The following is a 965,398-nucleotide window of genomic DNA, read 5'->3' on the forward strand; positions in this document are numbered from 1 at the left end:
AGTGCATGCTCTTAAATGACTCAGTAATATGGGATCAGTAGTAACTCTTAAAGAGAAATGATTTAAAGCTGTGTGAATGGTGTCACAACCCTAGCCCTAAAGCTCGGCTTGTGCCAGGAAAGTCATCTGCTAACCCCAAGATTACACTAAAGAGGGCTAACCAATGTGACAGGGCAAACTCTAGTTCACAGCTAGGAGCAGAGTTTCAATTGAGACACCAAGTTCCTGAGCCCTGGGGAGGGCAGGAAGAATGTGAGAATAGCCCAGAGCAGCAGGAGGGGTGTCGCCTAAAGGAACAGCCTAGGAAACAAACTCCTAGGGCAGGTAAAGCACAGCTGCAGGGACTAATTAAGGCCCCAAGGAAAGCCCAGTGTAAGCAGCAAGCTGCCCTACCTCCTTGCAGGTTAGGGCGTGGTCAGTTGCACGCTTTAGAGGCTGCACTGAGGAAGTCTAAAACAGTCTACCCTGGGGCAGCCCAGGAAGGAGGATCTCAGGACCGGTCTCCGGAAGCTGCCCAAAGCCAGGACATTGAAATGTCAGAGGCAGCTCCTGTCCCTGAAGCCAGCCAAACAGCCAGCCCTGAACCAATGGAGTTTATGGATACTGCCTTGGAACCTGAGGACACAGTTATGGATGAAAGTTAAGTGCAATAACTTTACTTTTTTCTGTGTTTGAAATTTTGGAGATTTTTGTTTTTGAATGCCTGCAAGCACCAGTTTAAAGCCAAGTGAACAGTGCTGAGCTCACGGCTACCAGGATGCTTGTTTTTGTGTTTGGACTTTAAAGCCAAGTATATTTTTTTTGGCAAGTTTGGTGTTCTGCCTTTTTGCAGAGTGTTTGGGACTTAGGGTGTGAAGGAACAGTAGCGGGGGAGAATCCACCAACCATCCTCGGGTTGGGTTTGTGGGGCCAATTTTTGGCAAGCTGTTTAAAAGCAGATTTAAGGTGGATTCAGCTACTCCCTTCCCCCACCAGTGTGCTTTGCTGGTTGGGTAGGCCGGTTACAAACCAGGCCTCTACAACATTTGCTCTCGAGCCTAGGAGCCACCTTTTGAAAGACTCTGACAAAAGCTGGACAATTATTATGACTGTATTTTGTTTTCTTTTACTTGCTCAGATATTGGGACTAATAGAACTGAGCTACTAGGTATTGTTTGGAGACACTTACCTGGTTGTACCTGCCTAAAAGGTGAGGGCTATATTTTGAAAGACCAGGTTTATTTTTCATGTTTCTTGGAAGTTAAAAGACTAATCAAGGGTAAAGTGTTTCGTTGCCAATGAAGTGAGACACTCTTTAAAAAAAGAACTTTATAAATCCTGACCAATTGTTGTTTTTTTAATATTCTTAAGCCAGCAGGACTTTCAACTTATTTTGAAGGCACTTATATGTCGGACATGGCTGAGCGGTGAACGGGGTTTAGGTCAAAACCCGGCACCGGCCTTGCCACAAGTGGTGTCAGAAGTAGGATATACTGCCTCCTGCTGGACATTTTGTGAACTTTAAAAAAAAAAAAAAGTTTTGGCTTTTGTTTTTTTTTAGTTTGTTGTGTTGATTCCTGTTCTGGATCGAGGAGTGTTCCAGGACTCTTCAGCGGGTGGCCGGTGAGAGAACCAAGTCAGCTGGAGAGGACATACGGAAGATTCGGGGAAGTCGGCTGGAGCTGGAACCGTTGGAACCGGGACGTACTTGCCGTGAGCTGTCCTACAAGGAGACCGACAAGTGCCAGACCGAATTCCAGAGAGGACAGAAACGCAGACCGAACGACTGGGGGCCAAGGAGGCCTATAATACAAGGCGCAGACTCACCAGTACCGTCGGTAAGAGTACCCAAGCTAAGGGGCTGGTGAGGGGAGATAGCTAAGCTGTCTGGAGGTACCGCATTTGGTTTTGTTTTGTTTTTGTTTCTGTTGCAGACCCGGAAGGAAGATGGACCAGCAGCAGCTGATGACGTTCCTTGCCGGGGAAAGACAGAAGCAAAGCGAGGACCTGCAGGCTGGCCTCAAAGCTAACCAGGACTTGTGGTACCGCTCTCAAGAACACTCAAGGCAGCAGCATGACGAAATGCTGATAGCTATGGGGGAGCAGACAGAGGTACTAACACAGCTTTTGCAAAAACCCACGCCAGCCACAGGCGGCGAACCGGGACTGCATTACACTCAGCAACCGGTAGGAGCAGCTAACCCACTCTCGATGCTGAACTTATGCAAAATAACACCGGCTGATGCTCCGGATGAATTTTTGTGGGCCTTCGAGAGAGTAGCTACTGCTGCTGGTTGGCTGCAGGGACAGTGGGCTGTCAGGCTTTTGCCTTGTCTAGCTGGGGAGACACTGGCAGCATTTCAGACACTGAACCCCGAGCTAGCCAACAACTACCAGGCAGTGAAAAGCCATATTTTGGAGTACTTAGGGTTCACTCCCGAGCATTATAGACAGAAATTCAGGACTACTATAATGCAGGACAAAGAGAGACCCAAGGCCTTAGTGCAAAAACTGTCTAAATTAGCTGAAAGATGGTTACACTCATGGCTAGGAGACCCCAGAGCTCTATGTTTAGAGATAGTAAGGGAACAGTTTCTGGAGTCAGTCCCGAAAAACTTACGGGGCTGGGTCCGGAGACAAGGCTGCAAAACCCTTGCTCAGACTCTGGAGGTCGCAGAGGCTTATTTGGATGCCCAGGGCGCTTGCGAAGAAGAGCGGGCAGCCTCTTCACAGAGCCTGGACAAGGGGAAGGCAGTCAAAGGCCAAGTCCAACCTCACAAGACCTCTGGATATGACAGGCCCAAGGAGCCCTTACAGAAAGAGACACTTCGATGTTACCGGTGTGGGAAGGCAGGGCATACCCAGAGATATTGTAGGGACCGTAAGGACTTAATGGGGACCCAGGGAACAATTGCCAAGATCCCTGAAGAGTATTGGGTATTAGTCTCGGTTGCTGGGAGTGAGGTCTCAGCCCTGGTGGACACAGGGACAGACCAGTCCATGATGTCCATACAGTGCTTTAGACACTTATTCCCTACTGAAGTTGTAAGGAAAAAGGGAGAATCAGTTTCCATCAAGTGTATACATGGAGACAGAATAAGGTACCCTCTTCGACCCACGACCATTCTGTACAAGGATAGGGTCTATTCAGTAAAGATAGCAGTAGTGCCCAGTGCTCCCTATGATCTCATATTAGGTCGGGACTGGAAAGGCCTAGAAGAGTGCCTCTATCCCAGACAGGCTCTGATTGGGACGCGCTCGCAGGGCCCAGCCGACCACATTAAAGAGGGAGAACTGGGTTTTCGGAGGATTATCCTACAGGTAGCCCATGACCATCCTCTCTCGGGGCATAAAGGGTCTGAAGCTACGGGCGTCCAAATATCCCGTAGATTCTTTTGGCCGGGAGTAACTCAAGACGTGACGGATTTTTGCAAGTCCTGCCCCACCTGTCAGAAGCTCTCCCTAAACAAGCCCGCGAGGGTCCCTCTCATTTCAGTTCCGAGGGTAGGGGAACCGTTATCCCGGTTGGCTATGGATATAGTGGGTTCTTTAGAGAAAACACCCCGAGGATATAGTTTCATATTAGTTATCATGGATGTAGCAACCCGATATCCGTGGGCCTTCCCGCTATGCAAAACCACCTCGGCGGCCTTGATGAAAGAAATGTTTAGTCGGTTTCTCTCGGGAGGTCTTGACCGACCAGGGTAGCAATTTCCTGTCCAGAGACATGTAAAATTTCTGGCAGGGATTTGGGATCTGCCACCTTAAAACGTCCGCATACCATCCCCAAGCTAATGGGATGGTAGAACGCTTTAATCAAACGATAAATCAAATGCTAAAGAAAGTGGGAATCAAGGAAAAAAGAGACTGGGACCTCTTCATTCCTTTTGTTCTATTTGCAGCCCATGAAAAAATCCAGGATTCCTTAGGGGTAAGCCCCTTCGAAATGTTGTTTGGAAGGACCCCCAGGGGAATACTAGACGTGGTCAAAGACCAATGGGGCTCGCAGGAGGGGGAGGAAACCAACGTAATCTCATATTTGTCCCAGTTGAGAAGGAGACTGAATCAGGTAGCGCAACTGGGCAAGCATAATTTAGAGTGGAGTCAAGAAAGACAGAAACGGTATTATGATAGAGGAACCCAGGTGCGCCAATTAAAAGTGGGAGATAGAGTTCTTATACTGGTACCCACTGACCCTCATAAATTCCTAGCGGAATGGAAGGGCCCGCTACGATTGTAGAAAAATTAAACCAAGTGGACTATAGGGTTAAGGACGAGAAAAATCGAGTCCAAACCTACCATGTCAACCTACTAAAGCCATGGCGTGATAGGGAAACTCTAGTCTTAATGGCGGAGCAAAACGCTGACGATGATTTAGGTGCGCAAATAGCGGAGATGGGTCAGGTTGAGGGAGTCAACATAGGGGGTAGAATTGACCAACGAACAGGCAAGCCAAGTGGAGACACTAGTACAGGCCTTTACGGACGTGTTTTCACCGATACCTGGTCAAACTGAGGTGGTTACCCATGAAATTGTGACCACTCCGGAAGGTAGTCCGGGTCAAACCCTACAGGCTTACTGAAGGCAAGAAAGAATTGGTACAAAACCTGGTTGACGAAATGCTAGCACTAGGGGTTATTGAACCCTCACAAAGCCCCTGGTGCAGCCCCATTTTCATAGTACCTAAGGCCGATGATACCCCGAGGTTCTGCATCGACTTTCGTCAGCTCAACGAAGTCTCTCAGTTCGACGCCTTCCCCATGCCACAGGTAGACGATCTCCTTGACCGACTGGGACAAGCCCAATTCCTTTCGACCCTAGATTTAACAAAAGGATATTGGCAAATTCCTCTCGCTCCAAGTGCCAGACCTAAAACTGCCTTTAGCACACCCCACGGGTTGTACCAGTTCAAGCGTATGCCCTTCGGACTTCATGGTGCTGCCTTTACTTGTCAAAGAGGAATCACTGAGGTGCTAAGGGGGCATCATAAGTACGCTGAGGCTTACTTGGATGACATTGTGATTTCTCTACTGATTGGGTGCAGCACCTGAAGCACATAAGGGCCGTATTGGAGTCCCTTAGGAAAACAGGGTTCACTATCAATCCCAAGAAGTGTTACCTAGGGCAGCGCGAAGTAAAGTACCTGGGATATGTAGTGGGGAAGGGGCAAATCAGGCCCCTAATAGATAAAGTGCGTTGTGTGAAAGAGTACCCCTTGCCCACCTCTAAAAATCAATTAAGAGGGTTCTTGGGACTTCTGGGCTATTATCGGCGGTTCATACCAGAGTTCTTTACAAGGGCCGCAATCCTGACCGATATGCTGAAAAAGAACTGGCCCGACAAACTTCGGTGGGAGGATAAAGGAAGACAGGCTATAGAGGACCTTAAAGAGGCATTGTGTACCAACCCCATCCTGACAGCAATCGATTTCAGGAAACCTTTGGTGCTACAAACAGACGCCTCGGGGACCGGGTTGGGAGCAATACTGAGCCAGGAGGTCCAGGGAGTGGAGCACCCTATTCTGTTCCTCAGTCGCAAACTGCATTCTAACGAAAGGAGTTATGCGACCGTGGAACTAGAGTGCTTAGCTGCCAAATGGGCGATGCAAATCCTAGAACATTATTTGCAGGAACGAGAATTCACCCTTGTTACCGACCATGCGGCACTCAAATGGCTTAACACAATGAGAAACAATAATGCCAGGCTGACGAGGTGGTACTTGGCCCTGCAGACATTCCGATTCCGGGTAGTGCATCGCCCAGGCAAGCTTAGTAGCAATGTAGATAGCCTATCTAGAATCCAAGAGGGTGAGATAACATCTCCGCAGACTAGGGACAGGCAGCCATTAAGGGTGGGGGTATGTCACAACCCTAGCCCTAAAGCTCGGCTTGTGCCAGGGAAGTCATCTGCTAACCCCAAGATTACACTAAAGAGGGCTAACCAATGTGACAGGGCAAACTCTAGTTCACAGCTAGGAGCAGAGTTTCAATTGAGACACCAAGTTCCTGAGCCCTGGGGAGGGCAGGAAGAATGTGAGAATAGCCCAGAGCAGCAGGAGGGGTGTCGCCTAAAGGAACAGCCTAGGAAACAAACTCCTAGGGCAGGTAAAGCACAGCTGCAGGGACTAATTAAGGCCCCAAGGAAAGCCCAGTGTAAGCAGCAAGCTGCTCTACCTCCTTGCAGGTTAGGGCATGGTCAGTTGCACGCTTTAGAGGCTGCACTGAGGAAGTCTAAAACAGTCTACCCTGGGGCAGCCCAGGAAGGAGGATCTCAGGACCGGTCTCCTGAAGCTGCCCAAAGCCAGGACATTGAAATGTCAGAGGCAGCTCCTGTCCCTGAAGCCAGCCAAACAGCCAGCCCTGAACCAATGGAGTTTATGGATACTGCCTTGGAACCTGAGGACACAGTTATGGATGAAAGTTAAGTGCAATAACTTTACTTTTTTCTGTGTTTGAAATTTTGGAGATTTTTGTTTTTGAATGCCTGCAAGCACCAGTTTAAAGCCAAGTGAGCAGTGCTGAGCTCACGGCTACCAAGGTGCTTGTTTTTGTGTTTGGACTTTAAAGCCAAGTATATTTTGTTTGGCAAGTTTGGTGTTCTGCCTTTTTGCAGAGTGTTTGGGACTTAGGGTGTGAAGGAACAGTAGCGGGGGAGAATCCACCAACCATCCTCGGGTTGGGTTTGTGGGGCCAATTTTTGGCAAGCTGTTTAAAAGCAGATTTAAGGTGGATTCAGCTACTCCCTTCCCCCACCAGTGTGCTTTGCTGGTTGGGTAGGCCGGTTACAAACCAGGCCTCTACAACATTTGCTCTCGAGCCTAGGAGCCACCTTTTGAAAGACTCTGACAAAAGCTGGACAATTATTATGACTGTATTTTGTTTTCTTTTACTTGCTCAGATATTGGGACTAATAGAACTGAGCTACTAGGTATTGTTTGGAGACACTTACCTGGTTGTACCTGCCTAAAAGGTGAGGGCTATATTTTGAAAGACCAGGTTTATTTTTCATGTTTCTTGGAAGTTAAAAGACTAATCAAGGGTAAAGTGTTTCGTTGCCAATGAAGTGAGACACTCTTTAAAAAAAGAACTTTATTAATCCTGACCAATTATTGTTTTTTTTAATATTCTTAAGCTAGCAGGACCTTCAACTTATTTTGAAGGCACGTATACGTCGGACGTGGCTGAGCAGTGAACGGGGTTTAGGTCAAAACCTGGCACCGGCCTTGCCACAATGGATAATTTTTCCTCTGTAAGTATATTGTAATATTTTTTCCTGGTTTCTTCTGTACTTTTCTTTATTAGATAAGCTAGTATTAAAATGTAACTTTTAAGAATCTGTGTGTGAGGGGGACGGACACTCCCCCAATATGCATACAAGCGCCTTATATGGTATCAAGAATTCATCACCAATTAGATGTAGGCAGTAAAATGTCATCATGTATTAGGTATATTTAAGTGAACCTAGCAGAACAGAATTTTGAGGACGTTATGTCAGGGAAGTTGCATTTACACTCTCTGACTTGTAATGTTCCTCCATTGTACAAATGAATGCCTTGAAACAGGACTGTCTGTTGAATTTTAATAAAACAAGATTTTATCTGGAACATTTGTACAATTATCATCATTTCAGTGCACCTATGGGCAGGGTAAAACCAAAACTCTGCTCATTTGGCACCCACACAGGGACTTGTCACTAAAAGGCAGTCTTTTATAGACCATGTTTATCCTCGTAGAAAGATAATTTTTGGAAAATGAATCTTAAAATGAATCAGTTAAATCTGATGATGTCTATCCCATGGAAGTGGCTGCATGACGGAAGTTGTAAATATGTTAGTTGCATACTGTTGTTAAAAGTTGAACGTAGCTAATATAATTTTATACTGCGAACTGTAAGTATAAATTTTTTAAATAAGCATGCTTTATTTTATTAAATGATATTCATTTGCTACCTGTAAAATTATATACAGAATAATATTATCTAATGATAGTATGATCTGTTTTAGTATGATGCCTGTATATATGAGTTATAACATTACAGCATTAGCGCACGTGCCATTGTGTATATGTATGTAAATGTAACAAGAAAAAATTGGATTTGGGCAAAGGGACAGATTATTTTTGTCCTGGGTCTAGATCATAGAATTAATGCAAGGAGAGTACAGGAGGTTCACTCTCAGTTTGGTGAACAGGGAGGGGCTGATGTGTGATTTTTTTCCAACTACATTAGCCAGTTGAGGAATTTTAAAATATAATCTATAACAACAGATAGAGAAATTATAATTAAATTAAGATACTGAAGAGTACAGAGAGTTAATTTATAGATCATTATCGGCTCTAGAGGGGTGTGGAGTACATAGCATTGCCCCTAATTATTAAACCATAAGGGCCGGTATTCTTTGAACAGCAGAGTGTAGGTTTATTCAGAATTAAGATAATATAATAGTCAAATAAATAATTTAGGATATCTTTTCTATGACCTGACAAATTGGCTTCCTGTACTAAAAAGTTCAAGTAGTTTGTACATAACCAGTAAAACCAAATTGTTTCATTTCAGGTATATTTTTTATTAAGCTGCCTGTCAAAGGGACATACTAATAGATTTACCCCCATCCTTTCAGGCATTTAATATGGTGTAGAGATCTTTGCAATTCAATGCTTTAATGAGTGACATTGAGCTCAAAGTAATCAGAAACAAGATTTAAATGGGGTTTTTGTGTATGTGTGACAGTCAGTGCAAGTTCTATTTACTTGCCTATCTCATAAATCCTTAGGAGTCTTATCTTGCTTCTCACTTAAACATATAGAATGTGAGAGAGAGAGAAATAAACAAAAAAAAGAAGGGTTCATTCATTCCTTAGTATTTAATTTATATGCTTCTAGGATAAGATTTTAGAATCAGCTTATTGGTTGTTTTTTCTGCATTTACTATAAATGCTGCAGACTGTTAATTATAATAGTTCATGTATATACTCTTGAAACAAACTGAATGACTTGGTTATGCGGATTCTTTTCTAGTTAACCTCTGTAATGTTAAACAGAAATGTTGTTTGTGGTATGCAAATAGTTACCCTACTTAGATAACATAGGTAGATTTTAAGAGTTTGTTTTTAACTAGTTCGTTGCAAGTGCTGGCATGGAGCAATATATATAATCCATGCTTTGTTGATTGCTTCTAGCAGTTTTTGCTTTCTTTAAACGTCTGTCGGTTTTTTAAGTGGAAACAGTATTTAAGAACTTTTAGAGTATTATTGACCAAATGCTGTCGATAGAGGCTATGTTAATGGCAGGGTGTACATTAATGATAGAGGATGTTACGCAGATGATGGATCTTTGCATGGGGGGTCAGGCCAGTGCAATTTTTAGGCACACTGCACACGAGGGTTCCACATTTCATTCAGTTGGACCTACAATTTGGCAAGCGATGCATATTTTATACCCTGATCACAAAGATATGAACAGGGTAATTGCACACAAATTTAAAGTAAGCATGGATATTTATGGATTTATAAAACAGTTTGAAGAAAATTGGGAGAAAGAGACAGGTGAGCCAGTGTTTGCACCAGGGATGATAGCAGTTGCTTTTCAGATGCTGAAAACTACTCTGCCTAAAAATGTACAAAATAGATTAGATGCAGTTGTTGGTTTAGAAAATCATGCATGGGCCGAGATTGTATCCCATATCATTCATTATTGCAGATTAGCCGAAGATGAGCACAATAAACAGGAGAAAGAGTTATTGCAGATGCAGAAGAAGGTTATGAAAATGCAAATTAAAGAGGAGCAGGCAAAAGAAAGGGAACGCAATCGGAAAGACACAGTGACGGAGTCAGCTCCAATAAATGGGGCTGGGAAAATAGATAGGTCGCAAGTCCAATGTTGGACTTGTGGACGGTTTGGGCATTTTCATCGTGAATGCAGAAAAGGCATAGTAAGTCGGGAAAGGGTTAGAGTAGCTGGTCAAATGACAAGGAAGAAGAAAGTTTGGGGGTGCGCGAGGTCGTGGTAAACAAGGAGGTGGATGGCAGCCTTGGACATCACAGCAGCTACAATTTTGGGAACCTGAGCCTGTGCCAGGAGGGGGATTTGAAAGTCAAGATTGACTATCCCAGTATATTTTCTTTCACATTTCCAAAGAGTAAAAGGGGGGATCCTTGCTTTCCAACTTATTTCAAGGTATGGAATTCCTTATGAGAGAATGCTGGCAAGTTGTAGAAAAGAATATAGCATGTAGTTTAAGGAGAGAGAAAGAGGTAATAGATTGAATACTGGGAAATTAAGGTCCTAATATGATAGGTGAAATAGGTCTAGGACTACCGAAAAAGCTTGTATTAAGATTTCTATTGGTTCAATATACTGCTGTTCGCTTACTTTTTAGTCTTAAAACCTATGATCATGTAAGTCCTTTTTATGCCAAATTATACTGGCTGCTTTTGGGGCCAGAGTATTTTTTTTAAATTCAGGTGTGTTTGATATAAAGCCCTTTTTGGACTACTACCCTCTTATTTGGTATCATATCTGAAATTGTTTAATTAAAAAAAACAAAAAAAAAAACCCATACCAGGAATTCGAACATACATCAGAAATACAGTGAGAGTAGTTTATTCATGTAAATGGAAAGTTTACTTTTCTCTTTTAGAAATTAATGAATTTGCAATTTAAAAGTTGTGATATTTCATGTCTTTAATTGTGAATGGAAAGTTTATTACAGAAACAAGTGGGTAAGTGATTATAATGTCACTGAACTGTCCCCAGATTTGGAATGTGTTCTGAGATAACTACAGATACGGTAAGCTATTTTTTAATCATGTTATTACAAAAATTAATATATTCCTCATCTAGTGAGCACAAATTAAAATTTGGATATTACTTATATTTTGGTAATTTGATGGAAGCACAAATTATTGATTCATAAAGAAAAATACTGGCTTCGTATTAACGTTATGCCATTGGAGTCTGAGTATCAGACAGCAATATGTGCCAGCTGTATTACCTAGAATTACTATGACTCCATTTTAAAAGTACCCCTGGAGAATGGATGCCCCTTGCCTTTTGGTCATTTGGAAATTGTATTTATGTGGGTTTTGTCTCTGATTATATTGTAGATGGTAGAAGCTGAGGACTGCAGCTTGCAATAGGCGGACAGAGGACCTATCTAGACTGCATACATGAAATCTGTGGACAGTCATATTTCTCTGACCTTTTATGACAATCTAAAGGACACATACCTACTTTTAAAGCTTCACAAGACAGCAAGATAATAACTGTGGCTAACTACTGATTTTGATCGTGTTCATTCCTATGGTTGAGAATTAGGAATCAGAGAGACTGTTACAAATCTACTGTCAGAAAAGTTTGCACAAGTTACCAGCCAGTCCACACCTTCCTTTACATTTTTATTATTTTTATATTGTCACTTGTTTTCATATGTTCTATGATGACTTATTGTCCAGAGGTTTCACTTTGTTTAGGTGTTAATGTTAGCTATGTAATTTATCTGGATTTCTACATTTTTCTCTTAGGTGTGCAACTGTTGTGTTTTTCCTTTTTTAATTTAGCAAACCTGTACTACGGTTTAGAAACACTTGGGTTATGATCACTTTTTTACTAAAAAATACACCTACACCATGCAAGATATTTATAGTAGCACTGCAAATCTTAAATGGATCCTCTCCATTTATTGCCATTATACCTTAATTTACCTTTTTTGAATTATACTTCTGAAATATAATTATGCTTTATTGCATAATCTAATAGGCCCATTATGATATCTTGTTAGTTTTTTCTCTGAAAAGAACTGTTTTTTTATCTCGTATTTTTCTGTACTGTGACACTTGTAGTAGGTTATAGGCCTGTCCATGGGGCAGTGCTTTACATTTTTATTATTTTGTTGACACATCATAAGTTCTTTTAACGATTCAATTTTAATTTGAGAACTTGGCTCTTGCACCACACTCAGAGAAGACCAAATCTGTCTTGTGTGTCTTTATTGTTTGTATCACCTTCACATGAGTTTACTGTACATATTATGCATATATTTGGGCGTTTTAGGGTTTAAACTGGGCATTTCTTCTTCATCTTAATGCATTTAATTATAAGTTACTATGCCCAGCACTTCTGGGCATAGGGAAAGTAATCTTGAGGTTCTCTTATTTTAGGGACATTTAGGGATTTTGTTGATATGCCTCACATATCTACTAGGGAATGCTAATTAATCCCAGACCACTCAGTATGGCTTAGGAAGATAGGGACTCACATTTTTTAATTATAATATATGTACCTTATTATTAATTATTGAATATGTGATAGATATGTGTGTGTGGCGTGTTTGGGGCCCCAGACTGTGTATGAGAATGTGTTTGATTATGTGTGTGAATTGTGGGTGTGTCTTTACATTTGAAATATGCATATAAAAAATAAAAAAACAAAACATTACTACCAACACTTTTGGTTTTGACAACTCTAGAGGCACTATATGGACATGGTTAAGTTAGCGCTAGGGACCTGTTACAATGGGTTTTTTCCCCCCTCTCAGAATCCTTTCTGAATTACCTCTTACCCAACCAAAGAGAAACACTCCTCTTATTTCTGAACAGTTCAGTATAAGACAATTATCCACACTTATTGAAATTATGGGTAATGAAATACCAACAGTTACTCAATCTCTTTCATTAAAGTTACAACACACACGTACTGTAGCCCTTCAAAATGGGATGGCACTTGACTATCTCCTTGCGACCCAAGGGGGGGGTACATGTGCCCTCATTGAACAGGAGTGTTGTCCTTATATTCCTGATTCTTTCTTTGACCAGCAAGCACATATAACATTTTTGGACAAGGCATTGCAGACCTGGGAACTATTTTGTGTTGATAATAAAGGCTGGGTTTAATTGGTTAACTGCATGGATGCCTAATATATCATGGGTTAAAGGCCTATTGGGTATTTTACTTGGCCTAGCATTTGTTTTTCTGGTTGTGTGTTGTAGTTTGTCCTGTTTAATTGGCAACAGAAGAACATGTTTGCAGAGACTGACTCCCAACCTTATGCCCACCACAACCCCAGAGTGGATCACAGTAAGACCACTGAAGCCCCAGGCAGTGTTCCCTCTAAGCGGGCGGGTGTTGTGAGCAAACTTTTTTCACTGTGAGCTAAAAATATCGGGCGCCAGCAAGTTATGAGCCAAATAAATATGTTGCTTTCTACCACAGAACTTCCTTACGTTTGTATGGAATCTATCCCCTTTCAACTTTAGAGAGTGCCCTCTCGTTCTCCCTGCCTTAGCTACTAAGTCTATTCCCTTCAGTACTTTGAATGTTTCTATCATGTCCCCTCTCAATCTCCTCTGCTCAAGGGAGAAGAGGCCCAGTTTCTCTAATCTTTCGCTGTACGGCAACTCCTCCAGCCCCTTAACCATTTTAGTTGCTCTTCTCTGGATCCTTTCGAGTAGTACCGTGTCCTTCTTAAAGTACTAGTCCTGGACGCAGTACTCCAGGTGAGGGCGTACCATGGCCCGGTACAGCAGCATGATAACCTTCTCTGTCTCTTCAGTCCAGCATCTGCCCCTTCCATTCACTGTCTGTCTTTCCCTGCCATCTCTCCTCCTGCCCCTCCCCCACCCCCCAATTTGGTCTAGCATCCATCATCTTCCTTCTGTTCCCCTCATGGTCTGGCATCTCTATCCTTCCCTCCCCCCTGTGGTTTTTAGCATATCTCTCTTCTCATTTCCTCCACTCAGATCTGATCATTCTCTGCTCTCTCTTCCCTTTTCTTCTCTGGTCTTCCTTCTCTATTTTCTGCCTCCATCTAAATTAAATTCTTTCTTACTATTTAGTCCCGTTTCCCTCTTTTCACTGTGTCTACACACAGCTTGTCACCCCTTTCCCTCACCCCTCCATTATCTTACTATTTTCTTCCCCCTTTATTTATCTCCTCCTTCCATCCAGTATGTGTTCTTTCCCCACTTCCATTCAGCATCTGCTCTCCCTTCTCAACTGACATCCATCTGCCTTCTGCTCTCTCTCCCTTCTTCTCACTTCCATCATCTGTCCCCTTCTCTCTCTCTCTCATCTCCTCCATTCCATCATCTGCCCCTTCTCTCTCTCTCTCTCTCTCCCCCCCCCCAACTTCCATCATCTGCCCCCCTTCCCCTCACCTTTGTGGGTCACTTTCTTTCCCCTGAGGGTGGCTCATGTCACAGGGGAAGCTTTGGCCGAGCAGAACCGCTTGATTGACAGTGGAACTTACTTGATTGATGTCGATGCTGGGGCCCGTTGCCGTTTGAAGGAAAAAAAAAAAGGTGGAAAAAAGGAACCTGTAAAGGCGAGAGGAAGGGAAACCTCCAGGACAGCTGCTTTTTGCCCTCCTTCAGCGGCCCAAGAGTTCAGACCAGCAGCGGCAGCTCTGTATGCTTTTAACTTCGGCACAGAGCTGCCCCTAATCAATAGTTTAGCGCGGTTTCATGAGGCAGCCTCGGGGCCTTTGATAGCCGGCCCGCTTCGATGATGCGATGTGGGCCGGCCTAGCAAAGGCCCCGAGGCTGCCTTATGAAACCGCGCTAAACTATTGATTAGGGGCAGCTCTGTGCCGAAGTTAAAAGCATACATAGCTGCCGCTGCTGGTCTGGAGGTGCGGAGACAAGGCAGGAGGCAAACGCGGTGGAAGGCAGGAGTCCCGGCGAAGGCAGGAGTCCCGGCACAGCGACTGCAACAGGAAGTTGCAAGTCAGCTGACGCCGGCCTTTCGTTGCGGCGGGGACCGAATCCTTCGCGGACCGGCAAGATTTTGTTTGCGGACCGGCGGTTGAAGAACTGTGCTCTACACTGTGTGCGCTGTGACGAGAAACTTGTGCGCTGCGAGATAATATTTTGAGCGCCAGCGCACCCCAGCGCAGCTTAGCGGGAACACAGGCCCCAGGTATGAATCCTGCTTTGAGAAGTCAAGCAAGGATCCAAAGGGGAGACTGATGAGGCTCTTTTGAACCTGGGCGTGGCAGCCTATTAAAAATGGACAGCTATGTGGTAGAATGGGCAAGCATGAAAAATAAAATAGCCATCATTTTCCTTCCATTGCTCTGGATTTACTAGTCAGGGTTTTGGTTATAAGATAAGGACCTATCCAAGGGCAAAGGAGGAGGGTTTAAATGGCTAGATAAAATTACAATTGGAGAAGCCAGAACACAAACCAGATAAAACAAACAGGGGATAATATATTGACCTAAATATGTGTTTTGTGCTGAGGTCACTGGAAACAGGAGTAGGCCTTCTCTCATGTAACAAGAATTAATATATAAGCTCTGTTGAAGACCAGAGAAGATACACACAGGCTGTAGCTTAGTTTTATGAAATCCCATTGTTTCAATGTGTGTCCAGTCTCCAGAGACCTGCAGGAGAGATAAGGGTTGGCTTTTGACCTGGTTGCTATAGAGATGAACTTTTCTTCTTACTACAGAGATTACATTCCAGGGGAGGGGGTTTCTCTCTCCTTTTTTGCAGGGTAAAGTTAGAAATGCTAATTGGATATACAAAATGATGAATTAAACTTTAGTAAACTAATAACATAGGGACTTTCATATTTAAGGGTTCAGATTGAAAACAATTACCTCTAACAATTGTACTGGAGGAGTCATATAGGAAAAAGTAGGGTCTGTGGGAGTGGATTGGCCACTCCCCTTTTCTTTCACTGAGACACGGGATTTTCAGTGCATGCTCTTAAATGACTCAGTAATATGGGATCAGTAGTAACTCTTAAAGAGAAATGATTTAAAGCTGTGTGAATGGATAATTTTTCCTCTGTAAGTATATTGTAATATTTTTTCCTGGTTTCTTCTGTACTTTTCTTTATTAGATAAGCTAGTATTAAAATGTAACTTTTAAGAATCTGTGTGTGAGGGGGATGGACACTCCTCCAATATGCACACAAGCGCCTTATATGGTATAAAGAATTCATGACCAATTAGATGTAGACAGTAAAATGTCATCATGTATTAGGTATATTTAAGTGAACATAGCAGAACAGAATTTTGAGGGCGTTATGTCAGGGAAGTTGCATTTACACTCTGACTTGTAATGTTCCTCCATTGTACAAATGAATGCCTTGAAACAGGACTGTCTGTTGAATTTTAATAAAACAAGATTTTATCTGGAACATTTGTACAATTATCATCATTTCAGTGCACCTATGGGCAGGGTAGAACCAAAACTCTGCTCAGATTTGCTTACTTTCTCACCTGAGAAATCAAGTATGCTTTGGGTAAGATCTTCTAGGCACCTTCCTTTAAAGGCCTAGTAGGTAGTATATTTTTCTGGCTTTTGTGCAGTCAATCCTGTTTAATTGGCATTAAGAGAATATACTTGCACAGACTCACACTGATCCATAAGATGGGCAGTACCCATAGTAGCTTCCCTGAGAGTCAGAGATAAGACCATGAGCGCCCTAGGTATGAATATCACGTGTGTAAACTTACGTGTTATTCAAGAGGGGATTGAGGTGGAGTGGCGCTCATGGGCTGTAAGGGGCGCTAATGGAATGGATAGTGTGCAGGACATGGTGCAGTATTTTACAGACTTTTTTGTACAAAAATGCCGGCTTTTCGTATGATTCTGGGTAACTCTAGTTAGATACAAGCATATGTGTTAGTTAAAGCCATGCCCAATAGAAGCGTACAAAAAGTTGGTGAATAAAAATCTGAATATGAATGTAGCCAAGGCCAGGAAAACACACTACAGATTAATATTAAGGAAAAGCATAATAATATTCTCTGTATGTATTTTGCTAATAAGCCAGACCATAGAGGAAATCAGGTAATGTGTAACATACTTCTGGAGGTATTAAGAACTCCATCTTGATTTAGTGATTCCATTTTGTTTTAATGACTCCATTTTGTGTTCTGTCTTTCTGTCTTCTATGTTCTCTCTGAGTCTTCCCGCCTTGAGCCTCGTGGTTCTAATTAATATCAGACCTCTCAGTCTGGCTTGTGGAAGATATAGGGTTTCATATTTTTGAATACAGATAGTTCTATGTATTAAATATGAATGAAATATATTGTGTGGATCTATGGATGGAAGGGGCCCCGAATATGTGTGATATGTGGTATGAATGATATGTGAGAGAATGATTTGTACTTAATTTCAAATATTTTATATATTTTAAACCTGAAGAAACTTTAAGGAGAAATCCTAAGAGGCAACATCTGTAAATAGAGCCAGAAACACTGTACCAGTCTTTGAGAGTCAGAGTAGGAAAGGTCAGCTAGTTTGACCTCCAGCATAGGAGGGAGGGGGAGTAGGCCTCCTCCTTCTGTGCTGACAGGGACACGAATTTATCAGCAGTTGTTTTGGATTTAAAGTGTTCTTTGAGTATGTTATAATGGTTTATGCATATTTAGAAAGTAATATAAACAAAAATATGATTTATGAAACTTTATTTCGATGTCAAAAAGAATGTTTTTGTTCAAACTTAAAGACAGCCTCTGTCGGCCGACTGGCTGACAAGTAATGATGTCATGCTGGTCTGAAAATATATATTGGTGAACAGCTATTATAGGATTGGGATTTTTTGCCAGAAATGCCAGCGTTTGGTGTCTGTAAAGACCTCTGATGACGCAAATAATCTTTTGATGGTTGTTATGGAAATAAATAAAATACATTTTTTAATACATTTTGCATCATGTGCCATCATTCATGTATACTTTACACACCTATGAGCAAACCTGGCTGCTCAATTGGCACTCCAGATGGGACTGTCGCTTTAAAGCGCGCTTGTGTCAGATTACCCTGCTTAGGAGCCCAGGAACAGGCAGGCTTGATGCCAGGACACAAGCTTGGCCAGCAGCCGCAGGACAGCCTCCGAGAAGCAGAGATTCCAACTTTTTTAAAATCTTTATTCATTTTTGAAACTTATAAGTGTTTCAGCAAATAAAAACATTTTTAACTTAGATACAACACTTAATATTCTGCAATAATCAAATTTAGAAGTTATCTCCCCCCCTCCCCCCTATTCCATAACAATGTTTGAACACAGGAAAACATATAATAATTCCCATCCCCATATTCCTTACAATTATCAAAGACCAAAATCTTCCCCTCCCCATCCCCAACCTTGGACATGCATAATTAAAGGGAAAAAAAGTATTTATTCATTACAATAATTTGTTAAAGGATCTCAAACATCCTGACATTTTCTTAAATACCCCTGCTGTGTAGCTATTACCCTTTCCATTTTATATCTAATATAATAAAATGCTAGGCCGCGCATGCGCACTCGAAAGCCGTGTTCCCTGATCCGTCGCGGCCATGAGAGTGCGCATGCGCGTTTACACGCATCAGGCTTACCACCGCTGCCGCCAGCCGAGGTCTGCGCATCGGGCTTATGCTCAAGCTGCCGCCACGACTCCTCTCTCCAATCACACCAGGCAGGGATCGTGAGAGGAACTGTGGCGGTGGCTTTGAACTTAAAAATGAAGTTACACAGCTGGGGAGAAGCCGCGAGGCTGCGGCGGCCTTCCTCACCCGCCTCTCACGGTGCGGCTGAGCGCTGGCGGTCGGCGAAACCCTAATGCTGACACTGAATCCAGCGGGCCCAGGATGGACTTGCTCCAGCTCGCACCACCTTCAAAATTACGGACCCACACGACTCCCTGCTCGCGCAGACCTTCATCAACGAAAACGGCACTACCATTTGAAGTTTATTTTTAAAGTTGCTGCGGCTCCTCTCATGAGCCACACTTGCGTTGGAGAAAGCTTCCGACGCAGGCAGCGATCATGAGAGGAGCCGCCGCAGCAACTTTAAACTTTAAAAATAAACTTCAAATGGTAGTGTCGTTTTCCCATTTCCAGCTGTGCCTTTGCTTTCTCCCTAGCCTCCAGTGCCCTACCGGTCTGTACCTTTGTATTTATCCTTTACAGTGCGCTTTTTAATACTTGAGGCAGCAAAACAGCCATGCAGGTGGTGCCTGAGCAACAAGCCTGAATAAATAGGGAGCCGATGCAGAAGCTATGTGGAGGGAGACAGTAGAAAGGGGAGAGGTAAGTGGTATATGCTGAGAGGGAGACCAAGGCAGGAACTGAGGAACATCCAAAAGCAATTGTCTGACTGGTATAAGGAAAAGAAAGAAGGGAAGAGATGGAAAAAGACCAAAAAATTAGCTATAGGGGCCTCTACAGACGGTGAAAAAAAGAGTAGGGATGTGAATTAATTAGATTCAGTTCATTTAGACAACTTAAAATGAAGTGGGGGGAGAGAAATGCTGCTGCATAGGGGGCAGGGAGAGAGACAGATAGACATATTCTAGCACCGTTAATGTAACGGGCTTGCTTTGGGGAGGGGTTAGGGAGACAGAAGGGGGCCACAGAGAGACAGTCAGGCAGATAAATACAGGTAGGCAGGGGGCCAGGGAGAAAGACAGAGAGACATACAGAAAGAAAGACAGAGGGCCAGGGAGAGAGACAGACATAAAGAAAGACAAACGGACAGGGGGCCAGAGAGACAGATAGAATAAACACAGATAGACAGTATGCAAGGAGAGAGACACAAAGAAAAAAAAAGACAGACAGCCAGCGGCCAACCCAGACAAACACTAGCCAAGGAGAGAGAGAGAGAGAAAGAATGACAGACGGGGCCAGAGAGACAGACAGAAAGAAAGACAAACAGACAGACATCTATTCTAGCACCCGTTAATTTAACGGGCTTAAAGACTAATATATGACATAAAGAATTCCACCAGAAACTATAATTCAATCTATTCCAATTCTTCCAATTATTTGTAATCTGTTGTAAGTAGAAGTTTATTATTTTTAGAAGATATTTGGCTCTTAGCTCTCATTGACATGCCAAATAGTACAGTATCATATGATAATGCCACCGGATTTTCTAATAAACAATTAATTTTACCCCATATTGATTTCCAAAAAGCCATAATCAATGGGCAATAGAATAACAATGATCTAAAGTCCCTGCTTCGAGATGACAATGCCAACATCTATTAGATTTAGAGCTATCCAACTTTTGTAAACGAACTGGGGTCCAGAATGCTCTATGTAATAGAAACAAACAAGTTTGTCTCATAGATGCAGACACTGTACATCTCATCCTCCAAGTCCAAATTTGTGGCCATTGAGATGCAGTAATTTGATGCTTAATCTCAATGCTCCAAATGTCCCTAAGACCAGTTTTTGGTTTCTTATTTATAAATCCAGATATCAATTTGTACCACAAAAAATAGATAGGACCTGCAAAGGGACCTGGACAAGCTGGAAGACTGGGCAAACAAATGGCAAATGAGCTTTAACGTGGAAAAATGCAAGGTCATGCATATAGGGAAAAAGAACCCGTTGTTCAACTACAAATTGGGGGGGGCAATGTTGGGAGACAGCAGTCTTGAGAGAGACTTGGGTGTGCTGGTGGATGCATCACTGAAGCCATCTGCACAGTGCGCAGCAGCCTCGAAAAAAGCCAACAGAATGCTGGGCATCATAAAGAGGGGCATAACAACCAGGACGCAGGAAGTCATCATGCCATTGTATCGAGCGATGGTGCGTCCACATCTGGAATACTGTGTTCAATATTGGTCGCCGTACCTCAAGAAGGACATGGCGGTACTTGAGAGAGTCCAAAGGAGAGCAACGAAGCTGGTAAGAGGGCTGGAACACTGCCCATACGCCGAGAGGTTGGATAGGCTGGGGCTCTTCTCTCTGGAAAAAAGGAGGCTCAGGGGAGATATGATAGAGACCTTCAAGATCATGAGGGACATAGAGAGGGTGGATAGGGACAGATTCTTCAGGCTGAAGGGGTCAACAGGCACGAGGGGGCATTCAGAGAAACTGAAGGGAGATAGGTTCAGAACAAATGCAAGGAAGTTTTTTTTCACCCAAAGGGTCGTGGACACTTGGAATGCGCTACCGGAGGAAGTGATCAGGCAGAGTACGGTACAAGGATTCAAACAGGGATTGGACGGATTCCTGAGGGATAGGGGGATCGTGGGATACTGAGAGAGGTGCTGAGATGTAACACAGGTATAGAAAGCTAACCAGGGGTCGCGGCCTGCTCTGGTCGTGCATGTGCAAGACCGGAGGGTTAGGACTTCGATGGGAAGATAGAACTCAATGGGAAACCAAGGTGGCAAGGGGGCCCCTTCTGGTGACTCAGACAGGCCGTGACCTGTTCGGGCCGCCGCGGGAGCGGACTGCCGGGCAGGATGGACCTATGGTCTGACCCGGCGGAGGCACTGCTTATGTTCTTATGTTCTTAGGTCAAATAGATGCTGGCATTGTCATGTTGAAATTGGGACATTAGATCATCTTTTATTCTATTGTCCATTCATCTTAACATTCTGGAAATCAATCTGGCCCCAAATAAATAGGATGTTAGAAAATCCGGTAGCCTTGACATATGATACCATATTATTTGGAACAACTATGAGAGCAAAAAGTCAAATATCATCAAGTAATAACAAACTTCTTTTTATTTTAACTGGAATAGCAATACAACAAATCACATTCAATTGGAAAAAACATGACAGATTAAATTATACATTCTGGTGGAATTCTGTATGTCATATATACAAAATGGAGCTCACTATAGCAACACAAAAAGGACATGTAGATAAATTTCAAAAAATATGGAGACCATTAACTGAATATTGTAAAGAATGATTAATTTTCCCATGTATAGAATTTGATTAGAAGAAAAAGAGATCATATCTCTAAATATTATATAATATATTAATACTAGATTTATAATATGAAATATGGATAAAATAACATTTAAAAATTTTATTCATGTATTACTGAATAGAAGGGAGGGGGGAGGGGATGGGATATTATTATATTAACTAAGAATTATATAAATTTATTTTTCTGAAATATTAGTATGAATTTATATTGTTGATGTAACATATGAAAATGAATAAAGATTTCTCATTCAATATTGATAGGGAGGGAGAGAGGGAGGGGAGATTATTATATTCAATAATAATTATATTAATTTAGATTTCTTACATAATATTATAACTTTATAAAATATTGATTTTCTAAAGAAATTTTAAATTTGATATTAATATGTAAGTTAATCAAGTGTGATTATTCAAGTTTATAATGAATTTATTTGAAACACTTGTTGTAACATAAGAAAATGAATAAAGATTTATGAAGTTTGTGATTTTGGAAATAGCATCTACTTTAAAACTCCAGCCTGTTTTTAAAAATAAAATATTTAATGTGGTACTACGGTAATGGGAAATGTGATTTCTGATGGCCCCAGATGTATATGAAAAACTGTCTAATTGAAAATATCTTTCCTGGTGATAACTAATATCATTCTTCCTTATGGCTGAAAATGCATCTGCTCAATAAAACATGTTAGCCGCTAAAAAAAAAAAAAATTTGTACCACTGAGCAGCCTGGTGTCCCGGGAAATCTACCTGAAAGCACAAGAATGGCAAACTATACTGATTACTAAGATTTTTCCATTCAGGGAGCCCTACCTGAATGGCCTGCTTCAACTGCAACCACCTATAATTTTGTGATTTGCTAAAACCAAATTTATGTTGCAACTGTGAAAAATCAAGCAGCTTACCATTAGAGATAACATCATCCAAAATACATATACCTGCCATTATCCAATACTTCCAGATGACCTTAAATCCGCCAATTTGAATCTTGGAGTTCAGCCATATAGTCTGAGTCATTGATTTATGTATTGGAATAGGTGTTAAATTATTCACATAATGTAAGGTTTTCCATGTATCTACTAATATTCTGTTTTCTTTATATAACCTAGGCATTTTGATACTGAGAACGTGGCTTAATCGTAGGGGAGACATGAGTTGCCATTCCAACCACAACCAATCTGGGAGCTTTTCTATGAGCTCTGGGAGGATCCAATACATACCCTGACACATAATATAGGATTGATGATACCTATAAAAATTAGGAAAATTTACCCCTCCCTCCGTAATTGGCTTTTGTAAAGATACTAAAGCAATTCTTGCAATTTTACCCAGCCAAATAAATTTTATAAGAATGCTATTTAATTTTTTATAAAAAGATCCCGGGAAAAAAACCTGGCAACATACCCATTTGATAACAAACCACAGGCAAAATCATCATTTTAATAGTTTGAACTCTCCCCCACCAAGACAGATGTAATGGGTTCCAATGCTCACACATTTCTGTTACCTTCTGCAATAAAAATTTTTCATTTACCTTCATTGTTTCTTCCAGCGTATTTTTTTATCCAAATATTTTATTCCCTCCTCCTTCCAGAGAAAGGGGAATAATTCAAATAAACCTTTTGTACAATCTACATTAAGTGGAAGAACTTCTGATTTACTCTAATTTATCTTGTATCCTGAAAATTTCCCAAATTTTTCTATCAAGTCAAGTAAACATGGAATGGTTGTTTCAGGATTTCTCAAATGAAGCAATATGTCATCTGCATAAGCAGAGACCTTGTATTCCCAATCTGAATAAGGAATACCCTGTATCTCTTCCACTTGCTGAATAGCTAATAACAAGAGTTTCAATACAATATCAAAGAGCAAATGAGACAAGGGACATCCTTGTCTAACAACCCTCTATAAACAGCAGCGTTCTGAAAAATTATTAATATACAATCTAGCAAGTTACGTCATCGCCGAAGATGACAGCCTGGATTTGAGGCTCCGTCTTCGGATACCAGCAGCCCCGATGTAACTCTCACCAGCAGCGGTTTTCAGCCTCCTCCCTCAATGCTTGCGGGGGAAGAATTCCCCAAGCCCCCTGCTATCTAAAAGAAGAGCGGACAGATGCAAATCGGAGCACCTTGAGACGCCAAAACATCGACCAGCAGCCCACATGGTATGTGTGCGGACCCCGGGCATCTACTTTCTCTGCAGGTCTGCCGGGACAAGTCGGTGAGCCCGCATTGTCAATCGACCAATGTGCGCAGGCTGCAGTACCCACCAGAGTGATTCTGCGGCTTAGGATCGCGGTGGTCACCAGCCTGATGTCTGAAGAGAGCACTTTTTGCGGGCAGCTTGCTTGATGGACTCCGTGCTCTTCCCTAGGCTGTTCGCTCAGTTTGAGTGCAGTATCAGTTGTTGATTTGCTGTGGTCCGGTGCCTGCTGTTCTCGGCGAGTTCTTTATCAGCGTTCACCTTTCCCTGTCTGGAAATACAGGGTACGAGTTCCCTGTACAGCTCTGCCTCCCTGACTCTGGAGGGAGCTCCCCTGACTCTTGCAGTAGCTCCACTTCGTGCAGGCCATCGAATCAACCTTCCTTCCTGCCACTGAGAGGCCCTCCTTGGCCTTCCTGGTTAGCAGAGTACATAGAAGGTGGTGATGGTGTGGAGAGTGCCCGGGAGACTGGATATAGCAGAGGAGATCCTGACGTGAGATCTGGAGGTACCGCTTCAACTTTTGCCTTCTCCGCCCCCCCTAGTAATACTGCAACTGACTGGCGGCCGCGTAGGATGTCCACGAGAAGAAAGTTGGACAGCTACGGGTTTGCAGGAAAGAAGCAAGGAACCCCGAAGGCAGCGGGACCAAGCCCGATACAGACGACCAAGATGGCAGTGTTGGAGGCTGCAATGGGGGCAGCGTGGAACACCAGGATAGGCCAGGTGGTGGTGTGCAGGGGGGCTCCGTGGAGGCGTCAGACTCACTGAGAGATTTGCTGTTGGACATTCGTAAAGAAATGCAGTCTCTGCGCCACGATGTAACCAAAGCAGTCACAGATTTAAAGCAGGACCTGGGAGAGTTGGTGAAGAGGTAGGATGTGGTGGAAGCACATGCCAGCACCATGACCGAGGACCTCATAGCAGTGCAGCAGGAAGTGGCAGGAGTGCGCGCGGAGGAGTTGGCGATGTGGGACAAGTTGGAAGATCTGGAGAACAGATCCCGGAGATGTAATCTCTGGATCCGGGGAATGCCGGAGGAAAGCACCTATTAGGATGCCCGCCAGACAGCATTGGACATCTGTATGGATATCCTCACTAGTGCTCTGGCAGGTGAGGGGTGGGTGCCGGAAATTGAAATAGAGCGCGCGCATCAGGCATTGGGGCGCCCTAAATCCAGCTTGCCCTGGGACATTGTTTTGTGCCTAGGCAGCTTTCGGGTGAAGGAGGAAATATTTCATGTTGTGCGGAAGCAGAGGGATTACAAATGGAATAATTTGCGGGTGGACATTTATCAGGATGTGGCGGCAGCAACCTTGTGAAAGCAGAAGAACATGCAAGCGGTGACCACCTATCTCCGTGGAGAGGGCCTCAGATATCGGTGGCTTTATCCATTTGCCTTGGCACTGATGGTGGGGAGCGCGACAAGACGGGTTCGTACAGTGGTGGAGGCCTGGTCGGTGCTACAAGAACTGGGTGCTGCTAACCTTCCTGAGAGGGGACCTGCTAGAGAGCAAAGGGAGGAGATAGCTGGACCTTTCGGATGGCGGCGACAGACCAGAGGAGCAATGGTACGGAGAGCTGGGAGCAGTGAGCCACCGGGGCGGCACACGTGAGAGGGTTGCTGACATCACTGGACTTACCTTTTGGCCTGGATGGCTTCTATTGTTGGAAGGCTGTGGGGTTTTTGCTTTGGAGGTGGGTGGTGGGTGTGGGCAGGGTGAGTGTGTTTCTATGAGGGTTAGCGGAGAGGTAGGGGAGTCTGTGTGCGGCGGGGATTAGGGAGGGGGCTGGGGGCAGCTGTAAGCGTGGGGTCTGCATGGTGGGCCAGAGCAGTCTGTTGTAGTCTGGCCGGGGGGGGTCTGTGATGGGGGCTGTGTTGTGGTTGTGTGCTCGATGAGTGCTGCAGAGAGGGACAAAGGCTCTATTGGAGTGGGTTGTATGCGGAGGGGACCCGGGTGGAGGGTACTGCATATATTGGTGTTCCTTTTATTGGGGTGGTTGGGGTGGTGGAGTTGCTTCTTCCTCAAGGGATCTTGAGATCTGTTTGGATGGTCTTGAGATGTAGTTTTGGGTTGGGAACTGGGGGAGGGGGATGTTGGAGGGGGGAGGAAGGGGAAAAAGGGTGGTAGGGGAGGGGTTGGGAGTTGGGAGTTGGGGCAGGGGAAAGGGGGAAGGGGAGATGGTACTCTCTGCCCCGCTTTAGTAATAGATGGTCAAGTGGTGCTCTGATGGGGCCTGGTCAGTGGCTGGGATGGCCGGGTTCCACGGGTACTGATGGTGGAGTATGTGGAGTGGTTAGTGATAGTGGATCCTGGTTAAATTTGTCACCTGGAATGTGGGGGGGATAAACTCCCCCATTAAACGCCATAAGGTGGATGTGGCCTTTCTTTAAGAGACCCATTTGAATGATATTGAACATACTAAACTGAAGCAATGGTGGGTGGGGGAGTGTGCTGCGGCTTCTACAAAAGGGAAACACAGGGGGATAGTGATTCTGTTCCGTAAGGGCCTCCTAGACAACTTGCAAATTCTGGCTAAAGATGGGAAGGGCAGATATGTGCTCTGTCAAGGGGTGATTGCATAGCAGGACATGGTATTTTGCTGTTTCTATGCTCCTAATGAAAGTGACCCGGCATTCTATGCTAACTTGAATTGCTTGTTGTTGCCCTTCACCCAGGTCTCCTTAATGATTTGGGTAGACTTTAACGCAGTTCGTGATTCTAGTTTGGATTGCACGGGGCCGGGGGGTGCTCTACGTCGAGCAGGAGAGAGGGAGCTCCAAAAATTTAGTGATAACCTGGAATTAATTGACACCTGGAGGGTACTGCATGGCACCAAGAGGGATTACACCCATATGTCCCGGGCGCACGGTACGCAGTCTCGTATAGATTATATTTGGGTGACGGAACAGGTGTTACGGAAGCTGGAGCGGGTGGAGATATGTCCTTATACAATCTCTGATTATGCCTGGGTTCAAGTGACATGGCAAGCAGGAGGGGGGACTCTGGGGAAGTGGCGCTGGGTATCTCCACTTGCATTGTATAGGGTTCCGAACTATAGGGAACGGTTGCTGTGTACATGGAATGAATACAAACGGCATAATGCTCACACGGAAGGGGACCCCATATTATTCTGGGAAGCGGCGAAGGCGGTGTTGAGGGGGAATACCCTTAGTTATAGTAGTCACGTTCAAAAAGCTCGTGATAGGGAAATTCTGTGATTAGAGAGAGATGTAGCTAGGGCCTGGAGGTATGGCCAGTCTGGCGACCCCATGCACAAACAGGAATTGATGGAATATCAAGTGGCCCTCAATTCCCTACTACATCACTGGGCGCGCAAATCCCTCACTTACTATAAGTACCAGCTTTATAGATATGGGAATAAGGGGGAGAAACTACTGGCCTGACTGGTTTATACTAGGATGGGCCCATGAAGGGCTCAGGCCCTGAGGAATGAGCAGGGGGAGAGATTTACAACCGGCCCGGAAATTGGAGACATATTTTTTCGCTATTTTAAGAACCTCTATGCCCCCCCCGTCAGAGGAGGGAGTGACAGTAGGCACCTATTTGGATGGGATAATGTTGCCCCGTATCTCTGAGACAGACAGGGAGTGTTTGAATACACCAATAATGCCGGAGGAAGTGTATTGGGCAATAGGGAACAGTCTCTGCTGAAGGCACCGGGTGAGGATGGCATGCGCATTGAATTTTATAAGCTCTTAGGTGAGAAGATTATCCAGCCGCTTGCTCGGATGTTTAATATCATGGTTGGCGTAGAGGCTTTACCGGAGGGTATGAACACGGCACGCATATTGCTGTTGCCTAAACCGCATAAAGACCCTGAAAAAGCAGGCTCCTATCATCCTATTTCCTTATTGAATACGGAGGTAAAACTGCTAGCGAAAATCATGGCAAAGTGGATGGCCGCTGTGCTTCCCTCCCTGATCCACGAAGTTCAAGTGGGATTTGTGAAAGGACGAACCATAGCTAAAAATGTAAGAACATTGTTGCTGTCTTTGGAACGGTGGGCGGAGTGCAATCTCCCATCTGTGCTGGTTAGTTTTGATGCCGAAAAGGCGTTCGATAGGGTGCGGTGTGATTTTCTTTATGATACTTTAGCGGCCTATGGTTTTGATGTTTTTTTTGTGTCAGCGGTGCGAGCATTGTATGATCTCCCACAGGCTAGACTAGTATTGAAGGATTTCAAAACGGACCGGTTCCCGATTGCTAGGGGGACGAGATAGGGTTGCCCCTTATCACCGTTGTTGTTTGTGCTAACATTGGACCCCCTAATTCGGGACATATATGCGATGCCATCTATACGGGGGATTGACATCAGAGCTACTTCTTTTAAGTTATCGGCCTTTGCGGATGATATCTTAGTACACCTTTCAGATCCTATGCCCTCTCTGACGGCCTTATTGGATTTGATAAACGAATATGGAGACTATGCCGGGTTCCGCAATTTAGATAAATTGGAGGCATTTCCATTGACATGGGCGCCGGGGCAGTTTGTGTACTTGGGGACTTTGATGACCATGCAGGTTCACCATTTGTATTGTCTTGATGTGGATAGGCTTCAGCAACAGACGGAGCTTTTGCTGGATACCTGGAGGGCATTGCCCCTTTCTCTGATGGGGTGCATTTGCTTGGTTAAGATGTTCATCTTTCCCAAATGGCTGTATATTTTGCAGACTCTGCCGTTATGCTTGCTGAAGAAAGATTTACGCATTTTTTATAAAGGGGTTGCACGTTTTTGTTGGGCAGCCAAGAAACCGAAATTTCAGGTGTCTCAGTTGCTGGGGAATTGGCATAAGGGGGGCTTAGGATTACCGGATGTGCAGGTCTATAATTATGCGTGTTTGCTCCGTCATTTGAGAGATTGGGTGAATATGACTAGCAAGTTAACCCCTCTTCTCATGGAACGTGAGTTTTTTGCTCCCTATGATGTGTTTGCATTACTACATAGTTCTCGGAGGGCACTGCCCCCTTCTGTCCGATCCAATATATTATTTAATGCATTGCAAGCGGCCTGGCATTGGCTTGTGCAAGCCCTAGGTGGGGATCTGACGGTTACTGATCTCTTGCCCTTGCGGGGTAACCCAGCCTTTCCTCCGGGACAGGAATCCAGGGAGTACCTGACCTGGGAAGTGAAAGGAGTTTCATGTTTAGAACATATTTTGGGGGAAGATGGGGAGCTGTTGACCCGTGCAATATTGCTAGCTAAGGTGGGGGAGACCTGGGGAGCGCAGTTCGCGTGTCATCAAGTGGAGCACTATGTGGGATCCCTCGACAGAGCACAATTGTGCTTGCATGTGGGGGCCAGATTGCGGGAGTTGTTTGCTCGGGAGGAGGGGGTGTCCCTCTCGGTGTCTAGCATTAATGCTAGTTTGCAAGAGTTACAACCAGTCAAGGATTACCAGAATATCCGGGGTAAATGGGAGGGGGAATTGTAGATTAATTTGGGACATTGGGATGTACCCTTGTCCAGGTGGCCTATGGCCCATCTTGACCAGAACTTGACTACTATCAAAGGAGCTAAGTATTTTACCAGCTTGGATTTAGCGTCTGCATTTTGGATAGTCCCCGTACATCCACCGGATCAATACAAACTAGCATTTACTTTTGGGAAGAAACAGTACACTTGGAATAGAACACCTTTTGGTTTTCTGAACTCTTCTGCAGTCCATAAAGCCCTTCCAGATGCCAAAGCTCAAGGAACTCTGGTCTATGTGGATGACATCCTGATCAAGAGTCCCACCTTTCAGAAACACCTGGAAGAGGTAGAACATGTGTTCCAACAATTGCAGAATGCAGGAGCTAAATTGACCCTTGCCAAAGGTCAATGGTGCCGAACATCTCTGAACTACTTAGGGTATGAAATTTCCTCTGAAGGTCTTCGACCACAGAAGAAAAGGATACAGGCCCTACAACAGTTGAGGAGACCTACCAATCTGACGGAACTTCATTCATTCTTGAAGATATGCAACTATTCTTGACAGTTCATAGTATGCGGAGATCTCTAGACCTTTGGTCACCTTACTGAAAAAGGATGTACCTTGGACTTGGGGTCCTGAACAAGAAGATGAAAGATCAGCTTAGTCGCTTTCCTTGTCTTGCCTACCCCGAGAGTGGTCATGAATACTTCATCGACCTGGGATTCTCCGAACACTCTATGAGTGCTGTCCTGTACCAGAAATACGACTCTGACAAGCGTGTGGTGGCCTATGCAAGCAAAGGCTTCACCAATGTAGAGAAGTATTCCGATTGTGAGAAAGCTTTACTGTCAACTGTTTGGGCTTTGCAACATTTTCAGTTACATCCAAGGAGAAAAACTCATTGTAGAGACTTGTCATCAATCCATTAGTTTCTTGGGTAGTGACAGGATCAAGATTGGTCGTGTCTCCAATAGCCAAATAGTCTCATAGACTTTGGCTCTCCAAGGGATGGCCTTTACAGGTAAAGTATGCTCTGAAACATCATAACACAGTAGCCCAAGGGATAGCAGAATTGCATGATTGTACAGAACAAGATTCTTTTACAGGTATACCGGAACCTGATGCTCCACCAGAAGAGGAGGAACCCCATCGTCATCATCTTTATGATGAACAGCTCTGTGCCAATATACCTCAGGTTTACGTGGATGGTTGTGCCTTCCACCAGGCCTCGGATCATGATTTGGTCGCAGGAGTAGGTGTGTTATGGAATGCAGACACACCTATTGAAACCTTGAAGTATCGATTTGGTGCCAGAACCAACCAATATGCGGAGATTGTAGCAGCCTTAGTTGCTGTACAGTCTGCGGTACAGAAGGGGATCCCAGAACTGATTATTAGAGAATGACACGGGGAAAAATTCTGTCCCCATCACTGCCCCATCCCCGGACCACCATCCTCTTCACCATCCTGTCCCCGCCGTCCCCTTCACTCCCCCATCCCCGTCTCTGCCGACCCCTTCACCGCCCCGTCACCGTCCCCGCTGTCCCTATCACCACCCCGTCCCCATCTTCAACGTCTTCTCCTCTCCATCCTCCCACCCCCAGCACCCTTCACGCGGTCCAGCAGCTCCCTCCTGCCTGCCAGCCGTGGATTTCCCTCTCTCCCTCCCTTTCCCTTACCTTCTCTTGTTGAAACTGGCGATTTCTATAAGGCTATGCGCTGTATTACAGCCGGAGGCTTGAAGTCGCGTTGGGTTGCCTGCTAGAAAAGTCTCCTCCGATGCAACTGGAAACAGGAAGTTGCGTCAGAGGAGACTTTTCCAGCAGGCAACGCGACGCAACTTCAAGGCTCCGGCTGTAATACAGCACATAGCCTTATAGAAATCGCCAGTTTCAACAAGAGAAGGTAAGGGAAAGGGAGGGAGGGAGGGAGATGCATGGCCGGTCGGCCGGTAGGGAGAGAGGGGGCTGCCGGTCGGAACTCTTCATTCGCGTGTTCATGCTCATTTCACCGCGCTTGCTAACCATTCACCGCTCTACGGGGCGGTGAATGGCTTTGTCCCTGATCTCGCAGTGACTGTGTCATTCTCTACTGATTATCTGTACAGATTCTGATTATGTGCGTCAGAACTTTGTGTCTCACTTACCCGTGTGGAAAAAGGACATGTTAAATTCCAAAGGGAAGCCTGTCCATCATGGAGACTTGATTCTAGCCTTAGATCAATTAATACAAGACAATGACATGATCATCTATTGGAAGAAAGTGAAAGGTCACGCCAAGGTTAATAGTCCTGACAAGATCAGAAATGACCTTGCAGATCAACTGGCCAAAGAAAGTGCTTTGTCAGGTGAACTATGGCAATGCCCTGAGGAGTTGTACTCGATGGTGCATGTAATTACTCAACGCCAAGCAAAACAGGTAGCTGAAACATTTGTATTGCAGTGGGGCAATAATGTCCCTTCCTTTGATCTTGTAACTGCTCAGAATGTAGATCCTATCCTGGGAAAGTTCTATAACTTCATACAGAATCCACAGGAACATCCATTGTCTGAAGACGACCAGAAGGATGAAGACCTGAGGATACTCTACACCTCCAGAGAGAAATTATCGATTCACCAGAACCTGCTCATTCGGACGAGTAAGCATGGTATCGTGCAGTGGGTTGTACCCCTTGCATATCGAGGAATCATGTTGCAACATGCCCATGATGAACCTTGTGCTGGACATTGTAGCGGAGCCGGTACCTGTGACTTCAGTGTTGCTGGACTCTGCTCACTTAAATGCAACCTCGACATGCTTCCTTAAGGTAGGAAGACCTGCTGGAACACTCTTCATAATGCAGAAAACAAAATTAGTACAAAAACAGTTCGTGTTGAAAGATCAAGTATCTTTATTATGCACTGGAATGCTGGAGTCTATTTTCCCACGCAGTCCTGACTCCACAATGATAAAGATATTCCACAAACAAAAATATAGCTGAGTCCACACAGTAAGGCTCAGCTACCACCTTAATGCAGGTAAGTAAAGGCATAACATAGTCCAAAAATCTGGTTCTCAGATAGTCCAAATAAACATTAAAAAAAATGCTGCTGCTTTAAACTTCAATAGTCTTTCAGCCTTATAGCTAGTACTCTTAGTAGTGCTGGAACCACGCCCTGAAGTTCAGCTGGCTTCTTCCCAATCAGCTTCCATGAACTGATGTGGGGGAGGGGAGTAAGTGAATCCACTATTAAACTTTTCTGTAAAACAGAATGCCACGAATGGCCCCACTAACCCTCCCTATATGGAAAGTGGATTCTCCCCAACTTACTCACTTCCCTCAGTCAATTATAACAGCCAGAAAGAAAATTAACTAAACTGCTGATCTTCTGGCATTTGAAGTTAGAACAGAACAAAAACGTTTTTTTTCCTTTCTGCTCTAAATCAGCATAGCAGTATCACTCTCATTCCACTCCCAGGGTAACTTTCTTTAAGCAACACACAGAGCAATTATTACTGCTACCTTGTAACTTAAGCAGACCTGCCACTTAACTTAGATCCATAGAAGAATCTTCAGGCAGTCCCTCAGTATGGGTCCAGTCCATGGATTCTGGAACTGTTTGCTGGCTGGTCACAGAGTCAGCGTCAGCTCCCCTCACCTCGATGTCCTGAATCTCGAGAGCAATATCAGGTGAGTACTCTCCTGAAGCAGGTCCAGGAGAAACTAACTTTTTCCTCCTGAGCACCTCCTCTAAATGGCACAAACGAGCACGCCCCGTCCTTAGAGAAGGAGGAGCTCTCTGCACTGCAGGCTTAGCTCTTACTGGTTTCTTGATTATTTCCTTCAGCTGGGGACTAGCAGAGAGAGCAGGCTGCCCTAGAGGCTGTTCTAGGCTATTCCCCATAGTACCCTCTACTCCCTGAAGGTTATTTGCTTCTACATTAAAGGGCCAGTCAGTACTTTCTTTTCTACTGCTACTCCCTCTATCTATTTGAAGAGCCTTTTGTAACCTAGGGTTAGCTTTAGCCCTAACAAGGCTAGGCACGAGTCTAGCTTTAGGGCTAGGATCGTAACAACATAGAGGTGAAGAAGTTACCTATGAGACACTGAAGCAAGTAGCCTACCGGCCTTATATGCGGCAAGATGTGCAGTTATACACGAGAGGTTGTTTGACTTGTTGTCAATTTCAACCCTCCTCGCCAATTCACCGAGCACCCTTGAGAAAGAAGGGTTTGGTCATGCCCTGGTCCGACATCCAGATTGATTGGATTGGCCCAGTAGTTTGTTCCTCCCGTGGCAATAAGTATATGCTGACTGTCACCTGTTTGTTTACCAAGTGGATTGAGTGCTTGCCTGCACCCAATTGTACTGCGGAGACTACAGCTACCTTGCTACTGAATCACGTGTTCAGTAGGTGGGGGTTGCCCATGCAAGTGGACTCAGACCAAGGATCACATTTCACTGCTGATGTGATGCGACACATGTGGAAGATGCTCGGAGTGAAAAGTAAATTGCACATAGCTTATCACCCTCAATCATCAGGCCAAGTGGAAAGAGCAAATCGTACCATCATCCCCATCCTGAAGAAGTACGTGTCTACCTCTGGTAAGAATTGGGACATGAAGTTACCTTTGGTACTGATGGCTATTCGTGCCACACCTCACCGTTCTATGGGGGTGACGCCTTTTGAAATGATGACAGGTAGAGAAATGACATTACCAATTCATTTGTTGTATAGAACTAATGATGTAAATCTTTCTAGTGCTGCAACTGCCCATGAATATGTCACCCATTTACGTCAACATCTACAGGGTGCATTTTCCTTTGCCCAGAAAAATCTGGAAACTGCTGCTAAAGATAGAAAAGCCTACTATGATCATAGGATTACCACAAAGGAATACCAAATTGGTAACAAGGTATTCTATTACAATTTTGGCAAAACCAAGACCAAAGAAAGTAAATTTTTGCCAAGCTGGCATGGTCCATTCCCTATAGTGGAAAAAGCTTCACCTGTGGCCTATCAAATTCGCACCAAGTCAAATTCTCAAGGTGAAGATGTCCTTAATAATAATAATAATAATATCTTTATTCTTCTATACCGCCACAATCTTGCGACTTCTAGGCGGTTTACAATCAAGAGAGCTGGACATTCAGCGAGTTACAATGTGCAGAAAGTCAGAGGAAATACAGAGTGCAGAAACATTAAGGAAGCAAATTATAGATATACAATTTGCTGAGCGAGAGTATAAGGTATACAGATTGGAAGAAATTTCCAAGTGGGCCTGTTAGGAGAAGACCGTGCAATTCAAAAAGTACAGCGAAAATTACGATATGATAATAATAACAGTTTATATATATCACAGAACCAAGAGTTCTATGCGGACTTAAGAGGGGAGAGAGGAAAAGGGTAAGAGGTCAGGAGGACCGTTATTGAGGAGAGAGAGAATAGCAGGTCAGTTGTTTAGGTATTTCAGGAATAGGTGTGTTTTTAGGCGCTTCCTAAATTCCTCGTAGGTAGTGGGCGAAAGCAGTTGATCTAGGTCTATACCCCATAAGGCTGCTTGGTGTGAGAGAAGGTGATCATGGTGTTTTTTCAGTTTGCAATCTCTAATTGGAGGGGAAACGAAGTTTGAATGTGTGCTTCTCTTATGTTTGTTGGTAGAAAAGGAGAAAAGGTCTGTTATGTATTTGGGGGCTAGTCCATATAGTACTTTGAAGCAGAGGCAGGCGAATTTAAACTTTACACGTGCTTCTGTCGGCAGCCAGTGCAACTGTTGGTAATAAGGTGTCACATGATCGAATTTCTTGAGCCCGAAGATAAGTCTGACTGCAGCATTTTGCATTATTTGAAGACGTCGTATATTCTTTTGGGAGATTGCTAAATAGGCTATGTTGCAGTAGTCAATGGGTCCACATTAATCAACTAAGACCATGTCATCCCAGTAAATTTGCCCAGGATGAAGCCATTGTTGTGATGCCTAATGCTAACCAAATAACAGCATAGTCTGTTTCTGTTCTGTTTTTTCAGATGGCGAAAAGAAGTCTGATGCTGCTGTTCCTGTTTCCCCTGCTGATTGGAGTTGGTCCCAAAACCTGGTCTCCAGTCCGGAGTTGTCCTTCAAGATTCTCCTGGTTTCCTGATTACCCAGTTGCACAGAAAGTCTTCATTTCCTTGTCTCCTCATGATGTTTTCCGGAAGCACTTCAACTTGACCGTTCCTCACTCTTCTCTGAGTACCCAACTATGGTATCTAGACCAACTGCATTATGCTACTACCAACGTGCAGAATATCCTGAGTCAACTCGAGAAAGTGATGGTACCACAGGTTCAACCTCAGCATAACAGACCCCAACGTTTTATTGGGTTTGTCTCTGGTGCACTTTTGATTACTGCTCTTGGTTCACTTTTTGGTTCATCTATGTCCATTGCCAATGCTGTATCCATTAATAAACTATGTACTACTGTCAATCAGTTCCAAACTAATTTGGATGAAATTCAGTCCCAAGTGAGTTTCCAGTAACAAAGACTCATTGCCCAAGGCAAGACTCTCCATGACACTGTGACTTTGGTTAATATGCATACTCATAAGATTGAATTTAATTCTGCTGAATTATTGTTATCAAAGGCATGATAAATTGATGAACGTACATTTATGCATCCCATGAGAGAAATTACTTATAACCTTTTCCGTGAACTTGACACCAGTATTAGTCATCTTCTGTTGGGTCACATTCCACTGTATTTGGTTTCCTTTTGATGTAATTAGAGAAGCTTTTTTAAGGTTACTCGTTATACCTCTTGAATCCCTTCCAAATCCAAATAGCTTTCTACTTAGGTTCTGCAGTTCCTTTATATGTAAATATAAAACGAATGGAACTGGCTTTTGTGTTACACATGCCTTTTATTCTCCCTGAGAATGTCTACCAGTTAAAACAAGTAATCAATGTGGGTACCTGGAAAGATAACCTACATTTGAAAGTGGACACTCCAGAACATAGAAACATAGAATATGACAGCAGAAAAGGCCGACGGCCCAACAAGTCTGCCCAATCATGATCCCTTCCACCCTAGAGAAAACTATCCTCTATCATACCTCTGTAGCGACCCCCACATGTTTGTCCATCGTCTCTTGAATGTCGAGTGTGCTACTAGCCTCGACTACCTGACGTGGAAGACCATTCCATCTATCAATCACCCTCTCGGTAAAGAAGTATTTCCTGGTGTCCCCATGAAATCTTCCTCCCCTAAGTTTTAGCAGATGTCCTCTTGTCACCGTGGGACCCGTAAGAGTAATGATTTCCTCCTCCTCCTCCTCGATGCGGCCCGTTATGTACTTGAAGTTTCTATCATGTCCCCCCCTTTCTCTGCACTCCTCAAGTGAGTATAAGCGCAGACTGTTCAGACGATCTTCATATGAAAGATCTTTAAGTCCTGTTACCATCCTTGTGGCCATTCTCTGAACTGACTCAATTCTCTTCACATCCTTTTGGTAATGTGACCTCCAAACCTGGAACGCAGTACTCCAGGTGCGGGTCTCACCATGGGATCTGTATAATGGCATTATAACTTCGGGCTTTTGGCTGATAAAGCTTCTTTTGATGCAGCCAAGCAATTTGTCTAGCCTTTGCTGAGGCTTTCTCCACCTAATTTGCAGCCTTCGTGTCTTCACGGATGATTATTCCCAAGTCCCTTTCTACTTCAGTTTTTGTTAAGTTTTCTCCATTTAGGGTGCATGTAGTGCAAGGATTCCCGCTGCCAAGATGCATCACCTTACATTTTTTGGCATTAAAGTTTAGTTGGCAAGTACTGGACCATTGTTCTAGCAAAAGTAGGTCTTGTTCCATAGTGTTTTGCGCGGTTGTGCTGTTAGGTTCTGTTGCCCTGCCCACAATGTTGCACTGTTTAGCATCATCGGCAAATAACGTAGTTTTGCCTCAAAGTCCTTGAGTCAGATCCCTTACAAAGATATTAAATAGCATTGGGCCCAAGACCAAGCCCTGCAGCACTCCACTGGTCACTTTTGACGTTGTTGAGAGAGTACCGTTTACCATCACCCTTTGAAGTCTGCCGCTAAGCCAGTATTCTACCCATGCAGTCAGCGTTCCTCCTAATCCCATCACATTCATCTTGTTCAATAACCTGCGGTGTGGAACACTATCAAAAGCTTTACTAAAGTCCAAGTACACGATGTCAAGGGCCTCCCCCCGTCCAGCTTTTTTGTTACCAGTCAAGAAGCTTATCAGGTTGGACTGAAAAGATCTTCCTTTCGTAAAACCATGTTGGTGGGAGGCCCTTAATTTTTCCTCTTCTAGAACATGTGGCTTACCATACTGATGATCCCACCCATTATTTGGTCCCTAATTTGGCCCTTTGTCAGAAAACTAAAGATATTCATTGGCTTTGCCCTGGTAAACCCTTCCTGAAAGATACCTCAGAAACCCTTTGTGGTTTGTCTGTTGTCATTCCTGAGAAATGCCATGTGACCATGACTAAGTATGATGATTTTTCAGACACCACTGTGGCCATTGTGAATAATGCTTGGTTAATCAGTACTCTTACTGTCACCTATACCAAACATGATGTGACCAATTGTTTTACCTTACCTTGCAATGTCTGTATGATTACTGTACCACCTTATGCTTTTGTTTCTGTTGGAGGTGTTTTTCTATTCTATTTGGACTCTACTCCTACTGAGACTGAATTGGAAATCCTGGATATTTTCCGTGGACATCCAATCAACTTTACCCTTGAAATGGAACAGTTTCTGTTGTCTAAACCTTCCCATAATATTGAACTGAAAGTTGATAATGATAACCTTCATATTGTGGACTATTATGTTGGTTCCTCCAATGTACATGAAGTTGTTGGTACCTACAGTGTTGACCTTCTTATCACGGTTGTTATTCCACTTTTTACCATCCTGTGGGTTATCCTGTTTTGGGCCTCTGTTTTTGCAATCTATGAGACCCTCCAGATACGATGTGTGATTCGTCGTAGACCATCACCTCTTGACTTAAGAATGCATGATTACATTGCGGCTATGAATGAGTAATTTTGCTAGCCGTATTTTTGATTTTGATTTTTTTGTCTTAACTTATGCTTTGGCATACATTTTGTGCCTTGCTTTTTAGTTATGAATATTGATTTTATCATATATTGCCATTTATCAGTGATTTTGTTATCATTTATTTGGCTTGGGTTTCTGATACTTTAGCCCTAGCCTTCATGATTATTCTACATTGATTATTGATATCTTTGATTTATTGCTGATTTTTATGGTATTGCTTATATGCATTTTTTTTAGTATCACCTTGGGTCTTGACGATCCTTTCCTATTAGTTAGGTTGAAGGTAAAATAGACTCCATTGAAGTTATTTCTCCTTCAAGGGGTTATTTCTCCTGTAGGGGTGTTTCCTTATTTGCACCTGAAGGTTAGGCCTCTCTGACATCATCAAGCCTGAACCATTGTTTGCAAGAAATCATTCCAGCCTAAACCTAGCAAGAAGAGAGAGAAGAATACATATTTGCTGTTTTCTGCCTGATGCATTCTAGATATTGTCACAAACCCGAGCCCAATGAAAGCCTTGTGCCAGGGAAGAATCGTAAAAATCTACCCCTGAAACTTTGTCCCTGTTAGGCAGGAACAGGACCAGGAAGCACAGGCTATGTTCAGATCTGACTTAGAACATAGCCTGGTGAAAACTGGCAGGGCTCCTTTAAATTCTCCATTTTGTAAAAGGCTGGCTAAACAGGGCAGAAGGCAGCCTCAGCTGAAAGAAGTCTGGCCCCTGAGTAGGACTGGGCGGGGCACAGCAGCCTTGGAGCATTTGGAGAGCTGGCTGTCCAAGAGAAGGGGAGAAACAGGAGAAGCTCTCAGGTAGAAGGAGCCTCTTATTCCTCCAGAGCCAAAGGATGTGGAAATGCTGGACACAGAGTCAGAAGGAACAACCCTGGTAAACCCAGAACATGAAGCAATGGATTGAAGTGCTTTACCAGAGGTGGGACTGTCTGAGGAAATGGATGTTAGTTAATCTTGAACGTGTGTTTGGCATAGCTGGCTTGGAGGTGATTTTTTCTTTCTGGGTTTATTTTTTAATATTTCCATTTTCTCTGGGACAATAAGGATTTGTCCTGAGCATGCTAGCCAAGGAAGGTGTGCTAACAAAGTGTTTTTGTTTGCTTGGAAGTTTTTTTTTTTTAAGATGGCTGCAGCAAGCATGACTAGGCTGCATTGAAACAACAGAAGCAATATCTCTCATAGAGTGGGAATATCCTGAAGGCTGGGGCAGGATCTGCCCACAATCTTAGTGGAGGATTGCGGGTTATTTTGCTCTTTTCAACAAGGAGCCGTTTTGGCAAATCCGCAAACCTTCTGCCACTGCACTTGGAAGGGAAGTGCTGCACATTGCAGTGTGTCATATTTTGTTTTGTTAATTTGCAATGAAGACTTTTGGGAGACCGTATTGAATGCAATGCCATTACTCCCATTATGAACTAAGACTTTCCTGGGATATAAGATATGAGTTTCAAGAAAATAACCAGACCAGGCTGGTATGAGCAGCATTATTTTGTTTCTATGATTATTATTACTGGGACTTTGATTATTATGCATTTTTGTTTTGACCTCACTGAAGAATCAATAATTTTGAGTTCTTTCTTTTGAACCTACCTGTGTGAAGCCATATTGTTTTGAATACAGGATAGTTTATCCACAACAGGGGTCTTCTTTCCCTCTTGGGGAAGCACGCTGAGGGAATATTATAAACGTGGGCTGGTTACCGCTAGTCTTGAGGGCCGGCCCACGCTACACGTGGTATCAGGAGTGAGATACAGTGTCCCCTGTTGTTGGAAAAATTGGTTTTTTTGTTTTTTTTTTAATTTGGGTTTTTTTGGCTTACCTTTGGATTTTGTTGGAGCTGTTTGTTGTGAACTGAGGACTTATACTGGTGGACTAGTGACTTACAGACACCGGAAGTCAAGCCACAGGAGGACCGGAAGTCAGCTGTGCTGGGACCTTGAAAGCCAGTGTTCCAGTCTCTTGGAGAGCAGTTCCAGTTCGGAGAGGCTCAGAGTCGGACGCAGGACCCATCCTGAGAGAGCAGTGGTATCCAGACCAGAGTCGGAGTGTTCCAGAGTACCAGAGTGATACAAGGCGCAGACTCATCAGTACCGGGGGTAAGAGTATCTAATTCAACGGGCTGTTGAGGATAAAAGTATCACTCATGGAAGCTGGTCGGCTACGCTGTGGGAGGAGGGTCAGGCAAAAGTTAAAAGGAGCCACACTTGGTTGTTTTTTTTCTGTTTGATTCCATTCCAGGCAGCGGAGATGGAGCAGCAGCAGGTGTTGGCCCTGATCGCTGGAGAACGCCAGAAGCAGATCCAGGAGATGCAGGAGGTCTTCCAGACAAGCCAAGACTGCTGGAACCAGGTGCAGGACCGCGCACAGACACAGCACCAAGGACTCATGGCTGCTATGGGGGAGCAATCAAGACTGTTTGCGCAGTTTCTTCAAGCCCCACAACAACCGATCCTGGGTGCCCCACTAACAAACTCGGTACCCCAACAGCTGGTAGGAGCCAATCCTTTGGCTTGGATGCACTTGCATAAGATTACACCGGATGATGCATCTGATGATTTTTTATCAGCCTTTGAAAGGACTGCCAATGCCGCTGGTTGGCCGCTGGAACAGTGGGCAGCACGATTGCTACCATGTTTAGCGGGCAAGACTTTGGCTGCCTTCCAAACCTTGAACCCTGATTTAGCCAGCAATTGGTACCTACCGACCCCCATGAATTCCTAGCGCAATGGAGGGGCCCGGCCGTGATAGTCAAAAAGTTAAATGATGTAGACTATCAGGTTAAGGATGAGAAGGGTCGGGAACAAACATACCACATCAACCTACTGAAGCCCTGGAAAGATAGGGAAACATTAGCCCTGATAGCCCAGTAGAACCAGGAGGAGGACTTTGGACCACAAGTTGCAGATCTCTCTCAGGAAGAGGGGGGTCAACATAGGTACGGAACTCTCTGATGCCCAGGTGCAACAGGTGGGCACATTGATTAAGACCTTAGTGCAGTCCTATAGTTATTGTACCCAAGGCAGATGGGTCCCCTAGATTCTGTATTGACTTCCGCCAACTTAATGAGGTCTCACAATTCGACGCATTCCTTATGCCACGGGTAGATGAATTATGTTTAAATGATTTTTATTATTCCAGCAGTAAGAAGCAAATACAAACAGTAGTACCATTCAGGAAATAACATTTTCAACAATATAATCAGTTCCCCTCCCATCCCCCCATCCCCTCCCCTCCCCAAGAATCCATGGCCAGTCCAACAGCTGAGAGTGGGAATAAAATTTTAAAGATTCAAAAGTCTACTGCGAGCACGTGGTGTGAGGTCCTGCCAGAAGTGCTCCCACACCTGACAAAATTTGCGACCTGGGCCAAGAGTCAAGTCTCCCACCATGCGTCTCTCCAGTGTTGCGTGCACTATCATTAGGGATCTCCATTGTGCATATGACGGGGGATCACGGGAGAGTCAGTTGGTGAGGATGGCTTTTTTTCCCATCAAAAGGGCTCTGGAGATAAATGCTGACATTCCCCTGGGTTTGGGCGAGGCTATATTATAAAATCCAAATAACGCCCTCGGTTGCGGAAGCCATCGCCTTCCCCAAAGCGATGTGGTATATAGGCCAAGATGTTTCCAAAACTGTTGGATTGCGGGGCAGGCCCAAAACATGTGACTCAAAGATGCGTGAGCCTGATTGCATTTCGGGCAAGAATGCGACGCAGTAATCCCATCCGGGCTGCACGTTCCAATGGAATGTAAAGTCTAAGAACAATTTTCAATTGCATTTCCCAGTGAGTGATATTGGGTGACACCTTATGAATGTTCTTCAGGACCCATTGTAACTGTTGAGCAGTCAACTGGCAATGCAAGTCCTCAGCCCACGCTGTCGCTAATATATCCAGATTTGTACTTGGTTGGCAATCCCGGATCCCCACAATATGAAATCGTAGAGGAATCCTCTGTTGGGCTGAAAGGCTGAAGAGTTCCGAAAGCGCCTCCCTGCAGACTTCAGTAAGGCAGCCACTGGGAGGGACTGAACATAGTGACGGATCTGGTAATAGGCGAAGAGATCATTAGCCTGTAGGTCAAAAGTCGGTTGCAGCTCGGCAAATGTTCCCCTCCTCCGAAAACAGGTGAAAAAGATATTGTAGACCTTGTGCTTGCCACCTAATAAAGGTGGCATTTTGCATGCCTGGCTGGAAAGCTCCATTGCCCTGTATAGGCAAATATAAAGACACCCTAGAAGACAATTTGGCTGTTTTACAGACACATCTCCATGTCCTTCTGGCCGGCGTAAAAATGGGGTAGTGAGACACCAAAGGACGCATCCTCGGATTCGCCACATGTAGAAAATAGCTCACATGGAACGGAGCCAGCAAAGATAACTCCAGTGGTGTAGCAGAAAAATCAGATGTTCCTCTAAACCAATCATTAATATGTCTCATCTGACAAGCTATAGCATACCAACGTACATTTAATAAACCATAGCCCCCCCTATCCCTGGGCAGACACATCTGTAGCAAGGGCATACGTGGTCGCTTACCACCCCATAGAAAACGCTGTAGCTCTTTCGTTAAACAAATGTTATGGGTATGGGACAGCAGCAGAGGTAAACCTGAAAGCGATATAACCATTTGGGAAAGAGCACCATATTAAAAGGGCTACCTGGCCCGCCACCGATAAGGGAAAAGTGAACCAATTCTGTAGATGTTGTGAGGTGTCTTGAAGCAATGGGGTGATATTGCTGGTGTACAGGGTCGTAAGGTCTTGGGGGATCTGTACCCCCAAATAGCGAATTGAAGTCTGAGCCCACGTAAATGGGAAGTGATCGCTCCATGTCTGTTGTAGTGTCATGGGGCTAGCTAGGGCCATAGATTTCTGGTAGTTCAACGTAAATCCCAAATAAAAGTTGAATTCGTCAAGTGCTTGCAATAAATATCAAACAGAGTGAGCGGGATCAGTTAGCAAAAATAATAGGTCATCTGCAAAGGCCAACACTTTGAGTAAATGAATTCCGAAGACCACACCCACTATGTCGGGGTCCTGAGACACTGTGCGAAGAAAGGGTTCGAGGTACAATAGAAATAAGAGGGGTGACAGGGGACAGCCCTGTTGAGTTCCCCTCTCAATAGGTATTGGGTCAGTAATAATGTCATTGACAAGTAGTCTTGCTGTTGGAGTGGAATATAAAGTGCGTAATGCCGAGGCGAACCAGCCAGATATCCCCATACAATTTAACACTTCAAAGAGATACGTCCAATTGACCTGGTCGAACGCCTGTGCCGCATCCAAACTGAGTAGAAGCATAGGAGTGTGATGGAGTTGCGTGTGCGCTAAGGCTATCAATGCTTTACGTACGTTGTGTATTGCTTGTCTACCCTGTACAAAGCCGACTTGTGTGGATGCAATCACATCGGGGAGAAGGGTCGCTAATCTATCAGCTAAGATTTTGGACAGAATTTTATTGTCTACATTCAGCAAAGAAATTGGGCGATAGGACTCGGGAGCAGAACTGTCTTTGCCAGGCTTCAATATCAACGTGATTAAAGCCTCATTCGCTTCTCCAGGGAAATGTTCATCCTGGATTACCTGGCATCCTGGATTACCTGGGAGTAATAGTCCCTCAAAAAAGGACTAAGCTGCCCTGAGAGCAGTTTATAAAATTCTGCCGTAAAGCCATCTGGCCCTGGAGCCGAAAAATTTTGTTGATTGTGGATAGCTTAATGTACTTTTTTAGGGGTGATAGGTGCATTAAGAAACCTAACATCCGAGTCAGAGAGCGGCTGTAAACCGGAATCCGTGTGAATAGTCCTTAATAAGGGGTTCAGCTCCCGAGTCCCGGCGCCCATATATCTTCCCGAACTGGGACTGAAAAAGTTGTGCAATGTGTTCAGTAGTGTGTTGAAATTGGCCCGTACTATCCCTCAATCCCAAAACATAACGATGACCCCGCACCTGGGAAGTTAAGCGGGCTAATAACTTCCCTGCCCGATTTCCATAGCGATGGTAGCGAAATTTTTGATACAAGAGCATTTTCACCGTGCGCTCATGTATATAGGAGTTAAGGGTCGTTTCCACGGAAGCTAAGTGTTCCCTAGTGTGGCGGGTCGGGAACAGGGTATACTAATGCTTAGCGCTTGCTAGTTCTTTTTCCAACCGCAGTATTCCCCGGGACAAACGACGATTACGCGCTATTACATAAGCTATACAATCTCCTCTGAGCACCACCTTAGCCGTGCTCCAAAACAGTGTCGGTTCATTAAAGTCTAGGAATTCACCCCATTTAGTCGTTAGGTATGTTTTGAAATGGTCATCAGAAAATAGATAACTAGGGAAGCGCCAACGTATAGGTCCGTGTAAACCGAAACCCACATTCACATCTAGCCAGATCATCGCGTGATCTGAAATCACCGCCGGGCCTATTACCACTGCATCCACATTTAGAAATGCTCTGCGCGTGGTAAGGATGTAATCTATCCTTGATTGTGTGTTAAGTGCTCTGGAGCGGTGTGTGTAATCCCGTTCAGTGGTATGGAGAATTCTCCACGGGTCCACCAGATCTAAAGTGGCGCAAAGAAAGGGCAGGTCTCTGGTATGAGATATACTCGCACTAGGTCCCGGCTGAGAACGATCACAAGTCGGGTCAAACACCTGATTGAAATCCCCTGCAATGTATACCGGATCAGTAACCCGCCCAAGAAGCATGGCAGTTAAACCCTCAAAGAAGGAATGGTCATAGGTATTAGGTGCATATACATTCATCAAGTAAAAGGAATATGTGCCTACTGACAACTGCAGCAAGAGGTAGCGGCCCTGTGGGTCTGAGGCTACTACTTTCGCAGTGTAAGGCAATGTCATAGAAACATAGAAACATAGAAAGATGACGGCAGAAAAGGGCTACAGCCCATCAAGTCTGCCCACTCTACTGTCCCACCCCATTAAGTCAGAGTGCTGCTCGACCCACATAGAGATCCCACGTGGATATCCCATTTATTCTTAAAGTCGAGCACGCTAGTGGCCTTGATCACCTGCACTGGTAGTTTGTTCCAGTGATCCACCACCCTTTCTGTAAAGAAATACTTCCTGGTGTCACCACCAAATCTCCCTCCTCTGAGTTTGAGCGGGTGCCCCCTTGTGACTGAAGGTCCTTTAGGAAAGAATATGTCGTTTTCCACCTCGACACGACCTATGACGTACTTAAATGTCTCAATCATGTCACCCCTCTCCCTGTGCTCCTCTAGAGAGTAGAGCTGCAATTTGCCCAGTCTTTCCTCGTATGAGAGACCCTTTAGTCCGGAGACCATCCTAGTGGCCATTCGCTGGACTGACTCAGCTCGAAGTACATCTTTACGGTAATGTGGCCTCCAGAATTACACACAGTACTCCAGATGAGGTCTCACCATGGCTCTGTACAGTGGCATTATGACTTCAGGTTTACGGCTGACGAAGCTTCTATTGATACATCCCATCATTCGCCTTGCCTTGGAATGATGGGATGTATCAATAGAAGCTTCGTCAGCCGTAAACCTGAAGTCATAATGCCACTGTACAGAGCCATGGTGAGACCTCATCTGGAGTACTGTGTGCAATTCTGGAGGCCACATTACCGTAAAATGTACTTCGAGCTGAGTCAGTCCAGCGAATGTAAGTCAGTAATGTCTTACTAATCAGTATCGCCACCCCTGCCCGCTTATGAGTTGAAGATGCTGCATGCACTGCGGCTACCCAGGACCTCCTCAATTTCTGATGTTCCAAGTCTGTAAGTCGGGTTTCTTGCAGACAGACTATGTCGACCTTATGTTGTTTGAGCTGTGTTAAAATTTTTGTTCGTTTTATGGGAGAGGTAATGCCCGAAACATTCCAGGATACTATTCTCAAAGTGTTAGTCAGCAGGTACAAAAGGGGCTAGTACAAATATACATATAAAATGCTAAGTTCGGAAAAAATCCACCCCGGATTCCCAGCCATACCCAGGGCAGCCACATGACGCTCAGGACCTGCCCAAGCAGCACCAGTACCATGGTAAATGTCAGGTGCAGGAGTCTCGCAGCAGGGTCTGATCCCACCCTTCCCAATAATCGAAAGAATACCAGCAGCAACCACGTAGGCCAAGGACTCCCCCCCCCCCTGGAACCCCAACCCCCCCTCCCTTCCCAACCTTCTCCCCAATTGCATGGTTGTGGTCACAGCCTCAGGTTCGCCCTAGGCGGTCTCAAAGGTGTGAAAGATCACAAAACAATGCCACTCCAGGCCCCGAGTTCCCATACAGTAAATACAATAGTCATAAGAGCAGTCTGCAGAGCAAATGAACGTTAGGATGAGCTCAAATATACAGTATATCAATTTCTGAACTAGAACAGGAAAAAACACAAAATTGTAAACAAACTTAAACCAGAATAGCAAGTAACAGCCATATTATCTGAGATCCAGGCTTCCCCCAAACCAGGAGATCCCGGTGCATCCATAATGCCACAGGCACATAGGAGCATATGACAAACAAGGAAGCACACCATGTGCTCTTTCATTTAAGGTCCGACTGGGGCAACACCTGAGTGTTCACATAAAGGGCTGCCTCAGCCACGGCCTCAAATACCTGCCAGCGTCCCTGATGGTAAATTTTCAAAGTGGCTGGATATAAAAAGAGAAAGCGTATTTTTTTGTCAGCCAAAGATGAGCAAAGTGGGTAGAATTGCTTCCTGCGCTCCGTTAGGGCCACAGAGTAGTCCTGGAAAATGCACCTCAGACTCCTCAAATGCTAAAGTCTCCCGAAGTTGTTTATATTTGCGCAAGATTTCCACTTTATGGTTATAGTTTAAAAGTTTGGCTATTACCATGCGAGGCCTCGCCTCTCATGCTTGTTCTCGGCCTAGCCAGTGTGCTCTCTCCAGTCGAATAGGCCCAGGCCCTCCTTCAAGGGAAAGGAACTGGTCAGCCAGGCCTCCAGCACCTGCAGGAGCTTAGGACCGGGTACTGTTTCCGGAATCCCCAAAAAACGTAAGTTAGATCTTCTGGATCTATTTTCAAGATCATCCAGTCTTTCTGCTTGTTTTTGAGTCAGAGCCTGCAGTTACTGTAACATGGTGTCATGTGCCTGCTGTGTATCCTCGACACTGGAAACCCGAGTCTCCAGCGCTGTGGTGCGGCTAGTAGTCTCCATAAGTAGATTTTCAAGCTTTTGGAGCTGTTCAGAAAGTTTTTCTATGTTGGGCTGCATTGCCACTGTTACTGCTTGAGTAAGGGCCGTCAGCGCCTCCGGCGCTATTTGCTGAATCGCGGCTTTGGAGGTGACTGGCGCCATTTTGTCAGCGTCGTGCTGCGGGCAGTCCCGATCCTTTTTTTGAGTGCGGGTGGACATCGGCGACGCAGGAGAGGACAGAAATCTGTCCATATATTGTGCACAGCAAGCGCTGCAAAGCGCTGTCTCCCGGCTCACCTCCAAAGGCTAGTAACAAGGCGCTTCAGGACTCGGGGCCCGGGAACTCAGGCAGCCTGCTTCTGCCTTGGCTCAGTGCATCACGTGATTTCGGGTAGATGAATTATTAGACTGTCTGGGACAGGCCCAGTATTTATCCACACTTGATTTAACGAAAGGATACTGGCAGATACCCTTAATGCCAGCCGCTAAACCCAAGACAGCCTTTAGTACCTCTGCTGGCCTGTTCCAATTTAGGCACATGCCTTTTGGACTTCATGGTGCTGCTGCAACATGACAAAGGCTAGTCAACGAGGTACTGCGGGACCACCATTCTTATGCGGAGGCATACCTTAATGATATTGTCATCCACTCGAGCAGTTGGACTCAGCACTTGGAACATGTTGCGCCAGTCCTGAGGTCATTAAGGGAGGCTGGCTTAACTGTAAATCCCAAGAGATGTTTCCTGGGATAGAGGGAGGTGAAGTACTTGGACTATGTAGTAGGCCGAGGCCAGGTAAAACCATTGGTGGACAAAGTCCAGTTCATTAAGTCCTACCCCTTACCTGGCACGAAGAAGCTGCTAAGGGGGTTCTTAGGGCTTATATGATATTATAGAAGGTTTATTCCCCAGTTTGCTACTAGAGCAGCTCCGCTCACTAATATGTTGAAGAAAGATAAACCGGACACATTTCACTGGGAAACATTAGGTCAGGAAGCCTTAGAGGATCTGAAAGACTGTCTTTGTTCAGAACCGGTCTTAAGGGCTGTAGATTTCTCTAAACCAATGATCCTGCAGACGGACGCTTCCACTAGTGGGTTAGGGGCTATCCTTAGTCAGGAGGTGCAAGGAGTAGAACACCATGTACTGTACCTCAGTCGCAAACTCCATGACAATGAGAGAAGGTATGCCACGGTGGAACTAGAGTGCCTAGCTGCCAAGTGGGCAATGCAGACTTTGGTTCACTATTTGGAGGGCCGAGAATTCACATTGGTGACTGATCATGTGGCCCTCAAATGGTTGAACACCATGAGAAATAACAACGTGAGGCTTACCCTTGCTCTCCAAACATTTAGATTCAATGTAGTGCACAGGCCAAGACTTCTAAGCACTAATGTGGACAGACTTTCCTGTTTACAGGAGAACCAGGAAGAAGGTAGACCATGCCCGGGTGGTCATGGTTTAAGGGGGAGGGTATGTCACAAACCCGAGCCCAATGCCGGCCTTGTGCCAGGGAAGAATCGTAAAAATCTACCCCTGAAACTGGTCCGGGCTAATCACTTTGTCCCAGTTAGGCAGGACCAGGACCAGGAAGCACAGGCTGTGTTCAGACCTGACTTAGAACATAGCCTGGTGAAAACTGGCAAGGCTCCTTTAAATTTCCAATTTTGTAAGAGGCTGGCTAAACAGGGCAGAAGGCAGCCTCAGCTGAAAGAAGTCCGGCCCCTGAGTAGGACTGGGCGGAGCACAGCAGCCTTGGAGCATTTGGAGAGCTGGCTGTCCAAGAGAAGGGGAGAAACAGGAGAAGCTCTCAGGTGGAAGGAGCCTCTAATTCCTCCAGAGCCAAAGGATGTGGAAATGCTGGACACAGAGTCAGAAGGAACAACCCTGGGAAACCCAGAACATGAAGCAATGGATTGAAGTGCTTTACCAGAGGTGGGACTGTCTGAGGAAATGGATGTTAGTTAATCTTGAACGTGTGTTTGGCATAGCTGGCTTGGAGGTGATTTTTTCTTTCTGGGTTTATTTTTGAATATTTCCATTTTCTCTGGGACAATAAGAATTTGTCCTGAGCATGCTAGCCAAGTGTGCTAACAAAGTGTTTTGTTTGCTTGGAAGTTTGTTTTTTTTTAAGATGGCTGCAGCAAGCCATGACTAGGCTGCATTGAAACAACAGAAGCAATATCTCTCATAGAGTGGGAATATCCTGAAGGCTGGGGCAGGATCTGCCCAACATCTTAGTGGAGGGATTGCGGGTTATTTTGCTCTTTTCAACAAGGAGCCGTTTTGGCAAATCCGCCAATCTTCTGCCACTGCACTTGGAAGGGAAGTGCTGCACATTGCAGTGTGTCATATTTTGTTTTGTTAATTTGCAATGAAGACTTTTGGGAGACCGTATTGAATGCAATGCCATTACTCCCATTATGAACTAAGACTTTCCTGGGACATAAGATATGAGTTTCAAGAATATAACCAGACCAGGCTGGTATGAGCAGCATTATTTTGTTTCTATGATTATTATTACTGGGACTTTGATTATTATGCATTTTTGTTTTGACCTCACTGAAGAATCAATAAATTTGAGTTCTTTCTTTTGAAACCTACCTGTGTGAAGCCATATTGTTTTGAATGCAGGATAGTTTATCCACAACAGGGTCTTCCTCCCTCTTGGGGAAGCACGCTGAGGGAATATTATAAACGTGGGCCGGTTACCGCTAGTCTTGAGGGCCGGCCACGCTATAGTATGTACCAGAACTGTATTATAGTCAAGGACATCCAGCTATACCTACATGCTCAGCCTGTGGGAATCTTGGAGGAGTTATGGCTCATGTGCTGGTCTTATCTAACGAAGGCGCCTCTGTTTCACAGCCTGAGCGAGACTCTATACAGAAAGGCTATTCATCTAAGTTATGTTTCTGGATTGGTCCGTAGAGGTCATCTGATGAGATCCAAGTGATACATGCTAATGATTAATTTAGTCTATGCTGGGATGTGAGTGAACTTGCATCTTATCATAGGTTTCTCTGTGTATCTTCTATAATAATTAAGAGCTGGAAAGTTACCTCTTGTGACTCTCTGCCTGAGAGAGAGAGTGAACCGGACTTTAAACAGATCTGGATTCCATCACATAAAGCAGGGGTGTCCAATGTCGGTCCTCGAGGGCCGCAGTCCAGTCAGGTTTTCAGGATTTCCCCAATGAATATGCATGAGATCTATTTGCATGCATTGCTTTCAATGCATATTCATTGGGGAAATCCTGAAAACCCGACTGGATTGCAGCCCTCGAGGACCGACATTGGACACCCTGACATAAAGGAAACCTTTGCTGCCAACCTAATTTACAGCTGGACTAGTGGCTGACGGTCCCTGGCTGGCGTTTTGGCATTGGTGGAACCAGTTGCATCAGTTGGTCATATGGGAAGCGCGAGATGCCGGAGGGGCTAGGAAGTGAAAGATGTTGTTCTTGAATATCTGAGAGCCATATCTGCAAGCTTTGCATCCAAAGGCCGCAGTGCGGTCTTAAGATGGGTGCCCTAATTGGGGCACTCAGTCGGGCTGGGAGAGTAATGAAGAGTACTGGTGGGGCTGGGTGGAGAGTACCATTGGGGAGGAGAGGAGGGGTGGGGGTTTGGAGGGGAGGTGGGGGTATTGGAAGGTTCTGGCACTTAGTCATGGATAGGGTAAGTGGGCTTGGGTGGGGGGATGGGGTGGTGTGGCATCTTCGGGGCTCATATAGTGCCTTTCCGCCCTCATTGATCTTGCACGCCCTGAGTGGAGTAGGATGGGGGGAGTTTGGTTGATGTTATACTTCTTTACCCATGCTTTTGTGTTATTGTATATAAGAACATAAGAACATAAGAAGTTGCCTCCACTGGGTCAGACCAGAGGTCCATCGCGCCCAGTGGCCCGCTCCCGCGGCAGCCCATCAGGTCCGTGACCTGTGAAGTGGTTTCTGTCTAATCCTATAACCTACCTCTACTTCTTTCTGTACCCCTCAATTCCCTTATCTTTTAAGAACCTATCTAGACCTTCCTTGAATCCCTGTAGCATGCTCTGGCCTATTACAGCCTCCGGGAGCGCTTTCCATGTGTCCACCACCCTCTGAGTGAAAAAGAACCTCCTAGCATTTGTTCTAAACCTGTCCTTTTTCAATTTCTCCGAGTGCCCCCTTGTGCTTGTGGCTCCCCACAGCCTGAAGAATTTGTCCCTGTCTACCTTCTCAATACCCTTCATGATTTTGAAGGTTTCTATCATGTCTCCCCTAAGTCTCCGCTTTTCCAGAGAGAATAGCCCCAGCATTTTCAATCTGTCAGCATATGAGAAGTTTTCCATACCCTTTATCAACTTTGTTGCTCTTCTCTGGACTCCCTCAAGTACCGCCATGTCCTTTTTGAGGTATGGCGACCAGTACTGGACACAGTACTCCAGATGTGGGCGCACCATCGCCCGATATAGCGGCAAAATGACTTCCTTCGTCCTGGTCGTGATATCCTTTTTGATGATACCCAACATTCTGTTCGCTTTCTTTGAGGCTGTCGCACACTGTGCTGATGATTTCAATGTTGTGTCCACCATCACCCCCAGGTCTCTTTCAAGTTTGCTCACCCCCAGCAACGATCCCCCCATTTTATAGTTGAACATCGGGTTCTTTTTCCCTACATGCATGACTTTGCATTTCTCAGTGTTAAAACTCATTTGCCATTTTCTTGCCCAGTCTTCCAATCTCGTTAAGTCCCTTTGCAGGTTTTCACAGTCTTCCTTGGTTCTAACCCTGCTGTAGAGTTTGGTGTCATCCGCAAATTTAATGACCTCACAGTTCGTCCCTGTCTCCAAGTCGTTAATAAATATATTGAACAGGAGCGGTCCCAGCACCGACCCCTGTGGGACTCCACTCGTGACCCATTGCCGTTCTGAGTAATGGCCCTTTACTCCAACCCTTTGTTTCCTGCCTGCCAACCAGTGTTTGATCCATCGGTGGATATCCCCTTGCACCCCGTGGTTCCACAGCTTCTTAAGCAGCTGTTCGTGGGGTACTTTGTCGAAGGCTTTTTGGAAGTCAAGGTAAATGATGTCAATGGATTCCCCTTTAACCATCTGTCTGTTTATTCCCTCAAAGAAGTACAGCAAGTTTGTGAGGCATGACCTTCCCTTGCAGAAGCTGTGCTGGCTTGCCTTCAGCTGCCCATTGTTTTCTATGTGGCCGCAGATGGTGTCCTTAATCAGTGCTTCCATCATCTTTCCCGGAACCGAGGTCAAACTCACTGGCCTGTAGTTTCCCGGGTCACCCCTTGATCCTTTCTTGAAGATGGGCGTGACATTTGCTATTTTCCAGTCCTCTGGGATCTCCCCTGTTTCTAAGGAAAGGTTACATATTTTGCGAAAAGTTTCTGCTATTTCATTTCTCAGCTCTTTTAGTATCCTTGGGTGGATGCCGTCCGGACCTGGTGATTTGTCGCTTTTTAGTCTGTCTATCTGACGGAGGACTTCCTCCCAACTTACTTCTAGTTTGACCAGTTTCCCATCCTGGTCTCCATGTTTGTATTGTGCACCTTAGGGGTGCCCTAGCGTTGTATTTGCTGTTGTTTGCATCAATAAAAATTGTTTGAACCTAATATACAATCTAGCAGCAGGGGAAGTATGCAAAGTTTGGATCATGAAAGCCCATTCCATCCGATCAAAGGCCTTCTCTGCATCCAAGGATACAGAGAAGGCCGGATTTTCCATGGCTTTTGTTAAATTTAACATATGAAAAGCCAACCTGGTGTTATTAGAATGTCTCTGAGCAACAAACCCTGTTTGGTGCATACCAATAATATAAGGGAGAGCCTTAGCCAAATACCACTGGATACTTCATTGGAGCATATACCAAATCTGCAGCATTTTAACTTGGGGGGGTTTAAGAATTATATATTAGATACCATGAGAAGAGGCTACTGCCTTAGAGGGGCAATTGGCCTGACCAAGTAAGGCAGTTGTAATATTTACAAGGCTCACTTCTCATAGACGTTAGTCAGAGCGAGAGGCCTGGAGGAAAAGTCCATCTACAGAGCTGTTGGGTGACATTGTTATTGCTCTCGGTTCCTGGAGGAAAAGTCCATCTACAGGGCCATTGGGAACATACTTGTTGCTCTCAGTTCCTGGAGGAAAAGTCCCTAGTCAGTGATCCTGATATGAGGAGGCAGCCATATGGGTAGCATGTAGCATAGCACTCTTTGGGTTTTGCCAAGATACTAGGGAGCTGCCTTGGTCACCGTGAGATGGTCCATGAGTTACATATGACCATCATATCACCACTATATGACAGGGATGGGCCCCAGGTTAGAGGTTTTTGTTTCAGTTGGTGGCCTCATCCACCCACCTCACCATGTGTACAGTTGAACTGCACTGTTCCACATACAGCCTTATATTGACAGGGGCGTGTGTGTTTTTACACAGTATTGTTTACTAATGGTGAGATCAGACCTGCATTAACTCACCCCCCTCTTTTACCTATGCATGGTAAGGGTTCTTATGAGCAAATGGCCTGCTCCCACACACTCATGGAGTGTCAGGTGCAGCACCGGACACAAAGCACCCTGCTAGCACTAAACACCGCTAGCACAGGTTGGCTAAAGGGATGGTGGTAACATTAATGTGTAGGAGAGTGAAGCTATAGTAGGACAGCATTAAGGTTAGTGACATGCTATTGTCTGCGTGAGTAAACACCGTACACACCTTTTACAGAAGCACACTAGTGCTTTTTGTAGTCTGACCCCACAGAATGCTGGCCACTTCTCTCAACACTCATGGGAAGTATAGGGAGAAGCACAGGACATTGAGCACAGCTCCCACATGCTAAACAATGTTACCACAGTTTTGTTTGGGGGGGGGGGGTCTATTGGATTCACTAAACTACTGTACTAAGGACATGGAGAAAAGTTGGGTCCATAAGATAAATAGGCAGAACGCTGTTGTATTAGCGTTCGCTAATATCTACATTTGTCACGCGCTGTTTACTTACGTGGAGGGCAACGTGTAACATTTACATTATCATGGCGATCAGCGTGAGGCTACCCTACCAGCCCGCGCTAAATAGACTAGTGCCACATGCTATTCCAGCGTAGGCGCCTATGTGCGCTAATTTCTTTAGCGCACCTTAGTAAAAGGAGCCCTTAGTTCTTGAATAAATATTCACATATATATTTAATTATTGTTACAGAGCTAAGTTTTAATCAAGCGAGCTAACTTCCTCAAATTAATAGTTCTTTATAATATATATTTCTTTAAGCCAGAGAGAGGATATATATTATTGGTGGAGTTCCATCCATTTAATAATAATTTTATAACACTAGAAGGATGCTAGGTTGCATAGGGAGAGGTATGGCCAGTAGGAAATGCATGTTATACAATTCTGGAGGCCACACCTTCAAAAACATATAAAAAGGATGGAGTTGGTCTACATGAAGGCTACTAAAATGGTGTGTGGTCTTCGTGATAAGGCATATGGGGACAGACTTAAAGATCTCACTTTGGAGGAAATGCGGGAGAGGGGAGATGATAGAGTCGTTTAAATTCCTACATAATATAAATGTGCATGAGTTGAGTTTCTTTCATTTGAAAGGAAACTCTGCAATGAGAGGGCATAGGATATAAGAGGTGATAGGCTCCGGAGTAATATGAGGAAATACTTTTTTACGGAAAGGGTGGTAGATGCATGGAACAGTCTCCCGGAAGAGGTGGTGGAAACAGAGACTGTCAAGAAGGCCTGGGATAGGCACGTGGGATCTCTCAGAGAGAGAAAAAGATAAAGGTTACTGTTGATGGGCAGACTAGATGGGCCATTTGGCCTCTATCTTCCATATTTCTTCAGTGGGAAGCCATGCCCCCTTCTTCGAGCCAGCCATCTTCTTTCAGCCCTTGTTTCAGCTGCTGCCTGCATTTTCAAGCACAGTGAAGGGAAGGGAGACTAACCATCCTCTCACTGCACCTAGAACAGCTTTTTGAATTTCTTCGGTGGGAAGTACCGCTCCCTTCTTCTTCGAGACAGCCATCTTCTCTTCAGCCCTTCAAAGGGCCTTGTTTCAGAGTGCCACATTGCTCAGCACGCTGCTTGTGCTCCAAGCACAATGCAATGAGAGAAAGGGAGACCGGTCACCCCCCTTACTGTACCTAGAAAAAGAGCAGCTCCAAAATTGAATTTTCTTTGGTGGGAAGCCCAGCCCCTTTCTGCTTCAGAGCCACCTCTTCAGCCCTTTAAAGGGCTTCAGCTCCAACGTGCAGCCATCTTTTCGGGCTAACATGGCCGATCTTATAGGAATGTTTTTAGCCTTTTTCGTTCTCTACTTGCTAGGTACGAGAAGTTGGGGTTCGAAAGCTTTAGCATTTGAATCAATTCCAACCCACTTTACATGGGACAGAATCACCAGGTCTGAAAAATCTTTTTGCCCCTCTTGCTTCCTTCATGATTGCTTGGAAACAGGTCCTTTTCCAACCCCTGTGGTTAACTCCTTAAGACCAACCCACAAAAGACAATGATTCCTAAAGAACTTACAATGCTCAGAGCCTTTGACTCCTTTAGAACAGTGTTCTTCAACCTTTTTACACCCGTGAACCGGCAGAAAAAAAAGAATTATTTTGTGGACCGGCAAACTACTAGGACTAAAATTTAAAAACCCCGTTTCTGCCCCATCTCCGCGAGCTCGGTCCCCACAAATCATCTGATCCCAACCACACAAGCCTCAGTTATGATTTTATATTGAATGTATTTTATTAAAGTACTAGTCTTTAAGCCCGTTACATTAACGGGTGCTAGAATAGATGTGTCTGTCTGTCTGTGTTTCTTTATCTCTCTCTCCTTGGCCGCTGTCTGTATCCTTCTGTCGCCCCCCCCCCCCCCGAGCAAAGCTGTCTGCCCCCAGCACCCACCTCCCCCCCAAATGTCTCTCCATGGCCCTCTTCTGTCTTCCCCCCTGAGCAAAGCTGTCTGTCCCCAGCACACCTCCCCCCAAAGCAGCCCCCTTTCCCTATCTCTCCATGGCCCCTTCTGTTTCCCCCAGCACACCCCTCCCCCCAAAGCAGCCCCTATCCCTCTCCCTGTCTCTCCATGGCCCCTTCTGTCTTCCCCCAGAGCAAAGCTGTTTGCCCCAAGCACACCCCTCCCCCCAAAGCAGCCCCCTTTCCTTCTCCCGCTGACTCTCTCTCTGGCCCCCTTTCTCTGTCTGTCTTTCTGTCCCTCTCCCTGCCCCTGTGTCTTTCTTTCTTTCTGTCTCCCTCCCTCCTGCTGTCTGTCTGTCATTTTTCCACATTTCCCTGTGCAGCAGCATTTCCATCCCACTTCCCTATGCAGCAGCAACAGCATTTCCCTCCTATCCCCCCTCTTTCCTGTGTAGAAGCAGTAGCAGCATTTTCCCCCACTCCCCCTTTCCCTTATCTTACCTTCTCTTCACTGCTCCATTCGGCCCATCCCCCTTCTTTTACTGCCGTTGTCGATCCGGCCTGCTCCTGACCCTCCCACCGCTGACAAACCTCGGGGATCCAGCCGCGTAGGCAGCACTTTAAACACGCTGCTTCGCGGCCTTCTACTGCCGATTTCCTCTGCCGCGTCTCTGATGACATCATCGGAGACAGACGCGGCAGAGGAAATCGGCAGAGAAGGGCGCGAAGCAGCGTGTTTATAGTGTTGCCTACGCCGCTGGAGCCGGGAAGCAACGGAGAGGGGCAGGTGGGTGCTAGCGGCCAGCAGCTGCCGCTCCGCAGGTGGAGAGCAGGGAAGGGCGCGTATGTGAACTTGTTTGCCTTGTGAGGCCAGACCGTAAGCCGCGCATGCGCACTTCCTATGGGTCGCTACAGCTCATGGAAAATGGACGCACGCATAGGAAATGTGCTTGCGCGGCTTACTGTTTTATTATATTAGATAAAAAGAAACAATATTCTGTACAATTGTCATTTTATAAATACAAATAATTCAGAGCAAGGATCAACAAAACCCCTGTCTCCCCTCCCCTTCACATATATCCCCTCTACTATCAAGAAAACTGAACAAGCCAAATTATTACAGAATGCTACACAGAAATATCATGCTAACAGAATACTGCAGTCACACATGACAGGAATAGTTTTAGGGGAGTGCAACTAGGGCAACTGCCCCCTGGTCAGAAAGCACCCTAAGCCAGCTGGAAGCTAAAGAAGCACTGCCTGGGTTTTGCAGTCCCCAGTTATGTCTAATACCAGCTCTAGCAGGATATATATTTCAAATCTGATATATTCTAATCACAAAATAGAAATAAAATTTTTTTTCTACCTTTTGTCGTCTCTGGTTTCTGCTTTCAATCTTCTTTTCACTCTCTTCTTTCTAGCGTCTGCCCTCTCTGTCTCTTCTTTTTTTTATTTATTTATTTATAAATTTTTCAAATATAACAGTCAAGTATATACTTGTACAGAAAGCAAAATTCAAGAATAAAGAAAGAAAATAATTCAAGCATAATATATAATATATGAAAGGAAAAAAGATTAGCTTAAATCTCACTCAAGTCCTCATCATTTGAAATCCAAGACTAAATAAAAACGGAATTTAAGCAATCATCAAAGAAAAGAAAAAACAGTTATAGGTAAATCTGTGCTAAGGAAGTCATTTATCATTTTATCCATCTTGAGCTTTCTCCAGCCTTGACAGTGATAGGAATGTTGTCAGTTGTGAGGGTTCAAAGAAAACAAATTTATGCGACTTATAATGTACTATACATTTACAAGGATACCGAAGAAAAAAGGTAGCACCCAGAGCAGTAATTGCTGGTCTCAATATCAAAAATTCTTTTCTCCGCCTCTGTGTGTCTCTGGCCAAATCAGGAAACATTTGAATTCTCAGTCCTAGAAACTCTTTATGTTTATTTTTGAAATATAGCTTCAATAACCATGTTTTGTCCATTGTAAGAGCCACTGAAATAAGCAAAGTTGCCGGAGTGGCTACTTCTCTATCAGAGGATTCTAATAAAGCCATCACATCCAAAGGCTCTTGATTTACTTCTTGTAAATTTTTCTTATCTTTAGTGTCTTTAACAGGAAGATAATAAACCTGAGTGAAAGGTGGTATAGAAGATTCAGAAACTTCCAAAATTTCCGTTAGATAGCGAATAATCATTTCCCTAGGAGTTACCGTTGTAATCTTTGGAAAATTGATTAATCTAAGATTATTAGTTCTTGAGGAATTTTCAATTGATTCAAGTTTTCTTCTTAAGTTTGTGTTATCTTTGATTAGTGCCTCCTGTACTGCTTTATAAGAGTTTATATTCTGTTATTGATTTTCTAATTGCAATTTATTATCAGTGGTAATTTTCTGTAATTCTGAAATATTCTTATCATACATATTAAACCGTTCTTCTACTTGATTTAATTGAGACTTGTTTTATGTATAGTGGCAACCAAGTCCCACAGGGCATCCAATGTTACTTCCTGGGGTTTGTTTAACTGAGGAAATTGGAAATGTAAATGTGAGTATGAAATCTTGTGTTCACCCACTGGCAAGTCTTCCACAAACTGTTCAGTCTGGATCATTCCCTCTCCCACAGTTGTCAAGGCCTCCAACTCCATACTCAGGTTCCCAGAAGAAAACTGGGAACCCGAATATCCGTCCCCCGGACTGATCTCCACTGCCTCTGAAGGAAGAAGCTCTCCGAATCCCGGAAGCTCCCCCTCCCTCGGGGAACTGGCTGTTCGGGGATGCGGGGGTGGAGTTCGCATTTCAGGGCTGAAGGTGGTTTCAAGCCCCAGGGAGAGCTGCTGCATGCCGTTCTCCTGCGGCGTCTCCAGCGGGGGAAGCATGCGCCGGATAAGCTCCTCAATGTTGCCCGCCGCAGAAGTCTCGGAGCGCCGCGAGGCCGCAGCGGCGCTTCTCCCTCTTCGCTTGGGCATCTCAAAGATAGGTAATTGTATTCACCTGCAGAAATATAGACCGCTTCAGGGAGGCTATCGGGAGCAAACGCACAGGCTACCTATCCCGTCGCCATCTTGGATCTTAAAATTCCTGTCTCTTCAATCCAGCATCTGCCCCTTCCATCCACTGTCTGTCCTCTCCCCCTTCCTTATGGTATCTGTCTTCTTTCTATGCCCCTCTCACCTTTCCATCCAGCTTGTGCCCCCTCTCTCCTTTTTACATGATTCATTCCAACTTCACTGCTCTCTTCATTTTTATCTCTCCTACACCAGATCTACCATCATTGTCCCTCTCTGCTTATCTTTCTGCTGATCCCTTCTCTCTACTTTCTCATGCCTGTGTCTCCCCTTCCCCTCCTCTAATCTCTCTGCCAGCTGTTTCCTTCCTTTTTCATTCTCCTTTCCCGCCTCCTCCTGTCCAGCAGTAACTCTCTTCCCTTCCTCCCCTCCCAGCAGCATCTCTCCTTCTCCCTCTCCAGTAGCAGCTGTACCTTTTTTTCCCTTGCCCAGCAGCTTCCCAGACTCCTTTCCCTCCTCCCCTCCAAGCAGCATCTCTCCTTCTCCCTCTCCAGTAGCAGCTGTCCCTTTTTTTCCCTTGCCCAGCAGCTTCCCAGATTCCTTCCCCTCCTCCCATCCCAGCAGCATCTCTCTTTCTCCCTCTCCAGTAACAGCTGTCCCTGTTTCCCCTTGCCAAGCAGCTTCCCAGACTCCTCTCCTTCCTCCCCTCCCAGCAGCATCTCTCCTTCTCCCTCTCCAGTAGCAGCTGTCCCTTTTCTTCCCTTGCTCAGCAGCTTCCCAGACTCCTTTCCCTCCTCCCCTCCCAGCAGCATCTCTCCTTCTCCTTCCCTCCAGGTCCAGTAGCAGCTGTCCCTTTTTTCCCTTACCCAGCAGCTTCCCAGATTCCTTTCCCTCCTCCCCTCCTAGCAGCATCTTTCCTTCTACCTCTCCAGTAGCAGCTGTCCCTGTTTCCCCTTGCCCAGCAGCTTCCCAGACTCCAATAATGGCTTTCTCCCCTCCAAGCAGCTCTCCTTACTTTTCAGCGCAGCAATTCAGGAAGGCAGCCTCGGGTCCTTTGTTGGGTCACGCCGCCTCTGAGGAAAGAGAAAGTTGCATCATCAGAGGCAGCCGTGACTCAGCAAAAGCCCCGAGGCTGCCTTCGTGAATCGCTGCGCTGGGAAGTAAAGGAGAGCTGCAGAGAGGGGAGAAAGCCACTGTCGGAGGCTCCCCAAGATCTCTCCGGCCCAGCGCAGACTTCAGATGTTGATCTTGCCAGCCCTGCACGGACCGGCAGGAAGTTGAAGTGAGTCAATCTTGCCGGCCCTGCGAGGACCGGCAAAAATTTCCTGCGGACCGGAAGTTGAAGAACTGTGCTTTAGAACATCACAATCTTTCTGGAGCATATCTGAACATTTGTTTGGTCAGGAATAAATTGGTCAAAGAATGGCTGGAAGAAACTCACCTGGACATATTACTTTTAACTGAAACTTGGCTAATCTCTGATCAGGTTATTATCATAGGTGATTTATTACCTCCAGATTGTAAAATTATCCCTTTATCAAGAAACTCAAAAAGAGCAGGTGGCTTAGCAATAATTCTGCAAGATCATTTTGAGTTTCAAGTGTTAGATTTCAAATTAACCAATGATCTGGAAATTCTCACTTGTAAAATAACTAAAGAGGATTATAAAGATAATTTGATTGTCACAATATTTTATATTCCCCTAACAAATGTCAGCTAGCAAAAGAGGAATTCTATGAATTCCTCCTTGCAAACTCTGTAGCTGGTGCCTACAATTTTTTAGTTGGTGATGTTAGTTTACACCTCGAACAGTAAGATAACTCCAACATAACTGATCTACTTTCCTTCCTTATATCATTGCATTTTTCCAAACCACCTCCGACTAAAACCCATCAAAAAGGTCACCACTTAGATCTGATTACATTTCTTTCTAATCTTTCAATTACTCCCAGTGTAAGTTTTAAAGGTGAAACTTGGACCAATACTCCTTGGTCGGACTATTTTTTATGTAATTATGAACTATGCTGGATTAAGGGCTCCTTTTACTAAGCTGCACTAGCAGTTTTAGCATATGCTGCATTGCTAGAAGCAAATGCCACCATTGAGCTGGTGTTATTTTTTATGTGTAGCGCTGAGGAATAGTGGCTCGTGGCCAGTAGAGGGCGATGTCTATGGGACGGTAATGGAATGGACGTCAAGACATGATAGTGCAGTATTTTGTGGAGTTTTTCTACAAAATGCCTGCTTTTCGTATGATTCTGGGAAACTAGTTAGATACAAGCATATGTGTTAATTAAGGCCACGCCCAATAGAAGCGTATGAAAAGTTGGTGAATAAAAATCTGAATATGGATCTAGCCAAGGCCAGAAAAACATAATACAGATTAATATTAAGGAAAAGCTTAATAATATTCTTTTTATGTACTTTGCTATTAAGCTAGATCATAGAGGAAATCAGGATATACATGAACTCCATCTCTGTTTTTCTGTGTCTTCTGCTTGGCTTTACTCCATTTTGTGTTCAGCCTATATCCCTAGTCTTTGTTCAGGTTTTTCCCGCTTTTAGTCTCGTGGTTCTAATTGATACCAGATGTGTCTTAGGCTGGTTAGGAAGAGCATATTACGTATCCCAAACTGAGATATAACATGCATTAAATATGAATGACATATAATGTGTGAAACTATGAATGTTTGGGGCCTCCGAATGTGTGATATGTGGTGATATGAATGATCTGTAAAAGAAGGGGTACTTAAAGTGAAATGTTTTATATAAGGAACACTAAGGAAAAATCCTAAGGTAACATCTGGAAATAATTAGAGCCAGAAACTGCTGTACCAGTTTCCAGCATAGGAAGGGGGGCATTGGAAGCCCACACTTAGGACTGTGTAGGTGTAACATGAAGCTGTCAGGTTTCAGGGAGAGGGGAAAACAGCCCCTCCTTCTCCTTGACTGTGCTGAGAGGGAGAGCCGAGAATTTCTCAGCACTTTTTAACAAATGAAGGTTCTCTTAATATACCTTTTTTTTATTATTTATAAATTTTATTGTTACATCATAGCAAACTCAAGCAAATATACAAAAATATAAAGGAAATAATTCAAATTAAAATATAAACATTAACAAGTCCACATTATTGAGGGTTGACTAATCTTGTCACCGATTTTATATTCCAAAAAAGTAAAGAACTAAACATCAATATTCTAATAAACTCTAACATCAGGCAATGATAATCTTCATATTTCATTCCTTCTCAGCTTCTGCACTAGTAACAGGTAATATATCCAATTTAGGTTTGTCTAAAAGAAAATTTTCTAAATTAACTGGGTCTAAAAATATATATTTAGTATTCTGAAAAGTCACCAAGCATTTACAGGGGAACTTAAGAAAGAATGATGCACCCACACCCTAGGTTCTAGCCTTGAGTTGCAGGAATTGCTTCCTCCTGTATTGTGTTTGTCTGGAGACATCTGGGAAGATGTTTATCTGTTGACCACAAAACAGGGCATTTTTGTTCAAGAAATACAATTTAAGTATATCTTGTTTCTCTATTTCAGTCATAAAAGTGACTAATAATGTTGCTCTTTTGGCTATATAATATTTTGATGACTCAAGAAATTGGGAAATGTTTAAACTATCAGGTGAAACTAGTTGGTCTTCCCCCCCCCCCTTCTTCTGATATCTTTTTAATGCCACTAGGCAAGTAATAAAGATTATCTGGAATAAACCTTTCTGAACCAGTATAAGAAAGTACATCTTTTAAATACATTTTTAGTAGTTCCAGAGGAGAGAGAAAATGGGATATAGGAAAATTCAAAAACCTGAGGTTCCTAGATCTCATAACATTTTCCATTTTTTCCAACTGAAGGTGTAATATAGTATTATCCTTAACATGAGATACAACACATGATTGCATTGCAACAACAGATGTTTCTACTTTATCCAATTTCTTTCCCATAATTGCCAATTGAGAATCATGCTCAGCCACTTTATTTGTTATTTCTGAGAAAAATTGACAAAGTTGAACTACTGTGCCCTGTAATGAGTTCTCAATTCTATTTACTACAGTCCAGACATCTTGCAAAAAAAAAAAAAAAAAAATGGTTACCAACATTTTTGAAATGAATTCCCTCTCACAATTAGCTCAAGTAAGTCCCCTAAATTCTACAGAGCTAGCAAGTTATTTTAGTAAAAAAATTGATAATCTACGATCATCTTGATCTTTGGTTGTAAGTAAGAAACAGGACCTTCTACCTTCGCTGACTCTTGTTATGTCATCCTAAGAGTGTAGTACTTTTTCTAATCCTGAATGGGATGATTTTAGGAATTTTTATAGCAAATAAGCGAAATCATATTATTCATTAGATCTGTGCCCCCCGGCAGTGATGAAACTAGCGCCTTTACAGTTTCAATTAGACCTGTTTATCTGGATAACTTTTCTGCTCGATAGTAGCACTTTTCCTCCATCTGGAGGTCATATCATCGTAACTCCAATTCCCAAGGATCCTAAGGGATCTGTATCCTTGGTGACTAATTATAGGCCCATTTCGTCAATCCCATTCTTTATAAAAATTATGGAAGGTTTAGTAAATAACCAATTGTTGAATTATTAGGAACATTTTTTCATTTTGCATGGATCATAGTCAGGATGTAGACCAGGGGTGTCCAACCTTTTGGCTTCCCTGGGTCGCATTGGCCGAAAAAAATGTTTCTGGGACCTCACAAATGCGCAAACGCTGCAGCAAGACAGAGGAGGGAGCTGGCAAGACGGTAAACACCCAGGGACAGCAGAGGAAAACACTGCATTGCCCTCGACTGGGGCCGCACAAAATACTTCACGGAGCCACATGCGGCCCTCAGGCCGCAGGTTGGACACCCCTGATGTAGACCATCATATAGTATAGAGACAGTTCTGGCATCACTAGTGGATAATTTATGTAATCTTTTCAGTAAGGGTGTTAATGCTCTGATCTTGCAGCTGGACTTAAGCAGTGCGTTCAACCTTGTGGATCATGATAATGTCTGGATGCTATAGGCATACCTGGCCAGGTTTTGAAATAGTTTGAAGGCTATCTTAAATCTACCAAGTAAAGCTCAATAATGAGTTATCAAAAAACTGGAGTAACCCTTGTGGAGTATGAAGGGACACACATATATCATAAGTTTTCTGGCTCTATTTGTGCTGGGAAACACAGACACAGTTTGTGTTGATTCTGCTGATATGTTCTGAGACACTGTCATTTAATTTTGTTAATGAAGTTAGCTGCTTGGGACAATGGAGGTTCGAACCCCCACAGCTATGCTCTGGTTGAGAGAGATAAAGGAAGTTTAATATAAGGCACTGTTGCTAAGACAGCACCTTTAGATGTTAGACAATGAAGCACATATGCTGTTTACCCACCCTACCCCCCTTTCATGTGTTGATTACTTCTTTGAAGTGTATGTATCCTGTCACCAGATATGATTTGTACTCACATCATCTGCTAATACCACTGGCCCATGTAAAAAAGGTATAAAACTGGATGTAAGACTAATAATAAACAGGCAATTCCTTTAGGACACTGTCTGAGTATCCTTCCTTCCTAAGGGGACTGCCTCCAGATATCTGAAAAGGCGACAGGGTGTGTACAGGGCGGTTTCGGGACCAAGAAATGGACCCCATTCGTTTCAATTTGGGCGCGTCATCCGGGATGGACTGGACATCTCCAGCACCTTGTGAGTATTTCTGAATTTTGAATTCTGTTCTTTAATGCTCACTGGGTGTTGGCGTCCTGTTCCAAACATTTATTTATTAAGTAAAGACTTTTAGGAAGTCTCTATTTCTATTGCGGAGTTTTTGGGAAACTCCCGTCATGAAAATAAGCGGCTGCCGTTCTTTCAGGAAGAACGAGATTATTTATAGAAACGTCTGCCCACTCTGTTGTCTGTACCACTCTTTGCATGTGCTTTTCCTCTTCTATCGCTTAGAGATAAGATTTTATAGAGTATAAGATTATATTGTATATTACTATACTGTATCTCACTTATAGGTAAGGTAAGTGAGCATTGCACATTGCTATATTTGTTTTGTAATGGGTCAGAAAGGTAGTAAGGTTCCCCCCACCTAAGAAAAATGAGACTTGTAAGGCTTATGTTGCCCGTGTGTGTGACACTGGATATTATCTTATTAACCCCTGGGTAGATAATATTGCTGGTTGGACTGAAGGACTTCGTAGTTTGAGTCCGTTTCTCCGAGATGGGGCAAATGATAAGTTCCATATGGATATGATAAAGGGTTTGTGTTTGGGGGATCATGAAGCATGGCCATACTATTTAAGGGACCCGTACTGGGACAAAGAATACATGAGAAGGGGAGGCATTAACTGGCTTACATATGCTCCTTATTGGTCAGCCACTGCCAAAGACAAAACTTCCAAGCTGTCCATTCTCTCCCCTGCCAAATTACATGCAGCGGAAAAATTTATCTGTACAGCTAGTCCTCCTCCTTATCATTTACAAATTCCATCACCCAGTGCTCCTCTTAAACTTTATCCCTCCTTATCTAAACATAAGTACATAAGTACATAAGTAGTCGCCTCCGCCGGGGCAGACCAGAGGTCCATCTAGCCCGGCGGTCCGCTCACGCGGCGGCCCATCAGGCATATTGCCTGATCTGCGGTCCTTGACTAATTTTATGCCTACCTCAACACTTATCTCTAAACTTTCCACTGCTCTTATCTGTACCCCTCAATCCCTTTGTCCTCCAGGAACCTATCCAGGTCATCCTTGAAACCCTGTACTGTGCTATTTCTTATTACGGCCTCCGGAAGGGTGTTCCATGTGTCCACCACCCTCTGTGTGAAGAAGAATTTCCTTGCGTTTGTTTTAAACCTGTCCCCCTTCAATTTCATCGAGTGACCCCTTGTTCTTGTGGTTTCTTTCAAATTGAAAAATCTATCCTTGTCAACCTTTTCGATGCCCCTCAGGATCTTGAAGGTCTCTATCATATCTCCTCTGAGTCTCCGCTTTTCCAGGGAGAACAACCCCAGCTTCTTCAGTCTGTCAGTGTATGTAAGGTTTTCCATACCCTTAATCAGTTTAGTTGCTCTTCTCTGGACTCCCTCAAGCATTGCCATGTCCTTTTTGAGGTACGGTGACCAGTACTGTACACAGTATTCCAGGTGCGGGCGCACCATAGCCCGGTACAGTGGCAGGATGACTTCCTTCGCTCTGGTCGAGATACCCTTCTTAATGATACCTAACATTTGATTTGCTTTCCTCGAGGCTGTGGCGCATTGTGCCGACGCCTTCAGTGTTGTGTCTACCATCACTCCCAGGTCTCTTTCAAGGTTACTGACCCCTAGCATTGATCCCCCCATTTTGTAAGTGAACATCGGGTTCCTTCTCCCTATATGCATGACCTTGCATTTCCCTACATTGAAGCTCATTTGCCACTTTTTCGCCCATTCTTCCAATGTCGTAAGATCCCTTTGGAGATTCTCGCAGTCTACCGTGGTTTCAACCTTGCTGAATAGTTTGGTGTCATCTGCGAATTTGATGACCTCGCATTTTGTTCCCGCCTCCAGGTCGTCAATGAATATGTTAAACAGGAGCGGTCCCAGCACTGACCCTTGAGGAACCCCACTCGTGACCAGTGTTCCCTCTAAGCGGGCGGGTGTTGTGAGCAAACTTTTTTCACCGTGAGCCAAAAATATCGGGCGCCAGCAAGTTATGAGCCAACTCGCCCGATTCTCCTCTCGCCGCCCTGCCATCTGCCGTACGCCTCTTCCGATTGTGCGCTGTGACGAGAAACGTGTGCGCTGCGATGTAATATTTTGTGCGCCAGCGCAGCTTAGCGGGAACACTGGTTCAAATGGTTTTATTTATTTCCCCAAATTTATTTTTGTTATACGCATTGAAAATATTTGATATTGTGTTTAAATCAAAATCTCAATAAACTTGAAACGAGTGCCCGTGAGATTGTGGGAGGGTTAAATACTCAAAACTTAGAAGTTTTTGCTACGCCAGCTTTCTGGTATCTTTACATACAGTGGCGTACCTAGCATATGTAACATCCGGGGCCCATCATTTTTTGGCACCCCCCCCCATCTGTAAGAAAAACATGATTTTTAGTAACAAACCACACGTCACACATGAGTACCTAGGAAAAGGCAGCATCTTACATATTGCAGTGAGCAGTACATCAATACACCCATTGTAAAACTAAACAAGCCAGACCAGCACAGATCAATCCTACACCGTCAATCCTAACAGAAAACACACAGAACACAGAAAACACCTTCGCCTAGTAAGGAATATGTAATCACAAACTAACCCCTCCCTCTTTTACAAAACTGTAGTGTGGATTTTAGCTACGGAGGTAACAGCTCTGATGCTCATAAAATTCTGAGCATCAGAGCTGCTACCACCAAGGCTGGTGCTAAAAACGCTTCACAGTTTTGTAAAAGGGGGGATAAAATAAAAATACATAGACAAAGGTTAAATTGAACCAGCAAGAAGCTGGACTCTGCATACAATGCTTCACAGAAACAGTGACACATGTCTCCTAAAGCAATAAATAAATAGAAATTTTTTTCTACCTTTGTCTTCTGTGGTTTCTCCTTTCCTCATCTTCTTGTAACTCTCTTCCTTCCATCCACTGTCTGCCGTCTCTCTTCCCCTATATGGCATCTTCTCTCCTTCTATGCCCCTTCCAGAAACTGTATGCCTCCCCCTTCCATCTCTCCTTTCACCCCATTGGTCTGGCATCTCTCTCCTCGCCTTCCCTCTCCCACACCTCTCCTCATAGTCTGGTATCTCCCCTTCCCTGATTCTCTGGCATCTCTCTCCTTTCCTTTTCTTCCATCTTTCGCTCCCCCTCCATGCTCTCACATCTCCCCCTTCCTTTTCCCTTAGACTGGCATACCTTCCTCCTACGCTCCAAGCCCTGGCATCTCCTTTAATTCCCTCCCTCATCTTCCTTCTCCCTCCAGCTGGGTACCGCAACACTCTTCCCTGCAGCTCTGCACTTCCCCACAATTGCCATGCTTCGGTTCCTCTTCTTCCTTCCTTCCTCCCCCCCCCCCGCGGGACCCTGCGGCACCATCAACTCTTACTCCCTCTAATGTCGGCCCTGCAGCTCCAGACTTCCTCGCACCTTCTCCCCTCCCCCTTTGGATCGCTATTATTTTAAATGTTATAGCCGCGGAGCTGTATCCATCAGTGGAGATGTCTAACCTCGGCCTGCCCCGGAACTCTTACTGCAACAGTGACTTCCTGTTCCTGCCTAGACGGGCGGCTGCTGCAGTAAGAGTTCCGGGGCAGGCCGAGGTTAGACATCTCCACTGATGGATACAGCTCCGCGGCTATAACATTTAAAATAATAGCGATCCAAAGGGGGAGGGGAGAAGGTGCGAGGAAGTCTGGAGCTGCAGGGCCGACATTAGAGGGAATAAGAGTTGATGGTGCCGCAGGGTCCCGCGGGGGGGGGGGGGAGGAAGGAAGGAAGAAGAGGAACCAAAGCATGGCAATTGTGGGGAAGTGCAGAGCTGCAGGAGCTGTTATAGCCGCGGAGCTGTATCCATCAGTGGAGATGTCTAACCTCGGCCTGCCCCGGAACTCTTACTGCAGCAGCCGCCCGTCTAGGCAGGAACAGGAAGTCACTGTTGCAGTAAGAGTTCCGGGGCAGGCCGAGGTTAGACATCTCCACTGATGGATACAGCTCCGCGGCTATAACATTTAAAATAATAGCGATCCAAAGGGGGAGGGGAGAAGGTGCGAGGAAGTCTGGAGCTGCAGGGCCGACATTAGAGGGAGTAAGAGTTGATGGTGCCGCAGGGTCCCGCGGGGGGGGAGGAAGGAAGGAAGAAGAGGAACCGAAGCATGGCAATTGTGGGGAAGTGCAATCCCCCCAATGTGTCCCCTTACCTTACCTCCCCTTACCTTTGCGACGCGTGTGTGCGCTGTGAAGAGAAACTTGTGCGCTGCGATGTAATATTTTGTGCGCGAGCGCAGGCCAGCGCAGCTTAGCGGGAACACTGCAAGTCGTGACCCCTTGCCAGTCCGAGTAGTGGCCCTTTACACCAACCCTCTGCTTCCTGTCTGCCAGCCAGTTTTTGATCCATCGGTGGACCTCCCCTCGCACCCCGTGATTCCATAGCTTCTTGAGCAACTGCTCATGTGGTACCTTATCGAAGGCTTTTTGGAAGTCTAGGTAGATTATGTCTATGGGTTCACCTTTGTCCACCTGGTTATTTACCCCCTCAAAGAAGTACAATAAGTTTGTGAGGCACGACCTACCCTTGCAGAACCCATGCTGGCTCGACCTTAGCTGTCCATTTTTTTCGATATGGTCACAGATGCTGTCCTTGATCAGTGCCTCCATCATCTTTCCCGGGACCGATGTGAGGCTTACCGGCCTATAGTTTCCCGGGTCGCCCCTTGAACCCTTCTTGAAGATGGGCGTGACATTTGCTATTTTCCAGTCCTCCGGGATCTCTCCAGTTTTTAGGGATAGGTTGCATATTTGCTGAAGTGTCTCTGCTATTTCATTCCTTAATTCCTTGAGCACCCTTGGGTGAATGCCGTCCGGGCCTGGCGACTTGTCGCTCTTTAGCTTGTCTATCTGCCTGAGGACCTCCTCCTGGCTCACCTCTAATTGGACCAGCTTGCTATCTTGATCTCCATTTTCTATTTCCTCTGGTTCCGGAATGTTGGATGTGTCCTCCCTCGTGAAGACCGACGTAAAGAAGTCGTTTAACTTTCCGCTATTTCTTTTTCCTCTCTCAATACTCCCTTTCTATCCCCATCATCCAAGGGCCCCACTTCCTCCCTCGCTGGTTGCTTTCCCTTTACGTACCTGAAGAATGATTTGAAATTTTTTGCCTCTCCCGCTAGTCTCTCTTCATATTCCCTCTTTGCTCTCCTAACCACTCGGTGGCACTCCTTTTGGCTTTCCTTGTGTTCCTTTTGGTTGGCCTGCGTTTGGTCCTGTTTCCATTTTTTGTACGATGCTTTCTTGTCACTGATCGCTTTTTTTACCGCAGCCGTTATCCATGCTGGGTTCTTAATTCGATTTTTCTTGCACTCTTTTCTGAACCTGGGGACGTACAGGTTCTGTGCTTCGTGCACCGTACATTTGAGCAGGGACCAGGCTCTTTCTACGGACTCTATCTCCCTTGTGCTGCCGTTGAGTTTCTTCCCCACCATTTTCCTCATTGCATCATAATTCCCTTTTCTGAAGTTGAGCGCTGTCGTTGTGGTTCTTTTCACCCTGGTTGATCCCAGTTCTAGTCTGCACTGGATCATATTGTGATCGCTGTTCCCCAGTGGGTCTAATACTGCTACTTCCTTTGCAGGTCCCCCCAGTCCACCGAAGATTAGATCAAGAGTGGCTACTCCTCGTGTAGGTTCTGTGACCAGCTGTTCTAGGAAGCAGTCCCTCGTGGCTTCCAGGAATTTGGTCTCTCTCTCGCAACTTGAGTGCCCGATACTCCAGTCTATCCCAGGGTAGTTGAAGTCCCCCATCACCACCACACTTCCAGTTTTGCATACCTGCTGCAGTTCCGTCTCCAGGTCCCGGTCGATTTCTTCCGATTGGCCAGGCGGACGATAGTATAGGCCCAATTTGATGTCTGCTCCAGATCCTCCTGGTAGTTTAACCCATATTGATTCCAAGCCTTCCGACCTTACTGTTGTTTCCATTTTGGTTGAGGGTATGGAGTCCTTTATGATATCCATGATATCCATATCCATGATATCCATCTCCTTGTCGGTAGTACTCTTGTTGTACCCCCTCCTCCTCCTCTTCCACCTCCCATCCTGTCCGGCGCAGCTGCATCGGGACAGGTTAATGATACTTTGCCCCAAGCCCTACCTTCGTTCGTTGTATCCACCACCAGCCCCGCCGTCAGGGGACCGATAATCTCCTTTTCGCCTCTCCACACTCACAGCGGCACTCAAAGGGTTGCAGAAGTACAAGAGCTGATGCAAGAACAGATGCCCTTTCTCACAGTGGGGGATATCCTCTTAAAGAAACCCATTGAATTAGAAGACATTAACAAGATTATTAAACACTGCCCCAAGCCTCTTGTCTCTGCTAGTACCACTTTTCACTATCTAAAGCGGGCATGCAAGGGTCGAAATTATACGCAGGACGATATGCGCCTTATTATAGATGGCATTGTTGGACACAGTTCCCCCTGGGACTGGTCTAACGTCCCTAGTGTCAGCGTTTTAGAGCCTGCTACTGTCACTGCTACAGCTTATAAGCTTAATACTGAAGCAGGAAATGCAGTTATGTGGAATGAATTGCAGACACAGCTTGATAGGTGTTTTAAATCTAGATCTTCCCTTCCCACTGCAGTAGCTTGCAAACAGAAATCCGGTGAAACTGTTGTGGATTTCTGGAAGAGGTTTAATGAAACCTGGACCCAAGAGGCAGGTCTCAGTGCCCATGCAAATATGGATTCCCTACTTATTCAGACTTTCATTTCTAACCTCCGTTCTCCCTTGCAAATTCTGGTCAAACAAATGATTTCAGAATGGCCCACTAGTTCTCGTGCTGAATTTCAGAATAAATTAATGGAAAAAGAAGCCGCAGGTTGCTTTGAGATCTCTAAACCTCGGGAAATCCTGCATTATCAGGGCCAGCCACCCACCTGGGGACCGCGTCTGTCCGCTCCTCGCGGAAGAGGGATTCGCGGGTTTCGCAGGGGGCGGGCCCCTGCCTCCAGTGAGGTGGTAATAATCCATCCAGAAGTACTGGATGTTTTAATTGTGGGGACCCTGGTCACTGGCTTAATCAATGCCCACACCCCAGACTCCCCGCATTGCCAGTTCAGTCCACCCCATCCATGGTGCCTACCCCTCCCTCCACTATGAGACCATCTGCCACTCCTCCTTGTTTTCCCATCTCTTGGCACAACCCCCCCACTTCCCGGAGGTTTATACCCCAGCATTCACTTTGGTCTCTGCCTCTGCCAAGGATTCCCCCTTGATATCTCTTATTGTCCAGGGGAGTCCAGTGCCTTTCCTTGTAGATTCCAGTGCCACTTGTAGCACCATCAGTGAGGATTACTATCAGGGTCCGCGCATGAATGCTGAACCTTCCATGGGAATTAATGGGGTTTTGACTAAATCCTATCGTACTACACCCCTGTCTGTAGCCCATTCACTCTATTCCAGCACTTCTTTCTTATTATTCCCCATTGCCCTGTCAGCCTTCTTGGTCGTGATCTTTTCTTCCCTCTTTTCATCCAGCTCACTACAGATGATACAGGAGGTTTGCATGTCCTTTCCTCCGTCATTCCCATTCGCCCTCCATCCACCCTTTACCTTTCCACTTGCCCTGACATGCTTTTGCCCCTTCCCCCAGACTCCCCGGTTTGGGCTTCCGCTGACAATGATGTAGGCTCTATTTCATGCACCCCCTATCGTGCTTCTCTGAAATCACTCACTCCTGTTTTTATTAAGCAGTACCCAATCTCCCGGGAAAAGGAGAGAATCATAATTCCACTGATTGCTTCTTCTTTCGTCCGGTATTATTAAAACTACCATCTCTTCCTACAATACGCCCATCAATCCTGTTGTCAAAGCTGATGGCACCACCCGTTTCGTCCAAGACCTTAGGGCTGTTAATGCTTTGGTGATTCCCATTGCACCCATTATCCCTGATGTTCCTTCCCTCCTCTCTTCCATTCCACCTAAAGCCACTGTTTCTTCTGTCATTGACCTGAAGAATGCTTTTTTTTCTGTCTCTGTTGATGAGGCTACTCAGCCCCTTTTTGCCTTCACATTTAAGCAACAGCAGTATACTTGGTGTAGAATGCCCCAGGGCTATGTTGACTCCCCTGTGGTGTTCTCTATTGTCCTTCGGGCTACTCTGCAGCCATGGACCGCCCCTCATGGTTCTGTTCTCATCCAGTATGTGGATGACCTCCTTCTATGTTCCATAACTCAGGAGACCTGTCAGGCTGATAGTTTAGACCTTTTACAATGGTTGCTGTGTGTGGTCACAAGGTGTCACAAAAGAAACTGCAATGGTGTAAATCTGAGGTGGAATACCTGGGTTTTGTCCTGTCTCATGGTCAGAGGAAAATTAGCACTTCCCGCATTGCTGCTGTTCTGGGTCTGCCCCGCCCAGTTATCAAGAAGGACATGCATACTTTTCTTGGTATGATTGGTTACTGCCGCCAATGGATCCCTGATTGTTCCTTCTATGACCAGATTCTGAGACAGACCCTGGGTTCTGAAATGACTGATCTTATCAGATGGACTAAAGAAATGTTGGATGCTTTTGGACATTTGAAATGTACTTTGGTTTCTAGCCCAGGCCTGGGTCTTCCTGATAATGACCAAATGTTTCATCTCTTTGCTCGAGATAATTGTAAAACCATGGCGGGTATCCTGGCACAAGATCATGGCAGTAAATTACGCCCTGTTGCCTTTTTTTCTAAAGTTACCCTTTTCAAGTTCAAGGCATGCCTGCCTGCTTGAGAGCCCTGGCTGCATGTGCTATAGTGGTAGAGATGGCTACTCCTCTGACCCTTGGTTACCCCAGTACCCTTCACACTTCTCACGATGTCCAAGCCCTCCTTCGCAACATTCATACCCAGCATATGTCTGCTCAGCGCCTTAGTGGTTATGAGGTTATCCTTCTTTCTAATCCTAATCTCACCATCAGATATTCTGCCCCGACTTATGGCCCCGCCCTCCTTTTAAATGGGCTTCTGGGTCTCAAGGGTGAACAGGATTCCCTTCCTCCTGATCATTCCTGTGTCTCTCTGATATATCAAAATACTTCCCCCCGCCCTGACTTGTCCTCCACCCCTCTCCCTGATGCTTCCTCTATTTTTGTTGATGGTTCCTGCTCACGCCCTAATGACAACACCTTCCACACAGGATATGTTGTGGTTGAACTCCCTGACATTATCCATGAGGCCTTCCCTATCCCTCGGCCCTTACTCGCGCCTGTCACCTTTTCTCTGGTGAACGCATTAACATTTACACTGACTCCAAATATGCCTTTGGTGTTGTACACGACCACGATTTTATCTGGCAACGTCGTGGTTTTGTGGCAGCCGATGGAAAGCCCATTTCCCATTCTTCCCTTGTTTCGGACCTTCTCTCTGCCTTGCTCCTGCCTGCTGCAGTTGCTATCCTTCATTGTCGTGCACACATTGGCCTCCAGACTGAAGCTGCCAGAGGTAATGCTCTGGCCGACCGCACTGCTAAACAAGCTGCTATGAACCCCCCTCCCTCCTTTGTTCTTCTTCCTCTTCTTTCCCCCCTTCCTCTCTTTTTTTCGCAGCTTCAGTCCTTTGTTACCCCCTCTGAACTTGATGCCTGGCGTCTGGCAGGTGCTCAAAGCCGCCCTTCGGACGGACTTTGGTGCAAAGAGGGGAAACCCTGTAAACCAGCCGCTAGCTCCCCCTTATTCATTGCCCAATATCATGGCATTGGTCACCGCAGTGCTCGCTCGACATTTCAACTTCTTGCCAGTGACTTTTTCATTCTTGACCTTCGCTCTCTGATATAGACATATATAGCTCGATGTCTAACCTGTCTCCGTGCTAATCCTAACATACCCCATAAAGCACCACACCAGCACCTTACTTACCCCACTTCTCCTTTTACACACTTACAGATTGACTTTACTCATATTCCTCATGCCACCGGGACCCGCCAGGATTATGCCCTTGTTATTGTTGATATGTTCTCCCGATGGCCTGAAGTTTTTCCCACTACAAATGAAACTGCTCAGACTGTGGTGAACATTTTACTTCGCGAAATCATTCCTAGGTGGGGATGTCCCACACACATCAACTCAGATAATGGTCCTGCTTTCACTGCCAGAGTATGCAAAAATTTAGCTACCGCACTCCGCATTGAGTGAAAATTTCATCTCCCATATCACCCACAGAGTTCCGGTATTGTCAAACGCATGAACAGGACTATTAAAGACAAAATCAGTAAAGCCGCAGCTGGCACGTTTGTGAATTGAAAAAAATTCCTTCCTATTGTTTTAGCTGAAATTAGGATGCAGCCTTACTGCACTACTGGCTACTCTCCCTTTCAAATTCTCATGGGACGACCTTTCCCCGCCCCGTGGGTAGACAAATCCTCAATAGTTGAGAGTAGTGATCTCCCCTTGATACAGGAAGAATACGTCCGAAAGCTCATTGAAACATTAGGGCATGTTGAAAGAAACGTGTCTTGCACCTCTCCTTTCTCTCCACAGATTCCTACCCATTCCTTTCAGCCTGGTGATGAAGTCATCGTCCAGAAGCTTTACAAGGATAGGAAGCAGACGGATTTCCCCTTTGGCCCTCCCACCACTGTGATCACTGCGACCAGGACCGCTGTACTCACTGAAGAGTCTCCTGTTTGGATCCATGCAAGTTGCTTGAAGAGGGTTAACCTAAAACCCCAGAAGCAAGTCGTCCCTGCGCAGATTTCACATCCTCTAGTGGAACAGCATGATGATCTCATCACAGCATTCCACCAACTTTATCTTTCTCCTACTGGCAGCGTTGCTGCTAGTTTTTCTTCCTGTATGGATCCTTTCCAACTGTGCCTACAGGGATGATGTGTCCTGGGTCCACGACACTTTCTGCCCATACCCATCTGTAAATGACACCCCTGCTGTAAACCACACCCCAGGCATCTCTTTCTGAACACAACTTCAAGTTGGACTTCCTCCCAAGGGCTGCCCTTCAATTGGAATCCAGAAAGATAGACAGTATACTACCCTTTGGTATAATTCCAGCAGTGTGCACGTGGCCACCTTCAATTTTGAGTATTGTGACATTGCTGTGCCATTGGTCCTCTGAGATTCCTAAAACTAAAGACATATACATATGTGTTACTGACTCACGTTGGGGGGATAAGTGTGTATCCTGGGGAGCGTTAGGGTGGAACACTGGCACTGACTGGGCTTATAAACCAGAAAGTGCTCAGAAAAGAGTGGACCAAAATGGTAAATCTCTGCTTAGCCATATGACCCTTCGTGAGGTCGGAAACTGTTATAGGAAAGGTGTTCCTGAACAAATTATTAAGCTTTCTCTTACCATTGAAAACCCTAGATCTACTGATGAAGGTATGTACGCTATGGGCATGTGGTTTAAGGGTGGGTCTAGCTATCTACCCCGCCAGTTTTTCTTACGGGATCTATCTACCTCCACTCATCCTCTCCCGCCATTTTGTGAGGCCCCCAAAAATACTAATCCACTAGCCCCCAAATTAAATAAACTTACTGACATAATGGCTATTGCCAACCCCACCTTTGAAGATACTATGGCTGTTGAGATAGGTTTTTCAGAACAAAACCTTTGGTTAGAATGGATGAAATTCACTGCTGATCAACATAATAAGAGTAATTATTACATATGTGCTCAAGCTAGACCCCATTTAGGAACTATACCTCTGGACCTCCCTCCTGGTATCCAACCATGCTTTTTTGGGTTATTTACCAATACCTCCTCTAATTTTACCGATCCCCTTTGTGTGCTGTGGCGTTCCAAATACCCTTTGCTGCCTTGACAGAAAAAGCTTGACATAGCCGTTACCATCTATAAGGGTAATTACACATGTCATGTTTCTAATCTGACACAGGGTAGTTTTTAAGGCAATTTTCCCCCTGGTTATTGTTCTGTCTTGGATTATAGGTATGCCTCACTGTTGCAGCATCAGATTTTCACCCTAGGTGATATTTACTGGCTCTGTGGAGACCTTTGGCTCCGTGTTAGACTGCCTAGCCCGTGGATAGGCCAGTGCGCTTTAGCTAAGGTTATCATGCCCCTGCATATCCTCTCTGAAGGACACCCTTCCTATTCGCATGGCACCTCTTCCCCTTTGCCTCAACATAAACATGATCTCCTTGGTAGTTTTGATCCGCATGTATACATAGATGCTATAGGGGTCCCAAGAGGGGTCCCAGATGAATTCAAGGCCCAAGACCAGGTTAAGGCTGGATTTGAGTCCCTTATTAATTACATTTATTATAATCAGCAATGCTTTGTGAATTACTCTAGGGACACCTTGCAAGGTATTGCTGATCAGTTAGGCCCCACTTCTCAGATGGCTTTCCAAAACCGCATGGCCCTGGATATGATCCTTGCTGAGAAGGGGGGTGTCTGTAAAATTCTCCCCAATACTTTATCCTGTTGCACCTTTATTCCTGACAATAAAGGTCCCACGGGTAAAGTTACTATGGCCATTAAAAAATTAGAAGACCTCTCTGCTGAACTTAAACGTAATCCTGATTTATCTAATCCTTGGGATCAGTATTTTAGTTGGATGCAGGGATGTATAAAAGACCTTCTTCTTGTTATAATCTTTATTATTATCTGCATTCTTGTCGCTTATGTAATTTTTAGACTTTTTCTGTGTTGCTTTGCTCATATTACAGCTCCGAAACCCCCTCAAGAGACATAACTAGAATATCTCTCCCTCCACGCTCATGATGTGCCTTTATGACGTCATTTTTATGACGTAAGAGGGGATTGAAGGGACACACATATCTATATATATAAAATCGGAGGTATGTATGTGTGCATGTATGTATGTGTGTGTGTGTGTGTATGTGCCGCGATCACGCAAAAACGGCTTGCCCGATTTGAATGAAACTTGGTATGCAGATCCCTCACTACCTGGGGTGATATGTTCTGGGGGTCTCGCTGCCCACCTGCACACGTGGCCGGAGCTACAAACTGAAAATCATATTTCACCCATTCATGTCAATGGCAAAAATGTAAAAAGCTGCCAATGAAAAAACGGCTTGCCCGATTTGAACGAAACTTGGTATGCAGATCCCTCACTACCTGGGGTGATATGTTCTGGGGGTCTCGCTGCCCACCTGCACACGTGGGCGGAGCTACAAACTGAAAATCACATTTCACCCATTCATGTCAATGGCAAAAATGTAAAAAGCTGCCAACACAAAAACGTCTTGCCCGATTTGAACGAAACTTGGTATGCAGATCCCTCACTACCTGGGGTGATATGTTCTGGGGGTCTCGCTGCCCACCTGCACACGTGGGCGGAGCTACAAACTGAAAATCACATTTCACCCATTCATGTCAATGGCAAAAATGTAAAAAGCTGCCAACACAAAAACGTCTTGCCCGATTTGAACGAAACTTGGTATGCAGATCCCTCACTACCTGGGTGTTCTGGGGGTCTCGCGGCCCTCCTGCACACATGGGCGGAGCTACAAATAGAAAATCTGATTTCACCCATTCATGTCAATGGCAAAAATGTAAAAATCTTCCAACGCAAAAACGGCTTGCCCGATTTGAACTAAACTTGGTATGCAGATCCCTCACTACCTGGGGTGATATGTTCTGGGGGTCTCGCGGCCCACCTGCACACGTGGGCAGAGCTACAAACAGAAAATCTGATTTCACCCATTCATGTCAATGGAAAAATTGTTAAAAGCTGCCAACGCAAAAACGGCTTGCCCGATTTGAACTAAACTTGCAACACATCTTCCTTTTCAGTTTAAGAGCTTGCAAATTCCATTGAGACTTGCATTCTCTATCACAATCAACAAATCACAGGGACAGACTATTACATACTGTGGAGTGGATTTAAGATCCCCCTGTTTTTCCCATGGTCAACTCTATGTTGCTTGCTCAAGGGTGGGTTCATCCAAGAATTTATATGTTCTTTCTCCTGGAGTTGAAACTAAAAATGTTGTTTATAATCAAGTTTTGTGTTAGTTGTATTGTATTCATTTTGTCAAATATTTCACATTATAATTTGAATATTGTACTTTTTATAAAGCTGTAAAATAATCATTTCATTCACCACTATAAAGTATCTTTATTTGAATCCATTTACAGTGTTATTGCTATAATTAAATACCCGTGCAACGCCGGGGCATCAGCTAGTATCTTATAAGTTTTCTGGCTCTATTTGTGCTGTTTGTGTTGATTCTGCTGATATGTTTTGAGACAAGGTTATTTAATTTTGTTAATGAAGTTAGCTGCTTGGGACAATGGAGGTTCGACCCCCCACAGCTATGCTCTGGTTGAGAGAGATAAAGGAAGCTTTAGATAAGGCACTGTTGCTAAGACAGCACCTTTAGAGGTTAGACAATGAAGCACATATGCTGTTTACCCACCCTACTCCCCCTTTCTTGTGTTGATTACTTCTTTGAAGTTTATGTGTCCTGTCACCAGATATGATTTGTACTCATGTTATCTGCTAATACCACTGACCCATGTAAAAAAGGTATAAAACTGGATGTAAGACTAATAATAAACAGGCAATTCCTTTAGGACACTGAGTATCCTTCCTTCCTAAGGGGACTGCCTCCAGATATCTGAAAAGGCGACAGGGTGTGTGCAGGGCGGTTTCGGGACTAAGAAACGGACCCCGTTTGTTTCAGAGTACCCCAGGGGTCTCCTTTGTCTCTATTGCTTTTTAACATTTATTTGGCTTCTTTAGGCAATAGATTATCCCAGTTCAAAATTAAATTATTTAGCTAAGCAGACGACATCACTGTCTTAATTCCTGTACATACTTTTTTCTCTCAATAAAACTGTTATTGAGATTCTACAGATAATTGAATTTGATGTCAGAATTTAAATTGAAAATGAATACAGTAAAAACAACAAATTTTTCTTTGCATCATCAAATTTAAATGAAGATGTTACATCTATTGTTTTAGGTTCAAACAATTTTTATTGATGCAAGCAACAGTAAATATAATACCAAAGCACCCCAAGGGTGCACAATACAAACAATGATGCATCATATACAACAATATAACATACCATTACAAACGATGAGAAATAGCAACCAACCCCCCCTTCCCAATCTACATGGGGCAAGCAAGACCAGTGGGGGATGGAAAGGCACTCCGAGGCCCTGGACTCTGATGAGCCTCGAAGATGCCACATCATCTCCTCCCACCACTGAACCCCACTGATCAATCTGTGATTAAGTGCCAGAACCTTTCAATATCCTCCTACCTCACCACCCCAATCCCCCCTCCCTCTCCCCCCCAGTGGTACTTTCCACCCGCCCCACCAGAACTCACCAATGTTCTCCCAGCCCTACAAACTGAGCACCCAGACTAGGATACCCATCTTAAAACCGCACTGCGGCCCTTGGGATGCAAGGATTGCCGATATGGCTCCCAGATATTCAAGAACATCATCATTTGCTTCCTAGCCCCTCCGGCATCTCGTGCCTCCCAGATGGCCAACTGATGCAATTGGTTCCGCCAATGCCAAAATGCCAGAGGGTCAGGGACCGTCCAGCACTGAAGTATACATTTCCTAGCCAGTAAGCTCATCTTCCTACACAGAGCCCGATGCCCCCTAGGCAAATGGCCAAAAGTCTCTGGCAAATCCAAGACAAAATGGGCCGGAGTACTGCACTCTCCCAATTAACCCTGATATGTAAGAGATTATACGCCTCCAGAAGCGTTGGATAATGGGGCAGGACCAAAAGGCATGTCCCAAAGTGTGTCCCCCGTCCCACATTTATGACACAGTGGGGTAGGGAGACCTCCACTATAATACAACTGTGTACAAGTGTAATAAGCGCGTATGGTCACCCTATAATGCGTTTCTCGCAACCAAGCACACGGGGTCACCCCAGGCGACATTTATTGTTTTAAATCAGGGCTGCCCAATTCCGGTCCTCGAGATCTACTGGCAGGCCAGGTTTTCAAGATATCCACAATGAATATACATAGGAAAGATTTGCCTGCACTGCCTTCTTAGTATGCAAATCTCTCTCATGCATATTCATTGTGGATATCCTGAAAACCTGACCTGCCAGTAGATCTCGAGGACCGGACTTGGGCAGCCCTGTTTTAAATGATAAAATCTGCTTTTCTAGTGGGAATGTGGGGTGGTAACCCCCGGGTGACTGGTTATCTACCTATCCAAGGTAATGTAGAGTTCTCTCCGGGATTGAACAGTGCCAGTTTTCGGAAACTCTGCACTCAGGGCCTCATTCTTTTACACCATGTGTTAAGTGCAGATGGAACTTTACAGTCTTGAGTGGATCTACAGGCTCGGTACCAATTATCCCTGGGAGACTTTTTGGCTTTCAAACAGCTGCAACACTACATTGGTTCTCTGGACCGGGTTAGTTTGTAATTTCCCATTGTTGCCCGTTTTCAGGAGCTATTGCAACCTTACTTGGAGGATAGCTTCACTGTCTCTGGGTTATATAGAACCCTTCAGAGTCTTACTCCACCTCCTAGCAGGGGTGTTTTACAGGAGAGGTGGTGCACTGATTTGGGTATTCACCTGGCTTTGTTGGATTTGGAAGCTTTGATTCAACGGATTCCGAGCATTTCGGTTAATGCAGACTTGCGAGAGTGTCAATTTCATGTACTCCATCAGGCTTACTACACACAGAGCCAGCTTTCTCATTCAGGATATGTACCATCGCCCAATTGTCAGAAATGTACCCACCATGTTCATTCATTTATTAATGCCTTTTGGTTGTGTCCAAAAGTTAAGCGATTTTGGAGACTCGAGGTTCGCTATGTGGAGTCCCTTTTTGATTGTCCTATCCTGCTGTCTGCCGCTGGCCTCTTGCTTGATAAGTATGAGGCCTTTTGGCTTCCCTTGTGGGGGGCCAATGATAGTTTATGAGGTGGGTTGGAGTTTTGGGGAAAAAAATATTCTGTCGGTCTGGACCACTGCTGCGGCTCACTCCTATTGGGCTTGGAGAAATAGACTTCATACTCTTGCTTTTTGAGAAGAGAGTAGCCTTTGCCAGCAGTAAGCGCAAACGTTAGATCCTTCAAATCTGGGATCCCTACCTTCAATCCTTGACCCTGAGGCCACGCAGTGAGGTCCTAAATTCTCGTTCTGAACTTTAGGGATGTGCAGGGGAAGCATGAGGGGAGGGTGTTTTTTTTTGTTTTTCTCTCCATTGGTTGGGGTTTACTAGTCCTCCCGATTCCTGAATATGGGAGCTGAATCTTGGAAGACTCACAGTGTTTGTAGCTTTCCAAGTTTTGCTACTGTGGCAGTTAGCATTGGGATTGGGTGGGTGAGGGGGGGTGGGGTTCTTACAACTTGGTTCACTGAGGTGTTGGTTTTCTTTCTTGTGTTGGAATTGTTGTTGCAATGCACAATCATATCTCTTATTGGTCTGTCATTTGGGGTTTTATCCGGGGAGATGGGGTCCCCTTTCTTACTGTTGTTTTTACACTTCTCCCTCCGAACCCGCGGTTTCAGCATCCAAGGATTTGGTTAGTCACGATTTTTTTTTTTTAATATTTTAATTTTTTGGCCTATTTTTAAGCCCTCTTAGACCCCCGCCCCCCCTGGAACCTTATCTGATGATTTAGCGGGATTTCGGGGCAGGAGCGATCTTCCTATGCTCATGCCCCATGCAGATCGCTCGTAGGAAATGGCTGCCGTGAGCTCCTGTTGTAGTCTCGAAAACCCGCTAGACCACCAGGTAAGGCTTAAGGGATGCTGGAGGGAAGCGGGGGGGGGGGGAGGGGTCAAAACTAGCCCAAATGTTATTCGCGTTTTTTTCATATTCGCGCCGGCTCTGCCCCTAACCCCCGTGGATATGTTGGGAGAAGTGTATATTTATGTACTGCCTCCTGGAGAAAGCTCCCTGTTTTGGGTGGAGGTGGGGGGTATAAGCTGTTTGCTCTTGCTTGTTGTGCCAATTTTGTGTTAGACTTGTTTGGTCTGGGGTTATACCCTGAGTTTTTGTACTTTCATTTGAAAACCAATTAAAAAAAAATTGTTGTAAATGATAAAGTCTATAGCATCCAGCCAACCATAAAGATACTTGGTGTAATTCTAATATTACCCTTACCATGAAAAATCAGGTTGACTCGTTGGCTCGAAAGGGTTTCTATGCTCTATGGAAACTAAGAACTATTAGAGCATATTTTGATATTAACTCCTTTTGATTGTTAGTTCAATCATTGTTCCTTAGTCAGTTAGATTATTATAACACTAGTGTTTCAGCCCGTTACATTAACGGGTGCTAGAATAGATTAGTCAGATCCAGTATGGCTATTCTTCTTATGCCTTACCCCCATATTCAGGTTCCAATTTCTCCTTTTACCTTCCCTATTTCCACCTTTTTTCACCAACTTAAAAATCTGTCCCTTTTCTCTGTCCTTCATCTCCATAGAACTCCCTCTCCATTCCCCCTTCACTTATTCTTCCAGCTCCCATCTTCAGCCCCTTTCTCTCACATGCCCCCTTTTTAGCCCCCCAGCTTCAGTCCCAGTCCTTTTCTCTCACATACCCCCTTTTGTAGCCCCTTTCTCCCATCTCCCCCTTTTTTCATCCCTAGAACCCTTCTCTCACACATTCCTTTATAGCCCCCAAACCTAACCCCCTTCTCATACCTGTCTTCCAGCCCTCAGTTCTAGGCCCAGTCTCATCATACCTGTCTTCCTTTTCAGCACCTTCTCTCACAACTCACCTTTTGCAGTCCCAAGCTCCAGTCCTCTTCTCCGAACTGTCTTCTTTTAACAGCCTCCTATACCAGGTCTCTTTTCCCAAGAACCCCCCCCTTTAAAGCCTCCTTCCCTCACATGTCCCTTTTTTTCAGCCCCAGCTCCAAACCCCTTTTTAGCCCCTCCAGCCCCCTTCTCCCATCTTTTCCCTTTCAGCTTCCAGCCCCCTTTTTCTCACATGTCCCTTTTGCAGCCTCCTTCTCACACATGTCCCCTTTTCTGCCCCCAGTCCCATCCCCATTGTCAGCTCCCAGCAGGTCCGGCAAGTGGCACTGCTACCCCCTCTGCTGCCTCCTCCTCCTCCCACCACCTGCCGCTATCAGTTTCTCCCGCCCCTGCAGCGAAGGGAAATGGGACAAAACTCCCAAAAGCAGTAGCACGTGCAGTTGCTTCCCTCATAAACTGGGAAGAAAAAAAGAAGAAAATTTTTTGCTGCGGGCTCCCTGCAGTCTCGCACACAGGCTTGTGCTTCTGCCCCGGCGTGCAGACCTTGCTCTCCCTCCTCACGCAGCAATTCTAACAGCTTAGGCAGCTCTGCGAACCTCGGTCTGGCAGGTGGCACTTGGAGTGAGGAAGGAGCACGCCCACCCAATCCCTTTCTTCAATATCTGTTTGCTCTGCTCTGATTGGCTGGGTGGTGAGACTTGCCCTGGTTGTCCAGAGAAACAGAGTCACTCATTTTTGATTGTCTCCTCTTCCCTTCTCTTCTTCTATCCCTTTCTGATCTTTTTTTTTTTTTTTTTTACTCTTAAGTTTGAAGTTGCCGCAGTGACTCGTCTCACGATGCCCGCCTGCATCAGAAGCCTTCTCTGATGCAGGTGCGGCTCTTGAGAGGAGCCGCGGCGGCGGCTTTGAACTTAAAAATAAATTTTGGGTGTGAAGTGTAAGGGAGCCGGCAAGATCGCACATCACCTTGGGGTCTGCGAGAGAGGGACCGTTGTATGTGCGCATGCACACTCCTGCCGGCCACGGACCTACAGATCACGGATCACGCAGGTAAGAGTGCGCATGCATGCTTAGCGTTTTATTATAGTAGATTGTTCATCTTGCTGGTACTCAAAAAAAATCTTTAAAGACTGCGCATAATTCAGAATGCAGCAGTCAGACTAATTTTTAATTTAAAGAAGTATTACATTACATTACATTAGTGATTTCTATTTCGACAATACCTTGCAGTTCAAGGTGGATTACAAAAGAAGTTATCTGGCCATTTCCAGAGGAATTGAATAGTAGAGTGATTTGCTACAGAGAATTGGGATTAAGGGATTAGTCTTGCGATATTAGTTGGTCTTCAAGGATGTCTTGAATAGGATGGTTTTTATTTCTTTTCTAAACGATTTGTAGTCTGTAGTCGTTATTAGTAAATTGGAGAGTTGGTAGTCTAGTTTTGCTGCTTGAGTGGCTAGAAGGCCGTCGTAAAGTTTTTTTCGTTTGATTGGGGGATGAGTGAATGGTTTGTGTGTTCTCCTGTGTCTGGTTGAGGTAGTTTGGATTAGGCGGTTGTTTAGGTAGGCTGGGCTGTCTCAGTTTATGGTTTTAAATAGTAGGCAGTAGAATTTGAATTGTACTCTAGCTTGTATTGGTAGCCAGTGTGAATCTAGGTACGCAGCCGTGATGTGGTTGTGTTTTCTCAGTGCATAGATAAGTCTTAGCGCCGTGTTTTGAACAGTTTGTAGTTGTTTTATCAAGCTTGTGGAGCAGGGGATAGAGTATGTTGCAGTAGTCTAGAAGACCTAGGACTAGGGACTGGACCAGGAGCTGGAATTGTGTTCTGTCGAAGAATTTTCAAACCTGTCTTAAGTTTCTAATGACCCCAAATGATTTTTGTATATTCCTAGAAGTTTTAAAGTGGGTTGTATAGGGTATGTGATTGAGTTTATAACTAGATTTGTTATAGCTGGGGTTTTATTATTTTCGAGGAGAATGAATTTTGTCTTGTCTGGGTTCAGTTTCAGTTTGTGATTATTCATCCATGTTGCAACTGCTTCAAGTGTCCTGTGTAGGATGTCAGTCTTGGAGGACACTGGTTGGTCAAAAGGAAGGAGAATGGCGATGTCATCTGCATAGCTATAGGAGGTTAATCCTAGTTTGTCCAGGCAGGTGCCAAGGGATGCAGTGTAAAGATTGAAGAGAGTTGGGGATAGTGGAGAACCTTGGGGTACGCAGCAGGGATTGGACCATGGTTCTGATTTTTCTTTGTTCAACTTGACTCTGTAGGTTCTTGATTGTAGTAAGCCTTGAAACCAAGTGAGAACTTTATCTGTGATTCCTATTGTTTCTAGTATTTGTAATAAGATGTTGTGGTCCACCAGGTCAAATGCTGCGGTGAGATCCAGCTGTATAATCAGCATTTTTTTACCTGTGCTGAGGTGTTGTCTAGTTGTGTCCAGGAAGGAATCCAGTAGAGTTTCTGTGCTGTAGTTGTTCTGAAACCCGACTGTGTAGGATGTAGTATGTTGTGGTCTTCTAGGTAGTTGGTGAGGAGTTTGGCTACCAAGCCTTCCATTAGTTTGACATAGAGTGGTATTGAGGCTATGGGTCTGTAGTTGGATAGTTGGTCTGTTGCTCCTTTGCGGTCTTTTAGGATTAGGGTCGCTGAGGTCTTGCGGGAAAAGGCCATCTGTGAGCATAGTTTGTATCCATTGTAGGAGGAGAGCGCGGAATTTGGTACTGGAGGTTTTTAATAGGTATGGTGGGCAGTGGTTGAGATCACAGGTTGCGTGGCTGTATTTTTTGTAGTTTGTTTAGGTCAGACCATTGTATTGTGGGGAAGTGGGACTAGGTTCTATCTGCCGCTGCTGAATCTTTTTCTGTGGGGGGAATTATGATCTCTTCTAGATGGGTTGGACCTGGCAGTTGTGATTTTGTTTTTAAAGTATTCTGCTAAAAGTGTAGCTGGGGGGGGGGAGGGATTCCGTTGTTGACCATATAGGGTTTGGTATCAGTGAGTTTTTTTAATATTAGGAATAATTTTTTTGTGTCTTGGGTTTCTTTACCTATTAGGCTGGAGTAGTGTGTTTTTCTTTTAGTTTCAGTTTATATTGTTGGTTTAGTTTTTTCCATTCTGTTTTTGTGGGTTCTTGGTTATTCTTTCTCCAATTTCTTTCTAGTCTTCTACGTTGTCTTTTGAGTAGGAGTAATTCGTTATCGAACCATAAGTCTGATCATCTGCTAATTCTGTTTTTTGTTTGTATTGGGGCTAGCTCGTCTAGGGTAGCTGTGCTTAGCTTGCACCATTGTGCAACGAAGTCCTTGGGGTTCAGTTCTTGGATTGCTGTGTCTGTTATAGTCCAGAATTTGGAGGGGTCGATGTATTTACGAGTGTTGTAGGTTGATCTTTGGGGTTTTGGTTTGGTTTTGTCTTTGGCCCAGTTGAGGTAGAAGGAGTATGTGTAGTGGTCTGACCAGAGGGATCTAGACCATTTTCCATTTGATGTTTGAATCTCTGGCAGTAAGGGCTGTTGGGTCATGAAGGTTGCTATGTCTAGTTGGTGGCCTTTTTCATGTGTGATTTGTGGGTCTAAAATCTTGTATGTTAGGACTTCGAGGAATGACAGTAGGTTATCTACTTGTGTGGAGGATTGGTCTTCGAGATGGAGGTTTAGGTCTCCTAGGATTAGGTTGTAAGGTGCTGTTAGTGAATTTTGGTATATAAAATCTTCAAATCCGGGTCTTGCTGTGTTCCAGTTCCCTGGTGTTATGTAACAGAGCATGCAAGTTATGGATTATTTTAGTGCGGTGCATAAGAGTTGGCAGGCTAGTAGATCCATGTAAGAAGTGGACGTTTTGGCTAGTATATTCAGATTTAGGGAGTTTTTGACTATGATGGCTAGACCTCCTCCTCTTTTCTTTTCTCTGCAGACCACTGTTATTTTGTATATCTTGGGGCAGACTTCAGTTATCCTGGGATCTGAGTCTGATGTAATCCAGATTTCTGTGAGGAAGAGGCAGTCCAGATTCTTGTTTTCTATCCAGTCTTTTATGTGTTCTGTCTTAGGGCCTAGAGCTCTGATGTTTATGTAGGCACATGCAAGTGTTGTGTATTCTGTTTGTGCACTGCTTGTTATTTTTGGATAGATGAGTGGTCTTGGGTGAGGATGTGGTTTGGTCATGGAGGGATTTGTCGGTCTTCTTCCCCATGTTGGTGTGATGGTGTAGTGTGCATAGGTCTGGTAATTTATCTGCCTGTCCACTGTGGTTCTCCTGGTTGTGTGGTGAATTCTGTTAGTCGTTGTAATAATTGGAATTGGGGAGATGTTGTTTGCTGTTGCTTTCCAGTTGGTTAGGAGTAGGATAATCACTAGGATAGTTTGTGTTTGTTTTTGTATTGTAGGCTTCATTGTGTACGATAGAAGGTAGGAGTTGTAGAGAGTATGGTTGTAGGGGGTTCTTTGGGTTGGAGAGGGTTTTTTTTAAATGAGAAGAAAAGGAACGTCGCAAGGGCCATTGGGGGTGGAGCTGGGCTCCCACACCCGACCAACTCCTTCCCTTGTGGCTGCTGAAGTCCGGTCGGTTTGGGGCAGCTCCCAAGTCAAGCGGAGCTGCCCTGAACATAAGAGTTGCCACCGCCGGGTCAGACCAGAGGTCCATCGCGTCCAGCAGCCCGCACCCGCGGCGGCCCATCAGGTCCATGACCTGTTAAGTGTCCCTGTCTTTCCTGTACCTATCTCTATGTCTATCTGTCCCTGCCTTTCCTATACCTATCTCTATGTCTATCTGTACTCCTCAATCCCCTTATCCTGTAGGTATTTATCCAAACCTTCTTTGAACCCCTGTAGCGTGCCCTGCCCTACCACAGCCTCCGGGAGTGCATTCCATGTGTCCACCACCCTCTGAATAAAGAAGAACGTCCTAGCATTTGTTCTAAACCTGTCCCCTTTCAATTTCTCCGAGTGCCCCCTTGTATTTGTGGCTCCCCTCAGTCTGAAGAATCTGTCCCTGTCTACCTGAAGAGGAAACTTTTTAAATAGAAGAAGCGCCGCAAGGGCCGTTGGGGGTGGAGTTGGGCTCCCCCACCCAACCAACTCCTTCCCTTGCGGCTGGTTTTGGTCCAGTTGGGTTGGGGCAGTTCCCGATTTGAACGGAGCTGCCCTGAAGTATGACCATGTTACTGATTTCTGTCGCCAGCACTGGTTTCCAGTTGAGGTCCGGGTTAAATTTAAGTTAGGCTGTATTTGTTTTAAGGCACTAACAGGTTTAATTCCAGAATATCTTATGGAATCTTTCATTATTACAAATTCTAAACATTCTAGAAAATCTCATTCATTTTCATTTCCTTCTGTAAAGGGATGTAAATATAAGAAATTTCAGGAATGATTGCTGTCTTTTTAGGCAGCCTTATAGACTAGGGATCTGACTCACATATTCACATTTTCAAATTCGTATCATCAATTTCAACGTGCTTTAAAGACGCATCTTTTTAGGGAATCTTTCGGAAGTTAGGTATTGGATGTTTATTCAGTTGTATTCTAGTCTTTGTGAACCGCATAGAACTTAATGGTGTTTGCGGTATACAAGTGAATTTTTATGTTTATGTTATGTTTACAGCGTATGCTGATGAAATGGCCCTTTGGATCCACCTTGAAATCATGGCTTTAGAGGCTGGCACTCCTTGCTTAGCTGGATTAGTCAGCACAAAAAGCTGGTCAAAAAGCCTGTTTCTTGGAGCCTGTGGGCTAGAATGCTGGCAATTGAATTTCCCAATTGACATGAAACACCAAAACCACTTTCATCAGAAATGAAGGAACGGTGCATAGAGACTCCAGTGTCAGAAATTTCAAGGAAAGGCTCCATACAGGAAAGAGTTTGGGGTTCTGAGACTCATCTTGCCAAGGTCACAGCTACCAAACTGTTCTGAGTGTCAAATCCATCAGCGACGCCTCCTTCAGTGGCTCAAATGGAGCCAGGCTGAGACCCCCGCAGAACCATGTTAAGATCCCATGAAGGGCACAGGGCTTTGACCCTTCAAAAATCTGGCTATGTCCAGATGAGACGCAAGCATAGATCTGCAGTCTAAAGCCCTGAAACAAGAGAGCCCGGCAACTTTGACCTGAAGGGAAGCCACCAAGGTCGGCGTGGAGGAAAGCCAATGCCACAGAAATCAGAGCCAGAAAGGGCTCCACCTTTTCTAGGGCAAACCACAATTGGAAAGTCTGCCATGCTTTAGCATAGGCCGAGACTACTGTTGGTTTATTAGATTTTAGAAGAGTGGCAACAACCACTTCTGAGTACCCATTATACATTAACACTTTGCATTCATCGGGTGAATCGATACGATTTAAACCCACCCCCCCAAAAAAAAATTGGCCTCCCTATTCTGTGTTGACCCTCCCCCCTTGCCCCCTAAAGCAGGATCGGCAGCGCTGCCTCTTGCTGGTTGGTGCCGCTGCTCCTGCTTTAGAAGTCGAGAAGTCAGCTTGTTCAGTCCCCACCGCGCCCCACTGCTCTCCGGGCCCCTCAGGCTGTTGCTGCTGGTGGAGGAGGAAGAGGAGTCCTCGGCACAAAGCAGGCGGCCGGAGAGGGTGGCACTAAGAAGTCCTCGGCTCTTACCTCAACAGGCTTCTTTCTCCTGTAGTGCGCTAAGCTTCATCCCCCACCTTCACCCCGCCCTGCCAGCACACTCATTGGCCGGCGTTCTTCAAGAGGCGGGCCAGTCAGGAGGAGAAAAAAAATTGAAGGGAAGGGAACCCAGCTCTGTGATCGACTGGGGTTGCCTGAGCAATCGACCGGTCGATCGTGATTGGGCACCCCTGGCCTAGACTACCTGGAGCCATAGAAATTAGAGCGTCCTAATCCTCTAGAGACTCTGAACCTGCTGACAGGCAAGGTTTTGGGGCGATCTGTGAGATGTAGGTCCATGGCATTGCAGGAGTGCGCATGCGCGCCTACGGTTCTTTCTTCGTCGTCGAATTCGCCCCTCCCCCCCAATCCCCGTTCAGCCTCCCACCCGATCGCCTACAGAAGTCCACTCCGCTCCTCCAACAGCGGAAGGCCCCGAGCCCAAGTCGGCGAACGAGCTGGTCCTTTGCCGGCTGCTGCCGCTCATGCTGAGGAGCGCGGTGTACAGCCGCTGCATGGCGGCGGCTCCGGGGCTTCTCCTCCCGCACAGGCCTCTCCCCTCTCCGCCAAAGACGCTCCAAGCACAGCGCGGCACTGTGTGGGAAACCGAGTCCCACGCTCGACACCGAACAAACTCCCACCTGACCAGTGGTGCGAGGCTGCGGCCGCCTTCCTCCCACGAGGCTGCAGGCCGCGGCGGCTGTCGGCCACGGAAGCTGCAAGATAAACCCTCCACCACTCCTCATAATACTGCACACTTAGGGGAGAAGTTGGAAGACGAAGATGTGTCAGGTAGTAAGTGGAGGAAACGGTCGAAGAGTAACTGCCTAGCATCAGGTGACTCTGTAGGGGGCTGACAAAAGAAACGCAGGAGGTGGAGGAAAGAACTTAGAACCCAGGCTTCTCCCATAGAAACAGCCAGGCACAACCTGGCAATAGTGCTTCAGGACCTTGCAGGCCAAGAACCTGAAGAGGAAAAAGTGGAGATAGCAGTGGGAAATGCTGGTTGGATTACATTATTTACTGTATCTCAGGGGGTGTGTGCTGAATAGGGGGACAGGAAAGAGGTGCTGATGGACAGGGGAAGAGATTGGGGGGAAGAAAAAGGAAGGGAGGCCTACTGCTGGACAGGGGGATAGGAAAGAGGTGCTGCTGGACAGGGGGGAGATAAGAAAAAGGGAGAAGGGCTGCTGCTGGATAAGGGGAGCAATGAAGGGGTGTTGGTGGACACAGGGAAGGTAAAAGGAAGGGAGAATGGGTGGACAGCTGAGGAAAAAGAAAGACACAAATACAGAAAGTGGCTAAGGACAGAAAGAAATAAACACAGACATACACACATATTCTAGCACCCGTTAATGTAACGGGCTATAAGACTAGTATAACATAAGATCATCCAGACTAGAGAATGACACAGGAACAAATTTTTCCCCATCCCCACAGGAACTCAATTTCCCAGTCCCAACCCCGCAAGTTTTGTCGCTGTCCCTGTCCCATTTCTGAAGATCAGCCTTAACCCCACAAATCTTGAACACTTATGATTTTAAAGTGTTTGAGGCTTGAGCAGATGAGGACAGAGCTTGCAGGAATGAGGCAGGCACAGAAAAAGTACTCGCTGGAATGAGACGGAAAAATGAGTTCCTGCGAGGATGGGGAAAAATTTATCTCCATGTCATTCTCTAATCCAGACCCTTTCTGAATAATAACTGTCCTTTAAAAGGGAGTCTGATAAGGGTAGCTTTAGAGGTGGAATTAACAGCCCATCGTCTGATCCAGAGAATTCTGCATGCTGAGATTGAATAAGCCGACGCTTTACTCATGACACAAATAATGTCATATAGAGCATCCACCACATAATCCAGACAAAAGGAGCTGAGGCACAAGCTCTTCACCCTCACACTCCAAAGTATATAGCCTGGACAAGCACATGTCCAGACTAAGTTGAGGCTGTTTTGACACCCAAAACCAACACCTTCAAAAGTCTCTTGAGGGGACATGATCGAAACATTTAAGGTACTGAAGGGAATAGACTTAGTAGATAAGGACAGGTTGTTCACCCTTTCCATGGTAGGGAGAACGAGAGGTCACTCTCTAAAATTGAAAGGGGATAGATTCCGTAAAAACGTAAGGAAGTTCTTCTTCACCCAGAGAGTGATAGAAAACTGGAACGCTCTTCTGGAGTCTGTCATAGGGGAAAACACCCTCCAGGGATTCAAGACAAAGTTAGACAAGTTCATAATGAACAAGGACTTACGCTGGTAGGACTATTCTCAGTTAGAGTGCTGGTCTTTGACCTGAGGGCCGCTTTGTGAGCGGACTGCTGGGCATGATGGACCACTGGTCTGACCCAGCAGCCGCAATTCTTATGTTCTTAATCATTTTAGCGACCGCGTTAAAGTTTTGAGAATCTGGGCCTAAGTTATTTAAAACAAAACTTAAACAATATGCAAGAATAGAAAATATTTAGAAATTAATACAAGACAACTGTTTTCATAACACCTTTTTATGGAGCTATAATATAATGCAGATAGCTTAAGACCTAGTGCAGCTGGTTAGTTTCTTCATTGAGTTAAGGAAGAGAGGATAATTTTAGACCAACAAAAATCTATCAAATACGTGTTTGTTGCGCCCAATTCCACATGATAAAATCATGAAGTACAAACTATGCCTGTTTAATAGTATGAGGCTTAATTCTTGATGTGCCATGGAACACATTTAACTTAAAACCTGTGCTTACTATGCATATTTGTTAGTGATTATTTTGTTGGCAAATTATAAGACATTAGTTTACATTAACTTCCAGGGCTTGTTAGTCAGAGTTAAGGCGTTAAAATGAAAAATAAAAAAGTAAATCCAGTGAATACACCGGCTTTCTTTGTTAACCCTCAACATGAGAAAATATAAAAACAGAAATTACAATCCAGTACTTAATCCCGTCCTAAAATTTGAAAGACACCTATATTTCGCAGCTAGTACGGACATCCAGCAACTGTGACAGAAAAGGAAAAAAAATCTGATATACAAAGTGCCCTAAGTTTTCTAGTTGAATTGTAAAACATTGACACTATATGAAACATTGACTACAGTACTATGCAAGGAGGGAGGGTGCCATTAAGCCCGCCCCCCTTCGTTGTTTGTTGGGCTGTCCAAAGCAGCTACCTATCAGCCATTGGCTGCTTCAGCAGTCGGAAGTACTTTGTTTTTTATGCTAATGAAGAAACCCGGGCTTGTAGATATTTACGTTCGGGGGGAGCCGCCCTTCATTCACCCACATGGCCATATTTGAGATGGCCCTTCGCGCCACTTTCACATTTTTTTTTTTTAATTTTAGGCTCCGGCACATATCAGGGAGACACAGATTCCTCCCCTGAGCTAATGGTAAGTACGTGTAGTGATAGGGAGACAGGGAGTGAACGACCGAGGGAAGATGGTGGTAGTAAATATCGTTACGACGCGCGTTTATTTACAACCTGATGAAGTTGGAGCTGTTGGTTACTTTCTAACCTTCCCGTATACTGTGGATGAGGGTTGTTAGCGCGAGTGATTACAGCCGTTAGGTTCGGAAATAGTGGAGCGTATGGCAGCAATTTTCGTTCTCTGTAGCTGCAGTCGCTGACGATTCATCAATGAGTGAGGTTTAAAAGAGCTTATTCGTACTTAAATACCTTTCAGTTTAAGTTATGATATTTTCAACTATTTTTAGCTTTGTGGCTTTTTCTTTCTCGCGCGTTTTAAAAAGTTTTGTACCTCGTGGCTTTCCCCGCGTGGTAGTTAACAACAATCTCGTAGAACAAAGCAGCACATGGGCGGGTGAAGACTGCGGCAGGAAGGCCGCGTGCGCGCTGAAACACATCCACCTCTTTATTATGCATGCGTCTGTATGAGGTGTGTGTGGGGTGGGGTATGGTGCATACGTATGTATGTATGTGTGTGTGTGTGTATATATATATATATATATATATATATACACACACACACACGTGTGTGTATAAAAAATGAAATTTTATATTAAAGCCTCTCACGCGTGCCTGTGGTGTGGGCCGAAAGGCCCTCTCTTTGTTTGGGATGACGCCGCCTTTCCCTTTGCTTATGGTGACATTTTCCCCTCCTCCCAAAAAAAGAAAACAATCGTGTGGAAACGATAGGAAAGTTTTCAACTTTGTTTAGTCTGTAACGTATATTAGCTGCTGTGAGCCCAGACCGGGAAGGCGGTGGGAACAGCGCATGGCTCCCACAGCGTGGTAGCGGACAGCATAGGCCACGGAGCTTAGTTTTGTGTATGCGTTAGCTTTATCTTGCTTTCTTAGCCTGGTGGTGCCGTTAGTTTCCTTGACTTTAGTACATGGTAAATGAGGAGGCCAAGAAAATGTGCTTCAAGTCTCGTCCTCCTTTCTTGTCTCTGCTATTTGGAAGACTTAAATAACAACACAGGTAGTTCTCGAAACGTAGTGGGCCTAGGCCCCGTAGCAGCAGTCCCGATTTTATTGTTAATTACGAAACCAGTAACCGAAGGATTCAACGGCGCCATGTTAGCAACCAGGGCGAGTAGAAGCCGGGAGGGATCAGTTCTCGAGCGCTCTTGGTGGTGCGCTGTCTAGAGCCACGAACCATTACCATTGAACCTTATTCGGTTGTCTTTGAGTATCTAACGGCAAGAATTTACTTTTTAGTGTCTTAAGAGCTACGTGCAGCAGTCGACACTTGGTCTTGGACGCCAGTATCGCCAGGTTCACTGGGCGTGAGCGTCATTCTATAGTTTGGCCATGACCTTGGGCCGATTGTTGTGCCACCTAGTGGTAGCTTTTGTTTATCCGACGACTGAGCTGCAGGAAGCTAAGTACTGCTGCTTAGCTTGTTCCTTGGCAGTGGAAAGGCACTGCTGCTTAATTGTGGCAGGTAGCCGGCTTTGTAAGAGTGGCAGTGGTTTTTTTTCTATTCTACCCGATCAGTTCGGCCTTCTGACGTGTATTTGCTTTGATTCTTTCCTCTAGAGAAGAGAGGAATTAAAATGTGATGTTTTGTTACATGTCAGGAGGAAGTTTACTGGATGTGTTGGGCAAGGATTTTGTTTTATTTAAATGACATGGAGAAATAGCCTAATGATTATGAGAACAGAAGATGGAGATCAGGAGCCAGGGTTCAAATCATAGTATACCACTTTGTGATCTTTGGGCTATACCTACTGTATTTGAGTGTTAAAAATCCAAAATCCCCAATTGCCTGTATACCTTGCTTAGAACAAACATCAAATAGTACTCTTACTAGACTTAGTAATAAAGCTTTCCGTTAAATATTGAGGTCTTTGTGCTCTAATAAGGTAACACTTTTTGTTTTTGGCAAGTTTCAAGTTGTGACTTTCTATTTAAAGATTTCAACAGGCTAGAATTTTACATTGCAAGAAGCCCCAAGTGTTGAAAAATAAGGGCCATATGGCAGGAGTGGACAGTCACAGAGGGTCACAACATAATTGAGTTTTTGAAATTTCTACAATGAACATGCATGAGATCTCTTTAGAGCAGTATATGCAAATCATTGTGTACGATCTTATGCATATTCATTGTGGAAAAATTGAAAACAAGACTTAAGGGCTGGATTCACTAAACTTGCTGATCCTGTAATGATGATCGTTTTGCGATCATTCCCTGACTGATTCACTGAAATGCTGTCCAATCAATATCTGATCTGATCCAACACATGCAAATTAGTCAAACCCCATGCAAAATAGCCAAGCAATTGATTCACTAACAATTGCTTGGCTATTTTGAATTGGGTTTTACCATCCTGAAACACGACTGCTGCAGACCTGTAGGTAACTTCTTTTTTTAATCATTTTTTTTTCCATGGCACAGATATTTTGTGTGTTATACAAGCAAAATATCTGCCACATAAAAAAAGGAATAAAAGACAGATCTGTTAAAAAATGCCAACCCGCCCCAAAAGAGCGGACCCCTGCTCTCTGTACCTCTAAAGTTGGGAGCAGGAGGGGTGCTCAGTCCCTCCTGCACCTTAAGCCTCCAGCACAGTCTTCGGGAGCAGGAGGAAATGCAAAGTCTTCCTGCCGGCCTTAGGCTTCTCCCTTTGGCTCAGACCCCGCCCATCAAGGACTTCCTTCGGCTCAGCCCTAAGGAAGTCCCTGGTTGGCTGGGCCTGAGCCAGTCACAGCTTTAGGCCCCTCCCAGTGCATCACATGATGCACCGGGGCAGGGCCTAAGGCCAGCATTGCGTCGGGAGAAGGAGCAGGAGGACTTTGCGCTGGAGGCCTAAGGAGTAGGAGGGACTGAACACCCCATCCTGCTCCCAACTTTAGAGGTATGGGGAGCGGGGGTCTGCGCTTTTTTTAGGGGGGGAGAGCCTTAGGGAGTTGGCATCCCTCCTGCCATTTTTTTGATCGGGGGAGGGCCAATGGCAGGAGGTAGTTGGCATCCCTTTCCATTTTGGGGGGCAGGGAGGGAGCGCTTTGTCGGGGGGGGGAGGAGGCTTTTTTCCCCCTTTTTTTTACTGGCCAGATATTTTGTGTGTGTTATACAAAATATCTGTACCATTAGAAAAAAACCCAAAACTCGACAGAAGCTCTGACATCAGTGACATGAGGCTGCTTCTGTCACTAATGCCAGGGCTCTCCCCGACTCAAAAAATCAGCCAACAGCGAATCAGTTGCTGTTTCTAAAATCCCCCCCCCCATCAAGAGTGTCCATGTATTGAATTGTTCAGATCCTTGTGTGTGTGAGAATATGCAGAGTGCCAGGTGCATTGATTAAACATCTCACAAATATAGTAGTGTTCACTTCGAAGGTATAAAGTGGATCAAACTTGTAACCTTTCTAAATGTTAGACAAAGCTGTGGTACAAATAATGCTGGTAGTAAAAATGGATTTGGATTTCTGCTTTTTTATTAAATTTTTAAACACAATTTCACAAGAGATTTCTTGTTCAGGTAATACAGAAAGAAAATTTAAAAACAAAAGAAACTGCTACTTTTAACCATTCAAGCAAATAACCTAATTCTTTCTTAGACCACACCATAATCAAAGGAAGGAGTATGAATAAGTGAGGAGCAACAAAGTATAGTTAGAAAAGAAAAGACTTAACAGCAATTTATGGGCCTTTCTTTACTTTTGATGACTTTCTTAAGATCTTATTAAACTTTTCCAGTTGCCATTTTCTTCATATCCAGGAACGCTCGGAGTTGTTCCGGCACAAAAAAGACATATTTTACACCAAGAAACTTGCATGGATATGCCAAAAGAAATGAGATGGAGTCAGCATGAGTTCAGCTGAGAGAGATCTTGCCTCACAATTTTGCTTGACTTCTTTGAAGGTGTGAATAATCGTGTGGATAAAGGTGAGCCGGTTGATATAGTGTATCTACATTTTCAGAAAGCTTTTGATAAAATTCCTCAAGAGAGGCTCCTGAGAAAATTAAAGTGTCATGGGATAGGTGGCAAAGAGTCAGTTGTGGATTAGGAATTGGTTAAAATGGTCATATGGTAGGTTTAAATGGTCATATTTCTCAATAAGGACATAAGCAGTGCCTCTGCTGGGTCAGACCAGAAGTCCATCCTGCCCAGCACTCCGCTTGCGCGGCGGCCCATCAGGTCAAGGACCTGTATAGTAATTCTCTTATCAGTACCCCTCAATTCCCTTTTCCTTCAGGAAATCATCCAATCCTCTATACCCTGCAATCCCCTTATCCTTCAGGAATTCATCCAAACTCTTCTTGAAACCCAGTAGCATACTTTGTCGTATCACACCCTCTGGAAGCGCATTCCAGGTGTCCACCACCCTCTGGGTGAAGAACTTCCTAGCATTGGTTCTGAATCTGTCCCATCTTAACTTTTCCGAATGTCCCCTCGTTCTTGTATTTTTCGAGATTTTGAAAAATCTGTCCCTCTCCACTTTTTTCTCTCTCAGTGGAGGAGAGTAAACTGGAGTGTCGCAGGGGTCTGTACTTGGAGCAGTGCTTTGGAAATTAGAACAACGAGTGAGGTGATTCAATTTGCAGATGACACTAAATTGTTCAAACTTAAAACGCATGCAGTTTGTGAAAAATTGCAGGCGGGCCTTAGTAATTGGAAGACTGGGCGTCCAAATGGCAGATGAAATTTAATGTGGACAAATGCAAAGTGATGTATATTGGGAAGAATAACCTGAATCACAGATCCGGATGCTATGGTCCACCTTGGGGGGTTAGCGCCCCCAAAAAGGTTCTGGGTATCATCGTAGTCAATACGATGAAACCTTCCACTCAATGTGCGGTGGTGGCCTAAAAAGCAAAAGAATGCTAGGAATTATTAAAAAAAGGGATGGTTAACAAGACTAAGAATGTTATAATGCACCTGTATCGCTCCTTGGTGTGACCTCATCTGGAGTATTGCATTTATTTCTGGTCTCCTTATCTCAAGAAGAATATAGTGGTGCTAGAAAAGGTTCAAAGAAAAGTGACCAAGATGATAAAGTGGATGGAACTTCTCTCTATGAGGAAAGACTAAAATGGTTAGGGCTCTTCTACTTGGAAAAGAGACGGCTGAGGGGAGATATGATTAGAGAATGACACGGGGGGGGGGAATCTGTCACCGGACCACCGTCCCTGTCCCTGCCATCCCCTTCACCGCCCTGAACCCGCCGTCCCATTCATCACCCCGTCCCTGCAGCATCCACCCTTCCCTCTTGCCACCTCACTGCCCTTCAGCAGCCCGAGAATCTCCCTCCCTCCCCCTTACCTTCACGGCGTAAAGAAACTTAAGGGAGGGAAGGCGCACGGTCTTTTCCCTCCGGCCAAATCTATCTCCCTCCCCATTACCTTAATGGCACTTTAGAAAAGAAACTGATGCCAGCGAAGCCTGCCTGTGCCTCCCTGCAGTCGGGTGTGGGCGGAAGCTTCTCCTTTCACAATTTTCATTTTATAACAAAACCCATCTCCCCTCCTTTTCACAAATATCGCCTTCACTATTGTGAAAACTGAACAAACCAAATTACTACAGAATGCTACATAGAAAAATCAAGCTAATGGAATACGTTAGTCACACATGGCAAGAATAATGTTAGGGGAGTGCAACTAGGGCAACTGTCCCCCTGGTCAGAGAGATAGTCCTAAGCCAGCTGGAAGCTAAAGAAGGACTTTGCGGTCCCCAGTTATGTCTAATACCAGCTCTAGCAGGATACCTATTTCAAATCTGAAATATTCTAATCACAAAATATAAAATTTTTTTTTTTTTTTTCTTTTTGTTTGATAATTTTATTCTTTCAAATTACATTGGTCTCAGGCTTTGGTTTTAGGTTCCTTGTGTCTTTATCGTGGCATGGCTGGCTCCTAAAGGTAAAATAGGTGCAAGAACAGCTGTGGAGAAGATGCAGAGTCTGACAAGGGCGCAAATTTTTTTAACACAGGAGTAAGACGTTTGATTGAATGCTAAAGGAAAGGGTGGGTGGGAAGGGAATAAATTTATTTATTTGATGTTATACTAGAAAGAAATTCAAGTGATATATTTAATTTTAAATGTTTTATTATTTGTACATTTGTTGTAAGATTAAAAAATGAATAAAGATTTTTTTTTTTTTAAAAAGACTTCACCTCTCCCGCGGGGCGGTGAAAGGTCTTGTTCCCATACCTGCGGATTTACTGCGGTTTACCGTGGTAAACGGTCCCCGTGTCATTCTCTAATTGAAGTCTACAAAATCCTGAGTGGAGTAGAACAGGTACAAATGGAATCACAAGTTGCCTCGCTTCTGCTCCAGGATTTACTCCCCAGATCGTCACGAGGCAGATGCTTTTCTTCTAAATTGGACGGGCTGGTTCCTTTATGCGTTTTCTCCCTTTCCTCTGATTTTGAAAACTCTTATGCATCTCAAGTCGGTACGCGCCACCATGATTTTGATAGCTGCTCGGTGGCCCCGGCAGCCGTGGTTCTCCCTGCTCCTCCAACTCAGTGTCAGGGAACCTCTACTTCTGCCTGTTTTTCCTTCTTTGCTGTCTCGGAGTCAGGGTTCACTACTGCATCCCAACCTGCAGTCTCTGCACTTGATGGCTTGGTTCCTTTCCACCTAACTCCTTCCTTTGAGCTTTCTCAGTCGGTGCGGGATGTCCTAGAAGCTTCTCGGAAGGTTTCTACTAGGCTGTGTTATTCCCAGAAGTGGACTAGATTTACCACGTGGTGTGCTTCCCACCGCGTAGAGCCTCTTTCTGCCTCCTTATCCTTGGTACTAGATTATTTGCTTCATTTGTCTCGGTCAAGCCTCAAGACGAATTCTATTCGAGTCCATCTCAGTGCAATTGCTGCCTTTCACCGGCAGCTTAATGGGAAATCGCTCTCAGTCCACCCGCTGGTTTCTCGCTTCATGAGGGGCCTCTTGAATGTCCATCCTCCTCTCAGGTCTTCCCCTGTGGTTTGGGATATGAATGTGGTTCTCGCTCAACTGATGAAGTCTCCTTTTGAACCCATTGATAAGGCTCCTCTGAAGTTCCTTACTTGGAAAGTGGTGTTCCTGATTGCTCTCACGTCTGCTCGCAGTCAGTGAGCTGCAGGCTCTGATTGTGGACCCACCTTTTACTGTCTCATCACGACAAGGTGGTCCTGCATACTCATCTTAGGTTCTTGCCTAAGGTAGTTTCAGATTTCCACCTTAATCAGTCTATTGTCCTTCCAGTGTTTTTTCCTAAGCCCCATTCTCATCCAGGAGAGGTGGCGCTTCATACCCTTGACTATAAGAGGACGTTGGCTTTTTATATCCAACGGACCCAGTCTTACCGGAAGGATGCTCAACTTGTTTCTTGTCCTTTGATCCTAATTGGTTGGGGCGTCCTGTCTCCAAGTGCACCTTGTCAAACTGGTTGGCTGCTTGTATTTCCTTCTGCTACGCTCAGTCTGGTCTCTTGCTGCACAGTCGAGTCACGGGGCATAAAGTCCGAGCGATGGTGGCGTCTGTCGCTTTCCTCAGGTCCACGCCTATTGAGGAGATCTGCAAGGCCGCCACTTGGTCTTCAGTTCAAACCTTCACCTCTCACTACTGTATGGATGCTTTTTCCAAGCGCGACGGCCAGTTTGGCCAGTCGGTTTTGCGTAATCTGTTCTCCTAAATTGCCAACTCTCCCTCCGTCCCCTTTGGTTAGCTTGGAGGTCACCCACATGTAGAGAATATGCTGCCTGCTTGTCCTGGGATAAAGCACAGTTACTTACCGTAACAGGTGTTATCCAGGGACAGCAGGCAGATATTCTCACAACCCTCCCACCTCCCTGGGTTGGCTTCTTTTGCTAGCTATCTGAACTGAAGACCACGAGGAGGAGACGCGCCCTCAAGTGGAGCGGGAAGGCACACGCATGCGTGGTGCAGCATTAGCAAACTTTGAGATCTTCAATCAAGTTTGCTTGAAAAGCTGTCCGCGACGGGGCTCTGTGGATGACGTCACCCACATGTAGAGAATATCTGCCTGCTGTCCCTGGATAACACCTGTTACGGTAAGTAACTGTACTATCACAAAATAGAAAATAAAATTATTTTTTTTTTCTACCTTTTGTTGTCTCATCATTTTATTCTTCAAATTATGTTGGTCTCAGGCACTGGTCTCTCTATTGTCTTACCTCACTTGCCAGGGTCTCCTGACCATTTGATACTTCTTCTTTCCATGCTCACTATCCATCTTCTATCTCTGTGTATGTATTGTTTCCCATTTTAAGCATCTCGCTTCTCTGTCTCTTATAGGTCCCTTTCTAGTATTTCCCCTGTTCTCATCTCCTTGCCTTCATCTTACCATTCTATTATCCCTTCCTTCTGTGTACAGTATCACTCCTCTATATCCCCATGCCCCCCTAAGTCCAGAATCTTCTGCATTCTTATTCTCCCCCATGTCTAGTCATCTTCTGTGTCCATATTAGAGAATGACACGGTGGCAAAATTCATCACCGTTCCTGTCCCCGCAGATAACCACGGGAAATAATCCCATGCCATTTTCTAGTGTGTATCTCAACCTCAGTCCTTCTACACCAGCATTCTTCACAGCATTCTTCTTGAGGGTCAGTGGTTGTGGCCATTCGTACTCTTGATTCTTCCCTCTCTCCTTAAAGAATGACATGAAGATGGTTTCCCGTGGTTATCCACGGGGACGGTGATGAATTTTGTCACCGTGTCATTCTCTAGTCCATATACCACCCCCATGCAGCATTTGCCTTTATCCCAGGACAAGCAGGCAGGTATTCTCACTAATGGGTGACGTGATCCAACGGAGCCCCAATGCAGACGCCTCACAAGCAGTCTTGCTTGAAGAAACTCGAAGTTTCGAGTTGCCCGCATCGTGCATGCACGAGTGCCTTCCCGCCCAGCATAGGGCGCGTCTCCTCAGTTCTTTTCCGCGGAGCCGAGAAGTCCGTTTTCGACTCTCTGCGTGAAGTTAGTTCACTTGCGCCTTCTTAAAGTCCGCAGTTTTGGGTTATTTTACTCGGAATCGTTGCTTTTCATCGTGCTTTCTTGTTTTTTTTGGGGAAAAAAAAAAAATTTATTCCATCCGTTCGACCGGGCAGGCCCCGTGGCATCGATCTTGCGGCGGAGCTTTTCCGGCCTATGTCCAGGCCTATTACTGGCTTCAAAAAGTGTCAAGTGCCAGCACGCGATTTCGCTAACGGACCCTCATCGACGCTGTCTTTGGTGTCTCGGGCCTCAACACCTTCCGAAATCTTGCGGGCCTTGCTCCACACTTACCGCACGTGCTTTCAAGCGTCGTTGCTTCTTGTGGGAGTCGCTGTTCAGCATGGAGTCTTCAACGGAGCTGTCTTCATCGAAGGGTGCTTCGCCTTAGACATCAGCCGCTGCTCTCCAGCCTTCCACCTCTGCGACCCCGAGCATCCTGCTTCGTTTGTGCCGGCTCAGCCTTCGGTGCCAGCTGCGATGCATTCCTCCGTCTCCTCAGATCAGGTAGCACAGCAGCCCATACCCCCGTTAGTGCTAAAAGTGCCCTTGGCTGCTAAACCCAAGCACTCTCACACTGCCTCTAAGGAGCGCGAGGCCCGTCAGGTGGTCCCATTGCTGATGCGGATCCATCCTTGCCGGCCTCGTTCCAGATCTTGCTTGAGAAGCAATTCATTGAGCTCTTTACCACCATGGGGCCCAAGCTTCTCTCTCAAATCCAGTCTGTGCAAGCGGAGGTCTCCCGCGGGGTCGAGCCGCCTCCGGTGCATCAGCAGTACACACACTCTCAACAGGGAGCAGAGTCTCTGTGAGTGTCTGGTCTGGCATCGATGCATGCATCGCAAGGAGCAGAGTCTTTGCCCATGCCTCCATTGGAACCGATTCACTCGATGCAAGGGCTCGAGCCTTTGCGAGTGCCTCGAGGTGATTCCAGCCATCCACCTCTTCTTCAATCCACCGCTTCCAGCCCCATCCACTCGCTGGGGGCTTCAGCGAAGACCCACTCGTGTGTCGAGGCCTGCTTCCAGACACAGCTCCCATCATCGCTCGATGCAATCGTCCAGGCATGCCTCGCCTCATCGGAAGCAGCCTTTTATCCCAGGACAAGCAGGCAGCATATTCTTAACAAATGGGTGACGTCACCGACGGAGCCCTCGGTACGGACCTTTTTAACTAGAAGTTTCTAGTTGGCCGCACCGCGCGTGCGCGAGTGCCTTCCCGCCCGACGGAGGAGTGCGTGGTCCCCAGTTTCTTCGTTTCCGCGGAGCGAAGAAGACGCGTGTGTTTTTTCAACGGCCGTTGAAACCACTTTTTTGCCTTCCCGCTCGCGCTTTTTTCCTTAATTTTTCTCTCTTTACCTTCGGGTTTATTTTTCTTTGATTTGCAAAAAAAAAAAAAAAAACTTTGCTTTTTCGCCTTTTTTCTTTCGTTTTTGCCCCGGCGGGGCCTGTTGCCAATATACAGGCCTCGGGCTTCGATTTTGCGGAGGCTATCTTCCCCTTCATGCCCCCGCAGGTCAGTTTTAAGAAGTGCCAGCGGTGTGCACGCCCGATCTCCATAACTGACCCACACAATTGGTGTTTGCAGTGTCTGGGTCCGGAGCATCGGGCGGACTCCTGCACCCGCTGTGCCACTCTTCAAAAGAGAACCCTTAAAAACCGAAGAATTCAACAAACTCTTCTCTTCGGCACCGAGTCGGCGATGGACTCCTCACCTTCAACGGCGGTACCTCAAAAATCGGCACCGTCGACCTCGACACCGACCGACCCCACATCGGCGTCGCTGGCGCCAGGTAAGCCGGCTAAGAAGCCTTCCTCTTCCCTCGAGCGCCCTCCAGCTACGGTGGCGACACCGTCCCTACCGGCATCGCACCGGTCCCGCAAACGCTCCGCCCCGATCTCGGTGAGTGCCTCGTCATCGGCCTCCTCATCGCCGGGGCGTGGAGCGGCATCCAAGGAACCGAAGAAAAAGAAAGCGGTTCCGATGCCACCCCTAGATGACCGTATCTCGGCCATCTTAAAGGCTCAACTCCAGGAGCAGTTGAAGAAACAACTTGAACAACTGTTGCCCACTATCCTGGCGCCGCTCCTTCCGGTACCAGACCGGCCCGAGCCCCGTACCGAGCCCCCGGTGTCCACCCCTTCGGTACCGGTGAACACCTCCATGCCGATCCTTTCGGCCCAACAACTTCATGGCGATCCGGTGGTTCATTCTCAGGCCACACTGGATCCTCCTCGGCACCAGGCGGTACGGCATTCTTCTCGGGACCGAGATCGACGCCGGTCGTCCTCCCCTGGTACCGTTTCGGTGCGCTCTGGAAAGTCTTTGTCCAAGACTCGCCATACCGCGCCCTCAACCCCGGTGTCTCGACATGCACCAGAGGTCAGGGACCCTGACTTATGGGAGGAAACTCCTCTCGGTACTGAGGAGGATCCCTCCTCATCTGATGAGGAACCATCGGCACCCGATGCCACCTCTAAACCAGAGCAGTCCTCATTTTCTAAATTTCTAAGAGAAATGTCTGCTGCCCTGTCCCTTCCACTAGAATCTGACTCAAAGAAGTCTCAAGCCTTTCTAGAGGCTTTAGACTTTGAGCAGCCTCCTAAGGAGTTCCTCAAGCTTCCCGTGCATGACATCCTGCGGGAAACATTTTACAAAAACTTGGAAAGTCCCCTCACGGTACCGGGAGCCCCCCGTAAGCTGGACAACCTTTACCGTGTCATCCCTATTCCTGGATTCGACAAATCTCAATTGCCCCATGAGTCCCTTCTGGTTGAATCCACCTTAAAAAAGACTCAGGGCTCCAGTGTCTATGCCTCTACCCCTCCTGGCAGAGAAGGTAAGACCATGGACAAGTTTGGCAAGAGGCTTTACCAGAATGCCATGCTTGCAAACAGGGCAAACAACTATTCCTTCCATTTTTCCTTCTATCTGAAACATTTGGTCCAACAACTGTCTGCCCTCCAGAAGTACCTTCCTGAGCGCAAGGTACCGCTATTCCAACAACACATCTCTGGCCTTCTCCAAATGCGCAAGTATATGGTCCGCTCGATATACGACTCCTTCGAGCTCACCTCTCGGGCCTCTGCCATGGCCGTAGCCATGCGTCGCTTGGCCTGGCTCAGAGTCTCCGACCTGGACATCAACCACCAGGATCGTCTGGCCAACGCCCCCTGTCTCGGGGATGAACTTTTTGGAGAGTCGCTGGATTCCACCACCCAGAAACTCTCTGCCCATGAGACCAGGTGGGACACCCTGATCAAGCCGAAAAAGAAGGCTCCGCCTGCCCGACCCTATCGGCCTCAAACATCTTATCAACGGAGGTTCTCAGCCAGACCACTCAACCCGCCTCCCCAGCAATCTCGGCGACCCCGTCAACAGCAACATCATGCCCAGGCTCGATCTCAGGCCACTCAACCCTCTAAGCCTCCTCAGCCTGCTAAACAATCTCAGCCCTTTTGACTCTTCTCTCCAGGGCATAGCCAGTCATCCACCCTTGCTGCCTCTTCCACAGCCCATCGGGGGTCGTCTCACCATTTTCTCCAGCCGTTGGGAAGTCATCACGTCGGACCAGTGGGTCCTCAACATCATCCGCCACGGCTACTCTCTCAACTTCCAGACTCTGCCTCCGGACAACCTTCCCGTAGAGTCTGCTTCACACTCATCTCAAACCCCCCTCCTCCTGAGGGAGGTTCAATCCCTCCTCCTTCTCAATGCCATCGAAGAAGTACCTCCAGATCAAAGGGGTCAGGGATTCTACTCCCGCTACTTCCTGGTTCCCAAAAAGACGGGAGACCTCCGTCCCATTCTCGATCTAAGGGACCTCAACAAGTGTCTGGTCAAGGAGAAGTTCAGAATGCTCTCCCTTGCCACGCTTTACCCTCTTCTTTCTCAACACGACTGGCTATGTTCCCTGGACCTCAAAGAGGCCTACACTCACATCTCCATCAATCAGAATTCTCGCCGCTACCTGCGGTTCCAGGTACTGCACCACCACTATCAGTACAAGGTGCTACCGTTCGGCCTCGCTTCCTCACCCAGGGTCTTCACCAAGTGCCTTATAGTGGTAGCGGCCTTCCTCAGGTCTCACAACCTCCAGGTGTTCCCCTACTTGGACGATTGGTTGGTGAAAGCACCTTCATCTCAACTCGTGCTACAAGCCACTCATCACACCATCTCTCTCCTCCACCTCCTGGGGTTCGAGATCAACTACCCCAAGTCGCACCTGCTTCCCACCCAGCGACTTCAATTCATTGGAGCAGTTCTGGACACCACGCTAATGAGGGCCTTTCTCCCCTCCGATCGCCAGCGGACCCTGCTCCATCTCTGCCGTCAGGTACTCATGCACCCCTCCATTCCTGCCCGACAGATGATGGTCCTACTGGGTCACATGGCCTCGACGGTGCATGTCCTTCCTCTGGCACGTCTCCACCTTCGTACGCCTCAGTGGACTCTCGCCAACCAATGGTCACAGACTACGGATCTTCTTTCTCATCCCATCTCTGTGACATCATCTCTTCAGCAATCTCTCCAATGGTGGTTGAACTCCTCAAATCTTTCCAGGGGTCTACTTTTTCATCTGCCCCCCCACTCTATGATCATCACCACAGATGCGTCCCCCTACGCGTGGGGAGCTCACCTAGGAGATCTACGCACCCAGGGACTTTGGACCCCACAGGAGCGTCGTCATCACATCAATTTCCTGGAACTCAGAGCCATGTTCTACGCCCTCAAGGCTTTCCAACATCTTCTCTGCCCTCAAGTCCTCCTCCTGTGCACAGACAATCAAGTCGCCATGTACTACATAAACAAGCAAGGCGGCACCGGATCTCGCCCCCTTTGTTTGGAGGCTCTGCGCATCTGGACCTGGGCCACGGACCGCAATCTCTTTCTCAGGGCGGTCTATATCCAGGGCGAACAGAACTCTCTGGCCGACAATCTCAGCCGCATCCTTCAACCTCACGAGTGGACGTTGGACCCTCCGACTCTGCTCTCCATCTTTGCTCGATGGGGCACTCCGCAGGTGGACCTCTTTGCAGCACCTCACAATCATCAGCTGCCCCAATTCTGCTCCAGACTCTTCTCTCCTCACCGTCTGGCCCCGGATGCATTCCTGCTCGATTGGAGGGATCGGTTCCTGTATGCCTTCCCTCCACTTCCTCTGATGTTGCGGACCTTGTCCAAACTCCGCAAAGACCACGCCACCATGATTCTTATCGCACCTCGGTGGCCTCGCCAACACTGGTTCTCACTCCTGCTCCAACTCAGCTCCAGGGAACCCATTCTACTTCCTGTGTTTCCTACTCTACTTACGCAACAGCATCAGTCTCTACTACATCCCAATCTGTCTTCGCTCCACCTGACAGCTTGGTTTCTCTCGGGCTGACCTCTCCGGAGAATCTATCTCAACCGGTCCGCCTCATTTTGGACGCCTCCAGGAAACCGGCCACTCTCCAATGTTACCATCAGAAGTGGACCAGATTTTCCTCCTGGTGTCTCCGGCATCATCAGGAACCCACCTCCTTAGCGGTGGAAACTGTCTTGGAATATTTGCTCTCACTGTCCAATGCTGGCCTCAAAACTACCTCCATCAGAGTCCACCTCAGTGCCATCACTGCGTTTCATGAGCCTATTCTCGGAAAACCCCTCACGGCTCATCCTCTGGTTTCCAGATTTATGAGAGGACTCTTCAATATCAAACCGCCTCTCAAGCCTCCTCCTGTCGTCTGGGACCTGAATGTGGTTCTCTCAGCCCTCATGAAACCTCCGTTTGAGCCTCTTGCCACAACTTCGCTCAGGCTTCTTACCTGGAAGGTGCTTTTCCTAATTGCCATCACCTCTGCCAGGAGGGTTAGCGAACTGCATGCACTGGTTGCCGACCCACCTTTCACTGTTTTTCACCATGACAAGGTTGTTCTGCGTACCCACCCTAAATTCCTTCCCAAGGTGGTCTCAGCTTTTCACCTCAACCAGTCCATTGTGCTGCCCGTCTTCTTCCCTAAGCCTCACTCGCATCCTGGGGAACAGGCGTTGCACACGCTGGATTGTAAGCGTGCCCTTGCTTACTATCTTGATCGTACCAGAGCTCACCGAACATCCCCTCAGCTCTTTTTGTCTTTCGACCCCAACCGTTTGGGTCGTCCTGTCTCCAAACGGACACTTTCAAATTGGCTTGCTGCCTGTATTGCTTTCTGCTACGCTCGGGCCGGTCTCTCACTGGAAGGAACTGTCACGGCCCACAGAGTCCGAGCTATGGCTGCTTCCGTAGCTTTCCTCCGCTCCACGCCCATCGAGGAAATCTGCAAGGCGGCCACTTGGTCCTCAGTTCACACATTCACTACCCACTACTGTCTGGATGCGTTCTCCAGACGGGATGGACACTTCGGCCAATCTGTGTTACAAAATTTATTTTCCTAATGGCCAACCATCCCACCTCCCTCTTTGTTAGCTTGGAGGTCACCCATGTGTTAAGAATATGCTGCCTGCTTGTCCTGGGATAAAGCACAGTTACTTACCGTAACAGGTGTTATCCAGGGACAGCAGGCAGATATTCTTACGTCCCACCCACCTCCCCGGGTTGGCTTCTTAGCTGGCTTATACTAACTGGGGACCACGCACTCCTCCGTCGGGCGGGAAGGCACTCGCGCACGCGCGGTGCGGCCAACTAGAAACTTCTAGTTAAAAAGGTCCGTACCGAGGGCTCCGTCGGTGACGTCACCCATGTGTTAAGAATATCTGCCTGCTGTCCCTGGATAACACCTGTTACGGTAAGTAACTGTGCTTTCTGGAATATTCTCCACCGGCTACTTCCCCTCCTCCGATGCCGGAGCTCGAGGACATGCTGGGATCCTTCTCTCCATCTCGATCCCCGTCCTCATTGTAGTATTTGCCTTTATCCCAGGACAAGCAGGCAGGTATTCTCACTAATGGGTGACGTGATCCAGTGGAGCCCCGATGCGGACGCCTCACAAGCAGTCTTGCTTGAAGAAACTCGAAGTTTCGAGTCGCCCGCATCGTGCATGCGCTCGAGAGCCTTCCCGCCCAGCATAGGGCGCGTCTCCTCAGTTCTTACTTTTCCGCGGAGCCGAGAAGTCCGTCTTCGACTCTGAAGTTAGTTCACTTGCGCCTTCTTAAAGTCCGCGGTTTTGGGTTATTTTACTCAGAATTGTTGCTTTTCGTCGTGCTTTCTTGTTTTTTGGAAAAACAAGAAAGCACGACGAAAAGCAACCGAGGCCTCGACTTCATCGAGTCCTTCTCGAGGCCTGGCTTTGCCTGACCAGCTGTCTTTCTCTTCCTTTCTTCGGCAGATGGCAGCTGATTTGGACATTCAACTGGACACCGTTTCCAAGTTTTCAAAGGAATATCTGGAGACTATGCATCTTCCTCAACCACCTGCTGAATCCCTCAAGCTTCCTCTTCATAAGCTGCTGGATCAGACCTTTGTTCGGTGCCTTAAAATACCCTACTCCATCCCCGCTGTGCCAGGCAAGTTGGATGCCAGGTACCGCAAGGTCCACCATAAGGGGTTTGATGGTGCCCAACTCTCCCATCAATCCCTCTTAGTGGAGTCTTCATTGAAGAGGTCTCACCCCTCCCAGGTGTATGCCACCGTTCCACCTGGCAGGCAATTTATAAGAACTCTATGATAACATCCAGAGTTCTTAATTATAACTTCCACTTCATCACCTATTTTGAGTTTTTCCTGTCTGTCCTGCAAAAGTTCATGCCCTATCTGGACTCTAGAGTACAGTTTGAGTACCAGGAGGTTCTCGCTTCCTTATCCCAGCTCCGGTTGCAGATGATGCAGTCCTCCTATGATGCCTTTGAGCTCTCTGCTCGAGCCACTGCTTGCTCGGTGGCCATGCGCTGGCTGGCGTGGCTCAGGACCATCGACATGGACCCCAATCTTACATTACATTAATGACTTCTATTCCGCCTGTACCTTGCAGTTCTAAGCGGATTACATCAAAAAGATAACTGGACATATCCAGGAAGAGGGATACAATTAAGGCATTGGGGCCTAATACAATTTTGAAGATAGGATACTAAGTGGGAGAAAGAGGGGAAAAGAAAAGGGGGGTTAGGACATCTGGACAAATTTTTTTGAATAGTAAGGTTTTGATTTCTTTTCGGAAAGCTTTGAGGTCTGTTGTTGCTGTCAGCAGGTTCGTGATGGAGGAGTCCAAACTTGCTGCATGTGTTGCTAGTAGGTTGTCATACATCTTTTTGCGCTTAGTTCCTTTGAAAGGGGGGTAGGAGAAAATGGACTGGGTTCTCCTCTGTCTGGAAGAGAGGTTCCTGTTTAAGCGGTTGTTTAGGTGATTGGGTGCCGTTCCATTTAATGTTTTGAATAATAGGCAGTATAGTTTGAATTGGATGCGGGCTTTTATCCCAGGACAAGCAGGCATGATATTCTCACATGTGGGTGACGTCATCTACGGAGCCCCGATGCGGACAGCTTTTTCAAGCAAACTTGATTGAAGATTTAAAGTTTGCACTGCTGCTCCACGCATGCGTGCCTTCCTGCTCCACTAGAGGGTGCATCTTCCCCTCGTGGTCTCCAGTTCAAATTTTTCCGCCGAGCCTAGAAGACGTGTATTTTAGGCTCTGCCCCAACTGCCTTCTAGCACCGCGATTTTTTCTTTTTTAGTGATTTGGTCGCTGTGCGCGTTTCTTATTTAATTTTCTTATCTGTTCCTGCTTCTTTTTGACCGACCCGGAGGATTCTGGGTCGCCGCGGCCGCGTGGCTACTTGGGCCTCGGCCAGTTTCGTTTTCCTATGTCCCGGCCTTTGACCGGCTTTAAAAAGTGCACCCGGTGCGAGCGGCTTCTTTCAATCACAGACCCGCATCGCCGGTGCATCCTCTGCCTGGGGGCCGCCTATCCAACCGACTCCTGCCCCAGTGCTCTATTTTTCAGAACCGGGCCCTTCGTCGAAGAAAAGCCCGCATGGCGGACCTTTTCACCGCCGACCAACCCTCTACCTCGGCCTTGAGGTCGGCCCCGGTCTCGACCCCGGCCCCTAATACCTCGGCACCACCTCGAGACCCGACCCCGAAGACCTCGGGACAGCAAAAGCCTCGGCCCCGTGTAAGTCTCCTCTTCCTTCTTCAGGTTCCGCACAAGCGAAGAAGCCATCCTCGGGGACACCGGCGACACATGGTGGAAGCCCCATGCTTTCAGCCCCGGCGAAGCCTTCTAAGCCTTCGGGCCGTGCCTCCACCACACGGGAATACTCTGATACGAGGTCGCCCCCGGTGGAGTGCACCGAGGCATCGGACATGCCCTCGATGCTGTCCGTGCCCGTTTTCCAGGACCTGCTCCAGGCGATGATCTCGTCGGAGCTGTCCGCTGCACTTGCCCATCTACAACCGACCTCGACCTCGCGTGCGCCAGACCAGCCTGAGCCTCGCGTTGAGCCCCCTCGGGGCAAAGTGCGCCAGCTTCGCCGCATTCCATCCTCCTCGGATTCCTCCCCGAGGCGCCCGAGACGCTCACCCTCCTCAGACTGCCGCGGGGCAAAGCGTCGCGCTAAAACGACCGAAACCTCAAACCGCCGTACCTCTAAGAAGGCCCGGGGTTCTCCCACACTACGAGGCCGTTCACCGACGCTCCGTACAGGAACGCTGAAGGTGACTGAGTTATCACTCTCCAACCCTCACATCCTCCTAACTCCCTCTCGGACCGGGGCTCCGAGCCGAGGTTCCAGGCTTTCGCCGAGGGAGTCCGGGTCGAGGTCACCGATTCGACATCGATCGGTACCCCGGCATCGTCTCAGAGGGGCTCCTCGAGACGACGTAGGTCCTCAACCCCGGAACACTGCCACAGTGTTTCCCCGGTCTCAGAGCACGAACCTCGATACTCGAGGGAAGCCTCCCCGTCCTTCTCCGCCCGACGGAGGTCTCGTTCATCGTCCCCGCACGGGGCCCCGGGAACGGCTCGCCCCTCCTTCACTCGCTTTGTCCAGGACATGGGCCACGCTCTGGACTTAGACCTCCAGTCCGACTCAAGATACTCTAAAGAGTACCTGGCGGAACTAGATCTACCATTGCCGCCCAGAGAGTCCCTTCGCTTACCGCCCAATCAGGTACTCCAACAGGCTTTCTTCAGGAATCTGGAGACCCCCTATATGGTAACAGCTGTCCCCTCCAAAATGGAGTCCAAGTACCGTACAGTACCATACCCAGGTTTTGAGCAACCACAGCTCTCCCACCAGTCGCTGTTGGTAGAATCTTCCATGAAAAAGGCTCACCCCTCCCGGGTCTCAGCGGCGGTCCCCCCAGGTCGAGAGGGCCGGACCCTGGACAAGTTCGGCAGAAGACTGTACCAGAACTCCATGATGGCCTCTAGGGTACAAAGTTACACTTTCACCTTCACGTCCTACTTGAAACATCTCATTGGACTGTTGGGAGCCTTTGCGACCGACCTGCCGGCCTCACGCCAAGGAGCCTTTAACCTGCTCCTGGAGGTCTTCTCCAACCTACGCCTCCATTTGTTTCACGTGGCCTATGATGGCTTCGAACTTTCCTCCAGAGTGGCAGCCTTCGCTATCGCCATGCGCCGCCTAGCCTGGCTACGCCTCGTCGACATGGACCCCAACTTACAGGACAGGTTGGCTAACCTCCCCTGCGTGGGCAAAGCACTTTTTGATGACACTATCGAGGCAGCTACGAAACGCCTTTCAGAGCACGAACGCTGGTTTGCCTCCCTCGTTCGGCAAAAACCAAAACCGCCAACGTCCAGGCTGTTCAGGGCCCCTCCTCGCCGCTACCCTCAAAAGTCCACCCCTGCCTTCTCACGGCCTCCACCCAGACGCCCGCAAGCTCACCATCGGGCTCCGCCCAAGTCCCGACCGCCAAACCATCCCTGTCCTTTTGATGGGATAAGCGGATGGGGGCTGGCCCCCTCCGCCACAGCCCCAGGCCTCCTTCCCATCGGGAGACGCCTCAGAGCCTTCTACCCGCGCTGGGAACAAGTCACGTCGGACGCATGGGTCCTTGGCGTGAACTCATCAGGATACTCTCTCAACTTTCGGGAAAACCCTCCAGACAATCCTCCAAGGGTGTGCCCTCCCAACCGAACTCAGTTACCCCTCCTTCTCTCAGAAGCTCGAGAACTGCTTCACCTACGGGCAGTGGAGGTGGTCCCCCCCGACCAACGGGGGAAAGGGTTCTACTCCCGTTACTTCCTGGTACCAAAGAAGACGGGAGACCTGCGCCCAATTCTAGACTTGAGGCGACTCAACAAATTTCTGGTGCGGGAAAAGTTCTGGATGCTTTCCCTACCGATTCTCTACCCTCTCATCGACGAGGGCGATTGGCTCTGCTCCCTCGATCTGAAGGAGGCCTACACACATGTTCCAGTGCACCCCGCTCACCGCAAGTACCTGCGCTTCCAGGTGGGGGACCTGCACCTACAATACCGATTCCTCCCCTTTGGCCTGGCGTCGTCACCCCGAGTCTTCACGAAGTGCCTCGTGGTGGTCGCAGCTGCCTTACGCGCGCAGGGCCTCCAGGTATTCCCTACCTGGACGACTGGCTGATCAAAGCCCCGTCCAGAGAGGGGGTTATCTCAGCGACCCGACAGACTATTATTTACCTTCAAGGTCTGGGGTTCGAGGTAAACTTCCCAAAATCCCAACTGCGCCCCTCTCAGTCCTTACAGTTCATCGGGGCCGTACTGGATACGGTTCGACTCCGCTCCTTCCTTCCCCCTCCACGTCAAGAGGCGTTAGTAAGTCTGAGCCGAAGGATTTCGCTGCTGACCTCGGTATCAGCTCAGCAGATGATGACTCTTCTGGGCCACATGGCCTCTACCGTCCACGTCATACCCTTCACCCGCCTCCACCTGAGGATTCCTCAATGGACCCTGGCCTCCCAATGGCGTCAGGACCGGGACCCAATCGACCGTCCCGTGACAGTGACTCCTTCCTTGCAACGATTGCTCCTCTGGTGGGCCGACTCTTCAAATCTATCCAAAGGTTTACTTTTTCTCGCCCCTCCACACAGCAAGGTACTCACCACGGATTTGTCGGAGTATGCTTGGGGAGCTCACCTGGATGGCCTACGCACTCAGGGGATGTGGTCAACAGAGGACCGCCGCTGCCACATCAACGTGCTGGAGCTTCGGGCCATCTATCTCGCCGCTGTGGCTTTTCAACATCTGCTCCACAACCGGGTGGTTCTCGTCCGAACCGAAAACCAGGTAGCAATGTACTACGTAAACAAGCAAGGGGGGACGGGGTCTCGGGCCCTCTGTCAGGAAGCCCTGCGTTTCTGGAAGTGGGCGATCTCCAACAACATCTTCTTTCGAGCGGTGTACATACAAGGAGAGCGAAACTGCCTGGCAGACAGACTCAGCCGCCTTCTCCAGCCACACGAGTGGTCGCTGCACGCTCAAACCTTACAACAGGTGTTCGAGAAGTGGGGGACTACTCAGATAGATCTGTTCGCCTCCCCCCCTCAACCACAAACTCCCTGAATTCTGCTCCCGGATGTACTCCCCGGACCGCCTCGAGGCCGACGCCCTCCTTCCTCCTAGATTGGGAGGGAAGGTTTCTATACGCGTTTCCTCCTTTTCCTCTGATTCTGCGGACGTTGGTCCATCTCAAACCAGTGCGAGCCACCATGATCTTGATTGCTCCTCGGTGGCCACGCCAGCCTTGGTTTTCCCTTCTACTTCGACTCAGTACCAGAGATCCACTGCCTCTGCCTCTGTTTCCCTCTCTGCTATCACAGAGCCAGGGTTCGCTGTTACATCCAAATCTTCAGTCTCTTCATCTGAATGCTTGGTTTCTCTCCCCCTGACTTCTCTCCCTGTGTCGTAATCAGTCAAGGAAATACTGGAAGCCTCGAGGAAGGCCTCGAGGAAGGCCGAGATAATCTTGACACCAACACCAAACCCACTCCTATTCAGCCCCAACCGATTCCAAATACCCCACCCTCCGCCACTCTCTCCCAATTTCATATGGCCACTCATGTCGAGGTTCTCGAAACCCTGAGAGAACTCAAACCCTCCAACACCATCCTCGATCCCTGCCCATCCAACCTCCTGCTGTCCACAGAAGACGCCATGGCAGAATCCATCTTCCCCATCATTAACACCTCCCTAACCACTGGGACTGTGCCCCTCAGCTGGAAGTCAGCTATTATCAAGTCCACTCTCAAAAAACCCACCCTTGATCCTAACAAACCCGGCAACTATCGCCCAGTCTCCAACCTCCCATTTGTCTCCAAACTCCTTGAACGAATTGTGCTCCACTGACTTCACCCCTTCATTGAAGAACAAGCTGCTCTATCCCCTGCCCAGTCCGGCTTCCGAAAAGGCCACAGCACAGAGTCAGTACTCCTTGACATCATTGATGACAGCTGGGCAATACTCGACAAAGGCAGTGATGCCCTACTAGTCCTACTTGACCTCAGCGCTGCCTTTGACACAGTCGACCACCACCTCCTCACATCCAGACTCTATGACCTCGGAATCAAGGACACAGCCCTCCAATGGATCACCTCCTTCCTCCATCAAAGGACCCAGACTGTCCTACTAGGAACACACAAATCTCGCCCCAAGCCTATCAAATATGGTGTTCCTCAAGGCGCCCTTCTATCCCCCCTCCTATTCAACCTCTACATCAGGCCTGTCATTGATATAGCGCAGAAATATAGCATTAAAATCCACTCTTATGCAGATGACATCCAGCTGCTCCTCCCACTAGGTGAGAACCGATCGTCCCAAATTACTAACCTCCAACATTGCCTCTCTGATATGAAAACTTGGATGTCAAACAACAAACTTCAACTAAACGCCACTAAAACAGAACTCTTATGGATCAGGAAAAAAAGCACCAAATTCACACGTCCTACCCTAGCATGGGACTCCACTCTACTAACGGTAACAGATCAGGTACGCAGCCTAGGAGTAACCTTAGATGGACACCTATCCCTATCTGCCCACATATCCCAAGTAATCTCCACCTCCTTCTACTACCTCCGCCAACTGAAAAGGATCAAACCCTACATCTCCACACCTGACCTCGCCCAACTCCTCTACGCATATGTCCTCTCCAGAATGGATTACTGTAACTCCCTATTTAATGGACTAACCAAAAATAATCTCAAACGCCTCCAACGTGTCCAAAATGCAGCTATCCGCCTCCTACACAACCTCAACTACCATGATCCCGTCTCCCCAGCACTCCGCGCTGAACACTGGCTCCCAATTAGCCAGCGCCGTGCTTTCAAGGCCCTAGCAGTAGCCCACAAGAGAATTTATGCCACCACCCCCTCCTACATAAAATCTAAGCTTCCCATCTACACCCCCACTCGCACCCTCCGCTCAAAATCGGAAATACGCCTATGCATTCCCCCTGGAAGGTCCCTCCTCTCAGAAACTGCCCGCAAACGATCCTACAGCCACTTCATCCCACATCTCTGGAATAAACTCCCCCCCCCAACTCAGGCAACAGAACTCTTTATTGACATTCCGTAAAATGATAAAGACCCTCCTCTTCAACTAAAGGTCTCCCTCAATCTACACCCCCCCTTAAACCCCACCTCTCTCTTCTCTCCCCTATTTAACTTCTCCTAAATTTCAGTATAGTCCTCTCTTAGTCTGTACTCTGATAAATTGTCTGTACTCTGAAAAATTGTTTGTACCCTGATAAATACTGCACAATCTTGTATGTCCAAGCATCTAAACCTATTGTACATCTTATTTGCCTAATTACTTCTACTGTGTATGTTTACTTGTAGACCGTTCTGAGCTACTGGGAGAACGGAATATAAATCTAAATAAATAAATAAATAAATAAAATAAACCTGCTATTCCCAAAAATGGACCAGATTCTCGTCCTGGTGCTCCTCGCACGACCAGGACCCGATGTCGGTCCCGGTCCCCTTGGTCCTGGAGTATTTGCTCCATCTTTCTCACTCCGGCCTGAAGACCAACTCCATTCGGGTACATCTTAGTGCAATTGCTGCCTTCCATCAACCCCTGGAAGGAAAAGCCCTGTCCATCCCTTAGTTTCTCGTTTCATGAAAGGTCTTTTGAATGTCCACCCCCCTCTCAAACCTCCCCCGGTGGTTTGGGATCTTAATGTGGTCCTGGCTCAACTCAAGAAACCCCCTTTTGAGCCATTAGACAAATGCCATCTGAAATTCCTCACTTGGAAGGTGATCTTCCTGCTCGCACTCACTTCCGCTCGACGAGTCAGCGAGCTACAGGCGCTGGTGGCGGACCCACCTTTCACGGTATTCCATCATGACAAGGTGGTCCTCCGCACTAACCCTAAGTTCTTTCCTAAAGTGGTGTCTGATTTTCATCTCAACCAGTCCATCGTCTTGCCAGTATTTTTCCCCAAGCCCCACTCTCACCCCGGAGAGACGGCGCTACACACGCTTGACTGTAAGAGAGCGTTGGCCTTTTACCTCCAACGCACTCAGTCTCATCGGACAGCCCCACAATTGTTTTTGTCCTTCGACCCTAATCGGCTGGGTCGCCCAGTCTCCAAGCGCACCTTGTCCAACTGGTTGGCTGCTTGTATTTCTTTTTGCTACGCTCAGGCTGGTCTTGCGCTGCATGGTCGAGTAACGGGACATAAAGTCCGAGCGATGGCAGCCTCCGTAGCCTTCCTCTGGTCCACACCAATTGAGGAAATCTGCAAGGCTGCCACGTGGTCTTCGGTTCATACTTTCACCTCCTACTACTTCCTGGATACATTGTCCAGGAGCGATGGCTGTTTTGGCCAATCGGTATTATTTAATCTATTTGCTTAAATTGCCAACTTCCCTCCATCCCTTTTCAGTTAGCTTGGAGGTCACCCGCATGTGAGAATATCATGCCTGCTTGTCCTGGAATAAAGCACAGTTACTTACCGTAACAGGTGTTATCCAGGGACAGCAAGCATATATTCTCACAACCTGCCCGCCTCCCCGAGGTTGGCTTCTTTGCTGGTTAAGTGAACTGGAGACCACGAGGGGGAGATGCGCCCTCTAGTGGAGCAGGAAGGCACGCATGCATGGAGCAGCAGAGCAAACTTTAAATCTTCAATCAAGTTTGCTTGAAAAAGCTGTCCGCATCGGGACTCCGTAGATGACATCACCCACATGTGAGAATATATGCCTGCTGTCCCTGGATAACACCTGTTACGGTAAGTAACTGTGCTGTATAGGAAGCCAGTGTGAATCTAGGTAGGCGTTGGTGATGTCAAATTTTCCAAGAGAATAGATTGTGAGGGCTGTGTTCTGCATGGTCTGTAGTTGTTTTATTAAGTAGGTGGGGCAAGGAAAGTATAGGATATTGCAATAGTCCATTAGACTTAGGACTAGGGAATGGACTATGAGTCTGTATTGTTCTTTGTCAAAGAATTTTATAATTTTGCGAAGGTTGCGCATGATAAAAAATGCTTTTTGTGTGATTTTGTTGATTTGGACCTGAAGAGTGCAGCATCTGTCTACTGTTACTCCTAGGAGTTTGAGAGCGGGCTGTATGGGGTATTTGGTGGTTTTTATTCCAGTTCAGTTATAGAAGGAGTTTTGTCCTTTTCAAGCAGTAGAAATTTTGTTTTGTCTGGGTTGAGCTTCAGTTTGTGTTCTGTCATCCATTTTTCCACTGCTTCTAGTATTTTTTCCAGGTTATCTGTTGTGGTGGGGTCTTGTGAGTCAAAGGAGAGGAGTATTGTTATATCGTCTGCATAGCTGAATGAGGTTACTTCGAGTTTGTCTAATAGGGTACCGAGGGAGGAAATGAAGAGATTGAAGAACATGGATGACAGTGGTGAACCTTGAGGTACTCCGCATGGATTGGTCCAGGGTTCCGATATGAGATCTTTTGTTATTACTTTGTATGTTCTTGTTTTGAGGAATCCTTGGAACCAGTTGTATACTCTCCGCCCGAGATCTCTATTGCTTCTAATATTTGAAGAAGTTTAGTGTGGTCAATCAGGTCAAATGCGGAGAGGTCGAGTTGAATTATCAGCATCCTTCCTCCTTTGCTAAGGTGCTGTCGGGCTATATCTAGAAGGGAGACTAGCAGTGTCTCAGTACTATGGTTGGATCTGAACCCTGATTGAGTTGGGTGGAGTAGGTTGTGCTCTTCAAGGTAGTTGGAGAGGTATTGTGCAACCAGACCTTCTATTAGTTTAACATATAATGGAATTGAGGCGATGGGCCGGTAGTTGGAGGGGTGTCTATTGGGGTGATTATGATTTCTCCTTGGTCTTGTGGGAATTGGCCTTCCGTGAGCGTTGTTTGGATCCATTGCAAGAGGCAAGCTCTAAATTTTTTTTTTTTTGGGGGGGGGGGCATTTGTTAGTAGTAGTTCAGGTCGCATGACGCTCGACTGTATTTTCTGTAGAATCGGTTCATGTCCGACCATTGTACCTTTGTAAAGTTGGACCCAGTGCCTGTCAGCTGCAGTGGCTTCATCTGTTGTAGGGTTTATTATGATCTCGTCTAGGAGGGTCGGTGAGTTGTTGAAGGAGGCTCTGATAGTGGCGATTTTGCTCTTGAAGTGGTCCGCTATTTGGGAGGCCGTTGGAGGGTAGATTCCTTGAGTGGCTAGAAATGACTGAGTGTCGGTGAGGTTCTTCACAAGTTGGAAGAGTTTCTTTGTGGTTTCTGTGCCGATTAGTTTGGAGTAATAAGCTTTTCTTTTTCCTTAAGTTTGACCAATCTTCAGGACAGGCTTGCCAGTGTTCCATGGGTGGGAAACGACCTCTTCGATGAGTCCATTGAGGCGGCAACCAAGAAGCTTTCAGACCACGAGAAGTCCTTCTAGTCTATTCTTCGTCCGAAGCCCAAGCCTGCTCGTCCATCATGGCCATCGTTGATCTACCAGCGGCGTTTCCCGCCTGAACAGGCTCCTGCCATCCGCCAGCCTGTTAAGAGGCAGCACCCTCAAAAGCAGCAGCAGAAACCTCAGCCATCTGCTGTCCCTAAGGCTCCTCAGCCTTTTTGACTGTCTCATGGAGAGCATAACGTCCGTCATTCTGCCCTTCCCTGTTTTTCCCCCGATAGGAGGTCGTCTCCATTTTTATCATTGATGGATGACTATTACCACCGACCTCTGGGTCCTTACCATCGTAAAGGAGGGATACTCTCTTCAGTTCCATCAAGTTCCTCCGAAACATCCTCCAAGAGAGTATCCTTCCAACTTGACCCAGACCGCCCTTCTTCTTCAGGAAGCTCAAGCTTTGTTGCAGCTCCGGGCTGTCGAGCTGGTTCCTCTGGCTCAACAGAACAAGGGTTTTTACTCCTGGTACTTCCTTGTTCCAAAGAAGACGGGCGATCTACGTCCTATTTTGGATCTCAGGGTGCTCAACAAATATCTGGTCAGGGAAAAATTTTGCATGTTGACCCTGGCATCCCTGTATCCCCCCTCCTTGAGCAAGACGACTGGTTATGCTCTCTGGATCTGAAGGAGGCCTACACTCACATTCCCATTCATCCGGCCTCCCGTCAATACCTCAGATTTCAGGTGGGACATCTTCATCTACAATATCGAGTGCTCCCTTTCGGCCTGGCATCGTCACCCAGAGTCTTCACCAAGTGCCTGGTTGTGGTAGCCGCAGCACTCAGGAACCATGGCCTTCAGGTGTTTCCCTACCTGGACGACTGGCTCTTCAAGGATTCCACGTCTCAGGGAGTCGTCCTGGCGACCCAGAGGACTATTTGGTTCCTGCAGAGTCTGGGTTTCGAGATCAACTTTCCAAAATCCCATCTGCTACCTTCCCAGACTCTTCCTTTCATTGGAGCTGTTCTGGATACTATTCGACTCAGAGCGTTCCTTCCTCCTCAGCATCTGGAAGCTCTCCTTCAGCTTTGTCACTCAGTGTCCTCTCGCCCGTCCATCTCGGCGAGACACATGATGGTTATTCTGGGTCACATGGCCTCTGCAGTTCATGTGACTCCTTTTGCCAGACTTCACCTCCAGATTCCTCAGTAGACCCTGGCTTCTCAATGGACGCAGGTCTCTGACCCTTTGTCACATCACATCCAGATCACTCCTGCTCTGCAGCAGTCTTTTCGCTGGTGGATGCTCTCTTCCAATCTATCCAAAGGTTTGCTGTTTCACACACACACTCATCAGAAAGTTCTCACGACCGACTCTTCGACTTATGCTTGGGGGGCTCATCTGGACAGTCTCCGCACGCAGGGTTATTGGACCAGCACGGACCGCCAGTGCCACATCAATCTTCTGGAACTCAGGGCGATTTTCAATGCTCTCAATGCTTTCTAACATCTACTTTGCAACCGTGTGGTCCTCATTCGCACGGACAACCAAGTCGCCATGTACTATATCAACAAACAGGGAGGGAAGGGATCGGCCTCTCTCTGCCAGGAAGCTCTGAAAGTGTGGGATTGGGCGATTCGCCACAACACCTTCCAGCTGTTTACATTCAAGGGGCGGACAATGCCTTGGCGAACAACTTGAGTTGTCTTCTGCAACCGCACGAATGGACTCTTCACTCCACACCCCTTCATCACATCTTCTCCCGGTGGGGCACACCTCAGATAGACCTCTTTGCTGCCCCCCACAACTTCAAACTGCCTCAGTTCTGCTCCAGGATCTACACTCCTCATCGCCTCGAGGCAGATGCCTTTTTTCTGGACTGGACGAATCTCTTTCTATATGCGTTTCCTCCATTTCCTCTCATTCAAAAGACTCTGGTCAAGCTGAGGTCAGACCATGCCACCATGATTCTGATTGCTCCTCGGCAGGGCTGTGGAGTCGGAGTCGGAGGAAATTTCGAGTACCTGGAGTCAGTCGGAGTCAGAAGTACAAAAAACTGAGGAGTCGGAGTCAGAACATTTATCTACCGACTCTATTTTTGAACTTGTCATACCAATCACGATTTTTTTTTTTTTTCAGCTATAGCACCCACTATATATGTAATGTAATGTAATTTATTTCTTATATACCGCTACATCCGTTAGGTTCTAAGCACAAATGTTGCGAGCAGCTTCTGCGGCCTTAGAACCTTGATTAAAAGCAAAAAGAATGTGGTGTCGAAAATGCTCATTTCTCTCAACTTGACATTCCATTTTAACGATCTGAAAATTAACCAGTGCTTTGGAGTCGGAGGAAATTTCGGGTACTGGAGTCGGAGTATGAAGTACAAAAAACTGAGGAGTCGGAGTCGGAACATTTATCTACCGACTCCACAGCCCTGCTCCTTGGTGGCCCAGACAACCTTGGTAATCCCTTCTACTTCAACTCAGCACCAGGGAGCCTTACCTTCTACCAGTTTTTCCCTCGCTACTTACACAGCATCAGGGATCTCTGCTTCATACCAACCTGCATTCTCTACACCTGACAGCTTGGTTCCTCTCAATATAACTCCTCTCCAGTTTTCTCAACCTGTGAGGGATGTTTTGGAAGCTTCACGGAAGCCTGCCACTAGACAATGCTATCACCAAAAGTGAACTAGATTTTCTACTTGGTGTTTTTCTCATCATCAAGAACCTCAACATTCCTCCTTATCTTCAGTTTTGGACTATCTTTTGCACCTTTCTCATTCTGGCCTCAAGTCTATTTCGATACGAGTCCACCTTGGTGCAATTGCTGCTTTCCATCAGCCTTTTCAAGGGTAACCTCTCTTTGCTCATTCTGTGGTTTCCAGATTCACGAAAGGACTTTTCCATGTCAATCCTCCTCTCAAACCGCCTCCAGTGGTTTGGGACCTCAATATTGTTCTTTCTCAGCTCATGAAACCTCCATTTCAACCTATTTTGACAAGGCTCATCTGAAGTATTTCACTTGGAAAGTTGTGTTTCTCATTGGCCTCACTTCTGCTCGTCGAGTTAGTGAACTTCAAGCATTGGTTGCGGATCCACCTTTTACAGTGTTCCATCATGACAAGGTGGTTCTTCGCACTCATCCAAAATTCCTTCCTAAAGTTTGTCTTGGAATTTCATCTCAATCAATCCATTGTTCTTCCAGTGTTTTTTCCAAAGCCTCATTCTCATCCTGGAGAATCAGCTCTTCATACTCTGGACTGTAAGCGTGCTTTGGCTTTCTATTTGGAATGCACCGAACCACACAGAACTGCTCCTCAACTTTTTGTCTCCTTTGATCCGAACAAGTTGGGATGTCCTATCTCTAAGCGTACCATCTCCAATTGGATGGCGGCTTGTATCTCTTTCTGCTATGCCCAGGCTGGATTACCCCTTCCAAGTAAAATCACAGCCCATAAGGTCAGAGCTATGGCAGCTTCTGTAGCTTTCATAAGAACATAAGAAGTTGCCTCCGCCGAGTCAAGACCATAGGTCCATCCCGCCCAGCGGTCCGCTCCTGCGGCGGCCCATCGGGCCCATTGCCTGAGTAGTGATCTATACCTATCTATACCCCTCAATCCCTTTTTCTTCTAGGAATCTATCCAAACCTTCTTTGAAACCATTTAATGTTTTCTTGTCTACCACAGCCTCTAGAAGCACGTTCCATGTATCCAACACCCTCTGAGTGAAAAAGAACTTCCTAGCGTTTGTTCTAAACCTGTCCCCTTTCAATTTCTCAGAGTGCCCCCTTGTACTTGTGGTGCCCCATAATTTGAAAAATCTGTCCCTGTCTACTTTTTCTATGCCCTTCAGGATCTTGAAGGTTTCTATCATGTTTCCTCTAAGTCTCCGCTTTTCCAGGGAGAAAAGTCCTATCTGCTTCAATCTGTCGGCATATGGGAGATTTTCCATTCCCTTTATCAGTTTAGTTGCTCTTCTCTGTACTCCCTCAAGTACTGCCATGTCTTTCTTGAGGTACGGCGACCAGTACTGGACACAGTACTCCAGATGCGGCCGCACCATTGCACGGTACAGCGGCATGATGACTTCCTTCGTCCTGGTCGTAATACCCTTTTTAATGATACCCAACATTATCCCAGGACAAGCAGGCAACATATTCTTGACTGATGGGTGACGGCACCGACGGAGCCCCGGTACGGACAATTTTAGAGCGATTGCACTCTAAGAACTTGGAAAGTTCTAGCAGGCCGCACCGCGCACGCTCGAGTGCCTTCCCGCCCGACGGAGGCGTGCGGTCCCCAGTTTCTTAGTTTCCGCGTAGCTAAGAAGACGCGTTCTTTTCAACGGCTGTTGAAAAGCTCTTTTTACGCCTTCCCGCTCGCGAAATTTTGGTATCGGAAGAGTATCTTCCTTCTTTCTTTTTATTTTCTTTTATTTATTTAAAAAAGAAAACTTCTTTTTTTCGTTCGGGTTCGCCCCGGCGGGGCCTGTTGCCACCATCGAAGCCTCGGCTTTCGATTTGGCAGAGGCCGTATTTACTTTCATGCCCCCTCAGCCAGGGTTCAAAAAGTGCCAACGGTGTGCAAGGCCCATTTCTTTGACCGACCCGCACAACTGGTGTTTACAATGCTTGGGTCCGGATCATAGGGCTTCCACCTGCACCCGTTGTGCCACATTGAAAAAGAGAACGTTGAAAAACCGTCAAATTCAACAGAAATTACTTTTCGGTGCCGACATGGCTGACTCTGCGGCATCGACACCGGCATCGGCTCCTTCACAATCGGCACCCACTTCTTTGACGTTGCGCGACACCGCGCCGGCGTCGCACCAGTCAGGTAAGCCGGCTAAGAAGCCTTCCCAGCTCGAGCGCCCTCCGGTCGCTGTGGCAGCGAGTCCAGTCCTGCTGACGAGGCGCCCGCGCAAACGCTCCGCCCCCATAGAGGTGAGTGCATCATCATCGGCCTCCTCATCCTCTGGGCGTCGAGCGGCACCACAGGTACCGCAGAAAAAGAAAGCGGTACCGGTGCCTTCACTGGATGAGCGAATTGCAGCCGTCCTTCAGGTGCAGCTTAAAGAGCAGTTGCAGCAGCTCCTCCCTGCTCTCTTGGCACCGAACCTTCCAGTCCCGGTCCCATCTGAGCCACCGGTACCGACAGTGGGGCAGTCCCTATTGTCTGCTTCTACTTTATCGGTACCGGTCCATTCGGCTTCCTCGGCTTCCATGCCAGTACTGGCACTGGAACCGAGAGCTCTTCATCAGGGTGTCCAAACTTCGGCACCGGTACAGCCTCTCACTTCTTTCGGTACCGCTTCTTTGAGGTCAGGCAAGTCGGTACGTAAATCCCGACACCTTGAACCCTTGACGCCGGATTCCCGGGATCGAAGTTTTCAAATCAGGGACCCTGATCTGTGGGGTGATTCCGAAGAGCCACTTCTCTCGGAGGGTGAATGTTCATCGGGTGAGGAGGATCCTTCTGTTCAAGATCCATCCTCTAAACCGGACAATGCCTCCTTCACGACTTTTCTGAAGGAGATGTGCGAGTCTCTTTCCATTCCCTTGGAAGCTGAGTCCAAAAAATCCAAGGCGTTCCTTGATGCATTGGACTTTGACCAGCCTCCAAGGGAATTTTTGAAGTTGCCCCTCCATGATATTTTAAGGGAGACTTTCTATAAAAATCTAGAAACTCCCTTGACTATTCCAGGGGCTCCTCGTAAATTAGACTCCTTATACAAAGTCATCCCCATACCTGGATTTGATAAACCCCAGCTCCCGCATGAGTCTTTATTAGTGGAATCTACTCTCAAAAAGTCTGCGGGAGCTAGTGTGTATGCCTCTGTCCCTCCTGGCAGAGAAGGGAAGACCATGGATAAATTTGATAAGAGATTATACCAAAATGCTATGTTGGCTAACCGATCTGGTAATTATGCCTTTCATTTCTCTTTTTATTTGAAGCACCTCATACAGAATCTGGCTTCTTTTGAGAAATACCTACCTGACCGCAAGAGATCTGCGTTTCGCCATTGTTCTTCCTCCCTTCTCCAGCTTCGGAAGTTTATGGTACGTTCTATATATCACACATTTGAACTTACCTCCAGAGCCACGGTCATGTTTGTTGCCATGCGTCGTCTGGCTTGGCTCAGAGTATCAGAGCTTGATGTCAACCATCAAGATCGCCTGGCTAATGCCCCGTGTCTCAGGGATGAGCTTTTTGGTGACTCTATGGACTCCACCACCCAGAAGTTGTCCGCACATGAGACTCGCTGGGACACTCTTCTTAAAACCAAGAAGAAGACTCCACCTGTCCGGCCCTTTTGGCAGCAATCAGCCTATCAACGCCGTTATGTGGCTAGACCCTTACCACAGGTTCCTCAGCAGCCTAGGCGTCAGCAACAACGGCAACCTCCTCGGACGCAACAGCAGCAACAGGTGAAACCTCCTCCACAGCAGAAGTCCACGCAACCCTTTTGACTTCATTCTCCAGGGCATAGCCAGTGTTCTACCATCCGCCCATCTACCTCAACCCATAGGAGGACGTCTTTCTCTGTACATCAGCCGTTGGGAGACCATCACCTCGGACCAGTGGGTCCTCAACATCATCCGCCACGGCTACTCTCTCAACTTTCAGACTCTTCCTACCCAAAGTCTGCCAAGAGAGTCTGCTTTGAATACTCCTCAGTCCTCCCTCCTTCTACAAGAAGTTCAATCCCTCCTTCTTCTGAACGCCATAGAGGAAGTTCCTCTAGATCAGAAGGGGCAGGGATTCTACTCCCGTTACTTTCTGGTCCCCAAAAAAACAGGAGATCTCAGACCCATTTTAGATCTTCGCGATCTCAACAAATGCTTGGTCAAAGAAAAATTCAGAATGCTTTCTCTGGCCACTCTTTACCCTCTTCTCAATCAGGGCGACTGGCTATGCTCCCTCGATCTCAAAGAGACATACACTCACATACCGGTCAATCTGGCCTCCAGACAGTATCTCCGCTTCATGATCAATCATTGTCATTACCAGTACAAGGTGTTACCCTTCGGTCTTGCCTCCTCTCCCAGAGTGTTCACCAAATGTCTCATTGTGGTGGCTGCTTTTCTACGCTCTCATCATCTTCAGGTCTTCCCTTACCTGGACGACTGGTTAATCAAAGCCACTTCCTCTCAGGCAGTGCTCCTTGCCACCAACCAGACCATCCTTTTTCTACAACTTCTGGGGTTCGAGATCAATCTACCCAAATCACATCTCATCCCTACTCAGAGACTTCAATTCATAGGAGCGGTCCTGGATACAGTCCTCATGAGAGCGTTCCTGCCGTCCAACCGTCTTCAGACTCTTCAATCTCTATGTCAGCAGGTGCTTCCACAACGCTCCATCTCTGCCAAGCAAATGATGATTCTCTTGGGTCACATGACCTCGACCGTTCATGTCACACCCTTCGCCCGTCTTCATCTGCGCACTCCTCAATGGACTCTAGCTACCCAGTGGTCCCAAGCGACGGATCCTTGCTCACGACACATATTTGTGACGACATCTCTTCGTCAGTCTCTACAATGGTGGTTGATATCTTCAAATCTCTCCAGAGGTCTGTTCCATCTACCTCCTCATCAACTAGTCATCACCACCGACGCCTCCCCTTATGCCTGGGCGGCTCACTTGAACGAGTTTCAAACTCAGGGCCTTTGGACGGCTCAGGAAAAGAAGCATCGCATCAATTTCCTGGAACTCAGGGCGATGTTTTATGCCCTCAAGGCTTTTCAACATCTTCTCTTTCCTCAGGTTCTGCTACTTTGCACAGATAATCAAGTTGCAATGTACTACATCAACAAACAGGATGGGACAGGCTCTTGCCTCTTGTGTCAGGAGGCCTAAAAGATTTGGTCTTGGGCGACAGATCACCAATTATTCCTAAAGGCTATCTACATTCAGGGAGAGCAGAATTCCTTAGCGGACAATCTCAGCAGAATTCTCCAGCCCCACGAATGGACTCTCGATCCTTTGACTCTCCAGTCCATTTTCGTTCAGTGGGGCACTCCTCAGATAGACCTCTTTGCAGCTCCTCACAATCATCAGCTGCCCCTCTTCTGCTCCAGACTCTCCTCACCGTCTGGCAGCGGATGCGTTTCTCCTGGATTGGTCCAATTTGTTCCTGTATGCTTTCCCTCCTCTGCCTCTCATGCTATGAACCTTGTTCAAGCTCAAGAGGGAACAAGCCACCATGATTCTCATCGCCCCACGGTGGCCCAGACAACATTGGTTCTCCCTTCTACTTCAACTCAGTTCCAGGGAGCCCATTCTTCTTCCACTATTTCCTTCTCTGCTTACCCAGCATCAGGAGACCCTTCTGCATCCCAACCTCCAGTCTCTGCACCTGACAGCTTGGTATCTCTCGGGCTGACCTCAGCTTATTCTCTTCTGTCTCAGCCCGTTCGTTCTATTCTGAATGCTTCCAGGAAACCGGCCACTCTTCAATGCTACCACCAGAAGTGGACACGGTTTTCTTCTTGGTGTCTTCTTCATCATTATGATCCCACTTCGCTTGCAGTGGAGACCTTGTTAGATTATCTTCTTTCTTTGTCTGACTCTGGTCTCAAGTCTACTTCCATCAGAGTCCACCTTAGTGCTATTGCTGCTTTTCATGAGCCAGTTCATGGGAAACTTCTCTCAGCTCATCCTTTGGTTTCCAGATTCATGCGGGGTCTTTTCAATGTGAAACCACCTCTTAAGCCCCCTCCTGTAGTCTGGGATCTCAATGTGGTTCTTTCCGCCTTAATGAAGCCTCCGTTTGAACCTTTGGCTACAGTTCCTCTCAAGTTTCTCACTTGGAAAGTGGTCTTCCTTATTGCTCTCACCTCTGCCAGGAGGGTCAGTGAGTTGCATGCACTAGTTGCTGATCCACCTTTTACAGTCTTTCATCTTGACAAGGTGGTTCTGTGTACACATCCAAAGTTTATCCCTAAGGTTGTCTCAGAATTTCATCTCAACCAATCGATTATCCTGCCTGTATTCTTCCCGAAACCTCATTCTCATCCTGGAGAACAGGCTTTACATACTTTGGACTGTAAGCGGGCTTTAACTTACTATTTAGAGCTTACTAAGCCCCACAGATCAACTCCCCAACTCTTTCTATCCTTTGATCCGAATAAATTGGGACACCCCGTTTCTAAACGTACGTTGTCAAATTGGCTTGCAGCCTGCATTTCATTCTGTTATGCTCAGTCCGGACTGACACTGGAAGGTTCTGTCATGGCCCATAGGGTTCGAGCTATGGCAGCATCTGTAGCTTTCCTCCGTTCCACTCCTATTGAGGAAATCTGCAAGGCTGCTACTTGGTCCTCAGTTCATACTTTCACATCTCATTATTGTCTGGATGCTTTCTCCAGACGGGATGGACACTTCGGCCAATCTGTTTTACAAAATTTATTTTCCTAATGGCCAACCATCCCTCCATCCCTCTTTTTGTTAGCTTGGAGGTCACCCATCAGTCAAGAATATGCTGCCTGCTTGTCCTGGGATAAAGCACAGTTACTTACCGTAACAGGTGTTATACAGGTGTTAACAGGTGCGTCCCACCCACCTCCCCGGGTTGGCTTCTTAACTGGCTTATCCTAACTGGGGACCACGCGCCTCCATCGGGCGGGAAGGCACTCGCGCGTGTGCGGTGCGGCCTGCTAGAACTTTCCAAGTTCTTAGAGTGCAATCACTCTAAAATTGTCCGTACCGGGGCTCCGTTGGTGCCGTCACCCATCAGTCAAGAATATCTGCCTGCTGTCCCTGGATAACACCTGTTACGGTAAGTAACTGTGCTTTCTGTTTGCTTTCCTTGAGGCCGTGGCGCACTGCGCCGATGCCTTTAGTGTTGCGTCTACCATCACTCCCAGGTCTCTCTTCAGGTTACTGACCCCTAGTGGTGTTCCCCCATTTTGTATCTGAACATCGGGTTCTTTTTCCCCACGTGCATGACCTTGCATTTCCCTATGTTGAAGCTCATTTGCCATTTTTCGGCCCACTTTTCCAGCTGCGTTAGATCCTTTTGGAGATCTTCGCAGTCTTCCCTGGTTTGAGCCCTGCTGTATAGTTTGGTGTCATCTGCAAATTTAATGACCTTACACTTGGTTCCCGCCTCTAGGTCGTTTATGTAGATATTGAACAGGAGCGGTCCCAGCACCGACCCTTGCGGAACTCCGCTCGTGACCCCTTTCCAGTCTGAGTAATGGCCCTTTACGCCAACCCTCTGCTTCCTATTTGCCAGCCAGTTTTTGATCCATCGGTGAACCTCCCCTTGCACCCTGTGGTTCCATATCTTCTTAAGCAGTCGCTCGTGTGGTACCTTGTCGAAGGCTTTTTGGAAGTCAAGGTAAATGATGTCTATAGATTCCCCTTTATCCACCTGGCTGTTCACCCCCTCAAAGAAGTACAATAAGTTTGTGAGGCATGACCTACCCTTGCAGAAGCCATGTTGACTCGGTTTTAGCTGCCCATTGTTTTCGATGTATTCACAGATGCTGTCTTTAATCAGTGCCTCCATCATCTTTCCCGGGACTGAGGTCAAGCTCACCGGCCTGTAGTTTCCTGGGTCGCCCCTTGAGCCCTTCTTGAAGATGGGCGTGACATTTGCTATTTTCCAATCCTCCGGGATCTCTCCGGTTCTTAAGGATAGGTTGCATATCTGTCGAAGTGGCTCCGCTATTTCATTTTTTAGTTCCTTGAGTACTCTTGGGTGAATGCCGTCCGGACCTGGCGATTTGTCCGGACCTGGCGATTTGTCGCTCTTTAGTCTGTCTATCTGCTTGAGTGCATCCTCTTGGCTTACCTCTAAATTGACCAGCTTATCATCTTGGTCTCCTATTACGATCTCCTCGGGTTCCGGAATGTTGGTTGTATTCTCCATCGTGAAGACTGACGTGAAGAACTCGTTTAACCTGTCAGCTATCTTTCTCTTCTTTTACCACTCCCTTTCTGTCTCCATCATCCAATGATCCCACTTCTTCTCTTGCCGGTTTCTTCCCCTTGACGTATCTGAAGAACTTGAAGTTTGTTGCTTCCTCTGCCAGTCTCTCTTCGTATTCTCTTTTTGCTTTTCTAACCACGCGGTGACACTCCTTCTGGTGTTCTTTGTGCACTTTTTGGTTCTCCTCTGTTTGGTCTTTTTTCCATTTTCTGAACGATGCTTTCTTGTCGCTTATCGCCTTCTTCACCGCATTTGTTATCCACGCTGGGTTTTTTGTTCTATTTTTTCTGCACCCTTTCCTGAACTTGGGGATGCACAGGTTTTGCGCTTCGTGCACAGTCCCCTTGAGTAAGGTCCAGGCTTTTTCTACGGATTCCATCTTCCCTATGTTGCCTTTGAGTTTCTTTCCCACCATTTCCCTCAAGGCATCATAATTTCCTTTTTTGAAGTTGAGTGCCGTCGTTGTGGTTCTTTTCCCCTTTGATGATCCAATTTCTAGCCTGCACTGGATTGTGTTGTGATCGCTGTTACCTAGCGGGGCTAATACCGCCACCTCCTTTGCTGGCCCCCCTTAGTCCATTGAAGATTAGGTCAAGAATGGCATCGCCCCGTGTTGGTTCCGTGACCAGTTGCTCCATAAAACAGTCCCTCGTGACCTCTAGGAATTTGGTCTCCCTTGCACAGTTTGATTGCCCAATACTCCAGTCTATCCCAGGATAGTTGAAGTCCCCCATCACCACCACATTTCCGCTTCTGCATACCTGCCTCAGTTCAGCCTCCAGGTCCTGGTCGATTTCTTCTGGTTGTCCAGTTGGGCGGTAGTACAGACCCAATTTAATGTCTGCCCCAGTTCCTCCCTGTAGCTTAACCCATAGTGATTCCAAGCCATCCGCCCGTACTGTTTCCATCCTGGCTGAGGGTATGGAGTCTTTTATGTACAGCGCTATTCCTCCACCCTTTTTATGTGTCCTGTCTCTCCTGTATAGTTTTACCCTGGTATGGCCACATCCCATTGATTGTCCTCAGTCCACCACGTTTCCGTGACTCCAATTATGTCTAGGTCCTTTTTGCTGGCAGTGATTTCCATCTCTCCCATTTTGGCCCTCAGGCTCCTAGCATTTGTGTATAGGCAGTTTAAGACCCAGTTTTTTGCCCTCTCTTTGTTTTCCTCGTGTTTTGGGACTCCTGCAGTCCTCCTCATAGTTTGCCAGCCCCCAAGCTTCATCCTCTTCCTGCTGTGTGTCTGTGACATCCTCAGCCTGTTTCCCCTGCACCTCTTGCTCTCGTAATTCCCACTCAGTCCTGGGCTCTTTTTCACAATGTCTTTGCCCCTCTGGCTCCTGTTGTTCTGTGCTGGTGCCGCTTACCAGTTCCATTTGTGCCCTCGGTCCCTGCAATGCGTCCTTAGGTCCTTTTTCAAAACATACACACTCAGTCCCGAGTCCTCCTTTACAATGTCCCACCGATTGAGGAGATTTGTAAAGCTGCCACTTGGTCCTCGGTTCATACCTTCACTTCTCATTATTGTCTGGATGCTTTCTGCAGACGGGATGGACAATTTGGCCAAACGGTATTACAGAATTTATTCTCCTAAGTTGCCAACTCTCCCACCATTCCATTAGTGAGTCACCCATTAGTGAGAATACCTGCCTGCTTGTCCTGGGATAAAGCAATGTTACTTACCGTAACAGTTGTTATCCAGGGACAGCAGGCAGCTATTCTCACGTCCCACCCACCTCCCCTGGGTTGGGTTCTCTGCTAGCTATCTGAACTGAGGAGACGCGCCCTATGCTGGGCGGGAAGGCACTCGCGCATGCGATGCGGGCGACTCGAAACTTCGAGTTTCTTCAAGCAAGACTGCTTGTGAGGCGTCCGCATCGGGGCTTCGTTGGATCACGTCACCCATAAGTGAGAATAGCTGCCTGCTGTCCCTGGATAACAACTGTTAACGGTAAGTAACATTGCTTTATTTGTCCATGTTTCTTTGCTCCCATCCATGCCCACCATGCCTGATAGTAAACCTAGAATCTCTAGAGGTTCATGGTGCTCTTTTTTTTCCATGGCTCACGCTCTCAACAATATTCCAGTTATATGTTAACAGAGATTTCTAGAACCAGGCATAACCAGGTCTCGGCTGCTCTCTCTTCCAAGAAACCACAATGATGCTAGGCTGAGGAAGTCCCTCTGTATTGGGGGCAGGCTTGGGTTCAGATTTTGCCGAAAGGTGAGTTCTGGACATCATTTAATAATAATAATAACAGTTTATATACCGCAGGACCGGGAAGTTCTATGTGGTTTACAATGATTAAAAGATGCTACAAATTGAGTAGAATTAACAGTTAAAAGCTAGTGATTAACACCTCTAGAGAGTTATTGTGGAATAAGATTGTACAGGTCAGTTACCTAAATACTTCAGGAACAAATGTTTTTAGGTGTTTTCTAAATTCCCCATAAGTAGTAGGCATAAACAATTGTTCCAGATCCCGTAATGTTCCAATTGTCCCATAATGCTGCCTGATGTGAGAAAAGATGTTGATATCTTTTAAATTTGCATCCTCTTACCAGTGGAGAAACAAAATTCAAGTGTGAGCTTCTCTTATGTCTGTTGGTTGAGAAAGAGAAAAGTCAGTTATATATTTAGGGGCAAAACCGAATAGTACCTTAAAGTAAAAACATCCAAACTTAAACTTCACACGTGCCTCCATCGGCAGCCAATGCAGAAGTTGGTAGGAAGGTGTTACATGAAATAGTCGCATATTTTTCTGGGAAATTGCCAAGTAGGCGATATTACAGTAATCAAGTTGACTTAGTATAAGAGATTGTTCCAGAATTCTAAATGATGAAACATCAAAATATGCTCTAATGGACCAAAGCTTCCAGAGAGTAAAAAAAACTCTAACCAAGGAGTCCACCTGGTTAGGCTCTGGTCCAGTGTTACACCCAATACCTTCAAAGTAGATTGAATTGGGTAACTAAGTTTATTGATGCACAATGATTTTTTAGTGTCAAGCGGGTGTGACGAAGCAACAAAAAATTTTGTTTGTTCTGAATTAAGCTTCAGTCTGAATTCAGTCATCCATTGCTCCATCAAATTTAGTACTTCTGTTGCCTTAGGAGTAACTTCCGAGAGAGAGGTAGCGAATGGGATAATGAGCGTTAAGTCATCTGCGTAACGAAATAATTTTATCCCCAGCTGGGTCAATTGCACACCTAATGAAGACATGTAAACATTGAAAAGCAATGGGGATAATGGTGACCCCTGCGGCACGCCAGATGGATTGCTCCAGGTATCGGAGAGGTCATAATTAAAACGTACTTGATAGGTGCGGGACATAAGGAAACCTCAAAACTAGTCTTAACATCTCTCCTCTGATACCAATTGCATCTAATCATTGTAAGGAAACCTCAAAACTAGTCTTAACATCTCTCCTCTGATACCAATTGCATCTAATCATTGTAACTGTTTCCCATGGTCCACTAAGTCAAAGGCAGAGCTCATATCAAATTGCATAATCAGGGCATTAAGGCCCTTACTAAACAAGAAACGTAAATCATCCAAGATAGCCGCAATGTTCTCCCCAGAATTTTTTTCCAGCCGGGTGGCATGAAAAAGTAGCCGGGTGGGGTGGGGAAATTTGGTAGTGGAGAAAATTAAGGGCTCCTTTTACAAAGGTGCGTTAAGGCCTTAACGCGCGGAATAGCGTGCGCTAAAATGCCCCATGTGCTAGCCGCTACTGCCTCCTCTTGAGCAGGTGGTAGTTTTTCAGGTAGCGCACGCTAATCCGATGCGTGCACTAAAAACGCTAGCGCATGCATCCTTTGTAAAATGAGCCCTAAATGTGTACTATTTTTATTAGTTAATTATTATTGTTTTCCAATGCTCAATATGACTTCCTTTTTTAAGGTTTGACACTTGTGCCAGAATATTTTTACTAAATTTAAGAAGTATCCAATTCTAGAAGTGAATAATTAGATATACGCCCTCTTTCAAATGGTATAGAGGTTTAAAAAAAGGGAAATGCGTTAATGAAGTCATTGGGTTCAATCTAGCCATTTATTTCTGCATGAATTTAAACAACTAAGAAAAAAAAGATAAATATAGCTCATCCAGTCATACAAGAAACAGCTCTACAGCACCTCTAATAATGTTTTGATCACTAGGTTCCTTTCTGAGGTCTCACTGAGGATATGAAATAGATGCAATCCCCACTTCCAGATCTCTTCCACATAATTTTTGGAGAGGCGTTACTGAGCCTTGAAGGAGACCTGTGTGATTGCACTACAGCAAAATAATAAAGTAGCAGATTAAGATCAAAGTGAGAGCTAGGGCAAAATAGTTTAGGTAAAGATGCAGGTAATAATTAGCAATGTATTAAATATTTTATTTTTATTTGCTTATAATGTCATTTGAAAGCTGCTTGTTAATACAACTTTAATGTGTGTGGTGGTAGTGGGGGGACAATGCCTACGTCAACAGTAAAGTAAGAATAGGGTCATTAAATCCTGTGGCGTACCTATATATGACATCCAGTGCTGATCATTTTTTTTAAACCCTTCTCTGTATAAAAAAGATATTTTTAGTAATAATCCATGAGTCACACAACAAGGGTGCACCTAGGAAAAGGCAGCATCTTAAACACTGCAGTGAGCACTAGAACACCAACATACACATTGTAAAACTAAAGACAGATCCTGTACAGTCATTGCTAACAGAAAGCCATGTCCTTTTTATACACACAGAACAGATACACCCTCGCCCAATATGGAATAATCACAAACTAAAAATAGAAATATGTAGACAAAATTTAAACTGAACTGCCAAGAAACCAGACTCTGCATACAATGCAACACCATAGAAACAGTGACACATGTCCCCTATTACTGTGCAAAATATAAAGACAGTAGATGTAAATTTGAAAAAACTGATATATAACAATCACCGCTTTACAAATTAACAAATAGAAGTAAAACAAATAATGAGAAATAAGAAAATACCATTTTATTGGACTAATCCATTTTTCAATTAGCTTTCAGAGACCAAATCTTTCTTCAAGATAGTACAGTATAAAGCTGTTATCCCAGGACAAGCAGGCATGATATTCTCACATGTGGGTGACGTCATCTACGGAGCCCCGGTGCGGAAGCATTTTCAAGCAAACTTGGTTGAAGATTTAAGTTTGCTCTGCTGCTCCACGCATGCGTGCCTTCCTGCTCCACTAGGGGGTGCATCCCCTCGTGGTCTCCAGTTCAAAATTTTCCGCTGAGCCTAGAAGTCGTGTTTTTCAGGCTCTGCCCCAACTGCCTTCTAGCACAGCGATTTTTTCTTGTTTTTTCACGATTAAGTCGCTGTGCGCGAATTCTTTAACTTGATTCCTGCTTCGTTTCTGACGACCCGGAGGCTTCCGGGTCCCCGTGGCCGCGTGGCTAATCGAGCCGCGGCTACTTTCGATTTAATGTCCCGGCCTTTGACCGGCTTTAAAAAGTGCACCCGGTGTGAGCGGCTCCTTTCCCTCACAGATCCGCATCGCCGGTGCATTCTCTGCCTGGGGGCGGCTCATCCAACCGACTCCTGCCCCCAGTGTGCTACTTTCCAGAACCGGGCCCTCCGTCGAAGAAAAGCCCGCATGGCGGATCTCTTCACCCCGGACCAACCCTCCACCTCGGCCTCGAGGTCGGCCCCGGCCTTGACCTCGGCCCCGGATACCTCAGCATCGCCTCGAGACTCGACTCCGAAGTCCTCGGGACAACAGAAAGCCTCGGCTCCGGGTAAGTCCCCTCTTCAGGTTCCGTAACATCGAAGAAGCCAACCTCGGGGATAACGTCGACGCATGGCGCAAGCCCCATGCTTACAGGCCCGGCTAAGCCCTCCAAGCCTTCGGGCCGTGCCTCCACCACACGGGAATACTCTGACACGAGGTCGCCCCCGGTGGAGTGCACCGAGGCAGAGGACATGCCTTCGATGCTGTCCGTGCCCGTCTTCCAGGACCTACTCCGAGCGATGATCACGTCGGAGCTGTCCGCTGCAATGGCCCAGTTTCAATCGGCCTCGACGTCGACCCCGATTATGCCAGACCAGCCTGAGCCTCGCATCGAGCAACCTCGAGGAAAAGTGCGCAATCCTCGCCGCATCCCATCCTCCTCGGACTCCTCGCCGAGGCTTCCGAGACGTTCTCCCTCCGCAGACCGCCGAGGGGCAAAACATCGGGCTAAAACGACAGAAACCTCGAACCGCCGTACCTCCAAGAAGGCCCGAGGTTCACCAACTCCACGAGGCCGTTCTCCCACACCTCGTATGGGACCACTAAGGGTGGCTGAATTATCACTCTCCAACCCGCGCATCCTCCGAACTCCCCCTCGGACTGGAACCCCGACCCAAGGTCGCAGGTATTCTCCGAGGGAGTCCGGATCGAGGTCACCGCATCGATCGGTACCCCGAACCCCGGCATCGTCTCCGAGGGGCTCCTCGAGACACCGAAGATCCACAACCCCGGAACACTCTCACAGTGCTTCCCTGGCCTCGGAACATGGATTGGAGCAGGAACCTCGATATTCGAGGGAAGCCTCCCCATCCTTCTCCACCCGACGAAGGTCTCGTTCACCAACCCCGCACGGGGCCCCGGGAACATCTCGCCCATCCTTCACTCGCTTTGTCTAGGACATGGGCCACGCCTTGGACTTAGACCTCCAGTCCGACTCCAGATACTCTAAGGAGTACCTGGCGGAGCTGGATATGCCATCACTGCCCAGAGAGTCCCTTCACTTACCACCTAACCCGGTACTCCAACAGGCCTTCTTCAGGAACCTGGAGACCCCCTACATGGTCACAGCCGTACCCTCCAAAATGGAGGCCAAGTACCGCACAGTACTTTTCCCGGGATTTGAACAACCACAGCTCTCCCACCAATCGCTGCTAGTAGAATCCTCCCTGAAAAAGGCTCACCCATCCCGGGTCTCAGCAGCGGTCCCCCCAGGCCGAGAAGGCCGAACCTTGGACAAATTCGGCAGGAGACTATATTAAAATGCAATGATGGCCTCTAGGGTGCAAAACTATACTTTCACCTTCACATCCTACCTCAAACACCTCATTGGACTATTGAGAGCCTTTGAGACTGACCTACCGGCCTCCTGGCAAGGAACGTTCGGCCTGCTTTTGGAGTCCCTCTCCAACCTGCGCCTTCATCTATTCCACGCGGCCTACGATGGCTTCGAACTCTCCTCCAGAGAGGCAGCCTTCGCTATCGCCATGCGCCGACTAGCTTGGCTGCGCCTGGTCGACATGGACCCCAACTTACAGGACCGGTTGGCAAACCTCCCCTGCGTGGGAAAAGAACTGTTCGATGACACTATCGAGGCGGCTACAAAACGCCTCTCCGAACACGAACGCTCGTTTGCCTCCCTTGTCCAACAAAAGCCCAAACCGCCCACGTCCAGGCCGTATAGGGCCCCTCCGCGCCGCTACCCACAAAAGTCCACCCCTGTCTTCTCGCGGCCCCCACCCAGGCGCCCGCAAACTCACCACCGGGCCATGCCCAAATCCCAACCGCCTGTGACCACCAAACCATCCCCGTCCTTTTGACGGGACACGCGGCAGGGGGCGGGCCCCCTCCGCCATAGCCACAGGCCTCCTTCCCATCGGGGGTCGACTCAAAGCCTTTTACCCTCGCTGGGAACAAGCCACGTCGGACGCATGGGTCCTTGGCGTGATCTCATCAGGGTACTCTCTCAACTTTCGGGCCATTCCTCCGGACAACCCCCCAAGGAATTGCCCTCCCAACCGGACTCAGCTACCCCTACTCCTCTCCGAAGCTCGAGACTTGCTTCGCCTGAGAGCAGTGGAGGAGGTTCCCCCCGACCAACGGGGGAAGGGCTTCTACTCCTGTTACTTCCTGGTACCGAAAAAAACGGGAGACCTACGCCCAATACTAGACTTGAGACGCCTCAACAAATTTCTGATACAGGAAAAGTTTCGGATGCTCTCCCTACCGACACTCTACCCCCTGATCGACGAGGGCGACTGGCTCTGCTCCCTCGATCTCAAGGAGGCGTACACACATGTCCCAGTGCACCCCGCTCACCGCAAGTTCTTGCGTTTTCAGGTAGGGGACTGGCACCTACAATACCGAGTCCTCCCCTTCGGCCTTGCATCATCACCTCGGGTCTTCACCAAGTGCCTCGTGGTGGTCGCAGCAACCTTACGCTCCCAGGGCCTCCAGGTATTCCCCTACCTGGACGACTGGCTAATCAAAGCCCCGTCCAGGGAAGGGGTTATCTCAGCGACCCAACAGACTATTACCTACCTACAAAGTCTGGGGTTCGAAATAAACTTCCCAAAATCCCAACTACGCCCCTCGCAGTCCCTACAGTTCATCGGGGCCACGCTGGACACGGTTCGCCTCCGTTCCTTCCTCCCCCCTCCGCGCCTAGAGGCGTTAGTAAGTCTGAGCCGAAGGATCTCCCTGCTGACCTCGGTATCAGCTCAACAGATGATGACTCTCCTGGGCCACATGGCCTCCACCGTCCATGTCACACCCTTCGCCCGCCTCCATCTGAGAATCCCTCAATGGACCCTGGCATCTCAATGGCGTCAGGACCGGGACCCGATCGACCGTCCCGTGACAGTGACTCCTTCATTGCAACGATCGCTCCGCTGGTGGGCCGACTCTTCAAATCTTTCCAAAGGTTTGCTCTTCCTCACCCCACCCCACAGCAAGGTACTCACCACGGACTCGTCGGAGTACGCTTGGGGAGCCCATCTGGACGGCCTACGCACCCAAGGGATGTGGTCAGCACAAGACCGTCGCTGCCACATCAACGTGCTAGAGCTTTGGGCCATCTATCTCGCAGCTGTAGCCTTCCAGCATCTGCTCCACGACCGAGTGGTCCTCATCCGAACCGACAACCAGGTAGCGATGTACTACATAAACAAACAGGGGGGGACAGGGTCTTGGTCCCTTTGTCGGGAAGCCCTGCGCCTCTGGAAATGGGCAATCTCCAACAACACCTTCCTTCGAGCGGTGTACATACAAGGAGAACAAAACTGTCTGGCGGACAGACTCAGCCGCCTCCTCCAGCCACACGAGTGGTCACTACACTCTCAAACCCTACGATGGGTGTTCGAAAGGTGGGGGGACGCCTCAAATAGATCTGTTCGCATCCCCTCACAACCACAAGCTGCCTCTCTTCTGCTCCCGGATACACACCCCGGACCGGCTCGAGGCCGACGCCTTCCTCCTCGACTGGGAAGGAAGGTTCCTGTACGCGTTCCCGCCGTTCCCTCTGATACTGCGGACGCTTGTCCACCTGAAAACAGTACAAGCCATCCTGATCCTGATTGCCCCTCGCTGGCCATGCCAGCCGTGGTTTTCCCTTCTACTTCAACTCAGTGTCAGAGATCCTCTGCCTCTGTTTCCCTCTCTACTATCACAGGGTCAGGGTTCACTGTTACATCCCAATCTTCAATCTCTTCATCTGAATGCTTGGTTTCTCTCCCCCTGACTGCTCTCCCCGTGTCTCAATCAGTCAAGGAGATATTGGAGGCCTCTAGAAAGACCTCGACGAGAACCTGCTACTCCCAAAAGTGGACCAGATTCTCAACCTGGTGCTCCTCCCACAGCCAGGACCCGGTGTCGGTCCCCGTCCCTCTGGTCCTTGACTATTTACTTCAACTATCTCATTCCGGCCTAAAGACCAACTCCATTCGAGTACACCTCAGTGCGATCGCAGCCTTTCATCAGCCCCTGGAAGGGAAAGCCCTCTCGCTCCATCCCTTAGTCTCTCGCTTCATGAAGGGTCTTCTGAACGTCCACCCTCCTCTCAAACCTCCTCCGGTGGTTTGGGACCTTAACGTGGTTCTGGCTCAACTAATGAAACCTCCATTTGAGCCCCTAGACAAATGCCATCCAAAATTCCTCACTTGGAAGGTAATTTTCCTACTCGCGCTCACGTCCGCCCGGCGGGTTAGTGAGCTACAAGCTCTGGTAGCGGACCCACCCTTCACGATATTCCACCACGACAAGGTGGTACTCCGCACCCATCCAAAGTTCTTACCTAAAGTAGTGTCTGATTTCCATCTCAATCAGTCCATTGTCCTACCTGTGTTTTTCCCCAAGCCCCACTCTCACCCCGGAGAAGTGGCGCTCCACACTCTTGACTGCAAGAGAGCGTTGGCCTTCTACCTCCAACGCACTCAGTCACACCGGAAAGTCCCACAACTGTTTTTGTCCTTCGACCCAAACCGGTTAGGTCACCCAGTTTCCAAACGCACTTTGTCCAACTGGTTGGCCGATTGCATCTCCTTTTGCTACGCTCAGGCTGGTCTCGCGCTACATGGGCGAGTAACGGGACACAAGGTCCGAGCGATGGCAGCCTCCGTAGCATTCCTCAGGTCCACACCTATTGAGGAAATCTGCAAGGCTGCCACGTGGTCTTCGGTCCATACCTTCACCTCCCACTACTGCCTGGACTCATTGTCCAGAAGCGATGGCCAGTTCAGCCAATCGGTATTGCGAAATCTATTTGCTTAAATTGCCAACTTCCCTCCATCTCTTTTCAGTTAGCTTGGAGGTCACCCACATGTGAGAATATCATGCCTGCTTGTCCTGGGATAAAGCACAGTTACTTACCGTAACAGGTGTTATCCAGGGACAGCAGGCATATATTCTCACAACCCGCCCACCTCCCCGAGGTTGGCTTCTTGGCTAGTTAAGTGAACTGGAGACCACGAGGGGATGCACCCCCTAGTGGAGCAGGAAGGCACGCATGCGTGGAGCAGCAGAGCAAACTTAAATCTTCAACCAAGTTTGCTTGAAAATGCTTCCGCACCGGGGCTCCGTAGATGACGTCACCCACATGTGAGAATATATGCCTGCTGTCCCTGGATAACACCTGTTACGGTAAGTAACTGTGCTTTATGGTATCCTGTCCTGACCTGAGGAAAGGGGTTTAGTCTCAAAAAACTGCCTTATTTCCATTTCCTATGTATAAACTTTAATCAATAGTTACAATACTACTTGATGCTACGTAGAGCAACAAATTTTTTTTTTCTACCTTTTGTAGTTTCTGATTTAATCATCTTCTCTTCACTCTCTTCTTTCTATTCAACGTTTGTCCTCACTCCCTTCCATGCAACATCTGTCATCTCTCTTTGCCCCTTCTACCCAGCGTCTGCCCTCTCGCTCTCTACCCCTTCCATCTACTGTCCACCCTCTCTCTGACCCTTGCATCCACTGTCCACCCTCTCTGCCCTTCCTTTCCTATGACAGTCGATCCCTGATGTTTCCATCTAGGGCAAGAACATGTACAGGAAAAAGATCCTTAAGGAACAACTTTGTTTGATACCAAAAAGAGACCCAAGAAAAGTATAATTAGTCACTCGTGTCCCCCAAAACACCACAAAAAATATGTATTTTGTGCATGACATGCATAGTGACAACACACAAACCTAGAGGACTGGATAAAACGAGGATCTTGCAGCCCCATGAACCTCGCGGATCTCTACCTCATCCTTAAAAATTTGCTTACTTCAAGGATGAGCGGGAACTGTGAGGTCTGCGGGTATTAAAATGCCCTGCAGACCCCATGCCACAGAGATGTGCGAGGTCTGTGGGATCTGGGCAATCCTTATTTTACCTAATCCCAGAGCAATTTTTTAAGCTGTTTACCCAGATGCTGTTTCCAGAAAAGGAAGGTTTAAATCTATGGGAATACTTATTTTCTTGGATGACTTTTTCAAAGAGAAAGTGCTCAGTGCTCTTAGTTTCATGATGGATGTGGTGACCAGTTATCAAAGAGAAAGCACCCACAAACTTTTCATTGGCCTGAAGTTTTGAAAAGAGCCCAGAGAAAACTCGATTTCTGTCATGGAACTACAACTCTACCTTCTTGCAGGACTTGGAAACAGCAGCTGTGCACATAGCCCAGTTTGTGCAATCATTGACTCATACCAACATCTGTGCACAATGCACAGCATGAAAATCCCTGCATTTCAAAATCATACCATTGTAGGAGCTTCAAGTAGCAGCTCTCATCTGATGATTTGCCAAGATTTTTTCCCTGTATTGTAAGGGATAGGATTTTTTTTTTTTTCTAAACCCACAAATAAAACACCTCTCTTCTGAGCTGCACACCTTAAGCACTGCAGTTCAAATAGCAAACAGCACTGGAACCCAGTGAGAAAACTCTTTGCTACCCATAGATGCATACAACTGATTAATAATGACTTGCTGTCCTGCCTCTTTTGGGGGTCAATGGGCATTTGCAGTGACTTAGGAAAGATCAGAGCATCTGACCCCCTTCCTTTGCCAGGAAATTCAAGTGGCAGAGGCGCAACTCGGATTCTGCTCCCTCTCAAGAAAAAAAATGACGTTACAAACCGAGTAACAATCCAAGAGACTAAAAACTAAACTTTCCCGAAGCAGAAACACCCCACGTGGTCTTGATCACCCTGCTTGCCGGAACTGAAGGGAACTTGACACCTTTTTTTCCTCCCAGAGTCATCCCAGACTCACTGCAGCCGCACGATCTGAGCAGAGGCATTATCAGCAGCTTTGTGGGAGGTGTTTACACTCAACGCAGCAGGATTATTCTGCTTTCTGGAGACAGGGAAACATACCCAATCAGAGGACAGAGCCTGGTTAAAAAAACAGCAAAATAGCTACGTAACCCTCCTGAGCAAAACTGGAGGCAACCTGAGGACTGCCCTTCGGATCGGCTTCTGATGTGCCGTGCCGTCCCGTGCTTATCGGCAGTGATTTGTATTTATTTCACAGGCAGCTGCCTTAGCCTGTAGCGAACTCATGCTTCGGGGCTCTAAGGTGTGAGTGCCGGTTTCCCTTCTCTTCCCCCTCCCCCGGACTTAATTTCCGGTTTCGGAGGGAAGAGAAGGGAAGCCGGCACGCACACCTTAGAGCTCCGAAAGCATGAGTTCGCTACGGGCCTGTGAAATAAATACAAATCACTGAGTTCGCGTCTTCAAGCCGGTGAGAGGTGGTTTTTTTTGTTTTGTTTGGTTTTTTATGGTGAGCAGCAGCAGGATTTGCATAGATGACAGCCGGGCGGTCATCTGAATTAGCCGGGCGCAACGCCTGGCTGAAAGGCCCTGGGGAGAACACTGAGCCCCAATTACTCTCTCTGCTAAACAAAGGCCTGAAACCAGATTAATCAAGATATTCCATCAATTGGGTATGTACCAATCTTTCCATGATTTTTACAATAAATGGATGCTACTGGTCTATAGTTGGTTACTAATGCTGATGATTCTTTACGATTTTTTGGAATTGGGGTTATTATAATATGACCATTATTAGTGAGGAATTTTCCATTTTTAAAGTTATCGGTTAAATAATTCAGCAAAGATAGTTTAAAGTGTAATGGAGCTGCTTTCATAATTTCTGGGGGACATGAGTCCAAAACACAGTATGATTTAGAGTACTTGTTACATAATATAATTATTCCATTCTAAATCTTGAAAGGAACTCCAAATCATGTCCACTGGTATTTCATTTCCTTGTATGTTAGCTATTCAATGTTCATATATGTCATTTGTCAAACAGTTATTTCTTAGGTTTTTAAATTTTGGAATCGAAGTGCTGTGCTAAATCATTTGCTGAAGATAGCTTAATATTATGCATGAGTTGAGTGTAGTGTGTGGTGTCAAATTCGTAACCAAGTTGAACAGTTCTTTCCTTAGCAACAGCAGCAGATGAATCCAGAGACCAGTGGGGATAGCGCACATCATCTACCAACAGGTAGAGAAACTGATTAACAGGTGGTCCTATTGTCTGGCACACCTCCTGCATCTTCAGTATGCTCTGTCTCCCAGCAGGTGATGGTCGCTATTCAACTAGCTCCTGGATTCTGGCTGTGACTGGATAGTTATTTTCTCCTGTTGCGGTTTCTCTTCAGTGAGATGGCAAATTTTTATTTTTTTTTTTAATTATTTATTTATGAGATTTTCCATTTTAATACAAGCAATACTTTTTACAATGCAAAAGATCCAATAACAATATTCAACAAAATTTATAAAGAAAATATAATATCTTATTTAGTCCACAATTTGAAACCACAATTAAAAGGTCAAGAAAGGAAATAAACATCTAAATATAATCAAAAATCAACTAATCAAGGTCACGGCATTAGCTTCCCCAATTACAGCCAGCTGGCAGGTCATACATTACTAGGCATGGTTACCATTTTCTCCTTTGATTCAATAAATTCCAAAAGTTGTTTGGGCTCAAAAAAAAAAAGAAAATTTTTATCTTGTAGAGATACATAACACTTTGCAGGAAATTTAACAAGAAAAGTAGCCCCCAGAGCCAGGGTCCTTGACCTCAAGGACAAAAACTCCTTCCTACGTCTCTGGGTCCTCTGAGCTAAATCTGGAAAAACTCGTACATTAGAACCCAAAAACTTATCATTTATATGTCGAAAATACATACGAAGAATAAATTCCCTGTCACTCTCCAAGGCTAAAGTCAACAACATGGTAGTTCTTTGAGTGACAACCTCAAGGAAATTTTCCAGAAATGAAGACAAATTTAAGTCCTCAGCTTTATCCACTGGGGTTTCTGTAGGTGTGGATTCCCCTTGTGTTGTCCTTAAATTCAAATAGTAAGCTCTAACAATTGGAGGTAAATTTTCTGATGGGATGGCTAAAGTCTCTCGGAAATATTTCCTAGCCATCTCAACTGGTGAAATAATAGGACATTTAGGAAAATTCAAAAATCTTAAATTATTTTTCCTCAGTTGGTTTTCGAAATTTTCCATCTTGCGGGAAACATAAGATCTTTCCTTAACCAATTCTACTTGAATCTTTTTTACTTCACTCAAATTATTTTCCTGTTTCTCCAACCTTTCAGTAACATTAGTTAGAAGCACCCTTTGTTGTTCCACCTTGGAGAAAACAGTTCCATAATCTGTCTTAATTGTAGATAAAGTCAATTTGAGATTGGAATCCATGACTGATATGGCCTGCCATAGCGCTTCCATGTCTATCTTATCTGGTTTCTTCATCTCCCCAAAACAGATAGTATTCCCTCCCGAGGCACCTCTCACCTCTTCTTCTAAAATGCAGGGGGATTCTTGGTGGTTTCCGTCTCATCCTTCCAATGAAAGGCTTGATAGGGATGTCCCTCCGATGCTGGAATCACTCTCTCCCTCTCGGGGCTGTCGGTTTCCAGGCAGTCCCTGCACTTGTGCACTTCCGGGTTGGGGAGGAACCAGCTTCTGGTCCGGACTTAGAGTAGTCCGACTATGCGCTGAGGTCCGCCGAAAAATCAGGGTTCCCTCCCGAAGTAGCTGGGGTCGCCTCACCCATGCGAGCAAAAGCGCTCGTTATCGAAGTCTGAATCAACCGTTGAAGGGGTTCAGCCGCCGGAGGGACAACGCGGGAAACTCCTTTTCTCTTCCCCATGTCACCGCCAGAGAAGAGACAACTCAGATTCAGATACGAACGAGCGGAGAGCTCGCTCAGGCGTCCGCTCCCGACGCCATCTTGATCTTCAATCGAGATGGCAATTTTATTTCTCCTGTTGAGGTTTCTCTTCAGTGAGATAGGGGTGTCCGGCTGAACGGTGCTGGCTTTAGGGGTTACACCTGGGCCCCCCCAGATCCCTGCCTCACCCTCCCTCCAATGATAGAGGGTCTGACTGGGTCTCAATTTTTCTTCTTTCCCTTCAGTAACTATTAAATAATTCTGCCCTCATAGTGCTGAGCAACCGACATCTCTCGGCACTATCAACAAAGTTGTGAGTATGTTTTATTTGCACTTCTTTTCTGGTTGTGGTGAAGCTGCGGGTTCGGTGTGAGTCTACAGAAGGAATATGTTTTTTTATCAAACGCTATATTTTGTAGAGTTGTGGAAATGATTTAGTGACTGACAAGTAAATTTACATTTGTATGAAGTTTTTATCCCAGGACAAGCAGGCATGATATTCTCACATGTGGGTGACGTCATCTACGGAGCCCCAGCGCGGACAGCTTTTCAAGCAAACTTGCTAGAAGTTTCAAGTTTGCACACTGCACCACGCATGTGCATGCCTTCTCGCCCACTAGAGGGCGCATCCCACCTCGTGGTCCTCAGTTCAATTTTTTCCGCGGAGACAGAAAGCCCTGTGGATTTGAGCTCCAGTTTTGTATTGCCTTTCTAGCTGCCGCGTTTCGTTGTTTCTTGTATTTTGATCGATTCGCGGTGCTCCTTTCTTTTTTTTTGTCTCTTTTCTTTCGTTAAAAAAAAAAAAAATATTTTACTTTTCGTTAGGCTTCGGGGGCTCCCGGCAGCCGTGGCCGCGGGACGTCGGTCGTTCCCGGCCTTCTTTTTCGTTGATGTCCCGTCCTGTTACGGGATTTAAAAAGTGCAGCCGGTGTGAGAGGTTACTTTCCATCACTGACCCTCACATTGTTTGTCTTGGGCCGGATCATCCGACAGCTTCGTGTGATCGCTGCGCTACTTTTCAAACCAGAGCCCTCCGTCGCCGTAAGGCCAGAATGGCGGAATTGTTCGCCGTGGACGCGCCGCCTAAGGCCTCGACGTCGGCCCCGGCCTTGACCTCGGCGTCCTCGGAGGCCTCGGCTTCGCCTCGGCCCTCGGCTTCGAAGGCGTCCTCAGGAAAACCGGCTTCGGGTAAGTCCTCTGTTCCATCCCCTTCAGCAAAGAAGCCATCCTCTACTCCGGCTAAGGCGGGTGGGTCGACCCCGGCCCCGCCTCGGACCTCGACTTCGCACACCCCGAGGGAATACTCGAGACCGAGGTCGCCCTCCAGGGAGTGTGCTCCGGACCCGGAACTCCCGACCTTCGTGGGGATCCCGGCCTTTCAGGACCTCCTTCGAGCCCTTATTTCATCGGAGCTGTCGGGGGCCCTGGAAGTGTTGCAGCGAGCTGCGGTTCCGGCGGCCTCGACCTCGCAGGCCTCGGCCGGGGCGCCCTCGCCCTCGGAGGCCCCGGCCTCGGAGGCCCCGGCCTCGGCTCCCTCGACCTCGGGAGCCCCGGCCTCGGTGGCCTCGGTCTCGGGTACTGTGGCCCCCTTAACCTCGGCCCCGGCCCTGCCCTCGACCTCGACCTCGGGGGGGGCCGCCTGAGTGGAGTGTGCGGCCCAAGGAAAAGTTGCGCAGAGTGCGCCGTATTTCCTCCTCTTCCTCGGGGTCTTCCCGGGATGCCTCGCCCTCGACGCGACCTCGGACGGGGCGCCGATCGAGGAAGCCGAAGCGCCCGCGGGGCTCGCCTCGGAGGCACGATCGTTCCTCGCCGCTCGGGGGCGAGGCGCTTCAGGTGTCGGAGTTGCGCCTCGACAATCCGAGGCTCCTCCGATCACCTCATGGGAAGTCTTCCCGTGCTGCCTCGCCGAGGAAGTGGGAGAGTGTCCCCCGGACCCCGGGGTCCTCACCCAAGGGTTCTGCGAGGCGGAGAACTTCTCCTTCCCCCTCGAGGGCCTTGGAGAGAGGATCCTGGGACTCGGGGTCGGTCAGGGATCCTCATTATTCCCATGAGGCCTCTCCCCTCTCCTCGGTGGGGAGGTCGAGAACCCCGTCTCCCCCGGCCAGGCCGTCCTCATTTTCAACTTTTGTTCAGGACATGGCCCGAGCCCTGGGGTTAGACCTTATGGTCGGTTCACAATATTCCAAAGAATTTTTGGAGGAGCAGGACCTTCCCACTCCTCCTAGAGAGGTGCCTAGGCTCCCCCTCAACAGAGTCCTTCTCCAGACCTGGTTGAAGAATTTGTCGAACCCTCTTACAGTCACGTCGGTGCCTTCTAAAATGGAAGCGAAGTATAGGACGGTGCCCCCTAAAGGGTTCGAAAAGGCGCAGCTCTCCCACCAGTCTCTTCTGGTGGAGTCTGCCCTAAAGAAATCACAGCCCTCACGGGTTTCTGCGGCGGTTCCACCTGGCAGGGAGGGGCGGACCCTGGATAAGTTTGGCCGTCGCCTCTATTCAAATTCCCTGATGGCCACCAGGGTTCTAAATTATGCCTTCACCTTTTCCTCCTATTTGCGTGGCATGGTGAAGGACCTTCCTCAATATCGAGACTCCTTACCGGACTCCCAAAGAGCAGGATTTGATAAGTTTATGTCCAACCTGTCTCAATTGCGGTTGTACCTATTTCATGTGGTGTACGACGCATTTGAGCTGGTTTCGAGGGTGTCGGCCTTCGCAGTGGCCATGCGCCGCCTGGCCTGGCTTCGCACCCTCGATATGGACCCAAACCTGCAGGAACGTCTTGCAGACTTGCCTTGTGTGGGGTCCGAGTTATTTGACGAGTCCTTAGATGCGGCGACCAAGCGGTTGTCGGAGCAGGAGCGCTCGTTAGCATCCCTGGTCCGCCCCAAACCTAGACCCCCGCCGCAGAAACCTTTCCGTCCTCCGCCGCGTCGATATCCTCAGAAGTCGACTCCGGCTTTTTCAAGGCCGCCTCCGAGGCGTCCGTCTCAGCGAGGCAGAGGGGGACAAACCCAAGCCCCGGCGCAGGGTCCTTCTAAACCCGCGCCTTCCTTTTGACGGGCTGAGCGGACGGGGCGGGTTCCCCTCCGCGAAATCTCAGGAACCCCTTCCTATCGGGGGGGCGTCTTCGGTTCTTCCGGATGGCATGGACCGAGATAACCTCAGACGCTTGGGTGCTCCGGACCGTCTCCGAGGGCTACTCGCTCAACTTTGTGTCCTCGCCACCGGACCATCCCCCAAATCTAGCCTCTTGCAACCGATCGCAGCTGCCGACCCTTCTGGCCGAGGCCAGGGCCCTATTGGTGCTTCGGGCAGTCGAACCGGTCCCCAAGGACCAGCGGGGTACGGGGTTTTACTCCCGTTACTTTTTGGTCCCAAAAAAGACCGGGGACCTGCGCCCCATACTGGACCTCAGGAAGCTCAACAAATTCCTGGTCCGGGAGAAGTTTCGAATGCTGTCTCTCCCGGTTTTATATCCTCTCTTGGAGGAAGGGGACTGGATGTGCTCCCTCGACTTGAAGGAAGCATACACCCATGTTCCGGTGCATCCCGCCTTCCGAAGATTTTTACGATTCCAGGTGGGGGACCTGCACCTCCAGTACAGGGTCCTACCCTTCGGCCTGGCCGCGTCCCCACGAGTCTTCACGAAGTGCATGGTGGTGGTTGCGGCAGCCCTGAGGTCTCGTGGGCTTCATGTGTTCCCTTACCTGGACGATTGGCTCATCAAAGCCCCGACCAGGGAGGGGGTTATCTCAGCGACCCGACAGTCTATTGCCTTCCTGCAGAGCCTCGGGTTCGAGATAAACTTTCCAAAATCACAGTTGTGCCCGGCTCAGTCTCTTCAATTTATAGGCGCGGTGCTGGACACGGTGCGCCTGCGCTCCTATCTCCCGCCCCAGCGGTTGGAAGCCTTGGTGCGGATGGGCCGTCAGGTCTCTCAACTGTCGGTGGTGTCGGCCCAGCGCATGATGATGCTGCTCGGTCATATGGCATCGACGGTCCACGTCACTCCGTTTGCAAGGCTGCACTTGAGGATTCCTCAGTGGACCCTCGCTTCCCAGTGGCGTCAAGAGTACGATCCGGTGTCTCGCCTCGTTGCGGTGACTCCGCTTTTGCGGAAATCGCTGCGTTGGTGGACAGACTCTTCAAATCTGTCCAAGGGTTTACTGTTTCTCACCCCTCCTTTTCGCAAGGTTCTGACCACAGACTCCTCGGAGTACGCGTGGGGAGCCCACCTCGATGGTCTTCGCACGCAGGGCCTGTGGTCTGCCGAGGACCGTCGGTGTCACATCAACGTGCTAGAACTTCGGGCCATCTTTCTAGCACTTCGAGCATTCGTTCACATATTGCAGAATCAGGTTGTCCTTGTCCGCATGGACAATCAAGTGGCGATGTACTATGTGAACAAGCAGGGTGGAACGGGTTCTTGGCCCCTCTGCTCGGAGGCTCTTCGCCTTTGGGAGTGGGCGGTCTCCCGGAACATCTTCCTTCGGGCGGTCTACATCCAGGGAGAACTGAACTGTCTGGCGGACAAACTCAGTCGACTTCTGCAACCGCACGAGTGGACTCTACACTCCGGAGTTCTGCGCGAGGTTTTCGCTCGCTGGGGAACGCCGCAGGTGGATCTGTTTGCCTCTCCGGAGACCCGCAAACTGCCCCTGTATTGTTCTCGGATGTACTCCCGGGACCGTCTGGAGGCCGATGCCTTTCTTCTCGATTGGGAAGGGAGGTTCCTGTATGCGTTCCCTCCCTTTCCCCTGATCATGCGAACGTTAGTACATCTCAAATCGTCCGCTGCCACGATGATTCTCATTGCACCTCGGTGGCCGCGTCAGCACTGGTTCTCCCTGCTGCTTCAGCTCAGTGCCAGGGAGCCTCTTCTTCTGCCTCTGTTTCCTTCTCTGCTGTCTCAGAGTCAAGGATCCATGTTACATCCCAATCTTCAGTCATTACACTTGACAGCTTGGTTTATCCCAGGACAAGCAGGCAGCATATTCTTAACACATGGGTGACGTCACCGACGGAGCCCTCGGTACGGACCTTTTTAACTAGAAGTTTCTAGTTGGCCGCACCGCGCGTGCGCGAGTGCCTTCCCGCCCGACGGAGGAGTGCGTGGTCCCCAGTTTCTTCGTTTCCGCGGAGCGAAGAAGACGCGTGTGTTTTTTCAACGGCCGTTGAAACCACTTTTTTGCCTTCCCGCTCGCGCTTTTTTTCCCTAATTTTTCTTCTTTTGCCTTCGGGTATCTTTTTCTTTTGCTTTGTAAAAAAAAAAAACAAAAAACTTGCTTTTTTTCGACTTTTTTCGTTTTTGCCCCGGCGGGGCCTGTTGCCATTATACAGGCCTCGGGGTTCGATTTTGCGGAGGCCGTTTTCCCCTTCATGCCCCCGCAGATCGGTTTTAAAAAGTGCCAGCGGTGTGCACGCCCGATCTCCATCACTGACCCACACAATTGGTGTTTACAGTGTTTGGGTCCGGAGCATCGGGCGGACTCCTGCACCCGCTGTGCCACTCTTCAAAAGAGAACCCTTAAAAACCGAAGAATTCAACAAACTCTTCTCTTTGGCTCCGGGTCGGCGATGGACTCCTCGACATCGACAGCGGTACCACAGAAATCGGCACCGTCTACTTCGACACCGCCCGACCCCACATCGGCGTCTCTGGCGCCAGGTAAGCCGGCTAAGAAGCCTTCCTCTTCCCTCGAGCGCCCTCCAACTACGGTGGCGACGCCGACCTTACCGGCATCGCAAGCGCTCCGCCCCGATCTCGGTGAGTGCCTCGTCATCGGCCTCCTCATCGCCGGGGCGTGGAGCGGCATCTAAGGAACCGAAGAAAAAGAAAGCGGTTCCGATGCCACCCCTAGATGACCGTATCTCGGCCATCTTAAAAGTTCAACTCCAGGAACAGTTACAGCAACAACTCGAGCACCTGTTGCCCACTATCCTGGCACCGCTCCTTCCGGTACCAGACCGGCCCGAGCCCCGTACCGAACCCCCGGTATCCACCCCTTCGGTACCTATCAACACCTCCATGCCGATTCTTTCGGCTGAGCAGCTTCATACCCATCCAGTGGTTCACTCCCATACCACATCGGATCCTCCTCGGCACCAAGCAGTGCGTCATTCTTCCCGGGACCGGGATCGACGCCGGTCTTCCTCTCCTGGTACCGTTTCGGTGCGCTCTGGGAAATCTTTATCCAAGACCCGCCATACCGCACCTTCCACCCCGGTGTCTCGACATGCACCAGAGGTCCGAGACCCTGACTTATGGGAGGAATCCCCTCTCGGTACCGAGGAGGATCCCTCCTCATCTGATGAGGACCCGTCGGCACCCGATGCCACCTCCAAACCGGAGCAGTCCTCCTTTTCGAAATTCCTCAGGGAGATGTCTGCAGCCTTGTCCCTTCCTCTGGAATCGGACTCTAAAAAATCTCAAGCCTTCCTGGAGGCTTTAGATTTTGAACAACCTCCTAAGGAGTTCCTCAAGCTCCCCGTACATGACATCCTACGGGAGACTTTTTACAAAAATTGGGAGAACCCCCTTACGGTACCGGGGGCCCCCCGTAAACTGGACAATCTCTATCGAGTAATACCTATTCCAGGATTCGACAAGTCTCAATTGCCCCATGAGTCCCTTCTTGTCGAATCCACCTTAAAAAAGACTCAGGGCTCCAGTGTCTATGCCTCTACCCCTCCTGGCAGAGAGGGTAAGACCATGGACAAGTTTGGCAAGAGGCTCTACCAGAATGCCATGCTGGCCAACAGGGCAAATAATTATTCGTTCCATTTTTCATTTTACATGAAACATTTGGTTCAGCAGCTGTCCGCCCTTCAGAAATACCTCCCGGAGCGCAAGGTTCCACTGTTCCAACAGCACATCTCTGGCCTTGCGCAAGTTTATGGTCCGCTCGATATACGACTCATTCGAGCTCACCTCCCGTGCCTCTGCCATGGCCGTAGCCATGCGCCGCCTGGCCTGGCTGAGAGTCTCCGACCTGGACATCAACCACCAGGATCGTCTAGCCAACGCCCCCTGTCTCGGGGATGAACTTTTCGGAGAGTCACTGGATTCCACCACCCAGAAACTCTCCGCCCATGAAACCAGGTGGGACACCCTGATAAAACCAAAGAAGAAGGCTCCGCCTGCCCGTCCTTATCGACCTCAGTCGTCTTATCAGCGCAGGTTCTCAGCCAGGCCACTCAATCCGCCTCCTCAACAACCTCGGCGGCCCCGTCAACAACAGCACCATACCCAGGCTCGTTCTCAGGCCACTCAACCCTCCAAGCCTCTCCAGCCTGCTAAGCAATCCCAGCCCTTTTGACTCTTCTCTCCAGGGCATAGCCAGTCATCCACCCTCGCTACCTCTTCCACAACCAATCGGAGGTCGTCTCACCATATTCTCCAGCCGTTGGGAGGTCATCACATCGGACCAGTGGGTCCTCAACATCATCCGCCACGGCTACTCTCTCAACTTCCAGACTCTTCCATCAGACAACCCTCCCGTAGAGTCTGCTTCACACTCATCTCAAACCCCCCTCCTCCTGAGGGAGGTTCAATCCCTCCTCCTTCTCAATGCCATCGAAGAAGTACCTCCAGATCAAAGGGGTCAGGGATTCTACTCCCGCTACTTCCTGGTACCCAAAAAGACGGGAGACCTCCGTCCCATTCTCGATCTCAGGGACCTCAACAAGTGTCTGGTCAAGGAGAAGTTCAGAATGCTCTCCCTTGCCACGCTCTACCCTCTTCTTTCTCAACACGACTGGCTATGTTCCCTGGACCTCAAAGAGGCCTACACTCACATCTCCATCAATCAGAATTCTCGCCGCTACCTGCGGTTCCAGGTGCTGCACCACCACTATCAGTACAAGGTGCTACCGTTCGGCCTCGCTTCCTCACCCAGGGTCTTCACCAAGTGCCTCATAGTGGTAGCGGCCTTCCTCAGGTCTCACAACCTCCAGGTGTTCCCCTACTTGGACGATTGGTTGGTGAAAGCACCTTCGTCTCAACTTGTGCTACAGGCTACTCATCACACCATCTCTCTCCTCCACCTCCTGGGGTTCGAGATCAACTACCCCAAGTCGCATCTGCTTCCCACCCAGCGACTTCAATTCATTGGAGCCGTTCTGGACACCACACTAATGAGGGCTTTTCTCCCCTCCGATCGTCAGCAGACCCTGCTCCACCTCTGCCGTCAGGTGCTCATGCATCCCTCCATTCCTGCCCGACAGATGATGGTCCTCCTGGGTCACATGGCCTCGACGGTGCATGTCCTTCCTCAGGCACGTCTCCACCTTCGCACGCCTCAGTGGACTCTCGCCAACCAATGGTCACAGACTACGGATCTTCTTTCTCATCCCATCTCTGTGACATCATCTCTTCAGCAATCTCTCCAATGGTGGTTGAACTCCTCAAATCTTTCCAGGGGTCTACTTTTTCATCTACCCCCTCACTCTATGATCATCACCACGGATGCGTCCCCCTATGCGTGGGGAGCTCACCTAGGAGATCTACGCACCCAGGGACTGTGGACCCCACAGGAGCGTCGTCATCACATCAATTTCCTGGAACTCAGAGCCATGTTCTACGCCCTCAAGGCTTTCCAACATCTCCTCTGCCCTCAAGTCCTCCTCCTGTGCACAGACAATCAAGTCGCCATGTATTACATAAACAAGCAAGGCGGCACCGGATCTCGCCCCCTTTGTTTGGAGGCTCTACGCATCTGGACCTGGGCCACGGACCGCAATCTCTTTCTCAGGGCGGTCTATATCCAGGGCGAACAGAACTCCCTGGCCGACAATCTCAGCCGCATTCTTCAACCTCACGAGTGGACGTTGGACCCTCCGACTCTGCTCTCCATCTTTGCTCGATGGGGCACTCCGCAGGTGGACCTCTTTGCAGCACCTCACAATCATCAACTGCCCCTCTTCTGTTCCAGACTCTTCTCCCCTCACCGTCTGGCCCCGGATGCATTCCTGCTCGATTGGAGGGATCGGTTCCTGTATGCATTCCCTCCACTTCCTCTGATGTTGCGGACCTTGTCCAAACTCCGCAAGGACAACGCCACCATGATTCTCATCGCTCCTCGGTGGCCTCGCCAACACTGGTTCTCCCTCCTGCTCCAACTCAGCTCCAGGGAGCCCATTCCTCTTCCTGTGTTTCCTACTCTACTTACGCAGCGGCATCAGTCTCTACTGCATCCCAATCTGTCTTCGCTCCACCTGACAGCTTGGTTTCTCTCGGGCTGACCTCTCCAGAGAATCTATCTCAACCGGTCCGCCTCATATTGGACGCCTCCAGGAAACCGGCCACCCTCCAATGTTACCATCAGAAGTGGACCAGATTCTCCTCGTGGTGTCTCCGGCATCATCAGGAACCCACCTCCTTAGCGGTGGAAACTGTATTGGAATATTTGCTCTCGCTGTCCAATGCTGGCCTCAAAACTACCTCCATCAGAGTCCACCTCAGTGCCATCACTGCGTTTCATGAGCCTATTCTCGGAAAACCCCTCACGGCTCATCCTCTGGTTTCCAGATTTATGAGAGGGCTCTTCAATATCAAACCGCCTCTCAAGCCTCCTCCTGTCGTCTGGGACCTGAATGTGGTTCTCTCAGCACTCATGAAACCTCCATTTGAGCCTCTTGCCACAACTTCGCTCAGGCTCCTTACCTGGAAGGTGCTTTTCCTAATTGCCATCACCTCTGCCAGGAGGGTTAGCGAACTGCATGCACTGGTTGCCGACCCACCGTTCACTGTTTTTCACCATGACAAGGTTGTTCTGCGTACCCACCCTAAATTCCTTCCCAAGGTGGTCTCGGCTTTTCACCTTAACCAGTCCATTGTGCTGCCCGTCTTCTTCCCTAAGCCTCACTCGCACCCTGGAGAACAGGCGTTGCACACGCTGGACTGTAAGCGTGCCCTTGCTTACTACCTTGATCGTACCAGAGCTCACCGTACATCCCCTCAGCTATTTTTGTCTTTCGATCCCAACCGTTTGGGTCGTCCTGTCTCCAAACGGACACTTTCAAATTGGCTTGCTGCCTGTATTGCATTCTGCTATGCTCGGGCCGGTCTCTCACTGGAAGGTGCTGTCACGGCCCACAGAGTCCGAGCTATGGCTGCTTCTGTAGCTTTCCTCCGCTCCACGCCCATCGAGGAAATCTGCAAGGCGGCCACTTGGTCCTCAGTTCACACATTCACTACCCACTACTGTCTGGATGCGTTCTCCAGACGGGATGGACACTTCGGCCAATCTGTGTTACAAAATTTATTTTCCTAATGGCCAACCATCCCACCTCCCTCTTTGTTAGCTTGGAGGTCACCCATGTGTTAAGAATATGCTGCCTGCTTGTCCTGGGATAAAGCACAGTTACTTACCGTAACAGGTGTTATCCAGGGACAGCAGGCAGATATTCTTACGTCCCACCCACCTCCCCGGGTTGGCTTCTTAGCTGGCTTATACTAACTGGGGACCACGCACTCCTCCGTCGGGCGGGAAGGCACTCGCGCACGTGCGGTGCGGCCAACTAGAAACTTCTAGTTAAAAAGGTCCGTACCGAGGGCTCCGTCGGTGACGTCACCCATGTGTTAAGAATATCTGCCTGCTGTCCCTGGATAACACCTGTTACGGTAAGTAACTGTGCTTTCTTGCTCCCTAACTTCGCCTGGTCTGTCTCAATCGGTGAGGGAGGTATTGGAAGCCTCACGTAAGATCTCGACGAGGCTTTGTTATTCGCAGAAATGGACCAGGTTTTCCACCTGGTGTTCGTCTTTTCACCTGGATCCGGTGTCGGTTCCGATGTCCTCGGTCTTGGACTATTTATTTCATCTGTCGCACTCTGGCCTGAAAACCACTTCGGTGCGTGTTCATCTAGTGCTATTTCTGCTTTCCATCAACATCTGGATGGGCGTCCCCTGTCGCTCCATCCTTTGGTGACACGCTTCATGAAAGGGTTACTCAGGGTTTGTCCCCCTCTTAAGCCTCCTTCAGTCGTGTGGGATTTGAATGTGGTTTTAGCTCAACTGATGAAACCCCCTTTTGAGCCACTCAACAAGTCTCTCTTGAAATTTCTGACTTGGAAGGTGATGTTTCTGATTGCCCTCACCTCCGCTAGGCGGATTGGGGAGTTGCAAGCCTTGGTTGCGGACCCTCCTTTCACTGTCTTTCATCATGACAAAGTGGTTCTCCGTACCCATCCTAAGTTTTTACCTAAAGTTGTTTCTGATTTCCACCTCAATCAGTCCATTGTCCTTCCTGTGTTCTTTCCGAAGCCCCACTCCCATCCTGGCGAGACGGCGCTTCACACGCTTGACTGTAAGAGGGCGTTGGCATATTACCTTCAACGCACCAGGTCTCATAGGAAGGTTCCTCAATTGTTTTTGTCCTTCGATCCTAATCGATTAGGGCATCCTGTTTCCAAGCGCACTCTGTCTAACTGGTTAGCTGCTTGCATTTCTTTTTGCTATGCTCAGGCCGGACTTCCGCCCCCGGGTCGAGTCACGGGGCATAAGGTCCGAGCGATGGCAGCTTCGGTGGCTTTCCTCCGATCCACTCCTATGGAGGAAATATGTAAAGCTGCCACTTGGTCTTCGGTTCATACGTTCACCTCTCATTACTGTCTGGACACTTTATCCAGGAGTGACGGCCGGTTTGGCCAGTCGGTGTTGCGTAATCTGTTTTCCTGAATTGCCATCCTCCCACCTGCCCTTTTTTGGTTGGCTTGGAGGTCACCCACATGTGAGAATATCATGCCTGCTTGTCCTGGGATAAAGCACAGTTACTTACCGTAACAGGTGTTATCCAGGGACAGCAGGCATATATTCTCACAACCCGCCCGCCTCCCCGGGGATGGCTTCTCTGCTAGTTATGGAACTGAGGACCACGAGGTGGGATGCGCCCTCTAGTGGGCGAGAAGGCATGCACATGCGTGGTGCAGTGTGCAAACTTGAAACTTCTAGCAAGTTTGCTTGAAAAGCTGTCCGCGCTGGGGCTCCGTAGATGACGTCACCCACATGTGAGAATATATGCCTGCTGTCCCTGGATAACACCTGTTACAGTAAGTAACTGTGCTATTCAGTAAAGGGCTTCGGGTGTATGGATAGAGCTCCATTGACGGAACTAGTGCCTTCCCGCATGTTGTAGGCACGTGCTTGTTTTCATATTTAAATGTTGGAACGCCGCAGCCATGTTTCCTGGATTAAATCTATAACGCGGGGAGCATGAGCTGTTTGATTTAAGGTAACTGCTAAACAAGCGCTAATGTTTTTTTGCTATTTCTATTATTTTTTCTAAAGCTAGATTTAATATTGGATATTATGTATTGGAGGGGGATTTTCTTGATACAGTCCTTAGGGGCGAAATGTAGGTCTACGTCGGAGTGCCTACCCCCACCTGCGTAGCATAAGATGAGTATATTTATTTATTTAAGCATTCAAAATATTTAAAAAGCTATTACTATAAGAGGCCAATGACGATGTAGGGGTACCAATGTTCTGTATGATCTAAAAGTTTAGTGGCATGCAGGCGGTACCACTGAGGTCTGTAAGCTAAAAAGTTAAACTTGATAAACTATCTAAGACTCCTCAGTTGATACTTATGTTTTCATACTCTGGCAGCAAGGCCACAGTGGTAGTGGGATTTCTCCCCGAGGGCAGTTCCCATGACCGGGTGGAGGTAAATATTTGGACAGCTCCGGGTGTGTTCTTCACATAGCCGGTTCCTGACTGAGCGCAAGAGGCGTGTGCTTATTTTCCTAAGTTGAGAACGAAGCAGCATTCATGTATTTCTCTCCAATGTTCATTTTAAGCATTTTATACCATGACAATGGGAAAAATATTTTAATGGTTGGCTTCGGATAGGTTTTTAATGCATTGTATATAGAGCCAGCTCATTTCAGCATGAAACAGGCATGCACTTAGGTCTCCGGCGCTAGCGGGAGAACTGCAGCGTTCATGGAGTTTATTTTGCAGCTGACTTAGGTCAATATTCCGCGGCTTCCATGTTTTTCGGGGTTCTACGTGTCAGGAGTGTTTCAACAGCTTTTGCCACTGTTGCAGTGATATACCTTGTGTGTGTGTTCCTCCCACTCTCTCTGCTTTAAAATACGTAACTACTTTAATTGTGACTGTACTGTTATGCCTCACAGTGCTTAAAGAGATTCTGTCCTGTGCTCAGCCGCCCAATCTCATTTTTTTGCTGTCAGCAGAAGGCATATTGCTGCACAGTGATGTCAGCGGCATGAGAGTACCCTGTATTTCATATGGGTATCTTCTTGTCTCTCTCGGTGTCTCTTAAGGGTGAGTCTATGTAGGTTTAGAGGTTTTCTTATTCTTTGTGCCTCTGCAGTGCTGTGTGTGTCTGGTAGCACTATAGAATTGATTCCCGAACTGTCTTTTCTATTTCTATTGTGCCAGGGACTGCAAGTTTCAAAGCTTCTTGCACAGATTTCTCAGGTTGCCATCTTCTCATGGCACCTGCTAGATAGTCCCTCAAACTGGCAGGAAGAGCTGTGTGGCTCCTTCTAACCAGGGACAAATTACCTATTCTCCCAAACCCATAGAGTAGCAAATGCTGTGTGGCTGCTGGAATCATCCCTGAAGCTCTCTTTAGGGATGTGAGATTTATCTGATAACAATTAGGATGCAGATTGTTTCCCATGGGGCGGTCAATGCAGCTTCTAGATTACATCTAGTACGTCTTCACTTTAAAGGCAGTAAGTTTCTGGATAACATTACATGGAGTTAGTACTGTTTTCAGAATTCCAACATACTCCATCTTACATCGCAAAGCTGGATTTTTTTGTGGGAAAGTTCCTTTCTTCCAGAATTTACAACTCTTGTCCAGCTGTTCCCCGACTGTCTGCTTTTCATTCTGAAGGGATCTTCACTTCCTCTGATAACTCTTTATGCTTTCTCATGAGGGGGGAGATACTATGATGTCAGGTCAGGGGGCTTTGGGCATTTTTCAGGATGCTTGCAACTTTGAATTCTCCTCCCATTTCAGATTCTTTCTTGGAGTGACCATGTATTGAGCTTCCAAAGGTTACGTTCGTGCAAGACCCCTTTTAAGTGTTACTGGTACTCGGGGCAGTAGTTTAAGTTATTCCATTTACTTCATAGTGCCTAAGATGTGGTGATTGGTCAGACAGGGGCTGGATCTCATTCTGGTAAATTAGTTTACAGTGTTCTCCTCAGAAATTTTTTCCAGCCGGGTGGCATGAAAAAGTAGCCAGATGGGGCGGAATGGGGAAATTTGGTGGTGGGGAAAATTAACCCCCTCTTTTACTAAGGTGCGCTAGCATTTTTAGCACGCGCAACCCCCTGCGCTATGTGGGAAAACTAGCGACAACTCAATGCTGGCGTTAGCATCTAGCGCGCATGGCAATTCCTCCGCGCGCTAAGCGCACACTAAAACCACTATCGTAACTTAGTAAAAGGAGCCCTAAATGTATACTATTTTTATTAGTTTATTATTATTATTATTTTACAATGCTCAATATGTCTTCCTTTTTTAAGGTTTGACACTTGTGCCAGAATATTTTTACTAAATTTAAGAAGTATTTGCCCTCTTTCAAATGGTATAGAGGTTAAAAAAAGGGAAAGGCGTTAATGAAGTCATTAGGTTCAATCTAGCCATTTATTTCTGCATGAATTTAAACAACTAAAAAAAAAAGATAAATATAGCTCATCCAATCATACAAGAAATGGCTCTACACTTTTTGGGCTTGCAAGCTACTTTTAAAATGACCTAGTCAAAATGATCTACCAACAATAACATTTTTTTAAAAACACAAAGCACAATGTATGCAGAGAAAATGTTAATTATCATTTATATTCCGCGGGTTTTCAAAGAGGTCAAGGCGACGATTCTATGCAATGTCACCTCAGGAACAACTATACAAAAATAGACAAATATACCCCCTCCCTTTTTACTAAATCGCAATACTGGTTTTTAGAGCACGGAGATGCACTGAATACCCTGCGCTGCTCTCAATGCTCATAGGCTCCCTGCGCTAAAAAACGCTATTACAGTTTAGTAAAAGCGGGCCATACTGCAAAATATAGAGAGCAGATATTAATTCTTAAAACAGACACATTTTGAAAACTAAACTGAAAATAAAATCATTTTTCCTACCTTTTTGTCTGTTTTTTTCATGAGTCTCTGTTTGCACTTCCTTCTTCTGATTATAAATCCAATATTTTTTTCTTTCTGCCCCTCCCCTTTTCTTTCTGTCTCTCTTTCTTTCTCTCTCCCCCTGCCCCTCCCAAGCCACTTCCCCGATTCTTTCACTACCCCCTAAGCCACCATGCCAATTTCTCCCTGCTTCCACGAGCCAGACCAGGAATGTACAAGCGCCGGACTCGCAAGACTTCACCTCTGATGTCAATTCTTACGTCGGAGAGGAAGTTCCAGGCCAGCCAGGCAGCGATTGGCTGGCCCAGAACTTCCTCTCTGACGTCAGAATTGACGTCTGAGGTGAAGTCTTGTGAGTCCGGCGCTTGTACGCGCCTGGCCTGGCTCAGGGAGGCAGGAAGAAAAGGATTGCCAAGGCAACGCGATTGACTCACATTGCCTTTGCGATCAACTGGTCGATCGCGCTCGACCATTTGGGCACCCCTGCTGTTATGGTATCCTGTCCTGACCTGAGGAAAGGGGTTTAGTCCCCAAAAAACTGCCTTATTTCCATTTCCTATTTATAAACTTTAATCAATAGATACAATACTACTTGATTCTACGTAAAGCAACAAAAAAATTTTTTTCTACCTTTTGTCGTTTCTGCTTTAATCATCTTGTCTTCACTTTTCTTTCTATCCAACATCTGTCCACTCTGTCTTCCATGCAGCATCAGCCCCTTCCATCCACTGTCCGCCCTCTCCCCGTTCCATATGGCATCTTCCCTCTTTTTATGCTCCTTCAATAAACTGTCTATCCTGTGCCCCTTCTCTTCTCCTTTGTACATGATTGATTTCAGCTCTGCCACCTCTCCATTTTTCTCTCTCTATCAACACCCCGTCCCCTATGCTCTGGCAACTCTCTCTTCTCCTTTCTTTCCTTCACACCCCACAGTCTGGTATCTTCCCTTCCCTGATTCTCTGGCATCTCACTTCTTTCCTTTTCTTCCATCTCTCCCTCCCCCTCCATGCTTTGACATCTTCTCCTTCCTTTCCCCCTTCCTTTTCCCTTGGTCTGGCATACTTTCTTCCTTCCCTCCAATCCCTGGCATCTCGTTTCATTCCCTCCCTCATCTTCTTTCTCCCTCCAGTTGGGTGCAGCAAGTATCTCCCCCTCTGCTCCCTTTCCTCCTTCTGTCACCCAAGTCCTGGCGTCATGAACTTCTTCAGGCAGCAGCATTCACAATTCGCTGCTGTTGCCAGCTTCAAGCCGCCTTCTCTGTCGGGTCCTGCCTTCATAGAAACAAGTAGGCAGGACCCGGCAGAGAGGATGGCCTGATGCTGGCAACAGCAGTGAATTGTAAATGCTGTTGCAAGCCGAAGAAATTCATGACGCCAGGCCGAGCACCCGGGACAGACTGTTACTCTCCCCCCCCCCCACAACCCTCCTATCTCTCCCTCCCTCCCATCATGAGACTCTAAACAGCACTGCTCTACTCTAAGCAGGCTGCTTCAGGGCTTTCTCCTGCCGTGATTCCCTCTGGCACGTCACTGATGAGGGAAGGAGGGAGAGATAGGAGGGTCGGATCGGGTTTGGGGGGGCGCCTGGGATGATGATGAGGCTGCTGCCAGCAAATCCAGCAAGGGTGAGGCCCCAAAGCACAGCACTGGCGGGCCCCCCCTGACCATTTCAGGCCCTAGGCCTGTGCCTACTGGGCCTATCCTTTAATCTGGCCCTGCTTCCCCCCCCCCCCATATGCCCTGACATCTCTCTCTTCCACTCCATGGTATGGTATCTCCTTTCCCTCCCTCCCATGGTCTTTGCATCTCTTTCCTCCTTTTCCTGATCTTCCTTCTCCCTCCTTCCCTCTCTCTCCCCAATTGGGTGCAGCAGCATTTATCTTCCCCTCCCCCCATCGGGTACAGCAGTATTATCAGCATTTCTCTTTTCCTTCCCCCAATTTGGTACAGCAGAAGCGGCATTTCTCTTCACCCTCCCCCCTATTGGGTACAGCAGCATCATCAGCATTTCTCTTACCCCCCCCCCCCCCCCCAATTGGGTACAGCAGAAGCACTAGCATTTCTCTTCCCACTCCCCCTCTAATTGGGTACAGCAGCATTTCTCCTCCCATTCACCCCCCCTCCCTCCCTCTCACACACCCGGCAGATTTGCTACAGACAAAGGCAAGTTGCAAGTTTCCCTTCGTCGCTGACCTATCTCCCAAAGGTCAGCGACAGAGGTAAGCTTACAACTTGCTGCTGTTCTTACTTCGGGCCTTTCTCGTTGCCGGGTCCTGCCTTCGCGGAAACAGAAAGTAGGCAGGACCCGACAGCGAGAAAGGCCCGAAGTAAGCAAGAGCAAGTAAGCTTCCCTCCGTGGCTGGCCTATCTCCCGCATGCTCCGGGGCTCTAATGGTCCGTGCTGGCTTCTCTTCCCTGCCCCCCTCCCCCCCCCCCGACTTAACTTCCGGTTTCGAGTCGCTTGCTGGGTTTTGTTTTGCTTAAAATCCGGCGGGAGTCTTTCGGTGGCTCTTCAGGCTGCGCGTTACGCAGTGGTGGCAACAGGATTCGGCAGCTGACAGCCGGGCGGTGATCAAAATTTGCTGGGCGGAGCGCCCGGCTGAAAAGCGCTGGGGAGAACACTGAGTTTCTCAGAGTTAGACATTTCTGGAGGAAAAACTCTGAGAATATTTACAATTTTCCTATGGTCACTGAATTTGCACTATCTTCGCTTAGCTCTCATTGAGCAGCGCTATTAGTTTTGGCAGATACCATTTGCAGTGTTCTCCCCAGGGCCTTTTAGCTGGGCGCACCGCCCAGCTAATTTAGATGACCGCATGGCGAATCCTTCTGCTGCCGCCGATGCTCCTTTCCGGGCTGACTCCGCTGAAAATTTTGTTTGACGCCTGCCTTTTTTTTTTTTTTTTTGCCAGCATGATTTTACTTGCTTCGGGCCTTCCTCGTTGCCGGGTCCTGCATACTTTCTGTTTCCGCGAAGGCAGGACCCGGCAGCGAGGAAAGCCCAAAGCAAGTAAAAGCAGCAAGTTGTAAGCTTCCCTCCGGGGCTCTATCGTGTGCGTGCTGGCTTCCCTTCTCTTTCCTCCCCCCCCCACGGGTCGCAACTTCCGGTTTCGAAGAGAAGAGATGCTGGCATGCACACAATAGAGCCCCTGAGGGAAGCTTACATCTAGCTGCTTTTACTTGCTTTGGGCCTTCCTCACAGACGGGTCCTGCCTTCACGGAAACAGAAAGTAGGCAGGACCCGGCAACGAGGAAGGCCCGAAGCAAGTAAAAGCAGCTAGTTGTAAGCTTCCCTCCGTCGCTGATCTATGAAAGATAGGTCAGCGATGGAGGGAAGCTTACAACTTCCCTAGTGACTCTACCGATGGGTTTGTGAGCTGGGAGGGATGGGAAGAGAAATGCTGCTGCTGCACCGAATAGGGGAGGGGGAAGAGAAATATTCTGCTGCTGCACCCATTATGGGGGAAGGGAAGAGAAATGTTATTGCTGCACCCAATTTTTTTGGGGGGGAAGAGAAATGCTGGTGCTGCACCCAATTGGGGATGGGGGAGTGGGAGAAAAGTGCTGCAACAGCACCCAATTGGGGAGGGGGAGGGGAAGAGGCCTGCTGCGGCAGCACCCAATTGGGGGGAGAAGGAAGACCAGGGAAGGGAGAGGAGAGGCAAGAGACACCAAGACTATGGAAGGGAGGGAAAGGAAAGGAGCTACCAGACCATGGAGGGGGGGGGAGATGTAAGCACATATGGGGGGAGGGGGAGGAGGGAGATGCCAGGACATGGTGAAAGAAGGGAAGGAGATAGATGCCAGACCATGGGGTGGAGTGGAAAGGAAGGAAGGAAAGGAGAAGAGAGAGATGCCAGAGCATAGGGGAGGGGGTGAAGCTGAAATGAATCATGTACAAAGGAGAGAAAGGGCACAGGATATACAGTTTAGTGAAGGGACATAGAAAGAGGGAAAATGCCATATGGAACAGAGAAAGGGCAGACACAGGGTGGACAGTGGATGCAAGGGGCAGACACAGGGTGGACAGTGGATGCAAGGGGTAGAGAGGGCAGAGGCTGGGTGGAAGGGACAAAGAGGACAGATGTTATATGGAAGGAAGCGAGGACAATATCCGAAACTTGGTTCACAGACTCTCATGGGTGGGATATGGCTATACCGGGATACAACTTATTTCGTCAGGACAGAGAGGGAAAGTCAGGGAGAGGGGTGGCACTATACATTAAAGAAGACATCAAAACTACCAGAATCACAGATGTCAAGTACACTGGGGAATCCCTCTGGGTGAACCTGGCCAGAGGCAGGGGAAAATGCCTGTATCTTGATGTAGTATATAGACCTCCAAGACAACTGGAAGATAAAGACTCCGAATTAATTGAAGACATAGAGAATATCACTCTACGGGGAGACGCTGTTCTGCTAGGGGACTTCAACATGCCTGACGCAGATTGGAACTCGTACTCAGCAACAACCAGCGGCAGCAGGAGACTGTTAACATCCATAAAGGGAGCACGACTCAAACAAATGGTATTGGAACCCACTAGGGCCCAGGCGATCCTGGACCTGGTACTCACCAACGGGGATAGCGTCTCGAAGGTCTCGGTAGGAGATACGCTAGCCTCCAGCGACCACAGCATGGTGTGGTTCTACCTCAGGAAAGGTTTCCCTAGATCAAACACGAAAACAAAGTACTCAACTTCCGAGGCACTGACTTCAAACGCATGGGAGATTTCGTCCACCGGACTCTGCAGAACCAAGCTACAACCGATGATGTGGAAGCTATGTGGTCATCCCTGAAATCTACCATACATGAAGCGACAAGCCTCTACATTAAATCAGTACACAAACGGCGGAGAAACAACAAACCCCAATGGTACTCTGCAGAAATCTTGCACCTCGTCAAGGAGAAGAAAAAAGCATTTATTTCCTACAAACGAACGGAGACTAGGGAAGCTAAACTAGAACATAGGGCGAGGTCTGCAGCAGTCAAAATGGCAATCAGGAAGGCCAAACTTCGAGTGGAAGAGACTCTGGCAAAGAACATGAAGAAAGGGGACAAATCCTTCTTAAGGTATATTAGTGATAGGAAAAAGAACACAGACGGGATAGTACGCCTTAGAAAACCAGATGGGAACTGCGCAGAATCAGATTCCGATAAAGCAGAACTACTGAATGAATACTTCTCCTCGGTCTTCACCTGTGAGGCACCGGGGCACGGTCCGCAGTTGCAGGCAAGGCCCAGCGTGGAAGACCTGTTTCAGAATTTCGAGTTCACACCTGGCGACGTCTACTACGAATTGGCAAGACTCAAGGTGAACAAAGCCATGGGACCGGACAATCTACACCCCAGGGTTCTCAGTGAGCTGCGTGATGTCCTGGCAAAACCGCTATCAGGACTCTTCAATCTCTCCCTAAGTTCGGGGAGAGTCCCCATAGACTGGAAAACAGCTAACGTCGTTCCACTGCACAAAAAGGGTTGCAGGGCAGAGGCTGCAAACTACAGACTGAGGAATCTCACATCAATAGTATGCAAACTCATGGAAACACTAATCAAACGTAAATTAGATGCAATCTTGGATAAGGAGAATCTACGGGATCCCAGTCAACACGGATTCACCAAGGGTAGGTCCTGCCAATCCAATCTCATCAGCTTCTTTGACTGGGTAACAAAACAGTTATTCTTGGGAGAATCCGTGGACGTCGTATACCTAGAATTCAGCAAAGCTTTCGATAGTGTCCAGGCTGTTGAGCAAGATGAAATCAATGGGGCTGGGAGAAACACTAACTACATGGGTCAATGACTGGCTGAGTGGCAGACTTCAGAGGGTGGTAGTTAACGGTACCCTCTCTAAAACATCGGAGGTGACCAGTGGAGTACCGCAGGGCTCAGTCTTGGGCCCGCTCCTTTTCAACATATTCATAGGTGACCTAACTCAGGGGCTTCAAGGTAAGGTAACGTTATTTGCTGACGACGCCAAACTATGCAATATAGTGAGAGAAGGCAATTCACCCGATAGTATGACACAGGACCTACATTTGTTGGAGCTTTGGTCCTCGACCTGGCAGCTGGGCGTCAACGCTAAGAAATGCAAGATCATGCACCTCGGCAGCAGAAATCCGTGCAGAACTTACATCTTGAATGGTGAGACCTTAGCTAGAACTTCAACAGAACGAGACTTGGGAGTGATCATCGGCGCAGACATGAAAACTGCTGGTCATGTGGAGAAGGCTTCATCTAAGGCAAGACAGTTGTTAGGTTGCATCCGCAGGAGTTTCGTCAGCCGGAAGCCATAATGCCATTATACAGAACCATGGTGAGGCCTCATTTTGAATACTGTGTGCAATTCTGGAGGCCACACTACCGAAAAGATGTGCTGAGAGTAGAGTCGGTGCAACGGATGGCCACTAGGATGGTCTCGGGGCTCAAGTATGAGGAAAGGCTGAAAAATTTGCGGCTGTATTCACTCGAACGTAGGGAGAGAGGAGACATGATCGAGACGTTTAAGTATATTATCGGCAGTATCGAGATGGAGGAAGAGATCTTTCTCAAAGGACCCTCAGCCACAAGAGGGCATCCGCTCAAACTTAAGGGCAGGAAATTTCATAGCGACACCAGGAAATATTTCTTCACCGAGAGAGTGGTTGATCCTTGGAACGAGCTCCCGGTGCAGGTGATCGAGGCAAACAGCGTGCAAGAATTTATGAGCAAATGGGATGCCCATGTGGGATCCCTTAGAGGGTTAAGCCAAAGGAAACTTTCACCAGGAGTGGGATCCCTAGGATAGTAGACTTGGGGGTGGGTCAGTAGAGTGGGCAGACCTGATGGGCTATGGCCCTTATCTGCCGTCATCTTCTATGTTTCTATGACAAACGCTGAATAGAAAGAAGAGAGTGAAGAGAAGATGATTAAAGCAGAAATGACAAAAGGTATAGAAAAATTTTTTTGATGCTTTACGTAGAATCAAGTAGTATTGTAACTGTATTAATTAAAGTTTATAAATAGGAAATTGAAATAAGGCAGTTTTGGGGGGACTAAACCCCTTTCCTCAGGTCAGGACAGGATACCATAATAGCAGGGTGCCCAAATGGTCAATCGCGATCGACCAGTAGATTGCAAAGGCAATTGCGTTGTCTTTGCAATCTTTTTCTTCCTGCCTCCCTGAGCCAGGCCAGGCGCGTACAAGTGCTGTGCGGGTGCTTATTATGAGGCGCTTAAGAAATTTTTGAAAAAGTAAGTAGTCTTTTTTAAAAAATAAGGTGGAATTTTAAGACTTTCTCCTTTATCAGTGAGCTGAATTTATGCTTATTTTATCGGTCTCCGTAGAACGCCGCCGCCATTTTAGGACCGATGTTGCTTTGTGGGTTTTAAATGGCTTTTGAATTAATACCTATTGCATAAATATAGTAGTCCCATTGTTAGCATGCAACTGCCCTAATACTAGCGAGTTCTGTCTTGCTACAGTCAGGGTTTTTGAAGTAGGTTTGGATACTTTGGCCTTTGGTTATTGCCTTTGGTGGGGAATCAGGGTTCACATTGTATTCAATATTATTGGTACGTTTAGAAGATAATTTAAAAGTTATAATTTGTCATGGGTATGATAAGTTCCTAAATTGCTTGAGTTTAGTCATTTTTACATTATATAACAATGGATGGCCATAGCTTGCCTTATATTATAAATTGTAGGAGAAATTTCCGTTTTTAGTCCATAAGTGCTATTTTATGTATATCAACTTTTGATAACTTTTAGTTTTTAACATTCACATTTATGCATTGTTTGGTAGGTTTTCACATTTTTCAAGTAATTATTTATTGATTTATTTATTATATTTAATAACGCTTAAGGTTCTAAATATTTATGATTATGTATCATTTTTAAGTATGTATTCATTATGTTTTTTTAGATATATGTGCAATAGCTTATGAAAGCACAGCCTCTGATGAAATTAGTGAAACGATTGGGCAGCCGTCAGGCGAGTATTAAAAGTGCGTTCTTGTTTGGGCACTTTATGCATTCTAAGCACTTTAAGGGTTAAAGAATACTTTTTGCACAAGCATTAGTCACCATATCTAATGACCACCAAAGATGTGTGTTTCCCAGAAGGAGCAATAAATATTTGAATAAAGTGATGCGTTGGGAAACATATGGTCTGGTATTCTATTTTTACTTGATACCATTTTGTTCTCTTTTACAATTTTGAACAATTTTGTTTTCTTCATCTTTTTTTTGATCAAGCGCGTACAAGTGCCAGACTCGCAAGACTTCACCTCCGACGTCAATTCTGCCGTCGGAGAGGTAGTTCTGGGTCAGCCAATCACTGCCTGGCTGGCCTGGAACTTCCTCTCCAACATCAGAGGTGAAGTCTTGTGAGTCCGGCGCTTGTACGTGCCTGACCTAGCTCAGGGAAGCAGCAGGGAGAAATTGGCGTGGTGGCTTAGGGGGTAGGGAAAGAATCGGGAAAGTAGAGAAATCAGCGCAATGGCTTGGGGGGACAGGGGGAGAGAGAGAGAAATAAAGAGGGGGCAGGGGGAGAGAAACAGGCAGTCAAGGGAGAAAGAAAGAAAGGGAAGTGGCAGAAAGAAAAAAATATTGGATTTACAGTCAGAAGAAGGAAGTGCAACCAGAGACTCATGAAATCGGCAGACAAAAAGGTAGGAAAAATGATTTTATTTTCAATTTAGTGATCAAAATGTGTCCGTTTTGAGAATTTATATCTGCTGTCTATATTTTGCACTATGGACCCCTTTTACTAAACCGCAATAGCGTTTTTTATCCCAGGTCAAGCAGGCAGGTATTCTCACATATGGGTGACGTCATCCGACGGAGCCCCGATGCGGACGCCTCACAAGCAGACTTGCTTGAAGAAATTAGAAGTTTCGAGTTGCCCGCACCGCACATGCGCAAATGCCTTCCCACCCAGCACAGAGCGCGTCACCTCAGTTCTTAGTTTTCGGCGGAGCCAAGAAGTCCATCTTTGACTCTCTGCATTCAACTTCGTTCACTTTTGCCTTCTCTACAACCGCGGTTGGTGTATTTTCTTCACGAATCGTTTTTATTTTCTTTTATTTTGTTTAGTTTAAAAAAAAAAAATTTTTGTTTTCTGTCCATTCTCCGGGACGGGCCGCTTGGCCGCAGCTTCGACTTTGCAACGGCTATTTTTTGGCCTATGTCCCGGCCTGCTACAGGCTTTAAGAAGTGTCAGCGTGCAATTTTTTATTTTTTTTTCTTCCTCTTCTAATTATGTAACTTTACCCCTCCCTTTCCCTCTTATCCTCACTCAAGTTTGTCATGTTCATGTCTTTAATGTACACGTTTATTAACTCCTCTTTTATAAATATAACCTTTTATCTCTATTTTTAACATTTTATTATAAACCGGCTAGATACCAGTTGATGGTCGGTATATTAAAAATTAATAAACTTGAAACTTGATCTCTATCAAGGACCCTCACAGACGCTGCCTCAAGTGCCTTGGGCCTAAACATCATCCCAGGTCATGCCTGCCTTGCCAAACACTTCAGCCTTGTGCTTTTAAGCATCGTTGCATTCTGTTGGACAAGCTTTTCGAGATTGAATCTTTGTCTGATCCTTCGAGATTGAGTCTTTGTCTGATCCTTCGACTTCGAAGGCGTCTCCGGCCTTGACTTCCATTGAGGCTCCTTCTGCACCTCCTGCTTCCACCTCGAGCCTCATCAAACCTTCATCGTTTGCAGCGGCTCTTGCTTCGACGTCATCTGCTGTATCCTCAGGTCAGATAGCTCAGCAGTCGGTTCCACCGGTGGTGATTAAAGTGTCTAAGACTACTAAGTCAAAACACACTCACACTGCCTCAAAGGAACCTCCAGCCAAGGCAGGTGGTCTGGTTTCAGACGCGGATCTCACCTTGCTGGCTACTTTCCAGACCATATTAGAGAAGCAGTTTCTTCAGTACCTTACCATTATGGGTCCTAAACTGCTTCCTATTATCCTGCCTGGGCATTCAGCAGACTCCCGCGAGGTTGAGCCGCTTCCTATATCCCAGTCAGAGTCACACTCTTTGCAGGGAGCAGAGTCTCTGCGAGTGTCTGGTCTGTCATCCAAGCATGAAAAGCAAGGAGTAGATTCTTTGCGAGTGCATCGAGGTTCCTCCTCCAAGCCTCTGGAGCTTCGCTCTACAGCCTCTAGCCCTATTCATACATTGGCATCGGCTGCTTCCGTCTCCGAGGCGAAATCTCCTCGATCCTCGAGATCTGGTTCTAGACACAGTTCTCACCACCGTTCGAGGCTTTCATCGAGGCATTCTTCCAGGCATCGTTCTTTGCAGGATAAACCATCTTCCTTGAAGTCTCGCTCTACTCCAACCTCGACCAGACCACCGACTCCTCATTCGAGGTCTCCGATGCCGGACCTCGAGGATATTCCAGTCTCGATTGCCTCGTCCAAGTCCCCGGGATCCTATGAGACTATTTCCATGCCGAAGCTTCTTCTTTGACATATGCTGCCTCGACGTCCTCGAGTCCTTCTCGAGACAAGGCATTGCCAGATCAGCTATCTTTCTCGTCTTTCCTATGACAGATGGCTGTAGACTTGGATGTTCAATTAGATACTGGCTCCAAATATTCTAAGGAATATCTCAGTCATGCGTCTTCCTCAGCCTCCGGCAGAGTGTCTCAAGCTTCTGCTTCATAAGCTTTTGAACCAGACTTTTGCTCGATGCATGGAGACTCCCTTTTCCATACCAGCAATTCCAGGAAAATTGGACTCGTGGTATAAGACGGTGTCAGGTCAAAAGCACGCTGGGACAAAGGCGCGGCCAGACAATTGAGCGCAGCGCAGAGGCGCGCGCCGCTCAAAATTACTGTTTTTAGGGCTCCGACGGGGGGGACATGGGGGGGAACCCCCCCACTTTACTTAATAGACATCGCGCCGCGTTGTGGGGGGTTGTAACCCCCCTCATTTTACTGAAAACTTAACTTTTTCCCTGTTTTTAGGGAAAAAGTTAAGTTTACAGTAAAATGTGGAGGGTGACAACCCCCCATAACGCCGGCACGATGTCTATTAAGTAAAGTGGGGGGGTTCCCCAACAAAACCCCCCGTCAGAGCCCCTAAAAACTGTAATTTTCTTCGGCGCGCGCCTCCATCTTGCGCTCAGTTGTCGGCGCGCGCCTTTGTCTTTTGCGCTGTTGTCTATGAACCGTATAAGACTGTGCATCGCAAGGGATTTGACAACTCAGTTATCTCATCAATCCCTGCTAGTTGAATCTTCCTTGAGATCCCATCCTTCCAAGGTCTATGCCACAGTCCCTCCTGGAAGGGAGGGGAAAACTATGGACAAATTTGGACCTCACATTTACCAGAATGCAATGATGTCCTCTAAAGTCCTCAGTTATAATTTTTATTTCATCACTTATTTTGAATTTCTTCTTTCTCTTCCACCAAAGTTTTTGGCTTATATGGTTAACCACATGCATTTTGAGTTTCAAGAAGTCATTGCTTCTTTCTCTCAATTACGTCTCCATCTCTTGCAATCATCTTACAATGCTTTTGAGTTATCTGCCCGAGCGGCTGCTTGCTCTGTGGCTGGGCATCGTACCATTGACATGGACCCTAACCTTCAAGACCGCCTGGCTAACATTCTTTGTCAAGTCAACGACCTCTTTGACAAGTCAATCGAGGCAGCCACTAAAAATTATCTGACCATGAAAAATCTTTTGCTTCAATCGTCAGACCTAAACCAAAGCCAACTCCTGCCAAGCCTGCACGCCCTGCTTTTATTTATCAAAGGCGTTTTGCTCCAAAGCCGGCTCCTTATACTCGCCCTCCTCTGAAAAAACAGCAACCCCCAAAAGCAACAGAAATCCCAACCTTCTGCTGCACCTAAGGCTTCTCTGCCTTTTTGACTGTTTACAACAGAGCATAACCTCCACCGTTCTGTCTCTGTCCCCTTTTCCCCCTATAGGAGGGTCGTATCCATCATTTTTACAACCGATGGAATATAATTACATCCGACCTCTGGGTGCTTACCATCATCAGGGAAGGATACTTTCTTCATTTCACAAAGGCTCCACCAGAGCTTCCTCCAAGAGAGTATCCTTCCAGTCCATCCCAGACCACCCTTCTTCTTCTTCAGGAAGCTCAAGCTCTGCTTTTTCTCCATGCCATCGATCCATTTCCCTTGGAACAGCAGAACAGGGAGTTTTACTCCCGTTACTTCCTTGTTCCGAAGAAGATGAGCGATCTGCAACCTATTCTAGATCTCCGAGCTCTCAACAAATTTCTAGTCAAAGAAAAGTTTCGAATGTTGTCCCTGGAATCCCTTTATCCCCTTCTCGAGCAGAATGACTGGTTATGCTCTCTGGATCTCAAGGAGGCCTACACTCACATTCCCATTCATCCGTCCTCCCGTCAATACCTCAGATTTCGGGTGGGGAATCTGCATTATCAATACAGAGTTCTGCCCTTTGGCATGGCCTCGTCTCCCAGAGTGTTCACCAAGTGCCTGGTAGTGGTAGCAGCAGCTCTAAGAAATCATGGTTTTAGGTATTTCCTTACCTCGATGACTGGCTCGTCAAAGATTCCACATCTCAAGGGATTATTGTAGCAACCCAACGGACTACGTGGTTCCTACAAAGTTTGGGATTCGAAATCAACTTTCTCAAATCCTACTTCAGCCCTCACTAACTCTACAATTCTTTGGAGCTGTTCTAGACACTATCCAACTCAGAGCATTTTTTCCGCAACAACGTCTGGAAGCTCTTCTTCAACTCTGTCAAACTGTGTCTTCCTGCTCGTCCATCTCAGCGAGACACATGATGGTACTTCTGGATCACAAGGCTTCCACAGTACACGTGACTCCTTTTGCCAGACTTCACCTCAGAATCCCTCAGTGGACCCTGGCATCTCAATGGACGCAGGGTTGCGATCCTCTTTCTCGACACATCACAGTCACTCCTTCTTTGAAGCAGTCTCTCCGTTGGTGGATGCTCTCTTCCAATCTTTCCAGAGGCTTGCTTTTTCAAACGCCTCCTCATCAGAAGGTCCTCACGACAGACTCTTTGACCTACACTTGGGGCGCTCATCTCGATGGTCTCCGTACTCAAAGCCTCTGGACCGGCACGGATTGTCTGTGTCATCAATCAGTTGGAAATCGGAGCGATCCTCTGAGCTCTCCATGCTTTTCAACATCTACTTCACGACACAGAGTCCTCGTCCGCACGGACAACCAGGTCACCATGTATTATGTCAACAAACAGGGAGGGACAGGGTCTGCCACCCTTTGTCAAGAAGCTCTGGAAGTTTGGGACTGGGCAATCCGCCACAACACCTTCCTCAAAGCTATCTACATCCAAGGGGCGAAGAATTGCTTGGCGAACAACTTTGAGTCGTGTCCTGCAACCTCACGAATGGACTCTCCATTCCTCGCCTTTTCACCACATTTTTTCACAGTGGGGCACTCCGCAGATAGACCTCTTTGCAGTTCCCCACAACCACAAACTGCCTCAGTTCTGCTCCAGGATATACTGTCCCCACCGCCTCGAGGCAGATGCTTTTCTTCTGGAATTGGCAAATCTTTTCCTCTTTGCATTTCCTCCATTCTCAAGACTGGTCAAATTGAAGAATGATCATGCCACCATGATTCTAATCGCTCCTCAGTGGCCAAGACAACCCTGGTACTCCCTTCTACTTCAACTCAGCAGCAGGGAGCCATACCTTCTACCAGTTTTTCCATCTCTGCTTACACAGAGTCAGGGATCTCTGCTTCATCCCAACCTGCAGTCTCTACACCTGACAGCCTGGTACCTCTCCATATAACCCCTCTTCAGTTTTATCAATCTGTAAGAGACATTTTAGAAGCTTCTAGAAAGCTTACAACTAGACAATGCTATCACCAAAAATGGATTAGATTTTCTACATGGTGTTTTTCTCATCATAAGGAGCCTCAGCATTCCTCCTTATCTTCTGTTTTGGACTATCTTTCGCACTTATCCAATTCTGGCCTCAAGTCTACATCTATCCGAGTCCATCTCGGTGCAATTGCGGCTTTCCATCAGCCTATTGAAGGGAAACCCCTCTCTGCTCATCCGGTGGTTTCCAGATTCATGAAAGGACTTTTCAATGTCAAACCTCCTCTCAAACCGCCTCCTGTGTTTTGGGATCTCAATGTTGTCCTTATTCAACTCATGAAGCCTCCATTTGATAAGGCTCATCTAATGTATCTCAGTTGGAAAGGGGTATTTCTCATTGCTCTCACTTCTGCTTGTCGAGTCAGTGAGCTGCAAGCTTTAGTCACTGACCCACCATTCACGGTGTTCCATCATGACAAAGTGGTTCTTCGTACTCATCCGAAATTTCTCCCTAAAGTGGTCTCGGAATTTCATCTCAACCAATCCATTGTTCTTCCAGTGTTTTTTCCAAAGCCTCATTCCTTAGCAACAGCAGCAGATGAAGCACACATCTACTGGCTGGCACTCCTCCTGTATCTCCAGTATGCTCTATCTCCCAGCAGGTGATGGTCGCTATTCGAATAGCTCCTGGATTCTGGCTGTGACTGGAACTTTATTTTCTCCTGTAGAGGTTTCTCTTCAGTTGGACTGCCATTCTATTTTTCCTTTTGAGGTTTCTCTTTAGTGAGCTGGAAATGCTATTTCTCCTGTTGAGATTTTCTCTTCAGTGAGACAGAGGTGTCCGGCTGAACGGTGCCGGCTTTAGGGGTTACACCTGGGCCCCCCCAGGTCCCTGTCTCACCCTCCCTCCATTGCTAGAGGTTCTGACTGGGTCTCAGTTTTTTTCTTCTTTCCCTTCTCTGTTTAAAAAAAAAGGAGACCACAGTTGCTACATTCTGCCTTGTTAGTGCTGTACAACCAGCTCTTACTGGCTTCAACCAGCCCTAACAACAAGCTAGTGAGTATGTATGTGTTTTTTACTGTTGTTTGAACTTCAGGTTCTATTTGGTAGTCTTAGTACTGTGAGTTTGGTCAACGTACGTTTAAGGAATGGATATTTTATTGAGGCTAAGTTTTATGACTAGAAATTCGTTGAGGGAGCCAGGACTTTCCCGCCCTTTGCATGCAATCGCTTGATTTCCTTGTTGGTTACAGTGCGGCAGTAGTAGTGCGATTTCATGCTCGAACTTGTTCTCCTCGTTGGGTTTCAGTCCAGCAGTAGTAGTCCTGTTTATTCTGAGGCTCTCTTTCGTCGATGTTTGTCGCGGCCATGTGCAGCTGATTGTGCAGGTGCCAGTTTATAGCAGCGCGCATGAGATGGGACATGTTTTTTTCCGGTGCTGTGGGAAGCACTGCACCGTTCTTCTGGTTATTCCCCGAATCTGATTTTCTTTCTATGCAGGCCGCTGCGGGGTAAATTTTGCGGAGCTTGAATCAGACTATGTTTCTAGGAGTGTTGATGCAGCGGCCACGTGTCAGCGAGAATCAGGCGTGCGCTTGGGTCTCCGGCGATGGCAGGAGAGCTGCAGCGTTCCGGTAGTTTATTTACAGCTGACTTTAGTCAGGGTATGCCGCAGCTTCTCTCCTTTCCGGTTCAGACAAGTTGTGTACGTGTTTCACCAGCTTTAGGACAAGATTGGGCTGATTTATATGTCTGTCTGTGTTCCTGCTGTATTCCCTTGAAGCAAGCTGCTAGTTTAATCGGACTCTGGGGTTAACACTCAAGGAGATTACCAGAGAGACTCTTGACTTGTGCTAGGTCACCCAGTCTCGGTTTGTCTCCGGACTGGGTCGACATATGACAACTCACAGCACAGTGAGATCAGCAGTAAGATAGTGCCCTGTATTTCACACATTGTCTCTCTTGGGGTCCCTGCAGATTGAGCCTTTGACTGTTGGTAACTGTCCTTCTTATTTGGGCCTCTGTGTTGCGCTGCACGTGTCTAGTAGTGGCATAGGATATATATGCCTAAAGGTAGTACTAACAGTTTCCAAGTTTGGGCTGTCTCTATGGGCATAATGTCACTTCACATCTTCCTGTGGCCAGGACTCTCTTTCTCTATTTCTGATGGGGCCTGGACTTCAGATTTCCATGCTTTTCACGCTGTTTTTTCCTGTCGCCATTTTCTCATGGCACATGCTAGACGGACCCCCCAACCAGACAGGAAGGGCTGTGCAGCTCCTTCTAACCAGGAGCCAGTTACCTATTCTTTCAAACCCGCAGAGGAGCGCGCGCTATGTGGCTGTTAGCCTCATCCCTGAAGCTCTCATTAGAGATGTGAGCTTTGTCTGATACCTGTTAGGATGCTGTTGTTTTTCATGGGGCGGTAGATGCAGCACGTATTCACTTTAAAGGACATATGTATTTCGCTCATGTTGCCATGGAATTAGTACTATTTTCATGGTTCCATTATACTCCTCTTTACATTGCAAAACTTGATTTTTCCTAGGAGAATTTCTTTCTTACAGTTCTCATCCTGCCGTTCCCTGACCTTTTGCACTTCATTCTGAGGGGATCTTGACTTCTTCCAATGACTCTTCAGGCTTTCTCATGAGGGAGAAGACGCTATAATATCAGGTCAGGGGGCTGTGAACAATTTTGCATCCTCCTCAGGTTTCCAGCTCGTTCTTGGAGTCTCTATTTTTTTTGTTTCCCTTTTAAGTGTTACTGGTCCTCAGGGCAGTTCTTGTAATTCTTCAGGAACTAAGGGATGTTGTTCCACTTACTGCATGGTGCCCAAGACGGGGGCATTGGGCAGGCTGGATCCCATTCTGCTGAATTAGTTTCTCAGGGTTACACATTTCTGCAGGAAAAACTGGGAGAATATTTACATTTTCACTATTGACTTCGAATCGGCACTAGGTTTACTTGCCTCTCTTGGAGTAGCGCTTTCGGTTTTGGCACAAGCCATTTCGCTTACCCAGGGCTTCACGAACATTTTAGAAAATGTGGGTAGTGGTACCATTTTGGCACTACCAGGAGATTCACCTAATTTCTTCTTGACTGACTGCTTGATTCGGACGTCTTTCAGTCGGGCCATTTGACTGACATGAAAAGGGTGGTTTCTTTTTCTCAGTTCTTTGGACGTGCATCTTCGAATTTGCACAGCGCCCTTTTCTCCTGTACTATTTATAGGTATATCAGGGAGATGTGTTTATTCATATAGGGGAGAAATGTGTCTCTTCCCAGAGACTAGGTCACGGTCTCAGGTTTGCATTCTTCTTCGGTCACCATGATCAAGAGTATGGGATTCTGTACAGGTTCTAGGATCCATGCTGCTGACTCCCTTGGGAACTTCGGCTTGCTTTCCCATTATAACGCTACAGCAGTTATTTTGTTCCGGTGGTTCCCGGTATCTCAGGGCTCCAATTATTTGGTATGCTCCTCAAGCATTGCTCTGTATGATTTGGTGGCTCAGCGAGATTTCTCTTTTCAAAGGCATGCCTTGGTTTTTGCTGGACTAGCTCATGGCCACCAAATATCCCGGGCTGTTGAGTTGGGGGGCTTGGTGCCTTCCATCCTCAGCTCCAGGAGTCTGGTCTTAAGAGGCGACTCAGTACTTGTTCATTCTTCTAATCTGGAGCATGGTCAGGCTACCATTTCTGGAGCTTCAGACCATTCTTCTGGAATGACGCTGAAGGTCTTTTCAGTCGGTATTATGATGGGGGTTTTCTCTACAGCCTGGGCAGTAGGTGATGTACTCAGTTGGCGGGTAAAGTTGTGGTTCTACTTCAATGAGTGAACCCTCATCTTCCTCTTCTGTTGGCAGATCATTTTATGGGTCAGGAAAAGAGTTTGGATAGACTTTCTCTCTGCAAAATCCGAGCATGGCCCATTTATTGTATGTTACAGTGTACAGCACTGTGTACGCTCTAGAAAGTGTAAATGTTAGTTTTTTTTGTGTTTTTTTTTTTTTTGAAACATCATTTTTATTAAAGAGACCACAAGAGAAACAAGCTTGTATCCAAGAATGCATAACAAAAATGCAAATACTGGCAAGTTGTACAGAGGCAGAACATACAGCATCTAAACAGCAAGATAAACCACTAAAGCATAGGATAATTCAATCAGAAAAATCAAGGAAGACAGCCCGCCTCTTCCGCGAGCCTCAGAAATATTTTTTTGGAGAGTAGTCCCTCCCACCCCAAGAACATCCCAGAGAGGAAAGACCACACATACCAACCAACACAAAGCAATCAACCAAGCAGTCAAAACCCTCTCATACTCCCCATTCATACCGACCCCCCCCTCCTTTCCCACCCCGCGCCGGAGAACCAGAGGTAGCTGCAGGAACACCCTCCAAAGAGCCAGATAAGCCAGCACCTCAGGGTTAGAGGAACGTTTATGATAGCAAAGTTCGAAACGTGCCAGCTCTATCATCTGAGTGAGCCAACTGTCCAATGGAATAGACCCCGCCTGCACCCAATAGCGTAAAATTGTACGTTTGACCGTCAACAAAATCAGGTAAATAAAGCGCCGCTGTGGAACCGTAAAGCCCTGGTCCCCAAGAAGCAACGTCTTGTAATCCCACTCAACAGAGCAAAGTGTAAAATACTACCACCGATTTTGTGGCTAGAACTTAAATAAGGATAATACAGTGCTGGACATGAGAATATCACAGCTACTCTGTGGTTATGATCTTACATTTACAATAAAAAATGGGTGGATTGACAACAATGTTGAAGTATTGATGGACGATGATGCTTTGATAGCGTTTATACACCCATATGGCCCTTCTAATTCATTTTACTGGTCTGAAAGAGAAGACATTAGGTGCCGGAACATCATCTCATGCTTGTAAAATTCAATAAAATGTAATAAAGGAATAACGACAGAATTTTAGACTTTGGGCGGCTTAATTTAGGTTCCCATCCTTTGGCTTGGGAATCAGACAGATACCCATTCAAGACTTTGGATCCTTGATGAAGAAACCAAGACTGCGGGCTTGGGAACCTGAACCAAGAGACCCACCCGTGGCTGGTATTGTATGGTTATCCCAGGACAAGCAGGCAGGTATTCTCACTAATGAATGACGTGATCCAACGGAGCCCCGATGCGGACGCCTCACAAGCAGTCTTGCTTGAAGAAACTCAAAGTTTCGAGTTGCCCGCACCGCGCATGCCTTCCCACCCAGACCAGGGCGCGTCTCCTCAGTTCTTACTTTTCCGCGGAGCCGAGAAGTCCGTCTTCGACTCTCTACGTGACGTTTCTCACTTGTGCCTTCTAAAGTCTGCGGTTTTGGTTGATTTTGATCTTAATCGCTGATTTTCGTCGTTCTTTATTGTTAAAAACAAAAAACATTTCTTCCATCCGTTCAACCGGGCAGGCCACGTGGCCGCAGCCCCGCGGCTTCGATCTTGCGGCGGAGCTTTTACAGCCTATGTCCCGGCCTATCACCAGTTTTAAAAAGTGTGCCAAGTACCAGTGTGCGATTTCGCTAACGGACCCTTATCGACGCTGTATTCGGTGTCTCAACACCTCCCGAAATCGTGTGGCCTTGCTCCACACTCACCGCACGTGCTTTCAAGCGGTGGTGCATCTTATGGGAGTCGCTGTTAAGCATGGAGTCCTTGACGGAGCAATCTTCATCGAAGGGCCCTTCACCTTCAACATCGTCCGCTGCTCCACAGCCTTCCGCCTCTGCGGCGCCAAGTCTCATCAAGCCTGCATCATTCGTGCCGGCTCTGACTCCAGCGCCCGCTGCGATGCCTTCCTCGGTCTCTTCAGGTCAGGTAGCACAGCAGCCTATCCCATCGGTAGTGCTAAAAGTGCCCAAGCACTCTAACACTGCCTCTAAGGAGCGCGAGGCCCGTGCAGGTGGTCCCATTGTAGATGCGGATCCATCCTTGCTGGCTTCGTTCCAGACCTTGCTAGAGAAGCAATTCATTGAGCTCTTAGGCCATAGGGCCTAAGCTTCTCGCTCAAATCCAGCCTGGGCACGCGGAGGCCTCCCGCGAGGTCGAGCCGCCTCCCGTGCCTCAGCGATACACACACTCTCTACAGGGAGCAGAGTCCCTGCGAATGTCTGGTCTGGCATCGGTGCATGCATCGCAAGGAGCAGAATCTTTGCCCATGCCTCCGTTGGAACCGATTCACTCAATACAAGGAGTAGAGTCTTTGCGAGTGTCTCCGTTGGAACCGATCCACTCGATGCAAGGAGTAGAGTCTTTGCGAGTGCCTCCGTTGGAGCCCATCCACCCAATGCAGGGGCTCGAGTCACTGCGGGTGCCTCGGGGTGATTCTACCATCCACCCCTGCTTCGATCAACGGCCTCCAGCCCCATCCACTATCTGGGGGCCTCAGCGAAGACACACTCACCTCATTCATTGAGACTGGCGTCCAGACACAGCTCGCAGCATCGATCGAGGCATTCATCGAGGCACTCGACCAGGCATGACTCGCCTCATTGAAAACAGCCGTTCCTGCAGTATACACCACCTGCTACTTCTCCACCTCCGCTACCGGAGCTCGAGGACTCAATGGGGTCTGTTTCACCACCACGATCCCCGTCCTCGAGCCCATCTCGAGGCCCTGCTCTGGCCGACCAGCTATCTTTTTCCTCGTTCCTTCGGCAGATGGCTGCTGACTTGGACATTCAACTGGACACAGGTTCCAAATTTTCAAAAGAGTATCTGGAGACGATGTATCTCCCTCAATCACCTGAATCTCTCAAGCTACCTCTATACAAGCTCCTGAATCAGACTTTTGTGTGGTGCCTCGAAACACCTTATTCCATCCCCGATGTTCCGGGCAAATTGGATGCCAGGTACCGCACAGTACACCATAAAGGGTTTGACAGTTCCCAACTCTCCCACCAATCCCTTCTTGTGGAGTCCTCGCTGAAGCGGTCTCACCCCTCCCAGGTCTACGCCACCATCCCACCTGGTAGGGAGGGCAAGACTATGGACCGGTTCGGCAGGAGAATTTACCAGAACTCCATGATGACCTCCAGAATTCTGAATTCCACTTCATCAAATATTTTGAATTTTTCCTGTCTGTCCTCCAGAAGCTCATGCCCTATCTGGACCCTGGAGCACAGTTAGAGTACCAGGAGGTTCTGGCTTCACTTTCCCAGCTTCGCTTGCAGATGGTGCAGTCCTCCTAAGATGCCTTTGAGCTCTTGGCTCGGGCTACGGCATGTTCGGTGGCAATGCGCTGACTGGCGTGGCTCAGAACCATCAACATGGACCCCAATCTTCAGGACAGGCTTGCCAATGTCCCATGCGCTGGTACCGACCACTTCGATGAATCCATTGAGGCGGTGACCAAGAAGCTCTCGGACCACGAGAAGTTTTTCCAGTCTATCCTCCGTCCGAAGCACAAGCCTGCTCCTCTTCATCCATCATGCCCACCGTTGATCTACCAGCAACGTTACCCACCTAAACAGGCTCCGCCCATCCGTCAGCATGTTAAGAGGCAGTACCCTCAAAAGCAACAACAGAAGCCACAATCGTCTGCTGTCCCTAAAGCCCCTCAGCCCTTTTGACTGTCTCAAAGAGAGCATAACTTTTGTCGTTCTGCCGTTTTCAAGTTTACCACCAATTGGAGGTCGTCTCCATCATTTTCACCATCGATGGACGACGATTACCTCCGACCTCTGGGTCCTCTCCATCGTCAAGGAGGGATACTCTCTTCAATTCCATCAAGTTCCTCCGGAACATCCTCCAAGAGAGTATCCTTCCAACTTGACCCAGACCGCCCTTCTTCTTCAGGAAGCTCAGGCCCTATTACAGCAGTTCCTTTGGCCCAACAGAACAAGGGTTTTTACTCCCGGTACTTCCTTGTTCCGAAGAAGACGGGTGACTGCACCCCATTTTAGATCTCAGGGCCCTCAACAAGTTTCTGGTCAAAGAAAAGTTTTGCATGTTGACCCTGGCATCCCTGTATCCCCTCCTCGAGCAGAACTACTGGTTATGCTCTCTGGATCTCAAGGAGGCCTACACTCACATTCCCATTCATCCGGCCTCGCGTCAATACCTCAGATTCAGGGTGGGACATCTTCATCTTCAACACCGAGTGCTTCCTTTCGGCCTGGCCTCGTCACCCAGAGTCTTCACCAGGTGCCTGGTAGTGGTGGCCGCAGCGCTCAGGAACCACGGCCTCCAGGTGTTCCCCTACCTGGACGACTGGCTCATCAAGGATTTCACGTCTCAGGGAGTCGTTCTCGTGACCCAGAAGACGATTTGGGTACTGCAACATCTGGGGTTTGAGATAAACTTCCCGAAATCCCATCTACAACCTTCCCAGACTCTTCTCTTCATCAGAGCTGTTCTGGATACCACCCAACTCAGAGCGTTCCTCCCTCCCCAACGTCTGGAAGCTCTCCTCCATCTTTGCCACTTGGTGTCCTCTCGCCCGTCCATCTCGGCGAGACACATGATGGTTCTGGGCCACATGGCCTCTACAAGTTCACGTGACTCCTTATGCCAGACTTCACCTCAGGATTCCCCAGTGGACCCTGGCATCTCAGTGGACGCAGATATCCGACCCTCTGTCCCGACACATCCAGGTCACTCCTGCTCTGCAATAGTCTCTTCGCTGGTGGATGCTATCCTCCAATCTATCCAAAAGTTTGCTGTTTCAAATGCCCCCCCCCCCCATCAGAAAGTCCTCATGACCGACTCGTCCACTTATGCTTAGGGGGCTTACCTGGACGGTCTCCGCACTCGGTTATTGGACCAGCACGGACTGCCAGTGCCACATCAATCTCCTGGAACTCAGGGTGATTTTCAATGCTCTCAATGCTTTCCAGCACCTGCTTCAAGACAAGGTGGTCCTCATTCGCACGGACAACCAAGTCGCCATGTATTTTGTGAACAAGCAGGGGGGGCACGGTATTGGCCTCCCTCTGTCAGGAAGCTCTGAAAGTCTGGGATTGGGCAATTCGCCACAACACCTTCCTCAAAGCTGTCTACATTCAGGGGGCGGACAATGCCTTGGCGGACAACTTGAGTCACCTGCTGCAACCTCACGAGTGGACCCTCCACTCAACGCCCCTCCATCACATCTTCTCTCAGTGGGGAACACCTCAGATCGACCTCTTTGCAGCCCCCCACAACTTCAGACTGCCTCAGTTCTGCTCCAGGATCTACACTTCTCACCGCCTCGAGGCAGATGCTTTCTTCTGGACTGGACGAATCTCTTTATGCGTTTCCTCCATTTCCTCTCATTCAGAGGACTAGTCAAACTCAAGTCAGACCATGCCATCATGATTCTGATTGCTCCACGGTGGCCCAGACAACCTTGGTACTCCCTTCTACTTCAACTCAGCAGCAGGGAGTCCTTCCTTCTACCAGTGTTTCCATCGCTGCTTACACAGCATCAGGGATCTCTACTTCATCCCAACCTGCAGTCTCTACACCTGACAGCTTGGTTCCTCTCAACGTAACCCCTCTCCAGTTTTCTCAACCTGTGAGAGATGTACTGGAAGCTTCAAGGAAGCCTGCTACTAGACAGTGCTACCACCAAAAGTGGACTAGATTTTCTGCTTGGTGTTTCTCTCATCATCATGAGCCACAACACTCCTCCTTGTCTTCAGTTTTGGATTATCTTTTGCACCTTTCTCATTCTGACCTCAAGTCTACATCGATACGAGTCCATCTTAGTGCAATTGCTGCTTTCCATCAGCCTCTTCAAGGAAAACCTCTCTGCTCATCCTGTGGTTTCCAGATTCATGAAAGGACTTTTCCATGTCAATCCTCCTCTCAAACCGCCTCCAGTGGTTTGGGACTTCAATGTTCTTTCTCAGCTTATGAAACCTCCATTTGAACCTCTTAACAAGGCTCATCTGAAGTATCTCACTTGGAAAGTGGTGTTTCTCATTGGCCTCACTTCTGCTCGTCGAGTTAGTGAGCTTCAAGCATTGGTTGTGGATCCACCTTTCACAGTGTTCCACCATGACAAGGTGGTCCTTTTCACTCATCCAAAATTCAAAATTCCTCCCCAAAATGGTCTCAGAATTTCACCTGAATCAATCCATTGTTCTTCCTGTGTTTTTTTCCAAAGCCTCACTCTCCTCCTGGAGAATCGGCTCTTCATATTCTGGACTGTAAACGTGCTTTGACTTTCTACCTGGAACGCACCAAGCCACACAGAACTACTCCTCAACTTTTCATCTCCTTTGATCCGAACAAGTTGGGACGTCCCATCTCTAAGCGTACCATCTCCAACTGGATGGCGGCTTGTATCTCCTTCTGCTATGCCCAGGCTGGATTACCCCTTCCAAGTAAAGTCACAGCCCATAAGGTCAGAGCTATGGCAGCTTCTGTAGCCTTCCTCAGATCAACACCGATTGAGGAGATTTGTAAGGCTGCCACTTGGTCCTCGGTTCACACCTTCACTTCTCATTATTGTCTCGATGCTTTCTCCAGACGGGATGGACAGTTTGGCCAAACAGTATTACAAAATTTATTCTCCTAAGTTGCCAACTCTCCCACCATCCCACCCATTAGTGAGAATACCTGCCTGCTTGTCCTGGGATAAAACAATGTTACTTACCGTAACAGTTGTTATCCAGGGACAGCAGGCAGCTATTCTCGCGTCCCACCCACCTCCATTTGGTTGGCTTCTCTGCTAGCTATCTGAACTGAGGAGACGCGCCCTGGTCTGGGCGGGAAGGTATTCGCGCATGCGCGGTGCAGGCGACTCGAAACTTCGAGTTTCTTCAAGCAAAAATGCTTGTGAGGCGTCCGCATCGGGGCTCCGTTGGATCACGTCACCCATTTGTGAGAATACCTGCCTGCTGTCCCTGGATAACAACTGTTACGGTAAGTAACATTGCTTTATCGGGCGTGAAATCTACAGCGATGAGGTTGCTGGTTCAAATGCCACCATGAACCAACGCAATCTGGATATTTTCCTTGTACTAAAGAAGAGTCATAAAGACAATGTGACGAGCTACCTTTTTTGGATGTTAATTTATGCCGTTACCATAGAAACTTTTATAACACAGGTACTGTTTGCTCACATTGAAAAACAAGACCAACTTTTTTAGGGGGTTTGAAACATACTATTTCTAATAGGGCTAGTTCAAAAATGTTTTTAGATGACTGCAAAAGCTAGTTGAAAGTACCCCATTTTTTATGTTTCTTAAAAAAAAGTCACAATTTTAGAAGTGAAATTGTAAATGATAAAAGTTGAAATCCATATATTTGAGAATAGACATGTCACAAAATAATAAACATTTTATGGGGATAGCTTCATTATTTCAGGAGCCACAGAAGGCTAAATATTTTACCTTTTTAGCGTGTAGTTTTTTCAGCCTTCTGAGTCTTTTCTAAAGAATGAATCTGATTTAGTTCCATTGAATAGATTGTAAAGTTTCATTTTGACTCGGTTGTGAATTTTGTGCAGGAATACTGTACATAGTTGTGATATGGTATCAAAGAAAGAGCTATATCTCCATAAGTGTTCCACTAGTGGATTTTAAACTTTTACCAGAGTATGGTTGGGTCATGTAAGATTTCAGCACACATTTTCATCAAAATCCACTTGACATGGAATGACCCTAATACTTTCTGTGTAAATTGAACTTGTTTTCATTTTGCTAAGCGCAAGCAGTGCAGCTTGGCAGTGATTGAAGACCCTGGTAATGTCAAAGTGCTTACAGTGCAGGTAGTGATGTACATAACCTACTGCAGTGAAGGCACTTGTAGCATTATATGGGTAGCTGCCTTCAGGTTTTACATAGGTTGTAGAAGGCAGTACAGAGTGCTTTTTGTTCTAAGGTGCATCTAGTGCAGATAGTGAAGTAGATTAGCATCTACTGCCCTAAGTGCTCCTTCTGGCATAAGAAGCTTTATCCATATGCTAAATAAGGTATATAGATAGTAACTTTATCCCAGGACAAGCAGGCAGCTATTCTCACATGTGGGTGATGTCATCCACGGAGCCCGGATGCGGAAAGCCTCGCAAGCCGATTTGCTTGAAGAAACTCAGAAGTTACGAGTCTGCCGCACCACGCATGCGCGAGTGCCTTCCCGCCCAGCACAGGGCACATCTCCTCAGTTCTCAATTTTCCGCGGAGCCGAGAAGTCCGTCTTTGATGCTCTGCGCTGAACTTTGTTTGCTTCATGCCTTGTCTCACCGCAGCTCATGTTTTATTTGTTTATTATCGTGCCACTGTCTTGTTTTTTTTGTGTTTTTTTTTAAAAAACCTTTCATTTTTTTTGTCGACTGGCGGGCTGTGGGCTTCTCATTTTGCTGCGGCTATCTTTCCTTCTATGTCCCGGCCAGTCATGGGCTTCAAGAAATGTAGCCAGTGCCAGCGTACAATCTCCCTCACTGACTCACACTGCTGGTGCTTTCATCTGGAGCCTGACTATTGCCCAGAGTCATGTGATCACTGTGCTACCCTTTAACCTCGAGCCCTCAAATGTCGAGTTCAAGTGGAGAAGATTTTCAATATGGAAACCTCGACTACACCCTCGACCTTGATCTCCGATTCGGTCAGGCCTGCTATGGGATGTCCTCCTGCCTCCACAACTTCGACCTCGACTCTTATCAGGCCTTCCTCGTTTGGATCTTCCTTGACCTCAAGTAAATCTGCCAATTCTTCTGAGCTTCCCTCAGGTCAGATACCTCAGCAGACAGTTCCAGTGGTGGTCCTTAAGCTACCTAAACATCATTCCTCCAAGTCGAAGCATTCTTCCTCTTTGACTTTTAGCCTCAGCAAGTGGTCCAGTTTTAGACTCGGATCCACAATTGCAGGCTACCATCCAGACCATTTTAGAGTGGGAATTTGTTCAATTACTGACCAAATACAATCCTGCCTCGACTCTGCTTCTTGTAGTCCAGCCTGGGCACTCAGCAGTCTCACAAGAGATCGAGTCCTTGCCTGTGTCTTGAGCTGAATCTACACACTCTATGCAAGGAATCCAATCTTTGCAAATGTCTGGTCTGGAATCTTCACACTCCATACAGGGAGCTGAGTCTTTGGTAGTGCTTTGACATACCTCGATCCAGACCACAGAGTCTATGGGACTTCAATCTACAGCTTCCAGCCTTATATCTACACATAAGGCCCGTTTCGAGGCATAGAGTGCAGTCTCGACCTCAAACAAGACCTGCTTAAAGGCAGCACTCATCGCCAGTCGAAGCCCTCATCAAGGCGCAGATCCTCCTCCAGGGAGAAGCCTTCCTCGTCCAGACCTTCCAGTTCTTCGAGGCCTCCAATCCCTCAATTGAGGACATCAATAGCATAACCTGAGGGCTCCACTGCTTCCAGTGCCTCGCCCCAGTCGGTCTGTTCGCTGGGATATCAATACTCCAGAGAGGCTTTGCCTTCGTTTTCCACTCGAGGTGCCTTGAGTATTGTGTTCAATTCTGGAGACCGCACTACCGGAAAGATGTGTTGAGAGTTGAGTCGGTTCAGCGTATGGCTACCAGGATGGTCTTGGGGCTCAGGGATCTCACGTATGAGGAAAGGTTAAAAAAATTGCGGATGTACTCACTGGAGGAGCGAAGAGAGAGGGGGGACATGATTGAGACCTTTAAGTATATCACAGGGCATATAGAGGTGAAAGATGATATCTTCAGTCTTACAGGGCCCTCGGTAACCAGAGGGCACTCGCTGAAAATCAGGGGAGGGAAGTTTCAAGGTGATGCTAGGAAGTATTTCTTTACCGAAAGGGTGGTCGATCATTGGAACGAGCTGCCTCAGCAGGTGATTGAGGCCAGCAGCGTGTTGGATTTCAAGAGGAAATGGGATATTCACGTGGGATCTATAGGGGAGTAGAAGTCAGGGAGTGGGTCATTGGTATGGGCAGACTCGATGGGCTGTGGCCCTTTTCTGCCGTCAATTTCTATGTTTCTATGTTTCTATGTTTCTATGAGGTCAAGACCCTCTCAAGGCCATCCTCTGGCGGATCAATTGTCCTTTTCCTCCTTCCTCCGTCAAATGGCTGAGGATCTGGATCTTAAGTTGGACGCTGGTTCTAAGTACTCTTAAGGAGTATTTAGTGGAAATGAGTTTGCCTCGGCCTCCCGCGGAGTCTCTCAAACTTCCTCTTAACAGGCTTCTTTCTTAAACTTTCAAACGAAACCTGGAGACTCCTTATGCCATTCCTGCTGTTCCAGGCAAGTTGGAATCAAGGTATAGAACTGTACATTGCAAGGGCTTTGAGAACTCCCAATTATCTCATCAGTCCCTTCTTGTGGAATCTTTCTTAAAGAGGAGTCATCCTTCCAGGAACTATGCTACTGTACGATCTGCATCTATGTATGGCCGTTTGGAGGAGGATGGGCAGGGGAGGGCTTCAATAGCTGGGAGGGTGTAGATGGGCTTGAGTAAGTCTTAACAGAGATTTCGGCAGTTGGAACCCAAGCACAGTACCGGGTAAAGCTTTGGATTCTCGCCCAGAAATAGCTAAGAAGAAAAAAAAAAAATTTAAATTGAATCAGGTTGGGCAGACTGGATGGACCATTCGGGTCTTTATCTGCCGTCATCTACTATGTTACTATGTTACTATATGTACCTCCTGGTAGATAGGGCAGAACCATGGACAAGTTTGGCTCTCGCCTTTATCAAAATTTGATGATGGCCTCCATGGTTTTAAATTATAATTTTATCTTTACTACTTATTTCAAGTATTTTATTGATATACTCCCTAGTTTTTCTAAAGACCTTGACCAACACAGGCTTTTAGAGTTCCAGCAAGTCATTGCTACTTTGGCTCAACTCAGGTTACATCTTCAGTCATCTTATGTTGCCTTTGAACTTCCTCGAGGGTCACTGCTTTCTCAGTAGCGATGCGCCGCCTGACCTGGCTTCGCACCATTGATATGGATCCCAACATTCAGGATCATCTGGCCAATATTCCTTGTGAAGGAAATTACCTCGTCAATGAATCTTTAGAGGCTGCCACCAAGAAGTTGTCTGAGTATGAGAAATCTTTTGCTTCCATCGTCTGACTAAAGCCTAAGCCAGCTCCTTCCAAGCCTTCTCGACCTCTTCCATCATATCAGAGGCGTTATCCTCAGAGGGCAGCTCCTTACACTCAAGCGCCTCCCAAGAAGCAGGAACAATAGCCTTCTGCTGCACCAAAGGCTTCTCAGCCTTTTTGACTGCCTCAGACAGAGCATAACCTCCATCATTCTGCCTCTGTCCTCTCCTCTTCCTATCGGAGGTCATCTCCACCATTGCATCTGACCTCTGGGTACTGTCAATAATCAGGGAACAATACTCTTCATTTCACTCAGATTCCACCAGAGCTTCCTCCAAAAGAGTATCCTTCCAATCCATCCCAGATCGCCCTTCTTCAGGAAGCTCAAGCTCTGCTTTGTCTCCATGCCATCGAGGAGGTTCTGCTGGAACAGCAGAGCAGGTGGTTTTACTCCCGCTACTTCTTAGTTGCAAAGAAGATGAGCAATCTGCGGCCCATACTGGATCTCGGGGCTCCCAACAAATTTTGGTCAAAGAAAAATTTTGCATGTTGTCCCTTGCATCCCTTTATCCCCTTCTAGATCAGAACGATTTGTTATGTTCTCTGGATCTCAAGGAGGCTTACACTCACATTCCCATTCATCCGGCCTCCCGTCAGTACCTCAGATTTCAGGTGGGAAATCTGCATTTTCAGTACAGAGTGCTACCCTTCTGCTTGGCATCATCTCCAAGAGTGTTCACCAAGTGCCTAGTAGTAGTGGCAGCAGCTCTGCGGAACCATGTTCTTCAGGTGTTCTCCTACCTGGACAACTGGCTCATCAAAGATTTAATATCTCAGGGTTATTGTAGCGACCCAACGGACTATGTGGTTCCTACAAAGCTTGGAATTTGAAATCAACTTTCCCAAATCCCACCTTTAGACCTCTCAGAACCTACAGTTCATCTGAGTTGTTCTGGACACTGTACAACTCGGAGTATTCCTTCCTCAGCAGTGTCTGGATGCTCTTCAGCTTTGCAGCAATGTATCTTCTCTTTCTTCACTCTCAGCGAGACAGATAACTATTTTTGCCAGACTTCACCTCAGAATTCCTCAGTGGACCCAGGCTTGCGACCCACTCTCTCAACACATTACAGTCACTCCTTTCTTGAGACAGTCTCTCCACTGGATGCTCTCTTCCAATCTCTCCAGAGGTTTACTGTTCCAGACACCCCCCTCATCAGAAGGTCCTCATGACAGATTCCTTGACCTATGCCTGGGGGGCTCATCTCGATGGTCTCAGTACTCAAGGCCACTGGTCCAACATGGACTGTCAGTGTCACATCAATCTGTTGGAACTCAGAGCGATCTTCAATGCTCAAAGCTTTTCAGCATCTTCACAATCAAGTAGTCCTTATTCAGACAATCAAGTCGCCATGTACTATGTCAACAAGCAGGGAGGAACGGGACCTCTCCCTCTTTGTCAGGAAGCTCAAAGGATGTGGAACTGGGCGATCCATCACAACACCTTCCTGAAAGCGGTCTACTTTCAAGGAGAGAAAAACTGGCGGACAAATTGAGTCATCTTCTGCAACCTCACGAATGGACACTAAATTCCTTGCCTCTACATCATATTTTTTCTCAGTGGGGAACTCCTCAAATAGATCTCTTTGCATCTCCCCACAACCACAAACTGTCTCAATTCTGCTCCAGGATATACTCTACTCATCGCCTTGAGGCAGATGCTTTCCTTCTGGAATGGACAAATCTCTTCCTGAATGCGTTCCCTCCAGTCCCCTCGTTCTCAAGACTTGTCAAGCTCAAACAAAACCATACCACCATAATTCTGATAGCTTCTCGATGGCCCTAGCAACCTTGGTTCTCCCTTCTACTTCAACTCAGCAGCAGGGAGCCCTTCTACCAATTTTTCTGTCTCTGCTTACACAGAGTCAGTGGTCTCTAGTTCATTCCAACCTGAAATCTCTACACCTGACAGCTTGGTACCTCTCAACATAACTCCTCTTCAGTTTTCTCAACCTGTTCGGGACATTGTAGAGGCTTCCAGAAAGCCTGCCACTAGGCAATGTAACTACCAAAAATGGACTAGATTTTCTACGTGGTGCATCTCTCACAACGAGAAGCCTCGAGATACCTCCTTGCCTTCGTCTATTAGAGTCCATCTTAGTGCAATTGCTGCTTTCCATCAGCCTATCGAAGGGAAACCTCTTTTTGCTCATCCTGTGGTTTCCAGATTTATGAAAGGAATTTTCAATGTCAAACCTCCTCTCAAACTGCCTCCAGTGGTTTGGGATCTCAATGTTCTTGTTCAGTTTAAGCTTCCTTTTGAACCAGTGGATACGGTTCATCTGAAATATCTCACATCTGCTCAAAGAGTCAGGGAGTTGCAAGCTTTAGTTGCTGATCTACCTTTCAGTTTTCCATAATGACAAGGTAGTCCTCCATACTCATCCTAAATTCTTGCCTAAAGTGGTTTCAGAATTTCATCTCAATCAATCCATTATACTTCCAATGTTTTTTTCCAAGGCCTCATTCTCATCCCGGAGAATCAGCTCTTCATACCCTGGACTGGAAACATGCTTTGGCCTTCTACTTAGAACGCACCAAACCACATAGATCTACTCCTCAACTTTTTGTCTCCAATCCAAACAAGTTGGGACATCTGATTTCTAAGTGAACCATCTCCAACTGGATGGCTGCTTGTATCTCTTTCTGCTATGCTCAGGCTGGACGGCGAGTCACAGCCCACAAAGTCAGAGCCATGGTGGCTTCAGCAGTTTTCCTCAGATCCACTCCTATTGAGGAAATTTGCAAAGCTACCACCTGGTCCTCAGTTCATACTTTCACCTCATTATTGTCTGGATGTTTTCTCCAGATGGGATGGCCATTTTGGCCAGAGAGTATTACAAAATTTGTTCTCCTAAGTTGCCAACACTCCCACCATCCCATTCTGGTTAGTTTGGAGGTCAGCACTGACAATATGGGGAGAAATGCTTACAAATCTGTGATGATTCTTAACTCAAATAATACTAATTATCACAGCTATTCAAATATTAAACAAATATTAAATTATTAGTGAAGCTTTCAGACCAAATACCCGTTGATTTAGTGATGTCACCAAACCGAGCTACTCTCAGGGACCATCATTATCTTCACTGTCCCTGGACCAACCAGATATGACAAATACTAATATTATAGTACATGATATAAAAAACCACTTATCTGAATGTTGTTGAGTGGACTGCATGGTGGCTGGATATAAAAAACCACTTATCTGAATGTTGTTGAGTGGACTGCATGGTGGCTGGATAAAAAAGTTGAAAGTATCCTCGGAGAATTAAAGTGCAGTGCATTGCAGAAACTAGTGCTTAAATACTATTAAAAATGTGCCTGACCCCACGACCCGAGTTTCGTTACTCTTCATCAGGAGGGGTATCTGTTAAAAGGTATTGTTAAATATTATATATTAAATATCAAACCACTAAATCGTTATCACCTCTTAATATGTTATTATAATTCTTTAAAGCTCTGCTAGAACTAAACTCAAACCTGTTATAGGCGTTCTATGTCGAGGCGATACCGGAGTGAAGACAAGCTAACTGAAAAGCTCAGAACATATCTTTTATGCCATTCTAGTCCGGAAGTGACGAGCACTAAGGATTCAACTTTATATATTTAACCATTCTATTTCAGAATTCAAACCGTGTGGGGACAAGGTGTTCCAATTATAAATAAAACGTTGTTCTTTTTGTAATAAACATTTAGTTAAGTCCCCCACCGGATGTTTAATATGAAGTAAAACAGTATATCGGAAAGCTTCCAAGGGGTGTGACTCTTGTAACCAATGAGCTACAAGGGGGGCAGAGACTCTACCTCTACGAATGTTGCTAAGATGTTCCGTTATCCGAATTTTGATCTGTCTACTAGTTTGCCCAACATAGATCAAGCCACAAGGGCATATTACACAATATACCACCCCGTAAGATTCACAATTCGTGCCAGTATATAGCTCATACTTTCTGTTAATAGAAATGATATCGACAAAAGACTTGTAAAGCATAACAACACAGACGGCAATGGCCACATGGCTGGTGAGGGGGCAACCTTCCAGTGCTATGGTGCCTCCTCCTATGTTTTAGTTTCTCACCCAAATTCGGAGCCCTGGAAAAAGCAAACTTAGGTATTTCTGTTAAGGCAGAATGGCCTTGAACTATATGCCAGTATTTTTTAATTATTTTTTTAATTGCATTACTATTGGTGGTATGGGGCATCACACACACTGTATGATTATCTGTATTTTTACTTCTAGGATACATGAGCCATGAACGATGACAGTTCTTGGCTCGTTTCCATGCTCGTTTTATGATCTTACTGGGATACCCTCGATCTAAAAATTTTTTATGCATTACACTAGCCTGCCTATCAAAATCTGCTTCCTCTGAACAAATTCGGCGTAATCTCATAAACTGGCCGATTGGGATGCTATTCCTAAGGGCCCGAGGGTGGAAACTTTGATACTGGAGTAGTGTGTTTTGGTCAGACGGTTTCCTGTGTAGGCTGGTAGTAATGACATTATTATTCTTATATCTAAAAAAGATATTTGTTGATGGTCTTTTTTATGAGTAAATTTAATGTGTGGATCTTTCATATTTAATTCATCTAAAAACTCACTTAACTTAGCCATACTACCAGCCCACACGAACTCGGGTCGGGGGTCAGGCACATTTTTAATAGTATTTAAGCACTAGTTTCTGCACTGCACTTTAATTCTCCGAGGATACTTTCAACTTTTTTATCCAGCCAACCATGCAGTACACTCAACAACATTCAGATAAGTGGTTTTTTAGTATCATGAACTATAATATTAGTATTTGTCATATCTGGTTGGTCCAGGGACAGTGAAGATAATGATGATCACTAAATCAACGGGTATTTGGTCTGAAAGCTTCACTAATAATTTAATATTTGTTTAATATTTGAATAGTTTGGAGGTCACCCACATGTGAGAATAGGCTGCCTGCTTGTCCTGGGATAAAGCACAGTTACTTACCATAACAAGTTTTATCCAGGAACAGCAGGCAGCTATTCTCACAACCCACCCACCTCCCCTGGTTGGCTTTTCTGCTAGCTATCTGAACTGAGGAGACGTGCCTTTTGCTTGGCGGGAAGGCACCCGCATATGTACAGTGTGGCAGACTCAAAACTTCTGAGTTTCTTCAAGCAAGTCTGCTTGCGAGGCTGTCCTCATCTGGGCTCTGTGGATGACGTCACCCATATGTGAGAATAGCTGCCTGCTGTCCCTGGATAACACCTGTTATGGTAAGTGACTGCTTTATGGTGTCAGTTTGAAATAATTGCTTATGGTCCTCTTTGGTTTTGCATAGTTGCACTACAAGAATATAGTTGTGCAAATCTATGCAAAACTGATGGTGGCCTGCTATGGTCTACAGTAAAAGCTTGAAAGTGCTACTTTATTTGAAATGAGGTCAACTTTTGACTCAAGTGTGGTTGCTACATTTGCTTCAGCAGTACTAAAGTGCTTATAGTGCAGGTAGTGTTTTATTGATCTACTGCATTATGAGCACTTAAAGTACTACTAGCTGTGGATCTTCAACTCCAACGGATCTAGTGTGTTCTAATCTTTTGTTGAACACTGTTCTCTGGTTAGTTTTGCAGGTTTGCATTAGCTGTGCAGTTATCTTGCTGTGCAAATCCATGCAAAACTGACTGTGGCAGTGGCAAAGACAGGTATGCAAGTAAGAGTGCCTCTTTCTATATAGGTTGGGATGAGTTGCAATGCTCTACTCTTATCTGGTATTGCACTTGTCCCGGCCTGTTGATGGTGGGGATTGAGACTGAACTATGCAGCAGTAGATAACTGTCATTTAAAAATAGTAGAAGACTGCACATTTTGATGTTTTCTAACAAATTGGGGATGTGCATGATCATCCTAAGGCAAGAGCTGTGAGGTATTGGGTTTGGGAGTCATGCTGCTATATCTCTAATTTCTAAAAAAAACGACAACCCCAAAAAACAGCTTTCATAACTTGGGGCTTATACCAGTTCAAGCTACTCCTGTGCTTTGTCCACATTGAGATGATGCTAGGATATATCTAGATGACATTTGTCATCTTTTCATACATCTGGAAGCACCATCTGGAACATTTAGTAGCTGTCTGTGCCAAGCCAAAGAAGTGTATATTGGGAGAAATAAGCCCATTACCTAATTTCCTAAAGGAGAAGTCCATAGACCATTATTGAGATGGCTTAGGGAAATCCACTGCTTATTCCTAGGATAAGCAGCATAAAATCTGTTATCCCAGGACAAGCAGGCAGCATATTCCCACACATGGGTGACGTCACCGACGGAGCCCCGCAGCGGACAGCCTCGAAAGCAAACTTGCTTGAAGATCTCCAGCTTTCGAGTGCTGCATCGCGCATGTGCGCGTGCCTTCCCGCCCGAACTAGAGGGCGCATCTCCTGTGAGGATCCTCAGTTCAACGTTTTCCGTGGAGCTGAGAAGACTTGTCGACTTGGTTCCCGTAGCGTTGTGCCTTCTCTTCACCGCGGCTGAGTACTTTTTGTTGTTTTCGGTCGCTGTGTTCTAATTCTGTTCTTTTCTAAAAAAAAAAACAAATAATAATAAAAATCCTTTTGTGTTTTATTTGACGTCGGGTTGGGAGATTGAGGCCTAGGCCTCTCTTCCTCGTTCTCGACACGGACTTTGTCCTATCTATGTCCCGGCCTGTTACCGGGTTTAAAAGGTGTTATCAGTGCGGCAGGGCTATCTCCATCACTGATCCCCATAGTCGGTGTATGATCTGTCTCGGGTCGACTCATCGCCCCGAAGATTGTCTTCGCTGCCTCACTCTTCAACCTCGTGCCTTCAAGCGCCGCTGCGACAGGTTCTTAGAACTTTTCCCTCGCATGGAGCCTGAAAAAGCTGTGGCCTCGGTCGAGGCATCTGTTAAACTCTCGACTTCGGGGCAACCCTCGAGTGCTAAAATCTCGACCTCACCTCCTCGACAGGCCTCGGCCTCGAAGACCTCCGGGTCCTCGGCCTCGAAGGCCTCGGCGGTGTCCTCGAAGCCTGGATTGGGGGGTAAGTCTCCTGCTTCCTTTTCAGGTACCATCCCTAAGAAGCCGACGGAGTCTGCGTCCACGCAACCTGGGGCTCCGGGTTCGACTCAGTCTTCTCGACCATCTTCAAAAAGTGCTTCCAAGTCCAGGGAATACTCTCATTCGAGGTCGCCCTCTTTGGAACGCACGAGACTACCTGTGACTCAGAGTCCCTTGGTCTCTGTCCCCATGTTTGAGGACATGCTTAAGTCAATTTTGACTACGCAGATTTCCTCGATAATGGCTCAGTTGGTCCCGGCCTCGACTCTGTCTTCGCAACTCCAGCCTGAGCAGCAGTCTGCACCTCGTCGACGATCTCCTCGTCGCAAGTCTCGAGCTAAGGTTTCCTCGTCGGATTCCTCTCCTGAACGGGTGGCTAAACAATCATTGCCTCGATCGAAGCATCGGTCTCGGTCTTCGAAGCTCACTTCCTCGAAGAGCTCGAGGCATTCGGATCTCGCTTCGAAGATTGTGCCTCGCTCTCACAGTACCGTTGCCTCTTCGGTTTCATCGAGGTCGAGGTCTCCACCTTCGAGGCGTTTGTCTCGGGATCAATCTCCTCTGGCTAAACCTCGTACTCCGCGCACCTCTCCAACGCGGAGCCTTAAGCGGAAGCATTCAGCCACTCCTCCTCTGACTGGCAGTGGAGCATCCTCCATCACTTTGCACCTCGAATCGGAGCCCGTCTCTCAGTATTCGCGCGAGGCTTCTCCATCGTTTTCAGTGGCGCCTCATACTCGTTCTGCCTCCCCTGAGGAAGCCTCGACCTCGAAGTCTTCATTTGCGAAATTCGTTTTCGACATGGGGCAGGCGCTTAATATAGACTTGCATTCCGATTCGAAGTACACGCCTGAATATCTGGCGGATATGGAGCTTTCCCATCCTCCTAAGGAGACTTTGCGTCTGCCCATGACACCGGTGCTGAAGCAGACTTTCCTGCGGAATATAGAGACTCCTTATTCTGTGACAGCGATCCCATCGAAGTTGGAGTCTCGGTATCGCACTGTTCCCTGCAAAGGTTTCGAGAAATCTCAACTTTCTCATCAGTCTCTAGTGGTGGAATCGTCCCTGAAGAAAGCTCATCCTTCTAAGGTGTCTGCAACAGTCCCACCGGGGCGCGAAGGACGAACTATGGACAAGTTTGGGCGCAGACTTTATCAAAATTCAATGATGACAAATCGAATTTTGAATTACAACTATGTTTTTACTTCATATTTTAATTATTTCTTGAAGCAGTTGTCATCCTTTTGCCCAGACTGGCCCAAAGAACGCCTTTCTGAATTTAAACACATTATTCAGTCTCTCTCTCAATTGCGTCTCTTCATGTTGCAGGCATCTTATGATGCTTTTGAGCTTTCTTCCAGGATCTCGGCATTTGCAGTGGCCATGCGACGTCTTGCATGGCTCAGGATAGTGGACATGGATCCCAATTTACAGGATCGTTTAGCGAACCTGCCGTGCCTAGGTTCTGAGCTTTTTGATGACTCTATTGAGGCGGCTACTAAAAGGCTCTCTGAGCATGAACGCTCCTTCGCCTCTCTTCTTCGTCCAAAACCAAAACCTTCTGCGACTAGAGCTTACAAACCTCCAGCTCGTCGCTACCCGATGAAGTCCATGCCGGCTTTCTCTAGGCCTCCACCTAGACGGCCCCAGCAACAACGTCCTCAAAAGTCCCAGACGCCTGCTCCAACCAAAACAGCTCCGTGGTGAGCATTCCAACCTCCTTGCATCCAAACTCCTCCCTACCCATCGGAGGTCGCCTTTCCCTTTTTTCATCTGTCTGGGAAACCATTACATCGGACCTTTGGGTCCTTACGGTCATCCGCGAGGGATACTCTCTGCGCCTACTTCAGGTGCCCCCAGATCACCCTCCAGGAGAGTGTCTTTCCAGTTCCTCGCAACTCCCCCTTCTTCTTCAGGAGGCTCAGGCGCTTCTTCGCCTTCGAGCGGTGGAGGAGATTCCTCCTTCCGAACACAACCTGGGGTTTTACTCCAGATACTTCCTAGTTCCAAAGAAGACGGGGGATTTGCGACCCATTCTGGATCTCCGAGCTCTCAACAAATTTCTAGTCAAAGAGAAATTTCGCATGCTCTCTCTTCCAGGTCTGTACTCCCTCATGGATCAGGGAGATTGGATGTGCTCGCTGGACCTCAAAGAGGCTTATACTCACATTCCTATCCATCCAAATTTTCGCAAATATCTCCGGTTCAAGGTGGGGAACCTTCACCTTCAATACAGGGTTCTTCCGTTTGGCTTGGCAACCTCTCCCCGGGTCTTCACCAAGTGTCTAGTCGTGGTAGCCGCGGCCCTTCGTGCTCAGGGACTTCAAGTTTTTCCTTACCTCGACGATTGGCTTATCAAAGCTCCTTCTCTTCCAGGGGTTACTCAAGCGACCCTTCAGACTATCTCTTTTCTTCAAAGTCTGGGGTTCCATATCAACTTTCCCAAATCTCAGTTGGTTCCAACTCAATCGATCCAATTTATTGGCGCCGTGTTGGATTCTGTTCGCATGAGAGCTTTCCTCTCCCTCAATCGTCAGGACACTCTCTTGCGCCTTTGTCATCACGTAACTTCCCTGTCGACTCTCACGGCTCGACAAATGATGGTCCTTCTGGGACATATGGCATCTACGGTGCATGTGACTCCCTTTGCAAGACTCCACCTTCGCATCCCTCAGTGGCAACAAGCTCTGGATCCACCCTCTCGTCATATAGCGGTGACGCCTTCATTAAAGAAGTCTCTCCGCTGGTGGAGGCTCTCTTTAAATCTTTCCAGAGGTTTGCAGTTTCACCTTCTTCCTCATCAGAAAGTTCTCACAACAGATTCGTCCGAGTACGCTTGGGGAGCCCACGTAGATAGTCTCCGTACGCAAGGTTTATGGACTGCCACAGATCGTTGATGTCACATCAATCTGTTGGAACTCAGAGCGATATTTCTTGCTCTCAAAGCTTTTCTTCACCTCTTTCACGACCAAGTAGTCCTTGTTCGGACGGACAATCAAGTAGCGATGTATTATGTCAACAAACAGGGCGGGACAGGTTCCCACTCCCTTTGTCAGGAAGCTCTGAGGTTGTGGAATTGGGCGATTTCTCACAACATCCTTCTTCGCGCTGTTTATATTCAGGGCCTTCAGAATTGCCTTGCAGACAAATTGAGTCGTCTGCTTCAGCCTCACGAATGGACGCTCAACTCCCCCACACTTCGTCAAGTATTCACTCGATGGGGGACTCCTCGGGTGGATCTCTTTGCGTCACCCGACAACTTCAAACTACCTCTGTTTTGTTCCCGCATTTTCTCGCCTCTCCGTCTCGAGGCGGATGCTTTTCTTCTGGATTGGAGGGGTCAGTTCCTCTACGCCTTTCCTCCTTTCCCTCTGATTCTCAAAACCCTTGTCAAGCTGAAGTCGGACCATGCCACGATGATTCTTATAGCGCCTCGGTGGCCCCGTCAACCTTGGTTCTCTCTTCTTCTTCAACTCAGCATCAAGGAACCTCTTCTTCTGCCAGTTTTTCCTTCTCTGCTCACTCAGAGTCAGGGGTCTTTACTTCATCCAAACCTGCAGTCTCTTCATTTGACAGCTTGGTTCCTTTCTACTTGACAGATTCTGCTAAATTTTCTCAGTCTGTTCAGGATGTATTTCTGGCCTCCAGAAAACCGTCCACTCGTCAATGTTATGGTCAAAAATGGACCAGATTCTCGACTTGGTGTTCCACTCATAGACTTCAGCCAAAATCTTCTCCTTTGGCTTCCGTTCTGGATTATTTGCTTCATTTATCTCAGTCAGGTCTTCAATCTACATCTATTAGAGTTCATCTTAGTGCAATTGCTGCTTTTCATCAGCCTTTGGAGGGGAAACCGCTCTCGGCACACCCTCTGGTTTCTCGTTTTATGAAGGGTCTTTTTAACCTCCATCCACCTGTCAAACCGCCTCCTGTTGTATGGGATCTTAATGTGGTTCTGGCTCAACTGATGAAACCTCCTTTTGAACCTATTGACTTGGCTCATTTTAAATTTCTTACTTGGAAAACTGTTTTCTTGATTGCCCTCACTTCAGCTCGTTGAGTTAGTGAGTTGCAAGCTTTGATCTCGGACCCGCCTTTCACAGTTTTTCACCATGATAAGGTGGTTCTCCGTACACATCCCAAATTCTTACCTAAAGTAGTGTCTGATTTTCATATCAATCAATCTATTGTGCTACCGGTATTTTTTCCTAAGCCGCATTCTCACCCTGGTGAGGCGTCACTGCATACTTTGGACTGTAAATGTGCGTTGGCATTTTATCTTCAACGTACTCAACCTCACAGAACTTCTCAACTTTTCATTTCTTTTGACCCAAATAGATTAGGTCATCCAGTCTCGAAGCGTACCATCTCCAATTGGATGGCTGCTTGCATTTCTTTCTGCTATGCTCAAGCTGGTGTTCCTTTACAGAGTTGAGTGACGGGCCACAAAGTCAGAGCTATGGCGTCTTCTGTTGCTTTCCTCAGATCAACTCCTATTGAGGAAATTTGCAAGGCTGCCACTTGGTCCTCGGTTCATACTTTCACCTCTCATTACTGTCTGGATACTTTATCCAGGAGGGATGGCCATTTTGGCCAATCTGTTTTGCAAAATCTTTTTTCGTAAATTGCCAACTTCCCTCCCCCCTTTCTTTTTACTTAGCTTGGAGGTCACCCATGTGTGGGAATATGCTGCCTGCTTGTCCTGGGATAAAGCACAGTTACTTACCGTAACAGGTGTTATCCAGGGACAGCAGGCAGATATTCCCACAACCCTCCCACCTCCCCTGGTTGGCTTCTTAGCTTGGTATCTGAACTGAGGATCCTCACAGGAGATGCGCCCCCTAGTTCGGGCGGGAAGGCACGCGCGCATGCGCGATGCAGCACTCGAAAGCTCGAGATCTTCAAGCAAGTTTGCTTTCGAGGCTGTCCGCTGCGGGGCTCCGTCGGTGACGTCACCCATGTGTGGGAATATCTGCCTGCTGTCCCTGGATAACACCTGTTACGGTAAGTAACTGTGCTTTTTGGGTCATTCCATGTCAAGTGGACCAGGAGCCCACGCTCATCCCCCTTGAAGTCCAACCAAATTTTACGGGGGTGTTGTCTGGAGTCTCAAATGAAACTGCAAAATGTTTTGGATCTATCTCAATTTGGTCAGGAGCTAGGGGTGGTTGAACAAAAGCAATCGATCCACTCCCATGCCTCGTGTGACCTAAAATGCCAACTTTGCTTAAGCACTGCGGCAGAAGGAAACTACCTAGAAGTCTGAAATTTTGCAGTTTGTTACAATACCTTGGGGCAAGTTTCTGTGCCAAGTTTTGAAATCTTTTATGAATGTGCTTCCATTCAGGTCAGCAAAGTAGGCAAAAAAAATTCACGAATTAAAATTTTTGGCACAGTCTGGCTCAATACTGCTGCTGATAGGTAAGTCAGCTGATGGTACAACTTTACTAGCAGACATGTACCATGAGGTATTTGCAAGATTTGCAATATGAGCTTTTACAGTCAAGTGAAGCTGAAGATATGACCATCCAAAAAAGGCTCCTGGTGGACCAGAACATATGCATGTGAGGCTAGACTCAAATAAGGCACTGGTCTTTGACCTAAGGGCCCTCCGTGAGCAGACTGAACTCGATGAACCACTGGTCTGACCCAGCAGTGGCAATTCTTATTTTCTTACAACATTTTTAGTCTTGTTAACCAACCCTTTTTTTTTTTTTTTTTTTTTTAACACGGTATACATTCTTGTGTAATAAGAAGGGCAACATACTTAATACATAGTTAATTTTGGGTTGAATCATCATTTTAATTGTGACCAAGCGCCCCCACCAGGTAAGTATTACGTTCTTTATTATGGATAGCATGTAATCCTCGTTTAGTTTTCCTATATCCTCCAGAGTTGGACCTATGAAAAATCCTGAATACTTCATTTTGTATGCATTCCAAACAAAACCAAAGGAGTTAATATTTTGTTTATCTTCATTGCAGTTCAGAGGCATTAGTTCAGACTTAGTCGTATTTAATTTATGGTGACGGGTCAAAAGCACGCGAGGACAAAGGCGCGCTGACAACCGAGCACGGACAACTGAGCGCAGGGCTTAATCGCGCCGAAGAAAACCCCTATTTTAAAGGGCTCTGATGGGGGGTGTGGGGGGGAACCCCCCACTCTACTTAATAGGGATCACGCTGCCATGTTGGGGGGGCGTGGGGGGTGTAACCCCCACATTATACTGAAAACTTAACTTGTTCCCTAAAAAACAGGGAAAAAGTTGTTTCCAGTATAATGAGGGGGGTTACAACGCCAGCACGATCTCTATTAAGTAAAGTGGGGGGGTTCCCCACGAACACCCCCCGTCGGAGCCCTTTAATATATGGTTTTTCTTTGGCGCAATGAAGTCCTGCGCTCAGTTGTCTGTGCTCGGTTGTCGGCGCGCCTTTGTCCTCACGTGCTTTAGACTATGAACCTTAATTTATAGCCAGAGACGTGCGCATAGGACTCAGTTACCTTGATGATGTCTGGGATAGAGTCTGGCGTTATGCACAACAACATCATCTGCCTTTTTTTTTTTTTTTTTTTTTTTGTAAAATCCTAGCATAATGCAGACGTCCTTTACAGAATTTGGCCCTGTGTGTTTACAAAGAATTAATCTTGGCATAAATTGCAGGATTTAATATTACAATTTGATTTGATAGATCCATGGAGAACTATTTATCCATTTAAAAAGGACTATATTTTCCATTATGTTCCACATAATACCTTTTCTAGAACTGATTTTATTTTTTTTAAATTAGTAAATCTTTAACTCAATTCATTGATATGGCTGAAATAAAAGAAATCACGCCCCCAATGCTTTTAAATTTAAAAAATCTAGGTAAGATTCACTAGAAAACCTTGGAGTTTTAATGCTCATTTGCTGCTTAAAGAAGATTTTATTGATCATATTAAAACTGGTACTCAGTTTTTGTTTTTTTAAATTAATAAGCCCTCTGGCATTACATAAGGGATGCTTTTAAAGCCTATATCAGAGGTAGAATCATATCGTATGCGGTTTATAGATCTAAGGAAAATGCTAAACACTGAGTATGGAAAAACTTGTGGATTTAAAAAAGTAGTTATCAAAATCCTAATATAGAAATACTGAAGAAGTTGCAAAAAGAAACGTATTCCTACAATCTTAAGCATAGTAGAGAAACTAGTAATGAGTTCCTGTGAACTTATCTTGCTTTAACGTCAGAATAATTATGGTTTCAAGCTTTTTCCATCTTTGATCTATATGGTTGCCTATATTGCTGCATTTCTGTTCATTGCTCACAGCTGAATTGCTATTTACTGCTATATGCGTTCAGATGTAGTTGAAGTGTTAAATATTGTGATAAACACACATTGGCACTTTAATACATTATTAGTGAGGAACAGATTGAAAGAAAACATAGTAAAATACTATATTAAAATAAATATTAGAAAAGAATGAAAGTATAAATAACACACAACTCACTATTAGATTATTTAAGGTTCACACATTAATTTATTAGGCTGGTGTTTCTATATATGAGAGGTTTTTTGAGGGTCCATGAATGAAAGTGGGAACTAAGTCTCAGACTTAAATCATTTTGATTTCTTTCAGTATCTGAGCAGGTTTCTGAGACCCTCTTTCATCTATTACCTGGTTGTTGTTTTTTTTTTTTTTTGATAAGCCACTATTCAGATTAAGTGCAGATTTTGGATTGGCTTTTGATTCCATCAGTTACATTGTTAGCGATTCTAAAATATATGCCAAAGTGTTGGCTAATAGATTGCAAAAGATTTTATATTTTTTGACTCACTTGGATTAAAATGGGTTTATGAATGGGCATTTCTTGCGTGATAATACAAGAATATTCACAAATGTTATATAACATGCAAATGATAATATTTTATTTATTCAATTTTGTATATCGTTCTCACAGGGAAACTCAGAACGGTTTACATTAATTTATTCAGGTACTCAAGCATTTTTCCCTTTCTGTCCCGGCATGCCACACTATCTAATGTACCTGGGGCAAGGGGGGATTAAGTGACTTGCTCAGGGTCACAAGGAGCAGTGTGGATTTGAACCCACTCAAGGTGCCGAGGGTGTAGCTTTATTCTGCATCCACTGTTATTCTGCATCCACAACCAGATTTTTCATTAATAAACTCAGACCTTTTTTATCCTACTAGAGACAGGGCTGTCCGCCTTCCCCATTGCTGTTTAATATTAGAACCACTTAATAGCAATACATAATAATCCCAACATTAAGGGAGTGACTTGTTTTTAAATAAGCTGTGAATGTGCATTATCTTAGAATTGTAAACCACCCAGAACTGCAAGAAAGCTGCGGTATACAAATGATTTGTTATGTACATAAGAATTGATGCTGCTGGTCAGATCAGTGGTCCATCATGCCCACCAGTCTGCTCATGTGGCGGTGCCCAGGTCAAAGACCAGTGGTCTAAATGAGTCCAGCCTCACCTGCGTACGTTCAGTTTAGCAGGAACTTGTCCAACTTTGTCTTGAAGCGTTTCAGTTTTCTACCACTCTAGGTGAAGAAGAACTTCTTTACGTTTGTATGGAATCTATCACCTTTCAACTTTAGAGTGCTCTTTCATTCTCCATCTCCCTCTCCCTACTGTGGAGAGGGTGAACAATCTGTCTTTTATCTGCTAAGTCTATTCCCTTCAGTATTTTGAATGTTTCAATCATGTCCCCTCTGTCTCCTCTTTTCAAGGGAGAAGAGGCCCAGTTTCCCCAATCTCTCACTGTACGGCAACTCCTCCAGCCCCTTAACCATTTTAGTCGCTCTTCTCTGGACCCTTTCGAGTAGAACCGTGTCTTTCGTCATGTATGGTGAGTGCTGGATGCAGTACTCCAGTTGAGGGCGCACCAATGCCAGGTACAGCGGCATGATAATCTCCGATCTGTTCATGATCCCCTTTTTTATCATTCCTAGCATTCTGTTTGCCACTGGTACGGCATATGCTGATGACATTTTATTGTATACTATACTTGATTCAATTCAACATATTCTTCACACCATTGAGGTGTATTCAACTGTATCTGGATACAAACTTAAGGCAATAAAAACAGATTATGCCATTAAATTATTCTGAGATTGGCACACCCATTAAAGAGATGGGATTTCAATGGATATCTAGTAAGATTAAATACTTTGGCATTTATTTTGGTCCGACAGTGTTTTTCATACGTATGGCACGGAAGGCCAGCAGGCTATCTGGAGGAGAATCTGCAATCACATGGATGCAGTTCACCATGGCCATGATATAGAGGCTCTGAAAAAACAGTGGCGTGCCCTGTGGAGAGAGGTCCAGCGGAAGCAAGAACTGATAAATGTGCAGGGTCCTTGCGGTGACCTCCAACTGACTGTCCTGCAGAGTGAGGTGATGGACATAGTGGGTCCTGGAACAGCACCTGTTGTGGGAGGTATTTATACTTCCCAGTGGCACCAAGGTACAAACACTTTACATAGAAGCCATTGCCTGTGTTTTTAAAAAATTCTTTATTAATTTTCAAAACTACAACAGTGCAATACAACCAGTGCAACTCATAGTAATACAATAAAAGCCATTGCCTGTTTTGATACTCTTGCCAGCCTAACATGTGGAATACGTTGCCTATGTTCCATACCTTAGCCTGCACGATACCTTGTAAATGACCAGATTCAAAAACGTACAGTATTGTGACCTGTGATGCAATTCAAATGATGTTCTCAGATGTAACCCTTTCAACTGATACCAATATGTATTTTCTTGTCTTTTTGCAGAGGCGTCCCATCCTCCTGCTGTTGCTAGGGATGAAGGGGAAGAGGAAGAGGCCAGACCATCCTGTGTTGCCCCTCCTCCTCAAACCACACAAGCAGCACTCCCCTTCATTCCCACGATGAGAACAGGGCAGCAGAGGAGGGGGAAGTGTTGGAGGGGGACGAAGAGGTGGTTGAGGTCAGAACCCTGGGGAGAAAGAGGAGGATTTCCTTCAGGGTGATGAGCAGGTGGCCCCCCTGATGAGCACGCCCGTCTAATGGTGGAGATTGGGAGCAATATCCACCATAGACAGGGCTTGCTCATGAAGAGGTGGCTGAGATTAAAGAATCCACACATGTCCTCGCCAGGGAGGTCCAAACCACAAACCAGCACTTGGCCTCCCTGGTACACACCGTGCTCTGGACGGCATGTGTGGCATTCATAGAGACCTTCTCCCCCAGCTCATCACCCAGACTCACTCCCCTGGGGATCCTGGAGTTCAAGCCTCCTCCCAGCCCTCCTCCAGCCAGGCCTCCACCAGGCAGGGTTCCCCCAGCCACATCTGCCACCCGGGGTCGGGGCTGTGGGCAAGGGAAAGAGACCCCATTAGGACCCACTATGTCCTTGTAACACACTCCCAGGGCAGTCATGCCACATGGACACTGTGGCTCCGCTGGACCTCCTCCAGAGAGGATCGAGTCCGGAGGGCGAACGACTGGCTGCAGGGATGGTGCAAGGAGATGAACTTTGGGTTCCTACACCACGGAGAGGCACTGCAAGGACTGCTGGGACCAGACGGGTTACACCTGACCAGGAGGGGGAAGAACGTCCTTGGACACCGTCTAGCCCGCCTACTACACAGGGCTTTAAACTAGGTAAGTTGGTGGAGGGTACAGGCAGAAACAATCCACCAGACGAGCTAAGCTACCAATACTCTTTTGAGACTGAGCTAAGTAAATACTATATTTCTGGGACTCATTACAATTTTGGGTCTAGGGGGAGGATACATAGCAATTCTGGGTCTAGAGGGGGTACACATTATAATTCTGGGACCAGAAAGAGTGCACACGTTGCAAATTGCACTAAAGGAGCTCGAGTAGCCCAAACGGGAATACCCCCACAGGGTACACACATTACCGAGCCTGAGATAGGAGCACACTATAGTCATGGGGAGTCCGAGACAGGTTCAAGCTTTAGCTCTGGGTCTATGGAGTGTAAGAGACAGGCGAATAATGTTAGGGAGTGTAAGAGACATGCGAATAATGCTAATGGGGTCCTAGTTGATAAAGAGGGATCGTCCCCACTGAGATACAACAAACACACAACGTGGAGGGCTATGTACGTCAACGCCCACAGTCTGGGAAATAAGATCCTAGACTTGGAAACAGAAATGAGGGATGCTGACCTGGATGTAGTGGCGATATCTGAGACCTGGCTCACAGACTCCCACGGGTGGGACATGGTCATACCAGGTTACAACTTGCTTCGCAGGGACAGGGAGGGTAAAATGGGAGGTGGTGTAGCATTATATACTAAAGATGACATTAAGGTCACCAGAATCACGGATGTACAGTACACTGGGGAATCCCTTTGGGTAAATTTGGCCAGAGGGAAGGACAAATGCCTGTATCTTGGCGTAGTATACAGACCCCCAAGACATCAAGATGACCTAGATAAGGAATTAATTGGAGATATAGAGAATATCACCTTGCGGGGTGACACAGTATTGGTAGGTGACTTCAACATGCCTGATGTGGATTGGGTCACACTTTCCTCTGCTTCCGGCAACAGCAGGAAGCTATTAAACTCTTTGAATGGAGCAAGACTCAGGCAACTGGTATCTGAACCAACAAGGGATCAGGCAATACTGGACCTAGTACTTACCAATGGGGAAAGTATCACAGAGGTCTCGGTGGGTGAAACTTTGGCCTCCAGTGACCACAATATGATATGGTTCAATCTCAGGAAAGGTTTCACGAAATCTACCTCAATGACCAAGGTTCTCAAATTCAAAGACACAAACTTCCAAGACATGGGAGACTTCGTTCACTAGGCGCTACAAAGCCAAGCAGACACTGACAGCGTGGAAGAAATGTGGTCAACTCTGAAAGCCACCATACAGGAAGCAACAACCCGCTATGTTAAATCAGTAAGCAAACGGAATAGGAACAACAAGCCACAGTGGTTCTCTACGGAGATCTCGGACAGCATCAAAGAGAAGAAAAAAGCATTCATCTCTTACAAACAATCAGGGACACAGGACTCGAGAGTAAAATATCTGGCCAAGTCAAGGGCCGTCAAAGCAGCAGTTAGGGAGGCCAAATTCCGCATGGAGGAGTCTCTAGCAAAGAACATCCAGAAAGGAGATAAATCTTTCTTTAGGTATATCAGTGACAGAAATAAGAACTCGGGAGGGATAGTACGTCTCAGAAAACCAGACGGAGACTATGTAGAAACGGACTCGGAAAAAGCCCAACTGTTAAATGAATACTTCTGCTCAGTCTTCACCCGCGAGGCGCCGGGAATCGGCCCTCAGCCACAGACAAGGGTTAAATCAGTTGACCCGTTTAGTAATTTCAAGTTTACACCCAGCAGCGTCTATTGCGAGCTGTCAAAAATCAAGGTCAACAAGGCAATGGGGCCTGACAACCTACACCCTAGGGTGCTCAGGGAGTTGGGTGATGTCCTAGCGGAACCGCTGTCCGCGCTCTTCAATCTCTCCCTTAGTACAGGTAACGTCCCGATGGACTGGAAGACAGCTAACGTCATCCCACTCCACAAGAAAGGCTCCAAGATGGAGATGGCAAATTACAGACCAGTGAGTCTCACATCGATAGTGAGCAAACTAATGGAAACCCTAATCAAACACCAATTGGATAGAATCATGGACGAGGAGAAACTACGGGATCCCCGCCAACATGGATTTACTAAGGGGAGATCCTGCCAATCCAACCTGATCAGCTTCTTTGACTGGGTGACGAGGAAGCTGGATGCTGGTGAGTCCCTGGACATTGTCTACCTAGATTTCAGCAAGGCATTTGATAGCGTACCACACCGCAGGTTGCTAAGCAAGATGAGTTCTTTAGGTTTGGGCGACACATTGACAAATTGGGTTGGGAACTGGCTTGGAGGTAGGCTTCAGAGGGTGGTGGTGAATGGCACCCCCTCTGAAATGTCGGAGGTGATAAGTGGAGTGCCACAGGGCTCCGTCCTGGGCCCAATCTTGTTCAACATCTACATAAGAGACTTGACAGAAGGGCTCCGAGGAAGAATAACATTATTCGCCGATGATGCCAAGCTAAGCAATGTAGTGAACAAGAGCACAACAGACAATAATTTGATGGCAGATGATATGATGCATGACCTACTTCTACTGGAGCGCTGGTCTAGGTCCTGGCAACTCAGTTTCAATGCCAAAAAATGCAAAGTCATGCACCTGGGAAGCCGAAATCCATGCAAGATTTACACCCTAAATGGCGAGATCTTGACAAAAACTGAAGCAGAAAGAGACTTGGGGGTGATTGTCAGGGATGACATGAAGTCTGCAAACCAAGTTGAGCAAGCTTCATCCAAAGCAAGGCAAATCATAGGTTGCATACGCAGGAGTTTCGTCAGCCGTAAACCTGAAGTCATTATGCCATGGTGAGACCGCACCTGGAGTACTGTGTGCAATTTTGGAAGCCACATTACCGCAAGGATGTACTGAGACTGGAATCGGTCCAGAGAATGGCCACCAGGATGGTCTCGGGACTCAAGGAGCTCTCATACGAGGAGCGGTTAGGGAAGTTGCAGCTCTACTCACTCGAGGAACGTAGAGAGAGGGGAGATATGATCGAGACATTCAAGTACCTCACGGGTCGCATCGAAGTGGAAGAGGATATCTTCTTTTTCAAGGGTCCCGCGGCAACAAGGGGACATCAGTGGAAAATCAAGGGTGGGAAACTGCACGGTGACACTAGGAAGTTCTTCTTCACCGAAAGGGTGGTTGATCGCTGGAATAGTCTTCCACTTCAGGTTATTGAGGCCAGAAGCGTGCCAGATTTTAAGGCCAAATGGGACAAACATGTGGGATCTATCCGCAAAGATAGATAGGGAGGGTCATTGGAGTGGGCAGACTTGATGGGCCGTGGCCCTTATCTGCCGTCTATTTCTATGTTTCCACATGTACACGCCACAGTCTCTATATCATGGTTCAGTCATTGCAGATCTTTCATCCAGATAGCCTCCTGGCCTGAGTGCCAATCCTCATCAGCTTCAACTCCCATAGAGGGCATCATAGTTGGATAATAGCTATTACAACCCACCAAGGATCCACAGCTCTCCAGGGGACATAACATCCTAGGAGCCATGTTGCCACCTTCATTCACCACTCCAATTGCAAGCCGCTGAAACTGCCATCTATTTGCACCCTGGACATTTGCCTTGAAGGTGGAAACTCTGCCATCTATTTGCACCAAGTATTATGCATTTTTCCATCTATTAGAAGGGAGAGAGGGATTTTGAGGATAGCCCTAATGGATATGCATGGGGTAGATTTGATGCCTGCTAGTCTCTCATGCATACTCTGGTCTATCCCTTACAATCTTCTTATCCTACCTTTCACAACCTAGCTCCCCATGCATCAACATCTGTCCCTCTTTTCTGTTCTTGATGCAGACCAATGAGGGGGGGTTTGGAACCTACATGGCATCTTTCCTTTCCACCTCAAAACCTAGCGTTTCTCCCTAACCTTTCATCCCGTGTCAGGTTTTCACCCTTTCTCTTCCCAAATGCCCTCCCATCCCAGATCTCTCCTTGCCTCCATGACATCCACCAACTCTCCCTTTTATCTTCTCTCATTCCAGACCACTGTCCCGCATCTTTCTCTCTCCTAACCTCTGTTTCCCGTCACTCCCCCCTACCCCAAGTCTGGCCATTTCTAGACACCTCTCCTGCATTCAACTTAAGAAAATCATTAATCTATCCCATTTGGTGCAGTAGCCGCCTTGGTCCATAACATTTTTCCCATGTCTAAACACAAATTCACATCCATTCCCCTTGGAGTTAATTGGCAGCTGTGGGCCCCCTCTGCTCTTTTTGGTGTAGTCTGCTGACATGGAAAATGGAGGTGGAGACATTGGGGGGCAGACCATGACATTATGAAAGCAGGGAGAGTGGTGGGCGTGGGCCTCTGTGCTGGCCCTTAACAATTGATTCCCCTCCATACTTAACACAAAAGCAAAGTTCTAAGCCATTCCTTACAGGAACACCAAGCAAAATCCATACACAAAACAAATACAGATAATGGGGGTGGGGGTAGTGGTGAAGGTAGTTCAAAGGACAACAGCAAAGTCTTAGCACAAAGTTTCAACATAACTGGAAATCGAACACCACAAGTACCAACACACATGGGAGTCTTAAAAGGCAAAAATTGGTGTAGCAAAGTCCTCTATATACTGTGCACGCCTAATTAGCGTCTGATGTCATAGGCACCATTAGGACTTCCCTCTAAAACATTCAAATCTGGATGTGCTTTGGATGTAGTTTTTGCCAAATACAGCTGTATTGACTTTTTAATCATTTCCTTCACATCTCTAAGCATTGACATGAAGCCATTTGTCATCTGCTTAGTCTGTAGACTCTGTTACCATGTTTTAAACAAAGTTTCCTCTATAGCTCTATGTCTTAAGGCACTGCTTTTTATCTTCTATACATCAGGGGTTCAAGTCTTGAGTGAGGTTAGCAAATAGTTTATATTTATTTTTCACCCAGGAAACCTGCAAACTGTTTAGCTATGCCTTTGCTTAAACATATTTTGGTTCAGCTTTTATTATCTGCAGCCATTGTCTTATTTTTAAGGCAGCCTGTTCTCTCCCATCCTGAACCCTCTCCCCCACCCCAACACCCCCCAACTCTCAAGCCAAACTGCATTTACCAATACTAATGTTTCTAGGATCCATCTCAACACATGTATCATCCTTCAACACCTGTCCAAGCCCTCTGAAGTTTTATTTAACTCTTATAGCTGTTGCCCTGTGCTTATATTGCATAAAAAGAAACACATTCCTACTAGAATGGCTTGTAGTTGAGAGCAAATGAAAGTATCTGATGCACCTGTGCCTGCAAACTGCAGAATGCTGATGAAAAACAGCAAAGTCCATCACTTATGAGAGCTGTTAGGATGCTGTGAATAAGAGGGAAGATGAGAGTGGGATTTGAACCAGTGAACAGGAGAGGATGGGCAAGGCACTTTAACTCAGTACGCCGCTAATGGCTTCTTTCAGACTGGGGAGAGGTTTCCTCCCATTACAGCTTAGGATATCTTAGCCTTGGCAAGATGTAAATAAAAGTGGCCGCAAACTGCAGAATGCTGTGAAAAAAGCAAGGTCCACCATATATACTTTGAGATCTAATAGGAAGCTGTGAAAAAGAGGGATGGTGAGGAGGGTGGGAGTTGAACTGGAAAGCTTGATAAGATAGACAAGGTGCAACAAAGCACATTAACCTGGTGAGCCACAAATAGCATCTTCCTATCAGAGCAGAAGTTTCCTCCCATGACAGCTTAGGATGTCCTAGCCATGGGAAGGAGAAAATATGTTTGCCTAGAAAAGGAAATGCACTGATAAAAATGGCAAGTCCACCATCTAGGCCAGGGGTAGGGAACTCCGGTCCTCGAGAGCCGTATTCCAGTCGGGTTTCAGGATTCCCCCAATGAATATGCATTGAAAGCAGTGCATGCAAATAGATCTCATGCATATTCATTGGGGAATCCTGAAAACCCGACTGGAATATGGCTCTCGAGGACCGGAGTTCCCTACCCCTGATCTAGACCCTCTTATAACAGCTAATAGGAAGCTGTTAAAAGGAGTGAAGCTGGGATTTGAACCTGGGTGCTTGAGAAAATGGACAAGGCGCATTAACCTGGTGAGCCACAAATGCTTTTTTTGTGGTGATTGTGATATCATTCCCAAGCATATGATACATAGGCAGGTCAGTCAAGTATGATATGAAAGGGCAGTGAGATCCATCTAAATAGAAGCTGATGTAGCTCTATGGGTTAAAATCCTGTGCTAATCATATAGAGATTGTGAGTTCAACACCCAGCGCATCTTTTAATTGTGGCATACTACCTAGAAGGTGCAGCTTGATGATCTCACAATGAGGTCAGCTGTTTGAAGCTGAAAAGCTCCATTTTGGAATGGGAAAATGCATGTTAAGGTCTGTATCTGGTTTTTCTCTTTTTAAGCGCTGAGAAATGAAGTAGTAGTGTGCAATAATGATATATTTTTCATGTTTTTTGCTCTCAAGAAAACTGATTGCAGCACTGTTGAGAAAAAAGATTTTAAGCAGGAAAGCCAAAGGTGCTGTAATGAGTAAATTATATTACTGTATGGGCAGAAAAGTACTAAGTTTTCCATGCAATATGTTTATATTGATATGGTGGCTTATTAAATGTATTAGGAGGGAGAAAGAAGAAAAAAACATTTGTATTCACTATAGGACTGCGGAAGCAGAGAGCATGCCTAACATGCGTCCATAGTAAGGCATAGGAATGAAAGCTGAAAGTACATTGAAAAACTACACTTAGACCAGCTTTTCCCTCGCCTACATTTGCTACGCTGTTTAGATGCAGTCTGTCATCTAAATAACGTCTATGTAATGCCCGCCCTTAACCAAGCCCATGTCACACTGCTGTTACACCCGGAAAGGTAGACACGGCTATTCCCTAAACTTGTACCTATCTTGCGTCTGTGTTCTATGAATGCCTAACCAACGCATAAACATGTCTATGTCCCAATTAACGCTTGTTAAGACCCTTAAATTGCTCATCCACTTAATTCGGACACCTAAACCGCGCCGAAAGTTAGGTGTACTTTACAGAATCTAGGCCTTACTGCAGTTGGAACAACAATGAATACATAGATTACAAAGCCTCCAACTGCGAGGCTTAAATTCAACCATTAATTGGCAAACATTGTTTTTAGATGACTCATGAAAATACCTTTGATAACTTTGAATACATTAACAAAAAGATTTTAAAAATGAGTGAAGTATTTGGTTTTAAAAGTACTGAGTTTCCATTCTTTAGACTGTTAGTTCAAATAAAGTTATTTGGGACTAGTCTTTAAGCCTGTTACATTAACAGGTGCTAGAATAGATGTGTGTCTGTCTTTTTTTCTGTGTCTCTCTTTCCTTGGCTGTCCACCACCACCCCTTGCCTGCTCTCCCTGTCCAGCAGTAGCCTTTCTCCCTTCCTTTTACCTCCCCCTTGTCCAGCAGCATCCCTTCCCTGCTCCCTCTGTCCAGCAGTAGCCCTTCTCCCTTCATTTTACCTTTTACCCTGTTTTCGGGGTCTGCAGTGGTTTCGGGGTCACAGCGTCATGGAAGAAAGGCAATGTTTAAACCACCGCAGGCTCCTACTGATGGGGAAACTGCCGCATGCTCTATTGTGCATGTGGAAACCATCGAATGAAACAGTCGCATTCCTGCCCCACGTGCCTCAAATCAAATTCGGCACGGCGGCAGGGATCATGGCCTCCTAAGTTCGCATGCGCGCTTAGGATTTTATTATAGAGGACAATCATGACATCAACATTTTACATTGGTAGCTTTCAGTTTAAAATGAATGCTGTGGCACCTATTTTTTTTCAAACATAATGCTAAGAAACATGAATGGAAAACTTCACCATTCTACTAACAGGTTGAATTAAATTAAAATATAGTTTTTAAAAATAATTTAGAGGCTTACGATCCTAACAGTACATTGCTGCCAAACTCTCACCATTCACCTTTATAATTCCAGTGTTATTTTTTAAAAAGCCTTAATGAATACATTGGGGTGGTCGGCTCCTGATGAAGCATTGATATGAAATGGAGAAGTTCCGTAAAGCGCAGAGCAGTTCACCCGGACTGCATTACAAAGACTGGATCACAGAGGAAGTTGTTGGATTAAGGCACATACAAGCATCTGGATTTAAACCAAGTGGACAATTTTTACAATAATATTTTCAATACATTTGTTAGACTGAATGGACAGAATGAACTATTTTGGAGGTTTTTCTGATGTAATAGCTCCTATTCAGAGATTTAAAGCATGAAAGCTTTAAGCTTTGTCTCAGGTTCACTTGAAGTTTTTTCTTTCATTTTTAAAATAATATACGTCAATATACATTTTGGTGTATTTGGTCCTTTTTGTTGAGTAGTTGAGTAGTGATTAACACCTCTATTAAGTGACAGCACCAGTTTTACCAAAGAATTGGATTTCTCACCTATGTGGGATGTTTACAAGGCAAGTATTTGTGGGGAAATCTGTAATGCTAAGATATCTAAGAAAGGGAAAAAAATAAATTTAGAAAAATATATGAAGTATTACAAATGCAGCACACTGAGGGGGCGTGGCTTGGCAGCCCAACATGTCAGATGTGTAATCACTGCTCTCCCTCTACCTTGGGTGTTTTTTTTTCAGAAGGGTGAAACGGTTCCTTGATTTTGGTTAAAATGAGATTGAATTGTAGATGAAGTAAAAGGGGAAAAAACGAAAGTGATTCCTTTTAGTGTTGGCTCATTTTGCTGGAGAAGAGAACGGGGAGAAAAAGAAGAATTTAAGAGTGGCCACGGAGAAGATATATTGACTGATTTATTCATGGTTCTCTGATTTTGGTCAGCAATTGCTCCCGGGTGTAAGAAGTGCTGCTAGCGATAGGAGCAAGTATTGGAAACGGAAATAAAGTGGCTCTGTAGCGAACATCGTGGAGCTGAAGAAAACAAAGTGTAGTCGGTACCTTTTTTCAGTTCCTGTTTACTGCTTCCTGCCAAAAATTGTTTTTGATTGGTTTTAAGGTTGAAAGGGGTGGTTTTTATTAAGGCAGGAAGAAAATGGATTGGGTAGAGTGGCTTGATATACAAAAAGGGCTGCAGTAATAATAAATACAAAGTGACGGTTAAGCCAGAAGCTTGAAGTTCCTGAATGGGATCCTGCACGTCTGAGTAATCGACAGAAGTTACTCATAGCCACTATATTTTTCTCCTGTTAACTGTGGGAATTTAACATTGCCTTTATATTAAACTAGCTGATGCCCCGGCGTTGCACGGGTATTAAATTATAGCAATAACACTGTAAATGGATTCAAATAAAGATACTTTATAGTGGTGAATGAAATTTTATCCCAGGACAAGCAGGCAGCATATTCTTAACGCATGGGTGACGTCACCGACGGAGCCCCGGTACGGACCTTTTTAACTAGAAAGTTCTAGTTGGCCGCACCGCGCATGCGCGAGTGCCTTCCCGCCCGACGGAGGAGAGCGTGGTCCCCAGTTTCTTCGTTTCCGCAGAGCGAAGAAGACGCATGTGTTTTCAACGGCCGTTGAAAAACTAATTTTTGCCTTCCCGCTCGCGTATTTTTTCACTTTTTTCCTTTTTTCTTATCAGATTCCCTTTATTTTTGTTTTCAAAAAAAAAAAAAAAACAAACTCGTCGAGTTTTCCTTATTTTTTCAGGCTGACCCCGGTGGGGCCTGTTGCCACCATACAGGCCTCCGGATTCGATTTTGCGGAGGCCGTGTTTCCATTCATGCCCCCTCAACCGGGTTTTAAGAAGTGCCAGCGGTGTGCACGCCCGATCTCCCTCACCGACCCACACAATTGGTGTCTCCAGTGCTTGGGTCCAGAGCATCGGGCTGACACCTGTACCCGCTGTGCTACGCTTAAAAAGCGTACTTTGAAAAATCGGCAGATCCAGCAAAATATTTTGTTTGGTACCGGATCTGCCATGGAACCGGCTGCGACGTCGACGGCACCACAAAATTCGGCACCGATGACATCAACACCACCGGACCCTTCCTCGGGGTCGTTGGGCCCAGGTAAGCCGGCTAAGAAGCCTCCCACTTCCCTTGAGCGCCCTCCTGCCACGGTTGCGACACCGGCCCTCCCGGCGTCGCACCGACCCCACAAACGCTCCGCTCCGATCTCGGTGAGTGCCTCATCATCGGCCTCCTCATCGCCGGAGCGTAGAGCGGCACCTATGGTACCGAAGAAGAAAAAAGCGGTACCGGTGCCTTCCCTGGACGACCGCATCGCGGCCATACTCCAAACACAGTTACAGGAGCAGCTGCAACAACAGCTCCAACAACTGTTGCCGGCGTTGCTGGCACCGCACCTTCCGGTACAGGACCGGTCCGAGCCTCACACTGTCCCATCGGTGTCGACCCCCTCGGTACCGATTAATACTTCCATGCCGGTGCTCTTGGCAGAAACACCTACAGTACGTACCCGTGATGCTGCCGACCCTGTCCGGTCCCAGGAACGACATCGGTCTTCCTCACCCGGTACCGCCTCGGTGCACTCAGGCAAATCTCTTTCAAAGACCCGCCATACCGAGCCCTCCACACCGATGACCAAACGTACGCACCCCGACGTTAGGGACCCAGATTTGTGGGAAGACTCCCCTCACGGTACCGAGGAGGACGTTTCATCAACCGATGAAGAACCCTCCATGACCGACACCGTCTCCAAACCAGAGTAATCCTCTTTCTCCAAATTCCTTAGGGAGATGTCAGCAGCTCTTTCCATTCCCTTGGAGTCCGACTCTAAAAAGTCTCAGGCTTTCCTCGATGCCCTAGACTTTGAGCAGCCTCCCAAAGAATTTCTGAAGTTGCCCGTCCACAACATCTTACGGGAAACTTTCTATAAAAACTGGGAAGCTCCCCTCACGGTTCCTGGAGCCCCTCGTAAATTGGATAGCTTGTACCGGGTTATTCCAATCCCAGGGTTTGATAAACCTCAATTGCCCCACGAGTCCCTCCTGGTGGAATCTATTTTGAAAAAATCTCAGGTTTCCAGTGTATATGCCTCCACCCCTCCTGGCAGAGAGGGAAAAACCATGGATAAATTTGGTAAGCGCCTTTTCCAAAATGCCATGTTAGCCAATAGAGCCAACAACTACACCTTCCACTTCTCCTTCTACATGAAGCATCTGGTGCAACAGCTCTCCTCCTTACAGAAATACCTTCCTGAACGTAAGGTCCCTCTTTTCCAGCAACATATTTCCAGCCTCTTCCAACTCAGGAAATTCATGGTTCGCTCCATCTACGACTCATTTGAGCTGACCTCTCGCGCATCTGCCATGGCGGTGGCCATGCGACGTTTGGCATGGCTGAGAGTCTCTGACCTGGACATTAACCACCAGGACCGCCTGGCTAACGCACCTTGTCTGGGTGATGAACTCTTCGGAGAGTCCCTGGACTCAACAACCCAGAAACTCTCAGCACATGAGACCAGGTGGGACACTCTGATTAAACCTAAAAAGAAGACTCCACCTGCTCGCACCTACAGACAGCAGTCTTCATACCAGCGCAGGTTCTCGGCCAGACCTCTCAACCCGCCTCAACAGCAGCCTCGCCAACCTCGTCAACAGCATCAATCTCAGGCTCGCTCACAGTCTCACCAACCTGCCAAGCCTCTCCCTCCGTCAAAACCATCTCAGCCCTTTTGACTTTTTCCTCCAGGGCATAACCAGTCTCCCATCATCATTGCCTCTTCCTCAGCCTATCGGAGGTCACCTCCAAATCTTCCTCAGCCGTTGGGAGGTCATCACATCAGACCAATGGGTCCTCAACATCATTCGCCACGGCTACTCTCTCAACTTCCAGACTCTTCCACCAGACAATCCTCCCGTAGAGTCTGCTTCTCACTCCTCCCAAACCCCCCTCCTCCTGAGGGAGGTCCAATCCCTCCTTCTTCTCAATGCCATCGAAGAGGTGCCTCCGGACCAAAGGGGTCAGGGATTCTACTCCCGCTACTTCCTGGCTCCCAAGAAGACAGGAGACCTTCGTCCCATCCTCGATCTCAGGGACCTCAACAAGTGTCTGGTCAAGGAGAAGTTCAGAATGCTCTCCCTTGCCACGCTTTACCCTCTTCTCTCTCAACACGACTGGCTATGTTCCCTGGACCTCAAAGAGGCCTACACTCACATCCCAATCAATCCGACTTCACGTCGCTACCTACGGTTTCAGATACAGCACCGTCACTATCAGTACAAAGTGCTACCTTTTGGCCTCGCTTCATCGCCCAGGGTGTTCACCAAGTGCCTTATTGTGGTGGCGGCCTTCCTCAGGTCTCACAACCTCCAGGTGTTCCCCTACTTGGACGATTGGTTGGTGAAAGCACCTACGTCTCCACTTGTGCTACAAGCCACTCATCACACCATCTCTTTCCTCCATCTCCTGGGGTTCGAGATCAACTACCCCAAGTCGCATCTGCTTCCCACACAGCGACTTCAGTTCATTGGAGCAGTTCTCGACACCACACTAATGAGGGCGTTTCTCCCCTCCGACCGTCAACGGACCCTGCTCCACCTCTGTCGTCAGGTGCTCCTTCATCACTCCATTCCTGCCCGACAGATGATGATCCTCCTGGGCCACATGGCCTCGACGGTCCATGTGCTTCCTCTGGCGCGACGACACCTCAGGACACCTCAATGGACTCTTGCCAACCAATGGTCACAGATCATGGATCTTCTTTCTCATCCCATCTCTGTGACATCGTCTCTTCAGCAATCTCTTCAATGGTGGTTGAACTCCTCAAATCTTTCCAGGGGTCTACCCTTTCATCTACCCCCTCACTCCATGATCATAACCACGGATGCCTCCCCCTATGCGTGGGGAGCTCACCTGGGAGATCTACGCACCCAGGGACTCTGGACCCCTCAGGAGCGTCAACATCACATCAATTTCCTGGAACTCAGAGCCATGTTCTATGCTCTCAAGGCCTTCCAGCACCTTCTCTGCCCTCAGGTCCTTCTCCTGTGCACAGACAATCAAGTCGCCATGTACTACATAAACAAGCAAGGCGGCACCAGATCTCGCCTCCTTTGTCAGGAGGCTCTCAGCATCTGGACCTGGGCCACGGCCCGCAATCTCTTCCTCAAGGCTGTCTATATCCAGGGCGAACAGAACTCCCTGGCCGACAATCTCAGCCGCATCCTTCAACCTCACGAGTGGACTCTGGACCCTTCAACACTCCACTCCATCTTTGCTCGCTGGGGCACTACGCAGGTGGACCTCTTTGCAGCGCCTCACAACCATCAGCTACCCCAGTTCTGTTCCAGACTCTTCTCCCCTCATCGTCTGACCCCAGATGCATTCCTGCTCGTCTGGACGGATCGGTTCCTCTATGCCTTTCCTCCACTACCTCTGATGTTGCGGACGTTATCTAAACTCCGCAGGGACAGGGCCACCATGATTCTCATGTCTCCTCGGTGGCCTCGCCAACACTGGTTCTCCCTCCTGCTTCAGCTCAGCTCCAGGGAGCCAATTCCTCTTCCTGTGTTTCCTACTCTACTTACGCAGCAACGTCAGTCTCTACTGCATCCCAATCTGTCTTCGCTCCACCTGACAGCTTGGTTTCTCTCGGGCTGACCTCTCCAGAGAATCTGTTTCAGCCTGTCCGTCGCATTTTGGATGCCTCCAGGAAACCGGCCACCCTCCAATGTTACCATCAGAAGTGGATCAGGTTCTCCTCTTGGTGTCTACTGCATCATCACGATCCCACCTCATTAGCGGTGGAAACTGTACTGGACTATTTGCTCTCTCTGTCCGACGCTGGCCTCAAGTCTACCTCAATCAGAGTCCACCTCAGTGCCATCACTGCGTTTCATGAGCCTATCCTCGGAAAACCTCTCACGGCTCATCCACTGGTTTCCCGGTTCATGAGAGGCCTCTTCAATGTCAAACCACCTCTGAAGCCTCCTCCTGTCGTCTGGGACCTGAATGTGGTTTTATCAGCCCTCATGAAACCCCCTTTTGAGCCTCTTGCCACAACTTCGCTCAAACTTCTAACATGGAAGGTGCTTTTCCTCATTGCCATCACCTCTGCCAGGAGGGTTAGTGAGATGCATGCACTGGTCGCCGATCCACCGTTCACTGTTTTTCACCATGACAAGGTGGTTCTGCGTACCCATCCTAAATTCCTTCCCAAGGTGGTCTCGGCTTTTCACCTCAACCAGTCCATTGTGTTGCCTGTCTTTTTCCCTAAACCCCATTCTCATCCTGGGGAACAGGCGTTGCACATGCTGGATTGTAAGCGTGCCCTTGCATACTACCTTGACCGTACCAGGGCTCACCGCTCGTCCCCTCAGCTCTTTCTGACCTTCGATCCTAACCATCTAGGTCGTCCTGTCTCTAAACGGACGCTTTCCAACTGGCTTGCTGCCTGTATTGCGTTCTGTTATGCTCGGGCCGGTCTCTCACTGGAAGGTGCTGTCACGGCCCACAGGGTCAGAGCTATGGCTGCTTCTGTGGCTTTCCTCCGTTCCACGCCCATCGAGGAAATCTGCAAGGCTGCCACTTGGTCCTCAGTTCACACGTTAACTACTCACTACTGTCTGGATGCCTTCTCCAGACGGGATGGACACTTCAGCCAATCTGTGTTACAAAATTTATTTTCCTAATGGCCAACCATCCCTCCTCCCTCTCTGTTAGCTTGGAGGTCACTCATGCGTTAAGAATATGCTGCCTGCTTGTCCTGGGATAAAGCACAGTTACTTACCGTAACAGGGACAGCAGGCAGATATTCTTACGTCCCACCCTCCTCCCCGGGTTGGCTTCTTAGCTGGCTTATCTTAACTGGGGACCACGCTCTCCTCCGTCGGGCGGGAAGGCACTCGCGCATGCGCGGTGCGGCCAACTAGAACTTTCTAGTTAAAAAGGTCCGTACCGGGGCTCCGTCGGTGACGTCACCCATGCGTTAAGAATATCTGCCTGCTGTTCCTGGATAACACCTGTTACGGTAAGTAACTGTGCTATTTGTTTACAGCTTTATAAAAAGTACAATATTCAAATTATTATGTGAAATATTTGACAAAATGAATATAATACAATTAACACAAAACTTGATTATAAACAACATTTTTAGTTTCACCTCCAGGAGCAAGAACATATAAATTCTTGGGTGAAGAGACCCCCAGAACATATCACCCCAGGTAGTGAGGGATCTGCATACCAAGTTTTGTTCAAATCGGTCAAGCCGTTTTTGATTTACTGTGAGAATGGCAGCTGTTTACAATTTTATGAACATATAAATTCTTGGGTGAAGAGACCCCCAGAACATATCACCCCAGGTAGGGAGGGATCTGCATACCAAGTTTTGTTCAAATCGGTCAAGCTGTTTTTGATTTACTGTGAGAATGGCAGCGCGTGAGACCCCCAGAACATATCACCCCAGGTAGTGAGGGATCTGCATACCAAGTTTCGTTCAAATCGGTCAAGCCGTTTTTGATTTACTGTGAGAATGGCAGCTGTTTACATTTTTTCCATTGACATGAATGGATGAAATCTGATGTTCTGTTTGTAGCTCCGCCCACGTGTGGAGGTGGGCCGCGAGACCCCCAGAACATATCACCCCAGGTAGTTGGAATTACTGTGAGAATGGCAGCTTTTTACATTTTTTCCATTGACATGAATGGGTGAAATCTGATTTTCTGTTTGTAGCTCCGCCCACGTGTGCGGGTGGGCCGCGAGACCTCCAGAACATATCAGCCCAGGTAGTGAGGGATCTGCATACCAAGTTTCGTTCAAATCGGTCAAGCCGTTTTTGATTTACTGTGAGAATGGCAGCTGTTTACATTTTTTCCATTGACATGAATGGGTGAAATCTGATTTTCTGTTTGTAGCTCGGCCCACGTGTGCAGGTGGGCCGCGAGACCCCCAGAACATATCACCCCAGGTAGTGAGGGATCTGCATACCAAGTTTCGTTCAAATCGGTCAAGCCGTTTTTGATTTACTGTGAGAATGGCAGCTGTTTACATTTTTTCCATTGACATGAATGGGTGAAATCTGATGTTCTGTTTGTAGCTCCGCCCACGTATGGAGTGGGCCGCGAGACCCCCAGAACATATCACCCCAGGTAGTTGGAATTACTGTGAGAATGGCAGCTTTTTACTTTTTTTCCATTGACATGAATGGGTGAAATCTGATGTTCTGTTTGTAGCTCCGCCCACGTGTGCAGGTGGGCCGCGAGACCCCCAGAACATATCACCCCAGGTAGTTGGAATTACTGTGAGAATGGCAGCTTTTTACTTTTTTTCCATTGACATGAATGGGTGAAATCTGATTTTCTGTTTGTAGCTCCGCCCATGTGTGCAGGTGGGCCGCGAGACCCCCAGAACATATCACCCCAGGTAGTGAGGGATCTGCATACCAAGGTTCGTTCAAATCGGTCAAGCCGTTTTTGAATTACTGTGAGACTGGCAGCTTTTTACATTTTTTCCATTGACATGAATGGGTGAAATCTGATGTTCTGTTTGTAGCACCGCCCATGTGTGCAGGTGGGCCGCTAGACCCCCAGAACATATCACCCCAGGTAGTGAGGGATCTGCATACCAAGTTTCGTTCAAATCGGTCAAGCCGTTTTTGATTTACTGTGAGAATGGCAGCTGTTTATATTTTTTCCATTGACATGAATGGGTGAAATCTGATGTTCTGTTTGTAGCTCCGCCCACGTGTGCAGATGGGCCGCGAGACCCCCAGAACATATCAGCCCAGGTAGTGAGGGATCTGCATACCAAGTTTCGTTCAAATCGGTCAAGCCGTTTTTGATTTACTGTGAGAATGGCAGCTGTTTACATTTTTTCCATTGACATGAATGGGTGAAATCTGATGTTCTGTTTGTAGCTACGCCCACGTGTGCAGGTGGGCTGCGAGACCCTCAGAACATATCACCCTAGGTAGTGAGGGATCTGCATACCAAGTTTCGTTCAAATCGGTCAAGCCGTTTTTGAATTACTGTGAGAATGGCATCTTTTTACATTTTTTCCATTGACATGAATGGGTGAAATCTGATTTTATGTTTGTTGCTCCGTCCACGTATGCAGGTGGGCCGCGAGACCCCCAGAACATATCAGCCCAGGTAGTGAGGGATTTGCATACCAAGTTTCGTTCAAATCGGTCAAGCCGTTTTTGATTTACTGTGAGAATGGCAGCTGTTTACATTTTTTCCATTGACATGAATGGGTGAAATCTGATTTTATGTTTGTTGCTCCGCCCACGTATGCAGGTGGGCCGCGAGACCCCCAGAACATATCATCCCAGGTAGTTAGGGATCTGCATACCAAGTTTCGTTCAAATCGGTCAAGCCGTTTTTGCGTGATCGCATACCTCCGATTTTATATATATAGATATAGATAGATAGATAAAATACTTTCTTCAATGACTGAGATGTTCTCCCATTAAAGTATATGAAGGGCTTGAGGTTACAGCTGTCTTTTGATATTCAAGGGAGCTTCACTTTGTAAGATAATATTTGTTCCTAAACTATCTGTCTTTCACTGCTGACAGGTTTACATAGAAACATAGAAAATGACGGCAGAAAAGGGCCATGGCCCATCTTAGCCTGCCCACTATTGACCCACCCCCTAACTTCCTCCATGAAGATCTTGATCCCACATGGTTATCCCATTTTTTCTTAAAATCTGGCACGCTGCTGGCCTCAATTACCTGTAGTGGAAGATTATTCCAGCGATCGACCACCCTTTCGGTGAAGAAATATTTTCTGGTGTCGCCATGAAATTTCCCATTCCTGATTTTCAACGGATACTCTCTTGTTGCCATGGGTCCTATAAGAACAAATATGTCTTCTTCCACCTCAATACGGCCCGTGACATATTTGAAAGTCTCAATCGTGTCTCCCCTCTCTCTACGTTCCTCGAGTGAGTATAGCTGCAACTTACCCAGCCGTTCCTCATATGGAAGATCCTTGAGTCCTGAGACCATCCTGGTGGCCATTTTCTGAACCGACTCAACTCTCAGCACATCTTTTTGGTAGTGTGGCCTCCAGAATTGTACACAGTATTCCAGATGAGGTCTCACCATGGATCTATACAACGGCATTATGAACTCTGGCTTACGGCTGACGAAACTTCTACGGATACAACCCATGATTTATCTAGCCTTGGATGAAGCTTTCTCCACTTGATTGGCAATCTTCATGTCTTCACTAATGATTACTCCCAAGTCTCGTTCTGCTGCAGTCCTTGCTAGGGTCTCACCATTTAGGGTGTAAGTTCTGCATGGATTTCTGCTGCCAAGGTGCATGACCTTACATTTTTTGGCATTGAAATTTAGTTGCCAAGTCTTTGACCAATGCTCCAGTAAAAGTAGGTCCTGCGTCATACTGTCGGGCACTGGACTTTTGCCTACTATGTTGCATAGTTTGGCATCATTGGCAAATAATTTTACCTCAAAGCCCCTCAGCCAAGTCTCTTACGAAGATGTTAAATAAGATCGGGCCCAAGACCGAGCCCTGCGGCACTCTGCTGATCACCTCCATCGTTTATGCTCTATTCTCTGCTATACAACTAAATATAGTAAGTGACTGACTAAGCTATCAGATAGAAGATTGATGGATGTGACTGTTGGAAAATTCTGTGTCAATCTTCTGTTATATTGAAGTTTTGAGGTTTTTTAAAAAAATGTGATGTGCTTATTAAATTGTGGGATCAATGAAAATAACCGATACAGTGAAGAGATGATGAAATATTAAAATCATTTAACCTTGATTTTATCTAATAAAGAATCAGCTGCCAGCTTTGTATCAAACCAAAACAGACTATATCTACAGCTACATCTATTAAAATTCAGTAAGAATAAAGGAAAAGGAAGGAGAGAAGAAAATGGAAGTTAACGGAAAAGTGGGGAAGCATCTACATATCAAGCCAAAATGGAGAAAGCAAGTACTAGTGGACATGCAAAGAGGATGAAAGCAGATCCTCCAACTCCTAGGGTTCCACTTCCAAGAGATGAATTAGTGCAAGATACAAACATAATTGTAGAACTTAGAGACATCATGCTAGAAGTGAGAGAGGAGATGGCTAACTTGGCCAAACAAATGGAGGCTGCAAGCACTAGAGCTGTACAACTGGAGACAAAAGTGGAAGGAATACTAAAACAATGTCAGCAAGATCATAATAAAATGCAAGGAATTGAAAGGCAGATGGAAGATCTGGAGAAAAGATCCAGATGGAATAACTTGAGAATTCTGAGACTACCAGAGGGAATGGAGGGAAAGAATGCGGTGGCTTTTCTTGAAAGTCTAGTGATGAAACTGGTACCTTTAAGCCCTAAATTCCCTATAGAAATAGAGCGGGCCCACAGAATTCCTGCAAAATCAAATCGAAAAGGATATCCATGTCCTTTAATATTTAGAGAGTTGCATTTTCAGCAGGCAATTGAAATATTGATCCTTACTAGTTTCCAAAGATATATCCTACAAAGACTCAAAATTACATATTGTTCTGGATTTTGAAAAAAAACAGCTAGTAAATGCAAACAAGCTTAGAGAATTGGGGGCTAAATATGGCATCTTCTGTCCAACTGTGATGCAGGTTACACTTGATAATAAAATGTAAGTTTGAAGACCCTGCAAAGTTGATGGAATTTTTGGAACAGAAAGAACCTATGTCTATATTCTTGTTTATTTTCCATTTCCAAGATCTATATAAAGAGAAATGTTTAATGTTTTATTAAACGAATAAAAAGTGAAGAATAAAGAAGAGGAAGGAAGAAAAGAATTGACAGGAAGAAGGGAAAAGGAAGAAACAAAGAAGATATACTCTGTACTATAGAAAGAAAGAAGATATACTCTGGTACTATAATAAGAATGAATTGAATTCAATTGCATACTCCTATTAGTAAAATATTTATGAAGAGGTTCAGAATCATAACAATAGTATGGTTTTATATAATTCCTCTTTTTTGTCTCTTTTCTTTGGTAAGGTGTAGTTCAATCCCAAAATGTTGACAAGTAATGGATAATATATGGAGGTTTTAGTCTTATATTGGGTATTACAATAAGTGGGTGCTAAGTTTTATATTAGAATAATAATTTTATGATTCTGATACCATATCACTTGTGGTTTTACAGTCATAGAAAGGATTAAATAAATATTTACTTATTTTTTAAAGTTCTATAAATGGGGTATGAGGATGGGAGGTTGGAAAGATGGATGGAGGGAGTGTTATATTAAAGTATAGATGAATTTTTAAGAAATGAGGTTCTTTATTATATTTATCATATGATTGATTTTATTATAATATACAATTTGTCCTTTTAAAGATAACACTTAATAGATTTTTATTAAAGGTTTAATTGAATATATACAGGTTTATTATAATTTTTGGGAAGAATAAAATATGTATGATCCTTATGATAAAATAAGATATAAAAAGGAACTTAATGCATAAGAACACCTGGGGGGTTGATATTGTAACTCCGCATGAGTGCTTCCAAGCAGGCATTTTGTGTAATGGGGGTGGGGGCAGGAATTTTCTTTGTATGGGATATTGGACGTGTATGGGCGATTTGGAGGGAGGAGGATCAAGATATATAATGAGGGGGGAATGGATGTGTAATAGCGTGGATAGATTAATTTGGATGAATTTTATTTTAAGATTATTAAGATGGTACCGCATAATTAAAATACAATGTCTTTGAAAATATATTCTTTAAATGTCAATGGTCTCAACCACCCTATTAAGAGGAAGAAAACATCTTTTTTGAAAAGACAGGGCGGATATATATTTTATTCAAGAAATTTATCTGCAATAGAATCAAGGAAATTAGAAGGGGATTGGGTCAAACGGTGTTTTTATGGCCCTGCTGTAGGGAAAAAAGCTGGAATTGCTATCTTGAAACAAATGTTTGGCCTCGTTCAATATGATCCTCTGGGAAGATGGATTCAAATGAAGATGAGCTCAGAGAAAGATACCTTGATGCTGTTTAATATATATGCACCTAATTCAAATCAGGCGGAATTTAAGAATCTACAGTTGATTTTACCATCATCTGCCTCCAATTTAATATTGGCAGGGGACTTTAATGCTGTAATAGATCCAAATACTGGATAAAAAACCTAGTAAAATATTAAAATCATTAGGATTAGGATTGGATAATTTGGTAAAATGGAGTTTAAAAAATATTTGGAGGATTCTCCATTTCAATGATCGGTAATTTTCATTTTGCTCCCATGTTCATAAATCATTTTCAATAATTGATTGTGTTTATATCAGAAAATTTAGTTCAACAGGTAAAAAAGGCAACCATAGATCCAATTATCTTATTGGATCATGGGGATGTTTGGATCGAATGTGCTATAGGTGGACAAGAAAATAATAGGCCTTTTTGGAGATTTGATAATGCAATGCTGGCAGACTCCAACTTTATAAAGGAATTTCAGTTGAAAATGAATGAATTTTTTCAGATCAATGCTTTGGAAGAAATCTCTATAGAAACTTTATGGGATACCTTTAAGGCTACCATGAGAGGACACATAATTTCGTATTCAGTATATAAACTTAAGGTTTAGATTAGATTAGATTAGATATTAGAAAACAACTAAAGATTTTCTTATCTTGGAACAAAATATTAAGGATCTGGAGTTAAAGTTGAAATTAGATTGGGAACAAAATACTTTTCAGAATCATCTAAAAGCAAAATATAGATATGAGATTTCTTCCAAGTTGGCCAAGAAAGTTGGTATCTCATAAAGCTTTGTATTATGGAAACTCAAATAAAGCGGGAAGATTACTGGCTAATTATCTAAAAAAAGGAAAGTAAAACAGTGGTGATTACAGATGAGAATAGTATAATTCATTCTCAAAATGGAAACATTTTAAAACAATTTTTGAAATTTTATAAAAGCTTGTATTCTGAGTATTATTTAACTAAAGAGAAAGAAGGTTTAGAATTTCTGCAGTTGATTGAGGGACCTAAAATTCCTGATATGAAAAGTAGTGTCGATTTACCAATTTCACAAAAAAATTCAGACAGCTTGAAGTCTCTTAAAGTTGGATCTGCTCCAGGTGGTGATGGATATACGGTAGAGTTTTATAATGCCTTTCAAATTACCTTGGTACCTCATCTATTCAATTTATATCAGACTCAACTGACTAAAGGTTGTATTACAGGTACTATGACAGAATCTTTAACAATAGTTCTGCCAAAGCCAAATAAAGATCCTACCTTGGTTTCAAATTACAGGCCTATTTGATTAATATGGATGGAAAATTGTTAGCGAAGTTATTGGCTTTACGTTTGGCCAAGGCTATCCCTTAAATTATTGGTATGTACCAAACGGTTCATTGCTCAAAGACATTCTTCAAATAATACCAGATTGGCCTTTCATATGTTAAACCTGACAAAGGATATGGATGATCCAGCTTTCTCAGTATCCTTAGATAAGGAAAAGGCCTTTGATCGAGTGGAGTGGACCTTTATGTATCAGGCAATGGATTGGTTTGGTATTGGTTCTGGATTCATACAAATGATTCAAACCTTGTATAGTTCCCCTTCTGCCAGATTGTATATAAATAATACTTTTTCAGAAAGGTTTTGTCTGGAAATGGGAGTTAGACAAGGATGTCCATTATCTCCTTTGCTTTTTGATATTGTTCTGGAACCTTTACTTTTAGCTATTCAACAAGCGAAAGAGAAACATGGTATTCCTTATGCAGGTCGGGAATATAAGGTCTCTGCATATGGAGATGATATTTTTGATTCATTTGAGGAATCCTGAGTCGACCATTCCACATTTACTAGATTTAATAGATAGATTTGGAAAATTATCTGGTTACAAAATAAATTGGAGTAAATCGGAGGTTTTTCCATTAAATGTACATTGTGCAAAAGGATTATTTGATGTGTTTCCTTTTATCTTGAAGATGGTATAAAATATTTAGGGATTTGGATAAAAAGTACATTGGAAGAAACGATGAAAGTAAATGAAAAATCCTTATTGCTGAAGGTCACGGAAATGTGTGAGCAATGGAACCCTCTACATTTGTCTTGGGGGAGTTCAAATGGTCAAAATGATGATTTTGCCTGTGGTTTGCTACCAAATGGGTATGTTGCCAGTTTATTTTCAAGGGTCCTTTTACAAAAAGTTAAATAGTATTCTGACAAAATTTATTTGGCTTGGGAAAAATGCAAGAATTGCTTTAGTATCTTTGCAAAAACCAATTGGAGAGGGTGGGGTAAATTTTCCCAACTTTTATAGGTATCATCAAGCCTATATAATGTGTCAAGGTATGTATTGGATCCTCCCTGAGCTGGAACATCAGCCAGATTGGTTATATCTTGAATGGAAAATTATGTCCCCGATGCGACTATCTCATGTACTAAGTATCAAGCTACCCAGATATGCTAAGGACAATATAATTTTATTGGATACATGGAAAACAATTAAATTTATTGACAAACTAACAGAAGTTCCTATAATGAAATCTACTTTACAGTCCTTATGGTTAAACTCCAAGATTCAAATAGGCGGTGTTGGGATTGCCTGGAAGAATTGGATGCAGGCAAGTATTCGGACATTGGACGATGTTATGTCTAATGGAAAGCTGCTTGATTTTTCATGGCTGCAACAATCATTTGGAATTTTAAAGTCTCAACAATATAGGTGGTTGCAGTTGAAGCAGACTATTCAGAGTGGGTTCCCTGAATGGAAAAGTTTAAAAACTTATAGCTTGCAGATCCTTTGCTACTAGACAGATCTAGTAGGACATCAGGCCGACCAGTGGTACAAATTTAATTTCTGGATTTTTAAATAAAAAGCCAAAAAATAGTCTTAGAGACATCTGGAGCATCGAGATAAAACAGTATATTTCTGTATATCGTTGGCCACAAATTTGGACTTGGAGGTTGAAATGTACAGCGTCAGCATCTATGAGACAAACATGGTTATTTTTATTGCATAGGAATTTTTGGACCCCAGTTTGTTTACAAAAAATTGATAATTCTAAATCTAATAGATGCTGGCATTGTCATATTAATATAGGAACTTTGGATCATCTGTTATATTTTTGTCCATTGATACTGGAAGTCAATTTGGGGACAAATTAATCTCATTCTTGAATCATCTATCCCCTTGTCATATGAGGCGATAATTTGTGGTACACTGCTTCATGTTAAAACTACCTTAGATATAAAAGTTATCTTCCTGATCTTAACAGGAATATGGGTTCAACTGATTACTCAAAATTGGAAAAATTATGATAGGATTAACTTTACTTTTTGGTGGGTAACTGTGTACCACGAATAAGTATGAAAAGATGGCAGAACATTTTGGGAATAAGTCTTTTAAAGATGTATGGAGTTCATTGACTAATTTTATTGTCATATTTCTTTCTTTTTTTCATTATATTGTATGCACATTCAGGGTGGGTGGGTAGGCGGTGGGAAATATATTTTGAAAAGTTAATTTCATTATAATATTTAAATTATTTTATGAGCTATTTAAATAAGTTAAGGAGGGGAGGAAATGATTGTTAATGTAATAATTATATAGTTAAGTGTTTTTGTACAGCTTTTCTGATAAGATCATTTGTATTACACTATCAAAGTTTGAAAATCAATAAAGATTTAATAACAGAATTGTACACAATAAAAAAAATGCAGCACACCAAAAGTAACAATTACTTTAATCAATTTCAGTCTCATACAAATGGATTAAATTGATAAGTCATCAAGCTGATAAATCTATTTCCAACTTGCTGGATATTTTTTATATAACAAGAACGGTGGTAGACTCCTTGCATAACATTTAAAATCATGGAGAAATAGCAAAATAAAAGATCAAAAACAATAAGCGAGATTTGAAGCTTCAGGATGCTAATGTCTATATACTGTATTCACTATATGCTTCTGATTGTGTTTTCAAAAATTCATGTTTAAAGTTTATTTTAAAAAATTTATACCGCTTCAAATTTCTAAGCGGTGTACAACAATAATAAAAAGAAATATCTTTAAAAAGGAATAAAACAATTGGAATTAAAAAATTATACAAACCATGTTGGGTTTGTAGACACAAAAACATATACTAACTGCAGACAATTGGGAAAGAAGGATGGCACTACAATATTTGAGAAAAGGCACACTTAGGGAAGAAACAATAGGTAAGGGTAGAGGCTGTAGTTGATTTAGTCCTGAAAAGGACAGTTTTATCCAAAAGCATCTTCAAATAGGAATGTTTTTAGTTTTGCTTTAAATTGCTTTGTTGTGGATTCGATTCGTAAATGATTAGGCAGCGAATTCCAAAGAGGGTGCAGTGACAGCGAAGTTATTGGATCTCAGTGTATTAATTAGTTTTAATGATGGTATGATGAGAAGATTGTGTGATATGGTATAGTCCTTTCTATCCGGTATGAAGCATCTTGTGCTATCATATGAAGATAGGGAACAGTGTGGGAAAGGACATTTACAGCTGGAATTACTAATGTAATACATTAAGCTTAATCATGCATTAACATTAATATGTGTTATTAATATGTTAGTCCAACTGCATATACTCAAATGGTCTTGAATGCTGGTAACTAGCCATAAACTGCTATTAATGTTCATAAGAGCACTGGGCCTAGAGACACTGCTTGTTAAATTCTTCAGAACTTTGAAATAATTATTTTTAATATGATTTTGATTGGATTTATCAGTGAAAGCTTTAGCAGAGAGAAGTAGTTCTGGGAGTCATCCATGTAGTCTGAGTTGCTACAAAAACTGCATAGCCTTGTCATTTTTTTAATGAAAAACAGTATAAGGAATTTTCACTGAAGCCTTAAATATTGTTCTAAAAAAACCTTGGATTTGTCTATAACATTTCACCAGTTGATTAATGATGATTGTAAATGTTTTGCTACCAGGATGGATATTGAGAAATAACAGCTTTGATTTCATTTGTATCCCCTCTGATAGATGTAAATGTGTACTTCTGAAAGATTGGGATTCTTTTTAGGTCATGATACCTTGATCAAAAATGATTACTTAAGTTGTTAAGACTACATGATATCTTTCTTCCTGTCTGTAGAGATTTAAATATATATTTTAGCACATTTCTTAATTTGTCTCAATTTGTACAAATACAAATAAAGAAAATTTATCAATACAGAAAGTATTGCTTATGTGTAAATTTGCTATTTTATAGAAGATTTTAATAACTATAATTTTTCTTCATCTTTTCTTCATGATCTTGACAAAATTCAGAGATAAAATACTGCCTCTAACCAGCAAATGTGTAGGGTGCTATTCCTTTTACATTTAGTCCCGATATCTGTAAAACAAAATGGTAAGTTAAAATCCATGCTGTTCAGAAGATTAGAGTATCCTTTGTCCACATCATAATTTAGCACGTACAATTCAGCAATACAATTCCATACAATTGGATACGAAAGAGTCCAACAAAGGAGAGACCCATGCAAAAGACAATAAAAAAGTGGGGTTAAATCAGTTTATTGTATAAGTCTGCAAAGATTCAAACTTGACATAGCACTGTGTTTCGGCATATAATGTGCCTGCCTCAGGGGTCATAAAACATTAACAACCTTGTGAATCTTTCAGACATCAGTATGGGTGTCTAATAGTGACCACAAACATCCTGAACTTTGGTCTTTATAGCTTTTCAACTGAAAAATCTAAGTGTGTGATATTGTAGTCATAGACACCCATACTGATATCTGACAGATTCACAAGATTGTTTAGTCTCCTGTTTCTAGTTTTATAAGGTCCACCGCAGAATATGTTTGACCCCTGAGGCAAATGCACTATATGCTGAAACACAGTGCCGTGTCGGGTCTGAATCTTTGTGGACATATATAATAAACTGTTTTGCTCATTCTCCTGGCTCTACTTCATAAGGTCACTGTAAAATCACTTTTTTTATTGACTGCAATACAAACTTGTCTTTCTCAGTAGTTTTGACTACAAGAAGCTGAAGTGTTCCCATGGAGAACCTGTAGTATTTATTATAATCATGTTCTCTTAGGCTTCTGTTGCTGGGTCCTCAAATCGGTTGGGCTGGGGCTTGAGGTGACTGAAGCAGGAAAGTGACCAATGAACATTCCTGTCTTAGTCACCTCAAGCTCCAGCTAATCAGGTTTGACGACTCACTATATATAAAACCAAACTGCAGACCTCGCAGTACATGCTGAAGAAAGTCACAGCATGAGGGCTAAGACGTCGGTTCTACCTACCCAAATGCAGTGAGAACCGGAAAACTGCAACAATTATAATTCCATATTTTTTTTTAAACCCAGTTATAAATCCTAAATCACCAATGAGAAAGACAATATAGTCTAGTCAAGATGAAAATTATGTGTGTAATCAGGTAATTATTTTTTATATACTACAGGCTTGAACAAGAAAGGTACAATAGCTGCAAATTATGGACAGACTAATCCATAGTTGCTTCTGCCCTTCTGATGTCACAAAATGGCACCCCTAGCAGTAATCTCTATATAAGGAAATGTGACAACCCCTTGTGGTAGTACTGCAAGAATACCATTAGGGCTTGATCAGGGTGGAGTGGTTGGGGGTGGGGACAGTACTGCATCTCTAGCGATGATGTGGCCCAAGAGAACAGTCACAGGCTGCTGCAATAACCTGCTTGTGTAGTGGGATCGCATGTAGTATTTACCATGGTAATTAGTGTGAGACAAACCACAGGTTGGTGACTCCTGTGATAAATGAGGGTGTGGTAAAAGTTTGCTACATCTTGATAACTTCCCCCTTATTCTGCAACCAGTGAGGAGAGCCAAGAAAAAAAAGCAAAATAAGACTCCTAATGAGGTTACATCATGTGCAGCTCATGTCCCATAATTGTAGTATCTCAAAGCTCCAACCTTTTTGCACCCAGGATCAGTAAAACTAAATTTGGCATATGACATTTACAAGGAAAATGCAAGAGATATTAGCCTCCCAGGGCCAGCAACAATGTCAGAATGTCTGCCTTCTGTCCTGTGAAAAAGCAGCGAAGTAGTCATGTACAAAAATTAAAAAACTGACTACACAAACCATAGCAGGACTTTCTTACCCACTTCTACTCAGATCATTTTCATGGACTTTCCTGCCTTCACATGCAATTTTATTTTAAGTTAGCCTTATTTTCTGTTACTCTATCCTAGTGTATCTCAACATGCAGTACACGTACCCTTGGGGGTACGCAGTATGACCACTGCGAAGAATATTTCCTGGCCACCTGTCCGTCGAAGCAATGCAACTGTTGACACCAGGGCTCTCTCGCTGCCCACCCCACATGCTAAAGCTGGCGATTCTTGCCCGCCCCCTCCTGAAGCTGACCCACAGGGCTTTCCTCTGGTGTCAGTGCTGATGTCAAAGAAAATCAATCCAGGGAGGTTCCCAGTTACTTCTTTGCTGCACTTGGTCCTTCTGCCTTCAGCGGCTTAGGGGGCATGCAGCCAGCAGCAGTTCACACACTGATGTCAGAGGAAAGGCTTGTGGGTCAGCCACATGCAGTGTATGTATTGCCTGTGGATCACCCCAAGCTGCTGAAGGCAGATGGAGCGAGTGCAGCTCGAACAAGGGGACACAATCTGGGACAAAGGTGGGAAGGAACGTGTTGGGGCTTTGGTGAAGCACAATTCTGGGACAATGGAAGGAAGGGAGGTGGCATGAATATGGGACATGGGAGGGAGGAAGGGACTAGAAAGAATTGGGCATGAGTGTGAGAGGGAAAGGAAAATTGGGCATAGAGAGGAGAGGTAGAGATGCATGGGGAAGAGATGAGGGAGAAATGTTGAATGTGATGGAGAGGGAACAGAGATTGGGGAGGAATATTGGACATAGTGATGGAAGGAGATATGTGGCAGATAGACAAGGCAACCCAGTCAACATTGTATATCTGGATTTTCAGAAGGCGTTCGTCAAGGTTCCACATGAACGACTACTTCAGAAAATTGTGATCCATGGAATCGAGGGTGAAATACGCAGATTAAAAACTGGCTGGAGCATAGGAAACAGAGATTGGGGGTAAATGGACAATACTTGGACTGGAAGTGTCACCAGTGGGGTGCCTCAGAGCTCGGTGCTTGGACATGTGCTCTTCATCTTTATAAACGATTTGGACATTGGTACGAGTGAGGTGATTAAATTTGCAGATGATACGAAGTAGAGAGCTGCACGGGGACGACGGGAATCCCGCGGGTTCCCCCTTTGGGTCACGGGGATTCTGTGGGGACGCCCCCTAGGGTCGTGGGGTTGGATGCGAGGCTCGTCTTCTCCCTACCTGCCCTTCCTCCGATGTCAGTGCTGACATCGGGAAGACTTCCGTTCCAATCGGCTGTGTGCTGCGATCGGCAGTGGTGTCCCAAGGGGGGGCGGGGAGGGAGGTCTGCCCCGGGTGCAGCCATAGGGGGATGCACAGCCGGCCAGGTCCCCTTACCTTTGTGGCGCTTCCTTCGACCGACAGGCCCGGTCCCATAAACCTCCCTGCCCTGTAGCCACGAATCTAAATTACTTTCTTACAGCAGCTTCAATACTCCAGCTGCTGTAAGAAGGTAATTTAGATTCGCGGCTACAGGGCAGGGAGGTTTGTCGGACCGGGCCTGTTCTGTTGTCAGTCGGGTAGGGAAGCGCCACAAAGGTAAGGGGCAGGGAGGGAGGAAAGGGAGTGGAGAGGAAAAGACAAGGTAAAATGGGGGAGGACGCTGAAAGCACTGGGGAAGACGGGGGAGAAGGACGCTGAAAGGACATGGGGAAGACAGAGGAGGGAGAAGGACTCTGAAAGCACATGGGGAAGACGGGGGAGAAGGACGCTGACAAGACATGAGGAAGAGAGTGGGGAGAAGACGCTGGTAGGAAGAAGACAGAGATGCCAGACTCGGGGGAACGGAGGGAAGAAGATGGGTGCTAAACCAATTTGGATGGGAGAAAGGGAAAGGCACAGTAACAGAGCAAATGGAAGACGCAGAGAGAAGAGAGACAGTGGATGGAAGGAATTGAATGAGAACATGAGGAAAGCAGAAACCAGACAACAAAGGTAGGAAAAAAAATTTTTTTTTTTTTTTTTTTTTGCTTTAGGATAAAGTAGTATATTAGTTGTGTTGATAAAAATTTATAAACATTAGAAGCTCTGGTACAAACCCGTTTACAAAGTATGTATTCTTCCCAATTAATATTTCTCAATTAGTCTTTTTGCTTATTTGTAAATGGGTTTCTACCAGAGCCTTTAATTCAGTAGCATAATTAAATGAAATAACTTTCTGTAGTTTATAGGTACGGGTGGGGAAGGAGGGGATTCCTCGCAGGGACGGATGGAGACGGAGGGATTCCTGTCCCCACGCAACTCTAATACGAAGTTATTGAGTAGTGAAGACACGGGGATTGCAAAGATCTGTATCATGACATAATCAAGCTTGAGAAATGGGCATCGACATGGCAAATGAGTTTCAACGTGGATAAGTTTAAAGTGATGCATGTCGGTAACAAAAATCTCATGCATGAATACAGGATGTCCAGGGCAGTACTTGGAGAGACCTCCCAGGAAAGAGACTTGGGAGTTCTGATCGACAAGTCAATGAAACCGTTCGCGCAATGTGCAGTGGCATAAAGGGTGAACAGAATGCTAGGAATAATAAAGAAGGGGATCATGATCAGAGAAGGTTATCATGCCGCTGTACCGGGCCATGGTGCGCCCTCATCTGGAGTACTGCATCCAGCACTGGTCGCCATACATGAAGAAGGACACGGGGGTACTACTCGAAAGGGTGCAGAGAAGAGTGACTAAAATGGTTAAGGGGCTGGAGAAGTTGCCGTACAGTGAGAGATTGGAGAAACCGGGCCTCTTCTTCCTTGAAAAGAGGAGACAGGGGACATGATTGAAACATTCAAAATAATGAAGGGAATAGACTTAGCAGATAAAGACAGAGGCCCAGATTCTGTATAGGACGCCCGATTCTGTAACCAGCGTCCATGTTACAGACGCCGGTTAGAGAATCTGGTTAGAATAGAGGCGGCCGCTACACTTATCGCGGCAAGGGATAAGTATAGCGATCGCCTCTGATTGCCGGCAGGAGGGTGCTGAACCCCTCCTGCCGGAAAGCTGCCCCTACCCACCGAAACTAGATCGCCGGCAGGAGGGTACTGAACCCCTCCTGCCGGAACCCCTCCAAACTCCCAGTCGCCGGCAGGAGGGTGCCCAACCCCTCCTGCTGGAAAGCTGGACCCCCCATGCTAACGACCTCCCCCCAATGACTCATCCTCCCCCCAACTAACCTTTAAATGTAGGCTAACTGGACGGGTCTTGCTGCCGTCCAGCTGACAGGCCCGCCTCGTCCCGGCCCATCCCCTCTAAGTCTAAGGCCTGATTGGCCCAGGTGCCTACGAGCCTGGGCCAATCACACCTTAGGGTTAGTGGGGATGGGTGGACCCGCTATGTCTAAGGCCTGATTGGTGCAGGCTTCTACAGCCTGGACCAATCAGGCCTTAGACTTGGGAAGGGGCAGGCCCGTCTCATTTCGACGAGGCGGGCCTGTCGGCTGGACAGCAGCAAGACCCGTCTAGCCAGCCAACATTTAAAGGTTAGTTGGGAGGTTAGGGGAGTCATCAGGGGGGAGGTCATTAGCATGGGGGGGTCTGGCTATCCAACACGGGTTGGGCACCCTTCAGCCGGCGATTGGGAGTTTGGGGGGGTTCCGGCAGGAGGGGTTCGGCACCCTCCTGCCTGTGATCTACAGTTTTGGGGGGCAGGGGTGGCTTTCCGGCAGGAGGGGTTTAGCACCCTCCTGCCGGTGATTGGGAGTTTGGGGGGGTTTCGGCACCCTCCTGCCGGTGATCGCACAGGCAGCCGCGGCTGCTATACTTATTGCGGCAGGGAGATCCCTTGCCGCGATAAGTATAGCGGCCGCGTCTACTTACAATGTAGGACAGCATTTTGCTGGCCTACATTTTAAGCGTCTCTTCCTCTACTAGGGAGACGCCTAGGTTCGCCTAAGGCCCTTAGGCGTCTTGCAGGCCTCCCTAGGCTCCCAGAGGTGCCTTCAATATAGGCGGCCTGCCTGGGAAGCATTTTTTTTTTTTTAAACGTGCATCCCGATTGGCTGATTAGACAGCTGTAGGACGCTTACAGCTGCCTAAAATTGGGACAGCACTTTGCAGAATCAGGGCCAAGATTGTTCACCCTTTCCAAGGTAGGGAGAACGAGAGGGCATGCTCTAAAGTTGAAAGGGGATAGATTCCATACAAATGTAAGGAAGTTCTTCACCCAGAGAGTGGTAGAAAACTGGAACGCTCTTCCGGAGTCTGTTATAGGGGAAAACACCCTCCAGGGCTTCAAGACAAAGTTGGACAAGTTCCTGCTAAACTGGAATGTATGCAGATGAGGCTGGACGCATTTAGAGCACTGGTCTTTGACCTGGGGGCTGCCGTGTGATCGGACTGCTGGGCACGATGGACCATTGGTCTGACCCAGCAGTGGCGATTCTTAGGTTCTTATGGTACTGGAGAGAGGTGATAGAAGAAATGCCGGCTAAGTCTAATAAATTTTTCTCATTTTCTTTTTTGTTTCATGCAGTTGTACTGTGGAATTTGTTGCCATAAGAATAACCAAGGCAGTAAGAAAGCAAATTGTGAATTGACAGTGCAGGGCATCCAGCAACCTAATTTTCTATTTTGGTGTGAGGGTATAGGAATCTAGACCAGACATGGGCCAAATCCGGCCCGTTTAGTTTTTTAACCCGGCCCGCGGCATTGTAGTTTGCCCTTTTCTGCAGCGTAAGGCAGGGTTTCTAAATGTGCAGTACAAGGACCACCCGTCCGCCCACTATATTTACTGCCCCACTGGTGCTGCAACGAAGGGAAGGACCAGGCGCGTACCCACAAGCCTCCTGACATCAATTCTGATGGAGAGAAGGTCCGGGATGGGCTGGTCTGGACCTTCCCTTCGTTGCGGCACCAGTGATTTATCCAACTCTTCTACTAACGAATTACTAATGCATATTAATACTCTTAATCTTCAGCCAATAATTCATAGTCCAACACATTCTGCAGATCATACACTTGACATGATTTTAACGTCTAAAGATCAACATTCAAATCATTCCAATCCTCACATCATGCCCATCCCCTGGTCAGATCACTACTTTATCTCTTTTAAGATTTACCTTAAACAACAAATTACTCATTCACAATCCCAAAAAATTTCATACCGAGATTACACTAAATTGGAACCATCAAACATTTCCCCTCATTTAGACCCTAAAATTCTAAACTCAAATACAACTACATTAGAAGAACAGCTTTAACTCCTGGAATTCGACAATGCAATTCCTACTAGATAAAAATGTACCTTTGATCACTAAAACTATCTCTTTTTGTAAAACATATAACCCTTGGTTTTCAAATGAACTTTTACTACTCAAAAAACAATTACGCTCTCTCGAAAGAAAATGGTGCAAAAACAAATCTCCTAATAACTTAAAAAACTATAAGGATCATGCAATTTATTATAAATCCAAAATCAATTCTGCAAAAAGTAATTACTACTCTTCAAAAATTTCAAAGGCAAAAAATCCATCAATTCTTTACGCTATTCTAAAATCTATTTCTCCTATCTCACAAAAGCAAGACAACAAGATTGAAAATAGTCTATCAGCTCAAGACCTTGCGGACTTTTTCTGCAACAAAATCAGTAATATTCGGAATAAACTTGGCTGTATATCATATAATGATATCTCTAATTCTCCTACAGAAGGATTGCTTCCTACTGCTAAATGTTCTACTTTCAAACTTCCTTCATTAGATGAAATTGAACATCTCTTTCAAAGAGTTAATTTAAAGGGGTCTCGTTCAGAACTCATTCCTCCACTTATTCTAAAAAAAAAAATTTTATGTTTTGGTTTCTTTATACATTCTTTCATCACAAATGGCCTTAAATTTAGTTCAGTGCCTTCTCCTTGGAAAACTACCATTATTTTGCCAATAATAAAAGATCACAAATCTAATTTGGATGACCCCTCAAACTACCGCCCTATAGCTAATCTACCTTTTCTAGCAAAATTGACGGAACGAATAGTATTTGAACAACTATCGGATTTTGTAGAATCAACCAATGTTCTCCATCCAAATCAAACAGGATTTAGGAAAAATCATTCTACAGAATACTCCATTGATTGGTTTAACTACAAATATATACTATTATTTAGATCATCATAAGTCTATTGGCAGCAGGTTCAGGACGAATGTCAGGAAGTTCTTTTTTACACAGCGCGTGCTGGGAATTTGGAATGCTCTCTCGGAGGATGTTGGGATGGAGATTACTGTTCTGGGATTCAAGCGCAAGTTGGATGCACACCTTCTTGCAAATCGTATTGAGGGCTATGGTATATCTGGGTCTCCAATCAGGAGTACCTAAAAGGGCCGCCGCTTGTGCAGGTCACCGGACTGGATGGACCTCGGTCTGATCCGGTGAGGGCTTTTCTTATGTTCTTATGTTCTATTATCCTTTTTTCATTAGACTTGTCTGCCGCTTTTGATACCATTGATCACAAATTACTTCTCAATAGATTAAAAGCCATTGGAATTTGTGATCAAATATTTGATTGGTTTAAATCGTTTTTGTCTAATCGTTCATCGACAGTTACTTTTAATAATTCTACTTCTAAGCCTTACACTCTTAATCATGGTATCCCACAAGGATCCATTTTATCACCTTTACTATTCAACATTTTTTTATCTCTACTGACTTTATGTCAATCTATAGGATTTACCATTTTTATTTATGCAGATGACATACAAATCATTCACCCAATAGATCCAGAAAATAAAGAAGAATTACAACAAATTAACTTAAAATTAGAAAAAGTTCAACAATGGCTTACCTCTCATATGTTAGCCTTAAACGTACAAAAGACTAAGGCTTTACTATTCACTTGGAAACAAGGAATTAATCTGTGTGCTCCTTTCATTCTCGGCAATACTTCTATTGAGATTGTATCATCTTTAAAAATCCTTGGTATCATTATTGACAACAACCTTTCCTACCATGATCATATAAATAATACTGTTAAATCATGCTTCTTTAGACTTCGTTTAATTCGTTCAATTTCAAAGTTTTTAGAACCAAAATCCCTAAATATCCTACTTCACTCATTAATCATTTCTAAACTTGATTATTGCAATTCTCTATTGTTAAATATTACACAAAAAGAAAAACGCTTACAAATTATACAAAATACTGCCATTAAACTTTATAAAGGTAAAAAATATGATCATGTCACTCCCTTTCTGATTAAATCTCATTGGCTCCCCATCAATCATCGTATTACTTATAAAATCTTATTACTAACATTCAAAACTCTTGATAGTAATGAGCCTCAATTCATAAATAAAGTACTTATTCCATATAGTACCTCACATTCTCTTCTATCAACCAACCATAAACCCTTAACGATTCCCTCCTTAAAAATTATTGGAACCCGCCGACAAGATATGTTCTCTGTATCAGCGCCATAACTCTGGAATTCATTACCTTTATAGTTAAGAGATGATAATAACTTAAGCGATTTTAAAAAGAATTTAAAATGCTTTTTATTTAAGGATGCTTTCAACTTATAAATTACTTTTGAGTTCTTCCTCTTTCCCTTTCTTCTTTTCCACGCTTTTTTCCTAATTCTTCCTTTTTTAATGTTTATCTTTTTCATCATTGTATAAATTTATTAGCCCATCATATATACTTATTATGTAAATCCTCCTTTTTTAAAAAAAATTGTATTCATTGTATAAATTGCTAGTTTTATAATATCTTATATGTTATTTCTTATTTTAATATTATGTTTAATTATATGTTACTTTTATATATTGTAATTCGCTTAGAAACAATTTTAATTAAGCGATTAATCAAATATAAATAAAACTTGAAACTAGTGGGGCTGTAAGTAAATATAGTGGGCGAGTGGCGACGGATGGGCGGGTGGTGGACCAGGAGAGGTAAGGAGGAATCAGCGGCGGGTGGGCTTGGGGGCAGGCAGGCTTCGGCGCGGCTTCAGTGGATGGTGGGAAGTAATTAAATGCAGCTGGTGCAGGTCGGCTTGGGGCACTAAGGACCATAGGAAGGGAGGCAATGGGGCACCAAGGACATAGGAGGGAGGCACAATGCGCAAAAAGAAAATTTGCGAGGATTTAGCAGCTGACAGCCGCGGGAGTGCTGTTTCCAACTGCATCAGACTCCCCCCCCCCCCAGCCCCTCTGTCAAATTTAAGAACCCATTGTAGCCCATGGGTCAAAAAGTTTGCCTACCCCTGATCTAGACTCTAGGTGACAAAATATAGCAGTATCTTACATCTAGAGCGGGACAGATGAGCCTGCCCATAAAACTGATGACCCAAACATGACGTCTTCATGTGCTACGCTGCTACGAGTGTAGAACTTTGCAAAATTATGGATAGTAGAGCATGTAGCCCTACATAATAATAGTAATAATAATATAAAAGTTTATATACTGCAGGACCGTGACGTTCTATGCGGTTTACAATAATTAAAAGATGTTACAGATTGAGTGAATTTAACAAAGTTAAAAGCTAGTGATTAACAGCTCTAGGGATCAGTTATTGTGGAATGAGATTGTGCAGGTTAGTTGCCTAAGTACTTTAGGAACAGATATGTTTTTAGGCGTTTCCTAAATTCCCCATAAATAGTAGATGTAAGCAATTGTTCTATATCTTTACCCCATAATGCTGCCTGATGTGAGAGATGTTAATGTCTTAAATTTACATCCTCTAACTGGAGGGGAAACAAAATTCAAGTGTGAGCTTCTCTTATGTCTGTTGGCTGAGAAAGAGAAAAGGTCAGTTATGTATTTAGAGGCTAAACTGAATAGTACCTTAAAACAGAAACAACCAAACTTGAACTTCACATGTGCCTCCATCGGCAGCCAATGCAGAAGTTGGTAGGAAGGTGTAACATGGTCAAACTTCTTCAACCCGAAGATCAGTCTGATCGCTGTATTTTGCACTAGTTGTAGTCGCCGCATATTCTTCAGGGAAATTGTCAAGTAGGCGATATTACAGTAATCAAGTTGACTCAGTATGAGGGATTGTATCAGAATTCTGAATGATGACACATCAAAATATGCTCTAATGGACTGAAGCTGGTCTTTCATGGTTAGGCTCTGGTCCAGTGTTACACCCAGTACCTTCATAGTAGATTGTATAGGATAACTGAGTTTATTGATGCATAGTGATGTTTTGGTATCAAGCAGGTGTGGCGAAGCAACCAAAAATTTTGTTTTTTCTGAGTTAAGTTTCAGTCTGAATTCTGTCATCCATTGCTGCATCAAATTTAGTACTTCTGTTGCTTTGGGAATGACTTCTGAGAGAGTTAGTGAATGGGATAATGATCGTGAAGTCATCTGCATAGCTAAATAATTTTATCCCCAGCTGGGACAATTGTGCACCTAATGAAGACGTAGACATTGAAAAGCAATAGGGATAGTGGTGACCCTTGCCAGATGGATTGTTCCAGTTATCATAGAGATCATAATTGAAACGTACTTGATAGGTGCGAGACATAAGGAAACCTCAAAACCAGTCTAGAACCTCTTCTTTGATACCAATTGCATCTAAGCATTGTAGCAGTTTCCCATTATCTACTAAGTCAAACGCAGAGCTCATTTCGAATTGCATGATCAGGGCGTTAAGTCCCTTACTGAACAGGAGGCATAAGTTATCCAAGATAATGGCAATTACTGTCTCAGTGCTGAACAAAGGTCTAAAACAGATTGAGTTTCATGTAAGAGAGAGAACTGATTAAGATATTCCATTAATTGGGTATGTACCAATCCTTCCATGAGTTTTACAATAAATGGAATTGATGCTACTGGTCTGTAGTTGATGACTAGAGCTGAAGATTCTTTACTATTTTTTGGAATTGGGGTTATTATGTGGCCATTGTTAGTGAGGAATTTTCCATTTTTTAGGTTATCGGTTAAATAATTCAGCATCGATAGTTTAAAGTCTAATGGAGCTGCTTTCATAATTTCCAGGGGACATGAGTCCAAAACACAGTATGATTTTGAGTACTTGTTATATAATTTGATATAGTTATTCCATTCTAAATCTTGAAAGGAACTCCAAATCATATCAGCTGGTATATCATTTCTTGTATGTTGGCTATTTGATGTTCATATGTGTCATCTGTCGAACACTTATCTCCTTGGGCAGAACTGCCCGAGACTGCCCAGGAAGAAGCCACACCACTGCTAAAGTGGGCTTTCAACGAGATTGGTGGCTGTTTGCCATAGCCAATCTATGCTGATAAAATCACCACATGAATCCATCTAGAGCAGTGGTCTCAAAGTCAAACTGTTTGCAGGGCTACATTTTGGATGTGTAGATACTTGGAGGGCCTCAGAAAAAATAGCTAAGGTCTTATGAAAGAAATGATAATTTTGCATGAGGTAAAACTTTATAGTTTATAAATCTTTCCTTTTGGCTCAGTCTTAAGAAGTCGGGCCGAGGAGAGAGGCGGAAGGGAGGAAAGAGGAGACAAGAGGAGGCAGAAGGGAAGGAGCAGGAGAGGAGGCAGAGGGTGAGGAGCTGCGGTGAGAGGTAGCTCCGCCCACCCCCTGACATCACCCGCAGCGGACCCGGAGCTCCCCCTTAAAAGGAGAGGGGCTAACGGATCACGGATCCAGCTTGTCTGAGATCGGGGCAGGCAGAAGTCGGGCCGAGGAGGAGAGAGGCGGAAGGGAGGAAAGAGGAGACACGAGGAGGCAGAAGGGAAGGAGCAGGAGAGGAGGCAGAGGGTGAGGGGCTGCAGTGAGAGGTAGCTCCGCCCACCCCCTGACATCATCCGCAGCGGACCCGGAGCTCCCCCTTAAAAGGAGAGGGGCTAACGGATCACGGATCCAGCTTGTCTGAGATCGGGGCAGGCAGAACTCGGGCTGAGAAGAGAGAGGCGGAAGGGAGGAAAGAGGAGACACAAGGAGGCAGAAGGGAAGGAGCAGGAGAGGAGGAAGAGGGTGAGGGGCTGCAGCGAGAAGTAGCACCGCCCATCCTCTGACATCAGCTGCAGCGGACATGGAGCTCCCCTTTAAAAGGGGTGGGGCTAACGGATCGCGGATCCAGCTTGTCTGAAATCAGGGCAGGCAGCAGTCGTGCCGAGGAGAGAGGCGGAAGGGAGGAAAGATGAGACGAGGCAGAGGGTGAGGGCCTGTGGCGAGAGGTAGCTCTGCCCACCTCCTGATGTCACCCGCAGCGGACCTGGAGCACCCCTAGAAAAGGAGAGGGGCTAACGGATAACGGATCCAGCTTGTCTGAGATCGGGGCAGGCCAGTCGGGCCGAGGTGAGAAGCGGAAGGGAGGAAACAGGAGACACGAGGAGGCAGAAGGGAAGGAGCAGGAGAGGAGGCAGAGGGTGAGAGGCTGCGGCAAAAGGTAGTGCCACCCACCCCCTGATGTCACCAGCATGGGACCCAAAGCTCCCTTAAAAGGACAGGGGCTAACAGATCGCGGATCTAGCTTGTCTCAGATCGGGGCAAGCAGAAGTCGGGCTGTGGAGAGGAGAGAGGCGCAAGGGAGGAAAGTGGAGGCAGAAGGAAAGGAGCAGGAGAGGAGGCAGAGGGTGAGGGGCTGCGGTGAGAGGTAGCTCCGTCCACCCCTTGACGTCACCCACAGCAGACCCAGAACTCCCCTTTAAAAGGAGAGAGGCTAACGGATAACGGATCCAGCTTCTCTGAGATCAGGGCAGGCAGAAGTCGGGCCGAGGAAAGAGGACGAAGGGAGGAAACAGGAGACACGAGGAGGCAGAAGGGAAGGAGCAGGAGAGAAGGCAGAAGGTGAGGGGCTGCAGTGACAGGTAGCTCCGCCCATCCCCTGACGATTTTTGTACACTCATTTCTCATCCTACACATCAAGCAGGGCATACTATTGATATGGCCATAACATCAGCTGCTTCTATAAAAAATTTTACAATAGATTCTTCTCTGCCAGTCCCATGGTCAGACCACCACTTAATTCCAATATCCTATCTATCTCCAACGATTAAAAACGTGACAGTTAGTAAAACAATTAAATTTAGAGACTTCAATAAGCTATCTACTGATCAAATTGCAGCCAATTTTCAATTTAATTTTTCAAACTCTAAATCTAATACGTTAAATGACCTTCTATCGTTATGGAATGACTCTATTCATTTTTTACTAGAGAAAGTAGCCCCATTTCAAACTAAATATATCTTGGCCCAAAAATGTGCTAATCCTTGGTTTTCTGCAGAACTTACATTAATTAAAAAACAACTGAGATCTCTCGAGCGCCATTGGAGGAAAAACAAAAATCAATCTAATTTAGAAAAATTTAAAGTACACTCTAATATGTACAAGGAAAAAATAAATCAAGCCAAAAGGAAATATTATTCGGATTAAATTTTAAAAGCTAGAAATGTTTCTTCTTTATACAAAATTCTAAAATCAGTTACTCCATCTTCCAAAAAACTAGAGCAATCTTCCAGCCATTTACCGACAGCACAAGAGCTTGCAACCTATTTTGTGGAAAAAGTAAAAAATATTAGGGAAAAGTTTAGTAAAAATGGAGAAATACTGATTAAACAAGATGCCTCAGAAGCTTCATCGTTGCTATCTGCAAAATGCGCACAATTTCATTTTCCTTCTATTGAAGAACTTAAATCTTTGATCAAAACAATTAATATAAAGGGTATGCAAACTGAGGCAATCCCCCCATTTATCCTTAAACAGCATATTGATATGTTCGGACCCTCAATACTTTTTCTGATCAATGAACGTTTACAGTACAGCATTATGCCTAGGGATTGGAAAACCTCCATTATTCACTCTATTGTTAAAGATCACAAAATAAGTATTGAAGAGAAATCAAATTATAGGCCAATTTCAAATATTCCATTTCTTGCAAAAATAACAGAAAAAATTGTTTTCAATCAAATATCAAACTTTATAGAACAAACAAATATTCTACACCCAAACCAAACAGGTTTCCGACAACATCATTCTACTGAACATTCTCTGATAGGTATGACTTCTTCAATACTCTACCATCTGGATCATCATTCCTCTGTTCTTTTGATCTCACTTGACCTTTCGGCAGCTTTTGATACGGTTGATCATGATCTCTTATTGAATAGATTACAATCCATAGGCATTACTGAGCAAGTCCTTCTCTGGTTTAGATCTTATTTAGACAATCGATCTTCTATAGTTTCCTTTAATGATTCTATTTCTGCTAGTTTTTAGTCTCTTATGGTATTCCACAAGGTTCTATCCTGTCCCCACTTCTGTTTATTATTTTTCTTGCTCCTCTTATGACTCTTTGCCAATCTATCGGCTTCTCCGTATTTGCTTATGCTGATGATATACAACTTTTACATCCTCTTGACCCTAACAATTCATCAGAAATTGCAGTTATCAATGAGAAACTAAACCAGATTCATCTATGGCTTGATAATAATAGACTGTCATTAAACATTAACAAAACTAACACCTTGCTCTTCCCCTGGAAAGACAATAAAAAAATTGCTGTTCCCATTACTATCCAAGGGGTTACTCTTAAACAAATAAACAAGATTCAGATTTTAGGTGTTATTCTAGATGAAAATCTAACCTACCACGACCACGTTAGTTATGTGGTTAAGGCTTCCTTTTATAGACTACGTCAAATAAGGTCTATTTCGAAATTCTTATGTCCCAAATCATAGAATATATTAATTCATTCAATGATTATTTCGAAAATTGATTACTGCAATTCTTTATTCAAGGGAATGGCACAAAAAGAAATCAGAAGATTGCAGATAATCCAGAATGCCTCTATTAAATTAATTATGGGGGCTAAGAAGTTTGACCACGTTACTCCATTACTTCAAAAGGCACATTAGCTCCCAGTATCATACCGAATTTTATATAAATTATCTTTACTCACATTTAAATCATTATTATATAAAACCCCTGCTTTTATTTACAAAGTTTTAATTCCATATAATTCTCCTAAATTTTTAAGATCTAATGACCAACTTTTGTTGGTCATTCCTTCTCTTAAAATTATTAACACTCGAAGGCAATTCATTTTTACTGTAACAGCGCCACAGACTTGTAATTCACTTCCACTTTATTTAAGAGAGGAGAAGAATTTGGAAAAATTTAAGAGTCAACTTAAGAGCTTTCTTTTTAAAGATGTGTTCAATACCTAATTGAAATGTTAATTGCTCTTTCATCATTTGCTCTTTTATGCATTTTTGATCTTCAATTATTTATTTGTCCTCCCATTCCTTTTGTGTTTAACCTTAATTGTTGATTCTTTCCTATCGAACATTGTATTTCTTCCCCTTTTGTCCTATTGTTTGCTTGTTTTTGTATTATTTACCTTGTTTTAATTTGTTTGTTTTTGATGATTTTATACCCTTGTTAATGTTACTCTCTATTTTATGTACACTTTAGAAATTTATTTTATTATGTGTACATCGCTTAGTAATTGTAATAGGCGATTAATCAAATAACAAATAAACTTGAAACTTGACGTCATCCGCAGTGGACAAGGAGTTCCCTTTTGAAAGGGGAGGGGCTAACGGATCAAGGATCCAGCTTGTCTGAGATCGGGGCAGGCAGAAGTTGGGCCAAGTGATGAGAGAGGCAAAAGGGAGGAAAGAGGAGACACAAGGAGGCAGAAAGGAAGGAGCAGGAGAGGAGGCAGAGGGTGAGGGGCTGCAGTGAAAGGTAGCTCCGCCCACCCCTGACGTCACCCGCAGCGGACCCGAAGCTCCCCTTTAAAAGGGGAGGGGCTAACGGATCGCAGATCCAGCTTGTCTGAGATTGGGGCAGGCAGAAGTCGGGCTGAGGAGAGGAGAGAGGTGGAAGGGAGGAAAGAGGAGGCAGAAGGGAAGGAGCAGAAGAGGAGGCAAAGGGTGAGGGGCTGCGGACACCGACTAGCCCACCTACTTCGAAGGGCTTTAAACTAGGTAAGTCGGGGGTGGGTACCCAATTTTACACCAGAGCAGTAAGTAACAATCTTGATGTGGCAAACCAAAACTCCGCTTCTAAGTCTAAGGTAAGTACTCTTACTGCAAAAGAATCGCTAGGGGACACTTTAACTCAAGTGGGATGCTCTCTACATGATCTTAGTAAACAAAAAGAGTGGAGAGCTATGTATGTTAACGCATGCAGCCTAGGGAATACATTTCTAGAACTGGAAAAGGAAATAGTTAATGCAGACCTAGACGTAGTAGCAATTTCCGAAACATGGTTCACAGACTCTCACGGGTAGGACATAACTATACCAGGATACAACCTGATTCGCCAAGACAGGGAGGGTAAGTTAGGAGGAGGGGTAGCACTTTACATCAAAGAAAACATCAAGACAACCAGGATCACGGATGTCAAGTATACTGGGGAATCCATCTGGGTAAACCTGGCCAGAGGCGGAGAAAAATGCCTGTACCTTGGTGTGGTGTACAGACCTCCAAGACAATCGGAGCACAAGGACGCTGAATTAATTGAAGATATTGAGAATATCACCTTAAGGGGGGACATTGTTCTGATGGGAGACTTCAACATGCCTGATGTAGACTGGAACACACTCTCAGCGACAACTGGTAATAGCAGGAGGAAATTAACGTCCATGAAGGGAGTACGGCTCAAACAATTGGTACTAGAGCCCAGGCCATCCTGGACCTGGTACTTACGAACGGGGAAAGCGTCTCAGAGATCTCGGTGGGAGAACCGCTAGCCACCAGTGACCATAACATGGTATGGTTTAACCTTAGGAAAGGCTTTCCTAGATCACAAACAAAAACAAGGGTACTCAACTTCCGGGGCACTGACTTTGCACGCATGGGAGACTTCGTCCATCAGACACTTCAGGTTCAAGAAGTAACAGACAATGTGGAGGTTATGTGGTCAACCTTGAAATCAACCCTTCATGAGGCAACTATCCGCTACATAAAATCGGTAACTAAACATCAAAAAAAAAAGAAACCCCAATGGTTCACTGATGAGGTTTCGTACCTTGTCAAGGAGAAGAAAAGAGCATTTCTCTCGTACAAACGCGCAGGAGAAAAAGAAGCAAACATTGAATACAGGACAAAGTCTGCAGCGGTCAAAACAGCAGTCAGGGAGGCCAAACTTCGAATGGAAGAAACTCTAGCGAAGAACATCAAGAAAGGGGACAAATCCTTCTTCAAGTACATTAGTGACAGGAAAAAGAATACAAACGGGATAGTACGCCTTAGAACGCCAGACGGGAATTATGTGGAAACAGATTCTGAAAAAGCCAAACTACTGAACGATTATTTCTGTTCAGTCTTTACCTGTGAGGCACCAAGGCACGGGCCATGGCTGGAAGCAAAGCAAAGCATGGAAGACCCATTTCAAAATTTTGAGTTCACACCATAGTAACATAGTAACATAGTAGATGACGGCAGATAAAGACCCGAATGGTCCATCCAGTCTGCCCAACCTGATTCAATTTAAAAAAAATTTTTATTTTATTTTAAATATTTTAAATTTTTCTTCTTAGCTATTTCTGGGCAAGAATCCAAAGCTTTACCCGGTACTGTGCTTGGGTTCCAACTGCCAAAATCTCTGTTAAGACTTACTCCAGCCCATCTACACCCTCCCAGCCATTGAAGCCCTCCCCTGCCCATCCTTCACCAAACGGCCATACACCGACACAGACCGTGCAAGTCTGCCCAGTAACTGGCCTAGTTCAATATTTAATATTAATTTCTGATTCTAAATCTTCTGTGTTCATCCCACGCTTCTTTGAACTCAGTCACAGTTTTACTCTCCACCACCTCTCTCGGGAGCGCATTCCAGGCATCCACTACCCTCTCCATAAAGTAGAATTTCCTAACATTGCCCCTGAATCTACCACCCCTCAACCTCAAATTATGTCCTCTGGTTTTACCATTTTCCTTTCTCTGGAAAAGATTTTGTTCTACATTAATACCCTTCAAGTATTTGAACGTCTGAATCATATCTCCCCTGTCTCTCCTTTCCTCTAGGGTATACATATTCAGGGCTTCCAGTCTCTCCTCATACGTCTTCTGGCGCAAGCCTCCTATCATTTTTGTCGCCCTCCTCTGGACCGCCTCAAGTCTTCTTACGTCTTTCGCCAGATACGGTCTCCAAAACTGAACACAATACTCCAAGTGGGGCCTCATCAATGACCATCAATGACCTGTACAGGGGCATCAACACCTTCTTCCTTCTACTGACTACGCCTCTCTTTATACAGCCCAGCATCCTTCTGGCAGCAGCCATTGCCTTGTCACACTGTTTTTTCGCCTTTAGATCTTCGGACACTATCACCCCAAGGTCCCTCTCCCCATCCGTGCATATCAGCTTCTCTCCTCCCAGCATATACGGTTCCTTCCTATTATTAATCCCCAAATGCATTTCTTTGCATTGAATTTTAGTTGCCAGGCATTAGACCATTCCTCTAACTTTTGCAGATCCTTTTTCATATTTTCCACTCCCTCTTCGGTGTCTGCTCTGTTACAAATCTTGGTATCATCTGCAAAAAGGCACACTTTTCCTTCTAACCCTTCAGCAATGTCACTCACATACATATTGAACAGGATTGGCCCCAGCAACCCTGAGGGACTCCACTAGTCACCTTTCCTTCCTTCGAGCGACTTCCATTAACCACCACACTCTGGTGTCTGTCCGACAGCCAGTTTCTGACCCAGTTCACCAATTTGGGTCCTAACTTCAGCCCTTCAAGTTTGTTCAACAGCCTCCTATGAGGAACTGTATCAAAGGCTTTGCTGAAATCCAAGTAAATTACATCTAGCATATGTCCTCGATCCAGCTCTCTGGTCACCCAATCAAAAAATTCAATCAGGTTCGTTTGGCACAATTTACCTTTTGTAAAGCCATGTTGCCTCGGATCCTGTAACCCATTATATTCAAGGAAGTACACTATCCTTTCTTTCAGCAACAATTCCATTATTTTTCCAATAACTGAAATGAGGCTCACCGGCCTGTAGTTTCCTGCTTCATCCCTGTGACCACTTTTATGAATAGGGACCACATCCGCTCTCCTCCAATCCCCAGGAATCACCAGCTGATGTTTACAGAGAACTGTCAAGACTCAAGGTGAACAAAGCCATGGGACCGGACAATTTGCACCCAAGAGTGCTCAGAGAGCTATGCGATGTTCTGGCAAAACTGTTAACCACGCTCTTCAATCTCTCCCTAAGTACAGGGAGAGTACCCCTGGACTGGAAAACAGCAAACGTCGTTCCTCTGCACAAAAAGGGTTGCAGAGCAGAGTCTGCGAACTACAGACCAGTGAGTCTCACATCAATAGTGTGTAAAATCATGGAAACTTTACTTAAAGGTAAATTAGACACGATATTGGATGAGGGGAATCTAAGGGATCCCTGTCAACATGGATTCACCAGAGGCAGGTCATGCCAATCCAATCTTATAAGCTTCTTTGATTGGGTGACAGGAAAGCTAGACTCAGGAGAGTCTCTGGACATAGTGTAGTTGGATTTCAGTAAAGCTTTCGACAGTGTCCCACACCGTAGACTATTAAACAAGATGAAATCGATGGGGTTGGGTGAGAAACTAACTGCATGGGTCAATGATTGGCTGAGTGGTAGACTTCAGAGGATGGTGGTCAACGGCACCCTCTCTGAGACATCGGAGGTGACTAGCGGAGTACCGCAGGGCTCAGTCCTGGGACCATCCCTTTTCAACATATTCATAACTGACTTGACCCGGGGGCTTCAGGGTAAAGTAGCAATGTTCGCCGATGACGCCAAACTGTGTAACATAGTAAGTGAAAGCAACCTCAAGGACAGTATGACGCAGGATCTGATCACGTTGGAAAACTGGTCCTCGACATGGCAGCTGGGTTTCAACGCTAAAAAATGTAAAGTCATGCATCTCGGCAGCAGAAATCCATACAGAACATACTCCTTGAATGGAAAAACACTAGCTAGGACTTCAGAGGAACGGGTCTTGGGGGTAATCATCAGTGCAGACATGAAGGCTGCCAAACAAGTAGAGAAGACCTCATCTAAGGCAAGGCAAATGATGGGATGTATCAATAGAAGCTTCGTCAGCCGCAAACCTGAAGTCATAATGCCACTCTACAGAACCATGGTGAGACCTCATCTGGAATACTGTGTGCAATTCTGGAGGCCACATTACCGGAAAGATTTGCTTCGAGCTGAGTCGGTCCAGCGGATGGCCACTAGGATGGTCGCCGGACTCAAGGGTCTCTCATACGAAGAAAGACTGGGCAAACTGCAGCTCTATACCCTAGAGGAGCGCAGGGAAAGGGGTGACATGATTGAGACGTTTAAGTACGTCACAGGTCGTGTTGAGGTGGAAAGCGATATATTCTTTCCCAAGGGACCCTCGGTCACAAGGGGGCACCCGCTCAAACTCAGAGGAGGGAAATTTAGTGGCGACACCAGGAAATATTTCTTCACAGAAAGGGTGGTAGATCACTGGAACAAACTACCAGTGCAGGTGACCAAGGCCACCAGCGTGCTCGACTTTAAGAAAAAATGGGACACCCACGTGGGATCCCTTCGAGGGTTGAGTTAAGGAACCAGGTCACTAGCACTCAGACTTAATGGGGTGGGTCAATAGAGTGGGCAGACTTGATGGGCTGTGGCCCTTTTCTGACGTCATCTTTCTATGTTTCTATGTCCACCCCTTGACGTCACCCACAGCAGACCTGGAACTCCCCCTTAAAAGGGGAGGGGCTAACATCACGGATCCAGCTTGTCTGAGATCTGGGCAGGCAGAAGTCGGGCCGAGAGATGAGAGGCGGAAGGGAGGAAAGAGGAGACACAAGGAGGCAGATAGGAAGAACCAAGAGAGGAGGCAGAGGGTGAGGGGCTGCGGTGAGAGGTAGCTCCGCCCACCCACTTACGTCACCCGCAGCAGACCCAGAGCTCCCCCTTAAAAGGGGAGGGGCTAACCGATCGCAGATCCAGCTTGTCTGAGATTAGGGCAGGCAGAAATCAGGCTGAGGAGAGGAGAGAGGCGCAAGGGAGGAAAGTGTAGGCAGAAGGGAAGGAGCAGGAGAGGAGGCAGAGGGTGAAGGGCTGCGGCAAGAGGTAGCTCCGTCCACCCCTTGATGTCACCAACAGCAGACCCGGAACTCCCCCTTAAAAGGGGAGGGGCTAGCATCACGGATCCAGCCTGTCTGAGATCAGAGCAGGCAGAAGTTGGAGAGAGGAGAGGGTGGGAGGAAAGAGTAGACACGAGGAGGCATAAGGGAAGGAGCAGGAGAGGAGGCAGAGGGTGAGGGGCTGTGGCGAGAGGTAGCTCCGCCCACACCTGATGTCACCTGCAGCGGACCCGGAGCTCCCCTTTAAAAGGGGAGGGGCTAACGGATCACGAATCCAGCTTGTCTGCGATCGGGACAGGCAGAAATCGGGAGGAGGAGAGAGGCAGAAGAGAGGAAAGAGGAGACGAGGAGGTAGAAGAGAAGGAGGAGACGAAGCAGAAGGGAAGGAGCAGGAGAGGAGGCAGATGGTAAGGGGCTGAGGTGAAAAGTAGCACCGCCCACCCCCTGACGTCACCTGCAGTGGACTCGGAGCTCCCCCTTAACAGGGGAGGGGCTAATGGATTGCAGCCCCAGCTTGTCTGAGATCAGGGCAGGCAGAAGTCGGGCTGAGGAGAGGAGAGAGGCGGAAGGGAGGAAAGAGGAGGCACGAGGAGGCAGAAGGAAAGGAGCAGGAGAGAAGGCAGAGGGTGAGGGGCTGTGGCAAGAGGTAGCTCCGCCCATCCCCTGACATCACCCGCAGTGACCCGGAGCTTCCCCTTGAAAGGGGAGGGGCTAACAGATCGCGGATCCAGCTTGTCTGAGATTGGGGCAGACAGAAGTTGGGCCAAGGAGAGAGGTGGAAGGGAGGAAAGAGGAGACACGAGGAGGCAGAAGGGGAGGAGCAGGAGAGAAGGCAGAAGGTGAGGGGCTGCGGCGAGAGGTAGATCCGCCCACCCCCTGATGACACCTGCAGCGGACCCGGAGCTCCCCTTTAAAAGGGGAGGGGCTAACGGCGCTCAGCTGTTCGGCACGCGATGAAGGTGAGCATCAAAGTCGCTCGCCTTAGCAAGAGCGCCTTTGTGAAGGGCCTTGAGAAGGGAATAGCGACCACTAAAGGGGAGCAGAGGGAGACCACAGGGGATGCAGAGGACATTCAACCAGGCAGACCCAGCAGGTACAGAGGCACACAACAAGGTAGACACAGGGGCCACAGAGGATACAGCAGGCACAGAGGACAAAGCAGACACAAAGGACACACAACCAGGAGGACTCTGAGTACATAACCAGGCGAACACAAGACACCGCACACACAGTAGACATCCACAGCAGAAACAGAAAACATCCAGAGACCTGCAAGCGGGCAATAACGGAGGCAGCAGACAGAAACAGGATGTTGATTTATCCAGTTTTCTGCACCTTCTGATGGCTACCTCCCTTTTGGGAGGCGATTTTACGTATGCGCTCAGTTTGGAGAACTAGAAAGCTTGAGGAAGCAAGTCACTCTTGGAGAGCAGAATACTGGAACTGGAGGCACTTCATGCAGTGGAGGAGGAAGACAGAGATATCAAGATGGAGCACACCATCAAGAAGAAGTCCGAGACCTGGAGAACTTCATAGAAGAGGCATACAGGGTGGCCATGGAAAAGCATCAACTACAGTGGGACTGCCAGGATACGCCTACAGAGATTGTGAACCAGCAGACGGACAGCCAGCAGGAGGAAATGGAGGACACAGCAGCAGGATCTGGAAACAGCAGAGGGAACCCACAAGAAGACTATCGCCAGGATGAGAGGAAATGGATAGGAACAAAGGACACGGACCTACGGCTGGAGAGATGGACATACACCAGGGACACAGACCTGCGAATCAAGAGAAGAAGATAGAGAGGACAGCAATCATCATGGGGGACTCTTATCATCAGTCAAGTTGACAGCCACATAGCAGGAGGAAGACTGGATCGACTGGTGACCTGTCTACCTGTCTAAGGTAGAAGACATAGTGAGCCGCATCGATAGGATTGTCGATAGTGTGGAAGAAGAGGACACGGAAGTGGTGATCCATGTGGGGACGAGCAACAGGAACTACAACAGAGAAGTACTGAAGGATCAGTTCCGGATGCTAGGAGAGAAGCTGAAGACCAGAACACAGAGAATAGCATTCTCGGAGATCCTGCCAGTACCCAGGGCAGATTAAAAGAGACAGATGGAGCTGCAACCAATCAACGCATGGATGCGGCGCAGGTGTGAGGAAGAAGGATTCCACTTCATGCGCAACTGGACAACGTTCTGGGGGAAGGGCAAGCTATTCAGGAAGGACGGACTCCACCTCAGCAGAGTCAGAACGAGGCTACTTGCAAGCAACATCAAGAGAGAAGTTGAGAAGTTTTTAAACTAGGAAGAAGAGGAAAGCCGACAGTCGACCGAGAGAGTCGATGATTCAGGAACTGGTATACCCGGAGGATACCGTGCAGGAAGATGGAGGAGAGGACTCGGACAGGACAGGACCGAAAGAGACACAAGAAGGACACGCAAGAAGGGAACAGGCTGCAAACTCAAGTGTATGTAAACGAATGCAAGGAGCCTTAGAAATAAGATGGGTGAACTAGAAGCTATGGCACAAAAGGATGACGTCAACATCATCGGCATCACGGAAACATGGTGGACCGATGAAAATGTCTAGGACACGGTGCTACCAGGATACAAACTATACCGCAGAGAAAGAGTGGCTCAAAAGGGAAGAGGCATTGGCATATACGTCAAAGAGGGAATTGAATCTACTGGAGAGAACATGCCACAATGGACAGATAAGTTAGTCTCTATGGATCAAAATTCCAGGAACAAATGGACCAGAAATGAGGATAGGCATCTACTACCGACCCCCAGTGCAGTCCGAAGAAATTGATGAAGAAATGACGGATGAGACTGAATGCAACTGCAAGGGAGGCAATGCAGTTGTCACGGGCGACTTCAACTATCCGGGGATAGAATAGAACCTAGGCACCTCCGGCTGTGCTAGAGAGACCAATTCCTAGAAACTGTAGGTGATTGCTTCCTGGAACAACTTGTCAAGGAAAACACAAGAGGAAACGCAATTCTGGACTTAGTTCTAAATGGGCTGCGAAGACCGGCACAGGATGTAGAAGTAGAAGGGACGCTGGGAAACAGTGATCACAATATGATACGCTTCAACCTGGAAATAGGGGCAAAACGTCGGCCCAGAACAATGGCCATGGCCCTAAACTTCTGAAAAGGAAACTACAAAGGGATGAGACACATGGTGGGGAAGAAAATTAAGGAGAGGATAAACACTATAAGAATGCTGGAGCAAGCTTGGTCTCTTTTTAAGGATACAGTCACCGAGGCGCAAAATCTATATATACCACGTATCAACAAGGGATCAAAGAGGAAAAAGAATAAAGAACTGGCGTGGCTCACTGTAGAGGTTAAGGAAGCGATGAAAGACAAAAAAACTTCGTTAAAGGAATGGAAAAGATCAAAAACGGATGAAAACTGGAATAAGCACAAACAACACCAACGCAGGTGCCATAAGGCGGTAAAAGTGGCATAAAAAGACTACGAGGAAAAAATAGCCAAGGGGGCAAAAACTTTCAAGCTGTTCTTTCAATATATTAAAGGAAAACGACCCGCAAAGGAAGTGGTGGGACCGTTGGATGACCAAGGAATAAAGGGAGTGCTAAAGGAGGACAAAGAAATCGCTGAAAGACTGAACACATTTTTTTGCATCTGTATTTACCAAAGAGGATATACACAGCATACCGGAACCCATCAGGCTATATGCTGGAAGTGAAAACAGGAAACTGACAGGGTTGACGGTCAGTCTAGAAGAAGTATGCAGATTGATAGGCTTAAGAGCGATAAATCCCCGGGACCGGATGGCATCCATCCGAGGGTCACCAAGGAACTGAAAGGGACCATAGCTGAACTACTTCAACTAATAGCCAATCTGTCGATCAAAACAGGAAAGATTCCAGAGGACTGGAAGTTGGCGAATGTTACGCCAATCTTCAAAAAAGGTTCGAGGGGAGATCCAGGAAACTACAGACTGGTGAGTCTGACCTCGGTACCGGGAAAGATGGTAGAGGCGCTGATAAAGGACTGCATCATTGATCACCTTGACGGACACGGTCTGATGAGGACCAGCCAGCACAGTTTCAGCAAAGGCAGATCTTGTTTGACAAACTTGCTGCACTTCTTCGAGGGAGTAAACAGGCAGATAGCTAAGGGTGACCTGGTCGACATTGTATATCTGGACTTTCAGAAGGCGTTCGACTAGGTTCCGCATAAACGACCTCTTCGGAAAATTGCGAGCCATGGAATCGAGGGAGAAATACGTGGATTAAAAACTGGCTGGAGCATAGGAAACAGAGTGGGGGTAAATGGGCAATACTCAGACTGGAAGAGCGTCACCAGTGGGGTGCCGCAGGGCTTGGTGCTTGGACCCGTACTCTTCAACATCTTTATAAATGATCTGGACATAGGTACAATGAGTGAGGTGATTAAATTTGCGGGCAACACGAAGTTATTCAGAGTAGTGAAGACGCAAGGAGACTGTGAAGATCTACAACGTGACATAACCAGGCTCGAGGAATGGGCATTGACATGGCAGATGAGATTCAACGTGGCTAAATGTAAAGTAATGCATGTCAGTAAGAAAAATCTCAGGCAAGAGTACCGGATGTCCGGGGCGGTATTTGGAGAGACCTCCCAGGAAAGGGACTTGGGAGTTCTGATCGACAAGTTGATGAAGCCGTCCATACAATGTGTGGCGGCAGCGAAAAGGGCGAACCGAATGCTAGGAATTATAAAGAAGGAACAGATTGGAAAAGGTTATCATGCCGCTGTACCGGGCCATGGTGCGCCCTCACCTGGAGTACTGCGTACAGCACTGGTCGCTATACATGAAGAAGGACACGGTACTACTCGAAAGGGTCCAGAGAAGAGCGACTAAGATGGTTAAAGGGTTGGAGGAGCTGCCGTACAGTGACAGATTAGAGAAACTGGGCTCTTCTCCCTCGAACAGAGGAGATTGAGAGGGGACATGATCGAAACATTCAAGATACTGAAGGGGATATACTTAGTAGATAAAGACAGGTTGTTCACCCTCCAAGGTAGGGAGAACGAGAGAGTGGTAGAAAACTGGAACGCTCTCCCGGAGGCTATCATAGGGGAAAACACCCTCTAAGGATTCAAAACAAAGTTAGACAAGTTCCTCCTGAACAAGGATGTACACTGGTAAGGCTAGTCTCAGTTAGGGCACTGGTTTTTGACCAAAAGGGCCGCCGCATGAGCGGACTGCTGGGCGCAATGGACCACTGGTCTGACCCAGCAGCGGCATCTCTTATGTTCTTATGTTATAACTAGTCTTTAAGCCCGTTACATTAACGGGTGCTAGAATAGATGTCTTTCTTTCTTTCTGTCTCTCTACCTCCTGCTGTATTTCTCTCTCCCTGGCCCCCTTTCTCTCTGTCTCTCTGTCCCTCTTCCTGCCCCTGTGCCTTTCTTCCTTTCTGTCGCCCTCCCTCCCGCTGTCTGTCTTTCTTTCCATCTATCTGTCTCTCTCCCTGCTCCCTATGTAACATTCCCTCCCCCTCCATTTCCCTGTTCAGCAGCATTTCCCCCACCCCACTTCCCTGTGCAGCAGCATTTCCCTTCCCCACCCCACTTCCCTGTGCAGCAGCTGCAGCATCATTCCCTCCCCCTCCATTTCCCTGTGCAGCAGCATTTCCCTCCCCCCACTTACCCTGTGCAGCAGCTGCTGCAGCATTCCCTCCCCCTCCATTTGCCTGTGCAGCAGCATTTCTCTTCCCCAACCTCACTTCCCTGTGCAGCAAAAGCAGCAGTATTTCCCTCCCCGTCTACTTCTCTGAGCATCAGCAGCAGCGGTATTTACCTTCCCCTCCAGGTCCCTGTGCAGCAGCAGCATTTCCCCCAACCCCCCCCCCTTCCCTTCTGGTCTGGCCTACCATCACAATCACTGTGGTCAAGGAGATCTCCCTCCTCCAGATTAGACACACTGATTGGCTGCTTCATTAGAACTGTTCGTTGCAGCAATGCTTCATTCACTGAGAGGGCACAGCAGGAAAAACGGCACTACCAGTAGAAGTTTATTTTTAAGTTTAAAGGTGCCGCCGCGGCTCCTCTCAGGATTGCTGCCTGCGTTGGAAGCCTTCTCCAGCGCAGGTGCGGCTCATGAGAGGAGCCGCCACAGCACCTTTAATCTTAAAAATAAACTTCTATCGGTAGTGCCGTTTTTCCTGGATGGAGATCTGGAGCGGCAATTCTGTGCACGTGACCGCCGCCAGCACTCCCAATGACCTCTTTGCGGTCCAATGTGGGCAGCCATAGTGATGTATCTCTGGTGGTGGGTGGGGGAGGGCGGGAGGGGGGAGTCGTGCGTGTTTGCTGCCTCTGTCAACCAGCCACAGCCAAGCGCGCATGCGCACTGCGAAAATATCACCGCTGCGGCTCCTCTCATGAGCTGCACTTGCGTCGGAAGATGAGAGAGGAGCTGCGGCGGCTTTGGAGGTCCGTAGTCCGAAGCTTTAGAGGGACTGAAGGGGACGGAGAAAAACAAATCGCGGATGCTGGGAAGTAAGGCTGGCGAGTCACGCATGCGCATTCCTGCGGCCACAGATCTACAGGCGCACGGAACACGGAAATAGGAGTGCGCATGCGCGGCTAGCTCTTTATTATATAGGATATTGTAATTTATAGCTAAAGAGACATATGATCAAAAAACTTATTTTACTTTTGTGATTATGATAAACATACCGAGGGCCTCAAAATAGTACCTGGCGGGCTGTGATTTTGAGACCAATGATCTAGAGATAGATGCCTTGGAATCCAGTCTGCCTCGTCTAACCTGATTAGTCAGAACAAAAAGATGATCTGAGAGATGAGGTGATTGGTCTTTTCCAGAAAGTGGAGCAAAACTCTCCTAACATCTAGTGCCTGCAATAGCTTATCGTGCCTTCGTTGAACCCATGAACTGGAACGTGGGTAAACAAACCTCCTGGTTGATGTGAAGGCTGAAACAGCTTTCAGCAGAAAAAAAGGGATCAAGTGCAAGGAAATCCCCACTTCTGTGATCTTTAGAAATGGTTCTCTGAATGAGAGTGCTTGTAACTCTGAGCCCCTTCAAAGTGGAGCAGAACTCCTGACTTCTAGCGTAGGGGTATGCTAATAGATCTCATGCATATTCATTGAGGAAATCCTGAAAACCCAACTGGATTGTGGCTCTCGAGGAGGGACTTTGACGCCCCTGATCTAGTGCCTGCAATAGCTTATCTTGCCTTTGTTGAACCTGTGTACTGGAATGCAGGTAAACGAACCTCCTGGTTGATGTGAAGGCTGAAACAGCTTTCAGCAGAAAAGAAGGGACCATGTGCAAGGAAATCCCCACTTCTGTGATACTGAGAAACGGTTCTCTGCATGAGAGCGCTTGTAACTCCGAGCCCCTTCTTCCCAAGACTATCACCACCAGAAACACTGTCTTTATATTGAGATCAATCAGTGATGCCTGTTGCAAGGGCTCATATGCAGCCTTACTAAAGCACTTCAAAATGATATTAAGATTCCACGATAAGAAAGGTTGACATACAGGTGGATGCAACCTGAGCACTCCCTTCAAAAATCTGGACACATTTGAGTGAGAAGCCAAATCTTTTTCCACTTGGGCTCAAAAGCACGAGAGACTAGCCACTTGCAACTTGAGTGATTCCACTGCTAGACCCTTTTCTACTGTAGTCCAGCAAGCATAAATGGCAGGACAACCAAAATTGGAGCTTTAAAAGGCTCCACATTATTTTTGGCACACCAGTGCTGAAATTCTTCCTGGCCTTCACATAGACCACAACTGTTGCAGATTTCTTAGTTCTAAGCAGAGTAGTGATAATTACTACTGCGTATTCTTTGTGCTTTAAGGCTGTGTGCTCAAGAGCTATGCTATAAGCCCAAAGCATTCTGGATCCTCTATGAGAGCTAGTCTCTGACTGAGAAGATCCACATGAACTGAGAGGTTGACGTTTTTGGCCCTTTGTAGACAGATGAGATCCACATACCATAGTTGACGTGGTCAAGCCAGAGCTACTAGGATCACCATCGTTGGAATGGTTCACTAACATAGTAACATAGTAGATGATGGCAGATAAAGACCCGAATGGTCCATTTTTTAATTTTTTTCTTCTTAGCTATTTCTGGGCAAGAATCCAAAGCTCTACCCGGTATTGTGCTTGGGTTCCAACTGCTGAAATTTCTGTCAAAACCTACTCCAGCCCATCTACATCCTCCCAGCCATTGAAGCCTTCCCAGCCCATCCTCCCCCAAACGGCCATATACAGACCGTGCAAGTCTGCCCAGTACTGGCCTTAGTTCAATATTTAATATCCCAGGACAAGCAGGCAGCATATTCTCACTGATGGGTGACGTCACCGACGGAGCCCTGGTACAGACACTTTAAGAACTTGGAAAGTTATCTATGGCCCCCACTGTGTATGCAGGAGTACCTTCCTGCCCAACGTAAGCACGCGGTCCCTCAGTTTCTTAGTTTCCGCGGAGCTAAGTCATGTTTTCAACGTTGTAGAAACTTTTTTCGCTGCCTTCCCGCTCACACAGCTCTTTTTTCTTCCTTTTTGTCATAGTTCGGTTCCTTTTTTCTTTTTACTACGGTTTAAAAAAAAAAATCTTTAATTTTTTCTGTTTTTGTGGCGCGTCCCGGTGGGTCCTGTTGCCACGATTCAAGTCTCGGTCTTCATTTTTGCCGAGGCCATTTTTCCCTTCATGTCCCATCCATAATCAGGGTTTAAAAATTGCACAGTGTGCTCCCCCTATTTTTCTCACGGGCCCACATCGCTGGTGCCTCCAGTATTTGGGACCGGACCACAGGGCTGAATCGTGCACCTATTGTTCCACGCTTCAGAAGAGGACTCTCAAAAATCATCAAATTCAGCAAAAGTTGCTTTTCGGGTCCGGCATGCAGGGGGATTCGACACCGGCTCCAACTTTGGCACCAAAGTCGGCATCGTTTTCTTCGACACCGCAGGAGTCTGTCTTGGTGCTGCAACCAGTAGGTAAGCCGGCTAAGAAGCATTCCCCCAGCCCTTCGGGCCCTCAGGACACTTCTGCAGTGAGCCAAATCCTGCCGACCTCAAGGTGCCCTAAGAAACGCTCAGCTCTGAGGTGAGTGCCTCGTCATTGGCCTCCTCATCTCCGGAGCGTAGAGCAGCACTGAAGGTACCAGCGAAAAAGCAAACAGTACCAGTGCAATCTCTTGAGGACAAAATAGTAGCCATCATGCAAGTCAAATTGAGGGAAGAGTTACAGCTCTTACTCCCGGTCATGATGACACTGGCTCCACCGGTGCCGGTCCGGTCTGAGCCATTGCTATCAGCATCAACCCTGGTAGCTCCCATGTATTCTTACCCTTGCTTGCTGACACCGGCTCTTGAAGCACCAGTGCAGTCTGAGCCTCTGTCGGCACCGACTTCTGTGGTACCAGTGCCTGCTGTTGGGGCGCCTCTGCAGCACTTTTTCGGTACCGCTAACTTCTACACATACCTCCCCTGCCGTGATGTCGGGCAGATCGGGGAAATCGGTACAGAAGTCTAAGCACACTGAGGCAGAGAAAAATGCCTGTATCTAGGTGTGGTATATAGACCCCCAAGACAACTGGAAGATATGGACGCAGAATTAATTGAAGACATAGAGAATATCACTCTACGAGGAGAAGCTGTACTGCTAGGGGACTTCAATATGCCTGATGCAGACTGGAACTCATTTTCAGCGACAACCAGCGGTAGCAGGAGGCTCTTAACCTCCATAAAGGGAGCACGTCTCAAACAAATGGTAACGGAGCCCACTAGGGCCCAGGTGATCCTCGACCTGGTACTCACCAACGGGGAAAGCGTCTCAGAGGTCTCAGTAGGAGATACGCTAGCCTCCAACGACCACAACATAGTATGATTCAACCTTAGGAAAGGCTTCCCTAGATCAAACACGAAAACAAAGGTACTCAATTTCCAGGGCACAGACTTCGCACGCATGGGAGATTTCGTCCATCGGACACTGCAGGACCAAGCGGAGACCAATGATGTAGAAGCTAAGTGGTTAACACTGAAATCAACCATACATGAAGCAACTAGCCGCTTCATAAAATCAGTAAATAAACGACAAAGAAACAATAAACCCCAATGGTTCACCGCAGAGATCACGCACCTCATTAAGGAGAAGAAAAAAGCGTTTATCTCCTACAAGCGCACGGAGAAAAGAGGCAAAGGTAGAATATAGGACCAGGTCTACAGCGGTCAAAATGGCAGTTAGGGAGGCAAAACTTCGAGTGGAAGAAATTCTGGCAAAAAACATTAAAAAGGGGTATAAATCCTTCTTCAGGTATATTAGTGACAGAAAAAGGAACACAGGCGGGATAGTACGCCTTAGAAGACCGGACGGAAGTTACATGGAAGCAGATTCCAATAAAGCCGAACTACTGAATGAATACTTCTGCTCAGTCTTCACCTGTGAGGCACCGGGACACGGTCCGCAGTTGAAGGCAACACAAAGCACAGAAGACCCGTTTCAGAATTTTGAGTTCACACCAGATGAAGTTTACAGTGAACTGGCAAGACTCAAGGTGAACAAAGCCATGGGACCAGACAATTTGCACCCAAGAGTGCTCAGAGAATTGAGCGATGTCCTGGCGAAACCGTTGGCTGAGCTATTCAATCTCTCCCTAAGTAAGGAGAAAGTTCCCCTGGACTGGAAATTAGCTAATGTCGTTCCTCTGCATAAAAAGGGTTGCAGGACAGAGGCTGCGAATTATAGACCAGCGAGTCTCACATCAATAGTGTGCAAACTCATGGAAACACTAATTAAAAGCAAATTGGACACGATCTTGAATGAAGGGAATCTTCGGGATCCCAGTCAGCATGGATTCACCAAGGGTAAGTCCTGCCAATCCAATCTCATCAGCTTTGACTGGGTAACAAGAAAGTTGGACTTGGGAGAGTCTTTGAACATCGTGTACCTGGACTTCAGTAAAGCTTTTGACAGTGTCCCACACCGCAGGCTGCTAAGCAAGATGGAATCCATGGGGTTAGGAGAGATACTAACTGCATGAGTCAATGATTGGCTGAGTGGCAGATTTCAGAGGGTGATGGTTAATGGTACCCTCTAAAACATCGGAGGTGACCAGTGGAGTGCCGCAGGGCTCGGTCCTGGGTCCACTCCTTTTCAACATATTCATAGGGGATCTGACTCAAGGGCTTCAAGGTAAAATAACACTATTCGCCGATGACGCCAAACTATGTAATATAGTAAGTGAATGCAGTTTACAGAATTATATGGCGCAGGACCTGCTTACATTGGAAAGTTGGTCCTCAACCTGGCAGCTAGGCTTCAATGCTAAGAAATGTAAGGTCATGCACCTTGGAAGCGGAAATCCATGCAGGACGTACTTCTTGAACGGAGAAACTTTAACTAGGACTTCAGCAGAACGAGATTTAGGAGTAATCATCAGTGCAGACATGAAAACTGCCAATCAAGTGGAGAAGGCTTCATCTAAGGCAAGGCAGATATTGGGTTGTATCAGTAGAAGTTTCATCAGCCGTTGTACAGGGCCATGGTGAGACCTCATCTGGAGTACTGTGTGCAATTCTGGAGGCCACATTACAGTAAAGATGTGCGCAGAATTGAATCGGTTCAGCGGAAGGCCACCAGGATGATCTTGGGGCTCAAGGGTCTCTCGTACGAAGAGAGACTGAACAAATTGCAGCTCTACATTCTCGAGGAACGTAGGGAGAGGGGAGACATGATCGAAACATTTAAATACCTCACGGGACGTGTCGAAGTGGAAGATGATATTTTCTTTCTCAAGGGACCCTCGGCCACAAGAGGGCACCCACTCAAACTCGGGGGCGGAAAATTTCATGGCGACACCAGAAAGTATTTCTTCACAATGGTTGATCATTGGAACAAGCTTCCAGTGCAGGTGATCGAGGCAGACAGCGTGCCAGACTTTAAGAATAAATGGGATACCCATGTGGGATCCCTACAAGGGTCAAGATAAGGAAATTGGGTCATTAGGGCATAGACAGGGGGTGGGTAAGTAGAGTGGGCAGACTTGATGGGTTGTAGCCCTTTTCTGCCGTCATCTTCTATGTTTCTTTGAGCCCTCGACACTAGGTTCCCAGGGCGGGTTACCACTAGTGTGAGACAGCGATTTCTGGGAAGACTCTGAAGACCCGGTCTTAACAGATGATGAGGCTTTTTCTGATGAAGTTTCTGCCTCTCAAGAGTCTGTTCCAAAACCAGAGCAGACCTCTTTCTCAAACTTTTTGAGGGATATGTCAGAGGCACTTTCTATCCCTCTGGAGGCTGATTCAAAAAAATCTAAGGCATTTTTGGATGCATTGGATTTTGATCACCTACCTAAGGATTTTCTCAAGCTCCCCCCTTCAAGATATTTTGAGGGAGACTTTTTATAAAAATCTTGAAACTCCTTTAACCATTTCTGGGGCTCCTCGTAAACTTGATGCCCTTTATAAGGTGATTTCTGTTCCTGGCTTTGACAAGCCTCAGCTTCCTCATGAGCCTCTCCTGGTGGAGTCCACTCTGAAGAAGGCTGTGGGTGCCAGTGTTTATGCTTCTGTCCCTCCTGGCAGAGAGGGATAGACTATGGACCATTTTGGTAAGCATCTGTTCCAGAATGCCGGTTGGCCGGTCTGGAAATTTTGCTTTCCATTTCACTTTTTATCTTAAACACTTAATTCACCAAGTGTCTGCCCTTCAGAAGTATTTGCCTGAATGCAAAGTACCTCTTTTGCAACAGTACACTTCTAGTTTGTTACAACTGCGGAAGTTTCTGGTCCGCTCAATTTATAATACTTTTGAGCTTACATCTCGAGCAACCGCCATGTCTGGCCATGAGGCGTTTAGTTTGGCTTCGGGTATCAGAGCTGGATATTAACCACAAGGATCGCCTAGCCAATGCTCCTTGTTTGGGTGATGAACTTTTTGGGGAGTCTTTGGATACCAGTACCCAAAAGTTATCTGCTCATGAAACCAGGTGAGATACCTTGATTAAAAAAAAGAAAAAACCTCCACCTGCTCATCCTTTCAGACAACAGTCTTCCCTGCTCGGCCTCTGCAGCCATCTCAGTCTCAACTTCGCAGACAAAGACAGCAGCAACAACCACGCCAACAGCAGCAGCAAAAGCAGAAGGCTACACAGCCCAAAGCTGCCCAGCCTTTTTGACATGTTTCTATGGAGCATAGCCAGTCTCAGCATTTCTCATCCCTTGCCTCAGCCCATCGGAGGTCGTCTTCAGTTGCACAGCGGAAGAACAAATGGCTAAAAATGTAAAAAAGAGAGACAAAATTTTTTTCAGATATAATAGTGAAAGGAGGAAAATGAAAAATGGAATTGCTAAGCTAAAAGATGCTGGGAACCGATATGTGGAGAGTGATGAGGAAAAAGCAAATGTGCTAAACAAATACTTCTGTTCTGTGTTCACAGAAGAAAATCCTGGAGAAGGACTGAGATTGTCTGGCAAAGTTACATGAGAAAATGGAGTAGATTCTGCACTGTTCACGGAGGAGAGTGTTTATGAGCAACTTGAAAAACTGAAGGTGGACAAAGCGATGGGACCAGACGGGATCCATCCCAGGATACTAAAGGAGCTCAGAGAGGTTCTGGCGAGTCCTATTCAAGACTTGTTCAACAAATCTCTGGAGGCAGGAGTGATTCCTGGGGATTGGAGGATAGCGGATGTGGTCCCTATTCATAAAAGTGGTCACAGGGATGAAGCAGGAAACTACAGGCCGGGAGCCTCACTTCAGTTGTTGGAAAAATAATGGAAGTGTTGCTGAAAGAAAGGATAGTGTACTTCCTTTAATCTAATGGATTACAGGATCTGAGGCAACATGGCTTTACAAAAGGTAATCATGCCAAACGAACCTGACTGAATTTTTTGATTGGATGACCGGAGAGCTGGATCGATGTAATTTACTTAGATTTCAGCAAAGCCTTTGATACAGTTCCTCATAGGAGGCTGTTGAACAAATTTGAAGGGCTGAAGTTAGGACCCAAAGTGATGAACTGGGTTAGAAACTGGCTGTCGGACAGACACCAGAGGGTGGTGGTTAATGGAAGTCACTTGGAGGAAGGAAAGGTGAGTAGTGGAGTCCCTCAGGGTTCGGTACTGGGGCCGATCCTGTTCAATATGTTTGTGAGTGACATTGCTGAAGGGTTAGAAGGAAAAGTGTGCCTTTTTGCAGATGATACCAAGATTTGTAACAGAGTAGACACTGAAGAGGGAGTGGAAAACATGAAAAAGGATCTGCAAAAGTTAGAGGGATGGTCTAATGCCTGGCAACTAAAATTGCATTTGGGGATTAATAATCGGAAGGAACCGTATATGCTGGGAGGAGAGAAGCTGATATGCACGAACGGGGAGAGGAACCTTGGGGTTATAGTGTCTGAAGATCTAAAGGCAAAAAAACAGTGTGACAAGGCAGTGGCTGCTGCCAGAAGGATGCTGGGCTGTATAAAGAAAGGCGTAGCCAGTAGAAGGAAGAAGGTGTTGATGCCCCTGTACAGGTCATTGGTAAGGCCCCACTTGGAGTATTGTGTTCAGTTTTGGAGACCGTATCTGGTGAAGGACGTAAAAAGACTTGAGGCGGTCCAGAGGAGGGTGATGAAAATGATAGGAGGCTTGCGCCAGAAGACGTATTGAGGAGAGACTGGAAACCCTGAACATGTATACCCTAGAGGAAAGGAGAGACAGGGGAGATATGATTCAAACGTTCAAATACTTGAAGGGTATTAACGTAGAACAAAATATTTTCCAGAGAAAGGAAAATGTTAAAACCAGAGAACATAATTTAAGGTTGAGGGGTGGTAGATTCAAGAGCAATGTTAGGAAGTTCTACTTTACGGAGAGGGTGGTGGATGCCTGGAATATGCTCCCGAGAAGGTGGTGGAGAGTAAAACTGTGACTGAGTTCAAAGAAGCGTGGTATGAACACAGAGGATCTAAAATCAGAAAATAATATTAAAAATTGAACTAAGGCCATTACTGGGCAGACTTGCACGGTCTGTGTCTGTATATGGCCGTTTGGTGGAGGACAGGCTGGGAGGGCTTCAATGGCTGGGAGGGTGTAGATGGGCTGGAGTAGGTTTTAATGGAGATTTTGGCAGTTGGAACCCAAGCACAGTACCGGGTAGAGCTTTGGATTCTTGCCCAGAAATAGTTAAGAAAAAATTAAAAAAATTAAATTGAATCAGGTTGGGCAGACTGGATGGACCATTCGGGTCTTTATCTGCCGTCATCTACTATGTTACTATGTTCATCAGTTGTTGGGAACTCATAACCTTGGACCGTTGGGTCCTCAACATCATTCGTCAGGGTTACTCTCTCAATTTCCAGACTCTTCCACCAGATAGTCCATCAAGAGAGTCTGCTTTGGACCCTGCTCGGTCCTCCCTTCTTCTGCAGAAGGTGCTGCTGAATGCCATCAAAGAAGTTCCTCTCGATCAGCAGGGCCGGGGATTCTACTGTTACTTCTTGGTTCTCGAGAAGACCGGAGGACTGAGACCTATCTTGGATCTCAGACATCTCAACAAATTTCTGGTAAAGGAGAAATTCAGGATGTTGTAACTGGTGCTACTTTATCCTTTTCTCAATCAGAATGACTGGCTATGTTCTCTAGATGTCAAAGAAGCCTACATGCATATTCCTATTCATCCGGCTTCCAGGAGGTACCTCAGGTTTCAGATCAATCGTTGTCATTACCAATACAAGGTACTTCCTTTTGGCCTGGCATCTTCCCCCAGAATATTCACAAAATGCCTCATTGTAGTGGCCGCAGCTCTCCACTTTCACAGCCTTCAAATCTTTCCTTACCTAGACGACTGGTTGATCAAGGCTGTTTCATCTCAGGCAGTGGTCCAAGCAACGTCTCAGACCATTTCTTTTCTTCAGACTCTGGAATTTGAAGTCAATTTCCCCAAATCCCATCTCATTGCAACTCAGCGTCTCCAGTTTATTGGGGCGATTCTGGACACCACTCTGATGAGGGCATTCTTTCCGCCAGATCGACTGCAGACCATCTTCCGTCTTTGTCAGCAAGTGCTTCCACTTCAAACCATCTATGCCAGACACATGATGATTCTTCTGTCCATGTCACACCACTGGCAAGATTTCATTTACGCACTCCTCAGTGGACTTTGGCTTCCCAGTGGTCTCAGGTAACGGATCGTCTTTCACAGCACATATCTGTGGCATCATCGCTTCTGGCGTCACTTCAATGGTGTTGACCTCCAATCTTTCCAGAGGTCTTTTTCACTTGCCCCCTCATCGCAAGATCATCACCACGGACGCGCCCTCTTATGCCTGGGGGGCGCACATGGACGATCTGCAGACCCAAGGTCTTTGGACTGCCAGGGAGTGGAAATTTCACATCAATTTTTTAGAACTCAGAGCGATGTTTTATGCCCTCAAGGCTTTTCAACATCTCCTCTGCCCTCAAGTCATCCTTTGCATGGACAATCAGGTAGCAATGTACTACATCAACAAGCAAGAAGGCATGGGCTCTCTCCTGCTGTGTCAGGAGGCCCAGAAAATCTGGTCTTGGGTGATAGTTCGAACTCTGTTCTTGAAGGCTGTCTATATTCAAGGAAAGAAAAATTCCCTGGCAGACAACCTCAGCAGAATTCTTCAGCCTCATAAACGGACTCTCGACTGCAACTCTCCAGTCCATATTTGCTCAATGGGGCACTCCACAGGTGGACTTATTCGCAGCTCCTCACAATCACCAGTTGCCCCAGTTTTGCTCCAGACTACTCTCCTCTCCATTTGGCAGCGGATGCTTTCCTTCTGGATTGGATGGGCCGGTTTCTATATGCCTTCCCTCCACTTCCTCTCATGTTGAGAACTCTGTTCAAGCTTCAGAGAAAACTGGCCACCAAGATTCTCATTGCTCCACGGTGGCCCAGACAACATTGTTTCTCCCGTCTTCAGCTCCAGGGAGCCCATACTTAATAATAATTATTTATTTACTTCTCACTATTTTTCCTACTCTTCTTACACAGAATCAGGAATTGCTTCTACATCCCAACCTGTAGTCTCTATACCTGACAGCTTGGTTCCTCTTGGGCTGAATTCTCAGATTCTTCTCTCTCAGCCTGTCCGTCAGATTATTGATGCCTCCAGGAAACCTGCCACACAGCAATGTTACCAACAAAAGTGGATGCAGTTTTCTTCCTGGTGTCTTCTTCATCATCATGATCCAACTTCCTTGGCAGTGAAGTTGGTGTTGGAGTATCTACTTTCGTTGTCTGACTCTGGACTTAAATCTACATCCATTATAGTCTATAACAGTGTTATTACTGCTTATCATGAACCAGTACAGGGAAAACCTCTTACTGCTCATCCGTTGGTCTCCAGATTCAAGAAGGGCCTTTTCAATATGAAACAACCTCTCAGGCCCCCTCCTGTTGTCTGGGGCCTTAATGTGGTACTTTTCAGTTTCATGAAGCCACCTTTTGAACCAATGGCCACAGCTCATCTTAAATTTCTTACCTAGATAGTGGTTTTTCTTATTGCTCTCACCTCTGCCAGGAGGGTCAGTGAGTTACAAGCACTAGGGGCAGACCCACCTTTCACAGTTTTCCATCATGATAAGATGGTTCTGCACACGCATCCAAAGTTTCTTCCAAAAGTTGTCTCTGACTTTCATCTCAATCAATCGATTGTTCTACCAGTATTTTTTTCCTAGGCCTCATTCTCATGCGGGAGAAGCTGCCTTGCATACTTTGGACTGTAAACGACTTTTGGTGTGCTTCCTTGATTGCACAAAGTCTCACAGAACTTTCAAGTTTCAAGTTTAATAATTGTTTTGATTAATCGCTTAATCGTATTTCAAAGCGATGAACAAATTAAAATTACAATTTCTGGGAAATAATACAAAACAGAACAATACATATTAACTTACAATATTAAAAAAATTACTCAACTCTTCATCTCTTTCGATCCAAACAAGTTGGGACGTCCTGTTTCCAAACGAACGATTTCCAACTGACTAGCTGCCTGCATTTCGTTCTGCTATGCTCAGACCAGACTGGCACTGGAGAGCCGTGTCACAGCCCATAAAGTTCAAGCTATGGCAGCTTCTGTTGCTTTCCTCAGATCTAAGTTTCAAGTTTATTAATTTTTAATATACCGACCATCAACTGGTATCTAGCCGGTTTACAATAAAATGTTAAAAATAGAGATAAAAGGTTATATTTATAAAAGAGGAGTTAATAAACGTGAACATTAAAGACATGAACAGGACAAACTTGAGAGTGAAGATAAGAGGGAGAGGGAGGGGCAAAGTTACATAATTAGAAGAGGAAGAGAGAGAAAAAAAAAAAAAGGAGTGTGAAAGAAAATGGAGGGAGAGGATAAAACATTCGGGATGGGATCGCTTCATGGAAGCGGTTGGTTGTGTGGAAAAGAAATGATTCAAGAGCAGTTGAAAGTATCTTGAAATAAGAAAGTCTTTAAACTTATCTTAAATCGATCAAGTTGTTTTTCATGACGGAGTTGATATGGTAAAGCGTTCCATAATGTTGGGGCAACTACTGAAAATTTAGATTTCCTAGTGTAGAAAAAATCCTTTATTGAGGGAATAGAAAGGAAGTTCTGGTCTGCTGATCTGAGCGTCCATGTGGGGCGTTGAGGAATGAGAAGCCTGTCTAGGTAGGAAGACTGATGTGAGAGTTTAATTTTAAAGGTCAGCAAGATGGTTTTATAAGCGACACGGTGTGTAATGGGAAGCCAATGTGCTTCTTTGAGGAGAGGGGTGACGTGATCATAGATATACAAAGATGGATAGGCAAATGGCTGGATAACAGGAAGCAGAGAGTGGGCATAAATGGGAAGTTCTCCGACTGGGAGAAAGTGACTAGTGGTGTACCCCAGGGCTCGGTACTTGGGCCGATCCTTTTTAATATTTATATCAATGACCTGGAAAACGGAACATCCAGTGAGATCATCAAGTTTGCAGACGACACAAAACTCTGCCGGGCAATCAGATCGCAGGAGGACAGTGAGGAACTCCAGAGAGATTTGTGTCGGTTAGAAAAATGGGCGGAGAAATGGCAGATGAAGTTCAACGTTGAGAAATGCAAGGTAATGCATTTAGGCAGTAAAAATAAGGAATACGAGTACAGAATGTCAGGTGCAACTCTGGGAAAAAGTGAACAAGAAAGGGATCTGGGTGTACTGATAGGACCCTGAAGTCGTCGGCACAATGCGCGGCAGCGGCAAAGAAGGCAAATAGAATGTTGGGCATGATAAAGAAAGGAATCTCAAGTAGATCGGAGAAAGTTATAATGCCGCTTTATAGGGCAATGGTCAGACCCCACTTGGAATACTGTGTCCAACATTGGTCTCCCTACCTAAAGAAGGATATAAAACTGCTGGAGAGGGTGCAGAGACGAGCGACTAAACTGGTGAAGGGTATGGAGAAACTGGAATATGAGGATCGACTTAAAACACTGGGATTGTTCTCCCTTGAGAAGAGGAGACTGCGTGGGGATATGATCGAGACCTTCAAAATACTGAAAGGAATCGACAAAATAGAGCAGAGATTATTTACATTGTCCAATTTGACACGGACAAGAGGACATGAAATGAAGCTAAGGGGGGACAAGTTCAGGACTAATATCAGGAAGTTCTGCTTCACACAGAGAGTGGTTGACATCTGGAATACTCTCCCAGGAGAGATTATTGCAGAATCGACAGTCCTAGGCTTCAAAAGCAAACTAGATGCATATCTCCTTGAGAGAGGCATATAAAGATATGGTTGGCTATAAAATAAGCCAGGTGTATACCTGGCAGGGCCTCCGCGTGTGCGGATCGCCGGACTTGATGGACCGAAGGTCTGATCCGGAGATGGCGCTTCTTATGTTCTTATGTTCTTAATTTGTAGATAAGTTTTATTGCCATGTTTTGGATTAACTGTAAACGTCGGATTTCTTTTTGAAGAATTCCGTTCTATAAAGAGTTGCAGTAATCAAGGTGGGAGATAACTAAGGAATGAACCAAGGTTGTGATAGCATCAGTGTCTAGAACAGAAGTTAGAGAATGAATGAGGCGAAGCTTGTAAAAACATGTTTTTACCACCGAGCTGATATGGTCATGGAAAGTAAGGTCTTTATCGACGATTACTCCCAGTAATTTTATTTTTGTTTCGATTTTTATGGGGAAGGATTTGATAAAAATCTTTCCTAATAAGGACTCACTATTTTTGATTGGGAATAGGAGGCCGCAGGATTTATCGATGTTAAGAGAAAGTTTATTTGTGTGGAGCCAGTCACTTATTTTATCTAGTTTATTGTTGATTTCTTGTATTTCTGAGGTATTAACGGGGTGAAGTAATTGGATGTCGTCCGCATAGGCAAAGATTGTGAATCCAATTGACTGTGCCAGAGTAAGGAAGGGTGACAAAGATGTTGAATAATAGGGGGGATAGAATAGAACCCTGCGGAACACCATAAGTTTGTGATATGGATGAGGAGGTTTTCTCCTTTGAATGAACTTTGAAACTGCGTTCATTAAAGTAGGAGGTGAACCATAAGAGAGCTGGTCCTATAAGGCCACAGTCTTTGAGACGCTTGATGAGAAGAGAGTGGTCAATGGTATCGAAGGCTGCAGACAGATCTAGAGAGATAAGAAGAACAGATTTCTGGTGATCAAGAAAATAGTAGATAGTTGAAATAAGACCTAGCAATGACAGTTCGGTTGAATAGGAGGAACGAAAACCTGTTTGATGTGGATGGAGAGCATGAGTGTTGTCAATAAATTCTGCAAGTTGGCTGTGAATGATTTTCTCAGTCAGTTTTGATATTAGAGGGAGGTTAGCAATTAGACGGAAATTCGCCGGTATGGAAGGGTCTAAGTTATGATTTTTTAATTTTGGAAAAACAAGAGCTGATTTCCAGACTTTAGGGACGAGATTGTCAGAAAGGCATTTGATACCATTTCCAGGAGGAATGGTCCGAAAAAAGAGAAGAATTTTTTAAGAAGCGAGGGGGGGAATACTCTCTATAGGATTATTGGGTGTATTTAAAGATTGTAGGATTTGGAAAAGATTTGCTAGAGAAGGGGGTTTAAAGTTAGAGCAGGTGCTGAATGATAGATGGGAAGTAACATTGGAACTGTCTGGCAAAGAGATCGCGATAAGGGGTCCAAGATGAGATCTGATGTCCTTGATTTTTGTATCGAAAAAGAGTACAAGTTCTGTCGCAGATGGTTGCGTAAGTAAAGGTGGAGGTTTCTTTTTAGAATAGGGAGATAGGGATTGAACTATATTGAAGAGAGCAGAAGAGTTACGGGTTGTAGTAATGTATTTAGAATAATATTCTTTTTTGGTTTGTTGGATGACAGTTTTGTAGTAGGTATCTTTTTCCTTAAAAAGGATAAGAAAATTGTTTTAGTGTGTTTTACGCCATTTATGTTCGATGGAGCGAAGTTGTCGGTGAAGGAGGGTTAGTTTGTCATTATACCAGGGTATTTTTATTTGATTCTAACTTTGGAGATGTTTTTTCCTACTCCTATTGAGGAAATCTGTAAAGCTGCCACCTGGTCCTCAGTTCATACCATCACTTCTCACTACTGTCTGGAGTCTTTCTCGAGAAGGGATGGGCACTTCAGCCAATCTGTATTACAAAATTTATTTTCCTGAAGGCCAACTCTTCCACCATCTCTTTCTGTTAGCTTGGAGGTCAGTGGCCTGCTTGTCCTGGGATAGAATGTAAAAATTTTTTATTGACAATAAAACCCGGCAGAATCAGAGAAAAACAACAGGTTTATGAAGACAATAAACATAGGCGGGAGATCCCCATAACAAAGTACTTAATGACAAACACATGCGTCAGTAACAGCCACCCACAAACCAAGAAACCCCCTCCTGTTCCCCCCCTTCCCCATAGCTTACCCACCATCACCCGCCCCCCACCCCCTACCCTCTTAAGATGGAGGGGAATGCAAGGGCATAGAAAAGAAAAACATCAACCAAATTCCCCCAGGGTCTGGACTCTGATGACCCCAGGGCACACAAATGAGCAGGGCATCCCCTCCAAAAACAGTCCCCCCCAAACCCCTCCCCCCCCCAGAGCAGAGAGATGCAGGAATCCAGAACCGGCCAAGACACTTCACCATTAAGCTAGGTTATTAAGGATAAGGCTGCGCCCCCTAGGTGACAAGGAACATAAATAGAGGTCCCAAAGAAGTAGAAAGCACCGGTGACGTTTAAGTGAGCCCCCCACCACACGCGCCTCCCAAAGAACTAACGCATAGAGGTGGGCTCTCCAATGCCAAAAAGACGGAGGATTCGGTGAAGTCCAGTGCTGCATAATACATCTGCGAGCCGGGAGACACACCTTATGACACAGCCAATGATCTTCCCTGGGCAAGGACCCAAAAGCACCCGGTACATCCAGCACCACATGATCAACGGTGCCAGTCACAGATTTATCCTTTAATGCAATGGAACTTTAATGCAATGGGAAAGTACCTGAAGAAAGAGCTGTTAGGATGGGAGGACATAAGAGAAGTGGAAAGACAGTGGTCTAAGCTGAAAGGAGCGATAAAAATGGCTACGGACCTTTATGTGAAGAAAATCAATAAAAACAAGAGAAAAAGGAAGCCGATATGGTTCTCCAAACTAGTTGCTGAGAAAATAAAGGCGAAAGAGTTGGCGTTCATGAAATATAAAAAAACCCAAGAAGAGGAGAGCAGAAAGGACTACAGGGTGAAACTGAAAGAAGCCGCGAGAGAGATACGTTTGGCGAAGGCACAGGTGGAAGAACAAATGGCTAAAAATGTAAAAAAGGGAGATAAAATTTTTTCAGATATATTAGTGAAAGGAGGAAGATAAAAAATGGAATTGCTAGGCTAAAAGATGCTGGGAACAAATATGTGGAGAGTGATGAGGAGAAAGCAAATGTGCTAAACAAATACTTCTGTTCTGTGTTCACAGAAGAAAATCCTGGAGAAGGACCGAGATTGTCTGGCAAAGTTACACGAGAAAATGGAGTAGATTCTGCGCCGTTCACGGAGGAGGGTGTTTATGAGCAACTTGAAAAACTGAAGGTGGACAAAGCGATGGGACCAGACGGGATCCATCCCAGGATACTAAGGGAGCTCAGAGAGGTTCTGGCGAGTCCTATTAAAGACTTGTTCAACAAATCTCTGGAGACGGGAGTGATTCCTGGGGATTGGAGGAGAGCGGATGTGGTCCCTATTCATAAAAGTGGTCACAGGGATGAAGCAGGAAACTACAGGCCGGTGAGCCTCACTTCAGTTGTTGGAAAAATAATGGAAGTGTTGCTAAAAGAAAGGATAGTGTATTTCCTTGAATCTAATGGGTTACAGGATCCGAGGCAACATGGCTTTACAAAAGGTAAATCGTGCCAAACAAACCTGATTGAATTTTTTGATTGGATGACCAGAGAGCTGGATCAAGGACATATGCTAGATGTAATTTACTTGGATTTCAGCAAAGCCTTTGATACAGTTCCTCATAGGAGGCTGTTGAACAAACTTGAAGGGCTGAAATTAGGACCCAAAGTGGTGAACTGGGTCAGAAACTGGCTGTCGGACAGACGCCAGAGGGTGGTGGTTAATGGAAGTTGCCCGAAGGAAGGAAAGGTGACTAGTGGGACCGTTGGGAAACAGCGATCATAATGTGATCAAGTTCAAGGTTGAGGTAGGAATACCGAAAGGAAAGAGAACCATAGCGACAACTTTAAACTTCAGGAAAGGAAACTACGAAGCAATGAGGGAAATGGTAAGGAAGAAACTTAGGAATACTTCAAAAAAATGGCAAAAGGTAGAACTTGCCTGGTCTTTTCTCAAGAACACGGTGAGTGAGGCGCAAAATCTATATATCCCCAGATTCAGAAAGGGGTGCAAAAAGAATCGAATAAAGGACGCGGTGTGGATAACCAAAACAGTGAAGGAAGCGATAGGCAATAAGAAAAATTCATTCAGGAAATGGAAAAAGGATAAAACTGAGGGGAACTGGAAAGAGAACAGGAAGTATCAAAAAGAATGTCACCGAGTGGTTCGAAAAGCCAAAAGAGAGTATGAAGAGAGGCTAGCCAGGGAAGCAAAAAATTTCAATCCGTTCTTTAGATATGTTAAAGGGAAGCAACCGGCTAGGAAGGATGTGGGACCGCTGGACGATGGTGACAAGAAGGGAGTGGTGAAGGAGGAGAAAGAAGTGGCAGAAAGACTTAACGCGTTCTTTTCATCTGTATTTACAAACGAAGACACATCCAGCATTCCGGAACCTGAACAATTCTTCAATGGAAATCAGGCAGAAAAATTAACAACCATGGAAGTGAGCCTTGAAGATGTACACAGGCAGATAGATAAATTAAAAACAGACAAATCCCCGGGTCCGGACGGAATCCATCCAAGGGTTCTGAAGGAATTAAAGGAGGAGATAGCGGAACTACTGCAGCAAATTTGCAATCTATCCCTGAAAACAGGCGTGATCCCGGAGGACTGGAAGATAGCCAAACTGTGTAATATAGTAAGTGAAAACAATCTTAAGGATAGTATGACGCAGGATCTGATCATGCTGGAAAACTGGTCCTCGACATGGCAGCTGGGCTTCAACGCTAAGAAATGTAAGGTCATGCATCTCGGCTGCGGAAATCCATACAAAACTTACACCTTGAATGGAGAAACACTAGCTAGAACTTCAGAAGAACTTCAGAAGAACGGGACTTGGGTGTGATCGTCAGTTCAGACATGAAGGCTGCCAAACAAGTGGAGCAAGCCTCATCCAAGGCAAGGCAAATGTTGGGATGTATCAATAGAGGCTTCGTCAGCCGTCAACCTGAAGTCATGATGCCGCTCTACAGAGCCATGGTGAGACCTCACCTGGAATACTGTGTGCAGTTTTGGAGACCACACTACCAAAAAGACGTGCTTCGAGCTGAGTCAGTCCAACGAATGGCCACTAGAATGGTCTCCGGACTCAGGAGTCTCCCATACGAGGAAAGACTGGACAAACTGCATCTCTATACTCTTGAGGAGCGTAGAGAAAGGGGAGACATGATTGAGACGTTTAAATACATCACAGGTCGTGTCGAGGCGGAAAGCGATATATTCTTCCCCAGGGGACCCTCGGTCACAAGGGGGCACCCGTTCAAACTCAGAGGAGGGAAATTTAATGGTGACACCAGGAAGTATTTCTTTACAGAACGGGTGGTAGATCACTGGAACAAACTTCCGGTGCAAGTGGTCAAGGCCACCAGTGTACTCGACTTTAAAAATAAATGGGACATCCACGTGGGATCCCTAAGGAGGTCGAGCTAAGGAATTGGGTCATTAGCACTCAGACTTGATGGGGTGGGACAAAATAGTGGGCAGACTTGGTGGGCTGTAGCCCTTTTCTGCCGTCATCTTTCTATGTTTCTATGTTCCTAATGTTACGCCCATCTTTAAAAAGGGATCAAAAGGTGACCCAGGAAATTACAGACCAGTGAGTCTGACCTCGGTACCGGGGAAAATGGCAGAAACACTGATAAAAGAAAAAATTGATGAACATTTTGAAAGAAACAAACTTCTGATAACCAGCCAACACGGTTTCTGCAAGGGAAGATCTTGCCTAACTAACTTATTGCACTTCTTCGAAGGAATTAACAAACGGATGGACAATGGAGACCCCATAGACATCATATATCTTGATTTCCAAAAAGCCTTTGACAAGGTGCCCCATGAACGCCTACTCCGGAAACTGAAGAACCATGGGGTGGAAGGAGATGTACATAGATGGATCAGAAGCTGGTTGGCGGGTAGGAGACAGAGGGTGGGAGTGAAGGGCCACTACTCGGACTGGAGGAAGGTCACGAGTGGGGTCCCGCAGGGCTCAGTACTAGGGCCGCTGCTATTTAATGTATTCATAAATGATCTGGAAACAGGGACGAAGTGTGAGATAATAAAATTTGCAGATGACACTAAACTATTTAGTAGAGCTCGGACTAAAGAAGACAGTGAAAAACTGCAAAGGGACTTGAACAAACTAGGGGAATGGGCAACGAGATGGCAGATGAAGTTCAATGTTGAGAAATGTAAAGTATTACATGTGGGAAACAGAAACCCGAGGTACAACTATACGATGGGAGGGATGTTTTTAAATGAGAGTACCCAAGAAAGGGACCTGGGGGTGATGGTGGACTTGACAATGAAGCCGTCGGCACAGTGCGCAGCGGCTGCTAAGAAGGCAAATAGGATGCTAGGCATCATCAAAAAGGGTATTACAACCAGAACGAAAGAAGTTATCTTGCCATTGTATCGAGCAATGGTGCGTCCGCATCTGGAGTACTGCGTCCAATATTGGTCGCCGTACCTTAAGAAGGATATGGCGATACTCGAGAGGGTTCAGAGGAGAGCGACACGTCTGATAAAAGGGATGGAAAACCTTTCATACACTGAGAGATTGGAAAAACTGGGACTTTTTTCCCTGGAGAAGAGAAGACTTAGAGGGGATATGATAGAGACTTACAAGATCATGAAGGGCATAGAGAGAGTAGAGAGGGACAGATTCTTCACACTTTCAAAAAATAAAAGAACAAGAGGGCATTCAGAAAAGTTGAAAGGGGACAGATTCAGAACGAATGCTAGGAAGTTCTTCTTTACCCAGTGTGTGGTGGACACCTGGAATGCGCTTCCAGAGGGCGTGATAGGGCAGAGTACGGTACTGGGGTTCAAGAGGGAATTGGACAACTTTCTGCTGGAAAAGGGAATAGAGGGGTATAGATAGAGGATTACTGCACAGGTCCTGGACCTGTTGGGCCGCCACGTGAGCGGACTGCTGGGCACGATGGACCTCAGGTCTGACCCAGTAGAGGCATTTCGTATGTTCTTATGTTCTTAGTGGAGTCCCTCAGGGTTCGGTGCTGGGGCCAATCCTGTTCAATATGTATGTGAGTGACATTGCTGAAGGGTTAGAAGGAAAAGTGTGCCTTTTTGCAGATGATACCAAGATTTGTAACAGAGTAGACACCGAAGAGGAAGTGGAAAATATGAAAAAGGATCTGCAAAAGTTAGAGGGATGGTCTAATGCCTGGCAACTAAAATTCAATGCAAAGAAATGCAGAGTAATGCATTTGGGGATTAATAATAGGAAGGAACCGTATATGCTGGGAGGAGAGAAGCTGATATGAACGGACGGGGAGAGGGACCTTGGGGTGATAGTGTCCGAAGATCTAAAGGCGAAAAACCAGTGTGACAAGGCAGTGGCTGCTGCCAAAAGGATGCTGGGCTGAAAGAGAGACGTGGTCAGTAGAGGGAAGAAGGTGTTGATGCCCCTGTACAGGTCATTGGTGAGGCCCCACTTGGAGTATTGTGTTTAGTTTTGGAGACCGTATCTGGCGAAAGACGTAAGAAGACTTGAGGCGGTCCAGAGGAAGGCGACGAAAATGATAGGAGGCTTGCGCCAGAAGACATATGAGGAGAGACTGGAAGCCCTGAATATGTATACCCTAGAGGAAAGGAGAGACAGGGGAGATATGATTCAGACGTTCAAATACTTGAAGGGTATTAACGTAGAACAAAATCTTTTCCAGAGAAAGGAAAATGGTAAAACCAGAGGACATAATTTGAAGTTGAGGGGTGGTAGATTCAGGGGCAATGTTAGGAAATTCTACTTTACGGAGAGGGTAGTGGATGCCTGGAATGCGCTCCCGAGAGAGGTGGTGGAGAGTAAAACTGTGACTGAGTTCAAAGAAGCGAGGGATGAACACAGAATATTTAGAATCAGAAAATAATATTAAATATTGAACTAGGCCAGTTACTGGGCAGACTTGCATGGTCTGTGTTTGTGTATGGCCGTTTGGTGGAGGATGGACAGAGGATGGCTTCAATGGCTGGGAGGGTGTAGATGGGCTGGAGTAAGTCTTAACAGAGATTTTGGCAGTTGGAACCCAAGCACAGTACCAGGTAAAGCTTTGGATTCTTGCCCTGAAATAGCTAAGAAGAAAAATTAAAAAAATAAAATAAAATAAAAAATTTAAATTGAATCAGGTTGGGCAGACTGGGTCTTTATCTGCCGTCATCTACTATGTTACTATCCAAAAGGGAGCCCAAATATTGAACCACCTCAACCCAAAAAGCCCGAATGCACCAACAGTTCCACAAGGCATGTGAAAATGTAGGGCCTTTTATAAGGCGGACACCGAAGTCTGAAAAGGCTCAACTTGGGCATAAAAGTCCCGAAGACGAGCACCCATTGGATGCTGAAGGACCGTCTGCGGGAGCGCGAGGATATAGTGCTTAGCCTGACAATAGGTAAAGGTGTCCCCCCAGTACCTCCCCAAACAGTCCTGGAGATCAGTTAAAGATCACAGCCCCCCCTTGATGGACAAAAGGTGTTCCACCAAAAAGATGCCCAACGTTTTCCAGCGACAAAAACTCGAATTATCCGTCCCAGGCACAAAACAAGAATTGCCCATCAGGGGCAACAAAGGAGTCACCGGTGGATCCCCCCAGGTGCCTAAATAAGCCCTCCCATGCCCCACGCATAGACGCCAAGAGCATGGTGCCACGAATCTCCCGAGGCAGCACCCCACAGGGTACATGAAGCAATGAAAGAAGAGAATATGGGGCGTACAGGGCTGTCTCGAGGGAAGTAGGGGTATATTGAGATTCTCCGAACAACCAGTCCTTAAGATGACGCAAAAGACAAGCTAGATTGTACAAACCAAAATTCGGGATGCCGAGACCTCCCTGCTGCCACTCACCCACTAGGAGATCATAACGCAACCAAGGTTTCCTCCCATGCCAACAAAACCGGGACAAAACGCGATTCAAAGCCCTCAGGACTTTCATAAGAAGACGCAACGGGAGAATCCGGAACACATAGAGCCACTGGGGAAAGATGACCATTCAAATCACCGCTATGTGACCCAACAATGTAATCTCTCCAGCAATCCAGTTGTCAGGACGTGTGAGCTAAGAGCTCTTGAATATTGAGTGAATAAAGGCGACCGGGAGAAGCCGAGAGTCGGATCCCAAAATAACAAAAGGAATCAGTCGCCCAACGTAGTGAGAACAGAGCCCCCCATTTACCCTGCAAGTCTAGCGAAGAGGACAAAGCCTCCGATTTCCTCTAATTCAAGCGGAGGCCCTCAAAATCCCCGTATTCATGTATCATTTCCAACAAAGCCACCAAAGAGCTCTGGGGATCCGTAAGATAAACGAGGAGTTCATCAGCGAAAGCCGCTGCCTTAAAACAAAAGGCATCTAGGGTCACCCCCTTCACCTCAGGAGTCAGATGAATCGCACGCAACATGCTTGTCCTGGGATAAAGCACAGTTACTTACCGTAACAGGTGTTATCCAGGGACAGCAGGCAGATATTCTCACATCCCACCCACCTCCTCGGGTTGGCTTCTTAGCTGGCTTATCTTAACTGAGGGACCGCGCGCCTATGTCGGGCAGGAAGGCACTCGCGCATGCGCGGTGCGGGCCATTGAGAACTTTCAAAGTTCTTAGTGTCCGTACCGGGGCTCCATTGGTGACATCACCCATCAGTGAGAATATCTGCCTGCTGTCCTTGGATAACACCTGTTACAGTAAGTAACTGTGCTTTATTTTCTGATTCTAGATCCTCTGTGTTCATCCCACGCTTCTTTGAACTCATTCACCATTTTCCTCTCCACCACATCTCTCAGGAGCGCAATCCAGGCATCCACCACCAAGTAGAATTTCCTAACATTGCTCTTGAATCTACCACCTTTCGTTTTTGGAAAAGATTTTGTTCTACGTTACTACCCTTCAAGTATTTGAACATCTGAATCATATCTCCCATGTCCCTCCTTTCCTCTAGGGTATACATATTCAGGGCTTCCTAGAGGAAAGGAGGGACAGGGGAGATATGATTCAGACAAGTCTGTGAATGTCTGGCCATGGAGGGAACACATACAGTAGCTCTTCTTCCGGCTATGGCTGAACTAATGTGTTCAAACAAGTGCTTCTGGGCTCGAATCTGTGTCTGTAGAAGCGAGCTACCTTTGTGTTCCTTTGCAGAAGCCATAAAGTTGATCATCGGGAAAACCCAACATCACAGAATGTCAAATGCTCTTCCAGACAATGACCATTTCCCTAGATCCAATGTCTGCCAACTGAGTCAGTTTGTACATTCTCCACTCCCGCTACATGGGTTGCAGAGAGCGCTTGTAGATAAGCATATGCCCACCAGAACTGGGTTTCTAGATGTAGCTGAGCACTCCTGGTGCCCCCTTGTAAGTTCCTTCTGGCCACTGCGATGGTATTGTCCGAGAAAACCCTGAATGCCTTGCCTTCCGGGGATCTTTCCAGCCGAATGGCTCATAGTTCCAATCAATTTATGAACCATTTTCTCTTTGAGGGAGTCTAATGGCCCTGCACTTGATGATTGTTGTAGTGGGCCCCCCAGCTAAAAAGGCTGGCATCAGTTGTCAATATCAACCATGAGGGAATGCATAAACTGTGCCATGCTTCCGCCATCTAGGGAAGCATCTGCAGGGAGAATCTTTTTGCGGGGACCTGGTCAGTAGAAAATCCTGGAGGGGATGCATATGAGCCTTCACCCTTGGAACAACTATTATGGCTTCTGCCATTGACCCCAGAACCTGAAGGTAAAGAGTGGTGCAGGGAGATTCTCTGTAACAAACGGACCCACAAGTAATATGAGACGACAATAGAATTTTGAAGAGGCAGCCCCTGAGGAAACTTGCCAGTGAAACTGTTGGATAGCTATTGGGCTATAAGTAGAGAATGACAAGGGAAAAAAAATATCACCATTCCCGCCCTGTCCCCGCAAGCTCAGTTCTTGTCCGAGCTCAGCCCTGTCCTGCAAACTGTCAGATCCCACCAACACAAGCCTCAAACTTATTTTTATTAAAGTATAAAAAGAGACTATTCTGTACAATTGTCATTTTATAAACACAAATAATATAGAGCAAGGATCAACAAAACTCCTGTCTCCCCTCCTTTTCACAAATATCCCTTCCACTATTGTGAAAACTGAAATCAAATTACAGAATGCTACATAGAAAAATGAAGCTAACAGAATACTTCAGTCACACATGGCAGGAATAGTGTTAGGGAGAGCCAAGTAGGGCAACTGCCTCCTGGTCAGAGAGAGAGTCCTAAGCCAGTTGGAAGCTAAAGAAGCACAGCCTTGGCTTTGTGATTCCCAGTTATGTCTAATACCAGCTCTAGCAGGATACATATTTCAAATCTGAAATATTCTGGTAATTTTATTCACATTGGTCTCAGGCTTTGGTTTTGGGTTCCTTCTGTCTTCATTATGGCATGGCTGGCTCCTGAAAGTAAAATAGGCCCAATAGGAGCTGGGGAGGAGATGCAGAATCTGACACGAGTGCAATTTTTTTTACCACAGGAGCAAGACTTTTCACCGCTTCCACGGGGCGGTGAAAGGTCTTGTCCCCATTCCTGTGGTAAACCAGTTGCAAATGTCCCCATTACTGCAGATTTACCGCAGGGACCAAGGTTTACCACGGTAAATGGTCCCCGTGTCATTCTCTAGCTATAAGTTAAGTGCTTTTCTTTATCTGTAATGATAGCACCACATGGGTTAATACAGGTTTTACCTGCACTAAAATTAACAAAACCTGACCGATGATGAACTTGTCACCCCAGTAAGGACACAAAATAAAATAAGTAGTGTCTTGGTGTTTGAGGTCTGGGAATACAAGTTTAATTGCACAAGTTCTGGTTGGCAGTCTGCCATAAGGTCTTCCAACCCTTTTACCAAAGAGCATCTGCCTTTGGTAAAAGGAAGCCTACTCAAAGTAGCTTTGGAGGCTGAGTCTCCTACCCATTGCCTATTCCAGAGCATTCTGCAGGCAGAAATAGAATAAGCCGAAACCTTGCTCATGACTTTGATAATATCATACAGGGCATCTGCCACATAATCTACCCTTGCTAGCACTAGCTGAAGGCATATATCGTCTTCTGATACCGAATTCTGATATAACCTGATGTAGCATTCATATGCCACAAATGAGGCTGCCGCTGCAAAGCCAGGGCCTCAAATTGCCTTTCTAAGACCATGTCCACCTTGCGATCCTACGCATCCTTTAGCATCACACCTCCTTCACTAGGAAAGGAGGTAAGTGGAATTCCACCATGGAATCCACTTTCAGCTGAACAAAAAGCTGTTGAAATTCAGGAGCCATAGGCTATAGCCTATACTTAGTCTTAGCCATTGTAAGGAACCCTCCAGGGTATCCCACTGCTCTATGCCCAATAAAGTGAAGTCTGGATGTGTGGGAAAACAGTGGTCTGAGAATATGTGCTGCTCATGTCCATGCACAATGATGTCGATTGGCTGTTGTTCCAGTTTCAACTCCTACAAAGAGTCTAATGTGCAGCACAGTTGTCAACTTAAAAAGACGACATACTGATGGGTCCTCCCCTGGTCAAGGGCAACCACTGCTTCTTGATTGGCAGTTGATATAAGGGATCCTGAATCTTCCAGGAGTGAACACTTGCCCTGGGGTTGACCTCCAGTCCTACCAGTCTTTCACAAAATAGTCCTGCTGGGCTAGAGGAATCTCCCCTTGTACCAGCACTTGTGGGCTCGCAGGTGGTGTAAAAAGGCCCTGACAAATTAAATACATTTTCCATAATAGATTAGCAATGTCCGGGGTAAAACCCTTTAGTGTAGGACCCGCGGACTCTTTAAGGACTCAGACTGGCTCCTTTTGGACTTTGCAACTTCCTTTGGTGACTTCACTGTTTAGAAGCTCTATGAAGGATTTTTTCTGTAACCCCAGGCCTCTGTGGTTCCCCAGCCCTAATGGTCTTAGAGGAGGCTAAGCTCATAGCTCCTGCTGCTCCCTCACATGCATGATATAGGGTAGAACAATGAAAGGAGGCCATCCCTAACTAATTTTACCAAAATCAGGGGGTTTTAAGGCAGATAAAGGCTTTTAAAGAAAGTCAGAAAATTCAAGATGGCCACCAAGGGAGATGGGGGGGACCCTCTCTCTGGCTCTAGAAACAATCAAATTTGGCAAATTCAGACCCCACAATTTTCCCCATATGCCTTGCTGGTACCTGCCTGCATCAGCTCTTATGGCAGCTGAAAAGATTGGAGAAGACTTTCTATCTCAGAACAAATTCCACAGGTCCATAATTCTTGATCTTCGAGCTGCCAATCAGACCAAGCCAGACTGAGACCTTAGACTCCCAGGAAACCATGCTGCATGATTTGGGGTGGAAGAGAAATGCAGCCAGCACCCTCAAAGCCTGAAAAGACTTACAGCAGGTCCAAACCAAAATCGGTGCTTTATCCTTTGACACCGCAAGATTCTTCATCAGTGTCACACCCAGTAGGTAAGCCCCTACTCCTATTGGCCCTCGGATCACTCAAGCAGTGAGCCAAGTCCTGCAGACCTCGAGGCACCCCAAAAAACGCTTGGCTCCTATTGAGGTGAGTGTCTTGTCATCGGCCTCCTCATCTACGGAGCGCAGAGCGGCACCAAAGGTACCGGCGAAAAAGCAAGCAGTACCGGTGCAATCTTTAGATGATAAAATTGCAGCGATAATGCAAGTCCAACTTTGAGAGCAGTTGCAGCTCATTCTACCTGCCTTGCTGCCACCGGCTCCCCTGGTGCCGGTCCGGTCTGAGCCCGTGTTATCGGCAGCGACCCTGGTGGTACTGATAACCTCTACCTCTGTGGTATCGACCCAGACCTTTTTGGCTCCGGCCCCGACACTGATGTTTACGGAACTGGTGACTACAAAGGCAACAAAGGGTTTTTTCGGTACCCAGAGTCGATGTCGGAGCCAGTTTGACATCGTTCTTCTGCCCATACCTCTCCTGACATGTTGTCGGTCAGATCAGGATAATTGGTGCGGAAGAGTAAACATGTTGAGTACTCGATGCCGGGTTCTCGGGTTCGTCTCCCACCGGTCCCCACAGGACTCAGATCTTTGGGAAGATTCTGAAGAGCCACTTGTCTCAGATGATGAGGCCTTCTCGGATGAAGATCCTTCCAAGAACCTGTTCCTAAACCAGAACAGACTTCTTTCTCAAAGTCAGAGACACTTTCTATCCCTCTAGAGTCTGATTCCAAAAAATCTAAAGCATTTTTGGATGCATTAGATTTTGATCAGCAACCTAAAGAGTGTCTCAAACTCCCTCTTCATGATATTTTACGGGAGACTTTTTATAAAAATCTGGAAACTCCTTTGACTGTTCCTCCTACTCCTCGTAAGCTTGACGCCCTTTATAGAGTAATTTCTATTCCGGGCTTTGACAAGCCTCAGCTTACTCATGAGTCCCTCCTGGTGGAGTCCATTCTGAAGAAGTCTGCAGGGGCCAGTGTTTATGCTTCTGTCCCTCCTGGACCATGGACCGCTTTGGCAAGCATTTATATCAAAATGCCATGCTTGCCAACTGGTCTGGCAATTATGCTTTCCATTTCTCCTTTTATCTCAAGCACTTGGTTCAGCAGGTTTCTGCTCTACAGAAGTATTTTCCTGAGAAAAAGGTACCTCTTTTGCAACAATAAACTTCCAGTTTATTACAACTGCAAAAGTTTTTGGTACGTTCTATTTATGATACCTTTGAACTTACATATAGCGCTACTGCCATGGCTGTGGCTATGAGGCGCTTAGCTTGGCTTTGGGTATCTGAGCTGGATGTTAACCATCAAGATCGTTTAGCCAGTGCTCCTTGTTTGGGCAATGAACTTTTTGGGGAATCCTTAAATACTACTACCCAAAAATTATCGGCTCATGAGACCAGTTGGGATACTTTGATTAAAAACAAGAAGAAGCCTCCACCTGCTCATCCTTTCAGGCCAGTCTTCTTATCAGAGGCGTTTTACTGCTCGTCCTCTGCAGACCTCAGCCTCAACCTCGTAGAAGAAGGCAACAGCAGCAGCAACCACGCCAGCAGCAGAACAAGCAAGCTGCGTAACCCAAAGCTGCACAGCCTTTGTGACATGTTTCTGTGGGGCGTAGCCAGTAACTTCGTCTAGTGGCGGATGTTTTTCTTCTGGATGGGACGGGTTGATTTCTATATGCGTTTCCTCTACTTCCTCTCATGTTGAGAACTCTGTTCATGCTCAAGAGAGAAGCAGCCACATGATTCTCATTGCTCCGCAGTGGCCCAGACATTGGTTTTCCTTTCTACTTCAACTCAGTTCCAGGGAACCATACTTCTGCCAATCTTTCCTACTCTGCTTACTCAGAATCAGGAATCGCTTCTGCATCCCAACCTGCAGTCTCTACCCCTGACAGCTTGGTTTCTCATGGGCTGAGTTCCTCTCAATTTATCCTCTCTCAACCTGTTTGTCAAATTATTGATGCCTCTAGGAAACTAGCCACACAGCAATGTTAACAACAGAAGTGGACTCGGTTTTCTTCCTGGTGTTTTCTTCTTCATCATGATCCAACTTCCTTGGCAGTGGAATTGGTGTTGGATTATCTACTGTCTTTGTCTGACTCTGGTCTTAAATCTACATCCATTAGAGTCCATCTCAGTGCTATTACTGCTTATCATGAACCAGTACAGGGGAAACCTCTTACGGCTCATCCTTTGGTATCCAGATTCATGAAGGGGCTTTTCAATGTGAAACCACCTCTCAAGCCTCCACCTGTAGTCTGGGACCTTAATGTGGTTCTTTCCAGTTTGATGAAGCCACCATTTGAACCAATGGCCACAGATCATCTCAAGTTTCTTACCTGGAAAGTGTTTTTTCTTATTGCTCTCACCTCTGCCAGGAGGGTCAGTGAGTTACAAGCTCTAGTAGCAGATCCACCTTTCAGTTTTCCATCATGATAAGGTTGTTCTGCGCACACATCCAAAGTTTCTGCCAAAGGTTGTGTGTGACTTTCATCTGAATCAGTCGATTGTCTTACCAGTTTTTTCCCTAAGCCTCATTCTCACCCTGGAGAAGCGGCCTTGCATACTTTGGACTGTAAATGAGCTTTGGCTTACTACCTTGATGGCACAAAGCCTCATAGAACTTCTCCGCAACTCTTCATCTCTTTTGATCCAAACAAGTTGGGGCATCCTGTTTCCAAAAGAACGATTTCTAACTGGCTCGCCACCTGCATCTCATTCTGCTATGCTCAGACCGGACTGACACTGGAGAGTCATGTTACAGCCCATAAAGTTCGAGCTATGGCAGCTTCTGTGGCTTTCCTCAGATCTACTCCTATTGATGAAATTTGTAAAGCTGCCACCTGGTCCTCAGTTCATACCTTCACTTCTCACTACTGTCTGGAGTCTTTCTCCAGGCGGGATGGGCACTTCGGCCAATATGTATTACAAAATTTATGTTCTTAATGGCCAACCTTCCCATTCTGTTAGCTTGGAGGTCACCCATCAGTGAGAATAGGCTGCCTGCTTGTCCTGGGATAAAGCACAGTTACTTACCGTAACAGGTGTTATCCAGGGACAGCAGGCAGATATTCTCACAACCCACCCTCCTCCCTGGGTTGGCTTCTTAGCTGGCTTATCTTAACTGAGGGACCGCGCGCCTACGTCGGGCAGGAAGGCACTCGTGCATGTGCGGTTCGGGCTAGCCAGAACTTTCTAAGTTCTTAGAGTGCAATTCACTCTAAATTGTCCATTCTGGGGCTTCGTCGGTGCCGTCACCCATCAGTGAGAATATCTGCCTGCTGTCCCTGGATAACACCTGTTACGGTAAGTAACTGTGCTTTATATGGATTTAAAAATATTGTAATATAGATTCTGTGTTTCCAGGAACTCAATATGCTTTGGTGATGTGTTTGTACTTCAGTCACTGGTGTACTGTTATATTTTTATTTTTTTTCTCAATAAAAATGATTTCAAATAAATCCATGCACGATACTTTAGTTGTTGATAATACATTTACGACAAGATTCCACGAATGATCCCTCTGTGGAATAATCCCCTTTTCCCTTGGCGGGGAAGAAGGCAGCAGTGAAATTTGTTCCAGACTTCCCTGGTAGTCAACTCAGCTCAATTTCCTCCAGCAATAGCCATGCATGTCTTTATTTAGCAGCTTGAGCCCTAATCTTTTGAGTAGAGTTGCTGAAGAGGCAGAAATAATTAGGAAATTGAATCACTCCTATCCACCCATTGACCACTGTGTTGGAGGGTGAAGTGGTAGAGGAAATTTTAAGTAGGAGCTTCTGGGAAGTATTTTTTGGAGGGTGGGAGATTTTGAGAAGGGAATGGGGGAATATTGTGATCTTGAATCTTGGGAGGTGGAAGAAATATACAGCAGGTCCATTAAAACTAGTATTTCAATGAGTTGAAGCTTGCAAGGTCCAGCACAAGTTCCATTATTCATATGAAATAATAATGAACTACTTCGCACGCATTTGCATTGTTTGCATCTCATTTTTACTTGACTTGTAAAACCTTGTGTGCTAAGATCAAACACATGATTATGTCATTTAAAAAGAGATTATGTCCAGTAGATAGGTGAGTCATTGTAAACAAGCGGGTTATCGCCCAATGGCCATGAGCCATTTGCAGAAGGAATCCACTCCATATTTTTTTGTGTCTCTCTACTTCACTGGGAGCTCTACTGCCACCTATAGTTAGTACCCAAGCAAAGAGAGCTCCATCGAAAGTACGTGAAGTAGGGACAACAATGGGAACTTTCCAAAGTATCAACTGTTCTGCTTAAATAAAGTAAACTGAGAACCTCAAATATTAAAACAGCCAACAGAAGCATCATAGAAGCAAGAAACAACCCCTATATGTAATTGGAACATATATACAGTATACATCAAGACCCAATGGCTGACTGGCCTCCAATAATTAAACTTGGAGAAGGCAGGCAGGGAGAAGGTTCACCAGGCAGAGAGGAGGTGGTGAGCTGAGCGAGGCGGGAGACACAGAGAGGCGCTAGCAGCGCCAGAAAACCCAGAGGCAGCCAGCGGGGTCGCGGCGAGAGTAGCTCCGCCCACCCCACGCGTCAGCAGCCAGCGACCGGGCTCCTCCTTTAAAGGAGGCGAGCCAACGGGCGCTGCACTGCTTACAGGCAGCAGGCAGGGAGAAGGTTCACCAGGCAGAGAGGAGGTGGTGAGCTGAGCGAGGCGGGAGACACAGAGAGGCGCTAGCAGCGCCAGAAAACCCAGAGGCAGCCAGCGGGGTCGCGGCGAGAGTAGCTCCGCCCACCCCACGCGTCAGCAGCCAGCGACCGGGCTCCTCCTTTAAAGGAGGCGAGCCAACGGGCGCTGCACTGCTTACAGGCAGCAGGCAGGGAGAAGGTTCACCAGGCAGAGAGGAGGTGGTGAGCTGAGCGAGGCGGGAGACACAGAGAGGCGCTAGCAGCGCCAGAAAACCCAGAGGCAGCCAGCGGGGTCGCGGCGAGAGTAGCTCCGCCCACCCCACGCGTCAGCAGCCAGCGACCGGGCTCCTCCTTTAAAGGAGGCGAGCCAACGGGCGCTGCACTGCTTACAGGCAGCAGGCAGGGAGAAGGTTCACCAGGCAGAGAGGAGGTGGTGAGCTGAGCGAGGCGGGAGACACAGAGAGGCGCTAGCAGCGCCAGAAAACCCAGAGGCAGCCAGCGGGGTCGCGGCGAGAGTAGCTCCGCCCACCCCACGCGTCAGCAGCCAGCGACCGGGCTCCTCCTTTAAAGGAGGCGAGCCAACGGGCGCTGCACTGCTTACAGGCAGCAGGCAGGGAGAAGGTTCACCAGGCAGAGAGGAGGTGGTGAGCTGAGCGAGGCGGGAGACACAGAGAGGCGCTAGCAGCGCCAGAAAACCCAGAGGCAGCCAGCGGGGTCGCGGCGAGAGTAGCTCCGCCCACCCCACGCGTCAGCAGCCAGCGACCGGGCTCCTCCTTTAAAGGAGGCGAGCCAACGGGCGCTGCACTGCTTACAGGCAGCAGGCAGGGAGAAGGTTCACCAGGCAGAGAGGAGGTGGTGAGCTGAGCGAGGCGGGAGACACAGAGAGGCGCTAGCAGCGCCAGAAAACCCAGAGGCAGCCAGCGGGGTCGCGGCGAGAGTAGCTCCGCCCACCCCACGCGTCAGCAGCCAGCGACCGGGCTCCTCCTTTAAAGGAGGCGAGCCAACGGCGCGCAGCCGTTCGGCGCGCGGCGAAGGCGAGCGGCAAAGGCGCTCGCCTTAGCGAGTTCGCCTTTGCGAAGAGCCTTAAGAAGAGCCAAATCCGGGGCAACAGGACATATTAGGGCAAATCCTTCATTCCAGACACCCTATTGCTCTCTCTAACACCTAACTTTTCAGCTTTACTTCAACCCTTTCTCTTAGGGTACCTACCTCAGAGGCCCTAACCTCACACACTCTTATACTATCTCTCATACTCTTACACTCTCATACTATCTCATACACTCTCTTACACTCTCTTATACTATCATACTCTCACATTTACTCTCTCATTAACTCTCTCTATCTTTCCCTTTTTTGTTGTGTTATGGCAGGGCGGACAAGGAGCGTGAAACCCACAAGCAAGGTCGGTATCCCCTGCACCGAGATGATCCAGGAAATGGCCTCAACCTATGCGCAGACAGAGGAGAACAAAGCATCGGGAAAAGACATCTCCATGCAGACCGAGCCCATCACACAGCAGTACATTACGGCCTCTACACAGACAGAGGAGGTTGGCCAACAGGATGATGACATCATGCAGGAACTAAGGAGCCTCAGGGAGGAGGTGAAACGTCTGAGAGGCATTAGAGAGGATGAGGCCTATATCGATGGGATAGTGCAGGAGCTATCCCAAATCACAGAAAGGGATCGTGACGGATCTCCCATGATGACACCAGGGCCGTCGATAAAGGAAACAACTGTTGTTGTTCAGGAGATGGATGGAGACACTGACTCCTGGCAGTTAGTGACCTCCTCCACAGGTAAACGTAGGAGACCCCCCTTCCCATTTACAATCTCACCTTCTCACTCTTTCTCTCAACAGGGCAGCTCCACATCGACTCCGCATCTGAACCTGAAGAACAGATTCCAGGTCTTGCAGGAAGAGACTACCGTTGTGGACATGGAACAGGATCAACACACATCTCCAGGGACAATGGACCGACACCCCCAAAAGAGGCGTAGAGTGATAGCCATTGGGGATTCCATGTTGAGGGGCACCGAGGGACCAATATGCAGACCGGATATGCAGTCGAGGGAGGTCTGCTGTCTGCCCGGAGCCAGAATACGAGATGTGACCACCTGTCTTGATAGACTTCTCAAGCCCCAGGACCACTTCCCAATGCTGCTCATCCACGTCGGGACGAACGACACTGCTAGGAACACCCTGGAGGACATAGCTAGAGACTTCGGATCTCTGGGAAAGAAACTAAAGCAGACAGGAGCACAGGTAGTATTCTCTTCTATTCTTCCTGTTAGGGGCAGAGGAAGGGACAGAGACGAACGTATCCTGAAGACGAACGAGTGGCTACAACGATGGTGCCGGGAGATGAACTTCGGATTCCTGAATCACGGAGAGGCACTACAGGGACTACAGGGTCCAGACGGACTCCACCTGACCAACAGAGGTAAGAATGTCTTCGGACACAGGCTAGCCCGCCTACTTCGAAGGGCTTTAAACTAGGTAAGTCGGGGGTGGGTACCCACTTTTACACCAGAGCAGTAAGTACCAATCCTGATGGGGCGAACCAAAACTCCGCTACTAAGTCTAAGGTAAGTACCCTTATTGCAAAAGAATCACTAGGTGACACTTTAATTCAAATGGATGGCTCACTACAGGAGCTTAGTAAACAGAAAGAGTGGAGAGCTATGTATGTTAACGCACACAGCCTAGGGAATAAATTTCTAGAACTAGAAACAGAAATGGTTAATGCAGACCTGGACGTAGTAGCAATATCCGAAACATGGTTCACAGACTCTCATGGGTGGGATATAACTATACCAGGATACAACCTGCTTCGACAAGACAGAGAGGGTAAGTTGGGAGGAGGGGTAGCACTTTACATCAAAGAGAACATCAAGACAACCAGGATCACAGATGTCAAGTACACTGGGGAATCCATCTGGGTAAACCTGGCCAGAGGCAGAGAAAAATGCCTGTATCTTGGAGTGGTGTACAGACCTCCAAGGCAATCGGAGGACAAAGACGCAGAATTAATTGAAGACATTGAGAATATCACCTTACGGGGGGATGTCGTTCTGTTAGGAGACTTCAACATGCCTGATGTGGACTGGAACACACTCTCAGCGACAACTTGTGATAGCAGGAGGATATTAACGTCCATGAAGGGAGTAAGGCTCAAACAAATGGTACTAGAGCCCACTAGGGCCCAGGCCATCCTGGACCTGGTACTTACAAATGGGGAAAGCGTCTCGGAGGTCTCGGTGGGAGAAAAGCTAGCCACCAGTGACCATAACATGGTATGGTTTAACCTTAAGAAAGGCTTCCCTAGGTCACAAACAAAAACAAGAGTACTCAATTTCCGAGGCACTGACTTCGCACGCATGGGAGATTTCATCCATCAGACGCTGCAGGTTCATGAAGTATCTGATAATGTGGAAACTATGTGGTCAACCTTGAAATCGACCCTTCATGAGGCAACTCAATGCTACATAAAATCGGTAACCAAACAGCAAAGAAAAAAGAAACCCCAATGGTTCACTGATGAGGTCTCGTACCTCGTCAAAGAGAAGAAAAGAGCATTTCTCGTATACAAATGCTCGGGGGAAAAAGAAGCAAACATTGTATACAGGGCAAAGTCTGCAGCGGTCAAAACAGCAGTCAGGGAAGCCAAACTTCGAATGGAAGAAAATCTAGCGAAAAACATTAAGAAAGGGAACAAATCCTTCTTCAGGTACATTAGCGACAGGAAAAAGAATGCAAACGGGGTAGTACGCCTTAGAACGCCAGAAGGGAACTATGTGGAAACAGATTCCGATAAGGCCAAATTGCTGAATGATTACTTCTGTTCAGTCTTCACCTGCGAAGCACCAGGACACGGGCCACGGATTGAAGCAAAGCAAAGCATGGAAGACCCATTTCGGAATTTTGATTTCACACCAGAAGAGGTTTACAGAGAACTGTCGAAACTCAAGGTGAACAAAGCCATGGGACCGGACAATTTGCATCCAAGAGTGCTCAGAGAGCTATGCGATGTTTTGGCGGAACCGTTAGCCATGCTCTTCAATCTCTCCCTAAGTACGGGGAGAGTCCCCCTGGACTGGAAAACTGCCAATGTTGTTCCTCTGCACAAAAAGGGTTGCAGAGCAGAGGCTGCGAATTACAGACCAGTAAGTCTCACATCAATAGTGTGTAAACTCATGGAAACTCTACTTAAAGGGAAATTAGACACGATATTGGATGAGGGAAATCTGAGGGATCCCTGTCAACATGGATTCACTAGGGGCAGGTCATGCCAATCCAATCTCATCAGCTTCTTTGACTGGGTGACAGGAAAACTAGACTCGGGAGAGTCTCTGGACATAGTGTACTTGGATTTCAGTAAAGCTTTTGACAGCGTCCCGCACCGTAGACTATTAAACAAGATGAAATCAATGGGGTTGGGTGAGAAACTAACTGCATGGGTCAATGATTGGCTGAGTGGAAGACTTCAAAGGGTGGTGGTCAACGGCACCCTCTCTGAGACATCGAAGGTGACTAGCGGAGTGCCGCAGGGATCAGTACTGGGACCGTCCCTTTTCAACATATTCATAAGGGACTTGACCCAGGGGCTTCAGGGAAAAGTAGCACTGTTTGCCGACGACGCCAAACTGTGTAACATAGTAAGTGAAAGCAATCTCAAGGATAATATGACGCAGGATCTGCTCGCGCTGGAAAACTGGTCCTCGACATGGCAGCTGGGATTCAACGCTAAGAAGTGTAAGGTCATGCATCTCGGCAGCAGAAATCCATGCAGAACATACACCTTGAATGGAGAGGCACTAGCTAGGACTTCAGAAGAACGGGACTTGGGAGTAATCATCAGTGCAGACATGAAAGCTGCCAAACAAGTAGAGAAGGCCTCGTCCAAGGCAAGGCAAATGATGGGATGTATCAAGAGAAGCTTCGTCAGCCGCAAACCTGAAGTCATGATGCCACTGTATAGAGCCATGGTGAGACCTCATCTGGAATACTGTGTGCAATTCTGGAGGCCACATTACCGTAAAGATGTGCTTCGAGCCGAGTCGGTCCAGCGGATGGCCACTAGAATGGTCTCCGGACTCAAGGGTCTCTCATACGAAGAAAGACTGGGCAAATTACAGCTCTATACTCTAGAGGAACGCAGGGAAAGGGGTGACATGATTGAGACATTTAAATACGTCACAGGTCGTGTAGAGCTGGAAGACGACATATTCGTTCCCAAGGGACCCTCGGTCACAAGGGGGCACCCGCTTAAACTTAGAGGAGGGAAATTTAGTAGTGACACCAGGAAGTACTTCTTCACAGAAAGGGTGGTGGATCAATGGAACAGACTTCCGGTGCAGGTGATCAAGGCCACCAGCGTGCTCGACTTTAAGAATAAATGGGACATCCACGTGGGATCCCTACGAAGGTCGAGCTAAGGAACTAAGTCATATGCACTCAGACTTAATGGGGTGGGTCAGTAGAGTGGGCAGACTTGATGGGCTGTAGCCTGACTGGCCTCCAATAATTAAACTTGGAGAAGGCAGGCAGGGAGAAGGTTCACCAGGCAGAGAGGAGGTGGTGAGCTGAGCGAGGCGGGAGACACAGAGAGGCGCTAGCAGCGCCAGAAAAACCCAGAGGCAGCCAGCGGGGTCGCGGCGAGAGTAGCTCCGCCCACCCCACGCGTCAGCAGCCAGCGACCGGGCTCCTCCTTTAAAGGAGGCGAGCCAACGGGCGCTGCACTGCTTACAGGCAGCAGGCAGGGAGAAGGTTCACCAGGCAGAGAGGAGGTGGTGAGCTGAGCGAGGCGGGAGACACAGAGAGGCGCTAGCAGCGCCAGAAAACCCAGAGGCAGCCAGCGGGGTCGCGGCGAGAGTAGCTCCGCCCACCCCACGCGTCAGCAGCCAGCGACCGGGCTCCTCCTTTAAAGGAGGCGAGCCAACGGGCGCTGCACTGCTTACAGGCAGCAGGCAGGGAGAAGGTTCACCAGGCAGAGAGGAGGTGGTGAGCTGAGCGAGGCGGGAGACACAGAGAGGCGCTAGCAGCGCCAGAAAACCCAGAGGCAGCCAGCGGGGTCGCGGCGAGAGTAGCTCCGCCCACCCCACGCGTCAGCAGCCAGCGACCGGGCTCCTCCTTTAAAGGAGGCGAGCCAACGGGCGCTGCACTGCTTACAGGCAGCAGGCAGGGAGAAGGTTCACCAGGCAGAGAGGAGGTGGTGAGCTGAGCGAGGCGGGAGACACAGAGAGGCGCTAGCAGCGCCAGAAAACCCAGAGGCAGCCAGCGGGGTCGCGGCGAGAGTAGCTCCGCCCACCCCACGCGTCAGCAGCCAGCGACCGGGCTCCTCCTTTAAAGGAGGCGAGCCAACGGGCGCTGCACTGCTTACAGGCAGCAGGCAGGGAGAAGGTTCACCAGGCAGAGAGGAGGTGGTGAGCTGAGCGAGGCGGGAGACACAGAGAGGCGCTAGCAGCGCCAGAAAACCCAGAGGCAGCCAGCGGGGTCGCGGCGAGAGTAGCTCCGCCCACCCCACGCGTCAGCAGCCAGCGACCGGGCTCCTCCTTTAAAGGAGGCGAGCCAACGGGCGCTGCACTGCTTACAGGCAGCAGGCAGGGAGAAGGTTCACCAGGCAGAGAGGAGGTGGTGAGCTGAGCGAGGCGGGAGACACAGAGAGGCGCTAGCAGCGCCAGAAAACCCAGAGGCAGCCAGCGGGGTCGCGGCGAGAGTAGCTCCGCCCACCCCACGCGTCAGCAGCCAGCGACCGGGCTCCTCCTTTAAAGGAGGCGAGCCAACGGCGCGCAGCCGTTCGGCGCGCGGCGAAGGCGAGCGGCAAAGGCGCTCGCCTTAGCGAGTTCGCCTTTGCGAAGAGCCTTAAGAAGAGCCAAATCCGGGGCAACAGGACATATTAGGGCAAATCCTTCATTCCAGACACCCTATTGCTCTCTCTAACACCTAACTTTTCAGCTTTACTTCAACCCTTTCTCTTAGGGTACCTACCTCAGAGGCCCTAACCTCACACACTCTTATACTATCTCTCATACTCTTACACTCTCATACTATCTCATACACTCTCTTACACTCTCTTATACTATCATACTCTCACATTTACTCTCTCATTAACTCTCTCTATCTTTCCCTTTTTTGTTGTGTTATGGCAGGGCGGACAAGGAGCGTGAAACCCACAAGCAAGGTCGGTATCCCCTGCACCGAGATGATCCAGGAAATGGCCTCAACCTATGCGCAGACAGAGGAGAACAAAGCATCGGGAAAAGACATCTCCATGCAGACCGAGCCCATCACACAGCAGTACATTACGGCCTCTACACAGACAGAGGAGGTTGGCCAACAGGATGATGACATCATGCAGGAACTAAGGAGCCTCAGGGAGGAGGTGAAACGTCTGAGAGGCATTAGAGAGGATGAGGCCTATATCGATGGGATAGTGCAGGAGCTATCCCAAATCACAGAAAGGGATCGTGACGGATCTCCCATGATGACACCAGGGCCGTCGATAAAGGAAACAACTGTTGTTGTTCAGGAGATGGATGGAGACACTGACTCCTGGCAGTTAGTGACCTCCTCCACAGGTAAACGTAGGAGACCCCCCTTCCCATTTACAATCTCACCTTCTCACTCTTTCTCTCAACAGGGCAGCTCCACATCGACTCCGCATCTGAACCTGAAGAACAGATTCCAGGTCTTGCAGGAAGAGACTACCGTTGTGGACATGGAACAGGATCAACACACATCTCCAGGGACAATGGACCGACACCCCCAAAAGAGGCGTAGAGTGATAGCCATTGGGGATTCCATGTTGAGGGGCACCGAGGGACCAATATGCAGACCGGATATGCAGTCGAGGGAGGTCTGCTGTCTGCCCGGAGCCAGAATACGAGATGTGACCACCTGTCTTGATAGACTTCTCAAGCCCCAGGACCACTTCCCAATGCTGCTCATCCACGTCGGGACGAACGACACTGCTAGGAACACCCTGGAGGACATAGCTAGAGACTTCGGATCTCTGGGAAAGAAACTAAAGCAGACAGGAGCACAGGTAGTATTCTCTTCTATTCTTCCTGTTAGGGGCAGAGGAAGGGACAGAGACGAACGTATCCTGAAGACGAACGAGTGGCTACAACGATGGTGCCGGGAGATGAACTTCGGATTCCTGAATCACGGAGAGGCACTACAGGGACTACAGGGTCCAGACGGACTCCACCTGACCAACAGAGGTAAGAATGTCTTCGGACACAGGCTAGCCCGCCTACTTCGAAGGGCTTTAAACTAGGTAAGTCGGGGGTGGGTACCCACTTTTACACCAGAGCAGTAAGTACCAATCCTGATGGGGCGAACCAAAACTCCGCTACTAAGTCTAAGGTAAGTACCCTTATTGCAAAAGAATCACTAGGTGACACTTTAATTCAAATGGATGGCTCACTACAGGAGCTTAGTAAACAGAAAGAGTGGAGAGCTATGTATGTTAACGCACACAGCCTAGGGAATAAATTTCTAGAACTAGAAACAGAAATGGTTAATGCAGACCTGGACGTAGTAGCAATATCCGAAACATGGTTCACAGACTCTCATGGGTGGGATATAACTATACCAGGATACAACCTGCTTCGACAAGACAGAGAGGGTAAGTTGGGAGGAGGGGTAGCACTTTACATCAAAGAGAACATCAAGACAACCAGGATCACAGATGTCAAGTACACTGGGGAATCCATCTGGGTAAACCTGGCCAGAGGCAGAGAAAAATGCCTGTATCTTGGAGTGGTGTACAGACCTCCAAGGCAATCGGAGGACAAAGACGCAGAATTAATTGAAGACATTGAGAATATCACCTTACGGGGGGATGTCGTTCTGTTAGGAGACTTCAACATGCCTGATGTGGACTGGAACACACTCTCAGCGACAACTTGTGATAGCAGGAGGATATTAACGTCCATGAAGGGAGTAAGGCTCAAACAAATGGTACTAGAGCCCACTAGGGCCCAGGCCATCCTGGACCTGGTACTTACAAATGGGGAAAGCGTCTCGGAGGTCTCGGTGGGAGAAAAGCTAGCCACCAGTGACCATAACATGGTATGGTTTAACCTTAAGAAAGGCTTCCCTAGGTCACAAACAAAAACAAGAGTACTCAATTTCCGAGGCACTGACTTCGCACGCATGGGAGATTTCATCCATCAGACGCTGCAGGTTCATGAAGTATCTGATAATGTGGAAACTATGTGGTCAACCTTGAAATCGACCCTTCATGAGGCAACTCAATGCTACATAAAATCGGTAACCAAACAGCAAAGAAAAAAGAAACCCCAATGGTTCACTGATGAGGTCTCGTACCTCGTCAAAGAGAAGAAAAGAGCATTTCTCGTATACAAATGCTCGGGGGAAAAAGAAGCAAACATTGTATACAGGGCAAAGTCTGCAGCGGTCAAAACAGCAGTCAGGGAAGCCAAACTTCGAATGGAAGAAAATCTAGCGAAAAACATTAAGAAAGGGAACAAATCCTTCTTCAGGTACATTAGCGACAGGAAAAAGAATGCAAACGGGGTAGTACGCCTTAGAACGCCAGAAGGGAACTATGTGGAAACAGATTCCGATAAGGCCAAATTGCTGAATGATTACTTCTGTTCAGTCTTCACCTGCGAAGCACCAGGACACGGGCCACGGATTGAAGCAAAGCAAAGCATGGAAGACCCATTTCGGAATTTTGATTTCACACCAGAAGAGGTTTACAGAGAACTGTCGAAACTCAAGGTGAACAAAGCCATGGGACCGGACAATTTGCATCCAAGAGTGCTCAGAGAGCTATGCGATGTTTTGGCGGAACCGTTAGCCATGCTCTTCAATCTCTCCCTAAGTACGGGGAGAGTCCCCCTGGACTGGAAAACTGCCAATGTTGTTCCTCTGCACAAAAAGGGTTGCAGAGCAGAGGCTGCGAATTACAGACCAGTAAGTCTCACATCAATAGTGTGTAAACTCATGGAAACTCTACTTAAAGGGAAATTAGACACGATATTGGATGAGGGAAATCTGAGGGATCCCTGTCAACATGGATTCACTAGGGGCAGGTCATGCCAATCCAATCTCATCAGCTTCTTTGACTGGGTGACAGGAAAACTAGACTCGGGAGAGTCTCTGGACATAGTGTACTTGGATTTCAGTAAAGCTTTTGACAGCGTCCCGCACCGTAGACTATTAAACAAGATGAAATCAATGGGGTTGGGTGAGAAACTAACTGCATGGGTCAATGATTGGCTGAGTGGAAGACTTCAAAGGGTGGTGGTCAACGGCACCCTCTCTGAGACATCGAAGGTGACTAGCGGAGTGCCGCAGGGATCAGTACTGGGACCGTCCCTTTTCAACATATTCATAAGGGACTTGACCCAGGGGCTTCAGGGAAAAGTAGCACTGTTTGCCGACGACGCCAAACTGTGTAACATAGTAAGTGAAAGCAATCTCAAGGATAATATGACGCAGGATCTGCTCGCGCTGGAAAACTGGTCCTCGACATGGCAGCTGGGATTCAACGCTAAGAAGTGTAAGGTCATGCATCTCGGCAGCAGAAATCCATGCAGAACATACACCTTGAATGGAGAGGCACTAGCTAGGACTTCAGAAGAACGGGACTTGGGAGTAATCATCAGTGCAGACATGAAAGCTGCCAAACAAGTAGAGAAGGCCTCGTCCAAGGCAAGGCAAATGATGGGATGTATCAAGAGAAGCTTCGTCAGCCGCAAACCTGAAGTCATGATGCCACTGTATAGAGCCATGGTGAGACCTCATCTGGAATACTGTGTGCAATTCTGGAGGCCACATTACCGTAAAGATGTGCTTCGAGCCGAGTCGGTCCAGCGGATGGCCACTAGAATGGTCTCCGGACTCAAGGGTCTCTCATACGAAGAAAGACTGGGCAAATTACAGCTCTATACTCTAGAGGAACGCAGGGAAAGGGGTGACATGATTGAGACATTTAAATACGTCACAGGTCGTGTAGAGCTGGAAGACGACATATTCGTTCCCAAGGGACCCTCGGTCACAAGGGGGCACCCGCTTAAACTTAGAGGAGGGAAATTTAGTAGTGACACCAGGAAGTACTTCTTCACAGAAAGGGTGGTGGATCAATGGAACAGACTTCCGGTGCAGGTGATCAAGGCCACCAGCGTGCTCGACTTTAAGAATAAATGGGACATCCACGTGGGATCCCTACGAAGGTCGAGCTAAGGAACTAAGTCATATGCACTCAGACTTAATGGGGTGGGTCAGTAGAGTGGGCAGACTTGATGGGCTGTAGCCCTTTTCTGCCGTCATCTTTCTATGTTTCTATGTTTCTATAAACAGAATAAGACAGTAGTCAGGCATAGGAAGGGCGGGAGCAGTGGCATAAAAGGGGGGCATGGACTGCCCCGGGTGCTGCCTTGGTGGGGGCGCCATCACCCATTGTCCTCTCCGGCCCCCCTCCCAATACTGCATGTGCCTGCTCCTTCCCCTGTGACTCTAATATTCCTAACAAACAGCAACCACAACCTGCTGCTCGCGCCAGTGTCAGCTCTTCCCCTGACATCACTTCCTGGACCTGTGCCTAGGAAGTGATGTCAGAGGAAGAGCCAACACTGGCACTAGCATCAGGTTGGGGTTGCTGTTTGTTAGGAATATTAGAGTCACAGGGGAAGGAGCAGGCACATGCAGTATTGGGAGGGGGGCCGGAGAGGACAACGGGTGATGGCTAAGCTAACTGATTTTATCACATTCTCCGGCAATGAATTCCAGAGTTTAATTACATATCCAGTTTGTTTTAAAATCTATTATTTGGTAGCTTCTTCGCCTGTCCCCTAGTCCTAATATTTTATAGACCGCATATCACCCCTGATCCATCTCTTCTCCAGGCTGAAGAGCCCTAGCCACTTTAGCCTTTCTTCATAGGGAAGTCATCCCATCCATTTTATCATTTTTGTCACATCTCTCTGTACCTTTTCTAATTCATTTTTGAGATATGGCGACCAGAACTGCACATAATATTTGAAGTGATACAATATAGAGTGACACAATATAGAGTGATACAAGAGCATTATAACATTTTCATCTTTATTTTCCATTCCTTTCCTGATATTTCCTAACATTCTTATTTGCATTCTTAGCAGCTGCCACACATTGAGCTGATGGTTTCAATGTATCCTCAACAATGACACCTAAATTATTTTCCTGGGCAGAGACTCCTAACACAGAACCCAGCATCACATAGCTATGGTTCGGGTTCCTCTTTCCTACATGCATCACTTTGCACTTGCTCACATTAAACGTCATCTGCCATTTTGATGCCCAGTCTCACAAGGTCCTCTTGCAATTTTTCACAATCCTCTTACGATTTAACAACTGTGAACAATTTTGTGTCATCAGCAAATTTAATTATCTCATTAGTTATTCCCATCTCTAGATCATTGATAAATATGTTAAAAAGCAGTAGTCCCAGCACAAATCCTGGAGAACCCCACTATTTACCCTTCTCCATTGAAAATATTGACCATTTAAACCCACTCTCTGTTTTCTGTCTTTCAACCAGTTCTTAATCCATAAAAGGATATTACCTCCTGTCCTATGACTTTCTAATTTTCTCAAAAGTCTTTCATGAGTATCTTGTCAAATGCCTTTTGAAAATCCAAATACCAACTATTTCACCTTTATCTACATGTTCATTCACTCCTTCAAAGAAATGCAGTAGATTGGTGAGGCAAGATTTCCCTTGACTAAAACCATTTTGGCCTTCTCTCATTAATCCATGCTTACGTATATGTACTGTCATTTTGTTTTTTATAAGTCTCTATTATTTTGCCTGGTACCGATGTCAGACTCACCAATTTATAATTTACTGGATCACCTCTGGAACTCTATTTAAAAACTGGCATCATGTTGGCCACCCTCCAGTCTTCTGGTACTATGCTGATTTATAAAGAAAAAATAAAAATTACTAACAATAGCTCTGCAAGTTCATTTTTCTATTCTGTCAGTACTCCAGGTGATTTTCTACTGTTCAATTTGTCAAATTGATCCATTACATCATCCAGTGTTACACAAATTTGTATGAGTTTCTCTGATTCATCAGAATTGAATACAGTTTCTGGCACTGGTTTCTCCTCTACATCTTCCTCAGTGAAGACCGAGGTAAAGAATTAATTTAATCTTTCCGCTATGGCCTTGTCTTCCCTGAGAGCTCCTTTTATCCCTCAATCATCTAGCGGTCCAACCGATTCTCTTCCTGGCTTCTTGCTTTTAATATACCTAAAAAAGTTCTAACTGTTTTTTTGCTTCCAGCACAATCTTCTTTTCAAGATCTCTCTTCGCTTTCCTTATTAGTGCTTTGCATGGTTAATGAATGAGGTGAAGCAAGCTATTAGAGCTAAAAGAGAATCTTTCAGAAAGTGGAAGAAGGATCGATTCTCTTTTAGCTCTAATAGCTTCCTTCACCTCATTCATTCACCATGCTGGCTGCTGTTTGGTCTTCTTCCTTTTATAATACATGTAATATATCTATTATCCCAGGACAAGCAGGCAGCATATTCTCACTGATGGGAGACGTCACCGACAAAGCCCCGGTACGGACCACTTTAAAAGTGCATCGCCACTTTAAGAATTAAAAAAATTTGTGATAGCCTGAACCGCGCATGCGCGAGTGCCTTCCTGCCCGATGAGGGTGCGCAATCCTTCAGTTTCTTAGTTTCTGCAGAACTAAGAAGTCGTGGTTTCAACGGTCATTAAAAATCTTTTTGCTGCCTTCCCGCTCTCGCGGTTTCCTTCTGACTTTTTTGTCAGTTTTTTCTTTTATTTTAATTAGTAAACTAAAAAAAAAGGAAAGACAATATATTTTTTCTTTTTCCGTCGGTTTACCTTTCAGTGGGGCCTTATGGATCGCCATACTGTTGTTTCTTCACCTTATGGCTGTTTTTCTATTCAGGATACTCCTGATAATTTTTTCTCCGGGTGGTTGCTTTGCTGGGGTAGTTGTCTTCACCGACATCCTCCAACAGTTCTCACAGTGTTGGGACCTCGACCTTGCCATTTTTTCCTTCCCCTGCTCTTTGCCTTGCCAGTACATTCGCATGCGAGTTCTTCAGAAGCAGTTTCCCTTCGGCGCCGTCTGGAATCCGGCATCCACTTCCATCTGTAATCCGGTCTTCAGTACACTACGAGTACTGCTACTCCAGCCCACAATGAGATTGACATTTCTACTTGGGCTCGATTCTACTTAGGTAAGTTGACACAAATTTCTCCTTTGGGTTTCAGGTCATTGTAGCAGTGAGTCCAATCCTGACGACCTCGGTCATTTTAGCTGTGAGTCAAGTCCTGCCGACCTCGATCAGCCCCATCTTTGGCTCCACTTCGATATCGATGAGTGCCTTGATATGGGCATACTCATCTTCGGAGTGTGAAGCGGCACCATAGGTACTGGAGCAAAAGCCAGCGGTACCGGTGCAGACTCTTAAGCAGCAGATTTCAGAAGTGCTATGAGTGGGGTTACGGGAGCAGTTGCAATTTATTCCCTGTCACATGGGCTCCTCGGGTGTTGGTACGGTCTGAGCCTTTCTTATTGCCATTGACCTTTACAACACTGGTGTCTACTGTCTCGACACCAGATTTCCGAAAGCCTTCATCGGTGCCGATGGGCTGGGTGTGCCTTGTTACCGGCCCCGGCGTTTTCATCTCTGGATGTCGAACCGCACCAATGGTACCGGCGACACAGCCAACGGTACCGATGTTTTTCTCTTATCGAGTAGATGTCATTTAGTACTTTGTGTACATGTCCAGCTGTATTTTCAGTTGTGCTTGCCGACACCGACTCTTCCGGTACCAGTCAGCTATGAGTTCTCAACATCGGCACTGGCACAGGAGTCTCCAACGGTTCTGACACATCATATGAAACGGCACAGGTCTTATTTAACGTTGCTGGCATCGGTGTCGGTCCGGTTGGTAAAGGCCCTGCAGACATTAAACTGTCTCCAGCCTTCGACATCGAATCCATGACATTGATTCGGTATAGTTTGGGACTGAATCTCTGAGAGGGGAGGGTTTTGTAAGTTTTTTTTAGCAAAACCCATCTCTCTCTGAAGCAGTGGGTTTTTTCACCACATGCTTCTCTTTCCACTTCAGTAGGATCAAGAATTTATTTTTTTCAAGATCCTTTAGAGGAATGTATGCACCTTGTGCCATTCCCTTGGAAGTTGCAAAGTCATTCCCTTGCTTAAGGATGTTTATATTCCTTGACCTATAGTCAAGGATCTTTTGATTCCCTTTCATGATATCTTATGGGAAATTTTTTTGATATGCATTTAGAAACAATGAGGATGTTTCAATGAATCCCTACTGCTGGAGTCACCTCTATAGGCTAGTATGTAGGCCTCTGTCTTTCTGGGCAGAGTGGGCATGGTTAGGGACCTGTTAGCCAAATAGGCTTCCTTGATTCCTATGCTGCCTACATGGTTTAGTACCTATTTTACTTGGCATACATTTTTTCACACGTTACACGTTGCCACATTCCACTTTCTCTGCTTACACGTACAGTGCCTGTGTTTTTTCAGCACCTCTTTTCTTTTCCAGTCAGACCTGGTCTGGCTTTGAGGGTCTGACCTCCCAATCTCCCATCAGGACAGGCAACAAATAGGCCTTGTTTGTGGGATGGCCTCTTGGTGTTTTCGTGGCCACGCTGGGACATACCTACTCAGCAGTTGTCTTTTCACTACATAAGGTGAGACTCTGGTCAAGTCCAAGTAACAGTCTTCACCTTCATCTCAATCTTCTTAATGAAGATTTGCGCATAAATTTTTTCCTTTATTTCTCTACATTCGGAGGCTGTCTTCAGTTCCTCATGCATTGCTGAGAGTTCATCACCTTAGCCCTCTGAATTTCTATACTCAATGTTTTTCACCATGCTCTCAGGCCTTTTTTCCAAGAGAGTCTGTTTTGGATCCTGCACAGTCCTCCCTTTTTTCTTCTGCTGATTGCTGTCAAAGGGTTCTCTTCGTTTAGTGGAGTCAGGGATTCTAATCCCATTTCTGCTTGATCCCCAAGTATACCGGGGGACTGAGTTTTTCCTGGATCTCAGAGCTCTCATCTTTTTTCTGGTCAAGAGGTACTTCATGACTCGTTTCTCCTCATTCAGACCGCATGGTTATACTTCCTGGATCTCAAGGAAGCCTCCACATATCCCAGTTCCTACGGCTTCCAGAATATACCTTTGACTTCAACTCACTCGTTACCATTACTAGTACAGAGTCTTCACGAACTGTCTGATTATGATGACCGCATCTATCCGATTACATGGCGTTCAGGTTTTTTTTCTTTTTCAGAACATCTGGTTCTAGGCTTTGTACTATAATTCCCTGTAATCACATCTATAATTCATTGGGGCAATCCTGGACACCACTTTCATGAAAGCGTTTCTTCCTCCAGATTGCCTTTAATAACAATAATAACAAGTTTATATACTGCAGGACCATGAAGTTCTATGTGGTTTACAATGGTTAAAAAATGCTACAAATTGACTGGAATTAACAAAGTTAAAGTGGTGATTAAGATTTCTAGGGATCAGTTATTGTGGAATAAGATTGTGCAGGTTAGTTGCCTAGATACTGCAGGAACAGATATGTTTTTAGGCGTTTCCTAAATTCCCCATAATTAGTAGGCGTAAGCAATTGTTCCAGATCTTTACCCCATAATGCTGCCTGATGTGAGAAAAGATGTTGATGATGTCTTTTAAATTTGCATCCTCTAACTGGAGGGGAAACAAAATTCAAGTGTGAGCTTCTTTTATGTCTGTTGGCTGAGAAAGAGAAAAGGTCAGATATATATTTAGGGGCTAGACCGAATAGTATCTTAAAGGAAAAACAACCAAACTTAAACTTCACACGCGCCTCCATTGGCAGCCAGTGCAGAAGTCGGTAGGAAGGTGTTACATGGTCGAACTTCTTCAACCCAAAAATCAGTTTGACCGCTGCATTTTGCACCAGTTGTAGTTGCCACATATTCTTCTGGGAAATTGCCAAGTAGGTGATATTACAGTAATCAAGTTGACTCAGTACCAGCATTCTGAATGATGCCACATCAAAATATGCTCTAATGGACCGAAGCTTCCAGAGAGTAAAAAAACCTTTTCTGATTATGGAGTCCACCTGGTCTTTCATGGTTAGGCTCTGGTCCAGTGTTACACCCAATACCTTTATAGTGGATTGAATAGGATAACTAAGTTTATTGATGCATAGTGATATTTTGGTATCACGTGGGTGTGTCTTTAGACTCTCATCCGTCTGTGTCAGCGGTTGCTTCCTTTTCAAACCATCTCTACCAGACACATGATGGTTCTTCTGAGCCACAGGGCTTCAACTGTTCATGTTATACCACAGGTAGGACTACATTTTTGTACTCCTCATTGGATTCTTGTTTCCCAGTGTTTTCAGATGACGGATCATCTCTCAAAGCATGTATATCTATGGTATTGTCTCATCTACAGTTGCTTTAATTATGGATGATCTTCTCTAGTCTATCCAGAGGTTCTCTTTTTTGTTTGTCCCCTCATTGCATGGTCATCATGACTGATGCATCTTTTTACATGTGGGGTGTTCATATGGACGATCTGCAAACTCAGGGTCTTTGGACCACCAAGGAACAGAAAATTTCACATCAATGTCCTAGAATTCAGAGTGATGTTTTATGCCCTCAAGGTTATCTACTCTGCCCTCAAGTCCTCCTCCTTTGCACGGATAATCAAGTAACAATGTACTACATAACCAAGCAAGGAGGCTCGGGTTCTCTCCTGTTGTGTCAGGAGGCCCAGCACATCTGATCTTGAGCGACAGCTTGCATTCTGCTCTTGCTGTCTGTCTGTTCTCATGGGGAGCAGAATTCCCTAGCAGACAACCTCAGCAGAATTCTTCAATGACTGGAGTTTCAACTCTACAACTCTCTAGTCCATCAATGGGGCATCCCACGAGTGAACTTGTTTGCGACTCTTTACAATCACTCTTTAAAATCACCTCAGGGGAATGTTTTTATTTGCATTCCATCTACTTCTACTGTTGAGCTTTTTATTCCAGCTCAAGAGAGAAGCAGCCACCATACTTTATGGTGGCCCAGGAAACATGGGTTCTCCCTTCTTCTTCTTCTTCAACTTGGCTTCAGGGAGCCCTTCCCTCTTCTGATATTTTCTACTCGGTTCACTCTGAAAAAAAAATAAGTCTCTGATTCATTCCAAACTGCAATGATTCCATTGTCAGTTGGATTTTTCTTGGACTGCATCCATCTCGGCCTGTTTGTTATCTTCTGGATGTCTCCAGGAAACTAGCCACTCATCAATGTTTCCATCAAAAGTGGTCTAGGTTTTTTCTTCTTGGTGTCTTCTTCATCTTCATATTCCACCTTCCTATATAATGGCATTGCTCTTTGATTATTTTTCTTCTTTTGTTTGCTTTCCGTCTCGAGTCTATATATCTCAGACTCCTATTCAGTGCTATTGCATTTTTTCCTTTGTCAGTCAAGGGTCAGCCTCTTACTGCTTATCCTCTGGTTTCCAGATTCATGACAGGGGTCTTTTATGTGTAACCACATTTCATGTTTTCTCCTGTCGTTTGGGCCCTATTGTAGCCCTTTTCACTTGGTTTCCAGGTTTCTGATACAATTTTTTTCCCTTGCAACCACCTCTACAGTCTCCTCATGTCGTCTGTACTGTACTGTAGTTCTTTCCAGTTTGTTAAAGCCACCATTTGAACCAGTGGTCACATCTTTAGTTTCTTGCCTGGACAATGGTTTTTTCCGTATTGCTCTCACCTCTGCCAGGGGGGTCGGTGAGTTACGAGCATTAATAGCAGATTCATCCTTCACAGTTTTTAAATCAGGAGAAGGAGTTTCTGCATATACGTCCCAGTGTTCTCCCCAGGGCCTTACAGCCGGGCGCTGCGCCCGGCTGATTTAGATGACCGCCCGTCTAATCCTGCTCCTGCTGCTGCCGCCGATGCTCCATCCCGGCCTGACTCGCCGCCGAAAATTTTGTTTGACGCCTGCCTTTTTTTATTTTTTTTGCCAGCATGCTTTTACTTGCTTCAGGCCTTCCTCGTTGCCGGGACCTGCCTACTTTCTGTTTCCGCGAAGGCAGGACCTGGCAGCGAGAAAGGCCCGAAGCAAGTAAAAGCAGCAAGTTGTAAGCTTCCCTCCGGGGCTTTATCGTGTGCGTGCCGGCTTCCCTTCTCTTCCCCCCCCCCCCTCTCGGACGCTACTTCCGGTTTTGGAGGGAAGAGAAGGGAAGCCAGCACGCACACGTTAGAGTCCCGGAGGGAAGCTTACAACTTGCTGCTTTTACTTGCTTCGGGCCTTCCTCGCTGCTGGGTCCTGTCTTCGCGGAAACAGAAAGTAGGCAGGTCCCGGCAACGAGGAAGGCCCGAAGCAAATAAAAGCAGCAAGTGTAGTGGTATACCATTTGAGAAAAACAAACGCACGGACATTGGACCCGATTCTGCTTGCTCTTTTAAAGCTCCGATCCAAGCAACCTTGGTGCCTATTGTGGAAGATAAAGTGGTCAGCCAGGAAGAATAAAATCAAGAAAGTTCAAGTTTAGTCAAGCTGTGATTTGAACTTTATAGGCATTTGTTTTTCATCCTTTAACTGGCAGGCAGAAGTATGCTCCATTTATTAATCTTGCAAAGTCTGATACAGGAAAAGCTAGAAGTGCATCAGGATTTAAGGAGTTTGGGGTGTGCAAATCCACTTAATGCAGAAATTACAGTAAAACAAAATCACTTTTCTATTTCACTGCAGCTCTATGAGGTTCTTTTGCACTTAGCTATAGTAAAATGATGGATAGGAATATGTTTATTTCATTTAAGTTAAGGGAAACAATATATTTTCTGAGTATCCTTTAAATAATGGTTCACAAATTAATTCAGCCTGTTTTAAGGCTGGGTTTTGTTTTTCACATTATTGCTTCTGTTTTTATAATCCTTAAAAAAAATAAGGGGCAATTCTCCAAGTGGGTTCTTCCTCGTAGGCACCCTGAGACTGTACAGGGAACGCCTATTCTATAGCAGTAAATGGGCTCCCAGGTTCCATTACAGAATGGTAGCATATAGCCTTAGATTCAGGCGCCTTACAGTTAAAGCAGCCATAGAGCTGATGTAACTAAGCATGTCCACTTGTGGGAGAAATGATTTTATTTTCAGTTTAGTAATCAAAATGTGTCTGTGAGAATTTATATCTGCTGTCTATATTTTGCACTATGGCCCCCTTTTTATTAAATCGCAATAGTGGTTTTTAGCACAGGGAGCCTCTGAGCATCGAGAGCAGTGCAGGGCATTCAGCGCATCTCCCTGCGCTAAAAACAGCTATTGTGATTTAGTAAAAAGGGAGGGAGTATATTTGTCTATTTTTGTATAGTTGTTCCTGAGGTGGCATTGCATAAAATCATCTGCCTTGACCTCTTTGAAAACCTGCGGAATATATATGATAATTAACATTTTCTCTGCGTACAGTGTGCTTTGTAGGTTTTTAAAATTTTTTTATTGTTGGTAGATCATTTTGACTTGGTCATTTTAAAAGTAGCTCGCAAGCCCAAAAAGTGTGGGCACCCTTGCTGTAGAGCCATTTCTTGTATGACTGGATCAGCTATATTTATCTTTTTTTTTTTTTTTTAGTTGTTTAAATTCATGCAGAAATAAATGGCTAGATTGAACCTAATGACTTCATTAACGCTTTTCCCTTTTTTTAACCTCTGTACCATTTGAAAGAGGGCAAAAACTTCTTAAATTTAGTAAAAATATTCTGGCACAAGTGTCAAACCTTAAAAAAGGAAGTCATATTGAGCATTGGAAAACAATAATAATAATTAACTAATAAAAATAGTACACATTTAGGGCTCCTTTTACTAAGTTACAATTGTGATTTTAGCGTGCGGTTAGTGCGCGGAGAATTGCCACATGTGCTAGATGCTAACGCCAGCATTGAGCTGTCGTTAGTTTTCCCACATAGCACAGGGGTTTGCGTGCGCTAAAAATGCTAGCGCACCTTAGTAAAAGAGGGGGTTAATTTTCCCCACCACCAAATTTCCCCATCCCGCCCCACCCAGCTACTTTTTCATGCCACCCGGCTGGAAAAAATTTCTGGGGAGAACACTGCGTCCAAAGTTTCTCCTACAAGTTGTCACTTTTCAGTTCCTCAGTCAATTGTTTTGCCTGTGTTTCTTCCTCCACCGGGTTCTCCTACTGGAGAACCTGCTTTGTATACTTTGGACTGTAAATGGGCTCTGACCTCTTTCATTGACTAGACAAAGCCACAGCTTCTGATCCACACAAGTTAGGGCATCCTGTATCCAAGAGAACAATTTTCACCTGGCTGACTGCCTGCATCTCGTTCTGCTCTGCTTAGTCTTGCCTGACACGTTACAGTTGTGTCACAGCCCACTGAGTCAGAGCTTTGTCAGCTTTTGTTGTTTTCTTTAGATCTACACTATTAAGGAACTCTGTAAAGCTGCCTCCTGGTCCTCAGTTCATACCTTCATTATTGTCTGGAATCTTTCTCCAGACGGAATGGGCACTTTGGCCAATCAGTTTTACATAATTTTTTTTCTTAGGCCAACACTCCCACCTCTAGCTTGGAGCTCACCCATCAGTGAGAATATGCTGCCTGCTTGTCCTGGGATAAAGCACAGTTACTTACCTTAACAGGTGTTATCCAGGGACAGCAGGCAGATATTCTCACAACCCGCCCACCTCCTCGGATTGGCTTCTTAGCTGGCGTATCTTAACTGAAGGATCGCGCGCCCTCATCGGGCAGGAAGGCGCATGCACGGTTCGGGCTATCACAAACTTTTTGAACTCTTAAAGTGGTGATGCACTTTTAAAGTGGTCCGTACCGGGGCTCCGTTGGTGACGTCACCCATCAGTGAGAATATCTGCCTGCTGTCCCTGGATAACACCTGTTACGGTAAGTAACTGTGCTGTCTGGGCTTTCAGGATGGTATTTTTAAATATTCATGCCTAATGTATATTTTTGACCTTTGCAGCTGCACCTTTAAGTTTCTTTCTTACCATTCTCTTCATGCTATCATAGTCTCTTTTTTAATTTAAGTGCTGTTGTATTGGATTTCTTATGTAAAACTTATTCCAGGGATTATATCAAATCTGATCATGTTAAGATCACTGTTATCATGCGGCCCCAGCTCTATTACCTCCCTCACCAATTCATGTGCTTCACTAAAAACTAGATCTAGAATTACTTCCACATCCACTTTGTAAAATTTGGTAAATGTGAGCGAGTAGACTATGTAGTTGCTCTACTAATCTCTGCAAGGGAGATCGCCCTAGCCTCAGCCCACGAGGAAGCCATACTCTTGGTAAAATATGCCTTAACAGAAACAGGAGACTATGTACCACATAGAATGTAGCCTGACGAAATGGCTTATGGATTCATCTGGAAATAGTGGCCTTGGAAGCGGGAGCACCCCACTTAGAAGAATGAATCAGCACAAATAGAGAAACTCATTTGCAACCTCTAAATAATGTGTTTTGATTGACTGTTATTGATTTTTCTTTTTTTTTTTAAGCAGTTCTGGGAGAGGGGAGGGAAGATGATGAAGGGAGGGGGTTGATTATATTTTAGTATTGTATTGTTACAATGTTTACATTTATAATGATTATATTATTGTAAAGTATGTTTTGTAATATATGTTTTTGTCGCATTGATATATTATATATTGATATATTATTATAATGTTAGTAGTTACATTTGAAAACTAATAAATATAAATTAAGGATAAATAATGCAGAAGAACTCTGCGCACATCCACTTCTTCAAAATGTGGTCCTGCTGCTTAGAACCAGTAGGATGAAAAATAAGCAAACACACATTCCTGAATAATATGGAAGGCCGACACCACCTTTGGGAGCAACGAAGGAACTGTGTGGAGAGAGATCTCAGTCTTTGCAATCTTCAGGAAAAGCTCTACAAGATAGAGCTTGGAGCCCTGAGACATGTCTCGCTGAGGTAATGGCAACCAGAAAAAAGCATCTTTCAGAAGCTCAAACGGAGCTTTGGCAAGGCCAGGTAGAACCATGTTAAGGCCCCATGAAAGGAACAGTAGTTTGATTGGTGGTATAACGTCAGGAGCACCTTTTAAAGAAATCTGGCCATTGATAAGAATAGAAGCACTTATATGTTATACATGATTGTAATTATTCATCTATATGTTGTACACTGTATTTGTTATTTATCTAATAAAAATAATTTAAATAAAGAAATCTGGCCATGTCAGGATGAGATGCAAGTGAAGGACTATGGTCCCAGCCTCTGAAACAAAGAGAGCTCAGCAACTTGGACCTGAAGGGAAGCCACAATGAGGCCCTTACAAAGTCTGCTTGGAGAAAGGCTAGCACTACTGAAAGTGGAGTAGAATATGGCTCCACAATTTCATAGATGTCAGAAGAGTAGAAAGGACTCCTTTGTGCTCTGATGCTTTGTGCTCAATAGTCATGCTGTAAGAGCAAAGCAATCCGGATCCTCCATGCAGACTGGACCCTGAGAGAGGAGGTCTGGAGGAGCCTGCAACTGAAGGCCACGACCCATGCAAAAACACATCATATCTGTGTATCACAGTCTGTGAGGCCAGTCAGGAGCCACCAGAATGACACTTCCCGGATGAGCCGCAATCTGAGGGACCCAGCCTAACCTGGGCCAGGGAGGAATAAAATATAGAGCAGAATTCCCTGCGGCCACAGCTGTACTAGAGCAGTGTTTCTCAACTCAGTCCTGGAGTACCCCCTTGCCAGTCAGGTTTTCAAGATAGCCACAATGAATATGCGTGAAAGAAGTTTGCATATAATGGAGGCAGTGTATGCAAATCAAGTTTATGCAAATTCATTGTGGATATCCTGAAAACCTGACTGCATGCCGTTGGCATTAGGTTGAAGTGATCCAAGGTTTGCCAGCTGAGGAAATCTTGTGCATTGTCATCTCCCGCCACATGCACTGCTGAGAGTGCCTGGCGATGACACTATCCAAGTAGAGAGTAGGCGGGCCTCCTGAGCCAGAGATGCACTCTGAGTTCCTCCCTGGTGATTGAGATATGTTACCACTGACACATTGGAGGGCCAAGCAGTCAGTCTTCTTTGACAGAGTCCTCTGCAATTGCACCAGAGCCAAATGAATGGTCCTCAGTACCAACTGGGTGATTGACCAATTCTGTTGGGAGAGCGCCCAGCGCCCTTGAATGAAAAGACAGTGGCCATGGGCCTCCCAGCCCAGGAGACCATCATCTGTCACCACAACTACCCAGGAAGCAATCCGCAGCAGTATACCCCTGGAGAGGGACTGCGGAAGAAGCCACCAAGCCATGCTGGAGGCTAGGGAAGGCTTCTCTGGAACGTGTTCATCTGAGGAGCCCAGCGCAAGAGCAAAGCATGCTGGAGAGGGTGCATGTGCACCCTTGCCCAAGGCACCACATCTATTGTGGCTGCCATGGACCCCAGTACTTGAAGATAGTTCCCCGCCAATGGAGCCGTCTTGTCTAGGAGACAAGAAATCTGAGAGCACAACTTCAGTCTCTGTGCCTCTGGATGATAAGAAGCGGCCCACTTCCATGTTGAACAACATACCCAGGAATTCCAGAGACTGTGTCAGTATCAAATAGCGCTTCATGTAATCCACAATCCAACCCAGCTTCTTGAGGACTTGGATCACTTGATCCACCGTGCGCTGACCCTTGGAGAATGATGGGGCTCTAATCAGCCAGATGTGCATATAGGGGGTGTATCTGCAGTCCCATTTCGGGAAGTGGGCTGCAATGACTACCATCATCTTGGGAAAGGTATGAGAAGTCACTGTCAGAATAAAAGGCAGAGCTGAAAATTGGAAATGATTCTCAGAACATGAAACAGTGCACCGCTGGGAAAAATTAGAATATTCAAGTAAGCCTCTATAAGATCCAGAGAAGCCAAGAATTCTCCTGAGGCCACTGCCACTATGACAGATCACACTGGCTCCCTGCGAAAGTGCAGGATCTAGAGCACTGCCTTGACATGCGTAAGGTCTAGGATGGGCCTCCAATCATCGGAGCCTTTCTGTGGCCAGAGTCTTCGGGTGGCGCCAGAATGTCCAACAAGGGGGGGGTCACGTGATGGCTGGTTCCTGAGCAGATGTCTGGGCACAGAGCTCTGCTCCGACTTCCTCGATTTCACCCTCTTACTCTTTGCCCATGGCCGGTGGCGATTTCTTTTAAGAGGTATTTGAACGGACTAGTGCAGGGGAACATTGCTGTGACCAGCAGTGGCGGTGATCTATATTTCGTGGTGCGGGGGATGCCACCTAAAGTTTCCCGACCGGCGAAAACTAGTGGGGCCCATCGTGCAAGATGGCGGGGATACAAACAGACGCCCTAGCCAATCGCTCCTCTGACGACGTGCTGCAGGTGTCCATGAAGCATCTGTCACAATTTCTAGATGACAAACTTGCCAAATTGAAAGATGCCCTGGCAGGCCATGTGGCGCAAATTCAGCAGGTAGAGGTGCGCTTGTCGGCTCAGGAAGATCATGCGGTGGTGGCGGATGGCAGGCTGGACTCTTTGGAAACACGAGTCTGCCAGCTCATGGAGAAGGTCGAGGACCAGGAAAACAGGGCTCGCCGGAAGAATCTCAGGATTATTGGTATCCCGGAGCGCGTTAAAGATCCCGAGCTCCTGCACCTCAAGGAAAGGTGGCTGCTGAAGGAGCTAGGCCTGCCTGAGCAAGTGAGCCCTGTGGTGGTGGAACGTGTGCACCGCGTGGGGCAGCGCTGAGAGAGCGATGGCCATGGAAGACCGAGAGCCGTGCTGGCCCGTTTCCACAATTATGCCATAAAGGCCCGACTGCTTGATCTTTTTAAGAAATCCAGGCACCTAGCATATGAGGGCACTAAAATTTTGATCTTCCAAGATTTTTCTAACAAGGTTGCCGAACAGTACAAAACTTTCACGCCTTACTGCTCTCAGTTGGTCGTAAGAGGGATCAAATTTGCCTTCTTATACCCTGCTAAGGTGCGCCTGACCCATGAGACTCGCACTTTTACTATGTCTAAAGTGGAGGAGCTGAAGCGCTTCATTGAGGGTCTCCCGGCCCAGTAGAGGAACTGTGGGACTCTTGCTGATACCTATAAGCCTATGGGAGCAATTGCCTTAGCGAGTGATGGACGATCTGCTTTTCCTCCCTGCCTCTCCACTCTGTAGGGGCGCATCCCTGTCCTTATGGGTGCCTCCTGTTTCACCTGGGGGGGCACTCCCTGGAGGAACCTGACATCTTTTCTAGCTGTCTTGGACGATGGGGACTGTTCCTGGGATGTTCAGAGACAGGGCTTTTGTGCTAGGCTGCTCTCCCGCTGTGGAGCTCGGTTGAACACTTATTGGACTACTTTGGTTTTGGTGTTGGGGGGCTCAGTGCACTGCACAGTTTGGGCGTTGCTGTTTCCACAAGTTTTTTTGTATTTTTCTTTTTCTGTTTCTCTTGGACACTGCTCATGGACTGGACTGGTTTATGGTGTTGTAGTTGACCTTGGAGGTTGGATGGGGAGAGGTGTGGGGGGGAGTGTGAGCATCTGTGTATGACTGACAGCTGTGGTTGGTGGTTGAGATGGGGGTGTGGAAGCGCGTGTGGATATGGGATGGTGGGTTGTTGCTTGGGGGGTGGGAGAGGGTATGTGGAAGCGTCTGTGGGGGTTTGTTTGAAGGAACTGGAAGTTTTGCTGGGGGTGGGTGGGGCGGGTGGGCTGCATCCTGGTAGTCTGTCTCAGCTTGTTTTACGGTGTGAGTGGGCGGCACGTCGGCTCAGTTGGGAGGCCGTTGTTGCTGCCCCATGTGGGCTGTGGTTTTTAGGATTTACCTTTGCTACACCACGTCCCAGTGAGTGGTGTTAAGATTGCTAGCTTCAATGTAGATGGGCTGCACTCTCCTGTCAAGCGCAGTAAAGTGTTTCAAGTTTCCAAGTTTTATTAGTGGTTGATAAATCGCTTATTAAATACCTAAGCGATGTACAATTCAAGTAAAATACAAATACACTGACCTTTAAATTAAAAAAAACATACTGGGTTAACACACATGAAACAAGAGGGTAGAGGGGGAAAGTTACAATATATTTGTAGAGGAAAATATACATTTAAGGGAAAAATAACTCAGGGAAGGGAAAAAAGCAAAATTATGGGATATAAACCTAGCGTTAAAAAATAAAAATTTGTAAATCTGAGATTCATATGTTAAAAGCTTCCTTGAAAAAATAGGTTTTTAAAGCTCTTTTAAAAGAAATGAGGTCCTTTATGTCTCTAATGTACTGAGGTATAGAGTTCCATAAGGTAAAGGCGATAATTGAAAACATGTCTTGTCTTCTAGTACCAATAATTTTTAAAGATGGAACTGTTAACAGATTGTTTGAAGCTGATCGAAGGGTCCGGGTAACGTTATATGGAATGAGCAGTCTAGTGATGAACTGAGGTTCATTATAGATCATAGATTTAAAAACTAGCAGTAATATTTTATACTGCAGGTGGATGTTTTGCTCCTTCAAGAAACGCACCTTGGTGTCTCTGAGCACACCAAACTGCGCAGAGATTGGGTGGGGGAACTCGTCTATGTCTCCTATAATAGCAGACATCGTGGCGTTGCTGTTCTCTTCCACAAGAAACATACCTGTACGCTACACAAATTGGTTGAAGACCCTGAGGGTCGCTATGTGATCTGGGCAGGGGAATTTTTAGGGAAAAAGTATGCTTTTTGTTCTATTTATGCTCCCAATGTATACTCTCATAGATTTTTTTTCTGTTCTTGTAGCTGCGCTTACCCTTTTTTCAGAATATCAATTAGTGTTAGGTAGGGATTTTAATATTACTGCTGACCCTCTTATAGATTGTAAACCTCCCAAGCCTCGCTTACCCAATGGGAACCACAAGGGGGTTAATTTTGTATCTTACCAGCTGGGTCTGGTGGACCTGTGGCGCACGGTCCATCCTGACGAAACTGATTTTACTTATCATTCCCCAGTGCACGACGTGCATAGTCATTTAGACTACTTGATAGTGGCCCCGTCCCTTTTGTCTGGAGTTAAGCGAGTGCTGATTGAGGATGGTGTATTATCTGATCATCACTTGGTCTGGATGGAGCTTCTTGACCCACAGGTGCCACAGAGGTTGGCGTATGAATCCCACCCTTTGAGGACAAAGATTTCCGGGCTTTTTTGGGACAGTAATGGGATTCTTTTCTGGCTGACAACTCTTTTTCTGATGTTTCGGAGGTGGTGTTCTGGGAGGCCAGTAAAGCAGTTTTACGGGGTAAAATTATTGCTTATAACTACACACAAGCAGAAGGTCCAAGACCGATCACTGTTGGACTTGTCGCGTCAGCTGGGGGTTGTGCGGGGTGACTTACATAAATCTGGATCTGCAGCCCTCAGGAGTTGGTACCTGGGGTTGCATCGTCAAATTAATAAGCTATTGGCTCAGAGGGCCTTATGGGACATTCAGATGTATAAGTATCGTATGCATTGCTGGGGCAATAAGGCTGGGAAATTGCTGGCCTCACTGGTCAATCAAAAAGCTCGCAAGCGCCTTATCTCTAAAATAAGGGCTCAGGATAGCACTGAGGCGACTACATTGCCGGCTATTCAGCAGAGTTTTGTGACTTTATCAGGCCTTGTATGACCGGTGGGACTGTGACACCGAGCAGCAGGATAACTTTTTCTGGGACCTTCCTCTTCCTAGTTTGACTCAGGAGCAGCGGGATAAGCTTAATGCGCCAGTGCAAGCGGTAGAAATTCAGAGAGCTATACGGGTGCTGAAATTAGCCAAGGTAGCTGGGCCGGATGGGTTGGGCCCTGAATACTATAAGGGCTCCTGGGGGCTCGGGTGGTGGGTCCCTTTCAGGCTTTGTGCCAGGCCCTGTGTGTGGGGAACTTACCCCCGCATAGGTTCACCCATGCCCATATTGTTGTTCTCCTGAAGCCTGGTCAGGTGGAAGATCAGCTGGGGTCCTATTGGCCCATTTCTTTGTTAAACCAAGATATTAAGTTGTTTGCAGCCATTATGGCTGCACGCCTAGGTTCTACCTTTCTTGATCCATCCGGATCAGGCAGGCTTTGTTCCGGGGCGGTATTCCTCTGCCAATGTCCTGCAGCTGCTTTCGGTGTTGCAAAACCCTGCTTTGCTGTGGAGGCATCCCGGCCCGGAGAATGCCCTTATTGTCAGCTTAGACGCTGAAAAAGCATTTGACAAGGTCTTATGAGACTATCTTTTCTGGGTCCTGCCTCAGTTGGGCATTCTGGGTGGTTTCCTGGCTGGGATCCGCTCTCTTTATGAGCAACCTACTGCACAGATTTTGGTAAATGGCACTCTTGCCTCTTCCTTTTTCCTCGCTAGGGGTAGGGTTGCCCGCTCTCTTATGTTACTTGTTTTAGCTCTGGAACCTCTGGCAGCCAAGATCTGACAACAGCAAGACTTGCGGGGTATACAGATGGGGACTCAAGAATTTAAAATTAATCTGTTTGCCAATGATATGCTTATCTTTCTGGGCGACGCGGTTACGGGAATACCTTTGCTGGTGGGGCTTATCCGACAGTTTGGTGCATTTTCGGGTTTGCAGATTAATTTTGATAAATCAGAGGCCTTAACGGTCAACCCGCAGTATGTCCTGGGCACTGATCCTACCTTTCCATTGCAGTGGTCTCAGGGTACGCTTAAGTATTTGGGGGTCTATTTACATGCGGATCCCTGGGTGGTCTATAGAAAAAACGTGTTGGACAAATTAGACGCTATTAGAGCTTTATGCCGGCGTTGGATGGGCTTTCCGATTTCGTTTCTCAGTCGCATTGCACTTATTATGATGGTTCTACCTAAATTGCTCTATCCCCTGCAAATGGCACCCCTCTGAGTTAAACAAGCGGATGTGCAAGTTTATAAGGGTATTATTTCCTCTTTCATTTGGCGCTCCTAACGGGCGAGAATTGGGTATCATAAGCTGGTTAGAGGATGTGCTCGGGGGGGGGGGGGAGTTAACTTCCTGACTTACATCTCTATAATGTGGCTGCTCTGTTGCAGTGGGTGCATGAGGTGTACTCTGACGCATCTAAGTTTGCTCCGACAGGGTTTTGGCAATTACTGGCTGCTCCGGTGTTGGTTTTCAATGTTTTGTGGAGTGATGGAGGGACCTGTGCCTCTATGCTTCGACCCCTGCGTAATGCCTGGTGCTGGTGGCGGTCGGTGGTGGGGGGCACGACGGGCCCCTCACCCTTTATGGAATTTGTGGCCAATTCTGATTTCCCCGCTGGCTTGCATGCCTTCTTTCTGAGGGCTCGCCGGTCTGGCTGTCGGTTTGTGGGTCAGGTAACTGAGTTAGGCTCAGGGTTGATTCCCAGTTTTCAGTCTTGCCGCGATCATTGGACGTGGAGTGGGGTGTTGCTCTTGGCCTATCTACAGCTGCGTAGTTATTGCTCGTCGCTCCACTCGCTGGGTGGGCCGGTGCCTACTTTTTCCCTGTTAGATCAGGCTTTTCTTTCCGTCTCTCTTGAGTTTAACATGCTATCCGACTGGTACAAGCTAGGATGGTCTTGGAGGCCTACACGGATTTTGGATTTGATGGCTGAGGCCTGGAGTTCCGAGCTGGGGGAGGAGGTTACTGCTGTGGAGTTGGCACTGTGCTTTGTGGAATGTGCTAGGGCCTCCCCTAACGTGGCCTTGCATGAGATTCATCTTAATATCTTACATAAGGCCTACATTACGCGATGCAAGGGGAGTACCATGGGTCTGTAGCCGGATGCTTTCTGCCCTCATTGCCCAGATCTTCGGGGTACGATGGTACACCATTTCTTGGAATGCTACTTGGGACCTTTATGGGTGCAAGTGCTGCGGGTGGTGGAGGATGTTCTGGGACAGTCTTTAGAGTGGTCCGCCAGCCAATTTTTGACCCATCTGTGCACGTCCCCTTCCACCTCGTGGCTCCACAGCTTCTTTAATAGGCGCTCGTGGGGTACCTTGTCAAAAGTAGGGTCACCTTTGTCCAGTTGTTTGCTTATCCCCTCAAGGAAATGCAGTAGGTTCGTTTGGCATGATCTTTCTTTACAGAAACCATGCTGGCTTGTTCTCAACAGATTATTTTTTTCTATGTATCAATGAGCACATAGAAAAAAATAATCCACCAGATAAGCTTGAGGTCATCTAGTCCTTTGTCAGATAAGAACTGTCCCTTAAAAGGGAGCTTCACAAGAGGAGCTTTAGAGGTGGAGTCACCTTTTTATTTATTTTTTTGTCCATTGTCTAATCCAGAGCATTCTGTGAGCAGAACTCGAATATGCCAATGCCTTACCCAGGACCTGGTCATACAGAGCATCAGAAACCTAATCTATACCAGACAAGAGTAGCTGAGGAGGCTCTACATTCTCATTCTCTAAAGTGCACAGCCAGGACAAACAAGCACAAGTGATAAAGGATGCTGTCGAGGCAGCCTTCTATTCATAGTAACATAGTAGATTATGGCAGATAAATACCCAAATGGTCCCAGTCTGCCCAACCTGATTCAATTTAAAATTTTTTAATTTTTTTCTTCTTAGCTATTTCTGGGCAAGAATCCAAAGCTCTACCCGGTACTGTGCATGGGCTTCAACTGCTGAAGTCTCCGTCAAAGCTCACTCCAGCCCATCCACACCCTCCCAGCCATTGAAGCCCTCCCCAGCCCATCCTCAACCAAAAGGCCATATACAGACACATACTGTGCAAGTCTGCCCAGTACTGCCCTTAGTTCTTCAATATTTACTATTATTTTCTGATTCTAGATCCTCTGTGTTCATCCCACGCTTCTTTGAACTCCGTCACTGTTTTCCTCTCCACCACCTCTCTCGAGAGCACATTCCAGGCATCCACCACCCTCTCCGTAAAGTAGAATTTCCTAACATTGCTCTAGAATCTACCACTCCTCAACCTCAAATTATGTCCTCTGGTTTACTATTTTTATTACTTCCACAGTCTCTCAAGAAGCACAACCACATGGTGGTCCTGCATGGCCTTGGAGTACCACACCACCTTCGCTGGGAGGTGAAGTGTACTTAGTCACCTGCGCAACAAAGGAGTCCATCTTAGGCTGACTCAAAAGCTGCTGGCACGTTTGTGCCATAGGATACAGATGGACAATGGTTCTTTCCACTCTGAAATTGTGACTTCTTGCAGAGTCCCACAGCTCCGAGATAAAAATGCTCATTTCAGGATGCCAGGGAAAAACTGAAGATTGAGCTTGCACTCCACTCCAGAGAGAGGAGGAGGTAAAAGGAGCCATATGAGACCAAATGCAACTCATTCAGAGACTCTGGAATGAGCTCTGGGCAAAGCAGCAGACTTAAAGAAATGCAGAAACATGGGATCATCCCCTAGTTCGAAAGCCATAGGATCGAAGGATCCAAAGATCTGGCATACTGTCCTGAGTCCCTAGTCATGGGAAGAGCGTCCCTGGAGAACAAGGGATGAGCAAGCTGATCAGCATCAGAAGTATCTACCAAATCAGGAACAGGAGCACACTGAGAAGAAGAAATGCCTAAGGAGGCAAAACTGCTGAGAGACAAATCAGTGGCAGAGCGGGACTGCGCAAGAGAAGCAAGGCTGTCTTGAAAAGCATTTCAAAAAAAATTTCATAAAATTTGAGAAAGCCTCCAGACCCTGAGGCGAAGAGTCAGCCTTAGAAAGACCTTGAATTTCTTGAACTCTGGGGTGTCTGCATTCTGCCGTGCAGAACTTTCAGCCTTGCTGAGCCCTGAAAAGAGAAAAGTCCTCCCCAACAGGCTAACTGCAAATTTTGTAACCTGCTTAGTAAGGGGAGAGGCTAAGCATGGCGCTACCGCCTCTGCCGGCAGTGCCCATAGCACAAGGATGCTCCTGAGTTTCTAAATTTGTATAATTCTGTTAAGGATTTGATGCAGAAGAGCCAAAAGACTCCATCTCAACACGTTTTGAGGCAAAAATTGCAGTTTTGGAAGTGCAGAGATCTTTTGAAACAATGATCGCAAAAAAATCCAAGATGGCTGCCACTAAGAACATCACGCCAAAAATCGCGGATAAATAAATAAAATAACATACTAAACAAAGTCTAAAAATGGTGATTTTAGGATTTTGCAGGTGGGGGGGCACAGGGAGACATGCAGAAACCTTCAAAACAGTACTTTTCAGACTCCCCCTCCCTGATTCATCTCATAGGCTGTGACAGCATGTACTCACTGTGACCTATACTGGAAATATGCTGCAGCCTGTCTCAGCTTTTCTAACAATAGCTGAAAGAATCATTGCCTTATGCTGGAAATGCCTCGGCATCCCTGATCATCAGGCAGCTGGTCAGAAAATATGCCTGACCCCTACTCCCACCCCACAGAACAATGGCTGCACGAACAGATGGGTGGAGGCAAAGAAGACACTGCAGAGTTTCCTAATGGTGCCTAACAGCCTGCGCTCAAACCCCTTGCTAAACAGTAGGTAAGGAAAGAGTGAGGATGGCCCCTAGCTCCAAAGAATCACATGCAGGTTGGCTAACCACCAGGGATTGGCCTGTCAGCTGCTGACCATAGTCTGCATCTGTTCTATGCAGGCAGAGCTGAATAGAATGCTCTGAGCACAAAAACCCTGAAAGGGGTAGAAAAACATTAAAGAAAATGGGGAGAGCAGAACAGAAACACTCCCATCATGAAAAAGTTACAGGTGTCAGTAGAGCTCCCAGTGGAGGAGGGACACAGAAAAAATTTGGAGTGGATTCCTTCTGCAGATGGCTCGTGGCCATTAGGAGATAACCCGTTTATCTAGAATGACTCACCTATTGCACTGAAACATGCACCTTAGAAACAGACAGAATTTGTAAACATCAAGAGAAATAATAAAATCACCTTGAAAATACATCCTGACTGAGGCTGCCTTGCTGCCCATTGGTCATCCATTCCATCACTAGCAGAAGTCACATACATTTCAGTATAATCCTTTCCCCCAAAACAACATGAAGTTATTTTGTCCACAGGTAACTTCACAGTATGAATATTCTTTCCTGAAAGATATTTCACATTTTCAAGTTAAAAATACCCCATAATCTTAACATAAGATGTGTCATGCTGAGTCTGATCATAGACTGACTGTGACTAATCTAGTTCACAAGTACTTAGCAGATTCCAAAGAGATGATCTATCCCATGGCTTTCTCAAGTGTACCTGGCTAATAATGGCTTGCTGAATTTACCAGAGCAAAGGAGAGTCAAACTTTTGGCAAAGTAACAAAGGGGATGGAGGCAGAAATAGAGAGTTGCGCGGGGACAGAAATCCCACCCGTCCCCACCCGTCCCCGCCAAAGTCCCACCCGTCCCCGTGAGGAATCCCACCCGTCCCCGTGAGGAATCCTTCCGTCCCCACCCGTCCCCGCGAGGAATCCCCTCCGTCCCCACCCGTCCCCGCGAGGAATCCCCTCCGTCCCCGCCCGTCCATATAAACTTCAGAAATAGTTATTTCATTTAATTATGCTACTGAATTAAAGGCTCTGGTAGAAACCCATTTACAAATAAGCAAAAAGACTTTATTAATTTGAAAATATTAATTGGGAAGAATACATACTTTGCAAATGGGTTTCTACCAGAGCCTCTAATGTTTATAAATTTTTATCAACACAACTAATATACTACTTTATCCTGAAGCAAAATAAAAAAAAAGAAATATAATTCTTTTCCTACCTTTGTTGCCTGGTTTCTGCTTTCCTCATGTTCTCATTCAATTCCTTCCATCCACTGTCTCTCTTCATTCTGCATCTTCCATTTGCTCTGTTACTGTGCCTCTCCCTTTCTTCCCCCTTCCAAATTGGTCTGGCACCCATCTTCTTCTCTCCGCTCCCCCTATAGTCTGGCATCTGTCTTCTTCCCTGCCAGCGTCTTCTCCCTACTCTCTCTTCCCCATTTCCTTTCAGCGTCCTTCTCCCCCCATCTTCCCCATGTCCTGTCAGCGTCCTTCTCCCCCTCTGTCTTCCACATGTGCTTTCAGTGTCCTTCTCCCTCCTCTGCTTCCCCATGTCCTTTCAGCGTCCTTCTCCCTCTCTGTCTTCCCCATGACCTTTCAGCGTCCTTCTCCCCCCCCCCCCCCTCTTCCCCATGTCCTTTCAGCGTCCTTCTCCACCCCCTTTGTCTTCCCCATGTGCTTTCAGCATCCTTCTCCCCCCTCTGTCTTCCACAAGTGCTTTCAGAGCCCTTCCCATTGCCTTTCAGCGTCCTTCTCCACCCCTTTGTCTTCCCCATATCCTTTCAGCGTCCTTCTCCACCCCTTTGTCTTCCCCATGTGCTTTCAGCATCCTTCTCCCCCCTCTGTCTCTCCCCCCTCTGTCTTCCACAAGTGCTTTCAGAGTCCTTCCCCCCCCCGCCCTTCCCATGGCCTTTCAGCGTCCTTCTCCACCCCTTTGTATTCCCCATGGCCTTTCAGCGTCCTTCTCCCACTCCTTCTCTACCGCCCCGGGTGCAGCACAGCCGGCCAGGTCCCCTTACTTTTGTGGCACTTCCCCGACCGACTGACAACAGCCCCGGTCCGAAAAACCTCCCTGCCCTTAACTGCGAATCTAAATTACCTTATTACAGCTGCTGTAAGAAGATAATTTAGATTCGCGGCTACAGGGCAGGGAGGATTGTCGGACCGGGGCTGTTGTCGGTCGGTCGGGGAAGTGCCACAAAAGTAAGGGGACCTGGCCGGCTGTGCTGCAACCGGGGCGGGGTGTGGCGGGGCGGACCGCCCCCTCCCTTGGTAGCCACTCGAACCACGAGGCTACTCTCCTCCTTACCTGCACTGCCTGCAGCACAGAGCCGAACGGAAGTCTTCCCGACGTCAGCGCTGACGTCGGAGGGAGGGAGGGCTTTGTTTAAGACTTTGTTCCAGCCCCGGTGCCGGGCATCTTCCACCTCTTCTTCCCCCGGTAGCCACTTGACTTGACTTGCCCCAAACCGATACTGCACAGGAGCTGCCGAAAGCCTTGCACCGTCAGCGAGCTGTTTTCGCCGTAGCGTGTGAAAAGCACGTGCAACTGCTGCCACTGAGCCAGCAACGCCCGCTCCCGGTCCACAGCCATCTCTAGCTCTACACTGTTTCCGCCACTGGCCGCGCAACGAGAACAAGGGCAGAGAGATGAGCATCGACAGCATCAGCCCTGCCCAGCCGCCCCTTCCCTCCCAACTCACATATCCATCGGTAAAGTAGCTAGGCAAATCCTAAGCTTCCCTCCATAGGTCAGCGACGGAGGGAAACTTACAATTTGCTTCGGGCCTTCCTCGTTGCCGGGTCCTGCCTTCGCAGAAACAGAAAGTAGGCAGGACCCGGCAGCGAGTTGTAAGCTTCCATCCGTCGTTGACCAGTCTCCTGCCTTAGCCCGTAGCAAACTCATGCTTCGGGTCTCTAAGGTGTGTGTGCCGGCTTTCCTTCTCTTCTCCTCCCCCCCCCCCGGACGTAACTTCCGGTTTCGGAGGGAAGAGAAGGCTCTGTGCTGCAAGCAGAGAAGGTAGGGAGAAGAGCCGCGCGACTGAGTACATCCAGCCCCGCAGGAACCCCGCGACCCTAGGGGGCGTCCCCACGGGATCCCCGCGACCCTATGGGGCGTCCCCACGGGATCCCCGCGACCCTAGGGGCGTCCCCACGGGATCCCCGTGACCCAAAGGGGGAACCCGCGGGATGCCTGCGGGTCCCGCGGGATTCCCGTCGTCCCCGTTCCCGTGCAGCTCTCTAGGCAGAAAACAAAAATATAGCAGGTACACGAGTACACCACTTTTTGCAATCAAATAAAGAAACAAACAAACATCATAACAAAAGTATATGTTCCAAATTAACATATTAAAGCTATAACATAAAAATTTATACTGTTTTTACTTTACATACAAATCTTACTCTGGAGAGAATTCTGTGCTACTATGCAATGAAGAATTTGAGCAGAGTTTCCTGACTGCACAAAATTTTGTGCAGTTTGCTATTGCAGAATGCAGGACAAAATATGCTGCATTTCTGGTTTATTCTTCCCTGCAAATGCACCACTAAAGCACAGCAAGAGAGCAGCTGCATAGCTACACATTGGGCTGCTTCCACTTTCAATGCTGTCTTGGTCCCCAGCAGTTCCTTTAAGCCACACAGCTGTAGGGATGTCCACACATCTCAAAGGAACAGACAGGCAAACAGCAGAGGAGGAGAAGAAATCAGCTGGCAGTGCAGCTCCTCTCTTACCACACTGAAGTGATGCATGCACAGGTAAGGAGGGAGGGGGTGCCTGGAAAAAAAAGTGGATGGAGTGTATGTGTGGGTGGAGGAGGCTGGAAGGTGGGAAGAATGTGAGGGGGAGGAGGGACTAGGAAAAGTGATAAGGTGTGAATGGGGTATAGGACTGCAGCAAGGCAGATGGGGGGTATGCCATGGGGGCTGAGGGAAGGTAGATAGGTGCCATGTGTGGTGGTGGTCTGCAGTGTGCCATTGGGAGGGGAATTGAAGAAAAAGTGTATCTTTGTAATGGAGAGGGGGTGCTGGAGAAAGGTGGATAGTGTGTGTCACAGGGCCAGAGTAAGGTAATTGTAGGGTGTGTGTGCCAGGGAGAGGAGGATGCCAATTCTTATAACAGGTGAGTTCTGCACAAGAATATTAGAAATCAAATGTACAGAATTTTCAAATATTGTGCACAGAATTTTGATTTTTCTTCTGCAGCCTCTCCCCTCCCCTGAGTAAAATCTAGGCTGTAGATAACTATACCCATGTTGGGATTAAACCAATAGTATTAATCTTGTCTTGACATGACCATGAATCAGCTTGATGTCTGCATAAGGCAAACATTTGTCTAGTATGCAGCAATGAAAACTTTGGATCACTATGATCTAACAGTAACATAACAACATAGGAAAAGACTGCAGATAAAAACAAAATACAAGAAAAGAGCAAGGAAGCAAACCCCAAGGGAAACTAATTAAACTAAACTAAACCTTAAGTTTATATACCGCATCATCTCCACGGATGTTGTGGAGCTCAGCACGGTTTACAAGAACTTAAAATATAGGAAGAGAAGGAAAAAAAAGGTTTACATGAACTTAAAAATAGAAGAGAAGAGTAAGGGGGGATAGAATTACATTTTAGTGAAAAATACAAGTGGGATGGAACTGTACACATCAACCAGAGATAAATAAATGAACATTTATTAAAAACCAATAAAACAGCCTTATATATTAAGTTCAATCTGTGTTATAGACCCGACCCAGTCTATGTTTCGGCATTGGTGCCTACCTCAGGGGTTACAAGAGACATCTGAAGAACATAGACAAATATTGATGATGTCCAAATAATAATACATAAAATATAAAAAAATATGCAAAATAACATGGAAGAGATAGAACGTATATGTGGCATGTGTACGTCGGCGGTGCTAGACATCCTCTAGAACAGTGTTTTTCAACCTTTTTTGGGCAAAGGCACACTTGTTTCATGAAAAAAATCACGAGGCACACCACCATTAGAAATGTTAAAAAATTTAACTCTCTGCCTATATTGACTATATATAAAGTAATTCTCTTGAATAGGAATCAAATAAACACAAAGAAAGTATTTTATAATTACTTTATTACGAAATAAAAATTATAAAATACTATATTCAGTGCGAAACCTGGGCCTGTTTGGCTGAACACAAAGCTGATATTCTGGCTGGAATCGAAGAAAGACACACACGTAGCTCTTCGTCAACAGCTCTCAGTCTCTCTCTGTATTTGGTTTTTATAGCATACAAAAATAGACAAATATACCCTCCATCCTTTTTATTAAACCACAATAGCAGTTTTTAGCGCAGGGAGCTGCGCTGAATGTCCAGCGCTGCTCTTGACGCTCATAGGCTCCCTGCGCTAAAAACCACTATTGCGGTTTAGTAAAAGGTGACCATATTGTAAAATATAGACAGCAGATATAAATTCAGAACTGTGCATAGTAAGTGAAGAGAAGTTTTCATCTCTGGGAATTTACCCAGTTAACTATTAAGTTATTTGGGCAAATTCCTTTGAAAACTGTGGTAATACTGCCTCCACTTTGCTAAATTTTAAAATAAAATCATTTTTTCCTACCTTGTCTGGTGATTTCTGGTTGCACTTTCTTCTTCTGACTGTGCATCCAATCTTTCTTCCCTTCTATCAGCCTGTATGCTTTCTCTCCTCCACACCTCATTCCCTCCCCCAACTTTTTCTTCCCTCTCTCCCTGACCTTTCTTTCTCTTTTTTCTGTTTCTCTTCTTTCCTTCTGTTTCCCTGCCTGCCCCCTTTCTTTCTTTCTCCCTGCCGTCTCTCCAAGCCACTGCCGCTGCCGCTGCCATCGGGGAACAGGACCCACCAATGGATAACAGGCCCCAAAGCCGACGCATGCTCTCCCTGACGTCAATTCTGCAATCGAGAGGAAGTTCCGCCCAGCCAGGCAGCGATTGGCTGGCCCGAACTTCCTCTCCGACTGCAGAATTGACGTCGGGAGAAGAAGACTTATCAGCTCGATAGATTAGATCGCCAAGACAAAGTGAGTCCTGGGTGATCGACTCACTTTGCCTTGGCGAACTACTGGCGCCCCTGCCTCGGGCCCCCTGTCAGCTCCGGGCCCGGCGGCCCTGCGGCACACCAGGCAACATCTCGCGGGTCACACTAGTGTGCCGCGGAACAGCGGTTAAAAAACACTGCTCTAGAAATGCGCCAGTGTTCTCCCTAGTGAGTTTTAGCTGGGCGCTCCACCCGGCTAATTTAAGTGAGCGCCCGGCTGTGAATTTCAGACAGACAGTCTGGAACAGCACTTGTTAAATAGTGAAACCACAACTACCCTTCAAAATCTAGTTGACGGGACAGTACTGGCTACAACGGTTCTCATTAGAGGAGCTCATGAATCTCTCCGTTAGGGCTACTTTTTGGCAAATGGGCTATTTTTGGCCGGTCCCGTTCCAGACCTCCTATTGCTGAGGGTTTTTTTTTCATTGGTTCAGCTGCAGCACAATGTGCCAATCACAAATGACCTTAGAACTCTGAGGTTGTTTGTGATTGGTCCATTGTGCCCTAGCTGAGCCAATGAAAATTCCTGCGCTGCGGTGCCGCCATTGGTAAGGGAAGAGTGCCAACACTAGCAAGCCCGCCATAGCCAAAGAGGACAGCAAAACCTTTGGACAGACCCTTGCCGACATGAAGCAGTTCATTTACATCCCATGGAGTGGAGAGGTCCTGGGGTGGATGGTCAGCAGCTGGGGTAGGAGCCTGGAGAGTGAGGGAGGAGGTTTGGAGGTGAACCGGTGGGGGTTTTTTTTTCCATCAGTAGTTTTCATCAGTGTGAAAGGCGGTCTGTGTGTGTGTGCACACGTGATTCCTCTGGCTGTAGTCTCTGTTCCCTTTCCTGAGCGGTGACAGCCTTCGTGTAATGAGAGAATGCACCGGCGATTCGAATCCCACTGTTACTGACTGCCTCACCAGGAAAGATTTTTCTCGTAGAGTCTTTTTTCCCATCTCCCACCAGTTTTGTTAAAAAAAAAAAAAAAGTCAAAATTCGACACACAGGGAAGCTAAAAATAGAAAGTTGTAAGGGAGGGGGAGAGGGAGATGAGCTAAAGATGGAATGCAGGCCTCCTAAGGCAGGCTGATGGGCCACTGACTTTTAAGGCTGATCCTGCATTTATTTTATTTAATTCTGTTCACACACACACCCCTTTTTATTATTTTGCATATAGAGGGGTCAAATGGAAGATAATTGGGGAAGGTAATTGACAGGACGAGGAGGAGCTATGGTGTGAAACTGTCAGCCACCCCCTTTATTTAATCCTGCAGGACAGCCTCAGCAGTTCGGTGGGTTTTGTAAAGTTCTCTAGAGTTGAACCTGCTGATCCATGTAAGTTATTCTCTCACTCTGTGTAAATAACCTCTTTTCTCCCCCACCCCATGAGCTCCTTTTTTTTTTTTGTTTGTGTGTATGTGGGGGAAGGGGGGAGTGAATTTATATTTTGCTTTGATTGGAAATATACTATACTTTATTCTTTTCCCAAATGGGGGATGCTGTGTGTATACCCCATGTCTTTTTGAATTGCATAAAAACAAAAGAATAGCCTAGGTTTTGTATTTGAATTTTGGTCTTTTGTACCCCATTATGGACTGTTTGGGATATGTGCAGTGTATAAATAACAGTTTGTATTTGTATGACGTATTTGTTTGATAAATTTGAGATGTTTTTAGCGTCAGTTGTTCGGGCTACTCCGACACAAATTGGGCTACTTCTGGCTGGACATTTTTTTTTGCCATCTGGCAACCTGACTCAAATCAAAAAAAAGTTGGACACTACGGCGCAGGAGTTAAGAACTCAGAGGAGTGTCTGTTGCTCAGTAATAGGGTAGTTTTGTGGTACAATTGGTTATGTTTCCGCGCTCGGGGAGTTTCAAAAAGAAGAACTGTGAGTGAGTTGGGGAAGGGGGTTTTAGTTGATATTACAGGGGAAAGGGTGTATGAAAAAAAACTTTTCAGAGACGCTGGATCTGGACATGCGGGCGTGGGAAGACAGGAGGGGGAGGGAGATAGAAAAGGACCTTGAGGAGGGGTGGGAAAGCAGACTTAAACCATAAGGGAGGGGGAAGACAGGGCAGATACTGGACTAGAGGGGTATAGAGGAGAGAAAGAGACTGCAGAGAGGGAAACACCCCCTGAACCGAGGAGAGAGATATGCATATGCCAGGCTCTGGGGAAGTGGAAGACAGTGAGAGTGAGAGATACAGAAAGACCTGAAACAAAGGTGGGAAGACTCAAAATGTTAGCAGAAGGAAGATGTAGGGAGAAACTTGAAACAAAGGGGAGGCAGAAGAGAGGGGGAAGATGTTGAATTTGGGGGTGTATAGAGGGAAGAGAGAAAGAGACTGCAGAGAGGTGGAAAGATTCTGGACCAAGGAGGGAGGGAGGAAGAAAGGAGAGAGAGAGGCAGAGAAAGACCTGGAAGAAAGGAGAACAAATACTGGACATGGGGGATTGGGTGTTTGTAAGCAACAGAGAGACAGAGGCCTGGACCAAAGGGGCAGACTGGATGGGCCATTTGGTCTTTTATCTGCCATCATCTTTCTATGACAAGAGGCAGATGCTGGACTATGGGAGGTGCAGACAGACGAGACGGGGGGAGGGGGGAGACCCTGAGGAAGAACAGAGAGATGAAAGATCATAACAGAGGAGGAAGAGAGAGAGAGGCATGTTGCCAATAGGGGTGGAGGAGAGAGGAAGAAAAAGTTGGACTCATGGAGAGAGAGAGAGAGAGAGAGAGAGATGTTGGTTGGGTAAGGGAATGAGGTCCAAAGGAGAGGAAGCATGCAGGAGGCAGAAAGAAAGAAATGTTTGATGCACAGTCAGAAGAAAGTCCAACCAGAAACTAATTAAATCACCAAAGGAAAAATGATTTTATTTTCAATTTGTGGGGAGAGTGTGGTGCAGTGGTTAAAGCTACAGCCTCAGCACCCTGAGGTTGTGGGTTCAAACTCACACTTTGTGACTGCACTTAATCCCCCCATTGCCCCAGGTACTTTAGATAGATTGTGAGCCTGCCGGGACAGAGAGGGAAAACTGCTTGAGTACCTGAATAAATGCATGTAAACCGTTCTGAGCTCTCCTGGGAGAACGGTATAGAAAATTGAATAAATAAATACATTTAGTGATCGAAATGTGTCAGTTTTGAGAATTTATAATCTGCTATCTATATTTTGTACTATATTTGTCTATTTTTCTATAGTTGTTACTGAGGTAACATTGCATATTTTATTCATCTGCCTTGACCTCTTTGCAAATAAAACAAATATAAATGATAATTTATCATTTTCTCTGCATACAGTGTGCTTTGTGGTTGGTTTTTTTTGTGGTTACAATTGTGAATTAATAAGATTATATTGTGTGTACATGAAAAATGAATGGAAGAAATTGCATTACAATTAGTACTATTATAATGGAGGTAGGGTCAGGGCTGGAGCTTGGGCTGGGGTGCTTGGTTGGTATTTGTTAGACTTTAAGAAGTAGAGAAACACTGGTCTAGGTGACTATGGAGTTCACTCAGTAAGGGCCCCTTTTACAAAGCCACAATAGCGATTTTTCCATGGCAAATTCCCCAAACTCCATTTTGTATAAGATTTCCGGGATGCAAAGCATTAACTGATTCAACATGAGTTTGAAATTGGTTCAACTAAGGTAGTTTTGAAAGAAATTGAAGGTTTGATACTGGCCAGTAGTTATTTGAAATAAGAGGATCTGCATTACTTTTTTACAAGGTTGGCTTAAATGCTACTGGAACACTGCCTAAGTGTCAACCCTTAAAAAAAGGAAGTCATATTGAGCATTGGAAAACAATAATAATTAATAAAAATAGTGCACATTTAATTTTCCCCACCACCAAATTTCCCCATCCTGCCCCACCCTGCTACTTTTTTTATGCCACCCGGCTGGAAAAAATTTCTGGGGAGAATACTGTGCACGATAACCAAAAGATGTCTAACTCATTCGATTATATGATCAACAGATGTACAGTACTCCCTGGAAATTTGCGGGGATTACATTCCAGGAACCCTCGTGAATTTTGAAATACTGTGAATATAGTTTTTAGGCATGGGAGACAGGAGAGGGCAGCTGGAGAGGCAGGAGAGGGCAGCTGGAGTGCCAGCGAGTGAAGGAAATCACTTGCTGTATGCTCCGACATGCCTTTTCCTTTACTAAATCGGGCCTCACTAATCAGGATAGGCGGGTGGAGCATACAGCGAGTGATTTCCTTCACTTGCCGGCGCTCTGGCTGCCCTCCCTGCCTGGTCATTTGTGGTACGGGAAAATACCACGAATGACTGGGACCGCGAACCGCCAACCACGATTTGCAGGGGAGCACTATACTGCATACAAACGTCCATAGATGAATACAAAGGCGACCAAAAAACTGAACATGTTCCTGAAATATGTCTCAAGTTTGTTCAATTGTAATGACCCCCTAGTCGTACATGCTTGGCCATCCATTAGTTTTTATTGATTTTATTATCTATATTCTGCATATCCTACAATTCTATACGTATTACAAGTTATTCAGTACTCAAGCATTTTTTCCCTATCTGTCCTAGGCGGGCTCACACTCTATCTAATGTACCTAGGGCACTGGGGGATTAAGTAACTTGCCCAGATCACAGGGTCATAGGATGTCAAAACATTGTCACACGGTCCTCAACAGCGTCCTACATGCCCATATACAGTGGAACCTTGACCTTGTTTACGAGCATAATTCGTTCCGAAGCATGCTCGTAAACCAAAATACTCATATATCAAAGCGAGTTTCCCCATAGAAATAATGGAAACTCGCTTTGATCGTTCCCCCCCCCAAGGCCAGTGGCGCTGCTCTTTCCCCCCCCCCCCGCTCAAACCGGCACCCCCTGCCAACTTGAACTCCACCCACTGTCTGGCACCATCACAAGAACCGGCATCGCTTCCCACCCGCTCGCAAACGCCCCCTGCTCGATCGGCACCCCCCATGCGAGGAACAGCATCCCCCCGCCTGACCAACTTTAACTCACCCCCCCGGTCTGGCAACCGTGCACGCCGTCCACAGGACGTTGCCGGTGCCGCTGTGAAGATCTTCTTCCTGTCTCTCGGTGAGAGGGAGAATTAGAAGGGCTTGAGCATGCGCAGATGCATGCTCAAAGCCGGCAGAGGCAGGAAGAAGATCTTCAAGCGGCACTGGCACGTCCTGTGGGCTGCGTGCTGGTGCCAGACGGGGGGGTGAGTTAAAGTTGGTCGGGCGGGGGTGCTGGTTCGCATGGAGGAGTGTGTGCCGATGCCAGTTCTCGGGGTGGGTGCTCGCAAATCGAGTCAACACTCGGTTTGCGAGACAAGTTTTGCGAGAATGTTTTGCTCGTCTTGCAAAACACTCGCAAACCGAGGTTTGACTGTATAAACCTGCATGTGGCATGACGATTTTTGTGGGTGTAGTAGAGTGGAGATTGGAGGTGGTAGGAGGATAGTGAAAAAACAAACGATTTCTGAGTGACATTGAGTGATAGGCGAGAGAAAGTGAGAGAGACTGTAAGGGTGACAGACAGGAGAGACTGTGTGAGTGATTGGGAGAGTGAGAGACTGTGCAGTGAGGAAGGGTGTGATAGGAAGAGTGTGTGACCACCAGAGTGAGTCTGTGAGAGAGTGTGTGAGTGAAAGTGGGTGTGATGGTGTAAAGAAGGGAGCCCAATTACTCCCTATGGGAGACTGAGTCACTAGTGGAGCTCTGCCTCTGCTATGAGGCTCGGGTCTTTGGTCACAATGACCGCAGGCCACCCCGTAGTGTCGCCATGAGGACATGGACACGGATTTGCGACACCCTCCATAGGTGAGCATCACCCAGTACCCATCACTATGTAAGCTTGCACAGGTAGCCTGTGTTCCTTAAGGCTCAAAAGCTATCAGCAATTGCCTCTTCCCCCCACCCCCATCCTTTTTGCAAGCAGCCTCTTTGCTATTGCCTGCCAATAAATATATACAGTATAACAGATATAAAGGGAAAAAAATAGAAATAGGAATGTAACAGCTCCACAACTGTGGAATTCTCTCCCTGTTTACCTAAGGGAAGAACGCATGTTAGACCCATTTAAGAGTAAGTTGAAATGCTTTTTTAAAAAAAAAAATATGCCTTCAACTGCTAACATTCTTGTCTTGAATCACTCCTTAGGGTCTGTCCTGTGACCGTCTTCCTTTTAATGTCACCCTCCCTTTTGTCCATTCCCTTTTTGTCTTATTTTCTTCAAAATATTGTATTTCTTTCCTTTTTCCCTCACTTTGCATAAGTCTTGTTTGTGGATATATGTGGCATGTTTTCTCCCCCTGAAAGTTGTATGGATTTTAGTTATGTACATCGCTTTTAAGTTTGATTAAGCGATGTATCAAATCTTAAATAAACTTGCAATTTGATCTATAGAAAGATATCTTTCATAATAAAATCCTAAGCGCGCATGCGCACTTACAACTTTGTGATCCTTGCCTCTGATGTGTAGCTCCGTGGCAGTGTTCAACACATTCAGCTGGAGCTTGTGGCGGTTTCTGTGTGGCGGACCCTTTGCTTTAGTTGCGGCGGCGGCAGTGGACCAGGGGTATGTGTTGGAAGCGGCAGTAGGCCAGGCGGTAGGTAACAGCAGCGGGGGCCAATACGGGGGGGGGGGGGGGAGGGCAGTCTTCATTGCTGGAGGGAAGCAGGCAGGCTGGCTTTAGCGTGGCAGATAGGGAGGGAGGTAGGCTGGCTAGCTTTGGGGGAGAAGGGTGGGACGAAGGCAGTGAGGGGGACATAGGAAGGAGCACTGGGGGCACTAAGGACATGGGAAGGAGCACTGGGGACACTAAGGACATGGGAAGGGGCACTAAGGACATAGGAAGGAGCACTGGGGGCACTAAGGACATGGGAAGGGGCATTAAGGACATAGGAAGGAAGCACTGGGGCACTAAGGATATAGGAAAGAGGGAGGGAATAGAAAGGGACAATTGTTGGGCTTAAGTGTAGAAAGCAGCCAAAGAGAAAGAGAGACAGAAAGAAAGAAGATAGATAGCGGAAAAGGAGAGAGAGAAAGAAAGAAAGACAGACACATCTACTCTAGCACCTGTTAATGTAAAGGGCTTAAATACTTGTCAATATATAAAAGTTTGCTTGCCAATATATTGTTATGTCCCTACATCATCAAAATATTTATAAGAGATATAATGTGCTCAGTGTCCACAATGTTCTTGCAGGTGTTTTGGTGTCTTTTGAGACCATGAGTCCCTGAAGCGCAGGTATAGGAGAGTCAATCGAGACAATCCAGCCCTCATCAGGCATATGAGACACCCAGCCGTAAGTGCCACCCCCCCCTGCAATAACTGTACAACTAGTCAGGTCTATCATGTCATATATGTGATGCTCCTACCTCTTCTCTGCACCTGCTATCCCCAGGACTTTCCCCAATGAGATGACATGGGAAGAATTGCGGCAGGGGGAAGGAAGAAGGCATATATGCACAGTACCCATTGATTAGAACAGATACATTCTCTCACACACTCATATATATCGGACACTGATGCAGCTTGGCAAACTTAAGAAACAAACAAAAAATTACCAGCAGTGGCTATCAAACCCTGCTGCTGCAGCACTTCATTCCAAACCACTATACTACAGCATCAAGTGACAGAAGGGAAATTGATAAAAGACAGAGTAACAGAGGCCACTCACTATATCTCTGGCCCTTTGAATTCATAACCCCTCATATACACCCATACTGCACTCATTGCACACATCATAGTCAGTTGCACAGGTTGGGATGCTGCCTTGTAAGACATACCAGAAACTCTGAAAGCTGCTTGTCCCTATTAGTGCTGACCGATTCACGATTCGAATAGGTTCACCGATTCACTTCAGGTGAATCGATTCAAATCGATTTAAAACAAAACAAAAAAAATCGGCCTCCCAATTCGGTAACTGACCCTTCTTCCTCGCCCCCTAAAGCAGGAGTGGCAGTGCTGCCTCTTGCTGGCTGGCCGCTGCCACACCTGCTTTAGAGGGTGAGGGTCAGTCAGGAAGTGCTGGTGTCCCGCTTCCCCCCGGCCTTCTGCTGGTGTCCGGCTTCCTCCCTGGCCTCCCGCGCATCCATTTACCTAATATCAGCAGCCTGCAGAGAAGATCACCAGTGCTAGTGATCTTTGCAAGCTGCCATAGGCCTTCGGAGTTGTTTCCTCTGCCACAATCCTGCCTCTGATGTCAGAGGAGGGGTGGGACGTGGCAGAGGAAACAGCTCTGAAGGCCTATGGCAGCTTGCAAAGATCGCTAGCACTGGCAATCCTCTCTACAGGCTGCTATTAGGTAAATGGATGCGCGGGAGGCCAGGGGGAACACGCAGACCTTCGGGGGGGGGGGGGGGTTGCGCAATCCTTCGGGGGGGGAGTGGAATAGGCCTTCAGGGGGGACAGGCAGGCCTTTAGGGGTGGGGTGCAGGCCTTCAATGGGGGCAGACCTTTAGGGGTAGTGGTACAGGCCTTCAGGGGTGGGGTGCAGGCCTTTAGGGGGGACAGGCCTTCAGGGATGTGGCATAGGCCTTCAGAGGTAGGGTGCAGGCCTTCAGAGGGGGACAGACCTTCAGGGGAGGGGGGCCCTGGTGTTGAAGTTCATGGAGGGAGGGAAGGAAGAGGGTTCAAAGAGACGTGCATATGCCAGACTTTGGGGGGGACGGAAGAAATAATGGGTCTAAAAACAGAGGAGAGGGAGAGAGGTGGTGGACATTGGGATTTAGGGAGGGAAGGAACAAAAAGGGAGAGAAGTTGGACACAAGGGATGGTGTGGAGGGGGGATAGGGATACTGGATAGGAGGGTAGTTGTGAAAAGAAAGGGAGAGATGGTGGACCCTGAGGTGGTAGGGAAGGAGGGAGAGATGCTGGATGAAAGGGTGGTTGAGAAAAGGTGGATCTGTGGATGGAAATGAAAAAAAGGAAAGATGCCAGACCTCCGGGGGAGGGAAGGGAAACAGAAGGGGAGGACAGAGATAGAAAATGGATGGTTAGCACAGAGAAAGAAGAAAGAAGGAGACCCTGGCAAGCAAGTAATCAGAAAACAACCAGAGCCTGGGACCAACAAGATTTGAATAATGACCAGACAACAAAAGGTAGAAAAAATAATTTTTGTGATTTTTATGTTTTGTGATTACAGTATGTCAGATTTGAAATGTGTATCCTGCCAGAGCTGGTATTAGAACGCAAATGTGAGCTAGGATTTAAATTCTGGTTAAATTCTTGTAATTCTAACATCCAGTTTACTTACAATGTTTTTTTTTCCACCATTTCTTTTTTTGGATGTTTTGGTGACTCAGTCCATTTCGAGCTTTGAGGCTATGGTATTTAAGAAATCCACTGACCGTAATACTTTTCTCAATTACAAGAGTTGTCATCCAAAGCACCTCCGTGATAATTTTCCTTTCTCTCAATTTTTAAGGTTCATGAGGATTTGCAGTAAAGAATATGAGTTCAAGAAGAATTCTCGTATGCTGACTGCAGACCTGTCTGCTTGCGGATATGATAAAAAATTTTGCATAAATGTTATAAACGTGCCAAATACAATCATCGTGAACATTTATTATGTGACAAAAACACCTGTGCAAGCAAAGACAATTTGGACATTCAAACTTGTGTGTTGAAATTTTCAAATGCAAGTCCAGCTATAACTAGAGTGATGAAGAACAACTGGAAGATAGTTCAAACTCATCCTATGTTTACAGACAAGGTTTTAAGAACTTCATTCAGCAGAGGGCGAAATTTAAAGGAGATTGTTAGTCCTTCAGACACTACTCCATCTCAAAAGGCTAGGGGCATTTTTGGACATTACAAATGTGGTTCTTGCATATGCTGTGAAATTATGTTACAATCCAAGGTGTTTATTAACCCCCAAGATGGCAAAAGATTTGAGCTGAAACATTTCAGCAACTGTAACACCAATTATGCCATCTACACGATCATTTGCCCTTGTTCTAAATTGTACATCTTGAAAACCAAGAGATGTTTAAGAACTCGTCTCAGTGAACACAGATCTAACATTAAACGCAAGAAAATGGAGGCACCCATTGTACAACACTGCTGTGAAAGAATCATGTTTTTGATGATTTAAAATGCATTGTCATTGATGTTGAGAAGCAGAACCATAGGGGAGGCAACAGAGATAAACTCCTTTTACATAGTGAACAACATCTATATAATAAAACCGTAGGCGGCGCATGCGCAGTCTTATCAGCGTGCTTCCATGATCCGTATGTCCGTGGCCGCCAAGACTGCAGCATGCCCCGCGCTTACTACGGCCCCACGCGCAGCTCAGTTCGGCACGGCGGTTTCCCCAGATAGGGGAAGCCGAAAAACTCAATCCCGCCTCATGGTCCTGCCGCCGCTCACGAATTCCCCCCCCCCCCAATCCTCCTGCAACAGCCGCTACCGCTCCTGTTCAAAGCGGCCTGCTGAGGTTCGCGGCCGCTGTAACGAACCTCGCAGGCCGCTCTCCACATGGTAGCACGTTCCCTCTGACGCAATCGCGTCAGAGGGAACATGCTACCGAGTTGGAGAGCGGCCTGCGAGGTTCGTTACAGCGGCCGCGAACCTCAGCAGGCCGCTTTGAACAGGAGCGGTTGCGGGAGGAGGGGGGGGGAGTTTTAACAGGAGGAGTCGCCGAAAAAAACCTTCAGCCGCAGCAGGCCAGCACACGGGAAGGGAAGGGGGAGGGGCCGAACGGAGCAGGGCAGCTCAAGGTAAGAAGGGAATGGGGGGTGGGGGAAAATGTTTCTACTACTCAGCAGGGACCTGGAGGGGAAGGGAAAACCGCTGCTGCTTCTGCAAAGGAAAGTGGTGGTAGGGGAGAGAAGGGAATGGGGGGTGGGTGGGGGAAAATGCTGCTACTACTTCACAGGGATCTGGAGGGGAAGGGAAATATCACAGCTGCTTCTGCAAAATAAAGTGGGGGGGGGAGAGAAGGGAATGGGGGGTGGGGGAAAATGCTGCTACTGCTTCAGCAAGGACCTGGAGGGAAAGAGAAATACCGCTGCTGCTTCTGCAAAGGAAAGTGGGGGGGGGAGAGAAGGGAATGGGGGGGTGGGTGGGGGGAAATGCTGCTACTACTTCACAGGGATCTGGAGGGGAAGGGAAATAGTACTGCTGCTTCTGCAAAGGAAAGTGGGGGGGGAGAGAAGGGAATGGGGGGTGGGTGGGGGGAAATGCTGCTACTACTTCTCAGAGATCTGGAGGGGAAGGGAAATATCACAGCTGCTTCTGCAAAATAAAGTGGGGGGGAGAGAAGGGAATGGGGAGTGGGGGAAAATGCTGCTACTGCTTCAGCAAGGACCTGGAGGGAAAGAGAAATACCGCTGCTGCTTCTGCAAAGGAAAGTGGGGGGGGGGAGAGAAGGGAATGGGGGGTGGGTGGGGGGAAATGCTGCTACTACTTCACAGGGATCTGGAGGGGAAGGGAAATAGCACTGCTGCTTCTGCAAAGGAAAGTGAGGGGGGGGGGAGACACAGAAAGAAATACAGACAGACAAAGGAGGCTAGGGAGAGAGACAGACAGAAATAAAGACAGACAGGGGACCAGAGAGACACAGAAATAAAGACAGACAGGCAAAGGGTGCCAGGGAGAGAGAGAAAAAAATTGCAGGAGGGAGAAAGACAGAAAGAAAGGAAGAAAGAAACAGGAGCAGGGAGAGAGACATAAAGAAAGACAGACAGCCATATATTCTAGCACCCGTTAATGTAACGGGCTTAAACACTAGTTTGATCCATAAATTGAATTCTTTAGAACCTGTCGGACTAAATAACAATATAGAATGGAAAGCTTTCTTCTAATGAATTCTTTTGGATTTTTTCTTTTTTTGTTGTTTCTGCATCTATATCAAAAGATTATTTTTTTATTTTTTTGTGTGTTTTTTGTACTTTGAGATATTATTACATTAAGCAGTTTGAGTTTTACAGTCCATTTGTTTCCCTTTTTCAGTTAGCACCATTCACTTATAGTTTTTTTACAATTCAGGAAATCCAGTTTGTGGTTTTACCCAATTGGTGTATAGTACATTCGTTTTTTCTTTCGGTAAGCATTCCTTTTTTGTTTTTTATAGGTTAGTAAAGTTAGCATGTTTTTTTATTTAAATGTCATATAGTTTATTTGTTTTTCAGTTAGTATCACATACACATAATCATTTTTTCAGTTTCAACAAATTTAGTGTATGGCTCCATTCGAGCGTATGATGTCAGCACGTCATCAGCGCCACAATAGGCTGATCTTGAGAGTGGTTTTCTATAAACCTCCGCCATCTTGCCAGTAACCCGACATGAAACAAGCTGTGCAGGTGCTGGATATTTTTGCGTATTCAAGGCATTTCACATAAGTGAGTAATATCTTTGCCGAGCGTTGCCTGAGGTTTAGTTCACGCTCCAGTTTAAGAACTTTGAAAACTGGTGTTTGCTTATATAGGGTTGTAGCGGTTCACGAGAACGCCAATGCCATTCCATTAATATTTGAAGTAGTTTTTGAGCGTGCTGCTTTATGTCAGCTCGAGTTGAAATCAACATTATTAATCAATTAAAAAACTTTTAACATGAGCGCATTATATATTTTATATTTGGCGTTTGCTTATTTAGGACTGGAACGCCAACGCCATTTTGTTAGTATTTGAAGTAGTTTTTGAGCGAACTTGAGTTGAAATCATTATCAATCAATTAAAAATGTTTTAACGTGAGCACACTATATATTATATATTCTCTATTAACTTTTTCACCTAAGTTCATGTAATCATCAGTTTTTTACAGTTTTAAAGTTCTGCTGTGCCAAACGTGAGCGCATGTTGTATTTTCCATCAACTTCCTCTTACCGGAGTTCATAAAATTATTAGTTTTCTCAAGTTTCAGAGTCTTGTAGTCTTAGTATATATTAATGTAATTTTTTAGGGACATTGGGTGTTAAATCGCTCTGGCAATTTACTGTTGAAATACACTTTCAAGGATCAACACAGTTGATTAATATCATTGTAATCTCCTTTCAGTACATCAAATTGTGTCATTAATAAGCTGAGTTGTTTGATTAATTTATTATAGGTTAGTTATTTAATTCATCAATATATTTAATTTATTTATTAAATATATTTAATTAATTTTATTAAATAGGTAGAACTGCTACTATTCATTCATATATAATCAATCAATTTAGATGAAATGTTAAGATTTAATATGCAACACAAGTAATTTATAAAATTAGTTTTAGTAGAAAGTAGTGTTGTACATCAACATTGATGCAGTTTTTATTGATTGGCTAATATATTAATCAATTAATTAATCTATTATTTTTCTGCAAGTTATTTGTTTAATTAATTTACCAATGCATTAATTTATCAATCTTACTCTTAATTAATTTTTGGTGAGCTATCCATTTAATTCATCAACTGAGTGTTAGAATTCATGTGTTTTAATTTCATGAATTAACCATTAATTTATCTATTATATAACATATGCAGGTGACAGGTTGGAACTTAAAGTTTATTATCAATTAGTAATTTATACAATATATTAAACAAAAATTTTAATTGGTCAAGCCAAGGTTTTAAACTATAAATATAATCAAGTTTTGTTTCTTTTAGTTTTTGGTGCATATAGGGCACAAAAGATAAGTGCCTTTCTTTCTTTATCACCTTAAGCACTAAATGCACTTTATATTTATTAATTGTTATCAAATTAAAAAGATTTGAGCACATGTCACTTACCAAGACCAATGATGAATTACCACCCCAGTAAGGGCATGAAAAATTATTAAGTAGTGCCTTGGGTATTTGAGGTCTGGTTAATCAATTTGACTTGATATCAATTTGTTCTCTGATATATGCTATTATTGTTTGTTTGAACAAATTATTGTTTTCTTCTACAAGTTGATTTATAAAATAAACCCACCAGGATGTTTGAAAAAACCCCAAAAACTTCCCAATTGGGCAGGAAAATGAAATTGAATCGAAAAATCGATTCAATTGGCTGAATTGAATCAAAATATTTTTTCCTGAATCAGGCAGCACTAGTCACTATCATATTCAAAGTCTTATCCATGCTTCATTGCTGCACTTGTCAGGGATCTATCCTATGTCATGTCATTGCTGCCACCCCTCAAAGCTCATGTTCTTGTGCATGTGCTATTCTCTGCCAGCTGTTCTAGTATGCAACCCATGCATGATGTGGTCATCCTAACTTTATGTTCTTACTGCACACAGGGCAAGGACAGCATGCTGCTGAGGAGCTGGCCCAGAGGAGGCAGTGGTAGATGCTACAGAGGAGGTGGCGGGGAGGATGTAGCAGAGGAGGTTTTGGAGGAGGATGCAGCAGAGGACGTGGCGGAAGAGGTGGCAAAAGAGCATGTCGTGGTGGAGCAGGACTCGTGGGAAGTCCCTGATATTTATTCAGACATGCCACCTCTTGAAGGGGATGAGGATGGGGTATGAAGTGCGCTTCAATGTTTGAATGTAGTGGATGGTTGGAGGTGGCTGTACCCCCTGAGATGGGATTATACCCATTTTTCAAAGGTTCATGCCTCCTACTCCAGAATTGACTATATTTTTGTCGAGAGGGGTCTTCTTCAGCGGGTGGATAGGGCGGGCATTGAACAGATCACGTGGTTGGACCATGCTCCTGTTTGGCTGCAGCTGGTTGGGGCCACGGGTGGCACTGGTAAGAAACATTGGCGTTTCAATAATAGCCTCCTGGATGATCCAGATGTGGCAGATCAGATAGAGGCCTGGATCCAGGACTACTTGGATGCCAATCTTGAGTGTGGTGCCTCGCAGGAGGCCATATGGGAAGGATTGAAGGCAACCCTGAGGGATCGATTGATTGCCTTGGCTGCTCCAAGAAGAAACGCAGGAGGGAAGAAGTTAGTGCCCTGTTGGCTCAGATTGGGAGGCTGGAGGGGATGCACAAACATCAGCCTTGGAACAGGGAGTTGGGTACACAACTTCAGAAGGTTGGAGCAACTTGCAGGTTGGAGCGCTTGCGCTTCAACTTGCAATTGTTGTAGCAGAAATATTTTGAGTTTTCTAATAAAGCCAGGCGCCTTGTAGCCCATTGGTTGAAAGTGTGGCAAACAAGGAATCATATTTTAACTATCAGGGCAGCCTCGGGGGTACTTTTATGACAGGAGGTTGATATTCGGGCCCGATTTGTGGAATACTATAAAACCCTTTATTCTCCACAGGTGGAGGGCACGCCACTTACTTGGGAACAATACTTGGATTCCACTTCACTGCCTAGGATCATGGAGGGGGATGTGGGGAGGTTGGATAGGCCGATCACGGTGTTGGAGGCCAGGAATGCCGTACATACGATGCCCGGGGTTAGACGGATTTACCATTAAGTACTATAAACAATATCAGGAGTTGTTGTTGCCATCCCTGTTGCATTTTCTTAATTCTCTAGAAGAGGGCAGCCAGCTGCCCTTTGTCATGCAATTGGCGGGGGTCACTATTTTAGCAAAGGAGGAGAAGAACCTGGTGCAGTGCGCGTCCTATTGTCTGATCTCTTTTTGGGTGTAGACACTAAGATCTTTATGTGAGTATTGGCAGATCACTTGATGAGTTGGATTCCACGCTTGATCCATCCTGATCAGATGGAGTTTGAGGCGGGCAGGCAGGTGGGAACAATGTTCGGAGGGTATATAACCTTTTGGAGCGCACCTGCCAGGGTCACCGGGAAACGCTTTTTCTATCCATCGACACCGAAAAGGCCTTTGATAGGGTTTCCTGGCCCTTCCTTTTTCAGGTTTTGGAATCGATCAGTTTGGGCCCCCATATGCGGGAATGGATTCGCATTCTTTATACCAATCCAGTAGACTGTGTTAAGGTGAGCAGGGGTTACTTTGACACCTTCACTTTGTCTAGGAGTACACGGCAGGGGTTCCCCCTCTACCCTATTTTATTTGTGCCTGTTAAGGGTATTACTACGCACATTGAGGAGTATAAGTTGGCCTTGTTTGCGGACGACATGCTTTTTACAGTGAAGGAGTCGGAGACCTCTTTGCAGGCGGTATTGTCTGAATTGGAATTGTTTGGGGCTGTCTCTGGTTTCTGAGTTAATGTGGGGAAGTCGGAATTGTTGAATGTGAACTTATTTGCGGAACAGGTGGAGGGGGTGGGTCAGTGCTTCTCTTTCCGGTGGGTCAAGCATTCATTGCGGTACCTGGGGGTGTTTTTTGGGCCTCTGGGAATGACTCTGTATGAGCTTAATTATACTCCCTTATTTTGCCATTTTCGGACAGATCTGGAGAGTTGGGGGGGGCAGTATTTTTCCTGGTTAGGGCAGGTGGAAGTTGTCAAAATGATGCCTCTTCTTCTTTTTCTCTTTCAGACCCTCCCAGTGTGGGTTTCTCGGAAGGTATTGGATGGGGTGCACCGTAATATTCTTAGGTTTTTTTTTTTGGGGGGGGGGGGTTCCCTATCTATTTTATTGATTTTTCAATGAGAAATACAAATTCACAGAAATGCAAAGGTGTTCAACATTACAGGATGAGTACCAATTTCCATCGCTACTTCACCATAAACCAAAACTGTCCCCCATCCCCAATCCCCATGCCCTAATATAACAAACCATACATTCAATCCAGTGCAGTTCCTACAGAGAAATTTATACATTCAGTATATGACTACGTGCTCTTGGCGTCAAAGTGTCCAAAAAAGGTGTCCTACAAGTGCAAAATGACCGTCCCTGTTCAGTATCCAGGGAGGAAACACAAAGCCTCTCCATTGATGCGTAGTGTATCATTAGCGTGCGCCATCGAGATAGTGTCGGAGAGTCTGCAGTAATCCAGCAAAGCAGAATCGCCTTTTTCCCCAACAATACTGCTTTGGACAGAAAGCTTCGAAATCCCTTCGGTGCGGATAAGGGAATACCATCCAATGTGAATAGTATTATCGGTGCTAGGGCGAAGTTGTAAGTCCACATGGATTGAATATGCATGTTGAGCCGATGCCAGAAAGCTGTAATCCTGGCACAAGACCAGAACTAGTGACCCAACGTAGACGGGGAGTGGAGACATTTGAGACATTGGTCAGACGCACACATTTTAGCCCGAAATCGATATGCAGTTGACCTATAGAGCCTATGTAGAAATTTGTAATTAAGTTCAAATAAAAGTACATTAGGAATTACCTTGGCCGCTCGATATGTCCCCCTGCGGATCATGGAAGCAGTCACCTCACAAGGAAAGTCCCGAGTCCATCTTAAAGCTATAGAGTCATAGGAAGGTTCACCTAATTGTTCCTGAAGATGGCGATGATGAAATCGCAGTGGAATCGGTACCTGAGCCGATAGACTCAACGCCTCAGAGAGGGACAGCGATCTGTGAGAGATGCACTCGGCAAGGAGTTCACATATGAGGAGAGCTGAAGGTAAGAAAGCCAGTCAGTAGGCCTCCAACCATGGTCGCGTTGAAGTTCATCAAACGTTTTCAAGGATCCCGAGGAATGGACCAATTGAAACAAATATTGATTAGAGCTTGAAGTCTACACCCCAGAGGATTCATGGTCCAGTCCCACTTGAAATGCTCCGTTGCCCCGCAAAGGTAAGTAGGGAGTCACCTGGAATGAGATCCAAAGTTGATGACACAGTGCCTTCCAAGACATCTCAAGGGCATAAGGAAAAGATCCCGAGCAGATGAAGTCCGCTTTGGTAAAGTAGGGACATGAAGCAAATAACTAAAATGATAAGGTGCACAAAGCATAAGTTCCTGAGCAGAGGCAGAAAAATGTCCAGTGCCTCGAAACCAATCATTCAAATGTCTCATCTGACACGCCCAAGACAGCAACCTGAGATTGCGAAGACCAAATCCGCCTCGATCCCGAGGGCGGGCCAGGTGAGACAAGGATAAATGGGCTCTTCTCCCATTCCACAAAAACTTTTGTAAACTCTTCCCAAGCAATTTATCATGGCGAGTAGACAGCAAAACAGGGATCATTTGAAATACATAGAGCCATTGAGGCACCAACACCATGTTATACAATGCTATTTTGCCCAATAAAGATAAAGGATAGACCCGCCAGTTTTCCAACTTTTGAACCGTTGTTAAAATCAGAGGGTCAATGTTCAGGGAATACAAGTGAGCGGGATCTGGGGAAATCAATATACCCAGGTATGTAAGGTGACCAGTCGCCCACACTAGAGGAAAGGCACCCCGCCATTGTGTCCGCACCTCCGGGGTCAAGGGCAATACCATCGATTTCGATTTATTCAGCAACATGCCTGAGTACATACTAAACTCGTCCAGTATGTCTAATGCCCTAGGGAGGGAGGTGTTAGGAGATCCCAGAGTTAATAAATGGTCATCAGCATAAGCCAGTACTCGTAGCTGGGAATCCCTCTCAGGCATGCCCTGCAATACATCATCCTGTAGGATGGTGCGCAGTAAGGGATTTAAGTACAGTAAGAAAAGCAAAGGGGAAAGCGGGCTGCCCTGGCGCGTACCACGCGCTATCTGAAATACAGATGAGCGGGTACCGTTCACCAAAATACTTGCTGTGGGATTATTGTAGAGCAAATGTAACATGTCAAGGTACCACCCATCAAAACCCATATAAGTAAGCACGTGGAACAAATATGTCCAGTTAACCTGGTCAAATGCCTTAGCAGCGTCCAGGCCTACCAACATCCCCAGGGTACCAGAGTCCTTAGTGCGCTGTAAAGCCGTGAGCAGCCTACGAATATTGATCACCGAGTGGTGATTTTGTACAAAACCCACTTGCTCAGGCACTATCAATTTCGGCAGCAAAGTTGATAATCTGTTGGCTAGTATTTTAGCCAATATTTAGTATTCTGAGGTTTATATGGGCTGGTCGTTGCCCGCGGGTGGGACAATAGGTTCTGTATCTGAGTAAGCGGGAGGGGGTCTGGTGGTTCCTAATGTGGTGAAGTATTACCAGGCGGCTCAATTGCGAGCCCTTCTTGAGTGGCAGACTTAGGCCTCAAAGCCATGGGTGGAGATTGAGCTTGGAGGGGGGCGTGCCGTTATTGCATCTTCCATGGACATCGGGGGGGGGGGAGTTTGTAGAAGTCTGGAGGGCAGTACGGAGGGTTTTGTTGCAGGGGAGGCAATATTTGGATTAAAAAAAGTGACCATGGTGGAGATCAAGATGGCTGCCGAATCTCTAAGCTGAGCATCACGCGCTGGTGAGCTCTTCACTTACTTTTGATTCCGCATTGAATTTTCAAAAAGATGCCCAAGCGGAGGGGTCGGAGCACGGCTGGGGCCTCGCGGAGCTCCGTCAGACCCAGCTTGGGAAACATTGAGGAGCTGTTTCGCCGCATGCAGAGTTCCCTACAGTCGGAGGCGTTCCCGCTAGAGACGCCCCGAACGGGCAGAACGGAGGCGATCTCTCAGGGACTTGAGACCACGCTAAGCCCCGACACAAGGGCTCCGCCCCCACGCCCTCAGGTTACCAGCTCCCCGCGGGAGGGGGAACTCTACAAAGAGGGAGTATCTTCAGCCCTGGAGGCTGTTGTCAATCATGGAGGGAGCAGGGATCCAGACTCTCTACATTTTCAAGAGAGTCTGTTTGAAGAAACAGAGGAGTCGACAGCAGAGGAGAGCGGACAGATCCAGGAGAGGGCTCAACAGGCAGTTTCACCAGTGGGAGAAGAGTCTGCAGCCTATTCTTTTCATCTTCAGAGACCCCAAGAGGTAACACTTGAAACTATCTGGGACCTGGTTGCCAATATTCCTAATTTGTTAAAACCTCAATTAAATCAAATAGAAGGGGAAATAAAACATCATGATAAAGAAATAAAAGAAGTAAAAAAGGAAACAACAGAGCTTAGAAAAGAGATTGTCAGCATTAACCAGGAGTCAATTAAGACCAAACAAATTTATGAAACAATAATTAAGGACAATACCAATCTTAGAAGAAAGTTAGAATCCTTGGAAAACTTTTCCCGTGGAAATAATTTAAGATTGGTAAATTTCCCTAAGGTCTTGATGATTACACCTCGGGAGATGCTGAAAAGATATTTAATGGAAATTTTGAGTTTGTCTGAAAATATGATACCACCATTTACACAAGTTTATTATCTTCCTACTAATCAACGGAAACAACAACAAGAGGTTAAACAGGAAAATTTGGATGTGTCCACTATATTGGAATCCTCGAATACTGAAAAGGCAGTCCCAGCAACCTTATTATTAACAGTGGCATTGGCCCCGGACAAAAACTGGTTACTGAGACTTTTCTTTAAAAATAAAATGAAAACATTTTTAGGAATGCAGATACAAATGTATCCTGATCTTGCCAGAGAAACCCAGAGGCGTAGTAAAGAATTTCTACTATTAAAGCCAGGGGTGTTGGCCCTTGGGGCAACCTTTTATTTACGTCATCCATGTAAATGCATAGTATATTATTCTTCTCAGAAATTTGTCTTTTTTGATCCTTCAAAGCTGGTGACCTTCCTGTCGCTGTCTCGCTTGGAAAAAGAAAAGGACAATAAGATCTAGCCCTAGATGGGAAGTTATTAGGGAACTTTGAGCTCAGCTTAGATTAATCTCAGCATTATTTGTTTTTCTTTCTTAATTTAAACTGTCCTTCGTACATCTTGATCTTCAAAGTGGACTTGAGTTAAAATTTAAGTAACATAATGGAGTTTTCTTTTTGGTTTTTCTCTGAAAATATGGATATGTATTATTCATTTGTTTCTTTGATTTTTGGACTTTAATATGATGATTATGGCTATGTATCCTTAAACTTAAATTTTTGCTTTCTGTACAAGTTATACTTGATAATTATTTATAAAATGATAAATTAAAAAAAAAAAAAAGTGACCATGTCAGCCCCTACTACAGACTCCTGCACTGGCTGCCAGTCGAAGCACGAATAATATTCAAGTTCACTTGCATATGCTTCAAACTAGTATGGGGACTAGCCCCCACATACTTATAATCACACTTCGTACTATACAGTCCCACGAGGCAAACCAGAAATTGCAATCTATTTGCATATCCAAGCATTACCGGCTGTAAATACAAAACCTTCCTGGATAGAACTTTTATGTACCAAGCAAACAAACAACAACATTGGCTGGACAACTACATAAATGGAGCTAGACTGACCTACGTCACCTTTAGAAAAACCATAAAAACTGCCTTATTCGACAAATATATCACCTAAACTTCAACTACCCCAATCACTATTTCCTTTTCTTTTTCCTAATATGTCCCCCTGAAAAAATTCTAAACAAACTGTACTATGTATTTCGCCACTTTATCTAAAAGGACCCCTCTGAATTTCTAAACAAACTATATATTGTAATTGCTGCTTTTCCATGATTCTGTATACTATAATTTAATTAATTATCTGCATATTTAACTCGCTGATTGTCCAGCTCTCTTCAGTTGTAAACCGCCTAGAAGTTGCACGATTGTGGCGGTATAGAAGAATAAAGTTGTTATTATTATTATTATTATTTGTGGGTCACGCCCTTACATTACAATTCTGAGTTTGTCCCGGGTCGGGGTGAAGGGGTATTCACGAGATGGAAAGCTCAGGTATTAGTTTGTGTGGGACAATTTTGTGATCTGGCCCTGAGGAGGGTTCAACCCTTTGGGGAACTTCAGACTCATTACGGGTTGCTTCCTAGAGATCTTTTCCCCTACTTGAAGGTAGTGCACTACATTCAAACTTCAGGTTTTCTGGAGGAGATGTTAGGGGGTAAGAAGGCTTTTGAGCTTTTATTGGGCCCGGTCCTTCGGAAGGGGGCTTTGACTGCGATTTACAGATGCCTTAATACTGGGGGAGCTGCCCCGTTGCCCTATATGAAGGCCTGGCAAATGGTGGTACAGAAGTTACAACAGTGGCAGCTTATTTATCGCCTCATGACTGTCAAGTATGGTAGACGCCATGGGTACGCCCATATTTGGCGGAATTTTCATCTGCACACTTAATCCTACATGCTTCCTGTTGCATTGTGGAGGCTGGTTTCTGGGTGTGGGGGAGCTACTGTGGGTTTTTATTTTTGAGGAGCTTCTTTTTGGATTGGTGGATTTAGGATCTGTCATGGGGGGGGGGTGAATAGATTTGGTTGTGTTACTGTGGGATTATGTTTCACCTGGTAGATTGTTCTGGTTTCGGCATGCTATTTTATTCTGGTTTTGGGGAGACATCATATGTTTGCGTATGTTGTGCCTGTTGATGCTTTGTATTCTGCTTGGTGGTATTTGGTTGTATCTGCAATTGTTCAATAAAAGCTTTTAATTATTTTTTTAAAAAGACCAACAAACTTTGTTTGGATGGAGGTTTACATCAAGGAATTATTGTCTGGAAGGAGTGGAAATGTGGTGGGCAAAACTGAAAGGAGCGATTGTAAGGGGGACAAACATTTTTGTGAGGCAAGTAAGTAAAAATAAGAGGAAAAGAAGTCCGCTTTGGTTCTCAAAAAGTAGTCGCTGAGAAGGTAAGGAATAAGAGGTTAGCTTTCATAAACTACAAAAGATCACAGAAAGAGGAAGACAGACAAAAATATCTGGAAAAGTTAAGAGAGGCTGGTCATATAGTCAGGAAAGCAAAGATGCAAATGGAAAAAAAATAGCTAGCACGGTAAAACGGGGAGACAAGACATTTTTTAGATATTTAGTGATAGGAAGAAGTGGAAAAATGGCATTGTGAGACTCAAAAGTGAAGGGGAGGAATATGTACAAGCTGATAAAGAAAAGGCTGAATTGATTAACAAATATTTCTGTTCTTTGTTTACAGTTGAAGTACCGAGAGCAGGACTGCAGAAGACATAAACATGAATAGGGATGGAGAACTAATAGATCCTGATCGATTTTCAGAGGGTTGTGTTCGAGAGGAGCTAGCTAAAATAATGATAGACATAGTGAAGTGGCTGGATAGTGTACATTCTAGGGTGCTGAAGGAACTTAGGGAAGTTCTGGTAGCTCCGCTGACTGACCTTTTCAATGAGTCTCTAGAGTCGGGAGTTGTACTAAAAGACTGGAGAAGGGCGGATGTGGTTCCTCTCCACAAAAGTGGAAGTATGGAATTACAGACCGGTAAGTCTGACTTTTGTGGTAAGCAAATTAATGGAAACGCTTTTAAAACAGAGAATGGTCAAGTTTCTGGAATCCTGTGGATTACAGGACCCGAGGCAACATGGATTTTCTGGAGGTAGGTCTTGTCAGACAAATCTGATCAATTTCTTTAACTGGGTGACCAGAGAATGGATAGAGGATGTGCGCTAGATGTGGTGTATTTAGATTTTAGCAAAGCCTTTGACAGTGTTCCAAACAGACGTCTAATAAATAAACTGAGTACCCTTGGGATGGGTCCCAAAGTGACAAGCTGGGTCAAGAACTGGTTGAGTGGAAGGCGACAGAGGGTAGTGATCAATGGAGATTGCTTTGAAGAAAGGGATGTTACCAATGGTGTGCCTCAAGGTTCTGGCTCTTGGGCCTGTTCTTTTTAACATTTTTATAAATGATATTACTGAAGGGTTGTTGAGTAAGATTTCCCTCTTTGTGGATAATACCAAAATCTGCAAAAGAGTAGATATGCCAGATGGTGTGAATAACATGAAGAAAAACCTGGCGAAGCTTGAAGAGTGGTCTGAAAGTTGGCAGCTAAAATTTAATGATAAGAAATGCAAGGTCATGCATTTGGGCTGCAAAAACCCGAGGGAACGGTACAGTTTAGGGGGTGAAGAACTTATGTGCATGACAGAAGAGCAGGACTTGGTTGTGACTGTATGTGATGATCTTAAAGTGACCAAACAGGTTGAAAAGGTGACGGTGAAAGATTGTATTGGATGCTAGGTTGCATAGGGAGAGGTATGGCCAATAGGAAAAAGGAGGTATTGTTGCCCCTGTATAAGTCTTTGGTGAAACCTCATTTAGAATATTGTGTACAATTCTAGAGGCTTCATCTTCAAAAAGATATAAAAAGGATGGAGCTGGTCCAGAGGAAGGCTACTAAAATGGTATGTGGTCTTCATAATAAGGCGTATGGGGACAGACTTAAAGATCTCAATCTGTATACCGATACTTTGGAGGAAAGGTGGGACAGGGGAGATATGATAGAGACGTTTAAATACCTACAAAATGTAAATGTGCATGAGTCGAGTCTCTTTCATTTGAAAGGAAACTCTGCAATGAGAAGGCATAGGATGAAGTTAAGAGGTGACAGGCTCCGAAGTACTTTTTTACAGAAAGGGTGGTAGATGCATGGAACAGTCTCCCAGAAGAGGTGTTGGAGACTGAGACTGAATTCAAAAGGGCCTGGGATAGGCACATGGGATTTCTCGGAGAGAGAAAGAAATAATGGTTACTGCAGATGGGCAGACTAGATGAGCCATTTGGCCTTTATCTGCCATCATGTTTCTATGTTTCTATAAGACACACTCGCTGGGGATATCCTATGTCACCTATGGGGGAGAGAGATAAAAAGAGAGAGAGGGAGAGATGGTGAGTGGCATTGACTTGCAGGTGACCTGCTGGAGTGGGAAATTGGTGGGAGCTTGCCGGAAGAGAGTGTTGGGAGGGAGGGATAGGATTGCTGTGTCCCTGTGGTGCTTACCTAGTAGCCAACCGCTGTTGAATTCCCCTTGAGTGGCTCTCCTGTATATGCCTGAATGCTACAGGATGTAGACATCATGGGTGGACCCGAGGTATCTGGCTTACACATCCATTATCTCCCCCTGTGCATTGCACACTAGCTGCATGTTCATGGAGTGGCATACTTTGTGGTTCCTATAGCAGGCCTCATCTGGCAGAGGGGGTCTCAGAGCTATGTGGGTACAGTCTACCATACCTATAACTGAGGAGAATTGTGCAACATTATAGAACTCAGCCATGGTGCCCTGTAGGGCTTGGGGGGTGGGTGGGGAGGGAAGGTGTAGTCATGGGTGTGGGTGCCCCGTAATCATGGGTGTGGGTGAGGAAGGCTTGGAGGAAGAGTTAGGCAATTGGAGATGGCAGGCTGAGTGAGACCAGTGTTTGCAGCAAGGACCGACGAAGCTCCCAGTGGCTAGGAATGTGAGGGATGCAGCGGGTTGTTCCTATGGGTTGGTGCCTGCAGGAGGGGTTGAAGCTGCACACAGCGATCCTGGATGGTGACCTTATCAAATCTGCATCTTTATAGACACTGTCTGTCAGGCCTAGAAAGCTGGAGCAAGCCCTGAATACTCTCCTATGGTGGCGTCTCTGATGCAGCCTTTCACAATCCCTCTCATCCTCCTGCAACAGGATCTCAGTTACCAGCAGTGTGTTTAGGTCTGCCATTTCACACAGAGGTGCAGTGCACTTCCACCTAGCACACAAAGCACAGCAAATTAGAATCACAACAGTCCTCAGGCAGGCAGTCAGGCCACTTCCCCCCCTCCCCAGAGCCAAATACAGGTTGGAAGCTCATCACTCACTACTCTGCAGCTCCTGGCACAGGATACAGACAGAGACAAAACAGCTACAGAGAGCAAGGTGAGTGAATAAGATGAAATGGAAGGAAGATAAAAAGATGGAGATGCAGGAGGGATGGGAAAGGGGCTGTTGCAGGGGACTGTAAGGTGTGGGGAGAGAAACAGGTGTGCAAAAGAAGTAGGGCATGTCACATACAGATCGAGACAGGGACGAGAACACAAATGCTGCCAAAGTATCACCCATTACATGTGCAGATTCAGACAGAAGACAGTCAGATTTTGCTAGCAGCACTGAATCAGGACCAACTTATATGGCTTTCAGGGAAGCCTAAATGTACAAAGCAGTTGGAACGCACAGAGCAAACTGCTGTGATTTCGGTTATCATATTCCTGCCATATACACGCCCACAGAACACCACTTCTGTCCATCACCTTGACAAAGTCTTTCAGCAGACCCAGTTTTATGTGAAGTGCTGGAAGATAAACTTTCTTAAGATGTACTATCGGCAGGTGCTTCTCATTGTATCTGCCAGGTATGGATTCATCTCAGTTTGGCCATTGTTTCTGCCTGTAGTAGTTGGCATCATCACGACTGTACCAAAGACACAAGAAGCTCACATATTTGGTGTACCCCAGTTGCAGACCCAGGAGTGACAACTTTGGGATCACTGCATAGGTTCCACTGGTGATCTGCATAGCATGAGAGTTTTAAATGTGTCTCCATCGACTCATATGTTTCCTTCAACTCAACCGCATAAGCAACAGGAACAGATGGCTCTGGTTTCCATTGTGTAAAAGTACCACTTTAAGGCTTGCTTTGCTTGAATCAATGAATAGTCTCTATTCGTCAGTTCATGCATGAGACCATTAAATTAATAAATTTATTTTTATATACCGCCATACCCGAGAGTTCTAGGTGGTTCACAACAATTAATCATGATACAGACAATGCAAGTCATTTAAGATTCAGCAAGTTAAAAAGCATACAGAAGGAAGAAATACATACAATGTAAAAGAATGCGAACAATTTTATAAAGAATAAAAGATTAAAACTGTAAAAAAGTTTTAAGACCCTAGCCTATTAAATAATAGAGTTTTAAATGTTTTCTAAACTCGAGATAAGAAGGGGCTTCTAACACAAATTTGGCGAGCCATGTGTTCAATTTAGCCGCCTGAAAAGAAAAGGTTTTTTCAAAGAACCTTTTATACTGCATAATTTTATTGAGGGATACGCAAACAAATGTATTCTTCGAGAACTCTTATTAGTATAACTCAGAGTAAAGTGAGGGTTAAGGTAACTCGGTAACATACCAAATACTGTTTTGTAGCAGATACATGAAAACTTAAACAAAACTCTAGATTCCAATGGCAGCCAGTGCAGCTTTTGATAAAAGGGAGTAACATGTTCCCATTTCTTTAGGCCAAAAATAAGACGCACGGCTGTATTCTGGACCACCCTCAATTTTCTGATAGTTTTCTGTAGGCGCCTAAATATATAATATTGCAATAATCAAGGATACTTAGAAAGGAGGATTGCACTAGCAGATGAAAAGAAGCTTCATCAAAGTACTTTTTAATAGTTCGTAGTTTCCAAAGCACTGAAATACTTTTCTTAAATACTAAGGGGTCCTTTTACAAAGGCGCGGTAGTGGTTTAACACGCGGAATACCGTGCATTAAACCACCTGCCATGCTAGTACCTAACGCCTCCATTGATGAGGCGTTAGGATTTTAGGCTGCCGCAGGGGTTAGCGCGTGATGAAATGTCCGACGCGCTAACCCCTGTAGCACGCCTTGATAAAAGGAGCCCTAAGTCGGAATGTTTTTCCAGTGTGAGATGTTTATCCAAAGTTACTCCCAGTATTTTTAAAGATTGTTCAATATTATAGTCCATCCTATTTACATGTATAATAGTTTCCTTGATTTTATCATTAGGAGCTGCTAAGAATTTAGTTTTTTTTGTATTTAATTTTTATCTAAAAGCAGACATCCAAAGTTCAACCCGATTTAGAATGACTAATAGAGAATTTATATACTCAGATGTAAAACTAATTAGGGAAATGACTATAGTGATGGCATCCGCATAAATAAAGAATTTAAGCTTTAGGCTCTGCAAGAGGTTTCCTAACAAAGCAAGATAGATGTTGAACAAGGTGAGGGACAAAGGGGAGCCCCGGGGGAACTCCACAAGAATTGTCCCAACCGTAGGAGAGATTATCATCCTTAAACACCTTGTAAGATCTTTTTCCCAGGAATCCACGGAACCAATTCAGGACATTGCCTGAGATTCCAATGGATTCCAGGCAGTCCAAAAGAATAGTATGATCAACCAAATCAAATGCACTACTTAAATCAAGCTGCAAAATCATAGCACTTGAACCTTGCTATAACTGTTTCAGTACTGTAACCTGACCGAAAACCATATTGGTTGTCATGTAGAATATTATATTTCTCCAAGTATGTAGTAAATTCAACATTTACTATCCCCTCCAATATTTTAGTGGCCAAAGGGATACTGGCAATAGGTCTAAAATGAGATGCTATATTAGAAGGTTCATTAGCATTTTTTATAATTGGGGTAATCATAATATGACCATGTTCCACTGGAAATTTTCCTGAGAATAACAAAGAATTTACTCAAATCAGCAACTTAGCCTTAAAAGTGACTGGGGCGATTTTCATAACATTTGGCAGTCAGATGTCTAATCTACAGTGGCGTACCAAGAGGGGGGGCATGGGGGGCGGTCCGCCCCGGGTGCCAGCCCTGAGGGGGTTCTCCCGGCCTTGCCGTTCAGTCCCCCCCCACCCCCGAAGGACCGCTCGCCCCACTGACCTTCCTGCACCACCTATGAAGCAGCCGCAGCAGGATCGCGACGTCAGCGATCCATGAGCTGCTTGGGCGCTGCTTCCTGCGCCGCGGTCCCGCCCCCTCCTCTGACGCCAGGAAGCAGCCTACAAGGGGGTGGGACAGGCCTTCAAGGGGAGGACAGGCCTTCGGGGGGGGTTCAGGCCTTCAAGGGGGCGACAGACAGGCAGGCAGGCAGGCCTACAAGGGGGGAACAGGCCTTCGGGGGGGGGTGCAGGCCTTCAGGGGGGTTGCAGACCTTCAAGGGGGTGCAGGCCTTCAAGGAGGGGGACAGGCCTTCAAGGGGGGGACAGGCCTACAAGGGGGTGGGACAGGCCTTCAAAGGGGTGCAGGCTTTCAAGGGGGGGACAGGCAGACCTTTAAGGGGGGACAGGCCTTTGGGGGGGACCCTGGTTTAGAAGTACATGGAGGGAAGGGGGTGTTCAAAGAGACGTGCATATGCCAAACTTTGGGGGGGAAGAAATAATGAGTCTGAAAATAAAGGAGAGGGAGAGAGATGATGGACTATGGGATTTAGAGAGGGAAGGAACAGAAAGGGAGAGAAATTGGACACAAGGGATGGTGTGGAGGAGGGATAGAGATACTGGATAGGAGGGTAATTAGGAAAAGAAAGGGAGAGATGGTGGACTCTGGGGTGGTTGGGAAGGAGGGAGAGATGCCGGATGAAAGGGTAGTTAAGAAAAGGTGGATCTGTGGAGGGAGATGAAAAAAAGGAAAGATACCAGACTTCCTGGGGAGGGAAGGGAAATGGAAAGGGAGGACAGAATTGGCAGATGGATGGTTAGCACGCAGAAAGAAGAAAGAAGGAGACCCTGGCAAGCAAGTTATCAGAAGAAAACCAGAGCCTTGGACCAACAAGATTTGAAATATAACCAGACAACAAAAGGTAGAAAAATTAATTTTATTTTCTGTTTTGTGATTACAATATGTCAGATTTGAAATGTGTATCCTGCCAGAGCTGGTGTTGGACTGCAAACATGACCTAGGATTTAACAGAGAGAGGAAAAGTCCTTTTTGTTTCTTTATTTTATTTACACCACAGTGCCAGTGTGGTTAGGAGAAGCCAAAGGGGGTGAAAAAGCTATAAAACCCACCAGGAGTTTTGAAAAAATCACCCAACTGGGCAGGAAAATCGAATTGAAAAACCAATTCAATAGGCTGAATCAAAATCTAAATTTTTTTTTCCTGAATCTGGCAGCATTAGTTTGCGCTACTGTCTTAGACTTTAGGACCTGGGATTGGGGAGTGATGGCATCCTCAGTACTTTATAATGCAAGTGAAATGAGGATTTGATCAGACTTTTGAAGGGTCTGCAGAAAAAAAAATATTGTATAGGCTGGGGACATGAGACAGCAGGAAATGGGAACTTTTCTTCCTTCTATTTTTGTGAATGGAAAGGCTGAAGATGTCAGAGAGTTCAGTTAAAATATGTGCTTTATAAGAAAATATAATAATGTGTTTTATAAAGTTTATAGCATAGCTGGCCTACCCAGTGAGGTGTTCTAGTGGTGGTGGTGGTGGCAGCGTGTCAATGTGTTGAGAGGAAGAGGTGGTCTGGGAAATTCTGCTGAGCAAATTCCGGGCCCATTTCCACCTCCCAGTTAGTCCACTCCACTCAACTGGTTCACACACTGAGTGGGTCTTTGGGTGTTGTTTTGGGATCTCTTCCAGTGGTTCATCAGCATCTCCTTCTGGTCCAAGGAAGGAAACTTTGTTATCCTTAGCATTGACCTACAGAATATGTTTGTAACAGCGCTGCTTGTGTGGCATTAGGCTATGTAGTGATCGAAAGAAAAAAACAGACCTTTGCACATTTTTGCACTATATGGTGGGTGTATGAGGAGATTCACATTTCCTGCACAGCTAAGTCCATGTGAAGTTACCTTGTAACTTCTAGCAAGGTCTCTGTTTGAAAGGAAAGATCTAAACTTAAAAATGAAGTGGCCAGAAGTTATGGTAAAAGCAGATAGTGTAGCTGGTTTTAAGAAAGATTTGGACAAATTCCTGGAGGAAAAGTCCATAATCTGTTATTAAGACATGGGGGAAGTGTCTGCTTGCCCTGGATCGGTAGCATGGAATGTTGCTACTCTTTGGGTTTTGACCAGGTATTAGTGTCCTGGATTGGCTACCATGAGAATGGGCTACTGGGCATGATGGACCATTGGTCTGACCATTTAGGCTATTCTTATGTTATGTTCTCATCTGTAGGGGCCTTTGTTTTCACTTCTCATTTTAATGTATTTTTTTTCTGGGAACTTATCAGTGTTTTTTATAATGGGAACAAAAATGGAAGAGAATTAATGTGTGTGGGATGAGGGGGTAACTAATTTCTTCAGCTAAATAATTCAATCCACCTCAACCAGACATAGGAGAACTCACGCACCATTCACACACCCTCCAACCAAAAACGTCAAAAGAAAAAAACTGTTCGACAACCTCCTAGCCATTCAAGCTGCAACACTCGACCCCCAACTCTATAACCAATTGACATTGACCACAGACTGCAAAACCTTCAAAAAGAAATAAAAACCCTTCTATTCAAAAAACACATAAAACCGAACTAACACAATCAGAACTGTCCCAAGCATCACCTGCAACTACTCCATATGCACTTCTAATGTCATGACAATTCAGACATAATTTATGTTATGTTTGGAATATAAGAAAATTTTCACTGCCTGTTTCTATTCTGACCATTTATTCCGTTTCATGGTCATTACAAAAAATATTTTTTTACATTGGGGGGGGGTGTCAAAAAATGATGGGCCCCGGGTGCCACATACCCTAGGTACGCCACTGCTAATCTACAATAAGATTTAACATACTTATTGTACAATTTACTGAATGTTTGCCAGTCAATAGCTGTAAACTTGTTCCAGCATAAATCAGTTCTGGGAACAACAAAATCCTGCAGAATAGGATAACACCAATGAGACTTGGCAGGCACAGTTAAAGAAGATCTTAATTTTTGTGTTTTGAGATTGAAAAAATCCACCAAACTATTTGCAGTTAAAGTAAATTCTTCAAGAGTGTTAGTAAAAGTCTCTATCCCATATAAATCATTTACCAATTTAAAAAGGCTGCTGCTATGAATTGATACATTACCAATTTTTTGGGCATAGAGATTTTTTCATTTTTCCTTAGCCATATTTTTATAGTTTTTCAGTATTAATCTCCAGGCATCTCTAAGTTCTTGGGTTCCTGATTTTAACCATTGTCTTTCCATTTGTCTTAAATCCCTCTTTAGCTTTAATAACTCTGAGTCATACCGACCCTCTAAATTTCTAAGTCTTTTTCTGCGAGTTTTAATGGGGGCCATCTCATTTAAAATATCAGTGTTGTTATTAATCCAATTATTCATGAATTGTTCAATTTCTTTGTTTTGCTTTGAAATTATCTCATAATGGGACCAAAATTCCACGGGGTTTATCCTGCCTCTACTGGTATGAAATTTTTTATTTCTTATTTTTTGGTTTTTTTTATTTGTCGATTTAGTTGTCTTTAATTGCCAGTCAATTTCAAAATTACATAGTCTGTGGTCAGACCATAAAGAGTCAGTGAAACCTAGACCAAAGTAATACACTAAGTCAAATAATGAAGACTAGAGAAATCACAGTACCAAAATTGATGGTTTTTCCACTGGAATGGTTGTCTAATCTTCCAGATCTTACATAGTAAAGTAGATCTTTCTGCTGTTTCAGCCAGTCGCTTCACAAAAGCGCGCACTAAGGCGCACGCGCCTTAGACGGCACGCCAAACGGCAGCCCGCTGTTATGAGACTGGCAGTCCAGTGATGTTAATCTCCATCAGCTGATAGTCAGTCAGCTGAGTCAGCAGGACACCACACTTTCCCGGATCCAAACTGGAGTGAGGCTCTGAACAGAGCCGTTGTGGTGGACCAGCAGTTGGTAAAAGGCACTCCTACACAAAAATAGTATAGTGGGGGATAGGCAAATGATCAACTCCAAAAGCGAAGGAAATGGCAGTGCTGTGAAGCAGTCTGATGGCATGCCGTAGCACCGGTCCTTATGAGACCGGCAGTCCAGTGATGTTAATCTCCGTCAGCTGGTAGTCAATCAGCTGAGTTGGCAGGACACCGCACACTCCCGGATCCAAACTGGAGCGAGGCTCTGAACAGAGCCGTTGTGGTGGACCAGCAGTTGGTAAAAGGCACTCCTACACAAAAAAGTATAGTGGGGGATACCAAAAGCAAAAGCAAAGGAAATGGCAGTGCTTTATCAGTACAGAAACAAATTTTTCCTCCATTTGGTAAAAGGAAGCCAGGATGGTGTGACGATCATGGAAAAAAGATATTTTGGTGTCCTGCCTTAAAAAATTCCATTGCTTCAGCCTTGAACCCAACAATTCTGCTTTTTCCTTTGACAGTGACAAGTCTCTAACCAGATCATTAAGATCTTCTTGAGTTAGCAGGTGAGATTGTTTTTCATCCACTTCAGGTTCATACAACTCCTCCACAGCAACAGAGGCACATTCTTCAACTAACTTTCAGCACATTGTGCTGCAGATGTGGAAGGAGGAATTGGAACTGGATTCTCCGAGTCATGAGAAACAGGTTTAATTGCTAATGGGTAATCAGGATATACAATTTTTGATTTATTCTTCTTGTGAATCCAGCATTTTTTTTTTTTTTTTAAGATTTTTCAAAATTGAACAGCTGAAAAGTAGCCAATTCACAACACACCAAACCAAACAGCTAATCACCAAGTATCTGCACAGAAAAAAACCACAGTTAATTTACCACCATCTAATTCCCTCCAAACCCACACCTCCCCCTTCCCAGTTGAATAACACAGGCAAAAGGAGAGGCTCTCAGGCACAAACAAATCCAAAAAAAGATAAAAGGGGGGGGGGGAGAGAAAAAAAAAACAATGGAGTTCCATGAAGGAGGTCCAGCCAGATCAGAACCCTCAAACAGACTGTTTCCAAGTCAGGTAGGCATACCAAACCTTATGATAAAAAGGCATAGTATGACGACGGGTAGCCGTCAACTTGGACATTAACTGCAAATAATTCAAGTGGGTACAGATGCATCGCATAGCTGGCAAGTATTTCTGCTTCCAACAAGCAGCCAGCTCAATACGAGCTGCGGAGAACAAAAAAATAGCAAATCTGTGTTCCGATTTCGTAAAACCCGGAACAGGAGCATTCAACAAACAACAGGCCATCAGAAGTGGGCAATGTTTATGCAGTATAATAACCAAAAGCTTACCAACCTCCCTCCAATATAACACCACAGCAGGACAACACCACCACACATGACCAAATTCACCCCTCTGTCCACAGCCACGCCAACAAAGCGCAGAACTAGACTTATAAATCTGATATAATTTAGCAGGAGTATAGTACCAACAGTAATAGATTTTATAGCTATTTTCTATGAAAGCAGAGGACATGGAAATAGTAAACAAACACTTATACAAGTATTGCCAGGATCCCAGAGACAGGGACTCCCCAAAATCGATCTCCCATGAACGCTTATAAGGATCATCTAGGGGGAAACGCACTAACAGGGCCTGGTATAATTGAGAAATTCCTCCCCCGCTCTGTGCCCATGCGAAGAGCCCGTTCCAACTTAGTCTCACTCATCCCAGAAAGCATGTTTAAGAAGAAAGGAACGCTATTGTATATAGAAAAAAGAGTCAACAGCTAAAAGACTAAACTCTTCTAAATGATCAAAAGAACACATATGGGTCTCCAACCACACTTGCCTCAAAGTACGGAGGCCCGCATGAGTCCAGAGCCTGCAAAAAAGTTCCGCACCACCTTAGGAAAACCTTGGAGTCAAGCATATAGGAGTCTGATGAAAATATAGCCTTTCAGGGAACAATTGTCGCCGAACCTGATACCAAGTCCGTAAAGTGCTATGCAAATATGGATTAAGATCAGAAATACAGCCCCGTAAAATACCCACGGGGGCCCAAGGCAATTTCCATAAGGAAATAGTAGGTAAACAATACTGAACAATTCGGATCCAAGGATGATCCAAATAAGAACACCAGGCAGCAATTTCCTGCAACCACGCAGCCTGATAATACCCCCCAAAATATGGTACCCCCATCCCACCGGAAAGTTTAGACTGATAAAGAACCGTCCGCCACATCCACGGAGGACGTTTATTCCAAATAAAGGTGAAAACCTTTCGATTAAGACGACGGAAAAAAGAATCTGGTAAACAAATCGTGAGAGCCATAAACAAATACAACAACCGTGGCAAAAGCATCATCTTGACTGCTGCTATCTGACCAGTCCAGCTCAAAGTAAGCCCCTCCCAACCATCCAAATCTTTAAAAAGATTACTTAAAAGCTCCGGAAAATTAGCCGCAAACAGCTGAGAGGTATTAACCGTAAGCCGTACTCTCAGATATTTGAGTGAAGAAGTAACCCAACGATAAGGAAAATCATGCCAAAGCACCATAACCGTGTCTGAAGGAACATTAATATTGAAAATCTCAGACTTAATCATATTGACTGTAAAACCCAACATTTGACCATACAATTGGAGACAGTGAGATACCTCCCGTAAAGATACCTCAGGACTCTGCAAAACCAACAACACATCGTCCGCATAAAGTAACAATTTGTATTCACAAGGGCCCATAGATATACCCCGGATGTTACCATGAGCATGGATAGCACAGGCTAGCGGTTCAATAGAAAGAGCAAATAATAAAGGGGACAGGGCACACCCCTGACGAGTCCCCCTGTATAATTCCAACGGCGCCAAATAAACTCCATTAACTTTCAGGCGTGCTAAGGGGGAAAGATATAAAGCTTGAACCCAATGTAAACACCAATCCTGAAAGCCCATGTGAGCCATAACCTGAAAAAGAAAAGTCCAATCTACCCTATCAAATGCCTTATCGGCATCAAGGGACAATAGCAAAGTAGGGGAACCCTCCCGTTGAGCATACCACATCAAATTTAATGCTGCTTTAATATTATCAAATGTTTGTCTATCATGTATGAACCCGGCCTGATCAGCATGGATTAATTTGTCAATAACTAACTGCAATCTAGTAGCCAAAACCTTCGTGAAGATCTTATAATCCGTATTAAGTAAAGAAATGGGACGATATGAACTGCAACAGGTCGGAGTCTTGTCCAGCTTGAGGATCACAGTGACTGTTGCAAGCCACCAAGACTCCGGCAGAGGTGCCCCCGAATCCAAAGTAGCAAATACCCGCTCTAACAGAGGGGCCAAAAGATGTCGAAAAGCCTTATAAAACTTATTGGTATAGCCATCGAGCCCCGGCGCTGTATGTAAGGGAAGACCTTTGATAACATCCAACATTTCTTGCTGAGTAATAGGGCTAGAGAGTAATCCAGCAATTTTTGTCATGCAAAAATAACAGTCTGAGTGATGATTTGTCGGTTCACGCCACACCATGGATACAGCGAAAGGCATCATCTTCCGTTTCCCATTCAGCCACTGTGTTAATCCGGAATAGCAGATAGTGCAGCACACATGAGGTGCCCACGCTTTATCTTGGTCGCCAACTTTACAGCCAAAATAATGCTTGTATGCACTTTGAAGTCTGATGGATAAATTATTTCACTGATCTTGTGCAGTAAATTGTCCATAGACATAACAGAAATTATCAGGATGGTTAACACAACCTCATCTATTCATAATAATTATAATATCTTAGACAAAAACAAACAAAATCCATATATACTCGAATATAAATCGATACGAATATAAGTTGAGACCCCCATTTTTCACCCTAAAAAGGAGGAAAAATGGTTGACTCGAATACAAGATGGGGGCTTAATAATGAAGTGCCATGCCCTGCCAGGATCTACACCCAGTGACCCCTCCCTCACACCCTCCCTGCCAGGATCTATACCCAGCCCCCCTCATTCCTTGCCAGGCTCTGTACCCAGCCTCACTCCTTGCCAGATTATGTACCCAGCCCCCCTTACTCCCTGCCAGGCTCTGCACCCTATCTCACCTTCCTATCCTGTACCCCCTCTGGTGGTCTAGTGGTAGGCTGGGACAGGAGGAATGCCTCCTTTCTCCAGTCCCAGCTGACTAACAATTTTTTTAACCCCCCCCCCCTCCCGCACTTACCTTTTGCGCCGTTTTTAATCCCTGGTGGTCCAGCGGTATATGGAGCAGGAGCGATCTTTCCGCGCCCTGCCTCGTGTTGAGCCTCTCCATCCCTGGTTCCCATTTTGCAGCCAGCAGCGCACCTGACAGGGCCGAGCTTTTTGTGCTTCCTGCTCAGCACCTTGCCGCTCTCTGAATGGTTGCCACCAGTTCTTGCGGGCCGTGAAATAGGAACCAAGGATGGAGAGCCTCGGCATGGGGTAGGGTGCAGAAAGATCGCTCCTGCCCCATACACCGCTGGGCCACTAGGGATTAAAAACAGCGCAAAAGGTAAGTGCGGAGGGGAGGGGGGGTTTAAAAAAATTGTTAGTCAGCCAGGACGAGAGACAGGAGGCATCCCTCCTGTCCTGGCATACCAACTCATACGGCAGGCCGGTTGAGGCCTGCAACGTCCGGGAGGGGGTCGGGTCTTCATTGTATGATGACCCAAATATAGGACGAGACCCCCATTTTTGGGCCATTTTTTTGGCCCCAAAATCTCATCCTATATTCGAGTATATACGGTATATAAATTCACAGGTAGAAAAAGCAACACAATCACTTTTTAGTATAAAGTTTCAAGTTTATTTTTGACTTATTGAATCGCTTAATTTAATTTGCTAAGTGATTTACAGATAAAAAAAATAGGTACATCAGATTAATTATAAAAGGATACATAGGTTTGACACACTATCATACAAAATAATAAATGTCATACAAACTAACAGATACACGGGGGAAGAAAGGGTAGAACTACAATCGTATATATAAAAGAGAACATAAATGGTAAAAACAACAGGTAGGGTAGATATCGGGGAAATAAAAAGATAAAAAAGGAAAAATTTGATAATCGTTAATTAAGCTTATAAATTAAACGCATCTTTAAAAAGGAAACTCTTCAAACTGCCTTTAAACTGTTTGAGATCATTTTCTTCTCTAAGATACTGGGGCAAGCTGTTCCATAATTGTGGGGCTATTACAGAAAAAATATCAGGACGATGAGTTCCAATAACTTTTAGTGATGGAACTGTTAGGAGTTTTTGATTGGTAGATCTTAAAGAACGTGATGTACTATGTGGAATAAGTAATCTATTAATGAATTGGGGTTCATTTGTAGACAATGTTTTAAAAACTAAAAGTAAAATTTTAAAAGTAATACGATGGGCAACAGGAAGCCAATGTGACTCAATCAAGAGCGGTGTAACATGGTCAAATTTTTTGCGGTTGTGTATTAATTTGATTGCAGTATTTTGAACTATTTGAAGACGCTTTTTCTCTTTTTGGGTAACATTTATTAATAAAGAGTTACAATAATCAAGCTTTGAAATAATTAACGAATGAATCAATATGTTTAGTGATTTTGGCTCTAAAAATTTGGCAATTGAGTGGATCATACGCAACCTGTAAAAACATGTTCTGACAGTATTAGTAATGTGTTCATGGAAAGATAACCTATCATCTATAGTAATACCTAATATTTTTAGGGATCTTACTGAATTTAATTGAACGTTGTCTAGAATAAATGGAACATTTAGATTTATGTCTTTTTTCCAAGGGAAAAATAGTGTTTTGGATTTTTGTATGTTTAAGGCTAACATTTTTGAACTAAGCCATTGTTTAATGTCTCCTAGTTTTCTATTTATTTCAATTATTTCATTTTTATTGTCTGGATTGTCTGGTAAATGTGATTGATGAGCTGTCTGGTATATGTGATTGATGAGCTGTCTTAAAATGCAAAATTGTGTTACAGTAAAATATCGACACTTCACGATAGCTTTATTAGCGAAAATGATATAAACACAAACTGATGCATAACTTAAAAACAGGATGTGATAGACGAAAACTGTTTTCGAATTTAGAGTCAGCATGTGGCCCTTTTTAAGGTACAGGTGGCAGAACTCCAGTAGCAAAATGCTTGTTGCCCAGTGTAATATTTTCAGGACTAAGTGATTGAAGGCATATATAAACAAATGTGTGAGTTACCATTGGAAACTGCAATCACTAATATAAAGCATTTATAGGAAAACTGAATAGTCAATTTCTGCATTTAGACCATTAGGAGATAAACAAAGTAAAAAAAAAACTTTTGTTCTTCCCTTAATAAAACTAATTCAACATCACATCCTCTCTTCCCCTGTTTTATCATTTTAAGGACCAGAAATTTTAAAATCATCAATAGTATGGCCCATTTCATACCAATGTTCTACTTTCCTGCTGATGCAACTTCGATGCTCAATAATCCTTGTGCATATTATGCATTTAGTTTTTTCCAATATAAAGCTTGGGACAAGGACATTTGAACATGTATACAACTTGCATCGATTTGCAATCTGAATCGTGTCTTAAGAAAAAAGCTTCTTTAGTTTGAGGATGTAAAATGTTGTCTGTGACAATGCAGTGATGGCAAACGCAGCATTTTCCACATTGTTGGTTTTCTGTATATATTGTGGGTAATGAATGTGAGATGGATGGTAAAAATGAAGGACTCAATCTTTCTTTTAAGTTCTTTTATCTGGAATAGGCTACAATCAATTGTTTATCTCTAAAGCAAGAATGTTTTTCAAGGATATGCCTATTCTTCCATTGAACATTATTACCCAAGTGAGAATATTTAAGGGTGCATATTATATCTGGAGCAATCCTTTCAGTTTGAATGAATCTGCCTTTAAGAATACGGCTTTGATGCATTCTGTCGGATAGCTCTGATCGTCAAATCTCTTTGCTAACACCTCCATATTTTCACTTCCTCTTAATGTATAGCTCTATTTCCTTTCTCTGTTCTTCTCCTTATGGCTCCTATTCACTTTCTGCTTCTCATACTCACTCTCCCCAATCTTACTCCCTTTCCCTTTCCTCTCCACACCATAAGTCCTCTCTATCCTTCTTTTCCTATCCCCTCACCAGCCTTCTTGTCATCTACCTTATTCACTGCACTCAAACTCAAGCATTCTCTCTCTTCCATTCATCCATCTCTTTTCTATTTGAGCCCCACCCATCTTCGTCATTGTCGTCATTATTCCCCTTTGCTTCGGCATACTCTCTTACTCCTTCTTCTACTCTCTGCTGGGGGATGTGAATCCAAACCCTGGCCCTCCATACCAGCTGCTTCCCCACGTGTGTAAACGCCCTAACCTTATACCTATTCCTCTCCTTCAATCCTCCTCTCTCCCTTTTTCATGTGCCCTATGGAATGCTCATTCTGCCTCCAACAAACTGCCTTACATCAAGTACTCTTTATCTCCCAGTCCCCCCAACTGAAACATGGATTTGCCCTGAAGACTCTACTGCAGCTGATGCCTTCTCCCATGGTGGCTACTACTTCTCCCATACATCTCACCCTACTGGTCGAGGCGGAGGTGTTGGGCTTCTTCTCTCTCCTTTTTGCAGATTCCACCTCTTCTTCCTCTATCCCACATCCTTTCTTCATTTGAAGTCCACTCTGTCTACCTATTCACTCCTTTACCTCTGCAGATAGCAGTCATTTATCCCCCCCCCAAGTCCTCTTCCTCCTTTCTCACTCAATTTGACTCCTGGCTTTTGGGCTTCCTTGATTCATCTTCTCCCTCCCTCATTCTTAGGGACTTTAACTTTCACCCTGATGATGCCACTGATAAGTATGCTGCTAAGTTTCTTGCCTTAACCTCCTCATTTGACCTCCAGCTTTGCTCCACAACCCCCACTCACCAGGATGGCCACTGCCTTGATCTTGTCTTTTTCTCCAACTGCTCTCTCTAACTTCTCTACCTCACTGCTCCCCATCTCTGATCACCATCTAATAACCATCATCATTACTCTCCCTCCCCCTCATCCATGCCCAGTCACCTCCAAGAGGTTTCAAAATCTTCAAGCCTTCGATCCTTCCTCTCATCCACTGTTTCACCTCTCCTTGCCTCCACTATGTTATCTAAGTCTGTCCACAAGGCTGTCTCGTCATACAACTCTATTCTCTCCTCTGGACACCCTTGCTCTCCCTGTTCCTCGCTCTTTCAGGTGTTCCAAACCTCAACTTTTCTAGTGTCCATTCCCAGTGTCCATTACTTATGTTCCTACACCCGCTGTGCTGAGTGCCTTTGGCTCAAATCTCACATATGTGCTGACTTACTTCACTTTAAATTTATGTTGACCTCCTTTAATTTTGTATTTACACGGGTCAAGCAAGACTACTACAGCTAACTAACTCACTCCCTTTCTTCCAACCCCCGTCGTCTCTTTGTCACGCTTAACTCCCTCAAGTTTCAAGTTTATTCATGGTTTGATATACCGACCATCACATGTATCTGGGCGGTTTACAATATTAAAATTTTTGATTTAGGTGAGATGAAATAAAAAGAGGGTAAACCTAAAACTATGACGAATTAAGACTGATTAGAAACGAGAGGTTTTAGAGGATAGGGAAGTTTTAATTACAATAATAAATAAAAATAAAAGGAAGGGTAGAGGGATGGGGCGTAACGAGAGGGAAACGGGGATGTCGCTTAAGTTTTTTTTCCCACTTATTGGTAGGCATCTTTAAAAAGAAATGTTTTGAGATTTATTTTAAATTTATTTAGGGAATTTTCATTGCGGAGATAAAATGGCATTGCATTCCAGAGCAAGGGTGCAACTACTGAGAAAATGGAATTTCTAGTATAGTATAGGTCGTTGATAGGTCCTTGATTGAAGGTACTGTCAATAGGTTTTGATTCGTAGATCTAAGGACCTTAGGAGGGATATGTGGAGTGAGATATTTATCTAGAAAGACAGGGAGGTAAGAGGTCTTAATTTTAAAAGTTAGGAGGAGAATTTTGTATGTAGTTCGGTGAGAGACCGGTAACCAGTGTAACTCTCCAAAAAGTGGGGTAACATGATCATATTTTTTGGCTTTATAAATAAATATGATTACGGTATTTTGGATCAGTTGTAATCTGCATATTTCTTTTTGAGTTATACCATGGTAGAGAGAGTTGCAGTAGTCTTTGTGTGAAATGACTAGAGAGTGAATTAGGATTTGGATTGAAATGGGTTCAAGAACAGAGGTTATGGAATGAATTAAACAAAGTTTGTAAAAGCAGTTTTTGGTCAAGGAACTGATTTGATCATGGTAAGTAAGATCTTTATCAAAGATGACTCCTAGTAATTTGAGTTTGGGTTCTATTTGGAGGGGAACTGTATCAATAGATATTTGTCCGATTAAAGAATCTTTATTTTTATAGGGGAATAGAATCCCTCGTGATTTATCTATGTTTAGTGAGAGTCTATTAATTCGGAGCCAAGAGCTAATTTTGTCGAGTTTAAGATTGATTTCTTGAATATCATTGATATTGGCCGGGTTGAGTGGATGAAGGAGTTGAATGTCATCAGTATAAGCAAATGGAGTGAATCCGATAGATTGAGCTAATGTCAAAAGTGGGGCTAGGAAAATGTTGAATAGTAGAGGGGAGAGGATAGAGCCTTGTGGTACACCGTAAGCTTGAAAGATTGGGGCAGAAATGGTTCCTTTAGAGTGAACTTGAAAGTTCCTATCAGCAACGTAAGAAGAGAACTAGAGGAGAGCTGAGTCAGTTATTTCGCTGTCTTTGAGACGATTGAGGAGTAAGTCATGGTCGATTGTGTCAAAGGCAGCCAATAGGTCAAGAGAGATCAATAGAACTGATTTCCCATGGTCATGATAGTAAAAGATAGTGGTGGTGAGACCTAGTAGAGATAATTCTGTTGAGTGGTTAGAGCAAAATCCAGTTTGGTTAGGGTGTAATGCATTTGTTTTTTCAAGAAATTCAGAGATCTGAAGGAAGATAATTTTTTCCGTAAGTTTGGTAGGTAGGTTAGCAATGGGTCGATAATTGGAACTGAGAGTTTCATCAAGATTTTGATTTTTTATTTTGGGAAAAACTAGTGCTGATTTCCAAAATTTTGGTACAGTGCTACATGAAATGCTTTTGGTTACCATTTCTAAGAGGTGTAGATCACATATTGAAAAAAAAATTTTTAGCACAGTAGGTGGGATGTTCTCTAGAAGATTATTAGAAGTGTTCATGGATTGAATTGTTTTCTGTAGCTCTGCTAATAATAATAATAATAATAATAATAATAATAACTTTATTTTTCTATACCGCCATAGTCAGGCGACTTCTAGGCGGTTTACATTGTAAGAAGGCTGGACATTCAGCGAATAACAAGTACAGTACAATACTAATACAATACAATAAATTCACATATAATACAGTAGAGTGAGTCCAAATTCAAAACATACAATAAGTTTAAATACAGTACCGAATAAAGAGACTAGATGCAGTACAATAGTCTAAATGGTAACTTACATATTAATTGGAGATCTAAGGGTAATGAGTGTCTGAAAGATTTAGAACATCCGTGAGAGGGGTCTTAGTGGGGAAGGGACCGTTTTAGCCGATGAATTTAGCGAATAGGGTGGTTTTGATCGATTTGCGGAAAGTATTATAAGTCATGTTTGGTTCGTTTATGTGGTTTTTCAGCCAGGTTTGCTGTCTGTTCGCTTGGAACTGGAAGGTTCTGTCCAAGAAGGATTTGTATCTGCAGCCTGTAATCTTTGGGTATGCAAAGATGTTTTTGTTTCTGGTCGTTCTTGTGGGGTTGTATAGGGTGAAGTGAGTTTGTAGGTATGAAGGTGCTAGTCCCCAGGCTTGTTTGAAACAGGTGCAAGCGAATTTGAATAGAATGATGGGGACTTAAACTTAGAAAGTGTACTAAAAGGAAGATGGCGATCCTGATTCTGGGGTTATAAGTGGTTTAAAATTGGAGTATTTTGAAAGTTTCGATGAATGTCTTTTATTTTTTGGTCAAAATAGTTAGCCAGGTCAGTTGCTGATGGCTGATTGGATAAGGCTGAGGGTTTATTAGTTTTTGGATAAGGGGAGAGAGATCGAACTATAGTGTATAATGCTGAGGTATTGCGGGCCATTTTTATATGGTTTGTATAGTATTCCTTTTTTGCATTTTGTATGGCGTGTTTATAGTTGTTTGCTAGTTCTTTTATATTAGAGGAGGGAAAGGGTTGATCGTGATTTCTGCCACTTAGATTCTGAGGATCGGAGTTGTAAACGAAGAAGTTTCAGGTTTTCCTCCTCAAAGTGCCCCACTTCTGATTCATCTTTCTCTCTCTCCCCAGATTATGGCTGATTACTTCCATGACAAGGTCTGCAAGATCGCCCTTGAATTCATTACAAAGTCACATCCTTCTCTCCTACCCACCAACCACTCTCCTGAACTTCAATCTCACACCTTCCCTTCATTTTTCATCCACACAGCTCAGGAAGCTTGTCCTGTCTGGTCCCGCCCTCTAGTCCCTCTGTCAACTACTGCTGACTTTTCTACCTTCTCTGTAATCACAGAGGAAGAAACTGCACAACTTCTGTCTTCAGCCTAACCTTACTACATGCCCCTCTACTCAACCCCATCTCACATACTGTTATCCCTCCCATATGCCATATTCTCAATCTATCTCTTTCCACTGCAACTGTCCCTATTTCCTTCAAACATGCGGTGGTTAAGCCGCTTCTGTAAAAACCCTCGCTGGACCTCCTCCTGCCCGTCCAACTATCGCCCTGTCTCCCTTCCATTCCTATCCAAGATACTTGAGCGTGCTATTCTCCGTCGCTGCCTTGACTTCCTTTCAACTTGACAGATTCTCAATCCTCTACAATCTGGTTTTTGCCCCCAACACTCCACAGAGACTTCCCTCACTAAGGTCTGCAGTGACTTGTTCATGGCTAGATCTAAGGGCCTTTACTCTATCCTTATCCTTCTTGACCTGTCTGCTGCCTTTGATACTGTAAATCACAGCTTACTCCTTGATAAGCTGTCCTCGTTAGGAGTCCATGAATCTGTCCTCTCCTGGTTTGCCTCCTACCTTTCCCAACGTACCTTTAATATATGTGTTGGTGGGTCCTCTTCTGCTACTACCCCGCTAGCGGTTGGTGTACTCCAGGGTTCTGTCTTAGGACCTCTTCTCTTCTCTCTCTACACCTCTTCCCTCAGTGCCCTGATCTCCTTCCATGGCTTCCAGTATCACCTTTATGCTGATGACTCCAAGATCTACCTCTCTACACCTGAAATTTCACCTAAAGTCCAAGAAAAAGTCTCTGCTTGTTTGGCTGACATTGCTGCCTGGATGTCCTGCCATCATCTGAAACTAAATATGTCCAGGACTGAGCTGCTCCTCTTTCCTTCTCTGTTCCTCCTTCTCCTTTGTCCATCTTGGTAAATAATACTGTCTCCTCTACTCACCACCTTGGAGTGGTTTTCGATTCCGACCTCTCATTTTCTATGTATATCCAATAAACTGCTAAGATCTGTCGCTTCTATCTCTTCAATATCACCAAAATTTGCCCTTTCCATTCTGAGCAAACTACCTGGACCCATGTCCAAGCTCTCGTAACCTCACACTTAGATTACTGCAATCTACTCCTAACTGGTATCCCGCAGTGTCGCCTCTGCCTCTTGCAATCTGTGCAAAACTCTGCTGCATGACTCATCTACCAATCTCGCTACACTCATGTCACCCCTCTCCTTATGTCACTTCACTGGCTCCCTATCTGCTATCGCATACGGTTCAAGATCTTATTGCTGACCTATACGTTTGTTCATTCAGCTGCCCCTCAGTATCTCTCCTCACTTCTCTCTCCTTATACACCTCCCAGAGAACTCCTTTCCTCAGATAAGTCACTCTTAGCGTTACCCTCCTCCTCCACTGCCAAATTCCAGACTTCATCTAGCTGCCCCCTATGCCTGGAATAAATTACCCGAGCTTATCCATCAAACCCCTTCCCTTTCCTTGTTTAAAAGCAGAGTAAAAACCCACCTTTTTGATATAGCTTTAAATCCTTAACTCTACTCCTCTGCCCTCCAACCCAGCCCACTGATTAACCATTCCCCTTAACTGTATCCATGGCATCCTGTTTGTCTGTCTTACCTGTTTAGATTGTAAGCTCTATAGAGCAGGGACTGTTTTCTTATTCTTTGTGACTCTGTAAAGCGCTGTCTGCATCTGGTAGCACTATAGAAATAATTAATAGTAGTAGTAGTAGTAGTAGTAGTAGTAGATTCATAGGTGCAAATTCTCTTTAACTGGAGGAACTGGCTGAAAGGTAAGTTGTTCTTGAAAGACTGCTGATGATAGCTATTGTATGCTAAATATGAGTTTCTGTCTGTGGGTTTCCTGTAGATTTTAGTGCTGAAATGTTGAGATTCTTTGGTAATTAATGAATCTAAAAAACTGATTTCTTGTGGATCATAACTAATCTTGAAAGACAAATTAGGATCCCTTTTATTGAGCCAACTGTAGAAATGTTCCAGTTCAATAATGTCACCTTGCCATAGCATGATGATTGGTTAGATGATCCCTCAAAATGTGCTACATATAAGTTTGTAATATCAGGAGCCATCGTTGCACCCTTGGCTGTTCCCTTTATTTGTTGATTAAAAAAACATCTTGGAGGAGAGCTGACTGAGCCCTATTGTCGTTTCCACTCTACAGTCAGGCACCCCTGCAGCTACTACATGACATTTGCCGATCAGGAGGGGAGGTCCTCCTGAGGATTTAACAGCTGTGAGTTGCAGAGATCATAGGGCTGACTGAGCCCTGTCGGCGTTTCCACTCTACAATCAGGCACTCCTGCAGCCACTACCTGGCATTTGCTGATCAGGAGGGGAGGTCCTCCTGAGGATTTAACAGCTGTGAGTTGCAGAGATCATAGGGCTGTCTGAGCCGTCGGTGTTTCCACTCTACAGGCAGGCACCCCTGCAGCCACTACCTGGCATTTGCCGATCAGGAGGGGAGGTCCTCTCTCTTGAGGATTTAATAACTGTGAGCCGCGGAACGCGGCCTTTGGACGCGTGCCTGAGGCCGCATGTCCAAAGGGGCAAGGCCAAAGAGGCAGTACACGCCCCTTTTGAGCCCCTTCAGAGCCAGGAGCAGCAAGGAGCAGTTGGGAGAAAATTATGGGCAAACAGAAGGCTAAAATAATTTCTTCTTCTAATATAACTGGTCCAATGGATCGCCACATATGCCCAGCAACTGGAACACCTTTTGAAGGTAAGATTCAATTACAATCTCAATCTGCCTCTCTCTCATCTGGCAAACCCACACCTCCACTTCAACCTGTTTTATCTCTATTGGAGAAGGATGATTCCGTTTCCTTATTAGGTTCGGACTCACCTTCCCCACAATCTTTTGAGCTGGGCCCAAAAAGTTCCTCAATGGGAAAACAATTTCTTTCTGTGTCTCCTGTTTCAATGCCAACAGGATCTATTTCTAGGCCCAAGTTGGACGATAAAACTGTTATGCTTCAAGATGTCTGGATAGTAGTGAACAGAATTTAGAACTCATTACAGGGCACAGTGGTAAAGCTTTGTTAATTTTCGTCTGAAATAACAAATAAGGTGGCTGAGCATGATTCTCAATTGGCTGTAATGGAAAAGAAATTGTATAAAGTGGAAGCATCTGTTTCTATAATGCAATCTTGTGCTGTTTCTCTAATGATGGATAACACTTTATTACACTTACAGATGGAAAAAATGGAAAATGTTATGAGACCTCAGATTTCTGAAATTTCCTATATCTCATTATCTTTCATCTTTGGAATTACTAAAAATGTATTTGAAAGATATACTTTGTTATACTCAATTAGAAACTTTTTTCCGGATAACCTTTACTATATACCTAGTGGTTCCAAAATGGTTTCAGATAGGGGGGGGAAAGGTCAATTAGTGTCACCTGATAGTTTAAATATTTCTCAATTCCTGGAGTCATCGAAAGATTTTATAGCCATAAGAGCAACATTGTTGGTCACTTTTAGGAATGAAATAGAAAAACAAGCCATTCTTAAATTATATTTTATAAATAAAAATGCCTTGTTTTGTGGTCAACAGATAAATGTCTTTCCTGACATCTCTAAACAGACGCAATACAGGAGAAAACAGTTACTGCAACTCAAGACTCGAGTCTTGATTGTGGGAGCATTATTTTTTCTTAAGTTCCCATGTAAGTGCTTAGTGACATATCAGAATATATAGATATATTTTTGTTGATCCAGCTCATTTAGAAATTTTCTTCAAGATAAACCTAAACTAGACATATTGCCTGTAACTAATACAGAGGTTGAGATTGAATGAAATAGAATGTTTATTTGCCTGTCTTAGAAGATTTTGGTATACTGTTTGTTCTTGTTTTTCTGGTGACTCCTACAGGTCAATCAGCCCCCATAATAATGTGGACTTGATATTATATTTTCTTTTAGTTTGATGTATTTTCTTTGAATTTGTTTATTGCCTGAAGTTGTTATATGTTGTAACAAATCAATAAATTTATAAATAAGATTAAAAAAACAACAAAAACACCCCATCTTGGAACATGAAATAATTTTGAGTAAGTGCATAGGTCATAAAAGTGAGAATCAGGTAGTTTGGGATCCTATGTAAAGTTTCTCTATTTTTTAGTGTCTTGTACTATATTCATGGCTTCCAACTGTGGGATATTGGTATATAAAGAATCTATATCTAATGTGACCAATGTGATATCTGATAGGTCAACATCAACTTCTTCTAATAAATTAATAATTTTGCTGGAATCTCTCATATACAATTTGATTTTGGGGATGTAAGGGCAAAGGAAATAATCAACAAAAACGGAGAGAGGTTCAAGAACAGAGCTGGTACCAGTCTGCCTGGAGGATTTGTGTATCTTTGGTAAAACATATATTGTGGAAATAATAGGACACTTCACTGTTAGGAATTCACATTGATTTTGTGTAATGTAGCCTGCATCAAAGGCAATTGAAATATTACTGAAATTTCCTGTTCGAGCTTAGTAGTAGGATATTCTTCTAGAGCAGCGGTCTAGTACCCAAACTCACAATCTGGGCAACTGCAACTGGGCAACCCGATCCCGCAATCTGGGCAACTGCCTGCTGCTGTCGCTTATGCCGGGACTCCTGCCTTCGCATATCTGCTGGATAAGCGAAGGCAGGAGTCCAGACATACGCGAAGGCAGCAGGCAGTTGCAAATCAGCTGACGCCGGTGCAATCTCGCACACTGGGCAGGAAGAGAAGCTCCGGCGTTGGCATCAGCTGACTAGCAACTTCCTGCACCCGCATCGTATGCTGGGACTCCTGCCTTCGCGTATCAGGAAATTGCTAGTCAGCTGACACCGACGCCAGAGCTTCTCTTCTTGCCCAGTGTGCACCAGGTACTGCTGGACAAGGAGAGGAGGGCAAAAAGGAAGGGAAAAAGGGTACTCTGGACAAGGGGAGGAGGGGGAAGGGGTACTGCTGGAAAAGGGGGAGGTAAAAGGAATGGTCCATCCAGTCTGCCCAACCTGATTCAATTTAAATTTTTTTTCTTCTTCTTAGCTATTTCTGGGCAAAAATCCAAAGCTCTCCCCAATACTGTGCTTGAGTTCCAACTACTGAAGTCTCCATCAAATCTCACTCCAGCCCATCTATACCCTCCCAGCCATTGAAGTCCTCCCCACCCATCCTCATCCAAAAGGCCATATACAGACAGAGACCATACAAGTCTGCCCAGTACTGGCCTTAGTTCTTAAATATTTACTATTATTTTCTGATTCTAGATCCTCTATGTTCATCCCACACTTTTTTGAATTCCATCACCATTTTCCTCTCCACCACCTCTCTCAGGAGCGCATTCCAGGCATCCACCACCCTCTCTGTAAAGTAGAATTTCCTTACATTGCTCTTGAGTCTACCACCCCTCAATCTCAAATTATGTCCTCTGGTTTTACCATTTTCCTTTCTCTGGAAAAGATTTTGTTCTACATTAATACCTTTGAAGTATTTGAAAGTAATGTAATGTAATTTATTTCTTATATACCGCTACATCCGTTAGGTTCTAAGCGGTTTACAGAAAATATACATTAAGATTAGAAATAAGAAAGGTACTTGAAAATTCCCTTACTGTCCCGAAGGCTCACAATCTAACTAAAGTACCTGGAGGGTAATAGAGAAGTGAAAAGTAGAGTTAGAGGAAAATAAAAATAAATAAATATTTTTAACAAGACAGCATTGATCTAAATACTTTGGAAGGTAGAAGAGAGAGAGAGAAAGGAATAGAAGCAGAAGGGGGAGCCGTTTGAACAGTAGAATTCTGGAGAAATTTAAATGATAGAAATAGAACAAAACAAAGACAAAAGGCAAAACAATAGATAAGATTAAAGATAAATCATAAGCTGGAAAGAAAAATAAAATAAAACTTTGTCTTCAATCCACGGTTTCAGCGTCAGTGATGAAGTGGAGCAAGTAAGTTTAGGAGGAGCGATTGACGTTTCCAGAAAGGGCTTCTTCAGGGAAGAGACTTGGCAGACAGTCCCAGGATGCCTATGTCTCCTCCCCTGCGATGTTCTCCCATCCATGCATTCCCTCCCAGACACACTGCCCGTGCCCCAGCCGCTCCAAGGAGGCTGCCCCAGATGAGGCCCACGGTGAATGCAGGATTCTCTCCTCTGCGGGAAAGCCGCCCGGAGCCGACAGTCGATCTTCTTAGCGGATTGCATGGGGGGAAGAGTTCACACTCTTGGTAGGATCGGGTCTGTGTGCTCTCGGTGGTTGTGGCTGGTCTCGTTGCTGCTTAGGTGTAAAAGCAGTTGATCTCCACTGCTGCTGATATTTAAAAGCAGGCAGATTGATCTCTCCAATGGACTGCAGGGGGAGGAGTTCACACTCCTGGCAGGATCGGGTCTGTGGGCTCTTGGTGGTTGCGGTAGGTCTCGCTGCTGCTTGTATGTAAAAGCAGTTGTTTTTTCTACTGCTGCTGATATTTAAAGCAGGTAGATTGATCTCTTAAACGGGATATAGGGGGAGGAGCTCACATGCCTGGTTGGATCGGGGCAAGGGCTCCTATTATAGGCTGCTTAGGTGTAAAAGCAGTTGATCTCCTACTTCTGATAATATTTAAAAGCAAGCATATTGATTTTTCCAACGGAATGCTGGGGGAAAGTCTGAATCATATCTCCCTTGACCCTCCTTTCCTCTAGGGTATACATATTCAGGGCTTCCAGTCTCTCCTCATACGTCTTCTGGCGCAAACCTATCATTTTCGTCACCCTCCTCTGGACTGCTTCAAGTCTTTTTATGTCCTTTGCCAGATACGGTCTCCAAAACTGAACACAATACTCCAAGTGGGGCCTCACCAACGACCTATACAGGGGTATCAACACCTTTTTTCTTCTACTGGCTATGCCTCTCTTTATATAGCCCAGCATCCTTCTGGCAGCAGCTACTGCCTTGTCACACTGTTTTTTTCACCTTTAGATCTTTGTACACTATCACCCCAAGGTCCCTCTCCCCATCCGTGCATATCAGCCTCTCACCTCCCAGCATATACAGTTCCTTCCGATTATTAATCCCCAAATGCATTACTCTTCATCTCTTTTAAATTTCATGTTCTTAGTTTCTCTAATCTCTTGTCTGAACTTATCCAATTACTTATAAACATCTGTCAAAATTGTAGTATAGTTAGGATCTTCATCTCTCAGCTAGTTCAATTTGATCTCTATGGAAGCGGTTATTTCTTTGCTTCTCTCCTTTTGTCCTTTGGTTTATGTTTTTGTTTGTTTATTTTCAGAATACATTTTTATAATTGTGCCCGAACTACTGCGATAAGGTAATTTTTACTTTGTCTACTCCGGGGCAGCATATCACTTGTACTCTTGCTCTATCTTCGTTAGAATGGAGTTATCGGATAAACATTCATTTATACACCCGTCATGATGTACTGAATTTAGATCTACATATTATTTTGAAAAATCACAGTTTTAGACACACGTGAATATTTGTGTCCAACAATGATGATATTAGTGGCATTGCTCTCTATATCATTTAATCATATTAATTATGTTTTTATATTAATTCTGTTTATTATGTGTATAACACTTGATTTTATTGCATTCAAGATGCTCACATTTTCATTGTTTTTCTCACTTCTTCAGCTTCACTTTCTCTCTTCACTTGTAGAGATTTGTTTTGATGCTTTCCATTTTATCTTTCAAAATATTATCGTCGGGTTTTTTAAAAAAACCTTTTCACCAGACGCTGATATTTTATGTGGCTTTGTTTCTGTTGTTCAGCAATCATCAGTGCTATAAGACTGCCATCCACTGGGTATGTTCTGTATTGCATACAAGTTTCAAGTTTATTATTTATTTGATATACTGCCTATCATTACATCTAGGTGGTTTACAATAAATTTAATATAAACATCTCTGATAAAACAGGATTAAAAGATAACATTATTACTGGGACACAGACCATTTTTGAACTCTTGCTCTCATTCTGATAAATTACACACAATACCACCTACATTGGAGGGTGGGGCTTTTCCCCTCATTGCATGACATATGGGGCGATCAATTCAGGATCAATCCCAGATTCTTCCAGGGACTGATCAATGCAGTATTTGTGCTGATGCAATTTTCTAATCATGGCCACATCACAGAGGTATACTTCAACTCACACTGGCTTCCAATTCCGGCACGAATGCTATTCAAATTCTACTGTCTACTATTTAGAACCATAAAAGGCGACAGCCAAACCTACCTCATCCAAACTACATCAACTAGACATAGGAAACCCCCACTCCATTCACGCATCCTCCAATCAAAGAAGTCAAGCAGAAAAAACTATATGATGGCCTTCTAGCCACACAAGTAGCAAAACTCAACAACCAAATCTCCAATCTACTAATTATGACCCCAAACTAAAAAACATTCAGAAAAGAAATACTCTAATTTTTAAGACATTCCTGCAAACGACTTAATACCGCTAGCTCCTTCCCACTTCCCAATACCTTCCCAATTCCCCAAAGCAACCTCACCTACTCTTTATCTCCTCTAGAAATTACCAGATATCTTCTTGTAATATGTTTTTTGTAATTCTTTTCTAAACCGCCTTGAACCGCAAGGCAATGGCGGAATAGAAATCTCTAATGTAATGTAATGTAACATTTTATTTGCTAATTTCCATTTTTAAGATGCCTTCCTCTCCACCACAGAGATATTGCATCTATACTCATAGCATATGATATGAATGTGCTATAAAATATGCATATTTGATCCTGATCTGTTCTTGACATTTTCAAGGCTCAGACCATAAGAGTCAGTCCGTCACTGACGCTACTTCCCAACTACTGAAGATGCTGTTGAAATCCAATCCAGCTCATCATGATCTGTCTTGCCATATAGAGGACACAGACTGTAGAAGTCTGTCCAGCACTAGCCTCACTTCCTCACTACTGGAGTTTTCCATCTAAGCCCATCATAATTTAACCTCAGTTTTGAACTATCCTCTTTCTATTTAGGGATCCTTTGTGTCATATTTTTGAATATGCTACTGTTTATCTCTACACCTTGAACAGGAGGGCATTTCCAGGCATCCACCACCCTCTCTATGAATAAGTATTTTCTGATACTTCTCCTTAGACTACCACCCCCACAACCTCAGTTTATGTCCTAGTTTTATCACTTTTCTATCTACTGGAAGAGATTCATTTGTAGATATAAGAACATAAGAATAGCCTTACTGGGTCAGACCCAATAGTCCTTCTAGCCCAGTATCCCTTCTTCACGGTGGCCCAATCCAGGTCACAAGTACCTGGCAAAAACCCAATTAGTAGCAACATTCCAGTTGCTACTAATTGTATGTAGCAACCCAATTAGTAGCAACAAACCCCATTAGTAGCTACTGATCCAGAGCAAGGTAGCTTCCCCCATGTCTGTCTCAATAACAGACTATGGACTTTTCATCCAGGAACTTGTCCAAACCTTTTTTAAAACTAGCTACATTAACCGCTCTCTTACCACATCCTCTGGCAATACCTTCTAGAGCTTAACTATTCTCTGAATGAAAAAATATTTCCTCCTATTAGTTTTAAAAGTATTTTCCTGTAACTTCATCGAGTGTCCCCCTAGTCTGTAATTTTTGATAAAAACTATTGATCCACATGTACTTGTTCTATACCACTCAGGAGTTTGTAAACTTCAATCACTCTATTCCTGAATGTTCGGGATGTAACAGAGCAGTTTCCCAAACTTAGGGCGAGACCGATGAGCCTGCCATCAGGACCAAGGATCCATATGTGGAATCCTTCCTGGCCGTCACATCTGTTCTGTAAAACTTTGTGAATGTATGCAGAGAAGACCAAGTGGCAGCTCTACAAATCTCTTCTGGGGAAACTGCTGAAGATTCCGTCTATAAGTAAGCAACACCTTGCGTGGATTGGGCCTTCCCCAAGATAGGCGGATGCTTCCCAGCTCTGACTTTAAAAGCAGCAGCTCCGGCAGTGTGCGGCCTGTTTCCTTGGCCCCCCGCTCTGATTCTTGTGGGCTGCCGAAGTCACCGATGCCTCCTAAGAGGAGAGGAGCGTGGGAGCACTGCTCCGCCCCTCTCCCGAACCAGCGGGGAACCTCCACTTTAAAAGCAGCAGCTCCGGCAATGCGCGGCCTAATTCCTTGGCCCCCGCTCTGATTCTTGCGGGCTGTCAAAGTCACCGACACCTCCTAAGAGGAGAGGACCGTGGGAGCACTGCTCCGCCCCTCTCCCGAACCAGCGGGGAACCTCCACTTTAAAAGCAGCAGCACCACGCGCCTTTGCGAAGCGACTGTGAGAAGCGTCAACGAGAAACATTCCAACCCCAGAAGATAAGGATAAGTACTCTTTTCTGTTAATCTATAACTTGAACATGCATGCATGCCTGCCTGCACTCTTATTGCATGAACAACAACTTTAACTACACCACATCTGCTTAACAAACAAAAAACAAAAAAAAATTAAAATCTGCATGTACAATGGCACCCACAGACAGCATTCATAACTGCATGAACATCTTATACTGCCTGTCCTGTATGTTTAGCCAACCAAGTACAGCCTGACTCCGCATGTATAACGTGAAACAACACATATAGCCTACTATGTATGTAAAATCCTGTGACAGCATGTAAAATCTGCTATTCCATGAACAGCCTGTTTACTGCATGATCAGCATTCTCCTGTACATACAGCCTGTTATTAATCTATTTCCGCATAGCCAGGCACAATCCTGTTCCTCATTTTTTCAACTAGACAGAACATTAGATATTGGAGTACCTGAAAGCCACCAGTGAGTAAAGGTCACTATTCCTGACACAACTTACATCCCACTACACCCCACACAACATGGCAATTTTTAACAAACACCAACTACTATTAGGGATACTGTACCTAATCTGCTCTAGATGCTGGGCCATTGAAGACAAATCTCATCAACCTATTCACAACTATCCCTCCTGGCATAGACCAGCCAAACCATCCAAGTCAACAAACTCCCACCAACTACCAAAAATCTATCCAGAGCAAGGCCCTCTTCAAATCCCAGTGATAAACACCAACCGCAAACCCCGCAAACCATACAAGAACCAGACCAAAAACAGAAACCTAAAAAAGTTAATATATTCTGACACTCTCACCTCATCCAACTATGAAAACATCACGGGATACTATCTAAATACCTGCTCCGTAAGAAACAAAGCACACATATTAAACGACTGGATATTGCAAACAAAGCCAGATTTCCTATTCCTAACAGAAACATGGATGGTCTCTGACACAGACATTATTATGAAAGAAATTCTACCACAGGGATACAAAATACTCCCACTAACAAGAAGCTGGAAAAAAGGAGGTGGCCTAGCGATTATACTAAAAGAACCCTTTAGCTACTCTAAGACAGACTCCAAAACATCAGAAAACCTAGAAATACTAACTTGCAAAATCACCAACGCCAAACTAGAAGAATCACTGATCACTACTCTATTTTATATCCCATCCAAAAAATGGTCAAATGCCAGAGATGAATTCTTCGAATTTCTAACCGTAAATACACTAAAAGGATCAAACAATCTTCTTCTGGGGGACACAAACATACACCTAGAACAAAAGGGAAAGCCAGAAGTAACCGAAATTGCCAACTTCCTAATGTCACTCGATTTTCCAATTCCAGACACAGAGATAACCCATGAAAAAGGACACAAACTAGACCTAATTACTTTCTCTCAAAAAGAAACCCATGATCCAAGAATACAATATTACACAGGGAACTGGAAAAAATGCATCTGGTCAGACCATTATATTGGCAATTTCAACCTACACTGGCAAAAAAAGAGCTCTCAACCGAAATACAAAAGTAAAAACAATAACCAGTTGTGGTACCATAAACCCAACAGAATTCTGGGCTCACTATGAGCTACATTCCACAATCAACGAAATACAGGAATTCCCCCCAAAATGGGAAAAGTTCAGTAAAGACCTCTTAGACCAAATAGCCCCATATCAAACATACAAAAAGAAAGATAGACCACCAAACGAATGGCTCGACTCAGAGCTACTAACCAACAAACAGGAACTAAGAAAATTGGAAAGAATCTGGCAAAAAACAAAGAAATAGACAAGACAAACTGGAAACAAAAAATGAAACTATACAAAAATCTGATCAAAGAAAAACGCACAAAGCACTACGCACAAAAAATTGGTTCAACAAAAATAAACAGTAAAGAATTATTCAAACTAGTAAAAACGTTAACAGACACTACACAAATCCTGAAAAAGGACAATGAGAGCACTCCATCCGCTCAAACCCTAGCTAACTTTTTAAAAAATAAAATCACTGACTAAGAACTACTCTACCCACACCCACAACCAATACTCTTCAATACCTTGAACCCCATAATCAGGTTCCCAGAGCAGACATGAATTGGGATCACTTCGAATTCCCAAACTGGCACCAGTTCCTAAGTTTATTCAACAATTACTCCAAATCTAACTGCCTTCTCGATGAATGCTATCCTAAAATCATGACAGTTGCCCCCTAACTTCAAAATGGAACTATTCACGTGGTTAACAACTTCCCTTACAAATGGAACCTTAAACAAGGATATGGGACACATACTAATTACTCCGATACCCAAAGATCAAAAAACCTCAACAACACTAACAACTAATTACAGACCTATAGCAAGCATTCCCCTTTTCACAAAGCTACAGGAAGGATTGGTCAACCTTCAACTAACAGACTATCTAGACAAATTTAACACCCTCAGTGAACACCAATCAGGCTTCAGAAAAGGATACAGCACAGAAACAGTCATAGCTTCCATACTAAACCACCTCTATGATCTTTTCAGCAAAGGCAAAAGCGCATTGATTCTGCAACTTGACCTCAGCAGTGCGTTCAACCTAGTAGACCACGAAATCATGCTACTATGCATTGACACAATAGGAATCTCAGGAAAGGTAATGAAATGGTTCCAAGAATTCCTAACAAACAGATCCTACCGAGTAACCAGCAACGGAAATTACTCCAACCCATGGAAAAACCCATCAGGGGTGCCCCAAGGCTCCCCTCTATCACCCACATTATTCAACATCTACCTCGCATCCTTAGGTCACCTACTACAAAAATTAAACTTAAAACACTATATGTACTCAGACGACATATCCATCCTAATCCCCTTAAATGACATCACAAATGAAACTATAGATAACCTCTCACACACAATGATAGAAATTGAAAAATGGACCACCAGCTTCAAACTAAAACTAAACACAGAGAAAACAAAAGTCTTTCTGGCAAGCCCCAACAACAAAATAACAAAAACATCATTAAAAATAAATGACCATGAATATCCAATCGCCAAAACCATAAAAATACTGGGCATCACTCTAGATACTCACTTAACCATGACTGACCACACAAACCTACTGGTGAAGAAATGCTTTTACATAATGTGGAAGCTAAGAACTATTAAAAAATACTTTGACACAACATCATTCAGATTACTGGCGCAGTCGCTGATCCTATCTACCCTAGATTACTGCAACATCGCCTACCTGGGCATCCCAAATAAAACAGTACAAAAATTAAGATTAGTGTAAAACACTGCAGTTCGCTTGATCTTCGGACTGAGAAAAAAAGACCACATTAGCCCGTACTACAAGAAATTACACTGGCTACCTGTGGAGGCGCAAATACTGTTCAAGTTTGCTTGTATCTGCTTCAAACAAGTCTGGGGCCTAGCACCTTCCTACCTGCAAACACACTTCACTCTGCACTACCCCACACGTACAACCAGAAACAAAAACATCTTTGCATACCCAAAGATCACAGGCTGCAAATACAAATCCTTCCTAGACAGAACCTTCATGTTCCAAGCAAACAGACAGCAATCCTGGCTGGGAAGCCACATAAATAAAGCCAGGCAAACCTACAACACATTCTGAAAATCAATTAAAACCGTTCTATTTGACAAATTCCTTGCTTAATGAGATCACCTTATAACCCCATTTTATTATGTAACATCTTTCTTCTCTCATGTATTCTTTCACCATGTGTCTCCAATTAATGATGTAACTTCCTTCTTCTTGCATTTTGTAATTCGCTGATTGTCCAGCGTTCTTTCTATGTGAACCGCCTAGAAGTCAGTTTGACTATGGCGGTATAGAAAAATAAAATTATTATTATTATTATATAGGCAGAAGTGATGGCTATACAAATCCACCTGGGAATCAATGTCTTATACACTGGCCAATCTTTTCAGACTGCACCAACCAGGACAAATAGATGGTCTGACAAGTAAAACTCGTTCGTGACTTCCAAGTACCTTAGTAGAATCCTACGCATATCCAGAAATTTCAACACCCTGTCCTGTATACTCGAACCTGAGGGTGCATAGGCTGGCAAACGAACCTCTTGATTCAAGTGGAAGCTAGAAACCACCTTCAATAGGAAGGAGGGAACTGTATGCAGAGTGATACTTGAGTCCATAATATGAAGAAAAGGATCTCTACAGGACAACGCTTGAAGTTTGGACACCTTCCGGGTGAAGGTAATGGCCACCAAAAATACCATCTTAATGGTGAGATCCATCAAATAAGCCTTGTCCAGCAGCTCGTAGGGCACACCTGCAAGAGCCCTGAGAACCAGGTTAAGGCTCCAAGTCAGAAACGGCTGCTGCAGTGGAGGGCAGAGCCATAACGTGCCCTTCAAAAATCTGACTACATCCAGATGAGCCCAGAGTGTCCAGAGTGTCCAGAGTGTCCCAGAGCTTGGAACAGAAGTAAGAAAGCCTGGCTACTTGGACTCTCAGAGAAACAACTGCTAGATCATTTTCCAGACCCTCTTGGAGAAAAGCGAGCACCACCAGGATCGATACACCAGAATTGGAAACACTTCCATGCCTTTGTGTATACTGCAATGGTCGACTTCTTCTTACTCTGTAAGATGGTAGCCCCATCTGAGTAGCCCCTGTGCACTAGAGCTGCATGCTCAAGAGCCATGCTGTAAGACCAAAGTGTTCCAGATCCTGCAGGGCTATTGGACCCTGCAGGAGAAGATGTGAATGACAGGGAAGGTTGAGACCCAGACTCAGTTGTAGGCATAATAGGTCTGCATACCACAAGCATCTTGGCCAATTTTGCTCAACTAAAATCATCTTTCCCTGGTTTGCCATGATTCTGCGCAGCACACAGCCTATCATGGGTCATGAAGAAAAGGCATAGAGGAGACCTGCCCTTGGTCATGGCTGGATCATGGTGTTCAGACCTTTGCTTCTTGTTTCGCGTCTTCGGCTGAAGAACTGACCTTCTTGTTGAAAGATGACACCATCAGGTCAAATATTGAACAGCCCCATCTCTTCACTATACAAGTGAAGGCTTTCTGAGATAGCAACCATTCTCTGGGATCCAGGGTTTGCCGACTGAGAAAACCGCCTGAACATTGTCCACTCCTACTATGTGCACTGCGGACACCAGTAGAAGATAAGTTTCCGCCCATCAAAAAAGCATTTGGGCTTCTGTGCATAGCTCTTGGTGAGTAACATATGCTACTGCCAAGGCATTGTTCTGCAGTGTTCTCTGTAGATCCAGATGAATCAAGATGCAGAGGGGAACTTCTCTGGAAAGAGAAAGGATTCAATCACCAGCTTAGACTGTGATGAGGCTCCATTGTCCAAGGGAGGTGCTGATGCACTGGATCCCTTTGTGGTGTCACCGGGAAAGGAGTGCTTCCTGGAATGGGCATAAATGGGCTCAGCACTTGCAAGTACTGCCAGGGCTCAGCATCTGCAAGTACTGCCAGGTGAGCTCTGAAGTGCTCTGATTTGTCGCAGGAGCTTCTACTTGTGTGCCTCCAGTAGGAACACTTTGTTTACTCCCATGACGAAACAGACACCCAAATATTCCAAATCTTGTGTCGGAACTCTTCTGAAAGTTGACCACCAGCTGAGCTTCAGCTGCAGCTGGACCACCTGGCAACCACCTAGTGTCCCTTGGACTCAGACTGGGCTCTGATGAGCCAATCATCCAGATATGGACTTGAATGCCAAGTCTGCGGAGGTGTGCTGTGACTACCACCATCACCTTGATGAAGGTCTGAGGTGCTGTAGCCAGTCTAAGTGACAAAACTGCAAACTGGAAATGCTGTTCCAATATATAGAACCTCAGATATGTTCTGTTCTCTGGAAATTTGGGAACGTGTAGGTAGGCCTCCATCAAATCCAGAAAGGCCAGAAATTCCCCTAGTGCGACCGATGCTATCACTGACCCCACTGTTTCTATTTGGAACCATGGGATTTTGAGGGTTATATTGACTGCCTTGAGATCCAGGATCAGTCTCCAGTCCTCAGAGCCTCTTTTTGGCACGAGATTCTGCAAGAACCCATATGTGACTCTGGAACAGGCTCTATGGCTTAGATATCCAGCAATCTCTGAACTGTCGCTCTGACCTTTGATGCTTTTTCTGGTCTTCCCACTGAGGAGTCCAGAAAGAGATGATCCAGAAGGGGACAATAGAACTAGTTTGTACCCCTTCCGCAGAATGTCCAGCACCCAGCATTCTGTGGTGATTTCCAAACATTCCTCTAAAAATGCTAAAAGCCTCCTTCCAATATGGCTTCATAATGGTTTCTTAGGGGCAGAGGCAGAGTGGATTCCCAATGTTTGTGGGTGCCTAAGTCCTCCAAATCTTTGTCTAACATTCTGAAATGGTCTCTGGCCTGTGGATTCTCTAGAATATTGATGATATCACCTGATGGTATGAAAAGTACTGTACCCCGAACCCTTGGAGGACCAAGGCCTGCTGTTTGGTAAAGATATTGGTTTAAAGTCATGTACAAGCAGCATCATGGGGTAAAGACCTAGAACAATTGCTTTCGCCCACTACTTATGAAGAATTTAGGAAACATCTGAAAACACACCTGTTCCTAAAGTATCTAGACAACTGATCCTCTCTTCTCTCTCCCCTCTATAGCGATTAACTTGTTCTATTGATCACTCTCTCCTCAAAAATGGATTTCCTGTCCTATTAACCCTCTTTCTTCCTCCCCTCTTAAAGTCAATCAATTTGTACCTTTGCTTAATCTTTGTAAACCGCATAGAACTTCACGGTATTGCGGTATATAAGCTATTATTATTATAATTATTATTATTACACTGGCCATAAGGTCATCCAGGCCTTTGCCAAAAAGTAATTACCCCTTAAAAGGGAGCTTAAATAGGGTCACTGAGGAAGAAGAATCACCTGACCACTGTCTAATCCTTGTGCGGAGATAGAGTAAGCCAACATTTTGTTTACAACTCTGAAGAGATCATACAGGGCATCAGCCAAGTAATCTACTCCTGTAATCAAAAATGAGAGATTCTTGTCCACAAGAGTGTCCAGATTGTGACACAATTTAGAGTACAGGTCCTAGCTACAAAAGAAGCTGCCACGGCCGCTCTCAAACCAGAGGTCGTGGAGTTGAAAAGTCTGCCGAGTAAGAACATAAGAAGTTGCCTCTGCTGAGGCAGACCAGAGGTCCATCTTGCCCAGCGGTCCGCTCCCGCGGCGGCCCATCAGGCCTAATTGCCTGAACAGTGTCCCTGACTAATTTTGTAACTGCCTCTAATCCTCTAATCCTATCCCTATAACCTACCTCTACTCCTATCTGTACCCCTCAATCCCTTTGTCCTCCAGGTACCTATCCAACCCTTCTTTGAAGCCCTGTATCGTGCTCCTGTTCTGTGTTCATGGGTGTCCTCAACACCATGCTATCTTCACTGAGAAGCAATGTGCGCTTAGTTACCTGTGCCACTAGAAAATCTACCTTTGGAGGAATGAAAAGCTGGTTAAACATAGCAGCCATCGGCTAGAGCTTAGACATAGCCTTGGTCACCCGTAGGGGATCTTCTGGTACTTCCCAGTGATCAATAAGCATTTTTGTGATGTCTGGATGCTCTGGGAAACAGGAAAACTGTAGTTTAGCGCTACTCATTAGTGAGTACTACGCTTCCGAGACCTAAGGAGCCTCTAGCTTCAACTCCTGGAGGGATTCTGAAATCATCCTTACCAGTGCTAACAGTTTGAACAGCCTGCGCACAGTGGAGCCCTCACCAAGATCTAGAGCATCACCCAGGTCTCAGTTCTGAAGCCCTGTGGCCACAGTGTCATTTCCCACTGTAGAAGGTCCTGTCATGGAGAGCAAAGGCATAAAAACAGAATCCTGATCATCCAAGTCATCCACAGGCAGACTGTCCTCAGACTGTGCATGACACCTCTGCTGGGGACTTGCGCTCTTGTGGGGGAAAACCCCCAGCATTAACACGGCTGCAATTCCCAAGGGATTGATGGAGTTCTTGTTAACCAGATAGGCCTAAAACATCATATTAATAAATTCAAGAGGAAATGCTTGCCCCTGAGGGGCAGGGGTCCCCTGCGGTTCCTGTTTGGACTTTTGTGGGATTTTGTTGCTGAATCATGACTGGGTTTCACCAGGGAGGCACTTGCGCTGCTCCCCGGCTCTAATTTGAACTTTTTGGATTTTCTTCAGACTGATTGGGTCCCAGATCCTCCCGAGGGACCCTGGGGAGGGGGGCAATGTAATGGCTGCCACCACTCCTCATGTGCCGTGCAACACATGGAATATGGATGCACTTCAGATTGCCATCTGCCACAAATAGGACATGAATCCAAAGAATCCTGCCCTGAGGAATCCATCCTACCTATTTTTGAACAAAAATGCAGTTTTTGAGGCAGATAAAAGCTTTTAAATCGAAATCGGGAAATCCAAGATGGCCACCACAGGAGTGATTTTAGTGCTAAGATGGCCTGGGAAACCTACACCAAAAAATTTAAAAAAACAGCAATTTTAGGATTTTTGAGGTGGAAGACCTAGAACTAACCACCAAACCCCCCAAAACCTGATTTTGGAGACCTCCCAAAATCAATCTCTTAGGTTGTCAGCCTGTTACTCACTGTGCCTTGCTGTGTGTTGGGAGCTGCAAGATGGAAGCTGAAACAGCTTACAGGGAGATCCTCTGCCTCAACAAGCCTGGAAACTGGACTGCCTGTTTCTTCTGACTACCTCTTGGCCTAACATTCCAGCTGGAAACCTCACCCTCTCGGAGCCTATGTGTGCAAATGGGAGGAGGATCACAGTCAGCCCCAATCCTAGATGACTTGCCTTGGAGCCTGTGCTCAAACCCTTTAGCAGACAAACCTGGGGTGAGCTATGCTCCCAAGGGAAAAGTTCAAGTTCAAGTTTATTTGATAAATCACCTATTTAAAACATTCTAAGCGATGAACAATATTAAAACAAAATATAGGGAAACAAACAAATTTTATAACAATTTTAAAACAATATGTTAGACAACAAATGTTATTAATATTATGTTAGACAACAAATGTTATTAAGACACAAGGTTTATGCCACCGTTCCTCCTGGAAGGGAAGGGAAAACTATGGACAAATTTGGATGTCACATCTATCAAAATGCTATGATGTCCTCTTAAGTCCTCAACTATAATTTTCAATTCATCACTTATTTTGAATTCCTTATTTCTTTACTACTAAAGTTCTTGAATTATTTGGATACTCAAATGCACTTTGAATTTCAAGAAGTCAACTCTGTTTGCATCTCCTCCAATCATCTTATGATGCCTTCGAGTTGTCTGCCCGAGCAGCTGCTTGCTCTGTAGCTATGCGTCATCTTGCTTGGCTTCGTACCATTGACATGGACCCTAATCTTCAAGACCGCTTAGCTAATATTCCTTGTGAGGAATCTATCGAGGCAGCCACCAAGAAATTGTCTCACCATGAAAAATCCTTCGCTTCTATAGTCAGACCTAAGCCAAAGCCAGCTCCTGCCAAACCTTATCTATCAACGGCATTTTGCTCCGAAGCCGGCTCCTTATACTCGCCCTCCTCTGAAGAAACAGCAACCTCAGAAGCAACAGAAACCTCAACCTTTTTGACTGTTTACAACAGAGCATAACCTCCACCGTTCTGTCTCTGTCTCATTTTCCCTCTATAGGAGGTCGTCTCCATTATTTTTACAACCGATGGACGATAATTACATCCGACCTCTGGGTGCTTACCATCATCAGGGAGGGATACTCTCTTCATTTCACTCAGGTTCCACCAGAGCTTCCTCCAAGAGAGTATCCTTCCAATCCTTCCCAGACTGCCCTTCTTCTTCAGGAAGCTCAAGCTCTGCTTCGTCTCCATGCCATCGAACCAGTTCCCTTGGAACAGCAGAACAAGGGGTTTTACTCCCGTTACTTCCTTGTTACAAAGAAGACGGGCGATCTGCGACCCATTCTGGATCTCAGGGCTCTCAACAAATTTCTATCAAAGAAAAGTTTTGAATGTTGTCCCTGGCATCCCTTTATCCCCTTCTCGAGCAGAATGACTGGTTATGCTCTCTGGATCTCAAGGAGGCCTACACTCATATCCCCATTCACCCGGCCTCCAGTCAGTACCTCAGATTTCGGATGGGGAATCTGCATTATCAATACAGAGTACTACCCTTCGGCCTGGCCTCGTATCCCAGAGTGTTCACCAAGTGCCTGGTAGTGGTAGCAGCAGCTCTACAGAATCATGGTCTTACCTCAACGATTGGCTCATCAAAGATTTCATGTCTCAAGGGGTTATTGTTGTTTTGGGATTCGAGATCAATTTTCCTAAATCTCAGCTTCAACCCTCACAGACTCTACAATTCATTGGGGCTGTTCTGGACACTGTCCAACTCAGAGCATTCCTTCCACAACAACGACTGGAAGCTCTTCTTCAACTCTGTCAAACAGTGTCTTCTCGCTCTTCCATCTCAGCGAGACACATGATGGTACTTCTGGGTCACATGGCCTCTACAGTACAAGTGACTTCTTTTGCCAGACTTCACCTCAGAATTCCTCAGTGGACCCTGGCATCTCAATGGACGCAAGTTTGTGACCCTCCTTCTCGACACATTTCAGTCACTCCTTCCTTGAAGAAGTCTCTCCGTTGGTGGATGCTCTCTTCTAATCTTTCCAGAGACTTGCTTTTTTAAATGCCCCCTCATCAGAAGGTCCTCGCAACAGATTCTTCAACCTACGCTTGGGGCGCTCATCTCGATGGTCTCCGTACTCAAGGCCACTGGACCAGTACGGATCTTCAATGTCACATAAATCTGTTTTTCAAGGCTTTCAACACTTTTCAACATCTTCTTCATGACCAGGTAGTCCTCATCAAGATGGACAACCAAGACGCCATGTATTATGTCTACAAACAGGGAGGGACGGGATCTGCCTCCCTTTGTCAAGAAGCTCTGATGGTTTGGGACTGGGCAATCTGCCACAACACCTTCCTCAAAGCTGTCTACATTCAAGAGGCGAAGAATTGCTTGGTGGACAACTTGAGTCGTTTTCTGCAACCTCAAGAATGGACACTCCATTCCTCGCCTCTTCATCACATTTTTTCCACAATGGGGAACCCCTCAGATAGACCTCTTTGCGGCTCCCCACAACTACAAACTGCCTCAGTTCTCTCCAGGATATACTCTCCTCATCGCCTTGAGGCAGATGCTGTTCTTCTGGAATGGAAGAATCTCTTACTCTACGCATTCCCTCCATTCCCTCTCATTCTCAAGACTGGTCAAGTTGAAGAACGATCATGCCACCATGATTCTAATCGCTCCTCGGTGGCCGAGACAACTTTGGTACTCCCTTCTACTTCAACTTAGCAGCAGGGAGCCATACCTTCTACCAGTTTTTCCTTCTCTGCTTACACAGAGTCAAGGATCTCTGCTTCATCCCAACCTGCAGTCTCTACACCTGACATCTTGGTACCTCTCAACATAACCCCTCTTCAGTTTTCTCAATCTGTAAGAAATGTTTTAGAAGCTTCTTGGAAGCCTACCACTAGACAATGCTATCACCAAAAATGGACTAGATTTTCTACATGGTGTTTTTCTCATCATAAGGAGCCTCAGCATTCCTCCTTATCTTCTGTTTTGGACTATCTTTTGCACTTATCCAATTCTGGCCTCAAGTCCATCTCAGTGCAATTGCGGCTTTCCATCAGCCTATTGAAGGGAAACCCCTCTCAGCTCATCCAGTGGTTTCCAAATTCATGAAAGGACTCTTCAATGTCAAACCGCCTCCTGTGGTTTGGGACCTCAATGTTGTCCTTACTTAACTAATGAAGCCTCCATTTGAACCAATTGGCAAGGCTCATCTGAAGTATCTCACATGGAAAGTGGTGTTTCTCATAGCCCTCACTTCTGCTCGATGAGTCAGTGAGCTGCAAGCTTTAGTTGCTGACCCACCATTCACGGTGTTCCATCATGACAAAGTGGTTCTTCGTACTCATCCTAAATTCCTCCCTAAAGTGGTCTCGGAATTTCATCTCAACCAATCCATTGTTCTTCCAGTGTTTTTTCCAAAGCCTCATTCTCATCCTGGAGAATCAGCTCTTCATACTCTGGACTGTACACATGCTTTGGCCTTCTACTTGGAACACACCAAACCACACAGAACTGCTCCTCTACTTTTTGTTTCCTTCGATCCAAATAAGTTGGGCCATCCTATTTCTAAGCGTACCATCTCCAACTGGATGGCGGCTTGTATCTCTTTCTGCTATGCCCAGGCTGATTACCCCTTCACTGTAAAGTCACAGCCCATAAGGTTAGAGCTATGGCAGCTTCAGTAGCTTTCCTCAGTTCTACACCTATTGAGGAAATTTGTAGAGCTGCTACTTGGTCCTTGGTTCATACCTTCACTTCTCCCTATTGTCTGGATACATTCTCCAGACGGGATGGACAGTTTGGCCAAAAATTATTACAAAATTTATTCTCCTAAATTTCCAACACTCCCACCATCCCATTCTGGTTAGCTTGGAGGTCACTCACATGTGAGAATACCTGTCTGCTTGTCCTGGGATAAAGCACTTACTGTAACAGGTGTTATCCAGGGACAGCAGGCAGCTATTCTTACAACCCACCCACCTCCCCTGGTTGGCTTCTCTGCTAGCTATCTGAACTGAGGAGACGCATGCTGCGCTGGGCGGGAAGGCACTCGCGCATGTGCGGTGCGGGCGACTCGAAACTTTGAGTTTCTTCAAGCAAGTCTGCTTGTGAGGCGTCCCCATCCAGGCTCCATCAATGACGTCACCCACTTGTGAGAATAGCTGCCTGCTGTCCTTGAATAACACTTGTTACGGTAAGTAACTGTGCTATCTGGTAATAAGCAAAAATATCCATTACCGGTATGTTAAACGTACGACATTAAGCAGGAAAGGAAGCCATCCATCCATCATTCGAAAAACAATTGAAAAAGATATTGTAATCCTTTCATGTCCCATCGTTTAAATGAAACATTTTGTAAAACAGGCATAAAAGAACAATTTCCTTGAATAGGTAAATACAGAGAAATGCCAGAAGACAATTTAGCAGATTTACACAGCCTTCGCCATGTCCACTGAGCAAGGGCAAAAATAGGGTATATTGCTACATGCAAAAAATATCTGATATGATAAGGAGCTAACAATGATAATTCCAGGGAAATAGCAGTGTAATTAGAGGTACCTCTAAACCAATCGTTTATAGGTACGGAGGAAAATCACCAGGCGCACAGGAAATGCCAAAAAGAATGCCACCGAGAGGTTAGAAAAGCAAAAGGGAAATACGAAGAGGGGCTGGCCAGGGAGGCGAAAAACTTCAAGGCATTCTTCAGTTACGTAAAGGGGAAACGACCAGCGAGAGAGGAGGTGGGGCCGTTGGACGATGGGGATAGGAAGGGAGTGATTAAGGAGGATAAAGAGGTAGCTGAGAGGTTGAACACATTCTTCTCATCGGTTTTCACGAGAGAAGACACATCTAATATACCGGACTCAGAGGAGCTCATGAGTGGGGAACAGGCTGAAAAATTGGAGCACATAGAGGTAAGTAAGGAGGATGTCCTCAAACAGATAGACAGGTTAAAATGCGGCAAATCACCAGGTCCGGACGGGATCCACCCAAGGGTTCTAAAGGAGCTAAGACAAGAAATAGCGGACACAATCCAGCATGTTTGTAACCTATCCTTGGAGACTGGAGAGGTACCAGAGGACTGGAAATTGGCGAATGTCACACCTATCTTCAAGAAGGGATCGAGGGGTGACCCCGGGAACTACAGGCCGGTGAGCCTGACTTCAATTATAGGGAAGATGGTAGAAGCTATGATAAAGGACGGCATTTGCGAGCACATTGAGAGAAATGGCCTACTGAGAACAAGCCAGCACGGATTCTGTAAGGGAAGGTCGTGCTTAACGAACCTTCTGTACTTCTTTGAGGGAATAAGCAGTCGGGTGGACAATGGGGAACCCATAGACATCATTTACCTCGATTTTCAAAAGGCTTTCGACAAGGTGCCACATGAAAGGCTGCTTAGGAAACTGTGGAACCACGGGGTGGGAGGGGATGTGCACAGATGGATCGAGCACTGGTTGTCGGGTAGACTGCAGAGGGTCGGAGTAAAGGGCCAATATTCTGACTGGCGGGGAGTCACAAGCGGTGTGCCACAGGGATCGGTGCTGGGGCCGTTACTCTTCAACATATTTATCAATGACCTGGAAAAGGAAGCAAAGTGCGAGGTTATAAAATTTGCAGACGATACCAAACTGTGCGGCAGAGTTAGCTCCAGGGAGGAGTGTGAGGACCTGCAAAGGGACCTAGACAAGCTGGAAGACTGGGCAAACAAATGGCAAATGCGCTTTAACGTGGAAAAATGCAAGGTCATGCATATAGGGAAAAAGAACCCGTTGTTCAACTACAAATTGGGAGGGGCATTGTTGGGAGAAAGCAATCTTGAGAGAGACTTGGGTGTGCTGGTGGATCCATCACTGAAGCCATCTGCACAGTGCGCAGCGGCCTCAAAAAAAGCCAACAGGATGCTGGGCATCATAAAGAGGGGCATAACAACTAGGACGCGGGAAGTCATCATGCCACTGTATCGAGCGATGGTGCGTCCGCATCTGGAATACTGCGTTCAATATTGGTCGCCGTACCTCAAGAAAGACATGGCGGTACTTGAGAGAGTCCAAAGGAGAGCAACGAAACTGGTAAGAGGGCTGGAACACTGCCGATATGCTGAGAGGTTGGATAGGCTGGGGCTCTTCTCTCTGGAAAAAAGGAGGCTCAGGGGTGATATGATAGAGACCTTCAAGATCATGAGGGGCATAGAGAGGGTGGATAGGGACAGATTCTTCAGGCTGAATGGGGACAACAGGTACGAGGGGGCATTCGGAGAAACTGAAGGAGATAGGTTCAAACGAATGCAAGAATGTTTTTTTTCACCCAGAGGGTCGTGGACACTTGGAATGCGCTACCGGAGGAAGTGATTAGGCAGAGTACGGTACAAGGATTCAAACAGAGGACTGGACGGATTCCTGAAGGATAAAAGGATCGTGGGATACTGAGAAAGCGTAACCAGAAAATAATATAGAATCCCAACCAGGTCGTGCATGTGCAAGACCGGAGGCTAGGACTGTGAATGGGAAGATAGGACCTCATAGGAAACCAAGGTGGCATGGGGGCCCCTTCTGGTGATTTTAGACAGGTCATGACCTGTTTGGGCCGCCGCGGGAGCGGACTGCTGGGCAGGATGGACCTGTGGTCTGACCCGGCGGAGGCACTGCTTATGTTCTTATGTTTCTTATATGTCGCATCTGGGAAGCCAGAGCATACCAACGAATATTCAATAAAACCATACCCTCCTGTGTCTCTAGGCAGGCATATTCGAAGATGTGTCCATACGAGGTCATTTGCCCCCCCCCCCATATAAATTGTTGTAAACCCTTGGTAAGTTGTGTATTATGAGTATGGGATAATAACAACGGAGCACTTGAAAGGTAATACAACCATTTGGGAAAAAGCACCATAATTATATAAGGCACACCCTTCCCGCTACAGTGAGGGGAAATTAAACCAGATATTGCAAGCGCTGTAAAGTGTCCTGCAATTACGGAAGAAATATGCTTTTGATAAAGAGTCGTGATAACTCTAGGGATCCATATCCCCAAGTATTTAATGGAGGTAGAGGCCCATGTGAAAGGAAAGTCCCCGTCCCATGACTGTTTGCAAATGCAATCGGGCTGGCCAAAGCAGTAGATTTCTGGTAATTTAAGGAAAAGGCCCGAGTAAAATCGAAATTCCTCCAGAGCTTGCAGAAGGTGAGGAATAGATTGACCAGGGCTGGTTAAAGTAAAAAGTAAATCGTCCGCAAAAGCTAAAACTTTGGGGCACTAGAGGGCGTGATAAGTAATGGCGGCGTAGTCCGTGTGCTCCGGCTTGGCTTTCTCTAAAATCAATCGATAATCGGAGTTATCCTTAAAGGTTTAACAATATTCACATTGAAATCGCTTCCTAACACCTCATGGCGTCCTCTAAAGTGGGAAAACCGCCACAAGCCAGAGCCTATGACTCCACAGAAGACAATCGACGATAAAACAGAGCCCGACACGCTTCAGGACTGTCTTAGCAGAGCTCAGGGCTATGAGGGACATGGTAAAATGATACCAAGGAGGACACCACAGATATTAAAATGACCTCGCCCTCCTTGAAACAAGAGCTCAAGCAATTGTCGGATAGAGTTACAGCGGTGGAAACCTTTCAATCCTCTGCCCAAGCTGCCATTAAATCTCTGCAGGGACAGGGAAGAAAAATCAGTCAATTAGAAAATGACCTGGAAGATCTGCAGCTACGTTTGCGTAGGAATAATCTTAGAGTTCTGGGTGTCCCGGAAGGGAAGGAGGGAGTGGATGTTGTGGCTTATATGGAGAAATTAATACCAGAAATCCTAGATCTGCATTTCACAAGAGATCTAGAGCTAGATCGGGCTCACAGGGTGCCCTCATTTCGCCCAGTCAACGCGAAGTATCCCAGAGCCATAATTGTTCGTTTTCTACGCTATACTCAACTGATGGAGGTCATGCAGCGTGTGAAAATTAAATCTCCAATCAAGCTGGATACTCATACTATCCTATTCGTTCCAGATCTCACAAAACAAGCTGCTCTCCGTAGAAAGAATCTACTTGCTTTTCGCCCAAAGCTTAAAGACCTAAAAGCTCAATTTGGCATGCTGTTCCCTGCCACGATGAGGATCACTATTAATAATCAAACGAAAAACTTCACCGACCCACAGCTTCTGGCTGACTTCCTGGAAGATCTTCAACCGACCAACATAGACAGGGTTTGAGACACCTCTTTTCCATTCTGAGGATTCCTGAGTGGTTTTACACTGACTCCATGTTGCCAGCAAAAACAACGGTGGGCATTTTCTCTTGCTGCCACGTGTTGATGTATTTTCTCTGCACTGCTACTTGGCCTTATCTGTTGGATTTCTTTATATGGATTACTTGTTTTACGATAAGGTTTATCCACTATTCACAGTAACTCAATGCCTGACTTTACCCTTGTTCAGCACATATGCTTGGTAGCTCGTTATTTGAATATCTCAACTATCACGATTGCTGACTCTTTTTTGTTTGTCACTGTCACATGATCCTTATTATAAATGCATTTTAATAGCGTTTTATCTCGATAGGTCCGAGCATTTACTTGTCCTAGGCTCCCTACCATGATGTTTCCTACGGTATGACATGTGTCATTGCTAAATGTCTTATCAGTTCCTTGTTATGTCAACCGTTAATTTTATTCAGCTGTAATTAAATTTGTCTGCTCTTATACACACATTTTTCCTTCCTGTTTTCTCCATTATTTAAGACTGCTGCTAATCTTTCCTATTGTTTTGATTTTCCAACTATAACTACCCCCCTCATTAATTTCATGCTCCTACCGCTAATTTTATGCTCCTTTCATGCTTCTCAGTATCTCATCCTCTGTTCAAGTGCATAAATTGCATCAGTCATAGTCTTCATCCTCGCTTTCCAATTTTTGGGCAATGTCTTTTATACATATCTCCCTATATGTCTCCTTTGCGTTGTCTGCCTCGTTGCTTTACTTTTCATTAACTGTGCATGAACTGCTTTGAACCATTTTATTATTTCATAGATTGCTGTTCTCGCTACTTGTCTCTTATTAATTATTACATGCTAGCTTTTAATTACATTTTTCTATTACCTATTTGGTAGTTGTATGGGTGCTTTTAATGCTTAATACCTCTTTTAAATTGCATAAGGGCTATTTTAGATGCTGTCCCTTATATTACGATCCTGTGTGCTTTATCCCGATTATGAGTTTTTCTCAGCATTGCTATCTTTCACTACAACACTATTCATCCAAGGTGTATATGCTATCCTTATGGTTTATACAGCCATTATTATTGCTTTAGCGCTCGTCTGATGTTAACTTTCCTTTTTTCTCTTTCCTTGCTCACATTAAACATATTGAATTGTGCTAACATGCTTATCTCGCAACGAGTGCATTACTACCCTTTCATGAATTTCTATACTGCTTATTAATTTAATCATGTTTGTATTGATGTCGTCCACTCCCTGCTTCACTCTTCCTGCAAGCGCTGTTCAACGTACTTTGTACCACTATGTCTACCATGTATTGTGTGCTGTCCTGTTACTCGTCTCTCATCTATCATTTACTGTATATTAAGTTGGATTTGCACGTCTGTTGTCATCCTTCCCTTACTTTCTCTCACCGCTCACCTTAATCTCTATGAATTGTGCTAATGTGCTTATCCTGCATTGTGTGCTGTACTTTGTCTCACTTCTCATGAATTACATACTGTTCATTAACCTTTCATGTGTTTGTCTATTGTCATCTCCCCCTTATTCTCTCTTCCTGCACACATTAATTCCTATGTATTATGCTATTATGCTCATCCTGAAATTTGTGTCGCACTATGTTTTACCTTTCCTGAAATTACATTACTGATTATCAATATATAAATGTTCGACTGTTGTCATCTTCTCACTATTTTCTCTAATGCACCATGAATTGTGCTTTTATGCTCATACTGCAATATGTCTTGTATTATGTCTCGTCTCTTATGTATTACTTACTGCTTATCAACTTTAACTTATTTATCTATTGTTATCCTCCCTTTACTCTTAATTCCTGAACACATTGCTCATTATGTATTGTACTAATAAGTCTATTCTGCGCTGTATATTGTTCTGTGCCTCCCTCCTCATGGGTTTCTTATTGATTGTCATCAATTGTTCCATAGATCATTTACAATCATTTTTGTTTCATTGCATGAGTTAACATATTGTATTATCGACAAATTCTATTAATTGTTGCTCTGTTTGCACTTTATATTTCACTAACTGATTTACTGTTGCCCCCAAAGTTGCTGCGGTCTAGATGTCTTCCTTACCCCTTCCTTGACATAAACTGGGACTACTATAGGTTTTCTTTGGTTTGTTTTTTGTAATTCTTTCTTACTACAACTGGCATTGGTTCATCGCATACCCTCTCTACTTATTTCTAGGTTCCTCTGCTGGCTGTCTTTGTACAATTCAGGACTAGTTTCCTCAACTCTCCTGTACTCCTAATATGTTGTTCCTAGTCATGGTGTTCTCTGTAATCATACTACGCAAAAGTTTGGTTTATTCACGCTCTGTTTGAAGTTGCTCTGTTTGTAAATGCATTTATGCTATATCTAGCTCACTGTTGTTTCTGAAGCTTTACTCGAGTGAGGATAACTTGTTTGCCTTGCTGGTCCTGTGACCATGTCACCCTTATGCGCTTTCTACCCATGGGTGGTCACTGTTATTCGTTTTTATTAAGACGTAACAGCTCTTATGCACATCTGTATGACTTAATGTTTCACCTCCATCAAAAGTATTTCAATTATGATTGTTGTAAATAGGTCATGTTTGTATGTTTGACACTCACCTTCTATGCTACTCTTTTCTCAAGCTTGCCATGGTAAAATTGTATCATTAAATGTCAACGGGTTTAATAATCCTATAAAATGCAAAAAGATATTGGATTATGCCTCCAAAAAATCCCCTGACATAATATGTTTCCAAGAAACTCATCTAAGTTTGGTTGAATCAGCTAAGCTGAAAACCTCTTGGTCTCTTCCTGCTATAGCGTCTCCTGCTGCACACAAAAAGAATGGTGTTGCTGTTCTAATTAGAAAATGTGATCACATCAAACTGGTATCTCACCATACTGATACTGAAGGATGGTGGGCCATAATCAAACTTCTTATTCATCAAAAGGAGACATCACTAATAAATGTATACGCTCCTAATCAAGACAAGCCTGAATTCTTTGATAGTCTATTATCTACAATACTGGATGATAATTCACAAGCTCATATATTAGTAGGTGACTTCAATCTGGTACTAGATCCAACTATTGATAGAAAATCGTTAGTCGCCCATAAGCCGACTCGGGCATGGCGAAGCTTACATAACATGATCACACAGTTACGACTGGTCGATGTTTGGAGACTTATGCATAATGTGGATAAACAGTACACCTTTCATTCTGCGCCGCATAACTCTTACTCCAGAATAGACTTCTTTTTAATTAGCAATAACCTTTTGAACAGTGTAACACATTCTTACATAAATGAAATCTCAGTGTCTGACCATGCATCCATAGAAATTTCATTCAATGATTCTCTCCTTTCAAAGAAAGGTTCGACATGGCGTTTTAACAACACTCTCTTAAATAATGAAGATTTTGTGGAAGTAATTCGCAAGGCCATTAAGGATTACTTTGATCTCAACGCCACTGACGACATTGATCTGATAACATTATGGGATGCGTTCAAAGTTACCATTCGAGGGGTCATTATCTCCTATCAAGCTCGCAAATCAAAAGACCTATTCAAACAATTGGCAGACCACGAGAAAACCATTAAAGACCTCGAAGGGCGACACCAGACTAATCCTGCTGACATGGTTACCCTGAGTTTATTACATCAAGAGAAAATGTGTTATAATTTGTTGCTTAGCAGAAGGGCAGGCAATGCAATATTCATGCAAACGGCTCACTATCACTGTGATAGTAATAAAGCAGGTAGTGCACTGGCACGTTTCTTGAAAGTCCAGGAAGAGCGATTAACTATATCTGCCATCCATACTGCCGAGGGCCACCTCACTGCAGATCCCTCTCAGATATCACAGGCTTTTCATCAATTTTATGAAAAATTGTATACCTCAGAAATTTCTGCTCCTGACACGGCCAGGATATTAACCGACTCTGCACATCCTACCCTCTCTAAAGCTGATAATGACTCATTGTCTTCACCCATCACAGAGACTGATATCCGCTCAGTGTTACGTCAGATGCCAAAGCGAAAAGCGCCCGGACCGGATAGTTTCACATCAGAGTTTTACTCCACCTTTCAGGATCTTCTATCTCCATATCTGGTCTCCTTATTCGAACTTTTCATTCGTACAGGTAATGTGAGGGGCACATTCACTGAAGCCAGCATAATAGTGTTACCAAAACCTGGCAAGGATCCTCTTCAGGTCTCAAATTATCGTCCTCTGGCTCTTATTAATGTGGACGCAAAAATATATGTGAAAATTATTGCTACTCCTCTACAAGTGCTGCTCCCAAAACTGATTGGCCCTGAACAAAATGGATTTATGCTGAACAGACTCTCGAGTGACAATGCTCGCATGTTCACGAACATTATTCACCATGCTAACGTCAACAAGTCCCCCTTGCTGGCGCAAGCTCTTGACGCTGAGAAAGCGTTCGATCGTGTGGAATGGGACTACTTATTTTCAACTCTGAAATGGTTTGGCTTTGAGGAATTAGCTATATCAATGATCAAAGTACTATACTCAGCTCCCAGAACCAACGTTAGAATCAATGGATTTGCCTCCTCTCACTTCACACCCACAAGAGGCACTAGGCAGGGATGTCCGCTCTCGCCACTGCTATTTAATCTGGCTCTGGAGCCCTTTTTACACTCCATTCGTCTTAATGATAATATCCATGGGGCGAAATGCGGTGGTTTTGAGGTCAAACTCTCTGCCTATGCAGATGACATTCTATTGTACCTTACTCCGGACTCCATTCCTGCCCTACTCTCCCTCATCAACGACTATGCGGCGATCTCAGGTTATAAACTAAATAATAGTAAGACGGAAATCATGCCTTTAAACTCCTTGGTCCAGCAACATATGATCACACAGCATGGATTTCAATGGACTGATACTAAACTGAAATATTTAGGCATTCGCTTTGGAAACACCATTGATTCCACTATAGAACATTGCTCGTCCCACTTACTGCACATTGTCAAGGATCAAATCAGCAAATGGTCCCCTTTAAGCTTATCCTGATGGGGCAGACTGGACTTGATTAAAATGGTTCTCACACCCAAAATTCTCTACACTCTGAGTATGCTGCCGATTTTGTTACAACCCTCACTTTACAAACGTTTGGAAGCCATCATGTCCAAATACTTGTGGAATGACAAGGTCCCCAGGATTGCTCTGCATAAATTAAAACAAAATAGATCGAAAGAGGGAGTCAACTTTCCTGATCTATTTGATTATCATTGTGACTTTTTGCTTCGCCAGGGCTCTCGTTGGCTTCTATCAGATGCATCTTGTGCATTCACCAATTCTTGGTTACTCTTTGAAAGAGACAAATACCACCCTCTTCACCTACAACACATGCCATTTATGTGCCCACCGTCGTCTACACTCACTCGTGATCACATTCTTCTATCAGCAATAAATGTCTTCAAACAAGTTGAGCAGTATTTGGACATCAAGTGGTTGGATACTCTACAATCTCCTATTTGGCGTAACAGAATACTTCAAATTCAGAACCAACTGATAGATTGGAAACATTGGCAAAAGCTGGGGATTCATCAGATACGGCAATTATACAATGGTAAAGTCTGGTCCTCATTTGAACAGCTGAGTATTAATTCCGGATTGTCGATCACTCAACAATTTCAGTGGTTACAACTGAAACATGCTCTCTCCACTCACCTCAAATCACATACTTTAGTAGCTGATAAACCCTCGATACTATCACTCTGCCCCTTAATATCTTGTGGTAAGAAGGAGGCATCTAATTGGTATAAGTTTCTTAGACTTCACAAGATTACTCAACCGACTGAGACGGAGAATTAATGGACCTCTGAACTGCACCTAGACCTGGAAGAGCAGCAATGGGACTATATTTGGTCTCGTACTTCTTATGTTTGCAAAGCGGCCTCTTTTCTAAAAACATCCCTATTTCTGCTACACAGAGCATACTGGACACCTAGTCGATTAGCTAAATTCACTCCTGGTATGTGCGACAATTATTGGTCCTGTGGCTCATCTCAAGGTACACTGCGTCACATGCTCTTTGATTGCCCGCTGCTACAATCCTTCTAGAACAGGGTGTGGGAGGACATTAAATCTCGGTTACAATTGCCCTTATCTCTATCATATCATACTATTGTTTTGGGCGGCTCTGGATCCAACACATCTCTCTCCAACTGCATTTACTAGTCCTTATAGCCATCAAACACATCCTCTCCAACTGGAAATCTCTGGAGGCTGTGAGTTACCATATCTGGTGGCATAATGTATGTATGATAGCTAAATTTGAACGTATCTTTGCTGAACGAGCTGGATCTCTAACTCGTTTTGAGCGGATCTGGGCTCCTCTCATTGCTTATACTAAATTACCACAAGCTATGGCCCTCTGAGTTTCTTGCACATGTAATGCTTTTATATTATTGAACATTTCCTTATGAGATGATGATGTCAAACTGTACTCTTCGCTCCTATCTAACATGCCTGTTTGGTATTTATCATCATTAGTTGCATAGCATACAGATGTTGCCTCGTTTTCAATATGTGTCTCGATTTCAGTTTATTTCTCCTTTTTTCTTTTATACCCATTGCCCTGCTTAATTGCTTCAGCACTGTTCAGTATCCATGTACAGATTGTCTTTTATCTCTTTGTTCTGTATTGAAATTTCAATAAAAAATTATTGAACTTAAAAAAAACAACAAAACTTTGAGGGATTGATTTGCAAAGTCAACTCCATGTATATCTTGATCTTAAGCTGCAGTTTGAAGAAAATGTTCTAAATAAAGCAAGAAAAGTAGGGGGGACAAAGAACAACCCTGCCTAGTACCCCGTTCTATTAGTATAGAGTCCATGATGACCTCATTAACCAGCAGCCGTGCCATTGGATTTAAATACAAGGTCCGCAACGCTCTAACATACCAACCAGTCATTCCCATATAATCTAGCACCTCAAATAAATATGTCCAATTTACCTGATCAAAAGCTTGCGCTGCATCTAATCTGAGTAACAGCATCGGTATATTTTGGGATTGTGCATGTGCCAATGCTAATATCGCCTTACGGACATTATGTACTGCCTGTCTACCTCTCACAAAGCCCACCTGGTCCGGAGCAATAAGGTTTGGAAGAAGGAGAGCAAGTCTATCAGCTAAAATTTTTGATAGGATTTTAATATCCACATTTAAAAGTGAAATTGGTCGGTAGGACTCGGGAGCAGCACCCTCCTTCCCTGGCTTTAGAATTAAGGTAATTAGGGCTTCAGTAGCTCCCGTTGGGAACTGCTCATCCTGTATCGCCAGAGTATAACACTCACGTAGAAAGGGCCCAATCTGAGCTGATAACATCTTGTAGAATTCTGCCGTGAAGCCATCTGCCCTGGTGCAGAGTAATTTCTTTGAAGCTGGATGACCTTCTGCAATTCTTTGGGTGTGATAGGTGCATTCAGAGACTCCACCTCCCGGTCTGATAACCGAGGGATGCCAGAATCTTCTAAATAGTCGCGAATAAGATGCTTATCTCCCGAGTCCCACCGACCATAGATTCCCTGAAAATAATCCTGAAAAATCTGCGCCAGGGAGGATCGCGTCCGGATGGTGAACGACTGGCTGCAGGGATGGTGCAAGGAAATGAACTTTGGGTTCCTGCACCATGGAGAGGCACTGCAAGGACTGCAGGGACCTGACGGGTTACACCTGACCAGAAGAGGGAAGAACGTCCTTGGACACTGCCTAGCCCGCCTATTTCACAGGGCTTTAAACTAGATAAGTTGGGGGAGGGTATGGGCACAAACAACATACCTGACGAGCTAAGTTGTCAATACTTTTTTGAGACTGAGGTAAGTAAACACTTTAATTCTGGGTCACATCATAATTCTGGGTCATATTATAATTCTGGGTCACATTGTAATTCTGGGTCTAGGGGGAGTACACATTGCAATTCTGGGTCTAGGGGGTGTACACATTGTAATTCTGGGTCCAGCGAGAGTACACACATTGCAAATTGTACTAAAGGAGTTTAAGTAGCCCAAGCGGGAATACCCCCACAAGGTACACACATTTCCAAGTCTGGGATAGGAGCACACTGTAGTTCTGGGTCTGGGGAGTCCGGGACAGGTACACGCTGTAGCTCTGGGTTTAGGGAGAGTAAGAGACATGCAAATAATGCTAAAGGTGTCCTAGTTGCTAAAGCGGAAAGGTCCCCACTGAGACGTAACATACACACAACATGGAGGGCTATGTACGTCAACGCCCACAGTATGGGAAACAAGATCCTGGAATTGGAAACAGAAATGAGAAATGCCGACCTGGATGTGGTGGCGATATCTGATACCTGGCTCACGGATTCCCTCGGGTGGGACATGGTCATACCGGGTTACAACTTGCTTCGCCGGGACAGGGAGGGCAAAATGGGAGGAGGTGTAGCATTATATACTAAAGATGACATTAAGGTCACCAGAATCACAGATGTACAGTACACTGGGGAATCCCTTTGGGTAAATTTAGCCAGAGGGAAGGACAAATGCCTGTATCTTGGCGTAGTATACAGACCCCCAAGACAACAGGATGACCTAGATATGGAATTAATCGGAGATATAGAAAATATCACCTTGCGTGGGGACACAGTATTGTTAGGTGACTTCAACATGCCTGATATGGATTGGGTCTCACTTTCCTCTGCTTCCGGCAGCAGCAGGAAGCTATTAAACTCCTTCAAAGGAGCAAGACTCAGGCAACTAGTGTTGGAACCAACAAGGGATCAGGCAATACTGGACCTGATACTTACCAATGAAGAAAGTGTCACAGAGGTCTCGGTGGGCGACACATTGGCCTCCAGTGACCACAATATGGTATGGTTCAATCTCAGGAAAGGTTTCACTAAGTCTACCACACTGACCAAGGTCCTCAAATTCAAAGACACAAACTTCCAAGACATGGGAGACTTCATTCACCAGGCGCTACAAAGCCAAGCAGAAACCGATAACGTGGAAGAAATGTGGTTGACTTTGAAAGCCACCATTCAGGAAGCAACAAACCGCTATGTTAAATCAGTAAGTAAACGGAGTAGGAACAATAAGCCACAGTGGTTCTCTGTGGAAATCTCGGACTTCATCAAGGAGAAGAAAAAAGCATTCATCTCTTACAAACAATCAGGGAAACAGGACTCTAGAGTAGACTATCTGGCCAAGTTAAAAGCCATCAAAACAGCAGTTAGGGAGGCCAAATTCTGCATGGAGAAGTCTCTAGCAAATAACATCCAGAAAGGAGATAAATCCTTCTTCAGGTATATCAGTGATAGAAATAAGAACTCAGGCGGGATAGTACAGCTCAGAAAACCAGACGGTGACTATGTGGAAACGGACTCGGAAAAAGCCCAACTGTTAAATGAATACTTCTGCTTAGTCTTCACCCGAAAGGCGCCGGGACTCGGCCCTCAGCTACAAACAACGGTTGAATCAGTTGGCCCATTTAGTAATTTCAAGTTTACATCCAGCAGTGTCTACTGCGAGCTGTCAAAGCTCAAGGTTAACAAGGCAATGGGGCCTGACAACCTACACCCCAGGGTGCTCAGGGAGTTGTGTGATGTCTTGGCAGAACCGCTATCTGCGCTTTTCAATCTCTCCCTTGGTACAGGTAACGTACCGATGGACTGGAAGACAGCTAACGTCATTCCACTCCACAAGAAAGGCTCCAAGATGGAGACAGCAAACTACAGACCAGCGAGTCTCACATCAATAGTGAGCAAACTAATGGAAACTCTAATCAAACGCCAATTGGATACGATCATGAACGAGGAGAATCTACGGGATCCCCGACAACATGGATTTACTAAGGGGAGATCCTGCCAATCCAACTTGATCAGTTTCTTTGACTGGGTGACGAGGAAGCTGGATGTTGGGGAGTCCCTGGACATCGTTTACCTGGACTTCAGCAAAGCATTTGATAGCGTACCACACCGCAGGTTGCTGAGCAAGATGAGTTCTATGAGTTTGGGCGACACATTGACAAAATGGATTGGGAACTGGCTTGGAGGTAGGCTTCAGAGGGTAGTGGTAAACGGCACGCCCTCCGAAATGACGGAGGTGATCAGTGGTGTAGCTCAGGGCTCCGTCCTGGGCCCGATCCTATTCAATATCTATATATGAGACTTGGCGGAAGGGCTCCGAGGTAAATTAACATTATTCGCCGATGACGCCAAACTAAGCAATGTAGTGGGCAAAAGCACATCAGACAGAAATTCAATGCCCGACAACATGATGCATGACCTACTTCTACTGGAGCGCTGGTCTAGGTCCTGGCAACTCAGCTTCAGTGCCAAAAAATGCAAAGTCATGCATCTGAGCAGTCAAAATCCATGCAGGACTTACAGCCTTAATGGCGAGATCCTAACAAGAACTGAAACAGAACAAGATTTAGGGGTGATCGTCAGTGAAGACATGAAGACTGCCAATCAAGTGGAACAAGCTTCCTCCAAAGCAAGGCAAATCATAGGTTGCATACGCAGGAGTTTCGTCAGCCGTAAACCTGAAGTCATTATGCCATTGTATAGATCCATGGTGAAACCTCACCTAGAGTACTGTGTGCAATTCTGGAGGCCACATTACCGTAAGGATGTGCTGAGGCTAGAGTCACTTCAGAGAATGGCCACCCGGATGGTCTCAGGACTCAAGGACCTCCCATACGAGGAGCAGCTAGAGAAGTTACAGCTCTACTCACTCGAGGAATGCAGAGAGAGGGGAGACATGATTGAGACGTTCAAATATCTCACGGGGTGCATCGAGGTCGAAGAAGATATCTTCTTTTTCAAGGGTCCCACGGCAACAAGGGGGCATCCGTGGAAAATCAGGGGCGGGAAACTGCACGGTGACAGCAGGAAATTCTTTTTCACTGAAAGGGTGGTTGATCACTGGAATAGTCTTCCACTTCAGGTCATTGAGGCCAGCAGCGTGCCTGATTTTAAGGCCAAATGGGATAGACATGTGGGATCTATTCACAGTGACAGGTAGGGGAGGGTCATTGGGATGGGCAGACTAGATGGGCCGTGGCCCTTATCTGCCGTCTATTTCTATGTTTCTATCTGCTCAGTAGAGTGTTTCAACTGACCCTTGTTATCTCTAAGACCAGACACAAAGTGTTGCTCCCGCGCCTGTTTAGTAAAATGCGCTAATAATTTCCCAGACCGATGCCCATAACAATGGTACTGAAATTTCTGATATAAGAACATCTTAACTGTACGCTCATGTATGTAAGACTTGAGTGTCATTTCTACAGAAATTAAGTGTTTCTTAAGAGCTCGAGTTGGTTGTTGAATGTATCGTCGTTTTGCTGCTGCTAACTCTTGTTCTAATCGGACTATTCCCTTAGATAAATGTCGATTTCGGGCTATAACATGTGCAATGCAATCACCTCTAAGGACCGCCTTAGCAGTACTCCAAAACAAAGCTGGGTTTTGACGATGCTGACCATTAAACTAAATATTCTTCCCATTTAGTTGTTAAAAATGTTTTAAAATGGTCATCAGAAAACAAATAGCTGGTAACTCGCCAGCGGACTGGACCTCTATCCATATCAACGCATCTATCCATATCAACGCATCTATCCATATCAACGCATGGTCTGATATTACCGTGGGCCTATGACCGCAGAATCAACATTTTAAAAAGCCCGGCTCATGTTAAGTATATAATCTATTTGGGAAAGCGTTCCATGCGCACGTGATCTATGTGTATAGTCCCTTTCTGTCGTCTGGAGCAAGCGCCAGGGATCTACCAAGTCCAGTGTGGCACAAAGATAAGGAATACCCTGAGTTTGCGTTCCCCCACTGTATTGCCCTGGTGAGGAGTGGTCACAACTTGGATCCAGGACTTGGTTAAAATCACCTGCAAGGAACACTGGGTCAGTCACCCGCTCTAGTAACAGAGTTGTAATATGTTCAAAAAACGAGTGGTCATAAATATTGGGAGCATACACATTGAGAAGATAAAATGAGTTTGTACCCACCTTCAAAGAAAGCTTCCCTGGGGATAGCTTTCTACCACTCAGGCAGTATAAGGTAAGGATTTGCGTATTAAGATCGCTACACCTGCTTACTTCTGCAGAGAAGATGCTGCATGGATAGCTCCCACCCAGGATCTACCCAATTTAGAGTGTTCCACATCCGTCAGGCGGGTTTCTTGCAAGCATGCTATATCGACCCTATTTCGTTTCAACTGAGTTAAAAAAAATTTTTTTTTTAATAGGGAAAGTAATGCCTGATACATTCTAAGATATTGTGGTAGCTATAGTCTATTAAGGAGAGGAAAAGATTTGTCATATAAAAGTGACTGCAACCATAACAGGCCATCCCAGGCTCCCAGCCTAGCCCGAGACAGCAAAGTTAGTCTCGGAGCCAGCCCGAGTACATCCAGTCTAAGAATTACCCCCCTGTTCTTATGGAATCATAATGATCTGGACCCAACTGCTCCCTTAGCTGCAATATGTTCACATGTAACCCTAGTGCCAAATGTTCCCTACCCACTCCCACTCCATCCCCAACCTCCCCACCCTCCCTCCCTACCCTTCCCCCAACCCTCATTCCCAGTCGTTCACTACTATAGATCCACACCAAGGTGGCCCTAGAGGTGCGAGAGATCACAGATTGATGTCTCCCCGAGCACCGAGTCCCCATCAGCACTCCTTGGTAGATATAGATCCCTATATCTACCAAGCCAGGACCCCAAATATTGCAGAAAAATTGTCTAAACATCATAAACAAAAATGTGGAACCAAATATCAGTGAATGTAAAATCTATCAAGGCAGACCCCACAGAACCAATGCACAAGATATGTGCAACATTACATTTGTGATTTCTATTCCGCCTGTGCCTTGCGGTTCTAAGCGGATTACAGTTAAAAGAGATCAGGACAGTGAAAACAGAGTAGCCTTCGTTCCCATACAATCAGAGATCCACGACCTCTCATCACAACCTATCTGAAATAATAATGACAACCCAGATTCATTAGCCAAGCATAGTTATCATTCCCATGGTGCAATACATGGGTATTCAAATAGTTAGCTGCTTCCAAAGAGGAGTCAAAAATATGCCACTGGCTTTGATGATATATTTCCAAAACGGCAGGGTAAATGAACATAAATCTCATCTTTTTCTCCGCCAGGGTAGAACAAAGCGGGTAGAACAATTTTCTTTTCTCGGTCAGCACCATGGAATAATCCTGAAAAATACGCACTTCTGAATCCTCATATTTCAGCGTGTCCTGTAGTTGCTTATATTTACGCAGGATTTCAACTTTGTGGTTATAATTGAGTAATTTGGCGATGACCATCTTCGGGCGGGCCTCCCGGGCTTGCTCCCTGCCCAAGTGGTGCTCCCGTTCCAGGCGTATGTGGCCCAGGCCTTCCCGCATGGGAAAGGTATCTGCCAGCCACGTTTCCAAGGCTTGCAATATTGTTTTGGGGATGCCAAGGAAACGAAGATTAGTCCTTCAGGAACGATTTTCCAGATCTTCAAGCTTTTCAGCTTGAGCACGAGTGAGGTCCCGCAGGCCCAACCCTACCAACCTACCAACCCTTCAAAGAGCCCACAAGAGAGCACAGCTGCATTCCCAGCCCAGTAGGGCAGAAAGGAAGGGAGCCGTCTTCTTCCCTCTCTCCATAACCTCCAATATAGTTCTAGACCTTTCAGGAGCCTATAACCCGCATCCAGCTCCCAGGCAGAGACAGTATTACCTCCTCACACAATAACAAAATGACACCGCGTACAACAAAATTCATGCAAGTCCTCTTACTGGTTTTAACAAATTGGCAAACAACAGGGTACTATATTTCCCCTATCCCAGTTTTGACAGAAACCTACAGACATCTTCAACCATCCATTCACCCAGAAATCTGATAGACTGCTCAACGTTCACTCATAAAACCATCCCTCCCAAGCCATGGACAACAGCCCACAACCCCCATCCACAACCAAGAAACTTCCTCCACCCAAAATACACTTCCAATCCCCATACAAAATACACCTCAATAGCTTGTGCATATATGAACATTAGATCGATAGGCCCTAAGGCAGACCTAATAAAGGACTGGATAGTTAAAGAACAGCTAGGCTGCCTATTCCTAGCCGAAACCTGGCTTACCTCCAATTCAGACCCCTGCATAACAGAATTCTGCCCCAAGGGATACAAATTAGAGATGATCTGCCGAGAAAAAAAGCGAGGGGGAGGTTTGGCCATCCTAGTCAAAAACAACCTTAACATAAAAGTTCTAGACAAATACTCTACCCCCCACTTGGATCTTCTAGCCTGCCAACTATCAGATGATACACTCAAAGGTACCTTGACCTGCATTCTCTGCTACATAACACCAGGAAAATGGATCGACAAAAAACAAGTACTCAAAGCCTTCATCTTCAAGAACTCTCTAACGTGAACACACAACCTGCTCCTTGGAGACATAAACCTCCACCTAGAAGACCACACCTCCAAACAAGTTGAGAATTCTACTATCATACCTCAAAGCACTAACTTACCAGATTCTTAACCCCCAACCCACACATAATAAAGGCCACCAACTAGATATCGCTGCATACATGACCCAACACCCTCACACACCTGAAATCCACATCTCAAACGGGACCTAGCACCCTTCCCTCTGGTCAGACCATTATAAATACACCTTCAACATCAACTGGGCTCAATGCAATAACAAACATCAACTCCACAAAACTCCCTTCAAAACCTGCCAAAAAATCGAACCCACCACATTCTGGGACAAAACAGACCTCGCAATCGATACCATAGACCCCAAAGAATTCATATCCCAATGGCAAACCTCAAGTGAAACAATCCTGAATGATCTAGCACCAGTAAAATCAAAATACAGAATCTGCAGACTTTCTGACAAACAGTTCGACACCGAACTTCTCCAACTCAAAAAGCATTGCAGACAATTGGAAAGAGACTGGAAAAAAAGAACCAAGAACACACTAAAACAGCAAGGAGAAGCCTAATAAAACAATATAAGCTCAAATTCAAGGAAAAACGAAAAGCTTACTACTCCAAAATGGTTGGCATGGAGGCCCTAGACACAAAAAAACTATTCAAACTAGTAAATAACCTCACTGATACCAAACCTTTCCTAGCCACACAAGGAAACCATCCACCAACAGCAACCCAACTTGCAGACCACTTCAAAAACAAGATTACTAAGATCAGGACCACCTTCATCAACACCCACACCCACCTCAATGAGATAATAACAAATCCTACAATAGGAGAAGCCATAGCAGCTGACAGATACTGGACCAACTTCCCAGTAGTACAATGATCTGACATAAGAACATAAGAACATAAGAACATAAGAGTTGCCTCTGCCGGGTCAGACCAGGGGTCCATCGTGCCCGGCAGTCCGCTCCCGCGGCGGCCCCCCAGGTCCATGACCTGAAAGTGTTCCCTACCTAACTTAAAATACCCATACCCTGTTCACTCAATGTCCTGTGAGGTAAATCTCTATTTGTACCCTGTTATCCCTTTCGCTTCCAGGAAGTCATCCAGTCCCTTTTTGAACCCCAGAATTGTACTCTGTCCTATCACCTCTCCGGGAAGCGCGTTCCAGGTGTCCACCACCCTCTGAGTGAAGAAGAACTTCCTTGCATTCGTTATGAATCTGTCTCCTCTCAGTTTTTCTGAATGACCTCTTGTTTTAGTTGTCCCTGCTAGTCTAAAGAATCTGTCCCTCTCCACCTTCTCTATGCCTTTCATGATTTTATAAGTTTCTATCATGTCCCCTCTCAGTCTCCGCTTCTCCAGGGTAAAGAGCCCCAGCCTGTCTAACCGTTCGGCATATGAAAGGTTCTCCATACCCTTTATCATCCTCGTTGCCCTCCTCTGGACCCTCTCGAGTATTGCCATGTCCTTCTTGAGGTATGGTGACCAGTATTGGACGCAGTATTCCAGATGTGGGCGCACCATTGCTCGATACAGTGGCAGGATAACTTCTTTTGTTCTGGTAGTGATACCTTTTTTGATAATGCCCAGCATTCTGTTCGCTTTTTTTGAGGCCGCTGCACATTGCGCCGCTTGCTTCATTGTGTTATCCACCAATACCCCCAGATCTTTTTCTTGGCTTCCTTCCCCGAGTACCCTCCCTCCCATCGTATAGCTGTACATGTAGTTCCCCTTCCCTATGTGCAAGACCTTACATTTCTCCACATTGAAGCTCATCTGCCATTTTTTTGCCCACTCACTCAGTTTGTTCAGGTCGCTCTGCAGTTCTTTGCATTCTTCAACAGTTCCGGCCCTGCTGGAGAGTTTTGTGTCATCCGCGAATTTGATAACTTCGCACTTTGTCCCCGTTTCTAGATCATTAATAAATATATTGAACAGCAACGGTCCCAGCACTGACCCCTGCGGAACACCACTTGTGACCCCTATCCAGTCAGAGTAGTGCCCCTTTACTCCTACCCTCTGTTTCCTGTCCGCCAGCCAATTTTTGATCCATCTGTACACGTTTCCTTCCACCCCGTGACTCCACAGCTTCTTCAGTAAGCGTTCATGGGGCACCTTGTCAAAGGCTTTTTGGAAATCCAGGTATATAATGTCTACTGGGTCACCTTGGTCCAATTGCTTACTTATCCCCTCAAAGAAATGCAGTAGATTTGTCTGGCATGATCGGCCTTTACAGAAACCATGCTGACTCGATCTCATCAGATTATTTTTTTCTATATGCTCGTTGATACCTTCCCTGATCATTGATTCGACCATCTTCCCCGGAACAGAGGTTAAACTCACCGGTCTGTAGTTTCCCGGGTCGCCTCTCGATCCTTTTTTGAAGATCGGTGTAACATTCGCTATCCTCCAGTCCTCCGGGATTACCCCTGTTCTCAAGGACAGGTTGCAAATATGCTGCAGTAATTCTGCTGTTTCGTCTCTAAGCTCTTTTAGTATTCTCGGGTGGATCCCGTCTGGGCCCGGAGCTTTGTCCGTTCTTAATCTATCTATCTGCCTGAGAACGTCTTCGAGGCTTACCTCCATGCATGATAGTTTCCCCTCCTGATCTCCCCTGAAGATTTTTTCCGGTTCTGGCACACTGGATGTGTCCTCTATTGTAAAGACCGACGAGAAGAACTTGTTTAGCCTACCAGCCACCTCTTTTTCCTCTTTCACCACTCCCTTCCGGTCACCCTCGTCCAGGGGCCCCACCTCCTCCCTCGCTGGCTGTTTCCCTTTCACATATCGGAAAAATGGTTTGAAATTTTTTGCTTCCTTGGCTAGTCTCTCCTCATACTCTTTCTTGGCTTTCCTGACTACTCGGTGACATTCTTTTTGTTGCTTCCTGTGCTCTCTCCAGTTTCCTTCAGTTTTGTCCTTTTTCCACTTCCGAAATGATTTTTTCTTGTCTCCTATCACTTTCTTTACTTCACTGGTTATCCATGCAGGGTCCTTTGTCTGATTTTTCTTGGAACCTTTCCTAAATCTTGGTATATATAGGTTTTGTGCCTTGTTTACTGTGTCCTTGAATAGGGACCAGGCTTGCTCCACAGTCCGCGTTTCCTTGGAGCTGTTTCTGAGCTTTTTTCTCACCATTTGTCTCATGGCATCATAGTTCCCTTTCTTGAAGTTAAATGTTGTTGCCTTGGTTCTCTTTCCCATAGGTAGTCCTACTTGCACTTTGAACTGAATCATGTTGTGGTCACTGGTTCCTAGTGGTCCTATGATCTCCACATCCTTCGCGGGGCCTTTCAGCCCATTGAGGATCAGATCCAGAGTCGCTGATCCTCTCGTTGGTGCCTCGACTAGTTGTTCCATGAAGCAGTCCTGTACTGCTTCCAGGAACTCCGTTTCCCTTGCACATTTTGAGTTTCCGAGACACCAGTCTATCCCAGGATAGTTGAAATCTCCCATAACTATGGTGTTTGGGTTCTTGCATTCCCTTCTCAGCTCGGCTACCATTTCTGTATCTTCAGCTTCAGTTTGCCCAGGTGGACGGTAGAACAGTCCCATCTTTATCTCGGCTCCGTTGCTTCCTGGTACTTTGATCCACAATGCCTCCAGTTGGGCATTTGTCTCTGCTGTGTCCACAGTGGTTGAGTGAATTGTATCCCTTATGTATAGTGCTATTCCTCCCCCCTTCTGGTAAGTCCTGTCTTTTCGGTAGAGTTTGTATCCTGGCAGTACTATGTCCCATTGACTTTATAAAAAATACAGTCATGCATCATGCGACCTGAACAACTGTCCCACATATCTGATAACAAATGCCTCCCTCAAATTTAAAGCTAGCCTCATGCAATGGATACAAACCACGTTCATGGAAGGTCTATTCCCACAGGACCTAGGAGAGATCATAATCACCCCAATTGTTAAAGATCATAAAGGCCCAATAGATATCCCCTCCAACTACAGACCCATCGCTTCAATACCAATCTACGTTAAACTAATAGAAGGTCTAGTTGCTCAATACCTCACTAACTACCTGGAAGATCACAACCTACTTCATCCCTCACAATCAGGGTTCAGACCCAACCATAGCACAGAGTCACTACTAGCAACCCTACTAGACACAGCCCGACAGCACCTTAGCAAAGGCAGAAGGATGCTGATAATTCAACTTGATCTCTCTGCTGCATTCGACCTGGTTGACCACTCTATACTACTACAGATACTTGAAGCCATAGGGATCTCAGGCAGGATATACAACTGGTTCCAAGGATTTCTTAAATCAAGAACTTACAGAGTAAAATCAAATGACTACGATGTATTCATTCACCAGTGGCGCTCGCTGAGCGAAACAACCTTGAACGGTCTAGCCCCAGAAAAGACAAAACACAAACTCTGCAGATCTTCAGACAAATGGTTCGACACAGAACTTCTTCAACTAAAGAGACACTGCAGACAACTCGAAAGAGCATGGCAAAAAAAGAACCAAGAACCAACCAAAGTAGCTTGGAGAAACCTAATAAAACAATACAAGATCAAACTTAAGGAAAAACGAAGAGCTTATTACTCCAAACTAATAGGCACAGAATCCTTAGACACAAAGAAACTCTTCCAACTTGTGAAGAACCTCACTGACACTCAACCATTCCTAACCACTCAAGGAATCCACCCTCCAATGGCCACCCAACTAGCGGACCATTTCAAGAATAAGATCGCCAATATTAGAGCCTCCTTCAACAACTCACCGTCCCTCCTAGATGAGATCATAATAAACCCTACAACAGATGAAGCCACTGCAGCTGACAGGCACTGGTCCAACTTTACAAAGGTGCAATGGCTGGACATGAACAGACTCTACAGAAAATACAGTCGAGCGTCATGCGACCTAAACAACTGCCCGTCATATCTACTGACAAACGCATCCCCCAAATTTAGAGCTTGCCTTTTGCAATGGATCCAAACAACTCTCACGGAAGGCCAATTCCCACAAGACCTAGGGGAAATCATAATCACCCCAATACTGAAAGATCCCAAAGGAACAATAGACACCCCCTCCAACTACAGACCCATCGCCTCAATTCCATTATATGTTAAACTAATAGAAGGTCTGGTTGCCAAATACCTCACCAACTACCTTGAAGACCACAACCTACTCCACCCAACTCAATCGGGGTTCAGATCTAACCACAGCACCGAGACACTGCTAGCTTCCCTTCTAGATATAGCCAGACAGCACCTTAGCAAAGGAAGAAGGATGCTGATAATTCAACTCGACCTCTCTGCTGCATTCGACCTGGTCGACCACACCATACTTCTTCAGATATTAGAAGCAATAGGGATCTCAGGCGAAGTATACAACTGGTTTCAAGGATTCCTTAAAACAAGAACATACAGAGTAAAAACAAAGGATCTCATATCGGAGCCTTGGACCAACCCCTGCGGAGTACCCCAAGGTTCCCCACTGTCACCCATGCTCTTCAATCTTTACATTTCCTCCCTCGGTACCCTGTTAGACAAACTCAAAGTAACTTCATTCAGCTATGCAGACGATATCACCATACTCCTCCCCTTTGACACACAAGTCCCCACCAAATCAGGCACCCTGGAAAAAACTCTAGAAGCAGTGGAAAAATGGATGACAGAACATAAACTGAAGCTCAACCCAGATAAAACTAAATTTCTACTGCTTGAAAAGGACAAAACCCCTTCTATAACTAAGCTAGAAATAAAAACCACCAAATATCCCCTACAACCCACTCTCAAACTCCTTGGAGTAACAGTAGACAGAGGTTGCACTCTTCAGGTGCAAATCAACAAAATCACACAAAAAGCTTTCTTCACCATGCGCAACCTTCGCAAAATCAGAAAATTCTTTGAAAAAGAACAATTCAGACTCATAGTTCAATACCTAGTCCTAAGTCTATTGGATTACTGCAATATCCTCTACCTTTCTTGTCCTACCTACCTAATAAAACAACTACAGACCGTGCAGAACACTGTCCTCAGAATGATCTATTCCCTTGGAAAATTTGACCACATCACCAACGCCTTCCTAGACTCACACTGGCTTCCAATACAAGCCCGCATCCAATTCAAACTATACTGTATTTTATTCAAAACCTTAAACGGAACGGCACCCACCCACCTAAACAACCGTCTAAACAGGAACCTCTCAACCAGACAGAGGAGAACCCAATCCCCTTTCTCCTTCCCCCCTTTTAAAGGAACTAAACTCAAAAAGATGTATGACAACTTACTTGCAACACATGCAGCTAAATTGGACCCCTCCATCACCAACCTACTGACAGCATTAACTGAACTCAAGGCTTTCCGCAAAGAAATCAAGACCCTACTATTCAAGAAATTCATCCAAACGTCCTAATCCCTTCCTTTTCCCCTCTCTCCCCCTCTTAGAATCTACTCATCAAAATTGCTTTAGACCTTACGCCTTAATTGTAATTTGTATTTCTCTTCCTGGAAATGTCCAGTTATCGTTCTGATGTAATCCGCTTAGAACTAAAAGGTACAGGCGGAATATAAGCCAGTAATGTAATGTAAATGATCTTAAATCAGAACCATGGTCTAACCCCTGTGGAGTTCCTCAAGAGTCACCACTGTCACCTACACTCTTCAACCTCTTTATATCCTCCCTTGGAACCACTCTAAAATATAACATCTTTCAACTACGCAGATGACATTACCATACTCCTCCCCTTTGATTCTCCAGATCCCACCTCAACAGAAAAACTGAAGCAGTGGAAAAATGGATGATAGACCACAAACTGAAACTAAACTCAGATAAAACAAGGCCAAAACCCCTTCCATTTCAGAATTAAAAATTAATGCCACCAAATACCCTATATAGTCTGATCTTAAACTCCTAGGAGTGATGATAGATAGATGCTGCACAATGCAGGTCCAAATTAACAAGACTACCCAGAAAGCATTTCTAACCATGAGAAATCTACGAAAAATAAGAAAATTCTTCGACACAGAGCAATATAGGCTCATAGTCCAATCCCTAGTCCTAGGACTAGTGGATTCATGATAAAACAACTACAGACTGTACAAAACACAGCTCTCAGATTGATCTACTCGCTGAGTAAATATGACCACATCATCGCTGCCTACCTGGACTCACACTGGTTACCAATACAAGCACGAATTCAATTCAAACTATACTGTCTTATTATTCAAAGCTATAAATGGCACTGCCCCCACTTACCTAAACAACCTCCTAAATCAGAATCTTACTACTAGGCAAAGAAGAACTCAGACCCCATTTACTTACCCCCCATTTAAAGGTACTCGGTACAAGATGTTTGACAACCTACTAGCGACACAGGCAGTGAAACTTGACCACTCCATCTCCAACTTACTGACAACAACGAGCGACTTCAAATCATTTTGAAAAGGAATCAAAACTCTGCTATTCAAAAATTTATCCAGATATTTTAACTCTTCCCCATGTCGTCCTTTCTCCTCCTTTGTAAATCCCCCCTAATAGTCTCATCCCCTCTTGTAATTTTTTTCTCTCCAAAGTATCAACCATGTATACCGCTACCTAACCTGCAAATCTTCTGGAAATGTCCAGTTAGCTTCTTTGTAATCCTAATTCCTAAACTGTAATGTTCCTGGAAATGTCCAGTTAGCTTCTTTGTAATCCGCCTAGAACTGCAAGGTACGAGCGGAATAGAAATCACTAATGTGTAATGTTTTATCTTGGGCTCCATGAATGTCATCCAGTCTGGAGTAGAAAGCTGCATGGGAATGGGGACGACAGGAATTCCGTGGGATCCACAGGGATCACGCGGGTTCCCCCTTCGGGTCATGGGGATCCTGTGGGGATGCCCCCTAGGGTCACGGGGATCCCGTGGGGATGCTCCCTAGGGTCGTGGGGATCCCATGGGGACGCCTCCTAGGGTCGTGGGGATCCTGCGGGGTTTGATACAACTCGAGCCACGAGGCTCATCTTCTTTTTCCTACCTGACCTGCCGCAGCACACATAGCTGACCGGAAGTCTTCCCCGATGTCAGCGCTGACATCGGAGGGAGGGCTTAAGCAAAGCCGTCCCTCCAACATCAGCGCTGACATCTGGGAAGACTTCCGGTTGGCTATGTGTGCTGAGGCAGAGCAGGTAGGAAATAGAAGACAAGCCTCGCAGCTCGAGCTCTATTTGGCTGAGAAAGTTGCAGGTAATTTGCTTGCAGATGAGGGCTGGGAGGCAAACACGGAACATAAAAGGGGGAGGGAGTGCATTTTTGGACACATGGCATGAACTTGGGAAAGAAGATGGAAGAAGGGAGGGAAAGAGATGCTGAGGTGGGGGAGGGAGTGCGTTTTGGAAACAAGGCATGAACTTGGGAAAGAGGATTGAGGAAGGGAGGGAAAGAGATGCTGAGGTGGGGGAGGAAATGCGTTTTACGACACAGAAGGCATGAACTTGGGAGAGAGGAAGGGAGGGAAAGAGATGCTGAGGTGGGGGAGGGAATGCGTTTTTGGACGCAGAAGGCATGAACTTGGGAGAGAGGAAGGGAGGGAAAGAGATGCTGAGGTGGGGGAGGGAATTCATTTTTGGACACAGAAGGCATGAACTTGGGAGAGAGGAAGAGAGGGAAAGAGATGGTTGTGTACACGGGAATGGAAGAAAGGAGAATTTTTGGTCATAGGGAGGGAGGTACAGATGAGAGGGAGAAGTATTGTGGTGGAAAGGGAACAATGGGACAGATTGAAATGGATGCAAGAGGGAGGAATGTTGGACATAGTGGTGAAGGGAATGGAGGGAGAGATGTGGTATGGTGCTGGAGAGGGGTGTGACAAATCTAGCTCTCTTCCTAGTTTTGGCACAGATTTAGGGAAGAAGAGCAGGAAACCCTGAGGCAGGAGAGTTGCCAGGTTGGCTCCACGGTTTACTGAAAGCGCTGACTTCACTCGGGCTAGCTCAGGGGGTTAATAAACTACAGCTCCCAGAAGGCCAGCCTCAGCTAAGTCACTAAGTTGTCACTGAGGCAAGCTCAGCTGCAGAAAGTTTTCTCTCCCTTCCCCCCTCTTCAGAGCAGGGAGGGGCGAGTTGATTGGGGTTAAAAGTGAGCAGCTGAAATAGAGTGGGAAGCCCGGGAGCCCAGTAGGGAACTTAGCCCTAATTGTGAAGATGTCTGAGGTGCTGGAGATTGAAGCAGAGGAACAAGTCCAAAGCTATGAACCCATGGACATTGGAGTATCTAGTCTGCCTAGTGAATGCTTGGAGGCAATGGACACAAACTGAGAAAAGGTGGGAAGTGAATGGCTTTGTTTTGTTGCTTACCAGGTTTTTTTTTGCTTAAAGGTGTGAGTGAAACATGCTTGTATGCCAAACGCTGGGGAGCTTAGCAAAGCTTATCTTCAGAAGCACTGATATAATTGAACTGTGGAATTTCACTGTAGCACTGAGGTTTGTTGGTTCCCTCTCAGCCCAGCTGGAGGTTAATTAAGGAAGATAAAGCTTCTGCTGGAACGGCAAGCACAGGGGAGCTTCTTTTAAGGAGAGGTCCTTATCTGCAGGCACTCCATGGAAGTGCTGCAACTTTAGCTGTTTTCTTTTTGACTTTTTTTTTTTTAAAGCTTTATTTTGTGTTTTCTTCTGCCTTTGCATGGAGAAGGAATTTTGCTTAGGCCATCCTTGACACACAAAAGGCTGGTGAAGAGGACTATGTTACAAAGACTAGAGTCCAGCCTAAAGGGTTTATTTTGAGTTTATCTTTTGGACATGAGAGTCAGGCTGGTATGCATAAAACCAGAGTGTTCAACTTAACCTAAAGTTTTATGTTTTCTACAACCTGTGTGAGAATTGTTGCAAGATGCTATGAATAACTGTACAAAATAATCCGGAAACATAAGAATAAAACTCAACTTTATTATTCTGCTAATCTTGTTTTGAAGGTGTGTGAATTTCCTTTCCCTTGCCTGGTTTCTGTAATGACACAGAACCTGTTATTGTACCTTAGGCAGGCGCCTAAGAAGGCCTGAAGGATACCCTGGTCAAAGGGTACACATTTGGACAGTTGCGGTCACGGGGTCCACAGCTTGCTGGGCAGCACGGCACTGTGAACAGGAGCTTGTGGGGTGTGACAGGAATGATAGAAGGAGAAATGTTGGGTATGGGGCTGGTAGGCAGGCATGAAAGATGAGAAAGGGATAAATGTTGGACCATGGCAGGATGAACCAATGGACAGCAACAGAAGAATTTACAGAAGATGGGAAAACGGAAAAAAAAAAATTGGGACCAACTTTATGGAAAAATAAGTCTCCAGACAACAAAGGTAAAAAACAGAATTTATTGAGTAAAATATGTTAGCTTTGGGAAATGTATATAACAGATGTCTTTGTATTGTATTCAAAAAAAAAGGAAATGCATTTCTGGTTTTATTTCTACAGTGTTGAAGTACTTGCTGACCCTTGCTGTGACTGGTGGGGATCCCCAAGCACCGCCAGCAGAGGACCTCCTCTAGAGACGGCCAGAACTCCCAATCACCAAGCACAGCAGTCGCTGGCATCATCCATGAGCCACTGAGGTGCCAGCATCTGTGACTCAGGGACACTACTGCTGCCTGCCAAGCTTGGCAAAAGGGACCCCCGGCCAACTGCAAAGGAAGTCCTCAGCTGACAGCTTGGGGGTTCTCATCAGCTGAGTATTTATATTTTATATTTACATTAGAGGTTCTGGTAGAAACCCGTTTACAAAGTATGTATTCTTCCCAATTAATATTTCCGGTGTCAGGACAAAAGCGCGCTGGGACAAAGGCGCGCGCAGACAACTGAGTGCAACGTAGAGGTGCGCGCCAAAGAAAATGACTGTTTTAAAGGGCTCCGACGGGGGGTGTAGGGGGGGGGAACCCTCCCACTTTACTTTATATAGATCGCGTCGCTTTGTGGGGGCATTGGGGGGGTTTGGGGGGTTGTAACCCCCCCCCCCCATTTTACTGAAAACTTCACTTTTTCCCTAAAAAACAGGGAAACAGTTAAGTTTCCAGTATAATGAGGGCGGTTACAACCCCCCAAAACCCCCACAACGCCGCCACGATCTGTATTAAGTAAAGTGGGGGGGTTCCCCAACAAAACCCCCCGTCAGAGCCCCTAAAAACACTTTTTCTTCGGCGCGCGCTTCCGTCCTGCGCTCAGTTGTCGGCGCGCGCCTTTGTCTTCGGCGGTTTTGTCTATGAACCATATTTCCAAATTAATAGTCTCTTTGCTTATTTGTAAATGGGTCTCTACCAGAGCCTTTAATTCAGTAGTATAATTAAATGAAATAACTATTTCTGAAGTTTATAGGGACGGGCGGGGACAGAGGGGATTCCTTGCGGGGACGGGTGGGTACGGAGGGATTCCTCGCAGAGATTGGTGCGGATGGGTGGGATTCCTCACGGGGATGGGTGGGATTTTGGCGGGGATGGGTGGGATTTCTGTCCCCGCGCAACTCTCTAGTCTGGAGACACGAGTCTCTAAGTCAGTAGTGCGTCGATTGGTGTCAGCCGCTGTAGTTGTTCTGAAAGGCGATCAATACCTGGCTGCACCGCTGCTATGATGGCCTGCGTGATTTCCCGTAGCGCCTCCAGAGCAATCTGGCTGATCACTGTTGACGTGCCCGGCGCCATTTTGTCCGCCACCAGCAGCTGTCGATCGCGATCCTTTTTGGCGGTGCGCGTGGTCATCTGCGTTGCTGAAGAAGTCAAAAATCTGTCCATGCGCCGGGGAGGGCAGGGAACTACTTCCCAGTGGGCTCGGGTTCGTTACACGACAGCAGGGCAGAGTAACTGGCGACCTGGGGCCCGGGAAATCAGGCAGCACACATCTGCCTCAGCTTACTGCATCAAGTGATCTCCCATTTTATTAAAGTATAAAAAAACAATATTCTGTATAATTGTCATTTTATAAATACAAATAATACAGAGTAAGGATCAACAAAACCCATGTCTCCCCTCCCCTTCACATATATCCCCTCTACTATGAAGAAAACTGAATAAGCCATATTATGACAGAATGGTACACAGAAATATTATGCCAACAGAATACCGCAGTCACACATGACAGGAATAGTGTTAGGGGAATGCAACTAAGGCAACTGTCCCCTGGTCAGAAAGAGCCCCCAGTTATGTCAAACACCAGCTCTAAACTCACCGCAGCTCACAGCTCACCGAGGAGAAGGGAGAAGAGAGGCAGGGAAGCAGGCGAGGCGCTAGAAGGAGAGGCAAGGCGCCGGAGAAGCAGCAGGCAACAGCGGGGTCGCGGTGAGAGTAGCTCCGCCCACCCCATCACGTCACCAGCTAGCGACCGGGCTCCTCCTCCATAAGAGGAGGGGAGCCAACAGGTGCAGCTCACAGCTCACCAAGGAGAAGGGAGAAGAGAGGCAGGGGAGCAGGCGAGGCGCCGGAGAAGCAGAAGGCAACAGCGGGGTCGCGGCGAGAGTAGCTCCACCCACCCCACCACGTCACCAGCTAGCGACCGGGCTCCTCCTCCATAAGAGGGGAGCCAATGGGCGCAGCTCACAGCTCACCTTAGCTCACAGCTCACCGAGGAGAAGGGAGAAGAGAAGCAGGGGAACAGGCGAGGCGCTAGGAGAGGCAAGGCGCCGGAGAAGCAGCAGGCAATAGCGGGGTCGCGGCGAGAGTAGCTCCGCCCACCCCACCATGTCACCTGCTAGCGACCGGGCTCCTCCTCTATAAGAGGAGGGGAGCCAACGAGCGCAACTCACAGCTCACCACAGCTCACCGAGAAGGGAGAAGAGAGGCAGGGGAGCAGGCGGGGTGCCAGAGAAGCAGCAGGCAACAGCGGGGTCGCGGCGAGAGTAGCTCCGCCCACCCCACCACGTCACCAGCTAGCGACCGGGTTCCTCCTCCATAAGAGGAGGGGAGCCAACGGGCACAGCTCACCGAGGAGAAGAGAGAAGAGAGGCAGGGGAGCAGGCGAGGCGCTAGAAGGAGAGGCAAGGTGCCGGAGAAGCAGCAGGCAACAGCGGGGTCGCTGCGAGAGTAGCTCTGCCCACCCCACCACATCACCAGCTAGCTACCGGGCTCCTCCTCCATAAGAGGAGGGGAGCCAACGGTGCGCAGCCGTTCAGCGCGCAGCGAAGGCGGGTGGCAAAGGCGCTCGCCTCCGCGAGAGTGCCTTAAGAAGAGCCTTAAGAAGAGCCAAGTAGCATACGACAGGGCTCCTAGGGGCCAGCAAGGTAAGAAAAAAATAAAAAAACCCAAACACTTAACTCACTTGCAACTAACAGCAGGCAAACCGACACACAGCTACCAGCACACACACAGCTACCAACCAACACACAGAAAGCAGACTAATCGACACAAGTAGGCGAAACAACACATAGCTATCAAACTAACAACCCGAGACTAACAACAGGTAGGAGGGCAGACCTACAACCGTACTACAAACGACAACCCAAGTGAAAAGACAGAACCGGGAATGGCAGGGAAGACGAGAAGCACCAAGAATACAATCAAGATCAACCCCGCGGCTGCTGAAGAAATCCAGATGAAAGCAGTCTCCGTGCAGAATGAAGAGGATCCCCTCCGATGGAAGGTGGAGGTCTCTGTACAGACCGAAGTTGAGCCCCATCTAATGACTTCAGTCTCTGTACAGACAGAAGAAGATACCCAGCAACAATTCGACGGAGGCATCCTGCAGGAATTGACAAGTCTGAGGGAAGAAGTGCAGCGACTGAGAAGTATCCAGGAGAGCGAGGCTTTCATCGATGGAGTCCTCCTAGAACTGTCTCAGGTCTCCGAACAACTGCACGAAGATAGGTCCATTCTCAAGACATCCGAACCAACCGGACATACAGCATTGGAAGTAACAGCTGGGGAACACGAAGAGACTCGAGACGATGAAACCTGGCAACTAGTCACCTCTGCAAACAAACAAGAAGAGACTCGGGACAACGGAATCTGGCAACTTGTCACATCTGCAAGCAAACAAAGAAGACAGTCCTCCACTTGGATACCTTCAAGCAAGCACAACAACCTCACATCGACTCCACAGATCACCTTGAGCAACAGATTCCAGCTCCTACAAAAACGACGCGGAACTCAGGAGGATACTCAGAAGGACTTCCAAGAGTGGAACCTCATAACCTGGCGGAAGGCACCAACTCAAGAAGCAACAAATCAGTACCCCCCCCCAAGAAGAAGCGCAGAGTGGTCGTCATTGGGACTCCATGCTGAGGGGTACCGAGGGTCCGGTATGCAGACCAGATCTACAAGCAAGAGAGATCTGCTGTCTGCCAGGAGCCAAGATCAAGGACGTGACTACCTGTATTGGAAAAATAATCAAGCCCCAAGACCACTACCCAATGCTTCTCATCCACATCGGGACAAACGACACTGCCAGAAACTAATCTGAGAAGATACAGGAAGACTTTAAAGCCTTAGGAGAAAAACTGAAGCAGCTGGAAGCACAGGTGGTCTTCTCCTCCATCCTACCGGTAAGAGACAAAGGAAGAGCCAGGGAAGAACGGATCAAGAGAACTAATGTGTGGCTTAGCGGATGGTGCAAGGAGATGAACTTCGGCTTCCTGGACCACGGAGATGCACTACAGGGACTGCAGGGATCGGACGGGCTGCACCTAACCGGAAGAGGGAAGAACGTCCTGGAAAGACGCCTGGCTCACTTACTACAGAAGGTTTTAAACTAGGTGAGCTGGGGGAGGGGACCCACTCTCACTCAAGTTGGGTAACTCGGAGGTAAGAAATTGCGCGCATACTGAAGGGGACAGAGGGAGGGAGAGAGGTAGAGCGAAAGACACAGGCTTAGTATCTGAGGTAAGAAATCAAGTCAATAGACTGGGAGACAGAGATGGTGACTCCATCTTGACCCCAAAGGCAAGAACTTAGGGGTCAAAGGCAAAAATGAAGGCAAGATTGAGGGGGACAATGGCAAGAATGAAGGGGACAAAGGCAGAATTGGAGGCAAGATTAAGGGGGATGAAGGCAAGAATGAAGGGGACAAACTATCTCAGTCGGAAAACACTCCATGCAAAAAGATAGAATGGACAGCCATGTATGTTAATGCCCGTAGCTTGGGCAACAAAATACTTGAACTCGAAACAGAAATGAGAAACGCCGACCTCGATGTAGTGGCAATATCGGAAATGTGGTTCTCGGAGTCCCACGGATGGGATAAGGTCATACCAGGTTATAACTTATTCCGTCGAGAAAGAGAGGGCAAATCAGGCGGAGGAGTGGCTCTGTACATTAGAGATGACATCAAAGTAACTAATATCACAGACATCAAATATACGGGAGAATCCCTCTGGATGAACCTTGCCAGGGGCAATAACAAATGCCTATATCTTGGTGTTGTATACAGACCACCAAAACAAAAGGAGGATGCCGACGAACTAATGGATGACATAGAGACCATCACACTGCGTGGAGATACAGTGCTGGTGGGAGACTTTAATATGCCTTGCAGTGGCAGTAAGAGGCTACTGGCCTCCATGCAAGGAGCACACCTCAAGCAGATGGTTTTGAAACCCACCAGGGACCAGGCAATCTTGGACCTGCTGCTCACCAAAGGTGACAGCGTCACAGAGGTATCGGTGGGAGACACCTTGGCATCCAGCGACCACAACATGGTTTGGTTCCACCTCAAGAAAGGATCCACTAGGCCAAACACATTGACTAAGGTCCTAAATTTTAAAGGAATTAACTTTCAGGACATGGGGGACTACATTTAAAGTGCTGCAAAACCAAAGCACAACAGACAAGATAGAGGAACTATGGTCGACTCTAAAATCTACCCTGCAAGGAGCAACCAACATATACATCAAAACCGAGAGCAAACGACGCAGAAAAAATAGACCACAGTGGTTCTCCGTGGAGATCTCAGAGGCAAAAGAAAAAAGCTTTTGTAAACTACAAACAATCACAACAACCGGAAGCTAAAGAAACCTATCTGGCCAAAGCCAGAAAAGTTAAAACGACAGTCAGAGAGGAAAACATAGCTAGGCAAGTAAAGGAAGGGGAGAAATCCTCTTTTAAATATGTTACCGATAGGAAGAAGAACACACGTGGTATTGGGCGCCTAAAGAAATCTGACGGCAACTTTACAGACTCAGATACAGATAAGGCTGAAATACTCAACAACTACTTCTGTTCAGTCTTCACCTGCAAAGCTACAGACAAAGGGGAATTTGAAAGACCCATTCCGGGACATGGAGTTTACTGAGAGCGAAGTCTACCAAAAATTATCGAAATTAAAAGTTAACAAAGCTATGGGCCCGGACGATCTACACCCTAGAATACTTCGAGAACTAAGGGATGTCCTAGCAGAGCCGTTAGCTGTGCTCTTCAATCTTTCCCTGAGTGAGAGAAAAGTTCCCCAGGACTGGAAAACCGCCAATGTTATCCCACTCCACAAAAAGGGATGCAGATCAGAAGCTGAAAATTATAGACCGGTGAGTCTCACATCAATAGTGAGTAAACTCATGGAGAAGTTGATCAAGAACAGATTGGACACATTTCTAGATGATGAAAGATTAAGGGATCCCCACCAGCATGGCTTTACAAAGGGAAGATCTTGTCAATCCAACCTGATAAGCTTCTTTGACTGGGTAACGAAAAAACTGGATGGGGGTGAGTCCCTAGATATCGTGTATTTTGACTTTAGCAAGGCTTTTGATAGTGTTCCACACCGTAGGTTATTGAACAAGTTGTACTCGTTGGGACTAGGAAAAACACTAATAGCATGGGTGCAAGATTGGCTTAGCAGCAGACGCTATCCCCTCAAAAACATCAAGGTGACCAGCGGAGTGCCACAGGGCTCGGTCTTAGGCCCGATGCTATTTAATATCTTTATTAGGGATTAAAGAATGACACGGTGGCGGGTTACCCGCAGCTAGCTGCATTTAGCCGTGGGTAACCCGCCAAAACAGGGAAGAAAAAATAGTGGCCTCTGCGGGACGGGGACAAGGCCATTCACCGCCCCGTGGAGCGGTGAATGGACTTGTCCCCGCAGTGAGGCAATCAAGATCACGCGGTCCCCGCCATCTCCCTCCCTCCCTCCACCTCACCTTTGAATTGGAAGAGCACCGCCGGTTGAATTTCTGCCGGTCCGCGTGAAGAAAAAAAAAAAAGCCTCTCCTTTTCTCATGCTCCTTCTGCCATGCTGCAGCTACTAAAGTCGACAGGAAGTCTATCCGACTTCAATTCTGACGTCGGAGAGGACGTTCTGGGTCAGCCAATCACTGCCTGGCTGGCCCAGAACGTCCTCTCCGACATCAGAATTGAGTCGGAAAGAAGACTTCCGGCTTTAGCAGCTGCAGCATGGCGGTAAGAGAAGAGGAAAAGAAGGGAGGCTTTTTTTTTTTTTTTTTTTTTAGCGGCAGGGAGGCAGCAGGCTGGCTTTGGCTAGGGAGGGAGAAAGGTAGGCAGGCAGGCAAGCTTCGGGGGTGGGGGTGGGACAAAGTGTGGAAGGCAGTGAGAGGGACATAGGAAGGAGGCACTAGGGGCACTAAAGACATGGGAAGGAGGCACCGGGGGCACTAAAGACAGGAAGGGGCACTTAAGGACATGGGAAGGAGGCACTGGGGGCACTAAGGACATGGAAAGGAGGCACTGGGGGCACTAAAGACATGGGAAGGAGGCACTGGGGGCACTAAAGACAGGAAGGGGCACTTAAGGACATGGGAAGGAGGCACTGGGGGCACTAAGGACATGGGAAGGAGGCACTGGGGGCACTAAAGACATGGGAAGGAGGCACTGGGGGCACTAAAGACAGGAAGGGGCACTAAGGACATGGGAAGGAAGCACTGGGGCACTAAAGACATGGGAAGTAGGCACTGGGGACACTAAAGACAGGAAGGGGCACTAAGGACATGGGAAGGAAGCACTGGGGCACTAAAGACATGGGAAGGAGGCACCGGGGGCACTAAAGACATGGGAAGGAGGCACCGGGGGCACTAAGGACATAGGAAGGAAAGAGGGAGGGAATAGAAAGGGACAATTCTTGGGTCTGAGTGCAGAAAGAAAGAAATGAAAGAAAGGATACACAGACAGAAGGAAACGCAACCAGAGACTCATGAAATCAATCATCAGACAGCAAAGGTAGGAAAATGATTTTATTTTCAATTTAGTGATCAAAATGTGTCAGTTTTGAGAATTTATATCTGCTGTCTATATTTGTCTATTTTTCTATAGTTACTGAGGTGACCGAGCTTGCGGAGATGGGGCAGAAACAGGGTTTTAAAATTTTAGTCCTAGTAGTTTGCCGGTCCACAAAATAATTATTTTATTTCTGCCAGTCCACGGGTGTAAAAAGGTTGAAAACCACAGATGTAGAGTATGCCAGCTTTCTTTTTCGCCAAGCCGCGCTCGCATTGTTCAATCTTCTCCTCTCTTGCAACTTCCTGTTTACGGTTGCATCAGAGGAGAATATTGAACAAATGAACACCCGCACATGCGGCTGGACGAAAAAGAAAGCCGGCATACTCTACATCTAAGGTAAGATGGAGGGAGGGAGATGGCGGAATACTGCAGTTGGTCGGGTGTCTGCTGTTTTTGTATCACTGCCTGCCTGCGCTCACATTCCAGATCCTCCTGCATTTTTAGTGTGCACAATTGACCTGATTCGAGCTATAGGTGAACATGGGGGACACGTTATTGAAAGGGAGAACAAGTTAATTGATTTATTTTATGTTCGGTTTTTACTACAGAGCAGAGGCACTGAAACAGATTCTCAGTGCAGTAGTAGTAGTGGCAGAACTCTCTTCTGTCTTCATGGTGTTTCGCAGTATTGAGGCTTATATGGATGCTGCGGGGACGGTGACGGGGCGGTGAATGGGATGGCAGTGGCGGTGATGGGGCGGTGAAAGGGATAGCGGTGATGGTGATGGGGCGGTGAAGGGAACGGCGGTGACGGGGCGGTGCAGAGGATGGTGTGCCGGGGACGGTGCAGTGACGGGGACAGATTTTTTCCCCGTGTCATTCTCTATTAGGGATCTAACTCGGGGACTTCGAGGCAAAATTACATTGTTTGCTGATGATGCTAAACTATGCAACATTGTGGGCAGAGCAACCGGGCCCAGCACTATGGAGAAGGACCTGCTTTTGTTAGAACAATGGTCCAGTACTTGGCAACTAAACTTTAATGCCAAAAAATGTAAAGTAATGTACCTTGGGAGCGGAAACCCGTGCAGAACATACACCTTGAACGGTGAAAACTTAGCGAGAACCACTGCAGAAAGGGACTTGGGAGTTCTCATCCGAGAAGATATGAAAGCTGTCAATCAGGTGGAGAAAGCTTCAGCAAAGGCTAGACAAATGCTGGGTTGCATCAGAAGGAGCTTTATCAGCTGAAAGCCTGAAGTCATACTACCGTTATACAGATCCATGGTGAGACCTCATCTGGAGTACTGTGTCCAGTTTTGGAGGCCACATTATCAAAAAGATGTGAAGAGAATGGAGTCGATCCAGAGAATGGCCACTAGGATGATCTCAGGACTTAATCACATATGAAGAACGTCTAACCAGACTGCACCTATATTCTCTCGAGGAGCGCAGAGAAAGAGGGGACATGATAGAAACATTCAAATACATTATGGGTCACATTGAAATGGAGGAAGAATTATTTTTTCCTACGGGCCCCACAGCAACAAGAGGGCATCCGCTAAAACTTAAGGGGGGAAGATTTCATGGTGACACCAGGAAATACTTCTTCACCGAACAGGTGATTGGTCGATGGAATAAACTTCCACGCCATGTGGTCGAGGCTAGTAGCATGCACGACTTCAAAAGTCGATGGGACAAACAGGTGGGGGTGCTACAGAGTTATGCATAAAGGATGGGTACACCAGGGAGGGAGGGTTCTCAAGTGGGCAGATTTGTTGGGCCGCCGGCCCTCTTCTGCCGTCTTATTCTATGTTTCTATGTTTCTAAACCTTGTTTATATACCACATCCTCTCCACGGAAGTGGAGCTCGGCACAGTTTACAAGAACTTAAAATAGCATGATACATATTTCAAATCTGATATATTCTAATCACAAGATAGAAATAAAATTATTATTTCTACCTTTTGTCGTCTCTGGTTTCTGCTTTCATTGTCTTTTCACTCTCTTCTATCCAGCGTCTGCCCTCTGTCTCTTCAATCCAGCATCTCCCCCTTCCATATGGTATCTACCTTCTTTCTATGCCCCTCTCCCCTTTCCATCCAGCCTGTGCCCCCTCTTTCCTTTTTACATGATTCATTCTGCTCTCATTTTATCTCTCCTACACCAGATCTAGCATTTTTGTCCCTCTCTCCTTATTTATTATCTGATCCCTTCCCAACATCAATCTCTCTCTATTTTCTCATTCCTGTTTCTCCCCTTTCCTTCATCTGATCTCCCCATTCCATCCTAACTCCTTCCCCTCCTCTAATCTCCCTGCCAGCTGTTTCCTTCCTATTTTCCTTCCTCCCCTATCCAGCAGTATCCCTTTCCCTTTGTCCTTCCTTATCCAGGAGTACCCCCTTCTCCCTTCCCTCCCCTCCTCCCCTCTCCAGCAAATGTTTCCTCTCTTTAGCCTAGTGGCAGCTCTGTGTGCTTTTAACTTTGGCACACGGCTGCCCTTAAGCAGTAGTTTAGCTGCGGTTTCATGATGCAGCCTCAGGGCCTTTGGTAGGCTGGCCCACATCGCATCATCGAAGTGGGCCGGCCTAGCAAAGGCCCCAAGTTAAAAGCACACAAAGCTGCCGCTGCTGGTCTTGAGGTGTGGAGACTCGGCGAAGGCAGGAGGCAGCAGTCCCAGCATATGCAATGGCAATAGGAAGTTGCAAGTCAGCTGATGCTGGCACCGCAGCCTTTCTTCATGCCTAATGTGCAGTTTACGAAGACCCGAATCCTTCACGGACCGGAAAGAAATTTTTGCGGAACGGTGGTTGAAGAACACTGATCTAAGTAGTTTACAATCAGGTACTCAAGCATTTTCCCTATCTGTCCCGGAAGGCTCACAATCTACCTAATATATCTGGAGCAACAGGGGGATTAAGTTACTTGCTCAGGGTCACAAGGAGCAGCACAGCTAAAGAACCTGGAGCAGGACCACAGAAGACAAATGCGAATAGGGATGGTGGAATACTAGACCTTGATTGATTTTCAGAGAGTTGTGTTCGCGATGGGGCCAAGTGATGTACATCTGAGGGCTCTGCAGGAACTTAGGGAAGTTCTAGGAGCTCCACTAACTGACCTTTACAATGCTTCTCTAGAGTTAGGAACGGTACCGGAGGACTGGAGAAGGGCGGATGTGGTCCCTCTACTCAAAAGTGTAAGTAAGGAAGAAGTAGGGAATTACAGGCCAGTAAGTCTGACTTCTGTGGTAAGCAAATTAATGGAAACGCTTTTAAAACAGAGAATAGTGAAGTTTCTAGAATCTGGTGAATTATAGGACCAGAGGCATCATTGATCCATTAGAGGTCTTGTCAGACAAATCTGATCAATTTCTTTGACTAGGTGACCAGAGAATTGGGTAGAGGGAATACACTAGATGTAGTATATTTCAATTTTAGCAAAGCCTTTGATAGTGTTCCACACAAATGTCTAATAAATAAACTGAGTGCTCTTGGGATGGGCCCCAAAGTGATGGGCTGGTTAAGTGGAAAACAACAGAGGGTAGTGGTCAATGGAGATCACTCTGAGGAAAGGGATGTTACTAGTGGTGTGCCTCAAGGTTCTTTTCTAGGGCCTGTTCTTTATAACATTTTTATTAGCGATATTGCTGAAGGGCTGTCAGGTAAGATTTTCCTGTTTGCAGATGATACTAAAATCTGCAATAGAGGAGATATGCCAGATGGTGTGAATTACATGAAGAAAGACCTAGCGAAACTTGAAGAATGGTCTGAAATTTGGCAGCTACAACTTAATGCTAAGAAATGTAAGGTCATGCATTTTGGCTGCAAAAACCTAAGGGAACGGTTCAGTTTGGGGGGTGAAGAACTTATGTGCATGATGGAAGAGCGGGACTTGGGTGTGATTGTTTGTGATGATCTTAAGGTGGCCAAACAGGCTGAAAAGGTGACGGCGAAAGCTAGAAGGGTGCTAGGGTGCATAGGAAGAGGTATGGCCAGTAGGAAAAAGAAAGTATTGATGCCCCTGTATAAGACTCTAGTGAGACCTCATTTAGAATATTGTGTACAATTCTGGAGACTGCATGTTCAAAAAGATATAAAAAGGATGGAGTCGGTCCTGAGAAAGGCTATTGCAATGGTGCAGGGTCTTTGTCATAAGGAATATGGGGACAGATTTAAAGATCTCAATATGTATACTGTAGAGCACAGTTCTTCAACCGCCGGTCTGTGGACCGGTGCCGGTCTGCAAACAAAATCTTGCCGGTCCGCAAAGGATTCGGTCCCCGCCGCCCTTCCTGTTGCAGTCGCTGTGCCGGGACTCCTGCCTTCGCCGGGACTCCTGCCTTCCACCGCGTTTGCCTCCTGCCTTGTCTCCACACCTCCAGACCAGCAGCGGCAGCTCTGTATGCTTTTAACTTCGGCACAGAGCTGCCCCTAATCAACAGTTTAGCGTGGTTTCATAAGGCAGCCTCGGGGCCTTTGCTAGACCGGCCCACATCGCATCATCGAAGCGGGCCGGCTATCAAAGGCCCCGAGGCTGCCTCATGAAACCGCGCTAAACTATTGATTAGGGGCAGCTCTGTGCCGAAGTTAGAAGTACACAGAGCTGCCGCTGAAGGAGGGCAAAGAGCAGCTGTCCTGGAGGTTTCCCTTCCTCTCGCCTTTGCAGGTCCCTTTTTTCCACCTTTTTTTTTTCCTTCAAACGGCAACGGGCCCCAGCATCGACATCAATCAAGTAAGTTCCACTGTCAATCAAGCGGTTCTGCTCGGGGGAAAGAAAGTGACCCACAAAGGTGAGGGGAAGGGGGGCAGATGATGGAAGTTGGGGGGGGGGGAGAGAGAGAGAAAAGGGGCAGACGATGGAATGGAGGAGATGAGAGAGAGAGAAGGGGACAGATGATGGAAGTGAGAAGAAGGGAGAGAGAGCAGAAGGCAGATGGATGTCAGTTGAGAGGGGAGAGCAGATGCTGAATGGAAGTGGGGAAAGAACACATACTGGATGGAAGGAGGAGATAAATAAAGGGGGAAGAAAATAGTAAGATAATGGAGGGGTGAGGGAAAGGGGTGACAAGCTGTGCGTAGAAACAGTGAAAAGAGGGAAACGGGACTAAATAGTAAGAAATAATTTAATTTAGATGGAGGCAGAAAATAGAGAAGGAAGACCAGAGAAGAAAAGGGAAGAGAGAGCAGAGAATGATATCAGATCTGAGTGGAGGAAATGAGAAGAGAGATATGCTAAAAACCACAGGGGGGAGGGAAGGATAGAGATGCTAGACCATGAGGGGAAAAGAAGGAAGATGATGGATGCCAGACCAAATTGGGGGGTGGGGGGGGGGCAGGAGGCGAGATGGCAGGGAAAGACAGACAGTGAATGGAAGGGGCAGATGCTGGACTGAAGAGACAGAGAAGGATATCATGCTGCTGTACCGGGCCATGGTACGCCCTCACCTGGAGTACTGCGTCCAGCACTGGTACTTGAAGAAGGACACGGTACTACTCGAAAGGATCCAGAGAAGAGCGACTAAAATGGTTAAGGGGCTGGAGGAGTTGCCGTACAGCGAAAGATTAGAGAAACTGGGCCTCTTCTCCCTTGAGCAGAGGAGATTGAGAGGGGACATGATAGAAACATTCAAGGTACTGAAGGGAATAGACTTAGTAGCTAAGGACAGGTTGTTCACCCTCTGCAAGGCAGGGAGAATGAGAGGGCACTCTCTAAAGTTGAAAGGGGATAGATTCTGTACAAACGTAAGGAAGTTCTGTGGTAGAAAGCTGGAACGCTCTTCCAGAGGCTGTTATAGGGGAAAACACCCTCCAAGGATTCAAGACAAAGTTAGACAAGTTCCTGCTGAACAAGAACGTGCACTGGTAGGGCTAGTCTCCGTTAGGGTGCTGGTCTTAGACCAGAGGGCTGCCGCGTGAGCGGACTGCTGGTCATGATGGACCTCTGGTCTGACCCAGCAGTGGCAATTCTTATGTTCTTAGGGCAGACACTGGCTGGAAGAGAGTGAAAAGGCAATGAAAGCAGAAACCAGAGACGACAAAAGGTAGAAAAAAATAATTTTATTTCTATCTTGTGATTCAAATATATCAGATTTGAAATATGTATCTTGCTAGACATAATTGGGGAGTGCAAAGCCCAGGCAGTGCTTCTTTAGCTTCCAGCTGGCTTAGGGCTCTCTCTGACCATGGGGCAGTTGCCCTAGTTCCACTCCCCTAACACCATTCCTGTCATGTGTGACTGTGGTATTCTGTTACTTGATATTTGTGTAGCATTCTGTAATAATTTGGCTTATTCAGTTTTCTTGATAGTAGAGGGGATATATGTGAAGGGGAGGGGAGACAGGGGTTTTGTTGATCTTTGCCCTGTATTATTTGTATTTATAAAATGACAATTGTATAGAATATTGTTTCTTTTTATACTTTAATAAAATATGTTCAATATAAAATTATAACTATTTGAGGCTTGTGTGGATGGGATCAGATGGTTTGTGGGACCGAGCTCGCGGGGACAGGGCGGCGATGGTTTTTAAAAAAAAATTTCAGTCTTAGTAGTTTGCCGGTCCACAAAATAATTATTTTATTTCTGCCGGTCCATAGGTGTAAAAAGGTTGAAGAACACTGCTTTAGAGGAAAGGCGCAAGAGGGAAGATATGACTGAGACATTTAAATACCTACATGACGTAAATGCGCATGAGTTGAGTCTTTTTCATTTGAAAGGAAGCTCTGTGGAAAGTACTGAACATTACGTTTTCAGTCTATTCTTTGCCACCAGTTTTCTATTTTGGCGGTTGAGGGGGACTGGTCCTGGAGGGGGTGCGCAGGAGCCTCGGCCTCCCTCTCTTTCATTGGTATGATGTGTTCTCTGTTCTTGGTTTTTCCTGTCTCCATATACTGACTGTGCATTGTTGCTTATTTCGTATGCTCACTACTTTCTACTCAATAAAAATTATTTCAAACAAAAAAAGAAAGGAAGCTCTGGAATGAGAGGGCATAGAATGAAGTTAAGAGGTGATAGGCTCAGGAGTAATCTGAGGAAATACTTTTTCCCTAGAAAGGGTGGCAGAAGTGTAGAACAGTCACCCGGAAGAAGTGGTAGAGACTGACTGTCTGAATTCAAGAAGGCATGGGATAGACATGTGGGATGTGATGAAAGAACCATAGAAGGAATAACTATTTTTTGAAGGAAATGTTTTATAAATATAAATCTTAAAAAAGCAAATTCTAAGATGTAGAATTTCTATTTAGCTACTACATAAAATTTCTAACATGTAATTCTAATTCCTTAGGAAGTGGAACATACCAGTCTCAGGATCTATACGGATCACTCTCCCACCATTGTAACAGGCTATCCATAATTTGCCTTCTGCATCTATACACATTCCATCTGGAATACACTCTTCTTTTTCCAGCCTGTATAGACATCTGCGGTTTGCTGTAGAGACAGAATATTAGTTTAGCACTCTTTCATGGAACAAGTTTTTTTTTTTTCTTTTTTTAGATAATCTCTTTAACCCTATTCCTATGCATTTCCTGACTATTCATTGCAAAATAAGCTAGCTGCTGAACATATGATTTTGATCAATAGTTAATACTTCATTTCTTAGTTCTATAAATAAAAAGAGTAGCCCAGTGATTATAAAAACAAAGAAACAATAGTTCAAATACTGTTTCCTTCCATGGATGTTCTTTGTCACCTTGGGTAAGCTACTTCACCTCCCACTGCTTTGGATACAAAAGTTAGATTACAGTATAAGCCAGTGGTCTCAAACTTGCGGCCCGGGGGCCACATGCAGCCCGCCAGGTACTATTTTGAGGCCCTTGGTATGTTTATCATAATCACAAAAGTAAAATAAAACAGTTTCTTGATCATATGTCTCTTTAGCTATAAATTACAATATTATTATTAAGACTTAGCCAAAAAGAAAGATTTATAAACTATAAAGAGTTCTTTAATAAGACATTGACTATTTTTTCTGCAGCCCTCCAAGTACCTACAAATCCAAAATGTGGCCCTGCAAAAGGTTTGAGTTTGAGACCACTGATATAAGCCTTCTGGACAGGGAACTACCAACTGTATCTGTATTGCATATACATGCAGTCCCTGGGTTAAGAACGAGTTACATTTTTAAAGCTGATCTTAAGTCGAATTTGTATGTAACTCAAAATTTGTAGATTTTAAGGTTTTTGCCTAAAGTGCTAAGGCTGCCAGACCTAAATTGTGTATTTTGGCCATGTGGCTAAGGCTACTCCCAGCTGACAGAAGGGCCAACTGTCCCTACCAGTGTTCTTAATGTGGCCATACATCATTTCTGAATCTGCTATTGGTGAAGTGTAGGAGTCTATGCCACTGGAAATACTGTTCAGTGAAACCAAATGAAGTTGCAACTGCATTCTTAAGTCGGGTGCCTGTAACTAGAGGAATGCCTGTATTCACCATGAGCCCTTCAAGAAAATCAGCTGCTAATGAAGTCTTACTTAAGGTTACCAGGGTGTCCTGTTTTTAGAGGACTGCCCGGGTGCCCTGATGGATTTTCAAAGTCTGGTAGTTTGTCCGGGTTTCCCGAGCTGGGGGCTACATATGGAGGACCTCATGAGCATGCGTGGATGCGACATGCTGATGTATGATGTAATTGCGTCGCATCCGCCCATGCTCAGAGGCCCTCCAGACACATTTCCAAGTTTGGGAAAGGAGATGAGGGGCAGCACTAGGGGAGAAACGGGCTGGAGGTAGAACAGGGTGGGGCTAGGCAGAACAGGGCGGGGCCACATGTCGTCTTTTCATGGAGAAGAAATTTGGTAACCCTAGTCTTACTGGCACCTAGGGGCTTTTCTACTACAAACCTCCAAGCCAAAAAATGGAAACGTATCGCTGAAGCAAATGTCCAGAAAGGAAAAAAAATAGGTGCAATAGCTGCTAGCCAACTCTGCCCTCCCCATGTGCTTTTGATGTGCTCCAATTTCAATGCAGGGCCATATCCAGGTACCAGCATTAAATATCCAGGTATGTGCAGATGGTAAATAGTAGGGTTCCCCAGGGTTCTGTGCTGGAACCTCTGATTTCTAACATATTTATAAATGATCATGAGATGGAAATAACTGAGATAAGTAACTTTGCGGATGATACATAGTGGTTAAATTGCAAGAGGATTGTGAAAAATTGCAAGAAGATCTTGCAAGACTGGGAAACTGGGCATCAGAATGGCAGATGATGTTTAATGTCAGCAAGTGCACAGTGAAGCATGTGGGAAAGAGGAACCCAAACTACAGTGGAACCTTGGTTTACAAGCATAATTTGTTCCAGAAGAATGCTCATAAACCAAATTGCTCGTATATCAAAGTGAGTTTCCCTCATAGGAAGTAAGGGAAACTTGCTTGATTGGTTCCACCTCCACCCCCCCCCCCCCCACGAGGCCACCGGCGCTGCTCTACCCCCCCTCCCCGCTTGAACTAGCATCGCTCCCCCTCGCAAATGCCCCTCCAAGAACCAGCATCGCACCCCCATGCTGGAAGCGGCATCCCTCACCCGCCCAAACAAGCCCCTTACCTCATCTGGCACCGGCATGCAGCACCAATCCACAGAATGTACCAGTGCACGAAGATCCCACCTCTTGCCCTTCCCATCTATCCATGTGTATCATCTCCTCCTCTTTCTTCTCCCCTACTCCCATCTATCCATAAGAAGCATTTCTTTGACAGAGATCCAAGATGGCGTTTAGAGCAGACGTTAGGCAAGGTGCTCCCCGCTAGCGTTTTCTAATTACCCTCTTCCCCTCTATCTTTTTTTGAATTGCGGTTTGCCGCAGGACATTTTGATCGCCGGTTATTTTTTTACTGGCGATTGTGATTACCTTAGCGGGCTCGTTGAGATGCTGCAGGACCAGGCGAGAGATGCGACCTGATTATGGGGAAGAGGAAGGGAGTAACCCGGCCGACTCCTCCGGTGCCCAGAACTTCAAAAACCTTGATCCAGACGACGCTGGATGCAGGGATTACTCGCCAGCTAAAGGAGACAGCCCCGACTCTGGCAGGAACGCTGAGTACATCGGCGAACCTAAGTGACGATCGGGTTTTTCTCAGCCCGATCCAGGGGTGAAATCATGACCAACCTGGAAGAAGCCCTGCAGGGAGTGTGGCCACACAGTTCACCCAGGACGGGAATTTACTTAATAGCCCCGGAGAAGAGGGAGGAGAAGACCTTCCTACTGAAGCACAGACATCGGCTCTCTTGGCAGACAGGGGAAAATCTAACTTCTGTGAGTAAGATACAGTTTGGACAGTTGATTAAGCCCGCAGTGGGGAGAAGCAAGATGGCCGTGGTATAGTTAGGACGTCGACTACTTGTCTTCCTGTCAGGAAACTTTCCTTATTACCTGAGACTATTGGGGATTCTATCGATGCCTAAAAGGAGGGCGAGAGCGGCTGCCACAGCCCGGCAACCTGAACTCAACCCACGACGGCAAGGAACGATGGATGGCTTCCTCACATCTTCACCCTGGGGCGAACCGGCATTGCCAAACCGAAGGGAGGTTTCGGCTTTCGGGAGCGAGGTGTCGCTTAGCCCAGCTGTTCCACTACCTCCCCAGCAGCCATGGGAAGGGGGAACTATGGTGGCTCAGAAGGGACAGGAAGCTACTTCCCTTACTGAGCTGGAGGGCTTTCCGGTGTCCCTGGACTCTTGAGTTGCAGCAGAAGTGATCGGGAAGAGGGCAGAATTGACTTTGCCAGGAGGACAGATTCCAGTGGTCCCCATACTGGAAATAGTTCACATTGGAGTCTATATGGAAGGCATTAGACTCCTTATACCAGTTATGTGCAGGAATGCTACCTCTAGTCAAAGAACAAGAGAAGAAACTTGAAAATCTACAGGAAAGAATGAAGAATCAGGGGGTAAGAATGGATTCCTTGGACCAACAAGTTCAAGGGATACAAAAGTCTCAAGTCACCTTAATGCAAGATAGACTGTTGCTTGCAAGGAAAGTTGAAAACATGGAAAATTATACTAAAATGCTAAATTTATGAATACTCAACTTTCCCAAAGTATTGGCAATGTCTCCTAGAGATTTATTTAATAAATTTCTTAAGGAAATATTTAAATATCCTGATTCGGGACTTCCACCTTTACATAAAATATATTTCCTACCAGTATCAAAGACGGCTTCACAACCTGAGGTATTACCTGATCCAGCAAGCTTAATGGACTTAACAAGAATATTGGAAACTTCACTGGATGAAGCCATCTCGTACTCTACACTTCTGGTGACTTTTGTTTCTTAGGCTTAAAGAGGTGACCTTTATGAATTCCAAGATCTCCATGTTCCCAGATGTTTTAAAGCTAACTCAGACAAGAAGGAAAGGGTTCCTGCAATTGAGACAATCCATACTGTATTTGGGCGCTAAATTTCAGTTTAGGTATCCTTGTAAATGTTTGATCCTTTTGGACCAACATTCATACTTTTTTTTTTTACCCTGTTCAGTTACGGTTTTTCCTAGAAGGGAAAGGAGTTGTTCCTTCCAGTACCCCCACGCGGACTTAGTCTTTAATAATCTAAAAGATGTAACACCGCTTTATTGATATAGTCGTATTGTATATTTACTTGATTATCAATTCCCATGATGGAATGTGAATTGCTTCTCCTATATTGTGGACTTTGTTAGAGAGATTATTTAATCCATAAGGAGTTTTACTTATTTATTTAACTTTTGATTTTGTTTCCTGTTTAATTGTGTGTTAATCTCTCTTTTTTTCTTTATATATATATATATATATATATATATATGCTGGAATGGTATATTTATAAAATCAATAAATAATTTAAAAAAAAAAAAAGCCCGCAGTGGTAAATTTAGAAGAACTCTGGAGGGCTATTGAAATCATGGACTCTAATCTCCAGAAGGCAATGACTGTGGTTCAGCATGATATAAAAAAAACAGTATGATATAAAAAAAAAACAGGAACAGATCACCCAAATTAAAAATGTAGAAATGGAGTTTATTAAAGAGAGATCTTTTATTTTTTTTTTAAAAAAAACTTGAATATGGATCACGTGACGCCATGCAGCGGGACAGACGCTAGCCTGTGTCTCTCCCGCGGCCCTTCGCAGCTGCCCCCCCCCTTTCCGGGCATTCTTCGGCTTTTGAGCCTTCGGACCGGACCCTCCGATACCTCCCCTCCTCTGGTCACTGTGGGCGAGTTTCGGGCCGATTTTGCGGTGGCTAGTCGCTGAAATCGGCCCGCAGAGAAAAGGACCGCGGCAAGCAGGGGGACGTCAAGATGGCGGCGCCGCCGAGTCCTGGAGCAGCTACAGGATCGTATTTCAAGCTGACAGTAAGGGAGCATTTAAGTACATGAACCGAGGGGAAATCAGGAGAAGGGAGGTTTGCAAGAACATCGAGCTATAAAAATAAAAATACAAGGAGCTACGTGGAGAGGGGAGAAGCACTAGGGTGGGAATCGCTTCAAAAAGATTTCCCAAAGTACTTCTGAGAGAGAAAGTGATTTGTCAATGAGAGCTTGGATCAAAGAATATAAGCGTCTTTCAATAGAAAAGTCTTAAGCTCACGTGACGCCATGCAGTGGGACGGACGCTAGTCTGTGTCTCCTTCTCCCGCGGCCCTTCGCAGCTTCCCCTCCCTTTTCGGGCATTCTCCGGCTTTTGAGCCTTAGGACTGGACCCTCCGATACCTCCCCTCCTCTGGACACTGTGAGAGAGTTTCGGGCCGATTTTGCGGTGGCATGTCGCTGAAGTCGGCCCGCAGAGACAAGGACCGCGGCAAGCAGGGGGAAGTCAGGATGGCGGCGCCATCGAGTCCTGGAGCGGTTACGGGGGGGCCGGCTTGGATAGCTGAAATCACAGCCGGAGTTACGGCGGCGATGGAGCTCGTGTTGGAACAAAAGCTCCTGCCGTTGGATCACAAGCTGGCTGTGGTCCAGGCTTCGCTGGATGCTATGGGCCAGGAGACGGCGGCGTTCCGGCAGCGGGTGAGCGATGTGGAGGATAGACTGCAGCACGTGGAGGATGACCAGACTACGCATCAACGCCTTATCTCTGCTCTCGAGGATCGCATTGAAGACCTTGAAAATAGATCACGCCGGTCCAATTTGCGTTTTATCGGATTTCCAGAAGCTGTAGCGGAGCGGGACTTGAGAGGCACGCTGGAAGCCTGGTTAGCTGCCTCCGTTACCTTTCCTGCGGATCTGGGCCCGCTTCGCATCGAGAGGGCGCATCGCCTGGGTCTTAGTTCAGCTCATCAGGCCAGGCCACGGGTGGTAATAGCAAAGATCTTGAACTATGCTCACAAACAGTCTATTCTTCAGGCGGCTCGGGGCGAGCGCGCTCTCACCTATCAAAACGGCAGGGTGCTCTGTTTTCAGGACTATTCTACAAAAGTGGCTCAGCAACGGCGGGCATTTGCTCCGGTGTGTTCTACATTGGCGGCCCGCCATGTTCGTTTCGCCTTCCTCTACCCTGCGAGGTTGCGGGTTCATCACAATGGCACTACTCAGTTTTGTTCTACCGTAGCGGAGGCGCAGAACATGTTGGATGCGTGGAATGTGGACCTGCCTTCTACTAGTGCCGCTGGTGTGATCTCCTCTACTGCTGGTCCGGCTTGATGGCTGCCGGTCTTCAGAGACACTCTTTCTTCTGGCTTGGGAGCAATTCTGGTCTCCTCCTTGGATTTCTGTTAGGTCCTTGGATGGCCCTGTGCGGCTCTGTCTTTGATGGTGGCACTGCTCAGATTTTGTGCCTCCAGATGTCACGGTATCCCTGGACTTTTGCTGGATTTCTGTCTTCGGAGCTCCTCATTCTTCTGGCTTGACTACAACTTGGGACTCCTTATTGGATTTTGCCGGGAACTTGGATGGACTTCTGTCTTTGATTGGGGTGCTGTTCAGCTTCTGTGCTTTTTGCTTTACGCTGTCTCAGTGCCCATGGTTTTGTGGGGCTTTCTTGTTTATTGAAGGGGCCCAGGGCCTCTATCTACTCCTAAGCGGCCCAGGCTGTTTTGGGTGGACGGTGGCCTTGATTCACCCTCTGGAGCGGGTGTTGTTGAGCTTGTTGCCTGGGGTGAGGTGCGTGTTTGGGGACGAGTGGTTGGCGATGTGTATGATGCGATGGGTGAGGAGGGGGGGAGGGGAGTTAGAGTGGGGGTTTTGTGGTTCATGTTGAGTATGAGTTTTGGGGCTCTTGGTATCCATCCTCAAGGGATATATGGGGGTGGATAGGGTCTGGGATTGGGTTCCGTTGGGTCGGGGGGCCCTTCCTGGGAAATTGAGGCATTATATGAGGCTGTCTTGAGATTGGGAGATGGGTTCTAATTCTGCAAGAGGGCTCTTTGGGGTCTGCCTAGTTATTTTTGCTATTTTGGGGGGGTATCTGTGGAGGGGGCGTCTGTAGTGATTGGGTTCCTTTGGGGACCGGAAGGGATGGGGTGGATGGGATGGGAGGAGTCTAGTGGGGTAGGATTGGTCTGGTTGGGTTTGGGGGTTGGGTTGGGGTGGGTGGTGGGTGGGGGTGGGCTGGTTTTGGGGGGGAGGGGAGGGGAGGGTGGGGTGGGGAGGGCTGTTGTTCTTGTTTAGTGGTGACTGCTGGCACTGGCTTCCGCATGACTGTGGCCTTAGGAGGGGGGCTTGCTGGGACGCCTCTTCCTAGGCTTTTGTATTTTTTGGTTTCTTGTTGGGTATTTTTGTTCCATTTTTATGTCCCTTAAGTTATTATCTTGGAATGTGGGGGGCATTCATTCCCCCATAAAGCGACAGAGGGTGCTTCGACAGTTGCGGAGGAGCCGGGCGGACGTGGCCTTTTTGCAGGAGACGCATTTGACTGCTGCGGAGCATGCCAGGTTGCGAACCTGGTGGGTGGGGGATGTCCTGGATTCCCCTGCGTTGGGTAAGAAGGCTGGAGTGGCTATTTTGGTGGGTAAACATCTTCATTTGGTGGTACGGACTGTCATTAGGGACCCGGAGGGTAGGTATGTGATAGCCTCAGTTAGTTTGAACTCTTATATTCTCTGCAACCTGTATGCTCCCAATAGCCCGGGCGTGGGTTTTTTTCATCATTTAGCAGACCTTTTGTCGGTCTATGGAGATGTTCCCCTGTTGGTGGGGGGTGATTTCAATGAGGTGGCGGATCCTCTTTGGGATAGATCGTCTGGGGTGGGGAGGGAATCTCGGAAATCTCCTACTGGAATTGCGATTCTTTGTGCTTCCCTTGACTTGGTGGACGCCTGGAGGGTCTTGCATCCCTTGGAGAAGGATTTTACTCACGTTTCTCGGGCCCATGCTTCCTTATCTCGTATAGACTATATTCTCTGTTCCCGCTCTTTGTTTGCAGAGATTGTAGAGTCTACGCTGGGGCCTATAGAGGTATCGGACCATGCTTGGGTGGCGTTGGTATGACAGTTATCTCGGACGCCGGGGACCCCTCGTGGTTGGCGCTTTCCTTGCCACCTTTATCGTGATAGTAAATTTCATGAACATCTGGTAGCCCGGTGGCGCTCTTTTCAGGATACAAATGCAGCTCATTTTGGTACTCCTTCGTTGGCTTGGGAGACGGCAAAGGCGGTCCTTCGGGGTGAGATTATTTCATATGCTAGTTTTCAGCGTAAAGCGCACCAGCGAGAGCTGCTTCGGCTGGAGAGACTGGTTTCTTCTCTCCGTCGACGCTACGGCACTACCCGGGCACTCCCGGATAGGGCTAGATTGCTGGAGGCTCAGTGTTCGCTTAATTCTCTGTTGCATCAACACGCTCGTCGGTCTATGGAGCATTATAGGTTTCATCTTTATCGTTTTGCGAATAAGAGTAGTAAATTTCTTGCAAAGCTAGTTCGACAGCAGCGGGGTAGTTCGCGTATTGCTTCTCTTCAGACGCGGAACTCGGAGATAGTGCATACTGATGGCGACATCAACAGGGAGTTGCGGGATTTCTTTGAGAACCTGTATTCTGCTCCCTCTGACCCTTTGTTAGATGGGGAGGTATATTTGGCTGGTCGGGATCTTCCGACTCTTTCAGCTTCCTCTCGGGTGCAGTTGGAGGCGGAGTTTACTGCAGGGGAGATTGAGCGGGAGATCCAGGCTAGCGCTTTGGGTAAGTCTCCTGGCCCGGATGGGCTACGTAGTGAGTTTTATAAGATTTTGCGAGCTGAGGTGGCGCCTCTGTTGGCTTCGGTGTTTAACGAGGCGGTCGGATTGGGGGAGCTCCCTCGCCACTTGAATGTAGCTCAGATTATTGTTCTGTTGAAACCTGGGAAGGATTCGAATAGACCCGAGTCGTACAGACCGATCTCTTTGTTGAATTTTGAGGCTAAGCTTTTTGCTAAAGTTTTGGCCACCCGTCTTGCCTTGGTACTCCCGAGTCTTATTTCTGATCAGCAAGTGGGCTTTGTGAAGGGCCGCGCGATTGCTAAAAATGTACGCCGTATTTTGGCGGCTTTGGAGCCTTCTTTGATAATCAGCTTTGACGCCAAGAAGGCCTTTGACCAGGTGGATTGGGGTTTTATGTTTGAGGTCCTGCGAGTGTACGGTCTAGGCCCATGGTTCATTCAGGCGGTGCGGACTCTTTATGCAAACCCGGTGGCCCGTTGTGGGCCAATGATACCCTTTCTGATCCCTTTCCAATTTGTAGGGGTACCCGCCAGGGATGCCCCCTTTCACCTCTGTTATTTGTCCTGACCCTGGATCCTCTCATTCGGGATGTGCAGGGTAACCCGGATATCATGGGAATGGTCGTGGGGGCTCATCACTTTAAACTGGCGGCTTTTGCCGATGACCTCTTGGTTTATTTGACGGATCCTCGGGCCTCCCTCCCTGCTCTTTTGGAGAGTTTTCGTGAGTATGGGGATTTTTCTGGTTTCCGTTTAAATAAGCAGAAGTCGGAGGCTATGGCGTCTCCGGACTCTTTGCGGGTGGAGTGGGGGCCGGATTTTCCTTTGCGCTGGGCGGGACCCTCTTTTAGGTACCTTGGTATTTTGTTGTCTATGGATGTCTCCGCGTTATACCGTTTGAATGTTGATCGTTTGTTGCAGGAAACTAAGGGGCTATTAAGGCGCTGGTTGAATCTTCCTCTTTCCTTGATGGGCCGTGTTCATCTTTTTCGCATGATTATCTTCCCGAAATGGTTATTTGTCTTGCAAACGCTTCCTTTCTTTCTTTTGAAAAAAGATATCCTGGGTCTCCAGAGACTGGTGATTTCATTTTGCTGGGGGGGTAAGAAAGGTAAAATGCATCGTTCTTTTCTTCAGGGGTCCTAGGCACAGGGAGGATTGGGTCTTCCCTCGATTCGTTTGTATAATTTGGCCTGCTTGCTTCAGCATGTCCGGGATTGGCTTTTTCTTAGCTCTCAGTATACCGATCGGGAGCTGGAGGTTGACTATTTTTTTCCGTGGGCTCTGCCTTATCTTTTACAATGGGATGGGAAGGTGCGGTTGGGGCCTGGGGCCCGTAGTTGCTTGGTGGAGCCGCTTCGTCGGGCTTGGAGATGTGTTTCTCAGCTGTGGGGTCACTCACCTTTTAGCTCTGTTCTGCTGCCCATAGTGGGCAATGCGGCATTCAGTCCGGGACAGGAAAATGTGGTTTTCAAACGGTGGGCGAGGAAGGGGCTTCGAACTTTGGAGCAGTTTCTACAGACGGATGGTAGCGCTGTTCCTTTTTTGACTCTCCAGGCGTCCTGGTCTTTGGGTGTGACGGATCAGTTTGCTTATATGCAGCTCTCTCATTATGCAGCCTCCTTGCCCAGGGACTCCTTGACCCAGTCTTTTGCTATCACTTTACGCGACTTTTTCTTCGATGCTCAGTGGGATTGGCTTTCTATCTCTCAATATCATCGTAGATTGGTGGCTTTGCAGCCTCGGCGGGATTATCAGCGGCTTTTGACAGCTTGGGCCCGGGACCTGGGATGTCGCCCGCGGGTGGCGTCCTTGGCTCCTCTGGTGCGCCTGATACCTCGGGTGGTGCAGAGCGCCGAGCTCCAGGAATGTCACTTTCGGGTTCTACATCGGGGATATGTCTCTCAGCAGCGGGCTTTTTATTTTGGATGTGCCCCTACGGCTATTTGTCTGAAATGTCACCGGGTTGCTAACTCTTTGGCACATGGGGTGTGGCTGTGTGCATCTATTTCTGCCTTTTGGATGGAGGTCCGCTGTTACTTGGAATCTTTGGTGGGTTATCGGCTCCCCTCCTCGGTGGAAGGGACTATCTTTTTGGCGGAGGGCTATTTGGGAGGACTTTCTGCAGGTGATAGCTTGCTCATTCGTAAGGGTTATATTGTGGGAAAGAAATGTATTCTTGCTCATTGGCTTCAGGACTCCCCACCCACCATCTGGTATTGGCGCAATAAATTGCATCTTTTAATGGTCTGGGAGTCCATGTCCGCTCGGTTTTCTGGATCTCGGAGCAAGCTTTTTCTGTCCGTTTGGGCTTCTTATTTGGATACTATGCCCCCTGTGATAAAGAGCCAGGTGGTCAATCGCTTGCGGAAGCCAGTTGTCCCCGTATTGCCAGTGGGTTGAGGGAGGGATTTTGGGGGTGGGGGGTGTTGGGCTGGAGCGGTTGGGGGGTTGCTTCTAGTTTGGATTTGGAGGGCTCCAGGCTATCAGAGTACAGGCCTGGACTCTCACTGTTATCTGGGATTTCTAGTTGGGTGCTAACCTAATATTTTGTATTGAGGCTTTGTAATGAGAAAATATTTGTGTTCTCTCTGTTCTGTGTGTATCTTTCATGTTGGTGAATAAAATAGTTTATATAAAAAAAAAACAAAAAAACTTGAATATATGGAAAATAAGCAGATAAGGAACAATAGTCTGGCCAGTGGCGTACCAAGGGGGGGGCATGGGGGGCGGTCCGCCCCGGGTGCCAAGCCCTGAGGGGGTGCTTCCGGTCTGGTTCCCCCCCCCCTGCGCCGGGTGTCGTGTCTGGAAACAGCCTGCAGCAAGATCGCGATGCCAGCGATCTTTGCCTGCTTCAGCTGTTTCCTCCGCCACAGTCCCGCCCCTCCTCTGACATCAGAGGAGTGGCGGGACCGCGGCGGAGGAAACAGCCGAAGCAAGCAAAGATCGCTGGCATCGCGCGATCTTGTTGCAGGCTGTTTCCCCAGGGAAATGAAGCGGGGAGGCCGGGAGAATGAGCAGTGCTTAATGATGGTGGTGGTGGGGACGAGCAGTCCGTCGAGGTAGTGGGGGGGGGAGGGGGCAGCAGGCCTTCAGGGTGGGGCGGGCAGGCAGACCTTGTGGAGGGAGGGGAGACAGGCCTTCAGGGGGACAGGCCTTCATGGAGAACAGGCAGGCAAGCCTTCGGGGGTGTTCAGGCCTTCGGGGGGGGGGACAGGCCTTCAAGGGGGACAGGCAGGCCTTCAGGGGGGTGACAGGCCGTCGGGGGGGGGGTGCAGGCCTTCAGGGGGGGGACAGGCCTTCAAGGGGGGGACAGGCCTTCGAGGGGGGTGTAGGCCTTCGGGGGGGGGGGGTGCAGGCCTTCAAGGGGGGGACAGGCCTTCAGGGGGGGCAGGCCTTCAAGGGGGGGGACAGGCCTTCAAGAGGGGGACAGGCCTTTGAGGGGGGTGTAGGCCTTCAGGGAGGGTGCAGGCCTTCAGGGAGGGTGCAGGCCTTCAAGGGGGGGGGGACAGGCCTTCGGGGGGGCAGGCCTTCAAGGGGAGCAGGCAGACAGGCCTTTAAGGGGGGACAGGCCTTCAGGGGTGGGATGCAGACCTTTAAGGGGGGACAGGTCTTCAGGGGAGGGGGGCCCTAGTGTAGAAGTACATGGAGGGAAGGGGGAGGGGTTCAAAGAGACGTGCATATGCCGGACTTTGGGTGGGAAGAAATAATGGGTCTGAAAATAGAGGAGAGAGAGAGAGATGATGGACGTGGGTTTTAGGGAGGGAAGGAACAGAAAGGGAGAGAAGTTGGACACAAGGGATGGTGTGGAGGGGGGATAGAGATACTGGTTAGGAGGGTAGTTGGGAAAAGAAAGGGAGAGATGGAGAACCCTGGGGTGGTGGGGAAGGAGGGAGAGCTTCTGGATGAAAGGGTAGTTAAGAAAAGGTGGATCTGTGGAGGGAGACAATAAAAAGGAAAGATGCCAGACATCCAGGGGAGGGAAGGGAAACGTAAGGGGAGGACAGAGATGGCAGATGGATGGTTAGCATGGAGAAAGAAGAAAGAAAGAGACCCTGGCAAGCAAGTTATCAGAAGACAACCAGAGCCTTGGACCAACAAGATTTGAAAAATAACCAGACAACAAAAGGTAGAAAAACTAATTTTATTTTCTGTTTTGTGATTACAATATGTCAGATTTGAAATGTGTATCCTGCCAGAGCTGGTGTTAGACCGCAAACGTGAGCTAGGATTTAACAGAGAGAGGAAAAGTCCTTTTTGTTTTTTTATTTTATTTACACCACAGTGCCAGTGTGGTTAGGAGAAACCAAAGGGGGGTGAAAAAGCTATAAAATAAACCCACCAAGATGTTTGAAAAAAACACCAAATTGGGCAGGAAAATCGAATCGATAAACCAATTTAATAGGCTGAATTGAATCGAAATTTTTTTTCCTGAATCTGGCAGCACTAGTTTGCGCTACTGTCTTAGACTTTAGGACCTGGGATTGGGGAGAGATGGCATCCTCAGTACTTTATAATGCAAGTGAAACGAGGATTTGGTCAGATTTTTGAAGGGTCTGCAGAAGAAAAATATTGTATAGGCCGGGGACATGAGACAGCAGGAAATGGGAACTTTTCTTCCTTCTATTTTTGTGAATGGAAAGGCTGAGGATGTCAGACAGTTCAGTTAAAATATGTGCTTTATAAGAAAATATAATAATGTGTTTTATAAAGTTTATAGCATTGCTGGCCTACCCGGTGAGGTGTTCCTAGTGGTGGTGGTGGCAGCGTGTCAATTTGTTGAGAGGAAGAGGTAATCTGGGAAATTCTGCTGAGCAATCTCTGGGCCCATTTCCACCCCCCAGTTAGTCCACTCCACTCAACTGGTTCACACACAGAGTGGGTCTTTGGGTGTTGTTCCTGGGTAGTTGTTTAGGGATCTCTTCCAGTGGTTTGTCAGTATCTCCTTCTGGTCCAAGGAAGGAAACTTTGTTAACCTTAGCACTGACCTACAGAATATGTTTGTAACAGCGCTGCTTGTGTGGCATTAGTCTATGTAGTGATCGAAAGAAAAAACCAGACCTTTGCACATTTTTGCACTATATGGTGGGTTTATGAGGAGATTCACATTTCCCGCACAGCTAAGTCCGTGTGAAGTTACCTTATGCTGTATTTGACATCTAGCAAAGTCTCTGTTTGGAAGGAAAGATCTCAGCTTAAAAATGAAGTGGCCAGAAGTTATGGTAAAAGCAGATAACGTAGCTGGTTTTAAGAAAGGTTTGGACAAATTCCTGGAGGAAAAGTCCATAGTCTGTTGTTAAGACATGGGGGAAACATCTGCTTGTCCTGGATCGGTAGCATGGAATGTTGCTACTCTTTGGGTTTTGACCAGGTACTAGTGACCTGGATTGGCTTCCATGAGAATGGGTTACTGGGCATGATGGACCATTGGTCTGACCCAGTTAGGCTATTCTTATGTTATGTTCTCATCTGTAGGGGCCTTTGTTTTCACTTCTTATTTTAATGTATTTTTTTTCTGGGAACTTATCAGTGTTTTTTAGAATGGGAACAAAAATGGAAGAGAATTAATGTGTGTGGAATGGGGGGTTAACTAATTTCTTCAGCTAAATAATTCAATCCACCTCAACCAGACATAGGAGAACTCACGTACCTTTCACACACCCTCCAACCAAAAACGTCAAAAGAAAAAAGCAGTTCGACAACCTCCTAGCCATTCGACCTGCAACACTCGACCCCCAACTCTACAGCCTATTGACCTCGACCACAAACTACAAAACCTTCAAAAAAGAAATAAAAACTCTCCTATTCAAAAAACACATAAAACCGAACTAACACAATCAAAACTGTCCCAAGCATCACCTGCAACTACTCCATATGTACTTCTGATGTCATGACAATTCAGACATAATTTATGTTATGTTATGGTATGTTTGGAACAATGGTTACATATATGAGGTTCAATAAAAGAAAATTTTCACTGCCTGTTTCTATTATGACCATTTATTCAGTTTCATGGTTATTACAAAAAATATTTTTTTACATGGGGGGGGGTGTCAAAAAATTATGGGCCCCGGGTGCCACATACCCTAGGTACGCCACTGAGTCTGGCATCTCTCTCTCCTTCCCTCCCTCTAACATCTCTCTCTTCTCCCTTCTGTGGTCTGGCATCTCTCTTTCTCTCTCCTTCCCATTCCAGTGATTTGACATCTCTCCCTTCAAGTCATCTCTCCTCCCTCCCAGTGTAACATTTCTCCCTCCCTCCTTTCTAGCACTATCATGTCCAATAATTCTCCCTCTTTCTTCTTTTCCCCATATACATCATCTCTCTTTTCCTCTCGCGCCACACATCTATTTCCAACAATTCCTTTGCCATATATGGTCTCCAAAATTGAACACACTTTTGAGTCTCACAATGACACTTTTGCACTTCTTCCTGTCATTGATATATCTACAAAATGTCTTGTCTCCCCGTTTTACCATGTCAGCTATTTTTTCTTCCATTTGTATCTTTGCTTTCCTAACTAGGATGGATGAATGGCTTGAAGAACCTTCCACAGCAGTTCTTCTTGGGCAGCTCTCTCTAATATGTTTGAGGTAGGTTTATGTTTCTGAGAGCCCCACCCAAACCTGCCTGTGAAAGGAGCAGACTTTGGTACTCTTTGGCTCCCTATTTGGCTGTTTGAGGTCATTACTCTCCCTTTGACTGCAAGGCTCTGACCTGGTTCCTGTGTGGATAGATAGCCCTAGCCTCTGAAAGCTCTGAACCTGTGTGTGTGGAAAATTTTCTGCCTTTAGGAGACACTGCTGCTCTAGGTTTCAGGTAACAGATCAGGGTTTAGGATCTGAATTGTCACAATATGCATTCAATATAATTTTATTAACAATACATAATGGTTAATGACAAAATTACACAAAGCACACTGTATACTTCTCAAAATTCATTCCTAACAGAATACCTGGCCTTGGTCACACATTCAGAACACATAACCCCGATGCAAATATAGTACCACAAACGAAACCCTGAGATGCCAGACTCTCCAAAAAAAATAAGGAGCTAATTAGCAATTACTTGTGTTAAAATATAATCAATGAAAATACTCCATAAGATGAAGAAAAACATTATATATCAATTGCACAAAATGCTGCATAAAATCAGTAAATATTAATAAATATAAGTGAAGTGCTCAGTCACCAACCAATCTGTGTAAAAAGTACTATTAAAAGTACAAGCACCGGTTGTAAGCAGGGACCATCATACCAGTCCCTTAACCTTCCATTCATAGACATTTATAATAAAAATAGAAAACAGAAAAATCACTTATCTTTGAATAAATATGAGGAAGGTAGCAAAGTATTGGATCTAGCACTTCTATGAAATCTCAATCTCTATTAGAAACCCCCGTGTTTGAACTCCCATAGCCTCCCTTTGACTCGAGTTTCGCGTTAGCGTCGTCAGGAAGGGGGCACTGTGAACATAAAAAGTTTAAACTTAAAACTAAACCAAAAAGTAAATCTTTAAACACTATGGTTCAAACCTCAATCAACTAAACAGTTTTAGTCACAAATCAGCCATTGGTTAAGCACAAATATGCTAGCCCTTATGATTTTCCCAGTCAAGGAAGGTCTTACCCTTCCTTGCCCATAACAATAAAATCAGTCTCTGTTCAGATAATCACTTCTATTAAACTTCTCTGTGTTACTTTCGATGGAAAACTCTCTTTCCATGAACAAATAAGCTCAGTAGTTAAGAAATGTTTCTACCGACTTTGAATGATTACATCTTTTGCCACCTTATTAGATCAATCATCATTAAATATTCTTATTCATTCGCTCGTTATTTCATGCTTGGATTACAGCAATGCACTATACAAAGGAATCACTAAGAAAGAAATAAAACATCTTCAAATTATTCAAAATACTGCCATTAAAATTATTTCAAAAGCACGTAAATACGATCATGTCACACCTCTTTTGATCAATGCTCACTGGCTTCCTATAGATTGTCGAATTTCCTATAAAATAATGCTGACTTACAAGATCAAAACTTCCAGTCAACCTGATTTTATTAACAGGCTATTAATACCCCATACCCCCCATCGTACATTACGTTCATCTAATCACAACTTGCTATCCATCCCCTCTTTGAGATACATTAACACTATGCGCACTAGCATCTTTTCTGTTACGGCCCCTACCATCTGGAATTCAGCACCAAATTATATAAGAGAAATTACATCCCTTGATAAATTTAAAAGTAACTTGAAGGCCTTACTTTTTAAAGATGCATTTGGTGTATAATAGTCCTTCTAAGGACAGTAATGGAAATCTGTTCCTTGCCATTTTTTAATCATTTTAGCTTATTTTACATTATTCTAGACTATTTATATTTTATTCCCCTTCCTTTTATTTTGGTCCCTCTTCACCTCTCTTTCTCTTTATACAAATTGTATTTCTGCCCTTCTCCATCTTGTATCGGTAAGTTAATGTTTGTCAATGTGTTTGATTGTTTGTAACATTGTTTGTAATTTATTTTTAATGTACGTTGTTATTATACTTTGTTTTTATATTATGTAAAACCGCTTTGAATTTTAATAAGGCGGTATATCAAATTTTTTTAATAAACCTGAAACCTATTAATCATCACATTATTTTCAAGTTAGAGGAACGAAGGAAACACCCATTCAAACCGGAGATCAAAGCAGACAAGGCAGCTTCATTTCACACAACATTATGAACACTGAAACATCAACATTCAAACAATCATCCAACCAGAGAAGCCCTATGTAGTCATGGATACAAGAACCCGCTCTAACATTAACCAATCATAGTTGAAACCATTCAATTTCCTCATTTAGACTTCGGGGGCTCAAAGTTTGCCATTCATAAATGAATCTGAATTCTTCAGGTAAAAGTCTGTGGGAAATATCACATCCTCTGGGTAAAAATATTTGTTTTAAAATAGTATATTGAAAATCATTGATAGAATGTCCTCTGTCAACCCAGTGAGCCACTAAAGGGGCTTGTATCTGTTTGTGTCTAATATTAGACATATGCTCTCCAATACGTATTTTAACCTTTCGTTTAGTATGCCCTATATATAGTTTTTCATATGGGCAAATTACACAATAAATGACTCCGATGGAATCACAATTGGTATTAGTTCTTATAAAGAATTTTTTTTTTTTTTTAGAGGGGATCATTAAATAATCCTTAAGCCATATTAAAGGGCAATAAACACAATGATTACAGGCTTTGTGAGGGGATTGCAATGTAATACTCCTATTTGCTGGATCATAATTGGATTTTAACATTTCCCCAATGTTCCTCCTGCGTCTAAACTCAAATTTGGGGATTTGTTTAAGAGGAGAATATACACCCAGAATTGACTAGTGCTTACTTATGATTTTACAAATTTGATGGCTCTGAGGAGAAAAGGAAAGAACACAAACTAAAGGATTATTGGTTTCCTTTTGGGAGGTTTCTAGGAGCCAAGCGCGATGACAAATGTATGCCCATTTCCACTATGGATATTTACCGGGCAGAACAAAAAGCGTTTAAAATCAAAAAATACAAACGTGCTGAATTTGATTTCACAAAAAATTACATTTATCTGTGGATGATTCGGGGTAATAAATCTAAAAGAAATAGATAAATAAACAGAAAAGTTAATTTTAAGATGTCTACAAGCGATCATCCTTGGATGGGGAAGGAAAGAATAAAACGGACTTCCGGCGGAAACATGGAGCTGTAGACAGCGTGCTGCCACAGCTCCGTTTCACCCGACCGCGGCAAGGCAATTAATCTGCATTTTCCCCCTGGTTCGGGCTGTCTGCGGCACTGGGGAGGTTGCTGGAGAAGCGGAGCAACCTCGAAGAAACTTCCTTCGCGACTCTGCCTTACTTTTTCGGGACGGCGGCGGCCACGTGGCGCCGCGGGTTGCGTGCGGCCGCGAGTCTGCCCTGCTGGGACGCGGCGCGTCTCTCCCCCTGCAGGTCCGTCTTCGAGTGCAGTTATCTCCCCGTGTTGAAGAGTTTCCTGAGGAAGCGGCACGACTCTGCAGCCGTCCTGCTGGCAGCCCTGCAGATCCGATCTCGGGTCTCCCGGGGGCCACGTGGTGCAGCAGAGGGCAGCTGGCTGAGACTCTGACCCCAGGGCGCGGTGTGGCTCTTCCCCTGTGGGCCGGAGTCCGGGATTGGTCTTCTCCCTGTGCTGGGGAGCTTCCTGGTGGCACGGTAAGAGCGGGGAGCCTAGAGTGGGATCGCCATGGCAACTAAGGCGGTCCGGAAGGATCGGGAGCGGAGTAAGCTGCCGGAGGCCCGGTTGGCGGATCCCGTGGCGCCCCCATCGCCGGAGGCTCCTCACTCATCCTGGGTGTCAGCGGTTACGGCAGAGGTTCAGGCTGCCCTTGAGAGCTCCCTGGGGGACAAACTGCAGCGTATACTTGATAAACTGGACACGCTGGATCAGAGATTTGCATCCCTTACGTCAGAGGTCAAGGAAACTCAGCAGCGGGTGAGTGCTGCGGAGGACCGCGTCCAGCAGCTTGCCCAGGAACAGTCTGCCCACAGTACAGCGTTGGCTGCGTTGCGTGCCAAGGTGGACGACTTGGAGAACAGGTCCCGCCGCAATAACCTTCGGTTTGTTGGCCTGCCTGAATCGGTGCGGGACGTGGAGCTGGGGGCGATGTTGGAACGCTAGTTGACTGAGTCTTTGTCTTTATCATCTTCCTCGGGCCCCTTGCTGGTGGAGAGGGCACATCGCTTGGGGCAGCGGAGAGAGAATGCTGACAGACCTCGAGTGGTCATTTGCCGTATCCTGAATTATCATCACAAGATGGAGGTCCTGCGTGCATTGCGACAGGGCAAGAAGCTCTTGTATGACAACAAGCCCATCCTTTGTTTCCAGGACTACTCAGCGGAAGTCTCTCAGGCGCGACGCAGGTTTTCACCTTTATGCACCCGTCTCATCCAACGCCACATTGCTTTTTCTCTGCAATATCCGGCTCGCTTGAGGTTGACACATCTGGGAAGAGCTCATCATTTCGACACTTTGGAGGCCGCGCAGCGTTTTGTGACGGAGATGATACCTGAAGATCCACCGCAGGGAGCGGCAGTGGACTGAGGAGACCCATATCTGGGGCTAGGTCTATGGTTTGAGATAGGACTGGGGGTTTCTCTCCTTCCCATCTGCGTTGGGTCCCTGTGGTTTTTTTGAGGGACTGCCTGGTTGCTGTGTGGGGGGATGGAGGGGGGTTGGACTACTTGTCCTCTGTTAGTTTGGGTTTGTTCAGGCCTATCTAGTTATTTGAGCACTGGGGTTTGGGCTTGGTGCGTGTGCTTGAGGGTAGGCGTTGTGACTGTGGTGTTTGTGGAGGGGAGGGGTGGGTAGAGTGTCTCGGGGGGTTTGGCTGTGGGAGGAGGTTTTTGCTATTCTCTGTGTTTTGGGGTTTGTGGGTCAGGGGGTTCTGGACATTATCCCCGTGGGCGGGTGTACCTGGTTTCCTGGAAGTGATGCCCTTTTTGGGGTGTCTTGGGTGTGGTATGGGTGAGGGTAGGTTGTGGAGGGGGGATAGAGGGGTGGGGAGGGGGGGAGGTGGGGGGTGGGGGTGGGTTTCGAAGGGCTTCAGGGGATCTGTGGTGGGGCTTTTTGTGGAAATTTGGGGGGGTTCTGTGCTAGGGGATTGACTTGGTGGCAGGGGTACAGCTTGATTCTTGGGGCAAGAGGTGGCGAGAAGCCGGGGGAGCGGTGGCTGGGACGCTTCTCTGGCATTCTACTGGTTCTTTCTTTTTGTATGATTTGGCTACTGAGCGGATTGCTCTGGAATACACTTTAACTTCTTGGAATGTTGGGGGGATACACTCCCCTATTAAGCGCTCCAAAATATTGCAGCGTTTGAATCGTTCTAAAACCTCTATTGCTTTTTTACAGGAGACCCGTTTATCCTCAGTGGAACATGCCAAGCTTTGTACCTGGTGGGTGGGTTCATATTTGGAGGCGCCCGCCGTGGGGGGAAAAGGTGGCGTTATTATTTTGATCCATAAGGGGCTTCGCCTACTCACCCAGAAAGTGCTCCGCGACCCCGGGGGGCGTTACATATCTGCCTTAGTGTTACTTGATAATCGGCCACTTTTGCTCTGAAATGTTTACGCTCCTAACAATCCTTCGGTAGGGTTTTTTAGGGGGCTTCGCAATCACCTCTTGCAATTTGGAGATGTTCCGATGCTGGTGGGCGGGGACTTTAATGAGGTACCGGATCTAAAGTTGGATCGGTCTGCATCGGGGGGTAGAGAGACCTCCAAACTCTATACGGGTGGGCAGCTTTTGGAATCCACCTTGGGGTTGCTGGATGTGTGGCGGGTGTTACACCCGTTGGAGAGGGATTACTCCCACTTATCCAGGGCGCACGGGACGCTCTCCCGAATTGATTTTATCCTCATCTCTCGCGAGCTGCTTCCCCGGGTAGTGGGGGTTGATATGGGCCCCATTGAAATATCTGACCACGCTTGGGTGGGATTTCGGTGGACCTGGGGAGACTCGCGGATCACTAGAGGGTCCTGGCGATTTCCCTGTTACCTGTATAGGGATACCCGTTTTCATGAGTATTTGATTCAGCGCTGGCGTGATTTTCAGGTTACCAATCAGCAGCATCGGGATGATCCCATTCTCTACTGGGAGACGGCTAAGGCTGTCTTACGGGGGGATGTCATTTCATATGTGGCCAGGGAGTCGAAGCGGAAGCATAGGCAGATTCTGGCTTTGGAACGGAAGGCGACTGTGTTGAGACGCCAGTATGGTAGGGCGCCCTCCTTCCTGCTTCGGGCGCAGCTTCTAGAGGTCCAGCAGGAACTGAATGAATTGTTGCATCTTCGGGCTTTGAGGACGAGGGAGTACTATAAGTTTTCTTTATTTCGGTTTGCGAATAAGAGCAGTCGATTGTTGGCCCGCCTGGCGCGTCCGAGGGGTGGACCTGAGAGCATAATGACTCTTCGGGGTTCCTCTGGGGTGCTGTATCATCGGTCGGAGGAGATATGTGAATTATTTCGGGAGTTCTTTGCTGAGGTGTATACTGATCCAGGCCCCGAGCTTTTGGATGGGCAAGTTTATCTTGATAGCCTCGATTTGCCTCGTTTATCTCAGCGGGATGCAGCCGTTTTGGATCTTCCTATCACCGCAGAGGAGGTGGAGGGGGCGATAGGGTCAGTTCGTTGGGCAAGGCACCGGGCCCGGATGGGTTTCGGAGTGAGTTTTATAAGTTGTTAGTGACGGACGTAGCGCCAGTACTGGCTGAGGTTTATAATCTGAGTGTTGCTAAGGGCTTTCTTCCTCGCTACGTAAATCTAGCATCTATTATAGTTCTCCCGAAGCCTGGCAAGGACCCTCTTTTGCCAGAATCGTATCGTCCTATCTCATTGTTGAATTATGAGGCGAAGCTTTTGGCTAAACTTTTGGCTAACCGCCTGGCGCGTGTTTTGCCTTCGGTGATCTCAGACTCTCAGGTGGGGTTTGTGCGGGATAGACCGGTGGCTAAGAATATCCGGCGCATCTTGTTGGCGTTAGAACGGGTGGGACAGGACGGTAGCCCCGCCATGCTTATCAGTTTTGATGCAGAGAAGGCTTTCGATAAGGTGCGGTGGGGTTACCTTTTTGCGGTGCTGAGGACGTACGGTTTGGGCCCCTTCTTTTTTGGTGCAATCCAGGCACTGTATAGTGATCCGGAGGCGTGGATTTTGGTTAATGGGACTTGCTCGGGTTTTTTTCCTATTGGCCGAGGGACTCGCCAGGGCTGTCCCTTGTCGCCGCTCCTCTTTGTGCTTTCTTTAGATCCTTTACTTCGGGAGCTTCAGGCAAATGCGGATATTCGGGGATTGGTCCTGGGAGATTCCCATTTTAAACTGGCGGCGTTTGCGGATGATCTCTTGGTCTTTTTAACGGACCCGCAGCGTTCCTTGCCCGTATTGTTGGAAAGTCTTCGGGAATACGGAGATTTCTCTGGCTTCACCTTGAATTTTGCGAAATCTGAGGCGCTGGCTTCCTCGGTCCATCTTCAGCGGTTGTGGGGGGATAGTTTCCCGCTGCGCTGATTCCACAACCGAAGAATTTGATGCCACACTGTCCACAAGGACCGAAACAAAATACTACGCTTACAGGGTCGCGGTAGTTTAGACAACGGGGCATGGAGGAGATACAAGAGATGAAGAGGATAGAAATGATCCCGCTCCAGAGAGAGATCCGTATAAAAAGAGGTACCTAACACCCAATCACTAAGATGACGAAGCAAACAAGCCTGGTTATAAACCCTGATGTCAGGCACCCCCAAACCACCCCCGTGGGCAGGCCCCACCAACAGGGACCATTTCAGTTTAGGTCTACGTCCACCCCAACAAAACCGGATCAATAGGGAGGTAAGGAACGAATATCCCTCTGCAACAAAGAAAGGGGAAGAGTCTGAAGAACGTAAAGCCACCTCGGGAAAACAACCATACGAAATAAATGAATTCTCCCCAACAGAGACAACGGCAACGCCTGCCATTTGGCTAGCAACAGTTTAGTATCCGCCAGGAGTTTATCTATGTTAAGACGATACAGTTGGGCCACATCCATAGTCAGCCGAATCCCCAGATACCTAAAAGAGGTGTCAGCCACTTCATAACACTTTGGGGAGAGGCTTCTGTTTTGGGTGTGGGGGAGGAAAGTGGAGGAATGCTAAACCTAAGATTTCCATTTTTGACCCTTTCTTCTTTTGGCCTTTTTTGTCAGGGGGGAGATAAAACAAAGGAAGAAGGGCTGCAGTGTTTCTCCTACCCCCCCCCTTTCCCTCATCCTCCCATCTGTCTCTCTCTCCTCACCTCCTACCTCAGTGTATCTCTTGCAGCTCCTCCTTGTCCTCCTCCAGCCAGGCCACAGCCAACTGCCACCGTGGCTTGCCACGGCCAGCAGGCACTACGGTCTGCAGCCACCCACAGCTGCGGCGGCCAACATCCACCTCGAGGGATTCTTTCCGAGGCTGTCTGCACCAACGCCGACTGCCTTAACCCACCTCAAGTCGCCCTGGACCTGGTCCGCTCCTGGCATTGCTGGCACTCCTTTGGCACTCCTATATACTCCTTTGAGAGCTAATAGGTAGCAGTGAAAAAGAGGGATGGTGAGAGTGGGAGTTGAACCGGTGACCTTGAGAGGTTGGACCAGGCGCATTAACCTGGTGAGCCAGAAATGCTTTCTTTGAGCTGAGTGTGACATGATAGCTAATGAGATGATACATAGGCAGCTCAGTCAAGTATGATATGAAAGGGCAGTGAGATGCATCTCAATAGAAGCTGGTGTAACTCTATGGGTTAGGAGCCTGTGCTAGTCATACAGAGGTTGTGAGTTCTACACCCAGCACATCTTTTTAATTGTAGCATACTACCTTGAAGGTGCGGCTTGATGATCTCACAATGAGGTCTGCTAAGAGTCAAAACACTGCTGTTTCATATATATTTTCTTCATGATTTCATATGCCATGTTTAAAAGGAGATATATAAGATTAGTTGAACTCAAATTATCAGCATGGAAGTTTAGTTTTCATGCTACACAGTAATGTTATAATCAACTTCTATAAGAGGTGGAAAGCATCATCAAGGTGCACCTGGAAGGTAGATATGCCACAAGTAAAAGACATGCTGGGAGTTGAACTCACAACCTCCGGATAATCAATACAGCGCTTTTACTCACTGAGCTACAGCACCTTTTACTCCAGTGTAGCTGAGAGCAAATGAATGTATGTGATGCACAATGCTGATGAAAAACAACAAAGTCCACATACATACATACTCCTTTCAGAGCTAATAGGAAGCTGTGTAAAAGAGGGATGGTGAGGGTGGGAGTTGAACCGGTGACCTTGAGAGGTTGCACCAGGCGCATTAACCTGGTGAGCCAGAAATGCTTTCTTTGAGCTGATTGTGACATGATAGGTTTATACTGGTTTATATGTTTCCTGTGTGGGTTTCTCAGATGTATAATCTAACAATGTAGCAGGCGTTGTTAAATCCTACTTTGTCCCGCATGGGCGTCGTATTCGGAAAAATGGCGTCCTTAGCGGTTTGCGCATCTATAAGAACGCCCATGCGGCGTCGAGTGACGTCATGCCGTTTCAGCGTTGTGACATCACAGAATTGCTGATTTTTACAACGCAATTGATTTTGCACACAATGGCTGCTAGAAGGAGCCCCAACTTCACATCTGAGGACTCCAGGCTCCTAGCAAGCCTCTTCCTCCCCAAGGAGCACCACTTTTTAAAAATTGCAGGAAGGAGGAGGACCTTCCTGCAGTATCGTGCCTCCTGGGAGCGCCTCACCAGGAGGTATAATCACCTGGCTTCCTATCCCAGGAATGTAAGTATTCATATTCAAGTGATCAAAGAATAAAATAAATATATTTTCTTTACATAAATCTGTACAGAATATTGCTTTCTTATTAACCCCCCCTGCCTCCGCCCCCAAAGGTGGCAGAGTGGGATGTTAACTTGCAACCTCCAGTTTTTAATCATGGTCATTCATAAAGTGCACTTTTTAATCTTTGTGCCACATGTAAGTGATTCCAAACAGCTCATATATAGTATAAACTTATTGAAGTGTGCCTGCCTGTTTATATATATGTACCTGTAATTTCCTCTTTGCCATATGTATACAGCAATATGTCCCAGCACACCCTCAGCACCTTCTGCTTGTAGGTTCATAACCATGCTGCTGCTTCTCATCCTAGCCAACCCATTTTATTGGCACACCAGGATAAGAGAAGAAGCCTGAATGCATTTATTTAAACTAATGCCATAATGGTGTACAAACCTAAATTTTCTCATGTTGCTTCCTATAGTCCAGGACCCAGCATTGTGGCCTGCTATCATCCATGTGTGCTCCCTATCCTATTATCACTGAAGGCCAGAAAAATATGTCACCCATTTTTCTGTGTTATAGAGGTCAAGACATAAATAAGAGTGTTAGGTCACAGTGCAATATGACACTCATCCTCTCTCTCCCCCCTCTCCTTCTCCATTATGCAGATGGAGGACCTCCGCAAACGTGGCCGGCTCCTGAGATGGGAGGAGCAGGCTTTTCTCCAGGGGGTGCGGCGTGAACTTGCCGCGCAAGCTGATGAGTAATAATATTGGAAACCATTCAGTGAGCACAGTACACATAACCTCTTCATGAAATCATCTTAAGATAATAAAACCCTAATCCGCGCATGCGTACTTCCACCCCGTGATCCCATTTTCCATGAGCTGTAGGGTTCTGTTTACTGTTTGGTGTGGCCTGCTCCCTGCTCGCCTAGCCGTATTGTACTTTTTAGTACAATACAGCAAGGTGAGCAGGAAGCAGGCCACACGGAAGCTTCGAATTTAACTGCATGCACGGACCTGGGTCTCCTCCCTTTCTCCCGGATGTCGGCCTGAGGCGGCTGGAGGGCAGACGCGAGGTAAGGGGTGCTGCTGGACAGGGGAAGAGACGGGGGGTGGGAAGAAAAAGGAAGGGTGGCTTCTGCTGGATAGTGGGACAGAAAATAGGTGCTGCTGAACAGGGGGAGATAACAAAAAAGGAAGAAGGACTGCTGCTGGATAAGGGGAGCAGTGAAGGGATGGTGGTGGACACAGGGAAGGTAAAAGGAAGGGAGAATGGGTGGACAGCCGAGGAAAAATAAAGACAGAAATACAGAAAGCTGCTAAGGAAAGAGATAGACAAACACAGACACATATATATTCTAGCACCCGATAATGTAACGGATAGAGATTTGCCTGCACTGTCTTCTTGCTATGCAAATCTCTTGTGCATATCCTGAAAGTCTTGTCTACAAGGAGATGTCGAGGACTGCAATTTCCCACCTTCTGTCTTAACATCTCCTTTTTTCATGGCCAAATGTGGACAAAGTGTAATAGTAGAAATCTAGTAGAACTCATTGTCTGTTGTCAAGACTTATAAGATTGTGTCTCATACCTCACAAATAGGTACTGCTTTGGCACAAGTAGAGCTAGCAGCAGGGCTTGCAGATGACACCAGGTATTGCCTGTCTCCTAAATGTTTATAAAGTTCCGTTTAGGAGGTGCATGTTTTGCAGTTTTATTAATATTTCATGGAAAGAAAGCAGTAAAATAGTTTACTTCACCTACCTGATGGTATCCTGTTTCCTTACTGTCTAAACGAAGCAGCAGCTGCAACCCCTGAGGGTCCAGGAGCCAGCCACGAGGAGGCAGAGGCTCCAGTGTTGGAGGAGCAGCAGGGCCATGAGTTGGCAGAGGCCCAGGAGCTTGCTGCGGCCTGGGAGGCTGATGAGGCCCAGGAGAGGGCCGAGGCCTGGGCGAGGGCACTGCCCAGAGGCCAACATTCCCACACCCCTTCCCCCGTCACACCCCTTCCTCCTCCTCTCCGCCCCTTCTATTTTTAGACCCCCATCCCCTTCCCTCTCTGGCTCCCCCCCCCCCCAGAGCAGCATGACCAGCCTCAGGAGGAGGCCGGCCTCCTCCAGGCACCCTCAACCTCTGCAACACAGACGGTTCCAGGATTAGGGGCTGTGTTGGAGAGATTGGGGAGGATAGAGGAGGCCCTGATCACCCTGATTCAGGAGCACCAGTCATTGAGGGAACGGCTGGCTAGGTTGAAGCATGGTGAGGGAGGGCATGCGTCCAGCCATGAGCCACCGTCCTCTCAATGACTGGCCTTTTCCATAGCTCCTGACTCCTCCTGAGGTAGCTCAAGCTGCTCTTGGGGGGGGCACCCACCCTCTCTGTCCCACCCTCTATTTCCCCCTGTGTAAATAGTTTGAATATGTTAAAGTTTTACTATATATTTACATTTTATTTAAAAAAAAGGTTATATTGGTTTATAGGTTTCCTGTGTGGGTTTCTCTTTGGAGGTAGTGCTGAATGGGCCCTGCCATTTCCTTTCAAATTAACAAGATGACTTAGTAAAGGTGTATAGGCCCTGATATTTATAATCTAAACATATATAAGCACAAGGTGAAAAATGGTAAATGATTTTAATTGGACAGGCCAGGAAAACAGCATGGAAGATGGATTGAGACAATGAAGAGTTGATTGGTTAATTTCTCTTTATAAAAGAGAGCTTAACACCCATCCATGTACAGTTCTCTCATTAAATACCTGTGAAGGGAAAAAAGTATAGTTAATTAATCACAAGGGCAAAGAAAGGTTGCATGACATCATTCTCACCAATTTTAGTTGTTGGTACTTGAGCTCTGGCCTCTTGGAAAAACACAAGGCCACACTGTGCTAGGGACAGATAGCTTTGCTCGGGGTGGGAGACAGAAAGATACAGACAGCGGCCAAGGAGAGAGAGATAAAGGTGTAACTCAGGTATAGTTCTAACAGTCAAGTGAAGAATAGTAGAGTAAGCAAATAAATGTTACCATATAGCTTTCTCACCTACAATTGTTTGGCAAGGTGCAAGTTGGTGTGCTGAGCTGCTCTTCTGGTCTCTCTCTGGCAAACACACTGGGGTGATGAGCATACTCAACCTGAAATTAAGAATAGAGAGAAACATGTTACAAAGACCTATGTCTCCAAAATTAAACACTGAAGTTGTAGCTGAATGTCACATCACAGTCTCCAACACACACCTAGAAGTAACAGAAGTGCTAACATACCTTTGGACTCCTTATTAAAATTATCAGCTACAGCTGACCCCTTTTTATAATAAAGATGCCTAACCCATTAGGCACTCGTTAGGAGTTTTCCACCTGAACCATGTACACTGATTTGATGTCCACTGAAAGGCAGTGTTCCCCCCCCCCCCCACACACACACACACAACACACCTGACCTATTCTTATCAATGAGGTAGTACACAGAACCATTCCTCAAATGATTTAAACTGGCCTGTAATTTGATTCTACAAAGAATGAATTTTAGCTCTATTAGTAAACCCTCTCAGATGTGTGAACACATACATTTTACTTACATATCCATTTTGCTACCACCATAATTTCTACCAGCATGAGTGCTCTTACAACAAACACACCTTGACTTGAATGTGTTATCACTCTTTTTTGTCAGCCCTGTGGAAAGGAGAGTAGGGGATATCAGAGGTAGAAGAACTATTATAAACAATAACACACAATGAAAGTCCATAAAAAGAAGTCAGTTCTTGCTGGTTGGTTTCTTTGGTTCTATCATAGGGACACCTAAGTAGCTTACAAATTATCATTCTCACCTGGACTTACTATCTGAGCTGCTAGCAAGCTGCTTCTAGAAAAGATAAAACAACATATTAGAATGACATGTAGCTGTTAATGGCTCTGTGGAATAGAGAGAGGTGGGAGGCAGAGATAGGAAAGCAAATTTAAAAGACTAAGACAGAGTAAAGTCTCAAACGTCTGCATAAGCGATAGGACAGAATAGAAAGGAAACTCTGCTCACCTGGACCTTCTTATACTCACTTAACCACACCCACCACACCTCATTGGTTGTCCGATGTTCTATAAGTATCTTGAAAAGCTGGCTGCACCTTGCAACTCTATGTTCTAAACAAAGTTCCCTCTATAGCTCTATGCCTTAAAGCACTGCTTTTATCTTCCATACATCAGGGGTTCAAGTCTTGAATAAGGTTGCAAATAGTTTATATTACTGTTTCAGGCAGGAAAACTGGTAATTTTTTAGCCATGCCTTTACTTCAATATATTTTGCTTCAGCTTTTATTATCTGCCTCCATTGTCTAATTTTTAATGCAACCTGTTCTCTCTCATGCTGAACACCCTCCCCCACCCAATACTAATGTGTGTAAGATCCATCTCACCACATGTATCATCCTTCAACACCTGTCCAAGCCCTCTGATGTTTGATTTAACTCATAGCTGTTGGCCAATGCCTATATTGCATCAAAAGAAACACATTCCTACTAGAATGGCTTGTAGTTGGGAGCAAATGAAAGTATCTCATGCACCTGTGGCTGCAGAATGCTGATGAGAAACAGCAAATTCCACCACTTATGAGAACTGTTAGGATGCAAGGAAACAAAAGTGAAGGTGAGGATGGGATTTGAACCAGGGTGCTTGAGAAGATGGACAAGGCGTAATAGAGCACATTAACCAGGCGATCCACAAATGTCATCTTGCTGTCAGAGGAAAGGTTTCCTCTCATCACTGCTTAGGATGTCCGAGCCATGGTAAGTTGAAAATAGGTTTGCCTGGAAAGGGAAATGTGCACATTACAAATGGCAAAGTCCACCATGTAGACCCTGTTATAAGAGCTAATAGGAAGCTGCTAGGACCTTATTAAAATGAGCAAAGGTGGGAGTTGAACCGGGGAGTTTGAGAGGTTGGACCAGGCACATTAACCTGGTGAGCCAGAAATGCTTTCTTTGTGCTTATTGTGACATGATATCTAATGAGGTGATACATAGGCAGATCAGTCAAGTATGATATGAAAGGGTGGTGAGATGGACCTAAGTAGAAGCTGCTGTAGCTCTATGGGTTAAACTCCTGTGCTAGTTGTCCAGAGGTTGTGAGTTCTACACCCAGCGCATCTTTTAATTGTGGCATACTACCTTGAAGGTGCATCTTGATGATGTCACAATGAGGTCAGCTTTGTGCAGCTGAAGAGCTCCATTTTGCAATGAGGGAAGATGAATGTTAAGGTGTGTATCTGTTTATTCTCTTTTTAAGTGCTGAGAAATGAAGTAATGTGTGCAATAATGATATGTGTTTCCTGTTCTTTCTTTGCTTTCAAAAAAGAGCTGATTGCAGTGCTGTTTGTTGAGAAAAAAAGGGGGTTGTTTTTAAACAGGTCTGCCAAAAAGGTGGTGCAATGTGTAAATTATATTATTGTTATCCATGCAATATAATGTGTTCTATTGATATGGTGTGATTAAATTTATTAGGACAGAGAAAAGATGAAAATTACCTATTCAAACTCGCTATTGGAATTATTGTTGCAAAAGCACAAAGAACGTCTAGGTCGCGTCTAACAAGGACCCGTAATTAAACTGCATTGAAATGAAGCAAAATCCACGTTAGACCAGCGTTTCTTATGCCTATAATATAGACGATATTTAGACGCAGTTTGCCGCCTAAGTAGCATCTAAGTAGTGCCTGCCCATCACCACTCCCATGTTACGCCCATGTCACACCCACGTCTACATATGTGGATGCGACTATGCCTTCCTTAGACGTCTATCTTACGTCTATCTTTTTTGGACGTCTACCTGACGTCTAGCTACGTCTAACTCCCAATTAACGCTTATTAAGACCCTTAACTCCGTAATTATTCAATTACTCCAGACGTCTAAAGCACGCCTAAGTTTAGACGTACTATAGAGAATTTACCCCCAAATTTGTAAAATCATAAGTAAGCACTGGTCAATTCTGGATGTACATCCTCCTCTTCAACAAATCCCCAAATTTGCGTTTAGACGCGGGAGGAACATTAGGGAAATGTTAAAATCCAAATTCAACAAATTCCACAAATTCATCCAACAAATTCATCCAAATTCAACAAATAGGAGTATTACATTGCAATCCCCTCACAAAGCTTGTAATCGTTGCGTTTATTGCCCTTTAATATGGCTTAAGGATTATTTAATGATCCCCTCTAAAAATAAAAAATTATTTTTAAGAACTAATACCAATTGTGATTCCATCGAGGTCATTTATTGTGTAATTTGCCCATGTGAAAAATTATATATTGGGCATACTAAACGAAAGGTTAAAATATACTGGAGAGCATTTGTCTAATATTAGATGCAAACAGGTACAAGCCCCTTTAGTAGCTCACTGGATTGACAGAGGACATTCTATTAATGATTTTCAATATACTATTTTAAAACAAATATTTTTACCCAGAGGAGGTGATATTTCCCACAGACTTTTATCATCTGAAGAATTCAGATTCATTTATGAATGGCAAACTTTGAGCCCCTGAGATCTAAATGAGGAAACTGAATGGTTTCAACTATGATTGGTTAATGTTAAGGTGGGTTCTTGTATCCATGACTACATAAGGCTTCTCTGGTTGAATGAGTGTTTGAATGTTGATGTTTCAGTATTCATAAAGTTGTGTGAAATGAAGCTGCCTTGTCTGCTTTGATCTCTAGTTTGGATGGGTGTTTCCTTCGCTCCTCTAGGTAAGTAAGTTGAAAATAATGTGATGATTAATAGCTATGAGATTGTGACTAAAACTGTTTAGTTGATTGAGGTTTGAACCGTAGTGTTTAAAGATTTAATTTTTGGTTTAGCTTTTGTTTAGTTTTAAGGTTAAACTTTTTATGTTCACAGTGCCCCCTTCCTGATGACGCTAACGCAAAACTCGAGTGGAAGGGAGGCTGTGGGAATTTAAACACGGGGGTTTCTAATAGAAATTCAGATTTCATACAAGCACTGGATCGAATACTTTGCTACCTTCCTCATATTTATTCAAATGTAAGTGATTTTTCTATTTTGATTATAAATGTCTATGAATGGAAGGTTAAGGGACTGGTAGTACTATGATGGTCCCTGCTTACAACCGGCACTTGTACTTTTAATAGTACTTTTTACACAGATCAGTTGGTGACTGAGCACTTCACTTATATTTATTAATATTTACTGGTTTTATACAGCATTTTGTGGGAGTCACGTGATGTGCTGAGCCGAACAAGATGTGCTCTGTTCAAGCTCCGGGGCCCCGGGTCCCTCTGTGCCTTATCTGCCCCTGCATCTCCATCCTTTTTTGACTGCCCGCTGCATGAAGCGCTATCTCCACCCTGGAAGCCCGGACATGAGTGGAAAGGGGAGCCGCGCCGTTAAGGAACGAGAGGTGAGGGCCTTGCAGGCTGATTCAAAGATGGCGGCGGCGGCTGCTTAATTAGGTTCCGCGCTCCCCTTATCGGCGGCTCACATCGAGGCATTGTCTGCCTCGGTGGTGCGGGCTTTGGATGCTCGTTTTGATCAGCTTTCTGCCCAACTCACCTCGATGGAGTCCCTCTTGTCTGACACCACCCACCGTACCGGGGAGCTCGAGACCCGCGTCGCCCACGTGGAGGAGGCCCAATCCACTTCTACAGCGGACCTTACCTCTTTGAAGGCACAGCTTCAGCGACAAGAAGATAAAATCGAGGATCTGGAGAACCATTCGAGGCGCGATAATTTACGCCTGATCGGTATACCAGAAGAGGTTTCCGACTCTCGCTTGCTCCCCGCTTTGGAGTCCTGGCTCCAGACAGCGCTGCCGCTCCCTGCTGGGATGGGGCCTCTCTGGCTGGAGCGCGCTCACAGACTTGGCAGATGGGCGGAGGATCGAACCTGTGCAAGGGTCACTATTCTCAAAGTACTAAATTCAGCCCATAAAGCGGAATTGATGCGCTCCTATCGCAAGAACCGTAACACGCTCATGTACGAGGGAACTCCAGTCTGCTTGTTTCAAGACTATTCCCCTGCCTTGCAGGAGCGACGACGTCGGTTCTCTAGAGTCTGCACAGCCTTGTTTGAGCGCAAACAGCGCTTTCAGCTCAACTACCCTGCCTTACTGCGGATCTGGACGGCTACTGGGTGGAGGAGTTTCACCTCGGCGGAGGACGCGCAAGCATACCTGGATGCTCTCCCGGGAGAGGCTGGCCCCTCTTCGACTTCTTGAGGATCTTGCCTTATTTGCTACTCCTCCCTTCACATCGTGGTCTTTCCATCAGGCCCTTTTCGCAAGGCTACACCGGTTCTAGCTCCTCTGCCTGGCGCTACTGAAGATTTGGACCCCCACAGGTTGGCGGATGTATGTCTCGGCTGAGGCTACACAGACCTCTTGGGATGTGCTACTGAGAGAGGCAAGGTCTTCTTTGGCCCCCTGAGCCTGTTGCCACGGCTGGAGAGCAGCCCTGGTACTCTTTTGTGGAGCTGCCTTTCTACATTTTGTTATTACTGGCTCAGTGTGGCTTTCCTGACTCTGATCCTTTCCAGACCTCCTGGTGTACTGGACCATTGTGGTGTTCGTTTTTTGCCCTGCTCTGGGGTTGGTCAGTGCCTCTTTCATGTTATATCTGTAAGGTGTCATCATTCTACTGTTTCTTACTGAGTTTGTACCCCTGTTTCCATGCCCTGCATTGATTGCATATCTTCTATGAACCCTTTTGGGCAGTTCACCTGTGCACCCTGTTTGCTCCGGGTATTTGCTATGTGTCTGAATGGGTTGTAGTGGCCTGGGAGGGCCTCAGCTGGGACTTTTGGTGAGAGCGTTTTCCTGCGGGGGAGTGGGGCACTGCTTGGATCCTCACCGGGCTGTTTGCGGTGAGGTCTGTTCTTGATGCACTTTTTCTAGATGGCTGCCTGGCCTCTTCCTTTGTGTGGACCCCCCGGGTGTTGGTGATTTGAGTGTTTATCATGTTCTGCTTGGTTGGGGACTGTTGTGGTGATTCAGATTTTGAGTGGTGTTATGTAGTGGCTGTGTTTGGACTGTTTCGGATTGCAGAGGGGGGGGAGTGCTTGTTTCTCTGTTTGCTTGGGTCCTATTGTGTAGATTTTTCTATCGAGATCTGTGTTTGTGTGGATGGTTGAGTTGTGTCTGAGTGGGTTGGGTACTCTCCAGCTAAGCCTGTTGGTGACTCTTTTGTGTGACGTGGTTGGGGAACTGTGGTGCTCTCCAAGGCCTGGGGAGCTGCTGCATCTTGGATCCGCTTTCCTCTGGCTTAGCTGGGTGGCTATGTATGTGTGACATGAGGGTTTGCTGTGGGAGATCTGGGAGAGTGTGATGTAGCTGGGGTTGGGGATTTGGGGCCCTGTCTACGTCTTTTCGTGACTCTCTGTTCCGCGTTTGCGGGACAGGGTTCTTTGCTACTGTTTGGGTTTATGGTGAGATTGGTTTGGGTGCTGGGGGGTGGGGATGGGGGGTCCTCCTTCCGTATGTTTATTGCATTTTATCACATTGTGCATACCTCTTGTTTTCTTTTTGGTCACTGCTACTACTTTGTCACTACTCTGGGGGGTGGCTGGGCCCTTGGGATGGTTTTCATGCTTTTATCTTTCTTCTTTCAGTCGAGCTTTTCTTAATTTCTTGACCTGAGTACCCCTTTTAGACTCACATCTTGGAATGTTGGGGGCATCACGTCCCCTATAAAGCGGTCCAAAATTTTGGCTGCCTTACAGCGCTATCGATCGGATATTGCTTGTTTACAGGAGACTCGTCTGACTGACGCGGAACATCTTAAGTTACGTCGTTCTTGTGTGGGGGAGGTATATTTTGCTTCCTCTCAGGACCGCCACGTGGGCATTGCAGTGTTGGTTCGGAAATCTTCGCCTCTTGGGGTACAAGTTCTCGATACAGGGACTGATGGTAGATCTCTGCTTTTACGACTTACCTTGGGAGCCCGTTCTTATCTTCTCCTTGTTGTCTATGGCCCTAATTCGGGAGAATCAGCTGCTTAAACTTTGTTCTCGTTTTCCTGGATATCCCCTTCTTCTTATGGGTGATTTCAATTTGGTAATGCGCCCTGATTTGGATAAATCTGGATCCCCAGTTTCCTCTTTAGGTGCCAAGGGTCGTCTTCTCTCTGACTTTTGTGATACTCTTTCAGTAGTGGACCCTTGGCGTCTTCTTCACCCTGAAGTTCGTGACTATACTCATCTCTCTCGTGCCCACGGCACCTGGTCTTGCCTGGATTATATTTTCTTGTCTTCGTTTCTGTTTCCTTCCGTGCAGTCGGCCGAGATTGGTCCTCTGTCCATCTCTGACCACGCCCCGATTTGGGTGGATATTCTCCTGGATGCTACGTATCTCCGGATGTCGTCCTGGCGGTTTCCTTTTTATCTTGCCAGGGATGAGGAATTTCGGACCTTTTTACAGACTCAGTGGGATGACTATTCCACCAATAATGCTCTCCATATGGATGATCCTATTTTGTTTTGGGAGGCTGGGAAGACGGTGGTCCGAGGACAAATCATCTCTTTTCTGTGTGCTCGTAATAGGCGAATTAACCGAGGGATCGTTTCTCTGGAATGGGCCTTACGTTTGGCGAAGCGGTCGTTTTCCCTCCACCCTTCGCGGGAGACTCGTGAATGTTATCTGTCTACTCAGGCGGCCTTGAATTCGCTCCTTCATTCTCGTTCCCAAAAATGTAGAGCTTTTTATCATCACCGCTTTCTTCGTTATGGGAACAAGCCTGGTCGCCTTATAGCCTGTTTGGTCACAGCTGCGACTGGTAGGAGGCCGATTTTTATCTCTCCAGACTCGGAGTGGAGGGGTGGTGTCCACAACGTCAGAAATCTCCGGGGTCCTATGTGACTTCTTTCACCGGTTATACGACGCTCCGGATGATGCTTCTACAGAGATGTTGACGGACTATCTTCAATCTTCTGGTCTACCTCGTCTGCCAGCGGAAGTGGTGTCTTCTCTTAATAGTCCATTTCGGGCGGCTGAACTGGAGTCCGCCATTAAAGCGCTCCACTCTGATCGGGCTCCGGGCCCGGATGGTTTTTCGGGTGACTTTTACAGGCTTCTTTCTTCTACTCTTTACGGACCTTTGCTGGCATATTTTAACGCAGCTGTTGGTCAGGGCTCCTTTCCACGCTTTGCAAACGAGGCCCTTATTTCTTCACTATTGAAGCCTGGTAAGGAGGCTGACCTGCCAGGGTCTTACTGCCCCATCTCTTTGATAAACGTGGACCTGAAACTCTTTGCTCGTATGTTGGCTGATCGACTTGCTCCTCATCTACCTCAGCTTATCCATGAGGATCAGGTTGGTTTTGTTCGGGGCCGTCAGTCTGTGAGCAATGTCCGAAAGGTCTTTCTTGCCCTGGCACAGTGTCAATCTCGCCGGATTCCGACTCTTTTTGTTAGCCTAGATGCTTCTAAGGCGTTTGATAGCATTCATTGGTCCTTTTTGTTTCGTACCCAGGAGCATGTTGGGTTGGGGGGGGTTTCTATTTGGATGCCGTGCGTTCCCTCTATGCTAATCCACAGGCTTCTCTGCTAGTCAATGGGACCCGGTCGGATTCTTTCTCTATTCTTCGTGGTACCCGGCAGGGTTGTCCTCTTTCCCCCCTCTTGTTCCTTCTTTCTCTGGAATCCTTATTGTGTACTCTTCGGGGGTTCATGGAAGTCAGAGGCCTATCAGTTGGTGTTCATAAGCTTAAGACCCTGGCATATGCAGACGACATGTTTTTGATTCTTACTTGGCCTGAAGAATCTCTTCCGGCGGCATTGGACCTTATTTCTGAATCTGGCTTTTATTCGGGTCTGTCCCTCAATTTGGATAAGTCCTTTTCTGCCGGAGTTACGAGCAACGTTGAGGGGTGATTTTCCTCTTCGTTGGGCCAACTCCACTTTGTGATACTTGGGGGTTACCATTCCAATGGACTTATCTAGTCTGTATTGATTAAACGTTGCACCGCTGTTCCAGGCCCTTCAGAATAAATTACACCTTTGGGAAACTCTCCCCTTCTCGCTTCTGGGTCGAGTGCACCTGTATAATATGCTCCTTGTCCCCTGTTGGCTTTACGTTTTTCAGGCCCTTCCTCTTTACTTGACGTCCCGTGATGAGCGATGATTGGAACGCTTGGTTCAGAGATTTCTTTGGGCTGGGAGGAGACCTCGTTTGTCTTATAAATGGGCGGCGACACCCTGGTACAGGGGTGGCTTGGGAATATTGAACCTTCGATATTTAACAGTTGGTTGTGGCATGCGCCATATTAATGACCTTTTCAGGGGTACTTCAGCGTTCACTAACACTTCTTTGGAACTTTCCTGTTTTCATTCTACTCATTTTAGTGCTTATCTTCATTCCATTCCTTCTCTTGAACCTGACTCTCTTTCTGTGAAACTATTGCACCGACCCTTGCGGAAGGTTTGGCATTGGGTCTGTAAATTTCACGCTCTTTCTCCTTTTGTCTCTCCCTTCCTGCCTATCCGCTTTAATAGTTCTTTCTTGCCTGGGATTGATGGGCCGAGTTTTGCTCGGTGGGAAACGAAGGGTATTCAATATGTATTTCATTTGGTCGATGATGATGGAACCCTTAAATCCTTTGCTCAGTTGCGCGAAGACTTTGACCTCCCGCCTACTGATTATTTTGCTTATATGCAAATTCACCATTACATTTCTTCTTTACCTTCTGGTTCATTGCAAGTCTCCTGTCAAGAGCTGTTGTCCAAGGCTTTTACCATTGGTTCCCAACTTCCGGTCCCCCTTAAGTTCCATCATCGCCATTTGAAGGATGAATCCCCTTTTTTTGACCACTCTCAGTTGCGAGATGCTTGGTCTCGCGATCTTGCTGTTGAATTGCCCTCTGATAATAATAATAATAACAGCTTATATACCGCAATACCGTGAAGTTCTATGCGGTTTACAAAGATTAAGCAAAGGTACAAATTGATTGACTTTAAGAGGGGAGGAAGAAAGAGGGTTAATAGGACAGGAAATCCGTTTTTGAGGAGAGAGTGATCAATGTACTCTGATGTGCTCCTGCAGGCTGTCCGTCGACTGCCTGCCTTTCGTAAATATACTACCTTTTGGGAACAACATTTTAAGTTGATTTTTCATTTTTACATCTCTCCTAAAATGGCTTATTTGTCCCACTTTCATCTTACTGCTGCCTGCCTTCGTTGCCAGGCTCCGGAAGCGGGCTTGGGACACATGTTTTGGTCTTGCCCTAAGGTTCAACTTTTCTGGACTGCTATCTTTGCTTTTGTGGAGAGCATTTGGCATATCATCATCTGGTATCTCTCTTTCCCACAGTCTGGCATTTCTCTCCTATCCTTCCTACAGTCTAGCATCTCTCTCTCCCCTCCTTCCCTTTCATTCCCTGGTCTGGCATCTCTCTCTCATTCCCCTTTCAGTGCTCTGACATCTCTTTTCCCCTCCATTTCCCTTCTCCAGAATCTACATCTCTCCCTTCCATGAGTCATCTCTCCTCCCTCCCAGTGTTACATTTCTCCCTCTTGTCCTTCTTTTTGCCCCTTGTAGTCCAACATCTTCCCTCCCTTCCTCCTTTCTCGCCCTCCTCCCAATTCAACATTTCTCCCTCCTTTCTCTCCACCAGTCTAACATTAAACTAAACTAAACTAAACCTTAGGTTTGTATACCGCACCTTCTCCGCAATCGTAGAGCTTGGCACGGTTTATAGGGGCTGGGATAGAAAGGAACTCCAGTGGAGGGTTATAGGATTAAGTGTAAAGAAGGTTTAGAGGGGTTTAGGGTACCAGAGAGGGGGGAAGTGTTACATTTTTGAGAAAAGCCAAGTTTTCAGATGTTTACGGAAAAGTTGGAGGGAGCTCGAATTTCGAAGCGGGGGATGCAAGGTTATTCCAGCGCTCAGTGATTCTAAAGGGGAGGGAGGTTTTCCTGCATGGGATATACTTTTTATAGAAGGGAAAGATAGTTTTAATTTTGGGGAGGATCTGGTGGAATTAGGATTTAAGGAATTCCAAGATAGTGGAATAACGGGAGGAAGGATGCCGTGTAGGATCTTGAAAGTTAGGCAGGCACATTACTTTCTCTCTGCCTTCTGCATACTTCCTCTCCTCTAGTCCTCATTCCCTCCCCCAACCATGAGTATAACTTTTCACTCACTGCCCTCTCCCCTTCTCCTGTGACATTTCTCATTCTCTCCTTTCTGCCCTCTCCATCCAACATCTCTCCCTCTCTCTCCATGAGTCTAATACTATTTGCCTCCTGCACACTTTCTCTCTATCTCCTTGCTACATCCCTCGAGTGTGACATTTCTCCCGCTCCCACCCCCCAGTCCATCTCTTCCTCTCTGTCTTCTTGCATGCTTTCTCTGCCCTGGATTTTCTTTACCCCTCCTCATGATCTACTTTCCTTTGTGGCCCAAAAGACATCACCAGCAACAGCCAATCACATATGCTACCCTGCTGCTGACACTGACATCTCTTCTCTACTGTGGGCCCACCTCTGATGAAATGGAAGTTACATCAGAGAGGGCAGGCCACAGTTGTCAGAAAATGCCGGTGTATGTAGTGTATGCGATTGACTATTGCCAGCAACGTTCTTTGGCTGCAAATAAAGGTAGGACCGCCCCTGCTCTAGGTGATGATCACACCAATTGTAGGCGGGGGCATGGCCCTGGGGCCACCGCATCTTTTAGTTCAATCTTTATTAAATTTTAACATCTTACAGAATAATGCAATTTACAAATAGATCATAACATATGTATACAAACATTAAGAAAATCCTTGCAGAAACACATCAATATCTTATCTACCCATTCCTCCCTTACCCAAACCCCCAACCCTCCCACATGTCTGGCAGGTCATTTATACAATCACACATATTGCTTAACAAAACCCTCTAAAGGGCCCCACACATCTACAAAGGAGGCCATATTCCCAGATCTTTCAGCTAAATTAGCTTCGTATCAATAATAAAGGCAGTTTCCCACCAAAAATGAAAGTTCAAAAGAGTGAAGTTTTTCCAGTTTTTGACTATTAACTATAATGCCATGCCTGTTAATATCGGGAATAATTTATTTTTGTTTACCGTCAGTAAGGTTACTGAAGTAACGTGCGTTCCACATATCACCGTGCCATATGAGAAAGGTAATATACATTGTATTTTGTTCCAAACTTTTTGCCAAAATGTTTGAACCAGCAGGCAATAAAACAAAAGATGGTCCAGTGTACCCACCTCCTTCTTACAACTCCAACATGCATTAGATCTGGTAGCATCCAATTTTTATAATTTAACTGGTGTCCACAATGTTCTGTGAAGCACAAAATAGTCTTTGTTGCAAAGATGCTAAAGCCGTACATCGTATTCTTTGAGACCATATCTTCTTCCAATTCTCAGATGAAACAGTATATTGTAATTCTCTAGACCGCATACTGACACCTATGGTGGGGTGAATACACACCTTTTATCTTTGGTTCAGATCCCCAGCCAGTAAGGAAAAAATAGGTGATAACCACCCCTCTCACAGAGTTTGGCTCAGAGCTAATGGCTATTCACCTAACATCCATGCAAGAAAACTAAAGCAACTTTCATCCTCCAAGCTGTAGCACCTTCTGATCCATCAAAGACTAGGAGCCAACTTTTCAAAATGATTGGAGATGCTGAACTTAGCACAGATTACCAAGTCCACATAAAGGAAATTAAAGCATGGCGAGTTATGAACACAGCTGATCAGGCTGTCTTTAAATGTGTGCTGAACTGGAAAAATTCTACCTTAGAAATGTACTTATTAATGTATCACTAATATTAAGCTAGGATTCTTCTGGAACTAGTAAGATCATTAACTGAACTATGTTTGACCCCTCTGCTGGATGTGAATTACTTCACCGTCATTAACATATATACTGTTACTTGAAAGGAAACTCCACAGGAAAGGAAAAACATCTTGAGTAGTGACCAATTTATAGCACCAATGGTCAAGGGGTGGAATCTATCATGAATGATATAAAATCATATGTAATGAATCCTTTTATATATTCATTGATCCTTTGTGTTTAAGATTCCAAATTCACTAAATAAGGGGCTTGCTTATGACCAGAATTTAGAACATACCATGCCTGTTTTTAAGACTTGTATGTCTTCATATTTCACTATATTAATAAACAATTGTTAAACTGAGCAGAGTCTAGTGTATATTTATTTTCACAGTTTTGGTGGAGAATGCTAAAGGCAGTTTAACTCCCTCCAATCCGTATGGGATGGATCTTTCCCTGGTAATAACAACAAGAGGTAGGAGGACCTCATTTATCTATTTTTAAAAAATCCTCTAAGAAATGGAGACAGAGTTGTCAGTATGGATCGTTCAGGAATGCAACAGATTTCCCAGATTAGTATAAAATAGTTTGTGCTCAAATGTTTATAGTTTATTTGCTTATAATCCACTTTTTCCAAAACAGAGTACAACAAAATATATATAATATAATCAACGTACAATTACACAGTTACACAAACCATGAAACCATATATCATAAAATAAATTATAATACAATACAATTAAAATTATTTCCACCCTATCAACTTCCAATACAGCAGTTACACATTTTCTCATTTAACCTACAATATTCTTCTGGATACTTCATATGATAAAATAAGTACCGCTTCAACAATTTCCCTGTAGCATCGAGTGTCCCCTAGTCTTTGTAATTTTTGATGGAGTGAAAAATTAATCCACGTTTACCCGTTCTACTCTACTCAGGATTTTGTAGACTTCAATCATATTTCAGCCATCTCTTTTCCAAGCTGAAAAGCCCTAACCTTTTTAGTTTTTCTTCATATGAGAGGAATTCAATCCCCTTTATCATCTTAGTCACTCTTTGAACTTTTTCTAGCGCCACTATTTCTTTCCTGAGATAAGGAGATCAGAATTGAATGTAATACTCTAGAGGAGGTCGCACCATGGAGTGATACAGGGGCATTACAACATTCTTAGTCTTGTTAACCATCCCTTTTTTATTAATTCATAGCATCCTGTTTGCTCTTTTGGCCGCCACCACACATTGGACGGAAGGTTTCATCATATTGTCTACGATGACACCCAGATCCTTTTCTCGGGCGCTAACCCCCAAGGTAGACCCTAGCATCCGGTAACTGTGATTCGGGTTATTCTTCCCAATGTGTATCTCTTTGCATTTGTCCATATTAAATTTCATCTGCCACTTGGATGCCCAGTTTTTTAATTTCCTAAGGTATGCCTGCAATTTTTCACAATCCGCATGCATTTTAACAACTTTGAACAGTTTAGTATCATCTGCAAATTTAATCACCTCACTCGTCGTTCCAATTTCCAGATCATTTATAAATAAGTTAAATAGCACCGGTCCCAGTACAGACCCCTGCGGCACTCCACTGTTTACTCTCATCCATTGAGAAAAAAGACCATTTAACACTATCCTCTGTTTTCTATCTAATAACCAATTCCTAATCCACAACTGAACTTTGCCACCTATCCCATGACTCTTTAATTTTCTCAGAAGTCTCTCATGAGGAACTTTATCAAAAGCTTTATGAAAATCGAGATAAACTACATCAACTGGCTCACCTTTATTCACACCTTCACAGAAGTCAAGCAGTGTGTGTGTGGGGGGGGGGGGGGGAGCAGGACTCATGTTGGGGGGGTCCATTGTTGTTTTTTAATTGAATAGTTTTTCTTTCTGTTTTGCACCATCACCTGGCACTTGCGTGCTGGGGGGTCTCATGCATGGAGTGGTTGTGGATAGCTAATTAGATATAACCTCATTAGAACTTGGTTTTTCAACACAATCGTGTAACAGACGCTTTTGTTTCCATTTATTTGGCACTGAACAGCACATAGAGCAGCAGGCAGAATTGATGGTGCAGTTCGCTGTTAAACCTAAGCAGGTGTAAGCACCTAAATTCAGTGAGGCTGAGGTTTTGGTAAGTCATGTCTGTGATCAGTTTTATAAACTTATTAAAATTCCATGTTTTTTGGTGTGTTTTCTTTCTGTTTTGCACTATTACCTGGCACTTGCGTGCTGGGGGGGGGGGGACGACTCATGCATGGAGTGGTTGTGGATAGCTAATTAGGTATAACCTCTTTAGAACTTGGTTTTGCAACACAATCGTGTAACAGATGCTTTTGTTTCCATTTATTTGGCACTGAACAGCACATAGAGCAGCAGGTAGAATTGATGGTGCAGTTCGCAGTTAAACCCAAGCAGGTGTAAGCACCTAAATTCAGTGAGGTTGAGGTTGAGGTTTTGGGAAGTCATGTCTGTGATCAGTTTTATCAACTTTTAAAATTCCATGGCTTTCTGTTGGGCAGAAGAAAGTGCTGTGGACTCAAATTGCTGCAGATGTTAGCACCATAGGAGTGAAAAACCACACTGTTCAGCAGTGCAAGCACTGGTAGGCCATCTGTGGGTTGGTGAAGGAGAAGGCAAGCAAAATCATGAGACATGGAAAGGGAACCGGGGGGAGGCCTTGGAACAGCGTGCAGTTGGAACCCTGAGTCACAAGTAGATCATGGGCATGCTCAGCAGTATGTACACATCTGTGTTGCCCAGCGATGGAGAAAATAGTGAGCTGGGTGTATGGTTTGGAAGTGGGGAGGATTTGTTTGCTGGCACAGATTTAATGTTTTGGTTCCAACTGCTTTGTGGTTTTTCTTCTAGAGGATACAAAGAGTGCTAGGGGTTCCAAGTGCATTTCACACATCATTGGTGCCCAGGAAGGAGAACATGGAGAGTTGGATGCATGATTGGGTGGTGGGCATCTGGTTTCTTGTGCAGATTGATGGTTTGTATCCAACTGCTTTGTGGATTTTCTTTTAGAGGATACACAGAAGGGAAGATCAAGTAGGGTGTCGGGTTGCATTACGCACATCAACGGTGCCCAGGAATGGAGAACATGGTGAGTTGGGTGCGTGGTTGATGTTTTGCGCTGAAGGGAGTCTGATAACAGCCATGAGACAGTGTAGTCCACAAAGACCCCCAGCGCTGCCTTGGATGGTTGATGTCCTGCGCTGATGGGAGTCCGATAACAGCCATGAGACAGTGTAGTCCACAAAGACCTCCAGTTGAGCCTTGGAAGTTTCATGTCATGCGCTGGCTACAGCTGCTGCCCTCTGGTCAGTCAGGCAGATAGGCCCCCAAGGTCTAGGTATAAGTGTAGGGGAGGGGGGAAGAGAGGGTGGAACATTGGGGAGGGTAGAAATGGAGGGGGCAGCATTGTGGGGAAGGAGTGTGAAGGGGGGTGGAAGTCTAGAAGGGAGCAACACAGTGGTGATGGGGCCTGGAGAGAGCAGATATTGATGGTGCAGCACAGTGGGAGAAAGGGAGCAGCTGAGCTGCTTCCAGCTGGGAGGTGATATGCTCAAGTGCCTCAGCCAAATTCTGGAGGGTCTTACCCTCCAGATGTGGCAGGCACCTGAGCACATCAACCCCCCTGTACATCAGGTGGGCTTGCATCCCTGAGCTCTTGCATTGTTCCAGGTGAGTTGTTTGGAATCCAGCTTTTCCTCCTTCCTGGCGTTTTTCTCCCCATGCACCCCCCCCCTCCAAAACACAGATCTCACTTATCCAGTAGCCATCTTTGACCAACTTTTCCCTCTGCAAATTTCTGCAGAGTTAGCAAGGATATTAGAATCATGGCATTTCCCAGAGAATTTGGACACATCAAGGATCCTCAAGTTTGCATCACAGATAGTTTGGGCATTCAATGAGTATCCAATCTTGCAGTTGCGGAACATAATTTCTTCACTCAGTGGGGGAGCAAACAGAACATGTACAGTCAATGGCACCCAAGACATTTGGCATGCCAGCAATCTTGAAAAACTCAGTTTTAAGTTCCCGCTGTTGTTCTTCCACCTCTGGAAAGTTTATCTACTGCTTGGCATGTTTTTTAATGGCTTGATGTACTTGTCCCACATGTCTAGACACAGATGAATGGTCCACACTGCTGCTACTCTGAAAGGATCCTCTGCCAAGGAACTGCAGGACAGACAACAGTTTCACTAGCCCAGGCACAGTATGGGAACAAGCTATTGATGGATCAATATCAGCTCTAATTTCCTCATATATATGTAAGATAGCTGCCCTGCTTAGGTGGTAATCATTCACTACCTTTTGGTCCGACATCTCTTCCAAGGCCATCCACACATGAAACATACAGGGGTGGGCAGGTACTAGAGTCCTTCATGGCAGCTGGTTCTCCCTCCTTCGATCACCATCATTGTTTCCTCTTAATCCCTGGGAAAGGGCAGCCTGCATAAGCAGATCACAAACACTGGTATTTTATGGGCTTTTAAATCATATAGCGAGGACAATCCCTTGATGCTTTGCACTTCCTCTTGCCATAAAGCAAGTAGTACCCAATGAATGCCATATCATTGGCAAGTAAGTATAAGTAAGAGGAAAATAAGGCCGCTTTGGTTCTCAAAAGTAGTAGCTGAGAAGGTAAGGAATAGGAGGTTAGCTTTCATAAACTACAAAAGATCGCAGAAAGAGGAAGATAGGCAAAAATATCTGGAAAAGTTAAGAGAGGCTGGTCATGTAGTCAGGAAAGCAAACATGCCAATGAAAGAAAAAATAGTTGACAAGGTAAATTTGAAAGGCAAGACATTTTTTAGATATATTAGTGATAGGAAGAAGTGGAAAAGTGACATTGTGAGACCCAAAGGTGAAGGGGAAGAATATGTAGAAGCTGATAAAGAAAAGACCAAATTGCTTAATAAATATTTATGTTCTGTGTTCATGGCTGAAGTGCCAGGAGCAGGACCGCAGAAGACAAATGTGAATAGGGATTGAGGAGTACTAGACCCTGATCGATTTTCAGAGGGTTGTGTTCGTGAGGAGCTAGCTAAAATAAAGGTAGACAAAGCGATGAGACCGGATGGTGTACATCTAAGGGTGCTGAAGGAACTTAGGAAAGTTCTGGTAGCTCCGCTGACTGACCTTTTCAATGAGTCTCTAGAGTCGGGAGTGGTACTGGAGGACTGGAGAAGGGCAGATGTGGTCCCTCTCCACAAAAGTGGAAGTAAGGAAGAAGTAGAGAATTACAGGCCAGTAAGTAGAAGTAGAAGGGACGCTGGGAAGCAGTGATCACAATATGATCCGCTTTGATCTGGACGCAGGTGAGAAACATCAGTTCAAAACGACAGCCACGGTACTGAACTTCCGAAAAGGGAATTACGAAGAGATGAGACTCATGGTAGGGAAGAAGATTAAGAAGAGGATAAGCACTGTAAAAACGCTAGAGCAAGCTCGGTCCCTTTTTAAGGACACAGTCACCGAGGCACAAAATATATATATACCGCATATCAACAAGGGATCCAAGAGGAAAAAGAACAAAGAACCGGCGTGGCTCACTGTAAAGGTGAAGGAAGCGATCAGAGACAAGAAAACTTCATTTAAGGAATGGAAAAGGTCAAAAACGGATGACAACTGGAACAAGCACAAACAACATCAACGCAGATGCCATAAGGCGGTAAAAGGGGCCAAAAGAGACTACGAGGAAAAAATAGCCAAGAGGCGAAGAACTTCAAGCCGTTCTTTCAATATATTAAGGGGAAACGACCCGCAAAGGAAGTGGTGGGACCGTTGGATGACCATGGAATAAAGGGAGCACTAAAGGAGGACAAAGCAATCGCTGACAAACTGAACACATTTTTTGCATCTGTATTTACCGAAGAAGATGTACACAGCATACCGGAACCCATCAGGCTATGTGCTGGAAATGAAGACGGAAAGCTGACAGGATTGATGGTCAGTCTAGAGGAGGTATGTAGGCAGATTGATAGGCTTAAAAGCGATAAATCCCCAGGACCGGATGGCATCCATCCGAGGGTCATCAAGGAACTGAAAGGGACCATAGCTGAACTGCTTCAACTAATAGCCAATCTGTCGATCAAATCGGGAAAGATTCCGGAAGACTGGAAGGTAGCGAATGTTACACCTATCTTCAAGAAAGGTTCGAGGGGAGATCTGGGGAACTACAGACCGGTGAGTCTGACCTCTGTACCGGGAAAGATGGTAGAGTCACTGATAAAGGACAGCATCATTGATCACCTTGACGGAAACGGGCTGATGAGGACCAGTCAGCACGGTTTTAGCAAAGGCAGATCGTGTTTGACGAACTTGCTGCACTTCTTTGAGGGAGTAAACAGACAGATAGACAAGGGCAATCCAGTCGACACTGTATATCTGATTTTCAGAAGACGTTCGACAAGGTTCCGCATGAACGACTACTTCGGAAAATTGCAAGCCATAGAATTGAGGGTGAAATACTCACATGGATTAAAAACTGGCTGGAGCATAGGAAACAGAGAGTGGGGGGTAAATGGACAATACTTGGACTGGAAGAGCGTCACCAGTGGGATGCCGCAGGGCTTGGTGCTTGGACCCGTGCTCTTTAACATCTTTATAAATCATCTGGACATAGGTACGACGAGCGAGGTGATTAAATTTGCGGAGGATACGAAGTTATTCAGAGTAGTAAAGACGCAGGGGGATTGTGAAGATCTGCAATGTGACATAATCAAGCTCGAGGAATGGGCATCGACATGGCAGATGAGGTTCAACGTGGATAAGTATAAAGTGATGCATGTCGGTAACAAAAATCTCATGCATGAATACAGGATGTCTGGGGCGGTACTTGGAGAGACCTCACAGGAAAGGGACTTGGGAGTTCTGATCGACAAGTCAATGAAGCCGTCCACACAATGTGCGGCGGCAGCAAAAAGGGCAAACAATGCTAGGAATGATAAAAGAAGGGGATCATGAACAGATCAGAGAAGGTTATCATGCCACTGTACTGGGCCATGATACGCCCTCACCTGGAGTACTGCATCCAGCACTGGTCGCCGTACCTGAAGAAGGACACAGTACTACTCGAAAGGGTCCAGAGAAGAGCGACTAAGATGGTTAAGGGGCTGGAGGAGCTGCCGTACAGCAAAAGATTAGAGAAACTGGGCCTCTTCTCTCTCGAACAGAGGAGATTGAGAGTGGACATGATCGAAACATTCAAGGTACTGAAGGGGATAGACTTAATAGATAAGGACAGGTTGTTCACCCTCTCCAAGGTATGGAGAACAAGAGGGCACTCTCTAAAGTTGAAAGGGGATAGATTCCGTACAAACGTAAGGAAGTTCTACTTCACCCAGAGAGTGGTAGAAAGCTGGAATGCCCTTCCAGAGGCTGTTATAGGGGAAAACATCCTCCAAAGATTCAAGACAAAAGTTAGACAAGTTTCTGTTGAACAAGAATGTGCGCTCAGTTAGGGTGCTGGTCTTAGACCAGAGGGCCGCCGCATGAGCGGACTGCTGGGCATGATGGACCACTGGTCTGACTCACCAGTGGCAATTCTTATGTTCTTATGTTCTTAAGTCTGACTTCTGTGGTAAGCAAATTAATGGAAATGCTTTTAAAACAGAGAATGGTCAAGTTCCTGGAATCCTGTGGATTACAGGACCAGAGACAACATGGATTCACTAGAGGTAGGTCTTGTCAGACAAATCTGATCAATTTCTTTGACTGGGTGACCAGAGAATTGGATAGAGGATGTGCGCTAGATGTGGTGTATTTAGATTTTAGCAAAGCCTTTGACAGTGTTCCACACAGATGTCTAATAAATAAATTGAGTTCCCTTGGGATGGGTCCTAAAGTGACGGGCTGGGTCAGGAACTGGTTAAGTGGAAGGTGACAGAGGGTAGTGATCAATGGAGATCACTCTGAGGAAAGTGATGTTACCAGTGGTGTGCCTCAAGGTTCTGTTCTTGAGCCTGCTCTTTTTAACATTTTTATAAATGATATTACTGAAAGGTTTTGTCTCTTTGTGGATGATACCAAAATCTGCAAGAGTGAATAACATGAAGAAAGACCTGATGAAGCTTGAAGAATGGTCTGAAATTCGGCAGCTAAAATTTAATGCTAAGAAATGCAAGGTCATGCATTTGGGCTGCAAAAACCCAAAGGAACGGTACAGTTTGGGGGTGAAAAACTTATGTGCATGATGGAAGAGTGGAACTTGGGTGTGATTATATGTGATGATATTAAGGTGGCCAAACAGGTTGAAAAGCTAACGGCGAAAGCTAGAAGGACACTGGGTTACATAGGGAAAGGTATGGCCAGAGGAAAAAGGAGGTATTGATATCTCTAGAGATCTCAAAGTCCCTCCTTGAGGGCTGCAATCCAGTCGGGTTTTCAGGATTTCTCCAATGAATATACATTGAAAGCAGTGCATACACATAGATTTCATGCATATTCATTGGGGAAATCCTGAAAACCCGACTGGATTGCAGCCCTCAAGGAGGGAGTTTGAGACCCTTGGATGTCTCTGTATAAGACTCTTGTGAGACCTCATTTAGAATATTGTGTACAATTCTGGAGGCCTGCAATGAGAGGTCATAGGATGAAGTTAAGAGGTTATAGGTGGTCACAGGGGGGATCACGTGATGCAGTAGCCCGGACAGACACTTCCTGCCTGAGCTCCCGAGCCCCGAGTCCAAAAGCGGCACTTTTTGCGCTATTACTGAGCACATAGAGCCCGTGACCGCCGCATTGCAATAGCGGGTTGGCGCATGGACAAGTACCTCGCGTCTCCGTCACACCCGATGGCCTCCCAATCGACCAAAAAGGATCGTGAGCATCCCAAACCCACAGAGGATAAGATGGCAGCTGGTGTCCCGAACGCATTGAGTCACCTGTCCCCGGAGGCTCTACAGGATATAACGAAGGCTGTAGCGCTGGCGCTGCAGCCAGGCCTTGATTGCCTTTCCGAACAGCTTTTGCGGCTGGAATCTACATTAGCAGACATAGTCCGCCACACTAATGAGCTGGAGACTAGGGTCTCAGAGATGGAAGACAACCAGGGAGCCCAGGCTACATCTCTGCAAGAGTTGAAGGACCTTACATGGCACTAGGCAGATCATTTGGAAGATTTGGAAAATAGGTCCCGTAGATCTAACCTTAGATTTATGGGCTTCCCAGAAACGGTGGTGGGCCCTGCTCTTTTAACCACGTTGGAAATCTGGCTAAGGAACACTTTTCCTATGCAAGGAGATATGGGTCCCCTGTGGATTGAACGTGCTCACCGAATAGGAAGAGAGCGACCGGGAGACACACGACCATGGCTGATCATTGCTAAATTGCTCAATTACAATCATAAAGTAGAAATACTGCACCAGTATAAACAGCAACGAGATACCTTATAATTTGGAGATGCTGAGATTCGTATATTCCAGGATTACTCTGCAGCACTAACGGAAAAGCAGAAATTATTTTACCCCTTATGTGCTACTCTGGCAGAGAAGAAGGTGCACTTTATGTTTATATATCCAACAACATTACGACTTCACCATCAAGGTCAATGGCACTCTTTTGACTCATCTGTGGAAGCTGCCAACTATCTTAATACTCATTTGCAGCATCCTCAATGTCCCACAGGCTGAGGAAGACGCCATTAGTTCATCTTTTAGACCTTTGTTGACATGCTGCTCTGCTGATCGCACTGTGGCGGTCTGAATCGGGTTTGGATTGAGCTTATTGGCAGACTAGAACTTGACGAGTGCTATTTCTCCAAGATTTATTCTTCTGGTTTATGTTTACACTTTTATATGTATTGTAGGTTTTCTGTGATATTGGTTGGAGAATTATGGTTCAAAAATTTATTTTGCTCTGTCATATTAATATTGAGGACTTGGGGCTCTGGGAGGCATCCTTTTGTGCCCTTACACACTAGCGGACCCACTTGGGGGTGGTTCTGTTACTGTGTTTTCTCTCGAGGGAGGGCCTGGATTGGGAGGGTGGGGGTTTAGGGGGGGAGTTGATAGGGAGGTTTCTTTTTTGAATTTCTTTTATCTCGAGGAGGGGAGTGATGCTTCTGGAAGATTCTTCTTAGATATATTTGGACATGGGGGAGAGATTGGACAATGTGGTGCATTTCATTTGCCCATCTGCCCCATTCTATTTTTTTACCTGTCCCGGGTGTGGCTGGGGACCTGGGATAGCATTGTTACCATGATATTCCTACATTATGTTTTGATATTGTTTTGATTCCCATGTCCCTAGCAAACACACTAAGAATTATGTCCTGGAATATCTCAAATTACTCCTAGAATTGGCTAAATCCCTTTGTGCCTGAGCCAGAAGTCTGTAACTGTACTCAATATAAGAACAGTAGTGAAGTTAAGGTCAAAGATATCAGTATGAGCCCACCATGAATCATGGGAACCTTTTGGCTCAGGCTAAGTCTCACAGGTGACTAGCACCAGACGTACGTCTAAATGAGAATTGCCTCATACATCATCAAATCTGTGACCATCTTCTATAAACAAAATCATTCGTTTCAAATGAAAAAATACAGGCTTATAGTTCAGGAACAAGGGGAATATAAGGACATAACAAACAAATACCCCATCACAGACTAAACCAACACAATAAATATGATAAGTTATGAAAACTAAGAAAAATATGTGAATGGTGGTTGAAGATTTACACATGCATGGATGAATTTACAAAGAACATCCATTAGAATGGAGCTTCACAGTATGGCACTCATTGAGTATATTAAAAAACAAATGATACCAAGGGGATTACGAATACAGAAACAACCGGGTATTTTTAAAGATAACAAAATCTTTCTGGAACAATGGGCTGCCATACTCAATAAATGTTCATTGGACCTCATGGTACTCATGGTTGATACCATTAATGAAACTGCCATTGAAGTAACCAGAGAGGCCGATGTTCAATTTCAAGCGTTGAATTCAGGTCTTGATCCTTCTAAATTCCAGGATCAATTAGTAGAATTACAATCTTCCCTGGAAGAGTTTCGGAAAAAAACAAAAACAGGGGAAACTCAAAAAATTGCAAAGGGACACACAGGATTATTCTCAAGGAAGTGTGTATTTATGGTTACACACTCAGGCTGATCAACAAACCACGGAAGGGACTACTTTCCCCAATTCTAGACCATACCAGGGACATTCTAGACATACCAGGGATTTTCTGAAGACAATCAAAGTTCGAGTAGTGGAAGTGATTCCAGATCACAATCTAGGGATCGTAATTTTTTAGGGCAACGCAACCGTCAAGGACAGTGGACTCGACGTCGGAGGGGACGAGGCAGAGTCCAATACAATCAAGCGAATCGCCCTCAAACCCGATCCACCAATCCCATGACGTATTAGTCACCAATATCTCGGGGTGCCCATTAACTGAGGTTCAAGCCTCAGTCTTAGGGAAGGGTCTCTCTTTTGTCCCCACGGTCAAACATAATCCTTTTAAGACCAGATGTGACCTTGCCCGTATTATCCGTAACCTACAGGTAAAACTATACTTCGCTCAGAATGTAACTGATGGTGATGTTTCCATTCTTCGTCCTAAATCTTCTTGGACCCCTCCGGGTCCTCTGGATCCACATATAGCCACTTTCCGTGATCTAGTTCTCAAAGATCTGACTAGCATTGAATCCAGACATATAAAGAAGCCTTTTGTCAATTTAACAACGATGGAATTTAAAGCTCTCCATGACCTCCGGTGTGATCAACGTTTAATTATAAAACCGGCAGATAAGGGAGGATCAATCGTAATACAACATAAGTTACAGTATCAAACTGAAGTGATCCGTCAGTTAAGTGATCCTCAATGTTATGTGTTACTTTTAGAAGACCCCCTTAAAGATCTTCAATGTGAAATAAGCAAGCTGGTCAATGAGGCTCTTCAATCTGGGATACTTACGAAGGTGGAAAGTCGTTTCCTTCAGAATCCACATCCTAGGACTCCAGTGTTTTACACAGTACCGAAGATCCACAAATCCCTTAGTAGTCCTCCAGGGAGACCTATTGTCTCCCTAAAAAATACCATATTAGAACCTTTGTCTCAATTTTTGGACTATTTTTTACGATCTTATGTAAGTCAAGCAAGATCTTATATCAGGGATACTACTGATTTTTTACGCAAACTCCAAATGTTACACATAAATGCTGCTGAGGCTTATCTTGTCTCCCTTGATGTGGTGGCCCTTTACACTAGTATTCCACAAGATCAAGCTTTGAATATCGTTAGAACAACTCTTGATCTTCGTCCGGCCCCCATCAGGGTTCCTACTTCTTTTTTGATGAATTTGGCCAAGCTTGTACTTTCCAGGAATTATTTTAAGTTTGATGAACGGTTTTACCAACAGATACAGGGAGTCGCTATGGGCACTACTGCGGCTCCCAGTATAGCCAACCTCTTTATGAGCCAGTTCGAAGAAGATTTTCTCTATCCTGACTCTCAGTTTGTTTATGTAGTAGGTTGGACACGTTTTATCGACGATATTTTTTTCATATGGACACATTCATTTGTGAATTGGTTGAATTCTTTGACTCAACATTTGAAGTTTACTATGACTTATCACAGACAATCTATCACATTTTTAGATACTACGGTGATCCTTGACAATAACAAAATTTTAACTAAAGTCCATCATAAAATTGCAGAAAGGAATAATTTGTTAGCATTTTCCAGTTGTCACCCCAGACGTCTCAAAGCTGCAATTCCAATCGGCCAGTTCCTTCGAGTGAGACGTATCTGTACTACAGAAGAAGCATTTAAGATGGAAGCTGATGCCCTTTGGAAGAAATTTTTAGCCAGGGGTTACCCTAGAAGGATGATCCGGAAGGCTTACCTCAGGGCCAAGCATGCAAACAGGGAGCTTATGCTGCAAGGTACTAATAAAGAAACATCCTCTAATCATATATGCGTTCTTTCTCATTCTACACAGTCGGCGGCAGTGGCTGCCAGTATTAGAACGCATTGGCATGTGTTACAACTCCACACAGTATTCCAGGAGAACCCTTGCATTGCATTCACCAGGGGAAGGAATCTTTCTGAATACTTAGTTTCCTCTGTTTTTCCACCTAGATCCAGCCCTATATTGGGCATGGGACAGCATGCCCCCTGTGGGAAGTGTTCTGTTTGTGATACGTCTCTCTCTGGCAATCAATGGGTACATCCCATTACCAAACGCGCATACAATTTGAAATCTAGGACTTCTTGTGGTTCAAATTTTGTAGTGTATGTGATTTCCTGTCCTTGTGGACTTATTTATGTGGGCTGCTCGAATACTCGAATACATTGAATACATTGGGAATACTCGAAGTATTCGCACTCGCCTAATTGAACACCGGAGTTGTTTAAAAACTGGTAAAATTACAGCCCCTATGGTGTCTCACAATATGTCCCATCAACATAGTTTTTCTCAATTACGTTGGTGTATTTTGGAACAGATTTCCACTACATTTGAAGGGGACAGACATACTTACCTGCTGACTCGTGAAAATTTCTGGATATTTTGTCTTCAAGCATATTTTCCCATAGGGTTAAATGAAAATGTTGACAAATGTTTTACTTGTTAATTCTATACCTGTTTGGTCAGTTCTTTACATGGATTAGTTTATTATATTATTTTCCCCCTTTTTTCCCCCTTTTTTTCTCTTACATAATAATTTTTTACATTTATCTTTTTATACGTTTTTCTCATGGTACATAATTTTGCCTTCATTATGTTTGTCCCTCTGCGGGTGCCGTTCTTTTGCGTCACCACACAGCCTGTGGGCGCGTCCATGGCTGGCTCTCCGAGGCGTTCTTAAACCCCATAGACGCCATGTTTTTTCAATCGCAGCGTTGTTTGATTTGTACACGCTAGCTTTGAGTATTTTCCTTGATTTTTGGTTTTGAAACTTTGGACCGACTAACTGTGAAATTTGGTTGTCGGTGTTTTCCACTGGGCCATTATATTATATTATTTGGCATCCTGCTCCTGATGAAGACACGAAACGGAGCTCTGTCGAGTGGTGATGAATGACGATGAATGACGATATGTTCTTGGTTTGAGTGGTATTGTGTGTGTATATGTATGGGGTTGGTAATAGTCTGAGCCCCTGGTTATATGTTATAGTTAATTGTTATAGTACTGATGCTTTATTAGCCACTATAGCTGGGTTATATGAGTGATATTCATATATTTTTTATATTTGCATTTGAATGTTTGAAATTCAATTGGTACTTGAGTCATTGCAGTTTATTTTAATGAGAAAGATTTTGTTGCTATTATAGATAGAAATTCCTGTATTGGTGCTGGCACTGGCACTTTTCATGAGCATACAATTTGTTATCGTACTGTAGTTATTTGTTTCTCAGGGTCTGGGCAGATTTGCACATTTAGCACAATTTGCACAATATAATTCTTTTAATGGATTCTCATATTTATTTAGATTAACTTTTAGATGTTATACATTAATTTATTAATTTAAATGTTTTAGTATTTATTAAATTTGAGGCTTAAAATTATGCATGTGTAAATCTTCAACCACCATTCACATATTTTTCTTAGTTTTCATAACTTATCATATTTATTGTGTTGGTTTAGTCTGTGATGGAGTATTTGTTTGTTATGTCCTTATATTCCCCTTGTTCCTGAACTATAAGCCTGTATTTTTTCATTTGAAACGAATGATTTTGTTTATAGAAGATGGTCACAGATTTGATGATGTATGAGGCAATTCTCATTTAGACGTACGTCTGGTGCTAGTCACCTGTGAGACTTAGCCTGAGCCAAAAGGTTCCCATGATTCATGATGGGCTCATACTGATATCTTTGACCTTAACTTCACTACTGTTCTTGTATTGAGTACAGTTACAGACTTCTGGCTCAGGCACAAAGGGATTTAGCCAATTCTAGGAGTAATTTGATAATAGTTTTTATTGGCTATATACTTTATAGGGTTTTCTTTTTTTGCTATACTGGAATATCTCAGGCATTACATGACCTATAAAACTAATGAAAATCCTGAATCAGCTTAAACGTCATAAGGAAGACATAGTTTGTCTTCAAGAAACTCAACTGACCGATCTTGAACATACTAAATTGGGTAGATCCTGGGTGGGGGCGGCCTCCTCCCCCCAGAAAAGAGCTAGGGTAGCAATTTTAATCCATAAATCTTTGCCGTGTAAGACCTGCCTGGTGGAGACTGATCCGCAGGGCCGATTCTTATTACTTCATATCACAGTGGGTGCATACTCTTTTTATTGACTTAATGTCTATGCACCTAATGTTTATGATCACTCCTTCTTTGAACATATCCCTGCTTTGCTGTTGGAACGTGTGGCTGACCCAGTGTATCTGGCGGGGGATTTTAATCAGGTTTTGGATCAGACTCATGATCGATCGAACCCAGGAGTTTCATTGGGAAGGTCAGCTTTGCGTGGCATTCCATATTTATGTGCAGCCTTCGAGTTGGTTGATCCTTGGCATTTGCTTCATGCAACAGAACATGATTATACACATAGATCCCATGCGCATGGTACGCTCTCTCGAATTGATTACATACTAACTACTAGAACATCCTTTTCTAATATTGATGGGGCCACCATTGGACCCTCGATTATTTCAGACCATGCCTTGATCTGGGTGGACATAAATGTTGTCTTTGGTATACGCGGTCCTTCTCACTGGCGTTTCCCTAGTTATTTATTTTATGATGAACATTTTTGCACTTTTTTACAGCAGAAGTGGGAAAATTTTTTGGAATTTATTGGTCAACATCTTAATGAGCCAGAATTATTTTGGAATACAGCTAAGGTAGTATTGCGGGGCGACTGTATTGCTTAAGTGATCTCTCGCAATAGAAGATTGTATAGGGGCATTCTTTGTTTGGAACGCGACTTAGCGGCGGCAAAGCGCCGTTATAATGAATGCCCGACCCCGGCGACGAAGGAAATGTTATTGTCTATAGAAACAGCTCTCAAATCACATATACATGAACGTACAACAAGGATGCTGTTTTACCAGAAGTTTAAATACCATCGTTATGGTAACCTTTTGGGAAAATTATTAGCTTAGTTAGCTAAATGGGCGAGAGGACAGCAGTATATATTTAGTCTCACAGACGAAGTGGGAATTTTGCATCATAAAACAGAACTGATTGCTCAGATATTCTTGAAGTATTTTCAGAAATTTTATGAGCAGAGAGACTGGGGTGCGGATACACTTATTGGAGGACTCGGGTCTCCCTAGGTTAACTGACTTGGACGTGGAGACTAGTGCTGCCTTATTCACGATTCGAATCGGTTCACCGATTCACTTCGAGTGAATCAATTTGAATCAATTTAAATTTTTAAAAAATTGGCTTTCCGATTCGGACCTTCCCCCCTCGTCCCCTAAAGCAGAAGCGGCAGCGCTGCTCTTGCTGGCCAGCCACTGCCGCATCTGCTTTAGAGGGCAGGAGGGAGAGTCAGTTGGGAAGTGCTGGTGTCAGCTTCCCCCCTGGCCTCCCCGAAGGACATCGCATCGAATCGTACCCCCTGAAGGACTGCCCCCCACCGGGAAGGCCTCCGTGTTTCCCCCCCCCCCCCGGGAAGGCCTCCATGTTCCCTCTGGCCTTCCCGCAGCGTTTACCTTATAGCTACAGCCTGCAATGAAGATCGCGGTTATAGCATCTTTACTAAGTGCTTTCAGCTCTTTCCTCCGCCCGATCCTGCCTCTGATGTCAGAGGAGGGGTGGGACTTCAGCAGAGGAAAGAGCTGAAAGCACTTAGTAAAGATGCTGTAACCGCGATCTTCATTGCAGGCTGCAGCTATAAGGTAAACATTGCAGGGAGGCCAGAGGGAACACGGAGGCCTTCCTGGGGGGGGGGAATGGAGGCCTTCCTGGGGGGGGCAGTCCTTCAGGGGGTGGGACAGGCCTTGGGGGGATGCAGGCCTTTAAGGGGGGGCAGGCAGGCCTTCAAGGGGGGGACAGGTCTTTAAAGGGGGGACAGGCCAGGGATGGTGGTATAGGCCTTCAGGGGGGCAGGTAGGCCTTCAGGGGGAGGTGCAAACCTTCAGGGGAGGGGGGCCCTGGTGTAGAAGTACACGGAGGGAAGGAAGGGGGGTTCAAAGAGATGTGCATATGCCAGACTTTGGGGGGGAAGAAATAATGGGTCTAAAAAAGAGGAGAGGGAGAGAGATGATGGACAATGGGATTTAGGGAGGGAAGGAACAGAAAGGGAGAGAAGTTGGACACAAGGGATGGTGTGGAGGGGAGGATAAAGATACTGGATAGGAGGGTAGTTGGGAAAAGAAAGGGAGAGATGGTAGACCCTGGGGTGGTGGGGAAAGAGGAAGAGATTCTGGATGAAAGGGTAGTTAAGAAAAGGTGGATCTGTGGATGGAGATGAAAAAAAAAGAAAGATGCCAGACTTCCGGGGAAGGGAAGGGGAGGATAGAGATGGCAGATGGATGGTTAGAACGGAGAAAGAAGAAAGAAGGAGATCCTGGCAAGCAAGTTATCAGAAGATAGCCAGAGCCTGGGACCAACAAGATTTGAATAATGACCAGATAACAAAAGGTAGAAAAACTAATTTTATTTTCCATTTTGTGATTACAATATGTCAGATTTGAAACATGTATCCTGCCAGAGAGCACAGTTACTTACCGTAACAGGTGTTATCCAGGGACAACAGGCATATATTCTCACATGTGGGTGACGTCATCTAAGGAGCCCTGATGCGGACAGCTTTTCAAGCAAACTTGATTGAAGATTTAAGTTTGCTCTGCTGCACCACGCATGCGTGCCTTCCTGCTCCGCTAGAGGGCGCATCCCCTCCTCGTGGTCTCCAGTTCACATATCCAGCAAAGAAGCCAACCTCGGGGAGGCGGGTGGGTTGTGAGAATATATGCCTGCTGTCCCTGGATAACACCTGTTACGGTAAGTAACTGTGCTTTATCCCAGGACAAGCAGGCATGATATTCTCACATGTGGGTGACCTCCAAGCTAATGAAAAAAGGGATGGAGGGAAGTTGGCAATTTAAGCAAACAGATTACGCAAAACCGATTGGCCAAACCGGCCATCGCTTCTGGACAGTTTGTCCAGACAGTAGTGGGAGGTGAACCGAAGACCACGTGGCAGCCTTGCAGATTTCCTCAATGGGCGTGGACTTGAGGAAAGCTACCGAAGCTGCCATCGCTCAGACTTTATGCCCCGTAACTCGACCGTGCAGCGCGAGACCAGCCTGAGCGTAGCAAAAGGAAATACAAGCAGCCAACCAGTTGGACAAGGTGTGCTTGGAAACTGGGTGTCCCAACCGATTGGGGTCAAATGACAAAAACAATTGTGGAACTTTCCGATGAGACTGAGTGCGTTGGAGGTAGAAAGCCAACGCCCTTTTGCAGTCAAGAGTGTGGAGCGCCACCTCTCCCGGATGAGAGTGGGGCTTGGGAAAAAATACAGGCAAGACAATGGTCTGATTGAGATGAAAATCAGAAACCACCTTGGGCAAAAACTTAGGATGGGTGCGGAGAACCACCTTGTCATGATGGAATACAGTGAAAGGTGGGTCTGACACCAAAGCCTGCAGTTCACTCACTCTCCGAGCCGATGTGAGGGCAAGCAGGAAGATCACCTTCCAAGTGAGAAATTTAAGAAGACATTTATCCAGAGGCTCAAACAGAGGTTTCATAAGTTGAGCCAGAACCACATTAAGATCCCAAACCACTGGGGGAGGTTTGAGAGGGGGGATGAACATTCAAAAGACCCTTCATGAAGCGGGAAACCAAGGGATGAAGGGAGAGAGACTTGCCATCGAGGGGCTGATGGAAGGCGGCGATCGCACTAAGATGTACACGAATGGAATTGGTCTTCAGGCCAGAATGAGACAAATGAAGTAAATAGTCCAGAACCGAAGACACGGGGACTGACACAGGGTCCTGCCGATGAGAGGAGCACCAGGATGAAAATCTAGTCCACTTCTGAGAATAGCAGAGTCTAGTCGAGGCCTTCCGCGAAGCCTCCAATATCTCCCTGACTGATTGAGACACCGGAAGGGAAGTCAGGGGGAAAGAAACCAAGCAGTCAGATGAAGAGACTGAAGATTGGGATGTAACAGCGAACCCTGACTCTGAGATAGCAGAGAGGGAAACCGAGGCAGAAGCAGAGGATCCCTGACACTGAGTTGAAGTAGAAGGGAAAACCAAGGCTGGCGCGGCCACCGAGGGGCAATCAAGATCAGAGTGGCTCGCACCGATTTGAGATGGACCAGCGTCCGCAGAATCAGAGGAAAAGGCGGAAACGCGTACAGAAACCTTCCCTCCCAATCCAGGAGGAAGGCGTTGGCCTCGAGACGGTCCTGGGAGTACATCCGGGAACAGAAGTGAGGCAGTTTGTGATTGAGTGGGGAAGCGAATAGATCTATCTGAGGAGTCCCCCACTTGTCAAACACCTGTCGCAAGGCCTGAGAATGCAGGGACCACTCGTGCGGCTGGGGGAGGCGGCTGAGTCTGTCCGCCAGACAATTCCGCTCTCCTTGTATGTACACCGCTCGAAGGAAGATGTAGACGGGTGAAGGGTATGACATGGATGGTAGAGAGGCCATGTGGCCCAGAAGCGTCATCATCTGCCGTGCTGAGACCGAGGTCAGAAGCGAAATCCGTCGACTCAGACTTACTAACGCCTCCAGACGCGGATGGGGAAGGAAGGAACGGAGGCGAACCGTGTCCAGCACGGCCCCGATGAACTGTAAGGACTGAGAGGGGCACAGCTGGGATTTTGGAAAGTTTACCTCGAACCCCAGACCCTGAAGGTAAATAATAGTCTGTCGGGTCGCTGAGATAACCCCCTCCCTGGATGGAGCTTTGATCAACCAGTCGTCCAGGTAGGGGAATACCTGCAGGCCCTGCGAACGCAAGGCAGCTGCGACCACCACTAGGCACTTCGTGAAGACCCGAGGTGACGAGGCCAGGCCAAAGGGGAGGACTCGGTATTGTAAATGAAGGTCTCCCACCTGAAAACGCAGGAACCTGCGGTAAGCGGGATGCACTGGAACATGTGTGTAGGCCTCCTTCAGATCGAGGGAGCAGAGCCAATCCCCTTGTCGATCAGAGGGTAGAGAATCGGGAGGGAAAGCATCTGAAACTTTTCCCGCACCAGAAATTTGTTCAGGCGTCTCAAGTCCAGAATCGGGCACAGGTCTCCCGTCTTCTTCGGTACCAGGAAGTAACGGGAGTAGAAACCTTGCCCCCATTGGTCGGGGGGACCACCTCCACTGTCCGCAGGCGAAGCAGGTCTCGAGCTTCTGAGAGAAGGAGGGACAACTGAGCCCGATTGGGAGGGCACACACTTGGAGGGCTGTCTGGAGGGATCTCCCGAAAGTTGAGATCCTGATGAGATCACGCCAAGGACCCATGCGTCCGATGTGATTTGCTCCCAACGAGGGTAAAAGGCTCTGAGGCAACCCCCGATGGGAAGGAGGCCTGGGACTGTGGCGGAGGGGGCCAGCCCCCATCCGTGTATCCCGTCAAAAGGACGGGGACGGTTTAGCAGCCGCAGGCGGTTGTGACTTTGGCAGCGCCCGAGGATGAGCTTGCTGGCATCGGGGGGGAGGCCGTGAAAAACTAGGAGTAGATTTTTGTGGGTAGCAGCGCGGAGGGGCCCGGAACGGTCTGGAGGCGGGAGGTTTAGGCTTGGGCCAGACAAGGGGCGCAAACGAGCGCTTGTGCTCAGAGAGGCGTTTCGTAGCCGCTTCAATGGTATCATCAAAAAGTTCCTTGCCCACACAAGGGAGGTTAGCCAACCGGTCCTGTAAGTTGGGGTCCATGTCGACCAGGCGCAACCAAGCCAGGCAACGCATATCTACAGCAAAGGCTGCCACCCTGGAGGAAAGCTCGAAGCCATCGGCAGAGTTCTCAGGTTTTCTTTTGGGCCGGTTCTTCTCAGACCTCGGCAGACACCCACAGCTGCAATCGGCAGCAAATTTCGACTCGGGGCCGGCTCCTCCACGGAGCCTCCAGCGAAACCGCCGCCCCCCTCCAACCCGGGCGTGCGAGCCAGCTCCGCCCCCCCTCGGCGATACCAAAAGATCCTGCCTGAGAGAACGGGAGCCCAGATCTGAGCCTGCAATCGGCAGAGTTCTCAGGTTTTCTTTCGGGCCGGTTCTTCTCAGACCTCGGCAGACACCCACAGCTGCAATCGGAAGCAAATTTCGACTCGGGGCCGGCTCCTCCACGGAGCCTCCAGCGAAACCACCGCCCCTCTCCAACCCGGGCGTGCGAGCCAGCTCCGCCTCCCCTCGGCGATACCAAAAGATCCTGCCTGAGAGAACGGCGCGCAGCCGTTTGGCGCGCCGGCTAAGGCACACGGCAAAGGCGCGTGCATCTTAGCACGCACCTTCGCGAAGCACCTGCGCGAAAAGCCCAACTCCAGAACAAACGATAAGTACTCCTTACAGTTAGAATCTGCATGTTTAGACTACATGTACAAGCGTATACTGCCTGTCCAGTACGTATAGCCAGCATGTACTGCCTGCTACCGCATGTATAATAGGTATATTACGTAACCGTATATTGCATGTAACCTACTACTGCATGTAACCTACTATTGCATGAAAACCTGCGACCGCATGTACAACCTGTTATTACATGACATGTCCGGTTAATGCATGACCAATTATTGCATGACCAATTACTGGCTATTAATGCATGACCTGGTACTACTTGCATAACCAGTCACAGCTGTCTTTCTCCATATACTTAACCTGTTACCACTATGTACCATATGATTATCCTTCTACCCCAGATATAATCCTTCCCTACTTTCACACCGTAAGTTCTCCCCACGCTCAACCTGCTCTCGCAACTTAACTAAGTTCCTTATACTCAGCTTACACTGACTACACAACCAGTCTCACTCTACCTCTACCCATTTCTATTGATCGCTGACTGTCCCTATCTGCAACACCCAGTCAGGCAATCAGTCCCTACTTCTCACAACCCGAACCGCACATCCCATCACACAACATGGCAATCTGCAATAAACAGCAATTACTACTAGGGATACTATACCTACTATGCTCCGAATGCTGGGGCAATGAAGACAACCCCCCCCAACCTATGCACACCTACCCCATCTCCTGGCTCAGACCAGTCAAACTAAATAAGCCCTCCAACCCCCTCCAACTCCTACAAAACCAGCCAAAACAAGGCCTTCATCAAATCACAGTATTAAACACCACCCGCAAACACCGCAAACCACTCAGGAACAAGTCCTGCAACAGAAACATAAAAAAGCTAACATATTCCGAAATCCCTACAGCAAACAGCTACGAAAACATTAAGGGATACTACCTAAATACCCGCTCCGTGAGAAACAAAGCCCACATATTAAATGATTGGATACTACAAACAAAACCTGATCTCTTGTTTCTGACAGAAACATGGATGATCTCTGACACTGACACCATCATGAAAGAAATCCTACCTCAGGGATACAAAATTATCACACTATCAAGAAACTGGAAAAAAGGAGGAGGACTAGCGATCATCCTAAAAGAACACTTCGACTACATCAAGACCGACTCCAAATCTTCAGAAAACCTTGAAAAACTAACATGCAAAATCACTAACGCACAGTTAGAAGAATCACTAACCACAACTTTATTCTATATCCCACCCAAAAAATGGTCAAACGCAAAAGAGGAATTTGCCGAATTCCTTACCTTATCTACCCTAAAAGGATCATACAACCTGCTTCTGGGAGACATAAACACTCACCTAGAACAAAAGACAAAACCAGAAATATCTGAAATCGCCAACTTCCTAATGTCACTGGACTTTCCAAATCCAGACGCAGAAATAACCCATGAAAAAGGCCACAAACTAGACTTAATCACCTTATCCCACAAAGAAACAATAGACCCCAAAATACAATATTACCCAGGACCCTGGGAAAAATGCATCTGGTCAGACCACTACATTGGCAAGTTCAATCTACACTGGCTAAAACAAAATACACAACAAAAACACAAAAACGTCAACACGAACACAATAACCAGCCGTGGCATTATTAACCCAACCAAATTCTGGACCCACTACGAGTTACAGCCCATAACCAATGAAATTCAGGACTTCCCCACAAGTTGGGAAACTTACAGCAAAGAACTCCTAGACCAAATAGCACCATATAAAACATACAAAAAGAAAAATAGACCACCAAATGAATGGTTTGACTGTGAACTACTAACCACCAAACAGGAACTAAGAAAATTGAAGAGAATCTGGCAAAAAACAAACAATGAGTCAGACAAGACAAGCTGGAAACAAAAAATGAAAATATACAAAAATCTGATCAAAGAAAAACGCACTAAGTATTATGCAAACAAAATTGGTACTTCAAAAATAAAATTATTCAAACTGGTAAAAACAATAACCGATACAACACAAATACTGAAAAAGGACAACGAGCCCACTCCATCGGCACAAACCCTAGCCAACTTCTTTCAAAATAAAATCGCTGAACTAAGAGCAACTCTACCCACAACCACAACAAATGCTCTTCAATACCTCGAACCCCACGACCTAGACACCAGAGTAGACATGGTATGGGACCACCTCGAATACCCAAACTGGCATCAGTTCCTAAATTTATTCAACAAGTACACCAAATCTAACTGTCTACTTGACGCATGTCCCCCAAAAATCATGACAGTTGCCCCTCCAGTATTTAAAAAGGAACTATTCGCATGGCTAACAACCGTTCTTACAAGTGGAACATTAAACAAAAAAAATGGGACACATACTAATCACTCCAAACCCTAAAGATCAGAAAACCTCGTCAGCACTGACATCCAACTTCAGACCCATTGCAAGCATTCCGCTTTTCACAAAGATACAGGAAGGATTGCTCAACCTTCAACTAGTAAACTACCTGGACAAATTTAACATCCTTAGTGAACACCAATCAGGATTCAGGAAAGGATACAACACAGAAACTGTCTTAGCCTCCTTACTGAACCACCTCTATGATCTCTTTAGCAAAGGCAAAAGCGCACTGATTCTACAATTAGACCTCAGCAGCGCGTTCGACCTGGTAGACCATGAAATCATGCTACTCTGCCTTGAAGTAATGGGAATTTCTGGAAAGGCAAAGAAATGGTTCCAAGAATTCCTAACAAACATTACCGAGTAATCAGCAATGGAAACTACTCCAAACCATGGAAAAACCCATCAGGCGTGCCTCAAGGTTCCCCACTATCGCCCACCCTTTTCAATATCTATATCGCCTCCTTAGGTCACCTCTTACAAAAACTAAACTTAATACACTACATTTACGCAGACGACATATCCATTCTAATCCCCTTAAACGACATCACAAAAGAAATTGTAGACAACCTCTCAAACATAATGACCGAAATCGATAAATGGACCACCAACTTCAAATTGAAACTAAACGCAGAGAAAACAAAAGTCTTTCTGGCTAGTCCTAATGACAAAATTATGAGAACATCGATAAAAATAAACAATCACGAATACCCAATATCCAAAAACATAAAAATACTCGGTATCACTCTAGACACACACCTAACTATGACTGACCACACAAACTCACTAGTGAAAAAATGTTTTTTCACACTATGGAAACTAAGGACCATAAAAAAATACTTTGACCCAACATCATTCAGGTTGCTGGTACAGGCACTGATCCTATCCATCCTTGACTACTGCAACATCATCTACCTGGGTATCCCACAAAAAACAATAAAAAAACTGAGACTAATACAAAACACCGCCATTCGCCTAATTTTCGGACTAAGAAAAAGTGACCACATCAGCCCCTACTATAAAAAGCTGCATTGGCTACCGATAGAAGCGCAAATATTATTCAAATTTGCTTGCACCTGTTTCAAGCAAGCCTGGGGACTAGCACCTTCTTACCTACAAACTCAATTCATCCTACACAACCCCACCCGAACAACCAGAAACAAAAACATCTTTGCATACCCAAAGATATAAATCATTCCTGGACAGAACCTTTAAGTTCCAAGCGAACAGACAGCAAGTTTGGCTGAAAAACTACATAAACGAACCCAATCTGACATACAGCGCATTCCGAAAATCGATCAAAACCGCCCTTTTCGCCAAATTCATTGACTAAAACTGCCCCCTCCCTCACTAGGATTTCCCCCCCTGTAAATGCCTTTTTTTCTTTCTCTCAAGAAGCTCCTTTTATGTATTCAGGTATTCTCTACCCATAGAACTCCAATTAATACGTAAGTTTCCCTTTTAGATTATTGTTTAGTATTCAGACTCATTGTATGGTATTGTACTTAGACTTATTGTATTGTATTGTATTTAGACTCATTGTAATGTATTGTATTGTATTGTTATTTAGACTCATTGTACGGTATTGTAAGTAGATTTACTGTATTGTATTAAGACCTTTTGTTATTCGCTGAATGTCCAGCCTTCTTACAATGTAAACCGCCTAGAAGTCGCCTGACTATGGCGGTATAGAAAAATAAAGTTATTATTATTATTATTATTATATTATCATAGGCTGCATGGAATAAATGGAGGCGTAGGTTGGAGAAATCCTCTAGGAGCAGGCCAAATGCTCCTCGACGGGAGGCCGGCAAGTCCGTCTCAAAGGCTCCCAAAAGTCCTATCAGGTGTTTCAGGTAGGACGTAAACATGAAGGTGTAATTTTGCACCCTCGAGGCCATCATAGAGTTCTGGTATAGTCTCCTGCCGAATTTGTCAAGGGTCCAACCCTCCCTACCTGGGGGGACCGCAGCTGAGACTCGGGAGGGGTGAGCCTTTTTCAAGGAAGATTCCACCAACAGCGATTGGTGGGAGAGCTGTGGATGCTCGAACCCCGGGCAGGGCACTGTCCGGTATTTAGACTCCATTTTGGAGGGGACAGCCGTCACCATATAGGGAGTCTCCAGATTCCTGATAAAAGCCTGCCGGAGCACCGGGTTCAGTGGCAGACGAAGGGACTCTCTAGGTGGAGAGGGCAAATCAAGTTCCGCCAGGTACTCCTTAGAATACCTCGAGTCGGACTGAAGGTCTAAGTCCAGAGCGTGACCCATGTCCTGGACAAATCGAGTGAAGGAGGGGCGGGATCTCCCGTGAGGGGACGGTGAGCGAGACCTCCACCGAGCTGAAAAGGACGGGGAAGCTTCCCTCGAGTAACGAGGCTCACGCTCCGACCCGCGCTCCGAGACCGGGGAGACACTGCGAAAGTGTCGCCTCGAGGAGCCCCTCGGGGACGCCGCCGGGGTACGAGGCACCGACCGATGTCGAGTCGGAGACCTGGACCCGGACTCCCTCGGCGAAAGCCTGGAACCTCGGACCGGAGCCCCGGACCGAGGGGGAGTCAGAAGAATCCGAGGGTTGGAGAGTGATAACTCAGCTACCCTCAGCGGTCCCGCACGGGACGTCGGGGAGCGGCCTCGGGGAGTAGGAGAACTTCGGGCCTTCTTAGAAGTCTGGCGGTGCGAGGGTTCGATCTGTTTAGACCTACGCTTCGTCCCGCGGCAGTCCGAGGGGGGAGAGCGTCCCGGTCGCCTCGGCAAGGAGTCCGAAGAGGATGAGATGCGGCGAGATTGGCGCACCTTGCCCCAAGGGGGCTCGACGCGAGGCTCAGGCTGGTCCAGTGCACGCGAGGTCGAGGTCGGGGCCGGTTGCAGGTGGGCCAGTGCAGCGGACAGCTCCGACGAGATCATCGCCCAGAGCATGTCCTGAAAAACGGGCACGGACAGCATCGAGGGCATGTCCGATGCCGCTGTGCACTCCACTGAGGGCGACCTCGATTTTGAGTATTCCCGGGTGGTGGAGGCACGTCCAGAGGACTTGGAGGACTTCGTCGGGGCCGTAGGCATGGAACTTCCACCATGCGCCGCCGGCGTCCCCGAGGTTGGTTTCTTCGCCGGCGCGGAACCTGATGAAGGAAGAGGGGACTTACCCGGAGCCGAGGACTTCTGCGTTCCCAAGGACTTCGGGGTCGATTCTCGAGGTGGTGCCGAGGTACCCGAGGCCGAGGTAGAGGGCTGGTCGGCGACGAAAAGATCCGCCATGCGGGCTTTTCTTCGATGGAGGGCCCGGTTCTGGAAAGTGGCGCACTGGGGGCAGGAATCGGTTGGATGATCGGCCCCCAGGCAGAGAATGCACCGGCGATGCGGGTCTGTGATGGAGAGATGAGCAGGAAAAAAAACTAGAAATAGGCGCACAGCTACTTTAAACTGTAAAAAATAAGGAAAAAACGCGGTGCTAGAAGGCACTTGGGGCAAAGCCTAAAAATACACGACTTCTAGGCTCCGCAGAAAAAAACAAACTGGAGACCACGAGGAGGGGATGCGCCCTCTAGTGGAGCAGGAAGGTACACATGCGTGGTGCAGCAGGGCAAACTTAAATCTTCAATCAAGTTTGCTTGAAAAGTTGTCCGCATCGGGGCTCCGTAGATGACGTCACCCACTTGTGAGAATATCATGCCTGCTTTTCCTGTGATAACTGATGTTAGACCGCAAACATGAGCTAGGATTTAAGAGAGAGAGGAAAAGTATTTTTTGTTTGTTTATTTTGTTTACACCATAGCGCCAGTGTGGTTAGGAGAAGGCAAAGGGAATGAAGAGGCTATAAAAGGGGTGAAGAGGCTATAAAATAAACCCACCAGGATGTTTGAAAAAAACACCCAATTGGGAAGGAAAATAGAATCGAATCGAAAAACCAATTCAGTAGGCTGAATCGAATCGAATTTTTTTTTCCTGAATTGGGCAGCACTAGTGGAGACCCTTAATGCCCCTATTACTCTCAGAGAATTACAGAGGGCAATTCAAATTCAACGCAATTATTCTGCACCGGGACCTGATGGCTTTACAGCCGAATTTTACAAGCTACTGTCCTCTCAGCTTGGCCCTCCATTATTAGACTATTATGATCACGTTATAGATGGAGGGAGTTTTCCTGCCGGAGCTAATGAAGCCCTAATAACATTAATTTTAAAACCCAGAAAAGATGCAACTTCTCCTAAGTACTATCGCCCGATATCTCTTCTCAATGTTGACATAAAAATTTTGACAAAAGTTTTGGCGGATCGCCCGTCTTCTCTTTTTCCCGGAATAATAGGACCCACACAGGTGGGCTTGGTAAAAGGTAGACAGGCAGTACACAATGTCCGGAAGGTGCTTTTGGCCATGGCCCATGCTCACTGCCAAGACATTCCCATGTTGGTTAGTCTGGATGTGGCCCGTGCTTTTGATCAGGTAAATTGGATTTACTTATTTAAGGTCCTGGAATTTATCGGCATTTCAGGGTGGTATGCAAGGGCGATTCAGACTCTGTACACAAGACCTGTTGCGCGGCTGTTAGTTAATGAGATTATCACAGAAGCTTTTCCGATTGGGCGCAGAACTCGACAGGGCTGTCCGTTGTCTCCGTATCTTTTCCTGCTTTACTTAGAGCCATTTCTCCGTACTATATCTAAAGATCCAGATATAGTAGGCATTACTTTTCCTAACCAGATGATTAAGGCATTAGCTTTTGCGGATGATTTACTTTTCACTCTGACTCAGCCACAGCGTTCCATTTCCCACCTTCTGAGCTCCTTAGAGGAGTTCCAGTTTCACTCTGGATTTACACTTAATTACCAAAAATCCACGGTCTTGGCTATTCCAGCTACTATACAAGACACTTGGGAGGGTGACTTTCCTTTTATTTGGGTGCAGACCTCTATTAAGTACTTGGGGGTGTGGTTACCCATGATATTTCTACTTTATATGCTTGCAATGTTTCCATATTGTTAGAGGACTCCTTGCAACTGCTTCAGCTTTGGAAAACTTTTCCCTTGTCGGTTGCGGGACAGGTGTCCCTATATAATATGGTGCTTTTCCCAAAATGGCTCTATCGCTTTCAGGTGCTTCCCCTCCTACTGAAACCTGCTCATAGAATTCAGCTTACTAGAGGGTTGCAACACTATGTTTGGGGGGTAAGAAACCACGTATGACTTTTGTTAGACTTTGTCTTCCCAGAGAAAGGGGGGGCTATGGATTGTTAAATATTCATTGGTATGCGATGGCTTGCCAAATGAGACACATCAATGATTGGTTTCGGAATACTTCTTATTTTTCTGTTACCACATTAGAATTGTCATTGTTATCCCCTTATGTCTCGCTGGGACATATTTTTCAATTCTGGCAGCGATTGGGTCACTATACCACTTCTCTTTGGGGTAGATGGTGGACTCCAACTCCTAGAGCGCTATTTGGGTTTTATACCATTGGCTCACCCAAACCTAAGGGACTTTCAGCTTTTGTGACTAGAATGATCTTATTGGGCAAGAAAGCAATTTTGTCCCAGTGGCTGGCCAGTGAACCGCCGACTTATAGTCAATGGAGATCATTAATGATTACGCATGCTTCTTTGGAGCGACGACACTTTTCCAAGCTGGACACTGACCCTGGTCGCAGATTCTGTTGGATTGGGGAGCACTTCTGGTTGAGTCTTACGCCAGTTGCTCACAGTTGATTGTTGAACTTATAGCTTGAGTATTCTTTATATCCTGTTCTCAGGATTCCTTTTATTCTGTGTGGGGGGGGGTTGGGGGGGAGGAGAAGTTATCTTTGTGCATAAATGTAAGTGTTATGCTTTGTATTGCTATTACTTTTTGCTTGCACACCAAAAATGAATAAATACATTTAAACATAAGAGGTTATAGGCTCCATAATAATCAGAGGAAATACTTTTTTACAGAAAGCGTGGTAGATACATGGAACAGTCTCCCGGAAGAGGTGGTGGAAACAGAGACTGTGTTTGAATTCAAGAGGGCCTGGGATAGACACGTGGGATCTCTTGGAGAAAGAAAGAGATAACAGTTACTGTGGATGAACAGACTAGATGGGACATTTGGCTTTTATTTGCCGTCATGTTTCTATGTTTCTATATACATGTGCAAATCAATCCCAAAGAGATACTCCTAGTCCTCTGTATTCTATCTTTGCACATGCACCCTTACCATTCAAAAGGAGGAAATTGTAACATAAGAACATAAGCAGTGCCTCTGCTGGATCAGACCAGAGGTCCATCATGCCCAGCAGTCCGCTCACGCGGCGGCCCATCAGGTCCAGGACCTCTATAGTAATCCTCTATCTATACCCTTCTATCCCTTTTTCCTTCAGGAAATCATCTGATCAAGTTTCAAGTTTATTGGTATTTGATTAATCGCTTAATCAATTTGCTAAGCGATGTACAATCATATAAATAGAAAATAGATTACAAAAAAAAAAACTTATGAAGTAACATAAATCTTACAATTAAAACAAACATGGGACAGGGAGGAAAGGAGGGAAAAGTTACAATTCTTTCTTATAAGGAATAAACAAAGAAGGATAAAACAAAAGGGAGGGGAGGAATTTAAAAGCCTGAAACATTATAACATGTCTTAAAATTTAAATATTAAAAGCATCTTTAAAAAGATAAGTTTTTAAGGATTTTATTAAAAGCATCATTAAAAAGATAAGTTTTTAAGGATTTTTTAAAAGAAATAAGGTCCTTTTCGTCTTTAATATATTGAGGTAATGAGTTCCACAATTGAGGACCCATTACGGAAAACATATCATGTCTTCTTGTGCCTACTATTTTTAGAGATGGGATAGCTAAGAGGTTCTGGGAGGTCGACCGAAAAGATCGAGAGGTATTATGAAGGATTAGCATTCTGGATATATATTGGGGTTCATTGAAGATTAATGTTTTAAATACTAAAAGTAGCACCTTAAAGGTGATGCAATGGCTTATTGGAAGCCAATGAAAGTTGATCATTAAGGGTGTGACGTGGTCATATTTCTTTGCATTGTGGATTAACTTAACGGCTGTATTTTGAATAATTTGTAGTCTTCTTTTTTTCCTTTTGTGAGGTATTAAGTAAAAGAGAGTTACAATAATCCATTTTTGTTATAATCAAGGAATGAATTAGTATGTTTGTGGATTTAGGCTCAAGAAATTTTGAGATTGATCGTATCAAGCGTAATTTGTAGAAGCATGTTTTGACTATGTCACTAATATGGTCATGAAATTGTAATTTGTCATCAACAATAACCCCTAAAATTTTTAGTGTAGACACAGTCTCTAGGGGGATGTTATTAAGGACAAATGCAGTGTTCTGGGTTATCTCCTTTTTCCAGGTGAAAAGCATAGATTTGGTTTTTTGTACATTTAACGCTAATTTATTAGTATTGAGCCAAACCTTCTTGAACTCCGATACCGTACTCTGTCCTATCATATCCTCTGAAAGCGCATTCCAGGTGTCCACCACCTTTGGGTGAAGAAGAACTTCCTAGCATTGGTTCTGAATCTGTCCTCTCTTAATTTTTCCGAATGCCCTCTTGTTCTTGTAGTTTTCGAAAGTTTGATGAACCTGTTCCTCTCCACTTTCTCTATGCCCTTCATGATCTTGTAAGTCTCTATCATGTCCCCTCTAAGCCTCCGCTTTTCCCAGTTTCTCTAATCTTTCAGCATATGAAAGGTTTTCCATACCTTTTACCAATCGCGTCGCTCTTTTCTGTACCCTCTCAAGTATCGCCATATCCTTCTTATGGTACGGCGACCAATATTGGACGCAGTACTCCAGATGCGGGCGCACCATCGCCCAATACAACGGCAGAATTACTTCTTTCGTTCTGGTTGTAATACCTTACCTGATAGTACCTAGCATTCTATTCGCCTTCTTAGAGACCGCTGCGCACTGTGCCGACGGCTTCATTGTCTTGTCCACTATTACCCCCAAGTTCTTTTCTAGGGTACTTTCACCCATTACCAGCCCTCCCAACCTATAGCTGTACTTCGGGTTTCTGTTTCCTACATGCAAGACTTTACATTTCTTACATTAAACTTCATCTGCCATCTCGTTGCCCACTCTCCTAGTTTGTTCAGGTCCCTTTGTAAGTCTTCGCAGTCCTCTATATTCCGAACTCCACTAAATAGTTTGGTTTCATCTGCAAATATTATTACTTCGCACTTCGTCCCTGTTTCTAGATCATTTATAAATACATTGAACAGCAGTGGCCCAAGTACCGACCCCTGCGGAACACCACTTGTGACCCTCCTCCAGTCAGAGTAGTGGCCCTTCACTCCTACCCTTTGCTTCCTACCTGCCAACCAATTTTTGATCCATCTATGTACGTCTCCTTCCACCCCATGGTTTTTCAGTTTCCGTAGTAGGCGTTCACGGGGTACCTTGTCAAAGTTTTTTGGAAATCTAAGTATATGATGTCTATGGGGTTCCCTTTGTCCATTTGTTTGTTTATTCCTTTGAAGAAGTGCAATAGGTTCGTTAGGCACGATCTTCCCTTGCAGAAGCCATGTTGGCTTGTTTTCATCAGTTTATTTCTTTCTAGATGCTCATCGATGCTGTCTTTTATCAGCGCTTCCGCCATCTTCCCCGGAACCGAAGTCAGACTTACCGGTCTGTAGTTATCCGGGTCACCTCTCGATCCTTTTTAAAAAATGGGCGTAACATTAGCTATCTTCCAATCCTCCTGGATGCATGTTTTCAGGGATACGTTACAAACCTACTGTAGTAGTTACGCTATTTCCTCCTTTAGTTCTTTCAATACCCTAGGGTGGATTCCGTCCGGTCCCGGAGATTTGTCAGTTTTTAATCTATCTATCTACTTATGTACGTCTTCGAGGCTTACCTCCATTGAAGTTAATTTTTCTGCTTCATCTCCTGTGAAGATTTTTTCAGGTTCCGGCACCTTTGATGTGTCCTCTTTGTAAATACTGATGAAAAGAACATGTTTAGTCTATCCGCCACTTCTTTTTCCTCCTTTACCACTCCTTTCCTATCTCCTACATCAGTGATTCCCAACCCTGTCCTGGAGGAACACCAGGCCAATCGGGTTTTCAGGCTAGCCCTAATGAATATGCATGAGAGAGATTTGCATATGATGGAAGTGATAGGCATGCAAATTTGCTTCATGCATATTCATTAGGGCTAGCCTGAAAACCCAATTGGCCTGGTGTTCCTCCAGGACAGGGTTGGGAACCACTGTCCTACATCCAGCGGTCCCACCTCCTCCCTTGCCGGCTGCTTTCCTTTAACATATCTGAAGAACGGTTTGAAATTTTGTGCTTCCCTGGCTATTCTCTCTTCATATTCTCTTTTTGCTCTTCTAACCATGTGGTGACATTCTTTTTGATGCTTCCTATGCTCTTTCTAGTTCTCCCCGGTTTTGTCCTTTTTCCATTTCCGGAATGAATGTTTCTTGTCTCCTATCGCTTTCTTCACTTCTTTAGTTACCCACGCCGGGTCTTTTTGCATCCTTTTCTAAATCTGGAGATATACAGATTTTGTGCTTCGCTCACCGTGTCCTTGAATAATGACCAGGCTTGTTCTACAGTCTGCAATTTCTTTGAGCTGTTCCTAAGTTTCTTTCTTACCATTACTCTCATCGCTTCGTAATTTCCTTTCTTGAAGATAAAAGTTGTCGCTGTGGTTCTTTTCCCCTTCGATATTCCTACTTTAACTTTGAACTTGATCATATTGTGATTGCTGTTTCCCAACGGTCCCACTACTTTCACTTCCTTTGCAGGTCCTCTTAGCCCATTGAGGATTAGGTCCAGAGTGGCATTCCCTCTCGTCGGTTCTCTAACAAGCTGCTTCATGAAGCAGTCCTTTATAGCCTCCAAGAATCCGATCTCCCTAGCACATTTTGAGTTTCCAAGACTCCAGTCTATTCTGGGATAGTTGAAGTCTCCCATAACAATCGTGTTACTGCTTTTGCATTCTTGCCTCATCTCTTTTCTTCATCGTTTGCTTCGGTTTGCCCAGGAGGACGATAGTATAGGCCCATCTTTATCTCGGGCCCATTACTTCCCGGTATTTAACCCATAGTGATTCCAATTTGTCGGTCGTTGTCGCTGTGTCCACTCTGGTCGAGTGTATATTATCCTTTATGTATAGGGCTATTCCTCCTCTTTTCTGACCTGACCTGTCTTTGCGATAGTTTGTACCCTGGCAATACTATGTCCCATTTGTTTTCTTCATTCCACCATGTTTCAGAGACCCCAATGATGTCTAGGTTCTCTTTTTTGGCCATGACTTCTAATTCTCCCATTTTGTTCCTTAGGCTCCTTGCATTAGTATTAGTTGAATTTGATATGGCTTACACAGGTAACTAATCACTTCATGGGAACTTCCTAAAAACTTTTTAATAAGGAGTTCACCTAGGTATATCCTCAGCGCATGAGCACAGAAAGCGCCCTACAAGGTTTTACCCACAAACATCACCTTCTGTCACCCCATGACAGGTGCCTTTTATATATATGAAATAATAAATAATAAAGTGCCATGTGCAAGTTTAGAATCAAAGAAATCATCAATGTATTAATAAAAACGTTCAAATCAAACAGTTCTTGCTAATAGCAGTTTCCTCTACTAAATCAAATATGAAAGAAAACTTAGCTTTCATGAGCCCGCAAGGAGTCCAAGCTCTCTCTTTTAGGGGGTGCCTCAGCCGAATATTACCCTGAAAAGAAATAACACCTCCTGTGATTCCACATATGTGGTATGTATAATTCAATGTGAATGTGGACTCCTGTATGTAGGGAGCACAACACGGGCCGTGAAAATTTGAATGAATGAGCAACGCAGTTGCCCTAAACTTAAATGCCAGAACGCCCCAATGGTGACCCATAGTGTAGAAACAGATCATACATTTACAAATATGAAGTGGAGTATCCTGGAACAAATATCATCTACTTTTCAGGGTAACAGGAAATCCTTTCTTCTAGCTAGGAAACAGTTCTGGATATACACACTAAGATCATTTGTGCCCTATGGTATGAATGAAGCTGTTGAATGGTTAACAGCAGCTAATTGCAGGTAAGAGGGTGGAGCTTTGTTTCTCCCTCAGTTTTCAGGCTTCAGGTGCTCATTCGTTGGAGAGAGGGGGGGTGGAGATTTCTATGGCTGCCTCCTGATTATAAATGCACGTTTGACTCCAGTCTTGTAGCAGCCATGGAAAGAAGACAGTGGGATGTGCCCCTGACATTGCCCCTGAGGAAGAGAACGAAACAGGGGACTCTGTAGGGAATTTGGCTGAGGCACCCTCTAAAAGAGAGAGCTTGGACTTCTTGCGTACTCCTGAAAGCTAAGTTTTCCTTCATATTTGATTTAGTGGAGGAAACTGCTATTATCAAGAACTGTTTAATTTGAATGTTTTTATTGATACATTGAAGATTTTTTTGATTCTAAACTTGCACATGGCACTTTATTTTTTATTTTTTCATATATAAAAAAGGCACTTTTGCACTTAAAAGGTTCACGGGGTGATGGAAGGTGATGTTTGTGGGTAAAACCTTGTAGGGCGCTTTCTGTGCTCATGCACTGAGGATATACCCAGGTGAACTCCTTATAAAAAAGTTTTTAGGAAGTTCCCATGAACTGATTAGTTACTCTGTGTAAACCATATCAAATTCAACTTAATACAATTTCTTCCTTTTGAATGGTAAGGGTGCATGTGCAAAGATAGAATACAAAGGACTAGGAGTAGGTCTTTGGGATTGATTTGCACTTGAGACTGACTCCTCCTCATTCTTAGGCTTTTTGATATTTTTGGACTTCTATATACACGTGACCATCAAGGATGTAGGGAGGGGACAGAGCAGCAGCCTATGCAAATGCAAGACATAAATGAGGGTGGAGCTATATAAAGTTCTTGCCTCAAGTCATTCATGAGGAACAAAAATTTTCTCTTTCTCTCATTGGCCCCCATCCTTTTGCCACCCCCTCATATACTTTATACTGTTAACAGGCACACATAAGGCGCTCCTTCAACATACGTGATCACAATGCGCTTATAACACACGTATACATCCCTCCCCTATTGATTGTAAAAATTTTATTTATGTTTTAAATTTTATATTGCTTTTAAGGTTGAACTGTCGGGGCTCATAATAAAAAAAAAGTCTAAAAAGTGGCCTAAATGGCTACTTGGACGATCAAAAAGCCTGATCATCCAAGTACCCATAATCAAAGCTGGTTTTAGACGTATCTAAAAGCAGCTTAGGCCTTTCCCCTGCCTCTAAACGCATAGAGAGAAAAGAGGCGTTTTTAGAGGAGGGGAAAGGGGCAGTGGGCAGGAGGTGGGCCGACCTACACCTAGGCGTACAACACGTATAACCAAAACATTTGACAGGTTGCTTAGTCAGCACTTATACGTTTTGACTTAGACCAAGTCAAAACAGGTATAAGTGCCGAAAAAGGGGCTGCTGAGCTGATCGCTGCAGCTCAGCGGCCCCAGCAACCTGCCTATCGCTGCAGGAGAGATGCCTCATCTCTCTTGCCACGATGATGATCGCCTACACCTCTCTGAACCGCAGTACTTCGGGGTGAGCATTGGGGCAGGGCATCTCCCCTGCCAGCGATGCTCACCCCGAAGTGCCGTGGTTCGGAGGGGTGTAGGCGATCATCATCGCGGCAGGAGAGATGAGCCATCTCTCCTGCAGTGATGAGCCATCCCCCTTACAACAATTGGGCAAGAGGGAGCCCAAGCCTTCTTGCCCCGCCAGCTGCGACCTTCCCCGACAACATTGGGGCAAGAGGAAGCCCACTCTTGCCCTGCCAGCCACATCCCTCCCCGACAACATCGGAGCAAGAGGGAGCCCAAGCCCCACCAGCCGCGACCTTCCCCGACAACATCGGGGCAAGAGGGAGCCCAAGCCCTCTTGCCCCACCAGCCACAACCTTCCCCGACAACATCGGGGCAATTGGGAACCCAAGCCCTCTTGCCCCGCGATCTCCCCCCTCCCCCCACACGATCCGGCCAGGAGGGAACCCAAGCCCTCCTGACCCAGCGATCTCCCTCCCCCCTCCCCCCCACACGATCCGGCCAGGAGGGAGCCCAAGCCCTCCTGGCCCACGACACCCTCTAACCCTCACCCCCCCCACACTAAAATACGGGCAAGAGGGATCCCAGGCCCTCCTTCCCTTGATGAAACCCATGACCCTCCCCCAAACCCCTGATCGGCCCCCCTGCTGACCCGCAACCCCCCCCCCGCCAACCCCACGACCCCCACACCCCCACCCCCTTTCCCCGTACCTTAAAAAAAGTTGGTCGGACGGACGGGTGCCAAGCCCGTCCATCCGACAGGCCAGCCATCACGGGAATGGCTGGCCTTAGGGCCTGATTGGCCCCGGTGGCTCAAACCTCGCCCATAGACACCGGTTACAGAATCCAGCTGTTAGGTGAAGGACTGGCTCCTCCTTCGCCTAAAAGGTCTTGTTTTGGACGTTTGGGGCTTAGGCTTTTTTTAGGTTGATTATATGGTATAAGTTTAGACGTAGTGGTGGTCTGGGCATTTAAACAGCTGAACGTAGAGGCAAGCCATTATCAAAAAAAAAAACCTCCTTTTGGATGTTTTTTTGATAATGGACATTTTCCTTGCTTCTACTTTCAACGTTTAAGGCCTTAGGCCAAAAGGGGACTTAGACTTTTTTTTGATTATGCCCCTCCACATGCTCAAAACTTACTATGCCTTTAACGATCTACACTAAACCAGTTTTAACTTGTTTAGCTTCAAATATTTCAGCTATCAATGCCCCAAATTGGCTAATCGTGATCTTTTCCATGGTTTATAGCAGCCTCAGATAATCGATTTAAATAGATTACAATGAAGTCATCAATATTAAAATGAGCACTCCAATTGATGCCCACATGATACACAAAATGAAGCGCCAGTTTTAACTCCCCAAAACACTCCAAAATCTCTGACACATCCGGAGGTGCTGGTAGTGTTAAAAAGGTTCATAGACAGTAACGCGGAAGACAAAGGCGCGCGCCGACAACTGAGCGCAAGACGGAGTCGCGCACTGAAGAAAAAGACTGTTTTAGGGGTTGAGACGGGGGGTTTTGTTGGGGAGCCCCCCCCACTTTACTTAATACAGATCGCGGTGGCGTTGTGGGGGGTTTGGGGGGTTGTAACCCCCACATTTTAGTGAAAATGTAACTTTTTCCCTAAAAACAGGGAAAAAGTTAAGTTTTCAGTAAAATGTGGGGGGTTACAACCCCCCAAACGCCCCACAACACCCCCACAACACGGCGCGATCTGTATAAAGTAAAGTGGGGGGGTTCCCCCCCACACCCCCCGTCGTAGCCCCTAAAAACAGTCTTTTTCTTCGGCGCGCGCCTCCGCGCTGCGCTCAGTTGACTGCTCGCGCCTTTGTCCCAGCGCGCTTTTGACCTGACACCGTTAAAAAAGTGCCCCAAACAGCAGCATTTTTATTTTTAATGGCCACAGACATAGTGCTTGTGTTACACATGCACATCTCTCCCCATTAAAAATAATAATAAACAAAGTCATGCTGGGACACCCCCCCCCCCATGATGGCCCACACCCCCAAACTTTTTAAAAAATAAAATTGGCAGGATGCTAATAAAATTGGCTGGAGGGATAGCCACTATTAGTACTAATAGTTTGAAATTTTTGTTTCAGCTTCATAAGCTTCTGGAAAAGGAGTTGCCGTTACTATTTCTGATTTGTTTCTGATTTTTGTATTTATTTAGCAGAGATACTAAGGCAATGCATTTGTTATAGTATTTGTTTAATTTATAACCTCTGTATGACAGAGCAGGGCACAGTGCTCAGGAAAAGATTTACACAAACGCGTATCACACTGCAGTGTTCAGAACAAAATGAACTCTTTATTAAACAGCAGGGAAGAGCCCATTTCTTCACAAATTTCTCTTAATGGTTTCTTTTCCAAAATAACAGCTATTCTTTTCAAGTTTTTCACTACTTTCAGTTTATATTCTCAGTAGGGCTTGCCATGCACCAAACACTTCAATTAAAGATTAATGCTAATTCATCCTTGGATCTGTTACTCCTTTATGTCCCCCCCCCCCCCCAGACTCTCCTCTTTGAATTCTACATCTCAACTGATAATCCAATGGTATTAGGTGATCAGAATATTCATTTCGATGACAATTCAAATCCGTTCACAATTGAACTAAAAACTCATCTACAAGATCTGATTCTAATTACACTTGTTTCACAACGAACACACTTAGCAGGACACACTTTAGATGTGAGCTGCACCTCGGCCATCTAGCATTCAAATGTTCTACCCCCAAAATTCAATTCCTCCCTTGGTCAGATTATGCATTAATTTCCTCAGACATTAGGATTTCCTCTAACACTAATTTCTTCCAAACAAAAGTAGTAAAATATAGGGACTTCAAAAACTTAGAGTCATCTTCTAGCTCCAATTTCCTGACACTAAAAAATGAAGACTTTACTCATAAAAATATGGATGAACAATTGTCTACATGGGACAATGCTGTTCATTCTTAAGAACCATCCCTGAGACAACAAGAATCATCTCGCCCCGGAAGCAAGAAAACCCATGGTATTCAAGAATTACAGCTACTAAAACTGCAACTCCAGAGCCTTGAACGAAGATAGAGAAAAAACAAAACCATTGATAATTTAAATAAATCTAACGCCCAGGCTATGTTCTACAAAGCAAAAATTAACCAAACTAAAAAACTATACTATTCATCATGCATTAATAAGGTTAAAAATCTGGCAGTTCTCTATAAAATATTAAAATCCGTATAGCTCCCAATTCTAAGAAAACAGAATTAACCTCTACAAATCTTCCATCCGCGCAAGTGCTAGCCAATTTCTTCCAACAGAAAATTGAGAAAAACAAATAGGGCTTAGATCTAGCTCCAACTCTCACATGAACATTACCGATCAACCTCTTTTTCCTAACAATCACCTCCCGATGGTCAGATGTTCTGTATTCAAGCTTCCATCCCTAGCTGAGATTCAACATATTTTTCAAGACATTAACATCAAGGGATCCAGCACAGAGGTGATTCCACCCCCCTCATCTTAAAGAAATTTTTCTCTCAGTTTGAGTTTTTATTCACACGTTAATAATCAACAGCTTAAAGTACGGAACTCTATCACAACAATGGAAAACTTCCATCATTTTCCCTATCATTAAAGATCAGAAAGTCAGTGCACTTTTAGAGTCTAATTACCACCCAATAGCAAAAATTCAATTTCTGGCAAAACAGACTGAGAAAATAGCATTCAATCAGATCTCAGAATTTGTTGAATCAACCAACATTCTGCATCCGGGATAAATCACTCAACTGAGCATTCATTATTAGGGATGACAACTACCATACTTTACCATCTAGACCACCATAACTCCATGGCTCTCATCTCTCTCGACCTTTCCACTGCCTTTGATACAGTAGATCATTCCCTCCTCCTATGAAGATTAGAATCCATTGGGATTACAGACCAGGTACTGAACTGGCTCCAGTCTTATTTTTCTAACTGTCAATCCAAAGTCTTTTTCAATAACTCTTCCGTGGACCATTTCACCAGTCAAAGAAGGGTTCCACAAGGTTCTATCCTTTCGCCTTTACTGTTCAACATCTTTCTGTCTCCTCTCCTCATCCTCTGCCAGACTATCAGTTTTTCTGCCTTTGCTTATGCAGATGATATTCAGTTACTACACCCACTCAACCCAGAAAATCTTAATGAAATCAATGAGATCAATAACAAACTCAATCAAATCAGGTTATGGCTGAAAGACAACATGTTAGCATTAAATACTTCAAAAACACAAACCATGATCTGCCCCTAGAAAGAGGGAATCTTGCTACATGCCCCAATTCTTCTCGACAACTCATCCCTAGACTATGTCTCTTCAATAAAAATCTTAGGGGTTACATTTGACAAAAAACTGGCATTTCACAATCACATAAGCACCATAGTCAAACTTTGCTTTTTCAAATTTAGGATGATCTGGTCAATCTCCAAATTTTTAGAACCTAAATCACTAAACATCCTGGTCCATTCATTAATCATTGCAAAATTAGATTACTGTAACAGCTTACTCACAGGAACGACCCAGAAGGAATTGAGACGCCTGCAAAAAATTCAAAATGCTGCCATTAAACTAATAAGAAAAGCTAGGAAATATGACCACGTAACCCCCCTGCTTTGTAATGCCCATTGGTTGCCAATTAAACAGAGAATTTCCTATAAAATCTCACTAATAACTTTAAAAACTATGCAATCCAAATCACCTCAATTCATTGACAAATATCTGATTCCACACGAGCCATCCCACCTTCTTAGATCGTTCAACCGCAGATTGCTCACAGTTCCATCCCTATGAATAATAGGTATGAAAAGACACATTTTTTTCAGTGGTGGCCCCTCAACGCTGGAATACTCTTCTAAGTTCTAAATGGACTGCGAGGAACGGCACAAGGTGTAGAAGTAGAAGGGACGTTGGGAAGCAGCGATTACAATATGATCTGCTTCGACCTGGATGGATCGGTCCAAAACGACGAAAACAGCGCTGAACTTCTGAAAAGGGAATTACGAAGGGATGAAACTCATGGTGGGGAAGACGATTAAGAAAAGGATAAGCACCGTAAAAACGCTAGAGCAAGCTTTGGACCTTTTTAAAGGACACAGTCACCAAGGCGCAAACTCTATATATGCCATGTATCAACAAAAGATCCAAGAAGAAAAAGCATAAAGAACCGGTGTGGCTCACTGTAGAGGTGAAGGAAGCAATCAGAGAGAAGAAGACTTCGTTTAAGGAATGGAAAAGGTCAAAAACTTATGAAAACTGGAATAAGCACAAACAACATCAATGCAGGTGCCATAAGGCGGTAAAAGGGGCCAAAAGAGACTACGAGGAAAAAATAGCCAAGGAGGCAAGAAACTTCAAGCCGTTCTTTAGATATATTAAGGAAGCGGTGGGGCCGTTGGATGACCGTGAAATAAAGGAAGTGCTAAAGGAGGAAAAAAAAATCACCGATAAACTGAACACATTTTATTGCATCTGTATTTATCAAAGAGGATATACACAGCATACCGGCTATATGCTGGAAACAAAGACGGGAAACTGACAGGGTTGATGGTCAGTCTAGAAGAGGTTTGCAGGCAGATTGATAGGCTTAAGAGCGATAAATCCCCAGGACCGGATGGCATCCATCCAAGGGTCATCAAGGAACTGAAAGGGACTATAGTTGAACTGCTTCATCTAATAGCCAATTTGTCGATCAAATCGGGATAGATTCCGTAAGACTGGAAGGTGGTGAACATTACGCTGATCTTCAAAAAAGGTTTGAGGGGAGATCTGGGAATCTATAGACCTGTGAGTCTGACCTCGGTACCGGGAAAGATGGTAGAGGCGCTGATAAAGGACCACATCATTGATCACCTAGACGGACACGATCTGATGAGGACCAGCCAGCATGGTTTCAGTATAGGCAGATCTTGCCTGACGAACTTGCTGCACTTCTTCGAGGGAGTAAACAGGTAGATAGACAAGGGCGACCCAGTTGGCATTGTATATCTGGACTTACAGAAGGCGTTCGACAAAGTTCCACATGAACAACTACTTCGGAAAATTATATACCATAGAATCGAAGGTGAAATACTCAAGTGGATTAAAAATTGGCTGGAGCATAGGAAACAGAGAGTGTGTGGGGGGGGGGGGGGGTAAATGGACAATTCTCAGACTGGAAGAGCGTCACCAGCGGGGTGCCACAGGGCTCGGTGCTTGGACCCATGCTCTTCAACATCTTTATAAACGATCTGGACATTGGTACGATGAGTGAGGTGATTAAATTTGTGGACGATACAAAGTTATTCAGAGTAATGAAGACACAGGGGTACTGTGAAGATCTGCAACATGACATAATCAAGCTCGAGAAATGGGCATCAACATGGCAAATGAGGTTCAACATGAATAAGTGCAAAATGATACATGTTGGGAACAAAAATCTCATGCACGAATACAGGATGTCCAGGGCAGTACTTGGAGAGACCTCCCAAGAAAGGGACTTGGAAGTTCTGATCAACAAGTCCATGAAGCCATCTGCACAATGCGCTGCGGTGGCAAAAAGGGCGAACAGAATGCTAAGAATGATCAAGAAGGGGATCATGAACAGATCAGAGAAGGTTATCATGCCGCTGTACCGGGCCATGGTGCGCCTTCACCTGGAGTACTGCGTCCAGCACTGATTACCGTACATGAAGAAGGACACGGTACTACTCGAAAGGGTCCAGAGAAGAGCAACTAAAATGGTTAAGGGAATGGAGGAGTTGCCGTACAGTGAGAGATTGGAGAAGCTGGGCCTCTTCTACCTTGAAAAGAGGAGACTACGAGGGAACATGATCAAAACATTCCAAAATATTGAAGGGAATAGACTTAGTAGAGAAAGACAGACTGTTCACCCTCTCCAAGGTAGAGAGAACGAGAAGACACTCTCTAAAGTTGAAAGGGGATAGATTCTATACAAATGTAAGGAAATTCTTCTTCACTCGGAGAGTGGTAGAAAACTTGAACGCTCTTTCGGAGTCTGTTATAGGTGAAAACACCCTCCAGGGTTTCAAGACAAAGTTGGATAAGTTCATACTAAACTGGTGAGACTGGACTCATTTGGAGCACTGATCTTGACCTAGGGGCCTCTGCATGAGCGGACTGTGGGCAGGATTGACCACTGGTCTGACCCAGCAGTGGCAATTCTTATATTCTTAAAAGAGGAAAATAATTTAAGCTGCTTCAAAGACTTACTTAAGAGCCATTTATTTAAAGACATATTTAATATTTAATGCCCTCCTCTATTTCCCTCCAATCAAATACTCTAAAGAAGCATGTCACAGTGTTTCCCTTCCTCTCGTTGTCCCTTAATCGTATTCTTTCCTATACAAATTGTATTTACGTCCCACTTTCATTTTTGTTTCAAGTAAGTCTGGTATTAGATATTTTTTATTAGTTACTAACAAAACAAAAATTTGGCAAAAACTTCAAGTCCCCTTTCAAGGCTGACACAGCACTCAATCAAAAAAATTACTTAATAAAAGGACAAATCAGTACAGGGCAAAAAGTTAAATAGAGTTCTCTCGCCTTTTTTGCGCTCATTGATGGCTTTCAAACAGTGGTGTGCTATGAATCACGTGGAGCCTGAGAGGGCTCCTTTTTGGTGGTCCTGGTTTTTTTTCTTCAGTTGGGCCTAGAAACAGGTTTAGTAGTGGCCTCCCTTAAAGTTCAGAGCACGCAGAGGCGCTAGTTAACTTTCTGATCATCCACCTGTAACCAGGCTTCTGAGAAGGGCACTTTGTTTGCAAACTCCCTTGCGTCTTCCTTTCCCTTCGTGGAATCTTAACATTGTTCTGCAGGGCCTTGGAGAGGCCCCTTTCGAACCACTGAAGGATGCTTCTCTTCTGGATCTGACAGTCAAGACTGTCTTTCTGGTTGCCATTGTCTCGGCACGGCATTTTTTTGTGCAGGGTGTCCTTTATCCATATTCTGGATGTAGGAGGTTTTTCCGTACGGTACCTTCCTTCGGTATTTAATGCTATAGTCTGAAAAAATATCTTTAAAATTGCTTCTCTTTGGCAGCTCTGAAATACAGAGACCTACGAGTCTGAAACTGAAAGGGGAATAGAGAGTAACACCATCTCCTTTTTTTCACAAAGATAAGTAATTTTCTTTTTACATCTTATGAAAGACAGTGATGTTTCACTAAGTGGGCTCATTATGATGTATTGTCCCAGAAATAGCATGGCAGCAGCAAAAAGAGGTTATAGGAGAGATGGGGGGAGTTTGGAAGGGGGTAAAGGATACACTACCCCTCATAGCTATATGTGTTTCTTGATTTGGTTTCCCTCTTTGCTGAGCTACTAAGCCCTGTCTTTCCATACTCACTCCCAACACAGATCTTCTACAGGCTGGCTTTTTGGGTGTAGGATCTATGTGACTTTACAGGGTACTATGAACAAGGGGGTACTGTTTTAGTGATGTGCCACCCCCATATCCTTCCATATCATATGGGCCAGGGAAAGAGGGGAGTGGGAGATAGCACAGTTACTTACAGGTGTTATCCAGGGACAGCAGGCAGCTATTCTCACATATGGGTGACGTCATTCGACAGAGCCCGGATGCGGACACCTCACAAGCAGACTTGCTTGAAGAAACTCGAAGTTTCGAGTCGCCCGCACCGCGCATGTGTGAGTGCCTTCCCGCCCAGCACAGGGCGTGTCTCCTCAGTTCAGATAGCTAGCAGAGAAGCCAACCAGGGGAGGTGGGTAGGTTGTGAGAATAGCTGCCTGCTGTCCCTGGATAACACCTGTTATGGTAAGTAACTGTGTTTTATCCCAGGACAAGCAGGCAGGTATTCTCACATATGGGTGACCTCCAAGCTAACCAGAATGGGATGGTGGGAGTGTTGGCAATTTAGGAGAATAAATTTTGTAATACTGTTTGGCCAAAATGTCCATCCCGTCTGGAGAAAGTATCCAGACAATAGTGAGAAGTGAAGGTATGAACCGAGGACCAAGTAGCAACCTTACAAATTTCCTCAATAGGTGTAGATCTGAGGAAAGCTACAGAAGCTGCCATTGCTCTGACTTTATGGGCTGTGACTTTACTGTGAAGGGGTAATCCAGCCTGGACATAGCAGAATGAGATACAAGCCGCCATCCAGTTGGAGATGGTATGCTTAGAAATAGGATGACCCAACTTATTTGGATCGAAAGAGACAAAAAGTTGAGGAGCAGTTCTGTGTGGTTTGGTACGTTCCAATTAGAAGGCCAAAGCACGTTTACAGTCCAGAGTATGAAGAGCTGATTCTCCAGGATGATAATGAAGCTTTGGAAAAAAACACTGGAAGTACGATGGATTGGTTGAGATTAAATTCTGAGACTTTAGGTAGGAATTTCGGATGAGTACGAAGGACCACCTTGTCATGATGGAACACAGTGAATGGTGGGTCAGTAACTAAAGCTTGCAGCTCACTGACTCATCGAGCAGAAGTGAGGGCAATGAGAAACACCACTTTCCAAGTGAGATACTTCAGATGAGCCTTATCAATTGGCTCAAATGGAGGCTTCATTAGTTGAGTAAGGACAACATTGAGGTCCCAAACCATAGGAGGCGGTTTGAGAGGAGGTTTAATATTGAAGAGTCCTTTTATGAATTTGGAAACCACTGGATGAGCAGAGAGGGATTTCCTTTCAATAGGCTGATAGAAAGCCGCAATTGCACTGAGATGGACTCGGATAGATGTAGACTTGAGGCCAGAATTGGATAAATGCAAAAGATAGCCCAAAACAGAAGATAAAGAGGAATGCTGAGGCTCCTTATGATGAGAAAAACACCATGTAGAAAATCTAGTCCATTTTTGGAGATAGCATTGTCTAGTTGTAAGCTTTCTAGAAGCTTCTAAAATGTCTCTTACAGATTGAGAAAACTGAAGAGGGGTTGGGTTGAGAGGTACCAGGCTGTCAGGTGTAGAGACTGCAGGTTGGGATGAAGCAGAGATCCTTGACTGAGTAAGCAGAGAAGGAAAAACTGGTAGAAGGTATGGCTCCCTGCTGCTGAGTTGAAGTAGAAGGGAGTACCATGGTTGTCTCAGCCACTGAGGAGCGATTAGAATCATGGTGGCATGATCGTTCTTCAATTTGACCAGAGTCTTGAGAATGAGAGGGAATGGAGGAAATGCGTAGAGGAAAAGATTTGTCCATTCCAGAAGAAAAGTATCTGCCTCAAGGCGGTGAGAAGAGTATATCCTGGAGCAGAACTGAGGCAGTTTGTAGTTGTGGGGAGCTGCGAAGAGGTCTATCTGTGGCGTTCCCCACTGTGAAAAAATGTGGTGAAGGGACGAGGAATGGAGAGTCCATTCGTGAGGTTACAGGAGACGACTCAAGTTGTCTGCCAAGCAATTCTTTGCCCCTTGAATGTAGACAGCTTTGAGGAAGGTGTCGTGGCGGATTGCCCATCCCAAACCTCCAGAGCTTCTTAACAAAGGGAGACAGACCCTGTTTCCCTGTTTGTTGACATAATACATGGCGACTTGGTTGTCCATGCGAATGAGGACAATTGTGTCGTGAAGGAGATGTTGAAAAGCATGGAGAGCTTTGAGTTTCGCTCTGAGTTCCAACTGATTGATATGATACTGACGATCTGTACTGGTCCAGAAGCCTTGAGTACGGAGACCATCGAGATGAGCGCCCCAAGCGTAGGTCGAAGAGTCTGTCGTGAGGACCTTCTGATAAGGGAGCGGTTGAAAAAGCAAGCCTCTGGAAAGATTGGAAGAGAGCATCTACCAACGGAGAGACTGCTTCAAAGGAGTGACTGTGATGTGTCGAGAAAGAAGATCGCAAACCTGCGTCCATTGAGATGCCAGGGTCCACTGAGGAATTCAGAGGTGAAGTCTGGCAAAAGGAGTCACATGCACTGTGGAAGCCATGTGACCCAGAAGTACCATCATGTGTCTCGCTGAGATGGAAGAGCGGGAAGACACTGTGTGACAGAGTTGAAGAAGAGCTTCCAGACGTTGTTGAGGAAGAAATGCTCTGAGTTGGACAGCTCCAATGAATTGCAGATTTTGTAGGGCTGAAGTTGAGATTTGGGAAAGTTGATTTCGAATCCCAAACTTTGTAGGAACCAGGTAGTCCGTTGGGTCGCTACAATAACCCCTTGAGATGTGGAATCTTTGATGAGCCAGTCGTCGAGGTAAGGAAATACCTGAATACCATGATTTCTTAGAGCTGCTGCTACCATTACCAGGCACTTGGTGAACACTCTGGGAGACGAGGCCAGGACAAAGGATAGAACCCTGTATTGATAATGCAGATTCCCCACCCAAAATCTGAGGTATTGATGGGAGGCCGGATGAATGGGAATGCGAGTATAGACCTCCTTGAGATCCAGAGAGCATAACCAGTCATTCTGCTCGAGAAGGGGATAAAGAGAAGCCAGGGACAACATTCAAAATTTTTATTTGACTAGAAATTTGTTGAGAGCCCTGAGATCCAGAATGGGTCGCAGATCACCCGTCTTCTTCGGAACAAGGAAGTAACGGGAGTAAAATCCCCTGTTCTGCTGTTCCAAGGGAACTGGTTCAATGGCATGGAGATGAAGCAGAGCTTGAGCTTCCTGAAAAAGAAGGGCGGTCTGGGATGGATTGGAAGGATACTCTCTTGGAGGAAGCTCTGGTGGAACCTGAGTGAAATGAAGAGAGTATCCTTCCCTGATGATGATAAGCACCCAGAGGTCGGATGTAATTAACGTCCTTCGGTTGTAAAAATGATGGAGACGACCTCCTATAGGGGGAAAAAGAGACAGAGACAGAACTGTGGAGGTTATGCTCTGTTGTAAACAGTCAAAAAGGCTGAGAAGCCTTAGGTGCAGCAGAAGGTTGGGATTTCTGTTGCTTTTGAGGTTGCTGTTTTTTCAGAGGAGGGCGAGTATAAGGAGCGGGCTTTGGAGCAAAACGCCTTTGATAGATAACAGCAGAGCATGCAGGCTTGGCAGGAGCTGGCTTTGGTTTAGGTCTGACGATTGAAGCAAAAGATTTTTCATGGTCAGATAATTTCTTGGTGGCTGCCTCGATGGATTCATCAAAGAGGTTGTTGCCTTGACAAGGAAGGTTAGCTAAGCAGTCTTGAAGGTTAGAGTCCATGTCAATGGTACGAAGCCATGCAAGACGACGCATAGCCACAGAGCAGGCAGCCGCTTGAGCAGATAACTCAAAGGCATCATAAGATGATTGCAGGAGATGGAGACGTAACTGAGAGAAAGAAGCAATGACTTCTTGAAACTCAAACTTCGGTAGAAGAGAAAGAAGAAAATCAAAATAAGTGATGAAATAAAAATTATAATTGAGGACTTTAGAGGACATCATAGCATCCTGGTAGATGCAACGTCCAAATTTGTCCATAGTTTTCCCCTCCCTTCCAGGAGGAACTGTCGCATAGACCTTGGAAGGATGGGATCTCTTCAAGGAGGATTCAACAAGCAGGGATTGATGAGATAACTGTGAGTTGTCAAATCCCTTGTGATGCACAGTCTTATACCTCGAGTCCAATTTTCCTGGAACTGCTGGTATGGAAAAGGGAGTCTCCATGCATCGAGCAAAAGTCTGGTTCAAAAGCTTATGAAGTGGAAGCTTGAGACACTGCCGGAGGCTGAGGAAGACATATGAATTCTAGATATTCCTTAGAATATTTGGAGCCAGTTTCCAATTGTACATCCAAATCTACAGCCATCTGTCGCAGGAAAGACGAGAAAGATAGCTGATCTGGCAATGCTTTGCCTCGAGAAGAACTCGACGTCGAGGCAGCTTGTGTCGAAGAAGTAGCTTCGGCATGGAAAAAAGCATCAAAGGAACCTGGTGACTTGCACGAGGCAATCAAGACCGGAATATCCTCGAGGTCCGGCATCGGAGACTTCGAATGAGGAGTCGGTGGTCTGGTCGAGGTTGGAGTAGAGCGAGGCTTCGAGGAAGATGGTTTATCCTGTGAAGAATGATGCATGGAAGAATGCCTCGATGAAGGCCTCGAATGGTGGTGAGAACTGTGTCTGGAACCAGATCTTGAGGATCGAGGAGATTTCGCCTCAGAGACGTAAGCAGCCAATGCCGATGTATGAATAGGACTAGAGGCTGTAGATCGAAGCTCCAGAGGCTTGGAGGAGGAACCTCGATGCACTCGCAAAGACTCTGCTCCTTGCTGAGAGTGTGAGGATTCTCATCGATGCACTCGCAAAGAATCTGCTCCTTGATTTTCGTGCTTGGATGGCAGACCAGACACTCGCAGAGACTCTGCTTCCTGCAAAGAGTGTGGAAGCTCCGACTGGGACATAGGAAGCGGCTCAACCTCACGGGAGTCTGCTGAATGCCCAGGCAGAATAAGAGGAAGCAGTTTAGGATCCATAATAGTAAGGTACTGAAGAAACTGCTTCTCTAAAATGGTCTGGAAAGAAGCCGGCAAGGATGGATCCGCGTCTGAAACCGGACACCTGCCTTGGCTGGAGGTTCCTTCGAAGCACTGTGAGTGTGCTTCGACTTAGTAGTCTTGGACACTTTAATTACCACCGGCGGAACCGACTGCTGAGCTATCTGACCTGAGGAAACAGGGGAAGATACAGCAGATGACATCTAAGCAAGAGCCGCTGCAAACGATGAAGGTCTGATGAGGCTCGAGGTGGAAGCAGGAGACGCAGAAGGAACCTTGATGAAAGTCAAGGCCGAAGACGCCTTCGAAGTCGAGGGATCAGTATGAGACTCCATCTCGAAAAGCTTTTCCACCAGAATGCAACGACGCTTAAAAGCATGAGGCTGAAGTGTTTGGCAAGGCAGGCACGAGCTAGGATGATGTTTCAGCCCAAGGCACTTTAGGCAGCGTCCGTGAGGGTCCGTGAGAGAGATCGCGCGCTGACACTTGCTACACCTCTTAAAGCCTGTAGCAGGCCGGGACATAGGCAGAAAAATGCGGCCGAGCGGCCCGTCCTGAAAAATGAATGGAAGAAACATAGAAACATAGAAGATGACGGCAGAAAAGGGCTACAGCTCATCAAGTCTGCCCACTCTGCTTACCCACCCCCTGTCTATGCCCTAATGACCCAATTTCCTTATCTTGACCCTCGTAGGGATCCCACATGGGTATCCCATTTATTCTTAAAGTCTGGCACGCTGTCTGCCTCGTTCACCTGCACTGGAAGCTTGTTCCAATGATCAACCACTCTCTCTGTGAAGAAATACTTTCTGGTGTCGCCATGAAATTTTTCGCCCCTGAGTTTGAGCGGGTGCCATCTTGTGGCCGAGGGTCCCTTGAGAAAGAAAATATCATCTTCCACTTCGACACGTCCCATGAGGTACTTAAATGTTTCAATCATGTCTCCCCTCTCCCTACGTTCCTCGAGAGTGTAGAGCTGCAATTTGTTCAGTCTCTCTTCATACGAGAGACCCTTGAGCCCCGAGATCATCCTGGCGGCCGTCCGCTGAACCGATTCAATTCTGCGCACATCTTTACTGTAATGTGACCTCCAGAATTGCACACAGTACTCCAGATGAGGTCTCACCATGGCCCTGTACAACGGCATTATGACTTCAGGCTTTCGGCTGACGAAACTTCTATTGATACAACCCCATATCTGCCTTGCCTTAGATGAAGCCTTCTCCACTTGATTGGCAGTTTTCATGTCTGCACTGATGATTACTCCTAAATCTCGTTCTGCTGAAGTCCTAGTTAAAGTTTCTCCGTTCAAGAAGTATGTCCTGCATGGATTTCCGCTTCCGAGGTGCATGACCTTACATTTCTTAGCATTGAAGCCTAGCTGCCAGATTGAGGACCAACTTTCCAATGTAAGCAGGTCCTGCACCATATAATTCTGTAAACTGTATTCACTTACTATATTACATAGTTTGGCGTCATCGGCGAATAGTGTTATTTTACCTTGAAGCCCTTGAGTCAGATCCCCTATGAATACGTTGAAAAGGAGTGGACCCAGGACCGAGCCCTGCGGCACTCCACTGGTCACCTCCGATGTTTTAGAGAGGGTACCATTAACCACCACCCTCTGAAGTCTGCCACTCAGCCAATCATTGACCCATGCAGTTAGTGTCTCTCCTAACCCCATCGATTCCATCTTGCTTAGCAGCCTGCGGTGTGGGACACTGTCAAAAGCTTTACTGAAGTCCAGGTACACGATGTCCAAAGACTCTCCCAAGTCCAACTTTCTTGTTACCCAGTCAAAGAAGCTGATGAGATTGGATTGGCAGGACCTACCCTTGGTGAATCCATGCTGACTGGGATCCCGAAGATTCCCTTCATTCAAGATCGTGTCCAATTTGCTTTTAATTAGTGTTTCCATGAGTTTGCACACTGTTGATGTGAGACTCACCGGTCTATAATTCGCAGCCTCTGCCCTGCAACCCTTTTTATGCAGAGGAACGACATTAGCTAATTTCCAATCCAGGGGAACTTTCCCCTTACTTAGGGAGAGATTGAATAGCTCAGCCAACGGTTTCGCCAGGACATCGCTCAATTCTCTGAGCATTCTTGGGTGCAAATTGTCTGGTCCCATTTCTTTGTTCACCTTGAGTCTTGCTAGTTCACTGTAAATTTCACCTGGTGTGAACTCAAAATTCTGAAACGGGTTTTCTGTGCTTTGTGTTGCCTTCAACTGCGGACCGTGTCCCGGTGCCTCACAGGTGAAGACTGAGCAGAAGTATTCATTCAGTAGTTCGGCTTTATTGGAATCTGCTTCCACGTAACTTCCGTCCAGTCTTCTAAAGCGTATTATCCCGCCTGTGTTCCTTTTTCTGTCACTAATATACCTGAAGAAGGATTTGTCCCCCTTTTTAATGTTTTTTGCCAGAATTTCTTCCACTCGAAGTTTTGCTTCCCTAACTGCCATTTTGACCGCTGTAGACCTGGTCCTATATTCTACCTTTGCCTCTCTTTTCTTCGTGCGCTTGTAGAAGAGAAACGCTTTTTTCTTCTCCTTAATGAGGTGCGAGATCTCCGCGGTGAACCATTGGGGTTTATTGTTTCTTTGTCGTTTATTTACTGATTTTATGAAGCGGCTAGTTGCTTCATGTATGGTTGATTTCAGTGTTAACCACTTAGCTTCTACATCATCGGTCTCCGCTTGGTCCTGCAGCGTCCGATGGATGAAATTTCCCATGCGTGCGAAGTCTGTGCCCCGGAAATTGAGTACCTTTGTTTTCGTGTTTGATCTAGGGAAGCCTTTCCTAAGGTTGAACCATACTATGTTGTGGTCGCTGGAGGCTAGCGTATCTTCTACTGAGACCTCTGAGATGCTTTCCCCGTTGGTGAGTACCAGGTCGAGGATCGCCTGGGCCCTAGTGGGCTCCGTTACCATTTGTTTGAGACGTGCTCCCTTTATGGAGGTTAAGAGCCTCCTGCTACCGCTGGTTGTCGCTGAAAATGAATTCCAGTCTGCATCAGGCATATTGAAGTCCCCTAGCAGTACAGCTTCTCCTCGTAGAGTGATATTCTCTATGTCTTCTATTAATTCTGCGTCCATGTCTTCCAGTTGTCTTGGGGGTCTGTATACCACACCTAGATACAGGCATTTTTCTCTGCCTCTTGCCAGGTTTACCCAGAGGAACTCCCCGGTGTACTTGACATCTGTGATCCTGGTGGTTTTGATGTCCTCTTTAATGTATAGAGCTACCCCCCCTCCTAACCTGCCCTCTCTGTCCTGACGAAGTAGATTGTAACCCGGTATAGCCATATCCCACCCATGTGAGTCCGTGAACCAAGTTTCAGATATTGCCACCACATCTAGGTCGGCATTCCTTATTTCAGCCTCTAATTCTAGAATTTTGTTACCTAAACTGTGTGCATTGACATACATGGCCCTCCATATCTTGTGTTTGCTAAGTCCCTGTGAGGCGTATCCTACCCGAGTTGGTGTGACTCCTAAAGAACTGTTTGCAATGTGGGTACTTACCTTGGACATGGAAGCGGAGTTTCGACTCACCTCATCAGGATAATTCCTTTTTTTTTTTTTAACTAAAAGAAAAGAAACAAAATAAAACAGCGATTTGTGAAGAAAAAAACACCGACCGTGGTTGAGAGAAGACAAAAAGTGAACGATGTTGAACGCAGAGAGTCAAAGACTGACTTCTTGGCTCCGCAGAAAACTAAGAACTGGGGAGATGTGCCCTGTGCTGGGTGGGAAGGCACTCGGGCATGCGCGGTGCGGGCGACTCAAAACTTCGAGTTTCTTCAAGCAAGTCTGCTTGTGAGGCGTCCGCATCCGGGCTCCGTCGGATGACGTCACCCATATTTGAGAAAACCTGCCTGCTTGTCCTGGGATAAATAATGTGCTGGGCAGAGAATGGAAGAGAAAGAAAGGGATTTTTGGTAAAGAAGAAAGGAGGATGTTTTGCTGGCATCATCACTAATCAAGGACAGTGCATTGTGCTAAAGATGTTACCACCAAATCAGTTGCTAGTTTCCATTTTTTCAGAAGGCACTCAAGTTAGTGTTAACTCAGCTTCCCAAGTCAAACTCTTACTCTGTAACTGCTAGATATTTAGCAGGTGGACTGGTACTCAGTGGGTTGATATGAATGCAAACTTTTGGGTTCACTGATTTCCTGCTCAGTATATGATCTTCGGATTTTTCAGTCTAAGGGCAGGAAAAACATGCAAATGTGGCCCTAGGGGCTGTAGAGTTTCCAAGGTTTGTGCATGCAGGTGGTGGAGCAGCTCAGAGGGCCTTTCTAGATGTGGAATTGCTATTGTATTTCAGTCTATGAGTTCTAGATATGAATGGTGTCTGGGGCTCTGGGAAGGGGGGGGGGGTAGGAATATGGGCCTTGCTAGGAAGAATGGGGGATACATTTTTTGAAATATGCAATGAATCTACTTAGGAGGTACGAGGGATATGTGAGCCTAGCTTGCAGGGGAGGGGCACTGACCAAGTTAGAGTGAGAGGGAACCTAATGGAGGCAGGAATTAGAGGGTAAAACAGATTAGGTCAGGAGGAGGTAGAGAACAGAGATTGTACAGATAGTATAGATTGTGTAGATTGTATAGATAGTAGCATTTTTTTGCTATTTCAGCTTGTCTGCGGTGTTCTTTGTTCACATTTAAAGGCAATAGATTGTTTTCAGTCCAATTCTTTATATGTGAGGTTGCAAACCATTGGACCCCTGAGGAAGGCGGGTTCGCCGAAACACAGACTGTGTAGGGTCCGGTTGGATTTTTATCACAGTATTTTTTATCATTGTACTTTTTTAATTGAATTTTCATGGTTTTATATGTCAGTGTTTAATAAATTATCTCCAGAACATCTGTATCCACAGTTTTTGTTTTTCTTTTCATCGGTGGATTGTTTTCACTGTGGATCATTGGGTCTCCCCATTTTTCTTTATAAATCTCTATCCTCCATGCCATATTCTAACTTCAAACAGTCAAATGAGATTAGTTTTCCATCCTTTATTAATTGGCCCAAGGACCTTAATCCTTGTTTTTCCCAATAATGAAAAGCCTTATCTATTTTCCCAGGGGTAAAGAAAGGCACATATCTTATAGCTGATTCATAGAAAAAGTTTCAGTGGCCCAACAGTTTAGTTCGTATCTTAATCCATAGTGTCAAAGTATGTTGTATAATAGGATTAATATTAAGGGCTAATTTTTTCAAGCTCTCATTAGGTAATCATGGAATTACCCATAAGGGAGTTTCCTGTTTTAAATTTTGTTCCAGAATTACCCAACTTTTTTGAGGCTCACTTTTCCAATTAATCAGATATTGCAATTGGGGTGCCTGATAGTAGGATGACTGTTATTCCAAATATAAATAAAAAGGTTTTCTCCAACTCTTTAAAAAACAGAAGATGGTATTGAAACCGGGATTGTAGAAAACAGATACAATAGCTTGGGAAGAACAATCATTTTGATGGAATGAACTCTTCCTAACCATGATACATTTAGATGTTTCCATCTATTCAGATCATACATGATATTATTAAGTAAATCTGGATAATTAGCTAGGTATAGTTCAGATATTGTTCTAGTAATATTCACCCCCAGGTATCGCAAATAGTGTTTTTGCCCATTTAAAGGGGAACTTTTGTTTTATATAGATTTTTTCCTTCTCCTTTAAGGAGAGATCCAGTATCTCAGATTTATTTACGTTAATTTTAAATCCTGAAACCTGAGCAAATGAGTCTAACACCTGTATAAATACCGAAAGAGAGTCCACAGGATTTACCAAAGTAAAAAGAATATCATCAGCAAATAATAATATTTTTTGTTCCACTTTATTATATTTTATACCATGTATATCCGGATGATGATGTATCAATTGAGCCAATGGTTCCATTCCATTAGTGATTTTTATTCCGCCTTTACCTTACGGTTCAAGGCGGATTACATAAGAATTGTTTTGATACTAAGAAGTACATATTGTTAAGATAATAAGAAGTACTTAAGGAGTATTTTCAACATTTTCTAATTTGGTAAGGATTAGATAGTTTTGCAGGAGAAGTTTGGGATGTTTTTGGTTGTGCTATATTGGTTTTATGTATTTTTTGAAGAGTAGGGTTTTCATTTCTTTTTTGAAGGTTTTGTAGTCTGTGGTAGAAATCAGTAGATTGGTGAGTTGTCTGTCCAGTTTCGCTACTCTGGTGGCCAGTAAATTGTCATACAGTTTCCTTTGTTTGACATTTTTGATTGGCGGATGTGTGAATATTGTGTGGGTTCTCCTGTATCTGGTTGAGATGGATTGAATTAGTCGATTGTTCCAGTAGGTTGGGCTGTTTCTGTTTATAGCCAGTGTGAGTCGTGGTATGCCTCTGTGATGTGGTCGTATTTTTTCAGCGAATAGGGCTTAGGGCTGTGTTTTGTATTGTTTGTAGTTGTTTTATAGTGGTTGCAGGGCAGGGGAGATATAGTATGTTGCAGTAGTCTATTAGGCCTGGTATTAGTGATTGGACTATGAGTTGGAATTGTTTTCTATTTAAGAATTTTCGGACTTGTCTTAGGTTTCTCATAGTTGCGAATGTTTTAGCGTGGGTTGAATGGGGTATGAGATTGAGTTAATTACTAGGTTAGAAACATAGAAACATAGAAAAAAAGCAGCAGAAAAGGGCTATAGCCCACCAAGTCTGCCCATTCCAAGTATCCCCTCCCCTGAATTTACTCCCTTAAAGATCCCACGTGAGTATCCCATTTTCTCTTAAAATTCATCACGCTGCTGGCCTTTATCACCTGGAGTGGGAGTCTGTTCCAATGATCCACTACTCTTTCGGTGAAGAAGTACTTCCTGGAGTCGCCATGAAACTTCCCTCCCCTGATCTTCAGCGGATGCCCTCTGGTGGTCGAGGGTCCCATGAGCCAAAAGATATCATCTTCTGACTCGATGCGTCCCGTGATGTACTTGTATGTTTCAATCATATCTCCCCGTTCTCTTCTTTCCTCAAGTGAGTACAGCCGCAATTTTTTAAATCTTTCTTCATACGTGAGATCCTTGAGCCCCAAGACCATCCTGGTGGCCGTTCGCTGAACCGACTCGATCCTCAGCATGTCCTTTCGGTAGTGTGGTCTCCAAAACTGAACACAGTACTCCAAGTGAGGCCTCACCATGGCTCTGTACAACGGCATCATAACTTCAGGTCTCCTGCTGACGAAACCTCTGCGGATACACCCTATCATTTGTCTTGCCCTGGAGGAAGCCTTCTCCACTTGATTGGCAACCTTCATGTCCTCACTAATGATCACCCCTAGGTCGTGTTCCGCCGTGGTCCTAACCAAGGTCTCACCCTTTAGTACATAAGTTCTACGCGGGTTTCTCTTACCCAGGTGCATTATCTTGCATTTTTTTAGCATTGAAGCCTAGCTGCCAAGTAGTTGACCATTGTTCCAGCAACAGTAGGTCGTATGTCATATTATCAGGTAATAAGCTTTTGCCTACTATGTTGCAAAGTTTGGCGTCGTCGGCGAACAGTGATACCCTTCCTCTAAGTCCTTGCGTCATATCTCTTATGAATAAGTTAAATAGAATCGGGCCCAGGACCGAGCCCTGCGGCACTCCACTGATCACGTCCGATGCTTCGGATGGGGTACCGTTCACCACCACCTTCTGAAGTCTACCGCTTAGCCAATCCCCAACCCATGTAGTTAGAGTGTCTCCTAATCCTATCGATTTCAGCTTGTTCAGTAATCTTCGATGAGGGACGCTATCAAATGCTTTACTGAAGTCCAAATATACCACGTCCAGTGACTCTCCGGCGTCCAGTTGTCTAGTAACCCAGTCAAAAAAGCTAATCAGATTAGATTGGCAGGATCTACCCTGGGTGAACCCGTGTTGGTGTGGATCACGCAGTTTTTCTTCGTCTAGGATTGTGTCAAGATTCTGTTTGATCAGTGTTTCCATGAGTTTACACACTATAGACGTGAGACTCACTGGTCTGTAGTTTGCTGTCTCTGTCCTGCAGCCCTTTTTGTGGGATTACGTTGGCGGTTTTCCAGTCCAAGGGGACCCTTCCTGTGCTTAGGGAAAGATTGAAAAGAACAGATAATGGTTCTGCCAGGACTTCCCTTAACTCCCTGAGTTAGACAAGGTTGGGGTTTTGCTGTTTTCGAGAAGGATGAAGTTTGTTTTGTCAGGGTTGAGCTTTAGTTTGTGTTTGCTCATCCATGTTGCTACTGTTTTGAGTGTTCTATGTATTGTGCCTACCATGGAGGGCGCTGGCTGGTCGAAGGGGAGGAGTATGGTTATGTCATCTGCGTAACTATAGGAGGTAATGCCTAGTTCGTCTAGGTAGGAGCTTAGGGAGGCTATGTATAGGTTGAAAAGTGTGGGAGACAGAGGTGATCCTTGGGGCACTCCACATGGGTTGGACCATGGTTCTGATTTTTCTTTGTTTGTTTTGACTCTATAAGTTCTGGATTGTAGGAATCCTTTAAACCATGTTAGTACACCATGTTAGAACTGTGTTTTCTTTCAACTCTCCCAAATGCTGCTCTTCCTGGGGCTGGTTCAACATAGCAGCATAGATGGACCACTCTAAGGCTGTCCATTGGTGCCAAGTCACTTGAGAAAAAGCACACCAGGTTCTGAGGAACTGTGTTTTACCCACGGCTCTCCCTTGACAAAGTGACAACTGAGCTGCGTCTGCTCTCTCACCTTCTAACATAGGAGCTCCTATACAGAGCTCTACGGGCCCCCACTAGCTGCAATCGGCAGTGTTTTTGAAATCGGGGCCAGCTCCTCCACGGAACCTCCACCGAAACTGCTCCCCCTCCAGCCGCATGTGTAGCCAGCTACTGCATGTTTAGCTTGCCACCGCATATATAGCCTGTATTGCCCATCACTGTTACCGCATGTATAGCCTGCTACTGCTTGTACAGTCTAGTTACCACCGTTCCCCAGCTAAGCACCACCTCTGTTTCTATCTTACTAGTAACAAATGCTAAGCTCCACCTCAGTCTGTATCTCACTATTAGCAATCGTTAAGTCCCACCCGTTTGTATCTCACTAGAAACAACTGGGTACAAATTCTTCTTCAGTTTTTGTCCCTCTCCCGTTTTCACTCAGTCCTCACCCGACTCAACTCTCCTCCCTCCTGCCTGGCAAACTCCACCCCAACCTCCTCTCATTGGTTCTCCTTGATTCCCACCATGAAGCCACCTTTCTGGCTCTTCTTCCTCCTACTCTGCTCTTTCACCAACACTTCTCACTGCTAAAAACCTCTCCCCCCAACCTTCCCGACTCCACATACTCCAACAACACCTGCCTTGGCCTCAGAATCCCCGCACTAGTACGTACCAGAACCCACCCCTTCAAAAAACACCGAGGAGTTAACCACACCTCTCTAAAGCCTGTTCCTCCAACCCAGTCTTACCTCTGTCTCTCTTACCTCTGGCTCTCTCACCCCAGTGCCAACATTCTACTGTAACGCCAGATCTGTCCGAAATAAGACCCAAATACTAAAAGATTTACTCGGAGACTTCGATCCGGGTTTCTTGTGCATCACTGAATCATGGATCAAAAAAGATGATTTTTTCACACAAAACGAACTTTGCCCCTCCGGCTACTATGGCCTCTTCTCTCCCAGAATCAACCGGAAAGGAGGAGGCCTGGCTCTGCTTTACAAATCATTCTTCGATGTCCAGCTCCTTGAAAAGGGCAGCCATACCTCTTTAGAATTCATGCTAGCTTCAGTCAACGATGAACTTCATCCCTACCCATTAGGTATCCTGTTACTTTACCGCCCACCTACCCCCTGGAACAAATCCTCTGAACTCGTTCTCGAGACCATAACAAGGGCCTTCCTAAAATTTCAGAGACTATTGATCATTGGCGATATTAACCTCCACCTAGACGATAACACCAACAAGAATGCAACTGATTTCAAAGACTTCCTCACCTTCCTAGGCTTTACTGCTCCTTCGCCCACCCCTACCCACGATAAGGGGCATACTCTAGACTTCATCAGCTTCATCGACCTGACCGAACACAAAACTTCTGCTGAAGAGGCTCGTTGGGAACATGTCCCCTGGTCTGATCACCTTCTAGGCTCCATCTGCCTTCCCATTTTCATGTCTCACCTTGGCACTCCACCCCGAGCCACTAACTCTATTACCTACCGCAAAAAAATCACAAGTGAATTGCTCTGGTCCCAATTTCTCAACCAACTTCCCCCTTTTCCTAAACATGCCGACCCAGATTCCAACTGGCACAACTGGGTAACCCTTTCCGGGACCACTTACCGTGCTCTTGCCCCTTTATCTACTAAACCTATCTCCTATTCCCACAAGGCTCCCTGGTATCTCCCATACCACAGGGAATTGAAGCAGAAATGTCGAGCCCTGGAGCGTAAATGGAAAAAATCGAAATCCCCTTCTGACAGACAATCCTGGAGAGACAATATCAAGTTCTATATCACTGTATTAAAAAAAGCAAGGAAGAATTTCTATGGAGATAAAATCACCAGATCAAAAAACCAAAATAGTACATTGTTCAACATCTGGCGCAACCTAACCTCAAAAAACGACTCCACCTTTCCCTCTTCCCCCCCATCCGCAAATGACCTAGCCAAATTTTTCAACGAAAAGATTACTACCATAAGGAGTTCTTTCCCCCCAGCTGTCTCTTACAATTCTCTGCCTCCCAATGACTCCAACCCTATCCCTGCTGATAGATCCTGGACTGCCTTCGAACTCGTATCCGAACCCCAGATCTCTAAACTTTGTCTCAAACTGAAATCCTGCAAATGCATCCTAGATCCTTTCCCATCCTACCTTTACGAAAACATTCCTGCGCAGGCCATCTCCTCCCTTACCAGTCTTATAAATTCTGCTCTACTATCGGGCCTGTTCTCCACAGAAATGGGACACATTGCCTTATCCCCTCTTCTGAAAAAAGCCGATTTCAACCCTTCTTTACCATCGAACTACCACCCCATAGCAAATATCCCTCTCCTAACTACACTGCTAGAGGCCATAGTCACTAACCAGCTTTCTTCTTACTTAGAAAGATTCTCCATTCTCCACCCCTGCCAACATGGCTTCAGACCCAGCTTCAGCACTGAGTCCCTCCTAGTTTCCCTAATTTCAAAGGTTCAACAACTACATTCTCGTAACAAATTCGATGTTCTTTTACAATTCGATCTCTCTGCAGCTTTCGATGTCGTCCACCATGACATACTACTTTATCAACTTTCCGAGATAGGAATTGAGTCCACCATCCTAAAGTGGTTCTCAAACTTCCTTCGCTCTTGTTCCTACATTGTCAACACAAATGGCACCATGTCCATACCTTGGACATCATCTTGCGGTGTCCCTCAGGGATAACCTCATCCCCTATTTTCTTTAACATTTTCTACATGTCCTCCCTGAAGCTCCTCCAACTTTCCCCCCTTGAAACAATCTACACATACGCTGATGACATCCTTGTCCTCCTTGATACAGACCAGAACCTCACCAACCTCCACGAGAACATTACATCTTGCATAATGAGACTCCACTCCCGGTCCCTCTCGGTACAGATGAAACTAAATGAATCAAAAACAAAATTACTCTGGCTCGGCCCAAAGTTAGAACACCTGCCCACCATCTTCACACTACCCACAGGCGCTGCACTGCACCTTGAGTTCTCAAGCAAGGTCCTTGGCATCACTATTGATTCTTCTCTCTCCCTCAATGACCACCTCAACTCCTTGGCAAAATCATGCTTTTTCAGCCTCCACATGCTGAGGAAAGTAAGATCCTACTTTCGCCAAAAACATTTTGCCGTCCTCGTCCAATCCATCATCCTCTCCAAACTTGACTACTGCAATGCCATTTACTTATGCCTAACAAAAAAAAAGTCTTCAAAAACTCCAGCTTATCCAGAATACTGCAGCCAAGTTGATCTTTGCAAAACGCAAATCTGACCATGTCTCCCCACTCCTGTCCAATCTTCACTGGCTCCCAGTGATTTCCAGAATCCATTTCAAATGCTCCTACCTGGCTTTTAAGATCATTTACGGCATCCTTCCTCCCCTAATCCCACTACCTTTAACTCCTCGAGTCCTGACTCCACCAGACCCGCCCAAAGATATAAACTATCCTTCCCCTCTCTACGCGGTATTCTCTGTGCAGGTAAACTGGGAAAATCTTTTCTCTTCAAAATCACAGGTCTCTGGAACGACCTTACTATCTCGTTGCGGAACCTGGGCTCTCTCCAACTATTCCACAAGCAACTGAAAACTTGGCTCTTCTCTAACATGTAATTCTATTTCCCCCCCCCTTACTCTCCCATTCTATATATAAGCTCATGTAAACCTTTTCCTTTCTCTTCTTATATTTTAAGTTCTTGTAAACCGTGCCGAGCTCCACTTCCGTGGAGAGGATGCAGTATATAAACTTAAGGTTTAGTTTAGTACCTTGCCTGTAATTCCTATTGAGTCTAGTGTTTGTAAAAGGATATCATGGTCTACTAGATCAAAGGCTGCGGAGAGGTCTAGTTGTATGATCAGCATTTTCTTGCCAGTGCTGAGATGTTGTCTCATGATGTCCATGAGTGTTCCTAGGAGAGTCTTAGTGCTGTAGTTGGTTCTGGAGTAAGTTGTGGTTTTCTAGGTATAAGTTTAGTGCTTTAGCTATGAGGCTTTCCATTTGCTTGACGTGGGATTGAGGCTATGGGTCTGAAGTTAGATGGTTGGTCCACTACTCCTTTGGGGTCTTTTAGGATCGGAGTTATGATGATTTTGCTGAGGTCTTGTGGGAACTGGCCATCTATGAGTAAAGTTTGTACCCATTGTAAGAGCAGAGTGCGAAATAGCTTACTGGAGATTTCAGTAGGTATGGGGGCAGTGGTTAAGTTCACAGGCTGCGTGACAGTATTTGTTATATAGTTTGTTGAGGTCTGTCCATTGTATAGGTGAGAAGTGGGACCAGGTTCTGTCTGCTGCTACTGATTCTCTGCGGGGGGAGATGAGATCTCTTCTAGGTGAGTAGGTGTTCCATTAAACATGGCTCTGATATTTGCGATCTTGTTTTTGAAGAATGTGGCTAAAAGGGTGGCTGCGGGGGAGTTGTTATTGGTCAGATATGGTGTGATGTCTGTGAGTTCTTTTAGTAACTGGAATAGTTTTTTTGTGTCTTGGGATCCTTCTCCTATTTGCTTTGTGTAGTATTGAAAGGTCACTTTGGGCAACCAAAAAACCTAGAGACTTGAAGAAAGCACAGATGGTTTATTACCATACGTATGCGACTCCTGAGCTCCAAGCTGGCTTCAGAAGTCCCAAAAAGAGGACGTTACAGAGATATTTATACATTCTTCTGGCTATACAACTGAATTCTAGAAAAAACTTTTCACGTGTTACTTTTCTTAACAATCATTGGTCCTCAGCTCACACTAGCAGGTCACTAGCAAGTCACTTATCTAGGCCCTGCAGTCTTTCTGTTACATATTGTTTATGCTGAGATAGCCATAAGAAATTAGAATGTCCAAGCTAACACCCAGTACAGGCAGGCTAGAACATGAGATAAGTTAGGTCTGCAGCTAAACATAATTCAGCATTTTATTAAAGAGAAAACTTAGTTCAACACTTAGGAAAACCAGTCCCAGACTCCTTCAGTCCCCCCTTTCAGGCTAGTGGAATGAAGGAGGAAGGAGACGAGCCTGATAAAGTTCAAGAAGGAGGAAGGTCAGGATCAGTTGTAGGGACTGGTTGATACTTGGGAAGCGCAAGGGCCATAGCTGCAGTGGAACAGCCAACAGAAGAGTCAACAGTTCAGTGGGGCAGCTTTATGGCTATGGGGACCATACAGGGCAGGCAGCAAAGGAGCAGAGAAGATAGGGCGGCAACCAGCAAGATGGTCTTCATTGCTGAACCAGAGGGCAACCAGGAGCCGAAGGTACCAGAGAGCCAATCTGAAGTAAGGTCACACCAGATCTGGACAGGAACATGAGCCAGTTTGGTGATACGATCCACAACATCCTCAATCACTTTACTCAAGTTCAAGGCAGCAGTTGGAGAGGTTGAATTTGCCACAGGCACCACCTTCTGTCTAGAGCTAGGCAGTTCTGATAGATAGCAGTGCGCATTTTAGCATTCGCTCTGCCAATGGTACTCAAAGCTCAGGTGGTCTCATTAGTTATCAGTTCGAGTACAGCTTGTAGACGAATAATGCAGTTCAGCATATAGATTGGGGTCCGATAGCCCCAGGTGTCATCCTCGGCCCATGTGGCAGGTCCGTAAACAGCAATGATCCATTCTGCAGGACAGTCATCACCCCATGCACCTATTTTAAGAGAATTAGTAGAAGTAGACCGTTTTTGGTGACCCCTGGTGTTGAATACAGGGGCTCCCAGATGTTCACCATCGGCCAGTGGTAACAGGAAGAAGCTGGGACGGATCATGCCAAGTACACATGTACCAGTCCAGTTAGCAGGCAACCAAGAGTAGGCAAACAGATCACAGAGCCAATATCGACCATTAGGAGCTGACCATCATTCATAGGAAGTTTCATTAAGCAGTGTCTGAAGGGCACTGAAGACAGTGGGAAGCAACAATGGAGGTTCGCAAGGCCCAACATGAAGGTCGTGGATCTGATGTAAAAGTGAGGTTCAGTGAAATCAGGTTTAACATGTCCAGCTGCTTTGCCTCCCATGGCCACTGTTCTCCCATACCAGTCCCTCCTCATACAAAACAATTGCTAACATTAATAGTCTTACCTATAGTTTCAGCAAACTGTATAAACAGATTTCTAGTGATTACAGGAGATTGACAGCGAGACCAGAAGGCTTTGAGCATGTGCAAATGCTCAAAGCCAGCCCAGCCCAGACCAGAAGAGGGAGGATCTCCAACGCACCACCCAGCCCAGGCCGTGCCAGAAGAGGGAGGATCTTCGGGCACCGGCACTGGTGCCAAGTCGGGGTAAAGGAAGTGTCATTGACGTGCTCTTGGGGGGGAAGTAGGATCGTGGTGGAGGGGGGGCAATGTGAGTGGGGGGAGGATGCCGGTTCGCAGGGGGGGAAGCCAGATCACGGGGAGGGGTATGGAGCAGTGTCGGATTCCTCAAGGGGGGGGAAGGGAGGATCTCCGACGCACCGCCCAGCCCAGGCCGCGCCAGAAGAGGGAGGATCTTCGGGCACCAGCATTGGTGCCCAGTGGGGGTAAGGGATGTCATTGCCGTGCTCGAGGAGGAGATGTAGGATCGCAGGAGGGGGCAGACGCGAGCGGGGGGATGCCGGATCGCTGGGGGGATGCCGGATCGTGGGGGGGGGGGCACTCGTACAGCAAGGCAAGCTCGGTTTACAAGGCACCAAGTTTGCAAATGTTTTGCTCGTCTTGCAAAACACTCGCAAACCAGTGCACTCGTAAACCGAGGTACCACTGTACTTAGCACATTTGGTATAATAACGCTGTCAATCTAGGGAGCCACACAAACTGTATTAGGGACAAAACCATGACCTTGGGCAACATCAAATAACACACATGTATCAAAATACAAAGACACTGGGCGAGTGGGGTCTACAATAAGGCCCTGATTCTCAAAAAGTGCGTCCCGATTTTAGGCAGCTGTAGGCGTCCTACAGCTGTCTAATCAGCCAATCGGGATGCACATTTAAAAAAAAAAAATGCTCCCCAGGCAGGGCGCCTATATTGAAGGTGAGTCCCGCAAGACACCTAGGCCCTGATTCCGTATAGGACGCCCGGGAGAGGCGTCCTATTCAGAATCAGCCTACACTAAAACCCCGATTCTGTAACCGGCGTCCATGTTACAGACGCTGGTTAGAGAATCGGGTTAGATTAGACACGGCCCACTACACTTATCGCGGCAAGGGATCTCTCTGCCGCTATAAGTATAGCGGGCCGCGGCCTGTCCGATCGGATGCCCCCCTCCGACACTACCGACCGCCCCCCCTCCCCCCGACATTACCGATCTCCCTCCCACCCCGACACTACCAATCGCTGGCAGGAGGGTGTCCAATCCCTCCTGCCCGAAGACGCACCCCCCCGGCGCTAACAACCCCCAAACCTCCAAACTAACCTGTTCTTCAGGCCAGACGGTTCTTGCCCGTCCAGCTGGTAGGCCTGCCTCGTCGAAATGAGGCGGGCCCGCCCCTTCCCGGCCCATCCCACCGAAGCCTAAGGCCTGATTGGCCCAGGCTCTAGAAGCCTGGACCAATCAGGCCTTAGGCGTAGCGGGTCCGCCCATCCCCACTTAATCCAAGGCCCTTAGACTTAGTGGGGATGGGCGGACCCGCTATGCCTAAGGCCTGATTGGTCCAGGCTTCTAGAGCCTGGGCCAATCAGGCCTTAGGCTTCGGCGGGATGGGCCGGGAAGGGGCGGGCCTGCCTCATTTCGACGAGGCAGGCCTACCAGCTGGACGGGCAAGAACCGTCTGGCCTGAAGAACAGGTTAGCTTGGAGGTTTGGGGGTTGTTAGCGATCCATATTGTCAGGGGGGGCTACTTCTGGCAGGAGGGTTTGGGCACGCTCCTGCCAGCGATCGGTAGTGTCGGGATGGGAGGGAGATCGGTAATGTCGGGGGGGGGGGGGGCGGTTGGTAGTGTCGGGGAGGCGGTCGGTAGTGTCGGAGGAGGGGCATCTGATCGGACAGGCCGCGGCCCGCTATACTTATAGCGGCAGAGAGATCCCTTGCCGCGATAAGTATAGCAGCTGCCTACATTTGCTGGTATAGCATTGCTGGCCTACATTTTAAGGTTTCTTCCTCTACTGGGGAGACGCATAGGGCCACCTAGGTCCGCCTAAGGCCCTTAGGCGAGCTTAGGCGTCTTGCAGGTCTTCCTAGGCTCCCGGAGGCGCCTTCAGGCCTGCCTGGGGAGCATTTTTTTTAAAAAACGTGCATCCCGATTGGCTGATTAGACAGCTGTAGGACGCCTACAGCTGCCTAAAATCAGGACGCACTTTTGGAGAATCAGGGCCTAAGAGTCTGGTTGATAAGTGGACCCTTAACATTAAATCCATCATGCAAACAAACATCAGGTAAAGGGGCTAGGGGCCCTTATTAAGTACAATAGAAAAGAAATACAGAAGAAAGAAACATAAGGCAGTGAGGGCAACACAAATATCATATATATATATATGCTAACATAGGAAGCTCATTTTTCTTTCAGGCACAACTTAGAAAACTTCAAACAGTTATACTCAAGACACTTGCTAAAGGCAGTGGTGAACCACAGGCAGTCAATTAAGCTCAAACACTTGTGAAAAAGGTTATATTCAGAATACCTGCTAAGTACAGTGGTAAATATTCAGAACTTTTGAGGTCTTAGAAAGCTTCAGCTGAAGATCCGTGTTTTAGTGGAACCAAGTTTCGTGTCCAGACAACTGTAAGAGAAGAAATTAGGACAGTAAAAGGACCTATCCATCTAGGTTTCAGGGGGTCTGACTTTCAAGTTTTAGCCATACTGTATTTCCAGAGACATACCCATGGACTTGTGTAGTTATCGGTAGTGGGGCCCTTTCCAGGACCCATTTGTGGAGTTCTTGAAGGGCTTTAGCTAAGGATTGGACCTGACTCTGGAAGATATCTGATCCCAGAGTAGCAAAGGAACCAGGGTCTGGATTCACAATGGGTAGTGGCCGAACATGAGCTGAAATGGGAACTTTTTAGTGGATTTAGATGGGATGCATCTAATCTGAAAAAGAACAGAAGGCAACAAGATAGGCCAGGGCAGATTGGTTTCTTCAATTCGTTTGGTGAGAAGGGTCTTAAAGGTTCTGTTCATCCTTTCAGCTCTGGGGCTGGTAAGCAGCATATACTTTCCATTCAATTTGGAGGGCCTGAGCAGTTTGTTGTACGACATCAGCAATGAAGACGGGGCCATTGTCGCTGCCTATAGAAACGAGGAGACCGAAGCACGGAATTATATCATTCAGGAGGTGTTTGGTTACATCCCTGGTGCGTTCAGTGCAAGTAAGGAAGGCTTCGACCCATCTAGTCAGGGTGTCTGTGAAGACTAGGAGGTGACTGAGGGAGCGGGAAGTGAGCATTTGGGTAAAATCTACAGATATACACCTGCATCAAATGTGTTCCAATGGGTTGGTGTCCAAGAGGTGGCAGTTGTCTGATTGGGGAATTTATTCTAGAACTGACAACACACTGTCGGACCATATTCCAGACTAGCTGGTCAAGGTGATTGATAAAGAAATGTCTCTTGAGAGTCATTTTCATAGCAGGTTCTCCAGAGTGTGCCAGATCATGGCATCTTTTGACAATCGTGAGGGCCAGGTGTTGAGGAATGACTATGAGGGTACCCGCTGTGCTTGCGTTTGAAGTATCAGTGTGTGGGTCTGGATTGGCATTTGAATTCTTGAATTGGGCACATATTTGTATCCTTTGTATCCACCCCCCTTTCAGGACAGACTGGCCTGAGAGTATACGGCCCAAATCTGCTCCAGAGAAGTATATCGAGGGGAAAGGTTGGCAAGGAAGGGGGTGATAGTGTAGAGGGGAGGCTGAAGGAGGGGGACAGAGACTAGCAGTCCGAGCAGTCCGGTTGGCCGGGGTATTGCCATGAGAGACAAGGGCCGTCACGCGTCTGTGAGCACAGCAGTGCATAACTGCGACACGGAAGGGCAATTTGACAGCCTCGAGGAGGTCAAGAATGAGGGGAGCATGATGGATCAGGCGGCCGGAGGCTGTAACGAAACCTCAATGTTTCCAGATGGCCCTAGGGGCATGCAAGGTAAGGAAAACATATTTGGAGTCAGTGTAGATGTTACAAGACTGAGAGGCAGAGTGGCACAGGGCAGAAGTGAGGGCATATAGCTCAGCTTCTTGGGCGGAGGGCCAGAGGGCAGGGGTCTGAGTCAGAAGTTTTGGAGGCAGCGGAAAGACCGCTCCTGAAGTTGGGTCCAGACAAAAGGGGCTGAGTCAGCGCCTTTGGTGGAATCATACAGAGGGCGGGCAATGGTAGAGAAGTCAGGGATCCAGATACGACAGTAACCGACAATACCAAGGAAGGTAAGCAGGGCTTTACAAGTATCGGGAACAGGGAGACTACAGACAGCCTGGACACGGGTGTGGGAAGGGACCTGGTACCCTAGGAAATATGAAACACAAGGTAGGTGACACGAGGAAGGCATACTTGGAATCAGTGTAAATATGGCCACAGGAAAATTTAAAAGGCAGACCCACTATCTGTATCAGGTTCCTACCCCAAAGAGCTGACTTATAAAAATTAAGCTAAAATTCAGCTCCGGGTCCACCCACTAAGCAGGGTAGTCTGACACAAGCGCTCTCTAAAGTGGCAGTCCCTTCACTATCAGCTGACTGGCAAAAATATTTACTTCCATACAAAAGCATTCCTAAAAATTACATTCTTATACTAAGCTTACATGATTTATAAACAGAAATACAAAACAAAGATTGGAATATACAGTAAAACTTTGGATTGCAAATAACTTGGTTTGCAAGTGTTCTGCAAGACAAGCAAAACATTTTATTAAATTTTAACTTGATATACCAGCAACGTCTTACAATACAAGTACATACAGTATACAAGCATCACATTATCACAACTGAGCCAATGGTTCCTCTCTATATGACGCTGCAGGATTGCAGTGACTGTTCCAAACGAACAAGGGCTTGCAATACAAGCATGTATATTTTTGTACACGAGTGCCCTGAACTACAAGCATGCTTCTGGAACAAATTATGCTCGCAAACCAAGGTCTTACTGTACTCACAATTTTAATTTTTTTTTTTTTTTTTTACAATCAACATGCGTCTCAGTAGAGACTTATTCCCCCTCCCTACAGAATTTCACAAAGGAGAGAGAGTTGCTTAAAGATCAAAGAGATCAAATTACAGATGTAGTACTTTTCAGAATTATTTCCTTAGGTTTAAAAGAGAGGCTGTCCTTAAATTTGGACAAAAAACTTCTTTTTAGCATGGAATATAAGTTCCAGAAATCATATTTTTTGTTTACATTCATTTCTGAATATACATAAACATTTTATAACATAGCCAAAAACTTTAAATCTAAACCTACTTATCTCTTTCAGGAGAAACTGCATTTGAAGTGCTGAAAACTTCATGGCCCTATCAGCACCAAAAGGAGTAGGAGGGGTACTCCCCCCCTCCTGCTTTGAACAACTGACAGTTTCAAATTACACTGATACATTTGGACAGACAGAACTCATAAGGAACCCGGGAAAGAAATACAAGGGGATTTTGAATGTCATGCACACACAAAAAAAACCACACATACATGCAGATAAATGGTCCGTGCAAAAAGCAATCTCTGTACTTTTGTACAATTTTAGTCTCATATATCTTTCTTATAAACGTGGTATCTCGGTTGGAATAAAATTTTTCCTACACAAAAGATTTGTTCTTCCCTATTGGACTGCTCAACTGCATTGCCCCTTATAATCCTACCTACCTCTGCTGATTCCAGCTACATGAGCCCTTTTAATCAGGTCAGAATTCATGCACATACTTTCTCTAAAATACTTTCAACATACGCGTATATTCTTGATTCCATTGCCTGCTCTGAGCAGCTAGAAATACATAACAGTCATTAACAAGCCTAGCAGGCAAAAATCCAACAGATATTTATTACCCCTCCTCCATCTTCCTTTACAAATACAGCACAATAGAAATATAGCCCGGTTCCATATCCTATGTTACTGTGATATTTGGTATGGAAATAAGAGAAAAAAGTCAGATTTCTGCGAACAACAATAAGTTATTACTTATAATGACTGGTGTTGCCATTCAGCAAATTACATATAATTGGAAGGATTGGATGAGATTAAATTATAACTTTTGGTGGAATTCTTTATGCCATATCTATAAAATGGAAAGGTTTATTGCATTACAACGTGGATATTTTAAGAAATTTCAGGATGTGTGGAAACCATTAACAAAGTATTGTAAGGATTAATTGAAATTGTTTCCCTTATATTTATCAATTTAAGGTGTAGGGAGGGGGGAATATTATTATTATATGTTTTATATGATAATGGAATATATGGGTGGGAGGGATGGGAAAGGGGAAGGGAAAAAAATCTATGTAATGTATCAATGATGGTTTCTAAGTGATGAATTTATTGTTAATGTGAATGAATATTTTTAACACTTAATGTAATCTTGAAAATGAATAAAGAATATAAAAAAAAAAAAATATAGCCCGGTTCAACCTACACCTTTTTCCCTCTTTTTCAGGATATATCGGAAGTACATCTTGACTCAGGGCTCATGCTGAGCCTGTAAATATAAACAGCTTATTTCTATTGTCTAAGTTCCAGATCTACAGATTAGTTCAGTTTCAAAACAGACGCAGGTCCTAAATCCCTCCCCACTGTTTCAATGATGGATCAAGTCATTTACTAAAGCAAGGGACAAGAAACAGGCGAAGAATGATCAGTTCCTTACCAGTATGATGGCCAACCCCAGACAGATACCTGTACGTTAAAGCCAGGATTCCGGAAATCAGTTGAGCCAGTCCAAGATGCGAGCACTACCATTCTCAAGAGGAGATTAGCCAGCTGGCAGACAGGTCGATTCTCAGACCAGACACAAGTGACCAATCGAATAGCCGGCGGTCAAAAGACCTTCAAGTCCCTGATCGGAAGCCAAATGAAAGGTCACTTTGGGCAGCCAAAAAACCTAGAGACTTGAAGAAAGCACAGATGGTTTATTACCATACGTATGCGACTCCTGAGCTCCAAGCTGGCTTTAGAAGTCCCAAAAAGAGGACATTACAGAGATATTTATACATTCTTCTGGCTATACAACTGAATTCTAGAAAAAAATTTTCACGTGTTACTTTTCTTAACAATCTTTGATCCTCAGCTCACACTAGAAGGTCACTAGCAAGTCACTTATCTAGGCCCTGCAGTCTTTCTGTTACATGTCGTTTATGCTGAGATAGCCATAAGAAGTTAGAATGTCCAAGCTAACACCCAGTACAGGCAGGCTAGAACATGAGATAAGTTAGGTCTGCAGCTAAACATAATTCAGCATTTTATTAAAGAGAAAACTTAGTTCAACACTTAGGAAAACCAGTCCCAGACTCCTTCAGTATGTCTTTCTTTTTTCTTTCAGCTTCTGTTTGTATTTTTGGTGTAGTATTCGCCATGCTGTTTTTGTGGAATCTTGGCTACTTTTTCTCCATTTTCTTTCTAGTTATCTGCATTGTCTTGAGTTGGAGTAGTTCGTTGTCGAACCATTTGTCTGATTTTCTATGGATTCTGGTTTTGGATTGCTCTGGGGCTAGCTCTTCTAGGGTTGCTGTGCTTAGATGGCTTCATTGTGAAATTAAGTCTTTGGGGTTGTAGTCTTAGATTATGGTGTCTGGTTTTCTCCAGAATTTGGTGGGGTCGATGTATTGGCGTGAGTTGTAACTTATTTTTTGTGTAGTTGGTTTGCTTTTGTTTTTGGTCCAGTTGGTTTTGAAGGAGTACGTATAATGATCAGACCAGAGGGAACGGTACCAGTATCCATTTGATGTGTGGATTTCTGGTTGTATGGGATGTTGGGACATGTAGGCTGCAATGTCGAGTTGGTGTCCTTTTTCATGTATGGTTTGAAGGTCTTGTATGTTAAGGCCTTGAGGTATGATAGTAGGTTTTCTACTTGTTTGTAGGATTGGTTTTCGAGGTGGAGGTTGAGGTCTCCTAGGATCAAGTTGTAGGTTGTTGTTAGTGAGTTTCGGTATATAAAATCTTTGAATTTTGGTTTTGCTGTGTTCCAGTTTCCTGGGGTTATGTAGCAGAGCATGCATGTTAGTGTTCCTTTTGAGTGATGTGCTTGAGAGTTGACAGGCTAGTAGATCCATGTATGGGATGGTTGTTTTGTCTCGTATTTTTAGATATAAGGTGGTTCCGACTATGATGGAAATTACTCCTCCTATTTTGTTTTCTCTGCAGACCACTATTATTTTGTATCCCTTTGGGTATCCATTACTAAGGAAAATAGTATAGGAGATAAGGCACAGCCTTGGCAAGTCCTTCGTCCTAATTGAAAACTTTCTGAGTATGTTCCATTTATCCTTAAACAGGCAAGAGGGGATAAGTAAAGTGCTTGTATCCACATCATAAAAGTCCACTTAAAGCCCATTTTTCCAGTAATTTAAACAAATAAGGCCAATAGACCCGGTCAAAGGCCTTTTCAGTGTCTATCCCTAAAATTAGGGCTGACTCTCCGAAATGCTGAACTTTCCATAATGAATGACACACTCTACGGATATTATCAACTGTACGTCTCCCCCTTATAAATCCAGCCTGATCATCTTTCACCAACTGAGGGACATATCATTGCAATCTGTTTGCCAAAATTTTTGTAAAGATTTTATAATCTACTCCTAGGATTGATATCGGTTGATATGAGCCACAGTTCGTTGGATCTTTGCCTGGTTTCAAAATTAGAGTATTCCAGCCAATCTCCATGAATGTGATAGAAGAGAACCATTATCTAAGCCATTAAAGAAGGCTACAAGAGGTTTAACCAGATAACTTTTAAACAAGTATAAAATTTTATTGAATAGCCATCAAGGCCTGGTGATTTTCCTATTTTCATATCCTTAATGGCCCAGAAAACCTCCTCTTCAACAATTGGCTTAGATAATTGTTCAGGCTCTCCTGTTGACAAAGAAGGAATACTCAACTGTTCAAAAAATTTAGATAAATTATCTATTGAATCTTCATATTCCGGAGTATACAATTTCTCATAATATTGAACAAAGGCCTTCTGAATGTGGTGAAACGTACATTGCTTACCATATTGATCAGTTATTTTAGTAACATAATTCCTTAAAGCTTTCTTACGTAATTTATGCGCTAGCAGTTTCCCTGTTTTTATTTGCTGATTCAAAATATTCTTGTTGTACTGACTAATTTTACACTAATATCTCCCAAATCCATCTCTTGTAAATCTAGGGCTCTTTTTATGAAGCCGCGTTAGCAGCTTTAGTGCACGCACCTTTTTAGCGTGCGCTAATCCCTGCACTAGCTGAAAAACTACTGCCTGATCAAGAGGAGGTGGTAGCGGCTAGCGCGGCCAGCAAATTAGCACGCGCTATTACGTATGTTAAAGCGTTAACGCGGCTTCGTAAAAGGAGCCCCTAGTCTCAATTGTTTAAGCTTTTCTAACAGATTTATATCTACAAACTCTCCTTTATTGTTGTTTTTTATATATATATATTCTGATTCCAGTTGATATATCTGAGAAAGTAGATCCCTTATTTTTTGAGTTTGTGATTTATAAATATAGGATCCCAAAGATATGTTTCCCCCTTAAAACAGCTTTCAAAGCTTCCCATATACTTATCGGGGATATAAATCCCATACACATTAATCATTAATTTTGCAATTCATTCCCAATCTGTTCTACATTTTAACAATAAAGAGTCATCCATTTTCCAGTATTTAACCCCTTCTTGCTTCTGTAGAATCCAAACAACAATATCTATTGGAGCATGATCCGACCATGTTCGGGTAGCAATATTTGATCTATCTGAGAGACAAGTCCTTTACTCACTAACCAAAAATCTATTCTAGTAAAGGTGTCATGGGGTTCTGAATAGAATGTGTACTCTTGATGCAATGGATGTTGAAAATGCCATATATCAATTACCGTATTTTCTCGCATATAACGCGGGCGTTATACGTGGTTTTTACGAACCGCGCATACCCTTGCGTGTTATACGCGTGAGCACGTTGTACAAATTTTTTTTTACATAGTTCCCTCCCCCTGACGCCCGATTCATCAACCGGAAGGAGCGCTCGCACTCCCACCCCAAAGGACCGCTCGCACCCCCACCCGAAGGACCTCTCGCACCCCCACAGCCTCCACCCCTCCCCCATGGAGAAGCTGTCTACCTTGTTTCCGGATGCCAGTCCAGCTGCTTCCTCTGCCGGCGGTCCTGCCCCTTCTCAGAGCCCTGTGCTGCGCTGCTTTCTCTTCCGGCGGTCCCGCCCTTTCTCTGACATCAGAGAAAGGGTGGGACTGCCGGAAGAGGAAGCAGCGCAGCAGGGCTCAGAGAAGGGGCGGGACCGCCGGCAGAGGAAACAGCTGGGTTCGCTGGCATCCGAAAACAAGGTAGACAGCTTCTCCATGGGGCAGGGCTGGAAATGAGCATTCGGGACCAGAGGAGACTCAGGGCAGGGCTGGAAACGAGCAGGCGGGACCAGAGGAGACTCGGGGCAGGGCTGGAAACGAGCAGGCGGGACCAGAGGAGACTCGGGGCAGGGCTGGAAACGAGCAGGCGGGACCAGAGGAGACTCGGGGCAGGGCTGGAAACGAGAAGCGGGACCAGAGGAGACTGGGGCAGGGCAGGAAACGAGCAGTCGGGACCAGAGGAGACTGGGGCAGGGCAGGGCAGGAAACGAGCAGTCGGGACCAGAGGAGACTCGGGGCGGGCGAAAGGAGAGTCGGGCGGCGACGGGAGAGTCGGGGCGGCATGCACGGTATACGGGTGTGCGCGGTATATAAAAATTTCTGTACATAATTTTGTGTTTTTCGCGCGCTATACCCGTGTGCGCGTTTTACACGGTGCGCGTTATCTACGTGAAAATACGGTAAATCCCAATTCTCCAAAAACTTTTTTAGATGTTTCCTATCTTTTTTGCCATACATAGCAACACGGGAGGAATTATCTCTCTCCGGGTTAAGGGTCAAATTAAAATCTCCCCCTATTATCAAATTACCATCTAAATAGGATTTCAATAGATCATTTAATTTATCAAAATCATTTCCTTGATTAGAATTTGGGGCATATAAGATTAAAAGAGTATATAGTCTCCCTCCCATTTTTACCTTTAATAAAATAAATCTTCCTTCCTTATCTCTGATAACCTTCTCCACTACAGGACATATCTTATTTATTTTTATTTATTGTATCTTTTAATGCATTCAAGTTTCAAGTTTATTAAATTTTGATTTTACGCAATATCAAATATTTCAATGCGTATTACATAATTGAAATGTACAATAAAAAAACTAGGGTGACAAATACAAATACAAATAAGACAAAATTATACAAACTAATCGTTATGTATTATTAATACAAACTGAAACAAGTGGGTAAAAAAAATGGAATTACAATTTAAAAAAAAAAAAAAAAAGATGTTTTGATAGAAAAGCAAGAAATGTAAGATTAAAAGAACTCTTATAATTTCTATGTTGATGTTCTAAATATTTGATTCCTTTGATGTTCTGCATATTTGATTCCTATTTATGTATTGAATGCATCTCTATAAAGAATGCTTTTCAAACCATGTTTAAATTTGTCTAGTGATGTTTCGTTACGTAAATAAATAGGTAGATTATTCCACAGTTGAGGTGCTTGCACTGAAAATATAGTTGTTCTTCTTGTCCCAATTATTTTTAATGAAGGGATAGTTAGCAAATTTTGTTGTGTTGATCTTAGCGTCCTTAACGAAGAATAAGGGATTAATAGTCTATCTAGAAATAATGGCGCGTGTACTTGTTGGATTTTAAATGTTAGTAATGCAATTTTAAATGTAATTCTATGTATAATTGGTAACCAGTGTGCATCCTGTAAAAGCGGAGTAACATGGTCATATTTCTTTGAGTTTGTTATAATTTTAATGGCTGTATTTTGTATTATTTGTAGTCTTCTTATTTCTTTATGAGTTATTCCACAGTATAAAGAGTTACAATAATCTAGCCTAGAAATGATCAGAGAGTGGATGAGAATATTAAGTGCTTCTGGTTTGAGAACTTTTGCAATTGATCTAATAAGTCGCAGTTTATTGAAACAGTTTTTGACAACTGTACTGATTTGATTATGATAATTTCATTCATTTTTGTAAACCGCTTAGAAATCTCACGGTTATTAACGGTATATAAGAATTAAATTAAAAATTAAAAAAATAATAATAATAATGAATTTGCCAACAAAATTGCAACCCCATTCATTTTAGATTTAATTCTGTTAGAGAAATTTGAGAGAAATTTTTTGGGAAAAAAGTTTTTCACAGCTTAGGAGAAGATGAGTCTCTTAGACAAAACCTATTGACATATGCATACATTCAGCTTCTTTAAAATAAAGTTGGCGTGTCCTTGGAGAATTTAATCCATGAGCGTTTATTGAAACAAAGTTTTGATATTTAAAAGACATTATGGCCCCGATTCTACAAAGTGCGTCCCGATTGTAGGCGTCCTACAGCTGTCTAATCAGCCAATCGGGTGGCATGTTTTCTAAAAAAAAAAAAAATGCTCCCCAGGCAGGCCACCTATATTGAAAGTGCCTCCGGGAGCCTAGGGAGGCCTGCAAGCCCGCCTAAACCTAAGCAGTAGCCTTAGGCGAACCTAGGCGGCCCTGTGCGTCTCCCTAGTAGAGCAGGAGACGCTTAAAATGTAGGCCAGCAAAATTCTGGCCTACATACTAAGTAGATGCGGCCGCTATACTTAATCATGGCAAGGGATCTCCTTGCTGCGATTAGTATAGATGCCGCAGCTACAGCCACCAGTCTCCCCTCTCTCCCCGACGATCGCAGGAGGGTGCCTAACCCCTCCTGCCCACAGAACCCACAATCACCAGCAGGAAGGTGCTTAACCCTTCCTGCTGGTAGGCCCCGTCCCCCCCGAAGATCGCAGGCAGGAGAGTACCCAACCCCTCCTGCCGGACCCCCCCCAACGGCCCCCCCATCAAAATGCCCCAACCCTACCTCCCCGGACCCCCTTTCCAACGAAAACCCCCACCCTGGAACCCCCCCCCCCTCGTGCTTACCCGCAAGTTGGCTAGACGGGTCCTCGCACTATCCAGCCAGCAGGCCCACCTCTGTCCAAATAAAACAGGCCTGTCCCTCCCATGCCCAACCCACAGGATCCTAGGAACTTATTGGCCCAGGCCTTAGGTGCCTGGGCCAATCAGGGTCTAGGATCCTGTGGTTTGGGCAGGGGAGGGTCAGGCCTACCTTATTTGGATGGAGGCGGGCTTGCTGGCCGTACGGTGCAAGGACCTGCCCAGTGAACTTGCGGATAAGCCTGAGGGTGGGATTCCAAGGTGGGGGGTTTCGTTGGGGAGGGGGTTCGGTGAAGGGGGTTGGTGCGTTTTGATGGGGGGGTCATTGGGGGGGGGTCCGGCAGGAGGAGTTGGGTACCCTCCTGCTGGCAATCTTTGGGGGCGGGGCCTACCGGCTAGAAGGGTTGAGCACCTTCCTGCCAGCGATCGTGGGGTTCTGTGGGCAGGAGGGGTTGGGCACCCTCCTGTTGGGGGTGGGGAGTTTACCGGCAGGAAGGGTTGACACCTTCCTGCCAGCGATTGTGGGGATCTGTGGGCAGGAGGGGTTGGGCACCCTTCTGCCGTGATCATTGGGGGGGAGAGGGGAGACTGGCGGCCATAGCCGCGGCAGGAGATCCCTTGCCGTGATTAAGTATAGTGGCCACGTCTAAAGTAACCTGATTCTATAACCGGTGTCTGCAACATGGATGTCAGTTACAGAATAGGGTTTAGTTTGGGCGGGTGTAGTTTTATATCCTTCTTTAGATAGGGAGACCAGTGTTGGACACAGTATTCCAAGTGTGGTCTGACCATAGCTCTATAAAGCAGCATTATGACACACTCCGATCTACTCGTGATTCCCTTCTTTATCATGCCCAACATTTTATTTGCTTTCTTTGCTGCCGGCGCACATTGAGCTGACGGCTTCAGGGTCCTATCTATCAATAGTCCCAGGTCTTTTTCTCGTTCACTCTTACTCAGAGTTGCACCTGACATGCTGTACTCATGCTCCTTATTCTTTCTGCCCAAATGCATTACTTTGCACTTTTCCACATTAAACTTCAGCTGCCACTTCTCTGCCCATCTCTCTAACTGGCTCAAGTCTCTCTGTAGTTCCTCGCTGTCCTTTTGTGATCTGATTGTCCGACATAGCTTTGTATCGTCTGCAAACTTGATAAGATCAATCGCCAAATTTCTTGAGCCTAAATCGCGTAACATTCTGATCCACTCACTAGTTATAGCTAAAATAGATTACTGTAACTCCTTATTACTCAACATCTCTCAAAAAGAAAAACGACGTCTTGAAATCATTCAAAATACTGCCATTAAATTGATCTATAACGCTAAGAAATATGATCATGTTACGCCACTATTTATTGATGCTCATTGGCTTCCTATCAGCCATCGCATTCTATTTAAGCCATCTGCTTATATTTAAAACCCTAGCCCACAACGAACCTCAGTTTATAGCAAGAATGTTAATTCCTCATAATCCCGTACGCTCACTCAGATCATCCTCTCAATACTTACTAGCTATACCTTCCCTGAAAACAATAGGTACAAGAAGATCAGATATGTTTTCTGTTATGGGCCCACAATGGTGGAACTCTCTGCCACAACATATTAAAAATGAAAAAGATCTTCTTTCTTTTAAAAAATCCTTAAAAACGCACCTTTTTAAAGATGCTTTTAATACTCAATATTAATATTTTTATTTTTTAATTTTTTATCTACCCCCGTTTCCTTCTGTTTTTTCCATATATGTTTTTCTCGATATAACAGATGTAACCTTTGCCCTTCTTCCCTCCCCAGTTCAAGTCTATCTTGTCATAAATTTGATGTTAACGAATTTTTAATTTGTATCTTTATAATCTTATCCCTTTTTTACTTGTGTACATCGCTTTGTAAACAGATTCAGCGATACATCAAATATTAATGAACCTTGAACCTTGATGATATCACTGGACGTTCCTTCTTCTAGATCGTTGATGAAAATATTAAATAAGATGGGCCCAAGAACCGAGCCCTGCGGCACGCCGCTAGTCACTTTCTCCCAGTCTGAGAGCTTCCCATTTATGCCTACCCTCTGCATTCTGTTTTCCAGCCATTTACCTATCCACCTTAATATGTCTCCCTCTATTCCGTGGCTTTGTAATTTCCTGAGAAGTCTTTCATGTGGAACTTTATCGAACGCTTTCTGGAAGTACAGGTATATTATGTCCACTGGTTCCCCGTTATTGATAGATTTGTTTATTGTTTCAAAGAATTGTAGTAAATTTGTCAAACATGACTTCCCTTTCCTGAAGCCGTGTTGACTGACTCTCATCAGGTCTTGTGTATCCATGTGCCGAACTATGCTATCTTTAATCAATGCTTCAACCATCTTTCCAGGGACAGACGTAAGACTCACCGGTCTGTAGTTGCCCGGTTCTCCTCTTGACCCTTTTTTGAAAATTGGGGTGACGTTCGCTATCTTCCAGTCTTCCGGTATCTGTCCAGTTTTAATTGACAGGTTGGCAAGGTTTTGCAGTAGTTCACCAATTTCCTTTAATACTCTTGGGTGAATTCCATCTGGTCCAGGGGATTTGTCACTTTTAAGTTTGTCTATCTGGTAGTATATCTGGTCCAAATCCACTTCTAATGTGGTGAGGCTGTCCTCTATTTCTCCCTTGAACACTTTCACTGTTTCAGGTATTGATGTAATGTCCTCCTTCGTGAAGCAGACGCAAAGAAGGAGTTTAGTCTGTCAGCAATTTGTTTGTCTTCTTTGATGCACCCTTTTCTTCCCTGGTCGTCCAGCGGACCCACTACCTCCTTTGCAGGTTTTTTCCCTTTTACGTATCTGAAAAAGATCTTGAAGTTTTTGGCCTCTTGCACTATTTTCTCCTCATAGACCTTTTTAGCATCCCTCACCGCCTTTTGACATTTCTTCTGATCGTTTTTGTGGCTGTTCCAGTTCGTTCGCGTTTCCATTTTTTAAAGGAGTTCTTTTCTCTTACGGCATCCTTCACCTCTTTAGTAAGCCATGCCGGTTCTCCCTTGCTTTTATTTTTCCATCCTTTGGATATCTGCGGAATGTAGAGATTTTGTGCTTCCGTGATAGTATTTTTCAGTAGGGACCATGCCTGATCCACCGATTTAATTTCGTTTGTCCTTTTCCTGAGCCATTTTTTTACCATGGCTCTCATACTATCGTATCTTCCTTTTTTAAAGTTGAGGGTTGTGGTTAAGGTTTTGATACGTTTCCCCTTCCCGATGTCGAGTTTAAAGTTGATCATGTTGTGATCGCTCGTTCCTAGTGGGACCGTGACTTCTACTTCCTTAGTCTGACCAGTAATGTCATTTAGGACCAAGTCCAGGGTGGCATTCCCTCTCGTCGGCTCTGCCACCATTTGATCTAGGAAGCAGTCCCCTATCATTTCCAGGAACTTTATTTCTTTGCCGCAGTTTGAGATGCCAGGTTCCAGTCTATCCCTGGAAAGTTAGTCTCCCATGATCATTACATTGCTTGTCTTAACATCCCTGTTTGATTTCCTCTATCATTTCCGAGTCTGTCTCCTCCGACTGTCCCGGGGGTCGATAATAAAGACTAATTTTTGTGTCTGTTCCATTGTGTCTAGGAATCTTAATCCAGAGGGACTCCAACTTATCATTTCCCTCTGTCTTCATCTCTCTAACAGATTCTATTCCTTCTTGAACATATAGGGCAATACTTCCTCCTTTTTGCCCTGTTCTGTCCCTTCTGTATAGCTTGTATCCCTGCAGTACTGTATCCCATTTGTTTTCGGCATTCCACCATGTTTCTGTTATGCCAATGATTTCTAGTTCGTCGCGTCTTGCTATTGTCTCTAACTCTCCCATTTTGTTTCTCAAGCTCCTAGCATTCGTATACATACATTTAAGTTCTCTTCGTGAACCCTTCTTGGGATTTTTGAGCTTTGCAGCCCCTGCTGTGTATTTCGTGGTATCTGTCTGTGCTCCTATGTTGTCTTCATGCTCTTCTCCCCCTAAGTCTGAGTAGTTGTCCGTAGTTCCTTCTTCGGGGATTTCATCGCCTGGGCCATCGACTGGTGGTCGACTGTCAGCTTTCCCCTGACCTTAGTTTAAAGTCTTCTCAATGGCTCTCTTCATGTTACCTGCCAATACTCTTGCTCCTTCTTTGGTGAGGTATAATCCGTCCATTCTGTAGTACCTACTTCTTCCCCAAACGCTGTCCAATTGCGCACAAAGTCAAATCCTTCTTCTTCGCACCATCTTCTCATCCAGGCGTTGATCGATCGCAGTTCCTCTTGCCTCTTCTCGTCCGCTCTTGGTACCAGGAGGATCTCGGAGAAGGCCACCTTCACCTCCCTGACTTTCAGTCTTCTTCCGAGTGAGCGGAGCTGGTCCTTCATTTCTTCCCTGTCATACTTCCATCCGCTCACATTGTTGGTTCCCACATGGATAAGCACAGCAGTGTCCTCTCCTCCTGCATTGTCTATGATTCTGGTGATCCTATTGGCCACATCTTTTACTCTTGCTCCGGGCAGGCAAATGACGAATCTATCCTCTCTTCCTCCTGCAGTGTGGCTGTCCACATGTCGTATAATGGAGTCTCCTACGATGATCCCCCATCTTCTTTATTCGGGGGTTCCTTGGGGATCATAAGTCCACATCCATGGTGCAGGGCCGATCTCTCTCCTGTGATATATCCCCTTGCAGTCTCCTTCTTTCTCTAAGTGAATGGTTTCCCTCTGTTTCTGGTTCTGACCCATCAGTACTTGTAGTGGTGTCTTCTCCCGCCTCGTCTAGGCCTTCTTCCTGAGTTGCTTGGGTACAGCTCTCCAGCCCTGGGGCCTCCACATGTTGCTGGTGGGCTTCCTCAATGAATCTCTTGAGCTCCTTGATCCCTTCGTCGGTCCAATAGTAGCTTCTCCTGCTCATGGATTTCCTTTTCAAAGTTGAGGAGTTCTCTTAGTCCCATCACTGTCTCTTCAAGCAGCTGGACTTGCCGTTTCAGGCTATCCAGCTCCATGCACCAACTGCAAATGTATGCCCGTGTCCCCGAGGGGAGGTAGTCATACATATTGCAGTTGGTGCAGAAGACTGGAAAGCTCATCTTCTGACTTCCTTGGGTGATCATTTCCTGCTCCCCTTCTGAGTTGTCTGGGCTGTGTGTTGCGAACCTTCTCTTTCTGTCGGCTGGATGTGACCTGATTTCCTGCTTACTGTCTCCCTATTTGTCGTGAGTCTGCTGGTGCTGGTTGTGTGTTTGGTGAGTGCTTGCTTCCCCTCTTGGTGTGTGGTGTGTGAAAAAGTGGTCTTTGCTGCGTGAGTGCTTGCTTCCCCTCTTGCCTCAAGAAAAAATCGTAGCTGTGGGGGGATCAAAAAAAAATGTATGAATGTTGATCAAAAAAGATCAAACATTTACAAGTTGAAATTTAGCCTCCAAAGATAGTACAGATTGTCTCATTTTCAGGAACCCTTTCCTTCTGGATTGAGTTAATTTAGAGACATCTGGGAACATGGAGATTTTAGAATCCATAATAGTCACTTCTTTAAGCCTAAAAAACAGCATAAATGCTTCTCTGTCTTCCTGAAAGACGAATGTCACCAGAAGTGTAGAATGTGAGATGACTTCATCTTCTGAGATTTCCAGAATTTTTGTTACATTCATAGGACTTATTGAATTGGTTGAAGTCTCAGTTTTAGAAGCCTTCTTTGAAACTGGAAGATAATAAATTTTATGTAAAGGAGGAAAACCAGTCTCAGGATATGTAAATGAGTCCTTCAAAAATTTATAAAATAAATCTTTAGGAGCCATTGCTAGTGTCTTTGGAAAGTTAAGTATTGACAGAGGAGGGCGACGAAAATGATAGGAGGCTTGCGCCAGAAGACGTATGAGGAGAGACTGGAAGCCCTAGAGGAAAGGAGAGACAGGGGAGATATGATTCAGACGTTCAAATACTTGAAGGGTATTAACGTAGAACAAAATCTTTTCCAGAGAAAGGAAAATGGTAAAACCAGAGGACATAATTTGAGGTTGAGGGGTGGTAGATTCAGGGCCAATGTTAGGAAATTCTACTTTACGGAGAGGGTAGTGGATGCTGGAATGCGCTCCCGAGAGAGGTGGTGTAGAGTAAAACTGTGACTGAGTTCAAAGAAGTGTGGGATGAACACACAGGATTTAGAATCAGAAAATAATATTAAATATTGAACTAAGGCCAGTACTGGGCAGACTTGCACGGTCTGTGTCTGTATATGGCCGTTTGGTGGAGGATGGGCTGGGGAGGGCTTCAATGGCTGGGAGGGTGTAGATGGGCTGGAGTAAGTCTTAACAGAGATTTCAGCAGTTGGAACCCAAGCACAGTACCAGGTAAAGCTTTGGATTCTTGCCCAGAAATAGCTAAGAAGAAAAAATTTAAAAATTTAAATTGAATCAGGTGAAGGTCATGTGATGTACTGAACCGAGTAAGACGTGCCTTGCTCGTGCTCCGGGGCCCTCTGTGCCTAACCCATCATTTCTACCGGTCCTTCACTCTCCTTGCTCGTCGGGGAAGTGCATGGACAAGTTTTTGCACATATCTAGCCCGGTCATGAGTGGCAAATCGTGTCGCTCTGCCAGAGAAAGGGAGACCAGATCTGCGCGGCCTGAACCCAAGATGGCAGCTGGTGATTCGGGTTCTGCGTTCCCCTTGTCGGAGGCCCATATCGCCGCGCTATCTGCCTCGGTGGTGCGGGCGTTGGATTCCTGCTTTGAACAACTCTCCAGCCAACTTACCTCGCTGGAGTTCCTTTTGGGGGAGACCACCAGGCGCATGGGCGAGTTGGAACACCGTGTATCGCTGGTGGAGGATGCCAACGCTGCTTCATCTGCAGACCTGGCATCTATAAAGGAATTACTCCGGCGGCAAGCTGACAAGTTGGAGGATCTTGAGAACCGCTCGAGACAGGACAACCTGCGCCTGGTTGGTCTTCCCGAAGCGGTTCTGGACTCCTGCCTTCTTTCTACTTTGGAGTCCTGGCTCCAGACGGCGTTATCTCTTCCGGCTGGTGTGGGCCCTCTGAAACTTGATTGGGCGCACCGCCTGGGTCGACATTCTGACGACCGTGACCGTCACCATCTTTAAAATCCACAACTCGGCCGTGAAGGCCGAGCTGATGAAACAGTATAGGCAGAAGCGGAATACCCTTTTGTATGAGGAAGCTCCAGTTTGTCTGTTTCAAGATTACTCCCCGGCGCTATAGGAGCGCAGGTGGCGTTTCTCCCGAGTGTGCACTGTTCTTTTTGATCGGAAACAACGATTTCAACTTCTCTACCTGGTGCAGCTGAAAGTTTGGACTCCTACGGGATGGCAGGTCTTTGCCATGGCGGAGGCTGCACAGAACTATTTGGATGCCCTGCCGGGGGAGTCTGGGTCCTCATCGGCCCCTTGAGCCCTCTGCTATTGCTGGGGCATGCTGCTGTTACTCTGTGGTGGGGGCGCTTTCCTTCTTCTTGTTGGGCCTGTACCTCCGGGACCTTGCAGATTTTTGGGCTTCTCTCTGCCATGGAGTGCTTGCTTTTGCCCTGCTCGAGTTGCCTAGCGCCCTACTGCTGCTTCATCGGCTCAGTGACTCTGCCCTCCTATATGCTGTTTTGTTTGCACTCCTTTGCATCGTGTTTTGCTCCCCATGTCTTGCTGACCTTTTCTTTGATACTTTGTGGAGTGCTGGGGCCTGTTTCTCATTGTTTAGGGCACTTGCAGGGTTTCTGTTAGAGTGTTTTAGTCTGGGGGGGCCCACCTTGGTTCTCTTGGTATGAGTGTTTGACTGCAAGGGGGAGGGATGTATGCTAGTTCCTTTCTGGGATGTTTGGTTGCAGGGCTTCTTTTTGAACAAAAAATATTTTTTCTGTATCTGAGTTTTCTCAGGTTGCCTCCGTGTAATGGCGGTTGTTGGGTGTAAGTGAGTGGCGTGTGGATGGTTTGTTGTGGATGATTTGGGGGTGGAGTGTGGTGTATGGAGTGGGTTGGGTGGAGGGATCTGGGGCCCTGTATACGTCTTAGCGTGACACTCTCTCCGTTCCTCTTGTGGGACGGGGTTTTTGCTTGTGGTTTGGTTTTTGGAGGGTTTGGGTAGGGTGGTTGGGGGTGGGTTCTTGGGTGGGAGTGGGGTGGGTTTGTGGGGGTGGGGGATCCTCCATCTGTTTGTATGTTTCATGTTTTACTTCTGTGCAATATTTCAGCTTTCTTTTCGGTCTCTGTCAATTCTCTGTCACTACTACTCTGGGGGGTGGCTGGGCCCTTGGGGTAGCTCTTACCTATATCTTTTTCTTCTTTCTGTAACGATTTTCTTGTTTTCCTGACCTGAGTACCCCTTTTAGACTTACCTCTTGGAATGTTGGGGGCATCTCGTCCCCTATAAAGCGGTCCAAAATATTAGCTGCCTTGCAGCGCTATCGGTCTGATATTGCTTGTTTACAGGAAACCCGTCTGACTGACGCTGAACATCTTAAGTTGCGCCGTTCTTGGGTGGGGGAGGAATATTATGCCTCCTCTCAGGGCCGCCATGGGGGCATTGCAGTGTTGGTCCGAAGTCTTCGCCTCTTGGAGTGCAAGTTCTTGATGCGGCTGCTGACGGTAGATCCTTGCTTTTGAGACTTATCTTGGGAGCACGATCCTATCTTTTATTGGTGGTCTATGGCCCTAATACGGGAGAATCGGCTTTCTTGCAACGGTTGCTTCAACTTTGCTCTCGTTTCCCTGGGGATCCTCTTCTTCTTATGGGTGATTTTAATTTGGTGATGAATCCTGATCTGGACAAATCTGGATCCCCTGTTTCCTATCTGGGTGCTAAGGGTCGTCTTCTTTCGGACTTTTGTGATACTCTTTCAGTGGTTGACCCTTGGCGCCTTCTTCACCCTGAAGTTTGTGACTACATGCATCTTTCTCGCGCCCATGGTACCTGGTCTCGGTTAGATCATATTCTTCTCTTCGCCACTGTTCTCTTCCGTCCAGTCGGCCGAGATTGGTCCTCCGAACGTCTCTGACCATACCCCGATTTGGGTGGATATTCACCTAGATACCACTTATGTTCGGTCATTGTCCTGGCGGTTTCCGTTTTATCTTGCACGGGATGAGGAATTTCAGACCTTCCTGCAGACTCAGTGGGATGATTATTCCACTAATAATGCTTCCCACATGGATGATCCAATTTTGTTTTGGGAGGCTGGAAAGTCTGTAATTCGGGGACATATTATCTCTTTTCTGAGTGCTCGCAATAAGCGCATTAACAGAGGTATCGTTAATCTGGAAACGGGCCTTATGATCGGCAAAGCGGTCCTTTCATTTGCATCCTTCGAGGGAAACTCGAGAAAGTTATTTGTCTACTCAAGCAGCCTTAAATTCTTTACTTCATTCTCGTTCCCAAAAATGGAGGGCTTTTTACCAGCACCGCTTTCACCGTTATGGGAACAAGCCTGGCCGCCTTATGGCCCGCTTGGTTTGGACTGAGACTGGTAGGAAACCGATCCTATCTCTTCGGACTCCAAGTGGAGGGGTGATGACGACTACAGCTGATATCTCCGGGGTCCTTTAGGACTTTTTTGGCCGGCTATATGAAGCTCCCGATGATGTTTCTCCAGACTTGTTGATGGATTATCTCAGCTCTTCTGGTCTTCCTCATCTTCCAGAGGAAGTGGTGTCTTCTCTCAATAGTCCATTTCGGGCATCTGAATTGGAGTCTGCCATCAAAGCTCTCTGTTCTGATCGGGCTCCTGGTCCGGATGGTTTTTCGGGAGACTTCTACCGGCTTCTTTTTTCTACTCTGATTGGACCATTGCTGGATTATTTTAACACAGCTATTGCTCGGGGCTCCTTTCCGCGTTATGCTAATGAGGCCCTTATCTCATTATTGTTGAAGCCTGGCAAGGAGGCTGACTTACCTGGGTCGTATCGTCCCATCTCTTTGATTAACGTGGATCTCAAACTCTTAGCCCGTATGTTGGCTGATTGTCTTGCCCCCCATCTTCCTCAGCTTATTCATGAGGACCAAGTTGGTTTTGTTCGGGGCCATCAATCAGTCAGTAATGTCCGAAAGGTCCTCTTTGCACTTGCTCATTGTCATTCTCATCGGATACTAGCCCTCTTTGTTAGTCTCGATGCTTCTAAGGCATTTGATAGCGTCCATTGGTCCTTCTTGTTCCGTACCCTAGAACATGTTGGGTTGAGCAGGTTTTATCTCGACGCCATATGTGCTCTCTATTCTAATCCGAGGGCTTCGCTTTTGGTTAACGGGACCCGCATGGACTCTTTCTCTATACTTCGTGGAACCCAGCAGAGTTGCCCTCTTTCCCCCCTGCTATTGCTTCTTTCTTTGGAATCTTTGCTGTGTACTCTTCGGGGGTTTGCGGAGGTGCGGGGCCTACAGGTTGGTGAGCTTGAGCTGAAGACCTTGGCCTATGCGGATGACATGGTTCTGATTCTTACTCAGCCTGAAGATTCTTTACCGACGGCATTGGACCTTATTTCTGAATTCGGATTTTATTCGGGTCTTTCTCTTAATCTGGATAAGTCTTTGGCTTTACCTGTACCGCCTGAGCTCCGAGCAGCGTGGAGGGGCGTTTTTCCTCTGCGTTGGGCTGACTCTACTCTGAAATATTTGGGGGTTACTATTCTTCGGGACTTATCTCATCTGTATCGCTTGAACGTTGACCCGCTGTTCCAGGCTCTTCAGAACAAGTTGCAACTTTGGGGTACTTTCCCCTTTTCGCTCTTAGGTCAGGTGCATCTGTATAACATGCTCATCATCCCCTGTTGGCTCTACTTCTTTCAGGTCCTTCCTCTTTACTTGACAGCTCGAGATGAGAGACGGCTGGTACGTCTGGTTCAGAGATTTCTTTGGACTGGGAAGAGACCCCGCTTGCCTTATAAATGGGTGGCGACTCCGTGGTACAGGGGAGGATTGGGCTTATTGAACCTCAGATATTTGACTGTTGGCTGTGGAATGCGCCACATTAATGATCTTTTTAGGGGTACTTCAGCGTTCACTAACACTTCTTTGGAGCTACTCATTTTAGCACCTATCTTCATTCTCTTCCTTCTCTTGTACCTGAATCTCTTTCTGTGAAGGTGCTACACCGTCCCTTGCGGAAGGTTTGGCGCTGGGTCTGTAAATTTCACGCTCTCTCTGCTTCTGTCACTCCCTTTCTGCCTATCCATTTTAATAGCTTCTTTTTACCTGGGATTGATGGGCCGAGTTTTGTTCGATGGGAAACAAAGGGTATTCATTATTTATTTCACTTGGTGGATGATAGTGGAACACTTAATTCTTTCGCACAGTTGCGAGAAGAGTTTGAGCTCCCTCCCACAGATTATTTTGCTTATCTGCAAATTCACCATTATATTTCCTCCTTACCATCTAGTTCCTTACAAGCTTCCTGCCAGGAGCTGTTGTCTACGGCTTTCACCATTGGTTCCCAACTTCCGGTCCCTCTTAAGTTCCATCACCGCCATTTGAAAGATGAGTCCCCTTTGTTTGACCATTCTAAGTTGCGAGATGCTTGGTCTTGTGATCTTGCTGTGGAGTTGCCAACTGATGTACTTTAGCAGGCTGTCCATTGGCTACCTGCCTTGCGAAAATATCCCACTTTTTGGGAGCAACATTATAAGCTGATCTTCCGTTTGTATATTTCTCCTAAAAGGGCTTATTTATCCCGCTTCCGGGAGACCGCTACTTGTCTACGCTGTCAGGCTCCGGAGGCGGGCTTGGGACACATGTTCTGGTCTTGCCCTGCTGTTCAAGACTTTTGGACTGCTGTTTTTGTTTTTGTGGATGGCCTTTGGAATATTACTATTCACCGCTCCCCTTTGCTCTTATTTGGAACTGTTCCACATTATTTTTCTCGACCTAAGGGAGCTGCAGCTTTTCTCAAATGGACAGTCCTGGTGCTCTGAAATGTATATTGTTGAAATGGCTTGAGGCTGATGCTCCAGACTACTCCCTTTGGAGATATTGGATGATCTCTCTCCTGCTGTGGGAAAGGAGGGATGTGAGGGATCTTTCTTCTCCTCCAGGCCGCGATTTTCAGCGCACTTGGGAACCTTTTTGGACTACCTTGACTCCTCTGGCTCGCAGCCGGGTGCTCAACTGTTGATTTTGTTTTGTGACTCATTTGTTTGGATTGACATCCTTGCTTACTTTGATGTTTTATTGGTACTGTATATTTGGATGGAGGACCCGGGGGGGGGGGGGGGTTGAGCTGATTTGTGTTTGGAACCATTGTATTGTTGCAGTTTTGTTTGCTCAATAAAATATATTTGACTATAAATTGAATCAGGTTGGGAAGACTGGATGGACCATTCGGGTCTTTATCTGCCATCATCTACTATGCTACTATGTTACTATGTAAGTTCAGCATTTTGGTATAATTTTCTAAATTTTCTACTTTCCTTACTAGCAACAGCTTATCCTGCATTAAAGTAGTCTGAGTTGATTGAATACCTTGAACCCATTGGTACAAGTGGTCCACCTTTTCCCCCTGTGACTTTATTTCCTCCTGTAAAGAGTCAATTCTCACCATTTGTGCATTTACCAGAGGAAGAGTTCCTGCACATAGTTTACATAAGGAGTCTAAAGCTGTCCAGATGGATTCCAAAGTGAATTCCGTTGGCCTTATCAGTGGGGGGGACTGATAGAGCCTGTCCTCCAACCTATGATGTCAGCGTTGCCTTCTCCAACGATGGTTTCTCTGCCTGGGAGACTTGGGATGCCAGTAAGCCCTCCAACTCTGTCAGGGAGGATCCTTCCTATCCCTTCTGAGCCGCCATAGTTTCCCTCTCTCGCAGCTGTTGGGGAGGCACAGGTCCTTTAGGGCTGAGAAATATCTCACTCCCGAGCACCAAGACTTCCCTCTGACTTGGCATTGCCGGTTCGCCCCAAGGTGAAGATGTAAAGAAGCTCTGAATCGTTTCCTGCCTTCCCGGGGTAAGCTGTAGCAGCCGGGCTGTAGCAGCCGCTCTTCCCCTTCTTTTAGGCATGACATATTGAAGCAGTACACCCGACTATCGGGAGGAAACAATTCTAGCAGGAGAGCAAATAGTGAGCGTCTTCACTATACCGCGGCCATCTTGCTTCTCTAGTCTTTGTAATTTTTGATGGAGTGAAAAATCGATCCACTTGTACCCGTTCTACTCCACTCAGGATTTTGTAGACTTCAATCATATCTCCCCTCGGCCGTCTCTTTTCCAAGCTGAAGAGCCCTAACTGTTAGTCTTTCCTCATACTAGAGGAGTTCCATTCCCCTTTACCATCCTGGTCGCTCTTCTTTGAACCTTTTCTAGCGCCACTATATCTTTTTTGAGATAAGGAGACCAGAATTGAACGCAATACTCCAGATGAGGTCGCACTATGGAGCGATACAGGGGCATTATAACATTCTTAGTCTTGTTAACCATCCCTTTTTAAAATAATTCCTATTTGCTTTTTTGGCTAGCGCCACACATTGGGCGGAAGATTTCATCATATTGTCTACGATGACACCCAGATCCTTTTCTTGGGCGCTAATCCCCAAGGTGGAACCTAGCATCCAGTAACTGTGATTTAGGTTATTCTTCCCCACTTTGCATTTGTCCACATTAAATTTGAACGCCCAGTCTTCCAATTTCCTAAGTTCAGCCTGCAATTTTTCACAATCCGCATGCGTTTTAACAACTTTGAACAGTTTAGTGTCATCTGCAAATTTAATCACCTCACTCGTCGTTCCAATTTCCAGATCATTTATAAATAAGTTAAATAGCACCGGTCCCAGTACAGACCCCTGCGGCACTCCACTGTTTACTCGCCTACATTGAGAAAAATGACCATTTAACCCTACCCTCTGTTTTCTATCCGATAACCAATTCCTAATCCACAACTGAACTTTGCCACCTATCCACTCAGTACTGCCAAAAAATCACTCACCAATAAAGGAAATACACCACCGCAATCATACACCACACACTAAGGGGTACTTTTACTAAGGTGCCCCAGCCGACACTAACAATTACCACCCTCCCTCCTTCCCTCTCTCGTGTACCTTTTCCCTGGTAGTCCAGCGTGTATCCTGCGCTGAAATCCTCCTGAAAATTGTGAAGGTAGTAGCCAGCGGCGCACCCGGGCCAGCACACAGGAGCAAGCTTTTCTTGGTTCTGGCTGGCCCTACACCGCTCCTTGATAGGCTGCTGCGAGAGCCACGAATCCAGTGAGAACTGGTGGCAGCCTATCAAGGAGCAGTGCAGAGCCAGCCGGGAGCATGACAAGCTCGCTCCTGCGTGCCGGTCTGGGTGTGCCGCTGGCTACTACCTTCACAATCTGCAGGAGGATTTCAGCAGGGGATACACGCTGGACCACCAGGGAAAAGGTACGCGATGGAGGTAATTGTTGGCCAGGGCAGGAGATGGGAGAGATCCCTCCTGTCCCGGCCTAAGGCAGGCCTGCAGGAAGTCCGGGAGGGTTTCGGGTGGTTACTGGGGGATGACCCCCATTTTTTTGTCATCACTAAAATCAGGGTCCACTACTCAGGTAGCCATGTCCAGAGAGTGATGTAGTGCCATGCCTGTTCGGGGGGCTATCCTAAGATAGAACCCCGGTGGAGGAGATACTAGTATATCTGTATGAACTAGGGCTCTATTCTTGGAGGGTATCACCTGCTCCTCGGCAGCATACAAATCAAACTCTTTGGCCCTGGAATAAGCCTGGGTTGGGGCATGAGCCTTGTCTGAAAGTGGTACCCATCAAATCAATGGGGCCTACCCCTTTCGACGAGAACGCCACCCTTGTGTCCTATGCCAAAAGGGATGCCTAAATTGGCTATTTTTTCCCTGGTATGTGGGCTCCTAGCACCTGCTTGGTTAAACCCCCCTCAAAGTATCTTCCTGTGCTCGCTCCTCAGAACCCCCCTGATCAACCACTTGAGACCATACTAGCGAATCTCTCCCAAGTATTACAGGGTAAGAGGAAGAGTCCAAAACGACCACCAGGAGGTACCTCCTTACCCCGTCATATTCAATTATCGCTGGGTGAAGAGGGTATTTTCAGGAAACCCCATGTATACAAACTATGGGCACCTGTTCCGTTGATCTTTCAGGATGCCCTGCGCCTTGAACTTGGCACCAAAATCGCTGGGCAATCACCAGCTGTTCTGCCCCTGTGTCTACCAGGGCATTCACCTTTCTCCCAGCTATGGAGACTTGCATCTGGCACTCACTAGGGATATATCTCTCGGGACCCCGGACTATCATAAAGTCTCTTCTCTCTCTACAGTTCTGCTGGACATGACCAACCCTACCACAGCAGAAACATTTGGGACCTTCTCTATGTGTGGTCTCCCCAGACTGAACAGGTTTGGGTTCCCTGTAGGGTGGTTTCTGCAAGGGCATGTTCCTGCCACTATGTGTATGTTCTTTCCTTGCCTCATGTGTAGGAGGAGGCCATGTTCTCACTTCTCCCACTGAACCCTGGGCATCAAAGTATGCTCAGACACTTCTAGAACCTGAGTTAAAATTTTACAGCCTTGCTTTTGGACCCAACTTCTTAACTCCTTGGGCACAGACTCAAGGCATTGCTCTTTGATAATTTCCCTAAAGAGCTCTCTGGGGTCACTCAAGCAAAGTTGTAGCCAACATTCAGCCATCTTTGTGAGACGCTGTACCAAAGCCTTAGATCTTTCATGTTTTAGCATTACAGTGTTTCTAAATTACTGCCTGTGATGTTCTTGAGTAAAACCCAGATAATCTAGAATATGTGATTTTACAGCCTGATAGTTGCTGGCTAAGTCAGGGTTAAGTGTTTGAAAGGCAGCCAAAGTTTCACTCGCTAAACAGGGTAGTAGTCTCATTGACCACTGCTCTTGTGGCCAGCCTGCTGCTGTAGCTATCCTTTCAAAGGCTGCTAAAAAGTCATATGGGGCGTCACCTGGTGCAATATTGCACAAGTTCATCATTGATAATGGTCCTTCTGGTTGCTGCAATACCAGATCTGTGGCATGGCACCCACAGTTACTGATAATAGCATCTGTAGAAACTTGGTGAATGCCTTTGTCCATTCCCCCATCACAGCCATCAGCTCCTTATCTGGTTCAGCGTCTGCTCCTGAGCAGTCCTGGTTAGTCTTAGGCACCTCCTGTAGCTCCTGGATCTGCTTCAGCTGATCACCAGCTAACAAGGCTAGTAACTGCTGCTGCTCCATCTGGAACGGAACCAAAGAAAAACAAAACCAAGTATGGCTCTTTTTTAACTTCCACCTGACCCGCCTCCCACAGAGTATCTGACCAGCCCCCCTGAACAATACCTCCTTATCATCACCAGCCCCTTAGCCTAGGAACTCTTACTCGCAGCACTGGTGAGTCTGCATCTTGTATTGCTCAGGTACACAGATTCTCTCTGACCCTGGACTGGAAACAGCTGCACTCTGGGATAGGTCCTGTGTCTGCTTCGAGCCTCTCCCAAACTGGAACTGTGCTCCTAGAACTTGGCCTTTCGCTTCCAGCGCCTCAGCTATGAAGACTTCTGGTCTCTCTGTGAGGTTGATTTCCGGGATCTGCTGTGCACTAGTCCATCAGTTCAGGAACCACAACTTCAAACAGCTCCCACAAATCAAATGGTTAGCAAAAAAATAATTTTTTCCCCAAAAATATTTTCCACCAGCAGAGGGCACTATATCCTACTCCTGACACCATGTGTAGCACAGCTGTCCCTCAGACTATAGACGCCACTTAGTCTAGGTCCTATAGTGCTTCCCCAAGAGGGAGGAAATTCCTGTACTGGTGAGCTTATCCAAAATTATTGCAGTCAGAATCAAAACAGGTAAGTTTTCTAGAGTCATATTTATTCACCACTGAAGTTCATCAAGGTAGAAAAAACAAACTTGTTCAACACACCAAAAAAAGGTCAGAATGGCTCTCAAACAATACAACACCCAGGGCTGGCAAAGGTCCAGGGTCTTACTTGCTCTCCTTAGATTTAATCTCCGAAACAGTCAGGATTTTACTTTTCACGGTCCTCACATAAACATTGCAGCCAAAAATCAAAACTCTTCAAAACAGTTCAAAGGCACAAACAAACATTGCAATCAGTTCTTCACATGGCTTTCTTTCCAACTGTGCTTCAAAGCAAATGGCAAAGAGGAAACCTCAGCTCCTCAAATCTGTAGGAAAGGGATTTAGCGAATTTGCCAAAAATATACACTTTGTTCAAAATGTGGCCCACAAACCCACACCAGAGCTGATGGGCAAATCCTACCCCAAAATCCCTTTACATCTTCAGCAAGTTGGTAGGCACAGCCAAATAGAAAATATGTCAAAAATAATGCTGCAAACAAAAAAGTCCTTGAGTCAGCTGTGAAATATAGGCAGAAAAAGATGATGTCACCTTGTTCAAAGAGCAGTCATGTTGAGAGGAGTGAAATGTGACTACAAAACGTTGTTCAAAAAGCAGTGTGATGTCACACTGAGCACAAATTCTATAACAGCAATTCTGCCAAGTCTGCAATTTTGCATCCAACTTTAGGTGTGCCCTAAAGGTCGATCGTGATCTACCAGTAGATGGGAAAGGCAATGCAAGTTGATCGCGGAGCCCATCCCAGGCTCCGCGATAGACTCACATTGCCTTTGCGTTCTCCCTGCTTCCCTGATGCTGATGCAGCAACAGGCCCCCTTTTACTAAACCATGATAGCATTTTTTAGCGCAGGGAGCCTATGAGCGTCGGGAGCAGCGCGGGGCATTCAGCACAGCTCCCTGCGCTAAAAACCGCTAATGCAGATTAGTAAAAGGGGAGCAGGTATATTTGTCTTTTTGTATAGTTGTTACTGAGGTGACATTGCATATTTTAAAGTCATCTGCCTTGACCTCTTTGAAAAAAAACCCCGAATATAAATGATAATGAACATTTTCTCCGCGGACATCTCTCCCTCCTTCACCACCAACCCAGGGTCCACCATCTCTCCCTTTCTCTTCGCAACTACCCAACCACCCTCCTATCCAGTATCTCCCTTTCTGTTCCTTCCCTCCCTAAATCTCATTGTCCACCATCTCTCTCCCTCTCCTGTTTTTAGACCCATCATTTCTTCCCCCCAAAGTCTGGCATATGCACGTCTCTTTGAACGCTCGCTTCCCTCCCTCCGTGTACTTCAACACCAGGGCCCCCCTCCTCTGAAGGCCTGTCCCCCCTGAAGGCCTGCACCCCACCCCTGAAGGCCTGCCTATCCCCCCTGAAGACCTATACCACCACCCCTGAAGGACTGCCCCCCGCTGCCGCTCTTGTTTTAGAAGGCAAAGGGAAGTGCTGGTGTCCAGCTTCCTCCTTGTCCTCCAACGCATCAATTTACCTAATTCCAGCAGCAGTGCAGCCTGCAGAGAGGATCGCCAGTGTTAGCAATCTTTGCAGGCTGCCATAGGCCTCCAGAGCTGTCTTCCCTCTGCCGCGGTCCCGCCCTTCCTCTGACGTCAGAGGCAGGATTGCAGCAGAGGAAACAGCTCTAGAGGCTGATGGTAACCTGCAAAGATCGCTAAAGTACCAGCGATTCTCTCTGCAGGCTGCTCTGCTGCCGGAATTAGGGGGAAGGGGGACACCAGCACTTACCGACTGACCCTCCCCCCTCGCCCTCTAAAACAGGAGCGGCAGCGATCGGCCAGCAAGAGGCAGCACTGCCACTCCTGCTTTGAGGGGGGAGGGTCAGTCACCGAATTGGGAGGCCGATTTTTTGTTTTGTTTTTAAATCGATTCACCCAAAGTGAATCGATTTGAATCGTGAATCGGGCAGCACTACCGTACACCACTAGAAACAGGATAGCCAAGAATGAGGAAAAAGGACAGTCTAATGCTACTTACAGTAACCTTAGGAAAAGGCAACGAATGTTCAGAAGCAGCCATAGCCAATGAGGAAGTTTAGCTGTGTGATCCGAGCTAGAGAATGACATAGGGACAATTTTTCCCCCGTTCCCGCAGCAACTCAATTTCCCCGTCCCTGCGAGTTTTGTCGCTGTCCTTGTCTCATTCCTGTAAGCTCTACCTTAACCACACAAGCCTTGAGCACTTATGATTTTAAAGTATTTGAGGCTTGTGCAGATGAGAACAGACCATGGCAGCGTTTTTTTTTTTTTGCTTTTAGAGCAGCCTGATCAGCAGGAGAGGCAGAGGGGAGACAGCCTGATCAGCAGGAGAAGCAGAGGGGAAGACAGCCTGACCGGGAGGAGAGGCAGAGGGGCGGAAGCCTGATCGGGGTCGAGGCGAGTGGAAGCTCCGCCCACCCCCACCGCATCAGAGGTCGCATCGGTGCCGGGCTCCCCTTTAAGAGCAGGGAGCCAACAGCGCACAGCCGTTCGGCGCGCGGCGCCTTAGTGAGAGCGCCTTTGCGAAGGAGTCTTGAGAAGGAGCCCAGGCAGCCCAGCAGCGATATCTAACTTCTGTAAAATAAACCACAGGTACTTCTTTTCTGCTCATTTCTCTCTTCTCTCTCTACTCTTTCAGCTAGCTGCGTGCAGGGCACAACCCATTCACACCGTGGGACATAGGAACGAGAAAGGAATAATGGAGGCTGTAGGAACCCAGCTGAGCTACCCAGTATACTGCACCGAGTGTCATATGTATGACTACCTCCCCTCCGGGAGGCAGGCGTACATATGCGGTTGATGCCAGGAACTGGATAGCCAGAAGAACAAAGTCGGGAGACTGCAGGTTAGAGTCCAGGAGCTGGAGGGACTCTGCACCTTAGACGAGCAGTGCTGGGCAACTGATGACACCACCAGAGAGAGCCACATCATGGAGCAAGTTAGAGAGCTTGAGAAGTTCATTGAGGAGGCCTGCAGGATGGTGGAGGCACAGGACCACCAGCACATCAGGAGAGAACCAACAGTTGGACGACAGAATCCACCAGACGCCATGGGAGTAGGACCTTGCGGATGACCTGGACAGGCAGATGAGGTGGACACCCATCAGAGACCGGAGGAAGGACCAGCGGACTGCGCCACTGACACAGACCTGAGACCAGAGAGACAGTTGAGGAAGGGGAGATCTGCTATTGTAGTGGGAGACTCAATCCTGAGAGAAGTGGACAGTCACATAGCCGGAGGGAGAGAGGACCGACTAGTGACATGTCTCCAGGAGGCAAGAACGAAGGATATCATCAACAGAATTGAGAGGATCATGGAGGGAGCCGAGACGGAGGAGACAGCAGTAGTAATCCACATTGGAACCAACGACATCAGCAGGAGGAACTACAACAGGACTACACTAACTGACCAGTTCAGGATCCTGGGGAGGAAACTGAAACTGAGGACAAGGAAGATAGCCTTCTCGGAGATCCTGCCAGTACCGAGAGCGGACGCAGGGAGGCAGAGCGAACTACAAGCAATAAACAGTTGGCTGAGGAGATGGTGCGAAGAGGAGGGTTTCCACTTTGTGCGGAACTGGACAACTTTCTTAGGGAAGAACAAGCTCTACAGGAGCCGGACTGCACCTGAGCACGGCTGGGATGAGGATGCTGGCACGCAACGTCCAGAGAGTCATAGACTTGGCTTTAAACTGAGGAGATGGGGAAAGCCGATAGTCGATCTGAACTCAACACATCGGACAAAAGTATCAAATAAGGATACTGAGCAAGGACATTGTAAAAGAGGGCTCGGGACTGAGTGGGAATTTTTGGAAAAAGGATCTAAGGACGCAATGCAGGGGCCCAGGGCACAAATGGAACGGGCAATCAGGATTAACGGAGAACAACCGGAGCAAGAGGGGCAACCAAAAAAGGGGAAACAGGCTGAGGACGAAACAGACACACCGAAGGAGGATGACCGAGACGAGGCTCGGGGACTAGCAACCCAGGAGGGGGTCGCCAGGAACGCCAAACCACGAGAAAAACCAGCAAGGAAGGCAAACAACCGGGGACTTACATTGCCTATACACCAATGCTAGGAGCCTAAGGGCCAAAATTGGAGAGCTGGAAGTCATAGCCGGCAAGAAGGACCTAGACATAATTGGAGTCACAGAAACATGGTGGATTGATGACAATAAATGGGATGTGGCCTTACCAGGGTACAAACTCTACAGGAGGGACAGGACACACAAAAAGGGTGGAGGAATAGCGCTATATGTAAAAGACTCCATACCCTCAACCAGGATGGAAATAACAGTAAGGGCGGATGGCTTGAAATCACTATGGGTTAAGCTACCAGGAGGAACTGGAGCAGACACAAAATTGGGACTGTACTATCGCCCACATGGACAACCGGAATAAATCGACCAGGACCTGGAGACTGAACTGAGGCAGATATGCAAGAGCGGAAGTGTGGTGGTGATGGGGGACTTCAACTACCCTGGGATAGACTGGAGTATTGGGCACTCAAACTGCACGAGGGAGACCAAATTCCTGGAGGCCACGAGAGACTGTTTCATGGAACAGCTGGTCACGGAACCAACACAGGGAGATGCCACTCTTGACCTAATCTTCAACGGACTAGGGGGACCCGCAAAAGAGGTGGCGGTACTAGCCCCACTAGGAAACAACGATCACAACACGATCCATTGCAGGCTAGAAATTGGATCATCAAAGATGAAAAGAACCACAACGACGACACTCAACTTCAAAAAAGGAAATTATGATGCCATGAGGAAAACGGTGGGAAAGAAACTCAACGGCAACACAAGGAAGATGGAGTCCATAGAAAAAGCCTGGACCCTACTCAAGGGCATGGTGCACGAAGCACAGAACCTGTGCATCCCCAAGTTCAGGAAAGGGTACAAAAAAAATAGAACAAAAAATCCAGTGTGGAAGTGAAGTGAAATGCAGTGAAAATGCAGTGAAAAAGGCGATAAGTGACAAGAAAGCATCGTTCAAAAAATGGAAAAAGGACCAAACAAATGACAACCATAAGGAGCACAAAGAACACCAGAGGGAGTGTCACCGAGTGGTTAGGAAATCAAAAAGAGAATATGAAGAAAGACTGGCGGGGGAAGCAACAAACTTCAAATCATTCTTCAGGTACGTTAAGGGGAAGCAACCGGCAAGGGAGGAAGTGGGACCCTTGGATGATGGAGACAGAAAGGGAGTGGTAAAAGAGGAAAAAGAGATAGCTGACAAGTTAAATGAGTTCTTCACGTCAGTTTTCACGAAGGAGGACAAAACCAATATTCTGGAACCCGAAGAGATCGTAAATGAAGATCAGGATGATAAATTGGTCCAACTAGAAGTGAGCCAAGTGGATGTCCTCAGGCAGATAGACAGGCTAAAGAGCGACAAATCGCCAGGTCCGGACGGCATTCACCCAAGGGTACTCAAGGAACTAAGGAACGAAATAGCAGAGCCACTTCGACAAATATGCAACCTATCCTTAAAAACTGGAGAGATTCCGGAGGACTGGAAAATAGCAAATGTTACGCCCATCTTCAAGAAGGTTTCAAGGGGTGACCCAGGAAACTACAGGCCGGTGAGCTTGACCTCAGTCCCGGGAAAGATGATGGAAGCGCTGATTAAGGACAGCATCTGTGAGCACATCGAAAACAATGGACAGCTAAAGTCGAGTCAGCATGGCTTCTGCAAGGGTAGGTCTAGCCTCACAAACTTATTGTACTTCTTTGAGGGGATAAACAGCCAGGTGGATAAAGGGGAATCCATAGACATCATTTACCTTAATTTCCAAAAAGCCTTCGACAAGGTACCACACGAAAGACTGCTTAAGAAGCTATGGAACCACGGGATGCAAGGGGAGGCCCACCGATGGATCAAAAACTGGCTGGCAGACAGGAAACAGAGGATTGGAGTAAAGGGCCATTACTCAGACTGGCAATGGGTTACGAGCGGAGTTCCGCAGGGGTCGGTGCTGGGACCGCTCCTGTTCAATATATTTATTAACGACCTGGAGGTGGGAACAAAATGTGAGGTCATTAAATTTGCGGATGACACCAAGCTATACAGCAGGGTAAAAACCACGGAAGACTGTGAAGATCTCCAAAAGGATCTGACGACGCTGGAAGAATGGGCCAAAAAATGGCAAATGAGCTTCATCATAGGGAAATGCAAGGTCATGCATGTAGGGAAAAAGAACCCGATGTTCACTTACAAAATGGGGGGATCATCGCTAGGGGTAAGTAACTTTGAAAGAGACCTGGGGGTGATGGTGGACACAACATTGAAAGCATCAGCACAGTGTGCGACAGCCTCAAAGAAAGCGAACAGAATGTTGGGTATCATTAAAAAGGGTATCACGACCAGGAAGAAGGAAGTCATCCTGCCACTGTATCGTGCAATGGTGCACCCGCATCTGGAATACTGTGTCCAGTACTGGTCGCTGTACCTCAAGAAGGACATGGCAGTTCTTGAGGGAGTCCAGAGAAGAGCAACTAAGCTAATAAAGGGTATGGAAAACCTCTCATATACTGACAGGCTTAAAGAGCTGGGGCTGTTCTCCCTGGAGAAGCGGAGACTTAGAGGAGACATGATAGAAACCTTCAAGATCATGAAGGGCATAGAAAAAGTAGACAGGGACAGATTTTTCAAATTATGGGGAACCACAAGTACAAGGGGGCACTCGGAGAAATTGAAAGGGGACAGGTTTAGAACAAACGCTAGGAAGTTCCTTTTCACCCAGAGGGTGGTGGATACATGGAACGCACTTCCGGAGGCTGTGATAGGCAGAAGCACGTTGCAGGGCTTCAAAGAAGGTTTGGATAGGTTCCTAGAGGACAAAGGGATTGAGGGGCACAGATAGGAGTAGAGGTAGATTATAGGGATAGGAGTAAGAGGCAAGTTATAGGAATAGTCAGGGACCACTGATCAGGCAATAGGCCTGATGGGCCGCCGCGAGAGCGGAAAGCTGGGCGAGATGGACCTCTGGTCTGCCTTCTTATGTTCTTAGAGCTTGCAGGAATGGGGCAGGGACAGGAAAAGAACTCACTGGGAAATGGCAGATGAAGTTTAATGTGGAAAAGTGCAAAGTAATGCGTAAGTAATGCATTCAGGCAGAATGAACAAGGAACACGAGTATAGAATGTCAGGTGCAACTCTGGGTAAGAGCGAACAAGAAAAGGACCTGGGTGTACTGATAGATAGGACCCTGAAACTGTCGGCACAATGCGCGGCAGCGGCAAAGAAAGCAAATAGAATGTTAGGCATGATAAAGAAAGGAATCACAAGTAGATCAGAGAAAGTTATAATGACGCTTTATAGGGCAATGGTCAGACCACATTTGGAATACTGTGTCTAACATTGGTCTCCCAATCTAAAGTGCTGGAGAAGATGCAGAGACGAGCAACAAAGCTAATAAAAGGTATGGAGAACTTGGAATATGAGGAACGACTTAAGAGACTGGGATTGTTCTTCCTTGAGAAAAGGAGACTGCGAGGGGATATGATCGAGACTTTCAAAATACTGAAAGGAATCGACAAAATAGAGCAGGAAAACCAATTATTTACAATGTCCAATGAAACACGGACAAGAGGGCATGGACTAAAGCTGAGGGGGGACAAGTCCAGGACAAATATCAGGAAGTTCTGTTTCATGCAGCAAGTGGTGGACACCTGGAATGCTCTTCCAGAGGAGGTAATTGTGGAATCCACCGTTCTAGGATTTAAGGATAAACTAGATGCACATCTCCTTATGAGAGGCATAGAGTGATATGGGGACTAAATCTATGCCTGGTGGGGCCTCCGCATGTGTGGATCGCCGGACTTGATGGACCTAAGGTCTTATCCGGAGTTGGCAATTTTTATGTTCTTATGTTATGCTCTTATGGTACAGGAAAATGAGTTCCCACAGGGACCCATGTCATTCTCTAATCCGAGCTATCCATGAGAGGAGAAGAGTGAAACTTTATTGCCTAGATTCTAAGTAAAAAGGAAAAAAGTCTCTGAGCATTGCCTGCTGTTTATATAAGAGAACAACTATCCTAAGCAGCTAGAGTAACAGTGTCTGTAAGCCTTGAAGTTTTAAGCAACTTATGAAGAGGTAAAGCTACTGACTCCAGAATTCCTTAAACAGAGGGAGAAGGGAGAAACACAATGCGATATTAAGGAATAATTGATGTGCTGATACTGAAAATAGAGAAGCACAGTCAATCTTCTCTCCAAACCACATACCATAAGCAAACGCCTACATGAACATAAACCAAACTATCTGTGTTATGAACCCTTATGAGATAATGTAATCCTTAGATATGGCCAGGCTCTTCTAAATTGTAAATCACATTGAACTCCTTCTTGGGTATATTAATGATCCATAAAAACTAATGTAATGTAATGTAGTTTTTCTAGGGAATGGACGTAAAGGGACTCAGAGCTGGGACGTAAAGGACCTTAGAGCTGAAAAGAAGCTTTTGTGTGAGAGAAAATGAATACTTGTTCTTTTTGCTGTTCAGAAGAGAAGATCCTGTTGTGAATAAACAGATTTTGTTCAAAGTTTATACCTTCTCTACCTTCTTGCCTTTCAGGCAAATGGAGGAGAGGCACACTCTCCTTTAAAAAAAAGTCAAAAAGTAACCAGCAGAGAGCAGTGTGGTTAGCCAAGTGGGACACCCAAGGTGACAATGGCCCATCAACAGTATACACCTGATCAGTCTAGCATTAAGCATTCTGTAAAGGAAAGTAAGTACTTATTCTCTGCTGTAGAATTGTCCCTATAATATTATAATATCCAGTCTTCTATACTCTGAAAGAGCTATGCAAATAAGTGTATTTGTTAATTAGAAGATTTATGTAAACAAAAAATAATTTTTCATACAAATACTTGCAGTCGTCACATCATAGTCGAAGGCATCCACAGCATAAGATAAGCTGTCTATATAAAAGAAGGTTTTATGATCAAGTGACCAATCCAAGCCATTAGAGATGTCAATCTGGTCAAAATGCTTTACTACTGAGTGATCAGCCAACAGCATAAAGAGGGAGCCTTGGTTTCTCTCCACTACAGCTGGTCGAAGCTCCTGAGCCATTGTACCTGCAATAAACATATGTAACTATTTAGAAAAAACAGATTCTGATCCGCTCTATGTATTTTCATATTAAATTAGATTTTAATTTAATTTATTTCTTATATACCGCTATACTGTGATGTTCTAAGTGGTTTACAGTAAAGATACATTAAAGATATAATAAAATAAAAATAGGTACTTGGAAGTTCCCTAACTCTCTTTTAGGTTTATTAACCATAATTGGGAAAGCAAGCTATTCAAGGCTCAGTATATTCACTTCTGTACTTATATATAGAGAGAACCAAAAGTAAAAAATGAAAATATGAGAGAAAGCATAGTAAGCATGCAGAAAGCAGGAAGGATTAGGTTCTTAATCAATAATCTTCTTTCCTGTAGAACAGCATTTGATTTCTTATGGATGGGTTAAGCACCTCAACTTGCAAGTTGCTTGCAGAAAACATCAACCATTTTCTTCTCTCTGCCCCCTTTTCTCTCTGGATAGGACCCCTTCTCCTCAGTCCATACCAAAGCATGTGATAACTCTTAGGAAATGAAAGGAAAACAAGGGAGGGGGGCTCAGAGATCTCCCCATTCCAGATAATTTTGATCTTCTGCAATAATAAATAAGAGTTAATAAACAACTATCCAACAGGGCAACAAGAACGGTGGCGAAACACAGGAAACCCATCTACTTGTATGTAACCAGCACTAACACTTGTACAGTTCATAGCAAGGCAAATCGTAATGAAATGAATTTAGGTACTAACATGTTGCTTCTTCAAAGGCTTTTCTTCTTTTCCTTGGCTGCCACAAACCAAGCTGCAAGTCTCCATAGACATAACAGACATCTGACAGGGTGGGGCATAAGGAATCGTATGCTGTTCTACAGGAAAGAGGATTATTGAGGTAAGAACCTAATCCTTCCTTCCTGTGCCAACAGCATATGATTCCTTTTGGGTCATACCAGAGCAGTCCCTTGAGTCTAGGGCAGGACAGATGAGCCTGCAACCAGCACAGAGAACCCGAAGGCCCTGTCCATTCATGCCGCCATGTCTACTCTGTAAAATTTCATAACTGTATGAAGGGTATCTCATGTGGTTGCCCTACAAATTTCATCAGGCAGCAGTGCCCTGGACTCTGTCCAGGAAGACACCACACTTCTGGGTAGAGTGAGCTTTCACAGCAAATGGCTTCTGCATTCCACAGCCAATGTGTGCCAAAGAAATAGCCATGTGGATCCATCGGGAAATAGAAGCTTTAGAGGTTGGTCTGCCCCAATGACTAGCACTGGTTAAGACAAATAGGTGATCCAACAGGCAGAACTCTGTGCCCTGTGCCAGGGTAAGAAGCTGCAGTATGGCAACCAGTCGATTTTATGCTTTCAGGAAGCAGATCATATTATGATCACTGCTTCCCAGCGTCCCTTCTACTTCTACATCTTGCGCCGGTCCTCGGAATCCATTTAGAAATGCAATTCTGGACTTACTTCTACATGGACTCCGAGGACCGGCGCAAGATGTAGAAGTAGAAGGGACGCTGGGAAGCAGTGATCATAATATGATCTGCTTCAGCCTGGACACAGGGGTGAAACAACGATCCAGAACGACGGCTACAGTGCTGAACTTCCGAAAAGGGAATTACGAATGGATGAGACTCATGGTGGGGAAGAAGATTAAGAAAAGGATAGGTGCTGTAAAAACGCTAGAGCAAGCATGGCCCCTTTTCAAGGACACAGTCACCAAGGTGCAAAATCTATATATACCGCGTATCAACAAGGGATCCAAGAGGAAAAAGAACAAAGAACCAGCATGGCTCACTGTAGCAGTGAAAGAAGCGATCAGAGACAAGACCAGAGATCAGACCCCATTCTCCTACCCACCACTCAAAGGTACTAATCGCAAAAAACTATATTATAACCTCCTAGCAATGCATGCAGCAAAACTTAAACCCTCCATGTCCAAACTGTTAACCACAACATCTGACCTCAAAGCATTCCGAAAAGAAATCAAAACACTACTATTCAAAAAGTATATTCAATCAACTTAATCTCCCCCTCTTCCTATCCCCTCTGTAATTTCCCATGTATTGCCCACTCCTCTGGTACCATCTCTTCAACGTCCCAAAAAGTAACCTGAAACCCAATTAATCAACCTGAAACCTAATATCTCCTAGGGTAATATATCCTGAAACCCTCAATATGTAACCTGTAACCAGCTATCTACCAATCTAATGAAGCCTGATATTTTCCAATGTAATGTAACCTGAAATATTTTCCAATGTAATGTAACCTGATTCCTCAATATGTAACATGTACCAGCAATTTTCCAATGTAATGCAACCTCCTGGATGTCCAGCTCTCTTCCAATGTACTCCGCTTTGAACCGCCAAGGTACAAGCGGAATAGAAATCACTAATGTAATGTAACAAGAAGATTTCTTTTAAAGTATGGAAAAGGTCAAAACGGACAAAAACTGGAAAAAGCACAAGCAACATCAACGCAGGTGCCATAAGGTGGTAAGAGGGGCCAAAAGGTACTACGAGAAAAAAATTGCCAAAGAGGCGAAAAACTTCAAGCCGTTCTTTCGATATATTAAGGGGAAACGACCTGCAAAGGAAGCTTTCTCACTGGCTCCAACTTACACATACTATAAAAAAGGACCTTCTACCCTCTTCACCTTGCTATGGATATCCATCTTAATTATCTACATGCGACAAGTTTTCGCTTCAGCAACATGAGGCCTCTCGATGGTATAAATTGCTCCAAGGACATAAATTATTGATATAAGCTGCATAAGAGATAATCTTACCTCTAATAAATGCTTTAAACGTGTCCCATATCATCACCCAATCAGTGTCTGTAGGCTTGTTGTTCAAGAAGAATTCTTCAATGGCTGTGTTAATATGAGTAACAAATTCAGGCTCATTGAGTAATGAGTTATTAAATCTCCATCTTCGCTGAGTGGGTAGGTTAAGAAGACCACGTAGTTGGAGGGTGAGAGATAGCTATTTCTCTTATCGAAGAGGATGAAAGGAAGGTTGACAGAACTGCACTAAGGAGCAAAAAAAAAATCAATGCATGAATAGGTAGCATGGGGACCAGAGAAAAAGGAAAAATCCCAGGCACGAGGGTGTTGTAAGCACCATGGATCAATAAGGTGGAATTGAAGAATCATGTCCTGAAGTTTGTGCCAGGATCTAGATTTTTTATATACTGAATGCGATTTCCGATCCAATAGGGGATCTATGATCATATTAAAATCGCCTCCCATAAGGATAAGGTGGTCAGTAGATGATGCCAGTTGGTCAGAGAGGTCATAAAAAAAAAAAAACCGGGTCATCAGAATTAGGACTGTACACATTCATGCAGGTAAGCAGTTTATTAGCAAGTTTGATAGTAGCATTGATCCAACGACCCAAACATTTCCTAATGAATGTAAGAGCCCCATTATGTTTATCAATGGCCGGAGAATAAAGAATTGGTAAGGACCAATGGAAAGAAAGTTTCGCAGAATCAACAGCAGATAAATGAGATTCCTGTAAGAACAAGATATCAGACTGTAAGCTATTAACATAGACCCAAATCTTATGTTTTTTCAATGGATTATTCAATCCTTTTACATTAAGAGAGCAGATATTAAACATCCATAGTAAGCCATAACATAATACTATTGTCAGAGGTGAACTAGAGTCATTGACAGTGCTAGCAATGTGAAAACATTGCTCCATTAGTGAAATTGTAAAACAATGAAACCTGCAAAAAACAGTAAAACAAAACAGAAAACATTCTGAAGACCGAGGAAAGCAGTGGCAAACATAAGTATGCATAAAAAGAACATACTACTGAAAGCGTAGAAATAAGAAACACAGCAGAAATATAGACAAGAGGAGCAGAATCGGACACGGTACAGGAAAGCAGAAATATGGGATAGCAAGATCACAAGGGCTGCAATGGGGAGAGCCCGCCAACAGAAACAGGGCAGGTAAAAGCTGCGAGGAAAAGCATGAGACATCAGGTGCATTTTAGGTCAGAGTATCAAACCGGGACTGATCTATTGCATAAACAATCACATTCAGCAAACAGCAATGTAAAATAGTGAGAAACAAATGAGCTGTAAGTATCGTCAGCAAGTGTAAAACAGTGAACATCGAAACAGGCAATCAGTTTAAACAAGTATGTTGACAACAAGTCATGGGATATAGTGTAATAAAATACCAGGCTCATAGCAGATGAAAGTGCCACAGTTGATATTACACACAGTCAAATCAACCATTACAGCAGAGTTAGCTACATCCATAGATAGGACAACTAAAGCTTAAGTCTTATCTATGGAGCTTGGTGCAGCACACTCAAGATATTCTGCTAATTCCAGCAGGTTAGTGAAGTTCTTCGTTGCGTTGTTATATGTAATGCGCATCAAAGCGGGGTAGAGAAGGCCAAACTTCGCACCAATAGCTTTAAGACGGGAACGGTAGTCCAATAATGCTTTCCGTCGTTTAGCTGTTTGTTTGGCTAGATCAGGCACAAAAAGTAGGGTAGAACCATCAAACTTCAGTGGGTATTTAAGTTTTGCCTGCTTCATGATGTCCATAACTTGCCCATAGCGTAAGAGCCTCACCACAATGGGCCAGGGGTAGCGTGCGCCTGCATCAAGTCTGTGCGAAGGCACACGATGGGCCTGGTCAATTTCGAGATCATATTTGAAGTAAAAATCAAGAATTTTCGGAAGCTACAACATCTCAGCCCTCATGCCCTTCAGGGATCCCAAGTATCCGGAAATTATTATGACGCGATCTGTTCTGCGCATCTTTAAGCTCCTGTTCTAGGATCGCCATCTTTTTTTATCTGTTGTTGTAGAGCTTTAATATTCATGCCGTTCATTTCGACACGCTGTTCAGCAATATCAATGTGATATCGAAAAACAGCCATCTCAGTCGACAGTGAGGTAAGGTCGGATTTCAGATCTTCCGTGTTTCCAACAGAGGTCTGCAGTAAATCTCACATAGATCTGAGCTCCTCCATGACTGTATGCAAGGCCTCAGTCTTCGCCTCACCTTTGGTAGATGGCACTTTTTGAGGCGAAATTGGCTCCGTGCTTTTCCGTTTTCCGGTTTTGCTGGAGGCCATGATCTAGTACACACCGGGAGCTGTATTTAGCTTCTGTAGGAGCAGCTTTTGCAACAAAAATCGATTCTTTATAGTAATCAGTTGGCAGAGCTCAATCACTATGCAGCCATTCCCTGCTGAGCTCGCTAGCGCCCCCCTCAATTCTCTCTTTAACATATAGCACAACCCCCCCACCCCTCCAATTTGATCCACTCTATCCTTGCAATATAATTTGTACCCAGGTAACACAGTGTCCCATTGATTGTCTCCTTACACCAGGTTTCTGAGATGACTATTATATCTATCTTCAAGATGCCTATTATATCTATCTCATCATCACTCTCCTATTTTATTTTGTAGGCTTCTAGCATTTTCATACAGACACTTTAAATTGTGTTTTTTCCTTGCAACTACAGGCTGTTGAGAAGACAGGGAAAATTTGAGTCTTTTACTCTGCCTTCCTCATAAACCCTCCTTGCTTTCTTTCACCATTATCGGAACCTCTTTACCGGGACTCTCTAAATATCCTGTTTCTGTAGTATCCTCCAAGGATACCTCACACTGAACCATCTGCTCCCGGGTGACTGTTGGCTTTCCCCCACATCTCAGTTTAAAAGATGCTCTATCTCCTTTTTAAACAGCGTGAACAGCCTGGTTCCATCCCAGTTAAGGTGGAGTCTGTCCTTTCAGAACAAGCTCCCCCTTTCCTAGAAGATTGCCCAGTTCCTAACAAATCTAAAACCCTCATCCCTGCACCATTGTCTCAACCATGCATTGAGACTTCGGAAATCTACCTGCCTCTTGGGTCCTGTGCGTGGAACTGGAAGCATTTCTGAAAATGCAACCCTAGAGGTTCTGGATTTCAGCTTTCTACCTAAGAGCCTAAATTTGGTTTCCAGAACTTCCCTCCCACATTTTCCTATGTCATTAGTACCTACATGTACCAGGACAGCAGTCTCCTCCCCAGCTCTATCTGATCTCTGGGCTTTCCTGTCTTTAAAAACGCAGTTACTGGAAATGCAGCACTCCTTCAATGAGTTGCTCCATGGGGGGAGGGGGATGCAGACAGCAATGGCTAATTATAAGTTCCGGTTGTATAGGTTTGCTAATAAGAGTAGTCAGTTGTTAGCACATTTGGTTAAACCATGGGGGGGGGCACGAGTGTTGACACTAGAGAATGACATGATGGCTGTTACCCGTGGGTAGCTGCGGGTAACCCGCTGAAACAGGGAGAGAAAAATAGTGGTCACTGTGGGGACGGGGACAAGGCCATTCACCGCCCCATGGAGTGGTGAATGATCTTGTCTCCGCAGTGAAGTAAGGGAATGCACGCGGTCCAGCAGCCCCCTTCCACTCGATCGCTGCTGTCCAGTCATCGCCCTCCCTCCTCCTCACCTTATGTGGCGAATTTTAATTTTTCTTCTCTCCTAGCAGCACGCTTTCCACAAGTCGCGCGTGGCTTCTTGAGTTGAATTTTCACCTCTTATGCAACTTCCTGTTTCCGGTTGCATCAGAGGAGAAGATTCAGCTCAAGCAGCCGCGCACGACTTGTGGAAAGCGTGCCGCTGGGAGAGAAGAAAAATTAAAATTCGCCACATAAGGTGAGGGAGAGGGAGGGAGCTCTAAGGCAAAGAAATAAAACCCAAACCTGCCGGATCGTACTACCCTCTTCTTGCTTCCTACCCAGGCTGGCCCTGCACTGGAGCGCCCCCAGGGTGGGTTCGGTTCCACTGCTGTCCTGCCTTCACTTTGCCATCTAATTGCAAAAGCCACACTACACCAAAAAGGCTGGGAGAGTGCGGCCTGGATCGGAAAGAGCTGGGAACTCGCCACAGGGGGAATCAGCAATGGCTCAACAGACAGCTCTCTTTGTTCTAAAGATCTGGAGCACGCTGTCATTTCTCATAGCACAACCTGAAGCTGGGCAGCAGCAAGAGGACAGCCTGTATATGTGGATCACCTGTTCCTGAAGTACCTAGATAGTTGACCCGTTCCTCCCTTTCCCCTCCTTAATGGTTCTCTGGTCATTTCCCCCACTTGTTCTCCCTTCCCGTAGCTCTCAACTTGTATGTCACTAATCTTTTGTAAACCGCATAGAACTTAACGGTACTGCGGTATATAAACTGTTATTTATTTATTTATTTAATATGGGAGGGAGGAGGCTGTTGGACCATGCGATCCGTGACAGCGCGTGTTCCCTCACAGTAGGAAGGAAGGAGTGAAAGGGAAAGAGATGCTGGGCCAAGGGGATGAAATAAGAGGGTGACAAATATTGAACCCACATCAGAAAAGAGAAAGGGGAGAAGGCAGGCAGGTGAGCCAAATGCTGGAAGCAAGGTGAGAAAGAGGGAAAGGAGCTAGATGGGGTTGGAGAGGAGAGAGACACATTGGTGTGGAAGAGGAAGAGAGGGGAAATCTGGACACAGAAAGGTAACAGAAATAGAGGGGAAATTATGTGCATGGGGGCATAGGTACAGATACATAAAGGGGAGATACAGGGGGGGGGCAATGCCGGACACAGGAGGGAGTATACAGATACAGAGGGAAAATAGGAACTCAGAAGGGAGATGGTTTGTGGGGATGGGATGGGGATGGAGATTAAGCTTGCAGGGATGGGGACCGAGTTCACAGGGACGAGCTCATGGGATGGGGCGGAGACGGGGACAAAATTTTTCCCCATGTTATCTTTCAGAAATTTTTTTAGGCCCTGTACATTTTGGGGGATTGGATGGGGCTCTATATCTTGACAGTTTGGATCTCCCTAGATTGTCCCCTCAGGATTCAGCGACATTGGAACATCCTATCTCAGTGGAAGAAGTGAAATGGGTGATTCGGGTGAGCCCTTTGGGTAAAGTGTTGGTTGATGACCTCTCACTATTACTGGTAGAGGTCTTTAATTTGGGAGTAGCAAAGGGCTTCTTACCCTGCTATTTGAACATAACTCAGATCATTATACTTCCAAAACTGGGGAAGGACTCGACCGCTCCACAATCGTACAGGTCAATATCTCTCCTGAATTATGAGACCAAGTTATTTGTCAAGACCCTCACCAATCCCTTGGTGCGGATTCTCCCTTCTTTGGTGTCGGACCAGCAAGTGGGCTTTGTTCATGATCTTCCTGTGTCGAAGAATCTGCTTTGTATTTTATTGGCATTGGAGAAGGCGCAGGTGGACGGTACCCCCTCCTTGCTTATTAGCTTTGACACCAAGAAGGCTTTCGATAGGGTAAGGTAGGGGTATATGTTTGCTGTCCTTAAGGCTTATGGGATGGGCCCTTTCTTTTACAGTGCTATTCAAACATTGTACTGTGATCCAGGGGCACACATCATGGTGACTGGAGTATTATCGTCGACTTTTGCAATACGATGTGATACTTGACAGGGGTGCCCTTTGTCGCTCCTGCTGTTTCTGCTTTCTTTGGACCCTTCATATGGGTGCCGCACATTTTAAAGTTGCGGCATTTGCAGATGACCTCTTGGTTTGTCTGACCCAATTCATTCTTTGCCAACCTTATTAGAGAGTATCTGGGAATATGGAGACTTTTCGGGTTTTATGTTGAACCTGGGAAAATCGGAAGTGTTAGCTTTGTTGGCAAGGCTACACAAGTCTTGGGGGTCTGAGTTTCCATGGAAGTGGGCGGATACTTCTTTCCGCTACTTGGAGGTTAGGTTGGGCATAGATGTTATGAAATTATATCGCCTGAATTTGGACAAACTATTATCGGACTCTAGGGCCCTTTTGCCACTTGTCAGGGTTTGTTGCTCTCCCAGATGGGACGGGTGCATCTTTTCCATCTGGATTTGTTTCCTCATTGGCTTTATGTTCTTCAGACTCTCCCTTTGTCTTTAATTCTGTTGGGGTGGGGGGGAGAGGAAGCCTAAGTTGCAGTGGTGCTTTCTGTTGTGACCCTGGGATAGGGGTGGTTTGGGTGTCCCGGATATCCTTGCTTATAATCAAGCTTGTCTCTTAAGTCATAGTTGGGACTGGGTGCTGGACACCGAGTTATATACTGATGTAGTGCTGGAGAGGGACTACTTCTACCCTTTGAATCTACTTTACCTCCTTCATGCCAAGCTGGCTGAGCTGCCTTGTAGATGCAGGAGTAGTGTCCTCTTCTAGCCTTTATGGACGGCTTGGCAGGGGATTCTTCCTTTATGGCAGCAAGATCTGAATGCCAGTGTGCTCCTGCCTTTGGTGGGAAGTCACTCTTTCCTTCCGGGCATGGTTTCTTCTATTTTTGGTAGATGAAGAGGCAGGGGGGGGAAGCTTAGACATGTGTTGGGAGACTATAGGATGCCCCTTTCTTGTGAGGAATTGCTCCAGTAGTGGTTCCACAGGTTGGAATACATTTTGCATATTGTCAGGTAGGGCATTGTGTGGCTTCCCGCCGAACTCCTAGTCCCGAGATTTTGGTGAAAATTTTTGTGCCTTTTTGGAGGTGGACTCAGACATGAAAATTTTGGTTTCTTATTTTCACAAGGCAGTTATTGGACTGTAGGGTTCCTTGAGATTTCTCCCTTATTTTGGAGGCTTGGCAGAGGGATAGGTAAGGAGCTTAGGGGGGCCTTTTTGTTGGGAGCCCTTAGGAAGACCCCTGGGTTGGTATATAGTGCTGATCTCCTGGAGTGTCACTATTGCATATTGATGAGGGCTTATGCATCTCAGTCGGGCATATTACATGGGATGTGTTGTCACTCAATTATGTTGCAAATTCTTTACAGCTGTGAATTTCTATTTTCATGGGTTATGGTCATGTGATCACATCCAGAGTTTCTGAAATACTATTGCCTCTTTCCTGAGGGGACTCTTGCATGTACACATTCCTGTCTTGCATTCTCCATGCTCTTTTTACAATTCTCCCTGGTTTCTTTGCTCACCTCTTTGAAGAAATTGTTGCTAGGAAAATGTTATATTTTGGGGCAGAAATTTATCTTAAATCATTGGGTGCCTGCGGACCCACCCTCCTTTTGGTACTGGAAAAATAAGTTGTATGACTTGATGGGTTCGGAAGCTAAAATGGCCTATGTGTCTAGCCGGAGAAGTAAAGATAGTGTTACTATTTGGACTCCATACTTGGCTATTTTGACTCCACAGAGTCGTAGTCAAATCTTGAATAAACTTCTTCTGCACACACACACCTACCTGGCCTTATTCTGATCTAACTTTGTGGGGTGGTAACTTGGGTGGGTTTGGGGGTGTGAGAGTAAAAGGGCGGGGGGATAGTTTTGGGGGAGCTGTATGGGAAGGTCTGCTGTTACTGTTGTTCTGGTCTCTGTTTGCTATTGTTCACTAACCATTTTGCTGGTGGCTTCACCGCTTGGGTTGGAGCCTTATCTTTGCATGGTGGTGTCTGCTCTTGTTGCATTTGGCTATAGGGATTGGGGAGGTGGGTTGGAGGGACTTCTGTAAATATGTATTTTTGTTTTTTGTTGCTCTCCTTTCATGCCCTCTGGGATACTGTTTTGGTTTTCTGTTTCAAATGCTTGTTCATGGTCACCTACAGAAGTGGGTTAAACTTCTTAAAATGTTGGGGTGAGAAGTGAGACCACTTTATCATGTTTGCAGAAAAGAGTGAGATCTTGTGCCAGTTTGGTTGTCAAAATTGATATCTTGGTATCTCGAAGCCGAAGTCAAGTATTGTATAGTTTATAATTGTACCTACCTGGAGCCATTGTACCCTGATATGTAGTTTGTGTTGGGAGGGTTAAGGGAAGGGGTGGGGAATCTGGAGGGGGAATAGACCTGTTAGTAAAATGGTGGAACTAAGAGTAAAGTGCCCCATGGATCACGGAATAATTTGGAAAAGTATTGACCTGTTCTGTTTGTATCAATTGTGTTTGCTTTTAATAAACAGATTTACACATTAAAAAAACCTGTCTTCCCAGTTAGGCTCTTCTAGGGCCCCCAAACCTCAGTCTAGACCAGTGGCTTCCAACCAGCCAGTCAAGTTTTCAGGATAGCCCTAATGAATATGTATGGGGCAAATTTGCATGTCTATCACCTCTATTATATGCAAATCTCTCTCTAGTGCTTCCTGGACCTGGTACTTAAGAACGGGGAAAGCGTCTCAGAGATCTCGGTGGGAGAACTGCTAGCCACCAGTGACCATAACATGGTATGGTTCAACATTAGGAAAGGCTTCCCTAGATCACAAACAAAAACAAGGGTACTCAATTTTCGGGGCACTGACTTCATACGCATGGGAGACTTCATCCATCAGATGCTTCAGGTTCAAGAAGTAACGGATAATGTGGAGGTTATGTGGTCAACCTTGAAATCGACCCTTCATGAGGCAACTATCCGCTACATAAAATCAGTAACTAAACAACAAAGAAAAAAGAAACCCCAATGATTCACTGATGAGGTCTCGTACCTCGTCAAGGATAAGAAAAGAGTGTTTCTCTTGTACAAATGCACAGGGGAAAAAGAAGCAAACATTGAATACAGGACAAAGTCTGCAGCGGTCAAAACAGCAGTCAGGAAGGCCAAACTTCGAATGGAAGAAACTCTAGCGAAGAACATTAAGAAAGGGGACAAATCCTTCTTCAGGTACATTAGCGACAGGAAAAAGAACGCAGACGGGATAGTACGCCTTAGAACGCCAGATGGGAATTATGTGGAAACAGATTCTGAAAAAGCCAAACTACTGAACGATTACTTCTGTTCAGTCTTTACCTGCGAGGCACCAGGACACGGGCCACGGCTGGAAGCAAAGGAAAGCAAGGAAGCCCCCTTTCTGAATTTTGAGTTCACACCAGCTGATGTTTACAGAGAACTTTCAAGACTCAAGGTGAACAAAGCCATGGGACCGGACAATTTGCACCCAAGAGTACTCAGAGAGCTGTGCGATGTTCTGGCGGAACCGTTAGCCATGCTCTTCAATCTCTCCCTAAGTACGGAGAGAGTCCCCCTGGACTGGAAAACAGCTAACGTCGTTCCTCTGCACAAAAAGGGTTGCAGAGCAGAGGCTGCAAATTACAGACCAGTGAGTCTCACATCAATAGTGTGTAAACTCATGGAAACTCTACTTAAAGGTAAATTAGACACGATAATGGATGAAGGGAATCTAAGGGATCCCTGTCAACATGGATTCACCAGAGGCAGGTCATGCCTATCCAATCTTATAAGCTTCTTCGATTGGGTGACAGGAAAGCTAGACTCGGGAGAGTCTCTGGACATAGTGTACTTGGATTTCAGTAAAGCTTTCGACAGTATCCCACACCGTAGACTATTAAACAAGATGAAATAGATGGGTTTGGGTGAGAAACTAACTGCATGGGTCAGTGATTGGCTGAGTGGAAGACTTCAGAGGGTGGTGGTCAACGGCACCCTCTCTGAGACATCGGAGGTGACTAGCGGAGTGTCGCAGGGCTCAGTCCTGGGACCATCCCTTTTCAACATATTCATAGGGGACTTGACCCGGGGGCTTCAGGGTAAAGTAGCACTGTTCGCCGACGATGCCAAACTGTGTAACATAGTAAGTGAAAGCAACCTCCAGGATAGAATGATACAAGATCTGATCACGTTGGAAAACTGGTCCTCGACATGGCAGCTAGGCTTCAATGCTAAAAAATGTAAGGTCATGCATCTCGGCAGCGGAAATCCATGCAGAACATACTCCTTGAATGGAGAAACGCTAGCTAGGACTTCAGAGGAACGGGACTTGGGGGTAATCATCAGTGCAGACATGAAGGCTGCCAAACAAGTAGAGAAGGCCTCATCAAAGGCAAGGCAAATGATGGGATGTATCAATAGAAGCTTCATCAGCCGTAAACCTGAAGTCATAATGCCACTCTACAGAACCATGGTGAGACCCCATCTGGAATACTGTGTGCAATTCTGGAGGCCACATTACCGGAAAGATGTGCTTCGAGCTGAGTCGGTCCAGCGGATGGCCACTAGGATGGTCGCGGGGCTCAAGGGTCTCTCATACGAAGAAAGACTGGGCAAACTGCAGCTCTATACCCTAGAGGAGCGCAGGGAAAGGGGTGACATGATTGAGACATTTAAGTACGTCACGGGTCGTGTCGAGGTGGAAAACGATATATTCTTTCCCAAGGGACCCTCGGTCACAAGGGGGTACCCGCTCAAACTCAGAGGAGGGAAATTTAGTGGTGACACCAGGAAGTATTTCTTCACAGAAAGGGTGGTAGATCACTGGAGCAGACTTCCGGTGCAGGTGATCAAGGCCACCAGCGTGCTCGACTTTAAGAATAAATGGGACATCCACGTGGGATCCCTACGAGGGTCGAGTTAAGGAACTAGGTCATTAGCATTCAGACTTAATGGGGTGGGTCAATAGAGTGGGCAGACTTGATGGGCTATAGCCCTTTTCTGCCGTCATCTTTCTATGTTTCTATCCTGAAAACACGACTGGCTGGTGGTCATCCAAGACAGGGTTAGGAATCCGCCAGCTTAAACAGCCTACGCAGCATCGAATCCTCTCGTTGATCTAGGACTATCACCAATCTCTGGTCACCTGCCCCAAATTGAGAACTAGAATCATCCATGGAGGATGCATAGTGAGAGAACAGTGGTATTACATCTGACACCAGATCATCCCAGTCCTTTTCCAAGTGAGCCTTTTACACTGAGACCTTGCTTTGTGGAGGAAAACTGAGAGTTAACTGGCTGACACACAGACAACCCTTAATGCTTCTGGTAAGCTGCATACATCAAACCACAAAATCAGGGTCTAAGACCTGACTTGGGCTCTCCAAGGACCTCTGCTGGATCAGGGGCATCTGCACATGAACGCTTTGCAGGTAATGCCGAGTCACATTTAAGAAGCTCTAACCAGGCGTACAACCCAGATCTTGAGCTTTCAGCCTCTCATCACCCGTGGCTCCCTGACCCCCTCGTGTGCTTCATGGCACAAGAATGCTCTTCATCGGACTATCCAGCACAAATGTGGCAAGATATAGGGTCCAAATCACCTGAGGAGTCCATAATAATCAATTTTTGTCAAAATCAAAGCAATCTGAAGCAGAAGGAGGTTTCAGAAATAAAATCAGGAAATCCAAGATGGCTACCGCAATAGCATTTTAGCACCAAAAACGGCCCATGGGATCACAACCATAAGTTCAAGATTGCTGAAAATAGAATTTTAGAGGTGGGGGATCCTTGGAATACCTTCAGAAACCTTTAGTTCTGCTGACTTCAGACCCACCCCAATTTTCCCACTGACAGTAATGAGCTGTACTCATAGATCTGCCATGTGCTATGCCTGCATCAGCTTCTCACTGCAAGCAACTCGAAAGTTGAGATGCTTAACCTATCCATAAGTAATCGTATGCTGTTTGCACAGGAATGGAAAGTTACAAGAGAGCACATGAGATTATACAAGTGGTTGAAATCTCCCAACAGCAGCACCTCCTCTGGAAAGAAAGAGGAGGTTTCAACCTGCTAGATGCGGACTGGAATGTTCCATCTGCGGAATTGGAAAGAAGTAGGGAGATTGTGGATGCTCAGACAAATGGTGATGGAACCCACGAGGGAAAAAGCAATATTGGATCTGGTCCTCACAAATGGGGAGAGTATCTCTAATGTTCGAGTGGGTGCTTACCTGGGAAGTAGCGATCATCAAACGGTTTGGTTTGATATAACGGCTAAAGTGGAAAGCGGTCACACAATACTTAAAGTCCTAGATTTCAAACGTACAGACTTTAATAAAATGGGAGAGTATCTGAAGAAAGAGCTGTTAGGATGGGAGGACATAAGAGAAATGGAAAAGCAGTGGTCTAAGCTGAAAGGAGCAATAAAAATGGCTATGGACCTCTATGTGAAGAAAATAAATAAAAACAAAAGAAAAAGGAAACCGATATGGTTCTCCAAACTAGTGGCGGAAAAAATAAAGGCAAAAGAGTTGGCGTTCCTGAAATATAAAAAAAACTCAAGAGGAGGCGTACAGAAAAACTGGCGTACAGATAAAACTGAAAGAAGCCAAGAGAGAGATACGTCTGGCGAAAGTGCAGGTGGAAGAGCAAATGGCTAAAAATGTAAAAAAGGAAGCCAAAAATTTTTTCAGATATATTCGTGAAAGGAGGAAGATGAAAAATGGAATTGCTAAACTAAAAGATGCTGGGAACTGATATATGGAGAGTGATGAAGAGAAAGCAAACGTGCTAAACAAATACTTCTGTTCTGTGTTCTTGGAAGAAAATCCTGGAAAAGGACCAAGATTGGCAAAGTAACACATGAAAATGGAGTAGATTCTGCGCTGTTTACAGAGGAAAGTGTTTATGAACAACAAAACTGAAGGTGGACAAAGCAATGGGACCAGACGGGATCCTTCCTGGGATACTGAGGAAGCTCAGAGAGGTTCTGGCGGGTCCTATTAAAGACTTACTCACCAAATCTCTGGAGATGGGAGTGGTTCCTGGGGATTGGAGAAGAGCAGATGTGGTCCCTATTCACAAAAGTAGTCACAGAGATGAAGCAGGAAACTACAGGCCAGTAAGCCTCACTTCGGTTGTTGGAAAAATAATGGAAGTGTTGCTGAAAGAAAGGCTAGTGAACTTCCTAGAATCTAATGGGATCCAAGGCAACATGGCTTTACAAAAGGAAAATCTTGTCAAACAAACCTGATTGCATTTTTTGATTAGGTGACCAGAGAAGTGGATCGAGGACATATGCTAGATGTAATTTACTTAGATTTCAGCAAAGCCTTTGATACGGTTCCTCATAGGAGGCTCTTGAACAAACTTGAAGGGTTGAAGTTAGGACCCAAAGTGGTGAACTGGATTAGAAACTGGCTGTTGGACAGATGCCAGAGGGTGGTGGTTAATGGAAGTCACTCGGAGGAAGGAAAGGTGAGTAGTGGAGTCCCTCAGGATTCGGTGTTGGGGCTGATCCCTGTTTAATATGTTTGTGAGTGACATTGCTGAAGGGTTAGAAGGAAAAGTTTGCCTTTTTGCAGATGATATCAAGATTTGTAACAGAGTAGACATCGAGGAGGGAGTGGAAAACATGAAAAAGGATCTGCAAAAGTTAGAGGAATGGTCTAATATCTGGCAACTAAAATGAAATGCAGAGTAATGTATTTGGGGATTACTGTATTTTTGGCTCCATAAGATATGCCCATGTGTAGAGAAGGAAAAACCAAAAAAAAATTTGGTTCAGAATTTTTTTTTCTTGGTTTTTCCTCCTGTACACATGGGTGTGTCAGGTGCATCTGGTGGTATGAGGATGCTTTAGGGACATGTGGGTGATGCAGGAGTATGTGGCTCTGCAGCTGAGTATCAAGAGAGAGTGAAGGGCTTTCTGCAACCTTTGTTCCTTGCTGCTGGCTTTCCTCCATAAAGAAGACAGTCCCTGTGCTTTACGGACTCATACCTCCCCTCCTCTCCTCCCTCCCTTTCCTCTCTGGCTTCCCTCCGTAAAGAAGACGATTCTTATGCTTCAGGGTCCCAGTGCTTCAGGGCCTCAGACCTCCTCTCCTTCCCCCTCCCTTTCCTCTCAAGCAACTACGAGTGCCAATGACACTCCCCCCACTCCCACCGGGTCCAGTGGAGCAGCCCATCTCCCTTGCTGCTGCGGAGTCTGGAGGTCATGGCATCCCCATCACTCACCATCATAGCAGACCTTCTTCTTCCCTCTACCTTGACTGTACACCATGGAGCTGGTGGAAGAGCAATGAATCAGCGGCAGAGAGTGGGAGCGTACGGGGAGAGGCTGGGCTCTAGGAAAAACCATAACCTGTGACAGGGGGTGGAGCTCTGCTCCAGCAGCAAGGCAGCAGTAGACGCACGCCACAGGGATTAGAAAAGAGAGCAGCCTGAAGTAAGGAACATAAATATCTAGTGGGGGGCGGGGCCAGCTGCACCATCTTGAAGCGTATTATAATTGGCTACGGCAGGGCTATCAGATGCTTCCAGGTACTAGGGACCTGCCTTGGCCACTGCTGCTCTGACCCACCAGAACGATCAGAGAGGCTGGGCTCTGTGGATCTTGGCTGAGGAAGAAGAAGGGCAGAGTGCGAAGAAGCAGCATTTAAAAAAGGTACCGGGGGGAAGGTGTTTAAAAAAGTGTATTTGCTCCATAAGACACCCATTTTTTGAGGGGAAAAAGTACGTCTTATGGAGCAAAAAATACGGTAATAATCAGAAGCAACTATATATGCTGGGAAGCTGATATGCATGGATGGGGAGAGGAACCTTGGGATGATAGTGTCTGAAGATCTAAAGGCGAAAAAACTGTGTGACAAGGCGGTGGCTGCTGCCAGAAGGATGCTGGGCTGTATAAAGAGAGGCTTAGCCAGTAGAAGAAAGAGGGTGTTGATGCCCCTGTACAGGTAATTGGTGAGGCCCCACTTGGAGTATTGTGTTCAGTTTTGGAGACCATATCTGAGGAAGGACATAAGAAGACTTGAAGCGGTCCAGAGGAGGGTGACGAAAATGATTGGAGGTTTGCGCCAAAAGATGTATGAGGAGAGCCTGGAAGCCCTGAATATGTATACCCTAGAGCAGTGGTTCCCAACCCTGTCCTGGAGGACCACCTGGCCTGTCGGGTTTTCAGGCTAGCCTTAATTAATATGCATGAGAGAGATTTGCATATAATGGAAGTGAGAGGCATGCAAATCTGCTCCATGCATATTCATTAGGGCAATCCTGAAAACCCGATTGGCCTGGTGGTCCTCCAGGACAGGGTTGGGAACCGCTGCCCTAGAGGAAAGGAGGGACAGGAGATATGATTCAGACGTTCAAGTACTTGAAAGGTATTAATGTAGAACAAAATCTTTTCCAGAGAAAGGACATAATTTGAGGTTGAGGGTTGGTAGACTCAAGAGCAATGTAAGGAAATTCTACTTTACGGAGAGGGTGGTGGATGCCTGGAATGCGCTCCTGAGAGAGGTGGTGGAGAGGAAAATGGTGACAGAGTTCAAAAAAGCACTACTACTACTACTATTTATTATTTCTAAAGCGCTCAGAAGAGCTTACAATTTAATTTAGACAGGACATTTTGGGGTTGGGGAGATTATGGTAGAAGAAATGATACAGTGAGTATAGGTATCTGACAGCAGTGAGTGGGAGTTAGGAGTTGAAAACAGATTTTACAAAGTGGGTTTTTAGCTTTGATTTGAATGCTGCTAGGGAGGGAGCACGAGGTATTGATTCAGGCAGCCTGTTCCAGGCATATGGTGCTGCAAGAAAGAAGGGATGGAGTCTGGGGTTGGCAGTGGAAGAGAAAGGTGCAGATAAGAGGGGCTTGCCCAATGAACGGAGATCATGCGGAGGAGCATAGGGGGAGATAAGTGAAGAGAGATATCGGGGGGGCTTCAGAGCGAATGTACTTATAAATCAGCAAGAGGAGTTTAAATTGTATTCGGAGATGGACAGGGAGCCAATGAAGCTACTTGAGGAGAGGGGTAATGTGAGAATAGCAACTCTCACGGAATATGAGTCGCGCAGCAGAATTTTGAACGGTTTTAAGAGGCCCGAGAGAAGTACGTTGCAGTAGTCTAAGTGCAAGGCGACGAAAGCATGGATAAGGGTTTTGGTGGTGTGTTCAGAGAGAAGAGGATGGATTTTGGTAATATTATAGAGGAGGAAGTGACAGGATTTGGCAGTTTATTGGATTTGAGCAGAGAAGGAGAGAGAGGAGTCAAAGATCACCCCAAGGTTGTGAGCCGATAAGACAGGAAGGAGGATAGTGTTATCCACCGAAATAGAGAACGGCAGGAGGGGGGAGGCGAGTTTAGTTGGAAAGATAAGGAGTTCAGTTTTAGCCATATTCAGTTTGAAATGGTGGTGAGACATCCAAGTGGCAATGTCGGACAGGCAGGCTGAAATTCGGGCCTGAACTCCCGTAGAGATATCTGGCGTGGAGAGGTAGATCTGGGAGTCATCAGCATAGAGGTGATATTGAAAACCATGAGAAGAGATCAACGTACCAAGAGAGCGAGTATATATGGAAAAGAGGAGAGGGCCCAGGACAGAGCCTTGGGGTACACCGATAGACAGCGAGATGGCAGCGGAGAAGGATCCATCGTAACATACACTGAAGGTATAACAAGAGAGATAGGAAGAAAACCAGGAGAAAGCAGAACCCTGGAATCCCAGCAAGGATAACACGTCGAGGAGGAGGCGGTGATCAACAGTGTCGAAGGCAGCAGACGATCAAGAGTACTAGGCATACTTGCGCGGTCTATGTCTGTATATGGCCTTTTGGTTAAGGATGGGCTGGGGAGGGCTTCAATGGCTGAGAAGGAACCGTATATGCTGGGAGGTGAGAAGCTGATAATGGGGAGAGGGACCTTGGGGTGATAGTGTCTGAAGATCTAAAGGCGAAAAAACAGTGTGACAAGGCGGTGGCTGCTGCCAGGAGAATGCTGAGCTGTATAAAGAGAGGCATAGCCAGTAGAAGGAAGAAGGTGTTGATGCCCCTGTACAGGCCATTAGTGAGTCCCCACTTGGAGTATTGTGTTCAGTTTTGGAGACCTTATCTGGCGAAGGATGTAAGAAGACTTGAAGCGGTCCAGAAGAGAGTGACGAAAATGATTGGAGGTTTGCGCCAGAAGACGCATGAGGAGAGTCTGGAAGCCCTGAATATGTATACCCTAGAGCAGTGTTCTTCAACCACCGGTCCATGGACCAGTGCCGGTCCACAGAAATTTCCTGCCGGTCCACAGGGCCAGCACATGCATCAGGCCCAAAACAATGTTCTTCAACCGCCAGTCCACGGTGCGATCAATGCAGCATTATCTTCGAGCCAGTTCCCTCTTCCTAACTGATTCACTGCACAAAGCCACAGGCAGTGGCTCCTACAGGCATCCTGTGCCTGAACCGGAAGCCTTCTCTCTGACATTGCAACGTCAGAGTGAAGGCTTCCAGATGAGGCGCAGGATGTGCAAGGTGCAATTAGTACTATTTGAGAAGTTAGTAGAAATGCCTGTACTCTCAAAATAAAATCTTGGTGCAGCAGTAAGTCCTACAAATTGAAATCTGATGCAAACTTTATAGAAAAGGCTCTTGAGTAATTATGAAATCGGAAGTCAGATGTCTTGTAAGTGAAACCCTAGGACTGTGAGCAGTGTACAGTAATCTCTGGTAGTATCCCAGACTAGTTCAAACTACCAGGATGAGTTAAAACCTCTAGATACACACATGAAAGGATCAAATAAAGGGTAGTTGCTGTGAGGTATGTATCAACAAACAAATCTATAAACTGCTCTTGAATGGTTACTTGTTTGGTTTTTGTCTTTCAATGTTATTTTTGTAACCCAATTATCATCTGGATAAAGTGACAGTTTTGTAGTTCTCTCCAAGTGCAAATAATATATTTTGCACTAGTCTGACAAAACTCTGTCTAGTGCTGTCACACTTGAAGGGTCCCACCAGCTCACAGACTACTGTAACATGAGAGAAGTTTAGTACAAAATAAGTCAGAAGTAAAGAAGCTACTTCATTTATACAATACCTGCAAAGAATCGTCCACCAGGATCTACTTTCCCATCATTGAATCTGTTGTTTAATTTATCCTCATCAACATGGGCAATAGTGGTGACAGACTGGTCCTCCCACTTAAGAATGCCAAACTTATTGCCCAAGGCAACAACATAACTCCCAGAGTTTCGGAGGGCCACTGAACCCACAGGAGCTTCTATAAATGACAAGAAATTTGTCTTGATTGACTGTAATTTCCAATCTTATTTCCCCTCTCCTCCACATTATTAATAATAATAACAACAGTTTATATAATAATAACAGTTTATATACTGCAGGACCGTGAAGTTCTATGCAGTTTACAATGATTAAAAGATGGTTATTACACGAATCCAATGACAATATTATTATATACATATTTTTTATATACTTCTGGAATTCTTTTGTTTTGATTATTGTAACCATTTATTGTTGCCCTGTTTTGTTTACTTATTTCTGTATTTTTGAAAATTTTAAGGTATAAGGGAGGGGGGATATTTAATGCGAGTTAGAATTTGATGATATATTAAGTGATGTTAAAGTATAAATGATTGTATTATATGTTGTGAGTTTTAAAAATGAATAAAGATTAATAAAAAAATAAAAAGAAAATTTTCAATAAATTTTCGAGACAAAAAAAAAGATGCTACAGATTGAGTAGGATTAACAAAGTTAAGGATTAGTGATTAACAGTTCTGGAGATCAGTTGTTGTGGACTAAGATTGCATAGGTCAATTACTTCAATACTTCAATACTATTCATCTCCAGCTTTTTGTCTGAATGTACTATCTTTGGCTATGCAGACAAAAATGTAGTTTTATGACAAGGTTGATGTCAAAAGGTTTCTGCATATCAGAGCATAGGCATTAACATTTCAAAATGATTGGGGTTGCCAAACACAATACAAATTACCCCTCTCTGGACAGAAATGAAGGAGTTTGTTCAATAAAAGCTGACTCCTACATATGAAATAAGAGTTGACTGATTACTCAAACATAGTTTTTCACATCTATCAAATTAAGCACTTCATATAAACAGTACATATGCAATAACTTAAGTACAAATTTTTATCTGTGCACGCAGAAATGTAAAATTTAGATGTTATACTAAATATGGGGGGTTATTTTTCACCATTAAAGTAATGTGCATGTTTTTCAGACTAATTGTGGATTACCGTAAATCTAAATACCCTCCAGTTTAGAAAACTGAGACATAAGTTTTTGTTTTGATTAAATTTGTTTATTGAATATAAATACAAGTTTGAATGATTTCTATTTGCTTTTCTGTTTATCAGAATGTAATTTTTAAATTGAGAAAAAAAAATAACTTTCATTCAAGATATAATATTAAACATAATTTCAATACCAAAATAGTTAAACCACTTTGGCTCCCTTTTATCAAGCTGAAATAGGGTTTTTTATTGTGGGTTGCTGTGGTAAAAGTTCAGAAGCTCATAGGAATTCTATGAGCATCGGAGCTTTTACCACCGCAGCCTGCGCTAAAAAACCCTACACTACTTGATAAAAGGAGGACTTTATTTAGAATGTTGATCCCCTTTTTCTTAAAGAATCCATTTTTTTTCTCGAGCAATGTCTCCAAACGAGTTAATTTTGATATCTCCTATTATCAATGCAATTCAGGGGGGTCTCCTTTATCACTATGGGCTCCTTTTATGAAGGTGCGCGAGGGGCTTAATGCGCTCTAAATTGCCACAAGCTCTAGCCGTTACCTCTTCCTTTTGAGCAGGCAGTAGATTTTCAGCTAGCGCGTGCTATAGCGCTCACTAATCCGGTGCGTGCAATAAAAACGCTAACACACCTTCATAAAAGGAGCCCTAGATCTAGCTCCTTTCAGCAGTTTTTATTTTTAATCAGTTGAATTAAAATGTCCCATATAATCACAACCTCTTCATTTTTCACAGGTCTCTTAAAGTCGTGATTCCAATGTTTTCCCGGTACAGCCATGTTGTGTAAACCAGTTTCCAATGGAAGAAATCTACAGCATGTATAAAAATTTTGGTCTGGATTCTGCACAGGGCGCCATAATCAGCCAGTGTCTACAAAAATGGTGCTGGTCATATGTCAATCACAATAAGGCACCGTTTGCAGAATTGCAGCTATCAGGAAAAGTAGGCACCGGAAACATAGGCCAGGATTTTAAAGGTCTACATTTCTGGCTCCTACTTTTGACTGAGAATCACACCTTAGATCATCACCTAAGGACATTTCCAGTGTAGACAATGCCTTCGGAATCAAATTCTATAAATGGCGTTCCAATTGTAGGAGGTGATAGGCGTCCTAGCTGTCTAACCAGCCAATTAGGACACATGTAAAAAAAACAACCCAACACCCCGAGGCAGGCTGCCTACACTGTAGGCATTTTTGCGAGCCTAGGGGGATTCTTAGGGCTGATTAAGCTTGCCAAAGGCTAGGTGCCTGAAATGTAGGCCAGCAAAATGTCTAATGTAGACCAGCAAAATACCTAAAGCTCCTCCAATGGGAGGGGTATCTGGCTAATTGGAGTGTTAGGCCACTCCCACTACATTCCAGGATGCACTGGTAATGAGGCATAAGACTCTGGCTGAGGGGCCTTAGACATTTGAGCCAATCAGGGCTTTAGACCCCTTCCTAGTGCATCACAGAATGCACTGGGAAGGGGAAGGCTCATAATTTTGCAGTGGTGGGCCTTCTGGCAGGAAAGAATGAGCAGGGGGGAGTTCAGGGGTTGCATGGGGCTCTTGGGGGGTGTCAGAGAGTTGTCAGGGAGTATCAGGGGTATCTTGGGGGTGTCGGAGTGGAGTCGGGGAGCGTCATGGGGTTCTTGGGGTGTCTGGAAGTTGTCCAGTGGAGTCTGGGAGTGTCAGGGGGATCTTGGGGGTGTCAGGGTTGAGTTGGGGAGTGTCAGAGGGATGTTGGGTATCCATGAGTATCAGGGGTGGAGTTGGGGAGTGTCGGGGTGGAGTTAGGGAGTGTTTGAGAGATGATGGGGCCAGTGGCAGGAGGGAATGGGCATCTTCCTCCTGCAGGGGATGCCTTGGGGGGGGGGGGGGTGGTGGCAGGAGGAGTTAGGCACTCCTCCTGCCGTGAACATTCGAAGAGGCTTCAGGGTTCCTGGCAGAAAGGAGTGGGTAACCCTCCTGTCAGCTGACTTCACGGGGGGATGGGTTCCCTGCTACAGCCACTAAACTGATCGTGGCAGAGGGATTCCCTTGCCACGATTAGCTCAGCGGTAATTGATCGATGGAATGGTCTTCCACGTCAGGTAGTTGAGGCCAGAACCACGCTCGACTTCAAGGGACGATGGGACAGATAGGTGGGGTCGCTCCAGAGGAATGCTTAAAAGATGGAGGGAGGGAGGAAGGAGGGTTCTTGAGTGGGCAGACTTGTTGGGCCATCAGCCCTTTTCTGCCGTCATACTCTATGTTTCTATGTTTTTCTATGTAATGAAGCTAAGGGGGGACAAGTTCAGGACAAATATCAGGAAGTTCTGCTTCATGCAACGAGTGGTGGACACCTGGAATGCTCTCACAGAGGAGGTTATTGCGGAATCGACCGTCCTAGGTTTCAAAAGCAAACTAGATGCACATCTCCTTATGAGAGGCATAGAAGGATATGGGTGACTAAAAATTACGTCAGGTGTACATCTGGCGGTGGCCTCTGCATGTGCCGATCGCCGGACTTGATGGACCGAAGGTCTGATCCGGAGATAGCGCTTTTTATGTTCTTATGAAAATCTGACTGGATTGCGGCCCTCGAGGAAGGACTTTGACACCCCTGCTTTATAAAATCAGGACCTCAATGTCTACAATAGCAGCGCCTGTTTTTTTTTACGATGATTTAATTGTTGTTTTAATAACAACATCAATTATGGTGCCAATTAACACCAATTAAATTAAGATAGGTGGCGATAGGGTGCTTATCACCATCTAATTTACAACACCATTTGTACTGAGCAACTAGCTATGAGGTTGAATAATAGTTTCCAGGTTTTTCTTATAGAATCTACATATGTCTGTCTTACTATTTTTCTCTGTGATTGCTGTATACCAAGGCTGATCAATTCCGGTCCTCGAGATCCAGGCCAGGTTTTTAGGATATCCACAATGAATATGCATGAGAGAGATTTGCCTGCACTGCCTTCTTGGTAAGCAAATCTCTCTTATGCATGTTAATTGTGGATATCCTGAAAACCTGGCCTACCTGTAGATCTCGAGTACTGGAATTGAGCAGCCCTGCTGTATACCATCTTATCAACTATCAATCTCTCATTATTAGGTTTTAGATCACACTCCTTAATCATTAGTTTGTCTGGGTTTGATCTTGGAGTAACATTTTGTAACTTTATTTATGCATTTATCACTTGTTTCTCCCTGTCTGCTGATCTAATTCTTTTTTCTCTTGTTTGCAAATTTGGTTTCTTCCTTCCCTAAGCTAATAAAACTCAACAGAAGCCATTCAGGAGGCCAAATACAGGCAATTAAGACAAACAGGGGGGCCTTTGATATGGCCTTGTATGTTTCCATAGCTCTAAGCTATTGTATACATCAGCATCTTCACTTCATCGTTCCGAGCATGATCAATCAAGATCTCAACACAAACCTGGGACTAGAAGTAAAAAAAACATAAGAATAGCCTTATTGGGTCAGACCAATGGTCTATCTAGCCCAGTAGCCCATATTGACAGTGGCCAATCCAGGTCTCAAGTACCTGGCAAAAACCCAAATAGTAGCAACATTCCATGCTACCAATCCAGGGCAAGCAATGGCTTCCCCCATGTCTATCTCAATAGCAGACTATGAACTTTTCCTCCAAGAACTTGTCCAACTCTTTTTTAAAACTAGCTACATTAACTGCTCTTACCACATTCTTTGGCAATGCATTCCAGAGCTTAACTATTTTTTGAGTGAAAAAATATTTCCTCCTATTGGTTTTAAAAGTATTTCCCTGTAACATCATCAAGTGTCCTCCACTCTATAATTTTTGATGAAGTAAAAAAAATCAATCCACTTGTACCCATTTTACACACTCAGGATTTTGAAGTGACGTGAGAAAAGGCAACAAGAAATCTTCATTTGGGGGGACAGTCGCCTTCCTCGCTGCCGGGTCCCACCTACTTTTTGTGTCCGCAGAGGAAGGCTCGAAGCAAGCATGAGCAGCGAGTTGTAGGTCTCTCTCTCTCTTCTGTGCCTCCCTCCCTCTGAGGGACTGCTTCTGACTCAGGCGTGGATTGCACAAGGAGCTGCTGCCCGTGGCTTTGAACAGAAAAATGAGCCGGCCAGAAACTAAACACTCAATCATTGAATACAGACCGTGGGCTGCAAAATAGTACCTGGCGGGCCACGAGTTTGAGACCATTGGTTTAGAGTCATCTGCAAATTTAATCGCCTCACTTGTCATTCCAATTTCTGGATCATTTATAAATAAATAGCACCAGACCTAGTATGGATCCCTACAGCACTCCACTATTTACCCACCTTCATTGAGAAAAATGACTGAACTTTGCCTCCTATCCCATGACTCTAATTTTCTCAGAAGCATATACAGAAGGAGGCATAGGGAACTTCCCCGCAAACATAACACAATTCTGTTCTACTCTGCAATATATAAGAGAACAATTAATAAACAGGAAACATGAAAACCATGTACAAACATGGCAGCAATAAAAATGGCACCAACACAACCAGCAGAACAAGAGGGAACTTGCCCTCAGAGTAAAAGAGCAAAATAAAGGCAAGAGAGAGTCCAAATCAATCAATGTGTAAACTTTATTATAAGAAAGTCCCAACAAGGATCTAGGTTTCGGCATCAACAGATGCCTTCATCAGGGGACAATAAAAATGTAAATATAGATGAACATGTATGCATAAAACAATAATAAAATTGTATATTGCAAGTGCAAAAATGATTAAAAACAAGATTTAAAAATACCAAAATTTATTTATTTTTCAATACCGTTCTCCCAGGAGAGCTCAGAATGGTTTACATGAGTTTATTCAGGTCCTCAAGCATTTTTCCCTGTCTGTCCCGGCAGGCTCACAATCTATCTAATGTACCTGGGGGGATTAAGTGACTTGCCCAGGGTCACAAGGAGCAGCATGGGTTTGAACCCAGAACCCCAGGGTGCTGAGGCTGTAGCTTTAACCACTGCGCCACACATTCCCCTTAAAAGTAAAAGGATGTTGGGTTGGGGAATGACAAATAACATACCATAGAGAACAAAGGACATGAATAACATTATAGAGTATTGCAAATAACATGCCATAGGGAACAGATGGCAGGCAAGTGTAATATAACAATAGGTACATCCACAATAGTACACAGCAAAAAAAAACCACCCTGACCACTCTTCTAGATAAGCTCCTTTCAGCTCTAGATGCACAGCGGCATTCAGAAACAAAAAATCCTGCTACACGTCCAAAAAGTCGGTTTGGTTATCGGCACTTCGACATCCTGTCTATTAGAATGTCAAAGTGCTGACTTAGGTGGGTTTTTAGATGTTTTAAAGTTTTGATTATGAGCCCCATGATATATAAGTATACAATTATATTTAAAAATGATACCCTTGTATAAAAGACATAATAATATGAGCATAACAGTAAAGTTAAAAAAACTTTGTAATAACTGATAATAATAATGATACTGACATACCGGTAAGTACACTGCAAAAATTAAAAATTGGACTAATGGAACATAAACCAAGCGGGTATTGTAAATGAAAAAATCCAAGTGTGAGATTTGATATGAAATTAACTGATGATGTTATGTCTGTGGTAACATAAGAACATAAGCAATGCCTCCGCTGGGTCAGACCTGAGGTCCATCGTGCCCAGCAGTCCGCACACGCGGCGGCCCAACAGGTCCAGGACCTGTGCAGTAATTCTCTATCTATACCCCTCTATCTCCTTTTCCAGCAGGAAATTGTCCAAACCTTTCTTGAACCCCAGTACCATATGTAAACATCTAAAAACTAAAAGAACAATGGTATTGGAAAGGGGGAGGGGGTGGGGGAAGGAAAAAAGGCAGGGAATAGGGTAAGGGGAATGGAAAGTGTCATTTCCTATTAGTGAAAACAGATAATATCTCTTGATTGCTTCTTTCTAACTATAAAATTTCACCAAAGTAAAATTTACGTATCAAACTATTTTAAATGAAAAAAGGAGACAGATCTAATAAGGGGCTAAATAATAACATCTGAGACATATGATATATGACTGCAACTTATTCTTCCATGTATACCAATGCAGCTGTAGAGTAAATTTAAATGTACCTAAGCATAGCTAAAAACGTTTGTGATTATTAGATTGTTCGAACAATGCGGAATGGGTATAATGTGGCTATTGAGACCAACCAATCAATTTAAAGTACATAACCACCGTGATGAAATACCTCATCATGAAATTTTTAAAAAAATTAAACATGCAAATCTCACAAACTTTAACAGCTCTAATTTTATGTTGTCCTGGTGGCCAATAGGAGGCATCAATAAAGCTAATGTGTTAAATATAAGAAACCCATTGACTTACGTCTTTGAATATGAAATCCCAAAGGAATCTACAATCTAAGAATTGTTGTAAAAACCATGGCTTACACTATGATATGAAAACCATAGTATTTCAATAAAGTTTTGTTGGAAGCCATGGTTTTTGTAACAATTCTTAGGGCTCCTTTTACTAAGGGGACCTTTTATCAAGGCGCGGTAGGGGTTTAACACACGGAATAGCTGAAATCGCTGGGATTAGGGGACACTCTAACTACATGGGTTGGGGATTGGATAAGCGGTAGACTTCAGAGGGTGGTGATAAACGGTACCCCATCCAAAACGTCGGATGTGACCAGTGGAGTGCCACAGGGCTCGGTCTTGGGCCCGATTCTATTCAACTTATTCATAGGAGATATGACCCAAGGACTTAGAGGAAAAGTATCACTGTTCGCCGACAACGCCAAACTTTGCAACATAGTAGGTAAAAGCATTTTGCCTGACAATATGACGCAGGACCTACTACTACTGGAACAGTGATCATCGACTTGGCAACTAAGCTTCAATGCTAAAAAGTGTAAGGTAATGCACCTGGGTAAGAGAAACCCATGCAGAACTTACACACTAAATGGTGAGACCTTGGCCAGGACCACAGCGGAACGTGATTTAGGGGTGATTATTAGTGATGACATGAAGGCTGCCAATCAAGTGGAGAAGGCTTCCTCCAAGGCAAGGCAAATGATGGGTTGTATCCGTAGAGGTTTTGTCAGCAGGAGACCTGAAGTCATAATGCCATTGTACAGATCCATAGTGAGACCTCATTTGGAATATTGTGTTCAATTCTGGAGACCACACTACCGGAAAGATGTGCTGAGAATTGAGTTGGTTCAGCGAATGGCCACCAGGATGGTCTTAGGGCTCAAGGATCTCACGTATGAAGAAAGGCTGAATAAACTGAAGCTGTACTCACTTGAGGAACGAAGAGAGAGGGGAGACATGATTGAGACATTTAAGTATATCACGGGCCGTATCGAGGCGGAAGATGATATCTTCTGTCTCATAGGTTCCTCGACCACCAGAGGGCATCCGCTGTAAATCAGGGGAGGGAAGTTTCATGGCAATTCCAGAAAGTACTTCTTCACCGAAAGAGTGGTCGATCATTGGAACGAACTCCCACTGCAGGTGATTGAGGCCAACAGCGTGTCAGATTTTAAAAGAAAATGGGATATTCAAGTGGGATCTCTAAGGGAGTAAAGTCAGGGGGGCGGGTCATTAGAATGGGCAGACTTGATGGGCTATGACCCTTTTCTGCCGTCATTTTCTATGTTTCTATGGAATACCGCATGTTAAACTGCCTACCGCGCTAGTCGCTAATGCCTCCATTGACAAGGCATTAGTTTTTTGGCTTGCCGCAGGGGTTAGCGTGTAATTAAATGTCCGACGCGCTAACCCCGCTAGCGCACCTTGATAAAAGGAGCCCTAAGCTGTGATAGCGTTTTTAGTGCATACAGCATTTTAGCGTGCGCTAAACCTACACTACATGGCTAAAACTAACGCCAGCTCAATGCTGGCGTTAGCGTCTAGTGTGAGCGCCAATTCAGTGCGCGTTAAGCACGCGCTAAAACTGCTATTGCAGCTTAGTAAAAGGTGCCCTTAGATTGTAGTTCCGTCTATTAAATGTCAAAATGTACAGTGCTGCATACACCTTTCAGTGCTAAAAAAGTAATAAATAGTAGTAGTAATTCCTGTGGCATCTCCTATTCATACATATATAATTTTTCCTTTTTGTCATGCTTATATTTATTTGTTATTTTAATTCTTTTTTTAAATTATTATTTATAAGTTTTCAAATTGCATACCAAGTAATCACTTGTACAGAAAGTAAGTTAGTAAAGATATGACTTATAACAAGTGTCTCAAACCCCGATTCCCCAGGTGGATCGGGTCACAATTGAGAACACATCTTTATTCGATCACTCAGTAGTGGTTCTTACCCTGGGACTTGCAGACACAGGGGAAAAGCGTTCGTGGTGATTCCTCACAGCCTTGTATCATAAGGAGTTTCATCTTTATCTAAGAGTACAATGGCTTGATTTTGCTGAACATAACAGCACTTTGGATGTAGATCCTGCTATCTACTGGGAGGCGTCTAAAGCGGTACTGTGCAGTCATATTCTTAAATATGTTGCCACTAAATGGAAAAAAACAGGGAGCTGATCCGCCTATCAGCCCAGTTGACCGCTTTACGAAAGTGCCACGTGGTGAGACTAGAAAGCGCAGCAAGATATCTATTACCAGAAATTTAAACTTTATCGGTGGGGTAGCAAGGCAGGCAAGCTCCTCGCCAATTTGGTATGACCCCATTGGAAGAAACAACTCATTCGGCTAGTGAAAGACAGTGGGGGGGGGGGAGAGCGGTCTGCTACACCACAGTGGTTCAAATACATACTCAATTTGTGGGGTTTTATAGGGCTCTATATGCCAGACGGGAATTTTCCATCGAGGAGCGGGATACATTTTTTAGGGGCAGCCACTGGGAGGGATTGAACATAGTGACGGATCTGGTAATAGGCGAAGAGATCATTAGCCTGTAGGTCAAAAGTCTGTTGCAGCTCGGCAAATGTGACCAGGCTCCCCTCCTCCGATAACAGGTGAAAAAGATATTGTAGACCTTGTGCTTGCCACCTAAGAAAGCTGGAAAGCTCCATTACCCTGTATAGGCAAATATAAAGACACCCTAGAAGACAAGTTGGCTGTTTTACAGACCCATCTCCATGTCCTTCTGGCCGGCGTAAAGATCCGCCACATGTAGAAAATAGCTCACATGGAACGGAGCCAGCAAAGATAACTCCAGTGGTGTAGCAGAAAAATCAGATGTTCCTCTAAACCAATCATTAATATGTCTCATCTGACAAGCCATAGCATACCAATGTACATTTAGTAAACCATAGCCCCCCCCTATCCCTGGGCAGACACATCCTTAGCAAGGGCATACGTGGTCGCTTACCACCCCATAGAAAACGCTGTAGCTCTTTCGTTAAACAAATGTTATGGACAGCAGCAGAGGTAAAACCTGAAAGCGATATAACCATTTGGGAAAGAGCACCATATTAAAAAGGGCTACCCGGCCCGCCACCGATAAGGGAAAAGTGGACCAATTCTGTAGGTATTGTGAGGTGTCTTGAAGCAATGGGGTGATATTGCTGGTGTAAGGTCTCGGGGGATCTGTACCCCCAAATAGCGAATTGAAGTCTGAGCCCACGTAAATGGGAAGTGACCGCTCCATGTCTGTTGTAGTGTCATGGGGCTAGCTAGGGCCATAGATTTCTAGTAGTTCAACGTAAATCCCGAATAAGATTTGAATTCGTCAAGCGCTTGCAATAAATATCGAACAGAGTGAGTGGGATCAGTTAGCAAAAATAATAGGTCATCTGCAAAGGCCAACACTTTGAGTGAATGAATCCTGAAGTCCGCACCCACTATGTCGGGGTCCTGAGACACTGTGCGAAGAAAGGGTTCGAGGTACAATAGAAATAAGAGGGGTGACAGGGGACAGCCCTGTCGAGTTCCCCTCTCAATAGGTATTGGGTCAGTAATAATGTCATTGACAAGTAGTCTTGCTGTTGGAGTGGAATATAAAGTGCGTAATGCCGAGGCGAACCAGCCAGATATCCCCATACAATTTAACACTTCAAAGAGGTACGTCCAATTGACCTGGTCGTACGCCTGTGCCGCATCCAAACTGAGTAGAAGCTTAGGAGTGTGATGGAGTTGCATGTGCGCTAAGGCTATCAATGCTTTACGTACGTTATGTACTGCTTGTCTACCCTATACAAAGCCGACTTGTGTGGATGCAATCAAATCGGGGAGAAGGGTCGCTAATCTATCAGCTAAGATTTTGGACAGAATTTTGATGTCTACATTCAGCAAAGAAATTGGGCGATAGGACTCGGAAGCAGAACTGTCTTTGCCAGGCTTCAATATCAATGTGATTAAAGCCTCATTCGCTTCTCCAGGGAAATGTTCATCCTGGATTACCTGGGAGTAATAGTCCCTCAAAAAAGGACTAAGCTGCCCTGAGAGCAGTTTATAAAATTCTGCCGTAAAGCCATCCGGCCCTGGAGCCGAAAAATTTTGTTGATTGTGGATAGCTTTATGTAGTTCTTTAGGGGTGATGGGTGCATTAAGAAACCTAACATCCGAGTCAGAGAGCGGCTGTAAACCGGAATCCGTGAAATAGTCCTTAATAAGGGGTTCAGCTCCTGAGTCCCGGCGCCCATATATCTTCCCGAAGTGGGACTGAAAAAGTTGTGCAATGTGTTCAGTAGTGTGGTGAAATTGGCCCATACTATCCCTCAATCCCAGAACATAACGGTGACCCCGCACCTGGGAAGTCAAGCGGGCTAATAACTTCCCTGCCCGATTTCCATAGCGATGATAGCGAAATTTTTGATACAAGAGCTTTTCACCGTGCGCTCATGTATATAGGAGTTGAGGGTCGTTTCCACGGAAGCTAAGTGTTCCCTAGCGTGGCGGGTCGGGAACAGGGTATACTGACGCTTAGCGCTTGCTAGTTCTTTTTCCAACCGCAGTATTCCCCGGGACAAATGGCAATTACGCGCTATTACATAAGCTATACAATCTCCTCTGAGCACCACCTTAGCCGTGCTCCAAAACAGTGTCAGATAAGAACATAAGAACATAAGAAGTGCCTCTGCTGGGTCAGACCCGAGGTCCATCGTGCCCAGCAGTCCGCTCACGCGGCGGCCCAACAGGTTCAGGACCTGTGCAGTAATCTTCTATCTATACCCCTCTATCCCCATTTCCAGTAGGAATTTGTCCAATCCTTTCTTGAACCCCAATACCGTACTCTGCCTTATAACGTCCTCTGGAAGCGCATTCCAGGTGTCCACCACACGTTGGGTAAAGAAGAACTTCCTAGCATTTGTTTTGAATCTGTCCCCTTTCAACTTTTCCGAATGCCCTCTTGTTCTCTTATTTTTCGAAAGTTCGAAGAATCTGTCCCTCTCTACTCTATGCCCTTCATGATCTTGTAAGTCTCTATCATATCCCCTCTAAGTCTCCTCTTCTCCAGGGAAAAGAGACCCAGCTTCTCCAATCTCTCAGAATATGACAGGTTTTCCATACCTATTATCAGACGTGTTGCTCTCCTTTGAACCCTCTCAACTAATGCCATATCCTTCTTAAGATACGGCGACCAATATTGGACGCAGTACTCCAAATGCGGGCGCACCATCGCCCAATACAACAGCAGGATAACTTCTTTCGTTCTGGCTGTAATACCCTTTTTGATTATACCAAGCATTCTATTCGCTCTCTTAGCGGCCGCTGCACACTGTGCTGACGGCTTCATTGTCATATCCACCATTACCCCCAAGTCCCTTTCCTGGGTACTCTTATTCAATAACATCCCTCCCATTGTATAGTTGTACCTCGAGTTTCTGCTCCCCACATGTAATACTTTACATTTTTCAATGTTGAACTTCATCTGCCATTTCGCCGCCCATTGCTATGCTGACCATTAAAGTCTAGGAATTCACCCCATTTAGTCGTTAGGTATGTTTTGAAATGGTCATCAGAAAATAGATAACTAGGGAAGCGCCAACGTACAGGTCCACGTAAACCGAAGCCCATATTCACAGCTAGCCAGATCATCGCGTGATCTGAAATCACCGCCGGGCCTATTACCGCTGCATCCACATTTAGAAATGCTCTGCGTGTGGTAAGGATGTAATCTATCCTAGATTGTGTGTTATGTGCTCTGGAGCGGTGTGTGTAATCCCATTCAGTGGTATGGAGAATTCTCCACGGGTCTACCAGATCTAAAGTGGCGCAAAGATAGGGCAGGCCTCTGGTATGAGATATACTCGCACCAGGTCCAGGCTGAGAACGATCACAAATCGGGTCAAACACCTGATTGAAATCCCCTGCAATGTATACCAGATCAGTAACCCGCCCAAGAAGCATGGCAGTGAGACCCTCAAAGAAGGAATGGTCATAGGTATTAGGTGCATATACATTCATCAAGTAAAAGGAATATGTACCTACTGACAACTGCAGCAAGAGGTAGCGGCCCTGTGGGTCCGAGGCTACTACTTTCACAGTGTAAGGCAATGTCTTACTAATCAGTATCACCACCCCTGCCCGCTTATGAGTTGAAGATGCTGCATGCACTGCAGCTACCCAGGACCTCCTCAATTTCTGATGTTCCAAGTCTGTAAGTCGGGTTTCTTGCAGACAGGCTATGTCGACCTTATGTCGTTTGAGCTGTGTTAAAATTTTTGTTCGTTTTATGGGAGAGGTAATGCCCGAAACATTCCAGGATACTATTCTCAAAGTGTTAGCCAGCAGGTACAAAAGGGGCTAGTACAAACATATAAAATGCTAAGTGCAGAAAAAATCCACCCCGGGTTCCCAGCCATACCCAGGGCAGCCACATAACGCTCAGGACCTGCCCGAGCAGCACCAGTACCATGGTAAATGTCAGGTGCAGGAGTCTCGCAGCAGGGTCTGATCCCACCCTTCCCAATAATCGAAAGAATACCAGCAGCAACCACGTAGGCCAAGGACTCCCCCCCCTGGAACCCCAACCCCCCTCCCTTCCCAACCTTCTCCCCAATTGCATGGTTGTGGTCACAGCCTCAGGTTCGCCCTAGGCGGTCCCAAAGGTGTGAAAGATCACAAAACAATGCCACTCTGGGCCCCTAGTTCCCATACAGTAAATACAATAGTCATAAGAGCAGTCTGCAGAGCAAATGAACGTTAGGATGAGCTCAAATATACAGTATATCAATTTCTGAACTAGAACAGGAAAAAACACAAAATTGTAAACAAACTTAAACCAGAATAGCAAGTAACAGCCATATTATCTGAGATCCAGGCTTCCCCCAAACCAGGAGATCCCGGTGCATCCACAATGCCACAGGCACATAGGAGCATGACAAACAAGGAAGCACACCAAGTGCTCTTTCATGTAAGGTCCGACTGGGGCAACACCTGAGTGTTCACATAAAGGAGAGCCCCGACCTTAAAGCAGGTCGCACCTACAGAGCCCGGCATTTCCCTCAGCCCCAGCACTGTTTTTCTTGCTGGCCACCGAGCCCTTGCCGTTGCCAAGGGGAGAGGAGCGTGGGAGCACTGCCCCCTCCCGAAACTACAGGAGAGCCCCGACCTTAAAGCAGGTTGCACCAACGGCGCGCCGCCATTCGGCGTGCCGACGAAGGCGCACGACTAAGGCGCGTGTGCCTTAGCACGCGCCTTTGCGAAGTGCCGGCGAGAGGTGCCTGCATTGAAACGCTAGACTCACATTCAGGAACCACTCAACCAAACCTCCCATCCTGAACACAGAGGCAGTGACCTACTTCCACGACTGGTCCCCCGGAACCACGGATCTAAACCAGGCAGACCCACCCGACAAGCTCCGAAAAAAAAAAAAAAACCCAAAAACTGAACAGACCCCTAACTGACCGGACACCTGCACTACGAATCCGGACCAAGAACTCCTACCCGATAAGTATCATTGAAACTGAAATATCTCCCTATAGTCAACAGTCTCGTAATTGTATAACCTTTAACTTAACCTGTAACTGTGTCAATAGACAATAGTCTCACATAGTCAACAGTCTTGTAATTGTATAACCTTTAACGTAACCTGTAACTGTGTCAATAGACAATAGTCTCATAATTGCATAGCTGTTAACTCAACTTGTAACTGTGTAACCCTACAACTATATGATCAATAGCCTTGTAATTGTTTAACTGTGTAACAACCTCCAACCTGCTATTATGTAATAACCTCTAACCCGCAAGTATGTAACATTATAGCACCTTTGTAGCATCCTCCAACCCGTAACTACCATAGTTGCCTTTAGCCCCATACAACAGTACAGCTGCCAAACCCCCCCCTCTCCTCACACGTCAGTCATATAGACACCACTGCCTGATCACCATCCAAATAGCATTTCAACCCGTTAAGACACACAAAAAAAAAAAAAAAACCTTCACAATCTTCCATCAACAATCCCTTTCCCCTCCAAGTGCGCCACTATGGCCTGGTCTAACTCTCACCAATTGCGCTATACTACTCCTACTCTACCTACTCACCACCAAGATCTGCACAGCCGACCCAATACACTCTGCCCCCATCCCAGTTCACTATTCCTCATACCGTCTGGCAAAACCCAGATCTCACACACTCACACCTCTCACACCACACGACCACCTAAACACAGGTCCTTTCCCATCCCTCAATCCTCCCACCCCCCACAAACCAACCAAGCACCGCATGAACCAACCAAACCACAAACCAACCAAGCACTGCATGAAAAAACAAAGAACACTGAAAAAACTAGCCTACTCCCACAATTCCCCAACGGACCCCACCAACTACCAGAACCTTCAAGGTTACTACCTAAACATAAGATCGATGAGGAATAAATCCATCCTGACTAAAGACTGGCTGACCGAAACCAATCCCGACTTTGTCTTACTTGCTGAAATCTGGTTACTATCAGACACAGACATCATCATCAAAGACTGTCTCCCTCCAGGCTTCAATATTTTGTCCCTAGCCAGAACCAGGGGAAGGGGAGGAGGCCTAGCAATAATCTTCAAAGACCATCTAAACTGCACCACACTCAACACCAAATCCTCCCCCAACCTAGAAATACTAGCCGCCTCACTAACTTCAAAGGCCTTTGCCTCCTCCCTAACAATCACTCTCTTTTATATCCCCCCCCCAAAAATGGACGGTAGCCAGGGAGGACTTCGCTGAATTTTTATTAACCAACTCTTTAGCAAGCCCATACAACCTTCTATGCGGTGACATCAACATTCACCTAGAGCAAACAGATCAGCCAGATATATCCGACCTCTGGTCACTAATCTCACAGCTAGGTTACTTCAAACCTCCACCCATCGTAACCCACCAAAGAGGTCACCAGTTAGACCTGGTGACCTTCTCCGCCAAAGAACCAATCACTCCCAAATTCGTGTGGAAACAAGACAACTGGACAGACTCCCTATGGTCCGACCACAAACTTTGTAGCTTCTCCATTCACTACCAACAAAAAACCACCATAAACAGAAAAGCAAGAAACACCAAAACCCACACCACTAGAGTCAAGATCGACCCGAACGAATTCTGGTCCCGCTACGAAACTATCACAAAACAAAACGAAGAAACGGACCAAATCATGACCACCTGGATCAAAGACAGCACAAACATTCTAAACGAAATAGCCCCCTTAAAAACCAGCAGAATTAGATCCTCAAACCAGGAGGGCTGGTTTGACCTAGAGCTACTACAGGCAAAAAAGGACCTCAGAAAATCGGAGAGACAATGGACCAAATCTGGAACCCAAGAGCACAGAATAGAATGGAGACTCAAACTAAAAAACTACAAAACCCTAACCAAGGATAAACGAAAAAACTTCTATGCCCAAAAAATTGGAAATGTCACAATCAACAGTAGTAACCTCTTCAAACCTCTTTACAATCTCGAGACAGTTACCGACAACCGGGACGAAGAACCCACACTAACCGCCAACTCCCTAGCCGACTTCTTCAACTCCAAAATACTGAAACTAAGATCTTCGATAACTGCCCTTGCCAATCCCCACGGGGACTTTCCAACCCTCCAAGACGACAACAGTTCCAAACCAGACCCGGGGTCCAGAGCAGACCTAAACTGTGATCAATTCACTACTATCGATTGGCAATCCTTCAACAAATTCTATAACAAATATACCAACTCCTTCTGTAGACTAGACACCTGCCCCCCTAACGTTATGAAAACGGCTCCAATCCACTTCAAAGCATATATGCTGGCATGGGTTAACCTCCTACTATCTACCGGAAGCTTCCCAGCAGAACAAGGCCATATCTCGATCACCCCAATCATAAAAAACACAAAAGAACCACCCAATATCCCGTCCAACTACAGACCGATCGCAAGCATCCCACTATTCACCAAAATAGCAGAAGGGCTGGTTAATGCCGAACTTACCACATACCTTGATAAATTCAATATCCTAAATGAAAATCAATCAGGCTTTCGCTCCAACCACAGCACCGAAAGCATTATAGCCTCTCTCCTAGACCACCTTCACACACTCTTCAGCCAAGGCTCCAGCGCCTTGATTGTACAACTCGACCTGAGCAGTGCATTCGACCTGGTCGACCACATTCTCCTTGACTGCCTCACCTACATAGGCATCTCGGGCCAGGTCCTTAACTGGTTCCACGGGTTCTTACGGAACAGATCATACAGGGTATTCAAAAATGATGCCTTCTCATATAGCTGGGAGAACTCCTGTGGCGTGCCACAGGGCTCCCCCCTGTCTCCCACCCTGTTCAACGTCTACCTCGCCTCCCTAGGAAACCTTCTGCAAAACCTCAAGCTCAAATTTTTTATCTACGCAGATGACATCACTATAATCATCCTGCTAACCAGTTTCACATCAGAGCTCCTTACCTTCCTTTCAAGCATACTCAATCAGATAGAACACTGGATGTTATCATACAGACTAAAACTAAACCCGGATAAAACAAAATTCTTCCTAGCAACCCCCAAAGATAAAATCAAAGACACCACAATTCAAGTAAAAGGATCCGTTTTCCCCCTTGAACAAAACCTAAAAATACTGGGCGTCACACTAGACAAACATCTATCCCTTGACAAACACACGGACAATACCGTCAGAAAAAGTATCTCGGTGCTTTGGAAACTCCGCACCATAAAAAAATACTTTGACGACACTTCATTCCGCCTGCTAGTACAATCTTCCATCCTTAGCATATTGGACTACTGCAATATCATTTACTTAAGCTCCACAAAAAAAACCATCAGGAGACTCAAAATGATCCAGAACACTGCTGTCCGCCTCATATTCGGCCTGAAAAAATGGGAACACATCACCCCTTTCTACCACAAACTCCATTGGCTGCCATTAGAATCCAGAGTCCTATTCAAATTCGCCTGCTTCTGCTATAAAACAGTATTTGGTTTATCCCCAAGCTACATCATCCCTCACTTCGCCCTGAATCACAGCATCAAGGACTCCCGCAGAATCCAACTATTCGCCTACCCCTCCCTTAAACTTTACCACTCTAAAAAATTCCTCGACAAAACCCTCACCTTCCAAGCCACTAAGCTAAACCCATGGTTATCCCAAATGGCCCTCAAGGCCCCCAACTACCTCGGCTTTCGATAACTACTCAAAACCCGCCTCTTCCAAGACCAGGATCCCAACGCCCCTTCTATCTAACAACCCCTCTCCCCTCTACATCCTTCCCTCACCCCCCCCCTGGCAACTTTGATCAATTTGTTAATGAACCGCTTGTAACCCCACTCAACTGATGTAAACCACTTGTAACCTTGTTTAATTGATGTGAACCGCCTAGAACTCTTCCGGGTATGGCAGGATACAAAAATAAAGTTATTATTATTATTATTATTAAATGGGTTTTTCACCAAGTTAACCCAGACCCATCCCTTGTTTCATCAATGCCATCTGCCCCGTTACTTCCCCAAGTGCAGGACCCTGCACATGCTGTCCCGATGCCATCTGCCCCGACACCTCCTCAAGGACAAGACTTTGAACCTACTGTTGCTCGACGAGTACAGTGGCAGGAAGATGGCACTCTCACATCTCAAAGTGCAACAACCCCGGCGCGTTATTCTCCTACCACTTGGGCCACAATGTCCCAAGACGTAGATGACGTTATGTCCAAATATGCAATAGTTCAACCGGTTATTGCACAGTCCCCAACATCCCCCACTGGATCCTGTGTTGACTTAACCTTACAGGAGAATATGAATAGGGAACTTCTCAATATAGATGCACTTATACGAACACAAAAGAAACAACACCTTGAACAGGAATGTGCCCGAATAGCCAAAGCCACCGTGGCTCAGGCCACCCAACCTCATCCCAACACTTCTACACCTGCAAGACTTGTAGAATCTCTCAAAAAGACTGTTCTTACCCCTAACGTCTCATTCCCGTGTTCTGCACAAATTGTAGCAACACCTGTTGTTATACCCCAAACTCCTATTAAATCTCTTAAAACACCCTTCCCCCGGCCTCATACCTCTCCTTTTGAAACTTCTAACCTGCTCCTCTTCACCTGAGCGCCCTTGGTATCATCTTCCTCCTGAATCGGCTTTACTCAGACCCCCTTACCTCTGAACAGGAACAACCTACCAGCTGTCCCAACTCCACTGATTGCGCCCGCGGTGACAGATGTCACAATATGGTTTTGCCCAGGTTCATACTGACTTTAATTGCAGACTTGTTGGATGCCGCTTCTGCCTTGGCTTACCATCATGTCCAGATCCCCCGAAACTATATTGCCTCTCGTAACTGTATCTTTTGTCCCCCACATAAAAATATCTCCGATGGTAACATAGTTCCCTTCCCAACTCCACTTAAAATTGCTACGCCATCCCTTACCCCTCCCAATTCTTGCTCACTCAGAGATCAGTCCCCTCCTGCCCCATTGGGTCCTACCCCACTTAAACCTCTCACACCTGGTCCTGATGCCCCTATGCTATCTAGTACTCCATTCTGGAATGTGCTTGCTTCTGCTCCCTTTTCCCCAAACTGGAAGTTACATTCTTGTCCAAACCCCCAATATTGTGCTTTAGAAGAAAAATGTTCTGACAGAGGCTCGCATGTGAGCTATGCAAAAGTACATATGGAACCCCACTGTACTTTTTTCCCATTGCAGGGTCTGCCTTGGCCTCCCTTCCTGTCCTAATCCTCAGGATTGTACTACTTATGGCAATTGCATTACCTTTTCCCCACATATCAATCTTTCTGATGGTTCTAGCCCTTCCCAGTAGGACCCTAATGTACCAAGATTCCATCTGAACATATTTTCACTTCAGCCTAAGCCCCAGTCAGATTGTGGCTCAACAGGAGCACTCTTCCTTTTATGTTCACCCTTGGATTGATAACCTAGCTGGCTGGACTGAATCATTAGCCCGCACAAATGATTCCCTTCCCCCGAGAGGGGTCCTTTGAAATCAAACACATGAACATTGCCCACTTATGCATTCGCCAGGGAGTTCATGACCCTGGCTGGAACCTTAAATATATGAAAGAAGGCCTGAAAGTGTGGGAAAAATATGAGTGTAAATTCTATGGCCAACCTGTAGAGCTTTCCACACCTGTTTCTGCCACCCAGATGACACAGGGTCCATCCACAGCCGCCCTAGCCCTTCAAGCTCCACTCCTGATTAAGCAAACTAATATGGGAACAACCAAGACTGATTATGTTGCTTGGAGTTTTGCAGACAATCTTTCTGTTAAAGCTCAACTTCCGCCCCTTCTTTCTGGGGCTTCTCCCTGGATCTCTAAATTTGAACAGATCACATCCCAGTGGAAACTAGCCCTTGGAGATATGCATTCCCAACTTGTAGAATGTGACGGCAAAGTCACTACTGACATATTTGCCGATGCAGGGATTGCCAATTACACTATTGATGTCAAAAATTTTGATGGTGATCGTTTTAATAATTACCGATCTGCCGTCTGGGATGTCCTGCGCTCTCGATACCCTAATGAAAGGGATATGTCTAAACTTACCTCTCTGAAATATAAGACTGGTACTGACATCTACTCTTTCATTTGGGACTTCGAGGAAAGCTGGAGACCCTTGTTCTAAAAATAAAATAAAGAGTTTGGCCTTTCAGACACTCAAGAATTCCATGCTCATAAGTATCCAAACTAAATTGGACAGTGTTGTTGGCATGGCTGGCAAGCCTTGGTCTGAAATTGTTTCCCATATTATACACTATTCCCAACTCTTAGATGACGCTGAAACTAAAGAACACAAAGAGCTGCTCCAACTTCAAAAGAAAGCTTTAGCCATACAAATTCAAGGACAAACCAATCACCCTGATTTTAACACCACAGGCAAATCTACTGACACTGTCTCTCAAATGAAACAGGCAGTGCAGCTTGTCCAGAAAGAAGCTATTCAGCTTGCACAAATTCAGTGGGCCCAAAATAACACTCCTTGGCCACAGAATGCCCACAGTTCTGGCGCAGGACCTCACGGTATCCAATGTGCCGGACATGGAGCACCTAGAGGCGGAAGTTATCGTACTTCTATAGATAAATCCCGAATACAGTGTTGGACCTGTAGCAAACATGGTCATTATGCTTTTGAATGCTGGTCAAACAATCCCAACAGGGTGGAAGAGGGGGAGGACGCGGACACAGTATACCCCCTCCCACTCATAGTGGTCCAAATAACAACCCTTTTACCTATACCCCAGACTTCCCATATCCTCAGCAATGGCAGGAACCAACAGGGGAGTTCTCTCCCGCCAATCCTTATGATCAGCAATGACTAGCCCAATATGTACATATAATTTCTGCCACTGCACAAGCTGAACATGAAGCTAAACATGTACAAATTGGAAATCAAAAAGACATCCCTTTTAGTGTAGATACAGGAGCCACTATGACTTCTATAAACTTTGTCCCACCCCATTATTCATACCATCCCCACAATAGAGATAGAAGGGGCAGCACAGCAGCATCACATCATCCCAGATGTTTTACCAATCATTAATGGACAGGTGGTACTTTCAGATATTCTGTATGTTGCCTCCTGCCCAGCAAACCTTTTGGGTCGCAATGTGCTTTCCAAAATTCAGGTCCCTCTGCTGAAACCTTACATCGATGCCCACAAGAGACGCCCTCTAAAAAGACAGTCAAACCCTATAAAGATGGATTTCACTTTTTTGTAGATGGCTCACAAACCAAGACCGGTACTGCCTTTGCTTGGTTTGTATATAATGTCAAAGATCAAAGTTGGGAAAGCGGCTGGTGCACAATACCCGCTTTCCTTACTGCCCAAGCTGCATAACTAGCAGTCCTTTTGCAAGCCCTTGAAACCTATCCAGATCATAATCTCACCATCTATTCTGATTCCATTTATGCTATCAAATGCATCGAAGAGAACCATGATAAGTGGCAAATCAGAGGATTCATTGATAGCACAGGAAAGCCATTACAACATGTCACGCTCCTAGAATGTCTCAAGACAGCCATACAGCTCAGATGTGCGCCTGCAACAATCGTTAAGATAAAAGCACACGATGATGCACACACATCATTTACTCAAAAAGCACATCAACACATTGACCGTTTAGCCAAAGAGGCCACTACATATAAATACACAGTTTTACTAGAGCACGACCAGATGATATTGAGGTCTCCTTTGCCACAGGGGTCACCCCAGATGAGTTACAGCAATGGCAAAAACCGGACTGCAAACAGATAAAACCACCCTAAGGGAAGGTCAGTTCCCCCCGGAACTTGGCGAAATCATAATTACTCCCATACTAAAAGACCCCAAAGGCCCAATAGACAGCCCAACAAATTATAGACCAATCGCTTCTATACCTCTATACGTCAAACTCATAGAGGGTCTAGTAACACAATATCTCGCCAATTACCTAGAAGACCACCACATCCTACACCCTACTCAATCCGGAACCAATCACAGTACTGAAACACTTCTGGTTTCCCTACTAGACATAGCCTGTCAGCACCTCAGCAAAGGAAATAAGTTACTAATCATCCAACTCGATCTTTCAGCAGCATTCGACTTAGTTGACCATTCCATACTACTCCAGATACTAGATGCCATAGGAATATCAGGTAATGTTCTCAACTGGTTCCAAGGATTCCTCAAACAAGATCATACAGAGTCAAGTCAAATGATCTTCTATCCGATTCATGGTCAAATCCCTGAGGAGTTCCACAAGGATCCCCTCTATCGCCCATACTTTTCAACCTCTTCATAGCATCCCTAGACGCCCTAAACATTACATCCTTCAGCTACGCAGATGATATAACCATCCTCCTCCCCCTTCGACATTCAAGACCCCACCTCCAACGGACGCCTGAAAACAACATTGGAAACTGTAGAAAAATGGATGACGAACCACAAGTTAAAACTGAATGCGGAGAAAACCAAATTCCTACTACTAGAGAAGGAACAAAAACCATCCCTAACAGAACTAGATGTAAACACAATCAAATATCCAATACAGAATACTCTCAAAATTCTGGGAACACACCTAGACAGAGGCTGCACAATGCAAACACAAATACACAAAACCATAAAAAAAGCATTCTTCACCATGCGAAACCTAAGAAAAATAAGAAAATTATTTTCCAAAGAACACTTCAAGATCATTGTACAATCCCTCATACTCAGCTCCTTAGATTACTGCAACAGCCTCTACCTACCTTGCCCAAATACTATGATAAAACAACTACAGACCATTCAGAACACAGCTATCAGACTCATCTACTCACTCAGCAAATTCGACCACGTCACACCCGCCTATGTAGACTCTCACTGGCTTCCGATAAAAGCAAGAACTCAATTCAAACTCTACTGCTTACTTTTCAAAGTAACCCATGGTATGGCCCCCAATTACCTGAACAACCGTCTTTGCCACTACCGACTACCCAGATCAAGAAGAACTCAGAATCTTTTCACCTTCCCCCCTCATAATGGTACCCGACGTAAGAAACCTTACGACAGCCTTCTAGCAACTCAGGCAGCGAAAATTGATCCCACCATCACCAAACTGATGATCAAAACAACAGACATCAAAGTGTTTCGGAAAGAAATCAAAACATTTCTTTTCAAAAAACACGTCCTTACTTAATATTCCCCTCCCCAATCACACATGCACTCTCCCCAGCAAATAACACACTAGTCATCCCCTTGAACCTCATTTACCAAAAATATCCAAACTCCTAAATAAGCATCTCCCTTAGGTATCCACTCAACTGATTCCTTCAAAGTTAGGTATCTTTCTTCAGTTGCCTATATTGTTTTCCCCACTGAACCTTGTAACTACTTGAACCCTGTCAAGCTATTCTATCGATAAATCCAGATATCTTATACTTGTATTTCTATACCACAACATGTAATTTACTTAAATCGTTGTAATGTAATTCTCTCGGTAATGTCCTGATCTCTTTTAACTGTAATCCACTTAGAACCGCAAGGCACAGGCGGAATAGAAATCACAAATGTAATGTAATGTAATGTAAAAGGAATATGGAAAACAAAAGATATGAGAACTTGCAGATCCACAGCTTCCTTGTGGTTATATGCCCAAGACTATCATTCCAAAACACATGCCCCTTTCTCACATATTAGCGCTAGACTAAAACTAATAGTGTGGCATTCCAAATTAGATTCAAAAAATAATCACCTTTTTCCACATAAATAAACAACCAAATGCTTTTATGGTCACACAGTGACTCTAGATTTCTAAGTGAACGCTCAGACCCATAACCAAACTCTAGTGAAAAGTCACGGAGTCAGTTATAATAGAGACCATCACAGCAAGTTCACTGTCTCTGCCACCTGCTAATAACATACAAAGAAAAGATAGGTAACTTATCTGAATGCAGGATGGCACTGCTGTTGCTCTTTCACTGCTCTGGGTACATATTTAAAGTACTAACACATTGCAACTGCCATAAGCTATTAAACCCCCCAACCCGGGTTTCACGATTGGCTTCCTCAGGAGGGGCACTGCAAAAGAAAAACAATAACATTCTAACCACCTTCTACTGTGACAACAGGGTCAGGGCGAACTAGAAACCCAAGACTAATAAATACATTCACACTAAATGTTTCAAAACCTTTCAAATACTATTAAATAGGCTTACCAGGGACTGGACACTCCTTCACCCAGCTGACATGCTAGCAGTACGTACAATGCCCACATTGGGTATGAGGAACCAAGTCCTCATCATCTCTGCCAAATTACAGCTGCGAGTAAATGCAAACCGAGGTATTTTTTGAAAACCTGCATGCACCTGAAGCACTGACCAATATTTGACAATAATCTGCCGAATATTATAACTAAGGTTGGAGAAAGGCAACACACACACAAAATCATGGTCATCTTAATGCTGCTTGGGTTGAAATAACCACTTCCGCTGGCAACAGTGGGCTCTTTTCCAGGCTCGTTTGACTACCCGAGATGGGTACCCACGCTCCATGAATTTATCATACATCATCCTGGCCTGCTCCTGAAAATCAGAGCAAACCCTCTTCACCCTAAGGAACTGGCCAATAGGAATGCTGTTATGTAAGGGTTTAGGATGGAAACTGCTGTAATGTAAGATCGTATTACGATCGGAGGGTTTTTGAAAAAGGAAGTGGAAAACTGTACTGTGAATCCTTCCAGCTGTTTCTTGAAATTTATGTTCAAAAAAGGAACACTATAACTGTCAATGTTAAAAGTGAGCTTAATATTGGGATCCATTTGATTAAGTTCCACCTGAAAAAGCTCCAATTCCTCCCGATTGCCCTCCAGACGAAAAAAATATCATCAATAAACCTCCTCCACAGACTCACCTTCCTGTGGATTTATATACCAGCTGTTCTTCATATTCAGTCATATAGAGACAAGCAATGGAAGGCGCTACTGTTGCGCCCATTGCCACTCCCTTGGTTTGAATGAAAAATTTATCTTCAAAACTGAAATAATTATGACCAATCACTATCTCAGGTGCTTCAGGTGCATGCAGGTTGTATTTTTTTTAATAAATTTTTTATTCATTTTCAATATTTTCAATAAGTGCAATACAATGCATGCAGGTTTTCAAAAAAATACCTCGGTTTGCATTTACTCACGGCCATAATTTGGCAGAGATATTAAAACTCAAGGGTGTGAGAGATGATGAGGACTTGGTTCCTCATACCCAATGTGGGCATTGTACGTATAGCATGTCTTGAGCACTGAGCATTTGACAATACCTGGCACTAAGGGAAAAAGGTTTGTTTTAAAAACTGGCACCGACTGTACTTCTCAAGCCATAGTATATTGTATTATATGCCCGTGTGGTAAATATTACATAGGTCAGACAAGGAGAGTCATTAAGGTTCACATCTCAGCAATATTCAGTATCTCAGCAATATTCGGTGCCAGCGAAATACAGCTCCCTTGGTCAGTCATTGGTTGGAGGCAAGCCACACCATTGAACAGGTCCAATATACAGTATTGATTAAAGCTTGGAAAAAACCAGGAAACGTGTCTCAGTACCTGTTACAGCAGGAACATCGATTCATCTACAATTGGCAAACTTTAGCTCCAGTGGGCTTAAATAATGAAATAGATTGGTTTCAGATTTAAAGCTTGTTAAAGTTTGTTGATATTCTGTGACATCAATGAAGCTCCACCTCCAGCGTCTGACATCATGGTCGACCCTGGTTGGATGGAGCTACAAATTCTGGGCCTGCTCCGGGTTTCGACATCGCTAGAGTTGCCTGTCAGCCAGGTGAAGGAGTATCCGGTCCCTGGTAAGCCTATTTAATAGTACTTGAAAGGTTTTGAAACATTTAGGCCCTGATTCTCTAAAGTGCATCCCGATTTTAGGCATCCTACAGCTATCTAATCAGCCAATCGGGAAGCAAGTTTAAAAAAAAAAAAATGCTCCCCAGGCAAGCCTGAAGGCACCTCCGGGAGCCTAGGGAGACCCGCAAGATGCCTAAGCTCGTCTAAGGGCCTTAGGCGGGCCTTAGGCTGAACCTAGGCGGTCCTACGCGTCTCCCTAGTAGAGGAGAAGCTTAAAATGTAGGCCAGCAAAATGCTGGCCTACATTGTAAGTAGACGCGGCCGCTATACTTATCGCGGCAAGGGATCTCTCTGCCGCTATAAGTATAGCGGGCCGCGGCCCCCTGACCAGGAGGGTGCCCAAACCCTCTGCCCGGAGACGCACCCCCCCCTCGACACTACCGACCGCACCCCCTGACATTACCGATCCCCCCCTCCTCCCCCCCGACAATATCGATAGCTGGCAGGAGGGTGCCCAATCCCTCCTGCCCGAAGACGCACCCCCCCCCGGCGCTAACCCTCCCCAAACCTCCACTCCACCAAACCTGTTCTTAGAAGGGTCTTGCACGTCTTGAGCCGGCAGGCACGCCTGGTCGAAATGAAGCGGGCCCGCCCCTTCCCGGCCCATCCCGCCGAAGCCTCAGGCCTTAGGCATAGCGGGTCCGCCCATCCCCACTAAGTCTAAGGTCTGATTGGCCAATCAGGCCTTAGATTAAGTGGGGATGGGCGGACTAGAGCCTGGGCCAATCAGGCCTTAGGCTTCGGCGGGATGGGCCGGGAAGGGGCGGGCCCGCTTCATTTCGACCAGGCGTGCCTGCCGGCTCAAGACGTGCAAGACCCTTCTAAGAACAGGTTTGGTGGAGTGGAAGTTTGGGGGGGGGTGAGCGCCGGGGGGGGGGTGCGTCTTCGGGCAGGAGGGATTGGGCACCCTCCTGCCAGCTATCGATATTGTCGGGGGGGAGGGGGAGATCGGTAATGTCGGGGGGTGCGGTCGGTAGTTCGGGGGGGGGTGCGTGTCCGGGCAGAGGGTTTGGTCACCCTCCTGGTCAGGGGGCCGCGGCCCACTATACTTATAGCGGCAGAGAGATCCCTTGCCGCGATAAGTGTAGCGGGCTGTTTCTAATCTAACCCGTTTCTCTAACCCGCGTCTGTAACATGGACGCCGGTTACAGAATCGGGGTTTAGTTTAGGCCGATTCTGAATAGGACGCCTCTCCGGGCGTCCTATTCAGAATCAGGGCCTAGGTGTCTTGCGGGCCTCGCCTTCAATATAGGCGGCCTGCCTGGGGAGCATTTTTTTTTTAAAACGTGCATCCCGATTGGCTGATTAGACAGCTGTAGGACGCCTACAGCTGCCTAAAACCAGGACGCACTTTTAGAGAATCAGGCCCTTAGTGTGAATGTATTTATTAGTCTTAGGTTTCTAGTTCACCCTGACCCTGTTGTTATAGTAGAAGGTGGATAGAATGTTATTGTTTTTCCTTTGCATTGCCCCTCCTGAGGAAGCCAATCGTGAAACCCAGGTTGGGGGGTTTTAACAGATTATGGCAGTTGCAATATGTTAGTACTTTAAATATGTACCCAGAGCAGTGAAAGAGCAACAGCAGTGCCATCCTGCATTCAGATAAGTTATCTATCTTTTCCTTGTATGTTATTAGCAGGTGGCAGAGACAATGAACTTGCTGTGATGGTCTCTATTATAACTGACTCCGTGACTTTTCACTAGAGTTTGGTTATGGGTCTGAGCATTCACTTAGAAATCTAGAGTCACTATGTGACCATAAAAGTATTTGGTTGTTTATTTAAGTGGAAATAAGGTGATTATTTTTTGAATTGTTATATGGTTATCACCTTTGAAGAAACAAGGTCCCTTATATTTTATGTGTAATCCCAAATTAGATGGCATCCTGAAGGAAATTGTTCAGAAATGCCCGATTTGCATTAGGACAAACCCCAGAAGGACTCCTACCCCATTAGGAGTTATCCCCATTCCAGAAGGGCCTTGCAAAAAAATGGTACATTGACTATACAGATATGATCTTTGAAAATCAGGGAAAAAGATATCTGTTGGTGTGTGTATGTCCTTTTTCACAGTGGATAGAGGCATGTAGGGGTGGTTCCTTCCTCACACACCTGAAGGTTAGCCTTCTCCCTGACGTCATAAAGCCTGAACAATCTTTCCAGCATGAACCATTGTCTGCAAGAAATCTTTCCAGCATGAACAATGCAAGAAGAGAAAAAGAAGAAATCATCTTTGCTGCCTGCCAGATGCATTCTGGGTATGTTCACAAGAATTATGTGTTTCTCTAATCAAGGACATCTGACTATGCCTACATGCTCAGCCCATGTGAACTTGGGGGAGTCATCAACTTCTATGCTGTTCTTATCTAAGAAGGCGCCTCTTTCCCAAGGCCTGTATAAGATTTTACACAGAAAGGCTATTCATCCAAGTTTTGTTTCTGGATTGGTTCTGAGAGGTCATCTGATGAGAACTAAGAAGAAGGTGTCTAATTAATTACTAGTCTGTGCTGAGGTGTAAGGAAACTTGGATCTTAGCATAGGTTTCTCTGCACACCTTCTACAGTTAAGACCTGAGAAGTTACCTCTTGTGATTAGCTCTCTTCCAGGGAGTGAAGAAACAGGACTTTTATCCAGACCTGGTGTTCATGTCACTTAAGGAACTATTGCTGACAGATGTTTACAGCTCATTTCAGTAAATAACGGACCGGAAGAAATTCTATATCGTGCCACGCTAAGAAAGGACTGATTCTATCTCCCTGAGGCTTGACCTACAGGATGGTGAGCTAGGAATCATATTTTCCTTATCAGCTGAGCTAGTTAGCTCTCTAATTGGTTACAAGAAAGGAGTTGTTAATTGCTCTGGGTGATAAACTGTAATAGACAGCTGCCAATTATTATTATAAGGAATTATCTAGTGTGTAAGAATTAGTTTTATTTACTCACTGTATTCGGACATTGTGTGAACAATAATTAGTTATTTACTGCTGGCTTATGAATTATATTTTTATATCTAATATAATAAAGAGCTAGCCGCGCATGCGCACTCCTATTTGCGTGTTCTGTGCGCATGTAGGTCTGTGGCCGAAGGAGTGCGCATGCGCGCTAATACGTCACCAGCCGATTGCCTCCACAAGCCGGACCGCAGCCAGACGACGATCTCCGTTCCTCCTGCCGCCGCCGATCTCCATTCCTCCTTTGCCGCCCACCCCCTTCTCTTCCCGCGGGCCCGAATGGCGATTCCAGCAGCGTGTGCATCAGTCTTCATATGCTGCTTCAGGCCCTTCTACTGCCCTGATTTGCTCTGCCGCATCTCTGATGATGTCATCAGGGACGTGCCAGAGTAAATCAGGGCAGTAGAAGGACCCGAAGCAGCGTGTGGAGACTGATGCAAGCGCTGCTGGAATCACCACGTTTGTAGTCTGGACCGCGGGAAGGGAAAGGGGGGGGGTAGAGGAAACGCTAATGTTTCTGCACAGGGAACTGGTGGGGGGAGGGAAATGGAGGGGGAGGGAATGCTGCTTTGGACAGACAGACAGAGAGAGGAAGGGAAACACAAAGAAAATAAGAAAGACACAGGGGCAGGTGCACAGGGAACTGGTGTGGGGGGAGGGAAATGGAGGGGGATGGAATGCTGCTTTGAACAGACAGACAGAGGGAGGGAGACAGAAAGAAAAGAAGAAAGACACAGGGGCAGGGAGATACACAGAAAGACAGACAGGCAAAGGGGGCCAGGGAAGAGACAGACAGAAAGGACAGCAGGAGCCACGTCAGGAGGGGTGCGGGATGCGGCAGTGGGAACTTTTCCAATGGGTGCAACTGGGCGGCTGTTGGGAACCTCTGATCAGGGGCAGAGCAAGGTAAGAGTATCATAGGGATAAGAATGAGGAGGGGGGATAAAAAAGGAAGGGATGCCTACTGCTGGACAGGGGGAGAAGGAAAGAGATGCTTCTGGACAGGGGGGAGGTAAAACTAAGGGAGAAGGGCTGCTGCTGCATAAGGAGAGCAGTGAAGGGGTAGTGGTGGACACAGGGGAGGGAAAAGGAAGGGAAAATGGACAGGGAGAGCAGGCAAGGGATGGTGATGGACAGCCAAGGAAAAAGAAAGGCAGAAAGAAAGAAAGCGGCTAAGGAGAGAGAGAGCGAAAGAAATAAAGACATACATACACACATATGTTCTAGCACCCGTTAATGTAACGGGCTTAAAGACTAGTCTATAATAAAACTCTTTCATAAAGCCCTGGTCTCTATTTTTGTATAAGTTGGCAAAGAGTATAGAACACTGGCTAAGGAGTTTATGGTTACCCTAGCAACTAAGATACACGTGACTTGTTTATGTTGTGCTAATTAGTTACCCATAAATCTACCTACAGTATTGGGGGTTATCGTCCGGTTCTTTTTTGTTCCTTCTTTACATATTTTGGAGACTATGTCCGACGATTCAGATACTCAGATTACATGGTCCTGGATAGAAAAAGAGGTTTTTCAGCAGCTAGCTGTTACGTCATTGAAACAGACTGACACGTTTATTACCTCCTGATTTAGAAGAGACCTGTCCAGCGTATTGTTCTGTCTTATAGAGACTCTTACAAGCGAAATCTAAGCCCACAGGGGAACAATATGCAGAGCTTATCTGTTCTCTAATTGCCTTTAAGCATTCTGTGTTCTCTGCTTTATCTCAAACGCGCCAGCTTCAAAGTACCCAGGACTTACAAGAGGAGCTTGCCCGTCGTGCGTCTATTGAGCTTATAGCCTCTACATGCCAGAAATAGCACTCCGATTTTTGATTCCGCTATGTCTGCCTTAAAACAACATTGCTCTGATTTGCAGTCTGAGTTAGACAAGACGAAAGCACTGTTGGCAGTATGCCCAGTTCCTGTGGCTTCTGCGTGCAGCCATTGTTAGTCTTTAATTTCCCCTCACCCATCTCCGTGCACAGAAAGCTTACTTGGATCAGACTTTACTTTTTATGTGAGAGAAACTGCATGTGCATTCCACAAATCATTCTGAGGCCCTACTGGCTGCTCATAAGGAGCTGGAGGACATGAAAGTTTCTTATGTAAGGGTTAGTGAGGATCTGTTGTCTGCAGAGAGAATGTTCAATGACCGGGATGCTCAGGCTGATAGGGATTTATGTGCTGTCCACGATGATTTAATTGCCTCCCTAAAACAACTCTCAGCTAAACTTTTACTGATTCTTTGATACATTCATGCGGAAGCTGACTGTCGTGTTTTAACTAATGATTTCAAACATGTATCAATGCAACGGGATGATTTATTTGATAAATTGCAGGATCTCCAGGGCACGGTATTGGCTTTACAGAGTGAGATGAATAGTTTCACTCCTGCCTCTCTCTCTCTGCCTCCTACTCCAGTGTTCTGACCTAAGCCTGTGCCCAGAGCCGCCCGCTCATCCGTCGGCTCTGAGGGGGATGGGGTGAGGGATTTGCCGGAGTCTTCTGATTCTACTGTTGATGATTTGTTACCCATTGCCAAGCCCTGCCTTGAGAAATCTTTGCCACTAGCATCACGTGAAGGGATGGGACACCGCCCAGTGCTTCAGCTACGCCCAGGCAGGTCAGAAGAGGACAGGAGACTTCCTGATTCCCAGACACGCCCAGTAAGGTCTACCTCCACTTCCTGTGATGTCACTGGACCCACTGATTCTCAGACACACCCAGTAAAGTCGGTTTCTAGTGATTCTAAACATCCACTAGATGGCACCAGAGATCTACAAAAATCTCAACCTGTTACACAGAATTCACATAACAACATTGAGTCTGTGAATAAGAATCAGGCACAATCACGAGAAGATGGTTATTTTAAAGCGCCCTATCACGCTCAGGTGATGAAGGTATTTAGACAGATGATAGAACCCTTTCGTGAAGGAACCAAGCTGACTATTGAAGCACATCTGTCCACAATACATGAGTTCTTTGAGAGTTATGACGTCAGGAATGATGTTGATAGACTACATTTGCTCTGCTGGTCTTTTGCTTCTGAGTGTCATGACACGCTACGGTCCATACTCGCTGGCGCCTCTGACTTGGCATCGGTTGAACAGCAACTGAAGAAACGTTATGGTTGTTACACGGATTCCTATGAAGCCTGCAAAGCCGCCTTCAACTTGCACTGCGGAACAAAGGAAAATCCACGAGAATTTGCTTTCCGTCTGAACCAAATTTATTTCCAGGGGGTCACTCCTTCATTGGATGAACTTGAGTATGGAGAATTCCGAACCGTCTTTGCAAAGGCCTTGCCTGACTATATGAGTGTGACTATAGCTGCTATGAAGAAAGACTCTTATTGAGCCATACTGGCGAAAGCCGAAGATATCTATGATTACTATGTCAGGGCTCCTGACGGAACATCTGCTAAGCCTGTGCCTAAGGCCAGATTAGAGAATGACACGGGGAAAAAATCTGTCCCCGTCACTGCCCCATCCCCGTCCCACCGTCCCCTTCACCGCCCCATCACCGCCATTCCCTTCACCGTCCCGTCACCGTCGCCACATCCCCTACACCGCCCCGTCACCGTCACTGCCATCCCATTCACCGCTCCGTCACCGTCCCCACAGCATCCATATAAGCCTCAGTACTGCAATATTTAGCTTATGCCTTCCTTATAAATCAAAGTTCTGGCTGCTGAACTAGAGAAAGAGATGTTCAGCTGGCAGGGCTTTGTTTATAAATTTTTATCAACACAACTAATATACTACTAAAGCAAAAAAAAATAAAATAAAAAATAAATAGAATATTTTTTCTACCTTTGTTGTCTGGTTTCTGCTTTCCTCATCTTCTCATTCAATTCCTTCCATCCACTGTGTGTCTTCCTTCTGTGTCTTCCATTTGCTCGGTTACTGTGCCTCTCCCTTCACCCCCCCCCCAATTGGTCTGGCACCCATCTTCTTCCCTCTGCTCCCCCATAGTCTGGCATCTGTCTTCTTCCCTTCCAGCATCTTCTCCCCACTCTGTCTTCCACAGTTACCTTCAGGGTCTGTTCCTCTCCACCCTCCTTCAATGTCTGTTCTATTCCTTTCTACCACCATACTTCCCTCCCTTCTTCACTATCTGTTCCTTTCTACCACCCTTCAGCTCCTCTCGTGTGGCCTATCTATCTATCTACCTCCCTCCCTCCCTCTTACTTTCGTGGCACGTTACAATGTAAATTTGTGCAAGCCGCCGGAACCTGCGAGCTCGGTCCCCAAACAATCTCGCTTCTGTGTTCCTATTTTCCCCATTTCTAATATCTCCCCTATGTATCTGGCATTGCCCCCCCCCGTGTCCATATACCATCCCCATGGCATGTATGTCCCCTTTATGTCTCTGTCCCTATGTCCCCATGCACATAATTTCCCCTCTGTTTCTGTTGCCTTCCTGTGTCCAGATTTCCCCTCTCTTCCTCTTCCACACCAATGTGTCTCTTCTCTTCAACCCCATCTAGCATTTTTCTCTCTTTCTCCCCCCTCCCCCTACTTCCAGCATTTGGCTCACCTGCCTGTCCTCCCCTTTCTTTCCTGCTGTGGGTTTCTTTCTCTCCCTCTTCATCCCCTTGGCCCAGAATCTCTTTCCCTTTCACTCCCTCCTTCCTAATGTGAGCCGTAAACACGTGCGATTGCGCGGTCCAGCAACCCCCCTCCCACCCGAATGCAGCGTTCCGTCATCTCCCTCCTCCTCACCTTAGATGCCAAGTTTGCCGGCTTTCTTTTTCGCCCAGCCGCATGCTTTCAAAGAGCCGCGCACGTGCGGCTGCTCTGTTGCAGTGGCGTACCTAGGGGGGGAAGTCCGCCCCGGGTGCACGGGCCCAAGGGGGTGCACAGCTGGCCTGCCACAGGGGAAAGGCTGCCATTGCCATCATCAGAAAGAAGCCGGCGCCAGTTCTCCCTCCCTCCGAATTCGCCCTGCTTCTTTTCCCACGGGACAACCAACTTTAGCCATCCGACGTCAATTCTGACATCGGAGAGGACGTTTTGGGCCAGCCAATCGCTGCCTGGCTGGCCCGGAACGTCCTCCCCGACGTTAGAATTAATGTCAGACAGCCAGAGTTGGTTGGCCCGCAGGAAACAAGCAGGGCGAATTCAGCGCCGGCCTGTTTCCGATGGCCAGAGGCAGCCTTTCCCCGGCGGTGGTGGCAGCATGGTGGTGGTGGCGGTGGTGGCTTAGAGGAGGGCAGGGAGAAAGAAAGAAATGGGAGGGGAGACAGGGAGCCAGAAAGAAAGAAAGGGGGCAGGGTGAAAGAAAGAAAAAAAATGGGGCATGGGGAGAGAGAGAGAAAGACAGACATACAGAAAGAAAGGGGGCATGGAGAGAGAAAGAAAGAAGGGAACAGGATGAAACAAAGAAAAAGTTGGGGGAGGGAATGAGGTCTGGAGGAGAGGAAGCATACAGGAAGCTGAAAGAAGGGAAGAAATATTGGATGCACAGTCAGAAGAATAAAGTGCAACCAGAGACTGATGAAATTACCAAACAAAGGTAGGAAAAATGATTTTATTTTCAATTTAGTGATCAAAATGTGTCTGTTTTGAGAATTTATATCTGCTGTCTATATTTTGCACTATGGCCCCCCTTTTATTAAACCGCAATAGCGGTTTTTAGCGCAGGGAGCCTATGAGCGTCGAGAGCAGCGTGGGGCATTCAGCGCAGCTCCCTGTGCTAAAAAACGCTATCGCAGTTTAGTAAAAAGGGAGGGAGTATATTTGTCTATTTTTGTATAGTTGTTACTGAGGTGACATTGCATAAAGTCATCTGCCTTGACCTCTTTGAAAACCCGTGGAATATAAATGATAATTAACATTTTCTCTGCGTACAGTGTGCTTTGTGTTTTTAAAAAAATTATTGTTGGTAGGTCATTTTGACTTGGCCACGAAGGTAAGGGGGAGGGAGGGAGGGAAGCTGCTGAAAGACATCTAGTAGTCCTTGCAGGCTTGACTGTGCAGGGAATTATTTTTGTAAAATCAAGTTTTGTTATGTGACTAGCATTATTTAGACTTTAATTTCTATGAATGAATAGAATGAAAATGATATAAAATTACTTGCTTGTTTTTATGTGCATGCACTGAAGGAAAGTGGAGAGAGTGGGCTGAGGACACTGAAGGGAAATGGGGAAGAGAGATTGGGGAGAAGACGCTGATTTATAAATTGACAATTGTACAGAATATTTTTTCTTTTTATACTTTAATATAATAAGTTCAATATAAAACAATTCAAGGCTTGTGTGGATGGAATCAGGTGGTTTGAGGGATAAGGACTGAACTTACGGGGATTAGTCCAATAAAATGGTATTTTTTTTATTTCTCATTATTTGTTTTATTTTTATTTGTTAATTTGTAAAGTGGTGATTATGTATCAGTTTTTTCAAATTTACATCTACTGTCTTTATATTTTACACTGTATTAGAGGACATGTGTTACTGTTTTTGTGGTGTTGCATTGTATCCAGGGTCTGGTTTCTTGGCGGTTCAGTTTAACTTTAGTCTACATATTTCTATTTTTAGTTTGTGATTATTCCATATTGGGCGAGGGTGTATCTCTGTTCTGTGTGTATGAAAAGAACATAGTTTTCAGTTCGCATTGACTGCAGGATCAATTGACTGTGCGGGATCTGGCTTGTTAAGTTTTGCAATGTATGTGTTGGTGTTCTAGTGCTCACTGCAGTGTTTAAGATGCTGCCTTTTCCTAGGTACACTTTTGTGCGATATGTGGATTGTTACTAAAAATCATATTTTTCATATAGATGGGGGGGAGTTCATAGTCAAAAGCGCGCGAAGACAAAGGCGCAACGACAACCCAGTGCAGACAACTGAGCGCAAGGCGGAAGCGCGCCGAAGAAAAACAGTATTTTAAGGGGGTCCGATGGGGGGTGTTGGTGGGGAACCCCCCCACTCTACTTAATAGAGATCGTGCCGGCGATGTGGGGGGTTTGGGGGATTGTAACCCCCCTCATTTACTGGAAACTTAACTTTTTCCCTCTTTTTTAGGGAAAAAGTGAAGTTTTCAGTATAATGTGGGGGGTTACAAACCCCCCACAACGCCGGCGCGATCTCTGTTAAGTAAAGTGGGGGGTTCCCCCCCCCCACACCCCCCGTTGGAGCCCTTTAAAATACTGTTTTTCTTCGGCGCGCTTCCACCTTACGTTCAGTTGTCTGCGCTGGATTGTCGTCGCACACTTTTGACCTGTCACTGGGGGGTGTCAAAAAATGATGGGCCCCGGGTGTCACATATGCTAGGTAACTGCTCTGTTGTTCAATCTTCTCCTTTGATGCAACCGGAAACAGGAAGTTGCATGAGAGGAGAAGATTAATCAACTCCAGCAGCCGCGCATGCGCGGCTTTTTGAAAGCATGGGGCTGGGCGAAAAAGAAAGCTGGCAAACTCTGCATTTAAGGTGAGGTGGAGGGAGGGAAATGGTGGAACGCTGCGATCGGGCGGGTGGGGCGGATGGACCGCGCGATCCGTGATTGCCTCACTGCGGAGACAAGACCATTCACTGTTCCATGGGGTGATGAATGGCCTTGTCCCCGTCCCCGCAGAGACCACTGTTTTTTCTTCCCCGTTTCGGCGGGTTACCTGCGGCTACTTGCGGCTAGCCAAGGGTAACAACCACCGTGTCATTCTCTAGGCCAGATCTAAGGAAACAAAGCAAAGCGTTTGTACCGTTCAGACTTCACTTGCTTTGGAACCCAGCAGCCCTGCACCTATTTCAGCAGGGAATGCCACACAACATTAAGCTGCCTTGCCTGTACCTGCTGCTGAACCACCCAAATGGGGTGGACAACAACAGAAGAAGAAACACCCAAACAAATGAAAGACATTTGAGGATAAGTTCAGCGCGATGGAGGAACAAATTGCTCAGTTTGTAAGTCTTTGCTCCATCCTGGCTACTTCTCCCAAACAACCTGCAGCACCTGCACCGTCTGGGAAGGTTCAGTCACAGAGAAGAAAGGATAAGAGTTCTGGTTATAAAACTTCTAGCACTCGAATGGTGAAGTCTGTGGCGACTGACATACAGGTGCCTCAGGAAGAGGACCTGGTTGGTCCACCTGAATCTTCTGAGGAAGAACAAGCATGACTAGTTCCACAGAACTGCCCTCCACCAGCTATTGTATCTGCTGTCCAAACCACATCTTCTGATGCCACACAAGATATTGACCCGGTTCTTTCCAGTGCATTGTCTGAGGACACAGAGTGGCTTCCTTTGTGGGATTCCATTAAGTCACACAAGTATTTCTTCGGTAGGCTCATGCCTATGGGTCAACGGTATACCATATCTTTGCTTCTCCAACAGGTGATGTCCTGTCCAGGTTTACTTGACACGGCTTCCGAAGTGACTTTGATCACTCAGGGATTGTTCCACTGTTTGAAAGCTACCCTGGGTACCCAGATTCCACTGAAGATTATCCCCTGTGATTTGTCTTTAGTTGCTTATGGTCATCAGAACATCGAGACAATTGGTCAAACCTGGCTTACATTGCAGTTAGGCAAAATGACTGTCAAACATCCAGTGATTATTACCACTACTCCAGGAGAGGAATTTCTGATTGGAAACAATCTTTTGAAGAGATTGAGGCCTATTTTGGATTATGTCCAAGAAGTGGACTGGGCCCAGGTTATGCATCCTCTTCCTTACGGGAAGGTGCAGACTGCACGCCGGTACCCAGGTCGCCAGCGCTGTGGAGCGAAAAGATTCTTCAATTCGAATCAATTTCCTGTGTTCAGCGGATCCACACATCTTGGAGCTACGGTACGCCAACGCTCAAGAGGGGGGTCCCAAAGGCCGTGAGATTGTCAGCGTTCCCAAGGAACAAATATTTGACATTGTTCTCCAGGTTGACCATTTGGAGATTGTTCTGAAGTCTATGTTCCCCTTGCCGGAACCACCTCAAGAGACTGTCCAAGAACTTACCTCATCTGTTTCCCGTTCTTTGACTTCTCATCCTCGTCTACTGGCTGTACTTCACCAGGATGATACTGACTTGTCTGTTGATGTTCACCTGCACGATTCTGTCCTGGTTCAAACTCAAAGTGTTACTACGTAGTGACACTTCCATGATCAGTGAATCCTTTTTCCGTCAACTTCAGCAAACCACACCAGTTTCGTTTGTTAGGTGCCACTCTACTTACCTATCTATACCAGGTCAGGGTGTCAAGCCTCTTGTTGGGATTTGTAGCCTCCACTGACTCTGGGTTCTAAGACTTTCACTCATCCCTTTTCGGTAGTGAGAGGCCTACACACATCTTTGTGTTTGGGATCAGATTGTCTTATTCGCCTAGGAGTCTATGTTGATTTGGTTAACTGTGTGCTTTGGAGAAGATTGCAAGGTACCCCGGTAGAAGGCGTGGACCTGATGGATGGTCTGAAGGCTGGACAATCTCTTCCTCAAGTATGTGAAGTGGTCTGTGCTGAAGACGTTAAGATTCCTGGTCTTGTGCAGAATTTTGCTCTGCCCCTTCGTTTGGCTTATGGTCAACGCATGCTCGATGATATTGGCTTTTTCAACCCAAATCCCTATTTTCTCGAGCATGGTCTGTCTCTAGATGCTTTACCTTGTCTTGAAGTACCTAACTCTTCTTTCCATGTGTTGATTGTCAATGCTCAACCTAATGAAGTCATCCTTTCTGCTGGAGAACCTTTGGGTATTCTTGTGGGTGAATCTTTTCCTGATGTTGAGGTAACTTTGCCTATTCTTGGCAGTTTGTCTTCTTTTGTCAACCCCTGCCAGAGGAGGGACATGCCGGACCATATTCTTACTTCACCAAGAGGACTCATTTCATTGGACTTCCTCTGGCTACATGATGCATCGACATCCCTTGTAACAGTGGAGAATGAATGTTTGATTTTATCCAAGAAGTTAGCTCTGTCTGACCAGTCCAAAGTTGTGCATGCCACTGAATCTTTATCACTTCAAGAACAGATTGAAGACCAAGTGGAAATCTCTTCCAACCAACCTTTCTCTGAGTTCGAAGCCATGGTAAAGGAACAAGTAGACCTAGCTGATATGTGCTCTTCTGAAGAAGAAAAGGCTCAGTTAGCACAGTTGTTGTACAAGTATCAGGACCTGTTTGCAGTGGATTCTTATGAAACTGGCCTGACTGACCTACATGTGACAAATATTCCTACGGATCCACACAGTAAGCCCGTCTTTGTGTGTCAGTATAAGATTCCTTTGGCCTCCTATGAGTCCGTGCAAGAGATACTTGATACCCTGGAAGCTAGGGGTATCATTAGGCCTTGTAAAAGTACATATAACTCCCCCTTGTGGCCAATCCTGAAGAAGAATAACAGTTGGAGAATTGCCTTGGACTACCGACAGCTAAACAAGTGGGTACCCTTGTCCAGGTGGCCTATGGCCCATCTTGACCAAAACTTGACTACCATCAAAGGAGCTAAGTATTTTACCAGCTTGGATTTAGCATCTGGATTTTGGACAGTCCCTGTACTCCCTCCGGATCAATACAAACTAGAATTTACCTTTGGGAAGAAACAGTACACTTGGAATAGAACACCTTTTGGTTTTCTAAACTCTCTTGTAGAGTTCAATATATTTTTCCATAAAGTCCTTCCAGATGCCGAACTCTGGTCTATGTGGATGACATCTTGATCAAGAGTCCCAACTTTCAGAAACACCTGGAAGAGGTAGAACATGTGTTCCAACAATTGCGGGATGCAGGAGCTAATTTGACTCTTGCCAAACGACAATGGTGCCGAACATCTCTGAACTACCTAGGGTATGAAATTTCCTCTGAAGGTCTTCGACCACAGAAGAAAAGGATACAGGCTCTACAACAGTTGAGGAGACCTACCAATTTGACAGAACTTCATTCTTTTTTGGGGATATGCAACTATTCTCGACAGTTCATAGATCAGTATGCAGAGATCTCTAGACCTTTGGTCGCATTACTGAAGAAGGATGTACCTTGGACTTGGGGTCCTGAACAGGAAGATGCTATGCAAAAGATGAAAGATCAGCTTAGTCGCTTTCCTTGCCTGGCCTACCCTGAGAGTGGTGAATTTTTCATCAACCTGGGATTCTTCAAACACTCTATGAGTGCTGTCCTGTACCAGAAATACGACTCTGACAAGCGTGTGGATGTAGAGAAGAATTATTCCGACTGTGAGAAAGCTCTACTGTCAACTGTGTGGGCTCTTCAACATTTTCGGAGTAACATCCAAGGAGAGAAACTCATTGTTGTCATCAACCCATTAGTTTCTTGGGTAGTGACAGGATCAAGACTGGTCGTGTCTCCAATAGCCGAATAGTCTCATGGACTTTGGCTCTCCAAGGATGGCCTTTACAGGTAAAGTATGGTCTGAAACATCGTAACACATTAGCCCAAGGAATATCCTCTACCTTCCTTGTCCCACCTACCTAATAAAACAACTACAGACTGTCCAGAACACTGCCCTCAGACTGATCTATTCCCTTCGAAAATTTGACCACATCACCAACGCCTTCCTAGATTCACACTGGCTTCCAATACAAGCCCGCATCCAATTTAAGCTATATTGCATAATATTCAAAACATTAAACGGAACGGCACCCTCCCACTTAAACAACCGCCTAAATAGGAACCTCTATTCCAGACAAAGGAGAACCCAGTCCCCTTTCTCCTACCCCCCTTATAAAGGAACTAAGCGCAAAAAGATGTACGACAACCTACTAGCAACACATGCAGCTAAATTGGACCCCTCCATCACCAACCTACTGACAGCTTCAACTGACCTCAAAGCTTTTCGAAAAGAAATCAAAACCATACTATTCAAGAAATACATTCTAATTTCCTAACCCCACTCCTCTCCCCTCTCTCCCCTTCTTAGGATCCTCCCTTCAACATGTGATTTAGACCTAACGCCTTTAACTGTATTCCTCTTCCTGAAAACGTCCAGCTATCGTTTAGATGTATTAGGCCCTACGTCGTTAATTGTATTCCTATTCCTGGAAATGTCCAGTTATCTTTTTGTTGTAATCCGCTTAGAACTGCAAGGTACAGGCGGAATAGAAGTCATTAATGTAATGTAATGTAATAGCAGAACTGCATGATTGTACAGAACAAGATTCTTTTATAGGTATATCCGGAACCTGAAGTTCCACCAGAAGAGGAGGAACCCCATCGTCATCATCTTTATGATGAACAACTCTGTGCCAATATACCTCAAGTTTACAGGGATGGCTATGCCTTCCACCAGGCCTCGGACCATGATTTGGTTGCAGGAGTAGGTGTGGTATGGAATGCAGACACATCTATTGAAACCTTGAAGTATCGATTGGGTGCCAAAACCAACCAATATGCGGAGATTGTAGCAGCCTTGGTTGCTGTACAGTCTGTGGTACAGAAGGGGATCCCAGAACTGATTATCTGTACAGATTCTGATTATTGCGTCAGAACTTTGTGTCTCACTTACCCGTGTGGAAAAAGAAGGACATGTTAAATTCCAAAGGAAAGCCTGTCCATCATGGAGACTTGATTCTAGCCTTAGATCAATTGGTACGAAACAATGACATGACCATCTATTGGAAAAAAGTGAAAGGTCATGCCAAGGTTAATAGTCCTGACAAGATCAGAAATGACCTTGTGGATCAACAGGCCAAAGAAGGTGCTTTGTCAGGTGAACTATGGCAATGTCCTGAAGAGTTGTTCTCGATGGTGCATGCTATTACTCAACGCCAAGCATAACAGGTAGCTGAAACACCTGTATTGCAGTGAGGCAATGATGTCCTTTCCTTTGATCTTGTAACTGCTCAGATAAAAGATCCTATCCTGGGAAAGTTCTATAACTTCATACAGAATCCACAGGAACATCCATTGTCCGAAGACGAACAGAAGGATGAAGAACCTCCAGAGATAAATTCTCAATCCACCAGGACCTGCTCACTCAGACGAGTAAGCATGGTATTTTGCAGTGGGTTGTACCTCTTGCATATCGAGGAATCATGTTGCAACATGCCCATGATGAACCTTGTGCTGGATATAGAGGTGAAGAAGACCCTGAAGCAAGCGGCCTACTGTCCTCATATGCAGCAAGATGTGCAGTTATATACGAGAGGTTGTTTGACTTGTCAATTTCAACCCTCCACACCAACTCACCGAGCACCCTTGAGAAAGAAGGGTTTGGTCATGCCCTGATCCGAACTTGTCACAAGCACCCCTCAAAGCGGAGTGGACTTGTAACAAAAGCTATGCTTTGGCGTGTTCCCTACCACCAGGGATATCTTTAGGTCTTTGAACTGTGCCCTAGGCAACCGCCTAGGCCTGGGAGCAAAAGGTAAGTATGGGCTTTCACCACTCAATGCAATACACAGTCCAGTCAGAATTCTTTCAAAAATATGATAATAGTTTTATTCTGCTCTTGATGGTCACAAAGAATAACGCATACAGTTCATGCATGCAGTACTTTACAGAATCCAGTTTTCAAAAGTGTAGGAAAAATAAAGATTTAAAGTTTTTCAAAAAAACAACTAAACTGATCTGTCTCACCTGAGACTATGTATTTATTTATTTATTTATTTGGATTTTTATCCCGTCCTCCCAGTAGCTCAGAACGGTTTACAAATGAACATACACAGTGGGGAGTAACTAGACATATAAGTAGTACAACAGGTTTAGTGATTGGATTTATAGATTTTGGAGAGAATTAAATACAGGGAGAGTATAGCAGAAAGAGAGAAGGGGGAAATACAGTAGTTTAGTTTAAGGAAAGTTATATGCGTTTAGGTACAATTTGTTAGTGGAGAGAGTAAGAGAGGGTTATACTGGAGTTCGGGAAGGTGATAGGAGAGTGGAGGGGTGGGGCGTAAGGGGAGGAGAAGACAGAGGAGATCTTTAGTTGAAGAGGAGGGTCTTTACCGATTTACGGAATGTTAATAATGAGTTCTGTTGTCTAAGTTGGGGGGGAGTTGGTTCCAGACTTATAGCCAGGATACTGCTGTTGCTAGTCTACCTGCCCCTGATCCAAATCACTACTGCTCTGTTCATATGGGCAAGGGAGGTCAGCCTCAAGTTGGTCACCAGAATTAATCTGGTCTGCTCTTCTGCACAGGATCCTATTAGGGGCAAAACTAGTGCTGGTGCTAGGTTTGTCACAACATCCAGATTGATTGGATTGGCCCAGTGGTCTCTTCTTGCCGTGCCAATAAGTACATGCTGAGGGTCACCTGTTTGTTTACCAAGTGGATTGAGTGCTTGCCTGCGCCCAATTGTACTGCGGAGACTACAGCTACCTTGCTACTGAATCACATGTTCAGTAGTAGTGCTGCCCAATTCAGGAAAAAAAAATTTCGATTCGATTCGATTCAGCCTATTGAATCAATTTTTTGATTCGATTCGATTTTCCTGCCCAATTGGGTATTTTTTAAAACATCCTGGTGGGTTTATTTTATAGCCTCTTCACCCCTTTTATAGCCTCTTCACCCCCTTTACCCTCTCCTAACCACACTGGTGCTGTGGTGTAAACAAAATAAACAAACAAAAAAGACTTTTCCTCTCTCTGTTAAATCCTAACTCATGTTCGCGGTCTAACACCAGCTCTGGCAGGATACATGTTTCAAATCTGACATATTGTAATCACAAAACAGAAAATAAAATTAGTTTTTCTACCTTTTGTTGTCTGGTCATTATTCAAATCTTGTTGGTCCCAGGCTCTGGTTACCTTCTGATAACTTGCTTGCCAGGATCTCCTTCTTTCTCCATTCTCCATGCTAACCATCAATCTTCCATCTCTGTCCTCCCCTTCCGTTTCCCTTCCCTTTCCCAGAAGTCTGGCATCTTTCCTTTTTTTCGTCTCCATCCACAGATCTACCTTCTTTCAACTACCCTTTCACCAGCATCGCTCCCTCCTTCCCCACCACCCCAGGGTCCACCATCTCTCCCTTCCTGTTCCTTTCAACCCTAAATCCCATTGTCCACCACCTCTCTCTCTCTCCTCTGTTTTAGACCCATTATTTCTTCCCCCCCAAAATCCGGCATATGCACGTCTCTTTGAACCCCCCTTCCCTCCCTCCCTCCCTCCCTTCGTGTACTTCTACACCAGGGCCCCCTCCCCTAAACATCTGCACCCCCCCAGAAAGCCTACACCCTACCCCTGAAGGCCTGCTTGTCCCCCACTGAAGGCCTACACCCCACCTTGAAGACCAGCCGGTCCCCCCTGAAAGCCTGCACCACCCTCCCGGAAGGCATGTACCACCCCTCCTGAAGGCCTACACCCCCACCTTTGAAGACCAGCCTGTCCCCCCTGAAGGCCCACACCCCCCCTCGAAGGCATGTACCACCCCTCCTGAAGGCCTACACCCCACCCCTGAAGGCCTGCATGTCCCCCCTAAATGCATTCCAGTTCTCCACCACTCTTTGGGTGAAGAAGAACTTCTTTATGTTTGTATGGAATCTATCCCCCTTTAATTTTAGAGAGTGCCCTCTCGTTCTCTCTACCTTGGAGAGGGTGAACAACCTGTCTTTATCTATTATGTCTATTCCCTTCATTATTTTAAATGTTTTGATCATGTCCCCTCTCAGTCTCCTCTTTTCAAGGGAGAATAGGCCCAGCTTCTCTAATTTCTCACTGCACGGCAACTCCTCCAACCCCTTAACCATTTTAGTCGCTCTACTCTGGACCCTTTCAAGTAGTACCATGTCCTTCTTCATGTACGGTGACCAGTGCTGGACGCAGTACTCCAGGTGAGGGTGTACCATGACCGGTACAGCGGCATGATAACCTTCTCCGATATTGTTCGTGATCCCCTTCTTAATCATTCCTAGCATTCTGTTCGCCCTTTTCTCTGGCGCCACACACTGCGCAAATGGCTTCATCGACTTGTCGACCAGTACTCCCAGTTCTCTTTCCTGGGGTCTCTCCATGTACCACCCCGGACATCTTGTATTCGTGTATGGGATTTTTGATACCAACATGCATTATCTTACACTTATTCACTTTGAACCTCATTTGCCATGTCGATGCCCATTTCTCGAGCTTTGATGCCCATTTCTCGAGCGTTGCAGATCTTCACAATCCCCCTGCGACTTCACTACTCTGGATAACTTTGTATCATCCGCAAATTTTATCACCTCACTCATCATACCCATTTCTAGATCATTTATGATTATGTTGAAGAGCACGGGTCCAAGCACTGAGCCCTGCAGCACTCCACTGGTGATGTTCTTCCAGTCCGAGTATTGTCCATTTACCCCACTCTCTCTTTCCTATCCGCTAGCCAGTTTTAAATCCACGTGAGTATTTCACCCTCTATTCAATGGCTCGCAATTTTCTGAAGCAGTCATTCATACGGAACCTTGTCAAATGCCTTCTGAAAATCCAGATATTCAATGTCGACTGGGTCACCCTTGTCTATCTGCCTGTTTACTCCCTCGAAGAAATGTAGCAAGTTCGTCAAGCAAGATCGTCCTTTACTGAAGCCGGGCTGACTGGTCCTCATCAGATTGTCTCTGTCAAGGTGATCAATGATGCGGTCCTTTATCAGCGCCTCTACCATCTTTCCCGGTACCAAGACCAGATTCACTGATCTGTAGTTTCCTGGATCTCCCCTCGAACCTTTTTGGAAGAACGGCATAACATTCGCCACCTTCCAGTCTTCCGGAATCTTTCCTGATTTGATTGACAGATTGGCTATTAGTTGAAACAGTTCAGCTATAGTCCCTTTCAGTTCCTTAATGACCCTCGGATGGATGCCATCCGGTCCCGGTAATTTGTCACTCTTAAACCTATCAATTTGCCTGCATACCTCTTCTAGACTGACCATCGACCTTGTCAGTTTCCCGTCTTCGCCTCCAGCGTATAGCCTGTCGGGTTCCGGTATGTTTTATATATCCTCTTTGGTAAATACAGACACAAAAAATGTGTTCAGTTTATCAGCGATAGCTTTGTCCTCCTTTAGCACTCCCTTTATTCCATGATCATCCAATGGTCCCACCGGTTCCTTCACGGGTCATTTCCCCTTAATATATCAAAAGAACGGCTTGAAGTTTTTTGCCTCTTGGCTATTTTTTCCTTATAGTCTTCTTTTGGCCCCTTTTACCACTTTATGGCACCTGTGTTGATGCTGTTTGTGCTTTTTTCCCAGTTTTCATCCATTTTTGACCTTTTCCATTCCTTAAATGAAGTTTTCTTGTCTCTGATCGCTTCCTTTACCGCTACAGTGAGCCATGCCGGTTCCTTGTTCTTTTTTCTTTTGGATCCATTGTTGATATGTGGTATATATAGATTTTGCGTCTCAGTGACTGTGTCCTTAAAAAGGGACCAAGCTTGCTCTAGCGTTTTTACAGTGCTTATCCTCTTCTTAATCTTCTTCCCCACCATGAGTCTCATCCCTTCGTAATTTCCTTTTCGGAAGTTCAGTGCCGTGGCCGTCGTTCTGGACTGATGTTTTGCCCCTGCGTCCAGGTCGAAGCGGATCATGTTATGATAGCTATTTCCAAGTGTCCCTTCTACTTCTACACCTTGTACCGATCCTCGCAGTCCATTTAGAATTAAGTCCAGAATTGCATTTCCTCTTGTATTTTCCTTGACAAGTTGTTCCCGGAAGAAATCACCTACAGCAACCAGGAACTTGGTCTCCCTAGTGCAGCCGGAGGTGCCTACTGCCTAGGTTCCACTCTATCCCTGGATAGTTGAAGTCACCCATGATAACTGTGTTGCTTACCTTGCAGTTGCGTTCAATCTCGTCTGTCATTTCTCCATCAATTTCTTAGGACTGCCCTGGGGGTCAGTAGTAGAAGCCGATCTTCGTTTCCAGCCCATTTGTTCCCGGAATTTTGACTCTTAGAGACTCTAACTTATCTGTCTGTTGTGGCATGTTCTCTCCAGTAGATTCAATTCCCTCTTTGACGTATATGGCAATGCCCCCACCTTTTTGAGCCACTCTGTCTCTGCAGTATAGTTTGTATCCTGGTAGAACAGTGTCCCAGACATTTTCCTCAGTCCACCATGTTTCCGTAATGCCAATGATGTCCACGTTATCTTTTTGTGCCATAGCTTCTAATTCACCCATCATATTTCTTAGGCTCCTTGCGTTCGTGTACATACACTTGAGTTTGCGGCCTGTTCCTTTCTTGCATTTCCTTCCCTCTTGTGTCTCTTTCAGTCTGTCTTGCCTGTGATCCGGTGAGTCTTCCCCTTTATCTTCCTGCACGTTATCCTCCGGGTATACCGATTCCCGAACCATCGACTCTCTCTCTCAGTTGACTGTCGGCTTTCCCCTTCTTCCTAGTTTAAAAACTTCTCAACTTCTCTCTTGATGTTGCTTGCAAGTAGCCTTGTTCCGTCTCTGCTGAGGTGGAGTCCGTCCTTTCTGAATAGCTTGTTCTTCCCTCAGAACATTGTCCAGTTGCGCACGAAGTGGAATCCTTCTTCCTCACACCAGCTCCACATCCACACATTGACTGCTTGCAGCTCTGTCTGCCTCTTCTCGTCTGCCCTGATACCGGCAGGATCTCCGAGAATGCTATCCTCTGTGTTCTGGTCTTCAGCTTCATTGCATCCTGAACTGGTCCTTCAGTACTTCTCAGTTGTAGTTCCTGTTTCCCACGTTGTTCATCCCCAAATGGATCACTACCGCCGTATCTTCTTGTTCCACTGTCAACGATCCTGTCGATGCGGCTCACTATGTCTTCTACCTTGGCTCTCGGTAGGCAGATCACCAGCCGATCTAGTCTTCCTCCCATTATGTGGCTGTCAACTTGCCTGATGATGGAGTCCCTCACGACAGTTGCTGTCCTCTCTATCTTCTCTTGATACTCCAGCCGCAGGTCCGTGTCCCTGGTGTTTGTCCATCTCTCCAGCCGTAGGTCCGTGTCTTTCGTTCCCATCCATTTCCTCTCTTCCTGGTGTTCATCTTCTTGTGGGTTCCCTCCGCTGTTTCCAGATCTCACTGCTGTGTCACCCATTTCCTCCTGGTGGCAGGTACTATGGCAGAATCGTTAACTATTGTTTTGCTGAAGCCAAATAAAGATCCTATGATGGTTTCAAATTACAGGCCTATTTATTTGATAAATGTAGACGATAAACTTTTGGCTAAGTTATTGGCTTTGCGCTTGGCCAAGGCTCTCCCTTAAATTATTGGTATGCACCAAACGGAGTTTGTTGCTCAAAGACATTCTTCAAATAATACCAGGCTGGCTTTTCACATATTCAATTTAACAAAAGCCATGGATGATCCAGCCTTCTCTGTATTCTTGGATGCAGAGAATGGACCTTTATGAATCAAGTAATGGACTGGTTTAGAATTGGTTCAGGATTTATACAAATGATTCAAACCTTGTATAATTCCCCTTCTGCCAGATTATATATAAATAATACTTTCTCAGAATGTTTTTGTTTGGAGAAGGGAGTTAGACAAGGGTGTCCATTATCTCCTTTGCTGTTTGATATTGTTTTGGAACCCTTGTTATTGGCTATACAACAGGCAAAGGAGATCCAGGGAATTCCTTACGCAGGTCAGGAATGCAAGGTCTCTGCTTATGCAGATGACATATTGCTTCATTTGAGGAATTCAGAAACAACCATTCCACATTTACTGGATTTGATTGAAAGGTTTGGAAAATTTTCAGGATATAAAATAAATTAGAGTAAATCAGAGATTCTTCCGCTTAATGTACATTGTCAAAAAGAATTGTTTGATTTATTCCCGTTTCTTTGGAAGGAGGGAATAAAATACTTAGGAATTTAGATTTATAAAACGCTGGAAGAAACGATGAAAGTAAATGAAAAGTCTTTATTTCTAAAGGTCACTGAGATGTGTAAACAATGGAACCCCTTACATTTGTCTTGGTGGGGGAGAATCCACACAGTTAAGATGATGATTTTGCCTGTGGTTTGCTACCAAATCGGTATGTTACCAGTATTTTTTCAGGGGTCCTTTTACAAAAAATTAAATAATATTCTTACAAAATTTATTTGGCTGGGGAGAGCAGCAAGAATTGCCTTAGTGTCTTTACAAAAAACAATTGTGGATGGTGGGGTAAATTTTCCAAATTTTTATACATACCATCAAGCCTATATGATGCATCAGGGTATGTATTGGATCCTCCCTGAGCTCATGGAAAATCTTCCAGACTAGTTATGGTTGGAATGGCAACTCCTGTCTCATAGTAACATAGTAGATGTCGGCAGATAAAGACCCGAATTGTCCATCCAGTCTGCCCAACCTGATTCAATTTAAATTTTTTTAATTTTTTCTTCTTAGCTATTTCTGTGCAAGAATCCAAAGTTCTACCTGATACTGTGCTTGGGTTCCCACTGCCGAAATCTCCGTCAAAACCTACTCCAGCCCATCTACACCCTCCCAGCCATTGTAGCCCTCTCCAGCCTATCCTCCCCCAAACGGCCATATACAGACCGTGACAGTCTGCCCAGTATTAGCCTTAGTTCAATATTTAATATTATTTTCTGATTCTAGATCCTCTGTATTCATCCCACGCTTCTTTGAACTCCGTCACTGTTTTCTTCTCCACCACCTCTCTCGGAAGCGCATTCCTGTCATCCACCACCCTCTCCGTAAAGTAGAATTTCCTAACATTGCTCTTGAACCTACCACCCCTCAACCTCAAATTATGTCCTCTGGTTTTACCATTTTCCTTTCTCTGGAAAAGATTTTGTTCTACGTTAATACCCTTCAAGTATATGAACGTCTGAATCATATCCTTCCTGTCCCTCCTTTCCTCTAGGGTATACATATTCAGGGCTTCCAGTCTCTCCTCATGCATCTTCTGGCGCAAGCCTCCTATCATTTTCGTCACTCTCTTCTGGACTGCTTCAAGTCTTCTTACATCCTTCGCCAGATACGGTCTCCAAAACTGAACACAATTCTCCAAGTGGGGCCTCACTAATGGCCTGTACAGGGGCATCAACACCTTCTTCCTTCTACTGGCTATGCCTCTCTTTATACAGCTCAGCATTCTCCTGGCAGCAGCCACCGCCTTGTCATACTGTTTTTTCGCCTTTAGATCTTCGGACACTATCACCCCAAGGTCCCGCTCCCCGTCCGTGCATATCAGCTTCTCACCTCCCAGCATATACGGTTCCTTCCGATTATTAATCCCCAAATGCACGACTTTGCATTTCTTTGCATTGAATTTTAGTTGCCAGGCATTAGACCATTCTTCTAACTTTTGCAGATCCTTTTTCATATTTTCCACTCCCTCTTCGGTGTCTACTCTGTTACAAATTGTAGTATCATCTGCAAAGAGGCACACTTTTCCTTCTAACCTTTCAGCAATGTCACTCACAAACATATTGAACAGGATTTGTATCATGTCTTGAGTATCAAGATGCCTAGGTTGTATAAGGACAATAGAATTTTAATGGACACTTGGAAGACTTTAAAATTTATTACAAATTTAACAGATATTCCAATTCATAAATCTACTTCTCAGTCCCTTTGGTTGAACCCCAAGATTCAGATTGGCGGGTTTAAATTCATCTGGAAACACTGGATGAAGGCAGGCATTGTACTTTAGAAGATGTAATATTAGACGGAAAGCTGTTTGAGTTTTCACAACTGCAACAAAAATTTGACATTGCTAAATCTCAAAGTTATAGGTGGTTGCAGTTGAAGCAGGCCATTCAGGAAGGGTTCCCTGACTGGAAAAATGTTAAAAATCAGTATAGTTTGCTGTTCCTGTGCTTCCAGGCTGATTTCCTGGGTCACCAGGCCACTCAGTGGTATAAATTAATATCTGGATTTTTGAATAAGAAACCAAAAACTGGTCTTCGTGACATTTGGAGCATTGAGATAAAGCATCAGATTTCTGCATCTCAATGGCCACAAACCTGAATATCATCTCACAATAATAAGCTTCTCTTTATTATGACAGAGGTTGCCCATACAGCTTATTTTAAGGAATTAGAAAAACTGGGATAGACTGAACTAGAGTCTCTGTGTCACATATTTAAAATGGAACGTACTATGGCTATACAACAGGGACTTTACAAAATGTTTCTGAGGATTTGGAAGCCATTGACAAAATTTTGCAGAGTGATGGTTGATTTTGCCCTTTGGTCATGAACGTCCAAGGTGGGTGGGTGGGAGGGAGGGTTGGAAAATATTTTTTTAAATTTTTTAATTTCAGTGTAATTTTTAAATATGAGTATAGGGGTGATATATCTATTTGTCATAGATTAAGATTTGATTGATTTTAAGTGCTTTTATAATGTAATATGATTGTATAATATGTTGCACTTATGTATGGCTTAAAAATGAATAAAGATATTAAAAAAAAGAACCCCCACCACAACACTGAAAAATTCCTGCACTGTAGTCAAATTCTACATGCAAAACCCCAGAGATTTTCTTACCCCACGCCGTTACCAAATTGCCATTGATGACACAGGAACAGACCCCTATTGGTTGATTGAAGTAGGAGTAGAACCTGAACAACCTGTATCCACTCACAAACTTCACCATACTGAAGAAATAGAATATAGCATTGAATATGGCACATCCGCAGCTAACCTTTTCCTCACATTAACAGAAACCATAGCCAACACACTAAACATCACTGAAAGTTATGTGTGTGGAGGAACCTACATGGGAGAACACTGGCCTTGGGAAGCGAGAGAGGTGGACCTCACTAACTCTTCCTCATTCATAGTTAACTTTACAAAACCTCCTCCTTTGTCAGTAGGCTCTCCCTGGGTACTAAAGAACCCATTTATTCCCGATCAATGTATTGTTAGACTTTATACATCAGGTAGCTTCATTGCAGGATGGTCAACTTGCACACATACCCACACCAGGGACTCTGAAAATTCTAGTTGGATCACCTGGCCCAATGACACAAAATCTTTTCAAGACATATTTTTCCTGCTTGTAAACCACACTCAGTATTCTAAGATAAAAACAACTCTCTCAAATCAGAAAAATTGGCCTGCCTCTGATGGCCTTTATTGGATATGCAATAATAAAGCATATGCGTGGCTTCCTAAAGACTGGGTAGGTTCATGTACCCTTGGCATAATTAGGCCCAACTTCTTTTTACTTCCGCTTGAACATGGAGAGTCTTTAGGATTTCAAATGTACAAAACCAGAAGCAGAAGTAAACGTGCAGTAAATGTTGGAGAGGGGTTGAAAATAGGAGAATGGAAGGAAAATGATTGGCCCCCTGCATGTATCATTAGTTACTATGGACCAGCCACTTGGGCTGAAGATGGCATGTGGGGATACCCAAACCCCCATATATATGTTAAATAGAATTATTAGACTTCAAGCAGTAGTTGAAACCATCACAAATGCAACCTCACTTGCTCTCAATGTCCTAGCTACACAAGATGATCAGCTTAGGAATGCCGTTTACCAAAACAGGCAAGCTCTAGATTACCTTCTAGCATCTGAAGGAGGTGTATGTGGTAAATTCAATTTATCAAATTGCTGCCTCCATATAGATGAAGTAGGTCAGGTAGTGAAAGACATTACAGATGGAATGAAAGAGGTAGCATATGTCCCAGTTCAAACTTGGAATGGAATTAAACCAGACTGGTTTAGCTCCTGATTTCCCAATATTGGAGCCCTTCGACCTATCTTGATTTTCTTAGGCATCCTTTGCCCTATCTTTTTGACAGTCCCTTGCTGCCTCCCTTGTTGTATCAGTTTTATCAAAACCACAACAGAACAGGTAACCCACAAACTATTATCTACCTATATATATATTGAAAACTTCTTCTACTCCCTACTGATCCTGAATATCAGACTATGCTCCCTCATCAATGTATGGTTGCCCGATCCCTCTCACATGCAGAGCCAACATCTGCCATATACAACAATACCCAAAATATGCACGACACACCAGATGATCAAAATACTTAAGTATAAAATCTTATTTTTAATAAGCAGGTATTGGACAAACTCAATCGCTTACTTATGGAATTATTTTACAATGTATATTTGATTTTGATTTTATAGTATTGCTTCATAATTAACTGATTTCTTTATGATTTACTGAGTCCTATTGAAGCAATTGTCCCTTTAGTTTGGGGATGGGTTAGACCAGGGGTGTCCAACCTTTTGGCTTCCCTAGGCTGCATTGGCCAAAAAAATGTTTCTGGGGCCGTACAAACACACAAATGCTGCAGCAAGACAGAGGAGGGAGCCGGGAAGACAGTAAACACCCAGGGGCATCAGAAGAAAACACTGCATTGCCCTCAACCGGGGCCGCACAAAATACTTCACTGGGCCGCAGGTTGGACACCCCTGGGTGTTCTTTTAATTTTATCAAGCTTAATTTCTGAGTACATGGGCCCTATGCCTGTACTTCATGACTGTCATGACCTTCAGCTACATCTTGACCTTGGGTGTTGAAGCCTTGGCAGGCTTCAAACAGGGGAATGAGGAAGGGGGAGGAGAAAGACCTGTACAGGTGTGCGTACAGGTGAAGAGATAAGACCTCCATGAAACTGGAGGTGAAGATAGAGACCCCTGAGATCCCCAGATTAACAGAAATATGACAATACCATTACTGGCCTGAACAAGCTGTTACATCTCTCTGCGAACATAAGCAAGGCAAAACTCATCTTTTACAACAGGCATGCTGACCATGGAAAACAAAAAGTTTTGTTTGTGAGAAAGGAAAATTACCAATATCAGAAGGAAATTAACACATCTCTATAACCTAGGTTAAGTTGATTTATCAGAAATAAGATCAACCACAAGGATATGAAATTGACAAACTGTAAAGAAGTAAAAGAGGAATAACATAGACCCTTGCTCGGAAATTGATGATTCTTGAAATTAAAAGGACATATGTCGGGAAATTAGACAAACCTTTTGGTAAACAGGACATCACGCTCAATATGACTCAGAAAAGTATAAATGTTAACCAATCAATGAACTGATAAGAGAAATGACAATTATGAATAGCCAATAGAGATTAAGAATGTAATATGTACTAACGTGATCTCAAGTTGTTAAAAATGTATAAAAGACCAGCTTGCTAGGGGACTAACCAGGACAGATACTAGGTATATGAAAGCTTTCTGTATATTCTCTGTTGGTTCCATTTGCTGGAAACTTGTTCTGTAAGCTGACTATTATTCTGTACTAATAAATATATTACTTATACAGCAAATAGAGTTGTTGTGTGAGGTCACTGATCCATGGAGGTTTCACAGCTGCCTTCATGAGTGCCTATTATCAACACTTATCCTCACCCTCTCATGTCCCCAAGACTAACTTGGCTCACTTTATCTTGCTGCCTAAGCCGGGGAAGGATCCTGCCCAGGTCAGCTTTTATAGACCAATTTCGTTATTAAACCAGGATGTCAAGCTCCTGGCTTCCATACTGGCGACCTGACTGAATCATTTCTTGCCTGAACTCATTGGGGGTGATCAGGTGGGGTTTGTCCCTCATAGGTATGCCTCGATGAACTACTAAGGAAGCTATGGAACCATGGGGTGCAAGGGGAGGTCCACCGATGGATCAAGAACTGGCTGGCGGACAGGAAACAGAGGGTTGGAGTAAAGGGACATTACTCAGACTGGCAATGGGTCACGAGCGGAGTTCCACAGGGGTCGGTGCTGGGACCGCTCCTATTCAATATATTCATTAACGACCTGGAAGCAGGAATAAAATGTGAAGTTATTAAATTTGCAGATGACACCAAACTATATCGCAAGGTCAATAACATGGAGGACTGCGAAGATCTCCAAAAATATCTGACAACACTGGAAAAATGGGCCAAAAAGTGGCAAATGAGTTTCAACATAGGGAAATGCAAGGTCATGCATATAGGGAAAAAAAACCCGATGTTCACTTACAAAATGGGGGGATCAGCGCTAGGGGTGAGCGACCTTGAAAGAGACCTGGGAGTGATGGTAGACACAACATTGAAGGCATCGGCGCAGTGTGCCACGGCCTCAAGGAAAGCAAACAGAATGTTGGGTATCATTAAGAAGGGTATCACGACCAGGACAAAGGAAGTCATCCTGCCACTGTATCGTGCTATGGTACGCCCGCACCTTGAGTACTGTGTTCAGTTCTGGTCGCCGTACCTCAAGAAGGACATGGAGGTACTTGAGAGGGTCCAGAGAAGAGCAACTAAGCTAATAAAGGGCATGGAGGACCTCTCATATACTGACAGACTGAAAAAGCTAGGGCTTTTCTCCCTGGAAAAGCGGAGACTTAGAGGAGACATGATAGAAACCTTCAAGATCATGAAGGGCATAGAAAAAATAGGGATAGGGGGGACGTCATCTATAGTAGGCCTCAACATGGCAGTACTTGTTTTGGATACTATCCGAATATGGAATGTCCGAGAATGGGTAGCGGGGCTATATACCAATCCCAGGGCCCGCTTGCTCATTAACAGGGGATTGTTGGATAGTCTTGACTTGTGCGGGGTACTCGTCAGGGATGCCCCCTGTCCCCATTGTTATTTGTGTTGGTAGTTGAATCCTTGGCGATTAAGATCCGCAGTAGTCCTGAGTTACAATGGATACAAATTGGGGCTTCGGAGTATCATCTCACTTTGTTCACTGATGATATCTTGCTTTTCCTGGATCAAGCCCCTCTCCATCTGCCAATTGCACTGCGTATGGTCTGTGATTTTGGCGCTATGCTACTCTTTCTATTCTGCCGGTGCGTATGCCTATGAGATATCTTGGCACCTATCTCCATCCTGATTCTCAGGCTATATATAAATGTAACATTCTGGATCAGTTTGAAAAAATCCGGACCTTGTGTGTTGCTTGGAAGGATCTTCCCTTGTCCTTGTTGGGTCGGATCGCCTTAGTTAAAATGATATTTTATTTTATTTTAATTTAAGCATTTATATGCCTCTTATAGTCTAAGTAGTTTACATTCAGGTATTCAAGCATTTTTCCCTATCTGTCCTCGCACTACCAAAATATTATATCCATTGCAGACGGTACCTTTCTGGATCTGGAAGAAGGATGAGCACAAACTTTGATCAGTTTTTACTGCGTTCATATTGCGGAACCATTCTGTGTGGATTAATTATTCCAAATTGTCCTGTAATAAAAGGGAGAGGGGGGCTCGTCTTACCAGACATACGAGCATATAATGTAGTAGCTCTCCTGCGGTTTATATATGAAGGAGTGACGGGAATGGCTCAGTTCTCATCCCCTAGTTAGTTACAGGGCTGGTGCACACCCTTCACCTTCTTAAACCTTCTTCACAGCACCAGGGGTGCAGGTGGTGCTGTATCTGCTAAATTTCGTTTTTTGCAGCATTTTTGCACAGCATGGCAGTGATGGCGTAAAAAGCAGGGGAAGACTCCTTTAGTGTCCCCTCTTTTGCAATTGATGGGTAATCACAATTTTACTCCCGGCTTATGCACTAAACCTTTTGTGGAGTGGGCAGCGCAGGGTGCATACACACTTCATCATATGGTGGATGCGACTACGGGTACCTTCCTTTCTTTTGCCTGTTTCAGGGACCTATGGGGGATTCCCTATACTCAATTCTTTACTTACCTACAGGCCAGACACTATTACATGTCTATTTTACGGCAATATGGGAACACCTGGGACTGTGGGTTCTTAGCCAAATGTTTACTTAGGCTCCCTGCCTCTGTGAATTCTCCTTCCCTGTGGTATGGAGTGGTTCGTTATGCAGAGCAGCAGGGGTCTCTGACCACTCTTAGAGATCAATGGAACAAAGACCTACGTACTAATTACACTTCAGAGGCTTTTTTGGACCTTTTTTGGACCCTTCATGAGTTTGTGAAATCAGCAGCACTACAAGAAACTCAATTTAAGCTTTTACATAGGGCATATATTACTAAACAGCGGGCAGCTCGCATGCGCTTATGGGAGGAGGAGACATGTAGCAAATGTAACCAGGCTGTGAGCAGGGCAGGATTAATTCTTTGAGGGCCCCTAGGCACACAAGTATACTGGGCCCCCTAGCCCTGCCCTCGCCCCGCCTCCCTGCCCCGTCCCATTTATTTACCTGTTTTCTAATTTACTACTTTATTTCCACTTGTATTTCTTTGTTTCCTTTATTATAAAATTCAAAACAAACAACAAAGTTCATGTTTTCTTTATTTTCGATATACCGTTTATCATACAGGTATCTTCGAATTATCATACATCACTTCGAATTCCACTCCTCTATTAGGCCTACCAGAAACCGTAACCTCTTTACCTACCCAAATATCATAGGCTGTAGATATCGCACCTTCTTTGATAGAACATTCAAATTCCAAGCAGGTAGACTGCAAACTTGGACAGGCTACTTCACTGATGCCGCCAGAGAATCATATAGTATCTTTAGGAAAGAACTAAAAACCACCTTGTTTAAGAAATTTATAACCTAACCAGACTTCTCCCCTAAAATCGGAGCCTCCTCCCATCCCAAGGAGTCCGTCTACCCTCTTCTGCCAAAATTTCTATCTTTAATTGTTACCAGTTTTTCCCACTGGTGCCCGTCCTTCGTTCAAATGTACCAAATTAACAACTTACTTCTCATCAACATCTTATGTTATCTTTTTCACCTTCGCAGTCTTGCACCTTTGTAACTCAAAGCGCAATCTCCTTTCTCTTCTCTTACTTATGCTCTGAATATCGTCGACTGTATAATGCTACTCATTGTGAAACCGAGTAACACACAGACCCTGTAACTCTCCTGTTACTATCACTAGATGTTCAATGCTATACTCTGTAATTCGCTGTCTGTACAGTTTCTCTTCATTGTAAACCGCCTAGAAGTCGCAAGATTGTGGCGGTATATAAGAATAAAGTTATTATTATTATTATTAAATGGTTTACAAAAATATGTAATAAAAGTTAAAAAAAGAATAAAAACTTGGCTAAACTAAAAAAAAGGAGAAACATTTACGCATGAACGTACATGATACATTAGGAAAGGATGGGAAGGAAAAGGTAATAAATACATCGAGATTAAAATAAAAATAAAAGAGGGAAATGGGAGAGAGAGGTACACAGTGCTAGTACACAGTGCCAATGTACAGTTTAGTTCTATGCAAGTTCCAAACATCTCTGAACAAATCCCCCCCTTCCTTCCCTTCCCACCTACTTGCCTAAGACTTTAACTATGAACCCTTTCCATACGTATATAAAAGTGTTCAAACGCATTGTAAAGCAGTAATACTATCCAAAACATAAGTCTATATTAATAACCAAGTTTGCAACTCCTCTCAACTGCCTCACTCTGTCGTCCAACTTTAACCCTTATGTATGTATAAACAACCAAATCTGTAACTCCTCTGGTATGTTCCACTCCATGTATGCTAATTTGTAACAAAACAACAAGGCAAGTGGCCCAAGTTTTCAAGTTTTTTTTTAAATTTCTTATACTGCCTAATCAAACCTTCTGGGCAGTGTACAAAAATGTAGAACAAAAGAAGATCAGCAGACAATAAGTAGATTTAAATCAGGTTTATTCAAGGTGCTCCCAGGAAACATGCCTGATGCATCTTGCCAAACAAAGCTGGTCAATGCTAACAGAAAACAATGTCTTTCATACACACAAGACACAGAACCACCCTCGCCCAGTATGTAATAAGTAATCACAACCCCCCCCCCCCACACACACACACACACTTTTTACAAAAGCACAGAAGATGTTTTTAGCACTGGCTGGCAGGCTGAATGTTCTGTGCTGTTCTGACGATCAAAGGAATTCTATGACCATCGGAGCAGTGCAGAGTATTCAGCATGCTGGCTTGTGCTACAACCTGAAGGGTTTAGAGGGGTAAAAAAACAGTGGTGCATATCCCCGAGTACTGAACAAAATATAAAGATAGCTGATATACATTTGAAAAAAAGAGAAATAACAAATCACTTTACAAATTAACAAATTAAACAAAAAATGGAAAATAAGATAATATCATTTTATTGGACTAATATATATTTTAATTAGATTTCAGAGGTCAAACCCTCTTTCCTTAGGTCAGTAAAGTATACTGCTGTTACAGTATCCTGTTCTGACCTGAGGAAAGAGAATTTGGCCTCTGAAACTTAATCAAAAATGTATTAAAATTAGTCCAATAAAACGATCACTGTATTTCCAATTTTCTATTTAATCATATTTATTAAATTTTCAAATACAAATAAAGCGTTAAAAACATTTCAAATACAATAAGAAGAAAACCAAAATTTACAGAATTATTATATAATAAACAATATCAATAAAAGCAAATATTCCCAATTCCCTCCCTTTTTCCCCATCCCAGAGCTGGGGGGGAAATATATATATATATATTTAAACATTAAAACGTATTAAGTAATATACGACTGCGGGTATATGTGTTAAAGTATCTAAATAAGGTTGCCAAATAGTAAAAAATTGTCTTCCCTGTCTACTATCCCATTCTGATAATTGCATACTTTCCATTGTCAAGATATGTAACATTCTAGAACGCCAATGATTATATGTTGGTCTCAAGGGTCCAATCCAAAGATAGAGTATGGCTTTCAGACCTAATAAAATTGTTTGAAGAAAACCTCTAAGGCCTCTTGGAATAGGATGTTTAAGATCAAAAATCCAAAATATGTTATAACTATTACAATGCCAATCAATGTTCCACATTTGCTTAACCTTAGAAAAAACAACACCCCAAAATTGGCATATGAAAGGACATGTCCAAAACATGTGAGATAAAATTAGCTTTAGGGTGACCACATTTCAAACATGATCCTAATGAAGCCAGGGAGCAATATATATTCTACAAATAAATTTATAAACCATTTCAAAATAGGTGATATCAGAAAGAAGACCATACAAAATCTTTGAATATGGAACCCTTGAAGTTGAATTCCCAATTCTTCAATCCAAGCTTGAGCTATTTTATTATAATCTAAACTAGAAGAAAGATCCAATAAGAAATGTCTAAAATATTTAAGGGGTGCAATCAATTGGGCATCTAACCAAAATAATTCTGAAAGAGTATCATATACTTTAGCATTCAGTGATAATGAAAGCAAGGAAGTCACAAAATATCTCAACTGCATATAAGAATATATATCCAGTCTAGACCAATTATAAACAGTACGCAACTGTGATAATGTTGGTAAATTACCCTCACCAGGTGGATCTTAAAGGAACAATTAAAAAATAATAAGGATTTCTCAGAACAGCAGTCTTCATCTTGGAAGTATGTAAAAGATAACTAAAATGATAAGGTCTCCATAATTTTAACTCTACTAAAGTCCAGGAAAAATAAGATGTTGCAAGAAGCCAATCATGCATGTGACGCATATGACAAGTCTCAACAAATTGTCTCAATTGTAATAAACCCAATCCACCTTTTACTATCGGCAAGGCCACCTGATTTATTCAACATTTTATTAATTTGTCAATCAACAAAACTTCAAGCAAAGAACATGACACAGCAAAGACCAACAACCCCCCCACCCCCCGCCACCCACCCCTCCCATTCCATCCCTCCCCAACTACCACTCACCCAGAGGGTGCATCCCAGCACCAGCAATCCGACCACAAGGCTCAGTGATCTGTGGTCTGATAATCCCGAGCCTTAACTCCACAACACAACAGGACTCAGGAACATCCCTCTCCTCCCACCACAATACCCCCTCGAGGTCTGTAGCAAACCCCCTCCCCCCAGCTCCAAAGTACTACACCAGTCCAAAAATATCCCAGTCCAGAAGAGAACATGACTCCCAAATGTAGCTACAGTGTGATCTCCCTTACACCCAGCACACCCCATTCCAAATACCCACCCCAAGCCCAACCCCCCATGAGCAAAATTCACCAGTCACAGACCACAACACTCACAGGGTATTCAAAATGAGACTACGGCCCTTAGAATGTAACTGTCGCAAATATGGGTCCCAAATTTGCAAATGTCGTCGACCCCCTTTCCTGGATCCTCTCGCATCTCTCACTTCCCAGCAGACTAGTTGATGTATATCAGCCTGCCAATGCCAATACCCCAGGGGCTCACCTAAAGTCCAAGATTTCAGAATGCATTTACGAGCTACCAACCCAAGCTTGCGACACAGTAATTGACGTGCCCCCTCCCATAGCCCCAAATGCCACAGGTAGGTCTAGCACCAATTACTCCTGGGTACCGGTCAAGACAAGTCGAAGATCATGACGCATAAAATGGAGAATCTCTCTCCAGTACGAGTGAATAAAATGATACCCCCCAAAACATATAGCCAAACATCCCCACTTCCATCCTGCATTTCAAATGCAGAGGAGTGACAGACCCCCACAGTAAAAATACTGGGCAGGTGTGAGGTACGCCCTATAAAGCACCCTATAATAGAATGGACAAAGGAGACCCCATAGACATCATATATTTAGATTTCCAAAACGCCTTTGCCAAGGTGCCCCATGAACGCCTACTCCGGAAACTGAAGAACCATGGTGTGGAAGGAGACGTACATAGATGGATCAAAAATTGGTTGGTGGGTAGGAAACAGAGGATAGGAGTGAAGGGCCACTACTCGGACTGGAGGAGGGTCACGAGTCGGGTCCCGCAGGGCTCGGTGCTCGGGCCACTGCTATTTAATATATTCATAAATGATCTAGAAACAGGGACGAAGTGTGAGATAATAAAATTTGCGGACGACACCAAACTATTTAGTGGAGCTCGGACTAAAGAGGACTGCGAAGAATTGCAAAGGGACTTGAACAAACTAGGGGAATGGGCGACGAGATGGCAGATGAAATTCAACGTTGAGAAATGTAAAGTATTACATGTGGGAAACAGAAACCCGAGGTACAACTATACGATGGGAGGGATGTTATTGAATGAGAGTACCCAAGACTTGGGGGTAATGGTGGAGATGACAATGAAGCCGGTGGCACAGTGCACAGCGGTCGCTAAGAAGGCAAACAGAATGCTAGGCATAAGGGTATTACAACCAGAACGAAAGAAGTTATCCTGCCATTGTATCGGGCGATGGTGCATCCGCATCTGGAGTACTGCGTCCAATATTGGTCGCCGTACCTTAAGAAGGATATGGCGATACTCGAGAGGGTTCAGAGGAGAGCGACACGTCTGATAAAAGGTTTGGAAAACCTTTCATATGCTGAGAGATTGGAAAAACTGAGACTCGTTTCCCTGGAGAAGAGGAGACTTAAGAGGGGATATGATAGAGACTTACAAGATCATGAAGGGCATAGAGAGAGTAGAGAGGGACAGATTCTTCAAACTTTCGAAAAATAAAAGAACAAGAGGGCATTCGGAAAAGTTGAAAGGGGACAGATTCAAAACGAATGCTAGGAAGTTCTTCTTAAATCCAATGACAACAAAGACAGATCCAACTGGAGAACAAAACTAAAAGACTACAAACATCTGATAACCACCAAACGCACTAACTTCTACGCCCAAAAAATCGGATCCCCTAACCCCGATATCAAAAACCTATTCAAAATAGTCAACCACCTCTACGATACTCAATCCCTTACCCGACCTTCCTCAGACGCACCCCCACCGGCCAATGACCTGGCCGCGTTCTTCAACAACAAAATCTCCAATCTCAGAACCACCCTACCTATTTCCTCCAACAACCATCTGAACTATCTGGACATTCAGTCCCATGACGACAAAACCAGGGCTGATTTTTACTGGAACAACTTCACCACCCCCACCTGGCAACAATTCTGCAAATTCTATTCAAAATACGCCAAATCCCACTGCAAACTAGATAGCTGTCCACCAAATGTAATGCAAGCTGTCCCGATCTCTTTCAAAATCAAATTATATACTTGGCTCTCCTCCCAACTACAATTAGGCTCATTCCCTGTGGACCTAGGCCAGATTCTGATTATGCCTATCATCAAAAACCCCAAAGATCCCATCTCCCTCATATCCAATTACAGACCCATTGCGAACATACCCTTCTTTACAAAGTTGATGGAAAGTCTGGTCAACCAAGATTTAACAACCTACTTGGACAAATTCAACATCCTAAACGACAACCAGTCAGGTTTCCGCCCTGGACACAGCACTGAAACCATCATCGCTTCTTTGGTAGATTACCTTCACAACCTGTTCAGCCAAGGCTCAAGTGCACTAGTCCTACAATTAGATCTTAGTAGCGCCTTTGACTTGGTTGATCATGCCATTCTTCTGGATTGTTTGGAGTCTATTGGCCTCTCAGGCAACGTGTTAAAATGGTTCCATGGTTTCCTAGGTCAACGCTCCTACCAAGTCTACAGCGACAACTCCTATTCCGCCAGCTGGGCTCCCCCCTGTCCCCCACGCTGTTCAATATCTACCTGGTCGCCCTAGGGAATCTACTGCTAAACTTGAAGATCAAATTCTACATCTATGCTGACGACATCACCTTAGTCATAGAAACATAGAAAGATGACGGCAGATAAGGGCTATAGCCCATCAAGCCTGCCCACACTATTGACCCTCCCTGTTAAGTCTAATGAACCCCTTAAGTGTAATTGTAATTATACTGCCATCTCCAACATAACCCCCGAGATAAACAACCTCCTAGCTTCAATCCTAACGCAAATCGAACTATGGATGACCGACTTCAAACTGAGGCTCAACTCAGATAAAACCAAGTTCTTCCTGGCAAGCCCAAACGACAAAATCAAAGATACCTCAATCTCTCTGAATGGCCAAGTCTTTCCCTTAACAAACTCCTTAAAAATACTCGGAGTGACTCTGGACCGCAACCTTACCTTCGAAGATCACACAGACCTTCTGGTCAAAAAAGGCTTCGCCACCTTATGGAAGCTAAGATCCATCAGAAAATACTTTGACGCCCCCTCATTCCGCCTACTTGTGCAATCCTCCATCTTAAGTCTAGTCGACTACTGTAACATCATCTACCTGGGATCTTTCAAAAAAACCACACAAAGATTGCGAATTATTCAAAACACGGCAATCCGACTGATCTTCGGACTAAAAAAATGGGAACACATAACTCCCTATTACCACAAACTTCACTGGCTACTCCTAGAAGCAAGTGTGCTATTCAAGTTCGCCTGTTTCTGCTACAAATCCATCCTTGGCTCGGCCCCCCTTTACTTAGTACCCCATTTTATCCTAGACCGCCCATCCAAACTCACACGTAGAACCCACCTGTTTAGCTACCCTACCCTAAGGACCTGCCGTTACAAAAGATATCTAAATAGAACTCTTGCCTTCCAAGCAGGTCATCACAATAACTGGCTGGCCCACATCATCTCACGCACTTCATCCTACTTAAACTTCAGGAAACTACTAAAAACTAATCTTTTCACCCGATTCATACCCTAAGACCCTATGCCCACCCTGGCCCCTTCTATCTCTCTATGTCCTTTACGCAGATTGTCTTGACCACCTTCCCTGTACCATTTCATTGCCATAATTGTACCCATCTTTCTTTCTGTTTGTACCATTTTTTCTCTCTGTTGTACCATTTTTTCTCTCTGTTGTACCATTTTTTCTCTGCCACCAATTTTTCTCTGATTGTAACATTGTACCATTTTCGCTGATTGTCCAGCCCTTCTTCGTTGTAAACCGCATCGAACTACTATGGCTTTGGCGGTATATAAGAAATAAAATTATTATTATTATTACCCAACGTGTGGTGGACACCTTGAATGCGCTTCCAGAGGGTGTAACAGGGCAGAGTATAGTACTGGGGTTCAAGAAAGGATTGGACAATTTCCTGCTGGAAAAGGGGATAGAGGGGTATAGATAGAGGATTACTGCACAGGTCCTGGACCTGTTGGACCGCCGCGTGAGTGGACTACTGAGCACGATGGATCTCAGGTCTAACCCAGCAAAGGCATTGCTTATGTTCTTATGTTCATTCCTGTAGAGTTGCCCAAAGGGTCAAGGAGAGAACTCTCTGAAGTTGTGCCAAAAGATCTCAGGCCTGCAAGGGCACGGACAAATCCCTCTCCCAACCCTGCAGGTAACTTCTCACCTCCTTACTGGGTTCCACCCGCTCTAAGCCTTTGTAAATCATAGATACAGAGATCTCCTCAGTATCCGCACCAAAAAATGCACGCAAAAGAGACCTCATGTGACTGGCCCAAAAATGTTTAAGCTGACAATACGCAAAAGTATTGCCTCATTTGAGTCCCACCCGATCTTGCAAATTCTCAAACGCTACCAGGTCCCCCTCCAAAGTCATCACATGTTCCAACTGCCAGACCCCCCTCTCTCTCCCAGCTGGCAAAAGCTGCATTATCATTCCCTGAGGGGAAGGGGGAATGCCCTCGCAACAGAATCTGATCAGTAATCAATGGGTCCCCATCAAAATTACGCACCAACCAAGTCCACGCCTCCTGCAGAAAGCTCACCAGCAAACTACGATGTAGCTCGTCGGGGAGTGCAAAAGCGGAAAGTGCAAAAGCGACAATATATGGGCTGGGGAATAGTATGCTTTTTCCATCTGCACAGGTGTAAATTTAATCGATCCCAGCAACCAACCCCCTAAGTGTCTCAACAAACACGCATAATTATAACGTTGCAGATTGAGCAACCCCAGACCCCCTTCTAACCCAACCCTCCCTGTAAACAGGCTATATGCAATTTAGGTTTTTTGTTCATCCAAATAAACCTAGAAAACACACCCTGCACATGGCCCAGGTCCCTGCGGGAAAGGCGTAATGGGAGGGTCTGAAGCATATAAAGCCACTTGGGCAAATTCATCATTCGAAGTAGCTGAATCCGCCCCATCAACGACAAGGGTAATAAATGCCAGCAATCCAGCGCCCATCTCGTATCATACATCATTCGTGGCACATTTAATTTATGTTCAAATATATTTTATTGAGCAAGCAAAAACACCAACAAGGTAACAGTCAAAAGACAAAGAAGCTCACCATTTAAATACAAAATTCCAATCTCCACAGAACTCAACCCCCCAAATAACCCCTCCCCATCCCCAAACTGACCCCCCAAAAACAACCCCCCTCCCCGCGGGTCCTCCTTCCAGGCATAAGAATACCAATGAAAATACATACAGAAAACAGGCATGCCAAGTGCTACAGAATGAAACAAAAAACAAAGAGTCAACAGTTAAGCAAACGGCTACGTGCCAGAGGAGTCATAGTTGTCCAAAATGGTTCCCAAGTGCGCTGGAAGATGCGGCCTGATAGAAAGAAAAGGTCTGTCACATCCCTCCGTTCCCACATCAGGAGAGTAATCATCCGACAGCGCCACAGAGAAAAATCCAGAGCATCAACCTCAAGCCATTTCAGCAAGATACATTTCAGGGCCACGAGAATAGTCCATTTAAGGAAAGCAGCAACTCCTCTGGCACGAGGGAAATAGTGGGGAACAGCTCCAAATAAGAGCAAAGGGGAGCGACGAATGGTAAGCTTCCAAATGCTCTCCACAAAAGTAAAAACAGCAGTCCAAAAAGCTTGAACATTTGGGCAAGTCCAAAACATGTGTCCTAAGCCCGCCTCAGGAGCCTGACATCGAAGACAGGTAGCATTCTCACGCAAACGGGATAAATAAGCCCTCTTAGGAGAGATGTATAAGCGAAAGACCAACTTATAATGTTCCCAAAAAGTGGTATATTTTCGAAGTGTTGACAGCCGATGAACAGCCTGCAAAAGAACATCATCGGGCAATTCTATTGCAAGATCACAAGCCCAAACATCTGGTAACTTAGAATGATGAAACAAGGGGGACTCATCCTTCAAATGGCGATGATGGAATTTGAGGGGAACAGGAAGTTGGGAACCTATGGTGAAAGCCGTTGACAGTGTCTCCTGGCAAGAGGCTTGCAATGAAGAAGAAGGTAAGAAAGAAACGTAATGGTGAATTTGAATATAAGCAAAATAATCAGTGGGAGGGAGATCAAATTCATCTCACAGCTGTAAAAAGGACTTCAGGGTACCATCATCATCAACCAATTGAAACACAAAATGAATGCCCCTTGCTTCCCACCAAGCAGAGGGGAGGAGAGGCCGAGAGGGAGCCAGAGGAAGCCAGAGCAGGCAGTAAGACCTGGGGTCGCGGCGAGAGGTAGCTCCGCCCCCCCACCGCATCACAGGTCGCATCGGCACCCGGGCTCCCCTTTAAGAAGAAGGGAAGCCAGGGCACGAGGCAGACCTCGGCGGTTTTTGCCTTTTTCTTTTAGTTGCCTTTCTTTTAGTTGCCTTTTTCTTTTGTTGCAGCGCAGAGGGGAGGAGAGGCCGAGAGGAGCCAGAGGAAGCCAGAGCAGGCAGTAAGACCCGGGGTCGCGGCGAGAGGTAGCTCCGCCCCCCCAACCGCATCACAGGTCGCATCGGCGCCCGGGCTCCCCTTTAAGAAGAAGGGAAGCCAGGGCACGAGGCAGACCTCGGCAGTTTTTGCCTTTTTCTTTTAGTTGCCTTTCTTTTAGTTGCCTTTTTCTTTTGTTGCAGCGCAGAGGGGAGTTGAGGCCGAGAGGGAGCCAGAGGAAGCCAGAGCAGGCAGTAAGACCCGGGGTCACGGCGAGAGGTAGCTCCGCCCCCCCACCGCGTCACAGGTCGCATCGGCGCCCGGGCTCCCCTTTAAGAAGAAGGGAAGCCAGGGCACGAGGCAGACCTCGGTGGTTTTTGCCTTTTTCTTTTAGTTGCCTTTTTGTTTTGTTGCAGCGCAGAGGGGAGGAGAGGCCGAGAGGGAGCCAGAGGAAGCCAGAGCAGGCAGTAAGACCCGGGGTTGCGGCGAGAGTTAGCTCCGCCCCCCCACCGCGTCACAGGTCGCATCGGCGCCCGGGCTCCCCTTTAAGAAGAAGGGAGCCAACAGCGCCCAGCCGTTCGGCGCGCAGCAAAGGCGAGCGGCAAAGGCGCTCGCCTTAGCGAGAGCGCCTTTGCAAAGGAGCCTTCTGAAGGAGCCCAGACAGCCCAGGCAGCCCAGCAGCAAATCTAACTTCTAAAAAAAAAAAATAAATAAAAAAAATAAACAAGGTACTTTTCTTTTCTTCTCTTCTCATTCTTTTCTCTCTCTCTACTTTTTCAGCTAGCTGCACGCCAGGCACCACACCCAATCACCGAGGAGCAAGGACAAAGAAATGGAGGCTACAGGAACCCAGGGGAGCTACCCAGTATACTGCATCGAATGTCATATGTATGACTACTTCCCCTCCGGGAGGCAGGCGTACATATGCAGTCGATGTCAGGAACTGGATAGCCTGAAGAAGGAGGTCAGGAGACTGCAGGTTCGAGTACAGGAACTGGAGGGACTGTGCACCATGGAGGAACAGTGCTGAACAACCGAGGATACCGCCAGAGAGGACCACATCACGGAACAAGTTAGAGAGCTCGAGAAATTCATCAAGGAGGCCTGCAGGATGGTGGAGGCACAGGACCACCAGCACTTCAGGGAAGAACCAACAGTCGGACGACCTAATCCACCAGACACCACGGGAGTAGGACCTTGCGGAGAATCTGGACAAGCAGATGAGGAGGAGACCCAACAGAACCCGGAGGAAGGACTAGAGGACTGCGCCACTGACACAGACCTGAGACCAAAGAGACAGCTGAGGAAGGGGAGATCTGCTATCGTAGTGGGAGACTCAATCCTGAGAGGAGTGGACAGTCACATAGCTGGAGGGAGAGAGGACCGACTAGTGACATGTCTCCCGGGGGCAAGAACGAAGGACGTCATCGACAGAATTGAGAGGATCATGGAAGGGGCCGAGACGGAGGAGACAGCTGTAGTAATCCATGTTGGAACCAACGACGTCAGCAGGAGGAGCTACAACAGGACTGCACTAACTGATCAGTTCAGGATCCTGTGGAGGAAACTGAAACTGAGGGCAAGGAAGATAGCCTTCTCAGAGATCCTGCCAGTACCGAGAGCGGACACACGGAGGCAGAGTGAACTACAAGCAATAAACGGTTGGCCCAGGAGATGGTGCGAAGAGGAGGGTTTCCTTTTTGTTCGGAACTGGACAACTTTCTTGGGAAAAAATAAGCTCTACAGGAGAGATGGACTGCACCTGAGCACGACTGGGACGAGGATGCTGGCACGCAATGTCCAGAGCGCCATAGATTTGGCTTTAAACTGAGGAAGAGGGGAAAGCCGACAGTCGATCTGACACATCGGACAAAAGTATCAAATAAGGATACTGAGCAAGGGCATTGTAAAAGAGGGCTCGGGACTGAGTGGGAATTTTTGGAAAAAGGACCTAAGGATGCAATACAGGGGCCCAGGGCCAAGGACATTGTAAAAAAGAAATCGGGACTGAGTGGGAAATTTTGGGACAAGGACCTAAGGACACAATGCAGATGCCCAGGGCCAAGGACATTGAACAAAGACACTGTAAAGGAGGGCACAGGACTGAGTGGGAATTTTTTGAAGAAGGACCAAAGGGCAAATTGCAGGGATCTAGGGCACAAATGAAATTGGCAAACAGGACTAACAGAGAACAACGGAATCCAAAAGGACAATGGGGAAGCAGGCTGAGGACGAAACAGACACACCACAGGAGGAGAATGACCGAGACGAGGCTTGGGGACTGGCAACTCACGAGGGGGTCGCCAGGAGCGCCAAAACACGAGGAAAACCAGCAAGAGAGACAAACAACCGGGACTTACATTGCCTATACACAAATGCTAGGAGCCTAAGGACTAAAATGGGAGAGTTAGAAGTCTTAGCCAACAAAAAGGGCCTAGACATAATCGGAGTCACAGAAACGTGGTGGACTGATGACAATAAATGGGATGTGGCTTTACCAGGGTTCAAACTCTATAGGAGAGATAGGCCACACAAAAAAGGTGGAGGAATAGCGCTATATATAAAGGATTCCATACATTCAACCAGGATGGAAACAACAGCAAGGGCGGATGACTTGGAATCACTATGGGTTAAGCTATCCGGAGGAACTGGAGCAGACATAAAATTGGGTCTGTACTATCGCCCACCGGGACAAACGGAAGAAATCGACCAGGATCTGGAGGCTGAACTAGGGCAGGTATGCAAAAGCGGAAGTGTGGTGGTGATGGGGGACTTCAACTACCCGGGAATAGACTGGAGTATAGGGCACTCAAACTGCATGAGGGAGACCAAATTCCTGGAGGTCACGAGGGACTGTTTCATGGAACAACTGGTCATGGAACCAACACGGGGAGATGCCACTCTTGACCTAATCTTCATCGGACATGGGGGACCCGCTAAAGAGGTGGTGGTACTAGCCCCACTAGGAAAGAGCGATCACAACACGATCCAGTACAGGCTAGAAATTGGATCATCAAAGGTGAAAAGAACTACAACGACAGCACTGAACTTCAAAAAAGGGAATTATGATGCCATGAGGAAAATGGTAGGAAAGAAACTCAATGGCACCGCAAGGAAGATGGAGTCCGTAGAAAAAGCCTGGACCTTACTCAAGGGCAAGGTGCACGAAGCACAAAACCTGTGCGTCCCCAAGTTCATGAAAGGGTGCAAAAAAAATAGAACAAAAAACCCAGTGTGGATAACAAATGCAGTGAAAAAGGCGATAAGTGACAAGAAGGCATCATTCAAAAAATGGAAAAAGGACAAATCAGAGGACAACCAAAAGGAGCACAATAAACACCAAAAGGAGTGTCACCGAGTGGTTAGGAAAGCAAAAAGAGAATATGAAGAGAGACTGGCGGGGAAAGCAACAAACTTCAAATCATTCTTCAGGTACGTCAAGGGGAAGCAACCAGCAAGGGAGGAAGTGGGACCCTTGGATGATGGAGACAGAAAGGGAGTGGTAAAAGAGGAAAAGGAGATAGCTGACAGGCTAAATGAGTTCTTCACTTCAGTCTTCACGAGGGAGGACACAACCAACATTCCGGAACCCGAGGAGATTGTAAAAGGAGATCAGGATGAAAATCTGGTCCAACTAGAGGTAAGCAAAGTGGATGTCCTCAGGCAGATAGACAGGCTAAAGAGTAATAAATCGCCAGGTCATAGTAACATAGTAACATAGTAGATGACGGCAGATAAAGACCCGAATGGTCCATCCAGTCTGCCCAACCTGATTAAATTAAAAATTTTTTTTTTTTTTCTTCTTAACTATTTCTGGGCGAGAATCCAAAGCTTTACCCGGTACTGTGCTTGGGTTCCAACTGCCGAAATCTCTGTTAAGACTTACTCCAGCCCATCTACACCCTCCCAGCCATTGAAGCCCTCCCCTGCCCATCCTCCTCCAAACGGCCATGCACAGACACAGACCGTACAAGTCTGCCCAGTAACTGGCCTAGTTCAATCTTTAATATTATTTTCTGATTCTAAATCTTCTGTGTTGATCCCACGCTTCTTTGAACTCAGTCACAGTTTTACTCTCCACCACCTCTCTCGGGAGCGCATTCCAGGCATCCACCACCCTCTCTGTAAAGTAGAATTTCCTAACATTGCCCCTGAATCTACCACCCCTCAACCTCAAATTATGTCCTCTGGTTTTACCATTTTCCTTTCTCTGGAAAAGATTTTGTTCTACGTTAATACCCTTTAAGTATTTGAACGTCTGAATCATATCTCCCCTGTCTCTCCTTTCCTCTAGGGTATACATATTCAGGGCTTCCAGTCTCTCCTCATACGTCTTCAGCATTCACCCAAGGGTACTCAAGGAACTAAGGAACGAAATAGCTGAGCCACTTAGACAAATATGCAACCTATCCTTAAAAACTGGAGAGATTCCGTAAGACTGGAAAATAGCAAATGTCACGCCCATCTTCAAGAAAGGCTCAAGGGGAGACCCAGGTAACTACAGGCCGGTGAGCTTGACCTCGGTCCCGGGAAAGATGATGGAAGCGCTGATTAAAGACTGCATCTGGGAACACATCAAAAACACTGGGCAGCTAAAGCCGAGCCAGCATGGCTTCTGCAAGGGCAGGTCATGCCTCACTAACTTATTATACTTCTTTGAGGGGGTAAACAGCCAGGTGGATAAAGGGGAATCTATAGACATCATTTACCTTGACTTCCAAAAAGCCTTCGACAAGGTACCACATGAAAGACTGCTAAGGAAGCTATGGAACCACGGGGTGCAAGGGGAGGTCCACCGATGGATCAAAAACTGGCTGGCGGACAGGAAACAGAGGGTTGGAATAAAGGGCCATTACTCAGACTGGCAATGGGTCACGAGCGGAGTTCCGCAGGGGTCGGTGCTGGGACCGCTCCCGTTCAATATATTTATTAACGACCTGGAGGCATGAACAAAATGTGAGGTTATTAAATTTGCGGATGACACCAAACTATACAGCAGGGTTGAAAGCAAGGAGGACTGCAAAAATCTCCAAAAAGATCTGACAGCGCTGGAAGAGTGGGCCAAAAAGTGGCAAATGAGTTTCAACATAGGGAAATGCAAGGTCATGCATGTAGGGAAAAAGAACCCGATGTTCACTTACAAAATGGGGGGATCACCGCTAGGGGTGAGTAACCTTGAAAGAGACCTGGGAGTGATGGTAGACACATCATTGAAGGCGTCGGCGCAGTGCGCCACAGCCTCAAGGAAGGCAAACAGAATGTTGGGCATTATTAAGAAGGGTATCACGACCAGGACGAAGGAAGTCATCCTGCCACTGTATCGTGCAATGGTGCGCCCGCACCTGAAGTACTGTGTCCAGTACTGGTCGCCGTACCTCAAGAAGGACATGGCGGTACTTGAGAGAGTCCAGAGAAGAGCAACTAAGCTAATAAAGGGTATGGAAGACCTCTCATATACTGACAGACTGAAGAAGCTGGGGCTTTTCTCCCTGGAAAAGCGGAGACTTAGAGATCATGAAGGGCATAGAAAGAGTAGACAGGGACAGATTTTTCAAATTACGGGGAACCACAAGTACAAGGGGGCACTCAGAGAAATTGAAAGGGGAAAGGTTTAGAACAAACGCCAGGAAGTTCTTTTTCACTCAGAGGGTGGTGGATACATGGAACGCGCTACCAGAGGATGTGATAAGCAGAAGCACGCTAAAGGGCTTCAAAGAGATTGAGACAAAGGGATTGAGGGGTACAGATAGGAGTAGAGGTAGGTAATAGGGATAGGATTAGAGGATTAGAGGCAGTTACAAAATTAGTCAGGGACATTGTTCAGGCAATTAGGCCTGATGGGCTTCCGTGGGAGCGGACCGCTGGGCAGGATGGACCTCTGGTCTGCCTCAGCGGAGGCAACTTCTTATGTTCTTAAAACTCAGGCCATCTATCCCAGGTGGGAAGGAGCCATTAAAGCAGATAGGCAGGAAAGGGGTGACAGAAGAGAGAGCATGGAATTTACAGACCCAGCGCCAAACCTTCCGCAAGGGATGGTGAAGCACCTTCATAGCGAGAGATTCAGGCAAAGGAGAGGGAAGAGAATGAAAATAGGCACTAAAGTGAATAGATCAGAAACAGAAAAGCTCCAAAGAAGTATTGGTAAACACTGAAGTACCCCTAAAGAAATCATTAACATGGCGCATGCCACATCCGATAGTCAGATAACGAAGGTTTAACAACCCCAAGCCCCCCTTGTACCATGGAGCCGTACTTTGGAGGTTTCCCATTCCAAAGAAATCTCTGAACTAAGCGGGTTAGACGGCGTTCATCCCGACAAGTCAAATAAAGAGGAAGAACCTGAAAAACATAGAGCCAACAAGGAACAATGAGCATGTTATAAAGATGCACCCTACCTAAAAGTGAAAAGGGAAGAGTTCCCCATAACTGTAGTTTGTTCTGCAAGGCCTGAAACAGCGGTTCCACGTTCAAGTGATACAGACTAGAAAGGTTCAGCAGAATAAGGACCCCCAAATATTTCAAAGCGGAATCAGCCCACCAAAGGGGAAAGACACCCCTCCAAGTAGCACGCAACTCAGGTGGATAAGGCAAGGCCAGGGACTTATCCAGATTAAGAGACAACCCAGAATAAAACCCAAATTCAAAAATAAGATCCAAAGCCTTCGGTAGAGAATCTTCGGGTCTCGAAAGAATCAAAAACATATCATCCGCAAAAGCTAAGGTCTTTAACTCCACCCCCTCAACATGGAGGCCCTGCACCGCCTCAAACCCCCGAAGAGTGCAAAGCAAAGGTTCTAAAGAAAGAAGAAACAACAAAGGGGAGAGGGGGCACCCCTGCCGGGTACCACGAAGGATGGGGAAAGAGTCCGTGCGGGTCCCATTGATTAGAAACGAGGCCCTCGGGTTAGAGTAGAGAGAGCATTAAGAAAAGGCCTCCCAAACCTACCTGTTTCAGAGTGCGAAACAAGAAGGACCAATGGACACTATCAAATGCCTTGGAAGCATCTAAACTGTCAAACAAAGCCGGAATCTGGTGAGAATGACAATGGGCAAGTGCAAAGAGAACCTTACAAACAATACAAACCAAGTGACGTCCCCGGACAAACCCAAGCTGATCCTCATGAACAAGCAGAGGGAGATGAGGAGCAAGATGATCGGCCAATATGCGAGCAAAGAGTTTAAGATCAACATTGATCAATGAGATGGGATGATAGGAGCCCGGCAAATCAGCCTCCTTGCCAGGTTTCAACAAAAGAGTGATAAGAACCTCGTTAGCATAACGTGGAAAGAAGCCCTGAGCAATAGCTGTGTTGTAGTAAGCCAATAAAGGACCGCAGAGATGAGAAGAAAGAAGGCGATAAAAGTCTCCCGAAAAGCCATCCGGGCCCGGGGGCCCTATCAGAGCGGAGGGCTTTGATTGCGGATTCCAATTCAGACGCCTGAAATGGGCTATTGAGAGAAGACACTACATCCTCTGGCAGGCGAAGAAGTCCAGAGGACTGAAGATAATTTGTCAATAAATCCGGAGAGACATCATCAGATGCATCATATAACTGGCTAAAAAATTCAAAAAGAACTGCAGAAACGTCAGCCATAGTGGTCACCACACCCCCACCCCGGGTCTGAAGAGACAAGATCGGTGGCCTACTAGTCTCAGCCTTTACCAAACGCGCCATAAGGCACCCAGGTTTGTTACCAAAACGTTGAAAGCGGTGTTTATGAAAGGCTACCCATTTTTGAGAACGAGAATGAATTAACGAATTTAAAGCCTCTTGGGTTGACAAATAGCGTTCCCGTGCCTCCCTGGTGGGATGCGAGTGAAACGATCGCTTCGCTACTTGCAAGGCCCGTTCCAAGTTAATAATGCCATTGTGAATACGTTTGTTGCGAGCACTCAAAAAGGAAATTATATGTCCCCGAATCACCGTCTTAGCGGCCTCCCAAAACAAAATAGGGTCATCCATATGAGGAGCATTATTAATAGAATAATCCTCCCACTGGGCCATCAAAAAGGTTTGAAATTCCTGGTTCTGAGCAAGATAGAATGGAAACCTCCAGGACGACGTCCGAAGATATGTGGCGTCCAGATGAATATCGACCCAAATTGGGGTATGATCAGAAATATTCAGGGGACCAATCTCGGCTGACGCGACTGAAGAGAACAAAGTTGAAGACAGAAAAACATGATCTATCCGAGACCAGGTTCCATGGGCCCGAGAAAGATGAGTATAGTCATGAACTTCAGGATGAAGTAGGCGCCAAGGGTCCACCACAGAAAGAATATCACAAAAGTCAGAAAGAAGATGACCCTTAGCACCCAAAGAAGCAACAGAGATTCCAGATTTATCCAGGTCAGGGTTCAGTACCAAATTAAAGTCTCCCAAAATAAGAAGTGGATCCCCAGAAAAACGAAAGCAGAGTTGAAGCAACCGTTGCAAAAATGCCGATTCCCCGGAATTAGGGCCATATACCACAAGTAAGAGATAGGAACAGGCACCCAAGGTCAGCCGCAACAGCAGAGATCTACCATCCACAGCTTTATCAAGAACCTGCACTCCAAGAGGCGAGGACTTGCGGACCGACACTGCAATGCCACCATGGCGGCCCTGAGAAGAAGCAAAATATACCTTCCCCACCCAGGAACGACCCAACTTAAGATGTTCCACATCAGTTAGACGAGTTTCCTGCAAACAAGCAATATCCGACCGATAACGCTGCAAAGCAGCTAATATTTTGGACCGCTTTATCGGCGACGTAATACCCCCCTACATTCCAAGAGGTAAGCCTAAATGGGGTACTCAGGTTGGAAAATCGGGAGAATAGCGAACCAAGAAAGAAAAAAGAAGAAGGTGGAAACTACCCCAGGAGCCCAGCCACCCCCCGGAGCAGTAGTGCCAACCAAGTGGCATAACCTGAAAATCTAAACAAAAACAAAACATGCGCAAAAGAAACAGGATATACTTTCTGAAGGAGGACCCCCACCCCCCCAAACCCAACCCACCCCAACCCCAAATACCCCCATTCACCCAAACCAAACCCCCCAAAATCCCACCCACAATCTCACTCCCCGTCCCACATACATGGAGCGGAGAAGGAGCCACGCTAAGATGTAAACAAGGCCCCCACCCCCCACCCCAGAGAACCCCCACCAGAAGCCCACCCAATACAAAACCCTCCCACAGCTACATCCACACTAAAACAACCACTCCCCACACACACCCAGTCTGGCACCCACGAAAGACTCCAAGTTCAAAAAGCCAAGAGGACAGAAAGAGGCAAGATGTGTCAGCGCCCCCAGGCTCCAGAGAATACCAGAGCCCTCCAAACCATCCATGAAATGGAGCTCCTGTGCTTACATACAGCCCCCCCCCCCCGCAAATCTACACACAGACAAGGCTACTTACCCCTACTCAATAATAGTAAGTCCAACCCAAAGTCAGAAACTAAACCCCATGCAAACAACAAGCAAACATACGCCCCTCCCAGGGAACCAACCATAGCAAATACATCCTCACAATCAACCCCAGTCTAAATCAAACTCTCCCAAACATACTGCAAACACTCAAAATACAACAAGTCACCCAAGCAAACAGAGCAATGAGGACCCAGGGGGTCAAAAATGCCCCATATCAGCACGGAGCCAGGAACCCAATAGGGAGCAAAAAAAGGGGGGGGGGCGCAGGCGGATAGTTACACCGCCCCCCGGCCCCCAGCCAGGTGAGATCAACTACAACAGAGCCTGTGTCAGTGCAAGAGAGTGTCCCGATCACCACCAAAGAACTTTACAGCCAGAGATAGGCAGAGGAGGCATGTCCATCCAAGCATGCTGCAACCACCCAGCTGTCAGCTAGGCACCAGGAATGCGATAGAACTCCAACCTGGGAGCCAAAGTAACAAGCTCAGATATAAACAGAGGATAGACCCCCATGAATAGAGGGGCCAACAAACAAGGCCAAAGAATAGACCTGTCAAACAAGGTGCAACAACAATAGGTAGGTCCAGGGCAGCACAGAGATGTCCTTCCGCTACCCGGTCAGCTAGGCAGGAGAAGAAAGCCTCTCAGGAGAGCCGAGGCCCAGCACACAGGTGGTCTCAAACACCAACAGGGAGATAGGGACATTACCCCGCACCCAACAACTTTAGGGGGCCGAGGAGGGCCCAGACTCCCCCAGCAGAGCATCCAAATAGACCTGGGCTTCCTCCACCGAAGTATAACTTTTCCACCCCGCAGTTGTCCAAATCTGCAGCAACGCAGGGTAGAGCAGCTGGAAACGTTGTTTGCGGTCGAATAGCGCCGAGCATACCCTGGAGAAACGACACCTGCGTTCCTGGAGCGCTGGGGAATAGTCCTGAAACAGGCGAACTGGGATGCCGTCATAGGTGAGGGTGTTATGTTTTTGGCGGTAGTGCTTCATAAGTTCCATCTTGTGCACTGAGTTAAGCACTTTAAAATGGTGACTAGGGCCCTGGTGTGATCATCGGAGCGTCTCCCAAGGCGATGGGCCCGGTCCAACCGTAAAGGTCCCATTCCATCAGGGAGTGGTAATTCAGCGCGTAGCCAGGTCTCCAACGCGGCAAGCAGACGAAATTCAGGCACCGTTTCCGGTAAGCCGATCAACCTTAAGTTGTCCCGTCTCGAGCGATTCTCGAGGTCTTCAATTTTGTCTGCTTGCCGCTATAGCTGTTCCTTCAGGGACAACAGGTTCGTCGCCAATGCCGTATGGGCCTCCTCAACATGTGCCACTCTGGTTTCTAGCTCACCCGTTCGTCGAGTCGTTTCGGACAGTAAGGATTCCAACGAAGATAGTTGGCCCGAGAGTTGGTCAAAGTGGGCATCCAACGCCCGAACAACCGAGGCGGACAGCGCTGCAATGTGTGCTGCCAATAAGGGGAGCTCAGAGCCCGATTCTGCCGCCGCCGCCGCCATCTTGGAGTTGGGCCGCTGCGTTCTCGCCTCCGATCCTTGTTGCAGCGGGTCGCTTTTCCACTCATGGCTGGGCTACCTGGTTGCACGAAACGATCCATAAGCCGCACACAGATTTAGAGGTGCAGATGCAAAAATACATGGTGGGTGAGGCGCAGGGGGACCCGAGGCCCCGGAGCTCGAGCAAGGCATGTCCTGCTCGGCTCAGCACATCACGTGACTTCCACATTTAATTTATACAACACAGCAAGATCCATAGATATTTTTACCCCAAGATACCGGAAAGATCCCGTCACCCATCCCAGGGGAAAGTGAGAGCACCACCCTTCCCGCACCTCCACCGAGGAAGCCAGCACTTCCGACTTATTCAGGTTAAGTCGCAACTCTGCATACTCCCCATATTCCTTCAGTAATTCCAATAAAGCCGGCAGCGAATGTTCAGGTTCCACAATATGAACTAACAAATCATCAGCATAAGCTGCCAATTTAACCTGATGTTTCCCCGCCTGAAACCCTGCTATCATCTGCATAGCATACACATCCCTAATAAGAGGATCTAAGGGCAATGAAAAAAGAAGTGGCGACAGCCTGGTTCCACAAAAAATAGGGAAGAGTCCCGACTCCATGCCATTCACTAGAATACGTGCCTGTGGGAAGGAATACAGTGCTCATAAAGCAGAGACAAAAAAACCTCTTGACCCCATAGGCCTGCAAAGTCTCAAACATAAAATGCCACTGGACCTGGTCGAAGGCCTTTTCTGCATCAAAGCTAATCAAAAGTTATCTCTGTTTTCAGAAGGCCCTCAACTCCAGAGAGAGCAATAGTTTACGCATATTCCAAGCAATCGACCTACCTTTCAGAAGTCCCACTTGTGCCTTATGCAAAAACCGAGGCAATACCCTCGCCAGTCTATTCGCCAAGATTTTTGCCAACGAGATAGGCCGATATGCCTCCGGCACTGTATGTCCAGCCCAGGCTTAGGAAGAACCAAAATACGCGCTATGTTGAGAGTCTCCGGCATCACTTCTGCCTGAATCATCACATTAAACGTTTAAGCAAGGGGCTTCACAATCCCAGCCCCCAGGATCTTGTAAAACTCATTCAGGAACCCATCCTCTCCATGGGCTTTCAACAACGGACTCTGCACAATAGCCTTATACACCTCCTCCGGGGTAACCACAGCTTCCAATTTCGCTCTCTCCTGCGAAGTAACACAAGGATGACCAATATTCTGAAGATATAATGCACCACTCAATCCCCCTTCCCCTGGGTCTGCATATAACCTCTGATAATACTGTTGAAAAATGTCACAAATGCCCTGGTCTGTGTAGACTCACTGACCACATGAATTCCACAAAGCAACAATCGTCCTCGACCCCCAAGCCAGGGCTACCATACAAGCCAGCAATTTCCCTCCTTTCTGGCCACAACGGTAAAGCTGATATTTGTAATATGCCATGGATTTGTGTGCCCATTGATGCCCATTCAAAGCGATCTGAATCTCCAGATACCAGACCCTATCTGCTGCCAAATGGGTACTGCCAAAAATAAGGCACGCTTGCCTCAGATCCCTTTCCAGGCACAAAATCTCGCGGTCACACATTTTGCGCACAAGGCAATGATAGCCCCTCACAGCACTGCTTTAGCAGCCTCCCAAAAAAGCACTGGATGATCTCGATGCAGCTCATTATGAAGGACATAAGTTTTCCATTGCTCATGCAATATCTCTTGAAATTTAACATCCTTATACAGGTATACAGGAAACACCCATTGCCTTCTAGACAGAGCAACCCCCCCCAGCCAACTGCAACCAAACCCAAGCATGATCAGATATAACTGCCGTGCCAATTTCTGCCCTGTGAACCGAGCCAAACAATGAGCTAGATACGAAAAGGTAGTCGATGCACGACTGTGTGTTATGAGCCCGAGATAAGTGGGTATAATCTCTCTCCGCCAGATGTAATGCGCCACACATCAACCAAGTCAAGCAAGTGTCCCATATTTTGCAACCTGTGAGCCCCCCAGAAGCCTTCCCGCACGTACCCCCCCCCCAAGAGCAATCGAGTGTGTGGTCCCAGACTGCTTTAAAATCCCCACCCGCTATCATTGGGGTAATAATGGTAATAATGCAGCCACCATCCCTTTCTGAAAGAGGGGGTCATAAACATTTGGAGCATAGAAACAGCCAAGAATTATCGACAGATAGCAAAGTACCCTCCCGCACAGGGCAGGATTAATTCGTCAAGAGCCCCTAGGCACATAAGTACACTGGGTCCCCTGCCCCGTCTCACCACACCAAGTTCTGCCCCATGTATTTACTTCTTTATTTCCACTTTATTTCTTTTATTTTAAAATTGAAAACAAACAAAGATTGCCATACCAGTGCCAGTGTACAGTTTTTCTTCTATGCAATCTCCAAACATCTCTGAAAATCTGGCTTTTCTCAAAAATGTAACACTCCCTCCTCCTCTGTTTCCTAGTCCTCTAAACATTCTTCTTTCCTCCGATCTTCATCCTTTCCTTGGAGTTCCTTTCTCATCCCAATTCCTGTAAACCGTTCCGAGCTCCACGACTATGGAGATGGTGCGGTATACAAACCTAAGGTTTAGTTTAGTTTAGTTTAGTTTAAAACTCCCCTTCCTTCCTAGAGGAAGAGATCTTCAGCTGGCAGTGCTTTGGGAAGCCCTCCAATTTATATTTTGTATTTGGGTAGGAGGCATGGGGCATAGTGGGAAGAAAATTTAGTGCCCATCATTTTATTGGACTAATACATTTCTTACTTAGCTTTCAGAGGTTAAAACCTCTTTCTTCAGATCAGTAAACTATACTGCTGTTACAGTATCCCTGTCCTGACCTGAGGAAAGGAATTATGGTCTCTGAATTTGTAAAAAAATGTATTAAAATTAGTTCAATAAACAGTATCATCTTATTTCCATTTTCTATTAATAAACGATTATCAACACAGCTACAATAATACCTTATCCTAAATAAACAAATAGAATTTTTTTTTCTACCTTTGTTGTCTGGTTTCTGCTTTCCTCATCTTCTCATCATTCTCTTCCTTCCATCACTGTCTGCCCCTTCCAGAAAATGTTTGTCTCCCTCTGCCATCTCTGCTCCTGCCCCCTCCCCCCCCCCTTGGTCTGGCATCCATCACCTTCCCTCTGTTCTCCTCATAGTCTGGCATCTCTCTCCTTCCATCTTCTCATTTCCTTCACTCGAATGTGATATCTCTGTGTCCTTCCCCGTTCTTTGGTATCTCTCTCCTCTCTTTCCTTTTCTTCTCTGGTCTTCTTTCTCTATTTTCTGCCTCTGTCTAAATTAAATTCTTTCTTACTATTCAGCCCTCAGTTTCCCTCTTTTCACTGTGTCTACTCACAGCTTGCCACCCCTTTCCTTCACCCTTCCACTATCTCACTATCTTCTTCCCCGATCCAGCATGTGGGAAAGCAGTAGGATGTGAGGGCTGGGCACAAGTTCTCCCCACATCCGTCATCTGCCCTGCTCCCTTCTGTTTCTTTTCTCCCCACTTCCATCATCTGTCCTGCCCTGCCCCTTTCTTCCCACATCCATCATCTGCCCTGCTCTGCCTTCCCCCTTCTCTCTCTCCCTCCTCCCCAGACCCATCTCACCACTCACCTTTCACTCCGATTTTTTTTTTTTTTTAGAACGGCGACACCCCCAAGCATCGATCGCCAATACGTCCCCCCCATCAACGGAAAGTAAGACAAACAAGCGACACGGGTAAAAAGGCAAAGCGGACTGTAATTTTGCAAGCGGTGCTGCTTGCCCAAAGCTTCCCTCTGACGCGCCCAGGCGGAAACAGGAAGCTGCGTCAGAGGGAAGGTTTGGGCATGCAGCACCGCTTGCAAAATTACAGTTCCTGTTGCCTTTCTTACCCGCGTTGCTTGTTTGTCTTACTTTCCGTCGATAGGGGGGGCCCGCGTTGCCGATCGATGCTGGAGGGGCCCATCGCTGTTTGGAAAAAGAATGTTGATGCCCTCCTTCATCGGGCCCCCCTGACCATTTAGGGCCCTAGGCACGTACCTACTGGGCCTATTGGTTAATCCGACCCTGCTCCTGCATCCTTATCCAATAATTCCAAGTTGGTCACCACTCCCTTCCAAAACAATATGACCACCCCTTTTTTCTTTCCCACCCCATCGGCAGCTACATAATCCCCCACCCACCATGTTCCTTAGCATCTAAATGCTACAGGGCCACATCTACCTTATGCTGCTGCAAGCGCTGCAGTATTTTAGATCTTTTGACTGGCAAGTTTATGCCCCCCACATTTCAAGCCACTATCTTAAGCATAACCATCCCCAACCTGCCATGCACAAATCATCATACCCGAAACCTGAACGCGGCCATCCCAGCCTCCAGCCACATTCACCTCCAAATTAACCATGCTCCTCTAGATTGAAACACTTGGAACCTCCAAAAATATTAAACCCCCTCTCCCCCATCTTCCCCCTACCCCCCTTCTTTCCCTTCCATCTACCCAATCCAACCCCATAGCCGGCCAAGACCGACTAAACAAGGAAGGCCCACCAATGGCAAGGCCGCAACAGAGTATGCAGTCATGATACTCCCACTCATACTATCCCAGTCTCCCCCATGCCCACTAACCCCAGCACTCTCCCCCAAAATTAAACACCACCCCAACACATTCAAACTCCCCCACCCCACACCTCCCCACAAACATCCAGCCACCAAGAGCCTAAGCTCCCTGAGAGCTCCAAACCGCTCTCCCAAGCAGGTAATTACGAGTGTAAAGCCAACAACAAGTCCAAACTGCAGCATCATGGTGGGCATCCAGCTTACGACTCAGGAGGCATTCTCCTCAGCTTGCCCTGTGACGGCACTCTGCTATCTCGAACTCCGATCTCCAGCATGGCGCTCCCCAGTCGCACTGTACACATCTGCCAGCAGAGCGTCTCCCAGCACTTCCATCAAGGCACTCCCCACCTCCGCAGTGGTTTTGACTCTCTTGTGCACCGACCCAATAGTCATCAGCATGGCAAAAGGAAATTGCCAACAGTATTTATATCCAGCCTGCTGCAAGTAATGAGTGACTCCTTGAAAGTCTCTCCACTTTATCAGGGTCAATGCCGCTAGATCTTGATAGACCGCAATGGGCTGTCCTCATCCACCGTGTTCACTCGGGTCTCCAGTTCTCCCTGCTTGCGTACAACCTCGTGCGAGTCCTTTTTAATATCCAGTACCACCTGTTTAATATCAGTGCGGATTGTGAGAATATCTGCCCAGAGGCTCTCAATCATTGCTGCCAGCTCTCCCGCTTCAGGAGGGCCACGCTCCCTATCTGTCACTCCAGCCTCCAGGTCCCGGGCTTCCCCACCCCGCACTGCACTTGAGGCCACCATCATCTTGGACACGCTGGGAGGAGGCAAGGTTTTTTCCAGTCCTGGACTCACTTTATCGCTTGCACACTTCACAGGATCCAGCTTGCAGCGGGTGGACGACGTCATCTCTCGCCAACATCAGCACAATGTTGGGGGGAAAAACTGACGGTTTCGCCTCAAACTCGCAGTTATGCGCCGCAGCCCCGATGGAGCTTCAGCCGCAAGGCCACCTGATTTAATGAAATACGTAGCCTTTTCCCCATCCAAAAGAATCCACGTATCAATTTATTTGGTATTCCACAGCTTTGGAAAAAGACAACGGCAGCATTTGATACACTGCGAAGATTTACAAAGGGACCTAAACAAACTAGGGGAGTGGGTGACGAGATGGCAGATGAAGTTCAATGTAGAGAAATGCAAAGTCTTACACGTAGGAAACAGAAACCCAAGGTACATCTACACAATGGGAGGGCTGTTATTGAGTGAGAGTTTCCAAGAAAGGGACTTGGGGGTAATAGTGGACATGACAATGAAGCCGTCGGCACAATGCAGAGCAGCTGCTAAGAAAGCAAATATAATGCTAGGAATAATCAAGAAGGTATTGCAAGCAGAACGAAAGAAGATTTCCTGCCATTGTATCGGGCGATGGTGCACCCGCATCTGGAGTACTGCGTCCAATATTGGTCGCTGTACCTAAAGAAGGATATGGCGATATTAGAGAGAGTTCAGAAGAGAGCGACACGTTTGATAAAAGGTATGGAAAACCTTTCATATGCTGAAAGATTAGAGAGACTGGGGCTTTTTTCGCTGGAGAAGCGGAGACTTAGAGGGGATATGATAGAGACTTATAAGATCACGAAGGGCATAGAGAAAGTGGAGAGGGACAGATTCTTCAAACTTTCAACAACTACAAGAACGAGAGGGCATTCTGAAAAATTAAAAGGGGACAGATTCAGAACCAATGCTAGGAAGTTCTTCTTCACCCAACAGGTGGTGAACACCTGGAACGCACTTCCAGAGGGAGTGATAGGACAGGGTACGGTATTGGAGTTCAAGAAGGGACTGGACAATTTTCTGAAGGAAAAGTGGATAGAAGGGTATAGATAGAGGGCTAGTATACAGGTCCTGGACCTGATGGGCCGCCGTGTGAGCGGACTGCTGGGCATGATGGATCTCAGGTCTGACCCAGCAGAGGCACGGCTTATGTTCTTATGTTCATATAGGAAGAATTAAGAACATAAGAACATAAGTAATGCCTCTGCTGGGTCAGACCTGAGGTCCATCATGCCCAGCAGTCCGCTCACGCGGCAGCCCAACAGGTCCAGGACCTGTGCAGTAATCCTCTATCTATACCCCTTTTCCAGCAGGAAATTGTCCAATCCTTTCTTGAACCCCAGTACCGTACTCTGCCCTATTACGCTCTCTGGAAGCGCATTCCAGGTGTCCACCACACGTTTGGTAAAGAAGAACTTCCTAGCATTCATTTTGAATCTGTCCCCTTTCAACTTTTCTGAATGCCCTCTTGTTCTTTTATTATTCGAAAGCAATACTGTCAGCCTAGCTGTTGCTACCATTCAGCATTTTTAGTTGGCATTACTTATGTCAGCGAAGGCCTATGGGAAATTATATCAATCTGACTCTGGCATGGGAATGCAGATAGACCCTGAGGGCAGGGAGACGGTTTTAAGTAGCCCTGATTGATATGTTTTAAGTATCCCTGATATGTTTCAGGTAGCCCTGATTGAATCATGACTAGCTAAAAGGTGTTAATGTCTGTTTAAGAGGGTGCTTAGGACAATGGGTCCAGGTGCACAGATCAAGAAGACAGGCTGCTTGAATGGGACAAAGAAGCCAGAGACTAATCCCATTTACCATGCTTGCAAGTGTCACACCCTCCTTTATCAATTAAATTAACCATTGTTTCAAACAGTTTACAAATTCTAAACAGAAAGATACTGGGACATATAATAGTTTCTATATTCAGAATAAGTTTCCAAGGTATAAAAGCCTCCTCTCTGCTCTATCAATCTAGCTATCAATCTATCTATCTATCTCTGGAGGAGAGGGGTCTTGGCTCTCTCTTTCTTTCTCTCTCTCTCTCTGGCTCTCCCTAGAACTTCAGACTCTCTGTCTCTTTGTCTCTGAACTATGTAAGGCAGGGAAATTGCGTTGCTCTCTGCTTAATTATAATGCTTAATTGTAATGCTTATAAATATTGCTTTTCTGTAAGACTATTTCTATAATATATTCTTTATGCAATCACCTCTGGCTTTGCCTCTTTGATTCTACTTCCTGGTGAGTCTTCAGTGAGGGAACTGAACCTGGGACCGGCGTTTGTCAGTACGCCTCGCACTTAACCCCTACCACCTAATATTGGGGGGGCCACTAACAAACTGACAAATACGTCCCATTAAAAAGATAGGAAAATGTCTCCATCCTAATAAATGTGATTAGGTTTTATTCAACAACGGTTGAATATTAAGATCATTCAATCGGGTAAGATCTTGTGGAATAATGATCCCTACATAAGTGACTGTTTCACTTACCCAAGTTAATGGGAACATTCCATTCCAATGTTCCTTCAAAGACTGATTAAACGGAAGGGTTACAGATTTCTGATAATTCAAATGAAACCCAGAATGAAATCCAAATTCAGACAGTGCATCAAAAAGATGAGGTAAAGAATGTTCAGGATCAGTCAAAATAATCATCAAATCATCTGCAAAAGCTAAGACTTTTAAATCTTGGTCTATCACCTGAATCCCAGAAATGTGAATATCTTGTTTCATAAAAGAGGTTCTAGATATATTATAAACAACAGAGGAGAAAGAGGACATCCTTGTCAGGTCCCACGAGATATAGTAAAAGGAGATGATCGAGTTTTATTAATCAAAATAGAAACCCTCAGCTTAGCATACAAGGTTCGAAGACATTGATGGAGAAATGATAGATGACATCAAACGCAACTGCAAGGGAGGCAACGCAGTTATCATGGGGGATTTCAACTATCCGGAAATAGACGAACCTAGGTACCTCCGGCTGTGGTAGGGAGACCAAGTTCCTGGATGCTGTAGGTGATTGTTTCCTGGAACAACTTGTCAAGGAAAACATGAGAGGAAATGCAATTCTGGACTATGAGGACAGGCGTAAGATGTAGAAGTAGAGGGGATTCTGGGAACCAGTGATCACAATATGATCCGCTTCAACATGGATGCAGGGACAAAACATCGATCCATAACAACGGCCACAGCACTTAACTTCCGAAAAGGGAATTACAAAGGGATGAGACTCATGGTGGGGAAGAAGATCAAGAAGAGGATAAGCGCTGTTTAAACGCTAGAGCAGGCACCCCTTTTTAAAGGCACAATCACCAAGGTGCAAAATCGATATATACCACATATCAACAAGGGATCCAAGAGAAAAAAGAATAAAGAACCAGCGTGGCTCACTGTTGTGGTGAAGGAAGCGATCAGAGACAAGAAGACTTCGTTTAAGGAATGGAAAAAATAAAAAACGGACGAAAACTGGAAAAGCACAAACAGCATCAACGCAGGTGCCATAAAGCGGTAAAAGGGGCCAAAAGAGACTATGAGGAAAAAATAGCCAAGGAGGCAAAAAACTTCAAACCATTCTTTCAATATATTAAGGGGAAACGACCTGCAAAGGAAGCGGTGGGACCGTTGGATAATGATGATGGAATAAAGGGAGTGCTAATGGAGGACAAAGACATCGCAGATAAACTGAACATATTTTTTGCGTCTGTGTTTACCAAACAGAATATACACAACATAACAGAACCCGACAGACTATATGCTGGGGCTGAAGACAGGAAACTGACAAGGTTGACGGTCAGTCTAGAAGAAGTATGCAGGCAGATTGATAGGCTTAAGAGTGACAAATCCCCGGGACCGGATAGCATCCATCGGAGGGTCATTAAGGAACTGAAAGAGACTATAGCTGAACTGCTTCAATAGCCAATCTGTCAATCAAATCGGGAAAGATTCCGGAAGACTGGAAGGTGGCGAATGTTACGCCAATCTTCAAAAAAGGCTCAAGGGGAGATCCAGGAAACTACAGACCGGTGAGTCTGACCTCGGTACCGGGAAAGATGGCAGAGGGCTAATAAAAGACCGCATCATTGATCACCTTGACGGACACAATCTGATGAGGACCAGTCAGCACGGCTTCAGCAAAGGACAATCTTGCTTGACGAACTTGCTGCACTTCTTCGAGGGAGTCAACATTCAGATAGACAAGGGTGACCCGATCGACAGTATATATCTGGATTTTCAGAAGGCGTTCGACAAGGTTCCGCATGAACGACTTCTCCGGAAAAGAGGGTGAAATACTCAAGTGGATTAAAAACTGGCTAGCGGATAGGAAACAGAGAGTGGGGGTAAATGGACAATAATCGGACTGGAAGAACGTCACCAGTGGGGTGCCGCAGGGCTCGGTGCTTGGACCTGTGCTCTTCAACATATTCATAAATGATCTGGAAATGGGTACGACGAGTGAGGTGATTAAATTTGCGGATACGAAGTTATTCAGAGTAGTGAAGACGCAGGGGGACTGTGAAGATCTGCAATGCGACATAACCATGCTCGAGAAATGGGCAGCAACATGGCAAATGAGGTTCAATGTGGATAAGTGTAAGGTAATGCATGTTGGTATCAAAAATCCCATACATGAATACAAGATGTCCGGGGCGGTAATTGGAGAGACCCCCAATAAAAGGGACTTGGGAGTATTGGTTGACAAGTCGATGAAGCCGTCTGCACAATGTGCGTAGGCATCAAAAAGAGCGAACAGAATACTAGGAATGATTACGAAGGGAATCACGAACAGATCGGAGAAGGTTATCATGCAGCTGTACCGGGCCATGGTACGCCCTCACCTGGAATACTGCGTCCAGCACTGGTCACTATACATGAAGAAGGACACAGTACTACTTGAAAGGGTCCAGAGAAGAGCGACTAAAATGATTAAGGGGTGGAGGAGTTGCCATACAGTGAGAGATTAGAGAAGCTGGGCCTATTCTCCCTTGGGAGGAGACATGATCAAAACATTCAAGATAATGAAGGGATTAGACTCAGTAGATAAAGACAAGTTGTTCACCCTCTCCAAGGTAGAGAGAACGAGAGGGCACTCTCTAAAGTTAAAAGGGGATAGATTCCGTACAAATGTAAGGAAGTTCTTCTTCACCCAGAGAGTGATAGAGAACTGGAATGCTCTTCCGGAGCCTGTTATAGGGAGAAAACACCCTCCAGGGATTCAAGACATGGTTGGACAAGTTCCTGCTGAACCAGAACGAACGCAGGTAGGGCTGGTCTCAGTTAGGGCACGGGTCTTTGACCTGGGGGCCGCTGCGTGAGTGGACTGCTGGGCGCGATGGACCGCTGGTCTGACCCAGCAGCAGCAATTCTAAAAACCACCCAGAAATTCCTATTTTAGACAATGTAGAAAAGAGAAAGGACCACTCCACTCGATCAAAAGCTTTTTCTACATCCAGACTAGCCAACAAACCAGAAATTGCTTTTGTCTGACCAGTCACTAACACCATTAAAACCTTTCGAACATGTAAAACTGATTGACAACCTCTTATAAAGCCAACTTGTAGAGTATAATTATTCACACTTAAAACCAAAAAGCAGATTGGTCCAAATAAAAGAAGTAAATCAGTCCAAATAACAAGAAGTCCAATTTATTGTCAAATATATTTTATTGAGCCCAACAAGAACATCAAACAAAGAACACAGTAATACAGCAAAACCAGCTCAGAGTTTCAACAAGTATCAAACTGCCTCCACCCCCCATCCCCCCCCAACCCCATTCCTTCCACAAGCCATTACAGGGAAAAGGTACCCAAAAGGAGAAAGGAAAACAAATAGTCAGCCAGGGACAGGGAACCAAGCAACAGAACCAGAGCAATAAAGTTAACAGTTCAATAAGCGACTACGAGCCACCGGTGTCATATTCCAAAAGGGTTCCCAGGTACATTGAAATGCTCTCCCGAGCAAGGAGGAAATATCCTGCACTCCCCTGCGCTCCCATATCAGGAGCGTGATCAGGCGACAGCGCCAGAGAGAATAGTCAGGAGCCTCCACCTCCAACCACTTGATCGGGATACACTTCAGAGCTGTCAATACAGTCCACCGGAGAAAAGCTACCGCACCAGGTCATCGAGGATGGAAATGAGGGGAGGCACCAAACAACACTAGAGGAGAATGCTGCATGGCAATGTTTCAAGTACGATCTACAAAGAGAAAAATAGTATCCCAATAGGATTGAATGGAGGGGCAAGTCCAGAACATGTATCCCAAGCATGCTTCAGGGGCATTGCAACAATGACAAGAGCAGATGGACGAAGCCCAGCTAAGTGGGCTCGCTTAGGAGATATGTACAAGCAGAGATCCAATTTATAATGCTGTTCCCAAAATATAGTGTATTTACCTAAAGTAGGCAGTTTTTTAATTGCTTTCAAAATCACATCCTCAGGCAATTCTACATTAAGATCATGAGCCCAAGTGTTATGCCCATGGCTGGCCAGGGCATGGCAAGTAGCCTCTTTGGCTATTAGGTGTGAATCTTCATGTCTGCTTGCTGTTTAGCTGCACTTCTTGCTCTACAGCTGTAAAGCAATCCTTACTTTACATCTGTGCCAGACAATTAGGTAGCCTTACAACTTACTTCCATATCTTATACTGTTTCATGTCTTGCTGAGGAAGTCTTGCCGAGGAAGGGCTCTCAGGCTACAGGGATAAGGGAGGGTTCGAGTAGCGGTTAACATTCCATCTGTGAAAGTTAGGAGATAAGGGAGACACCTGTTGTTACTGCAGAAACAGCAGTGTCTGTGTGTGTGTAAGAAATTCAGCACTTTCTGTGCTATAAAAGACTGAGAATCACAGATTGGACTTTGAATCTTGCTGCAGTCTCGGGAGCCGTGGGTTGGGTCTCTTCCCTTGAACGAACAGATTCCTGATCAGTATTGGAAGGGGGCGTGGCAAACATGGTGAAGTGTTTTGTTTAGTGTCTATTTCTTTCTACATTATCTGATGTCTATTTGCATTGCTTGATATTATCTGATGTATTATTTGATGTGTATGCAATAAAGTATCATATTACTCTGGAGCTTTGGTGGAGGTGACTTCTATATACCCTTGCTAGTTAAATATGTGGGCAGAACACCAAGCATCCCGCAATTGGACATAATCAAGCAGGGGGGACTCATAGAAGTCCAATTTATTAACATCAAAGACCCGATGGTGCTGCCATTTAAAACAATAAGTTTTGATTTAATATTTGATTTAATATTTGATGCAGAAGTGCTCATTAGCAGGGGTTTATTTCTTGTTGCTTTCCCCTGTAGTCACTACACCTGAAGCAGCCTGTGGGCAAAACATGGCCATGTTGGTTCATTGATATTAATAAACCGGACTACTTATTATTTGGACTGATTTACTTCTTTTATTTGGACCAATTTACTTTTTGGTTTTAAGTGTGAATAATTATACTCTATATAATTTACACACAATTAACTTTTCTGCTTTGGAGGTGTGCAGCTAGGTTCTGGGGCCACCAGCAATGGAGGACTCAACCTTGGTGGAATAAACAACATTTTATGTGTGGTTCAACTATCAGGCTATTCAACTATGGTTTTATATGCATGTAACAGAGGCATCAGTACAAGGGGCCATGGCCTCCCAAAATTATCATGATCGGCAGTCTTATCTTCATTTGCAGCCCAAAGGATGTTGCTGCCAATAGCCAATCGCATATACTGCTCTGCTGCTGGCACCGGCGTCTTCTCAGTACTGTGGCCTGTCCTCTCTGATGTAAATTCTATTTCATCAGAGGTAGGCCCACTGTAGAGAAGAGACTCCAGAGCCAGCAGCAAGGTAGTGTGCTTTATTGGCTGCTGCCAGCAATGTCCTTTGGGCTGCAGATGATGAAGCAGGGTAGAGTGTTTGATTTGTGGCAGATCCTTGTCTCTTATTTGGTTGGAATATAATTATTCATGCATGTGGGCATTTGCAGACCAATAAAACTCTTTCAAGAGGTACAGAACAGAAGTAGAATATTTTACTTTGCATGTCAACATACAAAAGTCTGGTGCCAAATCAGTGATAACACAAACTACCTCCACTATCAGCCACTGCAGTCCTCATTTTCTTTTTAATTTAAAATAATTTCTATTGTAGTAAAAAGAAAACATAATACATACTGAATTATCACTTGTAATACACATGCCAAATACACAGCTTGAATAAGAACTACAATTATACACTAGGGATCAAGATGGCATTGGGAGCGGACACCAGAACGAGCTCTGCTGCTTGTTTTTTCTTGAGCCGCATTGTGATTTTCTTCCCCAGTAGTGATATGGGGGAAGAGAAAGGGAGTTTCCCCCCTTGTCCCTCCAGCAGTGGAGTCCCCTCAACGGCTGGTCCAGACGATGCTTACAAGCATCTTTGCTCGTTCGGGTGAAGAGACCCGAACTACTTCAGGGGGAAACCCAGAATTCTCAGGCAACCTCAGCGCAGTGAGCTGGGCTTTGTTAAGCCCTGAGCTAAGGCTGGTTCCTCCCCAACCCGGAAGTACTCCAGGGCAGGGAATGTCTTGAGTATGGCAGTCCAGAGAGGGAGAGCTCAACCCCAGCACAGGAGGGACATCTCTACTGAACTCTTTGGAAGAAGGTGGAGATGGGATGTCATCAGAAGTCTCCCTGCAGCAGAGAGGATGAGGTGAGAGGTGCTTCGGGAGGGAATGTTATCAGCTTTGGGGAGATGAAGAAACCAGAGAAAATAGATATGGAGGCGCTGTGGCAGGCCATATCAGTCATGGACTCCAACCTTAAATTGAGTCTCTCTACTATTAAATCAGACTATGGAACTGTCTTCTCCTAAGGTGGAACAACAGGGGGTTACTTCTAACTTAATTTGAGTGAAAATTGGGGAACAAGGAAATAATTTGAGTGAAGTAAGAAGGTTGCAAATGGAATTGGTTAAAGAGAGATCTTATGTTTCTCACAAGATGGAGGAATTTTGAAATTCAACTGAGGAAAATAACTTAAGATTTTAGAATTTTCCAAAGTGCCTTATAATATCATCCAGTTGAGATGACTAGAAAATATTTCCACGAAATTTAGCCATTCTATCAGAAAACTTTACCTCAATTGTTAGAGCTTATTATCTTGAATATATAGACGCCACAAGGGAATCCATTCCTACAGAATTCGGTAGATAAAGCAGTGGACATGAATTTGTCTTAATTTTTGAGAAAACTCCCTTGAAGTTGTCACCCAAAGAAACTACCCATGTTGTTAACTCTAGCCTTGGAGAGTGATAGGGAATTTATTCTTCGCTTGTATTTTCATCATATAAATGATAAGTTTTTAGGCTCTAATGTTCGAGTGTTTCCAGATTTGGCTCAGAAAACCCAGAGACGTAGGAAAGAGTTCTTGTCCTTGAGGCCAAGAATTCTTGCTTTGGGCGCTTTATTTCTTGTTAAATTTCCTGCAAAGTGTTATGTAACTTTACCAAGCTAAGAATTTTCTTTTCTTTGAGCCCTAAACAACTTTTAGAATTTATTGAATCAAAAGAAAGGTTGGTGTTATGCCTATGGCCAGGGGGGTAACTGAAACTCAGCATACTACGTGATATGTCTCCTCAAGTCTGCTTATCTGATATCCTGGCCTCAGTGACCTGGGTGCTGCCAAAACAGAGAACAAAAGGACAGTAAAACCAGGTTGACCAGGTGTCCGAGTGAAGACAGCTGGTTTCTGCAACAAGTCTGCTTATCTGATATCCTGACCTCAGTGACCTGGGTGCTGCCAAAACAAAGAACAAAAGAACAGGACCAGGTGTGCCTGAATCGTAGTGAAGGACGCTGGTTACTGCAGGATCAGCTGTATAACTATGAACTCAGCAGCTTTCACCTATATAAGAACGGGACTTGGCCCCTAACATTAGAATCCAAGACGTTGCAACCATGGGACAGTCTCCTTTGGTCCACCCACCTATCAATTGCAGGGATTCCCAATTGTGAAGGATGGTAGTTGCCTGGGATCATGGTGAAGCTATTTTATTCTTATATTCATATATATATATATATATATATATATATATATATATAATAAAGGGTTATTGTCTGTGTGCTTTTCTGAGTGACACTGATCATCCCATCTGACAGAAATAAGTGGCGGAACAGTTGGTAACCATCTGGCTGTAATTCGGGAATCTAATGCCGTGATCTTAAGTTAATTTTTGTTATTTCTGATGGAAGTTTATTTCTTTTCCTGATCCTCCAAATTTTATGTGGACTAAATAAGAGATAGTTAATGTTTCCTTTATATGTTTTTTTTAAATTATTTTATTGAACATAATTTCTGGATCTGTAGCAATTTGCAAATGCAATGCTTGTATTAAAAATTGAAAATCTTATAAATAAAAAATATAAAAAGAACTACAATTATAGTTGCAAGAAATATACAGACCATATCAAATGGGTAAAATTGTAAGTAAGAGTATCAAGTCAATAACCGTAATTGAGCAACAAGCTCAGAAATCAAGAAATGGACCATAAAAAAGGTCATATGTAAAAGTTAGAATAGCAACAGTACTCCAGAGACCATTGGAAAGGAGAGTATAGATAATTCAGGAAATTTAAGAGGAATTTAGAACACTGCAGTAGTTTGAAAGAGAGGAGCCTAAAACTATTCGTATTTCCATAATTTGTGTCTTTGAAGCAAGCCATAACAATTTTTCCATTCTAGCAATATGCCGGACCTTATCCAGTCAGAAACACTGTGAGGGTAATATAGGATCTTTCCATTTTTGCACAATGTAAAAAGCTTTGCAGTCAACAAAAGTTGCTGTATAAAATCCAAATGTTCAAAAGAGCTCAACTGATCCAGAGGTTTACCCAGTAAGATAAGAACAGGGTCTAATGAAGTTTTATTTGAACTAGAATTGAAATATATCTCACTATAACTTTCCAAAATTTTAGAATTTGTGGACAAGTCCACCACATATGAATCATATCTCCAGGTAGATTACAACCCTGCCAACAATAGGGTGAAATATCAGAATTCCAATGGTGGAGACGTTGGGGAGTCAGATATACGCGCAACTGTGTATTCACATGTGACAAAGATAAAGAGGACCTGAAGCAATAAGCCCAAATCTCAGTCTCAAGAAAAATATAGTAGCGCTAGAAAAGGTTCAAAGAAGAGCGACCAAGATGGTAAAGGGGATGGAACTCTTCTCGTATGAGGAAAGACTAAAACAGTTAGAGCTCTTCAGCTTGGAAAAGAGTTGGCTGAGGGGAGATATGACTGAAGTCAACAAAATCCTGAGTGGAGTAGAACGGGTACAAGTGGATCGATTTTGCACTCCATCAAAAATTACAAAGACTAGGGGACACTCGATGAAGTTACAGGGAAAAACTTTTAAAACCAATTGGAGGAATAGTTAAGCTCTGGAATGCCAAAGGATGTGATAAGAGCAGATAGCAAAGCTGGTTTTAAGAACATAAGAATTGCCGCTGCTAGGTCAGACCAGTGGTCCATCGGGCCCAGCAGTCCACTCACATAGCAGCCCTTAGGTCAAAGACCATTGCCCTAACTGAGATTAGCCTTACCTGTGGTTCAGCAGGAACTTCTCTAACTTTGTCTTGAATCGCTGGAGGGTGTTTTCCCCCAGTGTTCTCCTTAGGGCCTTTTAGCTGGGCGGTCCGCCCAGCTAATTTAGACGAGCGCCCGGCTATCATCTGCTGCTGCCGCCGCTGCTGAACATTAAAAAAACAAACCAAAAACCCGGCTTGGAGATTTCAGCCCGTAGCGAACTTATGCTCCGGGGCTCTAATGTGTGCGTGCCGGCTTCCCTTCTCTTCCCTCCGAAACCGGAAGTTATGTCCGGGGGGGGAGAAGGGAAGCCGGCACACACATGTTGAGAGCCCTGAAGCAAGTGTTCACTACGGGCTAAGGCGGGAGACAGGTTAGTGAAGCATTTGCTCTTCTTGCTGCCGGGTCCTGCCTACTTTCTGTTTCCGCGAAGGCAGGACCCAGCAGCATTTCCCCCAATAGGTCGATCGCGATCTTGGGCCGATCAGCTTTCCTCTCCCCGACGGCAGAATTGACGTCAGGGAGAGGAATGCTGGTCGGCCGAAGCAGGGAGAGCTTGGGGCAGCATTGGCTTTCAGGCCTGTTATTGGTGGCGGTTTGGGTCTTGGTCCCCGATGGCAGTGGCAGTGGCTTGGGGAGGGCAGGGAGAAAGAAGGAAAGAAGAGAAACAGAAAAAAAGAAAGGGAAGCAGAAAGAAAGAAAGGGCAGGGAGAGAGGAAGGAAAAGTTGGGGGAGGGAATGAGGTCTGGAGGAGAGGAAGCATACAGGCTAAAAGAAGGGAAGAAAGATTGGATGCACAGTCAGAAGAAGAAAGTGCAACCAGAGACTCATGAAATCACCAGACAAGGTAGGAAAAATGATTTTATTTTAAATTTAGTGATCAAAATGTGTCTGAATTTATATCTGCTGTCTATATTTTACACTAATGTCCCCTTTTACTAAACCGCAATAGAGAATTTTAGCGCAGGGAGCCTATGAGCGTCGAGAGCAGCGCTGGGCATTCAGCGCAACTCCATGCGCTAAAAACTGCTATCGTGGTTTAGTAATAAGGGAGGAGGGGTATATTTCTCTATTTTTGTATGGTTGTTACTGAGGTGACAGTGCATAGAGTCATCTGCTTTGACCTCTTTGAAAAACCCTGGAATAGGAATGATAATTAACATTTTCTATGCGTACAGTGTTCTTTGTGTTTTTTTAAAATTTTATTGTTGGTAGATCATTTTGACTTGGTCATTTTAAAAGTAGCTCGCAAGCCCAAAAAGTGTGGCCACCCCTGCTCTAGAACATCGCTCCTTAGTTTTATCAAGTGGTGCAGTGAGGGGCCAGCACTTTACATCTTATCACCTCATTCTTTCTTTTTTTCTCCTCATGTACAGCACGGTTCTTTATTCTAAGCAGCTCTGGCACTAACAATACTAAGGGTGCCTTATGCTACTTTCACTACCACTTGCAGTCAGGTTCGGCATTTTATCATGGTTTTGGTTTTTTATTTAGTTTTTCACCAGTATTTTCATTTATTTATTAAGGCAGCCTTTTTTAACAGCCCGATCCCCTCCCCTATCAGTGTGCATTCAATCCACTGCCAACACTTTTTTGGCGCCTCTTTCAACAGATCAAATATCATAGCCCCACTGTCGTGTGTTCACATTTATTCTGCGTACGAATTTATCTCATCAGTGCAGAGACCTTTTCGTTAAGTCCATTTTACTCTTCCTTTTTTACTTTCCCAAGTGCTGTGGTTTTATTCTTTAGTTTTAATAGAAGCTCATTTGAACAATAATTTAGATCTTTTCCAAGTTTCACTTTTCATCTACCCAGTCTTTTCTGGTTTCCTTTCTATAGTCTGCTTTTTGTCTGAAGTCTTTTGAGTTTAGAATTACATTTTATGACATATTTTTGTGATTATAATTATATGACATGTCTAAATCAGTCAGGTTATCCATTCTTTTTATTATTTTTTGACCCCTCATACAGTGGCAGACCACCCCGGGTGCCAGCCTTAGGGGGGAACACAGCCGGCTGGAATCCAGAACCTTCCGAGCTGCTCTAAATGGCACCTGTACCTCAGCGCGGCTGCCGTACTTATTCCGAAGCAGAGTCGGCAGCCACACTGAAGTGCAGGAAGGTCCTGCGATGACTGCATTTGCTGCCTCTGCCTCCAGAAGACGTAAGTGGCGTCGGAAGGGGTGGACTGGCAGCTGCAGTCATTGCGGAACCTTGCCACAACTCCCTGCATCTGCCGGCCCACCCCTTTCAACATCACTTACATCTTCAAGAGGCAGAGGCAACAGAAGCAGTCATCATGGGACCTTGCTGGTTTGGAGGTAGAGAGGAGCATAGAAGGGTGGTAGAGGGAGAAAAAGGGGGTCAGGGTGGTATGGAATGGTGGTGGAGGGAGAGAAAGGGGGCAGATGCTGATGGAATTGGTGTGCAGGGAAAGGAGAGAGGGAAAGGGGGAAGGATACTGGATGGAATTGGGTTGGAGGGAAAAAAAGGGGGCAGATGCTGATGGAAATGGAGGGAAGGGAGAGGAAAGAGTGAAATGCCAGACCATGGGCATGTGGGAGAGGGAAGGGAAGAATAGGAGAGAGATGCCAGACCAATTGGAGGAGGAAGGGAAGAAGATGGATGCAAGAATAATAGGGATGAAGGGAGAGATGGAAGGAGAATACAAGGAGAGAAGATGCCATATAGAAGGGGCAGAGAGAGGGTAGACAGTGGATGAAAGGAAGAGAGTGACAAGACTATGAGGAAAGCAAAAACCAGAGAAGAAAATGTAGGAAAAAATTCTATTTATATTTTTGCTTTAGGGGAGATGCATCGCTGTTTCTGTGGTGTTGTATTGTATACAGAGTCCAGCTTCTTGGTGGTTCAATTTAACCTTTGTCTATGTTTTTCTATTTTATCCCCCTTTTACAAAACTGTAGAGCATTTTTTTAGCACCAGCCATGGTGGTAATTGCTCAGAATTCTATGAGAGTCTGAGCTGTTACCACCATGGCTAAAAACCACGTTATAGTTTTGTAAAAGAGAGAGGGGTTAGTTTGTGATTACATATTCCATACTAGGCGAAGGTGTTTTCTGTGTTCTGTGTGTTCAAAAGACATGGTTTTCAGTTAGGATTGACTGTGTAGGATTGATCTGTACTAGACTGGCTTGTTTAGTTTTACAATGGGTGTATTGATGTTGTACTGCTCACTGCAGTATGTAAGATGCTGCCTTTTCCTAGGTACACTCTTGTGTGATGTGTGGATTGTTATAAATATCATGTTTATTAAACAGATGGGGGGGTGTAAAAAAATGATGGGCCTCGGGATGTCACATATGCTAGGTACACCACTGCCTTCATAGTTTATATCTAATCCACAAGCCTCCTTTTAAGGACCTACAGGGTATGTATCCCTCTTATTCATGACAAATTTCACTTCTCATTTTATCTTATCCATTCTTTTTATATTACAAACTGCCCAGATAAGCATCAGTCTGTGACGTGATTGGACCTTGAAAACTAACGGCAACAGTGATTCTCTCCCAAAAATTTTTTCCAGTCATGAAAACCATTTGCTGCATTTAGTGTGCCACAAAAAACATTTGCTCCGTTTAGTGTGCCGGAGTTAAAAAAAGTTTTGAGAGACGCTGCTCTATACCATTTGAAAAAGGGCAAAATATCTAATTATTCACTTCTAGAATTGGATACTTCTTAAATTTAATAAAAAATTATGGAACAAGTATCAAACCTTAAGAAAGGCTGCCATATTGAGCATTGGAAAATAACTAATAATAATTAATTAATACAAATAGTACACATTTAGGGCTCCTTTTACTAAGCTGCGTTAGCGGTTTTACCACGCGCTTAGCTCGCGCAGAATTGCCGCACGTGCTAGACGCTAATGCCAGCATTGACCTAATGCCAGCATTGAGCATAGTAACATAGTAGATGACGGCAGATAAAGACCCGAATGGTCCATCCAGTCTGCCCAACCTGATTCAATTTAAAATTTTTTTTATTTTTTATTTTTTTTTTCTTCTTAGCTATTTCTGGGCGAGAATCCAAAGCTTTACCCGGTACTGTGCTTGGGTTCCAACTGCCGAAATCTCTGTTAAGACTTACTCCAGCCCATCTACACCCTCCCAGCCATTGAAGCCCTCCCTGCCCATCCTCCTCCAAACGGCCATACACAGACACAGACCGTACAAGTCTGCCCAGTAACTGGCCTAGTTCAATCTTTAATATTATTTCTGATTCTAAATCCTTCTGTGTTCATCCCACGCTTCTTTGAACTCAGTCACAGTTTTACTCTCCACCACCTCTCTCGGGAGCGCATTCCAGGCATCCACCACCCTCTCCGTAAAGTAGAATTCCTAACATTGCCCCTGAATCTACCACACCCTCAACCTCAAATTATGTCCTCTGGTTTTACCATTTTCCTTTCTCTGAAAAGATTTTGTTCTACGTTAATACCCTTTAAGTATTTGAACGTCTGAATCATATCTCCCCTGTCTCTCCTTTCCTCTAGGGTATACATATTCAGGGCTTCCAGTCTCTCCTCATATGGTCTTCTGGTGCAAGCCTCCTATCATTTTCGTCGCCCTCCTCTGGACCCGCCTCAAGTCTTCTTACGTCTTTCGCCAGATACGGTCTCCAAAACTGAACACAATACTCCAAGTGGGGCCTCACCAATGACCTGTACAGGGGGCATCAACACCTTCTTTCTTCTACTGACTACGCCTCTCTTTTATACAGCCCAGAATCCTTCTGGCAGCAGCCACTGCCTTGTCACACTGTTTTTTCGCCTTTAGATCTTCGGACACTATCACCCCAAGGTCCCTCTCCCCGTCCGTGCATATCAGCTTCTCTCCTCCCAGCATATACGGTTCCTTCCTATTATTAATCCCCAAATGCATTACTCTGCATTTCTTTGCATTGAATTTTAGTTGCCAGGCATTAGACCATTCCTCTAACTTTTGCAGATCCTTTTTCATATTTTCCACTCCCTCTTCGGTGTCTACTCTGTTACAAATCTTGGTATCATCTGCAAAAAGGCACACTTTTCCTTTTAACCCTTCAGCAATGTCACTTACATACATATTGAACAGGATTGGCCCCAGCACCGAACCCTGAGGGACTCCACTAGTCACCTTTCCTTTCCTTCGAGCGACTTCCATTAACCACCACCCTCTGGCGTCTGTCCGACAGCCAGTTTCTGACCCAGTTCACCACTTTGGGTCCTAACTTCAGCCCTTCAAGTTTGTTCAACAGCCTCCTATGAGGAACTGTATCAAAGGCTTTGCTGAAATCCAAATAAATTACATCTAGCATATGTCCTCGATCCAGCTCTCTGGTCACCCAATCAAAAAATTCAATCAGGTTCGTTTGGCACGATTTACCTTTTGTAAAGCCATGTTGCCTCGGATCCTGTAACCCATTAGATTCAAGGAAATACACTATCCTTTCTTTCAGCAACACTTCCATTATTTTTCCAACAACTGAAGTGAGGCTCACCGGCCTGTAGTTTCCTGCTTCATCCCTGTGACCAACTTTTATGAATAGGGACCACATCCGCTCTCCTCCAATCCCCAGGAATCACTCCCGTCTCCAGAGATTTGTTGAACAAGTCTTTAATAGGACTCGCCAGAACCTCTCTGAGCTCCCTTAGTATCCTGGGATGGTCCCCATCGCTTTGTCCACCTTCAGTTTTTCAAGTTGCTCATAAACACCCTCCTCCGTGAACGGCGCAGAATCTACTCCATTTTCTCGTGTAACTTTGCCAGACAATCTCGGTCCTTCTCCAGGATTTTCTTCTGTGAACACAGAACAGAAGTATTTGTTTAGCACATTTGCTTTTCTCCTCATCACTCTCCACATATTTGTTCCCAGCATCTTTTAGCCTAGCAATTCCATTTTTTATCTTCCTCCTTTCACTAATATATCTGAAAAAATTTTTATCTCCCTTTTTTACATTTTTAGCCATTTGTTCTTCCGCCTGTGCCTTCGCCAAACGTATCTCTCTCTTGACTTCTTTCAGTTTCACCCTGTAGTCCTTTCTGCTCTCCTCTTCTTGGGTTTTTTTATATTTCATGAACGCCAACTCTTTCGCCTTTATTTTCTCAGCCACTAGGTTGGAGAACCATATCGGCTTCCTTTTTCTTTTGTTTTTATTGATTTTCTTCACATAAAGGTCCGTAGCCATTTTTATCGCTCCTTTCAGCTTAGACCACTGTCTTTCCACTTCTCTTATGTCCTCCCATCCTAACAGCTCTTTCTTCAGGTACTTTCCCATTGCATTAAAGTCCGTACGTTTGAAATCTAGGACTTTAAGTATCGTGCGGCCGCTCTCCACTTTAGCCGTTATATCAAACCAAACCGTTTGATGATCGCTACTACCCAGGTGAGCACCCACTCGAACATTAGAGATACTCTCTCCATTTGTGAGGACCAGATCCAATATCGCTTTTTCCCTTGTGGGTTCCGTCACCATTTGTCTGAGCAGAGCCTCTTGAAAGGCATCCACAATCTCCCTACTTCTTTCCGATTCCGCAGACGGAACATTCCAGTCCGCATCCGGCAGGTTGAAATCTCCCAACAGCAGAACCTCCTCTTTTCTTCCAAACTTTTGGATATCCACAATCAGATCCTTATCAATTTGCTGCGATTGAGTCGGAGGTCTGTAGACTACACCCACGTAGATAGAAGTTCCATCTTCTCTTTTCAGAGCAATCCATATCGCTTCTTCCTCTCCCCAGGTCCCTTGCATTTCGGTCGCTTGGATATTGATCTTTACATAGAGAGCTACTCCTCCACCTTTATGACCATCTCTGTCCTTCCTAAAAAGATTATATCCCGGTATGTTTGCATCCCATCCATGTGATTCACTGAACCATGTCTCTGTGATAGCAACAATATCTAGATCTGCCTCTAATATCAGGGCTTGCAGATCATGAACTTTGTTGCTTAGACTGCGAGCATTTGTGGTCATCGCTTTCCAGCTATTTTTCAGCGATAATCTCCTTTTTCGTATGGATTTTTGTGTCATTTCACTTTCCGTTTGCAATACTAAGAAATGAGTTGCTGATATTGCTTATGTTGCAGCCTTTACTACTATCACATCTTTTCTTTTGCCGGGGGTGGTCTCTATAATTGTCCTTCGTACATACACCACCCCCACCTTCTAGTTTAAATGCCTGGAAAAATATTGTCTAAATTTCTCTGCAAGGTTTCTTTTTCCTGCTGTAGTAATATGTAGCCCATCAGTGCAATATAGCTTCTTGTCCTTCCATGTATTTCCCCATCCTCCTATGTACCTGAAGCCTTCTTGATGACACCAGGCTCTGAGCCATCTATTAAAGTCCTCTGTGTTTTTCACTCTTTGCTCTCCTTTTCCATATGCAGGCAGTATTTCAGAAAAAGCTAAAGTCTTTACAAAAGGTTTCACGCCCTCACCAAGCTCCCGAAAAGCTTTCTGTGCTGCAAGTGTGGAGTTGTTGGCCAGGTCATTTGTTCCCAGATGGATAACAACATCAGTGTTAAAATCCTTAGTTTCTTCCTTAATTATAGTCAGTATTTGCCTGGAACTCCTGGTAGCTGAGGATCCTGGAAGACATTTCACTATTTTGGACTCCTCGCCCTGTGTTCCAAGGTTAATGCCTCTGATGATGGAATCCCCCAACAGTAATAGTTTTCTGTTTTTGGCTTTTTTATTTGTACTTAGGATGCTCTTGTTCTCTTGAGTTTCCTTCATTGGTTCCAGTCCCACCTCCCTTCTGTTTTCCTGAGTATCGCAGTGCACTAGTGGAGCGAAGGAATTCTGTAGAGGTAATATTAGTGAAGGTGGATGTTTCTGTGTTACATGTCGCAGTCTTCCTGAGCCTACTGTGACCCATTTATTCCTGGGCTGTTTTATTCTTTGAGGTAGAGGTGGTAAGTTGGTATGATTTTGTGGAGTGATGGAAGCTGCTTTAATTGTATTCAATTCCTGTTTAAGTTTGCAGAGCTCCTCCTTAATACTGGCAAGTTGAAGACAGATGGGGCAAGCCTTAAGCCTCCAAATAGTATGTCTTGGAATTAAAGCACCACAGTGATTGCATAGAATAAAGGTCATCTTGATTGGTTGTGAAGTCCTGATTATATGGGTCTCTATATATGAATAGTGGTCCCTGGGGTTGGTGGGACTATAAGTAAGACTACTAGTAAGGCAGAAATATAGGCTCTATACCACCTAAAACACAGTATTTTAAACAAAACTGCAGGAAGAGGAAATAAGATTTAACAGAGGAAAGAGTAGGATTTTTTTGTGCTTTTTTATATTTTTTTTTAGTAAGAAACAGGGAGGAGAAGAGAAATTAAGCAGATATAATGCTGAAAACCAGTGAAAAGAGCAGAATATGAAATGGTGAGTAACTTAGCTTTTAGAAGTTCACAGGGCAGCCTTGTTTCAGCAATGTCCCAAAGATAATGCAATTAACCTTAGAAGTAAAACAGAGCCCCTCCCTTCTCCACCTAATCAGCAGAAAACAATGGCTGAATACTGGTAAGACAGAAATATAGGCTCTATACCACCTAAAACACAGTATTTTAAACAAAACTGCAGGTTCTATCAGTACTACCCTAAAACACAGGATTTATAACAGATTTTCCCTACTTTAGTCACCCTGAGCCACAGGCACCAGAAATATAGGCTCTATACCACCTAAAACACAGTATTTTAAACAAAACTGCAGGAAGAGGAAATAAGATTTAACAGAGGAAAGAGAAGGATTTTTTTGTGCTTTTTTATATTTTTTTTAGTAAGAAACAGGGAGGAGAAGAGAAATTAAGCAGATATAATGCTGAAAACCAGTGAAAAGAGCAGAATATGAAATGGTGAGTAACTTAGCTTTTAGAAGTTCACAGGGCAGCCTTGTTTCAGCAATGAGCATTGAGCGTTAGTTCTAGCCGTGTAGCGCGGCAATTCTGTACGCGCTAAAAACGCTACTGCAGCTTAGCAAAAGGAGCCCTTAATTTTCCCCACCACCAAATTTCCCCGTCTCGCCCCACCCGACTACTTTTTCATGCCACCCGGCTGGAAAAAATTTCTGGATGAAGAAGAACTTCCTTACATTTGTACGGAATCTATCCCCTTTTAACTTTAGAGAGTGCCCTTTCATTCTCTCCACCTTGGAGAGGGTGAACAACCTGTCTTTATCTACTAAGTCTATTCCCTTCATTATCTTGAACGTTTCGATCATGTCCCCTCTCAGTATCCTTTTTTGAAGGGAGAAAAGGCCCAGTTTCTCTAATCTCTCACTGTACAGCAACTCCTCCAGCCCCTTAATCATTTTAGTCGCTCTTTTCTGAACCCTTTCGAGAAGTACTGTGTCCTTCTTCATGTACAGCGACCAGTGCTGGACGCAGTATTGCAGGTGAGGGCATACCATGGCCCTATACAGCGGCATGATAACCTTCTCCGATCTGTTCGTGATCCCCCTTCTTAATTATTCCTAGCATTCTGTTCGCCCTTTTTGCTGCCGCCGCACATTATGTGGACGGCTTCATTGACTTGTCGACTAGTACTCCCAAGTCTCTTTCCTGGGGGGTCTTTCCAAGTACTGCACCGGACATCCTGTATTTGTGTATAAGAATTTTGTTACCGACATGCATCACTTTGCACTTAGCCATGTTGAACCTCATTTGCCATGTAGCGGCCCATTTCTCGAGCGTTTTTATGTCACGTTGCAGGTCATCACAATCCTCCTGTGTCTTCACTACTCTGAATAACTTCGTATCGTCTGCAAATTTAATTACCTCACTCATCGTACCAATTTCCAGGTCATTTATAAATATGTTGAAAAAAAAAAAGGAGTTCCAGTGACTGGTGAGCTCAGCAGGATGCTTTTTAGCTGAGCTTCTGCATTTCAGGTCTCATCTGTTTTTAAATCTTTGTTTTAATTCACTTAAATTTGTACAAAAGGCTATTAACACTTATCTGAATAGATAATCTTCAACTACAACTATTATGAGCTCTAAACGAGTCCTGAAAGAAAAGGAAAAGAAACTGACAAACTTCAACCATTACAACTGCCTGCTGAGATGGCTGACTCAGAACTTGTCTGGGAGATAACAGCTGCAGTAGTGAAAGCTTTGGAGCCTAGGTTTTCTCACCTTTCAAGTCAATTAGCTGGGATTGACACTTTGATGTCTGACTTATCTAGGAGAGTGTCACACCCATGCTCTATGTGGGCATCTTGAGCTGTCGGGTAGTGACATGTTGTTTCTTCTGGCTTGGTCCCTTTAGAAATAGGGTGTCCTTTCTTATTTTTATATAATTCTTTATTAATTTTCCAGACTTTAACAGTGCATTATAAATAATATAACATTAAAAGATTATATAAAATGCATCATAATAAATCAATAGAAAAGAAAACAACCATTTCCCCCATCTACCTCTCAATTATGAATACATTAAATCATATTATTTCTACAACATTATACTCAAATATTTAACTCCACAAAATACACTTCTCTCCCATCTCCCCACCCTGGATGTGTAAGGCAATCTAATCAAGAAAAGATACCTTATAATCATTGCGTATTAACAAATGCTGTCAATGGGCTCCATATTTTATTAAATTCATTACTAAAACCCAAACATTCCGCATTCATTCTTTCATATTTATATGTATTACATACATTTGTCCACCACATTGTGTAATTAAGTCTGTCATGACATTTCCAGTTTCTCATGATCATTTGGATGGCTATTGCTGTCAAGATCAATAAAATACGGCTTTTGTATTTATCTAACACAGGCTTTACCTGTAACAACATACCACAAATTATGACTTCATACAATAAAGGAATAGATGACTCTAGTATAAGATTGATTTGTCCCCATATTGACCTCCAGAAATTAAGTATTATTGGACAAAAATATAACAGATGATCCAGTGTCCCAATATTAATATAATGCCAGCATCTATTAGATTTTGAATTATCAAGTTGTTGTTGTTTTTTTTTTATTGATCAATTTTAATAGTTAACAATATCAAATGATACCAAGGAAAAAAAGGGTTTCTAACAACAAATTAAAGGTAATATACAAACACAAATAATCCTTTTCAAGTCCACTACAATGCTACTTACAAACTAACAAAAGTAAGGAAAATTAAGAGATTGTTCTTGATTCATATGAATCTAGACATTCCCAAACAAATTTGGGACTATGACATCCTACCATTTCCTCAGTGGTGAAATCATTAAAGGCAAAAATAAAACTCATTTCTGTTCTCGAGCTATTAGAAATTGCTGTAACTGAATGGGATCCCAGAATACATATTCAATGTCTTGTATTTTAACAAGACATTTACATGGAAATTTTAACTAAAAAGATGCCTCAAGTGCTAAGACTTGTTCTTAATTTTAAAAATTCTTTCCTTCTTAGCTGCGTTGCTCTTGAGACATCAGGAAAAATCCTAACAAAATCTCCACAGAATTTAGTCAACCTATTTTTAAAGTAAAGTTTCATTATCAATGTTTTGTCTATCTCACTCATGCATGTTATTACCATGGTAGACCTATTCTGGATCACATCCTGAGTATCCTCCAGAAATTCTGTCAAGTTTATTTCTTCTGTTACCAGTCGATCTACCTCCTGGTCGGATTGTATTTTCTTTTACGGGATATAGTAGGAATTATTTATTGGGAAATTCTCCGCATTGGGTAATCCCAGGATTTCTTTAAAAAATTTCCTTAACAATATTTCAGAAGATAACAAATGAGTCACTGGGAAGTTAACCCAGCGGAGGTTCCTCGCTCTATGCATGTTTTCCAACATTTCTATTTTAGAATGTAACATCGTGGAATCCTTAACAGCAGATACTGAGACAGATTGCAATGTATTAACTTGAGTTTCAACCTCACTTAATCTTTTATCCAAACAATTTAAGTTAGAATCCACATTCTGAAGCTTTTGAAACACAGAATGAGAATAGTCCAGAGTTTGTTTCACTGATTCTCTGAGAAACCCTTCAACTCTAGAAATACCTAACCACAAGTCTTTAAGGGTAATATCTTGTTTTTCCTCTGTTAGTGGTTGATCTTCTACTACACCTGAGAATTCAGGTGGTTTAGGTATTTCAGTAAAAACTAGTTTACTTGTCTGAGTAGCCTCAACCACTAAACCAGTGGAAAGAGCGGGAGTGATATTCCCGCTACCTCCAGATACTGGATGAAAGGGGGGTGTCCTTTCAAGGGGGCTCAATGATGCTCCTGATGCGGGAGAGTTTATGTCAAGTAAAGGTTGTGGTTGTGGTGGAGTTTCTGCTGGAAATATTAAATGTCTGTCCAAAGGACCAGAAACAGTGAAATTGACTGGTTTCAAATCTAGCTGTCAGCTGTGTGAGCGTTTTTCAGAATGCTTGTAGAGGGAGTGTATTTAAGGGGTGTGGCCTGCTGATTTGTAACTCAATGCCAGAGTATGCTGTGTGCTGGAGGAAGGAAGTTGTCTGTCCTGGTAAGCCTATAGTAAGAATTTGTAAGAAGTATAATTTGAAGTTGAGTGAGTTTTAACATTTTATTGTATGATTTAGTGCGTTTGGTGAACTTTGTTTGGTGTGGTAAGGAGAGTGAGTGACTGGGTGTAATTTTGTTTTGTAGTACCCCTCCTGATGAAGCCAACCGGTGAAACCTGGGTTGGGGGGTCGGAGAACATGCATTTTGTGCAGCAGTGGTGATTAAGAATGTACCCGGAGTAGCTGTAAAGATTACAGTACCACCTTACTAAGATAAGTAGTTTTTGTTCCTTTTTTAGGAGCTGTAGATGTTGTTAGAACTTATTTTATACAGTAATGGTGGGTGAGACTGTGAACAAGCAATGATGGTCTCTTTACACAGCTTCTCTGTAATATCACTGGGATATAGTTGTGGGTCTGAGCGTTCACTATTAAGTATCATATTTTGTGTGTTCATTTTTTATATATATAAAAACTGATAGATTGCTGATGGGTGACTAATTAAAGCAGTCAATGTATCTAAACCATCTGCTCATTTGATGTTCAAAAGGAGAATTGTAGATCCAACATGATTCAAACTCTGATACATATAAATTTGCCACCGATGGGGCAAACACTGCCCCCATCGCTACTCCTGTTTTTTGTTTATAAAAAATATTGTAATACAGAAAGAAATTCTCTTTCATTGCCATTGTAGCTAATTTTAATATGAAATCAGTTGGTATGGAATGTGGTCTCTTTACAGATGATATCCAAAGTAGAGAATGACACGGGGAGCGATCCCCGCAGGCAGCTGTGGCGTGGCTGCGGGTTATGGAGACTCCAAAGCCAAATCACCGCAGACACGGGGACAAAAGTTTTCACCGCCCGCAAAAACGGTGAAAAGATTTGTCCCCGCAGGCCAATGTACCCCCTTCTAGGAACCGCTATTTACCTGTGTTTCACCGTGTTCGTGACCAGGTGTTCGATGTCTCCGCCATGTTGTCTGTCTCCTCCAACTCTCGATCCAACTTGCACGTTGCCGCATTGACTCCGCCCCCCAATATACTGGCTCCTCATTTGTCAGATCAACCCTTCCTGCCAATAGAACCCGCCCCCCCCCCGACGATCGCCGGCAGGAAGGTGCTCAGCCCTTCATGCCGACAGAACCAGCCCTCCCCAACGATCGCGGCAGGAGGGTACCCATCCCCTCCTGCCTACCCCAACAGCCCCCCCGACGATCGCAGCAGGAGGATATCCAACCCCTCCTGCCAGCTCCCCAACAGCCCCCCTATGATCACTGGTAGGAGGGTGCCCAACCCCTCCTGCCGGCCCCCCCCAACGGCCCCCTATATCGCCAATAGGAGGGTGCCCAACCCCTCCTGCAGGACCCCCCCCAATGAACCCTCCCACCCCGGAACCCCCTTAGTCTTACTTTCCAAGTTGGACCGGACAGCTCCTCGCTCGTCTGGCCAGCAGGCCTGCCTCCGTCCAAATGAGGCGGGCCCGCCCCTCCCCTCCCCTGCCTAACCCACAGGATCCTAGGGCCTGATTGGCCCAAGCACCTAAGGCCCCTCCTATAGCGGGAGTGGCTTTAGGTGCCTAGACCAATCAGGCCCTAGGATCCTGTGGGTTGGGCAGGGTAGGGGCGGGCCCGCCTCATTTGGACGGAGGCAAGCCTGCTGGCCATACGTGTGAGGAGCCGTCCGGTCCAACTTGGAAAGTAAGACTAAGGGGGTTCCGGGGTGGGAGGGTTCGTTGGGGGGGGTCCAGCAGGAGGGGTTGGGTACCCTCCTATTGGCGATATAGGGGGCCGTTGGGGGGGCTGGCAGGAGGGGTTGGGCACCCTCCTACCAGTGATCATAGGGGGGCTGTTGGGGAGCTGGCAGGAGGGGTTGGATATCCTCCTGCTGCGATCGTCGGGGGGGCTCCAGCAGGAGGGGTTGGGTACTCTCCTGCCGGCGATCTTAGGGGAGGCCATTGGGAGGACCGGCAGGAGGGGTTGGGTACCCTTCTGCTGCGATTGTCGGGAGGGCCGTTGGGGGGGTCTACAGGAGGGGTTGGGTGCCCTCCTGCCGTGATCGCTGGGGGAGGGGAGACTTGCAGCCGTAGCCGCGGTCACTATGCTAATCACGGCAGGGAGATCTTTGCCACGATTAGGTACAGCGGCCGCGTCTACTTACCATGTAGGCTAACATTGTAAGCATTAAAAGTACATGTCGTGTTTGTTTTTGTATAGTTATTAACTAATATTTAACTAAGTTTTAAAGTTTTAAAGAATGTTTCCTTTATACGTAAATAAAGAAAAGTATTTAAAATCGTACCCGTTTGAGGCTTTTATATATGCAGCGGTGACGGTGACGGGGCGGTGAATGGGGTTGCAGTGGCGGTGACGGGGCGGTGAATGGGGTGGCAGTGGCGGTGAAGGGAATGGCGGTGACAGGGCGGTGCAGAGGATGGTGAGACGGGGACGGGGCGGTGACGGGGACCAATTTTTTCACCGTGTCATTCTCTAATCCAAAGCATCATCCTGAGGTATCATTGTGTACAGCGACGTGATGTCAAAGGACACCAAAATGAATGGAAATGATTCATGCGGAAGCTCATCCAATTTCACCATGAGGTCTCTAGAATCACGTATATAGGATATAGGATATATAGGATTTCGATTTCACCACTTCAAATTTCAAAAATTCATCAACAAACTTCGAAAGGGGTTCTAAAATCGAACCCCTCGAGGACATAATGGGTCTTCCTGGGGGATCTTCCAGTCGCTTGTGAATTTTCGGTAAGGAGTAAAATACTGGCACTGTCGAAAATTTATTATTCAATAATTTGTGGTCTTTGTTAGTTAAAAAACCTTCCATAACTCCCTGATCTGTAATTTTCAAGATCTGTCTTTGTAATCTCTTAGTGGGATCTAAAGAAATTTTTTATATGTACTTGTGTCATTAAGCTGTCTCATGTTCTCCATATCATATTTTTTACTGTCTAATACAACTATGGCCCCTCCCTTATCTGCTTTTTTTTATTGTTATAGACCTATCACTTTTAAGTGAGTGAATCACCTATATTTGATCTTGCTTTAAGTTATTATATGTGTGTTTCATATCTTGTTGCCAAATTGAAATATCTTTTAATACACACTGCTTAAAAGCGTTCACAATTGGGTCAATGGGAATAGGTGAAGACCACATGCTTTTAGGGACTATGACCGTACGGTCAGACAATATTTCATGATCATAGAAAAAAATGCTTAATTGCAGTTTCCTTATAAGTTTCTCTAAATCAATATGAAACTGAAATAAATTGAACTTGGTGGAAGGTACAAAAGACAAGCCATATGTCAGAACCGATAATTCTGTGGTATTTAAAGGGCGACTCGATAAATTGATCGCCACTGGCTCATCTGTGATTGCGACTGAGTATTGGGTCTGGACCGTGGTGCTCCTCTCCTTCCTCTCATCCGACCCCTTCTTGGAGGTTGGCCTCTTTTTAAAAAATGACTTGTACTGTCTCCACTCGTAGAAGTGGATGACGAAGAGACATCTGAGTAGGTGTTATCTTGTGTCTTTGTTGTAACCTTATCCGTATTGTACATACAAGGGTAAATCTTATTGCTGAGATAATCTTGTTCATCTCGTTTAAACTTGCAAAGTTTATTCTTCTTCAAGTTCTCTTTAAATTTGTCTATGCTGTCGTTTAAACTTTTGAAATTATCAGTGAATTCTGCGTCCGTAGAGGACGTTTTTAAAACATAAGAACATAAGAACATAAGCAATGCCTCTGCTGGGTTAGACCTGATGTCCATCATGCCCAGCAGTCCGCTCACGCGGCGGCCCAACAGGTCCAGGACCTGTGCAGAAATCCTCTATTTATACCCTTCTATCCTCTTTTCCAGCAGGAAATTGTCCAATCCTTTCTTAAATCCCAGTACTGTACTCTGCCCTATTACATTCTCTGGAAGCGCATTCCAGGTGTCCACCACACGTTGGGTAAAGAAGAACTTCCTAGCATTTGTTTTGAATCTGTCCCCTTTCAACTTTTCCAGATGCCCTCTTGTTCTTTTATTATTTGAAAGTGTGAAGAATCTGTCCCTCTCTACTCTCTCTATGCCCTTCATGATCTTATAAGTCTCTATCATATCCCCTCTAAGTCTCCTCTTCTCCAGGGAAAAGAGACCCAGTTTCTCCAATCTCTCAGCGTATGGAAGGTTTTCCATCCCTTTTATCAGACGTGTCGCTCTCCTCTGAACCCTCTCGAGTATCGCCATATCCTTCTTAAGGTACGGCGACCAATATTGGACGTAGTATTCCAGATGCGGGCGCACCATCGCCCGATACAACGGCAGGATAACTTCTTTCGTTCTGGTTGTGATACCCTTCTTGATTATACCTAGCATTCTATTTGCTTTCTTAGCGGCCGCTGCGCACTGTGCCGTTGGCTTCATTGTCATGTCCACCATTACCCCTAAGTCCCTTTCCTGGGTACTCTCATTCAATAACATCCCTCCCATCGTATAGTTGTACCTCAGGTTTCTGCTTCCCACATGCAGTACTTTACATTTCTCAACGTTGAACTTCATCTGCCATCTCGTCGCCCATTCCCCTAGTTTGTTCAGGTCCCTTTGCAATTCTTCGCAGTCCTCTTTAGTCCGAGCTCCACTGAATAGTTTGGTGTCGTCCAATTTCATTTTCTGTTGATTGATTACATTCTTGCTCTTCTCAACGATTAATACCATCAGATCAAGGACATATTTATTTAATATTTTATTCCACGTGTCTAGAAATTGAGTATCATCCTTAAAGATTTGAGGGGCTTTGGCAATTCGTAAACACCCAGTAATCCTTTCCTCCTTAACATTTAGCTAGAGTGGTAAGAATAAAAGCGCATGTGTTGGCGTCTGTAATCTGACAGCGCCATTTTGCTCATAGTCAGAGCATAGCTGCACAGTAAGTAAACCTCGTATTGATTCTCACCATTATCTTTATTTCTATTTTTATTTGTGATTTTGATTATTTCACTTGATGTTTTGTTGCAGTAATATATTTGACCCCTGAGAAAGCCTTCATTTGGTGAAACGGGTCCCCGTTGGGCATTTAATTTTACTGCTACCACTATGACATCGGTACTCAAGTCGTAAAAAGATAAGTGCCAGTTCTTATTCTTATTTTGATTTATTCACATTATTCAACAGCACGTTTGCAAGACTTTACTCAATGAAAGATACCTTTGTCCTGCTTTAACTGTGGTTGACATCTGTTATGATGGCACAGTGCAGGCATCTGAGAGTTTAGTCTATATATTATAAAAAAAAGGTTAAAGATTAATTCAAGTGCATTCTAATGAAGATAATGTTATAGACAGGTTTGGTGTTTGGATTATCTGTCAATATACATGACCTGTTTCCATTGTTAAGTATTTTAGTGAAGGTTACAAATGTCAGTTGCTTTATGGAGAAAAGGATATAATGAGCAATTACTGGTCTATCTTTTACATTGGAAATTTATCTTAGAACCACTCCCCCTTGGCTTCTGATGGGGGAAGGGCATTCAGCCTGTGCCATTTCTCTGAGGGGAAACTGTGAGCTTTCTGCATTACAGGCACTAGATAATAGAAAGGCAGATTCTTCTTGCCTGGCTTTGAGACTGCTCTAGGTAAGTCAAAGCTTTCCTGTTCTATTTCCATTTCTTCTTCATCACTCACAGGGTAGTCAGCTAACTTATTATCTTGGGCACTGACCTGGTCAGCCCTTCTGCACCGGGGTTTGTATACTTTCCTACATTTCCCTGTGACAAACCTCGGGAATGCAGTAGGTTTGTCACAAAAGCAGGAGAGCTTGAGGTACGAGTTGCTGAAATTGAGAACACAGCTACATAGGTGAATGGTACACTAGCTATTTTGAAGGAACAGATCAAATTACAGGAAGTCAAGCTAGAACAAATTGAAAATTATTCACGAAGAGATAACATCCGAATAGTAGGTGTTCCTGAGTCAGTGTCAGAAACTCGTTTACTGTTTCAGTTGGAGGATTGGTTTAAAAAAAACCTGCTGCTTCCATCAGATACTGGTCCTCTCCGTTTAGAATGGGTGGTTTAAAAAAAACCTGCTGCTTCCATCAGATACTGGTCCTCTCCGTTTAGAATGGGTGGGTATTAAACAAGATAACCGTCAAAGGCCACGAATAATCATAGCTAAAGTGCATAATTATGCATATAAAGTGGCATTATTTCAGCAATATCGCCAATGTAAAGAGACACTAACTTTTGATGGAGCTCAAATTAGACTGTTTCAAGATTACTCTTGAAACGGAGAGGGCCATTATCAGAGAAACATCGGCAGTTTTCCCCTATTTGTGCTGATTTAGTGAAAAGAAAAATGCGATTCATTCTGGCATATTCTGCAACATTATGCATTTTTACAAACACTGGCTGGAAATCATTCACATCTGTTTTGGAGGAAAATAATTATATACAACTGTTGTCACCAGCTACTTCAATAATTTGATGCCTATCTGATCTTGAAAATTCATACTGTCATTATATGATGTTGATAAGTTATTTTGTAATAGGTGCTGTTCATATAATGTTTTCTTTTGTTTTTTCATTATGGTGGTTTGTGCAGATTGGGTGATGGAGGCTGTGATGGAGCATTTTAAAGTTTAATATACTTTCTTTATAGGTTTTTTTTCTTTTGTCTATGTAGGGGTGTTACTGTTGATATGGGGTGTGAATGTCTTATGTTTCCTGATTTCTAACATTTAAATATTAAAAAGTAAACAATAGGGGGGCACGTGATGCCGGGAGGGTGAGCGGACGTGCCTCAGAGTAGCTCCAGGCCGCGTGCACCTAACCTGCTAATTTCTCATCTTTAATCGGGCCGGCGGTCTTGCTTTACCGGCGGATTCGGTGTCTCTTGGGCTGCCGCGTCTTTCTCCTTATTTCATACCCACGGGACGAGTCGATGGCTGCTAAGCCCATTCGCTCTGTGAGAGATAGACAGCGGGGAACGGATACCAAGATGGCGGACAATCACGAGGTACCTGTTTTTACTCTTGAGGCAGCAGCAGTTCAGGAGCTCACCCGATCCCTCACACTGGTGATGGAGGACAAATTGGCCACCATCCATACCTTCATGGAAGGCATTAAGGAAAGCCTTGATTCTCAGGCTTGTCGGCTGCAAAGGGCTGAGGATCGCATTGCTCAGCAGGTAGACACAGCAGCTAACCATGAGGAACGCCTGCGCACCTTGGAATCTGTGAACAAGACACTGCTGGAGCACCTTGAGGATCAGGAGAACAGGGGGCGGCGTAATAATCTTCGGTTTGTGGGGATCCCCAGCTCTGTCCACGATGTGGACCTCAGACGATGGCTGGAAGATTGGCTACCCAAGGCTGTTGCTCTGCCTGACATGCCGGCGCCGCTTTTTATTGAGCGCACCCACAGACTGGGATCTCGTCGAGACGAGGAGTCCAGACCCCGGCCGGTCATTGCAAGGTTAAGAACATAAGAAGTTGCCTCCACTGGGTCAGACCAGAGGTCCATCTCGCCCAGCGGTCCGCTCCCGCGGTGGCCCATCAGGTCCGTGACCTGTGAAGTGGTTTCTGACCACTTCTATAACCTACCTCAAGTTCTATCTGTACCCCTCTATCCCCTTATCCTCCAGGAACCTATCCAAACCTTCCTTGAACCCCTGTACCGAGTTCTGGCCTATCACTTCCTCCGGAAGTGCGTTCCATGTGTCCACCACCCTCTGGGTAAAAAAGAACTTCCTAGCATTTGTTCTAAACCTCTCCCCTTTCAATTTCTCTGAGTGCCCCCTAGTGCTTGTGGCTCCCCACAGTTTGAAGAATCTGTCCTTATTTACTTTCTCTATGCCTTTTAGGATTTTGAAGGTTTCTATCATGTCCCCTCTAAGTCTCCTCTTCTCCAGGGAGAACAGCCCCAGCATTTTTAACCTGTCAGCGTATGAAAAATTTTCCATACCTTTTATCAGTTTAGTCGCCCTCCTCTGCACTCCCTCGAGTACCGCCATGTCCTTCTTGAGGTATGGCGACCAGTATTGAACACAGTACTCCAGGTGCGGGCGCACCATTGCGCGATACAGCGGCATGATGACCTCCTTCGTCCTGGTCGTGATACCTTTTTTGATGATGCCCAGCATTCTGTTTGCTTTCTTTGAAGCTGTCGCACACTGCGCCGATGGTTTCAGTGATGTGTCGACCATCACCCCCAGGGCCCTTTCAAGGTTACTCACCCCTAGCAGTGTTCCCCCCATTTTGTAGCTGAACATCGGGTTCTTTTTCCCTACATGCATGACCTTGCATTTCTCTACATTAAAATTCATTTGCCACTTTTTTGCCCAGTCTTCCAGTCTCGTTAGGTCCCTTTGCAGGTCTTCACAGTCTTCCGTGTTTCTAACCCTGCTGTAGAGTTTGGTGTCATCAGCAAATTTGATAACCTCACATTTTGACCCCGAATCCAGATCATTAATAAATATATTGAACAGTAGAGGTCCCAGCACCGACCCTTGTGGAACTCCGCTCGTGACCCATTGCCAGTCTGAGTATTGGCCCTTTATTCCAACCCTCTGTTTCCTGCCTGCCAACCAGTGTTTGATCCATCGATAGATATCCCCTTGTACCCCGTGGTTCCACAGCTTTTTAAGTAGCCGCTCGTGGGGTACCTTGTCGAAGGCTTTTTGGAAGTCAAGGTAAATAATGTCTATGGATTCCCCCTTATCCATCTGGCTGTTTATTCCCTCAAAGAAGTACAGCAAGTTCGTGAGGCACGACCTTCCCTTGCAGAAGCCATGCTGGCTCGCCTTCAGTTGTCCATTGTTTTCTATGTGTTCGCAGATTGTGTCCTTTACCATTGCTTCCATCATCTTTCCCGGAACCGAGGTCAAGCTCACAGGCCTGTAGTTTCCCGGGTCACCCCTTGATCCCTTCTTAAAGATGGGCGTGACATTTGCTATTTTCCAGTCCTCTGGGATCTCCCCAGTTTTTAGGGAGAGGTTACATATTTGGTGAAGTGTCTCTGCTATTTCATTTCTCAGTTCTTTTAGCACCCTTGGGTGGATGCCGTCTGGGCCCGGTGATTTGTCACTCTTCAGTCTGTCTATCTGTCTGAGGACATGCTCTTTGCTTACCTCTAGTTGTACCAGCCTTTCGTCGTGTTCTCCGTTTATAATCACCTCGGGTTCTGGGATATTGGATGTGTCCTCTCTGGTGAAGACTGACGTGAAGAATTTGTTTAACCTGTCAGCTATCTCTTTTTCCTCCTTTATCGCTCCTTTCCTGTCTCCGTCGTCCAGTGGTCCCACTTCCTCTCTGGCTGGTTGTTTCCCTTTTACATACCTGAAGAAGGGTTTGAAGTTTCTTGCTTCTCCTGCCAGTTTCTCCTAATATTCACTCTTTGCTTTCCTGACCTCTCGATGGCATTTTTTCTGGTGTCTTTTGTGCTCTTCCTGGTTTTCCTTTGTTGGTTCCTTTTTCCATTTCTTGAAGGATGATTTCTTGTCGCTTATCGCCTTTTTAACTGCAGTTGTTATCCACGCTGGGTTTCTAGTTCGATTTTTTTTTTTGCACCCTTTCCTAAACCTTGGGACGTACAGGTCTTGTGCCTCGAGCACTGTGCCTTTAAGCAGTGTCCAGGCTTCCTTTACGGTCTTCACCTTCCCTGAGCTGTTGCTGAGCTTTTTTCCTACCATTTTCCTCATGGCCTCGTAGTTTCCTTTTCTGAAGTTGAGTGCTGTCGTTGTGGTTCTTTTCACTTTTGATGTTCCCATGTTTAATTTGTACTGGATCACGTTGTGATCGCTGTTCCCTAATGGTGCTAGTACCACCACTTCCTTTGCGAGTTCCATAATTATGCTGTGAAGGAGAGGGTTCTGGCTGCCTAGAGACGTGGAAAAGACCTGAACCTGCAATTTGAGGGGCACAAGATTCTTCTTTTCCAAGACTTCTCCCCTCAGGTCTCGTCTCGACGCCAGGCCATGGCACCCCACTGTAGTGAGCTCTTCAAGCGCAACATCCGATTTTCCCTCCTGTACCCAGCTAGGACCAGAGTGACTTACAACAATACTACCACTTTTTAAGACACTCCGGAGGCATTGGAGGGTTTCCTCAAATCTCTCCCTGCTGTGGCACGTGGGGACAGGGGAGTCTCTTGAACCATAGGGGATCCATTTCCTTGTACCAGCCCCCCCTATACACTACACTGTTGTTTTGTTCCCTTTTGGGCGAGTAGGTTGTTGGGGGCTGTTGATGTGTGGATCCCTCAGTTTGCTGTGGTGTGCCAATATGCCCTGCCGAGTGTTGCACCCGGGGGCGGTCCCATTGAGCACCTTGCGTAGGGTGCCTATCTGCTGGAGCTACTTGTGCTTGGAGTATGGAGGTCTCGCAGTAAAAATTGGGCAGCTTGACCTTAGTTTGGGTGCGCCATGTCAGAGGCTGCTCCGGGGCTGTACTGGGCTCTCTTTTTCTGGCTGAGTTGTCATACCCACAGGAACCCTGGTTTCTTGTTTTGGACATTCTGTTTCAAGTGCACTCTGTTTGTTCTTCTTCGGTGGCATCTATGAGAAACGCTTACATTCTGGCCGTCATCAGTTACGCTGCCACCTTTTTGTTGGACCCCATGTTTCCATGCTTTTGCGTTGTTTCCTTTTTGGAGATTGCATATATGGACTTTCGCTCCTACTTGAACTTTGCTTTCTCTATATGGGTATGGGCCTTGTTTCTTTGTGTGCGGGGCGGGGCTGGGGTGGGGTTGCCTGTATCACTTAGTGGTGTGGCCTGGAGCTATTTGACGGTTTGGTTTAAGGGTTGGGGACTAGCGGGGATTTTTTCCTTGCTGTGATGATTTTTTTTCTGCTCAGGTGGGGAGGGGGGTGGGTGAATGGTTGGGTGCTTGTGGAATGTGTGGTTGTTTGTATGGGTTTGTGTGTTTGCTTTCTCTGCCGGACGGATGTATGGAGTTGGGGCTTTTCCTTGACTATGTCTTTTCTGATGCAGTTGTGTCACTCGCTTTGGGTGGGATTTAGCTGGGACGTCCCATCCTTGTATTATTGTTTGCTGAATTTCTGGTTACTGTTGCTGTGCACTTTTATATGACATGACTCAATTGACAGTGAAATCCCTTAATGCAGATGGGATCCACTCCCCCATCAAACGTACCAAAATCTTGGCATATCTTAAGCGAGAACGCACTGACATTGCCTTTCTGCAGGAGACGCATTTGACTCCTTTAGAACATGATAAACTCCGCAGAGAGTGGGTGGGTGTAGTGGGTCACGCTTCCTTCACAGCTCGAAGGTGTGGGGTGGTTATACTCATACATAAAAACATACCCTTTCATCTTCACCGCCGGATTGCTGATCCCAATGGGCGGTATATTATCATGATTGGGGAACTGTGGGGGAAACCTCTGGTCTTGTGTAATGTTTATGCCCCTAACTTGTATACCCATGCCTTTTTCACAACCTTGGTGGGCCACTTTGCTCCGCTCTTGCCTCAGCAGATTATCATGGGTGGAGATTTCAATTTCGTAGCTCATCCCCAATGGGACCATAAGCCAGCTAAACCGGTACCAAAGGGACACTTCACTAAGGGGGTACATTTTCTCCTGAAGGAATTGGGATTGCTGGATTCTTGGCGTACCCTGCACCCAGATGAACATGACTTCTCCTTTTATTCCCACCCCCACTCGACTTACTCTCGCATTGACTACATCCTTATATCGGCCTCTTTCTTTCCTTACCTGACGGCTGCCAGCATCTCCGCGCCTCTCGTTTCTGACCATGCTCTTCTGGGCCTTGCTTTACAGTTTGGCGCCCAAACGGCGGGTCGTGTTTGGCGTATGTCACCCCATCTCTTCACAGATGCTTCATTTCGTGAGTTCTTTCAGAGGAGATGGGATGATTTTGCTCAAACTAATTCAGTGGAGGATGCGGGCCCGATTGTTTATTGGGAGGCCGCCAAGGCGGTCATGCGGGGGCACATTCTCGCTTACTCCGCTTCCTTGAAAAAACGACGTGATGCGGAGCTCCTTGCTTTGTCCAGGGATCTTGCTGCTTATCGGACTATTCATATTTCTCGTCTCGATGATGCTACGAAACAGGCCATGGGTAGCCTTAAAGATAAAATTAACATCCTGTTGGATCAACGGGCCAGTCGTAATATCTACTGTTACAAATATAAACTACATCGGTGGGGTGATAAAACGGGTCGGTTGTTGGCTAATTTAGTGCGCCCTCACAAAGCGCGGCATACTATTACTTCTATCAAAGACAAACAGGGAGCTACCCATGTTACCCATCCGGCTATTATGCAACAATTTGTGCAATTCTACTCCGACCTTTACGCCGCTCAACCTTTTGATGAGGCTGCTAGTGACCAGTTCTTCCATGGCATCACTCTTCCCTCGCTGTCGGCTTACCAACGTGCCGCTCTAAATGGCCCCATTATAGGTGGGGAGTTTCAGGGGGCCATCAAAAAACTTAAACTAGCCAAAACACCGGGACCTGATGGTCTTGGCCCTGAGTTTTATAAACTTTTGGACCCTTCGGCTTTAATTTCTTTAGAGAATTATTTTATGGGACTTCACACTACCACTCCCCCAGGGGACTCCCATATTAGGGCGCACATCATCATTCTCCCCAAGCCTGGGCAACCGCTCGATGCCTTGGGGTCTTATAGACCTATATCCCTTCTAAATTAGGATATCAAAAATTTTGGCTAGTATTCTTGCGGCGTGTCTTAACGCGTTTTTGCCTTCTCTCATTCATGAAGACCAGGTGGGCTTTGTACCGGGTAGGCATGCATCCATGAATCTTTTGAAAGTCCTCGCGGTGTTGCAGTCTCCCCGTGCCATCACTGATAGAGCGCTCATTACCAGCTTGGATGTCGAGAAGGCGTTTGACATGGTCTCCTGGCCACACCTTTTGGGACACTCGAGCGCTTTGGTATCAGAGGCGACTTCATTGCTTGGCTATTGGCGTTGTACCACAATCCTCACTCCCAGTTATTGGTGAATGGAGGAGTGTCAGATCCCTTCCTGCTGGGGAGAGGTATGCGGCAGGATTGTCCTCTTTCGCCGCTTCTCTTTCTTCTCTCTTTAGAGCCTTTAGCTGCTCGAATCCGTCAAGACACCCAGTTGGAGGGCCTTCGGGTGAGCAGCCGGGAATTCCACATTAGTATGTTCGCCGATGATATGCTTCTCTATGTTAATCATGCCGACCGGACCATGCCTGCCTTGATGTCCATCATTCGGTCTTATGACGTTTTTTCAGGCCTCAAAATTAATTTTGATAAGACGGAAGCCCTTTTGTTAGGAAACTCGACGGTGGAACCTTGGTGCCAGGGTCTGGGCATCGTCATCGCTCCGGGGAAGTTGAAATATTTAGGTATCATGCTCTATCGTGATCCCCGTAAGCTGTATGATGCCAATGTCACCGCTACTATTGGACGGATTAAAGCCCTTTGTCTTAAATGGCACTCACTCCCCCTTTCCTTGCTGGGTCGAGTAGCGCTTGTGAAAATGGTGTTATTTCCGAAGCTGCTATATACGTTGCAAACAATTCCTGTCTGGATCTCACGCACGGACGAGCGCGATTATCAATCTATTGTTCACTCTTTCATTTGCTCTTAAACTGTCACAGAGTCGGGATAGGGGGGTTTAGGGTTACCTGCTCTTCGTGTATATAATGTTGCAGCGCTTCTCCGATGGATTCACGAACAATTGGTATCTTCACGTCGTTACTCTCCTGCAGCCTTGCTTGAGGACTGTTGCTTACCCTGGTCTTTCTCCTCCTTCCTTCATGGGGCGGGGGTGGAGGGTCTGGTGCCCCCGCTTTTCCATTCCTCCTTCCTTTTCGCAAAGCGTGGCATTGGTGGCGCATACAGCAGGGTAGGTTGCCTACTGTTTCCCCTTTTCTTTCTCTCCTTCGCAACCCTGATTTTACCCCTGGGGTTGGGGGCCTGGCGGGGCTGAGAGGCCGTCAAGGACGGGCTATGACTTTGGGTACTGCACTGGCTTTGGGGGGAGGGGTGTTTTCCTCGTTCGCTAAAGTACAGACATCGTGGTCTTTACCCCCTGCCCACATTTATACTTACCTCCAGATTCATCACTACTACCATTCCCTGGTACACGCTCATGGGGAGAGATGGGGTTATGGTACATTGGACTTGATTTTCCTCTCCACCCCCACTGTGTCTAATAAAATTTCCACTTGGTATAGGGAGGGAAGGGATAGCCTTGGGGAGAGTTGTCTCCAGGTTCTGGTAGGTGAGTGGACCGCCGAACTTGAGTTGGATGTTTCTATCCATGATATACGGCTCCTCTTCCAAACGCTATATCTCAACGTGAAGGCAGCGACCGTGCAGGAAACCCAATATAAAATTCTGCACCGCTCCTACCTCACCCGTGCCCGAGGACATGTTATGGGGCTATGGTCTGACGATAAATGTCTTAAATGTAAAACTCACAGGGGTAATTTCATCCACTCCTTTTTTGCTTGTTTAAATCTATCTTTCTGGGACTCGGTGAAGAGCTGTCTGGCTGCTCTCCTACATTGCAACTTGCCCTGGAATGAACCGGCTCTGTTGTTGGGGGCTGTTCAGGACATGCAACAACATGGATTGGATTTCCCCTCCCAGAAATTTGTTCTCCATGTGATTCTTGTGGGGAAAAAGCTTATCCTGAAATATTGGACTTCTGAGGAGGCCCCACCCTACACCTTGTGGGTAACCATGATGAAACAGCAAGCCCGCTTTGAGCTCGACACTTATGCGTCTCATCCACAGGACCACTGGAAGTCTTATTGTTCTCTTTGGCTACAGATTTTGGACTTAGTTGTCTAGTTCAGTGTTTTTCAACCTTTTTTGGGCAAAGGCACACTTGTTTCATGAAAAAAATCACGAGGCACACCACCATTAGAAAATGTTAAAAAATTTAACTCTGTGCCTATATTGACTATATATAAAGTAATTCACTTGAGTGCCACCGCCGCCATCGGGAACAGGCCGTCGCCAAGTTCTCCCTGCTTCTCTTCCCCGCGGGGCCGACCAACTCTCGCCACCCGTCGTCAATTCTAACGTCGGAGAGGACGTTCTAGGCCAGCCAGGCAGCGATTGGCTGGCCCAGAACGTCCTCTCCGATGTCAGAATTGACGCGAGTGGCGAGAGTTGGCCGGCCCCACAGGGAAAAGCAGGGAGAACTTGGCGCCGGCCTGTTCCCGATGGCGGCGGTGGCACTCAAGTGGCTAAAGAGCCGCAGTTTGCCGGCCTAGGGACAACACTGGAGGGTGGCCAGCTGTGCACCCCCTTGGGACGTAAACCCGGGGTGGGGCAGACCGCCCCCCCCCACCCTGGTATGCCACTATCTGTATCTCACTCCCTCCCTATGACCAAAAATTCTCCTTTCTTCTATTCCCCGTGTACACAACCATCTCTTTCCCTCCCTTCCTCTCTCCAAAGTCCATGCCTTCTGTGTCCAAACACTCATTCCCTCCCCCACCTCAGCATCTCTTTCCCTCCCTTCCTCTCTCCCAAGTCCATTTCTTCTGTGTCCAAAAACGCATTCCCTCCCCCACCTCAGCATCTCTTTCCCTCCCTTCCTCTCTCCCAAGTCCATGCCTTCTGTGTCCAAAAACCCATTCCCTCCCCCACCTCAGCATCTCTTTCCCTCCCTTCCTCTCTCCCAAGTTCATGCCTTGTGTCCAAAACGCACTCCCTCCCCCCTTTTGTGTTCCGTGTTTGCCTCCCAGCCCATCTTTGCAACTTTCTCAGCAAAACGAAGCTCAAGCCGCGAGGCTTGTCTTCTGCTTCCTGCCTCCCCTGCCGCGCACAAATAGCCGAACGGAAGTATTCTCCGACGTCAGCGCTGACGTCGGAGGGCAGGCTTTGCTTAAGCCCTCCCTCCGACGTCAGCGCTGACATCGGGGAACGCTTGCGATCGGCTATATGTTAGCTGCAGGGCAGGCAGGAACAGAAGACGAGCCTCGCGGCTCGAGATGTATTGAACTCCGCCGGTCCCCCGTCCAGCTCTCTCCTGTCCACGTGGGGCGGATCGCCCCTCTCCCTAGACTGTGGCCTAGGACCCTGGGGGAGCCCGGGGCCCCTGAATGCAGGACTGGTGGTACTGCCCTGATGGCAGCCCTGACCGTACGGCACACCAGGCAACATCTCGCAGCACACTAGTGTGCCGCGGAACAGCGGTTGAAAAACACTGGTCTAGTTGATACAGTCAGTTTTATGTACCAACCTGTGAGGTTTACTGGCCTCTCCTTTATATACTGTTCACATTGCAGCCTTTTTTCTGGCAGGGAACGTGCGTTCGTGTGTATGTGTATGTGACTGTGTGCCTGTAAGGTTGAGTCTTGCGTGCACAGGTGTGTATTGTAGGTTTGTGTGAGCTATGCTTGGCAGTGGTTTGTCTGTTTGAATCATTTGGGGATTCTGGTTGTTTTCTATATTCAAACTAGATGGGGGACGCTGGGTTGCGAGCTGCTTCCACATTTCCCATGTCATAGTCCTGTGGTATCCTCTGTATCTCTTGTGACTTATTGTACCTTGCATCATTCTGATACTGTATGATACCATGTATGCTTTGATGCTTTGAGGTTGGCTCTTGCTGTTCAGTTGCCTCCTGTCTCAATAAACATGATAATAATAAAAAAATAATAAATTTTTTTAAAAAAAGTAAACAATAATAAAAACTACATGAAGACAGAGGAAACTATTATTGATAAGACTTAGAAAGTAATTCAGGAAAGAAGAGGGAAAAATTTTTAAAGTCATGATAAAGAATGGCAAAGAGGGCAAGCAGAGAGGAAAATTCAAAATGACATGAACAATGGAAAAGAAATGAGATGCAATTTGTGCTTTCTGCCTTCCTGATCTACACTGAGAAGATTCCACCTGAATGTTCTGTCTATCTGTAGCACGACGCAGGAGACTTGTTGACAAGTGACCTAGTTCTTCCACAGGATAATTGGAATCAGTCTGGATATTAGAAGAGGAAATAAATGAAATGCAATTTGTGCTTTCTATCTTCCTGATCTGCACTGAGAAGATTACATGGGAATGATCTGTATTGAGAAGATTACATGTGAATGCTCAGCCTATCTGTATCATGATGTAGGAGACTTGTTATCAGTCTTGATATTAGAAGAGGAAATAAATCTGTAAAGATATGAGAAAGAGTGGCAAAAATGGGAAAAAGTAGAAGGTGAAGAAATAATGAAGGCAAGAAGGGGTGAAAACTTTAAAGTTCAAAAACAAATATTGAAGAAATGGAAAAGAAATGAGATACATTTTGTGCTTTTTGCCATCTTGATCTGCTTTGAGATAGACAAGTAAATTTACATTTAATCCATTGACATTCTAACACCTTGGTTCAAGAAAGAATATGAAATAATTTATGTTTGCTTTTAGTGATAATGTTTATTATATACTAAGGGGTTCATAATAAAAAAAAACCAAAAACGTCTAAAAAGTGTTCTAAATGGCTACTTGGACGATCAAAAAACCTGATCGTCCAAGTACCCATAACCAAAGCTGGTTTTTAGACGTATCTAAAAACAGCTTAGGCCTTTCCCCTGCCTCTAAACGCACAGAGAGAAAAGAGGCGTGTTTAGAGGAGGGGAAAGGGCGGGCAGTGGGCCGACCTACACCTAGGCGTACAACAGGTATAACCAAAACATTTCACAGGTTGCCTAGTCGGTACTTAGACCTTTTCGACTTAGACGAAGTCAAACCAGGTCTAAGTGCCGAAAAAGGGGCCACTGAGCTTATGGCCGCTGGCGCGATCAGTTCAGCGGCCCAGCAACCTATCAACCACAACCATCGCGGCAGGAGAGATGCCCAATCTCTCCTGCTGTGATACATCACCCCCCCCCCAACAACGTCAGGGCAAGAGGGAGCCCAAGCCCTCTTGCCCCGTCGATCCGCGGCCCCCCCTGACAACATCAGGGCAAGAGGGAGCCCATGCCCTCTTGCCCCATCGAACCGCGGCCCCCCCAACAACATTGGGGCAAGAGGGAGCTTAAGCCCTCCTGCCCCACGGCAGCCGCGGCACCCCCGACGATATCGGGGCAAGAGGGAGTTCAAGCCCTCTTGCCCCGGCGATCGTGCCCCCCCCCCCCCCGCCGAGTACGAGCAGGCCAGGAGAGAGCCCAAGCCCTCCTGGCCTCGGCAACCCCCCCTCTGACACGGCGATCCCCCCTCCGACATGGCGACCCCCCTCTGACACAAAAGGGCCAGGAGGGAGCCCAAGCCCTCCTGGCCCCGGCGACCCCCCGACTGGATTGGGCCAGAAGGGAGCCCAAGCCCTCCTGGCCCCGGCGACCCCCCGACTGGATTGGGCCAGGGGGGAGCCCAAGCCCTCCTGGCCCTGTCGACCCCGTACCCCCCACTACACTACGGGCAGGAGGGATCCCAGGCCCTCCTGCCCTCTCCACAACCCCCCTTCCCCCACCAGCTGGCTCCCCCAAAACCCCCGATTGGCACCCCCCCCGCCGACCCACGACCCCCCCAGCCGACCCCACAACCCCCTTTCCCCGTACCTGTTCAGTTGGCCAGACGGACGGGTGCCAAGCCCGCCTGTCCGGCAGGCCAGCCAGGTCCAGAATGGGGCAGGATTGGCTCAGGCGTCAGAAACCCCGCCCACAGGTGGGGCCTGAGGCGCCTGGGCCAATCAGAATAGGCCCGAGAGCCTTAGGCCCCTCCCAGTCTGAGAACTTCCCATTTATGCCCACTCTCTGCTTTCTGCTCTCCAGCCATTTGCCTATCTATCTTAATGTATCTCCCTCTATTCCATGGCTTTGTAGTTTCCTGAGAAGTCTTTCATGTGGAACCTTGTCGAACGCTTTCTGGAAGTCCAAATATATTATGTCCACCGGTTCTCCACTATCAATTTGTTTGTTCACGGTCTCAAAAAATTGAAGTAAATTCGTCAAACACGATTTCCCTTTTCTGAAGCCATGTTGACTGGCTCTCATCAGGTCGTGTGTATCCAAGTGCCGGACTATGCTATCTTTAATCAGTGCTTCAACCATCTTTCCAGGGACAGACGTAAGACTCACAGGTCTGTAATTGCCCGGTTCTCCAAGTACATTGATGTGTTATTATAATCAATGTGTAGAAGACAATTCTTTTCATTTAGGAGCTACTGATGCTCTGATAACATTGATCCCAAAACAGGGTAAAAATCCTCTGTTGGTAGAATCATATCGTCCGATTTCATTACTCAATGTAGATCTTAAGATATTTGCAAGGGTGTTGGCAGATAGACTGGCAATTCATCTGACTATGCTGATAGGGGAAGAACAAGTTGGTTTTATAAGAGGTCGTCAATCACTTTTGCATGTTAGAAAAGTTTTAATGGCGTTAGTGACTGGTCAGACAAAAGCAATTTCTGGTCTGTTGACTAGTCTGGATGCAGACAAAGCTTTTGACCAAGTGGAGTGGTCCTTTCTCTTTTCTGCATTGTCTAAAATAGGAATTTCTGGATGTTCTTAGATAGTCTTCGAGTTTTGTATGTCAAGCCAAGGGCCTCTATTTTGATTAATGGCACTTGTTCATCTCCTTTTACTATTTCTCGTGGGACTCAACAGGGATATCCTCTTTCTCCTTTATTATTTATAATATATCTAGAACCTCTTTTACGTACCTTGAAACGAGATATTCACATTACTGGGATTCGGGTGATAGATCAAGATTTGATGATTATTTTGACTGATCCCAAGAATTCTTTACCACATCTTATTGATGCAATATCTGAATTTGGATTTCATTCTGGGTTTCGTCTGAATTATCAGAAATCTGTAGCCCTTCCTTTCAATCAGTTCTTGAAGGAACAGTGGAAATGAAATTTCCCATTAACTTGTGCAAGTGAAGCAGTTACTTATTTAGAGATATTACCCGTTTAAATGATCTTAATATTCAACAATTATTAAATAAGACCAAATCAATCTTATTAATAAGGAGGCATTTTCCTAACTCTTTAATGAGACGTATTGCTCTTTGTAATATGATAATTCTTCCTCAATGGTTATATGTATATTAAATGTTACCATTGTTGTATTCTAAAGTAGTAGAATGTCAATTAAATAAATTGATACGTGGGAAAAGACCATGTATTTAATTAAATCAGGTAACAAAGGGAGGATTGGGTTTATTACAGTTGAGGCAATTTGTCGAGGCTTGTCATATGCGTCTTATACATGATTGGTTTCTTGCAACATCTTATTTTACCTGGATTTCAGTAGAGTTAAAATTATGGAGGCCTTATCACTACATGCTTCTAAGATGAAGGCTGCTGTTCTGAAAAATCCTTTTTATTTTTTAATTGTTCCTCAGAAAATCACTTGGCGAAGGATATGTAATCGATTGAAGTTTGATTTTAGAACTACACCACTTTTACCTATTTGTGGAAATGACTCTTTTTTACCTGGTATAACATCTGCAGGTTTTCAATCTAATAAATGAGGAAATATTTTCTATTTTTACCAGATATTAACTTATGAGGGTAATTTACCAACATTATCACAATTACGTACTATTTATAATTGGTCTAAATTGGATATATATTCTTACATGCAGTTGAGGTATTTTGTGAATTCCTTACCTTCATTGTCACTAAATGCTAAAGTATATGATGCTCTATCAGAATTATTTTGGTTAGATGCCTAGTCGACGTTTTTGAAGAAAACATTCCCTATTGGGACAGACCTATGTGAGTGGTAACATTCTTTGTATATCATCATTCGTGATTCTCAAGACTCCTGAGGCAGGCCTTTAGGCCGAAACATGTACATGTCGAGTCATTGAGTCATAGAATCATTCGAATGTACCATTGTGACATTGGAGAAATAAAGATCTTCACATTATCAGATGAATTGGAAGACACTTTTTTAGTGCACATCATTCGGATCTGGACAATTCTATTCTGTTTTGTTGTATAGATTTAAATAGTGCCATCTTTAGTGTGAGTGCTCGGTCTTAAATATTTTAGACATTCATTAGTGAATCTTTCTCCTAATTTAGATTACAAGCAGGGATTCCAGATTCAAAGATTTTTAAAGATTTTATATGGTCTTCTATCTGATATCACCTATTATGAAATGGGTGCTTATAGGGCGACTTTTGCTACATTAGGCTCTTGTTTGAAATGTGGTCACCTTAAAGCTAATGTATCTCACATGTTTTGGACATGTCCTTTGATACACAAATTTTGGAATGTTGTTTTTTTCTAAAGTTGAGGAAATGTGGGGAATTGATTGGCATTGCAATAGTTATAATATATTTTGGATTTTTGATGTTAAGCGTCCTATTCCAAGAGGCCTAAAAGGCTTTCTTCAAAGAACAATCTTATCAGGTTTGAAAGTCATACTTTATCTTTGGATTGGACCTTTAAGACCAACATATAGTCATTGGCGTTCTAGAATGTTACACATTTTAACAATGGAAAGTATGCAATTATCAGAATGGGACACTAGACAGGGAAGACAATTTTTAATTATTTGGCAACCTTATTTAGATACATTAACACCACACACTCACAGTCGCATATTATTTAATATGTAATTACAGTTCTAAAATGGGGAAAAAAGGGGAAGGAATTGGGTATATTTGCTTTTAGTGATAATGTTTATTATATATTAACTCTGTAATTTTTGGTTTTCTTCTTGTATTTGAAATGATCTTTTTTATTACTTTGTTTGTATTTGAAATTTAATAAATATGATTTACATTATAAATATGTTGAAGAGCACGGGTCCGAGCACCGAACCCTGCGGCACTCCACTCATGACGCTTTTCCAGTCCGAGTACTGTCCATTTTCCCCCCCACTCTCCGTTTCCTATCTGCCAGCCAGTTTTTAATCCACGTGAGTATTTCACCCTCGATTCCATGGCTCACAATTTTTCAAAGTAGTTGTTTATGTGGAACCTTGTCGAATGTCTTCTGAAAATCCGGATATACAATGTCGATTGGGTCACCCTTATCTATCTGCCTGTTTACCCGCTCAAAGAAGTGCAGCAAGTTCATCAAGCAAGATCTGCCTTTGCTGAAGCCAAGCTGGCTGGTCCTCATCAGATTGTGTACATCAAGGTGATCAATGATGCGGTCCTTTATCAGCGCCTCTACCATCTTTCCCGGTACCGAGGTCAGACTCACTGGTCTGTAGTTTCCCGGATCTCCCCTCAAACCTTTCTTGAAGATCGGCGTAATATTCGCCACTTTCCAGTCTTCCGGAATCCTTCCTGATTTGATCGACAAATTGACTATTAGTTGAAGCAGTTCAGCTATAGCCCCGTTCAGTTCCTTGATTACTCTCGGAAGGATGCCATCCGGTCCTGTGGAGTTATCATTTTTAAGCCTATCAATCTGCCTGCATACCTCTTCTAGACTGACCGTTAATCCTGTCAGTTTCCTGTCTTCGTTTCCTGCGTATAGCCTGTCGGCTTCCGGTATGTTGTGTATATCCTCTTCGATAAATACAGACGCACAAAATGTGTTCAGTTTGTTGGCGATGGCTTTGTCCTCCTTTAGCACTCCCTTTATTCCATGGTCATCTAACGGCCCCATCACTTCCTTTGCGGATCGTTTCCCCTTAATATATTGAAAGAATGGCTTGAAGTTTTTTCCTCCTTGGCTATTTTTTCCTCGTAGTCTCTTTTGGCCCCTCTTACCGCCTTTGATGCTGTTTGTGCTTTTTCCAGTTTTCGTCCGTATTTGACCTTTTCCATTCCTTAAATAAAGTGTTCTTGTCTCTGATCGCTTCCTTCACCACTAGTGAGCCAAGCCGGTTCCTTGTTCTTTTTCCTCTTGGATCCCTTGTTGATACACGGTATATATAGATTTTGCGCCTCAATGACTGTGTCCTTAAAAAGGGACCATGCTTGCTCTAGCGTTTTTACAGTGCTTATCCTCTTCTTAATCTTCTTCCCCAGCATGAGTCTCATCTCTTTATAATTCCTTTTTCGGAAGTTCAGTGTCATGGCCGACGTTCTGGATCGATGTTTTGCCCCTGTGTCCAGATTGAAGCGGATCATATTGTGATCACTGCTTACCAGTGTCCCTTCTACTTCTACACCTTGCGCTGGTCCTCATAGTCCATTTAGAATTAAGTCCAGAATTGCATTTCCTATCATATTTTCCTTGTTGTTCCAGGAAGCAGTCGCCTACAGCATCCAGGAACTTGGTCTCGCTACTGCAGTCAGAGGTGCCTAGGTTCTAGTCTATATCCGGATAATTGAAGTCACCCATGATAACTGCGTTGCCTCCTTTGCAGTTGTGTTTAATCTCGACCGTCATTTCTCCATCAATTTCTTTGGACAGCCCTGGGGATCGGTAGTAGATGCCGATCTTCATTCCATAGTCTGTTATTGAGAAAGACATGGGGGAAGCCACTGCTTACCCTGTATCGGTAGCATGGAATATTGCTACACCTTGGGTTTTGGCCAGGTACCTGGGTTGGCTACCGTGGGAACGGGCTACTGGGCTTGATGGACCATGGGTCTGACCCAGTGATGCTATTCTTTTATATTCTTATCCAAACTACAGTTTCCCATCAAAGGCTCCCATGAAGTCATATATTGAAAGTGAGGTGGTAGAGTATAAAAAGTACTTTTAATAAAGTGTGAGATTAAATTCTTAAGAGAAATATGTTTAAAAAGAATTTCCTCAAAGTGATGTAAAGGATGAGTTACTTTGTCAATGATGTTTGTGATGATGTTTGTGATGTCATGGTGAATCCAGAAATACTGGAATAATAAAAAGCAAATATGATATTTACTGAAAATGTCAGCCATTGAGCGAAGATGATTATTTTGTAGTAGATTAATCAGAGGGAAGTTGGCTAAGTCAGTATCTAAGGACAGTTGCCTAAATGGAGAGTAGGACAAAAGAGGTGTAGTCAGAGTGAAATTAGAAGATATAACCTTCAAGGAACAAATTTTTTTTCCAGCTGCATAGAACTGGCAAAATAAAAGGATGATGATTCAATTCGAGACCAATTATGTGTGTCAGAAAAGACATAAGCAGAGTGTATGGTTGAACAAATGTTTATTCTAGTCTTACCCAGGGAGAACATGCCATAAGATTGATCCAGCAATGTGATGGTCAAAGACAAGCTGACCAATAATACCATTGTAAATTTGGCAACCCAAGCCCTCCAGATGTTTTAGGAAGAAATAGTATAGGAGCTTTAATGGTCTTTTATTATACCATATTGTGACAGGAATCCCACTAGCCCTTCCATAGACATGGGGGAAGATCCTGTTAGCCCCATTAGAATCCCTGTTAGGAGAACTATGAGATATCCTGAAGCTAGTGAAAATCCTTGGCGCAGAGAGTTTGAGTTGACAATAGGAGTGCAGGGCTCTTTAAGAGTTTCTCATTCTCTGATAGGAGGGGGCATGGCTTTATGCCAAGGTTTCCATTTCTACAGCCTTCCTCATCAGACAAAAGGGAGAAACAGCTGGAGCATGCAGCTGAAGGTAAGCTGGGAAGGAAGCCAGTCCTTCCAGCAGAGCAGGACTCAGAATAAAACAGTTCCCCTGCGGAGATTTCAATGAGATGGAAGAACTAGCTGAAGGCAATGTTGAGCCATTCACAGAGAACCAGCAGGAGAAATATCAATGGAGTACAATGAGGAGTGTATTTTGCCTGACCTGAATAAAGAACAGATGCTCTGTGAGTAGGCTGCCCAACCAAACGGTTTATTTTTGATTGAAGTTTTTTTTTGATGTTTTGTTTTTTTTACAATTGCTGCCTGAGCGTTTTTTGCTAGTGTCATTGTGGGGGGTGTAAACAGGAATATTTAATATCCTGTCTAAACAATGCCCCCATTGTTATTTAGTAATTGCACAAACATGTTTTTTTCCAATTAAAATTTATTAAGCCATTTTTAATGACAGATTACATCAATCAGGCTCATAAATTCTCATTTGTACAATGAAGATTTGGTCTCCAGCAGCGTCAACTCCATCTTGCTGGAAAGAGAATCCCAATATGCTGTAGCAATTCTGTCACTTATATACTAATTATGACATCATTTTTCTTCCTCCATATAATTGGTTAAACTATCTTCCCTTCCCATATTAGGCATTTCATACATGGCAGGGGAGTAGCTTTTTTTTTTTAAACAAAGACCGTAGAGGGGCATAATCAACAAGTCGTATAAAAGCTCTATGCGTCGGAGGCGTAAGACATCCAGGGAAATGTGTCGATAATCGAAAGACGTCCAAGCCGGTCGATTATCGGCACGTAACACGTCCAACATAAACACGTCCACATGCGCTATACCGAAGCGTCCAACTATACCTACAAAAATGTCACTCATCCAAACAGGACGTACAACTATTTTTGCCGCGTTCCGCTAGACCAGTGTTTTTCAACCGCAGTGTGCCGCGAGATGTTGCCTGGTGTGCCGCAGGGCCGCCATCAGGGCAGTACTACCAGTCCTGCATTCAGGGGCCCGGAGCTGACAGGGGGCCCGAGGCAGGGGCGCCAGTAGCTCGCCAAGGCAAAGTGAGTCGATCACCCAGGACTCACTTTGTCTTGGCGATCTAATCTATCGAGCCGATAAGTCTTCTTCTCCCCGACGTCAATTCTGCAGTCGGAGAGGAAGTTCGGGCCAGCCAATCGCTGCCTGGCTGGGCGGAACTTCCTCTCCGATTGCAGAATTGACGTCAGGGAGAGCATGCGTCGGCGTTGGCTTTGGGGCCTGTTATCCATTGGTGGGTCCTGTTCCCCGATGGCAGCGGCAGTGGCTTGGGGAACGGCAGGGAGAAAGAAAGAAAGGGGGCAGGCAGGGAAACAGAAGGAAAGAAGAGAAACAGAAAAAAAGAAAGAAAGGTCAGGGAGAGAGGAAGAAAAAGTTGGGGGAGGGAATGAGGTGTGGAGGAGAGAAAGCATACAGGCTGATAGAAGGGAAGAAAGATTGGATGCACAGTCAGAAGAAGAAAGTGCAACCAAAAATCACCAGACAAGGTAGGAAAAATGATTTTATTTTAAATTTAGCAAAGTGGAGGCAGTATTACCACAGTTTTCAAAGGAATTTGCCCAAATAACTTAATAGTTAACTGGGTAAATTCCCAGAGATGAAAACTTCCCTTCACTTACTATGCACAGTTCTGAATTTATATCTGCTGTCTATATTTTACAATATGGTCACCTTTTACTAAACCGCAATAGTGTTTTTTAGCGCAGGGAGCCTATGAGCATCAAGAGCAGCGCTGGGCATTCAGCGCAGCTCCCTGCGCTAAAAACTGCTATTGTGGTTTAATAAAAAGGATGGAGGGTATATTTGTCTATTTTTGTATGCTATAAAAACCAAATACAGAGAGAGACTGAGAGCTGTTGACGAAGAGCTACATGTGTGTCTTTCTTCGATTCCAGCCAGAATATCAGCTTTGTGTTCAGCCAAACAGGCCCAGGTTTCGCACTGAATAAAGTATTTTATAATTTTTCACTATTCTGTTTAAGTTTAAGTTTATTAGGAATTTTATATACCGCCTATCAAGGTTATCTAAGCGGTTTTACAATCAGGTACTCAAGCATTTTCCCTATCTTTCCCGGTGGGCTCACAATCTATCTAACGTACCTGGGGCTATGGAGGATTAAGCGACTTGTCCAGGGTCACAAGGAGCAGCGCGGGGTTTGAACCCACAACCCCAGGGTGCTGAGGCTGTAGCTTCAACCACTGCGCCACACACTCCTCTTAATATTTCATATTTAATAAAGTAATTATAAAATAATTAATTATAAAGTAATTATAATAAAGTAATTATAAAATACTTTCTTTGTGTTTATTTGATTCCTATTCAAGAGAATTACTTTATATATAGTCAATATAGGCACAGAGTTAAATTTTTTAACATTTTCTAATGGTGGTGTGCCTCGTGATTTTTTTCATGAAACAAGTGTGCCTTTGCCCAAAAAAGGTTGAAAAACACTGCGCTAGACGACTTGCTAGTCGTATAGCGCTCTTTATCTATTAGTTGTCCTGGCACATGTCCCACTGATGTCCCACTGTCCCCAACAACGTCCTGCATGCCCATATATAAACCACCACATGGAAGTGCGACCCTTGTGGGTATAGTAGGCGTTGTGAGAGGAGGGAGGAGATAGTTAGGTGTTAGTTGGTGGAGAGGTTAGATAGATCGATTTCTGAATGGGATTGAGTGTTTGAAGAGTATTTCTGTGAGTGTGTGTGTGAGAGCAAGTGAGAGAGATTGTAAGGGAGACAGACAGGAGAGACAGTGTGAGTGATTGTGGGAGTGAGAGATTGTGTTGCATATGTTTGAAAAGGACTGTCACCTGACCCTATTCTCCATCATATCTTTCTTCCAGACGTTATGGTGTGTACCGGGACCTAGAGTCCCTGAGGCGCAGGGTCCAGAGCGGGAGCAGAGTAAGGCACACTCTGAGCATGGGAGCGAATTCCGCCCCCTCCCCTCCCGACAGTGCACCGCTGAGCCAGTTGGAAGGCTCAGCGGGATCTCCCCAACAGTTTAAAAGTTTGTTTTTGCCGGTTTCAGTTTCTTTTACCTCTCGACGGACTTCAACACCTCCCCCCACGGACCGGGAGCACTCGGGGCAGAGCGGGAGCAGAGTAAGGCACACTCTGGGCGTGGGAGCAAACTCCGCCCCCTCCCCTCCCGACGGAGCACCACTGAGCCAGTTGGAATAAACCACCACATGGAAGTGCGACCCTTGTGGGTATAGTAGGCGTTGTGAGAGGAGGGAGGGGGTGTTAGTTGGTGGAGAGGTTAGATAGAACGATTTCTGAATGGGATTGAGTGTTTGGAGAGTATTTCTGTGAGTGTGTGTGTGAGAGCAAGTGAGAGAGATTGTAAGGGAGACAGACAGGAGAGACAGTGTGAGTGATTGTGGGAGTGAGAGATTGTGTTGCATATGTTTGAAAAGGACTGTCACCTGACCCTATTCTCCATCATATCTTTCTTCCAGACGTTATGGTGTGTACCGGGACCTAGAGTCCCTAAGGCGCAGGGTCCAGAGCGGGAGCAGAGTAAGGCACACTCTGGGCATGGGAGTGAATTCCGCCCCCTCCCCTCCCTGACGGTGCACCGCTGAGCCAGTTGGAAGGCTCAGCGGGATCTCCCCAACAGTTTAAAAGTTTGTTTTTGCCGGTTTCAGTTTCTTTTACCTCTCGACGGACCTCAACACCTCCCCCCACGGACCGGGAGCACTCGGGGCAGAGCGGGAGCAGAGTAAGGCACACTCTGGGCGTGGGAGTGAACTCCGCCCCCTCCCCTCCCAACGGAGCACCGCTGAGCCAGTTGGAAGGCTCAGCGGGATCTCCCCAACAGTTTAAAAGTTTGCTTTTGCCGGTTTCAGTTTCTTTTACCTCTCGCCGGACCTCAACACCTCCCCCCACGGACCGGGAGCACTCGGGGGAGAGCGGGAGCAGAGTAAGGCACACTCTGGGTGTGGGAGCGAACTCCGCCCCCTCCCCTCCCGACGGTGCACCGCTGAGCCAGTTGGAAGGCTCAGCGGGATCTCCCCAACAGTTTAGAAGTTTGTTTTTGCCGGTTTCAGTTTCTTTTACCTCTCGCCGGACCTCAACACCTCCCCCCATGGACCGAGAGCACTCGGGGCAGAGCGGGAGCAGAGTAAGGCACACTCTGGGCGTGGGAGCGAACTCTGCCCCCTCCCCTCCCGACGGTGCACCGCTGAGCCAGTTGGAAGGCTCAGCGGGATCTCCCCAACAGTTTAAAAATTTGTTTTTGCCCTCCCCCCACAGACTGGGAGCACTCGGGGCAGAGCGGGAGCAGAGTAAGGCACACTCTGGGCGTGGGAGCGAACTCCGCCCCCTCCCCTCCCGACGGTGCACCGCTGAGCCAGTTGGAAGGTTCAGCGGGATCTCTCCAACAGTTTAAAAGTTTGATTTTGCCGGTTTTAGTTTCTTTTACCTTCTCGCCGGTCCTCAACACCTCCCTCCACAACCCACTCTCCTTCCCAGACACTAAACACAGCCAACAACCTAACCTCTGGAAACTACACTGCCTCTACCAGCAGCCCCACCTCCATAATGAAGCTAATTCCACAAACAAACACCCAGATTATCCTATTAATAATCCTTCTCATATCCAGCTGTAAAGTAGAAGCAAACAACCTACCCAACATTCCCACTAGCTCAATTGCAATCAAAACCCTTCACCCAAACAAGCGTTCAACACCCCATAACACCAGCAAGGGGAAGAAGAGCAACACAATCCAAGACCAAACCGCACCATAACTCAAATTCACTCATCTACCCTAAAACGATTCACAACCACCAAACAGAAACCACCACCCTTAACTGTGCCTACTTAAACGTCAGAGCCCTAGGTCCAAAAACAGAACTTATAAAAACCTGGATAAAAAACAAAAACCTAGACCGCATCTTCCTCACAGAAACCTGGCTAACATCGGACACAGACCCAAGAATTACAGAAGTCTGCCCAAAAGGATACAAAATTACAGTGACCTGCAGAGAGAAAAAAAGAGGAGGTGGATTAGCGATCTTACTCAAAGACTCCCTAACCTTAAACATATTGGAAAAAACTTCCACCCCTTACATGGACCTTTTAGCATGTCAAATCTCTTCCACCGCACTGAAAAACTCACTAAACTGCATGCTCTGTTATATAACACCAGGAAACTGGGCTATGGTTAGATCCGAATTTGAAAACTTCATATACCAAAACTCTCTTACAGCAGCACACAATCTTATCCTAGGAGACCTAAACCTTCATCTTGAAGACCATTCATCCAAGCCAGTAGACAATCTACTTTCTTTCCTCAATGCCCTATCCTTCCAAATTTTAAACCCACAAACTACTCATGAGAAAGGACACCAACTGGACATTGCAGCCTTCATGACCCATCAAACATCTACTTCAGAAATTCAAATGTCTAATAGAACCTGGTCCCCATACCTCTGGTCAGACCACTACACTTACACCTTCAACATCATCTGGACCAAAAACAAATCCAAACCAATATCCAAAATAGTAACCTACACATCAAGCAAACGCATTGAGCCCGCCATTTTCTGGTCAAAAGTAGACGAAACAATCCAAGAAGAAAACCCCAAAGACTTCATTTCACACTGGGGCTATTTGAGCAACAACATCCTTGATGAACAAGCCCCACTTCAAACCAAAACCAGAACATGCAGACGATCAGACCAATGGTTCGACGAAGAATTACTCCTACTCAAGAGACAATGTAGACGTCTGGAAAGAAAATGGAGAAAAACCAACCAAGATCACACGAAAACCGCCTGAAAAAAAATTAACAAACAATACAAACTTCTATTAAAAGAAAAGAGAAAAAAACATTACACCAACCTAATAGGCACGGAAACCCAAGACACCAAAAAAACTATTCCAAATATTAAAAGATCTAACTAACACCATACCCTATTTGACCACTAACAATAACTCCTCCCCTTCAGCCTCCCTCCTAGCTGAACACTTCAAGAATAAAATTACAAACACCAGAGCTACTCTCATTAGTAACCCTACCCACCTACTCGAAGTCACAATACTCCCCACAGAAAATGAATCTTGTGTTGCAGACAGATCTTGGTCCCAATTCCCTAAGATACATTGGATCGAATTCAACAAACTCTACAATAAGTACAGCCACGCATCATGTGAACTCAACCACTGCCCGCCATATCTCCTTTCATCAGCGAGCACTAAGTTCCGTACCTTACTCCTACACTGGATACAAACCATGCTCACAGATGGCATTTTCCCGAATGACCTCAGCGAAATCATCACCCCAATCTTAAAAGACCCAAAAGGACCAACAGACCTCTCATCCAACTACAGACCAATAGCCTCAATACCTCTATATATCAAACTAACAGAAGGATTAGTAGCCAAATTCCTCACCAACTATCTCGAGGACCATAACTTACTCCATCCCACGCAATCCGGCTTCAGAACTAACTTCAGCACAGAGACACTACTAGGCTCCCTTATCGACACAGCAAGACAACACCTCAGCATTGGAAAATAAATGCTGCTCATACAGTTGGACCTGACGGCAGCATTTGACCTGGTAGACCATAACATCCTACTGCAAATCTTGGACTCAATAGGCATCTCAGATAAAGTATACTCATGGTTTGAAGGTTTCTTAAAATCCAGAACATACAAAGTAAAATCAGACAAAGAAAAATCCAAACCTTGGTCCAACCCCTGCGGCGTTCCACAAGGGTCCCCACTGTCCCCTACTCTCTTCAACCTATATACGGCCTCTCTTGGCGTTTACCTGAACAAACAAGGCCTATCCTCTTATAGCTATGCTGATGACATCACCATCCTCATTCCTTTTGACCAACCAATGCTCTTAATGTCAGACACACTACACAGAACTCTAGCTACAGTTACGACTTGGATGGAAGACCACAAACTGAAACTCAACCCAGACAAAACTAAATTCATCCTCCTAGAAAATACCAAAATCCCAACCATAACCAACTTAGAAATCAACTCTATCAACTACCCTTTGCAAACCATCCTAAAACTTCTAGGTATGACTATTGACAGAGGCTGCACCATGCAACCACAAATTAACAAAACAATACAGAAATCTTTCGCAGTTATGAGAAACCTTAGACAAGTCCGAAAATTCTTCGAAAAAACACAATTTCAGCTCCTAGTACAATCTCTAATCCTAAGTATCCTAGACTATTGCAACATCCTCTACCTCCCCTGCCCTGCAATAATGATTAAACAACTACAGACAATTCAGAATACAGCTCTGAGACTCGTCTATTCATTGAAAAAACATGATCACATTACTGAGGCATTCATCAATTCACATTGGCTTCCAATCCAGGAAAGAATACAATTTAAATTCTACTGTATACTATTTAAAACTATAAATGGAGACAGCCCAACCTACCTAAACGTCCGCCTCATCCAAACCACCTCTACCAGGCATAGAAAAACACACACCCCATTCACTTACCCCCCAATCAAAGAAGTAAAACGGAAAAAACTATACAACGGACTACTGACCACTCAGGCAGCGAAGATAGACAACCAAGTCTCCAACCTATTGACAACAACCCCAGACTACAAGATGTTCAGAAAGGAAATAAAAACTATACTCTTCAAGAAATCCCTTAATAAAGCTTAATACCATGATAAAGCTTAACCCCCCTCTTACCATCCCCTCCCTAACCCCAGATCCTACTTTTCTCTCTCTTGGAAACCTTCTCTGATCTAACGTTGTAACCCTTCTTCCATAACTCTTTTTGTAATCCGCTTTGTACCGAAAGGTAATGGCGGAATAGAAATCTGTAATGTAATGTATCTCATTTGGACATACTTGGATGTTAACCTACTTGATGTTACTGACTGTGGGCTACAATGCTGTTACCATATTCTCTGCCAATGATTGCAAGTGTTGAGATGTGATGTACAGATGCAAACTGTACAGTGATGGTTAAGGTGTGCAATAGGTGCACTGAAGGTGTGTTTTAATCCCATGCATAGGGTAGGAAGACATGCATATGGTGGGACAGTGGTATACGCAATATAGGGTACCTTTCCCATATCAGTGGAAAACAGGTATTCAGTGAAATGGAAAGACCCTGTCATCAGATGGCATGTGGTGAGGAGGCCCTAACGATTGACACCGACAACATGGGAATGGTAGGCTGCATATTTGAGGTGACAGATAGCTTGCCTAATCTATGGGCCAATGGATGATGATGATGTAACCAGGCAAGGGGTACAGGGAGCAGCAGTGAGATTAGAAGCCACAACCTCTGGAGACAGAGGCTGCTGCAGCAGGACAGCCCTCACAGATATTTGCTGTCCCTTTCAAATGAAAAAGTATGTGAGGCTCAGAACTGCTTGCTTACTTTGCACAGGTCGGAGCAGTGTCAGGCATGTTGGGCCAATCAGCCTGGCATGTGCCATGTTGTTACCATATGTATGATATTGTGTTTTCTCATAAAGTACATATATGTATGGTGATTGTACTATGACAGTCTTTTGTGACCAGGTGTTCTAGCATTCATGTCTACCTCAGCAAAGGTGTATGCATTTATATTTGAATCATGACTAAAAAAAAGCAGAACAAAATAAATAACAGATATCTACTTCTAAACTGGGTGTCATATGTGATCCCCTGATGTCATGTCACTGTCCTGCACCTAACAAAAGGGCAGGCAGCCTACTGAAAGTGGGAAGGTGCCCATCTTGTAAGTGAGATGTGGATGAGACCATGTCACATGCAGGACCTGAGACAGAGGTTGTGTTAGTAAGAGTTCTAGAAAGAGGGGAGAAACGTAGACCTGAGAGTTCCATGATTTGCAATGGATGTACCACCTGACTGCTTGAATAGCTCCCCCTCTTTCTAGAGGCCTCTGTTAACCTTAGACTGATGCGACATCTTAGGATTGAGGAGTCATGTACAGGAGAGCTGGTGACTGCTGTGCAATGCTGGGCATCATATGCAATCAGGTAGATGCCTTAAGAGCAACACATGTGCAAGATGAGGCACTAGGAAGCAGAGCAGTGACAACTGAGAAGGTATCCCCCACTCCCAATGACACCAAAAAGCTGTAACAGCAGAGCCACCAACAAGGCCACACATACACCTGTGGCCAGGATCAGGGGTGTGTAAGGCAGGTATCCCAGGGGAGGGGAGGGGGGTGAGGTGAAGCAATCATTGGAGGAAGGAGGTGGCATTGTGGGATAAGGAGGCCCCCCCTTAGGCAGGGATAGAGGACGGGGAGAGGGAAGAGGTGTGTTCCCCAATAAAGAGTGCCTCTCCCCCCCCCCTCTTCCTCTAAACGCTGTTTCACACAGCCTTTCCAGAGGGTGACCAGCAACGTGAGCCCCAGACATGTCTATGAGCATTCCAAACATCATAGATGAAGCAGGAATACTTGCTTACCTGAATACAGCCACAGGCTTGAAAAGGCAGCCCATGTAATGTGTAACATCCAACAAACAAGTGCGGATTGCATCAGTAGATAGGAAGGTGTCTCCGAACAGACAGGAGACGGAAGTTCGTGGTGATGTAGACGTATCCCGGCCTTCTGAATTTAAACGTACCAAGGAACATGGGCTAGACGTCTTTCGGATTTGTCCATAACCGACCAGATGGACGTATTACGTCAGGTCATCTAACATACGGCTTGTTGGACGTGCTTAATTGTGTATAAATACGTCTAACCTCATATTATCAAAAGTGTGGGTACTTTGACACCATGGCTCCCAAAGCACTGAAAACTATGTCAAGAAAGCCTAACTTCACCCAGGCTGAGACCGAAATGCTGGTGCAGGAGGTCCACACTCACCACCAGCGCCTCTTCTCGCCCCAGGGAGAAAGACTCGGGGCATACTCCAAGAGCAAGCTCTGGACCGAAATTGCTCACCGCCTCAATGCAGTCCACCACCATAAGCGGGATGTGGAGGACTGCAAGAAGAAATGGCGAGCAATTAAAAGGGAGGTGCGAGCAAAGGTGGGGAACCGGCCTCCAGATGGTGACATGTCAGACCTCAGCCCCATGGAGCAGCTGGTGCTGACCTTTGTGTCAGTATCCTCCACCTATGGTATGGGCACCCAGGATACCTCAACTGCCCCACCTGCACAGCCTTCTGGTAAGTACCTGTCTGCATCCCCAGTCTCACAGCTATGTCCCATATTCTGAGAGACCTCTCTTTCATCCGCCTTCCTCTACCCCTCTAATGGGCCAGTGAGTACACCTGCTGTTCAAACCTTCACATAACACCTGTTTGGTACTGCTGATGGCACAGCATGGAATTAGAATCCAACACCCTTATACTCACAAATTGGAGCATTTGCTATGATCAGCAGGTGTGGTCACGTAAGGTGTGTGCACATACACTGCTTTCATCCCCTTCATAATGTCACCAACACACCGCCCTATGGTTGCTGGCTATGTGGTAATACACCTTTGGGATGCATGTTACTGCCAACTCATCTCACGTACACACAGGTAGCGCACCTGTGCTATGAGGTGACATCTATATGTGCTTTTCCCCTATGTAGATGCCAGCTCTGATGAGGAGCAGCCCTGCCATAGTGGCATAGACACAGCAACTGCAGGATGAGCCAGCTACAACAACAGTCAGCCAGCAGGAGCTTGAGGAGTCCCAGCACACCCTCACACAGGAGCCTGCGAGTGGAGCTGAGGACCTGCCAATTCTCCCACCACCTGAGCAGTTTGCCACTGTGGTTGGTGAGACTGAAGACGGCAGTGAGGGAGGCCAGGCTGGCCGCTGGAGGGCACCCAGTCGCCAGCGTCGACACCTGGTTCTTCTGGGCCACAATCTGACCCTGGAGGGGTATCGCCAGCAGAAGCTCCAGCTGCTGAGAGAGGCTGTGGAGGAAAAAAAAAAAGGGAGTGGAGGCCCAACGGGAGACGAATGACCTTCTGCGCCAGCTTGTGCATACTGTCAGCCTAGAGGCCTCTGGGAGATTATATCAATCTGACCCTGGCATGGGAAGGCAGATAGACCCTTAGTGCAGGGAAACTGTTTTAAGTAGCCCTGATTGATATATTTTAAGTTTCAAGTAGCCCTGCTTGAATCATGGCTAGCTAAAAGGTGTTAATGCCTGATTAAGAGGGTGCTTAGGATAATGGTGCACAGATCAAGCCAGAGACTTAATCCCATCAGGTTTCTCACCCTCCTTTGTTAATTAAATTAACCATTGTCTCAAACAGTTTACAAATTCTAAACAGAAAGATACTGGGAGATACAATATTTTCTCTATTCAGAATAAGATTCCAAGGTATAAAAGCCTGCTCTCTGCTCTATCAAGGGACCTCTCTCTCTTTCTATCTAACTACCTCTTGGCTCTTTGCTTGGCACTCTGGTTCTGTCTTGGCTCCCCTTCTCTCGGTCTATCCTTCCCTTTATCTATGGAACACGAAGCTTCCTAGAACTACAAGCTTCTATGTCCCTCTTTACCTCTGACAATTCGATTTCCCTCCATCCAAATTTCTCCAACCAAACTACATACTCCCACATTGAAATTCTTCAATTCTCTATAAAAAATTCTCTTCCCTCTAATTTCCTCCTTATCTACCTCCCCCCTCCAATAACAAAAACAATACTCTCTTCTCTCATCTCAACTATATCAGATTTTAATATTGCTTACCCTAATTCCATAATATTAGGAGACTTTAACATTCATTTTAACTCCCCTAATCATCCTAATACATCTGAATTTCTAACACTGATCTCTGACCTATCACTATCTCCCCTCTTTTCAATGCCTACCCATCTTGCAGGAAACACTTTAGATATGGTCATTTGTCCCACACCGAACAAACATCTCTTCCAAAACTTTCAATTCTATACCATGCCATGGTCTGATCACACCTTGATTACTTGGCACCAAGATTTCCCAGCATCAATCAATGATACAAAACAACAAAATAAAAAAAATTACTATACCCGTAAAACCACTGATATAACTCAATCTTCAATCCAAGCCTCCTTTGATTTAAATATTGAAGACTTCTCTACTCTTTCTATTTCAGAACAGTTTTCGGTTTGGGAAACCACTACCAAATCTCTATTAGACTCCCTGGCACCCCAAGTTGAAATACACCCAAATTCTAAACAAATCAATAAAAAACAACAACCTTGGTTCAACGAAAATCTCGCTTTACTTCGCAGACAACTACGTTCTATTGAAAACAAATGGCGCACATCTCGACTTAATAATTTGTTCATTACATATAAAGAAAAAGCATTTCAGTACAAAAAAACTATACAACTAACAAAAAAAGAATATTATTCAAAATTGATCACGTCTACGCGTAACTCTTCAAATCTCTTTAATATAGCCCAATCACTCTCTAAATATTCCAAGAAAAAAATCCTACCTCCTTCTATCCAACCTAATGCTGATGTTCTTTCACAGTTCTTCGATAATAAAATTAAAGATATTAGATCCAATCTTGGACCCTTACCTCTCGATTCCTCTTCCCAAAACTCCAACGATTCCTCACAACTCTCCTTCAGTACCCTCTCAAATTTCAAAATGCCATCCTTAACAAATCTTCATCTTATTTTAGAATCATTAAACACACCCAACAATTCTACGGAAAGTCTCCCACCCTTCATTCTCAAAAAATTCTTTTCTTCTTTTGGCCCATTCATCTCAGCAATGATTTCCAAATCTTTTTCTGACCATACCGTACCAATAGCATGGAAAACAGCCCTTATTTTTCCCAAACTCAAACAATACAATTTAGATCCCTCATTACCCAAAAATTACCGTCCTATCGCCAATCTACTCACAATCTCTAAACTAACAGAAAAAATCATCCATTCCCAACTCTCTGAATTTATTGAAAAAACCCATGCTCTACATCCTTGTCAAACAGGATTTCGCTCATCTCATTCCACAGAACTATCTCTATTAGGCCTGATTTCTTCCATTCAATATTATCATGATCATCAAAAATCTGTGGTTCTTATTTCTCTAGATTTATCAGCTGCTTTTGACACCATCGATCACTCTCTTCTGATCAACAGACTTAAAGAATGCGGTATTTCCGGACAAGCACTCTCATGGTTTATATCCTTCTTTAATGACCGTTACAACATAGTACATATAAACAATACATTCTCAGCAGCCACAACTCACTCCTACGGTGTCCCTCAAGGTTCTATTCTATCTCCTCTTCTATTTAATATTTTCTTATCTCCTCTTCTCACATTAGCCCAATCCATCGGATTTACTATTTTTGCTTACGCTGATGACATACAACTCCTTCACCCAATCAATACTTCAAACACTTCCGACATCAAAGACATTAACAGCAAACTAAACATTATATATGACTGGTTATACACAAACAAGCTTTCCCTTAATCTGGACAAATCCCGAGGTCTGTTACTTCCTATCAAATCCGCAGAATTTCTACAGGACGACATTTCTATTAAATCTACACCGATCCAAATGGACACAAAGATTAAACTTTTAGGAGTAATCATCGATAAAGACCTTACCTTTCACGATCACATAAGTTCAGTGGTAAAAATTTGCTTTTATAAACTACGTATCATCCGATCTCTCTCATCCATCCTTGAAACTAATTCAATCACTATCCTGATACACTCATTAGTAATTTCTCATCTTGATTACTGTAACTCTCTTCTAAATGGCCCTCCCCAAAAAGAAATTCGTCGGTTACAACTAATACAAAATACAGCAATAAAACTTATCCATAAAGTAGGCAGATACGACCATGTTACCCCTCTTCTAAAAGAAGCACATTGGCTCCCTATTTCTCACCGCATCACCTATAAAATTATCTTACTATCTTTCAAAATAAAGCTCTTTCATTTGCCATTATTCCTTGACAAACTTCTCATTCCCTACAGCTCTTCACGCACTCTAAGATCAACTGATCAAAAACTTCTATTTATCCCCACTATCAAAGACTTCTACAATACACGTAGAGTAAATTTCGCAGTAACTGCCCCTACCCTCTGGAATTCCCTGCCACAGCAACTCCGCGATGAATCACGACTCGATAAATTTAAAACAGATTTTAAAACGTTTTTATTTCGCGATGCCTTCTCATTCACTTAGAGCTATCTTCTCTAATCACTAAAAATAATCGCTTTCTTTAAAGCGCCCCCTTCCATTATGTTTTATCCTTACCCTACTATCTCCAATTTCTTCTCAAATATGTAACTTCACCCTCCCTTCCCTTTTATCCTCACCATCTAGTTCGTCTTGTGATATTATATGTATATACACAATGCCTCTTTTTTTTAGTTTTGTATAATTTCTCTTTCTTTTAAACATATTGTTAACCAGCCAGATATTAACTTGATGGTTGGTATATCAAAATTAATAAAACTTGAAACTTGACCTCTGTAAGGCAGTGAGACTGCTTGCTCTCTGCTTAAGTGTAATGCTCTCTGCTTAATTGTAATGCTTATAAATATTACTTTTCTGTAAGACTATTTCTATAATATATTCTTTATATAATCACCCCTGGCTGTGCTTCTTATTTGATTCTATCCCTAATGAAACTTCTGTGAAGGAACTGAACCTGGGACCTGGCGTTTGTCAGTACGCCTTTCACTTAACCCCTACCACCTAATATTGTGGGGGCCACTTTCAAACTGACACATACCAACACTGCCATCGTTGGCAAGCTGGAATGCCTCCACAGTGAGCTGTGAGCTGCACAACGTACTCCCTCCACAAGCCACCACACTGATGAGGTGCCTGCACCACCTCCAGCACTGGCTCAGTGCCAACAGGGCGCAAAGCCACACAGAAAACAAAGCACCCCCAGGTGTTGGGGCCTGTTCCACGCTTGCCTTCTTCGGCTCCCTTAAGATGGCCAGCTTTTGAACACAACAACACTACCTCCAGCAGTGAGAGTGGCAGCTCAGACACTGATGTGGCGCCAGTTGTTCCAGAGGCTACATCTCTACCTAGAGGGGGAGCTGGGAAGGCTTTCAGGGGCCGTGGGAGACCACGTGGGCGAGGGAAGGGGAAGTAGGTGGGGGCTGCAGTTGTTTGTGTATGGGGTGGGGGTGGGTTTGGTGAGGATGTGTGTATGTAGGGGTGGTGTTTTGCACAATATGTGGGATAATAAAGGTGTTTTTGGAAAAGAACCTATTGTCAGTGCTGTTTTCCAGCTTCAGTTTCTGTACACTGAAGCTGACTATTGTCAGTGCTGTTTTCCAGCTTCAGTTTCTGTACACTGAAGCTGGCTTGGTTTTGCAGCCCAGTTAAATGGCACTGGACTGATATAGTGTCAGGTGGCTAGGGTACACCATCCATGTCACATGAAGTGGGTCTGTATTAGATGGTGCCACAAAGAAAGCACCTGGCAAAGAAAGCAGAGCTCATTACAGTCTAGACAGGCCCCATCCAAGAAGTCACCCCACACTCCCTCCCTCCAGGGATTGAGCCAGGTGGTGAAACAGAACACTCATGCCACACGCTAGAGACCACAGTGCATGAGTAAGCTGTAATAGATGTAAGAGAATGAGCTGGTGATGGTGATAGGAGGTAGGATGAGAGAGAGTTGTTTGCAGACGTGGATGAAACGTGGGGAGACACACAGCAGTGAGAACATAAGTGGGGAGGTTGAGATAGAGATGGTGAGAGTGAGGGGGTATACACACACGATATTACATACTCTTCCCTTACCTGACCACTGCATAAAACATAAGAAGAGCCACTGCTGGGTCAGACCAGTGGTCCATCTTGCCTAAAAATTTCTGTACTTCTTTAAATACAATCCACCCTTCTTTTTGAGGATCCATCATGGTATTGACAAACTCTTGATCAACTATAAGCCTTCTAATGTCTGGTCTGACGAACACACCTTCTTTCAATTTTGCCTACGACAGGCCTGGAAACTTGGTAACCAAGTATTTGAAGCATTCTCCATCTCTTGGAAGTGATTTTACGAATTGCTTCATCAATCCCAATTTTATGTGGAGAGGTGGTAGAAGAACTTTATGGGAAGGTACCAAAGTTTCTCGGAGGACATTTTTTTCACTGATTGTTAGTACCCTCGGCTGCCAACTCTTCTTGGTCCAGTGATTTTGTCGGTCTCGACTCTCCCATAGACACAGAAAACAAGGGTATTTGGTATACCCAGCTTGTTCCCCGAGCAGCATGCACAAGACATTCAAGTCCCCACACACTTGCCAAACCATGGTCTTCATATTTAAGTTGAAGAAGAACCAATTCCAAGTTCTTGTAGGTTTCCTTCAAGTGTACGGAATAACCTACAGGTATGGAAGCGTAAAAGCCACCGTTGTGGAGTAAAACTGCTTTGAGACTTCAACATCGATGCAATAAACCAACTTGTCTTCTTAGGCGAAGTAAGGAATGAACTCCATTTCACGATGTCTGAACCATGAAGATGACACTCCTAGCAACAATAAATTCCTGCTTTTCAGCCTTGATCCGAGTAACTCAGCGGCATCTTTGGGAAGATTCAAGTCTCTTACCAAATCATTCATCTCCTCCCGAGAAAACAATTTTGGTCTTGTATCATCTTCAAAGTAAGAACTTGATTCATCTGGTTCAGGTATGACTTCACCTTCATTGGAGCTAGAAATCTCTTCCAAGGTAGCAGGGGACTTGGGTACTGGTATATCTGTGCCATGGGGGATGGGACGAATTGCTGAGTGAAGATTGGGGTATGAAATGAAATGCTTCCATTTGGAATTAAATCCTTTCACATCGCATGAACAAAAGTAACAGTCGTCACTATGGTTCCTTTGCTCTCGCCATACCATAGGAATCCCATAACAGAAATATTTTTTCTTAGCCTTGAACCAGTTTCGGAGGTCCTCAACACACCATTTGCACACTTTATGAGGCACCCAAATTTTATCTTGATCTCCAATTTTTAGTCCAAAGTATGCGAAGTATACTTTTTTCACAAAGTCTGTAATATTCTGCTGTTGCTTCAACACTAAATATTCACCACAGATGAAACAGAAACTGTCTGGCGAATTAATACACTTTTGCAGAGCTATAACATAGCGATTGAAGAATGACGAGCTAACACGAATTGTGATAAAAAAGTGTGAACAGCCTAGAACCAAGAACCTGATGATGATTCGTGCACAAGTGTGGACTGCAGGAAAGAGCAGCTCTTTGTCTTTATACGAGTCGTCACAGTGCTGGCCATGCCCCCCTGCACTGACTGGAGCTGCTGCTATCTGCCCTGAGTCTCCCTCCCACTGGATTCTTCTGGAAAGATTAACCCCTTCTACCATTAAAAACACAGACTCAGGGCTGAGGCTTACACATACAGCATGCTGCTGAGTATCCCAGTAGTCAGATATGACACTCAGAGCAGCACTTGTATTCACCCCCTTTGCAGGGGGGGGGGAGGCAGAGATTGTTTACCTGCAAATAACAACAAAGGGTCAGAAGAGAACTAGGGAAATGAGGAAATATAATTTTTCCCTAAAACTTGCTTAGCTTATGTAGATATTGCTGATCATCAGATTTACAGTGCTATATTTTTTTTACCTAACTCGGACAACCCCTTTAAGGATTTTTTTGGCATTTTATATCTTAAATGCACTTATGTGAATTAATTAATAGTAATTTGGACTTTAAATTTGGTTAAAAACCATAATATAAAAAAATTGATAAATTTGAAGACAATTTTGCATTTTGTGGCAAATCATGATGTCTAGGAGTTTTTTCAATATTTTATTTGTTTTCAGCACACCAAAATACATAGAAATTAGATGAAAATAATCAAACAGCTTTTTAGTCGTAGACTTGTGAATGGCTCAGGATTTTTTATTCCTCACTGGTGCAAAAAGCAGAATGGCAAACAAGAAACAAACAATAAATTTAAAAAAACCCTTAAAGTATAAATCCTGCACAGCAAATCAGGATATCCCAAAGTCCCTGTGCTTTAGCAAGTTCAGCAAAGCTTCCTGAAGCTAGGCCTTGCCTGGGCCTAGGCCTTACTCTGACTTTAGAATCGGGCCTTGCTCAAAAAAGGAGCTTTAAATCCACTTATCACAGTGCATTAATGTACAAGGCCTTGTTTCCCCAAAACATCAATTGTAACAGAAAATGTTCAGGAGGCCCTCAGCTGTGCTCCTGAGCTGGGGCAGGAGAACTGTCATGTTTGTCTTCAAGCAAAACACAGCATTCATATAACCCACCCGAGACAAACTTCTCCCACATAATTCAGTTCTCAGTTCCTGTGCACTACTGCATTCAAACAAAAAACAAAACAAAACATTTCTTCAGCAAATAAGAACATAAGAACATAAGCAGTGCCTCTGCCGGGTCAGACCACAGGTCCATCCTGCCCAGCAGTCCGCTCCCGCGGCGGCCCAAACAGGTCAAGACCTGTCTGAATCATCAGAAGGGGCTCCCTTGCCACCTTGGTTTCCCATTTAAGTCCTGCCTTCCTATCGAAGTCCTAGCCCTCCGGTCTTGCACATGCACGACCTGGTTGGTTTATACTCATTACCTGGTTAACTTCCTATACTTGTGTTACATCCCAGCTCCTCCCTCAGTATCCCACGATCCCTTTATCCCTCAGAAATCCGTCCAATCCCTGTTTGAATCCCTGTACCGTACTCTGCCTGATCACTTCCTCCGGTAGCTCATTCCAAGTGTCCACGACCCTTTGTGTGAAAAAAAACTTCCTTGCATTTGTTTTGAACCTGTCTCCCTTCAGTTTCTCCGAATGCCCCCTCGTACTTGTTTTCCCCTTCAGTCTGAAGAATCTGTCCCTATCCACCCTCTCTATGCCCCTCATGATCTTGAAGGTCTCTATCATATCTCCCCTGAGCCTCCTTTTCTCCAGAGAGAAGAGCCCCAGCCTATCCAGCCTCTCGGCGTATGAGCAGTGTTCCAGCCCTCTTACCAATTTCGTTGCTCTCCTTTGGACTCTCTCAAGTACCGCCATGTCCTTCTTGAGGTGTGGCGACCAAAACTGAACGCAGTATTCCAGATGTGGACGCACCATCGCTCGATACAATGGCATGATGACTTCCCGTGATCTGGTTACTATGCCCTTCTTTATGATTCCCAGCATCCTGTTGGCTTTTTTCGAGGCTGCTGCGCACTGTGCAGATGGCTTCAGTGATGCATCCACCAGCACACCCAAGTCTCTCTCGAGTCTGCTGTCTCCCAATAATACCCCCCCCAATTTGTAGTTGAACAACGGGTTCTTTTTCCCTATATGCATGACCTTGCATTTGTCCACGTTGAAGCGCATTTGCCATTTGTTTGCCCAGTCTTCCAGCTTGTCCAGGTCCCTTTGCATGTCCTCACACTCCTCCCTGGTCCTAACTCTGCCGCACAGTTTGGTATCGTCTGCGAATTTTATAACCTCACATTTAGCCTCCTTTTCCAGGTCACTGATGAATATGTTAAAGAGTAAAGGCCCCAGCACCGATCCCTGTGGCACACCGCTCGTGACTCCCCGCCAGTCAGAATATTGACCCTTTACTCCAACCCTCTGCAGTCTACCCGACAACCAGTGCTTGATCCATCTGTGCACATCCCCTCTCACCCCGTGGTTCCACAGCTTCTTAAGTAGCCTTTCATGTGGCACCTTGTCGAAAGCCTTTTGAAAGTCGAGGTAAATGATGTCTATGGGCTCTCCATTGTCCACCCGACTGCTAATTCCCTCAAAGAAGTACAGAAGGTTCGTTAGGCACGACCTTCCCTTACAGAATCCATGCTGGCTTGTTCTCAGTAGGCCATTCCTCTCGATGTGCTCGCAAATGTCGTCCTTGATCATGGCTTCCACCATCTTCCCTATAATTGAAGTCAGGCTCACCGGCCTGTAGTTACCAGGGTCACCCCTCGATCCCTTCTTGAAGATGGGTGTGACATTTGCCAATTTCCAGTCCTCTGGTACCTCACCAGTTTTCAAGGATAGGTTGCAAACATGTTGGATTGTGCCCGCTATTTCCTGTCTTAGTTCTTTCAGAACCCTTGGGTGGATCCCGTCCGGGCCTGGTGATTTGCCACATTTTAACCTGTCTATCTGTTTGAGGACATCCTCCCTACTTACCTCTATGTGCTCTAATTTTTCAGCCTGTTCCCCACTCATGAGCTCCTCTGAGTCCGGTATATTAGATGTGTCTTCGCTCGTGAAGACCGACGAGAAGAACGTGTTCAACCTCTCAGCTACCTCTTTTTCCTCCTTAATCACTCCCTTCCTGTCCCCATCGTCCAACGGCCCTACCTCCTCTCTCGCTGGTCGTTTCCCCTTAACGTAACTGAAGAATGCCTTGAAGTTTTTCGCCTCCCTGGCCAGCTCCTCTTCGTACTTCCCCTTTGCTTGTCTAACCTCCCGGTGGCATTCCTTTTGGCATTTCTTATGCGCCTGGTGATTTTCCTCTGTTGGGTCCTTTTTCCATCTCCGGAAAGATACTTTTTTGTCCTTTATCGCCCTCTTTACTTCTATTGACATCCAAACCGGGTCCTTTGATCGCTTGTTCTTGCAGCCTTTCCTGAAATTGGGGACGTACATTCTCTGTGCTTCCTGCAGGGTGTCCCTGAATAGGGTCCAGGCGCTTCCCACAGTCTCCATCCTAAAGATTTTTCTGAGCTTCCTCCCCACCATTTCCCTCATAGCAACATAGTTCCCTTTCTTGAAGTTCAGCGCAGTTGTTGCGGTCTTCCTAACTATGGGTGTCCCTCTTTCTAATGTGAATCTGATCGTGTTGTGGTCACTGTTGCCTAGTGGTCCTCCCACTTCTACCCCTCTTGCAGGCCCCCCTAATCCGTTTAGGATGAGGTCAAGAGTAGTACCCCCTCGCATCGGTTCTTTGACTAGTTGCTCCATGAAGCAGTCCTTCACAGTTTCTACAAATCCTGTCTCCCTAGTGCAGTTGGAGTGACCCGTACTCCAATCAATCCCTGGGTAGTTGAAGTCCCCCATCACTGTTACACTTCCAGTCTTGCACTCCTGTCTCAATTCTGCTTCCAAGTCGTGTCCGACTCCCTCTGGCGTACCAGGTGGTCGATAGTACAGCCCCAGTTTTATGCCCGCACCCTTGTTTCCCGGTAATTTGACCCACAGCGATTCCAGCCCCTCTGCCTTCGTTGCCATATCCATCCTGACCGAGTGGATAGAGTCCTTTATATATAGTGCTATGCCTCCCCCCTTTTTGTGGGTCCTGTCCCTCCTATAGAGCTTGTACCCCGGCAGCGCTACATCCCATTGATTTTCCTCTGTCCACCAGGTTTCTACAATTCCAATTATATCCAGGTCCTCCCCCTTGGCCACGACTTCTAGTTCACCCATCTTGGCTGTGAGGCTTCTTGCATTTGCGTATAAGCATCGCAGGTCCCGTCGTTTTTCTTCCACCTCTGCATTTACCTGGGCCACTTGCCCTTGGATTTCTGGCAGTTTTCCCGCTCTCTGTGTTTCTGCTTTACCCTCAGCCTTTACCTTCTTAGCTTTCAGCTTCCCCACATTCCTGCCACCCCACTTCCCCGCTTTTCCTCTGGGATTTCTAGCCCTACCGGCCCCCTCCTGGGCTATCATCCCTTGCGCCTCTGTTTGATCCCCCTCGCCTTGTGGTACCTCTATATTACCCTCGGCTTTCGCCCTTATGCCACCCAGTCCCCCTGTGTCCACAAGCCCCTTAGTCTTCTCCCAGCAAGCTCCCTTTACCTGATGTTTCCCTCGCTGTCTGATTTGGAGATCTTCCGGTCCCTCTGTTTCCTCTCTGCAGTCAGCCCATTCAGCATCTGTTCTGGATACTGTTGTCCGAAGCGTCAACATCAGATCAGCTGTCGGCTTTCCCCTCCTCCTCAGAACATAAGAAGTTGCCTCCGCTGAGGCAGACCAGAGGTCCATCTCGCCCAGTGGTCCGCTCCCGTGGCGGCCCATCAGGCCCATTGCCTAAGCAGTGGTTCTTGACTATTTCTATAACCTATCTCTACTCCTATCCCTACATCCTACGTCAACTCTTATCTGTACCCCTCAATCCCTTTGTCCTCTAGGAACCATCCAAACCTTCTTTGAAGCCCTGTAACGTGCTCCTGCCAATCATAGCCTCCGGAAGCGCGTTCCATGTATCCACCACCCTCTGGGTGAAAAAGTACTTCCTAGCGTTTGTTCTAAACCTGTCCCCTTTCAATTTCTTTGAGTGCCCCCTTGTACTTGTGGTTCCCCATAATTTGAAAAATCTGTCCCTGTCTACTTTTTCTATGCCCTTCAGGATCTTGAAGGTTTCTATCATGTCTCCTCTAAGTCTCCGCTTCTCCAGGGAGAACAGCCCCAACTTTTTCAGTCTGTCAGTATATGAGAGATTTTCCATACCCTTTATCAGCTTAGTTGCTCTTCTCTGGACTCCCTCAAGTACTGCCATGTCCTTCTTGAGGTACGGCGACCAGAACTGGATACAGTACTCCAGATGCGGGCGCACCATTGCGCGATACAGTGGCAGGATGACTTCCTTCGTCCTGGTCGTGATGCCCTTCTTAATGATACCTAGCATTTTGTTTGCTTTCCTTGAGGCTGTGGCACATTGTGCTGATGCCTTCAATGTTGTGTCTACCATCACTCCCAGGTCTCTTTCAAGGTTACTTACCCCTAGCAGTGATCCCCCCATTTTGTAAGTGAACATCGGGTTCTTTTTCCCTACATGCATGACCTTGCATTTCCCTATGTTAAAGCTCATTTGCCACTTTTTGGCTCACTCTTCCAGTGTCGTCAGATCCTTTTGGAGATCTTCGCAGTCTTCCGTGGTTTTAACCCTGCTGTAGAGTTTGGTGTCATCCGCAAATTTAATGACCTCACATTTTGTTCCCGCCTCCAGGTCGTTAATAAATATATTGAACTGAGAAAGCATCAGCAATAGTCTTTTATGAAATTACAGCTAAAGAGCCCTGCCCCCACCTGGGGCCTTGCCTTGGTACTCAGCAAAAGAAAAGAAAAACTCTTGCAAAATAAGTTACAGGCTGTAGCACAAGTCTCAATAATTATTCATCCAAAAATAATCCAAAAGAAACATTCAAAACAGTTCAGTGGATAGCTTTAGAAATTGCTCACAGAAACCCCCACCCCCCCCAGGAAGAATAGAGAGGCTGAAGGGGTGGAGAAGTGACACTGTATGTGAAAAACAATATACTGTATTTTTCGCTCCATAAGACGCACCTGACCATAAGACGCACCCTAGATTTAGAGGAAGAAAACAAGAAAAAAACATTCTGAACCAAATTCTCCCTACCAGGCTCTGTACCCTGTCCCCCCCCCCCCCCTCTGGTGGTCTAGTGGTAGGCCGAGACAGGGCAGGCAGGCAGGGTCCCCCATACTGAGGCAAGCAGGCAGGCAGGGGGATAGTATTTGCAGGGCTACAAAGCATTCATTTTTTTTCAACCCAAGGCTAAAAAACAAAAACATAGCCCTGCAACCCTTTAAAAAAAAATATTTGCATTACCCTACAGAAAAATAAAAGCATTTTGCTTAGCCAAAAATTAGCAATAACAAATTAAAGTGTCTTAACACTTGCAAATTATTTTCTTTCATTAATAACTATAGGAAAGAACACTGAAATATCTTATTATTTAAATGCCATGCTTGCCTAACATATGAATGTACAATGCAGTTTGATCAGAGCTGCCATAAGAAATTGCTCCACGTCTCCGGTAGAGCTGCCTAGGATTGGGGCAGCCTAAGAGCGTGGAGATGGAGCTGAAGCTCATGGCTCCTCTGTGGCTGAAGACATGGTGGGGCAACGGCCTGCCCAGGCCAGGGGCAGCACCGGCAGCTGGTAACATACTTAAAAAAGTAAAAATCCAGACTGCACTAATGCATGAAAGCTCCGCTGGGACCTGCCCCTCCCCCTCTCTCAGTTCCGGGCCGGCTTTATTAGTCAATTGGTGGGCGAATGGGTGTTGTGCGTGCGTGCATGCAAGAGGAAGATCTGGCTCCTCGTCTTAGAGACACAATGCTTCTTCGCTGCTGTCCCAAGCTTGGCTGCTCCAGCCCCAGTTGCTCACCTCGTGGGCCGGATGGGGAGTGGAGCCGATCAGCAGCACGGCGAGAAGGGTGAGCGCTGGTGGCCAGTGGGACGGCTTCTCCTCCTTCCTTCACAGAGTAGCGCGGAACAAGGCAGGAAGCGATAAGTTCGCGCCTGCATTCTGCGCTTCTCTGCCGCTCAGGAATCAGCCAGAGGGAAAGGCAAGGACTGAAAGCTCTGTTATCTGGGCAGATGGGAGTTATCTGGGCAGATGGCTATATAATGGTGGCTTCTCTTTCCTTCATGGAGCAGCGCGGAACAAGGCAGGAAGCGAAAAGTTTGTGCCTGCCTTCTGCGCTGCTCTGCCGCTGCCACTCGGGAGTCAGCCAGAGGGAAAGGCAGTAGGCTGAAAGCTCTTGCCCTACAACGCTGGACCGCCAGAAGAATTAAGGGGGGTATGCATTTGCTCCATAAGACGCACCCTTATTTCCACCCACTTTTTGGGGTAAGCATCTTACAGAGCGAAAAATACAGTAAAAGCTGCTGAGATGCAGTGAAACTGGGGAAAAGATGAAGTGATATGGGTTGTCCTGGAAAGAGAAGATTGACACTTTGCTCATGACTCTGATGATGTCTGATCTTGTCTGAGGCCAGGACGTGAGCCAGTCGGATGTGAGAAGCACGTGCCACAAAGGACACTGAAGAGGGTTGCCTGGGCAGTGAACCCCATGAAGAGAGATGTTTGGCCAGTGGGCCCTATGAAATGGTGCCACTACAAGTGCAAATTAAAAGACTTTTGTAATGAGCATTTTCTACTGTGGCTAAGATGAACTTTTGGTTACATAAGTTTCGTTTCTCAAGGAGAGGGCCAAGCCTTACAAAGAAACCAGATGACAACAGTCAATTGTCAGCAACTGTAAGGATGCATCTGTACAAAGGACTTAACCATAGAAAACCACAGAAAACAGTAAGCAACTCTCCAGATATGGGCACAGTTTTGTTTAAAATACTGTGTTTTAGGTGGTATAGAGCCTATATTTCTGCCTTACTTGTAGTCTTACTTATAGTCCCACCAACCCCAGGGACCACTATTCATATATAGAGACCCATATAATCAGGACTATTCAAATCAAGTCACTTCACAACCAATCAAGATGACCTTTATTCTATGCAATCACTGTGGTGCTTTAATTCCAAGACATACTATTTGGAGGCTTAAGGCTTGCCCCATCTGTCTTCAACTTGCCAGTATTAAGGAGGAGCTCTGCAAACTTAAACAGGAATTGAATACAATTAAAGCAGCTTCCATCACTCCACAAACTAATACCAACTTATCACCTCTACCTCAAAGAATAAAACAGCCCAGGAATAAATGGGTCACAGTAGGCTCAGGAAGACTGCGACATATAACACAGAAACATCCACCTTCACTAATATTACCTCTACAGAATTCCTTCGCTCCACTAGTGCACTGCGATACTCAGGAAAACAGAAGGGAGGTGGGACTTGAACCAATGAAGGAAACTGAAGAGAACAAGAGCACCCTAAGTACAAATAAAAAAGCCAAAAACAGAAAACTATTACTGTTGGGGGATTCCATCATCAGAGGCATTAACCTTGGAACACAGGGCGAGGAGACCAAAATAGTGAAATGTCTTCCAGAATCCTCAGCTACCAGGAGTTCCAGGCAAATACTGACTATAATTAAGGAAGAAACTAAGGATTTTAACACTGATGTTGTTATCCATCTGGGAACAAATGACCTGGCCAACAACTCCACACTTGCAGCACAGAAAGCTTTTCGGGAGCTTGGTGAGGGCGTGAAACATTTTGTAAAGACTTTAGCTTTTTCTGAAATACTGCCTGCATATGGACAAGGAGAGCAAAGAGTGAAAAACACAGAGGACTTTAATAGATGGCTCAGAGCCTGGTGTCATCAAGAAGGCTTCAGGTACATAGGAGGATGGGGAAATACATGGAAGGACAAGAAGCTATATTGCACTGATGGGCTACATATTACTAGAGCAGGAAAAAGAAACCTTGCAGAGAAATTTAGACAATATTTTTCTAGGCATTTAAACTAGAAGGTGGGAGTGGTGTATGTACGAAGGACAATTATAGAGACCACCCCCGGCAAAAGAAAAGATGTGATAGTAGTAAAGGCTGCAACATAAGCAATATCAGCAACTCATTTCTTAGTATTGCAACGGAAAGTGAAACGACACAAAAATCCATACGAAAAAGGAGATTATCGCTGAAAAATAGCTGGAAAGCGATGACCACAAATGCTCGCAGTCTAAGCAACAAAGTTCATGATCTGCAAGCCCTGATATTAGAGGCAGATCTAGATATTGTTGCTATCACAGAGACATGGTTCAGTGAATCAAATGGATGGGATGCAAACATACCGGGATATAATCTTTTTAGGAAGGACAGAGATGGTCATAAAGGTGGAGGAGTAGCTCTCTATGTAAAGATCAATATCCAAGCGACCGAAATGCAAGGGACCTGGGGAGAGGAAGAAGCGATATGGATTGCTCTGAAAAGAGAAGATGGAACTTCTATCTACGTGGGTGTAGTCTACAGACCTCCGACTCAATCGCAGCAAATTGATAAGGATCTGATTGTGGATATCCAAAAGTTTGGAAGGAAAGAGGAGGTTCTGCTGTTGGGAGATTTCAACCTGCCGGATGCGGACTGGAATGTTCCGTCTGCGGAATCGGAAAGAAGTAGGGAGATTGTGGATGCCTTTCAAGAGGCTCTGCTCAGACAAATGGTGACGGAACCCACAAGGGAAAAAGCGATATTGGATCTGGTCCTCACAAATGGAGAGAGTATCTCTAATGTTCGAGTGGGTGCTCATCTGGGAAGTAGCAATCAAACGGTTTGGTTTGATATAACGGCTAAAGTGGAGAGCGGCCGCACGATACTGAAAGTCCTAGATTTCAAATGTACGGACTTTAATGCAATGGGAAAGTACCTGAAGAAAGAGCTGTTAGGATGGGAGGACATAAGAGAAGTGGAAAGACAGTGGTCTAAGCTGAAAGGAGCGATAAAAATGGCTACGGACCTTTATGTGAAGAAAATCAATAAAAACAAGAGAAAAAGGAAGCCGATATGGTTCTCCAACCTAGTGGCTAAGAAAATAAAGGCGAAAGAGTTGGCGTTCATGAAATATAAAAAAAACCCAAGAAGAGGAGAGCAGAAAGGACTACAGGGTGAAACTGAAAGAAGCCAAGAGAGAGATACGTTTGGCGAAGGCACAGGCGGAAGAACAAATGGCTAAAAATGTAAAAAAGGGAGATAAAAATTTTTTCAGATATATTAGTGAAAGGAGGAAAATAAAAAATGGAATTGCTAGGCTAAAAGATGCTGGAACAAATATGTGGAGAGTGATGAGGAGAAAGCAAATGTGCTAAACAAATACTTCTGTTCTGTGTTCACAGAAGAAAATCCTGGAGAAGGACCGAGATTGTCTGGCAAAGTTACACGAGAAAATGGAGTAGATTCTGCGCCGTTCACGGAGGAGGGTGTTTATGAGCAACTTGAAAAACTGAAGGTGGACAAAGCGATGGGACCATCCCAGGATACTAAGGGAGCTCAGAGAGGTTCTGGCGAGTCCTATTAAAGACTTGTTCAACAAATCTCTGGAGACGGGAGTGATTCCTGGGGATTGGAGGAGAGCGGATGTGGTCCCTATTCATAAAAGTGGTCACAGGGATGAAGCAGGAAACTACAGGCCGGTGAGCCTCACTTCAGTTGTTGGAAAAATAATGGAAGTGTTGCTGAAAGAAAGGATAGTGTATTTCCTTGAATCTAATGGGTTACAGGATCCGAGGCAACATGGCTTTACAAAAGGTAAATCGTGCCAAACGAACCTGATTGAATTTTTTGATTGGGTGACCAGAGAGCTGGATCGAGGACATATGCTAGATGTAATTTACTTGGATTTCAGCAAAGCCTTTGATACAGTTCCTCATAGGAGGCTGTTGAACAAACTTGAAGGGCTGAAGTTAGGACCCAAAGTGGTGAACTGGGTCAGAAACTGGCTGTCGGACAGACGCCAGAGGGTGGTGGTTAATGGAAGTCGCTCGAAGGAAGGAAAGGTGACTAGTGGAGTCCCTCAGAGTTCGGTGCTGGGGCCAATCCTGTTCAATATGTATGTAAGTGACATTGCTGAAGGGTTAGAAGGAAAAGTGTGCCTTTTTGCAGATGATACCAAGATTTGTAACAGAGTAGACACCGAAGAGGGAGTGGAAAATATGAAAAAGGATCTGCAAAAGTTAGAGGAATGGTCTAATGCCTGGCAACTAAAATTCAATGCAAAGAAATGCAGAGTAATGCATTTGGGGATTAATAATAGGAAGGAACCGTATATGCTGGGAGGAGAGAAGCTGATATGCACGGACGGGGAGAGGGACCTTGGGGTGATAGTGTCCGAAGACCTAAAGGCGAAAAAACAGTGTGACAAGGCAGTGGCTGCTGCCAGAAGGATTCTGGGCTGTATAAAGAGAGGCGTAGTCAGTAGAAGGAAGAAGGTGTTGATGCCCCTGTACAGGTCATTGGTGAGGCCCCACTTGTATTGTGTTCAGTTTTGGAGACCGTATCTGGCGAAAGACGTAAGAAGACTTGAGGCGGTCCAGAGGAGGGCAACGAAAATGATAGGAGGCTTGCGCCAGAAGACGTATGAGGAGAGACTGGAAGCCCTGAATATGTATACCCTAGAGGAAAGGAGAGACAGGGGAGATATGATTCAGACGTTCAAATACTTAAAGGGTATTAACGTAGAACAAAATATTTTCCAGAGAAAGGAAAATGGTAAAACCAGAGGACATAATTTGAGGTTGAGGGGTGGTAGATTCAGGGGCAATGTTAGGAAATTCTACTTTACGGAGAGGGTGGTGGATGCCTGGAATGCGCTCCCGAGAGAGGTGGTGGAGAGTAAAACTGTGACTGAGTTCAAAGAAGCGTGGGATGAACACAGAAGATTTAGAATCAGAAAATAATATTAAAGATTGAACTAGGCCAGTTACTGGGCAGACTTGTACGGTCTGCGTCTATGTATGGCCGTTTGGAGGAGGATGGGCAGGGGAGGGCTTCAATGGCTGGGAGGGTGTAGATGGGCTGGAGTAAGTCTTAACAGAGAATTCGGCAGTTGGAACCCAAGCACAGTACCGGGTAAAGCTTTGGATTCTCGCCCAGAAATAGCTAAGAAGAAGAAAAAAAAAAAAATTTAAATTGAATCAGGTTGGGCAGACTGGATGGACCATTCGGGTCTTTATCTGCCGTCATCTACTATGTTACTATGTATATGTTACTATGTTACTATGTTACAGGAACAAGGGGGCAATGAGGGAAAAGGCAGTACAGAAACATTTCTGCACCAATTGAAATAATCCAGGTGGCACAGGATGTAAGGGTCTAGATTAAACTGAAGCCTGCTTTTTTCTTTAGAAAGGATCCATACATTCAGACTGCCGGCTTCTGTTTGTATACTCTCTGTCTCCATTGCATTTCCAATTTGATAGTACAGCTTGTTACTGGTGTGCTTCTGCTGTTTATATACTCTGCTTACAAATAAAAGTATTGCCTGATTTGGAAATACAGTACACGTCTTGTCTGGGTCATTCCCATAGCCAGGAGCAACAGTAAAGGGCTAAGCAGCGGCCTTTCAACGCCTAGGCTGCTGCCTTAATCCCTAGGGCCAAAGCTTCAAATTGTCTCTTAAGGACCACCATTTTACAGTCCTGGGTATCCTTTAACATCACAGCTCCTTCATTAGGCAAGGAGGTTCATTTTGAATCTGCGCTAGCAACGAATCCACCTTTGGCTGAACAAATAGCTGCTGGAAAACTGGAGCCATAGGTTAAAGCCTGGACACAGACTTAGCCACTCACATGAACCACTCTGGTGACTCCCAGTGGTCCATGACCAGCTTTGTGATGTCCAGATGTGAGGTAAAGCTTATGGTCAGAGGAATTAAGCCGCTCATAATTGAGCATTGTGACAAGGGGGCTGGAGGAACTGTGAGGACTTCCCCCTGGTCCAGGGCCACTATCGCTGTTCTCATGCAGAGAACCAGCTCTGCCAGAGAAACTATATCCTGGGACAATAAAGGCATAGAATTGGACTTTTCATCCTCCCGGTCTATGTCAGACTGAACATCCTGGTGTAGGTCTGTGGCCTCCTCGTCTGGTTGGGGTACACACTGAGGGTCTAATCGTGTCCTCCAAGTTGAAGTCCCAACAAGTGGGAACTCTGGGCACCAAACCTCCAACCAAACACTAGGAAAAAAAATGCCCGAAAATAATAAAAGAGCAGAAATACTTCTGAGCAACTTGCTAGCAGAAAAAAATTGTGTGTGTGGGGGGGGGGGGGGAGGGACAGGAGCAGCTTCCTGGGAAGGAGGTGGAGTTCAAGAATGATTGACAGGACTACTAGACACATTGCACTAGAACAGCGGTTAGCATAGCTGGTTTTAAAAAAGGTTTAGACGAGTTCCTGCTATTGAGACAGGCATGAGGAAGCCACTGCTTGCCCTGGATCAGTAGCATGGAAGGTTGCTTCTATTTGGGGGGGTTTCCAGGTAGTTGTGACCAATGTTCCCTCTAAGGATTGATGAGGTGTGTGCAAAAAAAAATATGCACGAGCGACAAGTTACATATTCCACAAATTTATGAGCAGGCACGGAGGACGCATTTTTAAACAAATGTAGTTTATCCTTGTACTCCCTTATGTATTTTTAATCATCTATGGATATGTTTGTATGTTTATTGTTCAAATGGTTTTATTTATTTCCCAAAATTTATTTTTGTTATACACATTGTGAGCCTTTGGGACAGTAAGGGAATTTTTTAAGTACCTTCTTACTTCTCATTTATAATCTTAATGTATATTTTCTTCAAACCGCTTAGAACCTAACGGATGTAGCGGTATATAAGAAATAAATTACATTACATTACATTGAAAATATTTGATATTGCGTTTAAATCAAAATCTCAATAAACTTGAAACTTGAAACGAGTGCCCATGAGATTGTGGGAGGGTTAAATACTCAAAACTTAGAAGAATAACAATTTACTTAAAGTTTTTGCTTCGCTAGCTTTCTGGTATCTTTACATAATGCAGTAGTGTACCTAGCATATGTAACACTCGGGGCCCATCATTTTTTGGCACCCCCCCATCTGTACGAAAAACATGATTTTTAGTAACAAGCCACATGTCACACATGAGTACCTAGGAAAAGGCAGCATCTTACATATTGCAGTGAACAGTACATCAATACACCCATTGTAAAAGTAAACAAGCCATACCAGCACAGATCAATCCTACACCGTCAATCCTAACAGAAAACTATGTCTTTCGAACACACAGAACACACCTTCGCCTAGTATGGAATATGTAATCACAAACTAACCCCTCCCTCTTTTACAAAACTGTAGTGTGGATTTTAGCTACGGAGGTAACAGCTCTGATGCTCATAAAATTCTGAGCATCAGAGCTGCTACCACCACGGCTGGTGCTAAAAAACGCTTCACAGTTTTGTAAAAGGGGGGATAAAATAAAAATACATAGACAAAGGTTAAATTGAACCAGCAAGAAGCTGGACTCTGCATACAATGCTTCACAGAATCAGTGACACATGTCTCCTAAAGCAATAAATAAATAGAAATTTTTTTCTACCTTTGTCTTCTGTGGTTTCTGCTTTCCTCATCTTCTTGTAACTCTCTTCCTTCCATCTGCCGTCTCTCTTCCCCTATATGGCATCTTCTCTCCTTCTATGCCCTTCCAGAAACTGTATGCCTCCCCCTTCCATCTCTCCTTTCACCCCCATTGGTCTGGCATCTCTCTCCTCGCCTTCCCTCTCCCATACCTCTCCTCTGCAATCCCTTTCCCTTTTTTCCCTCATTTCCCTTTTCAATTTATTTTCTGCATCTGTCTAGATTATGTTCTTACTACCCTCTCATCAATGTCCTTTTTTACTGTCTACCTAAAGCTTGCCACCTCTTTCCCTCACCCCTCCAGTGTTTCCCTAACTCAATCCTTTTCTCCCCATCATGTGTCCTCCTTTTATTTATCCCCTCCTTCCATCATGTACCCTCTTTCTCCAACCCTTCCATCTAGTATCTTCTCCTCTCTCTGTCCACTTATCATCCAGCATCTGCTCCCCTCTTTCTCTCCTCCCATTTCCTTCTGGCATTTGCTCCCTTATCTCTCCCATCTGCACTTCCATCCAGCATAGGCTCCCCACTACCATCCAATGTCTGCCCTTTCTCCCTCCATCCACCCCTCTTCAATCAGCATCTTCCCCCTTTCTTTCCCTCCAATATCCTTCCCCCTTATGTCTTTCCCCTTTCTCTGTAGATCAATTCCATCAGCACCACCCTTCCATACCACCCTGCCCCCTTTCTTTCCCTCCACCACTTTTCCATTCCAGCAGTCCTGCTCCTTTCTCTCCCTTCATGCAGCAAGGTCCCGCGATGATTGTAGCTGCCTGATGCCAATCCACCCCACTCTGATGTACTTGCTCTAGAGCGGACTCAGCAGCCGCATGCTGGAAGGGCCCGCGATGACTCGTCTGCTGGCTCTGCTCTGGAAGAAGTAAGTTACGTTGGAGGGGGTGGACCCGGCAGACGCAGGGAGTTGCGGCAAAGTCCCGCAATGACTGCGTCTGCCGGGTCCACCCCCTCCGACGTAACTTACTTCTTCTAGAGCAGAGCCAGCAGACGAGTCATCGCGGGACCTTCCTGCACCTTAGCGCGGATGCTGACTCTGCTGAAGAGAAAGTAAGTCAGTGGTAACGTGACCATTTATTTTTTTCATCAAAAGGGGACATCTATTAATTGACTGTGTATCCTTTCTTTCTTTCTGTACTCAGGCCCAACAATTGTCCCTTTCTATTCCCTCCCTCCTTCCTTCCCATGTCCTTAGTGCCCCCAGTGCCTCCTTCCCGTGTCCATAGTGCCCCCAGTGCCTCCTTCCCATGTCCTTTGTGCCCCCAGTGCCTCCTTCTTATGTCCCCCCACTGCCTTCCAGATTTTGCCCACCCCCAAAGCCAGTCAGCTCTGCCACCTCTCCATTTTTTTCTCTCTGTCACCACCGCATCCCCTATGCTCTGGCATCTCTCTCTTCTCCTTTCTTTCCTTTGCACCCCATAGTCTGGTATCTCCCCTTCCCTGATTCTCTGGCATCTCTCTCCTTTCCTTTTCTTCCATCTTTCGCTCCCCCTCCATGCTCTCACATCTCCCCCTTCCTTTTCCCTTAGTCTGGCATACCTTCCTCCTACCCTCCAAGCCCTGGCATCTCCTTTCATTCCCTCCCTCATCTTCCTTCTCCCTCCAGCTGGGTACCGCAACACTCTTCCCTGCAGCTCTGGACTTCCCCACAATTGCCATGCTTCGGTTCATCTTCTTCCTTCCTCCCTCCCCCCCCCCCGTGGGACCCTGCGGCACCATCAACTCTTACTCCCTCTAACGTCGGCCCTGCAGCTCCGGACTTCTCCGCACCTTCTCCCCCCCCTTTCAGATCGCTATTATTTTAAATGTTATAGCCGCGGAGCTGTATCCATCAGTGGAGACGTCTAACCTCGGCCTGCCCCGGAACTCTTACTACAGCAGCCGCCCGTCTAGGCAGGAACAGGAAGTCACTGTTGCAGTAAGAGTTCCGGGGCAGGCCGAGGTTAGACGTCTCCACTGATGGATACAGCGCCGCCGCTATAACATTTAAAATAATAGCGATCCGAAGGGGGGGCAGGTGTGGGGAAGTCCGGAGCTGCAGGGCCGGCGTTACACCAATGAGATCAAGGGGCGGACTGCCCCCCACTTAATACGCCACTGATTGCGGGGATCATGAAAGGAGTCGCCGCTGCTGCATCTTAGGCGAGCAAGGCAGACCGCCACCGCCGCCGCTTCCTCTCACCTCCGCTCGAGTGAGCGACACCAGAAGAAGCATGAGCGACGCCACTGAAAATAGTGAGCGATCGCTCATGCGCTCACCTTAGAGGGAACACTGGTTGTGACCTAGATCAGTGGTTCCCAACCCTGTCCTGGGGGACCACCAGCCATTCGGGTTTTCAAGATATCCCTAATAAATATGCATATGAGAGATTTGCATATAATGGAAGTGACAGGTATGCAAATCTCTCTCATGCATATTCATTATGGATATCTTGAAAATTCGACTGGCTGGTGGTCCCCCCAGGACAGGGTTGGACTTAGATTGTCCATCATGATGATGGAATACTAGGCTAGATGGACTATTGGTCTGACCCAGTATGTTTCTTATGTTCTTTCTTGTTTCAACAGGAAGTAGAGTAGCTGACAGAGGGGCTAATGAAATTGTACCACTGACCCAGAGGGGTGGCATCCATAAAATTTTGCCCAGGGCCACATAGGTGCTTAAAGTGGCTCTGTACATATTTCCAACTTCCAGTGAGTTGGCAGAAATACAAGGGAAAATATTTCTACATTTAAAGGCCAGCTGACTATATAGTGTGAACAATCCATGAAGCAGGATCTAATACTCTTCATATCGAGGAGTGAGATAGTACTAAATAACAACAGAATTTTATTTACTTTTAACAGATGTTTTACAACTCTGACTTACCCACTGATACAGTTTGCAGATGATTGGAGGCTGGATTCCATCGACAAACTTTCTGTCCAGTAATATCTACAAAAACTAGAGTTCCTTCCTTTTCTTCCCATAATGGAGATTCGCCAATCCTTAACTTCTCTCCCATAACACATTCAACCTTAATGGATGTCATAGTCTGCAAGCAGAATAGCTAAAATCAAAACTGTGACAAACCCATGTGCAGAAAATAACTTAGTTTCTTAGTGAAAGTTAATGCAGAAATTGCTAAAAAGAAAAAACAACTCCTCAATACCAGTAAAAGTGACATTTAATAAAAGTTTATGCAGAGAGTCACGTGATGTGCTGAGCCGAGCAGGACATGCTTTGCTCAAGCTCCGGGAAGCTCACATTGAGGCGTTGTCTGCATCGGTGGTGCGGGCTTTGGACACCTGCTTTGAACAGTTATCCAGCCAACTTACCTTGCTCGAATCTCTACTGACGGAAACCACCAGGTGCACCGGCGAGTTGGAGACCAGAGTAGCGCACGTGGAGAACGCCCATTCCGCCTCTGTGGCAGATCTGGTGTCTCTTAAAGAACAGCTTCAGCGCCAGGCAGATAAAATTGAAGATTTAGAGAACCAATCGAGACGCGATAACCTGCGTCTGATCGGTCTGCCGGAGGCGGTGCCGGACTCTCGCCTGCTTTCTACATTGGAGTCCTGACTTCAGGCGGAGTTGCCGCTCCCTGCGGGCATGGGGCCTCTGAGGCTGGAGCAAGCTCACTGCCTTGGTAGGCATGCCAAGAACCATACCCGCTCCCATGTCACCATTTTCAAGGTACACAACTCAGCTCACAAGGCGGAACTCATGCAACACTATCGGCAGAAACGTAACACTCTTGCCTATGAGGGAGCTCCAGTCCGTCTGTTCCAGGACTACTCCCCTGCGCTACAGGAGAGACAGCGCCGTTTTTCCCGAGTGTGGTCCGCCTTATTTGACCGCAAACAGCGTTTCCAACTACTCTATCCTGCGCTATTGAAGATTTGGACGACTACCGGACATCAACGGTTCCCAATCTCTTGATGGCTCTGCTCTCCTGGATTGATCGTTGGCCCTTCTTTTTGGGGGGTCTATCATGGTCCCGTATGAGCTTTGGTCTTAGGTTCCCTTGCGGGAGCTGTTTCCTTCTCCTCTTTGCCTGGTTGGGAGCTGGGTGGTTGATGTGTGCTTTAGTGGAAGCGGCATTAACTGGATACTGTCACGTAGGTGCCTGACAACTTGGTGGAGTGAGGGCGTTCTTGGACTACTGGAGCCCTCACTGGACTGACTTGTTTAGAAGATTTGTTGTTTTCAGAGTGCTCGTGGAATGTATGCGGGGTTTTTGGTTGAGTCTGGGGTTGACTGCTTGGGTATGCTAGGTTGGGGTTTGATTCCCCCTGGGGGGGAATATCTACTTGCTTGAATGGTGTTACTTTCTTGAGTCTGGGTTGGTTAGAATGTATAGTCTTGGGAATGAATGCTTGGCCTCTGTGTGTGTGTGGATTTTGAGGGGTGGGTGCGTGTGAGGTCTGGAGATTGTGCCCTGCTGGGCTTTTTGGAGGGCTCTGATGATCTCTGGTGGCCTTTTGGAGACGATGCACTTTGGTCTCCTCACTTGTTTTGGTTTTGTTGAGGTCTTGGGATTTTCTTGGGTGGCCTGGTGGGTGAGTGGAGTGGCTGGCTGGGTGCGTGTGTGAGTTTGAGGTTCTTGTTTCAGATTTGATCCTGGTAGTGAGTGTCTGGGGTGGGTGGGGCTGGGAGGTCTTGGGGTCCTGTTCACATCATAGCATGACTCCCTCTCCACTCCACATTCGTGGGACGGGGTGTGAGACTATGGTTGGGAATATGGGGGGATTGGTTTGGGAGGGTGGGGGTGGTGTTTGGGTAGGAGTGGGTTGGGTTTTGGGGGGTGAGAGGTCCTCCTTCAGTATGTGTATTCAGTTTCCTAGGATCTTGCATTGCTTTTGTTCAATTTTTCAGGCTATGCCATATGTTTGGCAACACTGCTCTGGGGGGTGGCTGGGCTCCTGGGGTAGTCTCATACTTTTTCTTCTTTCTTCTCTATTTTGCTTCTTTCCTGACTTTCTGACCTGAGTACTCCCTTTAGGCTTACCTCTTGGAATGTCGGGGGCATTACGTCACCGATAAAGTGGTCTAAAATATTAGCTGCTCTGCAGCGTTATCGCTCGGACATTGCTTGCTTACAAGAAACTCGGCTGACTGATGCAGAACATCTTAAGTTGGGTCGTTCTTGAGTGGGGGAGGTATATTTCGCTTCCTCTCAGGGCCGACATGATGGAATTGCTGTGTTGGTCCGTAAGTCTTCGCCTCTTGGAGTGCAGGTTCTTGATAAAGCTTTTGATGGTATATATCTGCTCTTGCGTCTGACATTGAGTGATCAATCCTATCTATTACTTGTGGTTTACAGCCCTAACTCATCAGAATCGGCTTTTTTGCAAAAGTTGATTCAACTTTGTTCTCGTTTCTCTGGGGATCCACTTCTTATCTTGGGAGACTTTAATTTGGTGCGGGACCCTGCTTTAGATAAGTCCGGTACCTCTAATGCCTCTTTGGGAGCTAAGGGTCATCTTTTTTCTGACTTTTTTGATACTCTCTCAGTGGTAGACCCTTGGCGTCTTCTCCATCCTGAAGTTCGTGACTATACTCACCTTTCTTGGGCCCACAATACCTGGTTTCGGATAGACCATATTTTTCTGTCTTTGACTTTGTTCTCTTCGGTCATCTCGGCTGAGATTGGTCCCCTGAATATTTCTGACCATACCACAATTTGGGTAGATATTCACCTGGATGCAGCATATCTTCGGATGTCTTTCTGGCATTTTCCATTCTATCTTGCTCAGGATAAGGAATTTCAAACCTTTTTGCAGGCCCAATGGGAGGATTATTCTACTAATAATGCTCCTCATATGGATGATCCTATTTTGTTTTGGGAGGCTGCCAAGACGGTGATTCGGGGACATATCATTTCCTTTCTGAGTGCTCACAACAAACGTATTCACAGAAGTATCATTACCAATGAACGGGCCTTTCATTCGAATCCCTCGAAGGAGGCTCGAGAACGCTATTTGTCTACTCAAGAGGCTCTTAATTCGTTAATTCATTCCCGTTCTCAAAAATGGGTGGCTTTCCATAAACATCGTTTCCAACGTTTTGGAAACAAGCCCGGGCGCCTTAAGGCACGATTGGTAAAGGTTGAGACCTGAAAGAAACCGATCTTGTCTCTTCGGACCCAGGGTGGGGGTACGGTGACCAGTACGACTGATGTCTCTGCAGTCCTTTTTGATTTTTTAGACATTTATACGATGATCCCGATGATGTCTCTTTGGAATTGCTGACAGACTATCTTCAGTCCTCTGGACTTCCTCGCCTGCTGGAGGATGTAGTGTCTTCCCTCAATAATCCATTTAGAGCAGCAGAATTAGAATCCGCTATCAAAGCTCTTCGCTTCGGCAGGGACCAAGGTCCGGATGAATTTTCGGGAGTTTTATCGTCTTCTTTCTTCCCATCTCTGTGGTCAACACTGCTATTGCTAAGGGATCATTTCCGCGCTATGCTAATGAGGCTCTTATCTCATTACTGCTGAAACCTGGTAAGGAGGCTGACGCCTATCGTCTTATCTCCTTGATCAACGTGGATCTTAAGCTCCTCTCTCGCATGTTGGCTGACTGCCTCGCACCGCATCTCCCTAAGATCATTCATGAGGATCAAGTGGGGTTTGTCCGGGGACGTCAATCAGTTTGTAATGTCCATAGGGTTCTCTTTGCACTAGCCCATTGTCAATCTCACCACATTCTGGCTTTGTTTGTCAGTTTAGATGCTTCTAAAGCCTTTGATAGTGTCCATTGGTCCTTCTTGTTTCGCACCCTGGAACATGTTGGGTTGGGTGGCTTTTATCTTAATGCTGTCCGTTCTCTCTACTCTAACCCGAGGGCTTCTTTTCTGGTTAATGAGACACGAACAGATTCCTTTCCTATCCTTCGTGGTACCGGCAGGGCTGCCCCCTTTCCCCATTACTTTTTCTACTCTCTTTAGAATCATTGCTTTGCATTCTTCATGGGTTTGCTGAGGTACAGGGTCTTCGTGTTAATGGGGTAGAGTTAAAGACCCTAGCATTTGCAGATGACATGTTTTTGATTCTTACTAGGCCTGAAGATTCCTTACCAATGGCATTGGACCTCATTTCTGAATTTGGCTTTTATTCTGGTCTTTCTCTTAATCTGGATAAGTCCTTTGCCTTACCTTCTCCCCTGAGTTATGCATCACATGGAGAGGTGTCTTTCCTCTTCGTTGGGCCAACTCTACATTGAAATATTTGGAGGTCTTTATTCCTTTAGAATTATCTAGTCTGTATCATTTGAATGTGGAACCGTTGTTCCTGGCCCTTCAGAACAAACTACAGCTTTGGGGAACCCTTCCATTTTCACTTTTGGCCAGGTGCATCTTTATAACATGCTCATTGTCCCGTGTTGGTTATATGTCTTTCAGGTCCTTCCTCTTTATTTGACTTCTCGGGATGAACACCGACTGGAACGCTTGGTTCAGAGCTTTCTTTGGGCTGGGAAGCGGCCTCGCCTGCCTTACAAATGGGCGGTGGCTCCGTGGTACAAGGGTGGACTGGGTTTGTTGAACCTTCATTATCTGACTATTGGATGTGGCATGCGCCACATCAATGATTTTTTTCAGGGGTACTTCTGCATTCACCAACACCTCTTTGGAACTTTCCTGTTTTCGAACTACTCGCTTTAGTGCATATCTTCATTCTATTCCTTCTTCTTTGCCTGAGCCTCTCTCTACGAGGGTGATACACCGTCCCTTGCGGAAGATTTGGTACTGGGTCTGCAAATATCACTCTCTATCAGCTTCTATAACTCCTTTTCTGCCTATCAGCTTTAATAACTCCTTTCTACCTGGGATAAATGGGCTGAGTTTTGCTCAGTGGGAAACAAGGGGCATTCATTATGTGTTTCAGTTGGTTGATGATCATGGCAAAAATAAATCTTTTGCACAGCTGCGGGTCGAATTTTGCTGATAATTTTGCTTATATGCAAATTCAACATTACATTTCTTCTTTACCCTCTAGTTCTTTGCTGGCCTCTTGCCAAGAGATGCTGTCTATGGTTTTTACAATTGGTACCCAACTTCCTGTTCCCCTTAAATTCCATCATCGCCATTTGAAGGATGAGTCCCCCTTGTTTGATCATTCTAAATTGCGGAATGCTTGGGCTCGTGACCTTGCAGTACAGTTGCCTGATGATGTGCTTTTGCAGGCTGTCCGTAGGTTGCCTGCCTTTCAAAAATATACCACCTTTTGGGAGCAACACTATAAGTTGGTCTTCCGCTTGTACATTTCTCCTAAGAGGGCTTATCTCTCTGGGCTTCATGAGACTGCTGACTGTCTTAGATGCCAGGCTCCTGAAGCGGGCTTGGGACATATGTTCTGGACTTGCCCTAATATTCAATATTTTTAGAATGCCATTTTTATTTTAGTAGAGCACATTTGGAACATTACAATTCAGCGCTCACCTTTGTTCTTATTTGGAGCTGTTCCCCATTATTACCCTTGTACAAGGGGGGCTGCTGCTTTCCTAAAGTGGACTGTCCTCGTTGCCTTGAAATGTATCTTGCTGAAATGGCTTGAGGGTGATGCACCGGATTACTCCATTTGGCGCTGTTGGATGATTACTTTTTTGATGTGGGAATGGAGCGATGTGATGGACTTTTCCTCTCTCCCAGGACGCATCTTTCAACGCATTTGGGAACCCTTTTGGACTACCATGACTCCTCTGGCTCGCAGCCATTTGCTTAACTGTTAAATCCATGTTGTCTGTCTCACTATGTTGCAGTTGGTATGCCTGTCTCCTTTTGTATTTTCTCTTTGTTAATGTAGTACTTGGAAGGAGGACCGGGGCAGAGGTTTGGGGGGGTTTGTTTAGGGGGTGGGGTAAGGTTGCTTGAGGGGGAGGAGAAGTGTGGGGACTGGGTTATGTAATATAAAAAGTTGAGCTTGTATGTAATTCGTTTTGTATCTCTGTTTGGTATTTTTGATGAGCTCAATAAAATATATTTGAATATAAAAGTTTATGCTAGGTGATCAGTGGGTATATGCATGGGCTTTAATTAGAAAGCATGTCTGGAAGGGGGAAGGGTCACATGGGGATGGGACTGTGCTCCATTTAGAAGTAGTATAAATGGGTCCAATGGTAACTGGGCAGTATTTCATCAGGTAGAGAGTCTTGGTGACTTGATGAGGGCTGTGTATCAGGTCTCTTTTGTATATCAATCTATGAAAATGACTTTAATGCATGGGACTTTAATGCCATGAGATCGACTTCCATGAGGAGTGTGCTCTTGGAATGTTGCAGGGATAAACTATCCAATTAGAAGATCCAAATTACTGCAGGAGCTTAAAAAAAGTATATTTAGTATGCCTATAGGAGATGCATCTCACTGATAGACTACCAGAAATTATAAAAAGAGCTGGATAGGTAGTATTTGACACACAGTGTTGGAGTTGCCATCCTGCTCAGTCAGTTTATTCCAATGACAGTAAACAGGGTAGTAAAGGGTGATTCTGGAAGATATGTTTTGGTACATCTGACTGTTCAGGAACTGAGCTGATGATCCTTAAAATCTATGCCCCCAATGTATTTAATATTTTTTTTATCAACATCTGATTAAAGTGTGTAGTAATTATCAGCAGTTTCCATTAATATTTGATGGAGTCTTCAATGCTGTATGAGACCCCTTTGTTTAGAGGACTAATATCAAGTGACCATAAAACATCCAGGAGTTTCAAACAAGTCTGCAGGGTATTGGACCTGGTAGATCCCTGGAGAATTCTGCACTCTTTGGATAAGGATTTTAATCATGTAGTATGTGCACATTCGTCCATATCTTGACTAGATTATATGTTAGTGATCACATCTACATTTTACAGAATTCACAGTGCAGATATTGGAAAACTAAGGACCTGTTTTACAAAGCTGCACTAGCAGCTGCAGTACGGTAATGGCCCCAAAGCCCATAGAGATTTAAAGGGCTTCGGGGCTGTTGCTTTGCAGCAGCCACTAGCGCGGCTTTGTAAAACAGGCCCTAAGTTGGCAGACTATGTGATAATATGGATGGATGTGCAGGGCATTTGGGGGGAAGAGTTTGGTACTTTCCAAGTCATCTCTATTGGGATTCATAAGAACATAAGAACTGCCATCTCCGGATCAGACCCATGGTCCATCGAGTCCGGCGATCCGCACACGCGGAGGCCCAGTCAGGTATACACCTGATGTAGTTTTAGTCACCCATATCCCTCTATGCCTCTCGTAAGGAGATGTGCATCTAATTTGCCTTTGAATCCTAGCACAGTGGATTCCTTAATAACCTCCTTTGGGAGAGCATTCCAGGCGTCTACCACTCGCTGTGTAAAGCAGAACTTCCTGGCATTTGTCCTGGACTTGTCCCCCCTTAGCTTCAAACCATGTCCTCTTGTCCGTGTCGCGTTGGACAATGTAAATAATTTATTTTCCTGCTCTATTTTATCGATGCCTTTCAGCATTTTGAACGTCTCGATCATGTCCCCTCGCAGCCTCTTCTTCTCAAGGGAGAACAGTCCCAGTTTCTTGAGTCATTCCTCATATTCCAAGTTCTCCATACCTCTTATTAGCTTCCAAGTGTGGTCTGACCATTGCTCTATAAAGCGGCATTATGACTTTCTCCGATCTACTCGTGATTCCTTTTTTTATCATGCCTAACATTCTGTTTGCTTTCTTTGCCGCTGCCGCGCATTGTGCAGACGGCTTCAGGGTCCTATCTATCAGTACACCCAGGTCCTTTTCTTGTTCGCTCTTACCCAGAGTTGCGCCTGACATTCTATACTCGTGTTCCTTATTCTTACTACCTAAATGCATTACTTTGCATTTCTCCACGTTGAACTTCATCTGCCATTGCTCTGCCCATTTCTCTAACTGATACAAGTCGCTCTGGAGTTCCTCGCTATCCTCCTGCGATCTGATTGCCCGGCATAGCTTTGTGTCGTCTGCAAACTTAATGATCTCACTGGATACTTCTTCTTCCAGGTCATTGATGTAAATATTAAATAGGATCGGCCCAAGAACCGAGCCCTGGGGCACACCACTAGTCACTTTCTCCCAGTCTGAGAAGTTCCCATTTATGCCCACTCTCTGCTTTCTGTTTTCCAGCCATTTGCCTATCCACCTGTGTATATCTCCCTCTATTCCATGGCTTTGTAGTTTCCTGAGAAGTCTTTCATGTGGAACTTTGTCGAACGCCTTCTGGAAGTCCAAATATATTATGTCCACCGGCATTCCACTATCAATTTGCTTGTTCACGGTCTCAAAAAATTGAAGTAAATTCGTTAAACATGATTTCCCTTTCCTGAACCCATGTTGACTGGGTTTCATCAAGTCGTGTGTATCTAGGTGCTGGACTATGCTATCCTTGATCAGTGCTTCAACCATCTTTCCAGGGACAGACGTAAGGCTCACAGGTCTGTAGTTGCCCGGTTCCCCTCTCGATCCTTTTTTGAAAATTGGTGTGACGTTCGCTATCTTCCAGTCTTCTGGTATCTGTCCAGTTCTGATTGTCAGATTGGCAAGTTTTTGCAATAGCTCTCCGATTTCAACCTTCAGTTCCTTTAAAACTCTCGGGTGAATTCCATCCGGTCCAGGGGATTTGTCACTTTTAAGTTTGTCGATCTGGTAGTATATCTGGTCCAACTCCACTTCAACTGTGGTGAGGCTGTCTTCTATTACTCCACTAAACACTTTCACTGCTTCTGGTATTTTTGCGGTATCCTCCTCCATAAAGACGGACGCAAAGAAGGAATTTAGTTTGTCTGCAATTTGTTTATCCTCTTTGATGTACCCTTTTCTTCCCTGGTCGTCCAGGGGTCCCACCGCCTCTTTTGTGGGTTTTTTCCCTTTCACGTATCTAAAGAAGGGTTTGAAGTTTTTGGCCTCTTGCGCTATTTTTTCCTCATAGTCCTTTTTGGCATCCCTCACCGCCTTGTGACATTTCTTCTGATCATCTTTATGTTTTTTCCATGCTTCGGTTGTTTTCATGTGTTTCCATTTTTTCAAAGAATCCTTCTTTTCTTTTATGGCTTCTCTCACCTGTCTGGTAAGCCATGCCGGTTCTCCCTTACCTTTTGTTCTCCCCTCTTTGGAGATCCTCGGAATGTGGAGATTTTGTGCTTCTGTGATAGTATTTTTCAGTAGGGACCATGCCTGGTCTACCGTTTCAAGTTTGTCCACCTTTTTCTTGAGTCGTTTTTTCACCATGGCTCTCATGCGATCGTATTTGCCCTTTTTAAAGTTTAAGGTTTTGGTTAAGGTTTTGGCATGTTTTCTATTCCCGATGTCAAGCTTAAAGCTGATCACATTGTGATCGCTCGTCCCCAGCGGTACCGTAACTTCCACTTCTTTTGTCGGACCCGTGAGGCCATTTAGTACCAAGTCCAGGGTGGCGTTGCCTCTTGTCGGCTCTTTTACCATTTGTTCCAGGAAGCAATCCCCTAGCGCCTCCAGGAACTTGGCCTCCTTGCCGCAGTTGGAGGTTCCTAGTTTCCAGTCTATCCTCGGGAAATTGAAGTCTCCCAATATTATTACATTGCCCGTCTTGCATTCTTGTTTGATTTCCTCTATCATTTCTGAGTCAGTTTCCTCTGCCTGTCCTGGGGGACGATAGTAAAGGCCAATTTTTGTGTCTGCGCTGTTTTGGCCAAGAATCTTGATCCAGAGGGACTCTAGCTTCTCTTTCATTTCCGTCGTAGCCACTTCAACAGATTCTACTCCTTCCTGAACATATAGGGCAATACCTCCACCTTTCTGCCCTACTCGATCTCTTCTATATAGTTTGTATCCCTGTAGCACTGTGTCCCATTTGTTTTCTTCATTCCACCATGTTTCTGTTATGCAAATGATTTCCAACTTATCTTGTCTTGCTATTGTCTCTAGTTCCCCCATTTTGTTTCCTAGACTTCTAGCATTCGTATACATACATTTGAGTTCTCTTCGTGTTACCTTTTTGGACTTCCTACTCTTTACTGTCTCTACTGTTTCTTTCACGGTTTCCTTAACCGCTCCAGTGTTGTCTCCCTTGTTTGCTGTACGGTCATCCCCTCCTGTGTCTGAGTTGTCCCTTCCTGCCTTGTCTTCCTTATTTGCTGTGAGGTCGTCCCTTCCTGTGTATGAGTAGTAGCCCATGGTTTCTTCATCGGGGCATCCTGTCGTCCGTGCCATCGACTGGTGGTCGACTGTCGACTGTCGACAATATAAACTTCATATACAGTAGTTTAAAAATAGAAACAGTTTGCAGAACATGATAGCAAACTTGCCTCTGGTCCCATATTGTTCTGAGAAATGGCAAATGTTACCCTTAGAGAGGAAACAATAGCAAATGTGGATGGATTACTTCTCAGGATCAAGAAGCAAGAGATAATTTTCAGGCTACTAGCGTGGCATTGAATGTCAAAGTAAATGAGAAGACTGTAAGTACAGATTAGGAGGTGAGGTGAGAAGTGGCCTAGTGATAGAGAAACAGAAACATAGAAACATGATGGCAGATAAAAGCCAAATGGCCCACCCAATCTGCCCATCCACAGCATCCACTATTTCCTCTTCTAAACTAAACTAAACTAAACCTTAAGTTTGTATACCGCATAATCTCCATAAAGATAGAGCTCGGCATGGTTTATAGGTAAATTTAATAAATGAGGGAAGGACATAATAAGAAATTAGAGGTTATGAAGACGATAGCTAGCTTTACATTTTAAATAGATAACTTTACATTTTGGGGAAAAGCCAGGTTTTCAGATGCTTTCGGAATAATTGGAATGAGCCTAGGTTCAGCAGCAGGGCAGGGAGGTTATTCCAAATCTCATTGAATTTGAAGAAAAGGGATTTCCCTAATTTACCTGCATACACGACACCTTTTAACGAGGAGAAAGATAGCAGGGAAACATGGTCAAATTTGCTTTTTGCAAAGATCAACCTAGCCGCAGTGTTATGGATCCGCTGAAGTCTTTGAAGATTTTTATTGGTTAGACTTAGATAGATGGAATTACAATAGTCCAGTTTGGAAAGAATGATTGATTGTACAAGGACAGCAAAATGTTGTTGGCGGAAGCAGTATCTCACTTTCCTCAACATGTGAAGACAAAAAAAACATTTTTTTTTACCAGAGTTGAGATGATCATTAAAGGAAAGTGTAGAGTCAATAATGATGCCCAAAACTTTGCTTGAGAATTCGATCTGCAGTGAGGGACCAGAAGGTAGTGGAATGAGCATGGGTAACTGATCAAATTTTAGGCCAAGCCAGAGTAGTTTTGTTTTGGACTCATTCAGCTTCATTTGTACAGAGAAGGCCCAGGATTGGAGTTTCGTTATGAAAGCTGTTATATTTTCAGTGAGGTTAGTGAGGTTCGAATCTATCTCGAGAAGGACAAGGATGTCATCTGCATATGTAAATAGAGTTTCAAAGGGAGATAGATGGAAGAATTTCAAAGAAGACATATAAATGTTGAAAAGAATAGGGGACAGAGGTGATCCCTGGGGAACACCACATAGCGGACTCCAAGGAGAAGACTTCTCCCTAAGAGGTCCCACGTTTTCTTGAATTCACAATCTTTGTCTCCAACACCTCTACTGGGAGACTGTTCCTGTAAAAAAATACCGAGGCTGTTCCTGTAAAAAAATATTTTCTTAGGTTACTTCTGAGCCTATCACCTTTTAACTTCATTCTATTGCCCTCTCGTTCCAAAGCTTCCTTTCAAATGAAAGAGACTTGTCTCATCTGCATTTATGCTATGTAGGTATTTAAATGTCTCTATCATATTTCCCCTCTCCCGCCTTTCCTCCAAAGTATAGATATTGAGATCCTTAAGTCTGTCCACTTACGCCTTATGACAAAGACCACTGACCATTTTAGGAGCCTTCCTCTGGACCAACTCCATCCTGTTTATATCTTTTTAAAGTGTAGTCTCCAGAATTGTATACAATATTCTAAATGAGGTCTCACCAGAGTCTTATACAGAGGTATCAATACCTCCTTTTTCCTACTGGCCATACCTTTCCCTAAGCACCCTAGCATCCTTCTAACTTTCGTCATCATCTTTTCAACCTGTTTGACTACCTTAAGATCATCACATACTATCACTCCCAAATACAAAATAAGTACCTGTACTGTATATATGTAAACCGCTTTGAATGTATAACCACAAAAAGGTGGTCTACAAGTCCCATCTGCCCTTTCCCTATTTTATAAGCACAAATTATATTGATTTGGGAATGAAATTGTTAAATTGCTTGTTCATTTAGCACACCCTTGGAAAGGTGTGCACATTTGCTGAGGCATAACTTATGAAGGTAAAACAGTTATGAATAAAACTCAAATAACTTCTTTCCCCATATTCAAACCGTGGAAGAGAGCCAGCAATCTCCCATGATCTGTGGCAATACCAGAAATTCAATGTCAATGTCCTATCCGGTGTCCAGTATTAAATTTCCGGTCCATTTTTCGCTTGCCGACATAGCTGGCTAGGCCAATATTCAGTGGCTTACTGGCTAAGTCTTAACAGACAAAGATATACCAACCTTTTAGGCTGCTCTATCTAGATGTTGAACTTAGCCAGCAAGTCACTGAATATTTCCCATTGAATATTGCTGGATAGCCACCTTTGTGCTATATAGCCGGCCAGAAGCCATTCCTGGTCGGCTAAATAGCACTGAATATTAGGCTCTTCATTTTCTCAGTATTATAAAGCCTGTTACACATGTCAAAAATTTTGTATGCGGATGTAGACTCTTATGTGTCATCTAGATTTGCCACAAGTTTGGCAACAGGACAAATCAGCTCTGCTTGAACCAACAACAGCATATGAGATTCTGGCAGCTATTAAGCAAGCCCCCTTGTCTAAAACTCTGCAGTCTATCAGCTCGTCCTATATATCTTTAGCTCTGGAAGCATATTACGAACAAGTTTCTAAGAATAAGTAATTTTCAGCATACACAAATCATTCTATAACTGTAGTATTGCCCAAACTTTAACCATAGGCCTATCTCATTGTTCATCTTTGAACTCAGTGTTCATGGAAGAAAATGCTGAAGATGGGATTCAGTCAACTGACTAGATATTGCACTATTCATGGAATAAAATTTATAAACAACTTGAAAAACTGAATATGGATAAAGCCATAGAATATTCAGTTGAGGACGGGCTGGGGAAGGCTGGGAAGGCTGGGATGATTAAGATGAACTGGAGTGAGCTTTGACGGAGACTCCAGTAGATAGAACCTAAGCACGCTACCGGGCAGGGTTCTGTTTCTGGCCCAAAAATATCTAAGAAAAAAGACCATTTAAATTAAATGATTAATTTATGGAGGATGTATGGTTGGGCAGATTGGATGGACCATTCGGGTCTTTATCTGCCATCATTTAATATGTTACTATGACGCTCATAATCGAAACGGAAATACGTCTAAAAACTAGCCTAAATCAGCACTTGGACGATCAATAAAACAAATTGTCCAAGCGCCAATAATTAAACCGGTTTTAGATGTATCTAAAAACGACTTAGGCCTTTTCAGTGCTGCTAAATGACCAGAGTTAAAAGGGATGTTTTAAGAGGAGTGGTGAGGGTGGGATTTGGGCGGTACGTGGGCTGATCTAAACTTAGTCGTACTACAAGTATAATTGAAAGTTTAATGAGGCTGCCTGGACGGAACTTGTACATTGTGACTTAGGCCATGTAAAACCAGGACTAAGTGCCAAAAAGGTATCCAAAGTGACCAGATAAGCACTGCAGACACAAAGTACAGATCCACACACACTGCCCCACAATGTACATACCTGTCTCCAGAACATCAGCACGTGGCATAGCAAAGCCAAGTACAGCAGCACAGAGGTGGCTTAAGTAGTGGAGTGGGCTAGTGAACCATAGAGAGGAGGACCAAGGCCCATAAACCACTCTAACCACTGCATTTATGGTGGAACATGTGCGCCCCCAAATCCTACTGTACTGCCATGTAGGTGCCATCTGCAGCCGTGAGGACTATTGGGGGGTGGTAGACAGATGGGTCTAGTAGGTTTTGGGGGTGTTTTGGGGGGCTCACCATGACCTAGAAGGGAGTTATGGTGAGATGTTTAAGTGGCACCCTTTTTGTGAAGTTCGCAGCAGTGCCCTGTAAGGTGCCCCACTACTCTGTTGCCATGTCTAGGTGTCCAGTCCATTACTTTGCTGGCCCCTTCCATGTCCAAAAAGGTCCTTTTCTAGGCATTTTTGACTTGGATGAATTTTTGGACAAGAATGGGTTATGAAGATAGATGACTTAGCGGTCTGGGCAATCAAACAGCTGGATGTTCAGTTAGACGAGTCTCGGAAGAACAAAATATTTTGGATGTATTTTTTGAGAATGGACTTGAGATACTGCCAACTTTGGGCAACTAGCGACTTAGGACCAAAATGGACTTAGATGTTACTTTCGATTATGCCCCTCCACGTTACTAAATTATGGCAGGTACCATTCTTACAGCACTCCTCATAAAACCGTTGCTGGACCCTACTTGCCCTTCCAAATATTGTCCTGTCTCCGTCCTTCTCTTCTTATCCAAGCTATTTGAATGTGCTGTTCACCACCATTGTCTTGACTTTGTTTCATCTCAAACTATCCTTGACTCATTTCAATTGGGCTTTCACCTTCTTCATTCTAAAGAAACTGTCCTTACGAAAGTCTCCAGTGACTTGCTCCTGGCCAAATCCAAAGGCTTCTACTCCCTCCACATCATCCTTCTTGATCTATCCACAGCTGTTGACACAGTAAATCACCAGTAAATCATTGATATGCTCTCCTTGCTTGGATTTCAGTGCTCTGTTATCAAATGGTTTTCTTCCTATCTTTCCCATCACACTTTTAGCATATGCTGTGGTAGTTCCTCCTCCACCACCATCCTGCTGTCGATCAGTGTACTTCTGGGCTCTGTCCTGGGACTACTTCTTTTTTCCATCTATACTTCTTCCCTTGGTGATCTAATCTCCTCCTATGGCTTTCAGTATCACCTCTATGCCGATGAATCAGAGATCTATCTTTCTACACCAGAAATATCAACTGACATTCAGTCCTGGGTTTCAGCCTGGATATCTCTCCACCGTCTAAAACTACAGACCGGTGAGTGTGACCTCAGTACCGGGAAAGATGGTAGAGGCGCAGATAAAGGACCGCATCATTGATCACCTTGACGGACACAATCTGATGAGGACCAGCCAGCACGGCTTCAGCAAAGGAAGATCTTGCTTGACGAACTTGCTGCACTTCTTCGAGGGAATAAACAGGCAGATAGACAAGGGTGAACGGGTTGACATTGTATATCTGGATTTTCAAAAGGCGTTCGACAAGGTTCCGCATGAACAACTACTTTGAAAAATTGTGAGCCATGGAATCGAGGGTGAAATACTCACGTGGATTAAAAACTGACTGGCGGATAGGAAATGGAGAGTGGGGGTAAATGGACAATACTCAGACTGGAAAAGCGTCACGAGTGGAGTGCCGCAAGGTTTGGTGCTCGGACCCATGCTTTTCAACATATTTATAAACGACCTGGAAATTGGTACGACGAGTGAGGTGATTAAATTTGCAGACGATACAAAGTTATTCAGAGTAGTGAAGACGCAGGAGGATTGCGATGACCTGCAACGTGACATAAACACTCTCGAGAAATGGGCCGCAACATGGGAAATGAGGTTTAACGTGGATAAGTGTAAGGTGATGCATGTCGGTAACAAAAATCTTATACACGAATACAGGATGTCTGGTGCGGTACTTGGAGAGATCTCCCAGGAAAGTAAGGAAGTTCTTCTTCACCCAGAGAGTGGTAGAAAACTGAAACACTCTTCCAGAGGCTGTTATAGGGGAAAACACCCTCCATGGATTCAAGACAAAGTTAGACAAGTTCCTGCTGAACCAGAACGTACGCAGGTAAGGCTAGTCTCAGTTAGGGCACTGGTCTTTGACCTAAGGGAGTACTGGTCGACAAGTTTCAAGTTTATTTATTATTTGATTAATCGCCCATTCCAAATACTAAGTAATGTACACATGGTAAAATAAATTTCTAAAAATATACATAAAATAGACCATATCATTGACAAGGGTATAAATCACAAAAACAAACTAATTAAAACAGAACAAGCATACAATAGGACAGGTGGGGTAGAAATACAATCTTAGATAGGAAAGAATCAACAATTAAAGGTAAAACAAAATAGGAGTAGGAGGACAAATAAATAATTAAAGATAAGAATAGATAAAAGAGCAAATAGCGAAAGAGCAAATTAACATTTCAATTAGGTATTGAACATAGTAACATAGTAGATGACGGCAGATAAAGACCCGAATGGTCCATCCAGTCTGCCCAACCTGATTCAATTTAAAAAATTTTTTATTTTATTTTATTTTTTTTAATTTTCTTCTTAGCTATTTCTGGGCAAGAATCCAAAGCTTTACCCGGTACTGTGCTTGGGTTCCAACTGCCAAAATCTCTGTTAAGACTTACTCCAGCACATCTACACCCTCCCAGCCATTGAAGCCCTCCCCTGCCCATCCTTCACCAAATGGCCATACACCGACACAGACCGTGCAAATCTGCCCAGTAACTGGCCTAGTTCAATATTTAATATTATTTTCTGATTCTAAATCTTCTGTGTTCATCCCAAGCTTCTTTGAACTTTAAAAAGAAAGCTCTTAAGTTGGCTCTTAAATTTTTCCAGATTCTTCTCCTCTCTTAAATATAGCGGGAGTGAATTCCATGTCTGAGGCGCCGTAACAGTAAAAATAAATTGCCTTCGAGTGTTGATAATTTTGAGAGTAGGAATGACCAACAAAAGTTGGTCATTTGATCTTGCAATGTGCAGCGGCAGCAGCGAAAAGGGCAAACAGAATGTTAGGAATGATAAAGAAGGGGAACACGAACAGATCAGAGAGGGTTATCATGCCACTGTACTGGGCCATGGTATGCCCTCACCTGGAGTACTGCATCCAGCACTGGTCGCCGTACATGAAGAAGGACACAATGCTACTCGAAAGGGTCGAGAGAAGAGCGACCAAAATGGTTAAGGGGCTGGAGGAGTTGCCGTACAGTGAGAGGTTAGAGAAACTGGGCCTCTTCTCCTTTGAAAAGATGAGACTGAGATGGGACATGATCGAAACGTTCAAGATAATGAAGGGAATAGACTTAGTAGATAAAGACAGGTTGTTTATCCTCTCTAAGGCAGAGAGAACGAGATGGCACTCTCTAAAGTTAAAAGAGGATAGATTCTATACAAAAGTAAGGAAGTTCTTCTTCACCCAGAGAGTGGTAGAAAACTGAAACACTCTTCCAGAGGCTGTTATAGGGGAAAACACCCTCCATGGATTCAAGACAAAGTTAGACAAGTTCCTGCTGAACCAGAACGTACGCAGGTAAGGCTAGTCTCAGTTAGGGCACTGGTCTTTGACCTAAGGGCCGCCGCGTGAGCGGACTGCTGGGCACGATGGACCACTGGTCTTATCCAGCTGCAGCAATTCTTATGTTCACCTAAACCCATCTCTTCTCTTCCTCCTTTCTCTATCTTGTCAGCTCACAATCTTGGGGTAATCTCTCCTTCTCTTCTCATATCCAACAGACTGCCCGAACCTGTAATTTTTTCCCTCTACAATATCACTAAAATTAGGCCCTTCCTTTCTGAGTACACTGCCATACCCTCATCACCTCCTGCCTAGACTACTGCAACTTGCTTCTCACTGCCCTTCCATTAAATCATCTCTCTTCCCTTCAGAACTCTGCTGCATATTCTCTCAATGTCACTATGCCTAAATTACCACTCTCCTCAAGTCATTCATTGGCTTCCTATCTGTTTCCACATTCAGTTCAAACTCCTCTTACTGACCTACAAGTTTATTTGCTCTGCAGAAACTCAATATCTCTCTTCTCTCTTCACACTTACCCCAGGTACTCCACTCATTAGATAAGTCTCTCTTATCTGTACTCTCTTCCTCTACGGCAAACTCCAGACTCCATCCATTCTACTTTGCTCCGTCTTTGGCAGTATTCAAATCCAGACTCAAAGCCCACTTCTTTGAAGATGCTTTCAATTCCAAACTCCAACCCACCATTCCTTCTGTAATTCCCTTACCTGCTAAGCACCAATATCTGTCTTATCATTCCTTCTATAATTCCCTAACCTGCTAAGCACCAATATCTGTCTTATCATACCCTCTGTATTTCCCCTACCTGCTAAGCACCAATGTTCCCTCTCTAATTTCCCCACCTGAGCACTGTGTTCATATTGATGCACCTTAGAAATATAGAAACATAACGGCAGATAAAGGCCAAATGGCCCATCTATTCTGCCCATCCACAGTAACCATTATCTTCTCCAGTTTCTGTCTTGACTAGATTGTAAGCTCTTTTGAGCAGAGACTTTCTCTTCTATGTTTTGTTTGGAGGGTGGGGGTGTCTCCAAATATCTTTATTGAATTTAGTGCAAATACTTAAAATATGAAATAAGAGAGAAACACCAAAACAATTGAATGGAATTGTTGCACCTTAACAAGTGTTTGATTACAAGCATTGACATATCATAAATGATAATTATTAATATTACAGTAGTTATCTAGGAGAGCTCACTTTTGGAAAAGTGAGATGAACAATCATTTTTTGAGGCTATAATTTCTTCATACTTTCATACAGAACAAAGATAATTCCACCATTCAGAGGAGTTCAAGTGTGAGTTATCCTTCCAATGACAAACTATCAGGTGAACTGCTAAAGCGATCATTATGTCAAAGAGTTTAGAATTACAGGCAGAGATTCTAAGATCTGGATTGAGTGATCTTAATATAATAGTTTTATGTTATGGAATATGAGGTGTCAAGAGAGAAAATGTTACAAATCTTGTTCCATATAGAGCACCAATAATTATGGACATTTGGACAGTGGAATAAAATATGGGACAGCGGATCATGTGATGCCATGCAACAGGGAAGACGCTAGTTAGTGTCTCTCCTGCCTCCCTTCTCAGCAACCCTCCTTTTTGCTACTTTTGAATGCTGAGATCGGGGCCGATAGCGAGTCTTAGGCGAGTTTGGAGTCGGTGAGCTGTGGGGATGTTGTTGAAATCGACGAGAAAAGAGTGTGACAAAGGCAAGCCGGGAGAACCTAAAATGGCGGCACCTCCAAATCCTTGGGACTCAGTGGGTGGCTCTGCCTGGATAGCAGAGATTACATCCGACGTTCCAGCGGCAATGGACAAATTATTTTGGAAAAATGCTTCCGCCCTATTGATCGCAAGCTGGAAAATATACAGGCTAAACTGGACAGTATGGGGCAGGAGGTTGTAGCTTTTCAGCAAAGGGTTGGCGAGTTGGATGATCGAATGCTGCACGTGGAGGAAGCCCAGACCCGACAACAATGAACCAACGCCATGCTTGAAGACCACACTGATGATCTTGAGAATAGATATCAGCGATCTAACCTCTGTTTTACTGGACTCCCCGAGGATGTCCCGGTACGTGACCTGAGAGGTATGTTGGAAACCTGGCTTGCTGCCTTGGTCCCTTTGCCAGCTGATCTGGGCCCTCTTCATATTGAGAGGGCACATAGACTTGGACTGCGCTCCACACATCAAGCCAGGCCACAGGTGGTAATTGTTAAGATTTTAAATTACGCCCATTAACCACAGTCCATAGGCCATTCTCCAAGCAGCACGTGGGGATCACACTCTTACCCATCATAAAACCAAGGTGCTCTGCTTCCAGGATTACTCCAGTAAGGTGGCCCAACAGCATTCAGCGTTTCCGCAGGTGTGCTCGACATTGGTTGCCCAACATATTCGATTCGCGCTGCTTTATCCTGCTTGACTTCATGTTCAGCATAATGGAATCACTGCATTTATGATAGCCACGTGGAGTGCGGAGGCGCCTTGAACGAGTGGTGTTTTATCTACTACCAGTTCTGCCTAATGGGATCTTTTTCTCCCATGCTGGCATCGCAGCCATTCCCTGACGTTTAGTGCTGAACTTGGCTATTGCGATTGGATTCCTGGCCTGATCTCTCTTGCAGCCCGGGGTCTTGGATCTGCTGCTGGACTTTGGACGTCTTCCTGGTAGTGTGATGCAGTCTACTGACACTGTTGATCTTCTGCTGTTTTGACTTTTGTTGGTGGGGACTTAGTGGCTGTATGTTAGTGAATGGCTGGATGAATGTTGGCTGTTTGCCTGGGTGGATGCTGCAGTATGTGCTCTGGGTGTGGAGCATAGGTTCTTAGGTGTTTACTTTGAGGCTGATTTGGTACTGCCTTCCTTACACTTGTTCCACTGCAGGCTGTGTTTTGGGGAGCATGGTTACAGGGATTGGGTCTGCCTGGTACCTGTTTGAACCCTCCCAGCATCATCTTGCCAAATCACAGCCTTGGCTGTGACTATGCTTTGTGGGGTCGGACTCTTTGTTCTACCTTGTTTCCTTTGTTTGAATATTTCAGGTTCTTGCTCTCTTTTGCTGTATGTCAGTGCGCGACTGGAAGCGTGTATGCTGTGTGTCTAGGTGGCCAGATGCATGTCTACTGTTAGCCTGGGTGGGTGCTGCGTGAGAGGCTTGGGGTGAGGAGTAGGGGTTTTTGGGTGTTTTTCTTTGTGACCAATTTGTATTTGGCTTGCCTACCTCTGTTTACTTGAGGGCTGTGTTCAGGGGAGAGTGGTTCCAGAGATTGGTATCTGTTGGTACCTGTTTGAACCCTCCCGACAATACCTTGTCCAACTGCAGCCCTGTTGGGTATATGTTTTATGAGGTTGTACTCTTTGCTTCCCCTTGCTTTTTTCTGTTAGGCTCTTTCAGGCTTTTGATCTCCCTTCTGTATAATCCATGGAGGGTTCTGGGGAAGGTGGGCGTTGAAGTGATCCGTTTCCAGTTGGAAACGGATGGTTGGGGGGGTTGGAGCTGATAGGATTGGGGGTGTTGGGTTGGGGGGGAAGGTTTCACAATTTGGCAGATCTCTATTAACAGACAGAAGCTGCTTTGGCAACTTAGACAGAACCGAGCTGATGTGGCCTTTTTGCAGGAGACACATTTGACTTCTGTGGAACATGCGAAGCAGTGTACCTGGTGGGTGGATGAGATCCTAGACTCTCCAGTGTAGAGAAAAAAGGCTGGGTTGGTTATATTGGTGGAAAAGCATCTTCAGTTAGAGGTTCATGACACCCTAAGGGACCCGGAAGTTAGGTACCTTGCTGCCTCAGTTAACCTGAACTCAAAACCATTTATACTATGCAACATTTACGCTCCTAATAACCCGAAAGTGGGGGAGTTTTCACAATTTGGCAGATCTCCTGTTAGTTTATGGGGACATTCCCCTAGTGGTGGGGGATGATTTTAACTAGGTAGCTGATCATTTCTGGGACCGCTCGCGGAGGGTGGGGAGGGAATCCCAACAACCTGCAACGGGAATTGCTATTCTTTGTGACTCGTTGGATTTGGTGGATGCCTGGAGAGCCTTACATCCTTTGGAGGTTTTTACACATGTCTCACAAGCACACGCGTCTTTATCCCGAATTGACTATATCTTGCTATCGCATTCTATGTTCTTGGAGGTTACTAATTCCAAGATTGGGCCTATTGAGATATCGGACCATGGCAGCTGAGTGGCAACTATTTCGGGTGGCAGGTGCCCCCTCATGGGTGGCGCTTCCCTAGTTATCTTTATAAGGATAGTAAGTTTCATGACCATCTTGCGGCCCATTGGCGTATTTTTCAGGAGACGAATGTGACTCATTTTGTTACACTGTCATTGGCCTAGGAAACGGCTAAAAAACACGTCCTTACTTATTAATCTCTCCCCCCCATGAATAACACCTACCAAAATGATTCAGATCCCTACATAAGCATCTACCACCTGTATCCAATACCTCTACTCCTTCAATGTTAGATAACTTTCTTCTTTTACCCGAATATACTGTTATTCCCCTCTGTATCCTGTAATTACCTTAAATGTCAGGTAACTCTCTTCGGTTACCCGAATATATTGTTATTTCCCACTGTATCCTGTAATTACCGGATTCTTGCTATGTAATTTTATCGGAAAAGACCAGCTGTACAGAGTTCCTCAGTAATGTAACTATAAGGAAAACAACAAAAGCTGCCAGAACTCGAACTTAGGGACTGGGACACGATATCCCCGTGCCAGGCCAGTCTGAGTAAAGGAGAATGAGAGGGAGGCAATCAGCCAAGAGAAAATCGTTCCCATGAATATAGGATATCCAAACTGAGTTGAATCAAAAGAAAAGATTGGGATAAAAACACTGCGGCTCCGACCGGAGTAACAAGGAGGACAAAAAACCACTTATAGGACAAAACATATAAAGCCAGACTCCTTGTAGGAAAGACGAGGTGCAGGAAACAACACAGACAGAAGAACTGACTGAGCGAAATGAAAATAGTAGAAGATACTGTGGACATGAACACAGAATCACCTTAGCTTGAAAGACTGACAAGGATGAAGCTGCTAGCAGGGCATGAAACTCACCGATCCCCCTGGAAAAGGTGAGAGACATAAGGAAAAACCATTTTCCAGATAATAATGAAAGTGGAGCTGACGCCATTTTCACAAATGGTAGCATCAACAATCAGGAAAGAACCACAGGAATAGTCCAGACGACAGAAGAAGGAATGAGGTGTGATTACACACATGATAAACCCCTGCCATGATCTTGGGAACCTCATGATCTTGGGAACCAGAGGAGCAATCAGAAAGAGGCTGCTCCTCGACAGATCAAGGGAAAAAATGCAATAGTATTAAAAAGAAGTCTGAGAGCTATAGACTCAAGACTAGAATCAAACAAAGAAAAAATACTACCGGTTAGGAAGGTGGAAACAGGCAGAGAAAAAAGACACCAGGAAAGAAAACAAAACCACTTTTGGTATCAACAAGGGCGAGTGGCTGGTGACCTGGCAGAAATCAACAATCGAGCTGTGAAAGATATAAAGGATACGGATGCAGCCTAAAGAAAAAAACCAATGAAGATTGGTCAAAGATTCCTGAATCGGAGTGAACCGAGCAGGAAAATAATAAGAAGAAAGGGCTCCCAAAATTTGAGTAGACGAAGAAGGGAGAACCCATGTTGACTGAGTCACCATGCATCATGGTGACAACAGCTCTCGTGAGCTTGATGAAAAAGCTCCCAGGAGAAGAAACGAAGGGAATGCATATAAAAATATGCTCGCCAAATCCAGGAGAAAAATAACCGTTGCCAGACGAAGAAAAATTCTGGAGTTAAAGGATTAAAGAATCCTGCTGAAACTGGCTGCTAGAAAATTCACCTCCCCATGAATAGCAGCAAGAGCAGATGGGCAATCATCTCCAAGGTCACAAAAACAGGGCCTCCTGACATAACAGGAGAGAGCCCTAGACTCCTTGCTCAATTACATGCAGTGTAAAACCCCTGAATTGACTGTGGAAGGAAGGAGGACTTGAGGACAGAGTACATGATGAAAATCATGAGGTCATAAAAATATCAGTAGGAAAAAATTTGGGAAAAATCCGATGCCTGGCAGTCGAAAGACCCTGAAGCTGTAGAATGCCCATATGAACCCCCCAAGCAGAAACTAAGGGAGCAAGCATGAAGACCATGCAAGGAGGTAACAAAAAGAAAAGGGAACCTCCATAGAGACTAGAGGAGATCAAAAATATACAAGTTTTGAGAGACAAGTCCTCGCCTAATACCACTGGAAAACAAAAGACCACTGAGGAGTACAAGAATGTAGTCTGACCCGTGGCATAAGAGAAACAGGAAAATGCCTGTTGTTCAAAAGAAACAACATGTGTAGGATTGAAAACAATCTGAAAAAAGAAACACTCTCAGAAGAGTGGAGACAAGAAGTACCACAAAGAAACACAGACATGAATACGGGTACGGAAAATGAAAAGCTAAAGAAAAGGAGATGAGTGAGGAAAATGTCTGAACCATCTTTCAGGGAAAAAACAATCGGTTAAAAAACCGGTTGTTCAAAAAATGGAAAAACAAGAAGGTCCTGTAATTGAATAAATGTGGCCAGCACAATTAGATACCCCCTGAATAATCTGGGAGGAAAAAACCCAAAACTGGTAAGAAGAACGGTTGAAAAACACAGCTCGAAAGCCATATGAATTGGAGTCTGTAGGGGCTGCCCGAAAAATCAGGAAGCAGACCCATGTCCAGAAAAAACACAGTCATCCAGTGGCCTTGACAATTAAGTGAAAGACCAGTAATCGAAGAGAACCCTTTAAGGAGAATTAGCAGGAGAAAACAGGAAAGACTGCCTAAGATCCCACGCAGACTGTCAAAAGAAAAAAGTCTGAGAGCAAGGTGAAAAGATTAAGTGAATAAAGCCTCCACATGAAGAAAACTCAGAGCCTAGGCTCGTAGGAGTACATGAAGACTGATAAGACAGCCACCGTGAAAGTGAAAACTGCTACACAGATGCGGCCAGAGAAACTCTCCAGGTCCATAATGTAGAGGAAACATGTTCCAGCACAGCCCCAGGAACACCTCCCCAAATCTGACATAGTCAATAACCTGTCATGTTGAGTAATGATAAAAACAGACACTCAGATGCACACCAGATCCGTAAAAAACCAGAGCTGTAAAAACAGGTACCGAAATTGAAAAGTGGCTACATGGAATGTGTACACAAATGTATGCCAAGGAAAACCATTCAAATATTATGAAATAGTCACTCTAAAGATCAAAATAAAGTAATCTTAATCAAGTGAATGTCAACTTCTAATCGAACTCTGCTCAGAGACATGAAGGCAGGATATCACCGCCTCACCACCCAATCATTGCAGTGTTCAATACGATTTCAACTTGATAATGATGTTACTTCTTTGAACTAATACAAGCCACACAGGCTATAAATTATGCATCTTATATAGAAAACTTAGAGCTGTACGGAGAAATATGAGACTTAACTTAAAGCTCACTGGTTCCGACATGCCATGTTTCGGTACTGCTTCAGGCAACCGACAAAAACTTTGAACTCAGGTTCAATTCAAGGATGTAGTCTCCCAAACTTACAACAGGCTGCTTTTTTTCGCCATACATATTACTTCTTCCTAACTCTTCCAACGCTCCTAACGCTCCTATCCTTGTCCACTCTGCCCAGAAAGATAGACCTACACACTAACCGTGAGAAGGAACTCCACCAGGACACAAAGACACATGGTAACTGCTTCATAGTCAAGGAAAGGAAGCAAACTACTCTTGAGAAAGAAAAAGAAATTCTGTAGGGAAAGAAATGACTGTACAAAGTCAACTCCCAAATTTACAGAAAGTTCTCTAATGGATCTGTAAAAAAAACTATATGCCATGCAATTATGAAGGCTTTGCGAACCCCACTCAAGGGAAAAAAGCACATGTGTTTAAGCACCCACCACTTCAGAGAGAGATGGGGCGCAGTTCCAAAAGACACCCCAAGCCTCTCAACCATTCAAAACCAAGACCATCAAGGAGTCGATGTGGAAGGCCGAATACAACTTGATGATTGCAAAGCCTTCCTTTACCGGAACAACATCGACACCGATAACTGCAACAACAACTGGTGTCACGGGATAGGAGTTGTCAAAAGCGGAGAAGACTCAAGTCCCCGGAATCAAAAAACTCAACCGGGCAGCAGTAGAAGAGACGGTGTCAACAGGGCTGACAACCCAAACAACTGGAATCACAGTTGAACATATCGATGTTGACAAGAAAGTCCAACATCGCCCTGGATTTCGATATGGCCTGTGACATCTATCAGAAATGACGACATTAACATGGCATCAATAGAGAAGTTGACATCAAGCAGGGAGGTCAACACCAATTAGAAATGTCGACATCACCGACAGGAACAGTGAAAACATGCCGAGGCCAACCGAAATCGTGGCATGAAAGAAAACATTGTTAAAAAGGAAAAACCGGTACCAATGGATACAACACCGGTACCAAAGTACAACACTCCCTAGATGAAAAAAGCCAGTATCAAGTCGCACAGCACCACCAGAGCAGACGGGAAAGGATACCGGTACCGTTGGTCCATGACTGGTACCGATGGTGTCATTCTTAAGCAGAGATAAAAGGACACCGATATCGTTGGCCCATGACCGGTACCGAAGGCGTCGTGCCCCAGCAAAGAGAAAAAGACACCGGTACTGTTGGTCCATGACCGATACCAATGGTGTCATACCTCAGCAAAGAGAAAAAGACACGGGTACCATTGATCCATGACCGGTACCGATGGTGTCTTTCTAGAGTAGAAAGAAAAAAGCACCGGCACCCAGGGCCCATGACTGGTACCATCAGTGCCGCTCCCGGAGGAGAAAGAAAGAAAGAACACTGGTACCTTTGGTCTCCGACCAGTACAATTGGTGTCGTTCCGGAGCACAAAGAAAAGAACACCAGTACCCTTGGTCCATGACGGCACTATAGGTGTGGTTCCAGAATAGAAGAAAAGAAAAAAGCACCGGTACCCTTGGCTCATGATCGGTACCATTGGTGTCGCTCCACACTTCCAAGATGAACATGCCCATATCAAGACAGTCATCAACATTGAAGCGGAGCCAGAGATAGGGCTTAAAAAGGTCAGCAAGACTTGACGCACTGCTACAATGACCAAGGTCGGCAGGACTAGACTCACTGCTACAATGACCTGAAGCCCAAAGGAACTTACCAAAAGAAGAAGCATTACAGGCGGTGTGGACTGGAGAAGCGGTGCCAACTGGTAAAGCGGTGCCGGAAGTACGCTGGGTACTGGATCACTGGTGTCGACTGGTGCTGGATTCCTGGCGGCGTTGACGGGAAATTGCTTCTGGAGAATACACATGAAAATGCGCTGAAGAGGAAAAAAGCAAGGGAAGAAAAAAACGGCAAGGCCGAGGTCCTGACATTGCTAAAATAACAGAAGGGTGTCGGTGAAGACAAGTCCCACAACTAAACAACCGCGAGGAGGAAAATTGGGCAGGAAAAACCAGCCCGGGACAAGAGCCATGCAGAGGGGAGAAAACAAAATGGTGATCCATAAGGCCCTACTAGGCCAAACCGACAACATAAAGAAAAAATAAAGTATAATTGTTTGTTTTTAATTTTAGGATGAACCTATCAATAAAAGAAAAGAAGAAACTGACATAAAGTCAGTAAACCGCGAGAGCGGGAAGGCAGTGAAATGAAAAATTTTCAACAGCCGTTGAAACGCGACTTCTCAGCTCAGCAGAAACTAAGAAACTGAGGGACCGCGAGCCTACGTCAGGTGGGAAAGCACTCGCACATGCGCGGTGCAGGCGTCAAAAACTTTTTCAAATTCTTAAAGTGTCCGTACCGGGGCTCCGTCGGTGATGTCACCCATCAGTGAAAATATGCTGCCTGCTTGTCCTGGGATAATACAAAATACTGCGGTTTGTTTGATTTTTGGGTTGAAAAAATATGATCACGCAAGTCCATTTTATCAATGGCTTCATTGGCTGCCATTTGAGGCAAGAATTTTATTCAAATTTGGTTACATTTCTTTTAAAGCACAGTTTGGTCTGGCTCCAGGATACTTGTCCTCCCAATTTAAGTCACATAAGCCTAACAAAAATACCTGAAAAAATTATATGTTTATATATCCTTCTGTAAAAGCTTGTCGTTATAAGAGGTTTTTTGAAAAGTCATTTGCCTTTCAGTCAGAAAAAATGAATTCTTGGTTAAGTATTTTGATTCCTCAAGAACAGTCATATTATGCCTTTAGGAAGCTACTGAAAACCTATTTGACAAATTTGTAACATGAACTGTGTTGCATCCCCTCTTATATGTATGTTCACTGATTGTACAGTTCTTCTTTGATGTGAACTGCCTAGAACTCTATGGTAGGGCGGTATATAAGAATAAAATTATTGTTATTATATATTACTAGATTGCCAAATGCTTATAAAGGAGGAGGGTTCAATGAATTTGATGTTACTATTCCACCAGCTAGGAATATCCTGAAAATCATATATGTTCCTATTTAGCATTTTATAGAAGTTACAGATATGGATAGAAGTGGATTTCAGCAGTCTCTTCTTTTGTAGTAGATAAAGTCATCCATAAAAGGAAGTAATTTTATAGGGCACAGAGAGACAGAGGATTCCAAACTAAGCCATCTCAGTATGTCTTTGAGTTTGAATGGAGTGAACCAACTTAAGGCTTATGATTAGAGGCTGAATGATAATCTTTAAATTTGGGGAGGCCTAAGCCTCCCCTATATTTTGAGAGTTTTAGTTTTTTAAATGCAATTCTGGATGTTTTATTTTTCCATAAGAATCTATTAATTAACTAGTCTTATAGCCCGTTACATTAACGGGTGCTAGAATATATGTGTGTGTGTCTGTCTTTATTTCTTTTTCTCTCCTTAGCCGCTTTCTGTATTTCTGTCTTTTGGGGGGGAGGGGTTTCCTTGGCTGTCCACAACCACCCCTTGCCTGCTCCCCGTCCATTCTCCTTTCCTTTTACCTCCCATGTGTCCTCCACCACCCCATCACTGCTCACCTTATCTAGCAGCAACCCTTCTCCCTTTGTTTTACCTCCCCCCTGTCCATCATCACCTCCTTCCTGCTCCCCCTGTCCAGCAGTAGGCCTCCTGTGCAGTATTTTCCCCCCCCCCCATATCTTCCTCCTTAACTCCATGCCCTACCATTCTCTCCCCTTCTGCTCCCTTTCCTCCTTCAACTTCATCGGGCAGCAGCAGCAGCACCAGAATTTATAATTACATTATATTAGGGATTTCTATTCCGCCATTACCTTGCGGTTCAAGGTGGCTTACAAAAGATTTATAAATGGGGGTTACAATGGGAGAACGATTGATTTACTAGGATGGTAAAGTGTGGATCTTTTGACATTTCTCGGGATGTTAAGAGTAAGGGGGTTTACAGAGATTTGAAAGGGGGTAGTAATGGAAGTAAAATTGACATTACTAGGGAAGAGAAGAGTAGCTCATTTGTCAGTTTTAGAGTTATTAAGAGAACGTGAAGTTAGGGCTGCTTCAGGAATTTCTTGAAAGTATCGTTTTTATTTCTTTTCTGAAAGTCTTGTAGTCAGGGGTGGTCATCAGAAGGTTGGAGATCTGGTTGTCCAGTCTTGCGGCTTGAGTGGCTAAGAGGCTGTCGTGTAGTTTTGTTTTTCGGGCAGCAGCAGCGTATAAAATTCGCTGCTGTTGCCGGCTTCAGGTCTTCCTCTCTGGCGGGTCCTGTCTACTTCATGAAAACATGAAGTAGGCAGGAGCCGCCAGAAAGGAAGGCCTGAAGCCGGCAACAGCAGCGAATTTTAAACGCTGCTGCTGCCCGAAGAAGCCAGGCCTTAACCACAAAGGTGGGGGCAAAGGTTTTAAAAGGTATTGTGTCAGCGTTGGAGGTGGTGGGGGGGGGTTGAAAAGCCATCTTTTAAAAACTTAGCTGTTTTATTTTAAAATGCCACCCGGGTTCGGCCGCCGCAGCCGACATCCGCCTCGGGGGGCAGGGAGAGAGAGCTTCGGGCAGCCAAGTATATTTTTCAGTTGAAAGACGCGGTGGTGGCGGCTCCTCTCAAGATCCCCGACTGCATCAGACTTCAGGAAAGGAGCACGGCTGACAGCCGCCGTGCCCGACATCCGCCTTGGGGGAGGAGAGTGTTTCGCATGCATGCGCACTCCTATCTGCGGTGCCCTACAGCACACGGAAAACAGAATACGCGATGGGAGTGCGCATGCGCAGCTTAGCCTTTTATTATATTAGATGTGTCAAATTTTTTGTATAAGTTAGAGGAGAAAGGAAAGGGAATCATACTAAATATATAATTTAGTTTGGGTGCTAGAACCATTTTAATAGCTTCTGCTCTTCTCCACCAAGTGAGGAAGAGGGGGGACCAAGAATTGACATGGTTAATGAAATAATAGACTTGTAGTACAATGTCACAGTTTTATCAATTGAATGACAGTACCATATTCCTAGGTATTTTAGTTTAGTAGGTTCCCATTGAAAGGGGAAGCCAGAAATATGGTGTTTCATAACTTATAGAGTTAGTCCAATTTATTTTATAGCCAGATAATTCAGAGAAGGAATTTATACTAGTTAGAAGATGAGGTAAAGAGTTTAGAGACATATACAGTATAGTATGTCATCAGCATATATGGATAGTTTATAAGAGGATTAGAACGAATATAAAGGGCTAAAGATTCCAATGCTAGGTTGAATAGTAAGGGGAATAAGGGGAAGCCTTGTTTATTTCCTCTCTTGAGAGAGAAATAGAGAGGATACCTTTGACTGAGATTGAGGCTTTAGGATTTTTATATAATAATTTTACAATATTGATGAACTTAGGACCAAAGCCAAAACAGAATAGGGTGTGAAATAGATAGTCCCTTTCTATCCTGTCAAAAGCTTTTCGACGTCCAATGAGACTGTTACAGTTTGTTCAGTAGAGCAAGCAGTATGAGACAGGGAGTCTATTAGGGGTGAAACCATTATGATCTCTGTGAATAAGGTCTGTGAGAATATGATTTACTCTAGAGACATTTATTTTAGCATAGATTTTTTAATCAATATTTATTAAAGATATAGGCCTGTAATTGCTGACTTTAGTGTAATCCTTTTCAGGTTTTGGAATAACTGTTATGATTGACTCCAGAAAGGAACCTAATTGGAGGTCCTCCTACAGTAGTTTTTGATAAAGGGTGCATAATTGTGGACAGAGATCAGAGAAAGCTTGATAAAAATCAGTTCCAAAGCCTTCACTGTCAGGGGTCATTTCCTCATGGAAGTAGTTTTATAGCTTTTTGTATTTCCAAAATAGATATGTCCTGTTTCAGTGAACAGTTTTGAGATAAGGAGACTATAGGGTGGTCTAAATGTTCAACAAATTTCTGGAAGTTTGAAGTTGAGAATTTAATTTCTGAAGAGTAAAGTTTCTGATAGAATTCCTGAAATTGTTGAGCTATTTTGAGATCAGAAGTATAGTCATGTTCTGTAGGGTGTCACTCTCCATGGGTCAAATAAACCAAATTATTCTTTAGTTGAAGTATTTTTGTATTAGATTTAGAGTTTCTGTAAGGAATATTAGATTGCCTGTCTAGTATTCCATCTTGGATCTAGTTAAAATCACCTCCTATAAAAAGAGATTATGTACTTTTCCAGTATAGGTGAGACATTCTAGACCAGTGTTCTTCAACCACCGGTCCATGGACCAGTGCCGGTCCACAGAAATTTCCTGCCGGTCCACAGGGCCAGCACGTGCATCAGACCCAAAACAGTGTTCTTCAACTGCCGGTCCATGGTGCGATCGATGCGGTGTTATATTCGAGCCAGCTCCCTCTTCCTAACCGATTCAGTGCAGAAAGCCACGGGCAGTGGCTCCTACGGGCATCCTGCGCCTGAACCGGAAGCCTTCTCTCTGACGTTGCAATGTCAGAGGGAAGGCTTCCAGATGAGGCACGGGAAGTGCAAGGTGCAATTAGTACTATTATGGGGGCGGGGTATGGGGTGGAGATTGGGTAGAGATGGGCAGGGTCTGGCCCACGACTTAGCCCCGTGTTCTTCAACCGCCGGTCCACGGACCGATGACGGTCCACAGAATAATTCTTTTATTTCTGCCGGTCCATAGGTGTAAAAAGGTTGAAAAACACTGTTCTAGACAACAGGGTTATTTTCCCATACTTGTATGGACTGCAGATTAAGGAATCCACTCCAGATTTTTCATTCTGCATCCAGCACCCTCTAGCAGTGTTAGTACTAGAAACATCTTTTCTAAACCTAATCCACAACAGCAGTTAAGGCTTACTGACTATTCTGAGAAAGCCCTGTCCGAATCTGAACTTTTTTCAGATGATTCTGATGTAGAGGAAATGGAGACCCTACCCAGTGTCTAAACCTATAAACATAAAATTTAGGCAAAGCTCCACTTTCAGAAAGCCTTGCACTTTTCAAGACATCCACCGGGGGAGCCTAAGAGAGCTCAGGTTAGAGCAGGCACACATAGGTTTGGGCGTGGCCAGGGCAGGATTAATTCTTTAAGGGCCCCCTAGCTCTTCCCATGTCCCACCCATGCCCCACTCACATTTATTTATCTAGTTTCTTATTTACTTTATTTTCACTTGTATTTCTTTTTTTAATCCTATATAATAAAACACTAGCTGCGCATGCGCACTCCTACCTGCGTGCTTCCATGATCTGTAGGTCTGTGGCGGCAGGAGTGTGCTTGCGCGAGTCCCCAGCCTTCTTCCCAGCACCTACCTTGGCTGCCAGCAGCAGCGGCTCCTCTCATGAGCCTCCAGCGCTGCTTTCAGCTCCTGCTGCACGGGGCTCACGCCGAGCTATCCGACAGTACCAGCGGCCTCACGCACGGCACGTTAGACGGTGCGAGGACCCAGTGAGAGCAGGCCAACATCAGCAGACCAGATCTTCCCCACCCGAAGCCCTACGCCCGCTGCTATGCCCCTAAACTCCCACGCAGCCTTGGAATCGCTTTTAAAATCTTCAGACGAGAGCAGCGGCTTGCCGCACGCGCCCCAATGCCAAGTGCCTTTTTAAAATCTTCAGGCACAAGCGGCGGCTTGCCGCACGCGCCCCGACCTCCAAACGCCGAGCGGCGGCTTGCCGCACGCACCCTGATCTCCAAACCCCCCTGCCGCCATCTATTTTTCCCCCTCCTCCCTCTCGCCTGCTCACAGCGTTTAACTGAAAAGCGCTGCGCTGTGCTGCCACTGGCCTCACTATCTTCTCTCCACTGTGGCCCACCCTCTCACAACTTCCTGTTTCCACTAGGGTTGGCCGCAATGTAGAGAAGACACCGAGGCCAGCAACAGCGCGGTGCAGCGCTTTTCTTTGAGGCAAGTAGATTCCTTGCATATGCACAGGGGGAGCAGGAAAGGAATGCTGATGGACGTGGAGAGAGAAAAGGAAGGGAACAGGGGGAGCAGGCAAGGTGGGGAGCACAGGGAAGGGGGGAATGCTACTGCTACACAGGGAAAGGGGGGATGCTGCTGAACAGGGAAGGAGGGAATGCTGCTGCTGTACAGGGAAATGTGGGGGAATGCTGCTGTACAGGGAAGGGGGAATGCTGCAGCACAGGGAAGGGGGGAATGCTGTTGCTGCTACACAGAGGAGGGGAATGCTGCTGTTGCTGCACAGGGAAGTGGGGGAGGGGGGAAAGGGAAAGGGTGCCAGGGAGCAATCTTGGTTTGTTTTGGGAGGGAGACAAAAGGGGGCCAGGCAGGCAGCGCACGAGAATGAAAGACATCAGGCAGGGAGAGAGACAGAAAGAAAGAAACACAGACAGACAAAGGGGGCTAGGGAGAGAGACAGACAGAAAGAACGACAGACAGTGGGAGGGAGAGAGACAAAGAAAGGAAGAAAGAGACAGGGGCAGAGAGAGACATAAAAAGAAAGAAAGACAGATAGACATATTCTAGCACCCGTTAATGTAACGGGCTTAATGACTAGTTTTATTATAAAATCCAAAACAAACAACTTAGATTACCATACCAGTGCTAGTGTACAGTTTTAGTTCTAAGCATGCCCCAAACATCTCTGAACAAATCCCCCCTTCTTTCCCTTCCCACCTACTTGCTTAGGACTTTAACTCAGAACCCTTTCCATACGTATATAAAAGTGTTCAAATGCATTGTAAAGCAGTAATACTATCCGAAGCATAAGTCTATAATAATAACAAAGATTGCAACTCCTCTCAACTGCCTCACTCTATGTATGTATAAACAACCAAATCTGTAACTCCTCTGGCACATTCTACTCCATATATGTTAATTTGTAACAAAACAAGGCAAGCAGTCCACCAAAAAATTCAATGTGGAACAAAAGAAGATCGGCAGACAATAAGGAGATTCAAATCAGGTTTATTCAAGGTGCTCCCAGGAACTATGCATGTTGCATTTCACCAAACAAGGCTGGTCAGTAGTGCTGCCCAATTCAGGAAAAAATATTTCGATTTGATTCGATTCAGCCTATTGAATCAATTTTTTGATTCGATTTTCCTGCCCAATTGGGTATTTTTTTTCTGACATCCTGGTGGGTTTATTTTATAGTCTCTTCACCCCCTTTGCCCTTTCCTACCCACATCGGCATTGTGGTGTAAACAAAATAAACAAACAAAAAAGACCTTTCCTCTCTCAGTTAAATCCTAGCTCACATTCGTGGTTCAAATCTGACATATTATATCACAAAACAGAAAATAAAATTATTTTTTCTACCTTTTGTTGTCTGGTCATGATTAAAATTAGAGAATGACACAGTAGTTGTTACCCGCGGCTAGCCGTGAGTAGCCACGGGTAACCCGCCGAAATGGGGAAAGAAAAATAGTAGTCGCTGCGGGGAACAAGGCCATTCACCGTCCCATGGAGCGGTGAATGGTCTTTGTCTCCGAAGTGAGGCATCAAGGATCGCGCGGTCCAGCAGCCCTCACCCGCCCGATCGCAGTGTTTAGCCAGCTCCCTCCCTCCACCTAACCTTATATACTGTTTGCCGGCTTTCTTTTTCCCGAGCCGCACGCGTTCAAAAAGACACGCACGCACAGCTGCGCGAGTTGATCAATCTTCTTCTCTGATGCAACCGGAAACAGGAAGTTGCAGGAGAGGAGAAGATTGATCAACTCGCGCAACCACGCGTGCACGGCTTTTTGAACCCGTGCGGCTCGGGAAAAATAAAGCCGGCAAACTCGGCATATAAGGTGAGGTGGAGGAAGGGAGCTGGCTAAACGCTGTGATCGGGCAGGTGGGGGCTGCTGGACCGTGAGATCGCACATGTTCCCGGCTCACACTAGGAAGGAGGGAGTGAAAGGGAAAAATATTCTGGGCCAAGGGGATGAAGAGGGAAAGAAAGAAATCCACAACAGGAAAGAAAGGGGAGGACAGGCAGGTGCGCTAGATGCTGGAAGCAGGGGGGGGGGGAAGAAAGAGGGAGAGAAGCTAGATGGGGTTGAAAAGAAGAGACACACTGGTATGGAAGAGGAAGATAGGGGAAATCTGGACACAGGAAGGTAACAGAAAGAGGGGAAATTATGTGCATGGGGCATAGGGACAGAGACATAAAGGGGACATGCCATGAGGATGGTATATGGACACGGGGGGGGGGCAATGCCAGATACATAGGGGAGATATTAGAAATGGGGAAAATAGAAACACAGAAGTGAGATGGTTTGTGGGGATGGAACAGGGACCGAGCTCGCAGGCTCCAGCAGCTTGCACAAATTACATTGTAATGTGCCACGAAAATAAGAGGGAGGGAGGTAGATAGATAAGCCACGAGAGGGGTGGTAGAAAGGAATAGATGGTGAAGGAGGGAGGGAAGGGTGGTGGTAGAAAGAAATAGAACAGACATTGAAAGAGGGTAGAGAGGAACAGACCCTGAAGGGAAATGTGGAAGACAGAGTGGGGAGAAGACGCTGGAAGGGAAGAAGACAGATGCCAAACTATGGGGGAGCAGAGGGAAGAAGATGGGTGCTAGACCAATTGGGGGGGGGGGTGAAGGGAGAGGCACAGTAACAGCAAATGGAAGACGCAGAAGGAAACCACACAGTGGATGGAAGGAATTGAATGAAAAGATGTGGAAAGCAAAAACCAGACAACAAAGGTAGAAAAAAAAAATTCTAGTTATTTATTTTTTGCTTTAGGATAAAGTAGTATATTATTTGTGTTGATAAAAATTTATAAACAAAGCCCTGCCAGCTGAACATCTCTTTCTCTAGTTCAGCAGCCAGAACTTTGATTTATAAGATAGGAATAAGCTAAATATTGCAGTACTAAGGCTTATATGGATGCTGTGGGGATGGTGATGGGGCGGTGAATGGGATGGCAGTGACGGTGACGGGGCGGTGAAGGGTTTGGTGGTGATGGGGCAGTGAAGGGAATGGCGGTGACGGGGCGGTGAAGGGTTTGGTGGTGATGGGGCAGTGAAGGGAATGGCGGTGACGGGGCGGTGAAGGGGACAGTGGGACGGGGATGGGGCAGTGACGGGGACAGATTTTTTCCGCGTGTCATTCTCTAATTGAAATCATGTTGGTCCCAGGCTCTGGTTGTCTTCTGATAATTCGCTTGCGAGGGTCTCCTGCCCTTTTGTCGTTACCTTCTTTCTCCATGATAGCCATCCATCTTCCATCTGTGTCCTCCCCTTCCCTCCCCCAAAAGTCTAAACTAAACTAAACTAAACCTTAGGTTTGTATACCACACCATCTCCGCATGCGCAGCGCTCGGCACGGTTTACAGAGGTTGAGAGGAAAGGAACTACAAAGAAGGGATATAGGAGAGGGACTGAGAAGATAGAGAGGGACAGGGTACTAGAGAACGGGAGGTGATTAGATTTTTGAGAAGAGCCAAGTTTTCAAGCGTTTACGGAAGGATTGGAAGGAGCTAGAATTTCTGAGCGGGGATGAGAGGTTGTTCCAGAGTTCCGTGGTTCTAAAGGGGAGGGATGTTCCAAGTTTTCCAGCGCGGGATATACCTTTTATAGATGGGAAAGATAGTTTCAGTTTTTGGGAGGGTCTAGAAGAGAGCGGGTTTGAGGAATTCCAGAAGAGTTGGATAACGGGAGGAAGGACGCCATGTAGAATCTTGAAGGCTATGCAGGCACATTTATAGAGGACTCTGGAGTATACTGGGAGCCAGTGAAGCTTGGAGAGGAGTGGGGAAACGTGATCGAACTTGCCTTTTGCGAAAATAAGCTTGGCCGTGGCGTTCTGAATTAGCTGAAGTCTATGGAGGTTTTTCTTAGTTAGGCTTATATAGATGGAGTTGCAGTAGTCCAGTCTAGAGAGGATGGTGGATTGAACGAGGATGGCGAAATGAGAATGATGAAAGCAAGATTTTACTTTCCTCAACATATGGAGGCTAAAGAAGCATTTTTTTACCAGGGAGTTGAGGTGATCGTTAAAGGAGAGAGAGGAGTCTAAGCCTAGGACTTTGCTTGAAAACTCAAGCTGAAGAATGGGGCCGGAAGGTAGAGGGATAGAGGTGGGTAAATGAAAAGTCTGGCATCTTTTCTTTTTTAATCTCCATCCCTGCAGCTGCAGCAATGGACCCCCATCCCCAGATCCACCATCTCTTCTTTTCTCAACTACCCTTTCATCCAGCATCTCTCCCTCCTTCCCAACCAACCCCAGGTCCACCAGCTTTCCCTTTCTCTTCCCAACTACCCTCCTATCCAGTATCTCTATCCCCACCCCCTCTCCACACCATCCCTTGTGTCCAACTTCTCTCCCTTTCTGTTCCTTCCCTCTCTAAATCCTATTGTCCAACATCTCTCTCCCAGTCGGATCCTTCATCATTTTCAAGGAAGCACGAGATTCAGATTTTTATCCAGTACTCTGCTCTTTGCTCCCATTCTGTTCTCACTAGTTTCTCTTGCTGTCTCTTTTTAATATTTCCTCTTCCCCCAACCAAACTCCAGCAGTTTCTCTGACTAGCTCCCCACAGGCCAATCTCTCTCCCTCCAGCCTGTTCCACTCATCTGGGCCTGCTCACACGTCCAGAACTCTATTCTCCCATCTCCTGTGGAATCCTTTACTTGCTCACTGTACTTTTACTCTTGGGGTTGCGCGGGCAGTGCGAGTGAAGCAAACACGATGTCTTCAGCAGCCCCAGAAGCCTATCACTTAGCTACAGTTTCCTTTCCCTGCATATTCGAGAATTCTCGAATATTTATTGCTTACTTCTAATAGTGTTCAATTGTTTTTTTAAACCACTTGTAATTTTTTGTTAATCTAATGTAAACCGCCTAGAACTCCTTGGGTATGGCGGTATACAAAAATAAAGTTATTATTATTATTATTCTCCCACAAATGCACAATATGGGAAGTCTTTCATCCATTCCGACCCCAGGGCCGCCATCAGGGCAGTACTACCAGTCCTGCATTTAGGGGCCTGGAGGTGACAGGGGGCCCGGGCTCCCCCAGGGTCCTAAGCAGTGTTCCTTCTAAGGCAGCGGTCTCAAACACGCGGCCCGCGTGTGGCTCTCCAGGTTTTATTTGTGGCCCGCGGTCTGGAGGCGATCATTCTCTTCCTTTTGGAGCAGCAGCCAGCTCGTTCGCTCAAAGCCGCGGGTGGCGGCTCCTTGCGCTATCCACTCCTGCATCGGAAGCCTCTCTGATGTCACACCATCAGAGAGGCTTCAGACGCAGGCGCGGATCTCGCAAGGAGCCGCCACCCGCGGCTTTGAACGAACGAGCCGGCCAGACACGCTGCTGCTCCAGTGGCTTACCAAGGGGGGGGGGGGCGGTCAACTGTTCTCCTTACAGTGCGGCTCGTCTAGAGCAGTGGTGCCCAACCTGCTTCCCTTCTCACTGCTGCCATCGGGGATCAGGCCGGCACCGTGTCTTTGATCTCCCTGCTTCTCTTCCCTGCTGGGCCGACCAACTCTCGCAGCGGCCCGATGTCAATTCTGACGTCGAGAGGATGTTCTGGCTAGCCAATCGCTGCCTGGCTGCCTGGAACGTCCTTTCCGACGTTAGAATTGACGTCGGGCGGCGAGAGTTGATCGGCCCCGTGCAGAAGAGAAGCAGGGAGATCTCGGCCTGTTCCCGACAGCAGCGGTGGTGGCATGGGGGAGGTAGGAAGGAAGAAAGAAAGAAAGAAGGTGTGTGGGGGGGGGGACAGGGAGCCAGAAAAAAAAGCAAAAAATGGGGCACGGAGGAAGGAAGGAAGGAAGAAAGAAAGAAGGGGGGGGACAGGGAACCAGAAACAAAGCAAAAAAAATGGGGCACAGAATCAGAGAAAGACAGACATAGAGAAAGAAAGAAAAAGTTGGGGGAGGGAATGAGGTCTGGAGGAGAGGAAGCATACAGGAGGCTGAAAGAAGGGAAGAAATATTGGATGCACAGTCAGAAGAATAAAGTGCAACCAGATGAAATTACCAAACAAAGGTAGGAAAATGATTTTATTTTCAATTTAGTGATCATAATGTGTCTGAATTTATATATGCTGTCTATATTTTGCACTCTGGCCCCCTTTTACTAAATCGCAATAGTGTTTTTTAGTGCAGGGAGCCTATGAGCGTTGAGAGCAGCGCTGGGCATTTAGTACAGTTCCCTGCGCTAAAAACTGCTATTGTGGTTTAATAAAAAGGATGGGGGGGGTATATTTGTCTATTTTTGTATGGTTGTTACTAAGGTGACAATGCATAGAGTCATCTGCCTTGACCTCTTTGAAAAAACCCAGAATAGGAATGATAATTAACATTTTCTCAGCGTATAGTATGCTTTGTGTTTTTTTATTTTATTTTTGGTAGATCATTTTGACTTGGTCATTTTAAAGTAGCTCGCAAGCTCAAAAAGTTTGGGCATCTCTGAGCTAGAGCGTTGAAACTGTGTATTTCTATTTTATCCCCCCTTTTACAAAACTGTGGAGCGTTTTTTAGCGCCAGCCGTGGTGGTAGCAGCTCTGATGCTCAGAATTCTATGACCGTCAGGTCTGTTACCACCGTGGCTAAAATCCACACTACAGTTTTGTAAAAGGGGGAGGGGTTCGTTTGTGATGACATATTCCATACTAGGCGAAGGTGTTTTCTGTGTTCTTTGTGTTTGAAAGACATGCTTTTCTGTTAGGATTGACGATGTAGGATTGATCTGTGCTGGTCTGGCTTGTTTAGTTTTACAATGGGTGTATTGATGTACTGCTCACTGCAATATGTAAGATGCTGCCTTTTCCTAGGTACTCTTGTGTGACGTGTGGTTTGTTACTAAAAATCATGTTTTTCTTACAGATGGGGGGGGGGTGCCAAAAAATGATGGGCCCCGGGTGTTACATATGCTAGGTACGCCACTGTATGTAAAGATACCAGAAAGCTGGCATAGCAAAAACTTTAAGTAAATTGTTATTCTTCTAAGTTTTGAGTATTTAACCCTCCCACAATCTCACGGGCACTCGTTTCAAGTTTCAAGTTTATTGAGATTTTGATTTAAACGCGTATAACAAAAATAAATTTGGGAAAATAAATAAAACCATTTGAACAATAAACATACAAACATATCCATAGATGATTAAAAATACATAAGGCAGGGGTGTCCAATGTCGGTCCTCGAGGGTCCAGTCGGGTTTTCAGGATTCCCCAATGAATATGCATTGAAAGCAGTGCATGCAAATAGATCTCATGCATATTCATTGGGGAAATCCTGAAAACCCGACTGGATTGCGGCCCTCGAGGACCGACATTGGACACCCCTGACATAAGGAGTACAAGGATAAACTACATTTGTTTAAAAATGCGTCCTCCGTGCCTGCTCATAAATTTGTGGAGTATGTAACTTGTCGCTCATGCATATTTTTTTTTGCACACACCTCATCAATCCTTAGAGGAAACATTGGTCCTAGGCCACCATAGCACAAATTCCTGTATTTCTGCTGTGCACAACAATAAACACTGCTGTCATACTTTTTTTTGTCCCCTGCCGATTTCCTGATAGTACCCCCCCCCCCGGACAAAAGGGGGGGGAAGGGGTGCGTGGGGGGCCCAATAGGATTGCTCAGTAAGGGGCCCAGAAATTTCTGATGGCGGCCCTGTCCAACCCCATGACAGTTGTTGGTGGAACACTGATCTCTCCATTAGCTGATGTTATGCCCTACCCGAACCTGTTCCTCGCTCTGCACAGCACACAAATTTCGACTTCCACAGCATGTAAACCAAGCCAGGAAACCAAACCCCACCCTAACACTTAAAAGGCAGCCTTCTCTATGGTCAGACACTGTAACAGAGGAAAAGCTTCTGGGGCTCGCAAAGGCAGTGTGTTTGTAATGCTGCCCGCGGCCCTTACGATGTATGCGTGCAGTGCTTTTGGGGAGCTAGAAGGGTAAATTAGTACCAGATCCCGTAAAGGGGGGGTGGAATAGAGCTCCGGACAGGTGTGCAGGTCTTGTATTAAAGATGACTGGCATAGCCTCATGCACTTCCTGACTGATCCCACCGAATCGACAAGGGCAATTTTTTTTTTTTTAACGAATCGATTTGAATCAATTCATTCAAAGTGAATCGATGAATCAATTCGAATCGCGAATTGGGCAGCACTACTGGTCAGTGCTAACAGAAAACCATATCTTTCTTACACACAGGACACAGAACCACCCTTACCCAGTATGAAATAAGTAATCACAAACTAAATCCCCCCTTTTTTTACAAAAGCACGGAAGAGGTTTTTAGTGCTGGCTGGCAGGCTGAATGTTCTGCGCTGTTCTGATGATCATAGGAATTCTATGACCATCGGAGCAGTGCAGAGCATTCAGCTTGCTATCTTGTGCTACAAACCGAAGGAACGGTACAGTTTAGGTGGTGAAGAAACAGTGGTGCATATCCCCCAATATTGAACAAAATATAAAGATAGCAGATGTAAATTTGAAAAAAGAGAAATAACAAATCACTTTACACATTAACTAATAAAAAATGGAAAATAAGATAATACCATTTTATTGGACTAATACTTTTTTTTAAATTCTTTATTGATTTTCAAACTACAAATGTGCCATAAATGAATCACATATATGTACATTGTATAATAAGCGCAGCAAACTTTCAAATATTACTGCAACAAATAAATTTCCCCCTCCCTCCCAGCTAATATATAAACAAATAACTCAAACCTTCATGAAACCATTCATAAAATCATAAAATTCCATTCCATTCCATTCCCTTCCCTACCCCCCCAGGATGTGTACATTTACTTGCTTATAAAATAAAATAAATTATTCCTCTTTACAGTATTTAGTCAATGGCTCTCACACCTGTATAACATTTTTTCAATATTCCCTGTTGTATGGCCATACAACGCTCCATTTTATAAGTATAACACAGGGATTCCCACCAGAATGTATAGTTCAACCTATACCACTTTTTCCAATTTCTTAAAATAAGCTGCATGGCAATCCCTGTCATCACTAATAGAAGCTTGTTATTATTCATTGATAGTTGACTTTTGGGTCGCATAAGAATGCAAATAAAATGGTATCATAAGATAAAGCCACTGGATTCTCTAACATGTTATTTACTTGATCCCAAAATAGACCTCCAAAACTGCAGAATCAAGGAAAAATAGCAAAGTAAATGATCTAAAGTTCCAGCTTTAAGATGACAATGCCAACGTCTATTTGACTTGGAACTATCTAATTTAAGCATCAGATTACTGCGTCTCTAAGGCCACGAATTTGGTCTTGGAGGATGAGATGTATGATGTCAGCATCTATGAGACAAACTTGGTTTTTCTTATTACATAGAGCTTTCTGGACTAAATTAGCTTTCAGAGGTCAAAACCTCTTTCCCTAGGTCAGTAAAGTATACTGCTGTTACAGTATCCTGTCCTGACTTGAGGAAGAATTTGGTCTCTGAAAGTTAATAAAAAATGTATTAAAATTAGTCCAATAAAAGGATCACTATTTCTATTTCTAAATATTTTTCAATACAGCTACAATACTACTTTATCCTAAAGCAAAAAAATTAAAAAAATAGAATGTTTTTTCTACCTTTGTCATATGGTTTCTGCTTTCCTCATCTTCTTGTCATTCTCTTCCTTCCATCCACTGTCTGCCCCTTCCAGAAAATGTCTGCCTCCCTCTGCCATCTCTCCTCCTGCCCCTCCTCCCACCCCGGTCTGGCATCCATCATCTTTCTTCTGTTCTCCTCATGGTCTGGCATCTCTCTCCTTCCATCTCCCAAGTGTTTTTTAGCATCTCTCTCTCTTCTCATTTCCTCCACTCAGATCTGATATCTCTGTCTCCTTCCCCGTTCTTTGGCATCTCTCTCTCCCCTTTCCTTTTCTTCTCTGGTCTTCCTTCTGTTTTCTGCCTCCATCTAAATTAAATTATTTCTTACTATTCAGTCCTCATAGAAACATAGAAATAGACGGCAGATAAGGGCCACGGCCCATCTAGTCTGCCCACCCTAATGACCCTCCCCTATCTTTCTCTGTGAATAGATCCCACGTGTCTATCCCATTTGGCCTTAAAATCGGGCACGCTGCTGGCCTCAATCACCTGTAGTGGAAGACTGTTCCAGCGATCAACCACTCTTTCAGTGAAAAAGAACTTCCTGGTGTCTCCTCGCAGTTTCCCTCCCCTGAGTTTCCACGGATGCCCTCTTGTTGTCGTGGGACCCTTGAAAAAGAAGATATCTTCCTCCGCCTCGATGCGGCCCGTAAGATACTTGAACGTCTCGATCATGTCTCCCCTCTCTCTGCGCTCCTCGAGCGAGTATAGCTGCAATTTGTCAAGCCGTTCTTCATATGGAAGATCCTTGAGTCCCGAGACCATCCGGGTGGCCATTCTCTGCACCGACTCCAGTCTCAGCACATCCTTGCGATAATGTGGCCTCCAAAATTGCACACAGTATTCTAGGTGGGGCCTCACCATGGATCTATACAATGGCATAATGACTTCCTCCTTACGGCTGACGAAACCCCTTCGTATGCAACCCATTATTTGTCTTGCCTTGGATGAAGCCTGCTCCACTTGATTGGCAGACTTCATGTCCTCACTGACGATTACCCCCAAGTCTCGTTCTGCTACCGTTTTTGCTAGGATCTCGCCATTAAGGGTATAAGACTTGCATGGATTTTGGCTGCCCAGGTGCATAATTTTGCATTTTTTGGCATTGAAGTTGAGTTGCCATGTCTTAGACCAGCGCTCCAGCAGGAGTAGGTCGTGCATCATGTTGTCGGGCATTGAATCTTCGTCTGTTGTGCATTTGCCCACTACATTACTTAGTTTGGCGTCATCGGCGAATAATGTTATTTTACCTCGAAGCCCTTCTGCCAAGTCCCTTATAAAGATGTTGAATAGGATTGGGCCCAAGACCGAGCCCTGTGGCACTCCACTGATCACCTCCGTCATTTCGGAGGGGGTGCCATTCACCACCACCCTTTGAAGCCTACCTCCAAGCCAGCTCCCAACCCATTGCGTCAATGTGTCACCTAATCCTATAGAACTCATCTTACCCAGCAACCTGCGGTGTGGTACACTATCGAATGCTTTGCTAAAGTCCAGGTACACGATGTCTAGGGACTCCCCAATATCCAGCTTCTCCGTCACCCAATCAAAGAAGCTGATCAGGTTGGATTGGCATGATCTCCCCTTAGTAAATCCATGTTGTCGGGGATCCCTTAGATTCTTTTCATCCAGGATTTTATCCAATTGGTGTTTAATTAGAGTTTCCATTAGTTTGCTCACTATCGATGTTAGACTCACTGGTCTGTAGTTTGCTGTCTCCATCTTTGAGCCTTTCTTGTGGAGTAGAATGACGTTAGCCGTCCTCCAGTCCAACGGGACGCTGCCTGTACTAAGGGAGAGGTTGAAGAGCGCGGACAGTGGCTCCGCCAAGACATCACTCAGCTCCCTAAGCACTCTGGGGTGCAGGTTGTCTGGCCCCATTGCTTTGTTAACCTTGAGCTTCGACAGCTCACCGTAGACACTGCTGGGCGTAAACTCAAAGTTTCTAAAAGGGTCAACTGAGCCAACCCTTGTCTGTAGCTGAGGGCCGAGCCCCGGCGCTTCTCGGGTGAAGACTGAGCAGAAGTATTCATTTAATAGTTGGGCTTTTTCCGAATCCTTATCCACATAGTCTCCGTCTGGATTCCTAAGGCTTACAATCCCGCCTGAGTTTTTTCTTCTGTCACTGATATACCTGAAGAAGGATTTATCTCCCTTCTGGATGTTCTTTGCCAGAGACTCTTCCATGTGGAATTTAGCCTCTCTGACTGCTGTTTTGACAGCTTTTGATTTGGTCAGGTAGTCTGCTCTAGAGTTCTGCTTCCCAGATTTTTTGTAAGAGATATATGCTTTTTTCTTCTCCTTGATTAGGTCTGAGATCTCCGCAGTAAACCACTGTGGCTTATTGTTCCTTCGCCGTTTACTTACTGATTTAACATAGCGGTTTGTTGCTTCTTGTATGGTGGCTTTCAAAGTCGACCACATTTCTTCCACATTATCAGTTTTTGCTTGGCTTTGTAGCGCCTGGTGAACGAAGTCTCCCATTTCTTTGAAATTTGTGTCCTTGAATTTGAGGACCTTGGTCAGTGTGGTAGATTTAGTGAAACCTTTCCTGAGATTGAACCATACCATGTTGTGGTCACTGGAGGCCAATGTGTCGCCCACTGAGACCTCTGTGACACTTTCTCCATTGGTAAGTATCAGGTCCAGTATTGCCTGATCCCTCTTTTCACTGTGTCTACTCACAGCTTGCCACCCCTTTCCTTCACCCCTCCACTATCTCACTAACTCTATCTTCTTCCCCCCATCTAGCATATGCCCCCTATCCAGCATGTGGGAAAACATCAGAAGTGGTGAGGAAGTGAGGGTCCCTCATCTCCTCACCACTGCTGCTGCTTTCCCATATGCGCCTGAAGCTGATGGCAGAAAGTGGGGAAGCCGAAAGCTACGAGGGTAAAGGCTGATGGCAAAGCAGAAGCACAGGAAACAGGAGAACTGCCCAAAATTCAAGGGGAGGCGGCCCAGGTAAATGCGGAGATGGAGGAAAAACGACGGGACCTGCGGTGCTTATACGCAAATGCAAGAAGCCTCATGGCCAAGATGGGTGAACTAGAGGTCATGGCCAAGGGGGAGGACCTGGATATAATTGGAATTACAGAAACATGGTGGACAGAGGAGAATCAATGGGATGTGGCGCTACCGGGATACAAGCTCTACAGGAGGGACAGGACCCACAAAAAGGGGGGCGGCATAGCAATATATATAAAGGACTCTATCTACTCGGTCGGGATGGATATGGCAACAAAGGCAGAGGGGCTGGAATCACTATGGATCAAATTGCCTGGAAACAAGGGTGCAGGCATAAAACTGGGGCTGTACTATCGCCCACCTGGTACGGCAGAAGGAGTCGGACACGACTTGGAAACTGAACTGAGACAGGAATGCGGGACTGGAAGTGTAACAGTGATGGGGGACTTCAACTACCCGGGGATAGACTGGAGTACGGGTCACTCCAACTGCACTAGGGAAACAGGATTTGTAGAAGCTGTGAGGGACTGCTTCATGGAGCAACTAGTCAGGGAACCGACGCGAGGGGGTGCTACTCTTGACCTCATCCTAAACGGATTAGGGGGGCCTTCAAGAGAGGTAGAAGTGGGAGGACCACTAGGCAACAGTGACCACAACACGATCAGATTCACATTAGAAAGGGGGACACCCATAGTAAGGAGGACCGCAACAACTGCGCTCAACTTCAGTAAAGGGAATTATGTTGCTATGAGGAAAATGGTGGGGAGGAAGCTCAGAAACATCTTTAGGATGGAGACTGTAGGAAGCGCCTGGACCCTATTCAGGGACACCCTGCAGGAAGCACAAAGAATGTACGTCCCCAGTTTCAGGAAAGGCTGCAAGAACAAGCGGTCAAAGGACCCGGTTTGGATGTCAACAGAAGTAAAGAGGGCAATAAATGACAAAAAAGTATCCTTCCGGAGATGGAAAAAGGACCCAACGGAGGAAAATCACCAGGCGCACAGGAAATGCCAAAAGGAATGCCACCGAGAGGTTAGAAAAGCAAAAGGGAAATACGAAGAGGGGCTGGCCAGGGAGGCGAAAAACTTCAAGGCATTCTTCAGTTACGTTAAGGGGAAGCGACCAGCGAGAGAGGAGGTGGGGCCGTTGGACGATGGGGATAGGAAGGGAGTGATTAAGGAGGATAAAGAGGTAGCTGAGAGGTTGAACACGTTCTTCTCGTCAGTTTTCACGAGAGAAGACACATCTAATATACCGGACTCAGAGGAGCTCATGAGTGGGGAACAGGCTGAAAAATTGGAGCACATAGAGGTAAGTAAGGAGGATGTCCTCAAACAGATAGACAGGTTAAAATGCGGCAAATCACCGGGCCCAGACGGGATCCACCCAAGGGTTCTGAAGGAACTAAGACAAGAAATAGCGGGCACAATCCAACATGTTTGCAACCTATCCTTGAAAACTGGAGAGGTACCAGAGGACTGGAAATTGGCGAATGTCACACCCATCTTCAAGAAGGGATCGAGGGGTGACCCCGGGAACTACAGGCCGGTGAGCCTGACTTCAATAATAGGGAAAATGGTGGAAGCTATGATCAAGGACGGCATTTGCGAGCACATCGAGAGAAATGGCCTACTGAGAACAAGCCAGCACGGATTCTGTAAGGGAAGGTCATGCCTAATGAACCTTCTGTACTTCTTTGAGGGAATAAGCAGTCGGGTGGACAATGGGGAACCCATAGACATCATTTACCTCGATTTTCAAAAGGCTTTCGACAAGGTGCCACATGAAAGGCTGCTTAGGAAGCTGTGGAACCACGGGGTGGGAGGGGATGTGCACAGATGGATCAAGCACTGGTTGTCGGGTAGACTGCAGAGGGTCGGAGTAAAGGGCCAATATTCTGACTGGCGGGGAGTCACGAGCGGTGTGCCACAGGTATCGGTGCTGGGGCCGTTACTCTTCAACATATTCATCAATGACCTTGAAAAGGAGGCAAAGTGCGAGGTTATAAAATTTGCAGACGATACCAAACTGTGCGGCAGAGTTAGGTCCAGGGAGGAGTGTGAGGACCTGCAAAGGGACCTGGACAAGCTGGAAGACTGGGCAAACAAATGGCAAATGCGCTTTAACGTGGAAAAATGTAAGGTCATGCATATAGGGAAAAAGAATCCGTTGTTCAACTACAAATTGGGGGGGGCATTGTTGGGAGACAGCGGTCTTGAGAGGGACTTGGGTGTGCTGGTGGATGCATCACTGAAGCCATCTGCACAGTGCGCAGCAGCCTCGAAAAAAGCCAACAGGATGCTGGGCATCATAAAGAGGGGCATAACAACCAGGACGCGGGAAGTCACGTCATTGTATCGAGCAATGGTGCGTCCACATCTGGAATACTGTGTTCAATATTGGTCGCCGTACCTCAAGAAGGACATGGCGGTACTTGAGAGAGTCCAAAGGAGAGCAACCAAACTGGTAAGAGGGCTGGAACACTGCCCATACGCCGAGAGGTTGGATAGGCTGGGGCTCTTCTCTCTGAAAAAAAGGAGGCTCAGGGGAGATATGATAGAGACCTTCAAGATCATGAGGGGCATGGAGAGGGTGGATAGGGACAGATTCTTCAGACTGAAGGGGACAACAGGTACGAGGGGGCATTCGGAGAAACTGAAGGGAGATAGGTTCAAAACAAATGCAAGGAAGTTTTTTTTCACCCAAAGGGTCATGGACACTTGGAATGCGTTACCGGAAGAAGTGATCAGGCAGAGTACGGTACAAGGATTCAAACAGGGATTGGACGGATTCCTGAGGGAAAAGGGATCGTGGGATACTGAGAGAGGTGCTGGGATGTATCACAGATATAGAAAGCTAACCAGGTAATAAGTATAGAAACCCAACCAGGTTGTGCATGTGCAAGACCGGAGGGTTAGGACTTCGATGGGAAGCTAGGACTTAAATGGGAAACCAAGGTGGCAAGGGGACCCCTTCTGGAGATTCAGACAGGTCGTGACCTGTTTGGGCCGCCGCGGGAGCAGACTGCTGGGCAGGATGGACCTATGGTCTGACCCGGCGGAGGCACTGCTTATGTTCTTATGTTCTTAAGTTCTCCCCACTTCCATCATCTACCCCTTCTCTCTCTCTCTTCTTCCCACTTCCATCATCTGCCCTGCCCTCTTGTTCCCACTTCCATCATTTACCCTGCTCACTTCTCTCTCTTCATTCTCCCTACTTCCATCATCTGCCTGACTGCCCCTTCTCTCTCTCTCTCCTTCCCTCCAACCCAGGCCATCTCCCTCCCTTCCCTTCATCTTTGTGGGTCACACTCACCTTTCATTCCGATTTTTTTTTTTCAAACGGTGACGGCCCCCCCCAGCATCAATCGGCATAATCAATCGGCAATGCTGCCCCCCCCACCATCGACGGACCAATCGGCAACGCGGGCCTCCCTCCATCGACAGAAAGTAAGATCAGCAAGTAGTGCGGGTAAGATCGGCAACAGTAATTTTGCAAGTGTTGCTCAGCCCAAAGCTTCCCTTCTGATGCAGCTTCCTCTTTCCACCTGGCCACGTCAGAGGGAAGCTTTGGCCAAGCAGCACCGCTTGCAAAATTACAGTTGCTGTTGCCAATCTTACCCACGTTGCTTGCTGATTTTACTTTCCATCAATGGGGGGACCTGCGTTGCTGATCGGTCCATTAATGGGAGGGCCCGTGTTGCCAATCGGGAGGCCCCGCATCGTCGATTGATGCTAGGGAGGCCCATCACAATTTGAAAAAATAAATTGAGTTGATACCCTCCTTCAGCGGGCCCCCCTGACCATTTCGGGCCCTAGGCATGTGCCTACTGGGCCTATCCTTTAATCCAGCCCTGGGCGTGGCTCACACACTGAAAAGCCAGCAGTGTTTTTTTTTTCATTCAGAGAGGTCAGGGAGAAAGGAAGGTACTCTCTCTAAGGAGCAGGAAACCACCTAGGTCAGGGTAATGACCTAGACCCCACAGAAGTGGATGAGACAGTTCCAAGCCTGGAGGTTGTAACCCAATTCCAAGAGGAACGGATGGAGTTTCTAGAGGAAGTGATTACTGGAGTAGAAGCCATGGAAGTAGATTTGGCTTCTAAAACTTACTGAGTTCAGAACTGGGGAGTTTTTTCTTTGTGAAACTTGAAAAGCAAACTTCTGTTCTGAACAGTTGTTGTTGTTTTTTGTATTGCTGTTTTGTTCCTGAGTGAAGATGATATGAGACTGTTTGAATTGCCAGGACTAATATTGCAGCCATGGATTAAAGTAGAAGGGATTTTTTCCCCTGCTTTATGAACTCATAGCATTGCTTAAGCCCTAAGGAGGGGTAAAGGGCACCTTTTTGTGCTGCATATAGACTGATACACTTTGCACTGCAGTTTTTTCTGAGAATGTGTTGTTTGGACTGTGCTTTGAATACTGCAGTACCAAGGAAGGTGAGAATTGTATGGGGAGAAGTTTGCCAATATCTTGGGAGGAATTTATGAAAGCTTTGCGTAGCTGGTGAAGGCAAACTTTGCAATTTTCCTGCCCTCAGCTCAGAGAAGAGTCTAAGAGTCATTGCACTGTTGCTCAGACTCTGGCCTCCTCCGGCCACCCGGCTGATAAGTTGAGGAACAGATCCAAGGGGTCTAAGAAACCTCAATCATGTGCTCCTTCTGGAAAATATCCAGAACCCAGCTTTCGCCATAGAAACATGATAGCAGATAAAGGCCAAATGGCCCATCTAGTCTGCCCATCCAGAGCAACTATTATCTCTTCCTCTCTCTAAGAGATCTCATGTGCCTATCCTAGGTTTTCTTGAATTCAGACAGTCTTTGTCCCGCACCTCTTCTGGGAGACTGTTCCATGCATCTACTACCCTTTCTATAAAAAAGTATTTCCTTAGATTACTCCTGAGCTATCACCTATTAACTTCATCCTATGCCCTCTCATTCCAGAGCTTCCTTTCAAATGAAAGAGACTCAAATTTACACCATGTAGGCATTTAAATGTCTCTATCATATCTCCCCTCTCACACCTTTTCTCCAAGTATACATATGGAAATCTTTAAATCTGTCCCCATATGCCTTATCACGAAGACCACACACCATTTTAGTAGCCTTCCTCTAGACCGACGCCATCCTTTTTATATCTTTTTCAAGGTGCGGCTTCCAGAAGTGTACACAATATTCTAAATGAGGTCTCACCAAAGTCTTATACAGGGGCATCAATACCTACTTTTTTCTACTGACCATAGCTCTCCCTATGCAACCTCACATTCTTCTAGCTGTCAGATGAAATCTGTTCCCATTCCTCCTAGACCAGCGGTCTCAAACTCGCTGCCCATGGGCTGCATGCGGCTCCCCAGGTTCTATTTGTAGCCCACAGTCTGTACGTGATCTCGTACATTGGGCAGGAAGAGAGTTGCCGGCGTCAGCTGACTTGAAACTTCCTGTTGCCATCGCGTATTCTGGGACTCCTGCCTTTGCCTATCTGCCAGGACTCATTACCTCCTTTCTCTAGCCTGCCGCTGCTGGTCCGGGGGTGCGGAGACAAGACAAAGGCAGGAGTCTCGGCAGATTCGTGAAGTCAGGAGTCTCAACATAAGCAATGGCAGCAGAAAGTTTCAAGTCAGCTGACACTGGCGCCTCTCTTCCTGCATCCCCAAAAGTTGCTAAAATTCGACATGGTGAGTAGCGCTGGGGAGCAGGGCCCAGGAGCAGAGCGAAGACATGTCTGCTCCGCTCACATTGTCACGTGATCTCCTTCCAGGTCATTTATAAATATGTTGAAGAGCACGGGCCCAAGCACCGAACCCTGCATCACTCCACTCATGACGCTTTTCCAGTCCGAGTATTGTCCAACCAGTTTTTAATCCACATAAGTATATCACCCTCGATTCCATGGCTCGCAATTATTCGCAAGTAGTCGTTCATGCGGGACCTTGTCAAATGCCTTCTGAAAATCCAGATATATAATTTCGACCAGGTCACCCTTGTCTAACTGCCTGTTTACTCCCCTGAAGAAGTGCAGTAAGTTTGTCAAGCAAGATCTGCCTTTGCTGAATCCGTGCTGGCTAGTCCTCATCAGATTGTGTCCGTCAATGTGATCAATGATGCAGTCCTTTATCCGCGCCTCTACCATCTTTCCCAGTACCGAAGTCAGACTCACTGGTCTGTAGTTTCCCGGATCTCCCCTTGAACTTTTCTTGAAGATCGGTGTAACATTCGCCACTTTCCAGTCTTCCAGAATCCTTCCTGATTTGATCGACAGATTGGCTATTATTTGAAGCAGTTCAGCTATAACCCCTTTCAGTTCCTTGATTACCCTTGGATGGATGCCGTCTGGTCCCGGGGATTTATCATTTTTAAGCCTATCAATCTGCCTGCATACCTCCTCTAGACTGACCATCAGTTTCCCATCTTCATTTCCTGCATATAGCCTGTCAGCTTTTGGTATATTGTATATATCCTCTTCGTTAAATACAGATGCAAAAAATGTGTTCAGTTTGTCAGCGATGGCTTTGTCCTCTTTTAGTATTCCCTTTATTCCATGGTCATCTAATGGTCTCACTGCTTCCTTTGCAGGTTGTTTCCCCTTTACATATTGAAAAATGGTTTAAAATTTTTTGCCTCCTTGGCTATTTTTTCTTCATAGTCTCTTTTGGCCCTTCTCACCGCCTTATGGCACATGCTTTGATGTTGTTTGTGCTTTTTCCAGTTTTCGTGCTCTTTGGATGGTGTAGAAACAGGTTCTGATATCTTAGGGACTGGATCCACACCATAGCGTGTTTATGCCCTTCTATTTTTAGTCGCTGGCGCACTAAATTTATTTTTCAATTATGTCATGTTCTGCACGAAGGATGAGCTGATTGCTAGGGGACATACCAATGTTGGGGGTACCTTTTGCCTATCAGCAGCTTCAACATTATGTGGGGTCCCTCCCAGTCGGTTCTCTTTCTTGGGACTTTGGGGTCCGCTTTGAGGCATTTTTGGAGGCCTCGGCAGAAACCAGAGTATCTGTCTCTTATTTTCGTAAAGGCTTGCTTCCTCTACAACCTCCATGGGATTTTTTCTGAGGTTGTACAGCATTGGCAGAGAGGCCTTACCTGGCAATTGACCTTACCAGTGTTGATGAAGGCCTTTAGGGATATCCATGGGGTGGTGGGTAGTGCTGAATTGTGGGAGTGTCATTACAGTACTTTGTTGTGGGCTTATGTTCCCCAAAGCCAGGCTTATCATATGGGATGTGTAGATACCCAGAGTTGCCTAAAGTGTCAGGCAGCGGTACTCCTATGTACATGGTCTGTGGGCGTGCTCAACTATCCAGGGTTTCTGGCGGGAGATGGTTCATTTTTTGAATATATCAGTTTCTCTCTCCGCGTCTGCTATGTTATTCTGTCACTTTCCTCTTTGTATCCTGCTCGGGTATGTTTATTTCTGAGCAAATGTTATATCTTTGGTAAAAATCATTGGCTTTCTGACCAACCTCCTTCAATTTAGTACTAGCGGAATAAATTGCATACTTTACTGCAGTGGGAAGCAAGAGCCATGGCCAGTTCTCCAAGTGTGGACTCCTTACCTGAATGTTCTGCATCCAAGAGGCCGCAGTCTGATCTTGAATACTCTCTGACTTATTTGTTGCATTTCTGGATTTTCTCCTTGGATAATTTCTGTATCCTTGTGGGTGGGGTGAGAGGGGGGTTTGGGTGTGGCGGGGAGGATGGAAGTGAACTGTTGTTATTGCCTTTATTGTTTGACTGTTATTTTTTGTTATTGGAAAATTAATTTAAAAATTTGAAACTAAAAGCGTTTGATCGGGTGCATTGATCCTTCCTATACAAGCTACTTCCTCGCTATGGTATTGTGGGCTGGTTCCTAGAAGCGATTGGTGTTTTGTATCATGATCCTCAAGCTCTCGTGTGTGTTAATGGGATTGAATTTATCCCTTTTGCTATCTAACATAGGACGCATCAGGGATGCCCCCTTTTGCCCCTGTTATTTGCTCATACTTAGGATCCATTTTTGCAGGATCTTTTGTAGAATCCGGAGATCATGGGAATCAGTTTGGGCACTCAATCGTTTTTGATCTCCGCTTTTGCTGATGACATATTGCTGCATATTTCTAATCCAGAACATTCATTGTCAATTCTTTTGGGCTGTTTTAAAGAATATGGAGCTTTTTCGGGCTTCAAATTGAATCTGGACAAGTCTGAATGTATTGGCCTCCCAACCTCAAATTCGGCAGCAATGGGAAGGATCTTTTCCCTTGCAGTGGGTGACTGACATGTTTCGGTATTTGGGTATACACTTACCTATGAATCTCTCTCGTCTTTATCATTATAATGTTCCAGCCTTATTACAGTATACAAAACAAAAACTGGCTCTTTGGCAGAGTCTTCCCTTGAGTTTATGTGGTAGAATTAGTTTATATCGTATGAGTCTCTTTCCATGTTGGCTTTATGTTTTACAATCTCTACCAATACGGCTTTTGGGTAAAGATCTTAAACTTATACAAGGGTTGATTCAGACGTTTTGTTGGCATGGCAAGAGATCTAAGTTACATTTGGCCTTATTGTATGGTAATTGACAAGTGGGAGGTTTAGGACTCCCTAATATGTAACTATATAATATGGCTTGTCTTCTTTGACATCTTCAGGACTGGATTTTCCAATCTGAACTTTTTACTCCTTGGGCGTTTGAATGTGAACTTTTTCATCACTAAAACCTCTTTCTACTTCATGCCACTCTGGACGATATTCTGCAGTCTTATCGAGAGCATGTGTTGTTGACTACGGCCCGGGTGGCCTGGCGTTTCCTTCTCCCCTTGTTGCTCTGTAATCCTACTAATACTGATCTTTTGCTGATAGTTGGCAATGTCTCTTTTCTTCCGGGTTTACACCAGGAATCTTTTCTTCGCTGGGCCACTCATGTGCTGATCTATGTGGCAGATTTTTTATCGGATGCTGGTATACTTCAATCCTTTTTGGTACTGCAAAATTTGAGTGGCATTTGGACGAGTGAGAGGTTTGCATATTACCAACTTGTGAGCTATGTACATTCAGTACTCACCACTAATTGTACTACGGGTATGGTGACTAAATTGATAGGGTTTGTTAATGCCTAGTAATCATCTCCCACTGTCTATTTCTGGCCTGCATGTCTCCCTTCTGCAGCTGATGCCGTCCAAACAGTATGCTTCCATTCTTATATGCTTCCTATTTCTGATAAGATTATTCTTACCACTTTACACACTCTTCCTAGGATAGTTCAGGATGCCACTATAGGGTGGTGTTGCGAGCATATGTTTCTCAGGCTCAATTGTATCATATGGGGGGATTACGACTGCTATTTTTCTCAAATGTGAGTCACTCATGCCTTTTGGAAATGTAGCTGTATCTCAGCTTTTTGGAAAGCTTTATATCAGTTTTTGAGCCAGATACTGCGGGTCTCTGTATCTCCATTTCCCCTTACCATTTTATTTGGCTATATCTCTCGCAGATCTTTCCTTACAAGTGGCCAAACTATATTTGTGCAAAAGGCTTGCACTGGGGGGGAAAAATGTGTTTTGCAGCAGTGGGTGCATACTACTTCCCTTTCCTTTTGGCAATGGAAGGGTTCATTATATCAGTTGCTGCTTTGGGAGACTAGGGATGCTTCCCTTATCTACAAACGGCAAAATAAATTCTGGTCCATCTGGGAGCCTTATATATTAGATCTTCCCGCCCGAGCTCGAAGTCTTGTTCTCGCTACAGCAAATTTATCTTACTGTTTTGGACTGTGTATTCCATACACCTCATTATGGCTGAGTGGGGTGAGGGATGCTTTGGGGATTTCTGAGTGAGGGAGTAAGTTGTTCTCCAGGACCTAAAAGAATACAGGGTATTGGGTATTGGAGGGTTTTTTTCTTGGATCCTCTTTAGCTGGGGTAGGGCTTAGTTTTGGGGTTGTAACTTAGTAACTTTGTTTATATATGAAGAGGAGAAAATGTGTATCTTCATGTATTATGACCTGTTAGTCCTTGGTTTTATCTTTCATGCTGTTTCTTTTGATATGTCTGTTCTTGCTCTGTTCATCAATAAAAATTGTTTATAATAATAATAATGATAATTTATTTTCTTGTATACCGCCCCACCAGCAGTTCTAGGCGGTTCACAACAGAACTGAAACATTTTAGTAAAAAAAAACACAACTATTATAATTACTACATCCATTATAGCATCAGATAAAAAGTACATTTAAAATACAGAGTCTAATAAAAAATACCTTCTTAAATATCGACATTCTTGTTTATCAAATAGGTGAGTTTTCAATAATTTCCTAAATGTAAGATAAGAATAGGCTTGAACAATCAGCGGACTCATCCAGGAGTTCAACTTCTCCAACTGATATTCCAATGTCCTGTCCAAAAAAATCTTATAGCGACAGCCCTTGGGGTAGGGAAGAGGAACATAACCTGAATTTCTGGTACATTTTAATTAATTTAACAGTTTCAGGTAAGATACCAGACAGGAAGGTAATAAACCAAAAAGATCCTTATAACAGATACACCCAAACTTAAAAAATACTCTGGACTCAAAAGGCAGCCAATGCAGTCTAGCATAAAAAGGACTAACATGATCATACTTCTTAAGACCAAAGATTAAATGAACTTCTGCATTCTGAACTAATCGAAGCCTTAATAGAATCTTTTTTGGTAGCCCCAAATAAACATTATTACAATAATCCAGAGTTGACAGTGCTGTAGACTGGACCAGCAACCAAAAGGACTCTAGATCAAAATACTTCTTAATGGTCCTCAATTTCCACAAAATTGCATAGCTTTTTTTAAATTAATGAATCCGTATGCTTCTTAAAAGTTAAACTACGATCCAGAATTATTCCCAAAATTTTCAAATTTGGCACTATCTCAAAACTTTGACCCTTCAATTGAATAGTTGTTTCCTCAATTTTATCTTTAGGGCTAGCCAAACATAAAAAGAAACAATATTCTGTACAATTGTCATTTTATAAACACAAACAATATAGAACAAGGATCAACAAAACCCCTGTTTCCCCTCCCCTCCCCTTCACAAATATCCCCTCCACTATCGAGAAAATTGAACAAGCCAAATTACTACAGAATGCTACACAGAAAAATCATGCTAACAGAATACCGCAGTCACACATGACAGGATTAGTGTTAGGAAAGTACAACTAGGGCAACTGCTCCTTGGTCAGAGAGAGCCCTATGCCAGCTAGAAGCTAAAGAAGCATGGCCTGAACTTTGCAATCCCCAGTTATGTCTAACACCAGCTCTAGCAGGATACATATTTCAAATCTAATATTTTCTAATCACAAAATAGAAAATAAAATTATTTTTTTCTATCTTTTGTTATTTCATCATTTTATTTTTCAAACCACATTACATTAGTGATTTTTATTCCGCCATTACCTTGCAGTTCAAGGCGGATTACAGAAGAGGATTTCTGGACATGTCCAGAGGTGTTACAGAGTAGAGCGGGTTTTTTCAGAGGATTGAAATGTTTCATATGGATTTCTTGAATAGCAGGGTTTTTATTTCTTTTCTGAAAGTTTTGAAGTCTAGGGTCACGATTAGTAGATTGGAGAGTTGGTGGTCTAGTTTTGCTGCCTGTGTAGCTAGAAGGCCATCGTACAGTTTTTTCCTTTTGATGTCTCTGATTGGAGGATATGTGAATGGTGTCTGGGTTCTCCTGTGTCTGGTTGTGGTAGTTTGGATTAGGCGTTGTTCAAGTAGGCTGGGCTGTCACCATTTATGGATTTAAATAATACAGTAGAATTTAAATAGTATTCTTGCTTGAATTGGGAGCCAGTGTAAGTTGAGGTATGCCTCGGTGATGTGGTTGTGTTTTCTTTTTCTTTTTTTTAATTGAAAAGCTTTTATTGAAAAAACACTCCAAACAGTACAGAACAATTGCACATGAAATGCAAGAACAAAAATACATAGTGCTGAATACCACACTCCAAAATAGCACACAGAATTAAAATCAACAGCATAGACATGTGCAAGTCCTACAAACTAATAAGAATAATCTAGAATACCCACCAAAGCACAGCCAATATCCCCCTCCCACCCCCCAGGGACAAAACACAATACCTACAGCTCTCAATATGGTTGAGAGATAGTCAATTCCAAACAGATACCAAAAATTAAAAAGGAATATGGTTATGGGATCCCCCCAATCATCGCCCATCTATTCCAACCCCAAGGCCAACTCAAATCCCCTGACCACCCCTACCACAGACCCCCACAGAAGCCCGAAAGTTGCGCCACACATGAGCATAGCCATGGAGTTTACCATGCCGCAAGGCCGTTAAGTAATAAAGGTTCTGCCAATTAAGCAAACGTTGCTCCACCAGGGCCCACGTGGGAGAGAGCTCCTGATTCCACAAAGAGGCAATGGCCAATCGAGCAGCAGTGAATCCCAACTTACAAAACAAAGAGTCACCCCCAGCCAGTTCCAATTGATGCCAAAACAACAAGGCATGTCGCCAATCGGCCGGTATCTGGACATCTAAGATCCGGGACACCCGATCAAAGACCTCAGTCCAGAATCCACACACCTGCCCACACTGCCACCACATATGAAAATAGGTACCCACTTCCCCACAGCCCCTCCAACACAGAACACTCGCACCTCCCCGCCAACGAGCCACGACCTGAGGGGTATAGTACCACCGAAAGAGGACCTTGTAACCATTCTCGATCAGCAGAGCAGCAATCCCCGCCGAGGAGATCTCCGCCCATATGTCACCCCAAGTATCCCAGGAAATAGCCGAACCACAATCCTCTTCCCAGGCCCTCATGTAGGGAAGGGGAGCCCCCCTACCGTTAAGGCACCTATATATTGCAGAGAGAGCTCCCCTCCGAAGCACAGGACCCAATAGCAGCTCAAAGGGCATCTTACCACCCCTCAAGTCTCCCAGAAGACCCGAGGTCCTAATATAATGTAATACCTGTAGGTAGGGGAACAGATCCCTTATCCCAAACCCAAACTTACCCCTGAGGTCTGCAAAGGGTCTAACACCTCCCCTGACCGGGTCCCACAACTGTCCCACACATACCAAACCTCGTGACTCCCAGTCTGCAAACACTCCCCCATCCCTTCCCGGTGGAAAGTCAGGGTTGTATCTCAACAGAGTATACCATGAATGTCGCCTACTCCCCAGTAAACAAGCTCAGGTCTGATTCCATACCCTCAAGGAAGTCACTACTGAAGATACCCCCCCCTACTAGTTGCGCCCTACCAGGCACCCACGGCCTATGTAACAAAGGCACCCCCTCACTTAAATTTTGCTCAATTTCCACCCACGGTTTCGGCGTCTGCGTCTGCCATTCTAAAAGGGCGCGCAGCTGAGCAGCCTGATAATATTTCACCACATCTGGGACCCCCAGCCCCCCATCCCCTCTCCCCATACATAGAACCTTCCTACTCACCCTTGGCCGCCTACCAGCCCAAATAAAATTAAAGATATGCCTTTGAACCCCCTTTAACGTTTTTCTACCCACCCAAAGAGGCAATACTTGGAATAAAAACAACAAACGAGGCAAAATCATCATCTTCACGATGGCCACCCGGCCCAACCAAGAGAAATACAGATCTTTCCAATTAAGCAAATCTTGGCGAATACGACGAAAGAGAGGGGGAAAGTTAAGGTCATATAAATCCACTCCCGGCGGTCCAAAATAAACACCGAGATATCGCAAAGAACGCTGAACCCACCGAAACGGATATCGGTCTCGGAGATAGGACACCCGGTCCGCAGGCAAGTTAATGTTGAGGAGCTCAGATTTACCAACATTAACCCGAAAGCCCGACACCCCACCATAAATATCCAACTCCCGCAATATAGCTGGCAAGGAGGTCGCAGGTTCTTCCACCGTGAACAGAATATCATCCGCAAACAAGGCCAGCTTAAAATCCCCTCCCGGCACCGTAACCCCCTTAATATCCTGGTTCATCCGCACCCGCTGCGCCAGGGGCTCTACCGTCAAAGCAAAAAGGAGCGGGGAAAGCGGGCACCCCTGACGTGTGCCCCTTGCCAGAGAGAAAGTCTCCGAATAACCACCATTCACCTTGATGCAGCTTAAAGGTCTACTATACAGGACCCGAATCCAGTCCCGCATTCGTGGGCCCAACCCCACCGACTCTAGGACCTGAAATAAAAAGGGCCAAGCTACCCTATCGAATGCCTTTTCAGCATCGATAGATAAAAACACCGTTTCTCGCCCCCCCCTAGCCCTATCATATAAGTTATAGACCCTACGAGTATTATCACCTACCTGTCTGCCTACCACAAAGCCCGACTGATCTGGATGGATCAGCCGAGGGATCCAACTCATCAATCGGTCCGCTAAAATTCGCGTGAAGATCTTAGTATCAACCCCCAGCAAGGATATCGGCCTGTAGGAAGCACATTGGAGGGGATCCTTCCCCTCCTTAGCTAACACCGTCACTCCCGCCAAGCGCATGAAGTAAGGTAGGATACTATTCCCTTGTAAAGAGTTAAGAAAACGCAATAAAGGAGGCAGTAGCAGATCTTGAAAACGTTTGTAGTACCGAACAGTAAAACCGTCCAACCCAGGCGATTTACCAAGCTTCATAGAGCGCAGCGCACTACGAGCCTCAAGCAATGTAAGAGGGCGGTCCAACCGCGCCCCATCAGCCTGTGCAATCTGGGGCAACTCTGCTGAAGTCAAGTAAGCATCCTGGTCCCGCGAGGGCCCTGGATCTTCCAGGGTATAAAGTTGAGAATAATATTCCACAAACCGGGCACGGATAGCATCCTCAGTCTGTAACACCTCCCCAGAAGTCGCCCGGAGTGAAGAGATCTGGTTGCGCGTCTGTCGCACCCTAAGACGATGTGCTACCAGATGACTAGCTTTATTAGAGAACTCAAAGTATCTCTGTTGGAGGAGCTGTAAGCTATAGTGTAATCTGTCCAAGTCTAAAGCCTGGAGATCCCTACGGGCCTGAAACAAGCGCTCCCGCAATTCCACACTCCAAGGAGAACGCTTATGCAAACTCTCCAACCTACCAATCACAGTCAACAGGCCTGCTGCATCCTCCCGCCGCTTACGCTGTCGGGCCGACGCCAGGGCTATTAATCTGCCTCTAAGGGTGGCCTTTAACCCCTCCCAAACCGCTTCCAATGAAGCTCCACACTCCACATTTACATCCAGATATTCTTGTATCCACCCTTCGATCTGCGTTCCCACCTCTGGGTCATCTAAAAGACTATCATTAAGACGCCAAAATTTCCGTCCCGAGCCTCCACCCACCCCCTGAAATCGCAACCACGATTTCATGGTCCGACCACGTAAGTGGGCATGGTCCGACCACGTAAGTGACTCAATCCCCGCGGACTCCACCCTCCGGAGTAGTCCCCGCTCCACAAAAACATAATCAATTCTAGAATATGAGGAGTGTATCCCCGAAAAGTAAGTATAGTCCTTAACCGAAGGACGCAGCCACCTCCAGCAGTCCACCACATTCAGATTGGCCAATGCCTCCCGCAACAGTTTACGATCCCTTCTCCCATAATGATCCGCCCTCCCTGAGTTATCCAAATGAGGGGTCACTGTAAGATTAAAATCCCAACCAAAAACCAGGGCTCCCCCCTTAAACTTGAGAATCCGAGGGACCAACTCACGAAAGAAGGTCCCCTGACCCTCATTAGGGGCATAGATATTTACCAGGGAGTATAAGACCCCCTCAATCAGAGCCTCCAGCATAATGTATCTGCCCTGAGGATCCCGCACCACCCTACGTACCTCACAACGGATCCCCTTACGAATAAGAATTCCCACCCCACCCCTCTTAGAAGTGCCCACCCGGGAAGCCCAGAAGGCCTGCGGGAACCTGTGATCTCCAGCCAAGGATTCATGGGACTGCAGTAAATGTGTTTCCTGGACAAAGCAGACATCAGCCCTCAAACGGAGCAATTCCCTATAGAAGGCCCTTCTCTTGTTGGGAGAAATGAGACCCCTAATATTATAAGAGACTAGTTTAAACACCCCCATATTCCAAATAAAATAATGACAATGCAAACCCAACCCCAACAGATATGTCCCCCCTTCCCCCCTCCCCCCTATCCCTCCCCACCCCCCCCTCCCCCACAGTGAGAGTCCTCAGATCTCCCACCAACATACAAAGAAGTGAACCATCTCCATGGCCCCTTACACATATCCCACACTCAAACATCAACTATCAAAAACAGTGTGTACAAGAATCCCCCACACCCAACCCACCAATCCCTCAAGCTCCCATGTCACCATTTACACTCTCCCCTCCCCCACACTGCACTACCCCCCATTCAACACAAACCGAAAACCTTCAACTTCCCCCTCCCCCCTCGTCCCAAACCAGGTAGTGTATAACCCCCACACAACACTCTCCCAAGGGGTAAGACTCAACTGTCCATTCCCCCGGAGGGGAGTCTAAAGACTCCCCACCGAGACATGAAACTGGCAGTGGAAACAGGAAAAAGGCAAGTACATTCAGTCAGCTCTCAGGGGGGAGCACTTGAGGACGAAGCGGCGGCCCGAAGAGGGGGTCCACCCCCTCAGCCACCCCTCCCGCTCCGGGATCCATTTTCCACTTGTTGCCAGCGGGAGGTAGAAGGACGCCCACCCTGGCCAGGCACTACACCTCCCGCCGGAACAGCCTCCTCAGGGACCTCAATACCCGCTTGTTGTAGCAGCCCACGAGCCTCTCGAACTGTGGTAACTCTGGTGTGAACTCCGTTGATGGTAATAACAACTCCAAAAGGGTAAGTCCAACGATAGCGCATATTGCCGCGCTGCAAAGCCTTGGTCACTTCCCTGAACGCCCGCCGTTTCTGGAGTGTGCCAGCAGCCAGATCCTGATAGAACTCCAGCCGGTGACCCTCCCAGGTGACCGTGCCCATCTCCCGGGCTCTGCGGAAAATCCGCTCTTTAAGGACAAAGCTCTGAAGACACAGCACTATATCTTTCGGTTGATCCAGTGTCCGGGGTCCCAGCGCACGATGAGCCCGCTCCAGTCCCGGCTCCAATGTGTCGTCTTGCAGGAGCCACCTGATCAGCTTGATTGTAGTAGCACGAACATCCTTAAATTCAGGCAGGTCTGGCAGGCCCCGCACCCTCAAATTGTTACGCCGGGTGCGGTTCTCCAGGTCCTCAACCTTATCCTGAAGAAGTTGGTAATCCGCAGACACCGTCTCCAGTGATCTCTGCATTCCGGTTACCCTGTCCTCACAGCTATCCATGCGCATCTCCACCACCTCGACCCTCGTGCCCACCTCCACCAGGTCAGTGCGCAACTCCTGCACCGCCTCCCGAACCTGCACCGCCACCGCAGATATTTCAGATTTTACCTCTGCGATCCATCGCTGCATATCCGCTTTAGTAAGCGGGTCCATCAGTGAACTCTCCAGTACCGGGTCCGCCACCATGTCAGCCACAGCCGCCAGGGCCCCGCTCAATTTTGCCGCCTCCCCGCTGCACATCTCAGGGCCCATGCTGCCACGTGTAGCCCGGCTCAGCGCTTGTTCCATCGTGCGCTGGCCGGGTTTGTCGCCGGGCAACTTTTTTCGCGTTGCCATAGTGATTGCTGCGACTTCACACACCTCACCAACCCCCGGGAACAAAAATTTGCGCCGTTTTCACACCGAAATGATAGTTATTTCGCCGGCCCGAACAGGAGCTCTCAGTTCAAGCTCCCATCCGTGGCGATGACGTCACTTCCTCTTCTGGTTGTGTTTTCTTACTGAATAGATTAGTCTCAGGACTGTGTTTTGTACTGTTTGTAGTTGTTTTATCATTATTGCAGGGCAGGGTAGATATAAGATGTTGCAGTAGTCAAGGAGACCTAGGACTAGGGACTGGACTATGAGCTTCAATTGTTTTCTGTCAAATAATTTTCAGACTTGCTTTAGGTCAGGGGTAGGCAATTCCGGTCCTCGAGAGATTAGTCTCAGGGCTGTGCTTTGTACTGTTTATAGTTGTTTTATCATTGTTGCGGGGCAGGGGAGATAGAGGATGTTGCAGTAGTCAAAGAGACCTATGACTAGGAACTGAACCATGAGTTGGAATTGTTTTCTGTCAAAGAATTTTCAAACTTGCCTTAAGTTTCTCATAACCGCAAATTATTTCTGTTTTGTTTGTTTATTTGTGGTTGCATGGTGCAGCATCTGTCTATCGTCATTCCCAGAAGTTTTAGAGTGGGTTGAATGGGGTATGTGATTGAGTTTATTACTAGGTTTGTTATGGTTTGGGTTTTACTTTTTTCGAGAAGTATGAATTTTGTTTTGGCTGGGTTCAGTTTTAGTTTGTGGTCTTTCTAGAGTTCTGTGTAGAATGTCTGTTATGGTAGGCGCTGGCTGATCAAAAGGAATGGTGATGTTATCTGCATAGCTATAGGAGGTTAAGCCTATTTTGTCTAGGTAGGTGCCGAGGGATGCAATGTAGAGATTGAAGAGTGTTGGGGATAATGGCAATCCTTGGAGTACGTTGGTCTCAGGCGCTAGTCTCTGTTTCTTTTGTCTTCTCTTAACTCACCTGCCAGGGTCTCCTAACCATTTTACATTTCTTCTTTCTCCATGCTCACCATCCATCTTCTATCTAGAAACATAGAAAATAACGGCAGATAAAGGCCATAGCCCATCAGGTCTGCCCACTCTACTGACCCACCCCCAAGTCTACTATCCTAGGGATCCCATTCCTGGTGACAGGTTCCCTTGGCTTAACCCTCTAAGGGATCCCACATGGGCATCCCATTTGCTCTTAAATTCTTGCACGATGTTTGCCTCGATCACCTGCACTGGGAGCTCGTTCCAAGGATCAACCACTCTCTCAGTGAAGAAATATTTCCTGGTGTTGCCATGAAATTTCCCGCCCCTGAGTTTGAGCGGATAACCTCTTGTGGCTGAGGGTCCTTTGAGAAAGAGAATCTCTTCTTCCATCTCGATACGGCCGGTAATATACTTAAATGTCTCGATCATGTCTCCTCTCTCCCTACGTTCCTTGAGTGAGTACAGCCGCAAATTTTTCAGCCTTTTCTCGTACGATAGATCCTTGAGCCCCGAGACCATCCTGATGGCCATCCGTTGCACCGACTCTACTCTCAGCACATCTTTTCGGTAGTGTGGCCTCCAGAATTGCACACAGTATTCCAAATGAGGTCTCACCATGGTTCTGTATAATGGCATTATGACTTCAGGCTTCCGGCTGACGAAACTCCTGCGGATGCAACCTAACAACTGTCTTGCCTTAGATGAAGCCTTCTCCACATGATCAGCAGTTTTCATGTCTGCGCTGATGATCACTCCCAAGTCTCATTCTGTTGAAGTTCTAGCTAAGGTCTGTGTATGTATTGTTCCCCATGTTCAGCATCTCTCTTCTCTATGTCCCTTTCCTGTGCCCATCTCCCTGCCTTCATCATCTCACTAATCTGATCCCCTCCCCCAGTGTACCGTATCACTCCTATATATTTCTATGCCCCCGTCCAGCATCTTCCTTCTGCGTTCTTATTCTCCCCCATGTTTAGCCATCAATATACCCTCCCTTGTCTAGCATTACCCCTCTGTGTCCATATACCACCTCATGCAGCATTCTCCTTTTTGTCCCTGTTTCTATGCTCTCATCTACGCTCACTGTCTCCCCTCTTTTTGTATATCTCCCTGAGTCCAGCTTCTTCCCTCTCTTACTCCTTTACACCAATGTGTCTCTCACACTTTCTCTTTCCTTCCTCCGCTATGTTCAATATTTCACTCACTTCCTTCATCCCCTTGGTTCAACTTTTCTCTTTCCCTTCCCTTCTTGCTCTTCCTCCCTGAAGGTCCTGCAACTCTCTCCCTTCCCTCTAGCCCTTTCCTATGGGTCCAACACATCTATCCCCTCCCTTTAGTGCCCAGGTATGAGTCTGGCACCTTTCCCTTCCTTTCAGCTCCAGTCCACCCACCACATGGACTCAGTACCTTTTTCCCTTCCCCTCAATCCCTAGACCAGATCCAGCTGCTGTCTCCCTTCCCTTCAGCTCCAGCTGGTCTAGAAGCCCACCTCGTGAGTCCAGCAGCCTTTCTCCCTCCCTATTATGGGTCCAACAGCCCCCCTCATCGGAAGGAGGGACTCGGCTGGAAGAGCAGTCCTGTGTGTGATGTTGCTTCTTCATTGATGAAGCTTCTAAGAGGCTGGTAGGCCCATCCCAGGAGGCACAAAGGGGCCAACCCAGGGGAGTCATAGGGTTTTTTATTTTGGCCGTTTTTGACCAGCAATCAGGAGCGAGGAAGGGAGGATGTGAGGAGGGGGGGTTGTTGGACCCACATTAGAGAGGGAAGGGGCTGCTGGACTCACAATCGTGAGGATGGCTGCTAGACCCATGATCACAAGGGGGGCTACTGGCCAGGACGGGTGGGAAGGGAGGTAACTCGCAGCAGATCTTTTACTGTGGGGACAAGACCATTTACCGCTCTTCAGGGTGGTAAAAAAGCCTTGTCCCCATACCTGCGGCAAACAGCCAATTTTTTTCTCACGTTCCTGTGAGTTAGCCGCGGCTTACTTTGGGAAACAGTCGCCGTGTCATTCTCTAATCTAGCAAAAGGGATTCTGTATTATGGTGACTTCTGAAACCAGATTGCTGAAAGTGGAAAATTTTATTATCTTCCACGTATTCCATGAGCTGCCCCAAGACAGGTTTTCCTAAAGTCTTTGCCAATACTTTGCCTACCATCCCCTCTTTCCCTTTTTTTCCCTCACTCTAGTCTTTCTGTCTCGCTTCCCTCTTGTCCTCTTTCTAAGCTCAAACTCTCCCCTCTAGTCTGTATACCACCCCCTTCCTGCCCCTACGAACTTCCCCTTTTCTCTTCCATTTGTTTGCTCTTGTCATTCTAAGACCCAACCATACTATGTATTTCATTCTCTGTGTGCCACTGCCCTTCTTTCTTTCTCTACTGCCCTCTAAACTTCCCTCTGCCTCTGACCAATGGCCAGGCAAATAAAATAAGAGGCATTAACTTAATAATAGGTCTCATCTGTTCTATGATGATAGCTTAGCCTGATTTTAACAGGCAGCAGCATAGACACAGACTAGAGCACTAAAGCTTAGAAGTATTATGTATAAATTTATTTTGCTAAACAGCAATATCAAGCAAAATGTTCAAAACAGTTTAAAATAAAAATTAATTAATAAAATATATGGGACAGAGACAAAAGGGGTGGGCAGGTAAATTACGAGGACTAAGTTATAATCCAGTAATAATAAACACTATCTGAAAAGCAGATACATGAGGAAGACTTTGCTGGATACTGTGAACACGACTATCACCCATCATGCCAAGGTAAGTGCCCCATTCAGGAATGTTGGAATGCCTGTTGGAAATAATAAGGTTTTACTGCTGATTTCAGTTTGGGAGGGACAATTCAAATCAGATGTGGATTGGAAGACCATTCCAGATTGTACGAGCTAGAACACTGAAGCAGAGTTGATATGTATTTTCAAAACTGATTTACCTGACTGATAGAAAGACAAACAAGGTTTGTCTGCATGAATGAAGGGACCTGCTAGGTAAGCAAGGAATAAGACTGTCAAATAGAAACCGATATTGACCAGAGTAATGTACCTGATGAACATCAGTATTGATTTTAAATGGGATACAAAAAGAGATAGGGAACCAGGTTCAGATTTCAATAGAGGGGAAACATGATCATATTTTTTTTTTCAATATAAAGAAATTAAACTGCAGTATTTTGAATTATTTGTAATCTGCAAGTGTGGCTAAGATTTATTCCATTGTCAGGCATCTCTCCATTACCCCCTTCTGTTCCTGGATCCAACATCTCCCTCTTTGTCCCTTCCACCTCTTGTATATCACTTCCTCCCTCTCATCTAACATCTGTCTCTCCCTCCCCTGCATCTCTTCCCCTCCCTCCATGCAGCATTCTCTCCTTTCCACTACAATATTCAACATTCCTGTTTCTTTCCCACTGTCCATTCTCTCTCTCTCTCTCTCTCCCCCCCCCCATCTTGTGCCCTGGGTCAAACATCTGTACCCCCCATGAAGAATCTCTTATTTCTTCCCATCCATCATTATGTGAAACATTTCTTCCTCTCTCCCTGTGCAGTCTCTCTTCCTCCCCACCGCCCCTATGTCCCACATTTCTCTTTCTCCCCTCTCCATGCATCTTTCACGCCCCTCAATCCCATATACAAGATTTCTCCCTTTCTCACCCTTCACTTCTTTGTTGCATCTCTCCCTTCCTCTCCTCCATACTATGTCAACACTCCTTCTTTTTCTCTCCCCTCTTTCCCCCCATGTGCAGCATCTTTTCTTCCTTCCCTTCCCTCCCCCACTGACAATTTTCCCTCCCTAAGGCCTTGCTTCAATGGATCATGGTAGCAATTTCCACTAACCCGGAAGCCTCTCCACAGTAGAGGACAGACTTCTGGGTTGGCGGCAAGCAACATGTGTGAATTGCTGCTGCTACTGCCGCAACCCATTGAAACAACACCCACTATTGAGGAAGAAGGTTCTGTGCATGACTGTGAAATTCTGAAGAAATTCTGTTACACAGTATTTCACCAGAAACAAATAGTGTCTTTCAGGCTTGCATACACAAAGAAAGACAGCATCACAGCTGAGGATTCAATGAAGCCCTTGAGAACACTGATCACAAGCCATACTAAGGTTGTTTTGACATTCTTATGCCTATGGAGGGGGGAAAAAAACTTTCAGGGTCTTTTTGAGACACCATCAGTTCTCTTATTCCTTTGCTCTAGTAGTCTCTTTCTTTCTTTTAATCCTCTGCTATGTTCCCAACATTTTCCTATTCTCAACCCCTCCAGTCAATCATTCTCTTCCTCAACCCAACCCAGTCAATCATTTCCTAGCTAATCAGCAACATTTTCAATTTCAGCAACATCTTCAATTTCACCTTCTTGTTATTGCTACCCCAGTGATGTCTTTACTGCCAGAATGGCCATTTCCTTCAGTTGAGCACTGTGTAGCTGTCAGTGAGTTTAAACAATACAGTATCTAAACTCTAGTGCTAGTCTCACAGTCTTGAGTCTCAAAAAACTAGGACCAACACATGATCTGAATAAAAGAGACATGATACCTGGCACCAGAGATTTGTTGAGTCCTGTTTTCAAAAAGAAACCTAAAAATAAGTAATATTGCTTAAATTTTTATTAAAACAAATAATGCACATGAAAAGAACCCCTCCCCCCCCCCCCAATATATTGCCTACCTGCCACAAAATTATGTTTGGGTTTCTCTGCTGAGGTAAAGGCACACTGTCAACAAGTTCAGCAGGAGTTGTAGTTTTGTACTGGATCTGTAATATTTAACTTCTGCAAACCTGTTTATTTAACTTACATGTCCATTAATGTTAATTTGTTAACAAAGAATGTCTGATATGATGCAAGCAGCAGGCTCTGATTATCACAGGAAAGGCTTTCCTCAGCATTTTCCATGAGAATATATGATAAGCAGTACAGCTAAGGTTGCCCAACTAACAACACAGGACCCAATATTCAACCAGTAGTAGTTAATGTTTAAGGCGCTGACCACTGCAGACAGTATATGACTCAAATATTCAATGCTGGGTCTAATCCAAAAACCAGCACTCAATATCCAGACTTTTGCATGGCTGCTGAAAGTTTCCAGGAATAGGCCAATACTCAGACAGGTGCCCATGTAACTAAAGGTAGAAAAAGGAGATTAGGTTCTTACCTTGCTAATATCTTTTCCAGTAGATAGGTGTGTCATTCTGGACAAGCAAGTTATCTCCCCCAGGCCATGAGTCTCTGCAGAAGGAAACTACTCCGGATTTTTTCTGTAACCCTCCTACTTCACTGAGAGCTCTACTTCCACCTAGTTAGTCCCCAAGCAAGCAAGAGCTCTACCAAAAGTAGGTGAATCATCCCCAACAAATCTGTTCTACTCAAATAAGATATAAGCTAAGAATAATCCAACAACAACAATATTGCAAACAGAAGCATCAGTGGAGCTCAGGTTAATCACCCCTACAGACACTAGAAATATACTATTCTTCATAACCCAAAGGACTGACATCCAAGCTACAGACTTGGAGAAAAACAATCAGAATGAGACAGTAGGCAGGCAGTTTTTTCCTTTTGATGTCTCTGATTGGAGGATATGTGAATGGTATCTGGGTTCTCCTGTGTCTGGTTGTGGTAGTTTGGATTAGGCGTTGTTCAAGTAGGCTGGGCTGTCACCATTTATGGATTTAAATAATACAATAGAATTTAAATAGTATTCTTGCTTGAATTGGGAGCCAGTGTAAGTTGAGGTATGCCTCGGTGATGTGGTTGTGTTTTCTTACTGAATAGATTAGTCTCAGGACTGTGTTTTGTACTGTTTGTAGTTGTTTATCATTATTGCGGGGCAGGGTAGATATAAGATGATGACAAGGCGGGCATCCAGAATGACACCTATCTACTGGAAAAGATATTAGCAAGGTAAGAAACTAATCTCTTTTTCCAGTACAATAGGTGTGTCATTTTGGACTAGCGGGATGAACAAAAACAGTCCAGAAAACTAGGGCTGGATGACTGTGTCCTTACTGAGTCCTTACTCGCTGCCATATCCACTCTGTAAAACTTAGCAAACGTGTGTAGAATGGACCAAGTTGCCACCCTACAATGCTCCAGTGGAGAGCTCATCCTAGCTTTGGTCCACGACAAAGCCACACTTCTGGTCAAATGCACCTTAACAGAAACAAAGGACAGTTTCCCACAAACAGTGTATACTTATGAAATGGTCCCATGGATCCACCTGGAAATCATGGCCTTGGAAGCTGGCACACCTCATTTAGCTGGATGAATCAGCACAAAAAGATGGTCAGAGAGCCTAAACTTGATAGTGACCTCCAGATATCGAAGAAGAACTCTTCTCATATCCAACTTCTTCAAAATCCGGACCTGTTTCTTGGAACCTATGAACTAGAACACTGGCAATCAGACTTCCTGATTGATATGAAAAACTGAAACCCTTTCGGTAGGAAGGAAGGAATAGTGTACAAAGAGACTCCAGTGTCAGATAATTTAAGGAAAGGCTCCCTACAAGAAAGAGCCTGGAGTTCCGAGAATCATTTTGCCGAGGTCACAGCTACCAGGAAAACTGTCTTTCTTGAGCATCAAATCCATCAGTGAAACCTCCTTCAGTGGCTTGAACGGAGCTTGGCTGAGACCCCTCAGAACTATGTTTAGATCCCATGAAGGGAACGGGACTTTGTCTGGAGTTCTGATGCGCAGTGCATTCTTCAAAAATCTGGCTATGTCTGAATGAGGCACCAGAGTAGATCTGCGTTCCCGAGCCCTGAAACAAGACAGTTCTGTGACTTGGACTCGAAGGGAAGCCACAGTGACTAACTTTTCAAGGCCGGCTTGGAGGAAAGCCATCACCACAGAAATCAGAGCTGAAAACGACTCCACATGTTCATGGGTGCACCAGTGTTGGAAAATCTTTAGCATATGCTGAGACTTTGCATTCTAACTCTTCATGTTCAAGAGCCATGCCATAAGAGCAAAGCGATCTGATTCTTCAATGAACACTGGAAAGAAGATCTGGATTCACTTGTAGCCTGAGAACGGGCTATGGCCCTATGGCCAACAATACCCCCTTGCCCTTATGCTCATGTAGTTCCATTAAGGCTTTGAGAAGATTCATGGAGATACCTGCTGGTATCTTCTGAGAACAAAACCTACTTGATCTGTATGTATGATGTCAGGGAGAAAAACATTCAACCTGCTCACCATGATAGCTGCTAATAGTTTAGCATTCTGGTCTAACACCAAAATAGGTCTATAAAAGTCTACCTGTTCAGGATCCTTTCCGGGTTTAGGTAGAAGCACCACATGAGCCATATTCCTAGACATTGAGTGAGGCGATGCCAACAAATCTTGAAAACACCTACTCAGTAGTATGTTATAGTATGTCATAGTATGTCATAGTATAGTATGTTATAGTATAGTATAGTATGTTATAGTATGTTATAGTATGTTATAGTATAGTACAGTATGTTATAGTATGTTATAGTAGGTTATAGTATGTTATAGTATGTTATAGTATAGTACAGTATGTTATAGTATGTTATGTTATGTTATGGTATAGTATAGTATAGTATAGTATGTTATGTTATGTTATGTTATGGTATAGTATAGTATAGTATAGTATAGTATGTTATGTTATAGTATAGTATGTTATGTTATGTTATAGTATAGTATAGTATAGTATAGTATGTTATGTTATGTTATCTTATCATATCTTATGTTATGGTATAGTATAGTATAGTATGTTATGTTATAGTATAGTATGTTATAGTATAGTATGTTACAGAATAGTATAGTACGTTATAGTATGTTATAGTATAGTATAGTATGTTATAGTATGGTATAGTATAGTATAGTATAGTATGTTATAGTATAGTATGTTATGTTATGTTATGTTATAGTATAGTATAGTATAGTACAGTATAGTATAGTATAGTATGTTATGTTATGTTATGTTATAGTATAGCTATGTTATAGTATAGTATAGTATAGCATAGTATAGTATAGTATGTTATAGTATGTTATAGTATGTTATAGTATAGTACAGTATGTTATAGTATGTTATAGTATAGTACAGTATGTTATAGTATGTCATAGTATAGTACAGTATGTTATAGTATAGTTATAGTATGTTATAGTATGTTATAGTATAGTATAGCATAGTATAGTATAGTATTTTATGTTATAGTATGCTATAGTATAGTACAGTATGTTATAGTATAGTATGTTATGTTATGTTATGTTATGGTATAGTATAGTATAGTATACTATAGTATAGTATAGTATAGTATAGTATGTTATGTTATGTTATCTTATCTTATGTTATGGTATAGTTTAGTATAGTATAGTATGTTATAGTATGTTATAGTATAGTATAACATAGTATAGTATAGTATGTTATGTTATGTTATGTTATAGTATAGTATAGTATAGTACAGTATAGTATAGTATGTTATGTTATGTTATAGTATAGCTATGTTATAGTATGTTATAGTATGTTATAGTATAGCATAGTATAGTATAGTATGTTATAGTATGTTATAGTATAGTACAGTATGTTATAGTATGTTATAGTATAGTACAGTATGTTATAGTATGTCATAGTATGTCATAGTATAGTACAGTATGTTATAGTATAGTTATAGTATGTTATAGTATAGTATAGCATAGTATAGTATAGTATGCTATAGTATAGTATGTTATGTTATGTTATGGTATAGTATAGTATAGTATGTTATGTTATGGTATAGTATAGTATAGTATGTTATGTTATGTTATGTTATCTTATGTTATGGTATAGTTTAGTATAGTATAGTATGTTATAGTATGTTATAGTATAGTATAACATAGTATAGTATAGTATGTTATGTTATAGTATAGTATGTTACAGTATAGTATAGTATGTTATAGGTACAAGGGGGGGGTATTATGTTTTTCCAAAAAAAAGGTACAAGGGGGGGTATTATAGCAACGGCAGTGGCCTATGTCAATTGCCAGGGAGATACCAGCAGCAAATTTTCTAGCTCAGGGCAGGAGTCGACATCGTTCAGGCTGACTTCCTCAGAAGACAGCCCTTGGTTCAGGGTGAATGGGTGCTGGCTCCAGAGGAGTGCTGAATCATTGTGCGGGGCTGGGGTCAGTCCGACTTCAACCTCATGGCCATGGTAAAATACATGGAAGCAGCTCAATTTTTCAGTTGAAGGTCCAAGCTCAGAAGAGAGGACTTCGATGCTCTGATGTAGCCATGGCCTCAGGAAATCCTCCTGTGTGTCTTTCCTCCTTGGCCCATGATCTGAGTCTTATGATGGATTGCTGATCCTCTGGGCTGTGTCGTTCTGGTGGCTCAAGACTGGCCTCGCAGGCCATGATATGCAAATCTTATGTGTCTTTGCTAGGGTTGAGGTCTTCTGTCGAGCATTCATCCTGACCTTCTTCCGCAGGATTCAGTCTGTGAGGAGTACCTGGGTTGCTTTGTTCTTACGACATGGCTCTGAGTGTGCAGTTTTAGACCACAGGGGCTCATTGGATGTGGTCCTTGGCACTCTTTTGTCTAAGTCATTGGCTGCTATATCTGCTTCCACTATGGTGTGGCAAACTTTGCAGCACTGGTGCTCTCAAGACCAAACAGATCCGTAATCCACTCCCTTTCGCTGATACTGGTCTTTCTCCAAGGTGGTCTTGATCAAGGCCTCTCTGCATTATCCATTTGGGTCCATGTAGCTGGGTACTCTTATTTTCATTCCTGAGGTCGTCCTTCATCTTTGGCCCTGACGTGGCCTGATTTCTGACAAGACTCTTCACATTGGACCACTGATTTCTCTACTGTTTCCTTTCTGGGACCTCACCCTGGTGCTGTATAGTCTTTCCAAGACTTTCTTTGAGCTCTTTCAGGATGCTTCCCTCTTGGCCTTGACACTCCAGATGTTTTTATTTTGATTTCTGTTCCATCAGCGAGCCGTGTCTCCCGACTTCAGGCTTTTTCTTGCAATGCAATGCAGTGAGAGATTAGAGAAACTGGGTCTCTTCTCCTTTGAAAAGAGGAGACTGAGAGGGAACATGATCGAAACATTCAAGATAATGAAGGGAATAGACTTGGTAGATAAGGACAGGTTGTTCACCCTCTCCAAGGTAGAGAGAACGCGAGGGCACTCTCTAAAGTTAAAAGGGGACAGATTCCGTACAAATGTAAGGAAGTTCCTCTTCACCCAGACAGTGGTAGAAAACTGGAACGCTCTTCCGGAGGCTGTTATATGAAAAAAAACCCTCCAGGGATTCAAGACAAAGTTAGACAAGTTCCTGCTGAACCACAACATACGCAGGTATGGCTAGTCTCAGTTAGGGCACTGGTCTTTGACCTAAGGGCTGCCGTGTGAATGGACTGCTGGGCACAATGGACCACTGGTCTGACCCAGCAGCGGCAATTCTTATGTTCTTAACCGTTCCTCTGAATCTCAGAGACTGGGATTTCCTTGCGCATGGTTTCCATGTTGATTAGGAACTACGTGTGCTTGTATAATATGTTATAGTATGTTATGTTATGTTATGTTATAGTATAGTATAGTATAGTATAGTATAGTATGTTATGTTATAGTATAGTATAGTATAGTATAGTATAGTATGTTATGTTATGTTATATATGTTATGTTATAGTATAGTATGTTATGTTATGTTATAGTATAGTATAGTATAGTATGTTATGTTATGTTATAGTATAGTATAATATATATGTTATGTTATAGTATGTTATAGTATGTTACAGTATGTTATAGTATAATATAGCATAGTATAGTATAGTATGTTATGTTATAGTATAGTATGTTACAGTATAGTATAGTATGTTATAGTATGTTATAGTATAGTATGTTACAGTATAGTATAGTATGTTATAGTATGTTATAGTATAGTATGTTATAGTATGTTATAGTATAGTATGTTATAGTATGGTATAGTATAGTATGGTATGGTATGGTATGGTATAGTATAGTATGTTATGTTATGTTATGTTATGTTATGTTATAGTATGTTATAGTATGTTATAGTATAGTATAGTATAGTATAGTATAGTATGTTATGTTATAGTATAGTATGTTACAGTATAGTATAGTATATTATAGTATGTTATAGTATAGTATAGTATGTTATAGTATGTTATAGTATAGTATGGTATAGTATAGTATAGTATGGTATGGTATGTTATGTTATGTTATAGTATGGTATGGTATAGCATAGTATAGTATGTTATAGTATGTTATAGTATGTTATAGTATAGTATAGTATGTTATGTTATAGTATAGTACAGTATGCTATAGTATGTTATAGTATGTTACAGTATAGTATAGTATGTTATGTTATGTTATGGTATAGTATAGTATGTTATGGTATGGTATGGTATGGTATAGTATAGTATAGTATGTTATGGTATGGTATGTTATAGTATGTTATAGTATGGTATAGTATAGTATAGTATAATATAGTATGGTATGGTATGGTATGGTATAGTATAGTATGTTATGTTATAGTATGTTATAGTATGTTATAGTATAGTATAGCATAGTATAGTATAGTATGTTATGTTATAGTATAGTATGTTATAGTATAGTATGTTACAGTATAATATAGTACGTTATAGTATGTTATAGTATAGTATAGTATGTTATAGTATGGTATAGTATAGTATAGTATGTTATAGTATAGTATGTTATGTTTTAGTATGTTATAGTATGTTACAGTATGTTATAGTATGTTATAGTATAGTATAGCATAGTATAATATGTTATGTTATGTTATAGTATGTTACAGTATAGTATAGTATATTATAGTATATTATAGTATGTTATAGTATGGTATAGTATAGTATAGTATAGTATGGTATGGTATAGTATAGTATTGTATAGTATGGTATGGTATAGTATAGTATAGTATAGTATAGTATGTTATGTTATAGTATAGTATGTTACAGTATAGTATAGTATGTTATAGTACATTATATTATAGTATGTTATAGTATGTTATAGTATGGTATAGTATAGTATAGTATGGTATGGTATGGTATAGTATGGTATGGTATGGTATGGTATGGTATGGTATGTTATGTTATGTTATGTTATGTTATAGTATGTTATAGTATGTTATGTTATGTTATGGTATAGTATAGTATAGTATAGTATGTTATGTTATGTTATGTTATAGTATATATGTTATGTTATAGTATAGTGTTATGTTATGTTATAGTATAGTATGTTATGTTATGTTATAGTATAGTATAGTATGTTATGTTATGTTATAGTATAGTATAATATATATGTTATGTTATAGTATAGTATAGTATAGTATAGTATGTTATAGTATGTTATAGTATATTATAGTATGGTATAGTATAGTATAGTATAGTATGGTATGGTAGGTATGGTATAGTATGGTATGGTATGGTATGGTATAGTATAGTATGGTATGGTATGGTATGGTATGGTATGGTATAGTATAGTATAGTATAGTATAGTATGGTACGGTATGGTATAGCATAGTATAGTATAGTATAGTATGTTATAGTATGTTATAGTATGTTATAATATGTTATAGTATGTTATAGTATAGTATAGTATAGTATGTTATGTTATGTTATAGTATGTTACAGTATAGTATAGTATAGTATAGTATGTTATGTATAACTATACTATACTATACCATACCATACTATACTATACCATACTATAACATACTATAACATACTATACTATACTATAACATACTATAACATACTATACTATACTGTAACATACTATACTATAACATAACATACTATACTATACTATGCTATACTATACTGTAACATACTGTAACATACTATAACATACTATAACATACTATAACATACTATAACATACTATAACATACTATACTATAACATAACATACTATACTATAACATACTATACTATACTGTAACATACTATACTATAACATAACATACTATGCTATACTATGCTATACTATAACATACTATAACATACTATACTATACTATAACATAAGAAAAGATAAGATAACATAACATAACATACTATACTATACTATAACATAACATACTATACTATAACATAACATAACATAACATACCATACCATAACATAACATAACATACTATACCATACCATACTATACTATACCATACTATACCATACCATACTATACTATACCATACCATACTATACTATACTATACTATACTATAACATACTATACTATACTATAACATACTATAATATACTATACTATACTGTAACATACTATACTATAACATAACATACTATACTATACTATGCTATACTATGCTATACTATACTATAACATACTATAACATACTATAACATACTATAACATACTATAACATAGTATGTTATAGTATGTTATAGCATGTTATAGTATGTTATAGTATGTTATAGTAACATACTATACTATAACATAACATATATATTATACTATACTATACTATACTATAACATAACATACCATACCATACCATAACATACTATACCATACCATACCATACTATACCATACCATACTATACTATACCATACTATACCATACTATAACATACTATAACATATTATACTATACTGTAACATACTATACTATAACGTAACATACTATACTATACTATGCTATACTATACTATAACATACTGTAACATACTATAACATACTGTAACATACTATAACATACTAAAACATACTATAACATACTATACTATACTATAACATAACATATATATTATACTATACCATAACATAACATAACATACTATACTATACTATACTATACCATACCATAACATAACATACTATACTATAACATAACATAACATACTATACTATAACATAACATATATATTATAACATAACATAACATAACATACTATACTATACTATACCATACTATACTATACTATACCATAACATACTATAACATACTATACTATACTATGCTATACTATGCTATACTATAACATACTATAACATACTATACTATACTATAACATAAGAAAAGATAAGATAAGATAACATAACATACTATACTGTACTATACTATACTATAACATAACATACTATACTATACTATAACATACTATATTATACTATACTATACTATAACATAACATACTATACTATACTATACCATAACATAACATACTATACCATAACATAATATAACATAACATAACATACTATACTATACCATACCATACCATACCATACTATACTATACCATACTATAACATACTATAACATACCATACCATAACATACTATACTATACTATACCATACCATACCATAACATACTATACTATACCATAACATAACATACTATACATAACATACTATACTATACTGTAACATACTATAACATACTATAGCATACTGTACTATACTATAACATAACATACTATACTATACTATAACATACTATAACATATTATAACATACCATACCATACCATACCATAACATAACATACTATACCATACCATAACATAACATACAGCACAGTTACTTACCGTAACAGGTGTTATCCAGGGACAGCAGGCAGATATTCTTAACACATGGGTGACGTCACCGACGGAGCCCTCGGTACGGACCTTTTTAACTAGAAGTTTCTAGTTGGCCGCACCGCGCGTGCGCGAGTGCCTTCCCGCCCGACGGAGGAGTGCGTGGTCCCCAGTTAGTATAAGCCAGCTAAGAAGCCAACCCGGGGAGGTGGGTGGGACGTAAGAATATCTGCCTGCTGTCCCTGGATAACACCTGTTACGGTAAGTAACTGTGCTTTATCCCAGGACAAGCAGGCAGCATATTCTTAACACATGGGTGACCTCCAAGCTAACAAAGAGGGAGGTGGGATGGTTGGCCATTAGGAAAATAAATTTTGTAACACAGATTGGCCGAAGTGTCCATCCCGTCTGGAGAACGCATCCAGACAGTAGTGGGTAGTGAATGTGTGAACTGAGGACCAAGTGGCCGCCTTGCAGATTTCCTCGATGGGCGTGGAGCGGAGGAAAGCTACGGAAGCAGCCATAGCTCGGACTCTGTGGGCCGTGACAGTTCCTTCCAGTGAGAGACCGGCCCGAGCGTAGCAGAAAGCAATACAGGCAGCAAGCCAATTTGAAAGTGTCCGTTTGGAGACAGGACGACCCAAACGGTTGGGGTCGAAAGACAAAAAGAGCTGAGGGGATGTTCGGTGAGCTCTGGTACGATCAAGATAGTAAGCAAGGGCACGCTTACAATCCAGCGTGTGCAACGCCTGTTCCCCAGGATGCGAGTGAGGCTTAGGGAAGAAGACGGGCAGCACAATGGACTGGTTGAGGTGAAAAGCTGAGACCACCTTGGGAAGGAATTTAGGGTGGGTACGCAGAACAACCTTGTCATGGTGAAAAACAGTGAAAGGTGGGTCGGCAACCAGTGCATGCAATTCGCTAACCCTCCTGGCAGAGGTGATGGCAATTAGGAAAAGCACCTTCCAGGTAAGAAGCCTGAGCGAAGTTGTGGCAAGAGGCTCAAACGGAGGTTTCATGAGAGCTGAGAGAACCACATTCAGGTCCCAGACGACAGGAGGAGGCTTGAGAGGCGGTTTGATATTGAAGAGTCCTCTCATAAATCTGGAAACCAGAGGATGAGCCGTGAGGGGTTTTCCGAGAATAGGCTCATGAAACGCAGTGATGGCACTGAGGTGGACTCTGATGGAGGTAGTTTTGAGGCCAGCATTGGACAGTGAGAGCAAATATTCCAAGACAGTTTCCACCGCTAAGGAGGTGGGTTCCTGATGATGCCGGAGACACCAGGAGGAAAATCTGGTCCACTTCTGATGGTAACATTGGAGAGTGGCCGGTTTCCTGGAGGCGTCCAAAATGAGGCGGACCGGTTGAGATAGATTCTCCGGAGAGGTCAGCCCGAGAGAAACCAAGCTGTCAGGTGGAGCGAAGACAGATTGGGATGTAGTAGAGACTGATGCTGTTGCGTAAGTAGAGTAGGAAACACAGGAAGTAGAATGGGTTCCCTGGAGCTGAGTTGGAGCAGGAGTGAGAACCAGTGTTGGCGAGGCCACCGAGGTGCGATAAGAATCATGGTGGCGTGGTCTTTGCGGAGTTTGGACAAGGTCCGCAACATCAGAGGAAGTGGAGGGAAGGCATACAGGAACCGATCCCTCCAATCGAGCAGGAATGCATCCGGGGCCAGACGGTGAGGAGAGAAGAGTCTGGAGCAGAATTGGGGCAGCTGATGATTGTGAGGTGCTGCAAAGAGGTCCACCTGCGTAGTGCCCCATCGAGCAAAGATGGAGAGCAGAGTCGGAGGGTCCAATGTCCACTCGTGAGGTTGAAGGATGCGGCTGAGATTGTCGGCCAGAGAGTTCTGTTCGCCCTGGATATAGACCGCCCTGAGAAAGAGATTGCGGTCCGTGGCCCAGGTCCAGATGCGCAGAGCCTCCAAACAAAGGGGGCGAGATCCGGTGCCGCCTTGCTTGTTTATGTAGTACATGGCGACTTGATTGTCTGTGCACAGGAGGAGGACTTGAGGGCAGAGAAGATGTTGGAAAGCCTTGAGGGCGTAGAACATGGCTCTGAGTTCCAGGAAATTGATGTGATGACGACGCTCCTGTGGGGTCCAAAGTCCCTGGGTGCGTAGATCTCCTAGGTGAGCTCCCCACGCGTAGGGGGACGCATCTGTGGTGATGATCATAGAGTGGGGGGGCAGATGAAAAAGTAGACCCCTGGAAAGATTTGAGGAGTTCAACCACCATTGGAGAGATTGCTGAAGAGATGATGTCACAGAGATGGGATGAGAAAGAAGATCCGTAGTCTGTGACCATTGGTTGGCGAGAGTCCACTGAGGCGTACAAAGGTGGAGACGTGCCAGAGGAAGGACATGCACCGTCGAGGCCATGTGACCCAGTAGGACCATCATCTGTCGGGCAGGAATGGAGGGGTGCATGAGTACCTGACGGCAGAGATGGAGCAGGGTCCGCTGGCGATCGGAGGGGAGAAAGGCCCTCATTAGCGTGGTGTCCAGAACTGCTCCAATGAATTGAAGTCGCTGGGTGGGAAGCAGGTGCGACTTGGGGTAGTTGATCTCGAACCCCAGGAGGTGGAGGAGAGAGATGGTGTGATGAGTGGCTTGTAGCACGAGTTGAGATGAAGGTGCTTTCACCAACCAATCGTCCAAGTAGGGGAACACCTGGAGGTTGTGAGACCTGAGGAAGGCCGCTACCACTATAAGGCACTTGGTGAAGACCCTGGGTGAGGAAGCGAGGCCGAACGGTAGCACCTTGTACTGATAGTGGTGGTGCAGTACCTGGAACCGCAGGTAGCGGCGAGAATTCTGATTGATGGAGATGTGAGTGTAGGCCTCTTTGAGGTCCAGGGAACATAGCCAGTCGTGTTGAGAAAGAAGAGGGTAAAGCGTGGCAAGGGAGAGCATTCTGAACTTCTCCTTGACCAGACACTTGTTGAGGTCCCTTAGATCGAGAATGGGACGGAGGTCTCCCGTCTTTTTGGGAACCAGGAAGTAGCAGGAGTAGAATCCCTGACCCCTTTGATCTGGAGGTACTTCTTCGATGGCATTGAGAAGGAGGAGGGATTGAACCTCCCTCAGGAGGAGGGGGGTTTGAGATGAGTGTGAAGCAGACTCTACGGGAAGGTTGTCCGGAGGCAGAGTCTGGAAGTTGAGAGAGTAGCCGTGGCGGATGATGTTGAGGACCCATTGGTCCGACGTGATGACTTCCCAACGGCTGGAGAAAATGGTGAGACGACCCCCGATGGGCTGTGGAAGAGGTAGCAAGGGTGGATGACTGGCTATGCCCTGGAGAGAAGAGTCAAAAGGGCTGAGATTGTTTAGCAGGCTGAGGAGGCTTAGAGGGTTGAGTGGCCTGAGATCGAGCCTGGGCATGATGTTGCTGTTGACGGGGTCGCCGAGATTGCTGGGGAGGCGGGTTGAGTGGTCTGGCTGAGAACCTCCGTTGATAAGATGTTTGAGGCCGATAGGGTCGGGCAGGCGGAGCCTTCTTTTTCGGCTTGATCAGGGTGTCCCACCTGGTCTCATGGGCAGAGAGTTTCTGGGTGGTGGAATCCAGCGACTCTCCAAAAAGTTCATCCCCGAGACAGGGGGCGTTGGCCAGACGATCCTGGTGGTTGATGTCCAGGTCGGAGACTCTGAGCCAGGCCAAGCGACGCATGGCTACGGCCATGGCAGAGGCCCGAGAGGTGAGCTCGAAGGAGTCGTATATCGAGCGAACCATATACTTGCGCATTTGGAGAAGGCCAGAGATGTGTTGTTAGAATAGCGGGACCTTGCGCTCAGGAAGGTACTTCTGGAGGGCAGACAGTTGTTGGACCAAATGTTTCAGATAGAAGGAAAAATGGAAGGAATAGTTGTTTGCCCTGTTTGCAAGCATGGCATTCTGGTAAAGCCTCTTGCCAAACTTGTCCATGGTCTTACCTTCTCTGCCAGGAGGGGTAGAGGCATAGACACTGGAGCCCTGAGTCTTTTTTAAGGTGGATTCAACCAGAAGGGACTCATGGGGCAATTGAGATTTGTCGAATCCAGGAATAGGGATGACACGGTAAAGGTTGTCCAGCTTACGGGGGGCTCCCGGTACCGTGAGGGGACTTTCCAAGTTTTTGTAAAATGTTTCCCGCAGGATGTCATGCACGGGAAGCTTGAGGAACTCCTTAGGAGGCTGCTCAAAGTCTAAAGCCTCTAGAAAGGCTTGAGACTTCTTTGAGTCAGATTCTAGTGGAAGGGACAGGGCAGCAGACATTTCTCTTAGAAATTTAGAAAATGAGGACTGCTCTGGTTTAGAGGTGGCATCGGGTGCCGATGGTTCCTCATCAGATGAGGAGGGATCCTCCTCGGTACCGAGAGGAGTTTCCTCCCATAAGTCAGGGTCCCTGACCTCTGGTGCATGTCGAGACACCGGGGTGGAGGGCGCGGTATGGCGAGTCTTGGACAAAGACTTTCCAGAGCGCACCGAAACGGTACCAGGGGAGGACGACCGGCGTCGATCTCGGTCCCGAGAAGAATGCCGTACCGCCTGGTGCCGAGGAGGATCCAGTGTGGTCTGAGAATGAACCACCGGATCGCCATGAAGTTGTTGGGCCGAAAGGATCGGCATGGAGGTGTTCACCGGTACCGAAGGGGTGGACACCGGGGGCTCGGTACGGGGCTCAGGCCGGTCTGGTACCGGAAGGAGCGGCGCCAGGATAGTGGGCAACAGTTGTTCAAGTTGTTTCTTCAACTGCTCCTGGAGTTGAGCCTTTAAGATGGCCGAGATACGGTCATCTAGGGGTGGCATCGGAACCGCTTTCTTTTTCTTCGGTTCCTTGGATGCCGCTCCACGCCCCGGCGATGAGGAGGCCGATGACGAGGCACTCACCGAGATCGGGGCGGAGCGTTTGCGGGACCGGTGCGATGCCGGTAGGGACGGTGTCGCCACCGTAGCTGGAGGGCGCTCGAGGGAAGAGGAAGGCTTCTTAGCCGGCTTACCTGGCGCCAGCGACACCGATGTGGTGTCGGTCAGTGTCGAGGTCGACGGTGCCGATTTTTGAGGTACCGCCGTTGAAGGTGAGGAGTCCATCGCCGACTCGGTGCCGAAGAGAAGAGTTTGTTGAATTCTTCGGTTTTTAAGGGTTCTCTTTTGAAGAGTGGCACAGCGGGTGCAGGAGTCCGCCCGATGCTCCGGACCCAGACACTGCAAACACCAATTGTGTGGGTCAGTTATGGAGATCGGGCGTGCACACCGCTGGCACTTCTTAAAACCGACCTGCGGGGGCATGAAGGGGAAGATAGCCTCCGCAAAATCGAAGCCCGAGGCCTGTATATTGGCAACAGGCCCCGCCGGGGCAAAAACGAAAGAAAAAAGGCGAAAAAGCAAAGTTTGTTTTTTTTTTTTTTTGCAAATCAAAGAAAAATAAACCCGAAGGTAAAGAGAGAAAAAATAAGGAAAAAAGCGCGAGCGGGAAGGCAAAAAAGTGGTTTCAACGGCCGTTGAAAAAACACACGCGTCTTCTTCGCTCCGCGGAAACGAAGAAACTGGGGACCACGCACTCCTCCGTCGGGCGGGAAGGCACTCGCGCACGCGCGGTGCGGCCAACTAGAAACTTCTAGTTAAAAAGGTCCGTACCGAGGGCTCCGTCGGTGACGTCACCCATGTGTTAAGAATATGCTGCCTGCTTGTCCTGGGATAATATACTATACTATACCATACTATAACATAACATAACATACTATACCATACCATACCATACTATACTATACCATACTATACTATACTATACTATGCCATACCATACCATACCATACTATACTATACTATACCATACTATAACATACTATAACATACTATAACATACTATACTATACTGTAACATACTATACTATAACATACTATACTATACTATACTATACTATACCATACCATACCATACCATACCATACCATACCATACCATACTATACTATACTATACCATACTATAACATACTATACTATACTATAACATACTATAATATACTATACTATACTGTAACATACTATACTATAACATGTTTCTCAGCCTACTGGTTCAAACATTCAAGATTATGTTTTGAGGATCCTGGATATGCACGGTATGCTTATTCGCTATTTGGTGGTCACAAATTAGTTTGTCTATCTGATTATTTGATTGGGTTGACATATTCTATCCAGTGACGTGTTCCTGCTGCTAATGCCTCGATTTCTAGATAAATTTATGAGGCCCTTTGTCAGCCTACATTCCTTATGGGAAACAGTCTCCTGTTTCCATCCAGGCGTGTTCTTCTAGATGTGTGGCTTCTTCGTGGGCCGAAGCTAGAGCTGTCTTCCCTGAGTAGATATGCAAAGTGGAAATGTGATCCTCTATACCAGTGTTCTTCAACCACCGGTCCATGGACCGGTGCCGGTCCACAGAAATTTCCTGCCGGTCCACAGGGCCGGCATGTGCTTCAGGCCCAAAACTGTGTTCTTCAACTGCCGGTCCGCAGTGTGATCAATGCATTATTAATAAGATTATATTGTGTGTATATATGAAAAATGAATGGAAAAAATAGTGTTACAATTAGGACTATGGGGGCAGGGTCTGGGGTGGAGATTGGGTAGAGATGGGCAGGGTCTGGTCCATGAAAGCCCAGTGTTCTTTAACTGCCGGTCTGCGGACCGATGCCGGACCACAAAATAATTCTTTTATTTCTGCCGGTCCATAGGTGTAAAAAGGTTGAAGAATACTGCTCTATACACCCGTTTGCCCTGTTTTGCAGAGTGCATGTGGCGGTAATCAGAGAATCACTACCTCATGCTGGGAATACCTCTGCAACACTGATCTTTGGGCTGCCAGTCAGACCTTATGCCTGACTTCACATCCACCCCTGCGGACCGACGGATGTGCACCAGGATAGGTGGCGGTGAAAAGACGAAGCCAACACTGCCGAGCCTCCTAAAGGCGTCTAACAACCTGCGCTCGACTTCTGATTAACAGTAGGTGAGACAACTTCAGGGACAGCACTGAGCTCCAAAGAAATCTAAGCAGGCTGGCTAACAGGTATCCACTGGGATTGACCTGTCAGCTACAGATTGAAGTCTGTATGTTTTCAATGCAGGCAAAGCTGAAGAAATGCTTCAAGTACAAGAATCCACCCCACCAAAAGATTAAAAACACCAAATAAAATAATAAAGAGAGAGCAGAATAAACACACTCCTGTTGGCACATGTACAGAAGGAAAGAACTGCAGGTGGAGCTAAGGAGCTCAATGAACTGGATTCCTTCTGCAAATGACATGCGGCCATGGGGACACTACCTATTTGTCTAGAACAGACATGGGCAAACTACGGCCTGCGGGCCATATCCAGCCTATTTAGTTTTTTAATCCAGCCCGCCGACAATGCAAACCCTGCCAACCGCGAGCTTACATACAGGCCAGCAGCACTCTAAACAGGCTGCTTCGCGGCCTTCTCTCATCATGAAATTCCCTTTGCCGAATCACTGATGATGTCATCAGTAAAGCGGCACATGGAAGGCCCCAACGACAGAAGGCCGCAAAGCAATCTGTTAAGAGTGCTGCTGGCCTGACGCTGCTCTGGAGGGAGGTTTGTAGGACTCGTGGTTGGTGGGGTTTGGATGGGAGGAAAAGATGGAGGGTCAGCGGGGGTTTGACTGCGTGGCAGGGCAGATGCTCAAGGGTTCTGCTGCACAAGGGATGGGAGGGAGAGAGGGAAGGATAGAAGCTGGGCAAGGGTTCTGCTGCATGAGGGATGGGAGGGAGGGAGGGAAAGATAGAAGCTGGGTAAGGGTTCTGCTGCACAAGGGATGGAAGGGAGGGAAGGATAGAAGCTGGGCAAGGGGGATGGGAGGAATGGAGGGATAGAAAGATGCTCTTGGTCTGGCCCCTCTGTCAAATTTAAGAACCCATTTTGGCCCAAAAAGTTTATCCACCCCTGGTCTAGAATATTTCACCTATTGCACTGGAAAATAACTTGTGTGTGAGCTGGGTTGGCAAGAACAGGAGCTGAGGTTAAAATGTGCTTTTGCTTGGTGACAGCATCTGTATGTTCCTCTTCCCACACTTAATCTTTACTTTTTATCAGTGAGTAGAATGGGGCTGCTACCTCAGCAGAGTTGTACATAAGTTCATGGTAGAACCCCTGAGCACTAGAAATGATTGGAGTGATTTTTGATCTGTAGGAAGTGGTAAATTCTATATCAACTCTACCCTCTGAGAATCTACATACAGGCCTTTGGTCACCCCTAGAAAAGAGACCTGTGATTTACATAGCTGAGCCTTGGCAGGATTAACTTTAAGACCTGCTTCTAAGACAGCTTTTAAAATCTCTTACATGTGCCCAGTGTGCAGACTCATTCTCAGACTGAAAGAAAGTAGGAAAGAACATTAGATCACATTCACTGTGAAGTATCTTACTTGTGGGTTCTCTGAGGAAGCCTGGTCTGGCGAAATGTGTCAGAACCTGGAATATTTGGACACCCAAGATGAGTACACAATAGTTTTTTTAATTATTTAAGTCTTTAAGCATTTGGAGTTATCACAACCAATACAGTGATCAAAGTGCAGTGACTGAACATTAAAGGCACATCGCGATCGCGTCAGAGGGAACATGCTACCACGTGGAGAGCAGCCTGCGAGGTTCGCTACAGCCGGCCGCGAACCTCAGCAGGCCGTTTTAAATAGGAATGGCAGCGGTGACTGGAGGGAGGGGAAGAACAGGAGCGGTAGCGGTTGTCGCAGGAGGGGGTGAGTCGGAATGGCAGTGGTGACTGGAGGGAGGGGAAGAACAGGAGCGGTAGCGGTTGTCGCGGGAGGGGGTGAGTCGGAATGGCAGCGGTGACTGGAGGGAGGGGAAGAACAGGAGCGGTAGCGGTTGTTGCGGGAGGGGGTGAGTCGGAATGGCAGCGGTGACTGGAGGGAGAGGAAGAACAGGAGCGGTAGCGGTTGTTGCGGGAGGGGGTGAGTCGGAATGGCAGCGGTGACTGGAGGGAGGGGAAGAACAGGAGCGGTAGCGGTTTTTGCGGGAGGGGGTGAGTCGGTGACGTGCAGGCCGCTGTGAACAGGAGCGGCAGCGGCACCATGAGCCCTCCTCCCGCCATCCGCTGCCAGAGCCGCTCCTGTCGCCCGATGCAGCTAACTGGCGCATACACCTCAAGCCGCGGCCAAGGCTGGGGACTCGCGCATGCGCACTCCTGCGGCCACAGACCTACACCGCACAGAACACGCAAATAGGAGTGCGCATGCGCGGCTAGCTCTTTATTATATAGGATATGTGTGGGTGGTTTTTTGTATTAGCACTGAATTAAAATATCAATATATTGCATCACATTTTCTGTTTAGGATACATGTGACCTGGATTGGCCACCCTGAGAATGGGCTACTGGGCTTGATGGACAATTGGTCTGACCCAGTAAGGCTATTCTTATGTCCTAAAAGACAGGTCGTTCAAGTGCTGATAATCGAAACATCTTTTTGGACATATCCAGGGACTTTTTAGGCCTCTGAATCCCACTGTGCGCCCAGAGCTAAAAGGGGCATGTCTGGAGGAGTCGTTAGGGCGGGAAGTGGGCCGACCTAGACTTAGTTGTCCTGCAGGGATAATCAAATGTAAAACTTATGTGCTGTGAGTTAGATGATGTAAAAGCAGGTATATGTGCCAAAAAGGTATCAAAAGTGACCAGATAACCACTGCAGGAACCCACACACACTCCCCCCATGTTCACTGACCCTGTCGCACCCCCACAAAGTTCAGAATAAAACCGTACATACCTGCTATAGAAAAGCCTATTAGAGCTGCACAGAGGTGGTTTAAGTAGTCTGGGGAATGGGTTACTGAATCATAGAGGACTCAGGCCCTTAAGCCACTCTAACCACATTAATGGTGCAAAATGTGAGCCAAACAAACCCCCCAAAAACTTATTGTACTGCCATATAGGTGCCATCTGCAGCCATAAGGGCTATTGGGGTTGTAGACAGATGGGTATAGTGGATTTTGAGGTGCTCACTATAACCTATATGAGAGTTCTGGTGAGATGTTTATCTGATATCTTTTTTATGAAGTTCACAGCAGTGCCCTATAAGGTACCCCTCTGCTCTGTTGCCATGTCCCGTGCAGGACATTGCATTTTTCAAATATGGGGAGCCATTTGCTATGCTGTTTAAAAAGAGTGGCATTTGTGAATTTCTTATGAAGACACTAGATATCATATTACTCCTGAGGCGATTGGGCCGAAACACAATCATGTCGAGTCACAATATATTAATAAAAGTTATCAAGCACCAGAGTCTTCCTTCGTTGTTTGTTTTCTACTTTCCAAGTTTTGGGAAGTAACCATCTCCTGTTTTGTTGTGGCCATATCTGGGTGGCCAGCCCATCACAATGATAATAATAATAATAACAGTTTATATACCGCAGGACCGTGAAGTTCTATGCGGTTTACAATGATTACAAGGTATTACAGATTGAGTGGAATAAACATAGTTCAGAGTTAGTGAATAACAGTTCTAAAGATCATTTGTTGAGGACTAAGATTGTATAGGTCAGTTACCTAAGTACTTCAGGAACAGATGTGTTTTTAGGCGTTTCCTGAATTCCCTATAAGTAGTAGGCAAGAGCAGTTGTTCCAGATCTTTAGCCCATAATGCTGCTTGATGTGAGAAAAGATATTGGTGATGACTTTTAAATTTACAACCTCTAACCGGTGGAGAAACAAAGTTCGGATGTGAGCTTCTCCTATGTCTGTTATATATTTAGGGGCAAAGCCGTAAAGTACCTTGAAGCAAAAACAACCAAACTTGAATTTCACATGTGCCTCCATCGGCAGCCAGTGTAGAAGTCAATAGGAAGGTGTTACATGATCAAACTTCTGCAGTCCACAAAGTAGCCTAACCGCTGCATTTTGTACCAGTTGCAATCGCCGCATATTCTTCTGGGAGAGTGCCAAGTAGGTGATGTTACAATAGTCAAGTTGACTCAGTATAAGTAATGATGACCCCTCCCACGTCCAAAAGGTCTTGTTCTGGGCATTTGGGACTTGGAAGAATTTTTGGTCAAGAATGTGGTATAAAGACAGATGTAATGGTGGTCTGGACAATCAAACTGGGCGTATTTTTCAAGAATGCACATTTTGTCACTGCTGCGTTTGGGTTACTAATGCCCTACATCCAAATGGGACTTAGACATATGTTTTGATAATGCCCTTTCATGCATATATTTATGAAAAAGAGCTGGTGGATTTTTTTAATAATAATAATCATAACAATTTATATACCGCAGGACCATCAAGTTCTATGCAGTTTACAATGGTTAAAAATGCTTCAAATAGCACAGTTACTAACCGTAATAGGTGTTATCCAGGGACAGCAGGCAGCTATTCTCACATATGGCTGACGTCATTGATGGAGCCCGGATGTGGAAACCTCACAAGCAGACTTGCTTGTAGAAACTACAAGGGCGCGTTTCCTCAGTTCAGATAGCTAGCAGAGAAACCAACCAGGGGAGGTGGGTGGGTTGTGAGAATAGCTGCCTGCTGTCCCTGGATAACACCTGTTACGGTAAGTAACTGTGCTTTATCCCAGGACAAGCAGGCAGCCTATTCTCACATATAGGTGACCTCCAAGCTAACCAGAATGGGATTGTGGGAATGTTGGCAATTTAAGAGAATAAATTTTGTAATACTGTCTGGTCAAACTGGCCATCCCGTCTGGAGAAAGTATCCAGACAATAGTGAGAAGTGAAAGTATGAACCGAGGACCAAGTAGCAGCTTTGCAAATTTCCTCAATAGGTGTAGATCTGAGGAAAGCTACTAAAGCTGCCATTGCTCTAACTTTATGGGCTGTGACTCTACTGTGTAGGAGTAATCCAGTCCGGGCAAAGCAGAATGAAATACAAGCAGCCATCCAGTTGGAGATGGTACGCTTAGAGATCGGATGTCCCAACTTGTTTGGATCAAAGGAGTCAAAAAGTTGAGGAGCAGTTCTGTGTGGTTTGGTGCGTTCCAAATAAAAGGCCAAAGCATGTTTACAGTCCAGAGTATGAAGAGCTGATTCTCCAGGATGAGAATGAGGCTTTGAGAAGAACACTGGAAGATCAATAGATTGGTTGAGATGAAATTCTGAAACCACTTTAAGGAGGAATTTAGGATGAGTATGTAGGACCACCTTGTCAGGATGGAACACAGTGAAAGGTGGATCAGCAACTAAAGCTTGCAGCTAACTGACTCTCCGAGCAGAAGTGAAGGCAATGAGGAACCCCACTTTCCAAGTGAGATACTTCAGATGAGCCTTGTCAATTGGTTCAAATGGAGGCTTCATCAATTCAGCAAGGACAACATTGAGGTCCCAAACCACAGGAGGCGGTTTGAGAGGAGGTTTGACATTGAAAAGTCCTTTCATGAATCTGGAAACCACCGGAGGAGCAGAGGGGTTTTCCTTTCAATAGGCTGATGGAAAGCCGCAATTGCACCGAGATGGATTCGGATCAATGTAGACTTGAGGCAAGAAGTGGATAAGTGCAAAAGGTAATCCAATAGAGAAGATAAGGAGGAATGTTGAGGCTCCTTACCCTGAGAAAAACACCAAATCTAGTCCATTTTTGGTGATAGCATTGTCTAGTGGTAGGTTTCTTAGAAGCCTCTAAAACGTCTCTGACAGGTTGAGAAAACTGAAGAGGAGTTATGTGGAGAGACTGCAGGATGGTATGAAGCAGAGATCCCTGACTCTGTGTAAGCAGAGAAGGAAAAACTGGTAAAAGGTATGGTTACCTGCTGCTGAGTTGAAGTAGAAGGGAGTACCAAGATTGTCTCGGCCATCGAGGAGCAATCAGAATCATGGTGGCATGATCGTTCTTCAACTTGACCAGAGTCTTGAGAATGAGAGGGAATGGAGGGAATGCATAGAGGAAGAGATTTGTCCATTCCAGAAGAAAAGCATCTGCCTCGAGGCGATGGGGAGAGTATATCCTAGAGCAGAACTGAGGCAGTTTGTAGTTGTGGGGAGTTGCAAAGAGGTCTATCTGAGGTATTCCCCACTGTGAAAAATTGTGATGAAGAGGCGAGGAATGGAGTGTCCATTCGTGAGGTTGCAGAAGCCAACTCAAGTTGTCCGCCAAGCAATTTTTCGCCCCTTGGATGTAGACAGCTTTGAGGAAGGTGTTGTGGCGGATTGCCCAGTTCCAAACCTTCAGAGCTTCTTGACAAAGGGAGGCAGATCCCATCCCTCCCTGTTTGTTGACATAATACATGGTGACAGAGGACTATCTGGTCGTGAAGAAGATGTTGAAAGGCGTTTAGAGCTTTGAAGATCGCTCTGAGTTCCAACAGATTGATGTGACATTGATCATCCATACTGGTCCAGTGGCCTTGTGTACGGAGCTCATTGAGATGAGCGCTCCAAGTGTAGGTTTTCTCCGGCCCCCTCTGCACAAGGAGAGGAGCGTGGGAGCCCTGCTCCGCCCCCCTCCCAGCACAGGAGAGCCGACTTCTGAAAAGACCACACCGAAGAATCCTGCTTCTTTCTCCGGCCCCCTCTGCACAAGGAGAGGAGCGTGGGAGCCCTGCTCCGCCCCCCTCCCAGCACAGGAGAACCGACTTCTGAAAAGACCACACCGAAGAATCCTGCTTCTTTCTCCGGCCCCCTCTGCACAAGGAGAGGAGCGTGGGAGCCCTGCTCCGCCCCCCTCCCAGCACAGGAGAGCCGACTTCTGAAAAGACCACACCGAAGAATCCTGCTTCTTTCTCCGGCCCCCTCTGCACAAGGAGAGGAGCGTGGGAGCCCTGCTCCGCCCCCCTCCCAGCACAGGAGAGCCGACTTCTGAAAAGACCACACCGAAGAATCCTGCTTCTTTCTCCGGCCCCCTCTGCACAAGGAGAGGAGCGTGGGAGCCCTGCTCCGCCCCCCTCCCAGCACAGGAGAGCCGACTTCTGAAAAGACCACACCGAAGAATCCTGCTTCTTTCTCCGGCCCCCTCTGCACAAGGAGAGGAGCGTGGGAGCCCTGCTCCGCCCCCCTCCCAGCACAGGAGAGCCGACTTCTGAAAAGACCACACCGAAGAATCCTGCTTCTTTCTCCGGCCCCCTCTGCACAAGGAGAGGAGCGTGGGAGCCCTGCTCCGCCCCCCTCCCAGCACAGGAGAGCCGACTTCTGAAAAGACCACACCGAAGAATCCTGCTTCTTTCTCCGGCCCCCTCTGCACAAGAAGAGGAACGTGGGAGCTGAAACCGGGAGCTGCACCAACGGAAAAAAAAAAAAAAAAAAAACTGTTTCTCCAGCCACAGGAAGGAACTTCGAGCCGCGTGGGAGCCCTGCTCCGCCCGAATCCCCTGCCAAATTCAACTGATTTCTTCGGGAACAGCCCTCTGCCTTCGGGTGCTGTTTCTCAAATCTCAGCCCGGCTGCCCCTGCCCAACCTTCTAACCTTTTAACTTGTCCCCTCCCTGGTCGGCAAATCCCCAAAAAAAAAATATAAAAAAACCAAAAAAAAAAAAAAATTCCCCGACCCCAGGATACACTCCTTGGCTTATCTTTAACTGCACAACCTGTTTCTTTCAACCCTCTTTTCCCCTTCCCCTCCTCCTGGCAAATTCTCTGACTAACCCTGCCACTCAGCTTAAAAGGCTCCCCAAGTTCCACCATGAATCCTCCCTTCTGGCTCCTCTTCCTCCTTCTCTGCTCCTCTCTTAAGATCACCCTCTGTCTGATACCCCCCTCCCCTAATCTACCAGAGTCCCCAAATGTCACCATTACCCGCCCTGACCTCAAAATTCCCACGCTGACGCGCACCAGAAGTCATTCTTACAAACAAAAACCCCGTAAAGCCAACCTCGCCTCTTTAAAGCCTGTGCCCCCCGCCAACCTTCCCAACCTTGCCCCAGACTCTCTAACCCCAGTCCCGTTACTCTACTGCAACGCCAGATCCGTATGCAATAAGACCCACATTGTGAAAGACCTCCTCGCGGATTCTGATCCTGGTTTCTTCTGCATCATAGAATCCTGGATCACCAAAGACGATCTCTTTACACAAAACGAACTTTGCCCCCCGGGCTACCATGGCCTTTTTTCTCCTAGATTAAACCGTAAAGGAGGCGGTCTGGCACTCCTCTACAAATCCTTCTTTGATGTTCAGCTTCTCGAAAAAGGCAGCCATCGCTCACTCGAATACATGTTAGCCTCAGTCAACGATGAGCTCCATCCTCACCCACTGGGTATCTTATCATTATACCGCCCGCCCATCCCCTGGAGCAATTCCTCCGAGCTTGTTTACGAGACCATATCTAACGCGTTCCTTAAGTTCAAAAGACTTCTGATCATCGGTGACATCAACCTCCACCTCGATGACACCACCAGCAAGGATGCATCTGATTTCAATAACTTCCTCTCTTCCCTTGGCCTCTCTCCCCCCGCCCCCTCACCAACCCACGATAGAGGCCACACACTAGACATCATCAGCTTCCTCGATCTCACAGACTACAAAACTTCGATCGATGACATCCGTTGGGACCACGTCCCCTGGTCCGACCACTTCCTAGGAACCTTCTCCCTCCCCATCTTCATGTCACACCTTGGAACCTCACCCCATACCTCTAAGTCCATTACTTTCCGCAAGAAAATTTCAAGTGATCAGTTCTGGTCCAAATTTCTCGACAATCTCTCATCCAAGACTAAGCCTTCAGATTCTGCAGCCAACTGGCACAACTGGATTACTCTCTCAGAATCCACCTACCACTCTCTTGCCCCGTTTTCCACCAAAATCGTCACCTACCCCCGTAAGGCCCCCTGGTACCTCCCACACCACAGGGTATTAAAACAAAAATGTCGATCCCTGGAACGCATCTGGAAAAAATCTAAATCACCCACAGACAAACAAATCTGGAGAGTCAACATTAAATTTTACAACAACGCACTCAAAAGCGCCAGGAAAAACTTTTATGGTGACAAGATCTCGAGATCAAACAACCAGAACAGCATGCTGTTCAATATCTGGCGCTCCCTAATCCCCAACACCAACCCTTCCATACTCCCCTCCTCCCCATCAGCCGATCTACTAGCAAACTTCTTCAATGGAAAGGTCACCACCTTAAGAAGCTCCTTCCCTCCCGCAGTTTCCTACAATTCCCTAGTACTCGCCACCCCTAATCCCACTCCAAATCTCATCACCCCTGTCCCAGTCAATAGATCCTGGACTGCCTTTGAGCAAGTATCCGAATCGCAGGTCCTCAAGCTCTGCCTGAAATTGAAATCCTGCAAATGCACATTAGATCCATTTCCATCCTATCTATTCGAGAAAATACCCGCACAGGCCATCTCATCTCTCACCAAACTCATAAATTCCGCCCTAATCTCAGGCCTCTTCTCACCTGAAATGGGACACATTGCATTAACCCCCCTACTGAAGAAGACTGACCTAGACCCCTCCATCCCATCCAGCTATCGCCCTATAGCAAACATCCCACTCCTAACCAAATTGCTTGAGTCCATTGTCTCCTCCCAACTCTCAGCCTACTTGGAAAGATTCTCTATCCTCCTACCGTATCAATACGGCTTCAGACCCAACTTCAGTACTGAAACCCTCCTGGCCTCCCTAACCTCGAAGATCCAACAACTCCACTCTCAAAAAAAGTTTGCTGTTCTACTCCAATTCGACCTCTCTGCAGCCTTCGACGTCGTCCATCATGACATTCTAATCCTCCTACTCTCCGAGATAGGCATCAGCTCCACGGTCCTTGACTGGTTCTCGAATTTCTTACGTTCTCGCTCTTACACCGTCACCAAGAATGGTACCTCATCCTCCCCGTGGAAACCGACATGTGGAGTTCCACAAGGCTCCCCCCTATCCCCTATCCTCTTCAACATTTATATGTCCTCCCTGAACCTCCTCCACCTATCCCCCCTAGAAACACTCTACACTTACGCTGACGATATCCTGATCCTCCTTGAGACCGACGCAAACCTCGCCAATCTCGCAGCAAACATCTCTACATGCATAACCAAACTTCAATCCTGGGCTCTTGCTGTACAAATGAAACTAAATGAATCCAAAACCAAACTACTTTGGCTTGGCCCCAAACTTGATCATTTACCCACCTCCATCCCACTGCCCACAGGCACCTCCCTACAACTAGAGTTCTCTAGCAAAGTTCTGGGCATCACCATAGATTCCTCGCTATCCTTCAACGACCACCTCAACTCCCTGATAAAAACATGCTTTCACAGCCTTCACATGCTGAGGAAAGTGAGGTCCTGCTTCCACCAAAAACACTATGCAGTACTCGTACAGTCCATCATCCTCTCCAGATTGGACTATTGCAATTCCATCTACCTTAGCTTAACAAAGAAAAGCCTCCACAGACTCCAATTAATCCAGAACACCGCGGCCAAACTCATCTTCTCAAAAAGCAAATTTGACCATGCCTCTCCACTCCTGTCCAAGCTGCACTGGCTTCCTGTCATCTCCAGGGTACATTTTAAATGTGCCTGCTTAACCTTCAAGATGCTCCACGGCATCCTTCCACCTCTTATTCCTCTATCCTGGAATTCCTCAAATCCATTCTCCACCAGATCCACGCAAAAATTAAAACTATCCTTCCCCTCCTCAAAGGGTATCTCCCTCGTCGGTAAACTCGGGTCCTCCCTCCACTTCAGAATCGCTCAGCTCTGGAATAGTCTCCCTTCCCCTCTCCGCAACTTGAGCCCCCTTCTACCATTCCGTAAGCTTCTGAAGACTTGGCTCTTCTCCAAAACGTAACCCGTCCCCTCCCCACTATTATCACACCTAACCTCTCTCTTACTTACTTTTATAAACCCACTGGAGTTCCGCTGCTTCCTAACCATGTAAACCGTGTCGAGCTCCACCTGTGGAGATGATGCGGTATATAAACCCAAGATTTAGTTTAGTTTAGTTTAGTTTGTAGGTCGAAGAATCTGTCATGAGGACCTTCTGATGGGGGGGCATTTGAAAAAGTAAGCCTCTGGAAAGATTGGAAGAGAGCATCCACCAACGGAGAGACTGCTTCAATGAAGGAGTGACTGTTATGTGTCGAGAAAGTGGGTCGCAAACCTGCGTCCATTGAGATGCCAGGGTCCACTGAAGAATTCTGAGGTGAAGTCTGGCAAAAGAAGTCACGTGTACTGTGGAGGCCAAGTGACCTAGGAGTACATCATGTGTCTCGCTGAGATGGAAGAGCAGAAAGACACTGTATGACAGAGTTGAAGGAGAGCTTCCAGACGTTGTTGCGGAAGATGAAACTAAACGAATCTAAAACAAAACTACTCTGGCTCGGCCCAAACTGCCCACACTTTTCGCACTACCCACAGGCGATACACTACAGCTCGAGTTCTCATGCAAGGTCCTTGGTATCACTATCGATTCCTCTCTCTCCCTCAATGACCACCTCAACTCCTTGGCAAAATCATGCTTTTTCAGCCTTCACATGCTGAGGAAAGCTAGATCCTACTTCAGCCAACAACACTTTGCCATCCTTGTCCAATCCATCATCCTCTCCAAACTAGATTACTGCAACGCCATCTACTTAAATCTATCAAAAAAAAGTATTCTAAGACTCCAGCTAATCCAGAATACTGCAGCCAAACTGATCTTCTCAAAACGCAAGTCTGACCATGCCTCACCACTCCTTGCCAAACTTCACTGGCTTCCAATAATCTTCAGAATCCATTTCAAATGTTCCTGCCTGGCTTTCAAGATCATTCACGGAATCCTGCCTCCTCTTATCCCACTGTCTTTCAACTCCTCCAGTCCCGACTCCTCCAGAACTACCCAAAGGCTTAAACTAGCCTTCCCCTCTCCACGCGGCATCCACTATTCAGGCAAACTGGGAAAATCCCTTCTCTTCAAAATCACAGGTCTTTGGAACGACCTCACCACCCCGCTGCGGAACCTGAGCTCCCTTCAGTTATTCCGCAAACAACTGAAAACCTGGCTTTTCAGCAAATTGTAGCTCTATCCTTCCCCCCTTTCTCTCCCCCTTCTACACATAAGTTCATGTAATCCTTTTTCTTCTTCTCTACCCACTATTTTAAGTTCTTGTAAACCGTGTCGAGCTCCATTCTCATGGAGATGATGTGGTATATAAACTTAAGGTTTAGATTAGATTAGATTAGATTAGAGTTGGACAGTGTCCAGAACAGCTCCGATGAATTGTAGATTCTGTGAGGGCTGAAGTTGGAATTTGGGAAAGTTGATTTCGAATCCCAAACTTTGTAGGAACTACGTAGTCCGTTGGGTCGCTACAATAACCCCCTGAGATGTTGAATCTTTGATGAGCCAGTCGTCTAGGTAGGGAAATACCTGAAGACCATGGTTCCATAAAGCTGCTGCTACCACTACCAGGCACTTGGTGAGCACTCTGGGAGATGAAGCCAGGCCAAAGGGCAGTACTCTGTATTGATAATGCAGATTCCCCACCCGAAATCTGAGATACTGACGGGAGGCCGGATGAATGGGAATATGAGTGTAGGCCTCCTTGAGAATCAGAGAGCATAACTAGTCGTTCTGCTCGAGAAGGGGATAAAGGGATGCCAGAGACAACATTCAAAATTTTTCTTTGACCGCAGTTCGCCCGTCTTCTTCGGAACAAGGAATTAAACGGGAGTAAAACCCCCTGTTCTGCTGTTCCAAAGGAACTGGTTCGATGGCATGGAGACGAAGCAGAGCTTGAGCTTCCTGAAGAAGGGCGGTCCGGGATGGACTGGAAGGATACTCTCTTGGAGGAATCTCTGGTGGAACCTGAGAGAAATGAAGAGAGTATCCTTCCCTGATGATGGACCCAGAGGTCGGATGTAATTGTCATCCGTCGGTGGTAAAAATGATGGACAAGACCTCCTATAGGGAGAAGAGAAGTCAGAGACAGAACGATGGAGGTTATGCTCTGTTGTAAATGGTCAAAAAGGCTGTGAAGCCTTAGGTGCAGCAGAAGGATGAAATTTTTGTTGCTTCTGAGGCTGCTGTTTCTTAGGAGGAGGGCAAGTGTAAGGAGCTGCCCTTGGAGCAAAACGCCTCTGGTAAATGGGAGGAGGACGTGTAGACTTGACAGGAGTTGGCTTTGGCTTAGGTCTGACAATAGATCCTCCCAAATTTTTAAACTATCCTTCCCTTCCATAAAAGGTATTTCCCATGTAGGCAAACTTGGGTCATCCCTCCCCTTTAGAATCACTGAGATCTGGAATAACCTCACCTCCCCTCTCCGAACCTCAAGCTCCCTCCAACTCTTCCGCAAACACCTAAAAACCTGGCTATTCTCAAAACTGTAACACTTTCCCCCTCTTAGGCCTCTCACCTTCCCCCTTTACACCTAACTCTTTAATCTCTCCACTGTAGTTCCTCTCTCATCTTTCTTCCTGTAAACCGTGCCGAGCTCCGCATTCGTGGAGATGGTGCGGTATATAAACCCAAGGTTTAGTTTAGTTTAGTTTAGAAGCAAAAGATTTTTCATGTTCAGACAACTTCTTGGTGGCTGCCTCGATAGATTCATCGAAGAGGTCATTGCCTGCACAAGGAATATTAGCCAAGCAGTCCAGAAGATTAGGGTCCATGTCAATGGTACGAAGCCAGGCAAGGCGATGTATTGCTACAGAGCAAGCAGCTGCCCGGGCAGACGACTGAAGTAGATGTAGTCTGAGTTGTGATAGAGAAGCGATGACTTCCTGAAATTCGAAGTGTTTTTGAGTGTCTAAATAGGTAAGAAATTTAGACAAAAGAGCAATAAGGAATTCAAAATAGGTGACAAAATGGAAATTATAATTGAGGACCTTAGCATCATGGCATTTTGATAGATGCGACATCCAAATTTGTCCATAGTTTTCCCTTCCCTTCCAGAAGGAACTGTGGCATAAACCTTGGAAGGATGGGACCTCTTCAAGGAGGACTCCACAAGTAGGGATTGATGAGATAACTGTGAATTCTCAAATCCCTTACAATGGTGAGTTTTGTATTTGGAGTCCAATTTTCCTGGAACAGCTGGAATTGCATAAGGAGTCTCCAGGCATCTGGTAAAAGTTTGAGACAAAAGCTTGTGAATAGGAAGCTTAAGCGACTCTGCCGAAGGTTGAGGAAGATGCATGACTTCTAGATACTCCTTAGAGTATTTGGAACCAGCATCCAGTTGAAGGTCCAAGTCAACAGCCATCTGACGAAGAAAAGATGAGAAAGATAGCTGATCCGGTAATGCTTTGCCTCGAGAAGGACTCGAGAGCGTCGAGGCAGTCTGGGTCGAAGATGAAGCTTTGGCTAGAAAAAGGCCTCAAAAGAATAGGGAGACTTGGAAGAGGCTATGGAAGCCGTTGAGTCCTCAAGGTGTGGAAGTGGAGACCTCGAATGAGGAGTCGGCAGTCTAGTAGAAGTAGGTGTAGATCAAGGCTTAGTTGAAGAAGGACCCTCCTTAGAAGGAGAACTATGCCTGGAAGAATGCCTCGATGAAGGGCTCGATCGTCGGTGAGAACGGTGCTTGGAAGCAGATCTCGAAGATCGAGGAGACTTCGCCTCAGAGACAGAAGCAGCCGATGCCACCAAAGAATGGATAGGACTGAAGGCTGTGGATCGAAGTTCCAGAGGCTTGATGGAGGAACCTCGATGTACTCCCAAAGACTCTGCTCCTTGTATGGAGTGTGAGGATTCCTGCCGAGGCACTTGCAAAGAATCTGCTCTTGCTTCACGTGCTTAGATGCCAGACCAGACACTCGCAGAGACTCTGCTCCCTGCACAGAGTGTGTAGACTCAGACTGAGGCATAGGAAGAGGCTCGACCTCACGGGAGTCTGCAGAATGCCCAGGCTGGATTAGAGTAGCTAGCTTCAGTCCCATTTTAGTGAGGAACTGAAAAAATTGCTGCTCTAACATGGTCTGGAAAGAAGCCGGCAAAGATGGATCTGCGTCTGAAACCAGACCACCTGCCTTGGCTGGAGGTTCCACCGAGGCAGTGGAAATGTGCTTTGACTTAGAAGTCTTAGGCACCCTAAGCACTATCGGTGGAACTGTCTGCTGAGCTATCTGACCTGAGGAAACAGGGGAAGATGTAGCAGACGTCATCGAGGAAAGAGCCACTGGAAACGAAGAAGGTCTGATGAGGCTCAAAGTCGAAGCGGTGGAAGCAGGAGGGCCCTAGGTTGAAGGCGAGACCGAGGTGGGCTTTGAAGTCAAAGATGTGGATGAAACCATCTGAAAGAGCTTCTCCACCGAAAGTTGACATTTGAGGGCTCGAGGTTGAAGAGTAGCACAGCGTTCGCACAACTTCAGATGATGTTCAGATGATGTGGCTCAAGGCACCTGGTGTGATGGTCCGTGAGAGAAATCGAATGTTGACACTGGTTACACTTCTTGAAGCCTGTCGCTGGCCAGGACATAGAAGGAAAAACAGCTGCTGCAAGGTCGAAGCCCCTGGGCTGCGGCTGAGTGGCTTGCCTCGGCAGCTGAACGGAAGAACTGAAATTTTTTTTTTCTAACTTGAAATAAAATAAAGAACATACTGAAAACGATTTGTGAAGAAAAAAACCACAAACCGTGGTGTAGAGAAGGCACGAAGTGAAAAGTTAAATGCAGAGAGTCAAAGACGGACTTCTCGGCTCCGCAGAAAAATGAGCACTGAGGAGACGCGCCCTACACCGGCCGGGAAGACACTCGCGCATGCGCAGTGCGGTCGACTCTAAACTTCTAGTTTCTACAAGCAAGTCTGCTTGCGAGGCTTCCGCATCCGGGCTCTGTCGATGATGTCACCCATATGTGAGAATAGCTGCCTGCTTGTCCTGGGATAATAAGTAAAACTAACAAAGTAAAAGCTAGTGGTTAACAGCTCTAGAGATCAGTTATTGTGGAATAAGATTGTAGAAATCAGCTACCTGGGAAAGGACCGTCCATGCATATTTTTTATTTAGACATTGAAAAGCTGTTTGTACTGGCTTTCAGTGGCCAGGGGCAGACTCCAAAAGCCATTAGATATGTCTAAAAGCAGAGAAAATTTACATTTGGGGTTCAATTTAGAAATCATTTCAGAGTAAGAGGCTACCACCGATGCCACCGATTTGGAAACTTGATTTAGGGCCTGAAAGTCTATAGTGAGCCTGAAGGAGCCCCCTGGTTTGGCACTGGCAAGGCTGGAGAATTGCACATTGAAGAGATAGTTCTTTTTTATAAATTTATTCATTTATTACATCACATAACAAATACAGGAAATACAAAAGTTCACACGTAAAGTAATTAGAAATCATTTTACATTTTCTGGTCCACATTATTGGGACTGATTTTCCATCATAAAATAGGAAAATAAAATGTATCCTCATATAATCAGGCTTAAATTATATTGTGCTACATCACAAACCCTAAGCCTCACCAATATTCTCTTAAGAGTTAACAGGGGATTTATCTAGAAGAAAATTTTCCAATTGATTTGGATCAACAAAGACAAATTTAGTATTCTCATAAGTCATAAATATAGGGAAATTTCAAAAAGAATAAAGCTCCCACAGCTAACACACGAGCCTTAAGCTGTAAAAGTTGTTTTCTTCTATATTGTGTCTGTTTAGAGACATCGGTGAATATCAATTGCTGGCCACAAAATAATGCCGTTTTGTTAGCAAAATAAAGTTTTTAAATGGCTTGCTTTTCCAATTCAGTTCTGAATGTGACCATTAATTTTGCTCTCTTAGCTATATAATCTATAGATTAATCTAGAAACTGGGATAAATTTAGACTATCAGGAGACACCACTTGATCTAAACCTCCTTCTTCAGCAATAACTTTAGTACCAGTAAGAATATAATCCGGTATAAATCCTTCAACCTGTGTATAATGAAGAATATCTTTCATATACATTTTTAACAATTCTAAAGGTGAAAGAAAATGAGATATAGGAAAATTTAAAAACCTAAGATTTTTTGATCTCCTGGCATTTTCCATTTTTTCCATTTGCAAATGCAAAACAGTATTATCTAAGTTTTAAGTTTATAAAGAGCAAGTCCCGGCAATAGTTTTCATTTAGAAAAGCTACTGGTCTTAATTTTGTTCACAAATAAATTAATAAATAAAACAAACAGCCAGAGAACAGCATTAGTGTCAAGCTTAATTAAAAGGAAAACAAGGCACCTTATGGCGGCCCCCTGGTACTTTCATGTATAGCTGAAATGAGTTGGTTTCACAAATCAAATTCGTTAGTATATACAATTGCAAAAACTATTTCCTGAAGAAGCTCTCGTCACAAGGGTAGAGCGAAACGGAGATCTTCCATCGTAGCACTCCTGGAAGGCCGGGTAGAGAACTACACCCGAGCTAAGTATTAACTTATAAGAAAAAGTCCTATAGAAACCGAAAGGGGCGAAAGAGTGTGTGAATATTTATATATTTAAAGAAACACTATTTCTATAAATATAGTTTTAAAAGAAGTCTATAGAGACAAACAAAATAAACAAGCAAAAAAATTAAAATTAAAAAAATCAAAAAACGAAAAAAGAGACGGTTGGACCAACGATAGCCTGCATATAGGCTATTAGCCAAGACTGGTTCTAATGGCTATTAGCCGCAGGCACTTGAGATCCATAGTCTCTGTGGAAAATATAGTAAAGAAAAACTCAATCCAGCACTAGCCTATGTTTAGTGGTATTAGTGTGTTACAAAGAAAAAAGGGATTAAAAATTTTATCATGAGCCACTGCCAGAAACACATGCTTTTATTTCCCACCCCATTAAAAAAAAACTACTATAAATTAATTCATGTGAATCTTTTTTTTTATGCCAAATTTTATCATGAGCCACAGACAGAAACACATGTCTGAGATGCGATTTTCACAGTACCAGCACCTCCGGAGCAGTCGGTGATTTTTTGTTGCAAAAAAACGGCACCATGTTTGCAGAATCGCATGGCGATGATGGAGAATTGACCGGAGTGCTCCTTTGAATATTGATGAGCCCATTTTACCACCATTTTAATTATTAATGACCTCGTACTAAATTTGCATGGCAGAGTTGGAGACTGCTAGAAATCTCGGAAAAGACCGCAGTGAGCTGTTTTGATAATCAGTTGCATGCATGCTAAACCGGCTGGAACAGGTTTAGCAACCATCATTAGGGGCACAGTAAGTTTTGAGAATCTTCCTCTGAGTGGCTAACTGCATGGGAATGACCTCATGAACCAAAGTTTTAGAAGCATTTAAAATTCCTGTACCCTGCCACAATGTAAGATTATGTGTATCAAATTACCCCTTGTGAAATAATCCCAATAGGTAGGCTTCAAGCAAAATTATATATTCTTTCTATAATATTAAGTGTACACTCAGTGTGTCTATGAAAGCTAATGGGGCCCTGGAAAAATGACCAAGGTTCCAGGCTTATACATATATTGTGCAGGCTCTATCTCAAGCACAGCTACACATCACCATAGGCTAAATACACAAAAAGTGTCCGTGCTCTGTGTAAATCATTTAATTACAGTGGTACCTTGGTTTGCAAGCATAATTCGTTCCAGAAGCATGCTCGTAATCCAAAGCACTCGTATATCAAAGCAAGTTTCCCCATAAGAAGTAATGGAAACTCAGATGATTTGTTCCACATCCCAAAAACAGCTCTATGTTGTACTCAACTTCAGTGACTTAATACATCTCTCCTCCCCCCTCCCCCTGACCTATATCCCTTCTTCTGTCTTCATGAGGACCAATACTTTTCCCACTCCCTGTTTTGGCATTTCTCCCTCTTCTCCCCTCCCCAACAAGATCCAGCATTTGTACTCCCCTTCCATTCACTGTGCTTGCTCAGTTGGATTATTGTAATTTTGTCTACTTGGGCATCGAACAGAGTAGTCTAGATCGGTTACAGTTGATACAAAATACAGCGGTATATTTAGAAAGAGAAAGTACAACCATGTATCTCCATTATTGAGAAAGCTTTACTGGCTTCCAGTTTGTTATAGAATACAGTTTAAGTGCGTATGTGTTGTTTATGTTGTAACGCTACTAGATCCTGTTATTCAAGGATTACAACAATATATAAACAATAATCATCCCAATAACCAGTTTCACTCCAGAGCTGCTCACCTCTCTTTCAAGCTCACTTACTCAGATAGAACTCTGGATGCTATCCTACAGACTAAAATTAAACCCTGACAAAACCAAATTCTTCCTAGCTACCCCCAACGACAAAATCAAAGACACCACAATTCAAGTGAAAGGAACGGCTTTCCCCCTCGAACAAACCTTAAAAGTACTGGGAGTCACCCTAGACAAACATCTATCCCTTGAAAAACATACTGATATTACAGTCAGGAAATGCTTCTCGGTGCTCTGGAAACTACGCACCATAAAAAGATACTTCGACAACACTTCATTCCGCCTCTTAGTACAATCCTCCATTCTCAGCATCCTTGACTACTGCAATATCATTTACCTAGGCTCCACGAAGAAAACCATCAGAAGACTGAAACTGATCCAGAACACCGCTGTCTGCCTCATATTTGGCTTGAACAAATGGGAACACATCATCCTCTTCTACCACAAACTACATTGGCTACCTTTTGAATCTAGAATCTTATTCAAGTTTGCATGCTTTTGCTACAAAACTTTATTTGGCTTATCTCCAAGTTACCTCATCCCTCATTTCAACCTGAACTGCAACAAAAAGAACTCTCGCAGAATCAATCTATTCGCCTTCCCCTCCCTAAAACTATGTCACCTCAAAAGGTTCTTCGACAAAACCTTCGCCTTCCAGGCGACCAAACAGAACCCATGGCTAGCCCAAATTTTGCTCGAGGCACCCACCTACCTCGACTTCAGAAAACTACTCAAAACTCATTTATTCCACGGGCGGAATCCCTAATCCCCCCTTCTTCCACTTCTCTCCCCCCCCAACAAAATGATCTCTCCCTTTACTCCTTCTCATTGCTCTCCCCCAACCTGCTAACTACAATGATTTATACAACTCCTTCATGCTTACCTCAATGACTTCGCTTCTTGTAAATCTGAGTTACTGTAATTCTTGTAAATCTGTTTAATTCTTGTAAATCTGTTTAATTGATGTGAACCGCCTAGAACTCCCTGGGTATGGCGGTATACAAAAATAAAGTTATTATTATTATTATTATTAAATTATCATTCCCTTCTTTTAGAGGACTTAAATGTGCTGGGAAGCTTAGTAAATCTTTGGTTGAAATTTGGAATAAGCTTCCTGATTCTATCAGATTGACAGGTCAGTTACAACAATTCCGGAAAGATTTAAAAACTTGGTTGTTTGCACAATATCTTAAAAGTCTATCTGCTTAAGTGCTGTAATAGAATATTTTATTCTTTTAGTTTTTTAATTTCATACCTTTAATATTAAGTATCAGTACTGTTTCTGGAAATGATACACCAATAGCACTCTCTCTTTCAGGCCTACTATTATGTCTTTCTAATTTTAATCAATTGTGAACCGAGTCGAGCTCCTTCGGGAGATGACCCGGTATATAAACTGAAGATTAGATTAGATCTTTCCCTTTTCTTATTCCCCATCCATCATCTTTCTCTCTTCGCTTTCCCCATACCTCCCTTTTTCTTTCTCTCCTCCGTGGTTCGCCTTTGAGCCTATCTTAACAGCCGTGGTAAGACAAATTGGCTCCTGCCGGCATCGCAGCATTCCTTCAGCCAAGCTCCACCCCCTTTTCATTCCACTTCCTGTTTCTGGTGGAGCTGGATATGGCATAGGCAAGGGGGTGGTGCCGGCTTGGGTTGGTGCGTGCTGTTTGCTGGTGTCTGCAGGAGGTAAGGGTTTGGGGGTGGGCTGCAGAGGGAGAGAAGCCGGTTCCTGGGGTGGGGTGGGGTGGTGGCAGCTTGGTTTGGGGAGTGATGCGCTCGTTTATCGCGTCAACGTTCATTTTGCAAGTTAAAGTTTGCTCGAGTATTTTGCTCATCTTGCAAAACACTCGCAAACTGCGTTACTCGCAAACAGAGGTTTGACTGGAATTCTTGCTTGCTTGTTGCCTACCTAGTAAGATTAAGTGCTCAAAAACTGGCATAAATTGCAGTATTTATCTCAAGCGTTTCCTCATTTTTCGTTAGAAAGGTTCCGTATACTGGCAACGCCATAATTTCATAATGAAGATCCTGGCTTGTAATTTTCCAGGTTCCCAGGCTCTACCAAGCTTAGTTTCAGGCAGAATGCCCTTCCTCAGGAGCCAAGCGTGACATTACAGTGCTACAATAAATACGAATTCCAAGGGGACTTATAGCCAAGTAATCAATGCCACCAGTAAGTCAGTGGAAGAAAGACGTGCTGAACCAATAGAATAAAAGTAACTAAATTAAAAATAAAATTCAACAACCCCAATACTATACCTTAATCTTATAAGCTTATATATACTTTAAAAAAATAAATCTCACCCTTCCTTATCTATCTTCCATTATATCCAGGACAACTCTCACTCACTCCCCTCCCCAATGACTCTTGTTTACCAATTCCTCCTACTGCTACTGACCTTTCCAATCCCCTCCCCTTATCCTAAACCACTTAACCTCCAAACACCATACCAATCACATTCCAGCTTTACCACCTCACCCTCTCTCTTCTCCCCCACCATTTTCTTAGCCTTACAGCTACTACACTCTCTTCCTTTCATACAGAGATCCCCACTCTCCTTACGTGCATCTCCACCATGGCGTTGCCCCCGTGCCTTTCCCACACTCACTCGTACCCTCCTACTCCTTCTTTTGCTCTCTGCTGGGGACATCGATCCTAATCCCGGTCCTCTCAATGATCTCCCAGCCTACTCGTGGGGATCACACCGCAATCTAACAAATCTTATTTCTGTTCCTCTCCTCCCTCGCTCCTCCATGCCCTTCTCATGTGCCCTCATGTGCTCCGTATTCAACAAACTTACCTTCGTCCATGACCTCTTTATTTCTAGAAAGCTACACCTGCTAGTGCTAACTGAAACCTGGATCTGCCCTGAAGACTGATTTAGCTGCCGCTCTGTGTCATGGAGGGTACCTTTTTTCACACACGCCTCGCCCAGGTGGTCATGGAGGCAGTGTTAGACTCTTACTCTCACTGTCTTGCAATCTCGCTGTTCTCCTTCCTTTAAAGTTCACTTCATCCGTCTATTCGCCCCTCTGTCTCTCAGAGTAGCGGTCATTTACTGACCCCCTGACAAATCATTCTCCTCCTTCCTCACTGAGTTCGACTCCTGGCTCTCCTTCTTTCTTGAACCCTCATCTCCTCCCTTATCTTCGGCGACTTCAATGTCCATGCTGATGACCATTCTGACTCCTATATGTCCAAGTTTCTCGCTCTAACATCCTCATAAGTCCCGCAGCTGTGCTCCAACGCCCCTACACACCAGAAAGGCCACTGCCTTGACCTCGTCCTCCTCGTCCTCTGCTCTATCACCGAATTCTGCACCTCAAATCTTACCATCTCTGACCATCAGCTGTTAACCTTCACGACTCATCACCCTCCAGCCCAACCCCAACCTATCACTACCCGTACGTTTAGGAACATTCAGGCTATTGACCTCAATGCGCTCTCTACCACCATCTCATCTCTCCTTTCTACTACTATGTCAAAGAAGTCTACCGACGAAGCTGTTTTCTCCTTTAACTACATTCTCTCATCTTCTATTGATACTCTTGCCCTTTCCGTTTCCCGTCCTGTACAACATGCCAAACCCCAGCCCTGGTTGACCCCCAAAATCTGTTACCTGCGCTTCTGTGCTCGAACTGCTGAATGTCTTTGGCTTAAATCCCGCACATTAGCAGACTTTGTTCATTTCAAATTCATGCTGATGTCTTTCCAATGTACCCTCTCGCTAGCCAAACAGGACTACTACAACCGTTTAACCAACTCTCTTACTGCCAACCCTCGCCATCTCTTTGCCACACTCGACTCTCTACTCAAAGTGCCCCCACCTCCTATCCCCTCTTCGTTCTCTCCCCAGACGATGGCAGAGTTCTTCCGCAACAAGATTCACAAGATCTACCTTGAATTCTCATCTATGTTACCTCCCCTGCTGCCCTCTCCGACTGTCCGCTCTGCTGACCTCCCTTCGACAACCTTTACGACCCTTTCTTCCTTTTCTGAAATTACAGAAGAGGAAACTGCTCGCCTTCTCTTCTCCTCCAAACCCACCACCTGTTCCTCTGATCCGATTCCTACGTGCCTGCTCGGATCCATCGCTCCCGCTGTGATCCCTCCCATCTGTCACATCCTCAAATTTTCGCTTTCCACTGCTACGGTTCCTGATGTCTTCAAACATGCTGTAGTTACGCCCCTACTTAAAAAGCCCTCGCTTGACCCTACATCACCCTCCAACTACCGCCCTATCTCCCTTCTCCCCTGCCTATCCAAACTACTCGAACACACTGTTCACCTCCGTTGCCTGGACCCTTTCCTTTCATATTCTTGACCCGCTTCAATCGGGCTTTCGCCCTCTTAACTCCTGGCCAAATCCAATGGACTATATTCTATCCTCATTCTTCTCGATCTGTCTGCTGCTTTTGACACTGTTGATTACCGCCTCCTCCTCGTGTTGTCCTCGCTGGGATTCTGGGGTCTTGCTCTCTCCTGGTTTTCTTCCTATCTCTCTCATCGTACCTTCAGGGTATGTTACGGTGGATCCTCCTCCGCTGCCATCCCACTGTCTGTCGGCATGCCCCAAGGCTCTGTCCTGGGCCCTCTCCTCTTCTCCATAAATACTCATACTCTTGGTACGCTGATCTCCTCTCATGGTTTTCAATATCACCTCTATGCTGATGACACCCAGATCTACCTCTCCACACCAGATATCTCTACGGGAGTTCAGGCCCGAATTTCAGCCTGCCTGTCTGACATTGCCACTTGGATGTCTCGCCACCATCTCAAAATGAATATGGCTAAAACTGAACTCCTTATCACATGCCTGGCTGGATCGGGGCAAAGGGCTCTTGGTAGCCTAAACTCACCTTCCCCTCCCATCATTCTCTATTTGATAATGCTATCCTTCTCCCTGTCTCGTCGGCTTGCAACCTTGGGGTGATCTTTGACTCCTCTCTTTCCTTCTCTGCTCAGATCCAACAGACCGCCAAATCCTGTCACTTCCTCTATAATATTACCAAAATCTATCCTCTTCTCTCTGAACACACAACCAAAAAACCCTTGTCCATGTTCTCATCACCTCACGCTTAGACTACTGCAACGTACTTCTGTCGGGCCTCCCGCGTGCCCACCTCTTGCCTCTTCAATCCATTAAAAATACTGCTGTGCAACTCGTATTCTGAGAGCCGCTATTCTCACATTACCCCACTCCTCAAGTCGCTTCATTGGCTCCCCGTCCATCTCCAAATACAGTTTAAACTCCTCCTGCATCTGCTCCCTTATTTTATTTATTTAATTTTTTAGCCCATCCTCCCAAAGGAGTCCAGAACAGGTTACAGAGTACATCCATACTAAATGAGACAGGACAGAGATGACATAATTTACATAAATTACAGTATAGACATAACAATAATTTACAATATATGTAATGTAATGTAATGTAATTTATTTCTTATATACCGCTACATCCGTTAGGTTCTAAGCGGTTTACAGAAAATATACATTAAGATTAGAAATAAGAAAGGTACTTGAAAAATTCCCTTACTGTCCCGAAGGCTCACAATCTAACTAAAGTACCTGGAGGGTAATAGAGAAGTGAAAAGTAGAGTTAGAGGAAAAATAAAAATAAAATAAACATTTTAACAAGACAGCATTGATCTAAATACTTTGGAAGGTAGAAGAGAGGAGAGAAAGGAATAGAAGCAGAAGGGGGAGTCGTTGAACAGTAGAATTCTGGAGAAATTTAAATGATAGAAATAGAACAAAACAAAGACAAAAGGCAAAACAATAGATAAGATTAAAGATAAATCATAAGCTGGAAAGAAAAATAAAATAAAACTTTGTCTTCAATCCACGGTTTCAGCGTCAGTGATGAAGTGGAGCAAGTAAGTTTAGGAGGAGCGATTGACGTTTCCAGAAAGGGCTTCTTCAGGGAAGAGACTTCGCAGACAGTCCCAGGATGCCTATGTCTCCTCCCCTGCGATGTTCTCCCATCCATGCATTCCCTCCCAGACACACTGCCCGTGCCCCAGCCGCTCCAAGGAGGCTGCCCCAGATGAGGCCCACGGTGAATGCAGGATTCTCTCCTCTGCGGGAAAGCCGCCCGGAGCCGACAGTCGATCTTCTTAGCGGATTGAATGGGGGGAAGAGTTCACACTCTTGGTAGGATCGGATCTGTGTGCTCTCGGTGGTTGTGGCTGGTCTCGTTGCTGCTTAGGTGTAAAAGCAGTTGATCTCCACTGCTGCTGATATTTAAAAGCAGGCAGATTGATCTCTCCAATGGACTGCAGGGGGAGAAGTTCACATTCCTGGCAGGATCGGGTCTGTGGGCTCTTGGTGGTTGCGGTAGGTCTCGCTGCTGCTTGTATGTAAAAGCAGTTGTTTTTCTACTGCTGCTGATATTTAAAGCAGGTAGATTGATCTCTTAAACGGGATATAGGGGGAGGAGTTCACATGCCTGGTTGGATCGGGGCAAGGGCTCCTATTATAGGCTGCTTAGGTGTAAAAGCAGTTGATCTCCTACTTCTGATAATATTTAAAAGCAAGCATATTGATTTTTCCAACGGAATGCTGGGGGAAGAGCTTACTTGTTTGGCTGGATCAGGGCAAAGGGCTCTCGGTAGTGGTGGCTGGTCCTGTTGCTGCTTAGGTGTAAAAAACAGTTGATCTTCCTAGTGGACTGCAGGGGGAGGTGGAGCTCACACTCTTAGCTGGATCGGGTCTGTGTGCTCTTGGTAGTTGCGGATAGTTCCGCTGCTGCTGAGGTGTAAAAGCAGTTGATTTCCCACTGTTGCTGATATTTAAAAGCAGGTAGATTGATCTCTCCAATGGACTGCAGAGGGAGGAGCTCACATGCCTGGCTGGATCGGGGCAAAGGGCTCTTGGTAGTGGTGGCTGGTCCTGCTGCTGCTTAGGTGTAAAAGCAGTTGATTTTCCTAGCGAACTGCAGGGAGGGTGGAGCTCATATTTTTGCAGGACCGGGACTGTGGGTTTTTGTTGGGTTGGTCCCGTTGCTGCTTAGGTGTAAAAGCAATTGATCTCCCACTGCTGCTGATATTTAAAAGCAGGCAGATTGTCCAGGGAGAGGAGCTCTGCACTCAAACTGCCATCCTCCTCGCCTCCAAGTTCCGGAATATAGACATGAAAATAAAATATATGCACTAAGGACGCCAGTGCCACCAGCAGCACTAATCTTTACCAACTTTTCAGGCAGCCCCTGCAGCCACCCAGCATCCAGTGCTGACAGAGGGGTTCTTGTACACCCGATAAAGAGTAGAAGGAGTCACGGTGAGGGAGCCGCCAGTACCGCCAGCAGCACTAATCTTTACCAACTTTGCAGGCAGCCCTTGCAGCCACCCAACGTCCAGTGCCAAAGGAGGGGTCCTTGTAGACCCGATAAAAAGCAGAGGGAGCCGCGGTATGTGGCTGCATGTCCAAAGGGGAGTGTCCAAAGGGGCAGGACATGCCCCTTTTGAGCCCCTTCGGAGCCCATGAGGAACTGTGAGAGGACTGTCTCTTAATCCTTCTACCATGGGTAAGAGGAAAGCAAAACTTCATCGTCAAACTCCAGATTCGGGTCCTATGGATCATTATCTCTTGGCTTCATCTCCACCAGGGATAGAAGAGCAGGTAACTTTAAGCATGCAGTCAGCTTCCCTTTTCCTCCCTAGCCGTTAACTTTCGTGGGAACAGTAGAGATACCCTCCAATGTTGAGGATGTAGCCTCTTCCTCACAAATGTCTGATGTAACTGAATTTAATTTGGATGGGCAAATAAGTGAAGTGAAGACTAAAGGATTGACCCCTGTCCAGATGGTCCAGGAGCCAATCCTTGATGTTCTTCATAAGGACAAAGTTATCACTTTAAATGATATATGGCTAACTGTTAATAGAATTGAGTCTTCTCTCCAAAGCACAGTTTTGAAATTGTGTCACTTTTCCTCAGATGTAACAGTTAAAATGAATGAGCATGATAATCAAATAGTAGTTAGGAGGTAAATTGGATAAAGTGGATAAGTATGTGACTAACTTACAAAGTACAGCTCTATCTAACATTAAAGAGAATATATTGTTTCATGCAAAAATAGAAAAAACGGAGAACTATATTAGAGTTAGGAATCTTCGTTTCCTAAATTTCCCGATCACGCATTTCCTTTCCCCATTGACCTGAGACTGAAGCGAAAGTTGAAGAAGGGAAAGTTAGCGGTCCTAGTGGGAGACTTGATCCTGAGGCATGTGGACAGCCACATAGCAGGAGGGAGAGAGGATCGACTGGTGACCTGCCTCCCAGGAGCGAGAACCAAGGACATCGTGGGCAAAATTGGAAAGATCCTGGAAGGAGCGGAAATGGAAGAGACCACAGTACTGATCCACATCGGGATAAATGATGTCAGCAGGAGAGACTACAGAAGAAGCACACTGATAGAACAATTCAAGATTCTGGGAAGGAAGCTGAACATGAGTAACCAGAAGATAGCGTTCTCAGAGATCCTACCGGTACCGAGGGCAGATGTGAAAAGGTAGGAGGAACTACAATCAATAAATGCTTGGATGAGGAAATGGTGTGGATTCCACTTTGTGAGGAGCTGGACAACGTTCTGGGGCAAGAGCAAGCTCTATAGGAGAGATGGACTGCACCTGAGCTCGGCGGGAACTAAACTTCTAGCAAACAACTTCAAGAGATGAATAGAACAGGCTTTAAACTAAGAGGAAGGGGAAAGCCGACAGTCGACTAAGCATCGACAATTCGGAAGAAGGTATCCCGTGAAGATACTAAGGGGAAACAAGGCTGGGAGGAAACAAGGGACAAATTACAGGAGTCGACTAACCTGTAATTAGAGGTTAGAAGGAGGTTAGAAAGATTGTAGCAAAAGAGAACACACTAAAGACCGCAGCACTGGGAAAGGAAATGAAGACAACAAAATACCAGGATCTAAATTTCATATATACTAATGCAAGGATCCTAAGAAACAAAATGGGGGAATTAGAAGCCATGGCCAATGCAGAGGACATAGACATCATTGGAATCTCTGAAACATGGTGGAATGAGGAAAGCAAATGGGATACAGTACTGCCATGGTACAAGCTCTATCGCCAGGATAGGTCAGGACAGAAAGGAGGTGGAATAGCCCTATACATAAAAGAAAGCATACAATCAACAGAATGAACACAGCAGAGACAACCAACAAGCTGGAATCGCTATGGGTTATAATACCGGGAAGGAAAGGGCCTGAAATAAAGATGGGCCTATACTATCGTCCACCCGGGCAAACCGGAGATATCAATGAAGAAATGGAAGCCGAGATGAAGCGAGAATGCAAAAGCGGTAACACGGAGACTTCAACTACCCTGGGATAGACTGGAGTCTTGGAAGCTCAAGATGTGATAGGGAGACAGAATTCCTGGAGGCTACACAAGATTGCTTCATGGAGCAGCTTGTTAGAGAACCGACAAGAGGAAATGCCACTCTGGATCTAATCCTAAATGGGTTAAGGGGACCTGCAAAGGAAGTGGAAGTAGTGGGACTGTTGGGAAACAGCGACCATAATATGATCAAGTTCAAGGTTGAAGTTGGAATACCGAAAGGAAAGAGAATCATAGTGACAACTTTTAACTTCAGGAAAAGAAACTACGAAGCAATGAGGGAAATGGTAAGGCAGAAACTTAAGAACACTTCCAAAAAATGGCAAACGGTAGAACATGACTGGTCTTTTTTCAAGGACACGGTGAGCGAGGCGCAAAATCTGTATATTCCCAGATTCAGAAAGGGGTGCAAAAAGAGTTGAACAGAAGACCCGGTGTGGATAACTAAAATAGTGAAGGAAGCAATAGGCAATAAGAAAAATTCATTCAGGAAATGGAAAAAGGACAAAACTGAGGGGAACTGGAAAGAGTACAGGAAGTATCAAAAAGAATGTCACTGTGTGGTTCGAAAAGCCAAAAGAGAGTATGAAGAGAGGCTAGCCAAGGAAGCACAAAATTTCAAACCGTTCTTTAGATATATTAAAGGGAAGCAGCCGGCTAGGGAGGAGGTGGGACAGCTGGACAAAGGAGACAGGAAGGGAGCGGTGAAGGAGGAGAAAGAAGTCGCGGAAAGACTTAACATGTTCTTTTCGTCTGTATTTACAAACGAAGACACAACCAACATACCGGAACCTGAGCAATTCTTCAATGGAAATCAAGCAGAAAAATTAACATCCATGGAAGTGAGCCTTGAAGATGTGCGCAGGCAGATATAAAAACTATAAACTGATAAATCCCGGGTCCGGATGGAATCCATCCAAGGGTTCTGAAGGAATTAAAGGAGGAGATAGCGGAACTATTGCAGCAAATTTGCAACCTATCCCTGAAAACAGGCGTAATCCCGGAGGATTGGAAGATAGCCAACGTAACGCCCATCTTTAAAAAGGGATCAAGAGGTGATCCGGGAAATTACAGACCGGTGAGTCTGACCTCGGTTCCGGGGAAAATGGCGGAAGCTCTGATAAAAGAAAACATCGATGAACATTTTGAAAGAAACGAACTTCTGATAACCAGCCAACATGGTTTCTGCAAGGGGAAATCGTGCCTAACTAACTTATTGTACTTTTTTGAAGGAATTAACAAACGGATGAACAGAGTAGATCCCATAGACATCATATACCTAGATTTCCAAAAAGCCTTTGACAAGGTGCCTCATGAACATCTACTCCGGAAACTGACGTACATAGATGGATCAGAAACTGGTTGGCGGATAGGAAACAGAGGGTAGGGGTGAAGGGCCACTACTCGGACTGGAGGAGGATCATGAGTGGTGCTCGGGCCGCTGCTATTTAATATATTCATAAATGATCTAGAAACAGGGACGAAGTGTGAGATAATAAAGTTTGTGGACGACACCAAACTATTTAGTGGAGCTCGGAGTAAAGAGGACTGCGAAGAATTGCAAAGGGACTTGAACAAACTAGGGGAATGGGCGACGAGATGGCAGATGAAGTTCAACGTTGATAAATGTAAAGTATTGCATGTGGGAAGCAGAAACCCGAGGTACGATAGGAGGGATGTTATTGAATGAGAGTACCCAAGAAAGGGACTTGGGGGTAATGGTGGACATGACAATGAAGCCAACGGCACAGTGCGCAGCGGCCGCTAAGAGAGCGAATAGAATGCTAGGTATAATCAAGAAGGGTATTACAACCAGAACGAAATAAGTTATCCTACCATTGTATCGGGCGATGGTGCGTCCGCATCTGGAGTACTGCGACCAATATTGGTCGCCGTACCTTAAGAAGGATGTGGCGTTACTCGAGAGGGTTCATAAGAGAGTGACACGTCTGATAAAAGGTTTGGAAAACCTTTCATACGCTGAGAGATTGGAGAAATTGGGTCTTTTTTCCCTGGAGAAGAGGAGACTTAGAGGGGATATGATAAGAGACTTACAAGATCATGAAAGGCATAGAGAGAGTAGAGAGGGTCAAATTCTTCAAACTTTCAAAAAATAAAAGAACAAGAGGGCATTCGGAAACGTTGAAAGGGGACAGATTCAAAACGAATGCTAGGAAGTTCTTCTTTACCCAATGTGTGGTGGACACCTGGAATGCGCTTCCAGAAGACGTAATAGGGCAGAGGTCTGTATTGGGGTTTAAGAAAGGATTGAACAATTTCCTGATGGAAAAAGGGATAGAGGGGTATAGATAGAGGATTACTGCACAGGTCCTGGACCTGTTGGGCCGCCGCATGAGCGGACTGCTGGGCACAATGGAGCTCAGGTCTGACCCAGCAGAGGCATTGCTTATGTTCATATGTTCAAGACAGAGTTAGAGAAACAAACTATTTTGAAACTATATTTTACTATAAAAACAGGCTCTGTTTTGTGGCCAAAGGATTCTTATATTTCCTGATGTTTCTAAGCAGACTCAAATGAAGAGGAAGCAGTTCCTAATGCTCAGGCCTAAGGCCTTGGCAGTGGGCACAACCTTCTTCTTAAAATTTCCCTGTAAATGCCTTATTTCATATGCAAGTGATAAGTATGTCTTTTTAGATCCAGTCCAGTTAGAAGGTTTTCTAAAAGATAAACCTGTTCCAACAATATCCTAGATTTATTTGGTTATCTTTAATCAGGGAGGATAATTAAAGAAATGTATAGAAATAGATGCCACATTCTGCCTACTTAGTTGTTTTTCCTTTACTAAATTTATGTTGCTATATAGAAGGTACTGTCGGCCAGATAATGTGGGCTAGATCACAGTTCTTCAACCGCCGGTCCGCGGACTGGTGCCGGTCCACAGAAAATTCCTGCCGGTCCGCACAGGACCGGCGAGATCAACATCTTCAATTTCTTGCTGGTCCACAGAGGACCGGCAAGATCAAGGAGCTGTAGTTGCGCAGGGCCGGAGAGATAATGGGGAGCCTCAGACTGTGCTTTCTCCCCTCCCAGCGGCTCTCCTTACAAGCACAGCGATTCAGGAAGGAAGCCTTGGAACTTTTGCTGAATCAGGCCGCCTCTGATGATGCAACTTCCGTTTTCCTCAGAGGCGGTGCGACCCAACAAAGGACCCGAGGCAGCCTTACTGAATCGCAGTGCTGGCAAGTAAGGAGAGTTGCTGGGAGGGGAGAAAGCTGCTGGGCATGGTGAAAAAAAAAATGGACAGCTGCTACTGGACCTGGAGAGGGAGAAGAAGAGATGCTGCTGGGAGGGGAGGGAAAGGAGTCTGGGAAGCTGCTGGGCAAGTGGAAAAAGGGACAGCTGCTACTGGACCTGGAGAGGGAGAAGGAGAGATGCTGCTGGGAGGGGAGGAGGGAAAGGAGTCTGGGAAGCTGCTGGGCAAGTGGAAAAAGGGACAGCTGCTACTAGACTTGGAGAGGGAGAAGGAGAGATGCTGCTGGGAGTGGAGGAGGGAAAGGAGTCTGGGAAGCTGCTGGGCAAGGGGAAAAAAGGGACAGCTGCTACTGGACCTGGAGGGAGGGAGAAGGAGAGATGCTGCTGGGAGGGGAGGAGGGAAAGGAAAGGGAAGAGAGTTACTGCTGGACAGGGGGAGGAGGGAAGGGAGAAGAAAAAAGGAAGGAAACGGCTTGCAGGGAGATTACAGGAGGGGAAGGGGAGAGACAGGAATGAGATGGGAAGGGGGGGTCAGCAGAGAAATTGAGAGGGACAAAGATGCTAGATCTGGTGTAGGAGAGATAAAAATGAAGAGAGCAGTGAAGCTGGAATGAATCGTGTAAAAAGGAGAGAGGGGCATAGGCTGGATGGAAAGGGGAGGGGGGCATAGAAAGAAGACAAATACCATATGGAAGGGGGAGAGGTCAGACAGTAGATGGAAGGGGCAGATGCTGGATTGAAGAGACAGAGAGGGCAGACGCTGGAAGGGAGTGAAAAGAAGATGAAAGCAGAAACCAGAGACAACAAAAGGTAGAAACAAATAATTTTATTTCTATTTTGTGATTAGAATATATCAGATTTGAAATATATATATCCTGCTAGAGCTGGTGTTAGACATAAGTGGGGACTGCAAAGTCCAGGCAATGGTTTAGGGCTCTCTCTGACCAGGGGGGCAGTTGCCCTAGTTGCACTTCCCTAACCCTATTCCTGCTATGTGTGACTGCGGTATTCTGTTAGCATGATATTTCTGTGTAGCATTCTGTAATAATTTGGCTTATTCAGTTTTCTTGATAGTAGAGGGGATATATGTGAAGGGGAGGGGCAACAGGGGTTTTGTTGATCCTTGCTCTGTATTATTTGTATTTATAAAATGACAATTGTACAGAATATTGTTTATTTTTATACTTTAATAAAATACATTCAGTATAAAATCATAACTGAGGCTTGTGCGAATGGAATCAGATGGTTTGCGAGAACCGAGCTCGCGGAGACGGGGCGGAAACGGGGTTTTTCAATTTCAGTCCTAGTAGTTTGCCGGTCCACAAAATAATTTTTTTTCCCCGCCGGTCCATAGGTGTAAAAAGGTTGAAGAACACTGGGCTAGATCATTGAATTATTTTATTTTCCTTTTTGTAAATGATTACAGTGGTGCCTCACACAACGAACTTAATTGGTTCCAGGAGCAAGTTTGTTATGTGAAACGTTCGTTATGTGAAACGCGTTTTCCCATAGGAATACATGTAAAAAAAAATAATTCGTTCTGCAGCATAAAATATGCTAAGATGACATAAAAAAGATAAATTTTTTGTTATTATTTTTATTTAGATACATCTAAAAACATACATCTCCCTGTCCTTTTACTTCCACTATCTTCCTATCCCATCTCTATTCCCTTTTGTCCCTCTCCCCATGATCAATCATCTCACCACCTCTCTCTGCCCTCACCCTCAGGGTTCAAGATTGCTTCCACTCTTTTTCCTGTTGTTCTCTCTGCCTGTCACCCTATGATTTAGCATCCCTTCTGCCCTTGTCCAATATTTCCCCTTCTCTCCCTCCCTCTCATCCCCTGCTCCAACATGTGCTTTCAGCGGCCTTCTCCCCCCTTAAGCGTCTTTTCTTCTCCACTCCACCTTTCCTCCCTCCCTGCCTCCACCTTTGTGGCGCTTTTGCACCCGACCGACAACAGAACAGGCCCGGTCGGACAAATCTCCCTGTCCTGTAGCCGCAAATCTAAATTACCTTCTTACAGCAGCTGGATTATTGAAGCTGCTGTAAGAGGTAATTTAGATTCGCGGCTACAGGGCAGGGAGGTTTGTCGGCCGGGCCTGTTGTCGGTCGATCGGGGGACCTGACCAGCTGTGCACATTCTTCGGGGCGGACCGCCCCCTCCCCCCTCTTTCGTTCGCCATTGCCTTCTTCCTACCTGCCCTGCCGCAGCCGCACACAGCCGACCGGAAGTCTTCCTGATGTCAGCGCTGACGTCGGAGGAAGGGAGGGCTTTGCTTAAGCCCTCCCTCCGACGTCAGCGCTGACATCGGGAAGATTTCCGTTCGGCTGTGTGCTGCGACAGGGCAGGTAAGGAGAAGGAGACTACCCTCGACCAACCCCGCTGCGATCCAACCCCGCAGGAACCCCGGAAGGATGCAGCTCGGGCGACTTCGTTGTGTGAAACGAAGTACGTTATACGGATCACGACATAAAGTTCGTTGTGCGCAGCGTCCGCTGTGCGAGGCGGCCGTTATGCGAGGCACCACTGTATAATGATACTTGTGGATTTTCCTGAGTTTGTTACATAATTTGTAACAAATGAATAAAAACAAAAATGAATAATTTGTAACAAATGAATAAAAATAAAAACAAAAAACAAAGCATATGCACTAAGCAGCATCTGATGATATTAGGTGGCGTAGGTAGGTGCGTTGACTGAGTGGCATTTCTGGGTGAATGACTTTAAAGCATTGGGTTTGTAAAGAGGAAGGTTTTCATGGCCTTCCTGAAGCTCCAAAGTCCATCTAGTGATCTAACAGATGGGGCGATGCTGTGCCAAAGTCTGGGTATGAAATGTGAGTAGGAGCGTTTGCGGGCTGTTTCAGTTTTGAGGGAGTGGCCGGGAGGAATGGTCAGTTGTTTTTCTCCTTGGGACCTCAGTGGTCGCTTTGGGAAGTAGATTTGTAGTTTAGTTTTCATGTAGTACGGAATAATTTCATGGAAGGTTTTGAAAGCAAGGATCAGGGCCTTGAAAGCGCAGCGTTTTTGAATGGGCAGCCAGTGCATGGAAGCTAATGCAGGGGTAACATGGTTGCGGATGCCTAGGTTTTTCAGAAGGCGGATTGCAGCATTTTGCACCATTTGGAGGTGGGAGAGAGTTTTGGTAAGCAGGCCCACTAGTAGTGTTACAATAGTATACGCAGGATAGTACAAAAGCGTAGAGCAGTTGGGCAAATTCGGGTTCTGAGAAATATGCACTTATGGTTTTTAGCTGGCGAAGGTAGTAGAAGGAGGATGATACTAGTTTGGATATGTGATCTGTCATTGATAAGTTAGAGTCAAGAGTTACTCCTAGGCTGCGGACGTTGTCTTTGGATGTAAGGGTGTTTGTGCCCCAGGAAAAGGATGGACGAGGGTATACACATAGATCTTTGTGGATCCAGAGAAGTTCTGTCTTGGATTCATTTAACTGTAACTTGTTTCTGGTCATCCAGGTCTTTATTTCAGTTAAACAAGATTGGAGGGTATAGATTTGTGCGTCTCGGTGACGGCCTAGGGCAGGGGTGTCCAATGTCGGTCCTCGAGGGCCGCAATCCAGTCGGGTTTTCAGGATTTCCCCAATGAATATGCATGAGATCTATTTGCATGCACTGCTTTCAATGCATATTCATTGGGGAAATCCTGAAAACCCGACTGGATTGCGGCCCTCGAGGACCGACATTGGACACCCCTGGCCTAGGGGAAGATAGAGTTGTCATTATGCCATTGTATAGATCCATGATGAGGCCCCACCTGGAATACTGTGTGCAATTCTGGAGGCCGCATTATCGCAAGGATGTGCTGAGACTGGAGTCGGTCCAGAGAATGACCACCCGGATGGTCTCGGGACTCAAGGATCTCCCTTACGAAGAACGGCTGGATAAATTACAGCTATACTCGCTCGAGGAGCGCAGAGAGGCGACATGATCGAGACATTCAAATATCTCACGGGCCGCATCGAGGTGGAAGAAGATATCTTCTTCTTCAAGGGTCCAGCGGCAACAAGGGGGCATCTGTGGAAAATTAGGGGTGGGAAACTGCATGGGGACACCAGGAAATTCTTTTTCACTGAAAGGGTGGTTGATCGCTGGAATAGTCTTCCACTTCAGATTATTGAGGCCAGCAGCGTGCCTGATTTTAAGGCCAAATGGGACAGACACGTGGGATCTATTCACAGAGAAAGGTAGGGGAGGGTCTTTGGGGTGGGCAGACTGGATGGGCCGTGGCCCTTATCTGCCGTCTATTTCTATGTTTCTAGGTCGTCAGCGAAAGAGTGGATTCTGATTCGGTGTTTTCCCACTATGTCCAGTATGAAGAGAACCATTGAAGTGTGTTGTCATGGATTCCGATGGACTTTAGCCTGGACAAGAGGAGAGAGTGGTCGATGGTGTCAAAGGCAGCACTGAGGTCTAATAGTACCAGAAGTGCGTCATTTCCGCACTTCAGGAATGAAGAGAACCACTGAAGTGTGTTGTCATCGATTCCGATGAACTTTAGCCTGTACAAGAGGAGAGAGTGGTCGATGGTGTCGAAGGCAGCACTGAGGTCTAATAGTACCAGCAATGCATCATTTCCACACTTCCATCCAGCATAGGCTCCCCCTCTACCATCCCCATTAACATCCAATGTCTGCCCTTATGTTTCTCTCCCCTTTCCCTTCCCCCCACTTCCATCAGCATTCCTTTCTTTTCCTCCAACCCACTTCCATCCAGTATCCTTCCCCCTTATGTCTCTCTCCCCTTTACATAAGAACATAAGAATTGCCGCTGTTGGGTCAGACCAGTGGTCCATCGCGCCCAGCAGTCCGCTCACGCGGCGGCCCCCAGGTCAAAGACCAGTGCTCTAAAATGAGTCCAGCCTCACCTGTGTATGTCCCAGTTTAGCAGGAACTTGTCCAGCTTAGTCTTTAAACCCTGGAGGGTGTTTTCCCCTACAACAGACTCCGGAAGAGTGTTCCAGCTCTCCACCACTCTCTGGGTGAAGAAGAACTTCCTTATGTTTGTACGGAATCTATCCCCTTTCAACTTTAGAGTGCCTTTTCGTTCTCCCTACCTTGGAGAATGTGAACAGTCTGCCTTTATCTACTAAGTCTATTCCCTTCAGTATTTTGAATGTTTCGATCATGACTCCTCTCAGTCTCCTCTTTTCAAGGGAGAAGAGGCCCAGTTTCTCCAATCTCTCACTGTACGGCAACTCCTCCAACCCCTTAACCATTTAGTCGCTTTTCTCTGGACCCTTTCGAGTAGTACCATGTCTTTCTTCATGTATGGCGACCAGTGCTGGACACAGTACTCCAGGTGAGGGCACACCATGGCCCGGTACAGCGGCATGATAACCTTCTCCGATCTGTTCGTGATCCCCTTTCTTTATCATTCCTAGCATTCTGTTTGCCCTTTTTGCCACCGCAGTGCATTGTGCAGACGGCTTCATCAACTTATCGATCAGAACTCCCAAGTCTCTTTCCCTGCACACCAATTCCATCAGCACCACACTGCCCTCTTTCTCTCCCTCTATCACCCTTCCATACCAGCAGTCCTCCTTTCTCTCCCTTCATACACCAAGGTCCCGCCCGTGATGACTGGAGCAGCCGGCTGCCGGCCCACCCCTTCCAACGTATTTGTTCTGGAGCAGAGTCGGCAGCCGCGCTGAGGTGCAGGAAGGTTCCACGATGACTACGTCTGGCTCTGCTCCGGAAGTTACGTTGGAGGGGGGTGGACCAGCAGATGCGGGGAGCTGCTGCAAGTTCACACCGCTGGTGTGGTCATCAGCTTGAACGTGCCGAACATGCTTCATGAATTTAACTGTGCCGGCCCCAGGAATGCATCCCGGTGTGAATTACTGGCACCGGCACAGTTAAATTCATTTCTGATGCACTGTTGGCACACGCAAGCTGATGACCACTGCTGCCGCAGGTGATGATGTTGCTGCCGCCGCGGGTGAGGTGAGGGCCCAAAATAGAAGGCAAGGGGCCACTTGAAGCTATGGGGCCCATGGCAGCTGCCCTTTTTGCTCCCCCTCTAATGCCAGCCCTGCCGCACACTAAGCTGAGGGTTTCAACGTATCTTCAACAATGACACCTAGATCCTTTTCCTGGGCAGTGACTCCTGCCACAGAACCCAGCATCACATAGCTATAGTTTGGGTTCCTCTTTCCCACATGCATCACTTTGCATTTGCTCACATTAAATGTCATCTGTCATTTTGACGTACAGTCTTCCAGTCTCTCAAGGACCTCTTGCGATTTTTCACAATCCTGTTGCGATTTAACAACTTTGTGTCATCAGCAAATTTACCCCCTCCTTTACTAATATGTAGCGTGGGTTTTAGCGCCAGCAGCGGTGGTAACTGCTCCGACGCTCATAGGAATTCTATGAGCATCAGAGCAATTACTGCCGCTGCGGGCACTAAAAACCCGTTAGTAAAGGAGGGGGTTAATTATCTCACTATTTATTCCCATTTCAAGATCATTGATAAATATGTTAAAAAGCAGTGGTCCCAGCACAGACCCCTGGGAAACCCCACTATTTTCCCTTTTCCATTGAGAATACTGACCATTTAAACCCACTCTTTGTTTTCTGTCTTTCAACTAGTTCTCAATCCATAAAAGGACATTACCTCCTACTCCATAACTTTCTAATTTTCTCAGAAGTCTTTCAGGAAGTCTTACAGCAAAAAAAAAAGAATCCTTGTGGAGAAATTTAAACAATATGTTTCTAGGCATTTAAACTAGAAGGTGGGGGTGGCGTATTGTGGTATGCAGCCTGTGCCTGCTAGGAGTGTCCCTAGAGCAGTGCACAAGTCTAAACCAGATTTCACTCAAATATCCTCTTTTAAAGCACAATTTGAATCTATGGATGAATTACCTTCTTTGTCCTATAGAGGGAGCAGGAGTGCAGGATTCCCATCCCCCACTGAAGCCTAGAATGATTACCCGGAAATCATTTCCACCTGAGGGTTTGGGGGGGAGGGGGCTGCAGACTGCTATCCCTAAGAACCAAACTACTTGAGAATCAGAAGCAGCAGGAACAGGGTCAGGACAGGCCACAGCGCTCAGGGCTTAGAGCTCTGGATGTCAGCCAAACTCCAGAATCTATGGAACTGATTGAGGCTGGGGAAGAAATGCCTCTGAGTTTACTAGAGGAACCGCTTGCTATGGAGCTGGAAGTAAACCCTGAGACAAATGCTGAATTGCCTAGTGAAATCCTGCCCATGGAGGTATGCTGCATAAAAACCAAGTGACTAACTCTGTTGCAGTGAGTACTTTGAATTTGTTTTTTCTAACTGCCTGCAAGTGCTGGATATTTTGATATTTGTTTTTCCTTTTTGGAAGTTTGTTGTTTTCCCTGGTGGGGGAAAGTGAACTGTTTTTCAGTCCCAGACAGTGGGGTTAGCCCCGTGTTCATAGTGGTGGGATAGAGGGCCAATTTTATGGCAGATTAACACCACACGGAGCACACTGTCTGACCAGCACTCTGCTGCTGATGAAGCCAGTGCGGGTGCACTGACTTGTGCTGAAGTAGTGCAGCCCTGAAGTTTATCTTGTTTTTGAAAGTTTTCCTTTCTTTTGCTGTTCATACTTTTTGGACTGTGAATTAATGTGGACTCTACTCTGTTGGGGAAATTTCCTGTTGGATGTTTTGAATTATCCTTATTTTGATACACCCACAGAGACTAGTGGCTTATTCAGCTTTGCCATATGAACATTTAGCCTATGTTACTAAGCAGAATCATCCTGACAAGCTTTCTGTTTATTTTTACTTTGAGAAATAAAGTTCAAGTTTATTTTGGAAAAGAACTTACCTGGTGCGGTGGTGTCCTTAAACTAAACGCTTTATTATTTTTCCTTGTGCTGCCCACAGCGGCTCACAAGAGGTTTTTCTTGTACCGGTGGCCCAAGACCCATTGCCTTGAGGCTGCCGGTTACAGTATGTATGAAGGACAATTATAGAGGCTACCCCAGCCAAAGACAAGATGTGATGGTAGTAAAGATTGCAACATAAACAATCCAAGCAACTAAAATGCAAGGGACCTGGGGAGAGGAAGAAGCAATATGGATCACTCTGAAAAGAGAAGCTGTAACTTCTCTCTACGTGGGTGTAGTCTACAGATCTCCGATTCAATTGTAGCAAAGTCGTGCCAATCGCCACTCAATCTCTGCCCCAGATCCCGCCCCTATAATAATACTAATTGTAACACCATTTTTTCCATTCATTTTTCATATATACACACAATATAATTGTATTAACAACACATAATGGTTAACCACAAAATTAAAATACACAAAGCACACTGTATGCTTTTTAACATTCATTCCTACCAGAAAACAGATAACCCCCATGCAAATGCAGGACCAAAAACTAAAAGTACTAATATTTACAAACAAACCCTAAGATGCAAGACTCTGCAAGCAATACAACCCCAGAGGAAAAGAAACAAATGTATTTCTTCTTGAACAGACAAATCAATCACTAAATAAAAAAAAATAAAAGCATTTCCCCTACCGTTGTTGTCTCTCTCCCTCCATGTGCCTTGCCTTCTGGCCTGCCCCCGGTGTTATCTTTGGGCCGATCAACGCAGCGTCTTCAGGCCAGCTCCCTGAGTGCTGCATTGCAAAAAGCTGTGGGCAGCGGCTCCTCAAGCGCGTCCCGCACCTCATCTGGAAGCCTTCCCTCTAATGTTGCGATGTCGGAGAAAAGGCTTCCGGTTCAGGCGCAGGCCGTGCATAGGAGCTTTTTCCCATGGCTTTGTGCACCTTAGCACTCAGGAAGCCAACCCGAAGATGCCGCGTTGATCGCACCGTGGACCAGCGGTTGAAGAACGCTGTCTTGGGCCCAATGGACGTGCTGGCCCTGCGGACCGGCGGTTGAAAAACACTGCCTAAGACCATCGGAAATTAATGTCTTCTTATGGTCTTAGGTGACCCCTGTGAAAGGGTCATTCGACCCCCAAAGGGGTCGCGACCCACAGGTTGAGAACCGCTGCCTTAGAGGAAAGGAGGGACAGGGGACATATGATTCAGACGTTCAAATATTTGAAAGGTATTAACGTAGAATAAAATCTTTTCCAGAGAAAGGAAAATGGTAAAACTAGAGGACATAATTTGAGGTTGAATAGTGGTAGACTCACGAGCAATGTTAGGAAATCCTTCTTTACGAAGGTGGATGCCTGGAATGCGCTCCCGAGAGAGGTGGTGAAGACGAAAACGGTGATGGAGTTCAAAAAAGCGTGGGATGAACACAGAGGATCTAGAATCAGAAAAGAATAGTAAATATTGAAGAACTAAGGTCAGTATTGGGCAGACTTGCACGGTCTGTGTTTGTATATGGCCGTTTGGTTGAGGATGGGCTGGGGAGGGTTTCAATGGCTGGGATGGTGTAGATGGACTGGAGTGAGTTTTGACAGAGACTTTAGTAGTTGGAACCTAAGAACAGAGATTTGGATTCTTGCCCAGAAATAGCTATGAAAACAACAACACATTTTTAGATTTACCGTATTTTCACTCATATACCGCGCATCCGTGTAAAACGCGCACACGGGTATAGCGCGCGGGAAACTGTAATTTATGTAAATAAATTTTTATATACCGCGCACACCCCTATACCGCGCATGCCGCCCCGACTCTCCCGTCGCTGCCCGACTCTCCTTTAGCCCGCCCCGACTCTCCTCTGGCCAGCCCGACTCTCCTTTAGCCCGCCCTGACTCTCCTCTGGCCAGCCCGACTCTCCTTTAGCCCGCCCCGACTCTCCTCTGGCCAGCCCGACTCTCCTTTAGCCTGCCCCGACTCTCCTCTCCCCCTTGAAGTCCTGTCCCCCCTTGAAGTCCTGTCCCCACCCTGAAAGCCTGATCCCCCCCCCAACGTCCGATTCACACCCCCCGCAGGACCGCTCGCACCCCCACCCCGAAGGACCACTCGCGCTCGAACACGCACCCGCACCCCACCACGAAGGACCGCTCGCACTCCCACAGCCTCCCCCCCCCATCATGTAGAAGCTGCCTACTGTCGTCCTGCTGCTTCCTCTGCCGGTGGTCCTGCCCCTTCTCTTAGCTCTGCTTCTACGCTGCTTCCTCTTCCGGCGGTCCTGCCCTTTCTCTGACGTCAGAGAAAGGGCGGGACCACCGGAAGAGGAAGCAGCGTAGACGCAGAGCTAAGAGAAGGGGCAGGACCACCGGCAGAGGAAGCAGCAGGGGGATGTGAGCGGTCCTTCGGGGTGGGGGTGCGGGTTCGAGCGCGATCGGTCCTTCGGGGTGGGGATGCGAGCGGTCCTGCGGGGTGAATCGGATGTCGGAGGGGGAACTATGTAAAAAAAAAGGGGATAACGCGCTCACGAATATAACGCGCATGGTTATACTCGGTTTGTAAAAATCATGTATAACGCGTGCGTTATATGCGTGAAAATACGATAATCAGGTTGGGCAGACTTGCTGGACCATTCAGGTCTTTATCTGCTATCATCTACTATGTTACTATGAGGTACTTTGTCAAATGCCTTTCGAAAATCCAAATACACAATATCAACTGATTCACCTTTATCCACATGCTCATTCATTCCATCAAAGAAATGCTGTAGACTGGTAAGGCAAGATTTCCCTTGACTAAAACCCATAAAGTCTATGCGTTTGTGGGCATTTCAATCCCCCATTAGGCTCTTAAGACTCCTGTAGCAGGCCGGTTTTGCCGAAACATGTACATGTCAAGTCATTGATTTTGAACTATTCAGTTGTTTGATTAATAAAAGGACTTTTATGAAATAAATTGAGCTCACCAGTCTCATTTGGACATATCCACTCTTTGCCTTGCGACTTTGATTTCGTGGATTTGGCTCTCCTGTGTTCATTTCAAGATTGTAGTTAACCTACATAATTCTATGCCGGCAATTAGATCGCAGAAGGATAGCAAGGAACTCCAAAGCGACTTGTGTTAGAGAAATGGGCAGAGAAATAGCAGATGAAGTTTAATATGGAGAAATGCAAATAATGCATTTAGGCAGAAAGAATAAGGAACACGAGTATAGAATGTCAGGTGCAACTCTGGGTAAGAGTGAACAAGAAAAGGACCTGGCTGTACTGATAGGACCCTGAAAACTGTCAGCACAATGTGTGGTGGCAGCAAAGAAAGCAAACAGAATGTTGGGCATGATAAAGAAGGGAATCACAATTAGATCGGAGAGGGTCATAATGCCGCTTTATAGAGCAATGGTCAGACCCCACTTGGAATACTGCATCCAACATTGGTCTCCCAATCTAAAGAAGGATATAAAACTGCTGGAGAGGGTGCAGAGACAAGCAATGAAGCTAGTAAAAGGTATGGAGAAACTGGAATATGAGGATCGACTTAAGAGACTGGGATTGTTCTCCCTTGAGAAAAGGAGACTGCGAGGGGATATGATCGAGACCTTCAAAATACTGAAAGGAATCGATAAAATAGAGCAGAAAAAATTATTTGCATTGTCCAATTTGACACGGACAAGAAGACGCGGAATGAAGCTAAGGGGGGACAAGTTCAGGACAAATATCAGGAGGTTCTGCTTCAAGCAGAGAGTGGTTGACACCTGGAATGCTCTCCCAGAGGATGTTATTGCGGAATCAACCGTCCTAGGATTTAAAAGCAAACTAGATGCACATCTCCATACGAGAGGCATAGAGGGATATGGGTGACCACAAATTATGCCAGGTGTACACCTGGCAGGGTCTCCGCGTGTGCAGATCGCTGGACATGATGGACTGAAGGTCTGATCCAGAGAGCGCTTTTTATGTTCTTAGTTTACTATATTTACATCATCCTAAATAGGTTAACCATTTCAACTAAGTATTGTGTATTTACATGCATCCTAAAATAGCTCTAGCAACGGTACTACCGGTATATTCACCAGTTCTGTGGCTCCATTATTACCATTATGGGGTTATTATATGATATATATGTTATGCAGTACACAAAGGAATTCCAATGAAACTGCAGTAGATGTCGAATGCCAGAAAAACAAAAAGATACTGCAGGAAGATGTACTTGATGACAAGTCTTTATGCATTTCACTTCACTCCCCTCTTCAGGTGACCTGATTTTCCCTTTGCTCCCAGAGCTAATGTTCTAGGAGCAAACAGATGGTAATCTACGGTTCAAATGCAGTGAGGTGCCTGTAAAGACTAGAGCATAACAGAAATTGTTAATGCTGAGGCATTTGTGCCGAAACATGGGTCTGTATTGGGCCTTTGTGCATGATTTGTCATCCTTATTGGGCCTCTGGCTATATGTTGGACTTCAGTTCCTTTATTTTTTTTAAATTAAATGTATTTTTGGATTATGTTCTCTAGTGCGTCTCCTTTTTGATCCATTCCTACTCTGAAGATTTATGTTTTCTTCTTAGTCTCCTCCTTTTCAGTTCTCATCTGCCTACCACCAGCCTTTCCAATTTCCCTCTTATCTCCTTTTCAGTACTCTCATTCCCCCCATCCCTTTCCTGCCCCAATTTCCTATCCCCCAGCTTTCACTCACTCCCTAGTTCTCCATTTCCATCCATGGTACATGTACTCACTTTCTCAACCTTAATCTACCCTCTATTATGTCATCCCTTCACCAAAATTCAATGCAAAAAAAAACTGAGTGATGCATTTGGGAAGTAGAAATCCGAGGGAGACATACTGTATATCCTGGGAGGTGAGAGGGTGATATACATGGATGTGGAGAGGGACCTTGGATCTGAAAGTGAAGAAACAGTGTGACAAGTCAGTGGCTGTAGCCAGAAGGATGCTAGGCTATATAGAGAGAGGCATAATGAGCAGCAGTTTTTTGAATGAATTTTGAGCAAAATTGAATACTATATTGGCACTATCACAAACTTTATCATTACCCTTGAAGAAGCCCATCAGTGCGAAATGGGCTGGGCCTCCGTCGGGCTGTTGAGATAAGTGCTTTTTCAGTATTTCACATTAGAATAAGATAAATATCATGTGAATACTTGTCATACAAGATGCTAGTTATATATATGCTCATTCATAAGAAGAAAATTTTTTATATAGTCATAATTTGACTTAAAGTGAAAATAAATCAAAAAAGCATACACAAAAAATTGTAATTAAAAATTATAAATTAAAAATCAAGGGTTTTTGACCAGTGATGATACCCACCCCGAAAAAGTTGTGACTTATTGATCACATACAAGAGGTATTTTGAGGTCTTTTTTCCCTTGTTTATACAAAAAACACACATTATATATCATAAGTGTTCCTACATTTCTTGCTAGTTTGAACTTCATTTGGTCACTTAAATAGGATTTTTCCATTACTTTCTTCAGTATTACTGTGTTATTGCCTATGTCATCTTTTTCTGAGGACGTAAAAGTCCAGATTGCTGAAATTTTGGCAAAGATACAACTTTGGATGTTCAGATTTAAACTTAAACTTAATTCAGATAAAACAAAATTCTTTCTTGCCAGCCCAACGATACCATTTCAGACAAACAGGTCTTAATCAATGATCAAACTTTTGAAATCGTTCCTTTTATTAGGATTTTAGGGGTTACACTAGATAGACAGTTAACATTTGAGGATCATACTGACCTTAAGATAAAAAAATGTTTTATGATCCTTTGGAAACTCAGAATTATCAAAAGATATTTTGATTTTGTTTCTTTCAGAATTTTGGCACCGTCTCTAATTCTGTCTGTCCTCGACTATTGTAATATCGTCTATCTTGCATCATTTAAGAAAAATTTACAACGTATTCGATTAGTACAAAATACAGCAGTGCACCTAATTTTTGGCCTGAAGAAATATGATCACATTAGCCCATTTTATCAGCAATTACATTGGTTGCCTTTTGAGGCACGTATTTTCAAATTTGGTTGTCTTTGTTTTAAATCTCTTTTCGGTTTGGCTTCATGATATCTAGCCTCCAAATTTAATTTTTATACCTTATTAAAAAACACTCGTAATAAGTTAATGTTTATGTATCCTTCAGTTAAGAACTGTCATTACAAGAAATTTTTGAATAGGACATTTGCCTTTTGACTAGGCAAACTGAACTCCTGGTTAAGTCCGCTTATTTGTCAAACTGATTCTTATGTTTTTAGAAAACTTAAAAAAAACCCACACACTTGTTTGTTAAGTTTGGTAGAAAACTATGTAATTTTTTTCTTGTTACTTATTTTTATTAACTTGATGAACCTTAAAGGGGGTCAGTAGACTTAAAGGGGTGGGTCAGTAGAGTGGGCAGACTTGATGGGCTATAGCCCTTTTCTGCCGTCATCTTTCTATGTTTCTAACCTTTCACTGATTGTTGTTAACCGCCTGGAACTTCGTGGTTGAGTGGTATACAATAATACATTTTTTATTATTATTCTTATGATTAAAGTCTATAAAATCCTGAGTGAAGTAGAATGGGTACAAGTGGATCGATTTTTCACACCTTGAAAAATTACAAAGACATGGGAAGGAGGCACTGGGGGCACTAAAGACAGGAAGGGGTATTTAAGGACATGGGAAGGAGGCACTGGGGGCATTAAAGACATGGGAAGGAGGCACTGGGGGCACTAAAGACATGGGAAGGATGCACTGGGGGCACTAAAGACTGGAAGGGGCACTAAAGACATGGGAAGGAGGCATTGGGGCACTAAAGACATGGGAAGGCGGCACTGGGGGCACTAAAGACAGGAAGGGCACTAAGGACATGGAAAAGTGGCACTGGGGGCACTAAAGACATGGGAAGGAGGCACCGGGGGCACTAAGGACATAGGAAGGAAAGAGGGAGGGAATAGAAAGGGACAATTCTTGGGCCTGAGTGCAGAAAGAAAGAAATGAAAGAAAGGATACACAGACAGAAGGAAACACAACCAGAGACTCATGAGATGACCAGACAGCAAAGGTAGGAAAAATGATTTTATTTTCAATTTAGTGATCAAAATGTGTCAGTTTTGAGAATTTATATCTGTTGTCTATATTTTGCACTATATTTGTCTATTTTTCTATAGTTACTGAGGTGACCGAGCTCGTGGAGATGGGGCGGAAACAGGGTTTTTATATTTTAGTCCTAGTAGTTTGCCGGTCCACAAAATAATTCTTTTATTTCTGCCGGTCCATGGGTGTAAAAAGGTTGAAAAACACTGCACTAGGGAACCAAGCAGCCTCCCATGACAAAGAATTTTGAGCACATTTGAGAACACAACTGAAGACATCTTTTTTCCAAGTATTTGATTCATTAACTTATTCTTTGTATTATGCTTACCATTAATAGTCTTTTGTAAACCGCGTTGAACTTGTGGTTATGCGGTTAACAAGCATAATGTAATGTGATTGAGTTTGAGACCTCTGGCTTAGAGGGAACAGTGCCCATCCATTACAGATTACTGTACTCCTTAACCATGTACTACAGCCCACGGTAGCTTTCTGCATTTGGCCCCTCAAGTCAGAAAGCTGAGTCCCAAGGATATGAAAGACGTCAGTCACTGTTGAGAACTGAGCAGGTTTTAGGTGTTGAGCTGATTGGTTGAATAATATACTGAACAAAAAAAACCCAAAACTACTCATAGTCATACTGCATGAAAATTAGCCCAAATACTGCATCCCGCGATTGCAAAAAAAATAATCAAAAAATTCTTGTAGCCAGCCTTCAAAAGAAGCTCAATTAATAAAAAATTTATGCATAACAATTCAGAGCTACAAGTCTTCGGATTGTTTGTCAAATGCTGCAGCATATACAGTACTGTACCTTATTTATTATTTGCCGTAACAAGAAAGCGTTTCGCAAGGTATGGCATGGCGGATGGATGCTGAGGTGTGATTGGTAGTAAAGGGATGAGGGGTGGGAGTTACAGTGATGCAGCTAGGCGCGAGGAATGTTGGGACGGTTCGGGGTGGATTGCAAGTAGTTAGTACGAGGTGGATGTCAAATTAAGTTTGGTTGGTTTTTTTCCTCTCCTTGCGTTGAAGCACTTATTGAAACGGCAGCTGAGCGGGAGACACGGTCACGTATGTTATATTCTTCCTCGTGTTAGATTGAAGAGGGTGTAAAGGAGCGGGAAAACATGGGCTGTTTGTTTTCGAAGAAAGCGAAAAGGAAAGGCGAGAAAAAAGACCAAACCACAGGAGTCAGCCATGTCACTACTGAGCAACAGCCGGATGGGGAATTAAAGCAATACAGCTGGGAGAAGCGGGAAAAGGTAATACGCAGTGCTAGATGATTTTTGGTATAAGGTTCTTGTAACTTTTATTTATTTTTTTTTTTTGGGGGGGGGAAGGGGGTGTCAGAATCTGTATGTCAGATGTTGAGGTCCACAGCTCCCAATGAGTATTTTGTGGGTGTCCTCCTGAGATGTCTTGGGTTCAGGCCTAAGAGGAGCATCGGGAAGTAAAATTAATAAACAGCCAGGTGGTGCATAAAAATAATATTTTATAGGAATAAACTCAGTATAATAAATATAGAGTATACATTTACATTTAGAGCTTCTTGTGTGTATATAGGAAAGCATAGTAAATGACAACTGACCTGAAAGCACAGTTACTTACCGTAACAGGGACAGCAGGTAGCTACTCACATATGGGTGACGTCATCAGCGGAGCCCGGATGCGGAAGCTTGCAAGCAGACTTGCTTGAAGAAACTCGAAGTTTTGAGTCAACCGCACCACGCATGCGCGAGTGCCTTCCCAACCAGTGCAGGGCACGTCTCCTCAGTTCAGATAGCTAGCAGAGAAGCCAACCAGGGGAGGTGGGTGGGTTGTGAGAATAGCTGCCTGCTGTCCTTGGATAACACCTGTTACAGTAAGTAACTATGTTTTATCCCAGGACAAGCAGGCAGCCTATTCTCACATATGGGTGACCTCCAAGCTAACCAAAATGGGATGGTGGGAGTGTTGGCAATTTAAGAGAATAAATTTTGTAATACTGTCTGGCCAAACTGGCCATCCCGTCTGGAGAAAGTATCCAGACAATAGTGAGAAGTGAAAGTATGAACCGAGGACCAAGTAGCAACTTTGCAAATTTCCTCAATAGGTGTAGATCTGAGGAAAGCTACTGAAGCTGCCATTGCTCTAACTTTATGGGCTGTGACTCTACTGTGTAGGGGTAATCTAGCCTGGGCATAGCAGAATGAGATGCAAGCAGCCATCCAGTTGGAGATGGTACGTGTAGATATAGGATCCCAACTTATTTGGATCAAAGGAGACAAAAAGTTGAGGAGCAGTTCTGTGTGGTTTGGTGCGTTCCAAATAGAAGGCCAAAGCACGTTTACAGTCCAGAGTGTGAAGAGCTGAAGGAGTCTGGGACTGGTTTTCCTAAGTGTTGAACTAAGTTTTCTCTTTAATAAAATGCTGAATTATGTTTCATTGCAGACCTAATTTATCTCATGTTCTAGCCTGCCTGCACTAGGTGTTTTAGCTTGGGCATTCTAGCTTCTTATGGCTATCTCAGCATACATGATATTGTATTCCGCCCTCCTGGACATGTAACAGAAAGACTGCAGGGCTTAGATAAGTGACCTGCTAGTGTGAGCTTAGGACCAATGATTGTTAAGAAAAGTAACACGTGAAAAGATTTTTCTAGAATTCAGTTGTATAGCCAGAAGAATGTATAAATATCCCTGTAACTTCCTGGTTTCGGGACTTTTGAAGCTGCCAACTTGGTGTTCGGGAGTCGCATATATGCTGAATAAACCCTGTTGCTTTCTTCAAGTCTGATTATTGTGTCTGAGTGACCTTTCAGAGCTACTTCTCCAGGATAAGAATGAGGCTTCGGAAAGAACAGTGGAAGAACAATAGATTGATTGAGATAAAATTCCGATACCACTTTAGGGAGGAATTTTGGATGAGTACATAGGACCACCTTCTCATGATGAAACACCTTGAGATGTTGAATATTTGAGCCAGTCGTTGAGGTAGGGAAATTCTTGAACACCATGGTTCCGTAGAGCTGCTGCTACCACTACCAGGAACTTGATCCAGAGAGCATAACCTGTCGTTCTGCTCGAGAAGGGAATAAAGGGATGCCAGGGACAACATTCAAAATTTTTCTTTGACCAAAAATTTGTTGAGAGCCTTGAGATCCAGAATGGGTCGCAGATTGCCCGTCTTCTTCGGAACAAGGAAGTAACTGGAGTAAAACCCCCTGTTCTGCTCCTCCAAAGGAACTGGTTCGATGGCATGGAGACGAAACAGAGCTTGAACTTCCTGAAGAAGAAGGGCGGTCTGGGAAGGACTGGAAGGATACTCTGGTTGAACCTGAATGAAATGAAGAGAGTTTCCTTCCCTGATGATGGAGAGCACCCAGAGGTTGGATGTAATAGTCATCCATCGGTGGTAAAAATGATGGAGACGACCTCCTATAGGGGGAAAAGAAGTCAGAGTCAGAACGGTAGAGATTATGCTCTGTTTTAAACAGTCAAAAAGCTGAGTATCCTTAGGTGCAGCAGAAGGTTGAGGAGGACTTGATTAGCAGGGACTGTGAGTTGTCAAACCCTTTGCGATGTATAGTTTTATACCCAGAGTCCAATTTGCCTGGAACAGCCGGTATGGTATAAGGGGTCTAGGCATCGACCAAAAGTCTGAGACAAAAGCTTGTGAAGAGGAAGCTTAAGAGACTCTGCCGGAGGTGAGGGAGATGCATGACTTTGAGGTACTCTTTAGAGTAATTGGAACTAGCATCTAATTGAAGATCCAAGTCAACAGCCATCTGACGAAGAAAAGATGAGAAAGATAAGGAGTATCTCGAAGTCATGCATCTCCCTCAATCTCCGGCAGAATCACTAAAGCTTAGTCTTCATAAGCTTTTGAATCAGACTTTTGGTCGATGCATGGAAACACCTTTTTCCATACCAGCTGTTCCAGAAAAATTGGACTCTAGGTATAAGACTGTGCATCGCAAAGGGTTTGACAACTCACAGTTATCTCATCAATCCCTTCTTGTCGAGTCCTCCTAGAAGAGGTCCCATCCTTGCAAAGTTTATGCTACCGTTCCTCCTGGAAGGGAGGGGAAAACTATGGACAAATTCGGACGTCGCATCTACCAGAATGCTATGATGTCCTCTAAAATCCTCAATTATAATTTTCAATTCATCACTTACTTTGAATTCCTTATTTCTCTACTACCAAAGTTTTTGAATTATTTGGTTACCCAAATGCATTTTGAGTTTCAGGAAGTCCTTGCTTCTTTGTCTCAACTCCATTTGCATATCCTCCAGTCATCTTATGATACCTTTGAGTTGTCTGCCCGAGCGGCTGCTTGCTCTGTAGCTATGTGTCGTCTTGCCTGGCTTTGTACCATTGACATGGACTCTAATCTTCAGGACCGCTTAGCTAATATTCCTTGTCAGGGCAATGACCTCTTTGATGAATCCATCGAGGCAGCCACCAAGAAATTGTCTGACCATGAAAAATCCTTTGCTTCTGAAGTAAAAGCTGCTTTGTTTACCTCATTGGAATGACTACGAGACAGCATTGTATGTTCCAAAAACAGACAACATTTGTTTATTGTTAGTATAAAAACTTACAAAATTACAGCAGCAAAGGCATAGCAGAAAAATATATTGTCAGTTCAGAATATGCAATGGAGAGAAGAACTTGCACTTATATGCTTAGCAGGAGGCTAGCAGTTCCCCGCAGCATAAGTAAGTGAATCTCTCTGGCTCTGTGATGCACGTGTTTTTTTATACAGAGAAATTCTTCCTTTGTTTCAAGAAGCACATCCCCGATCTCTGGTCTTGTATTTCCCTATTGGTACAAAAATGTATACCTAACTATTCTTCCCCCCAGTCCACGCTTCTCTCACTTTCCCCTCCCCCCCCCCCCCCCCCCGGAGGAGGTCCCTTGCAGAAACAGAGAATTCTTCATGAACTTTCTTCCTCCAGCTCTGAGATCCTTATCACCTTGCAGATGCTAATTTGTGGTTTTACAACACTGTATATCTTCAGGATGGTGTCCTTGTAGACAGTCTATGTAGAAAGTTGAAACAAAGATGCAAGGGTGACATTCCAGCATCCTGACAGTGCCTGGATCCCATGGCTTGCTTCAGAGACAGGCACTAGGCCCCCACATCCCTACTCCCCCTTCATCCTTCAGGGGTTGTTACTTGTGGGTGTTTTATGGCTTTTCAGGGTGCCTTGCACAAATGAACAATGGCCACCGAACCTTAGAGAAGTATCCTCCTAAGGGAGACAAGAACTAGGCCAGCAGGGTTAGCATTTCAAAAGGATACATGCGTTCAACGATAGCAAAGTACACGCTGTTCCATCTGGTTAGCTTGTAAAGGAAGGCTATTTTAGGCTGTGGGAAAATATGTGTTAAAATGGCTGTAGTGTCCAGCATACACAAGGTAGTCCAGTATGTCCAGGTTATCCATCTCACTTCTATTGTCAGACCTAAGCCAAAGCCAGCTCATGCCAAGCCTGCACGCCATGCTCTTATCTATCAACGGTGTTTTGCTCCAAAGCCGGCTCCTTATACTCGCCCTCCTCTTAAGAAACAGCAAGCTCAGAAGCAACAGAAACCTCAACCTTCTCCTGCGCCTAAGGCTTCTCAGCCTTTTTGACTATTTACAACAGAGCAAAACCTCCACCGTTCTGACTCTGTCTCTTTTTCCCCCTATAGAAGGTCGTCTCCATCATTTTTACAACCGACGGATGATAATTACATCCGACCTCTGGGTGCTTACCATCATCAGGGAAGGATACTCTCTTCATTTCTCTCAGGTTCCACCAGAGCTTCCTCCAAGAGAGTATCCTTCCAATCCGTCCCAGACCGTCCTTCTTCAGGAAGCTCAAGCTTTGCTTTGTCGCCATGCCATCGAACCAGTTCCCTTAGAACAGCAGAACAAGGGTTTTTACTCCCATTACTTCCTTGTTCCGAAGAAGACGGGCAATCTGAAATCCATTTTGGATCTCAGGGCTCTCAACAAACTTCTAGTCAAAGAAAAGTTTTGAATGTTGTCCCTGGCAACCCTTTATCCTCTTCTCGAGCAGAACGACTGGTTATGCTCTTTGGATCTCAAGGAGGCCTACATTCATATCCCCATTCACCCGGCCTCCTGTCAGTACCTCAGATTTTGGGTGGGGAATCTGCATTATCAATACAGAGTACTACTATTCGTCCTGGCCTCATCTCCCGGAGTGTTCACCAAGTGCCTAGTGGTGGTAGTAGCAGCTCTTAAGGAATCATGGTCTACAAGTGTTTCCCTACCTCGACGACTAGCTCATCAAAGATTCCACATCTCAGGGGGTTATTGTAGCGACCCGACACACTACCTGGTTCCTACAAAGTTTGGGATTCGAGATCAATTTTCCCAAATCTCAGCTTCAACCTTCACAGACTCTACAATTCATTGGAGCTGTTCTGGACAGTGTCCTACTCAGAGCATTCCTTCCGCAACAACGACTGGAAGCTCTTCTTCAACTCTTCCATCTCAGTGAGACACATGATGGTATTTCTGGGTCACATGGCCTCTACAGTACACATGACTCCTTTTGCCAGACTTCACTTCAGAATTCCTCAGTGGACCCTGGCATCTCATTGGACGCAAGTTTGCGACCCTCTTTCTCGACACATTTCAGTCACCCCTTCATTGAAGAAGTCTCTCCGTTGGTGGATGCTCTCTTCCAATTTTTCCAGAGGCTTGCTTTTTCACCCTCATCAGAAGGTCCTCACAACAGACTCTTCGACCTACGCTTGGGGCGCTCATCTCGATACACAAGGCCACTGGACCAGTACGGATCGTCAATGTCACATCAATCTGTTGGAACTCAGAGCGATTTTCAAGGCTCTCAATGCTTTTCAACATCTTCTTCACAACCAGGTAGTCCTCATCAGGACGGACAACTAAGTCGCCATGTATTATGTCAACAAACGGGGAGGGACGCGATCTGCCTCCCTGTGTCAAGAAGCTCTGAAGGTTTGGGACTGGGCAAACCGCCACAACACCTTCCTCAAAGCTGTCTACATTCAAGGGGTGAAGAATTGCTTGGCGGACAACTTAAGTCGTTTTCTGCAACCTCACGAATGGACACTCCATTCCTCGCCTCTTCATCACATTTTTTCACAGTGGAGAACGCCTCAGATAGACCTCTTTGCGGCTCCCCACAACTACAAACTGCCTCAGTTCTGCTCCAGGATATACTCTCCTCATCGCCTTGAGGCAGATGCTTTTCTTCTGGAATGGACAAATCTTTTCCTATATGCATTTCCTCCATTTCCCCTCATTCTCAAGACTCTGGTCAAGTTGAAGAACGATCATGTCACCATGATTCTAATAGCTCCTCGGTAGCTGAGACAACCTTGGTACTCCCTTCTACTTCAACTCGGCAGCAGGGAGCTGCTACCAGTTTTCCTTCTCTGCTTACACAGAATTAAGAATCTATTATTCATCTCAACCTGCAGTCTCTACACCTGACAGCTTGGTACCTTTCAACATAACCCCTCTTCAGTTTTCTCAATCTGTAAGAGATGTTTTAGAATCTTCTAGGAAGCCTACCACTAGACAATGCTATCACCAAAAATGGACTAGATTTTCTACATGGTGTTTTTCTCATGAAAAGGAGCCTCAGCATTCCTCCTTATCTTCTTTTTTGGATTACCTTTTGCACACCGTCTTCTGTCCACTGCGGCCCGCCCTCTCTGACTACTTCCTGTTTCCGCTAGGGTTGGCCGCAGTGGATAGAAGACGCCGAAGACAGCGGTAGCACGGCGCAGCGCTTTTCTGTGAATTTAAATGCGGCGGCTGGGAAGGAGGCTGCTAAGAAGGAGGCTCCCGGCTCCCTCTTCCTCAGTGCTGCAGTACACAAAGCTGTGAGTAGGGGCTTCTTGCGTGTCCCGCGCCTCATCTGGAAGCCTTCCCTCTGATGTTGTGACATCAGAGAGAAGGCTTCCGGGTCAGGGCGCAGGATATGTGTAGGAGCCTCTGCCCACAGCTTTGTGCACTGCAGCACTGAGGTAGAGGGAGCTGGCCCAAAGACAATGCCGCATTGATCGCACCATGGACCGGTGGCTGAGGAACAGTCTCGGGCCCGATGCATGTGCCGGCCCTATGGACTGGCAGGAAATTTCTGCGGACCGGTCCACGGACTGGTGGTTGAAGAACACTGATTTAAAGTACGTATGCCTGCCTGCAACCAATGCTTCCAGAGGATTTTAGACTCGCCGATTTGTATCTTGGAGTTTAACCATAGAGATTGTTGTATTGGAGTAGATGTTAAGTTATTATTAATTTTAATGTATTTCAGATGGAAAAAAGAATATTATTGTCCTTTTTATATTCTAGGCAACTTGATACTCAAAATATGGCTCAGACGTAATGGGGACATGAGATTACTCTCTAATATCAGCCAGTCCGGTAGATTCTCCATGAGTTCAGGAAGGATCCAATACATACCCTGCCGCAATATGAAGGCTTGATGATATCTATAAAAATTAGAAAAATTTACCCCCCCCCCCTCCCTACCGATTGTGATTTTTGATACTAAGGCTATTTTAGCAGTTTTACCCAGCCAAATAAATTTTGTAAGAATCCCATTCAATTTTTTATAAAAGAACTCTTGAAAATAAACTGTCAACATACTCATTTGGTAGCAAACTACAGGTAAAATCAAGAAAGATGTAATGGGTGCCAATGCTCACACATTTCTTTGACTTTCAGTAATAAGGATTTTTCATTTACTGTCATTGTATCTTCCAATGTACTTTGAATCATGATACCCAAATATTTTATACCCTCTTCCTTCCAAAGGAACGGGAATGGATCAAATAAGCCTTTTACACAATGCACATTTAATGGAAGAACCTCTGATTGCTCCAATTTATTTTGTAACCCGAAAATTTGCCAAATCGGTCAATCAATTCCAGTAAATGCAGGATGGATTCAGGATTCTTCAAATGAAGCAAAATATCATCTGCATAGGCTGAAACCTTATATTCTCGACCTGCATATGGAATTCCATGTATCTCCTTTGTCTGCTGAATGGCCAACAAGGGTTCCAAAACAATATCAAAAAGCAAAGGAGATAAGGGACATCCTTGTCTAACTCCCCTCTTCAGACAAAAATACTCTAAAAATGTATTAATATATAATCTGGCAGAAGGAGAACTAAACAAGGTTTGAATCATTTGAATAAATCCTGGTCCTATTCCAAACCAATCCATTGCTTGATACATGAGTCCATTCTACACGATCAAAGGCCTTCTTTGCATCCAAAGAAACAGAGAAGGCCGGATCATCCATTGTTTTTGCTAAATTTAGCATATGAAATGCCAATCTGGTATTATTTAAAGAATGTATTTGAGCAACGAAACCTGTTTGGTGCATACCAATCATATAGGGGAGAGCTTTGGCTAGTCTTAGAGCCAATAATTTAGCCAGGATTTTCCCATCCACATTAATTAAAGAAATAGGCCTGTAGTTTGAAACCAACATGGGACCTTGGTTTAGCTTTGGTAAAACCATGGTTAACAATTCCGCCATAGTACCTGACATACAACCCTTAGTCAGTTGTGATTGATATAAATTTAAAAGATGAGGTAATAGTAAATTTTGAAAAGATTTTTTTAAAATCCACCCGGAGTGGATCCAGCTCAGAGATTTCAATGCTGATTGGCGTGCTGTACATGATAGGCGCCTCAAGTTTTTCTTTCACATACTCAGGAATTTTTGGCCCATTAATTAAGGGCTCCTTTTACTAAGGTGCGCTAACGTTTTTAGCGCACGCAGGAAATTATTGCGTGCTATACCACGCGCTACGCTTCTAGAACTAACGCCAGCTCAATGCTGGTTTTAAGGTCTAGTGCACGCGGCAATGTAGTGCATGCTAATCTGCGCGTTAAAGCCCTAGCACACCTTAGTAAAAGGAGCCCTAAGTTTAAAAATTCTCTTCCTTCAATTTCTTTATTTGAATAAAGCTCAGAATATAAAGCTTTATAATAATCCAAAAATTGTCTTAAAACAAATCCAATATAGGTATGAATTTTATCTTTTTCATCTTTAATAGCCACAATCTGTACTTTTCTTTTTATTGCTTTAAGATAATTAGCCAATAATCTTCCCTCCCACTTTATTCCAGTTTCCATAATACAGAGCCTGCTGAGAAAACAAATCTTTACTAGCCAAAATAAGGAAATCTCATTATATTTATATTTAGCTTTCAAAAGGGCTTGCAAAATATTTTGTTCCCATTTTGATGTCAATTGTGACTCTAAAGTTAAAATAATTTGTTCCAAATTGGAAAATTCTAATTTTAGTAATTTCCTAATATGCATTGAATATGAAATTATCTGCCCTCTCATTGTAGCTTTGAAAGCATCCCAAATAGTTTCCAAAGAGATTTTTTTGAGGTGTTGAATTGAAACTATTTATTCATTTTCATTTGAATTTCCTCAAGAAAGTTTGAATCTGCAAGCAATGTATTATTAAACCTCCAAACAGGTCTATTAGAATCTGCGTCAATAAATTGATATTCTATCCAAATTCCAGCATGATCCAACAAAAAGAATCAGATCTATGCTAGATTTGGTTACTTGGTTAATTAAATGGTCCGAAACAAAAAAATAATTAATTTGTGAAAATGATTTATGAACTTGAGAGCAAAACGAAAATTTGCGAGCATTCTGCCATATATCCTTTAATCCACATATATGTACCAAATTGTCCAGACCTAATGATTTTAATTGTCTACTCAGTTGTTTATCTATAATTGGATCCATGACAGCATTGAAATCTCCGGCTACAATTAAATTAGTCGTAGCCAGTGACAGAATTGTTTGTTGGAATTTTTAAAAGAAATCTGCCTGATTAGTATTCGGTGTGTAAATATTAAAAAGCATCAGGATATCTTTTCCTGAAGTCATACTAACATAAAGCTATCTACCCAAGGGATCAGCTCGAAAGTTATCAAAGTTAGCAGAGACAGTCTTGTTAATCAGGATTGCCACACCTGCCTTTTTACCTATTGCTGGGGCAAAAAAAACAATGTTTTACCCATCCTTTCTCCAATATGGCCGCCTCTACAGCGGATAGATGAGTTTCCTGAATAAAATAAATATCTGCTTGCTGGCTTTTCAAGAAATTAAGACCCTTTTTTCTTTTGATAGGGTGATTGAGTCCATTTACGTTTAAAGAGTATAGTTTTAAAGCCTTTCTCTTTTATATGGGTACTATCAAATGGAAATATAACATTCTTTTTGCCAAAATTATAACTAATTGTCCCACACACATCCAGAATCCTAAACTAAAATCCCCCCTCCCCTAACCCATCCCATTAAGTTTCTCATAAACTTGGGTGCGCGCATACCGACAAGCAACTACCATCCTCCCCTAGGCACCCTAAAACTTCCCCAAAATTAATCCTCCCTATTTAATAATTAATATTAACTAAATTGTGATTTCCAATTATTTAACTATCGCACAATTCCAATAATATTATTAAAAATTGAATACTCAACTGAACAGAATACAATATAAATCATTTAGCCCCTCTAGCAGTGAAATAAAATAATTCATGAAACAGTACCAGTGTTCTCCCTAGCGACTTTTAGCCGGGCGCTTCGCCAGGCTAATTTAAGTGAGCACCCGGCTGTGAATTTGAGGAACGGCACTTGTTAAATAGTGAAACCGCAACTACCTTTCAAAATCTAGTTGACGGGACAGTACTGGCTACAGGAGCTCACTAATATCTCCGCTTTTTTGGGCTACTTTTTGGCTGGTTCCAGACTGCCTATTGCTGAAGTTTTTTTTTTTTCATTGGTTCAGCTGCAGCACAACAGGCCAATCACAAACAACCTTAGAACTCTGAGGTCGTTTGCGATTGGTCCATTGTGCCCTAGCTGAGCCAATGAAAATTCCAGAGCCGTGGCAGGAGCTTCGGCTTTGAGAAAGAGCCATGCCGCCGAGAAGAGCGCCAACACTAGCGAGCCCGCCATGGCCAAAGAGGAGAACAAAAAAACCCTTTGGGCAGGCCCACGCCGACTGGAAGCAGTTCATTTACAACCCGCGGAGTGGAGAGGTCCTGGGGCGGATGGCCAACAGCTGGGATAGGAGCCTGGAGAGTGAGGGAGGAGATTTGGAGGTGAACCGGTGGGTTATTATTATTATTTTTTTACCAGTAGCTTTCATCAGTGTGAGAGGTGTGTGCGCGCTGCTGCTGACTGTACAGTCTGTGTTCCCTTCCCTGAGCGGTGACACCCTTCATATAATGAGAGAACGCGCTCCCACCAGTTCTGATTAAAAAAAGCCGAAATTCGCAGCATATGGAAGCTAAAAAGAAAGTTGTAAGGGAGAGGGAGATGAGCTGAAGATGGAATGCAGGCTTCCTAAGGCAGACTGATGAGCCGCTGACTTCTAATTCCATTCCTACTTTTATTTAATTCTGTTCACCCCCCGCCCTCCCCGCCTCCTTTTTATTATTTTGTATGTAGAGGGGTCGAATGGAAGGTCGAATTAGGGAAAGTAATTGAGGAGGAGGAGCTATGGCAGTGAAACTGTCAGCCATCCCCTTTATTTGATCCTGCAGGGCAGCCTCAGAGGTTCGGTGGGTTTTGTAAAGTTCTCTAGAGTTGAACCTGCTGATCCATGTAAGTTATCCTCTCACTGTGCAGATAACCCCTTTTCCCCTACCCCATGAGCTCCTCTTTTTTATGGTGTATATGTATGTGTGGGGGGGGAGTTATGTTTTGCTTTGATTGGAAGTATACTATACTTTATTCTTTTCCCAAATGGGGGATGCTGTGTGTATACCCCATGTCTTTTTGAATTGCATAAAAACAAAAGAATAGCCTGTTTGGGATATGTTCAGTATATAAATAAATAGTTTGTATTTGGCAACCCTGACTCAAATCGAAAAGAAGTTGGACACTACAGAGCAGGAGTTAAGAGCTCAGAGGAATGTCTGTTGCTCAGTTTAGGGTGATTTTGTGGTACGATTGGTTATATTTCTGCGCTTGGGGAGTTTCAAAAAGAAGAATGTGAGCGAGTTTGGGGGAGTTATGGTTGATATTACAGGGAAAAGGGCGTATGAATTTGTTGGTAACTTAAAAAAAAAATTTTCAGAGATGCTGGATCTGGACATGGGGGTGGGGGATAGGAGGAGGAGACAGAGATAGAAAAGGACCTTGAGGAGGAGTGGGAAAGTAGACTTAAACCAAAAGAGATGGGGAAGACAGGGCAGATGCTGGACTAGAGGGGTATAGAGGGAGAAAAAGAGACTGCAGAGAAGGGAAACACCCTGGACCGAGGAGAGAGATATGCATATGCCAGGTCCTGGGGAGGTGGAAGACAGTGAGAGATACAGAAAGACCTGAAAGAAAGGTGGGAAGACTCAAAATGTTAGCAGAAGGAAGATGGAGGGAGGGACCTGAAACAAAGGGAAGGCAAAAGAGAGGGGAGGCAGATGTTGAACTTGGGGGTGTATAGAGGGAAGAGAGAGACTGCAGAGAGGTGGAAAGATTCTGGACCAATGAGGGAGGAAGGAAGGAGAGAGAGGGAGGCAGCGAAAGACCTGGAAGAAAGGAGAACAAATGCTGGACATGGGGGGGGGGGGTGTTTGTAAGCAACAGAGAGACAGAGGCCTGAACCAAAGGGGCAGACTGGATGGGCCATTTGGTCTTTATCTGCCATCATCTTTCTATGACATGAGGCAGATGCTGGACTATGGAAGGTGCAGACAGAAGAGACAGAGGGTGGGGGAGACCCTGAGGAAGAACAGAAAGGGAAATCATAACAGAGAAGGGAGACATGTTGCCTATAGGGGTGGAGGAGAAAGGAAGGAAAGTTGAACTCATGGAGGGACAGAGAAAGATGTTGGTTGGGGAAGGGAATGAGGTCCGGAGGAGAGGAAGTGTGTAGAAAGAAAGAAATATTAGATGCACAGTCAGAAGGAAGTGCAACTAGAGACTTGTGAAATCACCAGATAACAAAAGTAGGAAAAATTATTTTATTTTCAATTTAGTGATCAAAATGTGTCAGTTTTGAGAATTTATAATCTGCTATCTATATTTTGCACTATAGTTGTTACTGTGGTGACATTGCATATTTTAGTCATCTGCCTTGACCTCTTTGAAAAATAAAACAAATATAAATTATCATTTTCTCTGCATACAGTGTGCATTGTGATTACTATTGTGAATTAATAAGATTATATTGTGTGTACATGAAAAATGAATGGAAGAAATTGCATTACAATTAGTACTATTATAAATGGGGATGGGGTAAAGGGCAGAGCTTGGGCTGGGGTACTTGGTTGGTTTTTGTTAGATTTTGGGGGTACTTGACTTGAAAAAGTTGAGAAACACTGGTCTAGGTGACTATGTAATTCATTCAGTAAGAGCCCCTTTTACAAAGCCACAGTAGCGATTCTCCCATGGCAAATGCACCAAAGTCCATTCAATTCCTATGGGCTTCAGTGCATTTGCTGTGGCAGAATTGCTATCGCAGCTTTGTATAAGGAGTCCTAAGGCAGGAACTACTGTCTCTGTGCTATGTCTTAAACAAAAACCAGATTGCCGGGGATGCAAAGCATTAACTGATTCAACATGAGTTTGAAGTTGGTTGAATACCACTCTCTCAAGTACGGTAGTTTTGAAAGAAATGGAAGGTTCGATACTGGCCAGTAGTTATTCAGAATAAGAGGATCTGCATTATTATTATTTTTTTTTTTTTTTACAAGGTTGGCTTAAATGCTACTGGAACACTGCCTAAGTGTCAACCCTTAAAAAAAGGGAGTCATATTGAGCATTGGAAAATAATAATTACCGTAATAAAAATAGTGCACATTTTATTTTCCCCACCACCAAATTTCCCCATCCCGCCCCATCTGACAACTTTTTCATACCACCCGGCTGGAAAAAATTTCTGGGGAGAACACTGAGTTCCCTGCTTTGACCTTAAAGTAGTATCACATTCGATGTACATTTGATGTAAAATTATTACTTCAATTATATATACATACACACTAGTGTTTAAGCCTGTTACATTAATGGGTGCTAGAATAGATTAGTCTGATCCAGTATGGCTATTCTTATGTCTTACCTCCATATTCAGGCTCCCATTTCCCCTTTTACCTTCCCTATTTCCACCTTTTTTCACCAACTTAAAAATCTGTCCTCTTTTTCTGTCCTTCACCTCCATAGAACTCCCTCTCCATTTCCCCATCAACCTTTGCTTCTGCATCTTCACTTATTCTTCCTGCTCCTATCTTCTGCCCCTTTTAGCCCCCAGCTTCACTCCCAGTCCTTTTCTTTCACATGTCCCCTTTTGTATCCCCCTTCTCCACCTCCCCCTTTTTTATCCCCAGCTCCCTTCTCTCACACATTCTCTTGTTATAGCCCCCAACCCTAACCTCCTTCTCATACCTGTTCTTGTCTTCCTTTTCAGTCCCAACCTCCAGCCCTCTTCTCCAAATTGTCTTCTTTTAACAGCCCCTTTAAAGCCTCCTTCCCTCACATGTCCCCATTTTTAGCCCCCCTCCCAGCCCCCTTCTCCCATCTTTTTCCTTTCAGCCTCCAGGCTCAGCCCCCTTCTCACACATATCCCCTTTTATCCCAGGACAAGCAGGCAGCATATTCTCACATGTGGGTGACGTCACCTACGGAGCCCCGATATGGACAGCTTTTCAAGCATACTTGATTGAAGATTCAAGTTTGTTGTGCTACACCACGCATGCGTGCCTTCCTGCTCCACTAGAGGGCGCATCCTCTCCTCGTGGTCTCCAGTTCTTTCGTTTCCGCGGAGCCAAGAAGTCCTGTTTTTTTGGTCTCTGCCCTAACATGCCTTCTAGCACCGCTGCTTTCTTATTTTTGTACCTGAGAGTCGCTGTGCGCGTGTTTGTTATTTTGTTCGATTTTTTTCCAGCCCGGGGGCTCCCGGGTTGTCGCGGCTGCTTGGCCTCGTCGGACGCGGCCTAAATTGCTTATGTCCCGGCCCTTGACCGGGTTTAAAAAGTGCACCCGGTGCGATCGTCTTCTTTCCATCCCCGACCCGCACTGCTGGTGCATTCTTTGTTTGGGGGCTGATCATCTGACCGAGTCCTGCCCTAGGTGTGCCACGTTTCAGCACTGGGCCCTTCGTCGGCGTAAGGCCCGCATGGCGGATCTTTTTGCGGTTGACCAGGCCTCGGCTTCGGCCCCGGCCTTGACCTCGGCCTCGGGTGCCTCGGCCCCGCCTCGGAACTCGACCCCGAAGATCTCGGCTCCGGGTAAGTCCCCTCTTCCTCTCGCAGGTTCTACTCTGGCGAAGAAGCCTTCCTCGGGGATGCTGACTGGGTCTGGTGGGAGCTCCCAGCCCGTTGCTTCGGCGAAGTCCTCCAAATCCTCAGGTCGTGCCTCTGCCCCTAGGGAATACTCTGCATCGAGGTCGCCCTCGGTGGAGTGCACGACGGCACCGGACATGCCTTCGATGATGCCCGTGCCGGTGTTCCAGGATATGCTCCGAGCGATGATTTCGTCAGAGCTGTCCGCCGCGCTGGCCCATCTTCAATCGGCCTCGACCTCGCGTGCGCCGGACCAGCCTGAGTCACGCATCGGAGCTCCAGAGGCCAAGGTGCGCCGTTCCCGCCGGTTGTCCTCGTCCTCTGACTCCTCCCCCCGGGCCTCGAGGCGACCTCGATCCGGAAGGTTCCTAAGAGGGCCCGAGGTTCCCCTCCGAAGTGGGGTCGCTCGCCAACTTCTAGCGCGGTGGGACCGCTGAGGGTTACTGAGTTGTCTCTCGATAACCCTCGACTTTTGCTCACTCCCCCTCGGTCCGGGGCTCCGGACCAAGGCTCGAGGCTTTGGCCGAGGGAGTCCAGGGACAGGTCCCCGACCCGCTGTCGGTCGGTGCCCCGTACCAATCGGGCGCAGCTGCCCCTTCTTCTCTCGGAAGCTCGGGCTCTCCTCCGCTTAAGAGCGGTGGAAATGGTCCCCCCTTGTCAACAGGGGCGGGGGTTTTACTCCCGTTACTTCTTAGTCCCAAAGAAGACGGGGGATCTGAGCTCGATTCTGGATTTAAGACGCCTCAACAAGTTTCTGGTGCGGGAAAAATTCTGGATGCTTTCCCTCCCGGTTTTGTATCCCCTCCTGGACGAAGGGAACTGGATGTGCTCCCTCGATCTGAAGGAGGCCTACACCCATGTTCCGGTGCATCCCGCTTTTCGCCGTTTTCTGCGCTTTCAGGTGCGAGAGTTGCACCTCCAATATCGAGTCCTCCCCTTTGGTCTGGCCTCGTCCCCTCGAGTCTTCACGAAGTGTCTTGTGGTGGTCGCGGGGGCGTTGCGGTCCCGGGGTCTACAGGTGTTTCCTTACCTGGACGACTGGTTGATCAAAGCGCCGTCGAGGGAGGGGGTTATCTCAGCGACCTGACAGACTATTATATTTTTTCAGGGTTTGGGGTTCGAAGTGAATTTTCCCAAATCTCAGCTGTGCCCCTCTCAATCCTTACAGTTCATCGTGGCCGTGCTGGATACGGTTCGCCTGCATTCGTTTCTTCCTCCTCCTCGGCTGGGGGCGCTCATCCATCTGAGCCAGCAAGTCTCGCTACTACCCTCAGTCTCGGCGAAACACATAATGATTCTTCTGGGTCATATGGCTTCCACCGTCCATGTCACACCGTTTGCCTGATTGCACCTGCGGATCCCTCAGTGGCTGTTGGCCTCTCAGTGGCGTCAGGACCGGGACCCAATCTCCAGTCCCATGACGGTGACTCCTTCTTTGAGACGCTCGCTCCGTTGGTGGACCAACTCTTCCAATCTTTCCAGGGGTTTGCTCTTTCTCGCCCCTCCGCACCACAAGGTCCTCACCACAGACTCTTCGGAGTATGCTTGGGGGGGCTCATCTGGATGGGCTGCGCACTCAGGGGCTGTGGTCAGCGGAGGACCGTCGCTGCCACATCAATGTCTTGGAGCTTCAGGCCATTTATCTGCCACCGTGGCCTTCCGCCACCTGCTTCACGATCATGTGGTTCTAGTCCGTACGGACAATCGTGGCGATATATTATGTAAACAAGCAAGGGGGAACGGGATCCTGGTCCCTGTGTCGGGAAGCTCTTGGTCTCTGGGAGTGGGCGATCTCCCAAAACATCTTTCTTCGTGTGGTCTACATTCAAGGGGAGCGGAACTGTCTAGCAGACAAGCTGAGCCACCTCCTATAGCCGCACAAGTGGTCTCTTCATTCTCAGGTCTTATGCCAGGTGTTCGAGCAGTGGGGGACCCCTCAGATAGATCTGTTCGCCTCCCCCCTCAACCACAAGCTGCCTCTCTTCTGTTCCCGGATGTACTCCCCGGATTGTCTCGAGACCGATGCCTTCCTCCTCGCTTGGGAGGCGTTTCCGCCTTTTCCCCTAATTTTGCGGACGCTGGTGCATCTCAAGTCTAAGCATGCCACTCTGATCCTGGTTGCTCCTCGGTGGCCTCGCCAGCCGTGGTTCTCCCTGCTTCTTCAACTCAGTATCAGGGAGCCTCTGTTTCTGCCTGTTTTTCCATCTCTGCTGTCTCAGAGTCTTGGAAGCTCAAGATGCGCTAGGGAGACAGAATTTCTGGAGGCTGTACAAGATTGCTTCATGGAACAGCTTGTTAGAGAACCGACAAGAGGAAATGCCACTCTGGATCTAATCCTAAATGGGCTAAGGGGACCTGCAAAGGAAGTGGAAGTAGTGGGACCGTTGGGAAACAGCGATCATAATATGATCAAGTTCAAGGTGGAAGTAGGAATACTGGAAGGAAAGAGAACCATAGCGACAACTTTTAACTTCAGGAAGGGAAACTACGAAGCAATGAGGGGAATGGTAAAGAAGAAACTTAGGAACACTTCCCAAAAATGGCAGACGGTAGAACATGCCTGGTCCTTTTTCAAGGACACGGTGAGCGAGGCGCAAAATCTGTATATCCCCAGATTCAGAAAAGGGTGCAACAAGAGTCGAATAAAAGACCCGGCATGGATAACTAAAATGGTGAAGGAAGCGATAAGCAATAAGAAAAATTCATTCAGAAAATGGAAAAGGGACAAAACTGAGGGAAACTGGAAAGAGCACAGGAAGTATCAAAAAGAATGTCACCGTGTGGTTCGAAAAGCCAAAAGAGAGTATGAAGAGAGACTAGCCAGGGAAGCACGAAATTTCAAACCGTTCTTTAGAAATGTTAAAGGGAAACAGCCGGCTAGGGAGGAGGTGGGACCGCTGGATGACGGAGACAGGAAGGGAGCGGTGAAGGAAGAGAAAGAGGTCGCAGAAAGACTTAACATGTTCTTTTCGTCTGTATTTACAAGCGAAGACATAACCAATATACCGGAACCTGAACAAATCTTCAATGGCAATCAAGCACAAAAGTTAACATCCATAGAAGTGAGCCTTGATGATGTGCGCAGACAGATAGAAAAACTAAAAACTGACAAATCCCCGGGTCCGGATGGAATCCATCCAAGGGTGCTGAAGGAACTAAAGGAGGAAATAGCGGAACTACTACAGCAAATTTGCAACCTATCTCTGAAAACAGGTGTGATCCTGGAGGATTGGAAGATAGCCAACGTTACGCCCATCTTTAAAAAGGGATCAGGAGGTGACCCGGGAAACCACAGACCGGTGAGTCTGACCTCTGTTCTGGTAAAAATGGCAGAAGCACTGATAAAAGAAAAAATAGATGAACATTTTGAAAAACACAAACTTCTGATAACCAGCCAACATTGTTTCTGCAGGGGGAAATAGTGCCTGATCAACTTGTTGCACTTCTTCGAGGGAATTAACAAACAGATGGACAGAGGATACCCCATAGACATCATATACCTAGATTTCCAGAAAGCCTTTGACAAGGTGCCTCATGAACTTCTACTCCGGAAACTGAAGAACCATGGGGTGGACGGAGGCGTGCATAGATGGATCAGAAACTGGTTAGCGGGTAGGAAACAGAGGGTAGGGGTGAAGGGCCACTACTCAAACTGGAGGAAGGTCACGAGTGGTGTTCCGCAGAGCTTGGTGCTCGGGCCGCTGCTATTTAATATATTCATAAATGATCTAGAAACAGGAACGAAGAGTGAGATAATAAAATTTGCGGACGACACCAAACTATTTAGTGGAGCTCGGACAAAGGAGGACTGCGAAAAATTGCAAAGGGAATGGGCAGAGAGATGGCAGATGAAGTTCAATGTTGAGAAGTGTAAAGTATTGCATGTGGGAATCAGAAACCCGAGGTACAGCTATACGTTGGGAAGGATGTTATTGAATGAGAGTACCCAAGGAAGGGACTTGGGGGTAATGGTGGACAATGAAGCTGACGGCACAGTGCGCAGCGGCCGCTAAGAGAGCGAATAAAATGCTAGGTATAATCAAGAAGGGTATTACAACAAGAACGAAAGAAGTTATCCTGCCGCTGTACCGGGCAATGGTGCATCCGCATCTTGAGTACTGCGTCCAGTATTGGTCACCATACCTTAAGAAGGATATGGCGTTACTCGAGAGAGTTCAGAGGAGAGTGACACGACTGATTAAGGAGATGGAAAGCTTTCATACGCTGAGAGATTGGAGAAACTGGGTCTCTTTTCCCTGGAGAAGAGAAGACTTAGAGGGGATATGATAGAGACTTACAAGATCATGAAGGGCATAGAGAGAGTAGAGAGGGACAGATTCTTCAAACTTTCAGAAAATAAAAAAACAAGAGGGCATTCGGAAAAGTTGAAAGGGGACAGATTCAAAACGAATGCTAGGAAGTTCTTCTTTACCCAACGTGTGGTGGACACCTGGAATGCGCTTCCAGAGGATGTTATAGGGCAGCGTACGGTACTGGGGTTTAAGAAAGGATTGGACAATTTCCTGCTGGAAAAGGATAGAGGGGTATAGATAGAGGATTACTGCACAGGTCCTGGACCTGGTGGGCCGCTGCGTGAGCGGACTGCTGGGCGCGATGGACCTCAGGTCTGACCCAGCGGAGGCATTTCTTATGTTCTTATGTTCTTATGCTTGAAAAGCTGTCCGTGTCGGGGCTCCGTAGGTGAGGTCACCCACATGTGAGAATATCTGCCTGCTGTCCCTGGATAACACCTGTTACGGTAAGTAACTGTGCTTTCTGCCCCCTTCTCTTATATATCCCCATTGTCTGCTCCCAGCTCCTTTCTCTAACATGTTCCCTTTTTACAATATTGACCCCAGCTCCAGCCCCCTTCTCCCACCTACCCTTTTTTTTCAGCCCCTAGTTCCCTTCTCCTATTTTTTCCTTTTCCCTCTGAAGTGTGGCTTGGACCCTGGAATCTGGAATCAAATACAACAGTGTAAACGTCCAAAAAATCGTGTTTGCAGAAGAGAAAGCCTAGCCTTTGTCCTCACATCCTTACCCTTCTCCTCATTGGCTAGGCAGTGGCTTTCGCACTTGTAGCTCCCTATTGGCTCCCAGCGCTATCCATCACTGAGAAGCCCCACCCTTCCTTACCGCAACTGGAAGTGCCCTTTTCCCCATCCACGGCAGCAGTTGTTTTTACTTTTCTTTTTGGTATCGCTGGGGGTTTCTTCAGCAGACTGAGAGAGGGCGTGAAGGGGGAGTTGCCACCATGGTGTTCGCCTCTGGCTCCGGGCTCACAGCGTCGCTGAGGGAGGGCGATGGAGAGCCGCAGGCTCCTTCAAGTAGGGGAGAGTTCTATTGTACTGCGCATAAGAAGGTACAGAGTGCTAACTAAGGGTTTTATTATATAAGATATCAATCATAATAAAATCCTTAGTGCACATGTGCACTTTGAACTCCGTGTCTCTGTGTCTTTGTGCCTCTGTGCCTCCACATGCGCAGTAGAGTAGAACTCTGCCTGCTGCGGTTTCCCCATTGCCCTTCCTCAGTGACACTTTGAGCCCGGAGCCAGTGAGTGAGCGAGAAAGCCCCCCTTTCTCTCCTCTCTCATTGGCTCCAGGCTCGCAATGTCACCAAAACTAGGAACTGGAACAAAAGGGAGTACCAGGTACACAAGGTTTAGGACCCTGAAAAAGCCCGCGGGGGAGAGGTGTGACTGATTCCCCGCACAGTCTGAGCTGGTGATGAGAAAGAATGAAAAACCTGAGGAAGGAAGAGGGGCGCCGGGGGGAACTCGAGCACCCTGGAGCAGGAGGACAGGGAGAGGATGCGAGCGTTGGGGAGACCTGGACAGAAGGGGGCGCTACAGGCACCCCGGAAATGGGAGGGGGAGGAGAGGGCACGGGGATCCGGGTGATAGGGGGAGAGAAAGTAGAGGGTAGTGTGGGCATCCAGGTGCAGGCGCTGCAGAAACCTGGGCAGAAGGTGCGGTTACTGCTGCACTGGGACAGGGGCTCGGGCAAAGTGGCAAAGATGATCGCTGGGAGCAGTACTGCTGAAAGAACTGAGAAGGGGGAAAGGGGCGCTTCCAGTTGCGGCAAGTGGACTTTCTTTGTACAGCTGGTACTGCTGCTGCTCTGTCACTGAACTTGAAATGCTGTAAGAGGATGATGGAGAGAAAGGGGATGACATTGGATGTTGGAAAGGGGAAACAGAGACAAAGAGAGCCATGTTGGATGAGGGGGAAGGGATACAAGGGATTTACAAATAGGTTGGTGATGGATGAGGGAAAATATATAGAGAAAGATAGGGTGATTCTTAATGGAGGGGAAGACAGATACAGCAGCATGCTGAATGGGATAGCAGAGAGAGAGAGAGAAGAAGATGGAATGATGCTTGATGGGGAGAAAAAGGTGGAAATAGGGAAGGCAAAAGGGGAAATAGGAGCCTGAATATGGGAGTAAGCCATAAGAAGAATAGCTATACTGGATCAGACTAATCTATTCTAGCACCCGTTAATGTAACAGGCTTAACACTAGTGTGTGTGTGTATATATAAATATATATACATACATGCTGTCTGTATATATGTAAATATATACAGTATAAAATTTGTTTATTTATATTCTATATAAAGACACACACATAGTACAGTAAAACCTTGGATTGCAAGTAACTTGCTTTGCAAGTGTTTTGCAAGACAAGCAAAAGATTTGATTAAATTTTCACTTGATATACAAACAGTGTATTGCAATACAAGTACGTACAGTATACACACATCACAACTGAACCGATGGTTCTTCCTTGTCATCAACAGCAGATGAATCCAGAGACTAGTGGGGATTGAATCCATCAATCAGCAGGTGGAGATAGAGAAATGGGCCTGGGGCTTGGGGCCTCGGTAGAGAGAAATGGGCTTGGGGCCTCGGTAGAGAGAAATGGGCCTGGGGCTTGGGGCCTCAGTAGAAATAAATGGGCCTATGGCTTGAGGCCTCGGTAGAGAGAAATGGGCCTGGGGCTTGAGGCCTTGGTAGAGAGAAGTGGGCCTGGGCATGTTCCTGTGGCTTGAAGCCTCGGTTGAGAGAAATAGGCCTGTGGCTTGAGACCTCAGTTGAGCTGCAGATCAGTGGGTCATGGAGGTGGTTTTGGGACGGTTATGCTCGAGTTTGCCCGCTCTCTGCCAGATCATTTTCTAGCCTCTCCGTGTCAGGCGGCATGGAAGATGCTGGCCTTTCGTCAGACCCTTCAACACTTGCTCGATCTCAAAGCAGTTGTTCCAGTGCACCCTCAGGAATGCGGCACTGGCAGGTACTCAATTTACTTTGTGGTGCCCAAGAAGGAGGGGACCTTTCGGCCCATCTTAGATTTAAAAGGGGTCAACAGGGCTCTCAAAATTCCCTCTTTTCGCATGGAAACACTGCGGTCTGTCATTCTGGCGGTTCAACCGGGGAAATTCCTGACTTCTCTCGTTCTGATGGAGGCCTACTTGCATGTTCCAATTCGGGCCTCCCATCAGCGCTTCCTTTGCTTTGCATTCTTGGGTCAGCACTATCAGTTCTTTGCGCTTCCTTTTGGTCTGGCCACGGCTCCCTAGACATTCACCAAGGTTATGGTGGTTGTTTTGGTGGCCTTGAGGACAGAGGGCATTCTGGTGCATCCCTACCTGGATGAATGGTTGATTCGATCGAAGTCGTTGCAGGAGAGTACCCAGGTTACAGCTTGGGTGGTGGAATTTCTGCAGTCGCTGGGATGGGTGGTCAACCTTTCCAAGAGTCAGTTGGTCCAATTTCAGCGTCTGGAGTACCTTGGGGTTCTGTTCTATACCTTCTTGGGGAAGGTCTTCCTTCCAGAGGCCCAGTTAAGCAAATTGCCTGCTTATGGCGTCCCGGTGTCCTCGGGCGCAGAATTTTCTTCAAGTCTTGGGGTCAATGGCAGCTTTCCTAGACGTAGTTAGGTGGGCGCAGGCCCACATGCGTCTTCTTCAGTATACTTTGCTTCGGAGGTGGTCACCCTAGAGGCACAGTTTGGATCTCCCTGTTCCTTTGAGAGGCTTGGCACACTGAGTCTTCATTGGTGGCTTCAGACCTCTCACCTTCAAGGGACGAGTCTGGATCAGCCACAGTGGACGTTGCTTCTCACGGATGCCAATCTCCTCGGTTGGGGAGCTTAGTGTCTAGGTCACTTAGGTCAGAGCACCTGGTCCACAGAGGAGGCATCCTGGTCAATCATTGTGCTGGAGATCAGAGCCGTCCATCTGGCGCTGTTAGCCTTCCGCTCCTTCTTGTCGGGCAAGTCAGAGTTCTGTTGGACCATGCCACAGCGAAGGCCTATGTCAATCATCGGGGAGGCATCAAGAGCTCTCGGGTAGCCGCAGGAGGTGGCTCTGCTCATGGTCTGGGCAGAGTTCCACCTTCAGGACGTCTCGACTTCCCACATAGTCGGAGTGAAGAATGTTCAGGTGGATTTCCTCAGTCGTCACGTGCTAGATCCCGGAGAATGGTGTCTAAGCCACGTGGCCTTTCAGTTGATAGTGCAGTCTTGGGGTCAGCCCCCTGATGGACCTGATGGCCACAAGTGTCAACGCCTTTGTTTACCTCATTGGAATAACTACAAGACAGCATTGTATCTTCCAAAACAGACACTATTCGTTTATTGTTAGTATAAAAACTTATAGTATTACAGCAGCAGAGAAATATCAGAAAAATGTATTGTCAGTTCAGAATATGCAATGGAGAGAAGAACTTGCACCCATATGCTTAGCAGGGGGCTAGCAGATCCCCGTAGCATAAGAAAATGAATCTCTATGGCTTTACCTAGAATGCACGTGTTTTTTAATACAGAGAAATTCTTCCTTTGTTCCAAAAAGTATATCCCCGAATTCTGGTTATGTAATTCCCTATTGGTATATAAAATAATGTATACCTAACTCCTCCTCTCGGTCCACGCCTCTCTCACCTCCACCCCCCCTCCCCAGTAGGGGGGGGGGGGGCCTTGCAGAAACAGAGAACTCTTGGTGAACTTTCTTTCTCCAGCGCTGAGATATGTAGATGCTAATTAGTGGTTTTACAATTCTGTGCATCTTCAGGATGGTGTCCTTGTATGCTGAAAGTTGGCAAAGGTGAACTTTCGACAATCCAGCTGCTTGGTTCTCATAACTTGGTTCAGAGACAGGGAGCAAATGTTTTGGTACCAAGTTCTCTCATCTCGCTACACCCACATCGTCCTGCAGGGATCCTTGCTCATTATAAAAGTTTTATGGCTTTCCAGGGTGCCTGGCATATGAAGTCATACAGCACTGATAACAGTTCAGCAGAACCTTGGAGAAATATCCTCCCAGCAGGGAATAGAGACAAAAACGTTAGCATTGCAAAGGCTGCAGGTGTTCACAGACAGCAAGGCACATGCTGGGCCTGGCCATGGGAAAACATAGGTCTGTAGTGTCCAGCATACACAAGTGAATCATCTGTATGTCCAGGTTATCCATGTCAAAAGCATCCGGCGAGGGAGGAGGTGGGACCTTTGCACGAGGGAGACGGGAAGGGAGTGGTGAAGGAGGAAAAAAAGGTGGCTGACAGATTAAACACGTTCTTCTCGTCGGTCTTTACAAAAGAAGACACATCCAACGTGCCTGAACCGGAAAAAATCTTCAAGGGAGATCAAGAGGGAAAATTATCATACATGGAGGTAAGCCTCGAAGACGTGCTCAAGCAGATAGATAGATTAAAAGCTGACAAATCTCCGGGCCCAGACAGAATCCACCCGAGAATACTGAAAGAGCTCAGAGATGAAACAGCGGAGTTACTGTGGCAGATTTGTAATCTATTCTTGAGAGCAGGGGTAATCCTGGAGAACTGGAGGATAGCAAATGTTACACCTATCTTCAAAAAATGATCGAGAGGCGACCTGGGGAACTAAAGACCGGTGAGCTTAACCTCAGTTCTGGGGAAGATGGCTGAATCATTGATCAAGGAAAGTATCAGTGAGCACATAGAAAAAAATAATCTGTTGAGAACAAGCCAGCATGGTTTCTGTAAAGGAAGATCATGCCAAACGAACCTACTGCATTTCTTTGAGGGGATAAGCAAACAACTGGACAAAGATGACCCTATAAACATCGTAAATCTGGATTTCCAAAAAGCCTTCGACAAGGTACCCCATGAGCGCCTACTAAAGAAGCTGTGGAGCCAAGGGGTGGAAGGGGACGTGCACAGATGGGTCAAAAATTGGCTGGTGGACAGGAAGCAGAGGGTAGGAGTAAAGGGACACTACTCTGACTGGAAAGGGGTCACGATTGGTGTCCCACAGGGATCAGTGCTGGGACCGTTGCTGTTCAATATATTCGTTAATGACCTGGAAACAGGGAAGAAGTGCATGTGTGGCGCAGTGGTTGAAGCTACAGCCTCAGCACCCTGGGGTTGTGGGTTCAAACCCCGCGCTGCTCCTTGTGACCCTGGGCAAGTCACTTAATCCTCCAGAGCCCCAGGTACATTAGATAGATTTGTGAGCCCACCGGGACAGATAGGGAAAATGCTTGAGTACCTGATTGTAAAACCGCTTAGATAACCTTGATAGGCGGTATATAAAATCCTAATAAAACTTGAAAAAACTTTAAAAAAAACTTGAAAACTCGAAGTTATAAAATTCGCAGACGACACAAAACTCTCCAGTAGGGTCAGAACTGTTGAGAAATGCAAAGAACTACAAAGTGACCTGAACAAGCTGGGTGAGTGGGCAAAAAGATGGCAGATGAGCTTCAATGTAGAGAAATGTAAAGTCTTGCACATAGGGAAAGGGAACCTGATGTACAGCTATACGATGGGAGGGAGGGTACTGGGGGAAGACAACCTAGAAAAAAGACTTGGGGGTATTGGTGGATACAACGATGAAGCCAGCGGCACAATGTGCAGCGGCCTCAAAGAAGGCGAACAGAATGTTGGGCATTATCAAAAGAGGTATCGCTACAAGAACGAAGGAAGTTATCCTGCCGCTGTATCAAGTGATGGTGCGCCCGCATCTGGAGTACTGCGTCCAATAAGAAGGATATGGCGATACTCGAGAGGGTCCAGAGAAGAGCAACAAAGATGATAAAGGGCATGGAAAACCTTTCATATACTGAAAAGCTAGAGAAGCTGGGGCTCTTTACCCTAGAAAAGCGGAGACTTAGAGGGGACATGATAGAGACTTATAAAATCATGAAAGGCATAGAGAAGGTGGAGAGGGACAGATTCTTCAGACTAGCGGGGACATCAAAAACAAGAGGGCATTCAGAAAAACTTAGGAGACAGATTCAAGACGAATGCTAGGAAGTTCTTCTTCATTCAGAGGGTGGTGGACACCTGGAATGCGCTTCCTTGAGAGGTGATAGGACATAGTACAATATTGAGTTTCAAAAAGGGATTGGATGACTTCCTGAAGGAGAAGGGGATTACAGGGTATAGATAGAGGGTTACTATACAGGGTACTTCAGGATTAGGGTATAAACAATTTAGGTGATGGAGAACTTACAAGTCATGGACCTGGGGGGCCACCGCGGGAGCGGACTGCTGGGCATGATGGACCCCTGGTCTGACCCGGCAGAGGCAATTCTTATGTTCTTACTCTGCTTCTTCAGTCGTTGCAGAGAAGGTCAGGCCAAGGGCCTAGATGCTCTGGTTCAACCATGGCCAGTGGAGGGGCTGTTGTATGTGTTCCCTCCGTGGCCATTAGTGGGCAGAGTTCTTCTTCGCATAGTTCATCATCCGGGCCTGGTGGTGCTGGTGGCTCCGGAGTGGCCCAGGCGGCCGTGGTACACATATCTGGTGAGGCATCTGGTGGCGGATTCTTTTCCTCTACCTCTCTTGGACGACCTTCTGTCTCAGGGTCCCATTCCAATGTTCGATCTGGGTCCCTTCTGTCTTACGGCTTGGCTCTTGAAAGAGATCGCCTAGGTAAGAAGGGGTATTCAAATAAAGTGATCTCAACTTTCTTGGGTCCCGGAGGCTTTCCACCTCTTGGACTTATGTGAGGGTTTGGCGTATTTTTGAGGAGTGGTGTTCTGCTTGTGGAGTGGTGTCTTTTCACGCTTCCCTGCCTAACATCTTAGAGTTCTTGCAGGATGGCCTGCACAGGGAATTGGCATGGTCTTCTCTACGGGTTCAGCTTGCGGCCTTGTCAGCCTTCCGTGTGTTGTTGAAAGGTCAGCGTCTGACTGCCATTTCTGATGTGATTTGCTTCTTGCGGGCGGCCAAATTGCTCAAGCCTCCCATGTGGCCCTCAGTTCCAGCTTGGGATCTGACTCTGGTTCTGTCTGTTCTAGTGCGTCCACCTTTTGAACCGTTAAAGCAATCATCTTGGTGGCTATTACATTAGCTAGACCTGTTTCTGGGCTGCAGGCTTTTTCTTGTAGGGCTCCATTCTTGGAGTTTTCTAGGGAGCGGGTTGTCTTGAGGCCTGTTCCTTTCTGCCAAAGGTAGTTTATTCTTTTCATGTTAATCAGGCAGTGTTCCTCCCAGTGTTGGGTAGCTGGGAGAGCTCTTCCGAGCAGAGACAGTTGTGCAAGTTGGATGTCAGTCGGGTCCTTCGCTCTTATGTGCAGAAAACCCAGGAGATCATGAAATCAGATCATCTCTTTGTCCTTCTAGCGGGTCCTTTGTAAGGGGCATGGCGCTTCTAAGGCTACTATTGTTTGCTGGATCAAGGAGACTATTGCTTCGTTTATCTTCTGAAGAAACAGTCTGTTCCAGAATTTCTCAAGGCGCACGATATCTATCACTGACCCACATAGTTGGTGGGTTCAGTGTTTAGGGCGTGATCATTGTCCGGAGTCGTTTACTTGCTGTGCTACTCTTTAACCTCGAGCCATTAAACGTCGTCGGGGGGGGGGGGGGGTCACGTGATGCAGCCTACCTGAGAGGACGCGTGCGAGTGGAGTTCCCTCCGATCCCTCTTAATATCGGCCTTTAAACCTTGCTGTTGGCTGCTGCCGACAGGATTGAGCAGCATGGAGAGGCAGAGAAGGCGCCCTGTGGTGGAGGTAGCAGATTCTACGCTTCCTGGAGGTCTGGTATGCCTGTGAAACCGACGCGAGCACTAAAGGTTGTTCCAGAGCTCGGTAATTCTAAAGGGGAGGGATGTCCCTAGTTTTCCAGCATGGGATATACCTTTTATAGATGGGAAGGAAAGTTTTAATTTTTGGGAGGATCTGGTGGAATTGGGATTAGAGGAATTCCAAGATAGTGGAATAATGGGAGGAAGAATGCCATGAAGGATCTTGAAGGTTAGGCAGGCACATTTGAAGTGGACCCTGGAGATTATTGTAAGCCAGTGAAGCTTGGACAGAAGTGGTGAGACGTGATCAAATTTACTTTTTGCGAAAATAAGCTTAGCCGCAGCATTCTGAATCTGCTGGAATCTGAGGAGGCTTTTCTTAGTTAGGTTTAAGTAGATAGAGTTGCAATAGTCTAATCTGGAGAGTATGATGGATTGTACAAGGACGGCGAAGTGTTATTGATGGAAACAGGATCTCACTTTCCTCAGAATATGAAGGCTAAAGAAGCATTTTTTTACCAGGGAGTGGAGGTGGTCATTGAAGGATAATGAGGAGTCCACGATGATGCCCAGAACTTTGCTTGAGAACTCAAGCTGTAGTGTGGGACCGGAGGACAGTGGGATGGAGGTGGGTAAATGGTCTAATATTGGACCGAGCCAAAGTAGTTTTGTTTTGGACTCGTTTGGTTTCATTGGTACAGTGAGGGCCCAGTTTTGGAGGTTCGATATATGTTCTCGGAGAGGTTAGTGAGCTTTGAGTCGGTCTCGAGGAGGACAAGGATGTCATCAGCTTAAGTGTAAAGTGTTTCAAGGGGGGATAGTTGGAGGAGTTTCAGAGAGGACATATAGATATTGAAAAGAATAGGAGATAGAGGTGAACCTTGTGTGAGTCCACATGTCGGTTTCCAGGGGGAGGATGAGGTGCCGTTCATGTTAACGGTGTAAGAACGGGAACGTAAGAATTTTGAGAACCAGTCTAGAACTGTGGAGTTGATGCCTATCTCGGAGAGTTGGAAAACTAGAATATCATGATGGACTACGTCAAAAGCAGCAGAAAAGTCAAATTGAAGAAGAACAGCAAACTTATTATGGGAATGAAGTTGTTGAACCTTAGAGATGAGTGAGGCCAATAGGGATTCGGTGCTGAAATTGGGTCTGAATCCATATTGGTAAGGAAGGAAAATAGAGAATCTTTCTAAGTAGGACAAGAGTTGGGAAGATACGATAGACTCTAGCATCTTGGTTAGGAGAGGGATATTTGCTATTAGACGATAGCTGGATGGGGTGGGGGGTATAGATCAGATTTTTTTCAGTAGTGGGGTCAGCGCAATGTGTCCCATTTCAGAAGAGAATAGGCCCGATAGAAGGGCAGAGTTTATAAGTTTGGTGAGAGATGCGATGGCCTGTGTGGGGATTTTCTCAAATAGGTAGGAGGGGAATGGGTCCAAGGAACAGGTACAAGTTTTTAGTTTGAGGCAGAGTTTAAGGACCTGCGATTCTGAGATGAGCTCAAAGGTAGTCCAAGATCTGTCAGCTGGGATGGGGTTGGAGATAGGTAGTGTAGGGATGGAATCGGTGGGCACCAGGGAGTTGTAGGAGACTGTAGGCGGGAAGGAGCATCTTAGAGAAGTAACCTTTTCATAGAAGAATTTTGCTAGAACATCAGCTGACAGAGAAGTGGGGGGCAGGGTGGAGTCGTTTTTGGAGGTTAAGGAGAGCCAGATGTTAATGCACTGTTCTGGTTGTTGGATCTGGAGATCTTGTCTCCATAGTAGTTCTTCCTAGCTTTTTTTAATATTGTATTGTAGAGCTTAATATTGACCCTCCAGGTCTGTCTGTCTGTAGGGGAGTTTGATTTTTTCATTTGCGCTCCAAAGCTCGACATTTCTGCTTCAGTTCTTTGTGAAATGGAAGGTACCAGGGGGTCTTACGGGGGTAGGAGATGGTTTTAGTGGATAATGGAGCGAGAGAGTGGTAAGTGGATTCAGAGAGGGCGATCCAGTTGTGCCAATTGGTTTCTGAATCTGCAGGCTTGGGAACGGAGGAGAGATGTTTAAGGAAATTGGACCAGAACAGATCACTCGTAATTTTTTTGCAGAAGGTAATGGAGTTGGAGGAACAGGATGGGGCCCCAAGATGCGACATGAAAATGAGGAGAGAGAAAGCCCCTAAGAAGTGGTCAGACCAAGGGACATGTTCCCAACGAGCGTCATCGGCTGAAGTTTTGTAAGAGGTAAGATCGAGGAAACTGATGAAATTTGGTGTGTGCCTTTTTTCATGGGTTGGAGAGAGAGCAGGGGGGGAAAAACCTAGAGAGGAGAGGAAGTTGTTAAATTCAATCGCGTCCTTGCTGGTGATGTCGTCAAGGTGGAGATTAATATCCCCAATGATCAGTAATCTTTGAAATTTAAGGAAGGCGTTTGTTATAGTTTCGAGGATTAGATCAGAGGACTTGATCCAAGGGGTAGGAGGACGGTATAGTAGCAAGATACCCAGTGGGTGAGGGCGGAGTTCATCATTGACAGAGGCTAGCATATATTCTAGTGAGGGGTGGCTGCCCTTTTCAAGGAGCTGGACGTCAAAGAAAGATTTGTAGAGTAGTGCCAGGCCGCCACCTTTTCGGTTGGGTCTGGGTGAGAAGATGCCTTGGTAACCGTGGGAACAGAGTTCGTTTTGAGTAAATAGGTCGTCTTTAGCAATCCATGATTCTGTGATGCACAAGAATCCAGGGTCAAAATCATCAAGAAGGTCTTTCAGGATTTGGATCTTGTTGCATGCGGATCTGACATTGCAATAAAGTGTCAGGACTGGGGTGAGAGAATCAGAGGCATGGTTGGGGAGATTAGCAGGGGGCAGAGGTTTTAAAGCCGCAAGGTTGGCTTTTCGGGGGTTGTTTTTTTTTTGAAAGGGTGACTTCTGATGCGCATCAGCGTGGAGATTCTGAGGCCAGGGCAGATATTACTGGCATTTGGGAAGTCGAGTGGGATTGGAGAGGGAGGTTTCAGGCAGAGGGAAGTGTTGGAAGAAGAGCATAGTAGGAGAAGAAGGAGCCAGAGGGGTGGCTTCATGGTGAGGCTAAGGGAAACCTTTGGGCTGGGAGGCAGGACTAAATTTGGTTTGTGAGTACACTCAGCAGAGGAGAGGTTTAGCGACAGCTCAGGGAGGACTAGGGCTTGTTGTTCTCTAAGAGAAGGATAAAATCAGGTGGACAGCATGGAATCTAGTTGAGAGGTAAGATAGGAACGAGAGTTAAGTGTCGGGTTTTTTTTTACCGGCCCATCTCTCTATTAAACCAGGATATAAAGCTGTTAGCGGCCATCTTAGCGCGTCGGTTAAATGCTATCTTGCAGAGCCTTATTCACCCTGACCAGGTGGGTTTTGTGCCGGGCTGCTATGCATCCATGAACTTGATGAAATTGTTGGGCGCGATTCGGTCCCATGTGGGGAGGGGGGGACAATCTGCCATTGCTGGGCTAGACATGGATAAGGCGTTTGACAGCATCTCCTTTTCTGGCTCCTGGAATGGAACGGATTTGAGGGATCCTTCCTAGCCTTGGTGAGCGCACTGTATGACGAGCCCCGAGCCTGTCTGATAATCAATGGGGGTATGACAGCATGCTTTGGTCTCCAGCGGGGTACTCGACAGGGTTGTCCACTGTCCCCTCTGTTCTTTCTTTTGGCCATAGAGCCCTTAGCCATTAAAATTAGACGGAGTGACCAAATTCATGGGGTGTGGGTGAGTGGCCGAGAATGTAAGATCAGTCTTTTTGCGGACGACATTCTCCTGTATTTGGATTGAGCCCTAGTTCATTTGGATAGGGCACTCGCTGTGGTGAAATCATTTGGGATGCTCTCAGGCCTTCAAGTTAACTGCACTAAGTCCGAACTTTTGTTGTTGGCAGGGGGGCCTCGGGAACCATGGCATGCGTCACTGACTATTCCACCTTCGGCTAAGCCTATGCAGTACTTGGGTATTTTTTTGAGTACGCAGCCGTCCACCTTCTATACGGCTAATATTCTGTGGCCCCTGGAGGAGATTGGCCGGCTGTGTCAGGTGTGGCAGGATCTCCCTTTAGGCCTGATGGGTAGGGTGGCTCTAGTCAAAATGGTAATGCTTCCTAAATTGCTATACCTCTTACAGATGATACCAATATGGCTGCGTCGTAGAGAGAAACTTAAATTTAAATCACTTATTTCCCGGTTTATTTGGCGCTCTAAAGCTCCGCTGCTCAGTTTGGTGAAACAGATGATGTATAAGTCGATAGGGGGCCTGAATGTCCCGGACATCCGTCTCTACAATATAGCAGCTTTGATGCGCTGGATCCATGAAGGACACATGGGGTGTGAACGTTACTTCCCTCCGGGTTGGATTGGGGGTTGGAGTGCTCCATTTTTGTTCATGAACTTACTCTACTCCCAGTCGGACCCTTCTCATCGGTATAGGGATCTTATACAAGCCGCTGCGGCAGGCTTGGTGATGGTGGAGACGTAGACAGGGGCTCAGTCTGACAGTCTCTCCCTTTCTTTGCTTCTTGGGAAACTCCAATTTCCAGCCGGGATGGGGGAGTTCGATTTTCCGGGGGTGGGCATCTAAGGGCTGTAGCTCCATGGTACAATTGATAAACATAGTTCCAGACTCTTTTCCACCTTTTTCACAGGTGCAGCAGCAGTGGGGTCTCCCCAATTGTCTTATGTTCTCGTACTTCCAGCTTCGCCATTACTGGGACACTGAACGTAGATGTTCACCTGGGGCGTGGACACTTGGGGGGCTTGATACTCAATTTTTACATACCACAGTTTCTCTAAATACACTCTCACATTGGTATAAGATCTTAAAGCTTTCGTGCTCCACAGATGGGATCTCTAAAGTGCGTGAGGCCTGGCAGGATGATTTGGGAGTGCCTATTCCAGAGCATCAGTTTCTAGAATGTTTTGTTACACTCTATGCCTTCACTAAATCTGTTGAATACCAGGAAACTCAGTTTAAACTCCTGCACCGTTATTTAACTAGACAAAGGGGAGCCTCTTTGGGCTTGTGGGATGATGCCCTCTGTGTTAAATGTAAATGCCTGCCGGGTACGTATCTGCACTCATTTCTGGAATGTTCCAAACTCACCCTCTGGCGGGAGGTGTTGTCCTTCTTGGACAATGTACTCCAGCAGAATGTGGAGTGGGACTATGGAACCCTGTTGCTGGGGCTGCAAGAGCCTCTCCTGGAGCAGGGTCTGTTTGTCCCCCAACGACGTTTCATATATAATGTTTTACTTGTCCTCAAGAAAACTATTTTGTCTAGCTGGATCTCAGAGGATTCTCCACCCGCTGGGATGTGGCGTACTAAATTGAAGGAAATGGCCACTTTTGAACGACAATGGCATAAAGGTGTTTCTAGCCCTGAGGGGAAGTACTATGTTGCTTTGTGGGATGGCTTGTTGCAGTCTACCGCTGTTGTGGAGCTGGTACCTTAGTGGCGGGCCTGGTGTTCGGCTCCCGCTTCAGTGATGCGGATTCTTTTTGATTCTTGGGATCCACCCGTCTCTTTTGATAGATTTTTCAGCTCTTTTGATTTACATTTTATCTTTACGCAGTTCTTCTCTCTAGGGGTAGGGGGGGAGTGACTGTGGAGGTTGATGCGTGAGAGAGAGTGCATGTTGTTGATCTTGGGATGTGAATGACTGTAGTGAGTTGATTGTTGCGTGGGCTCTGGGGAGTGGTTTCTTGGGACTTATGGGAGAAAATGTAAAAGGTGGGGTTTGCACTGACTCCGGGTGGGGAAGCTTCCACAATCTCCGGGTGTTGAATTGTACAGGGTGAATTTGTCTTTTAGTTTGCTTAACACATGTCAAATGTTCCTGTATACCTTGTGTTATTTGATTGCATGTTCTGGGATTGTTATCTCCCGGCTGTTTGTATTGCTTCACTGTTAATAAACACATATTTAAAAAAATAAATAAATAAACGTCGTTGGGCTCAGGTAGAGAAGATTTTCGGTGGTATGGATACACCAACCCCGGCTTCGATATCGACCTCTAATCCGGTCAAGTTTTCTATGGGGCTCCCGAGGTCTACCTCGACCTTAATTAAACCTTCCTCATTTGGAAAGTCCTCATCTTAGAGCAAATGTTTTCCTGAGGAGCAGCTCTCCTCACTGTCTCCCTCAGGTAAGATAGTTCAGCAACCTCCTTCGGACATGCCACCCTTAGAACGGGTAGTCCTTAAGCTGCCCAAGCAACATGTCTCCATATCGAAGCGTCATTCTTCATCATCTTCTTCGGAGACTATAGCCGCCACAAATGTACCAGATCCTCAGGTCTCAGTGCCCCATTTGCAGGCTATGATTCAAGCTATTATGTACCAGGAATTTGGTAACATGCTTGCCAAATATACTCCTGCTTTGACTCTGCGTCCTGCAGTTCAGCCTTAGCACTCAGTAGCATCGCAAGGAGTTGAGTCCTTGGCAGTGCCTTGATCTGAATCCACTCACTCTGTACAAGGAGCCAAGTCCTTAAGAATGCCTCGAGATGAACCTCCACACTCCATACAAGGAGTCAAGTCCTTAAGAGTGTCTCGACCGAAATCTACACACTCTATTCAAGGAGCCGAGTGCCTCGAGATACCTCAACACAAGGAGACGAGTCCTTTTTGGTGTCTCGACATCGATCTCCAACTTCCAGCCCTCCTTCCTCACATAAGGCTTTATCCTTTTCGAGGCACAGGGCGAGGACATCTCGACATCCATCAAAGCAGAATCTGTCTGACTCTAAGCACAGTTCTCCACATCTTCTGCCGACATCAAGGCACAGGTCCTTATCTCGAGACAGGTCTCGTTTATCCACGCATCGTCAAAAAGCAGGGAGATACAGGATCTCTCCCTCTTTGTCAAGAAGCTCAAAAGATGTGGAACTAGGCAATCAGTCACAACACCTTTCTGAAAGCAATCTATATTCAAGGGAAGAAAAACTGTTTGGCAGGCAAATTGAGTCATCTTCTCCAACCTCACGAGTGGACACTCAATTCCTCACCATCACATTTTTTCTCAGTGGGGAACCCCTGAGATAGACCTCTTTGCATCTCCCCACAATCAGAAACTGCCTCTGTTTTGCTCCAGGATCTACTCTCCTTACCGCCTCAAGGCAGATGCTTTTCTTTGACTCTTGTCAAACTCAAACAAGACCATGCTACCATGATTCTGATAGCTTCTCGGTGGCCCAGGCAACCTTGGTTCTCCCTTCTACTTCTACTGAGCATCAGGGAGCCACTACTTCTACCAGTTTTTCCGTCTCTGCTTATACAGAGTCAGGGGTCTCTGTATAAGCAGATGATGGAAGCAATGGTAAAGGACACAATCTGCGAACACATAGAAAACAATGGACAACTGAAGGCGAGCCAGCATGGCTTCTGCAAGGGAAGGTCGTGCCTCACGAACTTGCTGTACTTCTTTGAGGGAATAAACAGCCAGATGGATAAGGGAGAATCCATAGACATTATTTACCTTGACTTCCAAAAAGCCTTCGACAAGGTACCCCACGAGCGGCTACTTAAAAAGCTGTGGAACCACGGGGTGCAAGGGGATATCTACCGATGGATCAAACACTGGTTGGCAGGCAGAAAACAGAGGGTTGGAGTAAAGGGCCAATACTCAGACTGGCAATGGGTCACGAGCGGAGTTCCACAGGGGTCGGTGCTGGGACCTCTATTGTTCAATATATTTATTAACGATCTGGAGACGGGGTCAAAATGTGAGGTTATCAAATTTGCTGATGACACCAAACTCTGCAGCAGGGTTAGAAACACGGAAGACTGTGAAGCCCTGCAAAGGGACCTAATGAGACTGGAAGACTGGGCAAAAAAGTGGCAAATGAGTTTTAACGTAGAGAAATGCAAAGTCATGCATGTAGGGAAAAAGAACCCGATGTTCAGCTACAAAATGGGGGGAACACTGCTAGGGGTGAGTAACCTTGAAAGGGACCTGGGGGTGATGGTCGACACATCACTGAAACCATCGGCGCAGTGTGCGACAGCCTCAAAGAAAGCAAACAGAATGCTGGGCATCATCAAAAAGGGTATCACAACCAGGACAAAGGAAGTCATCATGCCGCTGTATCGCGCAATGGTGCGCCCGCACCTGGAGTACTGTGTTCAATACTGGTCGCCGTACCTCAAGAGGGACATGGCGGTACTCGAGGGAGTGCAGAGGAGGGCGACTAAACTGATAAAAGGTATGGAAAATTTTTCATACGCTGACAGGTTAAAAATGCTGGGGCTGTTCTCCCTGGAGAAGAGGAGACTTAGAGGGGACATGATAGAAACCTTCAAAATCCTAAAGGGCATAGAGAAAGTGAACAAGGACAGATTCTTCAAATTGTAGGGAGCCACAAGCACTAGGGGTCACTCGGAGAAGTTGAAAAGGGACAGGTTTAGAACAAATGCTAGGAAGTTCTTTTTTACCCAGAGGGTGGTGGACACATGGAACAAGCTTCCGGAGGAGGTGATAAGCCAGAACTCTGTACAGGGGTTCAAGGTAGGTTTGGATAGGTTCCTGGAGGATAAGGGGATAGAGGGGTATAGATAGAACTTGAGGTAGGTTATAGAAGTGGTCAGAAACCACTTCACAGGTCGCAGACCTGATGGGCCACCGCGGGAGCGGACCGCTGGGCGGGATGGACCTCTGGTCTGACCCAGTGGAGGCAACTTCTTATGTTCTTATCCCAATCTGCAATCTCTACACCGGACAGCTTGGTACCTTTCAACCTAATTACCACTCTACAGTTTTCTCAATCTGTAAGGGACATTTTAGAAGCTTCTAGGAATCCTACCACTAGGCAGTGTTATAACCAGAAATGGAATAGATTTTCTGCTTGGTGTACCATTCATCACTAGGAGCCTCAATCTACCTCCTTGTCCTCAGTCTTGGATTACCTGTTGCATTTATCTTTTCATGTACAGCACCACAGACTTGGAATGCCCTCCCTATTTCTTTAAGGGAGGAGAAGGAATTTGGGAAATTTAAAAGTTGGTTAAAAACCTTCCTTTTTAAAGATGCCTTCGCAACCTAATTTTATTATCTTATCACTCCATTTTACTTTGTTATACCTTTGTTATTTATTACCCTTTTGTATCTTCCCTTAATGTTTCTTATGTTAGAATATGTTAGAATGTTTCTTAATGTTAGAATATGTTAAACTGAGTGCAATTTAGTCTTATTTAAGTATTTGTATGTATTATATTGCTCCCTAACAAATGTAAATTTTAATGTGTACATCGCTTAGAAATTTGATTAAGCGATTAATCAAGTCACCTAATAAACTTGAAACTTGATCTCAGTCTGGCTTCAAATCCACATCCATTTGAGTCCATCTCAGTGCAATTGCTGCTTTTCATCAACCTATCAAAGGGAGACCCCTGTCTACTCATCCTGTGGTTTCAAAATTTATAGAAGGACTTTTCAATGTCAAACCAACCTCCAGTGGTTTGGGATTAGAGAATGACACGGGGAAAAAATCTGTCCCCGTCACTGCCCTGTCCCCGGCCCACCATCCTCTGCACCCCCCCGTCACCGCCATTCCCTTCACCGCCATCCCTTTCACCGCCCCGTCACCGCCACTGCCATCCCATTCACCGCCCCGTCACCGTCCCCGCAGCATCCATATAAGCCTTAGTACTGTAATATTTAGCTTATTCCTTTCTTATAAATCAAAGTTCCTGCTGCTGAACTAGAGAAAGAGATGTTCAGCTGGCAGGGCTTTGTTTATAAATTTTTATCAACACAACTAATATACTACTTTATCCTAAAGCAAAAAATCAAGTTTCAAGTTTATTAGGTTTTTATATACCGCCTATCAAGGTTATCTAAGCGGTTCTGCAATCAGGTATTCAAGCATTTTCCCTATCTGTCCCGGCGGGCTCACAATCTATCTAACGTACCTGGGGCTATGGAGGATTAAGTGACTTGCCCAGGGTCACAAGGAACAGCGCGGGGTTTGAACACACAACCCAGGGTGCTGAGGCCGTAGCTCCATCCACTGCGCCACACACCTCCTTTGTTGTCTGGTTTCTGCTTTCCACATCTTCTCATTCAATTCCTTCCATTCACTGTGTGTCTTCTCTCTGCGTCTTCCATTTGCTGTTACTTCACCCTCCCCCAATTGGTCTAGCACCCATCTTCTTCCCTCCGCTCCTCCATAGTCTGGCATCTGTCTTCTTCCCACTCTGTCTTCCACATTTCCCTTCAGGGTCTGTTCCTCTCTACCCTTTTTCAATGTCTGTTCTATTCCTTTCTACCACCAACCTTCCCTCCCTCCTTTACCATCTGTTCCTTTCTACCACCCTTCAGCTCCTCTCGCGTGGCCTATCTATCTACCTCCCTCTCTCTTATTTTCGTGGCACGTTACAATGTAATTTGTGCAAGCCGCTTGAGCCTGCGAGCTCTGTCCCTGTCCCATTCCCACAAACCATCTCGCTTCTGTGTTCCTATTTTCCCCATTTCTAATATCTCTCCTATGTATCTGCCATTGCCCCCCCCCCTGTGTCCATATACCATCCCCATGGCATGGCCCCTTTATGTCTCTGTCCCTATGCCCCAGGCACATAATTTCCCCTCTTTCTGTTACCTTCCTCTGCCCAGATTTCCCCTATCTTCCTCTTCCATACCAGCGTGTCTTCTTTTCAACCCCATCTAGCTTCTTTCCCTCTTTCTCCCCCCCCCCCCCCTGCTTCCAGCATCTGGCTCACCTGCCTGTCTTCCCCTTTCTTTCCTGCTGTGGATTTCTTTCTTTCCCTCTTCATCCCCTTGGCCCAGAATTTTTTTTCCTTTCACTCCCTCCTTCCTAATATGAGCCAGGAACAAACGCGATCGCAGGGTCTAGCAGCCCCCACCTACCCGATCGTAGCGTTTAGCCAGCTCCCTCCCTCCACCTCACCTTACATTCTGAGTTTGCCGGCTTCCTTTTTCCCTGAGCCGCACGCGTTTAAAAAGACACTTACGTGCGGCTGCGCAAGTCCATCAAGCTTCTCCTCTCCTGCAACTTCCTGTTTCCGGTTGCATCAGAGGAGAAGCTTGATGGACTCGCGTAGCCACGCGTGCGGCTCAGGAAAAAGGAAGCCGGCAAACTCAGAATTTAAGGTGAGGTGGAGGGAGGGAGCTAGCTAAACGCTAGGGGTGGGCGGTGGCTGCGGGGACCGCACGATCCTTAATGCCTCACTGTGGAGACAAGACCATTCACCGCTCCACGGGCGGTGAATGGCCTTATCCCCGTCCCCGCAGCGACTTATTTTTCATTCCCCGTTTTGGCGGGTTATCCGCGGCTAAACGCGGCTAGCCGCGGGTAACCGCCACCGTGTCATTCTCTATTTGGGATCTCAATGTTGTTCTTGCTCAATTGATGAAGCCTCTTTTTGAACCAATGGCTCAAATATCTCACTTGGAAAGTGGTTTTTCTCACTGCTCTCACGTCTGCCTGGAGAGTCATTGAGCTACAAGCTTTAGTAGCAGACCCACCTTTCACAGTATTCCACCATGACAAGGTGGTCCTCTGTACTCATCCTAAATTCTTACCTAAAGTGGTTTCGGAAATTCATCTCAACCAATCCATTGTACTTCCAGTGTTTTTTTCCAAAGCCTCATTCTTATCCTGGAGAAATAGCTCTTCATACTCTCAACTGTAAGCGTGCTTTGGTTTCTATTTGTAACGCACAAAGCCACATAGATCTGCTTCTCAACTTTTTGTCTCCTTTGATCCAAACAAGTTGGGACATCCAATTTCCAAGCACACCATCTGCAACTGGATGGCTGCTTGCATCTCTTTCTGCTGCTCAGGCTGGACTGCATCTACAGAGTCGAGTCACAGCCCACAGTCAGAACAATGGCAGCATCAGTAGCTTTCCTTTAATCTACTCCTATTGAGGAAATCTGAAAAGCTGCCACTTGGTCCTCGGTTCATACTTTCACCTCTCATTTTGGCCAGGCAGTTTTACAAAATTTATTCTTCTAAATTGCCAACACTCCCACCATTCCATTTTGGTTAGCTTGGAAGTCACCCACATGTGAGAATATGCTGCCTACATGTCCTGAGATAAAGCACAGTTACTTACCATAACAGGTGTTATCCAAGTTCAGCAGGCAGATATTTTCACAATCCACCCACCTCCCCTGGTTGGCTTCTTAGCTAGCTATCTGAACTGAGGAGATGCGCCCTAGGTTGGGCAAGAAGGCACTCGCGCATGCACGGTGCGGCAGTCGCAAACTTTCTGAAGTTCTACAAGCAAGTCTGCTTGTGAGGCTCTCCACATCGGGGCTCCGTGGATGACGTCACCCACTTGTGAGAATATCTGTCTGCTGTCTCTGGATAACATCTGTTACAGTAAACAACTGTGCTTTTCGGCCTACCTGGCTGCCCATTATTAGAATCCAGTGGGTTGTGGAATTTATTCAATTATTCTGCAAGCTGGTTTTCCCTGCATCTCTGACTAGTTCGTATCTTCTTCTGTTGGGAGTCCAGACACAGTTAACTGTTCAGCACTTGTTGGATTTCAAGCAGTATGGCCAGTGCCAAGCTAAACTTTGTGTTTAAACCAGTGGTCTCAAACTCGCAGCTACATGTGGCCCTCCAGGTACTATTTTGAGACCCTCAGTATGTTTATCATAATCACAAAAGTAAAATAAAACAGTTTCTTGATCATATGTCTCTTTAGCTATAAATTACAATATTATTATTAAGACTTAGCCAAAAGGAAAGATTTGTAAACTATAACGAGTTTCACCTCATGCAAAATTGTCTATCCTTTAATAAGCCATTAACTATTTTTTTCTGAGGCCCTCCAAGTACCTACAAATCCAAAATGTGGCCCTGCAAAGGGTTTGAGTTTGAGATCAGTGGTTTATACAGATACTTTGTTTATTTTATCGTTCGTTCCTAGGACAGGATAAAAAGTTTGCAGACCAATTCTGGTTTTGCAGCACTTCCAGTTCTTAAGCTTCCTTGGTTCTGGATGAAGATCCTGTAGTGGGTTCTTCCAGCAATGGCTCCAGGGGAATTTCTGGACTCCCTGGATCTTATGGAGATAAATTTGCACATTCCCCATTATTCTGCATATTTCTGCAGTTTCATGTGCTGGATTAGCTTTGTCAGTTTTCAGCCCTGTCCTTTGGGCTGGTGACTCCTCTGAGATTAGTGGAGTTGCAGGCTCACCCTTATCTGGCTGCCTGGTGGCTCAGAGCGCTCCTGGAAAAAGGGACACACTATGGTAGTGACAGTGCTCCACGTTCTGAAATACCTGGGCTGAATTGTCAACTAACAAAAACCGCCCACGCAGTCGCTGGAATAATTGATATGGCAAAGATAGAAGCTCTGGGCACAATTTTCAGAGATATTAAAGGTAGAGGCCCCTTCGGCGTGGGAGGTCCTACAGCAGGGGTGTCCAACCTTTTGGCATCCCTGGGCCGCACTGGCAGAAAAAAATGTTTCTGGGGGCCACGCAAACGCTGCAGCAAGACAGAGGAGGGAGCCAGCAAGACGGTAAACACCCGGGGGCAGCAGAGGAAAACATTGCATCATCCTTGACCGGGGCTGTACAAAATACTTCATGGGGCTGCCTGTGGCCCTTGGGTCGCAGGTTGGACACCCCTGTCCTACAGTTTGTGGGTTCCAGGATTACCAAGCTGGACGTGGTTCCCTGGATGAACGCATGCATGCATTCTCTTCAGAATGCATTCCTCTCTTTCTGGGCCCCCCACAGAGATGTCTTAGAGCTGAGTCTGCGGTGGACTCTGGAGGCCAGAGTATCTGTGACCTGGTGTCTTCATCCTCATTCACTCTGCCAGAGCATTCCATTAAGCCTTGCCTCCTAGATTGTAGTAACCATATATGCCAGCCTTTGTGGCTGGGAAAGGCTCACTATGGTTGTCATCCTTTTCAGGACTGTTGGACTCTGTCACCACAGAAGTAGTCGATCATTGATAGCAGCGATCCCTGTTCATCATCAGAGAGATAACCCAAGAACTCTTTCTTGGTTCAAGAAGCTTTACATCTTTTCCTTTGGGCGGAAAGTGTTCTAGTGCTGATGGCGGCGCAGGTGGTCGCTTTTGTCAGCATTCCAGCAGACTTCCTCAGCCGTCAGTCTAAAGTTCTGGACAAGTGGTCTCTAGGGCAGTAAGCATTTTGGGTGCTTGTGAGGCGCTGGGGACAGCCCTGTTTTGACCTCATGTCGCAGCGCCAAACAAGATGGTTCCACGCTTCAGTCGCAGATCCGGTTTGGCAGTGAGAGATTTGATGCTCTGGAACAATTGTGGCCTTCTCTCCGTTTTTATGCCTTGACCACGGTTCAGCCTGGTCGTTTGGAGACTTGCAACTCACCCCGACCAAGTCATTCTGGTGGCGCCCGATTTGCATTAAGGCCATGGTGCGCTGATCTGATGCGGCTGGGGGTGGCATACAGTTTGCGCCTGATTGTCTTTCCTAACCATCTCAACCTGGCACGATTAAGGCTTTGCTCTTGAGCATGCAGCTTTAACTTAAAAAAAAAAAGGAAAAGAAATTCAAGGCAATTCGGAGCTTATCATAGCTAAAGCTTCTTAGTTCTACCAAGTCGTCCTTGGTGTTGGCTTACGCTAAGGCGTAGAAGACTTTTAGATCACTGGAGTGACCAAGAACTAGGTGGACCCTTATTTGACTCTGGTGTTGCAGGTCCTTGCTTTCTCCAAGCGGGTTTGGATACAGGCCTCATACTGGTGTCTCTGTGGATCCCGGTGGCCGGTCTGTCAGATTCTAGATCCCAGGATTGGCAGTTCTCTTTGGAGCTGCTGGTTTTGCAAAACTATCTTCAGATTGGGCTGTCCGTTATGAATCCGTTCCAGGTCTGGGACCTTAATGTAGTGTGGTCTGGCTTTGCCAGGCCTCCTTTTGATCCACTGAGAGATGCTTCTCTCTGGGATTTAACTCTCCAGACTGTTTTTTCTGGTCGCTTTCTCTTGGGACCGTAGAGTTTCCGGATGGTGGGCATTGTCATGTTGATACCCTGTGCTTCGAGTTTCTGAGCGCAGACAATTCCTCCTTTCTTTTTGCCGAAGGTGGTTTCGGCTTTCCATGTCCATCTGGAAGTGTGTTTCCCGGTTGTTCAACTGATGGGTTCCAGTCTCAGGATCGTCTGCTACAGTGCTTGGATGGGCGCAGGGTGCTCCTGCATTATTGGTGAATCTCTCGTTAATTTTGCTTTCTGACCACCTGTTGTAGTGGTTCATTTGATTCTGCGGAGTTGTCCCGCTTCTAAGGCTACGATCACTAGATGGAACCTTAGAGCCATTTAGTCAACTTACATTCTTGCGGGGCTACTATCCCCTATTTATATTAAGGCGCTTTCTGACACGTGTGTAGCTTCTTCATTGAATGAAGCTAGATCTGTTTCTCCTGAGGAGATTTGCAGGGTGGTGACATGGTACATTTGCCAATTTCTACAGAGTAGATGTTGCTGCCAGACAGGACTCTGCCATATGGATCCTCAGTCTTAAGGGCCAGCGCAGCAAACACACCCTAGCTTTCTTGAGGGACTACTTTTGTACGTGCCTGTGGTCTAGAATCCTTAGTACGGGCTCACATACTAATTGATTAGCGCAGTGCACACCTAAGGGAACTCTCCACAACAGCATTCTGCCTCGATCTCTCCCCATCTAAACCTGCAATTGGCAGCGTTCAGCAGCGGGCAAGCCGACTCCTCCACGGTCCCTTGTGTCGGGCCTCCCCCCGCTATCGGCGGCGTCCAGCAGACCGGCCGACTCCTCCATGGAGCCTCGTTCCCAAGCCACCTCTCAGCTAGGCGTGTGAGCCAGCTCCACCCCCCCTGACCTGTGGGAGCATTCAAATCGGACTAAGGGAACAGCGTGCAGCCATTCGGCGCACCGGCTAAGGCGCACGGCAAAGGCGTGTGCCTTAGCGAAGCGACTGAGCGAAGCAAAAGCAGAAGACCCCCTACATCACAATTACTTCCCCCCCCCCACGACCTAGCTCCGGAAGTGGGAACTCTCCCCCCCCCCCCTCTGCTCTACCTACACATCAACACCAGGCAAGCCAAGCAGAAGAACTACCCAGTTCCACTAAACTATCCTTCTGTTCCCTAACCTGGAAGGTTTGCCTCCTAATCTTGGAAGATCACCCCATGGACCTATTGACTAAAATTGATAAGTATTTGCATGTTTTCTCTATTTTGCATGCCTATCCAGCTGACTGGAAAATCTGATAAGTACTTGCATGATTAGCTAATTTTGCATGTTTAGCCAATTACTTTCTCACAACAAAATGACCTCTGTAAATCATCATTTAATATTGTTTCTCATGTTCTACTGGTCCTGCTACAAAAACTGGTCAGCTGATGCCCTATACTCCACTCCTATTCAGATCCTCACAAGGCCCCGTTACACCAACCCGGAACCCCAGAAACCTACCCACCGATTCATACACGACTGTTCCGAATGGGGCCCTTTTCAAAGCCCAGTCTTACCCCCCACACGCAAACCATTCAGACCTCTCCATAAACACCAGCGAGACTGAGGGAAATCTCCTTCTCAGTAACAACTGACTCCTTCCACCTTCAAAAGGTCCAAGGTTTTTACCTAAATATTAGATCCATTAGGAACAAGTCACAGTTGGTCAAAGACTGGCTTGAGGAGACCACCCCTGACTTTGTCCTCTTAACCGAAACATGGCTAATCTCTGATAATCTAGTATAAATTGGCAAATGAATTTAAGATATTTCTCTTATCCAGCCAGATGGTTCAAATCTATATAAATTTCAATAAGTTCTGGATATAGTGGATATTAATGTATCTCATCTCAATTCAAAAAGACGCCTCAGCCCCACCACTCCTCCGCTGTAATAGTTTTATACTGCGGGAAGCATGTTGTGGTGCTTCATCATTGGCTGTCAATTTGTTGTCATTTTTTCCAATTATTTTCTCATTAAAGTGTTTTAAATAGTATACATAAATATTTCATGTTATCCCAGGACAAGCAGGCATGATATTCTCACATGTGGGTGATGTCATCTACGGAGCCCCGATGCGGAAGCATTTTCAAGCAAACTTGATTGAAGATTTAAGTTTGCTCTGCTGCTCCACGCATGCGTGCCTTCCTGCTCCACTAAGGGGTGCATCCCCTCGTAGTCTCCAGTTCAAAATTTTCCGCTGAGCCTAGAAGTCGTGTTTTTTTCAGGCTCTGCCCCAACTGCCTTCTAGCACCACGATTTTTCTTATTTTTCATCGTTTAAGTCGGTGTGCGCAAAATTTTTTCTTCTTCAACTTGATTCCTGCTTCGTTTGACCGACCTGGAGGCTTCCGGGTCCCCGTGGCCGCGTGGCTACTCGAGCCGCGGCCACTTTCGATTCTATGTCCCGTCCTTTGACCGGCTTTAAAAAGTGCACCCGGTGCGAGCGGCTTCTTTCCATCACAGACCCACATCGCCGGTGCATCCTCTGCCTGGGGGCCGCTCATCCAACCGACTCCTGCCCCCAGTGCGCTACTTTCCAGAACCGGGCCCTCCGTCGAAGGAAAGCCCGCATGGCGGATCTTTTCGCCCCAGACCAACCCTCTACCTCGGCCTCGAGGTCGGCCCCGGCCCCGGCCTTGACCTCGGCCCCGAATACCTCGGCATCGCCTCGAGACTCGACTCCGAAGTCCTCGGGACAACAGAAAGCCTCGGCTCCGGGTAAGTCCCCTCTTCCCTCTTCAGGTTCTGTACCAGCGAAGAAACCAACCTCGGGGACACCGGCGACGCATGGCGGAAGTCCCATGCTTACAGCCCCGACGAAGCCCTCCAAGCCTTCGGGCCGTGCCTCCACCACACGGGAATACTCTGATACGAGGTCGCCCCCGGTGGAGCGCACCGAGGCAGGGGACATGCCTTCGATGCTGTCCGTGCCCGTCTTCCAGGACCTACTCCGAGCAATGATCTCGTCGGAGCTGTCCGCTGCAATGGGCCATCTACAACCAGCCTCTACCTCGACCCCGCATGTGCCAGACCAGCCTGAGCCTCGCGTCGAGCCATCTCGGGGAAAAGTGCGCAAACTTCGCCGCATCTCATCCTCCTCGGACTCCTCGCCGAGGCACCCGAGGCGCTCTCCCTCCACAGACCGCCACAGGGCAAAACGTCGGGCTAAACCGACAGAAACCTCGAACCGCCGTACCTCTAAGAAGGCCCGGGGTTCCCCCACTCTACGAGGCCATTCACCTACACCTCGTACGGGACCGCTGAGGGTGGCAGAGTTATCACTCTCCAACCCACGCATCCTCCGAACTCCCCCTCGGACCGGGGCTCCGATCCGAGGTTTCGGGCTTTCACCGAGGGAGTCCGGGTCGAGGTCACCGATTCGACATCGATCGGTACCCCGAACCCCGGCATCGTCTCCGAGGGGCTCCTCGAGACGTCGGAGATCCACGACCCCGGAACACTTTCACAGTGCTTTCCCGGTCTCTGAGCTTGGATCGGAGCAGGAACCTTGCTACTCGAGGGAAGCCTCCCCTTCCTTCTCCACCCGACGGAGGTCTCGTTCACCGACCCCGCACGGGGCCTCGGGAACATCCCGACCATCCTTCTCACGCTTTGTCCAGGACATGGGCCACGCTTTGAATTTAGACCTCCAGTCCGACTCCAGATACTCTAAAGAGTACCTAGCGGAACTGGATATGCCATCACTGCCCAGAGAGTCCCTTCGCTTACCGCCTAACCCGATACTCCAACAGGCTCTCTTCAGGAACCTGGAGACCCCCTATATGGTCACAGCCGTGCCCTCCAAAATGGAGGCCAAGTACCGTACAGTACCCTTTCCGGGATTTGAACAACCACAGCTCTCCCACCAGTCGCTGTTAGTAGAATCCTCCTTTAAAAAGGCTCACCCCTCCCGGGTCTCAGCGGCGGTCCCCCCAGGCCGAGAAGGCCGAACCCTAGACAAGTTCGGCAGGAGACTATACCAAAATGCGATAATGGCCTCTAGGGTGCAAAGCTACACTTTCACCTTCACATCCTACCTCAAACACCTCATTGGACTACTGAGAGCCTTTGAGACTGACCTACCGGCCTCCCGCCAAGGAGCGTTTAGCCTGCTTTTGGAATCCCTCTCCAACCTATGCCTCCATCTATTCCACGCGGCCTACGATGGTTTCGAACTCTCCTCCAGAGAGGCAGCCTTTGCTATCGCCATGCGCCAACTAGCTTGGCTACGCCTGGTCGACATGGACCCCAACTTACAGGACCGGTTGGCTAACCTCCCCTGCGTAGGAAAAGAACTGTTCGATGACACTATCGAGGCGGCTACAAAACGCCTCTCCGAACATGAACGCTCGTTTGCCTCCCTCGTCCGACAAAAGCCCAAACCGCCCGCGTCCAGGCTGTATAGGGCCCCTCCGCGCCGCTACCCACAAAAATCCACCCCTGCCTTCTCGCGGCCTCCACCCAGGCGTCCACAAGCCCACCACTGGGCCATGCCCAAGTCCCAACCGCCTGCGACTACCAAACCATCCCCGTCCTTTTGACGGGATACGCGGAAGGGGGCGGGCCCCCTCTGCCATAGTCCCAGGCCTCCTTCCCATCGGGGGTCGCCTCAAAGCCTTTTACCCTCGCTGGGAACAAGTCACGTCGGACGCATGGGTCCTTGGCGTGATCTCATCAGGATACTCTCTCAACTTTCGGGCCATTCCTCCGGACAACCCCCCAAGGAATTGCCCTCCCAACCGGACGCAGCTACCCCTACTCCTCTCCGAAGCTCGAGACCTGCTCGCCTGAGAGCAGTGGAGGAGGTTCCCCCCGACCAACGGGGGAAGGGCTTCTACTCCCGTTACTTCCTGGTACCGAAAAAAACGGGAGACCTATGCCCAATACTAGACTTGAGACGCCTCAACAAATTTCTGGTACGGAAAAATTTTGGATGCTTTCCCTACCGACCCTCTACCCCCTGATCGACGAGGGCGACTGGCTCTGCTCCCTCGATCTGAAGGAGGCATACACACATGTCCCAGTGCACCCCGCTCACCGCAAGTTCTTGCGTTTTAAGGTAGGGGACTGGCACCTACAATACCGTGTCCTCCCCTTCGGCCTAGCATCGTCATCTCGGGTCTTCACCAAGTGCCTCGTGGTAGTCGCAGCAACCTTACGCTCCCAGGGCCTCCAGGTATTCCCCTACCTGGACGACTGGCTGATCAAAGCCCCGTCCAGGGAAGCGGTTATCTCAGCGACCCAACAGACTATTACCTACCTACAAAGTCTGGGGTTCGAGATAAACTTCCCAAAATCCCAACTATGCCCCTCCCAGTCCCTACAGTTCATCGGGGCCACGCTGGACACGGTTCGCCTCCGTTCCTTCCTCCCCCCGCCGCATCTAGAGGCGTTAGTAAGTCTGAGTCGAAGGTTTTCCCTGCTGACCTCGGTATCAGCTCGGCAGATGATGACTCTTCTGGGCCACATGGCCTCCATCGTCCACGTCACACCCTTCGCCCGCCTCCATCTGAGAATTCCTCAATGGACCCTGGCCTCTCAATGGCGTCAAGACCGGGACCCGATCGACCGCCCCGTGACAGTGACGCCTTCTTTGCAACGATCGCTCCGCTGGTGGGCCGACTCTTCAAATCTTTCCAAAGGTTTGCTCTTCCTCACCCCACCCCACAGCAAGATACTCACCACGGACTCGTCGGAGTATGCTTGGGGAGCCCATCTAGACGGCCTACGCACTCAAGGGATGTGGTCAGCAGAAGACCGTCGCTGCCACATCAACATGCTAGAGCTTCGGGCCATCTATCTCGCAGCTGTAGCTTTTCAACATCTGCTCCACGACCGAGTGGTTCTCATCCGAACCGACAACCAGGTAGCAATGTACTACGTAAACAAACAAGGGGGAACAGGGTCTTGGTCCCTTTGCCGGGAAGCCCTGCGCCTCTGGAAATGGGCAATCTCCAACAACACCTTCCTTCGAGCGGTGTACATACAAGGAGAACAAAACTGTCTGGCGGACAGACTCAGCCACCTCCTCCAGCCACACGAGTGGTCACTGCACTCTCAGATCCTACGACAGGTGTTCGAAAAGTGGGGGACGCCTCAAATAGATCTATTCGCATCCCCCCACAACCACAAGCTGCCTCTCTTCTGCTCCCGGATGTACTTCCCGGATCGGCTCGAGGCCGACGCCTTCCTCCTCGACTGGGAGGGAAGGTTCCTGTACGCGTTCCCGCCGTTTCCTCTGATACTGCGGACGCTTGTCCACCTGAAAACAGTACAAGCCACCCTGATCCTGATTGCCCCTCGCTGGCCACGCCAGCCGTGGTTTTCCCCTTCTACTTCAACTCAGTGTCAGAGATCCACTGCCTCTGCCTCTGTTTCCCTCTCTACTATCACAGGGTCAGGGTTCGCTGTTACATCCCAATCTTCAATCTCTTCATCTGAATGCTTGGTTTCTCTCCCCCTGACTGCTCTCCCCGTGTCTCAATCAGTCAAGGAGATATTGGAGGCCTCTAGAAAGACCTCGACGAGAACCTGCTACTCCCAAAAGTGGACCAGATTCTCAACCTGGTGCTCCTCCCACAGCCAGGACCCGGTGTCGGTCCCCGTCCCTCTGGTCCTATTTACTTCAATTATCTCATTCCGGCCTAAATATACACTGCTATATTCTTTAATTAGCTGTTCGTAAAGCTTCACTTGATTGTATTTACAGTTTCTTTTATTGTAAACTGCCTAGAAGTCGCAAGATTGTTGGCGGTATATAAGAATAAAGTTATTATTATTATTATTATTATTAAAGACCAACTCCATTCGAGTACGCCTCAGTGCGATTGCGGCCTTTCATCAGCCCCTGGAAGGGAAAGCCCTCTCGCTTCATCCCTTAGTCTCTCGCTTCATGAAGGGTCTTCTGAACATCCACCCTCCTCTCAAATCTCCCCCGGTGGTTTGGGACCTTAACATGGTTCTGGCTCAACTAATGATACCTCCATTTGAGCCCCTAGACAAATGCCCATCCAAAATTCCTCACTTGGAAGGTGATCTTTCCTGCTCGCGCTCACTTCCGCCCGGCGGGTTAGTGAGTTACAAGCTCTGGTAGCGGACCCACCCTTCACGGTATTCCATCACGACAAGGTGGTACTCCGCACCCATCCAAAGTTCTTGCCTAAAGTAGTGTCTGATTTTCATCTCAATCAGTCCATTGTACTTGCCTGTGTTTTTTCCCAAGCCCCACTCTCACCCCGGAGAAGTGGCGCTCCACACTCTTGACTGCAAGAGAGCGTTGGCCTTTTACCTCCAACGCACTCAGTCACACCGGAAAGTCCCACAACTGTTTTTGTCCTTCGACCCAAACCGGTTAGGTCACCCAGTTTCCAAACGCACCTTGTCCAACTGGTTGGCCGATTGCATCTCCTTTTGCTACGCTCAGGCTGGTCTCGCGCTGCATGGTCGAGTAATGGGACACAAGGTACCGAGCGATGGCAGCCTCCGTAGCATTCCTCAGGTCCACACCTATTGAGGGAAATCTGCAAGGCTGCCACGTGGTCTTCGGTTCATACCTTCACCTCCCACTACTGTCTGGACTCACTGTCCGGGAACGATGGCCGGATCGGCCAATCGGTTTTACGAAATCTATTTGCTTAAATTGCCAACTTCCCTCCATCCCTTTTCAGTTAGCTTGGAGGTCACCCACATGTGAGAATATCATGCCTGCTTGTCCTGGGATAAAGCACAGTTACTTACCGTAACAGGTGTTATCCAGGGACAGCAGGCATATATTCTCACAACCCGCCCACCTCCCCGAGGTTGGCTTCTTTGCTAGTTAAGTGAACTGGAGACCACGAGGGGATGCACCCCCTAGTGGAGCAGGAAGGCACGCATGCGTGGAGCAGCAGAGCAAACTTAAATCTTCAATCAAGTTTGCTTGAAAATGCTTCTGCATCGGGGCTCCGTAGATGACGTCACCCACATGTGAGAATATATTACTGCTGTCCCTGGATAACACCTGTTACGGTAAGTAACTGTGCTTTTCTTCAGTATAATATAATAAAATTTGAAGTATAATCAATACTTATCTCAGCCAAACCTGGGAGACAGACCCGACATGTTTCGCACAGAAAGGTGCTTTATCAAGGGTCTCCCTGTATAGTATAGAAAAGAAGCTATAACATCCGATTGTGCCTTGCCCTTCTCCTAAAAAATCTTTAACCATACATCATAAAGCTTATAAATGTTAAACTTACCATGAGCTTATGAGGTTATTGAGAGGGAGGATTTAAACCCGAGTCTAAGGACGCCGCCGCCATCTTTGCTTACATTTAAGTTGGAGTCGGATGACGGCGGCGACCTTGGTAAGTTTAACATTTATAAGCTTTATGATGTATGGTTAAAGATTTTTTAGGAGAAGGGCAAGGCACAATCGGATGTTATAGCTTCTTTTCTATATCAAGGGAGACCCTTGATAAAGCACCTTTCTGTGCGAAACATGTCGGGTCTGACTGCCAGGTTTGGCTGAGATAAGTATTGATTATATTTCAAATTTTATTATATTATACTGAAGAAACACGAAATATTTATGTATACTATTTAAAACAACACTTTAATGAGAAAATAATTGAAAAAATGACAACAAATTGACAGCCAATGATGAAGCACCACAACATGCTTCCCGCAGTATAAAACTATTACAGCGGAGGAGTGGTGGGGCTGAGGCGTCTTTTTGAATTCAGATGAGATACATTAATATCCACTATATCCAGAACTTATTGAAATTTATATAGATTTTAATCTCTGATAATAACATCATCATACGCGAATGCCTCCCACCTGGGTTCAAAATCATTTCTTTGCCCAGAAACAAGGGAAGAGGGGGAGGACTAGCCATCATTGTAAAAAACTCATTTGAATCCACCATCCTAGCCTCGAAATCCTCAGTAGACATCGAAATCCTCTCTTGTAAACTCTGGTCAGACCAATTAGAAGAGAACTTAATCATCATACTATTCTACATTCCTCCCAAGAAATTGTCCATTGCCAAGGATACCTTCTATGAATTCCTCCTTACAAACTCAACCGCTGGTCCCTACAACTTACTGACTGGTGACCTGAATATCTACCTAGAGCAGGTCGAGCTGGGCGACGCCAAAGAATTATTATCCTTTATCGATTCGCTAGACTTCCTAGTGCCACTCCCTGAAAGAACCCATCAAAAAGGACATCAACTGGATCTAGTCACCTTTTCATCCAAAGACCTAATCCATCCCAAAATATTCTGGCACCAAACCACCTGGACTGATACTCTATGGTCGGACCACCGTCTATGCAATTTCCAATTCAACTGGCAATCCAAACGCTCCCCATCCAAACCCAAGGTAACTAAAAGGAATAGGAAAATGACAAGCCACGAGAAGCTTGGTAAACCCAGTGGAATTCTGGACACATTATGACATCTCTTCAGACTCAGACTCCTTCTCTGTAGACTCTTGGACCGTAATGAGCACACAAATTCTAAATAAGTTGGCCCCCATCAAACTAAGAAAAATGAGAAACAAAAACCTAGATGGCTGGTTCGATGCCAAGCTAGGAACAGCAAAATGTGAATTAAGAAAACTGGAAAGACAATGGCTGAAATCAGGAGATAATATAAGAAGAACAAATTGGAGACTAAAACTAAAAGAATACAAAAAATTTATAACTACAAAACGCACAAATTTTTACGTGCAAAAAAATAGGCTTTCCCAACACCAACACCAAGAACCTATTCAAACTTGTCAACAATCTTTATGATATACAGGCCTTTTCCCGCCCCATTACAGACCCCCCACCATCAGCCGATGCGCTGACTGAATTTTTTAACCACAAAATCAACAACCTAAGATCCAACCTATCGATCTCCACAATCAACCATTTGAACTACCCAGTCGCCCAACACATTGACGAACCCAGGGTAGACATGTACTGGAACAATTTTTCCACCCCCCACCTGGAATCAATTCTGCAAATTCTACTCGAAATACGCCGATTCATTCTGCAGATTGGACAGTTGCCCACCAAACGTCATGAAAGCTGCTCCAGTCACCTTCAAAGCCAAGCTACACGATTGGCTCTCCTCTCTACTATTGTCTGGTACATTTCCCGAGGAGTTAGGTCAGATATTAATCACATCGATTCTAAAAAGCCCAAGGAATCTATCAAGTTGACATTAAATTACAGACCCATTGCAAACATCCCCTTTTTTGTAAAGCTGATGGAAGGCTTGGTAAACCATGACTTAGTAACGCACCTAGATAAATTCAGCATACTTCATGACAACCAATTGGGTTTTCGTTCCGGGTTCAGTACGGAAACAGTTATTGCTTCATTACTGGACTCTCTCCTGAATCTATTCAGCCAAGGTTCCAGTGCACTAATCCTTCAGCTGGACCTGAGTAGTGCCTTCGATTTAGTCGATCATGCCATCCTAATTGACTGCTTAGAGACAATTGGACTCTCAGGTAATGTATTAAAATGGTTCCAAGGATTCTTGACTAAACGATCGTACCGAGTCTATAGCGATGATAATCAATCCTCCAACTGGGTAAACCCATGCGGAGTTCCACAGGGTTCCCCCCTATCTCCCACTCTATTCAACATTTACCTTTCCCCACTGGCGAATCTACTACAAAAATTAAAAATCAAGTTCTACATCTACGCCGATGACATCACCATAATCCTTCCCCTAACAAGCCTGACTCCTGAGATGAAGAAACATCTAGAACTAACTTTAAAACAAATCGAAACATGGATGACTGAGTTCAAACTGTAACTCAGCTCCGAAAAAAACAAATTCTTCCTGGCAAGCCCGAATGACAAAATCAAAGACACTTCAATTACCCTGAACGGACAGAACTTCCCTTTTGTCGACACCATAAAAATCCTGGGTGTGACGCTGGAGCGTCACCTCACTCTAGATTCTCACACAGAGCTACTGATCAAAAAAAGCTTCGCAACACTATGGAAATTAAGAACCATCAGAAAGTTCTTTGACGCAGCTTCATTCCGACTACTGGTGCAAGCCTCAATCTTAAGCCTGCTCGACTACTGTAATATCATTTATCTGGGGTTTCTCAGAAGACCATTCAAAGACTCCGAATCATAAAAAATTCAGCAGTGTGGACTGATCTTTAATATAAAAAAATGGGACCACATAACCCCCTACTACCAAAAACTCCACTGGCTGCCCCTAGAAGCAAGAGTGCTATTCAAATTTGCCTGCCTGTGTTTAAAATCCATTCTGGGTTTAGCCCTCCTATTCCTGGTCGCCCATTTCAAATTGAACTATTCCACCAGGCCAAAATGCAGAATACAAATATTTAGCCACCCAATAATAAAAAACTGCCGATACAAAAGATTCCTTGACAGAACTCTTGCGTTCCAAGCAAATCAACAGAACGATTGGCTAGGCAATCTCATCAAGCACTCCTCATCCTACCTTAACTTAGGAAAACTAGTCAAAACCAACCTGTTTAACTGATTTGTAACGAAGAACTCTTAAAGCCTGTATTCTACTTACCTGTACTTGACGCCCCCACAATGTGACTTTCACCCTGTTTTTCTTCCTCCACACAAATATGCATGTATTCAAAGACATCATTGTTATTCTAAGAATTCATTGTATCCAAGGGCTTCATTGTTATGTCTTCGCTTACTGTTCAGCTCTTCTTATTGTAAACCGCCTCAAACTACTTTGGCTTTGGCGGTATATAAAAATAAAATTTTTATTATTATTAGAATGTCTCACCTATTGCACTGGAAAAGGAGATTATTGTACTTACCTTTTTAA

General features: G+C 45.5%; 1 protein-coding gene and 1 long non-coding RNA gene across 8 annotated transcripts; one reads left to right on the plus strand and one right to left on the minus strand.

Moving 5' to 3' along the window:
- Positions 1-233,138: 233,138 nt before the first annotated feature.
- RGN (regucalcin) lies at positions 233,139-910,191 on the minus strand. Of its 7 annotated transcripts, none has more exons than XM_033948729.1 (7): positions 910,106-910,191; positions 777,166-777,331; positions 609,732-609,914; positions 589,021-589,236; positions 444,835-444,966; positions 328,490-328,644; positions 233,139-234,779 (listed from the first exon to the last, which is right to left on the minus strand). In XM_033948729.1, the coding sequence occupies exons 2-7, from the start codon at positions 777,326-777,328 to the stop codon at positions 234,729-234,731; spliced, it is 900 nt and encodes a 299-aa protein (XP_033804620.1). In that variant the 5' UTR covers positions 777,329-777,331; positions 910,106-910,191; the 3' UTR covers positions 233,139-234,728. The 7 variants fall into 7 exon arrangements, with proteins under 7 accessions (XP_033804620.1, XP_033804621.1, XP_033804619.1 ...); XM_033948730.1 differs by lacking the exon at positions 910,106-910,191 and adding an exon at positions 907,044-907,066; XM_033948728.1 differs by lacking the exon at positions 910,106-910,191 and adding an exon at positions 845,895-845,967.
- On the plus strand, positions 340,641-344,422 carry LOC117362414. The gene is made up of 3 exons (XR_004539882.1): positions 340,641-340,746; positions 341,347-341,446; positions 343,571-344,422. It is a non-coding gene; the product is annotated as an uncharacterized LOC117362414 (long non-coding RNA).
- Positions 910,192-965,398: the final 55,207 nt, after the last annotated feature.

The sequence above is a fragment of the Geotrypetes seraphini genome, chromosome 6, assembly GCF_902459505.1.
Source record: "Geotrypetes seraphini chromosome 6, aGeoSer1.1, whole genome shotgun sequence".
NCBI lineage: Eukaryota > Metazoa > Chordata > Amphibia > Gymnophiona > Dermophiidae > Geotrypetes > Geotrypetes seraphini.

What these genes read in the sequence shown, in the direction of transcription:
- RGN (XM_033948727.1), bottom strand. Translation starts at nt 841,229, where the DNA reads ATGGTTAGGAGACCCTGGCAG. An exon ending in TGGTTAGGAGACCCTGGCAG is followed by an intron (nt 777,332 to 841,208) that starts GTGAGTTAAGAG and finishes TTCTGCTTGCAG; the next exon opens with ACTATGACATCCATTAAGGT. An exon ending in AGTCAGGATGTATTTTCAAG is followed by an intron (nt 234,780 to 328,489) that starts GTGATTTTATTA and finishes TTTGTTTTACAG; the next exon opens with ATATCGGGACTAAATGTAAA.